This window comes from Mesoplodon densirostris, chromosome 6, assembly GCF_025265405.1.
Source record: "Mesoplodon densirostris isolate mMesDen1 chromosome 6, mMesDen1 primary haplotype, whole genome shotgun sequence".
In the NCBI taxonomy this organism is placed as follows: domain Eukaryota; kingdom Metazoa; phylum Chordata; class Mammalia; order Artiodactyla; family Ziphiidae; genus Mesoplodon; species Mesoplodon densirostris.
This window is the reverse complement of record NC_082666.1, coordinates 25,685,587-26,645,976: the sequence shown is the minus strand read 5'-3', so window position 1 is coordinate 26,645,976 and position 960,390 is coordinate 25,685,587. Positions and strand designations below refer to the sequence as shown.

At 42.0% G+C, this 960,390-nt stretch overlaps 6 protein-coding genes, 1 long non-coding RNA gene and 1 pseudogene across 13 annotated transcripts; 3 read left to right on the top strand and 5 right to left on the bottom strand.

Moving 5' to 3' along the window:
* The first annotated feature begins 21,899 nt into the window (after positions 1–21,899).
* LOC132492507 (cytochrome b-c1 complex subunit 7-like) lies at positions 21,900–22,242 on the top strand (annotated as a pseudogene).
* Positions 22,243–45,628: 23,386 nt separating this feature from the next.
* NR4A3 (nuclear receptor subfamily 4 group A member 3) lies at positions 45,629–79,729 on the bottom strand. The gene is made up of 7 exons (XM_060101058.1): positions 79,580–79,729; positions 76,414–77,372; positions 72,677–72,806; positions 72,044–72,216; positions 61,506–61,705; positions 58,739–58,917; positions 45,629–46,076 (listed from the first exon to the last, which is right to left on the bottom strand). Exons 2-7 carry the CDS (start codon positions 77,368–77,370, stop codon positions 45,829–45,831), a joined length of 1,887 nt encoding a protein of 628 aa, XP_059957041.1. The 5' UTR covers positions 77,371–77,372; positions 79,580–79,729; the 3' UTR covers positions 45,629–45,828.
* Positions 79,730–85,487: 5,758 nt separating this feature from the next.
* Positions 85,488–652,714, top strand: LOC132491965 (uncharacterized). 2 transcript variants are annotated; one of them, XR_009532772.1, is made up of 9 exons: positions 85,488–85,593; positions 97,290–97,366; positions 107,999–108,115; positions 166,490–166,640; positions 371,383–371,445; positions 381,540–381,724; positions 466,732–466,935; positions 626,306–626,388; positions 652,644–652,714. It is a non-coding gene; the product is annotated as an uncharacterized LOC132491965 (long non-coding RNA). The 2 variants fall into 2 exon arrangements; XR_009532771.1 differs by lacking the exons at positions 466,732–466,935; positions 626,306–626,388; positions 652,644–652,714 and adding an exon at positions 388,314–390,394.
* Positions 102,868–103,464, bottom strand: LOC132492549 (transmembrane emp24 domain-containing protein 2-like). The gene is given in 1 exon segment (XM_060102181.1): positions 102,868–103,464. A coding segment is annotated over 1 exon segment (597 nt).
* Positions 652,715–662,275: 9,561 nt separating the features above from the next.
* On the bottom strand, positions 662,276–670,848 carry SEC61B (SEC61 translocon subunit beta). The gene is made up of 4 exons (XM_060101885.1): positions 670,739–670,848; positions 670,444–670,541; positions 665,508–665,609; positions 662,276–662,559 (listed from the first exon to the last, which is right to left on the bottom strand). Exons 1-4 carry the CDS (start codon positions 670,739–670,741, stop codon positions 662,472–662,474), a joined length of 291 nt encoding a protein of 96 aa, XP_059957868.1. The 5' UTR covers positions 670,742–670,848; the 3' UTR covers positions 662,276–662,471.
* Positions 670,849–671,132: 284 nt separating this feature from the next.
* ALG2 (ALG2 alpha-1,3/1,6-mannosyltransferase) lies at positions 671,133–681,478 on the top strand. The gene is made up of 2 exons (XM_060101059.1): positions 671,133–671,550; positions 673,997–681,478. The coding sequence occupies exons 1-2, from the start codon at positions 671,203–671,205 to the stop codon at positions 674,897–674,899; spliced, it is 1,251 nt and encodes a 416-aa protein (XP_059957042.1). The 5' UTR covers positions 671,133–671,202; the 3' UTR covers positions 674,900–681,478.
* Positions 681,479–745,942: 64,464 nt separating this feature from the next.
* Positions 745,943–822,184, bottom strand: TGFBR1 (transforming growth factor beta receptor 1). Of its 5 annotated transcripts, none has more exons than XM_060101032.1 (10): positions 822,004–822,184; positions 795,949–796,101; positions 785,542–785,787; positions 782,410–782,652; positions 776,975–777,205; positions 772,543–772,710; positions 770,592–770,748; positions 754,342–754,466; positions 753,208–753,338; positions 745,943–750,213 (listed from the first exon to the last, which is right to left on the bottom strand). In XM_060101032.1, the coding sequence occupies exons 1-10, from the start codon at positions 822,086–822,088 to the stop codon at positions 750,088–750,090; spliced, it is 1,665 nt and encodes a 554-aa protein (XP_059957015.1). In that variant the 5' UTR covers positions 822,089–822,184; the 3' UTR covers positions 745,943–750,087. The 5 variants fall into 5 exon arrangements, with proteins under 5 accessions (XP_059957015.1, XP_059957016.1, XP_059957017.1 ...); XM_060101033.1 differs by having other exon boundaries at positions 782,410–782,640; XM_060101034.1 differs by lacking the exon at positions 795,949–796,101.
* A 35,024-nt stretch (positions 822,185–857,208) lies between these two features.
* COL15A1 (collagen type XV alpha 1 chain) lies at positions 857,209–959,395 on the bottom strand. 2 transcript variants are annotated; one of them, XM_060101029.1, is made up of 42 exons: positions 959,317–959,395; positions 958,995–959,091; positions 958,827–958,912; positions 924,743–925,290; positions 923,514–923,588; positions 921,964–922,044; positions 916,669–916,816; positions 913,420–913,529; positions 910,816–910,971; positions 909,478–909,630; positions 907,413–907,562; positions 906,756–906,896; positions 902,809–902,859; positions 901,549–901,635; positions 900,247–900,372; positions 899,091–899,153; positions 893,904–893,939; positions 893,365–893,505; positions 893,115–893,183; positions 892,259–892,294; positions 892,070–892,153; positions 890,697–890,762; positions 888,185–888,220; positions 886,244–886,306; positions 883,783–883,851; positions 883,640–883,675; positions 880,080–880,133; positions 879,920–879,979; positions 878,379–878,447; positions 878,220–878,261; positions 875,436–875,481; positions 873,537–873,617; positions 873,070–873,119; positions 872,871–872,972; positions 871,817–871,961; positions 867,919–867,983; positions 866,229–866,357; positions 866,032–866,091; positions 865,237–865,296; positions 860,839–861,024; positions 859,295–859,410; positions 857,209–858,291 (listed from the first exon to the last, which is right to left on the bottom strand). In XM_060101029.1, exons 2-42 carry the CDS (start codon positions 959,003–959,005, stop codon positions 858,078–858,080), a joined length of 4,101 nt encoding a protein of 1,366 aa, XP_059957012.1. In that variant the 5' UTR covers positions 959,006–959,091; positions 959,317–959,395; the 3' UTR covers positions 857,209–858,077. The 2 variants fall into 2 exon arrangements, with proteins under 2 accessions (XP_059957012.1, XP_059957011.1); XM_060101028.1 differs by lacking the exons at positions 888,185–888,220; positions 959,317–959,395 and having other exon boundaries at positions 958,995–959,235.
* Between the last annotated feature and the right edge of the window lie 995 nt (positions 959,396–960,390).

Here is a 960,390-nt window from a genome sequence, read left to right as displayed (position 1 = left end):
GATAATGACGCTAAGGCTCAACAAAGAGTTCTAGTGACTCACTAGCAGTTCAGCCATGTAGTGACACAGTTGGAACTTCAACTGGGTTTCCTAATTCCCTTTTCAAGTTCTTCCAGTTATACCAGCTGATACCAATGAACGGCTTTGAAGCCCTGTTCACGTCACAAGTCCTCCTCCCTGGATGGCCTGACTTCCAGATCCAGCCTTTTTAATATGCGTTTGTGAGTATTCAGATGACTTGCTCAGAACGTATCCACTGATGGTACTATCCTTAGAAGTCATAAGGATATTCAAGCCATAGCTAAGGAAACTCAGCTCTTAGGGTCTTCCAGTGGAGTGGGAGTAGGGGTAGAAATTGTGGACCAATGAATATTAGGGGTCTGTAAGAATTGCATTGAAAGGTAATTTCTAAAATAAAGCATAAAATCTGCTAAGCATTTTGGATTTTCTTTGTGAGTATAATGGATGCTGATTTCTTTTACTCTAGGAATGAGGTGTTTATAAGATTTTAATTCTAAGGAGAAAAATTAAAGTATTAGCCAATACCATGGGAAAAATTTTTTTATGCAAGACAAGAGCTTTTGAAGTAAAGGTCATTCAAGTTAAGCTCTGAAAAATCTACCTCAAGTACACTAGGGAGATGTGACACTCAAGGATTCTAAACTTGAACCTAGCCTTCTAGGTTATTATACGTATGTTTGCTCGAAGTTAGGTGTGTCAAGGTAGCTAAATAGAATGTTTTAATCTAACAGTTTGTTAGCTTGATTTATAATCTTTAAATATTTAGATATATGGTGTGTGGACCTCTTTTTGTACTCTCGCCTGGGCACTGAAATTGTTAGGAGCAGGCCTGCTGCTACTAGCCAACATTTTCCTGAGGTCCTAACTGAACCAGGAAGGCCAAACAAAACAAACAGTAATAAATAAATAAATGGAGAAAAAGAAAAATATTCTTTTTAGGTATTATGATTGCTTACTTAGAAAACCCAAGGAATGAATTGAAACACGTTCAGTAAAATGGCTAGAGCAATAGCTTTCCTAAACAGCGATCACCTGTTTAAAATTGTAATGGGAGAAAAGACCACTTTCAAATAGCAGAATCTAATTTGTGTCTGTAAGGAATTGTGGGAGCTATTTGAAGAATTAAGAATAATAGCTAAATGGAGTAGGGGTGAAGGGAGGGATTTCCAAGAGGCACGAGGAAACTCTGGGGATAATGGATATGTTCATTATCTTGCTTGTGGTACTGGTTGCATGGGTGTATATATATGTTAAAACTTACCAAATTATACACTTTAAATATGAATATTGTTTATGGTATGTCAGTTATACCTGAATAAGGCTGTTTCTTGAGGAAAGGTGTATATTATCATTTGCTTAGAAAGTAGCACATTCTTGGAACAGGCTAAGAAAACAATATATATTCACTCTATGAATTAAGACATAATTTTTCCAGTATTGTAGAGCAAGTATATGGAGAATCAAATTCAGATTTGGCACAATAATATAGACCTCCTAGGTTATCTTCCTAGTCCATTCCTCTTCTGGGAACTGCTTCTCCCCACCAGATCTGCAGGCTATCAGTTATGAGCCTCTGGCAGCCATTTTATACAGGCATGAACCCATGCTCCTGACCATAGTGAATTGGTCCAGGAGCAGACCCCTAACCCAAGCTGGAACAATAATATACCTGTTCCAGGAATCTGAGATTGGGACTAGGATTCTAGCTTTAATATGGCTTGTTTCTTGAATGGAGAAGATGCTCACAGCAGAGCTCCTGGTGGCTGTGTTTTTGACTCCATAGACTGATGAATCAGAGGAAGCCATGCTGCCCATGATCCCACTTAAAATTGTGGAGAGATGATTGTATGTATATCCTAGGCCATGTTGTTAAAAAATGTGGGGGGGGGTTGTTTTTTTTTTACTGTAGGTCATGTTCAAAAAATATGTAAAGCCATTACCTTCACTAAGTTCTTTCTCTAGCATATGAACTATTGAAATATCTACTGCAGTTCTGAATGCATTCTATCTTTGTGCATTCTAACATTCCAACAATCTTGTGAACTGAGATGAAGAAAGGTTAAAAATAAAGTGATAATAGTGGTTACCTTTAATGTGGGATTAACTGGGAGAGAGCATAAGTAGCTTTCTGGGGTGCTGGAAAGTTTCTGTGTATTGAACCGTTGTGATTACATATGTGAAAATTCATCAAGCTGTACACTTACGATTTGTGTATATACTTTGTGTGAGTTACACCATAATAAAAAAGGAAAATAAGGAGCTAGTAATTCTTGATTTAGAACAAATAAAACCTCTTAGTAGACAAGGAATATATACTTCCTTAATAGCATTTCTCTTTACTACCTGTCTCTGAAATAGTGGTGAAATAGCAGCAGTAATCCCTACCCTTGTTAGAAACCTTCAACCTTTAGAATATAAAATGAAAAGCCATGAAAGAGACAGAAAGCGAGGTAGGTGAGAGTGAATAGATGCACAAAAAAGAAACAGAGTTTGCAGCACATTCAAATTCCTGGTTCCAGCTCATTCCTGAGGCTTAGCTTAACCCCAGAGTGGCTTAGCATTAACCACTTAGGTCTGGTTAAACCCCAAAGCCTCCTAATCCCCCACCCTACCCCAGCTCTCACCCTGCATTTTCTTTAATTGCTTAAACTAGCTCAAGTGAACTTCTACTTTCAATCAAGAGAGTTCTGTTATCAACACAAAATTCCATTTGTTTCTATTATCTTATGATATCATTTTAAACTTACACATAGTGTTCCCTGGCTTTAGTACTTAAACCTTTCCACTTTCTGCTTTAGTGGCTCCTGCCACCACACACATACACCATTACCAAACAATCTGTCCATATATATTAAGATTATAGAGACCTTACGTCAAACCAAAAGGAGTGAACTCTGCAGGCAAACAATAACACTAGAATTCTCTGCTTATCAACCATTCACTACTTAGGAATTTGATAACCATTTAACATGTAGAATAGCTTAAATGCCCAGACATCTCTCTAAAGACTCCTTCCCCACCTTTTTGTTCTTTTAATTATCTTAATAATTCTCAGAACTTAGTGCTCCCAACAATTATTGCACAAGGTAGTATTTATAAAACCATGCTTAAAAGACCTTATGGGCGGGCTTCCCTGGTGGCACAGTGGTTGGGAGTCCACCTGCCGATGCAGGGGACATGGGTTCGTTCCCCGGTCCCACATGCTGCGGAGCCGCTAGGCCTGTGAGCCATGGCCGCTGAGCCTGTGCTCCGCAATGGGAGAGACCACAACAACGAGAGGCCCACGTACTGCAAAAAAAAAAAAAGAAAAACAAAAAGACCTTATGGGCAATTTAAGCAATTTTCAAGAGTAGTTTTAACATGGTAATTTTCGCTTTATCAATGACTTTAATTCATACCCACACCTCTTACCATCCAACTCACCTTCAAAAGATGCAACTTTATACTATGCTTGCAACTAAGACACAGTAAACTTACTTAGCATTAGAATCTTACTAAATATTGTTTAAACCTTGGCAATTTACAAGGCACCTTGAATTTTGTAGTACCTTAGTTATTGTCATGAATATAATTAATATCACATGATAAATATACAAATGTGCAAGTTGATAGATATGTCACATGCACCCAACCTTTCTTTCTGACTTTAGCTCCCATTATTCCTCTTCACTCATCCTCTGCTCTAACCAAATTGAACTCAGTATTCTTCATCCCAATCCTTTTCTCAATCCTACCTGTGCCTTACACCTGGAATATTCTCCATCGATTGCCCCTCCCTCTCTGCACATTCAAATCCTACTCATCTTCCCATGTTCACTCCAAATGTGACCTCTCGTAATTTTTCTAGAATTTCTAGATTTAAGGCCTCCCTCCTCTAAACACCCACCTTAATAATCCGATCTTTTTTTGACACATCACTGTCTGCATTTTATTATAGTAATTTGGTGTGTGTTTTGTTGCCACATCCAGTGTTTTTCACCCTTTTCCCTGTCATGACACAAATAGAAAATGATATTTATAAAGCAAAACTGAGAGAGAAAGCTGTTCTCAGTGTCTGCCACTGGCTCAGTTGTGGGAGCTCGGAAAGTTAATGCTTCCACACACCTATGACACGGTCAAGCACAGGGGTTGAGAAGCTGTCTTGTACCATCCCACGTTAGAAGATAAGCTTCCTGAGGACCGGCTCCATGTTTGCTTATGTCAGTATCCACCTATAGATTCTAGTTCAATACCTTGTACCTGTAATAAATGAATAATTGGATAAATGACAAAGCACTATTTAAATTTGTTTTTACAGAGTTCTGAGGGCTTCCAGTTTCAGCTCTGACTTGTAAAGAACTTGAAGGTCATCACCCCCATCCGTACAACAAGAAAAAAGATGAACAAACTTAAAGTAAATTACCTTTCATTGACTCATAAAAGAATTGAGGTTCAGGGCAAACTGCCCCTCTCCCAGAAATCTGGAGAGACAGGCAAATACAGAGAATCACAACTAACATTAGCTTATCTGAAACAGAAGTCCCTGGAGCCTTAAGCTGGTGGAAACATTTACTTGATAACTTTGACAAATCCTTGGAGGTGGAGTGTGGACTAGTGTGAGAGTGAGAAACTCTTGGGGCCTGCAGTCTTAGGGGGGGAACTGCATACATTCATGAGCTTTACCTCCAGGAAGCTCACCAGGTTCTCATGGTGAAGAGCCAAGAAAAAAAACTCATGTTTCTGGCAGAGGAGGAGAAAATAACCTATGTTGAAATACATGGAGCCTTCTCTATAACAAAGGCCTACATAGCCAGAGACAAATGGTGGTGGGGGGAGTGGAGGTGCTGAGAGAGGGTTGCATTACCCAACTCCAGCCCCTTCTATACTTCCTGTCTCTCCTAAGGCAGGGAAGTGGCTGAGAAACACTTTTGAAGGTCAAAGCCCAAAGACACAAGACCACTGAAAGACTGAAAATTAATCATAGGTAAATCATAATTGTTGAATGCTTCTGCTCCCCCTACACCTTAGCACCATCTCTACAGGTCTTCAGAATAATCACAGCGGATTAGAACTGAAAGAACTGCAAGGTGCAGTCTCTATATAAGGAGTTTTTAGGAGAATCCAGACAACAAGGATGCTAGAGGAAATTGAAGCCTCTTATACCTACTGCAAACATTAAAGACAGCCAAGCTCCTAACCAGATTAATGTAAAACCTCACACTAAAAGCCTGTTCACCTCAGTTCCCACTACCTGATACAACATGTTTGGCTTTCAACAAAAAATTACAAGGCCTATTAACAGACAAGAAAAAGCACTGTCTAAAGAAAGGAAGGATCAGAATCAGACTCAGATATGACATAGATTTTTGTAATTATTAGACAGGAAATTTAAAATAACTGTGATTAATATGGTAAGGAGTCTAATGGAAAAAATTGACAACATACAAGAACAGATGGGTAATGGAAGGAGAGAGATGGAAACTCTAAGAAAGAATCAAAAGGAAATGCCGAGAATGAGAAACACTCTAATGAAAATGAAGAACACCTTTGATGGGCTTTTCAGTAGACTGGACATGGTCCCAAGGAAAGAATCAGTGAGTGTGAAGATATAGCAATAGAAACTCCCCAAACTAAAATGCAAAGGAAAAAAAAAAGAACAGAACACCTAAGAACTGTGGGACAATTTCAAAAGATGTAACGTATACATAATTGGCACACTAGAAGGAGAGGAGAAAGAAAATGGAACAGAAGAAATATTTGAAGTAAAAATGGATGAGAATTTTCCAAAATTAATGACAGAAACCAAACCACAGATGCAGGAAGCTCACAGAAAACCAAGCAAGATAAATGCCAAAAAAATCTATACCTAGGTATGTCATAGTCAAACTCAAAAAAAACAGAGACAACGGGAAAATCTTGAAAGAAGTCAGAGGGAAAGAACATCTTATGTATAGAGGAACAAGGATAAGAATTACATCTGAATTCTCGTCAGAAACCATGCAAGCAAGAAAAGAGTGGAGTGAAATATTTAAAGTGTTGGGGAAAGAAGAATCCAAAAAAACACAAACCTAGAATTTGATATCCAGCAAATTTATCCTTTACAAGTGAAGGACAAATAAAGACTTTCTCAGATGACAAAAAAAAAAAAAAAGTGAAAGAATTCATTTCCAGCAGACCTGCTCTGCAAGAAATGTTAAAAGAAATTCTTCCAGGGAGGAAGAAAATGTAATAGATTACAAATCTGGATATGTAAAGAAAGGATGAGCCCAGAAGAGGAATAAATTTAAAATAAAATATTTTATTTTTCTTCTTCTTACTTGGTCTAATAGATAACTATTCAAAGTAATAATAGTAACAATACATTGGGTAAAATAAATGGTAGCAATGTTTTAAGGAATAGGAGGGAGGAATTGGGAAAACTCTGTTTAAGGTAACTGAACTACCCATAAAGTGGTAAGTGTAATATGAAAGGGGACTTAGATTTGTTGAAATATACATTATAAACTCTAGAGAAATTACTAAAAAAAAGTTTAAAAAGAAGTATAATTGATATACCAGAGAGTGCAAAAAGGGGGCAGGAGAGAAACAAAGAACAAGTACAAACAGAAAAGAGTTATAAACATAGTAAATATTAAACCAACTATATTAATAACCACTTTAAATATGAATGCTCTGAATACACCAATTTTTTTTGTCAGCATGATTGTCTGAGTGAACAAAAAAAACATGACCCAGCTATATGTTTTCTGCAAGAAACCCACCTTAAATATAAAGACACAGAAAGGTTAAAAGTAAAGGAATGGAGAAAGATATACCATGTTAATGCTAATCAAGAGTAGCTATACAAGGCTTCCCTGGTGGCGCAGTGGTTGAGAATCTGCCTGCCAATGCAGGGGACACGGGTTCGAGCCCTGGTCTGGGAGGATCCCACATGCCGCAGAGCAACTGGGCCCGTGAGCCACAATTACTGAGCCTGCGCATCTGGAGCCTGTGCTCCGCAACGAGAGGCCGCGATAGTGAGAGGCCCACGCACCGCGATGAAGAGTGGCCCCCGCTTGCCACAACTAGAGAAAGCCCTCGCACAGAAATGAAGACCCAACACAGCCGTAAATAAATAAATATTTAATTAAAAAAAAAGAGTAGCTATACAGAGACTTCCTTGGTGGTCCAGTGGCAAAGAATCCACCCTACAATGCAGGGGACGTGAGTTCGATCCCTGGTCAGGGAACTAAGATCCCACATGCTGGGGCAACTAAGCCCGAGTGCCGCAACTACCGAGCTTATGCGCCTCAACTAGAGCCTGAGTGCCGCAAACTACAGAGCCCACACACTCTGAAGCCTGCACACCACAACTAGAAAAGAGAAAATCCACACACCACAACTAGAGAGAAGCCCATGCACCACAACAAAGGTCCTGCGTGCTGCAACTAAGACCAGACGCAGCCAAAAATAAATTAACTAACTAAATAATAAATAAATCTTCAAAAAAAAAAGGAGTAGCTGTATTAATTTCAGACAAAGCAGACTTGAGAACAAGGAAAATTATCAAGAATAAAGAGGGACACTTTGCCTAATGATAAAGGGGTTAATTCTCCAAGAAGATGTAACAGTCCTTAATGTGTATGCACCTAACAACAGAACACCAAAATACGTGAGGCAAAGCCTGATAGAACTGCAGGGAAAAATAAAGTGCCTTGCAAATAGAATATGAGAGCAACAAAAATTAAGTTCATGAAAGTTGCCATTTCTTCCAGGGGCAGCAGGATTGTCGTAGAAGAACTAAGAGAATATAACAATAGCGCAAAATGATTTCCAAGATACCAAATATTTCTAGATTCCCGTTGGAGAACCTGCTGAGGCTCTCTTTTACAGGATTATAGAATCTATCCTCAATCCTTTCATAACTGACACTCTCATCAGTGAACCTTTTAATCCTCCAACTAGCAGAAATACATTTAAGGGATTGGAAATCAACAAAATTCACAGAGTTCCACCCTCCCTCTTCTCAGCCCAGCAAGTGCCCAAATGTCATTGTCACACCCTTTAGGGCATTTTTTCCCTTTTGTAGGCCTCAATGGATTACAGGAGCTTTTTGAATTGTATTTATATTTCCTCTAGCCAAAGACACATTAACTGTAATATTCCTTTGGCAGATTATTACTAAAGAAAGAAATATTGCTTGCTCCATGGAAATAAACTGATAGGTTCAGTAACTTTCGCTTTGCTTATATAAATGAACGTTTCAGACGATAAATGTTTCAAGCCTGGGCAACGGGTTTTAAATATGGAAAAAATGTTCCTGAATCCCTGTACTTAAACATTACAGGACATAAATTGTAAGTTTGAATCTTTCTAACATCTGGTAAGTGCTTTCACATTCATTCAATCAGTCTGTCTGCACAGCCAATATGCCAGCCACTGTGCTGAGTCCTGGTGGTTGAAAGTTTAAAAAGATCTCATTTCTGTCTTCTAGGCGCTCACCTTCTGGAGGGAAAGACAGACATGTCAATGAATACAATACAGTTAACAAGCCCTTTTAAGCTATCCCTACACAAGTGCTATAGAAAGAAGCACAGAGAAGGTGACTTCAGAGTTTGGTCAATACATAGGAATTATTAAAGAAGGGAGAACAGAGCATTCTGCACAGAGAGAAAATATGTAAAAGGCACAAAGAATGAAACAAAGGTGTGTTCAGGTCCCCAGAGTGCAGGTTCCAGGGGCAGATAAGCAAAGAAGGTTGCCTGAAGGTAGGATGAGTAACTACCTCAAATGTATTTACCAACACATGTTGATCATGTTCCTATTTGTTTCAGATCTGGTCATGGCACTAATTACTTTTAAACCTTTATTGTGGCCCCCTCCTTCTCAGACATGCATCATACAATCTTACACACACTTGTGATTTCTTGTGGGGGCTTCTGAGGCTCTCCAAGTTTTCATTTAAATTTCCAGCTTCATAGCCCACCATTTTCTGAAGCTCCACAAGGTTCCTCTAATTTCCTAATATCCCATCCACTTTCTTTCTTCTATGCCTTTGCTCAAGCTGTTCTTTTCTTTGGAATGTTTTCTGCTTCCTTTCCATTGATCAAAATTTTACTTCTCCCTGAAGACACACCTCAAATCTCTTCTCTCAAGAGAAACCTTCCTTTATCCCCCCCAACCTGTTCCCACAGTACCTTGATTTAATTTTACTCTGCAGTATAGTCATTCACATATCTGTCTTTCCAACTAGAGCAGAAACTTATTGAGGGCAGGCACCTTGTGTCATTTATTGTGTGTTCCCAGCACATGCCCTGGAATGTGGCATTTGATAATATTTGTTTTCAACGACGTGTGTCTCATCACCTTTGTAATCTGATTAGTCTTCTCCAGTTTCACAACTGAGTTCCCGCAGCTGCAAGCCTTCTTAAAGCTATTTGTCACTGAGGGTGAGATCAGAGGAAGAATAAGAAAACCACCTGAGGCACACAACAAAGTCACTTGGGGATCTTTAAAAAATGTAATTGCCTGGTCCCCACCTTCAGAGATTATGATTTCATTGGGCTGAAGTGGAAACCAGGCATCGATATGTTTTTTAAAGTTCTCTGGATAATTCTTAAGTGTGGTCGGTTTTGAGAACCATAGACTTAAAGGGCAGGTGAGAAATAGTTACTAGGCCCCATATAGGAATTAGAATAATTTCTAATTCATTTTTCTCAAATGGTGATGCTTTTCCCAGAAAAAAACATAACTACAGGAATGGGGCCACACAGTTTACGTGAAATTGACTTTTTTTTTCCAGAGAAATCTTTGCCACAAGGAGCCTGAGTTTCTGTAGGAGGAATCACATGTTGGACATGCTACTTGCCTTCACGGTCCTGATCAACTTGTCTAGAGAATCCTGTTGAACTGAAATCAAAATGCCAGGCATCAAACCATCAAATGAGTAAGAAAGCTTGAGAGTTCCCAGTTCTCTTGACAGTCCCCAACATGGATACCCCCTATAGCCCTCAGTGGAATGGGGAGGATCACATGTTGTACAACTCCAAGGGCACAACGCACATTGTATTCAATATGAAGGGCGCCCCCTGGAATTGGGTAATGCCACATCTTGGAGCAGGGCTTTTCCTGTCCTCCCAGGAGATTTCCGGTGGTGGCCTCCATCTTGCTTCTTCTCCCCAGCCTTCTTCTGGCTTGGAACTGTTACTCTGAACCAACGTGAGGAATGAAGAGCCTTCTCACTAAAATACTTCTGCTGGAGTCTTTTCCTACCTGATGATGTCTTCATTGGAAATTCCCATAAGTGGCAGCTCTTGTCAACACAGCCTTGATCCACCCAATGTGTTACGCTATCCTGCTGAAATCCACAGAATTGGTCCCTAAATCAGCCACTGCAGGAAAGTTTTCAGAAGGGGTGTCAGTTTCTTCTCAGCTTTGCCACCCCTTTTCTTTTTCCTTATTAGAGTATCCACAGAGAAGGAAAGTACATGTTTTATTTCTAGATTTTGGCTGGGTTTTTTGGGGGAGGCAGGGAATCAAATTGAACAATCTAAAGGCAAAGAAGAGATAAATTGAAGCTGTACAGTCCTCCCTTGGAATCCAAGGGGGATTGGTTCCAGGACCCCCATGGATACCAAAATCCAAGCAGGCTCAAGTCCCTTATATAAAATTGCATATATGTAAATGCTATAGAAATAATTTAAAATAGAATGTAAACGCTATGTAAATAGTTGCCAGTGTGCAGCAAATTCGAGTTTTGGTTTCTGGAATTTTCGGGAATTTTTTTCAAATATTTTCAATCCATGGTTGGTTGAATCTTTGGATGCAGAACCTGAGGATATCGAAGGCCGACTGTATTATTTATAAAAAATTATCCCAGCATCTGGCAGAGAATAGGGAGCTGAAAAAATGTTAGTTTCCGTTGGAGGATGGTATGGTGGTGGTAATGGGCAGTGTTAATCTACAGAGTAGCTTTCACTTTTTATATTTTTAGAGAGTGTGGGGAGAGCAGCAGGGTACTCAAGGTAAAGGATTATCTTCTCCTTAAATGAAATTGTTGTGAGAATGAAAAAAGAAACAGGTATTTAGCATAAGAAATTTTGCAAACTGTAACACCTGATATAAAACATATGGAGAGGGCCTCCCTGGTGGCGCAAGTGGTTGAGAGTCCGCCTGCCGATGCAGGGGATACGGGTTCGTGCCCCGGTCTGGGAGGATCCCATATGCCGCGGAGCGGCTGGGCCCGTGAGCCATGGCCGCTGAGCCTGCGCGTCCGGAGCCTGCGCGTCCGGAGCCTGTGCTCCGCAACGGGGGAGGCCACAATAGTGAGAGGCCCGCATACCGCAAAAAAAAAAAAAAAACATATGGAGTTATTATTGTCATAAGAGATGTGCAAACCAAATGCCACCAGGATTTGAAGGGGAGGAAGAGACCACATCCTGCTGTGGAAATCAGGAGGAAATGGCCTCCACCACTTAATAAATACATACCTTCTACAAGACTTCGTTTCTGCATTGTAGGAAGGCCCATGATTCCTACTCAGACCAAAAAGCAAACTGGTTGTGAGAATACTTTTAAAATCTTTGTATCTGAACTTTGTTAACTGTAAGGCACTCTACGAACGCAAAGTGATGTTACTGTAGCTGTTATTGGTGATGGAGATGTTATCGTTATTATTGACTTTGAAGATATCGGTCAGCATTCCACAGGGAAAGCTGTCAGAGGAAGGCCCTACGAGTACAGAAATGAGGACTGGAGAGGTTTCTGCCAACTTTCTTGGCTGGTTTAGAGTTCCTCTAGATAACATCTTTGAGTGTCTGTTGACACCTACTCTGTCACAAAGGCCTGTGACAACGTTGGTTAACACCATATTGAATAAGAAATGCTGTCTGCCTTCAGAGAGGTCACCTTGATTTGGTTTTGGTATTTGGCCTCAAATATTAGATTAAGACATTTATAGTTAATTTATAGGCCATGGAGAGCTCCTGAACTTTTTAGAGCAGGGGAGTGACATGGTGTGACTGCATTTCAGGTATTCCTGACAAAAGGCTCAGTTTAGCTTTCAACCATCAGGAAATATTTTAGGTTAGCAGATGATTGAGCTCCTCCACCCCCAGGCTTCAGAATCTAGAATGTTGTCCCCCTCTAAACAGACCTTTCCCCCCTCCCAAACTTTATGAATTATGGAACTGATTGTTTCCTTCTTTGCAACGGCTGTTAAAAAGCCTAAGTCAAATTTAGCAAGTGTATCGGACTTCAAATCATGAATGTGAATATTCACTTCAGCCCTTTCTTACTTTACCCACATTTGTTTTCTTTTTAATCCTTCCCTTGCTTTTAAAATTTTTTTGTTGAATTTAGAATGGATAGACAACAAAGTCCTACTGTATAGCACAGGGAACTATATCCAGTCTCCTGGGATAAACCATAATGGAAAAGAATATAAAAAAGAACGCATGTCTACATGTGTATAACTGAGTCACTTTGCTGCACAGCAGAGATGGTCACAACATAGTAAATCAACTACACTTCAATAAAAAATAAATTAAAAAAATAAAAATTTTAGTTGAATTATATGTAGTTTTGTAAACCATCTTCAATCCTTTCTGGAATAAGGGTAAGTTATAAATAGATAAAGATCATTTCTTATTTTTAAATTTCTTATTCAATTAACTTCTAGTGAAGAGTATTTGAAATGTCTCCTGGGGAAATTTGCATGGATCAGGCAGATTGTAAAAATAACATTACAGGCGTTACTTTCTGGTTCTACTGCTGATATCCTAACTTTTAAAATTTGGTTTAAGTCCTGTATAACATAGCACTTGAACATAATGTGAATCTATTGGTAACTGAATATTTTTGCATTTAGAGTTAAAGTTTGAATTTTGTTTTCAAAAGAATTTAAGAAAAGATACAAACTTAAGACTACCTAAATCTTTGTTCCTGTGTGTTTAAAAAATTCTATTTAAGTTTAAATAAAAGAGCTAAGATTTACAGCCTATCAGAGCATTAGAATATAAAATCTGTTATCTTGATTAAAAAAAATCATACATATAAAAATGCATTTGAAATGGAATGAAACCTGTTCTGTTACTAAAAGATATTTGTAATGCTAGAATTACATTGCTAGATCAGAAGAAAGGAAGATATAGAAAAGTCTGTATGTCTTCCGATATTCAATCTCCCTTATCATTTTAAACTTGCTTTTTAAAAAAAATTTATTTATTTTTGGCTGCATTGGGTCTTCGTTGCTGTGCGCAGGCTTTCTCTAGTTGCGGCGAACGGGGGCCACTCCTCGTTGCGGTGCGCAGGCCTCTCATTGTGGTGGCTTCTCTTGTTGTGGAGCATGGGCTCTAGGCATGCGGGCTTCAGTAGTTGTGGCTCACAGGCTCTAGAGCACAGGCTCAGTAGTTGTGGTGCACGGGCTTTGTTGCTCCACGGCATGTGGGATCTTCCCGGACCAGGGCTCGAACCTGTGTCCCCTGCATTGGCCGGCAGACTCTTAACCACTGCGCCACCAGGGAAGCCCTAAACTTGCGTTTTTAAACGTTAAAAAGCAAGACAATCTTTAAGAATTTGAAAGTATTAAGGACATTTTCCTCCATTAAAAAAAACCCTGTTTAGAGATTGCTTTCAGAGCCAATTTACAAGACCCCTAACTAAATCAGTTTCCTTGGTTTATGTGTAGACAGTTAATCTCTGCCTTCCTCACTTCCGTACCCCCTCATTCAATTGACTAGGTGATCAGGTTCATCCTTTTTTGTTTCTAATAGACTTGATTATTTCTGAAAAAGTTAAAAACCCATTCTCCAAAGGGCAATGCCTTTCTACCTGTAAAGACAGAAAGTAAACTTCAGAAGAGAATTCTGAAAGTGGAATTAGAGATGTTCCAAATGCAGGCAATATTATTAGAACTAAAACATTACCTTCAGGGTGACTGCAGGAGGTAGACTGGGTGCATGGTCAGGATGGACCCACTACTGAGTTTTACCCAGACTTCTGATGAACGAATAACTGCTGCTACATGAACTGATTTGGAACATAGAAAGAAAATTAAGTACCATCCGGTTGACTTTATGATCTAAATTTGGGTTTATCTTAAATCTGATAAACCAATACATAAATGTGTCTACTAATAACTCAGTCTAGAACGTAAATGATGAACTGGTTGAATGACTGATGCATTTGTAGTGAACTCATTTTACTTCCTGGTGATCACTGCATTCTTTTCTATGCTCAATAATCTGCCTGAATTTTTCCAGAGGTTTTCATTAGACTTACTTTTCCTGTCTTTGAAGGCTCAAATAATTTCTCTATTTAGAAAGTCAAAATATATGATTATTTCTAGTGTTCAAGCACCTCTTCTCATCTCTATGACAGCTCAGAGGATGATAAACAGTGTCTGTGTTTCTTGTACATTGTGGAATAGAATTTATCTCGGTCTAGAGATTTGAAGTCACGCAGAGTATTTAGAGCACTCTTTCTTCCTCCTCATATATCTCGAGCCACAGTTCTCTACTACTGTGGTTGGTCTTGACTCTTTTGATTTCCTTTATGCTTCCATTTGCACCAGAAGAAAATGGAAATCAAGTTGAAATTGAATATAAATGTCAGAACTAGAAAAGCTATTAGATCAAATTAAGGTCAAGAAACAAGTGAAGGATTTGATGTATCTTGTTCCTTGTGGAGACAAGTACATTGGGCTTTATCAAAGTTAATGCTATTAAACATTTGAATCATGTGCTAATTCACCTTATGCTGAATCTATGCTTATGTGCAGCAGACTTTTGATAATAATTTGGCTTTCTGTGTAGATCTGTCTGTAGATCACAGGTAGAAATCAGAGGATCCAAGTTCCTAGTTATAAGTTAATAAACAAGCTTCCTGGTTTATATTTCAGAGTTTGTTAGTAAATGTTCACCTGAGAGAGAGAGAGAGAGAGAGAGAGAGGGAGAGAGAGAGAGAAATCCTGTCACCATGCTACAAAATCAGGTTCCCGAGGTATAACCCTGGAACATGGAGGTACTGCCACTTTAAGGCTTCCCCAGGCACCTAGCAACTCTTCACCATGCGGCACTTTGATTCCTACTTGTTGCTAGTTGTCCACAAACACCTGCTCTATAAAGACAGTCCACCTCTTGGTTTGCAAGGCCAGAAATGAACACGGCTACTTCTTAAGAGGCAATTACTGACCACGATAGACCTTTTACTCTTAAGAGCAAAAGCTGGAATCCTCCCATCTGTTAACACCTGTTAATCTTCTGAAATGCACCATGGAACAAAGACACTTGTTTTTTTCTTTAGACATATGATGTGAAAATCCATTTTTACAGCCATGCAATTGTGTGGGAAGCTTCAGAAATAAAGATTACAACAGAGTCCCTTCTAAACCTTTTAGAGATTCTTCCTACGATGATGAGAGTTTGATGAATGTTGATGAGAGTTTGATACACGTTCCAAGGACTGAACTGTGGGCCTTTTCAACAAGTAGGAAAAAGGATCAAAAATGCCTAAAAGCCCTAACACCCGTTCTTAAAAAAACACTGGCAAAATATAACTATTGAAAAATACAACTTGGAACTTTATCATAATTAAGGAAGCACCTGAAAGGAAAGTTGATTGACAATTTTGAGTTACTCTCCAACTAAAAAATCTGTTTAATGGACTTTAAAATGATTTTGTATTTGTGTTTAAGAAACATGCATTAAAAAAAAAAAGAAGTATGCATTTCTATCTGGTTTGGCAGTTTAAGTACCAGGCCCTAGCCAGAAAAAAATCTGAAGTGACTAAGGCAGTGCTTCTTAAATAAGAGCAAATTTGAGCTGCCATCCCCAATCACTACCATCTCTTCTGGCAAGACTAGATTAGCACTAACTCTCGTCTGATGAAGGAGTCACCTCAAGCTTGGAAACAGCCAGTCGGGATCATCCAGCAAGTACAGGGTAAAACCGAAAAAAGATCCCAGAATTCTGTTCTTTGGCCAGTCCATAGAGAATGGAGAATCTTGTAGAGTTGATGTCATTAACACTTGGATACATTTAAGAAGAGAGAATGACTCTAGTTTCTTCTCTGTCTCTTTAGGTTAGCTCAAAATAACCAAGCACTTGCCCTCACTGACCTCTGAAGATCAATTACTCTTATCTGTCTTACCTGCTCTTGCTTTACACCTCTTTGTTTTATTCAGCTACCTGACTTTGGTTCTGCTTCTGGCCATTTGGAATTGGTGTGTGAGCTTAGTCTCTGTTCCTTTAGACCCTGGATTTTCCTAACAGATTCCAATTTGGTTTATTCTGCTGGCTTTCTATGCTCTGGGCTATCCTAGTTCTTGCCCTTCTGAATCTAATTTCCAGCACAGTCCACTCAGCTGGCTGACTGGCTGTTTTCTCTGTGTGTTCAAGAGTATAAGTGAGTGTAAGGGGGGCAGGGGGAGGGTGTGTGCACAATTTGGATAATCACTCACTAAAATGAGAGACAGAGAGAGAAGGAGCTCTAAACAGAAGCAAGGGGAGTGGGGAAGTTATGCATTTGTTACTCCTTATTTACCATCCTGAGGTTTGAGGCAAATTCTTAATTGTTTACTTTCTTGCCAAGAATTTTATCTCAGCTCTCAGATTTTGCTGCCACCTGGTGCTAAAATGTTCTAGGTAGTGATGCCTAAATAGTTTGACAAACTCCAGAAGTATAACCTAGACTCAGAGATAACACAAATTAGGATACTGGATGCTTAACATAATAAATAAAAGATATAACATTGAAAAATCCCTAATTTAATATCATATAATCATTTAAGAAATGAATGTAGTATACCTGTTAGCACAAATTTATAAGAAGCAATAGTAGTAATTACTATGTAGTTCTGAGATGTCACCATCTCTTAGAAGTATGGTCCCCATTTGAGCTGTCACTCCTGAATATGAAAGAATACTTAGTGTTAATACACATTAACACCAAATAATTTCTCTCAGTTAATGTCCCCCCTAATTTAAAATGGGAGGGGGCATTTAACTTATACTCTTTGTAAGTCAAGATTGGCTAAATTTGGGGTTTCCCTGGTGGCGCAGTGGTTGAGAATCTGCCTGCTAATGCAGGGGACACGGGTTCGAGCCCTGGTCTGGGAGGATCCCACATGCCGTGGAGCAACTAGGCCCATGAGCCATAAATACTGAGCCTGCACATCTGGAGCCTGTGCTCCGCAACAAGAGAGGCCGCGATAGCGAGAGGCCCACGCACCGCGATGAAGAGTGGCCCCCGCTTGCCACAACTAGAGAAAGCCCTCGCACAGAAACGAAGACCCAACACAAAAATAAATAAATGAATTAATAAACTCCTACCCCCAACATCTAAAAAAAAAAAAAAAGATTGGCTAAATTTACCCAAGATTTATTTGTTTCACAGAAACTATTCTTTCCTTTTATGGTCTTCACTGGTCTGCTGTTTCTCCCCATTCTTCATCCTGCTACTATTGTTCTCCATTGCTTCTCCAGGCAGGATTTGCTTCTGTTGCTCCTACTTTTCCATAATTATGTTTGTCCCTGTTTTCCACTCACTGTGTTAAAAGTGGTTTTTCCTTCCAGCTGATAACATATCATGCAGCCAACTTTTCCAATTCTAACTTTTAAAGGAATGCTGTCCTATTGGACTGTCAAATAGAGCTTTGCTCATTTAGCTTTTGAGTCCCAAGTGTGGAGGGATGTTAAAAGAATTCCCCCAAAACCCAGGCAAGAGAGCAATTTGGTAGTGTCATCCATCTGTGGCAGATTATATTTTCTAAATATGACAAAAAGAATAACTCCCGGGCCTCCCTGGTGGCGCAGTGGTTGGGAGTCCGCCTGCCGATGCAGGGGACGTGGGTTCGTGCCCCGATCCCGGAGGATCCCACATGCCGCGGAGCGGCTGGGCCCGCGAGCCATGGCCGCGGGGCCTGTGTGTCCGGAGCCTGTGCTCCGCAACGGGAGAGGCCACAGCAGTGAGAGGCCCACGTACAGCAAAAAAAAAAAAGAATAACTCCCATTCCACATAGTCTTATTTACAATGTGACTTTGACAGTCCTTCCATAGAGAAGTGGAATCTATGTTCCCTTCCCTAGAAATGGTGGATTTGTGGTTGAAAGAAGCAACATTATGTGACTTCCAAGGTTAGATTATAAAAAGGAATCATGTCTCTGCCCAGTTCTCTTGGGAGACTCACTTTTAGAACCCAACCACCAAGCTATGGGGAAGCCCAAACTATCTCATGCTGAGACACCACATGGAGAGATCACTTGTACTTTTTCCAGCCATCAGCCCACCTGAGGTCCCAGCCACAGCCAGGATCAACTTTAAAGACACCTCTAGATGATCCCAAACCCCAGCTATCAAGTCACCTCAGCAATCAAGCCTTGCTAGCGGAGGCCCCACACATCAGAAACCAGAAACAAGCCAGCCCTGCTGTGCTGTGTCAAAATTCCTGACCCACAGAAACCAAGAGTATAATACAATTATTGTTTTATGACACTGAGTTTTGGGGTGGTTTGTTATACAGCAATACTGACAGAAAAAGTATCCTCTTCAGTGTGTTCCTCATAAGTCGTGAGTGGGTACCCCAAGATGGGTGCAGATCCCAACTCCCCTTTATCTCATACATAAGTTTCTTATCATCTTGAAGCATCTTCCTTGACCAGAGCTTGACAGCCTTCATTTCTTGTTTTGGGGGGTCTTACTTCTGGTCAGAAGCCCCACTATTAATTTCAGAGACTGTTTCTCCATTTCCCCCAGAAGATCTGGGACTTCACTGTAAATACTTTTGCCTCACCCATTTCTGACCCATTTCTCATGTTACCTATCCTTGATTTCTCATTCCATCATCTGCTCCTGGAATCCACATCTTCTTGGGATGAGTGCCAGTAGGAATTTTACCTTTCCAGAAGAGACTCCAGCCTACCCAAAGGAGTGTGGCCTCACCTGCTGGTTCCTACAAAACAATCATAGCATTGATAGCCCAGTATCAGTATTTTCTTGATTGTTTTAAAATTTATTGAGATATTACTATATGCCAAGCATTGTGCTAAACTCTCTACATACTCATTTCAATCCTCTCAACAACCTTATAGAGTAACAACTATTATCCCTCCAACTTTAAAATAAGGAAAATGAAGAACAGAGAAGTTAGGTAATTTGCTCAAGGAAAGATGGCCTGTAAATGGTAGAGGGGGGGATTCAGACAAAGGTGATCTAACCCCAGAGTCCATGCTCTTAACCACATGTCCCATGTACAAGACATTAAACAGCTGGCATGCATCAAACCAAGCCCAGCTTTTAAAGACTATTCCAGGGTGAGGTGAAGACCTTACTTACATGTCCCCCCTGCCTTTCTTTTCCTCACAGCTCCTATTTCTGCACATAAGGGCACATATATATCCACAGGAGTAAGCAACCAGTTCTAGGTGAAGAACTTCCAGTTTAATTGTCTACAAAGAAAATAAACATTTCTCCAAAAAGAAACAACAAAATCTGTAGATGCATAATTTTGGCTGCTAAAACCTAGCCAGGACAATTTATATTATACCACAGTCATTTAGCTTTTTAGGCAAAAATATTTGCATTTATGTTACACAACAGATCTTCCCAGGAAAAACAGGTAGAAACTTTGGGTGACTAAAGGGCCAGTTCAGGGCTTTAGCCTCCTGAAACAAAGGACAATCTGCCTCAAAGTGTATTCTTGCAGGGCAGAAACTGCTCACAGCAATTTAATAACAGTGCTTTGCATTGGTTTTCGCCAATATAACAGGGGTGTAGCAGGCTTCCTGGGAGCAGCTTAAGCTGTTGCTCCAGGCCTACTATTGAGACTGCACTCAGCATTTTGATGTATTCCCACTGTAGGTCCACCTCTTCCATGCATGGATGAGAAATGAATATTTTACTGAAAATCCCGTGGGACTAGGGGAAGAGGTTCTATATTGAAAAATTATATTTTAAACATTAATAAAATCTGTTAAATATCTCTGTCCTTTCCCCAGTTTTCCATTGTGGACAGCAGCTCTCTTTTCTCTTCAAAATTCTTTCCCTTCTCTCCAGAATTATTCTCTAAGCTCACACCCCTCTTCAGTCTCTCATTCCAAATCAACACCAAAAATACTGGCAGAAGTTGAAATTGGATGCCTGCAGCACTATAGCTCCACTCAGTGTGACTATGAAGGTCAGTGTTGAAGAGAAATCTCTTCGGTGGTCAAAACTCCAAGCAGTACACCTGGTTGGTTAATTTGCCTGGAAGGAGAGATGAACAAAAGTATTGCTCTACATTAATTCATGAGCAAATCACTGAGTTTGGATTGGAAGGAAGATGACTTGGAGAATTGGAGGCAATGAGTTCTGGAGAAGAGGTATGAGGATAGACCTCTTTGAAAGAGCACAGAATATGATATTCGTGTCCCAGGTGAATGCTAACCAAAGAGCAAGATCTTAATCAGGTAGACAAGATGACCTGTTTTGTGGATGTCAGTCAAACTCTTTCCCCAGTCACTCCTGTCCTCGACCAAGGCATTCATAAGTAAAGTGGCCATGGCTGTGGGATAGAGGTTGTCCATGTTGCTGGTTAAAGAGCCAGTCTGGTTACCTCCACTACTGAGTCCCTAACTGCCAAAAGCAAAGACCAACACCAGTCAAATATATGACATTGTTTCTCAGTTCACCTGGCATCAGGCTGAGTATACAGAGCCATTTCCATAATAGAAGGGAAAGTGTATTGTTCTTACTAGAATAGATACTTACTTTGCATATAGATTTGCTTTCCCCTCCTCAGTGATTCTTCCCAAAACACCCATCTATGTATGGACTTACAGAAAGCGCTATGCACCGTCATCGTATCCCACAGAGCATTATTGCTGACCAGAGAACTCACTTTACAGAAAACGAGGACAATACTAGTCTTCCCATCACCTAGAAACAGCTCACCTGATTGAATTATGTAATAGCCTTTTGAAGATTCAGTTTAGTGCCTGATGGATGGCAAAACTTTGCTCTTCAGGATAGATGAAGTGGACTTTGTGTATCTTTTGGTTAGGAGACGGTTAGCATGTTTTCAGTTGTGTGAAGAGTAGTTTAATCATGTTATACAAAAGCATGGTCTCATTGATGGTTTTATTTGGAAATTAAATATAGTTAAAGAGCGTGTGTAGACACCAAGTTGACAAGGGATGAACTATGCTGGATTGTGATATATCAACTTGGATGAACTGAGAGCTTCATTTCCTAGAATTCCATTTTTTTGTATGAGTTAGAGTTGGCTAAGAGAGGAACTTGTGCTAAAGGTCTGAAAGGCTGAAGTCAACACTTTCTGAGGGTTATTGTGGTCAAATGTGGTGATGAACAGATACAGAGGTGCCTAGCAGGTCCATCTTGTCTTTTCCCATTAGCATTTAAACATGTCTTTCCAATCTTTAAAAATCTCCCCCTTAACCTTATGGCCCCTTCCACACTACCTTCTCTTCTTTCATGCTGTGTCCATTTTCACCTTTCTCCTCAATCCTCTGCTACTGGCCTATCACATCCTTCCCCTTAAAATTGCTCTCACTGTTCTTCTCTCTATACTAATTTTTTCCCTGGATTTCTATAACTATTATATGCTGATAGTGCTCAAGAATGTATCTATCCAGGTGTCTCCCGAGTTTCATACCTGCATATTCAGTGGTCTACCCAGTGCCGCCACCTGGATGATAGGCACCTACAACACAGCAGGTCTATAACTAAATGTGTCCTATTTCCCCTCAAAACTATACCTCCTTCATATCTCAGTGAATAGCACTGTCATCCACTCAGGTAAGCCAGAAAGCTGTCACTCTCTTTGCTTAGGTTTCTTTTATCTTTTGCCTGCAATGATTATTGCAAGTCATTCTTCCTCAAGTTGTGAAGCTCCAGTTCAATAATACAGCTAGGTCTCGGGTCAAAATGGCAAGCAAGCCTGCTGTTGCAGCGTCAAGCAAATGGCTGGAGGGTATTTGAAAATGGTATTACAATGCTGTTGGGTTCAATAAACTGGGCTTAATGTGAGATGATACAACATATGAGAATGACGATGTAAAAGAATCCATAAGAAGGCTTCCTGAGAACCTTTATAACAACAGGGTGTTCTGCGTTAAGAGAGCACTGGACCTGACCAGGAGGCAGCAGATCTTGCCTAAAGAGCAGTGGACAAAATATGAGGAGGATAAATTCTACCTTGAACCATATCTGAAAGAGGTTATTCGGGAAAGAAAAGAGAAAGAAGAATGGGCAAAGAAATAATCATGTAGTTTAAAAATCTGTGGATGCAGCTGTTCTCAAAGTCTTTTTATGAAGTTAGTTAAACCTGGAATATACAATGTAGAACTATCTGGGCTGTAAATGTATTATTTTAAATAAATGTCTATAATAATTATAAAAAAGTAACACAACTATAATGTACCATACAAACGCTATGGTTTATTTTCAGTATAGATCCCTATTAACCCTGAGAATGTGGGTCAATAGATCTCCATTTTATGGGAGAAGTTGCAGCTGATAGTGGGCTGAGATGAACAAAAGGAAGACATGCTTGCACGATAGTGGACATTGTCAGTGTGTTAGATATGGTGACAATGCTATTCTTTCCACAAATATTTATTAATTTCCTACCATGAGCTAGGGACTGTGCCTACAGGATATGCTTCCAGGGCATTGATTCACTGTGTACTTTTTCTGGGTACCGCACATGTAGGGGATACAAAGATGAAAAAGTCATGGTCCCTATGCTTAAGGGGCTCTCAGCTCTCTTCATCATGACCCACGTCAAATGATATCTCAGATGGCCCTTTCTAAAGCTGAGCTCCTCCCACAAAGAGTGCTGCAGTAAAGTTCCTTCCAGGGCCTATTATTTTCAAAGAATAAATTAATTTCAGAGGAAAATAAAGGCAGTCTAGAGACATACATAGGCTGTTGTCCAGATGCAAGGATTCTGGAAAACCACCACCGATTTAAAAAGCTATATGCAAGGACTCTTTTTTTGGTGACACATAGGGATCGCCTCATTGGGACCTAAGCTAAACTGCAAGCAATCTCAGTAGTGAATTCAGCCTTGTGCTCAGCCCTTTTCCAGAACTTCTGGCTTAATTATGAGAAGAAAACCTATTTATTCTGAGACATCACCACTTTGGGATAAATTCCTGGAAGCCATCATAAAAGGAAAGGGAAGATCTTTCTCAGAGTCTCTTCTCTGGATTTCTGAGAAAGAAGTGTTTCGTGTTTAGCATGTCAAGTTGCTTTTCATTTCAGTCCATGGATTTGCCCCTTATTTGATTCGCTTTGAACTTAGTTCCCCCTGTCCATCCAGAGGCCTGGGTCTCCTATGGGAGGATAATTCAACCTTTCTCGTGTCTTCCTCAGATACTATCTTTCTCTGAGCGCATTCTTCATATTATTAGTTACAAAATAATAAAAATAATAATACTTATATAGTACCTTACATTTCACAAAACTCTTTTCATGTGTTTTAGTTCATTTAATCCTAATAGCATCACAGAAAGGCAGAGCCATGAGGAACCTGAGGTTCAGTGAAAAGCAAGCTAAGATCACATAGCTGTTGGATGACAGACCTCACAAAGAACCCAGATATTCTAATTCACATCTTCTTTCAACTATTTCTCCCTATATTCATCCAGTGGCCAAAGTCATTTCTAGCCCTGATCCATTTCATTTCATCCTTCATCCATTTATCCTGAAATCTGAACAAAACTATGTTCATACTGGGAGCCAAGGAACACTGATGTCTCTCCTGGGGCTGAGCTTGGTTGTAGGGATCCAGGAAGCCCCCATAAGCCAGGACTCCCAGGACCTACCAAGAACAAGAAAACCCAGGAGTTCTCCTGAGGCAGGGGTTCTCCACTTTGGCTACACATTGAAAACAGCTGGGGAGCTTTAAACACTACTGAAGCCTGGGTTCTAGCCCCAGAGATTTACATTGAATTGGTCTTGGGGGCAGCCAGGCCATTAGATGTTTAAAAACTCCCCAGCTGATACTAATATGCAGCCTAGTTTGGAAACATTGCCTGAGGGCTTCCACGTGTTTACGTGTTCCTTGTAGGTCCTGTGGACTCATTCTTTCTCCCTTTGCTAAATGCTTATTACACCAATCCTATATGGTTGTTTAATAAAATCTAGAAAATGCAGGAGGCAGGATCAAGATGGTGGAACAGGAGGACCCTGAGCTCACCTCCCCACAATGAATCCATCAAAACTACAACTACGGGCTTCCCTGGTGGCGCAGTGGTTGAGAGTCCGCCTGCCGATGCAGGGGACACGGGTTCGTGCCGCAGTCCGGGAAGATCCCACATGCCGCGGAGCAGCTTGGCCCGTGAGCCATGGCCGCTGAGCCTGCGCGTCCGGAGCCTGTGCTCCGCAGCGGGAGAGGCCACAACAGTGAGAGGCCCACGTACCACAAAAAAAAAAAAAACAGTAAAACTACAACTACATATTGAGCAACTCTCACTGAGAATGACATGAAAACTGGCAGAATGACTCTCCTACAACCTAGGCTGTAACGAAAGGACCACACAGAGTCTGGTAGGAGGGAAGGAGAAGTGATCTAATGAGGACCTGCACCCCTCGCGGGTGACCCAGAACAGGACGGGGATATCACAGGTTTGGAGATCCTCCCTAAGGAGTGAGGGGTTCGAGCCCCATATTAGGCACCCCAGCCCTGGGGTTCAACACTAGGAACATGAGTTGGTTTGAAAAGAAGTGGGGCTTACCGGAGGGCTGTAAGAAACCGAGACTCTGCTCTTGAAGGTCACGTGCACAAACTTGGTTGCTCCCAGTCCCAGTGTGGAAGCAGCAGTCTGAAAACTGCCAGGTGCTCTGAGGGCCTGCCCCCCACCCCATACCAGGCTCCTGTTCCGCCGCTGCTCCCCGCTAAGGCCGAGGCCACCACTGCCAGTGAGTGTGCTCACGCTTGGAGGGAGATGAACAAGCTTGGTCTGGCCCTGCCTCTAGCAGGAGCCCGCCACCATCACAAGCTCACACCCGGGAGGGAGCAGAACCAGCTGAACAGTGTGTCTCCAACCCCTTCAGTTCCACCTCTGACCCCAGCCCAGCCTCTAACCAAGCTCCACACATTGGGGGAAAAGTGGAACCAGCTCGGAAGTGCAGCCCCAAGCCCTCAGGCTCTGACCATGCTCCCAACCAAGGTGGAGACTCCATCACACAGGGTAGAAGCCCAACTTCCTCAGGGCTCCTGCTCCAGCCCCTCTGGCCTTGACCCCCACCACGATAGGGCGGTGACTGCCTTTGAGCCTAGGAGAAACTGGTGCTGGCACCTGGCTCTCTGCACCCAGCCCCACTGATTCCAGCCCTACCTCCCATCAAGGTGGTGGCTGCCAGTGCAGGGGGGAAGACATGGCCCATGCTCACTTCAGATCCAGCTCTTCCCCTAAAGCCGCTGGAGACACGCAGACTGCGTAGGGACCCTCCCACACAAGGACATGCCTTCAAGACCAGGATAGGTAACTGTTTCACCTAATTTCATAGAGACAAACAGAGAAAGGTAAACAAAATGAGAAAACAGAGGCAGATGTTTCAAATAAAAGACCAAGATAAGGTCCTTGAAAAAACCCTAATGAAACAGAGACAAATAATTTACCTGATAAAGAGTTCAAAGCAATAGTAATAAGAATGCTAACTAGACTTGGGAAAAGAATAGATGAACAGAGTGAGAAATTCAACAAAGTACTAGAAAATATAAAAAAGACCCAGTCAGAGGCTGAATACAATAACTGAAATGAAAAGCTAGAAGGAATTAATAGCAGATTAGGTGATACAGAAGAATGCATAAATGATCTCGAGGATAGAATAGTGGAATTCACCCAGTTGTAACAGCAAAAAGAAAAACAAATTAAAAAAAATGAATCCCTCTGGGACAATATCAAGCATACCAACATTAACATTCAAAACATCATAGTGCAAGACGCGGAGATCACCTTCCTCCCCACAGATACACCAGAAATACAGCTACACGTGGAACAACTCCTACAGAACACCTACTGAACGCTGGCAGAAGACCCCAGACCTCCCAAAAGGCAAGAAACTCCCCACATGCCTGGGTAGGGCAAAGCGGAGAGATTCCCGCACAGAGGAGCGGTGCCGAGCGGCACTCACCAGCCCGAGAGGCTTGTCTGCTCCCCCGCCGGGGCGGGCGGCGCTGGAGCTGAGGCTCGGGCTTCGGTCAGAGCGCAGCGAGAGGACTGGGGCTGGCGGCGAGAACTCAGCCTGAAGGGGGCTAATGTGCCACAGCTAGCCGGTAGGGAGTCCGGGAAAACTCTGGAGCTGCCGAAGAGGCAGGAGACTTTTTCTTCCCTCTTGGTTTCCTGGTGCGCGAGGAGAGGGGATTAAGAGCGCCGCGTAAAGGAGCTCCAGAGACGGGCGCGAGTCGCGGCTGAAAGCGCGGAGCCCAGAGACGGGCGTGGGACGCTGGGGCTGCTGCTGCCACCGCCAAGAAGCCTGTGTGCGAGCGCAGGTCACTGTCCACACCGCCCTTCCGGGAGCCTGTGCAGCCTGCCACTGCCGGGGTCCCGGGATCCAGGGGCGGCTTCCCTGAGAGAACGCACGGCGCGCCTCGGGCTGGTGCAACGTCACGCCGAACTCTGCCGCTGCAGGCTCGCCCCGCACTCTGTGCCCCTCCCTCCCGCCGGGCCTGAGTGAGCCAGAGCCCCCGAAGAGGCTGCTCCTTTAACCCTGTCCTGTCTGAGCGAAGAACAGACGCCCTCCGGCGACCTACACGCAGAGGCGGGGCCAAATCCAAAGCTGAGACCCAGGAGCTGTGAGAACAAAGAAGAGAAAGGGAAACCTCTCCCAGCAGCCTCAGAAGCACCGGATTAAAGCTCCACAATCAACTTGATGTACCCTGCATCTGTGGAATACATGAATAGACAACAAATCATCCCAAATTGAGGAGCCAGGAGTCAGTGCTGTGCCTCTGAGGTGGGAGAGCCAACTTCAGGACACTGGTCCACAAGAGACCTCCCAGCTCCACATAATATCAAACGGCGAAAATCTTCCAGAGATCTCCATCTCAACACCAGCACCCAGCTTCACTCAACGACCAGCAAGCTACAGTGCTGGACACCCTATGCCAAACAACTAGCAAGACAGGAACACAACGCCACCCATTAGCAGAGAGGTGGCCTAAAATCATAAAAAGTCCGCAGACACCCCAAAACACACCACCAGACGTGGACCTGCCCACCAGAAAGACAAGATCCAGCCTCATCCACCAGAACACAGGCAGTAGTCCCCTCCACCAAGAAGCCTACACAACCCACTAAACCAACCTTAGCCACTGGGGACAGACACCAAAAACAACGGGAACTACGAACCTGCAGCCTGCAAAAAGGAGACCCCAAATACAGTAACATAAGCAAAATGAGAAGACAGAAAAACACACAGCAGGAGAAGGAGCAAGATAAAAACCCACCAGACCTAACAAATGAAGAGGTAATAGGCAGTCTACCTGAAAAAGAATTCAGAATAATGATGGTAAAGATGATCCAAAATCTTGGAAATAGAATAGACAAAATGCAAGAAACAGTTAACAAGGACCTAGAAGAACTAAAGATGAATCAAGCATCGATTAAAAACACAATAAATGAAATAAAAAATACTCTAGATGGGATCAATAGCAGAATAACTGAGGCAGAAGAACAGATAAGTGAGGTGGAAGATAAAATAGTGGAAATAACTGCTGCAGAGCAAAATAAAGAAAAAAGAATGAAAAGAACAGAGGACAGTCTCAGAGACCTCTGGGACAACATTAAACGCACCAACATTCGAATTATAGGGGTTCCAGAAGAAGAAGAGAAAAAGAAAGGGACTGAGAAAATATTTGAAGAGATTATAGTTGAAAACTTCCCTAATATGGGAAAGGAAATAGTTAATCAAGTCCAGGAGGCACAGAGAGTCCCATACAGAATAAATCCAAGGAGAAATACACCAAGACACATATTAATCAAACTGTCAAAAATTAAACACAAAGAAATCATATTAAAAGCAGCAAGGCAAAAACAACAAATAACACACAAGGGAATCCCCATCAGGATAACAGCTGATCTCTCAGCAGAAACTCTACAAGCCAGAAGGGAGTGGCAGGACATAATTAAAGTGATGAAGGAGAAAAACCTGCAACCAAGATTACTCTACCCAGCAAGGATCTCATTCAGATTTGATGGAGAAATTAAAACCTTTACAGACAAGCAAAAGCTGAGAGAGTTCAGCACCACCAAACCAGCTTTACAACAAATGCTAAAGGAACTTCTCTAGGCAAGAAACACAACAGAAGGAAAAGAACTACAATAACGAACCCAAAACAATTAAGAAAATGGGAATAGGAACATACATATCAATAATTACCTTAAATGTAAATGGACTAAATGCTCCCACCAAAAGACACAGATTGGCTGAATGGATACAAAAACAAGACCCATATATATGCTGTCTACAAGAGACCCACTTCAGACCTAGAGACACATACAGACTGAAAGTAAGGGGATGGAAAAAGATATTCCATGCAAATGGAAACCAAAAGAAAGCTGGAGTAGCAATTCTCATATCAGACAAAATAGACTTTAAAATAAAGACTACTAGAAGAGACAAAGAAGGACACTACATAATGATCAAGGGATCGATCAAAGAAGAAGATATAACAATTGTAAATATTTATGCACCAAACATAGGAGCACCCCAATACATAAGGCAAATATTAACAGCCATAAAAGGGGAAATCGACAGTAACACAATCATAGTAGGGGACTTTAACACCCCACTTTCACCAATGGACAGGTCATCCAAAATGAAATTAAATAAGGAAACACAAGCTTTAAATGATACATTAAACAAGATGGACTTACTTGATATTTATAGGACATTCCATCCAAAAACAACAGAATACACATTTTTCTCAAGTGCTCATGGAACATTCTCCAGGATAGATCATATCTTGGGTCACAAATCAAGCCTTGGTAAATTTAAGAAAATTGAAATAGTATCAAGTATCTTTTCTGACCACAATGCTATGAGACTAGATATCAATTACAGGAAAAGAGCTGTAAAACATACAAACACATGGAGGCTAAATGATACACTACTTAATAACGAAGTGATCACTGAAGAAATCAAAGAGGAAATTAAAAAATACCTAGAAACAAATGACAATGGAGACACGACGACCCAAAACCTATGGGATGCAGCAAAAGCAGTCCTAAGAGGGAAGTTTATGGCAATACAATCCCACCTTAAGAAACAGGAAACATCTCGAATAAACAACCTAACCTTGCACCTAAAGCAATTAGAGAAAGAAGAACAAAAACATCCCAAAGTTAGCAGAAGGAAAGAAATCATAAAAATCAGATCAGAAATAAATGAAAAAGAAATGAAGGAAACGATAGCAAAGATCAATAAAACTAAAAGCTGGTTCTTTGAGAAGATAAACAAAATTGATAAACCATTAGCCAGACTCATCAAGAAAAAAAGGGAGAAGACTCAAATCAATAGAATTAGAAATGAAAAAGGAGAAGTAACAACTGACACTGCAGAAATACAAAAGATCATGAGAGATTACTATAAGCAACTCTATGCCAATAAAATGGACAACTTGGAAGAAATGGACAAATTCTTAGAAATGCACAACCTGCCAAGACTGAATCAGGAAGAAATAGAAAATATGAACAGACCAATCACAAGCACTGAAATTGAAACTGTGATAAAAAATATTCCGACAAACAAAAGCCCAGGACCAGATGGCTTCACAGGGGAATTCTATCAAGCATTTAGAGAAGAGCTAACACCTATCCTTCTGAAACTCTTCCAAAATATAGCAGAGGGAGGAACACTCCCAAACTCATTCTATGAGGCCACCATCACCTTGATACCAAAACCAGACAAGGATGTCACAAAGAAAGAAAACTACAGGCCAATATCACTGATGAACATAGATGCAAAAATCCTCAACAAAATACTAGCAAACAGAATCCAACAGCACATTAAAAGGATCATACACCATGATCAAGTGGGGTTTATTCCAGGAATGCAAGGATTCTTCAATATACGCAAATCAATCAATGTGATACACCATATTAACAAACTGAAGGAGAAAAACCATATGATCATCTCAATAGATGCAGAGAAAGCTTTCGACAAAATTCAACACCCATTTATGATAAAAACCCTGCAGAAAGTAGGCATAGAGGGAACTTTCCTCAACATAATAAAGGCCATATATGACAAACCCACAGCCAGCATCATCTTCAATGGTGAAAAGCTGAAACCATTTCCACTAAGATCAGGAACAAGACAAGGTTGCCCACTCTCACCACTCTTATTCAACATAGTTTTGGAAGTTTTAGCCACAGCAATCAGAGAAGAAAAGGAAATAAAAGGAATCCAAATGGGAAAAGAAGAAGTAAATCTGTCACTGTTTGCAGATGACATGATACTATACATAGAGAATCCTAAAGATGCTACCAGAAAACTACTAGAGCTAATCAATGAATTTGGTAAAGTAGCAGGATACAAAATTAATGCACAGAAATCTCTGGCATTCTTATATACTAATGATGAAAAATCTGAAAGTGAAATCAAGGAAACACTCCCATTTACCATTGCAACAAAAAGAATAAAATATCTAGGAATAAACCTACCTAAGGAGACAAAAGACCTGTATGCAGAAAATTATAAGACACTGATGAAAGAAATTAAAGATGATACAAATAGATGGAGAGATGTACCATGTTCTTGGATTGGAAGAATCAACATTGTGAAAATGACTCTACTACCCAAAGCAATCTACAGATTCAATGCAATCCCTATCAAACTACCAATGGCATTTTTCACAGAACTAGAACAAAAAATTTCACAATTTGTATGGAAACACAAAAGACCCCGAATAGCCAAAGCAATCTTGAGAACGAAAAATGGAGCTGGAGGAATCAGGCTCCCTGACTTCAGACTATACTACAAAGGTACAGTAATCAAGACAGTATGGTACTGGCACAAAAACAGAAATATAGATCAATGGAACAGGATAGAAAGCCCAGAGATAAACCCACGGACATATGGTCACCTTATCTTTGATAAAGGAGGCAGGAATGTACAGTGGAGAAAGGACAGTCTCTTCAATAAGTGGTGCTGGGAAAACTGGACAGGGACATGTAAAAGTATGAGATTAGATCACTCCCTAACACCATACACAAAAATAAGCTCAAAATGGATTAAAGACCTAAATGTAAGGCCAGACACTATCAAACTCTTAGAGGAAAACATAGGCAGAACACTCTATGACATAAATCACATCAAGATCTTTTTTGACCCACCTCCTAGAGAAATGGAAATAAAGACAAAAATAAACACATGGGACCTAATGAAACTTCAAAGCTTTTGCACAGCAAAGGAAACCATAAACAAGACGAAAAGACAACCCTCAGAATGGGAGAAAATATTTGCAAATGAAGCAACTGACAAAGGATTAATCTCCAAAATTTATAAGCAGCTCATGCAGCTCAATAGCAAAAAAACAAACAACCCAATCCAAAAATGGGCAGAAGACCTAAATAGACATTTCTCCACAGAAGATATACAGACTGCCAACAAACACATGAAAGGATGCTCAACATCTCTACTCATTAGAGAAATGCAAATCAAAACTACAATGAGATATCATCTCACACCAGTCAGAATGGCCATCATCAAAAAATCTAGAAACAATAAATGCTGGAGAGGGTGTGGAAAAAAGGGAACACTCTTGCACTGCTGGTGGGAATGTGAATTGGTACAGCCACTATGGAGAACGGTATGGAGGTTCCTTAAAAAACTACAAATAGAACTACCATATGACCCAGCAATCCCACTACTGGGCATATACCCTGAGAAAACCATAATTCAAAAAGAGACATGTACCAAAATGTTCATAGCAGCCCTATTTACAATAGCCCAGAGATGGAAACAACCTAAGTGTCCATCATCGGATGAATGGGTAAAGAAGATGTGGCACATATATACAATGGAATATTACTCAGCCATAAAAAGAAATGAAATTGAGCTATTTGTAATGAGGTGGATGGACCTAGAGTCTGTCATACAGAGTGAAGTAAGTCAGAAAGAGAAAGACAAATACTGTATGCTGACACATATATATGGAATTTAAGAAAAAAAAATGTCATGAAGAACATAGGGGTAAGACAGGAATAAAGACACAGACCTACTAGAGCATGGACTTGAGGATATGGGGAGGGGGAAGGGTAAACTGTGACAAAGTGAAAGAGCGGCATGGACATATATACACTACCAAACGTAAGGTAGATAGCTATTGGGAAGCAGCCGCATAGCACAGGGAGATCAGCTCGGTTCTTTGTGACCGCCTGGAGGGGCGGGATAGGGAGGGTGGGAGGGAGACGCAAAAGGGAGGGGATATGGGAACATATGTATATGTATAACTGATTAAATTTGTAAAACAAAAAAAATAATAATAATAAAAAAAATTAAAAAAAAAAAAAACATCATAGTGCTGGCACAAAAACAGACACATAGATCCTTGGAACAGAAGAGAGAGCCCAGAAATTAACCCATGTACCTATGGTCAATTAATTTATTACATAGAAGACAAGAATATACAGTGGGGTAAAAACTGTCTCTTCAATAAGTGGTATTGGGAAAACTGTTCAGCTACATGGAAAAGAATGAAATTAGAACATTTTCTCATACCATCTACAAAAATAAACTCAAAATGAACTAAAGACCCAAATGTAAGCCTGGAAACCATAAAACTCTTAGAAGAAAACATAGACAGTACACTCTTTTTTTTTTTGTATGTGGGCCTCTCACTGTTGTGGCCTCTCCCGTTGCGGAGCACAGGCTCCGGACGCGCAGGCTCAACTGCCATGGCTCACGGGCCCAACTGCTCTGCAGCATGTGGGATCTTCCCGGACTGGGGCACGAACCCATGTCCCCTGCATTGGCAGGCTCACTCTCAACCACTGCGCCACCAGGGAAGCCCGACAGTACACTCCTTGACGTCAGTCTTAGCAATATCTTTTTGGATCTGTCTCCTCAGACAATGGAAACAAAAGCAAAAATAAATAAATGGGACTTAATTAAACTTAAAGGCTATTGCACAGCAAAGGAAACCATTGACAAAATGAAAATACAACACACTGAACAGGAGAAGATATTTGCAAATGATATGTCTGATAAGGGATTAATAACAAGCTCATACAACTCAATATCACAAAAACAAACAAGCTGATTTGAAAAATGGGCAGAGGACCTGAACAGGCATTTTTCCAAAGAAGATGTACAGATGGCCAACAGGTACATGAAAAGATGCTCATCATCACTAATCATCAGGGAAATGCAAATCAAAATCACAATGAGCTATCACCTCACACCTGTCAGAATTGCTATTCTCAAAAAGACAACAAATAACAAGTGTCAGTGAGAATGTGGAGAAAGGAAACCCTAGTATACTGTCTGTGAGAATGAAAATTGGTATAGCCACTATGGAAAACAGTATAGTGGATCCTCAATAAATTAAAAATAGAACTACCATATGACCTAGCAATTCCTCTACTGGGTATACATCTGAAGAAAACTAAAACACAAATTCAAAAAGATATATACACCCCAATGTTCATTGCAGCATTATTTACAATAGCCAAGTTTTCACCAACAAATGAGTGGATAAAGAAGATATAACGGAATATATATATTAATATATATATTATGGTATATTAGCCTTAAAAAAGAATGAAATTTTGCCATTTGCAGCAACATGGATGGTCCTGAGGTTATTATGCTTAGTGAAATAAATCAAATACTGTATGTTTTCACTCATATGTGGAGTCTAAAAATTAAAACAAATGAACGAATATAACAATACAGAAACACACTCATAGTTATAGATAACAAACTAGTGGTTACCAGTGGGAAGAGGTGAGGGGAGAGGGGCAAGATAGAGAAAGGGGAATAAGTGATATAAACTTCTAGGTTAAAAAATAGGGGCTGCGGGGGCTTCCCTGGTGGCTTGGTGGTTGGGAGTCCGCCTGCCGGTGCAGGGGACGCAGGTTCGTGCCCCGGTCCGGGAGGATCCCACGTGCCACGGGGCGGCTGGGCCTGTGAGCCATGCCCGCTGAGCCTGCGCGTCCGGAGCCTGTGGTCCGCAGTGGGAGAGGCAACAACAGTGAGAGGCCCGCGTACCGCAAAAAAAAAAAAAAAAAGAAAAAAGAAAAGAAAGAAGGGGGGCTTCCCTGGTGGTGTAGTGGTTAAGAATCCGCCTGCCAATGCAGGGGACACAGGTTCGAGCCCTGGTCCGGGAAGATCCCACATGCCGCAGAGCAACTAAGCCCACGCACCACAGCTACTGAGCTTGTGCTCTAGAGCCCATGAGCTACAACTACTGAGCCTGCGTGCCTAGAACCCATGCTCCGCAACAAAGCCACAGAAATGAGAAGACTGCACAACACAAGGAAGAGTAGCCCCCGCTTACCGCAAACAGAGAAAGCCCATGCGCAGCAATGAAGACCCAACACAGCCATAAATAAATAAATAAATTTAGAAACAAATAAATAAGACACCGAGATGTACAGCACAGGGAATACAGCCAATATTTTATAATAACCTTATATGGAGTATAATCTATAAAAATACTGAATCACTATGTTGTACACCTAAACTAATATAATATTGTAAGTCAACTGTACTTCAATTTTTAAAAAGTAAGAAAAAGAGAAAGAAGTAAAAAAATCTAGAAAATATAGATTAATCTTTGGAGATTAATCATAATTATTCCACAGAGAAATAAATACTGTTAACAATTTGTTATATATCTTTCCAGAACTTCTTTCTATGTATATACACATAAGTAAATAAACCAATACTCTTTTTTAATCAAAAACTACCTGGGTAAACTCATTGAGGAGTCTATGAAATAATGCTAAAAATAATTACAACTAGCATTTGCATAGCACTTTAGAGTGGCTAATTCTCACATGAAAAAATAAGAACTAATTACCAATTATTCAGCATCCTTTTTGAGAATCAGTGTGCCAGGTGCTGAATTAGGCATTTACTTTAGTCCTCTGTTTGATATCTCTCATAAAGTCTGTACAGTCCCCATTTTACAGATTATCTAAGTCTCAGTGGAGTGCCTGAATTCACCTGTTAAAACATGGATTGTGTCATGGTTTTACTCAGCACTGTATCTCAGAGAATAGCTCAGTGCCTTGCACTGTGCCTCGCAGAGAGTAGGCACTCATACATAGTTAATGGATGAAGGAATAATTAAATCACATGCCTTTTCATTAATTCTTACTGCCTCTGATTGATGCAGAGAGGCTTTCTCCAGAGGAGATTTACTTCCTGGGCCTTCATTCTCTAGCAATGATTGCTCACCGATTAGGGATTTGACGGCTCATGGAAATGTGTCTATGTTATATTCATTATCTAGGGCAATGGTTCTCAAACTGTGGCCCCTGGTCCAACAGCATTGGTGTCACATGTGAGCTTGTTAGAAATGCAAATTCATGGATCCCATTCCAGACCACTGAATTAGAATTTCTGGGCACGAGTCTCAGGAAGCTGTGCTTTAAATTAGCTTTCCAGATGATTCTAATGAACGTTAAAATGAATGTTAAATTTTGAGAAGGATGGGGAATAAATGAATTTCTTCTTGTCCTGAGACTCACAATAATAGTATAGCTTGGCTGATTGGATGGATGGAGGAGGCATTTACAGAGATTGGGAAGACAGGAGGGGCATGTTTGGATGGAGATTGGGGTTTGGTATGTTAAATTTGGAGTACCCGTGGGATATACAGGTGAAGCTACCTGGAGGCATCTGCAAGGACTGAGTTAGAGATATAGATTTGGGAGTGGTAGTTGAAGCCACAAATAAGAGTACCCAGGATAGTGGGAAACACTGGAGAAGAGGAGGGCCATTGAGTAATAGCATTATTTAAGAGGAGGAGGGGAGAAGTGCTCAGAAAAAGAAGAATTTGAGGACAGTCATTCTTCCTTGTGAGTGACTTGCATCGGAATGTTTGTCTCATCTTCCCCTCTGGATTATAAGCTCTTTAAAGCCCGGAACGGTGTAAACTGTAATAGGTCCCTCAAACAAAAGTACATTGCTGCATAACCTGTAAATAATCAATGAATTCCTACCAGGATTTTGCTTTGCAGAAATCCAATGTGATCAGAGCCGTGAGCAAGATGTTTCCCCCAAAAGACACATATATAATTTCCCAATGGACAGTGTGGCAGATTAAAAATAAGTGAATAAATAGAGGGCATCATGTGTAATCCACTGATATCTATGCTAATCACATTAATCAGAGTGAATTAATTACACCTGAAAACATGAAAAGTTAAATTCCTTAGAAAATCAATTCATTAAACTCATATTGGAATGCACAGTCAACAACCTCCATGTTTAGAAACTATCAGCATGATTTGTGGCAACTTCTGATTTACTAATGAAACTGCTTAAAACATTTTTAAAGGCAATTGTAATTACTGTCTGGCATTTGATGGAAAGGAATCTTGTCAGCATTGTCCCTCGTGTGTCAACTGTCACAATTTTCTAAAAATTTTGAGGTGAAAAATAGGCAGGCTCTACTATTTGCTAGCCTCGATTAGGGTTAATTCAATGTGTGTCTGCAAATAATAGTGTTTAATGTAATCTCTCTAATTACAGATAAAACGCATTTTCAGTCATGCTCATCACTGACAGTATTTTGGGATAAGTTAAACTGACAGCTGCTTTCTAAAGGGAAGGGAAAAAACAAACATTCCTTGGGGTTGTGTTGATTTTCTCTCTCTCTCTCTCTCTCTCTTTGGCATTGAAGTTCAGAAAAATATGAGACTAGACACTTTGGCTCTAGATACCAACTTCAAAAATCATGACATAGTCTATCTCTTGGGAATTTGATGTGGTTTCCATCTCCCACCTCCATCAATGACTATCTAACTTGAATTCACTAAGTAAGCATTTCTAAGGGTTTCTGGTGAACCCGGCACTGTGCTAGGTACTGAGGATGATTCTACCAAAACTACCCTTCACAATGGCTTCATGAGCCAAGTCAAGCTTCCTACTATACTAGACATGATAGTTACAGTGCCACTATATTTACAGCCCCTTCAGATTTAAACTATTCAGGTCACAATATTTTCTGAAGGGTCAATGCATGTTCCTCTTCAACCACAGTTAACTGATGGGGTAGGGAGATGGTTCTACTTCTAGAGCAACACCAGAAATAGGGATGACATCAGCAGTACAGCAAGACAGTCCATTAACAGAGCTAAGCAAACAGAACTGGGAAACTGAAGCCAGAGCTAATGTAAAAATTGGCAGCATTTGCAGATATCTTGAGGAAGTCTTTGGACCTCACTATTTGTGGAATAGGGAGTTCAAAACAATCCCTTCTAGATCCTAAGGAGAAGAGGCCCCAGCTAACATGTGGGTTACAATACCAATCAGACATATTCCAGGACCAGCCCTATGTACAAGTCATCCTAAAATATCACCTATTATGATACTACTCTTGATTCTTCTCCAAGCTGAAATTTCTACCCATAAAGCCACTTTCTGGGGCCAAACAATAATAATGTTGTCTCTAGAAGGCCACTGTCAAATGCCATCTGGAAGGAGAGAGTGACATATAGGACATAGTACCCAGACGACAATTTCACTTATATCCCATTGACCAGAACACAGTGCCAAGACCACCCCTAGCTGCAAGGAAGTCTGAGAAACGTGTTTATCCTGAGTAGCTATGTGCCGGGCTAAATATTCTATTCCTATGTAAAAAGGTTTGACAGTTTCTTATGAAGTTAAACCTACCCAGCAATTCCACTCCTAGGTATTTACTCTAGAAAAATGAAGCATGTTCACACAAAGGCCTGTAGGTAAATAGGCAGCTCTATTCATAATTGTATAAAACACAACATGGTGCCATTTTATAAATGCTGAGTTAGCAAAAATAAAAAATCCTGATGAATTCAAGTGTTGGGGAAGATGTAGAACAGATGGAACCCTCATATAATGTTGTTCAGAGTGTAAATTGGTACAACCACTTTTGAAGAATATTGGTATACCCAGTACAGGAGAAGATTTGCATACTTTATAACCTAGCAATTCTACTTCTTGGTAATCCTAGAGCAGTGATTCTCAAACTTTAGCATGCATCATAATCACCTGGAGGGCTTATTAAAACACAGATTCTTAAGCCCTATCCCCAGAGTTTCTGATTCAGTAGGTCTGGGGTGGGACCTGAGAATTTACATTGCTAGCAAGTTCCCAAGTGATGCTGATGCTACTGGTCCTGGGACCACACTTTGAAAACCACTAGCCTAGAAAAATTCTTGCCTGTGTTTATCAAGAGATGTGTACAAAAATGTTCCTGATATTATAGCTTGTAATAGTAAGAACATGGAAACTTAAATAACAACTTAAGTAACAACTTAAAAACAACAACTTAAAAACAACTTAAATAACCATTGACAGGACAGTGAATAAAGAAATTATAATGTATTAAAAGAAGTACTACAAAGCAGTGAAAATTAATGAATTAGAGCCATATGATATCATGGATACATATATTTAAAAAATTGAAGTATAGTTGATTTACAATGTTGTGTTAGTTTCTGGTGTACAGCAAAGTGATTCAGTTATACATATACAGATTATTTTCCATTATAGTCTATTACAGTATACTGAATATAGTTCCCTGTGCTATATAGTAGGACCTTGTTGTTGATCTATTTTACATATAGTAGTTTGTATCTGCTAATCACAAATTCCTAATTTACCCCTACCCCCTTCGATAACCATAAGTTTGTTTTCTATGTCTGTGAGTCTACTTCTGTTTTGTAAATAAGTTCATTTGTATCATTTTTTTAGATTCTACATACAAATGATATCGTATGATATTTGTCTCTGTTTGACTTTTTGCTTAGTATGATAATCTCTAGGTCCACCTATGTTGCTGCAAATGGTATTCTTTCATTCTTTTTTGTGGCTGAGTAATATTCCATTGTGTGTGTGTGTATGTATATATATACACCTCACATCTTCTTTATCCATTCATCTGTTGATAAATAAACATAATTTTGAGCAAAGAGAAAAACAAGTTGCAGAAAAATGTATACCTTATGATACAACTAATATAAAATTTTAAAAGTGTAACTCTAAACAGTAAATTGTTTAGGAATATATACATATGCAATGATAAACCAAAATTCAGGCTGTTGGGGAGAAGGGGGCAATACGATTAGGGAAGCATAGAGATTCCAACAGTTCTAGAGTTGGGTGGTAAGTTCATAGATGTTTGTTATAGTATTGTTTTGTATGTATAAATCATTTTATAATTATTTTTTGGTTTTAAGTCAGTTTCATTTTTTGTATATATGAATTACTTTACTTTTTTCTTTTCAATAGGTTTTATTTTTCCAATTTTATATTATTTTAGTTTCCCATAGAATCTCTTGGCAATGTAGGAAGCAAAAATGCAAATATATAAGGATGTGCTCTTTATTTTTTTAAAATAAGAAGAAAAACCTAAGTATGTTCATATGGACAATGAAACATATGAAAGCAGCTATGTTAGGTTAGTATATTTATGTGTCTTTCTTTATATATACTTAAAAACACCTTTGTATAATTCTAAACAATTGATTAGAAACTGGCAAGGAAAATGTTCAAGGATGAAATGATCGGGGGAAGAAATTAGGATTTTAGGAATAAAAGGTGGAAAGTGTGTTAGGAGACTCACATGTTCAATGGGCAAAATGAAGGCCAGGCTGCTGGGAAGAGAACAACTCTGAGATGGTCAAGGACTGTCTGGTTCTCTGCATTGCTCCAGCAACTCTCTGCAGGGACAAGGAAAGCAGATTATGGGGATGATGAGGTTGGTCTTTGTGGGTTTACTGAACGTGGTCAGAAGGGAACAGAGAGGTGGTTGTAGAATCTGAAGGAGGACAACCGTTAAGCTGTTGACTATAGCGCCTCAGTGTAAGTTTTAAATCAGCTGGAAATTGGGAAGTTGGCTGGAGCAGGAAAGAGTTGTGAGGGGTTGAATGATTGCAGTCCACTCTGTGTATAGAGAACATTTGTGTTTAGAGGGGAAAGCACCCGAAAGGGATCCCAAAAGTGGAGCAGGGCTTCATTATTACAAGGCTCTGTGGGTCTAAGGCTGGTGAGGGACAAAGTTAGAGTACCTGGAGAAAAAACGGTGGGGGACATGAGTCAAGGAATCTGAAGAATTAGTAGGACAGGTAATAAATTTGACAGAAAGAGAAAATGAGGTTGTGTCACTCTATAGGCTAGTAGCTCTGGTGCTTGGGTAGAGTTTCTTACCACTTGCTGATGAGCCAGGAACTGAGGGTAAATGCTCTCTCTGCTTCAGAGAGGAGCAGGGGTATAAAGACCAGCACCAGGAAGACTGCCAGGGGTTGCAGAGCCATATTGACATGTGTTCAAATCCCATGGGCTCTTGGGCAAGGTACTCACCCTCTCCTAGCCTCTTTCCCCATTTTCAGACAGGGAATAATGACACCTTCTCAGAAGTAGTGAACATTAAGTGTGATCATGTATGAGCATATCTACTGGAGTATCTGGCACACATAATAGATGCCTAATAAATGTTGAGTCTCCTCTTCTCCTTGAATCAAATGCCCTTAGAGCCCCAGCCTGGAGGATGACAAGCATCATAGCAGGTAATCGGGTAAGGGGCCAGTGATCCTTGGGCTCCCAGTTGGAGCCATGAAATGGGCAGAGTTTAAAAAAAAAACAAAACAGGAATGAGTGTGTTTGCAACACTAACCAAACAGAACACACAAACAAAAAGTATTGTCTATGTTAGTGTCACAACTCAGCGATGACCCTGAGGAATAATTCTCTTAAATATCTTTTGAAGAATTTTGTTCATGGTGAGGGGTGTCATATAATAGAAGGTGCAAAAATCCTCTTTGAAACATGATGAGATTTTCAACCCATTGGGCTGAAAGTATGGGCTTTTTCAAAGAAAAGTATGGGCTTTTTCAAAGAAAAGTAGTTGGACAAGATGATGGACCATTTAATACTCTTAGATTTCAGTCTTTTCCGTTTTTGATTTTAGTCTTTCCCATTTTTCTCCTAGTCCTAGAACAAAGGTTTATAAGCAGCTTGCTCGTGGAGCTACCAGAGAGAAGGAAATGGGGAGGGTCTGAAATCAGTGCCTAAGGCAGAAAAAACAAACAAACCCCAAATCACATATAATCAAGATTATCTTTGAAAATAATTTACATAATACTTAAGCTCAAAGGTCAACATTTAGCCAAAAGAATTGAAAGCAAAGTCTTGAAAAGATAATATTTGTACACCTATGTTTATACCAGCATTATTCACAATAGCCAAAAGGGGGAAGCAAATCAAGTGTCCATTGACACGTGAATAGGTAAACAAGATGTGGTATATTATGTGGTATGGAATATTATTTAGCTTTAAAAAGGAAGGAAATTCTGACACATGCTCCAACATGGATGACTCTTGAGAACATTATGTTAGGTGAAATAAGCCAGACACAAGAGGACAAATACCATGTGATTCCACTCATATGAGGTACCTAGGGTAGTGAAATTCACAGAGACAGAAAGCCCTTGGTTACAAGTGCTGAGGGAGGGAGGAATGGGGAGTTATTGTTAATGGGAACAGAGCTTCAGTTTTGCAAGGTGAAGAGTTCTTGAGATTGTTTAAACAATATGAATGTACTCAACATCACTGGATACTTAAAAATGGTTAAAATGATAAGTTTTATGTGTGTTTTACAGCAATTTTTTTAAAGTCAACAATTAACTTCTTGCATTATCTTTGTGCATTTAACTTATGCAAATTCAACCGAAGGTAAATAAATGCCCCTTATCTAAAACTGATCTTCCTTGCCTCCCTCCCCATTCAAACCAGACTTTTGCCCCTAGAGTCTCCGAAAAAGGAGCTTCCCCACTCCCCCTTTCTGTTTTCCCTTTGGGCCAAGCACCTATATTTGAATTTATATGCAAGACGGTGCTCCGCTGTATCTCTCATTCTCTTCTTACTGTATTTTATAGTTGAGGAAATGAAGGCACTGGCAAGAGGCAGGGAGAAGGGTTTGGCTCCTAGACCACACACAGCACTTAGAAAATACTTTATGCATGAACTAATGAAGAAAATCATGAGAGCTCCCACGTTTCTAGTTTTGAGCTATCAGTGCACACAAAAAAACCATATTTGTACTAACTTGGAATATGTGTTTGGGGTAGAGCTGAATAAAAGTTGTATTTGCATTGCCCACAGAGGGGTTTCTAAGCAATGTAGTAGTAATGGCTTCAGCAAAAAGGCAGAGAGTACCAATCAATCTTTGAGAACTCTTACACTGATTCTTGTAAATTCTGGTTCACAAACAACTGATATCCTGTCATCGTGATATAGAAATAAATCCTTCATACCCCTAAATGATAAGTTTAGGCAACAGATTTTTAGCTCCACTTATGTTATATACAGTTGAAAGCAAAAACTTCATACACTGTGCATGTTTGTATCTCCTCAAAGCACCCAACTGTGCTTTGCCTGCAGGAAGTAGTCAATAAATGGTTATTGAATTTAGAATGTCCTTCTTCCCAATCAGTGAGGTTTAATATATTTCCAATTCAGAATGCCTATTAATTTTTCAGCATTAGTAAGCCTTTTAAAAAATCCATTTGGGATATGTTTAAGAGTTCACAGCAAATACCATTATATAAATGGTTAAGAAAATACTGTTAAATGAAGCGTGCTTATTCAACACACCAGTAGCCATTGATAAAATGTAATTTAATTTAATCATTTAACTTTACATTGTTAATGTACAAGAGCATTTCTTTCAAACAGGTTAACACACACTAAAGAGCAATGCTGTTAGAGGAGCAGAGACACTTTGGAAAACTCTGCTGTCTGAAATGAAAGCAAGGCACTCTCCATTAACAGCTGGTGGATTCCTGATTTCCGCCCACAGAAGGCATGTTCGCACTGAGAGAGCTCTCCCACAAGGGAAGAATCACCTGCTTTAATTCTTGCTGCCCTCATCTGAGCTAGTTTGGTCATCCACTCTGTATAAACTTGTGTGTCAACATTAAGGTAAAAAAAGAGACTTGAATTGATAGATGACTTGGTGGGGGGGGCTCTCATAGTTGTAATAACTATGGAAGACAGAAAGAAGAACGCTAGCTATAATCTTTATTTTCAGCACTCGTGTCTGGACCTATAACTAAAAACCTTCATTCCTTCCAACCAATCAATATTGGCTAAAAAATCTTTTCCTTAAATCTGATGGGTGTAAAAATGAAAAGCGACAGCATTTCTCTAGGGCTCTGTTTTTTTGTTTTGTTTTGTTTTTCCTTTATAGACATGACAAAAAAACAAGGATTAACATTCCAAGACTAACAGTGCACAAAAGGGTTATATGTATGCACAGTATTTCTAATTTATCCAAATTCATTTTGAATTTGGTCTGAAGCTACCTTGTATGAAACGTTAGCTTTCCTGATATTTAATAATGTTTATTGTGTTTGCATATAAGCTAAAAAAATTACTGCAAAAGTACTACTTTTTCAAGGTAAAATGTAAATAAATATTAGTGGTTATTTCTAAAAGCCTGTTTCCCTACAGGTGCAGTAAATTAAGTAAAAAGACCATGGAAAGAAGAATTAGGTCCTAGTCTTGATTATGTTACCAGCTGTCTGACCTTGGGTAACTCTTTGCCTTTTGCTGGGCCCCAGTTTTCTCCTCTATGAATTTCAGGGTGGGTGGACTAGTTGACAAGTCAGGCCCCTTCTAAGTCTAACATTCCAAGATCCTAACATTCCAGATCCTATCATCTTGATATAAAAATAATAATCTCTCACAAAAGCTCACACAAACATAATACATGATCAAATATCAGAATGACTCTTGGAAAAAAACATATATGATTTGCTATCTTGGCTATCGTTTGCAGCAATTAGGCAATTCATTTGGCATTTGTTTGATTGTATAATTTAATGACAATATAAACAGCATAGTTTTGTTCTTTTTCCTTTAAAAAGACTAAAGCAAAAATGATTTAAAGCTAACAAAAGCTACTGTGACATCAGTTTGACATTCAAAGTTTGTTTCTTAGCAAAATGGCCAAAGATATTTTGACTTGATACAGAGTATATAATATAAAGACTTTTAGACCTAAAAATCTTCAAACATTATTTGAATTTAGCAAAACATAAGCAAAATTTTAATATCAAAGTGCTAAACAGTACTGCCTTAAAAGTCACTGCAAATGAACCATAAAATAACCGCATGGGAAGTAACATTTATTGTACAAATGGTTAATAAAAAGACAAATTATAAATATATATATGTAACCTGCTATATTTATATATATATTTATTTAATTTCTAATTGGTGTATCCAAGTTCACTGTGAACACCCCATTTAAGTATTCTGTAACTCAGCTTCCAGGAGCTGGTGGTCTTGCAATAAATACAGGCAAAGCTATTACAATATAACGTGCATACAAATGTTTATACAAATAAAGACACTATGCAACAAATTATCTCATAATAATATGGCATTAACAGTATAAACATACAAAAGGGAGTACGAACACGGAATGTTGAAACGCAGCCCACTAATCCTTTCTAAGTACTTACATTCACACTATTTTTTTTTATAATAAGACTTGCTTTTTCTCCAAAATTATCTCTTTAACCAATAACAAAAATTAAATTATATATATTTTAAAAACCTTATTATCCCTGGTGCTTACCCTGTATGATCCATTCCTACTCATTTGCATGTTCTCATCTAGGGTTCAAATGCTTAAAACTCATTGAATGCTCCTGGGCCTTCTGAATGAATGTGTCAGTCGGGTTTCTGTAATTGAAGAAAGTTTAGGGAACTCCGGCTGGATTTACAGAACATGACAAAAAAAAAGCTGTATGCAATCCATCTTATAATCTGAGCCCCCTTTAGGACAGTTGGACAGTCAGGGCAGGAATCTGTATCCATCAAGAATGGCCTAAATTCTTGGATGGACCATACCTCAGAAGGGTTCTAAAGGGCAGGTGGACAAAGCCTCTACTAGGAAAATTAGCATGTGTCATTTGCTAACATGACTGCCTCCTTTCAATTTCCATATAAAATAAAGGAGAGTTAATAAACAAGACTTAGTAAGACAGCTCTTTAAAAATTGCACTTGTATATGGAAGCGAACAGCCATTATCATTTTGCTATGTCTGATTTATAGGTAATCCTCCGTCTTTCACCATTTGTTAAAATAAAATAAGGAAGAAAGAAATTAGGAAGAGGGAATTTCTGCTTTGTTTGCACCACATACGTACCCTTGATACAAGAAGTGTACTCTAAAGGGATCAATCTCAAGACACATCCTACCCTGGCGAACAACCCTTGGCTGTTCTTGTTTTTAAATACAAACCAACTATAACTGTATTCCCCAGAAAGAGTTTTAAAACAGTTATTATTATTTTTTTTTTCCTGCTGGGATAGCATTGTCCAAAGTGCTTTGTTAGCAATTTCTTAGAAAACCCTCATGAACTATACCCCCCCCACCCCAACCCCAAAGCCTAAATATAAAACACAACCCCAACACAATACTCTGCAAGTTTTCTGGCTTTCAGTTGTAAGGAAAAGTGCCAGAAAAAAAAAAAAAAAAGTCTTTCATTTCTACAGGAGCTTGCTTTTTCTCTTAAGGAAGGACAGAAAATGGTAGGTGTCCAGACCCATCCCTCTGCTGCTTAGCAAGCGGCTGCTAGCGGATAAGGCAGCTCCCTGCTCAGGCTGCTCCTGCTCAGAAAGGCAGGGTATCCAGGAAGAGCTTGTCAATGATGGAAGGTGGAGACACCAAGTCTTCCAGCTTCAGGTAGAAGATGCGCTGGAGGCCCAGGGTGCAGATCTTCCGCAGTTCTACCAGGGCACGTAGGACCTTGGGCTCAGTGGGCTCCAAAGCTTGTCCCTTACTCTGATGCTCTTTTAAGCTGCTTGTGATCTTGTTGCATAGCTCCTCCACTCTCTTTGGTTCTTTTAACCCATGTCGTTCTGCAGAGGGTTAGAAAAGGATAGAAAAATTTAGGAGGCAGTTACATCTTAAAAAACCCGGAATCCCTGGACTTCCCTGGTGGCGCAGTGGTTAAGAATCTGCCTGCCAATTCCGGGGGCACAGGTTCGAGCCCTGGTCTGGGAAGATCCCACATGTCGTGGAGTAACTAAGCCCATGAGCCACAACTACTGAGCCCGTGTGCCACAACTACTGAAGCCCGCGCACCTAGAGCCTGTGCTCCGCAACAAGAGAAGCCACCACAATAAGAAGCCCGCACACCACAACGAAGAGTAGCCCCTGCTCAACACAATGAGAGAAAGCCCGCGTGCAGCAACAAAGACCCAACACAGCCAAAAATAAATTAAAATAAACAAACAAACAAACAAACCCGGAATCCCTAATGGAGGCCTGTGTCCTGTTCTGCCAGTTGGGATGGCATTTTACAGTCAAAGTACCCTCCCTCTTAGAGGTAGTTTATGGCCTTTGGTATTAAACAACAACAGGGATTGAATCCCAGTCCTGTCACTTACTCACTGTGTCCCCTTGAGTAAGTCTCTTAACTTCTGAGCCCCAGTTTCCTTATAAAATGAAGATAATAATCATACCCAATTCAGGGTTTCTGGGAGGATCAGCTTGGGCGAATAATGCAGATGAAGTACACAGTTCCCGTCACAGAGCCACATTGAGTGAATAACAGGGTGGTTACTATTTTGCACACATTATCTGACTGAGGTCTTACAAAAGCCCCATCAGGAAGCAACTCTTTTTCGGAGTGACATGGAAACACATCCAGGCAAATGAAAAAATGTTCCCATCTTGACACACTGGGCTGGTAGTGCGGTTGTAATTTCCATTTGTTAATGCAAAGGCTGCCCTGCAAGACCTGATACAAAGGGCATTCTTGTATTTTCATGCTAACCAGTTTGAGAAGAATCCAGATTTTCTTTTCCTTGTTCTCCCAGCCCCATACTCCTATTGACCTACACCTGGCACACACTTACACCTGACCTACACCTGGTACAAAATATACGTTCCTCTGACATGGAGACGGAAAAGTCAAAGAGAAGAGAGGAGGCCCAGAGGAGGTGGTGCAAGCATTTTATAATGTGGCAAGACACGAACACCAGTAACTTATATTTTATAAAAATAATATATAAATTATCCCCATGTTAAATATTCTGATCTCTTATTCTGTAAACAAGGTTAAATGGTTTTCCCAAAGTCACACAGCTGCTAAAGGTTGGGATTTGAACCCAGTCTTCTGAGGCAGACTCTGTCCTCTTGCTCCAGAGCAATGTTGCATCTCCTTGCAAACAGAAAGGAGCATGACATCCAGTACAAATCAATTTGCTCTCCCTCAGCATGTAGATATCAGAGTCTCTTTCTGAGAGAAGAGAAAGAGAGAAGAGCTTGGCCCCTGTTATCTTAGTCAAAGTTTTCATCTCTTGGTGTATTTACATGTATAATAATAATTCTTGAGAGATGGAAGATATCCATCCAATGGGAAATCAAGTACTAGTTTTTAATTTTTCCTACAATAATTTTTTTTTAGTTGGGAATATTTTTGTTAGAAAAGTTAATTCCCAAAATCATCGGAAAAATGAAGCAACTATCTAAACAATTTTTTTTTTCTCTTGCCCTAAATAAAAGGAGGTCCAGGAACCAGGAGATCTGCATTCTTCCCCAGCTTGGCTAGTTGTATATGACTCGGGGAGTGCCTTCCTCTCTAGAGCCCCTATGAAAAGGAAGAGATTGGATTTAATGACCTCTAAGGTCCCTTCCAGCTCTGATGCACATTTATATATATTTATAATTATATTAAAGTACAACCATGAAAATTGCCAGCAGCATCTCAGTGGGCTGTAACTTACAGGTCTCTCATCTCAATGCAACATAATATAGAGAAAAGGTGACTGAACTTGGAGTCAGACAGACCTGGGTTCCATTTTTGGTTCTGTTACTTACTAATCATGTGACCTAATTGCTCTAAGCCTCAACATCCTCCTAGGAAAATGGGGATTAAAGGGTGGTAGATACACAAGTCTTTGTTGTAGTCTTCTTCATTCTTTTCTGTTTCTTAAATATTACACAATGAATTGAGAGAAAAATTGTGATTATGATAAAGCTCGCCTCCATGGTTTATTGTGAGGTTCAGCTAAGAAGATGCTACATAAAAGTGTTCTGCCAACAGTAGAGTGCTACATGCGTGGCACAGTCAGGCCCTAAGACAATACCTGACACATGGCAAATGGTTGGCAGCTGCAGGGTCAAACAAAGGCAATAAAGTCCCCCGACTCCCAAACTTTGCAGTGCAGGATTTTGCTTTCCCCCAGGAAGCTATTAACTAATCAGCCCAGGTGCAAAGCTGTCCTCTATGGTTTATCTTTACTAAATACATAGTCCCCTTGTTTTAGTCTCAGAGGAAGCACTCAAGAGTGAACTTCAACTGCAGTGGTGCTCTGCCTAAAGTTTTATTTTCCCTCAAAAGCAAAAAAGCTGGCTGCAAATTTGGCAGTAAATTTCAAGAGCTATAAAATGTTCATAGCCTCTGACCAAGTAATCCCATTCTTGGGAATTTATCTGAAGAAAACACTGAACAGAAGAATAAGACTATATGCATGAAGACATTTGGGGTAGCATTACCTATTTTAAAAAATGGAAAAAGATAAAGGGAAGAAGAATAGGGGAACTGTTAAGGGAAAAATGGTATGTCCTCATAATAGAAGATTCTGTAGACATCAAAAAGGACAAATATGAAGGCTGTGAAGCGACATGGCAAAATATATAATATCACATTAAATAAAGATTAGAATATAAAATGGTATCTAAGCTGTGATTCCATCCATGTAAAAAGTATTTCTGCATATAGAGAAGGATGAAAGGAAACAGAAAAGTGAAAATATTCATGAGATTGTCAGATAACTCTTTTCCTTTCTTTTAAAATATCCAGGTTAACGCTATTGGTATAATAAACAATGTTAAAATAGAACAAACTGGGATTTGGTCCTCTGAGAACCCCTCTAGTTGCTGTAACACGATCAAACGGTCATCTTGCTGATAGCAAATTCTATTAAATACTGAAATATATCAAGTTAGGTTCATAATGCAGGGAGAGATGCTTTTCCCAGAATAAAATACCGATCCACTGATTTAAGCTTTCCCTTCCTTTCTGTGCCTCATGCCTTGCAGTATATTCAAGATCCCATATTCATTATCAGGATGAAGAAACTGAGCAATGTGTGGGCTGGATTTCAGGAGGGGGTTGATTATGGAACCTTGTAACCAGACTTTCTCATGGCCAGACTCACAGAAGGTGCCTCGGAGTTTTCCCGGCTCTCCAACCAGTTGTGACTGCTCGATAACTATGGCAACCATTATTTATTCAGTGAATTCAAGTGGAGATCGATACCTCCTGCCAGCTGGATCAAGCCTAGGCCTGGAATTCCTTGAGGAATTCAGAGACACTCCTGTTAGAAGCCAAGGGCACCTTCTTTGTTGTTTTGAACAGCTACTGGATTTGTGGCTTCTTTACTCTTTCAAAAGGGCTGAGATAAAATTCAGTCTCCAGGCAAACTACTGCCAGCAGTCAGCAAGATTTTCAAATCTCTTGGGAGTCACTAAGTGTCTGGGACCTTCTGAGTAATTTGAAATTCCTTAAAACCCCAATCACTGACATTTTAGTTTAAGGGACCCCCTTTCATCTTGCAGCTTGGTAAACATGGCTGCAGAGCTGATATACAGAGAGTTCATAAATTCTAGGGGAAATCAGACATTCGGATTTTCCCCCTCCCTAGAGAATTATATACAGATTTCAGCTTAAGATCTTTGTCCACCATTAAATAAAACAAACTTCTCAGTATTTTTTGCATTTTGATCTACAACATTTTTACCCAATACTTCAGTATTTTAACTCAGCTTTATGTATTCAAAACTTTAAAATACAACTTATAGAAATGGTTACATAATGGATTTATATGTCGTAACCATAGAATACATGAATTGGAAAGAATTTGAGTTATTTAGTTCAAACTTTCTCCTAAGACAAGAATTCCCACTATGAGATACCACAAAGACAGTACCTGGCACCAGCTGGACTGGCAGTTCACTATTACACACTGATAATAAAAATATATTTAATAGCACTTCACATTGCATTTTTACTTAGATTATTTTACTGCACCCTCACAATAACCCTGTGAATTAGGCAGGACAAAGATGATTTTTATTTAATGAGTAAGAAGGCTAAGGCACAGAGAGTTAAGTGATTTGCCCATGGTCAAAATTAACAAGTGGCTAATTTCCTTCACACCAAGTCCAGAGATATTTCTATTGTACCTGGTTGCCTTGAACACTGTTAGAATGTTCTCCTCTTCCTGAGATTAACTCAGCCTCCCTGTAACTCCCTCCTACTTTCCCTGTACCTAATTAGCTAATTGACTAATTGCTTCTTTCAACAAATATTTGAGTATCTATTCTGTGCCAAGCAATGTTACAGCCACTGGGGTTAGAGCAGTGAACAAAGCAGACAGACAACAGACCGCACTCCTAACCTGCGTGGTGTTAGTATCTAAAGACACTGCTGGGTTCCTGTTCATTCTGGCTATCCATGCCATAGACATCTCTGCTAGGAGAGAGAGGAAGGCAGGCAGGAGGGAGGAGGAGAGACGGGAGGGAGGGAGGGAGAAGGGAGGAAACAGGGAGAGAGAGATCGAGAGAGAGGGGGAGGGACTGATTGAGTGAAATAATAAAGCTATTTAGGTTTGTGTTCATGTCCTTCCCTCTTCATCTAGTTAACATCTATTCATCCTTTACATTGCAGATCAAATAATTCTTCAGGGAAGCTTCCCTTTATACTCCCAGTCTAGATCATGTTCTCCTATGGCATTTTCTCTATTTTTTCCCTTTGAATGATATCAGGTTGAAATCAGATATTTTTATGACAATTGCCTCCTCCTCCATTAAATGTAAGCTCCATGGGGGCATAGACTGTACTTGCTCATCATTGTATCTCCAGCACCAAGCCTACTACATAGGAGATACCCAATAAATATCTGTTAAGTGAATATGTTAATGGAGGGACCTGTAAAATATATTAAATGAATACTAAACAGGTGGGTTGCTCAGAATAAATATACAAGTTGGGAGTTATTAAGAAGCTAACAACAGGAAAGAACTTAACAAACTCTAAAACCTACCACATCAGAAGCTTTGGAACCAGATTTCCTGGATGTAAAGCCTTGCTCTATCACTTTGTTAGCTGGGTGACTTTGGGTCTGTTTCCACATTCACAAAATAGAGCTAATAATGGTACCTGACTCCTGAGTTGTTGTGAGAATTAAATGAATTAAGACATGTGAAGTATTTGGAACAATGCCTGGCATATAGTAAGTACCTCATAAACATTAGCAGTATCTTCCACGTCCCCAGCTCAACTTTCCCTTCAACTTTCCTTCAAATCAGCCACTTCTGAGTTGGCCTATTAATGATTCCACAATCCTCCCCGTGACTCTCACAATCATCTCTAACAATTTTTCTCCCTGGCTCATATTTAATCCACTGCAAGAACTTTGATTATTATCTCTGCAATGTTCCTTGCACCTATCTTCTCTCAGTCTCACTGCCTCTGGACCAGGTTTTCAATATCTGTTATCTATATTGTTTTAATAGCTTTTGACTGGTCTCTCTGCTTCCCATCTCTGCTGTAACCCATCTCAGGTCCTTCCAAATCTATTTACTAAAGAACATTAAACAGATAACACAGGCAGACGCCTTGGCACAGTGCCTCGCACTGAGTATTTTAAAATGGTAGTTATTGTTAATTTCATGGAATGCTAATTACCAGTAGGTTCCCTTGTCCCTTGCTACCCAAGTGTGGTCCCTAGATCAGTGGCATCAACATCACCTGGGAGCTTGTTAGAATCTCAGGCCTTGCAGAGACCTACCTAATCAGAATCCTCAATTTAACAAGATGTCCAGTGATTTGCATGCACGTGAAAGCTGGAGAAGGTCTGTTATAGTCAACCTCAGTCCCCATAAGATGTTTGACCCAGTCTACAACTAGCATTCATTTAGTCTCTGTTCTGTAAACCTCACTCCCCAAGGCAGGAACTCACTGTCCATGGCTGCTTATTCCAATTTCAAATAGTTCTGTCTTTTAGAAAGTTTTTCTTATGTTGAGCTAAATTTTGCCTTCCTACAGTTTCCAGGTCTGCCTCTTAGACCCACACAAGAAATGCCAAATCTTCTTCCTCATGGCAAGGATCAGGGGATGAGGAAGGGGGTGATGATACCATCAGGAGCCTCAATAAGGAAAAGCAACTTTTGATTTTGAGCAGGTCTCCACACAGGCCAACCCAGCAAGAGCAATAATACAGGTCCAGCCAAAGGAGAAGGAGAGGAGAGCAACTGGGGGAGAGATGTGTGTGTAACTCAAACACCAACTAACAAACAGGACTTCCTGCTCGGAGCTCTACTTCTTTCTCTGGGAAGTCATCTCACTGCTACTTCTCATGTCATAATAACATCCTTTACCGACGGGCAGTCCCAGAGACACTGAGCCCACGCGGATCAGGAAACCACAAGTCAGTCAGCAACCTGTGCTCAGGCTGTAATAGTGCTTTTCAGTCTGTCTGTCTGTCTTTGATCTATTAGAGCAGGTGTCTGTCTCCCCAGCGAGACCACAAACTCTTGGAGGGTAAGGGATTTTATGCCTGGCACATAGAAGATGCTCAATAAATATTACTGAGTCAATCTGAATTGAAATAAGGTAGTTCTCAGGAATTCTAATTATTTTCTACTAACAAAGTGGTGGGCTAAAAATAAATAATTCAGCTTTTCCTAATTTGGGAAACTTTCTGCTATTCACAACTAACCCATCTATTCAACCAATATTTGCTTTGTGCCAGACACCTTTCAATGCTAAAGTAATTTTAAAGATGAATAAGACTCTCCCTGCCCTTAAGAAACCCTGGGTCTAGCTGGAAAAGGAAGACACAAAGAAATCGCTTAATGTAATGTGCATAAACAATTGTAGGGATGCATCAACATTTTTATGGATTCTTAGAACAGCTAGCTCTTCCTGGAAGTAAAACTCCTACCATTTAGGATAATAATAATAAAGATTTGTCTAATATTTTTTCTGCAAAGTATACATTAGCTCATTCAATCTTTACAAGAAACCTACAAGTAGACATTATTATCCCTGTGAAAAATGAGAAAACTGAGATTCAGAGAGGGTAAGGAACTTGCCCAAACTTGCAGAGCTAGGAATTAAGCAGGGTGAAGACTTGAACTCAGCTCTCCAATCTCCAAATCTCATGATAGCCTTTCTCCACTACCTTAAAAAAAAAAAAAACAGTATGGCCCTGCCAAGTTTTACACTTAGTTTTCCTTGTAATGTAGCCGATGGCTATATGTGATATAAAAACAGAGTAACCAGGTAACCATTTAGAGAGAACAGTGGAGCTCTGGGAAGACAGGTGGTAGAGGGTGTGGCAGGATCAGCCACCTGCTCGGTTCTGCCATGTCACTGTTTCATTGCTTTCTGCCTCCTCCTCAGTCTCAGAATTCATGTTCCAATAAGACAAAGAAAAAGACTACAGAAAGAAAAGAGCATTTTCTACCTGACGGAAGACATGAGTAGGGAAAGAAAGCCACGGGGAACATTCTTTTAGTGTAGTGTTTTGCAAAATGGCATTTGGGCACTCAAGTTCCCTCCACCATCTGGTCCAAAACTGCCTTTCCAATCTTATTTCTCTTTTTACTATATGGGAAATGCATTTTACTCTGAGGTTAGGTCATAATCCTAGGCCATAAGATAAATATTACATAGAATCAATATTTTTTCCTGAAAATTCTTTACATTTCCCCAAAGTGGAGGACATGCTCTCAGCTCTCACCACCAGAAGCAGAGAGACCATGGCCCACAGTGGATTCATGTCTTCTCTCTCACGCTCATTCAAAGACATAGAATCATCAAATGTAATAACTTGTACTCTTTTAATTTTTCTGTTCTTTCTACTGAGATTATATATAGGATTTAAAAGATACATAATGCAACTCCACCATACTTGCTTTTCCCCAAAATGTGTTGAAGTGTTCCATTGCCATGCCCTTGCTATGCTGTTTCCTCCGTCTGGAACGTCTTTCCTCTAAATGGTCTCATTTCTTGATACCACCTCCTTGGGAAGCTATTCATGACCAGCACCTCCACTTTTCTTCACCTGCAAAATGCTAGCAGTAGTCTGAACTTCCCCTGCACTTTTAAGGACCTGAGCACTCACCACCACACACTGAGTTCACGACATCATCATCATATATGACTTCCTAGTAGATACACTTTCTGACAGCAGAATTCACACATGACTCACCTTTGCATCCCTAGGGACTGTCACCATGCCCCACATATAGTAGGTCTTCAGTATTTACTTAGTGAATGGATACTTGTAAAATGGTAATTCCACACTAACTTTCTATTTGGGGGCCTTCTTATTTGTTACACATAATTAACTGCAACTAGATACCACCTCATTGATATTCCATCAGAAGCAAAGCATTTCCAGTACTCCTATGTCAGGAATATGTCACTGGAAAAGGGAATGGTTAGGGTAGATGAACTGGGGACCTAAAAACATTTGACAATCACAACTGTGGGGAATTCCCTTTCACTGTGCGAAAGGAGAGTGATCTGAAAGAAACCATTTCCTGCCCCACCTCGCCACCTAGTTTTTCACCAGGGCACATAGAGAGAGGTGGAGGAAGAGGAAAAAAAAAGAATTAGGAAACAAAGTCATGTTTGTACAAACTACCAATATTGTCCAGATTCTCAATACCTTTCTTGGAAAGCAAGACTGGTTAAACGTCTAAGACCCCATTTCCTTTTCATGAGTTCTGTGTGGTTTGGAGCAGACGATTTTGGGATGAATTCTCTGCTGCCAATAGCCCAACTGATATTCGACAAGCACCCTTTATGATCAATGGAGCTTATTTAGAAGTCAAGGTTTCCGGGTAGCCCATATTCAAATGAAAATTATTATCCACAACAATGTGCACTGCTGTTGCTCAGGCATTGCCTTTTCTGCCATTTCCTGATGCTTTCACACATTTCAAACCCCCTCCGAACCAGCAAATCACAAAGAGAGTTCTGCGAGATCCAGAAATGAGAGAAGAGGGTTTCTTTTTCTTGTGTGTTATAACCACAGCACCTGTAACACCCAGCTCTGCACAGGCTGCAGGACTGAGCACAGGATCTGGATACACCCCCTTAAGGACTGGGCCCATTGTAAGTGCCCAGTAACTGCAGCTGAATTCCTTTAATATCACTGTCCTTCTTTGAGCCTCTCTCAAGCATCCAAAGAGATATTCACCAAACACACTGCTTCTAAGGTCACCACCCGATTCCTCATGACACTGAGTTTGATTTTGGACCACCTAGGGTTTGCAGAAGGGGCAGGCATGTGCCTCATTTGAGGGAGTCCCTGTTACCATCCCTCCAGAGGATGGAACATAAGTGGATAAGAGTGCTTATTCTGAATCCAGTTTGGCTACATCACAAACCTAATTTTCTGTAATCCTTACTGCCACCTGAGGCAATAGATATTATTTTCCCCATTTTACAGATGGGGAAACTGAAGTTCAGAGAAATGCATTTCTCAATAGTACGTACTTATTAAATACACCATCCCAGATTCTAACCTGGGGATGGTGGTCTCCAAAATCCTTGCAATTTCTGCCATGCCAAACTGCTTCCTCCCTGAGCATGCCTCTACATAAATAGGCAGTGGATGAGCAGCTATAACTGCCGGACACACAGTAAACTGGAGGCAGAGACAAGACTAGCATCACCTTCTCCTAATTCCTAGTTTGTATTCTGTGCACTGAACTGCCGACCTCTCCAGGTTGGGATTGCCTGGCACCCGCATGCTGTGACCTCATTGTTGTCTATTAATTTCTACTTAAAGGGTAAAACAAAAAAAGATGTAGGCCTCGGGCCCTCCTCTTAAACCACAACTCTCACACCTGGACTGGCCTTTTCCCTCTTAGTCTCTTTCCTGCTAAAATCTGTGCTCAAAACCAGCTTTCAGGGTAGACCTCTCTAAAATGCAAGCCTGGCCATGATGCTCACCTCTGTGGATCCCCCACTGCTCTCAAGATAACCCCCAATCTTCTCACCTATGTGTGAAAGCTTCTTCATGCCATGCCCCACCCTAACCTATCACACCAGTCTCATTTCCCATCACTCTATTTTTTTACACATTTCCTTCCTGAAACGTATGACAGCCATATTTCCAATGGCTTTAGCACATTTTAATTTATGCCTAGAATTCTCACTCCTTCCATTTTAGCCTGGAGACATCCTACGCTTTTATCAAAGACCAGCTCACATTACCTCTTTCTTTTTCCCCTGGTTTGGACATATTTACTTCTTTTTTAAAAAGTTGTATTGGAGTATAGTTGATTTACAATGTTGTGTTAGTTTCAGGTGTACAGCAAAGCAAATCGGTTATACATATACATATATCCACTCTTTTTTAGACTCTTTTATGTTACGTCTTTTGAGAACACCACCCCCTACCATGGGTCTCTCAGCACTTTGTACCTACTCTCACATCCCCACCATAGCACTCAGCACCTTGTATCACATGGATTCTTTTGCATATTCTATCTCTTCTAGGGATGTGTGTTATCATCTCTGAAAACCCACTGACTTGCAGCAGAGTACCTAGATCAGGGGACATTTGTTTATATAGTAGACTCAAAACCCATTTCCATAGAGACATGGCAATGTGCTGGCTTTATTTACGGAAAGCAAAGGCTGGCTCTAGTTTTTGTGTCTGTTTTTCTAAATTAACTAAATTTCATATTTTCTAGTTTTGAAGGTTTAACTGTCCTAGGAAGAGGTGAATGGTTTTAAAATTGAACTGAAGAGCTTTAGTTGAAAGGTAGCCTTTGAGCCAATTTCATTTCAGTACTGCTGGAGTAATATGTCTGTGCCTTAAATGGGTTTATTTTCTTCAGGTGCTCCCTTACGTTGCCATTTGAAAGCCCCCTTAATCAAATCCATACTCTTGGAGACTGAGTTTCTTTTTGTTTTGTTAATGGCTCCCTTGGAAGTCTCTGGAACCCTCACAAAAGAAGGGAGTTTCTCATCTAGGATCAAAGACCAGGAGGAGTCAGGTTCCACTTGGAATACTAAGGGAACATGCTAGTGTCCTATTCCTCCCATGGAACATGCTTTTACTCTTCTTGACCTTCATGTAAACCATTAAATGATGAACCAGCTTAGCCTCTTAAGGTACTCAGACACATCTCACTTTAGCTAACAGATGTCCCAAGAAGGTGCATATAGATAATGCATCAGAAAGAAGGGCCCATCTGTGCCACAGGATGCATCTGGTCCTCTGTGAAACTCATCACCTGCCTGAAAAACATGTTTTCCATGGCCAAGAGTGTATCAAGAATCTGAAATTTAATCCTCAGTCCAACGGCCTAGCCTGTACTTGGGTCTGACGAAAAGGGTGGGAGGTGCACCCCTGGTCTGGCTAGCCTCTTCTGGAGCCTCCATCTACTGTCACTGTCTCACCAGGCCCCTGTTTGATCAAGAAGGATGAGATCGAACAGGAAACTCTGAAAGTGTAAAGGCGCAAAGGGGAGCTGGGGCCTGCGGCCTCCAGCAGCCACAGGGAGATGGTATCCCCTCTCTTACCCACTGTGCCTTTCTCTTTCTCTCTCATTCTGCCTTGGAATCCTTTATCTCCCAAAGGATAGAGAGGGAGAGACACGTAGGGAGAGAACGGCATAACAAAGAAGTTGAATATATTTCAGGCTTCTGCTTTTAACCCTTCAAAATCGTTGAGTCAAACCATTTTTGCTTTATATGAATATCCATTTTCCTCAGTCCTCTGCCAATCAAAGTTGCTAAATAAAGCTGTAAATAAATAAAGGTGCGTTTTATGTGCGTGCAGTTCTTTGGTTTTACTTTGGGTTACTAGCCAAGGACTGGGGAAAGGGGAAGACTTGCCCCTCTGCCCCACAGGAGCAGGCTGGTTAAGGTAATCTTCCTTCAAAACCCCCTGTAAAGATAACCCTGAAGCAGCGAGTCCAACTGTCCACAGAGGTCCTGTGGAAACTTAGATTTTCATATATTGGGTTTGTTGACAATAACCAAATAGACTGGGAATCCTCTTTCCTGGAAGTTCATGACAATAAGTTACAGGTGTATGTCTCTCTTTTTAAAAATTAATTAATTAATTAATTAATTTTTGGCTGCATTGGGTCTTCATTGTTGTGCACGGGCTTTCTCTTGTTGCGGAGTACAGGCTCTAGGCGCATGGGCTTTGGTAGCTGTGGCTTGCGGGCTCTAGAGCACAGGCTCAGTAGTTGTGGTGCATGGGCTTAGTTGCTCCACGGCATGTGGGATCTTCCTGGACCAGGGCTCGAACCCGTGTTCCCTGCATTAGCAGGTGGATTCTTAACCACTGTGCCACCAGGGAAGTCCCTGTCTCTTGTTTTAAACTAGGGTAAACAGCAGATTTCAGCAAAGTGGCAGTCAGCTCCCTAATTTCTTGTGTGTGTGACAGCCAAAGCCAGAATCTACCATAAGCCAGGAAAGAAGAGAGAGGGGGGACACAGTCCCTTCAAGTCACGGCAGGGTGGTGCTTACCTGTGATCATGCTCAGTGCTGACAGGCAGGCTAAGGCTTGGATATCAAGGTTCAGGCTCTGCAAACTTAAGGAAAAGTCTTTAATGGAGTCGAGCCACTCCCCAAATCCACGAAGGCACTGAAGTCGATGCAGGACAAGTCCATTGCAGAACACAAACTTATCTTCAGCAGTGTTTGACCTATGAGAGAAAGTCGTGGTGGGTGAGGGACGGAGACACATTAAATAGGTCTGTTCAGTCTGTCCAGTGGGATAACATCATAACACACAGGCACCCACACAGCCTTGGGGCAGCGTCCAAAACCCAGCGTGGTGCTGTGAAACCTGCCCAGACGCCCTCCATGAACAAGACTGTGCTCCTGGGATAAACAACCCCCGCCAGTTGCCTGCTGACTTCCCTGGTGAGCCTCCGTCCTGGGGATGCTCGGGGTAGGGTGTCTGCTCTCTTATTGCTACAAGCAGTTGCTGGCTCATCCTGGGACTCATGGATGGTGGGAGTGAAGCCCAGTGCCCAGTCTCTCTCTGCAGTGAACACGAGACTGTTCCCTTCGGTGCTCCTTCGCACTTCGCTCCTTCGACTTCTCTTTCATTTCCTTAAATGTCAAAAACTGATAAGGCCCGAGGCTAGACACTACAATTCCATTGTGCAGACTCTAAAAACACCAAGTTCCTGCAAGCGCCAGAAGTCAATGACAAACTGAATAGTGGTCTAAAATACAAAGAGTCCTTATTTTGTATTACATTCTCTGCTTTAAACAGTGGGGCTGTAGAGGGTTATTTCTCAACCCACCCAGATAGTTTATATTATGTCCATAGTCATCCCATTCTTTTCTAATGAAAGGTGCCCTGGAACTTCTAGTTAGCACCACTTCGCTGTGGGGCCTTGGGCACTCCTTTAATCTTTCTGAGTTTCCTTTTCCTTATCTATAAAACAGGAATTATAATTGCTACCTCTAAAGAATGTTGTGGGAATTGAATGAAATAAAGGATTTGAAAGCCCATGCACAATGCCTGGTATACAAGAGGCCAATGAGTGTTAGGTGTAACTTCATTCTGAATTCTAGGTGGTCCTTACCTTAATCTTAAATTCCTTTAATTTTCAAATTTCTTGCCACATATTTCTCTCTCTTGGCCTTCTGCATTAACAAGCTAATGTCTCTTTAATTGTGCTTCTCAGATGAACAGCTTTATTCATTCATTCACTCAGGAAGTATTTCCTGAGCACAGAGCCTGTGTCGTTCCTTAGCCAGACACTGGAGAATACCTGGTAAATAGAGTCTCTATGGTGCTTGCTCTCATGGAGCTCATCACCTACTTAATCCTTTGCTGCCTGCCTAATAGATGGAAGTCACATTGCTGGCTCAGCGTGGCTCCTGCACACAGAGGATTGTAACTGTGCTGACTACTGGCAGCCTAGTAGCAACTCCACCTCAGTCTCTCCCACAGATCCCTCCCCAGAGGGACGCACGGGACCGAATGATTCAACCTCAGGGTTTAAAACCCAGACCTCATAAGCTGTGACAAAGCGAGAGAGAGGCATGGACATATATACACTACCAAACGTAAAATAGATAGCTAGTGGGAAGCAGCCACATAGCACAGGGAGATCAGCTCGGTGCTTTGTGACCGCCCAGAGGGGTGGGATAGGGAGGGTGGGAGGGAGGGAGACGCAAGAGGGAAAGGATATGGGAACAGATGTATATGTATAACTGATTCACTTTGTTATAAAGCAGAAACTAACACACCATTGTGAAGGAATTATACTCCAATAAAGATGTAAAAAAACCCAAAAAAACAAAACAACAACAACAACAACAAAAACTGAATAAATAAATGTAAAAAAAAAAAAAAAACCCAGACCTCAGAACACCGGCATCAGAATCGCTGGAGCATGACTTAAAAATGCAGATTTCTGGACTTCCTTCAAGGTAGATCCAAACCAAAATAGCTGGAAATGAGGCATGGGAATTTGCACTTTAAGTGAGAGTTTCTGGTAGTATGGTATGAAACTGGGGAGGGGGTGGTAGGGAAGACATAGAGGGGAAAGGTGATGATTTTTCCTATAAAATTGGTAAAATGTTGGTACCATCTCCTATAAATATATAACTAAAAGGAAGCAAGGAAGATGAAATTTAAAATGCTAATGTGGACTTTAAGAGAGAAGCTTTGATCCCAGGTTCTGGCTTTTAGAAAAATCAGTTCCTCTTTGTGTTAGGTGTCACTGAGTGTCATAAGTTGAACCAAATCTTTTGATCCAGAAGCTATTCTCTTGGGGTAAACACTGGGGGTTGAGAAGCTGTGGGAACTCTTCAGCGCCCCGTCTGGTGTATGAGAACAGCAACTTGTTAAATAGAAACGTGGGAGGTAAATGCAATGTTCAAAACAAATACTTGCTCCCAGGAAATACCTTATGCACCATGAGAATCTTCCTGGAATCACAGAATGTGAGCTACAAGGGGCTTTAGAGAACACCAAACCAACATTCTCATTTACAAAGAAGGAAACTAAATTACAAAGAAGGAAACTAAATGAGGCAAGTGACCTGCTCAGGGTCTTAGAGCAAGTCTGTATTAAAACTGAGACTAGAACCCAGGAGTCCTGGCTGCCAGCCCAGGGCTCCACCCACTGCTCAGTTTTTTAATGCCTGGTCATATTTCATATGTCCATCTTGAGCAAACTTTTCACTGCTGACTTAGTTACAAACACAGCAGGTTTCAAACTTCTTCAAAGGAAGGAGTGGACTGAGGAAGATAAAATAAAAGTAATTACCTGATGGAAAGTCTGAGAACAAACAGCTCCAAAAAGGCTGATTCTATAAGTAATGTCTGATCTTCTTTGGGGAGATCAGTAAATCCAGGAATCTTTTCTGCCCAGCTTCTAGATACATCAATGGAGGCTGTTAGAAGGTTGTAGAACTGTTGTACATGCTCGGCATCTGTGCCTGCAGCGGCCTGGTCAGTGGGACAGTACTAGAATGCAAACCACAGATAGCGGCGTTATCTCAATCCAACAGGGATAACAGCATCATTTGCAGCTTGGCTCTTCCCAGATTTTCAATACCTAAATCCTTACTTTTAGGTGCCACAGTTTATAAAACCTTTTTGCATTCACAGTCTCATCAGATTCTCACAATAGCCCTGTGACATAAATAGAGTGGATTCTGTTACCACTTAATAGGCAATGAAATTTGCTTAAGTCCCATTAGTGCAGTGGTTTTGAATCCTGACTGCAATCATCTGGGGAGCTTTAAAAAAAAACACTCATGTCTGGGTAATATCCACAGAGATTCTAATTTAACTGGTCTGGGATCGGGACTGGTCATCAGGAATTTTAAAAGCTCCCCAGGTGATTCCAAAGGGCTGCTGTGTTGAGAACCGTTGCCCCAGGGGGTTGTGTCTGCACCAGCCTCCAGGAGCCACAGATTCCCTAAGGCACAGCTGTCTCCAAACAAGATGCTTAATTAACCCCTGGTTCTCAAACTGTGGCCCCTGGCCCAGCAGCATCAGCAACACCTGGGAATCTGTTAGAAATGAAAATCTCCAGCTCTGCCCCAGACCTACAGAATCAGAAACTCTGAGGGTAGGCCCAAGAAACTGTTTTATCAAGATCTCCAGGTGAATTCTCATGCACAGTGAAGTTTGAGAATCACGGAATTAACCAATACGAGAAGATGGATGCTTGCTGCAGATGGATTTCTGAGAGATAAAACAAACAAGGAAGGGGTCGGGGAGGAGTGTATCCTTGGCAGGGCCCAGGCAGCTGTGTGCCATCAGACTCTGGGCTCGCGGCTACTAAAATTAATGAAAATTAAATACAATTTAAAATCCAGTTCTTCAGTCACACTAGCCATATTTCAAGTGCTCAATAGTCACATATGTTTATAACATTTCCATCACAGCAGAACACCCTATTGGACGTCATTGATCTAGAGGGCCCCGGGAGAAGAAAGGTACAAACAGGGATAAAGTCTCGACACGGCTTTTGGATATGCTGGTAGAGTCTGGGTTTTGCTTGACTCACTGGAGGAAAATCTTTCCTGTGTCAGGAAGGAAGATTGATACAGCGAGATAATAATCAAGGGACAACGAACAACACAGAGACTTAGGAGATGTGCAAAAACATTCATGTAAATATGCACGTCATTGCCTTCACATGAACGCTGCTGAGTGTGCTTTTGTCTCTCAGTTGATCCTCAAAAGGCATGGATTTTAATCCTTATTTTACAGATGAGGAAACTGAGGCTCAAAGAAGCTTGGAAAGGTTAATACACTTTCCCAAGTTACATAACCAACAGTGGTACAGCCAAGACTTAAACATGGCTCTGTGATTTCCAGTCATACACTTCCTAGCTGTTAATAGGTCTGATGTTACTAGCTGGTGGCCTGTAGGATAGTTTTAAAAAGTATTTTGCTGGGCTTCCCTGGTGGCGCAGTGGTTGGGAGTCCGCCTGCCGATGCAGGGGACACGGGTTCGTGCCCCGTTCCGGAAGGATCCCACGTGCCGCGGAGCGGCTGGGCCCGTGAGCCATGGCCGCTGAGCCTGCGCGTCCGGAGCCTGTGCTCCGCAACGGGAGAGGCCACAACAGTGAGAGGCCTGCATACCGCAAAAAAAAAAAAAAAAAAAAAAGTATTTTGCTTTGCTTTAATTGGAGTTCTCCATGTATGTATACATTTGGTCCCATATTTTGTCAACACAGTGACTGGCACATAATTGATGCTCAATAAACAGTTGTTGAATATTGTTCCATGAAAGAACAGTCAGGGGAGTGCCTAGGTTTGCAAATACTCTAACCTGGCTGGAGGACAAACAGCCAATAAGCAGCCAAGTGCTCACTGCAGAACTACACAGGTGTGAGGAAATGAGGCACTTGTCTTAACTGGTCTTTTTTTTTTTTTCTTTGTGTTTTCCCAAGAGGCATCATGAAATAACAAAAGAAACATCAGACAAGGAGCCAAGCTACTTTGATCCTCGATTTGTCTAGGCTCCTAATTTGTGAAATAATGTAGCTCTGCTGCTATAGTTATCTGGGGTAAATTACTTCACCTTTCTGAGCCTCAGTTTTCTCCTCTGTAAAATGGGGATAATATCTTCCTTAACATTTTGTTGTGATGATTAAATGTGATAATACATGCAGAGGACCTGACGCATAGAACGTGTTTAACACATGACGACAGTGATGATACTGATAACAGTTTTGATACTTGAAGTTATCACTGTCCCTCAGCTTCCATATTTATAAAATGGGGAAGGGGTTGAACTGGAAGGTTTCTAATTTTCAGCCCTGACTTTTTCTAGGATCCCATAATATCAGGTCCAGTTCAAAGCCCTGGCTCCTCTGTTCCCAATAATCCACCCAGGGCCTGGATTCTGTGAAGCCCTGGATGTTCTGCGTTGTAATGGACCATGGAAGCAAAGTCCAGGAGAAGGAAGCAGTCATCCTTCCCACAGATATTCAAGGATGACAGCATGATACTGGTGTCATAGACACTCCCCACCACTTCCTTCCAGCACACATACTATTAACTGGAGGAGAGTGGAAAAAAAAAGATTTTATTTTTAAACTTTCTCTTCTTCTATGAATCTAATTCCATATGCTCTCCAGGGGCAGGATGAAATTCAGGGCAGCACCACCTTTAGAAAGTTGACAGCACTACATGTGAAACTCCCAGGTAATTCAGAGTGAGGAAAGAATGTTGGATCAGGCAGTAGGTCATGGGGACCTCCTCCAGACTCTGGCACTGACTTGCTGTGCAGCCCTAGACAAGGCACTTAACTTCTCTGGGTTTGTTTCTGCCTCTGAAGTTGGAAGTGACTAGACTAGCTGATTCCTTCTGGCTCTTGAATTCAGCTATCTTTCTGTTACTGATTTCTAGTTTAATTCCGTTGTGGGATTGACGGCAGACACTGTATGATTTCTATTCTTTTAAATGTGTTAAGGTGTGTTTTATGGCCCAGACCATCATCTATCCTGGTGAATGTTCCATGTGATGGCTCTTGCATTTGATGATTCTAAATGTTGCTAATCACACCAGGTATGACGGTATTGCCTAGAATTTGATACTGATTCAGCATTATTGTTTTAAAATAGTGTGTTAAATGGAGAAAAAAAGACTAAAGAATGTCAAGGAATGGGACCTAACAGCTCTCTCCTGCACTGAAGTCCCTGAAACCATGGCTCACAACTCAATAATCTGCCTGCTTCCAATATTTGCTCAGAATCCTCCAGAGCACTTAGCTTTCCCCCAGGGTCCTCTGCAGGCCTCCACCCCTGCTGGGCTCACATTTCATGCATCCTGCACACGGGGAAATGCAGTTGCTGCCTGTGTATGTGGTTTTCTCTGATAGAGTCCAGCAGGGAGGAAAGCCAGCAGGCCCTGTGTGCCAGACTCCAGCCAGACCCTCTGAGCTTCACCTGCAGTGATTCTGGTTCACATTTCAGAATTCTGGAGCCAAACTGGATTCAGCCTGAGCCACCAGTAACTTGGGGGTGACTGGAGGGTCAGCATCAACTGCTGGGGGGAAAAGACAAACCAAGTATCCCCTCTACTGAACATAAGATTTAAAGAAATGGAACAAAACGTTGTAGAGTCTTTCTCTGCCTGGATTAGCAGTTTATAAACACCTCGCTAAGGAATACTGTACGTGGAGTTGGAAGAACCAGACCCCCATCTCTGCTTGTGTGCTCCCCTACATCCCTCTGTCTCTGGGATAAGCAGCTTTGGGGTTCACCAAAGAAAAATCTAGAAATACTTGTTTATTGACCATTCTAATCAGACATAGGCCAAATAGAGAAAGACTTTAAAAATGAATCTTTTTTTCCTATTTATGCTTTTTATTCCAGCCTATATGGATAATCAATAATCAGGTTTTACCACAGTCAAAGACACAGTATTGCATTTACTGATAGCTAATGTCTAATGCAGATTTCTCCGAAGCACTTAGATTGAGAATCTAGAGCTGCAAAAAACAATGCATACTATTTAAACTAAATTGAGTTGACACATTTCAAATGGCAATACCATGGCTATACAGGTCAGATTTCAGCCACAACCTAGGCCTAAAATAAGTTATTTGGGAATTACATGAGACCCTTGGTGAACAGCAGCCCTAAAAGTTAGCAATGTGATGTTTTCATAGCAGAGTGGAATCTCCTATTTACTCTACCTCAGTGTCAGTCCAGGCTAAATATGTAAAATGTCCTAAGAACACTTTGTTTCCACTTAGAATGTTACTTTTCCCTGGGTCCTTATATTTCTTTATATTTTAGATGTTATCATTCTATGAGCCAAACTATGTATACATATTCTTAGGTGCTTACACTTTAAAATGTGACACTTTAAAAAGTGGCAATGAATATATTTTATCCCAAATTTCATCTTTTCTGATCTAATTGCCTCCCCTCTCTAAAAAACCAAACCAAAACCAAAAAACCCTCCTCTCTTCCCGTCAATGGCATCACTGCAGTTAAATATTTGTTTACTTTCTGTTTCCTTCACTTGCCTATAAACTCCATGAGGGCAGGAGCTGCATCTTGTTCAATAACGTGTCCACTGCTCTGGAAGAATTGTTAAATGAATCAATTACTTTCTGTTAAACTTATCTCTATTGCTCATTCCTTCTCAACCCCAAGAAAGTTGGGAAATAGGAGATACGAGGTAAAATTGAATTGTTCTTATTAAATCATATCGATCGTTCTCAAGGCTTAGTGTGCCAAAGAATCATCCAAGGTCCTCTTTAGAATACAGATTCCTGCCTGCCTTCCCCCGTCCCCCAATTCTGAGTCAGTAGGCCTGTGTGTGGTCCCGAGAATCTGCATTTTAAGCAAACACCCTGACTCCCTTCTGATACATGCAGTCTGGGCACCACACTTTGGGAAATGCAGACCTGTACCCACAGGGGAATCAGAGGGTCAGGGAAGGAGAAGGCTGGAAGGGATCATGGCAGTGCATTTAGTCCAATCTCCTCGGCCTTCAGATGAGAAAACAGAGGCCTACAGCGGGGCAGAACTTGCCTGAAATCATCTAGTGAATTGGTGGCAATTTGAGAGGGTCTTCTGAGTAGCTTCATGAAAGCACCCTCTTTGCAGAATCTTCATGATGTTTACTTTGTAGGTTTAACCCGTGTCAACCATGTTGTTTCTTAGGCTATCTTGTTAACATATTTAAATGCCACTTGCTGGTGCCTGGTTTTATCTGGGCAGTGTCTCTTGTGTTTGGAGTCTGTTATTATACTAAGTGACACCATTACCAGAAAACATTCTAGTTTGCTGGAAAATACTTGAAATGACCAACTAATGAGGATGTGAAGTGCATTTTCTCATTCGTAATTATGCAGGCTCCGAAGACAAGCCCAGTATCTATATATACTTGTAATGCTCAATTAAAAGCAACTGTGGGGTACAGAACAGCAATATTTCAAGGAGAAACAAATCAAATGTGACATGTTTTGACTGCACTGATATACAATGATCTGAGCTCACTTTTGAAGGAGAGAAGTTTGGCCCAAAGGAGAAGAAAAGTTCCCAGAGCCAGGAACGCTTCACAGAGTGAAGAGCCCTCTTTCTGGCCTTGAAAACCCCCTTCCCTCTGTGACTTGGAACAACTCCTCACCTCCCTTTCCCACAAACGAGGAAAACACTCACTTACTACCTTAAAGGCACATAGGCAGGTACAAGATTAGAACATACCTGCCTGGCAAACATTTTCTCATTTCTCTGATTCACTGGGGGAAGGTAGCATCTTTTTTTTTTTTTTTTTTTGCGGTACGCGGGCCTCTCACTGTTATGGCCTCTCCTCTTGCGGAGCACAGGCTCTGGACGCGCATGCTTAGCGGCCATGGCTCACGGATCTAGCCGCTCCGCGGCATGTGGGATCTTCCCTGACCAGGGCAAGAACCCGTGTCCCCTGCATCGGCAGGCGGACTCTCAACCACTGCGCCACCAGGGAAGCCCGAGCATCTTTAATAAATTGTTTTGGTCAAGCCAACTGTCTGACTCAAAACTGACAGGGCATATTCTTATTTAAAATGTAAAAGTACATATACCACTATGATATAGATTAGGCAGGAATAAATGAAGAAGAGACTTTCATTTTTCACTTTATTCACTTCTAAATGCTCTGCCTTTTATAAATTACTCTTATTGTAATTTTTAAAATCTAATAAAGCTTCTATTAAAAAAAAAACTAGTACATTGCCATTAAACAGAAGTGGCAGTATGGTGAAAGAGAAACATATTACTTTGAGTGATGAGATTTGGGTCTAACCCTAGCTCTGCCACTGACCTGAGGCAAGCCACTTAGCCTTTTTAAGCCTTTATTTACTCTTCTGAAATATGGGTTTTGGATTAGGTGACCTCAAGATCACCTCCAGTTCTATGCATTAATAAATAAAAAACTTTAAGGAGAAGGTAATATGAACATTGAATTTCAATGAATGACATTAAAAAAAATGACTGAAACCATAAATTGTACCACATAAACTGGATTTAAGTGAAATTATGTAAGAATGTATGTGATGGTGCCTGGCTCAAAGTAGGCATTCAATAAATTCATTTTGCTTCATTCATTTTATGTTAATTTTTTAAAAAAGAGAATGACGCAAATTCAATCTTGTGAAGTAACAAGTTGTTTAACAACACATATTCTTATATGTATATGTATATATATTCACTTGCATTTGTGGACAGTAAGGTAAACCCTAGAATCATAAAATCTTAGCGTTGGAAGGAAATTAGTATCAGCCAAAATAACCTCTCTCCTTGTGAGGAACCCTGTTATGTGTTCTCCTTAGTTTCTTCTTGTGTTGATGAACTCACGCTTCCACAGCAGCTCTTGTAGCCAGGAGAGCTCTTCCTTGTCCTCAGAGTGAGCTGGAAGGGCCCCCTCCTTCACCCTCTAGTTCTGCCCTTGGGAGCAACAGTCCTCTTGGCGACAGGGCCAAAGTGTGACCTAATCCTGCCAAATCTTCTCCCTTTCTGTCTACATATTTCCATTTCCTCCAACCATCCCTTTCGAGTTTCCAGAAACAGTGTATCCACATACACTGCATCCTCTTAAATCCCAGCATGGAACTGAACTCCATCCTTGAAGTGTGGACTGACAGGACCGAGTCTGTGGGACACCATCAACTTGGTTCTAGTCCCATGCTTCTACTACTGAGGCCTAAGCTAATTTAGCATCCCTCCCTTCCACTGCACACTTGGTTGGTTCTTACTGAATGTGTATGGAATAAACTCCTGAGATCTTCTTAACATGAACCACTGACAGGCCATGCCTCTCCCATTTAAAAAAATTCTAAATGCTGAGCTTCACACTTATTTTTGTGACCTTTCTTCACGATGGTTTCAGCCCATCCTGTTCCAGCTTGTCGAAATCACTCTGAATGTTGACACTGACATCCATCATATTAGCGATCCCTCCCAGCTTTCTGTCATCCGCAAATGTGATCAGCATGCTTTCTCTGCCTTCATCCAAGTTTTTGATGAAAACTCACTGTACTTTATTTGAAAAGACTTTTAATATAATTGATTTGGGTCCAATTTTTGATAATTTTGTAAAGCTATCTAAAAGCAGGAGAATCCAAGCTATGAGGTTCAACCCAATTCCAAAACAATGCAATTAAAATAAATACGCTTTACAAAATTGAGCCAGGCCCCAAAGGTAGTATCAGTGTGACCCAGACTCTGGCATGGTCACTCTGTTATTTTGGGCAAAGCTAACAATTAAATTGGATAAATGTTTGTTGATGAGGATGATGACTCTAGTCTAACACCCTGAATGGTGCAGAAGCAAGCAAACACAGTGGATTGATTTTTCACTGTGAGGCAGTTACCAGCTGGGACAACTCAAAGTACGGGGTAGGGTTTGCCGCTGAATAACTAATTAGGCCATGTAGACCAATAATTGGATAATTTGGGCCCCCCCAACCCACCAAATCACTTCGTGGACTAAACCTCTGGACTGGCCATCAGTAGTGACTTCAAATGCCCCAGAACAATGTCAGATTGTGTGCTGTAGCCTCAGTGAAGGCAGTGCCAAGAAGCTTCATTAATTCAGATGAATTGCATAAGGGAAGGCCAGAGTTGGCTCATGGAAAAATTTTTATTCCCAAATGCTTTTCCATCACCCACTCTCACCGAAACCAGAGATGCAAGGAATTATGGTTTTAAGAGCACAGACTTTGGGGGCCAAATTGGGCCCACTTGGCTTCTAATTCTACCTCTGATACATATTACTATGTGACCTTGGGCAAGTCAGTCCTTTAGCCTTTCTCAGTTTTAATCTCATCTATGAGAGATCATAACACTTACCTTAGTGGTTTTGCTACATAGTACCTGACATGTGTAGTGTTTATATTCATTAGAATATTCAACAAAGGATAGAATAAGAAGTTTTGGTCAAGGAGATAACATACAGGGCACTGTGCTAAAGCTTTGACAAGTATCATCTTATTTAAACTTCCCTGGGAAGTTAAACCCTGGGAAGTAGATATTATTATTATTACTCCATAACACAGATGAGGAAACTGATGCATTAACAGATTTAATCAGTTGCTCAAGATCACCCAGCTAGTACATGATGGTGCTGGGATTTTAATCGAGGCCTGCATGGTTCCAAAACCTAAGCCCTTAATCACTGCATTATTCTGTTAGACTATTATTTGAGACTTGACTTCAGTCAAGAGATGCTACTTGTAATCAGAGTAAGAGTCCTCAACCTTTGATGCTAAGGGTCTACCATGCTTCTCATATGAAGTCTTGTGCTCAAGTGTGGAGAGGAGGCTTCACAACCTACAATGAGGGAGGGGATGAGGGAAGGAAGATCACAGCAGATACACAAATCACCCCTTCACTTCTGTCAACATTGCAGCCTAAAAGGAGGGCATATGGCAGACACTCTCACACTCTTGGCCAGCCCTTCAACCAGAAGTTTGAAATACTGATTGGACCTGGAGAGGGCAATCTGGTAGCTGCTGCCAAGCCACATCAACCAACTGGGGATCCCTGGACTGGTATCTCTCTTATCTGTGCGTAAACTGTGTTTCTAAGTTTTCTTGTCTTACGGTGGGATTAACCATTCGTACAGTTCATGCTTCTTTCAATAGTTAGATGAGACAAAGTACCACAATGCCTAGCATGTAGAAATTGCTCAATAATTGAGATCTTTTTCTTTTCTTTTCTTCTTTGGTGAGACCTTGTCTTACTAGAAGTCTGCTTTTCTGTCTCTTTTTTTTTTTTTTTTTTTTTTTGCTGTACGCGGGCCTCTCACTGCTGTGGCCTCTCCCATTGCGGAGCACAGGCTCCGGACACACAGGCTCCGCGGCCATGGCTCGCGGGCCCAGCCGCTCCGCGGCATGTGGGATCCTCCGGGATCGGGGCACGAACCCGTGTCCCCTGCATCGGCAGGCGGACTCTCAACCACTGCGCCACCAGGGAGGCCCTCTGTCTCTTTTTAAACTGCCTTCCAGTAATGTTTATACCTTTGCTCAGAAAATCCTTTCTCATCATTCTTCTTTGTGTTATCCAAATTCCTGGGAATTTGCAGGGTTCAAACTGATGATATTTTACTATATCCCATATGAAATTAAAGTGTTAATATATTTTGGTTGGCTTAAATAACAACACTGGTAATCATTTACAATTTTCAAATGTTTTCTCAACTGTCATTCCTGTGTGACTGATGTTCAAAACATCCCTCTGAGGTTAAATATTGTAATCATCTCCACTGTAAGGATGAGAAAGCCAAGAGCAGGAGCCAGGTGACACAGGCAGGAAGCAGCAGAGGCAGCCTTCCATCCCAGTCCTCCTGACACCTCCCGATGTCAAGGCCAGAGTTTACTCCTCTCCGTCAATGGTTTAATCCCTCAGTATAAGCAGTAGGTCAGTCAATGCCCGTGTAATTGGGTAAACTGTTTAAGGATAACTTGAAGCTTACCCAGATGGTTTGGTCACAATATGGAAAAAAAAAAAAAAAGTAGTCACTTTGTCTAAAGCATGAAAGAAATGTACAAATTGTAATTCACCTGTGCAGATTTTCATTGGCACAACCATCAGGAATCCTGCAACAATGGGTATGACAGGTGCAGCACTGTCAGGCTCATTTGTTAAGGCATTTAGAGATTCAATAAGGCAAAAATTATTTGGTGCAATGGATGCACTGGAATTGCTAAGTGAAGTGAAAAATAGAGAAAAGGTATGAAAACGGTTGAGCACAGTGCCAGGCACAAAGTCATTCAATCCACTCTTACTACTATTACCATGAATAGAGACCCTGACCATTCATTCAAGAGCAAGACATCATAAAACTTACTCTGGAATAATCGAGATCTCTGGGCGTTGAGTCTGTTAAAGCTCGGACGAGGGCATTCATCATACAGATTGGAGGAGAAGGTGGAGAGGGCTGAGAGGCTTCCTGCTGTAATGGGCTCTTTGGTTTGGAAGGCAGCCGACCTCTCCTCCCTTTCAGACTATCTGTACGGACGACTGATACCGAGAGAAACAGAGAAAAAATGTCTTCAAAGATATCCATGAACAGCCATAAATCACAAAAAGGAATCAAAACACTTTACAGTTGAGCAAATCATTAATGAGACCAACCATTTAAAAGTAGCAATAAGTTTGGAGTAATAGTCACACAATGATTTAATGCGAGTTGAAACAAGCAGCATAAAAGCCACCCATACTTACATTTGGTAATGAATTAGCCCTAAAAGTCTCCTTCTCAAATAGAACAGAGATGTATGTACACAAGCTCTCTATTGATTTTGAGAAATTAGAATAAGTAGACCTCAGCTATTTTTGAATGTAAATACACACCATAAAAATAAAATGTTGAAAGAAAGGGAAACTAGGAAACTTCACCATTCTAATGTAAATATTAACTTTTTCAGTGATATCTGAGAATATTTATAAGCAAGCTGGACAAAAAGCATTATATCCATACCTTCTTTAACCATTCCGACACTGAGACACTTCTGAAATCGACAGTACTGACATCGGTTTCGACGTCTCTTGTCTACAGGGCAGTTTTTATTTGCCAGGCAAACATATTTTGCATTTTTCTGCACTGTTCTCTGAGGAAATACAATACAGAGATAGTCAACTAATAGTTTCTGGAAAGAGGTAGGACCTGACAAGATGTATTTTAATTACAATGTGAAAAGCGACAGTGCAATTTGTATAATTAGATAAATTTAATTTCCTAACACGCTAGCCTGCAGGAAAAACAATTTTATTAGTGTTAGCTGCTGACAATGAAAATCATCTCGGATTGTTCTGAAGCAAGTCTCAGGAGACACCCAAGTCTGAATGATAAAATCATATCTGAAATTACCAGGTCAACATATCATACCTTGGAGGATTAGATTATCTTCACTTTTAATATCCCTTTGGGAACAATTTTCTACTTGTTCCACTCCCCTGATTATTGCTGACCTTATTAAAATAAAATCAAAATTATCTGGGATGTACTTTGCTGGATATCACTATTGTAAGTCAAATATCACAGAAACTGGCTTTGTTCCCCAATAGAGATGAAATCATAAAAAGCAAAAACAAGGACTTGTCTAGTTTTAACATATAGGAAATAATGTTTTAATGCAAAAAAAATCACTTAATCAGCTTGTGTAGTGTATTTTATTTTTAAAAGAAGGGTAAACTGTCCATTTCTCATTTTTGAAAGCAAAATCGTAAAACGGGATACTAAAAACTGCTATCACATCCAAGAAAGAAGACAAACAAACAAACAAACAAAAAGAATGAGATAAAAGAAGGAATATGAGAGCCATATATTTTCAATGAAAATTCCCATTAATTGGTTATTTCATAAATGACTATTGACACAGACACCAAATAACCATACTGTAAAAGATGTATTATAAAACTTGGGCCTGGTTATAAAATAATGTTGTATTCTTTAGAATCACGTATAATTTTAAAATGAAACATGAAATAATAAAGGATATTTTATGCTCCAAATATAAGAGAATGCTTGATTTTAAAAAAAAAATTAAAAACATTTGTGCAAATGGATGTGTATTTACCACTCATTCAGAAATTACCTGAATCTATTCAACTCCAAATAGAGCAGAAAGTTGGAATTTATTTGGTAAGCCTGGGCTGCATAAAAAAAAAAGAAATCCAGGTAATTTGGGATTGGTGATCTACTTTGTGTCTAAAATTCTAAATAGATTTACTTTCTATCTTTTTTAATTTTCAGCAATTCTCAACCCCCTTGTATCAGTTTTCACTCTATCACCTTTTAATTTCATTTTAAGATATCATTTCTAAACTGCTTATATAAAATTTAAAGCCAGATACATTTTCCCTGCTTTAGCAGGTGACTTTAGTTTAAAATGCAAAATTTCCAAAACACAAACATACTTCTGAGGTTTCCACCATTTAAATTCGCAGCAGTTTGTAAGGGTAGGAAACTTGTGTTTCCTAAATGAAGCTCTCTTTCATTGAACATGAAGTAATTTAAAAAACTCTATTTCTTGCCATTGTCCTCAAGGATATCCTAGTTTCAGTGCTGGTGGCATTTTGCTTCAGGTATATGTTTTCCCAATAACCTCAAACCTTCCCCACATTTGTGTATGCCTGCACAATAGTTTAAGGACAGGGAGAGATCGTTATGGTTCAATCACTGAATTCCCATCATTAACTGCACTTCATGTCACATTTTTAAAGAATTCAATTTAATGGTAGAAAGCCACTGGGTAAAACCTGCTCCGGTTCCCTTAATTAACAGATCTGTGGGGTGGTTCTCCTTTATCCTACCCCTACCCTTTCAAGTATAGATTTGTTTTCAAGATATTGCTACAGAAAAAGGATGCTGTTGGGGAACACTTAATTGACATTTCTAGATGAGGAATGTATCACCACTCCTGTATTTTGGTCAATTCAGGGGTTATTATATTTGTGGATTACTTGTACTTCTCTTGTTTTTCTTTCTTTTCCCCCTTTCAGCTGCCCATTTCACTGCCTTTCAGCATTTCCTCTGAAATGCTGTAAAAAGCAAATCTGCTAAAGGAATGCAGTTACTTGAAAGTAAACCTTGAGTAGTTACGACAGAAAAAAATGGCTAAACCGACGGTTCTACATTTAAAACATCATAATCCTGCATATCTCCTGTATGGCATTTAACATACTGCAAAATCTTTCCATAAGCATTTTCTCATTTATCTGCAGAAATTAATCACATGATTCCTATCTCCAGATCAAAAATAACTGTTGCTTGTTGGTATGTATACCAATGCACACGTGTATTTTTTTATAAATGTTTGTATTTTCATTTATAATGAACTATTCTTTTATGGCCCTTTAAAGCTTATAAAGTGCTTTCATAAATGTTTCTCTCATTTAATACTCACAGCCTTTCTCTAAAATTTATTCACCTGATAGGGAAACTGAGGCCTGGAAGGAAATGTCATGCCCAACATCATAAAATTGTTAGGTGACAGATCAAGGACTCCTATTTGAGTGTTCTGACTCCAATTCCAGCATGCTCCCAGATACATCCTATTGGCCTCCCAAATCCTCATTATCCAATCAGCATCCAGCTTTTCCTCTCCCTCCACCCTGCCCAGCACTGAAGGCTAGGAAGTGATTATTGAGCATTCGGGGGTTTGCAAATGCCTGACATAATAGCCAGAGGAGTGAGGAGTGGGGAGGGTGGCACAGAATTAAGTGTCTGAAGAAGTCTGGGAGTCAGTAGCAAAAATAGAGCTGCAAGAGAACAAGGCCTGTTCCCCCTGAGTGGTGAGAAGAGCACTGAACTCAAGAGTCAGGAGAAACCAGCTGGAACTGTCCCCATGTGCAACTAAATCACCTCTCTAGACTTCAGTATCCTCCTGGGCAAAATAAGGGGGAGGCTGAAGACCCTCCCACTATAAAATTCTCCTTTGGGTCTCTGAGATAATGAAGAGTGTCCCCACTCTGTGGTACAGAAGTGGAGTGGAATGGTGAGACCCCAGCTACTATCTTCTACAGAGCAAGCTGCCTCAAACTGCATCCACCAGCTGCCCCTGTCTATTCTGCAGCTGCAGAGCTGTGAAGAGGACATGCACGTTGAGGTCATGCAAACATGAGTTGGCATCCTGCCTTCATCTCACTCTCTGAGTGTGTGTCCAGGGGCAGTTAACCTCCCTGAGCCTCCATTTCCTCATCTATGAAACAAGGGTAATTAAACATTCAAGACGCTGTTAGTAAAAATAGCTAGTGGGTGACCAAAATTCAATGTCAGTTCTGTTTGAGTCTAGAGTCCTAGCTCTTCCTAGGATGATTAAATGAGATACAAATACCCAGGGCCTGGCACACAGACTCTATTCCCTCAGACATCCTGGATGGACAGAAGAGGAACACAGTGAGGTGTTTGCATTTTTGAGGTCACAGATCCTTTTGCGAATCTGCTGAAAGCTCTCTCCAGAAAAATAAGCAGGAGGTAACGCCAAGTCAGGAAGTTCACAGCCCCCTCAAGCCCGTCTGGGCCTCCTGTAATGGACTTCAAGTTAAAAAGCCCTGAGAAAGTGGGTGTGAGGGTGCTAGGAAAGGCTACTGAAATACACAGTATAACCAGTACACCTCTCAAACCGGGAAGGGCCCACTTAGACGCTCAGTCGAGCGGGTGTCTGGGGATGCTGGCTGCGGAGGGGAGAGGGAGCCGGAGGGGCGAGCGCTCACCTTAAAGAAGCCCTTGCAGCCCTCGCAGGTGCGCACACCGTAGTGCTGGCAGGCGGCGTTGTCCCCGCACACGGCGCACGTGCCCTCGCCCGACGCCGAGCTCCTGTTGGGTGGTGACGGCAGGCTGGGGCTCTCGCCCAGCAAGTTGGATGCGGTGGGGGAGGCCGTGAGGCCGAGCGGCGGGAAGGCCAGCGCGGCCGCCCTCTTGGCCAGCGGCAGCCCATAAGGGTGGCCCTCGAGCGCGGCTGCCTGGCTGCCCGCGGCAGCGGCGGCGGCGGCTCCCAGCGGCAGGCTCAGCGCGGCGGCGGCCGTCGGGTCATAGCCGAGGTGGTGGCCGCCTGCGGGGCTGGGCGCGGGCGGGTGCGGCGGCGAGGGCTTGAAGGGGAAGAGCGGGAAGCGCGCTCCTGCCACCGTGGGCACCGCCTTCATCGGCTGGTCGAGCAACGGGCCGGGTGCGATGCAGCCCTGTGCCGAGGACAGCGTGTCCTCCCACATCGCCCCCGCCTGCTGGGGGAAGCCCGGCGTGGTCGGGGTGGATGGCGGGGACTGCTTAAAGTACATGGAGGTACTGGGCAGCACCTCGTCCTCCGGGCCGGAGGGGGGCGGAATGGATGGCTGCTGCTGGTGGTGGTGGTGGTGGTGGTGGTCATGGTGGTGATGGTGGTAGCCGTGCGCACGGCCCTCCTCCATCTTGATCAAAGGCCGGGGCCCCGACGGCTGCATTTGGTACAGGCAGGAGGGCTTGAGTTCGTAGTTGCTCGAGTAGCCCTCCATGAAGGTACTGAAGCTGGGCAGGGACGTGGTAGCCGTGGCCGTGATCTCGGTGCTGCCGAGGTCCATGGTCAGCTTGGAGTAATCAGGATTCATGATCTCCGTGGTGTATTCCGAGCCATATGTCTGTGCTGCATAACTGGAACCTGGCGGTGAAGGGCTATACTGGGCTTGCACGCAGGGCATATCTGCAAGGGAGAGGAAAAAGGTCTCTCAGAAGCAAGTCAGCACTCTTCCTAGCTAATAGGTAGCAATGGACTTGTCGCTCTCTAATATGGGAAATAGAGAGGAAGTGACATTCTTTCCACATTCTAGTATCATAGACTTAGAGTCCTTCCTTCCTTCTTTCCTTCCTTCGTCCCCTGGGAAGAAAGCTGAATCCCTGTCAAACTGCCAAAGGGGCCACAGGTTGCCAAAACCCAGCCTCCTGAGGACTTCTGTGCCCACCTTCCCTCCCTTGCCCTGTCCTCCACTATATCTGTGAATTTTGATGTCTTCCCTCATAAGCCCAGTCATATTTTTAAAAGTGGTTTTGAGCCCTAGAGATTAAATGAAGTGACCTCGGCCACAAATTGGGAGGACAAGAAGAAATCCAGTGAATGCCATGTTGGTTTCTTTTGGGTGAAAGAGACCACTGGTCCCCCAAGTCACACGCTTTGATTTGTAAACCTATGAGTTAGTAAAAGAAAAAAAAAAAAAGGTGTCCTACATGGGACTTACTGGCCCAGTGACATTCTAACATTTTATGAGTGCCAACTGAGGCTACCCACACACATTGTGGTTGCTTTCTCCCACCCTCTCCCTACTCCTCCAAGCAGGGCTAGCAGCCTGCTCAAACTGGACCCCTGTTGATTTCAGCCAGCGAGGTGGTGAGGTAGGAACCTAGGTCCAGGAAATGGACTCGGGGGAGTTTGCACCATCTGCAAAGAAAAAGATCAGCAGCTGCAACAAAACACCCACAAAACCTGCTCTCTGCCATATATATGTGTGTGTGTGTGTGTGTGTGTGTGTGTGTGTATTCCCCCCCCCATTCTAAGAAATAAAATATATCAGTGGCTGCTTTATAACAGTAGTTTACAGTTGTCATAATAGGTTAGTTATCTACATATTTTCTTATGACAGAAGAATTAGCACCCCTAGAAAAGAAAGCAGTTTCTTAATAGGTTTAGTTTCTCTCAGCCCCCAAAGCAATGATATCTGGAGTGCTTACTATTGTTCAGAGAGGTTGAACTGGATGGGAAAGCCCTGAGAAATATTGGATCTAGTGGATAATTTATCTAATTATTTCCCTTTCTTTATGGTTAAATATAAATAGTAAACTGGGCAGTTTCTGGTGGTTGGTTTTTCTGAGCCAAAGGAAAACCACGTGCTTAACGTGTCTTTGGAGTCTATGGTGTAAAAGGTGTGACTAATAGAAAAGTGAATACTTCACATCTCCTTTGACATCTTGCTCTTACCCACATTTCCAAATCTGATTGAGTCATATATGTATGGGATGAAATCTTGACTTGTAAAAAGGTGTTGAGGGCCTGGTGGAAGAAGCAGTGATGAGGAGAGGCCAGTTCAAGCCTTTATTTTCCGAGCGCCCTACAAACACTCATTAGTTTGAAGTTAAAAGAGCACTTATCCTGCTGTCCAGTTGTTGGGGTGAAATGAAAGGCTAGTCATTTAAAAGAAAGAACACTGCCTGATGTTTCATTTGTTCTCCTCTCTTGGATTTCTCCATGAGTCTTTTCTATCATTCTTCTTTGCCAATCCCTACCTATTGCTCTTCTTTGTGTCTTTCTGAGGTTTCCAGATAGAAGATGAGCTTGCTGGGACTGAGTTCTATTTATCTGCATCTCTTTGGCCAGGCACCTGGTATCCCTTTACCAAATGCATAAAGAGGTATTACAAGCCAAACCTGCAATCCTTTCTTTTGCCCAAATCAAATTTGCTCCTTGGTTTTCAGCTCAAATGCTTTCTCTCTTTCCCTTTGAGCTTCAATAATCCAAATGTCTGCACCCAAATGATTTACGTTTTATACAAACAAAATGCTTTGCATTGTTCGAAATGATCCCATAACTTAAACGCGTTAGCATTAAAAGTAGAGCAAATATGAAGACATTAAAATGTATAAAAGATCCAAATCTGTTGGTGTATTTGCATTTTTCTCAGGAAAAATATCTTTGAGCAATACGATTAATTTAATCTGGCTGCTCCACTAGGTAGCAACAGGGTGTGGTATCCAGAGGAGATTCGTGCAAGGAAGCCACCTGTGCCATGAAATTCGCGGCCAGCAGTCACCCGCTGTCCTGGCGCTGGGCAAGTCGACCAGCCTGCTTGCTGGGTATGTGGCTCCCCCACCCACATATCCCAGCCCGGGAGGAATAAGGAGTCGCGCCTTCAGACCTACCTGGAGGATATCTTGCGCGCTGAATGGTGGGGCTGGGGGTCTCTCCAGCGGAGGCTGAGAGTGGAGGAGGCGGGGACGTCCGGCGGGGCGAAGCGGCGGAGGTGCTGCCCGGCTCCGCTGACGGTCCAGTCTCAGGGCTGGGGCTTGCCGGGCTGCGCTCTTCCGCAGTGGGCTCTGCGGGCACCAGGAGAGAGGACAAAGGTCACAGTGAGACCACGCTGGGTCACCGCGGCCTGGACTGGGCGTACAGAGGTGAGGGTTGAATAGATCTCTAGAAATGCATTAATTACAAAAGAATTAGAAGGGTAAGAAAGCAGTGCTTAAGGTGACCGGAGTCCCCGGGCAGCAAGCATCACAGCGCCTTGGAGGAGCCGAGGAAAGGCTGTCCGCGCTCACCGCGGTTTTGTGGTTCCCGAACCGAGGCTAAAAAAACGCGCAGCCAGTCGTCGCCCAGAAATTAATCCATCTGCCCCCACAATTGGTTCCAAGCTAACGATGTCATGAAAACCGAAGAATGGAGAACACTTGAGGAAGGAGTTCTGCCCGAATCGGAGTCTGTGAGTGTGCACGAGCGGAAAATATTTTCCAACTTCGCCCGCCCCCACCCCTCAAATACAAATTTTACACGTTGCATAGGAAAGGCACAGGGTACGGAACGAATGCATGAATGCCCCGAGGAATTAAGAAAGTCCGCGCTTTTCATTCTAAATGCTAATGGAGCTTCGCCTCTATTAGCCGTGAGTTTCGGGGGCCAGGGGTCAAGCAAACAAAAGGACACAGTGGAAATAGGCCGGCGCTGGAAACGAGGCACAAGGCGGTTGGCGTTTGCGGCTGGTGGTGAGAGGGGAGGGAGGCCCCCTGCGCCCAGCGGGCGGTATCCCAGAGGGTGGGCGACTTCGAGGCTCGGGGCCATCCGGCGACCCGGAGGGGGGCACATTCCGGAGGGCGCCGAGAGCGGCTCTGGGGCGAGCGTCTCTGCGCAAAGCCTTAGCGAAACTTTGTAGCTAGAAGCGCATTTCGGCGGGCCTCGGGTAAGGATCACACGGCCCCAAACTCCGGCCTATAGCGCCCCCTTTGCCCGGACCCACTCGCAGCTTAAGGGATGGGAACGGGGACTCGAAAAAAAAAAAAAAAAAAAAAAACCCAAACTACCAAAATTCCAAAAACCTCGGGAGTGCGCGGGCCGCGGATGTCGGATAAGTTTCGTCTCCCGCCGCCCCTGCGCCCCGGGCTTGCCTGAAAGGAAAGAGGGTATCGGAGCCCCCAGATCCGGGGAGCCCTCGACGGCCAGGAAATGGGGGATTCCCTTGCCATCCCCAACCCCAGCCCCAGCTGATACTACAGAAAGCCTGCGCTCGCCCTAGCGCAGGCAAGGGCGGATCTTCCCACGGCTGTAGCTTGCGCTTCCCGTCCCTCCCGCATCTTCAGTGGGAGTCTCTGGCAACCTCCCACCACCTCCTCCAGGTGCCCGCATTCCCGCCCTTCTCCACGGCCTTTCAAGCGGAGTCTTTCTCCAAGGATAGGCCTCTGACTGGGGTGGGCGAGGGTAGCGTCTCCCCAAGGAAGGGGCTCCCCTCGAGCGCCCGGCGTTCGCGGGGAAGAGCCACACCGCACTTCCTACAGCCGCCGAGCCGAGCGCCCCTCGGCTATCTCCGCCCCCCCCCACCCCCCCGCCCCGAAACGACCGGTTACCTAGGCAAAGCCTCAGAGCCTGGAAACACGTTGCTCCGCTCCCGCTCGCGGCCGCCGCGGCCGGGAGCACGGAGCCTCGGGGTTGTAAATTAGGAAGAAATAACTACCTCTGTCAAAGCCCCTTTCTTTCTCGTGGGCAGACGAAAGGAACACCCCCGTGTTCCCCTCCCCGTGGTGAAGTGTGTGAAGGAAACCGTGAAACGCACCATTGTGACCGGGGCTCCTCCACGGAGTTTCCAACCCTGGGGAGCGGGGGCGGAGGTTGGGCGGGGGCAGTAGGAGTGGAGAAGAGACCGACAGAAAGGCAAAGACAGAGATTCTCAGAAAGACAGAGGGAGAGGAGACAAACCGCGGGGGAGAATTTCTGCGAGCGCACGGTCCCAGGGAAGCGGGGGTGGGGGTGGGGGGTGGGGGTGCGGGGGGAGGGAGCGGGTGTGGAAGCTGCTGTGGCCTAAGGGGTCTTTGATATTCACATTACGAGCGTCTTGCTCAGATAAGAGAACTCGAATAAACTCAAACTTCATTCATTGTGCTCAGCAGCCGCGTTAGGAAGATGTTCCTTTCCCCAGCTCAGTTCTATAAAATATTTCTCCGTCGTGGGAAAAGAAGGTTCAGGGTTGGATTCGCGATGAAATGACTGAAGGGCGCCCTGTACCTCTCTCCTGGCACCCTAGGGCTCTGGGATAATAGCCCGAGATTTCTGATTACCCAACTCCTTGCAGCTCTTCCCTCTGGAGAATCCGTGGGCATGGTAAATAAATGACAATCTCCAAGAACCTTCTTTGGAATGAAGGGACAAATGCTTTCTCCCTCACGACTGACCCAAGCTTCCAACAGGTTCGAGAGGTGCCTTTGGAAGTCAGCCTCCGCAGGCTGCGCCCGCTTGACCGCTCTCCTCTCACCGCCGAGAACTTTCATTTCTATGAAGAGTAAAACACTACGAGCAACTTCTCCAAAAGCGCGAGTTCTGTCAGTTAAGAGTAAAACACGCCTCTCCCATACTGACTTAAGGCCCGGAGGAGAGGGACACCGTTCCCACGCGTGTCGGGGCACTGGGGTCGGCAATTACACCCGATTACCTCCGAATGGAAAAGTGTAAACGGGCAAGTCGGCGACACCAGGCAGACGTGCCTGGTGGAGCCCCAGGCTCATTTCAATACAATAAGCCACATTCCTACAATTACGCCCTCTTTCCTGAGATCCTCGGAGCGCCGCTGCAAACTCCGGCCGCTGCTGACCAGGCCCCTTCCCTCCCAAGCTTCCTCCGAGTCAACCATCTCGGAGTCACCATTAGGCATATTAACTTGGACCCACCGGAGCCCCTATTTTCAATCCTAGTTAAAAGGCAGGAAAATTACTGCCGTTCATCACCGGAGCTGCAACTCCCTGCCGCTGCCGCCGCCGCCGCCTAGAGCATCATTACCATGACAACTAGAGCCGAAATACCCTGAATTACATCGCTGGAGCTGCTACTGCACAAATCCCGGTCCTCCTCTTTGTTAGAGGCTTTTCGCCTCTTTGGGTAGGGAGAGGAATCCCACAAGCTCCAGAGATCCCCGCAGGCCCGCTACGGGGGAAAAGTTTCAGATCAGAACCCACCGGCGACTCCGCGAGCAAAGCCTGAGCGAGGAGGCGAGGGGGGAAAACCCCACACTCAAAGTTGTCAATTTCAGAAGCTAAGCTTCCCAGCACGCCAACTTTTTAGCAAGTCCCCCTATTAACTGAGCGAATCTCATACGTACTTGAGTGCTGTGGCGGTTCCGTCTTTAGAGCGAGTTTCTAGAAAGCTGCCCCGAAATCTGCACTGGGGGCGGCGGGGGGGGCGGGAGTCACAGTTGCTGTCCCGGAAGAGCTGCTGTGAAGAAGTCCAGCGGCTCCCAGAGGCAGTGAGCTGCTGGCAGGGGATGCTGCGATCCCGATTCATGGGAGAGCGCCGCCGAGGGGTTCCGCGGGCGTCCTGGCTCGGGCCGCGACCAGGGGGTAGGATGCCGCTTCTGTTCCCACCTCCACAGCCACCGCCGGCGCTGTCAGCGTTGCAAAGTGAGACCGGGAGGGGCGTCCGCCTGCCGCGCAGCGCTGCACCCTCGAGGGCGCAGGGCGAGAGGGGTGTGAACGCGCGGGAGAGAGTGGAGTGTGTGTGAGGAGCGTGTGTGCGCGCGTGTGTCTGTGTGTGCGAGTGAGGGAGCGGGTGTGAGCTTGTCTGTGTGTGGGGAGCGGAGGAGGAGCAGGAGCTGGAGGGGTGGGGGGCGGGAGGCAGGAGACTCCGCTCTCCCGGCTGCGCGTTCGCTCTCTCTCTCGGAACGTCATTTATGCCACAGGAGCCCTAGCGGCCTCTCCATAGAGTGCCTGGAATGCGAGACGTCAATGTGACGCCATGGGACGCTACGTCACCCTCCTCCTCCCTCCCCTGGCCCAGCCGGTTCCGCGTGTGCGAGGGAGGGGGTGTGTGTGCATGTGTGTGCGCGCGCGCGCGTTCCCCGGCTATTTGCAGGGCAGCGCAATGGAAACTGTGCCGCGCGGCCAGTCCTGGCCCGGAGGCCTTTCGGATCCGCGCTGCCAACCCGTTTGCAACCGCGCTGCTTGCCCAGGCGCTATTCTGTAAGAGGGTTCAGCGGCCCGACCGCGGGTCAGGCGGGACCGCCCAGCTGTCAGACTCGGGTGGAGTAGAGTTGGAGGAGTGCTACTGGCGCGCCTCCGAGGCTGCCCCGAGGCAGGGAGCCAGGGCGAGGGGGTAAGAGAGAGGACAGCTCTTCCGAAAGGGAAGCCTCAGCCAGCCAGCTTCTCCGAGTGACCTGGCAGCGGGTGCAGGAGTCAGGCACCAGTCCGAAGACTCCCCGAGGTGCAGCTGCTCTTTCCCCAAGCAACAGTTCTAAAGCTGTTTGCGTCTCTCTGGCTCCCTGCGCCTAGGCTAATCTCTCTCCTCCTCCCATCATTTGCTGGGTGCGTATTTCGCACAGGGATACCGATGGCTCTGGGAAGATAAGGTTGTATTTCTTTACACTTAAGTGTGGGTTTCCTAACTGGACTTTACAACCCAACTAAGTGCACATCCGTCATCCGCGCGCGCTGCAGCCGAAACTACTTATTGTGTGTAAAACAAACACACACGTGTTGAACAGCTGAGCAGGTCTGACTTGCAAATCACCCCCCTCCCATCAGAAATGTAACTCTCAGCTCGCACTTTCACTTTTTGATGGTTGTAGACGGGCCTACCCTCCCACCTCCCAAATTAAACATTTCGAAATCAGTCAACAGGATTTATTAGTCAGTCCCTCGCTACGGGATTTGCTCTGGTCTCCTGGGACACATTTGTTATGAAATGGTGAGCTGAAAGCCTGGGCGATTCTGTTAGGGAGAGAAATTTCTTCCTGGAAGTGATGAATTTAAGTGTGAATTTCTTGCTGAAAACAAAAACAAAATTTTATCAGAATTAAAGTCTCCTAGTTCCAAAGGTTGCAGCTGGGTGAAAACAACCTCTTTTAAAAATGATTTTTTTGAGGAGGAGAAAGTATTTGAGTGAAACAATGCAGACAGACATGGTCCCCATGTGGTCCGCTTGAATCAGACGTGACATTTATGTCTTTGACCTGTCACAATCTTTGCGTGTGTGTGGGGGGGGCGGAGCACACAATTCAGAATCGAAGGTTCGAGCTACCACAAGAAACTTGGAAACAAAACTAGAATTATACATATGGTATGGGTATATTTCTTCGCCTCCACTTCCACTTCAGACAGGGTGCTGTGGAGAAGACCTGGAAGGGTACTACGAAAGTTGACCTAGCGGACAGGAACAGAGCCTCTGCACTGCCACGGGTTCCAATCCAGTCTCACAAAGAAGGAGGGCGCTGCTACATTGCATCCATTCAAAGGCGGGCGGGTGGGGGTAGCAGGACCTGGAGCCGCGCGGCGCTGACGCACGCGAGGCGCGTGATTGACGCAGGCAATGTTACTAAATTCGGCGGTTGGCCGGGCCCCGCCGCCGCCGCGCGCGGCAGATAGCGGAGTAGGTTCCCCTCGGTCACCCCCGCCCCTTCTCCATTCAGAGCAGTTCTCGGCCGGGCGGGGCGGGGCGGGGCGGGGCCGGGCGCGCGCGGGGCGGGGCGGGGCGGGGTGCGCGCGGCCGCGCCGGGATCCGGCCGCACCAAATATAGTCGGGCCTGGCTATTTTTAGTCGGGCCTAGGGCGCCAGCTCGCCGCGTGAGGGGGCGCCCAGACCCCGCGGGGAGTGCAGAGGGGGCGGGGGCGGAGTCGCCATCTTGGACTCGGCTCGACCCAGTCTGGTGACCGGCGATGCTGGGCCGGGCTCGGCGCAGGGGGTCGGGGTGAGTGGGTGTGAGCTGTGGGATAGAGTGGGACGCGCGGGCTGTGACTTGAGCGGACGGCGGGTCAGGGCGCGGAGCCTGCCCTCAGGGGTGGCGCGGGGGAGGGCCCGGGACGCGCGGCCCACGGGGCGTGCGCGGGTGTGGGACGGCGATGCCCGCCAGTCGGCAGGCCGGGCCGTCCCGACACCCCGCGGCCTGGCCAGCCCCGAGTCGCGTGGGGGCGGAGCCGCCCGCGGCCACCACTTCCTGAGAGCCGGGGATACCCCTCCCGGACGTCACGGAGGAGCCGAGGCGGCGGTGGCGGCCCGGGGCTCATCTTGCACTTGCATCACGGGTGCAGCAGCAGTTGCTCTGCTCCTTTGTGGCTTTTTCCCCTGTTGAGTAACTGCTTTGTTAAATGAAAATACCATGACGGGCCAGTGCGATCACCAGCTCCAGACCTCAAAGAAAGTGAAGCTGTCAGGCAAGAAGAGGGAGACTCCCCTAGCCGGCTGCGATGGTATCTGGTGGGTGGATGTGTAGAGAAGCACTTGACAGTTTCCACGTATTACTTCTTGCCTAACTTTTCACCCCCAAGAAGGTTTAAAAATACTTTTATTTCCATGCTGTAAAAATTTCTTATGTTCTGTACCCCACCCATTCCCTCTTCAATTTGAAATCGCGTGCAGAACTGGAATCACTGAAAAGAACAGTTATTAGGTACCGTTTTTAGGAAACAGGACATCTTTCAGTGAATTTGTTGAGTAAACTACACTTTTAAATGTTAATATGTAAAAGATCCTTGCCCACTGAAGGTACTTATAAAGCTTCTAGCTAAGTTTGTTTATATGAATTGGGTTTCCTCAGTGACCGTTTCAAACCGGTTTCCTTATTTATCTTAAATTAAAAAAAAAAAAAAGTCCATCCCTGTCTGAATATCTCCAGGTAAAGCATTTCTCCCTTTGACTCTTTGAGTGAATGTGATTTTCTGGACGTTTATGTTGGTTATATGCTTCCCTCGCCCCTTTTTCCCCTCCTCTGCCTTTTACGTCCTTTTCTTCCTGAGTATCGGGTCACCAATCTTTGTTCCTTGACTACTGTGAGGCTGAGGGCTGTTGTCTGATTGCACTGAGCCAATCAGCTGTCTTAGTGCTCCTCTGGGTAGGAAGCTGGACTGACTGTTGGAGAGGTTCCAGTGGTCACTGATAAGTGGCAACATTTTTGCACTCAAATGGAAAGTCATGGAAGCAGAGACAAGGCTCTCTTACAAACTGGGACACCATCCTCTGCTTAAACCTAGGGCTGTAGTCATATGCAGTTCTTTAGGTGACCTCAAACCAAGTGAATCGTTCTCTTTTTCAAATTAATATTTATTGTTCTATACTGTTTCAAAAGTCTGATTTACTAAAAGTCAGGCATAATTTTCTGTAAGGCTTATGTAATATGACCATTTCAGTAATATAAAATACCTTTTTGATGACTTTTTTATTAAATGAAACAATACTTTATAATTAAATCTCTTCTTTTGGGAAATCAAATAGAATAAGACTATCTTAATCTGTGAAATGTGGAAAACTTAACCTGGTTTGGTCCTTTTTCTAGAAGAGGGACATTCATGTGTGGCCTAGTTTACACCCAAAGCAAAGAAAGCAGTTAGTTTCTGCTTTCATGATACTTATGGCAGCCAATCTGTTAAAAATTCTTTCTATGAAGTAACTATTACAGATTCACTGGATAATTATCTTACATTTTGTTTTGGTTTTGTAGGTGTAGTCTGTCTGCAAGAAAGAAAGTGCTCTTTCTCTTGGAAAATAAAATATGAAATTTGGGGGAAATTTATTGTGTATGATATAAAGCAGTTACTTTAACAAAATGGGATTTAGAATTGCTTTAAAGACTCTTCTGATTAATCACTGACATGTAAATCTTGTTGATTTTGCTAATATATAAAGAATGATGATGAGTCTTGCTGATACAAAAATTGGGTGAGGAAAGGTGAAATGAAAATTCCAAGCCAGAAGTTGTTACCTAAGGTGAAGATAGGAGAGAAAATGAAAAGACTTGTGTGTAAGTCTATGTTTTCCTGAATCACTATAGAAGTTCTAAACTACATTTAAGATATGTATATAAAATTTGGTAGCTTGGGCTGACATTGACTTATACACTTAAATTACTGGGCTCAGGAACATGGGACAATGGTAGTAGTTTTCTGCCTGACCTACCTGCATAGCATCCCTTCCTTATCAATTCTATCATTGCCAGATTATTCTTCCTAAAATACGGCTTTTGTTATATCACTCCTGGGCTCAAAAGTCTTCAGCAGCTGGATATGTCTCCAAAATAAAACCCCAAAGCCTCCACATCCTGGCCTCTTTATTTCCACAGAATTATCCTATCCTAGTCAAACTGTTATCCTCACTTTTCTTCAGACATCCTTTTACCCTTCCACGTTTGTTCATAGTTTTCCTTTTTATGGCATTCCCTTCTTCTCTGCTTATTGAAATCTTACCCTTCCTCTAAAACCAGTTCAAGAAATGAACTCAGATTGTGCTTTAGTCTTTCATAAAGTTCTTATTTTACTGTCTTCTTTTTGTGCTCTTGTGTCCACAGCTTATTGCCCTGTTGAACTATAAGCTTCAAAATATGTCTCACATATCTTTGAAATTTCTGTGGCACCTAAGTTTAACAGAGATAGTAAATATCCATAAAATATTTCCCCATCTAAATTTGAATATGAAGAGAGAGCAGCCATAATATAAGTAACCAGTTATATGGATTAGGATATTTTTGACATGAATGGACAAAATGATATCATACATTAGTTGTTTTCTTTACCTCAACTTTTTTTTTTTTTTTTTTTCGCGGAACGGGGGCCTCTCACCGCTGTGGCCTCTCCCGCCGTGGAGCACAGGCTCCGGACGCGCAGGCCCAGTGGCCATGGCTCACGAGCCCAGCCGCTCCGCGGCACGCGGGATCCTCCCGGACTGGGGCACGAACCCTCGCCCCCTGCATCGGCAGGCGGACTCCCAACCACTGCGACACCAGGGAAGCCCTTTACCTCAACTTTTAACACTCCTGATTGAGTATAGTGCCCACCACAAGCCCAGACAGCCACATGGTGATACAAGGAAAATGCAGCTTGGCTTGTACCTATTATAGCCATGTAGGAAGATTTGCTATGATTTTTTTTTTCCCTGACAGACTTTTGGTTTGACTGTTCTACAGTCTTTCCCCCTCTATGTGTACTTCTACTTATGCTGCTTCCTCTCAATGAAGAATGGGATGCTGTAGGCTAGGAAATGTTAATATCAACTTCTTTTGGGAAAATTTCTTAAGGTTTAAAAAATTGAGAACCATGGCACCTATGTATAACCAGTTAAACACATAAATTCTTGAGTTTCTTATCTTTTCTAAGATATGTTTAAATAGATTTGTATAACACTACGTATATGCAGAAGAAAACTAGGCAAAGAGATTTTGGAATTATGATTTCTTAGAAGTTTTAGAAAGAGGCTCATGTGAATTAGAATATTAATATTTAATAAGGAAAAAGTAAATAATAGATCAGGAAAGACTTTCTATGTTACAGAAAATTTTAGAAAAGAGTAAACACCAGAGAGGGAAAGATTACTTAATAGTATAAGTGCTAATATTATTTTTTAATCTCATTAAATAATATTTTTCTATCCATTAGTAAATAACAGGACAGGCTTGCAATCTGGTTAAAAAGATAGTTTATTTCTTAGTCATGTTTTCCCCAGTCGTTGGTAAACTCTGGAAGGCCACAGTGATTTGGGAGAGAAAAGTTATTAACGCATGTGTGATAAATAAATTCAGGATATTATTTATGCCTATGAAATGAGATCTGCATTTTAGCTAGGGTTGATGGAGCAAGTAAATATCTCTCCACATATAACTACATAGCCCTTTGCTATCACCCAACTCTGAAAAAAAAAATTGCCTCACATGTACAAGATCAGTTCCTTCAGCATATTCTCCAGGAGTGGGATGCTGTATTTTACAGAAAGCACTAGATTGCTTCTCAGAGGCCTGGGGCTGGTTTTGCTGCCATGAAGCTGCCCAACCTTGGGTAAGTTAATTAATCTTTTGCGGGGGGGGGGGCCTAAATATCATTATCTGTAAAAGGATAATGTTGGGCTGACTATATGATCTTTAAGGATCTTTCAGGTTCTAACGTTGAGTGCTTTTTAAGGCTGGTTAAATGTAAATCATGAGTCAGCTCTGGCCTGGTCTCCTGTCACTACTTGATTGCTGTAGTCAGGAGGCTCAGTAACTCTTCTGTATACTATACAAATAGTAGTAATATTCGTAGTAATATTATATTAAACTTCTTTGGCCTACTTGATAAATGACTGTAGCCACTGAGTGGGATCTTGGTGGCCTGAGAGTGTTAATGTATTGCCAGCATCACAGCCTTGTCTTGTCCATAAAGTGGAAACAAGCAGGAACCTGGATAGTCCAAAAGTCATTTTATATTTAGCTTTGGAATTTGTTTTTGTTCATTCATTTGAATATGGATGAGTCACAAATTAACTTCATACAAATTAATAAACTTTCACTGGAATGGATACTGTTGTTTGCTCCTCCTGTTCTTTTCTGATTCTCACTGCATGCTAAGCATGAATCATTTCTTCTTAAATGTAGCAGCTGAGGCAGAACTGTCCTTTTTGCTTTTTCCTAGAAAAAGACTGGTGATGGTGGGCTTGTAAGTCTTTACATCTCCTTTTAGAGTATAAACAGATAGAGAAAGTGAAATATTGAGAAGGCAGGTCAAAAGGAAAGTACCAAGTAGGTATTAAGTTGGAAAAATGTTAGCAAATCAAACAGGAAGAATACAATAAATTCTGTTTGCAAACTTGCTGGTTTGCTGTTGGATACATTTTTATGGATAAATGAGAGCTGACTTTATAGGCATTGGGAAATACCCGAATCTTAACACATTGCAGATTTATGTATTATCTGAGTTAGGTTTGGATGGTAAAAACATTTGTCCATTAATTTAGGGCTACTTTTTAAATGCCTCTTCTACATATTTAGGTATCTGTTTTCTTACTTAGATCATGTAATTAGTAACTGATTCTAATTTTTTGCCATAATACGTTTTTCATTATTTGTTACTCATGTTTATAGTTCACTACTGGAAAAATTCTTCCCTGATATCTGTTCTGAATTAATTCTCTTTTCCGGTTATGTTTTCCTGTTTTATCAATTGTAGTGATGAGAATAGAAAGCCATATTTTAAAGATTTATATTGATACTTTTAAGTTTAGTAAAATTATTAAATTTTACTCATTTCTAATTTCTGAAAATGATTGTCTTATTTTAAATTCATGTTGTCATTAATTTCACTTTTTTAAAACAACAGGATAACCTGTATACAATTTGAAGTCCATTTACCATAGTTTCATGGCACTTTATAGTTGCCAGTTAACTTTTTTTTTAATAAGCAGATATTCATTTTTATTTATTATTTATTTATTTATTTATTTTTGGCTGTGTTGGGTCTTCGTTTCTGTGTGAGGGCTTTCTCCAGTTGTGGCAAGCGGGGACCACTCTTCATCGCTGTGCACGGGCCTCTCACTATCGTGGCCTCTCTTGTTGCGGAGCACAGGCTCCAGACGCGCAGGCTCAGTAGTTGTGGCTCACGGGCCTAGTTGCTCCGCGGCATGTGGGATCTTCCCAGACCAGGGCTCAAACCCGTGTCCCCTGCATCGGCAGGCAGATTCTCAACCACTGTGCCGCCAGGGAAGCCCCAGCCAGTTAACTTTTTAGCGACTTTTTATATTTAAATTTTTTTTGTGTGAGAAGCTTCTATTTATCTCAAAATCTTTTTAAATGCCTTTTTGTTTAAATTATCTTGGACATATTTATTTGGGGTGATGAATTTACTGAGCCCACGGAGCAGTTCTTGGCACAGAATAGGTACTCTGTAAACATTTGATGAATGAATGAAAGCAGTTTTCAAGAAGCTTTATTCAAAATATTCTATTTTCTTTATCATAACCAGCCTTGTGGCCTTATTAACTTTTCTGAGAGAGTTTCACTCAGGGGTTCAGCATGAGAGAGCAGCAGAGAAGACCTGCTGTACATCACTGTGCTGCTGCTTCTGAACCGCCTGTCTCTCCATTGCGGCTAGACTACAGACACATCTAGTTGTCCATATTGAGGGCAGTACCCCTGAGTCACAGCACTCTGTGACATCTGTGTTTGAACTAACGAATTCAGGTATCCTAAGGAATTATATCACCTTTTGATCCTAAATCCCCTCAAGAGTTAATCTCTGGCTTATCTCTTTATTTCGATGTGGCACTTTTGCTCTGATACTTTCACAAGATGGTGTCCTTCCTTCTTTTCTTTACTGTCTCTACCCTGGGTCTGTACAACCTGTTCATTGGTAAGTTCTTCACTTCTAGTCATCAGATTTCCTACTGTAACCCTCACTTTGCTTTACAGTTCAAGGCCTCTTGTCACTTGTCTACCATCTATCACCCATAGACTGAGGGGCATAAATGTAGAATATTATCTAGGAACTCAAATTATATTTTCATTTAATATATTAAATCTTAAGATTTAACTTTTGAAAAGGTAATGCATTCACATGATTCAAACAACAAAATGTTTCCCTTCCACTCCTATCCACCATCTACTCAGTTCCTATCCTCCTAGAGTTTTAAAATGCATACCCAAGCCAATACAAGTATAAATTCTGTTTTCCTTTCCTTTTTTATACAAATGGAAGCTTATGCTTCCATTCTGCCTTTTTCACTCAACAGTGTATCTTGGTGTTCTTTCCATAACAGTGGAAAAATATATGAGGTATATTTCATTTTAACAATATATCTTGGAGATCTCTTCCACATCATTGTGTGGCTATAGCATCATTTATTTAATCAGTACCATATTGATAGACATTTGGGAAATTTTCAATCTTTTGCTATTAGAAACAATGCTGCAGAAATACTTCTGTTACATAGATTATTTCACACTTGTACAAATATATTTGTAGGGTAAATTCCTAAAAGTGGAATTGCTGGTCCAAGAGTGTATCTCATAGTGGTTTTATAGGTACTACCAAATTGCCCTTCATAAAGGCTGTATAATTTATACCCCCATCAGAAATGTATAAGAGTGGCTGACTACCCGTGTTCTTGCCAACAAAATGTGTTATTGAACTTTTGGATTTTTTCCAATCTAGTGGGTGAAAATTGTTATCTTAGTGTGGTTTTAATTTTTATTTCTTTTTAAGAGTGAGTTTGAATATTTTTTCATATGTTTAAAAGCCATTTGTATTTCCTTTTCTGTGAAGTATCTCTTATATTCTTTTCTTCTTTTGGGGGGGTCATTTGAAAATCAACTTGTAGCTGATGTTTATAATATGGAGGTTTGCCCTCTGTAAAATGAGTTGCATCATCCCCCCCAACCCCAGTTTGTCATTTGTCTTTGCTTGTAGTGTTTTGCCATGTAGATTTTTCCTAAAATGTAGTTGAATTTGTCAGTCTTCTCTTTTATGACTTCTGGGTTTTGTGTCATAGTTAGAAAAGCCTGCCCCACTACAAGGTTATAAAAGAATTCTCTCATATTCTACTACTACTTTTTTTTTGTTTTTTTAACTACTACTTTTATGGCTTCTATTTTACACTTCAGTTTTTTGATGCATTTTTCTTAGTGTATGGTATGAGACATAGGTCCAGATTAATTATTTTCCAAATGGCTACTCAGTTGCCCCAACACCATTTGTGAATAGTCCCTCTCTACATTGTTTTGCTTTTTACTAGAAACAAATTGATTCCTCTATCTTGTTTTTTCACACCTCCTTTGCTGTGACTGAATACAAATGCAGTTCTCTGTTTTCCTTCCTATAGAATGCCTTCTTTAATGGCACGGATGTCTTTGCCTTCTACCCTGCTACCTCTCTGCTTACCTCAGCAACACTAGCAGCCTGACAGCCAGTTAATATTTGAATGAATACAGGCTACTCAGAAAGCTCTCCAGGATTTTCCATGGAGCAGTAATGGGCTAAAAAAACTCTTAACTGTAATCTTCCTTCGAAGACTGTTCAAGCCAGAGATGTCCTCTAACTCTCTCTGGCCATGCTAACCAGCTATTCTAGAAGCTGAAACCCACTACCTGGGTCTTTTACTCCTGAGGCAATCCAGTTCAGATTGCTTCTTTCCATGCAAATTCACATCATCTGCTACCTCTGCTTGTCTGACAATATGGGATATTACCCTCTGTAATTTGGGATGGGGAACCGTAATATGCCCAAGAAGTGGTTTGGATTCCCCATCATGCAGTGGTCAGCTCCAGAACCTCATTTACTGGGAAAGTGATTGTGGATGAATGATTTGGGGAACATACATCCTCAATTTGAACTCCAAACAGATTAAGTTTTTCATCTAGGGAACCTGGGGAAAACCCAGCATTATTCTACCTAGGGGAGAGTGTCCAAGCAGGCAGCTGAAACTGAATTTACTTGATATCCTTACTAGCACTTTCTAAGCTACTTGGGTTAGTTTTATAGCTCCTTGAAAAACACTTCCTTCTACTCTGAAACATTGCCCCAGGTGATGTTTCTCTTTCAGACTTGCCTGTTCCTTATTATTGAACCTTTTTTGGGGGGTGTGCTATTTCTTATCTCTGCATGTAGACTTTCCTCTGATGCTGGTAGTATACTCTGTCCAATACCAATTTGACTTAAAGTTATTTTGGCCAAAATCAATTTTGTCCAAATACAATTTAGTTGAAAGTAAACTGGTCAACTGGACAGTTTGGTTAAAACAATTATTTGGTGTGAATATCCTAAGTTATTAATTTTTGAGTAGTGACACTTTTAGTGTATTATGGGGTGTTTAAACACTTTGGGTCCATTTTTTAGAGATTTTTCTAATTTTTCTTCTTTTATATTTCAAATTAATTTTCAACTACAAGAGTACTTTGTTGCTTGTGATACCAAAAGGTTAAGACAACCTAGCTGCCCAACAATAGCATAGTTGGACAAACTCGATCTTAACTACAAGGCAATAAGAGGTTAACTGGAACAACCAAAACATCGAGGGATGAGATAAAAACATGTTTCCATTATTGGTTTTTTTCCCCCTCATTAAAAAGGCAGTATATGTTCAGTACAGGACACTCAGAAAAATGTAGATGAGTAGAAGGACAAAAGGAAAAAAGAGCCATAAATTAATTTACCCAAGAATAACCACTGTTGTCCTTTCCTACCTTTTCAAATGCATTTTATACACATAAACTCTGCATACTGTTTGTAATCTGCCATTATTTAAGCATTCTCCAATTATTGATTAATCACCTTTGTCCAGGTTTAGGCTTTGGTTCCTTTCTCCCTTTTGACCTGCAGCTGTGGGCCAGTCCACTTTAATTGGGAATAGATTGCCATTCTCTTTTTCCTTCTGTCCCTGAAGCCTGCTGAGACCCACAACTAGCCTGGGCCCCAAAGACACCCCCCTGCTTTATTTAAGTGAGACAGTTTGTAAATTAAGCCATTCTGCCAACCCTTCCTATATATTTACAAAAGGGTCCCTGTGGAACGCTCTGATTATCTATAGAATAATTTTTGGAGTGCATACTTGATGTATATTATGTGTATAAATATATAAATTAGATGGGAATAATAAAGAGAGGGTAGGAATTAGATTGGCTCCTGACTAAAATAAAAATAAGGCAGAGAGATCCATTGTCATTGGAGGGAAATTATTTAAATAGATTTTCTCTAAATCCGGGTTGGCATATATGTGCTATGTGTTGTGCGCAAACCTGAGTACATGGTAGACATCACTAATCAGTCATGGCACTGTTACTTATTGGATCCAAACTCATCTTTGGATCTTTCTTGAAATGAGATTCTAAGTAGCTGTACTTACTGGAGTTGCTGTGACAAACCTACTTACCATTCTTGCTCTAAAATATTGCATTAAAGTTTTTTTTTTTTAAATAGTGGGTTGACCAAGAAAATTGTAATAAAATGTTTTATAACTGATAGAAAAGTTTATGATGGCAAATATGGAATGTGAGCAAAGAGTAATTATCTGAATTTTGGGCAAAGCACATGCCTCATCATTAAGATCTTAGAAGCAACATAATAAATTATAGGTTTGTTATGGAGTGAAAACAATGTCACAATAATACTCATCATTATAACTTGCCCATGGTATGGTCATAGTGATTGACTACCCAGCATTAATTCCACCCTAGATGATGAGTCTAAGCAGTCATGGTTAATCCCATTTCCTCTGCTAATGAAGGGTTAGGAATGGCCTGTAACCTATTTTGGCCAATGAGATGTGAAGGGAAGCCTGAAGGAGGGCCGGGGTGCTTCTGGGAAAGGTTTTCTTGACCCCAAAAAGAGATAAAAGAAAGAGATGGTGTCTCTTCTTCCTCTGATGCTGTTATGTCTGAATATGATAGCTAGAACTGCTCAAGACATCTTCGGGTAATGAGAGAACCTAGCTTTGGAGGAAGCTAATCTAGAAGATGGCAGAACAGAGAGAGGAAACCTGAGCTCTTGATGACCTTACTGAACTGCTGATTGTATTGTACTTGGTCTGCCTTACCTCTGAACTTCCAGGTCTGTGAGCTAATACAGTTCCTTATTGTGTAAGCCAGCATTATCTGGGACTTTGTCACTTGCAGCCAAAAGCATTCTGAGTGGTACACTCACTTTGTCCCAAGCAGATTCATGTCAAATGGTTTTGATTTTATTTTGATAGATTTCCTTTTATTGGGGCTCTTCCCTCCCCTGTCTTATGGCTTCAGAAAGTGGGTGCAGATTTTAACTGGCCAATTCTTGTCTCAGTCTTCTCTAAGGGCCTCTGCTCTTAGAGGTTCTTCACAGAAGAACCAAGGTTCTTCACAGAAAGCAGCAAAGAATCAGCCAGCTGCCATCATCTCTTCTGGAGCCTTTTTAAAAAAACACATTTATTTATTTTATTTATTTGGCTGTACCAGGTCCTAGTTGCAGCACACGGGATCTTCGTTGCCACATGCAGGATCTTTAGTTGCAGCATGCAGGCTCTTAGTTGTGGCATGTAGGCTCTAGTTACCTGACCAGGGATCAAACCTGGGCCCCCGGCACTGGGAGCATGGAGTCTTAACCACTGGACCACCAGAGATGTCCCTTTTCTGGAGCCTTTTGGATCATTTGAATATCTGGTGGTGTGACTGCTTCTTTTTGTCATTCATTTGTTCTTTTCCTGATTCTGATTCTGATTCCTTGATGCATCTTGGTCCCTGTTCTTGCATACTTATTAGCATCTTATGCCTGGCCTCAAAATTGTTTAATTGATGTATTTTCATCTCTTCCTTCTCCCCTGAGCCTCTCTTTTCCTTTATCTCTCTCATCTCCTCCTGTCTCACTTTGTGACTTTATGGCCAGTGGGGGCTAGTCTAAGATGTGTATAATCTTTGCCAGAAATAATAGTGAGTTAAGTAGTCACACAGCTGTTTGCTCTAGACTGGTATGTCAAAAGTAAGAGTAGGTCAGTCCTCAGTCCATTTTCTCATCTAGTGCCTTTTACTCATGGCACAGAACAGGTAGCACCAGAAATGTCTAGGGGTCAGGGCACTTGAGTCTTCATTGTGGCTTCACTATTTGCTACCTGAAATCTTGGGCAAGTCACTTAAAGACATAGAGTTTCTTCTTTGGAATTTGTTACTAATTGTTCATTTCTTTTCTGTAGTTTTGTTGTGATTCAAATGAAATAATGTGAACATGGAAAATGAAAAAAAGCCTTTTTCCTGAAAAAGAATAAGCAAGGTTGGTTGCATTTTCTGATTTTTTTCAGATGAACTAATGTCAAAGTCTCTAGAATCAGCTCTGTGTATCTTGTTTGTTTGTAAAAAGGCAATGAAATATGACATGGGACATAATTGTACAGGTAATCAGGGATTGAAGTTGATATTTTAGTGGTAGCTTACAGCCTGAAATAAAAAGAAAGGGCCACACAGTATGAAGGGGAAATAAAGGTCAGGATGTTGTTCTTGTGGCTTATTTCTAGTTGAACCAGAAATTCTGGTAAGCCAAATTAGGGGAAAGAGAAACCAATAGGAGAAACACCCCCCTCTAGTGGCGAGGAGCCAGGTTCTACACTTAGTTGCTAAGATGGGTGACTGGGGAATGGATGGCTTCTTAGGATGTTTTTTGTTTCTTAAGAAGTATTCTGAGGATCCAGAGTTAAAATTCTTTTTTTTTTTTTTGCGGTACGCGGGCCTCTCACTGCTGTGGCCTCTCCCGTTGTGGAGCACAGGCTCCGGACGCGCAGGCTCAGCGGCCATGGCTCACGGGCCCAGCTGCTCCGCGGCATGTGGGATCCTCCCGGACCGGGGCACGAACCCGTGTCCCCTGCATCGGCAGGCGGACTCTCAACCACTGCGCCACCAGGGAAGCCCCAGAGTTAAAATTCTTAATGAAGATCGTTAGTTCCAGTTTTCCTGATCAGGAGGATTAGCACATTTCACAGAATAAGTAGTATTTTGGCAGTCTCACGTGGGATCCGATTGTCTGAAAAATGTAGAGGCTAACGGTTGTTGGAAGAGGTTCACAGTTTACTTTTATGTAGGTCATTTAGAGACCAGAGAGTTAGGAAACCATTGTTACTAAATTTCTTATTGATCTGAGGTGATATAGTAGGTACCTTTATAAACCCATTTGTAGGCGGGTAAAGCCTATATTTAAAGTTATGGATAATGCCATAGAGTAGTATTCATCTGTATTTATACAAAATAATGGTTGTGGATTTCCTAACTGTAACTTTTGATTTGAAATTTTTAGTGGTGATCCTGAGAACCAAGTGTTTAATTTACATCTTGGAAGTGATTTAATTTCTACTTATGGAAACGTAGTGTAGTATATTAAAATAACTTACTGCCCACAGTTCAGTGGCTCGGTAGGGACACCTAATGCGTTCTTGAAGGACATCTCATCTTAAGGATGTGTGTTATTGATAATAATAATTGCAAGTGATTATTACATTTACAAATCTCAAAAGCCCATTCAAGTTTTTACTGTTTTGAACTTCTGTTTGGGAAAAATTCGTTTAAGTTACTCTGAAGAGACAAAATTTCAAAGAATAAAATGTTTATGGTACTCTGTGTTAGATCTAAGGAAAATTTGAATATCTTTCAATTCTGATATAGAAAAGAATGATTATGGCACAAGAAAATAAAGACTGCATCATCAGAGTACTATTTCTTTATTTTTAATGTCAAACTCTTGCACTGAAGGAAAGAAATTTTTTTTTTTTGGTTGCGTTAGGTCTTTGTTGCTGCATGCAGGCTTTCTCTAGTTGCGGCGAGCGGGGGCTACCCTTCGTGGCGGTGCATGGGTTTCTCATTGCGGTGGCTTCTCTTGTGGCAGAGCATGGGCCCTAGAGCACGCAGGTTTCAGTAGTTGTGGCGTGTGGGCTCAGTAGTTGTGGTGCACGGGCTCTAGGGCACATGGACTTCATTAGTTGTGGCACACGGGTTCAGTAGTTGTGGCACACAGGCTCTGTAGTTGTGGCTTGCAGGCTCTAGAGCGCAGGCTTAGTAGTTGTGGTGCACGGGCTTAGTTGCTCCGTGGCATGTGGGATCTTCCTGGACCAGGGCTCAAACCCGTGTCCCATGCATTGCCAGGTAGATTCTCAACCACTGCGTCACCAGGAAAGTCCCCTGAAGGAAAGAAATTTGAAGCTTGCAGTAGAGCTAGCCTCTCAATAGTTTGGAATATGTTTGATGATGTTTCTTGTGAAATAAAAATGGAAAAATTCTCTAGAAAATATAAACTCGTACATGGATAAAGTGAGATTATAGAGTTATGAAACTTTTGTGCATAACTTGTGGAATGATATCCTTTGTTTATGGTTATACTTCATAAATATACTTGATTTCAGGAAAGGTGGAACTAGGTCTGGCAGTAGATCAGGATCCACCTATTGGCTAAAACCAGAAAATAGGAGGAAGAGGTTATTAATGATTCATTCTTAGCCAAGAAAAATTCAGTAAGGAATAATTAAGGTCAGCTAGAGAAAGAATTATGATTGTGTTAAGTGAGTTCACAGATATTATTGAAGGCAAAGCAGTTAGAACTGATTTGTTAATGTATATGGGGGCAATAAACCAATTAGATGGTCTCTTTTCTAAATTAGTATGACAGTAGTAGAAGATATCTGGAGGGAAGTGAAATGGATAAGGTTAGTGGTAATTACACCTTCTTCATTAAATCCTAACACTGAAGAGGTACTATGTATATTAGTGATAGTTTAATTCTATAAATAAAATTTAATATTAAAAATTGATATAGGGCTTCCCTGGTGGCGCAGTGGTTGAGAGTCCGCCTGCTAATGCAGGGGACACGGGTTCGTGCCCCGGTCCGGGAAGATCCCATATGCCGTGGAGTGGCTGGGCCCGTGAGCCATGGCCGCTGAGCCTGCGCGTCGGGAGCCTGTGCTCCGCAGCGGGAGAGACCACAACAGTGAGAGGCCCGCGTACCACAAAAAAAAAAAAAAAAAAAAAATTGATATAATGTTGGCATTGCTAAAATTAGACAAGTGCTGATTTGTGTAAAGGGTTGCAGCAAGTGGGCTTGAATAAAGAGCCTGGGCTCCAAACCTCATTAAATTCCAGATAAAGTATAAGAATAATAATTCATATTTGTAAAGGATTTTACAGTATTCTGAATGTTTTCACCTATATGATCTCATCTGATTCTTATCAGAACCCTGGGGGATAGCAGCCCAGGTTTGATTATCCCATTTTTACAAATAAGGTCCTGGAGGCTCAGAGAGTCTAACTAACTTACTAAAGAGCAAATAGGGACTGAATGACAGGAGTGGGACTTCAACCCATGATTCCTTACCAAAATGCCTTTGTTCACTGTATTAGCTTCCTATGGTTGCTGTAACAAATTACCACAAACTGGGTGGCATAAACAACAGATATTTATTCTCTCGTGGTTCTGGAGGCCAGAAGTCTGAAATCAAGGTGTTGTCAGGACTTCACTCCCTCTGGAGGCTCTAGGGGAGAATTCATTCTTTGCCTCTTTCACCTTCTGATGGCTGTTGGCACTCCATGGCTTATGGTCACCTCACTCCAGTCTCTGCCTTTGTGGTCACATAGCCTCCTCCTTCTCTATTCTGTGTCTTTTCCTTTTATGTCTGTCTCAAATCTCTCTTCGCCTTTCTCTTATTAGGACTCTTATAAAGATTGATTCTTATAAGTTCTGACTTTAATACTCCACTTGTTATTGGATTTAGGACCCACCTAGTAAGCCAGGATGATTTCCTCATCTCAAGATCTTTAATTACATCTGCAAAGACTCTTTATTCAAATAAGGTAACATTCACAGTTTCCAGGCATTAGGACATGTACCTATCTTTTCAGGGACCACCAGTTCAACCCACTATATTCATTGTATGCCATTTAATTTAATATCTTCCTTTTGGATTGAAGAAATAATCTTCTGTCTGAAGGTGGGCAAATGGGCTAGGGAATTTTTAGCTAGTATACAAAGAGGAACATTTAAAATATTTCTGGTTGGTGCTAAGTGCTTAGTAACTAGAATTGAACTAATTAACACGAGTTCCACCAAATCGTTATGCTAGCTTTGTATTTGCAGAACTATAAAAAAAGGGACTAAATTAAATTAAAGTAACATATGACCATTCATGATTAGCAATATTAAAAGTTAGCTTTTTTTGTTTCTTGTGTAATTGGACTAAAAGGTGTGTGTGTATGTTTTGGTAATGGCTTAAATCAGTAGGATAGGTTTCTTACATTACATGGGCATTCTCATTTGGGTCATATAAGTCAAGATCCATATACATAAACTCTTTTTTTTTTTAAAGAATTGTTTATTTACTGAACATGGGGCAGATTAGATACACAACCAATTGTAAATTACATCTTTTAACTCAATTTTGAAGTGTTTTCACACACACGTGCACACAAATTGGAATGCAACAGTCGTCCTAAGGCAAAACACAGTCACCTGAAACTGTTGCAAGTATTTTCACCCAAGGTTGAAAAGTTGTTTATCCTGAACATGAAAACCTGTAACAAATTTAAATTAATTATATAAAACTCGTTACTTGTAGTTTTCCCCTTGCAAAGATCCAAAAAAAAAAAAAGCACAAGTAACTAATATACATCAATCACAACATAATTCTGGATCATCCCCACACCAAAACCAGATGCTCCTTTAATTTTAAACCCATCATCAGAGAAAGTCATTTCGTTTAATACAGAACAAAATTCAAAAGAAAAGAAAGACCCAAGAAAAACAAAAGAAAGAAAGAAAAACAAAAAATAGAAAGACCCAAGAAAAACAAAAACAAAAACCCTAGTACTGACAGTGATGTTCAGTACCCTAATTAAACAGTGACCAAAATGCCACTGATCAAAAATGAAATAGTGGCTGTATATCACTGCAAAGAAATCCAAGAGGCTTTAAACCTTTGGCATCAGAAATCCAGATTTTTCCTAGTAGTGAATGCATACCTCCTACGTGCCAAGAGTGGAGAAGTGGATGTGCCAGCACAGAAAGAAAAAGAGCTACCGTTCGCTGAAACACCTAGAGAATTGGCTTTAATAGAGACTTCTTACATGGTTAGGCAGAAACCAAAAAATGGTTATTAGCTGCTTGTGTCAACAATTTTAACTGGAGGTGACTGAGTTCTAAAGTTCAGAGTAAAACTTTAGCGGGGGGAAAGGTTGTTGGTTAAAGACTTATCTTTAAAGCAAAAACAAGGTAGACAAAGTATGAAAATACCACCTGGTAGCATCTTCTAAGTCACAGGGCTCTGCCATTTTTGGCTGGACAGAAAATGTCAAGATTCAGATTGTTGTTTCTCATAAGGACTCAACAAAATGAATCTTTAATGACTTGAACTGCAGGATTAGGGATCCCAAGAATGCAGTCATTTTAGTAAAGTGCTATCAGTAAAGTACTATCCTGAACAAACTGCATTTTATTATGAAAGCAAAAGGAAAGAAGATATAATAAGGACTACACACCTATATTCAGCTTACAGCGTCTGAGTTCTGGAAGGACCTGTATAATGGAGGAAGAATTCAAATACGAAATTATGCCAATCAAATGTCAAATTTTCACTATAATTTTCCTGAAAAAGTGTTTTTCCCCGATATCTATTAATCACAAAGAAACATAAGCTGTGAATGTATAGTTCAGAAAATAAAAATGTAGAAACTAATGACATTATTATGCCCAAGATGTTTGGTAAACAGTGAATTATGAGTTTGGGACCATCAGGAAAAGGCTTTTTAAACAACCCTCTGGACTACAAAAAATCTCTTCAGGTAGTAGATCCATCCCAATGTCATGGCAACTAGAACAAGAGCTTCAAAGAAGGACCAAAGGACCGCTCTGCTGTTTGTGCTGTCATTGACTGCCCTGTGTATTCTCTCCCGAACTTCCATGTATTCCTGTTCATGCTTTACAGCTGTCATTGCCACTGTGAGCTCATTAATCATTTCTTCTAGCTTGTTCTGGTGAGCTTCCGTTTCCATGTCTTGTCCTTCTGGGGCCTTCCCAGTATCAACGGTGAACATCACTATCTTTGGAGTCATGTTGGACATTCTATTGCTAAAACAAAACTTATATGTTCCATCCATGTGAGCAGCAAATGTGTATTTCCCACTGGACTCCTAGTCTCCTTTATAAATTCATTTATTATTAGGCCCTGTAATCTCCACATCGATGTCCAGGAAGCTGCCCTCAGCCACCTCGAAGATGAGGCCCATCTTGGTGCCCAAGGTGACCCGCTCGAAGAAGCACTCCTCGGCACGTGCATTGATGCTGACAGAGTAGCCTGAGGCTGTGTCCAGGAGGGCGGCCAGGAGCTCAGCGAGTGCCCCCATGATGGGGCTGGGGCTGAAGCCAGGACTGGGACTGCATCTCCAGAGCTGCCATTGCTGCTGCCACTGCCGCCTTCTCCACAGTATTGTGGGGGGTTTTCTTTCACATTTTTTTTTAAATTAAAAAAAAATTTTTATACAGCAGGCTCTTATTAGTTATCTATTTTATACATATTAGTGTATATACGTGAATCCCAATCTCCCAATTCACCCCCCCCCACACTTTCCCCCCTTGGTGTCCATATGTTTGTTCTCTACATCCGTGTCTCTATTTCTGCCCTGCAAACTGGTTCATCTGTACCATTTTTCTAGATACCACATATATGCGTTAATATACAATATTTGCTTTTCTCTTTCTGACTTACTTCACTCTGTATGACAGTCTCTAGGTCCATCCATGTCTCTGCAAATGACACAATTTCATTCCTTTTTATGGCTGGGTCATATTCCATCGTATATAGGTACCACATCGTCTTCATCCATTCCTCTGTCGATGGACATTTAGGTTGCTTCCATGACCTGGCTATTGTAAATAGTGCTGCAATGAACATTGGGGTGCATGTGTCTTTTTGAATTATGGTTTTCTCTGGGTATATGCCCAGTAGTGGGATTGCTGGATCTTATGGTAATTCTACTTTTAGTTTTTTAAGGAACCTCCATACTGTTCTCTATAGTGGCTATATCGATTTACATTCCCACCAACAGTGCAAGAGGGTTCCCTTTTCTCCACACCCTCTCCAGCATTTGTTGTTTGTAGATTTTCTTATGATGCCCATTCTAACTGGTGTGAGGTGATACCTCATTGTACTTTTGATTTGCATTTCTCTGATAATTAGTGATGTTGAGCAGCTTTTCATGTGCTTCTTGGCCATCTGTATGTCTTCTTTGGAAAAATGTCTATTTAGGTCTTCTGCCCATTTTTTTTTGTTGTTGTTGTATAATTCCATTTAATTTAAATGTCCAGAATAGGCAAAGCCATAGAGACAGAAAGCAGATAAGTGGTTGCCAGGGTTTGGGGAGAATGGGAAAGAGTGAACAATGGGATTTCTTTTGGGGGTCATGAAAATGTCCTAAAATTGGCTGTGACAATGGTTGCACAATTCTGTGAACACACTCGAAACCATTATCACGTGCTGTATTCTGAATAGGTTAATTGTGTGATGTGTAACTTATATATCAATAAGGATGTTAGGGGGTTTTTTGGGTTTTTTTTGTTTTTTTGTGGTACGCGGTTCTGCCCTTTTTTTTTTTTTTTTTTTTGCGGAGCACAGGCTCCGGATGCGCAGGCTCAGCGGCCATGGCTCACGGGCCCAGCCGCTCCGCGGCATGTGGGATCTTCCCGGACCAGGGCACGAACCCGTGTCCCCTGCATCGGCAGGCGGACTCTCAACCACTGTGCCACCAGGGAAGCCCCCTGCCCATTTTTTGATTGGACTGTTTGTTTTTTTAATATTGAGCTGGATGAGTTGTTTATATATTTTGGAGATTAATCCTTGGCCCGATGATTTGTTTGCAAATATTTTCGCCCATTCTGAGGGTTGTCTTATCGTTTTGTTTATAGCTTCCTTTGCTGTGCAAAAGCTTTGAAGTTTCATTAGGTCCCATTTGTTTATTTTTGTTTGTATTTCCATTACTCTAGGAGGTGGGTCAAAAAAGATCTTGCTGTGATTTATGTCAAAGAGAGTTCTCCCTATGTTTTCCTCTAAGAGTTTGATAGTGTCCAGTCTTACATTTAGGTCTTTACTCCATTTTGAGTTTATTTTTGTGTCTGGTGTTAGGGAGTGTTCTAATTTCATTCTTTTACATGTAGCTGTCCAGTTTTCCCAGCACCACTTACTGAAGAGACTGTCTTTTCTCCATTGTATATCTTTGCCTCCTTTGTCATAGATTAGTTGACCATAGGTGTGTGGGTTTATCTCTGGGCTTTCTATCCTGTTCCATTGATCTATATTTCTGTTTTTGTGTCAGTACCATATAGTCTTGATTACTGTAGCTTTGTAGTATAGTCTGAAGTCAGGGAGTCTGATTCCTCCAGTTCCTTTTTTTTCCCTCAAGACTGCTTTGGCTATTCGGGTTCCTTTGTGTCTCCATACAAATTTTAAGATTTTTTGTTCTAGTTCTGTAAAAAATGCCACTGGTAATTTGATAGGGATTGCACTGAATCTGTAGATTACTTGGGTAGTGTAGTCACTTTCACAATATTGATTCTTCTAATCCAAGAACATGGTATATCTCTCCATCTGTTTGTGTCATCTTTGATTTCTTTCATCAGTGTCTTATAATTTTCTGAGTACAGGTCTTTTACCTCCTTAGGTAGGTTTATTCCTAGGCATTTTATTCTTTTTGTTGCAATGGTGAGTGGGATTGTTTCCTTAATTTCTCTTTCTGATCTTTCGTTGTTAGTGTATAGGAATGCAAGAGATTTCTGTGCATTAATTTTGTATCCTGCAACTTTACCACATTCATTGATTAGCTCTAGTAGTTTTCTGGTGGCATCTTTAGGATTCTCTGTGCATGGTATCATGTCATCGGCAAACAGTGACAGTTTTACTTCTTTTCCAATTTGTATTCCTTTTATTTCTTTTTCTTCCCTGTTTGCCATGGCTAGGACTTCCAAAACTATGTTGAATAGTAGTGGTGAGAGTGGACATCCTTGTCTTCCTCCTGATATTTGAGGAAATACTTTCAGTTTTTCACCATTGAGAATGTTTGCTGTGGATTTGTCATATATGGCCTTTATTATGTTGAGGTAGGTTCCCTCTGTGCCCACTTTCTGGAGAGTTTTTATAATAAATGGGTGTTGAATTTTGTCAAAAGCTTTCTCTGCATCTATTGAGATGATCATATGGTTTTTATTCTTCAATTTGTTAATATGGTGTAGCACATTGATTGATTTGCATATATTGAAGAATCCTTGCATCCATGGGATAAATCCCATTTGATCATGGTGTATGATCCTTTTACTGTGTTGTTGGATTCTGTTTGCTAGTATTTTGTTGAGGATTTTTGCATCTATATTTATCAGTGTTATTGGTCTGTAATCTTCTTTTTTTGTAGTATCTCTGGTTTTGGTATCAGGGTGATGGTGGCCTTGTAGAATGAGTTTGGGACTGTTTCTTCCTCTGCAATTTTTTGGAAGAGTTTGAGAAGGATGGGTGTTAGCTGTTCTCTAAATGTTTGATAGAATTCACCTGTGAAGACATCTAAATGTTTGATAGAATTCACCTGTGAAGCCATCTGGTCTTGGACTTTGTTGGAAGATTTAATAACAGTTTCAATTTCATTACTTGTGATTGGTCTGTTCATATTTTCTATTTCTTCTTTTTTTAATTAAAAAATGTTTTTGGGGTCTGTTGGGTCTTTGTTGCTCTGTGCAGGCTTTCTCTAGTTGTAACGAGCAAGGTCTGCTCTTCATTGTGGTGCGCAAGCTTCTCATTGTGGTGGCTTCTGTTGTTGTGGAGCAAAGACTCTAGGTGTGTGGGCTTCAGTAGTTGTGGTGCATGGGTTCAGTAGTTGTGGCTCGCAGGCTCTAGAGCTCAGGCTTAGTAGTTGTGGCACACGGGTTTAGTTGCCCCGCGGCATGTGGGATCTTCCCAGACCAGGGATCGAACCCATGTCCCCTGCGTTGGCAGGTGGATTCTTAACTACTGTGCCACCAGGGAAGTCCCCATATATGTAAACTCTTTAAGGGAAGGGGCTTGGTGTGTCTTGTTCACAGTTAGATCCCCAGTTCCTGACACATAGGTGTGCTCAAAGAATTTGCTGAATGAACGAAATAACTTTTTTTTTTTTTTTTTTTTTTTTTTGCGGTACGCGGGCCTCTCACTGTTGTGGCCTCTCCCATTGCTGAGCACAGGCTCCGGATGCGCAGGCTCAGCAGCCATGGCTCACGGGCCCAGCTGCTCCACGGCATGTGGGATCTTCCCAGACCGGGGCACGAACCCGTGCCCCTGCATTGGCAGGCGGACTCTCAACAACTGAGCCACCAGGGAAGCCCCTGAAATAACTTTTTATGACACCCAAATCAGGCAGCCACAAGTCCCATACTGTTTCACTTTTTGTAGAGTCCTGAATAACAGGAATACTGTAGGAGAGTCCTCACTGACTTCAAGAGATTCCACTGTGAGTCCATTTACTTTTGACAGAGCCTACAACTTATTCTTCTCTGATAATCTTCGCTCTAGGCCAAAAACCTGTTGTCATTGCCTTGTTCACATTAAACAATAATCAGTGAGATTCCTTCTGCCCATCATTTCACTTCTCACTAGCATGGAGCTCAGGTAACACTAGAGGCATTCTGGTGGGCTAGTCCAGCCAGCTCTTCAGGTCATTAGTGCCACACATTAAGCTCTGGGGAGGGGGCAGGCTTCTGTCCTCTCAAAAGTGTGCAGAGTTTTGACTCTCTGATATAGCTTTCAGTGTTAACAGATAGGAATTGGGTGACTCAAATGATGTGCCAGACCTTCTATGTGTTATCTCAAATACTGCTTGCAACCAACCTTAGAAGCTAAGTACTATCATTATCCCTGTTTTACAGAAGCGCAAAGAAGTTAAGTACTTGACCAAGTTCACACCAAGATCTGAACCCAGGTAGTCTTACTTCAGAGCCTACGTTCTTATCCGTGCCCATTGCCAGCCTCGTGCTCATTCGTTTGTAAGTAACCTGTTCTTTCTTTCTGAAAGCTTATATTTTTTCTTTATTTTTAAACTTCAGAAATTTCATGAGGATATATCTAAATGTATGCCTTTTTTCAATTATCCTGCCTGGCACTCTGTGAATGCTTTTGTTCTGACAACTCTAGTCTCCTCCTGAGGGTAGTTTTCTTGTATTGTGGTTTTTTTTTTTTTTTTTTAATTCTGTTGTACTGTGTTTTGATTATTGCTTTCTCCAGTATGGTCTTTGCTCTCCCTCTGGAACTTCTTTTATTTCCGCTTAGGCATTCTAGGCCTGCCTTCTGTTTCTATTTTTTTTTCATTCAAGAATTCCATTTCTTTTTATTTTTGCCCTGGATAGTGTGTTAACTCATTCAGTTACTTTTCCAGATAGCAAATTTGTTCTTCAGAAAGGTCTCTTCTACTTTTTACTTCCTTAATTGAAATTTAAAATTTATAAATCATGTTTAAAGAATTTCCCAGTATATTATTTTGTTCTGGTTATTTTTTGCATTCAATATCATATAAAAATACCATAACCAAGTAAACCCAATTTATTTTAGAAATGTGAGGCTATTTCAACATTAGGAAATATTAATGCAATATCTCACTTTAATAGGTAAAAGGAAAAAATCTTAGGGTCATTTCCACAGACATTGTAAAGGTATTTGATAATCAATACCCATTCTTGTTTTTTTTTTTTTTTAAAAAGAAACAAAAAACAGCTCTTGGTAATCCAGGAAATGAAGGATACTTTCTTAATAGCCATTTTCATACTTAACATTGAAATACTTAAGCAGCATTTCCCAAGTGTATTCCTCTGGACTGTGGATCTGGTGTTTTATATAAAAAGGGGTATCTTGGTATATTAGTTAGCATATAGCAAGATATTATAACAAACACCAACATTTTAGCCGCTTAATACAATAGAAATTTATTTCTCCCTCATGTAATAGTCCAATGTGGATGTTTCTGGTTGATAGACAGTTTTTCTCTATATGGTGATTTAGGAACTTGGGTTCCTTGCATCATGTGGCTCTCTCTTTCCCTAAGGCCTTGAAATCTTCTGTTTCCAGCTGGTAGAAAAGCAAAGAAAGGGTGGAAAATGCATATTCTCTTCTCAGTTTCTGTGGCCTGTATGTGACACACATTTCTGTTCACATTCCTTATTCCATTTACCAGACAAGTGACCTCACCTGTCTGTGTGTGGTCAGGGAGGGGAATGGAAAATAGTGTCTCGCTGGGCAGCCACAGGTAGGGAATACGTAGGCATTCTCATTTGTAGCTGGCAGGAGTAGAAATTAGGACCATCTGAATGGAGGACACTATAGTAATATCTATGAAATTAAAAATATACCTATCCTTTGACCTTAAAACTCTACTTCTAGCAACTTTTCTGCAGATATATTCACAAATGTGTGCATGTTTATATTTTAAGGATATGTGTAGCAATACTGTAATAGCAAGAGGTTGAAAATATTCTGACTATCCATCAAAAGGTACTAGATGAATAAGTTATTATATATCTGTATAATGGAACACTTCGCAGCCATTAGGAGGAACAAGGCAATGATAAGTGTACTGCCTAGGGGGAGAAAAGCAAGGTACAAAGCTGAGTGCATTGCTGCCATTTATTTAAAAAGAGAAATATATACACATATGCTCATATATTCATAGACTACTTGTGGAACCATCACAAGAAACTGGTAACAGTGGTTGCTTCTGTTTAAAACTATAAGATAATGGGGGTGGGGTGGGAGGGAGACATGCTTTTACCGTGTACTCTTTTTGTGATATGCACCTTTAAAATATAAAAGTCAGTTGCAGAAGTATAGTAAATAACATGGAAAGATGGTTGTAATATATTGTTGCCTGAAGAAAGCTGCTTACTGAAAAGAATGTAAAATATGTTCTTATTTTTATAAATAAATAAAAATTTTAAATGGCATATACTAAAATATAGTGGTTTATTTGTGGTTTTTGCTTATCTGTATTTTTTGTTTTTTTAATAATGAACATATATCACCTTTGTAATTTTAAAAAATTATGAAAATAAAAAAAGAAATACAATGAAAACTTTTCATAGGAGTCCCAGTTAACCCTGCCATGAAATCTTCCTCCATTTTTCCTGTTAAGATTAATGAATGCTTCTTTTTTGTTTTCGTGCTACATTTTTCATAAATTTATGACACTCTGAATTGCATTATCATGTACACATTTGGCTCACCTCTTCTGTGCATTCTTTAAGGGTCTGGATCATACCAGATTAATCCAGGTATCCCTATCAGTGCCAACAACAGTGTCTTTCGCATTAACAGGTGTGCATTAAATATTGAGTTGGTGCTTAAAGCAGGGAATACAATGAGTACAGTGGTTGTGAATTTTGTTGCATGATGCAGCCTGTATTTAATACTGTATCAGATCCACTGACTCTTTAGTAATGTCAGTGGCTTATTGGGTGGAGTGCAGAGTACATGGGTCAAAAGATTTCCTTTCTAAAATGATACTGGTTGCCTTCAGGGATCACTGTCTCTGCATCATAAGTTAGTGTGGGCCTGTTATAGAAATTTATGTAGTAAAAAACATGCCATAAAGTTAAATAAATGTAAGAGTAATCAAACTGCTGATGACATAGTCCCTGACCTGATACAGGTGAGACACTCCTATCAGCTTGGCATTTTAATTTTAGTGCCGTTTCCTTCTACTTTTCATACTATTTTCCTTTCCCCATTTCTATCCTTTTGCTACAATCCCTCCTTGTACACATCCCTGTGTTTTTGATGTGGTCATCATGGGTTGGTTATGAATGAATGAGAAGAAATGCAAATAGAAGAACTGGGAGTGGATAACATTACTTGCAGCAGTAAGATTTTTTTTTAACATCTTTATTGGAGTATAACTGCTTTACAATGTTGTGTTAGTTTCTTCTGTATAACAAGGTGAATCATCTATATGTATACATATATCCCCATATCCCCTCCCTATCACCCTCCCTATCCTACCCCTCTAGGTGGTCACAGAGCACCGAGCTGATCTCCCTGTGTTATGTGGCTGCTTCCCACTAGCTATCTATTTTGCGTTTGGTAGTGTATATATATCCATGCCACTCTCTCACTTCGTCCCAGCTTACCCTTCTGCCTCCCTGTGTCCTCAAGTCCATTCCCTATGTCTGTGTCTTTATTCCTGTCCTGCCACTAGGTTCATCAGAACCACTTTTTCTTTTTTAGATTCCATATATATGTGTTAGCATATGGTATTTGTTTTTCTCTTTCTGACTTACTTCACTCTGTATGACAGAATCTAAGTCCATCCACCTCACTACAAATAACTCAATTTCGTTTATTTCTATGGCTGAGTAATATTCCATTGTATATATGTACCACATCTTCTTTATCCACTCACCTGTCAGTGGACACTTAGGTTGCTTCCGTGTCCTTGCTATTGTAAATAGTGCTGTGATGATCATTGTAGTACATGTCTCTTTTTGAATGGTTTTCTCAGGGTATATTCCCAGTAGTGGGATTGCTCAGTCATGTGGTAGTTCTATTTTTAGTTTTTTAAGGAACTTCCATACTGTTCTCCATAGTGGCTGTATTAATTTACATTCCCACCAACAGTGCAAGGAGGTTCTTTTCTCCACACCCACTCCAGCATTTATTGTTTGTAGATTTTTTGATGATGGCCATTCTGACTGGTGTGAGGTGATACCTCATTGTGGTTTTGACTTGCATTTCTCTAATGATTAGTGATGTTGAGCATCCTTTCATGTGTTTGTTGGCAATCTGTATATCTTCTTTGGAGAAGCATGTATATAGGTCTTCCACCCATTTTTGGATTTGGTTGTTTGTTTTTTTTTTTGATATTGAGCTGCATGAGCTGTTTGTATATTTTGGAGATTAATCCTTTGTCAGTTGCTTCATTTGAAAATATTTTCTCCCATTCTGAGGGCTGTCTTTTTGTCTTGTTTATGGTCTCCTTTGCTGTGCTAAAGCTTTTAAGGTTCATTAGGTCCCATTTGTTTATTTTTGTTTTTATTTCCATTTCTCTAGGAGGTGGGTCAAAAAGGATCTTGCTGTGATTTATGTCATAGAGTGTTCCTATGTTTTCCTCTAAGAGTTTTATAGTACAACAGTAAGATATTTTTAATTGAAAATTTCTTGAGAATAGATTTGATGATCTGGGTTCTCTGCAATTCCCAGTTTTGTTGCCTCAGTGACCTTATCCTCTCTGTTTTTTTCCTATGTTCTAGTCATAGAGGTTTACTTATTATGCTCCAAAGGTTCCTTCTAGGGCCTTTCCTCAAGGCTTTTCTTATTGGGAGGTCCTCTGCATGTATCCACTGATCCAAGCATTACCCTCCCATGAAGAGCCAATTCAGATGCCGCCTCTTTTTTTTTTTTTTTTTTTTTTTTTTGCGGTATGCGGGCCTCTCACTGTTGTGGCCTCCCCCGTTGCGGAGCACAGGCTCCGGACGCGCAGGCTCCGGACGCGCAGGCTCAGCGGCCATGGCTCACGGGCCCAGCCGCTCCGCGGCATATGGGATCCTCCCAGACCGGGGCACGAACCCGTATCCCCTGCATCGGCAGGCGGACTCTCAACCACTTGCGCCACCAGGGAGGCCCCAGATGCCGCCTCTTTAAAGAAGTCACTGCAGACCCTCCCAATCTGTTTCACTCTTTACTCACTCTACCATTAAATTGTTATACCTCCATTAGAGCACTAATTATAGTTTACTAATGTGTTCATTCTATACACATTCATTGAATGTCTACCACGCATATGTTGTTTTGGGAGTTAGGATAGGAGACCACTACGGCAGTCTGTCCTCAAGAAGCTTACAGTATAGTGGAGGAGACAGATGAGCAGGACTGTTGCAGTACAATGTAATAAGTGCAGCGAGTGTGTGCAGGATTCTGTGGGAGCACAGAGAGGGAGCATCTAATCTAGCAGGGGATGGGGATTCCAGGCAGATTTGAGTTGGACAGCATGTTGTAGATCATGGAGATATGAAATGTCTTGCACTTCTGAAGAATGATAAGTAGCTCAGTTAGGCTGAAGTGTGGATGGGGAAAGTGGCAGTAGATGAGGCCAGAGAGGCTAGAAGGGGTAGAATCCTGATGGGTCTTTTGTGCCAAGGTAGGGATATGAGCTTTCTGAAAGCAACTTAGAGCTCCTGAAGGATTTTATGTGGGGAACATGTGAGTAAGCCTTAAATTCTGTGAGTTTCTTGAATCAAGTCTTATACATCAGTATATGACTTTAGCATCTGATACAGAGCTTAATACATAATAGAGGCTCAGTAAAGTAGAATTGGATTTGCTGGGTATTGCTCCAGTTTTTTTTTTTTTAGAATTGATTTATCTGAAATAGTAATAGTGTTGAACACTTTTTACACTCCATCAAGTCTGCAACCACTATCTTACTTAATCTTTACAACTATGGTCTGACGTAGGTATAGTAGCTTAGAGGGTTTAAGTGAGGGAACTGTAGTATAGTAGTTAAAACTACTTAGGTTTGAATTTCAGCTCCTCAATTTACTAGTTTTGGACCTGAAAGTTACATACTTGCCTCAATTTCCTCATCTGATAATGATAATAATGCTACCTACCTCATACCTCATAGGGTATTGTGAGGATTAATGACACATGTAAATACATGTAAAGTGCTTGGCTCTGTAGTTGCTAAGTGATTGCATGCTCAATAAATGTAATTCTTAGCTATTAAGAAACGTACCCCAGAGTCACATGAGCAATTAAGCCCACAGTGAACAAGGCAATCTGATTTCAGAATCTTTACTATACTATGTTATAACTGCTTTTGTGGTTATAGAGAGATGATTAAAGATGGGTTCTAAGCAGTGGAACAAAATGAATTTCATTCAACATGGGAAATACAATTTAGAGTAGGGAATTCTTCTTAGGGGCTCTTCACATTATCCCCACTTAAAGAACTCTTCTTTGCTACCTTGCCTGCATATAGGGACTTACGTGAGAAATACATCTCTATAATTTAGGTAAATGACATTAATTCCAGATTTATAATGCACATGGCTAATGAACCTGAAGAATATCTTACAAAGGTCTCACTCTAGGAGTTGGTCTACTAGTGCTGACACCTGGGATACCATGTCAAGTCTTGTTGCTCTGTTCACCATCTCCATACTCCCTAGATTTTTCCAACTTTAGGACCCAAGTGGGAGTCTTATGTTGGAGGATGTTGTGCAAACCACATGCGTAAAGAAAATAATTTACATTTTTCCTTTCTTAGCTTCTGGAACATCAGTGATTCCATCCTCCCACTTCTATTGGGCAGAAATTGAGGTATTCTCCTTATGGTCCCTCATCTCCAAAATCCACCACCACCACCACACACACACACACACAAGCACACACACAAACACACACACTCTCTCTCTCTCCTTGCTATACATGTCAGAGGGATCCAGCGTAACTACTTTTTTCTGATTCAAGGACCCAAGAATATGCAGTCTTTGGTAATAAAGGAGCATACCAACATTCCACCTTCTCCACTCCTATCCTCTCCACTCATGACTGTCTTTTAGCTTTCTTTTCTCTGTTTCTTTGCTCACCATTGTATCCCTCTATCCCTTGCACAATGCCCAATGCCTGGTATATAGTAGGCATTCAATAAATAGTTTTTGAAAGAATAAAAAAAACCAAGATGCATTGTATATTCAGTATCTTAATGATATTCAATTACAGAAAAATGTGCAAAAATATTGCCATGCTTTAATGTTTTATGAGAGCAGACTGTTCTTGGCAAGCGGGCCCCACCTTCACCTCCACTGCCACATTAGAGCTCCCACAACTTCTAGATTTATTCAGTTACCCTGAATATAGCTCTGGTGGTAAAGAAACTGAATGGATGCCCCACAAATTTGGGAGGAGATCTCCAGGTTGGAGTCAGGTCTATCTCCAATGAGATTGGTTATTTTTCCAAGTTCTTTTGCCATTTCATGACTTCACAATGGAAAAGTTTCCACAGAATTAAGTTCATCAAGGAAATAAATAGATCATAGTAAGACATACTACTTACTGTTAGAAAGGGGTAGGAGAAAATAATCTGAGGAAAGTAGAAGATATCCAGAAAGCCCAAACAACCCACTTTTTAGGTCTAAAGCCTCCTTGGAAATCACTGGCTTCCACAGACTTCCATCCTGGAGGGCAGCATATCTAATTCTCTTATTTTCCAGTTTTTGAACCCCTTGCTTACATTGTCAGTTATATTTGAAACTGTAGTAATCTTTTCCCCTTGTTTTCTTTCACTTCAACCCTTGCATATACCTTTTCTCCCACCACTCTGATAACCTGATAACGTTTTAGAATTTTAATTAGTTCAAATCGGTTGACATCACTTGTTTATCAGGGTGCTAAAACCTGCAAAATTGTAGCTGTAAATATCTGGGACCACAGTCCAGAATAAATAACCATCATAATTCTGGTACCTATAAAGAACTCAAATATATGTAGACAGTGATACTGAGGCAACTCTCATTTCACTAGTTTCCTAGGAAAACCTTTAGAAATGCGAAACAGAGGCTTAAACTTTAGGACCTTATCCTTGCCTGAAAGTCCAGACGTATGTTAGTCTGGACCATGATGATGCACCAGTAGACTGTCCAGACATGTTCAAAGCAGTCAAACTGGTCCTTCAGGACTTTGATTGGCCCTGGATTACAAACGATGTACTGCAATATGCAGAAACACTCAATCTGTGTCCAAAGATGAAGAACATCTGAACATCTGCTACTAGAGACCAAGTATTGTGTGTGTGTGTGTGTGTGTGTGTGTGTGTGTGTGTGTGTGTGTGTCTACCACCTGGAGGTCGTCTCCAAGACTTCAAGAGAAAGTGATACTCAGGCTTGAATTTGGTGTCCTTCACACATAAATCTCGTTCATAGCTTGCTCTGTCTCCAAACCTCCTTAAGAAATTAGAAAAAGAAGACCAATTAAACCCAAAGCAACTCAATAAAGAACAGAAATAGAAAAATAGAAAAGAGACAATTAATAGAGAAAATTAACAAAGCCAAAAGTTTTTCTTTTGAAAGTACAATAAAATTGATGAACTCTTACCATGACTGATAAGGAGAGAAAACAGAAATTACCATAATTAGGAATGAAAGAGGAATATCACTATAGATCATACTGACATTAAAAGATTAATAAAGAACTATTATGGGAATTTGATGCAAGTAAATTCAAGAAATTAGATGTTTTCAAATTCCTTTAAAACACAACTTACCAAAGCTAATACAAGATGGAGTAGAAAATCTGAATAGCCCTATATCTATTTAAAATTTTGAATGTGTGGTAAAAGACGTTCCTGTGAAGAAAACTACAGGTCCAGATGGTCTCTCTGGTGAATACTATCAAACATTTAAAGAAGCAATAATATAAATGTTAAACAAATTCAGAAAATAGAGAAGGAGGGAACATTTTCTAACTCATTTTATGAGGCGAACATTACCCAGATGATACCAAAACAGAAATAAAAGTCCTTTAAAAATATCATCAGGTTGAATCCAGGACTGTATAAAAATATTAATACATCATGATCAAGTGGGGGTTAGTCCAGGAAACAAAATTGCTTAACCCCAAAATTAATTAATCTATTTCACATTTTAACACAATAAAGGAGAAAACCTATATAATCCTTTCAATACATACAGAAAGAGCATTTCACAAAATTAAATAATTTTTGACTCAGCAAATCAGGAATAGAAAGAAACTTCTTTAACTTGTTGAAGAGCATCTATAAAACACCTGTAGCAGCATCATATTTAGCACTGAAATATTGAAAGCCTTTCCCCACGACTGAGAACAAAGTATGGATCTCCTCTCTTAGTACTTCTATTTAATGTTGCACTGGAGCTCCTAGCCATTGCAATGAGGCAAGAAAAAGAAGTAAAAGATATAAAGCCTGCAAAAGGCATAATTCTGTACTTAGAAAATCTTAAGGAATCTGTAAAACAACTACTGGTACTTATAAATGAATTTAGAAAGGCCACAGAAACAAGTTCAATTATAATTTTATAGATCAGTTGCAAACAATTGGAAAATGCAATTAAGAATATAATTCTATATCAGATAACCCCGAAAACCATAAAATACTTAGGAAGTAGATCATCAACACAAATGTAAAATCAAAAACTATAAAGCTTCTAGAAGAAAACACACACCTGGGTTAGGCAAAGATTTCCTAGAGAGAGCATAAATAGCATTAAATAGAAAGGAAAAAAAATGATAAATTGGAATTCAAACCTTTTGCTCATCAAAAGTTACCACAACAAGAAATGAAAAGGGAAGACACAGACTGGGCAAAAATGTTTACAATATACATATCTCCTGCAAATCAATAATAAATAGACAACCCCATACAAAATGGGCAAAAGACTTGAGCAGGTAGTTCATAAGGGAATGTGTACAAATAGCCATTAAGCACATTAAATTGCTTATTACCATTAGTCTTCAGAGAAAATGCAAATTAAAATTACAATGAGATGCCATTTCATATCCATTATAATGGCTAAAATTAAAAAGATAGACAACACCAATTGCTGGTGAGAATGTGGAGAAACTGCTGGCAGGAGTACAAAATTATACAATCATTTGGAAAATATTTGGCAGTTTCTTGAAAAATTAATCACATACCTGTGCTTTGGCCCAGAAATTCCACTTCAAGGTATTTATCCAGAGGAAATGAAAACATATGCCCACAAAAGGACATGCAAAAGAATATTCACAGCAATTTTATTTATACTAGCCCCAAACTGGAAAGAACCCAAATATCCATCAACAGAAGGATAAATTATGGTATAATTCATATAAAGGAATACTACTCAGCAAGAAAAAAGAATGGACTACTGATATATGCAGCAATAAGAGCAAATCCCCAAAACATCATGTTGAGTGAAAGAAGCCAGACACAAAATAACATACTGAATGATTCTATTTATATAAAATTATAGAAGAGGGAAAATTTATGTTGATAGAAATAAGAATAGTGGTTGCCTGTGGGGACATATGGTAACTTTCTGGAGTGATGGAAATGTTCAATATCTTGATTGGTGTGGTAGTTACATGGATTGATACATTTATCAAAACTTATCAAGATGTAGACTTAAAAAAAAAAGATGTACACTTAAGGTTAGGCATTTCATTGTATGTATATTTTACCTCTAGACAAACCAAACCAACAGTTAGCTGTATGCCATTATAACAGTGAGCAAGGGGTGTTAAATTTGAAGTTGAGCAAAAATTATAGTAAAGAACAAACGAATGGGTGGTAGTACCATCAGACATAGATTTCAGGGCAAAAGCATTATCTGAAATATTAAATAAAACAAAGTAATGCATTTTATATTGATAAAAGGTAGAATTCATAAGAGAGATTTATATCTGGAGGGTACAACACTGAACTATATAAACCAAAATATTACAAATACTAGGGGGATTTGAGATGATCACAGTAACTGCAACTCAGTAATTGAGAAGATAAATGGATAAAGAAATGAGGATATATAAAATTCAGATGAGAAAAATTAATGATATATATTAAACTCTATGCCCTAACAAAGAGACAATATACATTGTTTCCCAGTGTCCATATTAAACACTTATAAAATGTGATTATATAATGGGCCAGATAGAAAACTTAAATTTCTAAAAGCAGAAAATGTATAGGCCACAGTCTCTGACTACAATACTATAACAATGAAATTGATTAAAGCCAAAAAAATCTAAACTCTTGAATAAATCAAAAGACATTCTCCTAAATCACTTTTGGGACAAAGAGAAAATGTATATATTAATGACAATGAAAACTGCTCCTAAAAACTTAAGGGTATGGCCAAAGCAGTACTTAGCAGATTTGTTGCCTTAAACGTATAAATATATGAAAAAGGGAAGAATAAATGATTGATGAAATTAGAAATAGAACAATGAGGATGTTCTATTAACTGAGGATGTAGGAGATAGAAACAAAGTTAAATGCAAAAATTACAGAGTTGGCAAACATAAAGGGAAATGATAAATCCATTTAATCTATTGAGAAAAAGCAAACAAAACCTCTAACTAAGGCCAAAGAAGAAGAAAGGAAAACCAGCACCATAGAATTGTAAATGAGCATGAAACCACAGAGGTGAGGGAGATAAGTCACAAGTGAACATGATGCTCATTTTCAAGCTAATGGATCTGAAAGTCATGATAAAATGGATGGAAAAAAAAATCAAGTTTCCAAAATTAATTAAAGAAGACCTGCATATACCAGGACCCGTAGAAGGAATTTTAAAGATTGTCAAAGATCTATTCCACCCAGAAAGCATGAGGCTTTGATGATTTTATGGGTAATTCCTGGAAATGTTCAAGGAAAAGATATTTCTTTTGTTAAGTAAGTATTTTAGATATTAGAAATGTATAGAAATCTCCTCAATTCATTTTTTGAAGCAGACATAATTCTGATACCTAAATCTGACAAAACTAATGTACACACACAACTGTATCAATCTAACCTATGAAAATCGATGTAATTAAACATATTATACTATAATCATGTAATGTAGGGCTTATTTGAGGAATTTATGGTTAGTTCAACATGAAATTTATTAATGTAATTCATTATATTAAATAGGCTAAAAGAGGAACAAACACGATGCCAGAAAGGCACTTAATACAATTTACTATCCATTATTGGTAAAACTCTTAGTAAGGTAGGACTTACTAAGGAGATTTTCTTAACATACTAAAGCCTAATCATGAGAAACTAAGAATAAACATTTAATGGTGAGAATTTAGAAACATTCAATTAAAGGTGCCATATACCACTGAAAATATTTAACATTATTATGGGGGTTCCTAGCCATTGTTTTAAACAGGGAAATAAGTATATATTTTGGAAAGGAAAAGACAAAATTATCATTACCCAGAAAATACTTAGGAAATATAAGCAAAACAATTGAAGAACTTTTAGAGTTAATATGAATTTTTGATAGGCTGTCTGGTTAGTGTGTGTGTGCCCACATATATACATACATATCATATCATATATACACATGTATGTGTATACATATATACATAATGTATGTTGGTTTCCCATGCATATATGAACCAATACAAACTAATAAATGCCAACACAAACCAGCTAGAAAATTATATAGAAAAAAAAGATTTCTTTCACAATTGCAATAAAAAATAGAGACCAAGGAATTAATTTAACAAATATGCAGGACTGTATGAAGAAAGCAACAAAATTTCCCGAGGGCAGAAGACTTGAATAAGTGGAGAGACAGACCATATTTCTGGATGAAAAGAGTCAAAATGATAAAAATGTGAATTTCCTCTAAATTACTCTATAACTTCTAACCAAAATAAAAAGGACAGGTTTTGGGAATTCGACAAAATGATTCTAAAGTTTAGATGGAATTACAAACATTTAAAAATATCTAAAAAATATTTTAAAAAAGTAATGAAGGGAGACTTGCCCTGTAAGTTATTAAAACATATGGTGAAAGTATGATTTGTTCTGTGTGGAACTGGTTCAGAAACAGATATGCAGATCACAAGAATAGAATCAAAAGTCTAGAAACAGTCACAAGTGTATATAACTTATTAGCGTATAATGAAGTTATAAATTCATTATAAATTCATATAACAGGAAAGATGCTGTATTATAAAGAAATAGCATTGGGTGGGTACTAGTTAATTACCTAGGAAAAAGCATTTCAGAGCTTTCCTGTTCCAATTGCTCTGAAGATGTCAAATTCCTCCAACTTACAATATCTTTTCCATCCTCCACAGCCGCTTCCAATTAGCTCCATTACCTCTTTGTCCAAAATTTCTTTCATATTTTTTCTTGGACTTTATCTTTACAAACCAAACCAAAGATATCTTTATCTTCTTCCTCACCATCTATCTTTCCCTTTCCTGGATCTATTTCCCAGCTGGCAATTCCCTCCCTTTCCATTGTAATACTTCACAAGTCTTTTTGGCTTCACGCGCCTATCTACCTTAAAAAGGCCTTATTGGCGGATTGGACAAAACAATCTTTTCTTGAGGCATGTTGAGGGATGTGAGTGAATGTGGTCAGTTCTCATTAGACAACTGCAGAATTTTCTTTGTGGTCTAAAGAAGAAGCTGTGAATACTCAGGTGTTATCACCATGTGAGTTACCAAAACTGTGGGTCATTCATGAATTGGAATGCATTTATTACAAATGGAACCAAGATAGTGATTTTCAGACTGCTGGGGTCCTATTAAGATGGCTTTGAGGCTGCCAGAGGTGGACACAGAGTAGGACTCATAGACAGGTGTGACTTCTTAAATATCCTTTAAGCAGAGCAATATTTGTATATTGAGGGTTCACATAAAATTTTGTTTCAGGAAAGGTTTTTGCTACTAAAAAGTTTGAAGATCACTTCTCATAAAAACGATTAAATAATAAATATGTTCAATAGAAAATAACTGATTTAAAAAGCAGCATGATTTGTAAATTAAAAAATACATGGCTACAAAAAGTACTTAACAGTAGTTACATCTGGTGGGAGTGAACAATTTTATTTACTCCTTTTGCTTATCTTTATTTAAAACATTCTATAATGATAACATATTACTGTTATTTGTTTTTATTTTCATACTTTTTGAGGTATAATTTAGACACAGTTAAATGCACAAATTTAAGTGTACAATTTTATGACTTTTCATATATGTATACACTCAGATCAAAATATAGAATATTTCTAACACCCCAGAAAGTTCCCGCATTTCCTTTCCGGTCAATAACCCCATTCTCTATGTCCCATCAGAGATAACCACTATTTTGACCTTTTAGATTTGGTTTTGCCCATTCTTAAACTTCTTGTAAATGTAATAATACAGTATATACCTTTCGGGTCTGGATTATTTTGCTGAACATAATATTTTGAGCTTCACTAATATTGTATATAAGTAAGTTTTCTTTAAATTCCTGGTTAATATTCTATTTTATGACTAACCTACAATTTGTTTATCCTTTCTTTTGTTAGACATTTGGGTTATTTACAGTTTTGCTATTGGGAATAAAGCGGCTCTGAAAAATCTTCCACTATTTTTTTGGTGGGTCTATTATCCACTTCTCTTGGGTGTATACCTAGGGATAGGATTATAGGATATGTGCATCTTTACCTCTTCAAGATTTTGCCAAATTTCTCTTCAAAGTGGTTGCATGAATTTACATCTCAATGAGGAGTGCTTGAGGGTTGCCCATTCTCTTTTCCCTCTACCACTATAAAATGAACAAACAAGGCAGACTTTTTTAATGAAAAAACCAAAGCTAAGCCTGGGGGAATGTGATAAAACCAACTCTCATCTGATTCCCTGTTGAATCCAAGAGAAACATGCAGAGAGCAACAGCAGGTCTTTGGGTCAGTAATTGTTCTTGGTGTCTGTGTGTGTCTGGGTTGCAAGCCCGGGAGGAGTATGGGAGACAGAGTGAGGGGTGTAGAAAGCCAGCCTCAGGAAAGGGCTACAGACATTAGAGAAGAGGTCATTAGTTCACAGAGGTTCCCCAGTGAACTGGTTAGGATTCCAGCTCCAGCGGGAAACCAGAGGATCTAGTGTAGAGGGAGTATATTCCTGAACCAGCTGTGTGCTGAATGTTTGGGTGATTCAGGTTTCATTTGATGTTTACACCAGCATCAAGGTTGCTGTTGCTTTGCCTTTCTGGGCACACGGGGTAGGAAGCTCTTAATGTGCCACCAAATCTGGGCTGACTTGAACCTGCAAGTAGAAGAACTTACAAGCAGATAAGGCAGAGCTGATACAGACAGAGATGCCAGTACCCCAAACCCAGTGTACAATTAAACCTAATCCTGGGGTCTGTGTATCAGTTTTCTAGTCAGGAACCTGTCTAAGTGCATGGGGGAAGCTGGGACTGTAAATGTGCTAGCCAGGTAGGTGCTGCTTGCCAAGACAAGTGGGACCATCTGAACTAAGTAGCTGTTACTGGGTCCTAATAACAACAGTGACAATAAGGCCAAGTTTTCAGGTATGACCCCTCCTACAGGTTACTCACCTTGGTCTATTTCATGGTCAGAAATTTGTTACTGATGACCCAGATGACAGAGTTCAGCTGATTCTGACTGTACTTCCAACATCTATCTTGAATCCTTTTGCTTCTTTCCACTTTTATCACCGTCACTTTAGTTGAAACCACCATGATATATAGTCTTCGGTATATTCTAACAGCCTCTTTACTGGTCTCCTCCTATCAGTGTCTGCCCCCCTCATATTCATTCCACACAGCATTACTCATCTGATCATATTATCCCCTTACTTAAAATCATGTTGGAATTTCCGGAGTATATATTCGAAGGTGGATAATATGGACACAAGAAAACGTGCCAGTTTGGGAGGTAGAAGACTTAGGCTCTAATCTTGACACACCTGCTAGTTAGCTGTATGACTGAGCAGTCCTTTCCCTATCCCAGGTCTCAGGTTTTTCTTCATCTGTAAATAAAAGGATTGGACCAAACTAGGAAGTTTCTACAGGCCATCTTAGGTCTAACATTCTGTGATACTTTGTGGGACTGATTCAGAGGATTTTTCTTGAGTTCTTTCCTGGGATGGAGAGAAGTGAGACCTTAAGATTGTATTTCAGTCAGCTCTCCTATCTTTCTTCTCAGAGATGGCTGGCATCTTTGAAGTTGTCAGACAGTTCCCATACACTGAGCATAAACCGTTTGAAAATGTTTCAAGAGAATTTCCCCATTTCAGCAGGTATGCCTCAAGGACTGAGAGTTCCCTGTGGTTTCACACTGCTGATATAGGCTCTTGTCAAGTTCTCTGTGCTTCACTGCATACTATATCTTAGGGTTGTGTGGATTCGTAGAAGCCACCCAATCAAGACCTGTTGGTAGGTAAGTCCTTCAATTCCATGCAGTGCTGCTGCCATCTTTGTAGGATTCTGACCAAGTGGTGGACACAGACATATACATTTGTCTAGTTACGTTTTTAAAGTGTAAATCTCATGACATAGAACTATAAACACTTCTCTGTTTATATATGTTTATATTTGATACTTCTCATTCTATCTTTGCAATTTCCTATGAATATTCAAGTTTTTCAAAATTAATAAGTCTTTACAAGGTGGTTAATAGGACTCTCTAGGGCTGATTCCATAATGTCTTCCATAACTGTCTGAATTGGGACTTTTTTTTTTCCTAAAGCAAATGTAGATTACCTGACAATGCAATGACTTTCATAATTTTCACTATGAAGTCTGTTTCCAAGGAATTTTCAGTTGAAGGCCTAACCCACACATTCAGTGGCCTGTGTGTTTATGTTATGTTTAATCAGCAACAAGGCCAGCCTTAGCAATAGCACTGCGTGTGCTGGTCTTTCTGGGTCCTTGGATTCCATGCCAGGTCCTAACTTTCTCTTCTTCATTTCCAGGCTCAGCCCTCTGTAGCTCTATGCAGACAAAGGGTTGTGGAGTGCCCTGGCCAATGTCCCTCCCAGATCTCTGAGGAAAGAATCCCCAAATGACCACTGGGAACATCTCTCCCCACAAGCCCCAGTGGTCATTTGGGGATTCAGTCGATTTAGAATCCATTCTTCTCTATATCAGGGTGGAGGGTGTCAAGGGATGAGGAGAGGTTGCTGAAGGGAAGAGGAAAGATTAATGGCCCCTCAAAGATGTCCATGTCCTCACGCCCAGAACCTGTGAATACATTAGGTTATGTGGTAAAGGGGAATTAAGGTTGCAGATGGAATTCAGGTTGCTCATCAGCTGACCTTAAAAAAGAGGGGTTATCCTGGGTTATTCTGGTTGGCCCAGTGCAATCAAAATTGTCCTTAAAAGTGGAAGAGGGTGGCAGAAGAGGGGAGTCAGGGAAAGAGATGTGATGATGGAAGCAGGATCAGAGAGGTGCTATGTTGCTGACTTTAAGATGGAGGAGGAGTCCATGAGTCGATGAATGTGGAAGACCTCTAGAAGATGGAAAAACCCAGAAAATGAATTCTCTCCAAAACTTTCAGAAGGGAATGCACCTTGAATTTAGTCCAGTGTGATCCATGTCAGAATGTCTGACCCATACAACTCTACAATAATAGATCCGTGTTGCTTTAAATCACTGACTTCGCAGTAATTTGCTATATCACAATAAAATACCAATATAATAGAAAACTAATATACTACTGCAGGATACAGGGTCTCAGAGTAAGAATTGATTGAAGGATGCCTGGGGTTTAGGAATTAGAGGAGAGAGTCCTGGGGCTGGGTGGAATGAAATCTGAGACAGGAGGTAGTCATTGGGAAGGACAAGTAGCCCAAGGTTTAGGGGCATGGTCTTAGGGAAAGGACAGTGCTCCCAGGAGGGATTGAGTTAAGAATTGGGAAAAGAGAGTTTCAGCTCAAGCAGTCAGAGAAGCAGTTTTGGGGATTTGGAGTACAGGGGTAGTAGCATAGAGGTGAGACTTGGATGGGCAAAGTGTATGTGGGAACAGTGGGTTTGTATTAGGCTGGGTAACAGAAAAAAGGAGTGGAAAGGGCACAGGGCTTGGAATCAAGGATTCTGGATTTTAGTCATTTTGCTATCTGAGCTGTTTGACACAAATCTCCTGGGTGTCAGTCTTCTCATGTGTAAGATGAGGGGCTCAGAGTCTCAGATTGCTTCCCAGATTCACATAAAAAATTACACGATTTGGTGAAGGACCTTAGTGAGCTCTTTACGAGTAACCTGACTGTGGTTATGGCGTTTCCGCTCACTATGTCACTAAGTCAATGTCCTTGGACGTAGCTCAATGCAGTGCATGTAAATGACAGTGGATTATGGCTTCCCCCTTAGCAGGATAACTTTGCTCCACTTCTGAGTGTTCATTGTGTTACTTCAAAACATAGAAATAATGACCTTGGCACACACAAGTCTCCTCATGATCGAAATACCTTGTATTTACAGACTTGTATGTATATGATATTTTTTATGGGGCAGGTTCAAAGTCTTTGCAAACTGCCATCTCTGATTCCTTTTGGGGTAGGCAGGTAGTAGCCATTTTGAAGTTGACCAGATAGGGAATCACAGGGATATTGATCCCCAAATCTCTCTTAATTCTTAAGCATTAAGTATTCCAGAATCCTGAAATACCGAATTCAGTAAAAATGTCTTTGCATTCTATTTGATTTTGTACACTTTTCAGTTTCTCACAAACCTTTTACTGACAGAGCATCGTAGCATCTGCCAGTGATAGGGCAACCAGAGGGTTTGGCAGCTTGTGGGTGGGAGTTTCAGGGTTTGGGGACTTGGCGGCAGTTAGATTGGGCTGTTGGTGTGGGAGGATGGAACTGTGTATTGATGATGGTCTTGGCTTTTTCTAAATCACAATTGCATCATATGAGATAGCTGAATTTATGTTGAGCTTTACAAAAGTCTCCTGGGAAAAGGGCAAAACTGGTTTTAGTGCGTAAGAAATTTATTTATGGCAATTATGGTACCAAACTGAGACTGGAGACTGTTGAGAATCTGGACCACTTTCTGGTGGAGGAAAAAAAGAAGCTATTTTACTTTTTAAAGTAGGAATCATATAGTAGAATCACTTTGTAGTTACAGTGAATTTTGAAATTCTTCTTGTCCTTTCCATAGGGTGACAGGCTGGATATTCTTGTCATACTAATTCAGATAAGTATGGCTTCTGGAAAGAAATATGAGGGGAAAAAAAGGAGAGTGGAAATAAAATGGCCAGCTCCCAAGGAGGTAGTTTGAGGATGTCAGAGTATGGTTGGCCGGGTTTCTTATGACTCATCTGCACAGCAGAGCCACATGACTGGTCCTCCTGGAAACACAAGGTCACAGCTTTCCGTAGTATTAAGATGACTCACAGAGAAGGGGGCTGTAGGTCCCATTGCAGGTTTATCTGATGTGCAAAAATGTGACTTATGTCTTTAGTTTGACTTGATTTTTTTAACTCCTGGTGCCCGGATTTCTAGTGATAGAATGCCACGGAAGGGAAATTGTATTAAGTGATTCTTTTTTAAACAAGAAGGTTAGAAAACTAGCGTTAGGTACTGGAGTACCTCAGGCATCCTTGCACATCGTGCTCTAAAGTGGTAAGAATCTGGCAAGAGTTCTTCCAGTACAGTGTGGTGTAATGTAATTGATCTATCAACAGCACAGGTGGGATATATTAAGCACTTTAACTTTTTTCCAGTCAATTCTTTCTACTAAACTCTGTAGAATCTTCTTTTCCCTTCCTTTAATGGCATCTTAGTTAAGTATCAAAACATTCTGACCATTTTTGATGCATAAGCTCAGTCCAGTGCAGTTTAAAACTCCAGTATCATATCCAATTTAAAACTTTCCCCATAACCATTGCTCAAGGGACCCAAAGAGTGGGCTGGAAGGGGGATTGGAGAAAGAGAGAGGGAGAGAAGGAGAGGGGCAGAGAGAGAGAGTTCTAAGACATCTTCTCTTTTACTCTCTGTCAAGTAGACCATCTAGGATTGGGGCAAGGGGTGCTTGGATAGAGGATAGAGGAGGTAACAACAGTCCTCTATACTTGACCACCTGCCAGTTGTGGGAAGGTGCCCATCCATACTCACTCTGGTCACTTTGGTCTTATCTGCTTCTGGCAGCCTCTGCTGATGAAATGGTCTCTACATGATGGTTTCTTGTTCAGGCCAGCCTGGTCCACTCTGTCAACGAGGACTTCCTTAGAGAGGGCAGCCCTCTTGCGGTCCATATCTTCAGTCCTCTCTCTGGTAGAGTGTCACCTCACTTGTCCTGGGTATCTGGCTAGCCCTTTTAGTTTCTTTGTCCCTCCTCTCTTCTGTAGTCCTTTCTGTGGACCGATGGAAACCACTGAGGTTTTCTTCCATACATTCTGCCGTGAAACTGGGGAGGAGGTGCCACACATCCTTTCTTCCCAGGATTACTACTCAGAAATCTACAGTGAGAAGTGAGCACAAGTCTGTGTTCAATTACACGCCCCCATCTTCCGGCCAGGCCCTCCCTAGAACTCTCTCACCAGGCTCCCCTCTGCTCTACTCATGGCACAGTGAGATGCTAGCAGTCTCCCTTTCTGCAAGTTACTCCCAACTCTTGGAGCAGCACATCCCTCCTCCCTCCAGCAAACTTCGCATTGTAGGATAGGGAAAAGGCAGTTTCCTCACAATGAGTACTGTACTCTCTGCAAGGATGGGGACCCTGATCACTCTCCTCTCCCTGCCCAGGCTTCTTACATGGCCTGGGAAGAGGTGTGAGGGTCAGTGGATTGCTCTCAGTCATAGTGTTGGTTTTGACTACTAGTAAGCCTCGAGGGAAGGTGTCTGCCCCTTTTGATACGGAGACTCAGTGTCTGTAGATTTCATATGTAGATCGGTATCAGTTCTGGGCCACAGGAAAAGTTCCACTCAGCATCCTGGCATGCTAATATCTGGTTTTATATAAGACTGTATTTGCCTGTCAATCAGTGGCCTTTCAGTGTTATGTGATGGTGTGGTGTTTTTTGTTTGTTTGTTTGTTTGTTTTGTATCTGTCAATTCTTATTACTAGAAAAGTCATAGAAAATAATGGTTTATAAAAAATAAGGCTCTATTTACTTCAGTAGTGACTTGTTTCCCAGGAGATATTTGATTTCCTTGGCTAGATGCTGTAAGATACAGTAGGACTTTGCATTTACATTGTATTATAATAGGGATTCATTCTGTAGGTCAAATCACGGTCTTCATGACGTGCTCTACATCATAAAAGCCCAGGGAGGCAGTAGAGTGTGTGCTGGAGTCAGATCAGCTTGGCTAGAATCAGCAGCTTTGTGAGGCTGATGAGTCACTTAACATCTGCCTCATAAGCAAAATACAAATACTGCTACCTACCCACCTAAGAGGGTTATGAGGCCTCAATTGAATAATGTATGTAAAGCACTCATGATTGCCTGGATCATAGGAAGTATATAATAAGGTTAGCTACTTTTATTATCTTTATGGTATAGATAATGCCATGTTATCTTTATGAGTATATGATTCCACTATAATTTGAATAAAAACATATCAGCTTGGGTGGGGGGCGCTGACACTGGGAATTCTGCTAGATATAAGGAAGTTTCACGTATATCATTTTAGTGGGAAAAGGAGTCAAGTTTAGAAGACTAGACAGCAGAGGTTAGGGACTCCATCTAAAAGATGGGGAGATACGAGATCAGGGAGTAAGGGCAAGGTGTGTGGAGAACTAAAATTTAGGCATAACACAGCAAGGATAAAGCCTGTTAGTTATGGATTTGAAAGATATAGTCCAGAACACATCTCAGAGGGTGGGCGACCTGGGATTGTAGGTTGGAACAAACCAGCTTGGGGTATGAGAGAAGGTAACTTCCTGTGGCATTCTTTTCTTTTTGCCAGAGGGATCCCTTAAATATTTTTTCCTATGATCATCAGGTCTCATTTCCTCTGTTAATTTCTTTTCTACTAACTCTGGTAGGGGTGAAGTAGAACTGAGCATTAAAAAAGTATTGCTAGGGCCTCCCTGGTGGCGCAGTGGTTGAGAGTCCGCCTGCCGATGCAGGGGATACGGGTTCGTGCCCCGGTCTGGGAGGATCCCATATGCCGCGGAGCGGCTGGGCCCGTGAGCCATGGCCGCTGGGCCTGCGCGTCCGGAGCCTGCGCATCCGGAGCCTGTGCTCCGCAACGGGGGAGGCCACAGCAGTGAGAGGCCCGCATACCACAAAAAAAAAAAAAAAAAAAAAAAGTATTGCTAATTGTATAGGCAAAAAAAAATCGTATTCAAATTTCTACTTTTTGATAAGTGGAGTTTAACATATAAGCCCTTATATGTTAGTTGTTTGCGTTTCTCCTTTTGTGAATTATATATTAATGCCATTTGTAATTTGTTTATTGAAATTGTAGGGTTTTTCTTATTAATCTGTGCATGCTCTTGATAGATTGACTCAGTCATATTTGCTACAAGTATTTTTCTCCACTTGTATTTATCTTTTAACTTTTCAAAACTTTTTATTATGGTAAATTTCAAATATATATTTTTAAAAAACGAGACTATAATGATTCCCCCCCATGCACCCATCACCCAGCTTCAGTACGTATCAATTTCTGCCATTCTTGTTCATCTAACTCCACCCACTTCCCATTTACTTCCACCCACTCCTCCCCACTTGAAGTTGTTGTTGTTCTTTATAGTTTTTAAATTTTTAGGTATAGTTTATATACATATGCACAGATCTTAACCATTCAATTTGGATAAATGGATGCATTTGAGTAAAACATTGACAGGGCTAAGATCACACCCAGAGACTCTGGGGGAAAAGGGATAACGCCCCTGCCACTGCTACCTACAGAAAGGACAGAAAGAGCCAAGCAGGTTTCTCACATCCTGAGTCTCAGAGTTGCTGAGCCAGTGCTGCATAAAGTCACACCAGACCCAAGGAAGCAGGGGATCAACATGACTTGGGTTTGTCTTGGCTGGGACAGGGCCTGTGTCAAGAGACAGGTTCTTAAGTAAACCTGGATTTTGATTAAAGTCCTTGGGGTCTGGAGGAGGCCACCTTCTGCTCTTCCCCCAACTGCAGGTTCATTTCTTTCTTCTTTCACTGTGTGTGAAAAGCAGATCCTTTTGGGAGGATGGCAAGATGGGGGCAGGGTAGGCCAGGCAAACACTCTGAGCTTGGTACAGTGGGGGCACTTTGCACTTGTAGGGTATATGGAATCAGCAAAATGAAAAGGCAGCCTATGGAATGGGAGAAAATATTTGCGAACCATATATCTGATAAGGGGTTAACATCCCCAATATATAAGGAACTCTTATAATGCAATAGCAAAAACCAAATAACCTGATTAGAAAATGGGCTAAGGACTAAAGACATATAAATGACCCATATGTACATGAAAATATGCTCAATATCACTAATCATCAGGGCAATACAAATCAAAACCACAATGAGCTATCACCTCACACCTGTTAGAATGTGTTAAAGATAACAAGGATAAGTATGTGTTAGGATAACTTAAAAGATACAACTGTTTACAAGAATGTGGGAAAAGGGAATCCTTGTACACTGTTGGTGAGAATATAAATTGGTACAGTCACTATGGAAAACAGTGTAGAGGATCCTCAAAAAATTAAAATAGAACTACTATATGATCCAAAATTCCATTTAGGTATATAACCAAAGGAAATGAAATTAGTATCTTGAAGAGATATCTGTACTCCCATGTTCATTGCTGCATTATTCACAAGAGCAAAGATATGGAAACAACCAAATGTTTGTTGATTGATGAATGGATAAAGAAAGTGTGATACATATAATGGAATATTATTCAGCCTTAAGAAAGAAGGAAATCCTGTCATTTGCAGCAACATGTATGAAACTGGAGGATGTTATGCTAAGTGAAAAAAGCCAGACACAGAAAGACAAATATTGTATGATCTCACTTACATGTGGAGTCCAAAAAAAACCCACCAAAGCCAACAACAAACACAAAAAGCTGAATTCATACTGACAGGTAGTAGAATGGTGATTACCGGAGGCTAGGGGGTGGGGGAAAGGGGAGATTTTTAAAAAAAAGGAAAGAAAGTAAAATGGTGCTTGCCAAGGGCTGGGGAGAGGGGGTCATGGGCAGTTATTGTTTAATAAGTACAGTTTCAGAGTTGTAAGATGAAAAGAGTTTAGGAGATGGATGGTGGTGATGGCTGTACAACAGTATGAATACACTTACTATCACTGAACTGTATACTTAAAGATAGTTAAGATAATAAATTTATGTTATGTGTATTTTACCACAATAAAAAAATTGAGAAAAAGAAAAAGTTGGAAAAAAATGTGTTGAAACATAAAAAAGGGGCACCTGTGTTCAGACATTGCAGAAATTAAACAGAAAACAGAAAGATATTATGGCAGAAAACAGTTTGGTGTTTCCTCAGAAAGTTAAACGTAAGTTACCATATGATCCAGCAATTCCACTCCTAGGTATATACCAAAAATAATTAAAAACAGGGACTCAAATCGGTATACGTACACCAATGTTACAGCAGCATTATTCACAGTAGCCAAAAGGTGGAAACAACCCAAGTGTCCATCAACAGATGAATAGATAAAATTTGAAATGTACATGAAATGGAATATTATTCAGCCATAAAAGGAAGGAAATTCTGACACTGTAACATGGGTGAACCTTGAAAACATCATGCTCAGTGAAACAAGCCAGACACAAAGGGACAATACTATATGATTCCATATATATAAGGTATACAGAATAGACAAATTCATAGAGCCAAAAGTAGAGTAGAGGTTACCAGGGGCTGGAGTGAGAGAAGGAAGGGCAGTTATTGCTTAATGGTAGAGTTTCTATTTGGTATAAAGAAGAAGTTCTGGAAATAGTGGTGATGGTTATATAACATTGTGAATGTACTTAATCCCACTGAATTGTACACTTAAAAATGGTTAAAATGGTAAATTTTATGTTATTTATATTTTGCCACACTCAAATTTTTTTAAAAAGAAAAAAGGTGTAACAATCTATTACTTTAAAAACTCTTTCATGATTTTTAAGATGACTTCCATGACTCTTCTCCAATGTACATTTTTTACATATAATTATATTTTCTTCTAGGTATTATAAAGTTCAATTTGTGCATATAACTGTTATTCATCTAAAATTTATTTATGGGCTACAGATATAAATTTATCACAGCATTATTTACTGTGTATTATTTCTCTTCTGCACTGATGAGTGGTCTTTATTATGTATTAAACTTATATATAATAAGCCCTTTTTATGTGTAAATTCTGTTATTGATTCCAAGAATATCAAAGGGACTTTTACCTCATTGTGTTTTGAGTATGGAAATGTGGATGCTGAGCTTCTGGTTGTGTATTTACCTAAGACATCTCTTTTGGGTATCATGGCTATCCCATGTTAGTGTAAACTCAGTGTTTTTAGAATATAATTATCAAGTGACACTCTAGCTCATTCAAATTTATTTATTAGGCTTTCTGCATATGGCCAAAACGCAACATCAGTGGTGTTGACAAGAAACAATACATATCATCTTCAGTTTCATTAGCAGGGAGAGATGAATTAAAAAAGAAAATCTGCTTCTATACCGTTTGTAGAGCCATTAGTTGTTATTATGTCATATTTGTTCTTATAAGTAATGCCCTTCTACACTATCCTTCCAACTGGGCTGGTGGCTGTTAATTCAGCAAATTTAATTTTCCAAGTGAGAAAAGTCACCCTCGCATCAATCTCATGAATATAATGCCTAGTGGTGAATATAATTTTTCCATTATCAGCCTCATTCATCACACTAAGGTAAGTGGTCAGAACTGTGAGCTTGAACATGGCAAAGACTGGTAAAGATTCCTCTAGCTTAATTTCGCTAATAGATTTTATTCCTTCACTTTAACTATGATATGTCTATCTACATATAGGACTGTGTTTAGATATATTTTAATATATTTATTTTAATAAATATATTAAATAAATATATTATTTAATATATTTAATATATTTTCAATATTAAGCCACTTCAGATCTTTTTTAGAATACTTTAATTGAAACCGTTCATCGATTGTACATTTGAGATGCTGGTCTCTGGGCTGCTTGCTTAATGATACTGTATCTGAGTTTAGTAACTGTTAGATCACCCTGGGGTGTTCAGGCTCATAGAATGGGGGGCTCTAGTACTATCATGTCTTTTTGGGGATTTGACCAGCCTAGACAATTTCTACTTCCATTTGGATTCTTGTTCTCTTACATCTAAGGGATCCAAAGAAACATAGTCTCACTGTTTATTGCTACTGAGTACAGCATCAAAACTTAGTTGATTTTTTCTTAAATTTTTCTGAGCTTCCTTATTTTCCTGGTGTGGTGTGTACTGATTTTTCTGGACCTGACCAGTGACCAAACCATTCTACCTCCTCTTTCATTTCAGTGAAAGAAGCATAATACTAGACAGAGCAGGAATCCCAGGCCCAGTAGGTTAGGAAATCTGGCTGAGGCTTGATTCATGGATTCTGTAGAGGAAGGATATTTTATTGGAGTCAGTGCCTGCAGATTTGGTAGGTTACAGGAAAAGCAACAGAAGGTTTCTGCGTAAAACAGGCAGATTTTCTTGGAGTTTAGGAATCAGACAGAATTGGTATTTGAGATAGAGCTGTTGAGTATTCAGGGATTTAAGTAGAAATAGGCACATATTTATGGAGCTTTGGCGATTTTCTAGGATTCATGGAGCAGAGAGGTTTTTATAACTTCATCTATGTATCAAAGCCTCCTTTAGTAGGTTCAAGACAGAATGGAGGAAACAGACAAAACCTAATGAGCAGTATGAGCTGTACTGTCCAAGCAACCCAGGAGGAATGGTTCCCAGCTCTTGGGGATATAACTGTGATTGGGCTCCTAGGCTCTGGTAAAGAAATGGCCAGAAGGGCGGCTAAGCAAGTAATGAGAGGGATGCATTGCTTCATAAGTTCAAATCTTGCAATTATATTTGATCTAGTAAAGAAGAGTGTTTTTGTTTTGTTTGTTTTCTCCTTTGTTAAGGGCTTACTCAGCACTCTATTCCATTGAAAGAGTCATCAGTTGAAGCTGTAAGGATCAGGTCTCAGCAGGGTCAAATCCCAAGAAAGGGCAGTAGGGATGGGATCCCAGGATTAGAGACCGAAGAATAAGTGTTTGAAGTAGAAAGGACTGCAGTACTTACATTAAAGTGGGACAATCAGCAGAATTAAGCAAGGTTATGCCTAATAGGCATAGGGTAGTAGCAATAAGAAGACAGGACTTTGGGAGACATGGATCTTGTTCAAGATTTTGATTTTTAGAAGAAAAGCGTAGTATGTATGAAATAACATATAACCCCATATAACATAAATTATCCATTAGATTCATCTAATGGATAATTTAAAGTAAAATTCTGTCTCTATTCAGGCAGTAGCAGTCCTGTGCCAGTGGAAAAAATATGGTCTCTAAAAGATTTAAGTATTAATAATACAGATTAAAAGCTTAAAAAAAGCCCCTTCAATATCACAACATATTTGTGGATATTGTTTGTAAACATTTATAAAATTATAAGTATGTATTACACGTTTAAGACACAATATCTCTCATCTATGTATCTAACCATGGATGTATGTATGCATGCATGTTTATGTATGTCTGCATGTTTTATGTTTATATGTATGTATGTTTATATGTATGAATGTTTAGATGTATTATATGTATGTACATATGTATGTATGTATGCATGTATGTTTATATGTATGTATCTGTCTATCTATAATACAAAATTAGCTTGATTCCTTTCCTGATGTTGTGCTTTTATTTTTTTATTTTTATTTATTTATTTTTTTTTTTTTATTTTTTTTTTTTTTTGCGGTATGTGGGCCTCTCACTGTTGTGGCCTCTCCCGTTGCGGAGCACAGGCTCCGGATGCGCAGGCCCAGCGGCCATGGCTCACGGGCCCAGCCGCTCCGCGGCATATGGGATCCTCCCAGACCGGGGCACGAACCCGTATCCCCTGCATCGGCAGGCGGACTCTTAACCACTGCGCCACCAGGGAGGCCCTGTGCTTTTATTTTTGGTTTGCTATTTGTGCTAAATGACTCAGAAACGGAAGTGAAAAATCATTTTACAGTTTGACTAGATTTTTTTTTTCTGTCAGGGTTATTGTAATTCTTACATAATATGAATACAAACCCTGAATTCTTATTAGATGTCTGGTGCTAGCTTTCTGTGTAAAACAACAATACCAGCTCCCTAACTTCCATGCCTCTCTAATTATATGTAAACTAGTTTAAGATCATCAAGTACAATGATTCATCACTCCAAGGTGCTCTGCGAAAGCCTACATTGTTACAAGACTATTGTTCCCTACTGAATATATTTATTTTGAGCTTTGGTTAATTTTTTATTTTTAACATAAGCTCCAGATCTTTATCTGTACTTATTATGTAAGAAATAATAAACACTTGAATGCAGTTATCTACTTAAAAATTTTACTTCTTATGATAAAAAACAGAAGGCTACTGTGTTCTTAGAAATGTAAGTTTAGATTTATTGCTATCATGATCTACAGCATCATAATTATCATCATCATCATCATTGTCATTGTCTGTTAATATTGGTTGTTAACCATTTAGTGCATGGATTATTGTAAGTTCCAACAGCATTTACAAATAATATGTATCAAATAACAGAGCCCTTGTCCTTAGAAAAAAGAGAGAAAAATGAGTACTGGTAAAAATTATAAGAAGTTCCTAACTTTCAGATGGGTTGGTTGTCAAATTTTGTTTTTAAGGTAGTTTGTTTGAACTGGGAGCCCTTTTATTGATTGATCGGTGAACAATGTTATATATGGGGTATATGTATCCGGTTTTGCTCCCCAAAACCCATTCAAGAATTGAAACTCTGTGTATTTAACCCTATGGTAGAGTATCTGAATGTGGGTCTGTTGGTAAAAATTTATCAAAACTCAACACAGAGCCTTCTACCAGAGTTGGTGGAGAGTAATTCTTCTCTTTCTGCTGTCTTTACCTACACCCCTAAGGAAGACATGAAAACATATTTATGCCTTCTGTTGTGGGTTGAATTGTGTCCCCCCAAAAGATACGTTAAAATTCAGGTACCTATGAATGTAACCTTATTTGGAAATAGGGTCTTTGCAGATGTAATCAATTTAAGGTGAGGTCATATTAGATTAGGACGAATTCCAGTCCACTGACTGGTGTCCATATTAGAAGAGGGAAATCTGGACACAGAGACAGGAAGAATACCATATGACAATGGAGGCAGACGTCGGAGTGATGCGTCTACCAACCATAGAGTGACAAAGATTGCCAGCAACCACTTGACACTAGTAAGAGGCAATGAAAGAACCTTCCCTAGAACCTTCAGATAGCACATAGCTCTGTTGACACCTTGATTTGGACGTCTAACCTCCAGAGCTGTGGGACAATAAACCTCTGCTGTTTTAAGCCATCCAAGTTTGTGGTAATTTGTTTTGGCAGCCAGAGGAAACAAAAATACAACTTCTAAATAAATAAAACGTGACCATTAGAAATTTCTCTTTCTGCTCCACAGTAACTGAGAATGGACTTATTACTAAAACAAAACTTGACATGTGTTAAGGACCAAATGTTCGTGTCTCCCCAATATTCATATGATGAAATCATAACTTCCAGTGTGATGGCATTAGGAGGTGGGGCCTTCAGGAAGTAATTAGGTCATGAGAATGGAGCCCTCATGAATGGGTTCAGTTCCCTTATATAGGTACCCCAGAGAGCTTTCTCTCCCTCTTTTCACCAAGTGAGGATATATGAGAAGACGGCTTTTATGAACCAGGAAGCAGGTCCCCACCTGACATTGAATCTCCTAGTGCCTTGACCTTGGACTTCCAGCCTTCAGAACTGTGATAAATGAATGTTGTTTTGGCCACCAGTCTATGGTATTTTTGTTATAGCAACCTGAACAGACTAGGCATGCTTAAGTTTGTGTGTGTGTGTGTTTTTTTAACTTTTTTTGGAGAATAGTTGATTTACAATGCTGTGTTAGTTTCTGCTGTACACCAAAGTGAATCAGTTATACATATACATATATCCACTCTTTTTTAGATTATTTCCCATATAGGTCATTACAGAATTTTGAGTAGAGTTCCCTGTGCTATACAGTAGGTTCTTATTAGTTATCTATTGAATATTTTATATACAGTAGTGTGTATGTGTCAATCCCAACCTCCCAACTTATCCCTCCCCCTCCTATCTCCCCTGTTAACCATAAGTTTGTTTTCTACATCTGCGACTCTATTTCTGTTTGGTAAATAAATTCATTTGTACCATTTTTTAAAATTCCACATGTAAGCAATATCATATTATATTTGTCTTTCTCTGTCTGACTTACTTCACTCAGTATGACAATCTCTAGGTCCATCCATGTTGCTGCAAATGGCATTATTTCATTCTTTTTTATGGCTGAGTAATATTCCATTGTGTGTGTGTGTGTGTGTGTGTGTATGTGTGTGTATATACCACATCTTCTTTTTCTATTTGATATGTGGTTTAGATTGCCATCTTAAAATATAGTTGTGGTGATAATATTTAATTACTATATTGATAGGGCTTTTAAAATATAACTTATTTAGTTCATTAAGAATTTTAAGATATGGACAATACATAGTAAGTACTATAATTTGTAGAGTTACTATGACAAGGTATGAATATATGAAAAATATTACACACCCTGTACAACAGAAACCTGTACATATCAATTCTTGCTTTAAGTAGAGAACACATACTAAGTAAGGATAGATTAGATATAGTTAAATTTTTAGAAGATTCTTACGTTTACTCCTCTTCTATTTTTTGCAGTTGAAACCTTCCTAAGCTCCAAATTTCCACAGTAGCAGGAGTCCATTGTATCTCTAGGGTTCCCCCTCCCTCCAAAATGATCTAAGAATCTAGGGACCTTAATGAGTTCAAAGAGGCCAGTCATCTTTCCAAATACCTCTCAGAGAAAGAAAGAGAAAAAATTGGAAAATTTGGTTAGTCTTTTGTTGGGTTCCAATTCTCGTCTGTCATTGTTTCTATTGTCTACAAGTTACTGGTAACAACAGGTCCTCATGGTCTTATGCATCTTTTTCCACTCCTGTGATGATGCACTTTCTGGTCAATAATGCAGTGCAGCAGTGCTGTGTTTCACACTTGGACCGCAGTACTTTAGTTCACACTCATTGGTTAAGAGCATGGGCTTGAAAGTCTGACAGTTCTGTGTATGAGTCCCGGATCTGCCACTTACTGTGTGGCCTTGGAAATTTACTTAAACTCACTAGGCCTCCATTTTCAGAACCATAAAGTGGTTATACTGTTGTATCTTCCTCATACACTAGTTGTAAGAATTGAATGAGAAAATTGCACATAAAGTATTCAGTACTTAGGAAAGTGCCTGGCACACAGCATTATTGATAATAGTGAAACAATGACTAAGTAACAGAGGGTCATATCTATATGTTTATGAAGAGATTTAATGATGTGGAAAAATGCTTATAATTTTAAGGGCAAAGAGAGGAATAAACTTATATATAGTGTGTGATTTTTAATGTGGAGAGTGGTGGTCACCAAACATTTCATTTTATGTCCTTGACATTTCCATCCTTCCCCCTATAGCTATGTAACTTGTTCCAGACAGTGGGCTGTGGGTAAAAGTTATGTGTCACTTCTGGGCTGAAGTATAGAAGATGTGGTGTAAAAGATTTCAGCTGTTGCTTTTTTCCCAAGGTGACTGAAGAGGTCATATGTTCCAAATGCAAATACAGGATGGTGGAGTTTCCTGATCAGCCTGGGTCCTTGATGGACAAAGGTCCTTGCTGACCCATGATGGACAGGTAGCTTGAGGGAGAAATAAGCTTTAGTTGAGTTAGGCCACTGGGATTTGGGGGTTAATTTGTTACCACAGCATAATCAGGCCTATCCTACCCAATACTCTTTATTAAAATATTAAATGTTTAAATATAAAAGACTTGAAGGCAATTCATCAAAGTTGTAAAAGTGGCTAATGTTAGATAGTATGATTGTGGGTGATTTTAATTTTCTTTAAATTTTTTTATGTATAAAAAATCAATTTTTTTAAAGGGAGGCAGTGACGTATTTAGTTCATTTTAGAAAAATTTTGATCAAAACTGGTTAGATTAGAGCCACTGACTCAAAGGGTAGGTTTTAACTATTTAGAAACAACTTATCACTCTCTAGAATTGACAACTGAATGAGGATTTAGTATAGATTAGGGGTTAGCAAGCTACAGCGTGTGGGACAAATGCGATCTGCAGCCTGTTTTTGTAAATAAAGTTGTATTGGAATACAGTCACAAGCATTGTTTTAAGAACTACTGTGCTTTGTGACCGCCTGGAGGGGTGGGATGGGGAGGGTGGGAGGGAGGGAGATGCATGAGGGAAGGGATGGGGGAACAGATGTATATGTATGACTGATTCACTTTGTTATAAAGCAGAAACTAATAAAAAATATATATATATATATAAAAAAAAAGAACTACTGTCTGTGATATCTTAGCTGTAGAATTGCAGAGTTGAGTAGTTGCAACAGAAAACACATAGCCCACAGAGCCTAAAATACTTACTATCTGGCCCTTTTCAGAAAAGAAATTTCCAACCCTTTGTGTGCTTGTAAACTCTGAACAGGGCCAAAACTAGGATGAGGAGAGTGAGGAAGTTGCCTAAGGTGCAAAATTTAAAGGGGCACCAAAAAGTCAGTAATCAAGATTAAGTAACATTTTAATGCAATTTAAAAAATATTAATGAGAAAAATCCATGATGAACAAAATGTCAAAATTTTAAACAAAGGCAGAATCAATAACAGTACTATGCCAAGCCGCATTGGAGCCTGAGGCAATACTAATCCTGTCTTTATTTAGAATTTTGATATTTTGTTCATCATGTAGGGCAGAGGGGTACCCTAAATTCCCTAGCACAAAGCTTAGCATATAGCAGGCTTGTAGTAAGTTTTTTCATTGATTATGAATTCATTAGCCCATGACACTACAGGAGAATTAGGAAAACTGTGTTGAGTGAGAGCCATTTGACCTACCTGTTCTGGTTCTTATGTACTTATGTGCTATGTCTGTTCAGCAGTTTGGTGCACCAGCAAATATTGGCCAATAGGTTTTGCCTTAATCCTAGACCTGTGGGCACCATCCTAATTTATATGACTGTTTTAAGGTGGTATTTGGGGGATTTATTATGCTTTAAGCATAATTTTGAACGTACTTTTTTGAAATTTAGATTGTCTGCAAAGACTTGCTTGTCCAATCTAAATGCTTTACGTATTACTTTTTAGCCAGCTATTTCTGGCATCTTCTTCCATTTCTTAGTCGTTGTATTCATCAGATAGACAAATCTCATCCTCTCCTTCCAGGCTTTTCTTGTAATATCTTCATTCTGACTGGAAATTGGAATGTCCATTCCAAAAGCCAGATTTGTTGGGATTGTAAGCCACATTTTTCAGAGTTCAGAGGTTCAAGTACTGTGTACACTTGAACTTTTCTCAATATGATATTTGGATGCAGCTGCTCCCAAGGAACGAACATTATACTGTATACTCTTTGGCACAGAGACCCCTGTTGATCAGTTCAGAGGCTCGGACTAGGAGAGGGAATGTTCACCAAATACCCACTATTTGGGAGAGAGGGATAAATTTTGGTAAAGATTGGGGAAGGAAGCACTATGTGAGTGGATGCTGAAGTTACATGATGGTCATCAGGCAAAACATTTTAAAGGGAGTATAATAAATGTAGAAAATGAGAACATACATTTAGCTTACCATTTAAAATCAAAATAAATATACCCAAATGGACTACCACTCAAATGCAAAGAGAAAATTATTCATGAAATTCTGATAAACTTACAAACGGTTTCGTCTGAAGTATACTTAAAATGTTAGCTGGCATTTTGTTAGATGTCTTTGTTACCAGACTTCTATTACCTAGAGGTAGAATTTGTAGTTCTTCAAGTAGGGAAGCAGAGGAAGAACAAGAAACATACTCCTTCTTCACCTTAGTTCTTTTATGTGGATGGAAGAGGCAGGAGAGTAGTAGGAGAGAGAGAGGGAAAACCCAGAAATGAAGTTTGAGGAAGGAAAGAAGTAGAGAGTGAGAGGGAGAGGTTAAAGGAGAAATGTGGAGTGGAGAAGAGGTGGAGGGTAGAAAGAGGTTGTGAGGAGGGAACAAGAGACAGGAGTCTGAGTGTAATAGCTCCATTTTGAGTACTAGTTGGAGGTGATATGACGGAAACAGAGACTTAACAACCTTTGCCAGTGGTGACTCACCTGATTCACTATTTACTTTACAAGTGCCCTGCAAATCAGTTGTATAAAGAGGGGGAGTAATTCAGGTCTGGTGCCATTATGATGATTTCTTCTAAAGGTACTAATAGCCTGAGGTTTGAGAAAATCCCTGGTCTTGTAATAAAATGAACTAAGAAGAACTAAACATTTATCAAGGACACATAGCAAGATCTGTGAGGAAGTTGCCTGAGAATTAAGACTTCTAACACTTAAGTTATTCCCACTATCCTAATTTTCCTTTTATTTTTCCAGTTTTCTGACATATATTTTGGTGAGGCCTGCCTATAGCATATTCTGTGGTATGTGAAAAAGTGGAAGAGTTTTTCTGAGGAAAAATTCACTGTTCTTTTAAACTTTACCTTATGGAATTAGTATCTTAATTTTCTCTATTTTTAATTTTTTTTGAGAGAAAACTTGATCTTTTATGCAGAGGCAGTTTTCTCACATTCTGAGTCATGTGGAGAGACTTTTTCTACTGTTGACATTATTTGTTTTCTTTATCATTATTTAGAAAGAATAAAAAGAATATTTCTTAGTACATCCTATAGCAGCTAGACACATACTTTGTTTACAGAGGGTTCTCAATAAGAATTCACAAAATTATAAATTTTAAGGTCTTTATAGACAATGGTATATACAAAATGGATTGTTTTTCTACCTAAAATTTATAAGAATTGTTTGAATTTAAGCCAACCTGCGTATCTGTTATATATACACATATATATTTTTAAAATATTTATTTATTTATTTATTTGGCTGCACTGGGTCTTAGTTGCAGCACACGGGATCTTTGCTGTGGCATGTGGGCTCTTAGTTGCGGTGTGCAGGATCTAGTTTCCTGACCAGGAATCGAAACTGGCCCTTGCATTGGGAGCACGTAGTCTTAACCACTGGACCACCAGGGAAGTCCCTCTGTTATATTTTTATATCTGAATTTTACTGCTGGTTTTATCATTTTTTTACATATAAATTTATTTATTTTTGTCTACGTTAGGTCTTAGTTGCTGCAAGCAGGCTTTCTCTAGTTGCGGTGAGCGGGGGCTAATCTTCGTTGTGGTGCTCAGGCTTTTCATTGTAGAGGCTTTTCTTGTTGTAGAGCACAGGCTCTAGGGGTGCAGGCTTCAGTAGTTGTGGCACGTGGGCTCAGTAATTGTGGCTCTCAGGCTGTAGAGCGCAGGCTCAGTAGTTGTGGCACACGGGCTTAGTTGCTCCGCAGCATGTGGGATCTTCCCGGACCAAGGCTCGAACCCATGTTCCCTGCATTGGCAGGCGGATTCTTAAGCACTGCACCACCAAGGAAGCCCCTGCTTTTATCTTTTTAATTTAATTTGTATCAGAAAAGGAATCTTCTCTGCCCACAGCCCTGCTCCCAAGGTGTCCCAAGGTGTCTCTGAACCTGCTGGCCTGTGCATCCCCCATGTGACTAGTTCATATCTGACTGGAATTGATGGGCATCTGATCCAAGTGTAGACAATCTATAGGTTGTTCTGTGGCATATCTGTGATCCAGCATGAAAAGGTGGACTAGGCCATCCGGACTCTGTAGGATTTGGAACTGGGAAATCAAGAAATTGAACCAATTAGCAGTGGGAACAGAAACTGCAAGGACATGTTGAGAGTTGCCAAGGTTCAGAAGGTATTGGGAGTGGTCGTATTGTGCTAGCTGAGACTATGAGGGAATGGAAACTGAATAACCAGAGGAAGCAGGGCAATAGAGAGAAGGGAAACTGAAAAGAGAAGCAGAGACACTGACAGAAAGAGTGGTTGAGTGTTAGAGCTTTCTTGTTTTCTGACAACTCTCAGTTGATCAGTGAGTATCCTTTGAAATATTTTCTTTTCTTGAGATAACTTGAGTAGATCTCTAGTCTTTCTAAGCATATAGGTATTTTGGGGGCCATATTATGAAGAACTTTGGATGCTAGGGCAACACGTTTTTAATTTTCTAGGCCAGGGATACATATTAACTGTTTTTGAGATGCAGAGTAGTGTCATTAGAAGTGTGTTAACTGAAGATTAATCTAGAAGGAGTATGTAAGAGAGATGGAGAAACTGATTTGGAAAGCTATTACAATAAGATATGTAGGAGGTAACTAAGGCCTTGGATTGAAGGTATGATAGAAAGAAGGTAAATGAGTAGACAGATATAAAAACATAACAAAGGAAGAGTCACAAACACATGGTAATTTATTGGCTGTAGGGGGCAAGGAGAAAGAACATGTCAGAGTTGGAGCTGAGATCTTACGGCTTGGAGGTTAGAAGTGGGTAATGTGATTAAGGGAAATAGGGAAGTTAGGAGGCTGGCTTGTTTTGGGTTGTGGAGGCCCAGATAGCTGTTTAGTTTTGTGTCTGTTCAGTTTCAGGTGTTGATGGGAAGTACTGTTCAGTTCAGCTTAAATAAGCTTTATTGAGTTCCTACTACCCTGTTCCTGGCACTGATGGTGGAGGTGGGGGATTGAAGTTCAAGAATGTATAAAACATGGTTTATGCCTTTGAGGTGCTCCTAGTGTTATGAATGAGATTGTCAGGTAGAGACATATGTGTGGAGCTGCTTGAGAGAGAGCTTTTGGACTGGAGACCCAGATGTCAAAAGAGCCTCAAATAACTAGATTATCAAAGGATAGAGTAAGGGGATGTAAAGAGGAGGTCCAAGGGTAAAACCATGGGGAATACCTGGTGTCAGAGGGCAGGAGAAGGAAGAACAAGGGGGAGGCATGGCCAGGATGTTCTTAGGAGAAACAGGATAGTACAGGATCAGAAAACCAAGGGGAGAAAGGGTTTCAGGAGATTCAGAGTCATCCACGGTGTTAAATACTACAAAAGCTTTAGGGAATGAAGTTGGATTTGATGTGTAGGAGGTCATTGTGATCTTAGAAGGTATTTGAGAGTAAGGGCTAGTGAAGAAAAGTAGGAAGCAAATGTAGACCACTCTTCTAATAATTTGGGTATTGATGAGATGATAAGAGGAGGAAACCTGGGGGAAAAGGCAAGGTCAAGAAAAGAATTTTGTTTGTTTATTTTTAAAGACTAGGTCTATCTGAGTAGTCAGAATAAGACATGACTGGTCAGGAGAGATTAAAAAATTCAAGGAGGAGAAGTGAAGGAGCAAAGAAGTAAGGAAACGGTGGGAGGTTTGGGATCAAGTGTAAAGGTGAAGAGGATAACCTTATCAGAAGGAGAGACATTTCATCCTGGAGCCAAAGATTAAAAGGAGGAATACAGTTTACAATACAAAGGAGTTCAGAGAGGAAGAGAAAGGAAGTAACAAGAAAAATACCTCAGCTGTATTCTATTTTCTCAGAATATTAATAGGCTAGAAGTAGAGTCTTGTGATTGGGGATTTTAGGAACAGAGAGGAAGAGAAAGTTTTTGAAAGGCCACTAAAGGGAATGGAACAGGGAATTAATAATAGGTGAATGAGAGGATTTTTGAGTGGTAATAATGAGACAAATAAGAACAAGGAGGTGAGAGATGAATGAAGAAAATTAAAACTATTTCAAGTAGTAGTACTCAAAGAATTTCAAAGAGTTCCTCCTTCCCCCACCCACACTATTTTACAAATAAAGAATTTAATTCCAAACAACTTACTCATGGATCTGTTGGAGTTCCAACCCCCACCCCTTCTTTCTTCATGAAAAGAGATGTGACAATTGATTATAAGGTTAATTTAGGGAATTGGTTAAATCTGAAATCTGTCTAACTCTGGAAAAAATATAAAATTGACCCAATAAAAGATCAGTGCTTATGTATGTTGAACAAGTGTGATAGCTGGTTAGTGAGTCACAGGAAGTGATTCAGGAATATTCCTTAAACTATAGTGTCAGTGCTGGATAAGAATATTTTTTCAAAATTCTAAATAATTCTGATTTTGCATATAAATATTTAAATGTTTGATTTATACAAAACGACTGCTAATTAACTTATTATCTAAAAGAAACTCAGTTGTCTTGGTGCCCATTCTACAATGAAAGACCAGTTTTCAGTGTGAAGGCTACAGTTGTAGAAGGTAGTCTGGAAAAGTATGATACATTCAGAAGTAATCAATCATCTTAAGCAATGGAACGAGAACATTATTTAAAATGTTTTAAAATTTATTTAATTTATTCCAGATCTCAAGACTTAGTCCCTTAAGTTTCTATAAATCTTCTTAAAGATGAGACTGAATTTCTGAGGACTTGTGTTTTTCAGCAGAGCTCCAAGAAAGGTTGAATTCCCTTAAAGGTAGTAGTGAAGTAATATTCTTATTTGTCTTTGTGGACAGGATCAAATAATAACTTCATATTGAATTTCAGTAGTCACCATCAGGGAGCCTGATAAAGTTTATCACATCACGATTTTTCTGTCATTTTCCTGTGTAATTTTAATAGCCACAGACAGAACAGACAGAATTGCCACAGCAAAAGGCAGAATACTCCTGACTAGAAATTCTCTAGACACTTTTTTTGGTTGTTGAAACTAAAAACGATTTTAGAAAAAGATGGAAGTTTTGTGTTTTCAAAGCGTGTTGTGATTGTTGGTTACAATTTATCCTGCTGTGACAGCAGATGGGAATGCCATCAGTGATGTCCATAGGCTTCAGCATGAAGTGGGGTCAGTGATCGTTTTGGCCTCTTGCCCAGGAGATGGAATGGAATAACTCAGTTTTATTGGTTGAATTCCAAGGAGGCCTCAGAAGAGCCCTTCACACTGAACTGGTACTAAAACCTTTAACACTTTTCTGAATTGGTAGAACTTGTCCTTGGGGTAGAATCAAAGCCTGTGATATACCTATCCCTAAGCGCTCACGCGCGTGCGTGTGTGTCTGTCCACAGCTGTTGGCAGTCCATACTCATAACCCCACAGGGAGACAGCTGGCCTCTGACCCTTACTACCTCTTAGGTTTCAGTTTAGGAAGGGGTTTTCTGCATTTCAGAGGTATTCCTAGCTAAAGAATCTGGCTTCTATGATGAAGTATTGGGTGGTTCTGTGGAAGAAGACTTGGTTTGGCAGGTCAGTCTCCCTATCTGACTCAAAAACTTGGACACTGTCCATGGATGTCCTTATTGGGCCACATTCTAAAAAGAATGCCCCTCTTAAACCGTCTGAAGTGTAAGCCAAGATTGCCTAGGAGCTACTTTTCACTGGATCTCAAGTTACTTTAACTCCCCACTAAATCTGCTCCAGACACCTTTTAGTTCACTTCAAATTTCTGCCATCCATGGACATATATACACTACCAAACGTAAAATAGATAGCTAGTGGGAAGCAGCCGCATAGCACAGGGAGATCAGCTCGGTGCTTTGTGACCACCTAGAGGGGTGGGATAGGGAGGGTGGGAGGGAGGGAGACACAAGAGGGAAGAGATATGGGAACATATGTATATGTATAATGGATTCACTTTGTTATAAAGCAGAAACTAACACACCATTGTAAAGCAATTATACTCCAATAAAGATGTAAAAAAAATTTTTTTTTCTGCCATCAAGATTTCCTTGGTACCTGGCTTGTGCCATCCCATTTGCTACCTCTGTGCCAGGGATTCTGAACAACTTTACAATGTACAGGTAAGAATTCTCAAATGGGAAGGCAGAAGAGCTACCCTGGCCCCCGTGTTCTGTGCCCATCACTAAGATGGCACATGGTGGAGCTGGAACTGGTGTTTCTACTGCCACAGAACCAAAGCTGTTCTTTCTTTTCAACCCAAGGCTGAAGTTCTTTTCGAGTATGACAACACTTATGGTGGTGGATTTATCAGCTTTCTACACCTCCTGCAGGAGCTATCTTGGTTCTCTTTAATGAGAAAAAGAGTGGTGTTTAATTTTTCTAGAATGACAACTGTCACTTTAGCATGCTCATATACACAGCCTGTACCAGCTCTCAGTAGAAGAGGCAATATAGCATAAAGCAAAGACCACCACAGACAGGCACTGGAATCAATAAGATCTGGGTTTGACTTCTGGCTCTACCACTTTCTAACTATGTGACCTAGAAGAAGTCGCTATAAGCATTATTTATCCACCATAAGGCTATTGTGAGAATTAAATGAACTAACATATGTACAGTTCTTAGCATAGGGCCTGGCACATGATAGGTACCCAATAAATAGTAGTTATTATTATCATTATCATTGATCTTCCTGAACACGGGGCATAAATCTTTCTGAAATTTGACAGCCAGGGCAGTTATAACTTTGTTTTTTGGAGAAATGGCAAGTAAACACTATCCTTCCAGGCATATTTTGATGAGTCTGAATATATTGCAAGGCTGTTTGGCATCTGCACTCCTTGGCCATCTTCCAACACCCATTGAACAACATCTTGGATGACTGCTGGGACTGAGGAATCAGTCTTTTTGGGTGACATGATATACTTCTATGATTTACTGTCACAAAAGTCCCTTCTTTGGATAGTTTTTACAAGCCTCTTATAGTATCTCAAAGTCAACTATGAAAAATGTGTATTTGAGAACTCAAGGGTGAGACTCATTTTTCCCTTCAGAGATTTTCCAAGTCAGAGAGGTATATCATGTTAGTAAAAGAGTGGTTGGCTTTATGTCCATACCCAAATGTTACAACTATATAATGTAAACAATTCTACCTGTCATTGAAGCCACTGATATCAGTCCACAGAAAGTTTGGGGACCTACCTTTCTTACTGCCATAGAATTCTCATGCCAGAGTTTCTGTTACTCTTTATGGCATTCAGTTCCATAGTAGCCGTTACTTGCAGCCCTGCTAATTCCCTTCAGTTCACTGCAGCTCTCATATCATGGATGTCTTCCATGACCTGGGCAAAATGCGGGCCATTCAGAAGGGCCTTCAGGACACTCTCTAGCTATCAAAGAACTAGTACAAGAAGTTAGCCCTTGGTCTTCAAGAAAAATATCTGTGTGGGTTATGCCGTCTGTCTATTCCTATACCCATTACCCACTTGAGCTGAAAGCAGAATATTTCCACTCAAGGTCCTTGGAGGGGGTTGCTCTGTGGAAGGTCATTACCCCCCTCTAAGTGAATCAACCGTATCTTCTACTGTGTGTATATGTGTGTGTGTGTGTATATATCTATATCTATATATAGATATATACACACACATATATATGTATATACATATATTTAATGTTTAGCTATTTATATTTTTCATATAAAAATTGTCCCTTTATGTCTTATGCCAATTTTTCAGCTAAAGTGCAATTTTTCTTATATTTTTAATTTTTATAAACCAGAGTATTTTCTAATTGAGAAATAGGCTAAAGTAAAAACAAGTTGGATACAATCCAGGCTTCTGTCCTAGGGACTCCTCTTTTTTATTCTGCACACTCCCCTAGATTATTTCATCCAATTGCATGGCTTGAATTACCACCTTTCTTCTCATAGTTTCAAATCTCTTTCTCTAGCTCAGGCCTCTGTCCCAGATGATAGACATACAACTTTGACTGCTTCCTGGGCAGCTTCTCCTGGACCTACCACAGGAAACATACTATGTCCTAAACTGGGCTCATTATTGCCCCCTTACAAACATTCTCCTTCTATATTCTTGATCTTGGATTGTGGCACCAACATATTCAGCTGGGAACTTGAAGGTACTCCTAGTCTCTGCCCTTTCCCTCATTTCCAAGATTCAAATCCTATTATTTCTTTTGATGAAATATTTTGGAATGTCTCAATTTGGACCATTCATTATTTACCCCATGAATTAATATAATATTCACCTATAATGGTTCTCCTTAGCTTCTGGCCCAGATCTCTTCATTTTATCTCCTCAGTGCTTTCAGCAAGATTACTATAAAATGTAAAAACTGCAGATATGGTCATTTTTCTTCTCCCTCACCCATTCCCAACTAAAAAATCTTCAGTCTTCCCATGTTTTCAGAATGAACATCTAATTAGTTAACATGAACTATAAAACCCTTTATGATTCAAGCTCTGCCTACTTTTTTTATTTCCTCTCTCACCACTCTTCCATTTGTATTCTCCATTCTTCTAATAGTTAACTAATTGGCATTCTCCTGCTTCTTCAGACCTCTGTTTTTGCACATATTCTTCCTTTATCTACAATTCCTTTACTTACTCCATCCCCTTAGTGAGCTCATGATGCTCTTATTGACCTCCTCCCTAAAGGAAGAGTTAAGTTCTTCTTTCTTTCTGTGCCTATGGGTGCTGTATTACTTATATAATAAGCATTTATTGAGGATTTACAATACAGGAGAAATACAATGCAATAAATCTATCCAGAATAGATTTATTTTGGATTAAAATTTAGTCTAACCACTTAAGAGTAGGATAGATTACCAAATTTTAGCCAAAATACCAACCTAATTCCTGTTTGATTCAACTGTTCCTACAAATTCAAATTTTTGATTTTGATTTTAAAAATCAAATTCCTGGTTGATACAACTATTTTCCTCCAAATCATTTATGATATGCTGGTGTCGCTGAAGAATAAATGCAACCCATCTTTAAGGTAGTTATTTTTTTTTTTTTTTTTCTTTTTGCGGTATGTGGGCCTCTCACTGTTGTGGCCTCTCCCGTTGCGGAGCACAGGCTCCGGATGCGCAGGCCCAGCGGCCATGGCTCACGGGCCCAGCCGCTCCGCGGCACATGGGATCCTCCCAGACCGGGGCACGAACCCGTATCCCCTGCATCGGCAGGCGGACTCTTAACCACTTGCACCACCAGGGAGGCCCTAAGGTAGTTATTTTTGTTTTAAGCAAATAATGAGTTTTAAAGTTGTGACTAACTTCCATCTTTTTACTTACTTATAATTTTGTCAGAAAGTGGGAGGTTGAGCTTGTTAGACTACACAAAATCTTGTGTGGTATTTTGGCATATTAGTTGAGGAGAAGAAGCATAAGGATAGACTGGATTAAGGGGATTAGGATTTGGTCTGTATTGCACTGGGTGCTTTGTTAGGTATGGGAAGTGAGGAGCTGGGACATGTTAGGACTAATATTACATATCTAAAAATCTTATCTAGAAGAAGGCAGTGGAAAGAAATCTTTCCACATAAATAAGCTTTTGCTCTCATCATCACATGTTAAGTGTTTTCCCTCAATCTTTCTCTTCCCTTTGGCTTCTTTCTCTTCCTTCACCGGAATAGGTATTTTGGGGCTCAGGTTATACTATTTGTAGTGAATGTCTGCTATTTTGTCTGCCCACCAGGTTTCCCTTTTCTTCTGGGAACATCATCCACCCTTTCTGGGACATACTCCTTTTTTCACTCTAAGCAGTTGATTTGAATGTGAGCTGCTATGTTCTTATAGACCTTGCACCTGGTCACAGTTGATGGCTAATGGGTGGTCAGAACTAATCATTTGGGTTTTTGAACTAGGGACTACTGAAAGTATGGGCTGTTCTTCTCTGGCTGTAAAGTCGAGATGAAATATGGTAGCTGCTGGCAGCCATTTTCCTCATCATATGCTTGCAGCTAGTTTAAATGAATAAAATAAACTTGCAGAAAAAAGCAATGATGAGGTAGAAAATCCTGGTGGGACTCAAGTTTCTGGTTCCAAGGTTGCATATATTCAAGTCTCTGTCTCTGTGGTCCAGCTGTAGTCCTGCCCTTCTTGTAGCACCCAAACCAATATATTCCTCCTTTTGCCTAATTGAATTTAAGCTGGGTTTCTGTTACCTTGCAACCTAAAGAGTTACAACTTTTCTCATCCTTCCTCTATATAATCTGTTCCATGCATTTTGTTAATATCATTTTATTAATGTCCTTAAGATGTTAGATGACTTGTATTGATAACACTTTTGCCGAGTGTACAATGAGTAGTCCAAGTTAACAATGTCATTAGAAAATCAGGTAGAACAAGTGAGATGATTTAAGAAGAGCTAGAAGATTGGTCAGGAGGGCTGATTCACATCTAAGGCTGGTCAAAATTTGTTCTCTAGAAGACAGAAGACCAGAATCTTGTCTAGAAAAAAGTGGAAAGACCTGGGGTTTGAACTCTGAAGTTCAGATGATCTAGGGGGAAAAAAAAGATTGTCAGAAGATTATAAGCACTGATTTAGAATGTGGGGAAGTGATAAGTGTTGTTTTATAGAAATGTTTACACAGACCAGGGGTTTTCACATTTGCCTAGGAGAGCTTACATCCCAGTCTCCAGTGTCACCACCTCTTTCTTTTGTCCCTTCACCCAGGGGTGGTAGTGGCTTCCTTTTGTTGCTAAGCTCTGAGTTGCTTCACTGTCCTCTGGCTTATCGGCTCATCTGTCACTTGTATAACCAATTCATTGCATTGCCTTCCCTCTTCTTTAAGTACTTAGAGTGGCTCTGTTTTCCTGTTTGAGCCCTGTCTGTTACATAATGTAATGGAGAGGGATCATGGATGGAACATTTTTGTTCTTTAAACTGAGGACAGATGGCCATTTTCTGAAAGAAGGTAACTAAGATTCAGAAGCTGAAGTTTGCCTGGAAGTTGTGGGCATGTGGCAGGGGGATGACCCTGAGATTTCCTAGCCCTGAAATGAATGGGTTCAGGGCAAGGACACCCAGGCGACAAAGTGCAATGGAAAGAAATGTATATACGTTCATTACAGCACTTAGCACTATGGTACTACAGTTGTCCCTCAGTATCAAGGGGAATTGGTATGACTGATTCACTTTGTTATAAAGCAGAAACTAATAAAAAAAAATAAAGCAAAAAAAAAAAATGGGGGAATTGGTTCCAGGAACCCCCCCATGGATACCAAAATCTGCAGATGCTCAAGTCCCTTATAGAAAATGGTTTAGTATTTGCATATAACTTTTGCATATCCTCCCATATACTTTATTTTTTTTTTATTTTTTATTTTTTTGCTGTACGCGGGCCTCTCACTGCTGTGGCCTCTCCCGTTGCGGAGCACAGGCTCCGGACACACAGGCCCCGCGGCCATGGCTCGCGGGCCCAGCCGCTCCGCGGCATGTGGGATCCTCCGGGATCGGGGCACGAACCCGTGTCCCCTGCATCGGCAGGCGGACTCTCAACCACTGCGCCACCAGGGAGGCCCCTCCCATATACTTTAAATCATCTCTAGGTTACTTATAATACCTAGTACCATGTAAATTCTATGTAAATAGTTGTAAATACAAGGAGGAACACCTCATAATGTTAAAAGTTTTAGTTAACAAGTAAGGTATATAAATCTAAATTTATATGCACATAACAGCCTGAAAATGTATAAAACAAAGAATGACATAACTAAAAGAATACACAGGGCTTCCCTGGTGGCGCAGTGGTTGAGAATCCGCCTGCCGATGCAGGGGACATGGGTTCGTGCCCCGGTCTGGGAAGATCCCACATGCCGCGGAGCAGCTAGGCCCGTGAGCCATGGCCGCTGAGCCTGCGCGTCCGGAGCCTGTGCTCCGCAACGGGAGAGGCCACAACAGTGAGAGGCCCGCGTACCGCAAAAATAAATAAATAAATAAATAAAAATAAAAGAATACACAAATTCAAATCAAAGATATTTGAAAACACCTTTCTCAGTAAATGATAAGCCCCCCAAATTTTCAAGGCTATACTTGTACATCTTCTCTTCAGAATTTTAAGATCAGTTTATCATGCTCCAACTTGCTTTTGAAAAAATTTATTATCAGCAACTTTATTTCTGCATCTGTTAAGGATCTGAGAGATTCTAGTGAGGGAGATGCTGAGACCTGGCCTAATGGAGGTGGAGGTGCAGAAGGAAGGCACAAATAGACACGGTAGAGACACCCTGTCTTGAAGATGTCACAGTTTAAATGCCTAAAGATTTTGAAGGACCGTTAAGTAACCAGAATTATTTTCCTTGATGATCCAGATGCCCCACCAAGGCTTGGATACCAAGGTATCCAAGGCTGCGTACCCCACCTGGCTTCCTTGTTTACTGACAGGTAATGAATAGCTTGCCAAAGAAAGGAAAACAAAGTTTACTATTCCCAAACTGTGGTTTTTCTTCTCTCTCTCTCTATTTTTTATTTTTTGTACCTAAATCCTGTTTTTGGTGTGTTAAGAGGACATGAAAACAATCTTGATTGTTTTCCCTTGTATACAAGCAAATTATAGGCTAATAATTATACTTCTTTCAGTTGACAGATCATTATAGCTTTAAGAAACTGCTGTGATTTCAACTGGAGCTGGTAACTGTTTCAATTAAAAATTATTTCAGTTATATAAGAAATACAATGTAAATGCTATGTAAATAGTTGCTGGTGTGCAACAAATTCAAGTTTTGCTTTTTGGAACTTTCTGGAATTTTTTTTGAATATTTTTGATCCAAAGTTGGTTTATCTGCGGATGCAAAACCCGTGGATGTGGTTGGCTGACTGTATAGTTATCTTAACTGCATAGTTCAAATGCAGCAGATTGAGATCCATCCAAAGCTCACAGTCAGCCAGAGCTGGTGAGTGGGACTCATCACCCTGTTTGCTTGTTCTTTCTATTATGATTTCCCTTTTCAACATTGTTTCCTTCTGGTAAGTAGGTTTGATCCATAAGGGTTGATAAAGGTGTGCAAGTAGAAGTGTTGAAGGTGCCACAAAAGTACTATGCTGGATGTGTAAAATGCTAATTCTCTGTAGTGGCTGATCTGATCAAGGAAATAAATGGTATAAGCCAGCAGTCCAGTAGGGCTTGCTGGAAATCCTCTCAAAGGGAGGTGGTGAAGAGGACAGGTTCTACAGCCAGCCTGCCTGGTTCCAGCCATGGCCCTGCTGCTTTACTGCTGTGTGTCCTTGTGCAAGTGACCTCTCTGCCTCACTTTCTTTTTTTTTTTTTTTTTTTTGCTGTATGCGGGCCTCTCACTGTTGTGGCCTCTCCCGTTGCGGAGCACAGGCTCCGGATGCGCAGGCCCAGCGGCCATGGCTCACGGGCCCAGCCGCTCCGCGGCATATGGGATCCTCCCAGACCAGGGCACGAACCCGTGTCCCCTGCATCGGCAGGCGGACTCTTAACCACTGCGCCACCAGGGAGGCCCCTGCCTCACTTTCTTGATCCATAAAATGAGTGTAATCATAGTACCTACTTCATAGGGTAATTGTGAGAATAAAATGACTTAGTACCTGTAAAGCTCTTAGCACAGCTCTAGGCACTTAGTAAATGTAACCATCATCACTGTCATTATGAAGTGTTTCAGAAGCCTCACCGTAGCCTAGAAGGAAGTAATCGACAAATGTCTGAACAGGTGTGGTAAGAAATTATGGCCTCAGGCATGTCATAAGTTCAGGGACTTTGAAGAGAATGAAACCATAATTGTCAATCTCTGACGTACGAAATGTGCCTTCATGCAACCCCTGCGGTAATGTCCCTCTACAGTGCTGATAAAATCATGGTCCCTTTTCTAGGAATGCATTCCACTTCCTAAACAGGATTAACCTGGAGGTCGTTACTAGATTTTGGAGACCCCCTTAGCTAGAAGATTCTCAGGTTGTAATTTTGTAGTAAATACATCTTTTTTATTGTGGTCACCCAGCATTCAAATTCACTTTCTGTGTTTGTGGAATCTTGTGTAGACTTGGGGAGAAGCAGAGCCCACCCATGGCAGAGGCCAAAAAAGCCAGTTATTTTTTTCTCCCTTGCAGCTTAAGTTTAGACTGGCTAACTTCAGCCATAGTCTCCTGCCCAAGAAGTTGAATCTGCAGTGAGTTACCTAAAGAAGCAGGGACAGTTTAGCATTTCTTGTGGTGGTGGTGGTGGTGGCTGTGGCATCTAGTGTCCAGTCCAGTGATGACTGTGTCAGCAGTTTTAGCAGAGTTCCCTAAGCTGTAGGTGGTGGCAATCCAGCTGTGCCACCCAAAGTTCAGTGGTTATGGCTGAGCACCTAACCAGGCTATTCCTGGCATGTGACCTTGTCAGTGGTTCTGGTTACCTATATTTTCCTGGTTTCTGCTTATATTTTGAGCCTAGTTCTTCCGTCTTTGTGTTGATTCTGTGAATTACCCAGTAGTTTTCAGTGAATTCTTTTTTTCTTTTTCTAGTAGCCAATGTCAATCTTATTGTTTGCAACATGAAACTCTGCCTAATGCACTGATTTTCTGTGATCCGCTGATACCTACAACTACAGTGGCTGCTTCTTTTTCTTTTTCTTTTTTTTGGAATACATCTATGTTTATTTTATTTTATATTTTTATTTTATTTTTTTGACTGCATAGCACGTGGGATCTTAGTTTCCCGGTCAGGGATCAAACCCATGCCCCCTGCAATGGAAGGGTGGACTCCTAACCACTGGACCACCAGGGAAGTCCCTACAGTGGTTGTTTCTTTATGTCAGAGCCAACGTATTGATTGTAGGAAAATCTAACCTTTATCTGTCGCAGTCCTTTAAGTCTCATTTTTAAAGTATAGGCTTTGTGAACCCAGACATAACCAACTGTGTTTCTTGTCAGAAATTTGCTATGGTACTACAATATACATTACATTTATCCAACTCATTTCAATTTATCAAATACCTACTGAACATTTACCTTGTGCTAAGCAATGGTTAGGTTTTGGAGACACAAAGTCAAATATGACAAGGTTCCTCCTTGCACATATTTAGAAACCTGGCTGTTTAATGTGTTATATCATGGTGAGATTTGGGCAAACCAATTCAGCTATATTCAAAGGGGGAAAAAAAAAAGAAAGAAGGGGTAAGAGTAAGGCAGTGTGATGTCGTGGTTAAAATCTTGATATAGAAGTTTGACCAGCCTTGGTTCATATCCAGGCTCTTATTTGCTGTGTTAAATAGGACAAATTACTTAACCTATCTAAACTTCAGTCTGTTTATCTGTAGGGGTAATACCTATATCCTCATATTATTTTGAAGTTTAAATGAGATAATGGAATAAAGTGATTAGTCAGAAATGTATGTTTTCTTCCAGTATGGATAAGCTAGTTTTAAATAGAAGTAGACAATGTTTTCTGCCTGTTTTTCTCTACTTGATGATGGTTAGCTGCATTTTTGGTAAGAATTTTCACTATTTGCTATAGTAGAACTGACTTGTATGTTTCAAACATCATTTATGATGCATGAATCTCCCCTCTAGCATTTTTTTTCCCATGAAGACCAAGAAAAATGATTCATTTACTCAACTGCTGTCTGATCTTTTTCCCTGAGTGTACCTCTTTTAGATGCTGATCATTAAATTGTTACGTAGATTCTTCAGCCCACTTAAAAACTGTGTATAGGGCCTCCCTGGTGGCGCAAGTGGTTAAGAGTCCGCCTGCCGATGCAGGGGATACGGGTTCGTGCCCCGGTCTGGGAGGATCCCATATGCCGCGGAGCGGCTGGGCCTGTGAGCCATGGCCGCTGGGCCTGCGCATCTGGAGCCTGTGCTCCGCAACGGGAGAGGCCACAACAGTGAGAGGCCCACATACCGCAAAAAGAAAAAAAAAAAAAAAAAAACTGTGTATAAAAAGGGTTTTATTGCCTTTGGAGTCCTTCTCAAAGTACTTTTCAAATTATATTTGGTCTAGTTTTCAGTTTATGGCTAACCTGCTATGTTTTGTGGGCTTCCTTGTTTTCCTTAAATGGGCTAATTTTCTATTATGAAAAACTATTTTTTTAAAATCTAATTGTTGTGGCTATCAATCAGGCAAGGTGGGAGTTTTGTTTGTTTATTCTTGGAAGAGTTTTTAATTAAAAATTTTTTTTGGTGTACTCCTTTTCCAATCTTATATAAACTTTATTTTTGGCTTCTGATGAGGTGTTTGAAAATAGTCTCCAGGCTTCTATTTTATTTTCACTTTTCATTCACTTCTGTCCCCACCTCAGCATCTGCATTTGCTTCTGTTGAAATCAGCACAAATGATACCAAACGAGGGGTTACAGACTGAAGTTCTAAGTGCTGGGACAGCTTCAAAGTTACTCTGTGACCTTGGTTAGGTCATCTGACTGCTTTGGCCTCCAATTTCCTCATCAGTGTAATGAAGGGAGTTTATTCATTTATTACACAAGTATTTATTAGGCGCATATTATATGACAGACACTGTGCCAAATGCCGGAAAAATCTGCAATGAGCAAGAGTTGAGGTGCCTCCCCTCATGAAATGTACATTCTAGTGCTGTTAAATTATTGAAACTCCAAGACCCTTTTGAGTTTACAGCACTGTAAGTATAATGATACTTCCACTTAGTTCCAGTTCTCTTTTGAATCAAATAGAAAAAAAGGTGATATGTGTGAAGTTCGTTTTGGGCTTTTGGACATTCCTTTGACTTAAACACCTTGCAGTTTGTCCTACAGGGTGTTCCATGGAAACCAGGTGAGATGCTCTCTCCAGAAAGGATTCAGGTCCAAAGCTGCCTACTACATCCCCCTCTTAAAGTGAATCTTAAAACGCTTTTGGAAATACACTTTAGATCTCTGCTTTCTGAAGCACGTTAAAAAAAAAGAATTACTGGAATAGTGACCACTGACCTTTATTTAGTTGTGGGAGTCAGTCTCAGTCAAAGAGGAAATGAAACTTTTCTTCGTTGTGGCCAATATGAAAATACTTATTGAATTATAAAATTGTGTGCAGTTATAAGACCATAAATCTCTTTACTGGGGATCAGTAATAATAATAAATAATAATGAATAGTAAAAATATAAATTTTATTATTTGGCTGACAGTATGGTATGTGACATATGCCTTGGAAAAATAATGGACTGGTAAACTTTTAAACTTACTTGCCAATGGCTTATTAGTGTTACAGGAATTATCACAATAGGAGTCCTTAAAAGAATATTTAAGCCAAGTCTTCTTTCCCTTCATATTCCATTTAATTTAAAGTGGGCTATTTGTGGGATGATATATGCCAGGTAGTAAGAAAAGGTTGGAATTATATTGAGGTAATTTTGGAACTATTATCAAAATGGAGCCATCTGAAATGATTGTTTATAACAGATAATGGCTGTCAGGAAAAATAAAATAGAATGAAAGATGTAAGCAAAGTGACAGAAAATAACTGATGAGCTGGTGGAAAATCCTGAAACATCTTGCATGAAAATCAATTCATAACAGGGTTTTGCTTGATTTTATGGGAAGAAATTAAGTAGTAAATATTAACTTTTGCCTGTTTCTCAAATTCTGTCTTAACCAGGATAATAATTCTTGTTTCAACTCTCAATTATCACATTTGTATCTTTTCCTGTTCATGAATTCATATTAAATTTTCTTAATATAATGGCTCTAATTTCATTTGTCTCCTTAGATTAATCTTCCGACAGTTCAGGAACAATAATCACAGTTACTGAATCATGGTTCATGTATATACATATTTACACACATATAAAAATAACCATAAAATAACCATAAAAGAAAATAGAAGTTGTGCCAAAAGAAAATTAGAGGTAAAGGGCTATTAAGATTTCAGAGGAGGGGGCTTCCCTGGTGGCGCAGTGGTTGAGAATCTGCCTGCCAATGCAGGGGACACGGGTTCGAGCCCTGGTCTGGGAGGATCCCACATGCCGTGGAGCAACTGGGCCCATGAGCCACAGTTACTGAGCCTGCGCGTCTGGAGCTTGTGCTCCGCGAGAGGCCGCGATAGTGAGAGGCCCGCGCACCGCGATGAAGAGTGGCCCCCGCTTGCCACAACTAGAGAAAGCCCTCGCACAGAAATGAAGACCCAACACAGCCATAAATAAATAAATAAATAAATATGAAAAAAAAAAGATTTCAGAGGAGGGAAAGAGTACATCCAAATTGGAGGAAAAGGGGGAATATTTGTGCCTCAGATTTGTACTGGCCTTAAAAGGCAGTGAAATTAGGGCCTTCAGTGATGCAGGGAACACCTTCCAGGTGGAAGGAATAGTAGCGCTATACAGTGGAAATTATATTGGCTTGGAGTTAACTGAACCTTGGTTCAGTTTTCTCTCATTCCTAGTTTGACCTGTAAAAATTGGAATAATAACCTCAAAACCTTGCTACAGGGTTGTTGTGAGGTTTAAATGGTATAATCCAGAGGAAATTCTTAGTAAAGTTCCCGGCAAAAAGTGGGTACTTGGGCAAAGACCCTCCCTTCCTTTTTCATGGGAATGCGGAGGCCATTCGATGCCAGGCTAAGGAGTTTGCTGAAGCTTTAATCCTGTTTCTGCCGTTTACCAGCTGCATGACCTTTGGCAAGTTATTTAACATCGCTCAGTGTCCATTTTCTCATCTCTAAAACTGAGCTAATAATAGTATCAATTTCACAGGGTTGATTAAGGGGTGAACAAGTTAGTTAATGTAAAGGGTTTATGAAATATGTGGCACAAAGGATGTACTTGTTAACTATTGTTATTTTTCATTGGCCCTGAAGAGCAAGTGGAAATTTTTGAGTTGGGGGTGGGGGAGAGTGACTCAATCTTTTCTTTAGAAAAGTCAATGTGTTGGTGGTTTATGAACAGGAATTGGGTGATGAGGGATTAGGGAGAGACCAAAACAGGGGAAGAGTAGTTAGGGGATTGGTAAACGCTCAGGATCAGAGACACTGAGAGCCTGATGAATAACGGTGGTAGCAGGAATGGAGAGGGGCTAGTCACTTTTAGAGATGTGCTTTTCAAACTTCAATGTGCACATGAATTACCTAGGGATCTTATAAAAATGCAGGTTCTGGTTCAGTAGGTCTGGGTGGGGACTGGGATGCTGTGTTTATAATAAGATCCCAGGTGGTGCCAATGATGCTGGTTCATGACCACAATGAATAGCAAGGGTTTTGAAGGCAGGATAGGAGCCTTCAAAAATAGGAGGAGTTGACAGTTGATTGGCCTTGGGGGGAGGAGACAGAGGGATGGTGAGTTTTCAATAGAAGAAGCTAAATCGGGAAGGAAAACGATGAACTTAGTTTATCATGCTTTTAGGAGTTTTAAGAGATAGAATGGTGTAATGCCCAAGAAGTAGATTTATTGTCAGAAGACCTGGATTAAATCCTGACTTCAACAATTACTAGAAAGATGACTTTGAACTTTAGGTCTCCTTCTTCATCTCTAAATGGGAGACTACAATGACTACTTCAAAGGATTGTTAGGTAGATGAAATACATTGCTGTGAAAACTTCTCTCATGGTGGCCAGCACCTAGGTGGCACCTACTGAATAAAAATGAAATTTATAGACTTTATGGAATTTATGGACTACTCCAGCTCCTCACAAGGCTGATCTAGGTTTTAACATATATGTTTTTTCCTACAGTGTGCATACTGGTACTTCAAATTGTACAGTAATTTGACAGCCTTCTGAACTTTATGTTTTCTAAGTATTCATTAGCTGACATAATTTCAGGGGATGTGAATGCCAGGATTGGCAGCGGGTCCACCGGAGCTACATCCATCAGAAACCTGCAATTGTCGGGCCTCCCTGGTGGCGCAAGTGGTTGAGAGTCCGCCTGCCGATGCAGGGGATACGGGTTCGTGCCCCGGTCTGGGAGGATCCCATATGCCGCGGAGCGGCTGGGCCCGTGAGCCATGGCCGCTGAGCCTGCGCGTCCGGAGCCTGTGCTCCACAACGGGGGAGGCCACAACAGTGAGAGGCCCGCATACCGCAAAAAAAAAAAAAAAAAAAAAAAAAAGAAACCTGCAATTGTCTAATTCTTCCTTTTAAGGCACTTCTCCAGGATAAACTGTCTGAATCAAAGAGGAAAATATCTGATCAAACCCATTTATAATCATAGTCCAATAATGGTAAATGGCAGGCTATGGGATAAATCCGTGAACTTTCACTTAGTTTTCCAACCAGAGGCAGCATTATTGATGATTGAAGAATTAGCTCTTCAGAGCTTATCTACAACCTCGACTTGGATATTTTAGACTGGTTGAAAGTAAATATTTTTCTCTTAAACTTAATCTGAACTTTCAAAATGTCCTTGCATCTGTCCCTACATGTAACTCAATCAGTGAGATTTTAGGAATGAAGTTAAACTGACGTGAAAAAATAAATGTATGACAACAAAGAATTTATGGCACATATTTTATTCTGGAAGTCTTCATGAATAACTATTTATAATATTAACAAATTGTGATTACACTACTCTGTCGCTGGACTATTCAAAAAACAAGTGCTTTTATTTCTTGCTTTATAAGAGAGATCAGAAAGAAAAAACGTTCCAGGCCATATTATCAAGATATTATCTTAAATATAACTGAGATCAAGTCATCCAAAGAGTCATTAAATTACAGTTCTTTTAAAAACAACTTGTCCTTTTCAAAAATTAAATTATTCTGGAATATTTTGGGCTTGACCACAGGGACACCAACATTACATTACACATTTGGGGACTTTATCTTCTTTGATATCACTTCAGGATGAAGAAATTCAGAATCATGTGCATGGATTGATTACTAAACAAATCATTTCGATTACTACTTTGCCTCTCTGCATTTTGTTGTCCCCAGTATTCTCCATAGCCAGAATCCATTATTTTCATCAGCTCTAAAAAATCCAGTCTTTCAAGGGTGAAAAGAGCTCCAGAAGATAATTTCTGCTGCCAGAATTATTTTGATCTTGCTTGAGTAGTTGGCTGAAGTCCTTGCCAAACTATTTACCTTAATTAACTCCGCAGGTATGGTTCCCTCATGATGATCTCTAAGTGTAGTTGACTCTAGATTAAAAAAGGGAAACCCTCCATCTCCTGAAATCACAGAACCATTAAGGCTCTTAGAGACTTCCTCAAAATAACATCACATTGTTTTCCCTTAAGTTGAAAGACTAAGTCTCAATCTAATATCTTGCTTGCATAAGGAGCTAACCAGCTCTAGGTATAAACTATTTTTTACAGATAATGGCTATTAAAATATTTGTTATATGAGTAGATTCTGTTATTTATCTCCTCCAGAGAATACCTGAGACTTTGTAAAACTTTTATATTTTATAGATATATTATTTTTTCCTCCTTAAATCTCTTTCTGTATCTAACCAGCATCCATCCAATAATCTGAACAAGGAACCTGGGAGTTATCCTGGAATCCTCCCTGCCCTTCCCACATCCATTCAAATCCCAACACTTGCTGACCTTTACACCCTAAATGTGTGTTGGCTGCCCTGTCGATCCCTCTGGCCATGTCTCGTCCAGGCCCTCACACTCCTCTCTGGGCTTTCACAGCAGCACCCTAAGGGCTTTATCTGCCTTCAGTAACGGCCTCCTCTGATTTACCCTTCAGAGCAATATATTTAAAATCCAAATTGATCAGGTAGCTTCCTTTCATTGGCTCTCCATCATCTGCACTAAAAAAAGACCCAAGCTCCTTGGCATAAAATATAAGGCCTCCCCCGATCTGGCTTTTTTTTTAATGAGCTTCTCGGGTTTATTTCCTACAAGCTGCTCACTGCCTAGCACTGCATGCTACAGCACGGGACTCAGCCTCAGCACTACTGACACTTGGGGCTGGATAGTTCTTTGTTGGGGGGCGGGCCTGTCCTGTGCCGTGGTAATATATGTTCAGCAGCATCCCTGGCCTCTACCCACTAGATGCCAGTGGTACTCTCTTCTCCCAGTTATGACAACCAAAAATAACCCCAGACATTGCTGAATGTCCCCCAGGGGACAAAATTGCACCCTGGTTGGTAAATAGGAGTTGGATAATGAATCACTAAATCTTTGAACACACCAAGCTATGTAGTACCTCCACTCCTTTTTTTTTTCTTGTTATTTGTTCCTGGAAAGCCTTTCTCCTTCTTTGCCTAATACAGGGAGAGAGGAAAAGATTCTGTCCTTATGTCCTCTCCCTTCTTTGTTTCCTCTAAAGAGGAGGGACTAATGATCTGATTCGTCAGATTCCAGGACACATTGGAGAACAGGTGAGAGCATTTCTTTGAAAGGACTGCATATAGGTATAACCCACTCTTCAATTTTTTTAAAAAGAAATTAACCAATAATGCATGAATCCATGCTTATAAAAATTGAAACAATATAGAACATAGAATTAAAAGTGAAAGCTTTCCAGGGTTAAAGCATTCCAATTAAAAAAAAAGAGAGAGATTTGATATATACTGCCCCAACATTATCAACACCAGACATCCTCCCCCTTTATGGCTGTGGCCTCCTCAGGGTTCCAGGATTGTGTATAGAAGGCGGAGGCTAGGTCGGCTCACAAAAACACAAAACTATTACTTCTTTTTTTTTTTTTAAGTTATTTGTCCAAGGTCAAATCACCAGGATCTCTCAGACACAGAGTGCTTTTTTTTTTTTTCTTAAGAAGATGTTGGGGGTAGGAGTTTATTAATTAATTAATTTATTTTTGCTGTGTTGGGTCTTTGTTTCTGTGCGAGGGCTTTCTCTAGTTGTGGCAAGCGGGGGCCACTCTTCATCGCGGTGCACGGGCCTCTCACTATCGCGGCCTATCTTGTTGCTGAGCACAAGCTCCAGGCGCGCAGGCTCAGTAGTTGTGGCTCACGGGCCTAGTTGCTCCATGGCATGTGGGATCCTCCCAGACCAGGGCTTGAACCTGTGTGCCCTGCATTAGCAGGCAGATTCTCAACCACCACGCCACCAGGGAAGCCCCAAAACTATTACTTCTTGATGCTTGCTAGGGTTATCCGAGCAGGTGATTCACATTTTGGGTCTACCTAGCTCAAAGAAGGACATTTCAACAAAGCATATATAAGTTGCATTCTTCTTCCATTCCTTATCCAAATCCTTATAGTCCTTTTCCCTACCATCCCCGTAAAGATCCACAAACCATAACAGTCAGAGCTGTTATCAAGAAAGACAGAGACTTTTTGCCATTTTAAATGTACAGTGTTACAAACATCAGTCCAAAGACAGCCCCAGAGATTTTGCTTCACCTGATCAGTGGTGAGCCCTGGGGTCTGTATTTTTTTTTTTTTTACTGACTCCCCACCCCCAGAAGAGTGATGTGCAGCCTGGTGTGGAAGCCAGAGACTGAAGAATACAAGTTAAAATGTAAAAAGATGCATCCAGGTATCCAATGTTTTGACAGCTGCGTATATCACTTCATGTTCATATGAATATAGCATGGAGTAGTAGCCATACTTAAAAAATTCCAAGTTTCATAAATTCTTATAGCAGTTGGAAGAAAAGACGTCTCTATATGCCTATGTCCTAAATACTGTGCAGGCCTTAAAAACAAACTAGGTAAAGGGAAAATACCTGCGAGGGCTCTTTATTAATATAATGAAAACATGCCTGATGGTGGGGAAATATAGCTATTTTCATAAAGGTTTCCAGCTACGGGAACAAAGGGTGAAAGAAATCCTTTCCACGCAAGTTTAATTCTAGAGACCCCATCCTTTACACAGGGAACTTAACCCTTTCCCCTAATTCTGTTGATCATTATTCTTTTCCAGCCTTCCTCAACACTTAAGATCCCACGGGAGGTCACTAGGAATGGTGGGGGTGAAGTGTTCCTAGTAGCAGAAATGAAGATGGGAGAGTGAACTGGAAAAACGCTTTAAAAACTCTATTTGAGACAAACCTGACTACAAAATTGTGTCTGTGCTATGATTACAACTGTAACAATTCTGTCTGCATATGGACAGGGACTGAAAGGGAGCATAAAAAGAAAAAAAGTAAACAGTTTGGTTTGTAGGATGGCAGAATTTTGGGTGGATTTTTCTTCCTTTTTTGAGTTTTGTCAATGTTTTGGTAATGTTTTGCAATAAACAATACTATAACAGAAACAGCTGAACCTGCTGACTAATTATAGAAAGAGCAGCCTAGCCTCAACTCCGTCAGAGCTAAACTCGCTGCATTTGGCAGATGCTCTCCAACGTTAAAGGTGATAGTATCAGCTAACCTTAACCAAGAAGTCAACTCCTTCTGGTCCAAAGGAGCATTTTAAAAATTATTTTATTTTATTTTTTGCAGCTAACTCATTCTGGCAGGCATACCAAGTATTAGTTCAGTGGGGCCCGTAGGAGGGTGTTTCATTTTGTTGCTTTTCCTTTCTTCTTTAAAAATAGTTGAAATGGTTGATTGGTTACACCTGTCCTAAGAAAGGTCTTGGACCAAATCATCTGCAGTAGAGTGAAAAACTCAGGGTCCTTAAAAGTGTTTGTCTAAGTATGTGAGTGGATTCAAACTCCACTTTGAGGGAAATGCTGGTGTCACCTGCAGGAACCCCTGCAGCTTATCTTTGAGCAGAAATGATTCGAATGGCAAGAATACAAGTCAGTTTCTTAAAAAATTGACAACAGAACGTCAGCCTGACTTCCTGCACATCTGGTGTTGAAAGCGTATGGATAATCAACATCAAAGACTATTGGCACTTCAGGCACTTGTCAGCGAATTCAGTCCTGAAGTGACTTTAACTGTGCACTTGCCAAAGGCTCGCCTAAGACACATAATATTGGAGAGAGACGATTTAATGAACGGGTGAGCTCTCCATTCCTCTTCTAGGGACTCTAATCTCTGTTCTTGTGATTCGTTGTAGTATCAGGAAGCAACATATCTGGGCTGGATAACCTCTGTTCCTGATAGAAATGCTCTCACCAAGTTAAAAATCTAGTGTTATGCTCTGTGCCTTTATGAGATTCAGTATAAGAATTATCTATTGGAACATGCTTTTGCATTTTTTCTTGCAAATATTGCTGAGGATGTTGTACCTTATGTTACCTAAAATCTATTGTTAAAAAAATTAAGTGATGCATTCCTTCTGGATTTAGAACCTTAGCTTTGCTTGTAACACAAGTTAGAAACCAGGTGTTTGTCTTTGTGCCTTAGGTACCGGGAAACTCATGCTTTATCCCTAGAACTCCTCCAATGGCATTTTTGTACACATCGGAGGAAGTGGTGAACTCAGACAGCAGAGTCAGGCGCAAGAAGGAGGATATTATTTGGTGCCCATTCAGTTGCTGTGCCTGTTACGGCTTAGGTAGGTACAACACTTTCAATTTTAATGATCTCATTAGAATTTTTTTCTCCAAGAATTTGCTGTTCCTGAAGTGCTAGGTTTTCAGAAAGGAAGAAATGCATTTCATTTTCTATAAATATCAAAATTAATTACTCATCATTATAACTAATCATTAAAATTCAAAATTAGATGAGAATGTTCTTAATAGATTTTTTTAAGCCTTGAAGAGGTCCATTTTATTATAGCATCTACAGCTCTACTATTTGTGGAAATTATGACGTAAGGTTCGTAATTGAATTAAGCCAGTACCTTTGCCCAAATCCTAAGAAGAAACTAATAAAAGATGGTGGGTAAAACTATGGTATCTTATTAGGAAAAGTGTAGGCAATTGAGTAGAATTGTTTTTGTAGATCTCACCCCAGTTTATCTAGTTGGGAACATATTCATTCATTCACTCGTTCGTTCTTTCTGTCATTCAACATGAGAGTCTAATATGTTCCAGGGGCCATTTTAGGTCCCAAGGATACATCAGTTAACAGAACAGATAGAATTCCCTGCCTTTATAGAATTTGCATTCTAATGGGGAGGGGGGAAGACAGTCGGTAAAACAAATAAAAAATATATGGTGTAACCGTTGGTATTAAGTGCTGTGACGAAAAGTCAAGAGGATAAGGGAGAGATAGGGTGCTTTGGGTTGAGGGTGGAATTTGCTATTTTAAATAGTGTGACCAGGTGGCATCTGAGCATAGATCGGAAGGAGAGAGTGATGTCTCTCCAGGAAGAGTTTCCATGCAGAGGGAACAGTTTGTGCAGAAACTCCAAAACGAGGTTGTGCTTGGAGTGTTTGAGGAAAGTGAGGCGACAGATGTGGCAGGAATGGAGGATGGGAGGAGAGTGGTGGGAGGCCATCGAGGGATGAGGGAGCCAGAGCATGCAGGCCGTTTTAAAGGGCTTTAAAAATGAGACGGGGAACAGCTGGAGGGTTTTGAGTGGAGGAACAACATGGTCTGACATGTTTTAAGGGCATCATCTGGTTGCACTGTGGAGAACAGACTGCGATGGGGAGATGTGGGACCAGTGGGAGCAGGAAACCTAGCTGGGAGATGATGGTCATTTGGACTCAGGTTATAGTGGTGAAAGTGGGGAAAAGTGGTCAGATTCTGATTCTGTTTTGAAAGTAGAGCCACTAGGGTTGCTGAGTATTAGAGAAGGAGTTAACGAAAGAGAGATGAGTTTTTGGTCTGAGCCAGAGCTTCAAGAAATGCAGTCTGGAGTTGCTGTACACTGGATGAGGAAGACTGTGGGAGGAAGATCAGGAGTTTGGTTTTGGACAGATTAAGTTTGAGACAGTCCAAGTGGTAATATCCAGTAGGTAGTTTGATAATATAAACATTAACTCAAAATTAATATTACAGTTACTAGAAATATTATATATACATATGTAGAAATAATATATTATTAATGATATTATTAAATTTTAATATGTTCGTGGTACTACATTTTAAGAGAGACACTAACAAGTTAAATATATTTTGAAGAGGATGACTGAGACGGCAAGCACAGGAAACCATACTGGATAAGCAGCCTTTGAAGGAAACGGAGATGTTTAGCATGAAGAAGAGTGGTCCTAGGGTAGATGTGTTTCTTTACATGCTGGAAGGGCTACCTTGAAAAGGGATAGCAAATGAACTTTACCTGTCATTCTCTGAGATGGATAGAAGTTATAGGAAGCCCGGTTTCAGGTCAATGTAAGATTATACACATGGACACATTTTTATGAGTAGGATTTCTGTGTTCTTCTGCAGCAGGATGGATTCTCTTCTGAAGTAGTGATGCCTTATTGCTGGAAGTATTTGACTGGAGAGTTGCTGAGGATATTGTAGAGAGGACTGGATGGAGGGTTAGATTAAGGTTCATTTCTTTTTGTTTCTGTGTATTTTTCCTAGGGACCAAAGTACTCCATGTACCAATGCACCATCATGAATATTTTTTCTTGTATTGCATTTTAAGATTTCATGGGTCTATGAGTTTCTTCCAAATTAAACTATAAACCTCTTGAGGACTGGGACATGTTTTTATCCTCTTTGTATTCCCTGATGCACTTGGTACAAGATTTTGTATATAACGAGTACTCAGAAAAATACTTTTTGGTTGAATAATTTTGCTTCCAAGGCATCCTTATCCAAAATGCAAACACTACTGGGATGGTGAGTTCATATCCAGCCTACCACCTTATTGTGGCTGAATTGACAGGACCAGTTTAACCCTTGAAATTCTGAGGGTCTGGAGTGGAAGAAGGTTGTCAAATGAGGAAAAGAAAATTCACCAAAAATTCATCTTTGTCTATGGCTGATTCTGCCTGCGTATAAAGTCTACCTAAAATGTCAACTGTTGTGGTATTGGAGTATTAAGAATATGTATTACAAAAATGGTACTGATGAACCTATTTGCAGGACAGGAAAAGAGATGCAGACATAGAAAATGGACTTGTGGACACAGGAAGGGAAGGGGTGGGTGGGACGAACTGAGAGAGCAGCATTGACATATATACACTACCATGTGTAAAATAGATAGCTAGTGGGAAGCTGCTGTATAGCACAGGGAGCTCAGCTCAGTGCTCTGTGATGACCTAGAGGGATGGGATGAGGGTGGGTGGGAGGGAGGCTCAATAGGGAGGGTATATATGTATACATATAGCTGATTAACTTTGTTCTACAGCAGAAACTAACACAACGTTGTAAAGCAATTATACTCCAAAAAAAAAAAGAATACGTATTAGAGTCCAAAATATCTGAATGATATTTTAGAGGTTTGGAAGAATTAAAGAATGTCCAAGACAGTTACTTCTTCTGCTTTCAGAGAGTACTTCCAACAGTGAGAAAATCTGGTTAATTAAACTAGTAGCAGAGGTTCAATGAGGTCCTTGCCATAGAAGGTGTTAAATGACAGGATTAATAACCACTCTCAAGCCAGCCATCCATTCATCCACCCATCCAATGAACATTTATTGAACACATACTATGGGCTGAGCAGCGAGGGGTTCCGTGAAGGGCTGTAATCTTGAGACGCTCACAGGTGAGTAGGAGAACCTATCTAACATTATGGTACACTGTGTTAAGTACTGTGCATTGGAAAAACAAAGTTCCATGAGGTCAGAGAGGATAGAGCAGCTAACTTCTCGGGGAAGTTGGGAGATTCTTCCTGCGGCAAATGCCATTTGAACTAGCAAAGCTTTTTTGTGATCCTCCCTCAACACCCCCAACCCAAGGCAGTGTATGTCTCTCTGCTGTCTTCCTGTGGCACTTGTTACCTGCTTCTGATTACAGCAGTGCCCTGTTTATTGCAATTATCTGTTTACTGTCTACTTCTCTGCCTGGCCAGTACTCTTTAGTGGCAGAGACTTTGTCTTATCATCTCTGTCCCTACCAGTATCCAACACAGGTCGAAAGTTGTCTGTTAACAGACTCAAAATAAATGAATCTTGAAGAATAAGTTGAAATGTGCCAGGTCCAGGAGGAGGGAGAAGGGCGTTCAAGACAGAGGCATGAAGCTGTGAGAAGTTATGGAGGCGTCTAAGGGTATAGTGTGTTAGGAAAATGGTGAGTGGGTTTGGAAGACTGACACGGAGGGAACATTCAGGGGAGGGTTGGGAGATGATGACTGAGGAATGAAGCACGACATTCTCATGGGTCCACTGGAGGTGAAATGACTCAGTCAGAACATAAAGCATTCTAAAAACCATCAAGCAATATATGTTGCAGCTGTCCCTGACCCCAGCTCCAGCCTCCGGACTCTGGTCTCTCTCCAACCTTCACTCCACTTTGAGCCTCACTCGTCCCTTGTGATCATGTTTGCTTTCTTCTGAGGGTTTGCAAAGCAAATTTTGCATTTTAGTTGTAGGTTTAACTACATTCTATTTATATCTTTTATCCCATGGACAGAGAAATATCCTTTGTTCCTTATTGAAATGACTTGATTGCATCTACTTTCTAAATTATTCCATGAGAGACTAAACAGTCCTTTTTTTTCAATCATTCATTGTTCCTAGTGATTGGCTGCATCACCATCCACCCAGTTTCCCCAGCTAGAAATCTGGACTTTATCCTAAGCCCTACTTTTCCCAAAGTGCTCTCTTCCGATCAGTATTAGGTCTTCCTAGTCTAATGTCCAAACGAATCTTGACTTTGTTTTCTTCTCTTTATTCATATAGCCTAAGTTCAGGCCACTTTATCTCTCACTGGCTTATTGAAACAACCTCTTAAATGGTCTCCCTACCTCTACTTTTCTGTTTATCTCTGTCTATCTGTCTGTCTATCTATCTATCTATCTATATCAATAAAAATCCAGCCACTGCAGTTATATTTCTTTTTTTAATTTAAAAATTTAAAAATCGTGGTAAAATATACATAACGCAAGATTTACCATTTTAACCATTTTTAAGTGTACAGTTCAGTGACATTAAGTACATTCATGTTGTTGTGTTACCATCAGCATCATCCATTTCCGGAACTTTTTCATCACCCTAAACTTACCCATTAAACACTAATTGTCCATCTTCCTCTTCCCCCAGGCCCTGGCAACTACCATTTTACTTTCTGTCTCTGTGAATTTCACTACTCTAGAAACCCCGTATAAGTAGAGTCATACAGTACTTGTCCTTTTGTGACTGGCTTATTTCACTTAGTATAATTTCCTCAAGGTTCACCCATGCTGTAGCATGTGTCAACATTTTGGTCCTTTTTCAGGCTTAATAATATTCCACAGTATGTATATACCACATTTTGTTTATCCATTCATACACTGATGTCTATGATATTTATTAAATATTATTACTCTTAGAACTTTACTGTAACTTGTCCCTGTTACTCTCAGGATACAGCTAAAAGGCTTTACTATGGTTTACGGGGCCCCCACCTAACGCTGCAGCTTTCATTCTATTTATGTCCCCTTACACTCTCCACTTCAGTCAGGCGACCTGGCCTTGCCTCCGTCTCTTTCACATCTGGGCCTTTGTCCCAGCTTCTTCCTCAGCTTACGATGCCATTTTTCAGGATGAGCCCAGCTTTTACCTCAGAACTCAGCTCAAGACATCACCTCCTCCAGGAAGCTTTCCTCCTCTCATCCAGGCTAGGTTAAGCATCTCCTTTTTTGTGCTCCTGGAATCCCCTGAAGTTCTCTCTACCAATACTCTTGTCACACTTAGAGCAAAGACAGTGTCTTATTTCCCATTTCATTCCTGGAGCCTAGTATATTTTGAACGCTCATTTCATTTCTGTGGAACAAATACATAACCGTGTAGGCAAGTATCTGGAGTCATAGAGGAGGTAGGCGCTGAGGCAGAGGCCTGTGTGAGTGACTAACTCAAGGCCACCAAGTGTGAGGGCGTAATCCCATGCAGCCTGCCAAATGCTGACCGCCTTCATGCCCGTGGAACCACTGGATGAGGCACTGGGTGCACACAGTAGAATGATGGGTATATGCACTGAGATGTGCATTCCCAGCCCTCAACTGAGAAACCCGTTTAGGTGTTTTGGTACTTTCGGCACGGTTTTAATCTTTTGCTCTTTTGGTCAATGTGCTTACACCCATCCTGCCTCTATTCTCCACCAATTCTCCCCCTCACTCTCCTCCCCCTACTCTGAACTTGGAAATAAATTCATATGTTTAGGTCAGTTAAACAGAAACGAGACTTTATTCTGTGAAGAAAATGTTTAGTTTGTAAAAGGATCAATGGGCTATTTTGGATCAAATAACTGTGTTTTCTTTAGCCATTTAAAATGGTCTATTTTCATTTTTTAAGCCATTGCCTTGTGAAAAGACCCAAGAATATCCCCAACTTAGTGTTAGATCCCGTAATTACATTTTCCCATTTTGAAAGCAGTTATGCAGTCCTTACAATAGAGTCAACGCGGCTAAAAATAAACTCCAGGCAGTTCATATTAACTGGGTAATAATAACAGGCAACAAGGAGGCTCCCTGTCCAAATATGATGAAAACAGGAAGTTCATTACACAAGCTGTTCTTTCCTGATAGATCTGAATTCTTAAAGCCTTAACTCAAAAATAATCTCTTCAGGTTAAAAATAAAAGCAGAGAGTTGTCTCTTACTTGTGGCTCAATGGAGATGATAACATTGTAGCTAAATAAATCCACACAGCCATGGGTAGACTGTAACTCCAGATCGCCTGTTTGGAGGAGGAAGGAGGAAGTTTGCAGACCCCTCTCCTGGCAGACAGGCGGCTGGATGCATTTGCCCGGGGGTTTACTGTTTTCTTACCCTGGCACAAGCTGCCAAGGAGATATTGCTTTACTTTGGTACGATGGCAGGAAGGCAGAAAGGCTTCCGGTGTGGAAAGCATTTTTATTTTTCCCTGGGGAGAAAATGGATGAACAGAACACCCCCAACTCTAAGTGTCTGCCAAGTATTGTAAATTTCAATCCTGGTTTCTCAGGGTGAAGTGGGAATGAGGCCCAAAGGAGGAGGATAAACCCCCTTCCTTATGGAACTCCTTTTCTCTACTGAGTGTCACTGATTGTAAAGATTCAGATTTTCATGATTAAAACAAGGTGAGCATGGAGGAAAATTTTAATTTATGTAACTAGAATGAGCCCCACCAGCTCCCTTCCTGAAACCAAGTCCCAGTCCTCCAGGGTGTCACTGGACGCAGTGAGGGGGCCCGTGACCTTGCCATCCGCCTCCTCTTTGGGAATCTCACTACTTGTTACCACGGCCACCAGTAGGGTCACCCTGCTCCAAACAGTCATCACATCTTTCCTTAATTTCCTGTAACATAGTGGAGACCAGGTTGGAAGTTTCAATAAAGACTTGGCTATAGGATTGAGGTGGGGAAGAGAATGGGAGTAACAAAGAGTTGTCAATCACAGAGAGTGACAAGTGTGCACTGATCTGGCTCAGCAGATGCAGTTTTCTCTCCCCAGGCTAGGTCAGTAGCATCTGTAGGGTTTGCCTTGAGCAAAAGAGCATGCTTGGGGAGTACTCACCTTGCGAATGTCCCCAGACCCTTCCAGCTATTCTTATTCCACTTCATGGTGGCTGTACTCCATCTTCCTGGGGAGTGATCTTTGTTTCTTTAACTGCACAACAAGTCTCGGAATACGTGCATCCTGGGAAGGGGGTTCTTGCCACTTTTGAAGTGATAACAGATAGGGCCAGTCACAGTAGGCATCAGGAGGGCCGTATTGCCAAGGCCTCACATTTAAGAAGAGTCTTACATGTAGACTTTTGATGTGATTTCCAAATGGGATTAGCATAGCCACAGACATACACTGATCTAATCATATTTTTTAAAAGGTATCACACATGACTTTAAACTCTATTCTATGACCAGATCACATTGGCTTTTGGGTATGATAAATTTTTGTAAGTTGTAAACCTGCAAGTAGCACAATTATATTGGACTATATATATTTATTGAGTGTAAACACTTAGAATATATCACATTTTTTGTAATGCTCTTTTGGAATTTCTTCATTTTTCTAAAATACTGCCATTCTCAGGAATTGGAAGTGGTCTGGCCTCTGAGAGGCCCTGACCATACACCTTCTCCACCTGCGATGCTGCCCATGGGGAGCGGTGGACTTCTGTAAGAGAAGGAGGGAGGTTTATAGAGATGCTCTCTCGTGGTGGATGAACGCAGTGGTTCTTAAACTTGACCTGTGCAACAAAATCTCCTAGGAAGCTCATTAGAAATGACATACGATGCACTGAGAATTTCTGGCTCAGACCCAAGATCTTGACTCAGGGGGTTTGAGACTACTCCTTGAAAAGCCCTGCAACAGATTGTAGAGGAGCTTTTGGGGGAAGGTCAAAGGGTAAAAGAGGTCCCCTTTGGGAAATAAATAATGATTCCCTCAGGGGACAGTGAAGACTCTGTCAGAAAGAGAGGTTCCCCTGACTAGGATCAGTAAGGAAACAGAGCAAGGGACCTGGTAGTTGAGAGAACAGAGGGTAGGCAGGGACGGCTGTTGAGCCTGGGTGCAGAGAGCATGGGGCACACTGGGGAGATGTTTGAATGGGCAGACCAAGGGACAGACAATTATGTCAGAGAGACATGGGAGGGGACAATTTCTGGGAGACCTCACTGGAGAGAAGTGGTGAGAAGACCTCAGGGTAGAGCCAGCATGTCCCAGAGGGTTGGAAAGCTGAGCACGAATCTGAAGAAGGGAGTGGAGGCTCTGGGCTTGGTGTAGCAGGAAGCCTGGAACCAACCACTCCCTCCACTAACTGTGAACAAGCTGTAATCCTCCCCACAGGTCCCTTAGCTAATACATGGACAATGAAGACCGACTTCTTATGACATTTTGATTGATTTATCTTTTGTAAAAACAAGAGAGTATTAAGAGTACTGAGATAGCGGAGGGAGGTATCTTAAGCTGTGGGGTAAGGAATGTTTTTATAGATACTTGAGTTATGGTTTGAGCTAAGTGAAGTGCGACATTCCTTCGTAGATCAACCTGTGTCTCTCATACCATCAGCTTGTGCCACAGGGTCAATATTATACATTTAAAAATTATAGTTTAAACATATCCACTTCATTTTCACGGTCAACTTATAACTCACAGTGCTAACAAATCCAAAAATTCCTCTGTGTTACTTTTGTCCATTCCAAGAACCTACCACAGAACCCTTCCTATGAGTAATAAGGGAAATATAGCCACTCTTCATATGATTAAATAATTATTGGGCTTCCTTTGGTTTTAAGTATCAGTGATCTTTGCTACATGTTTTTCTTAACTTTAAATTTCACTTCTTTAATTTTCACTGCTGATAGCAACTGTGCTCCATATTTTGGAGTTATCTGTGTAGCAACTTGACTATGAGCCATTTGAGCTAACAGTACAATTCTCAAGCTTTCTGGATTGCAAAGCTCTATTGTTTCTTGACTTCCACATATTATCCATTCTTTCCCTAGTGGAACAACATTAATAGGTTACAGCAAAAAGCTGTAACAACCCGACTTCTATTTTACTTCTGCTGTGGCCATCACAGGTAGTGGTTTCCAAGGTATAAAAAATAGAAACCATAGTGTTAATAGGGCTTTAAAATCAAAGATAGTTGTTGGATATGTATGTGTGTTTGTGTGGTTTGTGTGCAGAAAGTCAAAAGATAGTCTCCTTTAATTCAACAAGTTTATTTATTGCCTGAAATATGCCAGACACTGTTTCAGTGCTGGGGATATAAGAGTGTACCAAGCACTGATCCCCATTCTCAGGAAACTTACATTCTCATAGGAGGAGACAGATAACAAAGGGAGTGACAGGAGGTGGGATATGTGTGCTGTTTTAAAATAGGGTAGTTAGAGAAGGCCTCTGTAATAAGTGACATTTGAACAGAGACTTGAAAAGAGTAAGCAAGCCTAGTAGATATCTGGGGGAAGAGCTTTTTTGGTGGAGGAAACATAGATACAAAGGCCTTGATATAGGAGATTGCAGAGCATCTGGAGGAATATCAAGGAGACAAGTGAGAGTGGAGTGGAATGGATAAGGGGGCAGTGAAAGAACTTAAATTCAGAAAGTTAGCTGGGGAAGATCATTTAGAGTCTTTGAGGCCATGGTAAAGACTTTGGAATTTTTTTTCCCTTGGTGAAATGCAAAGCCAATGGAGGGTTTTTTCTTTTTTTGCGGTACGTGGGCCTCTCACTGTTGTGGCCTCTCCCGTTGCGGAGCACAGGCTCCGGACGCGCAGGCTCAGCGGCCATGGCTCACGGGCCCAGCCTTTCCGCGGCATGTGGGATCTTCCCGGACCGGGGCACGAACCCGTGTCCCCTGCATCGGCAGACGGACTCTCAACCACTGCGCCACCAGGGAAGCCCCAATGGAGGGTTTTGAGCAAAGGAATGACATAAACATTTTAACAGGACCACTCTGTCTGCTATAATGGGACTGTGTTAGCCTGAGTTCCCTAGAAGCAGAGCCTGAGATGGGGATGTGCATGTGATTTCCAGAGAAATTGGTAAAGGGTGAAGGAGTGGGCTAGAAAGGAAGAAGAATGGCGAGAATGTGATTTCAGGTTCTGCGTAGTAGCTTCAGCCTAATCCCATGGGGAGCTGTGGAGCATAAATTTCACCTTAGAATTTTTCCCACTTGAGACAAGGGAGAGAGGCTTTTTACCTTCACCCTGGTTATTGAGTAAAGACTCTGGGGAAAGGTATGGACAGTGTAAATTCCAGGCACTTCCAGGTGTGGTAGCTTCCATTGCCCAAGTGCAATTCTCACTGATGCACCCACAGCAGCTGAGGGAAGGGCTCACCAACCAAATTGATAAAAGGGATTCCAGAGGGCCTGATTGAGCTATTAGCAACTTCTACATGGAATAAGGGTGGAGTAGAGATATCAGTTAGGAAGCTAATGTAAGACTCCAGAAGAGAGTTGAAGGTGGCTTGGACTAGAGTGTAGCAGTAGAGGTGTTGAGAAGTGGTTGGATTCTGGAAAATTTTGAAGGCAGAGCCCAAAAGATTTGCTAATGGATTACCTATAGCATGTGAGAGAAGGAGAAGAATCAGGGACGACTCTAAGATGTGTGGCCTAACCATTTATTGAGATGAGGAAGATTGTGGGAGGAGTGGGTTTTAGAAGGGGGTGACTAGAAGCTCCATTGGAGACATATTAAACTGAAGATGCCTCGTAGATGTCCAGATTAAAATATCAAGGAGGAAATTGGATGTGAGAGTCTGAAGCTGTGAAAATATGTTTCAGTTCCTAGGTTCAGATGACCAGTTGCACATGATACTAAAAGAAGGTGCATATTTGTTTGAGGTGGCACTGTTGGAAACTTTTATTGGGCTTCTAAGGATGGATGTGGAGTGAGAAAGCTGCAATTAGTTCCACTAAACCCCAAAAAGAACAAAAGGTAAATACTAGACATTATTGGTCAGTAAGCTTGATGACAACTTCAGCTGCCATTTCTAAAACCTATCATTAAAGAGATGATTTTTGAGTAATTTACCAAAAGCTGTGATGATTTAGAGGTAACATGGATTCACAAAGAACAAGTCAGACCATACTAGCTTTACTTCCATTTTTGAAAGGTATACTTAGGCAGAGAGGTTTGGGAAATTCTGTTGTCTTAGTATATCCTGATTTTTATACAGTGTTTGTTAAATTTTGTTATCATATCCTTCTGACAAAAATGAAGAAATGTGGGCCAGAAAATAGCTATAGTTCTGTAGCTTTCTAAGTGGCTAAGCAAGAACAAAGAAGGGTAAACCCTTAGATTTTTTTTTGCTACCCATTAAGTTTTTATATTACTAGGCCCTTTGCTAAGTCATCACTTTTATCAGCAGCTTAAATAAAAAGCTAGAAAGCCTATACATAATCAAATCTGAAGAGTGACATAACCTGAGGAAAACTAGCTAATATCTTGAATTACAGAATGGAAGCTTAAAAAAGGAGAAACCCAAACTCACAGTCTGAAATTTAATAGAGATGGATGCAGAACAAAGCAAAACACTCCATTTTACAGGTTGTGAAAGATCTCCCTTCACAGCAAAGAAGAGAATTCACAATTTTTTATTCAGAGGTTTATGTTTCATTAAGTCATTTGTGGCATTAAGTTAAGACTGCAGGCTTCGGAGCCGTCAGCCTGGGGGACACTCCTGGCTCTGCCACTTACCCGCGGTATGATCTAGGGTGTGTTTCTTAAAGTCTGTGTTTTATTGTCCTTACCCGGAAGAGGAAGATGGTGATACTAGTTCTTACTAATATTGTTGGAATTGTTGTAAGAATTAAACACACGTAGAGTACTTAGAACAGTGCCTGGGACGTGTTAAGTGCTCAGTAAATAACTAATATAACTTGTTCAACAGTGTTATCTGGTTGCTAAAAAGGTAAAGCCATTTCTCTGAACGATGGTAGAAATGAGGTGTCAAGATAAAGGGAAGCTCATGGCCCACTGTACTCTTCACTGCTGGGATTTTGTTCAGTGCTGGGTGTCTCTAATTAAAAAAGTGTCTTCAACCTGTGGGAGAGTGAGTGCTAAAGGTGGTCAGGGTATAGAATCATGCCAAGTGAAGAAAAATTGAAAAGATGGGGGTAGAGAACGTGGCTTCTTCTTTTGGAGAAAGATTCAAAAGCTGAATTCAGGCTTTCTTGAAAAATTGGAAGGGTTGTCATGTGGAAAAGGAATTAGATAGAGTCCCTGTGGCTCTGGAGACAGAGCCAGGAGCAAAGAGTAGGAATAAAAAGGGATGGGGTGGGGCACAGAAGTATTTTAACTTTTTTCTGGGCTGAGGGATGACAGAAGCCTGTTTGAGCGCTGCCTCTAAGTTACTGTATGATGTCAAGTCTCTTCTGCTGCAGGCCTCAATTTCATAATCTGTGAAATCAGTGTTTGGATTAAATGTGCTGTAAAGGGGAAATTATAGTTGGTCTCTCAATGGGCTGTCTTCCTAGACAGTGGGTTTCCTGTCAGTGGAAATGTTTCAGTAGAGGCCACAAGATATATTAGACATTATTGTATTTGATTGGAATTCAATCTAAATGACATCAAAGATCTCTTTCAATTCTGATTCTAGGGAAAAAATTTTTTTGTATGTTTAGATGGCCTATCCATCCCCATCCTCAGCCCTTAGCCCTACTTTCTTGATGGAGATATAGACTCTTAAGTGATTATGTAAGAACTCTATTGATTAGACTGAAGTGTGATTCTACCCCATTCACATGAAAACTCAAAGAGAATTGAACGACTTCCTGAAACAACTCTGTACTAATTCCCTTGGTGCCTAACATGTTGCAGCAGAATTTCTATCGTTTCTCCCATTCTTTGTCCTGAAAGTGGAAAAAGTGAAAAGTACCCACAAGCCACAGGCTCCATATTGCACAGCCCCTAGATTCATGGCTTTGCCTTGAGAATTTGCTGCTGGGGGAGGCTGGGATGTGCAGCTGGGGGGTGGGTGCAGCAGGGAGGGAGGGGCTGAGCACAGCAATGGCAGACTTGACAGGAGCCGTGAGCAGCAGAGATGTGGGACACCATCATCTGTTGCCTGCAGCTGCCAGGCTGACTTCATTCTTTAACGGCAAATGTTTATTGACTACTTATCACGTGGAGGACACACTACCAGGCACTCTGAGGGACACCCAGGAGTAAGACACACAGCCTCTTCTGGCAAGGAGTTTCTAGTCTGTTTGGAAGACAATTACCAGCTAGCAGCAAACACTTTGTATAGTACTTCATTGTTTGCAAAGTGCCTTCAGGCAAATCATTCTCTTTTCAAAAGCCTGTGGGATTAGACCCTTCAAGTACACTCACAACAATCTGTGGGGCACTGTTATTCGCACTTTTCAGACGATAAATTGTGGCTCTGGACATTAAGCTGTTTATCTGAGATCACTCATTTGTGTTGTCTGAAGTGCCCTTGCTGTTGTTGAAATAGACCTTGGCACATCTTCTGACTCCAATTCCAGTTCTTTCTACTACATCACACTAAAGAAATTTAAAAACCAATATATAGATTATAGTATATATCAAGGGAATTGCCTGGGTAAGATGTGTTATAGGAATTCAGGAATGCAGATCATTGTAACCGGGTACAGAAGGGAGATAGGATTATGGAGACGGGTTAGAGTTTGATTGGTGGAGAACAAGGGAGGGTATTCCAGACAAAGCAAATATTTTATCAAAGGTGGGAGGTAAGAGAGCAGAAATGTAAGGAGATGTTCATGGGGCTGACATGTTTTGCCACATATTTATGCTGTGCATAACTCCAGGGGTATCATTCACATAGACTGTGATATAAACAGAATTTCAGGGGTCATTCAGTGCACAACCTGCACAGTAGTATGGGGACAGCCATGAATGTATGCATCAGTGGAACTGAGTTGGAGGGTTTAGTCAAGAAGTCAGATAGAAACCTGGAGAGATGAACAAAAGACTGATCATGGAGAGATGAGAGGTTTAGGGTAAGGGTTTTCCATTTTAATCTTTAAGCTTTGAATAATTTTTAACCAGAAAAGAGCCACAATGAAAGCAATGTTTTGAGAGATTGATCTGAGGATGTGCAGATTAAATTTGAAAGAAGAGAAGTTGGGGATAGGAGACCCATATAATATTTTGGTCACCTAAACATGAGGTGAAAAAGGGTCTGAACAGTGGTGGTGGCAGTGGGAAGACAAAGGAAATGGCAAACATGGCAGACCTTCTTTCATTAATTCCACAAATGTTCTCTGAGCTTTTAGTAAGTGTAAGGCAATGTGCTGCATGCCAGAGATTTAATAGTGAGCCAAATAGGCATGACTCTTGCCATTCTGGAGTCTATAGACCAGTGAGGGAGTCAGACATTCATCAAGTAATCACATAAAGATTAATTACAAACTATAATAATGCTATGAAGGAAAAGTATAAGATGATATGGGAATGTATAGCAGGGTGGAATCTGATCTAGTTTGGGCCGCTAGAAATCAGGAATGTTTTCTCTGAATAAAATAAAATTTTTTTGAACTGAGGGTGAAGAGGAGTGAACTATGCAAAGGGAGGTGAGGAAAGGGAGAAGAGCATTCTAGACAATGGGAACAGCATGTGCAAAGGCCCTGTGGTGGCAGGGAACATGCATCCAAAATGGTGAAATGTGATTAGTAGGGTTAGTCTATGGCAAGAAAGTAGAGAGTGCTGACATGAGACTGAAAAGAAAGGCAGGGGCAGATAATATTGGGTCCTTTGTTTTTATTTCAAGAACAGTAAGAAAACATTGGAATATTTTAACCTGGAGGTGACATGTTCAGTTTTGCATTTTGAAATGGATACCCTTGCTGCTATGTGGAGAATAGATGGGGGATGGACACTCAGGGAAACTGGTAAGAGCCTACTTCAGTCATCCAAGAGAGAGATCCTGGTGGATTGGACAATGGAGATGTCAGTGGAGAGAGAACACTATGAAAGAGGACTTACCAGGACTTGATGACTGACAGAATGTGGATGAAAAAATGAGAAAAATAAATCAGCAGTCAAGGTTTTGGAAAGAGAGTCTTACAGCCTGGTGATACAGTTAAGGGATATTATAGAAAATGGGGGGTGGTGCTGGCTTGATATGCAGTGTTGGGGGCATGATGGGTTATCCAAGTGAAAAGAAAGCAGTAGGATCTGAATTTTAAAAAGAGAGAGAAAAGGATTGCAGTCGTAAGATTGGAAACTATTGATAAGGTTGTGGTAGTTAAGATGTGAGTGGAGGGGTCTACAAGTGGGTGGGGGATAGTGAAGAAGAGTAATAGAAGGTTCAGGAGTTGAATTGTGTAGAGCAGCACCACTGGGTAAAGTGAACTGACAAAGTAAGGTGAAACTACAAAGAAGTGGTCACAGAGATAGAAGGGCATGATTATAAGAAAATCAGAAATTTAACCACTAAACATCATCCTTTTTTATTACAACCTCATATATACTTCCTTGAATTAAATAACAATAGACATCTACCAGGAAAAATATTACTCTTTGCACCGCAATGCTATAGTCCCCATAATGTGGTTGCTTTCAGGGTATAATACTTGTTTAGGGATGGATACAAATCAAGCTGAAGGCTAGGGCCTCCCCAACCCTGCATCTACTCATCACAGGCAGAGAAACTACATTTAGGTTGTAGGTTTTGTTAGTGAGGATTGTGGTTCAGAATTGGATTCCGCAAGACCTATCCATTTGTAAAAGAAATAGACCAAGGACCTAAAATCATCAAAACACTTTTCTTTGACAAAAATAATAAGTAATCTGCTTCTATATTTAAGTCACAGTGTGTTCTTGTGACCAAAGAACACCAAACTTCCATTCTTATTCCAAATGTCTCTAAAATCCAGCAATACTAGTCTCAGCCCTGAATAAGCATGTTCAAAATGAAGTTACCAACTTTCTCTGCTGAACTTTTTCATTCACTTACACGTTTGCCCAAAGACTTCAGTTCTGAAGGATGGTAGCATGCTCAATTTGTGCCAGCTCTTGTCAGGAGTTATGGGCCAAACTGGTTATTTTTGGATATGAAATCAACTTTAGCCTGGCATCAATGACTTAATGCACTTGCGAGACAAAACATTTAAGTGAAAGTCAATTGTGTTCCCTTTTTCAGAAAGTCTTTTGTGAGAACAAAGATCAGGTGGCTTCTTCCAGCCAAGATTATATTCAAAGTTGAGTATTCGAAAGACAAAATGGGGAAGTTCAAGTCAATGAATTGGGTAATTCGTTTATTTTATAGTTAGTTGAAAAATTAAGGCAAGACATCGTTATTGCCTCTCTGCTTCTATGCACAGAGGGGTGGGTGTGATGAATCATTCCTTGATAGCCCCCTTATAGAGTTTTGAACCTGGTGAGTCATCTCTGGATCACTGTCCCATAGTAAGGTGGTAAAGGTCCCTTTCTTCTTGTAGTGTCCCTGAGATTTGTCTCACTCTGTTCTTGGAGTTTCTTCTGAAATGCTACTTCTCCCACTCCCCTGCCAAGATCTGAGGGCAGCATTTCAGCTGGGTAGGGGTGACCGCTCCTCCAACCTAAGTGCAAGGGGTTCATGGAAGTATAAGGAGAATCAAACTCTATGTATGCCAGAAGTCAGTGCAGAGCCAGGAGTTTAGAAAAAGTTTACATTTTTATAAATTACATCTAGGGAGGTACCACCTGAAATATAAACCTTTAGCAGCATTTATTAACCTTTTAAAAAATTAGGGTATAATTTATATAATGAAATGCTCAGATCTTTAAGTTCAATCAGTTTTGACAACTGCCTATCAAGACATAAAATCTTATCATCAGCCCAGAATGTTCCCTCATGCCCCTTGCTGTTCAGTTCCTATACTCACCCTTCAACTATTGAGCTCCTTTCTATCACCATAGGTTCGTTTCGTCTGCTCTAGAATTTTTCATAAATGGAATCGTACAATATGTGCTCTTTTGTGTTTTGTTTCTTTTACTGAGCATAGTATTTTCAAGATTCATTCGTGCCACGTGTATCACTAGTTCAGTCCTTTTTATTGCTGAGTAGTGTTCCATTCATTGAATGTACCACAGTTTTAAAAAACTTCCTTCCCCTGTTGATGGACATTTGGATTGTTTCCAGTTTGGGGCTACTATGAATAAAACTGCTATGAACATTCTTATATAAAGCTTCATTTAAACATACTTTTTCACTTCTCTTGGGAAAATAAAAATATCTATGAGTAGTGTTTCTGGGTCGTAAGGTAGATAGATGTATTTTTAACCTTTAAAGAAACCGCTAAACACTTTTCCAAAGTTGTACTATTTTACCCTCCCACCAGAAGGTATTCGTGTGTGTGTGTGTGTGTGTGTGTGTGTGTGTGTGTGTGTGTGGTCTCTCACTGTATTTTACTTTGCACTGGTATCTCATTGTATTTTACTTTGCATTAACCTGATGACTAATGATGTTGAATATTTTTACATGTGTTTATAGGCCATTTGTGTGTCTTCTTTTGTAAGCTATCTGTTCGAGTTTTATGCCCATTTAAAAAATTGAGCTCTTTGTCTTTTTATTATTGATTTACAGGATTTATTTTTATGTTCTAAACATACTTTCAGATATATGTATTGTGAATATTTTTTCCAGTCTGTGGCTTGCCTGTTTACTGTCTTGATGGTGTCTTTTGATGAGCAGTTTAAGGTAATACCATTTATCAATGTTTATCTTTCATGGTTCATGCTTTCTCTATCCTTCTTGAGAAGTTTTTGTCTACTGCAATGTTGTAAAGATTTTCTCCTAAGTTTTTTCCCCCCTAACTTTATTGTTTTACCTTTACATTTAAGTCTCTGACCCATCTCTGCAATGATATTTGTGTATGGTGTGAGGTAGGAGTCAAGATTCATATTCATTCTCCTCTCTTTCTCTCTCTTTCATTTGCTGGCTCGCACTTGCTCTTTCTCTCTCTCTCTCAGTTTTGGTATGGATATCCAGTTATTCTAACCCAGTTATTGAAGGTATTTTCCTTTCTCCACTGAATTGCCTTGGTGCCTTTTGACTCTATATATATGTCTATTTTTGGATTCTCTATTCTATTTCTAAGTCTTGTTTACTTTTCTAAGTGTTCGTAATGATTTTGAAATAGGAATAGACTGAGATTCTTAGGTATATAGAGGTGTATGAATTAGAGTACAAGTCCCATAGTAAGCATCTTTTACCACTTGAAGATTTTGTGTGTGTGTATTTAGTGAACACAAGATCACTTATTTGATTCCCATGTGAGTGCCCAGGGGAAGTTGTTACAAAGAGCCAGAGTGTTGCTGTGTTTTGGCTTTTGTACACTTGCTGCTTACAGCAACATCTTTCAAGATTGAGATGAGCTCAGGCAAAGATTAGCTGATTTGAGAGCAGAAACAGAGGGAATAGAGAGTCTAGAAATGTAGGGCCTGGCAGGGTTGGAAAAGCCAACTATTACTGAACCCAAGTAAGCTGCTGTCTTTCTACTCAAGCCTATTATTTCAAATGTTTGCAGTGTAGCTGCCATGAGTTGAAAGAGGTAAAATCTAACCCATACGTGAACTTTTGCACTTAGTTTAAAAATTTAGCTGAATTCTTCTTATCCGTTACATGGTACCCAGTGTCTCTTCTGTTGCCTTGGCTCAGATGAGGCAGTTCTCCTGTCCTGGTTCTGCTAGGAAGGTCCTGTCTTTCCTTAGAATTCAGGTTGCTTGTTTGTCTTGCAACTGCAGCTCTCTGATGGTTCAAGAGAAGTTATGATTTGTAGCCTGTCCAGCTTTTTATTGTCGTTAGGGTTGGACTGAGCTCTTTCCAGCTTTTTATATCCCAGGTAGAAACAGAGCTCCCAAGAGGGTGATTTATAAATGTATTCTTCACTGTGTAAAATAACTTTTTGTAATATTCCTTTGAATTGCAATTCCTATTACCATTCCACTCCCCATTACCACTCCAGTGTCTTTCTCTATTGGATCTTACTCATCTGCCTCTATACCTCTGGACCACAGCTCCCGGAGGGTATGACTTGGCATTTATTTATATTCCCAGTCACTTGCCCAGAACCTGGCACAACTAAAAGACCCTGTTTGTTGATTAACTGATGAATGGAATACCTTGACCAATCTCACTTCACAGATGCCTGTCTTTCAAGACCTAAAGCCATGTCACCTCCTCTGAGAAAACTCTATAAGTTCCTTTAGGAAGAGTCTCCTTAATACTTTGTACATTTCTCCACTGGCATTGTGTATGATGATAATTTGTATATCTTTTAGTCTAGATTGTGAATTTGTTGGGAGCACAAACCAGTTCTTAATCTATATCTTCAGGTACCTAGAACGATGTGTGGTACATATAACTGTGACTCTATTAAATGGATACATAAAATGGGTTTTCTAAATGTCTTTGTTGAATGATTATACAAAATGGGTTTATACTTATGCAACTTTTCTTTACACCATTAATAGCATAAAGAAATGCACTTGTAACAGGATGCGTATATGTGTATGAGTATGTTTTACCTCCTAGTGATGTAGATAGTTGCAGAATTTGCTTAGGGCAAAGATGGAAATCATGTGGCATCTCTGGCACCCTTTTCTCCTTGTGTGCCCATGGCAGACAAACCGTTTCAGGTTTGTTTTTCCTATTTGATCTCAGGTACGAACTCGACACCCTACCTTCCAATAACAGCTCCACCAATGGGTCAGATTTGGTGCATGAAGTAAAGATTATCTTCCCTTCCCTATTTTAAGGGGCTCTTGAGGCAACAAGCTGGGAGGTCACCTTTGATGCCCTTGCTGGATTGTACCTAGAGGGAAGATTCTCATAAGCTGCATACTCTTTGCAGATTCCTGTCTCTCAGAACTTAATCACATTTGCATTTGGCTATGATCAGATGGTGGAAACACAAACTCCAAACTGTCAATCAACTTGGGCTTCTTTTCCAACTTTTCCTAAATCAATTTCTTTAAAAAAACCTTTGACCAAAATTATACAACTAGTTTTAAAACAATTACAATGTTTTATATCTATGTACTTCATTATAGTTGGTAACCTAGAATTGTTAATTGTTGAAAATATAGTTTAGGAGGTGTGCATATGAATATGTGTATGAGTTCATGCATACATGTGTGTAAACTGAGCTATTCATGAGATTTGGGGGAGAAAATAGGGAAGATATTTACTAAAAATGTATTTTTTTATATAGTCCGGTTTTTACCTTTAAATATCAGTAGAAAAATTTCTGAAGCATATAGATTCTGGCATGTAATTTATCTTCAAAACAGAAATTAAACCTAACCAGTTATAAATTTGAGTTTCTTTCTGAATTAACCATGTTGGCATTACCCCAGCTACCTCCTTATGTTCACATGGTTGCTTCCAGACTCTATGTAGAATTTTATGCCTCTGTAGTATCAAATTTGTTAAATGGCATATTTTTATATCAGTAATTTTTATAGCATATTGTTATTCCAGACTTTTACATGCCTCTAATTTATTCTTAACTCCAGTATAGCAGTATTGATTTTTTTCTTCTAAGTTTGATGGTATGAGCACTTTAGTTGTGATTTAGAGTCATTTAAACATCATCACTAATTTGTACTTCATTTCCTATTCTTTTGCAAACTTTAGACATTTGAACAGGTACAACAGTAAATATTAATGCCCCTCAAGTTTCTTCTTTATATCTCTTTGAGAGACATTTAGATTATTTCTTAATATGATTGAAATAAAGTGTTTCTGATAACCTTGGATTGTTCATGATACTTAAAATGCAGGATGGTAAGAACAGTTTTGATTGCAAATCAAATAGAACCCGGTGCAGTTTCCTTAAATGATATTCCCTCTTCTTAGTCCCCTAATAGTGAGTAAGTTGGTCATAATGTTTCTTTTCTGTAGAATTAATATCAATGCCTTTTATAAAATGAGGTCATTGGGTTACAGAGTTGGCCTTAAGAAAGATTTTGTGACAGTGTCCTTTCTCAGCTGTCTGGGTACCATGTTTCTGTCAGGATTATGGTCAAAGGTAACATGGATGAAGAAGGCTGGTGAGGCATGTTTTGGTTGCTATATAAAGCAAGGTTCACAAGTGCAGCAATCATAAGATTGATTTTTTTCCTTGGATATTTTGTTTGCAGTTGAGATAAGCTGCCACCAGGTGAATAGTGGTATCTTGGTTATCTGGCCTGTGGTCCAAATAGCTTTAATGGAAGGCCTGTTCATAGTATCCATTTTCTGTTTCAATTGTATCATTTTATTATTGGCACAAAATTATGACCGCATTAATGAAAATAAAAATAAAGATGAAAAAAATTAAACTAAAAATCAGGTGTCTTTTCTTTTCCCTTGCTGATATTATGTTTGTATCCATTTAAAAATATAATTTGTGGGGCTTCCCTGGTGGCGCAGTGGTTGAGAGTCCACCTGCCGATGCAGGGGACACGGGTTCGTGCCCTGATCCCGGAAGATCCCACATGCCGCGGAGCGGCTGGGCCCGCGAGCCATGGCCGCGGAGCCTGTGTGTCCGGAGCCTGTGCTCCGCAACGGGAGAGGCCACAGCAGTGAGAGGCCCGCGTACAGCAAAAAAAAAAAAAAAAATATATATATATATATATATATATATAATTTGTGTGTAGTTGTAAACATAGTTTTTTTTTCTATCTATCTACCCACCCACTCTATCTATCTATCTATCTATGTATCTCTAATTGGTAAACATAGTTTTTGATATGTAATCTTCTATTCTAATTTTAAAATAACATATCAAAAGCATGTTTACATGTTGCTACATAGTATAATTTATAATGGTAATTTCAATATGCATTTTCACATCAGTATATATTCTTTTAACTATTCAATGTTGACTATATACAAAAATTTATAAATAACATATAGGCTATAAAGAATTGGCAAATAATGAACACCCATATGCCTATTATTCAGTTTAAGATAAAGAACATTACCATTATCTTTGAAGGTCCCTGTGTGCCTCTTTCTTATCCTGTTTGTTACCTCCTGGAGGTCACATGATCACAATTCTAAAATTTGTGTTTATTGTAACTTTGATTTTCTTTATAATTTTATCACATATTTGGTTGTATCCCTAAATAACATATAGTTTTATGAATATTTTTAATCTATATTTAAATGGACTCATACTGAATGAATTTTCTGTGTATTTTTTACACCCGATATTAAGCACCCATGTTTTTTTCCATGTCATTGTGTGTTACACTGTATTCATTTGCATGATGTAAATTATTCTATTATATGAATATACCACAACTTATTGGCCATGATGAACATCTGGGCTTATTCCAGTTTTTCCCCATTATAAATGGTAATGTAAAAAAATTGTAATACACAATTTCTATTACAATTGTTCAAGAATTTCTTTATGGTGTATATCTAAGAGTGACTCTGCTGTGTCATAGAGTGACAAATAATAGGTAATTCCAAATTGTTTTCCAAAGTGGTTGAACCAAATTACACTCCCACCAGCAATGTGTAAGAATTCTGGTTGTTTTACAACCTTGTCAAAATTTGATATTGTCAAACGGTATAATTTTTGCTACTCTGGTGAGTATAAAATGCTTCTCATTGGGTTTAAATATGCAATTTTCAAATTGATAGTGAGGCAGAACATCTTTTCATATGGTTTATCTTCTAGTGAAGTGCTTGTACAAATCTTTTGCTTGTATTTCTCTTGGGTTTTCTTTTCCTTATTGGTTTGTAAGAGTTCTTTATATGTTCTAGATATTAATTCTTTAGGTTACATGGGTTCAAATATCTTCTCCCATTCTGTTTTACTGTCTTTATGGTGTCTAGTGGTAAACAGATAATATTAATTTCAATGTAGTCAAATTTATCAAAATTTCTTTTAAGATTTGTGCTCCTTCTGTCTTGTTAAGTAAAATCTCCCCTCTCCAAGGTGTTAAGAATATTCTCCTACCTTGTCTTCTGAACATATTATAGTTCTATCTTCCACAGTTGTTTTTAACTCACCTGGAATTGACTTTGTTTGTGATGTGAGGCATAAGTACATTTTCTTTCTTTCTTTTTTCTTTTAAATAAAGATAACCAATTGTCCCAGCACAATTTATTAAAAATTCATTCTTATCCCACTGATTTGCAGTACTAGCCCTATCATAAACCAAGTTTCTATATATGTGTGGGTAAATTTCTGGGATATATAATCTGTTTCTTTAGCTAATTTGTCATTAGGCCAGTATCACATTTTCTTAATTATGTCAGCTTTATATGAAGTTTTCATATCTGGTAAAACAAATTTGTTTTTCTTCAGGAATGTATTGGCTAATCGTTGCCCTTTATTCTTCCATGTAATTTTTAGAAACAGTTTGGCAAAGTCAATGAAAAAAAACCTGCTGGGATTTTATTTAGAATTTTATTGAATTTATAGATTAAATTAGGAGAAACGGACATCTCTGGAATACTGAGTTATCTAGTCCAATGAATGTGGAATATTGTTTTAATTATTTAGGTCTTCTTGAATGCTTTTTATAATTTTTTTGTTATAATTATTCACTTGTTTTATTTTTTCAATTCAACATATAGGTGATTATAACATAGAGTATGTCTTTTTCTGCCTGATTTATTTCACTAAGCATAATACCCTCCAGGTCCATCCGTTTTGTTGCAAATGGCAAAATTTCATTCTTTTTTATGGCCAAGTAGTATTCCATTGCATATATATACCACTTCTTCTTTATCCATTCATCTCATGGACACTTAGGTTGCTTCCATCTTGGCTATTGTAAATAATGCTGCTATGAACATTAGGGTGCATATATCTTTTCAAATTAGTGTTTTTGTTTTCTTCTGTTATACACCCAGGAGTGGGATTGCAGGATCATATGGTAGTTCTATTTTTAGTTTTTTGAGGAATCTCCATATTGTTTTTCACAGTGACTGCACCAGTTTACATTCACACCAATAGTGTATAAGTGTTCCCTTCTCTCCACATCCTCACCAGCATTTTTTATCTCTGGTCTTTTTGAGGATAGTCATTCTGACAGGTGGGATACCTCACTGTGGTTTTGATTTGCATTTCTCTGATGATTAGCAATGTTGAGTATCTTTTCATGTGCCTACTGGCCATTTGTATGTCTTCTTTGGAAAGATGTCTATTCAGGTCTTCATTTTTAAATAGAGTTATTTTTGTTATTGAGTTGTATGAGCTGTTTATATATTTTGAATATTAAACCCTTATCAGTCATAACATTTGCAAATATTTTCTCCCATTCAGTAGCTTGTCTTTTTGTTTGGTTGGTGGTTTCCTTTGCTATGCCAAATCTTTTAAGTTTGATTAAGTCCCATTTGTTTATTTTGCTTTTATTTCCTTTGCCTTAGGAGACAGATAAAAAAAATTGCTATGGTTTATGTCAAACAGTGTTCTACCTATGTTTTCTTCTGGGAGTTTTATAGTTTCTGGTCTTCTGTTTGGGTCTTTAATCCATTTTGAGTTTATTTTTGATTATGGTATGAGAAGATGTTCTAATTTCATTCTTTTATGTGGTGTTGTCCACTTTTCCCAGTACCACTTATTGAAGAGATGGTTTTTTCTCCATTGTATATTCTTGCTTCCTTTGTCATAGATTAATTTACCACAGGGGGTACATTTTCTGTGCTCTCCATTCTGTTCCATTGATCTATGTGTCCGTTTTTGTTCCAGTACCGTCTTGTTTTGACTACTGTAGCTTTACAGTATAGCTTGAAGCCAGGGAGCACAATACCTCTGTTCTTCTTTCTCAAGCTTGTTTTGGCTGTTCAGGGTCTTTTGTGTCACTATTCAAATTTTAAACTTATTTGTTCTAGTTCTGTGAAAAATGCCCTTGGTATTTTGATAGGGGTTGAATTGAATCTGTAGATTTCCTTGGGTAGTAAGGTCATATTAACAATATTAATCCTTCCAATTCATGAACACAGTATCTGTTTTCCATCTGTTTTTGTCATCTTCAGTTTCTTTCATCAGTGTCTTATAGCTTTCTGAGTACAGGTCTTTTACCTCCTTAGGTAGGCTTATTCCTAGCAATTTTATTCTTTTCGATGTGATTTAAATAGGATTAATTTCTCTTTCTGAGAGTTCATTGTTAGTGTATAGAAATGCAACAGATTTCTGTATATTAATTTTGTATCCAACGACTTTACCAAATTCATTGATGAGCTCTAGTAGTTTTTTTGGTGACATTTTTAGCATTTTTCATGTATAGTATTATGTCATCTGCAAATAGAGACAGTTTTATTTCTTCCTTTCTAATTTGGATTCCTTTTATTTCTTTTTCTTGTCTGATTGCTGTGGCTAGGACTTCCACTACTATGTTGAATAAAAGTAGTGAGAGTGGGCATCCTTGTCTTTTTCCTGATCTTAGAGGAAATGTTATCAGCTTTTCACCATTGAGTATGATATTAGCTGTGGGCTTATCATATATTACCTTTATTATGTTGAGGTACATGCCCTCTTCTAATTCATTGATTCTCTCTTCCACTCTGTCTAATCTGTTATTAAACCCCTCTATTGAGATTTTAATTTCAAAGATTATAGTTTTAATTTCCATATGTTCTTTTTACTCTTTTTCAAATCTGATTGCTGTTTGCTCATATTTTCAAGTCAATTTGTTTGACTTATTTCCTGAAAATATTAAATGTTCTTAGCTTTTGGTCTGTGTCTATTCATTTCAATACTTATTATTTGCAGTTGTATTCTGCTGGCTATTGTTTATTCTTATTTTATTACGCATTTTGTGAATTTTGACTCTGATTTGTGCCTTGGAACTTTGGGTAAACTCTGAGACTGTGATAAAGGTGGTTTCGTTCAGAGAGGATTTTCATTTATTTTTGTCAGATGGCTGGGGAGTAACAGGTGTTTGTATGGCAGGGACATTTTAAGGTAAATTCTCACCTTGAGATTTAAAAATATTATTTCTTTGAAACCTATCAAGTAATATAAATTTAGGTTGCAAACGTGAGTAAATGCTGGTTGTAATTACCAGTTCTCAGGGGAGATTTAAGTTTTGTTACTCTACTCATAATGAAGGTCTCACACAAGAAAATTTCTTTATAAGTTCTTTGAAGGTGGGAGTCAGTTTATTTCTGATTTATCCTTACCCTGGTGGCATAACCCTTTGAGATCTCAACTTTATGGGAAGAGTTGTCCATTAGATTTCCATCCTAGAACAATCCTCATGAGATTGTGAAAACCTAAAAGTCAAATTGAGCTGATTTGACAAATATTCTCATGATGAAAATGAGCTTTAGCACTCTCTTTTCTTCTCTGAGTTTTTGCTTTCACTTAGTCCTTGGATTGGGTATCTTATTTTCTTATCATATCATAAATTAATTTAAGAAGATATAAACATTTTTACCTTTCAGTTTTAGTTGTTTTTTTTTTTAAACTGGTGGTGAGTTGTGGTAATTTTTTTTAAAAGTATTATTTTAAAATCTGATTTTATTTATTTATTTTTTATTTGTTTATTTTTGTTTTGTTTGTTGCCTTTTGTTTGTTTGTTTGGCCATGCTGTGCAGCATGGGGATCTTAGTTCCTGGACCAGGGATTGAACCCATGCCCCCTTCATTGGAAGCGTGGAGTCTTAACCACTGGACTGCCAGGGAAGTCCCTAAATCTGATTTTAAATGACTGCATCATATAATAAAGTAGCATGTGAACATATCATCATTTATTTTGCAATTAATATTTTAATATTTTAAATGAACTCATTCATCATGGTGATGTACCACAATTTACTTAACCACTCCTCTTTTATTGGGCATTTGCCTTGTTCCCAGTGTTTCTCTACTATAAAAATATTATGATGAAAGTTAAAAAATACTATATGTGTGCATAGTTCTCGTATGCCATGATGATTTTCCATTTTATTATGTAGGTTATGGTGACACATATACCTATTTTGAGCCAGGGAGTGACATGGTCAGATTTGCATTTTAGCAAGAGTGAAAGATGAACTGCAGATGGTTGAGATTAAAGACAAAGAGATTCATAAGGAAGCCATTTGAATAGTCTAGGTAAGATTTGATGAGGATATGAACCAGCCCAGAAGCAGAGGAAATTGAAAAGAGGGTCTAGGTTAGAATATACTTGGGGTTTTAGAATTTAGTGAATCATTGAATGAAAGGGGGTGGGGAGAAATATCAGAAGGACTCCAATGTTTCTGGTTTGAGCAATTTAGTGGATGGTAATATTCTTCACTAAAATAGGAGATACAGAGAAGGAGCAGATTATGGGTACATGTATATATATGTTGAGTTTTAAGCGCCTGTGGAGATAATCACCAGGCCTTTGAATATTTGTGTATAGGGTGGTCTGGCCTGGAGATAAAGATTTGTGAGGCATGAAGGAGCATGCGGTAGCTGAAATTTGGATCTTGAATGAGGCTGAGGAAAAATGGCTTAGAGTAAAACCAGGGGAAACACCAATATTTAAGAGGTCAGAGGCAAAGCCAACGTAAATGAAAATATAAGACTCATTGTTCAAAACACAGGAAAAAAGTGCTACATAGCTTTTTCTTTCTTCTGTGGTTTCTCTCTTGACATCATGGTAGCTTTTATTTGCTGTTTAATGTCATTCCAATAAAGAAAAAATAAAACTTCTAAATTATTAGCATGAATTTTATCATTCATCTTTACATTGTGCAATGCCAGTTTTTTTAACAGCTTTATTGAGGTGTAATTTGCGTACTATAAATTCACCCATTTAAAGTGTGCAGTTCCGTGGTTTTTAGTACATTCACAGAGTTACGCAACCGCCACCACAATCTAATTTTAGAACATTTTTCATCATCCCAGAAAGAAATCCCCCACACCCATTAGCAGTCCCAATTACCCCCTCCCCTAGCCCTAGATAACCACTAATCTGCTTTCTGTCTCTATAGTCCTGTCTATTCTGGACATTTAATATAAATGGAATCATATACTACGTGGTCTTTTGTGACTGGCTTCTTTCAGCAATGCCAATTTTAAATGCAAATATCAGAGCATTTAGCTTGTATGTGGAATTACTGAAATAATACATTTCATATTATTTCATGGCTCATTTATGGAGGGTGCCTTGAGCTGGGCAGAAGAGACAAATTCAAGCCAAACTCAGTAAGGTTGAATGAAGGAAGAGAGGGGATTCTCTTCCTTCCTCCCACCTTCCCACAGAGCTGGCTGAAGAAGTACTTCTGGGCAAGGGGATGCTTGTGTGTCAAGTGCAGGCCCTGTCCCACGATATGGGTACTCATTTGCTTGGGCCTGAAGAATGCTAATTCCTTCTGTCAATGTGGAATTTCCACACCACGCCCTGGCCAATGGTGGGTTTTGGGAAGTTAAACCAGTCATTTCCTTTATGCATGGTCTCCTGCCTCAACTCATGGCAAATGGGTGGCCCCCAAGGATCTTTAAACCTGTGTGCCACAGCACAAAAAAAGACCTGGATGGGGGTACCAAGAGTTTCATGGGCCAAGACTCAGCCTCCAGTTGGTCACCTGCCACACATGCCATGGTGCTGCTGGTGTGGCACAGGAATGGAATGTGTGCCCAACCCTGCTCCTCCCAGTATGGTGCCCAGGCCTTTTCCAGGCTCAGGGAGTGGCAATGGTCATGGGGGAGAGGTAGGGTGAGGGCAGCCATGCAAGGGGGCATGGCAGTGGGCAGGGAAAACCCATCTCTGGGAGGTAGAAGGAGGCGGACGAACATGAGCTGAGACTCCAAGCCCAGTGCGTGTTCCATTGTCCCATTGGACTTAACTTACAAAACAGAAATTCAAAGAGAAAATTATTCAGAATTTCAAGACAGTGACTATAGTATATTAAGCTCCAAGCAGGGGCCCTTCTGAACACTGGGTTTTGTGCGGCTGCATCGGTCTCACTCCATGAAGCTTGTTTTGGCCAGAGAAATGGAAAACTCAGAAGCAGCAGAAAGATAAGTATGACAGGCGCTATAAGAGAGTGATGTCAAAGAAGCTGATGGAGGAAGATGTTCCAAAAAGATGATGAAGCCAACAATCATTGCAAGAGAAAAGTGTAGATAAGAAAAAGACTGAAAGCTATCATATGACAGTACTGATGACTTTGCTGAGATCAATTTCAGTGGAATGGAGTGGGTAGAAGCCAGATCACAAGGATTGCAGAGTAAATGGGAAGTGAAGTGGAAACAATGATTGGTGAATTGTTCAAGAAACTTTTTCTGTAAAAGGAAGAGATGAGAGTAGAACTCTGAGCAAGGGTCTAGAGCAGGGGGTTGTAAATGACAGCCTGCAGGCTCGTTCATGGCCCGGTTTTGTAAATAAAGTTTTATTTGAACTCAGCCATATCCATTCATCTACATAGTGTCTTTGGCTGCCATCACACTACAACAGCAGAATTGAGTAGTTGCAACAGAGACCATTTGTCCTGAAAGCCTAACCTATTTACATCTGGCCCTTAACAGAAGGTTTTTCTCCCTTGATTTAGAGCAGTGGTTCTTAAAGTGTGGTTCCTGGACCAGCAGCAACAGCATAACCTGGGAATTTAGAAATGCAAATCCTTGGGTCATACCCCAGACCTTTTGAATCAGAAACTTTGGGGTGGTAAGCAGCAGTCTATGTTTTATTAAGCTTTCCAGGTAATTCTGATGCACCTTAAAGTTTGAGAACCACTGGGATAGAATGCAGATGGAAATATTAGCTTTTCATGGGAGGAGAAAACCTCTTCTTCTGAGGCAAAGGGAAGGAAAAAAGGATGGATGGGATGCATGAAGCTGAGTCCCACTCATTGGGTTCCATTCACTCCCTACACTATCTCAGGTTTGTAACATCCTGCTTTTCCAGATGCCATATTAGACAGAAGCAACCAGGACTGATTTCCAAGTGACATGTGCAACACCACCTAAGTCTAAAGTTAAACTTACAGGGGGTGGGGAGATTTCAGTTTAGGATATTGAAGGAAACTCTATTCAATTGTAAGGTGAGGCAGTCCTAGGAGAACTGCGTGCTCACCTATCTGGAATGCCGTAGAAGCCATTCATGCATTGTATAGGTACTTGGATCTTATGACAGCCTCTTAGGTCTTCTCCAATCTAAAATTCTATGATTCTTGCCTATGGTGAGCACTTTTTTCTAATCCCTGACTACGTATTTTATCTAGAGTCAAAATCCCTTCTTGGAACACATTCTGGTCTCCAGAGCTCTTTCCTTCTTTCTAGGAGTCAGATCACCCCCAGTTGTTCTCAGCTGCCTAGAGTTTAATTAAACCAGCTAGTTGGGGAATCCATTGGCCACTTACAGACCAGTCAAAGGGCAGGGACAAATTGGTCTTTTCTAATTGACCTTCTGTTCTATGCTAACAATTCCTGTCACTATTTAGTGAATGATTCCTGTGTTCTGAAAAATTGTGAAAGTGTGAAAGCCAGGGTAGGTCCTAGATCAACAGTATACTTTCTACATGCCTCAATGATTGTCTCTTACACTGCGTGAATTAGTAATTTAAATTCAGTTGAATCCTTAGGAAATCTGTTCACACAGTTCCAATCTCTTATACATTTGCTTTCTGCTATACGGTTAGAATTACTTTTTCTGAAAGAGCCAATGTGTTTTCAGGTACGAGATGCCTGATTTCCAAGCTTTTTTCCCCTCTTGCTATGCTCATTATGAAAGAATACTAGAGAAAGAGATAGAGGGTATTCAGTGGTGAAATAAAGCTGATAAACCTGATGTGTCACATTGGGACCTATGGGCTCTGAGGGTTTCCTGAGAGCTCACTTCTAGGGTGGAGGGAGGGCTGGTGGCCCAAGAGGAAAAAGTCAAGCAGATAGTGACCTAGGGCCAGGGGAGGTGGTAGGGAGGCTCCAAGGGTCTCCAGTTGCTAATCAGTCACTAATCCCTTCTAAAGGAGCACACTCTGCCTCAATCCTAGCTGATCTGGGGGACTTTAGAAGCTCCCTTGGAATGCTCAGGATGATTGAAATTATGGTTCTGAGGCTTTGAGAAATATCATTGAAAACATTTTGTTGAGAGGCCAAGAAATAAGTAAAATGTTGTTGCTTGTCTAAATGAACATTTTTGATGGACAGTGTGTGTATGTGTGTGTGTGTGTTTTATAATAGTTGTATTTTCTATTTGGTTAATTGTCTTTTATGACTTTGTGTTTTCTTATCAACTAGTTTCTCAAACAACAACGATATGATCTTTCATTTTGCTGTAAATATTTTTCCCAGTTGGTTGTTTGCACTTTTATTTTGGCTATGATTTTATTCATAGAGTTAAAAAATATCGAGTAGTCAAGTCTGTTAGTTTTTCTTAAGTGTGAAGGTGGAGAAATATCATGCTCACCTGTAGGCTAAAGGAATCCCCTGTGTGTGGGAACTTCTCATGTTGTAGGAGTGCTGGAGTAAATGTACAGTATCCTGGCATGGGTAGAACTGCCATCTCTGATTAGGGAGAATGGAGGGAAGAGATTAGAGAGTGTGACATTAGCTGCTGTTACTTGGATGTTAATCCCTTAGGTGCCCAGTTCTTGGAGGGTTTTGTCAGATCCTTCTTAAATAAGCTAGCATTGATGTCTTTCCAAGCTTGACTCCTTGTGTATGGTTATGGTTAAGAAGACAGCATGACCACTGTCCATTCCAACTTATCAGACTTGCTGAGGCCCTGGCACAGTCTGTGCCCTTGTATGAGGAAGAACCCAGACAGTAAGAGGGGTCCCTCCCTCCTTGCATGCTTAATGATGGGCAACTAGCATGATGCTCTGTCTAAGCTGCAGTAATCCTAAACTCCTTGACCACTTAGCTACAGATGCTGGGTAATTTCTGAATTGTCCTCTAAAGGGGGAACTGATAAGGTTTAGCTTTGTGCCCTCCCTTCTTTCATGGCTGACAACCTAGTCTAGTGTGTTTCCACTGGCTTTGGAATGATGAGACTGCAACTTGCCCCCTGACCATGGCTCTGATAGACTATAGCGTCTTGGACAGATTTTAAAAATTAGGCTCTGTTCTTACCAGTGTAGCTTCTGACATAGCTGAAATCCCATGGGGGTAAGTGAATGTATCAATGGACAGCTACTGCTGGGAAAGCTTGCCACGTAAATGACCTTGTTCCTGGATATCCAGGCAGAAGGTCACATGGAGCTGTTCATATTTGAATTCCCTGCTTCCCATATTACTTTGGGTATTGGGTCCAGCCTGGATTGAGGACTCTGGCCTGGACATGACTATACTACCTCCAGAACTAATAATAGGTCTTGAAGGCCACTACATGGCCTGCCTTCCAAGAAGGTGGACTTTCGGTAGGTGTTCTCAGAGCAAGAAGCCAGGAATGGGGTTGCCTCCCATTATCTGAGAGTGTGAAATTACCATTGCACATAGAATTGAATTCCAACCTAAAGGGGTATTCTCCTCTTAAAACTAGAGCCCAAGGTCTCTGAAAACACATTGACAAAAGTTTGTGGTTAAGGTTCATTTGCCCTGCAATATCCCCAGGAGTTCTGTTACACTATTTGTAATAAGAAGTAGGATAAACGCAATTCTGGTGTGACTAACATCTATCTCCTGAATATGGTAATTATTCAAGATTAGAATTCACTTCCACTCATCCCTGATTTTTTGAAGTAACTGTGAAGGGCTGGGCTATCAAGGAGCCTGCACCCTGGACCCCTGCTGTGGGCTGGGGTAGGATGGTTAGAATTTCATGTCTATCCATATACAAGGGGGATGGATGGGCGGTCACCTTCAAATGATACCCAGACTAGCTTGAGACCTGTCTCAGGCTATTTGGTTTGTACAAAGCCCAGTTGTCATATTTTAACACCTAATAAATGGCAGTCTGCATTCTGTATCCTACACAGGCTTGTGTATCAAGGGGAATTCTTCAAATGTTTATAGTGTATAATCATTTCTCACCTGAGTTTTCTTTTCCTCAAGTTAAACAAACTTCTTTTCCTTCAGCTATTCCTTATGTGAAAAATTCCAAGGGAATGTGGTGATTTCCACCTCACCAGCCATGAATGTGCCAATAGAAGAATGGGCAAAGGACATAACTATCATAAAGAAATAAATAATTAAAAATGCTTGATAGCCATGTGTGAAAAGTTTTAACTCGCTTGTAAGCAAAGAACTCCAAGTTTAACAGGTTTACCTATCAGTTTGGCAAACGTTAAGATTATTAACTCAGTGTTGATGAAACTATGGGAAATAGGCAGTCTCAAATGGGGATAGTGGGAAAGCGAATTGTACTTCTGGAGACAGTCTGGCAAAAGTTGCCGCAAACTGTAAATATGTGCTTACCAGAAATTCCACATAGAGGAATTTAGCCTGAGGAAATAATCAAGCAAGCTGTACATTCAAAGATGTTCACCTTAGCACTGTTTACAATAGCAAAATAATAACAAATAATGTTCAGTACTAGGGAACTGGTCAAATAAATGATGATACAGCCACATAAAATGATGATGTAGCTCTGTACTGAAATGAAAAAGTAAATCAGTAAACTGATTTACTCCCCAATATGTTTTGGGGAATAAATCAGTTATGAAACCAAAAGAATAACATAATGTTGTTTTTGAAGGACATACATGAAAATGTGAATGGTAGTTTTTTTTTTAACTGGTAAGATTATGGGTGGGATCTTTTCTGTATCACTAGTTCTAATTTTCTCTCTGTGAATGAGTGTTACTTGGATATTAAAGAAATATTAAAGATATAAGCAACAAGGATATATTGTATAGCACAGGGAATTATAGCCATTATCTTGTAATAACTAATATAATATTGTAAATCAAATATACTTCAATAAAAAAGGAATATTAAAAGTTAAAAACATTTGCTAATTTTATAGGTAAATTGGCCTCTTGATTTGATTTATGGTTTTGATGACTTTAAACAATTTCTAAATAATTTTTCATGTTTATTAATTACTTAATATAGTGAGTTTAAACAATTTTTCATATTTATTAATTATTTAATAAAGCATAGTTAAATAGGGACTACATTAAAGTCTTGCATTTTCAGAAATAATGCTGAAGGGAATTCAGCACTATCTAGTCTCAACCTTTCATTTCATAGGTAAGGACCAGTAGTTAGTCCAGAGAGGTTATATGGTTTGACCAAAGGTAAGACAGAATTATCACTGATATCTGAGCCCCCAGGCCACTGAACTATCTGTTATAGTTGGCTATAGTTATAGTTTGTTATAGTTCTCAGATTATGGTCTTGGTATTTCATATATGCTTCATGGCAACGTCAAGTGTTCTAGTGTATCAGTTCAGAGATTAATTTGCGATTCATGATTACTAATGATTTTATGATAGATGTTGCTTTACACAAGTTTGTGCAGGTTTTTGTTCGTTTGTTTTTGTGAGAAGAGTTTAAGAGGGGTATTCATTGTACAATTAAGTTTGTACAATTGAAGGAAGAATCTGGGATTTGGGTCAGAGGACCTTGGGTGTGACTCTATCAGTACCATTCCCTAGCTGTGGGCCTGGGTAAATTACTTATCCCCCTCTGAAGTTTGTGGTCAAGAATAGCTACTTCACACATTTGTAGAGGATTAAATGGGGTTCTAAAGAGAATTAATGTATGGAAAAGACCACAAAATGTGCTAAACTGAATTTTATATAGCTATTTATTCTCATTTGCTTTGTTAGACCCCATTTTTTTTTCCAAAAGGATTTGAGAAGGCAGATATATATCACTTTTTTTTTTTTTTTTTGCGGTACGTGGGTCTCTCACTATTGTGGCCTCTCCCGTTGCGGAGCACAGGCTCCGGATGCGCAGGTTCAGCGGCCATGGCTCACGGGCCCAGCCGCTCCACGGCATGTGGGATCCTCCTGGACCTGGGCACGAACACATGTCTCCTGCATCGGCAGACGGACTCTCAACCACTGCACCACCAGGGAAGCCCCAAACACTCTTTACTATGGGAAAAATGTTTCTTTTAGTGGAGAGGATTTTTGGGGGATACATGAAGGGGACTGACCCACCATTAACATATAAACTTCCAAAGTCCGGGATTATCTCTCTGTTTGCTGCAGAACCACCAATGCCTACTCCAGGTTAATAAAGATTAGTTGTCTGATTATCTTCTAACACTTGGGCTATAACTTGCCAAGGGGCTGTGCACATTGTGTTGTGCTCTTTTCAGCCGGGAATCTAATTTTCTTCAGTTCTAAGAAATTTGCCTGTGTTATTTCTTAGATAATGTCCTCTTCTCCGTTATTTCTGTTCTTTCTTTGTAGAATTCCTATTAGTTATTTGTTAAATACTCTTTATTGATATTGTCACTTTTTCTTTTTGTTCTGCTTTCTGGATGACTTCCTCAATTTTATCTTCCAGTCTTTCTATTTACTTTTTATCTTGTCATATTTTTAAATACTAACAACTTTTCCTTATTTTCTAAGTATTTGAATATTCTTTTTTTGTGGCATTTTATTCTTGCTTAGTAAATCTAATAGTTTTTTTAACAATCTCTCTGAAGGTATTAATTACAGATTTTGGGGGCAAGTTTCCTTTTAAAATTCCTTGTATTATTTTTATTTATTATTTTTTTAACATCTTTACTGGAGTATAATTGCTTTACAATGGTTTGTTTCTGCTTTATAACAAAGTGAATCAGCTATTCATATACATATATCCCCATATCTCTTCCCTCTTGCATCACCCTCCCTCCCACCCTCCCTATCCCACCCCTCTAGGTGGTCAAAAAGCACCGAGCTGATTTCCCTGGGCTACTTCCCACTAGCTATCTATTTTAAATTTGGTAGTGTATATATGTCCATGCCACTATCTCACTCTGTCCCAGCTTAACCTTCCCTCTCCCCGTGTCCTCAAGTCCATTCTCTAGTAGGTCTGTGTCTTTATTACTGTCCTGCCCCTAGGTTCTTCATGACCAATTTTTTTTGATTCCATGTATATGTGTTAGCATATGGGATTTGTTTTTCTCTTTCTGACTTACTTCACTCTGTATGACAGACTCTAGGTCCATCCACCTCACTACAAGTAACTCAATTTCGTTTCTTTTTTATAGCTGAGTAATATTCCATCGTATATATGTGCCACATCTCCTTTATTTTTTTTTTACATCTTTATTGGAGTATAGTTGCTTTACAATGGTGTGTTAGTTTCTGCTTTATAACAAAGTGAATCAGTTATACATGTACATATGTTCTCATATCTCTTTCCTCTTGCATCTCCTTCCCCCCGACCCTTCCTATCCCCACCAACAGGTGGTCACAAAACACCGAGCTGATCTCCCTGTGCTATGAGGCTGCTTCCCACTAGCTATCTATTTTATGTTTGGTAGTGTATATACGTCCATGCCACTCTCTCGCTTTGTCACAGCTTACCCTTCCCCCTCCCCATATCCTCAAGTCCATTCTCTAGTAGATCTGTGTCTTTATTCCTGTCCTACCCCTAGGTTCATCATGACATTTTTTTTCTTAAATTCCATATATATGTGTTAGCATATGGTATTTGTCTTTCTCTTTCTGACTTACTTCACTCTGTATGACAGACTCTAGGTCCATCCACCTCATTACAAATAGCTCAATTTCGTTTCTTTTCATGGCTGAGTAATATTCCATTGTATATATGTGCCACATCTTCTTTATCCATTCGTCTCCTGATGGACACTTAGGTTGCTTCCATGTCCTGGCTATTGTAAATAGAGCTGCAATGAACATTGTGGTACATGACTCTTTTTGAATTATGGTTTTCTCAGGATATATGCCCAGTAGTGGGATTGCTGGGTTATATGGTAGTTCTATTTGTAGTTTTTTAAGGAACCTCCATACTGTTCTCCATAGTGGCTGTATCATTTGACATTCCCACCAACAGTACAAGAGGGTTCCCTTTTCTCCACACCCTCTCCAGCATTTATTGTTTCTAGATTTTTTGATGATGGGCATTCTGACCAGTGTGCGATGATATCTCATTGTAGTTTTGATTTGAATTTCTCTAATGATTAATGGTGTTGAGCATTCTTTCATGTGTTTGTTGGCATTCTGTATATCTTCTTTGGAGAAACGTCTATTTAGGTCTTCTGCCCATTTTTGGATTGGGTTGTTTCTTTTTTTGATATTGCGCTGCATGAGCTGTTGTAAATTTTGGAGATTAATCCTTTGTCAGTTGCTTCATTTGCAAATATTTTCTCCCATTCTGAGGGTTGTCTTTTGGTCTTGTTTATGGTTTCCTTTGCTGTGCAAAATCTTTGAAGTTTCATTAGGTCCCATTTGTTTATTTTCATTTTTATTTCCATTTCTCTAGGAGGTGAGTCAAAAAGGATCTTGCTGTGATTTATGTCATAGAGTGTTCTGCCTATGTTTTCCTCTAAGAGTTTGATAGTGTCTGATCTTACATTTAGGTCTTTAATCCATTTTGAGTTTATTTTTGTGTATGGTGTTAGGGAGTGTTCTAATTTCATTCTTTTACATATGGCTGTCCAGTTTTCCCAGCACCACTTATTGAAGAGGCTGTCTTTTTTCATTGTATATTCTTGCCTCCTTTATCAAAAACAAGGTGACCATATGTGTGTGGGTTTATCTCTGGGCTTTCTATCTTGTTCCATTAATCTATATTTCTGTTTTTGTGCCAGTACCATACTGTCTTGATTATTGTAGCTTTGTAGTATAGTCTGAAGTCAGAGAGCCTGATTCCTCCAGCTCTGGTTTTCTTTCTCAAGATTGCTTTGGTTATTCGGGGTCTTTTGTGTTTCCATACAAATTGAGAAATTTTTTGTTCTAGTTCTGTGAAAAATGCCATTGGTAGTTTGATAGGGATTACATTGAATCCGTAGATTGCTTTGGGTAGTATAGTCATTTTCACAATGCTGATTCTTCCAATCCAAGAACATGGTACATCTCTCCATCTGTTTGTGTCATCTTTAATTTCTTTCATCAGTGTCTTATAGTTTTCTGCATGCAGGTCATTTGTCTCCTTAGGTAAGTTTATTCCTAGGTATTTTATTCTTTTTGTTGCAATGGTAAATGGGGCTGTTTCCTTAATTTCACTTTCAGATTTTTCATCATTAGTGTATAGGAATTCAAGAGATTTCTGTGCATTAATTTTGTATCCAGCTACTTTACCCAATTCATTGATTAGCTCGAGTAGTTTTCTGGTAGCATCTTTAGGATTTTCTATGTATAGTATCATATCATCTGCAAACAGTGACAGCCTTACTTCTTCTTTCCTGATTTGGATTCCTTTTATTTCTTTTTCTTCTCTGATTGCTGTGGCTAAAACTTCGAATAATAGTGGTGAGAGTGGGCAACCTTGTCTTGTTCCTGATCTTAGTGGAAATCCTTGTATTATTTTTAGTTCTTCAACTTTCATTCTTTATTCCTTCCTTCTCCCTCCCTTCCTTCATTTCTTCCTTCCTTCCTTTTTTTTCATGCTTATATTGGTCTTTGGCTTAAATATTGATTGGGTTTTTTTCTGAAATGCCTGGTAATCCTTGGCTGTCTGTTCATATTTTAAAATGAGGCACTAAAAAGCTAATTGAAGACTACATATTTATGGGCAGAGCTTGACAATTGCTGAAGTGAATTTCACTCTCCATTCAGAAAGAACCCAGCTGTTTAGTTGGTGATTCTCAAATGTCAGTATCTTTTTTTTTTTAGGCATATTTCCCAAGAGTGTAATCCTTTAATCTCTTGCCCTTCTCAGGGGTAGGAGATTTAAGTCCCGCTCTCAGAATTTTGAGAGATGATTAGCAAAAGGGGGGCTGGAGGTTGTGCACTATTGAGACTGTTGATCTTCACTGACTCCCTTTGTTTTAGTAAAGACTTCGTCCTATTCTCAAGATTTCTAATTGACCTCGAAACTAATATAAGCCAATAATGGAATGCAGTGAGTAAAATTAAATGAGAGTATTTCTGAAAGCACATTGTAAACTCAAAATAAATTAATGTAAGTACTTATTTTAAAAAGTGACCATTTTGAACCACAACAATTGACTTATAGTATTCTATTCATGGTATTTAATAACCCTATTATATTTTTTACTGGTCCTGCCATCTTTAGAGCAGAGTGTTTAGCTTTCAATGACATATTTTAAAAGGGACATTGACAGGCTAAAGGAGGGTGGTGAGGACAGTGAAGCATCCAGTGCAGAGGTTGGCAAACTGTGGCCTGTAGTGAAACCCAGCCAGCCCTCTTGTTATAAGTCAAGTTTTATTGGAACACAGCCACACCATACCCATTTATTCACATATTCTCTGTGGCTGCTTTCATACTAGAAATGTAGTGTTGAGTAGTTGTGACAGAGATGTATGGCTTTCAAAGCCTGAAATATTTATGGTCTGGCCCTTTATAGAAAGTTTGCTGACCCCTGATCTATAAGCCACATTCTATGCTGCATGCTTGAAAGAAGTGGGAATGTAGTCTGAACACAAGGTGATGAAAGAGCTGTGTAATAGTTAATAAGAATGGTGTCTAATATTTATTGAGTGTTTACATGTGCTTGGCACTTGCGGCATGCATTATCATATTTAATAGTAATTAAGGATCATCTCCCTGACTAGATTATGTGTTCTTCAATGTCAGCTTTATAATTCTAAGTTTATAGCTCCAGAATCTAGCAAGTATGGACTTTTAGTGAATGTTTGTTGAACTAAGTGAGCAGTGCTAACATGTAGAAGAGATAAAAACCCCTTCTTGGGGGTCAAAATAGAAGCTTCAGAGAAGCTTCAGAAGATTTCAGGTCATCGAGCACTATCAGCTCCCTCCCAGGTAGTGAGACATCCACCCCTGGAAGGTGTTCACAAGAGCTGGGTCACCCACCTAGTTGTTCATGGATATTATGTAAGGGTTTCTTTCTTTGGGTGGCAAGTTGAACTAAATGAAGTCTTGATTTCTAGGATTCTATTATTCAAACTAGGAGAGAGAAGACTAGAACTCAGAATTTATAGTTGATAAAGTTCTCTTTCCACTGTATCAGAATATATCTGATATATCTCTTTCCTCTCTTAGAATTTCCATAAAAAGAGCCACGAAGAGATTGTTGTTGTAGTGGAAAGAATATCTCAGTGAGCATCAGGAGGTTTGGGGTTATAATTCCACTTCGGCAGCTAATTTACTGCATGAGCCCAGCAAGCCTTTTAATCTCTCAGGCCCTAAGTGTCCTCAAGTGAGGGGGCTGGACTAGATAATCTCTAAATTATCTTTCAGTTCTAAAATAATTTCATCCAAGGATTAGCAGGGCCCCTCCTATTGAAAGACCAGGACAGACTAGTTCAGACAAGATGCTTCCTCGATATGTGTTGCCAGAGTACTGAGATTCTGCTTTTAAATATATTTTGTGTACCTCCTGATCTCAGCTGCTCAGTTTCCATCCCCTTTCTGTATCCCTGTTCCTATCTTGCTTTATGGTACTTCTTACTTGGGAAATTAGGCTTAAGCAGGCTGCAGTTTTAGCCTTTCTTTAGCATGGTGAAGGCAAGCTCTTTCTTGGTAAATTCTGCTCATTTGGTTGGTGAGGAACATGGAGCTATTCAACTCTTGGAAGGTTGGGAATATTAACATTGACCTCAGAAAGGTGATGGGGCCTTCTTTATTTAGGGCACTAGACATGGGCAGCTCATATTTCTCATGGGGGAACATTTTATTCTTTGCGGAAGCAGTTTCAACTCCCAAAATGACCCATCTACCCATTTCTTTATTAAGTTCTTTAACTAAAGAATTTAACCTAAATTCTTTTTTAAAATGACGACAAGATTCAACCTTAATTAGACCCTCATCTAGCAGCCTTTCCCCCACATTCCACTCAAATAGCCATCAACTGTTGATACTAGCTGGTCTCCTATTACCTCTAGGCTTTTGTTTGAACAAGTTTTTAAAATTTCATTTGACTTAAGTGCTTGGTATTCAGCTGTTTTACAGTTGCCCATATATCACACTATTTTTGACCATATATCTCTTATCTCTGAATAGCTCTGAAAACTGCAGTGTCATGTTAAGTACTCCTTTTGGTCCAAGGCATGTCAATACATGTTGCCAACTTCCAACTTATTCTCATCCAGAAGATTAGCAAGGCTGCCACATGGTGTTCTTTCTTACAAAATGTTATTGCCTGCATTATAGCTAGGGCTCGATGTGGTGACATTAATCCCAAATCTGCAGAATGGTACTCTTAATTCTACTTGGGTGGACAGCAACTTGAGCTCTCAGCATAAGCCTTTTATTTTGGGAATACCATTCTTTGTCATCATTTCTATAAGCAATCTTAGTCAGTTGTTAGGAATTTTATTTTGCTCCTGAAAAACAATATTTCCTCTCTTTTCACATTGAGATAACCAGATTTCACATCTTTAGTGAATAATCTCTAGCACTGATTAATTGCAGAATATCCTCCCCAGACATGTTTTAATTATTTATTAAGAAGCTACAGGAGTTCCAGCTAAAAATGGAGCCTGGCTAGAAGCCCCTGGTGAAGTCTTTCCCAATTTTTCTACTAAAATGCCTATGAAGACAAAGAAAAAAACATAATAAATTAAATATCAAAATAAAAACCATGGACAGCATAATCTCAAAATTGGGAAAGAATCTATACTAACTATAAAGCAAGACTGAGATAAAACTACCCGAGTCTTTTTCTATGGCACACCTAATCAGCTTTACTACATGACACAAAAAAAAACTTTGAAATGAGGAGGGAAGGTACTGAGTCCTCTCGTCTGTCCATTATCAAGACAACTGGGCAGGTGGGCTTTTACCCGTGTGGGTTGAGAGTATTGTCACATCATTCTACATCCAGGGAAATTAAAATTCTCAGAAAACAGCTTGGCTTCTCAGAAAACAAGGTCAGCTTTGGCCAAGTCAGAGGACTGGTGGAGGCATATCGCATTTTCAGGGGAAAATGTATTACAGGTAAAGCTCCTTAGGTTTAGGTTGGGTCAGAAACAACCAAACCAACCAAAACAAAACAAAAAATAAAACCAAACCACCACCACCAAAACCCTGGTGACAGTGCATGCTGGGAATTGCCGATTTTTATGTACATTGCAGTTTCACAGGCCCAGGAAATTAGACGGTGTCATTGGAGCAATATGGAACCTCAGTAGAAGAATGGTGCATTAGAGGAAGTCATGCTGGAAACCAGGCCTCAGTCCAGAGGCTGTGCACATCTAATAGTTAGAGTGGAGCTGAGAGTATTTCAACTTTCCTGTCTTTTGATAAATATCAAATATGAATAGATTTCCACTTGTACAAAGATCAATAAAGGGGGGAAAAACCACATGGAGTGTGTGAAAAAGACTTCATTTCAAGGGAAGAAAGAGTATCTAGGAGACCTAGAAGTCCTTCCTAGAGGGAGAACATGTTTCTGAAATGATTTACTGGAGTGTCCAGAAATTGGAGGATTTCAGGGAACTATTTGGATTCCTCCATAGATTACAAAATATAAGGATGTTAAAGAACAGAGAGTAAATATATAGATAATTGGTATTCTTGAAGGAGATACTTAAACTAATGGGAAAAAAGCAATAATTAAAGATATAACAGGAAAAATTCATGAGCAGAAGTAAGACTCATATTGAAAAAATCATTTTGTTCCAGACAAGTCAATGCATGAAGGCACACATAAGGATGTATCCTGGCAACAATTTTAATTCATAAGGATAAGAAAACTTCCACAAGCATATAAGAGGAAGAAAGAGACTACCTAAAAAAAACAAAAAAAGAAAAAAACAAAAATCTGGCCATTTTCTGGCTTTTACTCTGAAAGCTTAAATTTAGAAGAAAATGGAGTATTATATACAGAATTTTGAGAAACAAAGTTTGTAACCTAGTGCTTTTATACCCAGCCTAGTCATCTTTAACTAGTGAAATATCAAAAAGACATCTCAGATAGTCAAGGACTCAGAAGTATATACCTTCCTTGAAAAAAATTACTTGAAGGAAAAGCTGAAGAATGGAGAACTTAGGCTAGAAAAGGGCTGTCCATAGGTCTGAAACCAATTAAAATAGTGATATGTCTGAATCTGTGTTTATCAAATGTGTTTTAGTATTTATCTGGAGATAAAAAATTTCTTCCTTGAAAACCCAAAATATGAGACACCTATAATTGTCATTCTCTGGTTAAAGAGGCATGAAGAACCAAGAGACCCAACCACAGGTAACCTGTGAGGGACCTCTTCAAAACCAGAGGACTCCATGGAACAAAGTTTGAAAACCACTGTTCAAAAATAAGTATTGTAAATCTGCCTATACAACTGAGGGCAGATGTCAAAAATTATTTTCAAAGGAGATTTATAATGGATAAATAAATTTGATAATAATCTGGATGTAAAACTCCAGTTAATTTTAAAGTAATTTATAAACTGATAGATTTACTCTCAGGCTACTTGTGAGAAGACGTACAGAGTAGAGAAAGGTAGCAGATACCATTTTATATTTGACTCTAGCAACTAGAGAATAGAGACTTCTGAAAAACTAAAAGCAATCATTAGAATTAAAAAGCAGGAAAAAAAAAGAACATGATCCATGCGAAAAACCCTACAAAAAAGGGAACACTAAGGAAGCGTGAAAACAGAAAACATCAAACAAGATGAAAGAATAAAGATCTGATATATCAATTATAGCTGTAAATTACTGAGATAAAAACTACATAATGAAAGATTTGAACCTTCAGATTGCTTTAAAACATTCTATGAGATTCATCTAAATTCTGTTTATAGGAAATATATCTAAAGCAATGCAATACAAGTTTAAAATGAAAAAAGTTATTTTAATAATGGGTATAATTCCAAATGAAAATATGTTTAAGCAGACCAAATATTCCTTGAGATACGTAGTGCAAAATTTGTTCAAAATATAAAGAAAAATTAATCATTGACAGAATATAGAAAAATATTAAAAATGGAATATTTTCTATTTTCACTTCTATTATATTTTTCTACTTTCTATATCTTTTATAACTATTTGGATATTTCAGGCGTCCTTTTAAAAAAATGTTAATAAAACCTTTATGGAAATTCATCATCCATTCACTCCAAAAGAAAAACCTTTATAAATATCAATAGCAGAAATTATACAAATTACATTCTTGACCACAATATACTAAAAACTAGAAATTAACAACTGCATTTAAATAACAAAAATTCATCTATTTGAGAACCACTAAAAAAATACAGTCTCCTAAATAATATGTATGGCAAACAGGAAATTAAGAGGGTAACTTCAGACAATACTGCTTAGAACAAGTTTCTGAAATTTTTAAGGTTAGGCCTCTTCAGCTATAAAGATTTGGCCAACTTTTTTTTTTTTTTTTTTTTTTTTTTTTCGGTACGCGGGCCTCTCACTGTTGTGGCCTCTCCCATTGCGGAGCACAGGCTCCGGATGCGCAGGCTCCGCAGCCATGGCTCACAGGCCCAGCCGCTCCATGGCATGTGGGATCCTCCTGGACCGGGGCATGAACCTGTGTCCCCTGCATCGGCAGGCGGACTCTCAACCACTGCACCACTAGGGAAGCTCAATGGCCAACTTTTAATTTAAAAAATTTATATTGCACTATCCATGCAATAAAGTATGCAGATATTAAGTATAATTTGATGTATTCTGACAATTTATGTACCTGTGGTATACATTTAACTTTTTTTAAAAATGGACAAAACCTTCAAAAGTAGTCTTTAAATTGCACCAGCAGTGAATAAGAATTCAGCTATTCCACATTTTTGCCAACATTGGCTATTTACTTAAAAAAAACTTTAATTCTGTTGAGGAAAGTTCCCTGTATGCCTACTTTCTGCAGGGTTTTTATCATAAATGGGTGTTGAATTTTGTTGAAAGCTTTCTCTGCATCTATTGAGATGATCATATGGTTTTTCTCCTTCAATTTGTTAATATGGTGTATCACGTTGATTGATTTGCATATATTGAAGAATCCTTGCATTCCTGGAATAAACCCCACTTGATCATGGTGTATGATCCTTTTAATGTGCTGTTGGATTCTGTTTGCTAGTATTTTGTTGAGGATTTTTGCATCTATGTTCATCAGTGATACTGGCCTGTAGTTTTCTTTCTTCGTGACATCTTTGTCTGGTTTTGGTATCAGGGTGATGGTGGCCTCATAGAATGATTTTGGGAGTGTTCTTCCCTCTGCTATATTTTGGAAGAGTTTGAGAAGGATAGGTGTTAGCTCTTCTCTAAATGTTTGATAGAATTCGCCTGTGAAGCCATCTGGTCCTGGGCTTTTGTTTGTTGGAAGATTTTTAATCACCGTTTCAATTTCCGTGCTTGTGATTGGTCTGTTCATATTTCTATTTCTTCCTGGTTCAGTCTTGGCATGTTGTGCAATTCTAAGAATTTGTCCATTTCTTCCAGATTGTCCATTTTATTGGCATAGAGTTGCTTGTAGTAATCTCTCATGATCTTTTGTATTTCTGTAGTGTCAGTTGTTACTTCTTTTTTATTTCTAATTCTATTGATTTGAGTCTTCTCCCTTTTTTTTCTTGATGAGTCTGGCTAATGGTTTATCAATTTTGTTTATCTTCTCAAAGAACCAGCTTTTAGTTTTATTGATCTTTGCTATCGTTTCCTTCATTTCTTTTTCATTTATTTCTGATCTGATCTTTTTTTTTTTTTTTTTTTTTTTTTTTTTGCAGTACGCGGGCCTCTCACTGTTGTGGCCTCTCCCGTTGTGGAGCACAGGCTCCAGACGTGCAGGCTCAGCGGCCATGGCTCACAGGCCCAGCCGCTCCGTGACATGTGGGATCTTCCTGGACTGGGGCACGAACCTGTGTCCCCTGCATCGGCAGGTGGACTCTCGACCACTGCACCACCAGAGAAGCCCTCTGATCTGATCTTTATGATTTCTTTCCTTCTTCTAACTTTGGGGTTTTTTGTTCTTCTTTCTCTAATTGCTTTAGGTGCAAGTTTAGGTTGTTTATTTGAGATGTTTCCTGTTTCTTAAGGTAGGATTGTATTGCTATAAACTTCCCTCTTAGAACTGCTTTTGCTGCATCCCATAGGTTTTGGATCGTTGTGTCTCCATTGTCATTTGTTTCTAGGTATTTTTTTATTTCCTCTTTGATTTCTTCAGTGATCACTTCATTATTAAGTAGTGTATGGTTTAGCCTCCATGTGTTTGTATTTTTTACAGATCTTTTCCTGAAATTGATATCTAGTCTCATAGCGTTGTGGTCAGAGAAGATACTTGATATGATTTCAATTTTCTTAAATTTACCAAGGCTTGATTTGTGACCCAAGATATGATCTATCCTGGAGAATGTTCCATGAGCACTTGAGAAAAATGTGTATTCTGTTGTTTTCGGATGGAATGTCCTATAAATATCAATTAAGTCCATCTTGTTTAATGTATCATTTAAAGCTTGTGTTTCCTTATTTATTTTCATTTTGGATGATCTGTCCATTGGTGAAAGAGGGGTGTTAAAGTCCCCTACTATGATTGTGTTACTGTCAATTTCCCCTTTTATGGCTGTTAGTATTTGCCTTATGTATTGAGGTGCTCCTATGTTGGGTGCATAAATATTTACAATTGTTATATCTTCTTCTTGGATCGATCCCTTGATCATTATGTAGTGTCCTTCTTTGTCTCTTGTAATAGTCTTTATTTTAAAGTTTATTTTGTCTCATATGAGAATTGTTACTCCAGCTTTCTTTTGGTTTCCATTTGCATGGGCTATCTTTCTCCATCCCCTCACTTTCAGTCTGTATGTGTCCCTAGGTCTGAAGTGGGTCTCTTGTAGACAGCATTTATATGGGTCTTGTTTTTGTATCCATTCAGCCATTCTGTGTCTTTTGGTGGGAGCATTTAATCCATTTACATTTAAGGTAACTATCGATATGTATGTTCCTATTCCCATTTTCTTAATTGTTTTGGGTTTGTTATTGTAGGTCTTTTCCTTCTCTTGTGTTTCTTGCCTAGAGAAGTTCCTTTAGCATTTGTTGTAAAGCTGGTTTGGTGGTGCTGAACTCTCTCAGCTTTTGCTTGTCTGTAAAGGTTTTAATTTCTCCATGAAATCTGAATGAGATCCTTGCTGGGTAGAGTAATCTTGGTTGTAGGTTTTTCTCCTTCATCAGTTTAAATATGTCCTGCCACTCCCTTCTGGCTTGCAGAGTTTCTGCTGAAAGATCAGCTGTTAACCTTATGGGGATTCCGTTGTGTGTTATTTGTTGTTTTTCCCTTGCTGCTTTTAATATGTTTTCTTTGTATTTAATTTTTGATAGTTTGATTAATATGTGTCTTGGCGTATTTCTCCTTGGATTTATCCTGTATGGGACTCTCTGTGCTTCCTGGACTTGATTAACTATTTCCTTCCCTATATTAGGGAAGTTTTCAACTATAATCTCTTCAAATATTTTCTCAGTCCCTTTCTTTTTCTCTTCTTCTTCTGGGACCCCTATGATTCGAATGCTGGTGCATTTAATGTTGTCCCAGAGGTCTCTGAGACTGTCCTCAGTTCTTTTCATTCTTTTTTCTTTATTCTGCTCTGCAGTAGTTATTTCCACTCTTTTATCTTCCAGGTCACTTATCTGTTCTTCTGCCTCAGTTTTTCTGCTATTGATCCCTTCTAGAGTATTTTTAATTTCATGTATTGTGTTGTTCATCATTGCTTGTTTCCTCTTTAGTTCTTCTAGGTCCTTGTTAAATGTTTCTTGCATTTTGTCTATTCTATTTCCAAGATTTTGGATCATCTTTACTATCATTATTCTGAATTCTTTTTCAGGTAGACTGCCTATTTCCTGTTCATTTGTTAGGTCTGGTGGGTTTTTATCTTGCTCCTTCATCTGCTGTGTGTTTTTCTGTCTTCTCATTTTGCTTATCTTACTGTGTTTGGGGTCTCCTTTTTGAAGGCTGCAGGTTCGTAGTTCAATTTCTTTAAAAAAACAAAACAAACCTGCCTGCCAGGTTTTTATTGGAATTGCATTAAACCTAGTTGTTATTTTGGAGAGAATTGACAACTTAACAATATTTATTGTCTTCCAAATCATGAATGTGATCTGTCTTTTCATACTTTTAGCTCATCTTTAATTTTTCTTAGGTGTATTTTTAGTATTCAGTGTAGATGTCTTGCATGTCTTTTGTTAACATTATATGTTTTTGACACTATTGCAAAAGATACTATTTTGGTTTTATTTTCAATTGCTAATATATAGAAATATGATTGATTTTGCATATTTGTATCTTGTTTTTATAAAATATAATTTCCCAACTGCTGTTGTATGGAAATGCGATCACTCTGTTTATATTTACTTAGTATACTGTGATCTTGGTAAATTCACTTCTTAGTTCCAGTAGCTTTTTGGGAGATTTCTTAGCATTTTCTAATATACAATCATGTCATCTGTAAATAAATACAGTACAGTATAAATTCATTAATACAATTGTATACTACTTTCTTCTTTTTCACTATTACAACCAAAATTTTAGATTGAGCCTTCTTCACACTCAGTCTGAAATCCCTCCTGCATCTCTTTTTGCAGCCTTCAGTTTTATCTAACATTAGGGTGACACACTCCTTTTCATTGTTGTTCTTCTGAACATAACCACTATTCACCTTCAGAGTTGACAGTTTAATTTGAAAGCATACTGAAAGGGGTTTACTTGCTTTTCCACTGGGTTAAACTAATAATTTTTTTCCTTAATTGAAGTACATATAGCTGGATGACAATTAGCATCACTAGAAATCAGCCAGCACTGATCACACTCCTGTTCCTAGCTTTGGACATCTTATTATCTATCTGAAAAATTTGTCATTTTCTACTACCTTTAGTTGTACTGCTTTGTATGAGACAGAAAATCATCTGCATACACAAAAATTTTCATTTCAACTCTGCTACATGGCGTGATTTTGGATTGCATTTTAAGTAAAATGCAGAAACCATTTTTAAGCTAAAATTTAATCCCATGTTGGCTATCAATGTAAATAACTCATCTGAAGTGACAGTGGATGAATATACCTTCCATGCACGGTTAAGATCATGTGTATGTAGCAACTACAACTGTGCCTCAACTTGCTCCTCTAATTGGCCATTACCAAATGTCTTTGACATCTCTTGAAAGATATATTCAAATTTTAGAAAAGTTAAAATTTGAAAATAACACTAATGAATTGTAAAATGGAAAAATTATTGAATGGTTTAATAAATTAAAGAGCTCTTTTAAAGAAACAATCAATAAATACACTTGCATCTTTGGCAAGTGTATTCAAGGAAAAGCAAAAACTCTTAAATCACTATAAAATGTAAAATGGTGCAGCCACTGTAGAAAACATTTTTGGGGTGTCTCAAAAAGTTAAACATAGAGTTACTGTATTACAAAGCAAAGACTTGAAAACAGGTGTTCAAACAAAAACTTGCACACAAATATTCATAGCAGCACTCTTCACAAGAGTCAAAAGTTAGAAACAATCCAAATATCCATCAAATAGTGAATGGATAAACAAAATGGATAATATCCATACAATAGAATATTACTCAGCCATAAAAAGAATAAAGGATTGATACATGCTGTAAGTTGGATGAACCTTGAAAATATCATGCTAAGTGAAAGAAGTCACAAACAAAAGGCCATGTATCATATGATTCCATTTACATGAAAAGTCCAGAATAAGTAAAATTGATAGAGACAGAAGCAGATTAATAGTTGCTACAGGTAGGGAAGAATGGGGTTTCCTTTTGGGATGATGAAAATATTCTGGAACTTGATAGTGGCTATGGTTACACAACATTGTGAATGTACTAAATGTCACTGAATTCTCTACTTTAAAATAGCTAAAGTGGGGGCTTCCCTGGTGGCGCAGTGGTTGAGAGTCCGCCTGCTGATGCAGGGGACACGGGTTCGTGCCCCGGTCTGGGAGGATCCCACATGCCGTGGAGCAGCTGGGCCCGTGAGCCATGGCCGCTGAGCCTGCGCATCCGGAGCCTGTGCTCCGCAACGGGAGAGGCCACAACAGTGAGAGGCCCGCATACCGGAAAAAAAAAAAAAAAGCTAAAGTGGCAAATTTTTATGTTATATGTATTTTAACACAATAAAAAAGGAAATTTACCCAAGATCACAGAGCTGGTAAGTGGTGCAGCCAGGTTTTTTTTTTTTTTAACATCTTTATTGGAGTATAATTGCTTTACAATGGTGTGTTAGTTTCTGCTGTATAACAAAGTGAATCAGCTATATGTATACATATATCCCCATATCCCCTCCCTCTTGCGCCTCCCTATCCCACCCCTCTAGGTGGTCACAAAGCACTGAGCTGATCTCCCTGTGCTATGTGGCCGCTTCACACTAGCGATCTATTTTACATTTGGTAGTGTGTATATGTCAATACTACTCTCTCACTTCGTCCCAGCTTGCCCTTCCCCCTCCCCGTGTCCTCAAGTCCATTCTCTACGTCTGCATCTTTATTCCTGTCCTTCCCCTAGGTTCATCAGAACCTTTTTTTTTTTTTTTAAGATTCCATATATATGTGTTAGCATACGGTATTTTTTTTTTCTCTTTCTGACTTACTTTACTCTGTATGACGGACTGTAGGTCCATCCACCTCACTACAAATAACTCAGTTTCATTTCTTTTTGTGGCTGAGTAATATTCCATTGCATATATGTGCCACATCTTCTTTATCCATTCATCTATTGATAGACACTTAGGTTGCTTCCATGTCTTGGCTATTGTAAATAGTGCTTCAGTGAACATCGTGGTACATGACTATCTTTGAATTATGGTTTTCTCAGGGTGTATGCCTAGTAGTAGGATTGCTGGGTCATATGGTAGTTCTATTTTTAGTTTTTTAAAAAACCTCCTTACTGTTCTCTATAGTTGGAGCCAGGTTTTTAACCCCAAGTCATCTGGCTCCAAATTCTGGGTACATAAGCCTACTCTATTCCGCCTCTCAAACATTTAATGAGGGTATTCTAGCAAGTATTATATACTTAATATTACCTCCAAGTTTTCTACCAAGTTGTGTTGTGTCTGGCATGTTCTTCCAACTCCAGCTCACTATACGACTGTCAACTTAAAAAATATTGAAAATAGTTTCATCCATTGGAAATCTCAAAGTGCAACTTTTGAAACTCTTCTTCACCCTTACCAATCCTTCTATAATAGTCAGTACTCTTAATTTCATGTGATGGGAGCTCATCTAGATTAGCTGAAAAGAGAAATTTATTGGAAGACTCACAAAACTGCAAGATGGGCAGGGGTAGAGCCGGGCCTTTGGGACCCCTTGAATCAGGGACTTGAACATCTGCGGGGCTTCCGTGGTTCTTTCTCTTTATCTACTGTCTTTGCTTCTCACTATGTGTTGAATTTATTCTCTCACTCTTAATTTTTTCCACTAGGCTTGAAACATAGCTACTAGCAGCTTCCATGCTCATGCTCCAACTTTGCTTTTAGAGAGGGACTCAATCTCTTCTGCTAGCTCCTGTTTGAAAAATCCTGAGTTGGTCACATGCCCATCATTTGATCCAAAAACTGCATGGGCACGTGTGTGTATGTGTGTGTCCATTAAGGTTGGTAGCCCTCGCTAAACCTGTATTACTAGAGCAGTTTCAGTTGACCAAAAGAAGAGGCAGGCAAAGGAAACAATAACAACATACAACACTTATTAAAACCATAAACCCATAACTCATACATAAGGTCCATAAATAACTTATGCATTTGTATTATAATCTCTCTTGGACTATAAACCCTAATTTCTTGGTTCAACTAAGTCATATAGTACCTAACCAATGCTACTAGCAAAATCCTTTTCTTGATCCAGTTTTATATTCAAGTTGCCATCTCCCCTTTACCCCACTTACTGAAAAAGAAGAGCTCTGAATATTCCCTTACCTCCCTTTCATTTCTTAGTGCATTTCAATCAGATTTCCACACTCCCTGCTCTACTGGAGCTACTCTAATGTAGGTTGAGAATGTCTTCTAAATATCAAATCCTACAGCCTCTTCTCAGTCTTGATCCTATGTGATATATTTTTCAGAGGCCCTTGTCTGTTGACATGCTGATAATTTTCTGTTCCCTTGAGACCACTGCTCCTCAGCCCATGTTGCTGGCTCCACTTTTGTCTCTGCCTCAGACTCAGGTGTTCCCCAAGGTTCCACACTCAGTTTTCTCTTCCAGCTCTCCACTTCTGCACTGTCAAATGGGCCTCCATGGCTTTGCTTATCTCCATAGGTATGTGGCTTTCATGTCTATACTTACAATCCTGAACTGCTAGCTGCCTCCTAGACATCTTCATGTAGACACCTGCAAACACAACAATTTGAATGTTTATTTTATTTTGTATTCATATTACACCTCATTTCTAAAGGAATCTCAGAGGACTCAAACCATTTTCAATTCCAGTTGAAATCTTACTCCACCTTCAGAGTTAAGTTGAGAGTTGCCTCCAGCAGGAAGCCTCCCCACATTCCTGCAGCATAATGAATTGCATCACCACTGAGACCTTATGTCATTTTAATTGTGCCATGGTCACAAGTTTCTATTATAAAAAGTTGTGTCTGCATTCCCGATGATTTGGGCGTTGCTTGAAGGCAAGAACCAACATTTTTTTGTTTGTTTGTTTTTCTTTTTTTTTTTTACATCTTTATTGGAGTATAATTGCTTTACAATGGTGTGTTAGTTTCTGCTTTATAACAAAGTGAATCAGTTATACATATACATATGTTCCCATATCTCTTCCCTCTTGCTTCTCCCTCCCTCCCACCCTCCCTATCCCACCCTTCTAGGTGGTCACAAAGCACCGAGCTGATCTCCCTGTGCTATGAGGCTGCTTCCCACTAGCTATCTGCCTTACGTTTGGTAGTGTATATATGTCCGTGCCTCTCTCTCGCTTTGTCACAGCTTACCCTTCCCCCTCCCCATATCCTCAAGTCCATTCTCTAGTAGGTCTGTGTCTTTATTCCTGTCTTACCCCTAGGTTCTTCATGACATTTTTTTTCTTAAATTCCATATATATGTGTTAGCATACGGTATTTGTCTTTCTCTTTCTGACTTACTTCACTCTGTATGACAGACTCTAGGTCTATCCACCTCATTACAAATAGCTCAACTTCGTTTCTTTTTATGGCTGAGTAATATTCCATTGTATATATGTGCCACATCTTCTTTATCCATTCATCCGATGATGGACACCCTGAGAAAACCATAATTCAGAAAGAGTCATGTACCAAAATGTTCATTGCAGCTCCATTTACAATAGCCCGGAGATGGAAAGCACCAACGTTTTAATCCTTTTCCTTTTACCTACCTAACTCTGAGCATAAGCTCTTGCAGATGGGGAGCATTCAGAAACGGTTCTAATTCTGGCCTTTCTGAACTGAACTAGAACAGGAGGGCAGGGATCAATGCATCAAATAGGTAGTTTTAAAGCAAATAAAAGGGAAGCATTCTTTTACACAGCAGGGAGCAAACCTGTCATTCATCTAGGTAGAAGAATGTAGAAGATGAAAATCCACATAGATTCTACAAGAATTTAACCAAACTTAAATTTCAGTTTAGAGAGATGCATAATGTGTTACCAGGGGAAAGGAGGGACATGCCTTACCTTTCAAGTGTAGGCCATGCTTGACAATTACCATGATTTCTCAGGACTTTCCAGGCTCACACGGGACATCTAGTCACCCACAGATTTGGCAGCAGTTCAATTATTCTGTTCAATTCAGATCACCAAGCTGGCTAATGCATGCTTTCCACTTCACTGCAAGCTCTGGAGACACAAACGCTTGTCCACACCCCAGAATGAATCCAAGCTGAGGTTCAGCACAATTAGTTATTTGTTTCCTCTAATATCTGAACCTTGTGAGATTCAGCCACCTCCTGGGAACCAGCCGTCTGCCAATGAGGCATGAATAAAACAGAGAAGGTTCCAGCTGGCATCACCTGCTGTGTTTTGCCTTATTTCTCTATACACATTTCTAGACTTCTGAAATCCAGGGGCCTCTCTCAAGAGGATGAGACCTTGATTCTGTTGTTGAATTTAAAATTTTTGAGTCTCAGTCTGACTCAGGTATTAGACAATGGATCTGGCCCCTCATCCTCAGATTCTCACATGTTTCTGACCTCAGCTACCCTCACATTCAGACTCTTTCTAGGTAGCCCCCTGGATACTATTATTCTTCAGATCATATAAAATCTCTGTTTAAAAGCTCATCTTTTAAGGTACCTCTACTCTGCCAAGATTTCTCTATTGTCCTATAATATGGCGGTTGGGTTCATTTTCACTATTGTAAGCCAAGGCATTGCTGAGTTTCCACTGCTCTTCTTTCATTTATAGTATCTCTCTGTGAATACACAGATGACCCTTTCTCTTCATTTCCACTGACGTCATCTTAGTTTAGCCTCTTGTGACACCTTGCTTGCTCTTTTAATGACTGTGAAAGTTGTAGCGGTTAAATGCCTGGATTCTGGAGTCAGATGTCTAAGGCTTAAATCCTTGGTTTGCCATTCACTAGTTGTGTGGCTTTGGGTAAGTCACATAGTTTTTGTGCCTCAGTTTTCCCATCTGGGAAAGTAGTAATCATACTCATACCCATCTCTTATTGGGATGATTAAATGAGTTAATATGTAACATACAAAGTGCTAAGAGCAGTACCTTGCTTTTACAGGAGCTGCAAAAGTGTTAGTTGTTAGGATTATTTTTAGTGTTGTTATTATTATCCTTCATACAATTCAAGATACTGCTTTGGACGGAACATCAGTTCAATTTTTAATGAAAATAGGGTTATTTTATAGCCATTCTCTATGTTGGCAAAGAGAAAAAATTAAAGAGAGCACCTCTTGTAGATAGGATGCATTTGAGAAGAATTTGTTAATCATGAGGTATTCTAAGCACAGGTGATTCTCAGAGAGGATACTGGAGAGGAAGAGGCAGGATAAACTGCAGGGGACCTTTAACACATGGCAGAGTTGCTGGAGGTTATGATGAAGGCAGAGGAGAACCCCGAGAGTTTTGAGCTGGGGAGAGAGAATGAACACTGAGAGATTAATCTTCAGGAGACGCCTGATTCATTTAAAGGAGAATAGGGCTCCTTTGCAAGCCCAGCTCAATAGAGTCTGAGTTTCATTCATTCATTAAAAAGTTTTAGTGGGCATTTACTACTAGATGCCAGGTATTTGCTAGGTCCTGGGGATCCAGTGACGAGTAATACTGGCCCAGTTTATGTCCCCATGGATTTATGGGCTAGAGGGGAAGAGACAATTAAAATAAGCAGCTACAACAACATGGTAAGTGCTGTAAAGGGCATGGAGACTGCCTCTTCCCCATTCGTCTCACCCATTCCTCTTCACCCTAGAGGAATTACTGGTGTGGGTGGGATTGACTCTACTCTTAACTCCAGGAGTGTGGTTTGATTAATGTAAACCAGGTGCTTCTAACTCTGATGCACATTCCAATTACTGGGGGAATTTAATAAAATTACAAATTGATCGAGGATGGGGCCTGAGAATTGGTAGTGCATACACAGCTCACTAGATGATGTGGATATGCAGCCAGGGCTGAGACCCATTGGTCTAACCAAGCTGGGCATTCTTATCCCTCTTGCTAGGATGTTTTGCTCAGGCATTTTTCTGGAGATGAAGAACAGAGACCTAAGATAGCCATAGCATATTATTGCCCTTGGTCATTGAGACTGGTTTAAAGGGAGTCATGAGAGTGAACCTTCGTAATTTTGTTTGGTGTTCTCTGAAGTGGCACTTTCTTTTCCCTGGATGTGAGTAATGACACAATTGCTTGTAACCACTTTGCAAAGCCAACTCACAGAGTAAAACATGCCAACAGAATGTCAGAGAAATGGGGCTGGAGTCCTGAGCAGAGCATACTTGCTCCTTCCCTACCTCTGAACTTTCTAGTTGCATGAACAAAACAAACTTCCTTGAAGGTTTAAGCCAGTTTGAGTTAGGTTTACTACTACTTGGAACAGTAGCATAACAGCAAAAGCATCCTAGGTCATTAAAGAGATATATTATGGAAAATTCAGGGTGCTTAACACTGAGAAAAGATCAGAGAAAGGAGTGGGCATTGGAGAGGAAGAGGATACTCTGTAGTTGGAGGGACAGTGTGACACATTGGAAGGAGTATGGGCTTTAGAATTGGACATATCTGGGTTTCAATGCTAGTTCTGCTACATACTAGCTCTCTGACCTCGTTTCCTCATCTTTAACTTGAGGGTATTAATAGAACTTGTATGATTGTGATGAGCTCTAATTGAGATTATGAAACTGGCTGAGCCCACTGCCTGCCTGGTACATTGTAGATACTCAGAATATGAAGGCTGTTGCTTTTGTAGTGGTAGCTGCTGCCAAAAAAAAAAAAAAATGGTGATGAAAGGTACCAAGTTCTAGGGCTAGGGACTGAATGACATACAGTAGGGTTCCATAGGTACTACAGCCAATGGGATGAGGCTCCTGAAGTCTCACTAGGCTTGGGTCTGATTGGATGCAGCCATTATTATGAATAGCTGGAATAAGAAGGACAAGACAAAAATGGAACGGAAAGTTGTATGCTTTAAAGGGCTATTTCTGGGGGCTTCCCTGGTGGCGCAGTGGTTGAGAGTCCGCCTGCTGGTGCAGGGGACACGGGTTCGTGCCCCGGTCCGGGAAGATCCCACATGCCGCAGAAAGGCTGGGCCCGTGAGCCATGGCCTCTGAGCCTGCGCGTCCGGAGCCTGTGCTCCGCAACGGGAGAGGCCACAACAGTGAGAGGCCCTCGTACCGCAAAAAAAAAAAAAAAAAAAGTTTAAAGGGCTATTTCTGTTAGGCAGAATTATCTGACTGGATTGCCCTTTTTGTCGTAGGTATTCTGTTGCTTGGGATGGCTTCTCCATTCATAAAAATAACGTTCCTTACCTGGTTCTGTGTAAGGAATCAATGTGGCTCATCTATAATGCAAACACCCTCTTCCTTGTATACTGCTGGATAAAAATTGATAAATTGATGTTCGTTATCTACTTCATTCTTTTATCACTTCTCTGAAGTAACCTGTGCAAAGTAAGTAATAATATGATCAGATATCACTACTATCTTCACCTCTATTGCATTCTAGTCATGTCTTCCTAGAAATGTAGTCTAGTCATCATGAATGAGTTGGTGAAGTACTTTGGTATCTGATGGAGACTTGGGAAATCACTCTTCTTCTTAGCAACATATTTATAAACATTTTCTTAGGATGGGTTACTTCTACAGAAATTTATATTATCTATTACATATTAATTATTTACTCGTAGCTGTCCCCTTCTCGTATTACATATTATTTACTAATCTCAATTTTATTTTTTAATTTTTTTAAAAAGATTTTTTTGATGTGGACCACTTTAAAAGTCTTTATTGAATTTGTTACAATATTGCTTCTGTTTTATGTTTTGGTTTTTTGGCTGTGCAACATGTGGGATCTTAGCTCCCTGACCAGGGATTGAACCTGCACCCCCTGCGTTGGAATATGAAGTCCTAACCACTGGACAACCAGGGAAGCCCCACTAATCTCAATTTTAGAAGACATCTTTGCTTTGTTTTTTTTCCTAGATGCTGGGACAGCATTCTGTGCAACATCAATGGCCCAAACTTCGCACCTGGGTTTGGGCACTAGAGTTAGCTTGAGAGAGTTATGAAAGGAGAGATATCTGGAACCTACCCCAGCCTCCTGGATCAGTCTCTCCTATACACCCTACTGTTATGGCTTCAGCTGCAATTTAAAGTAATGTAAAGAGACATAAGCTGCTAAGTATAGATACTAATTTTTCTTAACTAAGCTTTAATTGTAATGTCATTGCCTGATCTAACTTTTAATCGTTTTTTTTTTCTTTTCTTCACTCTGCTCTAAGGACACTTTCTGTCTTATTTTCTCATATTTAGGCAAGAGGGCTTAAATCTTAGTAAGAGAGTTTTCCCCTCAGCCTTTGGTATGAATCACCTTGCCAGCTCTTAGTATCCTGGTAAGAGAATATTTTCTTTGACATATACTAATCTTAGGGACACAAAATTCTTCTTTCATATATGTGTTCTTAGCTCCAGGCTTGACTTTTGTGCTGAAGGAACAAGATTACTAAGGAAGGCACAGAGCTCCTGGCTGTCATTTTTCAATCAGATAAAGGTTATGTCTGGCTAACCATTTTTATGTTATTCCTCCCAATTTCACATGTCTGATATGGGGGAAAGATATGGGCTTTGGGTTCAAGACCCAGCATTGCAATTTATCTTTGTGATCTAGGGCAGCTACTTTAACCTCTCCAAAACCTAGTTTTCTCGTCTCTAAAATGGACAATAACTAAAATCATACGATTATTGTGAATGTAAAGTAAGAAAACATGTAAACCACCTAGCATGGTACCTATACATAGTGAGTACTCAATAAATGTTAATTCCCTAATATCCCTTATTCCTCTCTTTTGAAGCTTATAACTGAGGTAAAATTATTTGCACAAAATATTAGTTATTATAATGTAACTGGTCTAACAGCTTGTAACATACTTCAAACTTTATTCTCAAAAGAATGATGCCTGATTTTTCTTGGACTTACATATATAGTTCACTGCATTTATTACTTGCCCCAGAATACTGAGAGAACTGGCAGTTAAGAATTCACAGCTATTATCAGTGATTTTTGATAAGACATGGAGGATAGGAGGGATTCTAGAAAACTTGGAATGAGCAAATATTCCAAATTTCTAAAGGAAGAACAAAATATGTATCTCCCCACCCCAGTCTCACCAAATGACAGAGTAGCCAGCTTGATATCAATCCCTGGAAAAATTCTAAAAATGCAACTACACTTACAATTTGTAAGCATTTAGAAAAGAAAGCAGTGATTGTTAGGAACTAGCGTTTCACTAGAATTCAGTAGGACTAGGACATTTCCTCTTTCTTTTAAATGACCGTTAAGTCCTGTGGATCACATTAATGCTGTAGACATAGTGTATTTTGATTCAGCAAAGTATCTAACAAAATTCTCATGATATCCTTTTGGAGAAAATACTTAGAGAAATGTGATCTGGATTATCTACCCATCTATGTTCCATCTTTATTTTTGTCCTAACAAGATTGTTTGGTGGCTTTAAGAGTATGTAAAATTTAATCAAATGAGGGAGAGAGAAGGGGAGAGGAGGGGAGGGAAGGGGAAGGGAGGGGAGAGGAGAGGAGAGGAGAGGAGAGGAAGTTAGGATAAAGGAAAAACAAGATTAGGGAGAACAAGATGAAACCATGAGTGTGTGGTTGGTCCATAAAACGTATGCCATGTGATTCTGTTATTCTATGCTCTGTACTTTTTCTAGAGGTGGTTTACAGATTTTGCTGTGGGCTTCCTAACAGTCCAAGCAAAGAGAAAACATCATAAATAAAAGTGTCTATAAGAAAGAAAAACACTGAGAGCAGGAAGAAACTTCTATGGGTTCTTCCTAAAGAGGACATATGTCATATAGTAAACCACCTGCTCAGTACATCCTTACATGAAATGCAGTGGTGAGTTTCAAGGGCTGCTTCTTATGAAATACCTTTGTGTAGGCCAAAGCACCATCTTATAAAAAATTTTATGGAAAATTGGGAGTGAGGGGTCTTGAGAATTCCATCAAGACACACAATTCTCTGGCAGTTGGGGACTGCTTTTACCACTAGGCTCTAGTTCAATAGCTGATTTATGAAACTCCAAAAATCATCGATTACAGGATTGATGTCTCTCCCCCTCTGCTCTATCCTTGTATACCCAGAACTATCATCAAGATGAAGCCATTGAAGACACTCCTCACATTTTCAGAGAATGAGAATTTGGGAGGGACAGTGGGTATAGTTAAATGGTCTTAATACCTGAAATGTTGGTCCTACAAAAATAAAACTTGTACAAAGCTTGCAAGATAAACACTAGATAGCTATAAATATATAAAATACTGGATTTAGGTTAAAAAGCAAATCCTTGAGTTATAGAACCAGGGACAACCTGAAAGCAAAGCAGACTATTTGGAAAGGATCCCAGGAGCTTCTGTGGCCATAAACTTAGATGGGCCAGTGGTTTCCAAGAAACCTATATTTGCATCTGTAGAAACATTGTGCCCACATAGTCCTGTCATACTGTGCTCTGGCTAGATTGCATCTGGAACCTTGTGTTAAATTCTTACACCATTGTTCACTATTTTCCAAGAGAGACATTCAATCAAAGGAGAGTGTCTGAGATACTGAGGATGATAAAGTAAAATTTAGAGAAACTTCAAATGCTTATCCGAGAAATGAGAAGACAAAGCACAACAAAATCTGCCTTTGGTGAAGATGTATTATGTGGATAAGAGCATAATTTCTTCCTGGATTAATCTATAAGGAAATATAAAAAAACCAATGATTCATATAGGAACACATTAAAGAAAATAGTCTAATGAGAGCTATCTGAAAAATCAAAATGTCCTCTCTTATGAGTAGTGAGCTTCCCATCACTGGGAGAAATCAAGGACCGTCTGTATAGTTGCCGGGAACATTATAATAGAGAATAGTTTGATGAGAGTGAGAGATTGTTCTAAGTGACCTCCATGTTCTCTTCCACTTCTAAGATTTTATGTATCTTTATCTGAAATGGCAGAAATTTCAACAGTTAAAAAAAATCCACAAGTTATTTAAGGAAGAAAATCAATCTAGTTTCAGACTATTGTTAGTGCCTCAGAAGATCAGCCCCCAAATGACTAAGTTAAAATAACACAAGCAGAAGATGATGAATCATGCTGCTTTTCCTAATGGTCTCTAATGTGCAAAGCCCAAGATCACAGCTGCCACTCTGAGTGACTTTGTTGGGAGGGAGAACTAAATTATGGTAGGTATAACACTGTAATGTTCCCAGTTGGTATCTTGTGTGGATGTGATTACCTGGTATTCCTTACCAGCTGTTTTTTAACATTAGTCATACTGATTTAAAAACAACCACCTCTTTTCATTTATCTCAATAAGCACTGTTCTTCTAGAAGGAGTAAGACAATTCATTTAAAAGTGGAAGCTTTTCTTAAGTGCACATGATGTGATTGGATATATATGTACTTTACAGGGTCATTGTGAGTCTCAGGTGAGGTTAATTATTGCGGGTCCACTCTCTTCTTATTCTTGACCCACGTCACTGAGGTTGGGCAGGGTCACAGGAGTGGGAAAATCAGTCTCTTCTTCTTGGGCCAGAATAAAGGAAGGCTTTAGTGGGTGGACAAGCTTTTGGAAGGGGCCCATGGAAGGTGAGAAACCAGGACAGTTGGTCTCCAACTACCTCTCCCTGTTCCCAGTGGGAGGGGTCTTAGACAGGTGAGTTTTCTTTCTTGGTGCTCCTGAGCTTGAATGAGGGAAGACTCTGAGGTGTGCTGGACAGATAATAGGGATTTAATTGCGCAGAGTCTGGAATGGGGATTGGGTAACCAAAGGTAAGCAGGGTTAGGGACTGGAAAGAACCCTGCAGCAACTTAATCAGGAGTGGAGGGGGAAGGAGTCTCTGAAAACCTAAGTCCAAGATCTAAAGCCAGAGTAAGAACCAATGGGGTGTCTGGATGTTAGAAGCTAGAAAAAAAATCAGATGAAAGCTGTTCCTACAGATTCTGCTAAAAGGGGTTGTTTACTTCACAGGCTAGCTTTGTTATGTCTCTCATAAGACACTTATACTCTATTAGTGAGAATGTAAATTGGTACAACCTTTATGGAGGCTAATCTGGAAATATATATTAAAAGTCTTAAAAATGTGCATCACCTTTAGTCTAGTAATTATACTTATAGAAATGTATTCTAAGAAAATAACTGTCTTCAGTTGTTTACAAGGATGTGTTTACAAGGGTGTTTATTAAAGTCTTATTTAAAATAGCCAAGAGATATAAAAACATAAATTCCAGAAATAGGAAATTGTTTAAATAAATAAATAATTTTATATTCATATAATGGAATATTAAGTGATTATTTAAATTACAATATAGTTGAATATTGTTAGAAGTGGCTTTAGTTGGAATTAACGGAGTTGTTCTGAAGTCACTGTTAAGTGATAGGGATGAGATCTTTTCTGGTCAGTGTTTCTTTTCTTGTCCAGGATCAGACACTGTTACAGTCCTGTATCATTATGTGTATCTCAGGGTCACTAAGCTGATAACGTGTAATTTCCTTTTTCTTAGGAACTTTTCACTTACACCTTTCCTAGAGTTAGCATAAAGGTGTTATGCATATTGGTATGTGACGCTTTTTCCCCCTTACTGGTTCTGCCACATGGGCTCTGCCCTCTCAACATTGGCATGCCCTCATGTTTGGTTCTCGGACCTGTTTGTTTTCTATCTACACTTACTACCTTGGTAGTCTTTTCTAGTCTATGGCTCCTGATACCATCAATGTGCTGATAACTCCCAAATTTCTAACCTGGACCTCTCCCCTAGACTCAGACTAACATATCCAACTATTTATTTGACATCTCCACTTCGATGGCTAATCAACTCAAATGTCCAAAGCTGAATTCCTAATTACCTCTGCTGCAAACCTGCTCTTTCCACAGTGCTCCCCTTTTAAGTAAACAATAACTCTATTTTTTCAGTTTCAGGGACAAAACTTGGGTGACATCCTTGACTCTCCTCTCTTTCTCAAAACTGTCACCATATGCTGAGACTGCAGCTTCAAAATCTATGCAGAATCTGACTGCCTCTTCCCACCCACACTGCCATTCTCTGGCCCCAGCCACCATCTCCTGGATTGTTCCAGCCTCCTACGTGGTCTCTCTGCTTCCACTCTTGCCCTCTATAATCTATTCTCAACAAGATGATGTTCCAGAAACTCCAGTCATGTCATGTCCCTCTTCTCTGCTCAACACTCACCAATGGTTACCACCTCCTGCAGAGAAAAGTTCAAGATGTTCCATGATCCACAAGGCCCCATGTGATCTTGCCTCTGGCTACCTTTTCTGACCTCATCTTCTATTACTTTTCTCCTCACCCTGTTCCACCCACATTGGCCTCCATTCTGATCCTAGAAGATGCCCGCCCAAGTACTTTCCCGCCTCAGGGCCACTGCCTGAAATGCTCTTCGCTTACTGCCCTTATGGTTCACTCCCTTCCTACTTCAGTCTTTGTTCTAAAGCCAGCTTTTGTGTCAAGGACTTTCCCGACCATGCTATTTAAAATCATAGTCCCCTTCCTCCTTCGTGTCACTACCTATCCTCCTTCCTTGCTTTTTTTGATAGTAGCTATCACCATCTAACATATTTAATTACTTTTTATTGTCCATTTCCTCCAAAAAGAATAAAAGCTCCACAGAGATTTTTTCCTCTTTTGTTCACTGCTTTATCCCAAATGTTGAGAACACTGCCTGGTACATAGTAGATACTCAATAAATATTTGCTGTCGAATGAATCTACAGATGCTGTATCTGAGGAAATACTAAGGTATTACCTTTGGTGCTAAGGCGGTGAATAAAGCTCAGAGTCATTTGGAAACTTTTAAGTGCTCATGGAATGAATGACTGCTGAAATATAAGATGCCCAGAGGTAACAAGGGAAAAGTAAGATGAGACCTCTGTGGCTCAATTAGGATGACAGGTGTTTTTTCACTCTTTGCTGATTACGTTCCTGTCTTGACTTGGGATGTAACTTGTTATGGTGATGGAGGGAAGGGTGCTGAAACTGGCAGTGGATTGTGAAATATTATATGGGAGATGGTTCAAAATATGCCTTTTAGAGCTAGGTGGGAGACACTCATGAGGAAGACATTATCTCATTACTTAAATCTCCTAAGACTATGTGTATCCTGCCAGTTTCTCGCTTATTTACATTACTCATTACTTCAAGGCTGTTATAGGGGCTGTCTATAGGGGGTTTCTGATTCTGGCAGAATATATAAATTGACAGCAGAATATATTCACCATACACTGAATTTTAAAAGAAGATTATAAAATACTATAAAGATAGTAATCTTGTCTAGTTAGAAAAAAATCTGCTTTTTATTATTTATCTATCTAAAGATATATGTGCCAAGAAAATGTAATGGAAGAATATATACCATGGCCCTAACCGTGAGTATCTCTGGATGTTAGGACTATATTTTTATTTCTTTTCCTTTTGCTTACCTGTATCTCTATTTTCTAATTTCCTACTGTGAATATATTATGCTTTTATAATAAAAATAAATTGTTAACATGGTTATGGAGTTATTAAGCTGTCTGAAGGTATGGGTAACTTGTGAGCAATGACCGTGGAGTCTCAATTTTGGAAATGACTTTTAAGTTATAAAGCGAACCGCTGCAATATACTTGCCAAGCGGTTTTCTACTTGTATGCTTTTGATGGCTGAGAGCGCACTGCCTTCTGAGTCAGCCTATACAACATGCCTGCCTATGACTTCCACACAATGGAGGTTCTACCCTTTGGAGTCATGGATTCTGGATTTTTGCAATAGCCACCTACTTGGTCTTCCTGCTTCCGCTCTTGCCTCTTTGTAATCTATTCTCAGCAAATTGATCCCCCCCAAACCCAAGTCATATTATGTCACTCTTCTGCTCAAAACCCACTTGCCAGCTCCTTCAGAGAAAAGTCAAGTACTTTCCATGACTTACCAGGCCCTACATCATCTAATCCTTCTCCTATATGAAAACCAGCTGCCTTAATAATTGCTTATGTTTTTGACACCCATCACTTTTCTGGGCATTTCACTTGGATATTATTCTCCTTTTAGTTTTCTTTTATAGTGTTTGTTTTTTGAGGTGAACACAGTATTCCTGGGATTACTGAACATCACAGAGCAGAGGATAATGATTTCTTCCTTGTTCTGGATATTATACCTCTTTTAATTCAGCCCCAATTTTTTTTATTAGTTTCTGCTTTATAACAAAGTGAATCAGTCATACATATACATCTGTTCCCCCATCCCTTCCCTCTTGCGTCTCCCTCCCTCCCACCCTCCCTATCCCACCCCTCCAGGCAGTCACAAAGCACTGAGCTGATCTCCCTGTGCTATGCGAATTCAGCCTAAATTTGAATTATCCTGTTTTGATGACTTGTCAAGAGTACAAAGAAAGAAAGATTGTGTTCTAGTTTCTCATTTATACATGGTTCATGGCTAGAGAATTTTCTAGATCTATCGCTCTCTGTCTCACACACACACACACACACACAAACACACATACACACACACCCCTGTATATAGTACTGGAAGGGGAAGAAGGGGAGAAAGAGAGCATAAGGAGGATTTGATAATAGGGATTGAAACTTTGGAAAAAACAAAAGCTGTCTTGGTGCTAGAAGTATCACTGATACAATTAAATGTATTCTAGTTCTTTGAATTTTTTATAGCCGTAATCTATCTTTAATGAGATTAAATTGTCTTCTGTGGAAGGAACACTGTGGTAGGCATTGTTGGTGAAGATGAAAATTAAAAAATATGAGAGGAATTAAAGAACTTTTCCCCCAGAAAACACTTTGTCTAGTGAGGGGTAGCATAAATGCTTGAAACAGATATTATAAAACATCCTGAGAACAGACACAATGTACCATAAAATTAACCATAGACATAGGGCTTCAGAGGATTAGTAAATTAAGGGGTGATGAGAGGGCACTGGTGTTCATGTTCCACTCAATAAATAGTTTTTGAATACCTCCTCTGCAAATGACTATGCTGAGTTCTACGGAAATATATAAAAAAGATTAAAACATTGACCTTACCCTTGGTGTCTGTGGTTCAGTGGAATGCAAGATTAAACAGATATAGGAGTTTTTAAAGGCTTGGGCAAATGTTCACAATAACTTTAAATAAATGGCACACAAAATTGCATATTCAGTATGATTTCAACTGTATAAAAAGTTCCAAGAAGATTAGAAGAAAATATGCTGAAATGTTAAAATTAAAAAATAAATCACATCAGGGTGGAATTATGGTGATTTCCCAGTCCCCACCCCACCCAACTTCTTTATACTTTTATGTACTTAACAATTTTCTGTTGTAAAATGTGTCCTTATGTTTTGCAATCATTAAAAAGTTAATTCCACCCAATTTACTGGCATTTTTGTTTTGTACTTATTGATTGTCATAGCTTTTGACCAACTGTTCTTTTTTAACAAATACTTGATTTGTGCTTTTCTAATTCTTTCACATCTTGTGTTTCTCTTTCTGCCCCCCCTAGCTCCCAACTTTGTGTTTCTAAGACTCCATCCTTAGCCCTTACCTCTCTCTGGGACTACTCTGTACACAGGCTAAGGGGTCTCTCTCTCTGGGACTACTCTGTACCATCTGTGACCTTGGCAGTACGTACAATTCCTGAATCATGACACTGGACTCCTGACCTCTCTAAGGGGTATCAGGAGCCAGAGTGCTCCTCCGTCTCACACACGTGCTCTGGCCCTTCCACAACAGATCATTTCAAAGATAATGTGAGGCAGTGGGGCAAAGAGATGGAACTGGGTCTTAACTGATCTGAGTGTTTCTTCATTTGTAAAATTGTAGTGAAGGTTATTATGCAGCTTCAAAAAGTTAAAACATGTGATGCGCCCAGCATGGTGCCCACATGCAACAGCTGCTCTAGGAAAGTTCTTTCCCATCTTTTCCCCCTTCCTCCATTTCTACCATCTGCCTAAAGACAAGAATGACGATCTTCAGGGCATACTGTCTGCAATTCTTATTATATACATCTATTAAAGATCCAGTTAATCTGTTTTGGTTGCCATCAAAGCAAAGGATTGCCATCAAAATGTCTATTTATGCAAACAAAATGGAGTACTTTATTGATCTGCCAATTAGTAGTGTTCTACTGTTTTTGTCTAGTCTCAGCTTTTGGGAGTTTCTTCTGCAGTTAGCAGAATGTCAGTGAATAAATAAAATAAGTGTATTTATGTGTGGGATTTATGTATTAATTTATGTATTTATGTATTAATGTGTGGGATTAAAACAGTAACAAAAGGGATTATTGAAATTACTTAGTCTCATTTTTTTTTAACATCCTTATTGGAGTATAATTGCTTTACCATGGTGTGTTAGTTTCTGCTGTATAACAAAGTGAATCAGCTATACATATACATATATCCCCATATCCCCTCCCTCTTGTGTCTCCCTCCCACCCTCCCTATCCCACCCCTCTAGGTGGACACAAAGCACCGAGCTGATCTCCCTGTGCTGTGTGGCTGCTTCCCACTAGCTATCTATTTTACATTTGGTAGTATATATAAGTCTATGCCACTCTCTTACTTCATCCCAGCTTACCCTTCACCCTCCCCGTGTCCTCAGGTCCATTCTCTACGTCTGCGTCTTTATTCCTGTCCTGCCCCTAGGTTCTTCAGAACCATTTTTTCTCTTTTTTAGATTCCATATATATATGTTAGCATACGGTATTTGTTTTTCTCTTTCTGACTTACTTCACTCTGTATGACAGTCTCTAGGTCCATCCACCTCACTACAAATAACTCAATTTTGTTTCTTTTTATGGCTGAGTAATATTCCATTGTATATATGTGCCACATCTTCTTTATCCATTCATCTGTTGATGGACACTTAGGTTGCTTCCATGTCCTGGCTACTGTAAATAGAGCTGCCATGAGCACTGCCATGAGTGGTACATGACTCTTTTTGAATTATGGCAGGGTATATGCCCAGTAGTGGGATTGCTGGGTTTTATGGTAGTTCTATTTTTAGTTTTTTAAAAATTTTATTTATTTATTTATTTATTTATTTTTGCGGTACATGGGCCTCTCACCGCCGTGACCTCTCCCGTTGCAGAGCACAGGCTCCAGACGCGCAGGCTCAGCAACCATGGCTCACGGGCCCAGCCGCTCCGTGGCACGTGGGCTCTTCCTGGACCGGGGCATGAACCCATGTCCCCTGCATCGGCAGACAGACTCTCAACCACTGCGCCACCAGGGAAGCCCTATTTTTAGTTTTTTAAGGAACCTCCGTACTGTTCTCCACAGTGGCTGTATCAATTTACATTCCCACCAACAGTGCAAGAGGGTTCCCTTTTCTCCATACCCTCTCCAGCATTTATTGTTTGTAGATTTTTTGATGATGGTCATTCTGACTTAGTCTCATTTTAATTGTTTTCTTAGCGCCTGTTTTACCTGTTTTTCTCTATCATTTATGAAGTCTGAGGATAGTAAAGTTCTGGGAAACTGCCCCAACAATATCCACTAGAGTGTTGAAAATAATTATGATTTACCTTGCCAGAGGAGACTTTTCTTTTCCCCACCCTTAGGTCCCTTGGCATTAAAGTGAGAGGCGGTGTGGTATAGTGGGGGGTGTTTTGGACTTGAAGTCAGAGTAGCTAGATTTGCATTCAGGCTGCAAAGAGTGGGAAATAATTCCTGCTTCACAGAGCCATTGTGAGAGTTAAATGTTTACATCTATGAAATCTTTTTTTTTAAACACTAGGAATAAGAAATAATAATAATATTTAATAATAAATAATAATAATGAGTCATTATTATTTCTTAGGCTGCTACACAGATCATCCAGAAATGTCTGTCTCTAGCCTTCCTGATGTAGTTAAATATTTTTCCCCGCCATGCTTGCCCTGTAAGCAATAGCAACAAAAGAAAAAGAGATAATTATCTTTAAAAAAAATTAGCAGCCAAAGAGCCTCAGCTACCATATCTTTTGTCATGTATGACTTAGCGTGGATGCTCAATAAATGTTTATTAAATGAGTAATGAATGAAACAGATTTATCCCTCTCTTGTAATAAGAATTAAGTCATGGTGACTTTTTAACACAGAGACAACCAAAATTTACTAAAGCTGTGATCAACTAGGACAAGAGCTCTTTGAATACTGCATACAATATATGCCATTAGATTGCAGCTTGGCTTCTAACTAATCTGTATTTTTTAACTAACGAGCTTTAACATTTGTTGAGTACTTTGTAGTTCTTGATGCACTTTCATTTCAATATCTCCTTTAACATTATACTGTTGTCTTATTCGTGTATTAGAGATGAGAAAATACAATTTAAAGAAATTAAATAACTTGTTGAAGGTAACGTGGAAGGTAAGAAGAAGAATCTGGCTGTGAACATAGGTCCTTTGGGTCCAAGCCCAGGGCACTGTGACCTAGGACTTCTTTTGCCATGGCTGCTACTAATATGGTACTGGAGTGTTTTGCCTCTGAGTTTCCCCAGGGCCTGGGATGAGACACTGGGAGGCAATTTGGTTCTGGAGGTGTGGAGGGGGAAGCTGGCTGTTCTACAATTGCTTGCTGAGCCATCTGTTCTCTCTTCCTCTTCAGAAATGATGCAGTTGTTACTGTGGGCTGCTTTTGCTGAATACTTGGATTATGTCATTTTCCCTGTGTGTCACATGTGGGGCATTTGGTGACATGCAACTCAACCTACATTGGTTTCCCTACATAATGTGATAGGTACGCACATTTGCTTTCATTTCAGTGTCTGAGCAATTTTAATGCCATTTTGACAAGAGTCACATGTCTGTGCAACAATAGAAGCCTTCACATTTCCAACTTCCCTTTTTATATGATACTCACAGAAATTGGAGGAAAAAAATCAAATGCACACACACATGCAACAAAAACAAATTAAAGAAACCTATCGATTAGGTAGAACACTGGTCCACCATGTATCATTAGCAATAATTGTGTGTGTGGTGCTGTCTGTTGTTTTATAGCTTAGTATCGAAACCTACTGATGTTTAGTAGTAATTATTAACAATGGTCCTGGAACAATTTGTAAGTGAACCAGTGGATGAATGGCTTATGTGTGGGGGGGGAGAATTAATTTTTATCACTGTAGGAATATTTGGTAAGATGATTAGAAATCAACAGACTTTGGTTATCACTGTTGCTAATTTGCTTTATGAACTTAAGGGAAGTGATTTCACCTCTCTAGGCCTCAGTTGTCCCATCTATAAGATAATGATTGCAAAACATTTCTGATAGTTTTAACTCTGTGGCTCTATTATCAATCAATTTTGTGATATACAGGAATTAGGGATGGCATGCATGGGGCATGTTTTCAGGGAATAGAGAAATGGCTCCAAACATTCTATTTTTTCCTTTGTAATTAGAAGAAGAGTTACAAAAATGTTGTCAGGTTGTGAAGATATCTCCAAGCATAGAGTATGGAATTTATTGTTTATATATAAAGCCTACATGAGGCAACATTTTGGCAACAAAAGATTGGAAAGATTCCACTTCTGAGAATGTATTTAATGCCCTCCTGGTTTATTAGGGTATTCAGAATCCCTGAATATTACCTGACCTTCATTACCTGACCTCAAGGAAGAAACTGTGTGGGGAGAGGGGTGAAAGGTGAGGGATATATGGGAACTCTCTGTACTTTCTGTGCAATTTTTCTGTAAACCTAAAACTGCTCTTTAAAAAAGTCTATTAAAAAACTGATGGAGATTTATCAAAAGGACAGAGGTACCAGCTTGAAGGGACTCCCATTCTGGGACAATTAGAGCATCAAAATAATGACTTTGATTGATTATAATCCCTTGAATAAAATAGAAATCCATGAGTCCATACTGATTAGATAAATGAATAATTAAATGAGCAGGTGGAGATTGAAAAGCTCTCATATGCCAAGTAATAAATTTAGAAAGAATTATGTAATTAAAAGATCACCATTTGGCAATTATCAAAAAATAATGGGAGGTGGAAACTCATGTGCACTACTGGTTGGAATTTACCTTTGTCAGCCATTCCACAAAGCGATGTAAGTGTTTATTGTACATATGTACTATGGCCCAGCAATCCCACTCCTGGATAAATTCCTACAAAGATAAAAAAGGGTTGATGTAAAAGGATGTAGTAAACAGTTGAAGATAAAGTTGACTTTCTTCCTGCAGAAGATGGATAAATAAGTTGAAGGTAAACTTGACTTTCTTCCTGCAGAGGATGGATAGGTATCATGGAATACTATGTGGTAAAAAAAATCAATAAACTTAAACATATACAGCATAGAAATAGATTTTACACACACACAGACAATACATAGTGTTGAGTGAGAAGCTTCCAAACTGTTTTCCAAAGTGGTTTTGCCATTTTACATTCCAATCAGCAGGATGTATGAGCTCCAGTTCCTCCACATCGTTACTCACAGTTGATATGGTCATTTTATTTAATTTTAGCCTTTCTAATAGGTAAGGAATGGTATCTCATTGTGGTTTTCATTAGCATTTCTCTAATAACTGATTATGTTGAGGATTTTTTGTGTGTGCTTAATTTTCCTTCTATATATCTTTTTTAATTGTTCAGATCTTTTGTGCACTTTAAATTGGGTTATTTTCTTATTGAATTCTGAATGTTCTTTATATATTTTAGATTTAAGTCCTTGATCATATATTGCATTTGTATAAATACATGTATTTATATATCCTATGTATACTTGTATTTATGTGTTTGTATTCCTATATACTTGTATGTCCTAAATACAAGTACTTTGCAAATATGTTTTTGTAGTCTGTGATTTGTCTTTTCACTGTCTTAACAATGTCTTTCAAAGAGCAGAAGTTTTCAATTTTGATGAAGTCTAAGTTATCATTATTTTCTTTTATGGATTGTGCTTTTGTTTTCCTATATAAGAAATTTTTACATAACTCAAGATCACAAAGATTTTCTCCTATCTTTTCTTCTCCAAGTTTTATAGTTTTGGGTTTTACATTTATGTCTATGATCCATTTTGGGTTAATTTTTGTATATGGTGCAAAATATGGATCAAAAATTATTTTAAAAATATATAATCTAACTTTTGTAGCACCATTGGTTGAAAATGATTTTTTTCTCCAGTGAATTACCTTTGCATCTGTTAAAAAATTAGTTGTCCATATTCATGTTGGTCCATTTCTGGACTCTTTATTCTGTTCCATTGATCTACTTTTCTATCTTTTCATCAATAAACACCATTTTGATTGCTGTGGCTTTGTAATAAGTCTTTAAATTAGGCAATGTTAAATCCTCAAATTTTCTTTCTCTTTTTAAAATTTGTTTTGGCTATTCTAGGTCCTTTGCATTTTTATATGAACTTTAGAATTGGTTTTGTCAATAACTAGAAAAAAGCACACTGGAATTTTCATTGGGAGTATGTGAAGTCTACAGATCAATTTAGGAAGAGTTGATCTTAACAATATTGAGTCTTCCAATTTATGGACAAGGTATACCTCTCCACTTATTTAAATTTTCCTTAATTTCTCTCAACAATATTTTTTATAATTATTGCTCATATTTTTTTTCAGATTTAACTGTAAGTAAGAAATCCTTTTTTTGACATAGTAAAACCATCAATATATTTTTTCAATCTTATGGTTGTACATTTTGGATCTTATTTAAGAAAGCATTTCATATCTCTAGGCCACAAAGATACTCTCATATTTTATTCTGTTAGCTTTATAACTTTATATTTTGTAGGAAGGTCTTTAATTCATTTTGAGTTCACTTTTGCATATGGTGTAAGGCAGGGGGTCCAACTTTATTTTTATTGATATAGTGAGCCAGTCTTTCCAATGTCATCTAGACAACTATTTTCCCCTTGTTTTGAAATGCACCTTTATCATATATCAAGTTTCCATACAAACATAAATTTATTTCTGAGCTCTCCGTTTGATTCCATTGACCTAATTGACCTTCACCAGTACCATATTGTTTTAATTCCATTATCTTTTTAGAATGTCATAATATCTGGTTAGAGGGACTCACTCCCTCTTTTCTCCTTTTCTTCAAAAATTTATAAGCTATTTGGGGACTTTTATAACCCCTTATAGAGTTTGGATTATTTGTTTAAATGTTTTTAAAATGCTGATGTTTTCTTTGTGACTGCATTGACTTTGCAGATTAAGTGGGAAGAATTGACTAAGTTAATCATCTCTCCATGAATCTGATATATCATTCCATTTATTGAAATCTTTGATGTTTTTATTGGAGTTTTCCTTTGTTCTTTGTTAGGTTGACTGCTAGATACCTTTTAGCTCTTTTGTTGCAACTATGTTGTATTATTATCTAACACATAGTTGGTATTTGAATGCTATTGATTTTTATAGGGGTCTTGTTTCTGACAACCTTGCTGAATTCTCCATTTAGTTATATTTATCTATTTCATTTCACTGTGGTCAGAGAACATACTTTGTATTATTTCAATCCTTTTGCATTTGTTGAGTTTTTTTTTGTAGCCTCATATATGGTCTATCCTGAAGAATGTTTAATTTGTGCTTGAGAAGAATATATATCCTGCTGTCATTGGGTGGAGTATTCTGTTGATGTCTTTTAGGTGTAGTTGGTTGATAGAGTTGTTCAAGTCTTCTCTTTCCTTTTTGGTTTTTTATCTAGTTGTTGTATCCATTATTTTTTTTTTTTTTTTTTTTTTTTTTTTTTTTTTTTTTTTTTTTTTTTGCTGTACGCGGGCCTCTCACTGCTGTGGCCTCTCCCGTTGCGGAGCACAGGCTCCGGACACACAGGCCCCGCGGCCATGGCTCGCGGGCCCAGCCGCTCCGCGGCACGTGGGATCCTCCGGGATCGGGGCACGAACCCGCGTCCCCTGCATCGGCAGGCGGACTCTCAACCACTGCGCCACCAGGGAGGCCCCTGTATCCATTATTAAAACTGAAATACAGAATTCTCCAACTAATACTGTTGAGTTGTCTATTTCTTCCTTTACCTTTGTCAGTTATTGCTTCATGTATTCATTGTTAGGTTCATTTGTATTTAAAATTGTTATGTCTTTCTGATGAATCGACCCCTTTCCCATTAAAAATTTTTTTTCTCTGTCTCTATTAACTATTTTTGACTTAAAGTCTAGTAGCTGTTGTTTTTGTTTTTCTTTCTGATACTAGTATAGCCACTCCAGTTCTACTTTGTTTACATGGCATGTTGCTTTCTATCCTTGTCTCTTCAACCTATTTGTCTTTGAATCTTTGCATGTATCTTGTAGAGAACATATATAGTAGGCTCATGTTTTTGTTTTTAACCATTTTGCCGATCCCAGCTTTTTAATTGGAGTGTTTAATCTATATATAGTTACTGTAATTACTCACACAGTAGGATTTGTGTCTGCCATTTTATGTTGCTATTTGTTTTCTACATGGTTTAAGTCTTTTTCTCCCTCTGTTGGTCTACTACTGCTTTCTTTTGTGTTAAATAAATATTTTTAAGTGTACCATTTTAATTCCTTTGTCATTTCTTTTACTGAATATTTTTTATTAGTTCCTTACTGGTTGCCCTGGGGATAAACATGTTATAACAATCCACGTTGGATTAATACCCACTTAATTTCAATTGTATAAAAATTTTTTTTCTCCCATACAGCTTTATTCCTCACCCCCACCTCCTATGTGCTATTATGATCATACAAACTACATCTTTATACACTATAAGCCTATCAACACAGTTTTTAAATTACTGCTTTGTGCAGTTGTCTTTAACTTTTATTTTTTTATACAGCAGGTTCTTATTAGTCATCAATTTTATACACATCAATGTATACATGTCAATCCAAATCGCCCAATTAATCACACCACCACCACCACCACCCCCCCGCTGCTGTCCCCTCTTGGTGTCCATACGTTTGTTCTCTACATATGTGTCTCAATTTCTACCCTGCAAACTGGTTCATCTGTATCATTTTTCTAGGTTCCACATATATGTGTTAATATACGATATTTATTTTTCTCTTTCTGACTTACTTCACTCTGTATGACAGTCTCTAGGTCCAACCACGCCTCTACAAATGACCCAATTTCGTTCCTTTTCATGGCTGAGTAATATTCCATTGTATATATGTACCACATCTTCTTTATCCATTCATCTGTCAATGGACACTTAGGTTGCTTCTATGACCTGGCTATTGTAAATAGTGCTGCAATGAACATTGGGGTGCATGTGTCTTTTTTTAATATACATTTTAGAGTAATAACTAGAATTATGACTTATAACATTATACCAGAACATATAAGATTTTTAGAAATTTCATGTAATGTCTGAAACATTTATATTAACATACTTCCATACAAATAACCCAAAGAAAGTTTAGTATTAGTAGTTTTTTTTGTTTTTTTGTTTTTTTATACTGCAGGTTCTTATCAGTCATCAATTTTATGCACATCAGTGTATACATGTCAATCCCAATCGCCCAATTCAGCACACCACCATCCCCACCACACCGCAGTTTTCCCCCCTTGGTGTCCATACGTTTGTTCTCTACATCTGTGTCTCAACTTCTGCCCTGCAAACTGGTTCATCTGTACAATTTTTCTAGGTTCCACATACATGCGTTAATATACGATATTTGTTTTTCTCTTTCTGACTTACTTCACTCTGTATGACAGTCTCTAGGTCCATCCATGTCTCAACAAATGACTCAATTTTGTTCATTTTTATGGCTGAGTAATATTCCATTGTATATATGTACCACATCTTCTTTATCCATTCGTCTGTCGATGGCATTTAGGTTGCTTCCATGACCTGGCTATTGTAAATAGTGCTGCAATGAACATTGGGGTGCATGTGTGTTTTTCAATTATGGTTTTCTCTGGGTATATGCCCAGTAGTGGGATTGCTGAATCATATGGTAATTCTATTTTTAGTTTTTTAAGGAACCTCCATACTGTTCTCCATAGTGACTGTATCAATTTACATTCCCACCAACAGAGCAAGAAAGTTCCCTTTTCTTCACACCCTCTCCAGCATTTGTTGTTTGTAGATTTTCTGATGATGCCCATTCTAACTGGTATGAGGTGATACCTCACTGTAGGTTTTTGTGTGTGTGTGTGTGTGGTACGCGGGCCGCTCACTGCTGTGGCCTCTCCTGTTGTGGGTCACAGGCTCCGGACACGCAGGCTTGGCGGCCATGGCTCACAGGCCCAGCCGCTCCACGGCATGTGGGATCTGCCTGGACCGGGGCACAAACCCATGTCCCCTGCAACTGCAGGCGGACTCCCAACCACTGCGCCACCAGGGAAGCCCAATACCTCATTGTAGTTTTGATTTTCATTTCTCTAATAATTAGTGATGTTGAGCAGCTTTTCATGTGCTTCTTGGCCATCTGTATGTCTTTTTTGGAGAAATGTCTATTTAGGTCTTCTGCCCATTTTTGGATTGGGTTGTTTGTTTTTTTAATATTGAGCTGCATGAGCTGTTTATATAATTTGGAGATTAATCCTTTGTCCATTGATTCTTTTTGCAAATATTTTCTCCCAAAATAAGGTTGTTTTTTCATCTTGTTTATGGTTTCCTTTGCTGTGCAAAAGCTTTGCAGTTTCATTAGGTCCCATTTGTTCATTTTTGTTTTTATTTCCATTACTCTAGGAGGTGGATCAAAAAAGATCTTGCTGTGATGTATGTCAAAGAGTGTTCTTCCTATGTTTTCCTCTAAGGGTTTGATAGTGTCTGGTGTTACATTTAGGTCTCGAATCCCTTTTGAGTTTATTTTTGTGTATGGTGTTAGGGAGTGTTCTAATTTCATTCTTTTACATGTAGCTGTCCAGTTTTCCCAGCACCACTTATTGAAGAGACTGTCTTTTCTCCATTGTATATCCTTGCCTCCTTTGTCATAGATTAGTTGACCATAGGTGCGTGGGTTTATCTCTGGGCTTTCTGTCTTGTTCCATTGATCTATGTTTCTGTTTTTGTGCCAGTACCATATTGTCTTGATTACTGTAGCTTTGTAGTATAGTCTGAAGTCAGGGTGTCTGATTCCTCCAGCTCCGTTTTTTTCCCTCAAGACTACTTTGTCTATTCGGGGTCTTTTGTGTCTCCACACAAATTTTTAAGATTTTTTTGTCTAGTTCTGTAAAAAATGCCATTGGTAATTTGATAGGGATTGTGTTGAATCTGTAGATTGCTTTGGGTAGTACAGTCATTTTCACAATATTGATTCTTCCAATCCAAGAACATGGTATATCTCTCCATCTGTTGGTATCATCTTTGATTTCTTTCATCAGTGTCTTATAGTTTTCTGCCTACAGGTCTTTTGTCTCCCTAGGTAGGTTTATTCCTAGGTATTTTATTCTTTTTGTTGCAGTGGTAAATGGGAGTGTTTCCTTAATTTCTCTTTCCAATTTTTCATCATTAGTATATAGGAATGCAAGAGATTTCTCTGCATTAATTTTGTTTCCTGCAACTTTACCAAATTCATCAATTAGCTCTAGTAGTTTTCTACTAGAAACTACTAGTAGAAAACTAGTTGCATCTTTAGGATTATAGGTTCCAAAAATGGTGGCATCTTTAGGATTCTCTATGTATAGTATAATGTCATCTGCAAACAGTGACAGTTTTAGTTCTTCTTTTCCAATTTGGATTCATTTTATTTCTTTTTCTTCTCTGATTACCATGGCTAGGACTTCCAAAACTATGTTGAATAATAGTGGTGAGAGTGGACATCCTTGTCTTGTTCCTGATCTTAGTGGAAATGCTTTCAGTTTTCCATGATTGAGAATGATGTTTGCTGTGGGTTTGTCATATATGGCCTTTATTATGTTCAGGTAGGTTCCCTCTATGTCCACTTCCTGGAGAGTTTTTATCATAAATGGGTGTTGAATTTTGTCAAAAGCTTTTTCTGCATATATTGAGATGATCATATGGTTTTTACTCTTCAATTTGTTAATATGGTGTAGCACATTGATTGATTTGTGTATATTGAAGAATCCTTGCATCCCTGGGATAAATCCCACTTGATCATGGTGTATGATCCTTTTAATGTGTTGTTGGATTCTGTTTGCTAGTATTTTGTTGAGCATTTTTGCATCTATATTCATCAGTGATGTTGGTCTGAATTTTCTTTTTTTGTAGTATCTTTGTCTGTTTGGTATCAGGGTGATGGTGGCCTCATAGAATGAGTTTGGGAGTGTTCCTTCCTCCTTAATTTTTTGGAAGAGTTTGAGAAGGATGGGTGTTAAGCTCTTCTCTAAATTGTGTAGTTGGTCTTTTAACTCAGATTGGAGAAGAAAAGATTTACAAACAATGTACATTTATAGTATCTTTTTATTTACCTCTGTAGGTACCTTTACCTGTGCTTCTTTTTTCTTCTTGTGGATTCAATTTGTGCTCAAGTGTCCTTTAAGTTAAGTCTGAAGGACTGACTCCTTAGTATTTCTCGTAAGGTAGGTCTGCTTGTGACCAATTCTCGGTTATTGTTAATTTGGGAGTGTTTTAATTTCCCCTTCATTTTTGAAGAATAGTTTTGCTGGATATAGAATTCTTGACAGTCTTATAGCACTTGAAAATGTCATACCACTGCCTTCTGTCCTCCCTAGTTTCTGATGAGAAATCAGCTCTTAGTTTTATTGAGAATATTTTGAATGTGATAGGTTCTTCTCTCTGCTGTTTTCAAGATATCCTCTTTGACTTTTCTTTGACAGTTTGATTATAATGTATCTTAGTGTGGATCTCTTTATTCTGCTTGGAGTCCGTTGAGCTCCTTGGATGTGTAAATTATCATTTTTGGCTATTTCTTCAAATATTCTTTCTACTCTTTTCTGTCTCTTCTCTCCTTCTGGGAGTCTCATATGTGTATATTGGTAGGCTTGATGGTATTCCACAGGTCTCTGAAATTCTACTTATTTTTCCTCATTCTTTTTTCATTCAATTCCTCAGGCCAATTTCAATCAGCATAACTTCAAGTTCCGTGATCATTTCTTCTGCTAGCTCAAATATGCTGTTAAGCCCCTTTAGTGAATTTTTCATTTCAGTTATTTTACTTTTCAAAGCCAGAATTTCTATTTGTTTTTTAAAATAATTTCTATTTTTTTATATTCTCTATTTTATGAGACATTTTGTCATACTTTAGTTCTTTAGACATGGCTTCCTTTCGTTCTTTGAACGTATTCATAATAGTTGATGTAAAGTCTTTGTCTAGAAAGACCAACATCCATGCTTCCTCAGGACAGTTTCTATTGACAGTTTGTGTGTGTGTGTGTGTGTGTGTGTGTGTGTGTGTGTGTATGGACCATACTTTCTTTGCATGTATTATAATTATTTTTGTTAAAACTAGACATTTAAAATAATATAATGTGGCAACTTTGGAAATCAAATCCCTCCTTCCCCAGAGTTTATTGTTGCTGTTTGCTTACTTAGTGACTTTCCTGAACTAATTCTGTGAAGTCTGTATTCTTTGTTGTATGTGGCCACTAAAGTCTCTGCTTAGTTAGCTTAATGATCAAATAATGTTTGGACAGATATTTCCTTAAATGTTTTGCCAATAATTTTCCAAGCCTTTGCTGAGGGATTCAGTTTGGATTTTGGGCACACTTTTAACACAGCCAGACAGTTTACAATTCTGCCTTAGCCTTCACCTCCTGCTTGCACAGAACCTCAAGTTCAGAGGTGATAAATTGCGGACTTCTTAGGTCTTTTCTGGATATGTGCATTGCTCTGTGTGTGCATGTAGCTTTCTGGATTCCAGGAATATGTTGTAGCTTTTCAAAGCCCCTTATGGATATCTTATTTCCCAGATTTTCCTTTTATGTCTTTTTAATTGATTTGTAATTAATGTGCAATATTATATTAGTTTCAGATGTACAACATAGTGATTTAATATTTTTATACATTATGAAATGATTACCACAATAAGTCCAGGTACCATCTGTCACCATACAAAGTTGTTACAATATTACTGACTATATTGCCTATGATTATGTTATATCCTCATAACTTATTTATTTTATAGCTGGAAGCTTATACCTCTTAATCCCCTTCTCCTATTTTGTTCATCCCTTCATCCCCCTCCCCTCTGACAACCAGCAATTTGTTGTCTGTATCTATGATTCTGTTTGTTCATTGGTTTTGTTTTTAGGATTCCACATATAAGTGAAATCATACAGTATTTGTTTTTCTCTGTCTGACTTATTCCATTTAGCACTAGAATAATACCCTCCAGGTCCATCCATGTTGCCACAAATGGAAAGATTTCATTTCATATATATCTCACATCTTTTTTATCCATTTGTCTATCAATAGACACATGTTGCTTTCATATCTGGCTATTATAAATAGTGCTGCAATTAACATAGGGGTACATATATCTTTTCAAATTAAAGTTTTTTGTTTTCTTCTGATAAATACCCAGAAGTAGAATTGCTGGATTGTATGGTAGTTCAATTTTTATTTTTGGGAAACCTCTGTATTGTTTTCCATAGTGACTGCACCAATTTACATTTCTACCAACAGTGCACAAGTGTTTCCTATTCTCCACATCCTTGGCAACACTTGCTGTTTCTTGCTTTTTGTTTGTTTGGGTTTTTTTTTTTTTTTTTTTTTTTGTGGCACGTGGGCCTCTCACTGTTGTGGCCTCTCCCATTGCGGAGCACAGGCTCCAGACGCGCAGGCTCAGTGGCCATGGCTCACGGGCCCAGCCGCTCCGCGGCATGTGGGATCTTCCCGGACCGGGGCACGAACCTGTGTCCCCTGCATCGGCAGGTGGACTCAACCACTGCGCCACCAGGGAAGCCCTGTTTGGTTGTTTTTGTTAATAGCCATTCTGATACGTGTGAGGTGGTATCTTAGTGTGGTTTTTATTTGTATTTACCTGATGATTAGTGATACTGAGCAACTTTTTCATGTGCCTGTTGGCCATCTGTATGTTTTATTTGGAAAAATGTCTATTCAGGTCCTCTGCTCATTTTTTAATTGGGTTGCTTTTTTTTTGATATTGAGTTGTATGAGTTCTTTATATATGTTACATATCAACCTATTATTGGATATATCATTTGCAAATAGCTTCTTTTATTCAGTAGGTTGCCTTTTCTTTTTCTTGGCAGTTTCCATCACTATGCAAAAGCTTATTAGTCTGATATAGTCCCATTTCTTTGTTTTTACTCTTGTTTCCCTTGGCTGAGGAGACATATCCAGAAATATATTGTTAAGACTAATGTCAAAGAGCTTACTGCCTATGTTTTCTTCTAGGAGTTTTATGGTTTCAGGTCCTACATTGAAGTCTTAAATCCATTTTGAGTTTATTTTTGTGTATATGGTGGTCTAGAAAGTGTTCTAGTTTCATTCTTTTGCATGTAGCTGACCAGCGAGCAGGGGCTACTCTTCTTTGTGGTGTGCAGGCTTCTCATTGTGGTGGCTTCTCTTTGTTGTGGAGCATGGGCTCTAGGCACGTGGGCTTCAATGGTTGTGACACGTGGGCTCAGTAGTTGTGGTTCACAGGCTCTAGAGCACAGGCTCAGTAGTTTTGGTACACAGGCTTAGTTGCTCCATGGCAGTGGGATCTTCCCAGACCAGGGCTCAAACCCATGTCCCCTGCATTGGCAGGTGGTTTCTTAACCACTGCGCCACCAGGGAAGTCCCTGCAATAGATTTCTGTATATTAATTTTATATTCTACAACTTTACTGAGTTCATTTATTAGTTCTAATAGTTTTGTGTGTGTGTATACACGCGTGTGTGTGTGTAGTCTTTAGGGCTTTCCATATACAGTCATCTGCAAATAGTGACAGTTTTACATCTTCCTTTCCAATTTAGATGCCCTTTATTTTTTTTCTTGCCTAATTACTGTGGCTAGGACTTCCAATACTATGTTGAATAAAAGTGGTGAAAATGGGCTTCCTTGTCTTGTTCCTGATATTACAGGAAAAGCTTTCATCTTTTCAACGTTGACTATGATGTTAACTGTGGACTTGTCATATATAGCCTTCATTATGCTGAGGTATGTTCCCTCTATACTGACCCTGTTGAGCATTTTTATCAGGTGTATCACATTGATTGATTCGTGGATGTTAAACCATTCTTACATCCCTGGAATGAATCCTGCTTGATCATGGAGTATGATCCTTTTAATGTGTTGTTGAATTAGGTTTGGTAATATTTTGTTAAGGATATTTGCATCTATGTTTATTAGGGATATTGGTCTGCAATTTTTTTTTTATGTCTTTCACTGGCTTTGGTATCAGGGTAATGCTGGCTTTGCAAAATAAATTTGGAAATGTTCTTTCCTCTTCAATTTTTTGGAATAATTTGAGAAGGATAGGTATTAACTCTTCTTTAAATGTTTGGTAGAATTCACCTGTGAAGCCATCTAGACCCAACTTCTGCTTTTGGGGAGTTTTAAAGTTACGGATTCAATTTTACTAGTAATTGGTCTATTTAGATTTTATATTTCTTCATGATTCAGTCTTGGAAGATTATGTTTCTAGAAATGTATCCATTTCTTCTAAGTTATCTAATTTGTTGGCATGTAATTGTTCATAGTATTTTCCTATGACCTGTTGTATATCTGTGCTGTTGACTGTAATTTCTCCTCTTTCATTTCTGATTTTATTTATTTGGGATCTTTCTCTTTTTTTCTTGATGACTCTGGCTAAAGGTTGTCAATTTTGTTTATCTTTTCAAAGAACCAACTTTCAATTTCAATGATCTTTTCTGTTTTTGTTTTTTGTCTCCATTTCATTTATTTCCACCTGATCTTCATTATTTTCTTCCTTCTCCTAACTTTAGGCTTTGCTTGTTCTTCATTTTCTATTTCCTTTATATGTACATCTAGATTGTTTAATTGAGATCTTTCTTGTTTCTTGAAGTAGGCCTGTATTGCTATACATTTCCCTCTTAGGATGCTCTTGATACATCCCATAGATTTTGGAAATTTCTATTTCCATTTTCATTTGTCTCAAGGTATTCTTTAATTTCCTCTTTGATTTCTTCAGTGACCCATTAGTTGTTTAGTAGCATGTGGTTTTATCTCCATGTGTTTGTGCTTTTTCAGTTTTCTTCTTATAGTTGATTTCTAAGTTTCATACCATTGTGGTTGGAAAAGATCTTAAATTTATTGAGATTGCATGTTAGGCCACTTGTTTTGTGGCCTAACATGTGATCTATCTGGAGAATGGTCCATGTGCACTTGGAAGGAATGTGTGTTCTGCTGCTTTTGGAAGGAATCTTCTGTATATATCCAGTAAGTCTATCTGATCCAATGTGTCCTTATTAATTTTCTGTCTGTGATCTATCCATTGATGTACATGGGGTATTAAAGTCCCTTGCTATTATTGTATTGCTGTCTATTTCAACCTTTATTTCTGTTAATATTTGCTTTACATAGTTAAGTGCTCCTATGTTGTGTGCATAAATGTTTACAAATGCTGTATCCATTTGTTAGATTGACCCCTTTATCATTATATAATGCCCTTGTCTTTTGTTATAGTCTTTATTTTGAAGTCTATTTTGTCTGATATGAGTGTTGCTACCTCAGCTTTCTTTTTTTTTCCATTTGCATGGAATACCTTTTTCCATCCTTTTACTTTCAGTCTATGTGTGCCTTTAGATCTGTGGTGAGTCTCTTATAGGCAGCATATAGATGGGTCTTATTTTTTTATCCATTTAGCTACCCTATGTCTTTGGAACGTTTAGTCCATTTACATTTAAATAAATTATTGATACGTATGTACTTATTGCCATTTTGTTAATTGTATTCTGGTTGTTTTTGTAGGTCTTCTCAGTTCCTGTCTTCTTCTCTTGGTTTCTTCCCTTGTAGTTTGATGAATTATTTTAGTGTAGTGCTCAGACTCTTTCTTTTTTGTGTATGCATTGTAGGTTTTTGGTTTGTGGTTATTATGAGGTTTATATATATAGACCTGTATATATAGGCCTTGATTTTAATCTGATAGTCACTTAAGTTTGAAAGCATTTTAAAAGCACTACATTTTACCCACCCCCACCAATGTTTTTTGATGTTATATTTTACATCTTATAATTTTGTGTGTCCTCTGACTGGTTATTATAGTTATAGTTGATTGTACTACTTCTGTCTTTTAAACCTCATACTAACTTTTAAGTGGGTGGTCCACTGTCTTTACTATATATTTGCCTTTACCAGTGAGATTTTTTTCTTTCATATATTTTCTTGTTTCTAGTTGTGGCCTTTCTTTTCTGCTTAAAGAAGACCTTTTAACATTTTTTGTAAGGCTGGTTTAGTGGTGATGAACTCCTTTAGTTTTTGCTTATGTGGGAAACTCTTTATTTCTCCTTCAAATCTAAATGAGAACATTGCCAGATAGATTATTCTAGGTTGTAAGTTTTTTTTTCTTTCTTTCAGCCCTTTAAATATATCCTGTCACTCCTTTTCTGACCTATAAAGTTTCTGCTGAAAAATCAGCTAAAAATTGTATGGGGCTTCCCTTGTATGTGATTTATCTTTAATTTTGCCATTTTAATTATAATATGTCTTGGTGTGGGTCTCTTTGGGTTCTTCTTGGTTGAAACTCTTTATGCTTTCTTACCTGAATGTCTGTTTCCTTCCCTAGGTTAGGGCAGGTTTCAGCCATTATTTCTTCAAATAAGTTTTCTGTCCCTTTCTCTCTCTTCTCCTTCTGAGACCCTTATAATGCAAATGTTAGTATGCTTGATGTTGTCTCAGAGGTCCCTTAAACTCTTCTCATTAAAAAAAAAATCTTTTCTTTTTGCTGTTCTGATTGGGCAATATCCACCATTTCATCATCCAGATTTCTTATTCATTGTTCTATATCATCTAACCTGCTGTTGCTTCCCTCTAGTATATTTTCATTTCAGATATTGTATTCTTCAGTTCTGATTGATTTTTACTTACATTTTCTAAGTCTTTGCAGCCGTTCTCATTGAGTTCCTCCATTCTGCTCCCAAGTTCAGTGAGCATCCTTATGACCATTTCTTTGAACTCTTTATCATGTAAATTATTTATTTCCATTTCATTAGGGGTTTTTTCCTGGCATTTTATTTTATTCTTTCATTTGGTACTCATTCCACTGTCTCCTCATTTTGTTTGACTTTTGGTGTTTGTTTCTATGGATTAGGTGAAACACTACTCCCAGTCTTGAAGAAGTGGTTTGTGTGGGAGTGTCCCCTGTGTAGACTGCTTGGGCTTTTTCGCTTTGGCAGGCTGGCTGCAGCTGGAACAGGTGCAAGCCAGGGGCAGTCCCTGGGAGTGCCATGCTGAGGTTGCCTTGGTGGAGCTGGAGTGGGCATGGGCTGGAGGCAGTCTTGGGGAGCATCGCATCAAGGCAGCCATGGCAGGACAGCTGGAGCTGGAGTGGATGCAAGCTGCAGGGAGTCCAGGGAGAAATCCAACAATGGTGCTTGCTAGTGCCTCTGACCCTGAAGAGAACTTCAGCAGTTCACTACCCATTTGACAGAAGCCCTAAAGTTAGTAAATGGATTTCCTTCCCGTATAGTCTAGGTACCCTTTAAACTGCTGTTTTTCAGTGTTTCCTAGGGTGAGCAAGTCTGTGCTCAAGCTCCTCAGCAATATCCCTCCCTACTTCAGGTCAGTGTGTTGGGGGTGGGGTTCCCATGGATACTGTGTCTGCATCTTTCGTACCATTTCTACGTGGCCCTTCTATGTGTAGAAGCTGTTCAATCAGCCCTTGGGTCTTCTTTAGGAGGAATTCCTCTATATGTAAGTATAGATTTGGTGTTTCTGTGGAAGGAGGTGAGCTCACAGTCTTCTTATACTGCCATCTTGCACCCCTTCCTTCCTTTGACTTTTTTAAGATCAACTTCTTTTTGGCCCCAACTTTTATCAACATTACAGGCAGCCATTGTGTTAAATGATGGTCAACTGATACTTTTTGACAAATGGCTCAGGTAAAAGTTTGTTCTCATTGAGCAAGCCCTGAATCAAGTTGTATAAAGATGAGCTTTGAAAATGGGGGTTACTACGGAAATGGCTAGACATGGCCAATAGCAACAATTCTCTGGAGTTGGGGCTTTTGGGCACCTTCAAACATGTCAGCCTTCTCCAGTGGCTGCAAAGCTGCTGTTTTTCACAGCTACCATGATTATGAGGTTGTTGGTTTTCAAGACTACCATGGAGATGGGAGAGGAGGATGAGAATAGAGCAAGGTAAAATACCACAAAACTCACTGTTTTTATTAAGCCTCAGTGATTTTGCTTGAGTAAATGATCTTCAGATTGTTACAAATCTTTGGTTAATCTCCAGAGTTCTGAAAAAGTTGATTTTGACTTTTTTCCTGGTTTTCTCGTTGCTTTTATGGAGGAGCAGATTTTCAGAGGTCCTTACTCCATCATTCTGGAAGTCAGTCTCTTCCAAATGCTTTTTAAATACTCATGATTTTTCTCTTTTACTTATTTAGTATTTTGAATTACAATGACAGATTTCCTTTGAATTCCTAGGGAAAAATTCATAAAATCATGATGTATAATTTTTAAATATATTTTTGAATTCAGGTTGGTTAATATTTCACTTAGGATTGTTTGCATCTGTTATTTGTAGAGGTACTGGGCCAACATTTTTATTTTCTTGTTCCAATCTTATCCAGTTTTGAAAGTTTGATTATATTGGGTTGGCCAAAAGGTTCATTCATCTTTTTCCATAAGATGGCTCTAGTAGCACTTAGCTGTCTTTAACTTCATTCAGAACAATTTTGTTAGATTGTGTATGACAGCTGTCATATCAGCATGCACTTAAAAAAAGACTTCAAAATAGGTGAATTTTTGTGTAGCCATCTTAATATTGAAGATGGAAGAAAAAAAGCAACGTTTTTGGTATATTATGCTTTGTTATTTCAAAAAAGGTAAAAAAGCAACTGAAACGCAAAAAAAAAGATTTGTGCATTGTATGGAGAAGGTGCTGTGACTGATCGAACGTGTCAAAAGTGGTTTGTGAAGTTTTGTGCTGGAGATTTCTCGCTGGATGATGCTCCACAGTCAGGAAGACCAGTTAAAGTTGATAGCGATCAAATCGAGACATTAGTTGAGAACAATCAACATCATACCACGCGGGAGATAGCTGACATACTCAAAATATCCAAATCAAGCATTGGAAATCATTTACACCAGCTTGGTTCTGTTCATCACTTTGATGTTTGGGTTCCACATAAGTTAAGCAAAGAAATCCTCTTGATATTTCCGCATGCAATTCTCTACTTAAACGTAATGAAAACGTTCCTTTTTAAAAACAAATTGTGGATACTGTACAATAACGTGGCATGGAAGAGATCATGGGGCAAGCAAAATGAACCACCACCAACCACACCAAAGGCCGGTCTTCATCCAAAGAAGGTGATGTTGTGTATATGGTGGTATTGGAAGGGAGTCCTCAATTATGAGCTCCTTCCGGAAAACCAAACGATTAATTCCAACAAGTACTGCTCCTAATTAGACCAACTGAAAGCAGCAGTCAACGAAAAGCATCCAGAATTAGTCAACAGAAAATGCATAATCTTCCATCAGGATAACGCAAGACCACGTGTTTCTTTGATGACCAGGCAAAAACTGTTACAGCTTTGGCTGGGAAGTTCTGATTCATCTGCCGTATTCACCATACATTGCACCTTTGGATTTCCATTTATTTAGGTCTTTACAAAATTCTCTTAATGGAAAAAATTTCAATCCCCTGGAAGACTGTAAAAGGCACCTGGAACAGTTCTTTGCTCAAAAAGATAAAATGTTTTGGGAAGATGAAATTATGAAGTTGCCTGAAAAATGGTAAAGGGTAGTGGAACAAAATGGTGAACATGTTGTTCAATAAAGTTCTTGGTGAAAATGAAAAATGTGCCTTTTATTTTTACTTAAAAGCCGAAGGCACTTTTTGGCCAACCCAATATTACTGTTAGAAAATGAGTTAGACTGCTTTATCTCATTTTCTGTATTTTTTGAAAAAACTTGTATAAGATAGAGATGATCTGTTCCTTGAAGGTTTGGCAAAATGTACCTATAAGTTCAACTGAACTGGGCAACATTTGGGGAAATATGTTAATTTCCTTAATGGTTTTCATGAAATTTAGGTTTATTTCTGATTCTTTTGTAATGTTTTACTTTTTCCCTCCCTTTTTTATTACTCTCTGATCCTCCTTCATGGAGACCTAGATTTTGCATCTGAGCAAATATCACACAAAAATTTCTGATGATGTCTTCTGCTTCCTACAGAGGATTATTTTCAGAAAATTCCTTTTTCTTTTCATTTTTAGGATGATGGACTTCTTCCCTTCTTCTGCATTATTTTTTTACAGTCCTCATTGTGTGTGTGTGTGTGTGTATGTGTGTATGTGTGTGATTTACTGATTTTCAAATGAGACAGTTATCCATATGGAAGTTTTTACAAAAGAGAGATGGCATGGCTTCTCCTTCTTCTGTCTTCTGTGCCAAATCCCTTCATAGTTCTACAGTTTGTTGCATGCAATTTTGAGCCCAATTCTAAGTATTTATTCAGAATTCATGTAGTGTGGCCTTGCCCACCAGAGGTACTATCTTCTGTTCTCTCTTTCAAGTTTTCTAATGTTCTGAAACAATGGAATAAATGAAAATTGTAGTTCCCCAAATGAACTGTACTGTACCAGGCCTCTTTCTTTTTTGCACCTCCATATAATCCTTTTCTTGAGAAGAATTTCCATTTCAGCATATAATCCCTGTTAGTTTTTCTTTTTTTGTGAAACATCACTCCCCCTTTTAACAATCTGTTCCTAGAAGTACCTCCTTTGAATGAATGTAGAAAGAAGAGAGGGTTGAAAGAAAAGTCATAAAATAGGAATATCATGATATCAGAAGGATGGATGCTCAACAATCTGGTTGGCCCTGATCCTAGTTTTCTGAGGCAGGGAGGAGATTGTGAATGAGAGACAAGTGTCTTCACATTTTATTTCATGTTTGAACTTTTAAAAACTATTATGTTGTTGTAAAGCAAAAGGAAGTCACCAGTTGTTTTTTCTCAATCCAGCTCCATAGGTCTTATAGATAATGAAAATTCCTCCCAGATTCTGGCATCCAGCTTGTCTGCATGTCTCAGTTTTCAGAGTTGTTTTTAATTTTGGACTTATCCTCTTTTTTGGTAATTTAACTGGGCTGCTAGAAGTAACTGCATCAAGGATTGCTAATTTGATTCCATTTTAAAAAGGAATTCCATTGCAAATGAATTTAAAAATATTTTTCAAGTTATATTAGGAATAGTTGAAGTTCACTTTCAAGTTGTTTAAATTTACAGATTAACCTATGAAGGATTTTCATTTCTGTGATATTTATGTTTATTTTTCTATTCACAATTTAGCATAAATTTTGCATTCCTTTAAAACATCTCTATTTTACATTTTCATTGTTGGAATGAATAAATTGTTTTTAATTTTAGTTTCTGACTATTTTAATGATATGGAAATTGTGTAGAGCAATACTATGGATTTATATATTTATGTTATCACTGACTATTTTGCTAAACTCTTTTAATAACTTTGATATTTCTATAGCTGATTTAAAAATATTGGTATACAATGATACTTCTGAAATTAACATTTTCTTTTTTTCTCTCTAATCTAAAATTATTTCCTTAAGTGTCATTGCATTTGTAAGAATCTGAAATGCAGTATTAATTAGTAAACAATGACAATGGGCATTTGCACTTTGTTTCTGTTGTTAATGAGAACATATTTAATGTTTTCCTCCTTTATGTAGAAAGCTAGTTCAGGGGTTTAAGTAGATGCTCCTCTCAATATCTTTTCACATAGTAAGGATTTAATAGCATTTTTGTGAGGTTATAATGAAATATCTTTGTATTTAAATAAATAAATAAATTCTGATTTTTTAAAAAACCCTTTGAGCATATGTTTAAGTATGGGGTTTTTTTGTTTTGTTTTGTTTTTTAATTTAATTTAATTTTTTTGAATTTTATTTTATTTTATTTTTATACAGCAGGTTCTTATTTGTTATCTATTTTATACATATCAGTGTATATATGTCAATCCCAATCTCCCAATTCATACCAACACCACCACCACCACCCCACCACTTCCCCCTCCCTTGGTGTCCATACATTTGTTCTCTACATCTGTGTCTCTATTTCTGCCCTACAAACTGGTTCATCTGTATCATTTTTCTAGGTTCCACATATATGCGTTAATATACGATATTTATTTTTCTCTTTCTGACTTACTTCACTCTGTATGACAGTCTCTAGGTCCATCCACATCTCTACAAATGACCCAATTTCGTTCCTTTTTATGGCTGAGTAATATTCCATTTTATATATGTACCACATCTTCTTTATCCATTCATTTTTCGATGGGCATTTAGGTTGCTTCCATGACCTGGCTATTGTAAATAGTGCTGCAATGAACATTGGGGTGCATGTGTCTTTTTGAATTATGGTTTTCTCTGGGTATATGCCCAGTAGTGGGATTGCTGAGTCATATGGTAATTCTATTTTTAGTTTTTTAAGGAACCTCCATACTGTTCTCCATAGTGGCTATATCAATTTACATTCCCACCAACAGTGCAAGAGGGTTCCCTTTTCTCCACACCCTCTCCAGCATTTGTTGTTTGTAGATTTTCTGATGATGCCCATTCTAACTGGTGTGAGGTGATACCTCATTGTAGTTTTGATTTGCATTTCTCTGATAATTAGTGATGTTGAGCAGCTTTTCATGTGCTTCTTGGCCATCTGTATGTCTTCTTTGGAGAAATGTCTATTTAGGTCTTCTGCCCATTTTTGGATTGGGTTGTTTTTCTTTTAATATTGAGCTGCATGAGCTGTTTATATATTTTAAGTACTTTTTTTTGTTTATACTATTAATGTAATATATTGTTTTGGTAATTTTTCCTTTGTTGAATATTCCTTAAATTTCTGTGACAAATCCCACTTGTTCATAGTGTATTATTTTTTAGTAAATAGCTGAATTCTCTCTGTTAATATTTTGTTTAACATTTTTACATGTATATTAATAAATGAAATTGGCTTATAGTGGGGTTTTTTTGTACTATCTTTATCAGGTTTTATAGCCAAGATCAGAGTTTACTTATAGTTTTACCATTTTTGCTATGCTCAAAAGTGGTTTATAATAATTGATATTATTCCCTGATCATTTGATATAATTTATCTATGAACTCATATAATCCCTCTGCTTTCTTTGATATTATCTCCAATTTGTTTTTCAGTTTTTGTTTATCATATTTTGTAAAAATAAATTATTCATTACGTAGAATTCATTTTCATACAACTGTGTATTCACTCTATTTTGTATTTGATTTTATATTCTTTCTCACTTCTATTTAATTTATTTGCAGTTTACTCTTGATTTACTTCTTGCTATTGGTCTATCTGTTTTTAGCAAGTAGGATCATGGTTTTATTTTTCAATTACATTTCTGTTCAATTTTCCAACTTGGCTATTTAATTTTATTTTTCTCTTTTCTTTCCTTTTTTTTTTTTTTTTTTGGTTTGGGTTGCCTTTTATCCTTTAAAATATTCAGCTGTTTTCTTTAACTTTTAAAAAAAGATGACTAACATCATGACTTCTTTCTCTGCAAGTTACTTTTGCTGCATTCAGTAGACACATTGAGTTTTCAAGGGCATCATTTTCTATATTGTCTGCTATTGTATTCTTTTTTTTTTTTTTTGTCATACGTGGGCCTCTCACTGCTGTGGCCTCTCCCGTCGTGGAGCACAGGCTCTGGATGCGCAGGCTCAGCGGCCATGGCTCACGGGCCCAGCTGCTCCGCAGCATGTGGGATCCTCCCGGACCGGGGCACGAACCCGCGTCCCCTGCACCGGCAGGAGGACTCTCAACCACTGCACCACCAGGGAAGCCCTGCTATTGTATTCTTAATTATTGTTCTATAAATACATTGTGTTTATGGGATTTTTAAAATATTCAATGGTGTTCACATTCTTGCTATTAACTTCATAATAGCAATTTTTGTGGCTTGTTCTATATACAACTTTGTCAGAGCACCTAAAGTTTGTATGGCTTGGGGATGGTAAGCGCTCTTCAAAAACTGTAGAGAGCAATGATCGATGAAGAGCCTATTTAGCTCTCCTTTAGCTGATTTATTAAGGTCAAGGTCAATAACCTTGTTATTATTTTTTTGGTAACCTTGTTATTAAAATTAATGTGTGAAAAACAGAATTACCAATATATCTCTATGGGTTACACATACAATAAACTGTGGTAAATGGCTATATTATGCTGTAGGAACTTTCATATAAACCTCATTTTCTTAATTCTTTATTTCTGTACACCATTTCATAGTTTTACAGAGACATTTTCATAGATACTTTCGTTGGATCCCCGTAAGAACCCTATGAAACAGGCAAGTAGGCATGCGGTGTTAATGTATTTTACACATGAGAGAATTAAGGCGGATGGAAGCCAATGCTTTACTCAAGTCAGTAGGTTAATTAGTGGAATATCTGGATGTAGAACTCAAATCTCTTGCCTCCTAGTCCTATGCTTATTGCACAATGTCACTGTGCTCCAAGTTGATCCTAAACTTAAACACTGCAGTGTGGATTCTTTTCTAGTAGTTGGCTACAAATGGTATATAATTTTAATAACATATGCTTATTTCCAGAGAAAGGGTTTTACTCTCATTCTATGCCAATGTTATTTTAATGTGTGACATTACATAGCAGGCTGCATACTCTTACATGAAAAAATTCTAGGAAAAAATGTTTGCCTGTATCTATTTTTGCAGATCTATTCTAATTTAAGGAATCATGATGATTGAAAACCCACACTTCAGAACAATTTAGAATAAAATTTTTTGTTACATCTTGACTTTTACCTCCTTTGAAGCCAATGTAATTCTAATGGAAATCTAGGGAAATATTTTAAATTTCCACCCTGAATTTCATGAATGAAGTCACAGGACAGGTGTGTGTTGGAATCCTATAATTTCCTTCCTATCTCACCATACCAGAGAACTCATCAGTGGAGCTGCTTCTCAGGCATGAGACCTACTTTAACAATTGTAGCTGTAATAATACCTATTCATTCCTCTACTCAGCACTTCAAAGTTTACAAAGCCCATTCCCAGGTGCTCTTTTTAAACTCCTATGTGAAAGATTGGTCAAGGGTTATTAGCCCCATTTTACAGATGAGAAAATAGACTCAGGGGTATGAAAGGTCCTGCCTAAATTCACAATGGGTGGAGTTCTGGCTTAAACCCATGTCCTTTGGCTCACTGTTTGGGACCCTTTGTACCATGCCATACATCCTTCAGTGTGGTCAATAGGGAGATCTCTTTGAGAACTGGAATGCTAAAGGTTTAAATTGTTCCAGACTATAGTAGCAAAGTCAGTGAGAACTTTGTAAGACTGAAGAACAGAAGGAAACAATTTTTTTACAAGATGTTATGAAATACCTTAGGATGAAAATGTAAAAGGTTATGCAGTTCAATATCAGGACTTAAAAAACAAAAATGAAACACATGTATCTACCTGACTCTATTGGCATTATTTTGATAGGGAATAGTCCATTTTGATTTTTTTTGTATGTAATGTTTTAAGGTATCTATTTCATTACATCAGCTAATGTGTCCACATGCATAAACACATGCACACACATAAGATAGATCCATATGTACACATACTCAGATATGCATGTGCTCATATGTACTAAAACATTTTCTGTTGCCATTCCCCAGCAGCCCAAGAGAATTAGAACTGCCTCTAAAACAGAGTCAGAGGCTCATCTCCCAGGCCATGTCCATAGGCAACATGAGCACAAAGACTGCCCTCCAGAGTTTTAGAAAAAACCTGGCCAGTTCCCTGGACAGGCAAATAAATCAGGGCGTACTCAGCTTTGTTTGCATGAGGGTGAAGTGATTTGCGGAGGTGTCTTTCTCACTTCTGAATTCAGTCCTAGGGCTGCAAAGTTATTTCTTTTCTTTTTAAACTTATTGCTATCCCTAACTGTCTAGCTGGGTGCTTTTTTAAAGTGTACAATTGGTAATGCTCTACTTCACAATCATAAATGACAGAGAGGAGGCCCTCCACTCTCGAAGTCTTGGCTACACCAGCAGACAAAGACTGTCAGCGATGTGCAAGTGCTCTTGTCATCGTTGTTGTACCATTGTAATAGGCGCCATTGCGTTCTTCTTCTGGTCTTTATGCCTGTGAGATCATTGATGTGGCAATCCTGACAGCTACTCAGTTGTCCACTCAAACAGCTCATAAGGTCATTCTCTTGAAGGTCAGTAATGATCTCCTAATTACCAAATCCAGCTCTCTATTCTTAATCTCCATACTCCTGGAAGTCTCTGTTTCTCCAGAGGAAGCAAACTGTAACCAAGAGGAGGAAACTTGGGTTTGGGAATGATGGAAAGTGAGAGGGAAGGCAAATCTCTAAAGAGCCAGTAATCTGAACCTTAAACATTATAAGGCAGAAATCAAGGACTCCAGACCATGTCCCAAGGTGGAGAAAGAAGAATGTGACAAAGGTTCCCTATTTAAAATCAGATACCCAGTAAGAGGAATGTGATTCCCAAAGCGGTTGAGCACCAAAATTGTTAGCAGAAGTTTTTAGTTCCTTAATAAGAGTCTTTCCAAAGCATTCAATTTAATTTGCATGGAAACAACTCTCTTTTCATATTCATATTGGTTTATGTAGTATTTAATTAAATTATGTATTACAATGACAAATGCAACTGGCCTAAATAGGTTTGGCAAAAAAAACCCAGCTGGCTCTTCCTAAGTATACAGTTCATCTGGCAGAAGTACACGTAGGCAGGTGTCCTAGAGAGGCCTATCAGCCCTGAGTAGTCAGCATATATTACAATATGTCTTAGAGACGAAATAGAGAACACAGACTAACTGGGTGAGCTGGTTAACAGATTGTAGTGATTGTCCTGTCAATCCCTATTGGTCTGTCTTGCTCCTGGCCTGTACCTCCTCCTGGAACCCTTTTCTTTTCATCTGTAACCTCTTGCTGTGGGCAATCTTTGGTGGGCAGAAGACGGGCCCCCAGCAACATCCACATACTAATCTCTGGAACCTGTTACTATGTTACCTTACATAGCAAAAGGGACTTTGCAGATGTGATTAAGTTAAAGATCTTGAGATGGAGAGATTAATCCTAGATAAGCTGGGTAAGCTGATGTAATAACAGAGAACCTTTTCTAGTTGTGGTCAAAGGAATATAAAAAGAGATACTATATTGCTGGCTTTGCAGATGGATGAAGAGGGCCATGAGGGTGGTCTCTAGAAGCTGGAAAGGCGAGGAAGTGGATTTTCCCCTACAGCCTCCAGAAAGGAATGGAGTCCTGCTCACACCTTGATTTTAGCCCAGGGAGAGCCATGTTGGTCTTCTAACCTACAAAACTGTAAGATAATAAATTTGTGTTGCTTTTAAGCCACTAAGCATGTGATAGCTTGTTAGCAGAAATAGAAAACTAATATAAAATCTATTCAGTTGTCCAGGCTCATCTTAAATTCAAAATCCTCTGTGAAGATTTCCTTAATACCTGTGATTTGGTATGAATTTTTCCTCTTTTTGACTTTGTGTCCTTTTTATTGTACTTCCCATAATTTTCCTTATATTATAGTAATCACTGGCCTTCTCTTAACACTCTATGACTATAGGCTTTTATCAGCAGGGACTATACTTATTTTTGTACCATAAATTCGGATAGTCTCTAGGTTTTGTCCTTGGATTAATGTGGACTTGTGCTGTACAGTAGTGTAGTCACTAGCCACATATAGCTATTTAAGTATAAATTAATTTAACTGAAATAAAATTAAAAATTCAGTTTCTTAGTCTCATTACCCACATTTCAGGAGCTCAACAGCTACATATATTTAATGGCTACTATATTGGGCAACACATATATGAAACATTTTCATCGTTTCAGAAAGTTCTATTGGATAGCACTGTTCTAGACTGTTTCTGTATACTTTTTTTTTTTTTTTTTTTTTTTGCTGTACGTGGGCCTCTCACTGTTGTGGCCTCTCCCGTTGCGGAGCACAGGCTCCGGACGCGCAGGCTCAGCGGCCATGGCTCACGGGCCCAGCCGCTCCACGGCATGTGGGATCTTCCCAGACCGGGGCACGAACCCGTGTCCCCTGCATCGGCAGGCGGACTCTCAACCACTGCGCCACCAGGGAAGCCCTGTTTCTGTATACTTGAACAATATTTCTCACCTCTTACAGAGGTGTTTTTATTGGGATGTGGCTGAGGGCTATTGTTATGCTCTGACTTCTCTTTTGAGAAGTAAGCTTTTGAAATAAGGCATTGCTGTAGGAATTCATCTGTATCAATCAGGGTCCTGGTAGGAAAGCCACACCATTCTTTCAAAGGAAGTCTTCAAGGACGAGCGTGGGTAGAGTTAAGAGAACTAACAAAAAATGTTGAGGTGACCAGAGGTTAGCAAAGTGGGAAGCTGTTACCATTTTGGACTGAAGGGTTATTGGAGTTGTGAGAAGTGTCACCCAACATAGCTGTGGTCCTGAAGGAATGCAGCCTCTAACAGAAACATGGCCAAAGCAGAGAGGAGCAGGGAAGGAGTCTCTAACCTCTCTCTTCTCCTGACCTCCAGTCTCCAGCCAAACCCAACCTGAAGCCAACCAGCAAGGAGCCTGGGAGGGACAGTGTCCTGCAGTACAGAACAGAGAGGAAGGCAGAGAGTGAATTTGGGGTGGAGGAAGAACTGGAAAGTAGCTAGCACCATGGTTAAGGGCATTACATCACATTCCTCAACCGCATTTAGAGATATTTATTTTAGAGGTAAGTGATAAAAAAAGATAACTATATTTTAGCATCATGAATAATAAAAATAATGCTTCCCTTTTGCCGTGGCATTCCAGAAGATTAGAGTGAACTTTATAGTCCACAGTGTGGGAGGGCATCGTGATTGCCTATCTGAGCTTGTTTTCCCCTAGCCTCTAGCTCTTATTTGTATTTTATTTTGTCCTGTTGTTTTATTTTTTTTTTTTTTTTTTTTTTTTTTTTTTTTTTTTTTTTTTTTTGCGGTATGCGGGCCTCTCACTGTTGTGGCCTCCCCCGTTGCGGAGCTCCGGACGCGCAGGCTCCAGACGCGCAGGCTCAGCGGCCACGGCCCACGGGCCCAGCCGCTCCGCGGCATATGGGATCCTCCCAGACCGGGGCACGAACCCGCATCCCCTGCATCGGCAGGCGGACTCTCAACCACTTGCGCCACCAGGGAGGCCCTGTTGTTTTATTTTTAATTTATATTTTTCAATTCTATTGTAAGGATTTCTCTGTGTTTACATTGTGAAATGAGGTGAAAATAACATAGACAAATAGATAAATGCCTGTTTTTTTTAATTCTCAGAATCATGTAGCATTGTGTCTTGCCTAGAATTGGCTTGTTTAGTTAAGTGTGGAGTCAACCAGGCAGATAAATAATTTACATGGTAATTTCTATTTCTACCCATAGCTAATGCTGATTATTTTATTCCACATCTATTTCTTCTACCTGAAATGTCTGGATAACTTCTAACTTTCTACATCCTCAGAGGAAAAAATAAAAGGAACTTAAACTGAAACTCTGATACTTCAAGTGAAGTTTTAACTATATGAGTCACAAACTCAAAAAAAGAGTTCTTCCATCATGTCCTGACTGTTTTGGTGAGAGTCAGGGACTTTTATGAGAGAATTTTACAGAACTAGGCAAGATGAAATAACACCTGCCTAAAATATATATCATTGTAGCTTAACACTAGTAATTTCAACTATTTTCATATTTATTTTTTGTTTCACGATGAACTGTTCTGCTTAAGTCATGGATTCTTAGATGTAAAAGAATAAAATAGATATCCATTCATCTTCCTCCCATCTCTTCACTCCTAAGTGTTCTACAGATTCATTAAATTATGCTTTCATATTTTTTTCGATGTTAAGAAACAACAAAAATTATCAAATTCAGAAATTTAGTAAAAATTATCAAAATCTCCCTTTAGTCATTTTTCTTTTGGGCAACATATTCTCAGTTCCCCTTTCCCATTTTTTTAATTGGTCATATATTATAAATAGGTTAGCATTTTAGACATTTGCATTTTATTCCATCTGGTCATAATTTTTTCTTTATTAAAAATTTGAGGGAAAATTATATTTGAAATACTTAATGGCAAGGCACATTCTATAATAATTCAGGTTCATCTTTTGGGAACTCATTGAAGGATTATTATGAACTATAATTCAGGTTTGTGAGATGGAATATTTGTAACACCTTGAATCTATACATAAGATAAATATATATTTTTTAATTACGAAAATACTTTACTTTGAAAAAAAGCAGTTATATTTTAGAAAATGGACTAGATAAATACTGTTTCCAGATTACAAAGTTACTTTTGTTTATGAATATAAAATATTTTATGCATAATTTCATTTATAATTTTACTTGATATATTTTGTATAAAGTATTTCTATTAAGAATTTAAAATGGAATGATTAAATTCCCTTTTATATGTTTTCAGTTTTGTTCTAAATGGAATTTCTAGCTGTTGAATTCTAAGGAAGAGGGTATTTCTTTGTTTTCCCTTGTTTATAGGAAGGCTTAAAATCATCAACATTAGAGTACAGCATGGTAAATTCTTAAGTTTGCTGGAAGTAGTGACCTTCATGGTATCAAACAGAAAGAGAAAATTTTCATCTACAGGAATAGAGTTGTAAAGAGAAGGAGAAAAATGTGCTTGAAGCTCATTGAAATTTGTCCAATTAATGTTTTTTCTGAGCTGACATTAGTGGTAATATCGATTTCTTCAAATGCTTGCCTATATCATCTTCACAGATGTCTGTAAATTACAGTGCCCCCTCTCACAGATTGTGATGAATTCCAATGAATTTTCAGCAGAAGACATTTGGATTTGGTTTCCTATGTAGAACTGTATGAAATTGCTGATATTTGACCATTTCTTTTGATTTTCAAAAGTGGTTCAAACTAATATTACAAAGTATCTCTTATAAAGACATGGAAGAAATAATGTTTTTTTTGTGTGTGGGAGACTTACCTACAAAGAGGGATTTTAACTAAATATTGTAAAGGAGAATAAAAATGCTAAATGTAAGGGCAACACAGACTCTAGTAGGTGGGACCTAGAAGAAGCCAGTGGGAGACAGTGCAAAAATTCTCAGGGGAAAATGACAGGTCAGGTACTCAAATATTTCCATACACATGCACAGAAAATGTGTAACTAATATACTAACCTTGAAAGACAATACATAATGACTCTATAAACATCCCTCCAAGTTGGTACCACATTTTTAGGGTCTGAGAGAACTGTTAGGAGTTGAAGCTAGTTAAACAATCTTTTACACCAATGGAGCTATCTCTTCTGGTTGACCTTAGTACACTAAACAAGACTCATTGGGCAACTATATGGTCATTCAATCTGTATTTCTTCTTCCGATATATAAGTATATTATGAGACACTTGGTCAGATATAATACTGGTTGAGATATAATATTTTATATCTGTGGTCTTCTTCTGTATCAAAAAAGTAGATGAGATTTTCTGTGTCTTGTTCTTGGTGAACTTATGCCAGCTGTGTTCCACAGAGGAGACTGCTCAAAGTACAGTTGCCATCTTCTAACTCTTTCCTGGCTGCTAAGGTAGTAAATCCTAGCCATAGCATTTGACAAATTTGTCTTCCCCTGAGACCACCTAGCCTTTTACTCTTTTGGGGTTTGCAATATCAAAAAAGTTTCCAAAGTAATTATGTAAACCAAGGAAGATGTAGTACTTTTAATCAAAAGGATACTTGCTACAGAGGTGAGAAAATGCTGCGTAAGATAAAGATAAGGTCTCAGCAATGTCTCAGTGGATGCTCAGGAACTCTTGATGATTTCATCTTTCTTTCCCATAGTACCACAAAAGTGAGACTGGCATTCAGCGTGCAGTTAAGGAAAGGACAGCAGGGATGGCACTATGCTTTGTTGATGAAGTGGTTAGTAGATCTCTACTTCCTAGAGCCAGGCAAGCCAGCAAATTTCTTTATGTGACTTGGTTTTATAATTTTTGCAGAGCTGGAGGGTTTTCATTCTGAGTAGCTTGAAATACAATGGCTCTTCTAATTGTTCACAATGAAGAGAGGGGAGTAAAGGCAGCTTCAGGTTGGCTTCAGAGAGCAGAGAAAGTGGCCACTTGCCACTGCTAGTACAATTCATTGGAGTCACAAGTGTGTGCAGAAAGTAAGAGGTAGTTATCTATGAATAAAAGTTGTAAGGAATCAAGACATCCTTTTTTTATTTTTTTGAGACTCCTTCACCCAGTTATATTTTTGAATTGATATCTATGGTTTTGCTGATTACATAGGCCCACTTACTAGGGAAAGGGTAGGATGAACATATCATAGGCATTCAAAATGCCAAATTGCCGTGTGTGTGTGTGTGTGTGTGCGTGTGAGTGAGTGTGTGTGATAGATATGTATGTGCTAGCATTTTAAACATGGCTTCAGAACTTTTATGGAACTCATACTAGTTGCTGATGTTCACACTTTTCTAGTACTTTCAAACAAAAATATATGTAGTGATCCTTTGTGGGAGCTGATTACCTTTATTCTGTTTCTCTTCTCTTTTTCATTTTAGCCAGTTCATGTGATTAAAAGGCTTTATTTTCTGTCCCCATGTCCTTACAGAAAGGCAGATGCCAATGTTTACAAGCTTGTATGATCTTGTGTACCCTTGTTGAGTGCCTTCCTCCAAATAAGATACCTGTTGCCTTGACTATCTTTCTTCATTAGAGAAGTTGAATTAGTGGGAAATAGGGCAAAGTCCTACTGGCTCAACTTGCCTTGCTGCTACTGGGGAGGAATAACTTGGACCACCCCCATTTAGCTGTGTTGATTCCAGTGGGGATCACCAGTATTTTCCAGATAGGATAACTTTGTCAGAAATGGTCTATTTGCTGAATGAAAATGCAGCTCTGTCTTTATAGCAACCATGTTTAGTTTTCTGAAAGTGATTTACTTTTAAAAGAATCCTTGATCCATATTTCTTAATAAGCTATGCTGTGTTTTAAAATATTCACCATCAGTCTTACCTATTCAAGATACTAGCTTTCTATTCTTAATTTTGTACCCAGATAAATGTTTTATTTCCCCCTTTGTACCTACAGTGTTACATGAGGTTGAGAAAGGATCTAGCATCTCAACAAAAAGAAACCCCTTCTGCAAATAAAGGAGATACAAAAAGGCATTTTATTAAACAAACAAAAATGCCATTGCACACTTGTGATTCTCCCTGGGAAACTTGTATTTGCTAGGTGCACTCTCTTGAAAATGGCATTAAAGAGGGTTCACACATAAGCCCCAGTAGTTCAAGTGGGACTTAGTTCTTGGCATGATTAGCAAAGTGGGTTTTCCAACACATTTATTTTGAGGACTTTTTTCCCCTGTGAGTCTTTAATTTGGTTGCCAGACCTTTCACTAATTTTATTCTGTGTTTTTTCTCATTGAGGATGTTATTGGGTAAAACTTACAGGCACATTACTCAGCCTGGCAAGAGTGAGGGATAATGACCATTTCCTGACATTCACTATTTAAGGAGATTTGCTTGTTTCCCTATTTGATCGAGTGCACTGACATTCTTCCTATGTGTTGCTACATAGTCTAACATTTAAGGAAGACTTCATTCTAAAACATGATAATTCATCCAAACACTCTCTTGGTGTAGCTATGTAAGCAAAACCTTAGGGCCCCTGCCATGGTACCACTCTTGAGATAAGAGCAAATCTACCCTTGTCCTACCTCACCGTTTTCAGCGACCCCCCACCTTTTTGGTAGAACTTCCCCTTCTGAGGCTAAATTAAAATCTTTATGTATTTTTCTTCTGAATCCAGGTTCATATGACTGACCATAGACGGAAAAAGGCTCATGGGTTAGCGCAGAACCTACACCGAGTATCAATACAAGCTACTTCCTCCCTCTAGGACAGATCCTCTAAATATATCACCTTTCATTGGCTTCACCTTGCCCTCAAACTCCCTCAGCCAAACTAGTCATGAGTCTTGTCTTTTGGCTCAAAGAATTGACCATTTTTGCTCCTCTCCAAGTCCGCACGTCTACAAGCTTTTATTTCCACACCCAGCTAAGTGCTACTTTATCCACAAAGCCTCTCATGAGCCTCCTTGTTCCTCATATGAAAGTAATCTGTTTCTTTTAAAAATTTTTAGCACTTAACAATTTTCTCATCTGTCTCTGAGTGTTTTCTCCCTGTTCTTGTAGTTATTTTACTGCATTATTTTTATATTAGAAACTAAGGTCCTCAAACAGGAATCATGCGTGATTCTCTGTATCAGTCCTGGTCTCTGGCACAGACCCTGATACATAGGAAGTGCTCAGATATGTTGAATGCTGATGAAGAGATGAATACAAGGAGCAGGTCAGACCTTCCCTCAAAAATAATATTAGGTTTGATTAGTCATTAAGGGATGGATCAGGATCAGCTGTCTTCATTGAAGTTTTGTGAAGAGGGAAGGAGCTTAAACCATGCTGGAAGGATTCTGATGCAAAATTCAAGCTGTGGAAGCCCATCAACCAAGGCCCAAGATCCTTTACTAGAGAGGCTTGGAATTGCCTTTGTTAAAGTTTTTAAGGTAGGCTTTGGAGCTTTGGATGTGGACAGATGAAGCTGGGGTGAGGAAATTAGAACTATCTTCTGGTTTTATTGTTGTTTCTAGGAAATCAGTCCAATTCAGAGCAGAGATTTCCACAAATCAAAAATCATGGCCCAGATAGTCACAGAGCGCTCCCAAGAATGAATGGGAAGTTTGATTCTACTTTGAGGAGATAGCTCCATGTGTGCTCTCTTAAACACTGAATGAGATGAATAATGACAATTATTAATGACACTAGAACAGCAACCCAGTTATAGTATTTCCAGAAGTCTCCACCAAAGCCATATGTTTCATCAAACCCATTGTCTTTTTCCTCAAATCTATCTTGTTGGTAGAATTGCTACTTTCCCCCAAAACAAACACAAATCCTGGTCTTCTTTGAGTCCTCCTCCCAACCATGTGCCTCCCAACCAAAGATTTCCAGATCCAGGTCCTACTTCTTTACCACTTTCTGTAGCAGTGAGGCCCTATATGCTGGGACCCTAAATCTGGACACTATATTTACTTCCTTCCTGATGGGTTTCCCTCCCTCCTATCTCTCCTCCCCTCTCTTCAGTGCAACATTCCTAAAGTCTGCATTCATTGTTGCATTCCCACACTCAGTAACTTTTAGTAGTTCTCCGTTGCTTACAAGATCAATTCTAAACTCACTAAAATGGCATGCAAAAACCATCTGCAATTTGTCCGTTTGCTCTTGTTCTTTCCTATCAAAATTTTATCCATTCTTCAGGATCCACATCTCTGTGTAAGTTTAAATTTAGTTGTTCACATGTTTGCCTTCCCCATTAGGTAGTAGCTCCTTGAGGGTAGGAACTGAGTCTGACTTATAGTTGTATTCCCAAAGTGGCTAGGGCAGTACCCAGCACAAAGAAACACTTATGAGGGTAGACTATGTCTTATTCACCAGGCACTCACACAGTGTCTAGCTCTGACAAACATGTGTCGAATTATGAATGAATGAAAAACAATGAATTTCCATGAAGGAAGGTGTAGTCCATCCTGCTCCCAGTTCCTCTTCAGAGAAGAGGCAGTATGGAGTCAAATGGTTGGTTAAAATGTTGACTCTTCTGTTGTCTTCTACTGACCTTGGGCTTATCACTATTCTCTGGATCTCAGTTTTTGTTTCTTTCATAAGAAGAAGTTAAGTCTTATATCTAATTGTGTGTGTGTGTGTGTGTGTGTGTGTGTGTGAGAGAGAGAGAGAGAGAGAGAATGGTGTGGGGGTAGAATGCCATTGGTATTTCCTTGGGGAAAGAGAAATAATTTTCCTCACAATTAGGCTTCATTTATATAAATTACCACAGGGTGATACCAAGGCCAAGAGAAGTTGAAGTTTAGAGTTCAAAGAGGTTCTTTTATCTCCTGAAGCTGGACAAAGCATTGATTTATGTTTGCAGCCTTGACTTGGCTCCACAATCTTGGGACCTAATAATGATAAATCACATCAACAACTAAACTCATCCTCTATAGTTTACAAAGTACCTTTGTTCGCCAGCTTCTGTCTTTCTGTTTTTCTTTCTTGTTTTGCTACAGATATTTTCCAAGCCCTTTCAAATGTTGAATCATTTCAATGGAGCTTCATAAACACCTTATGAAGTAGCTTGGGAAGATATGATAATGATCATTTTTAATTGTATTTTGGCTTTAGAATTAGTCTTTTAATTTTTAAAAATCTTTTTTTTTTTTTTTCTTTTTTTTGCGGTATGCGGGCCTCTCACTGTCGTGGCTTCTCCCGTTGCGGAGCACAGGCTCCGGATGCGCAGGCCCAGCGGCCATGGCTCACGGGCCCAGCCGCTCCGCGGCATATGGGATCCTCCCAGATCGGGGCACGAACCCGTATCCCCTGCATCGGCAGGCGGACTCTCAACCACTGCGCCACCAGGGAGGCCCTTTAAAAATCTTTTTATTATGAAATACTCTAAGCAACCTTGGTTTGGGATGCTAGTTTATTTCTTACTAGGAGAATGACCTGTGGCAGATCACTTAATCTCTCTGAAACCCTGTCCCTCATCTGTAAAATGGAGTTATCAGCAGTACCTACTACACAGGTTTGTTGTGAGGATAGCCCCTGGAATTTTTTTGTTCTTGTTTTGCTTTCTTCTTGGAGCTGCTGTTAAGCACAAACTCAGAGCCAAGTCACTTTAAAGAGCTGAATCTCTTTATGTTGTTTTCAAGGTTCATGCAGAGTTTGGCCATTTTAATGTCACTCCGTGCACCCTAGATCACTCTCTAAATAAGGAGTTCAAGGAGATCCTTCTACTTTTTCTATAGATCCTGATTTCCTTGAGGACTCTTGCCTGGCAGATCCTGGCCCTTGTCCAAATCCAGTCTTGTCCCATTCTTTACCCAAGTATGATTCCTAAAGAGCATTGATTAAAAAGGTTTTTTTTAAAGAAGAAATCACTTCTAAAAAATAGGATTATGTAAAACAAAGGTGGAAAATGTTACTGCTGCAGTCATTATTGATGTATGACAAGACTCTGTCCTTGCTACTTGCTACTCAGAATTCGGCCCTTAGACCAGCAGCATCAACATCACTTGGGAGTTTGTTGGAAATACAGAATCTCTACCTGGCCTCAGATCATTTTAACAAGTTTCCCATGGAAATCTACACACATTAAAGTTTGGAAAATGCTGCTCTAAAAACATGCTCTTATCCTACCCAGTGATAGGTCATACCTGAAGGACACAGTGCTCACCAGGTTAGTTCCCATACTGGCTATTACTAACTCACCTGATTCTTGATCTTATCTCATTTTGTTCTGTTTTGATACCTGCTCATTTCTTTGTCTTTCTATTTACACTATTTTGGCAACCCACTCAAATTTAACTTTGGGGGTGCATGGCCTATCTGCTTTGCTTCCCATTTAACAAAAAGCATTCCCATTTCTGGCATGGTTTTCCTGCAGATTGCTAGTCCTAAACCCTCCATGTCTATCTGTTCTCATGGGCTACTCTCTTCAGGCAATCCTTCAGGACTTCCTTGCTCAGACCTTAGTCAACAGGACCTTTCAAAAGGCATCTATTAAGAATTATTTGTGTGTGTTTGTGTAGTGCAAATGCAGCCAGATATACTGAGTCCCAAAGGAAAGGTGCAGATATTAGTGAGACAATTTATGAAAGTGGTGATAACTGTTTCAAGAGATGGTGACTATCCTGTATCAGCTAGACTTTCTAAAATGCAGATGCTACATTTGTCATACAGAATTTTTATTAAAGAGGACTTATATGATTGATGCTGTTACACTGAATTTTGAACATTCCATTCTGTTTTACTTAAATCAAGCCTCTGGGGGAAGTATATGATTTTTAAAGATTTTATTTTGGGGGAGAGAGACTTCGAATCTCTTCTCATTGAAATTTTTGTGTGTGCCCAGCAAACTACCAAAAGGAAATAAATTCAGTGCCAAAAAAGAAAAAAAGTTAGTTGACCATTAAAAAAAAAAAGAGGAAATGAGGAGCTTAATGGCCTTGGATGTTTTCATCATATTTTTTGAAATATTGTTCCTCCCTTTTGTAAGGTTTCAGAGTGAAATAACACCCTTGTCAAAATGTCTAAGCCCTTCAATAATAGGTGATGGAGAAGTGGTGACAGAAAACAGGTGTTTTTAGCTCACTAATATAGCATGCAGGCAAAGATTTCCATTTTTACCTGCTCCACAAGAGTAAATACTTTAGAACTACAGTCTTGATGAGAGCAAAAATGACTGTGAATAATGCCCACTTTCTGTGAAGGAGAATTTTAACTTTAATATTAATACTTAAAATGAGATTTCACCTATTTTTAACCTTCTCTTTGGTTACCAAGGCTGTAAAACAAAGAATCTATTAATGACTATGTTAACACGTGCTAATGAGCTAAGAAATATTTTCTTCCCTCTAATATGGAAACCTCAATAAATATATGAGAAAAAGTTTTATATTAATGATTATTTATGTTTCTGTCATTTAATTAAATTAGGTGATATTAAGTCATCTGGTGATCCTATCAAAACTTACAGATTTCTTTTTCCTTTCCCCAGTGCAATGATATATAATTATATTAGATAAATATAATAAGATAACAACAGAAAAATACTTGCAAACTCTACATTGTCATACAATGATGTTCTGTTCTGTAAAACTGAATGCATGATCTGATGAGGAAATTTAAGCAAATGCCTTATTAGCTGATGATGGCTTAATATATTAGAGTTGGGTAAGACTTGCTTTGTGACAGCCTCTTGCAATCTCTTACCCTAGAGAAGTGAGTAGTGTGGAGGTTTTAAGCCAAGACACTCTAATTAGGAGTTGCTTTTTGTTCCGGGCAGCCTGTCTTACCATCCCTGAAGTCAGGACTACTGCAGTCGCACAGCTCCACACATCAGCATGGTCTCCCAGATTCGGACAATCTGGTGGCATGGCCTGAAAACCCACCACCTAGCAGGGGATGTTTTTTGCCCTGGTGAGAGGGCCCACATTTTCCTGTGAACCAGACTTTCAATATGCTGCTTTAAAGAAGCCAGTTCAGGGCCTCCCTGGTGGCGCGGTGGTTGAGAGTCCGCCTGCCGATGCAGGGGATGCGGGTTCGTGCCCCGGTCTGGGAGGATCCCATATGCCGCGGAGCGGCTGGGCCCGTGAGCCATGGCCTCTGGGCCTGCGCGTCCGGAGCCTGTGCTCCGCAACGGGAGAGGCCACAACAGTGAGAGGCCCGCATACCGCAAAAAGAAAAAAAAAAAAAAAAGAAGCCAGTTCATCTTTTTGTTTAAAAATCTTGATACATTTGACTTCTAGAGTTTTCAAGAGTATATAAGTAAGCTACAGGTTAGAACTGTGCTGTCCAATATGGTATAACCTCTAGCTACAGGTGGCAGTTGAGGACTTGATGTGTGGCTAGTCCCAGATGAGACGTGCTGTTATTGAAAAATTCACACTGGATTTCAAAGAGTTAGAAAAAAAAGAATGCAAATATTTCATTAACAGTTTCTTTATGTTGATTAATGTTGAAATGATATTTGAATATTTCAACTATGGTTGTCATAGTTCTTTCAGGCTGCTATAACAAAATACCATAGACTGGGTAGCTTATAAACAGCAGAACTTTATTTCTCACAGTTCTGGAAGTTATGAAGTCCAAGATCAAAATGCCAGCAGATTTGGTATCTGGTGAGAATTCACTTCCTTGTTCATAGACAGCTGTCTTTTCACTATAACTTCACATGGCAGAAGGGGCAAGGCAGTTCTCTCAGGTCTCTTTTATAAAGGCACTAATCCCATTCATGGAGGCTCTGCCCTCATGGACCTAATTACCTCTCAAAGGCCCCACCTCCTAACACCAACACATTAGGTATTAGGTTTCAATATATAAAATTTGAGGGGGCACGATATTTCAAACTTTTTCATTATTATGATATTTATTATAGTATCTGTGATCAGTTATCTTTGGTGTTACTACTATGACTCACTGAAAGCTCAGATGATGGTTAGCATTTTTTAGCAATGAAGTATTTTAAAATTAGGTATGTACATTGTTTTTATAGATGCAATGCTATTGTACACTTGAGACTACAGTATAGTGTGAACATAACTTTTATATGCACCAGAAGATTTGTGTGATTCGATTTACTGCTACATTCACTTTATTGTAGTGGTCTGGAACCAAACCCACATTATCTCTGAGGTACGCCTGTATTGCTCCTGACTTGCTTTATTATCAAAGATGATTTCATAAGTGTATTGGCTTCCTACTACTGCTGTAACAAGTTACCACAAACTTGGTGGCTTAATACAACACACTTTTATTTTCTTACGGTTCTAGAGGTCATAAGTCTGAAAATCAGCTACACTGGGCTGAAATCAAGGCTTTAGGGGGGACCCCATTTCCTTGCCTTTTCCTCCTTTCTAGTGGCAGCCAGCATTCCTTGGCTCCTGGCCCCTTCAGAGCCAGCAGTATAGCATCTTGCTTCACTTGTCACACAGCCCTCTTTTTCTGTGTCTTTTTCTTTGCCTTCCTCATAATCTCCCTATTTTAATATCCTTAACTTAATCACAAAGTCTCTTTAGCCATGTAAGCTAACATTCACAGGTTCCAGAAATTAGGACATGGATATCTTTGGGGACCATTATTCAACCTACCACCATGAGAAAAACAGAAGAGCAAATTTTAACTTCATATGATGAAGTCACCTGTCACCTAGTTTTGTTGTAAACGTTGTCTATGGATTTTGGTTTTGCTGTCTAGTTTCTCTGTTTTTATGTAGAGATTTGGGTATATCCAAAAATCATCCTACCACTGTCATCTTCATCTCCCCAGAATCCTCCCTTTCTTTCTAAGTTACATGTTGAAGCTTGTTTACATTATTGCTGTGTTCAAAGACCAGCTCTTGGGTTTATTTACCAATTCTGAGTACTGGGTATTTAGGGTTTTTTTTTTTTTTATCATTTTACCTTTTTTTATGCTCTTTTATGTTTATTCATTCCTTTTATTTTTAAAATATAAAAAGTTTACTATTTTTATACTGTTATACTATTGTTCTTTTTCTAGATTTTAATTAACAGATTAGTTCATTTTTCCCCATCTTGTTACACACTGAAATATTTAAGACTATGGACTCCTTTTACTGAGAACTGTTTGAGTATTTCATATAAATTTTTATATATAGTTCTCTCATCTTCATTTAAAAATTATATTTATGATTTCTATTTCCTCTTTTTTTTTTTTTTTTTGCGGTATGTGGGCCTCTCACTGTTGTGGCCTCTCCTGTTGTGGAGCACAGGCTCCGGACGCGCAGCCTCAGCGGCCATGGCTCATGGGCCCAGCCGTTCCGTGGCACGTGGGATCTTCCCAGACCGGGGCACGAACCCTTGTCCCCTGCATCAGCAGGCGGACTCTCAACCACTGCGCCACCAGGGAAGCCCTCTATTTCCTCTTTAACAATTGTTTAGTAGAGTGATTTTTAAATTTCTAAGGGGCTGGGATTTTCTTTAAACTTTCATTATTAATTTAAAATTTTATGAAATCATATTCAGAGATACAGCTTGTGAAACTTTGGCTTTGGAACTTTGAAATTTCCTCTATATCCTAATATGTGATAAATTATTGTAAATAGACTATAGGTCTTAGAAAAGAAAGTGTATTTTCTGTTTGTGCAATATTGTTCACTTTTATAAAATTGTATATTGTCAGTTTTAATAAATAGATTAATCAGCACCTTTATATCCTATATTTTCATTTATTTTGTCTGTCAAAGACAGATGTATTAGCATTTCTGAATATAATCATATTTCTGTCATCTTTCTCATTGTATTTCTAACAATTTTTGCTTTAGATTTGCTAATGCAGTGTTATTTGACATATAAATGTTCAAGACAATTACATTTTCATTGTAAATTGAACCCTTTACCAATATAAAAAATGATGGTTTCTTTTGCACTTACCTGGTATTCAGTGTTATTTGATAGTACTATTGTAGTGACGCTTTATGATTTTTTAGCATTTACATAATATTCCTTCACCTTTTCTTTATATTTTTGTGCTGATTTGTATTAAGGTTTATTTGGTAAGCAACAAATAGTTAGGTTTTGTTTTTTGACCCAATCTGAGGACTTTTGAATAGGGCATTTTAACTCATTTACATATTCTTGTTAAAACAGATATATTTTATATATATTTTTTATCATCTTGTTTCATTAACTTTCCTTTTTCTACTTTTTCTTACCTTTTAGGGGGTCCTTTTCTATTTATGGTATATTGTTTCTTTCTTCTTAGCTTCTCCATTGTTTTGGGAAGTATGTATTTATTTTAAATTCTACATTACTGTTGTAACTAAAAAGCATTTTCTAACTTGTTTTGTCTAAGTTTTAGAGAAGAGAGTAAACAATATCTTTTGACTTTTTCTTCCTGGAGTCAAGGAACTTCACTCCTTAACTCATCTTTTATTCCTGCCTTCCATTCTCCAATTTTATTATAGATGTTATTTCAGGTTTTGATCCAGATTTTAACTGTAAGATATTCTTACATTACATATTTCTCTTAAATAATAATAAATATTTATTAACTTAAAATTTTTGATATCAATAATTTTAAAAAATTTTCAGTCCTGGCACAAAGGACTGGATAAACATCCATGAAGAAGATTCTAAACTTTATAATCTAGTAGGTGATGGAGACAAGTAAGTAGGTGATCATAATATATCAACTAGTGGCCTAAGTCCTGTGATTGGGTTGGTAAGAAGGTGATGTAGGGGCACCTGGGAGGGACCCTAACCCGCTTTTGATGGGTCAAAGAAGGTATTCTTAATCCTCACAACCTTCAATTAGAAAAAGAAATGACTCCCCACGTTTTTTAGTTTCTTTTACCTAATGCAGACATTCTCCAGATTTCTTCTGACTTCTTTGTTCTCAAGTAAACCTACAGGAATAGAGGAAGGACTCAGAACATCTTTGAGGCACAACTGTTTCAGAGGCATTATGCCAAGTGCTTTACATTAGTGGTATCTTTTGAAGCTCATAACAACCCTGTGTGAAAGATACTTTTTTTCCACTTCACAGATAAAGTAACTGAGGCTCAGAAAGGTTAGGTAATTTGCTTTTCAATGCATGACTTGAAAGTGATTCGGATCCAAGCCTGGATGGCCTCAGACCCCCTTCCACTATAAGCTGCTGAGACTGAGTGTTTGAGTCTTGACAGGGTTCTTATTTTTGGAGATAGGGCCCAGGAGTTTGATGCATCAGTTTCAGTATAGGAGGCACTTCTTGTTTTGGGAGGGAGGAGTTGTGTGTGTGTGTGTGTGTGTGTGTGTGTGTGTGTGTGTGTGTGTGTTAGAGGGGATGGTAACAAGATTCTTCCTATCTCCTGGTGCCTGAGACTCATTGAATTTGATATGAGGAATATAGATTGTTGCCTTTTTTAGAAAACTGGGACATTCCCATCATGGTAAGAATTGGTGGGAGTTTCATTCCTTTCTTCACCACTTTTTAGGCTACCAACATTGGTGTTGAGTCCCTGCCTCTTTGGAGTAATTTTATTTGTCTCAAACTCAGCTGTGTTCTTGACCATAATTTCCCTTACAGGCCAGATATGCAGGAAGGTATTTCTTTGAGAGCCTTCACTGTGACTCCTGGGGATGGTGGGGGGAGACCATTTGTGGTATGGACCACAACAGAACACTTCTCTTCTGGCTTCACAGTGAGCTGGCCAACTTCTGTGCCTTCCCCCCACCAAAAATGTCCCTGTGTGTTGCCACAGAAAACTGCTCTGTCGGTTCAGTTCCTTGTCTTACAGAAGGGCTGATTTTAACCCTGCCTGGAGACTCTCCTTTCTTTGCTGTTATTCCTGTTAACCTGATGGTTTGCTAGTAATCAATTCTAATGAGTCCAACAGCAATCTCACCTTCCCTCCTCTGGTAAACATGGCCCTGGGTGTAAGTGTTACATTGCAGTCTCTCTCTGTCTCCACTGGAGACCAGTACCTTTGCAATGAGTTGAGAGGCAGCTGAGCTGTCATAGGAAGAACTGGGCATCCTACTCCTTCAGATCCTCCATCATAAAGGCTTTCTGGAAGAACTGACCTTTGAGCTCAGATCGGATCTGAAAGGTGAACTGAGGAAGCAGAAGGGCTGGAGATTGGGGTGGGTGGCACAGGGAGGCAGGTAGGAGCAGAGAAGAGTGTGTCAGACCAAGGCAGCTCCTGCCCCACAGGATTTTTGTAGGGATTCATGAGGAACGTGCCATGCCCTTGTCAGTGGCTAGGTCCCCACCTAGGTATCTATCGCGACTAGTGCTCCTGTGCCTGGCATCTGTGTATCTAGAGAAAGTTGCAATTGTTTTGAAATTTTACCTCTAGAATTTTGGGGATGAAAAGGTCCTCTTTGGGGAGGGATCATTTGTTCGTTCATGCATTCATGGAGAGTGCGTGGGACACAAAGAAAGGAGGGCCAGTCCTGCCAGGAAGGCAACAACTCTTCAGTGTGTAACATTTTGCTCCAATCTGATAGGGCACTATCATGCTGCTATACACAGGGGGTAAATGTCATCTTGGTACACTAGTTTATCACTTACAAGCATCTTTCAAATCCATTTTCTCATTTGAATGATTATAGCAGTCATTTTATAGACGATGAAGCAGATATTGAGATGTTAAACAATGTGCTGGGGGCGCACAGCAAGAAAATGGCAGAGACGGGGCTGAAATTCAAGACTTCTGACTGCCAGTCTTATCTTTTTGGCCGCTGGAAGGATCAAACTCTTTTGATCTGGGGGGTCTTCACTGCCCCGGAGGAGTCATTCATTCATTCCTGCCTCCATATTCCAGGCATCACACTTGGCTTTGAGGAGCCTGCCAGTCTTCAGTCAGGTGGTCAGGCTTGGTGGGGGCTGGCACACCCCGTGCCTTGAGAAAGGCATGCAAACTGCTGGAAAGGCGTGAGGCAGTGGGGGCAGTAGAGGAGCAAGGAGAGCGCCAGGCAGTGGTTGATGGACCAGGCTGAGCTGACTCCCAACAGCACTCAGGCTGAGCACTTCTCCTTGGCTCCCTTAATCACTGGGGCCGAAGCACCGTGGCTTCTGGGGGCCAGGTCTACCTGTCAGCTTCAGCCCTTCCTCACATCTGCCCTCTCCCCTCCCCAACCCATCCAACTGGGCAGAAGCTACAGAGTCTTCTCCCAGACACTCTGAGCTCAGCAGTGGCAGCCTGCTCTGGTCCCCTGTGACTGCCCTGTCTCCAATTTGGTGGAATATGCTGTCCCTAAAGAGGGTCTGGAACTTCAGCATCTGGCTTTGGGCGAGGTAGTTAACCACTCTAGCCCTCTGTTTCCTCATCTGAAAGGTAGAGGATTATTAGTGCCATCTCATGGGACTAAATGAGATAATACACATAAAAGGCTTAGCTCAGAGGCTGGCATCTAGATGGTAAGAATTAGTGGGTGTTTCATTCCTTTCTTCACCACCTTTTATCCTAGATAACTTAAAGAAAGAAAGAAAGAAAGAAAGAAAGAAAGAAAATGCCAGTTCCTAGTTCCACTTTTAGTGATTTTGACTTAGTTATACTAATAGTTAACAATTATCAGTGTCTTACTGTGTCCCAGGAAGGCCCCATTCTAAGTACTTTGCATGAGTTATCTCATTTCCTCTTCACAACGACCCTATAAAGTAGGTACTATTATAATATGATGTTCAGTTTACATGCCAGGAAACTCAGGCTAAAATAGATGAGGCAGTTTGCCTGAGTTCACCTAGCTAGTAAGTGTGTGGGATCAGGGTTTGAAACCATTACTCTGACTTCAGGGCCTGGATCCTGCTCTCCACCTCTATACTACTTACGAGGACTGATTCTGGGGCTGGGGCATCTACTTTTGTCACCATACCCTTGTGATTCAGAAACATATGGTCTGTGGATAATGCTTTAAGAAACACTGTGAAGGCTATTAAATCTATCTCCTTCAGCCTCAGCCTCTAACCTCCCCCATGTGCTCAGGGAGCTGTGACCCATCTCCCGCTACTGCCTCTCACCTGACAGGCATTTGTGCCCACAAGTGCTTGACGACAGTTTATGCAGAGGCTTCTGGGAGCGGGAGTTGACAACTCCATTTGTCTGTGGCCAGAGCCTGCAGGTGTCTTTTCTTTCTACACCCTTTCCTGTGTTTCCACGTCATTTTGTGCTATGGCCTTTGGGGTTCCCTGCTTATCACTTCCTGTCCTGCTGTTTCCCTTTGGAGTTGGGTCCCTCCTGTTTACCTATCCCAATTACCTGGTACACCTGAGGGAAGAGAGCCAGAGGGAGGGTGGGTGGAGGGCTCCCTAAGGTCTCTGCTAGAATCTCTTCCCATAGTGAGGATGGTTACCAAAGCATTATTTGTGGATTCATGTTTCTTGGATACTTGGAACATTTGGTTGCTTTGGTACCCTGGGATACCCTTTTCCCTTGGGATGGTATATATATGTGGCCCTGGGAGGGGATGGAAGAGAGCTACAGGGGTTCTGACAAGTCCCTTAGAAACCTGACTTTAGACACAACAATTGAGAGAGGTTGATACCACTCTTCTCTCTGGTCACAGCTCTTCTCCATTTAAAATGGATTAATGGCTTCCAATTGCCTTGAGGCACAGTCCAGAAATCCTAATCAGGCCTCCAGAGTCCTACATGAGTTGGCCCGGCCTACCTCTCTGGTCTCTGTTTGCCCATTCTCTGTTTATTCAAAGTCTTCTGGCACTTCGACCTTCCTTCCAGTCTTTGGATGTGCTGGGCTCCTTACCCCAGCATGTTGTGTATTATTTCCTCACCTTGTATTCTCCTCCTCCCATGACCAGCTTACTTCTACTTTAGCTCTTAATGAAAATGTCACTCAAGATGGCCTTTCTTGACCATCCAGGGTAAGTGAGGCCCCCCATCATGACATGACATATTTTTGCCATTTAGCACTTACCACGTTGTTATTTGGATAATTATTTGTTTGACATCTGAGTTCCCCGTTAGATAGTCAGTTCCATGCAAGCATGGCCTATGTTTGCCTTGCACAGTTCTGTGTTCCTAGTATTTAGCATTGTGCCTTGCACACAGTGGGTGATCAAGAGCTGAAAAAATGAGTCACAGGGAGGTCAGGGGCCTGGAGCATCTTCAGAGCTACTGAGTGGGGCTGAGGACAGCTGGAGGCATGTGATATTGCGGTGCTGCCAGAAGGCTTTCTTCCAGGGATCTTTGGTGAGTTCCTCAAAAAGAGCTGGGCAGAACCGTAGCAGCCAGGGTAGGGGAAAACCTAGGAGCTAGCAAGCCAGGCCTTTTCCAAGAATGTCTTTTAGTAAGTTGGTTTCAGACAACAAAGGTTATCCCAGGAAAGAGAAACTTATTTCTCAGTAGGAGCAGTAGGTATACTCCTCAGGCTTATACTATGATGGTCAGAGCTGGAAGGAAACTTAGAGATGTCTAATTTCACAGACACTGAGCCTGAAACTCAGAAAGGGAAAGCACCTCATTCAAGAGCGACCACAACCAGATTTCTTGTCTTTCAGAGCAATTCTTATTTCATTACAACATACTGCACTTTGATTTGGGACCACTGTTGGAGGTGAAAAGAAATCATTAGAAAATGAATGTTTCCTGAAATATCACCTGCAATTTATTGCACTCAGAATTTCACACTGATAAATAACCTCTTTCTCATTAACATGCAGGCTCCCTACAATTAGCACTCTCATTTGCACTATGTAAACAGCTTCTAACTGTGCCTTTTACCTCTTTGTTCAAAGGAAGATTTCTGTTAGCAAAGAAACAAGAAGGAAATTAGTAGCAGGTGAGAGATTATTTTTAATTATATTGAGATTGACTGTTGTTCTCCAAATCTTCTCTAATTCCCCCAAGATATTTATTTGCAGACCAAATAATCTATTTCAATCTATTAAAGCAGCAGCCATTTCTGATCTTTATTTACTAAATGAAAACACAAATGGCAGCAGTGGATTTCTGGCTTGGTGCCAAGAGAGGCAGCTTTGGGGGATGGAGCTTGCATCAAGCTTTGATCTGAGAAGTGTAGCAATCACGGTGAAGTCGTAAGTACAGAAGATGTTGAAGAGCACCAGTTGGGCATGGGATGGGCTTAGAGTCCCAAAGTCAAGGCTTTCTCAGTGGTAACTCCCAAGGTCTATGAAGTCAAGTTTATGTTCTTTAGCAGAAGAATTTTAGCCTGTCACCAAGAATGAGAAACTTTGTGTCTACCAATGATAAAGGGACTGGCTTATAGCCAGTCAGTCTTACGGTCAGAACATTTCAAAGAATATCTATTGCACCTTCTCACTAAGGGCAAGAATCGCTTTTGAAATATCTGGCCATTGATGTTGCAGGAGCTCACCATTTCACTTGTTAATGTACTCTGTTCTGAAATTTGTCTTCCCCTAATTGACATCTTGTCTCCAGTAACTTTCACACGTTGGGGAATCCATACTGAAAGAAACAAACTTCTCTTTTACATGACAATTCTGTGTTACCTTATACATCTGAAGACGGGGGCCTGTCCCTTGAACTTGCTCCAGTCTGCGTTTACCAAGTTCCTTTAACTACTTTTTTTTTTTCTTTTTTTTTTTTTGCGGTACACAGGCCTCTTACTGTTGTGGCCTCTCTCGTTGTGGAGCACAGGCTCCGGATGCGCAGACTCAGCGGCCATGGCTCATGGGCCCAGCCGCTCCGCGGCATGTGGGATCTTCCCGGACCGGGGCACGAACCCGCATCCCCTGCATCGGCAGGCGGACTCTCAACCACTGCACCACCAGGGAAGCCCCCTTTAACTACTTTTAATAGGACATTGTTTCCAGGCCCCTTATACTCTGGTTGGTTTCCTTTGGACATGCTATAGGTGGTGAAGGCCTCCTACAGTGAGCTGTCAAGGATTGAAAACAGTGCACCAAGCATTATCTGATCAGTGCACAGACAGTGTAAAGCTGAACACCCTGACATCCAAAGGCCATACTCCTCGCTGGGATCTCACTCTGCACACTGCCCTCTTGCAAGTTTTCATCTGTTTGAGGGGCATGTTAGAATACTCTAGATTTCTTTTTAAAACCTACCATTCCTTCCTTGAAATGGGAAAGCACTCTTTGATGAAGAGTCAGTTATCACATTTGAGTATATTTTACTTAGCATTTCTGAGCTATTTCCATTAGTTGTTAAATAATTTACATCTTATAAAGCATTTCATTTTACAAAGAACTTTCCCAATAACCCCAAGAGACAGGGAAGGTCAGGGTTGTTACCCCCTTTTCACAAATGAGGAAACTAGACCCACAGAGGTAATGACTTATGGAATGCCATACGGAGTTGGGATTCCAACCCCCATTCTCTGGCTGTAGGTTCACGCCTTGTCACTACATCACAGCTGGCTCTCTTTAGCAGATAATTGGGTTGAGAGGGAACAAGTAAGCTCATAAAGCAACTGAACACGGCCTTGGTTCCTCCACTTTGTCAAGTTTAGCAGTCCTTCTGGGCCCTTTATCCTCTGTCATTTATCCAATGAGTAGGTCGATGGGAGCCCCGTCATTGGTATGAAGTTGTAAAATGTGAGATTCACCCCCATTTATAAACTGAATAGAGAAGGTATTTCTCTTTACCTTAAATTCTGAAATTTAAGGTAAAGTTTGAATTGGAATTATTTATATTGCACTAATTTGTAATTTATGCTTTGACTATTTCTATGTGACTTAATTTGAAGTTACATTTGAAAAGAATACTTCGAGAACCTAATAATAGAAAGGGAAACAGTTGTACCTAGAAATCTAAACCAGGAAGAGTTACTATCAGTTTTCAATTTCCTGGTGTCCACAGCGAGAATGGAAACACAGTGGGAAAACTCTCCTTTTCTTGTAAAAGGAAGCAAACAATTAGAGAGAAGTGACACCTACACCAACTGGAATCTGTCCCTTTCATCATTATATAAACAATTCTGAACAGCAGAATAATCCATGACTTCAATTGCAATTTACAAACTGCTGGAGATTCCATTCAGGCAGTCTGAGAATCTACCCTTTGAAACTGCTCCCAGATGCTTCTGGTAATCAACCAAGTTAGGGAACTACTTAGGGATTCTCGTTAGAAATGCAGATTTCTGGCTCTGCCCCAAAGATCCATGTGCCCCGGATTCTTACCTCTCTTGCTAGGCTTTTGATTAGAGCAGTAGTTTGTAAAGCTAATAATTGAGGCTCTTTAAGTGAGGTCTAGAAGGCAAGGCATTCTTTCTTTCTTTTTTTTTTTAAGATTTTATTGATGTGGACTAGACCACTTTTTTTTGTTAAAGTCTTTATTGAATTTGTCACAATACTGCTTCTGTTTTATGTTTTGTTTTTTGGCCACGAGACATTTGGAATCTTAGCTCCCCGACCAGGGATCAAACCTGCACCCCCTGCATTGGAAGGCGAAGTCTTAACCACTGGACCACCAGGGAAGTCCCAAGGGTGTTCTTCAGAGCAGCAAGGAAGCAGCAGCAATGACATTTTCATCTGACAGTTAGGGATTTGGATTTGTAACCTCACCAAGACAGAGGATCACTCCTCCTTTTCGTGGACCAGTCAGGATTACCTAAAAGCATGGCCCAGGCTTGTCTGTCTTAGGTAGCAGTTTTGGTTCTGATCAGTTGCTCAAGGTTTTTGCAGCTGAAGGGTCTTATACCACAAGGCACAAAAGAAACAGTTTCATCCAGGAGGATTTTGGAAGAGGGTCTTGTCAGTTACCTGGCTGTCGACAGAAGAAGCTTATTATGGATCCTATGGAGTGTTTGATACTGTGTAATACTGTAGTTATACGGTCCCTCTGTACAGCTCAATGCAGCTCTGCATAGCACAATAAATTCACCTGTTAGAGTTATTTAATGTTGTGCATCTGAATGCTGAAGAACGTCTGCACATTAGAATTAACGTCAGTCTTGGACATGATAAATATGATTCTAGTGGCTCCTCTGAGAAGCTTCACTAGGGTACCGTTTTATTGTCTGCCGTCTCAAAGGCTTAAATCCTTTTTTCTGTCTTTAGTTCATAGGATAAAAACATGTGAAATCACTGGGATTTATATAGGCAGATTTGGCAGCTCTTTCATTTTTTACTTGGTCTGTCAGATATAAATCAACGTTACAGCACTCTTTCCAAGAATGTGTTAGAATGTGCATGTGTTTGGGGAGCAGACATGGTATTTCTATTATAATTTTGTTTGTTAGGTGTGATCGGAATTGTTTGGCTTTGTTTTATAACATTCACAATTTGTGGTTATTTAATTGGTTCTCTTCTGTTATCCCTACCCAGTGACTGTCGAGTTCTTTTTTTGTGTGTCTCTGTGCCTTCATTCCTGCCCGAAAGTCCCACCCCTCCCTCCCATCCATTAAGACTTAACTTTGGCACCACTTTCTTGATAAAGGCTTTTCTGGTATCTCTACCCTATATTGATCTTTCCTTAAACTTCTTCATAATTTGTTGTCCTTATCATTGTACTGTACATTTTCTAGTTATTAACCATCAATCCAGCACTTTCTTTTAAACTGCTGTTGGCCAACAGTTGCACATGTGTGTCTCATTTTCCCAATTAGATTTTGAGCTCACTGTGGATAGAGTCCATATCCTATGTATCTTTTTTATATCACTCCCTCCCCAGTGGTATGTACCCATGCTGGGCACATGCAGATGTGACTTAGTTCAGGCTGCTATGAAAAAAAGACCATACACTGTATAGTTAAAACAATAGAAACTTATTTCTCATAGTTCTAGAGGGTGGGAAGTCCAAGATCAAGGTGCTGGGTGATTTGATTCTTCATGAGGGTCTGCTTCCTGGCTGTCTTTTTATTGTATCCTCACATGTTGGAAAGCAGAGAGAGGATGCAAGTCCTCTTGTGTCTCTTCTTATATGCGCACCCCACCATGAGGACTCCACTCTCAAAGGCCCCATCTCCAAATACCATCACATTGGGGGTTAGAGTTTCAAGATATGAATTTTGAGGAAAGATAAACATTCAGTCCATAGCAAGATGCTTAGCAGGATGATTGATTGTTTTACTCCCTCACCACTACAGTTGGTGAAGATTTCTATTTTCAAAATCAATTGAAGGAGCAACAAGGACCATTTGATTATGAGCCCCACAAAGGCAAGAACCATGTATGCTCTATTTGTCATGGCATCTCCAGTATACATCCTCAACAACTTGAACAGTTGCTGAATTAATTGCTTGAATGACTTTTGTCTAAATCTGATCTCACATTTCGCATGAATCTTATGTGCAGAAATGGAAAGCAAGGTATTTATTTCTGTCAAGGTAGACGCTCCTGGAGTTTGAGATGAGCTGGAGCCTATTCTTCTCTTGCCACTTTCTAAGCCCATCCCTCCCTGTCACATCCCAAAATGGACAAAACAAAAGAGGCAAAGGGGAAGCTTTGATTCTGTGCCATTATGAGGACAGTATCTTGTTCCTTGACAAAACCCCCAATAAAGTCATTTGTTTTTTTAAACACCTCTAAACATTTGGACTTTCCTGCACCCCATAGAATTTTAAATCCTTTTATATCCTCCCAGTATCCAGTATTAAAGTAACAATATGAAAGACGAAAGTAGTCAGCTACATCTTTGGTTTCTATGGCAAAGGCTTAAGAAATGACAATGACAAGAGTGGGGGTAAACCTTTCCCCTTTCAGAGCCTCAGTTTCCTTCCTTTCAAAATGAGAAGGCTGGGCCACGGACCCTCGAAGTTCAGGTGGGCCCTCCATTCTGTGCTAATGATAACAATCCAGGTAATTTACGATTCAGTTTTGAGGTCACATTGCTAAGAGCACATCCAGGTGGTGTGTCAGGTTCTTAAGTTCTTAATTCTTGTCCTTTGGGAGACGAGAGGGAGAAAGTTCAACCTTGTTCCCATGACCTCATACGCTGTGTATCAAAGGCCTCGGAGATTTTCTTGGCTGCCTGCCAATTTTCTTGGTCGTTTTTACTTCCCAGCTTTGTCTGTGTGCACCAGGGCCTCAGTGAAGCCCCAAGAGACATCATTGCCCAACATGAGGGAGCTAAAGTCTTCTCTGAAGCCATAGAGGACTGGCTCTGTTCTAATAGTGCTGGGATTTTGCCTCTGATCGTTTGACATGTTCGTAAATTGGAATTTATAGGAACTCCTTTCTCCAGTCCTAGGATCAAGAGGTAGAAATGGATGAAAGAAAAGCCCCACTCTCTCTTCTTAAAATCTCAGTGCTGGCAGATTACTCAAGCACACCTTTGCTTATTAAACTTCTTTTTTAAAGGTCCTCAAAAAATCAATCACAGGAATACAGGATGTGGGACATATACAATCCTCGTTCACTCATTCATTTAATCAATACCTGAGTGCTCACCATGTGCCAATTGTTGAGATAAGCATTCTCTTGGTTTGCCAGGGCTGCCATAACAAAATACCACAGACTGGATGGCTTAAACAACAGAAACTTATTTTCTCACAGCTTTGGAGGCAGGGAAGTTCAAGATCAAGGTGCCAGCTGGGTTGCTTTCTTCTGAGGTCTCTCTCCTAGGCTAGCAGACAACCACCTTCTTGTCCTCACTCGGTTGTCCCTTAGTCTGTGTGTTGCCTGTGTTCTAATCTCCCCTTCTTATAAAACTCCAGTCATATTGGATTAGGGTCCACTCATATGACCTAATTTTATCTTAATTTCTTCTTTAAAAGCTCTAACTTCAAATAAAGTCACATCGTGAGGTACTGGGGATTAGTACTTCAGCATGCAAATTTGGGAGGGAACACACTGCAGCACAACACAAAATTGTGACTTAGTGGCAGATACAATAATAATGAAAGTAAGATTTCAGCTGACAGGGAAGTCAATATGATTTAACTGACTGCCTAACGTTATGGCAATCTCAAGCTATGTGACGAGATATATGACACAATATATGTTCTCTTAATCAGTTTCCACTTAATTGACTTATTGGATTCATGTATTCTCTTGATTACTTTGGTGACTATGCCAACCAAGGCCCACAGCATGCTGCATGCTGGTGGCCCGGGGGGTTCTTTTTTTTTAATTTTTGAATTTTATTTTATTTATTTTTTTATACAGCAGGTTCTTATTAGTCATCCATTTTATACACATCAGTGTATACATGTCAATCCCAATCTCCCAATTCCTACCACCCCCACCCCCACCCCCATGCTGCTTTCCACCTTTGGTGTCCATACGTTTGTTCTCTACATCTGTGTCTCAATTTCTACCCTGCAAACTGGTTCATCTGTACCATTTTTCTAGGTTCCGCATATATGCGTTAATATACGATATTTGTTTTTCTCTTTCTGACATACTTTACTCTGTATGACAGTCTCTAGATCCACCCACGTCTCAACAAATGACCCAATTTTGTTCCTTTTTATGGCTGAGTAATATTCCATGGTATATATGTACCACATCTTCTTTATCCATTCATCTGTCAATGGACACTTAGGTTGCTTCCATGACCTGGTTATTGTAAATAGTGCTGCAATGAACATTGGGGTGCATGTGTCTTTTTGAATTATGGTTTTCCCTGGGTATATGCCCAGTAGCGGGATTGCTGAATCACATGGTAATTCTGCTTTTAGTTTTTTTTTTTTTTTTTTTTTTTTTTTTGCTGTACGCGGGCCTCTCACTGCTGTGGCCTCTCCCGTTGCGGAGCACAGGCTCCGGACACACAGGCCCCGCGGCCATGGCTCGCGGGCCCAGCCGCTCCGCGGCATGTGGGATCCTCCGGGATCGGGGCACGAACCCGTGTCCCCTGCATCGGCAGGCGGACTCTCAACCACTGCGCCACCAGGGAGGCCCTCTGCTTTTAGTTTTTTAAGGAACCTCCATACTGTTCTCCATAGTGGCTATATCAATTTACATTCCCACCAACAGTGCAAGAGGGTTCCCTTTTCTCCACACCCTCTCCAGCATTTGTTGTTTGTAGATTTTCTGATGATGCCCATTCTAACTGGTGTGAGGTGATATCTCATTGTAGTTTTGATTTGCATTTCTCTAATAATTAGTGATGATGAGCAGCTTTTCATGTGCTTCTTGGCCATCTGTATGTCTTCTTTGGAGAAATGTCTATTTAGGTCTTCTGCCCATTTTTGGATTGGGTTGTTTGTTTTTTTCATATTGAGCTGCATGAGCTGTTTATATAATTTGGAGATTAATCCTTTGTCCATTGATTCGTTTGCAAATATTTTCTCCCATTCTGAGGGTTGTCTTTTTGTCTTGTTTATGGTTTCCTTTGCTGTGCAAAAGCTTTGCAGTTTCATTAGGTCCCATTTGTTCATTTTTGTTTTTATTTCCATTACTCTAGGAGGTGGATCAAAAAAGATCTTGCTGTGATGTATGTCAAAGAGTGTTCTTCCTATGTTTTCCTCTAAGAGTTTGATAGTGTCCAGTCTTACATTTAGGTCTCGAATCCCTTTTGAGTTTATTTTTGTGTATGGTGTTAGGGAGTGTTCTAATTTCATTCTTTTACATGTAGCTGTCCAGTTTTCCCAGCACCACTTATTGAAGAGACTGCCTTTTCTCCATTGTATATCCTTGCCTCCTTTGCCATAGATTAGTTGACCATAGATGCGTGGGTTTATCTCTGGGCTTTCTATCTTGTTTCATTGATCTATGTTTCTGTTTTTGTGCCAGTACCATATTGTCTTGATTACTGTAGCTTTGTAGTATAGTCTGAAGTCAGGGAGTCTGATTCCTCCAGCTCCGCTTTTTTCCCTCAAGACTGCACTGGCTATTTGGGGTCTTTTGTGTCCATAAAAATTTTAAGATTTTTTGTTCTAGTTCTGTAAAACATGCCATTGGTAAATTGATAGGGATTGCATTGAATCTGTAGACTGCTTTGGGTAGTATAGTCATTTTCACAATATTGATTCTTCCAATCCAAGAACATGGTATATCTCTCCATCTGTTGGTATCATCTTTAATTTCTTTCATCAGTGTCTTATAGTTTTCTGCATACAGGTCTTTGTCTCCGTAGGTAGGTTTATTCCTAGGTATTCTATTCTTTTTTTTGCAATGGTAAATGGGAGTGTTTCCTTAATTTCTCTTTCAGATTTTTCATCATTAGTATATAGGAATGCAAGAGATTTCTGTGTATTAATTTTGTTTCCTGCAACTTTACCAAATTCATTGATTAGCTCTAGTAGTCTTCTGGTGGCATCTTTAGGATTCTCTATGTATAGTTATCATGTCATCTGCGAGCAGTGACAGTTTTAGTTCTTCTTTTCCAATTTGGATTCCTTTTATTTCTTTTTCTTCCCTGATTGCCGTGGCTAGGACTTCCAAAACTATGTTGAATAATAGTGGTGAAGGTGGACATCCTTGTCTCGTTCCTGATCTTAGAAGAAATGCTTTCAGTTTTTCACCATTGAGAATGATGTTTGCTGTGGGTTTGCTGTATATGGCCTTTATTATATTCAGGTAGGTCCCCTCTATGCCCACTTTCTGGAGAGTTTTTATCATAAGTGGGTGTTGAATTTTGTCGAAAGCTTTTTCTGCATCTATTGAGATGATCATATGGTTTTTCTTCTTCAATTTGTTAATATGGTGTATCACATTGATTGATTTGCGTATATTGAAGAATCCTTGCATCCCTGGGATAAATCCCACTTGATCATGGTGTATCATCCTTTTAATGTGTTGTTGGATTCTGTTTGCTAGTATTTTGTTGAGCATTTTTGCATCTATGTTCATCAGTGATATTGGTCTGTAATTTTCTTTTTTTGTAGTATCTTTGTCTGGTTTTGGTATCAAGGTGATGGTGGCCTCATATAATGTGTTCGGGAGTGTTCCTTCTTCTGCAATTTTTTGGAAGAGTTTCAGAAGGATGTGTGTTAGCTCTTCTCTAAATGTTTGATAGAATTCACCTGTGAAGCCATCTGGTCCTGGACTTTTGTTTGTTGGAAGATTTTTAATCATAGTTTCAATTTCATTACTTGTGATTGGTCTGTTCATATTTTCTGTTTCTTCCTGGCTCAGTCTTGGAAGGTTATACCTTTCTAAGAATTTGTCCATTTCTTCTAGGTTGTCCATTTTACTGACATAGAGTTGCTTGTAGTAGTCTCTTAAGATGCTTTTTATTTCTGCAGTATCTGTTGTAAATTCTCCTTTTTCATTTCTAATTTTATTGATTTGAGTCCTCTCCCTCTTTTTCTTGATGAGTCTGGCTAATGGTTTATCAATTTTGTTTATCTTCTCAAAGAACCAGCTTTTCGTTTTATTGATCTTTGCTATTGTTTTCTTCGATTCTATTTCATTTATTTCTGCTCTGATCTGTATGATTTCTTTCCTTCTGCTAACTTTGGGTTTTCTTTGCTCTTCTTTCTCTAGTTCCTTTGGGTGTAAGGTTTGATTTTTTATTTGAAATTTTGCTTGTTTCTTGAGGTAGGATTGTATTACTGTAAACTTCCCTCTTAGAACTGCTTTTGCTGCATCCCATAGGTTTTGGATCATCGTGTTATCATTGTAATTTGTCTCCAGGTATTTTTTGATTTCCTCTCTGATTTCATCAGTGATCTCTTGGTTATTTAGTAATGTATTGTTTAGCCTCCATGTGTTTGTGTTTTTTACATTTTCTTCCCTGTTATTGATTTCTAATCTCATAGCATTGTGTTCAGAAAAGATGCTTGATATGATTTCAGTTTTCTTAAATTTACCGAGGCTTGATTTGTGACCCAAGATGTGATCTATCCTGGAGAATGTTCTCTGCGCACTTGAGAAGAAAGTGTAATCTGCTGTTTGGGGATGGAATGTCCTATAAATATCAGTTAAATCTACCTGGTTTATTGTGTCATTTAAAGCTTGTGTTTCCTTATTAATTTTCTGTTTGGATGATCTGTCCATTGGTGTAAGTGAGGTGTTAAAGTCCCCCACTATTATTGTGTTACTGTCGATTTCCTCTTTTATAGCTGTTAGCAGTTGCCTTATGTGTTGAGGTGCTCCTATGTTGGGTGCATATATATTTATAATTGTTATATCTTCTTCTTGGATTGATCCCTTGATCATTATGTAGTGTCCTTCTTTGTCTCTTGTAACATTCTTTATTTTAAAGTCTATCTTATCAGATATGAGTATTGCTACCCCAGTCTTCTTTTGATTTCCATTTGCATGGAATATCTTTTTCCATCCCCTCACTTTCAGTCTGTATGTGTCCCTAGGTCTGAAGTGGGTCTCTTGTAGACAGCATATATATGAGTCTTGTTTTTGTATCCATTCACCAAGCCTGTGTCTTTTGGTTGGAGCATTTAATCCATTCACGTTTAAGGTAATTATCGATATGCATGTTCCTATGACCATTTTCTTAATTGTTTTGGGGTTTTTTTTGTAGGTCCTTTTCTTCTCTGGTGTTTCCTACTTAGAGAAGTTCCTGTAGCATTTGTTGTAAAGCTGGTTTGGTGGTGCTGAATTCTCTTAGCTTTTGCTTGTCTGTAAAGCTTTTGATTTCTCCATTGAAAATGAATGAGATCCTTGCCAGATAGAGTAATCTTGGTTGTAACTTCTTCCCTTTCATCACTTTAAGTATCTCATGCCACTCCTTCTGGCTTGTAGAGTTTCTGCTGAGAAATCAGCTGTTAACCTTATGGGAGTTCCCTTGTATGTTATTTGTCGTTTTTCCCTTGCTGCTTTCAATAATTTTTCTTTGTCTTTAATTTTTGCCAATTTGATTACTATGTGTCTCGGTGTGTTTCTCCTTGGGTTTATCCTGTATGGGACTCTCTGCGCTTCCTGGATTTGGGTGGCTATTTCCTTTCCCATGTTAGGGAAGTTTTCAACTATAATCTCTTCAAATATTTTCTCTGGTCCTTTCTCTCTCTCTTCTCCTTCTGGGACCCCTATAATGTGAATGTTGTTGCGTTTAATGTTGTCCCAGAGGTCTCTTAGGCTGTCTTCATTTCTTTTCATTCTTTTTTCTTTATTCTGTTCCGCAGCAGTGAATTCCACCATTCTGTCTTCCAGGTCACTTATCCATTCTTCTGCCTCAGTTATTCTGCTATTGATTCCTTCTAGTGTAGTTTTCATTTCAGTTATTGTATTGTTCGTCTCTTTTTGTTTGTTCTTTAATTCTTCTAGGTCTTTGTTAAACATTTATTGCATCTTCTCGATCTTTGCCTCCATTCTTTTTCCAAGGTCCTGGATCATCTTCACTATCATTATTCTGAATTCTTTTTCTGGAAGGTTGCCTATCTCCACTTCATTTAGTTGTTTTTCTGGGGTTTTATCTTATTCCTTCATCTGATACATAGCCCTCTGCCTTTTCACCTTGTCTATCTTTCTGTGAATGTGGTTTTTGTTCCACAGGCTGCAGGATTGTAGTTCTTCTTGCTTCTGCTGTCTGCCTTCTCTGGGGGGGTTCTTCTCTAGTGTGTTCAGGCACTTGTGCTCCATCCAGATGGGCCCATGCTCACCAAGAATCACTTGCATTTATTCACAAATATGGAAATGCCATCTTTTTATTGTAATTATAGAATTTAATTGTATATTATGTAAACAAATGAAACATGAGAGCAAAAGAGAGTTGTTTCTATGGGAAATGTTTTAGACACACTTGATAATGTTTAGCCACTAAAAGAATTGGTGTCAGTGAGGATGTGGAACAGATGTGGTTCAAGCCCTGGCTCTGCCCCTTTCTAGCTGGTAATTTTGAACATTTTACTTTACCCCTGCAGGACAGTAACATGATTGTTGAGAGCAAGGGCTCAGTCAACTATAAAAGACTAGAAGGATTTTGTACTCAGAATCTGTACACTTGCTTCATAAGTATCTTTAAGTTCTTAGCTTAGATTAGTTCCCTAACCTGTGAGCTGTATGAGGGCATCAAATAGGTCCACTTTTCTTACCATACCTAATGAATAGCACAGTGCCTGGCATATGACAGGTGCTCAATAAATATTTCCTTAATGAAGGACCTCTGTTAGCATTTTGGTACATTTCCTTCCTGTGTTTTTTCTATGTGTGTTATATACATATATTATTTTTTTTGAATATATTATATGTATTTTTGTTCTGTCTTTTTCCACTTAACCTGATTACATCCTAAAAATTTTCCTAAGTCACTAGAAATTCTTAAGGAAAAAACTTTGTGATTTGGACTGATAGCTGGTCCTTTGGGAATTGTACACAATATATACCACCTGTCTCCCTTAAGTTGAGGATTCTAAGACATCGTGGGTGTGGTTAAAGGGATTCTGTGTCCGTGAATGGCATCCCTCATATGTGTTGCTGCAGAAAAGAGGCTGCAATAGAATAGAACTGTTCTGTTGGCTAGAACAGCTTACAAAGAGCAGATTGGTTTACTCAGTCCTGAAGGCTACTTAGGAAGGTCACTGCCAGAGACCAGGAGACTAAATAATTCTTACCTCCTGAAATGACTCTCTCCTGTTTAGCTTCACAGAGGGGTTTACATGTACCAGAAACTTGACATGTCTAAAACTTTCTTATCCCTCTGTGTTACCCCGGGCATTTAAGAGCACCGCCAGTCTCTTAGTCATTCAAGCTACAAACTTCAGGTTCCTCTTTGATTTGTCCCTCTCCCTCCACACTAGATAAGTCCTGCCAGTGCAGTCTCTGAGAACTCTCTTGAATCCCCACCACCACCACCACCACCATTCTCTGTTAACCATGACCTTGTCCTCTCTCAGACCTTCATCACTGGGACTTTTGCAGCATCCTCTTCATTGGGTTCCTTACTTCCTGCCTCACCCAATTCTCATTCATTCTTTACATTCTAGTGAGTTTTTTCCTACTCAATGCAGATTGAATCATATTGTTTTTAAAATTTTCTGCTCAAAATCCTTTGAGGATTTCCCTTGCCATGGAACAGAGTTCTAACTCTTTACGTTAAGGGCATTTTACTCCAATTTATATTTCCACTCTATTTTTCTAATATAAAAAATTTTAAATAATTTTTTAAAGGGCATTTTTTTTAATTACAGAAAGGCAGACATAGACCAACTCCTGCTCTGCCCTTTTCTGGGTGGTAATTTTGGCCACATTACTTAACCCCTACAGAGCAGTAACATGATGAACTCAAGAGCCCCTCCACCCTGCTTCACCGCTTAGTGGTGGTAAGACCTTAGGCAAATGACTTAAACACTCTAGAACTCAGGTTCCTTTTCTCTGAAATGGGCTTTGCACCTGTACAGTTGAATTGTTTTGAAGAGTAAATGAACAAATGTATGTGTAGGTTTTAGAATAGCATCCAACACATGGTAAGTACTAGATAGGTGTTTGCTATTATCATGTGAGACCTGGTTTCCACATCTGTAAAGTGGGGATAGTATTACCCATGTATCCCACAGGAGTATTTTATAATTAAATAAAATGATATGAGATCGTCTATGTGAAAACACCTAGAACAACCTCTGGAAGATGTTCAGTTCTCTCTCTTGTCCAGACCTCAACTTAGAATTTAGTTCCGCCTCTTGGGGTCTGCTACAGCCCTTTTTAAATGGTGCTAATACAGCACCAATCACTCCGTATTATAATTATATAATTTTATATACAGGCATACCTCAGAGATATTGCGGGTTTGGTTCTAGACTACCATAGTACAGCGATTATTGCAATAAAGTGTATCACAAGATTTTTATGGTTTCCCAGTGCAGATAAAAGTTGTGTTTCCACTAAACTGTAGTCTATTAAGAATGCAATAGCATTATGTCTTAAAAAACAACATACATATCTTAGTTAAAAATACAAAACAGAAAAACAATTAAAATAGTAACATCAAAGATCACTGATCGCAGATCACCATAATGAATATAATAATAATGTTGTGAGAATTACCAAATGTGGCAGAGACACAAAGTAAGAAAATGCTCTTGGGAAAATGGTGCCGATAGACTTGTTCCCCGCAGGGTTGCCACAAAACTTCAATTTGTAAAAAACGCAGTATCTGCAAAACTCAGTACAACAAAGTGCAATAAAAGAAGGCATGCATATATATATTCTCTCTATGTAAAGAATATATATGTAGAGGAGGCTGTGTATCATTAATTTCCATATTACTAACTCGTGACTCAATACCAGGCACAGAAGGATGAGGCAGTGTAAGTAATGATTACAAATGCAGCCTCTTGAGTCAGACAAATGTAGGTCCAAATCTCAGCCCTGCCTCTTGCTATGCTTGTATGTAGGATCCTGGACAGGTTACTTGCCTCTCTGCTGATACTACCCTCCATATAGGGCTGGTTGAGGACTGGGCAAAGTAATTGAACATACAGCACAGTGACTTGATCCTAACAAGAACTCAATAAATCCTGTCTGGACATAATAATTTATAGACATTTGTTCATTTTAATTATTATCTTAGGAATAGCATAGGTATCAGTACTCTAATTAAAAATTTTTTTGTTTTTTAAATTCTTTTATATTATGACATTAGATAGATGTGATCCGTGAATTTACCGTTTAAGTTTCAGTTACTGGCTTTTGCCTCTTCCAGAAAGTTGAGACAAGAGGTAAGTACTGAAATGGGAAGCTCTGTAGTGAAGGGCACAGTGAGGAGAACCTTCCCTATTTTCCTTAATAAACAACAGAGAGAGGCCACCCATGTGATAAAGGAACAACCTTTCCTATAATTTCTTTGTTGAAATTGAAGAAACGAAATGAGCACTGACGGAGATGGGTGACGTCACCTTGTCATCTGCCATTCCTGAAGTACCACTTCCTCTTCGTGGGGGCATGAGGACCCAACACAGAAGTGCAGCTCAGTCACTCATGGAGGGGGTGTCATCTCTTCAGAGGTTCACTTTTAATGGAAGGGCGTCATTGCCAAACACCTGGCCCCCTGCTCTTGGGGGAGAAACAGACATAAAATTAAGAAACACATGACACCAGCATAGGAGCGGTTACTTTTCAGACAAATTATCCGAAAGGCCTGTTACATTATGTGCTCCCTCCATCACCCCCACACACATACGCTTCAATTCAATTCTACAAAAATAAATTCTGTGTGCCACATTCGTGCTAAGCATCATTCTGGATGCTGTGGGGAGTCGTGATGGGGCAAATGCAAAGATTTCTCTGATACAGTAATGTCCTCAAGAAAGTTTATGATCTAGTAGGAAAACAGAAGTATTCTAAAGTCATGTGTACTTTGTAAAATAATGCACAATAAACTAGTGAAGGGTAAACAGAAGCCATGGACACTGAGAGGGGAGGGGTCTCCCAGGAAAAGGGAGTTAACATTTGTTAGGCAGCTATCGTGCAGCACACGTTGTGCTAGGAATTTTACATATATTATTTCCTCCACAGAAAAATCAAATGAGGTCAATATTATTAACTCTTTTACAACTGGCTGAGTTAAATCTCAGTGAGGTTAAGTAACTCGTCCACACCATACAGTTAGTGTTAGTCAGGGTAGCATCCAGATCCAAGTCTGCTTGATGCCAGAGTTTTGGCAGCTCCCTTTCTGCTAAAGAGGACAAGAGGTGGCTTTTGATTGGTGCTTGAAAAAAATTTCAACAGGTAGAAAAAAATGGGGGAGAGGGAACAAGAAGAGATAGCTTTCACCTGAGAAAAGGGTGATGTGTCATGAGAGAACTTAATAACCATGTTAGAAGCCCACCTGTCTCACCTGTCCCATCCAAAGCATCCATTCCGTCAAACAAGTCATGCATACATTCTATGAGACAGGCGCGTCGTACTAGTTACAAAGAGATATAGGTGCATAACACAGAAACCCATGACCTCCCTCGTGTCATGAGTCAAAATATACCCTGTGAAATGTGCAAACAATACATAGTACAGTCAATGCCAATGTGGCACTGGTGTGTTATCGCTCATCGTTATTTTACCTAAAAAGAATGACAGAGACTGAGATGACATATCATGAAAAGGCACTGGACTGGGATTTGGAGGATCTGAGTCTCGTCTTGACTCTGCTACTTCTCAACTTTGTGACTTTGGACAAGTCACATCCATTCCCTGGGCCTGAATTTCTTCATGGAAAGAGTAAAGGTTTAGTTTACATGGTTTTGAACATCTTCCTTCCAGCTCAAAGCATACACTGAGAAGCTTTGCTAAATTTACTTTGCTCTAGCAGGTTCCTTCTTCTCTTTCAAGTTTTCTCCTCCATGTCTTCCCTAAGATGGCTGATGCTCCAGTTATCGTAACCTCTCGGAGTGAGGGAGCACAAGATGAGGAGGGGGAGGGGAGCCGAAGATAAACTATGTCTCTGAGAAGGAAGGTGCAGTTGGACACTGGCTCAGGGAGGTCAGCTCACTATGGCTGGGAAACCCCAGACTGGAAGATCTCTACAGCCCCTTCAGCTCTGACCATCTGTGTCTCTATGGATGGAAGTGACACCATGGGCCTACCTTATTCATCCAGCCAGTAACTGTGCTTACAGAACGTGACTGGTTGACCACTCCTGGGTAAGATAGAAAAGCCACCATGTCATTGTGCTTCAGCCCAGTGGAGATGACAGAGATGGAAAACAGATTCATTTGAGGCTAAATTTAAGCATTTATTTAAATTTAGGTCATTTATTATCACCGAATCTCCAATTCTTCCCCTTTCTGTGTTTATAATAAATGTCAACTTATTCTTGGACTGCTAAATACACAAACTAAATGATATCTTCCCAGGTACTCTTTTGGAAGGCTGGTTCCCTAGGAACCCTTGTTCCTAGCATTCCACTCTTACCTTGGACACTGACTCTCTGTGTCATTTTAGACAAGCTACTAGCCTTGTAGTGCCAAGGTTTCCTTATGGTAAGATGAGGAAGTATGGTTTCATTCATTAGCCTTGATTACCTCTTTTTCTTACCATTGACCCCACATTTTAAAACATTCTTACTCTCAAAAATTTACATAAGTAACAATCTGGTTTTCCTAGTGCTTTCACTTATCATAGATTGTATACCATTTCTTTTTTTAAATTAATTTATTCACTTATTTATTTTTGTCTGTGTTGGGTCTTCATTGCTGTATGTGGGCTTTTCTCTAGTTGTGGTGAGTGGGGGCTACTCTTCGTTGCGGTGCGCGGGCTTCTCATTGTGGTGGCTTCTCTTTTTGTGGAGCACGGGCTCTAGGCTCGCGGGCTTCAGTAGTTGTGGCATGCGGGCTTCAGTAGTTGTGGCATGCGGGCTTCAATAGCTGTGGCTCGCAGGCTCTAGAGCACAGGCTCAGTAGTTGTGGCACATGGGCATAGTTGCTCCACGGCATGTGGAATCTTCCCAGACCAGGACTCAAACCTGTGTCCGCTGAATTGGCAGGTGGATTCTTAACCACTGCATCACCAGGGAAGTCCCTTGTATACCATTTCTAGTCAGAACTTCTGGTCACAATGAAGTACCCAGCGTGACCACACTGAGATGATACGATTCCAGATGTCAGAGAAGAAACTTAGCTTTTGACCTCACCTGGGGAACCTTACCACAGGAACACTGGTGATCTCTGGAAAGATGTTGAAAGGTTGAAAAGAGCTGGGGGAACCAAACTGCCAAAAGCATAAACAGAGCTGGGTTTAGATCCTCATTTTACCCTTTGCTAGCTATGTGACTTTGGGAAAATTACTTAACCTCTCTGAACCTCATTATCCTCATTTATAAAATGGAGATAATCATGGAATTGTATCTACCCTGCCAACCTCACAAGTGTTTTTCTTCCCTATGAATTTAAATAATGCACTTGGAAATTTGTTCAAAACTGCAAAACCTGATACAAATATAAGTTGTTATTCCTAGTATTATAAATCTTCCAATTCCATATATTATTAGAATGTTTTATTGCAACAGACAGCTTTCAGACTTAGATTCCACCATCCATCTTGTTAGATATATGAGATGATTTGCCTCATCCTTTTTCTTTCCCTCATTCACAAGTGGTTCTTTTTTTAAAAAATTGTGGTAAGGTACGTATAACATAAATTTACCATTTTAAAGTGTACAATTCAGGGGCATTTCCTACATTCATAATGTTGTAAAACCATCAACACTAGTTCCAGAACATTTTCATCACTCCAAGAGAAACCCCATATCCATTAAACAGCCTCCTCCCATTATGCTTTCCCCTCCTCCTCCAGCCCCTGACAACCACTAACCTGTTTTCTGTCTGTTTAGGTTTGCCTATTCTGGATATTTCATATAAATGGAATCATACAATATGTTGCCTTTTGCGTCTAGCTTCTTTCACTTAGAGTAATGTTTCCAAGCTTCATCCATGTTGTAGCATGTAACAGTACTTCATTTCTTTTTATGGCTGAGTAATATCCCATTGTATGGATGGATATATCACACAAAGTGTTTTTTAACCTTTGAGTTGTTGCCTTCTTTGAGATGCTGACTATACACATAAATACACTTTTCTCCCCACACAATTGCATGCAATTTTAAGGCATTAACAGACACCCCTGGGCCTGTTCATGTATCCCAGATTGAGAACTCTTGCTCTGGTGGGTAAAATGAAGGGAGTCAAGAGATACAAACTTCCAGTTATAGAATAAATAAGTCATGGGAATGCAATATACAGCATGGTCAATATAGACAACAATATTGTATTGCATATTTGAAAGTTGCCAAGAGAGTATATCTTAAAAGTTCTCATCACAAGCAAAAATTTTTGTAACTCTATATGGTGGTGGATGGGTAACTAGACTTATTGTGGTGATCATTTTGCAGTGTATACAAATATTGAGTCCTTATACTGTATACCTGAAACTAATATAATATTATATGTCAATTCTACTTCAATTTAAAAGAAAAAGAACTCTTGCTTGAGTAAGAGACCATTCTCTGAATCCTTCCATTCATTCATTCATTTTGGTCATTCATAATTACTAATTGAGTGTAAGGCACTTTTCTATGCTCTGGGGGAAATAAAAGTAATTAACACAGCAGACAAGAATTTCCTTTACCATGGGGCTTACTTTCTAGTGGTGGGTGACAAACAGTGAACAAATAAATCATATGGTTTATAAGAAGGTCATAAATGCTATGGGGAGAAACAAAGCAGGAGGAGAGGAAGATAGGAAGTGCTGAGGAGGAGTCATTGCAATTTTAAATAGGATAGTATGGAAAACTTCACTGAGAAGGTGATCTTTGGATGAGTATTTGAAGGTGTGAGGAAGTAGCCATGGGTTCACTCTTACCTATAGGAAGACCTGATTACCATTTGCAGATGTCTTAGCAAAGAGGCCTAAGTAATGTTCCTGTTTCCTATTACAGGGGCAATTCCATCTTTAAATTATCAAGTAAGAATTCCCATGGATATGGATTTCCACAAGTTTTCCTTCCAAAAAGTCTAAAGTTTACTATGTTTCATGGTAATTTAGAGCGCAGACTTGGGAGTCAGACTCCATCTTTCCCACAAAAAATCTCTACTCCTTTCCAGAAAGTCAGTTACCACTCTTGAGAGCCTTTTCATTTGTAAAATGGTAATACTAATCCTATACATCTTATCCTTTTTACAACACCCTATTCAATGAAATAAGGTATCTAAAATACCTAGGACACTTCCTGGAGCATAAATTTTGCTCAGTAAATGGTGGATAGTTTTACTTGTTTATAGAACACTTGCTGATTGCTCTTCTCTCCTGCAGTAAAACACTTTTGCATGTTGTTTGACCATGAGGAAAAAAGGAAGTGTTCTGTTGCATGAGTTGTTTCAGTCACAAAAAGAAGGAAGTGGGGCAGTGTATTACCAGGCTTGAAGAGAAAGAGCCCAACTATTTCAGCCCCACAGATTCAAACTGTTGATGTCTCACTCTCTGTCTCTATTTTAGGAATCCTTGTGGATTTTCCTGGGATTTGAGTTCCCTGTGTCTTGTTTTGGACTCAAAAGCAGAATCTCACTTATCCTGCTCTCTCCCTTAATCATTCCAGGCCTCTCATTCAGAGACTTCTTCCCTGGACTTACTTTTCACCTCCTCCTCCCCAACCTAATTGCTCACCACCCTTTACGCTCGTTTACTTTTCTTCATAGCATTCAGTACAGTTGTTTTTTTTTAAATCCCCAGTACATAGAACAGAGCTTAGCACTAGCAGGCACTCAAGAAAATATTTATTGAATAGGGAAATTTATTCAAAATCTCAGAAGTTATGAATTTTGTTCTTGCTGCCCATTTGATGTTAGGTGTGACTAAATGACTTACTTTGACCAGTGGACTGTGTGAGTGGAAGTGACAACAAGGGACGAGCTTGGGTAGAAGCTTAAAGAGCCAGTGCATGCTCTGTTACCTTCTCTTTCCTTCTGTCAGGCAACTGGCAATGTTTGAGAGAGTGGCTGCATTGTCACCCTGGGTCTCAGAGTGATAACCTTGAATAGAGCCCCTCCGGATTTCTCCTGATGGGCATGTAATATGAGCAAGATACAAACCTTTGTTATTTTAAGCCACAGAGAATTGTGGGTTGTTTGTTACTGCAGCATAACCTAGACTATCCTTACTGATAAAAGTACCAACGTTACAATTTAGTCTTATTATTGTCTCTCCCCAAGAGTGGGATCTGGGTATCATTTACCTTCAAATAAAAGACCCATGATTAGAAAAAAATGCATGTTGTATTATAATATTGTGTTAGGTCACATCTGACTTATTCAAAGACATCTACAGGACAACCCTTGGTCAGCTCCTATTTCACATGCATTTGAAATGGCACTGGAGAATGAGATTGAGTTTCAGAACTCAATCCCCTTCAAGGAGCAGAGGTCTCACCATATGAGACAGCCCTCACCTAGCTCCAGACCCTATGCCATTTGTTCTTCCCCAGTTTCTGCTGCACTGACCAAGTATGTGCTGCCTCTGATCCTTTTACTTCTTTTATGTTAATAGGATAAACAATTATCTTAATACTCAGTTTCAGATTAATTGAAGTTTTAGTGTAGTGGGGAAAATACAACCCAAAAGATGTGTAAGCAGAGAATTTTGGTTTAAGTATATACTTACTAGCACTTTGATATTGGCTAAATTGCTTAGCTTTCCTGAGCTAATAAAATTGGGATGACAATGTGAGTCCATGATCTTTCCAACCAAAATTCTTGGGACAAGATGTATCTTAGAATCCTGAATTTTTCAGAATTTTTAGGAAGGTAATATGTTGTATATGTTACATAGATTAACACAAACCCAGCAGGACCTGCTCAACCCTCCAAAAGCAATCATATTAATATTTATGCAGCAAAATATACCGATATTTAAGTAAATAGCATAAAGACTATGAATAGGCTCATTTTAGCTAAAATCAGGCTTTGTCGTCATATGAGTTTCCCCAAACTTTTGGTATTTAGAGTTTTTAAAAAATTATGGATAATGTGCTGTGGACCTGTACCTATTTTTCATGTTGTTTTAAGGAATAGATTTTAAAAAGTGTATAAAAAGGACACTGTGTACAATATCAACATAAAATGAGAATTGTTATGTCCTCACAGCACAGAACTGGTAGTTCATTCAACAACATTCAACGTAACATTCAACAATAAAAATAATATTCAATGAGCATCTACTGTGTGCTTGTCATTGTTCTAGGTGCTGGTACTGATGTCATTAATGAATCAAGGATCATTTCTTCCATTCAGCCTTTCCCAGAGGAAGTGCATGTTTCTATGCAATTCTTTCTCAAATGTGTGGGTGCATAGAGTCAGTCTTTTGATAATTTCTTAGGCTTATTAAAGCACTTCATTATTTGGGGCTTTAAAAATATGTCAGATAAATTAAATTTTCTACTTTTCAGAACAACTTAGTCCTAGAAGGTCTTCTGGTGAGTCACGTTCTGAGCCGGGAAATCTGGCATTGAGGCATAATTAACATTCTGGGTTGCCCCCAGTTTCTATGGAGATAAATGTAGCCCCTCAGGGGAGGAGTGATGGATGTGTAACCTCCAAGATAACTAACTGACAGGTAAGAAATTTTCCTTTCTCAGATGCATTAATTATTCACATTCATTATGCATCAAACACTGTGAGTTTCCATTTAGAAATTGGACCAAATAGTTAGAGAAATTGCCCCCTCTCCATCCCCTGTAATCAAATCCTTCCAGGGACTGCTGAGCATCTGAGTAGGTCTGCTGTTTGGTCTAGTTTAACAGCAAATGTTTGTCTATTGTCTCTGGGACATGGAATAAAGATTAAACACCTTGTTGACTGCAGTAGCAAAAACTTTTGGGGCTCTCAACTTTCACAGTCCCTGATATTTTCTTATTATCGTTTCCTCCTTCTAGAATGTAAGCTTGGTAAGCACCCAGACCTTGCCTGTCTTGTTCATTACTGTGTTCTTAGCCCCTCGGACAGGATATAGACACTTGTTAAGTATTTATTAAATGAGAGAATGAGTGAGTGAAGTTTAGGTCTGGGGATGGCAGAACCCATCAGAGTAACTGCAAATGTAAACTGTAATATGGACGATCCAGCCTTAGTTCTTTGAGAAGGCTTGCTGTCCACATCCTCCTCTCTGTGGCTAAATGATAACCTACAGTGAGGCACAGAGAGAAGGCAGTTGGGGCAATACCCTCAGCCCATTCCAGGAGAGGTACTCCTTGGCACATCCTTTAAATCCTTTCTTATTGAGAACACTGCTTTTAATCAATTTACTTGAACCTAGACCAGTTCTTTGCCTGAAGTGTATCCCAGAACTATGGTCAATCAAGAACTATGGGTTAACTCCATGGGCCAGGCTGTGAAACCCTGCACAGTGCCTAGTCCCAGTGTCCAGCCTTGGCTCAAGGTCAATTTTTCAAGAATTAGGTCACAAAAAAAGAATTGCTAAAGGCTAATTTGTCAATGACTAATTTTCCAAAAACATGTTTTCTATGATCAGCTTATAAAGTGGATAGCCACTGGCACTCGATGGGATGGTTTCAAAGCCCTTGAGTTTTTCGATGGTGTCTTTTTGTTCCAAATTACTGTTAGTTTCATCAGAGCCATTTATCTATGGCAAGTCAAGGTTTCTTGCTTTGTAGATTTTCTGTTCTTTGGATCTGTGGCTTTTGGGTATATTTCAAATCAGGCATTGTACATGTCTTAAATGTTAAAGATAGTATAGAAGATAGAACAGGTGTTTGCTGTCTAAATCCAGTTTACTGCCTAAATATTGCTGACCTGTTCAAACAAATGAATATTTTGATTGGGTTTTGAGCATTAGACACATGCCTCAGGATCTGAATTACTTAATGCTTAAGAAACTGAAGTTCAGTTCCCCTGAACTCAAAGGGCCAAGTGGCCGAGGAGAAACAGTTGCAGGAAAGCTAAAAACTAATTGTGCTTTGTAATGGCATCTCCTTTCATTCATTCATTAATTCGGCATGTATTGAGTCCTTTTTTAGTTCCAGGCTTTATTCTAGACACTTGGAATAAGAGAAAAAATAAGACATGGTTCCCTAATTTAGAGACTGGTCTGCTATTTGGGAATCTCTTGGTGAGATGTAGGGCTCATTGTGTTGAATTCATTTGACATTAAAAAATTTTTTGTGGTTATTCTTTTAATGCATTCTACCTTCTACTTTAACAGGTATAACTTAAGTGTCTTAACCTCACTGAATTAGATCTTCATGGCCTATCTTAATTCTCATGAAAATGGCCTTTCTCATCTTATAAATGCTGACTGTATTGTTAGAGACTTCAGTTTTATCCCCTCAGCCTTCTTTTGCCCTCCCTTGCCCTGATAGCCCTGTCCTTTCAGAGGCCACATGATCTGAAGACCAGTGTTCAAGTCCTGCTCTTTCACTTATCAGCTGTGAATTTAGTAAATCATTTGACCTTTGGAAGCTCAGACTTTGCATCTGTTAAGTGGGCTAATTAAGATTCACAGTGTTATTGCAAATATAATGGAGCTAAGTGGACTTTGTAAGCAATATAGCATTAATGTGAGAGACTGAAATAGATTAGTGCAAGTCAGCTTCTAATGCATTAAATAAGGAAAACACCACAGGGACACAGAGGAGAAAGCAATTAGGGAGATCAACAAGGTTTTACAAAGCAGGTATGGTGGACTGGGCCTGAGATTAGGGGCTCTCTAGGTGAAAAACATCATTCCAGGAAGAAGAAACAAACTCTCGGAGGCACCAAAAGCTTCCTGTGTTTTTGGCGACTAGTGAACAAGAGTAACTGTAGATTAGGTGGGACGTCATAGGTGTTGATAAATTAGGTCCAGACCAGTTCTGTGCACCACATTAAAGAGTTTGAGCTTTCTTTACGGAGCCACTGAAAAGTTTCATTCTACGACAATTTCTTGTGTGAGTCAGTATGTGCCAAGCACTGTTGTAAGCACTTGTGAAACATCAGAAGAATAATAAAAAGAACATCCATGTACCCAATTTAAGAAATAGATTAGGGACTTCCCTGGTGGCACAGTGGTTAAGAATCCGCCTGCCAATTCAGGGAACATGGGTTTGAGCCCTGGTCCAGTAAGATCATTTTTCATTACAGTTTTATTCATATGTGAGGAAACAGGCTCAATAAATATTTGCGGGATAGATGAATGAATGAATGAAAATACATATCCCTGTGTGGGTGGTCTCACGTGTCCTTTCTTGCAGATATTGCTTCTATTTCTGTTATCACTGTTATTCCAGTGCTCTTAACCAGTCTTTATTCCTCAGGTTTCTTGATTTACATGCCATTGTGTGTTTTTATCAGATAGTTGTATTTACTGTCAAAACAACCTTATAGAAATTACGCTCAGAACCCCTTTTCTTTAACACAGCAACTACTTATAATTCCTATCTCTTTTTCCCATCTTTATCCACATGTAATTGGAGTTATTATAATTGTAAACGTTGTGTTTTTTGCTTGAGCTTTTTACTTTGCATTATTCTGTAGTTTCTGTATTCCTAGATAGTCTTTGTATTAATTATTTTTATGACTTCCCGAATAGTCTATCAAGCAAATATATTATAATGTGCTTTATCATAATTAAATTGCTGGATATTCAGGTGGCTTTCAATTTTAAACTATTATAAGCAACATTGCTGTGAAAGCCTTTTTACTTATAAGATTCTTTTCTTCTTTTGAATTATTTCCTTAGGATACATTTTCATGAATGAGAATACTCAGTCAAAAGCATGTTTAATTTTGTGGTTCTTGTTACTTGAGGGGCTTGCTTTATATAAGAAAATTGCTTATTTTTCTGATTGTAAAAGTAATTAATGTTCATAACAACTGGAAGATACAAAAATGTATAAATAGAAAAACAAAAATTCCCCCTAATCTTATTCCACAAAGATTACTATCACTAACATTAAAATATTTTTAAATCCATCATTAACATTTTCTTCAACTTTTACAATATTGGTATCATATATTGTTTTGTATCCTGCTTTTTGAACTTGATCATCAGCTTTTCCCATGTCGCTGAATATTTTTCAAAGAAGTGATATTTTTTAAGGGCCACATAGTACTGTGTTGTATGGCTAGCTATTAGTCCCTTCTTACTGACCTTTTTTTCTGGCATAAATAATGCTGTAAATGAACATCCTGATATTAATCTTCATAACAATTCTGATTGTTCTCATAGGACAAATGTTTGGAGGTCAAGTGCTAGATGAAGAATACAAATATTGTCATTTTTTGATCCATGCAAAACTCATGCATCTTGACTTCTGATATTCTTTTGCCAATCTGTGTTGCTGCTGTAAAAAATCACCACAATTTAATGACTAAACAAATGCAAATTTATTATCGTATAGTTATGGGAGTCAGAAGTCCAAAATGGGTCTCATTGGGTTAAAATCAAAGTATCAGCAGGGCTGCTCTTGCTAGACAGAGGTTCTAGGAAGGATTCGTTTCCTTGCCTTTTCTTGCTTCTAGAGGTTGCCCGCATTCTCTGGCTTATGACCCCTTCTTCGGTTTTCAAAGACAGTAATGTTTGGCCAAATCCTTACACTACCATCTATCTGGATCTCTCTCTTCTACCTCCCTTTTCCACTCTTAAGGACCTCTGTGAGTCCTTTGCGCCCAGCTGGACAATCCAGGATAATCTCCTTATTTTAGAGTCAGCTGATTAGCAACCTGAATGCCATCTGCAGCCTTAATTCCCCCTGTGTCATGTAATCTAATATATTTACAGGTTCTGGGGATGAGGTCATGAACATCTTTGGGGGTGGGGGCATTATTCTGCCTACCACTCATTTCTTCCTTTGGGTATTGTCATTCTCTTTCCCATTGCTTTGTTTTAGTCAAGAGTCAGTTCAACCAGGATTTAACAGAAAGCCAAAAGTTTTTGGCCCTTAACTATGTGTAAGACACTTTACCGGATACAAAGCCCTAAAAGAACATTTTTCTCTGTTGGAGGAAACAGTTACTTACGCAAGGACCTTAGTTCAAGGCAGAGTATGATTAATGACAAAACAGTGGTTCCATGTAACTCGAAGGAACACAGAGGACAGCAATTAATTTTTATTTAGGAAAGCTTCCTGGAAGAAGTGGCATTTGAATGGAAAATTTAACAATGTCTAGAATTCTTTTAGATAGAGATGGGGAATGGCATTTTAGACAGAAGGATCAGAATGACTAAAGGCACAGAAGCGAGGAATCAAAGAATGTGTTCAGAGACTGGTGATTAGTCTAGAAGGGTGTTGTCTGATAGAACTTCCTATGATGATGGATATGTTCTATATCTGTACTGTTCAACATGGTAGCCACTAGCTACATGTGGCCATTGGGCACTTTAAATGTGGCCAATACTACTGAGGAATTGGATCTTTAATTTAATTTTAATGAATTTAAATTGAAATAGTCACATGTGGCTAGAGGCTACCATATTGGACAACACAGATCTGGAATGAATGGAGCAAGGGATCTTTGGGGGATAGGGTTTTTGGAAGAATGCACTGGAATATTTATTGAGGCCACATAACAGAGGGCCTTGAAAAACATGCAGTAGGTAATGGGGAGTCACTAAAATGTTTTGAGCAGGAGAGTGACGTGATCACAACTATGTTAGAGTTAAGATACTGTTCTGATGGCCTTTGGAGGATGGGAAGGATGGAAGTTTAAAGCCAGTTGATACCAGGACTAATATATGAGTCCTATTAAGTTCTACACATTTCCTAGTCAATGTTAACATTTTAGGGTGACTTTGTTTATGTCCATACTCTGGACACTGGTATGTAGGTATCCAAGGATACCTGGGTTGCCTCTCCTATTGGATTCTCAGCACTTTTGGATACTTCCTATATCTTCTATGTACAACTCTGTTATGATCCAATATAGAATTTTCCTGGCATTTTTCTTCCTTTTCTTTGAAATTTTAACTTAAAGCAAGTGATTGTTAGGGCTGTGAGGGCATAGTCCATGTTATTCACTATTGTATCTCTAGCTCCTTGAAGGATATTTGACACAGCTTAACCGCTCAGTAATTATTATATGAACTAATGTTTTATCAGGTTGATGAAGAATCTTGTGGTTTTGATAGGATTCCCTTGTACCTTTCCAAAAGCTCATTATCAACCAGATAATGAGAGTTATTATAAGAGTTAGGTCCTGAACACCTGACTCTTCACCCCTCTTACGTATCTAAATGTCCACCTCCTATAGTTGCTTGTCTTTCATGGTTACACATTTTAACTGGAAGAAGACGTGGACCCTCTAGTCTTTCAGTTTTTATCCAGCACTTAAAATTGACAGGAGAAATATCCATGGTCTTTTCGATACTTTGTGGATCTATAGACATGCATAGTAGTCGGTGAGCCTAGGAAGCCTGGTCATCTCTGTGACATCTCGTGACTGGGTATTCCTCACACCCTGTCCCTCCAGGCCACCTCTATACCCCTTACCAGAGACAGGTCAACTTTGGTGATAGAATACTTCCTCCAGGCCGCTATGACTGATTTCTTTGCACTACTAGTACTTAAGAATCCTTGTTTTATCAAGCAATTGACCACTCATTTTGGCAGTGTTTTTTAACTCTTGTTTTTTTTCCTATGTATATATCTTGTTCTTTCTTCACTCCTCACTATAGTATAAGTGCCTTAAACACAAGTGTACAAATAAACAAAGACCACCCCACCCAAATGAGAATAAGAAAAGCTATTTATTCAGAGTTTTCAATAGCAAGGGAGACAGCCGCCGTCACTTGGGTTTAGCAGAGATTCAAAGGCAGGCAGGGGAGTGGAAAAGCTTTATAGTGGAAAAAAGAAAAGACTTGAAGCATGTCCTGATTGGAAGCTGTTGGCATGGGAAAGCTGGAGGCGGGCTAACTAGGGGTGGGGCTAATGGAATATATTTGGCTTTTTCTGGTTGATCCTAAGTCGGAAGTCAGAACAAAAATTAGGGAAGCTGTCAGTTATCAATCAGTTCCTGCCATTTGCGGCTGATTGCTACAGGAGTTGTTGTTTGACTTCCTAGTCTGATGGCTGCAGATTGTGGGTCAGAGTTCTATCTATGTTTGTGGTCTGGCCGTTGTCCATTTGTATATTCAGTTTCTCACAGGAACCATGTCTTATGCTTCTTTTACACCTGGCCTTCTTCCATGCTCTTCTGATCCTCCAATGTTTATCACATGCCCAGGTACAAAACAGGTGCATGGTAAACATGTGGTTGAATCATGTCGCAGTACATCAAGTAATGTGTACTGAGCTATGAGTTCTGTTGTTGTTACTTTCTGGCTTGGGCAAGTCACTCAGTTCTACTCCAATGTATTCCATTCCATTCACATTTATAGTGTCCTTGTGATATGTCAGGCCCTAGGAAACATGCTGATGGCACATAGAAGAGTGATACAACATTCCTGTTGTCAAACAATCCTCAAAATATACCTCTCTAAACTTAAGGTTTCATTTAATAAAATGGCAACAGTAATCACATGGAGTTGTTGTGAGGGTAAGATCAGATAAAGTGCATGAAAGCATGCAGTAAATTGTAAAGAGCTATAAAATGTGAGGAATTTTTGCTATTTTAAATGTTTAACAATTGTTTTCCTGAAAACACAAAGTAACTCTAGAAAATGATGCATCTTGATAAACTTTTCCTTCATCTTCTCTAAGTATAATTTATGATACAACCACACCATTTACAGAAAACCTCTGCATTTCTTTTTCAAGATGTTTACTGAGCAATCTGGGGTATAATTATTATACTTATGTCTTTTGAGAGGGTAATACACTTTCAAAAGCCTGTTTAAAGGATTTCTAGTTGCCAAGCTGTCCTGTGAACCGGCCAATACGATTTCTTGAATCATCGCCCAGTGCGGACCCAATCTATATTTGGAATTTCATGCCATCTTGAAGGAACATCATCCAGTGCCAGGGTCTTCTCTGAGCTAATTGGGCTTTGGCAGTGATGTCATTCCATAGTGGGCGTTTGTCGAGACTATGGCAATGATAACTCAAATCTCGTTTTCAGCAGTGTGTGCCCATGTGTGCAAAGAGGCTGCTCCCCTCCCTTACATGCAATTACTTCTCCTGCTGAAGTTTCACTTCTGGTCTCTTTCTGAAGATGGGAGATCAGTAGACTATTTACACTCCATGGCTATAAGCATTCCTCTCCTTCTATTCTGTGTACAACTATTTCTCCGGTCATTAATATGGCTTAAAATAAAATTAGGGAGAGCAGTAACCTTATAAAAGCAGTAAACTTATCAAACTTTTGATAGGTAGGAAACAGTCACCGAACCATAGAGGAAAGTGTCTCCTAGGGTTAAACATTATAGGCATTGGAATTAAGCAGTTGTGTTTTGAATGGCTGCCCAACCACTTTTAGCTGTATATGTTGGACAAGTTTGTTAATCTATATGAGCCTCAGTTTCCTCAACTGTAAGATGAGGGAGACACTTTTTGCCTCATGGGGTTGTGGATTAAACGTAACCAGATTTATGACTATTCCCCTATGTCTGCTGACTTTCTGACCTCAGATTCTCTTTCTAGCCTGTCAAATAATCCTCATGTCCCAAGAGCATTGGGGAATAAGGAAGAATTTTCTGGTGATTTCCCAGGAGAGATGGGAAATCCCACAGTCCCCAAGATTCCTCCAGAACACTGTCTTCAGCCTCTTCTCTATGATTTCTGAACAATTCAGTTCTGCCCCAAACTTGCACACCATTACACAGTCCAGAGTCGTCTTGCTACTCAGCAGTTCAAAAGCCCTGCCATTAAGTGAACATCTGACTGTTCATCAGAAGAAAATTTTAGCACTCATCTGTTGTTACTTCAGTATGTCTTTTGGGGTCTCATCTCTCACTCAAAGTGTCCATCAAAATATTGCTTACAATTATATTCAAGTTTTCTCTCTGAGAGGTGTCCCAAGGGGGGATATAAAAACAACTTCCCTCAGGATTGGGAGTTTGGGATTAGCAGATGCAAATTACTATATATAGGACGGATAAACAACAAGGTCCTATTGTATTGCACAGGGAACCATATTCAATATCCTGCAATAAACCATAATGGAAAAGAATATGAAAGAGAATATATATATGTATAACAGAATCACTTTGCTGTACAGCAGAAACTAACACAACATTGTAAATCAACTATACTTCAATAAAATAAAAAAAAACAAAATGAACAACTTCCTTCATTTCACTACATTGGTTTTATATAATACACATAAAACACTTAGCACAATGCCTGCACAGAGTAGTACTCGACAAACAAAAGTTTGTTTTTTAGACAAAGTGAAAGCAATATAGTGAGATAACATAGTTTTGATATATGTGGAACAACTGCTTGATTTAAGAATTTGTGTCTTGTATTTGTCCCTTAATTAGTAACATTAGAAAAGGTATTAGCAACCCTAAGCCAGAGATGCCCAAGGCCTGAAAGGCATCAAGGGTGTGTCACCTCAGGCTCAAACTCCCATCTGGAGACCTGGCACATCCCCACACAGATGGCTAAGTAAGCTGCTGTCATCTTTTCCTCCTTATACGGAGAGGCTAAATGATACTCTTGGCTGGTTTAGTTGAGAAGTCTCTTTCTGGTTATATAGTAAGTCTGTTTGAACTTCTTCCTACCCCAGCATGGTTTGTCAGCTATTCTGCTGGCCTGGTGGTTTTATATCCATTGAGCTATAGAGAATGTTGCTCTGGGTCAGACACTTAGCCAAAGGCTGGGGAAGTAGGGGAGAAAGCACCGTTCTCAGATGAACCCAACTATAAGTCACAAGGAGTGGTCAGCTGTATAACACCCGATGCACTGAGTGTTCAAAGCGGGGCAGGATGGCAGGGATTTATGGAGTAGGGAGCCAGGGAATGTGTCAAGAGCTCTGACATTTGATGTGGGCCTTGAAGAGTAAGTAGGGATTTTGCTAGGCCACAAAGCAAATGCTGACAACAATTCTAGACTTTTTGGGTATGCCAACCAGAATCAAAGTGAGAACTCCAAGAGGGAAAGGAAACTCAAGGGACAGAATTAAGGGCTTTTATTATATCATCTCTTTCCATATAGAGACCCAGCTCAAGTACCAGAGGGCTTTTTACTTCCCTTTAATAGGGATGACCATTCCCTTAAAAATGAGGGCTCTTTTCCTTCTTATATGGAGAGGTTAAATGACTTGTCCAAGTTTGTATACTTTGTAGGTAACAAACAAAGCCTAAATCCAATGCCTGTCCAAGGCCTAGCCCCTAATTTGTGGTCAATAATGAGTATTTATTGCAAGAACAATGAATGAATGAATGAATAAACCCAGTTCTCCTGACTGCCATAAAGTATAATTTCCACTACTTGGCACTTGTTTTTGTTGTTTGGTACATTACAAGCTGATAATTATCACCATCCACAGAGGAGTCCCATGGGATATACCTTGAGGCCTTTGTGAGTCCTCAGATTCATGAAAGCATCTATAACATATATTTTTTTCTTAATATGAGAATTTTACACAGGGCAGGGAGTCCACCAAACAGTTTTAAAAATTGATTTCTATTCTTTTTACCTTCAGTCTCAATACCTTCCCATCTCTCCTGCTCATAGCCATCAGGAGCTTGGCCTAGTTGTACCTTGAACCACACCCTTCATATGCTTTCCATGTGGCCTTTTTGTGGTTTAAGGCCTAAATTGCTCTCCAGCCCAGGGTTAGAAGCTCCAACCTCCTTTCTCATCCTTATCTTTCACTTATTTATTGTTGCATTCATTCAACAAATATTTATTGAGTACTTCTTAAGAATCAGACCCTGTGCTGGGTGCTGAAGATACAGGGATGAAGAGGAAAGACACACAGTTTCACTTCATGGAGCTGACTATCTAGTGGAAGAAACAGTAATAAATGAAAGTTATATTATATAATGGTTTATATTATGTAATGGTAGTTTGCTAAGTGCCACAAAAGGGAGGTATAGAATGGTGAGGTTGTTCAGCAGGGGAATCTAATCTATTTGGGAGGGTCAGGACCAGCTTCCCTGAGGGACTGCATTTAGGGGAATAGGAAATGGCTCAGCAAAGAGATAGGAGAGGATATTCCTGGCAGGGGGCAGAGCACAGGTAAAGGCCCTGAGGTAGGACAGAACTTGGCTTTGCACGGAGATTTAGAAAGGTTCAAGTGGCTGTAATGGCTTGGCCCACAACAGCTTGCAATGCTTCCTTTGGCGAGAGCAAAATCCAAAGTCCTTATTCTAGTGAACAAGACCCTACATGGTCCCGAGCCCTACTACAGCTCAGATCTCACTTCCTCACCCTTCCCCTCTCCTGCCAACCTCATTTTGCTATTCTTCAAAATGGTAAACATCGTTCATTTTCTGGGCACCTGCATTTTCTCTCCCTTCTACCTATGACACCATCATACCAGATATCTTCACAGCTCACTCCTTCATTCCATGTGAGTTTCTGCTAAATGTTATCCTATCAAAGTGGCCTTCTCTGATCACTCTTCCTGTAACAGTGACCCTCCACCACTCTCGGTCCCATTACTCTGCATGTTCTTCATCACACCACCATGTGGCATATAATTTTTACTTGTTAATGAACTGTATCTCTCCATTACCTTGTAGGGGTCATGGATGAAGCTGTCTTCTTGATTGCTGTATCCTCAGCACCTAGAACAAAACCTGACTAATAGTTGGCACTCAATAAATATATATTAAAAACAGTTGAATGGGAAGAGTGATACAAGACCAGACTGGAGAGGAGGCCAAGAGCCAGACCCTGGGACACATACCATGTACTTTCATGCCCAGAGCAGCCTTGTTCATGCTTTTCCCTCCACCTGCAATGCTCTTCTCTACCCACTTCCATCACCATCTCCACCAAGGGAAGTGCCATTGACATAGCCCATTGCCAGAACTTCCACATAGCATTTATTTAATTCCTCTTTGGATTCTGGTGAGTGAGGTATATGTTTGACTCCTGTCCCCAGTGCAGCATAGAGCATGACCCAGAGTAGGTACTCGGAAAAATCTTTGCTTAATTGGGTGGCAGGAGGGCAATAATCCAGGAGAGCTAATAATCCAGGTTAGGGATTTTAATAAGGTCAGGGATCTGAGCCAAAGTCATGACTGGATTTGAAGGAGCATATATAGTTAAGAGCATGAACTCAGAGCTTAGTTTCCTGGGTTTTGAATCTGGCTCTGTCAATTACAAGTGACTTTTCGTCTGTAAAGGCCTCGGTTTTTCTCTCTTTAAAATGGGCATAAAGAGTACCTCTGTCATAAAATCATTATGAAATTTACATTAATCACTATTACAGTATTCAAAATAGTACAAGAAACATAATGAATACTATATACATGTATTGTTTAAAAAAATAAATAAGAAGCCTAGGATGTTGTTTATGGGCAGGAAACCTCAAAGTCCAGGGAAGGCCTGAACTTGGCAGAGAGACAGCATTTGGAGATGCACTTGGGAACCTGGGCAGGGCACTAGGAGAAGGAGATCTTGGGAGCCAAAGCCCAATCCCAGCCGGTGCTTCAGCCCATTTTACAAAAAGCGAGACTGAGTTCAGGAAACACCTTAACTTCACTCCCACCACAGCACAGGAATGTTGATAACTCAAGTGGCTCCCAGAGTAATGCTCCCTGTGCTATTTCCTCACAATTTATCAGTGGAATACAATAACTGGCATCCCAGATGGTGGTTTATTATGTATTTTATTATTTATTTCCTTCCTTGTTTCTCAGAGCAGTTGAGGTAGTTTATAGGAAGCAACAGAATGTAAACCATGGATTAAAAACAATATTAGGGGGACTTCCCTGGTGGTCCAGTGGCTGAGACTCTGCACTCCCAACGCAGGGGGCACGAGTTCAATCTCTGGTCAGGGAACTAGATCCCACACGCATGTTGCAACTAGGAGTTCGCATGCCACAACTGAAGATCTCACACGCTGCAACAAAGATCCTGCATGCCACAACTAAGACCTGGCACGGCCAAAATAAATAAATAAATAAATATTAAAAAACAAACAAACAGTATTAGGTCTAGGAAAGGTATACATTAAAATAAGAGGCCAGCATGGTGGTAAGGTAGGCTAGGAGAGAACACTGATGACAGACTAATACAAGGGTATGCACTGTTGTTATTTTCATGGGCAAATTAAATTCTGAGCTTCCTAATGGCAAAAGTGAAAAGACACACCTGGCTAGTTACATAGAAGAGAAAAACAGTGTTTTCCTAGTTCTTATCCCTACAAGAAATTTCTCATTTGTTCCAGGCTCTTTAGGAATGACACTGAACGCTGACGTTTCCATTCTTATGCCCTAGGGCTATCTTGGCCCATGGGTTGGCCAGATTTCTTCCCTAAGGTGGTTATAACTTATGAATTTGCTTGAAAAATCTTAGATCCTCATTCTGACTCTGCTGTGATTATGGGCTTCCCCTAATCAGCCAAGAACTACATTTGTGATTCAACCTCTTAGAACGTCATGGTTCTTAAAGACCTTAAAGGTCATCAGGTCTAACATCCCCATCCCACTCACCTTCTGATGTTTGAATCTTCTCTGCAACAACTCCATCAAGTGGCCATCCAGCTTTTTCTTGAATGCTTCCAGTGACAGGGAGCTCATTACCTTCAAAGACCTCTCATTCCATCTGTTCATGGAGTTTCCTGTTCTATTGAGTTGACATCTGGATCCTAGCCATACTTATTGAAAGAGACATTTCATCCCTGAGGAAAGAAATCAAGTCAAATTGGCCAGCAGGAAGCAACTCTGGGAATCCTAAGCTTCATTAGAAGTAGACTTTTGTTCAGATAAAGTGTTAAAATTAAAGCTGTATATATCTGAGTGGGGCCAATTGGCATAAACTCATCACAGCATATGGTGTGCTTCCTTTTATATGCACGTTTAGCAGCTAGTGGGTACCAAACCTCACACAGCTCCCAATTGCTAGCACTAATGAAGGATCTGTTTGCTTTGGGGGATAAAGATGGTATCACTGATTCACAGTTGTTTTTCCAGGAGTGATGAACATATTTCACTTCCCCATCTACACTCTCTTGCGTGGTCCTTTCTTGGCCTCACTGCCGCTGCCCTACTTCAGACCTCATTGTCTCTTGCCAGGACTGTTCACTTGTCTCTAACTGGCCTCCCTGCCTCAAATCTGGCCCTTTCTGGCCTAAGATCACACTGCCAGAGAGGTCTTCATCGAGCATGGATTTGCCATATCACTTTCAGCTTGAAATCTTCAGTGGCTCCTGTTAGCTCCAGCATGGAGTCCAAGCTTCTTGGCACGTAAGATGGGCAGGGCAGGGTCGGGGCTTACTCGTGGCCATGAATAGAACAAAGATAACTGTCCCTCATTCAGGACAGTTGAGACCCCAAAGTAGTGTAGGGCCTTCTGGAACAATAGCTCACATTCATATAGCTTCACAACAGTCACAGTCTATTCACTGACAAAAATTAATTTCATCTCTAGTTAACAGAGGAAGAAACAGAGATTCTCTCAACACTACTCCTACTACTGCTACTACCACTGTTAACAATAGTGCATGGTTTTATAGCACTGTCTGTGTGCCAGGTTCTGTTTCTAAGCACTTTATTTCATTTGATCCTCATAACAAGGTAACTGCATGACCCTGACAGTGAGCACCTCCTGAAGTCTGTGCCCTGCTGCCCCTCCCTCCTTGCTCTGGCCCCAGCTCTGGCAGGACTCGTGTGTCAGTGACACAGGGAGCAGAACTTGGGGGTACCCAGTAGGGGGATCTCAGACAGAAAGTCTGGTCCTAGCAGAGGTCCAGCCTCACTGCTGGCACGGGGATCAGAAGGAACAGCCTAGAGGTTTGTAGTCAGGGTTGGAGAGCCAGGAGGCCATTACTACAGTGGGCAGCGTGGTGAAGGAAAAGACCGCAGGGCCCAGAGCCATGTTCCCATATGTGTGTGCCACGGGTGGGAGTTCGCGTGCAGTGTTCCTTTCTGGACCTCAGTTTTCTCCTCTGCACAATCAGAGTGTTCAGATCCCCGTCTCCTTCCCAGGTTCAGTAGGATGACGGCAGTGAAGGTGTCTGATGGACAGTAAGGTACTGACACAGCATGGGGTGGGGAGACGATAGCCATGTGGGTGTGAGGAGCCTGGGGCGCAAGCTTGTCCCCACACAGCTTCCCCTTTCTGGGGAAGACTTCATATCTCAGTAAGGTGGATGGCACAACTCAGCCTGACGAAGTCAGCTGTGCTCCATGCCCACTGTTAAGAGAATAGCTCCTATCCTACCATCCCAGCCCATAGACAGCCTGAAGCCGGGAACAGCATGGCCTTCAAATCCCAGCCCCAGCTCTGCCCTCGTGCTGAACACCTCTTCCAGCTCAGTCACAACGAAATGTCTCCTTCTTCCTTATAAACCCAGGGCTCTGTCCCCACCAGCCTACCCCATCACCCACACTTCCCCTGGGTCTTAAAACATGCCACTGCCTCAAGACTTGGAGGCCCACCTTAGGAAGTGTGAGATCCATGTTGATAACTAGCTAGGAGGCTAATTGAAAATATTTTGGAGTTTGCATATTAGCTCTGTCAAATCAAGTAAAAAATCATTCTTATCTACTACAACCAGCAGTTATGCAAATCTACCAATGGCATTAATTAAAGGACTTCCTTACTTCTCAGAGCATTTATCATAAATGAGGAACAGGAACATTCAGGGGCTCATTTCATTCTCTCCCGCAGACACAGCCCCATCTGAATTGATGTCGTATGCAGAGAATCTGCCCTGGAGGGCGGGGTGGAGTTGGTTTCCTTATGGGCAGATATTTGAGTTCTGTATTTGTGTAGCACTGTATGTTTACCAGGTGTCAGCTTAGATGGGAGGGGCCATCCCCTTAAGTGAATCTTCACACTTCTCACATCATCTCTTGAGATTTCCAGCCTCATCTTGACCCGGTGTGGTGGGCAGTGTGGATGCCCTCTACAGAATAATTTTACATCCACTATCCCTTTTGATCTTCACACAGCTCTGTGATGTTGGTTGTTGTTCTTGTTGCTATTATTCCTGTGTTGTAGATGAGAAAATTTGGACTTCCTTGCTGTAAAACAGGGGTGACCAAAATTATTGTAAAGGGCCAGATAGTAAATATTTTAGGCTTTGCAGTCTGTGAGGTCTCTGTCATGATTCTCAGCTCTGCCACTGTAGCATGAAAACAGAAATAGACACTGAATAAACAAACAGACATGGCTGTGTCCCAATAAAACTTTATTTACAAAAGCAGGTGGCGGGTCTTGGTTTCTTGACCTCTGCTATAAAGCACTGACATTGTGGCAGGGAAAAGATACCTTTGGTAAATAGAAAACCTTAATGAGGGGATTTGTTATTATCTCAATAAACTTTACTGAGCATCCACTATATGTCCAGCACTGTGAAAGATACCTATGTAAATCACAGGTAAATCAAGGAGTGCATGGTATGGCAGGAGAAATATCTATATGAATTCACATCATTATCATTTAAGGCCCGGAGTTCTCAGGACCATTAGAGGAAGCAGATGAGACTCAGAATTCAGAACATCTGGACCATCAAGGAGCTTTCTGGAGGAGGTTATATGCTAGCTGGGCTTTGAAGAACAACAGGATGAAACATGAAGCCTTGTCCATGGGGGCATACTTGGTGAAGGGTCAGTGTGATCACATTTCCCCTCCTCATTCTGCTCCTCCCACCAATAGAGACCAGGTACGTTCACAGTCAGTGCCCAAGCGAGGGCCCTTGTAGGACAGGTATGGTGGTGAAAGGGGACCTGGGCTCAGGATGGTGCTCAAGGCATATATATGGAAAAACAGATCCAAATTAGGCCATGCAAGAGCCAGTTGGAGTGAAACAGGTAGTTATGGGCCTCAGAGAAAGAGAAGTTGGGGTGAAAGGCGTCTCATGACACTGAGTCACAGGGAGGGAGCTATGGCTGCTTGGAACCTTAGGTTGCAAGTTATGATGCTGTGGCTACAACCCCTGACTCCCCGTCTTGGGCCGGGGGAGTTCCCCACACCAATTATAATAAGCATGACCTCACTTTGGGCTAGTGCCTGTGATGCTTTGCGATCACAAGGCACCTTCAACAACCATTATCTGTTTATCTTCGCAACAAATCCTATGCGGTTACTACTATCATCCCCATTTTACAAGTAGAGAAACCAAGGCTCAGAATAATGCACTGCTGTGCCCAAGAATTTGAAGCTCGATCTGTGTGACCTCGAAGCCAGTGCTTTTCTCACCACTCTCTACTGCCCCATCGTACATGTGCCAGGAGTTAGAGATAGAAGATAAGAGAACAAGCAAATATAGATCAGAATCCTAATCAAGAAAGGCCACTCTAGTGGACTTAAGTCTCAAAAGAGTACTATGGGAGGGAGACAAATTCCCACCTGATCAGAAGCTCTGCGTTCCTATGAAATGTGCTTTTATTCTTGCCCAGTTGGCTGGGGGGACTAAGTGATTCAGCTCCAGGCTGTCTCCTTAAAGTCTCAGAACATATCCCCACCCATGTGGCTGCCAGCTGGTGGGTCTAGGGGTGCTTCTGGGCTCTACCCCCTTGGCTTCTTGCTTTTACTCTCAACCTGGTCTCTCTGGCTTCTAGGTCTTTCCAGCCAGCACCTTTGGATTAATTATTTCTTTGGGCGGTTTTTCAGGATTCGACATCCACATCCAGGCCCCCGTGTCTATCCAGAGGACTGCATGCCTAGGTCTCACATTCATGTCGAGCCCCCGATGTCTATTTTTAACCTCATCTCTAATCGGGGTTATGCACACAGTCTCAGCGAGACACTGCCAAGACTGAGAGAAGACTCTCATTGTACAACTGAAAAATGCATCTCTTTATGAGACCAAAGCCCTGATGGTATAATAAATAAATTGATAATTTCTATGATTGCCTTTGAAGAGTAAACAAACATGCATTGCATTGTGCATGCAGTTTAAAAGCCATAATTTTTAAAAAGGAAATATTTCAGAGGTACCATGGTTTATTTGGCCCTGTTTTTGCATTTCTATCTTTTTATTTAAAGCACCAAAAGCCTCAAACATGGAAATGTCCAGGATTTCTCTTGACCCCTGAGGAGCCCTGGTGTTCCAACAGCCCGGTTTTCTGGGAATAGGGATCAGGTGGAGAATCCTGCCACTCGCCTTTGTCCACATCTTGGTTAACAGAACAGCTCTCAGCTCAGTCTCCCAAGTTGGGGCCCCCTCTTCAGTGAGTGCTTCTGCCCACACTGCCACTGCCTTCATCTGGTCGTCTTCATCCTTCTCTTGGACTGTTATTTAAACATTCTGGAATGTGATCTTTCTGTTACCAGTTTCTTCCCATGCACTCCATTTTCCACACTGCTCTTAGAGTGATTGCTATATAAAGCAAATCTAATCATGGCTGGAAAACCTCAGTACCTTGGTTTTACTCCCAGCTTAGTTGGGGAGGGGTTTCTTTGCTGCTATCATCGCCCAAGGTGACTTCTCTCACATAGGAACTCGGACGGGGAGGTGGAGAAGGTGGGGTGGTGCAAGACACAGCGCCCCTCCCATCCCAGAGAATAGAGGCACCTAAGGCCTTCACCAGACCCCGGGTTCCCCTCCCCAGCCTGCCCCACCAGCCTTCACCAGACCCGTCAGCCGGACAGCGGACAATGGTGCCATTCTATGAGGTTCTTTCCCAGATCTAAGAAGGGACATACAGTATCAAGACACAAAATCTGAATACTGATTCCTTGTTCTTTTACGCCACACAGGGGGCCTTAAAGTCCTCCTGGACGATGTCTCCTTTCCACTGATGGGTTCCTGTCTCTGTGGAGTCCCCTTTCCCCACATGCTTTCCTCTGTGGTGTGGTGCCCTCACTGCACACCTCTGCCCGACAACCTGCTCCACCTCTCTCTCATCTCACAAATTTGAGTGACACCTCAGGTTTCAGCAGGTCCCAGAGTGAGAGGTAAGGGTGGCTCTGGTCCCCTGGGTGATTGCAAGTCCACAGTTCCAGTTCAGATCATCTTTGCTGAGAGCGGTGGCTAATTTCTTTATGCTTACCTACCAGGCAGATATGCCTCACCCAGGCAGCAGTGGGTTTTTGGTCTGTTTTTAAAATGAGTCCACCCCATTTGAAATCCTATAGAGGAAAGGATTTTCCCTTCCATTAGCATATTTTGGCCTTGCCTCTTTTAGAAACCTAGGTGTCCTCACTGTTATGTCTGGTTTTGACTAACAGGCCTTGGCTTTCCTTGTAAAGAAGCCAGGCTAGCTGTAAGTGGCTGCTTTCTTTGCTACCCAGGAAGGAGAGCATGGCTCAGATCCACATCTGATAGAAAAGGGTAACAGAAGGGTCGCTGGGCACCCAGAAAAGCATCCTGAACGCCTGCCACAATGAACTTCTGTCCATCTGTATTAGGTTCCTAGGGCTGCTGAGGCAAATTATCACAAACTTGGTGGCTTAAAAGAACAGAAATATACTCTTTCATACTTTTAGAAGCTAGAAGTCTGAAGTCAAGGTTGAAAGGGCTGTGCTTCCTTTGAAGGCTCTAGGAGAGAATCCGTCCCTGCTTCTTCTAGCTTCCATGGCTCTGCTATGGTGGCATCCCTCCCATCTCTGCCTTCATCCTCACCTCGCCTTTGCGGGTCTTTCCCCTCTCTCCTGTCTCCAATCTCCCTCTGCCTTTCTCTCACAAGGATACTTGTCATAATAATCCAGGGTAATCCAGGATGAAGTCATTTCAAGATCCTTAATTACATCAGCAAAGACCCCTTTTCCAAATGAGATCACATTCACAAGTTCCAGGTGTTAGGATATAGACATATTATTTGGGGGCCACCGTTCACCCACTGCACCATCCCAAGGCATACAAGTCCTTTCACAATTGTGCCTTCACATAGGTTTTCTTCCCTCTACTTTTGATGTCCTTCACCATCCTCCCACCTGTCTGCCACCCCCATGCTTTCCTCACTCTGTAAACGCATTTGCACCTTAAAGTAAGAGCTCAGACATCCCTTGTGCATAAAGCCTTCTCCTCCAGGAGGTACTGTCATGTGTCCTTTCATCTAGGACCCTGTAGCATGTGCTCACTAGCCTGGAAGGCATCTGCCAGCCCCAGTCTGGGCTGTGAGTGCCGTGCCAGGCAGGAGTGAGTCATCCCACTGAAACCTCTCCTCTCAAGGTCACCAGGGATTTCCATTTTGCTAAAGCCACTGATCACTTCTCTTCCTTTTTTTTTTTTTTTTTAAATAAACTGCTTAGCAACACTTGACACAGTTAATTGCTCCCTCCTTCTTGATCACTTTCTTTTCCTGGCTCTTTGTGTGGCATTCCCCTTGTTTTCCTCCCACCTCACTGGCCACCCTCTCTTACTGTCCTTTGCTGGTCCTCCTCCACTGCTAGACCTCTGGATATTGGAGTGCCCTAGGGCTCTGCTCTTCCCTCTTTTTATCCTTTCTCCCCAGGAATTTCACTGCTGCAAGTAACAAGGATATATGCCAGTGACACTTACATTTATGTTTCCCCCAGACTGTCTGTTTACCTCTGGATTTGTGTATCCAGCTATTGACTTAATACTTTCACTTGAATGTCTAGTGGACATTTTACATGTAACACAGACAAAGCAAAACACTTGTGTTTCTCCCAACTTTGTTCCCTTCTTGTCCCCACTCAAAGTGGCACCACCATCCACTCAGTTGCTCAAACCCCAAAGCACAGTCATCGTTGATTGTGTTCCTCCTATGTCCCACGTCAAATCAATCAGAAAGTGCTCTGAGGTCTACCTCCAAGCTTTGTCTTGAACCTGCCTCTGTATTTGCTTTTCTACCTCTACTGTCCCAGCCCCTCTTCTCTTGCCTCAACTCCCAATACTTTCCCTTTACTTGTATCTTCCAGCCTCCTGGCCCTTCTTTGTGTTCTGCAAACAACCATGTTCATTTCTACCTTTTGGATTTCCTCCTTCCTTTGTCTGGAATGCTATTCTCTTAGATCTTGGCATAATTTCCTTCTTGTCTCTAAGGCCTTGGTTCAAATGTGACTTACCACCAAAGTATCACTCCACCCATGTCACTTTCTATCCCAAGACTGATTCTGATTTCTCTCTATTACTAAGTTATCTGATTAATCTTGTTTATCTGTTTACTTGATTAACATTGTCTCCTTTCTCTAGACAAACACAGGTACTTGCCTGCCTTGATCACTCACCATACCTAGGTAAGTGCCTGGCACCTAATAGCAACTGAATATATACTTGTGGAATAAATGAGTGTATGTTTTAGAAAGATCACTCTGGAGACAATTTGGAGAACAGACTTGACAGGGAGAAATCTGTGCTTTAGAAAAGTCTCTCTGGCTAGAGTATGCAATGTGGATTGGACTTAGAAACCCCCCAGTCGCTTGGAACACCAAACCTTGTAGGATGTTTGGTGAGGGGAATTCAGTATGATTATAGCCTAGAAATGAATTGGAAGATTTCTTCATTGATTCTGACAAATGGGCTTCTTTCCCTGCACTGTTGCCTTTGAGTAGTGAAAATGCGATTAAAATAGACCTCCATATTTGGGTTGCTGACACCACAAGTGTGTGAAAGTGGAATTAGATACTTTTCCCGTGGCAGCTCCTGACCCCAAAACCATGGAGAATTGCTGTGGGGACAGAGTTCTCTGAGAGTGTCATCTGGCAGTGAAGGTGCAAGGGGAATGAGCCTGTAGTGGGTATGGTTCACTCCTTGAGTCAGAGGTCCTTTTGGCTGGCCTAGTGGCGGATAATGTGGAGACAATTCTTTTCTTCCCATCTCTTCATTACTGCACAAAGGAGCACACAGAGCTTCACAGAAAAGGGGTTAGCCAGGCTCCGTAACTCTAGGATTCTTCTTTCTCTCTTTATCCCAGAGCCTGAGTCCTCTTGCACTCTTTTCAAAGCACAGTGGAAATAGAAAGGATGCTTAGAAAAGTGGATAAAAAGAAAACAGAATAGAAATCTCCTAAACCTGTTAAATTCTTCCCCTGAATCTCTTGCAGAATTTATATTCAGTAAAAATATTATTTTTCAGGGCAAATAAAAGCCATCCCAATGGCAATTGTTCCCTCTTCCCCGCTCCCCAACTTGTTTTTTTGGTAGATTTTATGGAGTGATTTGAATTCATAGGGCCTCTCTTTCATTGTGCAGACTGAGAAATTGTAAACCTCGTAATCGGGAGGGCTGGGTGATCTGAGTGGGTAAACCAGATTCGAGGAGCTGGCACAGTCCCCGCGAATCCGCATGGACGCTGAGCTTTGCCAGTCTGCATGGGCAGTCCCCGTTCTAAAAGGCATATGATGTTCTACTTGGCAGCACAATACAGCAGAAAAGTGTGGAGTTAGAAGGAGGAAATCTGGACTGTGGTCCTCACTACTTGGATGACCTTGGACAAGCTATGTAGGTTTTCTGAGTCTAAGCTTTCATATCATGAAGTGGGAGTAATAATATGTTCCTCCCCTATGTACAATGCCATTCTGAGAGTTAAATATATATGTGAGTGTGCTTAGGGAACTGGGGAGACCTCTGTGTATCTTAGTCATTATTTTCTAGTTTGTCAAATCAAAGTCTTAATCTAGAATGGATAAATCTATTCACAGTGAATGTTCATTCATTAGACAGACTGATTGATGATGAGTTGGGATTCTGGATTCAGACCAGAAGACAGAAATAATCCTACTCTTGATGATATTTTAGAGCCTCTCCAATTCAATATGACTTAATTTGCACATTTAGTATAGAGCTCGAGTATTAGATAGGGCTAAAAATGAGATTTAGTGAGAAAAGATGGTTTTATCCATACAACATGCACTCAACAAATATTTTGGGGTGCAGATAAAATGTATATAACAGTGCTTGGCACATGTCAAGTTCTCAATACATTCCCACTGTTATTACCGTTGTTGCTCTTGTTGCTGTTTGCCAGGTCCTAGGCTGAAATTTGGGGTTGCAAATATGCAAAGCCATGGTCTCTGCCCTCTAGCATCTCTGAGTCTAGTGTGGGAGATCGAGCTGACAATTACAGGAAAATGAAGCAAGTGGGGGCAGTCAGAGACTGATTCAAGTCAGCCTGTCTATATTTGAAATTCTGTTTCGTTATTTATTGGCTAGGTGAACTAGCTAAGTGCAAGTGACTTAACATTTCAGCCTTTATTTCCTTCATCTGTAAAAAGGGAGAATAATAGCACTGATTTTAAGGGATTGCTGAATGAGTGAAATTAGATAATTAATCATTCATTTATTTATAAAATATTTATTGAGTGTTGAGGTTGGCTGAATATTGGCACCCCCGGAGGTATCCATGTCCTTATCCCCAGAACCTGTGAATATGTTAGGTTGTGTGGCAAAAGGGAAGTGAGGTTGCAGACGGAATTAAGGTTGCTAATCAGCTGGCTTTAAAATAGGAAGATTATCCTGGATTAATGGGATGGGCCAAGTGTAGTTACAAAAGTCCTTAGAAGTGGAAGAAGGAGGCAGGAGGCAGGGTGGGGGGTGGGCAGGAACGAGTCAGAGACAGATTTGAAGATGCTTTGCTGCTGACTTTGAAGATGGAGAAACAGGGCCGCAAACTGAGGAATACAGGAGGCCTCTAGAAACTGGAAAAAGCAAGGAAATACGTTTTCCCCTAGAGCCTCCAGAATGCACCCAGTCTACACCTTGATTTTAGCCCAGTGAAATCCATTTCAAATTCTGACCTCCAGAGCTGCACAATAACAAATTTGTGTTGTTTAAGCCACTAGGTTTGTGGTACTTTATTACAGCCACAAAAGGAAACGGATACAAACGTCTACCATGTGCCATCAGACTCTGTTCTCGGTGCTGGGGCTAAGCAGTCGCCAGTGCACACAGACAGACACACGTACCCCAGTATTTGGAGCTTAAATTCTAGAACAATAAATAAATAGACAAATAAATATGGGTCGGAGGCTGAGACATGCTATGAAGAAAAATTAAAGCAGAGTCAGGGAGCCAGAGAATAAAGGAGATATTATTTTGCATACGAGTGGTCAGAAGGCCTTCGTAATGAGATAGCATTTGAATAGACATCTCGATTAAATGAGGGCTTGACCCAGGTAGATATCTTGGGAGAAGAGCAACCTTGGGTGAAGCAGCTCCTCTCTGAGCGCCATTCCCAAAGAGGGATGCAACTCTGAGACTTCAGCAGCCAGAACCCCCAGCAGCTGGGGGAACAAATGCCTCAGTCCTGAAGGGGGACCTGATAAGTGCATCACAGAATCCATGACAGGGGCCTGTTACAATAGGCTGGCCAAGAAGTGATGATAATTTGTATGGGGAGAATTCGAGGAGGGGAGATGAGAAATCATCTTTTTCTTGTTGAATTGTAATTGACATACAATATTATATTAGTTTCAGTTGTGTTACATAGTGATGCAATATTTTTATACATTACAAAATGATCAAGATGATAAGTCTAGTTACAATGTTAACATACAAAGTTGTTACAATATTATTGACTATATTCCCTATGCAGTACATTATATTCCCTGTGATTTATTTATTTTATAACTAGAAGTTTGTACCTCTTTTTTTAAATAATTTATTTATTTTTATTTTTGACTGTGTTGGGTCTTCGTTGGTACACGCGGGCTTTCTCTAGTTGTGGCGAGCGGGGGCTACTCTTCGTTGTGGTGCACGGGCTTCTCATTGCTGTGGCTTTTCTTGTTGTGGAGCATGGGCTCTAGGCACGCGGGCTTCAGTAGCTGTGGTGCGTGGGCTCAGTAGTTGTGAGGCGCGGGCTTAGTTGCTCTGCGACATGTGGGATCTTCCTGGGCCAGGCCTCGAACCCATGTCCCCTGCATTGGCAGGGGGATTCTCAACCACTGTGCCACCAGGGAAGCCTGGAAGTTTGTACCTCTTAATCCCCATCACCTATTTAGCCTGTCCCCCCACCCCCTCCCCTGTGGTAACTACCAGTTTGTTCTCTGTATCTATGAGTCTGTTTCTGTTTTGTTTTGTTTGATCATTTGTTTGGTTTTTTAGAGTCCACGTATAAAGGAAATTACACAGTATTTGTCTTTCTCTGTTTGCCTTATTTCACTTTGCATATACCATGAAGGTCCATCCATGTTGTTGCAAATGGCAAGATTCATTCTTTTTTATGGCTGAGGAATATGTTCTTTTTCCATTCATCTATCAATGGACACTTAGGTTGCTTCTATATTGTGGCAATTGTAAATAAAGCTGCGATGAACATAGGGGTGTATATATATATTTTAAATTAATGTTTCCATTTTCTTCAGAAAAATACCCAGAATTAGAATTGAGAAATAATCATTTTTTTTTTTTTTTTTTTTTGCGGTATGCGGGCCTCTCACTGTTGTGGCCTCCCCCGTCGCGGAGCACAGGCTCCGGGCGCGCAGGCTCCGGACGCGCAGGCTCAGCGGCCATGGCTCACGGGCCCAGCCACTCCACGGCATATGGGATCCTCCCAGACCGGGGCACGAACCCGTATCCCCTGCATCGGCAGGCGGACCCTCAACCACTTGCGCCACCAGGGAGGCCCCGAGAAATAATCATTTTAATGCAGAGCTCACAGGATTTGCAGATGGATTTCCTGGAATGGAAAGAGAAATGTCAAAGGCTGACTTCGAGCAAGTGGAATAGGGTTGCTAAAATGGGGGAAAATGAACGAGGGACAAGTTTGGGGGAGAACAATCAAGAGTTTAGTTTTAGATGTAAATCTGAGATGCATTAGCATCTTCAAGTAAGGAAATGTTGAGTTCATTGGAGAGATCAGGACTGGAGACATAACTGTGAGAAGGCCTCAGTCACTTCAGGTAGTGGGTATAGGCAAAGAAGAGAGCCAAGATTGAGTCCAGGGGTACTCCACCAGTGAAAGATTGGAAAGATGAGAGGAGGCTCTGGCAAAAGCACAAGGCCCGGCATGTGGTAAGTGCCCAGTGTAAGGTGGCTAGCTGCTATGGTCTGAATTGTTTCCCTCAAAATCCATACGTTGAAGCCCTAACCACCCTTCCCCAAAGTGACTGCATTTGTAGATAGGGCTTTCAGGAGGTAATTAAGGTTAAATGAAGTCATAGGAGTGGGGCCCTGAACTGATAGGACTTATAAGAGGAGGAGGAGAGAGAGCTATCTCTGTCTTTCTGCCATGTGAGAACACAGCTAGAAGGTGGCCATCAGCAAGCCAGGAAGAGGGTTCTCACCAGGAACTGAATTGGCTGGCACGTTGATCTTGGACTTCCAGCCTCCAGAACTGTGAGAAAATACATTTCTGTTGTTTAAACCCCCCAGTCTGTGGCATTGTGTTACGGTAGCCCAAGTGTCTGACTGAGACACTAGCCATGGAGGTTTGAGAACAGGCAGAGGTGACTTAGGCCAGAAAGCACTGGGAGAGCTGGGAGGACATGCCCTGCTCCTAACCTCCTGGCTGACCCACATCCATCAGTGGCCCTCTTTGGGCCTCCGTTTCCTCTTCTCTAAACTAAGGGCTCCTTTCAGTTCCAGCATTCTACAAACTATGATTTAGAAATAGAATTGTTAGAAGACAGGTAATACTGCATTTATGTGGATTTTGAAAAAATATTTTTTAATTTTATCTTTTATTGTGGTAAAGTATACATAACATAAAATTTACCATTTTAACCACTATCCATCCCTGGGACTTCTTCATATTCCTCACTGAAACTCTGTACCCCTTAAACAATAGTTACTCCCCTCCTCCTCCCAACCTCTGGCAGCCACCACATTACTTTCTGTCTCTATGAATTTGACTGCTCAAGGTAACTCATGTAAGTGGGATCATACAGTATTTTTGTCCTTTTGTGTCTGGCTTATTTCCCTTAGTATAATGTCTTCAAGGTTCATCCATGTTGTAACCTGTGTCAGAATTTCATTCCTTTTTAAGGTTAAATAGTATGTCATGTGGATTTGAAATCATAAGACCTGTGCCCAAATTCCAACTCTTCTACTTATGAGCTCATGTGACCTTGAGTGTGCCCTCTGTTTCTCATTTCCTCATCCTTAAATAGTGAAAATAGTACCTACCCCACAGACGTGTTGGGTGGTGAATTTGATATAATGGATGTGAAACCACTTTAGAAAGATTATGATGCTACGGCTATTTTTAGCTGTAAGAGGCCACTAGGTTGGCTGCTAGGGGTGATTTTTTTCTCTTGGTCACTCTAATGACATCTTTCCAAGCAATTCCTTGGCCCGGCTGCACAGCTGATCCAGTTCACTTATCATGGCAGTCAAATAAATGGACTTGGTTGTTTTCCTGTCAGCTTCTTCATGTGTCACATCAGCACAGCCAAAGATAAGGAGCCTGTGTCTCTGACCCAGACGCTTTGGACCTGGGTGCTTCCATTGTAAGCCAGGGAAAGTATCACCCTGATGGCTGGAGAAAACCCTCCTCCCCTTGGCTTCTTGTTACATTCTACAGCAACATCAGGCTCCCTGTTTCTGGGCCTGACTCCATGAGGTCATTCCACCCTAGAAAGGGTGGGAGGATGGATTAGAGGGAAGTGAGATGAGGCAGCACAGCCTGGGAGTCTGGGGGCTGAGGGCCAGGCTGGATCTCCTGTGGAGTAGCTGTGGGACCAAGCGCAATGCACTTTCCCTTTCTGGGTTGGGTACCCTCCTCTGTGTGGCAAGGGGTGGGACTTGAGGACCTCCAAGGTCATTTTGAGCTCTGGCCTTCCGTGAATGATGAATGGTCTGTGAATTCCCGTTCCACTTTCTGTCAATGACACTAGATCTTTCCTTCACCCCCACTATTCATGTACTTGTCCCCAAGAGCTACTCACTTCAGGTTCAGACTTAAACTGGATCCTTACTCCCAGCCCTGAGCCTATCTCTTCCCTCCTCCCTCTTCACTTTGATTTCTTTCTGGTCCAATTTTCTGCTGTCTAGAGGAGCTGGCTTTAGAAACATCTGCTTTCCTAATGCATGCTGAAAGATCAATGGCAGATTGTGGCTTCAGTTCTCATTTCACTTGCATTTTAGGAGAGGAGCAATACTTCAACCTCAAAAGAACGGCCCTCTCACAATAGAGTCTAGACACAGAGCGGGGAGACATGCTCAAAAAGTAAACAGGGGGCCATATTATGCAGACTTCCAAAGAGAAGTGAAGAGGTTTGGACTTCATCCAGTGGCAGTGGGGAGCCACTGAGGGGTTTTGAGCTGTATCTGAGCTATATCTTCAAGTGATCATTCAGGCAACTTTTTGAAGACTGGATTGAAGTGGGAAGAGAACAGAGGCAGGCAAGAGAGTGAATCCCAGATCCAGGTGAAAGAGACCAAGAAGAGTGATAATAGAGATGGAAAGGAAGAGACCCACCTGAGAGGTTTTAGAAGAATCACCTGGACTTGGGCCCCAGTGAATCTGGGGATAAGAGAGAGAGAGAGGAGTTGAGGATGACACTAACATTTCTAACTTGCAAGTTTGATGCCCAGTTTTGTCTGTGGCTAATATAGAAAACACACTTTGCCATTCTTCCCCAGCTCACTATGCTGTAGCCATGCCCAAATCTGCTCCTGCCTCAGGGCTTTTGCACTTGTGGGTCTCTGTGCCCAAGTTTAGCTCAAATGTCCTCTCTTTCAAGGGGCTTCTTTGATGGCCAATCTAAGGCAGTCTCTCTGCCCTGTTCATCTCCCACCTCAGTTCCTATTCACCTCACCCTTTATCCCAAGCTAAAATGAGCTCCTTCATCTATTAGCTTAGTTCCACTAGAATTTAAGTTCCACCTGGGTAGGGGTCTCATGTGTCTCATTCATGAGTGTATCCCTGGCACCTAGAAGAGGGCTTGACTCATAGCAGGTGCTTAGTAATTATAAGTTTAATGAACAGGAAGGAAGGAAAGAAGGAAGAAGGCTGGAATCAGATGTGGCAAATTATTTCCAAAGATGGCTGCAACATCTCCCATCTTGTATGCCTTTTGCAGTGAGACTTGCTGCTTCTCTCATCAGGTGGAGCCTGTTTCCTCTCTCTCTTGGACCTGGGCTGGCCCTATGACTTGCTTTGACCTGTAGAATGCAGCTGAAGTGACACTGTATGGCTTCAGAGTCTAGGCTTTCAGCAGTCCTTGTGGCTTCCATTTTCACACCCTTGCAATGATTCTTCTTCTTGTGTCTTGAGACACATCAGAAAGCCCAAGGCCCTGTGGAGGGAAATGGAGGCCTCCAGTCAACAGCATCTGCTGAGCCCAGCCCGCAGCAGATCTACCAGCTGAGTGTGGCCACATGAATAATCCCAGGCAATAAGAGCCATCCAGACAAGCCACAGAGTTGTGAGAAACAATACATTGTCTTAAACCACTAAGTTTCATTCTCCACTTTGGGCTTTGAGTTTAAGGAACTGGTGGGCATCCAGATGGAGATGTACAGCAGGAATTAAATATAAGGAATTATAACATATAATCATATAATTGTATATGTATACATATGTGTATACTTACATATGTATCTGTGTATATATACTTATATGTGTATGTGTAAATACATATATGTAATATTGGTATGTGTTTCTGGCAGAAACAGCTTTGATGACCTTTGAATTATGTATATGAACCTTTAATGTGATTACGAAAAAAGCTCTATTGTTTCTTGACTAGGTTGTGAAGAAAGTTGTAACAACTGTGTATTTTCTTACTCTTACTCTGATAATTTTTCAAATGGATGAATCAGGGCAGTTATAGGCAGATAAATGAAGGGTTCCCATCGGTGTGATTCAAAAAGCATTCAGGATCCTGCCTGCCCAAAGTTTCTGCCCCACTGCATTCTGCTCACTCCTTTGGCCAAGAGTTAGACAGTAGATGCAGAAGCATCAGTTCCAGCCCACCCTAGTATAGACAGATATGCATCTGGTGCTTTCCATCTTACAAAGCAATTTTCCCATCATCATCTTATTTAATCCTCATAGCAACTCTGTGGCATAGGTTCTGATTTTTTTTGAAAATGAGGAAACAGGGTTTAACTGAAAGTTACACAATGCATAGGTAGTTGAGTGAAGACAGACCCAGCAGACCCTCTAAACTCCTGGGTCAGCATGCTTTCAGCACCATCACACTTATTCCAATAGAACAGATTATGAGCTTCTTGGAAACTATTTACATAATAAAGAGAATGCCCTTGGTCTTGAAAGCCATTCATTGTCTGTCACAGGAGACAAGGAGATACCATCTCTGGGCAAGGTCTCCACCCATCTTGTAATTTAAGTAAAACTTTCATGCTAATTTCCTCTCCCTCCCAGAGTTAGCCCTGGCTCCTGGGAAGGAAAGGAAGTGCTTTCACACTTTATAGACAACCTTGGCTTCAATCACATCATTTGCTCCATTTTTTTCTCCTGTGAAATATGAAAAAGCAGATGTAAAGTCTTCCCTGTTTCTCTTTAAAAGAAGATAATAGTTGTTTGCACATTTTAACTGAACATATTTAAAAAGAATGAGAGTTGATTTTTTTAATTGCAAAATTTATTCTGGATAAAACATTAATGTGGGATGAGTTAAGAATACTTTTTTTTTTTTTCCTCCAAGTATTAGGAGACAAGAGGAAGGCTCTGGAAATCTGTTTGCAAACCTTTAGCAGTCCTCATGGTCTCCCTGAGACTAGGCAGACACTACCTGAGATGCTCACCCAGTCTGGGCCACAGTTAGAATATTTGATGGGGGGTGGGGTGGGGGAATGTCTTCTAACCAGGCTTCTCATCTTTGCAATTCTCTATCACAGGATGAAAGGCCACACCTGACTCTCCTTTTCTCCTGTTGGTGTCCCTCTAATTACTTGAATGATCCGATCTTCCTCTCACTATTGACTTCCCACTTCTCTCCTCTGTGCCCTGGGTCCCTGCTTCACGGTGGACTGCTCCCCATCCACCCCCCTCATTTGCTGAGATCTGGATTGCCCTCTGGATTTCCCCAAGGGAAGCTACTCATTCTTCCATTTTTCATGCCCTATGAAACTGGGAAGGGGGTTGACACACTCGCGGATTTTTTCTTACATTTATAGACATTACACTTTCACCCTAGTGAAAATTGCAATTTATTTTGTTTCATTCTATTTGGCTATATAACCCACTATTGTTTCTGGCCCTTTCCAGTTGGGACAATAAGAGTCCTCCTGCCTGGTGTCGTTCAAGCCAATAGAAGGAGACGGAGTTTGGTTCAGAAGCAAAGGAACGTTTAATTCTTTGATGAAAGAATAGAGAGTTGCAAGCTCTCCCTGACAGGCAGTCAGCAGGTCTGCTTTATAGGGCTCTTGTCAGAGGGGAGGGGGCGGAGTCCACTGGGGCAGGCGCAGCTGTGCTGCTTAGGCTCCAGATCGCAGTGCCGGGTGCACGGCCCGCCGCCGCCATCTTGAATTGAGCGTCCTGTGCAGTGTCTCTGCGCATGGCCCGCTGCCGCCATCTTGAATTGAGCGTCCTGTGCAGCGTCTCTGCTCGCAGCCGGAGCTGAGGTGTCCGCACAGCCCTCTCACACTACTAATTCTGGTGTGAAGTGCCTGGCACCGAGGACCCTATGAGCAAGTGAAACTGGACTAAGCACAAAGGTAAAAAAACGGTTAGACTTTATTATTATTATTTTAAACTTTTTAATTATTGTTATTTTTTAATCTTTACTGGAGTATAATTGCTTCACAATATTGTGTTAGTTTCTGTTGTACAACAAAGTGAGTCAGCCATAAGCATGCATATATCTCCATATCCTCCCTCTTGCGTCTCCCTCCCACCCTCCCTATCCCACCCCTCTAGGTCGTTAAAAAGCACCGAGCTGATCTCCCTGTGCTATGCGGCTGCTTCCCACTAGCTATCTGTTTTACATTTGGTAGTGTATATATGTCAATGCCACCCTCTCACTTTGCCCCAGCTTACCCTTGCCCCTCCCCTTGTCCTCAAGTCCATTCTCTACATCTGTGTCTTTATTCCTGTCCTGCCCCTATGGTCTTCAGAACCTTTTTTTTTTTTTTTTTTTTTTTATTTTAGATTACATATGTATGTGTTAGCATGCGGTATTTGTTTTTCTCTTTCTGACTTACTTCACTCCGTATGACAGTCTCTAGGTCCATCCACCTCACTGCAAATAACTCAATTTCGTTTCTTTTTATGGCCGAGTAATATTCCATTGTACATATATGCCACATCTTCTTTATCCATTCACCTGTCGATGGACACTTAGGTTGCTTCCATGTCCTGGCTATTGTAAATAGCACTGCAATGAACATTGTGGTACATGTCTGTTTTTGAATTATGGTTTTCTCAGGGTATATGCCCAGTAGTGGGATTGCTGGGTCATATGGTAGTTCTATTTTTAGTTTTTTAAGGAACCTCCATACTGTTCTCCATAGTGGCTGTATCAATTTACATTCCCACCAACTGTGCAAGAGGGTTCCCTTTTCACCACACCCTTTCCAGCATTTATGGTTTCTAAATTTTTTGATAATGGCCCTTCTGACTGGTGTGAAGTGATACTTCATTGTAGGTTTGATTTGCATTTCTCTAATAATTAGTGATGTTGAGCATCTTTTCATGCACCTCTTGGCCATCTGTATGTCTTCTTTGGTGAAATGTCTGTTTAGGTTTTCCACCCATTTTTAAATTGAATTGTTTGGTTTTTTGATATTGGGCTGCATTAGCTGTTTGTATATTTTGGAGACTAATCCTTTGTTGTTTCATTTGCAAAAATTATCTCGCATTCTGAGGGTTGTCTATTCTGTTTATGGTTTCCTTTGCTGTGCAAAAGCTTTTAAGTTTCATTAGGTCCCATTTGTTTATTTTTGTTTTTATTTCCATTTCTCTAGGAGGTAGGTCAAAAAAGATCTTGCTGTGGTTTATGTCAAAGAGTGTTTTTCCTATGTTTTCCTCTAAGAATTTTATAGTGTCTGGCCTTACATTTAGGTCTTTAATCCATTTGGAATTTACTTTTCTGTATGGTGTTAGGAAGTGTTCTAATTTCATTCTTTTACATGTAGCTGTCCAGTTTTCCAAGCACCACTTATTGAAGAGGCTGTCTTTTCTCCACTGTATATTCTTGCCTCCTTTGTCGTAAATTAGGTGACCATATGTGCATGGGTTTATCTCTGGGATTTCTGTCCTGTACCATTGATCTATATTTCTGTTTCTGTGCCAGTACCATACTGTCTTGATTACTGCAGGTTGTAGTGTAGTTTGAAGTCAAGGAGCCTGATTCCTCCAGCTCCATTTTTCTTTCTGAAGATTGCTTTTGTTATTCAGGGTCTTTTGTGTTTCCATACAAATTGTAAAATTTTTTGTTCTAATTCTGTGAAGAATGCCATTGGTAGTTTGCTAGGGATTGCATTGAATCTGTAGATTGCTTTGGGTAGTAGAGTCATTTTTGCAATATTGATTCTTCCAATCCAAGAACATGGTATATTTCTCCATGTGTTTATGTCATCTTTAATTTCTTTCATCAGTGTTTTATAATTTTCTGAGTACAAGTCTTTGGCCTCCTTATGTAGGTTTATTCCTAGGTATTTTATTCTTTTTGTTGCAATGGTAAATGGGGTTGTTTCTTTAATTTCTCTTTCTGATTTTTCTTTTTTGTGTATAGGAATATCAGAGATTTCTGTGAATTAATTTTGTACCCTGCAACCTTACCAAATTCATTGATTAGTTCTAGTAGTTTTCTGGTGGCATCTTTAGGAATTTCTATGTATAGTATCATGTCCTTTGCAAACAGTGACAGTTTTACTTCTTCTTTTCCAATTTGTATTCCTTTTATTTCTTTTACTTCTCTGATTGCCATGGTTGGGATTTCCAAAACTATGTTGAATAAGTGTGTCGAGAGTGGACATCCTTGTCTTGTTCCTGATCTTAGTGGAAATGATTTCAGTTTTTCACCATTGAGTATATTCGCTGTGGGTTTGTCAATATATAGCCTTTATTATTTTGATGTAGGTTCCCTCTATGCCCATTATCTGGAGAGTTTTTATCATAAATGGGTGTTGAATTTTGTCAAAAGTGGTTTCTGCATCCACTGAGATGATCATATGGCTTTTATTATTCAATTTGTTAATATGATGTATCACATTGATTGATTTGCATATATTGCAGAATCCTTGCATCCCTGGGATAAATCCCACTGGATCATGGTGTATGAGCCTTTTAATATGTTGTTGGGTTCTGTTTGCTAGTATTTTGTTCAGGATTTTTGCATCTATGTTCATCAGTGATATTGGTCTATAATTTTCTTTTTTTGTGATATCTTTTTCTGGTTTTGGTATCAGGGTGATGGTGGCTTCGTAGAATGAATTTGGGAATGTTCCTCCCTCTGCAATTTTTTGGAAGAGTATGAGAAGGATCTGTGTTAGCTTTCCTCTAAATATTTGATAGAATTCTCCTGTGAAGCCATCTAGTCCTGGACTTTTGTTTGTTGGAAGATTTTTAATTACAGTTTCAATTTCATTACCTGTGATAGGTCTGTTTATATTTTCTAATTCTTCCTGGTTCAGTCTTGGAAACTTGTAGCTTTCCAAGAATTTGTCCATTTCTTCCAGGTTGTCCATTTTATTGGCATATAGTTGTTTGTAGTAGTCTCTTATAATCCTTTGTATTTCTGTGGTGTCAGTTGTGATCTCTCCTTTTTCATTTCTCATTTTACTGATTTGCATAATCTCCCTTTTTGTCTTGATGAGTCTGGCTAAGGGTTTATCAATTTTTTTATCTTCTCAAAGAACCAGCTTTTAGTTTTATGGATCTTTGCTATTGTTTTCTTCGTTTCTATTTCATTTATTTCTGCTCTGATCCTTATGATTTCTTTCCTTCTACTGACTTTGGGTTTTCTTTGTTCTTCTTTCTCTAGTTGCTTTAGGTTTAGGGTTAGATTGTTTATTTGAGATTTTTCTTGTTTCTTGAACTGAGATTGAATTGCTATAAACTTCCCTCTTAGAACTGTTTTTGCTGCATCCCATAGGTTTTGGGTCTTTGTGTTTTCATTGTCACTTGTTTCAATGTATTTTTTAAATTTCTTCTTTGATTTCTTCAGTGATCTCTTGTTTATTTAGTAGTGCACTGTTTAGCCTTCATGTATTTATGGTTTTTACAGTTTTTTTCCTGTAATTGATTTCCAGTCTCATAACGTTGTGGTCAGAAAAGATGCTTGATATGATTTCAATTTTCTTAAATTTCCTGAGGCTTGCTTTGTGACTCAAGATGTGATCTATCCTGGATAATGTTCCGTGTGCACTTGAGAAGAACGTGTATTCTGCCACTTTCAGGTAGAATGTTCTATAAATATCAATTACATCTATCTGGTCTATTGTGTCATTTAAAGCTTGTGTTTCCTTATTTATTTTCTGTTTGGATGATCTGTCAGTTAGTGTGGGGTGGCCAATAAGTGGGGTGTTAAAGTCCCCTACTATTACTGTGTTACTGTCGATTTCCCGTTTCATGGTTGTTAGCATTTGCCATATGTATTGAGGTGTTCCTATGTTGGGTGCATAAACATTTATAATTGTTATTTCTTCTTCTTGGATTGATCCCTTGATCATTATGTAGTGTCCATCTGTATCTCTTGTAACAGTCTTTATTTTAAAGTCTGTTTTATCTGATATGAGTATTGCTACTCCAGCTTTCTTTTGATTTCCATTTGCATGGAATATATTTTTCCATCCCTTCACTTTCAGTCTGTATGTGTCCCTAGGTCTGCAGTGGGTCTCTTGTGGACAGCATATATATGGGTCTTGTTTTTGTATCCATTCAGCCAGTCTGTGTCTTTTGGTTGGGGCATTTTTTTTTTTTTTGCGCAGTACGCGGGCCTCTCACCGTTGTGGCCTCTCCCGTCGCGGAGCACAGGCTCCGGACGTGCAGGCCCAGCGAGCATGGGTCACGGGCACAGCCGCTCCGCGGCATGCGGGATCCTCCCAGACCGGGGCACGAACCCGCGTCCCCTGCATCGGCAGGCGGACTCCCAACCACTGTGCCACCAGGGAAGCCCTGGTTGGGGCATTTAATCCATTTATATTCAAGGTTATTATTGATATGTATGTTCCTATTACCATTTTCTTAATTGTTTTGGGTTTGTTTTTCTGGGTCTTTTTCTTCTCTTGTATTTCCCACCTAGAGAAGTTTCTTTTGCATTTGTTGTAAAGCTGATTTGGTGGTGCTGAATTCTCTTAGCTTTTGCTTGTCTGAAAAGCTTTTGATTTTGCTGTTGAATCTGAATGAGATCCTTGCTGGGTAGAGTAATCTTGGTTGTAGGTTTTTCTCTTTCATCACTTTAAGTATATCCTGCTACTCCCTTCTGGCTTGCAGAGTTTCTGCTGAAAAATCAGCTGATAACCTTATGGGGGTTCCTTTGTATGTTATTTTTTGTTTTTCCCTTGCTGCTTGTAATGCTTTTTCTTTGAATTTAATTTTTGCTAGTTTGATTAATATGTGTCTTGGTGTGTTTCTCCCAGGGTTATCCTGTCTGGGATTCTCTGTGCCTCCTGGACTTGGGTGACTATTTCCTTTTCCATGTTAGGGAAGTTTTCAACTATAATCTCTTCAAATATTTTCTCAGACCCTTTCTTTTTCTCTTCTTCTTCTTCTTCCCTATGATTCGAATGTTTGTGCATTTAGTGTTGTCCCATAGGTCTCTGAGATCGTCTTCAATTCTTTTCATTCTTTTTTCTTTATTCTGCTCCTCGGCAGTTATTTCCACCAGTTTGTCTTCCAGCTCACTTATTCGTTCTTCTGCCTCAGTTATTCTGTTATTGATTCCTTCTAGTGTATTTTTCATTTCAGTTATTGTGTTATTCATCTCTGTTTTTTTTGTTCTTTAGTTCTTCTAGATCTTTGTTGGACATTTCTTGTATTTTCTCAACCCATGCCTCCATTCTGTTTCCGAGATTCTGGATCATCTTTACTATAATTACTCCAAATTCTTTTTCAGGTAGATTGCCTATTTCCTTTTCATTTATTTGGTCTTGTAGGTTTTTACCTTGCTGCTTCATCTCTGACATATTTTTTTGCCATCTCATTGATTTTTTTCCTTTTTTTTAATGAATGGGATTGTGTTCCTATCTTACTGGTTGTTTGGCCTGAGGCTTCCAACACTGGAGTTTATAGGCTGCTGGGTAGAGCTGGGTCTTGGCGCTGAGATGAGGACCTCTGGGAGACCTCACGCTGATGAATATTCCCTGGGGTCTGAGGTTCTCTGTTAGTCCAGTAGTTTGGAGTTGGAGCTCCCACTGCAGGAGCTTCAGCCCAACCCCTGGCTCATGAACCAAGATCCTACAAGCTGTGTGGAGTGACAAAAAAAAAGAAAAGAAAGAGAAAAAAAGGAGAACAACAAAGTAAAAAATAAAATTAGACTAGGAAACTAACAGATATGTTAGAAAAAAATAAAAATATAGATGAAACAACAACTGGAAGGTAAAACAGAACCACAATACTTAAAAAGAGGAGAGAAAAAAAAAAAGGTGGAAAAGGCCTTGGCTGTGGAGGGTGGGGCTTAAGCAGGGGTGAGGTTTGAATGGTGGACGGGGCCTATGCTTAGGACCCACAGGGCTGGAAAAGGCCCTGGGGGGTGTGAGGGGTGGGGCTTAGACTAAACAGAACAGAAGGAGCCTAGGCATACCTCCCACCTCTGATCTCAGAGGGTGGGGGACCCCACCAGGCTTCCTGTGCTTGAGTGGGCGGGGCAAATGTTTTCCCTGCCCTCCTCTCCCACTCCTCCAGTCCTGGAGGGCCCCTCCAGCCTGCCTCTCCTGTTCTCTCTTAGGCCTCCCTCCTACACCCCCTTGACCAACCCAGCCTGGAGGGGATCTCTGAGGACGTAGGACCCGGCCTGAGAGCTGGTCAGACTTCCCCGGCTAATTGGGCAGGGAAAACACTGGGTGCGCTCCACCCTGATCCAAGGCCCTGAGGGTCCCTCCAGGGGAGGGAACCCCTCCTCCCTCTCAGCCACTCCTCAGAGCCACCAGTCTTGTCCAGCTTCCACTTCTCCTCCCCCTTCAGTCCCCCCACGTCCTACCAGTTTGCTTGGGGGTTCTTCCCATCTCCTTGGGTGTCGGGGTCCCCCACCAGTATCCCGCAGGTGCCCTAGTTGTGGGGAGATGAAAACTCTGCCTCTTCCCACACCGCCATCTTGACTCCACCCCCTAGACTTTATTTTATTACCCAGGCTCCATTTTTATTTCCCAGGAATTGTTAAGGAGCTTTGCCGGTGACACTATCTCTTCTGTATCACTGTCCTCTACTAGCCTCCCAGTCACTGTTGTTCATTTATTGAAGACTTTGGCACCAGATTCATGATCTTTCTCTCCATCTCAACAATTGCCATCACCATCTTAGGAGATTTCAGTGACAAGAATTGCACTATTCAACATCCTAGTCTCATAATCCTGGAACTCCCATTTCCACAGACCATCACCTTGCCTCAACTTCAGTCACAAACTCAAGGACCATCACCAAGAAGGGCTTCCCCGTTGAAGTCTTCAACTCCCTTCTGGTAGCCTCATGCCATGCCTTTGCCTCCTCTAGGCTCTTGGTCCCTCCATTTTCTCCCCATCAGTTGGCTCTCTCCCAACATTTATTTCTGCTTTTTTCTTCTTGGGAGTCCATGATTACTCACCCTTTTCTTCTCAGTAACTCTCTGAACATTTACCACTCGCCTTGAGTTCCATACACAATGCCCCGCACCCTACATTTCTAGCAGAATATCATGTCTCTTACTCCACTGAGAAAATTGATCCCTCAGGTGTGATCTCTCTCAGCTATCAGTAGCTTACCATTTATTGCCTCTTCCTTCCTCAGCCTCAAAGGATGTGTATCCTTGATGCCACTTTCTCCTCTTATACATTTTTTACTAGTCACCACCTCTTATTCCTTTCCATGAAATCTTTTTCCTCAGAATATGAAAATGGTCAAGATTTTCCAATCCTAAAAAAGAAACAAACTAAACAGAACAAAAAACCTCACCAAAACATAAATGCCTTTACCCCATGTTCACCTCTAACTGGGTAGCATCTTATCCAAATATCTCAAAAAGCTTGCCTGCACTCACTGCCTCCAGTTTCCCACCTCTCATTCACTCCTTAACCTGCTGCAGTCTGGCTTCTTGCCCATTCGCTCTCCTGAAACAGCTGTCCCTGAAATCAATAATAACTTCCTAATTGCCAAATCCAATAGATTTTTTTAGTTTTTACCTCACTGAATCTCTTTCTAGTATTTGATATTATTAATCATTTTTTTCCTTCTTGAAAATCTGAATTTCCTTGCATCATCGTTCTGATTTTCCTAGTATATGGCGATTCTGTCCCTGCTTCTTTGTAGGTTTCTCTTCCTTTCACATATTGGAAGTCACGAGAGTTGCCCACTGTTTCACACTCTCCCAAGGTGAGCTCTTCTACCTGCATTACTTCTATTGATACCTATAAGTCTCCCTCAACTTCTCTTTCTCCTTTGCCAGCCACATGATATCATTGGTCAATTTCTGCCAAATTAAGTCAGGCTTCATCTCTCTTCTCCTAGACTGCTGCAATGGCCTTCGTACAGGGCTCCCTGCTTTCATTTCTATTTACTTCCTGTATATCCTCATCCCATAGTCAACACAATCTAATGAAATATAAATCTGACCAGGCCAAGCCCATGCTTAAAACATTTAAAAAATTCCCTAATATCTATAGAAACACGTCCAGGCTCTTCTCATACAAGAGCTCCCATGATCTAATATCTGCAGATGTCTTTGGCCTCACTGATCAGGCCTCCCTGCCTGATCGTTTTTGCTTCTGCAGCAATTAACTGCACAGAGTCCACACCTGACACCACCCCAACCATGCAGGCCTTGGTGCCTTTGCTTGTGTTCTTCCCTTGCCTGGAATTCCTATCATTTTTTGCCTATCCTTTGCTTGGCTGAATCCCACTCATTCTCTAAGACTCAGCTCACAAGTCCTCCACAAGCCCCTTGGCTGATATATGAGCCTTTCCTCAGAGCTTCCATAACACCCTATGTACTATATCTTCTCAGATTGCTTTACACTGGCTTCTCTGCCCATCCGTCCACTGTATTGTAAGCTTCTTGAGGTCTCATTCAGCCTTCTGTCCCTCTTGACCAGTCAAGTGCCAGGTGTCTAGAAGGTGCTTGGGAAGAGCTTTGAATTTGGAATTAAGAACCAGGGATCAAATCCTTTCTTTTCCATGCATTATCCCTGTTACATAGATAAGTCTCCTTCCCTGTCTGTCACGCTTCCTTATCTATAATTATTCTACTTACCTTTCAAGGAAAAATTAAAAATCAAATGAGATAACATAAATTTTCTTTGTAAACTGCAAAGTACTATGAAAATGTTTTATTATTGATACATATAATTTGCAGAAATACATAGTGAAGAAAAGATCTAACACAACATTATGGATCCTGTACAAATGTTAACAAGATTTCATATTCATTCAAAAATCTACATAAGCATTTTTATGTCAGTGTGGTAGTCTGCAAAGAACAGTGAGGGGATTATCTCTTTGTTTTAAAAACCTGTTCAATGTGCCTAGAGGTGCTAGAATTGGACTTATGAAAATAATCAGCTAATGTTACTTAAGCTTGACAAGAGCACTTATTTAGCTTCAACATTAGCAGGTCATGAACCTCCTGACAATCTTAACTTACAGCATCACATCTTCTTTCCTCTGTGCCTTCAGACTGTGCCTTCTGCCCAACTCTTCCAACTTTTTACATGCTTCTCAATTCTCTGTGAAAGTCAGGCCATGGAGAAGGGATGATTCAGATGAGATTTCACACATCAATCTGACTTACCTTAAGTGAATACATGTCATTTATCCAATTCTTTCTTTATTCCTTAGCAAAAGAGAAGGAAAAATTGTTCCACTCTGCAAGAACAACTCCCAATTTAGATAAATGGAATTAGAAATAAATAACAAAGCAATCATTAGGAGTAATCTGTCTAATGGGTCAAATCCTTTATAGAAAATTGGAGCTGAAAAACTCCTAGTTCCAGGTTGTGCAACAAAAAACTTCAAGAAAGTAAAAGCATCAGCCAAGAGGAATATAAACATTTCACCTTCACGAGGAAGAGGGGGCAGTGCAGGTGCTCCCAGAAAAGGGGTAAGTTCCATGGGGGACAGGCAGAACCCCAAACCTGGGCTTTGGAGGTAGTGACCTGGCCCTGCCACCTATCAATCAGACAGTCTTTAGCAGGTTATTTTATCTGTTCGGACTTCAGTTTCCTCATATGTCCCATGGGGATCAATCATAAGGCATCTCATAGAGTGGTTGAGAGAGAGAGAGAGAGGGAGGGAGAAAACCATGCCTATATTCAATAAATAGTAGATATTATTTTAATTAAAGTTAAATTTATTTGAAGGAAAGTGAAAATACAGGGGAATAACAAAATATTAAATAGATACGTTGGGCCCAGATTATGCCAGTCTTGAATTCCAGGTTACAAAGTTTAGATTTTGTTAAGGCAATGGGGAGACTTCAAAGGTTTTGAGAAGGAGTGTGTTGTGACACAATAACAGATGTGCTTTTTGAAGATTGATCTGGAAGAAGTGTATAGAGGGAGATTAAAGGGAAATATCAGGAGGCAGAAGAACCAGCTAGGAAGCTATCATTTTAATCCAGTGAGACCTGATGAAGTCTGACCTAGGGCAGTGGTAATGGGGATGGAGAAGAAGGATGCTACTGGGATAGAACTGGCAAAAGAGAGTTGTTAAAGATGGCTCCCGTGTTTCACACCTTTGTGACTGGGAGGACAGTGGTGCTCTTTATTTCAGAAACGGGAAGCATAGGCAGGGGAGTGGGTTCGGGAGGGTCTGTAATTTAGTGTAATTTAGCATTGGTCTTAGGTGTTGTAGGTGCTGGTAATCTATCAAGGAAGAAAGAGCTAACAGGCATTTGGGTATAATAACTCTCTAGCACCCTATGATCAATAGTTAAGTATATTTCATTGGACTATTTGTTCCTATTTCAAAAGAATCCATATCTGATTTTTTTTAAGTGCAGTCAGTAGGAATGTAGGATTCACCAACAGAAACACCCACTATAGAAAACCTGGCTGGAAGTGACTCCTTAGGACTCTCCAGCTCACTGCTGTGCCACCCAGGTTAATCATATTTGTTTGCTGCTAAAAAGATGTTTGAATCCAGGCAGGATCCCATGCAAACTCTTCTATCTCTTCTTCCTAGAGTGTCTGTGTTCTCCTCCCCACCCAAACTGGCTGAAAACATGAGCAAATCTGATCCTCGTACAACCTTGTTGAACAGTCTGTTCCTTCGTTCTCCTTATCAAAGAACTCAGCCTGGTTATAGAGGCTCAGGCTCCCCAGGGAAAGCCATGCTGAGACCTGGTGTCACATCCACCTTATCTGTGTTGTACTATTCTGTCTTTCTTTAAACTCTTCATCTGTTTTCCTGATACTGAGGTGAGGCTTAATGGTCTGTAATCCCCAGGTTCCCAGCGGTGCCTCTGGGAGAGATTGGGCCCATAGTAACAACTTTCCAGTTTTTGGCAACAGTGTCTCTTGTAACCCCATTTCTCTGTTTACCATTTCTCACTTCATATCCATCCAAACCCCAGAGTCCCACTGTCCTTGCTGGTCATGTCCAGCTCCCAAGGATATATATATATATATTGAAATATATATATATATGTATTTTTATTTTTATTTATTTTTTTTTTCTTTTTGCGGTATGTGGGCCTCTCACTGCTGTGGCCTCTCCCGTTGCGGAGCACAGGCTCCGGATGCGCAGGCCCAGCGGCCATGGCTCACGGGCCCAGCCGCTCCGCGGCATATGGGATCCTCCCAGACCGGGGCACGAACCCGCATCCCCTGCATCGGCAGGCGGACTCTCAACCACTTGCGCCACCAGGGAGGCCCTATTTTTATTTATTTTATTTATTTATTTATTTTTTGGTACGCGGGCTTCTCACTGCTGTGGCCTCTCCCGTTGCGGAGCACAGGCTCCGGACGCGCAGGCCCAGCGGCCATGGCCCACGGGCCCAGCCGCTCCGCGGCACGTGGGATCCTCCCAAACCGGGGCACGAACCCGTGTCCCCTGCATCGGCAGGCGGACTCTCAACCACTGCGCCACCAGGGAAGCCCTATATGTATTTTTAGAGAAGCTTAGTGTATTAATCAATGTATTTTAAAACGTGTATTTGGATTTATTGTGTGCACAGCATTGAACTAGACAATGCTGGAGGCCTCCTCAAGATGAAGGAAACATATAGTTTCTGGTTTTCCAATGATGTTAAGATCCAGATTGACATGTACACAAATGAGACACGTGAGGCTGGGTAGGGGTAGCATGAGGAGGAGGAGGGTGGAAAGCTAAACATGAGTTAAATCTGCAATGTATCAGCTACAAGACTTAAATTTTATATTGAAGATAGGGTACTTATAGAGAAAGGCTGATGGTAAAGTCCAAGAAGGCTATAGGGACAGGCAGAGGGCCCATTTCAGTGCCATCTCTGAGACCTATTAAGTGTAGAGTGTCCTCTTAGGCTAGAAGAGTAGTCCAGAGTTCTGGTCGAAAGGGACATTTTACCTAAGTGAAAACAGGGCAAACACATAAAGTAGTGAAATACCATCTTTAATGATATATAAAGGAGATCAAGACAGTGCACTGCTTAAGTAATTGTTTTTAGTTTTCAAGTAAGATTTCGGCTAATTAATTTTTTGTACTTTGTTTTCAGACTGAGGATCTCATTAATGCATCCTCTAATGGAAGACACATTTTACATAATATTCCTTGTGTGCAGAATGTGTGTGAATTTATTGCACATGTAGTTTACGCTTTCTTTTTTGATCCTCATACCCACCTTGTCAACAGGGCAGGTCTTAGCTCAAAAAATTATGAGACTTGTTCCAGTTTCTCCCTAACCAGAGGGTAATTATCTGGAAGTTAAGGAACATTTTGTGTCTCTAAGGGCCATAAAAAGGCTGAACTGAAAAGTTTGAGACAGAGATGCTGCAAAAATCTCAAAAGCTTTCCTCAGTTCTGTGCTCTTATTAAAGAACAGAATAGCAACCAGTGTTTGGGTAAAGCAGGTCACCTGGGACTACATCCAAAGTAACACCTCTGATGCTAAAGACATTTCTAGAGCCCTGAGGTTCTGAGAGGAGGTTTCAGCATGATCAGAAATTCAGAAATTGCTGAGTTCATGAAGAAGAATGAAGACTCAAGTCCACAGGTCCAGGGCTAATGAGGGACGAAGCCAGAGGTAGGGTCAATGGATTCATAGCTGTGAGACCACCGATGTGTGCTCTTCCTTCAAAGGATGTCTTTAGCCTCAACTGCTTTTATCTTTAGATTTTTATGACCCATCTCATTGTCCTGACCCTGAGGACAGGGATTCAGAGACCTTATGGGAGTTTAAAGCAGTTAAAACATCTGTGAGTCGTCTAAGTAGAGACATATCTTTATTAATGTCCATGCCCTCATAAGCCCAGCTGGGTTCTTTAGTGGGACTTGAGGTTCAGTAATGGGGACAATATCCACAGCAATCCTGATATACTGTATTCCAAAGGTGACAGTGAGGGTTATGCAAGGCACATCTTCTTGGGAAGAGTTCTCCTTCTCCAGGACAGGGTAAAAAAAGGTGGCAGCCAATTAAGTTTAAGGATTCTAACTTAACTTAAGACACTGGCTCTTAAACCAAATGAGACAAAGCATGGCAACAGTACCTGAAGCCTGTACTAAGCATGGACCATTAACGGTGTTAGATGTTATTTTGGCCTAGGACCCAGGAAAGCATAAATTTTGTCTTAGCTCAACCTCTTCTTTTTCTTATGTATTTACAAAGATATACATTTATAAAGAACAAAGGCAAACTTACATTTTACTGTTAGCTGGGATTGAGACCCAATCCAGCACAGAGAGCTTTGGCAGGCTGGGCTGGAGCACTTTTTTTCGAGCCATGTAGAACTCAGGAGTCTCAGCCAAGGGTCAATTCAACATGCATGTTAACACAGGGCAAAAATAAGCAGAGGGAAATAGACTTATCTAGGTGCCAAGCTAAACCACCTGGGCAGTAGCCTCAGGACTCTTGCTGTTAAATTTATTAGTTTTTTTTTCTTTTTTTTTTTTTCTTCGGTACGCGGGCCTTTCACTGTTGTGGCCTCTCCCGTTGTGGGGCACAGGCTCGGGACGCGCAGGCTCAGCGGCCATGGCTCACGGGTCCAGCCGCTCGGCAGCATGTGGGATCTTCCCAGCCCGGGGCACGAACCTGTGGCCCCTGCATTGGCAGGCGGACTCTCAACCACTGCTCCACCAGGGAAGCCCTTATTAGTTTTTTTATTCTATGTTTCAAGCCTTTGTCTTGAAAAAAAAAATCATTGCCTACTTCAAGGTCTCAAAGGTTTTTGTTGTTGTTGTTGTTTTTAGAGCATCTGAATTTGGAACCTCTGGAATAACACCATTATTTATTTTATTCATTCATTCATTCATTCATTCATTCATGGCTGTGTTAGGTCCTCGCCGCTGCGCGCAGACCCCTTCCAGTTGCGGCAGGTGGGGGTCACTCTTCGTTGCGGTGCGCAGGCTTCTCATTGTCGTGGCCTCTCCCGCTGCGGAGCACAGGCTCTAGGCGCGTGGGCTTCAGTAGTTGCAGCATGTGGGCTCAGTAGTTGTGGCTCACAGACTCTAGAGCGCAGGCTCAGCAGCCCTGGCGCACGGGCCTAGTTGCTCTACGGCATGTGGGATCTTCCCGGACCAGGGCTCGAACCCATTGGCAGGCAGACTCTCAATCACTGCACCACCAGGGAAGCCCTCAAAGGTTTTTTCTTATGTTTTCCTCTAGGAGTTTTATAGTTTTAGTCTTATGTTTTGTTCTATGATCTATTTCTAGTTAATTTTTGGTATGATATGAGGTAAGGGTTGAGGTTCATTTTTTTCCTGTATAGATATTCAGTAATTCCTACAACATTTGTTGAAGATTGCCCTTTCCCCATTGAATTACCTTGTCACCTTTTTGAAAATACATATGTGTGAGCTGTCTAATCTGGTCCATTGATCCATGTTTCTATCCTTACATCAGTATCACACAGTCTTGATTACTGTAGTTTTACAGTAAGTCTTGAACTCAGGTAGGGTAAGTCTTCCAACTTCGTACTTCTTTTTCAAAATTGTTTTGAATATTCTAGATCATTTGCAATTCCATATACATTTTAGAATCAGTGTGTCAATTTCTACAAAAAAAGACTGCTGGGGTTTTGACAGGGATAACACTGAATCCACAATCAATCTGGAGAAAACTGATACCTTAACAATATTGAGACTTGCAATTCATGAACATACATATATATCTCAATTTAGGTATTCTCAATTTATCATAGCAACATTTTGTAGTTTTCAATGTACAGGTCTTGCATATATGTATTAAATATATTCCTATTTCATTTTTTCAACTGTAAGTGATACTGTTTCTTTTTGTTTTCTAATTTTTCACTGATAGTCTATAAAAATACAATTGATTTTATATATTTTCCTTATAACCATGACCTTGTTAGATTTGTTTATTAGTTTATTAGAAGATTTTTTTATAGATTTCTTAGGATTTTCTGCATACATAATTATGTTGTATTTCACATGGCGTTTTTTAAAGCAATGATATTGCCTGCTTGAAAAAGTGGCCCAATTCTTGTCTTGGGAACTGACCAATAATGACTATTTCCTCATCTTTGGGAAAGTCATAGAAGATATCCATGGATGAGGGCATGTTGATTACACAATGACTCAGTAACCAGCAGTCACTGATTTCCCTGACTGAGGAGAATGTGAAAGAGCTTGGGAAATGCCTGTTGGTGTACCTCCTTAAGAAAGAGGTAGACAGGGTCGGAGAATAAAGACCAAAGAGAAACTCAAAGAGTAAAGGATTTTAAGGGACTGTGGGTTGTACCAGTCCTCCAATCAGAAGAGGACTGACTTCTTTTTTTTTTTTTTTTTTTTTTTTGCGGTACGCGGGCCTCTCACCGTTGTGACCTCTCCCGTTGCGGAGCACAGGCTCCGGACGCGCAGGCTCAGCGGCCATGGCTCACGGGCCCAGCCGCTCCGTGGCATGTGGGATCCTCCCGAACCGGGGCACGAGCCCGTGTCCCCTGCATCGGCAGGCAGACTCTCAACCACTGCGCCACCAGGGAGGCCCGAGGATTGACTTTTTCTTTTTTGCGGTACGCGGGCCTCTTACTGTTGTGGCCTCTCCCGTTGCAGAGCACAGGCTCCAGACGCGCAGGCTCAGCGGCCATGGCTCACAGGCCCAGCCGCTCCGCGGCATGCGGGATCTTCCTGGACCGGGGCACGAACCTGTGTCCCTGCATCGGCAGGTGGACTCTCAACCACTGCGCCACCAGGGAAGCCCAGAGGGCTGGCTTCTTGAAGCATGTGTCTGGGCTGTGGCAGAGTCGGCTCAGATATCCCACTCTTAATGAATCATTTGTGTGGGCAAATGTTATCATAAGTATCTCCAGGGATTCTTCTGTGCTAAATAGGACACTGCAGAACTTATGGGTGCTGGCACAGCTCTCTGCTTCTTCAGGTCATTATTTGCAAGAATAACTTGGAAGAAGTAGGGTTATCTGGGAGGTGAATGACTGCCTAAGACATGTCTGAGAATGGAATTTGGATTTGGAGATCTACTATTAGAAATCATGAGCTCTTAGTTTGCGATACAATTGTCATGGCATTTTGAAAAGGTCAAGGGCTTTGGAGTTAGACAAACAGGGTTCAAATCTCACTTCTGATGGATGTTCTCCATTTTCCTTCAGACCCACTTTCCACCCTTCACCTTGCTCTGTGTGCTGGGAGGCTGACCCAAAGTTTATTCTTTTGCTTCTTGTTGGGTTTAGCCAATGGGAGGTTCTGGCAGGTAATTTCAGGGTGGGAAGTGAGGTCAGGATATTTATTATCCCAGCTCCCCCTCTGCTGGGTTGCTGTTTGGCTGTGGCTGCTCCTGACAGGTGTCCCTCTCCTACAGCTTTCGCTCCAGGTTCTAGTAACCACTGACCCTTCTTTCCCTTCATGCCCAAGGATAGTGAAAGCTTTCTGCTATTTCTATCCATGGTTTGCTTTATCACCCCTTGCAGATTTTCTGTAACTCTGCTCACACCTTAAAATTGTTCCTTCATCAAACTTTCTTTAATCATCTCTTTTGAGGATGTCATCTGGGCCCTGTTATACCACCCCAGCTCCTTAATAGCTCTGGAACTTTGATAAAGTTATTTAGGCTCCTGAGTGTCAGTTTTTTCATCTATAAAGTGGGGATGAAAATACATATATGAGAGAATACATGTAAACAGTACATAGTAGCTACCTAGTAAGTGGTACCTGTCATCGTCATTGGTAGTGACTGTTACCACATGAGGACTGGCAAGCTCATGATGTCCCTATCACTATTCAGATAAAATTATAGAGCTGTTTATTACTTATCCAGAAGTGTATGACTGAAGGGAGGAGGGAATGAAAGGTGAAGACTGGGCAAGGGGTTGGAAAGACTTTTTAGTACTATGAAATAGAATAATTTTGATATTTTAATACCAGAAGGGATATAGCTTTAGGGTCTCAGAGACTTGATGGGAGGATCCTCATACCTGAATATAGCAATGGAGGTGTTCACTTTGTTGAAGAGGAGAAGGTTTTCGGAAGAGTCATGGTAGTGCCACATATCACAAGACAAATCATTAAACCGAGATGCAAGAGCTCTGAGTCGAATCTTGAGAAAGGCAGGAGTATAAAGGAAAAGAAGTTATTATTGACACAGGGCATCCTGTGGATCTTCCAGCCAGATGGAAGAAATGAATCCCTGACCCAGATTGCAGGTCTGGTTAAGGAAGTAAGGTGTATGGGTATTGTATCTTGATTGTCCCTGCTTATATATATATCATCACTTGATGCCCACTGCTACTCCAGCTGGCTGATCCTTTCCTTCCTCCATGTCTCAGTCTCTTAGAGGAGCCCACAACCCACTTTTGCAGAAAGCTCTTTGAGTTGACTCAGTGTTCCCTTCTTTCCAGGCCACACATGTCTGCCTGGATAGAGGGGTCAGAGTGGGTTGAAGTAAAAACTCCCCATCTTGGTACTTGGAACCTCTCTCCTCGCAGACCCTCAGGCTCCATCACTGAGTCTGACAAGTCATGCAAGGCTTCTCTTCTTTTGAAGTAAATGATCTCCAAGAGATCCTGCGAGTCCTCTTACAATTAACTTTCTGTTGAGTGCCCCTACCTCACCAGTTATTCTGACATAACCCAGATATCTGAGCTCTTTTCCCCAGGGGGCTCCTCAATTCCCATATAATTCAAAGGATAAGGTTAGAAACCAGACAGTTTCAGAGCTGAGCAAATCTCAGATTCTACCCAACTTCTAATAAATACTTACTTGCCCTACAATTTTTTCCCTCCCAGCAGTTAGATAAAGGGATAAGACCCTCTTCTGTATTTAATTGTGATTAGAAAGGAGAGAAAATTGAGAGAAAGAGCTTGTGTTAACCAAGGGGAAAAAAGAAATCTAGAGAAAAGATTTGGCTAGCTTGAAATTATAAAGCGATAGATGTCTCACAAGAGTTGGAAAGGTCCCTGTGTGGACATTTTGTCTGTGAAATTGCGTACAATCCTGATGAAGAAGAAACAGAGTGGTCCCTGAATAGGAAGGATCCTCTGGCTTCACAGCAACTCTCTATGTGAGCTCGGATATTCAAAGGACGTGACTAGAAACCAAAGAATGAACACAGAGGTTGATGAAGATGTGTGCAAGTGACGTCAGAAAAGCAAAAGCTCAGGATAAACTGTGACTTGTGGACAATGGTCAGTACGTCATAAAAGACACAAAATTCTGTTTGGAGCAAACTGAAGAGTAAAAAAAAAAAAAAAATGGCAAAAGCAAATGCCTTGGGTAAATGCTTTCAAAGCTGTTTAAAAACTCTTGGCCTTCATTCGCTCTGTCAAGGACAATGACCTTATGAATGGACAGGGTAGAACAAACAGGAGCATAAAAAAGATCAATGAAGGCCAAACTGGTGAAGAGACTGTGAATGAGCCCAAAGCTGATTCAAACCTCCTGCCCAGGAACATCGTATTTTAGGGAACTGTGAGACCTTGCAAATGAGATTACTGGGCCATTTTCCGTTATCCTGGAGGAGCTGTGAAAAATGGGGGATGTGTGTCAGAAGACTGGACTCAGCTAAGCACAGTCTTGATTCTCTAACGGGTAAAAGTGGGTTATGTAGAGAGATTGTAAACTTAAATGTTTATGGGGACCAGAAAATAACTAAAAAGAGTCAAGTGGGGCAGTTGGAGACTCTAGTGAGTGGGAAAGGGCAGGCTCCCTCTTAAAAGGGCAGCTGTTACTGAGCTCCAGCTGGCTGTTGCCATGCCCAGAAGTGCTAGAAGTTCAACATTTTTATGTTAACTTTTGTTATTTTTCAAATGGGAATAGCTATTTAAATTTAAAAAATATATCGCACGGGCTAAATTAAAGATATCTGCAGACAGATAGGGCCAACAGGCTACCAGTTTGTGACCTTTGCCCATAGATGTGCTGTCTTGCAGCTAAGAAGCTAGGATAGTCTATTAAAAGATCACCTGGTAAACACTTTAAAGGAACTGATGGTCTTCAGAAGCTGCGTGGGTTTACTAGGACTAACATGCCACACGCTAACCTCTCTCACTTCTTAGATTGGCAGAGGGCTGTGGTATCCTTGGGTGCTCTGATTTCAGCAAGGCTTGGATAAGGAGAGCCATATTCTCCTTGGGAACCAGATGGAGCAGTTCAAATGGAATGTCAGTACTTCTAGGTAAATTCTTAGCTGACTTGAAAAATTATGCTCGAGGTTAATGGACTAATAAGCCAATACTGACCAATAGGAATGGCTCTATTGTCTTTTATTTTTTTTCCCCTCTCTCTTTGGAGAAAGTGATCATTATTTATTTATTTTTTTTTTTATACAGCAGGTTCTTATTAGTTATCTATTTTATACATAGTGTATATATGTCAATCCCAATCTCTATTCTCTTGTCTTGGACCAATTAAGTTTTAGAGCCCAGAAATAAACTCAAGAATTCGATTATGGCTTGATGCCTGCAGGGTACTGTGAGAATATCAGCTACTTGATCGTGGCTCAGTATTTTGTAGCCCAGGGGTCAGCAAACTGACCCAGTTTGTATAAATACAGGTTTTTGTTAATTGAAGTATAGTTGACTTAAAATATTGTATTGGTTTCATGTATACAACATAGTGATTCAATATTTTTATAGATTATATACCATTAAAGTTATCACAAAATGATGGCTATATTTCCCTGTGCTGTACAATATATTCGTGTTGCTTATTTATTTTATACATAGTATTTTTAAATTTATTTTTATTTTTTGCGATACGCGGGCCTCTCACTGTTGTGGCCTCTCCCATTGCGGAGCACAGGCTCCGGACGCGCAGGCTCAGCGGCCATGGCTCACGGGCCCAGCCGCTCCGCGGCATGTGGGATCTTCCCAGACTGGGGCACAAACCCGTGTCCCCTGCATCGGCAGGCGGACTCTCAACCACTGCGCCACCAGGGAAGCCCTATACATAGTATTTTATATCTCTTAATATCCTACCCCTAACCATAAAAAAGAATGAAATTCTGCCTTTTGTAATTAAAGTTTTATTGGAACACAGCCACATGCATTATTTTACACACTTTTTCTGGCTGCTTTTGATAGACAACAGCAGATGAGTAATTGTGACAGAGACTGGATGGCTAGCAAAATCTAATATACTTACTATCTGTCCCTTCACTAAAAAACTTTGCTGACTTTCTGATGTAGCTAACATCATATTAGTAATCTTAGTGACCTTCTTTTTCTTTTTTAATTTTTAAAATTTTTATTAGAGTATAGTTGCTTTACAATATTGTGTTAGTTTCTACTGTACAGCAAGTGAATCAGCTATACGTATACATATATCCTCTCTTTTCTGGATTTCCTTCCCATTTAGGTTATCACAGAGCACTGAGTAGAGTTCCCTGTGCTATACAGTAGGTTCTCATCAGTTATCTATTTTATACATAGTATTAATAGTGTATATATGTCAATTCCAATCTCCCAATTTGTCCCACCCCCTCTTCCCCCCTTGGTATCCATACGTTTGTTCTCTACTTCTGTGTCTCTATTTCTGCTTTGTAAATAAGATTGTCTATACCAGCAAAATCTAATACACTTACTATCTGTCCCTTCACTAAAAAACTTTGCTGACTTTCTGATGTAGCTAACATCATATTAGTAATCTTAATGACCTTTTACACTGTTGAATAATATTGATTAACATTGGATTTGTCAGTAATGGTCAATAAAAGCCCAAAGTCTAGGTCATATGAACTGCTATCAAGCCACATCTTTTCTTTTTTTTTTTAACATCTTTATTGGGGTGCAATTGCTTTACAATGTTGTGTTAGTTTCTGCTGTATAACAAAGTGAATCAGCTATATGTACACATATATCCCCATATCCCCTCCCTCTTGCATCTCCCTCCCACCGTCCCTATCCCACCCCACTAGGTGGTCACAAAGCACTGAGCTGATCTCCCTGTGCTATGCAGCTGCTTCCCACTAACTATCTATTTTACATTTGGTAGTGTATGTATGTCCATGCCACTCTCTCACTTTGTCCCAGATTACCCTTCACCCTCCCTGTGTCCTCAAGTCCATTCTCTAGTAGGTCTGCGTCTTTATTCCCGTCTTGCCCCTAGGTTCTTCATGACCATTTTTTTTCTTTTTTTTCCCCTTTTTTTTAGATTCCATATATATGTGTTAGCATATGGTATTTGTTTTTCTCTTTCTTACTTCACTATGTATTACAGATTCTAGGTCCATCCACCTCACTACAAATAACTCAATTTCATTTCTTTTTATAAGCCACATCTTCTTGACTCTTAGATTGAAACAATCAATATAGTGAATCAAAGAGCAGAGTTTAAATTTATTCTTGATAAAATTCAGCTTCTCATTTCATAATTTTTTGTCCGGTGTGTTGATAATGCCTTTGGCTTCATGTCCAATGCATCCCACTTTTGAGGTGGGCCAGGGTAAGCCCTCATGTGAGGTAAGATTCAGAAGCCTGGGCCCAGATTATAGAGTGGTCAGAAGTAGATCTAACCTGAGGATAAGTTCAACATGATGACCTATGAGAAGAGTTAAGGGTCAAGGTCAAAGAAATCATGTCCATCATCATTGTGATGGACAAAGGCAGAGCAAGAGGTCAGAGGATGAATTAATGCAGAAGTAGGACTGGAAGTGAGGTTAACATGGGGGCAAAGCAAGAGAGTTCTGGATTTTGTCTGTTAAGAGGGCAAGGGTGCCCAGAGCGCTCTCTTCCTGGATGCTGGCTACAGGAAGTAATTACATTTAGATGCGTTCTTGAGGATGGGGCCTCCATGATGGGATTAGTATATTTACAGGAAGAGGAAGAGACCAGAGTTCACTCTCTCTGTCTGGTGAGGACACTGTGTGAAGGCAGACATCTGCAAGCCAAGAAAAGGGATCTTACCAGGAATGGAATCTGCCGGCACCTTGATCTTGGAACCCCTTAGCCTCCAACACTGTGAGAGATAAATGTCTGTTGTGTAACCCACTTAGTCAATAGTATTTTGTTATAGCAGCCTGAGTTAAGACAGATGTCATCAATTTTACCTTTTAAAAAAAAGTGATAAAAATCACATAACATAAATTTTACCATCTTAACCATTTTTTTTTTTTTTTGCGGTATGCGGGCTTCTCACTGCTGTGGCCTCCCCCGTTGCGGAGCACAGGCTCCGGACGCGCAGGCTCAGCGGCCATGGCTCACGGGCCCAGCCGCTCCGCGGCATATGGGATCCTCCCAGACCGGGGCACGAACCCGTATCCCCTGCATCGGCAGGCGGACTCTCAACCACTGCGCCACCAGGGAGGCCCCATCTTAACCATTTTTAAGTGTACACAGTACAGTAGTATTAAGTTCATTCACATTGTTGTCCAACAGATCTCCAAATCTTTTTGATCTTTCAAAACTGAAATTCTATACCCATTAAACAACTCCTCATTTCCTCTCAGGTTTACTTTTTAAAACAAAAAATTATCAAAGCAGCTAAAGAGAAACACCACCAGATATTTAAGAAACTGTACTTCAAAAGCAAAAAATGAAGTAGAAGCAATTTGGCATATTTTCATTGCTTGCTAATTAGTATCCTCTTTTCCACTTAAGTCTTTGAAGAGAAAAAATGTAATTCCTTCTCCCATTTACATATTTGAGCATTGAGAGCTTCAGAGGCTGGGACCCAGAATTTTGACTCTTGGTAGAAGGATCCCACTTAGTGTCCTTCACAGCTGTGACTGGCACGTGGAAGAAACCTCAGAGGAGGACGTGTCTCTTCTCTGGTGGCATGCCCCAAAGGCTTGTTTTTAAAGAACTGACTCCTAATGTCTTCTTTCTTGCTACTGAAGAAATTCCCTAGGGTTTTAGAATTCTTCCTTCCCAGAAAAGGATTTTTTCATACTTTTTTCATATTCTTTATTATTCACACTCTTTTTTTTTCATATTTCTTCCATACGGCTTGACCAAAGCCCATAGAGGAGATTGCTGTCACATGCATTCCACATTTTCAAGCATGAAACATGGTCAGTATATTTGCCCTGATGAGAAAGGGCTCTCCAGTTCCTAAAAATTATTTGCAATTCTCCAGTTTATCTACTAAACAATTTCTCCATATGTGCAATTCTCCTGTAAATTTTGGTATTTAAAAAAAATAATTTATTTTATTTTATTTTATTTTATTTTATTTATTTATTTTTTTTTTGCGGTATGCGGGCCTCTCACTGTTGTGGCCTCCCCCGTTGCGGAGCACAGGCTCCGGACGCGCAGGCCCAGCGGCCATGGCTCACGGGCCCAGCCGCTCCGCGGCACATGGGATCCTCCCAGACCGGGGCACGAACCCGTATCCCCTGCATCGGCAGGCGGACTCTCAACCACTTGCGCCACCAGGGAGGCCCAAAATAATTTATTTTAAAATATTTATTTATTTAGGCTGCTCTGGGTCTTAGTTGCGGCATGTGGGATCTTCATTACAGCATGTGGACTCCTAGTTGCAGTATGCAAACTCTTAGCTGTGGCATGCCCGCGTGATCTAATTCCCTGATCAGGGATTGAACCCGGGCCCCCTGCATTGGGAGTGAGGAGTCTTACCCACTGGACCAGGAGGGAAGTCCCAGTGGTTGTTTTTTTAAAATATAGATTGCGCTTTGAAAGTGCTGGAAGTTATTGATCTTTACACACTGCAACTTTTTAAAGTAGAAATATTTTTATATTCTCTGAAAATATATGATGTAAAAAAAATTCGGAGGTTAGAATCCAAATAAAAGTCCTACTGCAATCATACTCTCAGAGATTATCCTTTATGCCTTAAAAACAAAAGCAACAAATATTTAAACAGAATTTAACAAGAGCTTTTGTGTATCAGTTCAACAGAATGTGTTTACTATGTCCATGAGCTGCTGTAGAATGTGACATTGTTTTTGAAGTTGTGTGGTTGAGGGCCAAGATTCCAGAGTCAGAGAGACGTGGACTTGACTGAAGGCTCTACCACTTGCTAGCTGTGTACTCTGGAGCAACTTACTTTATTTCTCTTATGCTCAGTGTCCTCATCTTTGATGTAAGGATGATAATAATCTTCAGTGTAGGGATAATTACTCACAGGCTTGTGGGATGATGTGATGTAGAACATCTAAGTGCCTAGCATTAGTGCCTGTGATATAGCAGATGCTCAATATTGGTGGTATCATAATTACTGTATCTGTTTTTAAATTTTTAGTTGCGGTAAAATACACATAACAAAATTTACACTTAACAGATTTTAAGTGTAGAGTTCAGTGGTATTAAGAACATTCACATTATTATATAACCATCACCACCATCCCTGTACTAATTGTTAATATGGTTTTAATGCCCTCTCCTGAAAAAAAAAAAAAAAAAAGCATGAATTTACCTCTTCTGTGTGAGGCTTTGTCAGAATAGACTCCTTCCTTGTCTCTCAAAATCTCTTGAAACATGGTCAAATCTGTCTGTGTCTGTATTTTGAAAACCCCTTCGTGTGAAGTGTTCAAGGCATTGGACTGATTCTAGTGTTACCTTATATTTGTAGCTTTAGAGGTGGGGGCTACACAGACCTGCTCAGCTCCTCTAGGGTAAAAGTAATTCCCAGATGCCCTCACTGACACTTTGCAGTGTCTTCCTCAGCTGACGTTTCTGACTGCTGCCGGCCTAGGCTCTGCTAATGGAGGTTTATAAAGGCCTTCACAATTCCTATGGTAACCCAGGAGAAAGGCTGTTGCCATGGGGACTAGTCAAGCCTATATAAACCTTCCATCCCCATCAGACAGATGAGAATGATGTGAGAATGAATCCTTTACTAGTTCACCTTCTGAAATTGCTAACAATTATCTCTGTTTTAGGAAAAGGATTCTTCATTTCTTTCAGGTGGAAATTCATTCACATTTTCAGCTTGAAAGAAGTATTATTTAAAAGCTTTCTTGATCTTGGTTTCAACCAAAGTCACCCAGAGAATGAAATGGCTGGTGATGGAACCACTTCAAAATTTCTGCACTGTTCCCAGCCACTAAATAACATTTGTCACAAGCATGTGAACTCCCATTTTGTTTTAAAAGAATATGTTTTTTTGAAATATGTTAACCCTAAGCATATGTCTACTAATGCATTTTCACATTGTTTTATAATTGATTCTAGAAGACTCTGAGCTTTATTTTTAAAGAATCTATGCTTTATTTACCTCCATGACCCCAGCATCTAACCCATTGTGTTGCAATATGAGGGATTCGGCAAATGAATGAATGAATCACTCTATCAGTGTACACCCTCATGTTGATGATGGCAGAGATAGTGGGTATTGGTGTTCAAGTGTGTAATAGAAGCTACCTCTAAAACATTTATTCATTTATTAAAAGACAGTTTGTTAATGCTTACCAGCTTCATTTATTCAACAATGACTCAGTTCTTGCTTTTAATTCATGGAGCTGATCTTTAGGTATGTAACACTGAACAGGACAAAGTCCCCATCTTCCTGGAGCTCCTGGTCTGCAGGCAGAGACAGACATATACTGCTGTCAGAGTAAAATGAGATTGGTGTTAGTAGAAGCATAATCACCAAAACCGTATTTAATTAAGACTGGGGCTCAGGGAGAGAGAAGATGAAGTTTGAGCTGGGCCTTGATGGATGAGTAGGAGTTTTATAGGGAGATGAGGCAGATAAAAGGTGGTTGTGTGGGAAGGATGAGATGGACCATTTAAGGCATCAGGAAGAACATATGTTTAGGAACATAACGCATTCAGGGAGTGGTAAATATTCTGAGGTGACTGAAATATACATTTCATGAAGGATGAGGCAGGAGGCTGACCTGTAGCCGATTATTATGAGTCTAATATGCTATTCTTACCCGCATTCTCCTCCTGGGAAAGTGGGCACTGAGAGCCTGGGCCTGGTGTGGGGATCTGGACGTCAGGGCTGCGTGAGGACCTACCCCCAGATATGGGGTGGAGAGGGCCCACAGAGTACTTCCAGGAAGTGAGGCAGGCCCAGGCCCAGAGTTACAGCATGACAAGGTCCACCATTCAGAGGGTCAAAGGACCAGACCTGCCTGTGGCACAGCCAAGAGGAGTGGCAGGGTTGGAGAAGGTGGCCAGGAGGTTGCATCTGATGTTAGAGCCAGTTCTCTTTTAGAGGGTGCTTATGCTCCTGCCTGCAGCTGGCCTGAACTGGGACAACACTAAGGAATTTAAAGATTTTTTTCAGTAGAGGTAAGACATAGTCACAGAGTTCATATCTGTGTTTTACAGACATCCTTCTAATGCAGGCAATAAGTAAGATGGGCAGAAGGGGAAAACCTGGAGCTAGAGGTAGAGGTCCAGGGAGAAATCAGTAAATAGCTCTAACATGGAGAAGGGAGATGAGTTCTCTCCTTCTTTTCCTTCAAATATTTACTGATCACTTATTTGCTGTGGGTTGTGCTAGGTTCTAGGAATGCAGAGATGTATAAGATATGGGCCTGCCCAGGAGTTTCTCTGAGTCTGCTGAGAGAGATGCTCAAGTAAAATACAAATCATTATGTAGTCTGGTATATCAAGAAGTATATCAGTTGGGCTTGGCACATGGCTGGCTTTTAAACCCTTATTGAGAGAATGAATTAATTAGAATTGACAGTTGTTTAATGTTTGCTATAGAGGGCAAGAGAGAGGAAGTGGTTGAAGATGATCTGATGTAGTTTCTGTAACTGAGCAGATGGTGAGCCAAGAAGGCAGAACTATAGGAAGAATATTGGGCAGCAGGGAAGACCATGCTTCCAGTGCTACCATAATAAGGAAGCAAATTTCAGGCTGGTGGGAAAGATATCTTGGAGGCTGAGGTTCTTATGTGCTTACTTTTTGAAGTGTAAGGTAATCTGTGTCTTGCCTATATGAAGGACACATGCAGAAGGTGGCTATTAGCCATTCTGTCAGCAAGAGATAATAATTTTGCTTTGCCTTCTCTTGTCTATCCCTCTTTAGCGTTCATCTTTCCAGTTTGTATAACTCTGGATAGTTAAAGCATTCCCATATGCATCACTTTCATTACTTAGCCATTTGAGGGTTGTGTGGTATTGTGGAAAGTGCATAAAATTAGGGATCAAAGGCATTAAGTTCAAAACCCACCTTATCACACATTACCTGTGTGACTTGGGCCAATATTTAATCCTTTCTGAGTTCAACTTTCTTCCATGTAAAGTGGGAATAATAAGTGCCCTGCTTCCCTCCCAGGATTCTTATAAATAACAAATGAAAAATGTTTTGTGAAGTGTAAAGTTCAGTGTAGCCAAGGGTTGCCATCATTACTTGGGAAGCTCTTTCCTTACTTTCTTTAGTTGTGCTGCATCTTTCTCAAGTAATATGTAAAACAGACACCATGAGCTTCTTCCTTACCTTAAGCTGACACTGTAAGAGTCAGGGATTGGTGATGGTGTAAAGCTCAGGGATTGAGTAAGGACATCTGTGGTCTGTTTTGCACATTACTTGACCCTCCTCTCCAAAAAAGGCAGAAAATTTGTTTTTTTTTTTAAACTGCATTAAACTGTGCCCAATTTAAACTGCTTCATCCAAATGTCACACACTTAGGGTAGAAATAAGAATGATGGAAGGAAGCTACACAAAGGAAGATTTTATTCAATAATAAAAAAAAGTCCTCACAATTAGGGTAGCAAAAAAATTGGAGGGACTTCCTGAAGTGGCACTGAGTGGTTCCTGGCATATCATGGAGAGTTCTTAATAAATTATTAACTATCATTTATCTTACAGTTATTTCATAGACTTCCAGAGTAAGAAGGTACCAAGGATGCACTGCCCTTATCAAAATGATTTAGAAAGTGTTATCTCTTTTTCTACACACCAGAAGAAATTATATAAAATTGGTGTCATTTCTTTCTTAAATGTTTAGGATAATTTACATCTGGGCATGGAGTTTTCTTTGTGGAATATTTTTTAATAGCATATTCAATTTATTTAATAGAAATAGAATTTTCACATTTCTAAAATTTATTTTGTTTCTGTTTTAGAAAGCTGTGCTCTAGGAATTTATCTATTTCATCAAAGTTGTCAGATTTATTGGCACAAAATTTTTCATAATACCTTGTTCCTATCATTTTTATTCCTGTAGGTTCAGTAGTGATGTACTCTCTTTCGTTCCTGATACAGCAAATTTGTCCATATTTCTTTTTACTTAATGAATCTTGCCAGGAGTTTATCAATTTTATCAGTCTTTTCAAGGAAACATACTTTGGTTTTGTTCATTCTGTTTTTTGTATATTTGTTTTCTATTTCATTAATTTCTCCTCTTTATTTTCTTCCTTCTTTTTAGAGTTTATTTTGCTGTTCTTTCTTCTAAGTTCTTGAGATAGATACACAGGTCATTGATTTTTAGTTCTTATTATTTTCTAATATAAGCTTTTAGATTTATTTTCCTCTCAGTACAGTTTTAACTTAACCTCTCCCAAGTTTTCATATGCTGTATAATTTTTATCATTCAATTAAACATATGTTTTAATTTCCATTATCATTACTTCTTTGACCCATGAGTGTTATAAGAATTATATTGCTTAATTTCCAAATATAGGGGAATTTTTGAGTCATCTTTTCATAACTGATATCTAACTTAATTCCACTGTGGTCAGAAAACATACTTTATTTCAATTCTTTGAAATTTGTTAAAGCTTATGGTTTAGCATATGTCAATTTTAGTAGCTGCTCCTCATGCACTTCAAAAGAGCATATATTCCATCTTTGTCTGCAGTGTTCTATATAGTTCAATTAGGTTAAATTTGTTAATTGCATTAGTTAGGTCTTTGTTTTTACTGATTTTTTTGTGCTATTTGTTATTATGAGAAGTATATTAAGTTTTCCATAATGATGCACATTTAGCTATTTATTTTCATTATGTAAAATTTTGCCTTATTTTGAAACTATATTATTGGGTGCATACAAATTTAGAAATTGTTATATCTTCCTGGTATAACAACCTTTTATTATTATCAAAAGTATCTGTTATTTCTGGAATGATTTTTTTCTAAAAATTTACTTTGTCTGATATTTACATAGCTGTATCAACTATCTTTTGGTTAGTGTTTGTATGATATATCTTCTCTATCCTTTTACTTTTTTTTTTTTTTTTTTTTTTTTTTGCGGTATGCGGGCCTCTCACCGTTGTGGCCTCCCCCGTTGCGGAGCACAGGCTCCGGACGCGCAGGCTCCGGACGCGCAGGCTCAGCGGCCATGGCTCACGGGCCCAGCCGCTCCGCGGCATATGGGATCCTCCCAGACCGGGGCACGAACCCGTATCCCCTGCATCGGCAGGCGGACTCTCAACCACTTGCGCCACCAGGGAGGCCCTATCCTTTTACTTTTAATCTTTCTCTGTTCCTATATTTAAAACTCTTATAAGCATCTATGAATAGGTTTTATATTTTGTTTTTATTGTTTCTAATCTTTGTCTTCTAATAAAAGTATTTAGTATTTATATTTATGTAAATGATATATTTATATATATTTTAGTTTATGCCTATAATTAAAATTATTTTCTATTCTCCCTGTTTTATGTTTGTTTTTTTCTTCTTCCCCACTTTTGGATTAACAAACTTCTTTTATTGTTACTGTTACATTTTCACTCTCTATTAGTTTGTATGTAGGATACTCTTCTATGCACCCTCAAAACAAACATCAAAATCCATAGGCTCCTTTAGAAATTTTCTAATTGTCTTAATAATGTCTTTTACAGATCCAGGATACAATCAAGGTCTTGTGTTGCATTTAGTCATCGTGTCACTTTAGTCTGGAATAGTTCTTTACTCTTCCCTTATCTTTTACGACATTGACATTTTTGAAGAGTTTAGTCCCATAATTTTGTAGAATGTTTCTCAATTTGGATTTCTCTAATTCTTCTAATGATTAGATTCAAGTTATGTATGTTTGTCAGGAAAATCATAAAAGCGTTGACATGTTCTTTCCCATGCATCACATCAGGTGGCATGTAATGTTGATTTGTTCCATTACTGGTGATGTTTAGTTTTGTCACTTGGTTACGATGGTGTCTGCAAGGTTATCCACTCTAAGATTGATTAATAGTGAGGGACCTTCAAGATGGCGGAAGAGTAAGACGTGGAGATCACCTACCTCCCCACAAATACATCAAATATACATCTACATGTGGAACAACTCCTACAGAACACCTACTGAACACTGGCAGAAGACCTCAGACTTCCCCAAAGGCAAGAAACTCCCCATGTACCTGGGTAGGGCAAAAAAAAAGAAAAAACAGAGGCAACAGAATAGGGACAGGACGTGCGCCTCTGGGAGAGAGTTGTGAAGGAGGAAAAGTTTCCACACACTAGGAAGCTCCTTCACTGGCAGAGACGGGGGATGGGCGGGGGGGAAACTTCAGAGCCAAGGAGGAGAGTGCAGCAACAGGGGTACAGAGCGCAAAGTGGAGAGAATCCCACACAGAGGATCGGTGCTGACCAGCACTCACCAGCCCGAGAGACTTGTCTGCTCGGCCGTCAGGGCGGGTGGGGGCTAGGAGCTGAGGCTCGGGCTTCAGAGGTCAGATCCCAGGGAGAGGACTGGAGTTGGCTACATGAACACAGCCTGAAGGGGGCTGGTGCACCACAGCTAGCTGGGAGGGTGTACAGGAAAAAGTCTGGAGCTGCCTGAGGCAAGAACCATTGTTTTGGGATGCGCGAGGAGAGGGGATTCAGAGCACCGCCTAAACGAGCTCCAGAGACAGGTGCGAGCCGCGGCTATCAGCGTGGACACCTGAGACTGGCATGAAACGCTAAGGCCCACCAAGAAGCCTGTGTGCAAGCACAGGTCACTATCCACGCTTCCCCTCCTGGGAGCCTGTGCACCCCGCCACTGCCAGGGTCCCGTGATCCCGGGACAGCTTCCCCGGGAGAACACACTGTGTGCCTCAGGCTGTTGCAACATCACGCTGGCCTCTGCCACTGCAGGCTCGCCCCACATTCCGTACCCCTCCCTCCCCCCAGCCTGAGTGAGCCAGAGCCCCCTAATCAGCTGCTACTTTAACCCTGTCCTGTCTGGGCAGGGAACAGACACCCTCAGGCAACCTACATGCAGAGGAGGGGCAAAATCCAAAGCTGAACCCCAGGAGCTGTGCAAACAAAGAAGAGAAAGGGAAATTTCTCCCAGCAGCCTCAGGAGCAGCAGATTAAATCTCGACGATCAACTTGATGTACCCTGCATCTATGGAATACCTAGGGAAGAGACAAGGAATCATCCAAAATTGAGGTGGTAGACTTTGGGAGCAACTATAGACTTGGGGTTTGCTTTCTGAATCTAAATTGTTTCTGCTTTTTATGTTTATCTTAGTTTAGTATTTACAGCTTATTATCATTGGTAGATTTGTTTATTGATTTGGTTGCTCCCATTTTATTTTATACATATATATATATATTTTTTTCCTTTTTCTCTTTTTCTGAGTATATATATGTATGCTTCTTTGTGTGATTTTGTCTGTATAGCTTTGCTTTTACCATTTGTCCTAGGGTTCTGTCTGTCCGTTTTCTTGGGGGTTTTTTGGGTATAGTTTTCAGTGCTTGTTATCATTGGTGGATTTGCTTTTTCATTTCGTTGCTCTCTTCTTTCTTTCTTTTTTTTTAAATTACTTTTTTATTTTTAATATTTTTAAAAATTCTTTATTTTAATCACTTTATTTTATTTTATTCTTTCTTTCTTTTTCTTTTTCTCACTTTTCTTCTGAGCCATGTGGCTGACAGGGTCTTGGTGCTCTGTCTGGGTGTCAATCCTGAGCCTCTGAGGTGGGAGAGCCAATTTCAGGACATTGATCCACCAGAGACCTCCCAGCCCCATGTACTATCAAACAGCGAAAGGTCTCCCAGAGATCTCCATCTCAACGCTAAGACCCAGCTCCACTCAATGATCAGCAAGCTACAGTGCTGGACACCCCATGCCAAACAATTAGCAAGACAGGAACACAACCCCATCCATTAGCAGGGAGGCTGCCTAAAACCATAGTAAGTTCACAGACACCTCAAAACACACCACCAGATGCAGTCCTGCCCACCAGAAAGACAAGATCCAGCCTCATCCACCAGGACACAGGCACCAGGCCCCTCCACCAGGAACCCTACACAACGAACTGAGCCAACCTTACCTGCTGGGGGCAGACACCAAAAACAATGGGAACTACAAACCTGCAGCCTGTGAAAAGGAGACCCCAAACACAGTAAGTTAAGCAAACTGAGAAGACAGAGAAATGCGCAGCAGATGAAGGAGCAAGGTAAAAACCCACCAGACCAGACAAATGAAGAGGAAATAGGGAGTCTACCTGCAAAAGAATTCATAGTAATGATAGTAAAGATGATCCAAAATCTTTGAAATACAATGGGAAAATACAAGAAACGTTTAACAAGGACCTAGAAGAACTAAAGACCAAACAAACAATGATGAACAACACAATAAATGAAATTAAAAATTCTCTAGAAGGAATCAATAGCAGAATAACTGAGGCAGAAGAACGGATAAGTGACCTGGCAGATAAAATAGTGGAAATAACTACTGCAGAGCAGAATAAAGACGAATGAAAAGAATTGAGGACAGTCTCAGAGACCCCTGGGACAACATTAAATGCAGTATCGTTCAAATTGTAGGGGTCCCAGAAGAAGACTAGAGACAGGTGGAAGGAGGGAACCCTTTCAAGCTAGCCTTCTGTAATTTTGACAGGTTCACAAGATTTTTGAGCACTTTCTTACTTTCTAGAACCACAAGATGTTCCTGGCTCATCTTGTATTTTCGTTGTCCTAGCCCCGGAATCCTCTATCTTTCCAATGGGCTCTGAATCCTTTTATCAGAGAATATTAATATGATCATTGCTACTGGTATGTCATGGATTCTAGACCCACTTGATGGAAGTAGCTAGGAAATATATTCATGCACACACCTTCACAGACTCACATAAATTATATCGATCTGTATTAAATGTCATGAGTTCACATTGATACATCCACCAACCCAACACCCTCTCCATATTTGAAACTCTTTTCTCTGACAGTGAGAAATCTGGGTCCCGTTATCCTCAATATATTTGCTTATTTACTAAATAACCCTGTATGTAACCACTCCTAGCCCATATGGTGTCTTTGAAGTAGAAAAATATGTCCCTTCTGAGTAAATTCCACGTGTTCCAGGATGCATGGCTTTTTGAGTGAGAAGCTGGATTTCAGGCCCCCCTAACCCCTCAGCTGGTTGCCTTTGTGCAGTGAACAACATTCATAACCTACAGCAGCCCTGTCACTTTCAGTCTGTCTTCCTGACAGTTGTTCCTTAATTCTTCTTTTGGTATAATTAAAATTTTTGTGTGACACTGACAGAAATGGCATAAATAAAAAGCAATTTGGTTCCAATAAGCTATTTTATTTTATTTTTACCTAACTAAAGTCTAGTGTGTGGTTTCTTCAAAGTTACTCGTATTCTTAGGAATAGAGGGCTCAGGAAAAATTGGATGTGTAACTCCGCTCCACTAAGCCCTGATGTTACTGTAGCTGGCACATGGCATGCCTTTGGGCTGAGAAAGTTTAGAAAAGATAAAGTTAGGGGGAAAGCTCTGACAAATAAACAAGGTTGGGAAGATGTGACATATTGGGGTGGGGAGAAAGAGAACTAAATATACCTATCTGAGAATATATAGAAGGAAGTTGAAGGGACCATGATTGGTCTATAAAGAATTTTAAGGGGATTATGCAATTCTTTAATTTCTTCCTTTTCTAATTTTCTGATAAGCACTCAAATAGAGAGAAAGAAATTTTTTATTGTCCAACTTTAATGTCATTGCCTTCTTGAAATCTTTCCTAATGTCTACTGTATTTCCATAGTCCTAGCCTCAAATCATGGCAGAAATTTGGTTATGAGGTGACACAAACCTGAGATAGAGTGGAGAGGAAAGAGTCATCTAGGATCAAAGAGGGCACAGTGACAACAGTAAAAAAAATAGCTAGTACGTATTGGGCATTTACTTTGTGCCAAGCACTGTTCTATATGCTTTCCATGTGTTCCCTCATTTTAGCTCATAACTGCACGATAAGTAAGGTATTATGACTATCATCCCTGTGGCACAGAGGAGGTAAAAGACTCAGAGATGTTGAGTAACTCAGGGTCAGATGGTTATTGAGGGGTCACATGCATTCTCCAACCAGCATGTAAACCCAGGTAGCCTGACCCTGGGGCTTAATCAGTATACTGTGCTGCCTCTGCCAGTGGGCAGGGGAACTGAGGTCACCCAGTAGTTACCTTTCCTCCAGGAATCCTTGACTGTCTAGAAGCAAAGTTGGTTTTCAGAGGCCGACCAAGCATGGGTATGGATGTTTGGGGGGCTGGAGGCAGGTAATGAGAGGATGTTTACAATGACAGAACGAGGACTAGACAGAGACGTGGGTGCCTTTGAAGAGGAGAATCTCTAAATATTTAATATTTTAGGAGGTTCAGGGAGAAACTGATTTTCTGGTAGTAACAATGGTGTGCCTCTTTATGTTAAAAATGAGACTACTCAATGTATCCTAACACTTTTATTTATTTAGAATTGTCTAGGAATTATGATTGTTCAGAATCAGATAGCTTTTGGGGAGGTATATTAAAGTGTTTACTTTTTTTTTTTTTTTTTTGATAGGTAAGAAGTGGATTTATTTAGAGAGAAACACACTCCACAGACAGACTGTGGGCCATCTCAGAAAGTGAGAAAGGCACCAGGGTATGGGGTTGTCAGTTTTTATAGAACTGGGTAATTTCATAGGCTAATGAGTGCTATTTTCATAGGCTAAAATAGCTGGAGGAGTATTCCAGCTATTTTAGGAAGAGGCAGGGATTTCCAGGAATTGGGCCACCGCCCACTTTTTGATTCTTATGGTCGGTCTTGGAACTGTCATGGCACCTGTGGGTGTGTCATTTAGCTTGCTGATGTGAGTGTATACTGAGGCTCAAGGTCTAGTGGAAGTTGACTTGTCCGCCATTTTAGACCCATTTGGTTCTGATCAGTTTATGTCATGTCCTCGGGCTATGTCATTCTTTCAAAGGTTGTGCCCTGACTCCTTCCCTCCTGTTTTATTCCCCCCTCAGAGATTTTACTCCCATATTCTTATGGGAAGCAGAAGGGTGATGGTCTGTCTTTGGTAACTGCTTCAAGGCTGAGTAGGGGCATCAACCTTGTCTGTCAGGGAGTAAAAATCTCCGGATGATGCCTGATCTAGGGGCCCCAGGGGCAGGGCAGCTCCTTGTTTTAAGTCAGTACGGGCTGGAATCCTCACATAGCCATCATCTTGGTGTAGAACTGTTGTAATTGTTTCCATAGCCTTTCTGTGAACCTCCTTGATGATGAAGCACTTTTTGTAACAACATCAGAGTACAAAAATATCTATAAGTGACAAAAGACTTAAAAGGCATGGTTAAACATCTGATTACAATATAATCGATAAAGAAACTTGGTCACAATAACCAGAATTATGAATGATTACATTTAACTTAACATACCAAATAATCCTAGTTATATACTTCTCTTTAAGATACTTCAGGGGACCTATAAAGTACCCTAAAGTTAGCTGGAAATCAAAAGAAACTTAACTAAAATTTGGTATTTGGGAAGTGTGTCAAAAAGTTTTAAAACAACTTGGTCAAATAAGATCATAGGTCACTGTGAGACAATACTTATTCCTTAACCAAAGTTACAAAAGATCTCAAAAGCAAATACAAGTCACTTAAAGGCAAAGAAACTCACACAATCTGTTGTCAGAAGCAGCATTTCAAGAATACTTTGGAGGAAGAAACCAAATCCAGTCTTGTGCTAGCCCATTCCTAACAAAACCCATTTACCCAACTAAATTCAATCCAATCTTAGAAAATCCTGATCATGCCTAACTCTTTTCAGTATTTTTCATTTTTCACACCTTCTCTTACTAAAAACACATATCTTAGTTTTCTTAAAAGTTTTTTTCACATTGAGTTACTTTTCTTGTTGACAAATTTGTAACAGATAGAATAAGGTCTTATTTGACCTCTAATAAACCTAGGTACAACAGAAGTAATATAGTTAGCATTGATGACTCTAACATGTCTATATTAATCAAACCAACAAGTTTAAGCCACCTTCAATACCAGATATCAGTTTAGTATTGAATATTTTCCAGATGACATGAACCTGAAATTTATTCTGGCCAGGTTGTTTTCTATTTCTGAGTATTTACATAAGGGCTTAATTTTTAAAAACCAATTAAGTAGAGCTCTTTTACGAATTAATTTTGGGCAGTACCATATACCTATACCACACATATAGATACATATGAGCACACAAACAAACACAGAGGCCTCATAGTTCCCATTCCAAAATTTCAGCCCTAAGTCAGGTACAACATAAAAGCCATCAGTTACAAGGGGTTGGATTCAAATTGGGCTTCTAGCAGATGGAACAAATCAAGGTCGCCTACCTAGATGGCTAAATCCTTTTTACTAGTGTTTACAGACAAGACACTTAAGATTTCTATTTATCCTTGACAAGTCAAGTTCTAAATTACTTTACCCTCTTCTTAAAATTTGCAGTTTAAAAAGATGGCAGAGAGAAGTGTTCCTGAGAAGACCAGATAGGACATTTGCATCTCAAAGGTACAGGCAAGTTCCTCCTAGGATGACTTTGTTTCCCCTTTGTTTAATATTTACAAGCCTCTTAAGATAAATAGGGAAGGTTTGAGGAGTGGTAAAAGGATTGGTGGGGAGCCACACCTCTGGTCCTATAAAGACTACATTTGTAAGACAAGGACAGTTTTGTTTTCTTTGTCAAAGAATTGGGTGGTTACCTCAATGATATTGAAGGACTGACATACCCATTCACCTATGTTGGAAAGTTTTACTTTTCCTCATTTAGCTTAGGGGAGAAGGCCTCTTCCAAAATTCCTATCAGGCTCTGAATATCAGCTATGGTCAGTTTAGTCAGACCAGTGGCCTCCTATTTTGATAATCTACTTACAAACATTTTTGAGGATCTTCCCTAGGTTTAAGAAATTTGTACCTTATATTTAGACACTATGTAACCCTTTTTACTTAATAATCACCAGCTGGATATCTTTGGCTATGCCCAGAACCTCGATATTCCACATTCCAGGGTCTACTATGGCTTCTAGTTTAGCTTCAGATTTTATCTGTTCCTTTTTGCTTTTTGTTAGAACCATTTGGTGATGAGCGTGGTTCCCTTGCCCCTCGAGAAACAGAGTGACCCCTAATATAGTTAATAAATCACTTCCCACTAAAGGGATGGGACAGTCAGGCACAAACAGAAAGGAATGTAAAAACAGCTGGCCATTGATCTTGCACAAAAGGGGTTCCAGGAAAGTGTGCCTGTGTCTCTTCCCTAACAACCCAATTACATATTCCTTATGATTGCTAAGGTTTCCAGCCCTTTAGGTTAAGACCGAGAAGGTTGCACCAGTGTCTATAAGAAATTCTATCAAGTGGCCCGCCACATCAGTGACCACCCAAGGCTCGACATTAGTTTTGTAGTTGGTATCTCTAGGCAGAGCCACTTTCGGCTTTGGGCCCCTTCAGTCTTCTGATTGCAAAACCATCAATAGCCGAGGGGCCCCCTTTGCTCTCTGGCATCTGGGGCATTCCCTCTTCCAATGCCCTGGCTGTATGCAAAGGGCACATCGATCACAATCCTCACTCCAGTGCCCTTTTTGTCCACACAGGGTATGCTGGCCTTGTATGGGTACCCATGGGCCTTGTGGTCTGCCAGGGCCAGATTGGTCCAGAAAAACTGCTTCCCCTTTAGTGGTCTCTGAGTGGACAAAGACACTGCAATTATTTGGGCCTTTTTCATATTTCTCTGGGTGCATTCAGTCTTTTTGGCCTATCACTGAAAACCAAATAAGCCAATTGGAACAAAACAATCACCGGAGTCTGAGGACCAGCAGTTGCTTTCTGAATTTCACGCCTGATGTCTGGGGCAGACTGAGCTATGAAATACATAGTCAAAAGGACCTGTACCTCGGGGGAGGAGGGATCCATGTTCGTTCAGGATCCATGGCCCTGTAGGGTGGGTCAGTTAAAATGTCCTCTGTGTCCTTCCTAGAGTTATCCCTCTGAGCTATACACATCTTACATTCCTTTTGTATTCCATTGCCTAGATACAAGGCCATGAAAATTTGAATATAGGGTACTTCACTCCATTTTAAATTTCCTAACTCATATCGTGGCCAAACCTGATTACATAACCTAATAATTTTTTTCCTTTTAATTCCTGTTGTCCACATCTTTCCCAATCCCAGAGTATATGGCCCAGAGGGGTATTGGTTGGGATTGATGCAGCCCGACCCACTTCATGCAAGCCTGAGGTGACGTCTCTAACTCCCGGGCTATCCAAAATTCCACTCTTAAGTCAAAATCCACTGCACAATTTGGTCAAAAGATTTGCACTTATGATTTTAGATGCTATCCCTTCCAAGGTAGTCTCCCAGCCAGGTGTTAGTTCCCAGAAAGTCGCAAAAAAATGTCACAGAAGGCATCCCCAACAGTGTTGACGATGAGCAGGAGTTGGTCTAGCTATAAGCTGGGAATAAAGGGTCAGCATTTGTAAGGGTCAGAGGGAGGGGAGTAAAAGCAATAAAGAGTACATCTTGGTGGTCACACAGGTCTTCTGGGGTTAACAGAAGAAAGAAAGAAATAGAGCAGGAATGAATAAGAACGCAAGAATGTAGGAGAAAAACCTCAGAGTCAAGGAGAAGAGTATAGAGATTAACAATTCTGTCCTGGACCTGCTGTTGGATATGCATAAGTGTACGGGGTTGACCCGCCAGTCAAAAATGAGCAGACAGCAGCAGAGCATCCTCCCCAGTGTGCCTGGTTTGCGGTGTCCCATGGGCCTCTGTAGGACCAAGACCTAACTCTCAAACATTTTCTTACCTTATCACTGTCCCTTCGTGGTCACCAGCTGAAACAGTGCACCTCAGATTGAGACTTGAACCCACGCGGCCGGGACTCAAACCCGGCCAAAACCCAGACTGGGATTCGAACCCACACTGCTGGGGCTCGAACCCGACCAAAACCCAGACTGGGACTCAAACCCGACCAAAACCCAGACTGGGACTCGAACCCACACTGCTGGGACTCGAACCCGACCAAAACCCAGACTGGGACTCGAACCCACACTGCTGGGACTCGAACCCGACCAAAATCCAGACTGGGACTCTAACCCCCACTTCTGGGACTTGAACCTGACCAAAACCCAGACTGGGATTCGAATCCACACTGCTGGGACTTGAACCCAACCAAAACCCAGACTGGGACTCGAACCCAGCCAAAACCCAGATTGGGACTTGTACCCACGCTGCCGGGACTCAAACCCGGCCAAAACCCACAGTCTTCCAACTGAGATCACACACCTGGTTTCAGGACTTAATGAAGCTCAGGTTCTTGATGTCTCATCGATGAAAGAATTCAGTGAGAGACAAAGTGATAGGTAAGAAGTGGATTTATTTAGAGAGAAACACACTCCACAGACAGAATGTGGGCCATCTCAGAAGGTGAGAAAGGCCAAGTGTTTACATTTTAAATAATAAAATGAATCACTCATTCCCAATGAACGGCACTGCACTGTGTACTATTCGGTTTTAGCTGGCTGGTCTCAGAGTTGGTGGTGTATCCAGTAGTTTCACTGTATACTTTGCACATGCAAAAAATGAAAATACTCACCTTGGATTGGTTAACGCCAGTTGAGAACACTTTTTAAATTTCTATTCCAATGTGTTAACATTGTTTTCAGCGGGTCCAACTTACATTTTGCCAGTTATTTAAAGGATTCATGTAGAAACCTGAGTTTTCAGGTGCCATATTACTATTTTTCTAATGTTTTATCATCCCTTATAGATTGGTATCCCAAGCAGCTAGAGCTAGAACAGGTTATAGCAGGCTGTAAGAAGCCTCAATGTTAATCTCTTCTAACAAACTCATGAAAGTTTGAATCCTTTCCTTATAGATGATCAGTAGGCTGAGCAACCTTAGCAGCTATGGTGAGCAGTGAAGTGAAACACTGGCTGAGAGTTTGAACTTCTTGACATGTTATGTCTCTTCTAAACATTAGAGTCTGTGAGTTTACAGGACCTAGGACCTGGAAGAAGTGCCTCAGGGAAATTTCTAAGACTAGTTTAGTGTATGAAATCCAGTGATCATGTGATGAACAGCTGAGATAGAGATGAGCTAGGTAGCTCCACATTCATCGATGTTGAAATCTATTTGGTAAATATATGGGTGATATTTATCACAGGCAAAAGCAGGGAGAAGAATGACTTCCCACGTAGTTGGTCTAGGAAGATTGTGCCCCGTAATTCTTCTCAAGACTTATCTTCATCCAGCCGTCATCTTCAGGCAGCCGCATCAACATCATCACCATCATCACCACCACCATCATTAGAATTGGCAATTTTTGAGACTTCTAATGTGCCAGCTTCTGCTTACACTTATACTTGTGATTTCTTTCCTTGATTTTTCAGTATCTGAGGATTTATCTTTGAGACCATATATGTATTTTTAAATGTTTATTTATATTTCTCAACATATATGTGTTGAAAGTGAGGAGAAGAATCAGTTAATTACAGCTCAGTTTGCCACGTTGATGACAATCTCCCACAGAAATTCATTTATCCATTCAACAATTATTTAGTAATTGCCTACTATGTGGCGGGTACCACTCTACATGTTAGGGATAAAAGGGACAAAGATCCTGGCCTTCATGAAGCTTAGATTCCTATAGAAATCGACTCAGCACTTACTATGTGCCAGGAGACTATTCCAGGTTTGACATCTATTAACTCATTGGATCATCACAGTCATCCTGTGAGAGAAGTGTCATTATTGTATCCATTTCACAGATGAGGAAACTGAGACATACAAAGGTTAAGTCACTTGCCCAAGGTCATGCTGATAGTGAGTATAAGAGCTAGGCAGTGCAGGTGCCATGTCCATGGCCTAACCACTATACCGTACAGCCTTTCTATATGTGAATCTATGCCTAGAATATGGTGGGCTCTTGACATTTATTTGGTGAATGATGAAATGAAATGATTGAATGACCACACTGTACTATATCACCTGTAGTTTGTCTATCCTCTAGCACATTCTGAGTTCTTTGAGGATAAGAACAATGTCTTCTTTGAATTTGTCTATAGTGCCAAAGACAGGGCCTGCATGGAGTACCTGCTCAGTAAAATATTGAACATTGGAATGAATGAGCTGCCAGGTGGTTCCTGGAATGACAATGATTCTCAACTTTAACATGCATAAGAGTCACCTGGGAGTCTGGCAAAATGGAGGCTGCAGGATTGCACCCTCAGGTCTTGGAATCTTCATTTTTAATGGGCCCCAGAGTACCTCCCTCTGACCACACTCTGTAGGGGCTGTCAGTGAATAACTGAGAGCCATGGGGCACCACGGTTGGTTGGTAGGTCACTGAAGTCTTGAGAGTTTGGAAGCTTTGAAGCCTCATTTTAGAGAAAACCCTTGAAAACCAGCAAGGAGTGATTTACTCCCCAGGGAACCCAGGGAAATTGCCTTCGATACATAGTGACTCAGACCTGTGGAGTCTCAAGTCTCAGATTTGATGTTCCACAGATTGTCCTAAAGAGATACATTCTGCCCATGTAACATTGCTGAGCAAGGCACCTACAGGCTTATCTGAACACATCCCAATTCTTGTCATAAGTGATGGTTTGAACAGCAATGTTGATTTTTGGAAGTCTTAGTGTAGGCAACATCAAAGAACAGAAGTTTAAATCGTGGAAGGCTATTATATAATAAAATGAACCATGGGTGAAGAATCCTTTCTCTTAACTGGTCCCCAGTGTTTTCATCTGCTAAATGAGAAGGTTGAATTAAATGATCTCTGAAGGTCTTTCCATAATATTTGTAATAATATCTGTCATTTATTGCATGCCTACTGTGTGCCATGTGCTATTTTGGGACTTTACCTTTATTGTTTCTAGTAGCTAATTCTCAGACTAATGTAACAATATAGTCATTATGCTCCCAGAGAGATGTGTTATTTTTTAATCTAATATCTATTGATAGCTTCCTGTGTGCCAGGCATCAGGCTAGACACTGAGTACTTTGCCAGGCACTGATGCATAAGGTGCCCAGTGTCACAAAGCTAGGAAGTAGTAGGGTGGGAATCAACCTCAGGTATGTTAAGCTGAAGTCTAAGCTCTTTCTTGTTGCTCTCACACGTTTCTTCTAAGACTCCATGTCTATAAAGTATGTGTGAGATCACTGACATTTTTTTCCTAATTCCTGTGCTAGTGATTCCTGTAGGTATGCATTAGAACCATCCACGACTCTACTTCAAACTGATTAGATAACTATCTCTAGGGGAGGAGAAAGGGAGGGGGAGGGAAAAATCAGTGTCTTGTTTTAACAATTCCCCAGGTGATTCAAATGTGTTTCCAGAATTGAACACCAAATACTGTAAATTCTAATTTTTAAAAAACACATTTATTTCTAATTGATGTAATAAAGTACACAACATAAAATTTTCCATCTTAACCATTTTTAAGTGTACAGTTTAGTAGTGTTAAGTACATTCACATTGTTATGCAGCTAATCTCCAGAACTCTTTTAATCTTCCCAAACAGAAGCTCTGAACCCACTAAATGATAATTGCTCATTCCCCCGCCTAGCCCCTAGCAACCACCATTCTATTTTCTGTCTCTATTAATTTGCCCATTCTAGGTAGTTCATATAAGTGGATTACACTATTTGTCTTTTTGTGACTGATTTATTTCACTTAGCCTAATGTCCTCAAGGTTCATCCGTGTTGTATCATGTGTCAGAATTTCCTTCCTTTTTAAGACTGGATAATACTCCATTATTTATATTCCACATTTTGTTTAGCTATTCATCCATCAATGGACATTTCCAACTTTTGGCTATTGTGAATAAATGCTACTAGGAACACGGGTATATAAATATCTGTTCAAAACCCTGATTTCAATTCTTTTGAATACATACCCAGAAGTGGAATTGCTGGATCATATGGTAATTCTATTTTTAATTTTTTGAGGAACTGCCACGTTGTTTTCCACAGCGACTGCACCATTTTACATTCCCAACGGTGCCCAAGGGCTCCAATTTCTCCACATCCTCATCAACACTTGTAATTTTCTATTTTTTGATGGTAACCATCCTAAAGGGTATGAGGTTGTAGATTCTAGTTTTTAAATCCAATTATATTTATGTGGGGGAGCCTATCACATAGTTTTAGTTTTAGTTATTTGTCTCTAAATCTTTAAATGATTTCACTTTCATTTTGCATTATTTTTCTTCCCACATTTGGAGAATCTCTGCAGATTCAGTATTGACCACTTTTCTCAGAACTACGGGAAGGGGTTGATGTTGAGGAGGTACTGGATGGGATCTCTGCTTTCTAGTTGCTTATGATATCTGGCTGGGAGCTTGCCTGTAGCCTTACTGGATTTTTGTCCTGGTTCAAGTCATACCTGCTCCTGACTGGTGGCTAATTTGCTCAAGTCCTTGAAAGATGGAGATAGCTAAAGACACACTATAGCCAAGTGAAGTGTGAGAAGCTATTCCATGTAGAATAAGTAGAGTGAACTGTGGAGCTCAGAATGGGTGTAGTATTTTGGAAGGAAGACTGGCCTGATTAGAACTAAAATTCATGTTGGTAAAAGGTGGGAAATAATGTCAGATCAGTCAAAGCCAGATTTGGCAGGATCTTGAAAGTCAGGTGGGGCATTTGGAATTGTTGGGGAAGGTTGTAGGGCTGTCAATCAGGGCAGTGTGCAACAGGCCATTAGCAGTGTCTGCATTGGTGGGATGGAGAGGAGGATGCTGTACCAGTTGAGTGGTCACATAGACGAGAGCATCATCAAGAATGCTAGACTAGAAAGGCAAATCTAAAAGTTATCTTCAAAGGAGAAACTGTAAGCTTTGAAGATAGGTTGAATATGAGAACTCTGAGAGGGAGAAGAAGCTGCTTTTAAAACTATGAACATTCTGGGGATGAAGTGTTATCTTTTCAAAGGAGATTGTAGTTGTGGGGAAAGAGCCCCAATATTGGTATGAGGCTTATATTTGACTGCAAGAGACAGAAACCCCAAAATATCAATGACTTAAATAAGGTGGGAGTTTATATTTCTGTCACTAAAACAAAGTCCAGAAATGAGAAGACCACAATTCAAATAACTGGCCAGGGTTCCCATGGTCACATCAGCCTCCTTGTTGACAAAACCAGACTCATCTTCCTGCCTACCTTTGCTCCTTCTCCTCCTTTCACTTTCATTGACTGTTAAAATCCAGGCTTTATCCCATTTGATTCCCCACAATCAGCCATGAGTAAATGCCATTGTACATCTGCCATGTGTCTTTGATCTCCCCTTTCATTCATCCCCTCCCGCTTCAGCCCTGGCTTCAGCTCTCTCCTTTGGGCCTTTACCACAGCCTCCTCAAATTGTCTTCCAGTCTCTTCTCTAATCCATCCTTCTCATGGCTGCCAAGTTAGCCTTTCCAGAGCGCACATCACTCCTGACTCACGGCCCTTTGATGATCTCTCCTGTAGCTTCTAGAATAGTTAGAACTCTTCAGCTTGACATTCAAGGCTCCAGGTCAGTTAGCTAAAATCTTGCCTCCTAAAACAATGGCTTAATTTCATTTTAACATCCTCGTTTTAACTTCATCTAATTTTCAAAACACTTTAAGGGAGATGACTTTTAGGTAAATTTCTCTTTAAGAGAATTAATGATAAGGAGAAACTACTTTTGTTGAAGTGTTTTCACATTCAAGGCCAAATAACAAGCTGACTGTGCTGTACTTTTTTCAAATGTAGTCCAATTTTGTCTTATTAGATCAAGTCTATGTTCCTAGTTTACCAAAGATCTGTGAGTTTTTTGGATTCTCTTTTGGTCCCTGCAAGTCAGAATTAGGAAGTTAGATCTAAGAAGTGTTGGCCTGCCACCCAGAAACAGGCCTGGCTGAGGGGCTGGAGGAGCCTGAGAGCTCATGCTTTTGTGAAGTGTGCCCTGCCCCAGATGATGCTGGGAAAGAGATATGATCTTCCCCCTCTGTTCGGAGGAGGGAGCAAAGGATGGGCAATGGGAAGGGTATTTGTGTTTTGGGGCAGCATCTCGCTGGGCCTGACTTGAAATGGATGTCTCAGCTGTAATGCTCACTCTTATGTGACCGTGGCATTTTGTCTTACATCTCTGGCCTCAGTTGCCTAATCCATAAAATGGAGACTAATCACAGGAATCCCCCACCTTCCTTCTATTGTTGTTATCAAGTTCAAAGATGCAGAATCTGAAACACTTTCTAACTTTATCAGGGTCGTAGGAGTTTTAATACTTCCTCTGTTTGTTTTCTGTTGCTTCTGTAACAAGCTACCACAAAGTAGATGGTTTAAAACAACGGCAATTTATTCTCTCTCAGTTTAGGAGGCTAGCAATACAAAATCAAGGTGTCAGCAGGCCCTTACTCTCTCCAAAAGCTCTTGAGAACTATTCTCCCTTGCTTCTTCCTAGCTTCTGGTAGGTGCCAGAAATCTTTTGCATTCCTTGGCTTGTAGATGGATCGCTCCAGTCTCTGCCTCTGTAGTCATATGCTGTTCTTCCTGTGTGTCTGTGTCTCTGTTTTCTCTTCTTTTACAGTATGATCTCATCTTAGCTAATTACATCTCTAAGGACCCTATTTCCAAATAAGGTCACATTCCGAGGTTCCAAGTGGACATGAATTTAAGGGGGGCAGTATTCAACATTGTATACCCCGTTACTGTCTGTTTTTAGAACAAAAATAGCACAGGCTAAGGGCTTAGCACAGCACTGCTACAGAAAGTGCAATGAATGGGTGCCATTACTTCGGTTGGTGTTGTTGCACTATTTACCCTTCCTCCTTCGTGATCTCCCTCTCCCTGTCCCTACCTCAGCTCCACAGACTTGGGCTTTGATCTGCTAAGACTCCTCTCCCCAGGCATGAAATGATCAGGTAACAGTGAATCTAAAATTCTCTTCTATAGAGGAAAAATGTGTTTATTTTTGCAGGGAGAGAGTAAGAGGGGATGCTGGTAAGGTGCCTCATTAAAATAATCAGTGAATTGAAAATGGGAGGGGTATTAAGGATCAAGCTGGCCTAGGCAAAAATATTTTGGGGCCTCTAACAACTGTACATCCCAACTAAACTCATGTTTAACAAACAGTTGAGCTGGCACCTTTGTGTATCTGTAGTCTGTGTAGTGAGGGTAGGAATGGTTTCAAAAGGGGCAGAAGGAGCCATCCAGGGGTATGGAAATTGACTCAAGGAGACGTGGGAAGGAGGCAGCCCAAGGTGGATGGGTGGAAAGGACGCCGATGCCCAGGGTCTAGTCCTGGCTCTGCCTCTGACTCCATGTCAGATTTTGGGCAGGTCACTTCTTCCTCTGTCTGGATTGCAGTTTCCTCATCTGTAAAATAAGGGGTTAGGCCATGAGAGCTCTGGGAACACACACCTGTGAGGGGCTTGGAGAGGAGGAGGTGATAAAGAGAGCCACAAGAGAGCTCTGCTGTGGGGGTTAGGAGAAGTCACCTTCCTCTCATGCCACTTGTAAAAATTGGGCATTCACGGTAAGATACTGCATGATATAGAAACTTCTCTCATTTATCTTTCTCATGTGATCTTCAGAACAACTCTGTGAGGTAGGTGTATTAGGTGTTTGTATTCCTGTTTTACAGATGGGGAAACAAGTTTGAAGCAGGGTGTCCTGACTATAAATGCAGTGTTGTTTCCAAGATGCCGCAGTGGTGGCTGCCTCTTGGCTCAGTGCCAGCTCACTCCAGGAGTGAAGATGAGTTCCTGGGCTCCATGTCACCCAACACAATGCCACACGTCATGCATGCTCTGTGAATAGCTCTTGGTGGTAAGTGATTCAGACCTTGGGGTGGAAGGAGAAACTAATGAACAGGGCGCAGTTCAGCCAACACCTATTGCTGTGTGCCAGGCACTGCCCTTGGCTCTGTGGACTCAGGAGTGAACAAAACAGATATGGTCACTGTCCTCAAGAAGTTCAGAGTCTCTCAGGAAGACAGACACTCAACCAGTAATTACCAAAATTTAATGGAAAAAGTAGAAGTGTGAGATATGCTGTAGAGGAGAGATTCCTGGTGCTTTGGGTGGGAACACTGAATAGGTCGCCTGACTCTGGGGGCAGCCAGGGAAGGCTTCCCTTAGGAGATGAGGCTGTGACTGAGACTTGTCAGAGGAAAGGAGGTGGGGCTGTTGTTGGCACTGAGGGTGGACCCAGAAGTTACAGGAAAGCTGGAAAGAAGACCAAAGCAAACTGTTTTACTTCCTTTGTTGTAACTCCAACCTCCCTAAAGGACACCTTGAAAAAAAGAGAAAATGGTTTCAGGAGCTGTTATGTTTTGCTACCTCACACTCAGAACTGGGCTCAGTGAAGTTTAATGTGAGACTTTTAATGCTCTGTGCATTAATTAATTACTCACCTCACAGTACATTAAATGTAAAATGCATTTAACGTAAAATCAAAGGCTCTAGTCCCTTGAATGGACTCCAGGCCTTTGTTTCTACTTGTGAGGCACGTCCACTTGCATTGGTCCTCAGAGATTTAGGGACTGGCCTTTTCCTCACCTTAGAAGCCAGAGGGTGTATCCAAGGGGTAAGAGCATGAGTGGACTTGACTGTTGGGTGGATAAGCAGTAGCTTCGCTGCCATTCTTTCCCCTCTCTGCTAACACCCCTTCCTAGGCTTCTCACGCTGTGAAGTCCACTCCTGATCAGTCCTTTTCCTTCTTGGTCAAGGCCCGCTCAGGAAATTATGGTGTAGACAGGCACTAGAAATGTAATCTAAAAAATCTTATGTTGCCTTGGTTCTTTTCCTTATTAACTGCGTGGCCACAGTTTCCTCACCTGTAACATGGAGATGATAATGCCTACTTCATAAGATTAGTCCTTTATATTTTCCAGGTTTTGCATTCTATAGATGTAGCAACAGGACTAAGAAAATTAGGTGCTTTGTGCAAAGTTATGCAGCTAGTAGCAACAATCAGGAATACAGCCCAGGTCTCCTGTCTCTAAATCTAGTGCTCTTTCCACTAACAAAACTTCAGCCTTGGCTCATTAATGTGTCATGAATGTGTAGTCTTCGCTATGCTAAAATGTCGATCCCCTGGAGTGACCAGGTAAGGCCTAGGCTGGAGGAAAAAAGAATTCAGAAGCCCTGCACATAGGGCACTATAGTAAAAAACCAAAAAACCTTCTGACTTGCTTGTTTTGCTATTATGTGACATCGTTGGTCATAGCTTTAATTTTTTTGTTTTGTGCCAGTTCATTGGTTGGAAGCAGAATTCTCTATGAGAACGTTGCCCTAGGAGTGTCATGCTCTGCACGTTAAATGACACGGATTAGGTCTGTGGTATGCTCAGAACTCCACTTTCCTTTGTGCCGGGCAGCTGAAGGTTATGTGCCCCTGATCTCAACTCTTGCCTCCTGAAGTTGCCGTGCAGTCACCACGCTGGCCATCCTGGTGTCAGATTCAGATTATAACATGGTCTCAAGGAGTCACTGCCATCTCTCTTATTTCCATGACCTCAGTTCCAAATTCATCAGGAATAGCCTCTTGGCTTCCACTGTCCTTTCATGGACTCTGTTACATTTCATGGAAATTTATGGATGAGTGAGTCGGTATATTCTTATTTTTTCTCTTCACTGTTAATTCCCTTAAAAAAATGAAAGGATAGGAGAAGTTTAAGCACTTTGAAAGAGACAGCTAATCAATACACATTATTCTCCAAACATTCTAGGAAATTCAAGGAAATTATAAAGTACCTCCTAAAGGCTCTTCAGTTATCTGTATGCCTGCCCTTCAGATAGAAAGTTTCCTCTTGGCACATAAAGAAGTCAAATTAGGCCCAGAAGAGACTATCCTTGTTGGAGCGTGAATGTCAAAGAAACAATCTTCAGGAAAATAGCTTTCTCTCTCAGCATGCTCTGGAGAGAAGAATATCATTGGTTATTGCTAATGCCTGTGCAAAGCACAGTGAGAGAGTTTTGGAGATCATAAGAACTGATATTTGTATGAGATCAAAATGTCCTGATGAGGATTTTCACTTATTCTGTCATTGGTGAAGACAGTTCACTTCAGAGTGCGCTAGGATTTGGGAGCTACAGAAGGGACAGGACCCAGCCTCTCACAAGACAGGCGAGAAGTGCCTTTATCAAGGTTTAGTGGTGCCTGCATGAAAACATCTCCTTCCTTAGATATGTGGACAAACATTGACCCATCTCCTCTGCCAACTTCAGAGGACCTGGTAAGCCTCTGGAGTCAGGATGTTGTCTCTAGCCCAGAGGACAGCCCCCTTGAGGGATATTTACAAACATTTTCCTGGTAACCAGCTTTCATAGCTGAGAGATTTCAAGAGAATTAGAGGAAAGAAGCAGTCCCTAGGAGCCAAACGCCAGAATTTCACAATCATTAATCAAGCTAAAGTTTACCTTTTCTCTGGATGAATTCCATGATACCCGCTCAGGCTGGACCAATAGGCTGGAATCTTCTTTCTGGAGACCCTCCTAGGGCCTGAGAGGAGACTACACTTCTCACAGCTTCCTGGGTGTCAGAGGTAGCAGCCACCAGAGGTCCCTGGCGTGGTCATCGTTGTCCAGGCTCAATGTCTCTGCTTATCAGCTCTAGAAATTCTATGGTATCTTTTCATACTGCAGGAACTAACTCAGAGGTCCAACTCACCTACATCTGGGGGCTACTGCAGGAACGTTCAATTCAGTTTAAATGCATTAGGGAGGTAGCATTGTCTTCAGTATTGTTCTGTAGGCGAGGAAAAACTTTTCCTTTATCCTCTTAGGTTTTGTGGCTGGACCTGAGAATTAAACTGTCATAAGACAGGTTAACAGGAGAAAAGCATACAAATTTTATTTAATATTTTTACATGTACATGGGAGCCTCCATAAGAAAAATGAAGACCCTAAGAAGCTCTTAGAACCAAGAGCTTATATACCCTTTTAAACAAGGAATGATAAATTTGTGGAAAAGTGACAAGACAAAGGAAAAGGCATTTAAGCTTCTAGGGGCAGTGAGTTGTAGAAAAGTGACTAGGAAATATATTGGGGAAACTAATGGAATATAAAGATTATTTTAGTAGGTTTGTTTGTACAGATCCATTTTGGTGTCAACTCACCTGGTGATAAGAATGTTCTCTTCCTGGTGCAGGGAGGTCACCTTGCTTACAGGAAATTTTATAACCTGTTTTTAGGTCAAAAGGGGGAGGTCAGAGAACCCCTCCTGCATGTGCCTTTAGCTCAAAATAATCAATATGCCAAAGTGGCATATTTTGGGGTGGCATGTTCTCAGCCCCTTCAGTTCAAATATTAATTTTTCTATATTTTATCTGTAAGTTTGGGCAAATTACTTAACTCCTGTGAGCTAGGACTTTCGTGCTCTTCAGTCACTCCTTATTCCTCAGCTCCAGGCAGAATACCTTTTGGTTGATACGTTGTTCTCTCTAAACTTGATTATACCATCTACCAAGCTGGATTAAGCATGCCTGCAATTGAAAGGCAGCCCTGGTCTCCTGATGGTTTCAAGGATGTGTCACACAGCCTCTGAAAGCATCTACAATGTACTGATTTAATCTAAATGCTGGTGATATGGCAACAAATGAAAGAGACCTAATACCTGCCCCTGTGGGGCTTATATTCCAATAGGGAGACAAACAATAAACAATAATATAATACAGTATGGTGTGGCATAATATAATATGGTATAGTATAACATAATATGTCAGTGCTAAGAAGAACAATAAGCAGCAGAAGAGATCAGATTATTTCTCCAAGGAAATGATGTTTGTTGCAAAATCTTGGGTAAAGTGAAAAAAATGAAACGTGAGCATCTGGGATAAAAATGATCCATGCAAGGGGAATGACAAGCACATGTTTTTCCCAAAGCAAGAGGGTATTGGTGGACTAGAGCACCAAAGTGGTTGGATTAAGTGAGCAGATGGAAGGAAATGAAGTTGAGAGGCAGTGGGAAGCCAGATCAGCTCAGCTGGGGTCTTGTAGACCGTGGTTGAGACTTTGGCCCTTATTCTTAATGAGCTAGGAAAGGGTCTCTGTGATTGGCCTAACTTACATCTTTAAAGGGTCACTCTGGTTGCTGCAGGAATAGTAGACTGTAAAAGGGTAAGGGTGGAAAAGACCAGTGAAGACTGGCAGTATTCCAGACCAAGGGTACTTGTTGGATGGAGTAGGGTGGCCCTGGTGGAGGAGGCAAGAAGAGCTTGTATGAGTGATGTATTTCAAGACAGAAGTGACAGGACTGGGGGATGGATTGGACATTGATGGGGAAAAGTGAATGGAGTTGCTGTCTGCTAAGGTGCGAGGAACTAGTGAAGGAACAGGCTGGAGAGGTTAGAAATCAAGAGTCAAGCTCAAGATGGCCGTCAGACATCTGAATGTAGTCTCTGTGTGGCCTTTTGTATAATGGTGCTTAGAAAACTAATCAAAGGGCTTGCTTTCTCAAATCAGAGATGCAGCAAATATTCTCAGGCCTGTGATCACAGAACTGAAGCCTTGGGAAACACCCACAGAAGGCACTCTGAATGTACATTCTTAGGACAGATGCAGCATGAGTGTGACCAAGGCTGGGGCAGCTGGAAGTTAGAGTGCACTGGTGATGAATAATATTTGAGCACAGAGAGATGTTCAACACTGTATTTGGATTTGAATTTCTTTTGTAAATAAAAAAGGAAAACTTGGATTCACATACTGTTTTATAATTTTAAAAGTGCTTTCAAATCCTCCATCATCCTATGAGATAGGATTGATTATCTTCATTTTGGAGATGAGGAAATGGAAGTTCAGAGAAGTTCAAAGATTTGCACAAAGTCACACAACTAACAGGTAAGGGAATCCTCCAATTTAGGTTTTTCTGACCCCCAAATCATTTCCATTTTATTGTGTTGTTTCCATTTCATCATGGTTTTTTTTGGAGTAGTCACATATTGATTCTGCCAGTGTAAAAAATCCAAATCAATCGTACCTAATAAGGGTATAAAATGTCCTCTTTGCCCCCTACTGACTGCAAATGACCCGTGTACTCAGGCCCCCATCCCCCGTGTTCATCTTCAATCCAGGCTTCTCTGGCAGCTTCGCTTCCCTGGCAACCAAGTGGCTAATGAGCTTCACCCCAACTCCTGTCTCCCTTAACAAATTCCTTTTTATCAATGGCTCATTTGTGTTGAAAGAGGTCGTCATGCCAAGCAATATTTTGGGGAATATTTTACAACTCCTATTGCTTAAATTCTGAGAGAAACCGCTTCAAAAAGGTCCAAACACTTTCCCCCACTGGATCACTTCAAAATGCAGTTAGAAGAGAATAGTTTTCAATGAGCATTTCAGTAATTCCTGCAAAGTATCACTTAGTCACGATTGAGACCATAGCTGTGTCCACACGGTGCTAAACATCTGGATAAAAAATGAAAATGGAACGCATTGGGATGTTAATACTGGGTCAGAAGCCAGTTTTGATGTCCTCAGGCACTGAGGTCGCCCTCAATGGTTGCCCTTGGGTCATCCAAACCCCCTTTGGGTCTCATCTCAATCATGCCAGTGTGTGAGGGAGTAGGCAGAGCCCTGGACTTGAAGAAAGAAGGTAGAGGTACCAGTCTTGACTTTGGTACTTCCTCGTATGTGACCTCACCCAGCCTCAGCTTCCTCATCTATGAAATGGACATGCTTATGCCTGCACAGCTTCCTAAGATGTTTGTAAAAAGTAAATAAAGCAAATTTTGAACTAAGCAGAGGTCGTATTGTATTTATCTTTGCATCTCCAGAGCTGAACACAGGCATGTAGTAGAGACTGGATACATTTTTGTTGATTAACTTATGAATGAGTATAGTATAGGCAATTCTAGTGTTCTAGCACCTATTATTATATAGCGCTATTTACATTCGCCAACTACCTCTGGTACTTAAGCAAACTTACCCTCCCTAGAATATGAGGACACATAGCCCAGAAAAAATATTTACTAAAAGCATAAAATGTACTGTGCTAGATGTAAATAATGTTTTTCAGTTAGTCCAAGTGGTGAATAACCCCAGCGTTTGTTCTATTTGGAGCACCTGTTTGTAATCCATGTCATAAATTTTTTCATGATTATTGCTTAGTAGTCAATGAGTTTCTTTGTTGGCACAGAATTTAAGATATTTCCCTAATAAGGACACCCAATGTTAAAGCAAAGAATTTCTATAGCTATGCAGTTCAGAGAGTTACCTAGGAGATGAAAAGCTAATCTGTCTGGAATTTCTGCCCTTGAGACCAAAGATACTATAAATTTGCTCGGGAGGAAAATAATCATGGTAAGCATCTTAATTTCTTCCATCTCGTTTCCAAGCAGATGTCGCCGTGTTTTAGCCTGGAATTCATCATCTCTCTGATACATCAACATTGACATATTACATCTTCATCTCTTATTATAGAAAATGGAAATTAAACCAGAATGTGAACATGCTGAATGAATCGGACTCCCCAGAGATTTGGAGGAGAAGAAAACCTCCCACTCGCCTTTGACTTTTGGATTTCTTGTTTCCCTCATGTTTGGATTGCACTTTAAGAAGTCCATCTGGAAGTTCACTTTTTATATTTTGCAAATGCAAGTAGAGCTTATTATCAAAAGACAAACCCCTAAAGGAAGAAAAACAGTGGGCAGGGATTGGGGGGGGTCATAGAATCACCTAAAAAATCCAGTGATGGTATTTAAAGTTAAATTCCAGAGATTAAACTCCATTTATTGCTGGGCCTGACTTTGCCAGTCTGCTAGTTTGGATGAATGCATGGATATGTTTAGCTGCTTGCTTCTATCTATTAAGCTAGAAGATGAGTTTGGGTAGGTGTCAACACCTGCAAATGTCATCAACCCTGCAGTACCTCTGTAGCACTGAGTTATCAAAGTAGCACTGCCACAGTCTGCCTGAGACTTCAGTCATCCCACAGTGGGCACCAATACACTTCTTTCCTTTTTCTGGCCTCAGGAAAACATTCTTAGGATTTCAGGATCCTATTATATGTTGAGTGAATTGCGTTCTTCTTGAATTCCTTACCAAGTCACTCTGGTCCTTGGAGATTAGAAGTTTAAACTTTGAAGGCCATACCTCATCGAGTTCTCTTCACTTTGGCTTCCCAGCCATTTCTGTTGCAGCCAGACTTAATCCTCTTCAGACGTGTCAAGCCAACCATCAGCCAAGGTGGTCTTTATTTCCTCACACATGCTGCAGAGATTAAGGCTGCCTGATTTTCTCATATATTCCCTGGCACCCCAACTACAGATTCAGCTGCTGTCTGAGGTTGATGTAAATAATGTTTACAACTTGGCCCCAACTTGGCCCCAACTTGTTGGCCATTTATGGGAAGAATCCATCTTATTCTAGAGTCACAAAGGCTAATGCCATCTTGGTCATAACAAGATAGCTAGATAGAGCATTAGCATCCTAGAATCTCTTTGTAAATTTCCAGACCAGGGAAGATTAAGAGTAGTTTGCTTCAATAGGTCTGGGTAAAATTGTCAGCATTAGGCAGAGAAAATAGCATTGGATTTAGAGTTGCGACCCAAGTTAGAGGTAGCTGTACTACCTTCTAGCTGTGTGGTCTTGGACAAGTAACATAATCTCCCTGGACCCATGTTCTCATCTGGAAGATAGGAACCCTGTCATGGACCCTGCACATACCCCTGGATGATTGGAATAAAGGATATGAGACTGTCTTGAAAACAACGAAGTGCTATTTAAGTGAGAGCTACCACCTTTGTCACCTATAGCACATTGCAGGTTGTCTGATGACCATTCATTGCAAGTTTTATGACAGTACTAAAATACATCAAGAAGTTTCTTTTCTCCGAACCTCAGTTTTCTTATTGTAAAATGAGGTGAAAATGATACTGCATAACTCACAGATTCAGTGAGATAATAATTGTGTGTGGGCCTGGAGTGCACAGGACGGTGGTCTTCTTTCTCTCTTGGTACTACCCTGAAACCTGGTAGAGCAACTGTGCACTATGTATTTTTGAATCCACATCTCCCAAAAACACCTTCTTGGAAGCTTTCTGGTGATAGGGTCAATGACCTTGGTGTTGCACTGCTGAAGGCATCTGAGGACGTAGCAAACACTGAAGCAGGGAGAACTCCTGCCTGTCTTCCTGCCCCAACATGTGTATTGTACCCTGGTCCCCCAGTCCTGTCCTAGCTGGGAGGTTCTGTGCCTTTCATTTCAAGAGGAACATTCAAGAGAGAGCCTAGTCAGAGAAGAGAGACCAAAGAAGGGAATGGACTAGAAACAAATGAACAAGTACTGAAGAATACTGGGATATTGAATCTGGAGAACAGAAGACATAGGGATCCATGACACAGATGTCTTAACCTATCTGAAGGAACTGGTGTTTTTCAAACTTTTCAGTGGCAACCCATAGCAAAAAGGACATTTTATATCAAACCTAGCGCACATTTACATAAATCTATAAACAACTGAAACAAAACCTTGAAAAAAAAACCTGTCTCTCTCACATGCTCTAACTCTAATATTTTCTTTAATTTTTATTTATTTTTATTTTTTTATTTTTTTGCGGAACGCGGGTCTCTCACTGTTGTGGCCTCTCCCGTTGCGGAGCCCAGGCTCTGGATGCGCAGGCTCAGTGGCCATGGCTCACGGGCCCAGCTGCTCCATGGCATGTGGGATCTTCCCGGACTGGGGCATGAACCCGCATCCCCTGCATCGGCAGGTGGACTCTCAACCACTGCGCCACCAGGGAAGCCCTCTAATATTTTCTATTCTACTCTTCTATTATTCTATCCTATCCTATCCTATCCAGTTACATTAAATATAATGTTGGATGTAATTCCAAAACTTATTTTATGACCTATTAATTTAAAATATTGATGTAGAAGACATGTATTGTCCCAGAAGATGGAATTAGGACTTTAAGGTGAAAATTAGAGCAAATTTTAGCTCAAAACAAGGAAGAAACAGCTAATAATTAGACCCACTCAAATATAGAATGGATCTCTCAAGGTAGTAAGACTCTTGTCCTTGGGTATTTTCAAGATTATACCTAATTTATATGCCGTATCTGTAGATTAGGGACCTTCCCACTTCAAAGATTCCAAGAGCCCACAATTCACACTAAGCTAAAAGAAAAACTATAGAACATAAAGAGATTTTTTAATTTCAGTTCAAAAAACCTGAAAATAAAGAGGCAGGGAGGGTGCAGGTGGGACTGTTGGGAAATTATCTTTCCTTAGCTTCGGTCCAGTTAAAGAGAAAACATTCTCTGTCACATTTCTGTGCCCTACTGAGTGATCGCCCTTCCTCAGAACAATTTTTGTTGCTGTTGACAGTAGCAGATCTTGAAGCTGTTGCTGCTAAGCTTCTGGGATGTTCCTTTTTCAGATTTTATGGTCACTTTAGGGTCACTACCTAAGCCTTCATCACAGCTTAGGTAGTTGTCTTTTGAATGATCTCGCAGTCTGTGTGTCTCTGTACCCTGGGCTTAGTAATGTCAAATGTAGAGTCAGTACAAATGACTGCCTCTTGCATAAATGAATGCATGCATGCATGCATGCATGAATGAAGATTCCACTAGCCTCCTTAAAAGGAGCATCTTTGAGTCACTGATACTTATCTTGATTGGGAAAGTAGTATGTTCAGGAATAAGTAAGAATGATAACAGTTGTTGAAATGTTGGCCAGCACATGATTCTTAGGCCTTGTAGAAATTTTTAGAGACACGGACTCCTTTGAGGATCTCATGAAAGTTATGGCTTCTGTCCTCAGAAAAACAAACGTATGCAAATTACGTATACAATTTCAACAGTGCAGTTATTCACTTTCTGGCCTAATGTTAGGCTTAACAATTGGGTCTGACTCAAATGAGAATTTTTTGTACTTTTGTCTTTGCTTAAGCAAGTAGAATTTTGGAGAGAGCAGAATGCACCATTACTATGTACCAGGTACATGCTCAGTGTTTTATTTACATTAGTTCATTTACTTTTCATAGTAATCATATGAGATATTGTATTATATATATATATATATGATCTACATATATGTGTTATAAAATATATGTACACATATATACATATATATTATCTCCACATATGGAGATAATATGCATGTGCACACACACATACACCTGTGCAAAGAATGTCACATTTGTGCCACCCTATCTTCTTCCCTGTCCTTCCCTTCCCTTTAGCCTTCAATAAATAGCTTCCATCCCCTCTTGCCTTTCAGGTTCAGAATTTAAAACACGAAAATATTGTTTAGCACTCATCTTTAGAGAAGCTCACTCACCTGGTGACTTCTCTGAAACAAAAGGCTGGTTAACTTCATGGGACAGGAACATAGACTTTTTCAATTTTTTTCTGATGGGTTTGGGTACTGAGATTGACACAAGTCAATTTTTCAACTGGTTATTGTGTTATATTCTCAAAAAAGTGTCCTGAATAAGTGAGGGCACAGAAATAAAAAGACCCAGTTCCTGCTCTCAGGAAGTTCACCACGTAGTTTGAGTTAAATTACATTGTTTGTTTAGCTTAATAAATAGCTCTGGACCACTGGATCCTAAGTAAGGATATATTTATTAATATCCTTCATGAATAAATGGGTTACATCATTGGGTCTATTGAGTGTTGTGTGCTGATGAGTGCTACTAGTCCTGGGGAATGAGGTCTGGTGTACAGGGTTTCAAGTCATTGACATAGACTCCTTAAACCAGGGTTATGGGGGAAATCACCCAGGAACACTTTGGAGAGTGAGAAGAGTTGACTGAAGCCAGAATACTGAGCAATGCCACCATTTATCCAGTGGGAAAGGAAGAGGATCAACAGCGGGACACTGAAAGGGAGCAACCAGAGTGAATGTTGGAGGAGAACAAAAAGAGAATGTTGTTAAAAGCCACGGGAATTTTAAGAAGCAGGATGAGGCCAGCAACATCATGCCACAGGGAGAAAGTAAGAGAAGTCCAGAATAATTAATGGACTTGTCTCTCAGGAGTTCATGGTGATGTTAGCAAGAGCAATTTCTGTGAAGTGGTTAAGTGGCAACCATTGCTGTGGGCTGTGGACTAAATGGGAGGTGAAGCAGTTGCGAACTGAAATATGCACCAGTGGTTCCCAAGTGCTGAGCCATGGACCCAGCTGGACTCACTTGTGGGGCATTAGGAAATGTAAATTCCTGGCCTCAATCCCACATTTCCTGATACAGTAAGTCTAGGGTGGGTCCTAAGGATCCATATTTCTAAAAAGCCAGGTTTGAGAACCATTAGAATATAAAGTTCATGAGAGGAAAGATCTTGCCTGTCTCATTCACAGCTGTACCTCCAGGAGCTAGATGAGTTTCTGTCCATAGAAGTTTCTCAGTAACTATGTAGAATAGCAGCTCCCTAAATGAACTGTTGGCATCAACTACTTTGTATAGTGTAGTATTAACGGTAACAGCATTAACCATGTAGATCAGTAAGGAGGCAACAGACCAATGGCTTCAAGTAGAGACTATCAAAAGTTGGGGGGCTAAACTCATAAATAAGCTTAAGACACTATTCCTTTAGGTTCATTCCTTCAGGACTGTAAAGTATGACAAAAGCCTCTGACTGGCAAATTGGAACTGATTCATTAGAATTGTTCTTTTAACAGAAGGGCTGTTTCTATGTCTGATGATAAGACCTACTGAAAGGCAGTAGTAATACAAAGGACTCTTGGCATCTACTAGAGTTATTGTCATACCTAGCTTGTTCAGTGAGTTTCTGAGGTTTAGATCCCTGTGGGTTTATGCAATTAATTCTAGAAAGATGGGGGATAAGCATGAATCCATTTTCCACCAAGCATTGTGCAAAGACTAAATAAATAACATACCTCCAACTATAAATATTAACATTTTCCCAATGAACACATATGCTATTATAATTACTAAAGTACAACTTAATCAAAAAGTGTTAGTAAATATCTGAGAACTTCTAGAGGTTAAAAATTAGGCTGAACCATATGAAATTACCAGTTTTGTGAGTCACAAATAGTCAAATCTGAGCAATTTCATGTAGTTTAATATTTTATCAATAAAACAGATGATACAAAAAGTATGATCTTGATCTCATGAGAGTCAACAAAGATTTTAGAATTATAAAGGTATCTTATGATAACCAGTTTCCAAAATGGCCCTCATGCTCCTGATCTCATGATATTCATGTGTATGGGTGTAATCCTCTCCCGTTGAGTGTAGGTTGGACTTAGAGAATAGAAAACTGCAGAAGTGATGGTATGTCACTCTTAAAATTAGGTTATAAAGAGACTGTGGTTTCCATGTTGGGTGTACTCTGTCTCGCTCTTGGATCACTCAGTCTGAGGGAAGCCAGCTGCCACATCATGAGGACACTCAGGCAGCCTATGGAGATGGCTCCCCAACCCCCATGGGGAGGAATGGAGGCCTCCAGCCACCAACCACAGGAGACAGCCTGGAAGAGGATTCCAGCCCCAGTCAAGTCTTGAGATGACTGCAACTTTGCCAAAGTCTCCCAACTAAGCTGCTCCCATGTTCCTGACCCTCTGAAACTGGATGAGAACATAAATGTTGTTATAAACTGCTACGTTTAGGGGTGGTTTATTTCCCAGTAATAGATAACTAATATAAGCCCTCATTTTCAAGATGCTGGGAACCGATGGTCGAGTAGTTTTTAGTTCAGCATACTTTCATATATATCCTGAAAGTTTTTCAAGGCAAGTTTTAATTCGTTTCATTACTGAGTAATTTGAGCCATATGAATGGGTGGAGAAAATATGTTATTTGGATCCAGAAGATGCCATCTATTAGTAATGTAACTTTGCAAATCACTTAGTTTCTCTGAGCTTCTCTTTCCTCTTAGACAAAATGCAGATTACCACAATGCCTACCTTATTGTAGGGATTACATTGTGAATACAGTTGATCAACCCTAAAGTGCTATTGAAATGCTAGATGATAGAATTAATCACCTTTCACCAATGATAAGTCGACCAAGGTCACATAGCTAGTCGGTTGCAGAATAGGGACTTACACCAAAGTCTCCTAATGCTAAGACCAGGGCTTACATAACTTGAAGCAGGTCACCTTTACCATATGAGCCTCAATTTCCCCATAAGTAAAATGAATAAATTGTACCAAGTGAGGCAGGGTTGACAGGCACTGATCAGAACCTAAGGAAAGGATGCTTGTCTAGGTGACTGAGTCCCCAGAGAGCCGGGGTGAGGTGTGTATCTGACATCCCTGGGGTTTCAGGGCCCAGCCAGGCTGAGAGTTGATGCTGTAGGAAGCTTTGCGATGTGCTCAGTGTAGGCAGCAGCTTTGGTGCTGTGCAGAGGCTGTTGATGCCACTGCCAAGGAAGATGGGGCTCGCTCCTCTACTTGTGCTGCCAGCCCCCACAAGCCCCTGCAATAACATCCTATCATTTGTCACTTCAAACCCGTATACTTTGGATTCGTGCTGGTGCCAGGAGAATTCATAATGAATTCAGTTTCCCATTCATTCAAGAAATCAAGTAAGGCTTGGGGGGAAAAAATCTGAAAACATTGCCTTGGAGCTTCTGTAGAAGATGACAAACATCACATTTCAAATAGGGCTGAGAAAATCATGATTCAAGATAGTGTTTGGAATAGTAAAAGCCTGATAATAGTATGGTTAACTAAAGTTTGTATAGCACTCAACAGTTTACAAAGCACACTACATATACGTTCTCATTTGAAGCTAATTATCCTCATTTTCAGCTGAGAAACTAAACCTCAGGGTGATCAGATAATTCATGGCAGAATCAACTCTTGAACTTTGGTGATCGTTTTACAAATTGTGTTCTCTTTCCACTGGCTTACCCCTGTTCCTGTCGTAGTACCATTTCTTGTTCCCAACAGAGGTGATTTTGTTATTGTTACTGGCCTTGTCCTCCAAGAGTATAGAACTCCTCAAAAGCAGACTAAAAAGAAGGATGTGATTATGGTCACACATCATGAGAGAAAAGATTTATAATCTGAGATGCCTGACGAGCGAGTGAGAACAGAATGTGGCAGGCAGATTTGAACTCTGTCTGTATACCACTAAATATCTCCATGAATGTAGAAAGCTGGTGCTTGATTCCTGCAAATACATGGCTCTGCGGTTGGAGAATCAAGGGCCTCTTTGTAGGAGCCAAAAGAGCTAGGTTTGCTCTTTCTCTCTTAAATTCTGATGCTGTCATGGCAGTCCCTGGCCTTGGGTGGGGGCAGTGTGGAGCAGGCAAAGGAAGGAGGTGAGGTCAGGAATAGTTTCTGGCAGGAAAGAGTTGGCCCAGGGCTGGAATCACTGACTGGGAAGGTAGCTGCTACAGCAGACATTGCTTGGGGGTTTGGAATCAGGCAGATCTGACTGAAATCCCAGTTCTGCCTCTGGAGGGCTGTGTGGCTTTGGGCAAGTCACTCCACCTTCTTTGTCCCTTTTTTCACAACAAAAAGTCCTGTTCTCTCTACCTGTTTGTTTTCACTGTCCCATGAGATCTCATGCTGTTGCATAGGGCTTTAGAGCAGAGGTTGGCAAACTACAGGCTGTGGGCCAAATCCAGCCTGCTGCCTGTTTTTGTATAGAGCATGAGCAAAGAATGGTTTTACATTTTACACTTTCAAGTGGTTGAAAAAAATCAAAAGAAGAACAATATTTTGTGATACATGAAAATTTTATAAATTATACATTTATATATAATATGTAATTATATAACATATTTAAATGTAAGTATATATAACGTAAAATGTTATATATATGTTATAACATACGTTATATGTAACTTATTAAAATGTAAATTTATTTACATACATAAATATATCTACATATAAATGATATGTTTCTATACAAATATAAAATTAAATATTCATAAAAAAGCTTTGCTGGACCACAGGCATACTCATTCATAGACTATCATTGTCTATGCTACTTTCATGCTACAATAGCAGAGTTGAGTAGGTGTGACAGAGACCATATGATCTATAAGCCCAAAATAGTTACCATATGGCCTTTTACAGAAAAAGTTGTCTGACCCTGCTTTTACAAGGCTCACAGTTCTCATATAACACTGTGGGGTAAGTGGATAAGTGGTGTTACTCTTTTCTCCAAGTGAGAAAAGGGAGACTCTAAGAGAAAAAGTGAATCAGTTAATGCCACATAGTTTAAAAAACAAAAAACACCAGAGTTTATACTGGAGCCCAAACTTCTAACTGCAAGTGACATTGTCTTAATCCATGATTTTAAGTCCCTACCCAAGTCTGTAGACTTTGGTTAAACAGTAGACAAATATCGGATCAAGTGGTATCAGGGAGATTAGCATATAGGTTATAAAGCCAGAGCCAGGGAGAACAGTTTATAAATGCAGGAACCCAAACATCTAGACCACTAGAGCAAAAATTCTTGTGCTGTTAAAATATACAAGTTGCAATGTGGTTAGTAACAAACATAAAGGAAACCTTCCAACTTACCAGTAATTAAAGAAGTACAAAAAAAAATTTAATGAGATACTACTATATATCCTAAATTAGTAAAAATGTTAGATAATCATGATACCTGATAAAGGAAATGCTGTGCTAAAACAAATACTTATTTACATATTGCTTATAGTAATGTAAAGTCTTTAAAAATACCCCACTATTTTTGTGTATTGTGTAAGGAAGTGTCCTAATTTCTTTCTTTTACATGTAGCTGTCCAGTTTTTGCAGCACCACTAATTGAATAGGCTGTCTTTTCTCCACTGTATATTCTTGCCTCCTTTATCAAAGATAAGGTGACCATATGTGCTTGGGTTTATCTCTGGGCTTTCTATCCTCTTCCATTGATCTATCTTTCTGTTTTTGTGCCAGTACCATGCTGTCTTGATTACTGTAGCTTTGTAGTATAGTCTGAAGTCTGGGAGCCTGATTCCTCCAGCTCCCTTTTTCTTTCTCAAGATTGCTTTGGCTGGGCTTCCCTGGTGGCGCAGTGGTTGAGAGTCCGCCTGCCAATGCAGGGGACGTGGGTTTGTGCCCCGGTCCGGGAAGATCCCACATGCCGCGGAGCGGCTGGGCCCGTGAGCCATGGCCGCTGAGCCTGCGCATCCGGAGCCTGTGTTCTGCAACGGGAGAGGCCACAACAGTGAGAGGCCCGCGTACCACAAAAAAAAAAAAAAAAAAAAGATTGCTTTGGCTATTCGGGGTCTTTTGTGTTTCCATACAAATTGTGAAATTTTTTGTTCTAGTTCTGTGAAAAATGCCATTGGTAGTTTGATAGGGATTGCATTGCATCTATAGATTGCTTTGGGTAGTATAGTCATTTCCACAATGTTGATTCTTCCAATCCAAGAACATGGTATATCTCTCCATGGATTAAAGACCTAAATGTAAGGCCAGACACTATAAAACTCTTAGAGGAAAACATAGGCAGAACACTCTATGACATAAATCACAGCAAGATCCTTTTTGACCCACCTCCTAGAGAAATGGAAATAAAAACAAAAATAAACAAATGGGACCTAATGAAACTTAAAAGCTTTTGCACACAAAAGGAAACCATAAACACGACGAAAAGGCAACCCTCAGAATGGGAGAAAATATTTGCAAATGAAGCAACTGACAAAGGATTAATCTCCAAAATATACAAGCAGCTCGCGCAGCTCAATATCTAAAAAACAAACAACCCAATCCAAAAATGGGCAGAAGACCTAAATAGACATTTCTCCAAAGAAGTTATACAGATTGCCAACAAACACATGAAAGGATGCTCAACATCACTAATCATTAGAGAAATGCAAGTCAAAACCACAATGAGGTATCACCTCACACAATGGCCATCATCAAAAAGTCTTCAAACAATAAATGCTGGAGAGAGTGTGGAGAAAAGGGAACCATCTTTCACTGTTTGTGGGAATGTAAATTGACACAGCCACTATTTAGAACAGTATGGAGGTTCCTTAAAAAATTAAAAATAGAACTACCATGCGACCCAGCAAATCCCACTACTGGGCATATACCCTAAGAAAACCATAATTCAAAAAGAGTCATGTACCACAGTGTTCATTGCAGCACTATTCACAATAGTCAGGACATGGAAGCAACCTAAGTGTCCATTGACAGATGAATGGATAAAGAAGATGTGGCACATATATACAATGGAATATTACTCAGCCATAAAAAGAAACGAAATTGAGTTATTTGTAGTGAGATGGATTGACCTAGAGTCTGTCATACAGAGTGAAGTAAGAAAGAGAAAAGCAAATACCATATGCTAACACAAATATATGGAATCTAAAAAAAAAAAAAAAGAAATGGTTCTAAAGAACCTAAAGGCAGGACAGGAATAAAGACACAGACGTAGAGGATGGACTTGAGGACACGGGGAGGGGGAACGGTAAGCTGAGAGAGGGGCACTGACATATATACACTACCAGATATAAAATAGCTACTGGGAAGCAGCTGCATAGCACAAGGAGATCAGCTCAGTGCGTTGTTACCACCTAGAGGGGTGGGATAGGGAGGGTGAGAGGGAGACGCAAGAGAGAGGGGATATGGGGATATATGTATACATATAGCTGATTCACTTTGTTATACAGCAGAAACTAACACAACATTGTAAAGCAATTATACTCCAATAAAGATGTTAAAAAAATGCCCCACTAACTTTAAATACTCCGTATTGTCTTTGAAAGCTTTTATTCTTTGATTCATTGATTCCATTTCTGAAAAATCTACCCTTGAAAATAATTTAAATTCAGAGAAAGGTATTCATTGCAGTATTGTTTATTTTCAATTTGGAAGTAACTGATTGTCCCAAAATAGAGAGCTGGTTAAGTAAATGGTGGTATATCAACCTGATGAAATATTATGCAGCCACTAGACCACTAGAGACTAGGTCACAAGATGGAAACAAATTTTTATAATGTGAAGCAAAATAAAACTTGTAATTTTTCTATGGCTTTTGCTGTGCAAAAGTTATGTCTGTACTAGAACAAGGAAAAATGAAAACAGGTGATTTCTTAAGGTGATAGCACTCCAAATCCATTGTTGTTACAGCATTGACTAGGTGGTAAAAAGACTGGACGTCTTGTCTCCTGGAGATTAAGTCTGAGTTGGCTCAGTCACCGTGTTGGCTTACGCTTATACCGAGGCCTCATGCTTCCCTTTACCTCAGGACAGGATAGAGGTAAAGAGCTAGGGGTCAGGCTGAGCCCACAGGTAGGGTTGAGGAGGCCTTCCTGCCGGGGTTAGACAGGTAAGGGAAGAGGGGGCCAGGAGGTGGGCAGGTCTCTGTCAGCAGTTATTCATGGTGGTCTCTCAGCTAGCATGGTGGTTGCATTGTCTTGTAAAGATACTGGACTCAGAATCAATCAAATTTCTGCATCTCAAGCCCTGACCCTGAGGCTTACTCAGGTGTGAGGAAATGTGGTCCATCACCCAGTTATAGAGGAGGATTCTGTGGCTGACCCTCTGCTGGTCACCAAGAAGACAGGCAGGAATCAAACTCAGCTTTGACCCTGAGGAACCCGAGAAGGGGACAGCTACAATACATGCAGGGAAAAGGAATATTAAACACACTAAAAGTATTCAGAGGAGGAGAGACCTCTAGCACAGTTTGAACATCTCTACAGTCCTGAGACTCTCCAGTTGGCCTAATTGATGATAATTTCTGCACTGATTGAACAATAATGTGTATTCTATGTTCACATCTACCTTATTATTTATTAATATATTATATTTATATATTAATCATGGCCTTACAGAACATTGTATGTGGAAAGCCCTGTGAGGATATTTTGCATTTTTCCATGGTAAAGAGTCCCCATAGCTCTTCTCTCATTTGGTTTCTTACACTTTCCCATCATGAAAATCCTGTCTGAACATAGGGTAACTCTTGGGTTCAAATTTTCCCTGACTTCAGTAATTGATCTTTCTACTTCCTGTGTAGGTCATTGGTACCATCTTCCGCATCTCCTCTTCCCCTTAAGCCTCACTCTGAACTTCCCCAGTGAGATGGTAGCAGGGTCTCTGCCCTCTGGGAGGTATCAAGACAAAGAGATAGGACATGTTATCCAAGAACACCAGGGGAAGCAGAGAATGTGAGACTTGGAAGATAGGCAGGACTGGGGCAAGAATATAAGGGGCTTATTTGGGGAACAGTGAGTGGTTCAGTTTGGAATTAATCCAAGAGTTATATTTGTCTTATTTCCATATTCTGGCGATATGGAGCATGGTATGAGAAATGGGATTTATCTTGGCAGATGTCCTAGGAGGAAAATTGGTCATCTAGGGGGATGCTGAAGGGTTTCCCTCCTTGGGCCTATGAATGGCACAGTGGTTTCAGGAAACCTTGGGACTTGGTTAACCAATTATTAAGAAGTATGAACAATCCCAGTAAAAGTAGCAGTAAAACTAGATGCTCCTTAAACAGATTCCTCACATTTCTGTAATATAAATCATCATCGTAATGATTACTATCAAGTGCCTATGTGAGATATTATTGTCTCCATTTTATAGATGAGAAAACTGAGGCTCACAGAGTTAAGAGACTTGCCAGGATCACACAGCTAGTAAGGGTTGATGGTAGAATTCAAACCCAGGCCCATCAAACCTCAAAGCCTTTGCCCTTTCAACACTGTTCTGTTGCCCCTAGACATGTGTGAAATGGCAAGGTGGTGAGGATGGCTCGGATTAACCACTTACCAGGTGCTTTTCTCCAGGGACTGAGAAGGAATAAGATGTGCCATGGGGACATTTTAAGAAATTATCTATGTGGCAGACCACTAGCAAACTTAGAGCCTTGCTGCAATGGATGAGGACCCAGCTGCACCCTCTATGAAACTAAAACTGGGGTCATTGGGACAGGCCTCCCTGGAGTAAGTTTTCAAGAGAAGAGATGAGAACATTGGGTCCTGTGGGTGGAAGAATTATACAGCTGCTAGCGGCTGCAGGGATGTTGCTAGGAGAATAACAGTTTACTTCTGGACAGTTCTTTGTGATTTCTGGAGCTCCTTCCCTTTCATCATTTCATGATCATCGTATTCCAACCCTGGTTAATTGGGGTGATAATCTCCTTTTTACAAACCAGCAAATAGAGGCTCAGAGATGCTATGTGATTTTCCTTAGGTCACACAGCTTGTTAGCAATGCCATTTGCATTCAGGTTTTCAAAAGCCATCCTTCCCACTCCACCCTCCTTTCCATTATATTTCTAAAGGAGTTTGGTGATTGATGGAGAAACCAAGATGATGCTTGTCAAGAGGAGCTGGGGGAAGTGAATAGAATGAGATGAAACAAGCAAACAAAATCATTAAGACTAAATACCAGATACAGCAAGGAGACAGCAGAATCAAAGGAGTCCTTTCTGAGGACAGTCTGCCAGAATGGGCTTAGATGAGTCAGCTGCATCTGAAGTCCACAGAGGAAATGAGGATGTGGGTGGGAGATACGTAGAGAAATGAGTGGAGGACTCATCTAGAGGATGGGGTAGCAAGTCTGCTTTAGGTGGAACCCACTGTGGGTTGGAGGGACTAGGAAGGGAATGGCAGTGTTTAACAGAGCAGGGAGGTAAAAGGAGAGGCTGCCTGGAGATCAGGGACTCTCATTCACTTTTGAGCAAAGTAGAGGTTCAGCACAAGTTTTGAAAGATAGAAATTATTACCGAAAATGGGTGAAACTCAACTGTGTAATAGAGATCACATAAAAACAGAAAGTGGGTAAGTATTCTTAAATAAGGCACAAGAGCATCAAAACTGGATTACTTTATTATAATAATTAAGCCTGACATTTTTTAAAGGGCACTATTGGGAATGAAAAATTGAATTTTAGGGTCACTTGAGCCAGATGACCATCTTTGGGATGCTGTGGGAAGTGTTTACTCCCATGCCCCCTTGCGTCCTATTCGACTCCTTGCTTGGACTGTTGAGGCCACAAACCAGACTGCCAGGTCTGGCTGTTTCTGGATATCAGCCAGGCGTTGGTCCCTTGGCTGTGGTCTGATTGAATTCCACAAGCTGCGATGAGTAATATTCATGAATCCTATTCTAAAGATACTAATTATTCTTTAAGAGTACTATTACTGGATATCACAAACCTTTTTATAGAAGTAGCCAAGTAACACTTGCAATCAGTACCCTAAGCCCCATAACCTGGAAGAGGATGTTTTAAAAGTAAATTTGCTTTTTATATTCCATGAGAAGTTTAGCAATTTCAGTATCAGGGAGCATTAGTTGATTAATCTTCAAATTTGTTCTTTAAGACATCCCAAAATAAATTTGTTACAACGAATGAATGTAATCATTTAAGGAACTCTAATTCATGATGATATTTGGAAAGAGTGCTAACTTGATATAGATTTTCTTTTTTTTTTTTTTTTTTTTTGCTGTACACGGGCCTCTCACTGCTGTGGCCTCTCCCGTTGCGGAGCACAGGCTCCGGACACACAGGCTCCGCGGCCATGGCTCGCGGGCCCAGCCGCTCCGCGGCATGTGGGATCTTCCGGGATCGGGGCACGAACCCGTGTCCCCTGCATCGGCAGGCGGACTCTCAACCACTGCGCCACCAGGGAAGCCCCTAGATTTTCTTTTTTATAAATTTATTTTTATTTATTTATTTTTGGCTGCATTGGGTCTTTTTTGCTGTGAGCGGGCTTTCTCTAGTTGCGACAAGCAGGGGCTACACTTCGTTGTGGTGTGCAGGCTTCTCACTGTGGTGGCTTCTCTCGTTGTGGAGCATGGTCTCTAGGCTCGCGGGCTTCAGTAGTTGTGGCACCAGGCTCAGTAGTTGCGGCTCGTGGTCTCCAGAGCACAGGCTCAGTAGTTGTGGCGCACAGCCTTAGTTACTCCGTAGCATGTGGGATCTTCCCGAACCAGGGCTCGAACCCGTGTCCCCTGCGTTGGCAGGCGGATTCTTAACCACTGTGCCACCAAAGAAGTCCTGATATTTTTTAAATTCAGCTTAATTAATGGCTTTTACTAAGGGTCCACTTTTACTCAGTGGGGGTTCTATGCATTATGGACTTTATCAGATAAATGGATGACATTATTCTTTAAAGTGTCTTATCTGGGGTTGAGTTCACTACAGACTATAGGTATCAAGATATCTGGGAAGGAGTATGGTCAGATTTTAGGTGGTATGCTGCACAGTGTCCAGATCTGGTTGGGAGGCCAAAAAGGAATCATTAATGGGCCCCAGCCCAGGAGAACTTAGGATGCGGGTCAGCATGGGAGTTGTAGTCATGGGGCAAATCCAGCCTCAAAGTGGGAGGGACCGACAGGGGGACAAGAAATAGGAGGGAGGGCAGGAAATTGCTTTGTATGGGTGGGGAGCTGGGCAGGGTTCTGTAGCCTCACGGCCTCCTTTGAATGATTCCCACCCCCAGTAGTCTTAGATGGAGATCACTTGGACCCAGAGCCTAGTGTTTACATGTGGCCGGGAGCTGACATCTATCTGTGTGTAGGAAGCCTTGGACTGCAATTACATCATGTTTAGGGGCCCATGGAAAGGGGTCATAAAAATAAGTTTAATTACAGGCAGTCATTCAACATTTCTCTGTGTTAATCTCACATGTTTACCATTTTTGGTTGTGTTTTATGGAAGTCATAATAAAAGAAAACAATTTTAGGACAAAATATTTAGCAGGTGTATGTCAGTGTGCTGTGGTACAGAGAGTGCAGAGCAGAGAGTCTGGGTTCCAACCCCAGAACCACTGAATGCCAACTGTGGACAGGGGCAGGCCACTCAATCTCTGTGAGGCTCACATTCTTCACCCACACCTGGGGAATGAGAGAATTCACAGAGCTAATGACAGTGATAATCAGTGAGCTGTGAAAGGTCCTGCATGTGTGAGGTAGTGATATTGGTAATAAATGACAGGCCGGGGTTCAAAATCCTGACTATAGAATTTACCAAGTCTGTAACCTTTGGCAAGTAAATTAGCCTCTCTTAGACTCAGTTTTCTCAACCGTTAAGTGGAAATAGTAATCTAACATCTAAGTCCTAGGGTTCCTGTGAAGGGTAAATGAAATAATGTACATGACATATGTGGCCCATGATATGTGCTTAGTAAGTGTGACTATAATTATATACATATTATAAAAAACACTTTATTAAGGTATGATTGACATAAAAAGCTGTACCCATGAAACCATCAAGGCTGTAAACATATCCATCCTCTCCAAAGTTTCCTTCCACCTCCATTCTTATTATTGTTATTATTATTATTTTGTGGTAAGAACACTTAACATAAGATCTACCCCCTTAGCAAATTTTAAGTATACAAAAGAGTATTGTTAACTAAGTCACTATGCTATATAGTAAATCTCCAGAACTTACTTATCCTGTGTAACTGAAACTTTGTACCCTTTAACCTTCACATCCCCATTTCCTCCTCTTCCCAGCCTCTGGCAGCCACCATTCTATTCTGCTTCTATGACTGACTATTTTAGATTCCACATATAAGTGATATCATAAAGTATTTGTCTTTCTGTGTCTGGCTTATGTCACTTAGGATAATGTCCTCCATATCTATCCATGTTTTTGCAAATGGCTGGATTTCCTTCTTTTTAAAGGCCGAATAATATTCCATTGTATGTATATACCACATTTTTTTAACATATTCATCCATCAGTGAACATTTATGTTATTTCCATATCTTGGCTACTATGAACAAGGCTGCAGTGAATGTGGAAGTGCAGGTATTTCTCCAAGATCTTGATTTCAATTCCTTTGGATAAATACCCAAAAGTAAAATTGCTGGATCATATGGTAGTCCTATTTTTTAATATTTTGAGGAAACTCTGCTCTGTTTTCCATAATGGCGGCACCAGTTTACATTCACACCAGCAATGGACCAGGGTTCCCTTTTCTCCACATCCTTGCCAGCATTTATCTTATTTTTTTTAATAGCCATCCTAATAGGTATGAGGTGATATCTCATAGTGGTTTTCATTTCCATTTCCATAATTAGTGATGTCGAGCATTTTTTCATGAACTTGTTGGTGACTTGTATGTCTTCTTTGGAAAAATGTCTATTCAAGCTCTTTGCTTATTTTTAAAGCAAGTTATTTGGTATACATGTACATCGTGAAGTGATTACCATATCAAGCTACTTAACACATCACCTACCTTAGTTACCTTTTTTTTTTTTTAAATTCTGGTGGGAACATTTAAGATTTACTCTGTTAGAAAATTTCAAGTGTACAATACAGTATTGTTAAGTATAAACACCATTCTGTACATTAGATCCCCAGAATTTATTCATCTTCTAACTGAAAGTTTATATCCTTTGACCAACATCTCCCCATTTTCCCCAGCCCACAGCCCCTGGAAACTACTGTTACACTCTCTGTTTCTATGAGTTTGACTTTTTTAGATTCCACATGTAAATGAGATCATGCAGTATTTGTCTTTCTGTGTCTGGTGTATTTCACTTAGTATAATGTCATCCAGGTTCATCCATGTTGTCACAAATGGCAGGATTTCCTTCTTTCCTATGTCTGAATAATATTCCATTTGTATATATATACATATATACATCACATTTCCTTTATCCATTCACCTGTCAATGGAACTTAGGTTGTTTCCATATCTTGTCTACTATGAATAATGCTGTAATGAACTTGGGAGTGCAGATGTCTCAAGATACTTATTTCCTTTGGATATATACCCAGAAGTGGGATTGCTGGATCTTTCATCAGTGTTTTATAGTTTTCAGTGTATAGATTTTTTCATCTCCTTGGGTAAGTTTATTCCTAAGTATTTTTGGGGAGAGGGTGCTATTATAGATAGGATTGTTTTCTTAATTTCTTTTTTGGATAATTTGTTGTTAACATATAGAAATACAACTTTTTTGTTTGTTTGTTTGTTTTTGTGGTATGCGGGCCTCTCACTGTTGTGGCCTCTCCCATTGTGGAGCACAGGCTCCGGACACGCAGGCTCAGTGGCCATGGCTCACAGGCCCAGCCGCTCCACGGCATGTGGGATCTTCCCAGACCGGGGCACGAACCCGTGTCCCCTGCATCGGCAGGCGGACTCTCAACCACTGCGCCACCAGAGAAGCCCACAACTGGTTTTTATATATTGATTTTGAATCCTGCAACTTTACTGAATTCATTTATTAATCCTAACAGTTTTTTGGTGAATTCTTCAGGATTTTCTGTATATAGTGTCATGTCATCTGCAAACACAGACAATTTTACTTCTTCCTTTTTGATTTGGATGCATTTTATTTCTTTTTCTTGCCTAATTACTCTGTCCAGGGCTTCCAGGACTAGGTTGAATAGATGTGGCAAGAGTGGACATCCTCATCTTGTTCCCCATCTTGGAGGAAAAACTTTCACCTTTTCACCACTGAGTCTGATGTTAGCTATGGGCTTGTCATACATGGCCTTTACTAGGTTGAGGTATGTTCCTTCTGTACCTAATTTCTTGAGAGGTTTTATCATGAAAGGATGTTGAACTTTGTCACATGCTTTTTCTGCATCTATTGAGATGACCATATGATTTTTATCTTTCATTCTGTTAATGTGGTATATTACATTTACTGATTTGCATACATTGAACTAATCTTTATTCTAGGGATAAATCTCACTTGATCATGGTGTATGGTCCTTTTGATGTGTTGTTGAATGGGTGTGCTATTATCTTGTTGAGGATTTTTGCATCAATGTTCACCAGGAATATTGGCCTGTAATTTTCTTTTTTTGTAATGTTTTTTGTCTGGCTTTGGTATAATGCTGGCATTGTACAATGAGTTTGGAAGTGTTCCCTTCTCTTCAAATTTTTGGAAGAGTTTGAGAAGGATTGGCATTAGTTCCTTAAATGTTTGGTAGAATTCACCAGTGAAGCTGTCTGATCCCGGACTTTTCTTAGTTGAGAGGTTTTTGATTACTGATTTAATCTCCTTGCTTGTTATTGGTCTGTTCAGCTTTTCTGTTCCTCCGTGATTCAATCTTGGTAGGTTGTATGTGTCTAGGAATTTACCTGTTTCTTCTAGGTTATCTAATTCATTGGTATACAATTGTTCATAGTAGTCTCATGATCCTTTGTGTTTCTGTGGAATCAGTTTTAATGTCTCATCTTTCGTTTATAATTTTAATTATTTGAGTCTTCTCAGGTTTTTTTTAGTCTAACTAAAGGTCTGTCAATTTTATCTTTTAAAAAAACCAACTTTTAGTTTTGTTGATCTGTTCTAGGGCTCTTAATGGAGACTGCAAACTAGTTAATAGAATCTGTGGGCGGTTGTTGAGAGATGCATGCTGGTCGCTCTGAGCCCTCACCCCTTTTCTCTGCTTCTAGCTGTTCCCAGATGATTCAGCTGTGTCCATCCCCTCAGTGTCCTGGGTGGGACGAGACAGAAGTGGGCATCTTGGGCAGCGTCCTGCAAGGCTGGGGAAGCTGGATGCTCACTTTGCTCTCATTTTCCCTTGTGGGAGAAATCATGGGTCAGGGGGTTCTCTCTTGGACTTGAGCTGAGCCACCTTGGGGAAAGGTTGGCATGGGGAAAGGTTGGCATAGGTAAAGGGAAACTGCTCTTCTGACACTCTTCAATGCACCTATTCTTGGATTTTATGCTCCGCCCAGGTGCTGGAACGTCTCTGCTATACTCTTAGACTCTAATAAAGGTATTCTCATCCACAAGGAGTTGTTAAAATCAATGTTTCTGTGGGAGTCATGAGGGTTAGAAATTCATATTCTGCCTTCTTGCTGACATACTATAATTATATTTTAAAGAAAATAAAACTAAAAGAGAGATTTCCCAAGGCCAGGCTGAGTTCTGGAAGCTTCCACAAGGCTCTAAACCTAAGTGGATCACATTGATCTTGGTAGGGAAGGCCAAGGGAGCTGGAACAGTCCAGAGAGGTGAAGGGAGGATGTTTGATAGGGTAAGCAGGCCAGCTGCCAAGTGGACTCATGGCCTGATTCACAAATTACTTCAAGTCACAGTAGGCTTGTCCTGGGCAGAGGGAGGGAAAGTGTGTTCAGGGGCTCAAGAGGGCACAATGAGGACCAGTGGCAGGAGCTGCAGAGCTTAGAGTCCTGCACAGTACAAGGAGACCCTTTCCAAATACTGGAGGGCTCCTCAGAGAAGCCAAGCCAGCCATGGGGGTGATGGTGTGGAGACACAACATGAGGCCTGCCTCTTGGGGCTTTTCAGGGCACAAAGGCAATGATAGGCCTAATCCCCTGAAATGGCCCCTGTGATTTGAGTCAGCTAATCCCCTCTTGCAAACTTACAGCCCTTTTTTCTTTTTCAGGTGGGTTCATAAATTCATAAACTTTTATCCTTTCTATGGCAGCAAATGATATCAGGAAGCTAATTAGCTACAGAGCTAATTTTCATGTCAGAGTGAAATGATAGGTTTCAAGGTATAGAACAAAATTATCTTTCTGTCCCTCCTCATCCTCCACTCCTGAACCCACTCTGGTTTCTTCTTCCAGCATATGTATACACGCCCCTCTTCTGTCTGGTCACAAATGTCAGCAGAGAGGGGTGGCCACTCAGGAGTCCCTTTCTCTTCTGTGTCAGGCATATTTGCATTTGCAAACAGCTTTAATTGAGTAGAGTTTTCATTGCTCTTTTTCCTGCTTCTGTTTTTAAATGCAAATGTTAATGTTTGGTTAGCATGGGTTCAGAATTAAGCCCCTGCTACCTGTGGCTGCCTCCTTCCCTGGGTTCTAAATAAGCACCAGTGGAGTATCACGACCTGCTGAGAGCTTGTGAGTCCTGGAAGGCTGGAGTCCAGCTAATTGCCAATCATGCTGAGAGGGCTGGGCAGAGCCTTGTCTCACTTACCACCTCTCATGGAGTCCTGCTTCCTACCAGCACCGAAGGAGAGAAAATTAGTGTGCTGGGAACAGAAAGGGAGGTGGAGGGAAAGGCTGCTCTTTGGAATTAGGTTCTATACTCTCTCTTGGCATCAGAAGTTTGTGGAATTGAGAAGGCCATTGGATGCCATTAGGTTTGAGTCCCAAAAGTTGGAATCTCATAGACCATGCTGTTAATGGCTTATTATCGAATCTCTACTTGAACACTCCCACTGGTAGGGGCCTCCTTCCTTCACAAGGCAGTCTTTTCCACTGACAGCCAGCTCTGTTTGTTAGGAAAGGGGTACTTAACACTGAGCCCAAATTAACTTATCTTCAGCTGTTGGTTTTAGTTTTCACATAGAACATGGTTGATCTCATTTCCGAATGACAACCTTTCAGATATTTGGAGGCAGCTCTTAAAGAGCCTCACATGCCCTCTTCCCTACAAGCTAAAGATTCCCAGTTTCTTCAGATCTGTTATATATCCCACCCTTTAGCCACCCTGCTCCTCTTCCCATTGTGGACTCAGGTTATCTGTCTTCTATGAAGGGACTTGTAATGGGGAGTGTGGTAATCCAGCTATGGAATGACCAGCAAAGGCTAGAATGGGGCTGCCCACTTCCCTCCCATTCATCTGACCTCTTCTCATTTACCAGGGCTGCCCATGTTGCTGGAGACTTGCTAAGCAGCCATGTCACTGTCCACCCTTGCTGAACCTACAGCCAATTCCAACTCCAGGCTCTTCTCAACTGCACTCCTCATTTAGTGACAAAGAAAGTATATTCTTCTAAAGTATCAGACTGAGCTCTGATCCAATGAGAGAGTCTCACAGGGGATTATAAACATATTGCAGAGGATATGTGTGTCCAGTTTTCTCTTTCAGAAATCAGGGACTCGGATACTCAGAAGTCTTAGCAAGGGCAGTGTCCCAGGAACCTGGGTGCCTCCCTTGCCTTAGGCCTGCAGTGCATTATTTGATAGAGGAGAGAAGTCAGATCTAAAATCTATAGCTAACCCTAAGAAGTTATCAGTCTGAAAGGAACCAGTCAGAGAACAAGCATCTGTAAGTGAGCTTCTGGTTGGAAATTTGGGGAAGGGGTTGCAATGACTCTAAGATAGAAGGCTCATGGCTGTTCAAGTTGACTTGGCAGACTGTGGTTAAGAAGAGAGAAGTGAAGAAGACATGGCAGGAGAGCAGAGAAGCCATAGCCTATAGCAGAATTTCCTGTTTCCCTCTAGGTTCAATGCCACTCCGCCCATGAGACATGGTAATTGTAGGAGAGACAGGAAGAACCAGCTGTCACTGTGACCTTTGCCCCCAGTTCAGAGGTGTTTGTCTTTCAAGGTCTCACCCAATAATATTTTCTTCTGGACTCTGGGTGTATTGCATTATACAAAAGCCCCAGGAAAGCTCCACATAGATCTGGCCCTCCTGACATCTTGGCACCAAGTATATTTCTCTTAGACTCATATATGAGCTCTCCCATATCTAGAATCAAGAGATAAGATGAACACTCACATTATATAAATTCTACATATCAAATGGTGGAAAGATAAAGGATCCATGCTCTGTTTGTATGACCAGGCCCTATTTACTTAGCCATAGGTAAGGAAATGTGGGATGCTGGTGTGCTGGCAGCACTGTGAACCAAAGGAGATAAACACTGGATTTTCACACAGGATACTCAGTATAATTTGCACCAATTCCATTTGCACATCCCCTTTTATTGTTACCACCTAGACATTCCTACCGCTAAGATAAATCCCTCCAGGGCATATTGACTCTCTATAACAATAGAGAGGTCATTTGATTTTTATCACTCCTTCTGGACCCTCATTGTAGATGCCAGCCGTGGCCCTGACCCTGGTATTTTTGAATGACTCCATTTGCAGTTATAAAATTTGAACTTCTAGAGACTGCTGTTTGCTATAGGCAAGAGCATCTTGTGCTAGGATGAATTTTGTGAATAGCAATGTTGTGGATAGGTCAGACATAGATGGAAAGAGAACAGAAAAATAGTGATGCCTGTAAATAGAGAAGGAAAAAGGTAATATTTACACAAGCACAAAGTAAGCAGTTTGTGTTTTAACTTGCCTGCAAGCTCTTTTGGATATACTACTTCATTGAATCCTTAGAACCTATGAAGTGCAACAACAACTATTTTACAGTTGGAAAAAACAAACAATTTTTGCAAGAGATGAAATGACTCATTCAATTAGCGATGAATGAGATTGGAGTTGCACCCAGGACTCCTCCCCATCGGTTCCACACTCATTTTTCTACTTCCCCTCAATATGAGGGTCTAGAACGGTGACTTGTTTCAAGAGATCTATGGATAATAGCTGGATGCTCTGGGTTAGCTGCAAAAGAAATCTTGACTCAAATCCCAGAGTAAAGCTGCCCTCAAGGCTTGGATCTTGGCTGATCTTATTGATTCAACCAGAATTTCCTGAGTGCTTAGTGAATGCAAGTCACTAAAGAAATGGAGATGAATCAGACATGGCCCTTGCCTCAAGGAAAGCCTCATCTGGAGAAACACAGCAGATTCACATGAAAAATTTTATTACAACCTAAGGTATATATGGGAAGTGCAAAAGAAGTGGCACATGTACATAGACCATGAGCTAGGAGTTCTGAGACAAGTGAGACCAGAGAGAGCCAGGAAGATCAAGAAGGGTTCCTGGAGGAGGCAGAACCATTGGGTTTGGAGGTTGGGAGAGAGAATTCAAGGGACAGAGGAAGCTATGAGAAAAGATGCTGAGCTAGGCATGTTCATGGTGTGCTTACGCTGAGGAAGGCATGCTCCCAGAGCATGGCATAAAAGAAAGAGGTGGAAAGACAAGCCTCCAGTTCTCCTTGGATTTGTTCAATTTTAAACTATTTTAAAAAATGACTTGCCCCTCTGTGCCCTCTATATGCCTGCATAACCAATGGGTAAAGAGCTAAGTGGAAAGAAGAATAAACTCATATATTTTTTTAATCACCACAAAATGGCCTTCACAATCATGTCAAAAAAGAAATAAATCTGGCCAGAGACCTCTTCCTAGAAAAGCTGTAGACAAATGGCCTTGTCTCAGGATGCTGTGATGGGGTGGCATCTGTAATAGGCCACTAGGGCATTTCATCATTTATTTCCAATGAACTGGCCAAGGCACCAAATTGAGCCATGCACACAGTGGGATGCATTGTGTCTAGACTAGCAGTTCATCATGACTGAAAATGAGAACAATTGAAATTTTAAAATATCAATCAAAGGCATTCCCTACAGAATAAAACCAAGCCTGACACACACCAAGCCTGATACATCCAGAGCCACAAGTTAATCAACTTAAACTAATAAATGAATTAACTAAATTTGCAGGATACAAAGTCAACATACAAAAATCAGTTTCATTTCTACATATTAACAGCAAATTATCCAAAAAAAATTTGTTAAACAAATTTTACTATAGCAGCAAAAAGAATAAAATACTTAGGAATAAACTTAACCAAAGAAGTAAATGACTTGTACGCTGAAAACTATAAAACACTGATGAAAGAAATTAAAGAAAACACAAATAAGTGGAAAGACATTCTGTATTCATGGTTTGGGAGACTTAATACTGTTAAAGTATCCATATTACCCAAAGTGATCTACAGATTCAATGAAATCCCAATCAAAATTCCAATGACATTTTTTTTTGAAATAGAAAAAACCATCCTAAAATACATGTGGAACCATAAAAGACCCTGAAAAGCCAAAGCAGTCCTGAGAAAGAAGAACAAAGCTAGAGACCTCACACTTCCTGGTTTCAAAATATATCACAAATCTATGGTAATTAAAACTGTAAGGTACTGGCATAAAAACAGACACATAGACCAATGGAACAGAATAGAGAGCCCAGAAATAAACCCACACGCATATAGTAAACTGATCTTCAACAAGGGTGCCATTCTTCCCATAATGGGGAAAGAATAGTCTCTTCAATAAATGTGTTGGGGAAACTGGATATTCATATGCAAAAAATTGAAATTAGTCCCTTATCTTACACCATACACAAAAATCAACTCAAAATGGATTAAAGGTGTAGATATAAAACATGAATTTTTAGAAATCTCCTAGAAGAAAACATAGGGGAAAAGCTCATGATATTGGTCTAGACAATGGTTTCTTGGATATGACACCAAAAGCACAGGCAACAAAAGCAAAAATAAACAAGGGGGTTACATCAAACTTAAAAGCTTTGGCACAGCAAAGGAAACAATCAACAGAGGGAAAAGGTAACCTACAGAATGGGAGAAAATATTTTTAAACCATATCTCTGATAAGGGGTTAATATCCAAAATATATAAGGAACACCTACAGCTCAATAGCAAAAAAACAAAACCAAAAAAACTGATTAAAAAATGGGCAGAGGGCTTGAACAGACTTTTCTCAAAAGAAGGCTTACAGATGGGCAACGGGCACATGAAAAGATGTTCAACATTACTAAACATCAAGGAAATGCAAATCAAAACCACAATGAGATATCACCCCATACCTGTTTGGATTGCTATTAACAACAACAACAACAAAAAAGGTAACGAGTGCTGGTGAGGATGTGAAGAAATTGAAACCCTAGTACACTGTTGGTGGGAATGTAAAATGGTGCAGCTTCTATGGAAAATAATATGGAGGTCCCTCAAAAAACTAAAGCTACTGTATGATCCAGGAATCTCTCTTTTCAGTATATATTCAAAAAACTTGAAATCAGGATCTCTCAGAGATTTTAGCATACCCGTATTCATTGCAGCACTATTCACAGTAACCAAGATATGGAAACAACCTAAATGTCCAGCATAAACATAAAGAAAATGTGGTCTATACACACGAGATATTATTCAGCCTTAAAGAAGAAAATCCTGCCAGTTGCCACAAGATGGATGGAACTGAAGGACATTGCGCTAAATGAAATGAACCAGCCATGGAAAAACAACTACTACGTGATTCCACTTACAGGAGGTATATAAAGTAGTCAAACTCATAGAAACAGAGAGTAGAAAGATGGTTGCCAGGGGCTAAGGGGAGGGGGAAATGGAGAGTTGCTATTCAATGAGGGTAAAGTTTCAAGTACACAAGATAAATACGTTCTAGAGCTTCGCTGTACAACATTGTGCCTATAGTCAACAATACTTAAAAGTGTGCACTTGAGATTTTGTGACATGAATAGATCTCACATTGAGTGTTCTTACCACAATAACTTTAAAAAGACCATATACATGGAGGCCTCTTCTTCTCCCTGGACCTTTTTTTTTTTTCCCACCTCTAAAATGACCAGGCTGGACTTGGTGATTGTTAACTCTAAATGTTAACCTAAAAAAAATTCATCCCAAGTTGGCACGTTGGTGTTTTGGAAGAACAATGGCTCAAAAGCAGTATAATTATCATTTTTTTTTTTTTTTTGGCGTTACGCGGGCCTCTCACTGTTGTGGCCTCTCCCGTTGCGGAGCACAGGCTCCGGACGCGCAGGCCCAGCGGCCATGGCTCACGGGCCCAGCCGCTCCGCGGCATGTGGGATCCTCCCGGACCGGGGCACGAACCCGTGTTCCCTGCATTGGCAGGCAGACTCTCAACCACTGTGCCACCAGGGAAGCCCTATCATTCTTAAGTGAGACTTATAAAGATCTTAATATGAATTAAAAGGAGCAAAATGTCCCCCTTTGTTTTTAATGTTATTTTCCTCCCAATTAAAATAATATTACTAGGGCTAGTCCGGGAAGATCCCACACGCCACGGAGCGGCTGGGCCCGTGAGCCATGGCCGCTGAGCCTGTGCGTCTGGAGCCTGTGCTCCACAACGGAAGAGGCCACAACAGTGAGAGGCCCGCGTACCACCAAAAAAAAAAAAAAAAAAAAAATAATAATAATAATAATAATATTACTAGAAGCAGAAAGAAACCACCATAATCTTGTTGCCTATAAGCAACCTCTGTTAACATTTTGACGTGCTTCCATTCAAGACTCTTTTTATGTTGGTGTTTATATTTGTTTGGTTTGGTGGGGTTTTTTCCATAGTTAAGTTCATACTGTGTATATATAATTTGAGTCCTAATTTTAGTTAATTTTTTTCCATTAATCCAACCAACAAGTATTTATAACCTGTTATGCAGGAGGCATTATGCTAGACATCAAGGAAACAAAGATGAACAAGATGCAGTGGGAAAACAGATAGGTAAACAATTAAAATCAACTATAGCAAGTTCTTTGGGAGAAGACACCATCCTGTGGGAAGAGAAAAGCTCAGTGGTTACAAAATCTTAAGTCAAAACAAGAATGAGTCAGCACGTGGCTACTCAGCAAAATACTGCATCTCATAGCTACCCTTGAAGCCAAGTGTAGGTAACTAACTTAATAATGGCCAATGGGATGTGGTTGGGTGTAATATATTACCTCTTCTGGATCCTACCCTTGTCCCTTTAGCCCTTCACTGTTGGTTGAAAAGGGAAGTGATGGTAAGAGCAAGATCAACCACCTTAGATGGAAGCTGCATAGTGAGGATAGTAGGACAGTAGAGCAATAGGGTAGAAGAAATCGGGGTTCCTGTATCAGTCCTGAATTGCTTATGTTTGGATTGCTATATAACAGAGAGAAAATTGCCTGACTTGTTTAAAAGCAACTGTGATATTTGTATCTTTGTTTTAGCAGCTGGAACCTCAATCTTAACTAATACTAATAAGATGGCAGTAGATGGAGTCTAGAGAAGTAGGCAGAGAGGTGGGTGTTGGAGACAGAGAAGCTTGTAAGACATTCTCAGATGTTTGAACCTTATCCTGAAGGCACTGGTGAGCCACTGAAGAGTTGTAGACAGACTGACATGATCTAGTTTGCATTTTGGGAAAATCACTCTGGCTGCTGCATAAATATCAACTGCTCGAAGCAGGCAAGAATGGAGGCAAAGAGACCTGTTAGAATGCTGTTGTCCTCATGCAGGTGAGCGAAGTTAGTAGAATAACCAAGGTATTTGAAGGTTACTGAAGGTGCTGAGGAAGAACCGACATGTATAAGATCACTGGATGTAACAGTAGGAAAGATATCCCTGGGTCTTGCTTGGATTCACTAGTAGGAGGCACAAGAGGAAAATCATGATTTGGAGGTGGGTTGACCTTGGGGATACGAAGTTCAGCTTCTGACATGTCAAGTTTGAATGTCTGTGTCTGTGGGACCTTCAGATGGAGGCGTGCAGTAGGAGGTTGGCTTTATAGATCCAGAATTCTTTCAAGATATCTGGGCTAAGGTTACAGATTTGGGAATCATCAGGATAGAAATGGTAAACAAAGTTGTGCAAGCCAATGAAATCATCAGGGAGACAGCCAGCCAGATAACAAGGGGCAGGTGGGTAGAGCCAATGTCTATGGAGAAGGCAGAGGAAGAAGAACCTGCACGAGAATGTGCACAAGGAACCCATGGGTAGTCAGAGAAGTGTGTGTCACCAAGACCAAGGGAAGGTGGTGGTGTAGATGACAAGAGGCCAGCCATGCTAAGTGTTGCAGGGAGGCCAGTTAAACTAGAAGCACTAAGCATGGTGTTCTGTGAGCTCAGCATTTACTCAATACATGTTGGAGTGAATTGCTAATTGGCAAACTACTAAATTTTTGCTGTTATTCTTAACTTAATTATTTGCTCTGCTTTGGTTTTTATTAGGAACAGCACATCTAAATCGTGTTTGCTGAGACAAAGTGGTAAACCCTGCTTATGTTAACTCTTGTTTTTTGGGTTAAGTAATGGACTTTACAGTTAAAAAAAACCAAAACTTTGTTGTTTCAAGTGACTATAAAGGTATTCCCTATTCACTAAAGTAAATTTGGTAAATATAAACAAGAAGAAAATAAAGGCCATGCCAGGCAAGGCAAACAGAGGGTGGCTATTTCTTTTGGTCATGGTCATGGTTTACAGAACCTGTTCCAGGGAACAGGACTTGGAAGAGGGTAATTCAGTGTGGAAGTCAAAGTGGCAGCTTATAACAACTGTTCTTTCCCTTCTGTGGATCAGGGATGCTTCTGAGAATCTGATAAAAGCATTGGACCTTCTACCCAGAAAAAAACCCGGCGCACTTATGCATATGATTTTGCATTCAATTTCTGTGGGACCCTGAAATGTCTGAGGACTTCCAAGCTCTGCAGGAATTGTTTTCGCTAAGGGCCATGTCCCTGCCAGAAATTATCCTCAAGGGCCTCTAGTTGCCTGGGATGGGCCTCCATTTATAGAGCAGCCATGGAGAATCTAGACTCAGTTGGGGCCCCGTGACATTCACCCATGTCAAACACTACTGGTCACACAGATGGGATTCCTTTGCAGGCCAAAGGACCAACTTGGAGGGGTTGGCTCTGGCATTGGCCTCTCAGCAGCTTCTTAAAGGGGAAAAAACACTGGGCTTAGAGGAGGAAGATCTGGGTTTAAGTTTCATCTCCACTACTTATTCACCATGTGACCTCGAGTAAGTCACTCCACAATTCCGAGCCTCCATTTCTTTGTTGAATAGGAATAATAATTCTTGCCCTGTCTGCCTCACAGAGTATAAATCCGAAGAGTTAACAGATGTGGAAGTGCTTCATATAGTGAAAAACATGACACAAATATGAGGGGTGATAAAAAACCATTAAAGCAAAGAATATTCATTGAGAATTTACTATGTGTGGCCATTGCATTAAGCACTTTTTCTCCATCTCATTTCATTCCCACAACTCTACGAGGTCATCGCTCATTGTTTTACCTTATTTTAAAAAAAGTGAGGTTCAGAGTGGTTAAGTAACTACAATACATAGGCTACACAGCTGCTAAGTGGTGGAGCTGGATTCACAAAGAATAAAGAAATTGCTGCACTAGAGCAGTAGGGTTTTGTGCGACATAAGGATAAGGGGTGCAGAGAGGAAGCTCATCTTTGTCGAGTGCCTTTTAGCCTATCAGGTACTTCAGCCAGTTGCCTTGGAAGAATCCTGAGAAGCAGGTTGCATGTGTTATACCCACAGAGGACATGAAACAACAGTGCCTGACACATAATATACCTTTAATAAATATTAGCCACTGGAATATTATTATTGAAATACCCATTGTACAATGAGAAAACCAAGGCTCAGAGAAGTTAAGTGCTCTGGCCAAGGATACATAGCCAGTAAATAGCAGAGCAGAGCTTGGTATTCCAGTGTTCTGGGACTCAAAGTTTCAACACACTGTCTTCTGCACAAGGGATGGCGTGCTCTTTCTGCAGATCCACCTCCCTTCCATAATACTCCATGGCCTTGAAGTTCTAAGGTTTGTGGCCCACCAGACCTCTGGCGTTTAGTATTGCCTGTTACCCCTGAATCTGGCACTGAATCGCCAGATTTGAGAATCGGTACCATCCCGCCTAGACATTTATTGGCCAGATTCCTTGTCTGTCAATGTGCCAACTGATAGGCTGACAGGCACAAGCCTCCAACCCTGGGGACTGTCTGGTCTGAGCAGCAAGCCATCCTGTTAGTGGCTGGCTGGCCCCACAGCCAAGCCCGGAAGGCTGGAGGGGAGGGTTGGGGGAATCGCCAGATGACCCATAGGAGACAGCAAGTCTGCACAGAGCCTAGAGAGGCTTTCTCTCCAGCTCTGGTTTTATTAATGAATCACTTAGACCCCAACAATTTCCCAAAATAATTGGACATGGCTAATGGCTTAGGTCTATCTGGTGTTTCCGTTTACAGAGCACAGCTATTTAGTGATCTGATTTGAATCATGGAAATATCTCTGGAGGTGGGTGATATAATTTCCATTTTACACATGAAGAACATTGAGGTTTATGTAGGGAAGAGAATCTACCCAAGGTCACATAAATGCACAGCAGTCAGGGCTGAGGCTCAAATCCAGGACTTTAGACTCTAAAGTTGCTGTATGTCTACCACATGCGCTGCTCGCTAATGAAGCATATACTCGAGGGAGGGGAGGACGGGGCGGAGCTTAAAAGGAGGTGGAGAGACTCTACCAAGCCTGGGGCCAGCGTGGACTGGAGCAACTGTGCTGAGAAATGCCTGTCTTGCCCCTGGCATTCTTTCCTGGATTACTCTGTGCAGCTCCCAGGGCCTCTGAAGGCCTTTCCCTGGGCAAATATATATCCTCTAAGCAGGTAGCTTGTTAGCTGGCCTGGGAAACCTGGCCAATTCAGGAGCCAGCTCCCCCGAGGCTTACTGGAGCAGGGAGCTTCAGTAGCCATCCAAGAAGCCTGGGGGCTGCTCTTACCTTGTGTCCTTCTCTAGCTCAGCATGAAGTCCAGCTCACCATGAACTCTGAGCTGCCTTGCCCTCTGCTCCTGCCCAACCTTGCTTGTGAACAAGCCATTTTACCTACACCAGGGTCAAGAAGGGAGCCTGAGAAATCACTGGTTCTAACCTTCCATCTTTGACAGGGAAATTGAGGATGAGACATGTGACAGCACATGTTCCTATGCCAGTCTTCTCAGACAGTGTGTTCATGAGTGGTGTTGCCAAGGCCCCCGGGCCATGTTTCCATGCCCTCAGCGTTGGCCTTGCCATCACTTGCACCCTATCCAGACCTCTAGCAATCTGCCCACAACCCCAGCTCCGGGCAGACTCTTGTCTAGCCTTGACTCAGACAAGTGTGACAACAAGGGTGGCAGCTCTCCTTGCAGACCCAGCCTGCTGCAGTCTCATTGGAGGCAAGGGTTCATCCCAGCCGTTGCCAAAATCCCTGCCTGAAACAGCCAGATGTCTTTGACCTATCCTGTTACCGGAGCCAGGGAATGAGATCAGCTTTGGTGAATACAGAATACAGGGATTGGAAATCCCTCCCTCCAATCCCTTCAGATCCCTTAGTATTTGAGCAAGGCACATGCTGTAAACACTAGTCTGAGATTCTTGCAGCAATGTATCACAGTCCCTTTAAGAGAGTCTGTGTGGCCTACCCATATCTCTCCCTTTGCTTTCAGGTGCAGGATAAGCCCCAGCTGAAGTCAAAAGCACGTGTCCTCTTAAGTATAAGGGACTGCAGTAGTTAGGAATTACTCCATAAAGGTGTGGCAAGCTTATTTACACCAGTACTTGAAAATGAGAAGGAAATTGACTAAAATGAGATATGGAAATATCTTGTAAAACATGGTATAAAATGGATTGCTGCTGACTGTATCCTCTTAATATATGAAATTGTTCCCAAGTAGTAACAAAATGTTGGAAAAGGGAAAATGATTATGTTGTTAGGGAATTTTTTTTTTCTTGGAAAAATGCCCTCTTATTCAAACACATAATTAGTGATTTAGTTTGCCTAATCAGAAAAAAAACACCCAAAAAACATGAGTTGTTTAAAATTATTTAAGGTCTACAAATATTTATTGAGTGCTGGATTATGTACCCAACACTGTGCTGAGTTCTAGGGATTCAGAAGCAAATAAGAATACTCAGTACCTACCCTCTGGGAGCTCAGTTTAATGGGGTGATAATGGGATGAGTGGTACATTGGTACACATTCACAGTCCAGCATCATGGGGGTGGTCATAGAAATAAGCACAATTTGTACCAAGAGTCAGGGAAGCCTTTCCCAAGAAGCTGATGGCTGAGTTGGGTTTTGAAGGCTGAAGGGTTTTCAGGGTTGATGGAGGGAGATGACAGGGCAGAGGCATTATCAGTTAAGAGTTTGTGCAAAGGCACAGGAGCAAGAAACAACCTGGTATATTTATGACTGGGAATGTGAAGTGAGAGGAAAGAGCAATGACTGGAGATGAAACTGGGAGGCAGGGAGCAGAAGATGACATGATGTATATTTCCAATCAGCTATTTCAACTCCAACACTGAAGAAACCAGAGAAATTTTACCTTTTCAACGGTAAATATACTGTTGAACTGAGGAGCTAGCATTCATTTTTATATGTATTATTAATACTATTATCATTATTTATTAATATTACTATAGATATTAGGATGTCAAAATGACAAAGCAAGGTTTTTTAAAATTTATTTTAAAGTTTACAGACAGTAAAAATCATACTTTTATGGTTTATAGTTCTATGGGTTTTGAAATGCATAGTATCCACCACCACAATCATGACACAGAAGGTTTCATCTTCCAAAAATATTCATTCATGCTGCTGCTTTGTAGTCAATCCCTCCTCCCACCCCTAACCCTTATTCTCTATCTCTATAGTTTTACCTTTTCCAGAACATCATATAAATGGAATCATAAAGTATGTAGGTATGCAGAAAGGCAAGTTGTTTGTTAACGTAGAAAAGAAATGATCCAGTTCATACCTTTTCAAGTTCAGAGATTGGAATGCTTTCACAAAATGGGAGGAAAAGGAAAATTAGTGTGATAGGTGAAAAGCTAGTGAATATTGAAAACCTGGCTTTCCAGTCTTCTTCCAAATCATTGATAAATAGGTTGAGCAAGAAAAGCACCCCCCGATTTATTTGTTAAAATACCCCTCCTCACCAACAAAAGAAAGAAAAGGCCCAAATCTGGACTACTTTTTAGGTGCCTCCATACAGGTTGCCATACAGGTAGACATTTAGGTGCCCCATACAGGTTGCCATCATCAGTAATCTATACCTTGTGGACATTTTTGTTAAATCTGTAACTCTGTCCCCTTCAATCCACTCTGTGTAGGTCCACGAGTACGTTGCAGATACTTGGGCAAATGCCTTGCTGCAGTTCACTGGCACCCACTAAGGAAATTCCCTGATCTGTACTTTTACCAAAAAGGAGAATAAGGAGGATTTGGTTGGACTTGCTGGAGCATCTGTGCCATAGCTTTGTGATCATAGCTTTCTGGGCTCTGACCAGAGAAAGGAAGTTCCACGTTCTAGCTCTAGGTATCACAACGAGGTCCAACAAGTAGTCAAAGGCTGGTGGCTGATGTAGAATGAATCAGGGGTGTGTGCAAGAGGCCAACAAAGCATGTGATTGTGGAATTTTACATGGTGTCAGCCTTCTAAGTTGCACGTGGTGATGGCAAGGATGGAGGGGATAAAGGGCTAAAGTCTTCAGGAAGGAAGAAAAAGAGGAATTCGGTGAAGAGCTCTGGATATTTCTCTTATATTCATTATTTCTTATGTTGTGGAAGAGTTATTAGTAAATTAAAATTTATGAGAAAAAAATCAATTCTGGATGATTTTTGTGGTTTTTAAAAAATATTAGATTTTTGTGGTTTATAGAAAAGATATTAGAAGGAATCTATTCTCATGGTAAAACCTTAACATCAAAAGGATGAAAGATGACAAATAAAAGCCTCTCATTCTCTTTCTCTTCCTATTAGCATTTCCCGGCAAATAATTTTCTTGCATATTCTTCTAGAAATTTTCTGCTCATATACAAATGTATACATTTCCTGTTAGATCAAATGGGATCATACTATATAATACTGTGACTTATTTTTTACTGTGTAGTATCTTAATGTATGTTGGACACCATTCTATGTTAGAACATATAGCTTAACCTTCTGTTTCTAAACAGCTTCATGATATTCCTCAGTAGGGAGGCACTGTAATTTATTCTAACCAGTCTCTTGTGGAAGGAGATATAGATTATTTCCATTTCTTTCTATTACAGATAATGCTGCAGTGAGTATCCTTGTACATATAGCTCCATGTACTCTTTCCATTTTGCTGCCAAGTATCAGCATGAAGGAAAACAGTTTCTCAAATTCAACTTCCATCTATGTTCAAATGCTCTTGTCTTTTGTTTCTAGGATGCTTCTGTCTTAGGATCCAGCCACCATTTGAAATTAATCTTTTAATAAGTCCAACTTCTTTTTAGCCTTTCCTCTTTGGAGAAGGACCTCATGCAGCCACATAGGTTTCCCTTGAAGACTTCATGTTTTTCTTCATCATTAGTCTGGGTCTTTTTAAAATATAAATATTCACAATTGTTTCATATACTTCAAATTTATAGAATCTAAAACAGGGGACTGTGTTTATCTGATGATCTATCTAATCCCTCTCTGAATAGTGGATCCTCAGTGGTCTTTGAACCTGGTTGAGCAGTGGGATTTAGATATAAGAAAGAATAACGGAGAAATAATTTTCAAATTTCTAGCAAGAGTGTTATGGAGCTTCAACTTCTCATCAGCTGGGGGAGGAGGAGAGTGAGGCTGGGAAGTCTGCCACAATATTTGGCATGGCTGGGCTTCCAGATTGTATCTATTTTTGTAGCTGCACAAGTTGGGAGGAGATTAGAAGGATAGTCAAATTTCCTGCTCCAGGTTGTAAATTGATCAAGAGGTGGAAGGAGCACTAGATTAGGAGTCAGAGGACCTGGTTCATGGTCCCAGATTTCCCAGCTATTAGTCACAGGATCTCGGAAGTGTCCTTTCCCTTCTCCAAACCCTCTTTTCCTCAGCTCTGAACAAAGGAGGTTGGATTAATTGGCTCGAATATCCCTCCGTCTCTAAAATTTTATTGTTCTGAAGTTCTAAAATGTTTATCCATTTTAAAAAACTTTATGAACTGTGAGAATGTTTACCCATTTATAAAAAAGATTAATTAGGAATATCTTTGTTAACAAATAAATGCAGAGGTGAATTGGAAGTTAAATCTTCATCCCTGTGTCCTATGTTTCAAAGCTTTGATTCCAGCAATAAAGATTGAGCTGAGGTGATGTGAAAACTTATGGAAGAAGGTCCTGGAGCCATGTAGGAGCGTCCAGATGAAACTGTCCAGATGCCTTAGAAGCAGAGAAGTCTGCTTGGGCCCCAAAGAGAAGCTGTGAGGTGGGTGGGTCTATGCAAGCCTGCATAGGCGTGTGGTCAATCTACCTTTTGAGGGTCCCTCTCAGAGCAGACAACTGGAGAGGGCCACCGCAAGCACGTGTACACGTCATGTTCCTGGAGGTTCTCCTCAGCTACACGTGTCTGAGGACACCTCTAGGCCTGGCCCTTCCTAAGCATATCCATCCAGGTCTCTTCAGAGGCCACAGCCACAGGGCTCCTTGATGCTTCCAGAATCCTTTCTACTCAAAGTATTCCCTGTGCACTCAGTAATAAGCATGCTTTCTTCAGAGATTGTTCTAAGAAGACCTTATACCTCTCCAGTATTCTTCGACCTCAGGAAATTGCCAGGCCCTGCATAGAAAATTTCACCTTTTTTTTTTTTGTCTATAAGGCAACTCATACCTATTACTTTTAATAACAGTTAAAAAAATTCACTATCTAAGCAAGAAAAAGATTTCTATTGAAAAAGACAGAATCTTTTCTAAGGAAAAAATGATATGGAAAAATAGGGCCAAATTCCAATCAACAAAAAATATAAATAACAGTAATAATATAATTATAAACAATTTATTGAGTACTTCTATAACATAAGCTCCATAGGATTAAGGGCCTTGACTGTCTTGTTATATGCTGCATCTCCAGCTTTCTACCAGTATCTGATGTATGGTAGTTGCTATGATCCAGTTGATATTATTACTGTCCCCATTTTACAGATAAGGTAACTGAGGCTTAAGGGTTAAAGAGGTGGTCTTGCCTAAAATTACAGAGCTAGTAAGTGTCAGAGCTCCATACTCCAAAATGTTGATATTATGCTAAGTGGGATAAGTCAGACAGAGAAGATAAATACCGTATGATCTCACTTATATGTGGAATCTAAAAAAAAAAAAAAGGCAAACTCATAGAAACAGAGAGTAGAATGGTGGTTGCCAGGGGCTAGGAGGTAGAGGGAAATGAGAGAGGTCAAAGGATACAGCCTTTCAGTTATAAGATTAATAAGTTCTGGTGATCTAGTATTCAGGGTGAATGTAGTTAACAATATTGTATTATATATGTAAATGTTCTCACCACACACACAAAAATTAGGTGAAGGGTGTGTTAAGTAACCTTACTGTGGTAATCATTTCGCAATATATACGTGAGTCAAATCATCACATTCAACACCTTAAACTTATACAATGCTACATGTCAATTATATCTCAATAAAGATGGAAAAAGTTAATGGAACATGTCAAGCACTATAAAAATAATTTTAAATTTTTACCCTAATTTCAAGAGAAGAATAAAAGTTGAATCGACAAGAAAAAGACGGCCTCTATCGCTACCACATGTCCTTCCATGTTTCTGGGTCATTTTAAAGGTCATACTCAAGATGAAAGGTCATATCTTGCTTTCTTATGTCTATGGTGAATGATGGCTTACTGAGTTCACTGAGTAATCATCTTTTGTAAGTTTCCACCCTTGTAAAAATTCCACCAGTTAAAGCAAGCTTTTTCTTTAGAAATCAACAACATCCCACGTATGACCACTGTGGGGTATGTGAAATTGGAAAATAAGGAAGTGAACTTTACTGCTTTCTTTAGAATTATTATTGTTACAATTTCTAAGAGAAAACACTGTTAGCCTAGGAGAGTTTGATTACTAACTTTCTTGTGGCAATCCTATGAATGTTAGACGTTAGAAATGTCTCTGAAAGCTGGTATATGTTTTGGAGAGAGACTTATTAGAAATCTCATTCTCCGCCTCACTCCTAAAATGCTAATTTGATGTGCGCACTTACCCAGAAGATGACTGATTTGTTCATCGCCTGATTGATATTTGGCAGCACCCCCACGCTGCTGCTCCTTACTGAAAATGCAGGAACAATAATCAAATGTTAAGTTTCTCAAAAACCTTTCTTCCAAAGAAAATCAAACCACTTGCCCTTTGTTATCTCAATTATCTCCAGAGCACCTTGAAAAGAGCTTGTTTTTACCTTTATTATGAGAGAGGGAAGAGAGCCAGACTGAGGTTAGAAGAACTGATGTGAGTCCTGCTCTGTTAACTGTCCGGATTAATAAAAATCACTTTACTGCTCCTTTCCAGTATAATGGAATTACCTGCCTTGTAGAGCTATTGTGATGGTTGAATGACATGCCATATGTAAATAAAAATGAAATAGATGCTACAAGCTTAGCATGTTGCAACATGTTAACAAGCTTAACATGTTGTAAAGGGCATAGTCTCTGGAGCCAGCCATCCTGGGAGTGCATCCCAGTTCTGTCACTTATTTACTGTGTGACCTTGGGCAAGTTCCCTAACCTCTCTGTGCTCCAACTTTCCCATTTAGGGTGGAATAAGGAGATAATAATGATACATTTGCCTCATGGAGTTACTGTGATGAGTAAATGAGATAATGCACAGAAAATTGCTAATAGCAGTGCTTAGCCCATAGTTAGTGCCCACTAGAAAGGGGTGTGACCAACATTGGGTTTTTGTGAGGAATAAATGATATGGTTTACATGAAAATATGCGTAGACTGTCAAACACTGCACAAACATTCATTCAAGTAGGAGTCATTGAGCTAATGAGGATATAAAAATGCTCAAAGTCCCCTGCCTTCCAGTACCACTGATTGCAGCTGGAGTTGGAAGTGAGAGAGCAAGGAGTCTCCTGGGACAGTGAATGAGAAGATAAGAGAATCCAGCTTCCTGGGGAGATATTCTAGTCTGGCTAAGCAGCCTTCCTTCTGGCTACAATAATCTTTATTGTCCTTGAAGCACTTTCACAAACTGTCTTGGTATTACTCCTTACCTTAGCTCTGTAACATGGCAGGGCAGATGGAAATATTTTGCAGTTGGGGGCATGAAGGCTCGGAGGTGAAGTGGCTTTCATGAGGGCTCTCTGCTGATAAATGATGGAGCCTGGGCTCCCTCTTCCTCCTCCTCCCCAAGCTGTGCCTGGTGGCCATCTGTCCCAAGCCAGATCTTGTCAGTGTTCTAGGGTATTATTTTCTCTTGTTCTCTGCTGTACAGTAGTGACTGTTAGATCCAGAGGTCTGCTCAAGGAAAGCTGTGTGTATGGTGGGAGAAAAGGGAGCTGGCAGAAAGGAGGTAGGGATTGGAATCCCATTGCTCTGGGAACTGCCCAGGTGGGAGTGATGCTTCATAGAGAGGTCGGAAGTCTCTGGACATGATGGATATTCACCTCTGCAACCCTCCATTTCAGTGAAATGGGCTAATAAAGATCTCCTTACTACTCCAATCTATTGTAAGGATTAAAAGAGATAAACTACAAAGGGAGCTTCACACTTGGGGTCCCTGAAATGATTGAGTCCTTCTACATTCTCATCTTTCATGGTATTCAAGAACTTCACTCCTATCCCCACAGTCACCGCATGGGCTCCATCTGCTGAAGGGAATGAGAGTGGAAAAGAGTGTCTGTCTGGTCTCCCTGATCCCATAAAACACCCACCTGGGTTCATGTCTGGGATCTCATGAAGAAAGAGGAACTGGACTCTCTAATTTTTTCTTGACCTCTGACTCCTTCTTGCTCTCTGTTCCTTTCAGCCAGGGTCACAAACCTAGAGGTTATCTGGACCAGCTGCCCTTACATCTACCTTCTACACACTCAGGTGATCCTTCCATGTATCTGGGAGCTCAGGAAATGCAGGTTGCTTATAAGAAAACCTCTCGGGTCAGACACCAGAGTGAAGAAATCCTTTCTATATCATCTTGAGGGAGTGGCTGCTTGAATAACTCAAATGATAAAGAGGCGTGTACAAATTTTAGTACTATTATTTTACATAGATTTCTTTGTTTAAGAATAACACTAAGACATCGTGTAGATAAGATATCAGGGAAACAGCTTCCTTCTCCAGAAATTTGGATTTACTGAGACGAGTCTTTGTGCCAACTTCCAGCCCCACCCACAGCCTCTTCAGGAGGAAGCAGGTAGGCATGACCCCCATTTCTCTCTGCTGTGGTCCTAGGCACTTCCTAGTGCATTGGTGGCCAAGCAACCTGGCTACTGCAGTCATAGCTGATTGGATCAGGGATGGGCACTTGACCCATAGACAGGCAGCCAATATTTAGGCTGGCCAATGACAAATGAGGAGGATGGTGAAGAATTGGACCAATCAGATTTTCTCTTTTGGGGAGTTTCATGAAAGAGTTTAGCATAGTAAGCCATTGGTATTTGGAGCCAAGGCAGAAAGACACATGGAGAAAACCGAAGACAGAGACAAAAGTCAGCTAAATGGGGAGGCTTAGGCTAAGGATCCTCTATTCCACTAGTGACCGTGTCAGTCCTGCTCTGGATTCTGAGCAACTTTCCATTTCTTTTTTTTTTTTTTTTCTTTTTGCGGTATGTGGGCCTCTCACTGTTGTGGCCTCTCCCGTTGCGGAGCACAGGCTCCGGATGTGCAGGTCCAGCGGCCATGGCTCACGGGCCCAGCCGCTCCGCGGCATATGGGATCCTCCCAGACCGGGGCACGAACCCGTATCCCCTGCATCGGCAGGCGGACTCTTAACCACTGCGCCACCAGGGAGGCCCGCAACTTTCCATTTCTGAACAACTCTCATCCCATCTCAATAATGCAATTCCTCGTCTGGCTGGGAGTCTTTTCCCTCCATTTCCTTGGGACTTGGCCAAGGGTGATAATCTTGGTATCTTTGCTTCTACGTGTATCCTTTCAATAAACAGTTCATCCCTTAAAGTGACCTGAGTGAGTCTTTGTTCTTTGGACCAACAGTGTCAAACTGTCAAATGCCAGTGAGCCCCCTTTTCCTTTCTGGAGGGGACATGGCAACAGAGAAGCTGAATTGCGCTATCTTGTGTACATTGTCAACTGACACCCTTCGGAGTGGCCTTCCCTGACCACCCAGTTGAAAGCAGAAGCCTCTTCTCACCCCAGCTATTCACACTATCAGGTCCCCTTGTATTTTCTTCACAGAACTTATCATCAGCTAATATGATCTCTGTATTAGCTGTCTGTTGCTACCATAACATTACCACAAACTTAGTGACTTAAAACAACATACAGCTCTTCCTCGACTTTCAGTGGGGGTACATCCCAAAGAATCCATCGTAAGTTGAAAATATCCTAAGTCAAAAGGCATTTCAGACTTCCCCGGTGGTCCAGTGGGTAAGACTCCATGCTCCCAGTGCAGGGGGCCTGGGTTCGATCCCTGGTCAGGGAGCTAGATGCTGCACACCGCAACTAAGAGACCCGGCGCAGCCAAAATAAATAAATAAATATAAAAGGCATTTAATACACCTAACCTACCAAACATCATAGCTTAGTCTAGCCTACCTTAAACATGCTCAGAACACTTACAGTTATCCTACAGTTGGGCAAAATCATGTAACACAAAGCCTATTTTATATTAAAAAAAAGTATTCAGTATCTCATGGAATTTAATGAATACTGTACTGAAAGTGGAAAACAGAATGGTTGGGTACAGGATGGTGGTAAATGTCTTGGTTGTTTACCCTCGTGATCACGTGGCTGACTGGGAGGTGGGGCTGCCACTGCCCAGGATCATGAGACAGTATCATATTGCATATCACTAGCCAGGAAAAGATCAAAGTGCAAAATGCAAAGTACAGTTTCTACTGAATTCGTATCACTTTTGCACCATCATAAAGTCGAAAAATTGTTAAGTCGAACCGTTGTAATTTGGGGGCTGTCTGTAACTTTTATTCTCCTATAGTTCTGGAGGTCAGAAGTCTTAAATGAGTCTGTGGAATGTTGGCAGGGCTGGTTCATTCTAGGGACTGTAGAGGAGAATCCATTCCTTGCCTTTTCCAGAGGCTGCCTGAATCCTTGGTTTGGGTCCCTGCGTCACATAGCCTTTTCTCCCTCTGTTTCTATTGTCCCATCACCATCTCCCATCTGACATTCCTGAACCTCTCTTATAAGAAGCCTTGTGTTTACATTTAGGGCTCACCTAGAAAATCCAGGATAATCTCCCCATCTCAAAATTCTTAATCAAATCTGTAAAGTCTCTCTTGCCATATAAGGTAACATTCACTGGTTCCAGGGATTAGGATATGGACTTCCTTAGGGGCCATTATCCAGTCTATCATAGTCTTGTTCATATATGTGTTTACTTGTTTATGTTTTTACTCTCCTTTCCATCCTCAGTAAACAGACCCTCCACTGGAGCAGGGACCTCATCTGCCTTGTTCACCACTGTGTTCCCAGGGCCTGGGATAGGGGCTAGCACACAGTAGGTGCTGAGAAATATTTCTGGAATGAACACATAAATGAATTAATGGAATGGCAAAATCTCTAATGTTCCAGAGACTCCTTTGGTCTGGAATCATATTCTCTTTTGGATCTTCTAAGCCAGTGTTTCCTAAGCCAAACTTTTATATGGGGTTCTATTTCTGTAAGATGCCTTATGGAAAAAAAAAATCCTGTGGTCAAATAAGTCTGGGAAATACACTCACTATATCTTCTTAGAGATATTCAGTGCACATTAGCATTAAATTCTCTGGGAAGTCCCTCAATAAAGAAACTTCATTAATTGATTGCACAATCCAACATATTTGACCACAGTTTTTCTTTTCTTTTTTATATCATTTCACGAAATTAATTTTCAGGAACTCATGTTGGAAAATGCTGCTCTCACTGTTGGATTACACCTTTTTTTTTCCTCTGAGTTTGTTGAAATCTTTTTTTCTCTCTCTTCTTCTTCTTCTCCTTCTTCTTTTAAATTTTATCTCTCACCTTATTTGATCTTAGCATTCCTAACTCTGTTCTTGCAAGTTCCTCTTCCCATTTACTTTCCCATCCTTCCTTACAGGTCCTTAGTGGAGAACACTCTATATATACTTCCTGGGCTCAGCCCTATGGACACTGTTCTTAAGTGTCCCCACCACACTTTTGTATTCATCTTTGGTTATGTGACCTTACTTATATCTTGTGGGCATTTTCTTTTAAGTCCAGGTTTTTCAAAGATAAGAGGAAGGTTTATCCTATGACTTTTAGCTATTTCACAGATAAGGGTTAAAAAATGTTGTCAATCCATTGACAATTTACCTACCAAATGTCCTTACCTGAGCCCTGGAGTAGTTACATTTTATGGGTTGGAGTATGCTTTATCTTCCAGAAAGACTAATCCTGGAGGCCTGGACACTCAACCTGGTGTTCTAGCCATGTGGTAGCCTGAGCTGGACTCCACCACCAGAATGGATTCAGAGAAACTATTGCTTGGATAGGCATTCATTCTTTTGGAACCCCGTATCTGTTGAAACGTTTGTTCTCCCCAAATTAAACTACAGGCTTTGAACTAACTTTCCGTTCCTGGTATATCTCCAGGATCCAACCTGTATAACTTAAGTCCCACAGTAAGCATGTTTTGGCATAATCATCTCTCTCTATTATTTCATTTTTCATAGTGCTTTCACATTCATTCTCTTATCCTGTTCTCTCAACAACTCTGTGAGGCAGTACTACACCCATTTTACAGATGAGGAAACAAAAATGCAGTTTCATGTGGCCAGTGAATAGTGATATTCAAGACTCAACTTCAGATCTTCACTCTTTTATAGCTACATTTATACAAAAATAAAGAAATGAGCAAATATTTGTAAAGTGCTTTCATGTTTGCAGTGCATTTTTATATACGCTATATAGGATATAAAAATATATAATTATATATAGTATATATATATAAAATATATAGGATAAAATATATAGGAGATATATAAAATATATAGGATAGTTTATATACTTGCAAGGATCTTATTTAATTCTTGCAAGTATTCTATACAATAGGCAGAGCAGATATTTTAATCCTCATTTTATGAGTGACAAAAACTGAACTCCTGAGGCTCAGGTCATATAACTAGTCAAGGGATTAGATATAAAAATGGAGCTTCCAAATTCATGTGTCAAATACTTTCAGGTACCCCAAACTCGCTTGTATCCCAGAGCTCTTAGAGGCCACATTACCAGGCGAAAAGATACAAAATATGTGGAAAATTGAATCTAACCAGCAAGCTAGGGGTAACAACTGGCTGAGATATTTAAGGTACTAGAATTAAATGTTAGAGACCTTCATTTTGTTACCTGAGGGCACTAGCTTTTAGAGATAGATGGTGTGTAGAAACACCCACAGTGTATTCCAAGGGCAGAGTCAATGAGTCAAGGAGATTTTACCCCTTATCTCGGTTCCCTATTCACTGTCTATCCTCATTGTCAGGAAGCTCTTTTTTATTTGTAAACAGATTCCCTCTTGCTGCAATTTGAATCTTTCTCCTCTTGTTCTGCCCCAGGGGAGAGGAACCTGGTTTGTCTCAAACCTTTCCTTTCTGTTTCGCTCTGGCTAGAACAGAGTTGTCTGGGTTTTAGTTCCCCTATTACCTGCGTCCTTGCCTTGAATAGTTCAGTAGAGGAAGCCCTCTCCCTTTAGCCTTTGAGAATCACAGTAATGAATATGAAAGCCATCCTTTTTTTTAAAAAAAAAAAAAGTTATTTACTACCACTCCAGGCCAGGCTGGAAGAACTCCAGTTAGTGACGGGGTATAGGTTTAAGGTGACGCCAGGACACAGAGCAGGGCTGGGGGTCTTTTGCCTCCCAGAGCTGGATTCTGACAAGGTCTTGGACAAGGCCATGTGGTCATGTCTCTGTCAGTGTGCAAGGTACACTTGGACCTGGCTAAGCGTGCCTGTCTCAGACCCTGGAGGGGCTAGCCCCCTCCGCCTCCGGGAGGATTTGTTCCTGAAGGGAAGTCACCTGGCAACTCATGATTTGGAATTTTCTCCCCTCCCAACATGGAGTAATTTATGGCAAGCCCCAAAATAAGCTCCTTAAAATATCAAAACGTTGTTGTTGTTGGGTTTTTTTTCTCCCCCGCCCCCCCAAGCGTTTTACATCCAGGCCTCCATCAGGCAAATTTCGGATAAAAGGTGATTAGTGTTTTGGCAGGATTTTCATGAGGCTTTCTCTTGTATTCCTGCCAAAGAGCTTGCCAGGCCCAGATTTGATTAAAATGGCAGTGGGCTCTGCTACTTGAATGTAATTAGAACCATTCATTAAAGCTTTTGCTGACAGTTTGGCAACCTGTGCATTTTTTCAGAGTATGGCCAGCAGCCCATGGAAACAGCTCAGGGGAGGAGCAAGGGCCCAACAGCCCAGGCCGAGCTCGAGGAACAGAACATCCTCGATGGCCAGGAACTTTCTGCGTGGCCAGGCTAGCATTCACAGTGACCTGAGAGCTCCTTTAATTGGATTAAGGGGGCTGGGAGGGCTGCCTCTTTATGGAAACCAAAGCTAAGCAGTAGGTTTTGCAGTGCATTTCATAGAGAATTCAGTGTGCTTAAGTTCTAATGACATGCACTCTTGGACAAACCCATCACACAAGCACGTAGCTGCCCCGGGCAGTCAAGGCAAATACCCTATTCTTTTTACCTCTGGTGCCTCATACAAGGTGTGACACTTGGTAGATACTCCATAAATGTTAATGAATAAGGAACAGAGGAGAAGTAGGAAAAGAAAATTATTTATTTTGACATCAGTTCAGGTGTGTGGCCTCCCTGCCTCCAGCCTTGCCTTCTCCAGTCCATTTGCCACAGTGAGCTTTCTAAAATGCCAGTCTGGCCATCTTTCTGCTTAAACATTTCAGTGGGTCTCATTATCCTTGGCATGGTATGTGAGGTCCTACATGGCCCTTGATTACCTCCCTGGCTCTAGCTCTCACCACCTCCCCTGCCTTCTCTGCTTTGGTCACTACAAATTCCAAGCAGTTCCTGACATAATCTGTTAAGCCCTCACTTTTGCATGAGCTGCTGCCTCTACCTGAACACTCTTGTGCCATTCTGTCTTCATCTGATTCACTTCTGCATATTTGGAGTTCTTTGCTTGAACATCACTTCCTCCATGTAATCTTCCATGCGCTGCTCAAAAGTATTCCAGAACAACTTTTCTGGTTCCTATCACTGTGACCAGCACAATCTACTAAAATAGACTTGTGTGTGTCTCAGTCCCACTAAGACAGGGACTATGCCTTATTCACCTCTGAATCCTCAGAGCCTGGCTCAGGACTTCAATATGGTAAACTCTCAGTAAGAATTTTTAAATGAATGAAGCAATGTGGTTGAATAGAGTGAATCTCATTGATTTGATTTCTAGGTCTTATGCAAAATGACTCTGATGTCATAGTTTGGCTCGCAGATGGTTGGTTCTACCCTTAGCAGGTGGTGCCTTTAAGACAGTTCACAGAATAATCAGGGAGGTATGTGCTTGGCTCCACAAAGAGGCTTCATGCCAGGGAACCACAGCCCAGTGCGATGATTTGGTTGGCAGTGCAAATCCTCCAGCGCCCATTCCCTGACTCGTCACTGCATTGACATTGACTCTTGTGCTTGGTTCTGCCCCTGGCATTGTCCATCCTGACTCCAGAAAATTTCTTTGGCTTTACTCTGCCACTCTAATCTGACCTCTCAGAATGCTGCTTGTCCATTTCAGTCACTCTATATCACACCCTGCAGTCCCGTTTCGCAGGTTGCATAATCAAGTAACATCGAGGTTGGATGACAGCACTGAGAAAGTCAGTGATACAGCCAAATCTTCCAATACTATATGATGTTACATGTACCATGGCAACAAGGAGAAAGGTGGGGGTGGTGCCCAGTCATTCTCAGGTGCAAAGAACAAGAAACTTGAAAGATTTTAAAGAGTGATTCACAGTAGAATTGCAGTGAACTAACAGTGTTTGAAGTCACCTGCCTCTGGCAATAATTTTAATTACCTTTTGTGCCCCACTGCTATCCCTGTTGGCAGCAGTTGGGTTGCTTGCCCTGCTTTGAAAGCATAACCCCATCCAGTTTCAATAGCAAGATGGGATTGTCGATGGGACAATGTGACATGCAGTACTCAGAAATCTTCATAGCAGCACAACAGATGTATTGTTCCTGTGAAAAACAAATTATCTAAATATATATATATTTGTATATTTGTATGTATATATAAATATATCTATTGAATTATATAAATAGGTAAATTATACAAATAGATACTTGTATATCTAGACATATATCTAAATAGGTATTAAATAGATATTTCAAAAGCTTGGAAAAAATGTAGGATGGAGAACTCACATGAAGGGGACACTTTCACTTAGTTATATACTTACTTTGTTAAGAGAATTTGAAATGATTTTTTAAAAAACTTTAACGTTATTCTGCCTTTGTTTAGCAATTTTACTTCCAGTATTCTATTCTAAAATGATAACTGAACAATGTATGTAGATTGTGTATTATGTATAAGGGTGTTCATTGCAGCAGCATCTGTGTACATAATAGCAAACATTGGAAATAATATAAACATTCAATAATGGGCACTGGTCAAGTAAATCGTGATATTTCCTTAGAATGAAATTCATGGAGCCATTAAAAATAATCTTGTAGAAAAATATTTATTGACATGAGAAGTCATTCACCATATATTGCTGAGTGAAAAAAAGATGAAACAAGATATACATCATGATATAATTTTCGTTTACTAAATGTATATGCATAGAGAGAAACAAAGTCTGGAAGGGATACAATAAAATGTTATCTGTGATTTATCTTTTGGAGATAGGTTGAAAAGTATCTTAATTTTCTTTTTGTTATATGTATTTTCCAATTTTCCTACAATGGAAAGAAATCACATTTATAATAATTTAAAAAGTTATAAATCAGAATTGTGCCGCCTGGAGTTTAGCACAAACATGGGGCTCCAACTGGGGCTTTGCCATTGCCAAGGAAAGCGGAGAAACCAACTGTTTGGTTTCACACATGATGTTGGCGAGACTGCAGCCAAGGGCAGCATTTGTGTTTGAGTGTGACCATTGAGACCAATGCCCGGGAACTTGATCATCACTCACGCCCACGTCCTTTCCATATTGTTCCCAGTCTGGTTAAGATGCTGCTCAGAAGATTCATATTTTACTCAGGAGAGAGAAGTCTGAATCAAATTGTTTTTTTGCTAGCTACACCACGTATTTGCACCAATATTTATCCCATCTGTTCTGAGAGTCTGCTCCCCACTACTTATCAAAACTTTCATGAGCTCCCCAACATTTATAAATTCTTTGGCCTGGCATGTAAGGTCTTATGAGGTCTGCCCCCAGCCTGCTTTCCCAGCCATCTCTCCCTCAAGTTCCTTTCAGGTAACTTCTGCTGTAACCAGTCATGACTGCTCACCATTTTCTAAGGGCTCGGAATGCTTTCAGGTGCTGTGATCAGAAACCCAAACTGACTTCTAGAAAAAGGAAGTATATCCTCTCACAGAACAGGGATTCCAGAGATTGGGTGGGCTACAGGGATGATTGACTTAGCAGCTCAGCGATGTGATCAAGGACCCCACCTCTCTGCTCTGCCAGCCTTGGTATTGGATTCAACCTCAGACCAGAAGCAATTGGCTGCAGCAGTTCCAAGCATCATATCCAAACATGGTGACATCTTGAAGAGAGAGGAACACTATCTTTCCTGTGGTTTTCTCTTGGGATAAGAAGACTATTTAGCCCTCCTAGAAAACTCCCCCTCATATCTCATTGGCCAGAAACAGAACACATGCTGTTCCCAGACATCACTGACATCAGGAGTGGCATTACTCTTCAACCAGTCAGGGCCATGCTTAGAGCTGGGAGAGGAGTCAGTCTTTCTGACACATGGGGCTGCATGATGGAAGGGTGGAAGTCTGAAAGAAATCTGGGGTCCTTTTAGGAAGAAGGGAAATGCTGGATGGCCATTCCATCAAACTGACCTTTCTATCTCATGTATTTGTTCACACTGGTTCCCCTGCCTAGAATGCCCTTCTTGCTAATTCTTCCTGTTCAGATTTTAGCATTTTGTCCATCTTTCACAGCTTGACTTAGTCTACATCTTCCATGAAGACTCTGGTCTCCCTAGCTAGTTGTAATGTCTTTTCCTTTGGAATTAAAACTGCAGTATGTTTTATTTTTTTCCTAATTGCCTTTAACATAGTCTGCTATATACTGTGGTTATATGTGAGTGTGTCTGTTTTTTAAACATGCTAAGGATTCTGAGTCAATGTATTTGATAGAATAATTATTACTCAAGGTCAGTGTGACCAACGTATAGTTTCCTATGCAAGGCATGGCACATGTGCTTCTATTCTCCTCTCCCATGTGTACAGCGGATAGAATTAATTGTAGCACTCTTTTAAACTAAGCCTGCACTCAGCCTCAGAATCATTCTCAACATGGTGCTCCAGGAAGCCATTATTAAACGATTAGGGCTAATGCTGCAAACAAAACCTATTAGCCATTTTTGGCCTAGTGTGTGTAAGGTACAGGTCAGTCTTCAGGGGCAAAGGTAAGAGTCATGGTGGAATAGATACAGGGATAAGCAGTGCATGGTCCCCTGGATCCAGGAACTTAGAGCCTAGGGAAGAAACATACACAGACTCTTCAAAAGCAAGGCATGAGGTGAAGAGTGCCATGGAAAGGTCCTCACAATGAGCTGTGTGAATGTGGGATATTAGGGAAGACTTCTTGGAGGAGGGATCTCTCCAGTTATTCTGTGTTCAGTACGCACACTTAATCAATCGCCTGTTCTGAACATTTAGATTATGCCTTTAAAGAATTTCTTTTATTTTGAGCTTTTAATTTTACTGCACTCTTGTCAAAGCCCTGAGATAGAGGTGAGACAAGTACTCGTTCAATATGATTAATAATACTAGAATGAATAAAGTAGTCAAATTTTCATATATTTTAAATTATTCATGTAGTATAAATTCCTAGAAATAGAATGGTTAAGACAAAGAGTATGTACATCTTAAGGATGTACATATATATTATTAAGGATATACATATATATTCATTCCTTTTGGGGTCTCAATTATGCAAATATATCATAGTTTATTCAGTTGATTTTTGGGCAATACGCAGTGAGTAGCCTTGTACCTATATCTTTTTCTATTTTTTCCAGTGTATCTTTGGGTTAGAGTCCTAGAATTGGGATTTTAGGTCAGAGGGTAAACACATACATGACACATGTCATGTGTTTACCCTTTAGGTCAAAGGGTAAACACATACATGTTAATATTTATAGATATTAACAAATTCCCCTCAATAGAGGTGGTATCATTTTACATTCCCACCAGCAATGTATGACAATGTCTGTTTCCTAAATCTTGCCAATAGTCAAACATTTAGAATGGTATTTCAATGTCCTTTGCATTTGTTTCCTTTAATTCAAGTTATATTAAGCATCTTTCGTATGGTTAGGAACCATTTGCATTTTTTCCATGCCAGTCTTGCTCATTTTCCTATAAGCCATTTCTCTTTTTATTTCTATTTATGGTTTTCTATATTTAGGAATATTAACCTGTGTCTGTGATATAAGTTCATATTTTTTCAGCTTGTCATTTTTCTTTTACTATATTTTGGTGTTTTTTTGCTCTGTAAAAGTTTTATATGGACAAACATATCAATCATTTTCTTATGGCCTCTAGATTTTGAACCATAGGTTAAAACATTTTTCCCATTCCTGTTATAGAAGAATTGATCCATGCCTTCTTGCATATGGTTTGTCTCTTTTTTCTTCCTTCGTTTCTTTGTTTCTTTTTCTTTCTCTTTCTTTCTTTCTTTCTCTCTCTCTCTCTCTCTCTCTCTCTCTCTCTCTCTCTCTCTTTCTTCATCTAAAAGTCTGATTCAGTTAGAATTTATCGTGGTATATGATGTGAGGACTGGACCAAATTTTATCTTTTCCATCTGGCTGTCCTTTATCCCAGATCATCTTTTCTCTATGATTTGTTTTATCGTATAATAAATTTTCTTTTAAACTGGGGCAATTTCTAGATTTTCTATTGGCCTATTTATATGCCAATACCACAATTTAATTATCAAACTTTTAAAATATATCTAATATCTGATAGGGGTATCCCCAATCCCCAATTGCTCTTATTTTACAGAGATTTCCTAATTACTTTTGCCTGCTTGTTTTTGAAATGAACTGTATGATCAACTTGTCAAGGTTTGGGGGAAAAAAACACCTGATGATATTTTTATTAGGATCATGATAAATTTGTAGTTTAACTTAGGGATAACTGACTTTTCTGAATTTGAGGCTTTCTAACCAAAAACATCTATTTACAAAAATATATTTTTGTGTCTTGGGGGAGTGTGTTTTTTTTTCATTTTTCTCATAAAGTTTTAGACATATCTGATTAGGTTTATGCTAGGTACTTGTTTGTATAAACAGGCTTTGTCTTCCCTTTTATGTTCTAACTAGTTTGTGTTTGTAAATATGAAGGTTCTTATTTTTATATATATGTTTTTACTTTGATGTAATTTCAGACTTACAGAAAACATGAAAGAATAGTACAAGGAACTTCCATATACGTTTTCCCCAGATTCACTCACTGTTCATTACATTTTGCCCCATTTGCTTTATCGTTCTGTCTCTGTCTCTCTCTCTGCTTCCCTACCCTCCCCCCCCCATATATATGGTTTTGGTTTTGTCTTCCTGAAATTATTTTGAGAGTAAGTTGGAGATATCATGATCTTTTACCACTAAATATTCAGTGTTTCCTAAGAATGAGGACATTTCTTTTCATAACAACAGTATGGTTATCAAGTTCAGAAAATTTAACATCACAATACTACTATTTAATCTACAACTGATATTTAATTACTTGAGTCAATAATGTCCTTTATATTTTTTGTCCCTTCCTTTCCATCCTCCTCACCCCACCCCCTTCCAGTCTAGGACCTAGTACAGGATCACACAATGCAGCAGTGCATTCAGTTGTGTGTTTCTTTTTTTTAAATTTATTTTTATTTTTTTATTTTTTGCTTTATAACAAATTAAATCAGTTATACATATACATATGTTCCCATATCCCCTCCCTTTTGCGTCTCCCTCCCACCCTCCCTATCCCACCCCTCCAGGCGGTCACAAAGCACCGAGCTGATCTCCCTGTGCTATGCGGCTGCTTCCCACTAGCTATCTACCTTACGTTTGGTAGTGTATATATGTCCATGCCGCTCTTTCACTTTGTCACAGCTTACCCTTCCCCCTCCCCATATCCTCAAGTCCATTCTCTAGTAGGTCTGTGTCTTTATTCCTGTCTTACCCCTATGTTCTTCATGACATTTTTTTTTCTTAAATTCCATATATATGTGTCAGCATACAGTATTTGTCTTTCTCTTTCTGACTTACTTCACTCTGTATGACAGACTCTAGGTCCATCCACCTCATTACAAATAGCTCAATTTTGTTTCTTTTTATGGCTGAGTAATATTCCATTGTATATATGTGCCACATCTTCTTTATCCATTCATCCGATGATGGACATTTAGGTTGTTTCCATCTCCGGGCTATTGTAAATAGGGCTGCTATGAACATTTTGGTACATGTCTCTTTTTGAATTATGGTTTTCTCAGGGTATATGCCCAGTAGTGGGATTGCTGGGTCATATGGTAGTTCTATTTGTAGTTTTTTAAGGAACCTCCATACCGTTCTCCATAGTGGCTGTACCAATTCACATTCCCACCAGCAGTGCAAGAGTGTTCCCTTTTTTCCACACCCTCTCCAGCATTTATTGTTTCTAGATTTTTTGATGATGGCCATTCTGACTGGTGTGAGATGATATCTCATTGTAGTTTTGATTTGCATTTCTCTAATGAGTAGAGATGTTGAGCATCCTTTCATGTGTTTGTTGGCAGTCTGTATATCTTCTGTGGAGAAATGTCTATTTAGGTCTTCTGCCCATTTTTGGATTGGGTTGTTTGTTTTTTTGCTATTGAGCTGCATGAGCTGCTTATAAATTTTGGAGATTAATCCTTTGTCAGTTGCTTCATTTGCAAATATTTTCTCCCATTCTGAGGGTTGTCTTTTCGTCTTGTTTATGGTTTCCTTTGCTGTGCAAAAGCTTTGAAGTTTCATTAGGTCCCATGTGTTTATTTTTGTCTTTATTTCCATTTCTCTAGGAGGTGGGTCAAAAAAGATCTTGATGTGATTTATGTCATAGAGTGTTCTGCCTATGTTTTCCTCTAGGAGTTTGATAGTGTCTGGCCTTACATTTAGGTCTTTAATCCATTTTGAGCTTATTTTTGTGTATGGTGTTAGGGAGTGATCTAATCTCATACTTTTACATGTCCCTATCCAGTTTTCCCAGCACCACTTATTGAAGAGGCTGTCCTTTCTCCACTGTACATTCCTGCCTCCTTTATCAAAGATAAGGTGACCATATGTCCGTGGGTTTATCTCTGGGCTCTCTATCCTGTTCCATTGATCTTTCTGTTTTTGTGCCAGTACCATACTGTCTTGATTACTGTAGCTTTGTAGTATAGTCTGAAGTCAGGGAGCCTGATTCCTCCAGCTCCATTTTTCATTCTCAAGATGCTTTGGCTATTCGGGGTCTTTTGTGTTTCCATACAAATTGTGAAATTTTTTGCTCTAGTTCTGTGAAAAATGCCAGTGGTAGTTTGATAGGGATTGCATTGAATCTGTAGATTGCTTTGGGTACTAGAGTCAGTTTCACAATGTTGATTCTTCCAATCCAAGAGCATGGTACATCTCTCCATCTATTTGTATCATCTTTAATTTCTTTCATCAGTGTCTTATAATTTTCTGCATACAGGTCTTTTGTCTCCTTAGGTAGGTTTATTCCTAGATATTTTATTCTTTTTGTTGCAATGGTAAATGGGAGTGTTTCCTTGATTTCACTTTCAGATTTTTCATCATTAGTATATAGGAATGCCAGAGATTTCTGTGCATTAATTTTGTATCCGGCAACTTTACCAAATTCATTGATTAGCTCTAGTAGTTTTCTGGTAGCATCTTTAGGATTCTCTATGTATAGTATCATGTCATCTGCAAACAGTGACAGCTTTACTTCTTCTTTTCCGATTTGGATTCCTTTTATTTCCTTTTCTTCTCTGATTGCTGTGGCTAAAACTTCCAAAACTATGTTGAATAAGAGTGGTGAGAGTGGGCAACCTTGTCTTGTTCCTGATCTTAGTGGAAATGGTTTCAGTTTTTCACCATTGAAGACGATGCTGGCTGTGGGCTTGTCATATATGGCCTTTATTATGTTGAGGAAAGTTCCCTCTATGCCTACTTTCTGCAGGGTTTTTATCATAAATGGGTGTTGAATTTTGTCGAAAGCCTTCTCTGCATCTATTGAGATGATCATATGGTTTTTCTCCTTCAATTTGTTAATATGGTGTATCACGTTGATTGATTTGTATATATTGAAGAATCCTTGCATTCCTGGAATAAACCCCACTTGATCATGGTGTATGATCCTTTTAATGTGCTGTTGGATTCTGTTTGCTAGTATTTTGTTGAGGATTTTTGCATCTATGTTCATCAGTGATATTGGCCTGTAGTTTTCTTTCTTTGTGACATCCTTGTCTGGTTTTGGTATCAAGGTGATGGTGGCCTCGTAGAATGAGTTTGGGAGTGTTCCCCCCTCTGCTATATTTTGGAAGAGTTTGAGAAGGATAGGTGTTAGCTCTTCTCTAAATGCTTGATAGAATTCACCTGTGAAGCCATCCGGTCCTGGGCTTTTGTTTGTTGGAAGATTTTTGATCACAGTTTCAATTTCAGTGCTTGTGATTGGTATGTTCATATTTTCTATTTCTTCCTGATTCAGTCTTGGCAGGTTGTGCATTTCTAAGAATTTGTCCATTTCTTCCAGGTTGTCCATTTTATTGGCATAGAGTTGCTTGTGGTAATCTCTCATGATCTTTTGTATTTCTGCAGTGTCAGTTGTTACTTCTCCTTTTTCATTTCTAATTCTATTGATTTGAGTCTTCTCCCTTTTTTTCTTGATGAGTCTGGCTAATGGTTTATCAATTTTGTTTATCTTCTCAAAGAACCAGCTTTTAGTTTTATTGATCTTTGCTATCGTTTCCTTCATTTCTTTTTCATTTATTTCTGATCTGATTTTTATGATTTCTTTCCTTCTGCTAACTTTGGGATGTTTTTGTTCTTCTTTCTCTAATTGCTTTAGGTGCAAGGTTAGGTTGTTTATTCGAGATGTTTCCTGTTTCTTAAGGTGGGATTGTATTGCTATAAACTTCCCTCTTAGAACTGCTTTTGCTGCATCCCTATAGGTTTTGGGTCGTCGTGTCTCCATTGTCATTTGTTTCTAGGTATTTTTTAATTTCCTCTTTGAGTTCTTCAGTGATCACTTCGTTATTAAGTAGTGTATTGTTTAGCCTCCATGTGTTTGTATTTTTTACAGATCTTTTCCTGAAATTGATATCTAGTCTCATAGCGTTGTGGTCAGAAAAGATACTTGATATGATTTCAATTTTCTTAAATTTACCAAGGCTTGATTTGTGACCCAAGATATGATCTATCCTGGAGAATGTTCCATGAGCACTTGAGAAAAATGTGTATTCTGCTGTTTTTGGATGGAATTTCCTATAAATATCAACTAAGTCCCTCTTGTTTAATGTATCATTTAAAGCTTGTGTTTCCTTATTTATTTTCATTTTGGATGATCTGTCCATTGGTGAAAGTGGGGTGTTAAAGTCCCCTACTATGATTGTGTTACTGTCGATTTCTCCTTTTATGGCTGTTAGTATTTGCCTTATGTATTGAGGTGCTCCTATGTTGGGTGCATAAATATTTACAATTGTTATATCTTCTTCTTGGATCGATCCCTTGATCATTATGTAGTGTCCTTCTTTGTCTCTTCTAGTAGTCTTTATTTTAAAGTCTATTTTGTCTGATATGAGAATTGCTACTCCAGCTTTCTTTTGGTTTCCATTTGCATGGAATATCTTTTTCCATCCCCTTACTTTCAGTCTGTATGTGTCTCTAGGTCTGAAGTGGGTCTCTTGTAGACAGCATATATATGGGTCTTGTTTTTGTATCCATTCAGCCAATCTGTGTCTTTTGGTGGGAGCATTTAGTCCATTTACATTTAAGGTAATTATTGATATGTATGTTCCTATTCCCATTTTCTTAATTGTTTTGGGTTCGTTATTGTAGGTCTTTTCCTTCTGTTGTGTTTCTTGCCTAGAGAAGTTCCTTTAGCATTTGTTGTAAAGCTGGTTTGGTGGTGCTGAACTCTCTCAGCTTTTGCTTGTCTGTAAAGGTTTTAATTTCTCCATCAAATCTGAATGAGATCCTTGCTGGGTAGAGTAATCTTGGTTGCAGGTTTTTCTCCTTCATCACTTTAATTATGTCCTGCCACTCCCTTCTGGCTTGTAGAGTTTCTGCTGAGAGATCAGCTGTTATCCTGATGGGGATTCCCTTGTGTGTTATTTGTTGTTTTTGCCTTGCTGCTTTTAATATGATTTCTTTGTGTTTAATTTTTGACAGTTTGATTAATATGTGTCTTGGTGTATTTCTCCTTGGATTTATTCTGTATGGGACTCTCTGTGCCTCCTGGACTTGATTAACTATTTCCTTTCCCATATTAGGGAAGTTTTCAACTATAATCTCTTCAAATATTTTCTCAGTCCCTTTCTTTTTCTCTTCTTCTTCTGGAACCCCTATAATTTGAATGTTGGTGCGTTTAATGTTGTCCCAGAGGTCTCTGAGGCTGTCCTCTGTTCTTTTCATTCTTTTTTCTTTATTTTGCTCTGCAGCAGTTATTTCCACTATTTTGTCTTCCACCTCACTTATCCGTTCTTCTGCCTCAGTTATTCTGCTATTGATCCCATCTAGAGTATTTTTTATTTCATGTATTTTTTTTTTTTTTTTTTTTTTTTTTTTTTTTTTTGCTGTACGCGGGCCTCTCACTGCTGTGGCCTCTCCCGTTGCGGAGCACAGGCTCCGGACACACAGGCTCCGCGGCCATGGCTCGCGGGCCCAGCCGCTCCGCGGCATGTGGGATCTTCCGGGATCGGGGCACGAACCCGTGTCCCCTGCATCGGCAGGCGGACTCTCAACCACTGCGCCACCACGGAAGCCCATGTATTGTGTTTTTAATCGATGCTTGATTCATCTTTAGTTCTTCTAGGTCCTTGTTAACTGTTTCTTGCATTTTGTCTATTCTATTTCCAAGATTTTGGATCTGGGAAATAGAATCTTGGATCATCTTTACCATCATTATTCTGAATTCTTTTTCAGGTAGACTGCCTATTACCTCTTCATTTGTTAGGTCTGGTGGGTTTTTTTCTTGCTCCTTCTCCTGCTGTGTGTTTTTCTGTCTTCTCATTTTGCTTATGTTACTGTGTTTGGGGTCTCCTTTTTGCAGGCTGCAGGTTCGTAGTTCCCGTTGTTTTTGGTGTCTGTCCCCAGTGGCTAAGGTTGGTTTAGTGGTTTGTGTAGGCTTCCTGGTGGAGGGTACTAGTGCCTGTGTTCTGGTGGATGAGGCTGGATCTTGTCTTTCTGGTGGGCAGGTCCACGTCTGGTGGTGTGTTTTGGGGCGTCTGCAGACTTTTTATGATTTTAGGCCACCTCTCTGCTAACGGGTGGCGTTGTGTTCCTGTCTTGCTAGTTGTTTGGCATAGGGTGTCCAGCACTGTAGCTTGCTGGTCGTTGAGTGAAGCTGGGTGCTGGTGTTGAGATGGAGATCTCTGGAAGATTTTCGCCGTTTGATATTATGTGGAGCTGGGAGGTCTCTTGTGGACCAGTGTCCTGAAGTTGGCTCTCCCACCTCAGAGGCACAGCACTGACTCCTGGCTCCTCAATTTGGGATGATTTGTTGTCTATTCATGTATTCCACAGATGCAGGGTACATGAAGTTGATTGTGGAGCTTTAATCCGCTGCTTCTGAGGCTGCTGGGAGAGGTTTCCCTTTCTCTTCTTTGTTCTCACAGCTCCTGGGTCTCAGCTTTGGATTTGGCCCCGCCTCTGCGTGTAGGTCGCCGGAGGGCGTCTGTTCTTCGCTCAGACAGGACAGGGTTAAAGGAGCAGCCTCTTCGGGGGCTCTGGCTCACTCAGGCCGGGCGGGAGGGAGGGGCACAGAGTGCGGGGCGAGCCTGCAGCGGCAGAGTTCGGCGTGACGTTGCACCAGCCCGAGGCGCGCCGTGGGAAGCCGCCCCTGGATCCCGGGACCCCGGCAGTGGCGGGCTGCACAGGCTCCCGGAAGGGCGGTGTGGACAGTGACCTGCGCTTGCACACAGGCTTCTTGGCGGCGGCGGCAGCAGCCCCAGCGTCCCACGCCCGTCACTGGGCTCCGCGCTTTCAGTCGTGACTCGCGCCCGTCTGTGGAGCCCCTTTAAGCAGCGCTCTTAATCCCCTCTCCTCGCGCACCAGGAAACCAAGAGGGAAGAAAAAGTCTCTTGCCTCTTCGGCAGTTCCAGAGTTTTCCCGGACTCCCTGCCCGCTAGCTGTGGCACATTAGCCCCCTTCAGGCTGAGTTCTCGCCGCCAGCCCCAGCCCTCTCCCTGCGCTCTGACCGAAGCCCGAGCCTCAGCTTCCAGCGCCGCCCGCCCTGGCGGGCGAGCAGACAAGCCTCTCGGGCTGGTGAGTGCCGCTCGGCACCGATCCTCTGTGCGGGAATCTCTCCGCTTTGCCCTACCCAGGTATGTGGGGAGTTTCTTGCCTTTTGGGAGGTCTGGGGTCTTCTGCCAGCATTCAGTAGGTGTTCTGTAGGAGTTGTTCCACGTGTAGCTGTATTTCTGGTGTATCCGTGGGGAGGAAGATGATTTCCGCGTCTTACTCTTCCGCCATCTTACCCGGAAGTCCTCTAGTTGTGTGTTTCTTTAATCTCTTTATTCTAGAACAGTTCCTTGGGCTTTTGTTGTTGTTGTTGTCTTTTGTCTTTCTTGACCTTGACATTTTTGAAGAGAACAAGACAGTTATTTTGTAAAATGAAAATTGTCAATTTGATTGATATTCAGTTTATTTATGATTAGATTCAGGGAAAGACAGCTATTGATTTTCATATGTTGAGTTTTGTAATGTTCCACTGTACTACATTCTCCTATTATTTGTGGTAGTTTTTTTCTGGAATCTCTTGGATTTTCCAGATACAGAACCAGACCAGCTGCATATACGTAGAGGTAGTTTTATCTCTTCCTTTCCAATTCTCATGCCTCTGTTGTCAGAGACACAGGAGGGCATTTGGATCTTGCCCTCTGAACAATGCTTAAATCTTTTCTGACTGCCTCCGACTATAGGTTCACAACTTGGGAAGGACTAACATTTCCAAGAGGAATTTGCTTTTCCCAAAGTATATATATGTGGATAGGCGGTGATGGTGGATGGCAGGATGGAGAGCACTTGTGCTCCTCAAATCCCCAAGTAAAACAGGGTCAGTGGGGGAAGAGGAGTGTTATTTGCTACAGAGTACAGAGATGCGTTCATTGATTTTAAAAAATTTAGTAAGAATACACTATGTGTCACAGCTTGTGCTGGGTGATAGAACTATAAAAAAGGTTGATTAGCAGTCGAGAAAAAAAATTCATTTAGACTCTATTTTATACCACAGGTGAATTATTCCAGGTATAATAAATGGTCAAATATAAAAGAAAGCCAAATACAAACATAAAAACAAAAACCATAAAACTTCCAGAAAAAACTCCCAGGGAAAAGCAAGGAAGGTTACAAAGGATTAAAGAAGTCACAAAGAACAAAGACTGGCAGATTGACTATGTAAAAATTAAAACACTTTGGCATAACCAAAATTAAAAGGCAGACTATCAGAATAGATAGAAAGTTAACATTTACTTGGAAAATACACATGAGTTGAAACAAAACACCCCCACTAAGAATGACCTCAGTACCTAAATGAACAAAGAAATGCAAACTAGAACCATAATGAGGTTTGGACTTTTTGCTTATTAAAGTTAATTGTGTGTGTGTGTTATGGTAGAGAGAAATACTTTCATTTTAAAGTTAGATGCTGAAATCCCATAAATGGGGAAGTCATCTTTGTTGGAAAAATAAATCACTTTGGTAGGAAGGGAAGCCCCCAGGGCATGGTCTGAATGGGCCTGGGTGAGAGAAAGAGATGAATTGCTCTGCAGAGCAAAGTGGGAAGGACTTTGAGTTTAGGGGACAGTGGGTGTGGGTGTGTGTTCTGGTGGGGAGTGGTTCTGAAGGGGGTGGGGTAAGAAAGACCGAAGAATGAAAGTCATAAGGAGAAGATAGGGAAGCAATTTAGTCTCTGTGGGAATGGCTTATGAAATTTGGGGACAGAGATGTGGTGTCTTCTGTTAAATTTTAAGTTATCTGCTGAGCTATGCTAGAATCCTCAGTAAACATCTACTTCACACAACTGCCTCATGAGAAATTACATTGCTTTAAGGAAATCAAGGAAAAGGGACTGTTTTTCCATTTGGGTTGAGACATAACTAAAAGAAGGAAACAGCCCCAAGAGGTGGGAGGCAGCTGAGATTCAGTGGCAAAACTGGCTGCTTCAAACAAAAAGAGATAACAGATAAAATAATTTTTAGATGAAACAAACAAAAAAACAGCAATAGATGGCTATACTAGAAACCGAAAGGGAAAGTTTTAAGGGGCAGGAATAAGGGCACCCAGAGCGGTCAGGAATGGTTGAAGCCGTTTGGCCCGTGGAAGCTGGTACAGGGGCTGGGAGCACAATGCACAAAAGGCAGGAGTTCACCATGCTTCAGGCTTGGCAGGGATGTGCCCACCATCAAGCACATCAGTACAGCAATCAAGCTTGTGGTTCTCAAAGTGTGGTGCCTGAGCCAGTGGCCGCTGCCTCCCCCGGGGAATGTGTGATGAATGCCAATTCTTAGGTCCCATCCCAGAACTACTGGATCAAAACTCTGGAGATGAGCCCCCAAATCTGTCATAACACAGTGATTCTGTTGCACGCGAGAGTTTGAGAACTGGTTTAAACTATAGCTCAGAGTGGAGATTCCAGTAGTTATTATTTATTCATTCATCAGTTTATTTAACGGGCATTTATTGAGTGCCTGTTGTGTGCCAGACATCAAGGATAAAGTCCCACTTCTGGTACCATCCTGTAAAGATTTTAGCATTTTCTTTCAGTCATTCTCACATGCCCCACATGATGTTAATTATTAATTCTCCTTCCAGCTGGTCAAGGCTGAAATCCTCAGTGCCGTTCTTTTCTTCTCATACTCCACCTCAGGAAATCTTGTTGGCTCTACCTTCAAAATATATCCAGAATTCAGCCTCTTATTATCACCTCCACTGTCCTTATCTTGGCCCAAGCCACTATCATCTACAATAATTGAGGTGAGAGATGATGAAGGTTTGAGCCAGGGTCAGAGAGAAGGGTAGAGCAGTAATCAAGTACAGCATTGCCTCAGCACATCACCTGAGTGATATACATACAGTTCAAGTCACACTCTTCTGCTAAATAACCACGTGACTTTGTATTTCACTCAGAGCAAAAGCCCATGTTCTTAGAGTAGTAGACAAGGGTCTCCAAGGCTATGCGTGATTATCCCCCACTCCCACTTCAGTGTTAATTCAGCAGCTATGTTGGTCGCCTTGCTGTGCTGTTTCTCTAACACAACAGAGAGACCCCTACTTCATGGCCTTGGCACTAGCTGATTCCTCTGTCTTGAACACTCTTCTCTCAAATATTTGCATGGCTAATTCACTTACCTCCTTCAGGTCTTGACCCAGATGTTACCTTCTCAATGGCCTTGACTATCTTATTTAAAAGTATAACCCCATGCTTACTGCTTGTAGTCCTGATTCCCTTCCTCCTGCTCACCATTGTTCCCACAGCACTAGCTTCAAAGGTATGATACAATTTACTTATGCCTTGTCTATCCGCCATTAGAACAAAAGCTCCCTGAGACCAAGATCTTTGTCTATTCATTCTCTGCTGTAAACCAAGTACCCAGAATATTGTTTGGCAGGTAGTGGGCACTGAATAAATATTTACTGAATTAATAAATAAAATGTTTAATGTGTGTTGCTATTATAAATCAGCGTTCTTTTAGTTTATGGCTATCTCAGGTTCTCAGGAATTAGTTATTATGTATCTACTTGACATTCTGCCACTTTGTTTACTTTACTTAGATTTTAGGTGGATTCCCTTGGATTCTTAGAAGGTGATTTTTCTATTTTCCTTTTCTATATGAATTCCCTTTTGTGGACATCTCTATAGAGCATCTCTAATGTAATTAAAAACTATAATATCCTATTATTTCAGGGGGCATGGCTTTCTGTGGTTTCTCCATCGAGAATGATATTAACTGGCTTGTATATGTATTTTATCTGTGTGTGCATGTGTGTGTTGTGTGTGTGTGTATAACCCATTTTTGCTCTTCAGAAATGCACAAAGATTTTTACCAAGTACATGGTTTTGTGTGTCTCCTGAGAAGCGCTGTTGTCTTCTAGAAATATACAAGCTAGTCAGTTTACAGCCGCTTCTGTCTCACTGAATGTTTGAGCTATTTCCCACCCCCATGCCAGATTTCCCTCATCTGTAAAATGTGAACTTGGATGAGCTACTCCAAAGAGAGCTGTTTCTTACCACTCTCATGGCAGCCACAAAACCTAATTTTTGCTTTGTCTATTGAAGTGATAGATTAAGCTAATAATTTTCCTTGTGTTGAACCAATTTTTCACTTTTGATGGAATCGTTCCTTACTACAGTCTCTGGCATGTAAACAATGGTCCATGAATGTGTGTTGAAGGCGGGAGGAAGAAAGAAATGGCAATGAACAGATCATGAGATTTTTGAATAGAAAGAAGTTAGGTTGAAATCTAATTTCTCCCAATAATATGCTGTGAGATTTAGAGTCTCAGTGTCATTTTTTGAAAAGGAAGATACTTATCTAAAATATTTATTGTGACAATTAAATGAGATTATAAAAGTGAAATAGCTTTGCAAACTGTAATATGCCATGAAAATATTATTATTATTATTATTGTAACAAAAATATAAGGGCTTACTAAATTCAGTACACCCTATCAGTATTACCAATGAAAGAGCACATCAGATTTCTTCTGCTTCTCTTAGCTCATGATGTGTAGTCCAAATATATCTGGCTTCCAAGCACTACCACACCAATATCCACTGCCTAATCTGGTTTACCAATATTATTGATATGCTTTCTAGGACTTCATATCTCCTGTGACCCTATCATGAGAACCAAAGACTTCCACATTTTGGCAGATGTTGCGCCTGACATATAGAAGGACTTAATACTAATTAACCATTGATTGACTGTTTGACATGGGTATTGGCATTTCTTGGGACTTGGGTGAGGAATTGACAAAAATCACATTAACTGTAGTTATAATTCACTGCCTTTGTCTTTTTCATACAAGTTGGCATATGTATTTTCATCAAAGGCAGTGGTAGTGACTCTCAGAGTAAGGTACTAAGCTGGTGAAAGTATCTTAAAAGGATAAGCACCTGTAGTGGAAATACCTTTTAATTGAGGGTTAGGAAACTGGATTTTTCTCGCCCCCAACTCCACCTCTGGCTGTGAGAATCTGAGCAAGTGTCTTAACATCTTTACATCAGTTTCTTCACCTTTATCAGAAGAGATTTAGCAAAGATCTCAGGGGCCTTCCTGGCTCTGAAAGTCTATGATTCTAGGTAACGGAATGAAATCTCAACACTGAAAACTCTTAAAACCACCCAAATAAAAGTTAATAAAATTTAAAAGATAAAATGGTAATATCACTCTAAAGCAGATTAAAGTTAAAAAGGAGTCTTAACACATTTAAAAAGTAATTAGTTGAAAAAAGCCACCACATGCAAAAACTAAGACCCAGCCACAACCTGAGAGCTATCAAAACAATGAAAAACTTCCCTGAGCTTCAGTTGACTTTCAATTCCATAAAGAGCTGAAAAGAAAAAGAAAAAGTTAATTAAATTCTTAGTTTTTTAAAACCAGGTAAAACAAATTTAGTATCACAGTAAACCACATTTAAAATAGTACACAGACATTAGAATTAATCTAGTACAGTCCATGGACTGCTGGCAGTGGAGGCTACCGGAGCTAAGCCTGCCCTTGGAATCACACATGTCATCTCAAATGACAAGGCACTGGGGGGGCTACGTTCAGCTGGTGAGCCAGGCACTTCTTGGCGGAAGTCCCCAGGCTGAGCCCCTTCCACAGCAATTCCCCAGTTCAGCAGGAGCCTGGAGCTTTCACGAACTCCTGCTGGTCAGAGGGGAGGGGTATCAGACATGGCTGACCCCAGCACAACTTCTCCTCTCCGGTTGATCAGAATTGAACATGCTGACAGCTCCACATACCTGTTAGGTTTGGAACTCACAGCTGCTCATTTCCTGGCAGTTGATAAAAGCCTGGAGCAAATATGTCTGAGAAGAGCTTTGGCAATGTGTGAGAACACTTGATCTAAGCCCTCTGACAGCCTGGAGAAATGCTGAGAATGCCTTACACAGCTTGTTTGCAGGAATCTGCAGGACTTCCATCTTGCATCTAGGTTTACAAAGTGGTTACCTATGAACAGGAAGTATGAAAACAGTGAGGCAAGCTGGCAGAACAACTAGAATAAACACCCTGATTTATCCTGAACTATTCTCTCTTCTACCTGAACAGAACCTCCTGTCTCTGAATTACCTTTTATTTGGATACAGATGGACCATACTGTGTAGGAACATAAACCTCAAGGGTACACCAATCATTCATTTGTTCAACAAAACATTTATTGAGCACCTTCTGTGTGCCAGGCACTGACCTATGCACCAGTGAACTTTTTGATACAGATTTCCAGAACATCCTTTTTTATTACATGCTTTCATTATACTATTTGTGTTCTAGCACGAATATCCATAACAGACACAAACACAGAATACTTCAAAATCAATTCACAATGTGTATGTACTTTGACGCTAATATGTCCAGTCTAGATTAGAGAATATTCACTTGAAAACTGCAGTTGTAAATTTGAATTCATTATTTGTTGTCCAATCAACATTATAACAACATTAAGAGAAATTAAGATGTTATTGTGGGAACTGCTAACCAAATATGAAGGGAGATTTGACATCCCAAGTGCAGGAAAATGGTATGGATGTAAACTTAGAGTGTTCAAAAAAGCGTCCTTTCACAAGTGATGTTTAAACTGAGACTGGAGTATAAGAGGAGCTGGCCACGCAAAGGGAGTGGAAGAGAGAGAGCATTCCAGGTAGAGAGGACAAAAGGTACAAGGGGACAGATTTCAGGGGGAGAACAAGTGAATGGTGTCACGTGATGCAGAAGGGTGAAGGAGGAAAAAGTGCAGGAAGAGGCTGGAGGTGTAGATGGGGAGCAGAATAAGGGGGTGATGTCATCAGATTTTTATCTTAAAAATGCTACATTGGACTTCTGGTAAAAAGCCTGTTTACTATAGTGCCCAGTTTGTAACCTATTAAAATAATCCAAAGAACATAAATAGTGAAGAAAACTGCATCTCCAACAAATATAGTTAGAGCTACAACTTCCAACTCATAGGCAAAAGAGAATATCTGCCAAATCAGTGAATTCGGGATCAGTTTGAAGAAGGATGCTGAGAGACGATATGTAACCCTGCAGACCTCAATATGGTCCAGATTTCTCTAAAAGTAAACTAAATGGACACGAGTTGTGAGTTAGGGATTTTGTTGTGAGCCAGACCTACCCCCTATCTGGGTTATCTGCTCAGCTGAAATGGGCAAACAGTGAAAATTAAGAAAAAGATTCTCTTAATATCTTCAGAAACAATGTGTCTGGACCAAAGCTATCAGCTGCTCCAGATCACTCCTGTGCCCCAACCATACAAATCATTTTTGAGCAAACAGAAGACTAGGTAGAACTACCCCCTTCTCAAAGGACAGGTGAATAAAAGAGACCCACTGTGGGTCCTATGCATAGACACTACAAAAAATAAAAGAATGAGGAAAGTGAAGAAGTGAAAACCAGCTGAGAAATTCACATCTGACATAATCATTCCAGCTCTAAGAGAAAATTACTCCAGAACGTAGAAAAAAGTCAGATACTTTTTCAGCCCTCAGAGAAGTTTAAAAAGAACACAGCCCCGTTGAAAAGGAAGGCACAACAGAGAGATAAGGAGCTCAAGGAAGAGATTCTAAGATGGCCAAAGGAGAAAAAGTGAGCTAACAATGTTAGGAAAGAAACTGAACACACAGTAACACTACTATGGAAAGATAAGTCACCTTTGAAACTGCAATAATCAGAGCATGAGTACATTCAGGAAAATGGAAAGAAGATGTTTATAAATTGTTAGAAGAAAAAACTATGGGCATGGAAGAGAAACGCCAACCAACATAAGCATATTAGAGTTTCTGGAAAAGAGAACATGAGACAGACATGCATTGCAAGATATCATAGAAGAAAACTTCTATAAACCAAGAGCTGAGCCTGCAGGAAAACAGCACTCATTCCAGAAAACAAAAACCAAAACCAAAATACTCAGAACAAAAAAACCTTGAAGCGTATATTGAGTTACTGTGATGATAAAGAGTGTTGTCGCTGTAATTTTTATTCTATGTAAAGTATTACAAGTAAAAAAAAATCAACTGGCCTCTGATTTCTCCATCATGACATTCAATGTCAGAAAACTGGTACCGTGTGTGCACAGCTATCGAGAATATTCTACACAAACATTTTATATCCATCAAATTATTATTTACATATGAAGGTAATAGGCAGCTATCCTTTAAAAAAAAAGAAACAGAAAAAGGATTCAAGGAATGTAGCAGCCATGAGCCCTTCTTGAGAAAAAATATCAATCTATAGACAAAATCCAGTGGATAGTCCTGGGACATAGACCACATACTGATTTTTTCCCATGTGTCCTTGTGTTCATTTATTTAATACTAGTAATATAAAAGCAGTGGGAGAAGCACTAGTAGTAATAATAATAGCAGCTACCATTTATTTGATGCTTCCTAAATGCTAGGCACTTTATACTCATTATCTCACTCAATCCTTACAGGGTCCTAAGGAGTAGTAATATTATCACACCATTTTATAGTTGGAGAAACCCCTAAAACTCAGGAGAAACAGTTTTAGAGCTAGTAAGCAGCAGACCCACATGTTGATGCTTCATTTTCTGACTCTTCCATTTATATCTTTTATCACTTCAACCTCTGTGACTTTTTCTTGTGCATTCTGAGAGATTGCCCCAAGTTTACCCTCCACATTACAGATCTGATTTTCTGAAGTTAGTTCTGTCCTTTACTGCCTTTGCCAATTATCATATTACTGTAGCACTGCCTTTACATATATTATTTAATTAACTATTTCATTACATATATATTGTCTTACCATCTCAACTTTCATCTCTTCTTTCTTAGAATCTTTGCTCTTATTTCCTCAAGGGTATAAGGCAGACTCTCTCTAAAATTTACTTCCATGACCTGAATGAAATATACATTTTAAGAATGGCCTTTCTGTATCTCTGAGTGCTACATTTATCTTCTATGTTGTAGAAAGTTTTTTAATAGTCCCTCTATGGTGTGTGCGTGTGTGTTTATATCTGAGTATTTTATCCTGTATTTGCCCAAAATTAAAGTGGATGAATTCTTAGGTCTTACTTGGATGGATTTAATCTTTAAGTCTTCAACTGGAGGGCTGGTTGACCATGTAATCCTAGCTCAGGGATGCAGCTATCAGGAGAGATCTTGTACCAGGGGAGCTTTATGTTGACAAAACTTTCTGCACCCAGATCTCTTTCTGTCTTGGCCTCCATTCCACATAGGTAGAGTGTCTGTGTCTGACACCCTTCCTGTCTTACACATCAGGGAATGTCTGGCCATATCAGAGAAGAGCAGAACCACTTTGGAGAGGCACCTGATCAGGGAGAAACCCTGCTCTTTTGGGCTTTGTGCTGGGTGCCACAGGTTTCCTCTGGGCTGCCAGCACAGGTGATTCTCAAAGATTTTTCTGTTTTCAAGTGAAGATATCCCTGCTCTCTCATGGTCCAGTCTGGCCTCCAGCTTGAACCCCTCAGGAATTGGGGGTGCCCTTTGCCTTGGAGATTTCCTTCAATCAGATGCCCAGTTGTTCAATTTGAAGATCAGAAACTCCTCAAAATTTGTGATATGTGCTTGAGATTCTACTCTATCATCACAAGCAATGTTAAAAATTTGTCATTAGATAATGACAAATGGTTTCTTAAAGGATCTCAGTGTCTATATACCCAGCAATATCTTTCTCTCCAACATCCTCCCAATATTTTAGCTTTTGACATCTGCTCACGGTCCCTCCGTTGGGGCAACCTCATCAGATGTTCTTCTCTGGCTTACTGGATTCAAATCCGCACGCGACTCCTGGCTCAGTACAGCCTCCTAAGGCCACTGTTTGTTGCACTTGTGGAGAGAGCTCTGCCAAGCAGAGTTCCGTGGCACCTCTAACTGGAGAGTTCTGTCCTCGCTTCCATTCAGGCTTGGAAAGTTTGGATGGATCTCAATTATTTATTAAGATCTTAATTTATATTACATTTTGAATAAGATTTTATTTGAGATAGATCTTAATTCTTTGTCATATTTGCTTCAATTATTTCCACTTATCTGTTTTCCTTTTTTCTTCATTTTCTTTTTTAAAATTAATTAATTAATTAATCTATTTATTTTTAAATGTATTTATTTATTTATCTTTGGCTGCGTTGGCTCTTCACTGCAGCGCGCAGGCTTCTCATTGTGGTGGCTTCTCTTGTTGTGGAGCGTGGGCTCTAGGCATGGGGGCTTCAGTAGTTGTGGCACGTGGGCTCTGTAGTTTTGGCTCATGGGCTCTAGAGCACAGACTCAGTAGTTGTGGCACACGGGCTTAGTTGTTCCACAGCATGTGGGATCTTCCTGGGCCAGGGATCAAACCCGTGTCCCCTGCATTGGTAGGTGGATTCTCAACCACTGCGCCACCAGGGAAGTCCCCTTCCTTTTCTTTTAAATGAAAGTGTTCAGCTCAGTTTTAAGATGCTTTGTGACCTAAAAGGGATCAGGGTCTGGAGGGAATCAAAGTTAATTTAGAAGTTGAAAGCCCATGTCTATGTTTCCTTGGCAGAATTGAAAGTGACTAAAAGGTTCTGTCAGTGTGATTCAACCCAGCTATTTTGTAAAGCCCCAGGCAGGGTGATGATGGGAGAGGACACCCAGAAATAGCAGCCTCGTCAATCATGAGTACAACTTATCAAGGCCACAGTCAATTGAATAAACCTGTTCTACTTAAGTCTAGTTGTGCTAGGGTTGTGACATGCCCATGGATAAGGAGAGAATTTTCTCAGTAAATGATCAGGGTGGAACAGTCTCTACCAAAGGAAAAGCTGATTCCCAAGAAGGGGAAAAAAAACAGGCTAATGTTTTATGTAAAGGCAAAACTGGAAGTTACTGGGCCCTATATATAGCTGTTTCTCTATTAGAATTGGATTCCAAAGAAAAATGATTCAACCATTCTGGTGGCCTGAGGCCTCTGAACCAATTATCAAGGCAGGAATGTAATGAGTGTTCAAGCTCTCTATAGTTCCCTGCTTCTTTACCAGGAGGCTTTGGCTGGGCTCCCAGCAGAAGCTTCTGCATGTTTGACAGGACGAAGTGTCTTGTGAGCACCAAAGGGCTGTTCTGTTCAGCTAGCAGAGAGAAGCAGCTCTTTGGAGTATAAGGAGGACAGTGATGGGGGCAGCTGATGCGACATCAGCTTTGGCAGGGGAGGTGCTGATAGCAGTGGTTGGGATATGGAGTTGTGTTGACAGAAGTCGCATCAGCAGACACCAGAGCAGCAGGCAGGCGCTTGTGTGAGTTGCCCCGGATAACATGCTCCTCTCCCAGTGAACTTCCAACATGCATGACATCTAGGTAGAAGTCAAGTGAAAATGCACTGATGCTGCCCACTACCAGTGGAGAAACAGCAACTGGCTATTTTGCTTTGCTACTTGCAAACAGTCTTTCAGAACCCAGCCATTCATAAGTAGTAGAATTTCTGTACTCAGGCAAAAAAACAGATAACTGAAGGCTTTTTATTACAGGTAGTCATTCATGTGGCAACCACCGTATTTCTTCAAATGTAAGATAATATTGGTTGTATGATACACAATTACTCCACTTACACTAAGAAAGAAAAATACTGCCATTTAAACTATGACATACTAATGATTGGAAATTGCATCCTGATTTCAGAGATGTTTAAAAGTAAAAAAAAAAAAGTGCATCTGAGAACTGGTGAAATACTGTGTATGTCAGGCACTGTGCTAGGCATTGAACTTAGGGCTACAGACAAGATAGATTTCAAGAAACTTAGAGTCTGGGGGGAAGATAGATGCTGAAAAAGCAATTACATGTGTGATTGCACTTGCCGGAGGAGTACAGGAGTCTTCTCCAAGAAAATGACACTAAAGTTGAGCCCTGATGGGGGAGCAGGAATTAGCAAAATGAAGGCAAAGGTAGAAAACTTTCTAGGAAGAGGGATTAGCATGTGCAAAGGCTCTGAGATGGGGAAGGTACAGTGTGAGCAAGGGTGAAGGTAACTGGAAAGAGAGTCAGGCAAGGACAAATCACGTGGGGCATCAAACCCACAATAAGGAGTTAGGTTTATCTAAGAGCAGTGGGAGACCACAGAGAGGGTTTAAAAGTACAACAAGATCAGATTGTGTTTTGTAAAAATCACTTTACTTGTGGTGTTGATATGAGAGAAGCGTAAGAACAGGTACAGGGAGATGAGCTGGGAGATTTTTGCAGCACTTTAGATAAGAGCAGATAATGGTTTATAATGGCGTGCTGGCAGTGTGGATGGAAAGTAATGAGGACTCGAGCATATTTTAAAGGGACCAACAACTGCTCTGTTTTGCTTGATTTTATTTTGGCAAGGGGGAGGGGAGTCCAGCTGGCATCCAAGGAAACAAGAATATGGACTAAAGAAAATTCCAGCTGCAGACGGAGTCAGCTTCTGATTTTCCAGTGTTAATTATGACTTGCTTGGAAAACAAAGGTTCTTTACATTTGGATTTTTCATAAACCAAGATACACTGCTCTACTGGGGCAAAAATGATTCCAGTGTTTCAATCAGAAATCATCCTCCTCAGATTTATTTAATTACTTCTCTAGAAATTATTGCCATGACCTTAGATAACTTCATGTTTATGACCATAAATTGTGAAGTTTTATATATTGAATTATGTTTTAAAAATTTTAGAAGCATCCTAACAGAAGCAGTCACTTAAGGAAGCTTTTAGCCAGGAAGTATTGCTAATTTGTGTGGGAGTATTAAGGACATGTTTATAAAATGAGAGACAATTGTAGTGTCCTCAAAAAGCACTGCCCTAGCAATAAGAAGGTCTGGTTGAGTCCCAGTTTTCTTAACTCACTACCTGTGTGACATTGAGCAAGCCATCCAAATACATTTCATCTGTGAAAGAAAGGAAGAGGATCTCTCTACCTACCTTGCAGGGTTATATGAACACCAAATGAGATTCATAGCAAATAATCATGGGGCTCCTATTTTGTACCAGAGACTGTGCCAGGCAGAAGGGATACAATGCAATGGTGCACAAGACAGCCAGCCTCCGTCCTCAAGAAGCTTCTCATTGCAAAAAGGAAGTTGCACACTATAAACTGCTATAGACATGTAAGGTAGTACTATCATCAAATAGTAGTAGTAGTAGTAGAATTTCTTAGCAGAGAGTGTTGGACTTTAATCTTGTTAAGGAATAATTTTCAAAGAGATAAAATTATGATTCTCAAATATGAAATAAACACAAGTCAAATATTTTATTCAACTCCCTAATTAATGAGGGAGCCACTAAGATGTTAAAACCATTTAGAAGAGCATTTGAGAAGTATTTATAGCAATGTTAAGATTGCTGGGTTAGATACAAAACCCGTCAGTATTCCAACAGGACCATAAATCATAACCCACTGAAGTATCTGTTCCACCAAACAAAAGCCATTTGCATTTCTGTCAGACAAAAATCTACCAATTGGTCTAAAAACAATCCACAGGCAAGACCCTGCTAAAAGGGTCTATGGCCACAGAGTGGAGATGATGTCAGGAGCAAACAGTGAGCACTGGGGCAGTGGCCGGATGAGGATATTTCAGAGACCAGATATGGCCACAGTAGGAAGCGGGAAGAGGAGTTAGCCTGGTGTCATCTTGGATTCCCCCAGGGAAGACTGCCTGGAAATATAATAGGAAGGGCCTCCAGATACTCAGGAGCTGAAGTGGTCTTCACTCACATCAAGGGACCACAGTATAGGCCGCAGAGAGGATGTCTCTGAGTCACTCTTGAAAGCATCACCCAGGAGACAGAATTAGCCATGGGACTCCACCCTGCCCAAAGGACACCACGGCTGATTGCATCTACACAGTTAGGGAGCACCTTCCCTGCCCCTCACTTCTTCTCTCTCTACCCCTCTCTCCACTTGCCCTCATCTTATTTCCAACCCCATGGAAGCCAGAGACAGCCCAGGGAGTGGCTAAGAAGCAGAAGAGCCAGGTGGGGAAAGACTAGGAATGAAGCTGATCTACCACAGCCCTCAGGCCTGAGGCAGGCCAGGACCGGGGGGAAGTGGAGAGCTTTCACTCTGAATGAAGCAATGTTTTGACAGTTACCAGTCAACTGGTCATTTTATTGGCTGAAAGGAAAACATCTTTGTGATGAAAAACATCAGGATTTTTTGTTACCTGAGAGTGCCCAGGAAGGCTGAGGGACTTACTTAGATTTTCATCCAGGGACAGAGAAGGAATAGCCCTCACACAGGCCAGTGCCTTGGCCCTGAATGCTCAGGACACAGTGGAGGGAGGCTGGGTGTGGCTTCAGACGCCTTCCCTTCCATCTTCTGGGTGCTGAGAACTTTTGGTGTGGGCGAGGGAGGAAGGAGAAGGAAAGGGCAGATGTCTCTTTATATAACTGGGTACAGTTGTGGCCTTCTGGGCTGGCTGTCTGCTAGTCTATCTCATTTTCTATGGTTTTGGTGAGGACAGTAGTGGCTCCAACATATCAGCTGGAAAGGGACTCATGCCCAAGCAGCAACCTTGTACATTAAAGATCTTTTGAAAGATTCGACAGAAAATTCCAACTGAACCCCAGCTGGTGGCTTTCCTACTATGTTCCTCTGATGCAGATGCCTCTTTGCCCTCTCTGTGGGGACAGTCGGGGCTGTAGCCCCCAGTTACACCTACACACATGGGGAGACGGTCTCTCTCTTTTTCTCATTCAGGTTACACAGCCTAAGCAGTGATAAAGCAATGAGATGCCAGCCCCTCTCCTTGTAGGCACCTCCTACCTTCGTGAATAATTAGAGAGGGGAAGCACATTGCTTCAAGATGGTCTGAGAACAGGAAGGACCTCCTTAACCTTACTCAGCAAAGGGAATAGCCTCTCTCTGTGAATACAGCGCCTCCCACAAGGCTGACCCTCTCTCACCTCCAGGTCCTTTTGCCGTGTGAGGCAGGGGTATGGGTGGAATGGGGATGGGTGGGACAGCGGATTGTGGAATAAGCACTCTCAATAAGCCCATGTTGCTGTGGCTGCACCCCACCACCCAAAGCCTCCTTGGAGAGATTGGGACTGAGAAAGTGGGACACGAAGTGCCTTTTGCTCACCACTCAGAGCCTTAGTTGCAATGCTGGGGCAACTTGCCAATCCTGTTCCAGTTGCCAATGAAGACTCCCAAAGACAGCTGTAAAAAGCCCTGCCTTAATAGTCACGTCTATACCACCCTTTGCCAGCAGTACCTGTAGCCCTTCATTCATAAAACCATCCAAACACTTTAAAAGTCCATTTGTATTTCTTGTTAGTAGTTACTCTTGAGTTAGCATGCACCGTACATTTATCATCTACTGGGTGAAATAAGAGCTACTGAGAAATAATCACGAAAAGAAATGATGGAGAGAATTCATCTTCTGGACAGTTCCTTTATATAAAGGTCAGTTGACTATCTCCTATGCCCTCCCTTTGCAGGTCGGAGCTGCTTGTTTTAAGAGGGCAACAATTCTTATGTTTGTATGTACACAACTTGAACAATAATGATTTCTTGGATTAGCTTAAATGTGCCTATCTCTCCTCTGTGACTAATTAAGCTGAATTCTGTGCATACAGGAAGCTGTTTGGCATTTGCCTGTATCTATGCAGACCTGCTGTGTTTGATTACCCACCATTAGTTCATAGCGGTTGGACAGACCAGCCAACTTCCAAGATTGTCTCAATTATCAAGATACATTGTCACCTTTCTGGCCAAGTTTTAACATCTTTACATAATCCTTATAGAGAGCATGTGTTTTAAACTTGGCCTCATCCGGAGGATTAGTGAAAACATTGGGTTCCTCCTTAGGTGGCTAACAAAGGCCCCAGAAACGACCATAGTACAAATTACTTTAAAAGAGTTCCTATTTTTGTGAATTCTAAAAATACTCTTTCATTTATATTTTCTTCCAGATTTACTATGTCCCTTTCCAAAGTGAAGAATTAGAAAAAGAAAGGTTTTAAATACCAACCTTATTAGACTAACAATGCAACATTTAAGAAGATGGGTTAAAAATGCATCTATGAGTTATAAATAATGTATAATATGGCTGTATAATATAGTGCATACTATAAAAATGCTGCTTTTTTCTCAGGGGGTAATTTTTTTTTCCACTTGTGGATACATATTAAAGTCCTAAATCCTGGTGGTGAGATCGATGGTCAGAGCTCTAATTGGGGCTCTCTGGTGATTATCTAGATTGGCAGCTGCTGTCAGTCAGCTTCTGAAGAAGTTTCTGAGCCAATGATTAAGCTGCTCCTGGAGATGTTAGCCCCCTAGAGACAATGTTAAGGCTCCCATTCACAGGGGAACCCTTAAGAAGAGTAGAGCTGTAATTTTCCAAGTTGCTGGCTTACCTGGCAACATACATGCCCCAGTTTTCTGGCTGAGTCAACTCAGAAGGATGATATCATAGCATAGAGTGGATCCACATTATTTTATAAGCAAAACAATGCTACAAGTCCCGTGATGGCTTCCATTAAAGTAAAACAGTAATACCCTATGTATTTTTATAGAGCACATCACAGTTTTATTTTATATCATTGAATGCCACTGATAAAATAACAATGTATTGCTGTTCTTTTCTGGGTGGAAATATACAAAGTTCACAAAATTTCTCTCCCCTTGGTGCATATCATACTCTTTTAGAACCACTCTTTTCATATGAATTAAAAATCCAAACCATTTTTGGATTAATTTAACATTTTATAATGGCTTAATCTCATTAATTCAGATCCCACCAATTTAAACTTTATGATAACTCAAGCAGGATTGGGCTAAATTTATTTTTCCTTCATCCTTGAATTATGGTGAATAATGATAAGAAGTGTTCTATTGGTTAACAAATGAGCTGCCAGCTTCCTATAATATTAAATGTACATGTACTTTCCATATGACTTAGCAATTCCACTCATAGGTATTTCCCTAAGAAAATAGAAATATATGTTCACCCAGAAACTTGCATACAAATGTTGAGAACAGCTTTATTTGTAATAGCTAAAAACTGAAAACAACCCAAACATCCATCAGTAGGTGAATGGATGAACAAATTGTGGTATATCTCAAAGGTGGAATATTACTTAGCAATAAAATAAAATGATACATGGGAATGAATCTCAAAAACAATGCTGAATGAAAGAAGACTGGACACAAAAGATTATATGTGTTTTCATTTATATGAAATTCTAGAACGTGCACAATTAATTTCTAGTCACAGAAAGCTGATCAGTGGTTGCCTAGGGATGGAGGTGGAGCTATTGACTGGACAGGACACAAGGGGAGGTGGTGGAAATGTTCTATATATTGACTGAGGTGGTAGTTATATGGGTGTATGCATTTGTCAAAACTCAACTGTACACTTAATATGTGGAAACTTTATTGTATGTAAATTACACCTTAATAAATCACACTTTAAAGAAGGTACATGCCATTACATATATCTTCATTAATAACAAAAGTTCTGTTCTACCCCTTGTGCTTTCTGTGCTTCCCCTCTTTCCAATTCTTTTTTTTTAGCAATACCATTTCTAACATTCAAAAGGTATAGGGAATTCCAGCTTAAATTTAACAGATATCTTATAAGACAAGAAAAAGAAGATTCAACCCCTTCCACCCTATACCTAACAGGTCCCCAAATTCTACTTATTCTGATTCCTAAATATTTCTTACATTTCTACCCTATTGCCTAGCTTCACCTCCACTGCCTTAATTTAGCTTTCCATTATCTCCTGACTGGTCTCCTTCCTGCTATCATTTGATTTGAACAAAAGTGTCCTCCACACCATCTTCCAGGTTCCAGAAAACAAAATGGTACCTAGAGGCCTTATGGTTGAGAAGGGCAGGAAACTTGTAGGGGGAGAAACAAGAGTAAGGGTAGAACTGGATAGGGTGTTGGGGGAAGCTTGATGAAGTTCTTTTATACTTGCTTCTAGGATCAAGATGTGATCCTGAGTAAGCTGGATGGTCTTCAATGCTGTTGATGTTTTCCGTGTTTGTTTTCTTTAGTGTGTCAATGAAGCCCCTTTGGAAAGTATTAGCCTATTTTAGTATGTTCAAGAGAAACGGGGAAAGGGCTTGTGCTCCCTGTGGGGCTGGTAGGGAAGGGCCACAGGAATCAAAAGCAGAGAACCCCAAGAGAGAGAAGATACTCGGAGGGGCAGAACCAAAGCCCAAAGGTGCAGCATCCACCCACCCTTCATAAGTTTCTTCCGAGTCACTGCTTTCTGCCTGTCCCTAAGAACATTCTGTCCTGTATGTATTAAGGGAGTGATTTCTTTTCTGTCTGCATCCTCACTTTCTTCTCCAATTGCCAGTAAGGTTGGTGATAGTGAATGCCACCCAGGAGGAAAAAGGTGACAATTTTAGCCTAGCTCAATCCATTGTAAAAGGTCTCTAAGAGCACTTCCCATTGCTGAAAGTGCCTTTTAGCAAGACTCAGGAAAGGATAGCCTCCAGTGAGAGACTTCCCATCGATTACACACCTGTCAGAAGAAGCACAGGCCCAGCTCAGAGATTTCGACCTTAAACTTTCAAAAGAAGCCACTTGCTAAAGGTCCTGGAGCTGGGGGTGCCAGAGGAGCCACTAAAAATCAAAACAGTGAGCAGAAACTGAATTTGACTTTTGGCCCCAGGGGTAAGAGAGATGGAGATGAAAGTTGACAGCCTCCTACTTGACAGGGCCTCTGTGGAGTAGAAATGGGTGACCCACAAATCAGAATGGCACTTCCTCTCCATAGGCCATCCTGTGAGCAAAGTCGAAACATCTCCACCAAGCCCCTCTATGCAGACCCTCCCCGGCCCACTGACTGGAGTATTAGCAGGCAGACTCTCCACCCCCAATGCAGGACAGGTCTTTGGGGTACCGCTTTAACCTCAAAGATAACCGTGCATTCAGCCCAGCAGATACTTCTCCATAGCCAAGGAAGCAGTGTACATTTTATCACAGGGAGTCCTTGGGCATGAGCCCTATTTTTAGAATATCTTCTAGACCTGGCTCTGCTACTGATAAACTGAATGAACTTGAACTTGAGTAAGTCACTTAGACTTTGGGGGCCAGAGTTTCCCTAAGTATAAAATAAAAAGAGCTCTTTATTTTGTGTAAGAGGCAAACATGTTAGAAGTCAGTGATAATGTGCAGGGAATCCAGAGGAAGAATAGGCTAATTCCATAGAGAGGAGGTGACATATGAACAGGGTCTTGAGAAAACTGTAAAAGCTTTCCAGACAGGCAGAGAGAATATTCTGGGCAAGGTAACACATTCCTAAAGAACTGGAGGTAGGGGGGAGGGGAAGCTTTGATGGGGGGTTGGGGGGGAGAAGCAGTCAGTTCGAGAGCATTGAGAGTGGGGAGGAAGCTAGAGGTATATTAGATGTAGAATCAGTAGGTGGTACCCAGTTGAATATGGCTTCTCACATTCAAGAGAGGATGGCCTACTGGCTCCTGCCTGAGTGACTGAGCAGATGATGGTTTAATTAAATAAAACACCCAAAGCAAAAGGGGGTGGGAAAATGATTAATCCAATTCCTGACAGGTTGAAATAAGAGTATCCATAGTTCAACCAACTGCCAGGTCCAGCAGACGGCTTGATAAACAGGTGTAAAGAGCAGAGGTGTGGTTGAAGCTGGAGATGTAGGTCTGGGTGTCATCAGCTTACATCAATCTAGATCATTTCAAAGTTCCTTTCTAAACCTAAAGTCATAGGACCTGTGATTGTAAATTTTGTAAAAGGGAAAGTCCAAAAATAAACCTTTCTTCTCTTCCTGGAATATTGTTCTAATGAGATACTGGGTATGAGTTTCCCTGCCTCCCTTTTTGTGGTGTTTATGTGCCACAACAGGGTGTTCATAGGATTCTTGCTACGGAGTTTTGTTTTCTTGAGTTTCTTTCAGCTATTAGTTACAGGATTTTAGACAGCATAGAATGGTTTCAGCCCAGATAATTAAACAGCAATTGGACATCAATGATGAGTCCCAAAAAGGCTTTGGAAAAGTCTCAGCAATTCTCATTGGTTATCAATAACTCCTCATTTTATATGAAATAAAGTTCAGGCTCTTCAGTTTGGCATTCAGGTCTCTTCCTCTTTCTCTCTCCCTCTCTGGTCAGTGGCCTTGTCATGAGCAGCCCTATGGAGAGGCCCAGGTGACTTCCAGCCCCCAAACCACATGAATGAGCATGGATGCAGATTCTCCAATCCAGTCAGCCTTCAGGTGACTGAAGCCCTGGCCAGCATCTTATCTGCAGTCTTGAGAAACCCTGAGCCAGAAATACCCAGCTAAGCCACTCCTGGATTCCTGACCCACAGAAACTGTGAGTTCAATGTTTATTGCTTTAACCTCTACATTTTGGGGTAATTTGTTAAGGTCTGATCAGGAAAAGGAGAAATGTGCTCTTCTGATAATATGTGGGAAATGGGCCAGGAAAGGCCTGGAATGATTTCAGCAGTTTGGAAGGAGAGCCCTGCAGAGTGCTGAGAGCCTGGGTCTCCTCCTGATTCTTTTGCCTATTCAATGACCTTGAAAACATCCCATCTCCTGTTTGGGCCTCAGTTTCCTTACTTGTAAATGGAGTTGGGAGGTTTAGTTCCGGGCTCCATTCTAAAACCCCTACATATGTGCAACACTTTACAGTTTTCAAAATGTTTTTGTATGTTGTTCAGGACCTGGAAATGACAAAGAATAGTTTCCAAAACTTGAAAAAAAGGAAATAAGACTGGCTTTTAGGAGTTAAACTTCAAAATCGGCACATATGGATTAGGACAGAGATATACAAAATAACCTTAAAACAATGTTTGTGTCCTTCTGACTTGGTATAAACTGAACCAAAAATACAATTACTTTCTTCTTATCAATCAATAATGGGAAATACCATGATGCCCATTTTTTGATGCATAGAAAGCTCTTAGAAGTGTTCCTGGAATAGTAGTAAGTATTTTATTTATAACCAAGGGAAACTTAGTAAACTAATAAATGGATTATTAAAAGATATCAAGATTTGATAGTCATAACTAAAGGAGCATATTACCAGAGTTTATTAAGAACTCCAACTGGTGTCCTAATAAGATACCAAAGGCTGAGATAGGGAAGGGAATGCGCTGGATCGTGAACTCATTCCTGAAACTTCACTTCCGGTCGCATTTCATTGACAAAAGCACATTGTTTGACCACATCTAAGTTGAAGAGCTCACTGTATATTTATGGACAGTCCTAGTGTCTCCCTTTAAAATGCATAAACATCCTTTAAAAAGTCTACACCCTTTAAAATTGAACAGTTGGCTTTGCCATGAGAAATTGCAGTCCCCTGCTCCACTCCAAAGGGCTGCTCTCAAGTAGCAAGCACCTTGAATTATTATAGTGATTTTTTTTTTTTATGTATTTGTGGGGAGGAAGGTGATCTCCACGTCTTACTCCTCTGCCATCTTGAAGGTCTCCGAGGCATTATTTTTTTTAACATCTTTATTGGAGTATAATTGCTTTACAATGGTGTGTTAGTTTCTGCTTTATAACAAAGTGAATCAGCTATATGTATACATATATCCCCATATCTCCTCCCTCTTGCGTCTCCCTCCCATGCTCCCTATCCCATCCCTCTAGGTGGTCACAAAGCACCGAGCTGATCTCCCTGTGCTATGTGGCTGCTTCCTACTAGCTATCTACTTTATATTTGGTAGTGTATATATGTCCATGCCACTCCCTCCTCCACGTTTGTAAATAACACGTGTATAGTTCTATTTCCTGATTTTTACATTTTAGCCACCATTTATTAAATTCCTACTAAGGAAGATTCAACTTACCTCTCTTCCTCACATACAGTGTTTACGACATCATGATCCTATAAATATTACATACAGCAGAACTATGTAGTATACTAAAGTTTCATTTTCTTTCTTGTACATTGTTTTCTTAGAGTGAATAAAGCCCTCTTTTTTTTTCACTTGCTTAGTTTTCTGTGTACCTATTATTAATTTTTCCCTGAGCTCTCAGACCAAACTGTAAAATTCCTCTCAACACATCCAGATACACCAAGCCCTTCATTAGTTTTTTTCTGTTCTCAGAAATATCCCTCGGCCCTCAGTCCGCCTGTTCCAGCTTTGTGACAGGTCACTTTTTAGTTCTATTTACATCTACAATTCCTATTTCTTAAAAGCTGCAGGTTTCCAATCAAGAAGAGAAAAAAAAAAAGACTAGATGCTTCTCTGTTGTAAAACTATGATACAGAGATGAAACGTTGTGAGAAACCCAAAGTTCCAAGGACTGGCTGTGCTTCATGCCCTTTAGCCAAGGCTGCTCACTCACCCCAGCATGGGCACTGGGTCTGCGTCTTTGCTGGTCCAGCTCAGCTTCAGATACCCTCCTTTGACTTCTTGTCTCTGCTGCTTTCCAGATCTTGATGATCTGCTGATCTCCATTATCCTGAAACCAATAATAAAAGAAGAAGAGAAGGGGTCAGCCTTTTTTGTGGGGATTCCTAAATTCCCGAGCTCTAGCCCTAGAAGCACCTCCATATTTCTTGCTCCTCCTTTGTCCCATTAGAAGCAAATTTACTAGACATTACTTAAAATGTGGAAAATCCAAATCATAGAGGAAAACAGTGTGAAACTTAATATCTTACGCTCCTATCTGCGAACTGATTGAATTTCTGAAAGCCCTTGAGGTGCTCCTGCCGGCAGCTGGGACTGAGGGTTCAAAGCAGAGAAACAGAACATGTGGGGAAATGCTTTTACTTCATGATTTTCTTCTCATACCTGGCGATGGGATGCAGTATGCAAGGGTGGGGGGGTGGAATGGGAATATAAATCTTGCAATAATGATGATAATACTTTCATACATGGTATGGGAATGAGTTTGGTTAGGATGAGGCAGGGAGAATGAGGAAAATGATTCTGAGACGCTGATGAAACCCAGAGCCGTATCGTTCTGTGTGGAAAGCGTGTTAAGAAACCTGAGAAATGTCTGCCTGCTTTAGTCCACCATCAAGGGAATTACCTTATCCTTTGTTCCTCTTGTCTTCTGTTTTGTGTAGCACAACTGGAGATTAGAGTAGAAAAGATGTTCCTGGGGCTTTCTCTGAAAACAGTGGCCCTACCCCACCAACAGGGAAAGGATTGATGCTAGGAATTACCAACTTGTAAATGAAAATTAATACTGCAATTAGCCAGGTAGGAAAATCCATCTCATTGTAAATAGTGATACTTATAGATTGTGATATTCCCCCTGGGATCACCAGGTTATTTAAAAGGAATAAATCAGGAACCACATTCAAGCCCATGAAGAATGCCAGAAATATTCAGAGCAGACATACACCTAAAACACATAATATTTTCGCCCGGGTTGTAAAACAGTTGATAAAGTCAGTTTTTTTAAAAAGACACACATTTGTGATTTTTGACACTTCCTAGATGGAAAGTGTTTTCAGATTAGCTTTTGAATATCAACATTGTCACCTAGACAGCTTTCTAGGAAACAGACTGAAGACATTGGATAAAAAGATTAGTCTCACAAAAAAATGATGAGATGAATACTGCATTTCAAATAAAAACAAGGGTCTCCAAGGATGAAATATAAACATTCGATAAACCTGCAGTCTGATAAAAATCTATATAATGGCCTTACGTTTCTATAGCTGTCTAAAATATGGAGCCTGCCTTCACATCCATTAACTCATTTGATTCTCAAGTGTGTGTGGGAAGAGGTAAACGAGAGAGATGTAAAAAAAGAAAGATCCTCATTTTACGGATAAGGAAGTGCAGCCAGAAAGATTCAAGCTCACACTACCTCCCAGGTATTAACAGACTGTGTGTATTTAATGTTAGCTGCCCCTGAATCAGAGTTAAAATGCAGCTATACTTCTCTAGGCAGCCAAAATGGGGATGCCAACACAGGAATGGCATTCTAGCCATAGTAGGGTTGTGACTTGAAGTTTATGGGTTCAAGAATGAACCATTGCAAGAGATGTAGGAAAACTACTTCCCCTCCCCCCATGAATATGGATTTAGGGATAGCAGAATTTCATCCTATTGTCCCCATTATTACACCCATATTTGACAGATTGATTAGGGCTCTGCTAGTTACAGTGCATCATAGCCGGCCTTGAATTGAGGTTCTACATTTATACGTGTCTTCCTTTCTGCACCACAAGAGCCCACAGACCAGCAACCAAATACTTAATGTGTTGTTTCCATCCAGTGCCCAACCCAGTGCCAGTGCTTCATAAACCTGTAGAGTTGAATACACCATGAGAACAGATACTTTGCAACACCACCAATTGGGTCATAATGTAGGCATGCAGACTGGAAGACACAGTCGAATCCATTCAAGGGTTAGAATTGTCAGATGCCTCCCTTTTGAACCATGTGACCTGATTCCTCTCCTTTTCCATAATTTGGTTCCATTTCTTGGGATGAAGTCAATTATAGATGACCCCCTACTTTCAAACAGATTGAAAGTGTGTCTGAAAGTCAAGTAACAAACTCATATGCTAAAAGGGAGTTTCCATCCACCAAAACTTTAAATCCTTTATCAGGAATGCCAGGCCCTGTGGCAGGGTTGGGGGAACCCTGCAAACCCCCATAAGTGGTGGCCCATGTGATATGATAGCTGCCACCCCCACCCCTGGTCCACACCCTAGACCCCATCCCCAGCCAGACTCATGGAAGGGCAGGACCGTCAGGGATTGGTGCATGAGCTTCAGGAGCTTCCATGGAGAAAATCTTTGCAAACTTTTAAGGGAAAAGGCATCATGTAATAATTCCTATTTTGTGTAAAAAGGGAAGAAAAAGATTAAAATAAATATATATGCAAGTATAGACGAAAGGCAGGAAGGAATAGACCAAAAAAATTTTAATGGCTTTTTCTAGCTGGTTGGATTATGATTTTGGTTTTTTCTTTTCTATTTTTGTATGGTTTAATGTACTCATTTTTTTAACATCTATAAATACTTTAAAATTTATTTTTTTAATCTACTTGTAAGATATTAAAATCATTGCTATTAAAGCTAAAATCCTTTTTGACCACCATCCCTAAATTCCCCGAGGTAATCACATCACTTTGGCATGCCTCTTTCTGGATTTTTTTCAATATATTTAAACGTATGTATGTATGCACATAGAAATACAAAGTATTGTTTTGTTTCTACATGGATGGCATCATATAATACATATTCTGCAATTTTCTTTCCTTGTCAGTTACATATAAATCTACCTCATTTAAAAAAAAAAACTATTCCATCAAATAGAGACTGAAGCATATTAGTCCAGTGGTTCTGCACTGGAATCATGTAAGGGGCTTTAATCAAACCAGTGCCCAGGCCCCATACCTAGAAATTCTGATGCAACTTTTTTTGCTTCCCCTACCACCCAGGTGACTTTAATTTTTTGCTGTTTTAGAACAGTATCATATTGTATAACCTTGCACATATATGTGGGTGGTACTCCAGGAAGATTTTTTTTTTAAGCACTTATATTGCAGTACCAATTTATACTCTTACCAGAAGTATATGAAAATACCCCATATGCTTCTCTACCTTGGATATTATCTAATTTAAAATTTTTTAAACTTTTTGCTACTTTGATGGATTAAAAAATAGTATGTCATTTATTTTCATTTTACTGATCATTTGTAAGATTTATATCTTTTCATATGTACAGCGAGGGATTGAGGATACAAGGTACCCAGTTTTGTATCCCAGCTCTGCCACCAGTGGGCTATATGCCTTCAGGCGAGTTGTTAACCTCTCCATGCCTCAGTTTTCTCATTTCTAACATGAAGAGAATAATAGTGCCTAGTTCAGAAGCTTACTGTAAGACTGACATGACTTAACATAGATAAGGTTTTAGAACAGTATCATCACAGAGCAAGCACACCATAGATGTTAGTTATTCTTTTTTTGTCATTTGTGCTTTTTTACTATTACTGCTTAATCAGAAAACAAAATTAATTTTTAAATATTGACCCATTCAGAGAAAGTTACCCAGGCAGGCCTCAAATCTCTCATGGTTAGAGACCTTACATACCTTGTTCCTACTCTCCGTAGTAAAATGGGAATGGTAACTCTCCACCTGTTTGAAGACCAAGGAGGTGAAATGTGCCTTTTGGGGGCTTCAACAGGTCAGAGGTGATGTAAGTCTATCTGTTTCATATCGGGAAGCAGAGTACTTTTGTCGCTATCACCAGAGGAGTCTGCAGTGCTTCACTAGAAGCCTAGAAAGTTAGGCCTGGAAGGACGAACCAAAGGACTCTAGAGACCAGGCACTGTATTTTATAGACGAGGACACTGAGTCCTTAAGAATTCGAGTAATTGGATAAGCTCCCACAACTACCCAGGGACAGCATCAGACTAGAGCCTAATGCCCTGGAACTTTAGGAAGCTTTGAGCTGATGTTCTCTGCTGCCCATTTGGGCCTGGGTGAAAATGTTTGGGGGGCAGGCTCCAATATTAATATGTATGTGAGAAATAAACTGAAGAAAAACTTTAATTGTATATAATTAAGGCAATAGCTAAGAATAATTAGGATTTGCTATTTTAGACACACTAAAAATACAAAAATATTTTTTAACTGTAACACTACTGGTTTCTTAGCCTTAGGACAAGTTCCCAAGTAATATATCATCTAGAAAATGTTTTCATGCCACAGGATAATTCTTTTTTTAAAAAAGGCCCAACAAATCCATCCATACAATTCACACTGAGATATTTGGATAAACACACACATACAAATTTGGAGAAATATCATGATTTAAATAACCAGCTAATATTTGGGGTCCCAATGTGATTTTTTAAAAATCTCATTCTGACCCAAGGATGAAGGGGTTTGAAAAGCTCTTAACCCTTAAAAAAGAATGATAATTTAAAATAATTTTTCCCAAATGACTATGAAAGCAATTAATTTTATAAAAATGTTAGCTCTAACAAAGAATTAATATATCCATGTCTGATTTTGAAGGAAAGGAATGATAAAAACCAACAAGAAATAAGATGTATATTAGCTTGTTTGATATGACTAATTATGTGAAATATTGACATAATGTCATAAAGTTTTTTTGGTAATACCTGAAGCAGGTGAAAAAATGTGTATCTATTATTTTCTCTCCTAAAGTAAAGCCTTCAATTAGTGTATGCAAAAGTCATCAAGGTGATTCAGCAGGCTTAGGGTGAAATGTTAACAAGAAGCTGACCAGTCTGGATGCTAATACAGGCAATGAGGTCTCAGGGGTGTCATCTTGGAGCACACCATCTCAAATCCTAATTTCCATATACCACGGGTAGGGGAGATAGTGCTGGCTTCAGCCCTTTGCATTTCACTTCTGGGACTTGAGATGTCACATCTTCTGTTAGTAATGACTTACAGTGCTGGATTAATTTCACTACTCCCCACTTGCAGGAGAAACCAAGGGGAAAAGTCAAGTGACTTGTACAAAATAAAGTAGAAATGCAGTGACCTGAAAATCAGATTTTCAGTTGATATCAAAATTTTCCCTAAGATATATAAAGAGATAGCACTTTACAGTTATTATCTTATTTAATCGATATTAGTTCTCTAATGCTTCTTAACAAATTAATCCCAAAAGTTAGTGGCTTAAAACAACAAACATTTATTATCTCACAGTGTCTTTGGGTCAGGAACTCAGAAGAAGCTTTGTTGGGTGGTTCTAGTTTGTCGTTTCTCATGGGGTTGCTGTTAAGATATTGGCTAGAGCTACTGTCATCGTAAGGCATGACTTGCTCTGGAAGATCTGCTTTCAAGATGACTTACTCATTTGGATGGCAAATTGGTGCTGGCTGTCGGCATGAGAACTCAGTTCCTTGCCACGATGGACCTCTCCATAACATTGCTTGAGTGTCTCACAGCATGGCACTGGCTTCCCCCGGTGGGAGTGATACAAGAGAGAACAAGGAAAAGACAGGCCTCAAAATGTCTTCTGAGGCTTGATCATACCTTCTATGATCAAGCCTTAGAAGACATACACCATAATTATTCTGATGCTCTATGGTTACCAAGTCAGCCCTGTTGAGTGTGCAAGGGAACTATTACATGGCATGAATACTCATCACTGAGGATCATCGGGGACCATCTTGGAGGCTGCCTACCTAACTTTTTTTTAAGAAGCTGTGAGTACACAGTAGAAGCATTAACATTCTGTTTTGAAGACAAGGAAACTTTTTTTTTTTTATCCCTAGAGAATGAAAGCTACATTCACAAGAATGGGGATGTGAACCCAGGTCCTCTGAGGCGGGTTATGTGTCCACACCTCGCAAAATGGTGCTGGTAGGTCTCAGTGCAGCACAAATTCACTCCCCTCTGTGGCACTTTCCTAACTTCATAGGAAACTTTTTGATAGAGGTGGATGGATGTAGCTTAGAATGCAAGCCCTGACATACCGTAGAGCTCCCAGTTATTTGGTGGGGAGCTCATGTCCAGTCCCTCTTCCCATGGCCCCACTTCAATTCCTAAATATTACTAAATAGATAAATAGGTTTTCTCTTTCCTCCTGACCCACAAAGGTATTCCCTTTATTTCCAGTGTATTTTAAGCATTTCAAGTATTGTATTAGCTTTCCTATGAATTCAAAGACGAGAAAGGGATTTCATGTGCGCCTACTCCAACATCCCGACAAGGAGAGCAGTATTTGACCTGACTCTGATTCCTCATTTTTAAAACAGGAACAAAAATTGCCTCTATAAGATGGTTGTGAGGTCAAATGGGATGACTCACGCAAGGTGCTTAGCACAGTGCCAGGCACACAGTAAATAAATATTTATCGAGCATTTAGTGAACATTTATAGAGCAAAACATTATGATCGGTATTACTGGACACTTTATTCTTCTTGGGCCTCCGTCTCTTCATCTGAAAAATGAATGAGTTGGATGAGATCAGGGAAGGGGAAAAGGCTCCCATATACCCAGTCTGTCGTGAGCAAGCAGCATGGGCCGTCTGGAGAAGAATTCTAAGACTAAACCTCTGGTAGCAGGAATGATTCCAGAATAGGTTCGTGCTGTCTGTTGAGGTCTGGGAACAGAAAATGCTGACACTCATGCATTTCTTTGCTATCCTTGGACTAGATAATCAATTAAGTCTATTGAACTTGGGGAGTATAAGATTCCATAACCCACCAACACCTTCTCACACACAGGAGAAATGTTCTTAAACTGCTCTCTAGATTATCCGGAGTTTTTGGTGACCAGCTCGATCATAATCAGTATGCCTTTAAAGGTTTTAACCTCTTTTGTAAATAGCTAGTGGGTTACTTAATTGAATTCACCCAGTTATTTTCAAAACAACCAGGAGTATGACCAAATTCAGTCTTTCCTTCAAACTAGTTTTGCGTGTCTTTGTGAGTCGCTACATGACGATATATGTTATTTTAAACTCGCCTTATTTTTAATGATATAAACAATGAAAGCCCAAGTAAGAGAAAGGAGCTAACACATTTATTCCCATTCTGCCATCTGTTTAAAGCTGCTGATGTAATTCCAGTTTGAAATTGCATTAGCGCTTGCCTCCTGGACTTCTTCCTTATTTCCTTTTGTGTTTCAGGCCTCCTGTGCTTAAGAGAAAGCACTGCCTCTAGGATGTTGGTCAATTAATGCACAGCTACAGGATAGCTCTGGCCATTTTCAAACTGGTCTCCAATTTGGATTTCCTTCACGATTAGCTAGAATGACTGTAACTGGAGTGTTATTTGCTTAAATGTATTTGGTATTTAAGGTTTGATTAGTGATGTTTTCAGCAATACCATCAACAATCAGCAGGTTTGTTTACACTGCAGAGAATGGCAGAGATTACGGGTTGTGGTCATGCATACTCAATCATGATATATTGGCTTTTTTTGACTTTTATCTCTTGGATATGCCTCAGAATTCAATTTTAATTTTTTTTAAATGCAGCTACTTTACACTGGTTTGAATAATACTACGGTAGAGGGCTTTGTTGAATTGTGTGATGTTTCTTGGTGTGTGTGCATGTGTGTGTGCGTGTGTGTGTGTGTGTGTGTGTGTGTCTTATGAGGCTGGGTGGCATTTAAAATTATGTTTTACTGGATAACCAGAGTGTAATTTCTTTGCTTGGATATAAACTGTGTGCGTGGGTCAAGCCCTTTTTCTTTTCACTTTCAAATGAAGGTGAATGCCACCCTAGGGACTTGGCATCGGGTGAGGTGGACAAGGTATGTGAGGGCACAGGGATAGGGGCAGGAAAACGGGAAACTTGGGCAGCTTCCTTCACTTTTCTGAGTCTTAATTTCCCCACCTGGGTTTATACTAGAGAATTCTAAAGTCTTTCTCCTCTAAACAACTTCTAAAATAGGCACCTTTCCCTTTTCCTGATATCGCTGTAGTAGGGGGTGCTCCTTTGGGTGCATGAAATTGAATCTCATGTCAAAAATGTCATCAGAATAATAGAAAGTTGGATTGGAAGTGACCTTAAGGGCTCTCCCCAAAGCTCTTTCAGGCTCTCAGTCATAACCACCCTTAAGGGCACGGCCAACAGAGAGGAGTGTATTCACTAGGTATCAAGAATGGAGCTCAACTTCAGCACGCTTATGTAGCGTGTCACTTCTACTCAGAATCCTGGCTCTGAACCATGGCTCATCACTGTGGCTCAGAACTATCCGTGGATTTCTTTTTTAATATCGGTGTCTGGATCCTACAACCAACATGCCAAATCAGAAATCTGGGGAGTGGAAACCCAGTATTTGTATATTACCAAGCTCTCTGGCTGATTCAGAGCCTCAGTCAAGGTGGAGAAGCTCTGTTCCAGAGAAACATTTCATTGAGATAGAGTCGAGTCATCAGAAGGAGATCTGATTTGGGAATCCAGAGACCAGGGGTTAAGCCTGACCCAAGTACCAAAGGAGCACAGAAGGAGGGAGGACTAACACAACCAGGGAAAATCAGGGGAACCTTCACAGAGGAGGTGACATTTGAGTTAAATCTTGAAGAATGAGTAGGAATTTTCCTTTTGGAGAAGAAAGAATGGGTTGAGAGAAATAATGTATTGCTGTGTGTCGCAGAGTGTGTGCCAAAGCAGTAGCAGTAAAAGGCAAGATTTCTGAGTTTCTATTCATTCCTTCCAGAGACCATGTGAAATGCTAGCACTAGACGGAAGGGCCTCTCCTCCCACAGAGAGGTTCACTGGAGCATACGTGGGGAAGGGGAATATCCGGAGTTGGGTGTGTAAAAGTAAGCTGCATCAGCTTACAAAAAGTCATGACTCCCAGAAAATGAATTTGGAATTGATTCTGTAGGCCGCTGCTCACAGATGTAAGGTCACAGCACACTGGTACAGTTACAGTCAGCCGTGAGGGGCTGTGAGTAGTGTGTTAGTGCTGGCTATCAAAGATGCAGTAGAAGAGACTGGTTGAGAAGGCAGGCTCTGAAGCCAGACTGTGGGAATTCAATCCCAGCTCTGCCACTTACCGACTACAAGCCACCTACCTGCCCACTGGGCAAATTATTTAAGTGTTCAGTGCCTCAGTTTCTTCATTTGTACAGTCTTTTCTCAGTATCCATGGGGGACTTGGTTCCAGGATACCAAAATGCACCGATGCTCAAGTCCCTTATATAAAATGGTGTAGCAGTCAGTCCTCCATATCTGTGGATGCAGAGCCCACAGCCATGGAGGACCAACTGTATAACAGAGACAATCATGTTGCCTACCTCTTAAGGTTGTTATGAAGGTGAACATGCATCTGTAAAACACTTGAAAGTGTGCCTGGCAGTATAGATATAATTATTATTATTACCATTACTTTTATTTTTAAAAATTTCTACAGTAGTTTGAAAGTCACACACATGTTCGAGGAGACTCAATTTTATGTACAATTTATACTCATTTGTTTTACTAAATGGCAGAGATCAAGGAGGAGGTGAGCCATCATTCAGCAAGCTGCATATAGCCTGGGCTATGCCCAGACCAGTGAGACCCGCAAATGTCCTCCAATAGGAACCACTGCCACAGGCATGCCACCTGAGTAGGGTTGCCAGGTAAAACACAGGGCACCCAGCTAAATCTGAATCTCAGATAAATAATGAAGAATCTTTTTAGTATCCTAAGGATACCCCAACTATTCCATGGGACGTACTTATGCTAAAAAAAAAAATTATAAGTATGGGGGGAGGGTCCATGTGACTCTGGTCACACTTCAGGAGCCAGAGCCCCTTCCAGAGAGGCTGGATCTCCATGGCCTCTCCGAAAAGGGATCCCCCACAAGTAGGGTGGGAGCATCATCCCTGAGAAATCTTCAGGGAAGCTGGTGTTAGACCCTGAAGGCTGGAAAGGATTTTGATAGGTGGGGAAACAGCAATCAGTGTTGCAGCCTGGAGCCTAATGTGCTCTAAGGCACAGAGGCATGGAAGTTTGTGCCATGTCTGAGACCATTGAGAAAACGATGGCAGCAGGGGCATAGGGATGTGTGTGCGTGTGTGTGTGTGTGTGTCTGCATGGGGTGGTGCTCAGGAGGACATATGGTCCGGGAAGTGTTTGGGGGCCAGGAGTTCAGGAGTTTAAGAAATTAGATTGAATGAGTTACTACCCAGTTCCTGAATTAGTCATTTTGCTTCCTTTCTTAATGGATTTCATTACAGACATTCCAGTTTCCCTAAGCATTGCCATTTTTTTCTTATTATGATTAGTTTGTTTGTTTGTTTATTTGTTTTACAATTCTTCTGTGTTCAGTTAGTGAAAGGTTGTAAGATGGATAGGAACAGCAAGGCTCAATGATTATTTAACAAGTAATAAACTGACTGCAGTCAAACATGCTTGTCATGGAAGCGTTATTCTGTTATCTGAAGCAAACATGGCAGAGCTCGTTTATTTAATTAGAAGCTGTTTTTACTGGAGTCCTTCCAGGAGGACAGTGGGTGTATTCTATGGTTTTTTCAGGGCTCTTCAGATTTCAGAGGTCTCACAGATAGAAATTAAATAAAAGGGGACAGTTAAAATAAAACCCTGTGAACTGTTATTTCTCCAAGAGTGTCTGTTGACTGCTTCCTTCCTCTTCAGCTGTTCAGGGATGGAGACCTTTATCCTCAGACCTAGGCAGATAAAAATTACATAAAAATGTACTGAGTTCTTTTGGTGTTTTTCCCAGATTTAGAAGACACACATCTTGCCATTTCTTGATTAATTACTACATGGAAGTTGTTGAGAGGCAAGCTTGGCTCAACGTAACGAAGGACTCACATATGATTGTGGAAACACTGCCAGGCTGGTTGAGGAGGATTTGGGTTCTAGTCTTAAGAGCAGCAATAATTCTTTGTGAGATCCTGGGCAAGTTGTTTCCCTTCTTGGGGCTTCAATCTCCTCATCTGGGGAATGAGAAGTGGATCTTAATGTTTCCTTTTAGCAGCCCCATTCTGAAATGTTGGGGCATGCTGGCAAGAAGACTGTCCAAAGACGAGCAGCCAGGCAAGCCAGAGCAGCAAGGAAAGGCCTGATGAATGAAGGAGCTCTGTCTGCATGGAGCCTTAAAAGAAGGACAAGGGAGGGACAGGGGAGAACGTTACAAATTTATTCTAAACAAATAATCATAGATGCCTACAAAGACTTATGTTGACAAAGGAGATAATGCTAGGAGGTTCTTTGGATATTACTATTTCAAGAGAATTAAGGAGTTCATGAGTGTGAAGATGTGAAGTGCTTGGCGTAATAGACCTTCTTGTTTCTAGGAACAGTGGAGTAGGTTATTTAGACCAATCCTCCCACTGAAAGCAACTAAAAATGTACATTAAAAAAAATCTTCTTAAAAGCATCAAAGAGATGACAAGAAAATAAAGAATTACTGGATTAAAAATAAACGGAAAATGAAAACCTAGTAAGATAAGCAAGCACTGTAACTGCTTTTGATCTGAACACACTACTCCCTCAAAATTAAAGCTTTGTTCTGGCAGTCTCAAGAGGTGAGAGGGACAGAAAGCAAAGCACAGGCCACACACAGTGAGGCGTCTCCTAGGAGACCCTTCCCACAATAAGCTGGGAGCAAAAGGGACACAGTCCCAAGAATTACACCCTGGTTCTAAACCTTTGGGTCCTGTTCGAGTCCCTTGCTTCTCAAAGTGTGGTCCTTGGATCCAGGACATCAGTGGCACCAGGGAGCTTATTAAAAATATGGATTCCCGAGTCTCACCTCAGACTAACTGCTTATTCAGTATATATACTTTAATAAGATTCTTGTTAGAAGCAAACATGAATCCTCTCAGGAGAAATGTACTTTCATTCTAGGCCTCAAACTATTCCTGACAATAGCTTTTCTAATACAATTTTCAGTAAATTGTCCAAGATAAGAAGTCACAAAAGGAAATTGACCTCCACAAGAGAGAACCAGCAGAAACAACAGACAATAGAAACAGAACTACAGAGACTTTACATGGTGGACTTATTAGATGTAGTCTATAAAACAATAATTTATATTCATAATAGCTATGTGTGAAAGGGATCATAAAAAATTTGAAAAACAAACTTGAAAGTGTCTGCAGTGAATAGAAAATATGAACTATAAAAAGTTCATAACAGATTTGAAAAAGGACCTTAGAAATTCTAGACATAAGTTTTTATCATGATTTCTGGAGCTCATGCATTTGTGGAGGACTGGCTTGGGGCAGTAAGCTACCTGTCACTGAAAGTGGCTGAACAGGCTAGACAACTGGCTATCTCTCCACTGAAATGGGGAGAGTAGTATTGACTAAGCATTAGCCAGGTCATCCTCAAGTCTCTTTCTGGTGCAGATACTATAAGATGTTTTTCTAAGATAGGACATCCTCCAATTGGCCAGGGCCCTTGGAAGTCCTTCTAACTTGACTTTTCCTTGTGTGGGATTGAGAATCCTCCCCAAGGTTGCTAGATCACCCACTGCCTTGGGGTAAGTAACACCACAACTGTGTAATACTTGCAGAGAGGTAGGGATCATCAGTAGAACCTCCAGATGAAACAGAGGGAGCCTATCTAGGGGACACATCAGGGGCCATGGACCCAGGAGAAGTTTATGAACTGTGATCCAGACTGATTATTTGCACATTTCTGCATGAAGCTTCACAAGCCCTCCCCACTTTCAAACATTCTCAGAACTTCATAATCTTCAAAAATAAAAGGAGGGACTTCCCTGGTGGCACAGTGGTTAAGAATCCTCCTGCCAATGCAAGGGACACAGGTTCGATCCCTGGTCCGGAGAGATCCCACGTGCCGCAGAGCAACAAGGCCCTTGTACCACAGCTACTGAGCCTGTGCTCTAGAGCCCATGAGCCACAACTACTGAGCCCACGAGCCATAACTACTGAGCCCACGTGCCACAACTACTGAAGCCTGCACACCTAGAGCCCGCGCTTCACAACAAGAGAAGCCACCGCAATGAGAAGCCCGCGCACCGCAACGTAGAGTAGCCCCTGCTCGCTGCAACTAAAGAAAGCCTGCGCACAGCAATGAAGACCCAATGCAGCCAAAAATAAATAAATTAATAAATTTTCAAAAAAGGAGAAAACACTAGGGTCCTTCTCTTGACCCTCTTCCCTTCTTGGTTCTGTTTATCCTCTCTCCTTGTTCTGCTCTATCAAACTCTCCAAAGGTAGGTCTGTGGCCATATTTTCTGTCCACTCTCACATTTTATGACTCCTTCACCCTAATTTCTCTGCATGCCATGAGCTTATTCAAGTTTGTTTTTCCTTTGGTTCATCCTCCCCAACTTCTCTGATCATCTCCTTCTTGAGGCTCTCTCTTTGGAAATCACAGTTACCATTTGAGGGGCACCTAAACCACTTTCTATATCATTTAATCCCCACACTAATCATGAAAGATAAGATGAGCATTTTTGTGATTCCTATTTTATAATAATATGTATTCATTATAGAAAAATTAGAGATTATCTGTAAACAAAAAGCAAATTGAAAGCTCCTCTAATTTTACTATCCAGAGATAACTTTACCACTGTTAATATTTGGTATAGTTTATCCAGACTTTTTTTCCATGATTTTTTTGGAAAAAATGAGATTTTGTATGCTGAGCATATGTTTTTATAACCTATTTTTATTTACTAACAAGAGATAGTGAACCTCTTTCCATATTTGTAAATACATACCTACAACATAATTTTTTAATGTTTGCATAGTATGGATGTATGATAACTTATTTAGCAAACCTTCAATCGTTGGGCATCTGAATTAATTCCAATCTTCACTATTAAAATAGCATCTTATAGTTATATCTTTGTACGTATCCTTAATTATTTCTCCAAGATAGAATCCTTGATGTGGAAATGGATTCATGCTTCTGATTTTGACAAATTTCCCCTGCAGAAAGTTTATACTAATTTAGACCTTCAACAGCAATGTGTGAAGGTGAGCATTTTCCTGCACCCTAACTAACATTTAGGTATTATTGTTTTATTGTCTTGATTAATTTTACAAGCAGCCTTTTATTGCTGTTTTAATTTGATTACAAATAAGATGGAATACAGCCGTCCCTTGGTATCCATGGGCAATTGGTTCCAGGACCCCCACGGATACCAAAATCTGCAGTTACTCAAGTCCCTCATATAAGATGGCATAGTACAGTATTTTCCCTTATGTTTCTTTACCATTTAGTTTTTTTCTTTGTGAATTAAACTGTTAGTATTGTGTATATATTAACACACTGGCACATAGAAATGAATGTTAGCGTCATCATTATTATAGGTAGCAGCCACAGTATATTGCAAATAGTTTCCCCCAATTTGTCATTTTCTTTTATTCTAATTCAATTTCATTTTATAATTTAGGCCATACAGAGGTTTAAATTTTTTTAAATTTGTACTTAATTGTTTTTTTATTCCTTGTTTGTTTTGTTTGTTTGTTAATTTTTTATTATTATTTATTTTACTTATTTATTTTTGGCTGTGTTGGGTCTTTGCTGCTGTGTGCAGGCTTTCTCTAGCTGTGGAGAGCGGGGGCTACTCTTCATTGTGGTGTGCGGGCTTCTCATTGCAGTGGCTTCTCTTGTTGCAGAGCATGGGCTCTAGGCGCCGGCCTTCAGGAGTTGTGGTTCACGGGCTCTGGAGTGCAGGCTCAGTAGTTGTGGCGCACAGGCTTAGTTGCTCCGCGGCTTGTGGGATCCTCCCGGACCAGGGCTCGAACCCGTGTCCCCTGCATTGGCAAGCAGACTCTTAACCACTGTGCCACCAGGGAAGCCCCCAGGTTTAAATTTTTGATGTGAACAAACTTATGAACCTCCATCTTTATGGTTTCTGCCTATGGTTGCCTGCTTAGAAAGAACTCTCCCACTCTAAGATTATATAAATGTTCACCTTAGAGTATTTTTATGGCTTCATATGTTACATTTAGATCATTAACACATCTGGAATTTATTTTCATTTAAGGATGGGATAGAGATCAGTGGCTTTTCACAAAAGGCCGAACGGTTCTCCTACTCAACATTTTAAGTGTTTTTCAAATGGAACAGAGCAGAGACATTTTTGAATCAAGACCTGTGAATGGCTGTATCTCTGAGTGGAAAGGAATTAATTACTGCATGTCAGAAATCAGCATGGGGCCAGAGCTATTAAACATACTAATGGCTTGGATGGAAGGAGAGCTGCAAAGCAGGCTGTGAGCCTCTCCCTGTCCAATGGTGATTTAAGTGGGTTACTTACAGCCCAAGATGACAGAGTGAAGAAAGCCAGACGGCCTTTGGTGTCGGGGAAGGGGGCGGCCATGGTGTCAACAGACAGAACTGGGTCTGGTTGTAATCTGCCTGCAAAGCTCACCCGACTCCTTGGCCCTCATTTTGAAGACTGGAAATGGAGCAGAAGGCCTGAGAAAGGCCTTCCAAAGCAGCATCCCTTCGTGGCCAGGCCTGGAAAGACCACACGTAAAGGTTTTTCCAGCTAGAACCTCAGCAGCCGCCTGTGCTCACGATTCCTCTCCAGCACGGCCGTGCTCTCTGGTTTCGCTCCACGAACTTCTGGCTTCTAGTTCTGCTCCCCCACATTCCCCACTGCATTGTTTTCTTCAAAGCACATATTTCATAATAGTCATTTTTCTCTAGACTGTTTTTTAATGCTGTACGGCGGTCCCATCATTGCATGAGTTTTTCACCTTTAAACTTCTTTCATAATGCTCTATCTTCTGAAAGTGGACCTTGGTTATTCTATGGGCAAATAACATAATGATACTAGTTGACAATTACAACTTGCTCCCACGTGTTTTAAGGCACACCTCAGAGTAATCCTGACAGATAGGTGGGCAAGATTGGGTGGACAAAGCCCGAATTTGAGAAGGGATTTTTCTGAGGGACACAGTGAATCAGGAGCAGATCTGGAGCTCCACACTAGGGTTATGGGCCCAGCTTCAGAATTCCACCTACTCAGCTTGATGGCTCTTGGGAGTCCTGTGATTCAACAGAACTCTGATAAGCCCTGTTGCAGCCCTGTGCTAGGGTACCAAGATAACAGATTCATACCCAGTCTCTCAGCAGTTTCACTCCAGGAGTGATTTTTGTTTATTTCCTGTGTACAAAATGAGAGATGGACAAAGAGAGAGTGTTAACCACAGTCAGGCTGTTTGTCAGGAAGGGCTTCACAGAATACTGTGTTTGGGCAGTTGGGTGGCGGCATGTTGGACTAAATGAGCTTCGGGGTCTTTAAAGGAGATCTGTTGTCCTGGCACCCATTCCACACCCCCGCAAAGCTTTCCCCTCTTCTACTCTCAGTTCGTGCAATTTTATCCTCTGACCACAGGTCTAGGTTCAGGTCAGGACCCACACTATTCCAGTGACACTCAGCCCTGGAGTTTTTGTTATAATGCTATTGGAGGAAAAGATGCTGGTCTTGCCTTAGGGATAGCTGAGAGGCTGATGACCATTTTACCTCTGTGAGGGGAGAACCTGCCTGAGGGGAAGCCCACAAAGGAGCACAGAGCTGAGAGAGGGAGAGGGTAAGACTGAGTCTTCAGGACAGTGTCTGGGCTCTGAATCCAGTCACCCCTGAAAGCAAATACCTTGAATTTTACCATCATGTGAGACTAGCGATTCCTTTTCTTATGTGTGTATACCAGTTTGAGTTGGGCTTCTGTCACTTGCAACCCAAAGATCTTTGACTAATAGAGAGTCCTGTCCAAATCCAAGGCTGTGAGTCTTTGGCAGACTTGGCGTGGGGTGGGGGGCAGAAATGGTGTCCGCACTGCCTCAGCATCTAGCTCCTCTGCCTTGCAGGTCCTGCTGCTCGGCATTCATGAAATGATTGGGTCCAGGGTTGTCCTGCTTTCAAAGCTGTTGATTTTTGCTCCTTGGTGGTGCGAGGTTCCAGACCAGGGCAGGACGTTCAGGTCAACTACTGAAGGATTTGCTTTCGAGTGAGCAATCCAGCTGTAGGAATCCTATATGAAGGTCACAGATGATGGCTAGGGAAACTCTCTTGTAGATCTTTCTAGAATAGTACCCCCTCCTTCTTCTGGAAAATAACCCCTTCCCCCACCCTAGCCATGTGGTTTGAATGGGGGATGCCAGCATCTTAGTGACACAGCCATGTGACCAAAGCGATTGGCCTGGAGTGGGCACCTGCCCAAGGATGGGGGAGAAAGAAGTCACAGATCTTCTCCAACAGTGGAGATGTCTAGAGTCGGCAGTGACCAGGTCCCTTGTACTGGGGAAGAAACAGCCTGAGAAGGGAGAGAATGAAGTGGGAACACAGAACTTGGCATGAGGGAAAGGGGGCGTGGAGATGGGTGAGGTGAGATTAGGCAGTTTTCAACTCCCACATACCATTTGTCTTTGAGATCCCACTTTATTCCCTATGTGCCTCTTGATTAAATGAGCCTTCTAGTAAATCCCCCTGCAAATAACCAAACCTATTTAGCTGAATTAGGTGTCTGTCATTTGCAACCCATAGGGCCTTATACAACTGCTGAATTCCCCAAGGCCGTCCAGGCTACACTTAGCTAACTAGCCACCCATTAGATCAGTGGTTCACAGCCCAGGCTCACATTAGAATTACCTCAGGGGCTTTTAAAACACAATGGGACCCCTGCCCAACTCCAGGAACTCTTACTTAACTGAATCTAGAGAACAGCCCAAGCAACAGGTATTTTTTAATCTCCCCAGGTGATTTTAACATGTATCTTGGCTTGCAAACCACTGTAGAGATGACCAATTCACTCTACTTGCCTACGGAGTGGGACATGTTGCAATAAGGTTGTGGTCCTTATTTGGTGGTCTTGGCATCTGAAGGGCTTGGTCCCAGCCCCATCTTAGTCACTCATTCTGTGAGTGTAGGCAAATCTGTTGACTGAGCTTCAGGGTCCCCACTTGTTATATGAAACTAATAACTACTGCTCTGACCTCCTCACAGAGGTCTCGTAGGGACCAGATGTGAAGGAACCTAGAATTCTTGGAATCCAAAACCTCCTGGAGCGGAGACTGTATGTCCACTCCACACACTGCTTACACAGTGGAAGGGGATGCTGTGGCGTCTTCTTATCTTTGCTGGAATCAGGACTGAAGCCTCAGGAGGGACAGAGGGCAACTCCACCTGTGCAGAGGAACACAACATAAATGGGTCTCTAACCTGCAGTTTACACAGTGTCTGTGTCCTCATTTCCTGCCTCACCCCCTGCCTACCCCACCCCCACTCTGCCTCACCGCCTGCCCCCCGCCCATCAGAGTTCCTGTAGGAACACCTCAGAGATTCCTTGTCAACAGCCAGCCACCCATCAAGGCTACTTAATGATCAAATCAGCCTTTCTAGGCCTTTTCCTAAAGGATTTTTATCTCTGTCCTTGTTCTCCCCTGGATTTTTTTTCCACCACTCTTTGGCTTAATAAATGCCTTTCCAGAAGGCTTCAACCCGGCTGGAAGTACACTTGAACAGCAATTCTAAGTCCTTATTAGCTCTATAGTGATCAGGTGAAGGAATAATTGATCTCAATCAGGAACACCTGGTTTCATAATTGCACAAATGATTATAATTCAATAATAAAAGTCAATTTAACTAACTTAATTCAGATTGCTTTAACCTCTCACAGACAGTTAAGAAGTAAAGAAGCAAACAGGGAAAAAGAAAAGAAAAAAGAAAAACAAAGCTCTGTCTAAACTGCCTGACCCAGTAGGGCCCAAATGTAACTGATTCATTTTCCCCTACCACAGTATACATTATTGCTTCTGGGCCTTTGTTCACTATATTCTTTCTTTGTAGAATATCCTTTCCCCATTTCCATGCTTCCAAACTCTATGCATTTTTTCCAGATCAAACTCAAATAACACCTCCTTCACCTCTATAAGGTTTTATAAAGTTTTGGGGTCTCAGTTGGGAAGATATCCAGTTCCCCTGTGGGCCTTGAGCAAGATAGTGACCAAGGGAAGGAAAGTAATATTTATTGAGCAGCTTTTGCAAGTCACTCTGGTATTTCACGTAGTACTCATAGAGCTTAACAATTTGCTCAAATTCAAATATCTGGAGAGCAAGCAGAGACAGAATCTGAACTCAGATCTCCCTGGTTTCAGATCCAGGTCAGGGCTAATGGCCACCAAGACTTGGTCATTCGTGTCACCAGAACTTCACTTATATCCCCAAGCTGCTGAGGCCTGAGAATATTTGAGCTCTAAGACACCCTCAGGAACATGAAAAAAACCCTCACACTTCAAAGAATGTTGCACCTCGGGCGATCACTGGCAGTACGAAATAAGTTGAAAGTGTCCAATTTTAAAAGGAAGGAATAGGTCATCTTTACAATGTTAAAAAAAAAAAAAAGTCAATGGATGGATTCATTATCAGGTTAGTTGACCATGGAGCCATGTTAGCCCTCAGCCATGCACGGTGCCCCCTTGGTCAAAGCTCAGTCAAACCTCTCAAACAGGCAGAAAGAGGGACCCAGGAAACAGGCGCTCCCATCTGGTCTCTGCATTGCCAAGAAGAGGTCCAGCTGCTCATGGCAACCTCCCCTTGGGGCTGGAAGAGCTGAGGCTGGGCCAGGGCAACCTCCCCATGATGGCAGAGAGCAAAGAAAAGCAACCAGGATGCTGAAGGGGCGCAGGGCTGAGCTCCCGATGCTGCTGGCTGACCCTCCTCCTGCACTGGGACTCAGGGCAGAGACCTAGCACGTAGGCTGGGAGAGAATCTCTATGCTCCTAGGAACCTTGGCCTGGGGGTGGGGTGGGGGTGTCGGTCGTCAAAACCTCCAGCTATGAAGACCCTAAGGGATTATCTAGTCCAACCCCCTCATTTTCCAGATCGAGTTGCTGGGGCCCAGAGAGGGGAAGGAATTTGTTCAGCATCACTGGGAATGTCAGTGACGCAGGCTCCCCGTGCGGGGTTCAGCGTAGGATACTGAACCCTGACAGGCGACCCTGGGTTTCCATTGGGTTCATCAGAAAAATCAAAATAATCACATCGCTCAGTATTTTCCAGCCACTGGAAAAGTCTAACTTTGTTAAATCCATGAAGCATAAACATTTGCTAATAAAACTATTTACCCAAGTGATACTCAATTAAAGCAATATTAAGGGAAATAAAATGTGTACATGCTACTGACTATGCAGGATTTATATCACATTCTCTTTTTTTAACATCTTTATTGAGGTATAATTGCTTTACAATGGTGTGTTAGTTTCTGCTTTATAACAAAGTGAATCAGCTATACCTATACATATATCCCCACATCTCCTCCCTCTTGCGTCTCCCTCCCACCCTCCCTATCCCACCCCTCTAGATGGTCACAAAGAACCAAACTGATCTTCCTGTGCTATGCAGCTGCTTCCCACTAGCTATCTATTTTACATTTGGTAGTATTTATAAGTCCATGCCACTCTTTCACTTGGTCCCAGCATCCCTTCCCCCTCCCTGTGTCCTCAAGTCCATTCTGTTCATCTGCGTCTTTATTCCTGTCCTGCCCCTAGGTTCTTCAGAACGCTTTTTTTTTTTTTTTTAGATTACATATATATGTGCTAGCATATGGTATTTGTTTTTCTCTTTCTGATTTACTTCACTCTGTATGACAGACCCTAGGTCCATCCACCTCACTACAAATAACTCAATTTCGTTTTATTTTTATGGCTGAGTAATATTCCATTGTATATATGTGCCACATCTTCTTTATCCATTCATCTGTCAATAGACACTTAGGTTGCTTCCATGTCCTGGCTATTGTAAACAGAGCTGCAATGAACACTGTGGTACATGACTCTTTTTGAATTATGGTTTTCTCAGGGTATATGCCCAGTAGTGGGATTACTGGGTCATATGGTAGTTCTGTTTTTAGTTTTTTAAGGAACCTCCATACTGCTCTCCATAGTGGCGGTATCAATTTACATTCCCACCAACAGTGCAAGAGGGTTCCCTTTTCTCCACACCCTCTCCAGCATTTATTGTTTGTATAAATGACCATCATTTTTTGATGATGGTCATTCTGACTGATGTGAGGTGATACCTCATTGTAGTTTTGATTTGCATTTCTCTAATGATTAATGATGCTGAGCATTCTTTCTGTGTTTGTTGGCAATCTGTATATCTTCTTTGGAGAAATGTCTATTTAGGTCTTCTGTGCATTTTTGGATTGGGTTGCTTGTTTCTTTGATATTGAGTTGCACGAGCTGCCTGTAAATATTGGAGGTTAATCCTTTGTCAGTTGCTTCATTTGCAAATATTTTCTTCCATTCTGAGGGTTGTGTTTTGGTCTTGTTTATGGTTTCCTTTGCTGTGCAAAAGCTTTTAAGTTTCATTAGGTCCCATTTGTTTATTTTTGTTTGTATTTCTATTTCTCTAGGAGGTGAGTCAAAAAGGATCTTGCTGTGATTTATGTCATAGAGTGTTCTGCCTATGCTTTCCTCTAAGAGTTTTATAGTGTTTGGCCCTACATTTAGGTCTTTCATCCATTTTGAGTTTATTTTTGTGTATGGTGTTAGGGAGTGTTCTAATTTCATTCTTTTCCATGTAGCTGTCCAGTTTTTCCAGCACTACTTATTGAAGAGGCTGTCTTTTCTCCATTGTATATTCTTGCCTCCTTTATCAAAGATAAGGTGACCATATGTGCATGGGTTTATCTCTGGGCTTCCTATCCTGTTCCATTGATCTATATTTCTGTTTTTGTGCCAGTATCATACTGTCTTGATTACTGTAGCTTTGTAGTACAGTCTGAAGTCCGGGAACCTGATTCCTCCAACTCTGGTTTTCTTTCTCAAGATTGCTTTGGCTATTCGGGGTCTTTTGTGTTTCCACACAAATTGTATCACATTCTCTTAAATGAGCATGAAATCAATGGAAGTTCTCACTGGCTGGGATTTGAACAGCAGGAAATTAGCAGGAGCCTTTAGAAGGATTTGACAGGCAGCAGGAAAGGCTCAGAATCAGGAGCCAAGAGGTCCACCTCCTCCCTCAGCTCTGCCTCTCAAGGGCCCACTGACTTTGGGCAAGTCCTCTAACCTCGCTCAACCTCAGTTTCTTCATCCCCAAATGGAGAGTGCTACTCCCTGTCCAGGCCAACTGCCGCTCCTCACAACTGGAATTGTTGCAAGGGTAATGTGAGGTGGCCCTTTATGCATCTGATGCAAACCATAGAATTTTCTAGCCACCTTCAGTCTGAGCTGGTGATCAGCTACAGAAAGGAGAGTAGCTGAGCAGAGCAGGTCAGAAGTAGGGGAGGTAAGGGGACTGAAGACTAAGTTCTTGTTGGGACAGTTGCACTCCATCTGCAACTGGGCAGATGGAACTGAGGGCTCTGACTCTTCCTAACTCTGTGGCCTTGGGCAAGTCATGTGAGGTCTCTGAGCATGTAAAATAAGCCTGTATTAACTCATTTAAGCCTCAACAACCCCGAGTCAGATGTTATTACTATCCTCATTTTACTGATGAGGACATGCAGGCAAAGAGGGGTTAAATAACTTGCTCAAGGTCACACAGCTACTATGTGATAGAATCAGGCTTTGAATTTGGGCATTCTGGCTCCAGAATCTCTATACTTAACCACTACATCGAGTGTATTAGTTTCCTATGACTGCTGTAACAAATTACCACAAACTTAGTGGCTTAAAACAATACAGATTTATTACAATTCTAGAGGTCAGAAGTTCTAGATCCAACGTGTTGACAGGGCTGCTTTCCTTCTGGAGGCTTTAAGGGAAAAGCTTTTTCCTTGCCTTTTCCAGCTTCTAAAGTCCACCTGCAATTCCTTGGTTCATGGTTCCTTCCTCACATCACTCCAACATCTGCTTCCATTGTCACATTTCTTTCTCTCTACGCTGACTTCCTCTTATAAGGACCCAGATGATAGTCCAGGATAATCTCCTCACCTCAAGGTCCTTAATCATATCTACAAAGTCTCTCTTTCCATGTAAGGTAACATATTCACAGGTTGCAGGGATTGGGATATGGACATCTTTGGGGGGCCACTATCCCATCTACCACACAGGGCCTCTTGCACAAATAAGAAAATGTTTGTAAAGTGCTTAGCCCAGAGCTGGGACATAGTGGGTCTGGGTGCTGGTGATACTGAAGATGTGATTAACTGGCAAAGACTGGCTGCCCAGTGCCACAGATGTCAGGAACCACTCTCCGCTGACGTGCAAGGAGCTTCACATGCACTGGGTCAGACAGTCCCTCTCACTTCGTTTAGGTTGCCCCTGAGACCCTGAGAACAGGATTCCAGTGCAAGTCATTTATTTGGGAGGTAATCCCAAGAAACAGGGAAAGTAAGACAGGCAAGGAAAGGAAAGCAATAAAGGGTGTTATCAAGTTACTTACCACTGTGGACACCTGGAGCTCGGTCTTGCTGGGACTGTGGGTGACAATGCAGAGCCTCGCCTCACAGTTCTCCTGCCCAACAGGTGACAGAGTTGGGGTGTGGATACACAAGCTCCCTACAGTCTTCGCTGAGGGTTAGTCTGGGTGCTGGGGGACAGTGGAATTAATTCATTCATCTTCACACATGCATAGGGAGCAGGCTCTAGTGCCCAGAGAAAGCCCACCTGCAATGAGCTGCAGGTGCTGGCAAGTAGAACTTAGGCTATGGACGTGAAGGGCTGAGCCAGGGTGTCAGCAGTATCTGCTCCCCAACCTTGAGCCCACAGTCTACTTCCTATGGATGCTGGAGTAGCTGCAGTCGAGGAATCTCCCCAAACCCAGATAATGCAGAAAGGTTAGGAAATCAAGGAGCCATCATCTGACCAAAGTGAAGGTAAGAGGACTGCCTGGCACTGACAGCTAGAAACTGAGGCTGGTGGAAGACATGATCTGAAAGTTACTCTCCAGGGCTCTCGGCCCTTAGGACAGACAGGCTACGTGCAGGGCAGCCTTGGGGGGATGGTGGCCATACAGCTTATCCCCAACACCCCTCATATTGCCACTTTCCTGGGAAGCTTTTATCTACCTCTTACTTCGACTACCATGTGGGGTTATTGTCAACCTTTTGAGTAGTTGCTGTTATTTTATTAAGGAATTCTTTCCCCTCCTAATTGTTGCTTGGAAAGCTTCCTGGCTGTCTTTGATGTATTTTGTATCGCATCTAGGCCCTTTCTCCCAGCAAGATGGAACAAGTCTCCTATAACTTGCCAGCTGCGTATCCTCTCCTCCCTTTCCTTCCTTAACCCAGTGCAATCTGGCTTTTACCCACCTCTCCACGGAAACAACGCTCCCGAAGGTCACCAAGGAATTCTGAATTTCCAAAATTAATGACATGTCTCACTTACCCAAGCTGAAATCAGCTTTTGATGTTGTCACATGCCTTCTCTCTCCCTTCCTCCCTCCCCCTCTTCCTCCCTCTCTTCACTGGTTTGCCCGCTGCCTGGCTGCTTCTCAGTCTCCTTCTCTGAGTCCTCTTCCTCTGGCTGCTCCTTGTGTTGGTTCCCCTGGAGGTTCATCACTGGCTCTCCTCTCTTCTCTCAGTCCTCACTCTCCTTCATTGATCTCACCAGATCCACGGATTCAATGACCACCTGTTCACCTGCAGTGCCCACATCTCTAGCTGTCCCCCAAGCCACTCTCCTGACCCCTAGATCCAGATGGTCCTCCCCTCCCCCATGGGTCAGTTTCACATAAACATCACACTCAACAGGCCCCAATCTGATCTCATCTTCCCCAAAACCTGGGTCCTCCTCCAGTGTGTCCCATCTAGGTGAATGATACTGCCCAGCCCACATCATTGCACAAGACACCTGCCACATCTAGTTACTCACCAGGTCCTATCTCTGTTATTTTCTCATAACCAGCTCCTACATTCTTGCCCAGCTGTCTTATTCGTGGTTCAGGTCATTATCACTGGGCCATGGCAGGAGCTTCCCACTGTGTTCTCCTGTAGCTGAAATCAACCAGGACAATCCAATCCCACAATCCTGCCATTTTACGGAGCAGGAAATTGGGCTGCAGAGAGTGAGTTACAGGCCTAGCACCCAGGCCTCCTGGCCAGACATAATGGATGTCAAAGCCTGCACTCAAAGCCTCACTTCTCTCCTTGCTAACAGGTATTAGTTTCCACTTGCTGCTATAACAAATTACCACCAACTGAATGACTTAAAACAACACAGATTTATTATTTTACAGTTCTGGGGGTCAGAAGTCCAAGATGGGATTTATGGGACTAAAATCAAGCTATCAGCAGGACTGTGCCCCTCTGGAGACTCTAGGGGAGAAGCTGTTCCTTACCTTTGCCAGCTTCTCAAGGCTGCCTGCATTCCTTGTCTCATGGCCTCCTTCCAGCAATGGTATCACTCTGACATCTGCTTCCTTGGTCACATCTCCTTCTCTGACTCAGACCCTTCTGTCTCCCTCTTAAAGGACTCTTGTGATTACATTGGGCCCTTCCAGATAATCCAGGATGACTTCCCCATCTCAAGGTCCTCATCTTAATGTCCATCTGCAAAGTGCCTTTTGCCATGTAAAGTAACTTATTCACAGGTTTTGGGGATTAGGATGTGGATAATTTGGGGGTTCAGCCTACCATACTAACTATGAGACCCACCCCCCAAAGTAACTTAATCTGTCTGAGATTTTGGTTCCTCATCTGTAGAATGGAAGTGGTATTTCCCACCCCATAGGGATATAGTAGGTAGCAAACGAGAGAATGTATCTAAAGCACACACACACACGCAAATGTAGGTGTTCAACAAATATCTACCATGAGAAACCTTGGTATTATGGCAGGTTGGGATGGACCAAGGCATCTAGGAGATGTTCCTGAAAGCTCTCCACCACTTTCTCAGGACTGCTGGAGGTAGACTCTTCCATGTGGCCCTGCTTCTCCCTCCTGGTCCTCATCAGTGCTGACTGGGCCTGGGGCAGGACCCGCCATCCTCCCTCTGAACTCCAAGTTTCAGGCATCTTCTCTGGAACTTGAACTGTTCATTTGTCATAGGCAAGCAACGCCATGCTGGCCAGAATCCACTGGGACCACTCTGTACCCCAGCCCCGGGCTCAAGACAACTTACCTGCTGACTTGGGGCAGAGGTAGAGGAAGAATAGGAATGATATTCTAAAAATGCATTTCAATTCTTATTTTGAAAATACTAAGAGAATATACTACTTCAAACATAGCTATCGTGTTGCTGTTATTTTATAATATGGTAATCCCTCAGGAGCAGGGTCACATCTGTGATATAGTGGGAAAAACAAAATTCAATGCTAATTCTGTCTTTTACAGGCTAAAGTGGACACAACCCATGTAGTTTATATACCTCCAACAAAGTTGACCCCTTCCAGTTCCCAGGCCAGGCCCAAGTAGTCTGAGCATAACCACTTTTCTCATCCAAATAAGTGGTTCAGAAATGACTCATGAGATGGAAGGCATCATTGGGGGCAGGAGTAGGGAGCTTGCGCCTAATGAAGTTTTCCAACTATCCAGAAAGACCGAAGAAGCTATGTTCTCTCTCTTCTCCTGCTACTATCATGTCTGGATGACAAGTCTGGTACTCCTGTGGCTGTCTTGTTACCAGCTGTCTTGTTGCCAGCCTGAGGACAAAGCCAACCCAAGTATAGCAGAGATGTAGAGAGAGTGCAGGTCCTTAATGATATACTTGAGCTGCTGTTACAACCAAACTTGAAGCCTGCTTTACCCTAGACTTATGATCTATTAGAGAATAAATCCCTTTTCCTGTTTAAGCCAGTTTTCCAATATTTGCCACCCAAAACACCTGAGGTGATATATTAGCTGTGTGACCTTGAGTAAGCCACCTAACCTCGTTGAGCTTTATAATAATCCACCCCTGCATAGTCTCGATGAGGATCAAGTGAGAACGTACATATGAAAGCACTTTTCAAACTAACTATAGAGTGCTGGACAATTTAGGCTATTATTATTATTATTTTAAGCTTTGGTAAATGTGCATTGGCCAAATTGGGCCTGTTTAACAAAACTCTTTGCGTAATTGATTTATTCAAATCTCAGCTCTACTTTGACCAAGTAGATCCAGGTTCATTTTTTTAGAGCCATGGTAGCATCAGAAACATGTACAGGTACTCTTCCCTCCCTCTGTCTTGTTGAAGTTCAAATGGATCCCCTACAAGGAAATAGAAATGGCCCAAAGTGTGTGTAGGGAGAAAAGCGCCGAGGAAAGGAGAAACAAAGTTTTCCTAATCTCCCCTTGAAAATCAGAGCCCAGGAACACCTGAGAAGAAGTCTAGGTGGTCCAAAGCACACAGGCACCCAGGTACCTGAGGCTTACTCTGCTGTCTACTGTCATCTGTGCTTCCCAGTCGATACATTTGTCTGCGGAAACTGTAGTTCTGAGGGTTTTCAAATAGTGCCTGGGCGACCTGTTCCCTCTGAATATCTCCTCTCCTTCCACATAAGGAACTCTAATTGATGAACCTTTGCCTTTATCGTTTTCACTTTTTCTATGAACAAGTAGGGATGGGAACAGACTGTAGCTTCTCTGTTCATCTGTAGTCTGAACCCCTCAACATGATGCACAGAAAAACAGAAAAGTCTCAGAGCCCCAAGAGGCAAGGGCACAGTGATGCTGGAGGGAACACATCCTGCTTGGGGATGGCTTCCAGCTGGTCCTTGAAAGATCAAAAAAGTGGGATACAGGGAGACCAAGCAGAGGACAAGCTTACAGGTAAAGGAAGCCATATGCAGGTGAGGAGGTGGGACCACCCAGTGGATTAGGGCATTGGCTAACCAGAACTGGCCTGCAGACCACACTGATCTGTGACTGTTTTCCTTCCACCAACAGCGAAGGTGAGAAAAATAAGGGCAAAGAGCAAGTTTAGAGTAAAGCTAATTTATTAAACTTGAAGTTTTGCTTTTATTCTGATATGATGTCCTTCTTATGTTTTGGGTGCCAAAGTGCCATTCTTTTTAAAAAATGACTGTCATAGTCATCAGTAGCTGGAGGAGTCACGGATGCTGGTCATAACTATTCTGACCCTCACCTCACAGGCACAGGGGAGGATTAATCTTTCCAGTCCCCATTTCAGTTAGGTCTGGACAAGTGACTTGTTTTCACCAATGAAATGTAAGCAGAAAGAGTGTGTCACTTTCAGGCAGAATTTGTGAGAGTCAGACAATTCCACTTCCCTGCCTCAGAGACTATGGAAACATGTGTCAAGACGCCGCCTCTGTCAACCTGGCTCCCCCAGCGACCGCAACCCTGCCAACCTCACTGGGCACGTAGTATGAGTGAACAATAAACTGTGGCTCTGAGACTTGGGTGCTGTTCCTGCAGCCCAGTCTGACTAATAGAGTAGCTGTTTATATTTTTCCTATCTTTATTTAGCAAAATGAAATGTTGCCAATCTTATGTTGGTATTCCTTTTTTTTTCCTTCTGGCATTTAACGGCCCCAGGAAATGGAAGCCCTTGGACATTCTGACATTCTGATAACTGGAGCATGGGAGGTATCCAGTTTGATGAGAACAACAGTTCTCAGTTTAAGGGCCACACTATGGGGCCCCTCAGTGCCAATTCAACCAGAGTCACCCTGTTTTATCCATGTAATGAATAAATGAATGAGTATACCACACTCCTGCATGGGATCTCAGCATGAGGAAAGAGTTTTATAGCTGAAAAAGAAAACGTTAAAAGGTATGTGGCTGAGACTATGCTAGGCTCTGTGGACACAATACTGAACAAGACAGACACATAGTCTATGGTTTTCAGTTTTGTGGGATGCAAGAGGGGCCAGAAGGGCAGACAAAAGACAAGTAAACAAACAGATAAAATAATTAAAACAGGGAAAAGCACTGTGTAAGATATGGGAGCTGAGGTAGAGAATAATGGAAGGGGGACCACTTTAGGTAGGGTGGTGGGCAAGATCTCTTCTCGGGAGGTCATGTTTAAGTTGCAGCCAGAAGGAGGAGATGCAGCCAACTGGAAAGGGTGGGGAAGGGGCAACCAGGAAGCCACGCTGGGAGGGCCATCAGGCAAGAAGGTGTGCCACCTGCACAGGAGCAGAAGACCTGCATAGCTGGACAGTAGGGCTGAGAAGGAGAGAGGCAGGAAGTAAGTTGGAAGGGTCAACAGGACCTGACCACACAGGGCCCTGCAGGCCATAGGAAGTGAGTGAAGGAGGGCAGTTGGGGTGAAGCTGCCTATCCCACGTCACCATTTAATAAACACTCAAAGAAGAAATCCTGATGCTCACTTGCTCACTTCCCCAATCTGCCTTCTCTCCCCATTTCATAAATGCCAGCTCCACTTTTTAAGATGCTCAGGCCCAAACCTTGGCGTCTCTGTTACTCTACAGCTAACTCATCAGGGAATCCTAGTGCCTCTACCTTCAAAATGTACCCTGAATCAGACCACCCCTCATCACTGCACGGCGATTGACCTGGTCCAAGACACTAGCCTCTCTTACCTGGACCGGTGTGGAAGCTTCTTAACTGGCCTCTCTGCTTCTACCCTTGACCCAACATTCTTCTCTCTACACAGCAGACAAAGAGATCCTTCAAAACACAATCAGACCATTTTCTGCCCCAAACCTGCAAAGGCTTCACACCTCACTTAGGATAAAACCAAGGTCCAGTCCATTGTGATCTGGCCCCTCACCAGCTCCCCAGTTCCATCTCGATTTCTCTTCTCCTCACTCACTCAGCATCAACCCCACAGCCTTCTTGATTTTTTGTGGCATGACCTTTGCACTTGCTATTTCCTCTCTAGATCCCTTCCTCAGTTATCTGTCTCTTGAGGCTTGCTCCCTCTGCTATTCAGATCTGTCCTCAATGGTCACGTTATTAAGAGTACGCATCCAGAGACCCTCCTTTCTATCATTTCTGTCTTCACATCTGTTCATTTTTCTTCATGAAATGAATCGTCACCTGACATATACTTATTTTTCTAGGTCATAAGTTGGCAAACTTTTTCTATAAAGGGGCCAGATGGTAAATATTTTAGGCTTTGCAGGCCATACGGTCTCCATCACAACTGCTCAACTCTGCCATCATCGTGTGAAAGCAGCCATAGACGGTACATAAATAAAAGAGCATGGCTATGTTCCAATAAAACTTTATGTACAATAACAGGTGGCAAGCTGGATTTGATCTACGACCACTGTCTGCAGACCCTTAGTTTAGGCATTTGTTGTCTACTTCTCTATTAAAATGCAAGGCTCCAGGAGAGCAAGGATTTTGTCATTTTTGTTCAGTACCTTCTGCAGCATATACCAAAGTGCCTGGCATGTGGTGGGCAGTCCATAAATATTTATTGAATTAATTCATTGATTTATTGGTTGATTAATGAACTCTTGGGAGCCTTTGACTTTAAGGACCTGACTAAGGAGTTTGGATTTTCTCTTTAAAAAAAAAAAGTTTGGAAAGGGTCTTTGCCAGTTTTAACAATGTTCATGACTTGATTGACAGATCTTATCTGCAGTCTGCAATTCTCAGAATGCAGACATTTTGAGACAAATGACAGCCACTCGCGCATCTCACTGTTTACTCCTCTCGGAAGGGGAGTATGTATGATGCACATCGCACATTGAATTGGATGTGTGATGCATCAGACCACTGCCAACAAAAACACATCGAAATAAAATAATCATCTCTGTGAGCAAAGGCCTAGGGATGACACTCCAGACGCCCCCATGGAATAAAAGGGCCCTTCTGCAGCTCTGTAGGGAACAGAATTGGGGACAGCACTGTGTTGTTGGAAAAGCAGAGCGGTCAGGGTGTGATTGAATGAGTGGCAAAGGCTGAAAGAGTTATGGGGGAGGGGAGGTCAACTTGGGTTAGGCTGGAGGGAACAGGTGGAGACAAATGGAAGGATGATTCTAATTTTCTGGGATGAGATGGGCCAAGGTGTGGAGCTGGCTGTGAGCAGAATGTGCTCCTCCTGAAATCTGAAGAACCCGGTTAGAGTAGCTTGTTTCTTTGGCGAAAGGGATTTGGATATGAGGATCTGGACTGTGAACAGCCTTGAAAGCCAGTCTGGAGAAGTGGTACCATCTGGGCAATGGGAAACCACTGAAGTATTTTGAGGTTGTTATGGTGATGGAAGTTCATATGCAATAAAGTTGAGAAATGGAATGAATGAGCACATGGATGTGAATGAATGAGAGGGTAAATCTCAGGTGAAGGAATCAGAACTGAATCCTGAGAGCACTGGGGAGCCACTAAAAGGTTGTTTTTGTTTTTGTTTTTTAACATTTTTATTGGAGTATAATTGCTTTACAATGTTGTGTTAGTTTCTGCTGTATAATAGAGTGAATCAGCTATACGTATACATATATTCCCATACCCCTCCCTCTTGCATCTCCCTCCCACCCTCCCTATCCCACCCCTCTAGGTGGTCACAAAGCACTGAACTGATCTCACTGTGCTATGTGGCTGCTTCCCACTAGCTATCTATTTTACATTTGGTAGTGTATATATGTCCATGCCACTCTCTCACTTCATCCCAGCTTCTCCTCCACACCCCACCCTGCCCCCATCCTCAAGTCCATTCTCTATGTCTGCATCTTTATTCCTGTCCTACCCCTAGGTTCATCAGAACCACTTTTTTTGTTGTTTTTTTCTTAGATTCCATATATATGTGTTAGCATACAGTATTTGTTTTTCTCTTTCTGACTTACTTCACTCTGTGTGACAGACTCTAGGTCCATCCACCTCACTACAAATAACTCAATTTTGTTTCTTTTTATGGCTGAGTAATATTCCATTGTATATGTGTGCCACATCTTCTTTATCCATTCATCTGTCACGGACACTTAGGTTGCTTCCATGTCCTGGCTATTGTAAATTAAAAGGTTTTAAGTAGAGAGTGACAGGACCATATCTCTCTTTCTAGATGAAATGGGCAGAGAGATTGGAAGGAGTGGGAGAATCTTCAGGGTAACAAGACCAGTTGGACTACTGCTTCTAAGAATATCCCTCGGGCCTCCCTGGTGGCGCAGTGGTTGAGAGTCCACCTGCCGATGCAGGGGACACGGGTTCGTGCCCCGATCTGGGAGGATCCCATGTGCCGCGGAGCGGCTGGGCCCGTGAGCCATGGCCTCTGGGCCTGCGCATCCGGAGCCTGTGCTCCGCAACGGGAGAGGCCACAGCAGTGAGAGGCCCGCATACCGCAAAAAAAAAAAAAAAAAAAAAAAAAGAATATCCCTCTTTTGTACATGTTGTCACATTGCCCCGGGTCCACCTCCACACTGAGGGTCACAAGTCAGCACAGTACGTTTAGTTGATAAATCTGGCAACCCTGCTCAGGTGCCACTTCCTCCATGAAGCCTTCTCCAATTTTCCTACCTGGAAGGGACCTTTCCTCCTCAGAGCTTTCACACCTCTTCAAATGTTCCCCTCTAATTGCAACAGTCACTTTTTATCCTAGCTCCTGACTGTCTGGATTCGAACCACAGCTCTACCACTTGCCAGTTCTGTGGCCGTGGGCAACTCCCTTAACCTTCATAGGGCTCTATTTTCTCATTGACAAAATGGGAATAATAATAATACCTTTCTCCTAAGGTCACTGTAAGGATTTAATGAGTTAATATATGTGATAGGCTTAGAACAGTGCCTGGAATATAGTGAACTTTGTATAAGCAATGGCTGTTATTGTTATTATTGCTATGTAAATTATTTGTGTCCGTGTTTTAATTCCTATAATAGATTTGAGCCTTTTGAGCACAAGGATTATGACTTATTCATTTTTGCATCTTCTTCAGTGAGTAGCAAGACGCATTTACATAGTACTTGCTCAATAAATATTTGTAGAATGTATCAATAAATGGTCAAATGAATGAAAGAATGTAAGCTTTGGAATGGAATTTAACTATGGTGCTGCAAACAAAGTATTATTTGTATTCAAGGATACTTTGATCTTTAAAGGAAAAAACAACTATGTGTGTAATGACAGGAACCTAAGAATCTGAGTGCAGAAGGGGCACAGGGTAAGCCCTGCAGCATGTATTCTCAAAACTCAACCCTGTGTCTTGATTTTTTTTCATCTGCAAAATGAAGAGATTTGATTAAATGATCTTGAAATCCTCTATAGCCCTAAAGTTCTATTATTGGGATCACTAGGTTCTTAAAACTTTTGTTTGTTGATTAGAAAAGACAGTGGAAGAATATTTTTAATTGAAAAAATACTTCCAAATGACACTTAGTACTAGGGCCTAAAGAAAGATCTTATCAAATATAGCGAGGGCTTGTGTTAGAGATGGAGCCTATGTTCCCTCACTTTAATTAGGACTAACACATCAAGAAGAGAAATTGTGTCAGAAATATGTACCACAGCCACATTTACCCCAAAGACACAGGAGGCTTGAAAATAAAAATCAAAGCTGCTCAGAATTCTCCTGGGAAAATGAACAATGAGAAGCACCAGCAAAATGAATCCAAGTTCACCAGGAAGCCATTGACCCTCCTGACTGTGGATTGGTATATTGGGCTCTGCCACTTTGAGTATTTTGGGGTTCAGCGTGAAAGGTGAAGACACTGTGGTTTCTAAAGATGTCTAGAGGCTATGGCAAAAGGATCCCTGGACCGGATGGCCCCATCTTCTAAGTCTCTCTCAGCACCCTCTTCAAGTCTTGGGCACCGTCTGCCTGTGCAGCTATCATTTGTGTCACTGGATGTTAAATTCTCCATAGATTGTGCTTATTTATCTCAGGAACCCCTGTACCCAGTACGCAATACCTAGATGCTCAACAAATACTTGTTGAATAAATGAATGTTGGCCATGCCTTAAACTCTGGCTCTGAGGAATGCTGATATGAGAGAGAAGTTGCAGATACCTTAACTTCCAGGTCATATGGTGGTTAACCAATATAAACTCATTTCTGGATTAAAATTAGACAAAGGTGAAGCAACCAGCACATGTTCTCCTGCCTTCTCTCTTGACTTCTCAATCAGCCTGGGCTGGAAATACAGAGACCTCTGGGCAGTGAGCCTGTAGCTCAGTCTGTGGGTCTGCCCATGTCTGAGATGGTGCTGGTGATGGGGAGCAGCTGGCTGCTGATGATAACAAGAGCCGTGTGGCAGCCGTGGCTGATTCCTAGTGGGGGTTTTGCCCATCTCCCATAAACCCTGCAGCAGGCGATCTCCCCAAAAGAGCCCTGTACCCGGTTCTGTTCGGGAAGAGGGAAGCTAGATTCCTCCTCAACAGATGTCACCATAATTAGATAACTCATTATATCAAGGAATAAGGAAAGGAGATTGACATAGATACAAATGCGAACATATTGATAGCTTTTCTGCATGTGAGTTTGTGCAATCTTGGAAACTGATTTCCTGGACAAGGCTCAAGGGATGAGTCAGCGGTTGGAGCCTGAGGAGATTTCCCACAATGAAATTCTAGTCCCAGTCAAGTATTCTAAGAGCTTGCCATCCTGTAAGACCATTCCCAGGGGCGGCCAGGGCTCAAAGCCAGCGTAGGTGTGTGTCTGTGCCTTGTGCACATGGGAGAACCCCAGCAGGGATCCAGGGCCTGAGGGTGAAGGAGGGAGAGGGAGTAACTCTCTGGGTTAGGCAGACCACATGGGCAGTGGCTGATGCTGATCCACGAAGTCGTCGGAACTCCTGGGTCCCCTTCCTGCGTCTTGAGTTGGAGAGCCTCCCTGGGAGGTCACCCTCGGCAGGGAGTAAGTGTCCTTCACAAGTGCTCCCATATGACCCTGTTCTTTCTGTTGGAGCACCCATCATTCTGTAATGTACTTGCCTCTTCTCCCTGTGGCAAAATAGAAGATTTGACTACATGATCATTTCCAGCTCAAACATTCTAAAGTTGGAAATGCCTTAAAAAAAAGTGGGGTAAAGGAAGGAAACCGTGAGTTGACATGCAATATATGTATATATATGTCTGCTCCTTCTCTGGTCATTTCATATCCATCATTTTCCAACCACCTCCTGAGGCTGACCTTCCAGTTTTCAGGAGGCAGTGATCACTTCAATCACTTATGCCTTCTGAAGACCCCAGAGCAACCCAGGCTCTTCTCCTGTAGTTTAGCTGCTCATCTGTACTTAGCACTTTGTTTCTACAGGGAGACTTAGGGGAGTGGAGAGTGTGAACAGAGAGAGCCAATCCTGCAAGAGGCCCTAATTCCTGCTCCTGCCCCTGAGGTCTTCATCCTCTACCCTAGGCTCTTCCTCTGGGGCCCTCAGGTACCATCCATCCCTTTCCCACTCCCCACTTCCACCCCAGCATCTTACCCCCAGAGAGAATGATCTCCTGTACAGAGAAAATAGAATCGCCTAGAAGGGAACTCTCTCATCTTACTTCCGTGGAAGAGGAGCCTTACATCCTTCCTAAGAGCTTTCCCTGTGGTTGGCGCCTGTCTCACCACTTTAGAGTCGTAGTCTGTTCTGGGCTTTATTTCTTTTTTCTTTTTTTTTAAAAAATTTATTTATTTATTTTTGGCTGTGTTGGGTCTTCGTTGCTGTGCGTGGGCTTTCTCTAGTTGCGGCAAGTGGGGGCTACTCTTCATCGCGGTGCACGGGTTTCTCATTACAGTGGCTTCTCTTGTTGCGGAGCCCAGGCTCTAGGTGTGTGGGCTTCAGTAGTTGTGGCGCATGGGCTCAGTAGTTGTGGCTCGCAGGCTCTAGAGCTCTAGAGCTGAAGTCCATCCCTCTGGGACAGCCTGAGGCAATGATACTCACATTGATCCTGTTACTGGGTAAGTGAGGGGATGCAGAAGGACCCAGTCTCCTCGGGGACCACAGGCTGTTGGAATATCTCCATCCTCCATTGGAGTCACTGGCACCAAATCTGCCTGGAGGAGTGAGAAACAGTGAGCCCTCTCTGACTTGCAGTACTTCTCTTTCTTCCCACTTGGTCTTGGCATTAAAGCTCTCTGGACTGGTTTTTGCTCATACTCTGTGAGTCTGTGCAGAAGTCCATTTAGAAGACCTGTTTGTAGCTCCAATTTTGGAATAAGAAAGTCAGACCTTAATCAGACTAATTCCCACCTTCCATCCGCTTTCCAGCCCTACCACCTACTCATTCTGTGTTGCAATTCTCTCTCCCTGTACAAGCACCACTCTCCTTTCCTTTGTTTTCCTTTGTGGTCAAATCTGGCCATTCAGCAGGGACCATTCAAACCTCACCTTTCCAGGGAGACTTCTGGGCTCTGCCTATCCTCGCCTCTCTCACAGTCCTGTCCTATCCTCTCAGCATACTCTGCTTTCTATTAGTGGTGTTACTCTGCCTGACTTATCTCCCCTACTATACCATGGATTTTTCCAGAAAACAAATTCAGTCTGAGACGTGTGAGCGTATCCCCTAGGCCCCAGCCTAATGTTGTTGGCTGAATGTGACTTGCTATGGAAGAATATATCATTTCCAGCCACATACTAAATGCCTCACATTCATTATTCCATTTAATTGTTCCTTGGTAGCCGTCATCCTATTTTGCAAATGATAAAACTGAGACTCAGAGAAGTTAAATGACTTGCCCAGGATCACATAAGTAGCAAGTGGCTGAGCTGAATTTGAGCCCAGGCTTTGTTGTGTTTATTCCACCCTCCCTTCCCACCCCCTAGTGCCCCAAGCCCCTACAGGCTCCTGCAGTGTAAATTGAGGGGTGGGAGGAGACAGAAGTGCTCACTCACTTAGGTGAATAAACACTGCTTTGCAAGCACAGTCTTTTCCCACCAAAACATGTATTTTATATGCCTTTGAACACTTTTTAAGCATCTCTTGAAAGAATGGAGTAAATGTGAACAACACAGTTAAAGGCAGGAGCAAGAAAACAGAGAATCAAGAGTTAGGTTTTTGGACTTCCCTGGTGGTGCAGTGTTTAAGAATCTGCCTGCCAATGCAGGGGACACGGGTTTGAGCCCTGGTCCAGGAAGATCCCACATGCCGCAGAGCAAGTAAGCCCCTGCACCACAACAGCTGAGCCTGCACTCTAGAGCCCGCGAGCCACAACTACTGAAGCCCACTCACCTAGAGCCCGTGCTCCACAACAAGAGAAGCCACCGCAATGAGAAGCCTGCACACCGCAACAAAGAGTAGCCCCTACTTGATGCAACTAGAGAAAGCCCACGCGCAGCAACGAAGACCCAACACAACCAAAAATAGATTGATTAATTAAAGAATTAAAAAAAAAAAAGAGCTAGGTTTTCTTCCGATAGTTCTCCTCCTCATTAGAGAGTTTGGTTTATAGGTTTGGGAGGAGAGAAGGGGGAAGAAAGGAACTTCCAGCTGGGGAAATGGTGCAGCTAACAAAGCATGGCCAGCTTTGGGGAGATCCACAAGCAAAGAAATTTTGCTGTAATTCACTCAATGAAATCTCTTCATTTTGCCTACTTAAAAGAGGCCTCAGGGAAAGTGTAAAAAGGTTGATATTGCTTTCTGGATGTCGGACTGATATTTCTTGTCTGTATGACCTAACGAGATGGGACTAGAGGTCACCCAGAATACTTAGGCTACGTGCCACTTTGTCTTTGACATGTCTCCTCCCAGTGAGCAGAGGTGCTGACACCTCCACTTCATGGCAAGTGGAATAGTGTGCTTCAAACCCAAATCTCCTCACCCTGCGCCAAGGCCTTCTTCCTCTGCCTGTTCTCCTGGGGTTTGGTCCTCATCACCTGAATGTGCTCTGTACATGCAGGAACTTGTGTAAGGAGAAGAGGCAACCTCTCGTTTTCCCATTCATGGCAATTTCCCACCAGCCCTCAGGGCTCTGGGACTGATGCCTCCTTATTATGGGGTACTGGCCATCTGTCTTGACAGCAATAGCAAGAGAAAGAACTATGGAATCCAGTTCACTGTACATTCAAGCTGCATCAAAGGTCAGGTGTCGCTGCAGAAACAAGAAAGATGTTTTAAAGAGCATGGTCCACATTTACAGGGCTAGTTAAACTGTATCTAGAGCACCATGTTCAGTTCTGGACCTCACACTGACATCCGCTTAAGCTGACCAGGTTGTGAGGGGACTGGAAACAATACTCTATGAAGGATGCTCAAAGGAACCGTGAATATGGCAGTGGTAATACCTAATCTCTAAAGCATCGTCTTGAAGGACTTCCCTGGTGGTCCAGCAGTTAAGACTGTGCTCCCAATGCAGGGGGCCCACGTTCAATCCCTGGTCAGGGAACTAGGTCCTGCATGCTGCAACTAAGACCTGGCGTAGCCAAATAGATAAATAAATATTAAAAAAAGAATTGTCTTGAGGTAAAGGAAGCTGATGGGGCCTGGGATGGGGAGGCAGGGCAAGTGGGAGAAAGCTCTATGCGGGCAGCTTGCACTTAGTAAGAGGACCCTGCGTGAGGCTCAGAACTTCCCAAAGATGGAATGAATGGTAGTGATCTCCCTTCCTCTGAGTGTGCCCGAAGCAGAGGCAAAAGGAGCATGGGACTGGGGGAAGGGTCAGGTTGGCACACAGCAGCTTTTACAGATGAAATGTAGCCCATGGGGTTTTCATTGCAAAGATATGATCTGCCTTCTTATTTTGCATTTTCAATTCATGACGCGGGGAAACAGAACAGCCAGGAGCTTTTTGGAACATAAAAGAGTCTAAGGTAGCCAGTTGTAAATGACCCAGAAACCAAAGGCACCCACATTTAGCAAATTTGCTTGCAATAAACATTATTCCTATTTTAAACATTTATACATGCTTAACCAGAGACTGTCATTTCTGGCTCCAACTTCAGAAACAATAACATACCCTTAGGGCTTGTAATCCACACTAGAGAAATCATTAGCTCATTCATCGAGCACCATCTGAAAGAGTCGTTGTATCTCATTCAAATCAAACCAAACCTGCAAATATTTACCGAGCACCTTGCTGGTGCAAGGAGAACCAAGATGGATGAGATCTGGTCCCTGCCATCTAGGCACCAACAAGAGAGTGATGGAGAGAGAACAGGTTGGTGAAAAGCTTAATTATCATGTCACCTCTTGCAGCACTTTTCCCACCTATTGCGATTATTTCTTTAAAATTGCCAGCAGCACCGCTAGGCTGTGAGTTTCCTCAGAGACAGTAAAGCTTATTGGCTAAGACACAGCACTTGAACCTGTAGAAACTAAGTTCACCTCCTCACCTGGCCATGTGCCAGCTGTAACTTTGGACACATTGCTTTACTGCCTTATACTTCAGTTTCTTCGAACCTAAACAATAGAACCCATTATTGTATGAATTAGATTAAATACCACAGGCAAAGCGCTTAGCACTGTGGCCTGATCCATACGTATGTGCTCAGTAAATATTTGCTGCTGCTGCTGCCGCTACTACTACTACTACTACTACTACTACTGTAGTGGGGGTTACTCTAATGTAGGGGTTAGTTTCTAAAGTAAATTCATAAGGTGAAATCCATACCTAATCAATATGATACCTCAAAATCCCACCTTGCATGTCCTCAGAAGCATATGCACTTTGAAAGAAAGCATATGCACTTGAATAGTTGCCAGCACAACGCTTTTTGTTCTCACTCTCTTTCTTTCTCATAGGCCCACTTAAATTAATAACAGCTAATAATGAGGGCTTATTACATGGTAGGCACTGGTCTAAAACTTTACGTGTATTAGCCTATTTAATTTCATATCAACTGTGTAACGTAAGTACTAGGATTTTCTCCGTTTCACCTATGAGGAAACTAAAGCACAGAATACACATTCTTAACAACTGGCCTGACTATCTCTCCTAAGGTAAATAGGATATGACTACACCCTAATGCTAATGTCAGTATGCCCAACCATTTACACAAGTCCTGGGATACAGCAGGCATTCAGTAAATGTTTGTGGAATGAATGAGCTCCTCAGGTTACTAGTTGTAGGAGATACTGCCTTTGTGCAGGGAACCCATATCCCCATAAACTCTCAAACAGCAGAGGGGAAATTGGACTGGGGTGAGGCCATCAGGCAGTGTCCCCATCTCAGAAGCCTCTTTGGTATTCTTTGCTCATGCTTAGCCAGTTCAGCCAGTTCCTAGGTCGAATCTCCATCCTTAATCCTCCGTGAGGCCAGCTCATTCCCAGCTCACATGATCCCACAGCAGCAAGTCTTCATCCCATGCCATTGTCATCCGTGACATCTTGGAACCACCATGTCACCACTGGGGTGATGGTGTGAAGGGGGCAGAAAAAGAGGCTTATAACCATTAGCACACTTCGGAGGAACTCCAATAAATCGATGTTTCTCTAACTGGAATGATGGAGGAGGTACAGAGGTATATTCTCAAGGGCCTGTGCGTTTTCTCCAGGAACTTTTAAGTGATGTGTTTTTGTTTCAATTATGATGTGACAAAATTTGGTATGAGTATATTCTAGAGGTTAAGACTGCAAAGCCTGGAGTCAGAAATCCTGTATGCAAATCCTGACTTTGCCGCTTGGTAGTGTATGCCCTTGCATCTAGCTTCCCCGACAAGGTGAGAAGTAGAATGAAGTAAGCGAGTCGCCCTCTTGACCTTCTTTTCCTTCCACCCCACCCAGGCAGATAAGGAACCTGTTCTAGTTTGTATTTACAGTTAAGTCCTTGCCTTTGGTACAAGACTTCCTGGAGAAGGTGACTCCTGAGCTGATGCCGGAGAGAATGAGCTGGCATCCACCAGCACATATGTTTTATAACCATTAGATTCATTTCTACAATGTCTTATGGTTTGTGATGGATTCTTCCATGCATTTGGTCCTGACAAAAACTAAGGTAAGGTAGCAATATGTAAATGTATATAGAGTCAATCCTCATTATTCACAGATTGCATATGTGCAAATTCACCTACTTGTTAAAATTGATCTGTAACCCCAAAATCAACACTCGCAGCACTTTACAGTCATTTGCAGAAATGGGCAGAGCTGTAAAAAATTTGAGCTGCCCATCACACACATTCCCAGCTGAGGTCAAACAAGGTGACACTCTGCCTTCATGTTTCAGCTCTCAGACTGCAAACAAGCTCCTTTTTGCCATCTACTTTCACATTTTGTGCTCTTTTTCTTAGAGATTTTGATGTTTAAAATGTCTCCAAGCATAGTAGTACACAAGGAGATTGTGATGTGACTTATAGAGAAAGTATGTGTTAGATGAGCTTCATTCAGGCATGAATTCCAGTGCTTCTGGCCAGGAGTTCAATGTCAGTGAATCAACAGTAATATTAAATAAGGTGTCTTTAAACAGAAACACACAGAAAAAAAGGTTATGTGTTTCCCCTCAGAATAGCAGTTCAAATATTTGTTAATGCAACATTCCCAGTCACTCTATAGGACAAACTATCACAAATAATGAGAACAGAGTGAAGACCATACTATATAATATATACAATATATAAAATAAGGGAACCGAGGCTCAGAGAGGTTAGAGAATCTGCCCAAAAGGCCCAAGGTCACACATCTAATGGGTGCCAGGCAGGTCTGAGTCCATACTCCACCCACTACCACCCTCTGCCTGTTGGGATTCATGGTCAAAAGAGTTGTATGAACAATTGCTATTTGTGGAGTTTGGGTAAGGAGAATTCACTCTAGCTGTTTTCAGCCTCTCCTTTGCTATGCTGGTCTTTATTTCCCCTCCTGTCCCTCTTTGTTTGTTTTTGGATCATCTGTAATGGTTTTGTCATAGCATGGAAGGTCCTTCTAAGCAAATGAATCTGTAGGTACCTCTTGCTACATAGCACAAGTCTTTCCAAGGAGGGACCTAGGAATAGAGCAGGACAACCAACCTGGGAATCAACTCCTATTCAAGTTCATACGTGAACCAATGAAAATTATCCTCCATTATTCTTAATAATATTTTAAAGTCTGGAATGGGGCAGATGGGAGAAGAAGGTGTTAAAGGAACCTCTGCACCCTCCTTAACCCTCACGCCCTCACCCCCGGCAGCCTTCACAAATCCTTGAGATGCCTACCCCTCCCCATTGAGGAGCAATGCCTCTTTGTAAGCGTTTTCAAACACTCAGTGTCATTTTGTGGGAATTTAGATCCAACATATCTCTTTTCACGGGTCCCACAATGCTTCAGTGATGATGAGTTTGACAGGCATGACAGAAGAAAGGCAGGAGGGCGGAGGAGAAGAGAGAGGATTAACAAGTGTCTGCGAAGTGACATTTATATTTAGAATTTCCTTTCCTTTCAAGGGTTGGTGTGCCAGTCAGGACTCTTGGTATAAACAACAGAACCCACTTAGCTCATTTTAATGGAAAGAGAATTTATTAAAGAATATTAGATAGTTCACAGAATCTCCAGGACAGCCAAAGAGTGCAGCATAAAGGGAGCCAGCCAGGAAAGTGCCCAAACCACGAAGTGAGAGTACACCTTCGAAGGCCCCACTGGCAACATGCCTGGGCATAAACACCACGGCTTTCACCAAACATGCTGAACACCGAACACCAAAACCTCAGGCTCTGACACTCCCAAGGCTTCCTGCTACACTTCTGAACTGGATTCTTCCATGGGTACATCCAATTGGTAGAGCCCAGGTCACATGACCGAGGACTGGCCTGGTCTCATACGTGATGGATCCCCAAATGGGGACCAGATCAACTTGTTAACTTGCTGAGTTACCTCAGGGAAGTCACTGAACTCATTTGTTCTAGTTCCTCGTCTTTAGTGTGGAGGATTCAGCTCAGTGTGCTCTAAGGTGACTTTCAGCTCAGAAATGCTATAATTTGGTGATTCTAAGCATCTGAGAATGTTTTATTTAGCACTCAGCCACCCCAGGATGTTTGATAAAATCTGATCATTTGGACAAGTCCCAAGAAAAGAACAGATCAGAGCCTGCATTGGGTGTTGGGAGCCCACCTGATGGGAGAATGTGTGTTTGTAGTGGGAGGTGGGGAGGTGGATGATGAAAGTATGGAGAATTTTAGAACTTGAAGGAATTAAAGACTTCCTTTTTTTTTCTTTCTTTCTTTCTTTCATTTCAAATATGGAAACTGAGCCTCAGAGAAGGAAATGAGGAATCTAAGTTCACAGAGTTAGTTAAAGGCAGAACTGGGATTAGCATTACCTTTTCTGCTTTCCATTCCAGGGTTCTGTCCCCAATGCCAGGAATGACAAACAGATTTCCTTTCCTTTCCTGTGTTAACTCTAGTGAATTAGCATGGCTGCCTTGAGCACTGTATTCAGGAAGGTTCCCAGGTCCTTCGGGGCTCAGTGGGAAAAGTGCTATAATTGATTAGAAATGTCTGTCATGGCCACAGGAGGGGAGAGTAGTCACCCAGGTTTTGCCATCCCTAATTTACCAGGCCTCATTATAGAATCAGATTGCCAGTGAGGAACTGGAGGCTCATTCTCCACAGAGAACCAATAGATGAAAAAGGGTGGAAAACTACATAACCCGTTCTGCAGAAGGCTCTTACAAAGAGCCCAAAATTAAGAGGTGGTAGTCAATGTATGCTTAGGGAACCAGCTCACGCCTACATTCAAAGTTTGCTAAGTTACATTGGGAACAAAGAGTATTGCAAACTGTGAAAAGGGCATGTGAAAACAAGGATATGAGAGCTGGGGGAACAAGTCCCTAAAAAAGCAGAATGAGATAACAGTTAAATTAGAGACACATTGTACAATGTGCACCCAGAAGTTTTTTTTTGGGGGGGGGTTATGTTATCCTAACTAAAATATCATTGCTTAGATTGAGACAGTGAAATTAATTTATTTTCATGAACAGAGTTATATGTAAAATCTGTATGAGCATATGGATTGGTAAGTCCCTCCATGCCTAAATTGAATTCTAGTTAATAATAATGATGATGATGATAATAATAACTATCTCATTTAATCCTCATTACAAACTTGTGAAATAAATACTATTATCATCACTGTCTTACAGGTGGAGAATCTGAGCTTTGGATGGCTGAGGGACTTCCCTAAGGTCACACAATTAATGCGTGGCAAAGCTGGGTTTCGAATCAAAAAAATCATGATTTTTTTTCCCGTTCATGTTAATTAAAAGTCGGATCCAATCTGAGGCATGTTTGAGAATTTGTGGAAGTTACTAGAAGTGAGATATGAACCTTTACAGAACTGGCCCTAACATCCTAACCCCTCTTAATAGAGAAGTGACATCATGATCTTCCCCTTGTTTTCATCTACTAAAATTCAAATCACCAAACTTCTTAGCCTCTCTGGGAAAACTAAGCAACCCATCATTTCAAAGGAAGCTCGTGGTGTTTGTGCACAGCGATTTCACGTCTTCCCCAAAACACCGACATAGCCAATCCAGGTTAAAGGATGTCAGCATTACCACACACTCTTCTTTTTCCCAAATTAATCAAGAAGTAGGAATTTCTGACAAATGCCATCTGCTGATTTTTCAGAGAGACAAGTTTTGGTGGTGTGACCAGCAGGTGCCTCGGCTTTTTCTAGCATGCAGTACCAAAATAGTCACCATGGCAACCCTCAGAGGGCAGACTTCCAAAGAGATGCATTGTGAGCACAGAAACTCTAGAGCACTTTCAAGCAAGAAGGAAGGAGGCTCAGTGGGCAGGTTTCCAATGTGGGGAGCAGGAGCTTCTCCCCACATCCCCAGTCCGGACCGCAGGCTGCTATGTACTTGGTACAGCCAGGCTCTCAGCCACCCTGGGGCTTTTGCTCCCAGGAAGAGAGAGGAAATGTGAATTTGTGGGGAATGGCAGGCAGAACAGGCAACTCCAAGATTTTTTGCAGGGACTAAAGTGGCTTGGGAGTGGGATAAGTCCCTTGGAGGAGGGACAAAAAAGGCATGGCCCTGGGCTGGGACTTGGCAGGAGACTTGGGTTCTAATTGCTAACCAAGTGACCCTGGGTGATTGACCTCACCTCTCTGAGTCTCAGCCTCTCATTTGTGAAATGGGGGTGGTGAACTCTCCCTGCCTCATCACAGGGGAAACTGAGGATACGATATGATGCTTGTGGAAGCGCTTGGTAAGGTGCTCAACGGGCAGCACAGATCAAAGAGAGTAGAGATTTGGGGTTCAGGAAGCCTGGGTTCCTGATCAGGCTCTGCTACTTTCTGATCCTATGAGCCTGGGCAAGTGACAGAGAGCTTCCCAGACCTCGGTCTCCTCACCTCACAGGGTCGATAATAAGTACTGCCTGGCAATGTGGGCGTGCAGGTTAATGAGGTATAACATTTGTGATCAGGGATGCAAGTCTGCTCCCTCCTGTGGGCTCCTGGGACTTCTGAATCCTGGGCTCCTCTGTGACCTGGGATTCCACACTCCCCTGTGGTGTTAGAAGCACAGCCAAGACAGGATTAAACATAAGGATTTTACTTGGGGAAGCAGTTGAGAGAAAAGGAGGAGGGAGCTGGGAGAGGCCAGGGGGGAGAGCCACCACACCAGAATGCAAGTCTGACCTAAATGCAGGAGGGTGGGGAGAAAGGTTGGCCGGAAGCATCCTAGACCAGCTATGCACTGAGGAAGGATGAGGAAGGCCGTGAGGGAGCCTTCAAACCACAGTCAACTCTCAGAGAAGCCCCTGTCTCCTGGAGACTATGAGTACTAGCACCCGGGACTCACTTAGTGGCTGACTGGGTGGGAGCGGCCCATAGGAAGTGTGGCCTCAACACAAATACGAGTGCACAGTAGCTGGGGCCCTTGGTCAGTTTGGCTCCCTGTCTGCAAGGCATGCCCCCACCCACAGTCCCTCATCCAGAACATTATAGGAACTAGGACTCAAAGATGTCTCTGGACCTCAACTCTGGGAGAAACAACATTCTTGATTAGATTATATAGGAAAGCTGCACATGCCCTGTGTCTCTATCTATACTTAAATGCACACGTGTGTGGGTACACATGCTATTTGTCAGTGCACACATATATGAATGAGTATATCTGCATGTGTGGATAAGTATTTATAGTTATGTGTATGTGAATTTATACAATAATACCGTTAGAACTATGCTAAGCATTTTACCACAGTATCCCTCATCTTTACAACTATCTTTGAGGTAGATAAAGTAGGTAAACTTATGTTTTCCCCAACATGCCATTCCGGTAATACAAAGCAGAGCCAAGCACTGAATCAGGAATATTTTCCTTCAAGATCTGAGCTCTTGTCCTCTTCACCACACCCCCGCCCACTCATATGACCATTTATTACATGAAACCACAGATGTGTGCATATATAAGAAAAGTTAAGACACAGGAGGCAAATATACACAGAGAGGTATAGGTTGGTGGCTGATGAAGGGACACGCTTCCTGAAGCACACCCCCAATATAATTCTATTAGTGTATGCCATCTGGAAACATACATTGCATCCTAGCTGTAAGAATTTCTATATAATAAGCTACAGCACAAATTTTAGAGATTCTAAGCAATTTGAGGCTCTGATTCTTCTAGCACAGTCCTACAGGAGTCCCTTTTCTTGTCCTTCCCCCAAATCCTTGCTTCCATGGCAAGTTTTTCAGAGTGCTTTGTGGAGGTTTTTTTGTCCTGATCGAGAGGTGTTTAAAAAAAAAACAATCAACTCCAACACTTTAGTTTTCTGAATTTGTCTTTGCTTGTTTCCTGGCAGTATGAAATACTAGTCTGGAGAAATCAATTTAAAATCAGTCGCAATTACCATTTATTGAGCACAGGTACTGTGCTTGAGATTTCCATAAACAATCACATTTGAATTTGGTTCTTATCAAAATGATCCTCATTTTACAGATGAAGAACTGAGGCTGTAAGAGTTTAGGAGACTTGGTTGAGTTACTCTGTTCATAAGGGGGCAGAACAGAGACTGAAGCTGGGCTTTGCTGGATCTACAGCCCGGCTCTTTCCACCGTTTTAACACGCTGCATAGAAGCCATAATTTGCCCAGTGCTTGGTATTCCACGCTATGCTATTTGTTAGTTCTGCTGTATCCTGGGAGCCTGCAGGACCAGCCAACCCCAGGAGGGCCGCCTGGGGCCAGGGCAGGTAGACTTACCTGGAAGAGCCCCAGCCTGGCTATCAGCATATCCACTTTCTTCCCATCTCCTTTTGCAGCCTCCTTCCTCCGTTCACAATGACAGTCCAACTTCTGCCAGTCCTGATTGCCATTCAAGCCTTTTTTCTTTTTAAGGATTTTGAGGAAGAAAACCATAGTGTGCTCAAAAGGGTCCTGGCAATCAGAAGTGTCTGGAGATTTTGAGCTGTTAACGCAGAGAGGTGGCAAAAGTCCTTTCTAGGACATCCTTAGGAGCCCAAATGGCAGCTAGAGTCAACATGGCTAGATCTGAACAGGTTTCCAAAGCACGGCCGTAAGTGGGTGAGGGCTGTAACGAAGGCCCCAGTGTTTGGAGAGCACTGCACAGTCTGTCAGATGCTTACAGCCCCACACTGTCTCTCAGTCCTCACAGCAACCCCATGCAGTGAGTGGTGTTACCCCTTTTCACAGTTAAGGAAACTGGTCAGAGAGGTACAGTGACTTGCCCAGTGGCAGACAGCTAAGAGGTGGAGCTGAGACTCCAACCCAGTTCTTCTGACTCCAGGCCCATCATCTCAGGATTGTATCTGGGTGGTCCTCATATCTGTACGAGGGGCCAGTGGCAGGGTCAGTGGAAAATAGCAGAGGAGCCTGGAAGCAGTAGGGGCTTCTGTAAAAGGTAAAGTTGTCTTTGTCAGCTTGGGTTGCCATACCAGTACCATAGACTGAGTGGCTTAAACAACAGATAATTATTTCTTACAGTTCTGGAGGATGGTAGTCCAAGATCAGGGAACCAGCATGGTTGGGTTCTGGTGAAAGCCCTCTTCCTGGTTTGCTATCTTCTTCCTTGGTTTGCTTGTCCTCATGTGTCAGGGAGTGAAAGCAGAGAGAGGAAGCTCTGTCCTGTTGCTTCTGATAAGGGCACTAATCCCATCATGTGAGCTTCACCTTCATGACCTAATTACCTCCCAAAAGCTCTATCTCCAAAGACCATCACACTGGGGATTAGGCTTTCAACATACGAATTCGGGGAACACAAATATTTAGACCATAGGAGAAATAGAGAGCCCTGGAGGCCCATTTCAATTGGTGCAAGGAACCAAGCACCATGCTAGGCACCGGGGATATGGCATGAACAAGGCCTCCCAGACCCTGCCCTTAGTGTGTCATAATCCGGTGGGGGAGACCAACAGTTAAAAAGACAACCAACACAGAGTGATAAATGTTCTGGGAAAGGAACATACAGGCTCTGTTGGAGCACATGGGAGGGCACCTCACCCAGACATGGTATAAGGCCTCTTGATTCATTTTCCAAGTATATAAAAGGGACTTAAGATTTGGGGTAGAAATAAATGCTGGAGAGGGTGTGGAAAAAAGGGAACACTCTTGCACCGCTGGTGGGAATGTGAATTGGTACAGCCACTATGGAGAACGGTATGGAGGTTCCTTAAAAAACTACAAATAGAACTACCATATGACCCAGCAATCCCACTACTGGGCATATACCCTGAGAAAACCATAATTCAAAAAGAGACATGTACCAAAATGTTCATAGCAGCCCTATTTACAATAGCCCGGAGATGGAAACAACCTAAGTGTCCATCATCGGATGAATGGATAAAGAAGATGTGGCACATATATACAATAGAATATTACTCAGCCATAAAAAGAAATGAAATTGAGCTATTTGTAATGAGGTGGATGGACCTAGAGCCTGTCATACAGAGTGAAGTAAGTCAGAAAGAGAAAGACAAATACTGTATGCTGACACATATATATGGAATTTAAGAAAAAAAATGTCATGAAGAACATAGGGGTAAGACAGGAATAAAGACACAGACCTACTAGAGAATGGACTTGAGGATATGGGGAGGGGGAAGGGTAAGCTGTGACAAAGTGAAAGAGCGGCATGGACATATATACACTACCAAACGTAAGGTAGATAGCTTTTGGGAAGCAGCCGCATAGCACAGGGAGATCAGCTCGGTGCTTTGTGACCGCCTGGAGGGGTAGGATAGGGAGGGTGGGAGGGAGACGCAAAAGGGAGGGGATATGGGAACATATGTATATGTATAACTGATTAGATCTGTTATAAAGCAAAAAAAAAATAAAAAATAAAGATGACCAAAAAAAAAAAAAAAAAGATTTGGGGTAGAAGTGAAAAAGGAGGTGGTGGCTGTAGGAGGAGAGATACAGGAAGGCTTCCCAGAAGAGGTGTACAGCCTTTTGGAGCTGTAGCCTTGAAGAATGGGTAGAATTTTCATGTGCAAAGATTTGGAGGAGAATCATTTCAGCCTAAGGAAAGAGACTGATCCCTGATAGAGGCATGAATGGGGGATATGCCCAGTGGACAAGAGCACATCTCCAGAGTCTTTGGGTGGACTGCTTGGTGCAGAGTACCAGGCGACACAGCTGGAAAAGCAGATGGAGGGAGGGTCAAGTAAGTGCCTTCCAAGATGTGGACTTTGTCCAATAGGCCATGGGGAGCCATTGCCAGTATTTTGCGTGGGGCAGTGACACCCTTGGGCCTGCATCTTGGAAAGGTGGTTTTCAGGGCAGTTTGGATGATATTGGGGAGAATCTGGAAGCATAGGACCAGTACCGGTGTGTAGGTGAGAGATGATAAGGGCATCAGTCCTCGGGCAAGAGCTAAATCAGTGGGGTAGTCACCCAGGCTGGCAGAACCAGAGCGGGCAGAGCCAGAGAGAAAGCCCCAATGGTGTCTGAGAAGAAGAAGTTGAAGATCCACCTGGAGGAGCCAGGTGTGTCTTCCATCCAAGGGGCAAGCTCAAGGTTAGGGATGAAAAGAAGCACCAGAGGGCTAAAGCAGAGCAAACAGAGGGACACAGTGGGAGTAAGAGGCCAGAGGAAGCAAGGGGTGTAAGGGCTCTTGCTGGAAATGGGCCTCAGACTGCTAACTGTGTGTATGTGTGTGTGTTTGTGTGCGTGTGCACGCTGGGCTGTGTGTATATGTGATATATGCACAAACATGTGCTGAGCAGGGAGGAGAGATGACCTGGGTTAAAGAGTGATAGATCAAGAGGATAATGAGGGTCCCCTAAGAGGTTAGATGAGACAGGCAGCCAGGGGCAGGTCTTAGCATCCACATGGGCAATCACCCCTCGGCACCTGAATCAAGAGAATGAAGAGCAATGAGCTTCCCACAGAACAGTTCTCTCTCCCTTGGTTCTACCCCAGGAGAGCAGCACCTTCAGTCACACTCAGCTGTACAATCAGTCATCCAACCACCATGCTCCGCATACCTACTAAGTGATGCCCAAGACATGAAGATAAAAACCCAAAGTCGTTTTTTTTTTTTTTTTAAAGACTTGAATCAAACTCCTTTCTGGCACTTTCCACAGGTTTCTAGGGGTTTTGTCCCCTGCACTCAGGGCTGAGGAAACTGGTTTGTCCACAGCCTGGTCATCCCAGGGGGTTCCTTTGAAAACTTCCTGCGGTGTCCAGGAGCAAGCAGCCTCCTGGACACACTGCCTGGTGAAACTCCAGATGAGAATGAACGGCATTTCTAAGACAATCCTCCCCATTTCCTTTTCAGCACTGTGATTCCTTCCTTCCTTCCCTCCCCAGCTGGGCTAGCGTTTTCTTCCCATCGGAGCTCTGTGAGAGCATTTTAGGGCAATCCAGCCATCCCACTTCAGAGGCTGGCTGACCCCTGGCCTGCCGGTGGGTACTGTACGCACAGCCCAGGGCTTGTCTGTCTGCCCTCCCCCCCTTCCCCTGCTGCTGACGCACGCAACCTATAATAAGCCTCTGTTACTTGGAGCTGGGGCGGCTAGTAGTAAGCTGAAACCGCTACTATATTTACACTCTTTCCACATTTAGACAAAGGCTATTTTTAACAGAAGGTCTATTTGTGGGGGATGCCCACGTCACACTCTGTTCACATGCATCTCACCAGCCTGAGTCTATTATTTTGATTTCACACTTGTACCAGGTCTCTTACCTTCCCTCTTCCTTCCATCATTTTGCTTTCATTTCATCTTTCTTTCTCCAGTTTCCTTCCTTTCTTTTCCCAGGGGGAAATCAGGATGAGAGGTCTTTGGCAGGCTGTGTTTCCATAGTTTTTCTGGGGATGCAAGGCGCCATCCTCACAGGGCAGAGTGGGCAGTGGACACCAGGCCTGTGGACTGTTCTCAGTCTGTGGCAGGGGGCAAGGACAGACCCCAATCCCAAGGGGCTCCGGAAGGGCCTGTTCTGCCTCCACAGTCTGGGCGGGATGCTGGGACTGTCACAGCCTGGCCTGCCTTCTCCATGGCATTCCAATTCTGTGAGTGCGTGTGTGCGCACGCACGTGTGCTTGGGGGAGCACGGCTAGCAAGGTCCAAGAAAATAAGCCAGTTGGTTCATCGTTCATGCAGAGCCTTTTTTTCAGCTTAAAAGTTAATTTTGTCAGACTTCTCTAAGACAGAGCTTTTGTATATTTTGATGAAAGAGGGTTTCATACTTTCTAGGTGAGTGATCCACTTAAGGGAAGGGGTGGGGGAAATCAGTGGAATTAGCACATATTAAGTCCTCAATGTGGTCAAGCCCTCTACAGGCACTGTGGAAACCTGGACCCTGACAATTGCACTAGGGGGTAGTCCTGCCGCACTCAGATTACAGGTGGGATTTAGAGAGATGAGTGACTGGCCTAGGTTCACTTTAGCTCATAAGTGGCTATGCTGGGACAGAAATCTACATGTCTGGCTACAAACTGCATGCTGGCCCCAAATCTCACACCTTCCCTACTGCTTCCTTCTCACCTCCCCGAAAAAATAAACAGTCTCATTAACGCTGATTTTATTATTTTCTTTCCCTGGTTCTGCTCCCCTCCTCAGCCCCCTACCCCGACTAGAAGAGACCTTACAACCTCAGAACCCTCAGCACTTGCTTGGTCTGCTTCTTTAGATTCTGAGCAGTAACAGATCTGAGATACAGTCACATTGGAATCTAAAAAGCACACCGGCCCCCAGGCTCCTGGGACCTCCCTAAAGGGTCCCAAGAGAAACCCCACGTTGTCAAATCTTATTTTATTTCTGCCAACAATTTGGATTGTGGCTTCAGAGTGACATATTTTTATTGTATTTCTAAGAGCAGAGGGTGCTGAGATTTGAACTCACATCAGACTACAGCAGAAACAGAATTGTAGGACACCCTGCCCTCCTTAGCCCAGCTTCTGTAGGTGTCAGAAAACTCATGGAAACCAAACGCCCCCTGGGTCTCTATCATCAAGACTTTTAAATTGCTGACTTGTCTCCGACATTTCCTGGAGACTCTGATAAGAGATTATTGTCTGTTTGGTGTCCTAGAGTCAGGAGCCCTAATCCCAGGAGCCTTGTGGCTATAACAGTAGTACAAGTTACATTGCTTATACTTAATTTGATTTCTTCTTCCTTAAAATGGAGATACTAATGCCACTTTGCCCACTCACCCACTTCACAGTTTGCTAAGAAGATTAAATCAGAGAATTTATGTGACTCTGCTATTGCAAAAGCTGGCAAAAGCTACAGGAATGTTAGTTGCTAGTGCTGATGTTTTTGTCATTAGTAAAGATGTGAAGGAGGACTCAGCAAGGCCAAGTGACATGTTTAAGGTCACACAGCAAGTAAGTGGTTCGAATAAGGGCTTAATAGCCCTGCTTCCCTCTGCAAAGGGCTGGGAAAAAAAATCACAGGGCCACTGGAAGGCTCAGATACTGAGCTCTACAATGCTGGGCCGAGTTCAGCCCAGAAATGGGGACACTGATCTGGGATGGGTCCCATCGCTCTCCCCAGCTGACCCTCCCTGCACCTTTGTCCCAGAAGCTTCTCAGGCTTCTCAGCAGTGTGGGTATCCTGCCTCAGCCAGAGCTGAAATCCCAGAGCAGGGACAGAGGAGTCAGTGTCATGGGGCTTCTGGTTTCAGGATATACTGGAAAGGTGAGAAGGAAGCTTGTCTTCGCATGGATCTGGGCCAGGGCCGGGTGGCGGGGCCTCCCCTGCCAGGAGCTGGGACGTTCCCCAGGTGCCCGGGCATCCCCAAGTCAGCAGGGCCGCCAGCACTTTCCAAAGCATTACCTTGGGTCTGAAAATAAGTCCTTCAGCCGTTTGCATGAACCAGATGCTTTGTCATTCAGGCAAAAGCTGCCCTAGAATCTACAACCTTGGCAAGGCCTTGTGCTCCCCCGGCTTAGGTACCAGTTTGCAGAAAAGAAATGAAAGCCCCATGTAACCGGTTCTTGGAGCACTTGGTGAGAGTCCTCTTTGCGTCCTGTATCTCTACACCTCAACCTCCACGACTTTGACCTTTATGCCGTGGCCACACATGCCCCTCCACCTCCAACCACCACCTCGCCTCCCCACCCTGGCCAAATCCCCACCAGCTTTCAAGGCCGGGTACAGATAGTACTCCTTATGTGAAATCTGTTCTGGTCCTTCTCCCAGTTACGAATAATAACGAAAGCCCCTCCTCTGCGTTCTCACAGAGCTTTGGGAACATGGAAGCAGCACAGCTAGCCTGCACTGGAATTGCCCATACATCCAGCCCACAACAGAGGAGCTGACCCACTGTTCACTGGGACTGGAATCAGGCTTAGTTTTCACCCCTTCTCCTGAAGGGGTAGAGTAGAGCCTCTGGGCTGTTGGCCTGGAGACGGTAGAGGAGACACTGGGGTGCCCACCCTGGCCCCCTTTGCAGGGCCTATGCACACACCTCCTCAGATGCTACCGGTACGACCTGCTTGCCTATTACAGACTCACAGCTGCCCCCTTTCTTAGGAGAATTGCCCTCAGGAAACAGGAGCTGCCTCTCCAGGGGGTCACCCCCCACCCCCCCCCACCCCCCGCAACTACCGCCAGCACAGGGATGACTAAATAAAACAGGGATCTGAAAGGGCGTTGCTCTTCTCTCAAGGGGACACCTTGGCCAAGTGCTTTAGGCTCCAGAGTGTCAGTCCCACTTCCACCCCCTCCCCAAGGATTAGGCCAAGGCTAGGCTTTACCTGAGACCACAGTTAAGGGCACTGAAAATCTCACGTCCCAGGTAATCTCTCAGTTTGGGGCAAACAGAGCTGATTGGTTGGCCTAGATTGGGTCTCCAGATTTAGGACATAAAAATACAGGATATCCAGTTAAATTCACATTTCAGATCAACAAAGCACGCATTTTTAGTATAAGTACGTCCCATGCAATATTTAGAAATCCCTGTAGTAAAGAATTGCTTGCTGTTTATCTAAAATTCAAATGTAACTGGATGCTCTGTATTTTATCTGGTAGCCCTACCCTCAACCACATCTGTGTTTCTTCCTTTCCCCTCCCTATCCTGCTTCTCCATCTCCCTCCCTTGCAGGTTTTTCCCTCTATAAACCGTGATACCTAATACCCTTTCTCAGCCTCTGCTTCTAAGGAACCTGACCTGAGACTGTCACTGCCTCTCTGCCATCCACAGTGACCAGAAAAGGCCCTCTATTTCCCCTGGACTTTGCAGAACATATCTCTTTGGCCCAGCCTCCTGACACAGGATGAGTGGGGCAGTTCTGAGGAGGGTCTCTGTGTAACCCTGGGGGAAGCCACTGCCTCTAACTGCATTCCTGCAGGACTGGTTTCCTGGAAACCTTAGGAAGACCAGGTGGACAGGAATCCTTGTGACCACAGCCTCTTTTAGGGAGCTGACTTTGATCCATCCATGACAGAGCTAGGGTTGGTGGCTTAATATCTGAGCCTGGATTTTTATACTCTGGAACATGAAGACTGGATGAAAATGACATCTGGGGACCTTCCAGTTGTGACCCAGTGAGATTTGGAGTTTTCCTAAGCCTGACCTTTGTATTTAGTTTATAAAGTACTCAACCTAGTGCCTGGCACAAGGTTGCTATTAATAGTAGTGTTGATCATAAGCAACCATAATAAAAAAACACCTGATTCCCCAAATAACATGGGATTAATAAGAAAATGTCCTATGAGGGCACCAAGCACCCAACTAAACAGATTTCATGGCAAAACCACCCCAAGGTGGAGTGAGTTGTCTTGCTTCCTATCATGCAAAGGGAGAGGGGAGACGTTTATCTACCTGCCAGTGACAAATCATTTCCATCCATCATCTCCTTTAATCAAAAACAGTGGCCACTCTGGTGTCCAGGAATTTGGCAAATGTTCCAGGACAATGTCCCAGACTCTACTCCTACACTTTTCAGAACTGCAAGCACTCCCAGACCAATTGGAGGACCACCTGCTCTCCTGACGGGGGTTGGGGGGGGACTGACCCATGAACACTCAAACCTTGTGTCCCTTCGGTCCTCCAAACACAGGAGGCAGAGTCATGCCCTCCTTCCTCTCGCCCATCACCACGCTCTGCATGCCAGTCCCTCTTCTTGAGGGGCTCAACTCAGCCACAGACTACTGCTGAGACATGCTCAGCCACCAGCCCCACAGCTCTTTGGCTGAAGGAACTGGCTTTCTGTTCCCTCTCTCACAACCGTCACAAGGACACTCAGGAGCCCTCATTCACATAAAATCCCATCGTGGAATCTTTGCCCACAACCACAGAATAGCAGGGCTGGAGGAGACTCTGAGGCACCTAGTCTAGTCCTTAGCAGATGTACAAGCGGGGCCGCCCCAAAAACACCCCCACCAAGTGCTTCTGCTTGACACCTTCAAGACCGAGAGCTCACTCCCAGCTGGTGCACCCCCTTCCCTTCATGGAACTACTCAGCCATTAGAAGCTTCTTCTCATGTCCGTGTGGAATCTGACCTCTTGCAGCTTCCTCTTGTTGGTCCTCATTCTTTCACTGATGGCACAGAAAGTCCAGTCTTGTTGGAAGATGGTGTGCAAAGAGGTTCAGGGAGGTGTGTGGGGAGAAGTATCGTGAGACAATGTCAGAGGTGATAAGAAATGTCAGAAAGAGAACTGGTAGAAATACATGCTTGCTAAAAGGGACCCGCATCCTGCATGCTTCCTATCATGCTTTTTAAAAGTGTGGTGCTCAAGAGGTAGCTCCTCAGCCCTCTGGAAAACTTGTCTGTCCCAAATAACTTACTCTCTGAGACTACAGACAACTGGAGTATTGTGTTACTTATTGTGGCGACAAGAAAAAGGTGATCAGGAAGGGAGGAGACTCAAAACTGTGTCACGGGAAAGACAGTTGAAAGACCTGGGTCTGGTTAGCCAGAAGGAAAGATTTGCGTAGTAAAGTTGTTGCCTCTGAAAATCTTTCCTGGGGAAGAAGGACTGGACCAATTCCAACTGGAGCAAAGAATTAGACTTAGGACAAAAGGGTAAACCATCAAAGTGACCAAAAGCTTCCTACTAGACAGGGCTATCTAACAGTGAGAGGTCCCTGTCACTGAAGGTGTCCAAGGGAGGTGGAGAAGGGGGCCATCGATGCAATTCAAGCTCTGGGTGGAGGTTGGACTTGACGGCTTTGGCATCACCACCACCATCCAAACACACACACACACACACACACACATGCACGCACGCACGCACACACACACACACACACACACACACGTTTGGGTATTTAAAGCCAGAGGCTCTTTATTTTTCAAAGTACATCAGTGTAGGTTGTGTGTCTGTTGCTTTGCTTAGCCTTGGTCACCCAGAGATTTTCCCATCACTGACTTGGTTGTCAGCAAGTAATAAAAGCCTTTCCTCTCTCCTTGGGAGGAGTGGAGCAGATTGTCTGGATCTGCACGTAGTGCCCTGGCTCCAGTCTCAGCACCAAACGTGTTCCTTCTGCGCAGTCTGTTCTGTTTTGACAATGCATAGGGGAGAGCTGGAGAAAGTCCCGTAGCCAAGGGTTCTGGAGGCTGCAGGGTGGGGCTTTGCTCTGGGACAGGAGGGATGATATTTGCATTGAAGAAAGATGTGGTTGGAGCCCCTTGCTCAGAAGGAACACAAGCAGAAAGTTTGGCTGGGGTCAGCGTCTGACCTCAGTCATCGTCTTTCAGAGAGGAAGCTCTACCTACTACAGCCACACCGGTGTTTTCTCAAGGGCGGAGTCTGAAAGAGATTTCTTCACAGGAGGAAACTCCCCTACACCTCTCTGGCATCCTGGAGATTAAAATAATAATAAGTTGGTTTTCTTCTGCATAAGAGATGAGATTTGCTGTACTGCCTGAGGATAGAGTACTAGACTCCCTGCTTTATTAAGATCTGAAAAGTGGTCTCATTTGGACTAGAGCATTTTACATCCCGTGACCAGCTGGTAGTGACTCATTAAATGATATTACTCAACTAGGATTTACTGAGCCCACCTCTATGCTAGGCTGTGTACCAGGCACTGGGGAGCAAAGATAAACAAGATACAGGATTTGCTCTCAAGAAGCTTATAGTCCAGTGAGATAAAATTGCAAGCAAAAAAATAAAATCCGTGCAGCCAGGGCTCTAGAAGAGCCCCGTGAATACACTAGCTGGCCACAAGCCTCAGGGATGGTGTCCTCGAGGAAGGGATATCTTGAGATGAGTTTTCAAAGATGAGCAAGATTTTATGAAGCTTCAAAGGCAGAAGTGGGGAAGGACGATGGACGGAGGGATCTGTGTATGCAAAGGTGTAGGAAGGGTGTGAAAAAGCTTTGTTTTTTTTAAAGGAGCCACCTGTACTTCGATGCGACCAAAGCCACATATGATGCAGGCAGAGATGTTCAAAGGATGAAGCTAGAAAGGTGGTTTCAAACCAGGGGCAATTTTGTCTCCCAGGGACATTTGGTTGTCTCAAGGAGAGGAGGGGCAGCACTACTGGCCTCTAGTGGGTAGAGACCAAGGATGCTGCTAAACATCCTTCAGTGCTCTGGGCAGCCCCCTCATCCAGATAGACCAGTCCATCTGGTCCACACTGTCAACAGTGCTGAGATGGAGAAACCCTACCTCAGAGAGAGGGCAGCCACACCATAAGGATGCAGCTCCTTTAGGGCCACTCCGTTTTCCCAGGGTCATGCAGAGAGGGCACCCAGGGGAGAGAAACCAGGGTAGTGTAGGGTTTTCAGATCCTGCAACCCGAGGTCCCCCTTACCTGTGTCTCAGCCATCCCTCCCAGCTGAATTTTTCTGTGCACATGTGATAGGCCTGCATACAGTAGCTTCCTCCAACTTGCTGACAAAACCAGTAAACACAAAATTTCCTGGGGAAAATAATGCCTTAGATGCGTGTAACATCATTCCACTGCTGGGGCACTTTTCATCCCTCATCTTATTTTACTCATTCTACAAAAGAGGAAAACGAAGCTCAGAGATGCTCTGCAGTCTAGGAATTATTTAACTGCAACATGCTCAGCTTCTACCTCTTCTCCCAACTGGTCCCTGAGTGCACCATGGACCCATCCCTCTGGCAGCAGGGGATGCTGGGAGTATCCTCCATCCTGACCTTAATGGCCTCCTTTCCAGCTTCCTGGATTCATATCTGTGTGAGGGGCCAAGAGCAGGCTTCCTGCCTCCCTCTGACCATAGCCGTGACACTCACATACCCTCTGACCATAGGAGACCTCGCACTCCCCGTGGTGAACTGGCTGCCTTGGTAAGAGGACCCCTCCTGGCCAGCATGTCAGGGACAGCTGCTCAGCTCGTGTACTCTGGCCAGGAGGCGTTACTGACCCTGTGATTTGGTTCTTCATCCAAACTGGCAGATGGGCACAGGTGCCTTGTCGTGATGCTGCTCCCTCTTGACTGAGCAAGTCTGACCACTAAATCACCCAGCGGAGGACAGCACCGGTCAGCTGAAGGGTGGACTCGTTCCAAGTGGAACCCCAAAATGCTGCTGATCTGAAATTTCGCTGTCTCCAGTATAGCATTAACAACCCATGCCAGGTCACATGCTGCACAAACACTCAGTAATCAACAGTCATTCTAACAGCTTGTCCGAGGCCTGTTCATCTGATTTAGAAGTTTATATAATAGCATGACAGCCTTCTACCCCAATAGCTCATGAACTCATGGAGAACTGACTTCCTACATTCCCAAAGCCATTTCTCCAGTCATAGAGAAAAACAAAAAACAAAAAACCAGCACTTCCCTCTCCTCTTCTTCTCCCACAACCCATCCATTACAAGCCCAAGGAAAGGAATAAAGGGCAATGGATCTTCATAAAATAATAAAACCCTGCCTGGTCTCAGGCCCACCTACGTCATCCCAGCACTGCCTCCCCATCCCACCCCGTGAGACCTCTTAGCCCAAGCAGGGTCTCAGGGCATCTCCCCACTCTTCTCTCCGTGGTTCCTCCTCCACTGGCATGGCCCAGCAGCTCTCTCCTGCTGACCATGGCTCCATCCCTCTCCAGTAATATTGTTCCGTCTCCAACTGTGTCCTGACACTTTGTCAAGGCTACAACAGTGGAGAGCACCTGACCCCTGGCTGTAGAGTAGAATGAATAACAGGAAGCAAGAACAGAGGGAGAAAGGAGGTGGCTAGAGCAGGGCAGGTGAGAGATGATGCTGGCTGGGCCTAGGGTGTTGATTGCAGAAAAAGCAAAAAGGGAGGTGTGAAAACTGAGCCTGTGTTGGAAAGAATGTCAAAGGGGGCTCAAGCCCCAGATGAGGTAAGGGCCAGAGAAGGGGTCCCTTTCAACCTTGAGAACTTTAAATAATAAAGGGGGTACATTGACTGGAAACTCTGCTGTGACTCTGATCCTAGAGAGTATGCATCTCTTTCTTGGGGTACAGGATGACAGCACCCATTTCTCCAAGTGCTTTTGTGTCCCAGTGGAGTGCTCTCCAGAGACATTCCAGACCCCTCACTCTGTGCTTGTTCATCACGCCAAGACACTGCTGAGCATGAGTCCCACCTGCTCAGAGCAGAGCAGTGGGCTCATAGCACAGGGGTGGATCCAGGTGGGAGCTCCACATCGAGCCATGGGACACTGACAGTGAGGCTGCCACCATGTCAAGTGGCTGCTCTGATGGGCTTTCTAAAAATACTCTGGGTTCTGCTGCTCACGGGCACCAACGCAACCCTTGTGAGTGCCAGGCAGACAGGCACCCTCCTCACTCTCCCCAGTGTCTCCTCTTTAGCTCAGGTTCATCTACTCTCACCTGGATTATGACACGAGCCACTGGCTGCTCTCGCTTCTCCACAGGGACCACCAAATGGTGACCAGAAAACCCAGGAGACCACCCCATCACCAAAGCCTATCCATTCACTCACTCACTTACTCATTCATTCACTCAACATGCGTCCAACAGAGCTTTCCTGTGCCAACGCAAAGTACCCTTTCTAGGCCAGGCCATGTAGTAGATGCCACAGATTGGCTGAGTGAAGCCAAACACAAAAGAATAAATACTGTGGGAATCCAGTTATGTGATACTTAAGAATAGGCAAATCTAATCTGGAAATATGAAACTCAGAATACCAGCTACATCTTGGAGGTGAACATAGTTATTGACCGAGAAAGGGTAGGAGGGAGTTTTCTGGGATCTGAGATGTTCTATATCTTGATCTGAGTGATGGTCTCATGGGTGTAAATAAGAGACATTTTTACATACGTAAAAATGTACTGAGCTATAAACTTAAGATTTATGCCTTTTACTATATATATTATGCCTCAATCATTTTTAAATATATATATATATAAAGTATTACTCTGGTTTTACTTTTTATAATTTATAGATGAGAAAGCTACATACCAAAATTTGAGCAGTGGTTGACTCTGATTGGTGAGATGATGGTGAATTTTTAATCTCCTCTCTTTATACTTTACTGGACTTGCCAGATATTCTGCACTGAACATACCTTGCTTGTGTAGTGACATTACATATGTTAAATGTTATTTTGAAAGTAATCACCCTAGAGGTGAAACACTCGGCCAGCACGAGGTAGGTGGCTCTCTTCCCAGAGGGGACAGAGCCCACTCACGAGCTTTTGTCCTCTTGGACAGTGAGGTCATGGGCTTAGGAGTCCTGACCCAGGTCTGTGGGATTTCAGTGCAACTAAATAAAGCTTCTGGCTCACTGGAGGCTGGGAGGTGGGGCTGCTGGAGGAACCCTGGGGCTTTCCTCTCATTGCTGAGGGGAGGAGCCTCCGGGGCATTCTGAAACCTCACTGAAACCCTAGCCTGTCTGCCTTAGAACTTGCCTGACTCTGGTCTCCTGCATTTCTGACCCCTTCAGCTGGGGGTTCTGTGCCCCAGGGTATGGAGGCCTCTTCCCTGGACTTAAGAGTGATTTCAACACCCCTCACCTCGTCCCATCAGCAAGAAGGACCTGCCAGCTTGTGCTATTTGGGGCCATGGTGAGGTAGAGGGAGCTGACAGTGGGAGTATTAAAGCAAAAACTAGATTAAACCCTGAAAACCCTAAGGAAGAAAGAAAAGGGAAGATGGAGGAACCTCTTCAGGCCTTGGTTTTCTCACTGGGAAATGGGCTGTTGTGAGGTTAACATACAAATAAGCATATGGAAAGCACTAGAACTGAGGGCTGGTTTTGTGCTCTGGGTTTTTTGTTTGTTTTTTAAATTTATTTTTGTCTGCATTGGGTCTTCGTTGCTGCGCGCAGGCTTTTCTCTAATTGCGGTGAGCGGGGGCTACTCTTCGTTGCCGTGTGCGGGCTTCTCACTGCAGTGGCTTCTCTTTGTTGCAGAGCACAGGCTCTAGGTGCATGGGCTCTAGGCATGCGGACTTCAGCAGTTGTGGCTCATGGGCTCAGTAGTTGTGGCTCACAGGCTCTAGAGCGCAGGCTCAGTAATTGTGGCGCATGGGCTTAGTTGCTCCGCAGCATGTGGGATCTTCCCGGACCAGGGATTGAACCCATGTCCCCTGCATTGGCAGGCAGATTCTTAACCACTGCACCACCAGGGAATCCCTTGTGCTCTGGTTTTGCTGACACTTTGGGAGACAGAGGCTTGTCGTATGGCTGGCTCCCCCACCTTCTCCTCCATTCCTAATGTCCCTCTCGGCTACCATAGCCTGCACAGAGCAGGAGGTGAGATACAGTTTTTTGTGCCTGAAGCCTGATTTCTGCACTGGCAAAGTCAGTGGGCTCATGTGATGAATATCTGCTTGTGATTCATAAATATATTTTGTATTTCCAGCCTGGATCCTAAAATCACTTCCCCCTCCCTCCAGTCTCCTCTCCCGCCCCTGACACACATATTCCCATAGAGAAGTCATGTGAGGCCTTCTCAGATTGAGCCCAGGAATGAGCCAGCGGCCCAGCTCTGCCCTGTGACACACACAGCCTCCAGCAGTCACATGGCCTCCAGCTGCCACCACCTGCCCTCTGTCACCAGACTGGTGCCCTCTCCCTGGCAGGCTTCCTGAGCTGACTCGCCCCTACAAGCTCTAAGCTTGGCAGACAGTGGGACTGAGGGACAGAGGGTACAGGGCCAACAGTCTTGGACAGTTCTGGTCTCAGCCGACCTCAGTGGGACCCCGTCCAGGAGTCTCCTCAGCACCACATGGTGTGCCCCACAGGGGATTAGGTACCCTGCTGGCCTGGTGCAGAGGTGGACAGAGCTGTTGGCAGCTGGCTCTGTGAAGCCAGCCCCAGCCAGAGCCCCCATGAGCAGGGAGCTGGAGCCACAAGTGCTAAGATGAGGCCGTGTGGGGAGCCAAGGACACCATATATCCGTGTACCTAGTGGAAAGGCTGAAAGCCAGGCATTGCCGGGTTTTAGAAGGAGAGAAGAGAGCAAATACAGGAGGGGCCATCTGTATATATATTATACTCAAAAAAAAAAAAAAAGGAAAAGAAATGAAAGAAAAAAACTCTAGAAGAGTGGTCCTCAACCAAGAGCAGATTTGCCACCCAAGGGACAACATCTGGAAACAGTTTTGGTTGTCAAAACTGGGGGACTGCTACAGGCATCCAGTGGGCAGAGGCCAGGATGATGTTGCTGAACCTCCTACAAGGCACAGGACAGCTGCCCATAACAAAGGCTTATCCACCCCAGTGTCAGTAGTGCCACGGTTAAGAAACCCTGCTCTAAGAGAGGATGCCTAAAATCATAATAATTTCACAGACACCCCAGAACACACCACCAGACATGGTCCTGCCCACCAGAAAGACAAGATCCAGCCTCATCCACCAGAACACAGGCACCAGTCCCCTCCACCAGGAAGCGTACACAACCCACTGAACCAACCTTACCCACTGGGTGCAGACACCAAAAACAGTGGGAACTACGAACCTGCAGCCTGTGAAAAGGAGACCCCAAACACAGTAAGTTAAGCAAAATGAGAAGACAGAGAAAGACACAGCAGATGAAGGAGCAAGGTAAAAACCCACCAGACCAAACAAATGAAGAGGAAATAGGCAGTCTACCTGAAAAAGAATTCAGAGTAATGATAGTAAAGATGATCCAAAATCTTGGAAATAGAATGGAGAAAATATGAGACACATTTAACAAGGACCTAGAAGAACCAAAGAGCAAACAAACAATGATGAACAACACAGTAAATGAAATTAAAAATTCTCTAGAAGGAATCAATAGCAGAATAACTGAGGCAGAAGAATGGATAAGTGACCTGGAAGATAAAATAGTGGAAAAAACTACCACAGAGCAGAATAAAGAAAAAAGAATGAAAAGAATTGAGGACAGTCTCAGACGCCTCTGGGACAACATTAAATGCACCAACATTCAAATTATAGGGGTCCCAGAAGAAGAAGAGAAAAAGAAAGGGACTCAGAAAATATTAGAAGAGATTATAGTCGAAAACTTCCCTAATAGGGGAAAGGAAATAGTTAATCAAGTCCAGGAAGTGCAGAGTGTCCCATGTAACAAGAGACAAAGAAGGACACTACATAGTGATCAAGGGATCAATCCAAGAAGAAGATATAACAATTGTAAATATTTATGCACCCAACACAGGAGCACCTCATTACATAAGGCAAATGCTAACAGCCATAAAAGGGGAAATCGACAGTAACACAATCATAGTAGGGGACTTTAACACCCCACTTTCACCAATGGACAGATCATCCAAAATGAAAATAAGGAAACACAAGCTTTAAATGATACATTAAACAAGATGAACTTAATTGATATTTATACGACACTCCAGCCAAAAACAGAATACACTTTCTTCTCAAGTGCTCATGGAACATTCTCTAGGATAGATCGTATCTTGGGTCACAAATCAAGCCTTGGTAAATTTAAGAAAATTGAAATCATATCAAGAATCTTTTTCAACCACAGCGCTATGAGACTAGATATCAATTACAGGAAAAAGAATCTGTAAATAATACAAACACATGGAGGCTAAACAATACACTACTAAAATAACCAAGAGATTACTGAAGAAATCAAAGAGGAAAAAAAAAAGAAATCAAAGAGGAAATAAAACAATACCTAGAAACAAATCACAATGAAAACACAATGACCCAAAACCTATGGGATGCAGCAAAAGCAGTTCTAAGAGGGAAGTTTATAGCAATACAATCCTACCTCAAGAAACAAGAAACATCTCAAATAAACAACCTAACCTTACACCTAAAGCAGTTAGAGAAAGAAGAACAAAAAACCCCCAAAGTTAGCAGAAGGAAAGAAATCATAAAGATCAGATCAGAAATAAATGAAAAAGAAATGAAGGAAACGATAGCAAAGATAAATAAAACTAAAAGCTGGTTCTTTGAGAGGGTAAACAAAATTGATAAACCATTACTCAGACTCCTCAAGAGAAAAAGGGAAAAGACTCAAATCAATAGAATTAGAAATGAAAAAGGAGAAGTAACAATTGACACTGCAGAAATACAAAGGATCACAAGAGATTACTACAAGCAACTATACGCCAATAAAATGGACAACCTGGAAGAAATGGACAAATTCTTAGAAAAGTACAACCTTCCGAGACTGAACCAGAAAGAAATAGAAAACATAAACAGACCAATCACAAGCACTGAAATTGAAACTGTGATTAAAAATCTTCCAACAAACAGAAGTCCAGGACCAGATGGCTTCAGAGGTGAATTATATCAAACATTTAGAGAAGCACTAACACTTATCTTTCTCAAACTCTTCCAAAATATAGCAGAGGAAGGAACACTCCCAAACTCATTCTACAAGGCCACCATCACCCTGACACCAAAACCAGACAAAGATGTCACAAATAAAGAAAACTACAGGCCAATATCACTGATGAACATAGATGCAGAAATCCTCAACAAAATACTAGCAAACAGAATCCAACAGCACATTAAAAGGATCATACACTGTGATCAAGTGGGGTTTATCCCAGGAATGCAAGGATTCTTCAATATACACAAATCAATCAATGTGATAAACCATATTAACAAACTGAAGGATAAAAACCATATGATCATCTCAACTGACGCAGAAAAAGCTTTCGACAAAATTCAACACCCATTTACGGTAAAAACCCTCCAGAATGTAGGCATAGAGGGAACTTACCTCAACATAATAAAGGCCATATATGACAAACCCACAGCCAACATCATCCTCAATGGTGAAAAACTGAACCCATTTCCACTAAGATCAGGAACAACACAAAGTTGCCCACTCTCACGAATATTATTCAACATAGTTTTGGAAGTTTTAGCCACAGCAATCAGAGAAGAAAAAGAAATAAAAGGAATCCAGATTGGAAAAGAAGACATAAAACTGTCACTGTTTGCAGATGACATGATAGTATAGGAGAATCCTAAAGATGCTACCAGAAAACTACTAGAGCTAATCAATGAATATGGTAAAGTAGCAGCATACAAAATTAATGCACAGAAATCTCTGGCATTCCAATATACCAATGATGAAAATTCTGAAAGAGAAATTAAGGAAACACTCCCATTTACCACTGCAACAAAAAGAATAAAATACCTAGGAATAAACCTACCTAAGGAGACAAAAGACCTGTATGCAGTAAACTATAAGACACTGATGAAAGAAATTAAAGATGATGTAAACAGATGGAGAGATATACCATGTTCTTGGATTGGAAGAATCAGCATTCTGAAAATGACTATACTACCCAAAGCAATCTACGGATTCAATGCAATCCCTACCAAATTACCAATGGCATTTTTCACAGAACTAGAACAAAAAATTTCACAATTTGTATGGAAACACAAAAGACCCCAAATAGCCAAAGCAATCTTGAGAAAGAAAGAGAGCTGGAGTAACCAGGCTCCCTGACTTCACACTATACTACAAAGCTTCAGTAATCAAGACACTATGGTACTGGCACAAAAACAGAAATATAGATCAGTGGAACAGGATAGAAAGCCCAGAGGTAAACCCACACACATACGGTCACCTTTTCTTTGATAAAGGAGGCAAGAATATACAATGGAGAAAAGACAGTCTCTTCAATAAGAGTGGTGCTGGAAGAACTGGACAGCTACATGTAAAAGAAAGAAATTAGGGCTTCCCTGGTGGCGCAGTGGTTGAGAGTCCGCCTGCCGATGCAGGGGACACAGGGTCGTGCCCCGGTCTGGGAGGATCCCACATGCCACGGAGCGGCTGGGCCCGTGAGCCATGGCCGCTGGGCCTGCGCATCCGGAGCCTGTGCTCTGCAACGGGAGAGGCCACGACAGTGAGAGGCCCGCGTACCGCAAAAAAAAAAAAGAATAAAAGAAAGAAATTAGAACACTCCCTAACACCATACACAAAAATAAACTCAAGATGGATTAAAGACCTACATATAAGGCCAGACACTATGAAACTCTTAGAGGAAAACATAGCCAGAACATTCTGTGACATAAATCACAGCAAGATCCTTTTTTGACCCACCTCCTAGAGAAATAGAAATAAGAACAAAAATAAACAAATGGGACCTAATGAAACTTAAAAGATTTTGCACAGCAAAGGAAACCATAAATAATATGAAAAGACAACCCTCAGAATGGGAGAAAATATTTTCAAATGAAGCAACTGACAAAGGATTAATCTCCAAAATATACAAGCAGCTCATGCAGCTCAATATCAAAAAAACAAACAACCCAATCCAAAAATGGGCAGAAGACCAAACAGACATTTCTCCAAAGAAGATATACAGATTGCCAATAAACACATGAAAGGATGCTCAACATCACTAATCATTAGAGAAATGCAAATTAAAACTACAATGAAGTATCACCTCACACTGGTCAGAATGGCCATCATCAAACATCTACAAACAATAAATGCTGGAGAGGGTGTGTAGAAAAGGGAACCCACTTGCACTCTTGGTGGGAATGTAAACTGATACAGCTGCTATGGAGGACAGTATGGAGGTTCCTTAAAAAACTAAAAATAGAACTACCATATGACCCAGCAATCCCACTACTGGGCATACACCCTGAGAAAACCATAATTCAAAAAGAGTCATGGGGCTTCCCTGGTGGCGCAGTGGTTGAGTCCACCTGCCAATGCAGGGGATACGGGTTCATGCCCTGGTCCAGGAAGATCCCACATGCCGCGGAGTGGCTAGGCCCATGAGCCATGGCCGCTGAGCCTGCGCGTTGCGGAGCACCACGATGGGAGAGGCCACAACAGTGAGAGGCCCGCGTACCGCAAAAAAAAAAAAAAAAAAAAGAGTCATGTACCACAATGTTCACTGCAGCTCTATTTGCAATACCCAGGACATGGAAGCAACCTAAGTGTCTATTGACAGATAAATGGATAAAGAAGATGTGGCACATATATACAATGGAATATTACTCAGCCATAAAAAGAAACAAAATTGAGTTATTTGTAGTGAGGTGGATGGACCTAGAGACTGTCATACAGAGTGAAGTAAGTCAGAGAGAGAAAAACAAATACCATATGCTAACACATATATATGGAATCTAAATAAGAAAAAAAATGGTACGGAAGAACCAAGGGCAGGACAGGAATAAAGCCACAGACGTAGAGAATGGACTTGAGGATATGGGGAGGGGGAAGGGTAAGCTGGGACGAAGTGAGAGAGTGGCATGGACATATATACACTACCAAATGTAAAACAGATAGCTAATGGGAAGCAACTGCATAGCACAGGGAGATCAGCTTGGTGCTTTGTGTCCACCTAGAGGGGTGGGATACGGAGGGTAGGCAGGAGGTGCAAGAGGGAGGAGATATGGGGATATATGTATACGTATAGCTGATTCACTTTGTCATACAGGAGAAACTAACACACCGTTGTAAAGCAATTATACTCCAATAAAGATGTTTAAAAAAAAAAAAAGCCCTGCTCTAGAGAGAAAGCAACCCTTCTGGGTTAGATTTGAGAAGGACCCCACAAATGAGTGAACTGGGAGTGTCACACCCAGGCTTGGAACCATTCAGTACCTACCCAGTGCCTTCAGATTTGAACCCAAACCCCTCAGCATGTGGCGCACCAAGCCTTACTTCCATAATCTGGCTTACCCTCCAGCCTCACCTCCTGTGTGGTTGTGGTCACATCAAGCCATTCACAATGTCCCAATACCCCAAGGCCTTTGCCCTTGAGGCAGGGGATTTCATGTCCTCTCTTTAGAATGTTCTCCTACTTCTATCTGGCCAGGATTCACCCATCCTTCTGGGTCCAGCTGTGCCATTTCCTCATCCAAGAAGCCCCCTGCACCCTCATGTCCCTGGGGTGGCAGATGGCACCTGTACCATAGATCATCACACTGGACAGGTGCTGGCACAGCTGTCTCTCCCACCAGACTGTGGGTTCCCTTTGACGTCCAGGTCTGTTTCCCCAGTGCCTGGGGTGACCTTGAACAAGAGGAGCCAGTCTCTCCTTGATCTTGGGGTGGGTAGGCAGGTCTAGCCTATTGTCCCTCAATGCAGAGGATCCATGGGGAGCTGGAGAATATGCAGAGAGTGATGTCAGGCCAACTGGGCCAGGCAAAGCAGGTGGGAATCAGAGACAGGAATGAGTCTGAGGGACCAGACAAACAGGGTCTGGTAACAAAATGACAGAGGAGCAGAGACCAGAAGAAAGATGGTCTGTGCCAGTTCTAGAGGCAGAGTTGTAAGCTCCCAGTTCCCCGCCCCCCACCATGGTGGGCCTTCAGCATCCAGGACTGGGATTGCCACCAGATGCTTGGCAAATGCATGTTATATCAACAGGGAAATTTGGTCATTCACACTTGAGAGCCAGGTTGCTTACTTTTCCTTAAATTAGCTTCATGGGGAAGGCAGGGCACAAGAGACAATCCTATTTAATAGATGAGGAAGCTGAAGCTCTAGGAGGTAAAGAGACTGTCTCCAAATTGCCAATACTGCATCCTTATCTCTTTTTCTCTTTGGCTACACCATTCTGAGTCAGCCAAGACAAGATTAGTCAGCTCATTCCTTCACCATTGGTTTAATTTCCATGGGCAATCCCAAAAGACAATGCAAAAGAACAATTCTCCAGTGTCATCTCTTGTGGTATACAGTTATCCACAGAATTCAGTTTTGTGTTTTACAGCTATTTTGAGATACAACTGTCCTACAATAAACTGCATATATTTAAAGCATACGATTTGATGAGAGCTGACATATGTATACTCCCATGAAACCATCGCCACATGGAGACAATGAACATATATCCACCACCCTTAAAAGTTTCCTTGGACTCCTTTATTATCCTTCTCATCCCTCTTCACACACACACACACACACACACACACACACACACACACACACACACACACAGGCAACCACTGCTTTCTGTTCCTCTTATTGCATTTTCTAGCACTTATACAAATGGGATCATACAGTATGTACTTGTTTTTATCTGGCTTCTTTCAGTCAGCGTAATTGTTTTGAGATTCATGCATGTTGCTGCATGTATCAAAAGTTTATTCATTTTTATTATTGAGTGGTATTCCATTATATGCATATACCACAATTTGTCCATTCACCTGCTAGGTTGTTTTCAGTTTTGGGCTGTTACAAACAAAGTTGCCATGAACAATTATATACAAGTCTCATAAGGACGTATGTTTTTATTTTTCTTGGTAAATACCTAAGAGTAGATTGGCTGGGTCATATGTTCAATTTATGTGTAACTTTTTATGAAATTGCCAAACTGTTTTCCAAGTTAATTATACCATTTTACATTCCATCAGCAGTGTATAAGAGTCCACTTCCTCCACATGCTCACCAGCATAAGGTATAGCCAGTCTTTTAATTCTAACCATTCTAGTAAGTATGGTGGTATCTTACTATGATTTTAATTTGCTTTCCTAATGACTAAAGATATTGAGCATCTTTTCATGTGCTTATTTGCCATCCATATATTTTCAATTAGTGAAGTGTCTATTCAAAGAAAAAGTTTTGGAAGAGTATTATATTTGCTTATATCAGATGTAATAAGGTACATAATTTTGAGCATGGCCTTTGGAAACTGTCAGACCTGGTATCACATTCTGGCTTGGCCACTTACCATGCAACTTAGGATAAACGGCTTACCTTCTCTGAACTTCATTTTCCTCTTGTGTAAAATGAAGGTAATAATAGAACCTGATAAGGTTTAAATGAGGATCAAATAATTAATGCCTTTAAAGTATAACTCAAGGTCTAACATATAAAACTTAATAAATATTATTAATATTTATTATTATAACATCCTCTGTTGGTCTGATTTGAATTGTGATAAGCAATACCCCTGGCATACCTGAAAAACTAATCTCTGTGAGAATTAAATGGTGTTTCATGTCCAACACAGTAGATATACAATATCTTTTTTATTGCTAGCTATGTGAAAAATGGAATTTAATAGAAGTTTAGTATGTCAGAGCTGAAAGAGTCCTTAGAGATATTTAAACCAACTCTATGCCTTAGCCCAGGTCCTCTGGAAAGCAGAGCCTGAGGCAAGGATATAGTACTGCGACTTTACTTGGGAGGTGCAAACTCAGGGTGGTTAGGGTGGAGAAAAGATTCAGAAGTGAGACAAGGGAAGATGCAGGGGCTCTCACGCAGGTGACCACTATCCAGCTACTCAAAGAGGTGCCAAAGAAACACAGTAGGTCTCTCGGTAGGCATGCTTTCTCAGCACCTGGAAATTCCCTGGAAAGTTTCCAAAGAGAAACCACACTTCACAGAAGTCCAAAGAGGGGGAAAGTAGGGCACATGTATCTGTCATTTTCCCTCCTGTGGTCAAGACTCAAGCCATGGCAAACAAACTCCCCTGCACTTCCAGCGTGTGTCATCCACCACCATGGTGGTTATTGAGGAAAACATCCCACATCCTGCCTTGTGGTCTTTCATCCAAGCCCAGAACTGAATGGGCAGCTTAGTGCAGATGGAATGCCAACCAGGGAAGAAAAAGAAGGTGTGTAAGACTCATGTCCTGCCTTAGGCTGGGCACCTGCAGAAGCAGATCCAGAGTCTAAGATTTGAGTATAAGAGGTTTGGGGGTAATGGAATCCAGGAAGCAGGGGTAGAAGGGTAGAAAGGGGAGACGGGAGGAAGCCAATACATGGTGTGGCGATGGGGAGGCTACTGTTGTAGGCATCTGGGGCTCAGTTCTAGTGGTGACATCTAGGAGACAATACGAAACTCATTTCAGGTTTGTCCCATGCAAGGTGAGGAAGCTGAGATAGCTACCTCCAACCATTTGTCATTGGCTGAGGGCTGCTCCCTGGGACATTAACTTCCATGACCCCTCCCTCCAAGAGAAAGGAGGAGAGTCCCAGCTGCTGACAGTAGGATGCCTTTGGCATGTCCTGGAACAGTGAAGGCAGTATCTGCTACATCAGGGGTCAACAAACTATTTCTTAAAGAGCCAGAGAGTAAATAGATGAGATTTACAGGCCATGTTGTTTCTGTCACAACTAGTCCACTCTGCTGTTGTAGCTCAGCCACAGATAATATGTAAACAAATGGGATTGGGGTTTTGTCCCAATAAAACATTATTTAACAAAACAGGCAGCCAACCTGCAGGCCATAGTTTGCAGACCTCTTTTCTACGTGTATGAAGTATCCCATTTTGCAGACAGAGAAACTAAGGCCCAGTAGAGAAAAAGTGACTGGTTATAAAGGGGCCAGAGTCACATCTCTTGACCTTCTGCCCAATATTTTCTCCACTATATCTTGTTACCTCTTTACTGGGGCCTTGGTATGATTTTTAGGAGACTTTCAGCCAGAACTCTTCCAGGGAGAGTCTGTGTAACCCATAAGTCTTAAATGGCAGCGGTTTGTTTCCTCTTGGTGGCCAGAGAGGCCTCAGGGACTCAAGCCTTGCAGCTTTCCAGAGTCATTCAGAGCAACTTCTGGGAGCCTCCCCGTGCCAGGCCCTCTTCCATCAAGCTCTGCCTTGGCTGCTTTGACAGAACATCTCCCAGCAGCGGCCACAAAGCGCAGAGTGAAGGAGCAGTTAGAACTTTGGGGCCTGTAAAAAAATCTAAAAATATCCAGGAATGTGTGCACACATGTGGCCCTTCTGTGACCAAAACATCTGGGAAGAAGATCAAATGCTCCCACTTTAATTCGCCTAAAATTCTGCGAGGACTTGGGAAGGGAAGGGAAGTTGCAAGTCATTGACTTCACTGGGGGAAGGATGTCACAAGAGTTTTGTTTTTTTAAGACAGAATAAGTTATGCGCATGCAGAATCCTCCCCTGGGGGAAGTCCTGGACCTGGTTTCCTTGGGATTCTGAGGATTGTTTCTCAAAAGGCAAGGGGGGGGGGGGAGTTCATTGGCTACAGGCTTGAATTCCTGATTTGATGACATTTTTTTTTTTAAAAGAAGATAAAAATACCAAGTCCCTCGATCAGAACATTAGGAGTGGGTGATAATGTAGTGAATCATTAAATGTCAGAATTGTAGAAGGCCTGGTGTGAGCCATGCATTTGTCAGATGAGGAAACTGAGACTAAAGAGAGAGCTTTCCTGATATTCCATGGAGTGTGGCAGAGACAGGGCTGAAATGCATGTGTCCCAACTCCCAGACCAGTAATGCATTGGGATGAAGAGTTGGAGGAAAGGATCAATCCTGGTTCCACTACTTCTAAGCCCTATGATCTTATCTATACACTATAGACGATATTGGTTGGTTTTGTCTGTAAGAAGCCAGGACTGGAACCTCTGGATCTTGTGCTGTGACCTATGGAGTCCTTGAAGGGTGAGCCAAGGCAGGTAGATATCCACTCTCTTCATTACTAATCATGCCCTCAAACCCTAATAGAACATCCTGGCAATTTGGGCTGGCTAATGTGTGAGCCTAGAATTCCATTCAGCCGCTGGCTTGAATCCTTAGCCAGAAACAGGCTAAATGGCCTGTAGGGTACCCTTTCCTCAGGCTGTGCCCCAACTCTGGAGCAGGGAAAGCTAGCCACTCCCTAAAGCTTAAGGCAGCCTGACTAAGCCACCCACCCACACTCTCTCCAACTGCTTGCCACACTGTGGTTTCCACTAGTCTGTGGAGGACAAGCAGTGGCTTCTTAGACACTCCTCACTTAGGAGGCAAAGGTTTGAAGTAGGATCCTTAAAAAATATGGTGCAAAGAGAGGAGCGTCTAAGCAGAGCCTGCTACTCAGACAACAGAATTTTTCAATTTGCCCACCGTCCTGGAAAACTATAATCCAAGCATGTCCTTAATTTGATCTCCACCAGACTCGAGACCTAGTGTGCCCTCTAGAGGCCAACCTTTTTGTTTAGCTCCAATTAGTGCAATGGGCTCAAGGACCAGACCTATCAGACACATAGATGTTCCCCACAAGAGAGATAATCATGAATTACCACAACAGTCCTAGTAGTATCTTGGCAATGCTGTTTCTCTAATCCTTTCCACTGTTCTTATGTCCCACTTGGTCCTACCTGGGACCACTGAGATGAGAGGTTCATACTCCCAAGGTCTTTACAAATGCCTCTCTCATGCTTCCCTACACTCTCCACACTAAGCTGAAAAGTCATGTTCTCTCACTTTAACCACCTGATTAACAAGCTGAAGGCTACATATGGACATCCAAAAGCAACAAACCATGATCACAACAGACAAGCCCACATTTGCCACCACACTATAAGTCATCATTGCATCCCCTCATATTTTAATCAGTACCCCATTGCCACAGAGAGAAACATTCTCCAGTTAGATCAAAAGCTCCTTCTGTACCTTGATTCTAGCTGTGGGAGCCATGGGAACTGCAGGAGCTGGGATGGAAACCGGGTTTCTTCTTCAGTAGCTGCAGGCAGGCATCTTCTGCTGCAGTAAAACTTTCATTCATCCTGAGTTGCGTCCATCCATAACTAGCTCTCTCACGTGTCCCACTTCTTCAACAAGACTAATTGCTGTGCCAGGACTCACCTGCAGCATCTGCAAAACACAAACTTATCTCAAAGCCAAATGCCAACAATATATGCTAGCTTCCAGGAGATAAAGACCTGGGACTAAAGAACCCTCCTTAGAGTCCACCTCTGGGGACGGAGGAATATCCAACTGGCAGAGATCAGGTTCATCTTATCTCCATTTCTGGGGCTCTCCTGTTTTACATATTGGGAGGTCATGTGCTGTATTATTATTTTTTTAAATGGATCCCAGGGTATTCTTCATTTGGGAAGTAGGGAAATGGGACCAGAGACCTATTGTATTTGGTTTGCTTCTAGTCTAGATATTAGGCTGGAGGGTAACTGTGAAGTCACATTAATCCTGAGATATGCTTGTGATTTCTACATTCTTTGGGTGTGGGACTGATCTTATGCTCTTCTTAGAGGTACTTTTGAATAAGTGAACTGACATCCAGGTTGGCTCAGGAAAGTCCAAGTTTATGCCTATTGTCCTGACTTCCTGTCTGGTTTGGCATGTATTCAGGATGTTATTAAAATTGAGGGGGGGCAGGGGAGTGTTACTTCATTCTTCCATGCATGCTGTGTGAAGCTGTCTGGTGAGCTTGATTGTACGAAATGACTTTCTATACGGAAGATGGAGTAGGTGAGATTATGTTGCCTAACTTAGCAGGTAACCATGAGGAAAACAGGCTGAGCTGCCCATTCATTGCTCCCAGGTCTAGACATAAGAGAAGAGGCAAGGATTGGAGAAGAGGCCTCGTGAAGAGTCAGGCAGGACTTTTCTGATACTCTTGTTTTTTCTGGCCTAGGGCCACATCCCTAAGTTAAAGAGAGACCCAAAATATGGGGGTATGTTGGCTGAAGGCCCCAACTTCTGGGGAGGAAAGAAAGCACCTTCTTACACAGTCTACCCACAGCAGGAGTTTTCTGACATGGGGAACAGGCACTGCTCTACTGAGGTGCTAAGATAATGATGGTGAAAGGATTTTAAACACTCACCATTTCCTGTCATCTAATATAACTGCTTAAGGCATCGTGTTGAGAAAGATTCTAGGTTTGGCAAGAATGAGAGCCGTCACTGATTGGGATGTTGGCCATGATTCAGGAGCAGGGAGCATCTGCACACATCTCAGTAATTTGCCATTTCTGTACTAACAAGAAAAGCTTTCAAAAGGAGAAACAAAGAACTTAAAACATTATTCCTTCCACATGGCATGCCCTATTGGATCCTTTTCCTTTTTGGATTGATTATGTCTGTAACTTTGGTTGGCCAAGAAGGTCTGGAAGCTGTTCTAGCTTATGAGACTGCTCTCTCCTACCATTAACTTTATAAGGGTGGGTAGGGTGGGAGATATAAGCCTATTGCACTAGATCTTAGGAAGACACTCTTTCCCTTTATGCTCTTTCCCTTGAGTGTGTTCTTTCTTCTTTCTGCTTGTGAGAATGATAGCTCTTAGAATGAGCTAGGATGGTTTTTCATGTAGGACTTAGTCTATCCAGGAGCAGAAAATTGGTCCTTAGACATAGTCTAACCTATCTCACCAGGGTGGGAAGAGTTGGTACCAAAGCTCCCTTTGTAGTTATAAACATATTTCCTCTGACTAGCTTTGTCCATTTTTACCTTGTTCATGGAGCTAGCAGGACTGGTGTCAGACTGAGGTGGGCAGTTGGTCAAGGACCCATAGGTTTGAGATCTCAGCAAAATATCTTGCCATCTTCTTACTATCACCAATAATACATATTTTCCTAGAGATGGAGGGATTAAAGACAATGCGTATAAAATGCCTGTGACTCAGGTAACTGCCATGTAGTTAACTATCACTATTATCATTATAATAATGACAAATGTCACTTGAAGGCCAAATCTTCCCTTACCTGATTTGATTTTTGGCCAAAGTAATAAGTACTGGAAAGTACCAGACAGGAAGGTAACTTTCTTGAGAAAATATCTGGACAACAGCAGGCAGTGCATATGTCCTCTAAAGATCCGTTAGTAAGAAATTCAATACAAATTCCATCCTAAACCGCATTGTTCAAGTGAGTGCTTTGAAACATAAATGGAAAGTTAGATGTTAGCCACTTTGCCTCCTAGGATTTGTAGTTTGTGAGGTTTTCATTATTTCTTTCTTTACAAATATTCAGGAGGTCCTGGGTGAGCTTCTCCAGATAATGTTTGCTCATCAGTTGGCTGGGTTTAAGATGTACACAGACTCCAGATGTGGTGTATCCAACCATTAGGGAATCTTGAGGCTTTTTGGCAAGCTATCTTCAGGATGGTTAGAAATTAGGCAATGGGTATGCTTCCTAGCTCCTCCCATGAAAATGGTCACCTTACCATTACAGTGGAACAGTGTGGATGAGATAGCTCTTGGGAAGTAACTCGTTCACATCATTAAAAACAACTAAAAATATAGGATTTGCAGATTTTGGTAAGTTAGGTTTATACATTGGCTATTGGTAGGAAAGGAAAAAACTACTCTGTGTTGTGAGTGTGTACATTTTCAAGATATGCCAATAAAGATGCTGAAGACCCTGTTTTCCAAGGAAAACTTTAGTAGATAAGAAAGCTGGGGGTGTTGGCTAGGCCCTGAGCCATGTAAATAAATGTTGGGCCAAAGATGTTAAAGGGCTTCTGCTTTACAAGGAGGGGAGGAACTCAGGAATGGAGGGCCCAAAAACATGGATGATGCCATGATATGAGGCCAGCAAAGCATCTGGTAGCTAGGAAAGGGGACTGAGAAGGTGCAGTGTGAGCCCAAGGATGCACTATGTAAGTTTAAGGTTAATTTATGTGAGCTGAAGGGTATAGAGTGTCAGTGTCTGCTATATCAGAAGTTATAAGTTTGGAAGGTGATATGAAAATGGGATTTGGCCAGGGGAACCAGATATACCCTAAATTTTGCCTTGGCCTAATTACTTTCTTCCTCAAGTCCAAGGAAGACGGATCTGCTCAAGAGCACCAAAATATGACATTATTGGCCAAGACGTTAGCACTAAAATCAATTATAGAATTCCAGTAAACTAGGCTAGACAAAGGGATCCCTTTTTCTAATCAGAGCAAGCCATATGATTAGTTAATATCCACAGTATCGGGGCTTCCCTGGTGGCGCAGTGGTTGAGAGCCTGCCTGCCGATGCAGGGGACACGGGTTCGTGCCCCAGTCCGGGAAGATCCCACATGCCGCAGAGCGGCTAAGCCCGGCTAGGCCCGTGAGCCATGGCCGCTGAGCCTGCGCGTCCGGAGCCTGTGCTGCACAACGGGAGAGGCTACACAGTGAGAGGCCCGCAAAAAAAATAAAATAAAATAAAAAATAAAATAAAATATCCACAGTATCCAGGGAATTATCCCATCTGAAGCAGACATACCTGGAATTGCTGGTGTTTGTGTCAAACTTGGCTGTCCCTCTCTCAGGATTCTTCCCACTCTGGGTCCATCCAGCATCTGGGTCTGCTATTGCTCACCAGGGGGAAAACTGAAAAACACAGAGAAGAAGCTAAAGGGAGAAAGATTTTAGCTGGTTGAGGAAGAACTTTCTAATAGTCAAGCTCTCATGGTGGAAAGACTGCCTCAGAAGATGGTAAGCTCTCTGTCTCTGGAGGGAGACTACCCAAGATAGGTCAACTTTTATTGGAAATGCTGTAGAAGAGTTTATAGTCTCAAAAGAGGTTAGACCCACTAGGTCCCTTTCCATCTTTAGAATTATGATTCTGAATCATTTCATTCCAGGCCTCATCTTTAAAATAACTCCTGAGGTCCATTCCTGCTCTGTAATAATGATAGAGCCTTAATAATGTTGCCACATATTTTGGTTCTTTATAGGTGAAGAGAACAGAATAAATAAAAGCATGACAAACAAAAGCTTAGGGAATTCACCACCACTAGACCTGTCTTACAAGGAATACTAAAGGGAGTTCTTCAAGCTGAAATGAAAGAATACTAATTAGCAACATAAAAACATATGAATGTAGGGACTTCCCTGGCAGTCCAGCAGTTAAGACTTCGCCTTCCAATGCAGAGGGTGCAGGTTCGATCCCTGGTTGGGGAGATAAGATCCCACATGTCTCGTGGCCAGAAAACCAAAACATAAAACAGAAGCAATACTGTAACAAATTCAATAAAGACTTTAAAAATGGTCCACCTCAAAAAATCTTTTAAAACAAACAAACAAACATATGAATGTGTAAAACTCACTGGTAAAGGTAAATATATAATCAAAGTCAGAATTCTCTAATATTGTAATGATGGTCCATAAATCACTTTCAACTCTAGTATAAAAGTTAAAAAAGTATTAAAATAACTATAACTACAATAATTTGTTATTGCATACACAATAAAAAGACATAAATTTTAACGTCAATAAACTAAAATTTGAGGGGGCAGAGAAATAAAAATATAGAGTTTCTGTATGCAAAGTTAAGTTGTTCTCAGCTTAAAGCAGGATAACTGTAAGATATTTTATGTAATTCTCATGGTAACCATAAAGGAAAAGCCTGTAGTAGATAAATAAAAGATTAAGAGAAAAGAATCAAAGCATACCACTACAAAAAGTCATCAAATCAAAAAGGAAAACAGCAAAAGAGGAAGAAAGAAACAAAGAAACTACAAAACAGTCAGAAAACAATGAACAAAATTGTAATAGTAGGTCCTACCTATCAATAATTATTTTAAACATAAATGGTCTGAATTCTCCAGTCAAAAGACACAGAATGGCCAAATGGATAAAAAACAAGAGCCAATGGTATGTTGCCTATAATAAACTCACTGTAGCTTTAGGGACACATACAGGTGAAGGGATGGAAGAGATATTCCAAGCAAGTGGGAACCTAAATAGATCAGAAATAGATATACTTATATCAGACAAAATAGTCTGATATAGTATAGTCAAAATAGTCAAAAATGGTCATGAGACCAAAAAAAGTCATTATACAGTTGACTTTTTTTGGGGGGGGGGGTACGCAGGCCTCTCACTGTTGAGGCCTCTCCCATTGTGGAGCACAGGCTCTGGATGCACAGGCTCAGCGGCCATGGCTCACAGGCCCAGCCGCTCCGCAGCATGTGGAATCTTCCCAGACCGGGGCATGAACCTGTGTCCGCTGCATCGGCAGGTGGACTCTCAACCACTGTGCCACCAGGGAAGCCCTACAGTTGACCTTTGAACAATGTGGGTTTGGACTGAATGGGTCCACTTATATTTGAATTTCTTTCACCAAATACACTACAGTACTACATGATCTACAGTTGGTTGAATCTGTGGATGCAGAGCTGCAGTTATGGAGGGCTTACTGTAAAGTTATATGTGGATTCTCAGTGGCACAGAGGGTTGGTGCCCCCAACACCTGCATCGTTCAAGGGTCAGTTGTATAATAACAAAGGGTCCAATTCATGAAAAGGATATAACAACTGCAAATATTTATGTCACCCAACATCAGATCACCTAAATATGTAAAGCAAATATTAATAGGACCGAAAGGAGAAATAAAAAAAAGCAATACAATAATAGTAGGGGACTTTATTATCCCACTCTTAACAATACATAGATAATCCAGAAGAAAACTAACAAGAAAACAGCAGATTTAAACAATGCTATAGGGCCTCCCTGGTGGCGCAGTGGTTGAGAGTCCGCCTGCCGATGCAGGGGATACGGGTTTGTGCCCCGGTCTGGGAGGATCCCATATGCCGCGGAGCGGCTGGGCCCGTGAGCCATGGCCTCTGGGCCTGCGCGTCCGGAGCCTGTGCTCCGCAACGGGAGAGGCCACAACAGTGAGAGGCCCGCGTACCGCAAAAAGAAAAAAAAAAAACAAAAAAAAAACACAATGCTATAAACCCATATGAGCCTAACAGACATATATAGATAGAATACACATGATTTTTAAGGGCACACTGAATATTCTCCAGGATAGAGCACATATTAGGCTACAAAATAAGTCTTTACAAACTCAAGAAGGTTGAAATCATATCATGTATCTTTTCTAATCACAAGGGTATGAATCAATAACAGGAGGAAAATTGGAAAATTCACAATACATGGAAATTAAACAACATACTCCTAAACAACCAATGGGTTAAAAAAGAAATCAAAAAATATCTTGAGACAAAAATGGAAACACAGCTTACCAAAATTTATGGGATACAGCAAACACAATTCTAAAAGGAAAACTTATATTTATAAATACCTACATTAAGAAAAAAAAATATCTCAAATAAATAACCTAAATTTACACCTCAAGGAACTAGAAACAGTAGACCAAATTAAGCCCAAAGTTAATTGAAGGAAGGAAATAATAAAGATTAGAGCAGAAATAAGTGAAATGGAGAACAGAAGAACAGTAGAAAAGATCCATGAAATTTAAGAGTTTGTTTTTGAAAGATAATAAAAACGACCAGACCTTTACCTAGAATAAGAAAAAAAAAGAGAAGTGATCCAAATAAATAAAATTATAAGTTAAAGAGAAGACTTACAACTGATACCACAGATGTACAAAGGATCATAAGAGACTACTATAAATAATTATACACCAACAAATCAGATAATCTAGAAGAGATGATGCTTAAACATACAATGTACTAAGATTGAATTATGAAGAAATAGAAAATCTGAACAGGCCAATAATAAGTAAGGAGACTGAATTAGTAATCAGAAACCTCCCAACCTCCCAGCAGAAACCAGACAGCCTCACTGGTGAATTCTAAAGAATTCAAACATTTAAACAAGAATTAATGCCAGTTTTTCTCAAACTCTTCCAAAATTGAAGAGGAGGAAACATTTCCAAACTCATTTTATGAGGCTAGTATCATTCTGATACCAAAGCCAGATAAGGACTCTATAAGAAAAGAAAATTACAGGCTAATAAACCTGATGAACATGATATAAAAATTCTCAACTGAACTCTAGCAAACTGAATTCAACAGCACATTAAAAGGATTATGATCAAATGGAACTTATCCCTAGGATGTAAGGACATTTCCACATATACAAATTAATATATATGATACATCATATCAACAAAATGAAGGATAAAAATCATATGATCATCTCAATAGATGCAGAAAAAGCATTTGACAAAATTCATCATTCTTTCATGATAAAAACTCTCAACAAACTAGATATAGAAGTAATATACTTCAACATAATAAAGGCCATATATGACAAGCCCACAGCTAATATCATACTCAACAATGAAAAGCTGAAAGCGTTTTCTCTAAGATCAGGAACTGGACAAGGGTGCCCACTCTCACCACTTCTATTCAACTTGGTACTGGAAGTCCTAGCCAGAGCAATTAGGCAGGAAAAAGAAGTAAAAGATATCCAAATTGGAAAGGAATACATAAAATTTTCTGTTTGCAGATGACACGATCTCATATGTAGAAAACTCTAAAGACTCCACCAAAAAAGTGTCAGACTTATAAACAAATTCAGTAAAGTTTCAGGATAAAAAATCAACATACAAAAATCAGTTGCACTTCTATACAATAACAACAAACTATCTGAAAAGCAAATAGAGAAAAAAATCTCATTTAAAATAAAATACTTATGAATAATCTTAATCAAGAAGGTGAAAAAAATGGAAAAAAAGAAGGTGAAAGATCTGATGAAAAAATTAAAGAAGAGGCAAATGGAAAGTTATCCCATGTTCATGGACTGGAAGAATTAACATTATTAAAATGCCCATACTACCCAAAGCAATCTAGATTCAATGCAATCCCTATCAATATTCCAGTGACATTTTTCATAGGAATAAAAAAAACAATCCTAAAATTCATATGGAACCACAGAAGGCCCCAGATAGCCAAAGCAATCTTGAGGAGAAAGAATGAAACTGTTGGTATCACACTTCCTGATTTCAAACTATATTTCAAAGCTGTGGTAATCAAAATATCATTCTGGTGTAAAAACAGACACAGACCAATGGAACATAATTGAGAGCCCAGAAAAATATCCACATGTATATGGTCAACTAATGTTTGACAAGGCACCAAAAATATACAATGCGGGAGGGATAGCCTCTTCTATAAATAGTGCTGGGAAAATTGGATATTCACATGCAAAAGAATAAAACTGAATCCCTAAGTTACAGACCTCAGATGGATTAAAGACTTAAATATAAGAGACCATAAGACTCCTGGAAGAGGGACTTCCCTGGTGGTCCAGTGGGTAAGACTCCACGCTCCCAATTCAGGAGGCCTGGAGGCTTGGTTCAATCCCTGGTCGGGGAACTAGATCCCACATGCATGCCACAACTAAGAGTTCACATGCTGCAACTAAGAAGTCCACATGCTGCAACTAAGAAGTCACATGCTGCAACTAAAAGATCCCACATGCCGCAACAAAGATCCTGCATGCCTCAACTAAGACCTGACACAGCCAAAATAAATAAATAAATAAATAAATATAAATCTTAAAAAAAGAATACTCCTGGAAGAAAACATAGAAGAAAACCTCCTTGACATTGGTCTTAGCAATAGTTTTTTTGGATATGACATCAAAAGCAGAAGCAACACAAGCAAAAGTAAACAGTGGGACTACATGAAAAAATAAAGCTTCTGCACAGCAAAGGAAAAATTAATGAAATGAGAAGGCAACCTAAAGAATGGGAAAAATTTGCAAAACATATACCCAATAAGGGATTTATATCCAAAATATAGGACTTCCCTGGTGGTACAGTGGGTAAGAGTACACCTGCCAATGCAGGAGGCATGGGTTCGATCCCTGGTCCGAGAAGATCCCACATGCCCCAGAGCAACTAAGCCCGTGCGCCACAAATACTGAGCCCTCATGCCACCACTACTGAAGCCCGCACACCTAAAGCCTGTGCTCTGCAGTGAGAAGCCACTACAGTGAGAAGCCCACGCACAGCAATGAAGACCCAGCACAGCCAAAAAAAAAAAAGTATATATATATATATTTTATATATATATATTTTATATATATATATATTTATATATATATTTTTTTCTTGAGTGCACAGTGAGTCAATGCCAAGATTGGTTAAAAATGCATTTTCTTCCAATATGTCATGGATTCTCATTCAAGACAAATCTTCAATAAACCTTTGCTCAGATTTACTACATTCTGGGTGCTGGGTAAAAAAAGAAAGTAAACACAGCCCCCATATTCAGGGGCTCACAGTCTAGTGAGGGAGACCGATGTCTGTCTGTCTGTCTGTCTCTCTCTCTCTCTCTCTCTCTCTCTCTCTATATATATATATATATATATATGTGTGTGTGTGTGTGTGTGTGTGTGTGTGTGTAAGGAACTCATACAACTCAATAAATAAAAAACAAATCCAATTTTAAAAATAGGCAAAAGACCTGAATAGACATTTGTCCAAGAAGATTTCTTAATGCCCAATAGGTACATGAAAATGTGCTCAACCTCACTAATCATCAGGAAATGAACATCAAAACCACAAGATAGCCCCTCATACCTGTTAGAATGGCCATTAACAGAAAGAGATAACAAGCGTTGGCAAGGATGTGGCAAAAAGGAAACCCTTGCATGCTGTTGGTGGTTATGTAAACTGGTACAGCAATTAAGGAAAACAGTATGGAAGTTCTTCAAGAAATTAAAGATAGAACTACCATGTGATCCAGCAATCCCACTTCTGGGTAAATAGCTGTAGGAAACAAAATCACTGTCTTGAAGAGATGTCTATACTCTCAAGTTCATTGCAGCAGTATTCACATGAACCAAGATATGGAAATCAGGAGATGAATGGATAAAGTAGATGTGTTGTATGCATATACAATAGAATATTATTCAGTCTTAAAAAAAAAAAAGAAGGAAATCCTACCATTTGCAACAACGTGGATGAACCCAGAGGATATTATGCTAAGTGAAATAAGTCAGGCAAAAAACAAAAAATACTGTATGATCTCACTTATATGTGGAATCTAAAAAAGTTGAACTCATAGAATCAGAGTAGAATGGTGGTTCCTGGGGCTGGGGCAATGGGAGAAATGGAAAGATGTTGGTCAAAGGGTACAAACTTTCAGTTATAAAATAAACAAGTTCTGAGGATCTAATATACAGTATGGTGACTGTAGGTAACAATACTGTGTTTTGCATACTTGAAATTTTCTGAGTAGATCTTAAATGTTCTCACCACCAAAAAAAAAAAAAAAAAAAAAAAGGAAACTATCTGAGGTGATGGATGTGTTAACTAACTTCATTGTGGTAATCATCACACTACATATAATAGATATAATTTTTTTAAAGCATGATACATTTACTACTAGTGCTGGTATTCCACTTTAAGGAGAATCACTGGATTGGCCAGTAAGGGAAAATTACAAGAGAAAGTAGAATAGCAGACTTGCATTGTCAGTATAGAGATAAATATGAGGTCATTAATATTTTAAAGAATAAACCTATGTGTATCTGCATGTATCACTCATTCTGCCTAATGTTTTACCTACTCATGCCTCTCCCTTCAGAAATAGTTTGCCTTCACGTGGTATATAATCCAGTTTCCCAACCAGCTTTAGGAGATGCCAAATATTTAATGATACCCCACCAACAAACAATAAATACATCTGAGTCACTCAGACTCCTGGGGAAAGGGATGTTGAAAATTTGATGAAAGGGATTAATAAATTATAACCAGGCTATTAAGATGTGAATCACTAAAGACTCCTGACACTCTTTTCTTTTCTCTAATTAGAATTAAGAAACAAATAAACAAAGTCACCTCCCTGTGCTCGGATTTCCTCCCCTTCCTTTCTGAGGCCAATTGGTTGGTCTAGTTCATGGACTTTCATTTAGACATTAAGATGGCTTTAGCTGATCAGCAGTAAAGGTTTGACAGTTCCAAGGCTGTGCACTGGTGCTCTAAACCAGATGCTGTGACCATATTGGTGAGATGCCAGTCCCACAGCTGGGAACAGGGAAGGCCCAATTTGCAGGCCATGGGGTTTCTTCGCAATCAAAGTGCTCCTGCTGATGGATTTCAGGACCTGCTTCAAGCTGTCGTAGGCTGAAGCTTTCTGGAAGGAACCTTAGATGATCTCATCCCACCCCTTTTTGTATAAGCAGAAACTTACAAAAGTTTGAAACTTCTCTCAGAGGAGAGGGAGCAGGTTGCCCAAAGTTACACAACTTCTGATAGCGAGCCTCATACAAGAACCTGGGTCTCCTGACCCCTGGACCGCTGCTGCTCTTTCTACATCTATTTCTACACATATTACAGGGGCCTGAATCCAACAGCTCTTTACGCCCCTATCCAGTCACTAGACCACCTCTACGACACAGTGTCAGAGGACAGCTACAAGCCTCAGGTATCCGAAGACAATCCCAGCACCTCACTGTGGTGAAAGGTCTGTGGCTCCTCCCTCTGAATACCTGATGTGGAGCCCTGACATCACACTCTTTTGGTGTGGGTGCAGACACTGACTGACTGACTCTCTCACCTTTGCATCCCAGAGCCTGGACCAATGCCCAGTAAAGAAGTCCTCAGGGGTAAAAATTGTTTGAATGAATCATGAGAGTTTATCTAATTTCAGAACTTCTCTCTTTTTTTTTTTTTTTTTGAGTGCACAGTGACTCAATGCCAAGATTGGTTAAAAATGCATTTTCTTCCAATATGTCATGGATTCTCCTTCAAGACAAATCTTCAATAAACCTTCGCTCAGATTTACTACATTCTGGGTGCTGGGTAAAAAAAGAAAGTAAACACAGCCCCCATCTTCAGGGGCTCACAGTCTAGTGAGGGAGACCGATGTCTAGACAGTTGTGATCCGGGATGAAGGTACACCATGAGAGGGTGAATCATGGAGGGACGTGCAGACCAGAGGCAGGGGCAGAAGTGACAACTGAGCTGAGTGTTGAAGGATAAGTCATTTGGGGAGATGACAGGAAGGGTGTTTCAGACAGAAGGAACAACATGTACAAAACCGTGGAATGAGATGGCATGGCCAAAGATGTAGGAAGAAGGAAACTGGCAAATTTTAAGATGTTATACAAAAGAAATTTAAATTTGTTTCTCTGCTTGTTTGCTTTCCCAGAAGAGGTCATTGTTGAATAGAGGAAGAAGCATTGGATTTGGAACACGAATAGCTCAAAAAAATAATGAGTCCATTTACAGTTGCTGAGTTTATATTGTACATGCCAGGCTCAATTACACAGTTACCACATGATGGAGGATATATTACACCTCCCCATTTACAACAGGGCAAACTGATGCTCAGTGAGTACTAGCAGGACTGTTTTCCTTTTCGGTCCTGTTTGTTGAGACCCTGGGGTGTATCATAATCCACCACCTCAGATACAGTACAAGGCTACATTATCCCTGTCTTGATAGGAAGTTTCCTTCTGCCATAAAGAGCTGCAATCCCTACTTCTCCCCTGAACCACCCCCATGATGACTCCTGCCAGAGCACTCAGGAACATCCCAGAACCTTCCAAAGCATGGGAAAACACTGCTCTGACCACGCTCCTGCCCACGCACCTCTCAGCAAACTTCCCTCACACGCCTGGAAGTGTGCCCCCTCAGGGTATGCGTGGGTGTGGGGTATTGCCCAGTCGCTCCCCTTTTCTCAAGTACCTGCTCCCCTTGTCCCAGCAACTCGTGTCCTCTTCGTATACTCCCATTCATTCAGAGCTTCCCTCCACTCAGGGTCACAGTTACTGCATCAAACTTACAGCCTAGCACAGTGGCACCTTTTCCCAGGAGGACCCTTTCCCTCACACACAGAGTCACTCCCTTTGGGCCTGCCCTGCCCTTGGGGGCTTCCCTGCCATTTGTCAGAGCTCAGTTTATTCTGCATTCCACAAAAGATTGAGAATCCTAGAAGACAAGGACTCTTTGGACTCTTTTGCACCAATTGAGTAAGCCGTTGGCCTCCCAGGCATAAATGGGATGAATACCAGAGAGTCAAGCCCTGACTCTGTCCCTACTTGGGGCCAGGCTGTGTTAGAAGCTGGTGAAATAGGGTCCTTGCCTCACCCGGTCACCATGCAGGTTGAATGAGGCAGGCAGGTGCACCTGGGTAGACGTCTTGCTCTGATAAACGTCTAGAGGTTCCATGGCTCATTCTCACCTCCAGCCCAGCACTGAGCTGGGAGACGGTGATGGAATGTGACCAGTGTTCTTGATCAGCCCCACCGACCTGCTCAGTCCATGCATGTATGTCCCCAGTGCATCCTGCAGAAAGCACTTGTCATTTCTAGGAAGTGGAAAGCACCACTCCCTATTTCCTGCATATTTATTTTCTCCCCTCTAATTATATTCCTTTGGCCTGTTTAATGATATTTTGCCTGAGTGGAGTAAAATGTGTGTATTCATATTTCCATCTTGAACCCCACCAAAGCTTTTAAATAGGTAGATTTCTTTCAAGAAACGTTTCTGACTGAGGAATCCTCAATACTGTGACCCTTTCAGTGCTAATTGGCTCATTCTCTCATCATTGGGTTTGAATCTCAGCTCCTCCAATTACTACTACCTGTTTGATTTTGAACCAGTGACTTAACCTAGGTCAGTTTTCTCATCTGTAAAATGGGAGTGATGACAGCTTTTCTGCAGCATGGTTGTAAACTTGAGAAATAATTACAAATTGCTCATAACAGGCACTCAGTAAATCACTGCCCTACTGTGTTGAGGAGAGGTTTAATGTGTTCTCTACATAGACCTTACTTTCTATACTATCTTTCTAATCCTCTGGAGAAGAATGGTCAAAACCCCACATATCCCAGAGATAAGTCAAGTAAACTAATACTGAAAAGTGCCTATTGGATTGGAAACTGGACTTTTCTTTTTTTTTTTTTTTTTGCTGTACGCGGGCCTCTCACTGCTGTGGCCTCTCCCGTTGCGGAGCACAGGCTCCGGACACACAGGCCCCGCGGCCATGGCTCGCGGGCCCAGCCGCTCCGCGGCATGTGGGATCCTCCGGGATCGGGGCACGAACCCGCGTCCCCTGCATCGGCAGGCGGACTCTCAACCACTGCGCCACCAGGGAGGCCCTGGACTTTTCTTTTTAACCTTAGTAAAATCAGTTTCACTGAAAAGATTGGATAACAAGTCATAATGAGTTGTGATGTAAACTTGCCACGACTTACACGTCCCCTCCATCCTCTGTACCAGTGTGTCCACATCCAATCTCCAAACTCAAATATCAGATAGTGGTTTTCTGGCAAAGATATCAGGCAGAGCTCATATCTCCCAAGTCCCAACCACCACCAGGCCAGAAATGATAATCACTTAAGAATGTTAATTGAATGCTATAATTACAGTCAGTGCATAATAGGCATTTTGCACTGACGTTGTGCACTGCCAAGAAAATATTTACTTGGCTAACTCAAGTCCATGACCAAGTCTATTTTTTTTCACAACAGAAATAATGCTTTAATTTGGCATCACCAGACACACCAGAGTGAAGCATCTTGGATATTTCAAACATAATCAAGATGTCTCTTAGGCTTTTGCCTCTGTTATAAGTCATATACCTTCTATATTTGCAGGATCTGACCTAAGTCTTATGTGGATTCTTTTGTATTCCTCACTGGCTTTTAATGAGATTAGCTATTTATTGAAGTTTCATTTGGGGAGGGGCAGGAGAGGTGTGCTGGGGAGGGGGGTGAAACTTAGATTCATGTTTCTTGTCTCAAAACCCCTTTCATCAAATTCGCTATTTCCCTTTCACTTGGATGCGTATTTCCCTTCAGATTTTTAGCCAATACTGTTCGCGGAAAGCCTTTTAAGTCACAGGCTCTCTGGCAAATAGCAAATGCTGTCTTCTCAACCTCCTTCCACCCATCCCACCTTTGGGCGTGATCAGAAGTCAGCCTCAGGTTGTGGAAATGGTAGACCCATGAGATTTGCCTTCATCACCAACTTCCCAATTGTTCCCAGGGATGCATTGGTCCTCTCCAGGGACACTGTTATCCATCTGTGACACACCCAGCCCTGGACCAGGTCATTCTAACCAAAAGTCCTTTCAGGATGGGAATCCTCACATTTAGGAAATTTCTATCTTGCTCAAGCCCTGAGGCAGTCTCCATTCCTCTCTCATTTTCCTCCAGATTTCACAGTATTTGGTAGGTATGCTTCATAGTTTGTGGCCTTTTCCTTGTTTTATTGAAGATGAAGGGTCTTTTCCCTCTTTTAAAAAAATTTGTTGCTGTTTTCAGTGGGTTTGTAAGGAGAGCAAGAACTAAAAATGCCCTTAGGCTGCAATCTTTAGCCAGAGCCCTACATGCCTTTTAAAACCCAACCCCTTCACTTATTTCTTAACCTTTTGTATTGTGTGTACTTTGGCAAAGTCTTTCAAAGCATGCTATGGAATAAGGTGAGGGTACATGTACATACATTTAAAAATTCCACATTCATCCATTTACCCCTCTCTAAACCTTGATTTCTGTTTATCTCTTTGGAAGTCTTTTCATTCTTTCTTTTCTGTCATTTCTCTCATCCAATCTGGAAACTCTCCTGTTCTCTAAAAGAGCTCAAAGAGATATTATTTGGGCCCTCTCCTTTTCTCCTCTAGCCAGAAGAGCAAACTGCACTTGTCAGAGACGTAATTAGTTCTTTCCCTTCATAACCAAACTGTATGCCTTAAATCTCTAAAGAACGGTTCCCTCATTGTTCATGCGTCCTGAATCTCTACACAAACCACCGGTAATGTGGCTCCCCTCACAACTCTCAACCACTGCCATGGAAACTGCCTTTTTCTGGTCTTGATTGAAAGGGCTTCTGGGAGAACTGCATGTAGGCACTCCACACCATGCCCCCTCTCTGCAGACACACTATATATTACAGAGATGAGCCCCTCGTTAGCTGAAGGGCCCCTCATTTCTTTCACCCACATCCCTGTGGGACCATTGAGCAAGATAAGTGTGGCATACCAGCATTCTGCTCACCGGAGTTCCCACCTGCTTCCTGCACCTGTTTTCTTGGGTTCCTGATCCAAGGGGAAAGAGAAGATGATTCAACCTTGCATGTATGTTTATCCTGCTGGTGGAATGTCATTAAATATGGAAAATCATGCAAATAGAGTTCCAAAGAAATGGATCACTGGATAGAAAATTCCCCCTGGATTCACTGTGTTCACAGCTGGGAAATGTGGTTCCTCAAAAAAGACACTTTCAGGATCCAGAATAATAGGAGGGAGGATAAAGCCATAACCTCTCACTGGTGTGAACAGAACAGCATATGTGAGAGCCTAGGTACAATGGCAATAACTTCTGCTGAGGCTGCCATTTACTAAGAACCTCCTATTCACAGCAATTGTGAGAGGAAACTTTTAAAACCTTATCTCATCCAGTCCTCCCAATAATCCTTCCAACAATTACCTCCATTTTATGCATAAAGATATTGAGGATTCTAGTAGAGAATGGAAGGGACCATAGGAGTATTTTTTAAGAGTGATTACACTGTTGATGATTACTTGTTAAGTCAAAAATGTTTTCACATTTGGCTTTGAATAAGTTTTCCAGGAAGCTGCGGGTTGAGAGGTGAGGGCTGACCCTGAGCCTATATCTTTAAGCAATTTGAGGTTAGAGATCAGTCTCTCCTGAAGTGCTTTTAAGTAAGAGAATAAAGCCTGTATCTCTCCCAGACCAACATGCCCTCTTCCCAAGGTCAGCCATTGACATGAAAGGTCCACTACACAAGTCACGATATCCAGACACACCATGGCAATTCCATTTTTGCCACTGCGACTATAAATATGATTAAATAGCACTTTCCAACTATCTCAAAGATCACAAGACTTTTGAACCAGAGGAATCTTAGAGATTCTGATCCCTGCATTTCAAGGAGTTGACAACTGAAGCCTAAGCAGGCAACGTGCTTAACTCAGTTTCCTTTTTTGAACTAGGTAAAGACAAAAGGTTAGTATTATGACAAAAACTATTTCCTCCCTGATGTTTTCCTAACTCCCTATAATATTGAAAAAAAGTGTAAATAGTACATAAGTGCAGCCCCAGGACAGACACCTGCAGTCTAGTCTGAAGGGAGTGAGGAGAAAGAGAGATTGTTCTGAGAAAGCTGAGGCTGAGTGGAAGAGGCACTGAGGGCAGAGTGCTGACGTGGGAAAGGCCAGGGAAAAGCAGACGTGCTGCACACCCGGGGGATGCAAGGAAGGACACAGTTACATATTCTGCAGATTAAGGTAAAACTGTGTCATGCTCACATCCACCAACAGGTCCCTCCCCTCCCCTAGACTGTATGAAAACTGCAAAAGATTACACATTTTGAAACTCTTGTTGGGTAGGAAAAACCCTCTGTGGCTCTCTTGCATGGACACTGGAAATAACCATCCATTCAGTATCCCCCACCACCTATCCGTGTCCCCCACCATCTATCCAGTGTCCCCCACCATCTATCTGGTGTCCCCCATCATCTATCCAGTGCCCCACCATCTATCCAATATGCTCCACCATCTATCCAGTGTCCCCCACCATCTATTCAGTATCCCCCACCATCTATCTGGTGTCCCCCATCATCTATCCAGTGCCCCACCATCTATCCAATATGCTCCACCATCTATCCAGTGTCCCCCACCATCTATCCAGTATCCCCCACCATCTATCCAGTGTCCCCCATCATCTATCCAGTGTCCCCCACCATCTATCCAGTGTCCCCCACCATCTATCCAGTGCCCCACCATCTATCCAGTGTCCCCCACCATCTATCCAGTATCCCCCACCATCTATCCAGTGTCCCCCACCATCTATCCAGTGTCCCCATCATCTATCCAGTGTCCCCCACCATCCATCCAGTGTCCCCCACCATCCATCCAGTGTCCCCCACCATCTATCCAGTATCCCCCACCATCTATCCAGTGTCCCCCACCATCTACCCAGTGTGCCCCACCATCCAGTATCCCCCACCATCCATCCAGTGTCCCCCACCATCTATCCAGTGTCCCCCACCATCTGTCCAGTGCCCCACCATCTACCCAGTGTGCCATACCATCTATCCAGTATCCCCAACCATCTACCCAGTATCCCCCACCATCTATCCAGTGTCCCCCACCATCTATCCAGTGTCCCCCATCATCTCTCCAGTGTCCCCCACCATCTATCCAGTGTCCCCCACCATCTATCCAGTGTCCCCCATCATCTCTCCAGTGTCCCCCACCATCTATCCAGTATCCCCCACCATCTATCCAGTGCCCCACCATCTACCCAGTGTGCCACACCATCTATCCAGTGTCCCCCACCATCTACCCAGTTCCCCCACCATCTATCCAGTGTCGCCCACCATATATCCAGTGTCCCCATCACCTATCCAGTGTCCCCCACCATCTATCCAGTGTCCCCCATCATCTCTCCAGTGTCCCCCACCATCTATCCAGTATCCCGTATCCTCCATCATCTATCCAGTGTCCCCCATCATCTATACAGTGTCCCCATCGTCCATCCAGTGTCCCCCACCATCTCTCCAGTGTCCCCCATCATTATCCAGTGTCCCCCACCATCTATCCAGTATCCCCCACCATCTGTTCAGTGTCTCCCACCATCTATCCTGTGCCACCTACCATCCATTCCATGCATCCCTATCTAGTGCTGCTACTATTTCCTGCAGAAAAGTCTTGTAGGCCAAAATGGGCCTTGAAAGGGAGGTCATGACTTTCAGTACCCAGTCCTTTTTCACTTACTTTCCAATACCCCATAGCTCCAGAGGTGCAATGCCAGAGCTGGTTCAGGCATCTACCTACTGTGAAATCTGCAACCATCTTCCCACGAACCCACCAGGGCTCAGGCTGCTCACCTCTTCAACCCCACTAAACTACGGGGACATTCCACGGTTTTCTCCCTCAGAAGTGTTTATTTTATTTGTTTTTAAAAATATTTATTTGGCTGCGCAGGGTCTTAGTGGCGGCACGCGGGATCTTCATTGCGGCATGCGGGATCTTAGTTCCCTGACCAGGGATTGAACCCAGGCCCCCTGTATTGGGAGCGCGGAGTCTTAACCACTGGGCAAACAGGGAAATCCTGGACCTCAGAAAAACAAAGCCTAACCCAGGTGAAACCGTTTTATTTAGTAGGTTTGGGGTTTTTTAATTAGGTATTTACAGAGTGCCTGGTACACGCCAGGTTATTATTCATATGCTATTCAATCCTTACAACAATGCTTTGCTGTAGATAGAGAAGCTTCAGCAACTTACCCAAGGTCACTCAGCTAGAGCCGAGACTCAGATTCAAATGGGAATCCTCAGTGTCTGGGGTGTGAAATAGCACATTCCGGCTTTACTGTTGTGAACCATAGAATCATAGAGCTGCAAAGGCAGGCTTCATCTAGACCATTTACCCTGCCGGTATTTCAGTCCCCTCGCTGTGTTCAGCAGAGAAGTGGGACCTCTCATCCTTGGAGGGTCTCCTATGGCACAGACTGAAATCTACCTTCCTTCAGTTTCTCCTAGATATGCTGGCTCTGGCCTTACTTCTTCCTCTTGATAACATTTCAGAGTTTGAATGAAAGCTCTCTTCCATTACTTCCATTACTCTTTTGCAAGCTAGTCATCACCAGTTTCTTCTATTTTTTCATCCATGGCTGATTTCAACCTTCTGCCTTTTATTTCTGGTGTGAAGCTGGGTCCTGAGGGAGTTTTGAAAGAAGTCTCAACTATTGTCAGTGACATTACTGGGCATTTGTGTTGAGTAAATCCTCATCCTACTCTTTGGGAGACTCTACCAGGTGCCAGAAACTTTCAAACACGACTCATAGGTGATTTAGGAACATCCTTGAAAACCCCGCCTGGTGGGTAACGAGATGTTTACCTGTAATTACCTCAGAGCAAAGGTTAAGTACTTTGGAATATTGAAGACATTTTAAAAGATTATTTGCAAAATTTGCAAGAGGGAAAAATATGAGAACATCTGTTCTTTAAAATCACTGTAAAATATTCATGTACAAGTAAGTTAAAAAATACTGAGTAGTGAATCTCTTTGGAGTTAATTGGGTACGTGAGTTCAGAAAGTCTCAGCTGGGAAGAGAATTTTCCCTCAGAGTCCCTTCCTGTTTTTATCTTACAATTTTCTTTGTAATACTACACCTTTCCTGGGGGGATCATTGCCATATTTAAATAGGTTTTTTTTTAATAAGGGTTTTTAAAATAGATCTTTCTTGGCAAATGAGAGAAGCTCTTTTGGAACTGTTCTAGTCTCCGAGATAAACATTATGTAAAAGAGTGTTTGTGCCATGAACCCAGAGATTTACCTGAAGCACCATCGTGCCCTCTACAGAGCAGTTTAATTTTTATGAATTTCATTCTAGCCTCAAATATAGAAAGGCTCTTGGTTCTTTTAGTTGCAGCATGCAGGATCTAGTTCCCTGACTCAGACCCCTGCATTGGGAGCACGGAGTCTTAACCGCTGGACCATCAGGGAAATCCCTCCCACAGATGTGTTTATGAGTTCATCAGAGAAGGCCCAGACCTCAGAAAAACAAAGTCTAACCCAGGTGAAACAGTTTTATTTAGTAGGTTTGGGTTTTTTTAATTAGGCATTTACAGAGTACCTGGTATATGCCAGGTATTATTCATATGCTATTCAATCCTAAAGGATCTCTGGGCCTCTTTTATATGCAATTCTGGTTGGCAGTGTTTGGACTGGATTCTACTGAAAGATAAACTATGTACCTAACCCACTTCATAAAATTTGTGATGCCCAAATAAGATTGCCAAGTTTAGAAAAAAATAAATAATGCCCAGTTAAAGATAAATTTCAGATAAACAACAATTTTTTAGTTATGTCCTGAAGACTGTATTTCATATGGCATCACTATATCCAAATTCAGTGTCAACTGCCCTATGTTAATTTTCCTTAATGAACTTTAGTGATATCTCCATCATGGAATAGAATAAAAACTGCATCTATTTTTTAAATCTCTATGAAAGACATAACAAATCCTTCCTTGACAAAAGAAATATGTGCCAATTGAGGCATATGGCTAGTCTCACCCAATGTATGTGCCTTGTACAGAATTGGAATCTGGGCCTCCACTCATTTCTTAAGAGCTGATAATTAGGAGAAACTACATGTGAGCTCAAAACCAAAAAAAAGAAAAAAAAAAAAAAAAAGAAGTGGGGAAGGAAATGATATGCACCTGAGGAATTGTGAAGAGGTCAGGGACCTTGTGCCTTACTGTTGTTTTCCCCTGCATCTAGCACTGTGTCCAAAACACAATAAACACTGTAAAATAATGTGTTGATGAAAAAATGAATGAATAAATCATTCTAAAGCCTCTTTCCCAAGCCATTGCTACAAGGTATCTAGGGGCCTTTCAGATCTCAGTGTTGTGTTAAGCTCCAAAAAGATTAACATGTGACTATGTGAGTGAATGAGTTTTGACAAGAAACAAATTTCTCTTCCTTAAATGGGACTCTGCTTCTTACCTGAGATAAAATAGATAAAACAGGCTGAAGTTTAAATGAGAAACCACTTTGCAGTTTCCAGTAGAGGCATTCATGATGAAATAGTCTCAAAAACATTGGATACTACCAATACCCCAACCCTGCCCCATAAATTTCCTACTAAAGGGGACACCCCATGTTGAAATGTTAAAGTGCACAGTAGAAGGCCAGGAATCAGCGAACCTGAATGGAACGAACTTAACAAAGTGGAGGGGGATGGGATGGGATGAGATGGGATGGGATGGGATGGGATGGGATGGGATGAGATGGGATGGGATGGGATGGGACAGACAGAGGGAATGGAACTGAAACACCTAAACTGATGACACCTTAAAGGCACCGTGTCTCTTTAACAGGAGGATTTTGCAATAGAATGTTACAAGTATTTTTGAGATGTCAAAGTACTGACCAGAAAGTTTGCTCTAAGTAATTGGGCATTAGGGTGGATGTTATTTAACTACTATTAAATGGAGATTTATTTAATGTTCTTGTGCAAAGCCTGTGAAACCAAAGATGTTTTATGTTTTGATCACTTCAGCTGAGTGTGCACCAAACTTGTTCCCGCTCCTACCATTCTTTGATCCTTGAATTTTATTTATATCTGATCAATTTCATGAGATAAAATACTAGCTAGAAAAATGCAAGTAACTAATCCATATTTCTTTCCATAAAAGGGGAATTCTTTCCATATAAAAGAAACATAATCCCTATTTTCTATGATTCAGATAGGTAAAGGTTTATTTATATCATGTAAATGCATGTTTTAATAGATTTTTGTTGTTGTTTTGCTTATCCCAATTCATTTTGAAGCTTCTTCAGAAAAACTCAATGTGGATATTTTATTTCCCAAAGTTTATTGAAGCAAATAGGGACAATGAATGGTCTCTAATACTGTATATTAAATTTTAAGGATGTATTTTCTGTGCTGTACTGGGCAGAAAATGGCTATCATATAAAATCACTTAAAAAAGCAAACAAGCAGGCTTCCCTGGTGGCGCAGTGGTTGAGAGTCCGCCTGCCGATGCAGGGGACACGCGTTCGTGCCCCGGTCCTGGAAGATCCCACATGCCGCAGAGCGGCTGGGCCCGTGAGCCATGGCCGCTGAGCCTGCGCATCCGGAGCCTGTGCTCCACAACGGGAGAGGCCACAACAGTGAGAGGCCCACGTACCGCAAAAAAAAAAAAAAAAAAAGCAAACAAGCTTTTGTAATCTCTTCTGCAGCAATAAGTTCTTCAGGATTACACATATAATTGCCTTAATAAAATGAACCTCTGTTTTCATTTGATCTGAAGCTTTATTTGAAAATGAAAAACAAATTTTAAACTTAAGTATGTTGAACAGGTCGATCTGATCAATGTAAGGAATTGAATTGTATTGTCTTTGTTTGGAAATGTTTTACCTATCCATCCTTATCCAAAAATGTACATAAGGTAATATAACGCAAAACACATGTGCAAGGAAAATTTAAAATACTAACAGGGGACAACCTTTTATATATTTGAAGTCAACAGATATGTTCTCTTTAGGTTTTGGGGGGTGGGGCTAAAACATATAGTTTCTTCAACCATATGTTGAAGTGTCAGCACCTGTTGTAGACTAAACGTGTCCCCCCAAATTCATATGTTGAAATCCTAACCTCCAAGGTGATAGTATTTGGAGATAGGGCCTTTGGGGGGTGATTAGGTCATGAGAACAGAGCCCTCACGAATGGGATTAGTGCTTTTATAAAAGAGATCCCTGAGAGCCACCTTGTCCCTTCCACCACATGAGGACACAATGAGAAGATGGCTGTCTATGAAGCAGGAAGCCACTTCTTAACAGACACCAAATCTGTCAGCATCTTGATCTTGGACTTCCCAGCCTCCAGAACTATGAGAAATAAATATTTGTTGTTTAAACCACCCAGTCTATGGTCTTTTGTTATGGTAACTCAAAAGGATTAATATAGTACCCCTCCATTCTTTGTCCATACCTACACATGCTCTGGTTTATAAATGACCCACTTACAGTGTGTGAAACCAAAACTTGGCCACAGAACAATGGAAAACTGGCAGGTCACCCTCCTTGTTCTGGGCGCCATATTACTGGCATACAATGCCATCTATTTTTGTTGCCTTTTTGGCATCCCTAAACAGCTATATTAAAGATTTATTTTATATTGTACTTTATTGTTGCTTATTATTGAATGAATATGAAAGTTAATATAAATATAATATAAAGTGTCAAGATAACATTTTAAAGTATTTTAATGTGTTTTTCTTTTACCCACATCTTTGTACATCACATTTGTCCTTTTCAGCCAGAGGGTCATTGCCTTGAAGAGAGTAAGGATTGTTAAAGCTGACTGCAAAAAGAAAGATGTCAGTTCAACTTTTAACTTCCAAATTAGGATCTGAAAATTGTGAGAATCAAGAATTTCATTTTCAAAAGAGAAGCTTTGGGGGGAGAAGAAAAGATGTATGGGCTCCAAAGAGCCAAATTTAGAAGGCTCAGTTTTCAGTGTTTTCCATAAACCAGTGAGCAGGTAGCATGCAGGATATGAATAAGAGTAGGAAATAACATAGCCTTTTCAGCAGCTGTGAGTCCTCCACCGAAGCTCAGGAAACATCTCAATTTCCTCCCAAGTATATGCAGGCATGGAGAGCTTGGAAGGGTGGTGAAGTGCTGTCCTTAAGTCCTCTCTGCCTTAACAGGTCATGCCTTCACATCTACAAATATATCTCAAAATACCTACTAGGTAATTTCCTGATGATAACTGGGGCACCTCTCCCTCCCACCCCAACATTCTGGGGTTACAAACGTATCTGGGGTTCTCTATCACCCCTGATTTTTAACTAAATTATGTTAATTAACTAATTTAAGTATGTATACATTAGTAAAGTGCACAAAGCATAAGTGTACAGTTGGATGGATTTTCACATGCAGACAGATCAGGAAACAGACCATTTGCACCCCAGAACCCCCATCTTGTGCCCCTCCCAATCATTAATACCCCCTTCCCAAAGGTAGCCACCATTCTGTCTTCTATCACCATAGATTAGTTTTACCTCTTTTGGAACTTTATACAATATTTTTGTATTGTATTCTTTTGTATCCAGTTTCTTCCACTCAATATTATGTGTGTGTTTTTCATCTATGTTGTCACCTGTAGATATAGCCTATTAATTTTCATTGTTGAAGCATATCCTATTGAATAAATATATCACAATTTCTTTATTTTTCCATTCAGCTGTTGATGGATATTTGAGCAGTTTACAGTTTTTTAGCTATTGCAAATAATGCTGCTGTGAATATTCCTAATCATGTTTTATGGTGCCCATATGTCCTCATTTCTGTTGGATTTATACCTAAGAGTGAAATTGCTACTAGATCATAAGCTATTTATATATTAAGTTCTAATAATTGCTGACAAAGTTTTCCAAAATAGCTGTATTCATTTGAACCTTGGGAAATTATAGTTTTTGCAGGTCAGAGTAGTTGGATATTAGTAATTTCAATGGCTTAACCTCCAATTTACACTTCTCCCAGCAATGTATGAGAGATCCAGTTGCTCCACATCCTTGTCAACATGTGATATTGTCAATGTTTTTTTTTTTTTTTTTTTTTTTTGTTTGTTTGTTTTTTTTTGCTGTACGCGGGCCTCTCACTGCTGTGGCCTCTCCCGTTGCGGAGCACAGGCTCCGGACACACAGGCTCCGCGGCCATGGCTCGCGGGCCTGTCAATGTTTTAGATTTAGCCATTCTGGTGAATGTAGTGTTACTGCTTTCTAATTTTAATTTCCATCTTCGTAATGGCTAATGATCCTGAGCCCTTTTTCATATCCTCATTGGTCGTTTGGATATCCTCTTTCTTGAAGTTCTATTCAAGGTTTTTTGCATTTTTAAACATTGGATTGTTTATCTTTTTCTGATTGATTGTACATATTCCTTTTACATTCTGGACACAACTTCATTGTCAAATACATTTATTGCAAATATCTTCTCCCACTTATTAGTTTGCTTTTCACTCTCTCAATAGTATATTTGATGAACAAAAGGTTTTAGTTTTAATATCATCCAATTTTCTTATATTTTCCTTTTTGTTTAGTTCTACTTCCACCCTAATGTTTAAGAACTCTTTGTCTACTCCAAAGTCATTAATGTATTCTCCTATGTTATCCTCTAGAAGCCTTATAATTTTAACTGTCACATTTATAACTATGATCCACTTGGAATTAATTTTTGCATAAGGTGTGAAGTAGGTGACAAGGTTCATTATTTTTCCATATGAATATCCTGTTGACCCAGAACCATTTGTTAAAGAGAAGAATCTTTTCTTATTGTACTGCAGTGTCCCCTTTGTCATAAATCAGGTGACTGGACAAGTGTTAGTCCATGTCTGGAATTTCTGTTCTATACTACTGGTTTATCTCTCTCTTACCACTACTACACACTTGTAATTACTATAGCTTTGTTTGGTAGTGTAGCCTTCCAATTTTATAATTCAAGATTGCCTTAGGTATTCTTGGCCCTCTGTGTCTTCATATAAATTCTGGAAGCAGCCTGTTACATACACACACACACACACACACACACACGCATGCATGCATATGCTGACGTTTTGATTAGGCTTATAATAATCTATAAACTAATTTGGGGAGAAGAGATAATATTAGGTCTTCTAATCCATGAATGTAGAATAGGCTTCCATTTGCTTAGTTCCTCTTATGAAACAGCAAATGCTTTGAGAGAAAAAGTGATGCAGGATGGTTAGCTCAGTTCAATGAGTTCTCCTTCTTTCAAGGATCTTGAAACTTCAAGTCCTGGTTACTTGGTAGCTCACCAGCACCTTCAAACAAATATTTTTCCCTAGTTTTACCTGGAAGGAGATTGTTCTGATACAGGTTTTCCATCAAAATGGAAGTGAGTGTAAGAAGGTAGAAGTGGGGTAAGGCAGGAGTCTGGTAGCCAACGAATGATTTCAAATCTAGGTTTTGCTGCTTACTCTGTTTGTGATTATAGCAAGCCTCAATTCCCTTTAAAAACATCAGATTATAGACACAAAGGTTGGAGATGATGGGGTGTATTCATGGAACAGCTTTTCTTCTAGAAGACTGTGGAAGATAAGACTAAAAATGCAGGGGGAAGTCCACACAATATCAGCAGTTACTCTGTGTTCACCATGCACCAGGAATGTGCTATCAGACACTATTATCCTCATGTCGCAGATGAATAAACTAAGGATTAAACAGTAATTAGTCCCTGGTCTCCTAGCTAGCACCAATCAGTGATGGAGCCTGGATTTCAATTCATGCAGCCTGATTCAGAGCATCTGCTCCTAACTGAAGATTTCAGCAGTAGACTGTGAAAACTTCTTCACTTTCAGATGTCTTTAAGGCTGAATTGACATATATGATTTAGGAGGATCACTCTGGTCATGCTTGAAGGATAAATAAATCCCTCAACATAGTTTTTATATCTAGATTTCTATGCTAGTGACCTGTATTGTTTAAACTAAATAAAACAAACAAAAAATAAAACTCCTGCAATTTATTAAGTCATGTATCTAAAGAGACCACTGCCCAACTTGTTGCAAATGTTATCCATTTTCTTGGTTTTGTATTTCTGTCTTGAATTGCTAGATTCATAATTCCCACCAAACAAAACTACTTCTTGAGAAATGGATACACATGATGTATCATGTCTTCTGTACATATTTGGGTTCTTTTCTGGCCTATTTCTCCATGTTTGAGATTGCTACTCTTACTAGATATATTTTTTCATGTTTATTATTATTACTTTTTAATTGCTAAAAATAATCTCTCAATAGCATAATCTTGTCAATACTTCTGTGCATGTCTTCTGCTGGCATGGGGGATTTAGATGCTATAGATATTTTTAATAAATTATTTTAATTTCTCTGGTTGTGAAAATAGGGTGCACTTTTAAGCTTATTTTCATATTAACATCATCTTTTTGTGATTAATTCTTAATCTATTATTAGCTTTTTCTCTTTCCTTGTTGTCATCTTATCCCATTTGTTCTTTTCATTAAAACCTCATCGTTGTCTGCCTTTTGGCAGAGACATTTTAGCTTTGCATATTCTAAGTAGGTGATATTATCTAGCATTATTTCTTACATACTGAATACTGCATAAATTTATCACCTCTAAGCAACTGGGCCAATATTGTTGTCTTATTTTTTCGACTCCTATTGTCTTGGTGTCTTAGTCAGTTCAGGCTATTATAACAAATTGCCATGGACTGGGTGGCTTAAACAACAAACATTTATTTCTCACAGTTCTGGAGGCTGGGAAGTCCAAGATCAAGGTGCCAGCAGATCTGGCATCTGGTGAGAGCCAGCTTCCTGGTTTGCAGATGGTTGTCTTCTTGTTGTATCCTCACTTGGTGGAGAGCAGAGAGACAGGAAGCAAGCTCTGTCCCATCTCTTTGTCTAAAGGCACTAATCCCATTCATGAAGGTGGAACCTCTCAAACTACCATCACATTGGGGGTTAAGATTTCAACAAATGAAATGGGAAGTGGGAAGGGGACACAAGCATTCAGTCCGTAACACTAAGGTTTGATGTTGAAATCCTCTCTTGACTTACAGGGATGATTTCACTATATGCTACTTAATTTGTTGGCTTATTGGGACATTTACCAGGTCTGCTAATTTCATGGATTAGTTGTCTCTTGGGTCTATTATTAAACTGATTTTAAAAAATCAGTTGACAGTGAGGATTCACAACATGATTTCATGCATCCTACAATAATAATGCTAACTATAATAGCAATAATAATAAATCTGAATGTTTATTACATGCCTGGCCCTGTGCTAAATGCCCTGCATACATCATCTCATTTAACCCTCCCAAAGTCAGTGTCACTAACCCATTTATCATATGACAACACCAACACAGACACTAAGTGGCAGAGTGTGATTCAAACCCAGGTCCTTCTGACTCCAGAGTCTGTGCTCTGCCCTGTTTAACACTAGCACCACACGACCCGGCTGCCTTTCAGTAACACGGACAGTTGGCTAAGCTCATCCTCGCTGGTCTTGACTTCATGCATAACTTTTCTGTTTATTCTGTTTTGCCATATAAAACCTTCTAACATTTATTTCTAGCATATAAAATAAAAGATCTATTGGGAGTTTTATGGCAAGAATTGAAATAAAAGTGCAGAGTGTCGAGTCATACCATAATTTGAACTATATTTTAAAATCCACACAATGTATTGACTTCCTTGGGTTTAAAATCATTTCTGAAATGTTTCCATATAGGTACTTGTCTTTCCTTTAAATGTTACCCTGTGCTGTTTGGCATGTAGGTGCCTGGAGGTTTAGTTAACCAGAGAGACAGTTACCTGTCATTGTTTTATAGCTTGTGTTCCACCTTCTGGAAGCAAAGGAGAAGATGACAAGAACCTTGAGTAGCACATGTGCCCCAATTCCCAGACTTGTGCCACCAGACAGACTACTGCGTGAAAGACAGTTGCTGGAGGACTACATGGAAATGGCCACCTCGCCCACCTGGGCCTTAGCCTCCCAGACAGAGGTCATACCGTGTCTGTGTGCACACTGCGGTTGCCCCCTGGGTCCCGTGCAGCCTGGGGCCAGCCTGAGCCTAGACTCTTGAACAGAAAATCCTCATCCTAGCCCTTTTCCTTCCTCATCACTGAGCTCCTCCTGGCTGACCACTGGGCTCCTATCATTGCTAAATTTCATCCTCTTGGTAGGTCAGTCATTCCACCCTGTCAACGCGATTATGAGTTTCTGTAATCCAGTATTCTTGCTTTTGTTTCATCTTCAAAACTGTAAAACGCATTTTCAACATCTTCACATAGATTTTACTTACAATATTCAATAGGCCCAAAGATGGAGTTTAGAAGCATAGAAAAATCCTCCCTGCTGGTTTAACCTGAATAATTAACAGGTTATGGATACATTTGTGCTTAAAAAAAAACCAGCAAGAATATGTTGCTTTCCTATACCAGAGTCCCTCTGGTATAACTCTTGGGGACTCTTTTAAGGTGACTATTAAGCAATATTCAGGCATTTCTGGGTCTTCTGGACATGGGACCATCCACTAGCACCAAAATTTTGCTCATATTTTAATACCTCCCTTATTCTGGCATTTAGCATAGCTAGAAACAGCCTTTTATTTTTTTCCCTTCATTTTTGCAATTCTCAGATTGAGGAGGGTTTTATCTGCCACAACACTTTCTTCTAAATCTCTTATTTTCAGCTTTGCTTCAGAGTCTTTTATAATGTGTGTTCATCAGAGAGACCACAGGGGTAGCTCTGTTCATTTCTTTACATTTCTATAAGAATAGTGTAGGCCAAAAGAATCACTATCCACCAGTGACCTTTAGCCTTTGCTTCTTGGGTCCACTTCTCTCTCTCTCTCACCAACTCTGCTTGGACCATGGTCTGCCACGGTCACTCCTGGTACTTCTGGCTCTTCCAGCTTAATTTCAGAGAGCTACTAGCCTTCTCTCACCTCCTTTAACTCACCAAGCTCCTTCCTGCCTCAGGGCCTTTGCATGTGCTGCCCCTCTGTCTGGAACACTCTCTGTCCTCCGTCTCTACCCTGACGCACATTTCCCCACTGTAGCCCCATCCTTCATCTGCCTCCCTTCTCCTCTTATCCTTCAGGTCTCTGCTTTCCTGTCCCTTCTCCAGTGGGTCATTTCTGGCCACAACTCCCCTCCTTCAGTCTAAATGACATCTTATGTCACTCTCAATCATATCACACTGTCCTTTTCCTTCATACCTTCTATCACATTTCCAATCATATACATCTTCATGTCTGTGTATTTCATACCCAGCTCTCCCACTTTTCCTCTAAGCCCCATGAAGGCAGAGGCTTGTTTGCCATTGGAACTGCACACCCAGCCCAAGGCATTAAAAAGCCCACAATCACTATTTAACTGGATGAGTGAATGAATGAGCAAATGTTGAATATTCTAGGAACATTTTCCTAGGAGACAGAAGAAAACAACAAACTTGAAAATTCAGTACCTGAAGAGTTTAGAGAATTCTCTATCTTAATTTTACTGACTGTCAAGCCTGATTAGCTTGCCTAGGTTGTCACGTGGAGGAAACCAGTGCTAGGGTGACCAGCCATCCCAGTTTGCTCAGGGCTGTCTTGTCTGTAGCCCAGCAAGTCCCTCATGTTGGGGAACCTTTCCATCCCAATACAACCAGGGTGGGAGGTTGCCCAACCTAGCACAGTCCTTCTCTTAACCCCACCTGAGATAAGAGAGTAACAAATTTCTCTGACCTCTGAATGTTTTCTTTCAGCACCAGGATTGATTAATTTTTGTGGACTTTCTAGGTGTGCAAACATCTTTTCATCTTAAATGCAAAGACACATTTTGGCTGGAAAGAAAACCTGTGGCTGGGCTCTTATTTTGGTTGGTGTATTAAAAGGGACCATAAATGGGGACCATAAAAGGGTTTCTCTTTGCGGGTGTTGTTGAGTTGTTCCTACAAACCGTATTGTTGTGAGAATTTTTCTTTGTTTTCTTCCTCTTTTCCTCCTACTTCTTTTTCACTTCGTTCAGATTTACCTGTACCTCAGAGAACATTCCTCTTCTGCCAATCTTCAAGGTCCTCTCTTGTCTTAAAGCACAATTTATGGAATTTCTTGAGTCTGACTGGCTTTACCCTCTCATCCACAAGCCTATTTTCTTTCTTCCAGTTCCCTGGTAATGAGTTCCAGTTTGCTGGTTATTGTTTCTAATGTCCTTTTTGTAATTCTTTGAAGCATGTGATTATAAAGAGGGGTTAATTCAAAATCTTCCTGATTCTAAATTTCTGAGAAATGCTTTGTGAACCATTTCTTTTCTCTCTCCTTCCTGTCCGCTTCCATTTTATTCCATCTTATAATAGTAATAACTAATAATACCATTCGAAGTTGTCTTCTTTTATTTAGTTGCCTTTTTTTTCTTTCCTGAGTTAATTTATTAACTAGCCTACTATTTTTTTTCTTTAGGGGTTTGCCTGCCTTGCAACTCAGCAGCTGTCATAAGTCCTCCTCTGCTTTGAGTTGTAATAGAGTTCTATTTTTATAGGGGGAACCGCCCAAATTTGAATGCAAAGGCTTGTAATTCACTCTAACCCTATCTTTCCGCTTTTGTCATTTAGAGTTGGTTATTAAGGCAGAGTCTGTGGCAACACCGTCCACCAAGTGCTGTCTGCTCTGTATTTTAGACATGGAGGTTCAGGAGCAGCCTCACCTTTGTGAACCCAGACTGATAAAGTCATATGATGTGATATGATACAGAGTCTATCCAGGAATGGGAGAAAAAATTCTATGGGTAGTTATCTGAAAATCAGTAAATAGGAGCTCTGTGTGATAAGGCGCAAAAGAGAAGCATTTGGCTACCAGAAGGAGTGTTTCCAGCTCATGAATAATGAAATCAATAGGAAAATATTAATAATCAAAATAACCTGCAAACACAACAGACTCAGAGGTTTGGTGGGGCCTCATGATTCCTCTTTAAAACATGCCAAACACTATTTTCACTGACTTCAAGAAACAGATACACACTCTTCAATAATGGGGAGCTTATTGGGAGGATGTAGTAGCAGCTCTGAGCCAATGCTTACCTCGTCTGTCTGTCTGTCTGTCTCTCTCTCTCTCTCTCCCCCTTTCCTGGGGTTTCTGCCTTCTCTTGGACTCTCCCGCTCAACTGTCCTAGGCAGAGACAATCTAATAGGGCCAGACAATTGACATTCAGTAGGAGTTTCTCTGTTAAGCAGCCTCTAGCTCCAGCTGGTCCAATCCAAACAGCAGAATTTGTTCTGCTCAAAGCATGAAGCTTTCATAAACCATGAAAAAAAGGTTGCTAAGAGGCTACTTTACTTGGAAGGGAACTGCATAACTGGCACCTTGGAGGCTGTGTAAGGAAAAAAGTAAGAGTATGAACAGCTGATAAACAAACTAGAAGTTCTGGCTGAGTTGGAAAGGAGGTAGAAGAGACTTTCTGGATTTTTCCTGTGACACTTAGTGCTGTCTTTTGCCCCCATGCCTTTTGCTTTGATGCATGAGGTTGAATTAAAAAGTCAATATTTGAACATTTTTCCCTTACAAAAATGGCTATTTCACTGTCTTTCATTTAATATCTATTATTTGAAATGCCATTGGCTTTCTCTGCCAATTTTTGTATCCAAATCCTACCTACCCTTTAGGGCCCAGTCCAAATGCCAATTCACCACGAACCCTCCCCCGACCCCGCCTTGAGTCTTCCAGCTAAAAGGAACCATGCTGCCCTCCCGAGTCTGATGGCTGATCTCAACTTCTAACCATTAACTTCATCTTTGAGCCCACCTCCCCTTTTCCCCAGCATCAACTAGCACCACATGTAACACAGAGTAGGAGCGTATGGCAGGCAGAGTAATGATTCATAGGGTACCTTACTTTTGGCAAAAGGGAATTGAGGCTTCAGATGCAATTAAGTTTGCTAATCAGCTGACCTTGAGATAGGAACATCATCCAGGTGGGCCCAGTTTAATCACATGAGTCCTTAAAAGTGGAAGAAAAGCCAGAAGAGATGGTCAGAGTAATACAATGTGGAAAGGACTCAACCTGCCATGGCTGGCTTTGAAAATGGAGGAAGGGGCTATGAGCCAAGAAATGCAGGCAGCCTGTAGAAACTGGAAAAGGCAAGGAAACAGATTCTTCTTCCCTTGAGAGTCCAGAAAGAATACAGTCCTGCCAATACCTTGATCTTAACCCAGTGAGACCGTGTCTGACCTCTGACCTACAGAACCATAAGATAATAAATTTGTGTTGTTTTAAGCCATGGTTTGTGGTAATTTTTTACAACCACTATAGAAAACAAATATGAAGTGCAATAAATATTTGTTTAATTAGCCAATAGTAGTGATTTTTAATCATTTTTTATTTCTAAACAAGAATTAAATCAACTCAAATTTCACAGAATCTCACATTTAGAAGAGTTTCTTTATTTATGGAGATGAGTAGGAATAAAAATCTTTCATTAAAACACACATTCAAAATTATATTTTTTAAAAAATTTGAGAAAGGGGAAAGATCATTTATAACCTCACTGAGATGCAACTACCTTCATTTTTTTCTTCTTTTCCATCCCTGATCATAGGCACATACAATTTTACACTGAAGTAATAGCAATCATAGCAGAAATATAATTGTATATTCTTTTACATTTAATATTGTATAATAACTGTTTTTCATAGTTCTGTGTGATCCTCACAATTGTCATTATAACCATTGCCTTACATTTTATTAAGTCGGGATACTAGAATTTACTTCCATTCCTATTTGGTGGATCATTAGGTTGTTTCAAGTATATTTCCTTACACTTAGAGAAAATACTAGAATTAATTCTTATCTTCATTTAGGCTTTTGTTTCTGGTGAGTTATCTGCACAGCAGATTTCCGTAATTGAGATAACTGAGAGAAAGGGTCAGAGTGGTAGTTAGTAGCTCTTGATAGCTGTCACTAGGGTGATTCAAGGAAGGCTGCAGAGAAGCTCACCAGTTCCACAACTATCTTTGTCAGCATTTGGGGTTTATCATAGTTGTTTATATTGCACTGCTTTGATTCCTAGTCAGAATTAACATTTATCCATTTGTTATATTTCATTAGTTATATTATTATTGAGCAAAATATGCTTACAGCATTTGTTCATTTACCTACTAGGGACTTGACTGTTTTCTTATAAAGAACACTTTTTTTTTTAAAGCATTGATTAATTTAATCCTCACATCCACGGTGGCATTGGTACTTTTGTTTTTAATTAATTTATTTATTTCTGCTGTGTTGGGTCTTCGTTTCTGTGTGTGGGCTTTCTCTAGTTGTGGCAAGCGGGGGCCACTCTTCATTGCAGTGCGCCAGCCTCTCACTATCGTGGCCTCTGTTGTTGCGGAGCACAGGCTCCAGATGCACAGGCTCAGTAGTTGTGGCTCACGGGCCTAGTTGCTCCGCGGCATGTGGGATCCTCCCAGACCAGGGCTCGAACCCATGTCCCCTGCATTAGCAGGCAGGTTCTCAACCACTGCGCCACCAGGGAAGCCCCTAAAGAACACTTTTAAAACACTGTTTAGAAAATGCAATTCTGAACTTTCTGTCAAATTTATATACATATGTTTTGTCATCTAGTCCGCTTTTTAATTTTAGCTATGGAGTTTTGAATCTGTTTGTTTGTATAATTTGGGGGAAAAACTCAACCAGACCAAAACATCAACAACAAAGTGAAACAACTTATATGTTATCTAAACTCTACATAGTAGACAAGGCAACTCAGAATAAATAAAAAAGTTTGGAGTGTTGTATGAGTAACCTGTTATGGTGGCTTTAATTTTAATCTGGTAACTGATTATATAATTTATAACATTAGTAGCAGTTTATTATTTGTGGCAAATTTTCTGTAACTCATTTAATTTTCCTTTATCTCCTGACAAAGCTATAATTTGAAAATAAGCAAAAGCCTTAAAATCAACTCAGTTCAAGGAAAACCAACCTCTATTTATTTCTTAACATTTTTTATGATTATAAAAATAGTTTATTTTATGAAAATTAAAAATGACAGAAAAGAATTTAAAAATAAAAAAATTTCAACTCAGATCTCATCACCCAGAAATAATTCCAGCTACACCGAGGTGTATTCTCTTTCAGTCTTTTTGCCAAGTGCGTATGTAACTATATAAAAATTTCAACAAATTTTTTTTAAAACATCTTCATTGGAGTATAATTGCTTTACAATGGTGTGTTAGTTTCTGCTTTATAACAAAGTGAATCAGTTATACATACACATATGTCCCCATATCTCTTCCCTCTTGTGTCTCCCTGCCTCCCACCCTCCCTATCCCACCCCTCTAGGTGGTCACAAAGCACTGAACTGATCTCACTGTGCTATGCGGCTGCTTCCCACTAGCTATCTATTTTACGTTTGGTAGTGTATATATGTCCATGCCACTCTCTCACTTTGTCCCAGTTTACCCTTCCCCCTCCCCGTATCCTCAAGTCCATTCTCTAGTAGGTCTGCATCTTTATTCCCGTCTTGCCCCTAGGTTCTTCATGACCATTTTTTCTTTTTTTTTAGATTCCATATATATGTGTTAGCATATGGTATTTGTTTTACTCTTTCTGACTTACTTCACTCTGTATGACAGACTCTAGGTCTATCCACCTCATTACAGATAGCTCAATTTCATTTCTTTTTATGGCTGAGTAATATTCCATTGTGTATATGTGCCACATCTTCTTTATCCATTCATCTGTCGATGGACACTTACGTTGCTTCCATGTCCTGGCTACTGTAAATAGAGCTGCAGTGAACATTTTGGTACATGAGTCTTTTTGAATTATGGTTTTCTCAGGGTATATGCCCAGTAGTGGGATTGCTGGGTCGTGTATGGTAGTTCTATTTTTAGTTTTTTAAGGAATCTCCAGACTGTTCTCCATAGTGGCTGTATCAATTTACATTCCCACCAACAGTGCAAGAGGGTTCCCTCAACAAATTTTTGATTATACTATTTTGCATCATACTATTTTATCACTCAATATTTTTGGATGAGCATTTTCCCATTTCATTAAATACTTTTGAACCAACCGTATAATTGAATAACATAATCTACATGGGCTAATTGGGCTCTACCTTAGAAGCAATTTGAACTCCTGAAGGAAGTCTTCTCATGCCTTAGTGGAAGGATGAGTCCAATTTTTCTGCCCCTGGTTCTGAGATCAAATTTGTGGATCCTCCCAGGAGCAGCTCACAATAGAAAAACGCCTCTTGTGGAGAATCAAAGCTCTCCCTGCAGCTCCTCTATGTCACACACACCCCTCCACCTCCTAAAAGTCCATGTACATTGTGTTTCAAGGCACTACTTATTTTTAGGAGATGTTTTCCTCTTGTTTCTGCTGCTGTTTTTAATCACAAGCTTTGGGCACTACATCCCAAGGAAACCCTGGCAGAGGAAAAAGGTGTAAAGAAGGAAGAGACAAGGCACTTATCAGAACCGTCTTAGACACCCTGTTTACAGAAAGGGAACTTATCCACTTCACATTTATTAGTGTTCTGTGACAAAAAAAAGCAGAGGAGGCAAGGCCAGACAAACTTGGTTTGAGTCCCCACACTGCCATTTAATTGCCAGCTGGGTGACCTGGGGAAAATCCCTTAACTGAATTTTAATCTCCTCCTCTGTATAAAAATAAATGCACCACTAAATTATAAGGATTAAATGTTTATGGAAAACTGCTTTGTAAATTATAGTGACCATTTCTATACCTTGAGAAGAGAGGGAGAAGGAACTTCTAGGACATTCTTCTTCTGCCTCTATTTTTTATTCATTATACTTTCACAAATTATCAGCAACAAAATGAACCAACGTGTGTGTGTGTGTGTGTGTGTGTGTGTGTGTGTGTGTGTGTGGTGTCTATATATGTATATTTTAAACTCTACGAAGGAGATTAGATAATTCAGAAGGAATTGAAGCTTTGAGAAAAGCTATGCTAAAAGCTGTAACAAATATGCAAATTCCAGTGGCCCGGAACAAAAGTTCTGTCGCTCATGGGAACATCCAACACAGGCTTTGCTGTTTGGTGGGCAGTCTTCCAGGGACCCAGGTTCCTTCCATATTGTGGCTCTGTCCTCATCCCCTGCATGCAGCCAGCAGATGAGGAAAATAAAAGAAGGCACACGTCTACTTCTTAACCGCCACAGCCAGAAAGTGACACCCATCAATTCCACTCACATTCCACTGGCAAGAATCTGTTTCACAGCACAAGAAGCTGAGAAACACAGCCTGGGTTTGGTGAGCCTGCCACATAGATTAATATAATTAATAGAAGGAAACAAATGCCAAGGATAGGTGCTAAGACGGAGCACTGCCTATAGTTCTGGGCTAAAAGTGAATGATATTGTTTTCTTTGTGATCTCATAGTCTTATTTACAACACACTCTTTTATAAGCATATAGTCTTATAGCATAATCTTTTTTTATATTGAAGTATAGTTGGTTTACAATATTGTGTTAGTTTCAGGTGTACAGCATAGTGATTCAGTTATTTTTTCTGATTATATTACATTATAGGTTATTACAAGATATTGAATAGAAGTCCTTGGGCTATATAGTAAATCCCTGTTGCTTATCTGTTTTATGCATAGTAGTTTGTTAACCCCATACTCCTAATTTGTCCCTCCCCCCTCCCCTCTGGTAACCATAAGTTTGTTTTCTATGTGTGTGAGTCTGTTTCTGATTTGTATTGTTTTTTAGATTCCATATATATTTTTGTAGAATATTTGTCTTCCTCTGCCTGACTTACTTCACTAAGTATAATATTCTCTAGGTCTATCCATGCTGCTCCAAATGGCAATATTTCATTCTTCTTATGGCTGAGTAATATTCCATGGTATATATACCACATCTTCTTAAGCCAATTATCTGTTGACGGGCATATGGGTTGTTTCCATGTCTTGGCTATTGTAAACAGTGCTGCTATGAACACTGGGATGCATGTATCATTTCAAATTAGAGTTTTCATTTTTTCTGGATATATACCCAGGAGTGGGATTGCTGGATCTTATGGCTGCTCTGTTTTTAGCTTTTTAAGGAACTTCCATACTGTTTTCCATAGTGGCTGCACCAATTTACATTCCACCAACAGTGTAGGAGGGTTCCCTTTTCTCCACATCCTCTCCAGCATTTATTTGTAAACTTTACAGCATACACTTATGGTCTTGTTTACAAGGGTTGTCAGAGGAAGACTACCTTTGTTGATGCATTTATTCATTGATTTTTCATTCATTCAAAAAAGTATTAGTCAAGCACATACTATGAGCAAGTAACCTATACCCATGAAAAGTGGCACATTGGAGGCCTGTGCTCTCCCTTTGTTCTGTAAGCTTTGAAAGAAGAGCTGTTATGCCCAAACACCTCTGTCCCATTCTAATACTGAACAAGGATTCCCAAGTCAGGCAGCTGGCTCAGATATGGCCTCTGCCTTCGACAGCTGTGTGGCCTTGGGCATGTTGTCTAGCCTCTCTGGGCTCCTGCTTTCTTATCTGTAAGATGAGGATGAATGAGGGAGTGCCTGTAAAGCTCTTAGCACAGTGCCTGGAACACAGCAAGGGGCCCGCACATATTAGCACTATGACCATCATCACCACACCTACCTCAGTCCACCCCACACCGGTCGACTTATAACAACCCCTGCTTGAATGTGCAGTTCAGGGAATTGGGCAGAGAATTTGTTATTCAAATAAATAACTTTTCCTGAGTGCACTAGCTGTGAAATCTGCCAGTGAGGATGTGCGAAGTGTGATTATTTCGATGATGGGAAATTGGAAAGAGAATGTTCTAAATTATGGCTTGCCAATCCTTTTCATAGACAAATATAATATTAATAGATATCATTTATTAAATACCCACTTCTGTGAAAAATGCTAAACTGGGTTTTTTATATATTTACTTTGATCTAATTCCCACAGTAACCCCATGAAGTAGGTGTTGTTATCACCTATTTTACAGAATGAACAGTAATAACAACAAAGATGAAGATCAGAGGGGCTTGTAATTTGCCCAAAGTCACACAGCTGGTAAATAGAGTCAGGATTTGAGCCCAGGTCTGTCCAGCTCCAGGTCTATTCTCTGCCCAAGGGGCACACTACTTCCCTGGTTCCTTTAATGGGACTCTTTCTTGAACATGGCAGGCAAGAATCACATTATTCACATGACACCTCACTGTTTTCCAATTCCATGCTCATGATTCTCATATCACCCTGTGAAATAAGCAAGGCAGGGATTACCTTGGACAGTGAGGAGAAACTGAGACTCGGGGAGGACTCTCTGTGTTGTGTGAGGAAGTCGGTAACAATAATAGCAAGCATTTCCTGAACACTAGCTACCTACATGCCTGGCATAGTGAGAAGTACTTTGTATCCATTTCTCACTGAGTGCCCTTAAAGCTCCAAGAGATGAGTGCCTTTATTATCCCCACTTTGCACATGCAGGGACTGGCACTTAAATATTAGAATCCTGTGCCAACCAACTAGCATGCAATGGGAAAGACAAAATTGAAATATGTTTCAAACCTAAATAGACTGAGAATTCTGTCTCCCAAGCCCCTTGCCTGGAAAAACAAAACACAACCACTCATCCATTCAGTATTTCCTGAGCATCTACTCTGTGACATGTGGCAGCACCTAGGGAGACAATGGCCCTGCTACAGTGGGGTGATAGCTTAGTAGGAAAAGACAGATAATAAACAAGGAAACAATTTGGTTAATAATATACTTTCTGATAGCAATAATGCTATGGAGGACATAGAACAGGTTAAAGAGGTAGAGGATGATGGGGGCCAGCGAGTTTAGTTAAGGTGGTGATATTTAGCCAGGTGTATCTAGCATCCAGCCATGAGTGTGCTGTCTTTGAGGTGTTCGGAAAAGAGTAAGAAAACTGGAGTGGCCATAGATTATAGCTAGAAATAGAATAACATCAGAGACAAGAACAAGGAGAGTAAGAATCATAGGAAAGTGTGGCCAGTTGTCACTCAGGAACGGAGATGCAAATATCCTAAATTATAAATATTAACAAATCAAATACAAGAGTATATTTTTAAAATATATTTTGTCCAAAAAGAGCTTATCCAAGGGGCAAAGGGCAATTCAGTATTAGAGAAATTCATCTTGTAATTTATCACAGAGATGAAGTAATATTAATTATCTCATTAAATACAAAAAGGATTCAATAAAATTCAACATTCACAATTAATTTTTTTAAATCTCAGTAAGTCAGAAATGGAATATAAGTTCTCAACATGAAAAAGGATACCTGTCAGAAATCATCAACAATGAAATACTTAATGGTGAAATCTCAGAAGCATTCCCACTAAAGATAAGGGCAAGACACAACTGGTTGCTATCACTGATACGAGGCATTATTGCCCCAGAGATCAAAAGACAAGGAAAAGAGAGACATAAAGCTTGGAAAGGAAAAAAAACTTTCACTTTTTGAAGTTAATATGATTTCCCACCTAAAAAAATCCAAGGGAATCAATTGAAAGCTATTAGAACTAATAAGAAGGTTCAAAATATGGATATACACATCAATATACTTAAATCAGTAACTTTCCTGTATACTAGTATTAATTAAATAGTAATTTTAGAAGGATTCAACTTATAACAAAAAGCATAAAATTCCTAGAAAACAAATATAATTTTTAAATGTGTAAGGTCTATTTGAAGATCAAATAACATGAAAACCTTTTAAATATGTGAAGTGATAAAGCTGATTGGGAAGACTTAGTTTTGAAAATACACTGATTTACCCCACATTTGTCCATCAATGCAATTCCAGCCTAAATTAACAGCATTTTTTATTCAGGTCTTATCCTTCCAGATGTCAAAACACACTGTAAGCTATAGTAATTAAAATGGTCTAGTATTGGTGCAGGTATTGACAAATAGATCAATGGAACAGATTAATAAACCAAGAAATAAACCCGATTACATATGAAAATTAAGTATACAATAAAGGTGGTAGTTCAGTTTAGTAGAGAAACAATGGACTAATCCACAAGTGAGACTGGACCAATTATCTATTCATTTGGGGAAGAAATTAAATTAGATTCCTAACTCACACCATCCATCCACAGAAAATAACCCTCAGATGAGTTAAAGAGCAAAACTATAAAAATATTAGAAGAAAATATAGGGCTTCCCTGGTGGTGCAGTGGTTGAGAGTCCGCCTGCCGATGCAGGGGACACGGGTTCATGCCCCGGTCCGGGAAGATCCCACATGCCGTGGAGCGGCTGGGCCCGTGAGCCATGGCCGCTGAGCCTGCGTGTCCGGAGCCTGTGCTCCGCAATGGGAGAGGCCACAACAGTGAGAGGTCTGCGTACAGCAAAATAATAATAATAATAAAAAATAATAAAAGAAAATATAGGTGAATGTTTTTTATGAATTTAGAATGTTAGGGCCTTCCTAACAAAAAGATAAAATCTAGAAACTATAAAAATTTCATAGATTTAAGCTCATAAAATTTATAAAATTCTGTCAGTCAGAATATACCATAAACCAAGTTAAACGATAAGCCAAGGTTAAAAGACTAGGGGAAAATATTTATAACACACTTAACTGGTAAAGGATTAATATCCAGAACATACAGAGTTTCTAACAAAGCAGAAAGAAAAAGACTACTCAATTGTAAAATTATGTAAAGGAAATAAACAGACAATTCACAGAAAATTAATAATTCACACACAATTCATAATCACACAAAGCTGCATTAGTCAGGGAAAAAAGAATTATTTTACAGAAAGTAAAAAAAGATAGATACCAAATGTTGGCAAAAATGTGGAGAAATAGACATTCTCATACACACTAAGTGTGTAAACTGGTGAAGCCAATTGATGAAGGCCATTTGAAAACATTCATCAAATCTCAAATGCATATATCAATTGACCCAGCTATTCCATTCCTAGGACTCATCCCACAAGAAATAGTTGTTTGTGTGCCCCACACAACTCATTGTACAAGTTTTTGTACATGGATCCAAGAATGTTCATCACAGTATTGTGTGCGATAGCAAAAAACAAAAGCCTAACTTACTGTTAATAGGGAGGGGAATAGTTAAGTAAATTACCGTCTACCCATTCCTCAGAAAGCAGAGTGCATTAGAGATACGGCAGTAGGAAGATCTCCACAATATACTACTTAGTGAAAAGAGCAAGCAGCAAAAGTGATATGTGATTAATATGTGTACGTGTGTAAATGCATCAAGAGGGGAGATGAGCATCCACCACACTTCCTCTAGAGGTGGGGAGAAGTGGGGGAAAGGGAGCTCACCTCCTTTTATATACCACGTCTGTCTCCTTTAGCTCTTTTACAAAAAGTATTGAATCATTGTATCATTTGAGTAATAAAGAACATTTTAAAGCATGCATTACGTAGCATCACTCCATCTGTGTAGCTGGAGGATGGGATAAAAGGGAAAGAGGGAGCAGTGAACTGTAGATTCACATCTCAGGGTTTTAGGTCCCTGGCCTTGAGATTCAGGAAGAAAGGGAGGAAGGGGTACAAATCATGTAGAGAAGGCTCAGATGGAAGGTGACCCACCTTCTTGGTCACCTGTATTCCCCCTTGGTCCTGAGTGGATCTGCTTCAGTGTCACTGGTCAATGAGAAGTCCCTCCAATGGCCAGCTCCCCATCTGACCTATCTCAGACACCTCCAATTCATCATTCTCACAAGATACTTCAAGATGCCTTCCTATCATTTATGACATCGGCTTGCATGCTCCTCACTATATATAACTCAAGGATTTGGACTAAGGTACCTAGTCAGGCTTTCTCTGGACAGGTGTCTTCCTCAGATACTTCGATTTCTTGGTTTACCACCCCGCCTGCACACCACCCTTTCCCCAATCAGCACAGCTGGAAAAAAATTTTAACTTATACTACAACCTCAATACATGGCAGCCAATAAATCATCCCTTATATAATTACAAGCCTGCAAGAATCAATATTTAGGACTCCAGAATAAAATTATGAATTGTGATGTCACTATTACCATTATTAAAATAATTAGTGTGCATAATATTTTGCAGTTATCAGGCACTTTCAATTGATTATTTAAATGACCTTTACAATAACCCTGTGAGTTGTACAAGACAGAAATTATTTGCCCATTCCATAAGTAAGGAAATCGAGGCCTGGAAAGGGCATCGATGTGATTGCCAAAATCCCATCACTAATAAGAAGCAGAGCCAAGATTGAATACAGACCTTCTGATGCTAAAACATGTGCTCTTTCTACATAAATCTAGTTCATTGCAAAATAATCAGTAATATCACATTTATGCAGGCTCTAACCTGGTAAATTTAATGCTCATGAGCATTGTCCCTAACCCAGAAATAAGGAAACCTAATGCCCTGGGCCAGCCCCCGAGCCAGCTCTCCTAGAGTCTTTGCTCTGGGCCCATCCTTTATTCTATTGATAGAAGCTCTCGCTTCAGCAAATCATTCCCAGTCCGACTCAATGGGCTTCTCTGCCCAGCAGACTAGAAATAGAGAATTGAGCGGGTGGTAGTGGGGGCAGGAGGAACCTTTGAGTCGCAAGCTGTGCTGTTCTCTTTGTTTTTACTCAAACATGAATCTTTGTTCTACGATGCAAATTTTGAGAAGTTGATGCCAATCTGCTCTGAACAAAAGAATTTTGGTCTGAAAAAACAAAATTTGAGATGGTAAGTCTGGCTTTCCTAGTTGCGCTTTTGAGCATCTGCCTCTACCCAACACCCCCCCACATTGGGCCTCTCCCAAAGGTAGGCACGAACTTTGAGGAAAACTTCTTGGGTAGCTTACCAGTTACAGAAGTCAGGGAGAGAACAGGGTGTTATATGTCAGGGGTACTAAAATAAACATCCTTACAATGCTTAGGAAGTTGAACCAGATGACCCTGAGGGCCCTCCCTCAAGACCTCAAAGATCTTTGGGTCCTTGGTTTCAATAGGGATTTATCAAAGGCTTGACCCTCTACTTCCTCCAAAAGGATTTTTCCATTGGCTTTATAGTCAGTGTATTGTATTACTGAGACTATTTTAAATATGTATATATTTATTAAGCAAATAATTATTTAATTAAAGTGTACTTTTTCCATGTTCTCTTCTAATACTCAGCCATATACCAAAAAAAGTATAAATTGACCAGATTTTGATTCTGCTAACTTACATTGTCTGTCATAAGCATTTGTGCAAGTTGATGTGTAGTGTCGATTTTCTAATCACTTTAATAGCTGTATAATATTTCATTCACGGTTATATCTCAATTTACTTAATACCCTGTTGTTAGCACTGAATTTGTTCATAATTTTATTGAAACTATAAGTAATGCCTCTTTGAGCATCTTTGTGCCAAAGATGTGCTCCTTTATCTTCTATTGAACGATTTACTTACTCTAAAATTCCAGAAAAACTCCAGGGAAAGTATTGGATTGAAGGACATGAATACCTTTATAGTTCTTCCTAGGTTTTGACAAACATATTTAAAATTAAAGTTAATCCACTAACCTGAATATTGGACATTAACTTCAGTTTTGCTACTATTAATCACAACTATATTAGTGGGCTATTTTTTATATTTTAATATCTTCTTTCTCAATCCCTTGTTCAGTTTTATCTGTCTTAAAACAGCCTTACTGATCTTTCTCACAATCACAGAGATAGGGGCATTTTAAAACATTTAGAAGAAATGTATAGATACACACCTCATATTTTAAGTTCAGATGAAAAAATAAATATTACCTACCAGTTCATATGGTAAATATTATATAAAGAAGTCAGCCTATATCTGCCACTTTCAATAGTGGATGTTCCTCTTGTGTCAAAGGAGTTAATCTTTTTTTTAAATTGAAGTATAGTTGATTTACAATGTTGTGTTAATTTCTGCTATACAGCAAAGTTATTCAGAACATATATATATATTCTTTTTTATATTCTTTTCCATTATGGTTTATCACAGGAAATTGAATATAGTTCCCTGTGCTATACAGTAGGACCTTGTTGTTTATCCATCCTATATATAATAGTTTGTGTCTGCTAATCCCAAACTCCCAATCCTTCCTTCCCCCAACTCCAGCAACCACAAGTCTGTTCTCTATGTCTGTGGGTTTCTGTTTTGTAGATACGTTCATTTGAGTCATATTTTAGATTCCACATATAAGTGATATCATATGGTATTTGTCTTTCTCTTTCTGACTTATTTCGCTTAGTATCATAATCTCTAGGTCCATCCGTGTTGCTGCAAATGGCATTATTTCATTCTTTTTTATGGCTGAGTAATGTTCCATTGTGTGCATGCATGCGTGTGTGTGTGTGTGTGTGTGTGTGTGTATACACTACATCTTCTTTATCCATTCATCTGTCGATGGACATTTAGGTTGTTTCCATGTCTTGGCTATTGTGAATAGTGCTGCAATGAACACTGGAGTACATGTATCTTTTCAAATTATAGTTTTGTCTGGATATATACCCAGGAGTGGGATTGCTGGATCTATGACAACTCTATTTTTAGCTTTTTGAGGAACCTCCATACTGTTTTCCATAGTGGCTGCACCAACTTACATTCCTACCTGTATGAGGGTTCCCTTTTCTCCACACCCTTTCCAGCATTTATTATTTGTAGGCTTTTTAATGACGGCCTTTCTGACCAGTGTGAGATGGTACCTCATTACAGTTTTGATTTTTATTTCTCTTATAATTAGCAATGATGAGAATCTTTTCATGTAGGAATTAATCTTTGTATCCAAATGCCCCCTTCACTGATTTCATGTGCCTGAAGGGAGTAAACATGGCTATTAAAAAAAAAAAATTCCCAAACCCCATTGAATCAAAATCTCCAGGAATGACCCATGAATCTGTTTTATATGGATTAGAGTTGGGTTGAATTTTAAATAAGCCTCCCAGGAGATACTCGTCACCAGGGAAGTTTGAAAACACCTACTTTAGAGCTTGGGTCAGTGGGTGAAGACCACAGGGAGGCAGATTTCCACTCACCTGGGAGAATGCCTGAACAATCAGACCCACCTAGTGGTGAAAAGACTGCCAGGGAGTCCTCTCCTGTCCCTGGAAGTGTTTGTTTGGAGGCCAGATAACCACAGCCATCTCTCTGGGAGACTCCAGGGTGCATCACAAAAGGTCTGGTCCCCTCTGAACTTGGGGGGCTTTCTCTCACCACAGCTCCGAGGCTCTGCAAAACACCTGAGTAGATGGAACTAGAGGCCTTTACATGTCCTTTCCACTCTAACACTGCTTGATTCAGAAATTTCGAATAATAACACAAATAGTTCACAATATAGCTTCAATATTTTCCTTTTTGTCTTTCCAAGAAGACATTATAAGAACTTCTTATTTGTAATGGAACTGGAAAATGAAGGCTAGTTGAGACTTGTTATAACCAGGATCCTCTAGGTCTCTTTGCTGCCTTCCCCTCTGATGCTCAAATCCCCTTTAGGACACCCAGGAGGCTGCCCTCCCGCCTCCAGTGAGGACTCAGTAACTGAGTGCTCCCTAGCTTCATGACACCCCTTCCACAGGATCATAAAAATCATTATCTTTACCAACAACGTATACTAAATTCCATCAATTACACTTTGGGAAACTGAGTCATAGGCATAGCTGGGGCTAAAGTACTGGCCTCTTGCCTCTTACCTAAGTCCCTTTCCACGAGTTCAACTTGTTATATCTGCTTGGAGAGTAAGGGGGCTCAAATCTGAGAACCTGTTCTCTAAAGAACTAACCTCCAAAGTGCTCTGGTTAGCCCACATACATATGTAGACTCCAACCTTCTTGGAAGACTTCTTACTTAATCGTCGTTACACTAAATATTCAGCAAAATGTGAAGACCTGTGAACCATGGGGGCTTGGGGGCAGTGAAGAGCAAGGAGACAGGTCACAGCTTGCACCTACTCTCCAGCTGTTCTCTATCACTTTGCTCTTCAAAGCATGGTATGGACCAGCAGCATTGGCATCCTCTGGGAGCAGATACAGAATGCCAGGGCAAACCCCAGACTTACTGAATCACAGGCTGCATTTTAACAAGCTCCCCAGACTCGCAGGCACAGCACGTTAACATTTGAGAAGCACTCGTAGAGAAAAAGAACATTATTTAATATTTTTCTGATTATAAAAGTAATGAAAATTCATTGTAGAAAATGTGGAAGGTGTTCCCCCACTCCACTCCAAGGCTCTAGGAAGGAGGAGTGGGGAGGAAGGTGGCCTGAACAGGAACGTAATCAGGCTCTTGCACGTGGTGAAGGCAAAGCTTCTCCCAGATCTTCATGTAATTAGGCGGCAGCCATCCTAAATCCAATATGACTGGCCTGGGGTAGGGTGGGCAGCCAAGTGGTGAGAGGGACCATGGAGAGAGTTTCAAACACAACTCTGACTAATAACATGCAGCACTTAACAACTTTGCAGGCAGGAGCAGTTTTGTAAACTATGGGGCAGGTAGGAACATATTTCTCTTCTTCCCCAAGACTTGCATCTGGACTGACTGTGGGAACTGGAGAGGAGTGCTAGGCGGGAGACTTTGGGGAGCAATCCAGACCAGAGAGCTCAGACCGAGGAGGGCAAAGGGACTCTGGAGGAGAGGACAGGGCCCCTAGGTGGGGTTTCCAAGATGGTGGAGATTTGAAGAGAGTGGTGAAAGGATGCAGGTGATTTTAGAGAGGGGAACAAAGAGAGCAAGGTCAGGAAATGGGATCCTAACCTTATCCTAATCTTCCCCTGAAGATGGGAAAAGCAGATGCTGAGCAGAAGGGGGTTCATCCCACACTCGGCCTCTCCCACCCCTTGCATCCTTCAGGGCTAAGGAGGTTGCCCAGTTATAACCCAGCCTCAGATTCTGCATACAGGTTCATGGTATATACTTTACTCAATTATCATTGTAATATTAAAATTCTCCCACCTAGTTAAAAATTCTTTGAAAACATCATTTTAAAGAGTATCAGTAACACTTTTATTTAAGTATTTAATAAAATACTTTTATTTAAGTATTTCCCATGTTTGGACTGTTAGGTTATTTCTATTTTTCATTATTATACGTGATGCTGTGATAAAGCTCTTTGTTTACACATCTTTATCCATAAACCAAATTCTTTCCTTTTTTATTTAGGTAAACTTTTTTAAGTCAAAGTAAATCATACATATACAAAAGTGCACAATTCAAAAATGTACAGTTTAATGCTTTTTCACCAAGTGAACACTCCATAGAATCACCACCCAGATCAAGAAACAATATTACCAGAACCCCAGCTCCTGTTGTGCCCCCATGCAGTCACTACACCTCCTCCCAGGGTAACATTATCCTAACCCTCAACACCACAAGATTGAATTTTATATATTTACATATATCTTTAGATATATCATTTGTATTGAATTCTATATAAAATTCAAGTATAAAATTGTACAGATCTTGCATCTGGTTCCTTTTGCCTAACATTATGTTTGTGACATTTATCCATGTTTTTGCTTGTCGCAATAGTTCATTCATCTCCATTTCTTTTGTATTTTGTTCAGCATTTTTACTTCTTAGCAGAAGAATTAGGCTGCTTCTAGCTACTCCATCTTAGCCAGAAGGAGAAGTCCACTTATTTCTTTTTGTTAAATTCTAAGAAGTAGAATTTCTGGGCAAAAAGAAACAAGCAGTTTTTTAGGACATGGCATGCTGCATTCTGCTAATTACTTTCCATGAAAGCTGTGACAATTTACACTCAAGAAAAAACATCAAATTCTTTTGAGGAATAAGTGTCAGGAGTCGCCCTAATAATAATAATTTTTAAATCCTAGTAATAATATTTTATTAAGTATTATAACTAATGTATGTTATAAATATTAAAATGCTGAAATCACATTTTATAAGGCCCTATTAGCTAATTTATTACTTAATTCTTACAGAACTCTGAGAGGTAAATTTTATTACTGTCCCATTTTAAAGATGAGGAGGGCTTCCCTGGTGGCGCAGTGGTTGAGAATCTGCCTGCTAATGCAGTGGACACGGGTTCGAGCCCTGGTCTGGGAGGATCCCACATGCCGCGGAGCAACTAGGCCTGTGAGCCACAACTACTGAGCCTGTGCGTCTGGAGCCTGTGCCCGCAACAAGAGAGGCCGCGATAGTGAGAGGCCCGCGCACTGCGATGAAGAGTGGCCCCTGCTTGCCACAGCTAGAGAAAGCCCTCGCACAGAAACTAAGACCCAACACAGCAAAAATAAATAAATTAATTAATAAACTCATACCCCCAACATCAAAAAAAAAAAAATGAGGAAACTATGGCTCAGAAAAACTGAAGCGACCAGCTAAGTCATATGGCTAAAGAACAGCAGAGCATGGACTTGGGCCCAGCTTCTCTGCTGCCACAGACAGTCCTCCTTACCCAGACCAGGGTGTCTTGCCTAAATTGCCGAAGAAGTACATTCCAGACATTGCAGGACAAAACTGGATGCCATGGAGAGGGGCATGTCACCCCTGGGTATGGAAATGAGCATCCATCAAAGCCCAGTTCAAATGTCACGCCCTTCCTCACCTGACTCTCCCCTCCATCCCCCCAAGTGGAGTCCCACCCCTATACCAGGAAGGGGCTCTTGCCAGCGGGATACTGAAATATCATTGCTGAGATTATTTAGTCCAGGGACTGCAAGTAGGAGGCACACGTTAGCAACACTCTTCCCCATTATGTCAATGCAGACATAACTAATCAGTCACCATCTAGGCACAGTCTACCACTCTGAGCCCATCTTCACCTCTCCTGATATACTGGCCTTGTCTCTGTTCCTTGGACATGCTCACTTCCATCCTACCTTGCAATCTGCACATTTGCTGAAACCAGATCATCTCATGACTGGACCTATTTTGTCATTCAGGTCTCAGCTCAAATACCACCTCCTCACAGAGGTTTTGGCTGACCCCCATATCTAAAGTAGCATCACTTTCTCTGATTTATCTTTTGTAATATCATCATTTTTTTAAGATTTTTTTTATGTGGACCGTTTTTAAAGTCTTTATTGAACTTGTTACAATATTGCTTCTGTTTCATCTTTTTTTGGCTTTTTGGCCATGAGGCATATGGGATCTTAGCTCCCCGACCAGGGATCGAACCCACACTCCCTGCATTGGAAAGTGAAGTCTTAACCACTGGACCACCAGGGAAGTCCCTATCATCATCTTTTAAATGTGATGTCTGTTTTTGTTGTTATTGTTGCGGTTTCCTGAGAACAGAAGCCTCTTCTGATGTGTTCACCTATCCCAAGTGTCTAGAAGAGTCCCTGGTACTTAGTAGTTGCTCAGTTAATAGTTGCTGAATGAGTTAGTTAATCAAGATACATTTTTCTGCTGAGTCCAGGTATGGCATTAAAATCCTTCCCATCGCAGCATTATGGCCATTCGCTGCCAGCAATCAGAATTGAGACAAGGGATGAAAACTTTTTTCTATGCCTAACTTCTTTGATCCCCCATTTTACAGATGGGGAAACTGAGGCCCAAAACAAGAGACATTCCTTTCCCAAAGCCACAGAATGAAGGACGGGCAGAGCTGGGACTGGTACCAGCTCCTTCCAACACTTTATCCTACCCACCCCTCCCCAGCACATAGCCATGCTGAAAAGAGTTTCATAAACCATCAACCACAAAGCAGAAGAGCAGGCCCAGTGTGCTCCAGGAGCTTGCCTATGAATTATGCACCTAATTACCAGCTGCCTTTTTTTCCCATTCTGTGGGTAAAAGTCTGATCACATGTAAGATTCTCCCTGTGTTTCCGTGGCTACAAAGCGATCCTAATTTCAAACTCCCTTGTAAATGGCAAATGAGTGAACTTAATTTTAATAAAAACAAGGAAAATCATACGTGTGAACTTAATAAAATCTAATTTGGGCAATTTGGAGCTCATAAAATAAAACCTTTATATAAAAACTAGCAATTAGCTTTATGAAACAATACAGTGAATCTTTGGCATTGGGGAGGGTTGGGAGCCAGAAGACTCCAGAGATAAGGAAATGTGACAATACTATGGGAAAGCTAAAGAGGCAGGGGTACATGGTTCTCAGTGTTGGATGATTCAAGTTCAAGGCCCCAAATTACCACTTTGCTCTGTATCCTTGAGCAAGTCACTTTCCCTCTTTAGACCCTGGCGTCCTCGTTTTTAAAATGGGGTTAATAAAACCTACTTTACCTAGTAGGATGGTTGTACACACAAATAAGAAAATGAATGGGCAAGAGCTCTGCAAAAGTGTTTAACAATTGTTATTTCATCATCTCACCCATCTACATTCTCCCCAGCGAGGAGGGGAAACGAGGTTCATGGATGTTATAACCTGGGTCAGGGGATACGGGTGAAGTGGGCTGGAAGGCAGGTGTGTAACCCTCCACATTCACCTTGCTTTAAGGCATCAGGGACCTAGGACAGGCTGAGGGGGCAACTCCCAGAGGTGGTGTACAGGAACCAGAAGCAAATCCACAAGTCAGACTGAGCCTGGGGGATGTCTTGTCTCCTGATAAGCAGCCACCAAGGCCCCACACATCTGTGCCTCTGACAGATCCCCTTCACATACAGTTCTTTGCCAGCAAGCTATATCATTCCCATTTTACAGATGAGAAAAATGAACCTCTGGGAGGCACTGTGGTTAAACTCAGGTCCCACAACTAGGTGACCCAGTCCAGAAACCATAAACAAGACGAGAATACAACCCTCAGAATGGGAGAAAATATTTGCAAATGAAGCAACTGACAAAGGATTAATCTCCAAAATTTACAAGCAGCTCATGCAGCTCAATATCAAAAAAACAAACAACCCAATCCAAAAATCGGCAGAAGACCTAAAATAGACATTTCTCCCAAAAAGATATACAGATGGCCAACAAACACATGAAAGGATGCTCAACATCACTAATCATTAGAGAAATGCAAGTCAAAACTACAAGGTATCACCTCACACAGGTCAGAATGGCCATCATTAAAATATCTACAAACAATAAATGCTGGAGAGGGTGTGGAGAAAAAGAACTGTCTTGCACTGTTGGTGGGAATGTAAATTGATACAGCCACTATGGAGAACAGTATGGAGGTTCCTTAAAAAACTAAAAATAGAACTACCATACGACCCAGCAATGCCACTACTGGGCATATACCCTGAGGAAACCATAATTCAAAAAGAGTCATGTACCACAATGTTCACTGCAGCTCTATTTACAATAGCCGGGACATGGAAGCAACCTAAGTGTCCATCGACAGATGAATGGATAAAGAAGATGTGGCACATATACACAATGGAATATTACTCAGCCATAAAAAGAAACGAAACTGAGTTATTTGTAGTGAGGTGGATGCAGCTAGAGTCTGTCATACAGAGTGAAGCAAGCCAGGTTTTCTGATTTCACTCTCCAGGCTGTTCACCATCACCTCCCATGGCTACAAAAGCACCTGACTGTGAGACCAAGAACCTGGTCTCTGTTGTGTCCCTTCTTCTTCCCCAAGGGCACTTGCTGCTTCTATCAGAGCTGCTGGGAGCCACATCCCCAAAGACGCAAAGGTCTTCATCACAGAGGCTCCAGCAAGCAGCAGCTTTTCCCAGTCCCTCTCCTCAGCAACCACCACTCCAGGCAGAAAGCAATTTTTTCCTAGTGCCTTCCCAGAAGCAAAGTGGGTAATTAATTGCACTGAATAACACATTAAATGTACTAATAATTGGGTAGTCACAGCAAAATGATTACTTTGAAGAAATATTACCAACTCCCTGTTGTACTTAACATTTCTCCTTATTTATCATTACCATTTTAATCAATAATAGTCACAATACTAATAAATCCATCTTAATTTTAATTGTGTTCAATTGGATGTACCAGTACTTGAGTATTCTGAGCATACTTCATTATTTATATTAACTTAAGATCACTTAAAGGCAAATTACAGAGTTTGTACTTTCAAGTGGGTAGGTAATTATGACAAAGTTTCTCCAGATTCAGCATTTTCAAACACTGAGGACGGTGAGGTGTCAGCCACCTGTCCTTTTCTGTTAGCGCGAGGGTCAGAGATGGAGAAGGTGAAAGAAGACTCTCAAGCCCCCACTTGAATTAGCATACCCTGGTCTTTTTTTTTTAAGGCTGGGGTCTCTGAAAGTATGATTAATGGCTCAGCAGCTTTGCCTTTGCTTACGCTGTCTCTTCATGAACTCAGCACTCATCCATTCATCCACCAACGACAGGGTCAACACCACACCAGGCCCCAGGAGACAGGGAGAGCAGAGCGAGGCGAGGTAGAAAGTGTCCAGAGGCCCTGAAGGGTGGCAGCAGTCAACAGGCAGATGAGGTTGATAACATGCAACTGAAGGACTCAGGGAGTACTTCTAGAGCAGGGGCATCTTTCTAGGAATGCGGCAGCAGATTCCAGCTTTGGCAAAGAGCCAGCTCCAGGGTTCCCAGCAGAATGAGGGTTTCCAGAGGTAACGCAGAGGTGGCAGTAGAGAAGGGCCAGAAGCATGGCAAGGGCGAAATTGTCCCTGGGACATGGCTCTGATTGGATGATTGGGGGTTAGTGATGCCAGAATGAAGAAGGGAAGCCAGGAGGAGGAAGCCAGGTGTAGGAGGTTAAGAAGATGAGTTTTCTTAGGGACACGCCTGAGCTTGAGGGGCCAGGGAGCAGCCAGGTGGAAACACCTAGCAGATAAAGCAGAGAAGCTGGCTAAAGCCCAGAGGAGCAGCCAGCGCTAGAGAGAGAGGTCTGGGAATCCTCAGGAAGAGAGTCCCTTGAGAGAGAAGGGTGACACTGCGGGCCTCACTTCACAGGTAAGAACATGTTAATGTCCACAGCCCCACAGTCTGTGAGCCCCCTTAGAGTGCCCAGCCTAGGAAGCTCCTTCTCCCCTTCTCTGCCCAGGGCCTAGCATACAGGGCATATCCTTTTTTGGGGGGGAGGCGGGTATGTGGGCCTCTCACTGTTGTGGCCTCTCTCGCCGCGGAGCACAGGCTCCGGATGCACAGGCTCAACGGCCATGGCTCACGGGCCCAGCCGCTCCGCGGCACGTGGGATCCTCCCGGACCGGGGCACGAACCCGTGTCCCCCGCATCGGCAGGCGGACTCTCAACAGGGCATATCTTTTGAGTCAAGTTGTATTGAATTGAAACTACACAACAGCTGTTTTGTCATAAGCCCCCTTTTGTGAGGACATCCTGATGTCTGAGGAAGTGGGTACAGGGTTTACGTGCCCTGAGCAGTGGTTCAGAGAGCTGTGGGTCTGTGTGGGCTGTGTCTCCATGGCCACTCTGCCTAGCTGGGGCCTTGAAGCCCTGGCACCTGCAACAATTTGCTAGGGTGGTTGCAGCTGATGCTAATGATTTCTAGAAACCTAGATCTTGTAGAAGGAGAGGAATTCAATGGGAAAGAGGCTCCACCTCCTGGTAATAATTCAAAACCAACATTTCTTCAGCGCTTTACAGTTTATAAGCTGTCGGCCTTTAAAATCTCATTTAGCTCTAAATCTTGATCTGGGTGATAGTTACCTGAGTATAAACATATATGGAGAGAAAAATTATCAAGCTTATGGTTAAGTTTCAGGGCACTTTATTCTGTTAGTTTTATGGCAATAAAACACTCTAAATATATAAGTGGATAAATAAATAACATCTCATTTCATCCTTGTAACCATCCTATGCAGTCAGCATCTTTGTTATCCACAGTGAAAGAACCTGAGGGTGGGTGACTCACTCTAGATCGAGGGCTGGTGTGCGGAATGACGGGGAAGCTGGAATTGACTGGCACGAATCCCTCTGGTCTGATTTGGATGCTGGGAAAGATACCGACATGACCAAGGCTTGGAAGGGCTGAGGAGGGAGCACTCTTGGTGCCAAAAAGCCCTGTGGAGGTCTTTGGGACTGAAATCTGTCTCCAGCAAGCCCTTTCTCTCTCTAATACCCAGGTTTGGCCTGGGAAGATATTTCTTCTGCGTACACATTTCCGTTTGGATAGAAACTCGGTATGGGCAAAATTCCAGGAGTCTCAGCATCTCGCGAGTCCTCCAAGTTGCTCCCCACTGGTCTCTCAAAGCTCCCTCAGGAGTTTGTACACAATGAATAATACAAAAGAAAATCAACCTGAGGTTGCCAAAAGGTTAGACATCACGCCTTATTCATTCAAAAGGGAGCAACAACCAAGCATCAGAATCTACCAGGTCCTTGGACTTCTGGAAGGGAATAGGGCTGGCTGCTTCCTTCTCTGCCTAGTGTGGGAAACAGACCCTTAAAGCAAACAAAGGCAATAGAATATGAGAAGTTGAAGAATATGCAAAGTGCTGTGGGAATCTTGAGCAGAAAGTATCCAGTTCTGCCAGGGAGAGTGCAAGGGGTGTGGCTTGAGCTAGGCTTCTAAGTATAAATAAAAGTTTAGTGGGCAGGAAGGAAGGATGTGCATAATAAGCACATCCTTGCTTAGGCAGAGCATAAGCAAATACCCAGAGGTCAAAGAGTATCAGATGAGGTTGAGGAGAGAGGAGCTGGGAGGAGGGTAGAAAGGAAAGGAGGGGGTCAGTCAAGAAGGGCCCAGGAGCCTGGTTCCTCTGCCTCTATCTATGAGGACCCACTCAGGGTACCCCTGTGCCTCCCAGAGGCTGGAAAAGAAGTGCCTATGGTCTCAGTGGACCCTTAAAAATGTCTGCAATCCAGATGTGGCAGGCTTCTGTTCTTGTCTTCATGCCAACAGCCAAGCCATGTCTTGCCACACACCGACGTGGAGCTGTCTAATAGTGCTGTTCATGCGGTTTATGCTGCTGCCTTTGATACTGGGGAACTTTTCCGTCTGGAGTCTGAAAAAATTAGTCCACTTCATTTCTCTCCGAGTTCCTAGCCTCATGATGGGATTGGATCTCTGTCGGGTAACAGCTTTCAGTGTGATGAATGGGCTCTTGGTTTCTGTCTACATGTCTGGAAGGTCCAGGTTCCCAGCTGGGGCAACTGATCCACCTGGGGAAAATGGCGTTTGACAGACATGAGGGACAGAGACTGACCCATAGCTCCCCGGGGATTGGGATGCAGTGGGGCTCTGACAACAAGAAAAAAAAATTAACATCTTTTTGCTGAAACTAGGTGCTCTTGTTTTCTCCTGGAGAAACAATATTCTCCAGGCTCTACAGACCAGGGATTTATTAAGATATCAGCAACTGACTGAAATAAATCACATTCATAGCTTTATGTTCTTTCTCACTCATGCTTCTCCACCCCTCTTCACCCAGCCTACCTCTCTCCCCACTTAACCTGATGCACACCAGGTAGGGCAGAGAAAACTCCAGACCTCTATTCTGAAGATCAGAGTTCAAGTCTCCTGTCTGCCAAGTTTAGTATGGGGTCTTAGGCAAGACCCCCTGAGGAGCCTGTTTTCCTACCTGCAAAATGGATGTGAAAGCAGCCCCCACCCAGGGTTGATTGATATGTTATTCATCTAATTCACTGTATGCCTCTTGTGTGGTAAATTACACCAGGGTGCATCTCAGTTACCAGTATTAATCCAGGGATCTGACACTCAGAATGTTTGCGGGAGAAAACCACAATCACGTTTAGGAGGAAGGGCTCTGGAAAAAAAGAAAATGGGATCAATAATAGTTATTTTGGCTGAGGTTTGTTTGAAGGAGGAGTTGGAATAATGCACCTAAAGTAGTTTACAGGACTGGCTGGTACATCGTAAGCACCCAACAAATGTTAACATGATGATGAGCATTATTTTAAGAGCATAAGATCTAGCGCAGCTGCCTAAAACCACTTTCCTTACCCGGAAGGAGATGAGAGTCTGTGTGCTGGGCGTTGAGCAGTGCGCCTTGGGTGCCACGTGGTGACATGGGTTTCTCTGTTTATCCCTTGAGGCTTCCTTTCGGCGTCTTCTTCCCCAGCAGCTGCTCTGTCAACAGTCCATATGCCGCCTCAGCTACGGAGCAGCTTTCAACATAAAGCTGCCAACCCTGTAGGAGAACTTTGACGAGGAGTCCAGGGGCACGCGCGCACTGTCATCAATCACTCCGCCCCCTGCGCTTCCAGCCTCCGGAACCCCTCCTGGAAACGGAAGTGGGCAGGAGAGCTGCAGGCAGCTGGGCCTGGTTGCGGGCAGGGCGTGCACGTGGCAAGGAGGCCAGCTGGAGGAACAGGAGGGGACAGATGCCATGGGGGCCCAGATTTGTTCCTGCAGGAAGAATGCGAGGAGCTAATTGTCTCATCTCCCTGTTGTGATCTCTCCATGGCCCTGCCATGCCGTGTGGAAAGAACTTCCCAGTGTGTGCGTGTCAGAGTTGGTGGGTGGCCCTGGGGAGGAAGAGGAGGCTGTCCTGGATTTCTTCTAAGCGTGTGCTGTAGAGCAAGTTCTAGCACTGGGCCCCCAGGCCTTGGAAATACCGCTTCGAAAAATTCAACCACGGCTCCACATCCCTTCAGCTTAGCTGACCTCCCCACTCATCACCCTTGACATGAACACACACACACACACCCCTCATACCCTGTCACTGGTCATTTACCCTGAGTGGTGATCTGGTTTCCAGTCCATTCTTTAACACATGAAAGTACTTGGGTCCTGGCCTACCTCTTTTCTACACTGGTTCTCAGCCTTTGCTGTCCTGGCCCCTCAGCTCTGTACCCTCCTGTGTACTCAGCCTTCTGTGTCTATCCATCATGGTCAGCACCATCCTTCAGGGGCCAGTTCAAAATCTGCGTCTTCCTTAGGCTTTCATTATATGTGTTTCCTGCCTTGCTACCTCTAATTTCAGACTGCCTGGTATTAAAAGAAAGTTAACTGACCTTCCTGCAGCTCCACAGCTTTTACAGATTTCCACCCACACGCTCCCATCTCCTCCTTCTCTGTGACAGCCCTGTGAAGTAGGCAAGAGGGTGCGTTTCCCTCCACCTCACAATGCAATCAGATGGTAGATGCAAAGAATATTTACAACCCACTACAACATGCTGTCTGCTTTGGGGGAGCCCTTGAAACATAGGAGACTAGACCTTACTTATCTGCCAGCCCTTGCAGACATAATTCTGGAGTCCTGGCTGTTGACCACTGCTGGGATCACCCTTTCCAGGCTCCTACCACACATTAAGAGAATTCTGCCCTCATAATCTCATGTCCAAGGCACAGGTGAGTTTATCAGTAGGGATTGCATGTAAGAGAGACACAGTTACTGTGTGTTTAACCAAAGAGAAGGGGCTAATTTCTTTCTCACGTAAGTCTGTATGTCCACCTCATTGCTACAAGACTGTGCTTCTAGTCTCACATTCACATTCTAGGAAGAAAGGGGTGGGGGGAAGAAACAACAAGATGGAAGGGGTAGCACCAACATCAGGAAAGCAAAACTTTCCTGCAATACCCAACAGACTTCCTTACATTTCAGTGGCCAGAATATGTCACATGACTATCCTCAGCTGCAAGGGAGCCTGGGAAATGTCATTGGTTAGTTGGACCTATTGCCATGCCAAACAGTTTCAGAATTCTATTAACACAGAAAAAAAGGAAATGACACAGATGTGTGATTGTGACTTAAGATGTGTCTTCCTCACTAGAGGATAGGCTCCACGAGGTCAGGGAACCTGTGTGTCTAGGCCCACAGTTGTGTTCCCAGAATCACGTGTAATGCCTGGCGCACAGTGGGGGCTCCATAACTGTGTGCTAATTGGTGGAATGACTGAAAGAAATGACTGCTGAAGTCATCATTTCTAAAGCCTTTTAAGATCTAGATGGGCTCAAATGCCAAGCCCCAGGTTGACTCCTGTCAACCCTTCTATACATGCCACATTTGCCAGAGTTCAAAGGCCTCCTTCCCTCCAGGTTCTGACAGCATCCCCCTGTGTTCTTTGTGTGTTACCTGGATAACCTCTAATGCCCATTCTTAGATCACAATAAATCAAATCTGCAGCAGCTCATTCTGGGTTACCTGGAATATAGGCTCCATATTTTAGTTCATAAATTAATAGCTGATTATGAAGCACAAGATAAAGAGTACCCAACATTGGTACATATCATCTGTAATTACAAAGACAGGATCAGGTGTCTCTGTGCATAACAATTGACTGGAATTCAGGTTTTTAATGCAAGTATTTATTGCTAGATACATATCGTTGTGAGGAAAGGCTGGTTTTATACCTCTTAATAGAAAAGACACCTGCGTAGATAAGAAATACCATCTTCATAAAATAACTGCAAATTTGATCAATGAATAGAAGGATAAAATTTAGCCAGAAGTGCTCTAAGATGAACAGCTTTCAAAATAGTTTCAAAAAATTTAATGACAAAAAGAATAGGGCATCAAATCAGATGTAGAGATCCTTTTTAAAGGATTAAGTTTTAGATGAACCGTTTTTAGGAAAAAAAAAAAAAAAAACCTGCTTTAGTTTAATTAACCAGAACCCAGGAACTGGTTGTGTGAACTCTAGAAGGCTAGGACAGCCCAGGCCAGAAGAGGTCGGGGTTTGATGGCCTCTTGGTTCTGCAGTGGACTGCAGTGTCTCCAGGAGCAGGGTCGGAGCTGGGGCTTCTGTGTGTTCTTTTTTTTTTTTTTTACATCTTTATTGGAGTATAATTGCTTTACAATGGTGTGTTAGTTTCTGCTTTATAACAAAGTGAATCAGTTACACATATACATATGTTCCCATATCTCTTCCCTCTTGCGTCTCCCTCCCTCCCACCCTCCCTATCCCACCCCTCTAGGTGGTCACAAAGCACCAAGCTGATCTCCCTGTGCTATGCAGCTGCTTCCCACAACACCTGGCAATGTTGTTAACTTGACCCATTAACAGCACTTCGTTACAATCCATTCAGGATTTCATTGATTCCTCAGACTCTTGCTCCTTTGAGATAACGGAAGTGCAGCCTTATTAGCCTTAATTTAGGAAGCTCGGTTTCTTATCTATACAATAAGAACAAAAGCAACCATCCTGTCAGCCTTTTCAGTGCATAAGGATCACATAAGAGGAAGAATGTGAAAACACAGCGTAGAAGGTAACACACTGTATCTGTGAGCAGGATTTTTAGGGTTAGTAATGATTTTCATGGGGAACATCCTCAGTAGGATTGTTTAGTTGGGCGATTACATTCCCAGTACTAAACATGGGACATCCAGTAGATATCAGTGGCATGCAGGTTTATATTCATTCAGGCTCAAATAAGAAAGGACCATTGTCCACTAACAGAGGCTGTGTGACGCCCAGGAGTCTGGAAATCTGAGCTCTCATTCTGCATCTAACACTCTCTTGCTCTGTGACTTTGAGCTAGTTGTTTCCATCCTGTAAACCTAAGTCTGCTCATCTGAACAATGGAACTAACTGATCTCTGAGGACTCTTCCAGCTCTACTTAGTACTTCTGATGCTGCAGAATCCAGAATCCCAGCATGGGGTGGGATTGGGAATGGTTCAGATGTACATTCACCCCGAGACACTCCGAGGCCCTTTTCCACTGCCCCTGCCCTGCCTATGTCAGTGTTTCTCCAGTGATTTTCTCTAGCATCTCAGCACTACTCCTCTGATTAAGAACCTTCCAGAACCCCTGGGACAGAGCTGAAATGCCACCTTTGTCTCAAGCTGTGTGGGAAGGTTACTGCCCACAAACAGCATGACTGAGGGGTGTCAAGGCGACATTCAGGACTTCATCAAAACAGTTCCAAGAGTGTGCAGACACGTGCTGGCTTGTTAAGAGAAATAATTTCTGTCTCCCCACTCTGACCACATTAGTCATTCAAGTGCTGAGGAACAATATAAATTCCTGTCATCCTGGTTTATGTGACCACTAAGATTTATTTCAAGTGACAGCTCATTAAGGTTTCTTCTCTTTCTTTTTTTCTTGGATTCACTGAAAACTCATATTTCTGCTCCATGTTATGGACTGCTAACAGCTCTGTTTTTGGTCAGGGAGTTAGCAATAAATCTGAATTTAATAAACTGACAAAACGTCGCTATCCCAGAGACAGTGTGAGCCCCTATTCCTTGTCTCCTTTTATAAAATGCTACTGTATTGAGACATCTTCCACATAAAAGTCACATTTGCCATCTAAATATTCACCTCCCCCAATAGATGTTTTGCTGTCCCAAGGCTGACCACATAATTACAGGTTGTTAGGGCCAGAGGCCTAGTAACAGTCAAGTGGGTAGGGCTCTGCCAGTCCCCAACTGTGACCTTGGCATGTCAGTAAATCTGAGTTTCCTCATCTATAGAACAGAAATCGTAATCTTCATCCTGTCTACTTCTTGGGGTACTGAGAAGATTAGATTCAAAGGAGGGCAGGATGGGAACCACAAAACTCTATGCAGCTGGGGAGGATTGTAACTGCTTTGTTAGTTTTAAATTTCAACTTGTTAGTGCTGGGAACATCTTAGTGTCTTCACTTTCCCCTAAAATAATTGAGTTATCAGCAAACGGACATATACCCCCAGGGACCCGATTCCCCTTTCTGGTGTTCTTTCAGCTACACCACATTGTGCCCCCAAGTCCCTCCTGCTTGCTCTAGATGCAGGGTTTAGTGGAAGCATTCTCTGAAGTTTTCTGGGAAGCCTTAACCTGCTGCAGACTGCTTGGCCACAGGGAGGCTCTAAGAACTTTCCGGCTGGGACTTGAGTCCTCACCACCCTGTCTTTGTCCACCCCCTATCCAGTCGTGAGTGCCTGAAATGCAGTTCTTCCATAGAGTAGGCATTTAAGAATGACTATTTGAGTGAATTTCAAATTAATCCATGGGGGCTGATGTTCTGGCTAAACTCCAGAGAGCATTCTGGGTGGCTGGGAGGCACCTGTCCTAAAATCCTAGCATCCCTTCCAGAGGCAGAAACACTATCCTAGGAGATGAAAGTCTAACCCCTTTCTTACTGGGGCTTTCAAATATACCCTCAGAACTTGAACAACTCCACTTCCAAAATTGTGGAGCAGAAAAATAACTTTTAGAAGATAAGCATGCAAAAAAATACTCAAGTTCTCTGTAAACTTCTGTCTTCAAGCCATCTATAAACTGCTGCCTTTGAGCCCTCTGTAAACTCCTGTCTGGATTTGTAAATAACAACCATATAAGGATTCTCCAGTAAACACTGGAGGCAGAAATGTAGAGACATTTCCAAGAGCCTGTTTCTGCCTAGTTGAGCAAAGCTTATAAAAGTTAGACTGTGTGCTCTGTCACCCTTTTGACTGGTTTGTAACCTCAGCCATAAACCCAGAACAATCCTTATTTACCAGCTCTTTCCCTGCATGTTTCTGTAGCCTCCAACCAAAATTTGATGCAAATGGTAGAACAATTAATTGTACTGGATACAATTAGAAAGTTCTAAAAATAGAGCTGTCTTTAAAAATAAAATAGGCTGGGCTTCCCTGGTGGCGCAGTGGTTGGGAGTCCGCCTGCCGATGCAGAGGACGCGGGTTCGTGCCCCGGCAGGAGGATCCCGCATGCCGCGGAGTGGCTAGGCCCGTGAGCCATGGCCGCTGAGCCTGCGCGTCCGGAGCCTGTGCTCCGCAACGGGAGAGGCCACAACAGTGAGAGGCCCACGTACCGCAAAAAAAAAAAAAAAAAAAAAAAAAAAAAGAATAGGCTGCCCTGAGCAACAGTGAGTCTCCCAGCACTGGAGGTATGCAAGCAGAGACTAAAAGAGTATCTTCTGAATGATCTGAAAAGGAATTCTTGAAATTAGGTGGGGAATTGGGTTAGACAACCTTCAAGTCCCTCCAAATCAGAAATTCCAGGAATCGAAGACGTCCATTCACTCAAAGCTCTTCTGAAGGCCTAGTCTGTGCCAGACTGTGTCCTGGGGAGAGGTGAAGTAAACCCAGCCTCTGGGAACTCTGGGTGACATCCCAGATTTATAAGAAGACAGACAAGCCAGCAACTAACTCAAGTGCAAGGCAAGATGATGCCAAGTGTTAAAGGGAGGTGACCAACAGCCGGCAGAGGTGGCTGAGATGAAGAACCACCTGGGATTGGAGAAAGTTCTGCATAGCCTGCTTCCCTGGGCTGGAGGGCTCTGGCTGTGGGGAAACTGTCCACATATAATAATATATTTTATTGAGCACTTATTTGGTGCTGGGCACTTAACAAGATGTCAGTTAATCTGTATAACAGTCCAATGAAGTAGGCACTTCATTGTTTTTCCCCATTTTATGTATGAGGATATGAAGAGTAGAGAGGTTAAGTGATGTGCCCAAGGTCACACACCCTAGGAAGAGGCCAGGCCCCAACATGAAGCCAGGTGTCTACTTCCAGACGTTGCTCTTAATGCTGTTTTGTTCCCTGGGCTAGTTCCCATCATTCTCCAGGGTTCAGTGTCCCTATAAGAACAATGAAGGGTTTGCACTAGGCCCTATGTCATGCCCAGTATCCTGGAATAGGATACTGTATGTATTCCCCTTCCAGGATGGGACTGGGAGGGAAGGAGGGCTTCCTTGGCCAGAACAATGCTGCATCCAGTCTCTTAGGTAAGAACTCCTGGGCCTTGAGCTCCGTGGTAGCTCAGAGAGGCTCCTCACACATGGCTTCAGCTTCCTAAAACTGCCCATGAATCTGGAAAAGAGAAGAGAGCCTTGCTCCATGAGAGTCAGATACCACCAGGAATTGTCCATAAGTTCCTCTGACTTCCAACTGGAATCAGGTCTGGTTTCCCAGAGCCAGGTCACAACAGGAATGATAGCTTCACAAGCCCTGGGAGGGAGGGCCAAGCTGAGAGTGCCTGGTGCCCGTGGGGAAGAGGTTCCCACTAATGCAGGCAGGCATGGGGCCAGGTGAGGAGCCACAGGTGAGCTATGAGGCCACCGGGCAGCCCATGGCCCTGGGTCAGTGACTGAGCTGCCGCCTCAAAGGGAACAGAGGTTTATAATGTCAGTTTAGCTGAGCTGGAACTGTGTTTCCTAGAATTCACTCCTCTGTGTAGTTCCTGGTCAGCTTTGGTCACAGGAACATTTTCCCTGAGATTCGGAAAGTGGAAAGGAAATAGCCACATTCTTTCTTATGCTTAGAAGGGCAGGGCACAAGGCCTCACCCACCTTGTCGCTGTCCTGAGGGCTCACCTGGGTGGCATGGGACAGCATCCAGACCCACAGTACAACCCTCCACACCTGCTAGTCCTGACCATTTTAATTCCTGATTCCCTGGGCCAGCTGAGGGTTGTGCTCCACAGGGAAAAGCAAAACTTTTCCTGTCAGTCATCCCTGTCATCAAAGTCGGAGTCTTGAAGGAAGTGAGACACCAAGTGGATTCCAGCCCATTCCTGCAGGTTCCAATTTGTCCTTGATTCCCTACTTTCTTCCCAACTGTCTGCTCTGCTGACTTGAGGCTCCAGCACCAGACACAGAAGTGACAGCCTCCCTTAGACGGACCAGTTCCCATGATTATGTAAGGTCAAATCCCTATAATTAATCCCTTATTGCATACATTTTGCTAGTGGCTCTGCTTCTCTGACTGAACCCCAAATGATATGCAGGGGGACAAGTAAGAGGAAAACAAGGCTGGGCCCTGGAGGGACTGAGGGAGGGACGGGCTTGATGCCAGGAGCAGAGAAGAAGTCAGGTTCCCAGAAGCAGGGCGTGGTTAAGCCCCTGAGCTCCTGAGTGTGGGCTAACTGGCTACCTCGTAGAAATAGAGATCTCAGGACTTGAAGAAAACTGAGCCTGTCAAGGAACAAGTGGCTTCAGTTGTGGGGAGGGCTGGACAAGCTGGGGTCACAGCAGGTCCTTGTATGGCTTAGATACGGCCCTATAACTGCTATAGATACACACGCACGTGCTCGTGCATAAATATGCAGCATGTATAGTCTTCCCTAGCCAAGCAGTACTTTCAGAGCTTTCTTTTATTCCTCCCTCCCTTTTCCTTCCAGTCAATGCTGGAAACTTTAATGACATTTTTAAGCCCTAAAATATAATATATACTGAGACTGAGATTCTAGCGAGGCAGCCTCTGGATAAAAGACTCTCACTCCCTTTCCCTCTCGCTCCCTTTCTGGAGGAAGGCAACAGCAGGGCAGTGAGGTGGGAGGAGACCGGACAGGGCACCTGAGGCCACCAGCTCACGCGTAGAGGATGGCTTGTGCACCTGGAGGGGCCCAGCGTGTGTGGTCTTGGGAGGGCCAGCCGATCCTCCTGGCCTTGGAGGACCTGCAGGGGAGCAGGAAGCAGGATGACTACTCCTGGTCCCTGAGGTGGAGGGGCTGCTCCAGGTCCTGGGGAGAGGTTTGCTCAGAAGCTCCCTCCTTCTGCTCAGGATAAGCTACAAAGCCTGGCCATTGTGTTCCCCACTGCTTAATGAGACCAGCACCGCCTAGGCCTTGCCAGCAGGAGAGAGATTCCAATGATTTTACCCAACAGTAGATCCAGCAAAATCATGAACAGGCTGAAGAAAAGAGTAACTGTTTTAACCAGCATTCAGTAACCAGAACAAAGTAGACAAAGCAGAGCATGAAGAGCAGGGGCCCCACTGGAGCAGAATCAAGTGTGACAATTAAACAGCTGTAAGAAGAACTCTTAAGGAGATCCAATTAGAGAATAAAAAAAGACTGTCTCGATCTAAAAGTATAGCTTTCTCATTGAAACTTTTAATACCTAAACTGAAAGAAAAGATAGTTTTTCTGAAAACAAATTTAGTAGCCTGTACAAGAAGTATCTCACAACAGAGCAACAAATTCAAAAAGATGAAAACCATGAAGGGAAAAGATATAAGACTCTTGGAGGATAGATACAGGAGACCTAACTGGCAAGTAAGGCAAGTTCCAGAAGGAGAGAAAGGTGTTTTTACCTAAAGAAAGATAAATTTCAAAATTAAAGGTTTTCATGTCCCAGACACAATTTTTTCCAGTTTTATTAAAGTATAATTGACAAATAAAAATTATATATATCTAAGGTGTACAGTGTGATGTTTTGATTTACATATACGTTGTGAAATGACTGCCACAATCAACCTAATGTGTCCATCACCTCACATAGTTACAATTTTTTTGTAGTGAGAATACTTAAGATCTATGCTCTTAGCAAATTTCAGGGATACTATAATGTATTATTATCTATAGTTACCCCGCTGTATAATAGATCTCTAGAACATATTCATTCTGCATAACTGAAATTGTGTACCCTTTGACTAACATCTTCCCATTTCCTCTACCCCCAGCCCCCAGACACAATTGACTAAAGAAAGAAATAGACTTTGACATATCTTGGTTTAAAAACACCTGAGTTTCAGTTTCTCCACTGTTAACTACAGTCTTTTCCCTTGCAACTGACAGAAAGGAGAAATTGGATAAAAAAGGAAGGAGAACTAAAACCAGACTAGAATCAGATTTTTCAATCACAAATAACGAGCTAGAAGAATAACACCTACGTGGTAAATAAAGGTATTTGAAGCTATGCAAGAATTCTGAGGGTGTCACCTGTCTGAGGAACATACTTAAGAAACTGTGCTAACCAAATGGCAGCTCCAGGAGAAAGATAAAAAATAGAGGGAAAATGGTGGTGAGCAAAACTGGTAACCATGCTTGTTCATGGCTGCTATCGATTCTGCTAGGTTGTTAAATATTTTTAATACAACCTGTATATATGTATGAATGTATGTATAGGTAAATAAATAGCATGAGTGGAGGTTTTTATCACAAGTTTTAAGTGAAGAATTTTAGAACAGGTAAAGCTAAACCTGATAATAGCCTTGACTAAATGTTTAAAAATCACTTGAGCAAAACCTAGAAATGAAAAATAAAGAGAAAGTTGTAAGTAAAGAAACAAAACCTTTCTAAATATTTCCTTTCATTTTGCTATTAGGAGAGAGGCATAGGTAAATAAAGCAATTTGGTGGAAGTAAGTTGATAATTACTATCATAGTCAGATATAAGAGGTAATACATGAAATGATGATTCTTGGGATGAAAAAAGTAACCACTTGCAGAATTGAAAAGCAGAGAAATGCTTCCAAATTAGCAAAAAGGAAAAAGGGAATGAATAAAAACTTGCTCCAGCAAGTTAATTAATTAATTGGTTAAAGAAAAACAGAAAGCAGTAGCAAAGTAAAACACATAGAAAACATAAGATTACATGGAAGGGTATTTCTTATTACCCTAAATGTAAATAGGCTGAATTCCTCTATTAAAGTACAATTAAAAAACAAGAAACACACTTAAAGAGATAGGGAAAGAGTTAAAATAAAGGGAAACCAGGCAAATTCAAACAAAATGAAAGCAAAAGTAGCAATATTTTATCACAAAAGTACATTTAAAGTCAAAACATTAAACAGGATAAAGTAACAAAACTTTCTGCCCTCCAAAATATTGCAGCTAAATATAAGGCAAAAACTAATAGAAATACAAGGAGAATTTGATTTTTAAAATGTAACTTTGGTGGGAGATTTTAATATGCCATTTTCAGAAATTGATATACTGGGAGTAAATGAAACAAAATACAACAATAAAAGACCTAGCAAACATGACTACAACCAATGATATACATCAGCAATTCAAATTATGCCATAGATAGAAAACTCATACTTCTACAAATAGAAACAGCACATTATCTCTTGAACACTGAAGTATTTCTAAAAGTCAACCATGTAGTTGACCAAAAAGAAAACCTTAATAAAATTCTAAAAGTAGAAATTTTATAAGCCACACTCTGACTGCACATCAATATAAAGATAATGAAAATTTCTTAACTACTTGGACATTGTAAAATGTCCTTCTAAACAATGACTGCATCAAAGAAAGTATGAATTATCTGGAAAGTAGTAAAAACTTACAGTAAGACTCAGTTGAAGCTATATCCTGATGAAAATATATAGCCTTAAATATCTTTAAAAACCTTTTCTGAAATAATTTTAAACTTAAAAAAGTTTCACAAAGAGGAAAAAGAACATCCATAAACGCTTTATCCAGGTTCATCTGTCATCACCATTTTTAATTTATCATTCTCTCTCTCTCACACACACACGCCTACACACACACAATTTTTTTCTGACACTCTTCACAGTAAGTTGCATACATCAGGGATATTTACCCTAAATGACCAATAAGAAATGATGCTTAACCTCAAAAATAGTCAAGAAAATGCAAAACAAAGCAATAACACTATGCCATTTTTTCACTGGTAAAACTGGAAAACATTTTAAATTAAAATGCCAACTTCTGGTGAAAATATGGGGAAAAGGTCACATTTATACATTGATGGTGAGAATATGAATTACCACATCCCTCTCAGAAAATGATCTGCCAATATTTACTCATATTTAAAACATATATGTATACTGACCCAGCAGAAAGTTTTCCTAAAGAAACACATAGTATATACAAGGACGTTTTGCGCAGCATTATTTGTAGTGGGGGAAAACTAAAAATAGGCAGTCATTAAAAAGAATGAATGACTTCTGTATCCATTGACCTGAAGGGTTGACCAAGAGGTATTACTAAATTTAAAAAAAAAGAATTTATAGAGAGATGTCTTTAATAAGGATCCAGTTTTATAAAAAGGAAACAACAAAAAATCCTATCTATGGATATATGTCTTTTCACAGGGTTATATGAGAATAGAGAAATGTATGAAAGGATATATACCAGGTCATTTCCATTGGCTGCCTTAGGGAGGAGAGGGAATTCAGAAGATGCCATGAGAGAAGAGAGGAGATGGGGAAGAAAAAAGTCTGTAGCAGAATAGAGTCTGCCAATGTAATGATGTTGAATATACCTGTATGATTTTGTGTGTATTTGTGTTTATATGTTTTGCTCTTTTAGTGGATTAAGCTTATCAGAGATTTGTTTATTTTAGAAAAATCCATTCTTAGATTTTGTTTCCTAATTCATTAATATCTACTTTTAACTCCATTATTTACCTCCTGCTATTATATTTAAGTTTAATATTTTCTGTATCATTTTAAGAAGGTATAAAATTGCAATTTTCTCCATATCTGAAAATATTTATTTTTACAGCTGTACCTATTTAGAATATTTTATTTATTATTATTTCCATTAGAAATAGCACTGGAAGGAACATCTTTGAGTAATTATTTCAGGTAATTATATTCCAGGTATACTTTCTGAGACCTGTTATACAACTTAATATTTCCAGTTTCTTCATGCATGAACATCTTGACGGAGTTTAATTCTTGGGTCACAATATTTTTCTTTCAAACACTACATGTATTAGCTCATTGTCATCTAGGAAAGTGTTTCCCAAGTATTTTTGAAGGAACACTGGTTTTACATAATGTTTCTGAGCAGAAGAGTCTGACAGTCAAAAATATTTGGGAAGTGCTTCATGTGTGGTACCATGAAACATGTTCTAGTTCAAATTCTAGTATTCAAATATTTGGCATGAATGCAAAAAAATCTGAGAACCACTGACCTGGGACTTATATCTGGGAAATCCTCACCTTTTGGAGTGCATCACACTTCCCATCACCAGTCTCCTTTCATCTGTAACTGTGTCATTGTCAGAGTGTAATTAGATGAAGGGAAGGAGATTCTGAGGTCTGCCCTGGATGCCTTCTTTAAAAAAAAAAAAATTATGTATTTATTTATTTATTTATTTATTTTTGGCTGCATTGGGTCTTTGTTGCTGCGCGCAGGCTTTCTCTAGTTGCAGCGAGCAAGGCTACTCTTCACTGCGGTGCATGGGCTTCTCATTGCGGTGGCTTCTCTTGTTGCAGAGCACAGGCTCTAAGCGCAGGGGCTTCAGTAGTTGTAGCTCACGGGCCCTAGAGTGCAGGCTCAGTAGTTGAGGCAAACGGGCTTAGTTGCTCTGCGGCATGTGGGATCTTCCTGGACCAGGGAGCAAACTTGTGTCCTCTGCACTGGCAGACAGATTCTTAACCACTGCGCCACCAGGGAAACCCTGGTGGACTTCTTTTGGAAATTTTATTTCTCAGTCTGAGAGGTTCTACCCTGAGGAATAGTGTATACCTCAGAAACCACTGCAGTGTCTTTAGGAGAAATGACACTATAAATGCCTGGAGTATAACACAATGAATGATAATTTGGTTTATATACCTCAATTTTCAATTCCAATGTATTTAAAGTTCCAAATATATCTCAAGTAAATATGCCAAACTCTACTAAAAATTTGATCACTTTTAAAATTGACACAGTTGGTCTTTTCTCTGGCATTTCAAAAATAGGGCAAATGGCAGTCAATGATGAACCTCACGTAAAACAGGAGAACTTTGCTTTATAAAAGTAAATGTGGATAACTTTGTTATCCACATTTAATTTTTTGCAAAGCAAAGCAAATAACTTGATGCTTCTACCCAATTTTGTTAATAAAAAATTACTATCTTGATAGGAAGATTAAAATCCTTTCATAAATTGTTTATCAATAAAGTCAACATACATCCTAAAAGCAGATGAAATTTTTAAAGTTTTTTCCATTAAAAAAAAAGTCTAATTTCAGACCCAGCATTGCTGATTGAACCATCAGGACACACTAAAAAAATTTTTCCCAATTTAGTTCATTAACTTCAAATAATTTTGACACAGCTCAAAAGACATCATCAACTTCAATGATAGTCTCCAAGGCTTTAATTTAAAAAGTAGCACATCTTATTCAAATGTATCTCTAACCATGCGTTAGGAAATATACTCAATTCCTGTCCTCTGTGGATTCATCACAACTAAAAGCAAAATAATTTATGATCACCTCTTTTGCAAAGCTTGAAGTTTTATATCTTCAACAGTACATCAGTTTGATTCTTGACTATAGAACAGAATAGAAAAAATATCCCAGTATTTTATCTACGAATAATTCTTGGCAGTATCCCAAATGCAAAATTGAGGAGTGTCTTCATTAGAGGAATAGTTTTTTAAGTTATTCTTTCTGATTAAATGAGCTATTTCATACAACAATTTCACTTTTGTGCATTCCTAATGCAATATTATATGTTACAGGGAAATCCAATTTGTAGAAAAATTCACTGCCTTTTTAATTATGTCAGTATGATTTTACTTGAGTGTTATTCAATTTGAGAGACTCTCAAGGCATACCTGCTCTTCATTTTTAAACTACTGATGCTAAGGAAGCTGGACTTCTCTTTTTCAATATATAAGAATCCATATGTATTAGTTATCTATTGCTGCATAACAAAACACAAAAACCAATTCTAATTCTCTTGCACTTGTACATCTTTTGGTCTTTTTGTTTATTGGCCTTAAGGACTTTTCTTTATGTTTAAAGTGTAATAGTTACACTAGAATATGTCATAGAATTGATCCTTATGAGTAAATTTTCCCAGGTACCTAGTGGACCCTTTCAATATGTAGATCCTGATCTTCTTTCATTTCCAGAAAGTCTCCTTGAATTATCCTCTTCAGTGACTCCAATTATATATATTGTTTCTTCTTTGCCTTCCAGTCTACCATTTCAACTACTTTCTCCCTAACCCTTTTTGCTTCTTTATCTTCTTTTCATTCTCTTATATGTTTTCCTGCCTTTCTTCAATTTCTCTAATTAAAATTTCATTTTAGTCTATTCTTTCTTGGGCACCTTGTAAAAGGGCACTTAATCTTTTTTTTCAAATTTCTTTTTTTTAATTGAAGTATAGCTGATGTACAGTATTATACAAGTTACAGGTGTACAATATAGTGATTCACAATTTTTGAAAGTTACATTCCATTTATAGCTGCTATAGAATATTGGCTATATTCCCTGCATTGTACAATATATCCATGTAGTTTATTTTATACATAGTAGTTTGTACCTCTTAATCCCCTACCCCTGTTTAGCCCCTCCCCACTACTCTCTCCACACTGGTAACCACTAGTTTGTTCTCTATAACTGTGAGTCTGTTTCTTGTTTTGTTATATTCATTAGTTTGTTGTATTTTTAAGATTCCACATGCAAGTGATATCATACAGTATTTGTCTTTCTCTGTCTGACTTATTTCACTTAACATAATGCCCTCCAAGTCCATCCATGTTGTTACAAATGGCAAAATTTCCTTCTGTTTGTGGCTGAGCAGTATTCCATTATAGTAGTATAGTAGTATTCCAATATATATATTCCACAACTTCTTTATCCATTCATCTGTTGATAGACACAGATTGCTTTCATACCTTGGCTCCAAGTTCTTGAGGAGAATTTATTTTTATCATCCCGTATTTTCTATTCAGTGCATCAATAAATGCATAATTAATCATTCTTATAAATTCCTGGCAACTGATAAGTATTTCTGTTGGATGTGACAGTAGATCAAGCTAGATATTTAATTGAAGACCTTTCCAGGCATGACTTGACCTGTCATGTCTATAACTCATTCAGACATTTTTCTTACTTGCTGACTTGTTTTGTTATCTATCGCCTATGTGTCTCTTTCCTTCCTAGAAAGATAGTAAATTTCTTATTTTTTTAAAACAACTTTATTGGAGTATAATTGCTTTACAATGGTGTGTTAGTTTCTGCTGTATAACAAAGTGAATCAGCTATACATATACATAGATCCCCATTTTTCCTCCCTCTTGCGTCTCCCTCCCACCCTCCCCTCCCTATCCCACCCCTTTAGGTGGACACAAGCCACTGAACTGATCTTCCCTGTGCCATGTGGCTGCTTCCCATTAGCTATCTATTTTACATTTGGTAATGTATATATGTCCATGCAACTCTCTCACTTCGTCCCAGCTTACCTTTCCCCCTTTCCATGTCCTCAAGTCTGTTCTCTACATCTGCGTCTTTATTCCTGTCCTGCCCCTAGGTTCTTCAGAACCTTTTTTTTTTTTTTTTTAGATTCCATATATATGTGTTAGCAAACGGTATTTGTTTTTCTCTTTCTGACTTATTCACTCTGTATGACAGTCTCTAGGTCCATCCACCTCACTACAAATAACTCAATTTCGTTTCTTTTTATGGCTGAGTAATATTCCATTGTATATATGTGCTACATCTGATGGACACTTAGGTTGTTTCCATGTCCTGGCTATTGTAAATAGTGCTGCAATGAACATTGTGGTACATGATGCTTTTTGAATTATGGTTTTCTCAGGGTATATGCCCAGTAGTGGGATTGCTGGGTCATATGGTAGTTCTATTTTTAGTTTTTTAAGGAACCTCCATACTGTTCTCCATGGTGGCTGTATCAATTTACATTCCCACCAACAGTGCAAGAGGGTTCCCTTTTCTCCACACCCTCTCCAGCGTTTATTGTTTGTAGATTTTTTGATGATGGCCATTTTGACCAGTGTGACGTGATACCTCATTGTAGTTTTTATTTGCATTTCTCTAATGATTAGTGATGTTGAGCATCCTTTCATGTGTTTGTTGGCAATCTGTATATCTTCTTTGGAGAAATGTCTATTTAGGGCTTCTGCCCATTTTTGGATTGGGTTGTTTGTTTTTTAGATATTGAGCTGCATGAGCTGCTTGTATACTTTGGAGATTAACCCTTTGTCAGTTGCTTCGTTTGCAAATATTTTCTCCCATTCTGAGGGTTGTCTTTTCCTCTTATGTATGGTTTCCTCTGCTGTGCAAAATCTTTTAAGTTTCATTAGGTCCCATTTGTTTATTTTTGTTCTTATTTCCATTTCTCTAGGAGATGGGTCTAAAAGGATCTTGCTGTGATTTATGTCATAGAGTGTTCTGCCTATGTTTTCCTCTAAGAGTTTGATAGTGTCTGGCCTGTCTTTAATCCATTTTGAGTTTATTTTTGTGTATGGTGTTAGGGAGTATTCTAATTTCATTCTTTTACATGTAGCTGTCCAGTTCTTCCAGCACCACTTATTGAAGAGACTGTCTTTTCTCCATTGTATATTCTTGCCTCCCTTATCAAAGACAAGGTGACTGTATGTGTGTGGGTTTATCTCTGGGCTTTCTATCCTGTTCCATTGATCTATATTTCTGTTTTGGTGCCAGTACCATACTGTCTTGATTACTGTACCTTTGTAGTATAGTCTGAAGTCAGGGACCCTGATTCCTCCAGCTCCGTTTTTCTTTCTCAGGATTGCTTGGCTATTCGGGGTCTTTTGTGTTTCCATACAAATTGTGAAATTTTTTGTTTGAGTTCTGTGAAAAATGCCATTGGTAGTTTGGTAGGGATTGCATTGAATCTGTTGATTGCTTTGGGTAGTATAATCATTTTCACAATGTTGATTCTTCCAATCCAAGAACATGGTATATCTCTCCATCTGTCTGTATCATCTTTAATTTCTTTCATCAGTGTCTTATAGTTTTCTGCATACAGGTCTTTTGTCTCCTTAGGTAGGTTTATTCCTAGGTATTGTATTCTTTTTGTTGCAATGGTAAATGAGAGTGTTTCCTTAATTTCTCTTTCAGATTTTTCATCCTTAGTGTATAGGAATGCAAGAGATTTCTGTGCATTAATTTTGTATCCTGCTACTTTACCAAATTCATTGATTAGCTCTAGTAGTTTTCTGGTAGCATCTTTAGGATTCTCTATGTATAGTATCATGTCATCTGCAAACAGTGACAGTTTTACTTCTTCTTTTCCAATTTAGATTCCTTTTATTTCTTTTTTCTTCTCTGATTGCTGTGGCTAAAATTTCCAAAACTATGTTGAATAATATTGATGAGAGTGGGCAACTTTGTTTTGTTCCTGATCTTAGTGAAAATGGTTTCAGTTTTTCACCATTGAGAATGATGCTGGCTGTGTGTTTGTCATATATGGCCTTTATTATGTTGAGGTAAGTTCCCTCTATGCAGGACACTTAATCTTGATTTCTGATATGATTTTGTCTTTGTTTACATTTCTTTTCTGTTTTCAACCAATTCTCTTTAATTCCTAGTTCAAGGGTGCCCTTTTTATGTCCATGTGTCAGTGCAGGGTATCTTTAAAAGGAGGCTTTTATTTTTTGTGGTTGAGGAAGGAATTGCATGTCCTTCGGTTTTTTGGTTCTCTCTTATTTGCAAGACTCTAAAATGTTCCCTTTGCTTCTTTTCCCCATCACCACCATATCTGTAACAACCATGTTTCCTGGCCTTTTCACATTCTCTTCCCTCAGAAGCAGTGCCTTTTGAAAACTGCTACCTCAAATAACATACGTTTTTATATTCCTTCCTTATAGCAGGTACTGTGGTATACCAGGACTCTTTTTCAGAATTTTCCCAACTCAGAGTAGACTTTGTCTTTCTAAGAGTGACTTTAGATCAAGACTGGGCCTGTCACTATCTACCCTCTTCACTCTTCCATGTAGCATTTCCCCTACCACCCTTGGTCTTCGTGAATGCTAGTGGGCAAAGTATGAAAAATAACTTCCTGGCATTTGGAGTTTTTTATCTACTTGGGGGTAAATCTGAAATTTGTGCGTTCTCTTTCTTCTGGTTATGCTGAAGACATAGATTTTGTGGTTGTATTTATCCTTCTTGTTGTTCTCTATTGTTTTTGAGAGATTCAGGTTTTTGTGACCATCATCTCAGCTACCCCTAGGGCTAAGTTAAAAAGATTTCTTATATCTTTTATATGACCCTATCATCCATAAAGATTTCATTGAGCTTTACTTCTTGTAGTTTTCACTAAGAATACATTAGCTATTTTTTTCAGACATAAAATTATATGATAATATTGAATATGTTCTCAAACTACATGCCCCTCAGCCCGTAGATTCTAATATTATCCTCCCCCATGAGACATGCTTCACTCTCCCCACTCCTTATTTTCTGAGAATCACTATTCCAGCTATTATACTTAAATCTGTATAATGCAGAATCTGTAGATGATATGTTACAGGGACCCTGGAGTAACTAACAGGGAAACTCCTCAGAATGACATGCCCTAGAACAAAAGGATTTCATAAACCTTCCTGATTTTCGGCAGGAAAAATAATAACACTCTATGAATGTGGGGAAAAGGATGCATCAGATCAAATCCACACCCACTCTTCCCAGACTCTTCCCAGCACCTGAGGGTATTAACATCAGGACATGACTGTTTACATATTGCTATGAGAGAAATAAAAGCAGAGGTAATTTTAAAAATTGAAAGTGGTAAGAAAATAATGAATATTTCACTATGGATATATGTATGGAATAAGTAAAAAAATGCTATGTGTATCTTTCATTGTTATATACTATAACTTTACATCAGTGTATATACATTAATAACTGGTAGAAAGTCATTTTAGGCTTAGCAACAAATAGATTCATGAGCAGCTGTGCAAAATCCAAAGTTTTTGTTGATGGAGGAGCTTCTGGATCCAGTTCAGTCTGTGAGAATATTCTCCATTTTTCAACCATCTATCTCTATACCTTTTCTGATGATCTCTTATCATGAAAGGTTTTTTTTTTCAAACACTATAGAAGAGATCAAAAGGATTTTTGGAACATTGGGCTACAGGTTAAGCCTACAGACTATCAGACAAAGTCCTATTATATAGCTGTTTCAGACCCACTTCATTTGGCTTGTACTTGTTCTCTTTACCCCAGAACCAAATATTATGAATCATACCTTTGACTCCTCTTCAACCAGACCTAGCAATTAGCTATTGGAATCGACAGCTCTGCAAATTAAAATCCCACTGACAAACACTGAGGTTTTGTTGGTGGTGATAGTGTTAGTGGTGGTTGCTTTGGTTTTGTTTTGGTTTCTCTTTGCCTCTGAAATTAAAAATCATGGTTATGGAACTGGACTTATGATACTCAGGTACGAGGGTAGAAAAATAAGCCATCCACTGGGACATTGTTACTCTGTCTCCAGTCTCCTTGTTTGTATTTTAAACAAATAGCTCTTGTCTTTTGACACCCTAGCCCAGAGCAGCACTGAAGCATCCTTCCTACATGACAGGTGTAATTTATCATCTGCCAGGGTCTGGTGCAAATTATTACTTACCAGCCCTAAATGAGACAGAGGGGGCTGTTGAGGGAGCGGCAGCAGGGAATAATGAGAAAATAAAGCACTGGACGGCAGGAGGCTGGATCATAGCCTCAGCTCTACCTCTGGCTCATTGTTTAACCTGGGGCAAGTCCCTGCCCTGCTCTTGAGCCTCAGATTTCCCATCTGAACTGGATGCTGTCTGGAGAGACTAGCAGCTCAGAAGAACGCAGCCCTCTTCTAAAAGAGACTTTGATTAGAAATTGGCCTCATGGCCAAGAGCTTTGTAGGTCTTGTGGAGTAGTGCCTACACAAACAGGAGAAAGGAGTGGTCCAAGAGAATGGAGGCCTGACCCCTCACCCCACAGCTTAGACAGGTGAGAGAGGATGAGAGAACACTCTCTATCACCTAGTTATCTAGACCCTGCCGTATCATTCACGCCAAGGAGCCAACCAGACTCTCTTTGTACACCACCACCAATGATGAGTTCACTTCCTGTCAAAGTAGCCCCTTTCCTTTTGCATTTTTAATGCAGTAGAGATGGAGAGAAGTGGGTACTTTCAACAGATATTCACAGAATAAAAGTAACAGGAGGGAAGTGTCAGAGATGAAGCCTAGTTTTCTGACTTGTGAAAGCACATGGACGGGCAGTGCATTCACTTAGGTAGGAACAGATTAAGGGTACGTAGAAGATCATGAATTCAGTCTTGGACATGTGACCTTGAGAAGCCATTGAGACATCCAAGCAAAGGCAAGTGACCAGTCGGATATTCAGATCCAGAGCTCAAAGGAGACATCCAGACTGAAGACAAATAAATTAGAGTTGTTTTCCTAAAGACTGATAGAGGTAGTCATTGAGGAAGACAGTATGGAATGAAAAGGAGAAAAGGGGCCTTAGATAAGAACTTGAGGAATGCCAATGTTGAAAGTGTGGATGCATTGGGAATTGATGGGCAACCAGAGAAGTGAGGGGAGAACCAGGAAGGTGGCACTTTGGAAATCACTAGAGGAGGGTTTCAAGAAAGACCAAATTGTCAATAGTGTCAAGAACTGCTGAGAAGTCAAGTAAAATAAAGACTAAACACAGCCATTGAATGCAATGGAGTAGTGATGCTTGATGACTCTATTAAGAACAATTTTGCTAGACTTATGGGACCAGAAGTTAGGGTAGAGGGTTGAGGACTGAGTGGGAGGTGAGGAAATGAGGCAGCAAGTATAAACAATTCTGTGAAGGCATTTAGCTGTGAAAGGAGAGGAGAGAGATGGGCAGTACTGGGGTGGGATGTGGAGCATTAGATGCTTTCTTAAATGGGAAAGGATTTATCATGGTTCCATATCAATGGGATGCTCCAGTTGAAGTAGAATGATTGACTGCATAGGAGAGAAAAGGTTACTGATAGTTCCTTAGAATACAGGAGGGGATGGGATCCAAAGAACAGAGGGAGGGGTTGCTTCATCAGTGTTTCAAAATTCTTACAGCTGGGTTTCGACCAGGGCTGTAAAGTAAATAACTGGTCTTTGGTTTTATTTTATTTGTAGTACTAGGTCAATTTTTTTAAATTACAATTTTACACGTGTATTGTCCTCTTTTTTCTCTCTTCACATCTCAAAAGTATTCAATTCCTATGAAACATGTTTAAAATGAAATAAACATCTGCAAAAGTTATGATATCTAAAGAAATGTTATATTTATTCAGAGGAATGAAATTCAAATATCTTAGAGAAAATTCACAAAACTGTATTTTAGTATACTTTGTGAGAATATTCTCCAATCTCATCTTCTAATTGACTGAAGGAAATCTAAATGGAAAATAAGACATCAATAATTTGTGTGATTATCACTTAGCCATCTTTTTCTTCAAAAAAGAACCATTGGGCCAACAGTGATCCAGACTGCTCTGATCCCTGGTCAACACCCATGTGGCTACCCCAACTGTCTGACTCCCTGCAAAACCCCTGACTAGTAGTCTTTTATCCCTCATACACTGGCAGTTTATGGAACCTCATATAGCTTCAGAGCCACTCTCATCTCAACTCAAAAGAGAAAAAGTTTCTCCATGGGAATCATCACTCAGAAGAATTACTCGCCTTTCAAGGTCAAGCACCATGAAGTCATTGAGGACCTCTTTCTTTCCTACTGGGGACTGTGACACATTTCTTCACAGCCCGTTCGTTTAGAAATTCCTTCTCTATTCATATTTCCTGAGACCCTTCATGCAACTCATAGAGAAAAAGGCCACAGGGGCAAGTGGATAATGCAGATGAGCACAGCCCTTCACCAGTAAGTCTTAGATTCATAGATTCTAAGAAGATTCTAAGAAACCATTGGGTTAGTGGGGATCATCTAGTCCAGTCTCTCACCCGTGGGGGTTCCCTTTTCAGCTTCTCTAACAATGGCACTGTGGCCTCCATTTGAACCCCTCAAGTGACGGGGGATTCTACCTCATGAAGCTGATACAAGAGAGAATAGAACTAACACAATATTGTAAAGCAACTATACTCCAATAAAAATTTTAAAAACAAAAAATAAAAGACCTATATCAAGTAAAAAAGAGAGAGAGATAGGATACTCTCTTTGAGTTTCTAAAGGGTTCTCCTTAGGAAGAGGGGCCTGACCTCCAGGGACCTAGGATAGAGCCTCAAGAAAAGCAGATTTCAACTTCATATGAGGCAGAAGACCTTGAGAGAAAGACCTGTCCAAACTGAGTTCATGGTCTCATCCTCAGTTGTTCTCTCTCCTTCCTTCTGATGCAGAGGGTCCTCCTGCCTAAGCACTTACAATCCACTATTTTTTGGGGGAAAGACTTCCTGGTATGGAGCCACAAGTCTTCAGGGAACTTCTTCTGGTTTGTCCTGTTTTATGCTCATGGAGAAATAGTGGCCATCCCGTTCTTTTAATAAGAAGAAACCTTCAGAATTTGCTAATGGGGTCATGTCTTACTTTAAACCGGATTAACAAGAAAAGGGAGTCCCACATCCACCCAGCAGACTAAAGAGAGAAAGAATCCTTAGGCAAGAGCCCTCCCCTGACAGTGATGGGTTAAAAGCAGAGGATGCTGGTAACCGGGGCTGCCTCTCAGCTCTGCCAGCAGTCATGGCTTAGCCTCCATCAACAGGGCCCCCACCCATCCAAGCAGAGGCACACAGCTTGATTGCAGGGGTCATGGTTGTGTTTATATAAATGGATCAGACATCACCTAAAGTCCTGAAACTTGCTTTTTTTTTAAAAATTTTATTGAAGTAAAGTTGATTTGCAATGTTGTGTTAATTTCTGCTGTACAGCAAAGTGATTCAGTTATACATATGTATATATTCTTTTTCATATTCTTTTCCATTATGGTTTATCACAGCATATTAAATATAGTTCCCTGTGCTATATAGTAAGACCTTGTTATTTATCCATCCTATATATAATAGTTTGCATCTGCTAATCCCAAACTCCCAATCCTTCCCTCCCTTACCGTCCTCCCCCTGGGCAACCACAAATCTGTTCTCTATGTCTGTGAGTCTGATTCTGTTTCATAGATATGTTCGTGCAACTTGCTTTTTTAAGTAATGGTTATGGATATTATTCATGTTTTATTATTATGAACATCTTTCTCTAACTGTACATATAGGCCTATCTCATTCATTTTACAGGCTGAGTAGTAGTCTATTAAGTGGATACACATAATTTATTTACATAATCTGCTTTTATTGGACATCTGAGATATTTCCAAGTCCTTCCAAAACTACAGTGACAATTCTATGCATACATACATTTGTGTGCACTTCTGTTAGCATTCTCTAAAATATGTGAATATCTTTTCCTTCACTTTTTACTACAATAAACAGTTAGAACCTTTTTGCATACATCTCTGGGCACAAGTGTAGTATTTCTAAGAATATACCCCCCAAAGCAGAATTTGGATCGGAGAATTCCAAATATTCAGAGGGGATGAATATTTTTAAAATTTACTGCCAAATTGCCCTCCTAAAGATCCTACCAATTTATATACTTTCACCAGTAAGAGTATGAAAGTGTCTGCATCCCTCATATACACTACAACTCTGGTTATTTTAAACTTTTTAATTTTTGCTGATTTGTTAGGTAAAAAGGTGACTTTTTAAAAAAAGAATTGCATTTCCCTGGTCATTGGTGAGGTTGAGCATTTTAAAATATCTTTGTTGATATTTTCACTTTTTCTTCAGTGATTTGCCTGTTCAGAGACTTAGCTGGTTTTTCTTTGTCTTTTGTAATATTGATTTACAGGAGCTCTTTAAACAATTAATGCTTTCTTAATACTTTATCTGTTTTATATGCTATAAAAATTTTCTCCTGGTCTGTCACTTATCTTTTTCTTTTTTTTTTTGCGGTACGCGGGCCTCTCACTGTTGTGGCCTCTCCCGTTACGGAGCACAGGCTCCGGACGCGCAGGCTCAGCGGCCATGGCTCACGGGCCCAGCCGCTCCACGGCATGTGGGATCTTCCCGGACCGGGGCACAAACCTGTGTCCCCTGCATCGGCAGGCGGACTCTCAACCACTGCGCCACCAGGGAAGCCCTGTCACTTATCTTTTAAATTTGCTTATCTTTGCCCATTTTTCTGTTGACTTATTTAGATTTTCCCATTGATTTGTAAAGACTTTTTCTATCCTAAGGATATCCATCTTTGTCGTAAATCTTGCAAATATGTTTGTTTTCTTTTCTGTTTAGACTTTCTTGAGTGGAGGAAATGTTTTATGTTTATTTTGGCACATATACCTTTGTATATCATAAGTCTTTAGAAGGGTTTTCCCCACCCTGAGATGCGATATTCACCAATATCTTCTTTAGGTTTTCCTAGCTGTGATTCTTTAATCCATCTGGAATTGATTTTGTTGTGTGGTATGCCATAGGAATCTCATTTTTTTCTTCCAAAATAGTTGGTCAGATTTCCCAATATCTTTCATCAAATTAGTCATCCTTTCCTCTCTGGTTTGTAATCCCAACTTAGTCATATATTTTTTATTTGGACTTGAAAGAGGTAGAAATTTTTATTATCAGCAATCTTGACTTCATTTACAAGGGAGAGATGAATTATTTGTTTTGCATGGGAAAGAAGAGTGTGGTGGCGGATAAAATCAGGAGAAGGCAGTTAAGATAGTCATGGAATTTATTGTGAAAAAGGAAAGTCTGAGGAAAAAATGGGGAAAGAGAAAACTACTGAGTCATAGAAGGAATGTGTTATCAAAACAACAGTGGCCACAGGGAAGGAATATTCGTGAGTGTCTCCCAAAGGGAAGGATGCAAGCAGAACTGAGTTGGTTGTCCTGAGCTCACAGCTGAAGGCAAAGGTCACCAGTCAGCTCCCCCTGCCACATGACCTCACTAGGCCTGGCACAGAGTGCGTGTTAAGTCAGGGCTGTTAATTAATTAACAACTATGAAGAACTGGCATTGGGGCTGTATATTTACCATATATGTGAAGCTTATCCTGTAACATTTACGTTATGTGTAAAATACATATAAAGCTTTACTTTAAAGCTGAAAGCTATTTAAACTTTAAAGTAATACCTGTCCCTTATTAAAGCGAGAGAGAGAAAAAATAGAGGACAGAATAATGCTAGGGTTAGGATTAGCTTTTTTGAGCACCTACTAGGGTCCAGAACGTTATTAGCTGCTTTACATATATTTTATTTCATAAAGAAGAGAATTAGAACTCCTGTAATCCCACCATTTGAGATTAACCACCATTAACACTCTGCTGTATTTCCGTCCAGTCTGGTTCTTCTGATAAATGTTTTATAACAATATCTAACATTTATTGAGCTGTTACATGCCAGAACTAATAAAAAATGCTTTACTAAACCTCATAACAATCCTAAGAGATAGGCACTATTATTATTTTAATTTTATAGATAAGGAAATGGGGACTAGTGAGGTTAAATAGTGGACACTGGTTCTGTATAACCAGTTTTGTAGATTACTTTTTATCACTTACGCTTATATCAGGAATGTTTTCCCACATTATTAACTATCACGCAGAAGAGATCACTTAATAACTACGTAATATTTCCGTTCAATCGTTAGTGATTTTTTAACAGAATAAATACTGCTGGTGGTGCTCATTTTGAAATGTACAGAAATATTGAATCACTGTGTTGTGTGCCAGGAACTAACATAGTGTTGTAGGTCAATTATACTTCAAAAACAAACGAACAAACTCAGAAAAAGAGATCAGATTTGTAGTTACCAGAGGCTGGGGTGGGGAGGGGAGAAATTGGATGAAGATGGTCAAAAGGAACAAACTTCCAGTAATAAGATAAATAAGTGCTATGGATAAAATGTACGACATGATTAATATAATTAGCACGTTGTATGTTGTATATGCAAAACGATAGGAAAGTAAATCCTAAGAGTTTTCATCACCAGGAAAAAAGTTTTTTTTTTGCTTTTTTAAAATTTTATATCTCTAAGAGATGATGGATGTTCACTAAACTTGTTGTGGTAATTCTTTCAGGATGTATGTAAGTCAAATTATCACGCAATACACCTTAAACTTGGACAGTGCTGTATGTCAGTTATATCTCAATAACACTGGAAGAAAATAAATTAAAAGTAAAATAAAAGAATAAATACTGCTGTTAGGAACAACCTTGTACTTAAAACTTTGTGCGTATCTGAGCACTCAGATTAAAAAAATAATAAGTGGAATTACTGAGTCAAGTTTTTTTCAGGCTCTTTCTACATATTGTCAAATTGCCTTCCAGAAAGCTTCAACCATTTTACACTCCACCAGCAATAAATGAAAGTACCCATTTAACGCCCTAGCCAACACTAAGTATTATTAATTTTAAATTCTAACCAATTTAAATGGGTAAGCAATTATAAATCATCATTTCAGTTTTTTTTATCATAAAGGAAAAACAAAACAGGATTTTGTTTCTTTCAAAATTTTAATTAAGCCTCTCTCATATGCCAGGCACTCTTCTGGGGGCTGAGGATGGGACAGTGAACAGGACAAACCCTACCCCTGCCTTCGTGGGACTCAGACCTAACATAGAGGTACGTTCAACAGGTAATGAACAAATTCCAGGTGTTAGCTCTATAATAAGTACTTAGAAGCACTTAGTGTTCATAGGCCCCTTCTAAAGTAAAGCACTAAGAACTCATATGATCCTCACAACAATTCTTTTGGGTAGGTGCTATTATTACCCCCCATTTTACAGATGAGGAAACTGAATCACGAAGAGGTCAAGTAACTTGCCCAAGGTCATACAACAAGTAGCAAAGGCAAGATTCAGACCCAGGCAACCCAGATTCAGTGGCCTTTACCTCTGCTATCCCTCTATTGAAGGACAGAGTATAGGGCATGCTGAGACACTGAAGAGTAGAAAGAAGATAAACAAAAATAGAAAAATTAAAACAAAGTGGATTCAAATAAATAGTAAAAGGATCAGAAATGGAAGTCCATTTGGGTCAGAAATATTACTGTGAGGTTCTTAACTGTGTCTTTGCCCTCCTTTATTCAGAGGAGTAGGTGAGAATGACACGTGGCAGAAACCTGCAGATCCTACACACATGGGGCAATAAACCTGGAACAGTCCAAAGACAGGAAAGGAATGGTCTAAATTCTCCTGCTATGAGGCAGCAGAGGAGGGAAGAAGGGAGAAGCCCCTGCCTTCCTAGACCTTCAGGAATGGGAAAGATAAAGGGCTCAATCCCAGCAGCATTCAAAGCTGAACAGATGAGGAGAAAATAGAAACTTGTACATTTCCTGGGCTTCTGGCTAAGTGATCTCCCAGCTTGGCCTGAGGCTACCACCCCCTGGCAGGACCTGCGGTTTTGCAGACCTTGGGGTGACGCTGCTGTGGGCTGCAGCGCCATCTAGCAGATGTGACAGTGAAATGGCACCCGAACCACTCGGCCTTTCTGAAGTCCTTCGAAAGACAAGTACTGTACCCCACTGTGCTAAGTGCTGAGGTTGCCACGAAGAATAAACAAGCCTCTGTCCTTGAGAAGGTCACTGTTCATCAGAGGAGACCATCGCAGGTTCTAGAGCAGAGATTTATGCAAGTGTTTAGGGAACAGGGGCTAAGGAGGCTGACCTTCCCTGCGGTTCAGGGAAGGCTACACAGAAGAAACAATAATTCAAACCAGGTCTCAAAAGATGAGGAATTATTTGTCAAGCAGTAGACAATAGAAGGAACTTACAGGCAATGGGACCAGAAGTTCAAAGGCCCAGAGATGTGAAAGAGTTCAATGCATTCTGGAAAGGTTGGAATATTCAAACCACAAGCCACTGGCAACCTTACAGACCAGCTAGTTCCATGTTTAACGGATGAAGTTACGAAGATTCAGGCATGGAGGGGACCTCATGCAGATTCACACCCAAGTTAGGAGTGTCCACACTGGAACCCATGTCTCCTGGCCACAGGAGATCAAGGCCTGCAACCAGCTCTCTGGAGAAGTCATGGTCACCTGGCAGGGCCCAGCAGTAAGGCTGGGCACATGGAGATTTGACCTTGAACTCAAGAAGAGCTGCTTGCATTCAGAACCTACCTCTACCCCTAGCTAGGTGAGGTTTTCAAGTTACTTATTCTTTTCAAGCCTCAGTTTTCTTATCTGTCAGATGGGAATCATCATAGTCCTCACCTCATATGGTGGTTGTGAGACTAGAAAGAGTTAATCCATGTGAAGTGCTTGACGCGATGCCCAGTATATGCTGAGTGCTTGGGGATCAGATACTAAGTCTGCAATTTTAATATTGTCACTTTTTATTGCAGTATTATGATATTTTTCTTATTTGAAAGCATTTATTATTATTGATTGTTTACTATTTATTATTTTTACTGTTTCTTATTATGTACTAAGAACTTACTGAAGGAACTGGGGCTATTCTGTCTGAATAAGGATAAACACAGAAGCCACAGTCCTGTTTGCAAAACTTGAAGGGTTGTGCTAGAACAGAAGGAGTGGAAATCATCTGAGGGGCCCCGGGGGCCCAAGCCAGGCACAGCGGTTGAGAGCTGCAGGAAGGCAGATTTTCGTGTAGTGTAAAGAACTTTCCTACCCTTCAAGTGGCCCTGGGCGGAAGTTGTTTACTTGTTGTTGGAAATGTTCAATCTGAGACCAGATGACTATTGATCGCTGCCACGCCCCACCTTGCATGGGGCAGGAAGTCATCTAGCCCATTTCACTATCTGATGCCTTACATATCTAATTGAGCTCTGCTTTCTAGGGGAATATGATTTGGTAGGTCATCTGGGAAGACAGCTGTCTATGTTTATAAATTTCAAAGTCATGAGCAATGCTCAAAGAAGTCAGGATCCAAAATGTATAACCCTGTTTTTCAGAGTAATTCATTAGATTTCAGCTAAATGTGAGGAAAGGCTGAGATGCCCATGTCAGCCTGGAGACAGGGGGAATGGTCCAGAGAAACTGAAGGCAGCTCAGCCTTATTCCCCAAGTGCTGCCTGGAGAATGTGTCTTCATTCTGAGGAGATGGGAAGGGCTCTTACGATCCTGACAGCCACAGAGGGTGCAGAGGTATCGCCTCAAATCATTAAATAGCAGAACACATCAAATGCTCCCTATTCAACATTTATGCAAGGTCTGCTACGTGCGAGCACTTGGAATATAAAAGTGAATCCAAAAACCAGGGTCTAGATGAGGCCAGGAGGGGTGCAGTCTAGGAAGGTAATAAGACCTGGGCACAGAATAATTTCAGTCCACAATGGAAAGGACTAGTGTTAATAGACAGGCCCTTGGGGTCACATGACTCTCACAGGAGTCAGCGGTGGAGGAAGTGATATTTGAGCTAGGCCTTGAATAACACGTAGTATTTGAACCCAAAATGATGAGAGGGAAGAGCTTCTCAGAGGAAACAGCAATGTAGGCAAAAGCGTGGGGGGCCTAAAAGCACGGCTTAGGGGTGGATGGGGCCCCACTGTGGCTAGAGTTTAGGGAGTGTAAGGGGTAGTGCAGGATATAAGATCAGAGAAGGCATCATACAGCAATTCCCCTCCCTGGTGTGTACCCAAGAGAACTGAAAACATGCCTCCACGTAAAAAACATGTACACTAATGCTCATAGCAGTATTACTCAATAACAGCTGAAAAATGGAAACAACCCAAATATAATGTAGTATATGTACACAATGCAATGTTATTCAGCATTCAGCAAAAAAAAAAAAAAAAAAAAGGGAATGAAATAGTGATACATGCTACAGCATGGATGAAACTTGGAAATGTGCTAAATGAAAGAAGCCAGGCACAACAAAACACCTGTCATATGATTCCATTTACATGAAAGGCCCAGCATAGGGAAACCTATAGAGATAGAAAGATTGGTGATTGCCTAGGGCCAGGGTGGGGGGTTAGGAGTTGATGGCTAAAGGGCATGGGGTTTCTTCTGGGGATGATAAAAATGTTCTAAAATTGGTTATGGTGATGGTTGCACAACTCCATGAATATACTAAAAACCATTGAATTGTACCCTTTAAATGGGTGAATCGTGCGGTATGTGAACTGTATCTTAGTACAGCTATGACAAGCAAGCAAACCAAATGGTCCTTCCCAGAGTCAGCGTGAGAATCAGTGGGATAGACCACAGAAAACACCTAATCGACCTCCCCCAATGGTACAGAAGGGGACATTAAGGCCCAGAGAAGGGAAGGATTCACCCAGGGTCTCGCAGTGAGTCAGCGACAGAGCTGGAACTAGACCGCACGGCTCTGCCGCCTGACTCAGGGTCCCTGCTATGCCCAGCGCTATCCTCCTTACTTTTCCACTCCTAGAAATGCAACCCCCAAGCAGAATTCATAGCCACAGCTGCCTGACAGTCTACCTGGAGAAACAGGGAAAGAGCAGCAGAATCATAGGATTTGTTTCCTGACTCAGCGTTGGAAGAAAGGCCATAAATGAGGTTGATATCTCCTTTGTAATAGTCTCACCAGATGGTCATCCAGCAACCTTTGAACATCCTGGGTGACAGGGAAATTGATACCTCCAAAATATCCTCCTTCCATCTTTGAACAGCTTTGTGGTAAATAGAATTCCATCTCCCTTTACTCTGTGTATAGGGAGGTCTAAGGGGTATACTTTAGCCAGACTTCTGTGGGAGGCCTTAAAATGAACTGCAATTGTGTTTGCATCTCTTTCCCTCGCTTGGTCAGGTGTTTCTAAGGGCAGGGGCTGGGTCTGAGTTTATATCCCAATGTCCCAAAATAGAGCCAGCACAGGGAAGGCAGTTCTGAATGTTTGGTGAAAGAATGAGTGAACCAAAAAGAGAAACCATAGGGTTTGATGCTCTCTAACCAAGCCCTTCCCCTGGAGAGTTTCTCTTTCCTTGGTTTCAATGACATGACCCAATCTTGATGCTCCATGCATTTTGGGGCCCCTCCACTGCCTTCAACACTGTCTTCTGCTCATGAATGATAGCATTTTTCAAAGGGTACACTTCAGATTTTCTGGCTCTTCCCACTGTTAGAGAATTCCTCTACTCTCTCAGCTCACTCCAGGATGCTCAGCCAGACTCACCATTTGGGTGAACTTGGGTGGCCACCAGACATCCCCATTGAATGACCCTCATCACCACAGATGTCCAAACTGATTCATCATACCTTTGCCAAGAGACGTACCCTCCCAAGGTTTTCCTGCCTCTTATTAGTACCAAATACAGCCGAAAAATATTTCCTTACCCTAGCAAGTACATTTGCATTCTTATTTTTTTAATGCACAGCGTTTCTCCCATTCAAACAAAATCAGGAGGCTAAGACATTCAGGACATACTGCCTCAGAACAAATCCGGCGAAGCTGAAATGTAAAGGGAAAGCAAAGAATCAAATTCTTGGCTTTTGAAATTCATAGCAAGAAAAGTGTTAAAAGCCAAGATTCTGGTTTGGGAGAGCCAGGCTTTTTCTGATAGACTAGAGCTCTGTCTTCTAGAAGCATGATTTGGGGCATAAAAAGCAGAGTTTAAGGAATTGGGACTTTAAATTCCAGCCATTCATGGCTTTTCCTACTCCCTTTAAATATCAGCTAAGCTACTCTCACACCTTCATTCCCTCTCAACTGCACTGCTCCAAGCTGAGCCCTCCCAACTCCAGGCCTGGGATGTTGTCACTGCTCCTTACCGAGTGCAGTGGCTCTACCCCATGCTCCCGCATCCACCTTACACAGTCTACTGCAGTGGTCCTTACACATCCTACCTCAGACCCTTCCGATGTCTCCTCTTTGCCCTCTAGAAACAATTTACATCAATTCAATAAATACTTACTGAACAGGATAAGTATTCTTATCAATCTAGCAGAGATTGGGGTTAGCCAGTTAAAACCCCTGGACCAAGTCAGGCCTACCAACTGGTTTTGCAAATAAAATTTTATTGGAACACAGCCCCACTCACTCATTTACATGTTGTCTATGGCAGCTTTTGTGCTAAGAAGGCAGAGTCAAGTAGCTGTAACAGAGGGAGTATGGCCCAAAACACCTCAAATATTCACTACCAGGCCCTTTACAGAAAATGTTTACTGACCCAAGTGCTAGATGCTGAGGATTCCACAGTGGATGAAATACACATGGTCCCCTGCTGCTTATAGATGAGGGTGTTCCACCCCAGGCCCTTGCCTACCACTTCTGCCCTGTCTCCCACCGCCCTCTCTCCAAGTCCTCTGAGAGTACACCGGTTCCTAGATTTTGGAATTCACAGATCAATAAAAACAATTTTTTTAATCACAGAGGATTAACATAGTATTATCAGATAGGTACATTTTTAAAAACCAACTACTATCTAATATTACCATCATTTTATAAGGAAAAAACATTTTAACATTAAAAAGCAGCAAGGATATCTCTAAAAATAAAGAATAATTCCACAAGCTACATTAGTTTTACAAAATTCATCCTGTGGACTTTATTTTTCCCATTGCTGTGAATGATGACCCTTCTTCACTCATCATCACAGGTCTGTGGGCAGTCACATGGGACCTTTGATCTAGTCTAGGCAAACTGGTTTACTTTGTATTACCCAGATTTGCTATGGCTCTTCCCATGCAATTTTGCATCGGGAAAGCTGTTCCTCCTATTCTTCTGCTCATTGTTCAAAGCCCAGCTCATTAGCACCAGAAGCTTAAGCTTCCCTCCAGCAGCAATCTAAAGACCCAGCTGCTCAGAGTTGCATGCAGGCTGTCGGCAGCACGGATGAGTGATATGGCTGGGGTAGCTCTGTCGGCCACGGAGCAGGCTGACAGGAGGGCCACCTGGAGTGTGGCCCTTCCACTGGCACAAGCAGGTGAAGCCCTTTGACACAAGCATGCTGACAGCTCCACAGTGAAGGCTCGCAAATGCCCGAGAGGTGAACACCAGCTTCCTGACAAGTCTCTCATGAGGGCACCAGGCAGCAGCCAGCTCCCAATCAGCAGGTGGTGGCAGCAGACACTGAGAGAGGTCGCCTTACTGGCAGGCAGCCCCAGGATACTGGGTACTCACTGCTCACGTGAAGCTTCTGGAATCCCCTTATACAATCCTAAGGTCTGTGGAAAAACAAATTATGGCTCTGTGATGAAGATAATCCCAGCAAGGCCTGGTGCCAAGCATACTTTCCTGCCTGACTTTGCTTCAGGGACAAACATTCTCCAGGCTTCCCTGCTGACCCAGCACCTCCTCCCTCCCCTGATGTGTCTGTGTGTGATCACTTTTGCAAACCCTCCACCGTGGGTGAGATATGAACAGTGAGCACCCCATCTCTTTTTACCAGCAGGAGTGGGGCTGCATTTCTCTAACTGCTCTCCACATTAGGGTGAGAGGTCTCCTTGTCCTTCTGAGACGGTTTATAGCCACGTTGTTTTGCTTCTCAGTCATTTAATCCCTGTTGACTGTCTCAGTCATTTGAGACAGACAGGGAAAAAAAAGTTAAATTTCCAAGGGGAAATTAGAGACCCTGAGGCAAAACTGGAAAGAAGTCTTGGGATCACCTGGCTCAAACACCTCCCACTACAAAGAAGGAAACTGAGGCCCAGACAGGGAAGAGAATTGCTCAAGACCTCACAGGGAAAGCTGGAACTAGAAATAAAACCTCCTTGGTCAGCCCAAACCTCTTCAACTAGACACTGAAATGTCTAGATTGTCATTCCCTATAATCCAGAATTAAGGTAGTATTCCTTCTAGAAAACAGGAGAATATGTACCAGCTCAGATTAGGACGTGGTAAGAAAAGGGGAGTCTGGGTGAAGAGGGAGAATGTCCCAGGCAGCACATAATGACATATCAGACACTCACCCTTCGTAGTAGCATTTCTGCTAAAGGCTGGAGGAACAGGGTCCCCAAATTTTAAGTAAAGACACCACAAAATTTGTTCTCTTAAGACCTTCATATTCAGCCCAGATGAGGAAGCCGAGGTCCGAAGAAGGGGGCAGGAATCAAGTGAAGGTCATGCACCGTCAGGTGGAGGGTGGAATTAGGAGCTTGGCCTCAGAGGGTCTGGTCCAGCTCTCTCCTTGGCAGTTGGTCAGACTATCAGCCATCCCTGTCCTGGGGCTACCGGCCAGTCTTGAACTTGGGACTTCATCTCAGCTTTCCCTACAGAGAGTCAGCTGTTCTTTTGGGCCAGTTGGTGCCAGGCTGATATTGCATTCCTCTCCTTGGCCCCCGAGCCAGGGACACGCTTTCCTGCAGCCCGATGCCATCCCCCATGGCATGATTTCTGTGTGGTGGCCCAGGGAACAGCTGGCTGGAGGGTGGCAGGCTGAAGCTCTGAGTCAGGCCTGGCTAGTTCTATGAAGATCACCTGCCCACCAGGAGGGCTTGGGTTTTACTGCCTTCTGGCCATGTGTCACAGCAAGACATGGTAAACTCTCCCTGTGACTTGAGGACATGGCTTGGGCTGTCTGGGGCAGGTAGGGCAAGGACACTGAAAGCAATCCAGGCAGCACCCCTTTCCTGGGTCAGCCAATGCAGCAAGGAGGCACTGGTCCTGGCGCCTGCCCTCATGCAAGGGAAGCAGTCTTGACCTCAGAACCCCCATTCCAGACCCGTGTCCAGCATTGCCGGACCAGTCTAGGGAACCAGCAGACCAGCTCAGCAAAGGGGAGAGCAGAGAGAGGTTCCTTTCCCTAAAGAAAGAGTCCAGAGCATCAGAAAGTAGCACCCTGGCCCATGGCCCAGATCCCCCAGCTTCTGTGGGCCAAAGGACCTCAAAGATCTTCTAGCTCAAGTCCTTCATGGAACAGGAAAGAAAACAGAGGCCCAGAGAGGGGAAGGAGTTTTCCCTGGGTCACACAGCAACTTACAGCCAGGACTAAAATCCAGTCCTGCTGTTCATCCAGTTCTCAACCCACAAATGCTTTCAGAGCGTGGAGGTGACAGATGTCACTCTGGCCCCCAAAGGGTCATGAGGGAAACATTGCTAAGAGCCACTAGGTGCCCTCACGGGGTGAGTACTAAGTGTAGTTGCCCTGTACAGAGTTGGGATTGCACAAAGCATATATATGCATTGCCTTTTTTAATATGGTCAGCAATCCTATAAGGTAAGTGTAATTATTATCATCATTTACTTGAAAATTAACCAGGAGGCCTTCACTGGACCCTCTCTAGTCATCCCTTGTCCTTGTTATCCCCTCACTGTCACATCCAGTCAATGGACCAGTAAAACCAGACATCTCTAGAGCACCCCGGGAACAGAAAGGAAGGGAGCTATAAACAGAATTCCAGCTGCCCGAGGTCTCAAGGACCACAATACGGACTCTCTGCTAAACATCATTCCGAACCCTGCTCCGACCACTGAAGCAGAACAGCCTGGGAGCATCCAGCGCTCCCCCCCGGGGGGCTCACCCTACAACCAGCACAGGACCTGGTGGGCTCACCTGAACCAGTCTCCCTGCAAACATGTGCTGGGAAGAAGCTTGGCCCACAGTAACCCCAGCCCCTCTATTTTTGTTCCATCACACACGCCAGGGCTCTCTTTGCCTCTCCTCCCCACACCCCCGCTCTCTGCCTGACAGCCAGCTGCCTGTCTATTTGAGGAAGCTGCAGTTACAGCCTCTGCAGTCTTTCTCCCTGCCAGCCCAGTGATGCCCTGTTATGGGTGTGCTCTCCCTGTGACTCAGACCCAGCCAATAGACAAACTGGAGGGAGGGAGGTGGCCTGGAGAGGGAGGTCTCTAGAAAAGCAGTGGAGGAACTTGAAGGCACTGGTGCCATACAGCCTGAGGAAGAAGACTCAGGGAAACACATGCACATCCCTGGAAGGGTGTTAGGAGCAGAGAAAGCAGATTCACTCTGAAGGGCTCCAGAGGCCAGAGTGGGAGGGTGGACACACTGGACCTATTTTAGCTCAAAACATGAAAAAGCTTCTTGACTATCCTAAGACTGCCCAGGATACATTAGATCAAATGGCAAGCACATCAAACTTGGAGTCAGGGAAGCCCAGATTGGAGCCTCCACTCCCCGCTGTGCCTCAGCGAGCAAGATACTCAGCATTCACTATCTCTAAAATAATCTCATGAGGTGTATCTCAGAGATGCTCAGAACTCCTCGTAACACATCCAAAGGCAAACTTCAAATTCCCCAAGAGAAAAGAGGCTCAGCCTCCACACACAGAGGCTGTGATCCCATCCAGGGCCGCCACAAAGAGCCAAGCCCAGCAGGGCGGTGGGCACAGAGAAAGGGGTCCTGGTCAGAAGCCAGACTGACCTGGGCTCAAGTCCTAGCTCTGTCTCTTACCATCTTGACCTCTAGCAAGATACTCAGCCTGAGTCTCTGAGTCTCAGTTTTCTTACCTGTAGAGTGGAGCTGTAAACCCCGCCCTACCTCCCTTACAGGGTTGGGGTGCGGATCAAATGAGGGAGAAGAACACGCACCTTGGAGGCTATACGTTACTGATACAAAAAGCAATGGTGTGTTGAGAATTTCTGACTACAGTTATTTTTATCCCAGGAAGAACATGGATGACACAACAATTGCATTCAATGACAAATGTCCGTTCAACAAACATTGACTGGGCACCTACTGTGCCAGATTCTGAAGATGCAAACGTAAAGTAGACAAAACTCTATGACCTCCAAGACAAACTAAATGAGACAAGAAACATGTAGATTACTCAGGATAGCAGAATGTGGGACGCAGAGGTGTATCCAAGTTATGGTGAGAGCACAGAGGAGAGTGACCCTGCCCAGGATAGAGGGAGGCAGGGGTGAGGGCACCCGAGGAGGGGGTGTTTGGGTAGAGGCTTAAGAATGAGGAAGAATATTTACACACCCAGTAACAGACCATCAAGGTGTATGAGGCAAAAACTGACAAAGAATTGAAGGGAGAAATAGACAGTTCTACAATAAAAGTTGGAGACTTCAATGCCCCACTCTCGATAGAATGGATAGAATAACCAGACAGAAGACAAGTAAGGAACTAGAGGACTGGGACAACTGAATAAACCAACTAGATCTAACAGACATAACTCAGAACACTCTGCCCAACAACAGTGGCATATACATTCTTCTTGAGTACACGTGGGATACTCTCCAGGACAGACCATATGTTAGGCCACAAATCATGTCTCAATAGCCAAAAGATGGAATCAACCCAGTGTCCATCAACAGATGGATGGATAAACGAAATGTGATGTATACATACAATGGAATACTATTCAGCCTTAAAAAAGAAGGAAATTCTGACACATGCAATAGCATGGATGAATCTTGAAGACATTATGCTAGGTGCAATGTCAGTCACAAAAGGACAAACACTGTATGATTCCACCCCTATGAGTTACCTAAAGTAGTCAAATTCATAGAGACAGAATGTAGAACAGTGGTTGCCAGGGGCTGGGGGAAGGAATGGGGAATTATTAAGTGATGCAGAGTTTCAGTTCTGGAGATGGATGGTGATGGTTGCACAACCACGTGAATGTTCTTAATGCCACTGAACCGTCACTAACAAAAAAAAATGGTTAACATGTTAAACTTCATGTTATGTATATTTTACCCAATTTTTAAAGATAAATAGTTGTAAAAAATAAAAGAATAAGGAGGGAGTGTTCTAAGCAGTCCAGGTTGGAGAGAGAAGTCTAGACAGAAGAAACATCTTGTACTAAAGCACAGACATACGAAAGCAACTGGTGTTCTCTGGAAATAGCGAAAGTGCCCCCAACATGTGAGACACACTGAGGTAGCCTCAGTGGGCTGGAGAGGTTCCTGAATGTCCTGGAACATTTGCATGCCACTCTGTGGGCTCCAGGGAAGATAGGGTCGCAGCGTGGCTGAGAGCAGTCAGACTGGGAGGAGGCTGGGAAGGGCAGACAGTACCACCTCTAGAGAGACATTAAAAGAGAAACTGCTTTCCAGACAGCCCCAGCTCCCCAGACCTGTGGTCACCCTCTGTGGTCACCAGCCCAGTGCTGCGGCCAGAGTGACTCAAGACCTTTGCCTCCCGGGGCCACCAGCTGAAGGCAGGAGGGACTCCCCTGAAAAACGCAACAGGGAGGCACTGGTGGGGGCCCTGTGTGGGAAGCTCCTCTCTGCCATGTCATTCTCCCTGCACTGTGCAGTCTGTTTGGGTGGCAGCCTAGTGATGATGGGGAGCCTATCTCCCTGCAGGCTCACCCTGTGGTTTTCACCAGCTCACAGAGAGACAAGTTCTGTAGCTCAAATGTGCATTTGGGCATGAGGAGTGGGAGGGGGCCTCTGTGAAGTCTGAATCAAGTGAATCTGGGAAATCCCAAGTCTGCAACTTATGAACAGTGACCTTGAGCAGCGCTGTGTCTATATGGGTCTCAGCTTGTCCATCTATAAAATAAAGTAGTTAGACCTATAAATCCATTGTTATGCCTTTAACATTAAGAAAGACAGGACATTACTGAACATGTTTTAGTAATTCAGCAATCAAGTATGCACACACACACACACACACACACACACACACGGACGGACGGGGCAAAATGTTCTTTCCTTTTCCCCTTGAGTCTCTCTCATCTACGTTAGTCTAGGTTTGACAACACTGAGTGAGTTTCCTCTGTGATTTCCATCTCTCTCTCCCTCTCTCTAGTTCCCTTGGTTTCTTCCTCTTAAGTTGTCTTCCTTGTAAGAGTAGGGGGAGCATGAGAGGGGGCTTGGCATCCTGTGAATGGAAGGAAAAGAATGGAGGCAAGTCCTTCCTCATCTAACCACAGGGCAAAAAAATCTATAAAATATCTAAATCTATGAGTAAAATCAGCTCTTAGCTAAAACTGGTGTGTTATTCTACTCAAAACACCACTTGGTCTTTCCAAAGGAAGCAAGCCAAAGTTATTCACATATATATATATACCCTCAAGGAAGAATTTGCTGGAAATTGGATTGTCAAAGGTCAATTTACCAAATGATCAAGTCACTTCATTACTGAAAATGTTCTTAACATAACGTTGTAGTTTCACCAACATGATAGCAAAAATTGTTAATGCCCTAGTTAGGTGGGCTAGTCCCGAGATATTGCAGGCTCTGCCATTGTCACCTACTGTCTCCAGGGGTCTCCATTCCAACCAGCTGGAAGGGGAGAAGCATGTGGATGAACCTGTGTGGGAGATGAACATCACTGGCGCTCACATTCTGTGGCCTGCCTCTAAGCCGCATGCCCACCTACAAAGGGGACTGGGAATGTAGTCCCTAAGCAGGCAGCCTCCCCACAGTGACCTTCCTGGGAGCCCTGCAAAGGAATGTAAGTGTTGCAAACACCAAGTTCTTCTCCAGTGCTCAACATCCTGCATAGACACACGTGGGCCTTTTCTTATACATGACTGCCTCCTCTATTCTGTGCCTGCCCCTGCCCAGACATGGAGTATGTGAATGAATGGACTTTTCCTTAGACATGGCTCTCATGTGGCCTTGCGTTTGGCCCCAGGTTTGGCATCTTCATCTCTCGGGCCTTGGCCTCTGCCTCCATCTCACCTCTGCATCTGCCCTGGCATCTCCCTCAGTCCTGCCATTTCACAAATGGTGTCCCCTTCAACACAATCTTTTGTTTCTCTATTTTTAAAAACCTGCGCCCTGTCCACCTTGGAATGTAAAGCCTGTAAATCTCTAGGAAACACTGTCTGTGGGCAGAAAGCTTAGCTCTGAGAGACTAAGTGGCTACACAGAGAGGCCACATTTTGAGTTCTTTTTGGTAACAATGGAAGAGGGAGCCACTGAGCTTTGAAACTGGGATAGCTGTCCTGGCCCCTCTTTGCTCTCACCACAGAAACCTCCCTAAACACACTGTTTAAATGAGGGAACAAAAAAAGAATGTGGGACTTCTGCTTCCAGCCAAGATGGAGTAACAGGGACCAATTTACCTCTTTTATGAAACGATAAAGAAAGAAAGAAAAGAAAGAAAGAGAAAAGAAAGCGAGAAAGAGATAATGGGGGGGAGGGAGAGAGAGAGACAGAGGGAGAGAGAAAAGAAAGGAAGGAAGGAAGAAAGAGAGTACATAAAACAGTGATTTTCAAGACATAGAAGTCACAAAACAGAAGACAACCATGCCTGAGAGAGCAAAAGCAAATTGGCCCAATGTACTGCCTATGACAGTTCTCTGGCTGTGGCACTTGAGCGGGAATTGAGGCAGAGGCTGCAGACTCCCTGAGTAGAGGAGATGGAGCTGAGAGTCCAGGGGACCAAAGCAACCAGAGTTCGTAATACAGAGCACCAGAGAGGAGAGAACGCACAGTGAGAGGACCTCAGAAATCTGCATAGAACCCTCCGTGCATGCATCAACGACACATCATGTGAAGAAACTACCTGAAGTGGAGGAAAGAACCACCTGAAAGAACTGGAAGAAAAAAGGCCTAGCGCTCACACAGGACTGGGAACAGTGCCTAAAGCCACCAGTCAGACTAAAAAAGCTCATAATTCTCGGCATATGGGGTGAAGTACTCAGGAGGGTCTTGCCTCAGCAGTGAGGAATGACTAGTCATAAACTGTGCTGCTCTAGACCCACCTAGCGAATTGTAAAAGTTAGACCTGAAAGAATCACAAAGTTTCCAATACTTAACTATATCCCAGAACAAAACTGGAGATATATAGGGATACAACATATCCAACACCAACAAGGTAAAATTCACAATGTCTGATATCCAATCAGAGATTACCAGACATGCAAAAAATCAGGAAAACATGACCCATAGTGAGGCCATCCAATCAAAACCAACTCAGAAGTAACACAGATGTTAGAATCAGCAGAGAAAGACCTTAGCAGGTATTAGAACTGTACTCCCAACATTCAAAAAGTTAAGTAGACACGGAGAATATTCAAAAGACCCAAATAAGACTTCTAGAGATGAAAACTATGTCTGAGATTTTAAAATACACTGATTGGATTAACAGTGGATTAGACAGTGCAGAAAAAAAAGATTAGTGAACTTGAGAAAATAGAACTTTTTTTTTTTTTTTTTGCGGTACACAGGCCTCTCACTGTTGTGGCCTCTCCTGTTGCGGAGCACAGGCTCCGGACGCGCAGGCTCAGCGGCCATGGCTCACCAGCCCAGCCGCTCTGCGGCATGTGGGATCTTCCCAGACCGGGGCACGAACCCGCGTCCCCTGCATCGGCAGGCGGACTCTCAACCACTGCGCCACCAGGGAAGCCCAAATAGAACTTTTAAAAATAAAAAGAGCATCAGTGAACTGTGGGATAACTTCAAGTGAAGATGGACCAGCTTGCCTTGAGCTTTCACTCTTCCAAGCATCCCCTTTCAGAACCTCAAAGCCGGAGGATTACAACCAAGGGTGGTTTTGTCTTCCCACCGGTGCTTCGACTGAAAGGGTTTTTAAGGGGTATGAGAGTGTGTGTGTGTGTGCATGTGTGTTTTACATTTTTTAAATGTTTCATTTAAAGTGAAATACACCTATAGATAATTACACATATCATGAGTGTCCAGCTCACTTATTATCAAAAATATTTATAAAAACCTTTTATTTTGGAATAATGTTAGATTTGCAGAAAAGTTCCAGCAATAGTACAATAATGTTAGATTTTCAGAAAAGTTTCCTGTACTCCCTTCATCCAGTTTCTACTCACGTTAATGTCTTATGTAACTGCAGTACAATTAACATGGGTACATCACTATTAACAAAACTACATTCAGATTTTGCCAGGCTTTTTCCATTATTGTCTTTATTCTTTTCCAAGATCCAATCCAAGATACTATGTTGCATCTTGTCCTGAAAGGTTTAAAGTTGAAACCCTGAACCAAAGGGTTGCCTTATGAGGAGTTAGCAATCAGGAGTGATCAATAGTGGCCCTGTGGTTACACTATCCACTACCCACACTTTATATTCACAGGGACAGATGGAGACTAGAACTCTCTGTTGGAAATCCCCCAATATACATTACCAGAGTAGCATGAGCTCACTGGGAAAAAAAAAATAAGACATCTGAAAAGAAAGACTACAAAACAAAATTACAATAAAAATGGCAAATGGAACACTGTGGACTATATGAAACAGAAGAATAGACCAAGAATTTAAAATAAACATAATAAATACTTGGATAATGAGACAAGGACAACAAATTATTTTAAAACCAAGTGGAAATATTCACATTAGATCAGATAAATGCAGATAAATGATAGGACAGGTTTAGCTGAAGAATATATTAGTGAACTGAAAGATCAAAATGAGGAATTCTTCCAGATGTCAACAGAAAAAAATTTTTTTTAAAGAAACACAAAAGAAAAAAATCTAAGAAATAAAGAGATTAGATGTAAAATTTTCAACATCCAAATAATAGGAGTTCTAACGAGCAAGGAAAACAAAAACAGAAAGGTGAAAATATTTGAACAAATAAATGGACATTAATTTTCTAGAATCAAGGAAAGATGAAAGACGTCACATTGAAAGTAGACAGAGAATGAAAACGCTTACTTAGATTGTAGTAATATTTTTTAATTGTCCCAAAGATAAAATTTGAAAAGACTTCCAAGGGTAGAGAATACCTACCTAGACAAAGCAGAGAAATACCTAGAGAAAGAGTAGACTATTTACAGAGAAGCATTAGTCTTTGCAGAAGTGTTGGATACAAGAAGATGAAAGTAATTTTTTTTAATTGAAAGAAAATATTCTGGAAGGTAGAACTTTATATCCAAAAATTGGCATTAACATATGAGGGGTAGTAAAAAACATTCTCAGGCATACAAGGTACCAAAAGGGTTACCACACACTGAAAATAATTTTGGAAAAAGTACTCAAAATTTTAGACACATAAATCTAGGAAGGTAATAAAAAAAATCTAGCATGATTGAAAAAGAAAAAAAAATCATTTTCATATAATGATGGCATAGGAAGGGGGTGGGGAAGAAACTGAAGGATATGAGAGCAGACTAGAGTATTTGTCTTTTTAGGGGAAAGACATAAATACTGACAAGTTTAACAGATTAATAGGGGAAATTTTTAAAATATATATTAGTCTTAAGTTTAAAGCAATCATCAGATGCACAAAATAGAGTATAACTTTTAAACCAGCAGAAAAAAATTCAATACATCCAGTGATAAGTAAGAATAAAAAGAAATAAAAGAAGACATATAAATGGAAAATATGAAAAAAGATGGCAACTAAGTTTAAATATATAAAATAAATATAAATGGGCTAACTGTCCCAATTAAAAGAGAAAAAGAGTCAGACTGGGCTTTAAAAAAATAAAATCCAACAATATGTTATCTACAAAAGACAATGGTACAAAAAGTTGAAAATAGAAGAATGAAACCCTCCACAGTAATAAATTTGAAAACCTACATGAAACTGATAAATTGTAAAATATAGAAAATGCAATATTGATACAAAAAGAACTTGAATAGACCAAAGAATGTTACAGAAATGGAAATGGTAGCCAAAGACTTTGTCTCTACTTTTCTCCCAAATACACCAGGCATATTGTATATGTACTGTCTTATTTGTCTATTGTCTGAGTCTCCATCTTTGAATGTAAGCCTCATGAGGGCATGGAATTGTTTGTTCATTGCTATATCCCCAGTGCTTTAGAATAATGTTGAGACCCAGTAAATAGTCACTGAATGGAAGGATGGATGGATGAGTAAATGGTTGGATGAAGTGAGTTGAAAATTCAATTCTTAAACTCTTCATCTATACTGAGAATAGAAAAGCTCTGAGATTCAAGGAGATAGAGGATAGGTACTGGGGATTGATTAGGGGAGCACAGCCTAATCAGCCATAGACAATATGTAAATGAATTGCATGGCTGTATTCCAATAAAACTTTTTTTACAAAAACAAAAAGCTGCTGCATTTGGCTCACAGGCCATAGTTTGTCTGCCCCAATGTAAAGTACCATATTTGCCATTACTAACTTGAGAAGAAATGGAAAACCCAATTGTTTTTATAACAAAATAAGAACTTGAATTAATAGATTTTCAATTTTCCCACAAAGAAATTATAGGTTACAGATGGCTCTCCAGGTGGATCCTCTAAACTTTCATAGAACAGATAATTCCAATTATATATAAATTCTTCCAGACAGTAAATAAAGATAAAACTCCTCAACTTATTTTATGAAGCCAATATAGTCTAGATAACAAACCAGACAGGGGGGAAATATGTACAGACCCCCCACTTCAAACATGTACCCAAATACAAGAATTTTTAAAATACATACATAGATAGCAGACAGACAGCTGGATAGCAAACTTAATTGAGCAATGTATAAAAAGAAATACATCATGATCAAATAGAGGATGGTCCTCTATCTTATCTTTTCCTTAAAAATATAGAATACTTTAACATTAGGAAATCTACTGATGTAATTTACTAAATTGGGAAATTAGAAGGAGAAAATTATATAATCATGTCAATAGGTTCAGAAAAAGAAACATAATGAAGTCAGTAATGAATGGACTTTGGGAAAAAACACCTTGGGCAAAATAGTAATAGGAGCGGGCTTTCCCTGGTGGCGCAGTGGTTGAGAGTCCGCTTGCCGATGCAGGGAACACGGGTTCGTGCCCCGGTCCGGGAAGATCCCACATGCCACGGAGCGGCTGGGCCCATGAGCCATGGCCGCTGAGCCTGCGCGTCCGGAGCCTGTGCTCCACAACGGGAGAGGCCACAACAGTGAGAGGCCCGCGTACAGCAAAAAAAAAAAAAAAAAAAAAAAAAGTACTAGGAGGTAGGTTCCTTAACCTGGTAAAAAGGTAACTACCAAAAACCTACCACAAGCATCATACCTAAAAATGCAAACCTTAAAATCTCTTTTAAATCAGAAAAAGAACAAGAAAATAATCCCCACTTGAACTCCTAGCCAACATTATACTAAAAATAGAAATAAGATTTAGGGATAGAAAGTAAGAAACAAAACAGTCATTATTCCAGGTGAGTTTATTATCTTCAAAGAAAATCCAATATACAAAGCATTAGAAATATTAAGAGTAACATCATATATCATTATAGAAATGTCATACAACAAAATACTGTCTTAACAGATAAAATGAATGAACTAGATCTACATTATTAATATCAATAAATCTCGCTGTTAGGCGAAAATCAAAAGCCAGTTGAAAACGGATATAAGCAGTATGGTAATGTTACTGAATTAGTCGTGAGACCCCGCACTCTTGGTGCCCTAGCTGAACCTAAGCTCTCCCTTCCCCCACCCCCCTATCAGACAGGGAGTTCTTTCCCACTCAGTTTCGAGCTCCCAATAATGAAATTGAGTTTGGTGCAAGCAAAACAGGCTTTTACCCAAAGGCCAGAGAATGGAGAAGGGAAGCTCAAACTCTAAAAGCATCTTCTCCCCAAAGAGAGGGGAGTAAGGGAATTTTAGGGTTAAGAGGGAGAGGGTCATCAGGGCTCTAGGAAACGGGCGGAGATTTCCAGGGGCAGCCAGGTCATGCGCAGTCTTCCACGCTCCTTTGCACGTGGAACAAATTGTGCCTAGCGGAGCGCAAATCCCCGCTTTGGGCGGAGATGTTAGCAAGGTAATGAAGCGAAGGTGATGCTGGGACAGCCCGTTCGTTTCAGTTGCGCAGGCGTGTTCCCGTGGTCGTCAGAGCTGGTTTGGGATGGTTGACCACTGTGTATCTCTCAAAGTACAGCCCGCGAAGCATCTCTGCCAAACACCAGGTACTTTTGAAACAAACACAGAGATAAATCAGGGTAAGTATCTTTCAGCTTTCAGGGGTTGGTATGGAAACACAGAGATAAATCAAGGCAAGGAAAGCAGTGACCTTTAGCCTACTTTGCCCGCCATCTTGGACCTAGCTGGTTCAGTCTGGTTTTGTCTCTGGCCTTCGTGGCTTCCTGTTGATAAAAAACAACTAACCTGTATGATTGAAAAAAAAAAAACAAACAGTTTCCGCGCCTGGAGCCTTGGCTGCATAGCGTGGGTAACAATACTGCTTGTGAAATGTTTTAAGTACACAAGGCAATACTATATATTGGTGTTTACCCACGTGAAAACAAAGTAATACTGAGCACCGAGAAGCTGCGTACTAACTTGAGAGTTACCTCTGGAGAGAGAGGGAGAGCAGTTGGGTTTCAACTTTATCTGTAGTTTTACTTTCTTTCTAAAAGGATTTAAGGCTAATGTTAACATTTCCTCCGTCTGGTGATGGGTACACTGGTGCTTATGACATTTTTATCTGTAACTTTCTGTAAGCTTAAAGTCTTTCCTAATTGAAATTATTTTTAATGGAAAGGAAAACGAGCCATGATCAAACCTGTCTTATCTCCGCACCTGTGAGTGTAGAAAGGACACCCCGCCCACCCCCGTGTCCCCAGGACAGAGGCTTATCTTTCACCATCTGGGAGTTCAGAGTGACACGGTCCTCTGTACCCTGAGGCTTCCTGCTCGCTGCCGGCTCTGCAGGCTCCTTGGGAGGACAGGCTTGTGTGGGTCACCGTTAGTAAGGGCGGCAGTCCGTTCCATATTGATCTCCCGTTACCCCATCCCACAGATTTGAATTCCTGTTTCCCACCTAGTGTCGTCTGAGGCTCAGTTTGAAATTCTCTTCCATGAAATGGAAATCATGAGAAACTTAAGACAATAGATTTGTTTATCCTTGGGATGAATTACAAGCACATGGGGGCAATCTTCTTAATCCTTTCATCTGAAGGTCCAGAAGGGTCATAATTTGAGGAGAAATCACTGTCTCCTCTGGCTCCTACAGTGGTTCAAGACTTAAACTTTTAACACTGGGTGGTATCCACCAGTTCTCAAAATACAATGAGTTTAAGGCTGGGGCAGTGAAAATACGAGAAAAATGTGGAACACCTTTTTGTGCCAAGTAAGGATAGGCTCATGGACTTATGGGAACATGTCAAGAGGACCCAAGAGCCAGAATGAAGGGGTTCCCACTGAACAAGCACAGTCTGGTCATCGAAACCGGTGGAATAAAACAAAAACTCATTGAATAAAATAAGAATCCATGAGACTATAGTGATATAAATTAATAAATGAGTACACAAATAGAGAAGAGAGGAAAGTCTTTGTAGTAGAACAACAACTACTAAATACAGATGGAATGAAAAAAAATGCTTGTGGGTAAGCTTTAAAAGCATGAAAAGCAAAGAGTAAGAAGGATTTAGTGAGCATGCCGATTGAAAAACAAAACGTACACCCTGCTATCAGAAGAAAGAAGATGACTGCTTCCCCATCTCTGCCTCACCGAGAAAATCCATTTTCTTATTGACTGCCCTGAGTCATCATAGTGTTTTCAGCTGTTCCCCCTCCCAGTGACTAGCACCACTGTACCCCAATTGAAACAAAAAGCGGTGGATGGACCGCCACTTTGGGGAGAGAAGACAATCATGGAACTGTGGAATTCATATTACCTAGACTGAGAAATGGAAGCTGGCTTTGTGCCTTTCTTGCTGTGTGACCTTGAAAATCCCACATTCTTTATGCTCCAGTTATCTCATCTGTACAACAGGGATTCAGATGATTTCTCTACTTCACTGGGTGGTGATTAGGACCTAATTATTCACCACGTGAGAAGGTGCTTGTAAACCACCATGCCAGCAGACACTTTAGGGTATCACAGACTAAAGGGAACTTCTTAAGAAAGGGCAGGGGACGGGCAGCGTCGTCCATCTGCTGGAGACAGGCTAAGGTCCAAATTATTATTTTTTCAACTTGAATGATGCACTGAACCCTTTTTAGAAAAGTCTCAGACTGCAAGCACCGACTAAAGTGACCCTTACTATTTCTTATACACAAAGAAACGTATGGGCCTCCCTGGTGGCGCAGTGGTTGAGAGTCCGCCTGCCGGTGCAGGGGATGCGGGTTCGTGCCCCGGTCTGGGAGGATCCCATGTGCCGCGGAGCGGCTGGGCCCGTGAGCCATGGCCACTGGGCCTGTGCATCCGGAGCCTGTGCTCCGCAACGGGAGAGGCCACAACGGTGAGAGGCCCGCATACCGCAAAAAGAAAAAAAAAAAAAGAAACGTAAAACTAGGTTTTGATGTCTTATGTTTCCTATGGAATTTATAGTGAGAGCATCATTTAGGAGCAGTGAGCTAGGACGTTGTGGATTGAAGGCCTGAGGAAAAGAGTGAAAGGGGAAGAGCAGGCTGTAGAAGGAGAGTGTCTGACCTCATCCTTGTTTTTCTTTCTCCCACGGAGAATATAACTAGCTGTATTAAGATCGGTGCAACTGCTATGGGTTGTATTAAGATCAATGCAATTGCTATGGGCTGAAATTCATGTTTTGAAGTCCTAACCCCTAGTACCTCAGACCATGACCATATTTGGAAACAGGGCCTTGAAACAGGTGATTAAGGTAATCTGTGGCCATTGGGATGGGTCCTAATCTAATCTGACTGGGGTCTTTAAAGAGAAGATTAGGAAACAGAGAAAGAAAGAGGGAATACAGTGAGAAGACAGAGGAGACGGAAACATGAGGAAACAGGGAGAAGGCAGCCCTTTGTAAGCCAGAGAGAGGCTTCAGTGGAAACCAAACCTACTGACTCCTTGATCCTGGACTTCCAACCTCCAGATCTATGAGAAAAAATACATTTCTGTTGTTTAAGCCACCCAGTCTGTGGTACTTTTTTATTAGCCTGGGCTGACTAATGAAATTACATAAAGTTCATGGTTTTTTTTTTTAGAAGCTGCTTTGTGCTTTGCTTCTTCAGAAAGAATACTATGTCAGGACAGAAGCTATTGTTGTAAATATTTATGATTTGAATATGTGAATATTAATAGGTTAACTTTCTCTGGACACAGGGTGTGGGCCAGGTCAGGGGACTGGCAGCAGGAGTTGGGGTGTTTCACTTGTTTCTATCCTATGACGACTGTCTGATGGGTATAAGGCTTGGGTGCCAACACAGGCCAAACAGTGATGATCACATCTGAAAGGTTTCTTTCTAGTGTGGGCTATGCCACGCTGCAGTATATTCATAAAATTGAATATTCTACAGCCATTAAAATGAACAAACCACAGCCACGTGACACAACATGGCTAATGTCCCAAACATAACGGTAAAAAAAATACAAGTCACAGGGCTTCCCTGGTGGCGTAGTTGTTGAGAGTCTGCCTGCCGATGCAGGGGACACGGGTTCATGCCCCGGTCCGGGAAGATCCCACATGCCGCGGAGTGGCTGGGCCCGTGAGCCATGGCCACTGAGCCTGCGCTTCCGGAGCCTGTGCTCCGCAACGGGAGAGGCCACCACAGTGAGAGAGGCCCGCGTACCGCAAAAAAAAAAAAAAAAAAAAAAAAAAGTCACAGAAGACAAACAATATGATTTCATTCATATAAAATTCACAAAGAGGTGGCTCAACTCTACCATACTGGGTCGGATACCTAGGTCATAAAACCAGAAAAGCAAGCAAGAAAGTGAGTCTCCCAAAAGTGGGGATAGTGATGACCTGGAATTGGGGGGGAAGACATAGGTGTCAGGGAGGGGACACGAAGATAACAAGGTGCTTACAGCGTTCACTTGTTGCCCACAGGGGTTTGCTTTGTAATTATTCATTGAATTATGCAAATTTTTACAATTTTTTTCTTGTATAAATCACATTAAAAAAACGAGGAGAGCTGATGCAAATATGGCTAATTGTTCTCAATCCTGGTGGATCTGTGTTATGTCATTAATTATACTTCTCTGTAAGTTGTGAGGTTTGTTGGTGTTTTTGTTTTGTTTTGTTTTCATATTATTATTCCAAGTGAATGAAGCTAAACAAAAAAGAGTACATATGTTGTACATGTTCTTATGGAATTTTATATTCCATTTGTATAAAATTCAAGAAAATGCAAAGGAATCTAGAGTGGCAGAAAGCAGCTGAGTTGATTCCTGGCAGGAAGGGGGTTGGCCAGGAAGGAGCAGGAGGGAGGGAGCAGGAGGAAACTTCTGGGGTGACGGATGTGTTCGTTACGTTGAGGGTAGTGATGGATTCATGGGTGTACACTTATGTCAAAATATATAAAATTACACACTTGAAATGTGCACAGTTTATGATATGTCAATTATATATCAGTGAAGCAGGTTTTTAAGAAAAACTTCCTTGTGCCTTTTCATATGGTTCAAATAGTCTTCAATATACATATATTGCTTAAACATGAGGGAGATATTGTTTACATAATCAGAGAGCCCTGAGCAAAGAACTTTGATGCCGTCTCCCAGGTAGTTGTATATGTGTTTGGGTCAGACATAGGATTCAATTACGTCAGTATATTTTTGTTCTGCCTTTAATAGAAAAGGGGCGTCCACTCTTCTCTCTCCCCATTTCCCTCCTCCCTTCACCCCTCCCCCTCACTCTTTCTCTCCTTTTCTCTTTGGCTCTCACTCTTGCTCTCTCTCAGAAAATCCTTTTCTTCAGCTGAGCACATGGCTTTAGAAGACGTGACAACACTCATAATAACGAACGATAAACGATCATTTCTGTTGCTGAATAGTGTTTTATAGTTTATAACATGCTGTCTCATATCTGTCTTTTGATTCTCATAACAATCCTTGGGTGTAGCAATAGGAAAATAAAAGGCAACTGTAACCGCTCCTGCCTTCTAAGGAGGGTGGTAAATTTCGTATCAGTGGGCAAATAAATCTTTGTTGCCTTCCACTTTCAGAGACTGTCAGTGAAGACAGCAGATGAAAGATTCAGCCATTTCTTTTACTCCAGCTCCCTCCCTTCAGCCCTGTGATGGCCTCAGGTTTAATAGAATAATGAGTCATTGGGATGCAAAGATAGGTCCAGACCTGAGTTGGGGGTTGTGGCAGACATTCTGTTTGCCTACCCAAAATTTATTCTTCTCTTCTTACTTACACAGGGCCCTGATTTTGTTGGAGGTAGCAATGTACCGACTGAAAAATTAGATTTCCCAGGCTCCCCTCCAGAGAAGAGTGCCCATGAGAGTAACTTCTGGCCAATTGAATGAAAGAATAACTATAGTATGAGGCTTCTGGGAATGCTCCCTGAAAAGGGCACTGACTCTGTTGGCAGGCCCCTTGTTGGCCTTCCCTCTTCCTCCACCTGAAACATGGATGTAATGACTTGTGCTGCAGCAGTCATTTTGCAGTCCTGAGGTGATCTTGCTTGAGGACTGTAGGCTTGTGCTAAGGATGGCAAAATGGAAAGATGAGTGGAGGTTAGGACATTGATGAGATTGTGGCACTACCTTACCAGCCCTAGAATGCCTACCTCCAGACTTACATGAGAGAAAAATTGTAAACCTTATTTAAGGCATTGTTTTACAGGTCTCTGTTGCAGCAAACGCAGTCCTGAGTGAAAGGGAATTGATGAGCTATGTTATTCTGTGTTTTGAAGTGGGGGAATTTCTGGGATGAATCCTACAGAAGTGTGCTCTAAAAAGAAGGGGAAACGAGCAACAACACGGTGACACAAACCTCTGTTTCCTCAAGTTTCATATAAAGCCTGCTGTACATATATAGATGCCATGTGTGCAGCATGTGAGGGGAGGTCAGGGAGAGGGGGTTGTGGTGCCTCTTCAATGTGGCATGAGAAGGGACAGCAGCCGTGAGCAGGCAAGTTGATCCTTCCACCAAGCTAATTCCAAATAAACAGGATCTCGGAGCTAGAGGGTGAGGAAACATTAACACTTCCCTTTTATGCCAGAGAGACTGCTAAAGAAGCTTATCTCACAGCACGTGGGGTGAGTTTTGAACCAATACCATCTGAATTTTTAAACTCTAGACGTGAATCCCAGCCCTACACTTACTACTACCTGTGTGATTTGGGGAAAAACCTTTAACCTCTCTGGGCCTCAATTTTTTCATCTGTAACAGGAGGGATTGGTCAAATTAAGTTCTAAGGTCCAATCCAAACCTTCTAGGAGTCCATTTAAAATATATTATTGGGGCTTCCCTGGTGGCGTAGTGGTTAAGAATCTGCCTGCCAATGCAGGGGACACGGGTTTGAGCCCTGGTCCGGGAAGATCCCACATGCCATGGAGCAACTAAGCCCTTGCACCACAACTACTGAGCCTGTACCCTAGAGCCTGCGAGCCACAACTACTGAAGCCCGCACGCCTAGAGCCCATACTCCGCAACAAGCCACCACAACGAGAGAAGCCACCGCAATGAGAAGCCGACGCACCGCAATGAAGAGTAGCCCCCGCTCACCCCAACTAGAGAAAGCCCGCACACAGCAACGAAGACCCAACACAGCCAAAAATAAATGAAATAAATTTATACCAAAAAAGAAATGAAATATATATCATTAAGGTAAAATTAAATCTATTAAGCACTAAATGAAAATTAATTCAGGTTTATACAAATATGTACTTCCTAACAATGAGAATCCACCGTCTCACAAGCCACAGTTCACAGGAGAACAGGACCTCCAGCTAGATGAGCCATGAATGCCTCATACAGTTCCTATACTGTAACCCTTCCCTTACTTCTGGCTCCTCACACCTAGCTGCATAGGTGCATTTACATTAGAAAATCTGCTTTAAACCTTGAAATTCATTTCCTTTAAATAAAAATGAAATAGACACAATGGGATATTTAAATACATTCTGGCACCATCCCAATAGCACAAGCATGTGCGACATGAAGCTGGTAACATCAGCAGGACTGTGGGAGGACTTTATTAAGCAAATCGGGTAGTTTGTTAAACACCCCAGGGCCTTCTCATCATAAATGCAGCTAAGCGGCCCTGGAGTAATGGGGATGGAGCCCCTCCTGAGCTCTAAGCTCTTTATTCTGATGTTTAATGAGCATGAATAACAAGGGATGGATAGTATGGTTTATGAGTCCTCGTGAACCCAGGAAAAGGGTGACTTCAAAGGTTCCTTTGGACCATTGTAAAGCAATTATACTCCAATAAAGATGTAAAAAAAAAAAAAAAGTTCCTTTGGGATTTTTGAGGCCTTGTCTATAAAACGTGTCGGAATTAACTGGGTTCTACCTCATTCTCAGGACCTTATCTTCAGCTGGACTGGACCCCCCCAGGAACTGGGTAAGCAGAGAGTCTAGAGCCTGAATCCTTCACCTGTGAGTATGTCATTGAGTTTTTTGCCGAATTATCCTCCAAATGATCGTTTGTGTCCTGTTCTCTGGCAGCCTACATTATTGTAGTTGAATAGGGGACAGCTTCCTGTTCCCTGCAACTGGAAAGCAGTTTAAATACATCATACCTGTAAACAGAGCTAATTGACGTCTATAGAGTAACCCAAAGAAGGCAGGGATTCCCCAAGAGCAGTGCTCCCCATCCCAGGAGGTATCCAAGCAGAGTCAGAGACCAAATAGAAATTTCATAATCAAATGGGTGCGGAGATGAGAGGGCTTAAAGGACTTCAGTTTTCTTTTCAGTCCTAAAAGTTGGGGATTCTGTGACATATAGGAGCAAATGCTACTCAGTGTGAGTAATACTACTTGTTTAAGGCTAATTACACACCAAGCATGTGCTGAATTCTTTACTTCAGTTGTTTCATTTAATCCTGACATATAGTAAAAGGCAGCCCTGTACCCCTTTCACATGGTACTATATCCGAATATCTGCAGACGAGGGAACTGAGGTTCGGGGCATTGGAGAAACAAGATCCCACAGCCTGTACGTGCCAGGCTGGGTCTGAGGGCCCCAGAGCCTGTGCTTCGTACCTCTGCGGGGTGCTTCACCCACACAGGGGCAGAGGATGCAGCAACTAGCTCCTACAGGAAGCTTACTGGGTCCCACCCGGAACCATGCATCCTCCTCTAGCCACCGTTTTTCAGGGGTCTGTGCACAAAGACAGAGGAGAGTCTGGGGTGACGGAGCTGGGAAAACAGGAGTTTGAGGCTGAAAGGTCAAAAGGCTGCTGTACTGAGACCGTGAGAAAGGGGATCAGAGGGTAGAACACTGGAGCTCTGGTTTCCTAAGAGGGGCGTTCGAGGGGGGGAAGGTCTAGCCGGAAGTGCTTCCGTTCCTCCGAGCCACAGCCTCCGTTCCTCTGAGAGACCTTGGCTGGGCGCGATGCTTGAGGCCAGAGCCAGCCCCTCTTCCCCTCCGCACCATCCCAAACCCCTCCTGGCAGGGAGCCATCATCTCTGAAAACTGAGCTGTGCCCCTGGAGCCCCTCCCCACCCCCCCCACCCCACGCCCCGCCAGGCTGTTCGAGAGCGCGCCTGAGTCACCTGGGGCTCTCTGGCTACTTGCAGACCCTGAGATTAGACTCAGTAGAAGGTGGGAGAAAAATTCAAGAGACTTGGCATCCCCCCACCCCGGCCCCACCTTCCCTCCCTCCCTCCCTCTCTCCCTCTCCCTCCCTCTCTCCCTCACTCCCTCTCCCTCACTCCCTCTCCCTCACTCCCCCACCCTCTCTCAAGGCAGCCCCCAGCGGTGTTTGTTCTCAGAGAGGCCCTGGGAAGAAGGATGGTCACTTTCCTTTTTCCCACAGATAATTGAAGAGAAGTAAGAAAGTACCTGTGTTTGAAGGCAAAATGACGACAATTAATCTCTAAGCACAGGGCCTCACTGTTAAATTCGTTGGAAAAACAACTTCAGGAGTTTAAGGACAATCAAGAGAATGAAATTTAATTAAGAGAAATAGTAATTAAATCGGGAAAGAAGTTTTTGCAAAGGGGATGGTGCAGGAAATTAAAACCAGTAATGCTGAAAAATGTGGTGGGCAGAGATGGGGGGTGCACTTGGTGGAGAAGAGGAAACAGCAGACCGAGCTCGGCGGGTTGGGAGGGGCAGAGTGTTTGGCACTAAGGCAAGGTCTTTGGAAATTGGTCTCCTTGAGAGACCAGGTGTCTGGCTCTTCCAATTTGGGTCTAAATAGGCCACGTCCTAATGGGGACAAGCTCTCCCTCAGGAAAATAGAAGTATCTAGTTGGATAAAGTATAAAAAAAGCTGTGGGCTTGAAGTAGGGTGACCAGGTGTCCTGATTTTGCCCAGGACCGTCGCAGTTTTAGTACTCAGAGTGCCATGCTCTAGGAAACCCTCAGTCGAGGGCAAACTGGGACTGCTGGTCACACTAACATAACGGCAGATAGCCCTGGTTCCCAGCTCTGCTGTGCAGTCAGGAGCTCCATGATGCTGGGTGAGTCACTCCATCTCTGTGGGCCTCAGCTTTCTCACCTATAAAATGAGCTGTCCTGGGCACCCCAAAACATTAAAGAAGTTGCTATATGTCAATGTCTAGAACAATGTGCATGAAGAAAAGCTTGATAAATGGTAGTTGAACTGAGCAATATCAATAAAGAAAACATAAAATATTAGCAAACACAACCCAACAACACGTTAAAAAGTAAAACACCGTGACCCTTTCAGGGATTCCCCAAGACCACCCACATGTTCGTTGATTTTCTAGAATGACTCATAGGACTCAGCACATAGTTGTACTCACAGCACAGCTAAGGTTTATTACAGTGAAAGGATACAAAATAGGATCATGGAAGGAAAAAGACACAGGTGAGTTCTGGAGAAATCCATGCAGGCTTCCTATACTCTTTCCTTCCTGTGAGGGACACATCAAGCATGATCCTTTCTCTAGCAGTGAAGAATGCAACCATGTGTGCGATGTTTCTGCCCAGAAAGCCCATTAAAGACTCAGTGCCCAAAGATTTTATTGGCAGTGGTTGCCTAGGCACAACTACCAAAATTCCAGACTCTCAGAAGGAAAGCTCGTGTACAGGAGAAATCTCATCATCAATCAGCCTTAAATGCCGAGTCTGCAGACCACCAGCCAGGGGCCAACCGTAAAAACTGACCTCTCTAAAAATAGCAGTGTTCAGCCTGCTATGTTAACTCTTTATTACAGTGACAGAGTGGAGCTCATTCTAGGAATGCAAGGATAATACACATAAGTGAAAACTTGAATCTGGATACCCAAGCTGCTGTATATACCCTCAAATCCTGGCTGGGTGTGCCAGGCCTTCACTGGTCCAGGCTTATGGTTACTGTATGAATGCCATCCACTCTGCTAAACAAGCTCTGGTCACTACCAAATTCCCTGCCAAGAATTTACCACCAACCAAGGTCTTCTTGGTCTTGAGTCAGAACACTGGGGTTTTCTCAGTTCACCATGACATAAACAAGTCTCTGGACTAAACAATCCAAATAGAAATCGTGCTCACCTTGTGCATGAAATAGGCCATATTTACATTTACATTAAGACTATCCACTTCCGGTGACCCAAAATGCTTGTGTTTCCAATTTGGGGCACCACCTTTCTCAAGGTTAAGTTACCAGAGCAATGAATCAAAGTTTGCTGATTTCTTGCTCCGCAGGAGAGGTGTTAGAAAAATAGAAGTCATTCAAGCTAGTGGTGGGGAAGGGTTTCTGGAGTTTAGAGATCAAGAGGTTCCACAGCTGCTGCAGATGTGAGAGAACTAGGAAGACAGGAGGGAGGGTGGTGGTTAAAAACATCGCTGAGAATTACGGACTGCCTTCCCCTTTAGTATGTATTGGTTTGCTAGGGCTGCCATAACAAATACCACAAACGGGACAGCTTAAATGATAGAGACATATTGTCTCACAGTTCTGGAGGCTAGAAGTCCAAAGTCAAGGTGCTGACAGGTTTGGTTCCGTCCGAAGGCTGTGAGGGAAAGAGCCTGTTCCAGGCCTCTCTCCTTGGCTTGTAGATGGATGTCCTCAAGTTCACAAGGTGTTCTCCCTGTATGGCTGCCTGTGTCCAGACTTCTCCTTCTTAGAAGGATGCAATTCATATCAGATTAGGGACCATGCTCATGTCTCAGTTTAACTTAATTACCTCTGTAAAGACCTCATCTCCAAATAAGGTCACATCCTGAGGTATTAGGGGTTAGGACTTCAATATGTAAATTTTGGAGCACACAATTCAACCCATAGTAACTTGGGAAAATGTAAGTGAAAATCAGAATTACTTTTAAATAACTTTCATTGGAGGATTGTGTTTCTTTGCACAGTTGATTGTATTTGTACAAACAGTAGCCCAGGAATATTCGAGCTGTGTAGAACAGAAGAGAGTAATGGGAGGGTAGCAGGGAGGGGGAGGGTCAAGAGAAGAGGGGAAAGAAGAAAACGAAAAGAAAAGGAGGAGGAGGGGAATGGGAAGGAGGAAAAGAGGAAGAGCAGTGAGCAAGGTCAGACCATCAAGCCTGCACCAGGTTGAGATCGGTGAGAATGACAGCTCACCACTCACCTAAATTTGCTTTAATTTCGGTTTACTAAACGCACCAACAAGAAGTGCAAAGGATATGCACACATCACTACAAATGTTTGCTGGCCCCTCCCACCATCACTTGTGTCTCATAGAAGTGTTCGCAAGTCTGGTGGACCCGACAGCTCTCCCACGGTGGGACGTGTGCCGGCTAGAGCCTTTTACACCATCCGGATGGACAGACGTGGGGGAGTGCCAAGCCAGTATCTAATGGCCCACCCAGTAAGGGAATCCCTGCCAGCACAGTCGTGAAAGACTTGCAGCACCTTTCATGTTTTTATTGCCTCCTGGAGCTGACTGAAGATTTCAGTGCAGCAAGGCTACCACAAAAGGAAGTCTGACAAGAGTTTGTTTTGCTCATTCAGGCAGCACATGCTCTCTGAAAAGAGGTACTGCCTTGAGTCAAAGAGAACTGAAGGGAGAACCAGGACTCTGCAGGCTCTCAGGGCCTTCCACTCCACTGCCAGCTGACCGTGTGTACCACCAGGTCACAAATACACAAAATGCAAAGCCACCCAAGGCAGGTGGATTTCCCCAGATGCAGTGCAGAGACTGCAGAACAAATAGCACCATAGTTAAAGCTTCAAAGAGAAAGGGGGACAACATTAACACGCTTGTACCTGAGATGGGCCTGGAATAAACCCCACCGTGTGACTCGTGTTTTAGAGAGCTGGGACGCCCAGTCTGGGGCTAGCCAGATCTGCCATGGAGCAGAAGCAGATTATCCCGAGGTGATTCCAGTGCATGCTAAACTTTGAGAACCCCTGTTTAAATTCTACAGCCCAAACCAGTTTAGATAGGGCCCTGGGAGAATGAGCTTCCGTTTTCTTCCCAGCAACTACTGTCTGTTAGAACAGCTTGAGACCATAGGGACAGGCAAGAACAGGATTGACCACCTGCATCACCTATGACCAGCGTTGACAGGGAGGAAAACAAGTACTTCGCAGGGCTAATTTAACCCTCTTGTGTGTAATTCAAGTTCTTCTCGTGTCTTCATTTGCTTTGTGAGGTACAAACTTCCAGCCCTTTACCCAAATGGAGTGATCTAGACTGTGTATGACTACACCTTTGATTTCTATTCAGTTAATTTGCATGTTTTATTTTATCTTTAGCATGGGAAGGAGACCTAGTTGCCAGAGCGGCCAGGAATAGTATTTAAAAGTTTAGCCTTTACTTTAACCCTGGTTGGTCAATCTCACTGTGTTCTTGGCTCACCTAACATTTGTGGTCACAAGAATGCAAAACAGTGCAGTTCTGCTGGCTGCTTCTCCCTATTTTGTCTCTCCGTCAAGTCTTAGGAACTTGTTGACTTTCTCCTAAATTTACTAACATTATTCATTTTATTTTTAGTAGCTAACCTTGCTGCTTTTACTCCTCTCCCTTTCATTAACACTGACCCCTGAGCAAAGCCCATCACTTGGTTTACCTCGTTCCAGAGTCTAGCCTCCAGAGAGGTCTGCTGGCTTATGCAGAGGCCCTAAATAGGGCTCACAGTGCAGTTCGGAGGTGGGGCCCTGGCCTGGAAACAGGAAGCCTGGTTCTGGGCTCTGCTCTACTACAGACTTGCTGCACAATCTTGGGCAAGCCCCTCCTCTCTGGGGCCCCAGAACTCTGTTGTACAATGGGGAGAACACAGTGAACTCTCAGCCCTTCCAGCTAGAGTATCCCAGGGTTCCCCGGTCTTCCTCTGTTATACATGTGGCCATACAGTATAGATTTCCTGGAAGGTAGTTCCAGTTTTGCAATCCCTGGCACCATTGCCCACACACCATGAGCATACTGGTTCTTAAACTGTGGTCCCAACTACTGATTTCACCAATAGTTGAGGGGCCCTTGAGGGGGGTCCCTGCCTGGTTTCTCCATAATCACAGTTATGTAGGACTTGTAGCCCCAGTAGCCCCAAGTGGGACTAGGATCCTAACATCCAAATGCCTAGCCTTTTTAAGCAATGAGTCACCTCACCAGGTCATTTCTAAAACCCCAGTAGAAAGGCATATCACACAGTAATCAGTGTTTGTTGAATGAATAAACAACTACACTTTCTCTACAAACACAAGCATTCCATAGACTGAACAAAGCTCAGGACTGAAATAGAGAAACCAATTCCTTCTGCAGAACCAAAACCTCAAACTGAAGCTATGTAATGTCTGGAGTACACCAAATGATGGCGCTTCTCTTGCAGTTGTGTCATTTTTAAACCTCTGTGTGCAAGCTCTATTGTTATGACACCCTTCCCTAGCCCTCAACCCAAATACTTAATAATCCTATCTGTGTGACTCCAGTGGGTAAGTGAGAGATCTGGAGTTAAATCCCAGACCTTCCACCTACAAGCTGAGTGGTTTAAACTTCAGTTTCCTCTTGTGTAAAATGGGGCAAATAGTAAATTCCTCATTAGGCTGTTGATTTAATAAGAAACCTACATCTCCAAAATTACTGAGAATAAGCACGTGTTAACTGTTAGCTAATTAACAAAGCAACTCGGATCTTCTCATTTTAGTCTTCCTATTTGGTGGGAATTATCATATCTATAGTAATTTACAGCTGAGGAAAATGAGACCCAAAAAACAGAGGTGAGACACCCACGATCTCACAACTGGTAAATGGCAGGGCCAGCAGTTGAACCCAGGTCAGAAACACTTCCAAGCCTGGAAGATGGGGTAGTAAGTGCAGTAAGTTTAGACCTCCTAGTAGAGTCAAACAAACTTGGTCCTGGCCGAACTCCTCTCCTGCAGCACTTGAGGGGCGGGGCAGTGCCGCTCTGGAGTTCCTGTGCGTAGGAACACCACATACTGTACAGTATTTCCTGTTGAATGAAGCCAGCTTTGTCGACATTTTCATCCATGTTTAACTTGATGGCAACATTTGCATTTCAGAAGGTTTTTTTCAATTCCTCCTATGAGGACATTAGCACCTGGGGAAAAAAGTGGAGTCTAGACTAGGACAGGTGTGAAAACAGAAGGTATATAACGTGTTTCACCTCTCCCAGGAATAGATCTTTTCTCGTCTACTCTTTTACTGGAATGTGTTCAAGGCACTGTTGGGCCCAGAGATCTTAGTCTTTCCATCCCTCACTAGCCTCAGGGACTCTTGGGCGCTTTCCCTAATATGGTTGTTCCCCGGTGACTTAAAAGGCTCAGCTCAAACTGCAGTTATGATGTAATTCACTTTCCCAGTTTTAATCACTTAGAGCTTCTATTCAGCATGTGCTGGCTGTGTCCATTCAGTAATGGCTAGATTTTAGCCCATAGTCAAGGGAGCTTGAGGATTCTTTGGGCCAAGGTAGCCTCAATGCAGGTCAAGGTCTAATTTGTTAAGTTTTTGAATTTACTATAAATGGCTCATGATCCCCTAGGACTCAAGAAACAACAGTCTAGGAATCCCTATTTAAAAAGAAAGGAACATAAAATGTGATATATACGTAAGTGGAATATTATTCAGCCTTAAAAAGGAAGGAAATTCTGACATATGCTAAAACATAGATTAATCTTGAGGACATTATGCTAAGTGGAATGAGTCAGTCACAAAAGGAAAAAATATTATATGATTCCACTCATATGAGGTCCTTAGAAAGTCAAATTCATAGAGAGAAAGTAGAATGGTGGTTGCCAGGGGCTGAGGGGAAGGGGGAGGGGGAGGAGAGTTATTATTTACTGAGCTTAGAGTTTCAGTTTTGCAAGATGAAAAAGAGTTCTGGAGGTGGATAGTGGTGATGGCTGCACAAAAATCTGAATGTATTCAATACCACTGACTTGCACAGTTTAAAAACTGCCAACATGGTACTTTTTATGTTATGTGTATTTTACCACAATTTTTAAAAATTGGAAAAAAAGAAAGAGAGAAAAAGGAACAGCTTGAACACTAAGACTCTCAGCTATGGTATTAGCATTGTCTCATCAGAGCCAAAAACAGCTACATAATAAATGCTGTACATTTTTATGCCCAACCCCCAATTTTCCTTCTGCTGAATGAAGCATCTTGCTCTGCCACTGAAAACTAGCATTTTCTTATAAACCACTAGCTCAGAAAAGTCAGTGACTTTCAGCAATCAGTCCACTAGAGACCACTGCTAAGCAGAGGAGGCTAACAGCAGCACTGTGCAGTGAAGAGAGTGCTCCCCTTACAACCAAATAGCTCCCCCAAGTGGCTTCAGCTTCTCCCCCAAAGAAAAACAGACCCCTCCCACAGAGGAGCAGATTTCTTTTCCAAATTAAATGTGTAACTTTTAACTGTTATTAGTATTGTCAACATGAATATCAGAAAAAAAATTCCATTATAGATACTATCATCTTTCATTTCTTCCAAATGAAATTGACACTTTTCCCTCTGACTTTCAAAATGAAGATACTTATTTCATGCAATAATCAATTCCCAAGATAAAAGGGAACCAGTTTTTCATCATTTTTTTCCCCAATAATTTGCCATCTGTTAGGATTTACAAGAGCACACTCACCCATATATTGCCCTAGGAAATCATTTTTAAAGATACATACTTTCACCACTTAAATTTGGCACTTTGGACCTAAAATTACTTTTCAGCCAGGATTTAAGAAAAACACTTATGAAACTGTTCTAGAAATTTTTTTTAATAGGCTTAGAGAAAGATGTTTTCCAAATTATTGATTTTTTAAACTAATACACCTCTTCATCATTTTGTGATTCTGCTGGACAACTAGGGTGTTTTAAATGGATCTCAATCTTTAGAAATTGTGGCTTAGAGTCCTAGACTCTTGGAGTGTGCACCTTTGAGCTATTCTTGGTATTTCCTGTGGTCTACCAGAAAATGCATGCTCATACCCAGAAGGCAGCATAAGCTAAGTGAAACTTCAAAAATTTTTATTTTTGGTTGGAATTATATCAACTCAGTTTAGAAATGGTATCTCACACTGATTATTAAGGTCTTTAATTTCCAAAATGAAAACAAAATTTTATATATGAAATCCAATTTATCAAATGAATTCTTTCAAAAGGGGTTTAGCAACAAGTGATAAATAGATTGAAACCCCTCATCTACACCCACAGAATTAAGAACTGACAGAAAGAAGAGGCAAAAGTATTATGTATGGTTTGAGAGACAAAGAACAGAATGAGCAAACATTTCATCCAAGATTTCTGGATGATTTCTATGACGATTCCGCTGGGTACCAGCTGCCTTTGAACACAGATCTCCCTGATGGAGTCATAGGCACACTCCTTGAAAACCACAGAACACCCAAAATAACAATGACCAAGACAGAGATACCTAGAAGAAAACAAGCCAGGGCCACTGACAGTATCGTGCGTTTGAATGACTACATGGTCATATAAGAAACTGTCAATCCAACGAAAAAAACAATCTCCACAAAACGCTTTCTACATATTTACTTGTAAATCTAAAGGCAGAGAGACTAAGGGCCCTAGCAGCCAGGAATAAGCAATGAGACTTGGTATATGAATTTAAAAGTTTATTAGCCACAGAAAAAAAAATGATTCCTTAAAATCAATTTTCATTAAGTTCCCTGTAAAACAGTAAGCTTACAGAAAATTTCTTTCTCATGAACAGAAAATCACTATGCTTTTGGTCCAAGATATGTTGGTTTTTTTTCCTTTCTTCTTCAGATGACAGACAGATGGATGTAGCCGAATCTATGAACGAGTGTACTTGCCCCAAATGTGCAACATAAATACAGAAGCGATGAACAGAAGACTCATAACCAATACTGGAACAGGGCCACTGGAAATAAGAAAAGGCAGGCTTAGTTTCAGTAATAATACATTATTATATTTGTAATATTAAAGACTGCCTAGGGGAAAAGGGAGGGGAAAGCACCTAAGATCCATAGAAGAATATTATTTACATCATTTAAAAATATTCCAAAAATTATTACTGTGGATATTTTGAGGGTGACAGCATTGCGGTTATTTAGAAAGGAGGAATGCTTATCTTTTAATGAAACATACTAAAATATATACAAAAAAAGGATCTAACGTCTTAGAGACACTAGTCTCTTTAATTTTGTGCATTTGATATTCTCCATAATAAAAAGTAATTTTAAAAATTTCCCAAACTCTTTAAGTGCAAATGATCCAATTACCAAACTATTATTTCAAATTAATATTTTAAAGACCACCTTCATCGTCTAACTACAATAAACTAGGCATAACAAAGATGAATATCCCATTATAAGTTATGAAGCATTTTCAAATATATGATCCCATATGATTAACAAGCTCAAGACACAGGCGAAACAAATATTAATCTTATGAAATGAGAACACAGAGCCTAAGAACACAGAGCCAGAATGGAAAGGAGGGATCTGAACTCAGGTTTTCTGATTCCACACATAGTGCTCATTTTACTGCTTTACGGTTCCCATATTTAGGGGAGCAAACATTCTAGGCAACATTAATTAAGTTTGATTTATATTTAGTTTACTGTAGAAAGGAAGTATATTTTACTCATCAGCCCTTCCCTAAATCAAATGCTTTCCAGGTTGAGAATTAGTACATGGGTTTCTTACAGTTAGAACTCCTTGATTTTACACAACCTGTCAAAAAATACATTTATCAAATGAATTCTTTCAAAAGGGTAAGTTTAGCAACAAGTGATAAATAGATTGAAACCCCTCATGCTGTCAATGCTGATGTCAGTCAAAGGCCTCGTCTTTTTGACTCCTCTTGCCAACAACAGTTTTGGAGAATTCAAGATGTCACTTCACCTCCCAGGTACACCTGGGGGTGGACACAGGAAAAGACCCCAGGAATCTTTATAATTAGGGCAGTAGAGTAACCCAGTGGAGCAGGCGGTAACAAGAGTCCATTAGTGGACAATAATCAACGCACAGAGATCCAAGTCCTTGCTACACTATTTTGTTCTTCCAAAATTTGTACAATTATGGGAGTAAACAAACTTAAAAGTACCTAGGAAGAGTTCGTCATCACGATGCACTGGATCATACTGCCTTACTTTAAAGTGCCATTAGGTAACATCAGCCGTAAAGCATAAAGCTGAGAGTGCAGTGCTTAGAGTCCAAGCGCTGGAGTCTGGAAACCAACTCTGCCCCTCACAAGCTGTGACTGTGGCCCTGTGACTCACCTTCTCCAAACATCATTTTCCTCGTCTGTAAAGTGGGGATAATTACAGCACCTCTCTCATAGGGCTGCTGAGGTATTAAATATATTAACACACACACGGTATAGGCTTCTAGTAAGCTCTCAGGAAATGCTACTATTATCAACCTGAAAAAAAATTCTAACTCCCAGGAAGAGCCAACAGCAAGCTCCAAGGTGGTACCTGACTGCTCCGAGATGTGGATTTGAGGATACAATTCCCCAACTATGTCCTTTCACCAAAAACCCCTCTCTCTGGTATGGTGAGACTGTGGTTTATGACACTGCAAAGGAACCGCTTCTGTCGATTCCTAGGACTCACAACAGCAGCAAGCAAGCCTGGCTGCACAACAGCCCAAAGCGAGAACAAGCCAGATCCACCCACAAGAGAACAGTTGCTTCACCACCTCGTTAAGGGTTTAAAATGTTGTCCCCTGGATACCCTGAAGAGCAAGGGGCTTCAAAATTTGTCTCTGAAATACTCAGAAAAATTACCTCTAACAAGGACCAAAATGCTGCCAACTCACACGTCCCCAACCCCAAGGATTATTTCCTGAAATACATTCTCACCTTGTAAGTCTTCGTCATAACAGGGGGGAAAAAATCAATAAATAAAACAAAACCTCAAGAATTCTAGGGAAGTCTTTCTAAATTAAATTTGTGATCTAAGTCAAGCTACTGGTCAACTTAATTAAACTAATCCAGATAAATCTGATTTTGTCTCTGTTACCAAACAGGCAGAATGGAAAGAGCATGGAATTTAACAGTCCCAGAATATCTGGTTCCAGCTCTTGCTGGCTGTTTGTCTTTGACAAGTAGCTTTGCCTCTCTGAATCTGAGCTTCTGAACCTGAGGAGCTATACGAATGAGAGCTGCTGTGATTATTCCAATTCCTCATCCACTGGATTCAGTCAGGAAACAGCTGTAAGCAGTGGTGTCCTGGAGCCCACCTGGTCAGAAACCTGTGGGATTAGGTTTCACAGTACCAGAAAGTGAGGTGAGGCGTGGGGACAGGGGTTCCCCCAGATGCCCATATCCCATCACCTAATGAGCATTTGCAGGCCTAGAACTGGGGAAGTGATGGGGTCCAGTCACCACCCACCAACAGCAAGGAGGCCAGAGAACTTTCGGTAACACAGCCTAATGCAGAAACTCCCATTAGACTGCAATAATATCAGCTTACGCCTCCAGGAGAGCTTTGAAAAATCACCTAGCTCCTGTTCAAATGGTTACTCCTCTATTTCTCAGTGTGGGACAAGAACACCAAATGAAGAGCAATTTCACCTAATTAAACCATTTTCCCTCCAGTTCTCTCTATTCCCATCATTTATTCTGACAGAGCTACATGAAGATGTTCCCTTGCTTTCACTCAAACCATGAACAGATGTCATACCAGGCCCTAAACTAATTGGCTGCTATATGGACAAACCAAACCCCACCCACCCGGCACAAAGGAAGCTGCAGTGTATTATAGATCTCATCAAAGCAAACACCACTGGTGGCGGAAAGAGAGTGCTGCCAAAGGGCCCTGTGATTCTGGACAGAAACACAAGGTCTGCTTCCAGGACTTACACTTTGAGCCCCGGTGAATCTTCTGTGTAGAATCGCCACATCCCCCCAGTGCCTGCTGAGGTCGTGCGGCCTGTGCTCCTCGTTCCACAGCTGGCATTTTTCCTGTGAGAGAAAAAATGTTACAGATGGCCTTTTTTTGGAAACCCTTATCAGAGCATTATAACATATGCTACCATTACACTGGTAAAGAACCAAAAAATTAACTTTTTCTTTGCTAATACCTCCTTGCTTTTGCTTGCTTTTACTCCACTGACCATAACCAATAAGAACTGAGTACCCACCATACACTGATGCATACAATAACCCAGAAAAGTAGTTACCATCTCCATTTTATAAATGAGGAAAATGAGGCTCATAAAAGGTTAGGCAAAGTGCCAAAGACCACATAGCCAGCAGGCAGCCATGCTCGGCTGTGGACCCAGTTCTGACTTGAGCCCATCCACTTGCTCACACATATAGGCACCTCATTTGGACAGTGCACTTCAGTTTCACTTCACATGTATTTTTGTGAAGTCAAGTAAAAAACTCCTGCTTAAAAATACCCTGAATCCATATTACCTGATTTTTAAATGACTACTTTAAAATGTTTTAAAATTACTGTATTTTCTACAAAAAACATAAGTTCTAATTGTAATCCAAGTCTCAAAACAGAGTATATATTTTATGAAAAATTATTTTGCAATCTGTTTTCACTATTTTGATATACTGACTGTAGATCTTGGACAGAAGTAGGACGTGAAAAAATGCAGGAAACCCCCAACCAGAACTTGTCCCTCACAAGGGGATCAAGGCTTATGAAGTGAGCTGTGTGGTGCAGGCGGTCCTGGCACACAGAAGCAGCGAACAGCACTAATGCCACTGACCAGGAAGGGAGCCAGGGAATCCTTTCCCTCCTCTCCTGGGTCACTAGGAAACCCTCCCCAACAGCTATTCTCCCACACAGCACTCCTCCAATCCCACTTCTCATTTCCCCTCAGTGCGAAACTGGTACCACGTAAAAATAAGTAGTAAGTGTGAGACAGGTCAGAAGAAACCTTCTTCAGCCCATTTATCACCAACTCAGAAATTCCAGGGAAGGGGAAAGGAAGAGAGAGAGAAAGCCCTGTCCCGTCACTGCCCCTCGCCATTAACCAAATCCCAACACACCCTCCCTCAAAATCCCATTCCAGTTATCCGTGGACTGCTGGTTCTGGATTTTTGAAAAAAAGACGGCCATACAGGGAGAAACCAAAATACCCTATCCCCACCGTCTCTTCTTGCCTCCCAACTCTGGTTCCTAATCCCCACCTCACCCTACCACAGACTTTATTCCACACTCTGAATGCAAGAAGCACTGGTCTAGGGCTCAGGGAGCTTGCCCTGCTGCATGGAGTGGGAGAGTGGAGTCCCGGTTCCAGTGTGGGCTCCAGCAAAAAGAGCTAGAAATCTAAAAACAATTAGTGTCAAACGGTGATTTTGATGTACTGTACTAAAAAGATTACATTTCAGACACATTAATTATGGGCTACATGGTCACCTGGGAACTTGTAACTCCATCTGTATGACTGTTTCTATGGGAAAACTGATTGTAAACTGTACAGGGATTTACAGAGTAATTCATACACTTACAAGAGCTTTCACACACACACACAGATACACATCATCTAATTGGTGGAGTAGGTATGTGAAATTTTCCTTATTCATAAAAAGGAACTTGAGCTAGATGATAAACCCAATGTGGACATAAGTCATCGGCTGAGCCAAGACTAGGACCCAGGTACTTTCTACTATTCCCACACCCACCCAACTCCAGTTCCTGTCTTCAAAATCTCCAGGAGCCCCCCAAGGAATCAGTCTGTGCTCTTTGAAGATTTCTTACATCTGCTGGCACACGGACATAGCAGAGGATTCAGGCCACCTAGAAATACCAGAAATGTACTCAAAATACCTCCCATCCCCCCTACTGGGAAGCTAGGTAGAAGTTAACAGAGCCCATTTTAATCTCCAAAATTTCTTTTTGGGGTCTATTTTACCCTTTCTTTCTAACCACTGTGTAACTGCCTCCCTCCTCCTATACCCTAACGCAATGGTTTTTCGTAACCAACCTTTAACATACTTTGTTCTAACATGGTGGTCTTCTGGCTGTTCCTCAAAGAAGCCAAGCTCATTCCCACCTCAGAGTCTTTACACTTAACTATTCCTCTTGTCTAGGAAGCCTATTCCTCCCCGGACCGTTGCATAATTTGCTCCCTTGTCTCTTTTAGGTCTCTACTCACCTGTCACCTACTTTGAACACCCTATCCTCACCCACCCTCTAGTCTCCACACAACTTTATTTTTCTTCTTGGCCTTACTGCCTGAAATATTATCTATTTATTTGCCTTGTCTATGGTCTCTTACACTGGAATATAAGGTTCATGAGGTCAAACCCTGACTAGCTTGTCCACAGATACAGCCTCATGACTGGAACAGTACCTGGCATGTACCCTCAATAACTATTTGATGACTTCCTTAATACCCCAGCCAGTCCATCACCTTACTATGCCTGATTCCCATTAATCCTGAACACTAGAGACTGTCATACAGAGTGAAGTCAGAAAGAGAAAAACAAGTATCGTATATTAATGCATATATGTGGAATCTAGAAAAATGGTGCTGATGAGCCAGTCTGCAGAGACAGAGATGTAGAGAACAAACGTACGGACACCAAGCGGGGAAAGCGTGCGTGGGGGGGCGCTGTAATGAATTGGGAGATTGGGATTGACATGTATACACTAATACGTATAAAACAGATAACTAATAAGAACCTACTGTATAAAAAGAAATTCAAAAAAAAAATCCTGAACACTGCAGCATTTTAAGGCTTTACAGTTTACAATGTGTTATTGCTCCTTTTCATCCTAGCAACTTCCTTTTATACAGTAGTAACAGAGCAAGGACTCCAACCCTGGCCTGACCTTAAATCCCATACAGTTACTTCTCAAGGTTCTACTTCTATTACCTCACTGAACATGGAGACAGAATGCAAATCTGTGGACTACATAATCCACAGCACTATTATTAACTGTTAGCTTCAACTTTTTCTTACAGACTCACAAAGAGGGAATATATTCTTGAACAGTCAATACCTATTACATTACACTCATGAAGTAACACTTAGAAGAGTACCAAGATTCTAGAAGGGAACTCTGTAGGGTCTCTCAGTACATAGAACCGTGGTCTGTTGAGTTACATTGGCCCCAGCGGTAGTGAATTCTAAAAGACGACATCAACACCCCCAACTTGATAAACTGCATCTGTCCTCAAATGTTTGTTTCTCCATTTCACTTGTGCAGCAGTTATTTCAATTTTATTTATTAAGTAAACAGTTATTTCATTTATTTGATAAACATATGATTTCTCTTTTTTTTAAGCGTTTTCAGATGATCAGACTTCTCTGCCACAGTGTTACCAATTCTCCTTAACTAGACCCACTCCCCAAGGAACTGTACCAACAGGACAGGTTTTCCATTCCAGCACAAAGAATCTTTGAAATCCAGGGTGGGAACAAGACAGCACCCCAAGCCCAAATAACCTACACCACAGCCTGACACACTTTCCAGCTGGTCCATCCCAGCCTTACCTTGAACACCTTGATGACAGGGAACTCACAATCATTCAGGGTCATCTTAGCATTTCTCACAGTTCTACTGGAATTTTTTTTGCTCTGAGACGAAATCTGTCTCATGTAAGTTCAAATCATCAGTTTTAGATTTACCTACTGTACCAACAAGAGAAGTCTCATCCCTCTTCACATCCTTGAGAATAGTTTTCGTGTATCTCTTCAAGGTCTTTTCCTCTCTAGATAAAACCCCCACTGGTTCCTTCAAAACAATCCCAAGATTACAGGGTGGCTTGGTTCCTTCCCTCACTCATCATTTACTGTGTCAGCCTTATGGTAGGATAGAGCTGATGGGCAGTTTTTGTCAAAGTCTAATGAAGGAGATAAACATGGAAACATAAATGCTATTAGAAGGGTGTGAACAAAATGCTTGGGAGTAAAAGAGAAGACTAGTAGCTGCTGTTGCCTTTGGAGTCAGGGAAGGCCTCAAGAGGAAATAACCCCTGAGCCTAGTCTTGGAGAATATACACAGATGGCCAGAGGGGTGGGGGTTGGGGGGGGGTGTCTAGTGAGTTCAGAAAACAGTAATAAGCTCACTGTTGCTGGATCACAGGAGAGAGAAGAAAAGCGATTAGGCTGGGGGGAAAAAAACCCCACCACCAAGAGCTTTGGTAACCCTCTCCCCCTCCCCACCGTGTTTAAGTTCAGCAACAAGAAACTAACCAGCAGTGTGCCAGAATCAGAGCAGAAATTCTGCTAGATATGAGAAACTGAGGGCTAAACTGAGGCAGGAGAAATGGAGAAGGAAAGAACGGATGAGAAGTTCTTCATGTACAATATAAACGTACTGGATAAAGACAGCATTAAAAGAATCCAAGATGACGCTTAAGTCTGGCTTTGGGTGAACGAGTTTACAGCAGTGCTATATGGACGTAGGGAGATATAATTGGGGGCGGGAGCTGAGGTGTGAAAGGAAAGACAGAACTGCGCATTAGACGAGTCATGTTAGACCGAGTGTGTATGGGACTTCCAGATAGAAATGTGAGTGGAGAGCTCAGGTCTAAAGACACCAGTTCAATGACGTCGGTTTTCTCAGTGCTGTCTATGACCTTACTCCAGTTTAACTTTCCTTTTTCAAGAGTGGTACTCAAAGCTGAGCAATGCGAAGAAAATATTGCCTCCCTCTCGAGACGCAAAAGACCAAGAAGTCTTTAACTACCCCTACGGCCACATCACAGGCAGCTAACTCGTTTTGCCCTTACGAATCTTAACATCCTGGGATCTCCTTCTCAGGACCAACGAATTATTGGGCCCTGTCCCTCGGAGCCCACAGCCGAGAGGGTCGCAAGATCCTTACCTCTGCCGGACTGTGGATCCCGCCGCCCGGGCGGCCACTGCTTTGCTGGGAGAGCGCCCTGAGGAGCCCACGTTAGTGCCACTGGGGGTCGGACCAGGCTGTAGAGGGAGACAAGGAGAGAGACTGGTGAGCGCCGCCGGCCGGCCCCCAGACCCCAGGCTCTGACGGCCGAGACCGGGACATGCACGGGGGGCTAGGGAAAACAAGGGAGCCGCGGAAGTAGGACAAAGCGTAAGGCAGGAATCTCGGCGCCTGGGAGAAGCCGGGACAAGGAGGGACGGCTGGGGCCACAAACCATGCTGGAGACAGGAGGGTGGCAGGAAGCTGAGGTGGACAGCGGAGAAGCGGTGGAGCCTGTAGGCCGGAGGGACCGACTCAGGTCCCGCCCCCAGACCTGCTGGCAGGGTCCTCGCTGACTCCAGGGACGCTTGGGCTGTCCTAAGATATGCCTGTAGGAATTTTGCAAGAGGAGACCCTGTGAGCTGCTGTATGGGAATTACAGACCTCATGTATTTTTCCTTTGGATCACAGCGTCCTTCCTAGAGTCCAGTATCAACCAATAGGAGGATCTAGCCATGATGAGACGAGAAATTTCCTCCGGCAGTTACTAGGCACCCACAGATTCGCGCTGACGTGACCTAACCGACGCACGCGCCGCGGGGCGTGGTCGGTTCCCGTTTAGGGCCAGCTGGGAAGCTGGAGGAAGGAGCATGTGCGGAAGCCCTTAAGCGTGCTAGGTGAAGGTGCGGCTCCCGGGCTATGGCGGAGGAGCAGGGCCAAGATGAGGACCTGGGTCCTAAACCGTCCGTGTTGTTTCTGCACCCGGACCTGGGTGTGGGCGGCGCCGAGCGGCTGGTTGTGGACGCAGCACTGGCGCTGCGGGCGCGCAGATGTAGCGTGAAGATCTGGACGGCGCACTACGACCCCGGCCACTGCTTCGCGGAGAGCCGCGAGCTGCCGGTGCGCTGCGCCGGGGACTGGCTGCCTCGCAGCCTGGGTTGGGGCGGCCGCGGCGCCGCGATCTGCGCCTACGTGCGCATGATCTTCCTGGCTCTGTACGTGCTGTTCCTTGGCGACGAGGAGTTCGACGTGGTAGTGTGCGACCAGGTGAGGTGGCCACGGCCGGCCCTCGCCGCCCCTCTTTTTCTCACTACGGAGGGCGCGCCGTATGACCTCTGCTGACCTCTCCCTGTCTGTGGTTCGGAAAGATCGGAACTGATCTGGAGAGATCAAAGCGGGAGTGAGATTGTGGTTCTCAAACTTTAGTGTGGACCCGTTAAAGTGGCAGATTGCTTGGCCCCACCCTCAGGTGTTTTTATCCTGGGACCCTGAGGTGGGGCCCCGAAATATGCATCTTCACTGGATAATCGGGAGATTCTGAAGCATATGGGCCTTGGTGCTCTCTCTAAGAAACGCAGGCATTAGAAGTCAGCCTTCAGTCATGTTTTGTATGGCTTCCCTGTTTTGCATTATTCCTCTTGACACTAGTTCCAAGCCACATGCATCCCACTGTAGCATTTGCTGTCAGGCCACTCCGCTCCTCAACAGTGTCATGTGTTTAATAAAACCCTAAGCTAAACATGTCATGTCCCTATCAAAACTTTAACATGGCTCCCCATTAGTCTTTGGAGAAAAGTCCAGGCTCTTTACCTTGGTAAATAATGTCCACCTGGATATGGGCTCTAGCTAGTCTAGACTCTTGCTGTGTTCTTTTTTTTTTTCCCAAAAAATATTTATTTTAAAAAGTAACACCTACTTAGGACTAAAAATTCAAATAATAAGAAAGACTAGAATGTAAAAGCCCCATTCCGATTCTACTCCCTAAAGATAGCCACTGTTAACCGTTTCTTCTGTATGTTTTCAGAACTTGTCTTGTGGCTATACCAGCATATGATGTCTGTTCATAGATACATCTTATTTATAATAATTAGGATTATGACACACCTACTATTGGACAGCTTGCTCTTTTTCACCAAAAATTTTTACTTGGGACATCCTTACATATCAATATTAGAGATTCACTTCATTCTTCATAGTGGCTGGAAAATTTGCTTTTGTTTGACTGTACCATCATTTATACATTCTTCTGCTAAAGGACAGTATCAGTGTGACCAGTTTTTTGCGAATAGATCAGTGTTGTAATGAACATCTTTATGCCTTTTTTTTTGTACTTCTGCAAGCATGGTCTTTGAAATTCATAGAAATAAAATTGGTAGGTCAAATTGGTAGGTCAAAGAGCTGTACATCTTAAATGTCAATAGCTTTTGCCAACTTTGCCTTCCAAAGAGGTTCTGTCATTCTACTCTCCCACAGTGATAGAGCCTGTTACTCCATGCTTTTGTGCACATTGGATGTTATCAGCATTTTAATATTTGCCAAGCTAATAGGTGGAAATGGCATCACGTTTGTATTTGTATTTCTTTAATTATTACTCCTGAGTTACTTTTGATCATGCTTGCTTGTGTACAAGCTATTTCTTTTTGAGAAACGTGGGCATTTGCCCAATATCCTGCATGTGTAAAATTAGTCAGTAAGCATTAGGCAGCTGAGACTGTAGTGGATAGAGAAAAAAACGAGCTTGGAAGTGGGAGACCTGGATTCAAGTTCCATATCAGCTATTTTCTATGTAGCTTTGGATAAATCCTTCAATATCCCTAAAGCTCACCTTTTTCAGGTGTTAAGTGAGTCGGAGATTGACTTGTAAAGATTACCCAACAGGAAAGTCTCTAGTAATGATTATGGTTAACATTTCAATAAATACTGAGCACATAGTGTGTGCTAAATTCTTACATGTTTTACATGCACCAGTGCATTTAATAATGACAAAAATTATATGGGTTTTTTTTTAAACTGGAATTGTCACCAATTTACAGAAGAAACTGAGGCCCAGAGAGAGAGGTATATATTACTTGGTCATGGTCACACAGCTAGCTAGTAGAGCTGAAATTCAAACCCTGTCGATCTTGATTCCAGAGCCTACACTCTAAACTACTGTAGTTCATTCATTCACTTCCTTAGGTCGAGGAAGATACTGGAGTGGCTCTGTCCAGTGTGGTAGCCACTAGCCATAGGTGGCTATTGAGCACTTGAAATGTGGCTAGTCTGAACTGAGATGTGCTGTAAGTGTAAAGTACACATCTGATTTTAAAGATATAATGTGAAAAAGAAAGAATAGAAGATCTCATCAACTTTTTAAGTATTAATTACATTTTGAAGTGATAGTATTTTAGATAAAATACATTAAAATTAATTTAACCTTTAAGAAGCTGTTAGTGTAGTTACTAGATTTTTATTTCCATTGGACAGTGCTGTTCTAGAGGAAACCACTGGACTTGCAGCTTTAAATATTTAGCACATATCCAGAAACTGTCTACCAGCCTTCTGTAAACCAGGCATTTTACCAGGTGAGAGTCTGGGGGCATACAACGCAGAACTAGACATTGCCCATGAAGGGCCCACAGACTAGCAGGCAGGGTAGGTATCTGTTTCTTTGATTTGGTTGAAGTTTAGTTGACCAGTCACTTCATCTGCTGTTGATTTTTGCTTTGGCTAGGTGTCTGCCTGTATCCCAGTGTTCAAGCTGGCCAGACGGCGTAAGAAAATCCTGTTTTACTGTCACTTCCCAGATCTGCTTCTCACCAGGAGAGATTCTTTTATTAAACGCCTATACAGGGCCCCAATTGACTGGGTAGAGGAATACACCACAGGCATGGCAGACTGCATCTTGGTCAACAGCCGGTTCACAGCTGCCATTTTTAAGGAAACGTTCAAGTCCCTGTCTCACATAGACCCCGATGTCCTCTACCCATCTCTGAATATCACCAGCTTTGATTCAGCTGTTCTTGAAAAGCTTGATGACATAGTCCCCAAGGGGAAAAAATTCATACTCCTCTCCATCAACAGGTATGAAAGGAAGAAAAATCTGACTTTGGCACTAGAAGCCCTAGTAAAGCTGCGTGGAAGATTGTCATCCCAAGATTGGGACAAAGTTCATCTGATCATTGCAGGTGGTTATGATGAGAGAGTCCTGGAAAATGTACAACACTACCAGGAATTGAAGAAAATGGTCCAGGAGTCTGACCTAGGCCAGTACGTGACTTTCCTTCGGTCTTGCTCAGACAAACAGAAAATCTCACTCCTCCACGGCTGCACGTGTGTGCTTTACACACCAAGCAATGAGCACTTTGGCATCGTTCCCTTGGAGGCCATGTACATGCAGTGCCCAGTCATTGCTGTTAATTCAGGTGGGCCCTTGGAGTCCATTGTCCACAGCGTCACAGGGTTTCTGTGTGAGCCTGACCCAGTTGACTTCTCAGAAGCAATAGAAAGGTTCATCCATGAACCTTCCTTAAAGGCCGCAATGGGACTGGCCGGAAGAGCCAGGGTGAAAGAGAAGTTTTCCCCTGAAGCATTTACAGAACAGCTTTACCAGTATGTCACCAAACTGCTGGTATAATCAGACTTTTTTCAGGTCTTTATGCTGTATTCATTAACATCACATTTGTAGATTGTTGACCCAGTTTTGAAACCAAAGGAAAAAAGCCTAGTATCTAGGGCAGAAGAGATTTTTTTTTTAACATACTTGAATCTTGAATCTGAATCACCTTCCTGTACCCCATATCTCCCAGTCTGCTTTTTTAGAAAAAAATAGTATCTTTTAGGCTGTAATAATTCTGAGTCTTACCAGTGTTGATTAAGATGTAAATATGGTACAATTTCACATTCAGCAGAATATTTTGATTACATGTTCTCTAGATTGTTGCTCTACGTATAAATTTTGAGTTATTTTGTGCCTTATTTGGTTTTAACACTTTAAGTGTATCATCATCAAAGTTGATTAATTTGGCTTCATGGTGTAATGAGAAGACACTTAACTGTAGTTTCCAGAATCAGTCCACCTCAGTGTTCAGTGACCTCTGTTAGGAAATTTTTGTTAGTCATACCTTTGCCTGGATCCATAGCAAGAATGCCTTGTATTTTTTTTTTTAACAAAGATGATTTGTTGTGTTTTTGCACACAGACATGACAATAAATGATGTTTATCATAGGAGGAGACAAAATACTAGATTTTGGCCTCTGTGATCTATTGTGGTGGTGTTAGGACTGTAGACAGCCAAGCCTGAATCAGAAACTAGAGTTAACTGGATATTGGAATGAATGGCTATTGTCACGTGTGCAGTGTGCATCTTGGTTAGGGTTTGTTTCCTAGTGTTATCTGAGTCATCGGCTTCATTAATATTTGTGTTTTATTAAGTAAGCGCCTGCTAAGTATAAGACACAAGTGCTTTTTATCCTTCAAGGCCTGCCTCATGCCACTGCTGTGAAGCTTTCCTTGACCCTCTACCCAGCTCCCGAACTGGAAGTGACCTTCCCCTTCCACTTTCTCTGACCTTCTGGTGGCACTGACCAGTCTTAGAGTTCATTATTTACCTATTGGTCTAAGTACAAATAAACGTAAAGCACTTTCCCACATATCCTTAAAGCTAAATTCATTTTCAGAAATAGCAAAGATCACTAGCCAAAAGTTCCACATTAATCAACTCTAAGAGCACAGACTTGAGAGCCTAACAGCCTGTGTGACTTTGCGCAAATTGCTTAATCTCTGGGCCTCAGCTTCTTCATCTGTAAAGTGGAGTAACTACTCTTGTACTTTCCTCATAGGGTGGGTGTGATGGATTACCATAATATATGTAAAGTACTTAAAATAGTGGTTGGCACATAGTATGGGCTATATAAATACTAGCTATTTTGCAATTTAGGGTTATCAAAAATCACTATCGAAGTTCCGTGTGGTTTCATGCTGCACTACTGTATTGTCCTTTGGGGTTCTTTAGAGCATGAAGTTTCAGGTTGTGATTTATCACGTCAATCTATACCACAGGAGTATTTTATTTTGTTTTATTAATGTTTAAATCACTACCAAATTTAATGTTGTCAGACTTAGTATTCATTAACATTTCATTACATTTGGAAAGATTGGTTTATCGCAGGAGCATTTTAGTGAAATGAAATGACTGTACCAGTAAGGAGTTCGCTAAAATGAGAGTGTCAGGTTTATTGAGTCTTTTATGGAATGAAAAGTTCAGTTGAGTTCTCTTTCCTTTGGCGTTGTGAAAGCTTGCCATCCAGTAAAGTAGCTCATCCCATCTTTTGTGGCTTGGTGCATGTATTTCTCAGGGAACTGCAGCCTTTCCAGAAAGGCCTGATGGCTCTGACCACTGGGTTTAGGACAGACAGACTCAGTCATGCGCTGAGCCATAACTGATGCTTACCCATTCCAAGCACTAAAACTTTTGCCTATTTGACCATTTTTATGCAGATCCTTCCAAAACGGGCTACCTGGGTTCATGGGCCTTAAGTTTAACTTCCCTTCATTGTCTGAAGTCCCAGCAGGTGACAGTAAGACCACAGATCTGGAAAGGATGCAAAGCCCTGCCTGAGCTTCCAGCCTCTGGTGCATCTTGGACCTAGGATGGAGCTTTGCCCATAGGAGGTATTCACTGCTTCCAGAACTAAGGTGAAGTTAGGGGAAATAGAAGCATGGAAGACTGAAGTGAACTGTCCAGGACCTTAACAGAGGTAATTCTTCTGGCACTTAACTGTGGGCCATGAGACACATATCAGACAACTCATTTCATCCTAACAGTTCTATGAGGTGTCGGTACTCTTCCCATTTGAGATGAGTACGGTTAAGCAGTTGCCTGTGTCACACAGCCTGGAGGGATGGGCAGTGTCTCAAGGCTTTGATTCCAAAGTCCAACCACATTACCGTTCTTCAGCCTGCCTCCGCCCTGACCAAGCTCCTTGTGTGTGTATTCAGTCAAAAGTCCTCTACCCAACGGCAGGAACACCTGTTCAGGTCCTCAGGTTTAGACAGACTTTGTTATTCATTTTACCTTTTCATCTTCAGAGCAGTCTTGTGAGGTGGGTATGATTGTCTCTCATTTTATACACAAAGAAGCTCAGAGAGATGAAAGACTTGCTCAAGGGCACAATTGAAAAGTGAGTGAACCAGGATTCAACCCATGGTTACCTGATCCATCCAGGATGGCACATACCAGAATTTCTCAGCCAGCTCCCCTTGACAACCATAAATATCACACGTCCTTCAATACTTTATGAAATTCAACATAAATATAGCATTCTTTGAGTCAAATCAAAGCTGGGGTACAGGACACTTTTCTGTCTTCAAATTAGTGCTCTGACCCTAAAAGAGGTCCTGATGTCCCACACCCACCCCATTGCCCTATCCCAACCCCGTGAGAATTGCAGCTTGGAGGCCATGCCACCTCCCCTCACTGTTGCAGACATTGGGTCATTCAAAGTCCTAGTGGAGTTATCGGTCATTTCCTTGCACAAAGCAGAAATGCAAGCTGATGTAACTCAAAAGGTTTTAAGAGTTGGGTGTTTGAAAAAATCCACACCAGAAAATACTTTCACATCCCCACCCCCATCCAAGGATGGGTGAGCTGGAGACGGAAGCTTCTTTCCCATGCACTTTCTTTCAAAGAGGTCACTGTTTTCCTCTGTCGGCTCGCTCACCTGTGCACATGGATGCAACCCCTGACCCTTCACTGCCTTCCATGGATCACCAGTTAGCTCAGATTACACACACACACACACACACACGCACGCACGCGCGCACGAGATGGAGGTGGGGCTGGAGGCATGTACTTAGAAAAGACATCCATTCACTCAGCTGATGGGGAGCAGTATTGCAGTTCTTCCTGTTTAGAAAGGATCTAATGACTAATGATACTGAAGCCCTATTTGGACAGCCTTTAGAGTTGGCAAAGCCCTTTCCAGGTTGTATCATTTGCCCTTCACAGCGTCATTCCAGGCAATTATTGTAGCTCTGCTTACTGTTGAAAAGCTGAGGCTTACAGCCAGGAAGCCCTGGACCAAATCAACAGTTCTTTCAGTTGTACTACAGATGCCTCATCAGTAAATGCCTCACCACCTTCTAACGGGCCCAGTGTGCCAGTTTCTCTTTTACTGTCTTCTCCTTCCATAAAGAAAATGAGGCACCTGGACACTCCACTGCCCTACTCTCTGCCCATCCCCCATCCCTGTTCATGACCATCAGCCCTTCTCTGTCCACCTCTGCCAACATCACTAACTCCTGTGACTTCCCTTCTTTGCATTTCCAACTCCCAGAATCAAGTAGACTCAGAGCTGACTAGGACCCCAGAGATCACACAACCTAATTTACTATTACACAGATGGGAAAACAGGCCCAAAAAGAGAAAGGGACCTGCCTGAGGTCACACAGAGGGACAATTGCAGCCCTCCTCTAACTTCATTCTGAAGCCCCTCACGCCACCTCTACTTTGTCCAAAACCCCTTATATCGTGCGACTTCCTTTGAACTTCTTACTGCTTCATTCCTAACCTCAGTCCCCTGCAGCTCTGTCCCCAACAGCCTGTGAGGGTGCCACCACCCAGACACCAGTGCTCTCCTGCCTGCTAGCTGAGGGGTGGGGAGCTTTCTCAGTGACAACTGTCCTCTGATTAAACAGCAACCCTTGGCAGTGGAGGAGATAGGGAGAGATTTTACCACGCTGCCTCCGAGCCAAGGGGCTGCTAGAGCCAGCACTGTGTCCTTGTCCAGCGGACTGGGGATTGTGTGGAGCTCACAGTAAGGGTTAACTGGCCTTGTGACCCAGAAACAGGACCACAAGCAAATGCTGAACTGTCTTGTAGGAAGCACTATCACTAGGCTAGCCACTGATGTCATTTGAGACAAATATAGCCTAGAAGTCTCTCAGGGGTTGTGTGTATGTATGTGTGTGTATAGGTATGTGTGGGTGTCTGTGTGTGTTGGGGTTTTTGGGGGGAGGGCACAGGTGTAGCACAGGTGTGACTTACCTTTGTGACCTGCCACTCACCCAAGAAATTTACAGGCAGAATCAGAGCAGACTGCTAAGTTGATGAAGTCAGATTGGCCTTTGCTTTTCTGTGTTACTTAAACTAGTATTTCAGGGTTCCATAACTATTGAGAAGGTGTCCTGATGGTGACAATTCTAAAGTCTAGGTTTCCTTATCTATAAAATGGGTATAATCAGGTTCTAAGTAGCCCACCCCATAGGGAGGTTGTGAAGAGAGTGAGTGAGAGGACTGAATCAGTATATGAGTGAGACAGAGGATGTGAAGCTGATGTGTAAACTGTAGAGTGCCATGAGCTTCTTAGGGATGAAGGCCGTCTTTCACAGGTCAGGATGAATTGCCCCTGCCTGTTGGGATCCCAGTAAGAGTAGCATTGGAAGTCTGCCTTCACCATAGAAAGTCACACCATGGGGAGATGGACAGAATGTTTAAGCAACCCCAACAAGTAGTATTTCCCTCTCAGTTTGTGGATTGTGTAACTCAATATCAGGTTTCCCAGCAGTCAGGACAGTGTGGTACTGAAGTAAGGATGCACAAATAGATCAGTCCAACAGAATAGAGTTCTAAAATAAATCTGCACATATGTGGGCAGTTGATTCTTGCCAAAGGTGCCGAGGTAATTGAATGGGGAAAAGATAGTCTTTTCAAGAAATGGCGCTAGAACAGTTGGGTATCTGTATGAAAAAAAAAAAAAAAAGAACCTCAGCCTTTACGTCACACTATTTACAGAAATGAACTTGAAGTGTATCATAGGCCTAAACGTAAAAGCTAGACTGCAGAAGTTAGAAAAGAAAATGGAAGAACATCTCCATAATCTCAGGGCTAGGCAAAGATTTCTTTGATAGGACACAAAAAGCACAAAGCATAAAGGGGAAAATTGATAGGTTGATTTCATCAAAATTAAAAACTGCTCTTCAAAGGACAGTGATCTTTTTTAAAAAAAATTAAAGAACAAGTAAGTCACAGCCTGGGAGAAAATATTTAATATATCTGGTAAAGATCTGCATCCAGGATATGTAAAGAAGTCTTACAACTCAATAGTAAGAGAACAAACAACCCACATTTTTTAATGGGCAGAGATTTGAATGGCCATTTCACAGAAGCTATACAAGTGGCCAATAAGCCCATGATAAGATGTTCAACGTCACTGGTCATTAAAGATATGCAAATTAAAACCACAATGAGATATCAGTGCACACCCATAAAATGAACGACTCAGTAAAAATGTTGGTGAGACTGTGGAACACCTGGAATTCTCACACGTTGCTGATAGGAATGGAAAATGGAGTAAACTCTTTGAAAAACAGTTTGATAGTTTCTTACAAAATTAAATGTGACACTTACCACACGACCCAGCAATTCCACTTCTAGATATTTTGCCTAAAATAAGTGGAAACATATATCTAAACAAAGACTTACTCAAATATTCATACCAGCTTTTTCCATTAATAGTCAAAAACTGAAAATCTAAGTGTCCATCAACAGGTGAATGGATAAACAAATTGTGGTACATTCATACGATGGGATACTTCTCAGCAATAAAAAGGAATGAAATGCTGATAAGCACAATGATGTGGATGAATCTCAAAAACATGCTGAGTGAAAGAAGTCAGACACAAAAGAGTTCATACTGTGTGATTCCATGGATGTGAAACCTTAAGGAAAGAAAAAGCAAAGCTAATCTATAGTGACAGAAAGCTGATCACTGTTTGCCTGTGGCCCAGGGAGAGAGAGAGATTGCCTAGGAAAGGGCACAAAGGAACTTTTTGACATGATGGAAATGTCCTATATCTTTATTATGGTGGTGGTTATAATGGTGTATAAATATGTCAGAACTAATCAAATGTATGCTTAAAATGAATGCATGTTATTTCATGTAAATTATACCTCATTAAGTTTTTTTTTAAAAAAGCACAAGTGATGTAGTCCCATTTTTATAGAAAAGGTTTTCTAAATGAATAAATGTGAGAATATTTATATATATATATATAATTATAAAAGTTTCTAATAGAATATACGCCAAGGTGATAACATTGGTTGTCCCCAGGTGGGTGTGATTAATCTGTAGGCATTAAATTTTTCTTTTGTTTGCTTGTATTTTCTGATACGCCATAAGCTGATTTTTCTCATAAGATAAAAAAATTCAAACATAAAAGCATAAAATAATCTTATTGGTCACTTATGTTCTTACAGTGTATTTTTAGACATTTGTGTTACCAACTATTGCCCTATCTGGGAAGTATCGTCTGTTCTAATTAATCCCTTATTATTATATATTATGATTGCTCCAACTGTTTGCTACTACAAGCAACCTAGCAGAAAAATAATTGACTTTAAATTCTAAAAGTAAATATTTAAAATTTTAAAAAGCAAATACAAGGAAAAAATCTGGGCTTCCCTGGTGGCGCAGTGGTTGAGAGACCACCTGCTGATGCAGGGGACACGGGTTCGTGCCCCGGTCCGGGAAGATCCCACATGGCACGGAGCAGCTCGGCCCGTGAGCCATGACCGCTGAGCCTGCGCGTCCGGAGCCTGTGCTCCGCAACAGAAGAGGCCACAACAGTGAGAGGCCCGCATACCGCAAAAAAAAAAAAAAAAAAAAAACCAAGGAAAAAATCAGAAAAAAGTAGACATATGAAAAGGTTGCAAAACTGCCTAGCAATACACCAAAAAAAATAGTAATTTTCAAAAAAAAATCACTAACTGATGACATTTATTTTCAAACCAAATTACCATGTTGTCCAGCTTGCTTTCAGCTTAATTATATGCTCCCTTTCATTGTGGGACCTGGGAACCTAACTTAACACTTCAATTCAATAGACTAATACAATATCATATGTCAGGACATACCACTATTTTAAAACTTGAACAAGGTAACTGTATTAGCCAGAACTCTTTTGGTTGCAAGTGACAGAAACCCAATTGTAGCTAATGCAGAAAAGGGAAATTTTTAGAAAGCTACAGGGATAGATGATTCAAAGAAAAGTTACATAACTGAAACAGGGGAAGTGCAGGTATATAGCTAGGCCTGAGGTTCAAATGGAACCAGGAATTCACATGCCACTAGGAAACTATTTTTTAAAATATATAACGTCACTGTCTTTCATTATAGACTAGTTTCTTTCTCATGGTAGGAAACATGAGCACCAATAGCAGCCGAGAACCTCCATCTTACTTTTCCATCATCAAAGAGGAACCAGCCTTCTTTTTCAGTGTTAAAAAAGACATCATTGAAGACATCACCTTCTTGGTTCAGGTGCCTTCCCTGAAAGTAAGGAAGCAAGTCAGGAGGCAAGGTACTGTGGTTTGCCGGGCTCAGGTTGGCTCCCATCAACTGTGGGTAGGATCCAGGATCACACAGCAGCAGGAATCATATAGCTGGGAGAAAGGAGTCCAGGGTGTACAGAGGAAGGAGGAGGAAGCAGATCCCAGAAAGTGAGTTGGGAAGATAAAACAGGTGTCCTCTCTAGTTAAAAAATGATCTTACACTCAAGGGGCCCTGCCACACAAGCCATCCCTTCCCGTGTACATTTTGCCCATTACTTCCACTTCCACAATACTTCTTGCTAATATCTATTTACAACCTTCCTCGTCCAAGGGCCTGGAGATAAAGGAATGCAGTTAACAGTTTCATACTCTTTGACTTGTATAGCTCTGCATTGCTTGATATTAATGTTGGCAGACCTGACTTTATGTTCACATTTGAATAATTATATTTTACTCATATTTTAATTTCTGAATATTTCATTTTATTTTTGTTTGTCTAATAAGCAGAGAAACCTTGGATTTAAGGGTTTTTTCCCTCATATCTAAGAGTATTGGCCTTTAATGATTTATTAGATTTTTTTTTAAGTCTTTGTTAAAGACGACTGTGGTGGTTTTTTTTTTTTTTTTTTTTTTTTTTTTTTTTTTTTTTAGTGACTTTAAACTTATTTTAATACTTAGGTATTTGCACTTTGGGCAGGGATTATCTGGTGTTGCTTGCCTTTGCTCCAGGAGGTTTTTTTTGTTTTTGTTTTTATTAGTTTCTGCTTTATAACAAAGTAAATCAGTCATACATATACATCTGTTCCCACATCCCTTCCCTCTTTCGTCTCCCTCCCTCCCACCCTCCCCATCTCACCCCTCCAGGCGGTTGTTCTTATTATACCTTTATTAAACAGAAGTGTATCCTTCCTACCTTCCTTTTCTTTTTCTTAAAAAGACACTTGCTTTTCCTTTCCCCTTTTTCATTCTTTTGATCTGCATTGATGTATGCCAATAGCCCATTATTTCAGTATAATAATTTCTTTCAAATGTTTTAATCTTTTGATGTCAGTTTTGACAAGATACTTGCTGCAGTTGTTTAGACTTATTTCAATACAACCAACTGGTCTCACTGCTTCCTACAAGTTGTTGCCTGCTGTTCTTGAGTTCCTCCTTCAGAGCCATCATCCTCTTCCTATGGACACACATTGAGTACCATTTTCTCAGAAAGAATACATGTATTTGCATAATTAATTCCCATTGCCTTCACATATGAATAGCTTGATCATATATAAAATTCCTGAATCACGTTTTTCTTTCAAACCTTTGCAACTGTTGTGTTATCATCTTCTAGGTAGATTTTCCTATACTATGTTCTAGGCAAAATAAGGTGTGAAAGATGCTCCAGAGAAAAGGCTTCCATGGTCAAATAAGTGTGGGAAATGTTCCATACAATTGTAAATGTACTAGGCAGAGTAGCATGGTAAAGGCCAGGAGACATCCTGAGATAACAAAGGTGGTTTAATTTTATTTCCAGTGTATCCAACCTATTGGACCACAGTAATCTCAAGAGAAAGCAAGTGACCAATAATATGTTTATAGTTAATATTTGTTGAACACTTACTATGAGCCAGGCAATGTTCTAGGGCTTATTCTATGGATATCAATTCACTGGGTCCTCATGGCAGCTCTATATGGCTGATAGAATTTTTCAACCCATTTTAACAGATGAGAAAACTGAGGCAAAATGAATTTAAGAAAATACGCTCAAAAATGGCCAATTCAAACCCAGGCAGTCAGTTCCACATTACTCACAGCCCTAACAGTTGGCAAGTAAGGACACAATAAAGGCAACTTCTATAACTGTCCCAAGTCTGAAAAGCATAACAAAAACATCTAATTGCACCAAAAAGGAAAAAAGAACTTTCCACCAAATAGCCTCTGTAACAGAATTTGCCGCTGAATTACTGCAAAGGCACTTTGGGGGGGTAATCTGATTATCTTCAGTGCAAGTGCTCAAACTCTGCTGTTGGCCAACGTCCAGGACCCATCATTGAATACTCATCACCTCATCAATTCAGCCTGCTAGACTGACGGGCAAAACAACATCCAAATATTCATTGCACATCTGTGCTGGGCAGATTATACATTAGCAATTCAAATCTGGCCAGTGTACCGGCCATTCCTGCAAATGCGTCTGTTTGGGTGAGATGCCTTGTTGTCTGGGACAGATAATAAGGCAACTCGGTCTAATCTTGAAGAACAATCAACCCATCTTGTGAAGGTGACTGGCTGTGTGTGTTCTTGCCCTGGCAGCATTGGAACAATGGCCCCATGATGCACTCGACTCAGCTGGCAGTGAAGTCCCATCCTGATTAGTAGCCGTGGCTGGTGTCAATCACCACGGGATGCACCATTGTCCTCTGGTCCCCTACACAGTTTATTTACAGGAAAACAAAAGCTTTGGGGGGCTATGGCTGCTTCCCAGAGATTGCAAAATAGATTGAGCTGTCAAGCACACAAAGTAGATGAAGATTAATGAGTTGTGCAGACAATAAATATGAAGAGATGACCATGAATATGCTAATGGGCATTACCATATACACCGTAATTGCTACCAAAATTAAAAGGTGGCATGAAGAAGATGGGTCACAAGGTGACAGGGAGATAATCTTAGTCGCTTGAGACGCTCACCCCAGATAAGACCCTCTACAGGTTTCCTTTCCCCGATTAAACCATCCTGAAGCAGCATTGTTCACAAGCTGTCTGAATAGGCTTCTTTTATACGGGGATGTAAGGAGTGGGGTGAGGGGGGAAGCTGGAAAAGTTACTTTAGGGAAAGGTGTAATTAGAATAAGAAAGGTGTTTATCAAAGGCAAGAGTTGTCAAGGCTCTCTTCTCATCCCCAGGGACAGAACTGATAAGGATGTCACTTCATACTTTAGCCTCCCACATCTCCCCACCACCACTACCTCAGAGCCACAAGGACTATTATAACTATGAGAATGTTAGATCACCTTTTAAGGAGGAGTGAGTGATTTTTCAGAGTATTCCAATACTCTGATGACTTAGAAAACGTAAACCTAATAGAGACATTTGAAGTACAAAATGTTTAAAGGTGAATGTTTCCATGAATGATTTGATTTTGGAAATCTGTATCTTGTAGAACTGTGGCATGGCTCTGGCATAGCTTATTCCCACCTAGCCTTGCAGCCTCTCCTCACAGTCCTCCATGTGGCAGGATGGTGTCCTCTGACCCTGTTTGCCCCCTGTCTTCCTTTCCATCTTCCTGTCTGTGGATGGCAGTTAAGTTAGCATAAGAGCATACTGAAGTAATGCGATCGGAGTGTGTATGAACATTAGAGAAAGTTCTTGTTTTCTAGTTTCTCTCCTCTGGAGGACCTGGGACAATGGATCTCATTCCCCAGAGGTCTGTGGAGCATCACCACCAATTGTAAGAACACACCTTTGTTCCTTCAAGATAGAAACCAAATGTTTACTTCTTGGCCCACACCAGGTAAAGGGGAGCAGGATGAAACCAGGGTCCAAGAAGAGGGCAGAAGGGTGGAAGAGGAAGGGAAGTCAGTAGAAAGAAAGGGTCCCAGAGACTGTCTGAGGCTGACTCTACATGGACTGAAATCTGCCTACCAGGGAGAAAAGGGAATTTTGTACAAATGTATGAAACAACCTCACTGAAAGGGGTGGGAGAAAAAGGTGCCACCCTAGGTAACTCTGGAAATCAGTAGAGTCTACAAAACTAAAGGCACAAAAGCACTTCACTCTAGTTGACAAAGTTGTTACCATGGGTGGGCGGGTTAACAATTCTGAAACCACTGGAACTGAACAAGTGAGTATGGATGGCAGATGGTGGAGCCAGGTGTCTCCTTGTTGGAGTGGGAGTTTTCACATAAGCAAAGGGAGATGGCTTAGAATGATCAATGTGGTGATGTGGTTGGAGATATCAGTATGAATTCATGTTTAACTTAATATAGACACAGATGGTTAACACAAAGAAATATTTATAGATTTGTGTATATACATAGGTTAGTGTACACACATCTATTTCCTTGTCTTCTCACCTGAAAGAGGCTACAAAATGGCAACAATGACTCAGTAGCAAAAAGCAAACCTAGCACCAACTCTTGGTTTGTAATACCATACTCCAGTAAAGGAAAGCGTTCACAGGGAAATGGCTGAGCCTAGAATGGTGCAGGAAATATACAAGGTGAGCCTAGAGCTTCTTGTAATGCCCAAAAGTAAGAAATTGCTAAAAAAAAAACCCACATCGATGGGGGGTATGTCAATGGGACATAGGAGCAACAAAATAAAGTAGTATTGGATCATAACCCAAAATACAAAACAAATACCCATGAGTCCATACTGATATAAATAAGTGATTGAATAAATAAATAAATGGGAGAAAATAGACAAATTATTCATGTAGAAGAATTCCAAATAATTTATGTAGATATCCCACCCTCAAGAGATGGAGTGTAACTCCCTCCTTGGTAATTTTGGGGCCTCGCATAGTTACTTCCTTCCAAAGGATACAGTATGAAAAAGGAGAAGAAGAGTAACTTGACAGTAGACAAATCTGAGAAACACTACCTCAACCGACTGATCAAGGTCAACATCAACAGTGATAAGTCATGTTGCTAGTATGTACCCTTGATATGATGTGATGAGATTGGCAATTCGCTTCTACGGCTTTCCCCCCCAAAACCCATAACCTCAGTCTAATCAAGAAAAAATATATCAGACAAATTTCAATAGAAAGACATTCTACAAAATACCTGACTAGTACTCCTCAAAACTGATCATCAAAAACAAGGACACTATAATGTAATATGTCAATTACATCTCATTTTTTTAAACTACAAATTAAAAAAAAACAACAAAAACAAGGAAAGTCTGAGAAACTGACACAGCCAAGAGGAGCCTAAGGAGACATGGTGACCAAATATAATGTATCCTGGATGGGATCCTGGAACAGAAAATGGACCCTGGTTTAAATGGGTAAAAACTAAGGAAATCTAAATAATTAAGATTATTAATGGACTTAACTTAATGGACTTAAGTTAATAATAATGTATCAATAATGGTTTATTGGGCTTCCCTGGTGGCGCAGTGGTTGAGAGTCCGCCTGCCGATGCAGGGGACGCAGGTTTGTGCCCCGGTCCAGGAGGATCCCACATGGTGGAGCGGCTGGGCCCGTGAGCCATGGCCGCTGAGCCTGCGCGTCCGGAGCCTGTGCTCCGCAACAGGAGAGGCCACAACAGTGAGAGGCCTGCGTACCGCAAAAAAAAAAAAAAAAAAAAAAAAGTTTATTAACTGTGACAACTGTACCATGCTAATATAAGATGTTAATAATAGAGGAAACTGGGTATGAGATATACAAGAAGTCTCTTTGCTATCTTTGCAGTTTTTTTGTATGTCTAAAATCATTCTAAAATAAGAAGTTTATTTTTAAAAAAGGAATTTAGCAGCATCTTTTGTGCTTAGTAGGAAGCTAGTAGTAAGACTACTCCTTCCAATGTCAGGCAGGCATCAGCCAGACTTCTTAGTTGCAAGTGACAGAAATTTACTCTAATTTACACAGACAAGGAATTTGTTATAGGACACTTGGTAGCACAGAGAGTTTATGATAGGGCCCAAACCCCACCAGGGAGGCCATGCAATTGCAGAACTGGCCTGGTGGAGACTCCACTGCTTGTGTCATGGACCCACACTCCACAGTTTACATGGTTAGCCTTCTGATGTTAGATTCAGATGTAGCCACCAGATCGGCCAGTCCCTTGCCAGCATGGCTTCTGTGGGGTCCCTCCTTCTCTGCTTCACTAGCTTGCAGTTCAAAGTGATGAGTCAGCCTGGCTGAGCCAGGGTCATGGTCCAGCTTGGTGCAAAGGATATGGGGCAGTGAGTATCTGGTATTTTCAGCTTCTACAGTAGGAGGATTCAAGGAGGGGACTTCAGGAAGAAACTGAGGACTGATCTGGGTTTTTTTCTCCAAGCTGTGATAAGTTGGCACTTCCTTTCACTGGGTCTGCAGACATAGCCAAGTGGAAACTCAATTAAGGGGAGAAGAAATGGTCAACATTGAAGAAAATAAGTAGGATGTGGATGATCCAAATGGCTGTCTACTCTGTGCTGAGTCAATTTAGATGGGACCAAAACTTTTGTTTTTCAGTAAAAACACTGAACAGGTCTTATGGACAGAATTGTGTTCTCCCAAAATCCACATGCTGAAGCCTAAGCCCCACTGTGACTGTACTTGGAAGTAGGGTCTTTAAGGAGGTAATTAAGGTTATATGAGGCCATAACAGTGGGGACCCAATCCAATAGGATTGGTGTCCTTATAAAAAGAGGAAGAGACACTAGAGAGCTCTCCCTCTCTCTCTCTCTCTTTCCTCCCTTCTTTCCTCCCTCCCTCCCTCCCTTCCTCCCCCCACCACCGCCTTGAGTGTGCACACAGTAAAGACCATGTGAGGACACAGTGATAGAGCGGCTGTCTGCAAGCCAGGAAGAGAGGCCTCACCATAAACCAGCCCTGCTGGCACCTTGATCATGGACTTCCAGCCTCCAGAACTGTGAGGAAAAACTGTCTGTTGTTTAAGCCACGCAGTCTGTGGTACTTTGTTATGGCAGCCAGAGTTGACCAATACAGTAGGTTTTCAGGGGCAATTATTCTGGAGATAGTTTTACTTTCTTTCAGTGCTTTTGTTTTCTTTAAGCTCTCCTCGTGGTTTTTGTGGAATGCTACGAGAAGAATCACCACCATTGAGAAACCACCTGCACCGACCTGGGCACCATTTCTTGCTTAAGAGTCAGAGTTACTCACTGCACGGCTGAAGTCGCAGGGGGAGGGGGGCAGAGTTCTGGCGTGGTAATTAGTCGGCTTAGGTTTTGAGTCTCTGCCACCTTCTAACTGGTGATGTCAGTCAAGGTACACTTCTGAGCCTTAGCTGTTCATGCTTCTGTTCATCTGCTCTCTGGAGCACTTACCACTCTGTACTGGAATCACCTGTTAATGAACTCACTGGCCTGTGTCGTCCTCATTCATCTCTGGCCGCCTGGTGTTCAGCCCAGGGTTGGCACACAGTAAGAACTCAGAGATTTTGAATAGAAGTATTCAGGGGGATGGTGACAGAGTTATGTGCCTTGTAGAGTACCCTCTGTCAATAAGAATTGCTTTCTGAGAAACTTTTGTGAACTTGAATCAAAGAAATGTGGGTTCAAATCCTTGGTCACTTATTAGCAGTGGGACCTTTAGTCAAGTACTGTGCCCAGTTCTTCTTTTGTAAAAGTGAGGCCAGTAATGAGGCAGATGCTGTTAAATGGCCGCCCAAAGGCCATTCCTCACTCCTTTCTCTCTTCTCACCACTGCAGAGGCTAAAAATGCTAACCACTCAGTTTCCTTGTGGTAGGAGTGGCCATATAACTCGCTTTAGGGCAGTGAGTTGAGAGGGGCAAGTTTTCAGGTGAGCTCCTGAGAAAGCCATTGTCTCGCGAAACAAAAGCACAAGAAAATAAAGGCTCTCACAACTATGGCCTCTGCCCTGCTTCCCACCTTTGAACATGGAAGTGAGACCCAATAGCCATCTTGAGATCATGAAGGAATAAGCCCAAGGAAGGATGGCAGAGCAGGCTGGAGTCCTGATGCCGTCATCTGAACTAAGATGACATCCTCCTACAGACACCCTGTTAAGGAGAGGATAAATGTCTTCATGGTTCATGCCACTGTTGGTTGAATTTCTTTTTACTTACAGCCTAAGGCATCATAACCAATAAACTTGCTTCACAGGGTCAGGTGAGGGCTAATTAGAAGCACCTGTGTGCCTGGTATGCAGTGAGCACTCAATAAATGGGAATTTACTGTCATGACTATGGACCATGGCCCCATCCCCAGGAGCTCAGTGTGGTTGAGAAGACAGACGGGAAGGAAAAGGAGGAGGAAGGGATGAGGGAGGGCAGAGCAGGGGAGAGGAGGGAAGTAGGGGTGAGGTGGGGAGGTGGATGGAGGAAGGCAGAGCCAGGGGGAAAAAGAGGGGAGGAAGAGAGAACGGTTGGAGAGAGGGAAGGAGGAAAGAGGGCAGCGAAGGAAGACCCCAGTGATAACTGAAGCAGAAAGGTAAAATAATCATGGTAAAAGAACTCCAAGAGTCCAAAGTTGATTTAAAGGAAATAAAGAATAATAATATTTCTTGTACACCTGGGTTTCTGAGCTGAGACTCGTAACCACTATACTGCTCTGCAGAGTTTCTATGAACATTTAACAGTGTAATACATGTGAAAGGGCCAGTGCATGGTAGACACTAAATGTTTGCCAAATTGAATGGTATCAGTATGAAACTGGCAACTGCAAAGTCAAAGAACCTACTTTGCTGCAACCCATTCATCCTCCCTGAGTGGATATTCCATGGTCCAGGAGATACAAGCCTAAGGTCTTCCTAGATACAGTTGGAAAGAGGAATTGGAAAGGGGCCTGCTCTCCTCATAAGCCTCAGTAATTGACGTTACTTAATAAGAGCGTGCAGGGCAAGCCCTGCAAAGTCTGGTGACTTCCTTTCACAAAGGACCCTGCAGTGCAAGCAAATGCTGTGTGATGAACAGAAATGCCAATTACTACACTAATCAAATGTTGGTTTTACTCCAGATAATTCCAAAAAACCACCACCACCACAACAGAGTAGATTAAAACCAAACAGCTATAAAACCCATTTTAGAGACATTTGAATGTAGACTTGATGTTAGATGATATTAGAGGATTATTATTAATTTTCTTAGTAATGTATATGGTGATATAGGAGTATGTTATTCTTAGGAGAGTTGTGCTACAATACATAGGGATGAAGAGTTATGATGCCTGGAATTACTTTCTAATAGTTTTGAAAAAAAATTTAAGAAGTAGATAAAGCAAATATGGGAAAACATTAGATAATAAGCTCATTGAAATTGGTGACCTCGATTTATTCATTTTTGTGTTTCTCTTCATCCATTCACCACTCCGTGCCCAAATCCATTCTCTAGCCTGCCTGGCACCTGGTGGACACTCAGTATATTTGGTGAATTCATACTAAAGATAAAATTCTCTTTACCTGCAAACATCTGCATAACTGAGTAAAGACACGGTTTCAAGCCATTTGCAAAGAAATATCAGCTAATTACTTTCTTAAGTAAACACAATCTGTTTAAAATCACAATTGAACACTGATTTTTCCTCCCAGTCTAGCATCAAGCAAAAACCTACCTGCCCTCTGTCCCAAGAGGCCCCCACCTTCCCCCGCCGTTCCCCAGAAGGCAGCTCCACACCCCCAGCACACCCCCACTAAGTGCTGCGCACCTGCTGCCCTCACTCGGAGCTGGGTTCAGATTTGCTCCACGTGATTCCATAGTCTCCTTGGAACAGCAGCTGCCAAAGACACATTCTTCATGTGGAAAGTCAAAGAAGCACTAGAGAATATAAAAAAGACATTGCCTCTTAAGGCCTTGGCTCTTCCATTCACATGTCACTGGTCTAAACGAGTCCCTTGGCCAAGTCCAAAACCAGTGAGGCAGGGAAATATATTCTATCATTCTGTGTACCAGGAGGTCACCAGACAGAGGGAGAGGGCAGTGTTCAGGGTTTACTAGAAAGTTGGAAGAGGAGAAACTATCCTTGAGAAGGCTTCAGGGACAAGATGACCTTCATGGTGTTTTTTAAAATCAGCAGTTGTTTACCAAATGGCTCAAAAGGATAGACATCTGGGCAGACACTGCAGGTTGAGGGACCAAGAAGTGGAGAGCATGCACTGAGTTCACAAAGCCTAGTGTGATGGGAAATGAGCCTGGAGAGAGGGGCAGTGTCAAATCACAGAGGTTTTATAAGCCAGGTTAAGGGTTCTGAGGGTTGGACTTTGTTCTAGAAGCCATGGAGAGTCTGTGATAGGTTTTTTTTAATCAATTTTTTTTAATTGAAGTATAGTTGATTTACAATGTTGTGTTAATTTCTGCTGTACAGCAAAGTGATTCAGTTATACATATATTATATACATTTTTTATATTCTTTTCCATTATTATTTATCATAGGGTACTGAATATGGTTCTCTGTGCTATACAGTAGGACCTTGTTGTTTATCCATTCCGTATATAATAGCTTACGTCTGCTAACCCCAACCTCCCACTCCATCCCTCCCCCAACCCCCTCCCCCTTGGCAACCACCAGTCTGTTCTCTATGTCCATAAGTCTGTTTCTGTTTCATAAATACGTTCATTTGTGTCATATTTTAGATTCCATATATAAGTGATACCATATGATATTTGTCTTCCTCTTTCCAACTTAATTCACTAAGTATGATCATCTCTAGTTGCATCCATGTTGCTGCAAATGGCATTATTTCATTCTTTTTTATGGCTGAGTAGTATTCCATTGTGTCAGTGTGTATATATATATGTACCACATTTTCTTTATCCATTCATCTGTCAATGGACATTTAGGTTGTTTCCATGTCATGGCTATTGTGAATAGTGCTGCTATGAACATAGGGGTGCATGTGTTTTTTTGAATTATAGTTTTGTCTGGATATATGCCCAGGAGTGGGATTGCTGGACCATATGGTAATTCTATTTTTAGTTTTCTGAGGAGCCTCCATACTGTTTTCCACAGTGGCTACACCAACTTACATTCCCACCAACAGTGTAGGAGAGTTCCCTTTTCTCCACACCTTCTCCAGCATTTGTTATTTGTAGACCTCTTAGTGATGGCCATTCTGACCAGTGTGAGGTGGTACTTCATTTTAGCTTTGATTTGCTTTTCTCCAATAATTAGTGATGTTGAGCATCTTTTCATGTGCCTATTGGCCGTCTGTATTTCTTCTTTGGAGAAATCTCTGTTTAGGTCTTCTACCCATTTTTTGATTGGTTTGTTTGTTTTTTTGTTGTTGAGTTGTATGAGCTGTTTGTATATTTTGGAAATTAAGCCCTTGTCAGTTGCATCATTTGCAAATATTTTCTCCCAGCCCATAGGTTGTCTTTTCATTTTGTTTATGGTGTCCTTTGCTGTGCAAAAGCTTGTAAGTTTGATTAGGTCCCATTTGTTTATTTTTCTTATTTCTACTGCCTGGGGAGACTGACCTAAGAAAATATTGATACGATTTATGTTAGAGAATGTTTTGCCTATGATCTCTTCTAGGAGTTTTATGGTGTTATGTCTTATATTTTAGTCTTTGGGCCATTTTGAGTTTATTTTTGTGCATGGTGTGAGGGTGTGTTGTAACTTCACTGATTTACATGAGGCTGTCCAACTTTCCCAATACCACTTGCTGAAGAGGACTGTCTTGCTTCCTTTGTCAAAGATTAATTGACCGTGGGTGTGTGTTTATTTCTGTGCTCTCTATTCTGTTCCATTGATCCATATGTCTGTTTTTGTGCCAGTACCATTGCTGTTTTGATTACTGTAGCTTTGTTGTATTGTCTGAAGTCTGGGAGGTTTATGCCTCCTGCTTTGTTCTTTTTCTTCAGGATTGCTTTGTCAATTCTGGGTCTTTTATGGTTCCATATGAACTTTAGGATTATTTATTCTAGTTCTGTGAAAAATGTCATGAGTAATTTGATAGGGATCGCATTAATTCTGTAGATTGCTTTGGGTAGTATGGCCATTTTAACAATATTAATTCTTCCAATCCAAGAGCATGGATATCTTTCCATTTCTTTGAATCATCTTCAATTTCCTTTATTAATGTTTTATAGTTCTCAGTGTATAAGTCTTTCACTTCCTTGGTCAGGCTTATTCCTAAGTATTTTATTTTGGGGGGTTTGATTTTAAAAGGTATTTTTTTTAACATTCCCTTTCTGATATTTCATTGTTGGTGTAAAGAAATGCAACCAATTTCTGTATGTTAATCTTGTATCCTGCTGCCTTGCTGAATTCGTTTATCAGTTCTAGTAGTTTTTGTGTGGAGTCTTTAGGGTTTTCTATGTATAGTATCGTATGTGATGGGTTTTAAACAAGGAAGAGGCCTGACCAAGGCTAACAAGTGGGAAGCAAACATGGGTCTTCTCACTCCCAAGCAGTGCCCCCCATGAGGACCCCCCACCCTCCTTCCAGTCACGCAGACCCCCAAATGCCAATATGTCTTCCTCTGCCCCTCTCGTGTGGAGTATCACTGATAGCTCCTCACCTGAACAGTGAAAGAAGGGTGAGGGGGCCTCTTTTGACGATCCTAGAAAAAAGAACTGCATCATTTCATATGACCTACTTACAAACCTGGATGGCTGTAGACCATCGATATAAATTCCTAGTTTCTATCATATTTAGTTTAGTTGGTGACTATGAATGTTTGAACAGCATACAAATTTATGGTCAGAAAATATTAGCTCCTAAACACTGCAAGCCTGCCCCCCAGTCACCTCTTTAAATTCAGATTGTTTCCCCATTCCATCATTTGCGATCAGAGTTTTCATTGCGGGCAGATTTGTATAGGTTGGCCCTAGACCTGGGATTTATTTGTGCCCATAAACAAACCCCCAATATTAGTCACAAACTATTTCTGATTCTCAGTTAACGTTCTTAAACATCTTGTATCCCAGGGGACTCTTTGCCCTGTCATATGAAGATGATGTTTCAAGATTTATATTTCCCCAAAGAAGCAAGTAGATCATAAAACCTAATGTATTCCGTGGTTTGGAATGATAATTTCACAAAGAGGTGAAGGAATATTTCACTGTGGATCATTACAACATCAATGTAAGTTGTTAATATACTACTTACTACTTCCCTTTAAATATTCATCGAGCTCCTGTTTATGGAACGGCTTCTATGTCCCCCAGTATGGGCTGTGGGTGGGTCATGCAAAGGGGATGGGGGCAAAGCTGGGGACAGCTCCCTGACTGGGGTGGGAAGGCTGTGGATGGAGACAGAAGAGAAGCTGGCAGAGGCAAAATGACCAGTCGTGGGCAGCATGCTGGAGACCACGGCGGGGGAGAGCTTTGGCAAGGAGAAGGGGAAACAGCAGAGTCCAGGCATGATGCTGTACATGGCCACAAGGATGTCTGTCCCTGGAGACATGGCCGTGATGGGCAGAGGTATACACAGAGTCCAAATGCAGAGAGGATGAGGAAGAGGGTAAGAAAAAGAGGTACGCAATACCGGGAAACTACGGGAACAGAGGAGGATTCAATTTAACCAGTGTTTTCTGAGTATCTTTGCCTTGATCTCATGCTTGAGCTGTTTCCAATCTAGTAACGGAGCAGAGAGGCACATGGCAAAGTGTCTTTCAAGGAGGACCATAATAAGAAAACCTGGAGGCAAAGATGAAGGAACTTTGAATTCTGTCCCTTAGGAGTAATCTCAGAAAGCTTCTCAAAATGATGAGGTGGATTGTACTGTGATAAGGGGCAGTCTTTGAAAACAGGATTCAAATCTCAGCACCATCCCTTCCTAACTAAGTGACCTTGGGCCTGGATCACTTCTCCGTGCCTCAATTCTCCCATCTGCAAAATGTGGATAATAATATGACCCACATCTTAAGATGGTTATGAGGATGAAATAGAATAGCATACATACAGCACTTAGTGAAGAGCCTTATGCAGAGTGAAAGTGCAATGAATGTTAGTCTTTGCTATTATTCTAAGTGGTAACAGCCTAAGGGTAGTGATGCTGGCTGAAGGCAAATAGGAGCCACCCTTATCTTTAGGCAAGAGAGTGATGGGATCCAGTCTTCATTTTAGAAAGGACCCTAGAGGAGGTTAATGCTGGTCACAGCTAGGGAAAAGGGAAGCCAGATTGTATCCTGATATAAGCACAGCAGCAAAGGAAGGCTTGTTTAGGGCTTCCCTGGTGGCACGGTGGTTGGGGGCCTGCCTGCCGATGCTGGAGACGCGGGTTCGTGCCCCGGTCCGGGGGTTCCCGCATGCCGCGGAGCAGCTGGGCCATGGCCGCTGGGCCTGCGCATCCGGAGCCTGTGCTCTGCAATGGGAGGGGCCGCGGCAGTGAGGGGCCCGCGTACCACAAAAAAAAAAAGAAAAAAAAAAAAAGGAAGGCTTGTTTGAAACTGGAAGAACTGTACCTGTATGGAGCAAAGGGGAGGGAGAGGGTAGAAATGCAGATCTTGGGAGGAGAGGGGGGAGGTAATCCCAGTTCCAAGTAGGGACTTTTTAGATGGATTCTCCTTTCCTACACTCTATAAACTTCAGTTTGCTTTAAATTTGCACTGCAATTTAAAAACCAATGGAGGGACTTCCCCAGTGGTTAAGAATCCGCCTGCCAGTGCAGGGGACACGGGTTCGAGCCCTGGTCCAGGAAGATCCCACATGCCGTGGAGCAACTGAGCCCACGTGCAACAACTACTGAGCCTGCGCTCTAGAGCCCACGAGCCACAACTACTGAAGCCCATGTGCCTAGAGCCCGTGTTCTGCAACAAGAGAAGCCACCGCAATGAGAGGCCCATCCACCACAACGAAGAGTAGTCCCTGCTCGCCACAACTAGAGAAAGCCTGTGCAGCAACAAAGGCCCTACTCAGCCACAAATAAATTAATTAAATTAACTGAAAAAAAATAAACTCCATGCAATTAAGCTACAAGATGCATGATTAAAATAAAAAGTATGAAAGAGAAAAAGATGAAGTAACAAATTTTACAAAAATCAGTGGAAAGCATTAGAAGATAAAACTGAAGAAATTTGGGCCACACAAGGTAAAAATGTTCCACGGGCCACCGGAGCCACAAAAGGACCAGGTGCCAACGTGGAGTTGACAGAGCCTCAGTCTGCTGGAGACGAGGACACCAGAGACTGGACAAAGGGCAGCTACGGCCACAGCTTGAAGGTGGAGCTTAGCATCCAGGCCCTGGAGCATCAGGAAGGCAACCAGACCGTGGTTCTCACCGCCATCCTGTTAGCCTATTGTCTAGTTGGACTAAATGTACTATCATTTTACCTCTGATGATAGTGGGGGGAAGGGCCACGTGCACATAGTAATGTTCTTCAGCCATCGTGTAGCTGGGGCACGTTAGGGGTGCTGTAGAGGTCAGGAACAGTCCAAGGGCAAAGTGTTTGTTTGCTTGTTTGTTTTTCTAATGGAATCAGAATCAGGGAATTTTAGTATCCACATAGATTCTATGTGTATGTATTGAGACAGGTTAGGGGGAGACAATGGTTAGAGATCAACTAGTCCAATCTGTTGATTCCATAGATGAGAAGATCAAGGCCCAGAGAAAAAGAGTCCCAAGGTTCCCTGTGCATCGGGACTACCCTTCAGCCCCTCCCCTCCAGCTCCCCGGATCAGTGCTCTCTCTCTCCCTGCCACTGCCTCCCATGTCATAACAGCTCAGGGGACACAGAAGGGTGGGAGCTACTGGAAAGGCAGAGCTGAAAGGGCACAGAGAGATCCCATCTCCTGCCCACTGTACAGATCGAGAGACTTGCCTTAGGTAATGCAGCGAGTCAGGGTCGGGAGTCAGGGTCGGACAGAACCCGTGAACCGTGACCAAGCCTCTCCCAGCTGCCCCGCCTCCCTTGCCCTTGAGGTCTCCTGCGCTTTGGGCTCCTCTGGCTCCGCCTCCCTCCCCGTGACAGGAAGGATGCTGGCAACGAACAAAGCAGCTTTGATCAAAATCTCTTGCCTTCACAAGTCCAACAAGTCCATCCTTCAGAGCTCCTTAACTTCCTTGGTCTCATTTAAACCTCATGACCGCTTGGTAAGATAGGCACGACAAGTAGTATTATCCCCATTTTACAGATGAAGCAACTAAGGCTGTGGGTAAACACCATCTGTGAGCATCAGAGCTGGGGTCTGAACCCAGTTCTCTTGTGTTCTGCCAGATCAAGTGTTTTTGTACCTCAGGAGCCATTCTTAAACTAGACTGCTCTCTAAGATTGGAATACCCCCCACCCTGAAGGGTTTTTTTTTTTTTTTTTTTTTTGCAGTACATGGGCCTCTCACTGTTGTGGCCTCTCTCGTTGCGGAGCACAGGCTCCGGACGTGCAGGCTCAGCGACAATGGCTCATGGGCCCAGCCGCTCCGCGGCATATGGGATCTTCCCGGACCGGGGCATGAACCCGCGTCCCCTGCATCGGCAGGCGGACTCTCAACCACTGCGCCACCAGGGAAGCCCCCTGAAGGGTTTTTAAAAGCTCTGAGGGTGCGGGAGTCCCTATCATCTTCCCCAGATCGCCCAGGCAGTTGCGGCACCCTGCCCCCCACCCCCCCCCTTCGCCACAGGAATATCCGATGTGTAAACTACCGTCGCCCTCTGGTGGCCGATGGACAAAGAGCTCCATCGTCGTAACTCCGAGAACAAAGACCCGCTCGTGCCCTAGCCTCCTCTCACTGGCCAAGCGAGAAGTGGTGGTGGCAGTTTTTTTATTCTGGGCGCCCTGGCCTTGGCTGCCTCAGCTTGACTGACTAATGAGATGCATATCAGCTTGGGAAAGAGCTGTTGAGTGCCAGGCTGAAGGGCCGAGGAACTGAGGTGAAAATGTGATTTCTGTCGGTTGCTTTGGCAGGCATTTGGCTGAGAACTCACCAGCCACCAGAGTTGCTCCAGTGCTCATGAGGGCAACGCATGCATGTGGGTTCCCTCTTAGGACCCCCCTCAGCCCACCCCTCGGCTGTCACTGAGATCCAGCTTCAAGGCCCAGATCCTCCAGGAAATCTCGCTCGCTCCCTCCTGCTCCCCCAAAGCAGGGACAGCTTGCACGCTGGCTACCAGCCCACACCTCCACATGTCAGGGCCAGCAGGACTGTGGCTGATATCTGCTCAACTCTTACATTTCTGAAGGCGGGGGCTGGTCTTGTTCAGCTCCTGGAATAAGGCCAAGCCCGGCCTGGAGCCACTGAGTGAGTTTGTTGAAAGAGAAAATTCAGCCCAGCTATCATCTCCTAGGCCTACTCGGGGAATGAGGTCACTCTGGAGAAAGGCAGGCTTTGCAGCTGTCATACCTGTCAGTGCTTTGCTACAGGTTTGAAGATGAGGCCACAGAAAGAATTTCTAGGGAGAATGGGGTGGACCGAACATCTGACCTGCAACGCTTATTTCTTCACCCGTTTTTGCAGCCTCTGCTTCTCCAAGGCACATCTCTTGGGCAAGCCCCCAGGGAGGAGCAAGTCCGCAGGGCCTGGGGTTGATTCTGGGGGAGTTATCTTGGTGCTTCTTTTTCTCATTTAGACAATAAGAGCAAATAATATTGATTGACAGAGGTTTCAGACATTAAATGAGAACTGATGAAGAGCTGTTATTATCACGGTCAGTCTTCTGGAAATTTCTGGGCTCTGAGCGCTGGGTAGGCATTTCCTCCCAAATGGTTCATTCAGTCACTGCTGCAACAGTACAGGATAGTGACCCAGAGTCTGGGCACTGGGGCCGGACTGCCTGAGTTTGAGATCTTGCTCTGATGCTTCCCAGCTCGGTCACCGTATGTGTGTTATGTGCCTCACACGGCCCATCTAGAAAAGGGTGATGACAACAGCACTCACACCATAGGGGTGTTGTGAGCATTAAATACATGGACACAAGTAAAGAGATGAGAACAGTGCCTGGCACTTAGGAAACGCTCAGAAAAGTGAGCTCTTACTGCATTATTATGTAGAAGCCGCTTGTCATGAGGTTGGCTCAGCCTGGAATGGTGTACCTCAAAGTTGGAGCTGAGCCTTTTACATAAAAATTGATCTTTCTAATGCACATATTTGGTATAAGCTTCTTCACCCTGTGGTCAACATGCCACTGATGTGAGAGGAAAAGTAAAGGAGGCCTTAAAGGCATTTGCTGGTCTAATATTTATTGCATTAATTAATGGGTTTTTTTTCTACATAGATTTGCACTACATGTGTGGATTTGTAAATGAGAAAATGGTAACCTACAACTGACATATTGGGTGTGATCTCGAACCTATAACTGCACAAAGCAGAGACCAGTGGCAGATATGGAAGCCATACATCTACTGAGAACCCTGAAGACCTTCGTACCAACCCAGGACCATTTAATATTTTCATTAATGACTTGAAGGATGGAATCGAGACCCAGCTAATCAGATCTCTGCATGATACGAAGCTGGAAGGGATCTTAGCTATTTTGGAGGACAAGATTAAAATACAATCCAAGCTTGACGAATTGCAGAGAAGGACCTAAATCAATAAAGAGACTGGCAATAAAGATAAATGCAAGCCGCTCTGAACAGAGCTGAGAAAATTAGCCAGATACCGAATGGTGATGAGAGAAATGAGTTTTGAGGGGGCCGGCAGGAGCTACCTGGATGTAAATTCATCAAGTTGTACTCTTCGTAAAGTGAAGGCTCAGCTCTGTCATCTAGTGGATCTCAAACTTCAGTGAGTACGAGCATTACCCAGAAACCTTGGGAAAATGCAGATTTCCAGGCCACAGCCCTGAGATTGTGATTCAGTGGGTCTGAAATGAAGCTAAGCTGGTTCTGATGCAGGTGTTCCATGGGCAGCGCTTTGAGAAAGCTAGAGCCCAGCAGACAAGGAGGCAGCCTCTGCCCACACCACTATTGCCCAAATATTTACTCTGGACACATCCCATGGGACACTGCAAGAAGTGACTTCCATCTCTACAAGCTCGGGGATGCTGTCTTTTAGAAAGAAAAGTAAAAAAAATCACAAGATAAGTGAGCATATTAATGACTCCAACATCTTCTGCAGCGAAATAAACAGCTTCACTTGGTTTAATCAAGAGTTTCCCAAACTTTGTGACCTGGGAGCCATTTCTTCATGTAACATCCAACAGCATCTTGTGGAGCACACTTCAGAAAATGTGATGCCCTTCAAGCCCCTCCCCCATCAGATTCTCCAGGATTTCTCAGTCCTTTCACTGCCCTGTGTTAAAACTTGTCCAGGGGGCTGGAATTTGAAATCCTTTTAAATTCTGCTCTAGCTCCTCAACTTCCCTGGGTCTGAACTTTCCTCTTACATTTTAGGAGAAGCCGTGTTACCGAGTCCAAGCTCGACGCATGACAGGCCAAAAAATGAGAGACGAGGTGTTGAGGGAAGGAATACAACTTTATTCAGAAAGCCGGCCGACCGAGAAGATGGCGGACTGAAGTCTCAAAATATCCATCTTATGGGGTCTGGATGCCAGTTTCTTTTATAGCACAGAGAGGGGGTGGAGATGAGGAAGTAAAGTAAAAAGGCCATAAGTTTTGCAAATATCACCTGGAATGGCCGGCCTTGGGGAGGGGATGTGTTAATTTCTTCTTTCTTGTAGCCATCCACAGGTGGACAGGGTCCGGATGTTTGCCTGAACAAAGGCACTTTGGTTTAACATTCAGGCAGAGGGGCAGGGTTCTCCGAGGCAGGCCATTATGTATAGACAGTATCCTTTTAATGAACAAAAGCAGCGGAAAGCAAAGGTTAAAGTAAAAGAAACAGATCCAACATGTAGTCAGATTTGGCTCTTCTCTGTTGCAGATGGAGGCAAATTAGTTAGAGCATCCAGTCTTGGGCTTTCTCTTGCCTAGTAACAGTGCACCAGGCATCGCAGGTTGAGGAGGAGAGGGGGAGCGCTTTGCCTTCTTTGTTCGTTGTCTTCCTTGAGCTTGTGTCACAAACTGCTACTTGCCTGGTCATCATCTACTCTCTCCTCTCCCTTGGTAACAGAATCCCCCTCATGGCTGAATGCCGCCACATGCCACGCTACAAAACCCCATATCTCAGCCTCCTTTGCAGATGAGGTGGTCCATCAAAAGTACACAGAAGTCACTGGGGGGGGGTTCTGGGGAATTACTTTAAAGGGGGCCGACACATTTGGAAGGCACCCTTTGTGCTCTTCCCCACATCCTTCTTCTTCCCAGCAGGAGCACTGGCAGCTACCTTGGGCCATGAGGTGAACTTGCAGAGGGAATCCACTTATGAAGGGTGGCAGAGCAGAAAGGTAGAAGGTTGTGATAACATGGTGAGGCCGCTAGAGCAACCCTGCACTGCCCGAGAGGAAAAAGCACACGCCTGTTTCGTTTAAGCTGCGGTATCTCAGGTCACTGCTATCAGCAGTTAAATGCAATTTTGAACTCACACGGAGCAGAACCAGCAACATTTTGGTCCTTTTCCACAAATCTCAGCCACAGTGGGCTACCATCCTGACCATGTCCCTACGTGCCCTTGCTGCACCTCCTGCATGTCTGTGTGCACGTGTGTTCTTACTGCATCTTTGGCATAGAGCGGTTATGTTTCTCGAGGCTGGCACCATTTCCTGCGCAGCCATGCCTGGGCCTTTAGCTGCCTCTCTCTTTGCTCCTTTATTGGAATTAACTACGGAATGGAATTACCTCAGAATGACAGTTTTGAGAGCTTCACATCCCTCTATAATGAACTTCTCTTTTGAAATACGTCTTTAGTACAGTCTTTTCCCCAAAATTTTATAACCTACGTTCCTGTCTGAAACCAGTAAGCAACTCCTGAGAAGAAGTGGGTTGAGTGGAAACTTCCCCTCAAGAATTCCCTTTATATCACCCATGAGACTTGCTAAAAAGGAAAGAAAAATCATGCAGTTATAAAGAAAAACAAGAAATGAATGTAATCAAGAGTCAGAAGGATACACGTGATTCACTGCAGTGATGCGTCACAGGGCAGAAGGGTCCTCTCTGCAGCCACTGCCCTCACTCCCACCTGGCTGCCTCCCAGCTCCAGGGCTCCTTGGAGCTCTGGTCTGGGTTGCTCCCCTCTGTTAGAGGTCCCACCCAGCCTGGGGCCTGAATTTGGCCATTTAGGTACCTGCCGCAGGACAAGAGGAGATGTTGCAGTTCCCTTCTGCTTCTGACCGCAAGGCCTCAAAGCAACGCAAAGGTCTGAACTTCTCTCCTGTTCTTTGAGTGGGAAACCCGCTTGCAAGGAGCTTTTTTTTTCCAAGTTCAGAGCTAGTGAGGCTGTTGCATTTCTGAGGGCTTCAAGTGGGAGACTCTCCTGGGAGAAGGAGCTAGCGTCCAGTGAATGCCTGTGGGCTGACCGGCAGGTACCCGTCACTGTTCGCCTTCAGTGCAGCCCGCTCTCATCCTCTTCCTGATCCCTGAACTGGCTTCACTGACTTTGCCACCTGGTCTCTGCAGGTATTCACGTTGTAAATCCAGATGTACGTAACACAAACCCTTGCAAAGCACCTATTTTCACCCAGTAATACAGGCGGCGTGTACGCTAAAACGGCAAGCTACTTAAAACGGGCAGGAGCCTCATACCATGCATTGTACATCCCCATCGCCTCCTGGTGATTGAATGGATGAATGAACAAACAAATGAACACTGAATAAATATTGAACAAATTAAATACTTATAAACATGTACAAACTGTGTTACTCCCATAGGGAAGAAGTTTAAGGTGAAACTCAAAAGGTTTCACTGGAGGATAATCAGACTCTCACTCCCTGATACTCAAAACAAAAACTACCCTGTTCTTTCCTGAGTAGCTCCCAGATGATATCCTCTCCTTGTAAATTAATCTGTTCCCTCTAAAAACTTCATGAAATAGAAGAGGTGGGTGTGTCTGAAATGTCAAGTCATTTTTTCAGTATACTCACTGGGTTGCTTATCAGATGCCTTGTGCTTCATCTTCAGCATCCTTTGGCCAAATAAACCAATCAGTGCTCAATTCTCCAATTGACTGGATAGCCCAGGGAACAAGCCCTCAAATCTGATTACAGGAAAATTCATTACTTTAAGTCCTCCCTCAGGGTTCGGAGCTCATAAAAGAAAGCTCCAGAGGACCTGGCTTAGGGGAAGAGAGGCCCCTGGGCTGCAAATCTACAGATTGGCAATAATTAACCTGAACTAATTATGGTCAAGCCCCAGGTCAGTCTTTCCAGATCAAGGCTTCCTCCTGACAAGTGGGCTTTCAGAGCAAGAACTTTTCACTCAAACACAAAAGGATCATTCAGCAGATTTTAATATAAAAGAGCATGACCCAAAGGCATCCTCTACCAGGCAAAGACCAGCCGGGTAGGAGGCTCAGGGGCAGGGACACAGAGCCTCCAAAGGCAAATGCGCAAGAATGCTTTCCCTGGCACAGGTTATGAGATTCCTAAGGATTTTAAAACAAATACTACCACAAATATCAACACAGAAAGACAAACAGCAGGCTACGAAAGGGATGTACTTTTTATTTAATATATTAAAGGATCACATGGAAAAATAAGAAAAAAAAATTTCCTAAACAAAAAATGGTAAATTATTCAGAGAGATAGTTCGCTACAGAAACAATAGCCAATCAACACAATCAACGTGGTTTTTGTTTGTTTGTTTTTTGGGGTTTTTTTGCGGTACCCGGACCTTTCACTGTTGTGGCCTCTCCCTTGTGGAGCACAGGCTCCGGACGCACAGGCTCAGCGGCCGTGGCTCACGGGCCCAGCCGCTCTGCGGCATGTGGGATCTTCCCAGACCGGGGCTCCAACCCGTGTCCCCTGCATCGGCAGGCGGACTCTCAACCACTGCGCCACCAGGGAAGCCCCAACGTGGTATTTTTAATGTTCAATTTTAGTAATAAAATCAAACAATGAAAGAACTTTTTGTCTTAATAAATTATTAAATTATGGATATAATGCTCATATCCATAGAGTGGTAAATTGGGCACACTCATACAGTGTTAGTGGGAGTATAAAGTGATAAGTCCTGCAACTTTTAGAAGGTGATTTGGCAATAGATAGCAAAAGTCTTAAAATACCCATATCCTTTAAACTTTTGATTTAAGAAATTTATCCTTAGGGCAGTGGTTCTCAAGCAAGGGCATTTTTGCCACCCAGGGGACATTTGGCAATCTGGAGATATTAATTGTCAGGACACTGGGGGAGGGATGCGCTACTGATACTGACATCTAGTGGGTAGAGGCCAGGTAAGCTGCTCAACATTCTATAATGCATTCGGCAATGAACAGCCCCCCAGGGATAAGAATTATTGGTACAAAACATCAACGGTGTCATTGTTGAGAAACCCTGACTTAGGGGGAAAAACTCAAGTAAGTACATAGGATATATATACAAGGATATTTAATGCAGCATTGTACAAAAAGTTAAAAATTAGAAACAGTGAACATCGATAGAGGACTAATTAAATAAATCATACTCCCTGCATACACCAGAATACCATAGAGCCACTAAAAGTTAAATAAGTCTGTGTTGATTGATATAGAAATACATTCATATAGTGCTAAGTAAAAATATCTGGTTTCAGGGTTTCCCTGGTGGTGCAGTGGTTGAGAGTCCGCCTGCTGATGCAGGGGACACGGGTTCGTGCCCCGGTCCGGAGGGATCCCATATGCCGCGGAGCGGCTGGGCCCGTGAGCCATGGCCGCTGAGCCTGCGCTCCACAACGGGAGAGGCCACAACAGTGAGAGGCCCGCGTACTGCAAAAAAAGAAATCTGGTTTCAGAATCGCATGCCTAGTATGATAATATTTTTGTGTGTATGTATATGTATAGAAAAAGTCTGAGTGCTTTCAACCACCATATCACACATTTGACAGTGGTTTTCTCTAGGTGGAAACATGATGGGTGATTTTAACTTTATTTTAGCTTATCAGTGTTTTCTATTTTTCTTCCAATAGCATGGCTAATGGGGACCTTATAATGTTTAGGAGCAAGGACTTTATGATCAGACACCAAGAATTCTGGCTCAGTCCTTTCCCAGCAATATGAATACCCAAAAGATCTAGTACCAGGGAGCCCACAGCCCACATGCCAACAAGCAGCTGGGGCTGCCCCCCAGAGAGCTTCATCCCAATCCCCATAAAGTCCCCTCATGACACGATGTCAACTTACCCCTTTTCTCTTCCTGGAAATCATCCAATGGCAACAATTTTTATTGAAACTGGAGACAAATAAAACTTAAAATTATGGAAGGGCTGCCCAAAGCAGTGGAAATAGAGCAGGAGAATGAACAGGGGAAATGTAGGAGGAGGTGGAGAGGCGGCAGACCTCCAGGAAAGCCAGCGAACATAATTCTGAAAATGAGGCACACCCCATGACATGCAAAACTGGAATAGCTTGTTTATTGCAGTGGGAAGGTAGGGGTTATCAGCTAGCATGAGGATGCTTTCTGGACATGGTTTGGTTTTAAGAAGCGGAGGTGGGGTGTGGGGGGCAGAATCTAAGCGAGAGATCACCCAAACTTGCTGTATTTGCAGGAAGCAGTCTTCCTCAAGCAGCCAAGGAGAAGAGGGAATTTGCATGGCAAAAACAAAACAAAACAAAAAACCCACCGCTCCCCCACAAAAACAAATGAAAACCAGCTTACCTCCATTGGCTTCTTATCTCCAATAAAGGCTATACAAACTTATGTTCAATACCTTGTATCATTTAAAAAAAAAATCAGTGTGCTGGGGACATGGTGGCGAAGCAATCAAGCATGCTCCCCATCTTTGCAGAGCTCACAGTCTGGTGGTGGAGCCAGAAGTTAGTCAAATAATTCCACAAATTGCAAATGTGACATGGTGGGCAAGAGCTTGGACTTTGGAGGTGGACACAGTCGCCCCCATAGCCCCTCACAGAGTTGTTGCTCATGTGCCGGATGGAGATGTGTAACAGCCCTGCCTCGCAGGGCTGCTGTAAGGCGTGCAAGACGCTTAGCGCCGTGCCCAGCATACAGGGGGCGCTCACTAGATGTTTGCTGTTGTTATTAGTAGTACGACTGACAGTAGCAGCAGCAGCAGTAGTAAGAGCACAATGAAGGGAAGACAAAATTTGAGGGAGGTCTCATTTAGATGGTGGGTCATGAATGCTTCTTTGGGGAAGAGCTAGAGGGGACAAAAAGAAGGCTAGTCTCCAGGAATTTACAAAAACCCTGGGAATGATTCAGATTCCACCCGTGCGTGGCACCGGTGACCGAGCCGAGCTTAGCTGGATTTCAGGGGCCGGGAGACCCCCCGCCAACATGACATCTGAGCTGTATGATAAAGCAGAGACCCCTCACCCCACCCCCCACCCCGTTCTGCCTCTCCGTCAGCAGGTGCGAGCAGCCTGGCAGGGGCTAATGAAATGTGTACTGAAAAGATTAGCTTGTCAGTGGAGCTGGACAGATGGCTATTGATCCTCTGCTCGTCCATCATCCCTACCCCATCTGAGACTGAGTGGGAGCAGTTCTCTCTGACCCAGAACTCAGGGTAGGGGCTCAGGCCCCAGGTACAGTGCACACAGGAAATGATGTCTGCAATGTGAGAAGGTCTCTTAGATCTGTGACATGGTCAGAGCGGTCTCTGAGTCACTGGAAGACCCCTTCTCTGCTCCCTTGGATTGTTGAGCTCTGGGATCATGGGAAGAGTGTGAGAAGTCTCAGGCAGGAGTTCACATCCTGCCTTAATTGTTTTGTGACCTCAGACTCTGTGAGTTTCAATTATTCTCATCTGTTAAATGGGGGAAATAGTGCCTACCTCATGGAAGTGTTTCATGCCTTAAATCAAGAAATGGATATCAAAGTTCTAAGAACCAACATTGCTGAAGGGATGTTTGGATTTTTGTTTGTTTGTTTGTTTTTTGCAGTACGTGGGCCTCTCACTGCTGTGGCCTCTCCCGTTGCGGAGCACAGGCTCCGGACGTGCAGGCTCAGCGGCCATGGCTCACGGGCCCAGCTGCTCCACGGCATGTGGGATCTTCCCGGACCGGGGCACAAACCCGCGTCCCCTGCATCGGCAGGTGGACTCTCAACCACTGAGCCACCAGGGAAGCCTGGATGTTTGGATTTTAAAAATGAGAAGATTGAGGCCGCGTTGTGAGCTCTTGTCCTAATCCATGGGTTTTTCCAATGTGTAGTCCCATTTGGCGGTCTTGAAGAGTCTGGCTTGTACGGTGTTCTAAAGAGCTTGACCTTTGACCTGGGGGCAGTGCTGAGCTACTGAAGTGTGCCATTTGATAAAATATGGGTTTAGCAAGATCACTCTAGCAGTAGGGAGGTAAGACTGGAATTTGTCACAGCTCAAGTCATGGCAGTGGGAATAGAGAGGCCGCTTGGAGACTGAATGTATAGGGCTTGATGATTAATTGATTGATTGGAAAGGAGAGATGGGGGGAGGGATGACTCCCATGTGCATGGGAAGCCCTAAGGGAGAAGCAGACAAAGGGAAGATAATGAGCTCACTTTGAACATGGTGAGTGTGAGATGCTTATAAAACTCCCAAGTGAGATGTCTGCCTGGTGGCTGGAGATGAGCCTGACGCTCAGGAGCAGATCTGGACTCAGTATAATTCAAGAGTCATTGTTGTTACCACCCATCACCACCACCAGCAGCAGCATCTAGTTGGTAACGGACGCCATCGTCTAGAGTGGATGGGGCTGCCCGTGGAGAATGCTTGATGAGGAGACAGACAGAAAGGGATGGCTGGAAAATGAAGAGTGGTTCCATGGAAGCCAAGGGGCAGTGAGTTTCGGGAAGGAGGGAGGGAGTCATCAACCATAGAAAATTCTAAAAAAAAGGGTCATATTTTTTTAAAAACCCAAACTGAAAACATGTCTCCTGATTTAGTAACAAGGAGCTTATTGTGAATCTAGGAAAGACCATCTCTATGGGGCAATTGAGAGTGGGTGGGAGGTTGAGAATATACAAGGAGGGTAGATGGCTCAACACAAAAGAGGAAGAGGGAGGGAGGGAGGGAGACTACAGCTGGAGGAGGGGGGCTGGGGAAGCAGTGCCCTTTTAAGATGGGAGTCACTTGAGAGTCTTCCAATGTGTGGGAAGAATGCAGGAGAGAGTGAGATGGTCAAGTCAGAGAGGAGCAAGGTCCTGGAGGAGGCACAGACTCAGAGCCCAGGTGGGGGACCCAGGACACCTCTGCAACTAAAGGGCAGCCCTGTAGGCAGGGCAGGCCCAGTCCCAGCAGGAAGGAAGGGAACTAAGCAGAACCCCCTCCCCCATGGTGTCTACTTTCTTGGGGAGGGAGGTGAGGTTATCTGATAAGGACATGGAGGGATGGGTGAAGGGCTTGAGGCATGTCAGGAAATTGTGAAACAGTCGCTGGGGGGAATGGAAGAGAGAGAGAGGTGACCTCGGGCACTGCCAGGCCAGGAGGAGGCCCAGCTGGGATGGAGACCAGGAACGTGTGCAGGAAGAGAAGAGCTGGGTTTGAGTGATGCCCAGGATTCAAACGGGCAGGACGTGGGAACTGATGGCAGGTGGGGGTGAGGGAGAAGTGTCTGCCATGACCCTCGGATCGCTGGGCTGCAGGGTGTAGGTGCCATTCAACCCACGGCACACCTGGGGAGGGGCCGGGAGCGAGCCTTGAAGGCGTTTTAGAGCAGGCTGCCCCAGGCCACTGCGCCTGCTGCCCACCCTCCTCATCCCCTCCGAGAAGACTCTTGCCTCTCACCCTTCATCAGTCAGCATGAAATCTGACAAACCTGATTGTCTGGCACCTGGGGACCAGAGAGGATGCTGCCTCTACATTCAGACCACCTCCAGGGCACAGGGCAGTGAAGAGAAGCCTGGCCAGGGAGGCAGCCAGCTGCTGTCGGAACCTGCGACTCCGGGCAGTTCTCTCCTTTTTTCTCCACCTCAGTTTCCCCATCTAGACAATAAGAAGATTGTTCGCAGGAATCTGTAAGGACGCTGGTCAGTGCAGACATTCTTCAAAGTGCAGTTTCACTTACGAGTGTGTTTTTTATAACCTGAGGTATGGAGGGGAGGGAGGGGGGAGCGCAGAGCCGAGTTCAGAAACACAAACCCAGGGTTAGCCGCGAACCGTCCAAACGAGACCTGAATGTGCAACGTTTCCCATTAATTAATGGCTTCTTTTGAGGTTATTAAGTTAGACTGGGTAGGTGTGTGGCCTTTCTTTCTAGTGCCCTTCCAATTAACAGGCAGTTTTCTTGGTAAATGTTAATGTAGAGTAATGGGGCGTGCAGATGAGGGACATGCGGGGGTGGGCAATGCTCCCTTTAGTGTAGGTTAATAGCTCGTCAGTGTTGTTTCTGCAGCCCTGGTCCCCAATGATGAATGGCCTGAGAGTCCAGGCTGAAACCCCCGAGGGTCTGCAGAGGCTTAACCCCTCAGTGACCGAGATGAATGCAGAGAAAAATCCCAGCGGGTCTTCCTGGGTTTACGAACAAGCCGGTGGTGTGCTCCTCACCTGGGAGACCAGCCAGTCAGCTCTCTTCCCACTGGTCTGTTCTGAGAGTCAGCTATCCATGAAGATGTGCTGGCCATCTGCAGCAGCAGGGATGGACCTAGAGATTATCATACTAAGTGAAGTAAGTCAGAGGAAGACAGCAATATGATATCCCATGTGGAATCTGAAAAAAGGATACGAATGAACCTATTAACAAAACAGAAGTAGACTCACAGACGTGGAAAACAAACTTAGGGTCACCCAAGGTGAAAGGAGGGGGAGGGATAAATTAGGACTCTGGGTTAACAGATACCACTATAAATGAAATAAACAAGCAGCCCTCTATTAATAGATCACCTCTCTGCTCTGAGAGTGATCTCAGCCACCCCTCCCCCTTCCCAACCCACACACCTTTTCCAACCCAGGTGGATTCCTCGCTTCTCTCTTCTTTTTAGAAAGCGTAGAAAATTCAGAGGAGGTGCTGTCCAGTCTCCAGTGCTTTCCCTCACAAGATCAATTCAGGGCACTGGAACCCAGCATGGGGACATGACAGTGGGGGAGAGGAAAATGGGCCGAGAGTGGACAGACCATTCAAGGAGCATTCAGCAGTCTGCTTCATTCTTCAGCTGTGACATCTGCATTCAGAGCTTCCACAGACAGCACCAGGTTTGGGCTAATGGATGAGACCACTGGGCAGCCACTGGAGCACCAAACCCTATCATACAAAGGCCCCAGAAAGATACCAGATGGGAGAAAAAGTGAATTTACTGGAACTCCACACAGATTATTCTGTGTGGTTGCAACATTTCAATAAGTCTTTCTTTTTAGGGAGAAAGGAATAACGAGTCCTCTGAGGAACATGCTTGTAAGAAACCATCACAAAGCAGAGTGAGCTGAGCTTTGGTTTTGTCGGGGGGGCGGGGTATGCACGTTTGGAGACAGAGGTCAAATTGTCAGCACCGAAGAGGAAAGGTTGAGCTGAAGGCTGTCACCAGCAATACTCCTTCTCAAACAGAGCTTGGCCTCTTCTCTAAAGAACAGCTTTTTGGTACAGCGCCATCTACATAAAAATAGAGAGGGGCTACATGTGTGTATGTACGTTTATGTATGTATGTGTGCACTCATGCACGTATGTATTAGTCTATGCATGAAATATCCCTGGAAGGATCCAGCAATATGTTCACATTGGTTGCTTCCAGGGAGGAGAACTGAATAGCCCAGGGACTGTCTCAGTTAGGAGATAGGATAGGCTGCTGCAAAAAGTGACCTCAGAATACAAGGCTTAGACGAGACAGCATTTCATTTCTCTCTCAGAAACCAGGGCTGGTACAACAGTGATGAAGTGTCAGGGACTCCCCAGGCTCCTTGCATCTGTTACTCTAACCATCCCTACAGTGTCGCCCTCCCCTGCATAGATGAGGGTGGGTCCCCACTTTGTCTGCATTCCAGCCAAGAGGAAATCAAAGAAGCAGAGGCACATCCATGCCCTTTAGAGGAGCCAGAGTGAGACTGAGCAGCTGCTCTGCTCACTTGCCATTGGGCAGAACTCAGTCACTTGGCCACACCCAGGAAGTGTCCTCCTTAGCTGAGCAGTCACGAGCCCAGCTAAGATTTGGAGCTTTGTTTCTAAAGGAAGAAGGGGAGAAAAGATATAAGGGGACAATTAGTAGTCTTTATCTGGAACAGGATGAAAGGGATATTTCCACTTTATATATCTGTCTTATACCTTTTGAATCTCATAAATTAAGAAAAACTCTTAAGTTTGAAAAACATTATATCGGAAGTCACAAATTGAGTACATGCATTAACCACTCCACCATACCATGGTCCCATATAAGGTATTTTTTAAAGAATTATATCAGTGCTAGAAAATAAGAGAGGGTGCCAGCAGATCAGAAAATCTGAGAAAATGCAGGAAGCTGGAAAGCAGATGGGATCGGACTGGCAGAGAAAGAGCAAAGGTAAACCATAGCCCCGAACACCAGGACCAAGAACTTTCCTTCTCAAGGGAGTTCCAGAGAAACTCCCAACTCAGAGCCAAGAACTAGAAAACAGAAGCACAGGGCCTCGTCAGAACAACTGAGCAAAGAACTGCATACACAGTACCTGGGCCAGTTTGGGCTCCCACATTTCTCCTTCCCTCTACCCCCAGCATACTCTCAATCCATAAAAAGCAACTAGTAGTAGAAATTTTGTCTCTTGGGTCCCTAGGATCCAAGAATTATTATCCAAAAAGAATGTGGGTGATCTATCCAGAAAGGGATCTTAATATGGGTGTCAAAACTCAGGAGCAGAAGAGAGCTTAAAATCGCTCTAGACATCTTCAATAGACACATATGTCAAGGGGAGGAGGGTGTTTCTCTGCCCAAGAAGAAACTATGGTGAAGTGCTCCAGTGCATTCTTTAAACCTCTCCATACACTGGCAAGTGTGGGAAGCCCCAGGTAAATCCTGCTGACGATGTGGCCCAACCACTGATGAGCCTGCAGCCAGCCCTTCCTTCAAGGGAGAGGCCTCCTGGGGAAACGGACCTTACCAGCTATCTAGACAGATTAATCTAGTCCTTCATTTATGAAAGTGGATGCACAGCTATGGGCTGCCAAACATTTCAGGGAAACCAAGAGCATGAAAGAGCTAAACAAAGATGAACAAACAGAAGTTATCTTGGAAAAAGAAAAAGACATAGTAGGGAATGTTCAAGAAGAAAATTCTATCTTTGGAGAGATTTGACAGAATTTGAAATCTCTAAAACAAGAGCTAGCTGCCATTAAAAAAGGAGGCATCAGAGAAGGAGAAATCATTTCTGGAAATGTAAAATTATTGTCAAAATTTTAGAAAATCCAGCAAACAGAGGAATAATAGAATGGTCAAGACTGAAAACCTGACCAGTTATCTAAAAGTCAATGGAATCTCCTAGAACACAGGAAAAACACAAAGCAGTGAAAAATGAAAGAAAAGTCCAGAGACAAAGGAAAGATCTAGGAGGTCAGCACCCATTCATTCAATACGAGTTTGAGAAAGAACCAAAAAAAAAGGTGGGGCTGGGAAGCAGAACCAAAGACATAATAGAAAATTTTTCTGAGCTAGGGGAAAAGACAAATCTTCAGATTGAAAGAGCCCACCAGGTACCAAGCAGGGTAAATAAAAACAAGACCCATACCTAGACACTCGTAGAAATTTCAGAACCCCAGGAACAATGATAAAGTCTTAAAAGCTTCCAGACAGGAAAAAAAAAAAGGTCAGCTACAAAGGAATAAGAATCTGACTAACATCAGACTTTCCATCAGAAACACTTTTAAACTATGTCTTTAAAATTTCAAGGGAATATGAATTTAAGCCTAAAAACTCTAGGCCAAGCCAACAATCAGTGGGGGAAAGATATTTTCAGCTCTGCAGAGAAAGCTTATAACAGATGTACTAAAATTTACAAATTACTCAGGGAGGTACTTGAGCAAAGCAAAAGGGAAAAAAGAATGAGATTTCAAGAAACATGAGATTCAACAAACTAATAAAAAACAGTGACATCTGAGTAAAAGTGAGGAAAATAAAAGTGAAATTAGGGCTTCCCTGGTGGCGCAGTGGTTGAGAGTCCACCTGCCGATGCGGGGGATGCGGGGGATGCGGGTTCGTGCCCTGGTCCGGGAAGATCCCCCATGCCGCGGAGCGGCTGGGCCCCGTGAGCCATGGCCGCTGGGCCTTCTCATCCGGAGCCTTCGCGTCCGGAGCCTGTGCTCCGCAACAGGAGAGGCCACAACAGTGAGAGGCCCGCGTACCACAAAAAAATAATTAATTAATTAATTAAATTTAATTTAATTTAAAAAAGTGAAATTAAAAAACAGCTTTGAATCTTGACAATTGTATGGTATGGGTTAAGTACATGGATTTTCTTTTCTCTGTAGATCTGATCACATTTTGTTCTGCAGTGATTAATATTTACATAACCACAATATGGTAAATGCTATTTTTTTGGGGTTTAAGTATTCAGAAGTTCAAGCCTAGAAGACTTGACTATAGTTCCAGAACAGAATGTAAATGTCATAAACCATGAAAGTGGGAAGAATGAAGATCGTATGTATTGATGTGGAGGAACACACACTACGTAAAGAAGCAAATGTGAGTTGTAGAATAATATGAATAGTATGACCCCATAAATATATATAATGTTATATATGTATTTTATATGCATAGTAAAACACCTGGAAAACTTTCATTCACTTTTACTTTCTACACTTCTGTGTCTTTTGAATTTTTACAACCATGTCTAACTTTTGTAATTAAAAAATTTTAAATAGAATACTAGTTTGAAGATTTACTTAATTATTAGTCTGCCCAAGGGACTTAGGGTTTTTGGTAGGACCCTGAACAAAAAAGACTGATTGAGTAAAAGGAACTACATTTTGTGGAACCCACAATCTAAGCTAGACAGAAACTTCAGCTGTTCTAAATCTTATAAAAACTAAGCAAAACAAAAACAACAGAAAACACCCCTAAGACCAAATACCGGTGAAAGAGCAACACTGCCATCTGCTGAGTATGTTTGGAGAATAGGTTGCGTTGGAAGGCTTTTTGTTTTGTTTTATAAATATCATTACCTTTTGAGACCCACACAGACCTGAAATCTGGTTTATCTTCTCCAGGAGCATGGATTAGTAGCAATATAGTAAGAAATCAGGATCATTCAGAGAGACGCTTGGGAAAGCATGAACAGCAGTTTCAGAAGTGCAGTTTGTTCACCCAAGCAAAGAGCTGACCCAAGGGACATGGTCTTGATTTCTGACACGGCTGTCCTGGGGCAAAGGCTTGATGTGTGCGGGACCAATGAAAAGGAGTGGAAGTGTACCAGAAAGACCTTTTAATAAGTATTACTTCCCCAAAATCACATATTGTCCCATGAAATAGGGGATGCACCCCTGGTCACTGAAAATGGGTACCCCAGAGAGACAGGCGAAGCCTCTATCCTGGAAAGTAGCAAAAGAGTGTCTGCATGTCTGAGAGAAGTTAGAGCACGTGGCATTGACAGGCAGGCATCCGACAAATACTTATCAAGTGTCTATTATATGTCACATACTGTGCAAGTCTCCTTACTCCCTGAGTCACAGATCCACTGCCTGATTTATGGAATGACTCAGACATAGCCAAGGAACCAGAGTCCAAGAGGAATCAAACTATATCTGGTAAGCCATCCTGCCAAATCCAACCTGTATTTAGCAAGCGCTGGATTTCCATATTGCGCTTACCCACACCTAGGACACATTCCTTAAAAACCCAGCTTCTGCAGTCTGATGAACCAAACTCCTGTTCCTTTTTAAAGTAAAGATTGAAAATATTAACATGCCAATAAGATCAAAGCAGACTTCATTCACTTATTGGTTTAAGAAAGAAAAAAAGTAAAACCTGTATTAGAATCACAAAATATTAGAGCTGGAAAGGCTTCCAAAATCATCTGGTTCACTAAACTCATAAGCTGGACTGAGGTCGGGAATGTTATAAGAATTCTGGTTGCTTTTTAATTTGGTAGGTCAGTAAAAGAAAAGAAATAGAAGGTGAATAATAGGTACAGGACTTGTTATATATAGTCTATGTTCAATAAGTATTTATTGAGCATGTAAAAATATTCTTTCACTTTAAATAATTTAAGTCAAAAAACCCCAAGGTGCTGTGTTCTAAGGAGGGCCCACTGTTGTTGTTGTTTTTTTTTTAATGATATCAAGTATGAGAAAAATAGAAAGTAACGACAAGAAAAGGATGATGCAAGTCGTTGATGGAATAAGTAAACAGAATAGCAAGAGGGAGGCCATCCAGAGGCTGATGAGGTGGTGAGTAAGGACAGTAAGAAAGGTCTTCTCTAGGACTTCCCTGGTGACGCAGTGGTTAAGAATCCTCCTGCCAATGCAGGGGACACGGGTTCGATCCCTGGTGCGGGAAGATCCCACATGCTGCAGAGCAACTAAGCCCGTGCGCCACAACTACTGAGCCTGTGCTCTAGTGCCTGTGAGCCACAACTACTGAACCTGCGTGCTACAACTGCTGAAGCCCATGTGCCTAGAGCCCGTGCTCTGCAACGAGAGAAGCCACCGCAATGAGAAGCCCGTGCACTGCAACGAAGAGTGGGCCCCGCTGTCCCCCACTCAGCAACGAAGACCCAACGCAGCCAAAAATAAATAAATAAAATTTAAAAAAGCCCTGGGGACTGGAATGTCTATAAAAAGCTGGCAGGCCCTCCATTTGGGGATCACCGGAGTGAAGGGCTTTGCTTTGTAAAGTAAATATCCAGCTCCATAGCTGGACTCTGTCAGATCAGTTATATTCTTTCAGGATTCCTTTAACTGGATGTTCATTCATTCACCAAAGTCTTCTTGGGACCTGCTCAGCTCTGGGCTAGGCAAGAGGTTCAAATGGATGAGACACGTCCTCGTTCTTGAGGTATTCCTATCTAGCTGACAGAGATATACCTCAGAACCACTTAAGGACACAAAATTTATACAAGAGCTTAAAGGGCAGAGTGTGTACATATGACATGGCTTCGTAAACAGAATGTGGTGGGGACACAGAGACGACACCCCCAGAAGCGGTACTGTGATTGACAGGGCACGTCAAACTCAGGACAGGCTCCCTGAAAAGCCAAAGGTCCAGCAGAGTTAGCATCCAAATAATCCTGGAACCTATTTTGTTAGTCCTGATGTTAGGTGCTTGGAAAGGGAAAAGTGTGAAAACCATCTGCTTCCTTCAAGGTGAAGAGGAAAAGAGTTCTAAAAATCCCCAAGGGGGTTAAATCAGGAATGAAGCACAATTAGAATTTGAGGCAAGTGACTTGGAAATACTACCGGGAATTAGTGATCTACCAACAGGCAGCATGAGTGAAGGTGGAGAAATTGACATTTGAGCTGGGCCTTGGGGAATGATTCAGTTAGCAAGGCAGAGGAAAGGGCACACGTGGTCCCAGCAGCCAGCAGAGCCTGAGCACAGAGGCAAGAAGCAGGGTATGCTAGGGGACATAGGGATGATTTCACAGGACTGGCACATGCAGTATGCTGGGGCCAGGAAGAGTGGCAGAAGAGAGGTTTGGGGTTTTTTTTAAACAGATTTACTGAGGTATAATTTACACAGTATTTAATCACCCATTATATGTGTATAATTAATGATTTTTTATTGATTTTATAGAGTAGTGAATTGATCCCCAAAATTCAGTTTCAGAACATTCCCCTCATTGCAAAAAAAGTCCCCTGGTTTCCACCTGCAGTCTTTGGTCATGCTTATTTCACTAGCTGTGATGGTGTTGAGGTCCATCCATGTTGCATCGTGTACGAGCAGTCCATCCCTTTTGATCACTGAATAGTAAGCCATTGAATAAATATAGCACTTTTTAAAAAAAATTAATTTATCAGCTGGTAGACATTTTGATTGCTTCCATTTTTGGTTATGATGAACAATGCTGCTGTGAACATTCACCGGCAATTCTTTGTGTGGGTGTCCTCAGTTTTCTTGAATTAGGGCTGCCATACTTAGCAAGTAAAGGCAGATACCTGAAACCACGGGTTAAATCCATTTCACCTGCCTTCTCTAATCAAGATCATTTAAAGACTTGAATGTTCTCCAAGTGGCAGGTAGTCCAAACAATAGGATGCTTGCCTCAGTTATTTTCTAGGAACTTGCGGTCAGCTGCGTCTAGTTCAAGCTAAGCCAGTTAAAACTGGATAGGACCACCAACCCTTCAACTGGGCATGCGCGAGTGTGACGTTTCGACTGCGTAGAGGCCTGTAGCCTGGTTACGCCTGCGCAGAATGACGTAACTGCTTCCTAGCGTCAGACCGCCCTGCTCCTTTCTTAGTTATCCCACGAACACCCGAGGCCCTTGCCTTCAGGAAGGCCGATTTGAGATTTGTCCTCTGATCTCCTCGCTTGGCTGCCTTATGAATAAGCCCTCTCTTTGCTGCAAGCCTGCGTATCTCAGCGTTTTGACTTGCTGTGTGTCCGGCAAGACGAGCCAGCTAGGAGGTAAGTCAAAATGGAGCTTTTGCCCGTGGTTCGTGGGCCCCTCGCCGGTACTGAGAGCCTGTGCGTGAGTCCAAGCAGCTGCCTGGTCCATTAGTTCCTGGGACCGTCCCTTGGATTTCCCAGGTGAGGTGCCGCAGAGCTTCGGCACTTAAGTTTTGTTTTGCAATGAAAAAACGGTTTGGGGGGTTTGTGTTTGGAAGACGCGTTCTGGGTAACCTCGTTAAAGAAACGCACCTGTGCACGGGTTGTTTGTGTGATCCTGACCGAGTCGTGGGTTGGAGTCCCAGCTGGTGGGGTGTGGGCAGACAATATAAAAGGTTACAGCTGCTGAGGTACCTGGGTTAAAGGCCCAGGACTTTTTTCTTTTTTTTTTTTCTTTTTGGTCTTCTTTGTTCTGCTTTTGTTTGCCCTTGTCTGTCTAGGTCTGATTGTCTTACTTGTTAGGAATTGGCTATTGGGGATTGAGCTTCTTGGTGCCCAAGAAGCACCAAGCAGAGAGGACGTGTAGAGAGGTGTCGTTGATGCAACTGGAAACAAAGCCCCTTCAAAACGGGCAGTGTTGATTCGGTTCCCTCTTGCAGCCCTCTAGCCTGCATTCTCCAGAAGTAGATGACTTTCAGTTACGAATCCATAGAAGAGAAAGAAAAAGATGGTATTTTTTGTAACACTGTATAGCCACACTATCCTTTAGACTCCAGAGCAAAATGGCCTGAAAATGGATCCTTAAATTACAATAAAATCTTGCAACTACATTTATTTTGTAAATGGGAAGGAAAATGCTATGAAATACCTTTTGTACAGTCTTTTATGTTATTGTGTCATAAAATGCAAGATAAAATGTAAGATTATGGCCCAACAGGAAGGGAAGGCAAGGCAAAGAAACTTGTTTCATTTGATTGTAAAGCAAAGGAGGAGGACTTGCTGTTAATTCAAACACTTTGACTGTTTCTCTCCCATCCTCACACGCTGGTGCTGCTGCTGCTTCAGGCTCATCCCACCCCACTCCTGCCCCCGCTGGTCTCTGAGGATAGAGAAACAGGAAATAGGACCGGTCTTCCCCTCTCATACCTGCCAGGGTATTCGATTTGGCCAGGGAGCTACCCAAACTCAGGTGGAGTAAAATCCTTTAAGGCAAGTCCCCACTGGAGGTGTGATTGCTGAAATGGGGCAGCCGATGGGATTGACCTGGGTCCATTCTCCTTTTTCAATTTGATTTATTTAATTGCAAGAACAATATGCCAACTTATAGAGATGACCCAAAAAGAATGGAAAACTTTCTTTCTTCGATTTCTTGCAACCCACAACCCGACCTGGGCCGATGTTCAAAATTTATTAACCACCCTCCTCACTTCAGAAGCATGTAGAATGGTGCTGGAAAGAGCTGGGGAGGAGGCAGGTGAGCTTCATTCAGAAACCCCTGGCGGCCCGATACAGGCTGCTTGCCAGCACAGCCGAACCAACAGTGCATCCTAACTGGGATGTGATGCTGGGGATAGGCCCAAACTTGGCCTATCGAGATTGCATTCTTGCAAGATTGTGAAGAGGGGGCCGAAACAAAGAAGTCTTAGTAAAGCACAGAAGAGAATACAGAAACAGAATGAGGAGCCTTCAGAATTTCTAGAGAGGATCTTTAAATCCTATGGGCGTATACAGACACAGTCCCTAAGACCCCAGAGAATTTAAAATTAAAGATGGTTACTATGACTTTTATTGGTCAGAGCATCCCTGACAGAGGAAAGTGCAAAAGGTGGAAGGGGCTTTAGGAATGCTTGTCTCAACTTTTGAAATTGCCTCCAGAATTTTTAACAGCAGGGACCAGGATCTTTTTTACACATCCTCTCCAACATTTGTTATTTGTAGACTTTTTGATGATGGCCATTCTGACAAATGCGAGGTGGTACCTCATTATGGTTTTAATTTGCATTTCTCTAATTAGTAATGTTGGGCATCTTTTCATGTGCTTGTTAGCTATCTGCATGTCTTTGGAAAAATGTCTGTTCAAGTCTTCTGCCCATTTTTTGATTGGATTGTTTTTTGATATTGAGCCCTATGAGCTACTTGTATATTTTGGAAATTAACCCCTTGTCAGTTGCATCATTTGCAAATATTTACTCCCATTCCGTAGGTTGTCTTTTCACTTTGATGGTTTCCTTTGCTGTGCAAAAGCTTTAATCTAGTCCTGTTTGTTTGGTTTTGCTTTTATTTCTTTTGCCTCAGACGGATCCAAGAAAATATTGCTATGATTTATGTCAAAGAGTGTTCCGCCTATGTTCTCTTCTAGGATTTTTATGCTTTCAGTTCTTACATTTAGGCCTTTAAACCATTTTGAGTTTATTTTTGTATGTTGTGTGAGGGAGTGTTCTAATTTCATTGTTTTACATGTAGCTGTCCAGTTTTCCCAGCACTACTGCTTGAAGAGTGTCTTTTCTCCATTGTATATTCTTACTTCCTTTGTCTTAGATTGATTGACCATAGGTATGTGGTATTTCTGGGCTCTCTTTTCTGTTCCATCGATCTATATGCCTGTTTTTATGCCAACACCATGCCATTTTGACTACTGTAGCTTTGTAGTATAGTCTGAAGTCTGGGAGATTATGCATCCAGCTTTATTCTTTGTTTCTGAGGATTGCTTTGGAAATTTGGGGTCATTCGTGGTTCCATATGAATTTTAGGATTATTTGTTCTAGTTCTGTGAAAAATGTCCTGGGTGTTTTGATAGGGATTACATTAAATCTGTATATTGCTTTGTGTAGTGTGGCCATTTTAATATTCTTCCAATCCAGGAGCACAGGATATCTTTCCATTTCTTTGAATCATCTTCAATTTCCTTTATCAGTGTTTTATAGTTTTCAGAGTATGGGTCTTTCACCTCCTTGGTTAAGTTTATTCCTGGGTTGTTTTTAAGCAGTTTTTAAATGGGATTGTTTTACTTTCTCTTATTTTATTATTAGTGTATGGAAATGCAATGATTTCTGTATATTAACTTGTGTATCCTGCAACCTTGCTGAATTCATTTATTCTAATAGTTTTTAGGTTGGAAACTTTAAGGTTCTTTATATAAAGTATTATGTCATCTGCAAACAGTGGCAGTTTTACCTCTTTCTTCCTGTTTGGGTGTGTTTTATTTTTTTCTCATCTGATTGCTGTGGCTAGGACTTCCAATACTATGTTAAATAGAAGTCATGAGAGTGGGCATTCTTGTCTTGTTACTGAATTTAGTGGGAAGGCTTTTAGCTTTTCACCACTGAGTATTATGTTGATGTGGGTTTGTTGTAAACGGTCTTTATTATGTTGATCCCTCTATACCAACTTTGAGAGTTTTTATCATGAATGGATATTGAATTTTGTCAAATGATTTCTCTGCATCTATTGAGATGATCATATGATTTTTATCCTTTTGTTTATGTGGTGTGTCACATAGACTTTTTTGTTTTTCTTTTGTGTGTCTGATTGTTTTTTTTTAAACATCTTTATTGACGTATAATTGCTTTACAATGGTGTGTTAGTTTCTGCTTTACAACAAAGTGAATCAGTTATACATATATCCCCATATCTCTTCCCTCTTGTGTCTCCCTCCCTCCCACCCCTCTAGGTGGTCACAAAGCACCAAACTGATCTCCCTGTGCTATGCAACTGCTTCCCACTAGCTATCTATTTTACATTTGGTAGTGTATATATGTCCATGCCACTCTCTCACTTTGTCCCAGCTCACCCTTCCCCATCCCCATATCCTCAAGTCCATTCTCTAGTAGGTCTGCATCTTTATTCCCATCTTGCCCCTAGGTTCTTCATGACCTTTATTTTTTCATGATTCCATGTATATGTATTAGCATATGGTATTTGATTTTCTCTTTCTAACTTACTTCACTCTGTATGACAGACTCCAGGTCCATCCACCTCACTACAAATAACTCAATATCATTTCTTTTTATGGCTGAGTAATATTCCATTATATATATGTGCCACATCTTCTTTATCCATTCATCTGTTGATGGACTCTTAGGTTGCTTCCATGTCCTGGCTATTGTAAACAGAGCTGCCATGAACATTTTGGTACATGACTCTTTTTGAATTATGGTTTTCTCAGGGAATATGCCCAGTAATGGGATTGCTGGGTCATATGGTAGTTCTATTTGTAGTTTTTTATGGAACCTCCATACTGTTCTCCATAGTGGCTGTATCAATTTATATTCCCACCAACAGTGCAAGAGGGTTCCCTTTTCTCCACACCCTCTCCAGCATTTATTGTTTGTAGATTTTTTGATGATGGTCATTCTGACTGGTGTGAGATGATATCTCATTGTAGTTTTGATATGCATTTCTCTAATGATTAATGATGTTGAGCATTCTTTCATGTGTTTGTTGGCAATCTGTATATCTTCTTTGGAGAAATGTCTATTTAAGTCTTCTGCCCATTTTTGGATTGTTTGTTTTTCTCTTATTGAGTTGCATGAGCTGCTTGTAAATTTGGGAGATTAACCCTTTGTCAGTTGCTTCATTTACAAATATTTTCTCCCACTCTGAGAGTTGTCTTTTGATCTTGTTTATGGTTTCTTTTGCTGTGCAAAAGCTTTGAAGTTTCATTAGGTCCCATTTGTTTATTTTTGGTTTTATTTCCATTTCTCTAGGAGGTGGGTCAAAAAGGATCTTGCTGTGATTTATGTCATAGAGTGTTCTGCCTATGTTTTCCTCTAAGAGTTTTATAATGTCTGGCCTTACATTTAGGTCTTTAATCCATTTTGAGTTTACTTTTGTGTATGGTGTTAGGGAGTGTTCTAATTTCATATTTTACATGTACCTGTCCAGTTTTCCCAGCACCACTTATTGAAGAGGCTGTCTTTTTTCCACTGTATATTCTTACCTTGTTTATCAAAGATAAGGTGACCATATGTGCGTGGGTTTATCTCTGGGCTTTCTATCCTGTTCCATTGATTTATATTTGTGTTTTTGTGCCAGTACCATACTGTCTTGATTACTGTAGCTTTGTATATAGTCTGAAGTCAGGGAGCCTGATTCCTCCAGCTCCATTTTTCGTTCTCAAGATTGCTTTGGCTATTCGGGGTCTTTTGTGTTTCCATACAAATTGTGAAATTTTTTGTTCTACTTCTGTAAAAAATGCCAGTGGTAGTTTGATAGGGATTGCATTGAATCTGTAGATTGCTTTGGGTAGTAGAGTCATTTTCACAATGTTGATTCTTCCAATCCAAGAACATGGTATATCTCTCCATCTATTTGTATCATCTTTAATTTCTTTCATCAATGTCTTATAATTTTCTGCATTCAGGTCTTTTGTCTCCTTAGGTAGGTTTATTCCTAGATATTTTATCTTTTTGTTGCAATGATAAATGGGAGTGTTTTCTTAATTTCACTTTCAGATTTTTCATCATTAGTGTATAAGAATGCTAGAGATTTCTGTGCATTAATTTTGTATGCTGCTACTTTACCAAATTCATTGATTAACTCTAGTAGTTTTCTGGTAGCATCTTTAGGATTCTCTATGTATAGTATCATGTCATCTGCAAACAGTGACAGCTTTACTTCTTCTTTTCTGATTTGGATTCCTTTTATTTCTTTTTCTTCTCTGATTGCTATGGCTAAAACTTCCAAAACTAGGTTGAATAAGAGTGGTGAGAGTGGACAACCTTGTCTTGTTCCTGATCTTAGTGGAAATGGTTTCAGTTTTTCACCATTGAGGATGATGTTGGCTGTGGGTTTGTCATATATGGCCTTTATTATGTTGAGGAAAGTTCCCTCTATACCTACTTTCTGCAGGGTTTTTATCATAAATGGGTGTTGAATTTTGTTGAAAGCTTTCTCTGCATCTGTTGAGATGATCATATGGTTTTTCTCCTTCAATTTGTTCATATGGTATATCACATTGATTGATTTGCATATATTGAAGAATCCTTGCATTCCTGGAATAAACTGCACTTGATCATGGTGTGTGATCCTTTTAATGTGCTTTTGGATTCTGTTTGCTAGTATTTTGTTGAGGATTTTTCCATCTATGTTCATCAGTGATATTGGCCTGTAGTTTTCTTTCTTTGTGACATCCTTGTCTGGTTTTGGTATCAAGGTGATGGTGGCCTCATAGAATGAGTTTGGGAGTGTTTCTCCCTCTGCTATATTTTGGAAGAGATTGAGAAGGATAGGTGTTAGCTCTTCTCTAAATGTTTGATAGAATTCACCCGTGAAGCCATCTGGTCCTGGGCTTTTGTTTGTTGGAAGATTTTTAATCACAGTCTCAATTTCAGTGCTTGTGATTGGTCTGTTCATATTTTCTATTTCTTCCTGGTTCAGTCTCGGCAGGTTGTGCATGTCTAAGAACTTGTCCATTTCTTCCAGGTTATCCATTTTATTGGCATCGAGTTGCTTGTAGTAATCTCTCATGATCTTTTGTATTTCTGCAGTGTAGGTTGTTACTTCTCCTTTTTCATTTCTAATTCTATTGATTTGAGTCTTCTCCCTTTTTTTCTTGATGAGTCTGGCTAATGGTTTATCAATTTTGTTTCTCTTCTCAAAGAACCAGCTTTTAGTTTTATTTATCTTTGCTGTCATTTCCTTCATTTCTTTTTCATTTATTTCTGACCTGATCTTTATGATTTCTTTCATTTTGCTAACTTTGGGGTTTTTTTGTTCTTCTTCCTCTCCTTGCTTTAGATGTAAGGTTAGGTTGTTTATTTGAGATGTTTCTTGTTTCTTGAGGTAGGGTTGTATTGCTCTAAACTTCCCTCTTAGAACTGCTTTACTGCGTCCCATAGGTTTTGGGTCATTGTGTTTTCATTGTCATTTGTTTCTAGGTATTTTTTAATTTCCTCTTTGATTTCTTCAGTGATCTCTTGGTTATTTAGTAGTGTATTGTTTAGCCTCCATGTGTTTGTATTTTTTATAGATTTTTTCCTGTAATTGATACCTAGTCTCATAGTGTTGTGGTCGGAACAGATACTTGTTATGGTTTCAATTTTCTTAAATTTACCAAGGCTTGATTTGTGACCCAAGATATGATCTATCCTGGAGACTGTTCCATGAGCACTTGAGAAGAAAGTGTATTCTGTTGTTTTTGGCTGGAATGTCGTATAAATATCAATTAAGTCCATCTTGTTTAATGTATCATTTAAAGCTTGTATTTCCTTATTTATTTTCATTTTGGATGATCTGTCCATTGGTGAAAGAGGGGTGTTAAAGTCCCCTACTATGATTGTGTTACTGTTGATTTCCTCTTTTATGGCTGTTAGTATTTGCCTTATGTATTGAGGTGCTTCTCTCTTGTGTGGATAAATATTTAAAATTGTTATATCTTCTTCTTGGATTGATCCCTTGATCATTATGTAGTGTCCTTCTTTGTCCCTTGTAATAGTTTTTGTTTTAAAGTTTATTTTGTCTGATACGAGAATTGCTACTGCAGCTTTCTTTTTATTTCCATTTGCATGCAGTATCTTTTTCATCCCCTCACTTTCAGTCTGTATGTGTCCCTAAGTCTGAAGTGGGTCTCTTGTAGACAGCGTATGTATGGGTCTTGTTTTTGTATCCATTCAGCCAGTCTATGTCTTTTGGTTGTAAAATTTAATCCATTTACATTTAAGGTGGTTATTGATATGTATGTTCCTATTACCATTTTCTTAATTGTTTTGGGTTTGTTATTTTAGGTCTTTTCCTTCTCTTGCGTTTCCTGCCTAGAGAAGATCCTTTAGCATTTGCTGTCAAGCTGGTTTGGTGGTGCTGAATTCTCTTAGCTTTTGCTTGTCTGTAAAGGTTTTAATTTCTCCGTCAAATCTGAATGAGATCCTTGCTGGGTAGAGTAATCTTGGTTGTAGATTTTCCCCCTTCATCACTTTAAATATGTCCTGCCACTCCCTTCTGGCTTGCATAGTTTCTCCTGAAAGATCAGCTGTTAACCTTATAGGGATTCACTTGTATGTTATTTGTTGTTTTTCCCTTGCTGCTTTTAATATTTTTTCTTTGTATTTAATTTTTGATAGTTTGATTAATATGTGTCTTGGCGCGTTTCTCCTTGGATGTATCCTGTATGGGACTCTCTGTGCTTCCTGGACTTGATTAACTATTTCCTTTCCCATATTAGGTACGTTTTCAACTATAATCTCTTCAAATATTTTCTCAGTCCCTTTCTTTTTTCTCTTCATCTTCTGGGACCCCTATAATTCAAATGTTGGTGCGATTAATGTTGTCCCAGAGGTCTCTGGGACTGTCCTCAATTCTTTTCATTCTTTTTTCTTTATTCTGGTCTGCAGTAGTTATTTGCACTATTTTATCTTCCAGGTCACTTATCCGTTCTTCTGTCTCAGTTATTCTGCTATTGATCCCTTCTAAAGAATTTTTAATTTCGTTTATTGTGTTGTTCGTCACTGTTTGTTTGCTCTTAATTCTTCTAGGTCCTTGTTAAACGTTTCTTGTATTTTCTCCGTTCTATTTCCAAGATTTTGGATCATATTTACTATCATTACTCTGAATTCTTGTACAGGTAGACTGCCTATTTCCTGTTCATTTGTTAGGTCTGCTGGGTTTTTACCTTGCTCTTTCATCTGCTATGTGTTTCTCTGTCTTCTCATTTTGCTTAACTTACTGTGTTTGGGGTCTCCTTTTCGCAGGCTGCATGTTCATAGTTCCTGTTGTTTTTGGTATCTGCCCCCAGCGGGTAAGATTGGTTTAGTGGGTGTGTAGGCTTCCTGGTGGAGGGGACTAGTGCCTGTGTTCTGGTGGATGAGGCTGAATCTTGTCTTTCTGGTGGGCAGGTCCACGTCTGGTGGTGTGTTTTGGGATGTCTGTGGCCTTATTATTTTAGGCAGTCTCTCTGCTAATGGGTGGGGTTGTGTTCCTGTCTTGCTGGTTGTTTGGCATAGGGTGTCCAGCACTGGAGGTTGCTGGTCATTGAGTGGAGCTGGATCTTGGTGCTGAGATGGAGATCTCTGGAAGATTTTAGCCGTTTGATATTACGTGGAGCTGGGAGGTCTCTTGTGGACCAATGACTTGAACTTGGCTCTCCCACCTCAGAGGCACAGCCCTGACACCTGGCTGCAGCACCATGAGCCTGTCATCCACATGGCTCAGAATAAAAGGGAAAAAAAAAGAAAGAAGAAGATAAAATAAAATGAAGTTATTAAAATAAAAAATTATTATTAAAAAAATTTTTTTAAATAATAAAAAGAAAGAAGAGAGCAACCAAACGAAAAAACAAATCCACCAATGATAACAAACATTAAGAAGTTCACTAAAAAAAAAAAAAAAAAAAAAAACGGACAGACAGAACCCTAGGACAGATGGTAAAAGCAAAACTATACAGACAAAATCACACACAGAAGCATACACATACACACTCACAAAAAAGAAAAAGGGTAAAAAATATATATCATTGTTCCCAAAGTCCATCTCCTCAATTTGGGATGATTCGTTGTCTATTCAGGTATTCCACAGTTGCAGGGTACATCAAGTTGATTGTGGAGATTTAATCCACTACCTTGAGGCTGCTGGGAGAGATTTCCCTTTCTCTTCTTTGTTAGCTCAGTTCCTGGGGTTCAGCTTTGGATTTGGCCCCACCTCTGTGTGTAGGTCGCCTGAGGGCATCTCTTTTCCACTCAGACAGGACACAGTTAAAGGAGCAGCTGATTCGGGGGCTCTGGCTCATTCTGACCAGGGGGAGGGAGGGGTACGGAGTTTGGGGAGAGCCTGCGGTGGCAGAGGCCAGCGTGATGTTGCACCATCCTGAGGTGTGCTGTGTGTTCTCCCGGGGAAGTTGTTCCTGGATCATGGGACCCTCGCAGTGGCGGGCTGCACAGGCTCTGGGGAGGGGAGGTGTGGATAGTGACCTGTGCTTGCACACAGGCTTCTTGGTGGTTGCAGCAGCAGCCTTAGCGTCTCATGCCCGTCTCTGGGGTCCTTGCTGATAGCCGTGGCTCACGTCTGTCTCTGGAGCTCCTTTAAGCGGTGCTCTTAATCTCCTCTCCTTGCGCACCAGGAAACAAACAGGCGAGAAAAAGTCTCTTGCCTCTTCAGCAGCTCCAGACTTTTTCCCGGACTCCCTCCCGGCTAGCCATGATGCACTAACCCCTGCAGGCTGTGTTCACACCGCCAACCTCAGTCCTCTCCCTGTCCGACCAAAGCCCGAGCCTCAGCTCCCAGCCCCTGCCCGCCCCGGCGGGTGAGCAGACAAGCCTCTCGGGCTGGTGAGTGCTGGTCGGCACCGATCCTCTGTGCGGGAATCTCTCCGCTTTGCCCTCCACACCCCTGTTGCTGTGCTCTCCTCCGCGGCTCCGAAGCTTCCCCCCTCTGCCACCCGCAGTCTCCGCCCGGGACGGGGCTTCCTATTGTGTGGAAACCTTTCCTCCTTCACAGCTCCCTCCCACTGGTGCAGGTCCCGTCCCTATTCTTTTGTCTCTGTTTTTTCTTTTTTCTTTTGCCCTACCCAGGTACATGGGGAGTTTCTTGCCTTTTGGGAGGTCTGAGGTCTGCCAGCGTTCAGTAGGTGTTCTGTAGGAGTTGTTCCACGTGTAGATGTATTTCTCATGTATTTGTGGGGAGGAAGGTGATCTCCGCGTCTTACTCTTCTGTCATCTTGAAGCTCCCCCGTGTGTGTGATTGTTGATTGATTCTCATGACCCTGAACTAAATCCAATTCAATCATGGTATATGAATCTTTTTATGTATTGTTGGCGTCAGTATGTTAATATTAATATTTTGAGGACTTTTGCATCTATATTCATCAAGGATATTGGCCTGTAATTTTTTTTGTAGTGTCTTTGTCTGGTTTTGGTATCAGGGTAATGGTGACCTTATATAATGAATTTGGGAATATTCTCTCCTCCTCAATTTTTTTGAAATAGTTTGAGAAGGATAGGTATAAGTTCTCCATATGTTTGGTAGAATTCCCCAGTGAAGTAGTCCAATCCTGGACTTCTGTTTGCAGAGAGCTTTGTTGTTGTTGTTGTTGTTTTGGGGTTTTTTTGGTTTTGTTTTTATTACAGATTCTATTCCAGTTCCAGTGATTAGTCTGTTCAAATTGTTTGTTTCTTCTTGACTCAGTCTTGGCAGGCTGTGTGTTTCTAGAAATTTGTCCATTTCTTCTCGGTTGTCCATTTTGTTGGCATATAACTGTTCATAATATTTACTTATGATTGTTTTTGAATTGCTGTGGTATTCATTGTTTCTCCTCATTAATTTCTTATTTTATTTGGGTCTTCTCTCTTCTTGGTGAGCCTGGCTAAAGGTTTATCAATTTTGTTTATCTTTAAAAAAAAACTTTAGCTCTTGAAACTAGTTCTTGGTTTCATCTTTTCTTGGTTTTCATCTTATCTCTATTTTATTTCCTCTCTGATCTTTTCTTCTGTTGACTGTGGGCTTTGTTCCCTTTCTAGTTCTTTTAGGTTTAGATTGTTTGAGAATTTTCTTGTTTCTTGAGAGAGAACTGTACCACTATGAACTCCCTCTTAGAACTGCTTTTGCTGCATCCCATAGATTTTCAGAAAGTTGTGTTTTCATTTTCATTTGTCTCGAGATATTTTCTGATTTCCTCTTTGATTTCATTGTTGACCCATTGGTTTTTTTAGCAGTATGCTGTTTAGTCTGTACATGTTTGTTCTTTTCCTGTCTTTCTTTCTGTAGTTGATTTCTAGTTTCATGCCATTGTGGTCAGAAAAGATGCTTGATATAATTACTATCTTCTTAAATTTATTGAGGCGTCTTTTGTGACCTAGTATGTGATCTATCCTGGATAATGTTTCATGCACTCTTGAAAAGAATGTGTATTCTTTTTTTGCATATAGTTTTCTGTAGATATCAATTAAGTCCAATTGGTCTGTTGTGTCACTTAGGATCTCTGTTGCCTTATTGCTTTTTGTCTGGATGGTCTGTCCATTAATGTCAGTGGTGTATTAAAGTCACCTATTACTGTATTCATTTCTCCCTTTAGCCTGTTAGTATTTGCTTTACATATTTAGGTGCTCCTGTATTGGGTGCATATATGTTAATGAGTGTAATAGTCTCTTCTTGTATTGATCCCCTTATCATTATATAATGCCCTTCTTTGTCTTTTCTATAGCCTTTGTTTTAAAGTCCGTTTGGTCTGATATGAGTATTGCTATCCCAGCTTTCTTGTTGTTTCCATTTGCGTGAAATATCTTTTTCCATCCCCTCACTTTTAGTCTGTGTCTGTCTTCCACCCTGAATCAAGTCTCTTATAGGCAGCATATTGAAGGGTCTTTTTTTATCCAGTCAGGCACCCTATGACTTTTGACTGAGCATTTAGTCCGTTGACACTTAAGTTATAGGTATGTACTTACTACCATTTTACTCCTTATTTTCCAGTTGTTTTTGTTCATTTCTTTATTGTTTTTCCTATTGTGGTTTGATTTTTTTCTGTAATATGCTTGAATTCCTTTCTTTTTGGTTTTTCTGTATCTATTGTAGGGTTTTGATTTTTGTGGTTACCATGGGGTTCATATATTTTGACCCATAATTATGTCTACTTGCTTCAAACTGTTAGTCATTTAAGTTCAAACACATTCTAAAAGGTCTACATTTTCTATTCCCTTCCCCAACATTGCTTTTGATGCCATATCTTACATCTTCATGCCTATCCCTTTACTGTTTATTGCAGTTATAGTTGCTTTTACTGCATTTTGTTTGTTTGTTTTTTAATCAGTGTACTGGCTTATTTAAGTGATCTTCAATCCTTACTATATTCTGGCCTTTCTTATTGGGATTTTCCCTTTCCTATAGATTTTTGCTTTTCCATTTGGAGAAGACTCTTCAACATTTCTTTTAGGATATGTTTAGTATTGCTGAGTTCTTTTTAGTTTTTGCTTATCTGAGAAACTCTTTATCTCCACCTCTATTCTAAATGATGATCTTTCAGATAGAACATCCTAGGTTTTTCCCTTTCAGGACTCTGGTCTGCAGATTTCTTCAGAGAAATCAGCTGATAGACTTATGGGGGTTCCCTTGTAATTAACTTTGTTTTTCTCTTGCTGTCTGTAGAACCCTCTCCTTATCTTTAACTTTTGCCATTTTAATTATGATGTCTTGGTGTGGGCCTGTTTGGGTTCATCTTGTTTGAGACCTCCTGTGCTTCCAGTACCAGATATCTGTTTCCTTCTTGAGGTTTGGGAAATTTTTAGCTGTAATTTCTTCAAGTACATTTTCTATCTCCTCCTCTCTCTCTTCACCTTCTGGAACTCCTGTTATGCATATGTTGGCACATTTTATATTATCCCATAGATCTCATATGTTGCTTTCATGTTTTTTTTCATTTGTTTGTCTACTGTTATGGTTGGGCGATTTTCCCTTATTCTGTCTTCCAACTTACTTGTTCATTCTTCTGTGTCACTGAGTCAGCTATTCATTGCTTCTAGAGTGCTTTTATCTCAAAAATTTAATAATCTATTTTTGATTGGGTCTTTATAGTGTCTAGTTCCTTGTTAAAATAACCAGTGTTTATATCAATACTCTTAATTCAGTTAGCATTTTTATTACTAATTTTTAAACTCAGTGTCTGGTAGACTGATTACCTCTGTTTCATTGTTTTTCAGGAGTTTTCTCTTGCTTTTTCAATGGGGAGTACTTTCCTCTGCCTTTTCATTTTACTTTCTCTATGAATTTAGATGAAACAGTTCTCTATTGTGGTCTTGAAGGGGTGTTTTCATGTGGGAATATCCCTATATAGATGGTATGTGACTAATGTCTTTGGTGTAAGAGCTGTATTTAATGTGGACACCAGCCACATCTTTCTTCAGGGTCTGCTGGCCACTATCACTTTGATAGAGAGTATGGCTAGTGTTGGAGGAGCTAAATCCTGTGCAGGGTGTGAGGTGGGATTTCTTCCCTGCTCAGTATCTGCCACAGCCCTGCCAGGGCTTGGGTCAGCTCCCAAGTTGCTGGAGCAGAAGCCCTCAGGGTCAGACTCAAGCAGGCTCTGTTCCTTTTAAGTGTTTTTCCTTCTCCCCACACTGGGGCTTTTGGCCCAAAGGAGGGGAGCAATGAATTAAGTGACACCTGCCTGCTTACAGAGGTCTGATGTGCTGCCTGTGCAGGCATCTTAGGCTCTGCTCAGTCACAGCCCAAGGTTGTGTCTTTTCCTGTTGTGGTTGTCCCAGATCTAGTGCAAGGTTGTGGCATGGAGTGAGCAGGGCCAGAGCGTTCACTAGGCTGGGACTGAGGCTTGGGGCATGTGGTTGCAAGAATTAAAGTGGCTGCACTGCTGTTGGAGGTCAGCGCTGCTTTCCTGGCGCTGTTTGAGTAAGTACCAACAATGGCCACACCTGGACCACAGCCCAGCCCACCTCTGTGTCACTAGATAAAGTCTTTTCCCAGGGCCTGGCTGCCCTAGATCCTGTGCCAAGCCATATATGGAGTGGGTAGGGCCGGGGTGTTTGCCCAGCATGGACTGGGAAATGAAGTGAAGGAGCACCCACTAGGGCAGGCCTCTCTCCACCCTGTCTGTTGGCAAGCCAGCATCCACGCACTCCTAGCAAGTGGAGTCTAGGCTTCTCCAACCTTCCTCTCTGTCCCAGTGGTTGTCTCAGCAGCCAAGGGTGCTTGTCTCCTCCGTGTAGGACCCCAGGACTGGGACACCCAGTCTGTGGCTCAGCCCACTCACTCCCCAGGGCATGAGTCTGCCTGCACAGTCTTTCTTTTCCTCTTAGACCCCTTTCGGAAGCACAAGTCCCAACCCAGTGCTTTTTTTCCTGTCCTACCTGGTAACTTGGCAATCTATCTTTAAGCCTTGTTTGTATAGTTCTTCTGCCAGTTTCCAGGTAGTTTTCCATGAAAATGTTTCCACATGTCGATGTATTTTTGATGTGTTCATGGGGGAAGGTGAGCTCTACATTCTCTTACTCCATCTTGATCCCTTCCCCTTTGGCCTATATTTAACTTTTGAAGAAACTGTCCTTCAGAAAAGAAACTGTTTTCCAAAGGGACTGTAGTACCATTTTACATTCCATCAGTGTATGCAAAGTTTAGTTTCTCATCCTCACCAACACTTAGTATTTTTTTTTTAATTATTACTATAGTCATTCTAGTATGGAGTAGTTGCTTATTATGGTTTTAATTTTATCAGTAGTCTTAAGAAATTGTTTATTAGCCATTCCTATATTTTAGCAAAATGTCTATAAAGCTTTCTGACCATTTTTAATTAGATCATTTGTCTTGAATTATAAGAATTCTCTATGTATTCTAAATACAAGTCTTTTATCAGCTACATTATTTGTAAACTTTTTCTGTCAATCTTTGGTTCATCTTTTCTCTTGAAAGTAATTTTTAAATTTTTTATTTCAGTTTAGTTGATTTACAATTTTTTGTTTCAGGTGTACAGCAAAGCAATTCAGTTATACGTATATTCATTCTTTTTCAGATTCTTTTCCCATATAGGGTATTACATAATATTGAGTAGAGTTCCCTGTGCTATACAGTAGGTCCTGTTGGTTATCTATTTTATATATAGTAATGTGTATATGTTAATCCCAGCCTCCTAATTTACCCCTCCTCCCTCCACCCCCCCGCCAATTTCCCCTTTGGTAACCATAAGTTTGTTTTCAAAATCTTTGAGTCTGTGTCTGTTTTGTAAATAAGTTCATTTGTATCATATTTTTAAATTAGATTACACATGTGAGTGATATCATATGATATTTGTCTTTGACTTACTTCATGTAGTATGATAATCTCTAGGTCCATCCACGTTGCTGCAGATGGCATTATTTTGCTTTTTTTATGCCTGAGTAATATTCCATTGTACATATGTACCACATCTTCTTTATCCATTTATCTGTCGATGGACATTTGGGTTGCTTCCATGTCTTGGCTATTGTAAATGTGCTGTAATGAACATTGGGGTGCATGTGTCTTTTCGAATTACGGTTTTCTCCAGATATATGCCCAGGAGTGGGGTTGCTGGATCATATGGTAGTTCTACTTTTAGTTTTTTAAGGAACCTCCGTACTGTTCTCCATAGTGGTTGTACCAATTTACATTCCCACCAAAAGTGTAGGAGGGTTCCCTTTTCTCCACACCCTCTCCAGCATTTATTGTTTGTAGACTTTTTAATGGCCATTCTGACTGATGTGAGGTGATAACCTCATTGTAGTTTAGATTTGCTTTTCTCTAATAATTAGTGATGTTGAGCACCTTTTCATGTGCATTTTGGCCATCTGTATGTCTTCTTTGGGGAAATGTCTATTTAGATTTTCTGCCATTTTCAAATGGGTTGTTTGGGGTTTTTCTGGTTTTTTTGCTTTTTGGTATAGAGCTGCATGAGCTGTTTGTATATTTTGGAAATTAAGACCTTGTCGGTCACTTCATTTGCAAATATTTTCTCCCATTCTGTGGGTTGTCTTTTCGTTTTATGGTTTCCTTTGCTGTGCAGAAGCTTTTAAGTTTAATTGGGTCCCATTTGTTTATTTTTGTTTTTATTTTTATTACTCTAGGAGGTGGATCAAAAAAGATATTGCTGTGATTTATATCAGAGTGTTATGCCTATGTTTTCTTCTAAGAGTTTTATAGCATCCAGCTTTACATTTAGGCCTTTAATCCATTTTGAGTATATTTTTGTGTATGGTGTTAGAGAATGTTCTAATTTCATTCTCTTACATGTAGCTATCCAGTTTTTGCATCACCACTTATTGAGGAGGCTTCTTTTCTCCATTGTATATTCTTGCCTCCTCTGTCATAGATTAATTGACCATAGGCGCATGGGTTTATTTCTGGGCATTCTGTCCTGTTCCATTGATCTATATTTCTGTTTTTGCGCCAGTACCATACTGTTTTGATTACTGTAGCCTTGATTATTGCAGTCAGTAAGCCTGATTCCTCCAGCTCCGTTTCTCTTTCTCAGGACTGCTTTGGCTATTTGGGGTCTTTTGTGTCTCCATACAAATTTTAAAAGTTTTTGTTCTAGTTCTGTGAAAAATGCCATTGGTAATTTGATAGGGATTGCATTGAATCTGTAGATTGCCTTATGTAGTATGGTCATTTTGATAATGTTGATTCTTCCAGTCCAAGAAAATGGTATATCTTTCCATCTGTTTGTGTCATCTTTGATTTCTTTCATCAGTGTCTTATAGTTTTCAGAGTACAGGTCTTTTGCCTCCTTAGGTAGGTTTACTCCTAGGTATTTTATTCTTTTTGATGTGATGGTAAATAGGATTGTTTCCTTAATTTCCCTTCCTGATCTTTCATTGTTAGTGTGTAGGAATGCTAGAGATTTCTGTGTATTAATTTTGTATCCTCCAACTTTACCAAATTCATTGAGCTCTAGTAGTTTTCTGGTAGCATCTTTAGGATTTTCTATGTATAGTATCATGTCATCTTACAAACAGTGACAGTTTTACTTCTTCTTTTCCAATTTGGATTCCTTTAATTTCTTTTTCATGTCTGATTGCCATGGCTAGGACTACCAAAACTATATTGAATAAAAGTGGCGAGAGTGGACATGCTTGTCTTGTTCCTGATCTTAGAGGGACTGCTTTCAGCTTTTCACTTTTGAGAATGGTGTTAGCTGTGGGTTTGTCATATATGGCCTTTATTATGTTGAGGTAAGTTCCCTCTATGCCCACTTTCTGGAGAGTTCTTATGACAAATGGGTGCTGAATTTTGTCAAATGCTTTTTATGCATCTATTGAGATGATCATATGGTTTTCTTCAGTTTAATAATGTGGAATATCACACCGATTGATTTGTATATTGAAAAATCCTTGCATCCCTGGGATAAATCCCATTTGATCATGCTGTATGATCCTTTTAATGTATTGTTGGATTTGGTTTGCTAGTGTTTTGTTGAGGATTTTTGTGTCTGTGTTCATCAGCAATATTGGCCTGTAATTTTCTTTTTTTGTGGTGTCTTTGTCTGGTTTTGGTAGCCGGTGATGGTGGCCTCGTAGAATGAGCTTGGGAGTATTCCTTCCTCTGCAATTTTTGAAGGAGTTTCAGAAGGATAGGTGTAACCTTTCTCTAAATGTTTGATAGAATTCATCTGTGAAGCCATCTGGTCCTGGAGTTTTGTTTGTTGGAAGTTTTTAAATCACTGTTTCAATTTCAGTACTTGTGATTGGTCTGTTCATATTTTCTATTTCTTCCTGGTTCAGTCTTGGACATTTGTACCTTTCTGAGAATTTGTCCATTTCTTCTAGGTTGTCCATTTTATTGGCCCATAGCTGTTTGCAGTAGTCGCGCTTATGATCCTTTTTATTTCTGTGGTGTAAGTTGTAACTTCTCCTTTTTCATTTCTAATTTTATTGATTTGAGCCCTCTCCCTTTTTTTCTTGATGAGTCTGGCTAAAGGTTTATGAACTTTATCTTTTCAAAGAACCAGCTTTTAGTTTCATTGATCTTTTCTGTTGTTTTCTTCATTTCTATTTCATTTGTTTCTGCTCTGATCTTTATGATTTATTTCCTTCTACTAATTTTGGGTTTGGTTTGTTCTTCTTTCTCTAGTTGATTTAGGTGTAAAGTTAGGTTATTTGAGATTTTTCTTGTTTCCTGAGGTAAGATTGTATTGCTACAAAGTTCCCTCTTAGAACTCTTATGCTGCATCCCATGGGTTTTGAATTGTCATGTTTTCATTGTCATTTGTCTCTAGGTATTTTTTTATTTCCTTTTTGATTTCTTCAGTGATCCATTGGTTGTTTAGCAACATATTGTTTAGACTCCACATGTTTGCATGTTTTACATTTTTTTTTCTTGTGGTTGATTTCTAATCTCATAGCGCTGTGGTCAGAAAGATGCTTGATATGACTTCAATTTTCTTAAATTTACCGAGGCTTGATTTCTGGCCCAAGGTGGAATCTATCCTGGAGAGTGTTCCATGTGCACTTGAGAAGAAAGTGTATTCTGCTGCTTTCAGATGGAACGTTCTATAAATATAAATGAAGTCCATCTGGTCTAATGTGTCATTTAAGTCCTTGTTTCCTTATTGATTTTCTGTCTGGATGATCTATTGGTGAAAGTGGGGTGTTATATATCCCCCACTATTATTTATGTTACTGTTGATTTCTCCTTTTATGGATGTTAGAATTTGCCTTAAATGTTGAGGTGCTCCTATGTTGGGTGCATATATATATATATATATATATATATATATATATATATATATATATATATATATATATTTTTTTTTTTTTTGCTTTACGCAGGCCTCTCACTGCTGCGGCCTCTCCCGTTGCGGAGCACAGGCTCTGGACGCGCAGGTCCAGCGGCCACGGCCCACAGGCCCAGCCACTCCGTGGCATGTGGGATCCTCCCGGACCGGGGCACAAACCCGCGTCCCCTGCATCGGCAGGCGGACCCTCAACCACTGCGCCACCAGGGGAGCCCAGGTGCATATATATTTACAATTGTTATATCTTTTTCTTGGATTGATCCCGTGATCATTATGTAGTGTCCTTCTTTGTCTCTAGTAACGTCTTTATTTTAAAGTCTATTTTGTCAGCTGAGTATTGGTACTCCAGCTTTCTTTTGATTTCCATTTGCATGGAATAGCTTTTTCCATCCCCTCACTTTCAGTCTGTATGTGTCCTTAGATCTGAAGTGGGTCTCTTGTAGACAGCATATATATAGGTTTTGTTTTTGTATCCATTTAGCTAGTCTCTGTCTTTTCGTTAGAGCATTTAATCTATTTACATTTAAGGTAATTATTGATAGGTATATTCTTATTACCATTTTGTCAATTGCCTTGAATTTGCTTTTGTAGGTCTTTTTTCTTCCCTTCTTTTGTTCTTTTCTCTTGTGATTTGTTGACTATCTTTAGTGTTGTGTTTGGATTGCTTTTTCTTTTTTGTGTATCTATTGTAGATTTTCAGTTTGTGGTTCCTATGAGGTCTTGACATGACAGTCTTTTCATATACATGACTGTTTTAAGTTGCTGGTCTCTTAATTTCCAGTGCATTTCCAGTATCCTGCATTTGTACTCTCCTCACAGTTGCTGGTTTTGATATCATATTTGTGTGTGGATGATTTCCTACCTTTACTTTATGTTTGCCTTTACTGGTGAGCTTTCCCATTTGTAATTTTCCTGTTTCTACTTGTGACCTTTTCTTTTCTGCCTAGAGAAGTTCCTTTAGGATTTGTTGTAAAGCTGGTCTGGTGGTGCTGAATTCTTTAGCTTTTGTTCGTCTGTAAAGCTTTTGATTTTTCTCTTGAATCTGAATGAGAGCCTTGCTGGGTAGAGTACTCTTGGTTGTAGGTTTTTACCTTTCATCACTTCAAATATATTGTGCCACTCCCTTCTGGCCGGCAGAGTTTCAGCTGAAAAATCAGCTGACAACCATATGGGGATTCCCTTGTATGTTATTCGTCAATTTTTCCCTTGTTGCTTTTAATATTTTTTCTCTGTCTTTAGTTTTTGTGAGTTTGATATATGTCTGGGTGTGTTCCTCCTTGGGTTTATCTTGTACGGTACTCTCTGCGCTTCCTGGACTTGAGTGTTTCCCCTCTCATGTTAGGGAAGTTTTTGACTATAACCTCTTCAAATATTTTCTCAGGCCTTTCTCTCTCTCTTCTCCTTCTGGACCCCTATAATGTGAATGTTGGCGTGTTTTATGTTGTCCCAGAGGTCTCTGAGACTGTTCTCATTTCTTTTCATTCTTTTTTCTTTATTCTGTCCCACAGCAATGATTTCCACCAGTCTGTCTTCCAGTTCACTCATTCACTGTTCTGCCTCATTATTCTGGTATTGATTCCTTGTAGTGTATTTTTCATTTCAGTATTGTATTGTCCATCTCTGTTTGTTTGTTCTTTAAATCTTCTAGCTCTTTGTTAAACATTTCTTGTATCTTCTCTGTCTGTGTCTCCATTCTTTTTCCAAAATCCTGGATCATCTTTACTATTATTACTCTAAATCCTTTTTCAGGTAGATTGCCTATCTCCACTTCACTTAGTTGTTCTTTTGGGTTTGTATCTTGTTCCTTCATCTGGAGCATATTTTTCTGCCATCTAATTTTGTCCAATTTTCTGTGTTTGTGGTCTCCTTTCCGCAGGCGGCAGGATCATAGCTCCTCTTGCTTTTGGTGTCTGCCCCCTGGTGGGTGAGGTTGGTCCTAGGTCTTGTGCAGGCTTCCTGTTGGGAGGGACTGGTGCCTGCCCACTGGTGGGTGGAGCTGGGTCTTGTCCCTCTGGTGGACAGAGCTGTTTAAAGGGGTGTGTCTAGAGGTGGCTTTGAGATCAGTATGGCTTTAGGCAGCCTGTCTGCTGATAGGCGGGGCTGTGTTCCTATCCTGCTGGTTGTTTGGCCTGATGAGGTGTTCCAGAACTGGAGCCTGCAGGCTGTTGGGTAGGGCCAGGTCTTGGTGCCAAAATGGCGACCTCCTGGAGAGCACACACTGATCAGTATTTCCTGGGGCCTCTACCACCAGCATCCTTGCCCCCACCAGTGATCCACAGCCAACCCCTGCCTCCCCAGGAGACCCTCCAAGACTCACAGGTAGGTCTAGCCCAGGCTCCTATGGAGTTACTGCTTTGTGCTGGTCCCAGTGCATGTGAAACCTTGTGTGTGCCCTCCAAGATCGGAGCCCCTGTTAACCCCAGTCCTGTGGAGCTCCTGCACTCAAGCCCTGCTGGCCTTCAAAGCCACATGCTCTGGGGGTTCCTCCTCCCAATGCCAGACCCTCAGTTGTTTTTTTTTTTTTTAATAATTCTGGCCGTTTTAGATACTTTGTATTTCCATGCAAGTCTTAGGATCAGCTTGTCAATTTCTAAACAAACAAAAAAGTCTGCTGGAATATTGATAGGGATTGAGTTGAAGCTAGAGAACAATTTGGGGAGAATTACCATTATAAGAGTATTGAATCTTTTAGTCCACAAATATGGGACATTTTTCCATTTATTTAGATCTTTAATTTCTCTCAGCAGCTTTTTTTTTAAATAAATAAATAAATTTATTTATTTAATTTTGGCTCCATTGGGTCTTCATTGGTGCACATGGGCTTTCTTTAGTTGTGGTGAGTGGGGGCTACTCTTTGTTGCCGTGCACAGGCTTCTCATTGCAGTGGCTTCTCTTGTTGCGGAGCACAGGCTCTAGGCACACAGGCTTCAGTAGTTGTGGCATGCAGGCTCAGTAGTTGTGGCCCACAGGCTCAGTAGTTGTGGCACATGGGCTTAGTTGCTCCGTGGCATGTGGGATCTTCCCGGACCAGGGTTTGAACCCATGTCCCCTGCATTGGCAGGAGGATTCTTAACCACTATGCCACCAGGGAAGCCCCTCTCAGAAACTTTTATAATTTTTCAATGAAATTTATTCTTGTATTCCTAGTGCTATTGTGCATAGAAGTTTTTTAATTTTAAGAGGATTGCTCATTGCTAATAGAGAATTTCAATTGATTTATATATATTGATCTTGTATCATACAACCTTGCAATTTATCCTAGTAGCTTTTTTGTGGATTCCTTAGGATCATACAAGATCATGTCATTTGTGAATAGTTTCACTTTTTCAAATTTGAATTCCTTCAATCTTTGGCAGGGGTTGGGAGGAGGGAGATCAGGAGCTGGATAGAACCTCCACTACAGTGTTGCATAAAAATGAGTGGATATTTTTGCTTGCTCCTGATTTCAGAAGAAAAGCTCTCTTTTATCACTAAGTTTATTAGCTGTGGGATTTTCATAGATTGAAAAAATTCTTCACTTATGTTGAGGAAGGTGCCTTACATTCCTATCATGAATGGGTGTCAAATTCTGTCAAATGCTTTTTCCTGTATCTAGTTGACCTTATGGGTTTTATCATTTTATTAATATCGTATACAGCTTTTTGGATGTGAAATCAAACTTGCAGCTCCAGGATATATCCTATCTGGTCCTTGTGTATAAACCTTTTTATTTGTTGCTGGATTCAGTTTGCTAACAGTGTGAAGGACTTTTGCATCTATCTTCATGGAATTTAAATGCCTTTTCAAATATAGGTATTTAAAACTAAACTTCCCTCTCAGTACTGCTTTAGCTGCATACCATAAATTTCAATATGCTGTTTTTTCATTCCATTAAAATTTTCTAACTTCCCTTGATTTCTTCAATACACAGGCATTTAGAAATGTGTTAAATTTCCACATATTTGGGGGTCTGCAAAATGTCTGTTGGTGACTTCTAACTTAATTTCAGCAAGGTTGGAGAATACACTTTCTATGATTTCAGTCCTTTCAAATTCATTGAGACTTGTTTTATGGCATAGTATGTGCTCTTTCCTGGAGAATGTTCCATGTGGACTTGAAAAGAATGTGTGTTCTGCTGTGGTGGTTGGTCTACACGTCAGGACAAGTTGGGTGATGACATTCTCTTTTTTGCTTTTTGTCGAGTTGTTCTATTATTGAGAATGTGATATTAATCTCCAAATATCATTGCTGAATTGTCCATTTCTCCTTCAGTTCTGTCACTTTTTTCTCCATGTATTTGTTTTTAGGTGCATATACATTAATAGCTGTTATATCTGAAACCAAGCAGGACCCTGCAGTCCCCTCCCAGGGACAGACCCCCATGTTCCCCACCCCTTCTTTGTAGAAAAGCTTTAGCCTCCAAGGCCTTCCCCAAGTACCAAAGAGCAAATTTAATCAGAAGTGAGAAAATACAGAAACAAAAGAAAACAGTCAAGCAAGACAAAATAATATATCTATAAAACAAAGTCAAGGACCTTTAGTTCCTCCTCAAGGGCTATAGATAATATCCTGAGGCATATCCATGAATTGTTTTGCAGATACTAAAACCCCTACCAGCTGGAAGAAGTTAACTGCATTCTGACCACAAGCATGTAGACCCCAGACCATTGGGAACCAGAAAGTTGATGATTGAGAGTCCCAAAACATCACCCTGTTGCTTCACCACCAATCAGTCAGAATTATGCATGAACTGATCACTGACCCTATGGCCCTCTCCCTCACTTTGTCTTTAAAAACCCTTCCTTAAAATCCACGGCGGGGGGGGTTCAAGTCTTCGAGCACGAGCTGCCCGTTCTTGCTTGGCCCCACACTGGGCGCCTTGCAATAAGCACTGTACTTTCCTTCACGACAACCTGGTGTCACTAGATTGGCTTTACTGCATGCAGGCGAGCGAACCCAAGCTTGGTTAGGTAATGTATCTCCCTCATATACTGACCCTTTATCATTAGAAATGTCCTCTATTTCTAGTAATTTGTTTCAAATCCCACTTTGTCTGACATTATCCATTCTGGCTCCCTTATGGTTTCTGTTTGCATGGTATATATTTTTTCCCATACTTTTATACTATTTGTCTTTGAATCCAAAGTGTCTCTTGTAGACACCATATAGTTAAGTCTTGCTTTTTTATCCATTATGACAGTTTCTACCTTATGATTGGACTAAATACTTGAATCAAATTTAATGAAGTCATTGGTATGGTTAGATTTATGGCTACCATTTTACTATGTTTTCTAAATGTCTCACGTTTTTGCATCTCCATCTTTCTATTGCTGCCTTCTTTTGTGTTAAATAATTTTTAGTGTGCCATTTTTTAAAAACATATTTATTTGGCTACGCCGGGTCTTTACTTGAAGCACATGGGATCTTCGTTGTGGCGTGTGGGATCTTTTGGTTGCGGCATGCAGGATCTTTTGGTTGCAGAATGCGGGATCTAGTTCTCTGACCAGGGATCGAACCTGGGCCCCCTGCATTGGGAGCATGGAGTCTTAACTGCTGGACCACCAGGGAAGTCCCTAGTGTGCCATTTAGATTTGCTTTCTTCAACTGTATTTTGAGTGTTTTAGTGGTTGCTGTAGGGACTACAGTATGTATTTTAATTAACCAAAATCTTCAGATTAATACTAATGTAATTCCAATAAAATACAGAATCCCCCTTTGTTCCAGTATAGTTCCATTTCCTACCCACTCCTTTGTGCTATTATTGTAATGTACATTGCATCTATGTAATAAAACCAACAATACAGTATTATTATTCGTGTCATACAATAACATGCCATTTAAAGAGAAAATACGTATTGTGGTAGGCAGATGTCTCCTCAAGATTCCCATCCTTTGTTTATTCAATCAAGGTTCTGCTGTGAAAGGATTTTACAAATGAAATTGAGGTTACTAAATAGGGAGATTGGGCCTTTCTGGATAATCTAGGCTAATGTAACCACATGATCCCTGAAAAGCCAGAGAAGAAAGTAGAAAATTCCACTGGAGAGAGATGTGGTGGAAAAGAGAAGCAGAGGAAAGATGGAGAGAAGGGGAGATTAGAGAGATGAAGTGTGAGAAGGACTGGAACTGCTTTTGCTGTCTTTGAAGATGGCAGTGGGGACCAAGGAATGTAAGTGCTTCCTAGAAGCAAAGAACAACCCCTGGCTGATAGTCCCCAAGGAAATGGGGATGTCAGTCCTACAACCACATGGAACTGAATTCTGCCAACAACCTGAATAAGCTTGTTAGTCAATTCATCCTGAGCCTCCAGAAAGGAATGTAGCACACCCAATGCATTGATCTTTTTTTTTTTTTTTTTTTTTTTTTTTTTTTTTTGCTGTATGCGGGCCTCTCACCGTTGTGGCCTCCCCCATTGCGGAGCACAGGCTCCGGACGCACAGGCCCAGCGGCCATGGCTCACGGGTCCAGCCTCTCCGCGGCATGTGGGATCCTCCCAGACCGGGACACGAACCCGTATCCCCTGCATCGGCAGGCGGACTCTCAACCACTGCGCCACCAGGGAAGCCCGCATTGATCTTTTTTTTTTGGACTTCTGAAATATGCAGCAGAGAACAAACTGAGCCACATTATACCTGGACTTCAGAAATGTGACATCATCATAAGTATGTGTTAGTTTAAGTCAGTACATTTGTAGTAATTTGTTACAGCAGCAATACATGTATACAGTCTTACCTTTCCCATTTCCAGTACTCTTTATTTCATTCTGTGGATTCAAGTTACCACCTGCTATCATTTTCATTCTGAAGAATTTCTTTTAGTATTTCCTGTAAGGTAGATCTACAGGGAACAAATCATTTTAGTCTTATTTTGCCACTTTTTTTCTTTTTTTGGTCTTTTTTTTTTTTTTTTTTTTTTTTTGCGGTATGTGGGCCTCTCACTGTTGTGGCCTCTCCCATTGCGGAGCACAGGCTCCAGACGCACAGGCTCACCGGCCATGGCTCACGGGCCCAGCCGCTCTGTGGCATGTGGGATCTTCCCAGACTGGGGCACGAACCCGTGTCCCCTGCATCGGCAGGCGGACTCTCAACCACTGCGCCACCAGGGAAGCCCCTTTGGTCTTCATTTTTGAAAGCTGGTTTAGTTGTATCCAAATCCTGTAATTCTCAACAGTCTAGGGTCCCTTTCCCTTCTTTGAAATACTTAAGTTGCCAATATCCCTTTCTTATAATTCTATTCTTTCATAATAGGAAAGAAAATAGTCATCTTAAGTTTCTTCTTTTTTCCATTTCTCTTTAACTCACACTAAGAATCCTTTATTTCCACAATGATTTAATATTATTTAACTGAATATTTTCTAACTCGTAGAAGTCATACATGGCTGAGCCCTAGCTTTTGTAACATCAGATTTTCTATTCGCTTTTTTGGAATAGCTCCACTGTTTTCTAAATCCTCAATTATGAAACAAAAAAAGCAGAGTTGCAGGCCATATATGTAAAATCACTTTCTCCAAATTATGAAACCCCAGGGGCAGAAGAGGTGATAAAGAGATAAAGCTAGTTCTGCTTTCTCTGAATCTATGATGTTTTAATAATAATCTCACTTTCTTCTAACTTCCAACAAAAGCTCTACATCCTAGTGATATGTCTTTATTATGAAGAAAAAAAAATCCCTAAATCCAGTCTCTGAATTGAAGTGACTAGTCTTTAATGCAAGAACAATCTGATCTGCAAAACCTCTCCCAGAGTCCATCGAGGGCTTGGGGATGACATCTCCCCTCTCTACCACTACTTCCTTAGTTCTCTTATCAGCCAAGTTCTCACTCCCAGGAGACTGACTGTTCAAATCTACTTAAAAAAACAAACAAAAAAAACAAAACAAACAAAACTTATTTCTACAAATTATTTCTCACAAATCCTTAAATTAGGAAAAGAAGGAAAAATAAGGTAAAACTTAGAAGATGAAAATACTCTAAATTTCCTTTGAAAATCATCGAAAAGCTTTAACACTGCTTTAACACAGACTTAGCAAATTTGCTGAGCCAGAGGCAAAGCAGTTCACATGTAGACATGTCCCATCCTGTCCACTGACAGATCAGTAACCTCCAAGCATGTGGAAAGAAGCCTCCACACACACAGATGCACCTGTGTGCACCTGTGGGGACTTCTCAAATATGTTCTGATACTGTAACCTGTACCAGGTAGTCATCCAAAGATTCTAGTCTCTATTTACAGCAACTACATTTCATAACAGCATGGCTCACTCCAATATACACACTTTACTTTAAATTATGCCACTAGCACTTGGGAAAAAAAGTAATTTATTTGCATTGCTTCCATTTTTCTACTGTAGTGTTAGGACTTGACATAAGCATTATTCTTCTACTTCCTATTTACAGTTCATTCAGAATATTACTACAAATACAATATACAGTTTAAAAAAACTTATGGGGAACTGCAGTTTTCGTTTTTCTCTCCTCTTTAGAGGATTCTCAAAATCATCCAGCTTAAATGAAAATTTATATGGACATTTTCTGTACACATCTTATAGGCCAGAGATTACAGTGATAAAGCCAAAAGGATTTTGCACAAATACAATAAAATATAGAAATCAAAGTATAGATGTTATTTGGGGTACAAATATAAACAATACAGTACCATTTGAGTAATTTAGCAACATAATACTCATACTTTATAGAAATAAAACTGCAAACCTGGAGAATGCTCTGACAAATATTAAACATCATATATACAATGAGGTAAATGTACCTTGGTCTCTCAAGAGGTAATTTAAGTTTAAAGCAATTGACATTTTGAAGCATCTCCTTGACATATAAAGAAATACCAAACACCCCATTCCATTGGCACAATGTGAAAAAGGGATATCAAAACATGGTTCATGATATTCAATTCACAAAATTCATTTAAAAATAAAAACATTCACTGAAGTTCTTTTTAAGCTTTAAGAAACTGGTTGAATGTTATTAACCACATTTTTTTAAAGTTTACAATTACAAATAAGACTGCATAATAGGGTTGAAAAGTTTAAATGTACTGACAATCCTCAGAATGTCCTAGAAGTCCAGCATTTCTAGAGAGAGGGCCCCTGGGTATCCCAGCATTGCAAAACACTCAAGAAGCTGTGGTACATGTCATGAGCTATTCTTTAGACTCTCAAAAACATCTGAATTGGCATTTTCTGCCAAGCTGTGACAGAACCAGTATTTGGACTCTCCACCATCTGGAGCCAAACACTGCCATGGTCAAGAAACAGTTTACTTACAACCACTCTTTCAGTGCAGGGGTAAAAATAAACTCTTGATATGACATGTCTAATGGAATACTAATTTTGTTGTGCATTTTAATTAGCACTTTGCCATCTTGTTTTACAAAATATTCTGTATGTGACAGTTCTTTAATGTAGAGGGGGAAAAAAGGTAACTCATGCATGAGCTGCAAAATGGCCGAGTGACCAGTGAAGTTTTTTAAAAACTGAAATTTGGAATTCTTGATGACCATGGCACTGTACCCTGACTCCAGGCACCTCCTGAGCACTGTCATTACAGCATAACGAGAGGCTCAGCTCTCTGGACCTTACCCTGTGTCCCATGGAAGATGCAACTGGCTACTGCTTCACTGCCACAGCTACCACCTTGCTGCCATCCCACTCTGAGTCAGGGACCAGCAGGAGGGCAGTTTGGGAGAGAGAGAGCTGAGATATGAAGAAAGGACCAGGAATGTCTGCACCCCACTAGGTCATACCTGACCCCCATCCCCATTCCTCTGGGGATACTAACAAAGTGGACGTGGACAGATGATTTGCCTTAAGGTATATTTTAGCCAAGTTGAAACTTGGAAAGTGCGCATCTGAAGATTGGCAGTATAAACAAAGGTTTGTGTTTTTAAATAATAAAATTCTCAAATTTTTCTGCAGTTATAGCCACAGTAATCATGATCTATAAATCTTTTAAGTTACTTTCGTTTTCAATACTAGCCAATTGGGGTTATCAAACCATCATTAGCGAAAAAAATGGAATTAGCTAGAGTAGCATGTAAACCCAATTTAGAACTAAATTCCAACTTTTAAAAAATTCCCTGATTCATCAAAAGTACATTTTATCCATTTAGGCAAGAACAGTAAAATTGTAACTTATTTTTTGACTTAATAAAGAATATCTTCAGCAAAAGTTGATTACCTTATATGAAAGTGAGAAATCATGTATCACAACTTTAAATCAGAGAACTTTTGGTATGTTCTTAAAATTATATAAAAATAGCTTTAGTGATTAACATGCATTGGTCCCCTGGATTTCATAAAGCAGATCTGGTAGGCTTGAAAATGGCCAAAAAAAATTTTTTAAGTACCTGATCATAGAGCTAGAGATTATTCAACAGGAAATATAACACAATTATAAAAAACAAACCTCTCAAACTCACTCATTTGCTTTGATGAAATCATGGTAACTACAAAAAACCCTCAAATTTGGACTCAAAATATTAACCTCTAAACATATTTTCCTCATGACGTTTTTAAACACATAAAATTGACACTAAATTCCTATGTAATATGTCATTCATTCTGAAATTACTTTGGCTTTAAGACCAAATAGTCTTTCAGATTTGTTCTATGTATAAGAGATAAGACATTAACAGAATGCAGCTCAGTCAGCATAAATGGCCACTATCTCTTACCAAAATACTGTACAGGTTATTCTGACCCTTTCATCAGGAAATTGATAGCACTATAAGGTGAACGTCTTGCCTCACACCTATGATAGGTTCCCCACCCCCACCCCCAGATTAAGATCACAGTGATAAAGAGGACTTTGAAAACTGTAAAAATCTTGCAGACTTTCTAGCACTGGAAGAAAAACCAGTTATTATAAGCTAGTTTCAACTTAATGTGAGAAGACCATGACAACTTTGCTTTAAACATTTAATTTGACCGAAAACATCTGTAAATGGAGAACCTCTCCTCAGAGTATTCCTTAGCTACCACTTTCCCAAATATCAAGGGTGCACCGAATTCATTCCATAACCATGTGAATTAGGCATTTGCAGTATCTGCACAGAGAAGGAAAGACTGAATTAAAAGCTGCCTTCCTCAAAGTGTAGTGAGACCTCAAAACCACACTAACTCTAACCTTAGGTACAAAGACAGAAAACCCACAGAACGCTGACTCCTACACAACAAATGTGACTCTCTCACACACTGTTATCTATTCAAATTATTAACTACCTTTCCCTTCCAAGAAAAAGGCCTATTATTTAACATTAACCATACTCTAATTTTAAATGTAGTTCATTTCTTAAAAAAATAACACTGTCTTTGATCAGATAAACAAAAAAATGGCTTACAGAATGCCACACAACTTTTCACAAGCAGCTAGACAAACTTTCCCTTTTAGAAAATTAGTCTGTATGCTACAGATTTTAAATTATTAAAGTACTATAAGCATCTAGAGTGCCACTTGATTTTTTTAAAGTATACTTAGACAACACAATTAAAATGCAAAAGCTTGATGTGAGAATATTCAAACATGACCATGATAACAATTTACCAATTAATGCCACTTCATTTCTTTAGTGGTTTAAGCACATTTTGGTAGGAAAAAGGCATTTTCAAAATGGAATACCAAATGACATACCAGAAAAACTATTCCAAAAAACAAAACAGAAAAAGTCTGGGTTATCCAGGTAAATAAACTTTTGAATTAAAACACTACATGTTTTAACACACAGAGACAGACTTTAAGCAGTTCTACTCATTTCCATTAGAAAGACACAGAGGTGGCACTTACTGGTATAGTACAATCCCATTTTGAAGGCATGTAGTGTTCTGAATATGTGAAAGAACAATAATAATATACAAAATACAATTGCATAAATTATGTTCCTCACTACTATATGAGGTCATTTTTAGACTCAAGATAAGAGTTTTATAAGTGTTAGTTTTAAGATCCTGAAAATTATAGAACAGTACATTCAAAGTCTGCATCAAGGAAACTCTTTAGTGGTTCAGAATCCTCTGAGAATGTACTAACCAGGAGTAAATCACTTTCTTTAAAAATAAGAAATGTTTCATATAACTCAGCAATTCAGCTCCTTTACCCTTAAAGATGATCTTCAGCACAGCAGAGTTACCTAAAGTTAAGACCAGCAATCATTTAAAAAAACGTTTTGTGTTAATAAAAAATAAAGGTAGACCACACAACATTTTGTTAACTGTCCTGGGAAAGAATCGTTCATAGTGCACAGAAAGGACCCCACATGGCTGTTTCCTGGGTCCAAAGAAATCCTGGGACGTTTTTAATTGACCTTATTACATTGTTGCAAAAGGAAGCAATATCCTTCTGTTCCCTCTCAGTGAGGTAGAACAACTGACCTCCCAAATTAAAACCCAGGAGCAGATCTGAAGAAAAAGTAGAGTTCAGGCAAAGCCGCAGAATTTACATTTTGATGCCTTCCTGCTGACTGAGCTGTGATAATGTTTTCTTAATCCGCAGAGCTGTAAGCCTAGCTGCTCCATTGGCATACCAACATTCTCTCATAATTTTAGCCATCACTCTCAAGGCCTACAAGAAAAGACAAGAAAGATCATTAACACATGCACCACTTTTCACTGATCTGGATAATAATCTTTACCTGTAAATTTTCTTTTTAAATAACATACATACAAGTATTTCTGTTTCAGCATTACTTGTAATAGCAAATGAGTAGAAATGACCTAAATACCCATCAACAAGGTACTGGTGCCAGCAGCTGGAAAGCAGATGGACAAGGGGTGATTTACTTTGCAGACTGAAAAGGCTGAATACTAAAGCAGAGTTGTTCAAGGCAAAGAAGGAACCTGACTCACCATGAAATGCCCCCCAGAAGTGAGGAATTAACTGCATCAAGTACCCCTGGGGTGAAGTTCAGGCTAAAAATAGGATCAGCCAAAGGAGCTAGAACCCCAGATAGCTGCATCCCCCACCCCGCCCACCCTCACACAGCTGGGCGACTGCCCCAACCCCACCCCAGCAGAAGTTGAGAGGTTCGCACCTGAGAGAGTAGAACAGAGATTTCTGTCTTGGGGAACATGGCGAAGTTCCACACTGACAACACACTGAATGCTAAGACGATGAACTTTCTTCCGAAAACACGGCCACTGACTTTACATACTCCTCCAGGTAAGAGACTGGAAGAGTCTTTCACCCAAGAGGAAAAACCTGAAGAGACTGACATCAGTGGTTCCCCAAGGAAGCAACCCAGTTACATCACGCTCACATCACAGTTGATGACGATAAGCTCCATTCGTGTGCACAAAGCTTCCCATCAGCTTTCAGTACCCCTTTTATACATGAAGAGTATGAGCCTGATCAAACATTTGAGGAAAGTAATATGAAATGCAGAAGTTGACACAAACAGAAAAAAACACCTTGGAGAAAACAGAAGGTGTATAGAAAGAAGACAGTATCAACAATCTATCATTAATATCCTCAAAGAGATAAAAGAAAACACTGATATTGGACTTATCGATAATTTTTTGGTTTTTGTTTGGTTTTAGGAAAACTTTACAGAACTAGAAGATAAACCTGAATAATAATAATAATAAAAAACTCAAAAGATAAAAGCTGATACATCTCCCAGAAAGTTGAGAAAAAAACCCAAAGATATGGATAATAGGAGGGAAAAGAAAAGAAAATTAGAATGCCTGTTCAGGACATCTACATTCATAACCAGAGTTGAACAAAAAGAACAGAGGAAAATGAAAAGGAACAGATCAAGGAAATACTCTGAGGAAAATTCCCTAGAAATGAACATTTGTTTCCAGATAAAAATGACCAAGCGCCCAGCCCATACATAAATTCATCCAACAAACTGAGTGCCTATCATCTACTAGATAACCATCCTAGGTGTTAGGGAACTAACAGCAGTGAACTAACAGACAAAATTTCTGCTCTCATAAAGCTGATATTCTAGAAGGCTAAAGCATATAATTAATAAATAAGCGAAATACATGGACTGTCAATGGTAAGTGCTAAGGAGAAACATTGTTTAGAGAAGGTGATAAAATATGCCAGGGAAGGAAGGTGCTATTTTAAATAGGTTGAGAGGTAATGTCTCACTGACAAGGTAACATCTGAGCAGAGAGCTGAAAGAGGGGGAAAATGAGCAAACCAAGAAATAGGAAGATGTGGGATCCAGGAAGGAGGATTCACCATAAAAGAGGCAAAGGGGATCACAGATGAAAGGTGAGAGATATCCCAAGATGAAAGCTGGCCTAGAGAGCAACCAGTCCAGACTGGAAAAAGTCAGAGGGTTCTGAAGAGCTTCTGTAGGTATCCTATCAGTTTCAAATTCTTGATGTGTTTCAGCTATTGAGAGGAGATTTGTAAAACCCCAGAAAAGTGAAAGATTGAGTTAGTGATAAGTACATAGAAAACTAGCCAAATGGAGAAAAAAACAAAAATGCCAGTGATGGCATTAATTCAGCATGCTGTGACAGTAAGTGCAAATTGCATGTGCATTTTTAATGTTAACTGCTAACTTTCCTTCATGCTTAAAAAGCCATCTGTTTAATACTAATCTGCTCTAATCACTGAATGACTGCATGAGTAATTCCAATTTGTAACTGCTTTGTAGTATCAAGATCAAATTTTTAAAAGACAAGATCTAGCCCAATTCCATTCGTTAAAACATGCAGATTCTGTGAGCACACAATATATTTTATCTGAGCCTGGATACTTGATTTGGTTGGAGGTAGCCAAGGAACTCTCTTGATGTCAAAGGTGTCTACTGAGGCCTACATTATTTTAAGATGTAAAATCAACTACTTAAGTAACCAGCTTTTTATTCTTCCTAAACTACAAAACATCAAATCTGGAGGGAAATGCTTTGTTTCACCAATATTATAATAGTATTATAATAGTAACAGCAAGCAATTAAGGACAGATTAAATAAAATTTTTCTTATAAATTCTTTAAAGGTACAACTACAAAAATATTTCTAAAACTTTTTGTAAGAGCTGGGATTGAAAAGCTCAGACACTGCCGGAAAGCACTTTCTCCAAATTCCTGGTGAATAGTCATATGGGCAGTGAGATGAATAAAATGTAAAATCATCTGAACCATCTTCATAATCATCCAAATCCCTCATTTTACAAAAAGGCATATTAAGGTCCAGAGAACAGAAGTGGTTTGCCCAAAGTCAGACTCTGAAAAGGTAGCCAGGCTGATCTAGAATACAGGCCTCCTAATTCCATCCAGCACTCATCCCACTATTCTGGGCTGCCCTGATTGAAGGGAAGCTTTAATTAAAAATGTAGGAGCCTTGTTTCACTGGCAGGTCTAAACACTGTTCTCATACACTAATGGCCACTGAAAATGTTCCACAGCCCTTTCAATGTACTTAAAATTGAACATGAAAAACAAATTATTCTGTTTTTACTCACTGGTTTAACAGCCATGAAAAATAAAGGAATGGGAATTCTTAATGTCTGTTTTCCTTAAAGAAAAGTAGCAAATTTCCACTTACTAACCAGAAGCAGTTTAGAGAACTGTGTAGTATCCAAAATAAATACTCACTTCACAGCTCTGCCATCTGTTTGGAATATTTGGCCTTAACTTCTGTTCACAAACAACTTTTCTCATTTCTTCAACTGATGGATCAGAAGGTACAAGATCATAATAAGGCAGCTGGTAATCTTCATGAATTCCTACATTGGTAGAGAAAAAAAATCTATTTTGAAGGATTTACTCAGATAATGTCAGAGCATTCTTTGACCAGACAGAAAAGGAACAGCTGAGAGTCCTGTTACAGTGTCCCGTTACTAAATCAGGTAAGTGGAACACAGCTTACAGACTGCAGTCTCTCATCCATGTCTCCACCAACAACCCACCTCCCTGAGTCAGTACTGAGCCCACACCTTGAAACTAAGTATCGCCATGGGATCAGCAAAGGCTATTTTAATGATGGTTAACTATAAGCTGTGATGACCAGATTGACATTTTCTCCCAGAACCCTAATGCTCAAGAAATGAAACCTTTTATTCTGCAAGTGCACAGCCTCTCAGTTGGTATGGGGATACACTCTATCACTAAGGTGTGAATCTTACAAGGCAAGCCTGAGGTGCAAGTCCCTTCCTCTCTACTTGCATCTGTCAATAACCTGTCCTATTTGCTACTCCACCCCTCACTGCCTCAAAACCCTGAGGCACTAGTCTCAGGTGAGCCTGGTCCTCAAGGATAAGAGACTATTTCTCAAGCAAACATTGAAAGTGCTCAGTCTAACACAAACTTTAAAAAAGTAATGCAATGCAGTATATGTATTCTGTATATGTAATTTCCAGCTCTCAAGACTGAGAAAATAACCACAATCTCGGGGAAGAAATCAGTCTGACTCAGGTACATGCTAGAAATAGCTTCCTGGGCGGCCTCTCAAGTAGTCATCCATTCTAAATATCTATATTCCAACATAACAAGGGGTTGGTTTCTGTTGCTCCCCAAAATTCAAGTGGAAGTAGAAAAAGACTACACTGGAATAAAGCTGTGTATTAGGATAAAACTATACACTAGGATAAAGCATGTCATGTCATTTATCTCTTTCATTTTTTCTGGCACTCTCAGTGATCACCGGGTAAATAATTTCATTCAATAAAAAAGGCAATTCTTGAACAACTTGTCCATGACAAAATGTTGGGGGAGGGGAGAGAGATTTACCACCAATGGAACATCGTCGAGCTATTTCCCAGAATACTAGTCCCATTGCATAGATGTCAGCACGTTTGAAGGATTCAAAGTGTTTCATATTTATGGAATCATCTAGAACTTCAGGGGCCATGTACCTAAAAAAGAAGTCAGCATTTTATTTTATGTAATAGTGACATTACTTTTAAACTGTTTCATAAACTTTCTTTTACTCCTGGGTGGGGAGGTGGGGGGAGGGTCAATATTAATTTTGACCTTTTCCCCCTTTCACTATGCTTCTGCTGTTTTTTAAATTAAAAAAAATTTTTTAATTGAAGTATAGTTGATTTACAATATTGTGTTAATCACTCTGCTATACAGAAATTCAGTTATGCATATATATATATATATATATATATATATATATATACACACACACACACATTCTTATTTAAATATTCTTTCCCATTATGGTTTATCATAGGATACTGCATATAGTTCTCTGTTCTGTACAGTAGGACGTTGTTGTTTATCCATTCCACATATAATAGCTTACACCTGCTCACCCCAACTTCCTGCTCCATCCTTCTCCCAACCCCCTCCCCCTTGGCAACCACAAGTCTGTTCTCTTTGTCCCTGAATCTGTTTGTTTCGTAGATAGGATTATTTGTGTCATATTTTAGACTCCACATATAAGTGATATCATATGGTATTTGTCTTTCTCTTTCTGACTTGCTTCACTTAGTATGATAATCTCTAGTTGCATCCATGTTGCTGCAAATGGTATTATTTTGTTCTTTTTCATGGCTGAGCAGTATTCCATTGTACCTGTGTACCATATCTTCATTATCCATTCATCTGTCCATGGCCGTTTAGGTTGTTTCCATGTTTTGGCTATTATTGTAAATAGTGCTGGTATGAACACAGGGGTGCATGTACCTTTTTGGATTACAGTTTTTTCTGGACATATGCCCAGCAGTGGGATTGCTGGATCATATAATTCTTTTTTTAGTTTTCTCCCTACTGTTCTCCATAGTGGCTGTACCAACTTACATTATTCCCACCAACAGTGGAGGGTTCCGTTTTCTCCACATCCTCTCCAGCATTTTTTATTTGTAGAGTTTTTAATGATGGCCATTCTGACTGGTGTGAGGTAGTACCTCACTGTAATTTTGATGTGCATTTCTCTAATAATTAGCGAAATTGAGCATCTTTTCATGTGCCTATTGGCCATTTGTATTTCTTCCATGGAGAAATGCCCATTTAGGTCTTCTGCCCATTTTTCGATTGGGTTTTTTTGTTGTTGTTGAGTTGTATGAGCTGTTTGTATATTTTGGAAATTAAGCCCTTGTCAGTTGCATCGTTTGCAAATATTTTCTCCCATTCTGTAGCTTGTCTTTTCATTTTTTTTAATGGTTCCTTTCCTGTGCAAAAGCTTGGAAGTTTGACTAGGTCCCATTTGTTTGTTTTTATTTCTACTGCTAGGGAGACTGACCTAAGAAAACACTGGTGTGATTTATGTCAGAGAATGTTTTGCCTGTGATCTCTTCAAGGAGTTTTTGGTGTAATGTCTTATGTTTAAGTCTTTAAGCCACTTTGAGTTTATTTTTGTGTATGGTGAGAGGGTGTGTTCTAACTTCGATTTACATGCAGCTGTCCAACTTTTCCAATACCACTTGCCGAAGGAGAGTCTTTTTCCCATTGTATATTATTGTCTCCTTTGTCGAAGATTAATTGACTGTAGTGGTGTGGGTTTATCTCTGGGCTCTCTATTCTGTTCCATTGATCCATATGTCTGTTTTTGTGCCGATACCATGCTGTTTTGATTACTGTAGCTTTGTAATATTGTCTGAAGTCTGGGAGGGTTATGCTTCCTGCTTTGTTCTTTTTCTTCAGGATTGCTCTGACAATTCTGGGTCTTTTATGGTTCCATATAAATTTTAGGATTATTCTAGTTCTGTGAAAAACGTCATGAGTAATTTGGTAGGGATTGCACTAAATCTGTAGATTGCTTTGGGTAGTATGGCTATTTTAACAATATTCTTCCAATCCAAGTGCATGGGATATCTTTCCACTTCTTTGAATCATCTTCAGTTTCCTTTATTAATGTTTTAGAGTTCTCAAGTCTTCCACCTCCTTGGGCAGGTTTATTCCTAAGTATTTTATTTTGGAGGGTGCAATTTTGAAAGTTTTTTTTTTTTTTTAAACATTCCCTTCGTGATGTTCCATTTTTAGTGTAAAGAAATGCAACCGGTTTCTGTATGTTAATCTTATATCCTGCTACCTTGCTGAATTCATTTATCAGTTGTAGTAATCTCTGTGTGGAGTCTTCAGGGTTTTCTATATACAGAATCATGTCATCTGCATATAATGACAACTTTACCTCTTCCCTTCCAATTTGGATACTTTTTATTTTTCTTGTATGATTGCTGTGGCTAGGACTACCAATACCATGTTGAATAGAAGAGGTGAGAGTGGACATCCTTGTCTTGTTCCAGATTTTACTGGGAAGGCTTTCAGCTTTTCACCACTGAGTATTATATTGGCTGTGGGTTTGTCATAAATAGCTTTTGTTACGTTGAGATATGTTCCCTCTGTACCCACATTGGTAAGAGTTTTTTTAATCATGAATGGAATTTTGTCAAATGCTTTTTCTGCATCTATTGAGACAATCATGCAATTTTTGTCTTTTGTTCCTGTGGTGTATCACATTGATTTGTGAATGTTGAACCATGCTTGTGAACTTGCAGTGAATCCCACTTGGTCATGGTGTATGATCTTTTTTGTGTGTTTTTGGATTCAGTGTGCTAATTTTGTTGAGAATTTTTGCATCTATATTCATCAATGATATTGGCCTATAATTTTCTTTTTTGCTGGTGTATTTGTCTGGTTTTGGTATCAGGGTGATGGTGGCTTCATAGAATGTCTTTGGGAGTGTTCTCTCCTCTTCAATTTTTGGAAGAGTTAGAAGGAGCAATGTAAGTTCTTCTTTGTATGGTAGAATTCACCTGTGGAGCCATTTAGTCCCGGACTTTTGTTTGTAGGGAGTTTTTAAATTACAGATTGTTTCACCTCTAATGATCAGTCTGTTCAAATTATCTATTTTTTTTATTGGAATGTAACTGCTTTACAATGTTGTGTTAGTTTCTGCTCTACAACAAAGTGAATCAGCTGTATGTATCTATTTTTGATTCAATTTTGGTGGGCTGTATGTTTTTAGAAACTTGTCCATTTCTTCTAGGTTGTCAAATTTGTTGGCATATAATTGTTCACAGTATTCCCTTATGTTTTTTTGTATTTCTGCAGTATCAGTTGTTATGTCTCCTTTTTCATTTACTTTATTTGGATTCTCTCTCTTTTCTTCTTGGTGAGCCTGGCCAGAGGTTTGTCAATTTTGATTATCCTTTCAAAGAACCAGCTTTTGGTTGTATTGATTTTTTTCTATTTTTTTAATCTCTATTTTATTTAAAACCTCTTATTTTATTTTTCCCTCTGATCTTTATTACTTCCTTCCTTTTGCTGACTTTCAGGTTTTGTTTGTTCTCCTTTTTTCTAATTCTTTTAAGTAGTAGGTTAGGATGTTTGAGATTTTTCTTGTTTTTTGAGCAAGGTCTGTATTGCTACGAACTTCTAAGAACTGCTTTTGCTGCATCCCATAGATTTTGTATGGTTGTGTTTTCATTGTCATCTGTCTCAAGGTATTTTTTTTAATATTTATTTTATTTATTCATTTTATTTTGGCTGCGCTGGGTCTTAGCTATGGCATGCCGGATCTTTAGTTGTGGCATGCACTTCTTAGTGTGGCATGCAGACTTCTTAGTTGTGGCATGCGGACTTAGTTGCAGCTTGTGGACTTCTTAGTTACAGCATGCAGACTTCTTAGTTGCAGCATGCACAGGGGATCTAATTTCCTGGCCAGGGATCGAACCCAGACCGCCTGCATTGGGAATGCAGAGGCTTACCCATTGGACCACCAGGGAAGTCCCTCAAGGTATTTTTAAATTTCCTCTCTGATTTCATCATTGACCCATTGGTTTTTGAGTAGCATGCTGTTGAGTCTCCATGTAATCTTTTTTTTTTTTTTCCTCATTTCTTTTCTGTGGTTGATTTCTAGTTTCATGCTGTTGTGGTCAGAAAAGATGTTTGAGATAATTTCTATACTCTTAAATTTGCTGAGGCTTGTCTTATGCCCTAGTAATGTGGTCAATCCTAGAGAATGTTCCATGTGCACTTGAAAAGAATGTTTATTCTGGGTTTGGTTTTTTTTTTAATGTAATGTCCTGAAAATGTCAATTAAGCCTAACTGTTCTGTTGTGTCATTTAGGACCTCTGTTGCCTTATTGATTTTCTGTCTAGATATGTCCATTGATGTGAATGGGGTGTTAAAGTCTCCTACTATTATTGTATTCCCATCAATTTCTCCCTTTATGTCTGTTAGAATTTATGTATTTAGGTACTCCTATAAGGTGCATGTACGTTGTCAAGTGTAAAATCCTCTTCCTGTATTGATCCTTTTATCCTTCTCTATCCTTCTTTATGGCCTTTGTTTGAAAGTCTATTTTGTCTGATATGAGTATTGCAACCTCCCCTTTCTTTTCATTTCCATTTGCATGAAGTCTTTTTCCATCCCCTCACTTTCAATATATGTGTGTCCTTTGCCCTAAAGTGGGTCTCTTGTAGGCAGCATGTTGTAGGCTTTTGTTTTTTTCTATCAAATCTGAAACTCTCTTTTTTTCTATTTAAAAAAATTTATTTTATTCAAGTATTGTTGATTTACAATGTTGTGTTAATTTCTACTGTACAGCAAAGTGATTCAGATATACATACATACATATATATATATATTCCTTTTCCTATTCTTTTTCATTATGGTTTACCACAGGATATTGAGAGATCTCTTTTTTCAGAGAGTATATTTTTATTCTTATTTTTTAATTTAATTTTTTATTTTATACTTGGGTATAGTTGATTTACAATGTTTTGTTAGTTTCAGGTGTACAGCAAAGTGGTTCAGTTATTATTATTATTATTTTTTTTGCTTTATAACAAATTTAATCAGTTATACATATACATATGTTTCCATATCCCCTCCCTTTTGCGTCTCCCTCCCACCCTCCCTATCCCACCCCTCCAGGCGGTCACAAAGAACCGAGCTGATCTCCCTGTGCTATGCGGCTGCTTCCCACTAGCTATCTACCTTACGTTTGGTAGTGTATATATGTCCATGCCGCTCTTTCACTTTGTCACAGCTTACCCTTCCCCCTCCCCATATCCTCAAGTCCATTCTCTAGTAGGTCTGTGTCTTTATTCCTGTCTTACCCCTATGTTCTTCATGACATTTTTTTCTTAAATTCCATATATATGTGTTAGCATACAGTATTTGTCTTTCTCTTTCTGACTTACTTCACTCTGTATGACAGACTCTAGGTCTATCCACCTCATTACAAATAGCTCAATTTCATTTCTTTTTATGGCTGAGTAATATTCCATTGTATATATGTGCCACATCTTCTTTATCCATTCATCCGATGATGGACACTTAGGTTGTTTCCATCTCCGGGCTATTGTAAATAGGGCTGCTATGAACATTTTGGTACATGTCTCTTTTTGAATTATGGTTTCCTCAGGGTATATGCCCAGTCGTGGGATTGCTGGGTCATATGGTAGTTCTATTTGTAGTTTTTTTGTTTTGTTTTGTTTTTGCGGTACGCGGGCCTCTCACTGTTGTGGCCTCTCCTGTTGCGGAGCACAGCCTCCGGATGCACAGGCTCAGTGGCCCTGGCTCACGGGCCCAGCCGCTCCGTGGCACGTGGGATCTTCCCAGACCGGGGCACGAACCTGTGTCCCCTGCATCGGCAGGCGGACTCTCAACCACTGCGCCACCAGGGAAGCCCTATTTGTAGTTTTTTAAGGAACCTCCATACCGTTCTCCATAGTGGCTGTACCAATTCACATTCCCACCAGCAGTGCAAGAGTGTTCCCTTTTTTCCACACCCTCTCCAGCATTTATTGTTTCTAGATTTTTTGATGATGGCCATTCTGACTGGTGTGAGATGATATCTCATTGTAGTTTTGATTTGCATATCTCTAATGAGTAAAGATGTTGAGCATCCTTTCATGTGTTTGTTGGCAGTCTGTATATCTTCTGTGGAGAAATGTCTATTTAGGTCTTCTGCCCATTTTTGGATTGGGTTGTTTGTTTTTTTGTTATTGAGCTGCATGAGCTGCTTATAAATTTTGGAGATTAATCCTTTGTCAGTTGCTTCATTTGCAAATATTTTCTCCCATTCTGAGGGTTGTCTTTTCGTCTTGTTTATGGTTTCCTTTGCTGTGCAAAAGCTTTTAAGTTTCATTAGGTCCCATATGTTTATTTTTGTCTTTATTTCCATTCCTCTAGGAGGTGGGTCAAAAAGGATCTTACTGTGATTTATGTCATAGAGTGTTCTGCCTATGTTTTCCTCTAAGAGTTTGATAGTGTCTGGCCTTACGTTTAGGTCTCTAATCCATTTTGAGCTTATTTTTGTGTATGGTGTTAGGGAGTGATCTAATCTCATACTTTTACATGTCCCTATCCACTTTTCCCAGCACCACTTATTGAAGAGACTGTCCTTTCTCCACTGTACATTCCTGCCTCCTTTATCAAAGATAAGGTGACCATATGTCCGTGGGTTTAACTCTGGGCTTTCTATCCTGTTCCATTGATCTATCTTTCTGTTTTTGTGCCAGTACCATATTGTCTTGATTACTGTAGCTTTGTAGTATAGTCTGAAGTCAGGGAGCCTGATTCCTCCAGCTCCATTTTTCGTTCTCAAGATTGCTTTGGCTATTCGGGGTCTTTTGTGTTTCCATACAAATTGTGAAATTTTTTGTTCTAGTTCTCTGAAAAATGCCAGTGGTAGTTTGATAGGGATTTCATTGAATCTGTAGATTGCTTTGGGTAGTAGAGTCATTTTCACAATGTTGATTCTTCCGATCCAAGAACATGGTACATCTCTCCATCTATTTGTATCATCTTTAATTTCTTTCATCAGTGTCTTATAATTTTCTGCATACAGGTCTTTTGTCTCCTTAGGTAGGTTTATTCCTAGATATTTTATTCTTTTTGTTGCAATGGTAAATGGGAGTGTTTCCTTGATTTCACTTTCAGATTTTTCATCATTAGTATATAGAAATGCCAGTGATTTCTGTGCATTAATTTTGTATCCTGCAACTTTACCAAATTCATTGATTAGCTCTAGTAGTTTTCTGGTAGCATCTTTAGGATTCTCTATGTATAGTATCATGTCATCTGCAAACAGTGACAGCTTTACTTCTTCTTTTCCAATTTGGATTCCTTTTATTTCCTTTTCTTCTCTGATTGCTGTGGCTAAAACTTCCAAAACTAGGTTGAATAAGAGTGGTGAGAGTGGGCAACCTTGTCTTGTTCCTGATCTTAGTGGAAATGGTTTCAGTTTTTCACCATTGAGGACGATGCTGGCTGTGGGTTTGTCATATATGGCCTTTATTATGTTGAGGAAAGTTCCCTCTATGCCTACTTTCTGCAGGGTTTTTATCATAAATGGGTGTTGAATTTTGTCGAAAGCTTTCTCTGCATCTATTGAGATGATCATATGGTTTTTCTCCTTCAATTTGTTAATATGGTGTATCACGTTGATTGATTTGCGTATACTGAAGAATCCTTGCATTCCTGGAATAAACCCCACTTGATCATGGTGTATGATCCTTTTAATGTGCTGTTGGATTCTGTTTGCTAGTATTTTGTTGAGGATTTTTGCATCTATGTTCATCAGTGATATTGGCCTGTAGTTTTCTTTCTTTGTGACATCCTTGCTTGGTTTGGGTATCAGTGTGATGATGGTCTTGTAGAATGAGTTTGGGAGTGTTCCTCCCTCTGCTATATTTTGGAAGAGTTTGAGAAGGATAGGTGTTAGCTCTTTTCTAAATGTTTGATAGAATTCGCCTGTGAAGCCATCTGGTCCTGGGCTTTTGTTTGTTGGAAGATTTTTTATCACAGTTTCAACTTCAGTGCTTGTGATTGGTCTGTTCATATTTTCTATTTCTTCCTGATTCAGTCTTGGCAGGTTGTGCATTTCTAAGAATTTGTCCATTTCTTCCAGGTTGTCCATTTTATTGGCATAGAGTTGCTTGTGGTAATCTCTCATGATCTTTTGTATTTCTGCAGTGTCAGTTGTTACTTCTCCTTTTTCATTTCTAATTCTGTTGATTTGAGTCTTCTCCCTTTTTTTCTTGATGAGTCTGGCTAATGGTTTATCAATTTTGTTTCTCTTCTCAAAGAACCAGCTTTTAGTTTTATTGATCTTTGCTATCGTTTCCTTCATTTCTTTTTCATTTATTTCTGATCTGATTTTTATGATTTCTTTCCTTCTGCTAACTTTGGGATGTTTTTGTTCTTCTTTCTCTAATTGCTTTAGGTGCAAGGTTAGGTTGTTTATTCGAGATGTTTCCTGTTTCTTAAGGTGGGATTGTATTGCTATAAACTTCCCTCTTAGAACTGCTTTTGCTGCATCCCACAGGTTTTGGGTTGTCGTGTCTCCATTGTCATTTGTTTCTAGGTATTTTTAAATTTCCTCTTTGATTTCTTCAGTGATCACTTCATTATTAAGTAGTGTATTGTTTAGCCTCCATGTGTTTGTATTTTTTACAGCTCTTTTCCTGTAATTGATATCTAGTCTCATAGCATTGTGGTCAGAAAAGATACTTGATACAATTTCAATTTTCTTAAATTTACCAAGGCTTGATTTGTGACCCAAGATATGATCTATCCTGGAGACTGTTCCATGAGCACTTGAGAAGAAAGTGTATTCTGTTGTTTTTGGCTGGAATGTCCTATAAATATCAATTAAGTCCATCTTGTTTAATGTATCATTTAAAGCTTGTGTTTCCTTATTTATTTTCATTTTGGATGATCTGTCCATTGGTGAAAGTGGGGTGTTAAAGTCCCCTACTATGATTGTGTTACTGTCGATTTCTCCTTTTATGGCTGTTAGTATTTGCCTTATGTATTGAGGTGCTCCTATGTTTGGTGCATAAATATTTACAATTGTTATATCTTCTTCTTGGATCAATCCCTTGATCATTATGTAGTGTCCTTCTTTGTCTCTTCTAGTAGTATTTATTTTAAAGTCTATTTTGTCTGATATGAGAATTGCTACTCCAGCTTTCTTTTGGTTTCCATTTGCATGGAATATCTTTTTCCATCCCCTTACTTTCAGTCTGTATGTGTCTCTAGGTCTGAAGTGGGTCTCTTGTAGACAGCATATATATGGGTCTTGTTTTTGTATCCATTCAGCCAATCTGTATCTTTTGGTGGGAGCATTTAGTCCATTTACATTTAAGGTAATTATTGATATGTATGTTCCTATTCCCATTTTCTTAATTGTTTTGGGTTCGTTATTGTAGGTCTTTTCCTTCTGTTGTGTTTCTTGCCTAGAGAAGTTCCTTTAGCATTTGTTGTAAAGCTGGTTTGGTGGTGCTGAACTCTCTCAGCTTTTGCTTGTCTTTAAAGGTTTTAATTTCTCCATCAAATCTGAATGAGATCCTTGCTGGGTAGAGTAATCTTGGTTGCAGATTTTTCTCCTTCATCACTTTAATTATGTCCTGCCACTCCCTTCTGGCTTGTAGAGTTTCTGCTGAGAGATCAGCTGTTATCCTGATGGGGATTCCCTTGTGTGTTATTTGTTGTTTTTGCCTTGCTGCTTTTAATATGATTTCTTTGTGTTTAATTTTTGACAGTTTGATTAATATGTGTCTTGGCGTATTTCTCCTTGGATTTATTCTGTATGGGACTCTCTGTGCCTCCTGGACTTGATAACTATTTCCTTTCCCATATTAGGGAAGTTTTCAACTATAATCTCTTCAAATATTTTCTCAGTCCCTTTCTTTTTCTCTTCTTTTTCTGGAAACCCTATAATTCGAATGTTGGTGTGTTTAATGTTGTCCCAGAGGTCTCTGAGACTGTCCTCTGTTCTTTTCATTCTTTTTTCTTTATTTTGCTCTGCAGCAGTTATTTCCACTATTTTATCTTCCACCTCACTTATCCGTTCTTCTGCCTCAGTTATTCTGCTATTGATCCCATCTAGAGTATTTTTTATTTCATGTATTGTGTTTTTAATCGATGCTTGATTCATCTTTAGTTCTTCTAGGTCCTTGTTAACTGTTTCTTGCATTTTGTCTATTCTATTTCCAAGATTTTGGATCTGGGAAGTAGAATCTTGGATCATCTTTACCATCATTATTCTGAATTCTTTTTCAGGTAGACTGCCTATTACCTCTTCATTTGTTAGGTCTGGTGGGTTTTTATCTTGCTCTTTCTCCTGCTGTGTGTTTTTCTGTCTTCTCATTTTGCTTATGTTACTGTGTTTGGGGTCTCCATTTTGCAGGCTGCAGGTTTGTAGTTCCCGTTGTTTTTGGTGTCTGTCCCCAGTGGCTAAGGTTGGTTTAGTGGGTTACTAGTGGAGGGGTGGAGGGGACTAGTGCCTGTGTTCTGGTGGATGAGGCTGGATCTTGTCTTTCTGGTGGGCAGGTCCACGTCTGGTGGTGTGTTTTGGGGTGCCTGCGGACTTTTTATGATTTTAGCCCACCTCTCTGCTAATGGGTGGCGTTGTGTTCCTGTCTTGCTAGTTGTTTGGCATAGGGTGTCCAGCACTGTAGCTTGCTGGTCGTTGAGTGAAGCTGGGTGCTGGTGTTGAGATGGAGATCTCTGGAAGATTTTTGCCGTTTGATATTATGTGGAGCTGGGAGGTCTCTTGTGGACCAGTGTCCTGAAGTTGGCTCTCCCACCTCAGAGGCACAGCACTGACTCCTGGCTCCTCAGTTTGGGATGATGTGTTGTCTATTCATGTATTCCACAGATGCAGGGTACATCAAGTTGATTGTGGAGCTTTAATCCGGTGCTTCTGAGGCTGCTGGGAGAGGTTTCCCTTTCTCTTCTTTGTTCTCACAGCTCCTGGGTCTCAGCTTTGGATTTGGCCCCGCCTCTGCGTGTAGGTCGCCGGAGGGCGTCTGTTCTTCGCTCAGACAGGACAGGGTTAAAGGAGCAGCCTCTTCGGGGACTGTGGCTCACTCAGGCCGGGCGGGAGGGAGGGGCACGGTGTGCGGGGCGAGCCTGCAGCGGCAGAGTTCGGCGTGACGTTGCACCAGCCCGAGGCGCGCCGTGCGTTCTCCCAGGGAAGCCGCCCCTGGATCCCGGGACCCCGGCAGTGGCGGGCTGCACAGGCTCCCGGAAGGGCGGTGTGGGCAGTGACCTGCGCTCGCACACAGGCTTCTCGGCGGCGGCAGCAGCAGCCCCAGCGTCCCACGCCCGTCACTGGGCTCCGCGCTTTCAGTCGCGACTCGCGCCCGTCTGTGGAACCCCTTTAAGCAGCGCTCTTAATCCCCTCTCCTCGCGCACCAGGAAACCAAGAGGGAAGAAAAAGTCTCTTGCCTCTTCGGCAGCTCCAGAGTTTTCCCGGACTCCCTCCCGGCTAGCTGTGGCACATTAGCCGCCTTCAGGCTGAGTTCTCGCCGCCAGCCCCAGTCCTCTCTCTGCGCTCTGACCGAAGCCCGAGCCTCAGCTTCCAGCGCTGCGCGCCCCAGCGGGCGAGCAGACAAGCCTCTCGGGCTGGTGAGTGCTGCTCGGCACCGATCCTCTGTGTGGGGATCTCTCCGCTTTGCCCTACCCAGGTATGTGGGGAGTTTCTTGCCTTTTGGGAGGTCTGGGGTCTTCTGCCAGCGTTCAGTAGGTGTTCTGTAGGAGTTGTTCCACGTGTAGCTGTATTTCTGGTGTATCTGTGGGGAGGAAGGTGATCTCCGCGTCTTACTCTTCCGCCATCTTACCCGGAAGTCTCCGGTTCAGTTAATATATATACATATATCCATTCTTTTTCAGATTCTTTACCTATATATAGGTTATCACAGGAGTACTGGGTAGAGTTCCTTGTGCTACACAGTAGGTTCTTATTGATTATCTGTTTTATATATGGTATTGTGTATATGTTAATCCCAGCCTCCTGATTTATCACTCCCCCCTACCTTTCCCCTTTGGTAACCATAAATTTGTTTTCTAAGTCTGTGAGTCTGTTTCTACTTTGTAAATAAGTTCATTTGTATCATTTTTTAAATTGCACATGTAAGTGATATCATATGATATTTGTCTTTTTCTGTCTGACCGACTTCACTTAGTATGACAATCTCTAGGTCCATCCATGTTGCTGCAAATGGCATTATTTCATTCTTTTTAATGGCTAAGTAATGGTCTATTGTGTGTGTGTGTGTGTGTATGTATATATACGTGTGTGTGTATACACACACACACACCCCCCCCCACATCTTCTTTACCCATTCTTCTGTCAGTGGACATTTAGACTGCTTCCCTGTCTTGGCTATTTTAAATAGTGCTGCAGTGAACATTGGGATGCATGTATCTTTTTGAATCATGGTTTTCTCGGATATATGCCCAGGAGTGAGATTGCTGGATCATATAGTAGTTCTATTTTTAGTTTTTTAGGGAACCTCCATGGTGGTTGTACCAATTTACATTCCCACCAACAGTGTAGGAGGGTTCCCTTTTCTCCACATCCTCTCCAGCATTTATGGTTTGTAGATTTTTTTGATGATGGCCATTCTGACTGGTGTGATACCTCATTTTAGTTTTGATTTGCTTTTCTCTAATAATTAGCTGAGCATCTTTTCATGTGCCTCTTGGCCATCTGTATGTCTTCTCTGGAGAAATATCAATTTAGGTCTTCTGCCCATTTTTTGACTGGGTTGCTTCTGTTTTTGATAGTGAGCCATGTGAGCTGTTTGTAAATTTTAGAGACTAAGCCCTTGTCCATTGCATAGTTTGCAAATATTTTCTCCCATTCTGTGGTTGTTTTTTCATTTTGTTTATGGTTTCCTTTGCTGTGCAGAAGCTTACCACTCTGTGTCTTTTGATTGGAGCATTTAGTCCATTGGCATTTAAGTAGCTATTGATAGATATGTTGTTTATTGCCATTTTGACTTTGTTTTCCCATTGATTTTATATTTCTTCCTTGTCCTTTTCTATTATTTTTCCTTTTGTGGTTTGATGGTTTTCTCTTGTATTACACTTATATCCTCTTTTTTGTTTTTGTCAATCTACTGTATGCTTTTGATTTGTGGTTACTCTGTTTCTGAAATATGTTAACCCCGTTCTATATCTACTTGCCTTACACTGGTAGTCATACAGGCTCAAACACATCTAGGAAATGAAAAAAAATCTACATTTTCTTACCCTCCTTCCCCACATTTTATGATTTTGATGTCCTCTTTTACATCTTCATGTTCATCCTTTTGCTGTTCATTGTGGTTACCATCACTTTCACAGAATTTTTTTTTTTTAATGTGTGTTTGTACTGGCTTATTTAGGTAATTTGCTTTCTAATTGTGATTTTCTCTTCCCTATAGACTGTTATTCCTTTTCTATTTAGAGAAGACCTTTCAATATTCCCTTTAGGATAGCTTTAGTACTGCTGTATTCTTTTAGTTTTTTGCTTGTCTGAGAAATTCTTTCTCTCTCCTTCTATTCTCAATGATAATCTTGCTGCTCAATGATAATCTTGCTGGGTAGAGTATCCTAGGTTGCAGATTTTTCCCTTTCAGGACTTTGAATATATCTTGCCAGTCCCTTCTGGCCTGCAACATTTCTGTAGAGAAATCAGCTGATAACTTTACAGGGGATCCCTTGTAATTAACTCTTTGTTTTTCTCTTGCTGCCTTTAGAATCCTCTAACTTTTGCCATTTTTATTATAATAGGTTGTCGTGTAGATCTGTTTGGGTTCACCTTGTTTGGGACCCTCTGTGCTTCCTGTACCTGGCTATGTTTCCTTCCTTAGGTTTGGGAAGTTTTCAGTCATAATTTCTTCAAATACATTTTTGATCCCCTTTTCTCTTTCTTCCCCTTCTGGAATCCCTATTATGCGTAGATTGGCATGCTTTATATTATCCCATAGGTCTCTTTTTTTCGTTTGTCTGTCTGCCATCCTGATTGGGTGATTTCCATATTCTATCTTCCAGGTCACTTATTCGTTCTTCTCAATTATTTATTCTGCTATTCATTGCCTTTACTTCAGTTTTTGTCTCAGCAAGTGAGTTTTCTAATTTTTCTTGGTTCCTCTTTATGGTTTCTAGTTCCTTTTTATAGTACTCTGCATTTCTGTTGATAGCCTTTCTTAATTCCTTTAGTATTTTCACTGTTTCCTTTTTGAAATCAGTGTCCCCTAGACCTAAGAGGTCTGTTTCATTGTTTGTCCTTTCCGGGGAATTCTCTTGGTCTTTTAACTGGGGGTGGTTCCTCTGCTTCTTCACTTTACTTGTATTTCTCTTATTCTATGAGTTTAGGAGAAACAGTTTATGGTGGTCTTGGAAGACTGTTTATATGTGGGAGTGTCCCTGTGTACCTTGTGTGGGTTTAATACTTTTGGTGCAAGGGCTGTTTTTAGTATGGATGCCTGTCACCTCTTTCCTCAGCATGTGCTGGCAGTTATCCTCTTGATAGAGGGTGTGCATATGCAGCGGCCGATGCCTGGTCCTGGGGTTGGTGGTGGTGGCAGCTCACGTGTGCCCCCAGAGCACATGAGGGGAGCAGAGGCAGCTCACGATTGCTCCTGGAGCCTTGGGTGGGAGTGGGGGGTGGGGCATGTATCGTGACTGTTCCAGGAGTTTGTGTAGGCTGTGTCCTGCTGCCTAAGAGCTCATGCCAGGAAAAAGGCCATAATGGCAGGTCCCAACCCTCCCCTCACGCACTGCCCACACAATGGCACCTGGTCTCTAAGGCAGCCCAGGCTTCCTCTGTGTATAACCTCAGGTGAAGTCAGTTGCACCAGCCTCTTCAGACTGTTTCTACACAGCCCACCCCTGTCCTCTCCCTGGGTCTGATCTCTGAAGCTCAAGCTTCCACACATAACTGAGATCATATTAGACTCAAGAAAAATATTAAATATCCCAACTGGTTTGCAAATTAATGATGTCAACCAAATCCCATGAAAAGCTGAAACAACAATTTTATGCTATCTGCCTTATGATCTAAGTTTCCAATGACCCACACGTAATAACTGACTATCCTAGGTGACCTAATGTACACCACCTACTTGGCTATGTACTATGTACTATATTTTAATCTAGAAGTCTTCTCACTAATACAGGATAAAAGGAAAGACAAAGACATATTCTAGGGAACAAAGTAATAGATAAAAATGAGTACCAGTTCTCCTATTAATACCACCTTGCACAGTTCTGAGGTTTCAAAAATCCTAGGACTCACAAAGACCTGCAGCAACCACTGCCTGGAACACTGAGCCAAGAGATCTGAGAGTCCCTGTTGAATCCATAAATGACAAATACGACTGAGATAGAATAAAGTTTGGCTCTATTCAAGTCCAAGGTAGCAGTTTGAAGATATGTGGTGGCAAATGCTGTGATACACAGAGCAAAGCCTTTTGGGTCAGAAAGGCCCAGGTTCAAATCTCGGCTCTTCAGCTTACCATCCATAAGGTTGGTTGGCCACATTACTTAACCTCCACAAGGCAGTTTCCTCATCTCTGAATTGAGGATAGTGATACCTACCTAATTAGGTCCTTTGAGTACTCACAGACTCAACAAATACTTATTGAGGACTTACTATGTATTAGGCACTGTGACGGATGCTGGGAATACAAGGCTGCTCTCAAGCAGCTTATGATCCAATGGAATATACAGACAAATAAATGGACAGTTATAATGTGCTAAGTGCCTCAATGGTCCAAGTTTAGCATGCAGTGAGGGCCCTTGCCAGGGACATCTAACAGTCCAGAAAAGGATTTCTATGAGAAAGGAAGACTAACTACAAGCTAGGGAAATAAAAGCAGAAAGTATGCTCTAGGATACAGCACATGGGAAAGTTTGAAGAGAGAAAGGCATGTTTTCAGGAAATAAAAATATGAAAACAGTTGGGCTAACTATATAGCACAACATTTGAAGAGAGCAATAAATGATATACATAAAAGACCCATTAAAATGATTGGCACATAGTAGGTACCCCATAAATATTAGCTACTATTATGATAACTAACTAACAGTAATATTTTCTGGAAAGGCCACCTTCATCAGCAGTTACCTTTTTAAGTCAGGTAACCTTGGTTTCACAGCAGGCAAGACCATGAGATCTTCTACCTGTGAGCAATCTAATAAAGTACAAGGTCGAGTTTCAGAAAAGATATGTATCTAGAAATGAGAAGGAAAAGAAGTCAATTTCAGAACATTATTCACTGTGTAGCCATAAGTATACCTTTTTGTTCCCACTCTGTGGTTTGGAGCAATATCAATTGTATCTGTGGCTGAATCATGTCTTACTGCCAGTCCCAAGTCTGCAATACAGCAAGTTCCATTCTTCTTTACCAAGATATTCTTTGATTTCAAATCCCTATGAGCAATGGCTGGTTTTCCTAAAGAAAGAAAAAAATTAAACATGGTTGCTTAAAGGGTAATACCTATCACAAATCTCACATTTAGGTTCAAAAGCTTCTCCTCCCAACCCAGTGTCGAAGCATTTCAACCCCCATCACCGCAATACCTGGGTCATTACTAAACCACCTTAAGTGAATCATTACACATAAAGTTGCTGAAATTACATTTCTTCAAAGAAAATGGATGATCAAAAAATGTAAGTCTAATACTCAAAGACTGGGGGGTTAAAGATACTAGTTTCTTGATACCCTATGAATTTTTTTACAGGAATCCTAGTCACTGATATTTGAATTCAAGAACCAAGAATCTCAATCACTTCCTTTGTCTATCAACTGGAATATACTTATTAAATGTATAATACCTTAATACTAACCACTAGAAAAAGTTGTACTATGCAGGGACTATGTATTTTAATCTAGAAGTCTTCTCACTAAAACAAGAAAAAAAATAAAAAATTAAAAATAATTTAAAAATAATAATTACAATGTGGAAAACTTGGAATCCTCAGAGACTGCTGATGGAAATGTAAAATAGTACAGGCACTTGGAAAAAAATGTCTGGCAGTTTCCCAAATCTTTAGAGTAACTATATGATCCAGTAATTCCACTCCCAGGTATATATCCAAGAGAACTGGAAACATCGCCACACAAAAACTTGCACAACAATGTTCATAGCAGCATTATTCATAACAGCCCAAAGTGGAAACAACCCATATGTCCATCACTGATGAATGGATACCCAAAATGTGGTATATCCATACAAGGAAATATTACTCAGCCATAAAAAATGAAATACTACTCAGCCATAAAAAAGAATGAATTTTTGATAAATGCTGCAGCATGGACGAACCTTGAAAATACACTAAGAGAAAGAAGCCGGTCACAAAAGATCACATATTGTATGATTCCATTTATATGCTATGTCCAGAATAAGCAAATCTATAGAGATGGCAAGTATATTAGAGGTTGCCTAAGGCTAAAGAGTTTGGGGGGAAATGGGGAATGACTGCTAAGAACTACAGGGTTCTTTTAAGATGATGAAAATGTTCTAAAACTGATTGTGGTGACAGCTGTACAACTCTGAATATACTAAAAACCACTGAATTGCATACCAAATGGGTAACTTATAACTCAATAAAGCTATTATAATCAACAATAATAAAATTTACGAAGATGGGGCTGGCTGAGATAGTAAAACAGCATGTGTGTTGTGTGTTGTAAAGTTGGGAGTGGGGGAGTCATCAGGTAGCAAGTGGATAATCATTAGAGCAGAGAATATATTGGCATCTGATATCTTATATGGCACAAAAATCAAAGCATAAAAATTTCATAACTAAAACTTAGTATTCAATTTTTCAACTGTAAAACTGTCTCATGCAGTCTCCTTATCCTAGGGTCAAATATAATTATTAGATAGCCAGATAACATTTATGTAGCATGTTGATGTTTACAAAGCTTTTTCACATTTCATATGGTACTGCACATAAACTAAATTCCAAAATCAAGACCCTCAAAAATCACAAGAAAGACTAAACGCTACTACTTCTAAGAACTTACAAATATATCAGTATTGTTACAATGACTGGAGAATCTCTGAACAAATTCCCAGATTCATAACTCCACCTTAGATTTTCAACAGAAAGGTAAAATATTCTCATCTAAAAACTCATTTTAAATAATCTCCAATTAAGCCGACTTATTGCAAAAATTTTCTGAACAGACATTAGATCCATGGGAATTTAAAGCTTAAATAACAGGATTGCTTTGCGTTACCTTGGGTACCAACTATCTCCATGTGAAGATGGGCAAGTCCACTTGCTGTGGACAGAGCGAGTTTTATCATTCCTTCCACAGTAACTGTGTATCTGTTCAAGTAATCAAAAAGGGATCCATGCTCATGATAATCTGACACCAACCAGAGCTGAGTCCATGTACCATTGTCTGTCAAGTAGAATAACAATATTTCAGATGGGCTATAGAACCTTTATGATTTATTCAAAAGTTATCATTTCTTACTCTCCTGAATCACGCAACTGCAATATGTTGGTACCTTAAATTTGTATATATTTCTTTCATAGTTTCTTGTATTTCAGTTTTCTTATACTTTCATGTATGTATCCTTTAGATCCTTAAAGTAAGCCCCTTAATCTTGAGGTAAGGCAAGGATAACTAATCCCATTCAAGAGAGAAGGATTCATAGTTCAAAAATGGTGATGTTGGGGCTTCCCTGGTGGCGCAGTGGTTGAGAGTCCACCTGCTGATGCAGGGGACACGGGTTTGTGCCCCGGTCTGGGAAGATCCCACATGCCGCGGAGCGGCTGGGCCCGTGAGCCATGGCCGCTGAGCCTGCACGTCCGGAGCCTGTGCTCCGCAACGGGAGAGGCCACAATGGTGAGAGGCCCGTGTACCGCAAAAAAAAAAAAAATGGTGCTGTTGAGTCCACACAGATGGTAGCAGGGCTGGAATAATGCTTTGAGGAATGCCTGGTTCAAGTTAGGTGCCTGGTTCAGGTTAGGTGCTCAACAATTGTTTCTGGAAGTGGGGAGGGAAACAAGGGAGGAGGGAGGGAAGAAGATGAGAAGTACCTGGAACCTAGTGTGGCTATAGTGGGAATGGAATATTATTGGACAAACCAAAAGGGAGTTTAAATGAGAAATGCAAGCTTTAATGACAAACAGACTGTGTATACCGTTCACAAAGAAGCCAGAAAAGATTACAATTCTGAGGTTTCCAGATTAGAAAAATATAAAAATAGTGGTATCACTGACACATGGGGAAGCTGAGACAGGAGCTAAAAATGTCATGAGGAGAAAAGGCTAGGACTGAATCCAGTTTTACACAAGGTGATTTTGAACCTCAACAACTAGGAATATGGGTTCTTCCAAAAGTTCATTTGTAAGCCAGTACATGAATTGGAAATGTATGTTCCCATGAGAATCATGGTAAAGGTTCTGGCTGAGCTTCTCGGCTAGGCTGGTCCACAAAAGCCAATTTAACCTAGGAGTAGCTGGAAAGTCATATATTTCACAAAATCATGAAAGCAAAAATATTACAACAATACTAAGAGGCAGGACAATTCAGTAAAAGATGCACACTTGGAGTCATTCTGACCTGGGTTGGAATCAGGGCCTGGCTGTCACTGACTACATGACCTCAAACAAGTTTCTTAACCAGTGAGCCTTTGTTCCTTCTTTTACACAACAAGAATACCTTACTTTGCGAGACTACTAAGAAGATTTTAAAAATAGGATAATAGATTTTTAAAAAGAATTTAGTACAATGCATGGCACATAAGAACTTCCCCATTAGTTGTAAAACAAAAGAAAAAACTGATTGACATAAAATAATTTATATATTTTGAAGGCTGTTAATTGAAAGCAATTCTGATTAGAAAAGATTAAGGAATGAAATGTTTTCAGAAGATTCTGGAGGAGATTTCTGGGTATTTTCAAAAGGATTTAGATATTCATGATACTAGTTCTTTATCAACTTGTTTCTTCATAAACTTCGTAAACTGATTCTGTTCAAACTTATACCTTTCCTTGATACAGATACATCACTAGCTTTATCTGCATGCTTATTAACCATACCTGAATTCTGAAAGGCTCACAAATACAAGAAATAAATAGGAACACAGCAAGATGGAAGAATGGGAGGTTTTCTGAGGTAACTGACAAGAAAGGTGGAAGGAAGAAGGACATATTAGAGGCTATGCCCACATAAAGGGTTGTCTAAGGTGGAATTAACTAAATCAGTATGAGAAAGATAAAGAAAAGGGGAATAGGGGGTGAGGGGCTAGGTTCTAGGCAAAGTCCATTAACCCCTGACAAAGAAGAAAGGAGGTGTAGGAAGAGCCAGCAGGGTTGCCAATTCCCATGGTAACCTCCAGATGACAGTACCAGCTTGCCTGCTGCCTGAGCGAAAGGGAAGAGTTCAGGGCACAGCAGCAGGAACATTTTGTGTCGGTTAGTGTGTTTACAACTTGGAACAAGCCTAAAACATGCTGGGCCTGGGCAAGGGTTGAACCTCAAAATGCAGATTTGAAAGTCACCACTACCTACCATTGAGTTTGAAAGCAAAAATGTGGGTAAGTTCTTTGAGGGAGAAATTACTATTTGTAGAATTAGAGCCTTCATATGTATTAAAAAGAGTTTCAGAAAACAAAAACACCTATTAAGAAATAAAGTCCAGAGTCACAGAATACAAAGGTTGTTTTAAGGGTTGGGGGAGAAGCTAAATGGTGTCGAAGACAGAAGAAAGTGAAAACTAAGGACTTGGTCAGACCATGATCACTGCTTTTGTTTATTTGTTTTGTTTTTAAATTAAGTAATACTGAATTGGTAGTATCTTTTGATAATCCCTGCTTACATCCATCACCGCCCCTAAGTCACAAAAAGCAGATAATCACACGTATACACCACACCTCCTGATTTGATGCAATAAAAAGAATATGTAGAAAGTATATAATATTTTCAGGAAACCAATAAAATCAGATTCAGTCTCTAATTTTAACTACCAGTTTTCAAATTTTACAAGGAGCAAGTTCAGAGATACTATAAGAATTCAATTAGCAAATCTAGAATATAAGCCCTATAAGACAAACAATCCAGTTTCTTCAACAAATAAACTGCGAGAAGAAAAAAAAGACAAAGGGTAACCCTAGTGATTTTAAGGAATTTAAGATAAATATCAACCAAATGCAATGGATCCTAAAGTGAATAACCAATTGTTAAAAAAAAAAAAAGGGTGGGAGGGAGACCACTTCAGAAATGTGAAACTGACTAGATATTTGATGGCATTTTTAAAACTGACAATGGTAGTATGGTTATGTTTCACAAAAAAAGATTCCCCATAATCTAAAGATACAAACTGAGATATTTATGGATGAAAAGATATGCTATCTGGGATTAGCTTCAAATAATTCAGAGGGGGCAGAGTAGGTGTAATCAGAGCTCAAATATGGTTGGCAGTGAGCTGATAATTGTTGAAGCTGGGTGATGAGGGTTCATTATACTATTCTCTACTTTTCTATATACTGGAAATTTTCTATAAATAAAAGTTTAAAAAAACAAGTAATGTTGTTGTAAATAAATTTGAAAATACAGAGAAGCAAATAGAAAAATCAAAATCACCCATGAACACAAACTGAGATTAAACATTGTTAATATTTCAAAGAAATAAATATTGTTGAAGAAAATGGGAAGGGAGAGAAGTAAAAAGATGACTATGGTTATGGCCTTTAAAAAAGATATTGATATCATTTTTTTTAAAAAATAGGAAAGCTGGGAAATACATTTGATTCAGGGTGGATGTGATGAGAGTCGAGTTGTAATACTCGGTTGGCCAAAAAGTTCATTTGGGTTTTTCTGTAACATTTCACGGAAAATCCCAAATGAACGTTTTGGCCAACCCAATACAGGCCTCTGACAAAGGCTATAAAGGTAGGATTGTGGGCACTACTATAATAACTGAAGCCAGGAAAGTAAATGAAGTGCAGTCTGAAGTCACTTTTCACTTTTCAGTCACCTCTCATGCTGACTGTCTACTGACATGGCTTCCTCACTTGCTTCAGCATCTGATCTGCCCCCAGGCCTCAAGCACCTGTGTACCACAGGCAAGAAAAGGTCCACATGGTTACTAAGGGCAAGGTGGTTTTGGAGAAACCATTTCTCTATTTAAGTGAGTTTACTTAAAAGATTAATCTATTTAGCCCTTAGCAATTTAAACACAGAATACACTGAGAAGTTATTCTTACTCTCCCTATACATAAGGTCATTAGGAAATATTAGAATGCCCTAATGGTCAGGAAGAGATTAAAAGGAAACATGTCTGAGCTCTAGCCTATCTCAAAACTCTGGGCAACCAGAGTTTATAAATTTTTTTTCTACGTTATGACTATCCTCAGTAACTAACTTCCTAGAACCAAACTAACAAAAGCATGTAACCTTTTTTTTTTCTTTTTTTAAATAGCTCTTTACATTTTATAAAGCAATTAGAGGTTTTGGAACATGTTGTCAAGAGTCAAGAAAATCTTTAAGAAGTTCCTGTTTCTAAAGGCTTCTAATATATTCTGTTTTACTTAATGGGTCTAATTTATATGACAAACATCCATTTCTCATCAAATATGACAATGTTTAATAGTCTTATTTGTGGAAAGGATTAGATATATTTTGTTACACTCAAAGGAGAAGCAAATGTTACTGACCTTTATTGTCTGCTGCTATAAATCCCAAGATGTTTTCATGACGTAACATGACGGTCTGATAAATCTCTGCCTCACGGAACCATGAACGTTCTTCTCTAGAGGAGAATATTTTAACAGCAACTTCTTCTCCTCTCCATTTTCCTCGCCAAACTTCTCCAAAACGACCTTTGCCAATACTTTCTTGTAACACAATAGTTCTCGCAATTGTCCTCTGAACAAGCAATGGTAAACCTAAAGATAAAAATAAATAGTATTCGACACAATCAATATCGGTACCTGTTTCTAACACCACGATAGGCATTAAAAGAGTGACTCGGAAAGGTTTAACTCCTTAAAGGAACTTACAATCTCACTGAGGAAATATAGAGTAAATTTGCAAAAACAATAATTCATGATAAAAGGAAAATAATAAATACAATAAAAAAAATCCAGACACTCCTGCCTGGAGAGTCAAGGTAGGCTTTAAAAGATAAGCTGAATTTAGACTGTCCTTTACAGAAGGGATAGGACCAAAGAAGAAGACAAGGAGGTAAGATGTTTAGGTAAGAGAAATATGCAAGCAAAAGTAGAAGAAAGAAATGGATGATACATGTTTAGGGAACCAGCTTAGATAGATAAGCAGAAAAAGGATGTATGTAGTAAAACAGTAGAAGAGAAGAGAAGCTGCACCAGAAGGTGAAGAGTACTGAATGCCCAGCTCAAGATGACCAATGAGAGCTGTGGGTGAAAGAGGAACTAGTAAACATTTCCATTCATTTCATGAACGGAAAGAAATAATTTTAAAATCTTATTTCAGAAAGATGAGTCTGGTAACAGTTTTACAAATGGGAGGAGAAAAGTGTGTAAGCACAAGAAATGCAGAAGTAAATTCTGGTCTAACTTTTAATAAATCAGTAAAAATTATCACAGAAACCATTTCAAGGCAAGCAATTTACCAATTTATGTGCCAGGAACTGGCTGCCTAGGCAACACTAATATCTTAAGGAATGATGCCAAGTAACTTACCTTGGTGATGAGACATTGGCAATTTTCTCACCAACTGAACTTGCCTTACTATAAAATACATAGTTTTAAATATTACCACACTTATTTCATTTACATAAAAGTATTTACTAACTACCTACAAAATTTAAGTAACACTATATTTGGGACTATTCCAATTCCCCATGGACTAAGAACTGTCAAATTATACTGACACTGACAAAATATCAGTGTACATCGTGTTCTACAGTATTTTATTTATACAGTCTAATACACATAAATTTGTGTCACTTAAAATCTATCTTGAGTTGCCTGCTAGATCAAATTAAACTAATGGAAGTAAATAAAATTATCTGGTCTCTTTGATTCTCTGGTGTGAAATACTTATAAATCCAAATGTTAAATCTTTAAGTTGTCTCTTTTCATCTTTAAGTTTCTCAAATAGATCCTTCCTTCCCCTTGCTCTATCCATCCTCCCTACTTCCTGCAAAGTAGTTAGCAGTCTAATTGTAAACAATTGTTTTTATAAGGAGACTGCTGGTTAAAAATTGTGAAAAATCCTTATTTAAACCAAGGAGCTCTTTTGTATTATGAATAACCAATTCCTAATTATGCTGTTTACAGTAGACACTAACTTACTAAATTTTCTTAAAGCCTTTGAACAGGGCCACACCATGTTCTTAAAGATTTAAAGTATACTTAAGAGTTCATTTCAGGAGGCTGATCTGGAAGTTAGAAATGCAGGGAATAAAGAAGAAAGGGAATAGCAAATGGGAAGTCTGAAAATGCCTGACACATTCAGGACTCAGGCAGGGTCAAGAAAGCCTAACAGGACAAAAAGTCTTTGTCTTCCCCTTCACAACTGGATTCTAGATGCAGAACTAGAATTAAAAATCAAATCTAGATTTATCATATTATCTGTATTTGATTACCATAACCCACATGAAAATCTGAGCATTTTTTTAAAAAGTAACAGTTTTCTTCTAAAGACAAAAATAAACAGGCCTAATTCAGATCTCTATATTCTCTACTTTACTTCTGTACCTTTTAGAACTGCTTGAGAGAAAAATTCAATAGGAAAACAGGGTCCAAGAACCTTTACATGCAGTGAACAACAGAAATAAGACCTGAAGGACATGCATGCATTAAAGAGAGCATGAATGAGACATAATAAACATTGGCCTAAGAGACGCACACTCTCAAAAACTGGCTAACGGGACTTCCCTGGTGGCGCAGTGGATGGGACTCCAACACTCCCAATGCAGGGGGCCCGGGTTCGATCCCTGATTGGGAAGCTGTATCCCGCGTGAGTGCCACAACTAGGGAGCCCATGTACCGCAACTAAGGAGCCTGCCTGCTGCAACTAAGACCCAGCACAACCAAATAAATAAATCTGGCACATATTTGTGTGTTCCCACATACTCTGCAATCTAATGACAGCTTAAATATGGGCATGTGCACAACATGTGATTCAAATAAATGTAACAGGGATACGATTAGCTCTAAGTTTAGAGCTAGGTTCCAGAACCCATCTCTCCATTGTCTCCCTGCAATTCCTAAGTTAAAAGTACAGTCTTTGAAAGAGAGAGATAGGGCCTTTCCTCAATTATGGTCATAGTACTGAGTAATAAACATTTGAATTCATAACATAAAATGTTTTATCTTTTCCTCAATGAGTGAAAGAACTAAAAAGGATATTATACACAGACATTTGACTTCAGAGGCATGAGTCCCATTCATGAAATGGCATTCAGGCTTTATAATAAATAGAAGGAAAAGCAGTGGAATTTTCTGCTGTCATTCAACAGAAGATAGCTTCTGTCTGGATAAATCTGAAAGCCATTAACAGAATAAACTATCACAGGGGAGGAAGCCTTAAACTAGTTTTTTTGTAAAATGCAGCAAATTCATACTGTATATCAGATTTTTTTTCCAAATATCTTTTCAATAAGAATAACACCTGTCATTTGGATATAACTTTACAATCTACCAAGTGCTTAAGTGCTTTCACACAAACATCTCATTTCATTTGAACCTCACAACAATCCAGTAACATACACTGGGCAGGGTTCATTACTTTCATTTTAAAGATGAAATAACTCAGGCATGAGACATCAGCTAACTGCCCAAAGCCACAGAGCTGGCAAACAATGCAGACAAGTTTTTGCAGGGTGTAAAAGGAGGCATAAAAGGAGGGAGAGAAGCTTTCAGACAATAGAGCTGGGTCCCTGATGGATCTAGAAATATAGATAAAATGGAAAAAGAACAATTCCATTCTTTACTACAATTTCATTTTTTACTTCATGTCTGTATCTTAAAAGGTAAATAAATATATTCTTATTCAGAAACAAACTGCCATCCAGACAGCAATTTAATCCTTTAGGTAGGTAGGCTTGCTCTCCTTGAGGCCTGATACATACCACTGTGCCAAGTGGCATGAGCTGCTTTGATTTCCCTGGGTGTAAGTGTGGCAGCAAGAGAGCAGGTCCAAGGGATTAGTTCCAAATGATCTAAAGCCACCCTAATTTTCTGTGACTTTGGCCCTTGCTTATCATATTTTTTTGGTCTAGGTTAGCTTCTAGAATGAGCCAGATATTCTTTGGGAACCCTTTGAACTAACTCAGAATCAAAGGGGAACCCTAAAATAATCTCTCTCCACTCCTCCACCACTCCTGCCCAAAGACTGTCACATCTTCAATACTAAGGCTGCTCCATCTCAATCCAGCCAGTCACTGCCTTCCTCCTCACAACAGTCACAGGGATCCCTAAAGGCTGCCTTAAGAGACCCGGGCTCCACCATAAGCCTGTATGTATCCTAGAAGTCATGGGAAGAACTCACTTACTGAATACGTACGGCCAAATTCTACAGAATAAAACTTTATGTCATGAAATCAGTTTCTTCATATTTAAATGAATAAACATACATACGTATACATGAATATACCTTCATTCCCTTAAAGACATTTGTCATTATGTGAACTTTCTGTATCATCAGATGTGATTTTGTGCTTCAGAGTCATATTCCTCCCCCAGTCACAATTTCTGCTTTAAAGTTCCTTCAGGGACTTCCCTGGTGGTACAGTGGTTAAGAATCTGCCTGCTAATGCAGGGGACAAGGGTTCGAGCCCTGGTCCGGGAAGATCCCACATGCCATGAAGCAACTAAGCCCATGCTCCACAACTACTGAGCCCGTGTGCCACAACTACTGAAGCCCACGCGCCTACAGCCCGTGCTCCGCAACAAGAGAAGCCACCACAATGAAGAGCAGCCCCCGCTCACCACAGCTAAAGAAAGCCTGCGTGCAGCAACAAAGACCCAACGCAGCCAAAAAATAAAATTAATTAATTTAAAAAAACCCAGTAAAGTTCCTTTAATCAAATATTTGATTATAAAATTCATGAAATTTTCATTATACATATATTTTAAAATCTTTTTATCCATGAATCTAGCCCTTATTTGAAGTTAATTTATACTTCTTAAAGGACAGTACATCTCATTTAAAAGTCCTAACAAACCACTTTAAGTATTATTATCAACAGTATCTGTCACATATTTCTGATGAGGAAATAGAAGCCCAAGGAGAAAACATGGTTTAACCAAGATCAGACAGCCAATCAATGATAAAGTTTGCACTGGAATCTAGATCTCTTAATTCCTGGCTAGGGATTAAGTGTCAAATTACAATACTGTAGAGAATAGGAGTCTTCTTCTCTTAGTATCCTTCCAAAGCACATGTAAGAAAAAAGTAAAAAATAAATCCCTTTTTGATTTAAATACGAAGCACTGATTGCTATGCCAAAATTTGCTTCAGGTAATTAGATAATCTATTTCTGATGCCACAAAGATCAAAGAGAACTGAGAAAAGCAAATATCAGAAGGGCCATGGATCCATAAAGCGATATTAAATAACAAGGTGGTCAGACTTTTTTCTAAAGTGAGAAAATGACTAAAAATTCATTAGTTTAATAAAAAACTAGGCCTGAGCCAGAGACAGCAATTTAATGTTGAAAAAGCAAATAACCTTCACAATTCCAAACACACTCTCTGTCATGCCTGCTTTCAATACAAAAATAAAGCTGCTAAACAGTCCTGAAGAGAATGGGTAAACTGCAGATTATTTGAACATCTGTGAACTTCGGCCTCAGCTACAGAGGAATAACTGTCCTTATTCTCACAGAGTCGTGAGAAGGTGAGAATGTTTTGAAAGTTACGCAAATGTGACGGTGACTTACTTTTACTGCTCAAATAAGTCAGTCAATTCTATTTGTCCTTACTAAACTAGCCGTGCTCAGATACAGACCTAGCTTAAAGACCTTTATTAGGTTCAAAGCTGGAGTAGTATTCACACTATCCCAAGTTTTAACATACTAAGCCAACTGGCTTAGCCAACTAATAAATAACACAGTTAATTTTAAAAACACATCTTAGGAAAAAGAAAAAAACAAATACTTTACCTGATCCAGAACCCGATGTTGTCATATCATAAATTAAATCTTTTAACGTAGTGCCCTCTGAAATAAAGGGACGATCTAATGAAGGATCCTCTTCATTTGGCACTCGATGGTGAATGACAGTGCGGTTATGGCAGATATAGACCATCAACATGAGTGAGATGCAGACGAAGCATACTGGTCCAGCAATGACAGCTGCCAGTTCGACAGGACCAAGGCCAGATGATGGCTTTCCTGGAAAAGGGCCTCAAGTGAAATAAACATCAACAACAATAACACTGTAGGCGGCATCCACAATTTCCTAAATCCTCCACATTTCCTGCAGTTGGCCACTACCACCATTAGTCAGAGCCTCATCACAGCAGCTCATAATGCTCAAACCCGTAACAAGTGAAGCACTTAATCATCTCCCATTGGCTCTCCTTTTATGATCACCAGCTCTGTCAACATCCACTTAGTCTTCCAGAAGTCTTGAGCCATCCCCTAAATAACAAGGCCAGCTACCACAAACACTGTAGGACCACCCCCCACCCCACTTAGCCCTATCAGATCGCTAATAGAAGAACCAATAATGTGGAACAACTCCCATTAAATATTTCTTAAGTCATTGTCTTCTTTTTCTTTTTTTAAAAAAAGTAGTTTGGCTTATCTTCTAATTCCAAGGCTAGTATATGCTCATAGTAGGAAAAAAAATTAAAAAGTATAACTACAGATGAGCAAAATTTAAAAAAAGATTAACTACAGCCTCACCATTCCCCCCAAACTCACCTGTGTATATATCTCCACCAATTTTTTTCATGCAAAAATATATCCTCTTTTTTTAATAGTTTGCATGTGTATACTTTCTAGTTTATTTTAATCACTTAGACTTTTAATTAAAGATTTTTTTTATAATCTCTTTTAACAATTAAGAATTTGCATTGTTTCAGAAACACATTAATTACAACTATTTTGGCATTCATTCTGACACGTGCTGGTTCATGACTCACCACCCTTTCTTTCACATCACATCTTTATCATTCTTGAGATCTTTATTTGGATTGATTTCATATGACAAGAATCCTAATCCTAGTAATTTCTTTCAGAAAGAGTATATGGGTCCTTATACACTGAATACTTAATTATCTAAAGATGCTTGTTGCCTTTATATATGAAAAATCTTGGCTCATCTAAAGAATTTTGGGTAACACAATATATGATATCCCATTGCCTTCTGGTATTAAAAAAAAGCAAAAAATCTGAACTTTTTTTTCCTTTTATAGGTAATCAGCATTCACTTGTGCTGAATGTGTGCACAATTTTTCTTTATTCTTGAAAACTGATAGTTTTTTCATTATATATATTTGGCTAAGTATTTTTTCATTAATTTTACATAGTATTTCTTCTCTCTTCTGTCCTTTTGCCTTTTTCTGGTTTTATGCTAAGCATATTGGATCACCTAGATCTGTCCTCTATGTCTCTTAATTTGCTCACCAACTGTCTTTTTCTCTGAATTGTAACACAATTTCTCAAGTTTGTCTTGCTTTAAGCTTGTCTCACACTTGACAATAAAGTTACAACATCCAGTCTGCTGTTCACTTTCAATACTGCATTTTTAAAAATAATTCATCAATTGAGCTTTTCATCTGAAAGCGATCTTAACAACTGTGAAATGTTCTCATTTCATTGTGAACAACTGAAAACAGACCTTGGACTGTCTGAAAGTTCTTCCCTAACATGTTGTAAGTGTATTTCATAGGATGACATCTACTCTCATTTATCCAGTTCAGTTCACTTCTTTTGAACCATGGAATCTTTCCATTTGGTAAATTTTTTTGCTCTCTGATTATTAGGGACCTGGGAATGAGGTATTTGTGTATTTTAGCATTAAAAATAAAGTGAGCTCTTCATAAGGTTTTGTGAGTCTCCATTCTGATATTTCAAGCCATTTCAAACAATGGAAATGGGAAATTCTGGAATTATCATTCTCCTTGTCATATTAGAATTGCAGATGCCTATATGAAAGTCAGAAAAATTATAATCTGACAGAGCTTTGCCACAGGGACCTTCTCTATCATGCTGAAGATCTGGTTTTACTTTGCTGTTATCACTTGAACTAGGTGGAGGACTGCCTTCCTTCTACAACTGGCAGGACTGGCCCTTTTCCTCTGAGCTACAGCAGTGCTTCCTACTTTAATTAGCATGATGCCTAGACCAACTCTGAGTGGAAAATGAGCACTGAAAGCAGGTGCTTCCTAAAGGAGAATTGAGAGTTTGCCCCTGTAGCCTAGCCTCACACCCAGCCCCTCAGCTTAAGGTATTGGTGGGATTCTGCAAGAGGGTCTTTCACCTACTTCTTTTCCTATAGTTAGTCAGTTCTTCACTAGTCTGTTATAATCTGCACTATAAACTGCAGAGTTCCTCACAACTATAGGCATGTGGGTGGCATTTCTTCCATTAATTCTCTTAGCGTTAATATAGGTTTTCCGCATTTTTGTATTCCTTTGATTATTATAGTAGGTATTTTGGATTTGGGGAAAGTGCCAGAAGAGTTAAACAGATGAGCTCAGACTGGCATCTTAAATCAGAACCTTAAAATTAATCTAATCCTAAGCATTTATGAAGCTTTCAAATTCCTGGCTCTTCCAGGACATTTTAAAATGTAAACTATGGTGAAGGACCAAAAACCTAGAAATCGTATATAATAATTTATACATAAAGATCATAAGGCAAGGTGATATTACAAAATGAAGGCACCTGGACTGTTTAGTGCTGCCCTCAATTCCCGCCCATTACTGACTGCTTTAAAAGGCTGGAGCATTATACAAGGAAAAAATTTCACTCTGAGAACAAAGTAGGGATACTCTGAGGACATATTGCTATGGTGGGCTTTATCAGGATTCTCTAAAGGAGGCTACCCTTTTAGGCACAACAGACCTCAGAGAAAGCATCTTGGAACCACCTTCTCAAACAACACACACGCAGGAGTCAGGATCCTGGCTACCCTTATAACTCTACTACTTTGGACAAGTTACTTCTTGCCTCTATACTGAATAAACTGAGATAGACAATTTCTAAGATCCCTTCCAGCTCTAAAATCGTAGAGTCTAAGAGCTTTTCCTGTAGTATCAAGAAAAAACTTATACAACAACTTACCAACAGTTGGGAGTTCTATTTTATTGCAATGGTCCTGATTGCAGCAATATGTTGTCGTAACAGACCCAGTTTTTGAAGATGGTGCACATACAAATGGCCTGTCTCGTGGAATTAGGTCGATTTCAGCTATACACATGCTATTATGTATAACTTTGTCTGTGGTCTCTGTGACAGAGACAAAGCAGAGCCCATCTGTGACACAAGTAAAATTGTCTTTTGTACAAAGGTGGCAGAAACACTGTAATGCTGGGGGGAAAAGAAAAGATCCTATCAGAAAAAATTCTCAAGGTTAACAATTTAAAATTATCCCATATTCTCTGTACTAATACATTCCTGATTCTATTATAATTATACAATTTCTTTGTTCAAAAAACCAAACTCTTTGTTAACCTGAGAAGTTCCAAATTCTGTTAAGAAGCACACATATGTAGGAGCCAAACATTTTTGAAATTTGGACCCAGGCTTTTTCCTAAAACTTTTGGCTTCCAAGTATAAAAAAAACTGTTACGTGCAATTTCATCAATGTAAGGCAAGCATTTGCCCTCCTATTTGAAACAAAGTACACTGAAATTTATAAAGGTTATACTTATTCTTATCGGTCCCAAACTAGGCATTCATATATTCCCCCAACTGGGGAGCAATGTGAAAATACTACCACTTCCTCACTGTAGGTTGGAAATGTCGGGTAAGTTTATGGCAATGGAGTAATGGAAATAGATTTGTATTGAGCCAGACATTCCTTTCTCCTTTGAAAACCCCCAGAAGACATGTATCTTCTAAGTAGGATTAGGGTACTTTCTCATAAGCAAGGTAACAATACATATGTGCTCCAATCACACAGGCAACTGGCTACAGAAATGACTGGAGAAACACTAGCTCCATGCCCACTTTTATCTATTTGATCTTTATACTCAACTTAAGGGAAGTCTTCTAATTATCACCAACACCTTCCCATACACACACACAACCTTTCACTAAGCTCTCCAACAAGATTAAGTGTTCCCCAAAGCATACACTGCTTACCAGAATTGTTATTTTTTCCTCTCCCTCATGATCCACATCTAAAACTAGGCCTGGTACACAGCAACATTCAAAAAGTGTTGAATGAGTGACAGATCACTAGGATCTCATGAAACAACAAAGCACACATATGTCCTTGAGTCCAATCAGACTTTACAATTACATGTTGGTAAGGGAAAAGGAAGAGTCCAGGTTTGCAGAATGGCCATCTGTGATGAGAGGTCTACTGTAACTAGAAAAAGAGTGGCTAGGCAGGCAGGCCAGAAGAAAGCTAGTTAACTCTGAACAGCTAACTTCGTGTGCAGGAAAGGGTTCACTCAGCAGGCCCAAGTTGCTCAAACCTTGCACATTCCCCAAGAAAGGCCTGTCTTCAGGACTGGCCCTTGGCCAGTTCCTGGGAGATGAGCTCTGACACCTTGAAATATTCTCCCTGATAAGAATGCTGCAAACCCTTTGTGACTGAGCCCCAGTAAAAACCCTGGACACCAAGGCTCTGGTGAGCTTCCCTGGTTGGCAACACTTAACATGTGCTGTCATACGTCATTGCTAAGCTATGGAGTGCACCTGTGCTACTGCACTGGGAGAGGACATCTGGAAGCTTGTACTGGGTTTCTCCTGGACTTTGCCCCATGAGCTTTCCCTTTTCCTTTAGATGATTTTAATATGTATCTTTCCACTGTAATAAATAAAAACCATGAGTATAACAGCTTTTCTGGGTCCTATGAGTTCTTCTAGCAAATCATGAAGCCAGAGGATGGTCTTGAGGACCCCTAACTCACTTGCTAAACCCAAACTCAAGGAACATCAGCATTACCTCAAGCAGCTGCTTCCTGGTTGCTAGCTTAATTAGCATGCTTGTCTATTATCTTTACAGACCAGCAAAGTTTTACCTTAATCATTATAAAAATTCTTCTCTTTCTCCATAGATAATTCATTTCTTTGAACTAAATCCTCCCAAGCATGAAGAGAATTCAAGAAAAATATAAGAAAAAGATACAGTTATAATCTAACATTTAAAAGGCTGTTAAAAGAGACAGTAGTTTATTCATGGTGAGGTTTGGTGGTGATGGTAGGTTCCCTGGGTATAATCTCCTAAGGAGGGATTCTGAACCAGGAATCCACAGACTGGCTTCAGGGATACAAGGATCCCATGAAACTGTAGGCCAAATGTTGTATGTATTTACCTTTTCAAGGAGAAGGTTTATAGCTTTCAACAGAACCACAAAGTGGTCTGTCACCCACAAAAAATGAAAACCACCACAGGAGACTGTCATTATTCTCTCCCGAATCCTCTTTACTCATGATTAGTCATTCAACCAATGTTTTCTAAGCATTAGCTTTAACAGCTGCTCTACCAAAAGCTTAGTATACAAAGATTTGTAACTCATGGTCATAGCCCTTGAGGAGCTCCAACAACCAGTGAAGGAGAACATTACAATACACTGTGGTAATTGCTATGTATAAAAATGCTACCATGAATACCTCTCCCTGTTCTACGATCTTCATGGCTCCCTTAGAGTATATGAAATAAGAGCTAAACAGTGGGTCTAACAATTAAAACTTCTACTTTGGGGTTCCAACTTCCTGCTCACATGACAAATGCTATCCTGGGCCATACACATCTCATCATTGTGATAATCATGTCTTTCATGACCTTGGTCTTTACACATACTATCTCTCTGACTACTTGAAACCCACCCTCTCATCTTTTAAGACCCTATTCAAACAAGATCTTTTCCATGACGTGATCTAAACCTCTCCCCTACCCGTAAGACAACTGGGTGACTCCTTTCAATTTTTTCCCATAGCCCTCTTTGCATACCTTTAGGTTAGCACAAATCAATGTATTTACACTTTGCCGTTAAAGTGTCTCTCATTACATTAAGAAGGGCCAAGTTTTTTAAATGTTTTATTTTCCCATCTTTGAATTCTATACTCCTAGACAGTGATCAGCAAATTATTTGCAAGGGAGACCTTCAAGATGGCAGAGGAGTGAGACGTGGAGATTGCCTTCCTCCCCACAAATACATCAGAAATACATCTACATGTGGAACAACTCCTACAGAACACCTACTGAACGCTATAAGAAGACCTCAGACTTCCCAAAAGGCAAGAAACTCCCCACGTACCTGGGTAGGGCAAAAGAAAAAAGAAAAAACAGAGACAAAAGAATAGGGACAGGATCTGCACCTCTGGGAGGGAGCTGTGAAGGAGAAAAAGTTTCCACACACTAGGAAGCCCCTTCACTGGCTAAGACGGGGTATGGTGGGAGGGAAGCTGTGGAGCCATGGAGGAGAGCACAGCAACAGGGATGCACAGGGCAAAGCAGAGAGATTTCCACACAAAGGATTGATGCCAACCAGCACTCACCAGCCTGAGACGCTTGTCTGCTCATCTGCTGGGACAGGCGGGGGCTGGGAGTCGAGGCTTGGGCTTTGGAGGTCAGATCCCAGGGAGAGGACTGGGGTTGGCTGCGTGAACACAGCCTGAAGGGGGCTAGTGCGCCACAGCTAGCCAGGCAGGAGGGAGTCCGGGGAAAAGTCTGGAACTGCCTAAGAGGCAAGAGGCCATTGTTTCAGGGTGCGCGAGGAGAGGGGATTCAGAGCACCGCTTAAGCTCCAGAGATGGGTGCGAGCTGCAGCTATCAGTGTGGACACCAGAGACAGACAAGAAATACTAAGGCTGCTGCTGCTGCCACCAAGAAGACTGTGCAAGCACAGGTCACTAACTGCACCTCCCCTCCCAAGACCCTGTGCATCCTGCCACTGCCAGGATCCCGTGATCCAGGGACAACTTCCTTGGGAGAATACACGGCGCACTTAAGGCTGTTGCAACATCACACTGGCCTCTGCCGCCGCAGGCTTACCCTGCATTCCATACCCCTCCCTCCCCCTGGCCTGAGCCAGAGCCCCCGAATCAGCTGCTCCTTTAACTCCATCCTGTCTGAGCGAAGAACAGACGCCCTCAGGTGACCTACACGCAGAGGCAGGGCCAAATGCAAAGCTGAACCCCAAGAGCTGTGCGAACAAAGAAGAGAAAGAGAAATTTCTCCTAGCAGCCTCAGGAGCAGCGGATTAAATCTCCACTATCAACTTGATGTACCCTGCATCTGTGGAATACCCGAATAGACTGAGTTATCCCAAAATTGAGGCGGTGGACTTTGGAGGCAATGATATATACAGTTTTTTCCTTTTTCTCTTTTTGTGAGTGTGTGTGTGTATGCTTCTTTGTGTGATTTTGTCTGTATAGCTTTGATTTTACCATTTGTCCTAGGGTTCTGTCTGTCCGTTTTTGCTTTATTGTTTTGTTTTGTTTTAAGTATAGTTTTTAGTGCTTGTTATCATTGGTGGATTTGTTTTTTGGTTTGGTTGCTCTCTTCCTTTTTTTAAAATTACACTTTAATTTTTTAATTTTAATTATTTTATTTTATTGTTTTGTTTCTTTTTTTCTCCCTTTTCATCTGAGCTGCGTGGCTGACAGGGTCTTCATGCTTCGGCTGGGTGTCAGGCCTGTGCCTCTGAGGTGAGAAAGCCAAGTTCAGGACATTGGTCCACCAGAGACCTCCCGGCTCAACGTAATATCAAACAGAGAAAGCTCTCCCAGAGGTCTCCATCTCAATGCTAAGACCCAGCTCCACTCAACGACCAGCAAGCTACAGTGCTGGATACCCTATGCCAAACAACTAGCAAGACAGGAACACAACCCCACCCATTAGCAGAGAGGCTGCCTAAAATCATAATAAGGTCACAGACACCCCAAACACACCACCAGACATGGTCCTGCCCACCAGAAAGACAAGATCCAGCCTCATTCACCAGAACACAGGCACCAGTCCCCTCCACCAGGAAGCCTACACAACCAACTGAACCAATCTTAGCCACTGGGGGCAGACACCAAAAACAACAGGAACTATGAACCTGCAACCTGTGAAAAGGAGACCCCAAACACAGTAAGTTAAACAAAATGAGAAGACAGAGAAACACACAGCAGATGAAGAAGCAAGGTAAAAATCCACCACATGTAACAAATGAAGAGGAAATAGGCAGTCTACCTGTACAAGAATTCAGAATAATGATAGTAAAGATCCAAAATCTTGGAAATAGAATGGAGAAAATACAATAAACGTTTAACAAGGACCTAGAAGAACTAAAGAGCAAACAAACAGTGACGAACAACACAATAAATGAAATTAAAAATTCACTAGAAGGGATCAATAGCAGAATAACAGAGGTAGAAGAACAGATAAGTGACCTGGAAGATAAAATAGTGGAAATAACTACTGCAGACCAGAATAAAGAAAAAAGAATGAAAAGAATTGAGGACGGTCTCAGAGACCTCTGGGACAACATTAAACGCACCAACATTTGAATTATAGGGGTCCCAGAAGACGAAGAGAAAAAAGAAAGGGACTGAGAAAATATTTGAAGAGATTATAGTTGAAAACGTCCCTAATATGGGAAAGGAAATAGTTAAGTCCAGGAAGCACAGAGAGTCCCATACAGGGTAAATCCAAGGAGAAACACACCAAGACACATATTAATCAAACAATCAAAAATTAAATACAAAGAAAAAATATTAAAAGCAGCAAGGGAAGAACAACAAATAACATACAAGGGAATACCCATAAGTTTAACAGCTGATCTTTCAGCAGAAACTATGCAAGCCAGAAGGGAGTGGCAGGACATATTTAAAGTGATGAAAGGGAAAAACCTACAACCAAGATTACTCTACCAGCAAGGATCTCATTCGGATTTGACAGAGAAATTAAAACCTTTACAGACAAGCAAAAGCTAAGAGAATTCAGCACCACCAAACCAGCTATACAACAAATGCTAAAGAAACTTCTGTAGACAGCAAACACAGGAGAAGGAAAAGACCTACTATAACAAACCCAAAACAATTAAGAAAATGGTAATAGCAACATACCTATCGATAACGACCTTAAATGTAAATGGATTAAATGCTCCAAGCAAAAGACATAGACTGGCTGAATGGATACAAAAACAAGACCTGTATATATGCTGTCTACAAGAGACCACTTCAGACCTAGGGATACATACAGACTGAAAGTGAGGGGAGGGAAAGATAGTCCGTGCAAATGGAAATCAAAAGAAACCTGCAGGGTTTCCCTGGTGGCGCAGTGGTTGAGAGTCCGCCTGCAGACACAGGGGATGCGGGTTCGTGCCCCAGTCTGGGAAGATCCCACATGCCGTGGAGCACCTGGGCCTGTGAGCCATGGCCGCTGAGCCCGCGCGTCCAGAGCCTGTGCTCCTCAACGGGAGAGGCCACAAAAGTGAGAGGCCCGCGTATCACAAAAAAAAAAAAAAAAAAAAAAAAGCTGCAGTAGCGATTCTCATATCAGACAAAATAGACTTTAAAACAAAAACTATTATAACAGACAAAGAAGTACACTACACAATGATCAAGGGATCAATCCAAGAAGAAGATATAACAATTGTAAATATTTATGCACCCAACATAGGAGCACTCAATACATAAGGCGAATGCTAACAGCCATAAAAAGGGAGATCAACAGTAACACAATAATAATAGGCGACTTTAACACCCCACTTTCACCAATGGACAGATCATCCAAAATGAAAAAAAATAAGGAAACACAAGCTTTAAATGATACATTAAACAAGATGGACTTAATTGATATTTATAGGACATTCCAGCCAAAAACAACAGAATACACTTTCTTCTCAAGTGCTCATGGAACAGTCTCCAGGATAGATCATATCTTGGGTCACAAATCAAGCCTTGGTAAATTTAAGAAAATTGAAATCGTATCAGGTATCTTTTCTGACCACAACCCTATGAGACTAGATATCAATTACAGGAAGAAGTCTGTAAAAAATACAAACACATGGAGGCTAAACAATACACTACTAAATAACCAAGAGATCACTGAAGAAATCAAAGAGGAAATTAAAAAATACCTAGAAACAAATGACAATGAAAACACAATGACCCAAAACTTATGGGATGCAGCAAAAGCAGTTCTAAGAGTGAAGTTTAGAGCAATACATCTCTACCTCAGGAAACAAGAAACATCTCAAATAAACAACCTAAACTTACATCTAAAGCAATGAGAGAAAAAAGAATAAAACCCCCCCAAAGTTAGCAGAAGGAAAGAAATCATAAAGATCAGATCAGAAATAAATGAAAAAGAAATGAAGGAAACGATAGCAAAGATCAGTAAAATTAAAGCTGGTTCTTTGAGAAGATAAACAAAATTGATAAACCATTAGCCAGACTCATCAAGAAAAAAAGGGAGAAGACTCAAATCAATAGAATTAGAAATGAAAAAGGAGAAGTAAAAAAAAAAAAAAAAAAAAAAAACCCTGACACTGAAGAAATACAAAGGATCATGAGAGATTACTACAAGCAACTATATGCCAAAAAAATGGACAACCTGGAAGAAATGGACAAATTCTTAGAAAAGCACAACTTCTGAGACTGAACCAGGAAGAAATAGAAAATATAAACAGACCAATCACAAGCAATGAAATTGAGACTGTGATTAAAAATCTTCCAACAAACAAAAGCCCAGGAACAGGTGGCTTCACAGGTGAATTCTATCAAACATTTAGGGAAGAGCTAACACCTATCCTTCTCAAACTCTTCCAAAATATAGCAGAGGGAGGAACACTCCCAAACTCATTCTACAAGGCCACCATCACCCTGATACCGAAACCAGACAAAGATGTCACAAAGAATGAAAACTACAGGCCAATATCACTGATGAACATAGATGCAAAAATCCTCAACAAAATACTAGCAAACAGAATCCAACAGCACATTAAAAGGATAATACATCATGATCAAGTGGGGTTTATCCCAGGAACACAAGGATTCTTCAATATACGCAAATCCATCAATGTGACACACCATATTAACAAATTGAAGGATAAAAACCATATGATCATCTCAACAGACGCAGAAAAAGCTTTTGACAAAATTCAACACCCATTTATAATAAAAACACTCCAGAAAGTAGGCATAGAGGGAACTTACCTCAACATAATAAAGGCCATATATGACAAACCCACAGCCAACATCGTTCTCAATGGTGAAAAACTGAAACCATTTCTACTAAGATCAGGTACAAGACAAGGTTGTCCACTTTCACCACTATTATTCAACATAGTTTTGGAAGTTTTAGCCACAGCAATCAGAGAAGAAAAAGAAATAAAAGAAATCCATATCAGAAAAGAAATAAAGCTGTCACTGTTTACAGATGACATGATACTATACATAGAGAATCCTAAAGGGGCTACCAGAAAACTAGTAGAGCTCATCAGTGAATTTGGTAAAGTAGCAGGATACAAAATTAATGCACAGAAATCTCTTGCATTCCTATACTCTAATGATGAAAAATCTAAAAGAGAAATTAAGGAAACCCTCGCATTTACCAATTCAACAAAAAGAATAAAATACCTAGGAATAAATCTATCTAAAGAGACAAAAGACCTGTATGCAGAAAACTATGAGACACTGATGAAAGAAATTAAAGATGATAACAAACAGATGGAGAGATATACCATGTTCTTGGATTGGAAGAATCAACATTGTGAAAATGACTCTACTACCCAAAGCAATCTACAGATTCAATGCAATCCCTATCAAACTACCAATGGCATTTTTCACAGAACTAGAACAAAAAATTCCACAATTTGTATGGAAACACAAAAGACCCCGAATAGCCAAAGCAATCCTGAGAAGGAAAAACGGAGCTGGAGGAATCAGGCTCCTGGACTTCAGACTATACTACTACAAAGCTACAGTAACCAAGACAGTATGGTACTGGCACAAAAACACAAATATAGACCAATGGAACAGGAAAGAAAACCCAGAGATAAACCCACGCATATATGGTCATCTTATTTTTGATGACCAGGAGGCAAGAATATACAATGGAGAAAGACAGCCTCTTCAATAAGTGGTGCTGGGAAAACTGGACAGCTACATGTAAAAGAATGAAATTAGAACACTACCTAACACCACACACAAAAATAAACTCAAAATGGATTAAAGACCTAAATGTAAGGCCAGACACTATAAAACTCTTAGAGGAAGAGACAGGCAGAACACTCTATGACATAAATTACAGCAATATCCTTTTTGATCCACCTCCTAGAGAAATGGAATAGAAACAAACAAATGGGACCTAATGAAACTTAAAAGCTTTTGCACAGCTTAAGGAAACCATAAACAAGACAAAAAGACAACCCTCAGAATGGGAGAAAATATTTGCAAATGAAGCAACTGACAAAGGATTAATCTTCAAAATTTACAAGCAGCTCATGCAACTCAGTATCAAAAAAACAAACAACCCAATCCAAAAATGGGCAGAAGACCTAAATAGACATTTCTCCAAAGAAGATATATAGATAGCCAACAAACGCATGAAAGGATGCTCAACATCACCGATCATCAGAGAAATGCAAATCAAAACTACAATGAGGTATCACCTCACACCAGTCAGAATGGCCATCATCAAAAAATCTACAAACAATGAATGCTGGAGAGGGTGTGGAGAAAAGGGAACCCTCTTGCACTGTTGGTGGGAATGTAAATTGATACAGCCACCGTGGAGAGCAGTATGGAGGTTCCTTAAAAAATTAAAAATAGAACTACCATACGACCCAGCAATCCCACTACTGGGTATATACCCTTAGAAAACCATAATTCAAAAAGAGTCATGTACCACAATGTTCATTGCAGCTCTATTTGCAATAGCCAGGACATGGAAGCAACCTAAGTGTCCATCAACATATGAATGGATAAAGAAGATGTGGCACATATATATAATGGAGTATTACTCAGCCATAAAAAGAAACGAAACGGAGTTATTTGTAGTGAAGTGGATGGACCTAGAGTCTGCTATACAGAGTGAAGTAAGTCAGAAAGAGAAAAACAAATACCATATGCTAACACGTATATATGGAATCTAAAAAGAAAAAGAAAATGGATATGAAGAACCTAGGGGCAGGACAGGAATAAAGATGCAGACGTCGAGAATGGACTTGAGGACACGAGGAGTGGGAAGGGTAAGCTGGGACGAAGTGAGAAAGTGGCATGGACATGTATACACTACCAAATGTCAAATAGCTAGCTAGTGGGAAGCAGCCGCATAGCACAGGGAGATCAGCTTGGTGCTTTGTGACAACCTAGAGGGATGGGATAGGGAGGGTGGGAGGGAGACCCAAGAGGGAGGGGATATGGGGACATATGTATATGTATAGCTGATTCACTTTGTTATACAGCAGAAATTAACACACCATTGTAAAGCAATTATACTCCAGTAAAGATGTTAAAAAAATAAATAAAATAAATTTCTTTAAAAGGGTTTCCCTGGTGGCGCAGTGGTTGAGAGTCCACCTGCTGATGCAGGGGACACGGGTTCGTGCCCCAGTCCAGGAAGATCCCACATGCCGCGGAGCGGCTGGACCCATGAGCCAGGGCCGCTGAGCCTGCGTGTCCGGAGCCTGTGCTTTGCAACGGGAGAGGCCACAACGGTGAGAGGCCCACGTCCTGCAAAAAAAAAAAAGAAAGAAAGATATTTGCCAGGGACTTCCCTGTTGGTCCAGTGGTTAAGCCTGGGTGCCTCCACTGCAGTGGGGATGCAAGTTCGATCCCTGGTCAGGGAACTAAAATCTCACATGCTGCGCAGCGCAGCCAAAAAAAAAAAAAGAATTTTTTTTTTTTTTTTTTTTGCCAAAGCAGTGTTTCCCAAACAGGAGGTCACGAATATGTTGGGAGAAGATGGGGAGTCCAAAATTGTGTACCAAAAAAAATTTTTTTTAATTAATTTATTTATTTTTGGCTGCGTTGGGTCTTCATTGCTGTCGGCTCTCTCTAGTTGTGGTGAGCAGGGGCTACTCTTCATTGTGGTGCGCGGGCTTCTCATTGCAGTGGCTTCTCTTGTTCTGGAGCACGGGCTCTAGAGCGCAGGCTCAGTAGTTGTGGCACGTGGGCTCAGTAGTTGTGGCGCGCGGGCTCAGTAGTTGCGGCGCACGGGCTTAGTTGCTCTGTGGCATGTGGGATCTTCCCGGACCAGGGCTTGAACCCGTGTCCCTTGCATTGGCAGGCAGATTCTTAACCACTGTGCCACCAGGGAAGCCCCCAAAATTTTAAAAAATATTTTTATTTAAAAGATAATCTAAGATGATAGGGAGGGTGGGAGGGAGGGAGACGCAAGAGGGAAGGGATGTGGGAACAGATGTATATGTATGACTGATTCACTTTGTTATAAAGCAGAAACTAATAAAAAAAATAATTATAGTGTATTCAGAAAAAAAAAAGATAATCTAAGATGAATGATAAACATTCTGGATCAGGAGTAACTGCTATCTAAACAAGTACTGTCAGTAGGCTTTCACTGCTGCTTCTTCAGCTAGGTTAAGATCTCCTTCTAATGTCCTCATGGCACACTCTACGAGCAAGGGTTTCATAGTAACTGTAACTGAAAGAGTGAAAAGTACAGGGAACTTGAATCATCAAAGCATATGGTGATATAGGCATGGTATATTCATGGTATTTTCAAAAGCCAATACCAAATACACGCTACAAGTATTACATGGGTCCCACCTCTGTAGTACAATCTGCAAAAGTTCATTAGCAGTAAATGTGGTTGTAAGTATGCAATGACATTTTTCCATTCTCACTTCCAGCATTAATTGTGTTAGAGAGCCATTTAACAAAGATTTCAATAATGTCATAATGTTAACCTCATCAGCAAGTGAACATAACAGTTGACATCTCATTAAAATTGGTATTTGAGGAATGTGTGCGGGCAAGTGTTTGGTTAGGTATGAGGTCTGATAAACCTGAACTTACAAAGCCTTGAAGAAATTAATACCACCTTGCACAACATTACATCTGAGAATCAGCACTTGCAGCTTTCAGTATCACTGAAGTTAAAATATAGAAACGGATTTAAAATGGAATCAGACCCAAGGCTATTTTTTTCTACTGTGAAACCTAAATATCATCCGTCACACTGAATAACTGTATTAATTTGAATTTTTTGGCTTTGTATAATTGTCTTTATATTTAATTTGCAGACTTGGTTTATCGTTGTCAATGAGCCAAAAACAAAGATTTTATATCTACTTTCATGTCTATACAACTACTATGAAAAATACATTTGTATTTTTCTTTTAAAAGGGGTCATTACATTATGGCAAGTTTGAGAAAGTCAGTGCTAAAAAAGGGCTTCTCTTAACAAGAGTCTTTCAATAAGAAGAACAGGTCTCTAGATAAATAAAAACATCATCTAACACAATGCTTAACCAGGTACGGGTTTATTTCTTGAGAGAATTTAAAAATTCTATTGCAGTACTCTAAATCAGTCTGAATTAAATATAAAGTTGCTGTTAAATGTGTATGATATAATAATATAGTTTAGGGAAAAAATAAAATAGAAATTTTAAAATTCCCATGAATTCATAACCTTTAATTCCCATTATTTAAAAATCCAAATTTATTTCATTAATAGATCTGACCCCTAGCTACCTCCCTTTTATTAAACTAGGTTATTGTTTTGTTTTTTTCTTTAATTTTTAAATCCATGTACAGGGCAAAATTTCTATCTAAAAAAAAAGTATACAGGATGTCTTATTCCCACCCCAGAGCCCATGTTTCCCCTCCTCCACAGCACCCTTCTAACACCAGCCCATCAACTGGGCTCTTTCATTTCATTCTGCAGTTTTTCATTGAGCATCTCTATATGCCAGGTGCTATGTAGGCTGTGGGGTGTAAGGTATCTGGACTTAAGGAGTTCACAAGGGTGAATGAGTAAGGCATTAAACAGATCATTCAAATCCAGAGTCCTGAGCATGCTGATCAAAGTGCTTCAAATATGCTGAGGTATAAGAAAGATCAAGAAAAGCTTTGCAGGATATTCAAGTCAGAACTGGAGAATATGTAAATTTGCCAGATAGACGAAGGTAGGGAAGCTGTTTTGACAGGGTTTTCTCCCTCAGCGGCAAGATTTCATCCTCGCGACTAGTATCTCAAGTGTTAATAAGATCATCAAATTTAAATAACTATTCAATATGCTAACCACAATGGTTTCATTTCATCAGCAAAATGAATATAATACCTTCCTGACCTATTCATCATCTCATTGAGACTATCAAATGAGATACATTAACATATTCTGAAACTAATATAAATTATGTGAACATACAAAATTATCACATACAATACACAGCATTGTTCCAAACATGATTTTTATCTGTAGGCCACCAAAGAAACACCTACTCCCAAATGTAGTGCCTAAATTCCACTGTGGAATCCTGGACTGACAGAACCACACAAAACCTTGAAAATTATCTAGTTCTAATGCAGTTCTACCATTTCATTAATGAAGAAACCAAAACTTAGGAGTACAAAATTACTTTTAACAATATTCTACCCAGCCTAAGGTGGATGTGAGTAAATTATCATCATGAACCTGAATAAGTATATGTGGTTCTTTTCTATACTGGTATCCATATATGAAGTAACTCAAAACTTTTCAATAGTACCGCTTCCTGTTGACTTTTCTGCTTGATTGCAAAGGTAAGAACTAAACTCCCTGTTTAGTGCCTTTCTCCTACCTTGGCCACCTTTTGATTCTGTGCCCCAATCTCTACTAGTAGCCACAGCTTCCTCAATTCTAAGATGCACATTTTCCCTCACTTTAACATTTTGGAAATCTGCACTCATGTCACAATCAAGGTCAAACAAAAACACAAAACTCTAGCCTCTAGACAGAAAGGTAAGACATGATGTACTTGTTACAACCTATGCATGTGCAAACTTGCCTGTGCATGGAAGGTATTTACTCAGTTAGTCATCACTTTAACTATTTGCACTGGTAGCTCTCGTGCAACTAAAATTTAACTTAAGCTTGATCCCTATTAAAATGTATTCACAAAGATTTCTCTGTGATTCAGCACTGCAATGAAAAGTTACTGTGTTCACAGAAAACTTTCAGTCCCAGGCCAGGAATACAATTATTAGCAGTAGAAATTTCCAAATACTGCAGAATAGATCATAGAATTATCAAGTTTGAAGATGTTGGTGTGACGTGAAGGACTGTCAGAAACCAAACATCTAGCTGTCAAGGGAAGTGGCAAGAGTAAAAAGAGCAGAACCCCTGGGGTTATCATTTTCACTATATTCTAGTATCAGAGGGATAAATTCCAAATTGAGATTCTGGCTCTTGGTCCCATCTATAAAGGAAATTTCCATGATTCCTTCATTTCTGTGTATCCAGCGGTCACATATCAAGGCATTATTACTTCTACCTAATACCAGGGCTACCAAGGGTTGATTCACGACCCCTTATATCTGACAATGGAGAGGTAGACAGCCTGTGAATAGTATATGGAACAGGCATTTCTATTGAGCCTTGTTGATGAAATAAAAATTAGTACCAGAAACTTTGTCTTCCCAGGCCTAGAGTGAGTGTCTATACAACTTACCCTTCTTTTCAGGCATACCCTTCAATACTCTCTCCTTTTTCAACCCTTGTTATTTGGTCTCTCTATCCTTCCATCACCCATCTTCCCCCATCAAGAACTAGACTGAAACATGTCATTGAAATTCACTAGTGATGCCCTTTTGATTGAATTCATTCTTTTCTAAATATTTTAGGACATGAGACACACTGACAACCTTCTGTCTCAGTCACATGACACTGCGCCCACCAGCAGCACACTCAGCCCTTTGCTGCAGCTCACATCTGTCTCTAATCTTCCTGTTCCTTGCACTTGTGCTCCAAACTCCTTTTCTAACTGCCTTCCAGGGCGTACTTTGGCTTACTTGTTAGTGCAAAGTCAACACATTCAAAAACAAATACAGCATTATTCCTTCAAGAGTGGTATCTGATAAAAAAAGGCCCCTGGAAGGATTCAGAGGTTTTTTTCTTGCTAAGACATAAGACAGATCAGCAGCTAAAAAGGAACAGGAGGATGAAGACTGCTCTCACCAGACACTGGATTCCAATCTTTTCACCACTCTGACTTTGCTGGTAATGACACTTCTTTCCCTTACCCTGTCTATTACAGCACAGTTATTCTTTACAGCACAGTCAGTATTTCCAAATATAACAAATACACACCAACAGACAGGTAAAGGAACTAACACACACAATGCCTTTTATTCAGTCTGCTTAGCTAGCTTAAAAGCAGATCATGCCATTGCTGGCAAAGGCAAAAGTTCAAAGTTAAATCCTTTCCAGTACTAATGTCAATTTACCATCTAGTCTACTGGTCTACTCGAGCTTCTCTGAGTAAACCACCTTTCTCTCTTCTCTCCACTCCCATCTCAAGGAGGCCTATCCTCTCCTCTTCTCCCTCTTCCAAGTCTAGGGAACCACATAGGTTCTCTTCCTCTTTTTAAAATATGCTGCATGTCTCTATAAACAAGGCTAAAACCCTGTCCACAACTCCCTCTAGCCTACTGCTAAGGGCTTTGTTCCTCAAAGGATTCAGCGGTTCTTCTGAACTCCACACCCTGTGGGTTGCTCTAGAGCAGTAATGTCAACGTGAGCTTATCAAAATAACAGCACCATACATTGTGAAAGTAGGTTCTCCTTTAGTCTGGGTAACAGACTAAATGTTGGGCTTCAAAACAAAAACCTGACTTATCCAAACATTTCTTCAGATAAATTCCATTTACTTCTGTCACCTTTAAAGCACTTAAGAAGAATCATTTATATAATTCAACAAACGAATGAGGGCACTTTGAAATTCACAATCACTTGGTTTTCACAATACCTCCATTTTCTAGTCTCCAAAGCTCCACAGAATTAGCTGATATAATGTTAACTGTTATCAGAGAAAAGCACACTACGAAAAGGCTGCCTAAAGGGCAAGATGAGATTTAACAGGGGCAATTACTACAAAGGCCTTCACTTAGGTTCAAAATAAACTGCACAAGTGCAGGATAGTTGCTTAGTAGATTCGGGGAATCTGTTTAAGAACAGATTTAAAAAGAGTCAACAACATTTACTGTTAACTGTAGCCATGGTGATGGGGGAGACAGAGGGAGAACTGGGCACAAAATCCCACAAATGTCCAATATAACAACTAATCAGTAAGTGTTACTTGAATATCAATCTGCCATGTAAATGAGTCAGAGAATCAAAGAATTAATTCAGCAAAGTTTGATCTGAAAGATAGCATAGCTGTGAAGACAATCTCATTTTATAGATGTAGCAACTGAGTCAATTTATCTTACTCCAATACTAAATCAAATCATGAGGTCAGGATGTGGTAAATTTTGTTTCATAAAGAATCATTTCCTAACTACAGCTTCTCCCTACAATGGAATTGGCTGCTCAGAAGGTTATGACGTCCCTGTCATTCGAGATATTTAAGCAGAGGCTTAATGACCAATAGCCAGAGTTCGTGAAGTAGGAATCTTCTGTAATAAATGAAAAGTTAGTCCAAAACTCAACAATCCTTTAAATAGTAAGATTCTATTATTTTACAAATTAAATCAAATATTAAATATCCATGTTTTCATTTTTTGACCTAGTTCAACTTAACATCTTCAAGGTACAATAACTACAGCAGTGCACCTCATTTTATAATAGTTTATTCTTTTTCCTCCATTAAACTATGAACTGCTTCAGGTCAGGAACTAGTTTAATGCTTTAAGCATCTCCGCATCCCTAGATCCCGGCACACAGGAGAGATCCAGTATGTGTTTCTTAAAAAAACATCCAAGGAATATCTCTTTAGTATGTGACTGGTTGCTACTAGCAGGGTCCTCAATAAAATGGCCAAGCAAGCAAATTTTCTCTTTTACTCCTTACTACCTTCATTTTTGAAATCCTTTCCCCAATTCTCAGTGCTCTCCTTTCAACTGTCCGAAATTCCCATGTAGGTACCTCTCAAGTCCATTTGATGTAAAATATCCCATTGCCCAGAATAACTTCTCTCATCATATAAATGGAGGACAACCCAACATTTTCAAATTTACAAATGAACATATTCTCTGACCCAGAAGGAATAGAGCTTATAGATAAACTTGTACATGTGTAAAGTGGCTTACATATACTTACATAATAGGTTATTAATTTCCTAATCAGTTATACTAGACTGTAATCTTTCCTATGCATCTATCAATAGAACTGGTAAAATAATGGTACCACTATGAAATGGAAGATCATATAGCCACACACACACACCAATACGATGTTTTCTATGTATTAATGTAGACCGACCTGAAGACATACTAAGTGAAAATCCACATAGTGCACAACACTGTATTTGTTTTTTTATATAAATTTTATTTTTTTAATTGGAGTATAATTGCTTTACAATGTTGTGTTAGTTTCTGCTGTACAGTGAAGTGAATCAGCTATATGTATATATTTATTCCCTCCCTCTTGGACCTCCCTCCCACACAACCCCATCCCACCCATCTAGGTCATCACAGAGATAGTAACATTTGTGCTGGAAAAAGGAAGGAAGGAAGGAAGAAAGAACGGAGGAAGGGAGGAAAATGCATACATATATTGGCTTGCAAATATTACAAAGTATCTCCCTGGAAGGATATAAAAGAAACAGGTAACACTGACTTCCAAGTAAGGGAACTGGGTACCCAGAAGATAGGAGTAGGAGACTTTTCACTAGAAACCCATTTGCACTTTTTGAATTTTGAAAAATGTGACTGTATTATATCTATTCAAAGTTATAAAAAATGTTTAATATGCCCCTCTGTGCTCCATCCCTCTTCCCTATCTTGTCTTCAAAACTCCAACTCAGGATATTTAACCCTAAGGAGTACAGTCACTTCATGTCAATTTCAAACTGTTCTTTCTGGAAAATAATTTGCAAAGATATAGTAAGAGCCTTTAAAAAGTCTATATCTTTTAATTCATTAATTCTACTTCCTAAAATTTAGTCTAAGGAAACAATAGATGATAGCAAAGATATAAGCACACAGATGTTTGTTACAGCATTTTACGGTTGAAAACAAGCTATATGAGTGACAACAGGGTAATGACAGAATAAATTATGATACAGTTGTAAGTGGTACACTATATAGCCATTAAAGCTGATACTTTATAGAAGTATGTTTAAGAACAAAGGAATGATCTTACTATTAAAGCTGTATACAAAGTGATTATAATTCCCTTCCTATCAGGCAATCTTCTTGATTTTGTTCCACTGCAGTGAGTTGAGGGGGTATGTTAATATACAGAGCAGATGTGTGCACTCTGCCTCACACTAGCCCATGAAAAAAATGGACAAACTTGTATTTATGATGGTGAGTGCTAAAAAATAAATAAATGAATTTCTTATTTTCCCCAATCTAAACACACTTTTATACAGTTTCTCATTGGATTCTATGTTGACTAGTGGTTATTACAAGAGAACAGTAGTTCATTTCATTCTTTCATGAAATTCAGAGACCAAAAAAAAAACAAGTTCGAATCCTATCTCTGCCAGTCAGCCTCTAAGTAATTCTGAGGAAGTTGCTTAACGTTTGGAGCCTGTTTCCTAAATGTATAACAATAGCAATCTCAGAAGGCTTGAGGGTTAAATGAGATAACAGAAGATTTAGTAACGGTGCCTAGCACATAATAAAATGCTCAAAAATTCATTTATGCACTCATTCAACAAGTATTTTTAACACCTGCAATGTACCAGTTCCTGTTCTAGATGCTGGACAGAGAATCAAAACAAACCTTTATACAGCTCTAGGAGGCAACACTGACACAATATAATGTAAACATGCGCACATACAGCACTGAGCGGGCATTCAGGTAGCCGTTTCTCTCTCCATTCACAAATATCCATACAGAGTTTTTCAGCAATGTGACTGCTTGAACAGGGTTAACCCAAGAACTTCACTCTTGTAGCATGTGAGAGATACCTACAGGGAAGTACGTTTTCAGTTCCAACCCAAATTAACAAAGTGTTGGGACACATCCAGTATACACATTTATATGTAATACCCCCAAATGATAAAAGATCATAATTCATTGACCATAAAATGTTCACGCTGGAAGGCAACTGATAATTATGTGATCCTAACCCTTTATTTTATAGATGAGTAAACAAGAGTGCCCTAAGAGTTATACCAATGTAATCTAGATTTATTCTAAAAGCACAAAAAGAAAAAAAAGGATTATTAGATAATCTAGGGTGATCTCTCCCAAGTAGAACAAGACAAAGGATTCAACCCTTTCCCTCTGGAAAGCAAGAGTGGCTGTAGGAGACATTGTGAGTTGGTTGCATACATACGAAGATATGGTGATGAACCTAAATGAAATTAGCATATCATTCTGGAATAGGGGAATGGGGTATGAAACAGAACTGTGGTAAGAGAAGGAAGTGGTAACCACCCACCAGCTGCCTTTGAAATAAGGGCAGAGGAGAGTTACACCTCGGCCAGCAAACAGCAAAAGACCTACTAGAGCCATAGTTGAAGATATGAGGCGAAGGCCTGTGTAGTTAGTAATTTTAGAAGCAGAGAATAAGGCCTGAACACCTTTTACCAGAAAAGAACACTGTGTTGTCATCTGTGAAGGAAGGAAGAACACACCTCTAGGAAGACAGATGATTAGGATGAGACTCCTACTCTCAAGGAGCTCACAATGTAATGTGGAGAACAAACATGCAACTGATAAAGGGTAACATGGACAAAGTGCAGAGGCAGCACAGAAATGGGAGACTTATCTCAAAGATGACACCTCAACTGAGGCTTATGGAAGGCTAAAAAAGGAAAGAAGGTCATTCAAGGGCGGTGATATACAAAGATATTGTATGTAGACTCAGGAATAAGAGAGGCGGTCTAGGAAAATGTGAATAGATCATATAACCAAAAATACGGATAAAATTCAACACCTATTCAAGATAAAGCAAAGTCACTATACAAAGAAGTTATCGCCTTTTCTTAAACCAGCAACAAATAGAAAACACAAATTATAAAATATTATCATTCACAAAAGCATCCCCCAAAATCAAATATCTAGGAATAAATCTAACAAACAACATGTAAGACCTTTACAGTGAAAGCTTCAAAACAATACTTGATAGACATTATGAAAAATATAAAATAAAATGTATTCATCTATAAATGGAGAAACATGCCAGCCTCCTCACTGGATGGTTCAATACTGTAAAAATGTCAATATTCTGCAAAGTGATCTGTACATTCAACAAAAATCAAAATCCTACAGGTTGGGTTGTGTGTGTGTGTGTGTGTGTGTGTGTGTGTGTGTGTGTGTGTGTGTGTGTGTGTGTGTGTGTGTGTGTGAGCTGACAAGGTGATTCTAAAATTTATGTGGAAAAACAACCCAAGAACAGCCAAAGCAGTCTTCAAAAACAATGCTTTTGGAAAACCTAACTACTAGATATCAAGACCCATTATAACATTATAATACTAAGACACTGTGGTATTGGCACAATGGCAAATAGACCAATGAAATAGAATAGAGATTCCAGAAACAGACTCTCACATATACAACTACTTGATTTATAGTACAGGTGACAACACAGTGTACTAGGAAAAGGAAGGCATTACCAACAAATAGTACTGGGTCAACTGGGCATACATATTTTTAAAATGGAAAAAAAAAATCTCATACCATAATCAAAAATCAACTCCAAATAGACTGTGCATCTCAAAGTGAAAGGTAAAACAAGAAGCCTTTTAGATGAAAACACAGAAAAACACTTTCAAGACATTGAATCCAGAAATATTAATCAAATAGCATTCAAAAAGCACTAACCTTAAAGAGAAAAAAACTGAAATTGGACTACGTTAAAATACATTACAGTTCGGGCTTCCCTGGTGGCGCAGTGGCTGAGAGTCCGCCTGTTGATGCAGGGGACACGGATTCGTGCCCCGGTCCGGGAAGATCTCACATGCCACGGAGCGGCTAGGCCCGTGAGCCATGGCCGCTGAGCCTGCGAGTCCGGAGCCTGTGCTCCGCAACAGGAGAGGCCACAACAGTGAGAGGCCCGCGTACGGTAAAAAACAAACAAACAAACAAAATACATTACAGTTCAACAAAAAGACATCATTCTCCTTTGCCATTTTTCTATTCATGTCTTTCTGTTTTAGATTTACCAAATATTTGTCTATTTTAATAATGTGTTTACAAAGAACTGATTTGGGGTTCTATGTATCATATCTGTTTTTCTTAATTTTTTTCTAAATCCTTATTTTCTTTGTATTTACTTGGTCTATAGCTTGATTTTGAATCTTCTTACTTTCAGATTTTCCTTTGGGTACTCCTTCAGCAAAACTCCCACTAGGTTTGATATGCTCTTGTTCATTTCTAAATGGCTTGTAATTTACAATCGTAACTTCTTTAACCTGAGGATTATTTAGAAGAATAATCTTACATTTCCAAGTAGATACATTTTTTATTTTGGTTTCTTTTTTTTGGTTGTTGTTAATTTTTAATCTGACCTTTCTTTATAGACTTCCAAATCATTAATTTCCTGGAAAATTGCAGAATTATTTTGCAAAAATATTATTCATGATTATGAAATTGGAATACATTATTTATTATTATTCAAGCACTGCTTTCTTAATCTACAAACAGTGAAATTATCAATGTCTTCTTGTATTTTTAACAATTCTGGCCTTACATATTTTGACAATATTTTATTAGTTGCATAAAGATTCATGATATATCTTAAGAGATGGTACCTCTTATCAAAATAAAATATTAATACATCTCTTTCTTCCCTTTAATGCAATTGTAGTTTGAATTTTATTTTGTCAGGTACTAATCTTATCATACCTACTTTTTTTTTGGTCAGATTTGCCTTTTTCTATTCGACTCTTTCAACCTTTGACATCACTTTAAGTGTCTCTTGAAAAACTCTGTTAGATTGCAGGCCTCTGTGTCTGTATTAATCCTATCTAAGAATCTGTCTTTTCAACAGGGGAACTCAATCCTTCATATTTACTAAGCATTCATGGATTTATAACTGCCATATATTTACCATTAATTTTTTTAACTTAGATTTATTTTGATCAAAGTTGTATATGTATAGAGTTTAAGGTATCAAATAGTTCTACAAGACTGTTACCAAAAAAAAAAATAAAAAATTAAAGGTAACAACTCCTGAACAATCAACCCTTCCTATTCCCCACTCCACAGAAGCAATCACATTTTCTACTCTTAATTGAGTCTCTTGGTATTTAGCTTTATGTCATTCCCACCCCTTTGCAAAACAAAGGAAAAAATAACAGAATTTAGCCAAAAGAGAGATGATAGATACTGTTAGAAATCTGAGACTTGGTGAACCACAACTTACACAGGCTATAACCTTCTTGCCTTCCCTAGTCTGAAATGGTCATCTCCCTTGTCAAATAAAATGTCAAAGAAAGCAGTTCAATTCTACTTACAGTCTCCTAGAGAAACCTGAACTAAACCAAGCAAGGACAGAAACGCCCACTCAAAAGGAGAGGCTTTTTTTTTTTTTTTTTTTTTGCGGTATGCGGGCCTCTCACTGTTGTGGCCTCCCCCGTTGTGGAGCACAGGCTCCGGACGCGCAGGCTCAGCGGCCATGGCTCACGGGCCCAGCCGCTCCGCGGCATATGGGATCCTCCCAGACCGGGGCACGAACCCGTATCCCCTGCATCGGCAGGCGGACTCTCAACCACTTGCGCCACCAGGGAGGCCCAGGAGAGGCTTTTATAGTAGTTATATTGTTACAATATTTCTAACCTTTGAATCCATGGCCTCCCTTGGGGCATGAGGATGCAAGCAGCTAGAGTTGTCTGAACTCCTTTGAGGAACACTTACCCTTTTAAGACTAAACTATGTGTATATAAAAACTGGAGCTTGGGGATGTACTGTAATCAACCTAAAAGTTTTCAGACCTCAAAATCTAGATGTCCAAGACTTAGCATTATGAATTCAGCTTTCAAATTACTAGTACCATTTTGGTTACTGAAGAAGGCCTCTAGCAGGGGCTTGGTTAGAGTCTGCTAAGGCTGGATGTTACTTATCCTTTGGAGAATAGAAGATACAGCACAGAATTATGTTGTACAGGATTATGCAGCATGTGTATATAGCGTCACAGAGTTATGATGTCTTTACATAAGTTAATAGTTATTAGGCCCTAGCTATGGTTTATAATGGTTCATAGGTGATTATACTCATTTGCTCCATGAGACTTTTTTTCCCTGTTCCAGGATCTCTAAGCTAAATTAGATGCAAGGACCCAATTGCTTAGAGCAGCTATTTCCTTAGGGCATACCATCTGTTTGCAATGCACAGCTAATTCTGAGTCTGCTGACCCTTGAAGAGTATCCCCTAAGGTTGCTGCCTGAGTCCTAAAACCCAATTTATTGCAACTCCCTCCTTCGCCTTCTCCCATCATAAGGCAAGGGTAGGCTGGATCTGACAAAACTTAAGTGATACATGAGAAAGGGCGGAAAGGCCCCAGCTAAAAGAATATTTACATGGCCATGTTTTTGTTTTTGTTTTTAAAGGATAATGTGGAAGAAACAATTGTGATCTTGGGGAGAAAGATTATATAAGAACAGAAATACTCAAGATTATAAATGCATTAAAAATAAGAAGGAAAAGAACAAAAGTAAAATTTACCATGGAAAGGGAGAAAGCAAAACAATAGAAAGAAAAAAAATAGAGCCTTTGTTCATAGGAAAGTCATCTATAGTGCTAATTGTGTTAATTGGCTTGTTTGTTGGTGAGTAGGGAATTTCAAATCTGCAATGCACAACTATCACTTATAATTTAAAAAAAGGATAGAGGGCTTCCCTGGTGGCGCAGTGGTTGAGAGTCCGCCTGCCGATGCAGGGGACGCAGGTTCGTGCCCCAGTCCGGGAAGATCCCACATGCCGCAGAGCGGCTGGGCCCGTGAGCCATGGCCACTGAGCCTGCACGTCCGGAGCCTGTGCTCCGCAACGGGAGAGGTCACAACAGTGAGAGGCCCGCGTACTGGAAAAAAAAAAAAAAAAGTATAGAGAAAAGAAAGAAAAGGACAGAAAAACTTGAAACAGACCTGTGGTTCTCAATCCCTGGAGACTGTCAAGGAAAGGGCCTAGAATGTGCATGCCAGAGGGCTCTGGACCCCCCGTTGTTTTATTTTCTTTGGCTGTAGCAAGTACTGCTGGTTGGTCTGTGTTCAGAGAAATCAGTAATAGAAACATATCTGGGGTGAGGAGATGGTATAGATTTTTTTTAGTTCCCCCAACATTATATTATGAACATTTTCAAACATAAACATTCAGAAAAATTGACAGAAATGTGAACACCTCTATAACCACCATTTAAATTCCGTAACTGCTACTATTTTGCTATATTGATTTTATCCTTATGTATCCATCTATGCATCCATCTACTAAGGGTCTGACTTGATACTATTTAAAGAAATCTTCCACAAAGTTAGGCGATTTTAAAAAAATCATTCTCCCTAATGGAGGTTTGAGTCAGAAAAGGGATGCTAAATAAAATTGTGAGGAAGGAGTGGATTCCTGTTCAGTCATTAGCTGAATGATTATCCTGCTTATCCTGAAATACCACGTAATGTCTGAGCTCCAGTTTCCTCACTTATAAAGTTAGACAAAATGATAATCATGGTCTCATGGTCCTTTCTAGTCTAAAAATTCTATGATTCTATAAAAAAACAATTTTCTTAATAACTATCATTTACTTCATGTTTTCTATGTGCCAGGAAGTATGCTCCAAGTTTAGGAGCATAAACTCATTTAATCTTCACAGGTTCCTTAAAATTTCTGAGATACCACACGCATGAAAACTGTCACCTGTTTTAGCAGCATGTGGCCAGCCTAACCTATTTCCAGTTGCGCTTCCTCTCCACATGCTCAGTGCTCTTTACTAGCATCAACTATACACTTCTCTGGTGGAACCAGCTGGAACTAGCAATCAGAAATTAGCTTTCCTCATTGAGAAACAAGAGCAAACTGGTCTGTAATTTTTTCCCGAAATGTGACATGAGATAAAATAGCTAAAACTACTTTAAGTTGTTTATTTTGGTAAAATAATTACATATAATTATTGTTGAAGGAAATCTACAATACACAATCTTGGTGTTTTTATTCAAATCTGTTGTACACTGAATAACAAAATTAAAATGTCAGTTTTTCAACTGGAGAAAGTACTCAAATCAATAGCCATGTGCTAAACAAAGAGACTCAATTAGAGCACATTATAGTTTGGTTTGGGAATGAATACATCAAGAAAAAAAAAAGCCCCATACACATATTGTGTGTGTATGTGTGTGTGTGTGTGTGTGTGTGAGAGTGAGAGACAGACAGAGAGAGAGGGAGAGAGGGAGAGGGAGAGAGAGAGAGAGAGAGAGAGAGAGAGAGAGAGAGAGGGAGAGGGAGAAAGAGGAGAGAGAGAGAGGGTAAGAGTTTGTGTGTTTGTATAAATGAAAAGCCACCGTTACTGCTTTTATCTCTATATGCCTCTTCAGGTTTATCTCCTCTATGTTCAGTGCTCCCAAATATGTATATTAGTCCTTATTTCTAGTAAAAAAAAAATTGTCTTTGCTTTTTTCCATGGGAGCTATTTGTTATTTCCATACATATTTAAAGATCTTATATTGTAGAAATGTAACAGGATGCCTGCACAAGGTGTCCTAGAACTATAAATATACACTATTATGCAATCAGTGAGGTTCACACCTCGGAAATCTAGATGGAATGGTTATCCTGAAGCAAGTGAACAAAAATAAGGAGGTTCAGCCTGTTGATTAGAACAAGGAAACACTGGAACAGGCCTACAGTAACTCTGCAACTGCAGAATACACAAGGCAAGTGAATTCATTCCAGTCATGGAGAGTGATAAACCCAAATTCTTCACTTTTTTCCCAATGCCTCTTATACAAAGACTTCTATAATAGATTCTGCTCAAGAGCAGGGAGAAACTTGTTTTCCCCAGTGAAATAAGCATGTCTCTAACCAAAGAATGTCCTTTATGGTAACATACGTGGGTATCTTTTATATGAATATTGGGTTACTATACAACCAACATATATAGGGCCATGCTCTCTAGGTAAGTGCAGTCTCTCCTAAAGGAAGTCATCATTCCCATAATTCATCACCCAGAAAGGAGGCAGCTCTTCAAACAGGAAACCCAAGCAAAGACACTCTCTGGACCTTGCTGAGTTGGGCCTGTGGGAAAAGAGGTAGATGTCTGGCTCAGTTCACTTAGTGGCAGTACTCAGACTCTGTCTGCCAAATGGAGACAGGCCAAAAGATAAGGACCTGAAGACAGAGTCTTTGTAAACCAGAATGAATAGTTTTATGTTGCTTTCTATCCATAGCTTTTAGGATAGCTTGATTTAAACATTCTAGCCTTATATCAGCTGTTCCACTGGCATTAAGGTAAAACTAGAGTGTCCTTAGAGTAGAGAATAAAAATGGTAGCAGCAGCACTAAACTGAATCCTCAAACATATTAAAGAGGAAAGCTGAGAACAAGAATCAGGGCTGCCAGGTCCTGGAACTCTTTTAACACTTGGAGATTCTCCCTGCATTGCAGTCCTCATGTTTGGGGGCTCCATTTTATTAAGGAAGGTGGCAGCCTCCTCATGTGTTCTCAACAACAGGCAATCAGATCTATGCAAACTCTCAGGGTTCCCTTATTGCCCTCAATCCGAGAAAACTCAAAGCTAATTATTGTGCTCAATGACTAAAGCTTTCCTCAGGTGAAAGTTATAGCTAATTTTTCTCTTTCTCTTCCTCTTTTACTTATTGGTTCTTATCTTTCTGATCACTAGTTTTGATCTTACTGCATATATTTTTTTTCAAGTGTCCTAAATTCTTTTATAGAAAATGGCCAGAGGACAAGCCAAGCACTGAATAAATTTTTCCCATACAGTAAGATAAAGTTATAAAACAGTGCTCACCTTGAAGCCATGAATGCTAGGGAAGTTGAGAGCCTGTATGCTGGCTAAAAACAATGAGCAAGGAAGCCTGGACTACACCTGTAAGTACAGAATTCTGGGATAGAAGAAGAGCTTGGAGATAATCAATTCCATACTCTCACCTAATGCAAGAAATGTGTTCTACAATTTCTTGGACAGAAGGTTATCTCTGCCTCCCACCTCTGCCTGAATATTTCCAGTGACAGGGAACATAACACCTTATAATGTTCCACTTCATGACAGCTCCCATTGATAGAAAGTCCTTTCTTACATTGAGTGAAATCTGCCTCTCAGTCTACCAATTAATCATAGTTCTTCATTACACAGACATGTATTTCCTCTTCCAAAAGGCATTCCTTCACTTATTTAAATGTATAAGTCTCATTTATTGAATATTTATCAGTATCAGGCTATGTGCTAGGTGCTCTATAAACACTACTATTGATACATATTATCTTCACAATCATCATTTAAGTTAGGTGTTATCCTCCTGCGAAAAGTGAGTCCCAGAGAGACACACCGATTAGAATCTAATGCCAGACAAATATGTGGGGGCTCTTATAACTGTTCCCATAAAGATTTTATTACATTTCTGGCAAACAAGTCACATGATTTAAATGCCTTCAAAATTGGAAGGAAAACAAATAAGTTAGATCAATCCAAAGAGAAAAATAAAGATGGTCTAGAGATACGTACAACTGCACCAGTGTTTGGTTCACGGAGAAAAACAGTAGCATGAAAAGGGTTTAACAATATTGCCATCAGGAAGCTCCAAGAGACAGTAAAGGTAACACCTATTAACATCACAACCGTGACGTGAAGCCAGTGGAGTAAATGCAGGCTTCAAACAAGAAACTCCCTCTCTTGCACCTCAGCCAGGAACCAGAGCAGATTCGCAGGAAGTCAGTCATATGACTGCAGAGAAAGCAGCATGGCCTAAAGGCCAACTTCAGTAGAACCAGAAGTTCACAAATGATTCTGAATATATACTTCTTTGGCTTGGGGGTCGGCGGGGGTGGGTAACAAAACATGGACCTGCAACCGGGAGTGAAGAATCTAACAGTGAACTGAGCAAGGCTCCACATCTAAGCTAGGAATTCAGGATCAAAACAAATACTCCACTTAAGGTGGTTTGCGGGGCATGAGAATCCAAAAGAATAGGATGGAAGGAAATGCTGATAATCATTTCTCTGCCTAAGGTTCTCTCCCATTCCAACCATGTTCCAGTCTTATATTGTTGCTGCCTACTGAACCATTTCACTTGCCTATCCTACTTTCACCTCAAACTCAACATGCTCAAATCAGAATTCATTTCCCTTCAATCTTTCTCTCACCAAATTCCTTACTAGTTAAAGGCATTATCTAGGTATAAAAATCCTGGAGTCATTCTTTTTTTATTTCATGGAGTCCTTCTTAACTTTTGTACTCCACCTTTTTACAGTTAAGAGCCACTGCCATTGAATAAATATTTACTGAGTGCCTACGATGCACCAGGCACTTTCTTTGCACTCTAGATACACTGATGAACAAAACAAAGATATACACTTTTATGAAGCTTATATCCTAGTAGTCAGAGAGAAACAATAAACATAGTAAATAAGTAAATATGATAAGTAAATACAGTATTTCAGAAGGTAATGTTAAAAAAGAGAAAAAGCAGGGCTTCCCTGGTGGCGCAGTGGTTGAGAGTCCGCCTGCCGATGCAGGGGACATGGGTTCGTGCCCCGGTCCGGGAAGATCCCACATGCCGCAGAGCGGCTGGGCCCGTGAGCCATGGCCGCTGAGCCTGCGCGTCCAGAGCCTGTGCTCTGCAACGGGAGAGGCCACAATAGTGAGAGGCCCGCGTACCGCCCCCCCCCAAAAAAAAAAGAAAGAAAAAGCAAAGCAAGATAATGACAATTACAAAAGGGTGGTCACGGTAAGCCTCTTTGAGAAAAAGGTGACAAGTGAGCAAAGACATAGAAGAGGTGAGGGAGGAAGCCAAGAGCCTGCAGGCAAGGCAACAGCCATGCAAAGGCACAGTCGCGCCTATTTCTTTAAAATGTCACAGAGCCACCCATTCACTCCATTCCCAAGGCCATCATACCTACTCCAAAAACTCCTAGGTAGCCATCCTGCTCCATTTCCTCTGTGGTGTAGTTAAACATTCTTTTTCCTGATTTTCAAGGCTCATAATTCTCTGAGCCCACCCTTTAAATCATGAACTTCCATTCCTCCCCTTAAAATTTTTAAACTTAGCATGCTCCTTCTTCACTCACATCATCCTCCCCTACCTCGGTGTACTCTCCCTCTGCCCCTCATCCTCTCTAAACCCTACCTAGTCTGCAAGGCACAAGATCAAGTCCTATCACCTGTAGAGCGCAATCCCTGTGGTTGCTATTACTGAATCTGTATTCATATTTCCCCAGCATCATACTCCTTGAAAGCAAGTGTGCGTCTTTTTCTACACCTCCCACTGAGTTGACCATTACTAAATATTTGCTAAGATTAAATGAGCTATTTCTTCTACAGGCCAAAGCTCTGCCATCTTAAAAACATTTATTAGCTTTGATAAACTATTGAGACAGAATGATTAAAGAATGATTATATTATACAATAAAATGCAAAGGGGTTAGAATAAGCCAAAATGTTAACGATGGACAATGATAGCTTTTTTCTCTTCTCTGATTCAAATTTTCAGGTCTGTGCCTATGTTAATTTGAGAAGCAAAGAGTTTGCTATGAATATAAATAAATCAACACAAATAGTGAGGGATCAACCATCATTAGAATCATTGGAGAGATTCAAATTACCTAAAAATATAATGTCAAAGAAAGACTGCAAGCATCTGAGTAAGCTGCAGTTGCAAAGAGGCAAATTGTAATAAAGACAAGCTTGAAGCATATTCTCACGGTGAAGGAAAGAAGGGAGGGAGGGAGGGAGGAAGGAAGAAAGAAAACCTTCCTGACAAAATGACCATTACAAGATATTTACTGTGTATGAAAGCAGCATGATGTAGAGGAAAGAGTACACACTCTGCAAAGGTTAAACACAGGCTCCACCATTCATTAACATCATGACCTCAGTTTCCTGGTCTGTAAAATGGAAACACAGAAGCTTTTCTATTTACAAACTTTCATAGGAACAAACTAAGTTCCAATCTGAGCAAAATCCTGACAACTCTGCCTACCCAAGCTGATGGAGTTAATGGTAATGTACAATCATTTGAGTCTCAGTGGTTGGACTACTGTTAGTCACTATCTGTTCCATCTGAAGCACGGTCTTCCTTTTACAAATGTATTTATGATTAAAATATGAATGACAAAATATTAACATCTTTAGATAATGTTTAAGAGAGCGGAAAAGAATCCTGGGTTAAAACCAATGTTATCAAAATCTACAGTTATTTCCTAGGCACTGGTCACTGGACCTGGGAACAAACGGACTTAAAAAAGTCTTTTGGAAATTAACTGGTACAAAAGTAAGAAGCTTTTGTACTATTACACAACTATCATCCAAGGCTGGTTATGCGAATTAAATGAGACAAGGCAGGTAGAATTCCTAGCACATTCTTAAAATATATTCCTTTCAGATTGATAAAATGATGCAAGGACCACTGAACCTTCACAGAAATGTCAAAGCAACCTGTGTGTATATCCTGCAAGTCATAATATTTTTGTTATAAATCATTCTGTATAATGTATATTGCTCTCAGATTGCCAAAATGAGGGAGCAGCTTTACAAAAGGCCAGATCTGATCTATAAAATTGGACCCATAAAACCAATCAGACTTACTCCACTAGTGTTTGAGAAAGTGTCTAAGGCAAAAATCCTACAAGTCAATCAATTGTTAAGTTCACATATAAAAAGGGTAACCATAAGAAACTTACTTGCAGTTTTGGACTAAAACTGTACAGCTAAACCTGGATCTAATTCAGCATAGCAGCAAATCTTAATGTTTATGGAAACTGCTTAGATTTGATATTGAGAAAATTACATTAAGTAATGCATTAAATATTATCCTAAGTATTGCAGTTAGGCTGGGTCAAAACAGACTATAAATTTTGAGAAGATTCCAAAAGTTTTCTTCAGCCAGTTCTATGTAACAAGACATGAAAATACCTGAGAAACATGCCAGCATCTGCTGTCAATTCCAGAACCAGGAAGCGAAGATGTGACCCAATCACATGGTATCAAACCAGGGTCCATCTGTTCAGAAAATATTGCATTATGCAAGCCATGACCAAGAAAGAACAGCAAAAGACATGAGGTTTTCTGACATGTGCAGGGGATTCTGTGGTTTGAAAAGACGTTCTCATATCAAAAGGGCCATCCATAGGATACTGGCATTTTCAAAACCCACTTCATTAGACATGAACATATCTGATACAATGCAACTGTACTAAAGAATAGTATTGAGTTCAGGCAACTGTTTCAATTAGGCCTAGGAGAAGCTGTCAACAAAAGTCTTCACAGGAGCATCCATCCCCACAGGATCAAGATTTATCTCCTTCTTCATTATTTTGAACATGTCAGTTCCCCATTTAATTTCTTTTTTTTTTAATTAATTAATTTATTCATTTATTTCTTTTTGGCTGCGTTGGGTCTTCGTTGCTGCGCAAGGGCTTTCTCTAGTTGCTGTGAGCAGGGTCTACTCTTCGTTGCGGTGTGAGGGCTTCTCATTGAGGTGGCTTCTCTTGTTGTGGAGCATGGGCTTCAGTAGTTGTGGTGCACGGGCTTAGTCGCTCCACGGCATGTGGGATCCTCCCGGACCAGAGCTCAAACCCGTGTCCCCTGTATTGGCAGGTGGATTCTTAACCCCTGTGCCACCAGGGAAGTCCCTCCCCATTTAATTTCAACAACAAAGTAGATCATCTAAAATTCTAAACCTAACCATGTGCTACAAGGCCTTTCAATTACATCCCACTTCAATTAAACCAAAATTTCTTCCAAACTACTATAAGCCTACTTTTCTCAATCAATAAGCACTACACGGGCTTCCCTGGTGGCGCAGTGGTTGAGAGTCCACCTGCCGATGCAGGGGACGCGGGTTCGTGCCCCGGTCCGGGAAGATCCCACATGCCACGGAGCGGCTGGGCCCGTGACCCATGGCCGCTGAGCCTGCGCGTCCGGAGCCTGTGCTCCGCAGGCGGAGAGGCCACAACAGTGAGAGGCCCGCATACCACAATAATAATAATAATAATAATAATAATAATAATAAGCACTACACCAGGCCCTTTTTTCAGCAGTATAAAAAAGGTACTGACCTTCTCTTGAGGACTTTATAACCTATAATTATTCCCCCTCCTTCCCACTTTCAGAACTCACTTTTCTTAAGCTTTGTGAAATTCAAGGTAACTTCACTTAGGTAAGTCACTCCATTAACTCTGTTCCTCCCCCCTCCAAATCCTTCACATTTTAAACTGCCATATAGGACACAAGATCTAGAATCAGAAAAATCAAAGTTCCTGTCCTGGTTCTGCCCAACCCTGAGAAATTCACCTAACCTCTAGAGTTATGCTTTTCCATCTGTAAACTCAGTGATTTATGACTTTCAACATTTGAATGCCTAGCCCCGGTGGGCATCCCATTATATTACTCTCCCTTACTCATCCCACTTAGATTACCTTTCTGTTTCCAGTCACATATCAGAGAATTTTTAGAATTTGGGAAAAAATAATAGTGGTTAATATATCCAAACCCCACATTTCAGAATAAGGAAATTAACTCTATAAAGAGTAACTTGCCAGCCAGACAATAGAAGCTTTTGCTTCCTGCCCTAGGGGAGCTGGGGGACACAGCTTACAAAGAGAGAGCTTAACACTCATCAAATACCCCTCTCTGCCCAACTGAATTCTAGCCACTCTTCAAAGTCAGTTTAAGTCCTAAAGTGTCCAGGAAGCCTCCCCCAGTCACTTCAGTCTAGAATACTCACTTCCCTCTTTGAATACTGATGCCTCTCTGCAGGGGTGATATTAAAAGTATTAACAACTAGCACCCCAGTGGTACCAACCAATCAGAAAGGATGTCTAACCAATCAAAACACACGTGGCCCAGTGGGAATTGCTGGTTGAACATCAGCCCTCCTATTAATAACAATACAAAATAGCAACCTCAAATGCCAATACAATTTTCTCATTTGATCTTAACAATCTCATAAACTAGACAAAGTAGGTATCATCCCCGTTTTCTGCATACCTAGAAGTTGGGGCTAATAACGAAATCTAATAACCAACTGCTTCTTTTACCACATCACATGACTTTTCCTGATTGTACACAGAATTCTCAATTAATATTGTATAAACTGTACTTACATATAACAGTATAAACACTAAAGGAATACTCAAGTCAAACAATTAATTTAAACAACAAGCATTTAAGTGGAACAGAATATAAAACATAGTGCTAGGTTCTGAGACCATAAAAGAAATAAAAGGCATGATCCTTGCCCTCTGGGTACTTATAACGTTCGAGAGTATTTTTAAGTAACAGTGCAACATGGTAGAAACAGACAACACAAAGTGTAAGTTCTATACAGTTCAGGGAAATAAAGAGTTCACAAACTAAAGCAGTATAGGAAGTCAGGACTGAGAACTTCTCACACTCCCAAAAGGGGCAAAATTAAATATGTAGTGAAAAGGCTGAAAAGTCAGGAGTGGGTGGAAAAATAGAAAACGCTGGAATTGAGGGTTTGCAGTAGTGGGATGTGAAATCTCTGGTTGGATACACAGAGGTGGCCCTAATCATAAGCCTCAAGTACTGCTCTAAGCACTGAATACAAATGGGAAATCTCGTAAACCCTTTGTGGGGATGGCTGAGGAAGATTAGCTTGGCAGCAGCCTATAAAAAAGCCTAGGTGAGAGAAACTCTGGAAAGCAAATGGATTTGAGGGATAACAGGCAGGACTAAGCTGATGGCTGCATATGAAGAAAGGACAAAACATTCAAGAGGCATTAATGTAAAGAAGAGTTGGGTTTTAGGAATGTTTTGAAAGAAAAAGTTACAAAAAGGAAGCATTCTCACACAGGATATATATGTAGACATAGTGGTACTAAACTGTGTACCATGGACAAGGAACCAATTTCCCTAGAGAAATCTATGTTGGAGAGAGCAGAAGCTGGGCAGAGAAATACAAAACTGATACCGAGACAATAAGGAACAACTGCAAACTCTTAAAAAGGAAGTCAAATTATAAACTTTAAAAAGCATTTGCGCTCCTTCAGAATATATGAAAGGATGAATGGAAACATCAACATAATCAAGGAGAACAGGCAGACCAGTTGAGGTAGTCTAGACTTAAGCATAATAATAGCTCCTGGATCGGCTTTGTATTGTAGGCATGCCAGGGTAGTCTGTAAGCTCCTCCAGGGCATGGACTGAGCAATATTCTGTACATCTATTAAGTCCAATGCTAATGATTGAATACACGAACACTTTGTGTGCTAAGCTAGGTGGAAAAGAGTGAACTATGCTACTTGAGTAAATAGTGGTGTGGAAATGTTACTTATGCTTGATGCATAACTATATTGATTTTCCCACCTGTCCACACACTTATCTTTTCCCCCTTCTCAGGCCAATGTCAAAAATCCATTGTTTCCTCTAATGTAGGCCCAGTGTGAAGGGACTCCAAGAATGTACTAGGAGTGGTTAGGGTTCGGCACTTCCACTGGAGGGGACACGGGTTCGATCCCTGGTTGGGGAATTTAGATACCACAGCGCGGCAGGGCCAAAAAAATAGAATGTACTAGGAGTCAGAAAGAAGCCAACCTGTTTTTCTAATTGTGAGGACAAAAATCTAAAAGTGAATAATAAAGATCACTATTAGAGGACTAAAAAAGAAAAATGGGCTATGCCAGACAGTGAGGTGTATATATTAAGGTTTATAGGTTTTGGAAACACTGAACCCTCAGTGTACTAACTCCAGTTCTTAGTAATTGAGTACTTACCCTCCCCACACCTCAGTTTTCTCATCTGTAAAATGGGGCAGGGCTTCCCTGGTGGCGCAGTGGTTGAGAATCTGCCAGCCAATGCAGCGGACACGGGTTCGAGCCCTGGTCTGGGAAGATCCCACATGCCGCGGAGCAACTAGGCCCGTGAGCCACAACTACTGAGCCTGCGCGTCTGGAGCCTGTGCTCCGCAACAAGAGAGGCCACGACAGTAAGAGGCCCGCGCACCGCGATGATGAGTGGCCCCCGCTCGCCGCAACTAGAGAAAGCCCACGCACAGAAACGAAGACCCAACACAGACAAAAATAAATAAATAAATAAAATGGGGCAAATGCCACATAGCCCTAAGGGTTTAGTTGTGAGGAGTAGATAATGTACTTTGGTGTACTTTATGCATCTACATCATAGTAAGCTCTTAAAAGACAGTAGCTATTAATAATAACTGGCACCCTGTCTTGAATTTTTTGTTTTAAAAACATTTGGTGTTCAATTACAGACACAGAAACGTACTTTCACTTTATCTTAGTTGCTTACACTAAGGCTCTATATTTCAGTTTCTAGTATTATAACTTGGATGCTAACAAAGTTTTTCAATTCTCCTTCCGCGGGGTAGGTGACGACCACATACCCCATCCTAATTTAATATTTTGGAAAACGTAGCAAACACTCCCTCGAAAACCAGCTACACAGACGACTGATTCAAACTACTGTCACTCAAGAAATGGAACATCTCTAGCGATGTTCCTTCGAGGAAATAAAAGCGTTTGATCAATTCAGAGTCATTTCCATTCAAACATTCCAAACCCCCGCAGAGTGAGCAAACGTTCAAGTTTCTACTACGAAAACAATCTGTAGCCTTCTGGTTACTGGATTCACTTCAACACTTCCCCAGAAGCACGAAAGAAGAAGCACTCCGCACATGTTAGTGCCTCCTTGTCCTCACACAAAGCTTCACAGTAGCTCCCCTTCCAAAGCCACCCCTGGCTGGAGAAGCGGCCCCTCTCGGCGGGGTCAGGCCGGCGCCAAAGGCCAGGGCGGCCCTGCTGACCCGGGGGTCTCTGCCACACATCCCCCCCTCCCACTGCTAGGGGAGGCCCTGGAGGCTCAGAGCTCACACCCCGCCCTGGAAGCCTCCTCGGACCCCAATCCCTCCCGGGACCCCGGAGCCTGGAGCACCTACTCGTTCGGGGTGCGGTGCCCGGGACAACGCCACACAGCGCCCCGCGGGGAATGGGGAGTAGTCCCAGCTCTGCCGGTCCCGGCCAGCCTCACACCCTCCGGCTGTCGGCCCGCGCCCACTCGCTCCCCAGAGGGCAGCCCCCGACACCGGACGACTTCGCCCGACGCCACCTCCCCCGGAGAGCCGGCAGCCGGGGCAGCCGCGGGCTGCCGGTCAAGTCCACCCGCGCTCGGACCCAGGCCCAGCCCCGCCTCCGCTCCCCACCCGCGGCTAGCGTGGCGGCGGCCCGAGCAGGAAAGCCCGGCCCCGGCCCAGGCGCCGCCACCTGCGCCCCCGGCCCCGCGCCATGTTTGAGAAAGAGAAGGAGCGAGCCAGAGGCCGGGCCCGGTCCGCGCGCCCCGAGGCCGCCCGCCAGTCCCGCCGCGCCGCCGCTCACCCGTCACCTCCGGGACCACCGTTGCCGCCACCGCCAGCACGAGGAGGAGCAGCCGGGGACGCGGAGCAGCGGCCGCCGCCTCCATGGTCCCGCCGCCACCGCCTGTGGCCCGGCCCGGCCCGGCAGCCGCCTCGCCTCAGCAAACCTCGCCTCGCCCCACCTCCCCTGCCGCCGCGGCGGCCTCGCTTCGGCCTTTTGTGACTGCTCTGGGGCTGCGCGTCCATTGGCTGCCGGGCTCCCGCCGGCCCCGCCTCCCCGCCGTCTGCGAACAGCCGAGCGGGACCCAACCCAGAGCCCCGCCTACGGGCCCTCTGGGCAACCAATCCAGAGCCGCGGGCGCCTGGCCGCTGGCCACGCCCTCAGACTCCCCGCTGGGGGGACCCGCCAGACCCCTGCAGCTGTGGAAGCCGCTGGGAGTTCGGAGAAGGCCCGGTGGGAGCAGGGTCTAGCCAGCCCCGGTACTGCCTTGCCTCCAGCCACCGAGGGCACTGGGTGTGTCTGGGACGATGGGTGTGTCTGGGTGTGAGTCGCTTTAGGAAAAAGGCTGTGGCTGCTCGACGCTCTTTTCTTCTAGCCTCTTTACTTCTCACCTAAGATCTGGTACTGAGCCTGGTTCCCATTCACAGCCCTGCACCATCAGTACCCCACACATTCACCCAGATCCTTAGTACCTTCAGGTACTAAGTAACTTCCACTCCCCAGATCCTCGCCTCAACTTTCAACGCCCCCCGCCCCAAGATCCTACCTCAGTGCCTTTCAGATACGACCCAGTCTCCTGTTTCCTCCCACTGTCAGCGTCCACCCCCAAACCTAGATACGCCGCCAAACCTAGATACCCCCAAAAAAAAATTCTGAAGGAAGTCTCCAAATCTGGCCTCAGACCTCAAATCCCGAGCTCAGACACGCCCCCGAACTGCCTCCCGCCCCTCTCCGGAACTCAGAGCAGAGCCAGACTGGACTCCAAACCACACTCCTTTCCTCTTGTCCCTTCCTGATTCAGGTGGGAAAGGGAAGGTTCCCACCCCCATCCCCAAAGGAGAGGGATTCCCCCTTCTTAGCACGCAGCATCCCGAGGGCGGAGGAGGAGCAGTCATTATTTTGAGCCGCCTTTGACACGCCTGCACAATAATTCTGAGGTGTCACTAGAAACCCAAATAAACTCGGCTACGTTTTCATTCTGAATTCCTAATTTACTGTGAGACGCTCCACCCACCTTTCCTCCGGGACGCCAAAACGAGCTCCAGATTTATCACTATTCCTGTCAGACTAGTCCTCTCTTCAGACACAAACACAGACGAGGAGGCTGTTACATAGAACGGAGAACATTTTCCACAGAACCTTTTAGGGAGAAAATTTTATTTTCTGTGCGATTTGAACTTGGAGTTAAAAAAACCTTAGTAACAGGAATCAGAACCAGCCTTTAGCATGCTTTGTAAATTACTTTAGCACTACTTGGTGAGCATTTTACAACCCTGTGAAGACCTCCCTCCTGAGCAGTAAAGGGGCATGGTGGAGGTGTTGGAGCTGAGATCTGAGACGGGCACTATTCCCCTTCTGGCTTGAACATTTACTTGAGAAAGTCAGTTAACCTTTCTGAGCCTCCATTTCTTCATCTATAAAATGGAAATAATATCTGTCTCCCAAGGTTAGTGAGAGGATATGTTCAGATTTGGGGGCTCCCCTTCTTCCCTTTCAAATTCTACTCCTAGGCTCTCTCTCATCGGACCCCTCACCTGCTCCTCTCCTCTGGGCAAGTAAGGGGCTGATAATACATACACTGAACCACCTAACCAGGGATGCAGCTACTGCTGGAACCAAGGTCAACGCCTGCTCTCTAGGGCTGCCTGAGACCACCAGCAGGAAGCTTTCTTCTTGCTCCCTGCAGCAGGCAGTCCAAGCCCAGGGAGGCTGTTTCTGCCAGGCTCCAGCCCCAATCTGCTTTCTCAGTTCTGGTTTCTTCAGTGGAGACCTGGTGGGTAGGTCAGGGCCTTGTGACACCTGAGGTCTCTAGACTGCTTTTTTTGTTGCTCTAGTCTCAATATCTTGCTTAAGATAAGCCCTCAGGAGATACTTACTGTGTGAATGAGTTAATGAATGAATGATTCATCTCAGACAAGTGATTGTTCTTCTCTCATCAGTAAGTTCTTCATCTCTAAAATGGAAATATAATAGTACCTGCCCCATTTATAAATAAAAGGGATCGAATCGCATGTCTTAGACCCCTTAAATGACATAATGTATCTGAATAGTGTCTGGAACATAGTAAATATATAGTAACGTCATTTCCTTTGCCCATCCCCTTCCAGCTTTGTGTGATTCTAATCAGCGTTCACATTCACAGTAATTCGTGCCTTTGCCTTACAGAGCCTCAATTAATCAGATATCTTCTATGACACACTTCCAGGTTCTTCACATTTCCATGGAATTGAGCGTGTTCATTAGGAAAGTGAGGAACAGGAAGGAGAAACAGACTATTTTTAAATTTTATTTTCCTGATATTTGGAGGAAATTTCCATGAGCCACCGATCTATAAATAAACTACATTAGAATGGAGCAATACATTATACGTTTATAATCGTGGTTCTCCAATTTAAAATGTCTCCAAATTACTAGGGGAGCTTTTTTTAAAAATTTTTATTCATTTATTTATTTTTTGGCTGCACTGGGTCTTCGTTGCTGCATGCGGGCTTCCTCTAGCTGCGGGAGCGGAGGCTACTCTTTGTTGTGGTGTGTGGGCTTCTCATTGCTGTGCCTTCTCTTGTTGTGGAGCACGGGCTCTAGACACGCGGGCTTCAGTAGCCGTGGCAAGTAGTCTCAGTAGTTGTGGCGCACAGGCTTAGTTGCTCCGCGGCATGTAGGATCTTCCCAGACCAGGGCTCTAACCCGTGTCCCCTGCATTGGCAGGCAGATTCTTTTTTTTTTGCGCTATGTGGGCCTCTCACTGTTGCGGCCTCTCCCGTTGCGGAACACAGGCTCCGGACGCGCAGGCTCAGCAGCCATGGCTCACGGGCCCAGCCGCTCCACGGCATGCGTGATCCTCCCGGACCGGGGCACGAACCCGTGTCGCCTGCATCAGCAGGTGGACTCTCAAACACTGCACCACCAGGGAACCCCGGCAGGCGGATTCTTAACCACTGCGCCATGCCACCGGGGAGGTCTCTAGGGGAGCTTTTTAAAATGCAGATTCCTGGTGTCAGCCCTAGAGAGTCTGCTCCAGTTCATGTGAAGGAGGTCCAGGAGTCTGCATATGTAATGAACACTGCCAGGGGAAGTATCACCAGGTCATGCTTTAAAAGACACTTCGTTTAGTAAGTGTGACCTTAAAACTCAGTAAATAAAAATGCATGTGCTTATTTCACCTTTTGGAAACGGATGGGCAATGGAAGGAAGCCTCTGGCTTTGGAGGTCTGCAGGCCCTAGTTGGAATTCTGGCTCTGCCATTTACTAGATGTGGGATCTGTGCACCCTACTTGATCTCGCTGAGATTTCACATCTCTGGTGTAAATTGGGGTAATGACACTGACTCATATATTTGTTATAAGGTCTAAATGTGCTCTTGCACATGAAGAATCTATCATAAATGTTAATTCCCTTCACAGTCTCTATAGGCCCTCAAAAATGTATAGTTTGTTTACTCCAACGTCGTAATTTTAAGGGGAAGAAAATGAGGACCAGTCCCCCAGCAAGTCAGCTTCTGACTCAGGACTAGGAGACTCTCACTCTAGTGCCCTGTCCCCTGCACAATGCTACCTCTCCATCTCTAGGCTAAGTATATTGTTTGCTTTGCTTTTCATTTTGCATTATTCCCTCAAGGAAGATGTTTTCTCTTAAGTAGAGAGCAGAGACTGCTAGTTGCCTAATCTACATCCACTGCTACTTTCACTTTATAACAGAATCCTCATTTTCTTTGGCAAAGCAGTTCACCTAACTAAAAATTTCCCAGGCTTCTGGCACCTCGATATCGCCATGTGGCAGATTTCTGGCCAATGAAATATAATCAGAGGTCTACCAGGTAGAGCTTCTGGGAAAGATATTGTTTTCCTCATAAAGAAGAGACAGACATCACATTTTCACCCTCTTTCTGCCTGGAACACAGTTGCAATGACTGGAGGTGCAGCAGCCATCTTGTGAACATAAGGATGTTGGCCATAGCTAGGAATAACAGAGAGAAAAATGGAGAAAGTCTCGGTCCTTGATAAATTCCTTAATCAACTGAACCAGCTCTGAAATGCTTATCCTTGGAGTTCTTATTATATGAGAAAAATAAACATCTTTTCTTTTAACCCTAGAACACTTCAACTCTAGTCATATGCTATCTATCTATTGCTGTATATTTTATTTCTATCTTATTTTTTAACCCACAAGACATTATCAATTTATACCATTATTATCTATTGCTAACTCTTGGTGCTCCTAACTGAATAACAAATCACCTCAAAACTTAGTGGCTTAGAATAGTAACCATGTATTATTTCTCACAAGACTGTGGGTAGGCTGGGCAGTTTTTCTGGTCTAGGCAAATTTAAGCTGATCTCAGCTGAGCTCCCATATGAATCTGCTGTCGGGTGGCAGATCAACTTGATGCTGAACAGATCTATAATAGTCTCGGTCAGCTTTTCTATGTGGTTTTTAATCCTAGCAAGCTAGTCTGAACTTGTTAACATGACAGTTCAGGGGTCCAAAATAGTGAATGGAAGTTTACAACTGGCACAACATAATTTCTGCCACATCCCATTGGTTTGGCATGAATTGAGCTGAGCCCAGATTCAAAGGGTGGGGAAATAGACTCCATCTCTTGATAAAAGGATCTGCAAAATCACATTGCAAAAGGGCATGGAGACCAAGAGGGGAATAAGAGTGGCCATTTTTGAAAACACTTTTTACTGCTTTTTCTGATCTTCATTCTTTTTACCTCTAGACTTTCCATCTCAAATCACCTTCATTCTGCCTGAAGTATATCCTTTTGAATTCCCTTTAGTGAGAGTTGACTAGTGGCAAACAATTTTAGTTTTTGTTTGACTGAAATGTCTATATTTAATCCTTATTATGGGACAGTGTTTTCACTGTATATAGAATTGTAGGGTGATAATTGTTTTCTCTCAACAATTGAAGACATCATCCCACTGTCTCTGGCTTCCACTGTTGTTTTTATGAAATCAGCTATTAGTTGATTTCTCCTTTGTAGGTAATCTATCTTTTCCCTCTGCTTTTTTAATAGACTTTATATTTTATAAAGTATAAATAATAAATAAGAATACTTATTTTCTAGGTTCACAGCAAAACTGAGCAAAAATTACATAGAGTTCCCATGTATTTCCTGCCCTCTCCATGCACAGCCTCCTCCACTATCAATATCCCCCATCAGAGTGGTACATTAATTACAGTCAGTGAACCTACAATGACACATCATTCTCACCCAGAGTCCATAGTTTACATTAGAATTCACTCTTGGTATTGAACATTTTATAAGTTTTGACAAATGTATAATGACATGTATCCACCATTATAGTATCATACAGAGTATTGATACAGTATCAATCCTCTGTGCTTGGCCTACTCCTCCCTCTCTCCCCCATCACTTGGCAACTACTGATTTTTTACTGTCTCCATAGCTTTGCCTTTTCCAGAATGTCATATAGTCAGAATCATACAGTATGTAGTCTTTTAAGGTCTGCTTCCTCCACTTAGTAATACGCATTTAAGTTTCCCCCATATCTTTTCATAGCTTGATAGTTAATTTCTCTCTGGCACTGAATAATATTCCACTGTATAGGCTTACTACAGTTTATTTATGCATTCACCTACTGAAGGATATCTTGGTTACTTCCAAGTTTTGGCAACTATGGATAAAACTGCTATAAACATCTGTGTGCAGGTTTTTGTGTGGACATAAGTTTTCAACTCATTTGGGTAAATACCAAAGAGCATGATTGTTGGATCATATGATGAAAGTATGTTTAGTTTTGTAAGCAATTGCCAAACTATCTTCCAAAGTGGCTATACCATTCTGCATCTCTACTAGCAATGAATGAGTCCTGTTGCTCCATATCTGGATGCTTTATTTTGTTGAATTTTTCATCTCTAGACGCTTCATTTGGTTCTTTAAAAAATCTTCTATTTCTCCTCTCATTACGTCCACATATTTCTTTACATCCCTAAGCATATGAAGCATAGCTATACTAGCTGTTTTAATGTATGTACTTGTCAGATAACTCCATCATCTCTGTTGTTTCTGGGTCTGTTTACTGATATTTTGGGCTCACATTTTTCTACTGCTTCGTATTTCTAGTGACTTTTTTTATTGGATGCCAGACATTGCAAATTTTAGGGTGTGGCATGCTTGATTTTCTTGTATTCCTTTAAAGAATCTTGAACTTTTTCTGACAGTGAGCTAGGTTACTTGCAGATTAATTTGATTCTTTTTTTTTTTTTTTTTTTTTTGCGGTATGCGGGCCTCTCACTGTTGGGGTCTCTCCCGTTGCGGAACACAGGCTCCGGACGCGCAGGCTCAGCGGCCATGACTCACGGGCCAAGCCGCTCCGCGGCATGTGGGATCTTCCCGGACCGGGGCACGAACCCGTGTCCCCTCCATCTGCAGGCGGACGTTCAACCACTGAGCCATCAGGGAAGCCCTAATTTGATTCTTTTGAGGCTTATTTTAAAACTCCTTTAGGACAAGTCTGGAGTAGCCATTAATCTAAGACTAATTTTTCCTCACTTGTAAGGTACGGCCTTTCTGAGATCTCTGTTAAATGCTCTATATATTCAACAAAGTGTCTCTACTCTGGCTGGAGAAAGCTCAAATGATTCCTGACCTGGTCTGAGCTCAGAATTATCTGAGAACATTATAGCGTCTCAGTAATTTTTCTTTCCTCTAAAGTTGTTATTGCTGGCTTTGTGCGGTTTCCTTCCCTGTGTGCGTAGATGAACATTCAACCACAGACTCAAACAGACCCCCTATGCAGCCTTCTAAACATTCTACATAGCTCCTTTCTCTCCTGAACTCTTGCCTTGCAAATTCTAGCAGCTGCAGGCTTGCTGAGCGCTGGTCTCTGTTGAGCGTCTGTTACTAATTTGCATATCATCTTTTATGATGTCTGTCCAAGTCTTTCACCCAAGTCTTTTATTAATAATTGATAGGTGTTATCTATATAATCTGGATGTGAGTCCTTTGTCAGATGTGTGTATGGTAAATAGTTTCACTCTGACTGTTATTTTATTGTTATCCTCAAAGAGCAATAATTTTAAACTTTTTCTTTTATAGTTAGTTCTTTTTGTGTTCTGTCCAGAAAATGTTTGCCTACATTCAATCACAAAGATATTCTCCTATACGTTCTTCTAGATGCTTTATAGTTTTAGCTTTTACATTTAAGTCTTTGAGCCATCTTGAATTAACTCTTGTGTAAGATGTGAGGTATGAATCAAGGTTCAATATTTTCCATACTGACATTCGGTTGATGCATGACTTGAAAAAAATGTTCTTTCCTCGTAAAACTACGCTGGTACACTGGTACATCAAAAATCATTTGATTGTGGGTTTGTTTCTGGATCCTCTTTTCTTTTTTTTTTTTTTTTTTCTTTTTTCGGTATGCGGGCCTCTCACTGTTGTGGCCTCCCCCGTTGCGGAGCACAGGCTCCGGACGCGCAGGCTCCGGACGCGCAGGCTCCGGACGCGCAGGCTCAGCGGCCATGGCTCACGGGCCCAGCCGCTCCGCGGCATATGGGATCCTCCCAGACCGGGGCACGAACCCGTATCCCCTGCATCGGCAGGCGGACTCTCAACCACTTGCGCCACCAGGGAGGCCCTGGATCCTCTTTTCTTTTACATTGGTTTATTTGTCTGTCTTAATGCCAATATCACTGTTTTGATTACTACACTTTATGGTAAGTCTTAAAATCATGTAGAGTTAACCCCCCAACTTTGTTCTTCTTCAATGTCGTTTTGCCCATTCTAAGCCCTTTACAGTTCCAGGTAAATTTTAATGATAGTTTGTCAATATCTCCAAAAACCCTGCTAGAATTTTTATTGGAATTGCATTGAATCTATAAATCAATTTTGGGAGAATGTACATCTTTATAATATTGATTATTCTAATTTGTGAGCATGGTATATTTCTCCATCTATTCAAGTCTTTAATTCCTCTCAACAATGTTTTGTAGTTTTTATTGGTAGGAGCATTTTGTAACATTTGTTAAATTTATTTCTAGGTAAATTTTTACATTATTGTAAGTGGAATTAATTATTATTTTTGGGGGGGGCCATACCACACAGCTTGTGGGATCTTATTTCCCGGACCAGGGATTGAACCCCGGCCTTAGGCAGTGAAAGCACAGAGCTCTAAACACCGGACCACTAGGGAATTCCCTGTAATTAATTTTTAAATTTCATTTTCTAATCGTTTGTCATTTTCATTAAGTTTTCACTTTAATTATTTTATTTTTCATTTGTAAAAGTCATATTTGGACCTTTTCCAAATCTGCTTGATCTTTCCTTATATCTCCTTGTTTTTCAATTTGTTCTTTTTAAAAAAACAATATAGCAATCATAGTTATTTCCTATTTTTGTTTGTGTATGATATTTCCAGTATTTGAATTCTTGTGGGTCTGTTTCTTCTGTCTGTTGTGTCTCATTTACAGTGCCTCTGTGTACGGATAGTTCCTTTTTATTGAAAGCTGTGCATTTCCTTGAGATTTTATTTGTGGAAATTCCTTAAGGTCTGAGATAAAGGTAGGTTCCTCTATCAAGGATTTGCACTAGTTCTTGCCACCTGTACCACTACCAGTCTCAGATTAACCTAACAAATTATTGGCTTGAGTTTGGGGGGCGGGGGTTGTTTGTTGTTTACTGTTTAGAACACACAGGTAATATGAACTTGGGCCTCAAACTACATGAGGGGCAGATTATGGTCCCACAGGCTCCATAATGACATTAATTTCCCTTTTTTTGCTTAGCACCTAGGGTCTTGCAACCCCCTGGTGGTTGATGGGGTTAGTAGCTATTTCCGGGAGTGCAGACATTTGGGGGTCTCACCTTTACGGATGAGGTGTCTAGGGGCCTTGGATGGCCCTGGTCTCTGTACTTCATGATTCCCTGTCCTCTGTGAGGCCCGACAACAGAAGCTCAAGTCCACCTGGTTCAATCAATGTCCTCAGAGCCACAGTCAGCGCAGTCCTTCTTTCACTTAGTACTCACTTAGGATTTTTGCCTGAGACTCTCTTACTTTCTTGCCAGCTCATAAATGCATTTAGAAAGATATATTGCCTCTGCATTTAAAATTTTTTCCTTGGAAGGGTCAATCCACCAGTTATCAGGATGGAACGCCTACTACCTAACATCCTGCGGACAACTTAAAAATCGCTATCCAGTTATCGTTACAGCAGAATACAGTTGTAACTGTTATAGGTCTCACAGGGGTTCAAACAAAAGCTGTTTTGCAATACAGTGTGCGAAAAACCCTGCTTCTGGCAGTGTCTCTACCCATTCTCCAACATTAAAAACATACTCACAGTCTGTCTCTCCCCACTCGCCTCTGTCAAGCTGGTTTCCCCAAATGCTTGGGTTACTTTTAAGAAAATGTTTTGGTTTTTGTTTTTTATTGTTTTGTTTTCACTTGGACTTTTGTTATGAAAGTCTAATTTTAAACACACTACCGACAAAGGATTGCCCTGTGGAAAGTTTCCCTGCTTTGAAGAATTTATTTATTTATTTAGATTAATTCAGCAAAAGTCCCACAGATACTGGAAAACAGAAGTGGCCTCTTTTTGCTCACGTGAATTTGTGAGTGTGTATGTGTGTGTATATTTAATCCTGGTAGTTTACCTTTGCTCTTTTTTTTTTTTTTTTTTTTTTTTGGCGTTACGCGGGCCTCTCACTGTTGTGGCCTCTCCCATTGCGGAGCACAGGCTCCGGACGCTCAGGCCCAGCGGCCATGGCTCACGGGCCCAGCCACTCCGCGGCATGTGGGATCCTCCCGGACCGGGGCACGAACCCATGTTCCCTGCATTGGCAGGCGGACTCTCAACCACTGCGCCACCAGGGAAGCCCTTTTGCTCATTTTTGACTACTTGATCTGCAAAGACAGATACAGGTATATGAAGCTCTCCTTCCTGCTTTCCTCTTTCCCCAGAGACACATCTTCTGGGCCTGACCACCCTCCTTCCCCCATAAGAGAGCCAAAAAGTAATGCCAATCTCCTGGCCCCTGTGAGTTAGGGCTGGGGGCTAGCAGGCTGGAGCTGTCTTCTCTCTGGCCCTGAGAAACAGTCCCAAGCTGCAGACTGTGGCTCTGTTTGCACCAGTCCTGCCCTCAGACAGCTGGACGTTAAGCAGTCCCGGCCTCCCTCTCCAGGACTCGGCCTCCAGCGGGCTGATAATTAGGTTCTGCCTTGTTCCCTAGTCTAGGCTGCTGCACTGGTCACCTGTGTTGCCTACATCCTCCGTCTGGCCCAGACTCCTTTTTATCACCCCCCTTCCAAGACTGCAATCTCTGGCCAGAACCGAGCTCAGTGGATGAGTGTTTGCTCCATGCAGACGGACCTCCTAATGTGGTTGCCTCCGCTTTTCAAGTACCCATTGCTGCTCTCTCTTCGTCTGCGGAAACATCTTGCTCCTTGTTAGAATCTCCAGAGCGGACTGTCTGCACATGGTCATGTGTCACTCTTCCCTTGGTTGCCGCCTGCCCTGACTAGACTCGGTGCCTCACTAAGTTCGCTTACCCTTCCTCTGGGTTGGTCTTCCCTACCCAGTTACATTGTTTCAGAGAGAGCCCAGCTTTTCCCCCTGGTCAGCCAGGAAGATTCCCTGCAGGCAAGACAAATTGAGGATTTTCAATAGGTTGCCCCTACCCCTTCCCCTTGGATCAAATTTCCCTTTAACCACACGTTCTTAAAAAGTACAAAGAGAAAAAAAAGCCAGAAGATATGGAGCACATAGCCATGTGGCCTCTTTGTAGGAGATCTGCACAAGTTTAATTTTACACACACACACACGCACACAGACACACACACACATACAAATTCACTTGCACATTTAGAACTATACATTCAAAAAACAGCACCCACATTTCATGAGAGAATTCAACAGAAACACAGCAGCACTGGGGAGAGCTTAATACAACTCTAAGTGGCAGATCAAGCAGTCAAAAAACAATCAAGGATAAATACCAAGGCTGAGTATGCGCTCACACTCCCCCCCTCAAACACACACACGGTCACTTGCACAAAATGCAGAGTACTTCTGTTTTTCAGTATCGATGGGACATTTACAAAACTGAATCATACATGAAGAAACCTCAACAAATTACTCCAAAGCAGCAACAGTAGAGGATAAATCCCTGTCTCTGGTGTGTTTATTTTTTATTTTTATTTTTTTATTTATTATTTATTTTTTTATTTTTATTTTTTTGCTTTATAACAAATTTAATCAGTTATACATATACATATGTTCCCATATCCCCTCCCTTTTGCGTCTCCCTCCCACCCTCCCTATCCCACCCCTCCAGGCAGTCACAAAGCACGGAGCTGATCTCCCTGTGCTATGCGGCTGCTTCCCACTAGCTATCTACCTTACGTTTGGTAGTGTATACATGTCCATGCCGCTCTTTCACTTTGTCACAGCTTACCCTTCCCCCTCCCCATATCCTCAAGTCCATTCTCTAGTAGGTCTGTGTCTTTATTCCTGTCTTACCCCTATGTTCTTCATGACATTTTTTTTTCTGAAATTCCATATATATGTGTCAGCATACAGTATTTGTCTTTCTCTTTCTGACTTACTTCACTCTGTATGACAGACTCTAGGTCCATCCACCTCATTACAAATAGCTCAATTTCATTTCTTTTTATGGCTGAGTAATATTCCATTGTATATATGTGCCACATCTTCTTTACCCATTCATCCGATGATGGACACTTAGGTTGTTTCCATCTCCGGGCTATTGTAAATAGAGCTGCTATGAACATTTTGGTACATGTCTCTTTTTGAATTATGGTTTTCTCAGGGTATATGCCCAGTAGTGGGATTGCTGGGTCATATGGTAGTTCTATTTGTAGTTTTTTAAGGAACCTCCATACTGTTCTCCATAGTGGCTGTACCAATTCACATTCCCACCAGCAGTACAAGAGTGTTCCCTTTTTTCCACACCCTCTCCAGCATTTATTGTTTCTAGATTTTTTGATGATGGCCATTCTGACTGGTGTGAGATGATATCTCATTGTAGTTTTGATTTGCATTTCTCTAATGATTAAAGATGTTGAGCATCCTTTCATGTGTTTGTTGGCAGTCTGTATACCTTCTGTGGAGAAATGTCTATTTAGGTGTGTTTAAAGTTGGGCATTTGTAAGAAAAGTTCAAGTGAAAACAAATTCAAAAACCACTTACAAAGATTTCCTTAAGTAACCCAAGCATTTGGAGACATCAGCTTGAAAGAGGGAGGAGGAGCGACAGCCTGTGAGCATGTTCTCGCAGTTGGAGAAGGGGAGATTAACGCCAGAAGCTGAATTTCTCCTGTACTGTATTGCCAATAGCTTTTGTTTGAATTCCCTTCGATACCAATAGCAATGAAGACTATTTTAATGCCAGAAAAAACTGACGGTGACTTTTAAGTTTGTGCAATGGGTGGGGAGGCGGGGAGTGGGAAGGTGGGGGGCAGAGTGGAGAGTGGACATTCCAACGGATCAGGTCTCCCAACAGGTTGGGATGGAAGTTTGCACTTACAGGCAAGCAGGTGGCCCACAGCCCCCAGGGCAGCCTCCACCCACCTAAGTCAGCAAACACCAGCCCTACATAACTCCTTCCTACCTACAGGGCAAGGGCAAAGGATCCCATTCATCTAATTATAGTATCTTGGCCACATGCAACCTCTAAAAATTCTCTGGGCCCAAGAGGGATGCCGACTCTCTCCTGAAGGTCTTTTGCAAAGGAAATGGCAGAACCTACAGACCTGCTAAGTTACCTGAACTGGAAAAACTAGGATGAAGGAGGGTGAGCCTTAGTGGGCTTGAAATTCCCTGCCCTTTAGTTTGGGTGCCCTGTGTTTCCAGTTCCATCTGAATATGCCACTTTTTAAGCCAGACCAACAGGATCCAAGCAGCCATGCTTGCCCCAACCAGGTTGAAATTTCCTGGTGAACCTCCCCTTGGTGTCTCTCAGCATTCCCCTGAATGTCAAATGGCACGTTAAAGACATAATCGCACCCCCAACTCAATAGCCAGAGCTTAGATTTGATCTCATTAAACAAGAGTAGGCTGTTCTGTTCTTTTCCGAGCTTTGAGGCAGAAGACTTGACATATTGCTTTTTGACCCTTCTCTGGATCTGTTTCCTTATCTGTGGAAAGTATGGAGGGATGTTTGGGAAGACTAGAGAGAGAGTTAAAGCTGCTTTCTAAAATCTGGATCCCCTACACCTGTGGCCAGGGAGGAGCAACATTGCCTCCTAGAGCCTCTGGTAGTGGAGATTCTTTGGTTTACAAGAGAAAGCCAACTCAACAGCATTAAGCAAAAAACAAAAGAAGAAAAACTTGGCTGAAATACCAGAAAAGAACAAGGGCAGATGATGTCATTAGCTCTCAAGCTCTCTTTTTCTCCATCTCTCATCTCAGCCTTTTCTCTGTCTAGTCCTCATTCTCTCCTCCAGACATACTCTTGCATGTGTTGGGGTAGAGGGGATGACCACCATCTTCTCCTGCCAGATGTTCTGAAACAAAATCCCAGGGATAGACTCTGAATGGCCCAACTGGGGTCAGGTGCCCATCATTTGGGTCAGGGTTTCTCAACGGAGAGGCTACTAGCCTTTCGAGTAGGACAATTCTTTGTTATGGAGCACTGTCCCGGGAGTTGCTGATGTTTAGGACCCCTAGTCACTAAATGCCAAAGTGTCCCCCAGTCATTGTGACAACAGCAACCAAACTGCACGCACCTCACTTTCCAAGGCCAGGGCTGTGGGGTGCAATACTGCCTTATGTGGAGAACCACTGCCTTGTGCCAAACACTGAAGCCAGGGTCTCAGGGCATGGTGATTGGTGCCCTTGCCACCTGCCCTTTCCTGTGGTGGAGATCAGGATGGATGGGCCATTAGGTTTGACAACACTGCCAGACACATAAGGCACCGGTGGTTGGGCAGGAGTCATTTCCCAAAGGAATTCTCACCAGGTTCCTACTACCAGAAGGGATGCTGTGCAGACAAAGCCCCACGGCTGTTGGTTGCAGGCCTCTGCCCCCATCTTTCAGGGGAAACGTGAGTGCTCCCAAGGCGAAGCATTACCATCCTCCTTCCACCAACCAGTCCCCAGGCCTCAGTCACTCCACATCCTAAATCTCAGGACTCCAGCTCAAAACCGATCCCCCTTCACCTGGCATAGAGGCCCTCCTGGTCCCTTGTGTTTTTGACTCCTCTACATGCTCCCTGGACTTTGTCCCCAAGAGGCTGAGAGTCCCTATGTCCCTAGTCAGCACCAACAGTCAGCTGGACCGAACTTGCTGCACCAAACAAGAGCCACGAGGGAGGTTCTTCAGACCAATCACACCAGGGCAAGTGCTGTTTCTCTTGTGTGAGCCCATCAGAACCAGGCCATGTGGCGTTCCCAGAGCCCTGGCCACCTTCAGAGTTCTGAGAAAGAGGGAAGGAGGGGCTGTTTCTTGAGGAGCCCCAGTGTCTTCATGGCTCCTCAGCTCAGCTGAGGCATATGGTTGCAGGAACCAGGTTCTGGGAAGCATCTCGTGTGAGTCAAAAGCAAAGGCTAGGACATATTTTTCGAAGAGATTTCAGAGAGCTGAGCATTGGATGAGCACTGCTCAGGTGGGGACAGAGCATGCTAGCATGGCTAACTCCGCCCCGGGGCCTCACACCCAGCACCCCAGAGGACAGTTCTTGACTCCTCCTTCAGACTCAAGAATGTAACTCAAACTCCTTCCTCATTTCCATTAAGATAGTTGAGACAGCGTGGTACTTTCCAAAGAAATTTAACTGTGAAGCTAAAGGAAACGAAAGAAGAAAATGCTGTAAATCCACCAAGCTTATAGAATCTGTGTCTCAGCTTCTGGAAGTTTCTCTTCCACACTCTATTTGAGAGTTCCTTTTATGCATGACTCCATAGTATTTCTGAGGTGGGTTTCTTCCTCCCAATTCCAACCAAAAGCCAGTATGGGGTCAGGTCTCCTGGACGCAGTGCTTTCTCTCTCCTAGTCCTCATGGGTAGAGTTGAGTGGGGGAAGGGCGGGTATCCCCGGAGGGGCGAGATTTCAGCATAAGATCTTTCCACTCAACTGTTCTTTCCTTCTCAAACATAGGTCACCTCCTCTTAGCCTAACTCTTTTTTCCTTCTAGGAGCTCATAGTATAGGGAGGGAGTTGGCTACACGTGATTAATACCTATTGTAGTGTCATAACTCCAGTAGAGCTGGACCACCTCCTAGCCCCCTTATCATAATGTTTCATCAAAAGAAACAATGGTCTGACTTCCCCACACACGCAAAAAAGTCATACAAGTTTTTACTGAAAATAAAAACTGTTAATGGTGCCGGAAGGATTACATTGAAATCTCACAATGTATCCTGTGCCACCCCACGCTCTTCCTTCTTTCCGAGAGGCCCTCTATCCATTCTAACGTATATCCAGTAGCCTCCTCCTTCCATTTCTCCCACTACCCAGATCTCTATCCCAAAAGCCTTGGGAATCTGGCAGGCAAATGTGGACCAGGTCTTGGCAGGCGGCCAGAGATGGCAGGAGGGACAATTTGCTCCTGTTTGTGTCACCACGATGCAACAGTACAAGTGTGGTGGTGGCGGCCTTCTCTCTTACCACTCTTCTCTCTGCCCATCCCCAAGCATTATTGCTCTCCCTGGGGTCTGTCCCACATCTTCTCACTTCGACTCAACTTACAGTGTTCTTCCTGCACAACCTCAAATGCTCCCCTGCCTGCCACCCACCCCTGGCATGGACATGCAGCTGATTTCCCAAACCCCTGTTTCCCCAGGAATTCAGCCTCCTAAGTGTCCAGGTTCTTCCAGTATGTAAAGTACTCCTTAGGGTTACCTGGAGCTTGAGACGGACCTGTGGCTGCCTACAAAGCTCTCTTTAGGGCAGCAAAACCATGACTTTTATAAGTAGGTTACTGATGATGTGACTTGGAAATTACCCTGTGTCTTATTTGTTTGCTTTTGGTCTCTCCTCCCTCCCCAGCAAACTTTGACCTGGGATGGAGGTGGGGTGAACAGTGAATAGCCCTTTTGTGTTTCAGACCAGATTGGCATCTCCAAAGTATTTATTTGTGAAATCTCCAGGCCCGTCAAAGGATTTGGTTGGATTCCCTAAGAGACAGATCCTTGGATTAATTGGGACGTGTGTCCCCCCCACTGTGGCCAGGGAGTGACACATCCTAATTGGCTGAGGCCGAGGATTACTGTACATCCCTGAACCAATCATATGGCAACTGGCTGGGATTACAGTAATTGTTAAGGTCAGTCATGGATGCTCAAACACCTAGAGCCCATCCAAACCACAAGGTGATCCCTCTGTGAACTTCAAGATAATATTTACCCCTTGCTACCGGGAACACATGCTGATATTTTGTAATCCTAGCTTCTTGACCAGATAATGCTCACTTCTATTTCAGTTTTTAAAAATCCTGGTCTGAGCCCAGTAGATTGACTTCACAACTCACTAATGGTTCATGGCCCACAGTTTGAAAAATGCCACTCTTAAGGTTTGCAGAAACTGCTTGCATTGTTTAAATGGTTGTTAAAATGTGTCATAAATTCCCCAGGAATTTAAGAGGGAAATGTGTAAGGAAGTGCAAGTTGGGTTAATAGAGGGTACAAGGTCATTAAGGGGTGGTACTTGCCACTTGTGACTCAGAAAAAGCCTTGAGAGAAGACACTTTTGAGCTCCAAAGTGGGACTCCAGCTTCAAGTAATGAGACAGTCCATTGGGACTATCCCCCTGAACAGATCAGATTTGGGACTACAAGGGACTCCCCTGGAGTGGCAGTATGGGCATGCAACACAGCTGGATGCCCTGAGCTGTTTTGTTCTACGATTTTTCTTAGCCAGAACCCAACTCCAACCTCTGAGCAGACTTCTTCAATTCTTTGGAGAGCATGGTGAGCAGACAGAGGCTTTCTCGGTCACACTAGGGCCAGGCTAGTCCAAGCACCTGCTGTGAGCAGGGCAGTGTCTGCGTATGTGGAGGATGTGCAGGAGGAGTGAGGATAAACAGGCCGTGTACCCATTTATATAAAGTTAAATGACATCCACAAGTAAATCATATATCTTTCAGGATACATTCATATGATAAAGACAAAATTCAGAATAGTGGTTGAGATTGAGATAGAAAGATACAGGGAAGGGACATAGAGGGTCGTTCAACAGTTATGGCAACGTTTCATTTCCTAATCTGGTAGATAGACTTAAGTGGAAGACAGCCATAATCACAATGAATATATTACACAGTGAGATCATAAGAAATATAAAGAAGCAATTCATGCTGGCTAGACTTACGACTTTGGGTAAGTTATTTTATTTCTTGAAGCCTCAAGCTTTTCAGATACATTTTACAGATAGATAGATGTTAGATAGATAGATAGTAGACAGATGATAGAGAGATGACAGATATATACATATACACATATATAATAGGTTTATTGTGAGAATCAATTGATACATGATGCATGAGAAAATCTTTGACAAACTGTGAAACACTTTAAAAAATGTGAGGTAATATTATCACTTTGGGCATATTTTCAACTGTGTATTTCTTCTGTGAAAGCGCTACCCCACACAGTTTTGGGCTCAAGTGGCAGTCTAAAGATTGTAAGTAACTGTAAATTATTCTTAATCTAACAAATTTTGTGTCTAGCACGATAAAGGTGCAAATAAAGACGACACTGGCTACCACTGAATAGCTTGTGATTGTCAGAACAGGGACTTGGAGCTTAAGGGCTCCATTGGGACCCAGCACTTGGACTAGCGTGTTATTGGGGGTGGGGGGAGGGTGTCAGAGCTGAGAGGAGAGTGCGCTGAGAGGAGAGTGCTGTGCTTCACCTTCCCTGGGGGCTTTTTCGGTCAAGTCAGCAGACCCCAGCCTCCGTGATCACACTGGGCCCTGGCAGGTGCTGCTTCTCCACAGCGCTCTGGCCTGAACGTGGACACAAATGCCTCCTCCCAGCTCTTCTCAGCCTCTGAAGGCACAGGAACACTGGCTTCTGATGCTGCCAGAGTAGGCTCTCTTTCAGGATTGCTGGACCCTGTCCTCTATTTTTTTTTTTTTTTTTTTTTTTGCGGTACGCGGGCCTCTCACTGCTCTGGCCTCTCCTGCCGCGGAGCACAGGCTCCCGACGCGCAGGCTCAGCGGCCATGGCTCACGGGCCCAGCGGCTCCGCGGCATGTGGGATATTCCCGGACCGGGGCACGAACCCGTGTCCCCTGCATCGGCAGGCGGACTCTCAACCACTGCGCCACCAGGGAGGCCCCCTGTCCTCTATTATATGACACACCTAACATCAGCCAGATGCCCAGCCCAGCTCTGCAGGTCCTGATTTCTGGCTCCTTGCCATCTCCTTTCCACCTTAAGGTCTCAGAGGCTTGTTCTCCAGAATAAGGTTAGAATTTGTTGTTAAGACCTAAGAGTTCAGGCTCAAGGACCCTACAGACAAACTGATGCCTAAACTGAGGCTCCGAAGATTCTCTCTCCCGGGATAGAATATGTCCCAGAGCTTGGGGGAGACTGAGACCCCAGGTTAGAATCAGGTAGTTTATCAGTTAGAGTCCCAGCTGAACAGGTGGCACACTCAAATGGGGTCATTGGAGGGGAGTTTAATAAAAGGATTATTTTCAAAGAGATGGCCAGGTATGGAGAAACCACAAGGGAGAATGCAGAACCCCAAGGGCTCATGGAAGCACTGGTAACAGAAGGTGCTCTTACCAGCACAGGCCTGAAAAGGGGAGGAAGAGCTACTGGTGCCTGGAGAGACAGTCCTGTGCAGGGAGCTGCTTGATGGGAGCTGAGCTTTTCAATGGGGGAATGCAGCCAGACCTAGAGATCCCATAGACAGGGAACCCAGCAAATAAGTACCCTAAGCTCACTCTTCTCCCTCCCTCCCATCTCCAGCCAATGGCCTAACCTAACTGGACACCACAGGGCAAGAGAACCCACTGCTGTATTCCAGATGGATCAGGTTGCAGGGCACAGAGCTAGGTGGGTCTGGAGGAGCAACTGGCTCACACAGCCTCACTGTGAAAGTGGGGGCAGCTCTACAGGCCTGCAGAGACCAACAGTCAAGATGGGGAACCCAGAGGGTACCAGGTAACAAAAACACAGCCAAACAGTAGATTTGGGAAGACTACCTTCAGACCACAGGAATTCAGAGACAAAAAGGCCATTGGGAGGTGAGGGCACATCCTTGATGGCTGAATTCAAGTGTCCCGTGTTTAAACCAGGACGAAGTCACATCTTTGCAGAGATATTTTTGGCATGCAAGAATCGAATTCATTTAGCAATTTCACTTGAAGCAGCAGGCTGAAATTTCCCATCAACTGCTTTCAAGGACATTTAGAAGCAAATTTGTAGCAGACACTCCCTTATAAGCATCCTTGAGTGACTTAATGGAAAGATCTTCGTGCAACAATTCAGAAGACCTCAGTGATAGACTTCACTCTGCCTCTAACTCACTGGGTCCTTTAAATCACCCCCCTTCCCCTCTCTGGGCCTCAGTTTCCTTCTCTGTAATGTGAGAGGGTTGGCTGTGATCTCTAAGATCCCTTCTGATTCTGTCATGCTAAGATTTTAATAGAAACTATACGATCAGGACAAGTCTTGACACATTGGTCTTGGCAGCAATTTTTTTTTGGATAGGAAACCAAAAGCTCAAGTAACAAGAACAAAAATAAACAAGTGGGGCAACATCAAACTATCAATAAAAAGCTTCTGCACAGCAAAGGAAACAATCAACAAAATGAAAAGGCAACCTATGTAATAGAAGAAAATATTTGCAAACTATGTATATGGTAAGGGGTTAATATCCACAATTTATAAGGCACTCATACAACTCAATAGCAAAAAAAAAAAAAAAAAAAAAAAATACAAACCCCAATTTTAAAAATGGTCAAAGGACCCGAATAGAAATTTTTCCAAAGAAGATATACAAATGACCAATAAGTACATGAAAAGATGCTCAACATCACTAATCATCAGGGAAATGCAAATCAAAACCACAGTGAGCTACCACCTCACACCTGTTAGAATGGCTATTATCAAAAAGACAAGAGGGCCTCCCTGGTGGCGCAGTGGTTGAGAGTCCGCCTGCCGATGCAGGGGATACGGGTTCGTGCCCCGGTCTGGGAGGATCCCATATGCCGCGGAGCGGCTGGGCCCGTGAGCCATGGCCGCTGGGCCTGCGCGTCCGGAGCCTGTGCTCCGCAACGGGAGAGGCCACAACAGTGAGAGGCCCGCATACCGCAAAAAAAAAAAAAAAAAAAAAAAAAAAAAAAAAAAGACAAGAGATAACTAGTATCAGAGAGGATGTAAAGAAAATGGAATCCTTGTACACCATTGGTAGGAATGTAAATTGGCGCAGTTGTTATGGAAAACAGTATGGAGATTCCTCAGAAAATTAAAAACAGAACTACCGTATGATTTAGCAATCCCTCTTATAGGTATATATCCGAAGGAAATGAAATCAGTACCTTGAAGAGATGTCTACATTTCCATGTTCATTGCAGCATTATTCACAATAGCCAAGATATGGAAACAACCTCAGCATCTTCCAACAAATGAATGGATAAAGTATATATTATATATATATATATATATATATATATATATATATATATATATGATTCAGTCTTTAAAAAGTAGGAGATCTGCCATGTACAACAACATAGATGGACTTGGATGACATTATGCTAAGTGAAATAAGCCAGACACAGAAAGACAAATACTGTATGATCTCACTCATATGTGGAATCCAAAAATGTCAAATTCATAGAGGCAGAAAGTAGCATGTGGTTACCATGGGTGGGAAGGTGGGGGAATGTTGGTCAAGGGGTACAAAGTTGCAGTTATATATAATGAGTATGTTCTAGAAATCTAATGTACAGCATGATGACTATAGTTAATAATACTGTATTGTATTGTATACTGGAAACTTGCTAAGAGAATAGATCTCGGGTTCTCTCATCTTACACTTACACACACACACACACACACACACACACGCACACGAATGGTAACGATACGGAGAGATGGATATGTTAACTAGCCTGACTATAGTAATCATTTCACTATGTATATGTACATCAAAACATGTACTTTTTTTTTTTCTGGCCGCACCACTTGGCTTGCGGGATCTTAGTTGCCTGACCAGGGATTGAACCCATGCCACAGCAGTGAAAGCGCTGAGTCCTAACCGCTGGACCACCAGGGAACTCCCAAAACATGTACATTTTAAATACATACAATTTTTATTTTTTATAGAAAGGAGAACCAGTCATGATGTATCAGCACAGCCAACTTGGCAGTTACTATGTGATTCCATTTTGCAAGTTACAAAATTGTTTCTTTGAATTTGTTTCTTTCAATTTCTTTAAAATTGCTCAATTTCTCTAACGCAGCAAAGAGGCAAGAGAAAATAATTGCTTTCCAGTGGACTCATGCCCATGAAAACAAACCCGAGTGTACTGCTGCTAAAAAGAATCCAGTCTGCCACACTTCCTATTTATTTGGCTTTGGAGAATTGGGCAGAGCAGAACTGAGGGAGGCGTGATACACCGCACTGAGTCATCACCTGAAATGGCTTCCGCCTCCAAGAGCCTCCCGCAGGCCGGGCTGCAGGGTAGGCCTCCTCTCACAACTTCCCCCTTAGTGCTATTTCTCCACAGAAGAAGACCCCTGCGCTCACTTCCTCATTACAGTTCCTGCCCACAAAGTTCATTTCTCTCGTCTCACCTAGAAAACAAAACCAGCGTCTGAATGTGGTTCCTGGCATTAAATCTGACTTCGGGTGAGAGGGATTTGTTGTGTTTCCCTGTCCACCTCCTCCTTTCTTGTTTTTGTTTTTTTTTTTTTTTTTTGCGGTACGCGGGCCTCTCACTGTTGTGGCCTCTCCCGTTGCGGAGCACAGGCTCCGGACGCGCAGGCTCAGCGGCCATGGCTCACAGGCCCAGACGCTCCGCGGCATGTGGGATCTTCCCAGACCGGGGCATGAACCCGCGTTCCCCGCATCGGCAGGCGGACTCTCAACCACTGCGCCACCAGGGAAGCCCTCTATCCTTTTTTTTAAATTACAAGTGATAGTTGTGCACTGCAGATTTGAAATTCCCTACTCACCAACAAACAAGCCAATTAACACAATTAGCACTATAGATGACTCTCCTATGAACAAAGGCTCTATTTTTTTCTTTCTATTGTTTTGCTTTCTCCCTTTCCATGGTAAATTTTACTTTTGTTCTTTTCCTTCTTATTTTTAATGCATTTATAATCTTGAGTATTTCTGTTCTTATATAATCTTTCTCCCCACTGCGCCACCAGGGAAGCCCCACCTCCTCCTTTCTTAAGGGAGAGCACACTCACCTTCTTCCTTTAGAGATCTGCTCCTCCCCTGCTGCAGCCAGGCTGTAGACTTTACTGAGGCTTCCAATCACTGATTCTTGACCCCTGGCCGCACAGATGATGATGCAACCTGAGCCTGACCAATCACAGAACCCCATCCCTCGGCCTCCAGGACTGAATGAGGAGATTGATAACAGCTGGGGCGATCAGCTGGGCCTTACAGCCAGTAAAGCAGGGGGAGGAAAGAGACACCTTCTCATTGCCTAGGCATAACTGAGCTAAATAATATAAGCCAGGAGCTTCCGGTGGTCGTGCCTTCTGTGCCCTGTCCTTGCCAGGATGAAGCCAACTCAAGTAAGAGAAAATGAGGCCCCAAGCACAGAGAAAAGTCAAGGTGAGTGATGGAGGCAAAAGGAGGGGAGCAGGAGGGAGAGGACTTGACAATAGTATTTGTTTACTGGACACAGTGATCTCAGTGCCAGGCCCACCTTTTACAGGAGCCAATACCTCTTCTTTTTAAAAATTAAGCTAGGTATAGCTTGATTTCTGTCCCATAACCAAAGAAGTCTGAATAATACAGAAATTGATACCTGCAAAGGGGGACTTGTAAGTAATAATAGACTCTAAAAGGTGGAACTGGCCGAGGCAAGGTGGTAAGGAGCCAGGAGGATGGGGAGAGGCTGGCCTTGCAGGCCACGGGCTGGTAAGCAGCCTGGCAATATTTGCCAGCTGTCAGGAAAGGTCTAGGTCCAAAGATGTCAGGATGTCAGAGTGGGTGGGCTTTGTGCTACCCAAAAGGATGCTTCCGTCAAAGCCGGGCTGTTTGAAAGCAGTAGGGAACAGCAGGGAGATAAAAGAGAGGTTCTTCTCCTTGCAGCAAGATTTCCAGGGTGCAGAGATTCTGATGATTTTTCCTTAAAGTAATTCAACAGCAGAAATCTGTCGTTGGGAAGACGGTACCCTGGGGGAGCTGGAGTAAGAGGGAGAATCTCATCCTGAAACCCCACTGAGTGGAACACAGCCCAAGACCTGTGGGGACCTTCATCACCTTGTGGAGCTTCAAGTCAGCTCAGGCCAGGAGGAAGAGTCCCAAGAAAATGGACCCTGTGGTGAAGAGCAGAGATCCCTCCACTCTGGGGTCCAGATTGCCACTGCTCAGTGGAAATCTCCCAAGTCCCCCAAGAGGTAGGACCAATAGGAGGACAGAAGGAATTTGCTCCTCTGCCAGAGAAATGAGTTTTTGCTGTCCCTGTGCAGAAGAATGGGATGTTGCTACTTGGCAAATGACGACTCACTGAAATTGTTTCCCCTTCACCCTTTTAAATAGAATTTCACAAACATATATGGAGTGGTTCAATGTACCATTTAATCACAGGTGGCAAGAACATGAGTACGGCCAATTGGCCTCTCAACTAGAACCGGATCAAACTATTGCTTTTTCAATTATTCAACACATAGTTACTGAGCACCTACTCAGATACTCTTCTAGACCCTGGAGATATGATAATAAAGAAAAACAACCAACCGAAACCAAATCTTGCCCTTCTCTTCCTTCCCATACCATGAATAGTACCACCATCCAGGCAATGGGCCAGGCTCAAATCCCAGGAATCATTCTCTCATAACTGAGACCTTTCAGCAAGACTCCTCCTAAATTCATCCCAAATCTGCCCACTTCTCACCATCTCTCCTGCTTCAGCTGTAGCCCAGGACATCATCACCAATCAGCTAAATCATGGCAACAGTTTATTAACTGGTCCATTTGCCTCCACAGTCCACTCAGTGCACATAAGTCACAGTGGTCTTTTCAAACAAAAATCAGTTCATATAGTTTTAAACCTAATAGATCTGGTGAAATCAAAAATCTAGATAGTTGTATCTATCTCAATAATAAAATGAATGCTAGCTTCAGGAGGTATGTGTTTGTGAGACTCTCTTTGTGTACTTAAGGGGTCCATGCTGGTTTTGTATTTTCTGATGGTGGATAATGTCATGATGATACTACTGCCTAAGAAAATAAAAATAAAACCAGTTCATGTCCCTCTCTCACTTAAAATCCTCCAGGAGCTTCTCAGAGCAACCAGACATAAAGTCCAAAGCATTTACCTTAGTCTACAAGAGCCTAGGTGATCTGTAGCTGCCTACCTAGACTCCCTTGTCTTGCTCTGTCTTCTCTCCCATTTACTCTCCCTCCAGCTCCTTCCAGCTTCTTTCTGTCCCTTAGACACACCAAGTGAGCTTGCATCTCAAGACCTTTACAAAATTTGCTGTTCCTCCTTCCTGGGACACTATTCCCCCAGGTCTCTGCCTCCCTTCCACTGTTCAAAGGTAACAGGATGGGGACTTCCCTGGTGGCGCAATGGTTGGGAGTCTGCCTGCCAAAGCAGGGGTTGTGGGTTCAGTCCCTGGTCTGGGAAGATCCCACGTGCCGCGGAGCAACTGAGCCTGTGCACCACAGCTGCTGAGCCTGTGCTCTAGAGCCCATGAGCCACAACTGCTGAGGCCACGTGCCAGGACTGCTGAAGCCCGCGCACCTGGAGCCCAGGCTCTGCAATGGGAGAGGCCACCGCAGTGAGAGGCCTGCGTGCAGCAACGAGGACCCAACGCAGCCAAAAATAAAAATAAATAAATTTATGAAAAACAAAACAAAACAAAACAAAGGTAACAGGATGTTCACTGGGACTTTTCCTGTCGTCCGGGAATTCCAGCTAAAGCCCAGAGATGAGAACTGGAGAATGGCCCTTTCTCAAGACAGCGGCCCACCATGACACCAGGTTCCTTTCCCAGAGCTCATGGAAAGGTGTCAGACAGTCCCTACCACCCATCCCTCCTTTCTAATCTTCATGAGGTGACGGGGAAGGAGAGAAGAAGGGGAGTTAGAGTAAGAATCATCTGCCTTGTGGGGAGTGCAGTGTTTGTGATGAGAGGTGACCTCCCCCTAAGCCAAATATTGAGGAGGCTCCAAAGAATCAGCAATAGAGAGGGGTCCCTGAGAGAAGGGGAAATTGGCATGCTGTCCCCAAGTCAGTTATCCTTTTCTAATTTGCCCTTGGACTTAGCTGAGTAAGGTAGAGGAAGATCGACTTTGTTTCAAGATGGGAACTGGGGCAAAAGGGGAGCTACCTATACTCTACTGTTGCCCTGGTGAGATTCCCAGTTGGGCTAAGTGGACATTACAGAAGGTAGTTGGTCCCACCTCCTGTAGGAAGGTCCTCCAGAGGACTCACCAGCATTTGAGTGCCTGCCACAGAGAGGGTGTCAGTGGCCACTGTAAGCTAGAGAAGTAGGAACAGCCAAGCTGGAAAGGACAACAGCCCTGGCCAGGTAAGTAAAGAAACGCCTGTCCTGTTTCCTCTCCTCCCTCCCACCACAAACACGCCAGAAGGGCTGAGCCTTGAAGAAGGAAGGGGAGAATGTACCTCAGAACTTGATCAGACTCCTTCCCCATCTTCATTCCTAGAGGTCAGGATCTCAGCTCAAGAATGCTCTGCGTGAGGGCAGGGGAAAGGGAAAAGAGATTGAAATACAGTTTGTGACTGAAGTCTTTTTTTTTTTTTTCCTATTTATTTATTTATTTTTAGCTGCATTGGGTCTTCGTTGCTGTGTGTGGGCTTTCTCTAGTTGTGGCGAGCAGGGACTACTCTTCGTTGTAGTGCACGGGCTTCTCATGGCAGTGGCTTCTCTTGCTGTGGAGCATGGGCTCTAAGCGTGCGGGCTCAGTGGTTGTGGCTCGCGGGCTTAGTTGCTCCGCGGCATGTGGGACCTTCCCAGACCAGGGATGGAACCCACGTTCCCTGCATTGGCAGGTGGATTCTTAACCACTGCGCCACCAGGGAAGTCCCGTGACTGAAGTCTTAAAGTAGACTTTTAATACCCAAGAAGTCATGGAATCTTCCTGTGTCTGTCCCGGGCCTGTTTGCCCTCAAGGTGCATTTCTCACTCTTTCCCAATTCTGCCCTGTGTTGGGGGTGGGAGCCTGATCCCTGCAGGCCATGCTGCCCAAGCTACTGGCTCAGATGACTTCAGACTACCTTTGGTAGGTGAGGGATTGGAAAGCAGGAGGAAGGAATGAATCAAGGCATTTTTCTTCCACCCTATCTACCTCTAGTGCAGTTTCTGGCTGTGGGCTCTTCCTCCTTTATGACTCCAGGCTCAGCCCGTTCCAACTTCTGCTGCCTGATGCTCGTTTCTAAGCTCTGGTAACACACTCTCCTCCCTTTGTACCTCTTTTGCTAATATCTGGTTAGTTTTACTGTGTCCTATTCTGTTCCTCAGCTTTCCCAACACTCATGTAACTAATTGTCTGCATCAGATTCCCTCTCTTTCAAATACTGAGAGTGCTTTTTGTCTTTTGGATGGACCTTAACTCATACACTTCCCCAGAGGTTCTATACTACAAAGGACTGTGCCCCAAATATAGCATGGCCAGGGATAGCATCTGTAGGAAGTCAAATAGTTCTATGTTTATACCTTAATCAAGACATCTCAATACACCAGTTGCTAACATCTCAACTCAAATGTCATCTCTTCAGAAAGTTGTCTCAGCATCCCTCTCCCCAAATCACACCTCATTATTTTGTCTTCTTTTAGATATTTTCAGTACCTGATTTCATCTTATCTATTTATTTGCTTGCATGCTTATGATATATTTCCCCTCCCACTGGAATATAAGCTCTTCAAGGGCAATTACTCTTCTTCTATACCCCAGTTTGCTCAATAAATAATAATTTAATGCCAGCATCAGGACCTGGTGGAATGGAATTTACATCATCCAGAGACCCTCAATTTGCAGCAGCTAGATGTGATAGCTGAATGTCACTTTGGTTATCAGATCTTAAGGAGGGGGTGAGTGCATTTTTATTGTATGTGAGTTAATTGTATTGTACATATGGGAAAGAGAGAGAGAGAGAGAGAGGGATGGAGAGAGAGAGAGAAACCCAAGAGGGCGAATGTAATAGGCATCTTTCATTTTCATTTGCCAGTTTACTTTTTCTTTCATCTGTAGCATCATCCTTTCTTTGAGGATGCTCCTATCCCGGCCATAAAACTATCTAAGAATACAGAATTTGGGGAGATGAGATTTTTTAATAATCTTTTACATTTCATTTGTGGTTAGAATATTAAGATTTTCTACGTATTTTTGCATCAGTTTTGATCATTACATTTTCATAGCACATCATTGATTGTGATACATCCATAGATGGACTTTTCCCCCTTCTCTGTATCACTCTCCCCATTCCCTCTCTTTTGCTTCCTGGGATCACCTGCATCACATCTTGTCTTAGGCTGTGCATTTGGGGACACCAAAATACTCATCATCACAGTCTGGGAAATGTTTGATGGGGACACAGAGTAGGATTAATGGTGGAACTTCTAAGTCAGCCTCCCTCCTGCTTGTGGGGATGCCTTGAAGAAGATTGCAGTATGGATGAACACAAAATGCCATACTATTTAAGAGCTGTGACACTGGGGACGCCTTAAATATGAGAATATTGTGAGAAGAAGCATCCTTGCCTGAGTCCTGAGAAAGCACCATGGCATGGATTGGCAGAGATCTGTATCAGTGGCAGTGGACGGGGGAGGTGGTCTAGGTGTCAAGACACCAGAACAGGGTGGTCATGTCAGAGCCCATCTCTTCAAGACCAGCATGACTTCAGCACAGTTCTCAGCATCATAAGCTCCCTGCTAACTGCTGGTGGAGCACTGACACCGGGGAATTGAGTCTGGCACAAGGGACATCTCTGAGTTCCCCTCTCCCAGCAGGTACCCACAGGTAAAAAGTGAGTAGACCTGATTCCTGGGAAAAATATAAGCAAACCTGGACTAGTTGAAGGTAGAATTATTGAAGAATATTTGGGGAAGAAAAGGACTTTGTGTTAATTTCCCACCTAGGAGATCAGACTCATAATTTGGGTTTTAAAGGAAACATGAACCTATTTTATCATCACAAGTTGGTAAAGTCTGGAACATATTTTACAACCACACTATCAACAATTATTTAGTCCAACCTTTCCCCAAACTCACTCATTTGCCTACTATCTTAAAAGTATACCGTTTGTACTGCTAGTTACCTAATATTTTTCTTTAAACCAACATATTTTTAAAAACTTAAATACCCACTTAAGCTTCATATTGAATAAAAACAAACACGAAATTATTGATTTGGTGCTCCCTATATATTTCTGACACATATGAAAATAAGTATATAACCATTAAAGGAAAAATCACCTCAATCTAGATGTGGTACACATATTACAAATTGGAAACACTGATTAGACACAACTATAAATTACCCTGACTTTCTTATTAGATTTCTAGTGTATTACAATGCCCTCTACTTTGTGAGAGCCTAATTCTCTGTTCATTTATATTGGGTTATCATTGTTCCACTAAGTTTGTTTCTCACAAAGGGTACTTGGGTGTTATAATTTCGAGTCTTGACATTTCTGGAAGTCTCTCTCCTTTGTTCTCAGTTTGGCTGCAAATTTTTAATGTCATAATTCTTAATCTATAGGATTACTTACACATTGTTCCATTGTATTCTACTTTTTAGTATTGCAAACGAGAACTCCAATGCCAGTCTGAATTTCTTTGTGTAATGAAAATTTATAGGATTTTTACACTATGCTTGAAATTCAGAAATTTTACCAGATGTGCCCTTGGGTGAAGTTTTTTGCAACACTTCTGCCCAGGACTAGTGAATCACTTTAATCCATAGCTAAAACTCTTTCAGCTCAGGAAGTCTTTCATTATTTTGTTAATTGATATTTCACTTCTTATCCATTCTTCTCTCTTATGCTATGACTCCTCCTGCTATATGAATATTGGGACATTATATCTCACTCTCTTATTTTTTAAAAATTAATTAATTTATTTTTGGCTGCATTGGGTCTTCATTGCTGTGTGCAGGCTTTCTCTAGTTGCGGCAAGCGGGGGCTACTCTTCGTTGTGGTGTGTAGGCTTCTCATTGCAGTGGCTTCTCTTGTTGCGGAGCACAGGCTCTAGGCGCGTGAGCTTCAGTAGTTGTGGCATGTGGGCTCAGTAGTTGTGGCTCGTGGGCTCTAGAGCGCAGGCTCAGCAGCTGTGGTGCACAGGCTTAGCTGCTCCACGGCATGTGGGATCTTCCCGGACCAGGACTTGAACCCGTGTCCCCTGCATTGGCAGGCGGATTCTTAACCACTGTGCCACCAGGGAAGGCTTCTCTCTTATTTTTTTATCTCGTGAATTTATCTTTTTGTCTGTGTTCTGAGAGGATTGTATTAATTCTTATGAGTTTACTGATAATTCACTAAATCAGTTTTCAATAGTATATATGCTGCAGTCCTATTTTATTTGGGGGCTCATACAATCATGTATTCTATTTTCAAGTAGTGTTCCTTGTTCTCCTAGTATCCCATCTGATACTTCTTTTACCCTCTGACATTTCACTGAAACACAAATTTGAATTTTTCAAGTTGGCTCCTGTTTTCTGTAATAATTCTTTTTGATAAAAGCCATTGGCTCTGATTGATCGGCTAGTTCCCTTTTTGAGACTGCTTAATCTCCTCAGATGACTGAGGAGATTCATCAAATCAAATATATGTTGCTATTTATAAATATGAAAGCCTGTATTGAAAAGGATTGATAGCTCTTCTGAGTGCTGGCAGCAATCGCCACAGGTCCCCATAAGTTTCCCTCACAGGTCCCAGAGTATCTTTGCCTCCAGCCCTGGCTGGCATAGTGCTGTGGGCACCAGCATCTGGACAGACTCACAAGCAGGCCCTGCCTTTGTAAGATATCCAATCACACTAGGTTCATTCTTCCAGAAATTCTCAAGACTTCTGCCTGGTTGATGTTGTTCTGCCTTTATAACAGTAGTGTTTCAGAGCTTTTTACTCCTCTTATTTTTATTATTTTCATCATTTCAATGAGATTTGGAGAAGTTACTGTAAGCTCAAATTATTATCTTGAAATAAAACCTGCGTGACTTCCCATTAGACTGAGCCTGATGTAACTGGCTCTGTGGTGCCGGCCCGAAGACCTCCAACTTCCGATGGCCAGCGTTTACATCTCTTTGCCTGAGAACTTTCTCTGGCAGCCCAAGCCCACTGCGACCGAGCATGGCAGGTCAGAGGTACTGGAAAGTAACGCCCCTCTGCCTTTCAATGACTGGTGGATGTTGGTGTATAAATACCACAGTTCCTTGTCCCTTAGGTGGGAAACTCTGAGGTGCCTGTTCTACACTGGATCCCAGAGTTCCTAAAAGGAGAGGATGATCTGGTCACCCGCAGTGGTGACTAGATGCCCCCTTTAAAGCCTGCCTTCCCTTCCCTATCTCACTTCCCCATTCCCCTACTGGTGTATCCTGGATCACCTCCCACATAAACTACTGGCAAATGAATCCTCATCTAAGGAGGACCCCAAATCAAAACACTGACAGTGTGGCAAGTTTTTTTAGAAAGTTCTCTCTCCTGGTGTAGAGAATGAACTGGAAGGGAGAAGCTGTGGGCCAGGAGATCAGCATGGAGATGTGAGACGCAGTCCTACAGAGGTAAGACAGGAGCCCGCTCTTCGTCTCAAAGGAGGAACAACACATGCAGCAAAGCAAGCGTGCCCCAAGATATTTTAAAAAACACTTTGACATTTGGAAGAACAGAAGTAACCACCATGGAAATACCCAGACTTTGCTGAACTTCCTCGCACCTACTTTACATCTCATTAGTATTGTTGCTGTTATTGCTAAGAAAGCACTCAGAAAATAATTGTTGAATGAGTGAGTAAGTAAATGACTCCTAGGCTACTGGTTGGCTGGTGGAACCATTCCCCGAGAGAAGGATCAGAGGCGAAGGAGCAAGTCTGGAGGAAGGGGTGGGGCGGGCAACCTCCTATGAACATATCAGATAACAGGGCATTCTGGGTCCTGCTTGGAACTCAGGGTGCTGGGCAGGCTTAGGCAGGGGAATAATCAGATTATTTCACTGTCACTCTGGCACATGCTCCTGTCAATCAGAAGGAATATAGCCCCAGTGCCAGAGTGGAATCATGGAACCCGTACTGGGCCCGATGATAACATTTTAGTTGTAGGGTTATGGGGAGGATGAGCAGAGGGGCAGGGGAGCCAGCACACCCAGGGGCTTGGGACAGTGGATATTCACCAACAGGTACAGCTTCACTAGTGTGTACAGGTTGAGCCAGAGCTCTGGGCTTGAAGGCAGACAGAGGAGCCAGGCAGATTGGAAGACGCCATCCAGCAAGTCTAGAGAAAGGGCCCCCAGCTCATCTTGAGAGACATCTAGGGCAGGCCAAGGACAGTGAGCACTTACTCAGGGTCACAACCCCACTCCCAGAGCTTCTGACAACTTAACTCAGTGGAGAGTAGTTTCCTTTACTACCTCTATTTTACAGATGAAGAAACTGAGCTTCAGGGAAGTGTTGAGTGTAGGGTATGATTTTCAGTAACTTGCAGATGATTACACGGCTAGTGGGTGGCAGAGCCCAAATTCAAACCCAGACAAAGGCCTGTCTACACTCGACTGCCCTGTAAGTTGGAGTACAAGATGGAAGACAAAGGGGAGATCAGCCAGTGGTGATCAACGAACTTTGAGGATGCTCAGCGGTATCTTGGTGACTCAGGAGCTCAAGGAATAACCAGAGAGGTACTCCCCCGGTGCTGGGTTAGGCAGGGATTGCACACATACACTTGCCCCAGCTGGTAAGGTCTTTGAGGAGTTGGAGGAAGAGGAGATACACATGGGATTTGAAACAATCCGTGGCAGGAGAATAGGCTTGGTGGATTTGAAAAGTGGGGGCACCATTTCTCCAAATTCAAACATGGTGCTGGCTACAAAAGCATTATTGAAGAAGTATCTCTGAATGGATGAATGAATAAACAAAAGACCTGCTTGATCTTTCTCAAACACAGAACTGATCCCCATCCCATATCTCAGCTTCTTAAAATCTTCCCAAGCTGCTCCACCAGTAGCAGGATGAAGTCCACATACCTTATCCTAGAATTCAGGGCCAGCATCTACCATCACATCCCCTGCACTCAGCCCTTCCCTGCTGCTGGGTGCTGGAATCTCTTTCTCTCTCTTTGGTCTTTTTCTCAACCTCTTGAACCCTATTTTCTGGTCATTGCAAACCTCCTCACATTATGGGTGGAGGAATTATTTCTTTTGCAAAACTCATCTTGGATGGAGCTGCCACCCACAGTCATAGACACACAACACTAGTGGGACCAACCAGAATCCTTTTTCAGGAATTAATATAATCCCAGAGGGGAGAGGGAGTCTTCTCTTTCCTCTGAGGCCACCCTCTGGGGTCTGGAGTAACGTAAGCCTGGAGCTATGAACAACCCCTGGCACACAAAGGAACCTTGTTCTCGCTGAAGGGAAGGAAGACACATACAGAGAAAAGCAGAAGCAAGACAGACAGACACACACACACAGAGAAAAAGAGAAACAGACTAAGTGACAATGTTGCTTGAATCTCTTGGATTCCCTGTCCTTCTTCCTGGTTTCATGAGCTAATACATTCCTTTTTGTCGTTGGTTGGTTGCTTTTTGGCTTATGAATTTGCCTTGTGTTTCCCTCACTGATGGCTATTCAGCTGGACTGGACTGCTGCCACTCCCTGAGGTCCATGCGGTCTCCTACTTGCACTCCCTACAGGTTCAAGCAACATGGTCCAAGCCATCTAAATGCAGAGGGTGCAGAAAATTTGAGACCGGCTCTTGTGATCCATTCTCCTCGTTCCCTCACTGCTTCTGAGGCACCACCACGCAGCCACGCTGACTTTGGCAGAGAGCTTGCCCTGGACTTCCCCCTTCATTCTGTGTCTCCCCCAACTCCCCTTCTTTCCCAGCTTCTCGGCTCCTTCGTGCCCTCCAGAGTCTGCCTCCCCCATGGAACCTGGCCCCTGATGTGAGTGGATATGGGACAGCCGCTTCTGTCTTTCTGCTTCTGGACAGGGGACCTTGGATGCTGCCGGCTCCAGACCTTGAGAGTCCACAATACGGACTCAGAGCAAGTACCCCAAGACCTCTTGCACCGTAAAGACTACTGTGGCCTCTCTTCCCTCCCCTATTATGCCTGAGAGCGCTAGCCTGCTCCCCAGCCTTGAAGGACATTCAGGGATAAAGTGAAGGCTGGAGACCTTTCAATCATTGCGTTTCACTTGTGTGACAAGATCTAGGTGTGAAATACACCAGGTGTTCCGAGGAAGAAGCATGACAAAAGGTAGGCAGGTTCAGAGGACTGGGGGATGTCACAGAGGAAGCAGAGTCTGCATTGGCTGTTGGCAAGAGGGCAAGGCTAGACCTAGAGTGGCTAAGGCTTTCCCAAGACGGGGCAGGGCACGGACAGCAGCCTGGTAGACGGGCCTATGTGGCTCACTTAAGTTGGCTCACTTAAGTATTCACGAGGCCTTCAGGCTAGTGGCCTTTGGCAAATGACAGGAAAACTGATGTTCAGTGAAGGGCCTTGAATGCCAGGCCCAAGATTTTGACTGTCATTCTCAGAGTCTAACCAGGACTGGGGTTGATGCAAGGCCTCTTCTGGGAGGGCTGGTTGGTCATACCCTCCTTCGGTGCAGAAAGAGGACTGAGAAGCCAGGGCATGAACGTCAACCACCTTCCTGGGGTCAGCAAAAGGTCTCCCCTCCTTTTGGCTCCCCCAAACCCCAACACCACCCTGTGCCTTCTGTGGCCCAGGGCCGCGGCGGGCTCTGGCTAAAACGGAAGGCACCTTCTTTTCATGACCTCAGCACCTCCTGCCCCCCTCCCCCCTCAGGTCCTGTCCATGCTAGGCACCCCACCCCCCAGCCACTGGGTGGGTGAGCGAGTCCCCAACAATCCCTTCTGGGGCTTTCCAACCTGTAACTGTCTTCATCCCATGACTCAGGTTTTCATTGCTCTTCCATTTAGGAAGCCCCTAAGTGGAGGTTCTGGGCTGTCTGCCCTTTTTTGGTCCTCCATTTTCTTCCTACCTCAAGGACTATTAGGGTGGATTCACTTCACTGAGTTTCTGGGCCAGCCCAGCTGAATGGGAGGAAATATCCCAGCATGCCACTTGCCTGGTGATTCTGTTTCTCCTGCAGCATCAAGCCAAGAGCCAGAGAGTCACAGCCTGGGAGCTGGGAGGGAGCGAATACGCAGCCTTGTGCAGTTGCTCCTTGAAACGATCCTGGGCACTGGAGTGAGACGGTCCCTGGGCCTGAAACCAGACCCACCATTCAGCAGCCTTGTGACCTGGAACAAGTGACTTCCTGAGCCTCAACTGTTTTTTTTTTTTTTTTTTTTCATTTGTGAAGTAGAGATAAAACTACTTACCTTGCAGGGTTATGAGGAAAGATAAATGGGACTTATGTTAAGTCTGCTATTTAGGAACTGAGAGCTGATATTACTTATTTTATCGCAACCTCCTTGAGAGAAAAAGGCAGATTTGCCCGAAGTCATGTGTTGAGACACAGTTGATCCTGTTTGTCACACTGGGGCTCTTCTGCCCCCACGGAGTGGAAGACAACAGGCAGGAGCAGAGGAGCATGATGGGAAAATCTTCCTGTTCTCTGATCATCTCCTGAGGGGCAGCACAAGTGGCAGTGACAGGGTTAGCAAACCCACCCCAGGGCCGCTTCCACATCACTGGTGAAGAATAAAGGAACTGGGGGAAAAAGTCAAACAGAAGAAAGCGCCTGGAAAACATGTTTTTATGTTCACTTACATGGAAAAAAAAGAATCAAAGTGTACAGCATGAAGGTATATGTGTCTCAGAAAATTCATCCTCATGAACCTGTTTGTTGAATCGCAGTTATAATTCAAGCATTGCCAAATGGAAGTTATAAAATCAGGGTGGGGTGTGGGGAAAGGGCCACCACAGGAAAGGTAGTAATTATGTGCTATTTCTTCTCTAGTTTCAGATCATCGGGAGTTTAAACTTTTCCAGCAAGTCATTTATATAAACAGATGCCATATTAAAATATGTTGTGTCAAAATATAAAACTCCTAAAGCAAGATGGCAATAATATTTTAGGAAAAAAACATTAAAGTCTGGTAATATCAGAAAATACAAATAGGATCATTTTGAGCAGTTCTGTTTCTCTGTATGAATAGCAGTTGCAAACAATGGATGTATATTAAAGTACAACATTTGGTCTGCACATAACTTAGAAAGGGGTACACTTCTAAACACTGACTTTGTAAGAAAACATGAAGGACATCTTACAGTCAACAACGGTTAAAAGAAGGAAATCACTTTCTGAAGGATGCAGTGGGCAGAGTGCCAAGGCCTTTGTTTTCAACTTGCTGTTAACCGTGTTGGGATGTGTTTACACTGCATGGGTTTCCTGCAGAATCTAGCACCAATAGATGGATCAGATTTTATCTTTGATCTGAGTCCTTTATGTCTTCAGTTTTGAGTGTATTGAGGTATGTTTTCTTTGGTTGCTGTTGTGATGAATGTGTAATAAAAGACTAATATTTACAATGTTTAAACATTTTAGATTTCAGTGTCAACTCTTCACATAAAAAAAATTGGAAAACTCTTAAGAATCATGGGAAGGTCATTACTTCCTCACATCTGTCATGAAACTGTTTTCGATACACAGAACAATTAGCCTATTAGCACAGCTGTATGCTTTCTGGTCCAGAATCTTCCCCGTGCTCAGCGGGGAGGCCAAGCCCATGACTGCCATGTCGGCGGTTCGCCACGCTTCACAGTACTGATCCACAAGACGGACTCCGTGGGTGCTGGAGCCGTGCCAAACGACCTTCTGGGGCCTGAAAAGGAATTTTGTTGTGTTACTTTTTGAAATGACCCTTCTTTGTGGCATATCTCGGTGAGCAAATTGGCATAAGTCTGGTGAGTTAAGTCAAACTCCGGAACCCTCCAGGGTCTGACTGCACATCACCTCTCTGTCTTTATCACTGTTCCCAACTTTCTGAACACACTGCATTCCAACCATATCCAGCTTGTACTTGCTCTGAAATCATACCCTCTGCTTTCGTGCATCTGAACGTTTGCTCATGAGGCCCCTTAGTCTGGAATGGCCTCGCTTTCATTTTCAGTGATTCCTTCTCATCTTTCACAAGTCCGTTAAATGCCCCCTCTTACAGGAAGCCGTCCTGATTCTCACCACCAAGGAATAATGACTCTTTCCTCTGTGCTCCTACCATCTTATCTGTTTCTCCATTTTCCAATGACAATATTACGTCTAGAATTGTAGCTAGTCTGTGTCTATCTTCCCACAGACTATGAGCTTTGAAAGGAGAGGGGCTGGGTAGGTTTATTACTGTGCCTTCCAGGCCTGGCATTAGGCCTGGCATAGAGTAGACACTGAGGAAAAGTTTACTGAGTTGTTCTATTCTTAAAAGCATACATAATTTTCAAAGAATGAGAGTGCAACTCACAGTATAGGGTTAAAGAATCACCAAGAATAGCATTACTTACCATTTATTAAGTGCCTACCGTATGCTAGATGTTCTCACACTTAATTCTCACAACAGTCTTATCCGTATGAATATGATTATCCTGCCCATTTGACAGGTGAGGCAACTGAGGCTCAAAGAGTGAAAGTGCCTTGCTCAAGGTCCCATATTAGGTTACTGGACCCAGGTCTCCTGGTTCCATGGCCAGGCTCTCTCCATGGCCCCTGGCTGCCTCACTGAGGCTTTACGCTGGCAGCACCCCAGAGGAGCAGCTGATAAGGGCATTCCATTGTTACACTGTCTCCTAAAACTGTATATCATATGATATACTTCAAGGGCTTCCATCTCTACTTACCAAGAAGGATCTGTCATTACATCTCGGCCATCAAAGGAATATATTGGAACATGTGTATTGAACTGACCTCCATGGCCAGAAAAAATTGAGTCCCAATTATTAAAAAGTACTTGGCCCTATGGAGACAAAATGTCATGTTAGAATCATTATACAAACAGCCTGCAAATATTTATCCATTCTTCAAGGCCCAGAAGTCCCTAACCCCAATCCCAGATCCTGGACAGAGTGAGAACTCAGGAAATACTTGTGGTTTGATTTTATAATCTTTCCTTGAACCCTTTTGGCTTTACGGTCTTATTTCTTGAGGTAATTTCTTTTACTATATGTGTATAAAGTCTCCTCCCTATCAAAAGTGTGTTTTAGGTCTTTATCATTGCTTTTTTTTTTTTTGCGGTACACGGGCCTCTCACTGTTGTGGCCTCTCCTGTTGTGGAGCACAGGCTCCGGACATGCAGGCTCAGCGGCCATGGCTCACGGGCCCAGCCGCTCCGTGGCATGTGAGATCTTCCCGGACCGGGGCACGAACCTGTGTCCCCTGCATCGGCAGGTGGACTCTCAACAACTGTGCCACCAGGGAAGCCCTATCATTGCTATTTTAAACGTATATACTGGGCTTCAAATTTGTGCCAAGCCTTGTGCCAACCTACAAGTGGATGATGTGGAGATGAATTTCTTACTCCTTTTCCTTCGGTTATTTGTATTCCAAGAATACAATCTGAGTGGGTGAATGTGGTAGAACAGAACCTTGGAAGATGGGATGGGAAGTGCTGGGTGTGGGGTCAGGATGGACTTGCCAGCCTCAAGGTTCCAAACTGGAGTACTGGGGTTCACAGGGACCAAAGGGTCTCGAAACACCTTTGAGGTCTGGTTAGGGGTCAGGACCCAGGATGTGTGTGAGCAGCAACAGAGCTGCCCCTCTGTAGCCTTAAAGGAGTAGGCTATTTCCATGGTATAACTGAGGGATGATGCGGGGCCCTGCCTTGCCAGTGAATGAGGGCAGAGAAATATCTGAGGGTACCAAACCAGGGTGCAGGACAGAGTGGCTCTGCTTTGGGACCAGTGCTCACCAGCTGTTCTCTGGTGCCACTCAGCCAGTGCTCTACAGAAGGCATCCTCAGGTGGAACCAAGAGGAGGTCAAGGAAACTAATTCCAGTTTGTAGTGACTTTGAGTAAACTGCTTTCTCCCTGTGAGCCTCAGTTTCCTCATCTGACAAACAGAAAAGAATAACTCCCATTTTTATCGGGTGTATCTATTACACCCGATATGAAGTGCATTGTAAACAAAGACAAAAGCTATATAAATGAAAGAGGTCATTACTATCCCTCCTGTCTGCTCCAAGGGTCATAAACCATCCAAACAGGAAGGGCCATTGTAAATATAAGGCAACTGAGGTCCAGAGAGGGAAAGTAACCACCCAAAGTCACACAGCTAATCAGGGCCTTGAAACAGCATACTTCTGATGATGTCAGGAGTGGCAACTGCCTCTAGTCCCTGGGGAGACCAGTCCATCCAGGAGGCAATGGGAACGATATTTATTTTTACCTTAAGGTTCACTATTGGAAGGCTATATCTCTCTGCTTTCCTCACAACTGTAGAGAGATCTTGCAAATGGGAGGATAAAAATGCTTCGTAGGTGGACAACAGTCCTGCTGCCCTGGCCTGCTGGAAGCACTGAAAATCAGCTCGAATGTCCCCAGAAAATGGTGTGTTCAGAGCGACCAAGTGTAGCTGAAAAAAGTGAGAGAAAAGACAGTGCAGTTGAAGAATTAAAGCAAACTCCAGCCCCCATAACCATCACATGTTCCTAATAAGATCCCAGACTTGCTGCAATGGAAGGCACGCTAGAGGTCACCTTACTCAACCTCTACCTGACATTGGAATTTTAGCCCCTGCTGGACCATCTCCAGGGAAGGAGAGCTCAGGTCTCCCAAAGCAGCCTGTGTCAGCAATCTGAACAGCTCTAAATAGTAGAAATTTCTTCCATATATGAGAAAAACAAAACAAAATAAAGCACTTCAGAGATCTGAATCCAGCCTGCAGGCAGGCCATCTGTGGGTCTGCCCCTCATTGAGTTTCTAGGAGGGGTTTTCTAGTTTTTAAGCTGGCTTTGGTCCTAGATCTCAGAGCTACATCAAGCTATCTGCCTCCTGCCCTTTCTTCCACCTCCTGAGTAGGCCTGGGGCTGATCATGAGGGACCAGAGGGAAAAGGCATTGAAAGGAGGTCATGACATTTATTACTAAGACTGCTGGGATAGACCCTTTTGGAAACTAGGGGTCATACAGTAATTCTAGCCTAACATTCCTGCCACCTTGATCAGGAACCCAAATAAAAGCCATTCCATAATCTGCTTTCTCCCACTCTTTCTCTCCCCAAACCCAGCCTTCTTTTGCAGCCCTCCCAGCCCTTTCTGCTGTACCCTCTGAATTATACTCCATAATCAAGGAGTAGCCATCTCCCTCCTCAATCTCATGCCAGGAGTAACTTCTATCTCATTAGCATAGAGCTGGTGCAGGACCCGGGCCCAAGTCGCCAGAAAAGGAAAATATTGTTAAATATCTTAAACCCATCTTCCTCCCTCTTATGTGTCTGAAGACCGTGGCACCCGAGGGAAGAGGCCCTATGGTCTCATCACCTTTCTGCTGCTGTGTTTCTGGGGGCTACACCCAAGGGTGGTCGCAAGAGGACTGCGCTTTCCTGACACCAGGGGACACCTAGGAAAAGGGCAGCGGTGAGTGCAGGTCTCCCTGCCACACCTCCAACCCCACCACCTCCACCTCTCCTTCTTTAAGGAGATGCACAGAGAAATGTTTGCAACGATGGCTGCTTCTGAATGGTGAGATTGGGGCTTTTATGTTCTCATGTTTCTGTACCTTTAACCGCTGGAACATTTCTATCATGAATAGATATCATTTTTATGAAGACAGTGACATTTCCACAATCAAACGTTAAAATGGCTTTTTGAAGATGGTTGTAGTTGTGTAAAATTATAAGTGATTTACTATTTCCTTTCCCATTCTTTTTTTTGGCTGTGTTGGGTCTTCACTGCTGCGCGCAGGCTCTTTCTAGTTGTGGCGAGCGGGGGCTGCTCTTCGTTGCAGTGCGTGGGCTTCTCGTTGCGGTGGCTTCTCTTGTTGTGGAGCATGGGCTCTAGGTGTGTGGGCTTCAGTAGTTGCAGCACACGGGCTCCGTAGATGCAGCACATGGGCTTAGTTGCTCTGGGACATGTGGGATCTTCCTGGACCAGGGATCCAACCCGGGTCCCCTGCATTGGCAGGTGGATTCTTAACCACTGCACCACCAGGAAAGTCCCCTTCCCCATTCTTTTTATTCATTGTCCAAATTTTCTACAATGAATATGTATTGCCTTAGAATTTATTTTAAAAATTTGTAGCTACTTCCCTAACATCTCCCCTCATAACTAAGCCTTTTGAAGGGTTACCTATACTTGCTTCTCTATTTCCTCACCTCCCATCTACTCTGCAACCAACTAGAATCTTGTTGGCATCCCTCCATGCTACAGAAATGCTTTTCTCTAGTTTCTCAATTTGAACACCACCTTTTAGTTCTTTCAGTGGGCCTCTTGGCAGCATTTGACACTGCTGGCTTCTATCTTGTTTGGCATCCTTTCTTCCTCTCTGGCGATGGCTTCCCAGTTTCCTTCTCGTATGTCTTCCATCAGTTCCTTTTTGTTTTTGCTCCTCGCAATCCAATCTCTTCTCACCGTATAGATTCTCTTTTGGGAATCCTACCATCCCCAAGACAATTTCCATAGCTCTGCTGAAAACTCCCAAGTCTGTATCTCCAGACCAGACCCACTGCAGGGTTGCAGACCTTCTGATCCTGCTTCCTCCTGGTGCTCTCCACCCAGATATCCTACAGGTACCGCAGGCTCACCAGGCCCTACATTAGTTCCTGCTCGGTGGATGGCAGCACTAAAGGAAACGTGTTTCTGGTGTTCGCCAAGTCCATGCCTTCTTCTTTGAAAGTGTCCCCACAATACCTGCTAAAAAGAGTGGCTTCAGGCCATTCAATTTCATTCTCTTGGCTGCTCTTTTTTTGTTGTTTTTACATTTTTAAAAAATTGGGGTATAGTTGCTCCACAATGCTGTGCTAGCCTCTGCTGCACAACGAAGTGAACCAGCCATGTATACACATATCTCCTCCCTCCTGGACCCGACTCCCACCTGCCTCCCATCCCACCTACCTGGGTCACCACAGAGCACTGAGCCGAGCTCCCCTCACTACACAGCAGGCTCCCGCCAGCCATCTATTTTACACATGGCAGTGCACATACATCAATCCCAATCTCCCAATTCATCCCCTCCACCCCTTGTGTCTACAAATCCACTCTCCACATTGCATCTCCATTCCTCTCTTGGCTACTCTTTTTTTAAAAAATAAATTTATTTATTTATTTATTTTTGGCTGCGTTGGGTCTTTGTTGCTACGCACGGGCTTTCTCTAGTTGCGGCGAGTGGGGGCTACTCTTTGTTGTGGTATGTGGGCATCTCATTGTGGTGGCTTCTCTTGTTGCAGAGCATGGGCTCTAGACATGTGGGCTTCAGTAGTTGCAGCACACGGGCTCAGTAGTCGTGGTACGCAGGCTCAGTAGTTGTGGTGCATGGGCTTAGTTGCTCCGCAGCATGTGGGATCTTCCCGGACCAGGGCTCGAACCCGTGTCTCCTGCATTGGCAGGTGGATTCTTAACCACTGCGCCACCAGGGAAGTGCCTTGGCTACTCTTGATTTGACTGGGAGTAGGCAACTGACCCATGTAGACTACCTCTCCCAAGGCTCTGAATTGAGTCAGGTGGTATTGAGCTCTGCAGCTGTAAGATCCCATAGCGTTGAGGCCAGGATCAGTGCCATGGCAACCCAAGGCTGTGCGCAAGCTTTGCAGATGTAACCTATGTCTGTGTGCTGGGGTGGGGGTGGAGGGGAAGCAGGAGGAAAGACCTTTGCAGAGGCTGGTCTGTAGAGATACTAATAGTAGGACCAAGAGTCCACAGGCCCTGTTGTACTTCCTGCAATTGAGTTCCATGAGGTTCCTGCAATTATCTGAATAAAATCTTCATTTAAGCTAGTGAAGAAATAGAGTGAGAGTCTCAGGTCTAAGCAACAAAATGATCCCTGGGAAAAAAAAATCTATCACCACTCAGTTACCCAAGCAGAAACCTGGGCATCATTCCTGATCACCCTCCTCCTCACTGCCCCATACCCAACCAATGACCAAACTGTCACTCCTCCCTCCTTAATTTCTCTCCCATCTGCCCACTTTTCTACATGTTCACTGCTGTGATCCTAGTTCAGATAATACAGTAACTACTTAACTGTCCCTGGTCCTGTGCCCTCTAATCCATTTGTACATTATAAGCAAGGTAATCTCTCTGATGCCCTTCTCTTATTTACCCTTGTCTTCCTTAAAATCCTTCATTGTTCCCCCACTGCCCAGTGGAAAAGGCCAAAGCCCTTGGCTTGGCTTTCAGGTCCTTGATGACTGAACTTGCCCTGTGCAGACTATATTTTTCCCTTCCCTGCCTTGAACCCTACACCTTCAGCAAGACTGAAATACTTGGAATTAGAGAAATGTACAGCACTTGCCCTTGCCTCCCTCTGTTCCACACTCCCTCTGCCTGGAACTCCCATTCCCCTCCCCTTACCTGGCTCTCCCCTGTTCTCAACTGTCCTTCAGGTCGTGATTTAAAGGTCACCTCCTCCAAAGAAGGCAGACTTCTTTGACCTTCCTTACACTCCCAGTACCCTGCGTTTGCCTCGCCCAAACGACTTCTCACACTGTATTGGAATTACCTATTTTTTATTTGCCTCTCTGGCTAGTCTATATGCATCTTGAGGGTAGGAACTGTGTGCCAAGCATGGGGCCTGCCACATGACAGACACACTTTCGGCATCTGTACAGTAAATGCATGAATTGTACTTACTGCAGGGCTGTCATAATTAACACTTGAAATAGACGCCACTGGAAGCTGAAGCTGATGAGACTGTCAGGTAAAAAAGGAAAAAAAAAAACAGTCCTGAATATGCATTCAATCTGTTCTTCACCGTACATTAAGGTACAAGTGCAATGTTTCTTGAAAAGCTGCTTTAAACAGTTTGTCATGGTCTTTGGACCACTCTTAACTGTGAAGAGTTTCACACATGAACAAAAAACTATCCTCGGAAAGGGAGTGGATATTCTCAAGACTTTTAGAAAGAGTGCTGAATCAAGAAAGAAGTCCATGTTTTACAACCAACTCATTCCCTTAATAGAGCAAAGCACCTCTTCAGAGCCTCAGCTTCCTCACCTGCAAAGTGGGAATGCTATCACCTGCCTCAAAGGGTAGCTGTGAGGTTAAAATAGTGGACAACGCAAGCCGCTGTTGTTCTTATCAGGCAAGGAAGTCTCAGTGTCAAATATTAAAGGGCTCTCCTAGATTGCTTATGCCAACCGTGTTTTCACAGATCAATAAACTGAGGCCAAGAGAAGGGAATTCCCTTGCCCAAGAGGATTCAGCTATGACATGGGAATGGCAGGTCTCCAGCGTCTGGGTCCAGCTCTCCCTCCAGCTGTTGTGAGAATGTTCTGTTGGCACTTGGTAATTTTGGGGCTTCTGCCAGATAGTGAACCATGCAGAGCTGGCTGTCCAGAGTCTGGAGAGCTTGATACTGGATGCCAAGGGGATTCAGCAAGTGCTGGTGAATGAAGGAGCTAGAGGTAAGGCAGGGAAACGACTCACATTGCTGGAAAGCGCAGGGGGTGGTGGGCTGTCCTCCGGAATGGGGATCAGTTCTCCCAGCTTTAAGGAAAAGAGCACGTTGAAAATGAAACATCAACTAGAAACTGTTCACCTATTTTCAAGTCAGAAAAATGGCATTTACAGGAGTAGAATGTTATTTTTAGAGGGTACTTGGAGGCAGTTTGTTAAAGAATTACCTGCAATTTTTTCCAACCATCTCTGACACGAATGAAAAACTCGGTGCTGTCCTTCAGGTAGATGAATGTCCCTTCTATGACCAAATGGGCTTTCTGCAACATGTCAGCCATGCTGCTAAGTGCTGTAACCTGTCAGATAATTTTAAATTACAAGCATTACGGTTATCATCACAGCGATAGCACAATTTGAAAAACTGGCCTCTTTGTAAAGTCAAATATGAGCCATCCCCTCACAGTCAGTGAAAAGGCTTATTGTGCCACAGAGAGATATATAACTTCATTAATAACCAAAGGACTTTCTTTCCGATAAAACAAAAACATGCATTACCTTGAAACACAAATCTCAATTACAATAAACAAATTGAAACAAAGAAGATAGTATCCCGAGAGTTCAAAGACATTTAAAAACTGTTAGCAGAGTTGGCTCTGTTGGACATTGGTATTGGCAAAATCATTGGTAAGTTTTGCCACTTCCGTTTGTGTGAGCTGCACAATGGCACCAACATTGTTACATGTGTTTTGTTAGCTCATGCTGCTCCAAATTTCTTTTCATTTGGAGTAAGAAATGTAAGCAAGTGAGTTACTCTACCTATGTCTTAAATCTTTTTTGCCTGGCTGGGTAGTTCCAGTATTAAATACACAGCAGAAGGGCCTCCCTGGTGGCGCAGTGGTTGAGAGTCCGCCTGCCGATGCAGGGGATACGGGTTCGTGCCCCGGTCTGGGAGGATCCCATATGCCGCGGAGCGGCTGGGCCCGTGAGCCATGGCCGCTGGGCCTGCGCGTCCGGAGCCTGTGCTCCGCAACGGGAGAGACCACAACAGTGAGAGGCCCGCATACAGCAAAAAAAGAAAAAAAAAAAATACACAGCAGAAAATGGGGGTCTGTAATTTCTCTGTCTAGAAAATTGCCAAAGATCAGACAGCCATCTTGGCCTATCCAGGCACAGGCATAAAAGCTGGAAAAATCTATTGAGAAGTGTCAAGCCTCAAAGAAATATCAACCAAGGAAGCTGTTATTTTTCTTTTCAACTGAGAAAGATTATAAAAACTTAATTTTCACCTAGCTTTGAAGATGACTTTGTGATTAAAATGACTTAGGCATCCCCCAAAGGTACCAAATATTGAAATTCCATCCACTGTTGGACAGTTCTTCATCTGGCAGCCCAAATTTCCAAATAAAATCTATCAAAGCCCAAAGAGCATTCCTAGGACTCCTGACATCCTAATGAGGTATTTGTCCCTCTTTCTGTGCATCACAATAATCTCTGTGTGCCATATCGTGCTCCAGTGATCTGCAGAGTAACAAGGTACAAGAGACATCCTTTGGTAGAATGGAGAAGGCTGCATTACCCAGGGGAAATGTAACCAGCACAGGGCCTCCTGTGATGTTGTTTACAGTCTTGTGCCTGTGTTTTTTGATGTAATATGATTGGCTCTTGTTACAGTTTAGTCAATTAAGGATTGGAAAGGTGGAACTTAAATCATAAATGATTTTGTAGTCTGTATCTTTTTACTTAATAAGTCATCCAAAGAGATACTAAATACCCTGTTTGTGAAATTATACCATTTCTATTGTCATGGAGGCCTAACTCCAACAGAGAAGGTGTGCCAGCCCCTAAACACTGCAGCCAAAGTTCTAAGGAAACCCATCCAAAGCAGAAGGATGAAGACACACTGATGATAATACTGACCAGGTTCCTGGATCCGGGAAGCCCTGGCTGTCCTGGAGGGCCAGGTGGGCCTGGAATGGCCACAGCTAAGACAAAGCAGAAAAAAGAAGTTACAGAAAAGCATACGCTCTGCAAAATGCCTCCGACGTGCAGCTGGTCACTGAGGGGAGCGTTCACCACCCCACTCACAGTGCTGCAAAGTGTTGCACCTCGTAACCGAATCTTAGGAGCTCTGTGCCCAGCATATGACTCAGCCACATTGACTGGTATGGGGGAGAACTGAGATTCTTGACTGTAGCCCTGGATGAAGTCATGCCTAAGACTTTCCAGTTTTATAAGTGAATAAATTCCTGTTGTTTCAATTGTTTGTATAAGTCAGTCTGAGTTGAATTTTCTGTCACTTGCATCCAAAAATGCTCTGACTCATACAACTTATTTCCCCCAAGAGACAAACAGGTAATTACTGAACAGAGGAAGCAGGCTCAGAAAGAAGAGAAGGTGCTAGGACAGGGGGGCAGGGTAGGGCAGTGACAGGGGCCCTGGCCATCCAGCCAGGAGACTCAAGTTCCTGATTTGTCAGTTCTCAGCTGTGTGATCTTGGGGAAACAACAGGCTCTCTGAACCCCAGCTTCTTCATCAGTGAAATGTAAACAGATATTTCTTCACTAGCCTGTGTTGAGAACTGAGAAGAACACAAACTAGGAATGTGCTTTGCAAATTGTATAGCATCCAACCAGAGATTCTTACCTTTTGAGGAGTCAAAATGCCCTTAAAAATCAAATCAAGGCTATTGCCCTCTCCCCTAGAAAAATGCATATATGCATATCTGCAAGTGCCCGCCCGCCCCCCACCCCCACACACACTTCTACTTAGAATGTCAGTGGGATGATAGCTCCCTGAGGCACATCTTTGACTTTTCTAGGAGTTTATGGTTCCCAAATGAAGAGTCCTTACTTTAGGCAAACATAAAGAAATGTTATTATGGCAATTCCACTGCTCTCCTTCTACCTCTCTGATTTCCAGTTCCCCCCAGAATCTGCAAAACTCTTGGCAGAGTTAAGGATGTTTGTGCAAGTCCCAGTAAAATTACTGTATGAGGTTTTTGAGGTCACTGCAAATAAGCCTGCATTCTGACACAGGACCTGAAAATTCATACACAGGTGGTGAATGTCTAGTGGAGACAAGGTCTGAGGACTTGGATTTGGACCCCAGCCATGCCTCTTCCTAGGATTTGTGACCTTGAGTCAGAATCTTAACCTCTCTGAGCTTTGGTGCCTTCATCCATAAAATGAGTTTTATAAGCTTATGCATTTCATCTCCCTCCTGGGGTTGCTGTTAAGATTAAATGGGATAGGGGCTTCCCAGGTGGCGCAGTGGATAAGAATCCGCCTGCCAATGCAGGGGACACGGGTTCGATCCCTGGTCCGGGAGGATCCCATGTGCCGCAGAGCGACTAAGCCCGTGCGTCACAACTACTGAGCCTGCGCTCTAGTGCCCGTGAGCCACAACTACTGAGTCTGCGTGCCACAACTACTAAAAAAGCCCACGCACTTAGAGTCTGTGCTCCGCAACAAGAGAAGTCACCGCAATGAGAAGCCTGCGCACCGCAACGAAGAGTAGCCCCCGCTCACCACAACTAGAGAAAGCCCACGCGCAGCAACAAAGACTCAGCACAGCCAAAAATAAGCAAATTAAAAAAATTAAAAATTAAAAAAAAGATTAAATGGGATAATGGATATGGGAGTGTTTTGTAAACTGTGAATTGCTATATATTATGTGAAGGGTAATCCTTTTCAATGGAGCAAGGAGTCCTAGGGTCCCCTAGTTTAGGGCTACTATGGACAACAAAGTCTGAATCCTGTACTCACCCTGCAATGCCCCTCCACCTCTTGCACTTCCTATGTATCCCTCAAGGTTGTACAGGCACCTATGGTTTTATCCACCCAGCACCTTCTCTCTTTACAGGACCACCATCCTCACTTGCTCCTGAGATCTTCCCCTTCACCTCTATGACCATTCAGGTCCAGAAGGAGCTGTCGTGGTCTCATGTGATCCCACCTCCTGGCCACAGATGACTGGTCCAAGGTTGGGCGACTGGCCCAAGGTTGGGCATCTGGCCCAAGACAGGTCAGTCAGAGTCCTTCCCCAGAACATCCCCACCCCAGGGCTTTTCAAACTAAAACTGAGAAACAAGGCCAAGATTTCTAGATGATGGTGGAAGCTGTAGGTTGTCGGTTTTTCTCGCCATGCAGAGGATATGGTCTATGGTGAAGAAGCGTGATGCTGCAGTCAGAGAGCAGCTGAGCAAGAGATGGCCAGAGAATCCTCGCAGGGACTGAATCCCTGGTTCCGGCTGCACCTGAAGTCTCACTGCATGCCTGCCCCTCTTACAAATTGATTGTTCACACCCTCCTGCACATCCAATAAGTTTCCCTATGCACTTGAGCTAGTTTGAGTTCCATTTCTGTCACTTGCCCCAAAGTCACCTCCTGTGTAAAGTTCTCCCGGATGCCCCAGACATTGTAGGTCTCCTCCCAGGTGTGCTTCCACCACACCTGGTTCATGCCAACCCAAACAACAAAAACCGATGCATTCATGCTATTATTGCTGCTGCTGTTATTTTCCACCATGGGCACAATGGAAAGAACACAGGCTTCGGAACTACTCTGATCTGGGTCCTAATCCCATTCATGCCACTTATTAGCTGTGTGACCTTGGAAAGGTTCCTAAACATCTCTGGGTCTCACTTTCCTCCTCTGTAAAATGTGGGTGCTAATGCTTTCCTTGAAAGGCTTTCTGAGAATCCAGTAAGATAATGTAGTAGAGTGACCAGCAGAGTGCCTGGCACTTGGTAAGTACTTGATAAATGGAGATTTTCTTCTATTTCATCCATTTTTCATTTGAGGAAGTGAGGTACCAAGGGGTAAAGAAACTTTTACATAGAAGGGTAGAATCAATGCTGGTCCTCAAGTCCCTTAAGGCCCAGGCACTGGCAAAGCAGCCAGCAAGTTTCCACCCACATGTGAAAAGATGTTCATCATTAGTAGTCTTTAGGGAAATGCAGACCAAAACCACAATGAGATATCACTTCACATGAATGAATGATGACTAGAATAAAAAAGAAAGGATAGTAACAAATGTTGTTGACAATGAGGAGAAATTGGAACCTTTTGTACACCGCTAGTGGGAATGCAAAATGCTGCAGTCACTTTGGAAAACAGTCTGGCGGTTCCTCCAAAAGTAGAGTAACCATGTATATGACCCAGCGATTCCACTCCTAGGCATTACACTCAAGAGAACTGAAAACATATGTTCACACAAAAAGTTGTACAAAAAGTGTTTTCAGCAGCACTATTCATAGTAGCCAAAAGGTGGGAACAACTCAAATGTTCATCAGCTGATGAACAGATAAACAAAATGTGGTATATCCATACAATGGAATATTATTCAGCCATAAGAAGGAATGAAGTACTGATACATGCTACAACATGGGGGAACTTTGAAAACATTATGTTAAGGGAAAGAAGCCAGTCACAAAAGGTCACCTATTTTGTGATTCCATTGATATGAAATGTCCAGAATAGGCAAATCCATAGAGACAGAAAGTAGACTCATGGTTTCCAAGATCAGGGAAAGATCAGGAAAAAGAGGAGTGACTGCTAATTGGTACAGGGTTCCTAGTTAAGGTGAGGATAATGTTCTGGAATTAGAGAGAGGTGATGGCTGCACAACCCTGTGAATATATTAAAAACCATTAAATTGTGTGCTCTCAATGGGTGAATTTTATGGCACGCAAATTATATCTCAATTAAAAAAAAAATAAAGAAGGCTCCATCCAGGAAACAGCCCTCTGTCAGACACTGTGGCTCTGACATGCCACCCAGGTGTGGTGACGCTGGGCACCACTCACAGTACTGACCTGCTCCTAGGATAGCCGGAGGTCCTGGTGGCCCTGGGGGTCCCTGTGGCCCAGGGGAACCGGGTATCCCAAAGCCAGGTGGCCCAGGCAGGCCAGGAGCACCTGGGGGTCCCTGGGGCCCGACGATGGTCTCCCCTTTCTGGCCCTGTCAAGTGCACAGTAACAGAAGAGAGAAAGCACCATTAGTCACTAGAAGTCCCATCTGTTCTTTTTGTCAGGACATTGATAAGAAGTCAGTAAACACCCTCTATTGTTATCATCATCCTCAATCCTGGCACAAGCCAGGAGGTGGAAGACCTAAAGAGCAGTGGCCCAGTCGTTATGTTGAACGACAGCAGAGAAGCCTAGGGAGCCCTGGACTCAGAAGTGCCCCTGGAGCTCATCTAGTCCAGCCTCAGCATTTCATAGATGGAGAAACAGAGGCCTAGAGAGGGGCGGGGCTTGCCCGAGGTCCCAAAGCAAATCAGCAGCAGAGCTGGAAGGAGAACCCTGGTCTCCTGGCTTTGCTCGGTCTATGCTCATGGCGAGTTCCAGGTCCAGAATTTGCTCCTGGTCCCTGAGGGTCAATGATCTGATCATAATCTCAGTGGAGGCATAATCTGAACTTCTCTTTTGTGATCTGGAGAAACTTCTCATCCTAAGAAGACCAAGCCGATCTACGGGCTCCTTCTTTGATGAAATTTCAGAAGAATCAAAATAGCCCCCTAAAAACATCTCCCTCACCTTCCCTTCTGCCTCTGTTATCTGATGTGTTTATCATTAACCAATCTTTGTGCTGAGTGAGTTTTCCACCGCTGATGTGAATAAGGCACAGTGGTGGGTTACCTGGAAGCTACCTGTGTGCATGCGGCCTTGGCTACCTCCCTTTCCTCTGTGGCCTCTGCCAGGCTCCCCACCCGTTAACAAGTAAGGGGGAGAGAGGCCAACGCCCAAGGCCTGCCTGCAGCCTGTGGTGCTGTGACTGGCCCTTGCTCCCAGCTGCCTCGTCACACTGGGGGGCTTCAGGGAGCGCCGTGACTCCCCGAGGAAGGGGTGTGGAGGGGTCGCTACTCACCACCAGGCCTGGACTTCCCGGCAGGCCCGGGGGCCCTGACACAGAGGAGCCGCTGTCAGAGTCTCCTTTTTCTCCTTTGATCCCCCTGTCTCTGTTCTCCCCCTGGAAGCAGAGAACATCAAGTAAGAGTCAGATGAACCAGTCTCTGACATAAGCCTGAGAACTTGGAAACACAGGCCAGATGTTGAGAAATGCTCACCTTCAAGCTGTTCAGAAAATGTCTCAGGTAAGTTGGATCCACAGGAGGGCCTGAAAAAGAAACGCTTTTTAAAAATCCACAATCAATCTCAGAAATTCAAACACCAAAGCCTCCAAGTTGGCAACCATGATGAGTTCCTAGCAGAAGTGACCCCACATTGGTTTAGCTGACAGAGGGGGCACAGGGCTTGGAAACAAGCACTAGTCCAGATCCTGTGACCCTGTGGCATCCTAGGCTTGTCCCTGGTCCTCTCCAGGCCTCGTTCTGCAGATGAAGCTGGAACGATCAGAACGTCTGGTCTCTCTTGACAATGTTCTATCTTGCACACGTGTTGCCCATGACTGGGTCTCTGGAATTCCATGGAGCTTGTAGACAGGGTGGTAATGTAATTAGCCTTACTTACTGGCTCAATTGGATTTCTCAGAAACAAAAATCAAGGGCAAGATCCAGAACAAGAGTTGAGATACCTGGTGGTCCCTGGGCCCCCTGGTCGCCTTTTTCTCCTTTTGAGCCGGGAAGACCCCAGGATCCTTTCTCTCCTTTAACACCTGCCACCAAATACACACACATTAAAAAAAAAAAAAAAAAGATAGTGGAAAATCACCTTCATTCTATATAAAACATTTTTGAGTCAAGTTTTGAAACTGAGCCCCTTGAGCTAAGTCTACTCAACACCAAAGGCCTATTGAGGGTATAAAATCCTTTGCTATACGATGGAGAGGCAGAGGTAGATGCAGCAGACACAATTCCTGACCTCGGAAAGCTCTCAAGGAGACAGACACAGTGAGGGTAGTGCGAGGCAGGATGGAATAAGTACCATCCTCAAGGTGCCAGCAGTGCATCATGGGAGCCCAGCAGAGGCTACAGTTAACTCCCCCGGACGGCTTCATGCACGTGGCCTGAGACTCAACACCAAGTCAAGCTCCCGGTCCCATCCCACCTAAGCCTGGGCAGCACGGTGGTGTAAGGGGAGGGGAGGACTCTCCGGGAGTGCCGCAGAGGACAGCTAACGGTGCTACTAAGCAGTCCACTCGCAAAGTTGGCACAGTGCCAACAGTGCAGTAAGTCACTCCCCCACAGGACTTGTGAGAAGCACTGCTTCTGCAGAACCGGCCTTACAGTCCTCTCTCCTCCCCCAACTCTTTACCTGGGAGAGGGGCTCAGAGAAAGCCTCCTGGGGGTACAGAGTTTGGGAAGGGAAGCAGTCCCCTTTCCCCACCTAGATGAGTGGGTGGACACTAGATCTTTGAGTTCCCAGTTCCCGAGAGAGATCAGCTGACCAATGTGTGCCTACACACTGGGGATCCAAGAAAGGAAATCCAACTCCACCCCACCTCCTCCCCAAGGTCCACCTTGCACCAGGGGAAGGGAGAGCCTTGAATTGGATCTGAACAAGCAGTTTGAGAACAGCCTGGACTTTGTAACCAAAAGTGACCAAAAACCCATGAAGCCAGATAGCAGCAGGGACACCACCACCCAAGCAGGCCAGGAGTGACAGAGCTGAGCCAGAGATCAGTACTGGTTGGGGGGGTGGGGGGTGGGGGAAGGCCTTTCCCTGTTTAAACTGCAAGCGTTCAGACTTCTCAATCAAAAAGGGCACACATGGTGTGACAGTATGTGTGGGGACAGGGAACCAGAGTCACTGCTTGCCTGCAGGCTCCCGTCTCCTGCCCTATCCCCCCTCTAATGTGTGGCAGATAAGCTCCTACAGGCCACGAACATGCTGATGTTTACTAATCACGAAGAGCCGGTGCATCTCACGCTGCACTGTGTATACACCCCAGAGGGAGCTCGTGAAAATGCAGCTCCTGGTCTAGCAGGTCTGCGATGGGGCCTGAGATCCTGCATTTCTAACAGGCTTCCAGGAGGTGCTGATGCTGCTGGTCCAGGAACACTCTGAAGCAAAGGCCTTCTGAGCTCCCACGGCCTCCCCTGCGTTAGCTCTTGGCATATTGCAGTGGAACGACTTTTTAAATAGTTTCACCCAGCAGAGTCTAAGGGCCTGGGTGACAGGAAGAGCATGGGATCCATCAGTCTCAGCCCAGTGCATAGGATAGCACCAGGCAAGGAGAAGCTATCAGTAGATGCGTTATGAACAAACTAACACATGAATGGAAAAATGGAGTGCAGCCTGCTAGCTAGGAGGCTCAGCCAAGATGCACAGAACAGGCAGATGGGTGACACAAGCAAACAGAGGTGCCCAGTCCCACAGCCTTTGTCCAGCTACCACCCTTCCCATGACACCCAGACAGATCTTCCTGACCACCAAGTCTACGCCCAGCACTGGACAATTGGAAACCACCTCTGCAGAGATAGGAGGGTCAGGAAATGTCCCAGAGAAACAAGGTGAAGACAGGAGTGCATACCATGAAAAGTGATGAGTTCTGAATTTCCAGGATATGTGGTGCCAACCTAGAGAGAGAGAGAAAGCCAAGGTCATACACTGCAACCCTGTTCTGCTGTTTGCATGCACAGGGAGCCACAGTCCCCTGTCCTGGGGGTGAGGGGTGAGGTCATGGAGTCAGGCCTTCCTTGGGTGTTGTAGCCTCCAAAGGCCCTGAGTTTCCCGGCATCCCTCAATGCAAGGCATCGCAGGCCTTCAACGGGGGCAGGGTCGGGGGGTGGGGGCAGGGAGGGCATCATGTAGCTGAGCTGGGCTGAGACCTACTGGCCGGACAACTCTGCAGAGGGAAAGCCCAAAGCTTTAAGACAAAAAGTCATGGCAATTTTGGTCTGGTCAACTGTGAGTGTTCTTGCCCTCCCTTCTGATCAATCAGGATTGATTCATGTGAGAGGTCAAGCACTCGGGCAAGTGATGTACTCAAGCCATGAAGCTGGGCCAGCCATTAGCTTTGCTGCCATGTGTAATCAACGATGAGCACACTGAACAGGAGTTGATGGTGGTGATAATTAATAAAGGGGAGTTATCATTAGATTGGGGAGCTATTCTAGACTTCCCATTAAGTGCCAGGGGTCTGGAGTCCAAGCTCTTCAAGATAATATCCCTTCACAGTTCATCCCCAGATTCCTGCATTTCTTTCTTTTTTTCTTTGTCTATTAAAACAGAGCCACCTGCCACCCTGCTTTTAATAGTTCACCTTCACCTTTTTCCCAGTTAATATGCAGAATCAAAATGATCCCTCTCACACCAGATCCTCCCATGCTTTTGGGTGCAGGGTCACAAGATGCTCAGGGGTCACCAAGAGACGATGAGGGGAGGGGACAGGAATTTTCCAGGAAAAATATTTCTAAGTTAACGATAAAGGCAGCAGTGCCCAGCTGCTATCTTACAGCTATGCTGATAAAGTTGCTCCACTCCAGGGGTGGATTGTTAAGGGTAAATTGTTAAGGTATTAGAAAGGGGCTGAAATGAGAAGGGGCTTGTGAAATTCTGGATGTGAGAGGAAGCATTTCTTTTTCAAATGTCCATTTTGAGAGCTGGTCAAGAAACATCCATGCCCCAGCCTGCATGGTGTCCAGCCAGGCAACATGAAATCAAAATCCAAAATGCTCTGAGTTCATCTTTGGCTTATTTTAAGGAACGTCATGACCCCCAAAGGCCATGGTCACAGCAAAGTGTCCTAGCACAGGTCACGGTAATTGCAGTAGCATTTTTACAACTCTTGAGTTTTTCAAGTACTGTCCCATGGCCGGTTCATTTGAAGCCTGATATCATGTTTGCTGGGAGGGGCTTCGGGCACTAACTCACTGAGGGACCTTGCCTCTCTGGGCTGAGGTCTCCCCTTCTCTATGGCTGGGAGGCAGCCATCTCTCAGGAGGGTCTCTCCAGCCCTGACGTTTTAGGATTCCTTTCAGGCCACTGATGTAAACGTGGCCTGGTTAGCTGTTGTCCTTATGTAGTTCTGGGAGCCAGCAGGCCCCTTGGTCACCTTACACAGGAGGGTCCTATCCTCTGCCTTCCATGCCAGAGTTCCCAGGCCCTGGGCTGCAGACTTGGGTGTCTCAAAGTTTAGACATGGACAGATGTCTGGGCAAACACTCAGCCAAACTGCGTCATTTTAAAGCCTCTGACCCAAGTCTCATCACCACCTCCAACAGGCATGAGTTAAGAACCCACTTCAAAGAATCTTCTAAACGGTAATTTGCAAGCTCCCGAGAACAGAGGCCACGCCTGTCTAGTTCACCCCTGTGGTCCCAGGGCCTCACTTGTACTTGACACTTGGTAAGTCCTTGATAAATATTTGTTGAATGAATGAGAGAACAGTTATGCACAGTTCCATGACTAATGCCTGCGCATGGGGAGAGGCCCACTCTCCCTGGGTTTCCCCACACCTAATACGGGTGACACCCCGGGAACACCGCACTGACCAGCTAGGTGACCAGGCACGTGTCTGACCCCTTGGGGTGCCTGTACCTGCTGCCTGGTGGTCAAGGGACCTGCATGATAGCCCCAGCTCCGTCCGTCCTGTGACCTTAGACAAGTCAGTGTGCTTGTCTGAGTCACAGTTTGTTTCCTCATTACAAAGGGCGAGGGAAAGTCCCTCCTCTCAGGGTTGTGTGCTGTGCAATAATATGACAGTTGAGAAAGGACAGTTATAGATTTTAGCCCAAAGCTCCCAATGCAAAGAGCGCTGGTTAGAATTGCCTTTTTGTTCTCATCTGTATTTTAAGGGGTCTATTTCCCCCCTTCTTATACTGCTCCAAGCATGAAGCTAACAAAAGACACTGCTTTTTTTTTTTTTTTTGCGGTACGCGGGCCTCTCACTGTTGTGGCCTCTCCCGTTGCGGAGCACAGGCTCCAGACGTGCAGGCTCAGCGGCCATGGCTCACGGGCCCAGCCACTCCGCGGCACATGGGATCTTCCCGGACCGGGGCATGAACCCGTGTCCCCTGCATCGGCAGGCGGACTCTCAACCACTGCACCACCAGGGAAGCCCAAGACACTGCTTTTTGACTGCATTAAAAGACACACTCTGTCCACATGTGTGCCCTTAGAAGACCCAGTACGTTTCAGTGCCACAATCTATTATCTAGAAACCTCGAGCCACTCAAGGGTCTATATGCAGGTGATAGAAGACATCACAGAGGACACTGACAGACAGAAGGGGCTCAAGGCAAAAACTTATCTTCTCTGAGTTGCTTTCTATGCCAAAGCCTGCTCTGTAAGGCAGTGACTATACGCTACTTACTGGCGTTTTGCAGTGTGGCCGGGCTGGAACTGGGAAGACGGCCTGTGGGAAGTGAGAATGAGAGGAGGGAGTCAGGACACCCGACTCCAGCTCAGGCTGGTCTGGGGCCGTTCCCTGCTCCTCCTTTGGGTCTCCCCCACCTCCCCACTGCCAACTTACTCCTTTGATGTTAATCACAGCTCCAGGTGGTCCTGGGGGGCCTGGAGGACCAGGTAGGCCAGGTGAGCCCTAAAGGGAGGAAAGAAAGGCCGTCCCTGAGTTCGGGTTGTTATGAATGCAGAGGCAGCTGCAGGACACTTCCCCAGGGTTTGGAGACACAACGAGGAAAGCAGGGTCCTCTAAAGCCAACTAACTCTTCCCATGGGTAGGCCAGCCTCTTCCCAGAGCACACCTATACCCGTAGCCTCGCTGCAGCTTCACAACAGCAGAGCAAGTATCATCGCTGGTTTACAATTGGACACAATGAGGGCCAGAGAGGGGAAGTGACCTGCTCAAGGCCACACAGCAATTCATGGCGGAATGGAGGCTGGAAGCCAGATTCTGACCCCAAGAGCAGTGCTCAGAGGATACTGAGCCCACCACCTCTATCGACGCATCCCTCCTATGGAGGGGCGGGTGCAGCGAGGCCTTCCTAGGATACAGTGCCTGGGAGAGCCCCTCATAAGTGTAACAATAAACGCCGACTCCTGTTAGATGGCAGAGTCACTTTGAGAGCCAGGTCAGCCTGGCTTTGACACCATGCAATGTCTTCTCCGCCAAGCCTGGAGCCCAAGCTGGACCTGCAGCAGAAGCTGCAGGAGGGGAGGGGGAGGGGGAGGCTACGACCACAGGTGAGAGGCCTCCGGCCCACGAGGAAGCTCCACGTGATCACTCAAGTGCAGGCACCGGTGTCTGCTGTACCTGGAGCCCCGGTAGGCTTGGTGAGTGAGTCGGTGCCCAGTGATTCAATACGATTGCATTTCTGCATTTCTAGGCATACAAAGCGGCGACCATGGGGTGCAAACAGAAGTAGCAACACACTTTGAGCTGCATGGGACCTTCAGGGGGTCACTAACTTGTACAGGCCCTAGTTTCCTCCTGTGTAAAACAAGAACACCACTGAGTTTCTCTTAGGAGAGTTACTATCAAAACTGTGATCCTGTCCTCAAAAGCACTTTGTAGAGTGTCTGGTACACAGTAAGTGCTCAAGAAATGCTGGCTTCCTTATTGCAGACGTGGGACCCTGCTGATGCTCCGGTGTCTGTCATCTTGTGAGGCCCTGCCTACACAGCTGATGGACCTTCCGCATTCTCTCAAGAGCGCTCACCGAGCACCCCCAGCAACATGCGAAACCCCCAGGACTGTGTAACCCAGGAAGGACGGGATATTACCCGAGTCAGAAGACCTGGGATTTGAAATCAGACTTCTTGAGAAAGCCCAGATCATGTTCTCCCACCCTCCCTCTGGGGTCTGGACGAGGAAGTTTATGCTCCACTAAGGTGGATTTGGTGGCAGGGACCTCCTGAGAGCAAGCCGGAGGCTAGGGTTGGGCTGGAGGATCTTTGGAAGTGGCAGCAGAGGAAGAAGAATAACGTTCCTGAGCATTCTGTCCACGAGCCCTGCCCACTGGACCTGGCACTCATCCGCCCCTCGTCTGGACACTGGCCCTGGGGCCACGTCCCTGGGGCAGCATGGGGCTGGGTCCCTGGTGTGGCACTCACCGGCATCATGACCCCTCGATCTCCTTTGGCGCCTTTGAGGCCATTCAGTCCTGGGCGACCCTGAAACCCACGGGAGAGGCCTTAGTAAACCCACTGCCCGCAGGCCAGCCTGGCCCGCCTGTCCTCCCTCATATGCAATACGAGAACCCCCAACACCTACGGGTCGTCCAGGGAGGCCAAGTTCTCCTTTGTGTCCTGGTGGTCCTTTGGGCCCCTGGAGGCAAAGTAAACACCAGATTAGAAAGAGAAAAATACTGTATGATGTCACTTATATGTAGAATCTAAAAAAGTCAAAGTTGTAAAAACAGAGTAAGATGGTGGTTATCAGGGGTAGGAGGGTGGGGGAATAGTAGAGGTGAGGTTTAATGTACAAACTTGCAACTAGTAGACAGCTAGATCCTGGAGATCTAATGCACGGTATAGTGAATACGGACAGCAACACTGTATTAATATTATAATCCTCAAACTGCTAAGAGTCTAGATCTTATTTATTCCAACCACAAAAAAGGAATGATAATTATGAGATGTGAGAGAGCTGCTATCTCCACAACAGCAATCATATTACAATACATAAATGTATCAAATCAACATGTACACCTTAAATGTACACAATGCTGTATGTAAAATATATTTCAATTAAAAAAGAAGGAACAGAAACTCAAGGGCTAGGGAGATGGGGGGCATCCAGCCTACCTTTGTGGGCAGTGATGACAATGAACCACTACTAGGAGGACGGAGGGCAAGGAGAAGTTATGAAATGTCCACCTGCCTGGCTCCTTGTCCCCTGGCCTCTCTGTCCTCAGCTGGACCCACTTGCTCAGTCCCTCCTGCAGGGCTCTACCCCAGTCCAGACGCTGGACCCAACCCTCTCAGCCAGTCAGAGCTAACAAAGAAGCAAGAGGTCAGTAGCTCCTGGCCTTAGCTCCCAGGTAGCTGTGTGCTGGGCCAGCTCAGAACGTGGACCTTTGCCTTAGGTCTTATGTCCCAGGGTTCTCCATGTCCCCCGTTGGAATAACGCAGCCCTGCTTCACTCCTCATGTCAGCCAAGCCCAATAACCTGCTTCAGGATTTGGTTCCTGCCTTGTTCCCACCTGTCCCTAAGGACCAGAATCTTGGCCTGGCTCCCCAGCTCTCCAGATGAGCCCCTGCCCATGGACCGCATTCCAGTGCTTGCTTTCTGTGTCCCCATGCTCCCAGAGCCACTGCCCTGTTCCAACCTCCTGCCAGAACCCTCATGCCTTCCAGTGTCTAGGATGCATACAATGTACCACCTCTTCCCAGAACAAGCTCTACTTCCAGTTGACACCTTTCCTGTTTTGTAACTGGGTCTGTCCTGTCTCCCAGGGGAATGACTGGTTTAAGCCTGGGGCCTATCAAGTCCCTTCTTCCTGCTCTCTCTCTATAAGTCTGTATGCAGACTTACCCTGAAAAATGGCAAATAGACTGTGTTGAGACAGGCTCTGTATGTAAAGTACCCAGACCAGGTTACTCTCAGGAAAAGAAAAGCAAGGAGTTAACAGGCCACAGGCCACGTGGTGGTACGTACTAGTGCAGGGCTTCTCAAACATCACTGTGCACAAGTCACCTGGATCTCATCAAAATGCAGATCCAGGGGCCTCCCTGGTGGCGCAGTGGTTGAGAGTCCGCCTGCCGATGCAGGGGACACGGGTTCGTGCCCCGATCCCGGAGGATCCCACATGCCGCGGAGCGGCTGGGCCCGCGAGCCATGGCCGCGGAGCCTGTGTGTCCGGAGCCTGTGCTCCGCAACGGGAGAGGCCACAGCAGTGAGAGGCCCGCGTACAGCAAAAAAAAAAAAAAAAAAATGCAGATCCAGGGCCTCCCTGGTGGCGCAAGTGGTTGAGAGTCCGCCTGCCGATGCAGGGGATACGGGTTCGTGCCCCGGTCTGGGAGGATCCCATATGCCGCGGAGCGGCTGGGCCCGTGAGCCATGGCCGCTGAGCCTGCGCGTCCGGAGCCTGTGCTCCGCAACGGGGGAGGCCACAACAGTGAGAGGCCCGCATACCGCAAAAAAAAAAAAAAAAAAAAAAAAATGCAGATCCAGTGGATCCGGGGTGGGGCATAAGGCTTTGTTTTTCCAACGAGCTCCCAGGTGATGCTGATGATGCTGGTCCATGGACCACACTTTGAGTAACAAGGCTCTAGTGTTGTAAGCTATACCAGTCATGAGGGCCATAGACAGCCCATATGACACCTTATGCAAATTGGAAGAAGGTGCCCCCTTACTGTCTGTGCTTGGCAAGCTATGCACAGATGGGCTTCAGTGGCAATAACTACCCTGGCCATCTGCAGCAGCTTGCCAGCCACCATTGCTAACAATTAGTATTTCCCACCATACTGGGTATTAGTAAGTGTTACCCAGTGGTTAACACAAGACTCTCCCAGTCTGCCTTAGCCTGCAGCTAGGGCCAAGGACACCTCTCCAGGGCATCCATTCTGCCTGGCTTAAGGGACCAAAGGCTTTAGAGGGTCCTTTGAAGGATGCACCTTGGAGGTTACGGGCCATTCATCAAGGACACGTGCCTGTTAGAGAAATGTGAGGTCCTTTCTCCCCAGGCCTGAGATCCAGCTTCAAACAAACCCCACATTCAAACCCCAAGGTACAGTTCTCCAGCTCAAAATGTTTCAGAAGAATGAAGGTATCAACTGGAGGCAGTGAGGTGTGCTGGGAAAAACCTGGACACAGAGTTTAACAGGCTGGGCTCAAATCCCTGCTGTGTCACTAACAAGCTGTATGGCAGTGGGCTAGTTACTTAACCTCTTTAACCTCGGTTTCCCGGTCTATAAAATGAGGGTTCTGACATTAGCCTCTTAGGGTGGTGAAAATGAAATGAGGTGATCTGTGTTGAAGCATCACTGTCTGACCCATGGTGGATGTTCTATGAGTTTTCTTTGTTCTTTGGGAAGAAATATATGAGGGGCAAGTTTAGGGTTCATCTGGAGAGAACTGGTAGCTTAAAAATTGTTCAGCAGCCCCCCAAAATTATAGATTCCTGGAGCAGTAAGGCAAGAAGGACCCTATCATGTCATCTAGTACTCATTCAATACCCTCACTTATAGATGGGAAGACAAAAGCCCAGAGAGAGAAGAGGACTTGTTTGAGGTCATACAGCAAATGGGCAGCAGATCCAAGACCAGAAGCCAAAAGGCCCAGGTTCCCTGGGTAATGACAATCTTTAGCTGGCAAGACCCATACAACTGTGGGTCTCACCACCAGCCGCTTCCCCTCTCCTTCTGGACACACAGCTAAACCACATTTCTGAGACCTATCCCCACCCCCACTGCCCCCCCCGCCCCGCCTCCTGCATCAGAGGTCTGGCCAGAAGTGGAGTTCATCATCTTCCATGGTCTCTTTCCCCTCCCCAACCTCAGCCTATCAGCTGGAAGATGCCATTGTGGCCCTGAATCCACCAGAGGGCAGAGTCACAGGATGCAAGCATCCTGGGTCCCCGAGTCACTGCTTGGAGGGGAGATGCCCAACTGGGAACCACCACAGTGGACTCTGCCTAAGTGAGAACTAAGCTGCTATTGTGCTGAACCACTGAGATCTTATTTAATTGCAGTTAGCCTACCCTTGACACAGATACATTTTGCCACATCCTTTTTATTTTCACAGCTGGGACAACTCAATCTAGTTGAGCCAAAGTACGATAAATGCTTCAAACCCCAGTCCACATGCAGGGGCGAGACGCTCTGGCTTACCATCGGTCCCGGGGCTCCATGCTCTCCAGGTTCACCCTAAAACAGGGGGACACGGACTTGTCACTCAGATGAACACGGTTTGCGACAGAAACAAAGATAGGATGTAGAAGATGTGTGCCTTCAGGGTCTGGTGACATAGTTACCTTTCGGCTCCTCAGCCTTTCCAGAGGAATATCCCCCGTCAGGATGGCGCCCGGCTCTCCCTTCTCACCCTGCAATTCAGAGAACCTTTTGATGAAGCCGGGCCTCCGCCTCACCGCCTTATCCAGAGGCTCATCGCCATGATTTCTCTGGCCTTCACGCTGCCTCTCTGGCCCCACGGCCCGACATGACCTCTTGCTAGAATACTGCACAGCCTCCTAAGTCATTAAATGTTCTCTGGACTGTTCCCTCCATGTACATCAGTTACTGTCCGAAAGCACAGGCTGGGGTCCTGCAAGCCCCTCTGGGGCTCCCGCTGCTGCCAGATCAGCATCCCTCCTCTCAACCCTCCAGGAATCAGTCCCAACAAGGTCCGTCCCACCTCTGGCTGTGGGGCTCCCCCCTGAGAACCTCTGGCTCCTAATATATTTGGTGGCTTGCTTTCCTAACAACTCGACTTGAGATCTGTTCTCACCTGCAATCCTTAGTCTTGTTAAAACATCTAAAATTGGGAAAGTGACGACAGCATGAACAGTGGAGGCCTCTCCAACACAGGGGCCCTGAGTCTCCATGTGGAACTTTGCCTCCAAACTCCAGGCTCCTGTGCAAATGCTCACTTGATCAGGCAAAGTTATCTCAGTTGCTGGGAAATAGGGGAGATGGGTAGACAGGTGGCAGGGACACAGGATCCTGCCCCCAATCCTGTACTCAGCAGGGCCATCTGCTATCCCAGGAGGCTTTTCCAAGAAGATATATGTCCAGAGAAAAGGCCAGGGAGAGGAACCATTCAAGGCTCTGGCCCCAAACTTCAATGCTAGCCCCTGGGGAACTGGGCTGGACCACACAAAAGTCTCCCTTCAACAGGGCTGGAAGCAGCCAAGGCAGTGGTGCCAAAGCAAGCCAAGCAGCCTCTCCTCTCCATCCCCCAAGCCCACACCTGATATTTGGATCTTACCACTTCGCTAGTGAGGAAAAGCAGTCCTGAGCACGCCAGCAGCAAGAAGAAGCAAGCACAAAAGCATGAGAGGCAGAGCGAGAGAAAGCGCGTTGGCTGCGGGGATCAGAGCAGACCTGCCTGGGCGCTTTTCCCGGTTTTCAAAGTGGCAGGGGATTAGGGGAGAGACGGCTCGTAGGTCCCTCTAGATCCACCCGACCTCGCCATATAGAAAACAGAGCGTTTAAAGCAAGAGCCAATCCTGCTTGACCAGGCCTCCTCCCAAGCCAGAACTGCCCTGGCCCCACGCCATCCCTGTAGCCCCGGGGCAGCAAAAGGCATCCCAAGACATGGTCCCATGTAACGCTAAACTCAGACCCAGCACACTGAGCCCTCGACTCCCTGGAACTGTGGCCCAACAGACACTGGAGACTCTCTCCCCCTCTGTGGGGCTAGTGGAAAATGGTGGGGGGAGGAAGGAAAGAGAGTAGCCTAATGCTGCCTCCACTTAGAGACACACACACCCTCCTTGACTCCCCAGGGCAGGCTCAGGGCTGCTCCCACTGGCTTTATACAGACCCCCGTTACAGCAACGACCATGAACTCTGCTGGCTGTCTGCATGTCTGTTCCTCACATCTTATTTCTCTATCTAGTGCCTAGTATAGGAAACTGGCTGGCACACCTTAGGGAATGGATGTAATCTGGATGAGTATATAAATGGATGGATGAATAAATGAATCCAATCCAGAATAACTGCAATCCATTTATGGACGTCACTCTCCCCTTATCTATAAAAACCAACTGGGAAATTAATTCTAAGAGGCAAATGTGGAAGGGTACAAAGGTCATTTCAATGCCCTTGGAATTTTCAGGAAGTGCTCTGTATGCTAAATATTCCAAAACTTCTGGACCAAGACCGCCATCCAAGTGCAGAATGCCCCCGCTTATACTAATAATAGTTTAATAAAATAATGATTTCTAAATATTAACATCATTGTATTCATTACTTATACGTCTTTTCATTCAACAAATGTCTTAAGTGCCATGTGTGTACCAGGCGCAGTGCTAAGTACTGGAGCTACAGAAAAGAAAGTGGATGTGCCTGCCCTCGGGCAGTGCACACTCTAATGCAGGTGCCCGCGGGCAGTTAGACAAAGCACAGCGTTCAAGGGAGCGTTGGGTTGAGTTCTCTTTCCAAACTATGTTGAAAATCTGTTTCTCCACCCACCCCACCTTCACCCTGGAAGAACCTTGAGATCATGAAAGTTAACAGCCCGGGAGTGACTGCTACTAGATACAGTGTTTCTTTTGGCATGATGAAAATGTTCTAGAATTAGGTAGTGGTGATGGCTGCACAACCTTGTGAATATACTATAAGTCACTGAATTTCACAATTGAAAGGGGTGGATTTTATGGTGTGTGAATTATATCTCAAATTTTTAAAAAGTTAACAACTACTTTCAGCCCATTTGAAATATTTACCAAATTCTAGAGCACAAACCCACCCAGATGGCTGGGCCCTGCTTACCTGTTCTCCTTTTAGCCCTGGAAATCCAGGCACACCAGTGTCACCTTTTGGTCCTCTGGGTCCCTAGAAGGAATCATTGGAGGGTAGTCGGTGGTTTGTTAAGATCAAAATGCTTTAACTAAACAAAGTTGTTGTTCCAGAAAGTAAAAGAACACAGAGTGCCAGTGGAAGTCACAATTAGTCACGATGTTTTCCTAATATTAAGTGGTCTAGAAATAGTGGTCTGGTGGAAAGAAGACAGCACTGAGTGTTAGGCGGCCTGGAGGCCCCACTCCTCTTTGAACTGTGGTTTCCTCCAGTGGGTACCACTGAAACTGTCTGCTGCCTCTGCTCACCCATGGGTCCTCGGGGCCGTCCTGCAGCCCACCACCCCCATCATTCACCCTCCATGAATCCTGCCCCTTCTCTGGCTCCCCACTACCTACAGGATGGGATCCAAACATCCTAGCCTGACACCCAAACTGACCCCAGCCGGCCTCAGCGCCTCATCTTCCACTTCCGTCACTCCACCAGGGGCGAGCCTATCCCCTTAGCCTCTCTGCACCCCTCACCCGCCCGCCACCGCCATTCCCTCTGCAGAACCAAAATTCTGCACACCCGGTCAGAGGTGACCTCGTCTCAACTCCAACATACACTTAATATCTGTGACAATGACTCACACAGCCAGACGTCTGCCCCTAAAAAAGAAGTTCAACACTTTATTGCAATTTACCTTTCCACAAGTCCCTACCTTCTGGGTTAACGCAGTGGCCTTCAAATATTTGTTATTATTATTTTTTAGCAGTGAAACTCTTTTCATTCTCCTTTTTCAAGTAAAGTCAAACAAAAGCCCAATGTATAAAATACGTCAAATGGAGCCTCGGCAGTGGCCTGGATCCTGCCTACTTGGCCCCCTCCTTGCTCCTGAAGTGGTCCCAAAGGCTCTTCTGGGGAGCCTAGGGCTCCCTCGGGAACACAGAACCAGTCATTTAGAGAAAAATGTGTCTGGAACATGCTCTGGCTTTGGAGCTGCCAAGCTGGGGCCGGAGCTCAAGCTCAGAGTCCTGGCCTCTCCTCTTCCTAATTAAGAGGCCTTCTCCACGGCTGCCACCCTCTCCTGTTTTTTAATGTCTAGTTCCCATGTATTTTTAGTGTCAACATAGCACATGCTCCTTTTAAAAAATGTAGAAGTTCAGAAAAGTATAAAAAAAAAGAAAAAGAGATCATCATAGTTCTACCATCAACAACAAATTTCTATTACATTTTTTGATAAATTTCCTTCATTTATCCTGGAAGCAGCACATGTCACCATTGGCATTAGGCCTTTCAGAGTTGCAGTGTATGGAGAAATTGTGCAGATTTCACTCTGGAGCCTTGGGCTTCACTGCAGGCTCAAACTTTTAGACTAAACTGATCACTTTCGACACAGAAATGCATTTTCACCTTCCATGGTGGAAGCCCCATAGCGTGGTGCACACAGACTATTAATTGTGGACTTCCAGGCTATGATTCCCCTCTCTCCATCCTCCATCGCCACCATCCTCTCTCTCCAGGGACTTTATCTACTCGGACTCTATCTATTTGAAATGCTTGATTCATCCACTCATGTACAGGAAGCCAACCACCGACTCCAGCTCTGGCTCTGGCTGCCCTGGGCTAGAAAGAGATGAACAAGACCTGACCCCCTGCAAGCTGGTCACAGTACAGTTGAGGAAAAAACGATAAGGGTACAAATAACTGTTATTCAAGGCAGAAAAGAACGACAGCAGAGGTGAAAATAAAGCCCTATGGGATTCAAAGGAGGGAAGGATCACTCCAGATGGGGGCAACGAGGAAAGGCTACATGAACAAGACGGCGCTAGAGGTCAGTTGTGCAGATGGAGAGGAACAGCATTCCAGGTGGAAGGAACAGAATGCACACAGCCTCGGGGGAAAAAGGAAGATGGCTACTGTGCTACTCACTGGAAATCCTGGCAGCCCAGGCATGCCCTCGGGGCCCTGTGACACAGACAGACAAAGCAGGCAGGTTAGGAGCAGCATTTCCAGGCCAGCAGGAACCTGTACCTCAGGGGCCCACTCCCTCCAGCACCATCCAAAGGCCCAAGCACGTTCCCACACAGTGGGGCTCAGGATCCATTTTGCAGAGGATGCCGAGGCCCAGGAGGGGAAGGAACCGTGCAGTCACACACTAGTTAGCACAGAGCCAGGAACTGCTCAGGAGTCTGGCGCCTCTGCTCACCCGAGCCAGGACTCTCGGCACTTGAAGTCCCAGCCTCCTCTTCCGTGAAATCACTCAGCGTCAGAAACCTCTGGGACAATGAATGCAGTGCTCAACCTCCACAAATATTCTCAGAAAACAAGTTCCTAAACTCTGAGGAGTGGGCCCCAAGGGTGTGCTGGGGTATTTGGGGGTGGAAGTGGGGGCAGTTGGTGAGACTCAGTTCTTTTCCCTCAGTAAGAGGGAGAATTTTAAAGGACCAGCCATTTTAAAGGCTCCAGGAAACAGAAAATTTGTGGTTCACTCCACATGGGGCCAGGACTCTTTTTCCTCCAAGCCCAGATACCCACATACCTATTAAAGACATAGAGTTTGGCAGAATATATATATACAGAGAGATATAACTGAATGGCAACAACTTTCTCAATATACTGTACAGTCGTCCCTTGGTATCTGAGGGGTATTGGTTTCAGGATCCCCTGTGGATACCAAAATCCGCAGATGCTCAAGGCCCTTATATAAAATGGTGTAGTGTTGGCATATAACCTACATCCATACTCCATATACCCATACACTTTAAATCATCTCTAGATTACTTATAACACCTAATACAATGTAAATGCTATGTAAATAGCTGTAAAACCAATGTAAAAGCTATGTAAATAATTGGCAGCATGCAGCAAATTCAAGTTTTGCTTTTTGAAGCTTTCTGGAATTTTTTTTTCAGCACTTTTTATCCAAGGTTGGTTGAATCTGAGGATGCAGAAGCAACAAAGGACTAATACATACATATATATATATATATATATATAATGTATATGTGTATATATATATGTATATGTGTATATATATATACATATAATATACTATACACATATATCTATATGGTGTACATATAATAGAGTGGAAAAGTATAAAGGTACAGCTGGGAGGGAACTGCCTCTGAGTAGGAAAATCTTGATCTTCCGTTAGGGATGAAGGGGACCCTTGAGGGCCTGGATTTGCCAAAGAGGAGGCCAGGGATTGGGACAGAAGGAGGATTCTCGGGTGGGGAGAAGAGAGAAGGGGTGGGGGCAGACAAGGCCCAAGGGCTCTTAGAACAGAGATGTTGACTCTTAGATCTTGGGCTGTCTGTGTTTTGCTTTAGCATTAAGCCACCTAACACTCTAACCTCCCAATAGTTTGGGGAAAACTTTTGTGAAATGACTTGTTTGCTTTAGGGTTTGCTTACTGGGGTGTTTTGGATGATTTTAGTAGAAATCAAGGAAAGGGAGACCCACTGGATGTAGTATAGGAGAGACGGTGAAATGACCCACCAACAGAGGCCACTCAGCAGAAGGAGATACTGGCTCTAAAGGAATCGTGCGGATATTTGCAGAAGCCTTGGGGAGGGCACTGAATTTTCCCCAGGATGTTGGCAGCAGAGGTTCAGGCCAACCTTACTGGGGACTGCAGGGCGGGTGGCCCTGGCAGACATCTGGACTGCGCAGCTGTGGAAGTATAAGCCTCAATCTCCGTGTCGGCTTCCACAGAGTGCCACAGTTTGCAAAGCAGTTTCGCATCCATCACCTCTTACAAGCTGCCCCAAAGGCTGGTGAGGTGTTATCAGAGAGATGATGAGAGTCTCAGAGCATTATGTAGAGGAGATGGGGCTGGAACCCAAGGCTCCTAAGGCCAGAGCTCTTTCCTCTCTCCCCAGCTGTCACCAGCAGATATGGAAGGTGCAGTGTGGATTCGTTGCACAGACTGCAGGAGAAAGCTTCCTTCCTCTTAGGTCCTGTTGTGTCATGGACAGACTCTGTGGACTTGTAGAAATAAGGTAGCTTCTTTGTGTGTTCCTGATCTCTAAATGGGGCCAGAAAGACTGAAGCCAGTCACATTCCCTCCTCATGCGCCAGTTTCCCCATAGGTCTCTCTAGGCTCCTCCCATTCTGGGAAATGAGATCATGTAAATAAAAGCATGCCCAAAGCACTGCTCAGACATCTATCAATTTGTTACTTATGATTCTCTGATTTCCATTACACATATTTCTGATGCAAGGGACTGGAAGCTTCCACTGCATTGGACAAAACTCCCTGCACAAATTAATGTGACAGCAACTTCTCAGAAATGCAAAGCTCTCTTTCTATTCTACTACTTCGAGACACTCTAGCTCTATGCTTCAGGAGCTAAAAGGATTCCAAACCAACCCAACCCCAGTTTCAGCTGGGGCGTCTGGGTAGGACCCTCACTCTAGGGCAGCTGTGGATACACACCGGAGGCCCGACGAGCTCAGGAATGTCCGAGAGATTCATGAATCCATGGGTGATGTTGATCAAAGGCTGAAAAGAGAAAAAATCAGACAAAGAGACAGAGGGTGGCACGCATCCCACCTTGCTCCTGGCAGTGAGGCTTTAACTGAAGTCACCCCGCATGGCAGACACAAGCAGACACTGACAACACCCACCCACTGCCAACACACCCATCCCTCCCACTTACAACACAGCCCTGAGCCGCCTTATCACTTTCCTCTTCGATTAATCTTAAAATTGCACCATACATAAATGCCTTTTTTCTTTTATAATTTTAAATATATTTAAATATTATAGTTACATGTTATATAATTATAAATTAATATTAATACCCACAGAAAACAGTGTTGTTGGGTGTGTGTGTGTGTGTGTGTGTGTGTGTGTGTTTGTCCATGTGGTTATTTTATATAAATGGCATTGGGCTGTAGGTATTATTCTTCAATTTGCTTTTTTCACTCAATCATACAGCATGGAGGTCTTTCCATATGGAAGTTTTCGGTATGAACATTTTTAGTTTTAACACATTGCCAAAGAGCTGTCTAAAGGGGACGTACAACTTACACTTCCAACAAAGTACGTGAGATTATCTATTTCACTACACCCTTACCTATACTTGATATTTTTTAATCATACTTTAAAAAAAAAAACCTCTAGTCATTCTTTTTTCCACTTATTTGGGACTTTTTGTCTTTCTGTCATGTACTAGTATGACATTATTTCTCTTGGAAGGGCCACAGTTTTTCACAAATGTGATGTTCTAATATTCAGTGGACTGTGATCATGTCCCAGCCCACATCCCAGTCTTCTCTCCAAATTTCCATTGCTCTCCACCCACCCCCATGCCCATCAGCTCCCTGTGCCTTGGACACACCCATGTTTTTCTCTTCTGTGCTTCGGCTCAGAGTGTCTTGACCACCTGAGTTCTGGAAGTCCTGTCCTCCATACTTACCTGGTAAATCCTTCTTAGCTTTCAAGTCCCTGCTCAAGGAGACTTCTTCCAGAAAGTCTTCCTTGATTTCTCATAACCTAAACCATCTTTCCTCCCTCATTCCCCCACTTATGTTCCTTACCTCTTGGTTACAGCTCTGTTATACTCAGTCTCCTGACTGCAAATGCTGCCAACCAGAACAGAGGGTTCTGGACACACTATGTGTGACAATAGTGGTACCAGGGTAGGAACAGACAGGTAGGCCATGCTGGCAGGTAGGAACTCCAACACCAGATGCCAGCTACCTGCCCCCTGCATAAAGAGCAGCCCTGAAGGCCCTGAAGTTGTGGACAACCTTCCCTCCCCTTTAGCAAAAGCAACCATGCTGGTGATACCTGGTGATACTCACACTAGATAAGACCTCGATGCGCCCTGGTAGCCCCCTGGGCCCAGGGGGTCCCACAATGCTGGCTCCATCCATCCCTCTTTCACCCTGGATATAGCAGTGAGAGTGGAAAAAAAATCACTGTATGTGGATAATGCTCCTACAACCAGGCTGAAAATTTCTCTCACCCCCACTTCAGATCTGTGACCTCACCTTGGGTCCCTGGTCTCCTTTTTCTCCTTTGGGACCCTGGCAAAACAGACAAACAAATATTCTTTGGGTTTTTTTCTATTCACTTTGCCCACTCTCCATCTATCCTCCCATCTTGCCATCTCTCCCTAAGCTCTTACAAGGATTTTGTCCCAGATAATGGGAGCAAAAGATGAGGGGCAAATTCCCCTCACAGAGTCAGAAGGAAGGAATATCTCACAGACAGTAAGAGGACAAGAGGCCCTCTCCCAGCACGGGGTGAGTGTCCTTTTGACCCTGAACCCAGAGCACTCTGCATCTGGGGTGTGGGGGAGGTCTTCCTATTCAATCATGGAGGGGGCTGTGCTGCTCCCCTTTGCAAGGCTCAGAGCCTCCTGCACTGGTGTGCTCAGCTCTGGGTATCACTTGGATCTCAAATATAATGAGATCCTGGGGATTGGTCCTCTTGAGAGCAGGTATCATAGAAGAAGATGGACAACACCTCCCTGGGGGGTAGATGTAGTAGGGAAGGGTACTTGTTAGGAGCAAGGGATTCTGAAATGGGGCAAAGTGTGAGTCTTGAATGGGCAGCAGGAAGGAGGCAATGAAGCAGAGATGCTTGATGGTAAGGGACTGTGGAGAGAGAGAAAGATAATTTTCAAGTTTTCCCACATGATGTTTTGTGCAAAACCTCTGTGCTACTCCTCAAAGAAACAAGCTATAAAGAGCACCTGGTCTCCCCACCACACAGCTGGAAGCTGGAGGTGCAGAGAGGGTGAATTAGTGGAAGTAGCAGAGCCAGGATGGCACCCCACAGCTTCTCCACTCCAGTGTGACAGCATGACAACCCTCAAAATGAAGGTGTAAAAAGTCAACCTACACTTGAAGCCGTTGGTCCAGAGATTCTGGGCTCATGCAACAGCCTGATGCTCCCAGAGCCTTCAGTATCCTAGGGAAGGAAGAAGAATGAGAATTTTAGTACTGATTCCCGAGCACCTCCCTGTGCCAGGTGTGGTGCTGGGAGCTGGGGCTCAGTGGGGAATCAGCACCACTTTGGCGTTCAGTTAGCTGGCCTTTCCAGTAGTCCTTAGTGCACGTTGTTCTTTAACCACAGAAAGGAGGAAAAGTACCTCAAATCCAGGTCCCATTGTACATCCAGGGCCTCGGGGCCCAGGGGGTCCAGGGGGCCCTGGGGGTCCCATGACCCCAGGAGCGCCAACTTGTCCATTTTTCCCTGGGGGTCCTGGTAAGCCTCTGTTGCCGGGATCACCCTGTAAGGAAGGGGACAGGCTGATTATCTAGCCTTGGAGTCACTCATGGAAGGAACAACATCCGCAACCGAGTCAGAAAATTGTTCTTTGAACTTAATTAGATCGTTGGATTCTCTGATCAGCGCTACTTAATTGTACAGAAACAGCCATCTTGCCAATTGACATTTCACTTGGAGATAAGCTAATGGCGCTCATCGAGTGAATTAGGGTGGAGTGGGTGAGAAAGGAGAAAACCTTTCAGCTGTTCTGCCTTCCCCAAGCAGTTCCTTCCACATGTTTCTCTCTGATCCATGACATTTATATATTCAATACTCTAGCCCAACAGTTCAATTATACTAAACCCAGAGAGAGGGGAGGAAGGAGGAGAAAGCTTTTTCTTTTTTCTTTTCATTTTTTACCTTTTCACCAAATGAGCCATTAGGTCCTCTTGCTCCCTGAAAAAAAAAATGGGGGCCAATTAATATATATTTCATTAAGTATGTTTAAAAGACAGGACATTAAAATGGGACTCTTCCTGCTCAGTTCTGACTGATGTCTCAAACCTGAGCCCATTACAGTAGCTGTGAGTTTGCTAAGCAGGTCATGCTGAAAGCTTGTGAAACCCATCTTCCAACTATTATCTCATTACCTACCTCAGGAGTGAAAAGGAGAAGTTGAAGATTAACCAGAAAGAGATTGTAGAGGAAGAATTCCCTTGGAGAGCTGTCAGTGTACTGGGTGGGCCCGATTCCCCTTCTCGAAGCCAAGGGAAGGGACTTCAAGAATTTGATATGTATTCCCTAGGTTTTTGGAGATATGTGGATGATGGCTGGCTCTCTTCTGGAAAAATCTAAAGACCAAAAGCTGGCTGGAATAGCCCCAGAATGGGGGTGGGGGGGTCTCTAAAGCAGGTTGCGTGTCCACCACCAATGGGAGACACAGTACAGGTTTCCTGGGGTGTTAGCTGTGGATCCCAAGGAAAGGAGCCAGCTGCGAGCTCAGATAGAGGGGAGGACCAATGGGGGATGATGGTCAGGAGTGGTCAGCCACAGGAGACACTGCACTTCAGTCGGGGCCCCCCAGCTAGAGAACCTCCAAGGAAACCACAGAAGCACCCGCAAGAGAAGCCAGCAATTGCATGGCCACACAGAAGGCCCTGACACGATGATACACCCGCCATCTAAGGCTGTGCTTTCTCCCAAACCCCTCTTTCCCTGGGCCAGATTCCCCTTCCTATATCAAATCCATAGAAATGACCGAGTGGATAGTTCCAAAATAGTCATGCTCGAAAATAAGATGGCGAGTGATACTGAATCTGAAACAGTGAGGAATGGCAAAGAGAAAACATGGGAAGCTGAAGCCAGAGGCTTCAGTGGTGGAGAGAAACCACAGGTAGAAAAATATCAGGCAAGGGAGGAGTGGAAGCCAGGAGCAGGGTGTGGCTCTGACAGGGAGATAGGTTGAAATTCTGGAGCTAGATGGCCATGGAGCCCTGCCTGTCTCCCCTCACCTCCCACTTCCACTCCTGCTACAACGATAATAAGAGTTGTTTACTGGAGCAAAGGGATAGGGCAGAGCCCCAGGTGGCTAGTGGACCCTGGGAGGTCCAGGGGTACCCCAAACACCTAAGATCAGCTGTTGAGGTGCCCTGCCTGATGGCACATCCTACTCTTCCCATCACCTTCCTGAAACTTGCAAAAGTACCTACCACCCAACTCCCTCGTAATTTGTACAGAGGCAGGAAACAGACTAAAGAGGGATTCCAATTTCTAAAGCAAACACACAAACAAGAAACACTACACATTTGAGGAGAGGCAACACTCTGAAAGAGAAAGAACAACATCAACCATGGAAGGTTTCCTGAGGAAACAGCTAAGAACATGATCCAGTCAGGAGTCTAAGTAAATACTATATATTCTCAGGGAGAAAAGGGAGGATATAACAGCCAAGAAACAAGGACAAACTATTATGAAATAAGAACAGTGGTTATGGAAAAGACTCAAGGCTTCCCTGGTGGCACAGTGGTTAGGAGTCAGCCTACCAATGCAGGGGACCCAGGTTCGAGCCCTGGTCTGGGAAGATCCCACATGCTGCAGAGCAGCTAAACCTGTGCGCCACAACTACTGAGCCTGCGCTCTAGAGCCCGTGCGCCTAGGGCCTGTATTCCGCAACAAGAGAAGCCACCACAATGATGAGCCCGTGCACCGCAATGAAGAGTAACACCTGCTCACTGCAGCTAGAGAAAGCCCGTTCGCAGCAACAAAGACCCAACACAGCCCAAAATAAATAAATAAATACTTCTTTAAAAAAGAAAAAATCAATTAGAGACCTTAGAGACAAAAATATATAACTGCTGAGAGAAAGCACTCTACAGAAGGGTTGAATAACAGAAGAGACACACCTCAAGAGAGAATCACAGAAAGAATCCCGTTACTCTATGGGGTGGTGGGAGGAGAGGGGTGCTTGCAGAAGGAAGCAAGGCTGGCTGGCTAGACTCTGTCACTTCCCTGCCTGCTGGCCTGACATGGGAAAAATTAAGTGTGACCTTTTATCCCGGGCAGAAACAGAAAGAATCGGGTTCCAGTTTTGTTGCCCAATCTGCAGGCTACAGTTTCTGTGTCTGCTTTTCTCGGGTGTGACCAGCCACACCATCTTCTGCTGCCTGACGCAATCTGTTCTTGAAGGAAGTACGAACCTTATGCATTTTTCAAGTAACAAGTCAAATCACGGCCAGGGATACTGTGAAATAGAAGTTAACTTAGTCCCATCTCTTGACTTCTGGACTCTATCCTCTGAAAACATTATTATTGTGTTGCCAGTTGACCCCATTCAAGAAAAAGATGTTCATAAGGTAAAAAACTGTACTTTTTCAATTGCCTTCCTGACTCTTTTCAAATCAAGAGTATACCTTGTAGCAGTTTCAAAGGAAGTTCTAGAAGATATGTGGGACCTTGATTTATCTTTCTCAGAAACAGATGATTTTATCCAGCTTGTACATATGAAGGCAGAAGATGAGTCCCCTGTCACTGGAGGTGTGTAAGCTGAGCAGAGATTGTAGAGGGGCATCAAGGATCAAATGTATCATTGGATCTTATGTGGTGCTACATCCCTGAGATTATTCATTTTCTTTAGCAAATTTTGTTATTTCGCTTTCAGACTATTCTCCTTGGTTTACTTTTTTGGGGGGCATGGGGGCGGGGGGGTAAATGTCATGTGCGAGGCTTTCCTCCAGCTCTCCAGATGCAAATTTCCAAGTCCTTCTAGAGTCTACTTTTCCTTGACCAGAAAACATCATACACACACAGGGCAACAAATTAGCCCTCACAGCAAATTCCAGGAAGAAAAATGTGATTTATCTGCCACAATTAGTCTGGGCAAGCCTGCTGCTCTGTGCACAACCGAGTGGCTGAGCAGCTGCAGAATACGCCTGTGAGGGTGTTTGTGTGCGGATGTGGGCATGGGCATGGGTATTTTTAAGTCCGAGACCAGCCAGGGAGGGGTGTGTGGGAGAGGGGTATGTGGGGAGGGGTGTGTGTGTGAGGGGTGTGCGGGGAGGGGTGTGTGGGAGAGGGGTGTGTCGGGGAGGTGTGTGTGGGAGGTGTGTGTGGGGAGGGGTGTGGGGGGAGATGTGTGTGGGGAGGGGTGTGTGTGGGGAGCAGTGTGTGTGGGAGGGGTGTGTGGGGAGGGTGTGTGGGGAGGGGTGTGTGGGGAGGGTGTGTGGGGAGGGGTGTGCGGGAGGGGTGTGGGGGAGGGAGTGTGTGTGGGAGGGGTGTGCGGGAGGGGTGTGTGGGGAGGGTGTGTGGGGAGGGAGTGTGTGGGGAGGGGTGTGTGGGAGGGGTGTGTGGGGAGGGTGTGTGGGGAGGGGTGTGTGGGAGGGGTGTGTGGGAGGGGTGTGTGGGGAGGGTGTGTGGGGAGGGAGTGTGTGTGGGAGGGGTGTTTGGGAGGGGTGTGTGGGGAGGATGTGTGAGGAGGGGTGTGTGAGGAGGGGTGTGTGGGGAGGGGTGTGTGGGGAGGGGTGTAGGGGAGGGGTGTGTGGGGAGGGGTGTCTGGGGAGGGGTGTAGGGGAGGGGTGTGTGGGGAGGGGTGTGTGGGGAGGGGTGTAGGGGAGGGGGGTGTGGGGAGGGTGTGTGGGGAGGGGTGTGTGGGGAGGGGTGTGGGAGGGTGGTGGGGGGAGGGGTGTGGGGGAGGGGTGTGGGGGGAGTGTCGGGGGCAGGGAAGCTGGTAAGAAGAACAAGGAAGATGAGAGTAAGTCTTGTGACGTTTCCTGCAAAATTTAATTTCTTATGAAACAGTCAGTACATGTAAAATGAGTTCTATAAAGCTCGACAATTGTTTCTTCTTTTTCTGAGAAATGAGCTTTGCACGAAAATCAAGTTACTGTTTCAATAAAAATACTCCTGAGAGCTGACGGAAACTGGAAACTCAGTGACAAGCATGGTGTCTAGGGAGTCAGCACTTTCCACCGCTCCGTCCAGGTGGGGTACACAGAAGGCCTCCAGTCCCCACCCCAGAGGGGAGGCCCCTCCCTCCCTCCTCTGAACCCCAGTGAAGCTCACGACTACATCCCTAGAAGGAAGCTCACCTTATCTTTATTGCCCCCGTTTGCGGAACATGGGAACGCAGTAGGGGCAGGAACCCCGCCCCACAGCACCACGTGGCTTAACAGAAGACTACAGGGGCTTACAGAGAAGGGAGAGACTGAGGGCATGTGAGACTCAGGATCGGAGGGTGAAAAGGGCACCTGAAGAAGTTTCATTCATGCATCAAACTGCTCACAGAAGACTGGGCTAGGTTCTAAGGATACACAGACAGTGCTCGCGCCCTGCTTGTAAGGCTGGGAGCAGACTGGTAAGCGAACAGCTTCAGTGACCCTGGCTGGAGGGGTCCTGCAGAATCAGTACTGTGCTAATGGGAAGCAGAGGAAGGAGGGGTGCTTTCTGCTCACAGAGTCCAGGAGAGCTTCCCAGAGGGTATATCTGAACTGGGCTTCTGAGAATGAGGAAAGGGAAAGGACAGCCCAGAGGGGAAACCACAGGCCAGGGCCAGGAGGCTGTGCAAGCCCAGAGCCTTTCAGTAGGGCTGGCTGGCTGGCCTGGAGGCCCGGTGTGTAAGGGAGCGGTGGGAGGTGGAGCTGGAAAGGTAGGTCGGGAAGGGCCTTGAAGGTCTGCACGTAGTGAGGGCTCTGTCCTGCAGGCAACGGGGGGGCCGCTGGCGCTTTCTCAGTGGAGAGGGCAGTGAGTGGTGAGAGCCTGCTCTAGGAAGATGGACTGGGCAGGTAGCTGGAGGCTGGATTGTGGGTGGGGAGAAGGGGGCACCAGCGAGGAGCCTGATGCCACACTGCAGGCGAGGAGAGATGAACGTCAGGTCAGGGTGGAGAGAGAGGGGGCTGGGTGGATGGCAGTGCCATTCACGGAAGCTGGGGACATGCAGGAGTGGGCAGGGGAAGACGTTGAGTGCAGGTTTGGGCATAAAGAGCTCCAGGAGGGGGAGACATCCAGCAGTGCGGACCAGGATGGGATCAGAGGCAAGGTCAGGCTTAGACGTCAGAGAGGCAGGCTGGGCCTGGTGACTCCCCGTGTTGGAACCCGCCCCCCTCTTCTCCGTACCTTCTCCCCTTTCATTCCAGGAAGGCCAGAGGCTCCATCAAGTCCAGGCTTTCCCTCAGGGCCCTGAGGAACATCAAGGATAATCAGCCCACAACATCTCTGAGAAGAATCAAATATGAACCCTCGGGCTTCCCTGGTGGCGCAGTGGTTGAGAGTCCGCCTGCCAATGCAGGGGACGCGGGTTCGTGCCCCGGTCCGGGAGGATCCCACATGCTGCTGAGCGGCTGGGCCCCCGTGAGCCATGGCCGCTGAGCCTGCACGTCCAGAGCCTGTGCTCCGCAACGGGAGAGGCCGCGACAGTGAGAGGCCCGCGTACCAGGAAAAAAAAAAAAAAAATGAACCCTCTTTGGAAAAGGAGGCCAGGGCTGGGAAGACCAAGCGGGTGAGGCCAGTGGGTCCAAAGCCTTGTGTCAGCCCATAGCAGAACACCTGTCCTGGCCCCAGTTCAGCCACGGCCGGCTGTGCATCTGTGGACGAGGGTCCTTCACTCTCTGGGTTGCATTTTCTCTTCTGTGGGGAGTCGGGGGCAGGGCTGGATGAGGTAGCTTCTGGGGGCCTCCCACCCCGGGCCCAGCACTGGTGCTCTACGAGATTCTACATGAGCCTGCAGTTCCTATACTAAGATAAAGCAGCGAAATAATGTGTAGGATGATGTTTTTTTTGGCTGCTGCTGCTTTTTTTTTTTAAATAAATTTATTTATTTTTTTATTTTTGGCTGTGCTGGGTCTTCATTGCTGCATGCGGGCTTTCTGTAGTTGCGACAAGCAGGGGCTACTCTTCGCTGCGGTGTGCGGGCTTCTCACTGCGTTGGCTTCTCTTGTTGTGGAGCATGGGCTCTAGGTGCGCAGGCTCAGTAGTTGTGGCGCACGGGCTTAGTTGCTCTGCCGCATGTGGGATCTTCCCGGACCAGGGCTCGAACCCGTGTCTCCTGCATTGGCAGGCGGATTCTTAACCACTGAGCCACCAGGGAAGCCTGGCTGCTGCTTCTTATGAGTCTTAGTAATGTCTCAGCCGAGGAGGAATTTGTTTACAAACGCTAGCTAGCTCCTCACTCCCTGTCGTAAGCCTTAGCGCCGCGGTCTGCAGTCTGTACCCCCTCCCTGGCTAAAGGAAGCCCCATAGGCACAGAGTGGGGGCAATGGCTTTGGCAGCTCACCGGGGGACCAGGTTCACCAGCAGGTCCATCTTCTCCAGGGGATCCAGGGGGTCCCATGAAAACATCAGTTCCTGGTTTTCCTGGAATCCCAGGTAAGCCAGGTGGGCCTGGGGGACCTGGAGGACCCTAAAAATAGACACCTTGTTAAGAAACAGTGCAGGAGGAGGGGACAAATATATATGTTCCATTCACTCCATTTCTGAAAACAACTCTACAAGTAGAGAGTGGTATTCCTACTTAGAAGATGGGGAAACTGAGGCTTAGTGACATGATGTGACTTGCTCACGAGCTCACACACAGAGCTAGTTAGAAGAAGAGCTGGGATTTGAATCCAGGTCTTTTTAGGCGCATTATATCATGTTTTCTCCCTAGATGTATGTACACAATAAGAATATAAGTTGGAATTCTCAGAGGTACTCTACTTTAGTTTTCTGATTACCTGAGAGGTTAGCCCAAAACTGCCTACTGTGAACCCTTATTAAAAACACCCCTGCAATGTACTAGTCTCTTTAGCCTCGGGCTGGGTTGGCTGATGCCACCAGCTTGGAAGTCCCAGCTGGGTCCCACTCCACTCACCCAGTGAGTCCTGAACCCTTCCAGCCCTGTCATGGTAAGTGAGCAGATGGGCAGCTGAGTGGAGCCTTCTAGGTGGGGATTCAGCACAAGGGCTCAGAGGAAGGGATGGAGATGAGGTTGGGGCCCTGGGGACAGAGGCACGAGATGCAGTTGAGAAGAGAGGTGCTCCCGGGGGAAATCTCGAGGGACCAGTGGGGGCCCAGCCTTGGGCAAGAGGCTGGGAGAGCAAGAGGTGCCAAAGAGGCAGAATAAGTGGTCTGGAGAGGTAGGGAGGGGGCCGCCTCAGGGTAGGAAGGATTTTGAGAAGGGTCTGGAAGCCAAAGTATGAAATGCTATCTAGAGAAGAGGCCAGCAGGTCTCTGTAATGGGTAAGGGGGTGGGGGGCAGAGCCAGGTGGTAGAGGTGAAGGTCATGGGCATACCTGCTGTGAAAGAGCCTGCTGGAGAAGGCTACTGGGAGAAGGAGGCAAGTGGCAAAGGGGGGCTCCTGACTATAAACTAAGGCTCAGACTCACTTAAAACTGATGGAAGACGGAAATGCCAAACATATACAAATATAGAGGGGAAAGTATAGTGAGTCCAGGAGCCCACCATCAGCCGCAAGAGTTATCAACGGTGGCAATCTGCTTTCATCTGTTATCGGCCCCTGTGTCCCTCCCTTCCCTCCCTCCTGGATCCTCGTGAAGGCTTCCCCCCAACACTAGGCTGTTTAACCCTTCACACTTACTCTTAACAGCTCCTCGCTGGGCACTGGGTCACCAGAGCCGACATCCAAGCCCCAGCCCAGGCTGGAGCCCTCAGCCTCTGCTCCCACCTGTACAGAGAAAAAGTTCCCACGGCTTAGCTTCACCTGCTACTCTCCAAGGACAGCTGTGTCACTGAAAGTTTTCCCATATTCTGTGGCCCTACAACTGCTGCTGCCAACTTTCCTTCTGGCTTTTTCTCCCGGTCCCCTCTACAGCTGCCCTCCTCCCTCTCCGCCTCCCAGCTGTGCGGCCAACACACAGCCCATCCTCAAACACAGGACACTCTTTCACAGCCTCTTCTTCTGCCTTTCAAATTCCTACTCATCCTTCAAGGCCCAGTTCCATGGTCACCTCCTCCATGGAGCCCTGCCCAACCCCATTTTCAGAGAGAATGCACCTCTCCTACTCTGTGTTCCCACCAGCCACTGTGGGGGTCTGGATTTGGCAGTAGCACCACGTGACTTGAAGCTCAGTTGTGCGTGTGTTGGTCCCACTACGCTAGGACTCCTCCAGGGTTGGGCCAATCCTGAGATACCTCTGGGTGCCCAGTGTCCAGCATGAGATCTGACACTGAGAAGGCACTCATTATGTACTTGTTGAATACCATCACATTCCTCCAAAGAACAAAAGGAAACTTCCAAAACACCTTTCTGGTACTCAGTTCCTGAAGATGGGAACCAGGCAAGGCCTAATTCAATCATCGAATAAGGAAGAGCTGGGTTAGGGGTTGGAGCTGAGTTTAGGCAGGTTGTGGCAGTGTGGGCATGTAGGTGGGAGAAGGGAGGTGATGATATAAAGGTGAGGAGACAGGAGGCTGTTGCCAGCATCCAAGGGATGAGGAGGTGCTGCACAGCTAGACTCGGGGGCTTCGGGACTGACTTAATTGAGGGGGGGCACTCGAGGATGTTTCCTGGCTTCTCTCTTCATGATCAGGAAGATGGGGTACCATTCCCAGAGCAGGGGAACCCTGGGGGGAGAGCAGGCCTGGGAGCATGGTGACAAGCTGAGTTTGGGATGTGCTTAGTTTGAGGGACCTGGGGGTCTTTCAGGGCACAGGATATAAATGGAATGTAAATAGTTTCTGCTTCTGGACTCTCTGAGAGAGTCCTGGTACAGGAGAGAGAACTGAGCTCTGACTGGAGGGCACTTGGGGGCAGACGGGAAGGATCTGCCTATGGCTGTTTTGTGCATCCCCATCCCCTGCACACTGTGCATGTGACAACCCTGGGTGGGAATCTCACCGTGGGTCCAGCAGGTTCAAGGGAGCCAGGAAGCCTCTCCCCAGCTTCATCCTAAAGAGAACAAGATGTCAGTGGAACACTGGGCACCCCTTCCCACTCCCCTCCTCTCTCCAGAAACTGTGCTTATTTCAAGAGGAGGCTTATGCAGGAGTTCTATATACCTAATTTGTTGAGCACATACTATGTGCCAGGTAAAGTTTTCCACGTATTAATTCATTTAATCTTCACCACATCCCAGAGAGAAGGTTCTACAATCCCCATTTTATACATGAATAAACAGAGAGAGGGGTGTAGCAGAGCCAGACATGAATGCCCCTCTCACCCACTGCCTTGGGTGACTCTGAGATTCAAAATGATCCAAAAGATATTCCAGAGTGGGTACTCCCATGACTATCCCTATTGTGTTATTAAACTGTCTGCCCAGGAATTGGGGCACCCATTTCAATTCATCACAGATTCCTGACACAGGCACTTAGGGTGATGTATCTTCATTACTTATGTGCCATGATGAAATCCTGCATGTTCGTCTCTCTCTTTCACCTTTCTCCCCTCACCTCTCTCCCTCTCTCTCTCTTCTTGGAGCTTTTTAAAAATCTCATTGGATGGGAATTCCCTGGTGGTATAGTGGTCGGGACTCTGTGCTTCTGCTGCCGTGGCCCGGGTTCAATCCCTGGTCGGGGAACTAAGACCCCGGCAAACATGGAGAGGCCAAAAAAGAAAAATTAAAAAAAATTTTTTTTAAACATCTCATTGGAAAAGTCAGAAGTCCCCTTGACGGAAAAACCACTATATATTAGGAACCTACCAACCCTCGCAGTTCTACTACTTTAAGGCCACAACTGCTGACATTTAGGGAGGGTATTTCCTTCCAGGGTTTTTGCATGTGTCTATTTTTAAATAGTTAAGACCACAGTAGGACCACCTGACTTGAAGCTCAGTTGTGCGTGTGTTGGTCCCACTAGGCTAGGACTCCTCCAGGGTTGGCCCAGTCAGTGTACTGAAGTTCATAACCAGCTTTTTTTCCACTTAGCATTATATGGTAAGTATTTTCCTCCATCATTAAATACTCCTAATAAGTATAATTTTAATAGCTGCATAATGTTCCATTATTTGAACAACCTTTAATTCAGTTAACTCCCCTATTGTTGGCTAGTTAAACTGTGTCTAGTTTTTTTCCATTATGGACAATACTGAGATTAACAATCATGTACACAAAGCCTTTTTACATAACAGACTATCTCCTTTAGGATTGATTCCTAGAACAAAAGTGTCTGGGTCAACAATATGCCGTTTTATGGTGTTGATATGTGTTGATCAAGAACTTCTCAGCAGTAGTAAACCACTGACACTGTCACCAGCATAGCTGGTCTCACCAGGCCCTCACCAAGTGCCAGCTTCTGAAAGCACAAACTATAAAGGATCTAAGGACAACTGGACCAGGTTTCCCAATAAATCAATGGCAAAAAGAACAAAGTAGGTGGGAAACAATCATAGACCAAAAGAGACTTAAGAGACACATCAACCAAACACAAAGTAGACCTTGTTTGGATTCAGATTCAAACTAAGTGCAAAAAGGCATTTTTAAATAACTAGGGTATTAGATAATATAAAGGAACCACTGTCAATTTTGTTAGATAGATAATGACATCCATTATTGCCACTGATGGATGACCCTGTGGCTAAGGGGAAAAAAAGGTCCCAGATCAACCTATTAACAATACACATTAACATGTTTATGAGTTAAATGATACAGTGTTTGGGATTTGCTTTAAAATACTCCAGTCTTCCCCTTCCCTCCACTCCAAAAAGATGGCTGTAGGAGGTGGAACAGATAAAGCATGACTCGCGTAATGTTGCTGAGTGATGTGTATGTGGGGGGGTTATTATACTATTCTAAGTCCTTTTGTGAATTTTTAGAGTCTCCATAATAAAACGTTTTAGAAAAAGAAAAAGGAAAACTGGCTCTGTGTGAAGGTGCATCGCCAGCCAGTACTGCTGCACCTGGTGTGGCATCACCGTGGCGAGATGCAGTCTTGGTGTGTTGTGTGTCCCTTGGGTTGAGGAGCAGGGGAGCAGGGGGACTGTGTAGCGAGCCCAGGGCCACAGGCATCACAGCCGGCCTGGGGGGTTCCATGCTCGCTGCCCAGTAGAGTCTCCTGGGAGCATGAGCCCCAGCACCAGGGGCTCCTCAGCTGGTCGGGCAGTGCACCTGGACACCTGCAGCGGCCTAAGCTTCCCAGGTGTCTCTAAGATGAAGAAAAGGTTAAAAACCAGAGCTCTCGCTCGCCTTCTCTCTATTTTGTTGTTGTTGTTTTTTGTTTTGCGGTACATGGGCCTCTCACTGCTGTGGCCTCTCCCGTTGCGGAGCACAGGCTCCAGATGCGCAGGCTCAGCGGCAATGGCTCACGGGCCCAGCCGCTCCATGGCATGTGGGATCTTCCCGGACTGGGGCACGAACCCGTGTCCCCTGCATCAGCAGGCGGACTCTCAACCACTGCGCCACCAGGGAAGCCCTCCTCCTCTTTTTATAGACAGCAACACCAAGACTCACCACAAGTCAGAACCTCAGCCTCCCGGCTCCCATTCTGGGACCTCTCCACCATACCACACTCTCAGGGATGCTCTAGGGCATGAGCTCTGCAGGCCAGCATGCCTGGGTTCAAATCCCAGCCCTGCTCTTAAGGGTGTGCCACAGCAGGCAGGTTCCTTTACCTAAGTCTCACTCCCTTCACCTGGAAAATGGAGACGATTCTCCTTGTACCAGAGAGTGGTGGTGTGCATAGAATCAGATCAAGTTGGAACCCAGAGTGCTTAACAAATGTCAGTGCAAAAGGCTTATTTCCGGCCCCTTGACTGTGAATTCCTTGGGGACAGGGACGAGGTCATAGTCATCTCAATCTCCAAGTGTATGGGCTGAGGGCCCTGAGTTGCTATGCACGGAGTCAGTGAGAACATCAATGAGTGAATGAATAAAAAATAAAGAGACCAAGCAGTGCTTGATGGCCACCGGGCACTGCAGCCGTGGGCATTCGGGATTCACAGCCAGCTCTCAGATGTCCTGTCCCACAGCCCTCCCATCCCAGGTCAGCCCTGGAGCTCTGTGGCCAAGGGACCACATGTCTGTAACTTGAGTCAAGGCTCTGAAAGCATGTGTGACCAAGTGCTGCTCGGGGAACTGGCAGGCCCAAGCTGGTCACCAATCGAATTCTTTCCTTTAAAAATATTGACACTTAAATGGCAATTTAATTCCCCAGTTCACACAAGCCCATGCTGAGGACCAGCTCTGGGTTTCCCACTTCTAAAAGACAAAGTCACAGCCCTTAAGTGGTGACAACCTCGCACCTGTGCATAGAACTTTCCGAACGTTCCCTGACCTGCATTCTGACTTGACCTCACAGCCACCCTCTTCTACAGATGAGGAAACTGAAGCCCAAAGAAAGGGATTTGCGTGAGGTCGTACAGTTGCAACCCAAAAACTCGTGTTGGAAGGGACCTGAAGGTGACTCTCTGCTGCCTCCCCCCCAACACACAAACACACCTCTGATGCTTCTATTTCCTCTACAGTCCCTGCCACGTCTTACAAGCTTCCACACCTCCAGGATGGAATCTAATGACATTTGAGATGGGCCTTTGTATCTTTAGGCAGCTCTGCCTGTTAGAAAGCTCTCATTCCAATTAAAGAAGTGGGCAATTTGGGACACAAAGCCAGGTGCCCCAGATTTTTACCTCTTGCTTCTTCTTCTCCACAAAGCAGCTTCCTTGTGTGTTCCTAGGTTGGAGGACCCTCAAAAGCCCAAATTCTGCATTTTGCAAACCAAAATGAAAACCTCCCTCTAGGAAAGCCAGGAGCAGGCCCCTCCCATTGCCTCTGGCCTTTCTTTTTCTCCTCTGTAAGACCGGCCAAGTCAAATCTTCATGCCTCTACGCAAAGTGAAATCTTCACTTACCGGAGGGACCCCTCTTTCAGGAGCTACTGTGGGTATGGGAAGCGGGGGCCCCTCAGGGAGAGCGCCACCCAACTCTTCTGCCCCAGCCGCGGGAAGGGGCTGCTCTGTTGTGGCTGCTGCTAAGCCTTCATCACCAGGACCCTGAGAAGCCAAACCAACACGATGAATCAAGTCATCTCTCCCATGATGCAATGTGCACACTGCTGCTGGGGAGTTTCATGGACTTTCCTTTCGTGGCACTAGCCCAATTTCAAAGCACTTTCCTACCTACAACTGTCATTACACCCGACACACTCACAGAAGCACAGACTCATAATCCCCTTCTGAAACATGCATCTCCTCTAAACCTCCTCCCCAGTCATGGTGCTTACTGCCTCTCACCCCAGCAATGCTGTCTAACTTTGGACCACATTCCGAGAAAGTTCTCCTTGGACAAAGATGGGGGGTAGAGGGTCAAGACAAAGCCTGCTCCCCTGACCCCCTCTGCTATGCTCCTTTGGTTACATCCTGCCTCCCTCTGGTCGGTGCCGATCCAGATAAATGCTCTAACGAAGCTGCCTGTGCATTTGGCCCTGGGAAGGCCAGCAACTGCTCCTGTCTCGTGACCCTGACCTCTCTCCCCACTGTGAGCCAGAGAGGATGCTAGGAGACACTTACCAAAGTGACTACTTGCTTGGGGGCCGCTGTGGGTGTGAGGGGAACCAGGCCATCAGTGGGGAAGCCGCTGGCCTCCTCTTCCTCAAAAGTGCTGAGGGGCACTTCTGCTGCAGCTGCTGCTATTGTTAAGCTTTCTTCACTGATTGGACCCTGAAATGAAATTGGCATAAGGGATCGTGACACTTCATCCACACCCCTGGTTGGTGGGTGTGTGATTACGGGGAGGAACCTGCTGAGGCTGTCACGCACCTCTCAGGTCATCCCCTCCCTGCCCCGGAGTACCCTCCAGCACACCTCTGCCGCGTGCTTTGGTCCAAACCTGCGCATCCTCAGGAACTGGCACTCCCTACCTCCGCAGGAAGCCCTTCTATCTCCAGACAGCTCTGCTAGTTAAGTTCTAGTTTCTGTTGAGTAAAGACTTGGTAGAACTGGGATCTGATCCCGTTTTCTCACCCTGTGACAAGGGATTTACCTTTAAAGAAGATGGAAAGGTAAGGAGGGAGGGAAGAGAGATAAAGGAGAAGAAAGAGGAGAGGAAGAAGCAGCAAAAGAAGGTGGTGGTGACGATTTGTTAATTACAATAATCCATGTAACTGCCAAGTGGCCTTGGGAGCTCCGTCACCTGGCCAGGGCATACCTTCCCCGCTGTAAAGTTTCCTTGTCTGGACATTAGACCAGAGGTGAAAGGCTGGGAGTGAATGTGTGGAGTGATCTCAAAGGCCAGCGTTGACATGGGATGGTCTGACAACCCCCTCCTTTCACTCACTCAGCAAACATCTACTGAGCCCCCAACGTCAGCCGGGATGAAGACAGATCAATGAGCAAGACGTATGTGATCCCTGGCCTCACAGAGCCTCCAGCCTTGGAAGGGAGCCAGTTGTGATGAGGCCTTCCGAGGAGCCGTTTGGGGTACTGTGAATGTGTCTGATGGGGAGACTTCACAGCCTGGAAGGCACCTCCCTGATGAAGCGATGTTTGAGTTGAACTCTAAAGGATAAGCAGGAATTAAAGGAGGGAAGGAGGAGGAGGAAAAGGTGCCAGGCAGAGAGGGGAGGGTGTGGGAAGATGCTAAGGCAAGAAGGAAATAGGTATGCTCAAGAAACTGAAAGAAGGCCAGTGAGGCTGGAGTGCCAAGAGCAGGGACAGTGGCCCAAAATGTGGCCCTAGAGGCCCAGACCCTGCAAGCCTTGGAGGCCAGGTGCGGGAGTGGGGTCTGCAGCGAGGACAATGGTCCACAGAGGGCTGCCCTCACCAGGAGGAGCCGGGGGCAGAGAGGATGGAGGAGGCCAGGAAGGGCCTTCACCATTGCCCGGGCTGGGGATGCAGTGTCTGGGTACAGGGGGCTGGCGCTGGAGAAGGGTAGGAGGCAGATCTGTGATGTGCTGAGGTAGAAAAATCAACAAGACTTGACACGTGACAGAACGTGGAAGTAAGGAAGAGGGAAGAGAATTCTGGATTAGGCAGCTGGGGGATGATGGTTCCATTATCTGAGATGGGAACACAGAAGGAGTGGAGACAGGAGTCTACGTTTGAATCTGTTGAGTCTGAGTGTCCTAGGACACTTGCATCCTGTCTTCAGGAGTTGGGAGCAGTGTCTCTGTGAGGCCTGAGGAGAGGGCTGAGAAGTCCTGGCCATGCCCTTGGACCCTGCCAGGGGCTTCCTGCACCTGGACCCTCCACTGAGCTCTGACAGCCTGTGCTTGCGCCCAGAAACGGGCATGGCTGTGTCCACCATCACCTCCTCCACTCACACCCAGCACTCCTCCACCCTGGCTCCCGACCCTTGCATCAGCCCTGGAACTCACTCCCACCCCACTGACTCACCCATCTCCCCACGGGCCCACTGGGGCTGTCAGCCTGCACTGTCCCCATGCCTCCAGGGCCCACAGTACACTCACCAGGCACCGGCAGACTCCACCTCTGAGGGAGTATTTGGTCAGAGAGGTGTCCCCTCCCCATGCAGGTTCTTCTGGATTTGCTGAACAGAATGAAGACCGGCCCCCTGAGAAGGCCAGGATCCGCTCCTAGCTGTGACCTCAACCTTCCAGCACTTTATACTCCTTACCAAAGTGACCCCTTCCCCAGGGTCCTGAGTGGGCATGGAGAGGGTCAGTCCCCCGGTGGGCACACTGCTGGCCTCTGCTTCCCCGGCACTGCTGACGGGCACCTCGGCCTCCCCTGCTGCCGTCGCTGCTGAACCTTCTTTGTTATCTGGACCCTGAATAGGAAGACATCACAAAGGGGCCCCATCACTGATCTGCTGTGCTGTGGCCAGGGGAAGCTAAAACTGCCCTCCCCGAGGTTACTGATCATTGTGGTGACAGATCCAATGGATGCTTTCCAGGCCTTTACTCACTGGGACTCTTGGCAGGAGGTGACATCGTTGGCCACTCCCAGAGCAAGAAAACACCACCCCTGACCCAGACCTAGACGCAGCCTCCAAACCCACCCCCCTCCCCCCGCCTCCAGGCTTGCTTCCCCCAATCTTTCTAAGATCCTACTGGGACTACATCACTTCCTGCTTTAGTACCCTTCATTCCACATATTGCCTTGATATATATTTGCTTTTCTCTTTCTGACTTACTTCACTCTGTATGACTTCTGTATGTACAGCAGAAACTAACACAACATTGTAAAGCAACTATACTCCAATAAAAAAAAATTTTTAATAAATAAATAAAAATGAGAGCAAAAATAAATAAAAGTTATATATTATTTAAAGGAAAATGAGCTAAGATCAAATAATTGAGTTTGAGGTCACTCATGCTTTATTGAAAGCTGAAATTAAAGAGCATGTTTAAAATCTGGAAAAAAAAATACCCTTCAGTGACTTCCCATTTCTGCTGGACACTCAGGCTCCGTCTCACGGCGTCCATGGTCTCAGAGGCTTCTCTAGCCACATTTCCCCTCCCCATTGCTCACACCAGGCCCCACAGGCACGCTGCGCTTGTTTAGGTCTTTGTGTGCTCCCGTTGATGCCTCCAGGCCTTTGCTGCTGCTGGTCCACCTCCCGAACACACGTCTCACCCCATCACTTCTAAGCATCCCCCTGGTCTCGCCTTCAGGCTCCTTTCCCCAGGAAGGCTTCCTGGCCCCCCGAGTCTGGGCTCTGGGCCCCTTCTGATGCTCTCCTGTGCTTCTCCTATTGTCCCTCTTCCCCCTCTGTTCCCAGGAGCTGGGTCTATCCTATTCACCTGGAGCCCAGCACAGCACTCCACAAACACCTGCTGAATGAGTCAACAGAGGCCTCGGCCTCCAAATCAGTGTCTACTGGGACTCGGCTGCACGAGGCTGTCACTCTGTCCTTTGCAAACAGGTGAGGAAGGCCAGTGACTGCTCCCACCTGGGACGCCACCAAACTCTAGAAGCAAGTGAAGCGGAGCATGTACTCTGAGCTAATTACCAGAGTGAGCCCTTCCCCAGGGTGCTCAGTGGACATGGAGAGGGTCGGTCCTTCGGTGGGCACACTTCCGGCCTCTGCTTCCCTGGCAGTGCTGATGGACACCTCGGCCTCCCCACCTGCTGCTGTTGCTGCCGAACCTTCTTCCATATGTGGACCCTGGGAACAAAGCCATCACTAGGGACCACGTCACTTGCCCATATCCCCGATCAAGGTGGCTGTGGCTGGAGAAGACTGACTGCCTGTGCCCTCCGGCAGCTTGCATTTCTGTAGCTTCTTTCCTCAAGGCACTTTGTTATCTGCGATGTTACCCCAGCTCCACAACAGTCCCAGAATCCCTGTGGCAGGAGAGACTGCAAGGCACATGTGTCTCCCATGTGATTCCAAGCATCTGTTTGCCACACCAGTGACTGGGAGATCAGTGCCTCCTGAGACGCATATAGCTATGCCTCCTGCTATAGCGCTAGACACTTCAATCTAGACCTGTCTTCCTCCCTGTGACCTCCCCTACGTGCGCATCCAGGAGCCATAAGAACAGGGCAAGTGTCTTCGTCCATGATGGTGTTTCAGAGGTACACAGGCGGCAACCCCGCCCTCCTCAGCCTTCTCCAGACTGGACACCCCTCTCTTTCCCTGTGACTCAGTTTCCACGGGAAATTCACAGGCAGATTCTCTGAAGGTTACACAGCAGATGCAGGAAATGGCAACAGAGAGCAGCTTTGGCTGTTGGTGTCACCAAACCGACTATGTTTTATCTCAGTTTCACAAAGATTTGTTTTTAAAAAAAAAATTGGGTGGGGTTTTGCTTCGTTTTGCTGGAAAAAGTAGTTCTTTTGGGTTTTTTTCATTTTTCAGGCACACCTCATGGCTTGCGGGATCGACCAGGGATTGAATCCTGGCCCTGGCAGTGAAAGCCTGGAATCCCAACCACTAGGCCACAAGGGAACCCCCCCCCCAAAATGTAGTTCTTTTGGATACTACAAACACTAGGCTGATCAGAGTTAGACATATTTCTTTGCTGAAGAACTTCTCAGAGCCTTCTCTGTAAGAAGAATACAGAGTGGATCATTCCCCAAACTTACTGGCCTATAGAACCATTTTTCCATATAACATCAAATCCTTACAGAATTATTGTCCCCCCAAAACAGAGAAAAGATGATGTCATAGGATTTTAAAATGAGATTTTTTTTCTGACTCAGTGTCAGCTAAAGCCCCAAAGTATAATTCCATAAGCCTCAGGTAACCTCCGTGTTCTATAAAAAGGAGCCAGACGACTTACATGGGACAGGCAAAGAGACAATGAAATGGAATCAGTTCTATCAGCATTCGCCCACCACCTGCCTTCGGCTATGTAAGAAAAGGTAAAGAATTCATTTAGGGGTTGAGTGATTAGAGACTTTTGTAAGGATTCCTTTGGAGACAATTTTCTGCGTGCTGTGGCTCCCCCCTGGCCCCCAACACAAACCATTTGGTGAGCTGGGTATGTAGTGTTTGGACTTTGGGAGGCAAAGGGACTGGTGTTTGATTCCCTCTAGGGAAATACCACAGGCAAAAGCAGGGAGCCATCCAGACTGAGTCAAGAGAGAGAGACAGAGATATCTGCCCTGCAGTTGTTTTCCTGGTGATTGACTGATATGACCCTTCCAAAGGGAGCCAGCTAAAGCCATCTGGAGATGGACTCCCACCCAAAGGGCCCCCTAGAGGATCAGGGTGACCAGCACGGGGCGGAAGCCCAGGCAGAAGTTAAAAGGCCAAAAATGGACTTGGGTCCTAGACTCCCTGCAGGAGGACCCCTAAGGAATCACAAAAGCCCCCGTGAGAGAATGTTCCAGCAACCAGATATCTTCCCCACAAAAGGCCCAGATCACTGTCTGACCAGCCACATAAAACTGTGTTGTTTTCTCCAGGTGGGCCAGACTTTCGGGGCAGGGTGGGGTGGGGCGGGTGGCGGGGGGGAGTGATGAGAGGGAGGAGAAAGAAGTAAGAAAACAGAGAGGAAATATCCCTAACTATGCTTCCTTCCCTGCCTGGCTCCTGGTTATATTTGTATTTTTATTGAATTTTTGATATTATGCTGCAGGGGTTTTGGAAATACCTGTGAAAATAGGCTGTTACCAGATAGTAACTGGGGGAGGAGAGAAGTGTCTTGAGTTTTCACCCCAGGATAGGGGAAAGAATGAGCTGACACAAGGTTTTTAGCAGAGGCCACAGGTGAGAAACATAATTTGCTCTAATTTGGCACCCTCCCATGTCCAGCATTTAAACTGGCTTTGCAAGTGTAAAAGCCAATTACCAAACAATAGACCAAACACACCTGCAGTTAATCTCATTCTCTCTTGAAGAGGCTCAAAGGGCAGAAGAGGCTCATCTTCACAACAAGGGCAGGTTTGAGGACCTGCCTCTCCTCCCCTGTCCTGGTGCATCCCTGGGGAGACTCTGGGGCCCTGGGACTCCCGCCTTCTCTGTACCAGCAGGAGGGAGGCAGTCTCTCTGATATTCAACTAAAACCCTTGTGACTCTCTATGGTGCCCAAGACAAGTCACCATCAAGTCTGAAATAAGCAAGCAAATGTACTACTGACTCAGATGAAATTTACCATTCACTCACCTCTTCAATGACATGAAGGAAGGCCCCATCCCCCGAGCCAGTGTCAGTAATGGGGGAACCGTCCACAGTATCAACTGTCTCCAGTGTGTCATTCAGGATCTCACCAGACCCTACAGGAAGCAGGCATTCTGCACTTAATAACTGCATTTTGCAAATGAAAAAGAATGTGGTCTCTCTTCACCTATGACTTGAAAAGATGTCCATAACACAGGATTAAGAGGGAAAAAATGCTGCAGAAAACCGGACAACGAAAGGCAGTATTACATGGTGGTTTCGATCACAGGCTCTGGCACCAACTATAGGGTGAGAACCCTGCTTTGCCGCTTACTAGGAATGTGACCTGTGGCAAGGCATTTACCCTGTGGCTCAGGTTCCTTGCCTATAAAGAGGGGATCATAATTCCTATCTCCTAGGGTCATTTTGAGGATTATGTGTTACAAGGATTAAATAAACTAATGCAAGAAAGGCACTGAGGAGAGCGCCTGACATATAGTTGGCAAAGGATAAATGTTCATTGTCAGTGTGGTTCTACATTCGTAAAAGGAAGAAAAACTATATATGAGAATGCACGTTTTATCATCATTATATAATTAATATATTATTATATATAACATATAAAATATATAGATAATTATGTATATATGTGTGTGCAGATATACCACACATACTAGGCTAAACCACAGTACTTAACAGTATTGGTTTCTTCCAGAGGACAGCAGAGGAAACTATTTTTTTGATTCATACAACTCGGCATTGATTGAACTGTTACCACAAGCACATATTTCTTTTGCAATTTAAAAAAACAAATGGAGTCCTAAAGCAAAGGAAAAGACATTATACTAACATGAATGCCTGCCTGTTACAGGCTGGGCTGCAGGGTAAGCACATCCCATGCACTGCCTCCTGGAAGTCTCCGGCTGGCCCATCTGTCCTACCCACAAGCACCTCCATACCACCTCGCAGCAGGTGGGCAGAACCAAGGCAGGAATCCTACGTTTTCAGTAGCCCCACTATCACCCCACGGTGTGTGTCCTGCTCTGATCTGCACACTAGCACCTTGTGATTATTAACCCCGTTTTGCAGAGGAGGAACAAGGTCCCACATAAGAGGCTGCGAGGGGCCCTGAAGCCAGCCCTTTCCACACACACTGTGCTCATGTGCATCTCATGGTAAGGACACTGTTGAGGGGGAGGTGCTGAACTATTCAAGGGACCCTGAGCCCACATGCACTTAAAAGACTGAATGCCCAGGAGTGGTCAGTCTCTCACCGCTCTCCCGTCCTCCCTGCTCTGACCACCAGGGGGTGCTGTGCTAGCAGGCAGAGGGACCCCAGGCCTCTGAGTCCTCCCCACCCCTTGGAAGACGGAGGTGGTGGGGGGAGGTGACCAAGGTCCTATGCCAAGATGGTGTCAGGGACCCTTGGGATAAAACTCTTGGGAGGCTTTCCCTAGCCAGGGACAGGGCTCGGGGTTCAGCCCCTTCCTCCTCACTGAGCTGTCTGCTCAGCAAGCATGAGGATCTCTAGCCAGCTCTGCTGTTTCGGCTTGGCCTTCTGTCTGCCACAGAAGTAACCTGGCAGATGCCGGGGAACAGGCGAGCTGTGCTTAGGCTGGGTCCCGCCTCCTATGCACTCACCCCTCAGTCTAGGGGAGGCCCTCGCCTCCTAGCCCCTCGCTCTGAGATCCTAATTCCCCCCAGGAGAGCAGCATGTGCAATTCACAAACCACTTCCACACCCGCAGCCACAGCATTCAGTCCTCTCATCCACCCGGGAGGCAGGGGTTGTGAACGCTCACAGTGGACGGCGGAGGAATCCAAAGCTTGGAAATGCTGAGCAACTTGCCCACGCCCGACAGCAAAGAGGTGTCTGAGCAGGGTTTCCGTCCAAAGGGTCTCATCCAGCAGCCTTTCCACAGCTACCCCCTGACTCCTTGCTGGTATTGTAACTTTATTAAATTATTATACAATTGTTTTCTATTCAGTACTATATACCTTCTCTCACAGACTTCCCAAGTTTAGTTGTTAAAATAATATTCATTTTCTGAGGGCAGAAGTAAAAGGAATAATGATACATAGGATTTTAGAAGACATAAAATACCGAAGTACAAAAGAAGATAAAAACCACCTACAATCCTGCCACCCAGAGATATAATCACTCACAGCATTTTGTTGTATATTATTCTAACACTAACACACACACACACACACACAGTGCTCTACATGGTTACATATAAATAGATCTAAATAACATATATTCAAATTTAGGGTCACAGCACACATACAGTTTGGAAAGCTGCTTTTCTTGTGGAGTACACCATGATCACGTCTCTGGGTCATTAAATTTTCTGTGTCACTAATTCCAGGGCTGTACATGTGAATGTGGGCAGTCTGGGTTGTTTTTGACCTTGTACCTAAATCTCAGTGCTCTGGTGCTGGCTGTAACTTCACTTTGAATGGTTACCCCTCTGATAAAGGGCAGAAAATGCAGGCCGATCTCCGGCCATGCTGCTGCCTGGGGGATCCTGTCAGATCCTGGGCTTCTGCCAGGGCTCCTCTGTATGGCTGGGCAGGGGTGAGAGCCCTGGATGGGTAGTCAGGAGGCCAGCACTGCCCCCAGGGCCTGCCAATGACCTCCTGGGTGTCTGCCCCTCTTTGACCATCCATTAGTTTCCCACATGTGCCAGCAGGAGTTTAGATGGCCTGATCCTCAGAGAGTCGGCGAGTTTGTGGCCAAGGCCCGAAAGAGTAGGGATTCTGGAGTCAGGCCTGGGCACTGACTCAGTCCCACCAATCACTAGCTGTGTGACTGTGGGCACATCACTCACCTTTCCAAGCATCGGTTTTTCCATCTGTAAAATACTAGCTAATACTAGCGACTAGTAGACATGTTGTCAGGATTGGAGGGGAAGTATGTAAACACTTGGCACACAGTAGGTATTTAATAAGCAGCCACAATTATCACAAGCTTTTCACACCCTAGGCCCTTCTGGAGGGGTGGAGTCTGGCGGTTAAAAGTTCTGGCATCCAGGATTAAACGCCGGCTTTGCCATTTAGGAGCCGTGGAGCCTCGGCTGGGTGACATAACCTCTCTGTGACTCGATTTCCCCATCTTGTTTGGGAAATGAGGGTGATTACAGTCCCTTCCTCAGGGGGTTGAGGGGAAGCTCAAGTGAGATGCTCTCTATCACACACATCACCCAGTCGTCACGCAACACAACCCACGGCGTATGAAGGTGCATCGGGGACTTGCCTTGCTTGGGGCTGCTGTGCAGGACGGCGCTCATGTTGGTGGTTTCCTGGGCCCCCTCAGGTACAGGTTCACCGGAAAGCTCTGCATCCTCAGAGGGAGAAGACACGGTTGGAGGTGTGTTTATGGGGCCAACTCTTGCTTCTCTAGACTGCAGGGGAAATGAGACCCAAAAGGTTTACTTGGCAGGAGAGCAGAAAAGACGGCAGTAAGTATCACTGGAGAAAACAGTATCTCCACAAAAGCTGAATAAACCCAGAAGAAAACCTAGACCTGCCTATTGTGCACCTGGCCGATCACTGAGCCGCCCAGGCCCTAAAAAAGGTGTATGTTAGGGTAAGTAAATTTTGTTCAGTTTACAGCAAGACTCTGATACTCTTGGCTGAAGCTCTTTGAGCACAGAGACCATATCCCTGTGATTCCTGCATCCCAGGCCAGCACAGAGGAGGTGCTCAGTAAAGACGCGTTAAAGGGAGGGAGGGAGGGGGCTGTGCTCAATAAAAGCTGTATAAATCCAATCCCAGAGGTACACTGGTCCTGTATACCTATGAAAAAAAAGATGGGTATGGTTTCCTTTCTAGGAAACTTCAGCTTCTGTGTAACTTTTCCAAAGCCAGTCAATGTCTTCACCACCTTTAACAACTAGGAAAAAGCAAACAAACCAAAACCCCCAACAGTTGGAAACAGAGCAGTTCAGAGAGCTAGGCAGAAATCCTGATAAAGGGCAGCAAAGGTCATCCCCAGACCCAGGATCGGGGAGTAGCTCCTGTGACCCAGGGCTCGTGAGTGGTCAGGTAGTCTCATCACTTTCTGAGCTCAAGGGGCTAGGGTGGATGGAAGGATCCTACTGACCAGTGTGGGACCTGTGGCATGAACAAGAAACAACTAAGACACTAAAACACTAAGATTTCGGGGTAAATATCTTACCACACCTATCACTTACCTATCCTGACTAATAACAGAAGGTTATTTCCTTAACGTCAGAACCTAGTATATAAATGATGAATCTCTGGTCCATCAGAACAAAGAAGATTCTTATGCGCCCCATAACTTAGGATTTAATGGTTCAGTTCTTATAACCAAACTTGAGTCAAATCCCAGCCCTCCACTTATTAGCTATATTATATTGAGCAACTCATATAACCGCACTGAGCCTCAGCTTCCTCCTCTGTAAAATGGGGCCAATAATAACTATTTAAAAGTTATAAAATGCATGGAGGTGATTGGCACAAGGCCAGGCCCATAGTATGAGCCCATAAATGGTAGCTATCATCAATATCCCTAGATGTGATTTCTCTGGGTGTTAATATTAAAGGTGATTATCATTTTGCTCAACTGTACTTGTAGTTTTTTCCATAATGAATACGGAATACTTATGTACTAAAAAAAAGATATAGTCTAGTGTACCTTAAAATCTCCAGGGTGAGGGCAGAGATGGAAGGCTTCAAGAAGTTGAGCCTTGAAGAATGAACAGTTTCAGAGAACAGGGATGGAAGGAGACACTGAGGTGAGAAAGGACACAGCACTGCCAGGGCCTGACAACCTGTGCTTGGCCAGGGTGCGAGGATGGAAGCCGGGGGATAAAGCCTGGGGAGGCAGAGAGAGGGAGGGGGCTGGTTCTTAGGTGAGAAGTCTGGCCTTAAACCAGAGGCAACAAACTGTGTCCCTTTGGGTATCAGGATGGGGGAGATGTGGGCAGGTGTGTACTTTAGGGAGTTCACCCTGGTGTCAATAAGAGCATGGATTTGGGGTGTTGAAGTTTAGGCCAGGAGACCAGGAGGGTGCACTAAAGAAGCCCAGTGAGGCAGGAACCAGGGGGGTATAGTGGGAGCAGCAAGCAGTCACCGCCCCCCAACCCAGGAGAGGCTGGGAAGAAGACCAAGTAAGAACTCCCCATTCCCTAGCTGCATGGTGATCTAGCAAGGCGGTAAGGACCCCTGCCCCAGGCAGGCTCCTCTCCTCTCCCTGCCATGGGTTGGGGGAAGCCACTTCACCATGGTTCCCTAGCCTGGAGCAAGACTGCTGGGGGCTGGAAGCCAAGTGGCTTTATAAGGGGCTTGGGATTTGAGATGAGGCAGGTAGGGCAGGTGAGCGTACGGGAAACACAGGACAGTCAGGTAAGGGTGGGCTGAGCTCAGTAACTCAAGGTGGCAAAGTCTGAGTTATATGAAATTACCAACTCCAGCCTCTCAGCTAAAAACCTCTTCTAGCAAAATCCCAACAAGGCAGCCATGAAGCCTCAGTTCAAGGCAGAGCTGGTGAGCTGACCCTCGGCAGTCAGGGTCAGGTGTCCTGTCTCCAACAGGCTGCTGCTGGTTTTCAGGCGTTAGTGTGGATGGAGAACCAGTGTGGCCTGTGACAAACTGGGAATGTCAAGCCTTAAGACTTTTGAATTAAAATGTGTTAATTTGGGGCTTCCCTGGTGGCGCAGTGGTTGAGAGTCCGCCTGCTGATGCAGGGGACACGGGTTCGTGCCCTGGTCCGGGAGGATCCCACATGCCACGGAGCGGCTGGGCCCGTGAGCCATGGCCGCTGAGCCTGCGCGTCCAGAGCCTGTGCTCCGCAACGGGAGAGGCCACAACAGTGAGAGGCCCGCGTACCACAAAAAAAAAAAAAAAAGAAAAGTGGTAATTTGCTGGCCCACATTCAACACATATTTCCTGAGGCCCTACTGTGTGCCATGTCTTGGCTGTTCCCCAGGATATAGAAATGAGTAAATAAGAAGGGCATCTGTCCTTAAACTGTCGGACTACAGGGGAGATGCAGACCCAGACCCAACTAACTGTGATGAATGTGACACTTGGGATTGCCAGAGTGAGAGTCAAGTGTGAGGAGGGCAGCATGGCCGTGACCTCTGGTGATGGGCTATGGACCGGATCCTGAAGGAGTGGGAATTGGCCAGGCAGAGACAGGGGTGGGCAAGGGCCCTCCGGCAAACAGAACGTGCAGGAGCCAAGGCACAGACAAGGAGTGAAAGGGTGTGTTGTGTTGGGAATCTGTGAGCATTTGGCTGTGGGTGGAAGAGAGGTCCTGGCTGTGGAGCAGAATCAGCTGCAGAGCTTTGTGTAAGTACAGACCATCAGATCTTACTCCAGACCTACTGAATCTGAAGGTCCACGTATGCAGCCCAGGCAAGAGGCTTTTTTTAAGACCCTCCCCCAGCACGCACACCCCTACATGCACACATACACACAACACATACATGCACACATACATACACACACAGACATATACACACAGACACATAGACATAAACACACACACACACACACACTCAGAACTTTGACGCACAGCCAGGGCTGAGAACCACAGGGTATTAATTCTAACTCGGCAAAGATAGAACTTTCCAGAAATGGAAAGGTGTGTCAGCAGATGCTGACTTAGCAGGGGGAAGAATTGGGGAGCAGGGACTCCTACCCTAAATGGGGACGGAGGCGAGGAGGGCCTGGCTTTTTAAGGCCCTGAGCGCTCAGGCAGTCCATGATTCAGTTCTCTAGTCATGGCTTGTGTCCTGGAGGGTGGCAGGGTTGGAAAGGCTGAGGACAGGGAAGTGAGATTCATTCCAAGAGAGAAGCCAGACAGAGAGGGGAGGGGAATGTCTGAGCCGAAGAGGGTAATTCCCCCGCCCTGGAGGGGGAGGGGGGAGGGGGAGGCGGGTGGCCAGGGAGGGGAGCCTTCCAGGAGAGGGTGAAAGGGAGAAGTCCCTAGCTGGGGGTGACATGACTGATAGCGGCCTGGGCCCAGGCTGGAGACGTGGCTCTGCCACCTCCAGGCTGGGCAGCCCCAGGGCAAAGCGCTTCACTCGCGTGTACCTCAGTGCCTCCTCTGGGGAATGAATGGAAACCACCACCCTGCAAAGAAGGTTACAGCCCTCCCTGACCAGCACCCCCCTCCCTGACATCTCATGCTCCTAAGCCCCACTCCCCTTTCCTGTCCGTCCCTCAGGGCCACTTAGGGTTATTAGCCTCTCTGTTCAAGTCAGCCTCACTCCTAGCTGTGAACTGGTACCCTGGGGGGCAGCGTCAGGCTAGAAAGCCCAGGGGAGCACGGCTCTGTGCCCTGCTGCCCTATGCCCTGGACATGCCAGTGGGGTGGCCAAGGGCTGATGGGCACACAGGATTGCAACACTGCCCAGAGCAGCCACCCGCCAGTCACCACCTAGGCGGGCACCTTGGACCCTTGACTTTCTCCATCTCAGCTACCCCCAAATCGGCTGTGGTCCTGAGGATGCACCCCGGCAACACCTCCCAGGCCGGCAGCACAGGGTCACGGCCTGAACCCTAGATGGGGCATGAGGGGACCTGTGCTCTCGCCTCAGCTCAGCCACACACACTAGGGCCAGTCTCCTTCCCTCTCTGGGCCTCAGTTTGCTCATTTGTACAAAGGGCAGTTTTCTGTACACATCTGAACAGAAAGAGGTGACCTTTAAGTCCCTCCCACACTAACAGACTCTGGTCCTGCCCTGCACCACCCACCCTTCTGTCACTGGAGGTCTATAATTTAGAGCCCCCACCTTATTTCTAGCCCCCTGCTTTCTTCTATCAGAGATGAGTCTGTAGACTGAGCCAGACCAGTCGAGGAGATGGCTGGAGCTTCTGTGCTCAGTGACTCAGACACTGCTAGCTGTTTTCATTACAGCAGGCTCCGTGGTGTCTCCACAGTCTGATTCAGTGCTTTCGAAACCACTTCCTTGTCTCGGCCACGGGGCACATTCCCAGGAGGGAGGAGGCCCACACCACTGGGAGGATGGCTGCCTTTCCCATGGGGCCAGAAACGAGCTCCTGGGAGGACTCTGCATCTCATAGGAGTGGGGGCCCCACCTTCCTTCTCACAGCCAGAGCCCTGAGCAAATGTGACAACAGCCACCGTTCAGGGCCACCTCCCTTGTGCCAGGCACTGGGCGGAGACCTGCCCCTGCATGGCCTCATCTAACCTCCCAAGGACCTCACGAGATATCACGCTGATTATTGTTTTATGGGAGAGGCGCTGAGGCTCAGAGAGGCTGAGTAAGTCACCTAAGCTCACACAGCTGGGAGGTGATAGAGCACAAAGTTCACCTTTGGACAGCCCTCTCGTGGCCACAGCACAGGGTGGCACCCAGGTAATGGTGTTCCCCTGCGGTTGGGATTTTGCAAAATGCCCATTGGCCAGTGCTTTCCTGACCTCCCCAGGTGAACTGTCTAATGAAGTCACAGTTCTGAGAACAGAGATGTCAGACCGGGACTCTGGGTACTCTCTGATAACGCCCAGCCCCCTAAAAGTCGACTAAGAGGACATGGCACAGCACCCAGTACTCACCGGGGCTTGAGTGTAGGTGACGGCTTCCAGGATCTCAGCTACTCTGTCTGTCTCCTGAAGCCCGCTGGTCTCTCCTGACGCCTGTGTGGAGACAAATCATGCTGGGCAGAGGGGGGTGGGCAGTTTACAACTGCGGAGTCATAGAAATGAACTCCTGTGGAGGAACGGTGCGTGTGTGAAAGAGAAAGAGAGAGATGGAGGTGGATGGAGACAGAGGGAGTGGGATGGAGAAGACAGCATATATCTTGGCTATTCTTTTTGTTTCCTTCCACGTTTTATTGCTCAAACAAAAAACTACAATCAGTGTAGTCTCTCTAACATACCTACCTGTGTTTTGCCCAGGTGCCCTTCAATCTCCATCAAAAGGCACTCCCTCTTTGCACGACGGTCACCAGAATTCCTCACTGGGAATCGTTACATTTGAAATACATCCTCCCTTTGCTACCTAGTCTTCACAGTTAGCCCCCTAATGGCAAACAAGACACCCGTATGCCATGATTTTGTAACTTATTTGTGGACCCTTGGGTTGTTCCTGTTTGTTCAATAGCAACACGGAGATGAAGGAATAAATACACACCAAGCTTCCCTTCTTTCAGCGTCACGGGAACGCCAGGCTGGGATCACAGCCTCAAGGAGAGCAAACCTTCTCACAGATCCAAGTTCCACCTTGGAGGGGCTTTCCAACTACACTGGCAGCAGTTTTTACTAAATGAATACTATCAGCTTATTTTAGCTTTGGGGCTGACACCATCCAAACAGGAGCAGAAGCTCTAGGAATACGCCACGTTCTGCGCGTCTCTGCCTTTCCTGCATTATGCCATGGCTTCTGCCAGGAACACCTTTTCTTCTTCATCTGGATGACACTTGCTTGTCACTGGTCAGGCATCAGCTCCTGCCTGACCGGCTTCCCATTCCTCCTCCCCCACCTTCCTGTCCCAACCTGACCTCTAGAATTTGGGTCTGAGGGCCACTCACACTCAGCTCTGTCACTGCAGTTTGGGTGTGTGTGAGCATCTGGAGGATAGAGACAGTTCCCAGTTCATCCCTTTATCTCCAGCATCTCCCCAGGTCTGTCACCTTGCAGGTGCTCAGTCAATTCTGGCGGGAAGGAGGGAAGGAGGGGGAAAAGGACCCATCTTTTGTCCCCTGCCCACCACCACTGCCCCCCAGCTGAGGAACTGATTCATTTGCCAAGCATAAAAGCTAAATTTAGTTTTGTTTTTATAAGAATTGACACTCAGAATGTCTTAGAGTTTTTACTTTGATTTTAGAATCCTGACACCCTTTCTTGGCAGGAAGTCTGGAAACCACGCCACTGACTGGCACGGCCACGGAAGAACCTAACACCTTAGAAGAAACGTAACTCCTCCCCCCCACACACTAAAGACATGGCTGAAGTTCTTTAAAATAATAATAAAGCCAAAAAGCCCAAAATAGGACTTGACGCAGTGCTTGCCAAGATGAGAGATTTCAGAGACTCCATGACGTTGGGAATGAAAAATTGCCTGGGCGCCAGCTTCTCTGGCTGCCGGGGGGAGGTAGGGGCTCACCGAGGATTCTTCAGCTTCACACAGCTCCTCGGGAGTCCTGGGGTCACGGTGGATGATGAGCTGCTGTATAGACCCCTAGGGAAAAGCAGAGGGGTCAGAGGCGACGTCTACAGCACAAGCAGCCATGGGAAACACGACTTTTTTTGTAACAGAGAAGAAGCCGTGAAAGGACAGGTGTGAGAAGTGCCGCCCATAGCCGTGACCAGGAAACCAAGCCACCTCCAGGCCTGTCCTCATTCAGGGGGACTCTCCTTGGGCCAATGTAATATGAGCCCCACTAACTAGAGAGGTCCCTGGAGAGCATGGTGTTCAAAGCGCAGACTAACAGCAGCCTCCTAACTGGTCCCCAGGTCCCCAGCTTGTCAACAACGAGCCCTAAAATGCACGCCCCCCCCACCAGAAAGTGTCTCTCCCCCATGGCTCAATGCTTCCCAGCTGGAAGGACCTGTCCCCAGAGTAGGTGTCCACCAACTTCCCTGCTTCCACTCCGCCTCCCCGCTCCACACCTGACAGCCCGTTCTCCATGACGATCCCCAAGCGAGCGTTTCAAAATTATTCACCGGATTTTAACTTCTTAAAATCCATCTTCCACTGTAATACAGATAAACCCAAACCCCAGGCCACAGGCCTGTCCTGAATCAGTTGGGAAGGTATCAGTAAGAATAGGGCTGACTAAATGAATAACTACAGTAACTTAGGGATCTGCTTTAGAATGGCTTATTCATAAAAACCCATTTTGACAGCAAAATCAGTTTTCCAGTATTTTTTTCAAGTCACATTATCCAAAAGGAGAGAGAGAAACTACCTCACACTCTGGCATCCCAGCTATTCCACCTTTATAGAAACTACATGCAACTACCACCCTTTTCCAAAGATAAAATCACTGAAGGACATAACAAACCTTACCCTTTCTATAATGCCTTAAAACATACAAAGTGCTTTCACACAGGCTGGCTCACGTGACTCCACAACCCTGTGGCCTAGGTTTTCTTATCCCTACTTATAGATAAGAAAACACAGAGCAGATCAGAGAATCCAGATACTGTCTAAAATCAAGCTACACTGAAAATTCAGCGCTGGAATCTAGGTTTTGCGTTCTGGGCCTAGCTTTCTTCCCACCAGCATACATGCCTCTTTGAGGACATAAGAATAAGATAATAACAAGAATAGTTGCTTGTGTTTGTCACACGGTGTCCAGCGCCCCCCCGATCTGCAGGACTTGGACTCACAGTGAATCTCTCCAGCCCCGTGGCTCCTGCGTTGCCGATGAAGATTCCCGCGCTGGGCTCGAAGGCCAAGGCCCGGGAGGACCTCGGGAAGGGGACGTGGCTGTGTTCCTCGCAGTCCACAAGGAGGGTCACTTCCTCGCCCTGGACAACCATGGCAAAGCGGTTCCACCTATGGGTCATCACGGGCACCGGGAAGGCGGCAGCCTCGTGGGACACCTTGGAGCCGGGCTCCGTATAGTAGAGGATGACCCGCTGGCTGCCGTCCTCCACTCCTGAGAGCCGCAGGCCCAGGTAGATGACCTTCTGGAAGGCATCTGTGATAGCAAAGAGCACGCCGCCTCGGGCACTGCTGGGCTTCGCCATCACGCTGATGGCAAAGTCCCTGAAGAAGGTGGGTGGGATGAGGGTCCTGGCCGGGCGGCCGACGTTGGCACCAGGCCCGAAACTGTAGGCCGGGAAGCCACCATAGCCAGTGACAAAGGACACGGACGAGGGCAGTGGGACGCCAATGAGCTCTGTGAGGTCCAGGTGGCCCTGGGAAGCCAATTCTGCAGGGAGGGAGAGAGGAGGCCATGCTTCACATATATATTCTACTACACTTGGAAATGAGGAAGAAATAAATTCAGGAATGAAGTGGGATCCTTCAGTAACCCCACTGTTGTGGCTTAATTATTGTTTTTCAAAGTTTTTTGACAACGACCGACAATAAGAAATGCATTTACATGGCCACCCAATATGCACGTTTAGACAAATATATATCTGTAACAGTGAAACAGATGTTTCATAAAACATTATTTACTTTTAATACTTACCAGGCACTATGATATTTTCCTTTGTGTTTAACAATTCTTTTTCTCTTTTGTTTTATTAAAAACATGCTGGAAACAACCTACTGAATTGATATCGTTACCCATGAACAAGTCATGATGAGCAGTTTGGAAAACATTTAAAAATATTCCTAGAATATCCCTACAGTGTTCCCCCATCAACTTAAGGATTTCTTCCCCCATTTCTTTCTTTAAAAGAGGATAGGTTTGGGACTTCCCTGGTGGCACAGTGGTTAAGAATCCGCCTGCCAATTCAGGGGACACGGGTTCTAGCCCTGGTTCGGGAAGATCCCACATGCTGTGGAGCAACTAAGCCCGCGAGCCACAACTACTGAGCCCGCGTGCCTAGAGCCCATGCTCCACAACAAGAGAAGCCACTGTAATGAGAAGCCCGCACACCACAACGACACTCGCCGCAACTAGGGAAAAGCCCGTGCACAGCAACGAAGACCCAACGCAGCCCAATAAATAAATAAATAAAGTTTATTTTTTAAAAAAAAAGTGGATAAGTTTATTTTGTTTTGTTTTGTTTTATTTTGAATAAGGTCTACTGTTTAAGTGCCTCAGGGTGTGGGGGGAAAAGCAGGGACAAAATGAAGTGTTCCCAGACCTTAGGACAACTGAAATACGTATCATCGTCATCGCCTTTTGTCACTGTCATCTTCATGATCAGCATCATCCACACTCCCCGGGCTCTCACTCTTACCAGGCTCTAATCTCTTCACATACATTAGCTAGCTCATTTACTCCTCACGACAACTCCATGAGGGTAGGTACTATTATCCCCATTCTACCTCAGAGAAAACTTAGAGAAGGTAAGAAATTTGCCCAAGGTAAGCCCCTCAGGACAGCACCCCACTAAACAGGTGTGCTCTTAACCACTACCCCTTGGGGGGAGAAATAATAGGCCTCCATTGTGGTGGCCTGGAAAGGACCCCAGGTTCATGAGCCTTGGTCCACCCAACCACCGTCCCCTGGGAGAAGGCTGCAGGTTGGCTTGCAGTGACGTGCACCCCTGTGCACCTGCGGTGATGATATAGGAAGGCAGGTCCCAGAGAGAGGTGGGCAGGAGCTCTGCAGGCGGGACAACAGATGCAAACTGGATTTTGAAAAAGGAATGCTTGAAAAAAGGAATGTAAGATATTCATTTTGTTTAATACGTTTAGACTGATTTCATGTTGAGATGATAATTTGGGGAAATTCTGGGATAAATAAAATATATTATTAACATTTTTAGAACAAGAATAACATGAGGAACAGGCATGGGCCCACCACTCCACTTAAGAAAGAAAATATCAACTCAGCTGAAGCTCTCATGGACTCTCTGATCCTATTCTCCCTGCCTATGCCCCAGAGGCAGCCACTCTGGGGGCCTGGTGTTTATTATCCCCATGCATGCCTTTGTGCGTTTACTACATGACCATATGTCTCTAATAGAATGTAGCACTGCTGTGCCTGTCTACTAACCTCATATAAATGTTGGCATGCTGCATGTATTCTGTAACTTTTTTTTCCCCACTCAACACTGTATTTTTGAGATTTATCCCTGTTGAGACATGTGGTTCCAGGTCTCATATCTTCACAGCAGTACTCTGGGTATACATAAGCCACTATGGATTAGTTCACATTTCTGCTGATGGAAAGTGAGGTTACCATCACTATTACAACCACTACTACTATGGACTTCCTTATACACATCTCCTTGTGCTTACCTGTGCAGGTAATTCCACCACTTAGGGTAGAATTATTGGATGATATGGGTATATGCATCTGCAACTTCACTAAGTGCAGCTAAATTGTTCTCTTAAGCAACTGTGCCATTTTTCTAAAACTGAGATATAACTGACATGTAATATGTGTAAGTTTAAGGTGAACAAAGTGTTGATCTGATACACTTATATTACGTTTTGCAGTATGATTACTTCCCTAGCATTAGTTAACACCTACATTACATCCCATAATTATCATTTCTTTTTGGATGCAATTATTATCTTAATTATCATTAAGATGCAACTGTGCCATTTTACACGTCCGCCAGAAGCATGTTCTTGCCAACATTTAGGGGAGATAGAGAGATGAGATTTGGGGAGTGGTCCATGGGGCTTTTCAACTACAGTGATGATGTTTATTTCTTAAACTAGGTGATATTCAAAAGTATTCCTTGTAGTATTCTTTCTTTTTCTTTTTTTTTTTTTTTTTTTGCGGTACGTGGGCCTCTCACTGTTGTGGCCTCTCCCGTTGTGGAGCACAGGCTCCGGACGCGCAGGCTCAGTGGCCATGGCTCACGGGCCTAGCCGCTCCGTGGCATGTGGGATCTTCCCGGACCGGGGCACGAACCCGCGTTCCCTGCATCGGCAGGCGGACTCTCAACCACTGCGCCACCAGGGAAGCCCTCCTTGTAGTATTCTTTATAAAAAATACCATGGAAAATATTTCACAACACTCTAATGAAAACGACTGTCCCATCCTCAACAAAAGGGCAAATCTAATCATGTTGAGGCCCTGATGAGAAGGCTTCTCCGGCCATCTGTGCCCTCAGGGTTCATGGCAGCCTGGGCGCCTGGCTGGAGAGGCCTTTGTGGTCTAGACCCAGCCACACTCTGATCCCCAACGCCCTCCCTCCAGTGCCCCAGGCCATCAGAGGTCCCCTCCCCTCCTTGTCAAATGCTCTTCCCTCTGCCACCACCCCACCTCGCCCCACCAGTTATTTTTACCAGAATAACTAACTCTTCATTCTCTAAGACTCCCTCCCATGAAATCCCTTGTTTCACCTCCTGACCTACATCTCCTTCCAGGCCCGCATCAGATGCCCCCTCAATATACACTGAGGTCTTTCACTTCCACTCCCAGCACACTGCAGGTCCCTGTTGGGTCACTTGTCGCTCTCCCCATTGTACCACAAGAACATGGACCACACCATTTATCTCTGTGTTCCCAGTATCCAGCTCAGTGCTGATGAATGAATGCATGAAAAGATGAACAAATAAATGAATGCAGTCCAACCCCTTCAGTTTACAGAAAGAAGGCAAAACTGAGGTTAAAGGAGGGAAGGGATTTGGCGGCTAAAAGCAGATCTGATTCTCAATCCAATGCTTTTTCTGTCCAGTTTGCAACTTGCAATAAAACAGAAACTAAAGTATGACAAACCCCAGAAGGCAAAAATAAAAAGATTTATAACTTTCATTAAATTTAACAACACAAAAATTTTTAAAGTTCTGCATAGCAAAAATAAATCCCCACAGTGTCAAATAAAATCCCAACCTGGACAAAAATATTTGCTACATATATCACAGACAACAGAAGAATTATGCTAATACACAAAACAAACAAATAAGCAGGAGGCCAAAAATCCAACAGAAAAATGGGCAAAGAACAGGAAATTCTTTCCACAGTAAAAGAAAAAAAAATGGCTCTTAAACATATGAAAAGATACTCAACCTCATTCAGAGCAAGAGAGATACAAAGTAAGATTATGAGGAGATACCATTTTCCCTATCAGATTGGCAAAGATCAGAATGTTGGATAATATTCTGTTTAGCAAGAGTGTGAGGAAACAGACCATCGCATGCACTGCTGGTGAGACTGTAAACTGGCACAACAACTGTGGGAGGGGCACTTTGACGATATTTATCAAAAGTAAAAGTGCTTATGTACTCTTTGACCCAGCAGTTATATGTTTATGAATTTTTAGAACAGATATAGTTACAAATGTGACATATAAAGCACTTACAAGAATATCCATTGCAGTATTGTTTAAATGTATCTAAATGTATCTAAACCATTCTGTCTTGGAATTCTTGGGGAATGGTTAAATAAATAATAAATTTTGGGACTTCCCTGGTGGCGCAGTGGTTAAGGACCCACCTGCCAATGAAGGGGACACGGGTTCGAACCCTGGTCCGGGAAGATCCCACATGCCATGGAGCAACTAAGCCCATCCGCCACAACTACTGAGCCTGCGCTCTAGAGCCTGTGAGCCACAACTACTGAAGCCCGCGAGCCACAACTACTGAAGCCCGCGCACCACAACGAGAGAAGCTACCACAATGAGAAGCCCATGCACCGCAACGAAGAGTAGCCCCTGCTCGCCGCAACTAGAGAAAGCCCGCGCGCAGCAACGAAGACCCAACGCAGCCAAAAATAAATAAATAAATAAATAAATTTCTAAAAAAAAAAGTAACTTTTGATATACCCGTACAATGAAATACAATACAGCCTTTAAAAAGGTATGGTTCCTTAGGTTTTAATATGAAACAAGATGTATTAACTAGAAACAAACATATAAGAAAAACAAGGTGCAGAATAGAATTGCTATCAGTTGGAAATACATATATTAATACATAAATATATAAAATACATTTTTAAATATATATTAAATACATCTAGAAAGATACACCAGAACTGGGACCAGAGATTGTCTCCAAGGAAGAGTGCTGGTGGCTGGGAGATGACAGGAGACTTTCTTTTCACTGGATACTCTTTTCTACTTTTTGAATTTTACCCCCAGTACATGATGTGAAAAATAAAGACATTTACATATTTTTAAAGACGTTAACACCCTACATCCCCTTTTAGAAAGTATAAAACCTTTTCTTCATGTTTCTCCTCACTCAAATACAGCCCATCTCTATAGAAAGAAGAAAAAGTGAAAAGAAAAGAAATAGAAAGAAAAGCAAGCAACCCACTGAGATTTCTTTTCTCCCCTCCACAGTTTAAAGATAAAAACAAAACAAAACCATGAGCATCCTGCTGATAGCTTCGCTTTCTTCTCCACTTAATCCAGTGAAAGCTTTTCCTCTAGCTCCTCTCTCTCTCCTACTGAGAACAGGAGGAGAAATCCCTCTCTGGTGGGATACTCCAGGTTTGTAGAATGTGTGGTTCCATGGGGAGTGAATGACCGGGGCCTCTCATCCAGCGGCTTGTTTCTAAGTGGTGCCCTGAGGGTTCAGGGGACAGCTGGGGGTTCAGGGTACCCAAGGACAGGGGCTGAGAGGTTCCCACCCAGAAGCCTGCTTAAACCAGCCCAGTGCTGCCATGGCCAGTAAAGCCCAGGCTTCCATGTGGCCATTCTGGGAATTCTTAGTTCCAGGAGGATTCTGGTTTGGGAAAAAAAAAAAAAAAAAAATTCACCAATCTATCCAGTCTCCTTATCTTATAGACAGGGAAATGGATGGTCAAGGAGAGAATTCCAGGACCAGGAGACACAGCCAGAAAGCAGTAGATGGAGCAGTGAAGCAAGGATAGACAGAGGGGAGGTGTGATTCTGCCTTAGGGGTGACTTGGAATGACAGGTGACCCAGAACTGGTGTCCCTCCCACGACCCCCAAGCTGCCCCAGCCCTGCCAGGCACAGACCACTGGTTGGCCAGCTGGACAGTGGGCAAAAGAGGCAGCCTGCAGAGGAGAACTACCTTGGTGTTGGATTCAGATCCAGCCGTTGCCAATTACGAAGTGGGCAGCTTTTGGCAGATAACTTACTGCTGACGAGGGGACATCCCACCCATCTCACACATGGGGACCAAATGAGATGATGGAGGGAAAGTGCAAGTGCTCAACAAATGGTAGAAATTGGTCTTCTGTTTGATTCAAAGGTATAAGCTTAGCAAAAACCAAAGTCTGCAAAGAGATCATTTCCTAATCCTACCCGCCCCCTGCTGCCCAGACCTCAGCCATGAGAGAGGACCGGAGAGCAGGCATCAGGCAACAGGCCTTGCTTTCACTGGGTCGGCCACAGGGGGAGCCAAGCCACGATCTAGAGGAAGTCCAAGTCGGCCCAGCCATGCTCTCAGCAACCACCACTCCCTCCACACACACGGTCCCACAGCGTGGCATGGCAGGGAGCAGCCCCTGGCCTGCAGTGACTCATGCTCAGGGCTGCGCCTGGGCCTGCTGGCTCATTTCTCCTTGGCCTCCAGCAGGAAGGCCACCTGCTCAGGAGGCCACCAGGGAGGGGAGAGAAGCCGGGGAGCCAAGACAAACAGGCCCAGCAACTTGGTCCATAGGCTTGTCCTAGGATGGCTCTGTGCTGGGTGGGAAGCTAGGGGTGGAGATCACAGCTGGTGGGAAGACATCTCACCATCCGTGAGGGGCAAGACTGGAGGGGGCAGTGCTAATGGAGGACTGACTGCAGAATTCTCTGGCCTCAGGAACCTTGGGGCCCTTTGTGGGAGGTGGCCACACTTCGCCACAGATAACTACTTATCTCATAGGACATCTGACCTCAATCTTAATCGCTCACTTCATTAATGCATAGGGATAGCTTCACTTCCAATGGAGGTTCTTCAACCCACTTTTCCAGTTCATGAATTTGATAACATTCATAAAGCCCCTACCTCACACCTTGTGTGCAGCTGGGGATATGGAGCTGAACCTAGAATGTAGGCTCTCAAGAAGCTCATGATCTAGGTGTCTCAGTTAGCAGTCATCCACTCATGCTACTCACAAGCTCCAGAGCCTTCAATGGCTCCCCAGCGCCCTCAGGATCAAGTTGAAATTCCACTCAAGACACCTTTTGCTTCATCGCTTCATTCTCCCCCTTTTCTTGTCCCTGTCTTTGCTCATGCTGTTCCTTCTATTGGTAACATCCTCCCCTATCTTCTCACAGCCAAATCTTTCTAAGCTCACTCAGCTGCACCCCAAGACACTGGAGCTCCACTCCCACCCTATACACAGAGCCATAGGCATGACTCCCTCCTTCAAATACCCACATCAGGACTTGGCAGAGAGCAGGCACTTGGCGTTGTGGCCTGAGGAAAGGGAACAGAGAGATGCCACTGGGCCTCACTCTCCTCAAGTCTTTGGTTTGGGCTCCTGAGCACAACTTTGGTGCAGCCCCTCCCGAGGGCACAGGGAAGAGGAATCAGACGGCTTTAGAGGTGGACTGGGCAGAGGAAAATGTGAACAGTCACCACATGGTGCAACTTTCCTCCCAGGGGTCCAAAGCCAGTTTCCATGGAAACCAGGGCAGAATCCTAGTGCTGAAGAAACAAACAGGGCAGGGTTCAGGTTTTCCTTCCACAGAGATGACAGTGACCTGGCCAGAGGAGGTGAAGAACTGGAACCCTTCGCTCTCCTCCTCTCCAGGACAGCTGACATCTCTCCTCCCCAGGCAGTTCTCAGTTTCCCCTTCTATGTAATGGGCTGGCTCAGCCCTTCCATCCGTGGGGTCCTGAGGCAGTGCCTGGGGCTAGCCTGGGCTCTGGAGCCTTGCCTCCTCAGGGAACTGTATCTGGCTTTGCAAAGCTCCACCTCACAGATGATTATCTGGGACCTGAGCCCAGTGCTCGCGCTTGTTAGCATTTAAAGCCCCAAGGGACTGAGGAGCATTCCTCTGGCTCTAGGTCAAAGAGGGTTGCAGAGAAGCCAGACAGGGTGGCTGAGGACACGCCAGGAACGTGCACAGCAGCGGCCCCTGGCGGCTACACGGAGAACTGCACCCATGAAACCCAAGGAAGGCTTCCTGGGCTGCAGCTGCGAGGGACACCGCCTGTGCCAGAATCACAGGCAGGTCTGGAAGTGACCCAAGAGAGCAGGTCTGAGGTCAGTGGGGAGCTGTGAACAAGCCAGGCCTAGAACCCTGGTGCCTCCCTCCCATCCTCTGCCCCTTTCCTACACTGGCTGCCTGGGAAAGCAAAAGGTGTCCCTTCCCCACATCCCATTTCTACTTGCCGTTGTGAAGACTACAGAACACTTCAGTCAGCTTAAACGGGGACTCGCTGATTCCTCCTGCTTCCACTGGGGGCAGGGCTCAGGGGGTCCAGGTGATCCAACCTTGATGGAGCCAGCAGGCTAAGTGTGTATAGGTAAAGTGGGGGTGACTGCCCTTGGGACCCCAGCAGGGCCCCTCTCCCCTGGATTTCCCTGCACTCACCCCTTGGGAGAGAGGAGGTCCCCAGTGCCTCCTTTGCTGCCTGCTGGGAGTTCACCAAGCCACAGACTCTATGCAGAAAGACTGCAGCTCACCATTTGGAGAAGGAGTTTCCTCTGCCACATCCCTCCACGCCAAAGTCTATCTGGTTTCTGCTTGCACATCTACACTGTCCGGGAGCTCAACGCCCCCAGGACAACCCTGGCCACTGCTGGGCAATTCTAAGTCTTCTTTCTCCCAGTAAGCTAAGGCATGTCCTCCTGTAGCTCCCACCTGCCTGGCTGGGCCTAACTGCCCTCTGGACTTCCATACCATGGCCTCTCAGACACTGCATGGAATGGTGGACAGGGCCCAGCCTGGGAGGCAGATTCTGCCACCAACGCAGTGTATGATCTCGAGCAGTCCCTTCTCTCTGAGCCTCAGTTTCCTCATCTATGAAATGAGAGGCTTGCATTAGATGGTTTCCAAAGACCCTTGCCAGGTCTGAATGTCTTCAGTTTTGCATCCTCATCTCCCATCTGTTTTCCACTTTCTCTAACCACCCTTAACTGCCGGTTCCTTCAGCCCACAGCCTTCAGGCCTGGAAGGAATGACTCCAATGGGGACCAGCACAAATCCAGCTCTCCCCCTACAGATGTCCTCGTCTTTGGACAGTGTGGCCTGGCCAGAGGTGGGGAGCACTGTGCCCAGGAAAATGTCATAGCTCTGCCTGTGAAGAAACATCACCACACCCAGGCTGGAGTCCCTGGAGGCGCCCAGCTCTACCTGACTCCCTTCCCGAGGAAAATGGACACAGCAGAATTCCTCCTGCAGGGGCTCAATCCACACCCAGCAAAGATGCAAGAGGTTCTTAGAAAAACCTACCACCCAATGCATTTCTTAGAAAAAAGAACTGTTTCCCTGCCAGGGAAAAAATCCTGGATCAACTTAGAAGGAAGACCTGGGCTTGCCAACAATCAAAGACCTCATTTTTCTGAATTACAGAAGAGCATTTTTCTACATGTAAACTTAGAACGCCTCTTTCCCTGTTCCGGTTTTCATATATAGCGTAGGAATTTTCCTGCTCAATGAAGTTACTGTATGAGCTCTCCTCTCTCTCTCTTTCTTTCAGGCCTCTGACCTCAAGTGAGAAAACGATGGTTTTGAAGGGGCCTGGAGGTGGTCAGAGTCCTGGCAAGGTGTGGGCGCTGCAGCTTGGTTGCCCTGCCTAGCAGCTGGAAGGAGCTGGGCCCACCTGGGTGCCCCAGCAGGAAGAAGTCTGCACCCACCAGCACCCTCTCTGGTTTCGAAGCATCCTCTCACCTGTTCCCTCGCCAGGGGGGAGGGAGGCAAGGTGGGGCTCATTCTCTCATTTGGCAGAGGGAATCAAGCCCCAGAGAGGGGAAGTAACTCACCGGAAGCCCCAGTGCGGAAGCCAACCTATTACAGCCCACTGCCTCCTGGGCTTCCCCCTTGGCTCTCCCTCTGTGTTTCCACAGTCCCCGTCCATGCCTCCACCGCTACACCCTCATCTCTGCATTCTGGTGGTTAGTTCCCTTCCTTCCTTGATATGCCTGGACATGGGCTCCTGGGTATGGATCATGCAGACTCATCTCGCAGTCCCTGGCACCAGCACGGAGTCTGGCAAGGGTGACCTATGAACGGATGACAAGAAACAATAACATCTGTGGCTAAGATTCACTGTGGGCTTGCTGCGTGAGAGGCACTATTTGAAGAGCTTTCCACCAATCATTTCATCTTCACCCTTGATTCTTTATGAAGGAGATAATATTATTATCCCCATTTTACAAGATCGAAAACTGAGGCTTGGAAAAGTTCATTACTGCCCCAAGGCCATGAAGATCATAAGCAATTGCAGTCAGGATTCAAATCTGACTAGGTAGTATAATGTGTTATGAAGGTTGCAGTCCTAGCCACACGTCAGAGTCACCCAGGGAGCTTTTAAAAAGGCAGAGGTCTGCCCCTCCTGCCTGGCCCTATGGAATCAGAGTCTTCCAGAGTCTGGCCTGGGTGAGTCTGATGCCCTCTCCTGGTTGGCAGCCACAGGTAAGGGTTAACCTCCTGGGGTTTGGTAGCAGAACGATCTGGGCTTGAGCCCTGGGTCTACCACTAACTGGGGGTGTGACCTTGGGCAAGCCAATTTGCTTCTCTGAGCTGTAAACGAATCTGTACAGCGGGGCAGCAATGAAAGCTGGCTCCCAGAGTCACCATGAGAATGGACAACACGATGGGCCAGGAGCCCTCAGGACCCAGAGACTAGGCCGACTCTGGGCCGGGTACCCTCATGGTCTCTGCAGTTCCCTTCACAGTCACCCTCCAACTGTTAGCCTTTACAGAATTAATAATAGAATCAGATAAGTAGGCCCAGAGACTAGGGAACTGAGGAGCTGAGCCTAGAGAGAGTGGTATGACTCCCTCATTCTGTGACCAGGGCCTGCAACACCCGCCTACACACACACACACACACCCCCCACCCATCGGCTAGGCAGAATTGGCTCCAGTGCAAGAGCCATACACAAGCCCCAGGAAGCAAGTGGTGGGTCTTGCTGTGCTGCTGCGGTGAGGGCCTTCAGACCCCTTCCTCACTGCCTTCCCCAAACCTGGGTTCAGAGCCTCTGCAGGGACCCTGTGCACCAGGTGGTACAGTAAAGGCTAGCAGGTGTGGGCAGGCATGAGGGCCAGGGGCATCTGGGAAGGGTTTTGCAGTAACTTCTCTCAGTTTATGGCCCTTCCTTTTCCATTTGGGGAACAAAGACTCTTTGAGTGTGATGGAGGCCTTGACTCCTGGGGGTGACATCAACTGCGGTGAGTCATCACTCCCAGCAGCAGCTCCGGAGGACTCAGCCCGGGGCTCTGCATGGAAAACTCAGACTCACTGAAGCAGGCCTGGAGGAAAAGGGGCTGCCCCGGGCACGTGAGGGGCACCAGAAAGGAATAGGTGGCAACCTGCTGGAAGTGGGCAATTTCAGGATCTCCTGAATATACCGGGCTCCGCACTGCAAGGGGACACAGAACCAATGCTGGCAGGGCAGCAGGGTCAGGGCAGATGACCAGACAGTCCCCAACTGTTCCCCGGGGCCAGAGATGGCAGGGAGGGGCACGGAGAAGTCCACCAGCAGGAGAGGGGAGGCTAAAGGAGGCCTGCCCCTCAGCTCCCTAACACACGCAGATACAGTCACACATGCACACACACACACCCATCCAGATTCACGCTCGTAAAACCACACTCATACACACACTCTCACCTATTCACAACACTCCCACGAACACTCACACACATCCTGATAAGATATCCATACACACACATTCACACACACACGTATATGCGCACATATCCATACACACACCTTCCCCTACTCTCATCCCATATTAACACACCTGACACCTTCACACACGCACACACGCATCCACACACAAATCATTCGTGGAGACTCTCTCACACATTCACACACCCACACTCATCTACCCTGATCCATACACTCACACCAAAGCAACTCAGACTTAATTTGCTTGATATTTTGGGTTCCAATTACAGCCTCGTTTGAAAAGGACTCTGCAGCTAAAAACGAACCCCCCAACATAAAGCCACCCATCAGAAACCCTTCCACGTTATAGATGTTGAAGTGGGGGCACTGCAAGGGCAGATGTTTGCCTGGGGACCCACAGAGAGTCTGCAGCCCACTCTTTCTTCTCTGGCTTCCTCTTTAAAGGTCTGGAGATCTTTGGCTGCACTTCCTACACACAGGGTTTCAGTTTCTCTAATGTGGGTACATTTTCTGGATTCTGCCCTTATCAGTAAAACCTTCCTCTCAGAATATTAGATTTGGGCCATGTCTTCACACAGCATCAAACCCAATTAACTCATTCTCTTGGAAGCAATGCTAGAAATGGCTAAGCAAGAAGTATGAACCTCAGGTGATATGGGCCCCTGGCAGAGCCTGGCACAGGTAGGTGCCCAATAAATGTTAATTTCATGAATGTATGAGGAAAGTGTAACAATAGCTCGTATGTAGTGAGCCCTTATTATGTCCTGGGCGCCATGTACTTTACCTGACGAGCAGTGGTTCTCAACCCTGGCTACACAGAATTACCGGGGAGATTTTTAAAAAATATTTATGCCAGGGGCCCACCCCCAGAGATGTTGATTCAGTTTGTCCAGGCATGACCTGGACACCAGCCTCCCAGGTGATCCTGATTCACAGCCCCAGAGCTCTCCACAACAACCCCACTCTTACTGTTCCCAGTCGACAGATGAGGGAACAGAGGCACAGAGAAGTTAAATAACTTGCCTGAGGGCACACAGCTATCAGGTCCTAGAACTGGCTATTTTAAGATATGAACCTTGGGCTTCCCTGGTGGCGCAGTGATTGAGAGTCTGCCTGCCGATGCAGGGGACACGGGTTTGTGCCCCGGTCCGGGAAGATCCCACATGCCGCAGAGCGGCTGGGCCCGTGAGCCATGGCCGCTGAGCCTGCGCGTCCGGAGCCTGTGCTCCACAACGGGAGAGGCCACAGCAGTGAGAGGCCCGCGTACCGCAAAAAAAAAAAAAAAAAAAAAAAAGATATGAACCTTAAAGGTCTGAGGCAAGGAGCTGAGTCTCCCTCTGCTCCTCTCATCTCCAGGAATGTCACTTCAACCCAAGGCTGCTCCACTCCAGGGAGCACACCTTGACTGTCCCGGCCCTCGGTGACCTGGGGCCTGTCTGCCTCCCTATTCCCATTGCCCTGCTGCTGACCCCCACTGCTCTATCAACACTCAGCACCTGCCTCTCAGGAAGGAGCTTTGCCACCAGCGAGAGACAGTCTCTCATGGGCTTCATCTTCTGAGCAGATCTGGGAGGGAACTGGACTGCCACTGCTCTCATTTTGGCCAGCCTGACATATGTTCCAAACTAGAGAAGGATCTCCAAGCAGCACGGTATTAGGGAGAAAGATTCAGCCAGGTCTGGCTTCAAATCCCAGTTCAGTATTTAAAAGCTGTGCAACTTTGAACAAGACGCTTCATCTCTCTGAGCCTTGGTGTCTACATCCATAACACAGGAATAATGCCACCTACTTCAGGAAAGACTTTTGAGAATGACTTGAGATAACAGACATAAAATACTAGGCAGAGGGCCTAGCAAAGCATACATTCAACACAGCGGTTGCTGTTACTGCAATTATCGTCAATGATATTAGCCTTCTTTTCTTTCCCCTGAACTGTTGTCTATAATTGCCAGGAAAGATAGGTTTGTGCAATTTTCCCTCTGGGTCTCAGTTTTCTCACCTGCAAAATGGGGTGAAATGACCTCCTTCAGCTTAGTTGCAGTGAAGGTCAAATGTGGTTCTGCATGTGAAAATGCTTTGTTAAGCATAGCCTGCTCAGGTGTAAGGAGCAGCTAACATGGAAAGAGAGCTCCAAACAGGTGTAGGGGCCTGAGAGGGCTGTTTTTCTCAGATTAGTGAAGTTTGAACATGCTGAAATGCTATAATGTGGCCAGTGGAACTTCATAAGCAGAATTTCCTGTCCCAGCCTGGGAATGGCTTGAATAAAATGGGGCTGACCAAGAGGAGCGGGAACCTGGAAATTGGTTTAGCATTCCCACTCCATCCCCTCCTGACCCCAGGGCAGGATGCTACGGTCAGGCTAACTGCAGCTGCTGGAAGAAACAACTAAACGATAATAATAATGGTCCGTGTTCACTGTAGTGGGTTGAATGATGGCCTCTAAAATGATAGGTCCATATCTTAATCCCTGGAGCCTGTGAACGTGACCTTATTTAGAAGAAATGTCTTTTGAAGATATAATTAAGGATCCTGAGATGAAGAGACCATCCTGGATTATACAGGTGGGCCTTAAGTCCAATGACAAGTGTCCTTATAAGACACAGGGGAGATTTGACAGAAGAGAAGGCGACATGATTATGAGGCAGAAATTGGAGTGATGCAGTCATGAATCAAGGAATACTGAAAGCCCCCAGAGCTGGAAGAGGCAAAGAAAGATTCTCCCCTAGAGCCTCCACCAGGATTGCAGCCCTGCCGACACCTTGACATTGGACTTCTGGTCTCCAGAACTTTACCAGTTTGTGGTAATTTGTTAGAGCAGGCAAAAAACTTAATACATTCATTGAACACTTACTGTATGCCAAGTCCTATTATAAGTGTGGTGCCTGGACTGAGTCATTTCATACTCACAATAACCCAGTGAGGAAGGTATTATTACCTGTATTTTATACATGAAGAGATTGAGATGCAGAGGGATGAGGTCATACAGGTAGTAAGTGGCAGAGACAAGATGTGGACCCAGCCTGGGTCCATTCTCTATGGACACAGGGTTAGGCAGGGCCCTAGCTGCGATGGGGCTTTCCTCAGATCACAGCACAGCCACAGCAAACGAGCTGCCTCCCAGACAGGCTGATGGGAGGCCGAGTCCCCTGAGTGACTAGATTCCACTGATTGGCAACAGGGAGAGGCAGCCACGTGGTCCCAGCTGGGGGAAGGAGGTTGGTGATCTGTGGGATGCAGAGAGGCTTGGGAGGTCCAGCCCAGGGGGCCTGGGCATGTCTGCGAGGGTTCTACAGCCGGTAGGAAGCTTGTGGCCTCCAAGGGAGCTGCTCCCCAGAGAAAGCCTGTCCCAAGCCGGAGGAGGCCACGCTTCCAGGAGGGGGAACAATAGCTACTTCCCTTGCCTCCCCACCTTCCCCTTGCCCTTCCCTGAGGGAAGTCCTCTCCAGCCACACTGGGAAGCTGGGCCTCAGGGTTGATTTTTTTCTAAATGCTTGCAAATGGATCACCCCATCTTGCCAAGAAACCCTCCTTTGGTAAGTTTCCCAGGAAGCTCCAATTCCTCACTTCTATGTTATTATCTGTTTATTTGCTTATGTTTCCCACCAGCCTGTGAGCCCTTCAGGGGTCAGGCATCATCCGTTTCATGTTTATATCTCCCAACTTCACCCTCACCCGTCTAGCACAGGGCTTGCCTGAGTTAGGCAAAAAGTGAGCATTGATGGAGGAATGAATGAGCGAATCATGCACACATGAGTGAATGAACGAGCTTAATGGATTCTGGAGAAGAGTGACCGTATGCCTGTCTTACCATATGACATTTATTGTCCTCAATACATACAATCAATACAGTCTTTTTCAGCAATTACAAAGAACTCTAATGAATGCCAGCTGTTTGTCCCAGTGGTCCCACCAGCACCATTTAGCTCAATATGCACTTAACAGCCTAGCTCTCATCTGATCCAACTGTTGAAGTATAATATAATATTAATAGCCAAACAGAGGCCTGATGTTAACTTTTCTGAGGGCTGCGATCTTCCATCCTTCTGGCTGACACTTAAGCAAGAGGGTGCAGAATGACCAGCCTTCTGAAAAATGCCTGCCTTGGCTCTCACCCACCAAACTGAGCTGGGAGTGCCGATCTAAAACACACTGGCCTCTTACACTTCAGAGTGCATTACAGCTGCCTCTCCGGAACAAGGGTCCGGGTAGGGATTGTGGACAACGTACGCTTCCCCTTCTTGTGATATACTATTAGGTTCTTGAGGTTTGGCTGGAGACCTCAGAGAGGCTGCTCGTCGCCTATCTGGGGGCTAGAGCATAAGCTGGGGCCACTGGGCAAGATGGGGTGGGACAGGCCAGCCCTTGAGGTCCTGGGAGAAGAAGGGTAAGATTCCTGCTCCTTCCTGCATCCCCCCCATCCCCCAACCTCCAGCCCCACGTTGTAAGGCATTGGGGTGGGAGGGGCATCGATGGTGGGAGGAGCTTGAAAGTAATTCTGGAGCTTTCTAAGTCTCTAAGTAAGGCATGTCCTTGGGTATTTCTTGAGTTCTTTCGCATGATTGACACCACGTGGTCCATAAAATCTCTTACAGAGTTAGAGGTGCTAACCACATGCAATTCAGTCATAATTTACATTGTGCCAGCCCTGAGAGAAATGCAGCCACAAGGGGAGGATGGATCTCAGAAAGGGAGGCAGGAGTGGACCTCCCTGTCTTTCACCCTATCCTGGTCCCAGTCCAGGGTTCTGGCATTGCCCACAACCAGCATCCAGTGGCCACACTTGTCTGGACTTGGGCCTGGGGTGTACTTTGGAAGATCAAGAAGACTCGGACTCTGGTCCCTGAGTAGCTCTCAGACTAGTAGAGAGGGCAAGACACCAACACACAGAGCCCTGATACAGGTGCCTGAACTGAAGGACAGGGCAATGGAGATGGGCCTGGAAGGCTCTGCACAGGTGAACACGGTAGAGCAAGCAGAGCATAAGCAAACCTATGGAGTTAGGAAACTGAGGGGTAAGTGGGTAGTCCCGGGGGATGGGAGCAATGGGACTCTTAGGTAACCTCCAACATTAGCACAGAAAGGAGAGAATTATGAAGCCAGGTTAGAAGTGTGAAGCCAACATCAGCTCATTTACTCTCAGGACAATTTGATAAGGTGGGAACAATTGCTCTCCCATTTTGCAGATAAACAGACCAAGGCTGAAGGAGATCAAGGCCACAGAGCTGGACTGGTGTGGTTGGGACTCACATATGGGTCATCTGAGGTCCTTCCCAGCTCTTTCTACTCTTAATCACTTTTCCACTCGGGAGACTGGAAACAGATTAGGGAGAGCCTTGAATGTCAAGCCAAGGAGACTAAAATTTATGCAACAGGCAATGGGGTGCCTTGAAAGGTTGACTGAGGAAGGCTGCCGCTGACCATTTTAGGAGGCATCACCACTTCACCTCGAGCTGCTGCCCCGGCAGTCGGGCCCCTTCCTTTCCCTTGCCAAGCAGAGGGTGGAATTGGGCGATTTGGAATGTGGAGCGAAGGCGGTCGTTTGGCAACAGCAGGAGACATATTTTCCTGCAGCCTCTCAGCACTTGTCATGTGATGCCCTGGGCAAAATCAAGCTGCCCTGGGAACGGCCCAGGGCGTCCCAACAGATGAGCTTGTATGAATTCAGCCAGGGCAGGGAAGCAGCTGGCAGAATGAGCTCACAGCTTCAGCAGGAGCTGTGAAATCTTGCCTACACTGAACAGGCTGATAGAGGCCTGGAGACTCGGGGTGACCTTCAGAGCTGGGAAGGACATCAGTCCAGTGTCCCCAAGATGAGAAAACTAAGGCCCAGACTGACGATGTGACTTGCCCAGCATATTGTGTTCCCACAGTTATAGACTATCCAGGCCACTCTCACCCACTGCCCTAAGAAGGTGAGGCACAGGGAAGTGCTTGGTACACAGTAGGCGCCCAATACAGGAATGGATGCATAGTGGGGCCTGTGGTGCTCACGTATAACAACTCAATGCCATGGAGTAGGGGGAAACAAACGACGTAAGAAATTTGTCCTACAGCTGTTATCAAACACACTGCTTCTTTCTACAGATTTTCCTGCTCCACTGTGCAGAGACCTGCTCTCTGCGGGATGCTGGAGCCCCATTTGGCTCTGAAATGGGATTTGAGTTTAAGGGAACAGCCAGAACAGATGGTGACCCTGAAGCCATATTTTGAAACAGGCTGACTCTTGTTTAATCTAGATGAAAGTACAGCTTGATGGCATCCAAATGTTAGCTGGAGGAAGAGCCTGTGCACCTCCAGAGTAATGGCAGAGGGAACCAGACCCTCCAAGGTGCGTACCAGGAGATGCCTCTAATTGGAGGCCTGAAACTGAGGGTGACCTCGGGGGCACCTGAGGAGGATGAGCCTCGAGCCTCGCCCAGCAGATGCAGGGGAAGGACGTGTAATTCTGTGCCAGAGAGACCTGCACGCAAGGCCTCATCCACTTACTAGCCTTGTGCCAGTTCCTTAACTCCTCTGAGCCTTAGTTTCGTTATCTGGACAGAGAGATGACAATACCCAGCTCTCAGGGTGGTGGTACAGGGTAATGTCAGGTGCTGAGCACATCTTATTTATCTGTCCATTTATTCATTCATTAATTTACAAATATTCTCAAGCACCAGCCACCAGGTGCCTGGCACTGCTACTGTGGGAGATTCACGGGTGAACAGGACAGATGTGTCCCCTGCCCTCATGGCGTGTATGCTCTAGCACTGTGTTCCTGGATGGGCAGAAAAACCACCTGAGGGCTTTAGAAGACTGACTCTCGGCTCCATATCAATCAGGACCTCTGGGGGGAAGGCCTAGGCCTCCACATGTTTTAAAAGCTCCCCAGTGACGCTGTTGTACACAGGGTGCGGTTCATGGTTTCGGGGAGAGCTCTCACCCACCAAGGGCTTGTCTTCTCGGGCTCTACTCTGAGTGCCTCACACAGCCTGGGAGGTGGGACCTCCACTACCCCCTGTCCAGATAGGGAACCAACCCTCCTTCTGAGCAATCTGCCCAGGTCGCACAGCTGATAAATGGAAGAATTGGGATTTGAAGTCCAGCTGATGTTCCCAAAGCTCAGCTCTAACCATACGCTGCCAGGCACAGAAGAGACCCTCAGTGTAAGTGAATTCCTGTCCCCCGTCTTTCCTCCCACATCCCTGAGGGTGGGACAGGCGGACAACATGTCTACACTCAAGCAGCAGCAAAACTTGGGAATTTGAGGGTGGTGTGATGCCACCCACCTGGACATCAGAAAACCCAGTTCTAAATCCAGTTCTTCTATATTCTGGCTGTGTGACTCTCATCATGTCCCTTGTTCTCTCTGAGCCTCCATCTTCCCCTCTGTAATTTAGGAGAGCCAGAATAGAGGATCCTGAAAGTCCAACATTTTCTGGGTTCTCAAGGTCCCCGGTGGGTTTTGATGGGAGCAAGGTATTTGGGGGACCCACGGACCCTAAGAAGGGAGCTTAGGAGCCCCAGCTACCCAAGGTGCATGAATGGTGAACTGTGCTTCTCCCACAAGGAGCATGGACCACACAGGGTAGGAGGCTGCCTCCAAAGAGATTCTTAGAAACCTTGAACTTGAGTGGGACTGGCCAGTCTCCCACATGCATATGCATGAACAGCATTTTTCACATTCCACCCAACCTTCCCATGCTCATGCACCCACACACTTATTCCTGGAAAGGTAAATGCAGATTGAGGAGGGAAGTTTCTTACAGCCACCAACACACACACATCTATTCATTCAACTAGCATTTATTCAGCACATGCTGTATGGCACCACTGTTCTAGGTGCTGGGGATCTAGCAGTGACAGACAAGTTCCTTTCCTTGTGGACCTGAAAGTTCTAGTACAAGAGCTATGGTGAACAGTGACCTCCATCTTGTCAACAGCAAAAAAACAAACATGTCAGTAGCCCCGTCCGCACACAAGTGCGTTAGGTAACTATTGATGGAGGAAACGTTTATACAAAAACGGGTTCTTGTACCCGCTACCATAATTCCAAGCCTCCCCCACGAACTGGGGACCTCAAATCTATATATAACATCGTCTCCACTAAAGCATCACCATTAGAGAGAGGGGACCCTATACCTGAGGGCCTGGGTCTGGCCAGAGCCCCCCAGAGCTTGGAAATTTAATTAAAGCCTCCTGCCCTATCTTTAAAAGCACTTAAGTGTTGCACTCCGTAATAATTGTGGGCTGTTTAACATAAAAATATTCTAAATTATTTTCCAGTTGCTACTGGACTCCCTGAGTTATCAACCGCTGAGTAAAATGGATGCAGGAAATAAACAATGTGGCTTTGCACACTGCTGTCACACAGCCAAGGACCACGAGCACACCCAGTTTGAGAAGCAGGTCTCTAAAGGAATGGCCTGGACGGGAGTGGGTAATGAATCACCCATCTCCCACCATCTCTAAAGGAATTGCTTCCCATGTGAAAACATCTAAGAACTTCCCACCCAAGTTATTCCCCTGCAAGACCTCTCTGTTCCGTGGCAAGAGAATTCTGCATGTGCTTGTGGATACACATTCTGAATACAGAGATCCAGAGAGAGAAATCAGAAGAGATAATATAAGATCTGGATGAGCCTCAGAGCTGGTCCAACCCCTTCATTTCACAGACAGGAAGAAGCTTTTCAAAGCCAAGTCTAACTGGAGACTAACTGCAGAGGGCAATTCTTAGAATCCTTTTCTCGTATGACCTTTACAACCTTTCAGCCAGGCAGCTGTGATGGCCTGGGAGGCTCTGGGTGGCCAAGGTAAGACCAGAGACTCTGCTCCAGGCTCTCACTCAGCCCTGCTTCCCTATCATTCTACTGCAAGTCTCTCATACACACTTCTCTTGGGCAACACAGAGGTGGAGACCCTGTGCCCCTCCCTGAAGCCATAAACTCTCGGGTAAGTAGAGGCAAGAGCAGGGCAGGAAAGAGCACCCAGAGGCTCTCAGCCCATGGACCCTGGGCTATGAGCACTGGGCAGGACCCAAGGGGCAGTGGAAGCCCAGATGCTCACCCAGGGCCAGGCTCGGGAAAGCAGCTACTGGACAGAGGTTGGTTCTGCTTTCATGCTGGAGACCCCCCCACTTCAGCCCCGTCCCATCCTGTCTTACCAGGCTCAGAGAATTGACTGCTCAGGCCACACCAGCGGCCGCTTCCATCCTATCCTCATCCTGTTGCCTCTATCTGGAACATTCCACTCCTCTTTTAACCCACCAGCCCCACCCCCTTTCCTGGCTAAATCTATTCACACCTCAGATCTCATCTTAAATGTCACAACTTGGGGAGACTTTCCTGACACCACAGTATTAGAGTGGCCAGCCATGTGCTTTCATAGCTCCCTGTACTTTTTTTTTTTTTTTTTTTTTTGTGCTGTACGTGGGCCTCTCACTGTTGTGGCCTCTCCCGTTGCGGAGCACAGGCTCCGGACGCGCATCAGCGGCCATGGCTCACGGGCCCAGCTGCTCCGAGGCATGTGGGATCTTCTCGTACCGGGGCACGAACCCGTGCCCCCTGCATTGGCAGGCGGACTCTCAACCACTGCGCCACCAAGGAAGCCCCTCTCCCTGCACTTCTTCATAACACTTTTTACTGTTTATAGACATTTAGGGTTTTTTTCTACAACCCTTTATTTAGTGTCTATGTCCCCCATTAGATTCTAGGCTCCATGAGGAAGGGAACCACGCTTATCTTGTTCATCATTTTATAGCCAGCATGTACCACACTGACTTGCACACAGTAAGCAGTTAATAAATATTTATTAAATAAAAGTGAGTGAACAAATGAGTGAATGAAAAACCTACCAGGCTATGACAGGCAGGATGACCATTTATACCTAGAAATTTTGGCATTAATTCTATCCAACTCACCCACCCATACTTGCAAAGTCCTTGCTTATCTCCCTGCACTGGAAGGTCAATGATTCTGAACCCTGAAAATGAATGGCACTGCCCCGGCTCTCCCCATCCTTAGGTAGATGGGCTTGCAAGCGACTCTGATGGAAGAAACCAGGTACAAGCAATGCTGAGGGAGGCCATAGGAGGGTTTAGGAACCATGTCAGTTAGCACTGAGGTTGAACCTCGTCACCATGGCCATTACCCTTCATTGAGGGATCATGGTGTGCCAGGCACTGTGCTAAGAGCTTTGTAAACATGACTCCATGTACTCATCCAAAGAACTCTGAGATAAGTACTATTATCATCTCCACTCTACAGATAAGGAAACTGAGGCTAGAAGAGGACTAGTAAATTGTCCAAGGTCACCAGCTAGTACGTGCAAAGCCTAGAACCAAACCAGCCCTGCCTGACCCCTAGCTCCAGCACTTGACCACCATGCTACAAGGTGTGCCCCTCACTTCTGTTTCACTCCCATCAGCCAGGGGCCGGGGTAAGGTGTAGATTCTGATGCAGCAGGTCTGGGGCTGGACCGGGGAACGCTGCATTTCTAACAAGCTCCCCAGTGGTGCTGATGTTGCTGGCACAGGGACCATACGTTGAATACCAAGTCTATAAAGGAGAAAGAGGATTTCAACAGGGCAGGGAGAGTATTCCAGACTGTGGGGCAGCGCTAGCAAAGGTAGGAGGAGGGAACATACTTGTAAATTCAGAGACAAGTGGAATTCAGCGTGGTTGGAAGCCAGGGCACCGTAGCTGGAGCCAGGGCACCGGGAGCGCTGGGAGGGGAGAAGATGCCTTGAGCTCCAGCCGGAGGACACTGGAATTTAAGGTGCTGTAAGGGAAAGCAGGGAAGGGTTTTAAGGGCATGTGACATAATGGGACCTGCTACTCGGGTTGCTGTGAGAAGATGCAACAGAGGACAGAGAGATGGGAGGACCTATTGGCCAGGACAGGGAGCTGCTGTGACAGTCCCTTAGTGAGCACGACACAGGCCTGAACCCAGTGGGGCAAAGGGATGAAAGGAAGAGATTGGATGCAACAGACCTTGCAGGAGCAGAATCAGTTTCTTCGAAACAATGCTACAACACTCTTTCCAGGCGCTAAAAATTTCTCAACCAATCCATGCACTGCAGCGACAGTGCGGAGATGACAAAGCTGATGGCAGATATAAATTTAGGTGCACACAATTCCAATAAAGTCTCAAACAAAACAATTCTTAGAAACGGGGCCCACCAACCAGTTCTTCCAATCGGCCGTACAGTCTCCGTGGTGACCCAACCTTTTCCTTTCTTTGCAGATTAAGTCTCTGAGTCCAAGATCAGAAGTGACTTGGTCAAGCTTCCCGTGGAGGGTCCAGACCCCAGGAATCCTACCACTAGCTTAGTGCTGTGCACCTGAGAGCACTTCCTTCAGCAGAGAAAATGAGGACATTCAGCCGTAGTCTGATAGCAGCCCACACTTGCAAATATTAAACAAGAAAAACCATTCCACTTCTTCAACTGGAAGCTCATATTCTAATAAAAGGGGAGGAGGAGACGCTGAAATGAAGCCATCTACTCTAGACAGTTAAGCCTGAAATAAAATTAGAAAATGTGTCACGTGGAAAAACTCTGCAGTGAGAAATGCTTTCTTTTTTCCCTCCCTTTTTCTTTCTGTGGGAGAGTGAGCAATTTGGCATTTTAACTAGACAGGGAAGGAGAGCAGCTGTGGTCTCCACTTTGTACCAAATACACAGAGCCACTGAGCATAGTTCTGTATCCTGACCCATGGAACAGGACGTCAGTGAAGGATGGGAACTGGACTGAGCGCTGCTGAGTTGAATCACCTCCCCCAACCGCCGCAAAGTTTGGGTGAAGTGAATTCAGATATCCTAGAATGTTCCCGCTAACAGTGCTTTTAGGATTCACCTGGTCCAACCCCTTCATTTCCCAGATAAGGAAACTGAGGCCCAAAGACAGCCAGTGATTTGCCCAAGACAGAAGAACAGGGGAACAGCAAAGTAGAGCCTCTCCAGGGCCTCCAGGGTACTGGGGCCCCACCATGGCTGGTGGTGACCTGAATGAATATAGCAGGCTTCCACTGGGTTATTCGTTTCACAAGCATTGACTGAGTACCTGCCAGAGCCAGACATGGGGTTAGGTGCTGGGGGTGCAGGGAGAATAATCTTAGCTTGGACTCGCAGGGTGCCCCACCCCTGACATTCCAGCCACCCTGGCTGTGAGCTCTGAGATCAGGCTAAGAGGAAGGATATTCTTGGAGATGAGGCCAAAACAGCACACTGGTAGGACTTCAGAGGGTCTCAAATGCCATGCTAAGGAGTGTTAAAATCATTTCCTATGGCTGCGTAATAAATTATTGCAAATTAAGTACTTAAAGCAACACAAATGTATTACCTTACTGTTCTGTAGGTCAGAAGTCCAACACAGATCTTGGATAAAAATTAAGCAGATCATGCTCCTTTCTGGAAGCTTTGAGGAAAAATTCTTTTTTTTTTTTTCTTTTTCTTTTTCCAGGTTCTAGAGGCTGCATGTATTCCTTGGCTGTGGCCCCTTCCTCCATCATTAACACCAGCAAAGACTGGTCGAGTCCTTCTCACTTCACCTCTCTCTTCCACTTTGAAGGACGCTTGTGATTACACTGAGCCCACCTGGGTAACCCAGGAGCCACTCCCTTTTTGAAGGTTAGATGATTATCAATACTAATTCCATCTGCAACCCTAATTCCCCTTTGTCTGGTAACTTAACATATTCACAAACTCTGGGGATTAGGATGTGGACACAGTTGGAGGGCCAGTACTCTGCCTACCACAGTTGGTTAGCATAGGAAGATGACAAAAGGTTCTAAGGCAGGGGGTGACATAATAAGAGCTGGTTTTACACTGCTGCTCAAACTTTAATGTGCATGTGAATCACCAGAGAGCTTGTTAACAGGCAGATTCTGATAAATTGGGTCTGTGAGTGGGACTGGAGATTCTGCAGTTCTAATAAGTTCCCAGGTGATACTGATATTGCTGGTTGGTGGACCACACCTGAGTGGCAAGCAGCTAGAAGACTCCTGTGGCTGCAATATAGGGGGTGGGTGGAGAGAATGGAGGCCAGGAGACAGACCTGTTTTCTGAAAACAAAGACAGAACAAGCCAGGCACTAAGACTGTGCAGCTGGAAGGGGAGAAGCGGCTGGCTCACCTAACTTCAGATGGTTCTTTGTGTGACGCTGTTGAAACTGCATGAATTTAGGTGTAGTTTGTCATCAGCTTTTGGACTCTCTGTTCTACAGGATGCAATGGTTATAACTTTCCAGCAATGGAAAGGCATACCTTCACTTTTCTTTCATGAAATGTGTTCCATCCCTGACGTATCTGTTACACCCAGCCCCTGCTCCCACCTGCTTTGGCCCCTCCACCATTAGCACCATCGTCATCATCATCACCAATCATCACAGTGAATGGCTGGGGGTGGTCTTCCAGCAGAGCTGGAGGCTCACACAGACTCTGCTATGGTCCAGGGTTCCTAATGCTAGGTTTTCACTAAGATCTCCACAGTCCCAGGCTTTGAATATTCATTCCTGAATGTATTCAAACACTCATTGTGTCCATTTGGTGCCACATCAGATGCTGAGGAAACATGGATAAATAACCTAGGGTTTCTGCCCTCAAGGAACTCACAGAGATGTGGGAGCAGGAAGGAAAGAGGTACAGAACTGGTCAACAATTACAGGCCCCATGCTTCCCTTATAACTCCTCATAGTAGGAATTATTGTCCCAATTTACAGATAAGGAAAACATGGATAAGAGAAGTCACTGGCCCCGGGTCACTCAACAGAGCTGAGATCTGAACCCAGGACGTGGGTTCTGGGGTCCAGTGGCAGCTCTGCCTTCCACCTGTGTTGCGACCACGGACAGGACCTTCCCTTTCTGGGACTCAGGATTGTCACTTTTGAAAGGAAGCCACTGGACTGCATTGCTTGTTCTCAACCCTGGCTGCACTTTAGAATCACACCAAGAGTTTTTGAAACCTGCCCAAGACTGGACCCCAGGCATATTAAGAATCCTGGACGCGGAGAGGACTGGGCTTCAGATTCCTCTTGAATCCCCGAGGTGATTCTAAGGTGCAGCCAGGGTTGAGAACCACCAAGGTCCTTGTGACCTGAGCTCTTGCGTTCTAATTTCCTGAAAAAGCCTATTCTCCTCTAGCCCTACCACAAGGCTCGTGCCAATGGATGAATGAATGGTAGGGGCGAGGGAGGAATCCCCAACTGCATTTAACTAAGGGCAATTTGGAGCAGTAATGCTGGCACTGTCCCTTGCGCTGTTGTCATTTTCTCCTTTCAGTTAGAAAACTAGCAACAGTGGACAAAGGTGCGGTACGTTAGGTAGGTATTCTCTTATGCTGTTGCAGGGAGTATAAATTACTATGCCTTTCCAAAAAAAATGCAATGAAAGCCTTAAAAAAAAAAAAAGGGCAAGCACTAGACCCAACAGTTTCTTTTAGGAATTTGTGCTAGGAAATAGTCACAGGAATGGTCAAGTACAGAGCTACAAGAATAGGGTCATCACAATAGTGTTTATGGATGTAAACAATTGGAAACAGCCTAAAGGCCTAAAAGAGGCCTAGTTTAATTATGGGACATCCACATAATGAAATACTAGTTCGATTACAAAGGATTTAGGGAAGAATATTCAATGTTCCAGAGGAAGTATCTAGATAATTGTTAAGGAAAAAAATGCCAAGCAACAAAATACAGTGTACAGAATGATCTATTCGCATTATAACATATGTGCATATTTAGGCACAGAAGATAAACTTGAAAAACAGTCCACCAAATGTTAGCAGGATTTATCTCTGAGTCATGTGAAAATATGCGACTTTTTTAAACTCCTTTTTTTTTCAACCTAGATTTTTACAATGACTATTATTTTTATTATCAAAATATTTTAATGTTATTGAAAAATATAAATCTCTTCTTTCAAAGCTTGCTTACCTCCCTCCGCCTCCTCCACCTTCTGGTGGAAATGGACATCCCTACTTTAGTGTTGAAGAGGCTTGCTTGCACCCTCATTAGGACACTTAGGACAAGGTCCACAGCATTCAAGCCAGCTGCTGCACACTGGTCCCTACTACTAGATTGTGAGTCCTTCCAGGATGGGCACTGGGTCCAGTGGGGCTCTTTAGTCACTCTGCCACCTATCCCAGTGGGCCTCAGAGAGGGCAGGCAGCCAGGAGATATGGGAGGAAGACAGAAATCTATAGTAGTAGCCAAAACACAGAACAGGGCAGACAGTTTTGAGGACTTTAGCAGACGTTTGCTTTGGGAGGAGACTAGTTGCAAAGACCTCTTGGTGGTGGAGGGGGCTTTTAATCTGGGCCTCATTTGAGTCCCTCAGTGATAGGAGGGGTGACTCCCAGACAGACCTAAGGCAGGGCTGCTCTCTGCAAGCCAGACTCTAGCCAAGCTCCCCAAACCAAAAAAGGGGCTGCCCTAACACCTGAAGTCAAGGGTCCTGCTCACTTAAGAGAGATATGAGGGCCCTCAGAACTGTCTTCTGCCCTGTCCAGTTCTTTAAGTCATCCATGGCATGCAACAAGTGTGAAATGAATTGGACTGGATAAAGTTGGGTTGGGATGGATTACACTGGATTAGGTTGGGTTGGGTTGGGTTGGGTTGAGTTGATTCTGATTGGAGATAAGGGGTGGGTTGCACTCAATAGGTGAGCTAGGCCTCATTCTTGCCTCATTAGATCTTGCCCAGGAAGAGGTCTGGGGTTTCTCCAGGTTCTGCTCTAACCCTAGACTTTTTTCTCTTGAATTGGGGTAGTGGAGGAAGGTGGTCAGTCAGCAAACTGGGCCTCTCCAACACCTCTGACCCACCTCAGCTCCCTGGGCTCTGTGTCGACAGCAATAGCTCAGGCCCCACAGCCGCTCCTCCGACTTTGAAGCCTTAGTTGCTCATCTGTTCTCCTTACTGCATATTAATGTCTTAAATTGAATCTTATTGTTAAGATTGCCTTGCTTTTTATAACCCTCACCTGCCCACCACCACTATGACACTCTCAGTATCCAATCATATCATGAGAAAATTATGTGATAAATCAGTCTATGCTAAGGAATTCATAGCTTAATGGAGGAAGCAGGGGTAACTTCCCTTACCAGATTTTAAAACACGTCACAAAGCAATAATTATCAAGACCATGTGGGATTTTTAAAAAACAACACATACGCACAAGAAAGCAACCAATAGTATGTATAAAGATTCCACAAAAAAATTTTATTATTGAAAGAATAATTTTATATGATAACCAGAAGCAATACTAGGATGGAGGAATAGTTTACATTTTAATTAGTATTTCAGGGAGTCCTAGGTACCACTTTGGAAGAGAACTGACCTCAGAATACACTCTATGTAATCTATTTAATCAATGGTTCATTTTAAATGGATCAAGTTGTAGACACTCAAAGAAAACTCGAAAATAAGCTCATATATTTAGCTAGCACAAAAAGATAAACATGCAGCTTTTGACAAAATAGAGGCTTTCAGGAATAAGATGAGTGGGATAAGCTAGAAAATAAATTGTTTACACAAATAGATGTAATGAAAAAAAAAGATAAAGAGCAAAGTAACATTAGTGTAAATTCCAGCCTAACCAGTTATTAAAGTCATTAAAGAAAAGAAAACTAAAAGCCCAATAACGTGCCCTGATTACTCAGCCATGGCCACTCCACAGCTGGCAGAGCCATGGAAGACTCAGGATGACTTAGACACTGCAGAGGACATGATAAATCGGTACATTCTCTCTAGACCACAGTCTGGACCTGCCCATTCATTCCCTCTTTGATTCATTGAAAGAGAGTGTCCACTCTGTGCCAGGCCCTCTAGGTTCTGGGGTTCAGAGTCGGGCAAGGCCCAGTCCCCACCTCACAGAACTTCCTGTGTAGCGGTGGGGGCAGACAAGTAATGAATGATCATGGTCCAGTCTGGGAAGCCCTGTGACTGAGAGATGGTGATATACAGTGTTAGCCCAGAGGAGAGACACTCAACATGCCTGGTAGAATAGAAGGATTTCCCAGAGAGGAATCTTAAAGGATGAATGAGGGGGTGCCAGGTGAAAAAGGGGAAAGGCATTCTCAAGAAGGGACTGGCCCACGCAAAGACACAGAGGTGGGACGGTGAATATCTCATCCAGAAACCTGCCAGCGAGCAGCTGGTGTGAGCCCAAGTCAAGAGGGACATCGTGTGAGTAGAGAACAGGAGGTAGGCAGAGGCCAGACCACAAGGGGTACTTGGGGGCAAGGAGCATGACTCCATCCTAGGTACGTGGAGAACCCAGAGAGAGCAATTAAACTAAGGAGTGGCATGATTCAATTTGTATCTCAGAAAGATCCATCTAAATAGATAATAAGAACTATCCAACTAGTTCTGTTATTTGATGGGCAAATCTGTTTGAGGGGATCTAGTCAAAGGAAATAATCCCAAAAGAAAACAAAGGCCATTTGTCTGAAGATGTTCTCAGCAGCACTATTTATCATAATGACAAAATGGCCAAGCTCCACGTGGCCAATTCTGGATGAATGAGTGATGATTCACACCCTCAAGGTGCTCTCATAGGAAGGAGAGAGAAATAAACATACTGTCAGTACAGGGGGGACAGTGGCTGGTGCCTGGAGAGACAGGTGAAGGGCTGTGGCGGTTTAGTGATGAGAAAGCTTAGCTGGGGAGATCCAGGGAAGGCACCCTGGAAGAGGTGCCATTTAAGCTGGGAGGTAGAATTAGGCCCTAAAGAGAAACAAGGCAAGGGAGTGTATTTTAGACAAGGAGATTCATCACACCTTGTGCAAAGTCAAGGAGACTGCAAAATCCCAAATATACATGGGGAGCTGTGTGTGGTTCAGTGTGCCAGGGGTTTTCAGCCTTAACTCTGCTGTAAAACATATAATGGCAGGACATTATGCCACCAAAGGCATTCCTAACTTTAGAGAAAACCAGAAATTTAGCCAGTAATTAAAACACTACAATCATTCATATTCATCACAACTTCTAATGGTATGTGAGCAACATGAGCTCATTACAGGCTGGGGCACAGTTAAGGTGGGAGGCCAGTGATGTAAAATCTTAGGTGTGACTCTTTTTTTTTTTTTTTTTTTTCCAGTATGCGGGCCTCTCACTGTTGTGGCCTCTCCTGTTGCAGAGCACAGGCTCTGGACGCGCAGGCTCAGCGGCCATGGCTCACGGACCCAGCCGCTCCGCGGCATGTGGGATCTTCCCGGACCGGGGCACGAACCCATGTCCCCTGCATCGGCAGACGGACTCTCAACCACTGCGCCACCAGGGAAGCCCTTAGGTGTGACTCTTACCCCCTTCTCTCTCACTCAGGAAAGCACATCAGCTGGCCACCAGCAAGAATGAGATGATTAGAGGGTAAACCTGAAGGTGCCCTGACTGGTATTCAGAGTTTCCCCCAAATGGCCAAGAAGCACATGAAGAGATGCTCAACATCATTGGTCATTCAGGAAATACAAATCAAAACCACAGTGAGATACCACTTCATACCCACTAAGATGGCTGTAATCTGAAAAGTAGAAAATAACAAGTGTTGCCAAGGACATGAAAAAATTGGAACGCTTGTACACTGCTGGTGGGAATGTGAAATGGTTCAGCCACTGTGGAGAATAGTTTAGGAGTTCCCCACAATTTAAGCATGGAATTATGATATAATCCCACAATTCCACTGCTAGGTATACAACTGAAATAATTGAAAACAAGTACTCAAATCCATGTACCCAAATGTCATAAAAGCACTAATCATAATAGCCCAAAGGAGGAAACAGCCTAAAAGTCTCCATCAATGGAAGAATGGATAAACAAATTGCGGTAAACAATGGACTATTATTTGGCCATAAAAAAGTGAAGTCCTAATACATGCTCCAACATGGATGAACCTCAAAAACATTATGCTAAGTGAAAGAAATCAGATGCAAAAGGTCATATATTGTATGATTCCATTTATATGAAATATCCAAGACAGGCAAATCCATAGAGACAGAAAGCAGTTTCGTGGTTGCCACGGGCTGGTGGAGTGGGGATGGGGGGAATGGGGAGGGACTGCTTGATGGGAATGAGGTTTTCTTTGGAGTGATGAAAAGGTTTTGGAACTAGAGATGATGGCTGCACAACATTGAAAATGTACTAAATGCCACTGAATTGTCATTATGAAAATGGCTAGTTTTATGTTACATGAATTTCACCTCGATTTAAAAAAGTAAATCAAGATATCCAAATGTCCAATACATATACGAAAAGGTAATCGACTTAATAATCAGGAAAACATACATTAAGACAACAGTAAGATTCTAACGTGCACCCATTAGAACTGCTAGAGTTAAGCCCACTGACAACACCAAGTGCTGGTGAGGAGGCAAAGAAACAGAGGCTCTCCTACCAGCTTGACGGCCGTGAGCCCTGGCACAACCATAGTGGAAGCCGTGCTGCTATTGTTCATTTTGGAGGACCTGCCTACCCTGTCAGCCAGCACCGCACTTCCACGTGTACAACCAACGGAAATGTGTGCACATGTGCACAAAGAGACGTGGACAAACAGCATGTCAGAGACACGCTACAATATTAGCCCCAAATGTCATTGGGAAAAAATGGATAAATAATGGACAGTAAATTAATACAGTGGGATACTGTACAGAAAGCAAGATGAATTAACTACAGTGAAATGCAACAGCATAAATGAATCTCAAAACTTAATATTCAGGGAAAGAAGCCAGACACCAAAGGAGACACCCCACATGTATAAAGCTCAAAAAAAAAAGAAAAACTGAACTTCAGAATTTGGGGATCCATGCTTAGGTACTAACGTTATTTTCTAAAAGGAAGGAAGGAATCACCATAAAAGTCAAGGGGATGGTTACCTCTGAGGGGAGGGAGGGAATAATCACAGCCAAGGGGCACAGGAGAGCTTCTGGGGGCTATTCCATTTCTTGACCCACTTACATGAAAGTTTGCTTTGTGAGAAATCATGGGACTGTATTTTTGTGCGCACTTTTCTGAACAGATGTTATATTTCACAATAAAACAATGAACAATGAACACTGTAACTTTACCAGCTCAGCCCTCACCCACTAGGGGCACAAGGATTGATGCGAGGGACAAGGGGCCAACTGACAAGGGTGTCTTTAAACAGGGTGAGCCAGAAAACCCTCAGGAGCTGAGAAGCCTGGGGTCTCTGGACCACGTTTCCTCATCTGAAGCACAGTCCCAGTACCCAGCTCCTGGAGTGATTGTGATGATTGGGTGAATGAAGGATGAACATATCACACATATGAAGTGGTTTACAAGTGTCAGCCTTATTAAACTTCATGCCAGATTTAGTTTGCAGGAGGATATTTCAGGTCTAGGAAGATTCTCCCCTCGAGGGACACTGAATATCCATCAATCACCCATCAGTAATGGGTATTCCTAACTTTAGAGAAAACCAAAAATCTATCCAGTAATTAGAACACTACAATCATTCATTCTTCTCCTGAGGGTTTCCTGGCACTCCCTTTTTACATTAAGGATAGGCACAGGACTTCCTCTGTGTTAGAAAAACAGCCCTGACCTGGCATCCAGAGAGCCAGCCTGCAAACGCAGGAGGAGAAAGAAACACCAAATTTTCTTTCCCCAGACCTTCTTCATTTTGGGGGTGGGGTTGCAGCAGAGTTCACAAAGACCACAGAACCTGAAGCTGCCCTCTGCCGCTGAGTTGGCAGTACCTTATATTACATGCAAAACTGCAATGTTCCGACACGGGCCATGGTGCTGAGAAGCCAAAACTGTGCTCCAGCTGCCCTTTGGTCTGCAAGAAATGCCAGGCTGGATGCTCTGGCAGGAAAAGTTGTCATTGGGTTTGAGTCTTGCTCCCAAGGAGGCAAGGATCTGGGCTGTCCCAGGCTTCCTTCAGCACACAAAGAGTTAACCATGGCCACCCAACAGTCCTCAGTTTCCTTCACAGAGACAGAGGTTGTGTCCATTCCCCCCACCCCACCCCAGACCCTGTCTCACAGCACACTTATTCTATGGAGACTGTGTACTAATCTCCTCAATCCAAAAGCAGTCCGAGGCTACTATTTGGAGAGTGGTAGCTCTCCTGCAAAACTGCATGGAGAAAGGGCTGAGCAGGGAAGGACCAGAGTCTAGAGACCTTGGCGCCCAAGCCCTGCCTTTTGCACAGGCCAGTTCCTAAGCCTCTCTCACCCTGAGTGTCCTCTTCTGTAAAAATGCCTGCATTGCTTTCCAACACAGCTATTGCAAGGATCAACCTGTAGTTTCGATCACTTATTTTGTACCCAGTATGTGCCATGGTGTGGAAAGCATATTATTTCTAATATCTCTTTTAATCTTCACAGCATTCCTAGGAGGAAAGGTCATCTAAGTATTCCCCTTTTTCAGATGGGGAAACTGAGGCAAAGAGTGGTGAAATTCATTGTATAATGGCACCTAACACAGCCACAATTCAAGCCCAGGAAGCCTGAACACACTTTAACTCAAAACTGTTTTAACTCAGACTCCACTAGTCATACAACCGCCTCTGGGTCCTGGTGGGGAAAGTGAGGCCTGGGAACAGAAGGTACCAGATCCCCTGGTCCCCAGTCCATAGCTCTTCCCATCACACATGGAGCTACTGCCCACGATGGATGGGACTCTCCAGGTAACTCAGGGCTAAGTTAGGCATCAGGGCAATTCAGTACCGTTATTTCTTGCGCGGCAAAGCGCCAGGTGTCTCAGCTGGCGGTCGTGCTTCCGCACCTGTGTACAGAGAGGGCACCAGCTCTGCCCTTACAATGAACCAGCCAGCACGCGCGACCTGAGCGCGGGCCCTGGGTGAGCTGGAGCTAACTGTCCCCGCGGAGCCGCTGGCGCTGTCACTGGGTTTCCAAAGTCCCCCTCTGCCCAAGATTGGAAGGGCCGCGCCTAGCTGAGACACCTCGGGTGCCCGGACAGCGCTCCACCCGCTCCGGCCGCTCAGAGACTCCCATTCGCCCCTCGACCCCCCGGCAGAGCCCGGGGAAGCCGTGGCAGAACCACCCGTGCGCACCGAGAGGCGAGGACTCCCTTTTATGTCCAGGAATGAGGCGCGGACCGCAGCCGCGCCCGCAGCCAAAACCAACTTCCCCCGGGCGCGGAGGTAGCCGGTGCCACTCTCGGGCCGGGCCGCTTACCTGTCGCGGAGCGGGTCCGGGTGACAGCGGGGAGAAGCGCGGAGATGGAAAGCAGCCACAGCAGGCGCCAACACTGCGTGTCCCTCCTGCGAGAAGTGGCGGAGGGAGAGAAGGTGAGGCGGCCGGGAGGGGCCGGGGGGAGCCGGGGCGCGGGGCAGCGAGTCCTACCTTTGCGCCATCCCGCAGTTCCGCGAGCCCCTGAGGGAACCGGGCCGCCGAGCTCCACGGACGGCGACGGGCTCTGCGCGCTGGCCGCTCGCCCTTCCTGCCGGGAACAAAGGCGGCGCTGGGCAGGGGCAGCGGCAGCGGCAGCGGCAGCGGCGGGCAGGATCCGGCCCGCGCCCTGAGTCACCCGCGCTCTGAAACCCGACTCTGCCGCGCCCTGCGGTCCCCCGTGCGCCGCGTCGTGCCCCACCTCAGGCAGTGCCGCAGCGGCGCACTCACGTCCCGTGGCTCCTGGCTGCGCTGACCGCCTCCCCACGCCCCTTACCCCCTCGACAGATGCGCGCCCCCCAGCCGTGGCTTTCCACCCGGGCGGCCTTGTGTAACCGAGAAAAGCCCCGCGCCCGCGCTCTTGTGGGTCAGCGGGCAGCTCCCTCCGGCCCTCACGTCTGTCCCTGTCCGGGCTGCCCCGAAGACAAAGCACTCTCTTTACGGGCCAATGAAATCCTCTCACCAGCCCAGGAAGGCTGGAATCGCTCTGATTTCCCTAAATGACAACGAAGAAACTGAGGCTCAGAGAGACGCAGTGAATGTCCCAAGTTCACACAGCTGGACTGGGCTCCTGATTGCTGTGCCCCGCCCTGCGCGCCTGACACACAACCCCCTTGGATGCCCAGGAGTGGCCCCCTTGGGGCGGTATAAGTGATTCATGTAAATAAACGCAGCAAAGAGAACCCTAATAAAAATTTTAAATTTATCTACTATTGCAAGGTTTTCCTCTTTATACCTTGCCGGCACCACCATCCTCCACCACCAGAATGTAAGCTCCAGAAGGGCAAGAATTTATATTTGTTTTGTTCTCTGTCTAAAATAGTACCTGGCAGTAGGAGATGCCAATAAACAGGGAACGAAAGAAGGAACACAATTCTTAGGTGAGATACCGCTCCAGGCACTGTGATGACTGGGGACAGATGAACCAGTCTCAGCCTCCAGAAGCACACATGGGTAGTGTGCATGGTTGGGGTGGGGGGGAGCAGAGGGCAGACTATTCCACCTCTATTCCACCTTAGCACAGGGCCTGGCACTGGCTAAACCCTCAAATGGTGGCTTTTTATTATTATGGTTACCACCAGGCCCAGTGGTGTAAGATATCTGGGGGAGACGAGGCACCACTGAGATCAGCTGAGACCTGGAGAGTTCTGAAGCCAGGCAGGCCCAGGGGCCTCTCTTCCTGGTGCACCAAGTAGCCACAGTGGGCTGTGGCTCTGTGGTCAGTTCCTGGTTTTCCTTTCTAGATGGCAAGTCACCACCTGCCAAGTGAAAAGGTAATCTGAGTTAGCCCTGCAGAGATGGGATGGGGATGGACATCGTAGCTAACATTTATTGAGTGCTGATTGTGTCC

Coding starts and splice junctions, on each gene's coding strand:
- SEC61B (XM_060101885.1), bottom strand. Junction 665,610..670,443: donor GGATCCACAGTCCGGCAGAG/GTAAGGATCTTG, acceptor TTTCTCTCACAG/GAAAAATGCCAGCTGTGGAA. Junction 662,560..665,507: donor GATTCACCGGGGCTCAAAGT/GTAAGTCCTGGA, acceptor TCTTATTTCCAG/TGGCCCTGTTCCAGTATTGG.
- ALG2 (XM_060101059.1), top strand. CDS start 671,203: ATGGCGGAGGAGCAGGGCCAAGATGAGGACCTGGGTCCTAAACCGTCC. Junction 671,551..673,996: donor ACGTGGTAGTGTGCGACCAG/GTGAGGTGGCCA, acceptor TGCTTTGGCTAG/GTGTCTGCCTGTATCCCAGT.
- COL15A1 (XM_060101029.1), bottom strand. Junction 888,221..890,696: donor CTGAGCTCGTCGGGCCTCCG/GTGTGTATCCAC, acceptor TCTGTGTCACAG/GGCCCCGAGGGCATGCCTGG. Junction 886,307..888,184: donor CTGGGCTGCCAGGATTTCCA/GTGAGTAGCACA, acceptor GATTCCTTCTAG/GGACCCAGAGGACCAAAAGG.
- TGFBR1 (XM_060101032.1), bottom strand. CDS start 822,088: ATGGAGGCGGCGGCCGCTGCTCCGCGTCCCCGGCTGCTCCTCCTCGTG. Junction 785,788..795,948: donor CGTGTCCCCTGCATCAGCAG/GTGGACTCTCAA, acceptor TTTTCCCCCCAG/CATTACAGTGTTTCTGCCAC. Junction 754,467..770,591: donor CACAGAGTGGGAACAAAAAG/GTATACTTATGG, acceptor CTTCTTTTTTAG/GTACATGGCCCCTGAAGTTC.
- NR4A3 (XM_060101058.1), bottom strand. CDS start 77,370: ATGCCCTGCGTGCAAGCCCAGTATAGCCCTTCACCGCCAGGTTCCAGT. Junction 61,706..72,043: donor GAGATCTCGATTATTCCAGA/GTAAGTTTTATG, acceptor TTTGCATTCTAG/TACTGTCCCACTGACCAGGC. Junction 46,077..58,738: donor AGCACTGAGCATGATCACAG/GTAAGCACCACC, acceptor AACCCTCTGCAG/AACGACATGGGTTAAAAGAA.